The following is a 1,150,854-nucleotide window of genomic DNA, read 5'->3' as shown; positions in this document are numbered from 1 at the left end:
TGGGGAATCAGAGGCAGGGAATCAGATGTGCGGAATTAGAGATGGGGAATCAGAGGCAGGGTATCAGAATCAGAAGCGGGGAATCAGAGGCCGGGAATCAGAGGCCGGGAATCAGATGCTGGGAATAAGAGGCCTGGAATCAGAGGTGGGGAATCAGAGTCCGGGAATCAGAGATGGGGATTCAGAGGCGGGGAATGAGATATGGAGAATCAGAGGCGGGGAATAAGAGGCGGGGAAACAGAGGTGGGGAATCAGATATGGGGAATCAGAGGTGGCGAATCAAAGGCGGTGAATCAGAGATGGGGAATCAGAGGCGGGGAATCAGAGGCAGGGAATCAGATGCGGGGATTCAGAGGCGGGGAATCAGAGCTGGCGAATCAGAGGCGGGGAATCAGAGGTGGGCAATCAGAGCCGGGGAATCAGATATGGGGAATCAGAGGCGGGGAATCAGAGGCGGGGAAACAGAGGCGGGGATTCAGATATGGGGAATCAGAGGTGGGGAATCAGAGGATGTGAATCAGAGATGGGGAATCAAGGCGTGGAATCAGAGGCAGGGAATCAGACGCGGGGAATCAGAGGCGGGGATTCAGAGCTGGGGAATCAGAGGCGGGGAATCAGAGTTGGGGAATCAGAGGCAGGGAATCAGATATGGGGAATCAGAGCCGGGGAATCAGAGGCGGGGAAACAGAGGCGGGGAATCAGAGGTGGGGAATCAGGGGCAGGGAATCAGTGGCAGGGAATCAGAGGCCGGGAATAAAAGGCGGGGAATCAGAGCTGGGGAATCAGAGGCGGGGAATCAGAGTTGGGGAATCAGAGGAAGGGAATCAGATATGGGGAAACAGATGCCGGGATTCAGAGGCAGGGAAACAGAGGCGGGGAATCAGATATGGGGAATCAGAGGTGGGGAAATAGAGGTTGCGAATCAGAGGCGGGGAATCAGAGGCGGGGAATCAGAGGCAGGGAATCGGATGTGCGGAATCAGAGATGGGGAATCAGAGGTGGGGATTCAGAGGTGGTGAATCAGAAAAGGGGAATCAGAGGCTGGGAATCAGAGGCAGGGAATCAGACGCAGGGAGTCAGAGGCGGGGAATCATAGCTGGCGAATTAGAGGAGGGGAATCAGAGTTGGGGAATCAGAGGCGGGGAATCAGATATGGGGAAACAGAGGCGGGGAATCAGAGGCGGGGAAACAGAGGCGGGGAATCAGATATGGGGAATCAGAGGTGGGGAATCAGGGGCAGGGAATCAGTGGCAGGGAATCAGACACGGGGAATCAGAGGCGGGGAATCAGAGGCAGGGAATCAGACACGGGGAATCAGAGGCGGTGTATCAGAGATGGGGAATCAGAGGCGGGGAATCAGAGGCAGGGAATCGGATGCCGGAAATCAGAGGCGGGAAATCAGAGCTGGGGAATCAGAGGCGGGGAATCAGAGTTGGGGAATCAGAGGCGGCGAAGCAGATATGGGGAAATAGAGGCGGGGAATCAGATATGGGGAATCAAAGGCGTGGAATCAGATATGGGGAATCAGAGGCTGGGAATCAGAGGGGGGAAACAGAGGCGGGGAATAAGATATGGGGAATCAGAGGTGGGGAATCAGGGGCGGGTAATCAGTGGCAGGGAATCAGAGGCGGGGAATCAGAGGCGGGGATTCAGAGGCAGGGAATCAGACAGGGGGAATCAGAGGCGGGGAATCGGAGCTGGGGAATCAGAGGTGGGGAATCAGAGTCGGGGAATCAGAGGCAGGGAATCGGATGTGCGGAATCAGAGATGGGGAATCAGAGGCGGTGAATCAGAGGCAGGGAATCAGAGTTGGTGATTCAGAGGCGGGGAATCAGATATGGGGAAACAGAGGCGGGGAATCAGAGGCGGGCAAACAGAGGCGGGGAATTAGATATGGTGAATCAGAGGTGGGGAATCAGAGGTGGTGAATCAGAGATGGGGAATCACAGGCGGGGAATCAGAGGCAGGGAATAGAACGCGGGGAATCAGAGCCAGGGAATCAGAGCTGGGGAATCAGAGGCGGGGAATCAGATATGGGGAAACAGAGGCGGGGAATCAGAGGCGGGGAAACGGAGGCGGGGAATCAGACATGGGGAATCGGATGCGGGGAATCAGAGGTGGGGAATCAGAGCTGGGGAATCAGAGGCGGGGAATCAGAGTTGGGGCATCAGAGGTGGGGAATTAGATATGGGGAAACAGAGGCGGGGAATCAGAGGCAGGGAAAAAGAGGCGGGGAATCAGATATGGGGAATCAGAGGTGGGGAATCAGAGGCAGGGAATCGGATGTGCGGAATCAGAGATGGGGAATCAGAGGCGGTGAATCAGAGGCAGGGAATCAGAGTTGGTGATTCAGAGGCGGGGAATCAGATATGGGGAAACAGAGGCGGGGAATCAGAGGCGGGCAAACAGAGGTGGGGAATTAGATATGGGGAATCAGAGGTGGGGAATCAGAGGTGGTGAATCAGAGATGGGGAATCACAGGCGGGGAATCAGAGGCAGGGAATAGAACGCGGGGAATCAGAGCCAGGGAATCAGAGCAAGGGAATCAGAGGCGGGGAATCAGATATGGGGAAACAGAGGCGGGGAATCAGAGGCGGGGAAACAGAGGCGGGGAATCAGACATGGGGAATCGGATGCGGGGAATCATAGGTGGGGAATCAGAGCTGGGGAATCAGAGGCGGTGAATCAGAGTTGGGGCATCAGAGGTGGGGAATTAGATATGGGGAAACAGAGGCGGGGAATCAGAGGCAGGGAAAAAGAGGCGGGGAATCAGATATGGGGAATCAGAGGTGGGGAATCAGAGGCAGGGAATCAGAATCAGAAGCGGGGAATTAGAGGCCGGGAATCAGAGGCCGGGAATCAGATGCTGGGAATAAGAGGCCGGGAATCAGAGGTGGGGAATCAGAGTCCGGGAATCAGAGATGGGGATTCAGAGGCGGGGAATGAGAAATGGAGAATCAGAGGCAGGGAATCAGAGGCGGGGAAACAGAGGTGGGGAATCAGATATGGGGAATCAGAGGTGGCGAATCACAGGCGGTGAATCAGAGATGGGGAAACAGAGGCGGGGAATCAGAGGCGGGGAAACAGAGGTGGGGAATCACATATGGGGAATCAGAGGCGGGGAAACAGAGGCAGGGAATCAGATATGGGGAATCAGAGGCGGGGAATCAGAGGTGGGGAATCATAGGCAGGGAATCGGATGTGCGGAATCAGAGATGGGGAATCAGAGGCCGGGAATCAGAGGTAGTGAATCAGAGAGGGGAATCAGAGGCGGTGAATCAGAGGCAGGGAATCAGACGCGGGGAATCAGAGGTGGGCAATCAGAGGCGGGGAATCAGATATGGGGAATCAGAGGCGGGGAATCAGAGGTGGGCAATCAGAGCCGGGGAATCAGATATGGGGAATCAGAGGCGGGGAATCAGAGGCGGGGAAACAGAGGCGGGGATTCAGATATGGGGAATCAGAGGTGGGGAATCAGAGGTTGTGTATCAGAGATGGGGAATCAAGGCGGGGAATCAGAGGCAGGGAATCAGACGCGGGGAATCAGAGGCGGGGATTCAGAGCTGGGGAATCAGAGGCGGGGAATCAGAGTTGGGGAATCAGAGGCAGGGAATCAGATATGGGGAATCAGAGGCGGGGAATCAGAGGCGGGGAAACAGAGGCGGGGAATCAGAGGTGGGGAATCAGGGGCAGGGAATCAGTGGCAGGGAATCAGAGGTGGGGAATCAGAGGCGGGGAATCAGAGGCAGGGAAACAGACACGGGGAATCAGAGGCGGGGAATCAGAGATGGGGAATCAGAGGCGGGGAATCAGAGGCAGGGAATCGGACGCCGGGAATCAGAGTCGGGGAATCAGAGCTGGGGAATCAGAGGCGGGGAATCAGAGTTGGGGAATCAGAGGCGGGGAATCAGATATGGGGAAATAGAGGCGGGGAATCAGATATGGGGAATCAGAGGTGTTGAATCAGAGGTTGGGAGTCAGAGGCAGGGAATCAGAGGCGGGGAAACAGAGGCGGGGAATCAGATATGGGGAATCAGAGGTGGCGAATCAAAGGCGGTGAAACAGAGATGGGGAATCAGGGCAGGGAATCAGAGGCAGGGAATCAGAGCTGGGGAAACAGAGGCGGGGAATCAGATATGGGGAATCAGAGGTGGGGAATCATGGGCGGGGAATCAGTGGCTAGGAATCAGAGCTGGGGAATCAGAGGTGGGGAATCAGAGCTGGGGAAACAGAGGCGGGGAATCAGATATGGGGAATCAGAGGTGGGGAATCAAGGTCGGGGAATCAGTGGCAGGGAATCAGAGGCCGGGAATAAAAGGCGGGGAATCAGAGCTGGGGAATCAGAGGCGGCGAATCAGAGTTGGGGAATCAGAGGAAGGGAATCAGATATGGGGAAACAGATGCCGGGATTCAGAGGCAGGGAAACAGAGGCGGGGAATCAGATATGGGGTATCAGAGGTGGGGAAATAGAGGTTGCGAATCAGAGGCGGGGAATCAGAGGCGGGGAATCAGAGGCAGGGAATCGGATGTGCGGAATCAGAGATGGGGAATCAGAGGTGGGGATTCAGAGGTGGTGAATCAGAGAAGGGGAATCAGAGGCTGGGAATCAGAGGCAGGGAATCAGACGCAGGGAATCAGAGGCGGGGAATCATAGCTGGCGAATTAGAGGAGGGGAATCAGAGTTGGGGAATCAGAGGCGGGGAATCAGATATGGGGAAACAGAGGCGGGGAATCAGAGGCGGGGAAACAGAGGCGGGGAATCAGATATGGGGAATCAGAGGTGGGGAATCATGGGCAGGGAATCAGTGGCAGGGAATCAGACGCGGGGAATCAGAGGCGGGGAATCAGAGGCAGGGAATCAGACACGGGGAATCAGAGGCGGGGTATCAGAGATGGGGAATCAGAGGCGGGGAATCAGAGGCAGGGAATCGGATGCCGGAAATCAGAGGCGGGAAATCAGAGCTGGGGAATCAGAGGCGGGGAATCAGAGTTGGGGAATCAGAGGCGACGAAGCAGATATGGGGAAATAGAGGCGGGGAATCAGATATGGGGAATCAGAGGCGTGGAATCAGATATGGGGAATCAGAGGCTGGGAATCAGAGGTGGGAAACAGAGGCGGGGAATAAGATATGGGGAATCAGAGGTGGGGAATCAGGGGCGGGTAATCAGTGGCAGGGAATCAGAGGCGGGGAATCAGAGGCGGGGATTCAGAGGCAGGGAATCAGACAGGGGGAATCAGAGCTGGGGAATCAGAGATGGGGAATCAGAGGCGGGGAATCAGAGGCAGGGAATCAGACGCGGGGAATCAGAGGCGGGGAATCAGAGCTGGGGAATCAGAGGTGGGGAATCAGAGTCGGGGAATCAGAGGTAGGGAATCGGATGTGCGGAATCAGAGATGGGGAATCAGAGGCGGTGAATCAGAGGCAGGGAATCAGAGTTGGTGATTCAGAGGCGGGGAATCAGATATGGGGAAACAGAGGCGGGGAATCAGAGGCGGGCAAACAGAGGCGGGGAATTAGATATGGGGAATCAGAGGTGGGGAATCAGAGGTGGTGAATCAGAGATGGGGAATCACAGGCGGGGAATCAGAGGCAGGGAATAGAACGCGGGGAATCAGAGCCAGGGAATCAGAGCTGGGGAATCAGAGGCGGGGAATCAGATATGGGGAAACAGAGGCGGGGAATCAGAGGCGGGGAAACAGAGGCGGGGAATCAGACATGGGGAATCGGATGCGGGGAATCAGAGGTGGGGAATCAGAGCTGGGGAATCAGAGGCGGGGAATCAGAGTTGGGGCATCAGAGGTGGGGAATTAGATATGGGGAAACAGAGGCGGGGAATCAGAGGCAGGGAAAAAGAGGCGGGGAATCAGATATGGGGAATCAGAGGTGGGGAATCAGAGGCAGGGAATCAGATGTGCGGAATCAGAGATGGGGAATCAGAGGCAGGGAATCAGAGGCGGGAAAACGGAGGCGGGGAATCAGATATGGGGAATCAGAGGTGGGGAATCAGGCGCAGGGAATCAGTGGCAGGGAATCAGACGCGGGGATTCAGAGGCGGGGAATCAGAGGCGGGCAAACAGAGGCGGGGAATTAGATATGGGGAATCAGAGGTGGGGAATCAGAGGTGGTGAATCAGAGATGGGGAATCACAGGCGGGGAATCAGAGGCAGGGAATAGAACGCGGGGAATCAGAGGCAGGGAATCAGAGCTGGGGAATCAGAGGCGGGGAATCAGATATGGGGAAACAGAGGCGGGGAATCAGAGGCGGGGAAACAGAGGCGGGGAATCAGACATGGGGAATCGGATGCCGGGAATCAGAGGTGGGGAATCAGAGCTGGGGAATCAGAGGCGGGGAATCAGAGTTGGGGCATCAGAGGTGGGGAATTAGATATGGGGAATCAGAGATGGGGAATCAGAGGCAGGGTATCAGAATCAGAAGCGGGGAATCAGAGGCCGGGAATCAGAGGCTGGGAATCAGATGCTGGGAATAAGAGGCCCGGAATCAGAGGTGGGGAATCAGAGTCCGGGAATCAGAGATGGGGATTCAGAGGCGGGGAATGAGATATGGAGAATCAGAGGTGGGGAATCAGAGGCGGGGAAACAGAGGTGGGGAATCAGATATGGGGAATCAGAGGTGGCGAATCAAAGGCGGTGAATCAGAGATGGGGAATCAGAGGCGGGGAATCAGAGGCAGGGAATCAGATGCGGGGATTCAGAGGCGGGGAATCAGAGCTGGCGAATCAGAGGCGGGGAATCAGAGGTGGGCAATCAGAGCCGGGGAATCAGATATGGGGAATCAGAGGCGGGGAATCAGAGGCGGGGAAACAGAGGCGGGGATTCAGATATGGGGAATCAGAGGTGGGGAATCAGAGGTTGTGAATCAGAGATGGGGAATCAAGGCGGGTAATCAGAGGCAGGGAATCAGACGCGGCGAATCAGAGGCGGGGATTCAGAGCTGGGGAATCAGAGGCGGGGAATCAGAGTTGGGGAATCAGAGGCAGGGAATCAGATATGGGGAATCAGAGGCGGGGAATCAGAGGCGGGGAAACAGAGGCGGGGAATCAGAGGCAGGGAATCAGACACGGGGAATCAGGGGCAGGGAATCAGTGGCAGGGAATCAGAGGTGGGGAATCAGAGGCGGGGAATCAGAGGCAGGGAATCAGACACGGGGAATCAGAGGATGGGAATCAGAGATGGGGAATCAGAGGCGGGGAATCAGAGGCAGGGAATCGGACGCCGGGAATCAGAGGCGGGGAATCAGAGCTGGGGAATCAGAGGCGGGGAATCAGAGTTGGGGAATCATAGGCGGGGAATCAGATATGGGGAAATAGAGGCGGGGAATCAGATATGGGGAATCAGAGGTATGGAATCAGAGGTTGGGAATCAGAGGCAGGGAATCAGAGGCGGGGAAACAGAGGCGGGGAATCAGATATGGGGAATCAGAGGTGGCGAATCAAAGGCGGTGAAACAGAGATGGGGAATCAGGGCAGGGAATCAGAGGCAGGGAATCAGAGCTGGGGAAACAGAGGCGGGGAATCAGATATGGGGAATCAGAGGTGGGGAATCATGGGCGGGGAATCAGTGGCAGGGAATCAGAGCTGGGGAATCAGAGGTGGGGAATCAGAGCTGGGGAAACAGAGGCGGGGAATCAGATATGGGGAATCAGAGGTGGGGAATCAAGGTCGGGGAATCAGTGGCAGGGAATCAGAGGCCGGGAATAAAAGGCGGGGAATCAGAGCTGGGGAATCAGAGGCGGGGAATCAGAGTTGGGGAATCAGAGGAAGGGAATCAGATATGGGGAAACAGATGCCGGGATTCAGAGGCAGGGAAACAGAGGCGGGGAATCAGATATTGGGAATCAGAGGTGGGGAAATAGAGGTTGCGAATCAGAGGCGGGGAATCAGAGGCTGGGAATCAGAGGCAGGGAATCGGATGTGCGGAATCAGAGATGGGGAATCAGAGGTGGGGATTCAGAGGTGGTGAATCAGAGAAGGGGAATCAGAGGCTGGGAATCAGAGGCAGGGAATCAGACGCAGGGAATCAGAGGCGGGGAATCATAGCTGGCGAATTAGAGGAGGGGAATCAGAGTTGGGGAATCAGAGGCGGGGAATCAGATATGGGGAAACAGAGGCGGGGAATCAGAGGCGGGGAAACAGAGGCGGGGAATCAGATATGGGGAATCAGAGGTGGGGAATAAGGGGCAGGGAATCAGTGGCAGGGAATCAGACGCGGGGAATAAGAGGCGGGGAATCAGAGGCAGGGAATCAGACACGGGGAATCAGAGGCGGTGTATCAGAGATGGGGAATCAGAGGCGGGGAATCAGAGGCAGGGAATCGGATGCCGGAAATCAGAGGCGGGAAATCAGAGCTGGGGAATCAGAGGCGGGGAATCAGAGTTGGGGAATCAGAGGCGGCGAAGCAGATATGGGGAAATAGAGGCGGGGAATCAGATATGGGGAATCACAGGCGTGGAATCAGATATGGGGAATCAGAGGCTGGGAATCAGAGGGGGGAAACAGAGGCGGGGAATAAGATATGGGGAATCAGAGGTGGGGAATCAGGGGCGGGTAATCAGTGGCAGGGAATCAGAGGCGGGGAATCAGAAGCGGGGATTCAGAGGCAGGGAATCAGACAGGGGGAATCAGAGGCGGGGAATCGGAGCTGGGGAATCAGAGGTGGGGAATCAGAGTCGGTGAATCAGAGGCAGGGAATCGGATGTGCGGAATCAGAGATGGGGAATCAGAGGCGGTGAATCAGAGGCAGGGAATCAGAGTTGGTGATTCAGAGGCGGGGAATCAGATATGGGGAAACAGAGGCGGGGAATCAGAGGCGGGCAAACAGAGGCGGGGAATTAGATATGGGGAATCAGAGGTGGGGAATCAGAGGTGGTGAATCAGAGATGGGGAATCACAGGCGGGGAATCAGAGGCAGGGAATAGAACGCGGGGAATCAGAGCCAGGGAATCAGAGCTGGGGAATCAGAGGCGGGGAATCAGATATGGGGAAACAGAGGCGGGGAATCAGAGGCGGGGAAACAGAGGCGGGGAATCAGACATGGGGAATCGGATGCGGGGAATCAGAGGTGGGGAATCAGAGCTGGGGAATCAGAGGCGGGGAATCAGAGTTGGGGCATCAGAGGTGGGGAATTAGATATGGGGAAACAGAGGCGGGGAATCAGAGGCAGGGAAAAAGAGGCGGGGAATCAGATATGGGGAATCAGAGGTGGGGAATCAGAGGCAGGGAATCAGATGTGCGGAATCAGAGATGGGGAATCAGAGGCAGGGAATCAGAATCAGAAGCGGGGAATTAGAGGCCGGGAATCAGAGGCCGGGAATCAGATGCTGGGAATAAGAGGCCGGGAATCAGAGGTGGGGAATCAGAGTCCGGGAATCAGAGATGGGGATTCAGAGGCGGGGAATGAGAAATGGAGAATCAGAGGCGGGGAATCAGAGGCGGGGAAACAGAGGTGGGGAATCAGATATGGGGAATCAGAGGTGGCGAATCACAGGCGGTGAATCAGAGATGGGGAAACAGAGGCGGGGAATCAGAGGCGGGGAAACAGAGGTGGGGAATCACATATGGGGAATCAGAGGCCGGGAAACAGAGGCAGGGAATCAGATATGGGGAATCAGAGGCGGGGAATCAGAGGTGGGGAATCATAGGCAGGGAATCGGATGTGCGGAATCAGAGATGGGGAATCAGAGGCCGGGAATCAGAGGTAGTGAATCAGAGATGGGGAATCAGAGGCGGTGAATCAGAGGCAGGGAATCAGACGCGGGGAATCAGAGGTGGGCAATCAGAGGCGGGGAATCAGATATGGGGAATCAGAGGCGGGGAATCAGAGGTGGGCAATCAGAGCCGGGGAATCAGATATGGGGAATCAGAGGCGGGGAATCAGAGGCGGGGAAACAGAGGCGGGGATTCAGATATGGGGAATCAGAGGTGGGGAATCAGAGGTTGTGAATCAGAGATGGGGAATCAAGGCGGGGAATCAGAGGCAGGGAATCAGACGCGGGGAATCATAGGCGGGGATTCAGAGCTGGGGAATCAGAGGCGGGGAATAAGAGTTGGGGAATCAGAGGCAGGGAATCAGATATGGGGAATCAGAGGCGGGGAATCAGAGGCGGGGAAACAGAGGCGGGGAATCAGAGGTGGGGAATCAGGGGCAGGGAATCAGTGGCAGGGAATCAGAGGTGGGGAATCAGAGGCGGGGAATCAGAGGCAGGGAATCAGACACGGGGAATCAGAGGCGGGGAATCAGAGATGGGGAATCAGAGGCGGGGAATCAGAGGCAGGGAATCGGACGCCGGGAATCAGAGGCGGGGAATCAGAGCTGGGGAATCAGAGTCGGGGAATCAGAGTTGGGGAATCAGAGGCGGGGAATCAGATATGGGGAAATAGAGGCGGGGAATCAGATATGGGGAATCAGAGGTATGGAATCAGAGGTTGGGAATCAGAGGCAGGGAATCAGAGGCGGGGAAACAGAGGCGGGGAATCAGATATGGGGAATCAGAGGTGGCGAATCAAAGGCGGTGAAACAGAGATGGGGAATCAGGGCAGGGAATCAGAGGCAGGGAATCAGACCTGGGGAAACAGAGGCGGGGAATCAGATATGGGGAATCAGAGGTGGGGAATCATGGGCGGGGAATCAGTGGCAGGGAATCAGAGCTGGGGAATCAGAGGTGGGGAATCAGATATGGGGAATCAGAGGTGGGGAATCAAGGTCGGGGAATCAGTGGCAGGGAATCAGAGGCCGGGAATAAAAGGCGGGGAATCAGAGCTGGGGAATCAGAGGCGGGGAATCAGAGTTGGGGAATCAGAGGAAGGGAATCAGATATGGGGAAACAGATGCCGGGATTCAGAGGCAGGGAAACAGAGGCGGGGAATCAGATATGGGGAATCAGAGGTGGGGAAATAGAGGTTGCGAATCAGAGGCGGGGAATCAGAGGCGGGGAATCAGAGGCAGGGAATCGGATGTGCGGAATCAGAGATGGGGAATCAGAGGTGGGGATTCAGAGGTGGTGAATCAGAGAAGGGGAATCAGAGGCTGGGAATCAGAGGCAGGGAATCAGACGCAGGGAATCAGAGGCGGGGAATCATAGCTGGCGAATTAGAGGAGGGGAATCAGAGTTGGGGAATCAGAGGCGGGGAATCAGATATGGGGAAACAGAGGCGGGGAATCAGAGGCGGGGAAACAGAGGCGGGGAATCAGATATGGCGAATCAGAGGTGGGGAATCAGGGGCAGGGAATCAGTGGCAGGGAATCAGACGCGGGGAATCAGAGGCGGGGAATCAGAGGCAGGGAATCAGACACGGGGAATCAGAGGCGGTGTATCAGAGATGGGGAATCAGAGGCGGGGAATCAGAGGCAGGGAATCGGATGCCGGAAATCAGAGGCGGGAAATCAGAGCTGGGGAATCAGAGGCGGGGAATCAGAGTTGGGGAATCAGAGGCGGCGAAGCAGATATGGGGAAATAGAGGCGGGGAATCAGATATGGGGAATCGGAGGCGTGGAATCAGATATGGGGAATCAGAGGCTGGGAATGAGAGGGAGGGAAAAAGAGGCGGGGAATCAGATATGGGGAATCAGAGGTGGGGAATCAGAGGCAGGGAATCAGATGTGCGGAATCAGAGATGGGGAATCAGAGGCAGGGAATCAGAATCAGAAGCGGGGAATTAGAGGCCGGGAATCAGAGGCCGGGAATCAGATGCTGGGAATAAGAGGCCGGGAATCAGAGGTGGGGAATCAGAGTCCGGGAATCAGAGATGGGGATTCAGAGGCGGGGAATGAGAAATGGAGAATCAGAGGCGGGGAATCAGAGGCGGGGAAACAGAGGTGGGGAATCAGATATGGGGAATCAGAGGTGGCGAATCACAGGCGGTGAATCAGAGATGGGGAAACAGAGGCGGGGAATCAGAGGCGGGGAAACAGAGGTGGGGAATCACATATGGGGAATCAGAGGCGGGGAAACAGAGGCAGGGAATCAGATATGGGGAATCAGAGGCGGGGAATCAGAGGTGGGGAATCATAGGCAGGGAATCGGATGTGCGGAATCAGAGATGGGGAATCAGAGGCCGGGAATCAGAGGTAGTGAACCAGAGAGGGGAATCAGAGGCGGTGAATCAGAGGCAGGGAATCAGACGCGGGGAATCAGAGGTGGGCAATCAGAGGCGGGGAATCAGATATGGGGAATCAGAGGCGGGGAATCAGAGGTGGGCAATCAGAGCCGGGGAATCAGATGTGGGGAATCAGAGGCAGGGAATCAGAGGCGGGGAAACAGAGGCGGGGATTCAGATATGGGGAATCAGAGGTGGGGAATCAGAGGTTGTGAATCAGAGATGGGGAATCAAGGCGGGGAATCAGAGGCAGGGAATCAGACGCGGGGAATCAGAGGCGGGGATTCAGAGCTGGGGAATCAGAGGCGGGGAATCAGAGTTGGGGAATCAGAGGCAGGGAATCAGATATGGGGAATCAGAGGCGGGGAATCAGAGGCGGGGAAACAAAGGCGGTGAATCAGAGGTGGGGGATCAGGGGCAGGGAATCAGTGGCAGGGAATCAGAGGTGGGGAATCAGAGGCGGGGAATCAGAGGCAGGGAAACAGACACGGGGAATCAGAGGCGGGGAATCAGAGATGGGGAATCAGAGGCGGGGAATCAGAGGCAGGGAATCGGACGCAGGGAATCAGAGTCGGGGAATCAGAGCTGGTGAATCAGAGGCGGGGAATCAGAGTTGGGGAATCAGAGGCGGGGAATCAGATATGGGGAAATAGAGGCGGGGAATCAGATATGGGGAATCAGAGGTGTGGAATCAGAGGTTGGGAATCAGAGGCAGGGAATCAGAGGCGGGGAAACAGAGGCGGGGAATCAGATATGGGGAATCAGAGGTGGCGAATCAAAGGCGGTGAAACAGAGATGGGGAATCAGGGCAGGGAATCAGAGGCAGGGAATCAGAGCTGGGGAAACAGAGGCGGGGAATCAGATATGGGGAATCAGAGGTGGGGAATCATGGGCGGGGAATCAGTGGCAGGGAATCAGAGCTGGGGAATCAGAGGTGGGGAATCAGAGCTGGGGAAACAGAGGCGGGGAATCAGATATGGGGAATCAGAGGTGGGGAATCAAGGTCGGGGAATCAGTGGCAGGGAATCAGTGGCCGGGAATAAAAGGCGGGGAATCAGAGCTGGGGAATCAGAGGCGGGGAATCAGAGTTGGGGAATCAGAGGAAGGGAATCAGATATGGGGAAACAGATGCCGGGATTCAGAGGCAGGGAAACAGAGGCGGGGAATCAGATATGGGGAATCAGAGGTGGGGAAATAGAGGTTGCGAATCAGAGGCGGGGAGTCAGAGGCGGGGAATCAGAGGCAGGGAATCGGATGTGCGGAATCAGAGATGGGGAATCAGAGGTGGGGATTCAGAGGTGGTGAATCAGAGAATGCGAATCAGAGGCTGGGAATCAGAGGCAGGGAATCAGACGCAGGGAATCAGAGGCGGGGAATCATAGCTGGCGAATTAGAGGAGGGGAATAAGAGTTGGGGAATCAGAGGCGGGGAATCAGATATGGGGAAACAGAGGCGGGGAATCAGAGGCGGGGAAACAGAGGCGGGGAATCAGATATGGGAAATCAGAGGTGGGGAATCAGGGGCAGGGAATCAGTGGCAGGGAATCAGACGCGGGGAATCAGAGGCGGGGAATCAGAGGCAGGGAATCAGACACGGGGAATCAGAGGCGGGGTATCAGAGATGGGGAATCAGAGGCGGGGAATCAGAGGCAGGGAATCGGATGCCGGAAATCAGAGGCGGGAAATCAGAGCTGGGGAATCAGAGGCGGGGAATCAGAGTTGGGGAATCAGAGGCGGCGAAGCAGATATGGGGAAATAGAGGCGGGGAATCAGATATGGGGAATCAGAGGCGTTTGTATCAGATATGGGGAATCAGAGGCTGGGAATCAGAGGGGGGAAACAGAGGCGGGGAATAAGATATGGGGAATCAGAGGTGGGGAATCAGGGGCGGGTAATCAGTGGCAGGGAATCAGAGGCGGGGAATCAGAGGCGGGGATTCAGAGGCAGGGAATCAGACAGGGGGAATCAGAGCTGGGGAATCAGAGATGGGGAATCAGAGGCGGGGAATCAGAGGCAGGGAATCAGACGCGGGGAATCAGAGGCGGGGAATCAGAGCTGGGGAATAAGAGGTGGGGAATCAGAGTCGGGGAATCAGAGGTAGGGAATCGGATGTGCGGAATCAGAGATGGGGAATCAGAGGCGGTGAATCAGAGGCAGGGAATCAGAGTTGGTGATTCAGAGGCGGGGAATCAGATATGGGGAAACAGAGGCGGGGAATCAGAGGCGGGCAAACAGAGGCGGGGAATTAGATATGGGGAATCAGAGGTGGGGAATCAGAGGTGGTGAATCAGAGATGGGGAATCACAGGCGGGGAATCAGAGGCAGGGAATGGAACGCGGGGAATCAGAGCCAGGGAATCAGAGCTGGGGAATCAGAGGCGGGGAATCAGATATGGGGAAACAGAGGCGGGGAATCAGAGGCGGGGAAACAGAGGCGGGGAATCAGACGTGGGGAATCGGATGCGTGGAATCAGAGGTGGGGAATCAGAGCTGGGGAATCAGAGGCGGGGAATCAGAGTTGGGGCATCAGAGGTGGGGAATTAGATATGGGGAAACAGAGGCGGGGAATCAGAGGCAGGGAAAAAGAGGCGGGGAATCAGATATGGGGAATCAGAGGTGGGGAATCAGAGGCAGGGAATCAGATGTGCGGAATCAGAGATGGGGAATCAGAGGCAGGGAATCAGAGGCGGGAAAACGGAGGCGGGGAATCAGATATGGGGAATCAGAGGTTGGGAATGAGGCGCGGGGAATCAGTGGCAGGGAATCAGACGCGGGGATTCAGAGGCGGGGAATCAGAGGCGGGCAAACAGAGGCGGGGAATTAGATATGGGGAATCAGAGGTGGGGAATCAGAGGTGGTGAATCAGAGATGGGGAATCACAGGCGGGGAATCAGAGTTGGGGAATCAGAGGAAGGGAATCAGATATGGGGAAACAGATGCCGGGATTCAGAGGCAGGGAAACAGAGGCGGGGAATCAGATATGGGGAATCAGAGGTGGGGAAATAGAGGTTGCGAATCAGAGGCGGGGAGTCAGAGGCGGGGAATCAGAGGCAGGGAATCGGATGTGCGGAATCAGAGATGGGGAATCAGAGGTGGGGATTCAGAGGTGGTGAATCAGAGAAGGCGAATCAGAGGCTGGGAATCAGAGGCAGGGAATCAGACGCAGGGAATCAGAGGCGGGGAATCATAGCTGGCGAATTAGAGGAGGGGAATAAGAGTTGGGGAATCAGAGGCGGGGAATCAGATATGGGGAAACAGAGGCGGGGAATCAGAGGCGGGGAAACAGAGGCGGGGAATCAGATATGGGAAATCAGAGGTGGGGAATCAGGGGCAGGGAATCAGTGGCAGGGAATCAGACGCGGGGAATCAGAGGCGGGGAATCAGAGGCAGGGAATCAGACACGGGGAATCAGAGGCGGGGTATCAGAGATGGGGAATCAGAGGCGGGGAATCAGAGGCAGGGAATCGGATGCCGGAAATCAGAGGCGGGAAATCAGAGCTGGGGAATCAGAGGCGGGGAATCAGAGTTGGGGAATCAGAGGCGGCGAAGCAGATATGGGGAAATAGAGGCGGGGAATCAGATATGGGGAATCAGAGGCGTTTGTATCAGATATGGGGAATCAGAGGCTGGGAATCAGAGGGGGGAAACAGAGGCGGGGAATAAGATATGGGGAATCAGAGGTGGGGAATCAGGGGCGGGTAATCAGTGGCAGGGAATCAGAGGCGGGGAATCAGAGGCGGGGATTCAGAGGCAGGGAATCAGACAGGGGGAATCAGAGCTGGGGAATCAGAGATGGGGAATCAGAGGCGGGGAATCAGAGGCAGGGAATCAGACGCGGGGAATCAGAGGCGGGGAATCAGAGCTGGGGAATCAGAGGTGGGGAATCAGAGTCGGGGAATCAGAGGTAGGGAATCGGATGTGCGGAATCAGAGATGGGGAATCAGAGGCGGTGAATCAGAGGCAGGGAATCAGAGTTGGTGATTCAGAGGCGGGGAATCAGATATGGGGAAACAGAGGCGGGGAATCAGAGGCGGGCAAACAGAGGCGGGGAATTAGATATGGGGAATCAGAGGTGGGGAATCAGAGGTGGTGAATCAGAGATGGGGAATCACAGGCGGGGAATCAGAGGCAGGGAATGGAACGCGGGGAATCAGAGCCAGGGAATCAGAGCTGGGGAATCAGAGGCGGGGAATCAGATATGGGGAAACAGAGGCGGGGAATCAGAGGCGGGGAAACAGAGGCGGGGAATCAGACATGGGGAATCGGATGCGTGGAATCAGAGGTGGGGAATCAGAGCTGGGGAATCAGAGGCGGGGAATCAGAGTTGGGGCATCAGAGGTGGGGAATTAGATATGGGGAAACAGAGGCGGGGAATCAGAGGCAGGGAAAAAGAGGCGGGGAATCAGATATGGGGAATCAGAGGTGGGGAATCAGAGGCAGGGAATCAGATGTGCGGAATCAGAGATGGGGAATCAGAGGCAGGGAATCAGAGGCGGGAAAACGGAGGCGGGGAATCAGATATGGGGAATCAGAGGTGGGGAATGAGGCGCGGGGAATCAGTGGCAGGGAATCAGACGCGGGGATTCAGAGGCGGGGAATCAGAGGCGGGCAAACAGAGGCGGGGAATTAGATATGGGGAATCAGAGGTGGGGAATCAGAGGTGGTGAATCAGAGATGGGGAATCACAGGCGGGGAATCAGAGGCAGGGAATAGAACGCGGGGAATCAGAGGCAGGGAATCAGAGCTGGGGTATCAGAGGCGGGGAATCAGATATGGGGAAACAGAGGCGGGGAATCAGAGGCGGGGAAACAGAGGCGGGGAATCAGACATGGGGAATCGGATGCCGGGAATCAGAGGTGGGGAATCAGAGCTGGGGAATCAGAGGCGGGGAATCAGAGTTGGGGCATCAGAGGTGGGGAATTAGATATGGGGAATCAGAGATGGGGAATCAGAGGCAGGGTATCAGAATCAGAAGCGGGGAATCAGAGGCCGGGAATCAGAGGCCGGGAATCAGATGCTGGGAATAAGAGGCCCGGAATCAGAGGTGGGGAATCAGAGTCCGGGAATCAGAGATGGGGATTCAGAGGCGGGGAATGAGATATGGAGAATCAGAGGCGGGGAATCAGAGGCGGGGAAACAGAGGTGGGGAATCAGATATGGGGAATCAGAGGTGGCGAATCAAAGGCGAAGAATCAGAGATGGGGAATCAGAGGCGGGGAATCAGAGGCAGGGAATCAGATGCGGGGATTCAGAGGCGGGGAATCAGAGCTGGCGAATCAGAGGCGGGGAATCAGAGGTGGGCAATCAGAGCCGGGGAATCAGATATGGGGAATCAGAGGCGGGGAATCAGAGGCGGGGAAACAGAGGCGGGGATTCAGATATGGGGAATCAGAGGTGGGGAATCAGAGGTTGTGAATCAGAGATGGGGAATCAAGGCGGGTAATCAGAGGCAGGGAATCAGACGCGGGGAATCAGAGGCGGGGATTCAGAGCTGGGGAATCAGAGGCGGGGAATCAGAGTTGGGGAATCAGAGGCAGGGAATCAGATATGGGGAATCAGAGGCGGGGAATCAGAGGCGGGGAAACAGAGGCGGGGAATCAGAGGTGGGGAATCAGGGGCAGGGAATCAGTGGCAGGGAATCAGAGGTGGGGAATCAGAGGCGGGGAATCAGAGGCAGGGAATCAGACACGGGGAATCAGAGGCGGGGAATCAGAGATGGGGAATCAGAGGCGGGGAATCAGAGGCAGGGAATCGGACGCCGGGAATCAGAGGCGGGTAATCAGAGCTGGGGAATCAGAGGCGGGGAATCAGAGTTGGGGAATCAGAGGCGGGGAATCAGATATGGGGAAATAGAGGCGGGGAATCAGATATGGGGAATCAGAGGTATGGAATCAGAGGTTGGGAATCAGAGGCAGGGAATCAGAGGCGGGGAAACAGAGGCGGGGAATCAGATATGGGGAATCAGAGGTGGCGAATCAAAGGCGGTGAAACAGAGGTGGGGAATCAAGGTCGGGGAATCAGTGGCAGGGAATCAGAGGCCGGGAATAAAAGGCGGGGAATCAGAGCTGGGGAATCAGAGGCGGGGAATCAGAGTTGGGGAATCAGAGGAAGGGAATCAGATATGGGGAAACAGATGCCGGGATTCAGAGGCAGGGAAACAGAGGCGGGGAATCAGATATGGGGAATCAGAGGTGGGGAAATAGAGGTTGCGAATCAGAGGCGGGGAATCAGAGGCGGGGAATCAGAGGCAGGGAATCGGATGTGCGGAATCAGAGATGGGGAATCAGAGGTGGGGATTCAGAGGTGGTGAATCAGAGAAGGGGAATCAGAGGCTGGGAATCAGAGGCAGGGAATCAGACGCAGGGAATCAGAGGCGGGGAATCATAGCTGGCGAATTAGAGGAGGGGAATCAGAGTTGGGGAATCAGAGGCGGGGAATCAGATATGGGGAAACAGAGGCGGGGAATCAGAGGCGGGGAAACAGAGGCGGGGAATCAGATATGGGGAATCAGAGGTGGGGAATCAGAGGCAGGGAATCAGACACGGGGAATCAGAGGCGGTGTATCAGAGATGGGGAATCAGAGGCGGGGAATCAGAGGCAGGGAATCGGATGCCGGAAATCAGAGGCGGGGAATCAGAGTTGGGGAATCAGAGGCGGCGAAGCAGATATGGGGAAATAGAGGCGGGGAATCAGATATGGGGAATCAGAGGCGTGGAATCAGATATGGGGAATCAGAGGCTGGGAATCAGAGGGGGGAAACAGAGGCGGGGAATAAGATATGGGGAATCAGAGGTGGGGAATCAGGGGCGGGTAATCAGTGGCAGGGAATCAGAGGCGGGGAATCAGAGGCGGGGATTCAGAGGCAGGGAATCAGACAGGGGGAATCAGAGGCGGGGAATCGGAGCTGGGGAATCAGAGGTGGGGAATCAGAGTCGGTGAATCAGAGGCAGGGAATCGGATGTGCGGAATCAGAGATGGGGAATCAGAGGCGGTGAATCAGAGGCAGGGAATCAGAGTTGGTGATTCAGAGGCTGGGAATCAGATATGGGGAAACAGAGGCGGGGAATCAGAGGCGGGCAAACAGAGGCGGGGAATTAGATATGGGGAATCAGAGGTGGGGAATCAGAGGTGGTGAATCAGAGATGGGGAATCACAGGCGGGGAATCAGAGGCAGGGAATAGAACGCGGGGAATCAGAGCCAGGGAATCAGAGCTGGGGAATCAGAGGCGGGGAATCAGATATGGGGAAACAGAGGCGGGGAATCAAAGGCGGGGATACAGAGGCGGGGAATCAGACATGGGGAATCGGATGCGGGGAATCAGAGGTGGGGAATCAGAGCTGGGGAATCAGAGGCGGGGAATCAGAGTTGGGGCATCAGAGGTGGGGAATTAGATATGGGGAAACAGAGGCGGGGAATCAGAGGCAGGGAAAAAGAGGCGGGGAATCAGATATGGGGAATCAGAGGTGAGGAATCAGAGGCAGGGAATCAGATGTGCGGAATCAGAGATGGGGAATCAGAGGCAGGGAATCAGAATCAGAAGCGGGGAATTAGAGGCCGGGAATCAGAGGCCGGGAATCAGATGCTGGGAATAAGAGGCCGGGAATCAGAGGTGGGGAATCAGAGTCCGGGAATCAGAGATGGGGATTCTGAGGCGGGGAATGAGAAATGGAGAATCAGAGGCGGGGAATCAGAGGCGGGGAAACAGAGGTGGGGAATCAGATATGGGGAATCAGAGGTGGCGAATCACAGGCGGTGAATCAGAGATGGGGAAACAGAGGCGGGGAATCAGAGGCGGGGAAACAGAGGTGGGGAATCACATATGGGGAATCAGAGGCGGGGAAACAGAGGCAGGGAATCAGATATGGGGAATCAGAGGCGGGGAATCAGAGGTGGGGAATCATAGGCAGGCAATCGGATGTGCGGAATCAGAGATGGGGAATCAGAGGCCGGGAATCAGAGGTAGTGAATCAGAGATGGGGAATCAGAGGCGGTGAATCAGAGGCAGGGAATAAGACGCTGGGAATCAGAGGTGGGCAATCAGAGGCGGGGAATCAGATATGGGGAATCAGAGGCGGGGAATCAGAGGTGGGCAATCAGAGCCGGTGAATCAGATATGGGGAATCAGAGGCGGGGAATCAGAGGCGGGGAAACAGAGGCGGGGATTCAGATATGGGGAATCAGAGGTGGGGAATCAGAGGTTGTGAATCAGAGATGGGGAATCAAGGCGGGGAATCAGAGGCAGGGAATCAGACGCGGGGAATCAGAGGCGGGGATTCAGAGCTGGGGAATCAGAGGCGGGGAATCAGAGTTGGGGAATCTGAGGCAGGGAATCAGAGGCGGGGAATCAGAGGCGGGGAAACAGAGGCGGGGAATCAGAGGTGGGGAATCAGGGGCAGGGAATCAGTGGCAGGGAATCAGAGGTGGGGAATCAGAGGTGGGGAATCAGAGGCAGGGAATCAGACACGGGGAATCAGAGGCGGTGTATCAGAGATGGGGAATCAGAGGCGGGGAATCAGAGGCAGGGAATCGGATGCCGGAAATCAGAGGCGGGGAATCAGAGTTGGGGAATCAGAGGCGGCGAAGCAGATATGGGGAAATAGAGGTGGGGAATCAGAGGCAGGGAATCAGACACGGGGAATCAGAGGCGGTGTATCAGAGATGGGGAATCAGAGGCGGGGAATCAGAGGCAGGGAATCGGATGCCGGAAATCAGAGGCGGGGAATCAGAGTTGGGGAATCAGAGGCGGCGAAGCAGATATGGGGAAATAGAGGCGGGGAATCAGATATGGGGAATCAGAGGCGTGGAATCAGATATGGGGAATCAGAGGCTGGGAATCAGAGGGGGGAAACAGAGGCGGGGAATAAGATATGGGGAATCAGAGGTGCGGAATCAGGGGCGGGTAATCAGTGGCAGGGAATCAGAGCGGGGAATCAGAGGCGGGGATTCAGAGGCAGGGAATCAGACAGGGGGAATCAGAGGCGGGGAATCGGAGCTGGGGAATCAGAGGTGGGGAATCAGAGTCGGTGAATCAGAGGCAGGGAATCGGATGTGCGGAATCAGAGATGGGGAATCAGAGGCGGTGAATCAGAGGCAGGGAATCAGAGTTGGTGATTCAGAGGCGGGGAATCAGATATGGGGAAACAGAGGCGGGGAATCAGAGGCGGGCAAACAGAGGCGGGGAATTAGATATGGGGAATCAGAGGTGGGGAATCAGAGGTGGTGAATCAGAGATGGGGAATCACAGGCGGGGAATCAGAGGCAGGGAATAGAACGCGGGGAATCAGAGCCAGGGAATCAGAGCTGGGGAATCAGAGGCGGGGAATCAGATATGGGGAAACAGAGGCGGGGAATCAGAGGCGGGGATACAGAGGCGGGGAATCAGACATGGGGAATCGGATGCGGGGAATCAGAGGTGGGGAATCAGAGCTGGGGAATCAGAGGCGGGGAATCAGAGTTGGGGCATCAGAGGTGGGGAATTAGATATGGGGAAACAGAGGCGGGGAATCAGAGGCAGGGAAAAAGAGGCGGGGAATCAGATATGGGGAATCAGAGGTGAGGAATCAGAGGCAGGGAATCAGATGTGCGGAATCAGAGATGGGGAATCAGAGGCAGGGAATCAGAATCAGAAGCGGGGAATTAGAGGCCGGGAATCAGAGGCCGGGAATCAGATGCTGGGAATAAGAGGCCGGGAATCAGAGGTGGGGAATCAGAGTCCGGGAATCAGAGATGGGGATTCAGAGGCGGGGAATGAGAAATGGAGAATCAGAGGCGGGGAATCAGAGGCGGGGAAACAGAGGTGGGGAATCAGATATGGGGAATCAGAGGTGGCGAATCACAGGCGGTGAATCAGAGATGGGGAAACAGAGGCGGGGAATCAGAGGCGGGGAAACAGAGGTGGGGAATCACATATGGGGAATCAGAGGCGGGGAAACAGAGGCAGGGAATCAGATATGGGGAATCAGAGGCGGGGAATCAGAGGTGGGGAATCATAGGCAGGCAATCGGATGTGCGGAATCAGAGATGGGGAATCAGAGGCCGGGAATCAGAGGTAGTGAATCAGAGATGGGGAATCAGAGGCGGTGAATCAGAGGCAGGGAATAAGACGCGGGGAATCAGAGGTGGGCAATCAGAGGCGGGGAATCAGATATGGGGAATCAGAGGCGGGGAATCAGAGGTGGGCAATCAGAGCCGGTGAATCAGATATGGGGAATCAGAGGCGGGGAATCAGAGGCGGGGAAACAGAGGCGGGGATTCAGATATGGGGAATCAGAGGTGGGGAATCAGAGGTTGTGAATCAGAGATGGGGAATCAAGGCGGGGAATCAGAGGCAGGGAATCAGACGCGGGGAATCAGAGGCGGGGATTCAGAGCTGGGGAATCAGAGGCGGGGAATCAGAGTTGGGGAATCAGAGGCAGGGAATCAGAGGCGGGGAATCAGAGGCGGGGAAACGGAGGCGGGGAATCAGAGGTGGGGAATCAGGGGCAGGGAATCAGTGGCAGGGAATCAGAGGTGGGGAATCAGAGGCGGGGAATCAGAGGCATGGAATCAGACACGGGGAATCAGAGGTGGGGAATCAGAGATGGGGAATCAGAGGCGGGGAATCAGAGGCAGGGAATCGGACGCCGGGAATCAGAGGCGGGGAATCAGAGCTGGTGAATCAGAGGCGGGGAATCAGAGATGGGGAATCAGAGGCGGGGAATCAGATATGGGGAAATAGAGGCGGGGAATCAGATATGGGGAATCAGAGGTATGGAATCAGAGGTTGGGAATCAGAGGCAGGGAATCAGAGGCGGGGAAACAGAGGCGGGGAATCAGATATGGGGAATCAGAGGTGGCGAATCAAAGGCGGTGAAACAGAGATGGGGAATCAGGGCAGGGAATCAGAGGCAGGGAATCAGAGCTGGGGAAACAGAGGCGGGGAATCAGATATGGGGAATCAGAGGTGGGTAATCATGTGCGGGGAATCAGTGGCAGGGAATCAGAGCTGGGGAATCAGAGGTGGGGAATCAGAGCTGGGGAAACAGAGGCGGGGAATCAGATATGGGGAATCAGAGGTGGGGAATCAAGGTCGGGGAATCAGTGGCAGGGAATCAGAGGCCGGGAATAAAAGGCGGGGAATCAGAGCTGGGGATTCAGAGGCGGGGAATCAGAGTTGGGGAATCAGAGGAAGGGAATCAGATATGGGGAAACAGATGCCGGGATTCAGAGGCAGGGAAACAGAGGCGGGGAATCAGATATGGGGAATCAGAGGTGGGGAAATAGAGGTTGCGAATCAGAGGCGGGGAATCAGAGGCGGGGAATCAGAGGCAGGGAATCGGATGTGCGGAATCAGAGATGGGGAATCAGAGGTGGGGATTCAGAGGTGGTGAATCAGAGAAGGGGAATCAGAGGCTGGGAATCAGAGGCAGGGAATCAGACGCAGGGAATCAGAGGCGGGGAATCATAGCTGGCGAATTAGAGGAGGGGAATCAGAGTTGGGGAATCAGAGGCGGGGAATCAGATATGGGGAAACAGAGGCGGGGAATCAGAGGCGGGGAAACAGAGGCGGGGAATCAGATATGGGGAATCAGAGGTGGGGAATCAGGGGCAGGGAATCAGTGGCAGGGAATCAGACGCGGGGAATCAGAGGCGGGGAATCAGAGGCAGGGAATCAGACACGGGGAATCAGAGGCGGTGTATCAGAGATGGGGAATCAGAGGCGGGGAATCAGAGGCAGGGAATCGGATGCCGGAAATCAGAGGCGGGAAATCAGAGCTGGGGAATCAGAGGTGGGGAATCAGAGTCGGTGAATCAGAGGCAGGGAATCAGAGTTGGTGATTCAGAGGCGGGGAATCAGATATGGGGAAACAGAGGCGGGGAATCAGAGGCGGGCAAACAGAGGCGGGGAATTAGATATGGGGAATCAGAGGTGGGGAATCAGAGGTGGTGAATCAGAGATGGGGAATCACAGGCGGGGAATCAGAGGCAGGGAATAGAACGCGGGAAATCAGAGCAAGGGAATCAGAGCTGGGGAATCAGAGGCGGGGAATCAGATATGGGGAAACAGAGGCGGGGAATCAGAGGCGGGGAAACAGAGGCGGGGAATCAGACATGGGGAATCGGATGCGGGGAATCAGAGGTGGGGAATCAGAGCTGGGGAATCAGAGGCGGGGAATCAGAGTTGGGGCATCAGAGGTGGGGAATTAGATATGGGGAAACAGAGGCGGGGAATCAGAGGCAGGGAAAAAGAGGCGGGGAATCAGATATGGGGAATCGGAGGTGGGAAATCAGAGGCAGGGAATCAGATGTGCGGAATCAGAGATGGGGAATCAGAGGCAGGGAATCAGAATCAGAAGCGGGGAATTAGAGGCCGGGAATCAGATGCTGGGAATAAGAGGCCGGGAATCAGAGGTGGGGAATCAGAGTCCGGGAATCAGAGATGGGGATTCAGAGGCGGGGAATGAGAAATGGAGAATCAGAGGCGGGGAATCAGAGGCGGGGAAACAGAGGTGGGGAATCAGATATGGGGAATCAGAGGTGGCGAATCACAGGCGGTGAATCAGAGATGGGGAAACAGAGGCGGGGAATCAGAGGCGGGGAAACAGAGGTGGGGAATCATAGGCAGGGAATCGGATGTGCGGAATCAGAGATGGGGAATCAGAGGCCGGGAATCAGAGGTAGTGAATCAGAGATGGGGAATCAGAGGCGGTGAATCAGAGGCAGGGAATCAGACGCGGGGAATCAGAGGTGGGCAATCAGAGGCGGGGAATCAGATATGGGGAATCAGAGTCGGGGAATCAGAGGTGGGGAATCATAGGCAGGGAATCGGATGTGCGGAATCAGAGATGGGGAATCAGAGGCCGGGAATCAGAGGTAGTGAATCAGAGATGGGGAATCAGAGGCGGTGAATCAGAGGCAGGGAATCAGACGCGGGGAATCAGAGGTGGGCAATCTGAGGCGGGGAATCAGATATGGGGAATCAGAGGCGGGGAATCAGAGGTGGGCAATCAGAGCCGGGGAATCAGATATGGGGAATCAGAGGCGGGGAATCAGAGGCGGGGAAACAGAGGCGGGGATTCAGATATGGGGAATCAGAGGTGGGGAATCAGAGGTTGTGAATCAGAGATGGGGAATCAAGGCGGGGAATCAGAGGCGGTGTATCAGAGATGGGGAATCAGAGGCGGGGAATCAGAGGCAGGGAATCAGAGGTGGGGAATCAGAGGTGGGGAATCAGAGGCAGGGAATCAGACACGGGGAATCAGAGGCGGTGTATCAGAGATGGGGAATCAGAGGCGGGGAATCAGAGGCAGGGAATCGGATGCCGGAAATCAGAGGCGGGGAATCAGAGTTGGGGAATCAGAGGCGGCGAAGCAGATATGGGGAAATAGAGGTGGGGAATCAGAGGCAGGGAATCAGACACGGGGAATCAGAGGCTGTGTATCAGAGATGGGGAATCAGAGGCGGGGAATCAGAGGCAGGGAATCGGATGCCGGAAATCAGAGGCGGGGAATCAGAGTTGGGGAATCAGAGGCGGCGAAGCAGATATGGGGAAATAGAGGCGGGGAATCAGATATGGGGATTCAGAGGCGTGGAATCAGATATGGGGAATCAGAGGCTGGGAATCAGAGGGGGGAAACAGAGGCGGGGAATAAGATATGGGGAATCAGAGGTGGGGAATCAGGGGCGGGTAATCAGTGGCAGGGAATCAGAGGCGGGGAATCAGAGGCGGGGATTCAGAGGCAGGGAATCAGACAGGGGGAATCAGAGGCGGGGAATCGGAGCTGGGGAATCAGAGGTGGGGAATCAGAGTCGGTGAATCAGAGGCAGGGAATCGGATGTGCGGAATCAGAGATGGGGAATCAGAGGCGGTGAATCAGAGGCAGGGAATCAGAGTTGGTGATTCAGAGGCGGGGAATCAGATATGGGGAAACAGAGGCGGGGAATCAGAGGCGGGCAAACAGAGGCGGGGAATTAGATATGGGGAATCAGAGGTGGGGAATCAGAGGTGGTGAATCAGAGATGGGGAATCACAGGCGGGGAATCAGAGGCAGGGAATAGAACGCGGGGAATCAGAGCCAGGGAATCAGAGCTGGGGAATCAGAGGCGGGGAATCAGATATGGGGAAACAGAGGCGGGGAATCAGAGGCGGGGATACAGAGGCGGGGAATCAGACATGGGGAATCGGATGCGGGGAATCAGAGGTGGGGAATCAGAGCTGGGGAATCAGAGGCGGGGAATCAGAGTTGGGGCATCAGAGGTGGGGAATTAGATATGGGGAAACAGAGGCGGGGAATCAGAGGCAGGGAAAAAGAGGCGGGGAATCAGATATGGGGAATCAGAGGTGAGGAATCAGAGGCAGGGAATCAGATGTGCGGAATCAGAGATGGGGAATCAGAGGCAGGGAATCAGAATCAGAAGCGGGGAATTAGAGGCCGGGAATCAGAGGCCGGGAATCAGATGCTGGGAATAAGAGGCCGGGAATCAGAGGTGGGGAATCAGAGTCCGGGAATCAGAGATGGGGATTCAGAGGCGGGGAATGAGAAATGGAGAATCAGAGGCGGGGAATCAGAGGCGGGGAAACAGAGGTGGGGAATCAGATATGGGGAATCAGAGGTGGCGAATCACAGGCGGTGAATCAGAGATGGGGAAACAGAGGCGGGGAATCAGAGGCGGGGAAACAGAGGTGGGGAATCACATATGGGGAATCAGAGGCGGGGAAACAGAGGCAGGGAATCAGATATGGGGAATCAGAGGCGGGGAATCAGAGGTGGGGAATCATAGGCAGGCAATCGGATGTGCGGAATCAGAGATGGGGAATCAGAGGCCGGGAATCAGAGGTAGTGAATCAGAGATGGGGAATCAGAGGCGGTGAATCAGAGGCAGGGAATAAGACGCGGGGAATCAGAGGTGGGCAATCAGAGGCGGGGAATCAGATATGGGGAATCAGAGGCGGGGAATCAGAGGTGGGCAATCAGAGCCGGTGAATCAGATATGGGGAATCAGAGGCGGGGAATCAGAGGCGGGGAAACAGAGGCGGGGATTCAGATATGGGGAATCAGAGGTGGGGAATCAGAGGTTGTGAATCAGAGATGGGGAATCAAGGCGGGGAATCAGAGGCAGGGAATCAGACGCGGGGAATCAGAGGCGGGGATTCAGAGCTGGGGAATCAGAGGCGGGGAATCAGAGTTGGGGAATCAGAGGCAGGGAATCAGAGGCGGGGAATCAGAGGCGGGGAAACAGAGGCGGGGAATCAGAGGTGGGGAATCAGGGGCAGGGAATCAGTGGCAGGGAATCAGAGGTGGGGAATCAGAGGCGGGGAATCAGAGGCAGGGAATCAGACACGGGGAATCAGAGGTGGGGAATCAGAGATGGGGAATCAGAGGCGGGGAATCAGAGGCAGGGAATCGGACGCCGGGAATCAGAGGCGGGGAATCAGAGCTGGTGAATCAGAGGCGGGGAATCAGAGTTGGGGAATCAGAGGCGGGGAATCAGATATGGGGAAATAGAGGCGGGGAATCAGATATGGGGAATCAGAGGTATGGAATCAGAGGTTGGGAATCAGAGGCAGGGAATCAGAGGCGGGGAAACAGAGGCGGGGAATCAGATATGGGGAATCAGAGGTGGCGAATCAAAGGCGGTGAAACAGAGATGGGGAATCAGGGCAGGGAATCAGAGGCAGGGAATCAGAGCTGGGGAAACAGAGGCGGGGAATCAGATATGGGGAATCAGAGGTGGGTAATCATGTGCGGGGAATCAGTGGCAGGGAATCAGAGCTGGGGAATCAGAGGTGGGGAATCAGAGCTGGGGAAACAGAGGCGGGGAATCAGATATGGGGAATCAGAGGTTGGGAATCAAGGTCGGGGAATCAGTGGCAGGGAATCAGAGGCCGGGAATAAAAGCGGGGAATCAGAGCTGGGGATTCAGAGGCGGGGAATCAGAGTTGGGGAATCAGAGGAAGGGAATCAGATATGGGGAATCAGAGGTGGGGAAATAGAGGTTGCGAATCAGAGGCGGGGAATCAGAGGCGGGGAATCAGAGGCAGGGAATCGGATGTGCGGAATCAGAGATGGGGAATCAGAGGTGGGGATTCAGAGGTGGTGAATCAGAGAAGGGGAATCAGAGGCTGGGAATCAGAGGCAGGGAATCAGACGCAGGGAATCAGAGGCGGGGAATCATAGCTGGCGAATTAGAGGAGGGGAATCAGAGTTGGGGAATCAGAGGCGGGGAATCAGATATGGGGAAACAGAGGCGGGGAATCAGAGGCGGGGAAACAGAGGCGGGGAATCAGATATGGGGAATCAGAGGTGGGGAATCAGGGGCAGGGAATCAGTGGCAGGGAATCAGACACGGGGAATCAGAGGCGGGGAATCAGAGGCAGGGAATCAGACACGGGGAATCAGAGGCGGTGTATCAGAGATGGGGAATCAGAGGCGGGGAATCAGAGGCAGGGAATCGGATGCCGGAAATCAGAGGCGGGAAATCAGAGCTGGGGAATCAGAGGCGGGGAATCAGAGTTGGGGAATCAGAGGCGGCGAAGCAGATATGGGGAAATAGAGGCGGGGAATCAGATATGGGGAATCAGAGGCGTGGAATCAGATATGGGGAATCAGAGGCTGGGAATCAGAGGGGGGAAACAGAGGCGGGGAATAAGATATGGGGAATCAGAGGTGGGGAATCAGGGGCGGGTAATCAGTGGCAGGGAATCAGAGGCGGGGAATCAGAGGCGGGGATTCAGAGGCAGGGAATCGGATGCCGGAAATCAGAGGCGGGAAATCAGAGCTGGGGAATCAGAGGCGGGGAATCAGAGTTGGGGAATCAGAGGCGGCGAAGCAGATATGGGGAAATAGAGGCGGGGAATCAGATATGGGGAATCAGAGGTATGGAATCAGAGGTTGGGAATCAGAGGCAGGGAATCAGAGGCGGGGAAACAGAGGCGGGGAATCAGATATGGGGAATCAGAGGTGGCGAATCAAAGGCGGTGAAACAGAGATGGGGAATCAGGGCAGGGAATCAGAGGCAGGGAATCAGAGCTGGGGAAACAGAGGCGGGGAATCAGATATGGGGAATCAGAGGTGGGTAATCATGTGCGGGGAATCAGTGGCAGGGAATCAGAGCTGGGGAATCAGAGGTGGGGAATCAGAGCTGGGGAAACAGAGGCGGGGAATCAGATATGGGGAATCAGAGGTGGGGAATCAAGGTCGGGGAATCAGTGGCAGGGAATCAGAGGCCGGGAATAAAAGGCGGGGAATCAGAGCTGGGGATTCAGAGGCGGGGAATCAGAGTTGGGGAATCAGAGGAAGGGAATCAGATATGGGGAATCAGAGGTGGGGAAATAGAGGTTGCGAATCAGAGGCGGGGAATCAGAGGCGGGGAATCAGAGGCAGGGAATCGGATGTGCGGAATCAGAGATGGGGAATCAGAGGTGGGGATTCAGAGGTGGTGAATCAGAGAAGGGGAATCAGAGGCTGGGAATCAGAGGCAGGGAATCAGACGCAGGGAATCAGAGGCGGGGAATCATAGCTGGCGAATTAGAGGAGGGGAATCAGAGTTGGGGAATCAGAGGCGGGGAATCAGATATGGGGAAACAGAGGCGGGGAATCAGAGGCGGGGAAACAGAGGCGGGGAATCAGATATGGGGAATCAGAGGTGGGGAATCAGGGGCAGGGAATCAGTGGCAGGGAATCAGACACGGGGAATCAGAGGCGGGGAATCAGAGGCAGGGAATCAGACACGGGGAATCAGAGGCGGTGTATCAGAGATGGGGAATCAGAGGCGGGGAATCAGAGGCAGGGAATCGGATGCCGGAAATCAGAGGCGGGAAATCAGAGCTGGGGAATCAGAGGCGGGGAATCAGAGTTGGGGAATCAGAGGCGGCGAAGCAGATATGGGGAAATAGAGGCGGGGAATCAGATATGGGGAATCAGAGGCGTGGAATCAGATATGGGGAATCAGAGGCTGGGAATCAGAGGGGGGAAACAGAGGCGGGGAATAAGATATGGGGAATCAGAGGTGGGGAATCAGGGGCGGGTAATCAGTGGCAGGGAATCAGAGGCGGGGAATCAGAGGCGGGGATTCAGAGGCAGGGAATCAGACAGGGGGAATCAGAGGCCGGGAATCGGAGCTGGGGAATCAGAGGTGGGGAATCAGAGTCGGTGAATCAGAGGCAGGGAATCAGAGTTGGTGATTCAGAGGCGGGGAATCAGATATGGGGAAACAGAGGCGGGGAATCAGAGGCGGGCAAACAGAGGCGGGGAATTAGATATGGGGAATCAGAGGTGGGGAATCAGAGGTGGTGAATCAGAGATGGGGAATCACAGGCGGGGAATCAGAGGCAGGGAATAGAACGCGGGAAATCAGAGCAAGGGAATCAGAGCTGGGGAATCAGAGGCGGGGAATCAGATATGGGGAAACAGAGGCGGGGAATCAGAGGCGGGGAAACAGAGGCGGGGAATCAGACATGGGGAATCGGATGCGGGGAATCAGAGGTGGGGAATCAGAGCTGGGGAATCAGAGGCGGGGAATCAGAGTTGGGGCATCAGAGGTGGGGAATTAGATATGGGGAAACAGAGGCGGGGAATCAGAGGCAGGGAAAAAGAGGCGGGGAATCAGATATGGGGAATCAGAGGTGGGGAATCAGAGGCAGGGAATCAGATGTGCGGAATCAGAGATGGGGAATCAGAGGCAGGGAATCAGAATCAGAAGCGGGGAATTAGAGGCCGGGAATCAGATGCTGGGAATAAGAGGCCGGGAATCAGAGGTGGGGAATCAGAGTCCGGGAATCAGAGATGGGGATTCAGAGGCGGGGAATGAGAAATGGAGAATCAGAGGCGGGGAATCAGAGGCGGGGAAACAGAGGTGGGGAATCAGATATGGGGAATCAGAGGTGGCGAATCACAGGCGGTGAATCAGAGATGGGGAAACAGAGGCGGGGAATCAGAGGCAGGGAATCAGACGCAGGGAATCAGAGGCGGGGATTCAGAGTCCGGGAATCAGAGATGGGGATTCAGAGGCGGGGAATGAGAAATGGAGAATCAGAGGCGGGGAATCAGAGGCGGGGAAACAGAGGTGGGGAATCAGATATGGGGAATCAGAGGTGGCGAATCACAGGCGGTGAATCAGAGATGGGGAAACAGAGGCGGGGAATCAGAGGCGGGGAAACAGAGGTGGGGAATCATAGGCAGGGAATCGGATGTGCGGAATCAGAGATGGGGAATCAGAGGCCGGGAATCAGAGGTAGTGAATCAGAGATGGGGAATCAGAGGCGGTGAATCAGAGGCAGGGAATCAGACGCGGGGAATCAGAGGTGGGCAATCAGAGGCGGGGAATCGGATGTGCGGAATCAGAGATGGGGAATCAGAGGTGGGGATTCAGAGGTGGTGAATCAGAGAAGGGGAATCAGAGGCTGGGAATCAGAGGCAGGGAATCAGACGCAGGGAATCAGAGGCGGGGAATCATAGCTGGCGAATTAGAGGAGGGGAATCAGAGGCGGGGAATCAGAGGCAGGGAATCGGATGTGCGGAATCAGAGATGGGGAATCAGAGATGGGGATTCAGAGTCCGGGAATCAGAGATGGGGATTCAGAGGCGGGGAATGAGAAATGGAGAATCAGAGGCGGGGAATCAGAGGCGGGGAAACAGAGGTGGGGAATCAGATATGGGGAATCAGAGGTGGCGAATCACAGGCGGTGAATCAGAGATGGGGAAACAGAGGCGGGGAATCAGAGGCGGGGAAACAGAGGTGGGGAATCATAGGCAGGGAATCGGATGTGCGGAATCAGAGATGGGGAATCAGAGGCCGGGAATCAGAGGTAGTGAATCAGAGATGGGGAATCAGAGGCGGTGAATCAGAGGCAGGGAATCAGACGCGGGGAATCAGAGGTGGGCAATCAGAGGCGGGGAATCAGATATGGGGAATCAGAGTCGGGGAATCAGAGGTGGGGAATCATAGGCAGGGAATCGGATGTGCGGAATCAGAGATGGGGAATCAGAGGTGGGGATTCAGAGGTGGTGAATCAGAGAAGGGGAATCAGAGGCTGGGAATCAGAGGCAGGGAATCAGACGCAGGGAATCAGAGGCGGGGAATCATAGCTGGCGAATTAGAGGAGGGGAATCAGAGGCGGGGAATCAGAGGCAGGGAATCGGATGTGCGGAATCAGAGATGGGGAATCAGAGGTGGGGATTCAGAGTCCGGGAATCAGAGATGGGGATTCAGAGGCGGGGAATGAGAAATGGAGAATCAGAGGCGGGGAATCAGAGGCGGGGAAACAGAGGTGGGGAATCAGATATGGGGAATCAGAGGTGGCGAATCACAGGCGGTGAATCAGAGATGGGGAAACAGAGGCGGGGAATCAGAGGCGGGGAAACAGAGGTGGGGAATCATAGGCAGGGAATCGGATGTGCGGAATCAGAGATGGGGAATCAGAGGCCGGGAATCAGAGGTAGTGAATCAGAGATGGGGAATCAGAGGCGGTGAATCAGAGGCAGGGAATCAGACGCGGGGAATCAGAGGTGGGCAATCAGAGGCGGGGAATCAGATATGGGGAATCAGAGTCGGGGAATCAGAGGTGGGGAATCATAGGCAGGGAATCGGATGTGCGGAATCAGAGATGGGGAATCAGAGGCCGGGAATCAGAGGTAGTGAATCAGAGATGGGGAATCAGAGGCGGTGAATCAGAGGCAGGGAATCAGACGCGGGGAATCAGAGGTGGGCAATCAGAGGCGGGGAATCAGATATGGGGAATCAGAGGCGGGGAATCAGAGGTGGGCAATCAGAGCCGGGGAATCAGATATGGGGAATCAGAGGCGGGGAATCAGAGGCGGGGAAACAGAGGCGGGGATTCAGATATGGGGAATCAGAGGTGGGGAATCAGAGGTTGTGAATCAGAGATGGGGAATCAAGGCGGGGAATCAGAGGCAGGGAATCAGACGCGGGGAATCAGAGGCGGGGATTCAGAGCTGGGGAATCAGAGGCGGGGAATCAGAGTTGGGGAATCAGAGGCAGGGAATCAGATATGGGGAATCAGAGGCGGGGAATCATAGGCGGGGAAACAGAGGCGGGGAATCAGAGGTAGGGAATTAGGGGCAGGGAATCAGTGGTAGGGAATCAGAGGTGGGGAATCAGAGGCGGGGAATCAGAGGCAGGGAATCAGACACGGGGAATCAGAGGAGGGGAATCAGAGATGGGGAATCAGAGGCAGGGAATCAGAGGCAGGGAATCGGACGCCGGGAATCAGAGGCGGGGAATCAGAGCTGGGGAATCAGAGGCGGGGAATCAGAGTTGGGGAATCAGAGGCGGGGAATCAGATATGGGGAAATAGAGGCGGGGAATCAGATATGGGGAATCAGAGGTGTGGAATCAGAGGTTGGGAATCAGAGGCAGGGAATCAGAGGCGGGGAAACAGAGGCGGGGAATCAGATATGGGGAATCAGAGGTGGCGAATCAAAGGCGGTGAAACACAGATGGGGAATCAGGGCAGGGAATCAGAGGCAGGGAATCAGAGCTGGGGAAACAGAGGCGGGGAATCAGATATGGGGAATCAGAGGTGGGGAATCATGGGCGGGGAATCAGTGGCAGGGAATCAGAGCTGGGGAATCAGAGGTGGGGAATCAGAGCTGGGGAAACAGAGGCGGGGAATCAGATATGGGGAATCAGAGGTGGGGAATCAAGGTCGGGGAATCAGTGGCAGGGAATCAGAGGCCGGGAATAAAAGGCGGGGAATCAGAGCTGGGGATTCAGAGGCGGGGAATCAGAGTTGGGGAATCAGAGGAAGGGAATCAGATATGGGGAAACAGATGCCGGGATTCAGAGGCAGGGAAACAGAGGCGGGGAATCAGATATGGGGAATCAGAGGTGGGGAAATAGAGGTTGCGAATCAGAGGCGGGGAATCAGAGGCGGGGAATCAGAGGCAGGGAATCGGATGTGCGGAAACAGAGATGGGGAATCAGAGGTGGGGATTCAGAGGTGGTGAATCAGAGAAGGGGAATCAGAGGCTGGGAATCAGAGGCAGGGAATCAGACGCAGGGAATCAGAGGCGGGGAATCATAGCTGGCGAATCAGAGGCGGGGAATCAGAGGCGGGGAATCAGAGGCAGGGAATCGGATGTGCGGAATCAGAGATGGGGAATCAGAGGTGGGGATTCAGAGCTGGTGAATCAGAGAAGGGGAATCAGAGGCTGGGAATCAGAGGCAGGGAATCAGACGCAGGGAATCAGAGGCGGGGAATCATAGCTGGCGAATTAGAGGAGGGGAATCAGAGTTGGGGAATCAGAGGCGGGGAATCAGATATGGGGAAACAGAGGCGGGGTATCAGATGCGGGGAAACAGAGGCGGGGAATCAGATATGGGGAATCAGAGGTGGGGAATCAGGGGCAGGGAATCAGTGGCAGGGAATCAGACGCGGGGAATCAGAGGCGGGGAATCAGAGGCAGGGAATCAGACACGGGGAATCAGAGGCGGTGTATCAGAGATGGGGAATCAGAGTTGGGGAATCAGAGGCGGCGAAGCAGATATGGGGAAATAGAGGCGGGGAATCAGATATGGGGAATCAGAGGCGTGGAATCAGATATGGGGAATCAGAGGCTGGGAATCAGAGGGGGGAAACAGAGGCGGGGAATAAGATATGGGGAATCAGAGGTGGGGAATCAGGGGCGGGTAATCAGTGGCAGGGAATCAGAGGCGGGGAATCAGAGGCGGGGATTCAGAGGCAGGGAATCAGACAGGGGGAATCAGAGGCGGGGAATCGGAGCTGGGGAATCAGAGGTGGGGAATCAGAGTCGGTGAATCAGAGGCAGGGAATCGGATGTGCGGAATCAGAGATGGGGAATCAGAGGCGGTGAATCAGAGTTGGGGCATCAGAGGTGGGGAATTAGATATGGGGAAACAGAGGCGGGGAATCAGAGGCAGGGAAAAAGAGGCGGGGAATCAGATATGGGGAATCAGAGGTTGGGAATCAGAGGCAGGGAATCAGAGGCGGGGAAACAGAGGCGGGGAATCAGATATGGGGAATCAGAGGTGGCGAATCAAAGGCGGTGAAACAGAGATGGGGAATCAGGGCAGGGAATCAGAGGCAGGGAATCAGAGCTGGGGAAACAGAGGCGGGGAATCAGATATGGGGAATCAGAGGTGGGTAATCATGTGCGGGGAATCAGTGGCAGGGAATCAGAGCTGGGGAATCAGAGGTGGGGAATCAGAGCTGGGGAAACAGAGGCGGGGAATCAGATATGGGGAATCAGAGGTGGGGAATCAAGGTCGGGGAATCAGTGGCAGGGAATCAGAGGCCGGGAATAAAAGGCGGGGAATCAGAGCTGGGGATTCAGAGGCGGGGAATCAGAGTTGGGGAATCAGAGGAAGGGAATCAGATATGGGGAAACAGATGCCGGGATTCAGAGGCAGGGAAACAGAGGCGGGGAATCAGATATGGGGAATCAGAGGTGGGGAAATAGAGGTTGCGAATCAGAGGCGGGGAATCAGAGGCGGGGAATCAGAGGCAGGGAATCGGATGTGCGGAATCAGAGATGGGGAATCAGAGGTGGGGATTCAGAGGTGGTGAATCAGAGAAGGGGAATCAGAGGCTGGGAATCAGAGGCAGGGAATCAGACGCAGGGAATCAGAGGCGGGGAATCATAGCTGGCGAATTAGAGGAGGGGAATCAGAGTTGGGGAATCAGAGGCGGGGAATCAGATATGGGGAAACAGAGGCGGGGAATCAGAGGCGGGGAAACAGAGGCGGGGAATCAGATATGGGGAATCAGAGGTGGGGAATCAGGGGCAGGGAATCAGTGGCAGGGAATCAGACGCGGGGAATCAGAGGCGGGGAATCAGAGGCAGGGAATCAGACACGGGGAATCAGAGGCGGTGTATCAGAGATGGGGAATCAGAGGCGGGGAATCAGAGGCAGGGAATCGGATGCCGGAAATCAGAGGCGGGAAATCAGAGCTGGGGAATCAGAGGCGGGGAATCAGAGTTGGGGAATCAGAGGCGGCGAAGCAGATATGGGGAAATAGAGGCGGGGAATCAGATATGGGGAATCAGAGGCGTGGAATCAGATATGGGGAATCAGAGGCTGGGAATCAGAGGGGGGAAACAGAGGCGGGGAATAAGATATGGGGAATCAGAGGTGGGGAATCAGGGGCGGGTAATCAGTGGCAGGGAATCAGAGGCGGGGAATCAGAGGCGGGGATTCAGAGGCAGGGAATCAGACAGGGGGAATCAGAGGCCGGGAATCGGAGCTGGGGAATCAGAGGTGGGGAATCAGAGTCGGTGAATCAGAGGCAGGGAATCAGAGTTGGTGATTCAGAGGCGGGGAATCAGATATGGGGAAACAGAGGCGGGGAATCAGAGGCGGGCAAACAGAGGCGGGGAATTAGATATGGGGAATCAGAGGTGGGGAATCAGAGGTGGTGAATCAGAGATGGGGAATCACAGGCGGGGAATCAGAGGCAGGGAATAGAACGCGGGAAATCAGAGCAAGGGAATCAGAGCTGGGGAATCAGAGGCGGGGAATCAGATATGGGGAAACAGAGGCGGGGAATCAGAGGCGGGGAAACAGAGGCGGGGAATCAGACATGGGGAATCGGATGCGGGGAATCAGAGGTGGGGAATCAGAGATGGGGAATCAGAGGCGGGGAATCAGAGTTGGGGCATCAGAGGTGGGGAATTAGATATGGGGAAACAGAGGCGGGGAATCAGAGGCAGGGAAAAAGAGGCGGGGAATCAGATATGGGGAATCAGAGGTGGGGAATCAGAGGCAGGGAATCAGATGTGCGGAATCAGAGATGGGGAATCAGAGGCAGGGAATCAGAATCAGAAGCGGGGAATTAGAGGCCGGGAATCAGATGCTGGGAATAAGAGGCCGGGAATCAGAGGTGGGGAATCAGAGTCCGGGAATCAGAGATGGGGATTCAGAGGCGGGGAATGAGAAATGGAGAATCAGAGGCGGGGAATCAGAGGCGGGGAAACAGAGGTGGGGAATCAGATATGGGGAATCAGAGGTGGCGAATCACAGGCGGTGAATCAGAGATGGGGAAACAGAGGCGGGGAATCAGAGGCGGGGAAACAGAGGTGGGGAATCATAGTCAGGGAATCGGATGTGCGGAATCAGAGATGGGGAATCAGAGGCCGGGAATCAGAGGTCGTGAATCAGAGATGGGGAATCAGAGGCGGTGAATCAGAGGCAGGGAATCAGACGCGGGGAATCAGAGGTGGGCAATCAGAGGCGGGGAATCAGATATGGGGAATCAGAGTCGGGGAATCAGAGGTGGGGAATCATAGGCAGGGAATCGGATGTGCGGAATCAGAGATGGGGAATCAGAGGCCGGGAATCAGAGGTAGTGAATCAGAGATGGGGAATCAGAGGCGGTGAATCAGAGGCAGGGAATCAGACGCGGGGAATCAGAGGTGGGCAATCAGAGGCGGGGAATCAGATATGGGGAATCAGAGGCGGGGAATCAGAGGTGGGCAATCAGAGCCGGGGAATCAGATATGGGGAATCAGAGGCAGGGAATCAGAGGCGGGGAAACAGAGGCGGGGATTCAGATATGGGGAATCAGAGGTGGGGAATCAGAGGTTGTGAATCAGAGATGGGGAATCAAGGCGGGGAATCAGAGGCAGGGAATCAGACGCGGGGAATCAGAGGCGGGGATTCAGAGCTGGGGAATCAGAGGCGGGGAATCAGAGTTGGGGAATCAGAGGCAGGGAATCAGATATGGGGAATCAGAGGCGGGGAATCATAGGCGGGGAAACAGAGGCGGGGAATCAGAGGTAGGGAATCAGGGGCAGGGAATCAGTGGTAGGGAATCAGAGGTGGGGAATCAGAGGCGGGGAATCAGAGGCAGGGAATCAGACACGGGGAATCAGAGGCGGGGAATCAGAGATGGGGAATCAGAGGCAAGGAATCAGAGGCAGGGAATCGGACGCCGGGAATCAGAGGCGGGGAATCAGAGCTGGGGAATCAGAGGCGGGGAATCAGAGTTGGGGAATCAGAGGCGGGGAATCAGATATGGGGAAATAGAGGCGGGGAATCAGATATGGGGAATCAGAGGTGTGGAATCAGAGGTTGGGAATCAGAGGCAGGGAATCAGAGGCGGGGAAACAGAGGCGGGGAATCAGATATGGGGAATCAGAGGTGGCGAATCAAAGGCGGTGAAACACAGATGGGGAATCAGGGCAGGGAATCAGAGGCAGGGAATCAGAGCTGGGGAAACAGAGGCGGGGAATCAGATATGGGGAATCAGAGGTGGGGAATCATGGGCGGGGTATCAGTGGCAGGGAATCAGAGCTGGGGAATCAGAGATGGGGAATCAGAGCTGGGGAAACAGAGGCGGGGAATCAGATATGGGGAATCAGAGGTGGGGAATCAAGGTCGGGGAATCAGTGGCAGGGAATCAGAGGCCGGGAATAAAAGGCGGGGAATCAGAGCTGGGGATTCAGAGGCGGGGAATCAGAGTTGGGGAATCAGAGGAAGGGAATCAGATATGGGGAAACAGATGCCGGGATTCAGAGGCAGGGAAACAGAGGCGGGGAATCAGATATGGGGAATCAGAGGTGGGGAAATAGAGGTTGCGAATCAGAGGCGGGGAATCAGAGGCGGGGAATCAGAGGCAGGGAATCGGATGTGCGGAAACAGAGATGGGGAATCAGAGGTGGGGATTCAGAGGTGGTGAATCAGAGAAGGGGAATCAGAGGCTGGGAATCAGAGGCAGGGAATCAGACGCAGGGAATCAGAGGCGGGGAATCATAGCTGGCGAATCAGAGGCGGGGAATCAGAGGCGGGGAATCAGAGGCAGGGAATCGGATGTGCGGAATCAGAGATGGGGAATCAGAGGTGGGGATTCAGAGCTGGTGAATCAGAGAAGGGGAATCAGAGGCTGGGAATCAGAGGCAGGGAATCAGACGCAGGGAATCACAGGCGGGGAATCATAGCTGGCGAATTAGAGGAGGGGAGTCAGAGTTGGGGAATCAGAGGCGGGGAATCAGATATGGGGAAACAGAGGCGGGGTATCAGAGGCGGGGAAACAGAGGCGGGGAATCAGATATGGGGAATCAGAGGTGGGGAATCAGGGGCAGGGAATCAGTGGCAGGGAATCAGACGCGGGGAATCAGAGGCGGGGAATCAGAGGCAGGGAATCAGACACGGGGAATCAGAGGCGGTGTATCAGAGATGGGGAATCAGAGTTGGGGAATCAGAGGCGGCGAAGCAGATATGGGGAAATAGAGGCGGGGAATCAGATATGGGGAATCAGAGGCGTGGAATCAGATATGGGGAATCAGAGGCTGGGAATCAGAGGGGGGAAACAGAGGCGGGGAATAAGATATGGGGAATCAGAGGTGGGGAATCAGGGGCGGGTAATCAGTGGCAGGGAATCAGAGGCGGGGAATCAGAGGCGGGGATTCAGAGGCAGGGAATCAGACAGGGGGAATCAGAGGCGGGGAATCGGAGCTGGGGAATCAGAGGTGGGGAATCAGAGTCGGTGAATCAGAGGCAGGGAATCGGATGTGCGGAATCAGAGATGGGGAATCAGAGGCGGTGAATCAGAGTTGGGGCATCAGAGGTGGGGAATTAGATATGGGGAAACAGAGGCGGGGAATCAGAGGCAGGGAAAAAGAGGCGGGGAATCAGATATGGGGAATCAGAGGTTGGGAATCAGAGGCAGGGAATCAGAGGCGGGGAAACAGAGGCGGGGAATCAGATATGGGGAATCAGAGGTGGCGAATCAAAGGCGGTGAAACAGAGATGGGGAATCAGGGCAGGGAATCAGAGGCAGGGAATCAGAGCTGGGGAAACAGAGGCGGGGAATCAGATATGGGGAATCAGAGGTGGGTAATCATGTGCGGGGAATCAGTGGCAGGGAATCAGAGCTGGGGAATCAGAGGTGGGGAATCAGAGCTGGGGAAACAGAGGCGGGGAATCAGATATGGGGAATCAGAGGTGGGGAATCAAGGTCGGGGAATCAGTGGCAGGGAATCAGAGGCCGGGAATAAAAGGCGGGGAATCAGAGCTGGGGATTCAGAGGCGGGGAATCAGAGTTGGGGAATCAGAGGAAGGGAATCAGATATGGGGAAACAGATGCCGGGATTCAGAGGCAGGGAAACAGAGGCGGGGAATCAGATATGGGGAATCAGAGGTGGGGAAATAGAGGTTGCGAATCAGAGGCGGGGAATCAGAGGCGGGGAATCAGAGGCAGGGAATCGGATGTGCGGAATCAGAGATGGGGAATCAGAGGTGGGGATTCAGAGGTGGTGAATCAGAGAAGGGGAATCAGAGGCTGGGAATCAGAGGCAGGGAATCAGACGCAGGGAATCAGAGGCGGGGAATCATAGCTGGCGAATTAGAGGAGGGGAATCAGAGTTGGGGAATCAGAGGCGGGGAATCAGATATGGGGAAACAGAGGCGGGGAATCAGAGGCGGGGAAACAGAGGCGGGGAATCAGATATGGGGAATCAGAGGTGGGGAATCAGGGGCAGGGAATCAGTGGCAGGGAATCAGACGCGGGGAATCAGAGGCGGGGAATCAGAGGCAGGGAATCAGACACGGGGAATCAGAGGCGGTGTATCAGAGATGGGGAATCAGAGGCGGGGAATCAGAGGCAGGGAATCGGATGCCGGAAATCAGAGGCGGGAAATCAGAGCTGGGGAATCAGAGGCGGGGAATCAGAGTTGGGGAATCAGAGGCGGCGAAGCAGATATGGGGAAATAGAGGCGGGGAATCAGATATGGGGAATCAGAGGCGTGGAATCAGATATGGGGAATCAGAGGCTGGGAATCAGAGGGGGGAAACAGAGGCGGGGAATAAGATATGGGGAATCAGAGGTGGGGAATCAGGGGCGGGTAATCAGTGGCAGGGAATCAGAGGCGGGGAATCAGAGGCGGGGATTCAGAGGCAGGGAATCAGACAGGGGGAATCAGAGGCCGGGAATCGGAGCTGGGGAATCAGAGGTGGGGAATCAGAGTCGGTGAATCAGAGGCAGGGAATCAGAGTTGGTGATTCAGAGGCGGGGAATCAGATATGGGGAAACAGAGGCGGGGAATCAGAGGCGGGCAAACAGAGGCGGGGAATTAGATATGGGGAATCAGAGGTGGGGAATCAGAGGTGGTGAATCAGAGATGGGGAATCACAGGCGGGGAATCAGAGGCAGGGAATAGAACGCGGGAAATCAGAGCAAGAGAATCAGAGCTGGGGAATCAGAGGCGGGGAATCAGATATGGGGAAACAGAGGCGGGGAATCAGAGGCGGGGAAACAGAGGCGGGGAATCAGACATGGGGAATCGGATGCGGGGAATCAGAGGTGGGGAATCAGAGATGGGGAATCAGAGGCGGGGAATCAGAGTTGGGGCATCAGAGGTGGGGAATTAGATATGGGGAAACAGAGGCGGGGAATCAGAGGCAGGGAATAGAACGCGGGAAATCAGAGCAAGGGAATCAGAGCTGGGGAATCAGAGGCGGGGAATCAGATATGGGGAAACAGAGGCGGGGAATCAGAGGCGGGGAAACAGAGGCGGGGAATCAGACATGGGGAATCGGATGCGGGGAATCAGAGGTGGGGAATCAGAGATGGGGAATCAGAGGCGGGGAATCAGAGTTGGGGCATCAGAGGTGGGGAATTAGATATGGGGAAACAGAGGCGGGGAATCAGAGGCAGGGAAAAAGAGGCGGGGAATCAGATATGGGGAATCAGAGGTGGGGAATCAGAGGCAGGGAATCAGATGTGCGGAATCAGAGATGGGGAATCAGAGGCAGGGAATCAGAATCAGAAGCGGGGAATTAGAGGCCGGGAATCAGATGCTGGGAATAAGAGGCCGGGAATCAGAGGTGGGGAATCAGAGTCCGGGAATCAGAGATGGGGATTCAGAGGCGGGGAATGAGAAATGGAGAATCAGAGGCGGGGAATCAGAGGCGGGGAAACAGAGGTGGGGAATCAGATATGGGGAATCAGAGGTGGCGAATCACAGGCGGTGAATCAGAGATGGGGAAACAGAGGCGGGGAATCAGAGGCGGGGAAACAGAGGTGGGGAATCATAGTCAGGGAATCGGATGTGCGGAATCAGAGATGGGGAATCAGAGGCCGGGAATCAGAGGTCGTGAATCAGAGATGGGGAATCAGAGGCGGTGAATCAGAGGCAGGGAATCAGACGCGGGGAATCAGAGGTGGGCAATCAGAGGCGGGGAATCAGATATGGGGAATCAGAGTCGGGGAATCAGAGGTGGGGAATCATAGGCAGGGAATCGGATGTGCGGAATCAGAGATGGGGAATCAGAGGCCGGGAATCAGAGGTAGTGAATCAGAGATGGGGAATCAGAGGCGGTGAATCAGAGGCAGGGAATCAGACGCGGGGAATCAGAGGTGGGCAATCAGAGGCGGGGAATCAGATATGGGGAATCAGAGGCGGGGAATCAGAGGTGGGCAATCAGAGCCGGGGAATCAGATATGGGGAATCAGAGGCAGGGAATCAGAGGCGGGGAAACAGAGGCGGGGATTCAGATATGGGGAATCAGAGGTGGGGAATCAGAGGTTGTGAATCAGAGATGGGGAATCAAGGCGGGGAATCAGAGGCAGGGAATCAGACGCGGGGAATCAGAGGCGGGGATTCAGAGCTGGGGAATCAGAGGCGGGGAATCAGAGTTGGGGAATCAGAGGCAGGGAATCAGATATGGGGAATCAGAGGCGGGGAATCATAGGCGGGGAAACAGAGGCGGGGAATCAGAGGTAGGGAATCAGGGGCAGGGAATCAGTGGTAGGGAATCAGAGGTGGGGAATCAGAGGCGGGGAATCAGAGGCAGGGAATCAGACACGGGGAATCAGAGGCGGGGAATCAGAGATGGGGAATCAGAGGCAAGGAATCAGAGGCAGGGAATCGGACGCCGGGAATCAGAGGCGGGGAATCAGAGCTGGGGAATCAGAGGCGGGGAATCAGAGTTGGGGAATCAGAGGCGGGGAATCAGATATGGGGAAATAGAGGCGGGGAATCAGATATGGGGAATCAGAGGTGTGGAATCAGAGGTTGGGAATCAGAGGCAGGGAATCAGAGGCGGGGAAACAGAGGCGGGGAATCAGATATGGGGAATCAGAGGTGGCGAATCAAAGGCGGTGAAACACAGATGGGGAATCAGGGCAGGGAATCAGAGGCAGGGAATCAGAGCTGGGGAAACAGAGGCGGGGAATCAGATATGGGGAATCAGAGGTGGGGAATCATGGGCGGGGAATCAGTGGCAGGGAATCAGAGCTGGGGAATCAGAGATGGGGAATCAGAGCTGGGGAAACAGAGGCGGGGAATCAGATATGGGGAATCAGAGGTGGGGAATCAAGGTCGGGGAATCAGTGGCAGGGAATCAGAGGCCGGGAATAAAAGGCGGGGAATCAGAGCTGGGGATTCAGAGGCGGGGAATCAGAGTTGGGGAATCAGAGGAAGGGAATCAGATATTGGGAAACAGATGCCGGGATTCAGAGGCAGGGAAACAGAGGCGGGGAATCAGATATGGGGAATCAGAGGTGGGGAAATAGAGGTTGCGAATCAGAGGCGGGGAATCAGAGGCGGGGAATCAGAGGCAGGGAATCGGATGTGCGGAAACAGAGATGGGGAATCAGAGGTGGGGATTCAGAGGTGGTGAATCAGAGAAGGGGAATCAGAGGCTGGGAATCAGAGGCAGGGAATCAGACGCAGGGAATCAGAGGCGGGGAATCATAGCTGGCGAATCAGAGGCGGGGAATCAGAGGCGGGGAATCAGAGGCAGGGAATCGGATGTGCGGAATCAGAGATGGGGAATCAGAGGTGGGGATTCAGAGCTGGTGAATCAGAGAAGGGGAATCAGAGGCTGGGAATCAGAGGCAGGGAATCAGACGCAGGGAATCACAGGCGGGGAATCATGGCTGGCGAATTAGAGGAGGGGAGTCAGAGTTGGGGAATCAGAGGCGGGGAATCAGATATGGGGAAACAGAGGCGGGGTATCAGAGGCGGGGAAACAGAGGCGGGGAATCAGATATGGGGAATCAGAGGTGGGGAATCAGGGGCAGGGAATCAGTGGCAGGGAATCAGACGCGGGGAATCAGAGGCGGGGAATCAGAGGCAGGGAATCAGACACGGGGAATCAGAGGCGGTGTATCAGAGATGGGGAATCAGAGTTGGGGAATCAGAGGCGGCGAAGCAGATATGGGGAAATAGAGGCGGGGAATCAGATATGGGGAATCAGAGGCGTGGAATCAGATATGGGGAATCAGAGGCTGGGAATCAGAGGGGGGAAACAGAGGCGGGGAATAAGATATGGGGAATCAGAGGTGGGGAATCAGGGGCGGGTAATCAGTGGCAGGGAATCAGAGGCGGGGAATCAGAGGCGGGGATTCAGAGGCAGGGAATCAGACAGGGGGAATCAGAGGCGGGGAATCGGAGCTGGGGAATCAGAGGTGGGGAATCAGAGTCGGTGAATCAGAGGCAGGGAATCGGATGTGCGGAATCAGAGATGGGGAATCAGAGGCGGTGAATCAGAGTTGGGGCATCAGAGGTGGGGAATTAGATATGGGGAAACAGAGGCGGGGAATCAGAGGCAGGGAAAAAGAGGCGGGGAATCAGATATGGGGAATCAGAGGTTGGGAATCAGAGGCAGGGAATCAGAGGCGGGGAAACAGAGGCGGGGAATCAGATATGGGGAATCAGAGGTGGCGAATCAAAGGCGGTGAAACAGAGATGGGGAATCAGGGCAGGGAATCAGAGGCAGGGAATCAGAGCTGGGGAAACAGAGGCGGGGAATCAGATATGGGGAATCAGAGGTGGGTAATCATGTGCGGGGAATCAGTGGCAGGGAATCAGAGCTGGGGAATCAGAGGTGGGGAATCAGAGCTGGGGAAACAGAGGCGGGGAATCAGATATGGGGAATCAGAGGTGGGGAATCAAGGTCGGGGAATCAGTGGCAGGGAATCAGAGGCCGGGAATAAAAGGCGGGGAATCAGAGCTGGGGATTCAGAGGCGGGGAATCAGAGTTGGGGAATCAGAGGAAGGGAATCAGATATGGGGAAACAGATGCCGGGATTCAGAGGCAGGGAAACAGAGGCGGGGAATCAGATATGGGGAATCAGAGGTGGGGAAATAGAGGTTGCGAATCAGAGGCGGGGAATCAGAGGCGGGGAATCAGAGGCAGGGAATCGGATGTGCGGAATCAGAGATGGGGAATCAGAGGTGGGGATTCAGAGGTGGTGAATCAGAGAAGGGGAATCAGAGGCTGGGAATCAGAGGCAGGGAATCAGACGCAGGGAATCAGAGGCGGGGAATCATAGCTGGCGAATTAGAGGAGGGGAATCAGAGTTGGGGAATCAGAGGCGGGGAATCAGATATGGGGAAACAGAGGCGGGGAATCAGAGGCGGGGAAACAGAGGCGGGGAATCAGATATGGGGAATCAGAGGTGGGGAATCAGGGGCAGGGAATCAGTGGCAGGGAATCAGACGCGGGGAATCAGAGGCGGGGAATCAGAGGCAGGGAATCAGACACGGGGAATCAGAGGCGGTGTATCAGAGATGGGGAATCAGAGGCGGGGAATCAGAGGCAGGGAATCGGATGCCGGAAATCAGAGGCGGGAAATCAGAGCTGGGGAATCAGAGGCGGGGAATCAGAGTTGGGGAATCAGAGGCGGCGAAGCAGATATGGGGAAATAGAGGCGGGGAATCAGATATGGGGAATCAGAGGCGTGGAATCAGATATGGGGAATCAGAGGCTGGGAATCAGAGGGGGGAAACAGAGGCGGGGAATAAGATATGGGGAATCAGAGGTGGGGAATCAGGGGCGGGTAATCAGTGGCAGGGAATCAGAGGCGGGGAATCAGAGGCGGGGATTCAGAGGCAGGGAATCAGACAGGGGGAATCAGAGGCCGGGAATCGGAGCTGGGGAATCAGAGGTGGGGAATCAGAGTCGGTGAATCAGAGGCAGGGAATCAGAGTTGGTGATTCAGAGGCGGGGAATCAGATATGGGGAAACAGAGGCGGGGAATCAGAGGCGGGCAAACAGAGGCGGGGAATTAGATATGGGGAATCAGAGGTGGGGAATCAGAGGTGGTGAATCAGAGATGGGGAATCACAGGCGGGGAATCAGAGGCAGGGAATAGAACGCGGGAAATCAGAGCAAGGGAATCAGAGCTGGGGAATCAGAGGCGGGGAATCAGATATGGGGAAACAGAGGCGGGGAATCAGAGGCGGGGAAACAGAGGCGGGGAATCAGACATGGGGAATCGGATGCGGGGAATCAGAGGTGGGGAATCAGAGATGGGGAATCAGAGGCGGGGAATCAGAGTTGGGGCATCAGAGGTGGGGAATTAGATATGGGGAAACAGAGGCGGGGAATCAGAGGCAGGGAAAAAGAGGCGGGGAATCAGATATGGGGAATCAGAGGTGGGGAATCAGAGGCAGGGAATCAGATGTGCGGAATCAGAGATGGGGAATCAGAGGCAGGGAATCAGAATCAGAAGCGGGGAATTAGAGGCCGGGAATCAGATGCTGGGAATAAGAGGCCGGGAATCAGAGGTGGGGAATCAGAGTCCGGGAATCAGAGATGGGGATTCAGAGGCGGGGAATGAGAAATGGAGAATCAGAGGCGGGGAATCAGAGGCGGGGAAACAGAGGTGGGGAATCAGATATGGGGAATCAGAGGTGGCGAATCACAGGCGGTGAATCAGAGATGGGGAAACAGAGGCGGGGAATCAGAGGCGGGGAAACAGAGGTGGGGAATCATAGTCAGGGAATCGGATGTGCGGAATCAGAGATGGGGAATCAGAGGCCGGGAATCAGAGGTAGTGAATCAGAGATGGGGAATCAGAGGCGGTGAATCAGAGGCAGGGAATCAGACGCGGGGAATCAGAGGTGGGCAATCAGAGGCGGGGAATCAGATATGGGGAATCAGAGTCGGGGAATCAGAGGTGGGGAATCATAGGCAGGGAATCGGATGTGCGGAATCAGAGATGGGGAATCAGAGGCCGGGAATCAGAGGTAGTGAATCAGAGACGGGAAATCAGAGCTGGGGAATCAGAGGCGGGGAATCAGAGTTGGGGAATCAGAGGCGGCGAAGCAGATATGGGGAAATAGAGGCGGGGAATCAGATATGGGGAATCAGAGGCGTGGAATCAGATATGGGGAATCAGAGGCTGGGAATCAGAGGGGGGAAACAGAGGCGGGGAATAAGATATGGGGAATCAGAGGTGGGGAATCAGGGGCGGGTAATCAGTGGCAGGGAATCAGAGGCGGGGAATCAGAGGCGGGGATTCAGAGGCAGGGAATCAGACAGGGGGAATCAGAGGCCGGGAATCGGAGCTGGGGAATCAGAGGTGGGGAATCAGAGTCGGTGAATCAGAGGCAGGGAATCAGAGTTGGTGATTCAGAGGCGGGGAATCAGATATGGGGAAACAGAGGCGGGGAATCAGAGGCGGGCAAACAGAGGCGGGGAATTAGATATGGGGAATCAGAGGTGGGGAATCAGAGGTGGTGAATCAGAGATGGGGAATCACAGGCGGGGAATCAGAGGCAGGGAATAGAACGCGGGAAATCAGAGCAAGGGAATCAGAGCTGGGGAATCAGAGGCGGGGAATCAGATATGGGGAAACAGAGGCGGGGAATCAGAGGCGGGGAAACAGAGGCGGGGAATCAGACATGGGGAATCGGATGCGGGGAATCAGAGGTGGGGAATCAGAGATGGGGAATCAGAGGCGGGGAATCAGAGTTGGGGCATCAGAGGTGGGGAATTAGATATGGGGAAACAGAGGCGGGGAATCAGAGGCAGGGAAAAAGAGGCGGGGAATCAGATATGGGGAATCAGAGGTGGGGAATCAGAGGCAGGGAATCAGATGTGCGGAATCAGAGATGGGGAATCAGAGGCAGGGAATCAGAATCAGAAGCGGGGAATTAGAGGCCGGGAATCAGATGCTGGGAATAAGAGGCCGGGAATCAGAGGTGGGGAATCAGAGTCCGGGAATCAGAGATGGGGATTCAGAGGCGGGGAATGAGAAATGGAGAATCAGAGGCGGGGAATCAGAGGCGGGGAAACAGAGGTGGGGAATCAGATATGGGGAATCAGAGGTGGCGAATCACAGGCGGTGAATCAGAGATGGGGAAACAGAGGCGGGGAATCAGAGGCGGGGAAACAGAGGTGGGGAATCATAGTCAGGGAATCGGATGTGCGGAATCAGAGATGGGGAATCAGAGGCCGGGAATCAGAGGTGGGGAATCATAGTCAGGGAATCGGATGTGCGGAATCAGAGATGGGGAATCAGAGGCCGGGAATCAGAGGTAGTGAATCAGAGATGGGGAATCAGAGGCGGTGAATCAGAGGCAGGGAATCAGACGCGGGGAATCAGAGGTGGGCAATCAGAGGCGGGGAATCAGATATGGGGAATCAGAGTCGGGGAATCAGAGGTGGGGAATCATAGGCAGGGAATCGGATGTGCGGAATCAGAGATGGGGAATCAGAGGCCGGGAATCAGAGGTAGTGAATCAGAGATGGGGAATCAGAGGCGGTGAATCAGAGGCAGGGAATCAGACGCGGGGAATCAGAGGTGGGCAATCAGAGGCGGGGAATCAGATATGGGGAATCAGAGGCGGGGAATCAGAGGTGGGCAATCAGAGCCGGGGAATCAGATATGGGGAATCAGAGGCAGGGAATCAGAGGCGGGGAAACAGAGGCGGGGATTCAGATATGGGGAATCAGAGGTGGGGAATCAGAGGTTGTGAATCAGAGATGGGGAATCAAGGCGGGGAATCAGAGGCAGGGAATCAGACGCGGGGAATCAGAGGCGGGGATTCAGAGCTGGGGAATCAGAGGCGGGGAATCAGAGTTGGGGAATCAGAGGCAGGGAATCAGATATGGGGAATCAGAGGCGGGGAATCATAGGCGGGGAAACAGAGGCGGGGAATCAGAGGTAGGGAATCAGGGGCAGGGAATCAGTGGTAGGGAATCAGAGGTGGGGAATCAGAGGCGGGGAATCAGAGGCAGGGAATCAGACACGGGGAATCAGAGGCGGGGAATCAGAGATGGGGAATCAGAGGCAAGGAATCAGAGGCAGGGAATCGGACGCCGGGAATCAGAGGCGGGGAATCAGAGCTGGGGAATCAGAGGCGGGGAATCAGAGTTGGGGAATCAGAGGCGGGGAATCAGATATGGGGAAATAGAGGCGGGGAATCAGATATGGGGAATCAGAGGTGTGGAATCAGAGGTTGGGAATCAGAGGCAGGGAATCAGAGGCGGGGAAACAGAGGCGGGGAATCAGATATGGGGAATCAGAGGTGGCGAATCAAAGGCGGTGAAACACAGATGGGGAATCAGGGCAGGGAATCAGAGGCAGGGAATCAGAGCTGGGGAAACAGAGGCGGGGAATCAGATATGGGGAATCAGAGGTGGGGAATCATGGGCGGGGAATCAGTGGCAGGGAATCAGAGCTGGGGAATCAGAGATGGGGAATCAGAGCTGGGGAAACAGAGGCGGGGAATCAGATATGGGGAATCAGAGGTGGGGAATCAAGGTCGGGGAATCAGTGGCAGGGAATCAGAGGCCGGGAATAAAAGGCGGGGAATCAGAGCTGGGGATTCAGAGGCGGGGAATCAGAGTTGGGGAATCAGAGGAAGGGAATCAGATATGGGGAAACAGATGCCGGGAAAATAGAGGTTGCGAATCAGAGGCGGGGAATCAGAGGCGGGGAATCAGAGGCAGGGAATCGGATGTGCGGAAACAGAGATGGGGAATCAGAGGTGGGGATTCAGAGGTGGTGAATCAGAGAAGGGGAATCAGAGGCTGGGAATCAGAGGCAGGGAATCAGACGCAGGGAATCAGAGGCGGGGAATCATAGCTGGCGAATCAGAGGCGGGGAATCAGAGGCGGGGAATCAGAGGCAGGGAATCAGATGTGCGGAATCAGAGATGGGGAATCAGAGGTGGGGATTCAGAGCTGGTGAATCAGAGAAGGGGAATCAGAGGCTGGGAATCAGAGGCAGGGAATCAGACGCAGGGAATCACAGGCGGGGAATCATAGCTGGCGAATTAGAGGAGGGGAGTCAGAGTTGGGGAATCAGAGGCGGGGAATCAGATATGGGGAAACAGAGGCGGGGTATCAGAGGCGGGGAAACAGAGGCGGGGAATCAGATATGGGGAATCAGAGGTGGGGAATCAGGGGCAGGGAATCAGTGGCAGGGAATCAGACGCGGGGAATCAGAGGCGGGGAATCAGAGGCAGGGAATCAGACACGGGGAATCAGAGGCGGTGTATCAGAGATGGGGAATCAGAGTTGGGGAATCAGAGGCGGCGAAGCAGATATGGGGAAATAGAGGCGGGGAATCAGATATGGGGAATCAGAGGCGTGGAATCAGATATGGGGAATCAGAGACTGGGAATCAGAGGGGGGAAACAGAGGCGGGGAATAAGATATGGGGAATCAGAGGTGGGGAATCAGGGGCGGGTAATCAGTGGCAGGGAATCAGAGGCGGGGAATCAGAGGCGGGGATTCAGAGGCAGGGAATCAGACAGGGGGAATCAGAGGCGGGGAATCGGAGCTGGGGAATCAGAGGTGGGGAATCAGAGTCGGTGAATCAGAGGCAGGGAATCGGATGTGCGGAATCAGAGATGGGGAATCAGAGGCGGTGAATCAGAGGCAGGGAATCAGAGTTGGTGATTCAGAGGCGGGGAATCAGATATGGGGAAACAGAGGCGGGGAATCAGAGGCGGGCAAACAGAGGCGGGGAATTAGATATGGGGAATCAGAGGTGGGGAATCAGAGGTGGTGAATCAGAGATGGGGAATCACAGGCGGGGAATCAGAGGCAGGGAATAGAACGCGGGGAATCAGAGCCAGGGAATCAGAGCTGGGGAATCAGAGGCAGGGAATCAGAATCAGAAGCGGGGAATTAGAGGCCGGGAATCAGAGGCCGGGAATCAGATGCTGGGAATAAGAGGCCGGGAATCAGAGGTGGGGAATCAGAGTCCGGGAATCAGAGATGGGGATTCAGAGGCGGGGAATGAGAAATGGAGAATCAGAGGCGGGGAATCAGAGGCGGGGAAACAGAGGTGGGGAATCAGATATGGGGAATCAGAGGTGGCGAATCACAGGCGGTGAATCAGAGATGGGGAAACAGAGGCGGGGAATCAGAGGCGGGGAAACAGAGGTGGGGAATCACATATGGGGAGTCAGAGGCGGGGAAACAGAGGCAGGGAATCAGATATGGGGAATCAGAGGCGGGGAATCAGAGGTGGGGAATCATAGGCAGGGAATCGGATGTGCGGAATCAGAGATGGGGAATCAGAGGCCGGGAATCAGAGGTAGTGAATCAGAGATGGGGAATCATAGCTGGCGAATTAGAGGAGGGGAATCAGAGTTGGGGAATCAGAGGCGGGGAATCAGATATGGGGAAACAGAGGCGGGGAATCAGAGGCGGGGAAACAGAGGCGGGGAATCAGATATGGGGAATCAGAGGTGGGGAATCAGGGGCAGGGAATCAGTGGCAGGGAATCAGACGCGGGGAATCAGAGGCGGGGAATCAGATATGGGGAAACAGAGGCGGGGAATCAGAGGCGGGGAAACAGAGGCGGGGAATCAGATATGGGGAATCAGAGGTGGGGAATCAGGGGCAGGGAATCAGTGGCAGGGAATCAGACGCGGGGAATCAGAGGCGGGGAATCAGAGGCAGGGAATCAGACACGGGGAATCAGAGGCGGTGTATCAGAGATGGGGAATCAGAGGCGGGGAATCAGAGGCAGGGAATCGGATGCCGGAAATCAGAGGCGGGAAATCAGAGCTGGGGAATCAGAGGCGGGGAATCAGAGTTGGGGAATCAGAGGCGGCGAAGCAGATATGGGGAAATAGAGGCGGGGAATCAGATATGGGGAATCAGAGGCGTGGAATCAGATATGGGGAATCAGAGGCTGGGAATCAGAGGGGGGAAACAGAGGCGGGGAATAAGATATGGGGAATCAGAGGTGGGGAATCAGGGGCGGGTAATCAGTGGCAGGGAATCAGAGGCGGGGAATCAGAGGCGGGGATTCAGAGGCAGGGAATCAGACAGGGGGAATCAGAGGCCGGGAATCGGAGCTGGGGAATCAGAGGTGGGGAATCAGAGTCGGTGAATCAGAGGCAGGGAATCAGAGTTGGTGATTCAGAGGCGGGGAATCAGATATGGGGAAACAGAGGCGGGGAATCAGAGGCGGGCAAACAGAGGCGGGGAATTAGATATGGGGAATCAGAGGTGGGGAATCAGAGGTGGTGAATCAGAGATGGGGAATCACAGGCGGGGAATCAGAGGCAGGGAATAGAACGCGGGAAATCAGAGCAAGGGAATCAGAGCTGGGGAATCAGAGGCGGGGAATCAGATATGGGGAAACAGAGGCGGGGAATCAGAGGCGGGGAAACAGAGGCGGGGAATCAGACATGGGGAATCGGATGCGGGGAATCAGAGGTGGGGAATCAGAGCTGGGGAATCAGAGGCGGGGAATCAGAGTTGGGGCATCAGAGGTGGGGAATTAGATATGGGGAAACAGAGGCGGGGAATCAGAGGCAGGGAAAAAGAGGCGGGGAATCAGATATGGGGAATCAGAGGTGGGGAATCAGAGGCAGGGAATCAGATGTGCGGAATCAGAGATGGGGAATCAGAGGCAGGGAATCAGAATCAGAAGCGGGGAATTAGAGGCCGGGAATCAGATGCTGGGAATAAGAGGCCGGGAATCAGAGGTGGGGAATCAGAGTCCGGGAATCAGAGATGGGGATTCAGAGGCGGGGAATGAGAAATGGAGAATCAGAGGCGGGGAATCAGAGGCGGGGAAACAGAGGTGGGGAATCAGATATGGGGAATCAGAGGTGGCGAATCACAGGCGGTGAATCAGAGATGGGGAAACAGAGGCGGGGAATCAGAGGCGGGGAAACAGAGGTGGGGAATCATAGGCAGGGAATCGGATGTGCGGAATCAGAGATGGGGAATCAGAGGCCGGGAATCAGAGGTAGTGAATCAGAGATGGGGAATCAGAGGCGGTGAATCAGAGGCAGGGAATCAGACGCGGGGAATCAGAGGTGGGCAATCAGAGGCGGGGAATCAGATATGGGGAATCAGAGTCGGGGAATCAGAGGTGGGGAATCATAGGCAGGGAATCGGATGTGCGGAATCAGAGATGGGGAATCAGAGGCCGGGAATCAGAGGTAGTGAATCAGAGATGGGGAATCAGAGGCGGTGAATCAGAGGCAGGGAATCAGACGCGGGGAATCAGAGGTGGGCAATCAGAGGCGGGGAATCAGATATGGGGAATCAGAGGCGGGGAATCAGAGGTGGGCAATCAGAGCCGGGGAATCAGATATGGGGAATCAGAGGCGGGGAATCAGAGGCGGGGAAACAGAGGCGGGGATTCAGATATGGGGAATCAGAGGTGGGGAATCAGAGGTTGTGAATCAGAGATGGGGAATCAAGGCGGGGAATCAGAGGCAGGGAATCAGACGCGGGGAATCAGAGGCGGGGATTCAGAGCTGGGGAATCAGAGGCGGGGAATCAGAGTTGGGGAATCAGAGGCAGGGAATCAGATATGGGGAATCAGAGGCGGGGAATCATAGGCGGGGAAACAGAGGCGGGGAATCAGAGGTAGTGAATTAGGGGCAGGGAATCAGTGGTAGGGAATCAGAGGTGGGGAATCAGAGGCGGGGAATCAGAGGCAGGGAATCAGACACGGGGAATCAGAGGAGGGGAATCAGAGATGGGGAATCAGAGGCAGGGAATCAGAGGCAGGGAATCGGACGCCGGGAATCAGAGGCGGGGAATCAGAGCTGGGGAATCAGAGGCGGGGAATCAGAGTTGGGGAATCAGAGGCGGGGAATCAGATATGGGGAAATAGAGGCGGGGAATCAGATATGGGGAATCAGAGGTGTGGAATCAGAGGTTGGGAATCAGAGGCAGGGAATCAGAGGCGGGGAAACAGAGGCGGGGAATCAGATATGGGGAATCAGAGGTGGCGAATCAAAGGCGGTGAAACACAGATGGGGAATCAGGGCAGGGAATCAGAGGCAGGGAATCAGAGCTGGGGAAACAGAGGCGGGGAATCAGATATGGGGAATCAGAGGTGGGGAATCATGGGCGGGGAATCAGTGGCAGGGAATCAGAGCTGGGGAATCAGAGGTGGGGAATCAGAGCTGGGGAAACAGAGGCGGGGAATCAGATATGGGGAATCAGAGGTGGGGAATCAAGGTCGGGGAATCAGTGGCAGGGAATCAGAGGCCGGGAATAAAAGGCGGGGAATCAGAGCTGGGGATTCAGAGGCGGGGAATCAGAGTTGGGGAATCAGAGGAAGGGAATCAGATATGGGGAAACAGATGCCGGGATTCAGAGGCAGGGAAACAGAGGCGGGGAATCAGATATGGGGAATCAGAGGTGGGGAAATAGAGGTTGCGAATCAGAGGCGGGGAATCAGAGGCGGGGAATCAGAGGCAGGGAATCGGATGTGCGGAAACAGAGATGGGGAATCAGAGGTGGGGATTCAGAGGTGGTGAATCAGAGAAGGGGAATCAGAGGCTGGGAATCAGAGGCAGGGAATCAGACGCAGGGAATCAGAGGCGGGGAATCATAGCTGGCGAATCAGAGGCGGGGAATCAGAGGCGGGGAATCAGAGGCAGGGAATCGGATGTGCGGAATCAGAGATGGGGAATCAGAGGTGGCGAATCACAGGCGGTGAATCAGAGATGGGGAAACAGAGGCGGGGAATCAGAGGCGGGGAAACTGAGGTGGGGAATCACATATGGGGAGTCAGAGGCGGGGAAACAGAGGCAGGGAATCAGATATGGGGAATCAGAGGCGGGGAATCAGAGGTGGGGAATCATAGGCAGGGAATCGGATGTGCGGAATCAGAGATGGGGAATCAGAGGCCGGGAATCAGAGGTAGTGAATCAGAGATGGGGAATCATAGCTGGCGAATTAGAGGAGGGGAATCAGAGTTGGGGAATCAGAGGCGGGGAATCAGATATGGGGAAACAGAGGCGGGGAATCAGAGGCGGGGAAACAGAGGCGGGGAATCAGATATGGGGAATCAGAGGTGGGGAATCAGGGGCAGGGAATCAGTGGCAGGGAATCAGACGCGGGGAATCAGAGGCGGGGAATCAGATATGGGGAAACAGAGGCGGGGAATCAGAGGCGGGGAAACAGAGGCGGGGAATCAGATATGGGGAATCAGAGGTGGGGAATCAGGGGCAGGGAATCAGTGGCAGGGAATCAGACGCGGGGAATCAGAGGCGGGGAATCAGAGGCAGGGAATCAGACACGGGGAATCAGAGGCGGTGTATCAGAGATGGGGAATCAGAGGCGGGGAATCAGAGGCAGGGAATCGGATGCCGGAAATCAGAGGCGGGAAATCAGAGCTGGGGAATCAGAGGCGGGGAATCAGAGTTGGGGAATCAGAGGCGGCGAAGCAGATATGGGGAAATAGAGGCGGGGAATCAGATATGGGGAATCAGAGGCGTGGAATCAGATATGGGGAATCAGAGGCTGGGAATCAGAGGGGGGAAACAGAGGCGGGGAATAAGATATGGGGAATCAGAGGTGGGGAATCAGGGGCGGGTAATCAGTGGCAGGGAATCAGAGGCGGGGAATCAGAGGCGGGGATTCAGAGGCAGGGAATCAGACAGGGGGAATCAGAGGCCGGGAATCGGAGCTGGGGAATCAGAGGTGGGGAATCAGAGTCGGTGAATCAGAGGCAGGGAATCAGAGTTGGTGATTCAGAGGCGGGGAATCAGATATGGGGAAACAGAGGCGGGGAATCAGAGGCGGGCAAACAGAGGCGGGGAATTAGATATGGGGAATCAGAGGTGGGGAATCAGAGGTGGTGAATCAGAGATGGGGAATCACAGGCGGGGAATCAGAGGCAGGGAATAGAACGCGGGAAATCAGAGCAAGGGAATCAGAGCTGGGGAATCAGAGGCGGGGAATCAGATATGGGGAAACAGAGGCGGGGAATCAGAGGCGGGGAAACAGAGGCGGGGAATCAGACATGGGGAATCGGATGCGGGGAATCAGAGGTGGGGAATCAGAGCTGGGGAATCAGAGGCGGGGAATCAGAGTTGGGGCATCAGAGGTGGGGAATTAGATATGGGGAAACAGAGGCGGGGAATCAGAGGCAGGGAAAAAGAGGCGGGGAATCAGATATGGGGAATCAGAGGTGGGGAATCAGAGGCAGGGAATCAGATGTGCGGAATCAGAGATGGGGAATCAGAGGCAGGGAATCAGAATCAGAAGCGGGGAATTAGAGGCCGGGAATCAGATGCTGGGAATAAGAGGCCGGGAATCAGAGGTGGGGAATCAGAGTCCGGGAATCAGAGATGGGGATTCAGAGGCGGGGAATGAGAAATGGAGAATCAGAGGCGGGGAATCAGAGGCGGGGAAACAGAGGTGGGGAATCAGATATGGAGAATCAGAGGTGGCGAATCACAGGCGGTGAATCAGAGATGGGGAAACAGAGGCGGGGAATCAGAGGCGGGGAAACAGAGGTGGGGAATCAGAGGCAGGGAATCGGATGTGCGGAATCAGAGATGGGGAATCAGAGGCCGGGAATCAGAGGTAGTGAATCAGAGATGGGGAATCAGAGGCGGTGAATCAGAGGCAGGGAATCAGACGCGGGGAATCAGAGGTGGGCAATCAGAGGCGGGGAATCAGATATGGGGAATCAGAGTCGGGGAATCAGAGGTGGGGAATCATAGGCAGGGAATCGGATGTGCGGAATCAGAGATGGGGAATCAGAGGCCGGGAATCAGAGGTAGTGAATCAGAGATGGGGAATCAGAGGCGGTGAATCAGAGGCAGGGAATCAGACGCGGGGAATCAGAGGTGGGCAATCAGAGGCGGGGAATCAGATATGGGGAATCAGAGGCGGGGAATCAGAGGTGAGCAATCAGAGCCGGGGAATCAGATATGGGGAATCAGAGGCGGGGAATCAGAGGCGGGGAAACAGAGGCGGGGATTCAGATATGGGGAATCAGAGGTGGGGAATCAGAGGTTGTGAATCAGAGATGGGGAATCAAGGCGGGGAATCAGAGGCAGGGAATCAGACGCGGGGAATCAGAGGCGGGGATTCAGAGCTGGGGAATCAGAGGCGGGGAATCAGAGTTGGGGAATCAGAGGCAGGGAATCAGATATGGGGAATCAGAGGCGGGGAATCATAGGCGGGGAAACAGAGGCGGGGAATCAGAGGTAGTGAATTAGGGGCAGGGAATCAGTGGTAGGGAATCAGAGGTGGGGAATCAGAGGCAGGGAATCAGAGGCAGGGGATCAGACACGGGGAATCAGAGGAGGGGAATCAGAGATGGGGAATCAGAGGCAGGGAATCAGAGGCAGGGAATCGGACGCCGGGAATCAGAGGCGGGGAATCAGAGGCGGGGAATCAGAGTTGGGGAATCAGAGGCGGGGAATCAGATATGGGGAAATAGAGGCGGGGAATCAGATATGGGGAATCAGAGGTGTGGAATCAGAGGTTGGGAATCAGAGGCAGGGAATCAGAGGCGGGGAAACAGAGGCGGGGAATCAGATATGGGGAATCAGAGGTGGCGAATCAAAGGCGGTGAAACACAGATGGGGAATCAGGGCAGGGAATCAGAGGCAGGGAATCAGAGCTGGGGAAACAGAGGCGGGGAATCAGATATGGGGAATCAGAGGTGGGGAATCATGGGCGGGGAATCAGTGGCAGGGAATCAGAGCTGGGGAATCAGAGGTGGGGAATCAGAGCTGGGGAAACAGAGGCGGGGAATCAGATATGGGGAATCAGAGGTGGGGAATCAAGGTCGGGGAATCAGTGGCAGGGAATCAGAGGCCGGGAATAAAAGGCGGGGAATCAGAGCTGGGGATTCAGAGGCGGGGAATCAGAGTTGGGGAATCAGAGGAAGGGAATCAGATATGGGGAAACAGATGCCGGGATTCAGAGGCAGGGAAACAGAGGCGGGGAATCAGATATGGGGAATCAGAGGTGGGGAAATAGAGGTTGCGAATCAGAGGCGGGGAATCAGAGGCGGGGAATCAGAGGCAGGGAATCGGATGTGCGGAAACAGAGATGGGGAATCAGAGGTGGGGATTCAGAGGTGGTGAATCAGAGAAGGGGAATCAGAGGCTGGGAATCAGAGGCAGGGAATCAGACGCAGGGAATCAGAGGCGGGGAATCATAGCTGGCGAATCAGAGGCGGGGAATCAGAGGCGGGGAATCAGAGGCAGGGAATCGGATGTGCGGAATCAGAGATGGGGAATCAGAGGTGGGGATTCAGAGCTGGTGAATCAGAGAAGGGGAATCAGAGGCTGGGAATCAGAGGCAGGGAATCAGACGCAGGGAATCAGAGGCGGGGAATCATAGCTGGCGAATTAGAGGAGGGGAATCAGAGTTGGGGAATCAGAGGCGGGGAATCAGATATGGGGAAACAGAGGCGGGGTATCAGATGCGGGGAAACAGAGGCGGGGAATCAGATATGGGGAATCAGAGGTGGGGAATCAGGGGCAGGGAATCAGTGGCAGGGAATCAGACGCGGGGAATCAGAGGCGGGGAATCAGAGGCAGGGAATCAGACACGGGGAATCAGAGGCGGTGTATCAGAGATGGGGAATCAGAGTTGGGGAATCAGAGGCGGCGAAGCAGATATGGGGAAATAGAGGCGGGGAATCAGATATGGGGAATCAGAGGCGTGGAATCAGATATGGGGAATCAGAGGCTGGGAATCAGAGGGGGGAAACAGAGGCGGGGAATAAGATATGGGGAATCAGAGGTGGGGAATCAGGGGCGGGTAATCAGTGGCAGGGAATCAGAGGCGGGGAATCAGAGGCGGGGATTCAGAGGCAGGGAATCAGACAGGGGGAATCAGAGGCGGGGAATCGGAGCTGGGGAATCAGAGGTGGGGAATCAGAGTCGGTGAATCAGAGGCAGGGAATCGGATGTGCGGAATCAGAGATGGGGAATCAGAGGCGGTGAATCAGAGTTGGGGCATCAGAGGTGGGGAATTAGATATGGGGAAACAGAGGCGGGGAATCAGAGGCAGGGAAAAAGAGGCGGGGAATCAGATATGGGGAATCAGAGGTTGGGAATCAGAGGCAGGGAATCAGAGGCGGGGAAACAGAGGCGGGGAATCAGATATGGGGAATCAGAGGTGGCGAATCAAAGGCGGTGAAACAGAGATGGGGAATCAGGGCAGGGAATCAGAGGCAGGGAATCAGAGCTGGGGAAACAGAGGCGGGGAATCAGATATGGGGAATCAGAGGTGGGTAATCATGTGCGGGGAATCAGTGGCAGGGAATCAGAGCTGGGGAATCAGAGGTGGGGAATCAGAGCTGGGGAAACAGAGGCGGGGAATCAGATATGGGGAATCAGAGGTGGGGAATCAAGGTCGGGGAATCAGTGGCAGGGAATCAGAGGCCGGGAATAAAAGGCGGGGAATCAGAGCTGGGGATTCAGAGGCGGGGAATCAGAGTTGGGGAATCAGAGGAAGGGAATCAGATATGGGGAAACAGATGCCGGGATTCAGAGGCAGGGAAACAGAGGCGGGGAATCAGATATGGGGAATCAGAGGTGGGGAAATAGAGGTTGCGAATCAGAGGCGGGGAATCAGAGGCGGGGAATCAGAGGCAGGGAATCGGATGTGCGGAATCAGAGATGGGGAATCAGAGGTGGGGATTCAGAGGTGGTGAATCAGAGAAGGGGAATCAGAGGCTGGGAATCAGAGGCAGGGAATCAGACGCAGGGAATCAGAGGCGGGGAATCATAGCTGGCGAATTAGAGGAGGGGAATCAGAGTTGGGGAATCAGAGGCGGGGAATCAGATATGGGGAAACAGAGGCGGGGAATCAGAGGCGGGGAAACAGAGGCGGGGAATCAGATATGGGGAATCAGAGGTGGGGAATCAGGGGCAGGGAATCAGTGGCAGGGAATCAGACGCGGGGAATCAGAGGCGGGGAATCAGAGGCAGGGAATCAGACACGGGGAATCAGAGGCGGTGTATCAGAGATGGGGAATCAGAGGCGGGGAATCAGAGGCAGGGAATCGGATGCCGGAAATCAGAGGCGGGAAATCAGAGCTGGGGAATCAGAGGCGGGGAATCAGAGTTGGGGAATCAGAGGCGGCGAAGCAGATATGGGGAAATAGAGGCGGGGAATCAGATATGGGGAATCAGAGGCGTGGAATCAGATATGGGGAATCAGAGGCTGGGAATCAGAGGGGGGAAACAGAGGCGGGGAATAAGATATGGGGAATCAGAGGTGGGGAATCAGGGGCGGGTAATCAGTGGCAGGGAATCAGAGGCGGGGAATCAGAGGCGGGGATTCAGAGGCAGGGAATCAGACAGGGGGAATCAGAGGCCGGGAATCGGAGCTGGGGAATCAGAGGTGGGGAATCAGAGTCGGTGAATCAGAGGCAGGGAATCAGAGTTGGTGATTCAGAGGCGGGGAATCAGATATGGGGAAACAGAGGCGGGGAATCAGAGGCGGGCAAACAGAGGCGGGGAATTAGATATGGGGAATCAGAGGTGGGGAATCAGAGGTGGTGAATCAGAGATGGGGAATCACAGGCGGGGAATCAGAGGCAGGGAATAGAACGCGGGAAATCAGAGCAAGGGAATCAGAGCTGGGGAATCAGAGGCGGGGAATCAGATATGGGGAAACAGAGGCGGGGAAACAGAGGCGGGGAATCAGACATGGGGAATCGGATGTGGGGAATCAGAGGTGGGGAATCAGAGATGGGGAATCAGAGGCGGGGAATCAGAGTTGGGGCATCAGAGGTGGGGAATTAGATATGGGGAAACAGAGGCGGGGAATCAGAGGCAGGGAAAAAGAGGCGGGGAATCAGATATGGGGAATCAGAGGTGGGGAATCAGAGGCAGGGAATCAGATGTGCGGAATCAGAGATGGGGAATAAGAGGCAGGGAATCAGAATCAGAAGCGGGGAATTAGAGGCCGGGAATCAGATGCTGGGAATAAGAGGCCGGGAATCAGAGGTGGGGAATCAGAGTCCGGGAATCAGAGATGGGGATTCAGAGGCGGGGAATGAGAAATGGAGAATCAGAGGCGGGGAATCAGAGGCGGGGAAACAGAGGTGGGGAATCAGATATGGGGAATCAGAGGTGGCGAATCACAGGCGGTGAATCAGAGATGGGGAAACAGAGGCGGGGAATCAGAGGCGGGGAAACAGAGGTGGGGAATCATAGTCAGGGAATCGGATGTGCGGAATCAGAGATGGGGAATCAGAGGCCGGGAATCAGAGGTAGTGAATCAGAGATGGGGAATCAGAGGCGGTGAATCAGAGGCAGGGAATCAGACGCGGGGAATCAGAGGTGGGCAATCACAGGCGGGGAATCAGATATGGGGAATCAGAGTCGGGGAATCAGAGGTGGGGAATCATAGGCAGGGAATCGGATGTGCGGAATCAGAGATGGGGAATCAGAGGCCGGGAATCAGAGGTAGTGAATCAGAGATGGGGAATCAGAGGCGGTGAATCAGAGGCAGGGAATCAGACGCGGGGAATCAGAGGTGGGCAATCAGAGGCGGGGAATCAGATATGGGGAATCAGAGGCGGGGAATCAGAGGTGGGCAATCAGAGCCGGGGAATCAGATATGGGGAATCAGAGGCAGGGAATCAGAGGCGGGGAAACAGAGGCGGGGATTCAGATATGGGGAATCAGAGGTGGGGAATCAGAGGTTGTGAATCAGAGATGGGGAATCAAGGCGGGGAATCAGAGGCAGGGAATCAGACGCGGGGAATCAGAGGCGGGGATTCAGAGCTGGGGAATCAGAGGCGGGGAATCAGAGTTGGGGAATCAGAGGCAGGGAATCAGATATGGGGAATCAGAGGCGGGGAATCATAGGCGGGGAAACAGAGGCGGGGAATCAGAGGTAGGGAATCAGGGGCAGGGAATCAGTGGTAGGGAATCAGAGGTGGGGAATCAGAGGCGGGGAATCAGAGGCAGGGAATCAGACACGGGGAATCAGAGGCGGGGAATCAGAGATGGGGAATCAGAGGCAAGGAATCAGAGGCAGGGAATCGGACGCCGGGAATCAGAGGCGGGGAATCAGAGCTGGGGAATCAGAGGCGGGGAATCAGAGTTGGGGAATCAGAGGCGGGGAATCAGATATGGGGAAATAGAGGCGGGGAATCAGATATGGGGAATCAGAGGTGTGGAATCAGAGGTTGGGAATCAGAGGCAGGGAATCAGAGGCGGGGAAACAGAGGCGGGGAATCAGATATGGGGAATCAGAGGTGGCGAATCAAAGGCGGTGAAACACAGATGGGGAATCAGGGCAGGGAATCAGAGGCAGGGAATCAGAGCTGGGGAAACAGAGGCGGGGAATCAGATATGGGGAATCAGAGGTGGGGAATCATGGGCGGGGAATCAGTGGCAGGGAATCAGAGCTGGGGAATCAGAGATGGGGAATCAGAGCTGGGGAAACAGAGGCGGGGAATCAGATATGGGGAATCAGAGGTGGGGAATCAAGGTCGGGGAATCAGTGGCAGGGAATCAGAGGCCGGGAATAAAAGGCGGGGAATCAGAGCTGGGGATTCAGAGGCGGGGAATCAGAGTTGGGGAATCAGAGGAAGGGAATCAGATATGGGGAAACAGATGCCGGGATTCAGAGGCAGGGAAACAGAGGCGGGGAATCAGATATGGGGAATCAGAGGTGGGGAAATAGAGGTTGCGAATCAGAGGCGGGGAATCAGAGGCGGGGAATCAGAGGCAGGGAATCGGATGTGCGGAAACAGAGATGGGGAATCAGAGGTGGGGATTCAGAGGTGGTGAATCAGAGAAGGGGAATCAGAGGCTGGGAATCAGAGGCAGGGAATCAGACGCAGGGAATCAGAGGCGGGGAATCATAGCTGGCGAATCAGAGGCGGGGAATCAGAGGCGGGGAATCAGAGGCAGGGAATCGGATGTGCGGAATCAGAGATGGGGAATCAGAGGTGGGGATTCAGAGCTGGTGAATCAGAGAAGGGGAATCAGAGGCTGGGAATCAGAGGCAGGGAATCAGACGCAGGGAATCACAGGCGGGGAATCATAGCTGGCGAATTAGAGGAGGGGAGTCAGAGTTGGGGAATCAGAGGCGGGGAATCAGATATGGGGAAACAGAGGCGGGGTATCAGAGGCGGGGAAACAGAGGCGGGGAATCAGATATGGGGAATCAGAGGTGGGGAATCAGGGGCAGGGAATCAGTGGCAGGGAATCAGACGCGGGAAATCAGAGGCGGGGAATCAGAGGCAGGGAATCAGACACGGGGAATCAGAGGCGGTGTATCAGAGATGGGGAATCAGAGTTGGGGAATCAGAGGCGGCGAAGCAGATATGGGGAAATAGAGGCGGGGAATCAGATATGGGGAATCAGAGGCGTGGAATCAGATATGGGGAATCAGAGGCTGGGAATCAGAGGGGGGAAACAGAGGCGGGGAATAAGATATGGGGAATCAGAGGTGGGGAATCAGGGGCGGGTAATCAGTGGCAGGGAATCAGAGGCGGGGAATCAGAGGCGGGGATTCAGAGGCAGGGAATCAGACAGGGGGAATCAGAGGCGGGGAATCGGAGCTGGGGAATCAGAGGTGGGGAATCAGAGTCGGTGAATCAGAGGCAGGGAATCGGATGTGCGGAATCAGAGATGGGGAATCAGAGGCGGTGAATCAGAGGCAGGGAATCAGAGTTGGTGATTCAGAGGCGGGGAATCAGATATGGGGAAACAGAGGCGGGGAATCAGAGGCGGGCAAACAGAGGCGGGGAATTAGATATGGGGAATCAGAGGTGGGGAATCAGAGGTGGTGAATCAGAGATGGGGAATCACAGGCGGGGAATCAGAGGCAGGGAATAGAACGCGAGGAATCAGAGCCAGGGAATCAGAGCTGGGGAATCAGAGGCAGGGAATCAGAATCAGAAGCGGGGAATTAGAGGCCGGGAATCAGAGGCCGGGAATCAGATGCTGGGAATAAGAGGCCGGGAATCAGAGGTGGGGAATCAGAGTCCGGGAATCAGAGATGGGGATTCAGAGGCGGGGAATGAGAAATGGAGAATCAGAGGCGGGGAATCAGAGGCGGGGAAACAGAGGTGGGGAATCAGATATGGGGAATCAGAGGTGGCGAATCACAGGCGGTGAATCAGAGATGGGGAAACAGAGGCGGGGAATCAGAGGCGGGGAAACAGAGGTGGGGAATCACATATGGGGAATCAGAGGCGGGGAAACAGAGGCAGGGAATCAGATATGGGGAATCAGAGGCGGGGAATCAGAGGTGGGGAATCATAGGCAGGGAATCGGATGTGCGGAATCAGAGATGGGGAATCAGAGGCCGGGAATCAGAGGTAGTGAATCAGAGATGGGGAATCAGAGGCGGTGAATCAGAGGCAGGGAATCAGACGCGGGGAATCAGAGGTGGGCAATCAGAGGCGGGGAATCAGATATGGGGAATCAGAGGCGGGGAATCAGAGGTGGGCAATCAGAGCCGGTGAATCAGATATGGGGAATCAGAGGCGGGGAATCAGAGGCGGGGAAACAGAGGCGGGGATTCAGATATGGGGAATCAGAGGTGGGGAATCAGAGGTTGTGAATCAGAGATGGGGAATCAAGGCGGGGAATCAGAGGCAGGGAATCAGACGCGGGGAATCAGAGGCGGGGATTCAGAGCTGGGGAATCAGAGGCGGGGAATCAGAGTTGGGGAATCAGAGGCAGGGAATCAGATATGGGGAATCAGAGGCGGGGAATCAGAGGCGTGGAAATAGAGGCGGGGAATCAGAGGTGGGGAATCAGGGGCAGGGAATCAGTGGCAGGGAATCAGAGGTGGGGAATCAGAGGCGGGGAATCAGAGGCAGGGAATCAGACACGGGGAATCAGAGGCGGGGAATCAGAGATGGGGAATCAGAGGCGGGGAATCAGAGGCAGGGAATCGGACGCCGGGAATCAGAGGCGGGGAATCAGAGCTGGGGAATCAGAGGCGGGAATCAGAGTTGGGGAATCAGAGGCGGGGAATCAGATATGGGGATATAGAGGCGGGGAATCAGATATGGGGAATCAGAGGTATGGAATCAGAGGTTGGGAATCAGAGGCAGGGAATCAGAGGCGGGGAAACAGAGGTGGGGAATCAGATATGGGGAATCAGAGGTGGCGAATCAAAGGCGGTGAAACAGAGATGGGGAATCAGGGCAGGGAATCAGAGGCAGGGAATCAGAGCTGGGGAAACAGAGGCGGGGAATCAGATATGGGGAATCAGAGGTGGGGAATCATGTGCGGGGAATCAGTGGCAGGGAATCAGAGGTGGGGAATCATGTGCGGGGAATCAGTGGCAGGGAATCAGAGCTGGGGAATACGAGGTGGGGAATCAGAGCTGGGGAAACAGAGGCGGGGAATCAGATATGGGGAATCAGAGGTGGGGAATCAAGGTCGGGGAATCAGTGGCAGGGAATCAGAGGCCGGGAATAAAAGGCGGGGAATCAGAGCTGGGGATTCAGAGGCGGGGAATCAGAGTTGGGGAATCAGAGGAAGGGAATCAGATATGGGGAAACAGATGCCGGGATTCAGAGGCAGGGAAACAGAGGCGGGGAATCAGATATGGGGAATCAGAGGTGGGGAAATAGAGGTTGCGAATCAGAGGCGGGGAATCAGAGGCGGGAAATCAGAGGCAGGGAATCGGATGTGCGGAATCAGAGATGGGGAATCAGAGGTGGGGATTCAGAGGTGGTGAATCAGAGAAGGGGAATCAGAGGCTGGGAATCAGAGGCAGGGAATCAGACGCAGGGAATCAGAGGCGGGGAATCATAGCTGGCGAATTAGAGGAGGGGAATCAGAGTTGGGGAATCAGAGGCGGGGAATCAGATATGGGGAAACAGAGGCGGGGAATCAGAGGCGGGGAAACAGAGGCGGGGAATCAGATATGGGGAATCAGAGGTTGGGAATCAGGGGCAGGGAATCAGTGGCAGGGAATCAGACGCGGGGAATCAGAGGCGGGGAATCAGAGGCAGGGAATCAGACACGGGGAATCAGAGGCGGTGTATCAGAGATGGGGAATCAGAGGCGGGGAATCAGAGGCAGGGAATCAGATGCCGGAAATCAGAGGCGGGAAATCAGAGCTGGGGAATCAGAGGCGGGGAATCAGAGTTGGGGAATCAGAGTCGGCGAAGCAGATATGGGGAAATAGAGGCGGGGAATCAGATATGGGGAATCAGAGGCGTGGAATCAGATATGGGGAATCAGAGGCTGGGAATCAGAGGGGGGAAACAGAGGCGGGGAATAAGATATGGGGAATCAGAGGTGGGGAATCAGGGGCGGGTAATCAGTGGCAGGGAATCAGAGGCGGGGAATCAGAGGCGGGGATTCAGAGGCAGGGAATCGGACAGGGGGAATCAGAGGCGGGGAATCGGAGCTGGGGAATCAGAGGTGGGGAATCAGAGTCGGTGAATCAGAGGCAGGGAATCGGATGTGCGGAATCAGAGATGGGGAATCAGAGGCGGTGAATCAGAGGCAGGGAATCAGAGTTGGTGATTCAGAGGCGGGGAATCAGATATGGGGAAACAGAGGCGGGGAATCAGAGGCGGGCAAACAGAGGCGGGGAATTAGATATGGGGAATCAGAGGTGTGGAATCAGAGGTGGTGAATCAGAGATGGGGAATCACAGGCGGGGAATCAGAGGCAGGGAATAGAATGCGGGGAATCAGAGCCAGGGAATCAGAGCTGGGGAATCAGAGGCGGGGAATCAGATGTGGGGAAACAGAGGCGGGGAATCAGAGGCGGGGAAACAGAGGCGGGGAATCAGACATGGGGAATCGGATGCGGGGAATCAGAGGTGGGGAATCAGAGCTGGGGAATCAGAGGCGGGGAATCAGAGTTGGGGCATCAGAGGTGGGGAATTAGATATGGGGAAACAGAGGCGGGGAATCAGAGGCAGGGAAAAAGAGGCGGGGAATCAGATATGGGGAATCAGAGGTGGGGAATCAGAGGCAGGGAATCAGATGTGCGGAATCAGAGATGGGGAATCAGAGGCAGGGAATCAGAATCAGAAGCGGGGAATTAGAGGCCGGGAATCAGATGCTGGGAATAAGAGGCCGGGAATCAGAGGTGGGGAATCAGAGTCCGGGAATCAGAGATGGGGATTCAGAGGCGGGGAATGAGAAATGGAGAATCAGAGGCGGGGAATCAGAGGCGGGGAAACAGAGGTGGGGAATCAGATATGGGGAATCAGAGGTGGCGAATCACAGGCGGTGAATCAGAGATGGGGAAACAGAGGCGGGGAATCAGAGGCGGGGAAACAGAGGTGGGGAATCACATATGGGGAATCAGAGGCGGGGAAACAGAGGCAGGGAATCAGATATGGGGAATCAGAGTCGGGGAATCAGAGGTGGGGAATCATAGGCAGGGAATCGGATGTGCGGAATCAGAGATGGGGAATCAGAGGCCGGGAATCAGAGGTAGTGAATCAGAGATGGGGAATCAGAGGCGGTGAATCAGAGGCAGGGAATCAGACGCGGGGAATCAGAGGTGGGCAATCAGAGGCGGGGAATCAGATATGGGGAATCAGAGGCGGGGAATCAGAGGTGGGCAATCAGAGCCGGGGAATCAGATATGGGGAATCAGAGGCGGGGAATCAGAGGTGGGGAAACAGAGGCGGGGATTCAGATATGTAGAATCAGAGGTGGGGAATCAGAGGTTGTGAATCAGAGATGGGGAATCAAGGCGAGGAATCAGAGGCAGGGAATCAGACGCGGGGAATCAGAGGCGGGGATTCAGAGCTGGGGAATCAGAGGCGGGGAATCAGAGTTGGGGAATCAGAGGCAGGGAATCAGATATGGGGAATCAGAGGCGGGGAATCAGAGGCGGGGAAACAGAGGCGGGGAATCAGAGGTAGGGAATCAGGGGCAGGGAATCAGTGGCAGGGAATCAGAGGTGGGGAATCAGAGGCGGGGAATCAGAGGCAGGGAATCAGACACGGGGAATCAGAGGCGGGGAATCAGAGGCGGGGAAACAGAGGCGGGGAATCAGACATGGGGAATCGGATGCGGGGAATCAGAGGTGGGGAATCAGAGCTGGGGAATCAGAGGCGGGGAATCAGAGTTGGGGCATCAGAGGTGGGGAATTAGATATGGGGAAACAGAGGCGGGGAATCAGAGGCAGGGAAAAAGAGGCGGGGAATCAGATATGGGGAATCAGAGGTGGGGAATCAGAGGCAGGGAGTCAGATGTGCGGAATCAGAGATGGGGAATCAGAGGCAGGGAATCAGAATCAGAAGCGGGGAATTAGAGGCCGGGAATCAGATGCTGGGAATAAGAGGCCGGGAATCAGAGGTGGGGAATCAGAGTCCGGGAATCAGAGATGGGGATTCAGAGGCGGGGAATGAGAAATGGAGAATAAGAGGCGGGGAATCAGAGGCGGGGAAACAGAGGTGGGGAATCAGATATGGGGAATCAGAGGTGGCGAATCACAGGCGGTGAATCAGAGATGGGGAAACAGAGGCGGGGAATCAGACGCGGGGAAACAGAGGTGGGGAATCACATATGGGGAATCAGAGGCGGGGAAACAGAGGCAGGGAATCAGATATGGGGAATCAGAGGCGGGGAATCAGAGGTGGGGAATCATAGGCAGGCAATCGGATGTGCGGAATCAGAGATGGGGAATCAGAGGCCGTGAATCAGAGGTAGTGAATCAGAGATGGGGAATCAGAGGCGGTGAATCAGAGGCAGGGAATCAGACGCGGGGAATCAGAGGTGGGCAATCAGAGGCGGGGAATCAGATATGGGGAATCAGAGGCGGGGAATCAGAGGTGGGCAATCAGAGCCGGTGAATCAGATATGGGGAATCAGAGGCGGGGAATCAGAGGCGGGGAAACAGAGGCGGGGATTCAGATATGGGGAATCAGAGGTGGGGAATCAGAGGTTGTGAATCAGAGATGGGGAATCAAGGCGGGGAATCAGAGGCAGGGAATCAGACGCGGGGAATCAGAGGCGGGGATTCAGAGCTGGGGAATCAGAGGCGGGGAATCAGAGTTGGGGAATCAGAGGCAGGGAATCAGAGGCGGGGAATCAGAGGCGGGGAAACAGAGGCGGGGAATCAGAGGTGGGGAATCAGGGGCAGGGAATCAGTGGCAGGGAATCAGAGGTGGGCAAACATGGCGGGGAATTAGATATGGGGAATCAGAGGTGGGGAATCAGAGGTGGTGAATCAGAGATGGGGAATCACAGGCGGGGAATCAGAGGCAGGGAATGGAACGCGGGGAATCAGAGCCAGGGAATCAGAGCTGGGGAATCAGAGGCGGGGAATCAGATATGGGGAAACAGAGGCGGGGAATCAGAGGCGGGGAAACAGAGGCGGGGAATCAGACATGGGGAATCGGATGCGTGGAATCAGAGGTGGGGAATCAGAGCTGGGGAATCAGAGGCGGGGAATCAGAGTTGGGGCATCAGAGGTGGGGAATTAGATATGGGGAAACATAGGCGGGGAATCAGAGGCAGGGAAAAAGAGGCGGGGAATCAGATATGGGGAATCAGAGGTGGGGAATCAGAGGCAGGGAATCAGATGTGCGGAATCAGAGATGGGGAATCAGAGGCAGGGAATCAGAGGCGGGAAAACGGAGGCGGGGAATCAGATATGGGGAATCAGAGGTGGGGAATGAGGCGCGGGGAATCAGTGGCAGGGAATCAGACGCGGGGATTCAGAGGCGGGGAATCAGAGGCGGGCAAACAGAGGCGGGGAATTAGATATGGGGAATCAGAGGTGGGGAATCAGAGGTGGTGAATCAGAGATGGGGAATCACAGGCGGGGAATCAGAGGCAGGGAATAGAACGCGGGGAATCAGAGGCAGGGAATCAGAGCTGGGGTATCAGAGGCGGGGAATCAGATATGGGGAAACAGAGGCGGGGAATCAGAGGCGGGGAAACAGAGGCGGGGAATCAGACATGGGGAATCGGATGCCGGGAATCAGAGGTGGGGAATCAGAGCTGGGGAATCAGAGGCGGGGAATCAGAGTTGGGGCATCAGAGGTGGGGAATTAGATATGGGGAATCAGAGATGGGGAATCAGAGGCAGGGTATCAGAATCAGAAGCGGGGAATCAGAGGCCGGGAATCAGAGGCCGGGAATCAGATGCTGGGAATAAGAGGCCCGGAATCAGAGGTGGGGAATCAGAGTCCGGGAATCAGAGATGGGGATTCAGAGGCGGGGAATGAGATATGGAGAATCAGAGGCGGGGAATCAGAGGCGGGGAAACAGAGGTGGGGAATCAGATGTGGGGAATCAGAGGTGGCGAATCAAAGGCGATGAATCAGAGATGGGGAATCAGAGGCGGGGAATCAGAGGCAGGGAATCAGATGCGGGGATTCAGAGGCGGGGAATCAGAGCTGGCGAATCAGAGGCGGGGAATCAGAGGTGGGCAATCAGAGCCGGGGAATCAGATATGGGGAATCAGAGGCGGGGAATCAGAGGCGGGGAAACAGAGGCGGGGATTCAGATATGGGGAATCAGAGGTGGGGAATCAGAGGTTGTGAATCAGAGATGGGGAATCAAGGCGGGTAATCAGAGGCAGGGAATCAGACGCGGGGAATCAGAGGCGGGGATTCAGAGCTGGGGAATCAGAGGCGGGGAATCAGAGTTGGGGAATCAGAGGCAGGGAATCAGATATGGGGAATCAGAGGCGGGGAATCAGAGGCGGGGAAACAGAGGCGGGGAATCAGAGGTGGGGAATCGGACGCCGGGAATCAGAGGCGGGGAATCAGAGCTGGGGAATCAGAGGCGGGGAATCAGAGTTGGGGAATCAGAGGCGGGGAATCAGATATGGGGAAATAGAGGCGGGGAATCAGATATGGGGAATCAGAGGTATGGAATCAGAGGTTGGGAATCAGAGGCAGGGAATCAGAGGCGGGGAAACAGACGCGGGGAATCAGATATGGGGAATCAGAGGTGGCGAATCAAAGGCGGTGAAACAGAGGTGGGGAATCAAGGTCGGGGAATCAGTGGCAGGGAATCAGAGGCCGGGAATAAAAGGCGGGAAATCAGAGCTGGGGAATCAGAGGCGGGGAATCAGAGTTGGGGAATCAGAGGAAGGGAATCAGATATGGGGAAACAGATGCCGGGATTCAGAGGCAGGGAAACAGAGGCGGGGAATCAGATATGGGGAATCAGAGGTGGGGAAATAGAGGTTGCGAATCAGAGGCGGGGAATCAGAGGCGGGGAATCAGAGGCAGGGAATCGGATGTGCGGAATCAGAGATGGGGAATCAGAAGTGGGGATTCAGAGGTGGTGAATCAGAGAAGGGGAATCAGAGGCTGGGAATCAGAGGCAGGGAATCAGACGCAGGGAATCAGAGGCGGGGAATCATAGCTGGCGAATTAGAGGAGGGGAATCAGAGTTGGGGAATCAGAGGCGGGGAATCAGATATGGGGAAACAGAGGCGGGGAATCAGAGGCGGGGAAACAGAGGCGGGGAATCAGATATGGGGAATCAGAGGTGGGGAATCAGAGGTAGGGAATCAGACACGGGGAATCAGAGGCGGTGTATCAGAGATGGGGAATCAGAGGCGGGGAATCAGAGGCAGGGAATCGGATGCCGGAAATCAGAGGCGGGAAATCAGAGCTGGGGAATCAGAGGCGGGGAATCAGAGTTGGGGAATCAGAGGCGGCGAAGCAGATATGGGGAAATAGAGGCGGGGAATCAGATATGGGGAATCAGAGGCGTGGAATCAGATATGGGGAATCAGAGGCTGGGAATCAGAGGGGGGAAACAGAGGCGGGGAATAAGATATGGGGAATCAGAGGTGGGGAATCAGGGGCGGGTAATCAGTGGCAGGGAATCAGAGGCGGGGAATCAGAGGCGGGGATTCAGAGGCAGGGAATCAGACAGGGGGAATCAGAGGCGGGGAATCGGAGCTGGGGAATCAGAGGTGGGGAATCAGAGTCGGTGAATCAGAGGCAGGGAATCGGATGTGCGGAATCAGAGATGGGGAATCAGAGGCGGTGAATCAGAGGCAGGGAATCAGAGTTGGTGATTCAGAGGCGGGGAATCAGATATGGGGAAACAGAGGCGGGGAATCAGAGGCGGGCAAACAGAGGCGGGGAATTAGATATGGGGAATCAGAGGTGGGGAATCAGAGGTGGTGAATCAGAGATGGGGAATCACAGGCGGGGAATCAGAGGCAGGGAATAGAACGCGGGGAATCAGAGCCAGGGAATCAGAGCTGGGGAATCAGAGGCGGGGAATCAGATATGGGGAAACAGAGGCGGGGAATCAGAGGCGGGGATACAGAGGCGGGGAATCAGACATGGGGAATCGGATGCAGGGAATCAGAGGTGGGGAATCAGAGCTGGGGAATCAGAGGCGGGGAATCAGAGTTGGGGCATCAGAGGTGGGGAATTAGATATGGGGAAACAGAGGCGGGGAATCAGAGGCAGGGAAAAAGAGGCGGGGAATCAGATATGGGGAATCAGAGGTGGGGAATCAGAGGCAGGGAATCAGATGTGCGGAATCAGAGATGGGGAATCAGAGGCAGGGAATCAGAATCAGAAGCGGGGAATTAGAGGCCGGGAATCAGAGGCCGGGAATCAGATGCTGGGAATAAGAGGCCGGGAATCAGAGGTGGGGAATCAGAGTCCGGGAATCAGAGATGGAGATTCAGAGGCGGGGAATGAGAAATGGAGAATCAGAGGCGGGGAATCAGAGGCGGGGAAACAGAGGTGGGGAATCAGATATGGGGAATCAGAGGTGGCGAATCACAGGCGGTGAATCAGAGATGGGGAAACAGAGGCGGGGAATCAGAGGCGGGGAAACAGAGGTGGGGAATCACATATGGGGAATCAGAGGCGGGGAAACAGAGGCAGGGAATCAGATATGGGGAATCAGAGGCGGGGAATCAGAGGTGGGGAATCATAGGCAGGCAATCGGATGTGCGGAATCAGAGATGGGGAATCAGAGGCCGGGAATCAGAGGTAGTGAATCAGAGATGGGGAATCAGAGGCGGTGAATCAGAGGCAGGGAATAAGACGCGGGGAATCAGAGGTGGGCAATCAGAGGCGGGGAATCAGATATGGGGAATCAGAGGCGGGGAATCAGAGGTGGGCAATCAGAGCCGGTGAATCAGATATGGGGAATCAGAGGCGGGGAATCAGAGGCGGGGAAACAGAGGCGGGGATTCAGATATGGGGAATCAGAGGTGGGGAATCAGAGGTTGTGAATCAGAGATGGGGAATCAAGGCGGGGAATCAGAGGCAGGGAATCAGACGCGGGGAATCAGAGGCGGGGATTCAGAGCTGGGGAATCAGAGGCGGGGAATCAGAGTTGGGGAATCAGAGGCAGGGAATCAGAGGCGGGGAATCAGAGGCGGGGAAACAGAGGCGGGGAATCAGAGGTGGGGAATCAGGGGCAGGGAATCAGTGGCAGGGAATCAGAGGTGGGGAATCAGAGGCGGGGAATCAGAGGCAGGGAATCAGACACGGGGAATCAGAGGTGGGGAATCAGAGATGGGGAATCAGAGGCGGGGAATCAGAGGCAGGGAATCGGACGCCGGGAATCAGAGGCGGGGAATAAGAGCTGGTGAATCAGAGGCGGGGAATCAGAGTTGGGGAATCAGAGGCGGGGAATCAGATATGGGGAAATAGAGGCGGGGAATCAGATATGGGGAATCAGAGGTATGGAATCAGAGGTTGGGAATCAGAGGCAGGGAATCAGAGGCGGGGAAACAGAGGCGGGGAATCAGATATGGGGAATCAGAGGTGGCGAATCAAAGGCGGTGAAACAGAGATGGGGAATCAGGGCAGGGAATCAGAGGCAGGGAATCAGAGCTGGGGAAACAGAGGCGGGGAATCAGATATGGGGAATCAGAGGTGGGTAATCATGTGCGGGGAATCAGTGGCAGGGAATCAGAGCTGGGGAATCAGAGGTGGGGAATCAGAGCTGGGGAAACAGAGGCGGGGAATCAGATATGGGGAATCAGAGGTGGGGAATCAAGGTCGGGGAATCAGTGTCAGGGAATCAGAGGCCGGGAATAAAAGGCGGGGAATCAGAGCTGGGGATTCAGAGGCGGGGAATCAGAGTTGGGGAATCAGAGGAAGGGAATCAGATATGGGGAAACAGATGCCGGGATTCAGAGGCAGGGAAACAGAGGCGGGGAATCAGATATGGGGAATCAGAGGTGGGGAAATAGAGGTTGCGAATCAGAGGCGGGGAATCAGAGGCGGGGAATCAGAGGCAGGGAATCGGATGTGCGGAATCAGAGATGGGGAATCAGAGGTGGGGATTCAGAGGTGGTGAATCAGAGAAGGGGAATCAGAGGCTGGGAATCAGAGGCAGGGAATCAGACGCAGGGAATCAGAGGCGGGGAATCATAGCTGGCGAATTAGAGGAGGGGAATCAGAGTTGGGGAATCAGAGGCGGGGAATCAGATATGGGGAATCAGAGGTGGGGAATCAGGGGCAGGGAATCAGTGGCAGGGAATCAGACGCGGGGAATCAGAGGCGGGGAATCAGAGGCAGGGAATCAGACACGGGGAATCAGAGGCGGTGTATCAGAGATGGGGAATCAGAGGCGGGGAATCAGAGGCAGGGAATCGAATGCCGGAAATCAGAGGCGGGAAATCAGAGCTGGGGAATCAGAGGCGGGGAATCAGAGTTGGGGAATCAGAGGCGGCGAAGCAGATATGGGGAAATAGAGGCGGGGAATCAGATATGGGGAATCAGAGGCGTGGAATCAGATATGGGGAATCAGAGGCTGGGAATCAGAGGGGGGAAACAGAGGCGGGGAATAAGATATGGGGAATCAGAGGTGGGGAATCAGGGGCGGGTAATCAGTGGCAGGGAATCAGAGGCGGGGAATCAGAGGCGGGGATTCAGAGGCAGGGAATCAGACAGGGGGAATCAGAGGCCGGGAATCGGAGCTGGGGAATCAGAGGTGGGGAATCAGAGTCGGTGAATCAGAGGCAGGGAATCAGAGTTGGTGATTCAGAGGCGGGGAATCAGATATGGGGAAACAGAGGCGGGGAATCAGAGGCGGGCAAACAGAGGCGGGGAATTAGGTATGGGGAATCAGAGGTGGGGAATCAGAGGTGGTGAATCAGAGATGGGGAATCACAGGCGGGGAATCAGAGGCAGGGAATAGAACGCGGGGAATCAGAGCCAGGGAATCAGAGCTGGGGAATCAGAGGCGGGGAATCAGATATGGGGAAACAGAGGCGGGGAATCAGAGGCGGGGATACAGAGGCGGGGAATCAGACATGGGGAATCGGATGCGGGGAATCAGAGGTGGGGAATCAGAGCTGGGGAATCAGAGGCGGGGAATCAGAGTTGGGGCATCAGAGGTGGGGAATTAGATATGGGGAAACAGAGGCGGGGAATCAGAGGCAGGGAAAAAGAGGCGGGGAATCAGATATGGCGAATCAGAGGTGGGGAATCAGAGGCAGGGAATCAGATGTGCGGAATCAGAGATGGGGAATCAGAGGCAGGGAATCAGAATCAGAAGCGGGGAATTAGACGCCAGGAATCAGAGGCCGGGAATCAGATGCTGGGAATAAGAGGCCGGGAATCAGAGGTGGGGAATCAGAGTCCGGGAATCAGAGATGGAGATTCAGAGGCGGGGAATGAGAAATGGAGAATCAGAGGCGGGGAATCAGAGGCGGGGAAACAGAGGTGGGGAATCAGATATGGGGAATCAGAGGTGGCGAATCACAGGCGGTGAATCAGAGATGGGGAAACAGAGGCGGGGAATCAGAGGCGGGGAAACAGAGGTGGGGAATCACATATGGGGAATCAGAGGCGGGGAAACAGAGGCAGGGAATCAGATATGGGGAATCAGAGGCGGGGAATCAGAGGTGGGGAATCATAGGCAGGCAATCGGATGTGCGGAATCAGAGATGGGGAATCAGAGGCCGGGAATCAGAGGTAGTGAATCAGAGATGGGGAATCAGAGGCGGTGAATCAGAGGCAGGGAATAAGACGCGGGGAATCAGAGGTGGGCAATCAGAGGCGGGGAATCAGATATGGGGAATCAGAGGCGGGGAATCAGAGGTGGGCAATCAGAGCCGGTGAATCAGATATGGGGAATCAGAGGCGGGGAATCAGAGGCGGGGAAACAGAGGCGGGGATTCAGATATGGGGAATCAGAGGTGGGGAATCAGAGGTTGTGAATCAGAGATGGGGAATCAAGGCGGGGAATCAGAGGCAGGGAATCAGACGCGGGGAATCAGAGGCGGGGATTCAGAGCTGGGGAATCAGAGGCGGGGAATCAGAGTTGGGGAATCAGAGGCAGGGAATCAGAGGCGGGGAATCAGAGGCGGGGAAACAGAGGCGGGGAATCAGAGGTGGGGAATCAGGGGCAGGGAATCAGTGGCAGGGAATCAGAGGTGGGGAATCAGAGGCGGGGAATCAGAGGCAGGGAATCAGACACGGGGAATCAGAGGTGGGGAATCAGAGATGGGGAATCAGAGGCGGGGAATCAGAGGCAGGGAATCGGACGCCGGGAATCAGAGGCGGGGAATCAGAGCTGGTGAATCAGAGGCGGGGAATCAGAGTTGGGGAATCAGAGGCGGGGAATCAGATATGGGGAAATAGAGGCGGGGAATCAGATATGGGGAATCAGAGGTATGGAATCAGAGGTTGGGAATCAGAGGCAGGGAATCAGAGGCGGGGAAACAGAGGCGGGGAATCAGATATGGGGAATCAGAGGTGGCGAATCAAAGGCGGTGAAACAGAGATGGGGAATCAGGGCAGGGAATCAGAGGCAGGGAATCAGAGCTGGGGAAACAGAGGCGGGGAATCAGATATGGGGAATCAGAGGTGGGTAATCATGTGCGGGGAATCAGTGGCAGGGAATCAGAGCTGGGGAATCAGAGGTGGGGAATCAGAGCTGGGGAAACAGAGGCGGGGAATCAGATATGGGGAATCAGAGGTGGGGAATCAAGGTCGGGGAATCAGTGGCAGGGAATCAGAGGCCGGGAATAAAAGGCGGGGAATCAGAGCTGGGGATTCAGAGGCGGGGAATCAGAGTTGGGGAATCAGAGGAAGGGAATCAGATATGGGGAAACAGATGCCGGGATTCAGAGGCAGGGAAACAGAGGCGGGGAATCAGATATGGGGAATCAGAGGTGGGGAAATAGAGGTTGCGAATCAGAGGCGGGGAATCAGAGGCGGGGAATCAGAGGCAGGGAATCGGATGTGCGGAATCAGAGATGGGGAATCAGAGGTGGGGATTCAGAGGTGGTGAATCAGAGAAGGGGAATCAGAGGCTGGGAATCAGAGGCAGGGAATCAGACGCAGGGAATCAGAGGCGGGGAATCATAGCTGGCGAATTAGAGGAGGGGAATCAGAGTTGGGGAATCAGAGGCGGGGAATCAGATATGGGGAATCAGAGGTGGGGAATCAGGGGCAGGGAATCAGTGGCAGGGAATCAGACGCGGGGAATCAGAGGCGGGGAATCAGAGGCAGGGAATCAGACACGGGGAATCAGAGGCGGTGTATCAGAGATGGGGAATCAGAGGCGGGGAATCAGAGGCAGGGAATCGGATGCCGGAAATCAGAGGCGGGAAATCAGAGTTGGGGAATCAGAGGCGGGGAATCAGAGTTGGGGAATCAGAGGCGGCGAAGCAGATATGGGGAAATAGAGGCGGGGAATCAGATATGGGGAATCAGAGGCGTGGAATCAGATATGGGGAATCAGAGGCTGGGAATCAGAGGGGGGAAACAGAGGCGGGGAATAAGATATGGGGAATCAGAGGTGGGGAATCAGGGGCGGGTAATCAGTGGCAGGGAATCAGAGGCGGGGAATCAGAGGCGGGGATTCAGAGGCAGGGAATCAGACAGGGGGAATCAGAGGCCGGGAATCGGAGCTGGGGAATCAGAGGTGGGGAATCAGAGTCGGTGAATCAGAGGCAGGGAATCAGAGTTGGTGATTCAGAGGCGGGGAATCAGATATGGGGAAACAGAGGCGGGGAATCAGAGGCGGGCAAACAGAGGCGGGGAATTAGATATTGGGAATCAGAGGTGGGGAATCAGAGGTGGTGAATCAGAGATGGGGAATCACAGGCGGGGAATCAGAGGCAGGGAATAGAACGCGGGGAATCAGAGCCAGGGAATCAGAGCTGGGAAATCAGAGGCGGGGAATCAGATATGGGGAAACAGAGGCGGGGAATCAGAGGCGGGGATACAGAGGCGGGGAATCAGACATGGGGAATCGGATGCGGGGAATCAGAGGTGGGGAATCAGAGCTGGGGAATCAGAGGCGGGGAATCAGAGTTGGGGCATCAGAGGTGGGGAATTAGATATGGGGAAACAGAGGCGGGGAATCAGAGGCAGGGAAAAAGAGGCGGGGAATCAGATATGGGGAATCAGAGGTGGGGAATCAGAGGCAGGGAATCAGATGTGCGGAATCAGAGATGGGGAATCAGAGGCAGGGAATCAGAATCAGAAGCGGGGAATTAGAGGCCGGGAATCAGAGGCCGGGAATCAGATGCTGGGAATAAGAGGCCGGGAATCAGAGGTGGGGAATCAGAGTCCGGGAAGCAGATATGGGGAAATAGAGGCGGGGAATCAGATATGGGGAATCAGAGGCGTGGAATCAGATATGGGGAATCAGAGGCTGGGAATCAGAGGGGGGAAACAGAGGCGGGGAATAAGATATGGGGAATCAGAGGTGGGGAATCAGGGGCGGGTAATCAGTGGCAGGGAATCAGAGGCGGGGAATCAGAGGCGGGGATTCAGAGGCAGGGAATCAGACAGGGGGAATCAGAGGCCGGGAATCGGAGCTGGGGAATCAGAGGTGGGGAATCAGAGTCGGTGAATCAGAGGCAGGGAATCAGAGTTGGTGATTCAGAGGCGGGGAATCAGATATGGGGAAACAGAGGCGGGGAATCAGAGGCGGGCAAACAGAGGCGGGGAATTAGATATGGGGAATCAGAGGTGGGGAATCAGAGGTGGTGAATCAGAGATGGGGAATCACAGGCGGCGAATCAGAGGCAGGGAATAGAACGCGGGATATCAGAGCAAGGGAATCAGAGCTGGGGAATCAGAGGCGGGGAATCAGATATGTGGAAACAGAGGCGGGGAATCAGAGGCGGGGAAACAGAGGCGGGGAATCAGACATGGGGAATCGGATGCGGGGAATCAGAGGTGGGGAATCAGAGTTGGGGCATCAGAGGTGGGGAATTAGATATGGGGAAACAGAGGCGGGGAATCAGAGGCAGGGAAAAAGAGGCGGGGAATCAGATATGGGGAATCAGAGGTGGGGAATCAGAGGCAGGGAATCAGATGTGCGGAATCAGAGATGGGGAATCAGAGGCAGGGAATCAGAATCAGAAGCGGGGAATTAGAGGCCGGGAATCAGAGGCCGGTAATCAGATGCTGGGAATAAGAGGCCGGGAATCAGAGGTGGGGAATCAGAGTCCGGGAATCAGAGATGGAGATTCAGAGGCGGGGAATGAGAAATGGAGAATCAGAGGCGGGGAATCAGATATGGGGAAATAGAGGCGGGGAATCAGATATGGGGAATCAGAGGCGTGGAATCAGATATGGGGAATCAGAGGTGGGGAATCAGGGGCGGGTAATCAGTGGCAGGGAATCAGAGGCGGGGAATCAGAGGCGGGGATTCAGAGGCAGGGAATCAGACAGGGGGAATCAGAGGCCGGGAATCGGAGCTGGGGAATCAGAGGTGGGGAATCAGAGTCGGTGAATCAGAGGCAGGGAATCAGAGTTGGTGATTCAGAGGCGGGGAATCAGATATGGGGAAACAGAGGCGGGGAATCAGAGGCGGGCAAACAGAGGCGGGGAATTAGATATGGGGAATCAGAGGTGGGGAATCAGAGGTGGTGAATCAGAGATGGGGAATCACAGGCGGCGAATCAGAGGCAGGGAATAGAACGCTGGATATCAGAGCAAGGGAATCAGAGCTGGGGAATCAGAGGCGGGGAATCAGATATGTGGAAACAGAGGCGGGGAATCAGAGGCGGGGAAACAGAGGCGGGGAATCAGATATGGGGAATCGGATGCGGGGAATCAGAGGTGGGGAATCAGAGCTGGGGAATCAGAGGCGGGGAATCAGAGTTGGGGCATCAGAGGTGGGGAATTAGATATGGGGAAACAGAGGCGGGGAATCAGAGGCAGGGAAAAAGAGGCGGGGAATCAGATATGGGGAATCAGAGGTGGGGAATCAGAGGCAGGGAATCAGATGTGCGGAATCAGAGATGGGGAATCAGAGGCAGGGAATCAGAATCAGAAGCGGGGAATTAGAGGCCGGGAATCAGATGCTGGGAATAAGAGGCCGGGAATCAGAGGTGGGGAATCAGAGTCCGGGAATCAGAGATGGGGATTCAGAGGCAGGGAATGAGAAATGGAGAATCAGAGGCGGGGAATCAGAGGCGGGGAAACAGAGGTGGGGAATCAGATATGGGGAATCAGAGGTGGCGAATCACAGGCGGTGAATCAGAGATGGGGAAACAGAGGCGGGGAATCAGAGGCGGGGAAACAGAGGTGGGGAATCATAGGCAGGGAATCGGATGTGCGGAATCAGAGATGGGGAATCAGAGGCCGGGAATCAGAGGTAGTGAATCAGAGATGGGGAATCAGAGGCGGTGAATCAGAGGCAGGGAATCAGACGCGGGGAATCAGAGGTGGGCAATCAGAGGCGGGGAATCAGATATGGGGAATCAGAGTCGGGGAATCAGAGGTGGGGAATCATAGGCAGGGAATCGGATGTGCGGAATCAGAGATGGGGAATCAGAGGCCGGGAATCAGAGGTAGTGAATCAGAGATGGGGAATCAGAGGCGGTGAATCAGAGGCAGGGAATCAGACGCGGGGAATCAGAGGTGGGCAATCAGAGGCGGGGAATCAGATATGGGGAATCAGAGGCGGGGAATCAGAGGTGGGCAATCAGAGCCGGGGAATCAGATATGGGGAATCTGAGGCGGGGAATCAGAGGCGGGGAAACAGAGGCGGGGATTCAGATATGGGGAATCAGAGGTGGGGAATCAGAGGTTGTGAATCAGAGATGGGGAATCAAGGCGGGGAATCAGAGGCAGGGAATCAGACGCGGGGAATCAGAGGCGGGGATTCAGAGCTGGGGAATCAGAGGCGGGGAATCAGAGTTGGGGAATCAGAGGCAGGGAATCAGATATGGGGAATCAGAGGCGGGGAATCATAGGCGGGGAAACAGAGGCGGGGAATCAGAGGTAGGGAATCAGGGGCAGGGAATCAGTGGCAGGGAATCAGAGGTGGGGAATCAGAGGCGGGGAATCAGAGGCAGGGAATCAGACACGGGGAATCAGAGGCGGGGAATCAGAGATGGGGAATCAGAGGCAGGGAATCAGAGGCAGGGAATCGGACGCCGGGAATCAGAGGCGGGGAATCAGAGCTGGGGAATCAGAGGCGGGGAATCAGAGTTGGGGAATCAGAGGCGGGGAATCAGATATGGGGAAATAGAGGCGGGGAATCAGATATGGGGAATCAGAGGTGTGGAATCAGAGGTTGGGAATCAGAGGCAGGGAATCAGAGGCGGGGAAACAGAGGCGGGGAATCAGATATGGGGAATCAGAGGTGGCGAATCAAAGGCGGTGAAACACAGATGGGGAATCAGGGCAGTGAATCAGAGGCAGGGAATCAGAGCTGGGGAAACAGAGGCGGGGAATCAGATATGGGGAATCAGAGGTGGGGAATCATGGGCGGGGAATCAGTGGCAGGGAATCAGAGCTGGGGAATCAGAGGTGGGGAATCAGAGCTGGGGAAACAGAGGCGGGGAATCAGATATGGGGAATCAGAGGTGGGGAATCAAGGTCGGGGAATCAGTGGCAGGGAATCAGAGGCCGGGAATAAAAGGCGGGGAATCAGAGCTGGGGATTCAGAGGCGGGGAATCAGAGTTGGGGAATCAGAGGAAGGGAATCAGATATGGGGAAACAGATGCCGGGATTCAGAGGCAGGGAAACAGAGGCGGGGAATCAGATATGGGGAATCAGAGGTGGGGAAATAGAGGTTGCGAATCAGAGGCGGGGAATCAGAGGCGGGGAATCAGAGGCAGGGAATCGGATGTGCGGAAACAGAGATGGGGAATCAGAGGTGGGGATTCAGAGGTGGTGAATCAGAGAAGGGGAATCAGAGGCTGGGAATCAGAGGCAGGGAATCAGACGCAGGGAATCAGAGGCGGGGAATCATAGCTGGCGAATCAGAGGCGGGGAATCAGAGGCGGGGAATCAGAGGCAGGGAATCGGATGTGCGGAATCAGAGATGGGGAATCAGAGGTGGGGATTCAGAGCTGGTGAATCAGAGAAGGGGAATCAGAGGCTGGGAATCAGAGGCAGGGAATCAGACGCAGGGAATCAGAGGCGGGGAATCATAGCTGGCGAATTAGAGGAGGGGAATCAGAGTTGGGGAATCAGAGGCGGGGAATCAGATATGGGGAAACAGAGGCGGGGTATCAGAGGCGGGGAAACAGAGGCGGGGAATCAGATATGGGGAATCAGAGGTGGGGAATCAGGGGCAGGGAATCAGTGGCAGGGAATCAGACGCGGGGAATCAGAGGCGGGGAATCAGAGGCAGGGAATCAGACACGGGGAATCAGAGGCGGTGTATCAGAGATGGGGAATCAGAGTTGGGGAATCAGAGGCGGCGAAGCAGATATGGGGAAATAGAGGCGGGGAATCAGATATGGGGAATCAGAGGCGTGGAATCAGATATGGGGAATCAGAGGCTGGGAATCAGAGGGGGGAAACAGAGGCGGGGAATAAGATATGGGGAATCAGAGGTGGGGAATCAGGGGCGGGTAATCAGTGGCAGGGAATCAGAGGCGGGGAATCAGAGGCGGGGATTCAGAGGCAGGGAATCAGACAGGGGGAATCAGAGGCGGGGAATCGGAGCTGGGGAATCAGAGGTGGGGAATCAGAGTCGGTGAATCAGAGGCAGGGAATCGGATGTGCGGAATCAGAGATGGGGAATCAGAGGCGGTGAATCAGAGGCAGGGAATCAGAGTTGGTGATTCAGAGGCGGGGAATCAGATATGGGGAAACAGAGGCGGGGAATCAGAGGCGGGCAAACAGAGGCGGGGAATTAGATATGGGGAATCAGAGGTGGGGAATCAGAGGTGGTGAATCAGAGATGGGGAATCACAGGCGGGGAATCAGAGGCAGGGAATAGAACGCGGGGAATCAGAGCCAGGGAATCAGAGCTGGGGAATCAGAGGCAGGGAATCAGAATCAGAAGCGGGGAATTAGAGGCCGGGAATCAGAGGCCGGGAATCAGATGCTGGGAATAAGAGGCCGGGAATCAGAGGTGGGGAATCAGAGTCCGGGAATCAGAGATGGGGATTCAGAGGCGGGGAATGAGAAATGGAGAATCAGAGGCGGGGAATCAGAGGCGGGGAAACAGAGGTGGGGAATCAGATATGGGGAATCAGAGGTGGCGAATCACAGGCGGTGAATCAGAGATGGGGAAACAGAGGCGGGGAATCAGAGGCGGGGAAACAGAGGTGGGGAATCACATATGGGGAATCAGAGGCGGGGAAACAGAGGCAGGGAATCAGATATGGGGAATCAGAGGCGGGGAATCAGAGGTGGGGAATCATAGGCAGGGAATCGGATGTGCGGAATCAGAGATGGGGAATCAGAGGCCGGGAATCAGAGGTAGTGAATCAGAGATGGGGAATCAGAGGCGGTGAATCAGAGGCAGGGAATCAGACGCGGGGAATCAGAGGTGGGCAATCAGAGGCGGGGAATCAGATATGGGGAATCAGAGGCGGGGAATCAGAGGTGGGCAATCAGAGCCGGTGAATCAGATATGGGGAATCAGAGGCGGGGAATCAGAGGCGGGGAAACAGAGGCGGGGATTCAGATATGGGGAATCAGAGGTGGGGAATCAGAGGTTGTGAATCAGAGATGGGGAATCAAGGCGGGGAATCAGAGGCAGGGAATCAGACGCGGGGAATCAGAGGCGGGGATTCAGAGCTGGGGAATCAGAGGCGGGGAATCAGAGTTGGGGAATCAGAGGCAGGGAATCAGATATGGGGAATCAGAGGCGGGGAATCAGAGGCGGGGAAACAGAGGCGGGGAATCAGAGGTGGGGAATCAGGGGCAGGGAATCAGTGGCAGGGAATCAGAGGTGGGGAATCAGAGGCGGGGAATCAGAGGCAGGGAATCAGACACGGGGAATCAGAGGCGGGGAATCAGAGATGGGGAATCAGAGGCGGGGAATCAGAGGCAGGGAATCGGACGCCGGGAATCAGAGGCGGGGAATCAGAGCTGGGGAATCAGAGGCGGGGAATCAGAGTTGGGGAATCAGAGGCGGGGAATCAGATATGGGGATATAGAGGCGGGGAATCAGATATGGGGAATCAGAGGTATGGAATCAGAGGTTGGGAATCAGAGGCAGGGAATCAGAGGCGGGGAAACAGAGGCGGGGAATCAGATATGGGGAATCAGAGGTGGCGAATCAAAGGCGGTGAAACAGAGATGGTGAATCAGGGCAGGGAATCAGAGGCAGGGAATCAGAGCTGGGGAAACAGAGGCGGGGAATCAGATATGGGGAATCAGAGGTGGGGAATCATGTGCGGGGAATCAGTGGCAGGGAATCAGAGGTGGGGAATCATGTGCGGGGAATCAGTGGCAGGGAATCAGAGCTGGGGAATACGAGGTGGGGAATCAGAGCTGGGGAAACAGAGGCGGGGAATCAGATATGGGGAATCAGAGGTGGGGAATCAAGGTCGGGGAATCAGTGGCAGGGAATCAGAGGCCGGGAATAAAAGGCGGGGAATCAGAGCTGGGGATTCAGAGGCGGGGAATCAGAGTTGGGGAATCAGAGGAAGGGAATCAGATATGGGGAAACAGATGCCGGGATTCAGAGGCAGGGAAACAGAGGCGGGGAATCAGATATGGGGAATCAGAGGTGGGGAAATAGAGGTTGCGAATCAGAGGCGGGGAATCAGAGGCGGGGAATCAGAGGCAGGGAATCGGATGTGCGGAATCAGAGATGGGGAATCAGAGGTGGGGATTCAGAGGTGGTGAATCAGAGAAGGGGAATCAGAGGCTGGGAATCAGAGGCAGGGAATCAGACGCAGGGAATCAGAGGCGGGGAATCATAGCTGGCGAATTAGAGGAGGGGAATCAGAGTTGGGGAATCAGAGGCGGGGAATCAGATATGGGGAAACAGAGGCGGGGAATCAGAGGCGGGGAAACAGAGGCGGGGAATCAGATATGGGGAATCAGAGGTTGGGAATCAGGGGCAGGGAATCAGTGGCAGGGAATCAGACGCGGGGAATCAGAGGCGGGGAATCAGAGGCAGGGAATCAGACACGGGGAATCAGAGGCGGTGTATCAGAGATGGGGAATCAGAGGCGGGGAATCAGAGGCAGGGAATCAGATGCCGGAAATCAGAGGCGGGAAATCAGAGCTGGGGAATCAGAGGCGGGGAATCAGAGTTGGGGAATCAGAGGCGGCGAAGCAGATATGGGGAAATAGAGGCGGGGAATCAGATATGGGGAATCAGAGGCGTGGAATCAGATATGGGGAATCAGAGGCTGGGAATCAGAGGGGGGAAACAGAGGCGGGGAATAAGATATGGGGAATCAGAGGTGGGGAATCAGGGGCGGGTAATCAGTGGCAGGGAATCAGAGGCGGGGAATCAGAGGCGGGGATTCAGAGGCAGGGAATCGGACAGGGGGAATCAGAGGCGGGGAATCGGAGCTGGGGAATCAGAGGTGGGGAATCAGAGTCGGTGAATCAGAGGCAGGGAATCGGATGTGCGGAATCAGAGATGGGGAATCAGAGGCGGTGAATCAGAGGCAGGGAATCAGAGTTGGTGATTCAGAGGCGGGGAATCAGATATGGGGAAACAGAGGCGGGGAATCAGAGGCGGGCAAACAGAGGCGGGGAATTAGATATGGGGAATCAGAGGTGGGGAATCAGAGGTGGTGAATCAGAGATGGGGAATCACAGGCGGGGAATCAGAGGCAGGGAATAGAACGCGGGGAATCAGAGCCAGGGAATCAGAGCTGGGGAATCAGAGGCGGGGAATCAGATGTGGGGAAACAGAGGCGGGGAATCAGAGGCGGGGAAACAGAGGCGGGGAATCAGACATGGGGAATCGGATGCGGGGAATCAGAGGTGGGGAATCAGAGCTGGGGAATCAGAGGCGGGGAATCAGAGTTGGGGCATCAGAGGTGGGGAATTAGATATGGGGAAACAGAGGCGGGGAATCAGAGGCAGGGAAAAAGAGGCGGGGAATCAGATATGGGGAATCAGAGGTGGGGAATCAGAGGCAGGGAATCAGATGTGCGGAATCAGAGATGGGGAATCAGAGGCAGGGAATCAGAATCAGAAGCGGGGAATTAGAGGCCGGGAATCAGATGCTGGGAATAAGAGGCCGGGAATCAGAGGTGGGGAATCAGAGTCCGGGAATCAGAGATGGGGATTCAGAGGCGGGGAATGAGAAATGGAGAATCAGAGGCGGGGAATCAGAGGCGGGGAAACAGAGGTGGGGAATCAGATATGGGGATTCAGAGGTGGCGAATCACAGGCGGTGAATCAGAGATGGGGAAACAGAGGCGGGGAATCAGAGGCGGGGAAACAGAGGTGGGGAATCACATATGGGGAATCAGAGGCGGGGAAACAGAGGCAGGGAATCAGATATGGGGAATCAGAGTCGGGGAATCAGAGGTGGGGAATCATAGGCAGGGAATCGGATGTGCGGAATCAGAGATGGGGAATCAGAGGCCGGGAATCAGAGGTAGTGAATCAGAGATGGGGAATCAGAGGCGGTGAATCAGAGGCAGGGAATCAGATGCGGGGAATCAGAGGTGGGCAATCAGAGGCGGGGAATCAGATATGGGGAATCAGAGGCGGGGAATCAGAGGTGGGCAATCAGAGCCGGGGAATCAGATATGGGGAATCAGAGGCGGGGAATCAGAGGTGGGGAAACAGAGGCGGGGATTCAGATATGTAGAATCAGAGGTGGGGAATCAGAGGTTGTGAATCAGAGATGGGGAATCAAGGCGGGGAATCAGAGGCAGGGAATCAGACGCGGGGAATCAGAGGCGGGGATTCAGAGCTGGGGAATCAGAGGCGGGGAATCAGAGTTGGGGAATCAGAGGCAGGGAATCAGATATGGGGAATCAGAGGCGGGGAATCAGAGGCGGGGAAACAGAGGCGGGGAATCAGAGGTAGGGAATCAGGGGCAGGGAATCAGTGGCAGGGAATCAGAGGTGGGGAATCAGAGGCGGGGAATCAGAGGCAGGGAATCAGACACGGGGAATCAGAGGCGGGGAATCAGAGGCGGGGAAACAGAGGCGGGGAATCAGACATGGGGAATCGGATGCGGGGAATCAGAGGTGGGGAATCAGAGCTGGGGAATCAGAGGCGGGGAATCAGAGTTGGGGCATCAGAGGTGTGGAATTAGATATGGGGAAACAGAGGCGGGGAATCAGAGGCAGGGAAAAAGAGGCGGGGAATCAGATATGGGGAATCAGAGGTGGGGAATCAGAGGCAGGGAATCAGATGTGCGGAATCAGAGATGGGGAATCAGAGGCAGGGAATCAGAATCAGAAGCGGGGAATTAGAGGCCGGGAATCAGATGCTGGGAATAAGAGGCCGGGAATCAGAGTTGGGGAATCAGAGTCTGGGAATCAGAGATGGGGATTCAGAGGCGGGGAATGAGAAATGGAGAATAAGAGGCGGGGAATCAGAGGCGGGGAAACAGAGGTGGGGAATCAGATATGGGGAATCAGAGGTGGCGAATCACAGGCGGTGAATCAGAGATGGGGAAACAGAGGCGGGGAATCAGAGGCGGGGAAACAGAGGTGGGGAATCACATATGGGGAATCAGAGGCGGGGAAACAGAGGCAGGGAATCAGATATGGGGAATCAGAGGCGGGGAATCAGAGGTGGGGAATCATAGGCAGGCAATCGGATGTGCGGAATCAGAGATGGGGAATCAGAGGCCGGGAATCAGAGGTAGTGAATCAGAGATGGGGAATCAGAGGCGGTGAATCAGAGGCAGGGAATCAGACGCGGGGAATCAGAGGTGGGCAATCAGAGGCGGGGAATCAGATATGGGGAATCAGAGGCGGGGAATCAGAGGTGGGCAATCAGAGCCGGTGAATCAGATATGAGGAATCAGAGGCGGGGAATCAGAGGCGGGGAAACAGAGGCGGGGATTCAGATATGGGGAATCAGAGGTGGGTAATCATGTGCGGGGAATCAGTGGCAGGGAATCAGAGCTGGGGAATCAGAGGTGGGGAATCAGAGCTGGGGAAACAGAGGCGGGGAATCAGATATGGGGAATCAGAGGTGGGGAATCAAGGTCGGGGAATCAGTGGCAGGGAATCAGAGGCCGGGAATAAAAGGCGGGGAATCAGAGCTGGGGATTCAGAGGCGGGGAATCAGAGTTGGGGAATCAGAGGAAGGGAATCAGATATGGGGAAACAGATGCCGGGATTCAGAGGCAGGGAAAAAGAGGCGGGGAATCAGATATGGGGAATCAGAGGTGGGGAAATAGAGGTTGCGAATCAGAGGCGGGGAATCAGAGGCGGGGAATCAGAGGCAGGGAATCGGATGTGCGGAATCAGAGATGGGGAATCAGAGGTGGGGATTCAGAGGTGGTGAATCAGAGAAGGGGAATCAGAGGCTGGGAATCAGAGGCAGGGAATCAGACGCAGGGAATCAGAGGCGGGGAATCATAGCTGGCGAATTAGAGGAGGGGAATCAGAGTTGGGGAATCAGAGGCGGGGAATCAGATATGGGGAAACAGAGGCGGGGAATCAGAGGCGGGGAAACAGAGGCGGGGAATCAGATATGGGGAATCAGAGGTGGGGAATCAGGGGCAGGGAATCAGTGGCAGGGAATCAGACGCGGGGAATCAGAGGCGGGGAATCAGAGGCAGGGAATCAGACACGGGGAATCAGAGGCGGTGTATCAGAGATGGGGAATCAGAGGCGGGGAATCAGAGGCAGGGAATCGGATGCCGGAAATCAGAGGCGGGAAATCAGAGCTGGGGAATCAGAGGCGGGGAATCAGAGTTGGGGAATCAGAGGCGGCGAAGCAGATATGGGGAAATAGAGGCGGGGAATCAGATATGGGGAATCAGAGGCGTGGAATCAGATATGGGGAATCAGAGGCTGGGAATCAGAGGGGGGAAACAGAGGCGGGGAATAAGATATGGGGAATCAGAGGTGGGGAATCAGGGGCGGGTAATCAGTGGCAGGGAATCAGAGGCGGGGAATCAGAGGCGGGGATTCAGAGGCAGGGAATCAGACAGGGGGAATCAGAGGCCGTGAATCGGAGCTGGGGAATCAGAGGTGGGGAATCAGAGTCGGTGAATCAGAGGCAGGGAATCAGAGTTGGTGATTCAGAGGCGGGGAATCAGATATGGGGAAACAGAGGCGGGGAATCAGAGGCGGGCAAACAGAGGCGGGGAATTAGATATGGGGAATCAGAGGTGGGGAATCAGAGGTGGTGAATCAGAGATGGGGAATCACAGGCGGGGAATCAGAGGCAGGGAATAGAACGCGGGGAATCAGAGCAAGGGAATCAGAGCTGGGGAATCAGAGGCGGGGAATCAGATATGGGGAAACAGAGGCGGGGAATCAGAGGCGGGGAAACAGAGGCGGGGAATCAGACATGGGGAATCGGATGCGGGGAATCAGAGGTGGGGAATCAGAGCTGGGGAATCAGAGGCGGGGAATCAGAGTTGGGGCATCAGAGGTGGGGAATTAGATATGGGGAAACAGAGGCGGGGAATCAGAGGCAGGGAAAAAGAGGCGGGGAATCAGATATGGGGAATCAGAGGTGGGGAATCAGAGGCAGGGAATCAGATGTGCGGAATCAGAGATGGGGAATCAGAGGCAGGGAATCAGAATCAGAAGCGGGGAATTAGAGGCCGGGAATCAGATGCTGGGAATAAGAGGCCGGGAATCAGAGGTGGGGAATCAGAGTCCGGGAATCAGAGATGGGGATTCAGAGGCGGGGAATGAGAAATGGAGAATCAGAGGCGGGGAATCAGAGGCGGGGAAACAGAGGTGGGGAATCAGATATGGGGAATCAGAGGTGGCGAATCACAGGCGGTGAATCAGAGATGGGGAAACAGAGGCGGGGAATCAGGGGCGGGGAAACAGAGGTGGGGAATCATAGGCAGGGAATCGGATGTGCGGAATCAGAGATGGGGAATCAGAGGCCGGGAATCAGAGGTAGTGAATCAGAGATGGGGAATCAGAGGCGGTGAATCAGAGGCAGGGAATCAGACGCGAGGAATCAGAGGTGGGCAATCAGAGGCGGGGAATCAGATATGGGGAATCAGAGTCGGGGAATCAGAGGTGGGGAATCATAGGCAGGGAATCGGATGTGCGGAATCAGAGATGGGGAATCAGAGGCCGGGAATCAGAGGTAGTGAATCAGAGATGGGGAATCAGAGGCGGTGAATCAGAGGCAGGGAATCAGACGCGGGGAATCAGAGGTGGGCAATCAGAGGCGGGGAATCAGATATGGGGAATCAGAGGTGGGCAATCAGAGCCGGGGAATCAGATATGGGGAATCAGAGGCGGGGAATCAGAGGCGGGGAAACAGAGGCGGGGATTCAGATATGGGGAATCAGAGGTGGGGAATCAGAGGTTGTGAATCAGAGATGGGGAATCAAGGCGGGGAATCAGAGGCAGGGAATCAGACGCGGGGAATCAGAGGCGGGGATTCAGAGCTGGGGAATCAGAGGCGGGGAATCAGAGTTGGGGAATCAGAGGCAGGGAATCAGATATGGGGAATCAGAGGTGGGGAATCATAGGCGGGGAAACAGAGGCGGGGAATCAGAGGTAGGGAATCAGGGGCAGGGAATCAGTGGCAGGGAATCAGAGGTGGGGAATCAGAGGCGGGGAATCAGAGGCAGGGAATCAGACACGGGGAATCAGAGGCGGGGAATCAGAGATGGGGAATCAGAGGCAGGGAATCAGAGGCAGGGAATCGGACGCCGGGAATCAGAGGCGGGGAATCAGAGCTGGGGAATCAGAGGCGGGGAATCAGAGTTGGGGAATCAGAGGCGGGGAATCAGATATGGGGAAATAGAGGCGGGGAATCAGATATGGGGAATCAGAGGTGTGGAATCAGAGGTTGTGAATCAGAGGCAGGGAATCAGAGGCGGGGAAACAGAGGCGGGGAATCAGATATGGGGAATCAGAGGTGGCGAATCAAAGGCGGTGAAACACAGATGGGGAATCAGGGCAGGGAATCAGAGGCAGGGAATCAGAGCTGGGGAAACAGAGGCGGGGAATCAGATATGGGGAATCAGAGGTGGGGAATCATGGGCGGGGAATCAGTGGCAGGGAATCAGAGCTGGGGAATCAGAGGTGGGGAATCAGAGCTGGGGAAACAGAGGCGGGGAATCAGATATGGGGAATCAGAGGTGGGGAATCAAGGTCGGGGAATCAGTGGCAGGGAATCAGAGGCCGGGAATAAAAGGCGGGGAATCAGAGCTGGGGATTCAGAGGCGGGGAATCAGAGTTGGGGAATCAGAGGAAGGGAATCAGATATGGGGAAACAGATGCCGGGATTCAGAGGCAGGGAAACAGAGGCGGGGAATCAGATATGGGGAATCAGAGGTGGGGAAATAGAGGTTGCGAATCAGAGGCGGGGAATCAGAGGCGGGGAATCAGAGGCAGGGAATCGGATGTGCGGAAACAGAGATGGGGAATCAGAGGTGGGGATTCAGAGGTGGTGAATCAGAGAAGGGGAATCAGAGGCTGGGAATCAGAGGCAGGGAATCAGACGCAGGGAATCAGAGGCGGGGAATCATAGCTGGCGAATCAGAGGCGGGGAATCAGAGGCGGGGAATCAGAGGCAGGGAATCGGATGTGCGGAATCAGAGATGGGGAATCAGAAGTGGGGATTCAGAGGTGGTGAATCAGAGAAGGGGAATCAGAGGCTGGGAATCAGAGGCAGGGAATCAGACGCAGGGAATCAGAGGCGGGGAATCATAGCTGGCGAATTAGAGGAGGGGAATCAGAGTTGGGGAATCAGAGGCGGGGAATCAGATATGGGGAAACAGAGGCGGGGTATCAGAGGCGGGGAAACAGAGGCAGGGAATCAGATATGGGGAATCAGAGGTGGGGAATCAGGGGCAGGGAATCAGTGGCAGGGAATCAGACGCGGGGAATCAGAGGCGGTGTATCAGAGATGGGGAATCAGAGGCGGGGAATCAGAGGCAGGGAATCAGAGTTGGGGAATCAGAGGCGGCGAAGCAGATATGGGGAAATAGAGGTGGGGAATCAGATATGGGGAATCAGAGGCGTGGAATCAGATATGGGGAATCAGAGGCTGGGAATCAGAGGGGGGAAACAGAGGCGGGGAATAAGATATGGGGAATCAGAGCTGGGGAATCAGGGGCGGGTAATCAGTGGCAGGGAATCAGAGGCGGGGAATAAGAGGCGGGGATTCAGAGGCAGGGAATCAGACAGGGGGAATCAGAGGCGGGGAATCGGAGCTGGGGAATCAGAGGTGGGGAATCAGAGTCGGTGAATCAGAGGCAGGGAATCGGATGTGCGGAATCAGAGATGGGGAATCAGAGGCGGTGAATCAGAGGCAGGGAATCAGAGTTGGTGATTCAGAGGCGGGGAATCAGATATGGGGAAACAGAGGCGGGGAATCAGAGGCGGGCAAACAGAGGCGGGGAATTAGATATGGGGAATCAGAGGTGGGGAATCAGAGGTGGTGAATCAGAGATGGGGAATCACAGGCGGGGAATCAGAGGCAGGGAATAGAACGCGGGGAATCAGAGCCAGGGAATCAGAGCTGGGGAATCAGAGGCAGGGAATCAGAATCAGAAGCGGGCAATTAGAGGCCGGGAATCAGAGGCCGGGAATCAGATGCTGGGAATAAGAGGCCGGGAATCAGAGGTGGGGAATCAGAGTCCGGGAATCAGAGATGGGGATTCAGAGGCGGGGAATGAGAAATGGAGAATCAGAGGCGGGGAATCAGAGGCGGGGAAACAGAGGTGGGGAATCAGATATGGGGAATCAGAGGTGGCGAATCACAGGCGGTGAATCAGAGATGGGGAAACAGAGGCGGGGAATCAGAGGCGGGGAAACAGAGGTGTGGAATCACATATGGGGAATCAGAGGCGGGGAAACAGAGGCAGGGAATCAGATATGGGGAATCAGAGGCGGGGAATCAGAGGTGGGGAATCATAGGCAGGGAATCGGATGTGCGGAATCAGAGATGGGGAATCAGAGGCCGGGAATCAGAGGTAGTGAATCAGAGATGGGGAATCAGAGGCGGTGAATCAGAGGCAGGGAATCAGACGCGGGGAATCAGAGGTGGGCAATCAGAGGCGGGGAATCAGATATGGGGAATCAGAGGCGGGGAATCAGAGGTGGGCAATCAGAGCCGGTGAATCAGATATGGGGAATCAGAGGCGGGGAATCAGAGGCGGGGAAACAGAGGCGGGGATTCAGATATGGGGAATCAGAGGTGGGGAATCAGAGGTTGTGAATCAGAGATGGGGAATCAAGGCGGGGAATCAGAGGCAGGGAATCAGACGCGGGGAATCAGAGGCGGGGATTCAGAGCTGGGGAATCAGAGGCGGGGAATCAGAGTTGGGGAATCAGAGGCAGGGAATCAGATATGGGGAATCAGAGGCGGGGAATCAGAGGCGGGGAAACAGAGGCGGGGAATCAGAGGTGGGGAATCAGGGGCAGGGAATCAGTGGCAGGGAATCAGAGGTGGGGAATCAGAGGTGGGGAATCAGAGGCAGGGAATCAGACACGGGGAATCAGAGGCGGGGAATCAGAGATGGGGAATCAGAGGCGGGGAATCAGAGGCAGGGAATCGGACGCCGGGAATCAGAGGCGGGGAATCAGAGCTGGGGAATCAGAGGCGGGGAATCAGAGTTGGGGAATCAGAGGCGGGGAATCAGATATGGGGATATAGAGGCGGGGAATCAGATATGGGGAATCAGAGGTATGGAATCAGAGGTTGGGAATCAGAGGCAGGGAATCAGAGGCGGGGAAACAGAGGCGGGGAATCAGATATGGGGAATCAGAGGTGGCGAATCAAAGGCGGTGAAACAGAGATGGGGAATCAGGGCAGGGAATCAGAGGCAGGGAATCAGAGCTGGGGAAACAGAGGCGGGGAATCAGATATGGGGAATCAGAGGTGGGGAATCATGTGCGGGGAATCAGTGGCAGGGAATCAGAGGTGGGGAATCATGTGCGGGGAATCAGTGGCAGGGAATCAGAGCTGGGGAATCAGAGGTGGGGAATCAGAGCTGGGGAAACAGAGGCGGGGAATCAGATATGGGGAATCAGAGGTGGGGAATCAAGGTCGGGGAATCAGTGGCAGGGAATCAGAGGCCGGGAATAAAAGGCGGGGAATCAGAGCTGGGGATTCAGAGGCGGGGAATCAGAGTTGGGGATTCAGAGGAAGGGAATCAGATATGGGGAAACAGATGCCGGGATTCAGAGGCAGGGAAACAGAGGCGGGGAATCAGATATGGGGAATCAGAGGTGGGGAAATAGAGGTTGCGAATCAGAGGCGGGGAATCAGAGGCGGGGAATCAGAGGCAGGGAATCGGATGTGCGGAATCAGAGATGGGGAATCAGAGGTGGGGATTCAGAGGTGGTGAATCAGAGAAGGGGAATCAGAGGCTGGGAATCAGAGGCAGGGAATCAGACGCAGGGAATCAGAGGCGGGGAATCATAGCTGGCGAATTAGAGGAGGGGAATCAGAGTTGGGGAATGAGAGGCGGGGAATCAGATATGGGGAAACAGAGGCGGGGAATCAGAGGCGGGGAAACAGAGGCGGGGAATCAGATATGGGGAATCAGAGGTGGGGAATCAGGGGCAGGGAATCAGTGGCAGGGAATCAGACGCGGGGAATCAGAGGCGGGGAATCAGAGGCAGGGAATCAGACACGGGGAATCAGAGGCGGTGTATCAGAGATGGGGAATCAGAGGCGGGGAATCAGAGGCAGGGAATCAGATGCCGGAAATCAGAGGCGGGAAATCAGAGCTGGGGAATCAGAGGCGGGGAATCAGAGTTGGGGAATCTGGGGGCGAAGCAGATATGGGGAAATAGAGGCGGGGAATCAGATATGGGGAATCAGAGGCGTGGAATCAGATATGGGGAATCAGAGGCTGGGAATCAGAGGGGGGAAACAGAGGCGGGGAATAAGATATGGGGAATCAGAGGTGGGGAATCAGGGGCGGGTAATCAGTGGCAGGGAATCAGAGGCGGGGAATCAGAGGCGGGGATTCAGAGGCAGGGAATCGGACAGGGGGAATCAGAGGCGGGGAATCGGAGCTGGGGAATCAGAGGTGGGGAATCAGTGTCGGTGAATCAGAGGCAGGGAATCGGATGTGCGGAATCAGAGATGGGGAATCAGAGGCGGTGAATCAGAGGCAGGGAATCAGAGTTGGTGATTCAGAGGCGGGGAATCAGATATGGGGAAACAGAGGCGGGGAATCAGAGGCGGGCAAACAGAGGCGGGGAATTAGATATGGGGAATCAGAGGTGGGGAATCAGAGGAGGTGAATCAGAGATGGGGAATCACAGGCGGGGAATCAGAGGCAGGGAATAGAACGCGGGGAATCAGAGCCAGGGAATCAGAGCTGGGGAATCAGAGGCGGGGAATCAGATGTGGGGAAACAGAGGCGGGGAATCAGAGGCGGGGAAACAGAGGCGGGGAATCAGACATGGGGAATCGGATGCGGGGAATCAGAGGTGGGGAATCAGAGCTGGGGAATCAGAGGCGGGGAATCAGAGTTGGGGCATCAGAGGTGGGGAATTAGATATGGGGAAACAGAGGCGGGGAATCAGAGGCAGGGAAAAAGAGGCGGGGAATCAGATATGGGGAATCAGAGGTGGGGAATCAGAGGCAGGGAATCAGATGTGCGGAATCAGAGATGGGGAATCAGAGGCAGGGAATCAGAATCAGAAGCGGGGAATTAGAGGCCGGGAATCAGATGCTGGGAATAAGAGGCCGGGAATCAGAGGTGGGGAATCAGAGTCCGGGAATCAGAGATGGGGATTCAGAGGCGGGGAATGAGAAATGGAGAATCAGAGGCGGGGAATCAGAGGCGGGGAAACAGAGGTGGGGAATCAGATATGGGGAATCAGAGGTGGCGAATCACAGGCGGTGAATCAGAGATGGGGAAACAGAGGCGGGGAATCAGAGGCGGGGAAACAGAGGTGGGGAATCACATATGGGGAATCAGAGGCGGGGAAACAGAGGCAGGGAATCAGATATGGGGAATCAGAGTCGGGGAATCAGAGGTTGGGAATCATAGGCAGGGAATCGGATGTGCGGAATCAGAGATGGGGAATCAGAGGCCGGGAATCAGAGGTAGTGAATCAGAGATGGGGAATCAGAGGCGGTGAATCAGAGGCAGGGAATCAGACGCGGGGAATCAGAGGTGGGCAATCAGAGGCGGGGAATCAGATATGGGGAATCAGAGGCGGGGAATCAGAGGTGGGCAATCAGAGCCGGGGAATCAGATATGGGGAATCAGAGGCGGGGAATCAGAGGTGGGGAAACAGAGGCGGGGATTCAGATATGTAGAATCAGAGGTGGGGAATCAGAGGTTGTGAATCAGAGATGGGGAATCAAGGCGGGGAATCAGAGGCAGGGAATCAGACGCGGGGAATCAGAGGCGGGGATTCAGAGCTGGGGAATCAGAGGCGGGGAATCAGAGTTGGGGAATCAGAGGCAGGGAATCAGATATGGGGAATCAGAGGTGGGGAATCAGAGGCGGGGAAACAGAGGCGGGGAATCAGAGGTAGGGAATCAGGGGCAGGGAATCAGTGGCAGGGAATCAGAGGTGGGGAATCAGAGGCGGGGAATCAGAGGCAGGGAATCAGACACGGGGAATCAGAGGCGGGGAATCAGAGATGGGGAATCAGAGGCGGGGAATCAGAGGCAGGGAATCGGACGCCGGGAATCAGAGGCGGGGAATCAGAGCTGGGGAATCAGAGGCGGGGAATCAGAGTTGGGGAATCAGAGGCGGGGAATCAGATATGGGGAAATAGAGGCGGGGAATCAGATATGGGGAATCAGAGGTGTGGAATCAGAGGTTGGGAATCAGAGGCAGGGAATCAGAGGCGGGGAAACAGAGGCGGGGAATCAGATATGGGGAATCAGAGGTGGCGAATCAAAGGCGGTGAAACAGAGATGGGGAATCAGGGCAGGGAATCAGAGGCAGGGAATCAGAGCTGGGGAAACAGAGGCGGGGAATCAGATATGGGGAATCAGAGGTGGGGAATCATGGGCGGGGAATCAGTGGCAGGGAATCAGAGCTGGGGAATCAGAGGTGGGGAATCAGAGCTGGGGAAACAGAGGCGGGGAATCAGATATGGGGAATCAGAGGTGGGGAATCAAGGTCGGGGAATCAGTGGCAGGGAATCAGAGGCCGGGAATAAAAGGCGGGGAATCAGAGCTGGGGATTCAGAGGCGGGGAATCAGAGTTGGGGAATCAGAGGAAGGGAATCAGATATGGGGAAACAGATGCCGGGATTCAGAGCCAGGGAAACAGAGGCGGGGAATCAGATATGGGGAATCAGAGGTGGGGAAATAGAGGTTGCGAATCAGAGGCGGGGAATCAGAGGCGGGGAATCAGAGGCAGGGAATCGGATGTGCGGAATCAGAGATGGGGAATCAGAGGTGGGGATTCAGAGGTGGTGAATCAGAGAAGGGGAATCAGAGGCTGGGAATCAGAGGCAGGGAATCAGACGCAGGGAATCAGAGGCGGGGAATCATAGCTGGCAAATTAGAGGAGGGGAATCAGAGTTGGGGAATCAGAGGCGGGGAATCAGATATGGGGAAACAGAGGCGGGGAATCAGAGGCGGGGAAACAGAGGCGGGGAATCAGATATGGGGAGTCAGAGGTGGGGAATCAGGGGCAGGGAATCAGTGGCAGGGAATCAGACGCGGGGAATCAGAGGCGGGGAATCAGAGGCAGGGAATCAGACACGGGGAATCAGAGGCGTGGAATCAGATATGGGGAATCAGATGCTGGGAATCAGAGGGGGGAAACAGAGGCGGGGAATAAGATATGGGGAATCAGAGGTGGGGAATCAGGGGCGGGTAATCAGTGGCAGGGAATCAGAGGCGGGGAATAAGAGGCGGGGATTCAGAGGCAGGGAATCAGACAGGGGGAATCAGAGGTGTGGAATCAGAGATGGGGAATCAGAGGCGGGGAATCAGAGGCAGGGAATCAGACGCGGGGAATCAGAGGCGGGGAATCAGAGCTGGGGAATCAGAGGTGGGGAATCAGAGTCGGGGAATCAGAGGTAGGGAATCGGATGTGCGGAATCAGAGATGGGGAATCAGAGGCGGTGAATCAGAGGCAAGGAATCAGAGTTGGTGATTCAGAGGCGGGGAATCAGATATGGGGAAACAGAGTCGGGGAATCAGAGGCGGGCAAACAGAGGCGGGGAATTAGATATGGGGAATCAGAGGTGGGGAATCAGAGGTGGTGAATCAGAGATGGGGAATCACAGGCGGGGAATCAGAGGCAGGGAATAGAACGTGGGGAATCAGAGCCAGGGAATCAGAGCTGGGGAATCAGAGGCGGGGAATCAGATATGGGGAAACAGAGGCGGGGAATCAGAGGCGGGGAAACAGAGGCGGGGAATCAGACATGGGGAATCGGATGCGGGGAATCAGAGGTGGGGAATCAGAGCTGGGGAATCAGAGGCGGGGAATCAGAGTAGGGGCATCAGAGGTGGGGAATTAGATATGGGGAAACAGAGGCGGGGAATCAGAGGCAGGGAAAAAGAGGCGGGGAATCAGATATGGGGAATCAGAGGTGGGGAATCATAGGCAGGGAATCAGATGTGCGGAATCAGAGATGGGGAATCAGAGGCAGGGAATCAGAATCAGAAGCATGGAATTAGAGGCCGGGAATCAGAGGCCGGGAATCAGATGCTGGGAATAAGAGGCCGGGAATCAGAGGTGGGGAATCAGAGTCCGGGAATCAGAGATGGGGATTCAGAGGCGGGGAATGAGAAATGGAGAATCAGAGGCGGGGAATCAGAGGCGGGGAAACAGAGGTGGGGAATCAGATATGGGGAATCAGAGGTGGCGAATCACAGGCGGTGAATCAGAGATGGGGAAACAGAGGCGGGGAATCAGAGGCGGGGAAACAGAGGTGGGGATTCACATATGGGGAATCAGAGGCGGGGAAACAGAGGCAGGGAATCAGATATGGGGAATCAGAGGCGGGGAATCAGAGGTGGGGAATCATAGGCAGGGAATCGGATGTGCGGAATCAGAGATGGGGAATCAGAGGCCGGGAATCAGAGGTAGTGAATCAGAGATGGGGAATCAGAGGCGGTGAATCAGAGGCAGGGAATCAGACACGGGGAATCAGAGGTGGGCAATCAGAGGCGGGGAATCAGATATGGGGAATCAGAGGCTGGGAATCAGAGGCGGGGAAACAGAGGCGGGGAATCAGATATGGGGAATCAGAGGTGGGGCATCAGAGGTTGTGAATCACGGATGGGGAATCAGAGGCGGGGAATCAGAGGCAGGGAATCAGACGCGGGGAATCAGAGGCGGGGATTCAGAGCTGGGGAATCAGAGGCGGGGAATCAGAGTTGGGGAATCAGAGGCGGGGAATCAGATATGGGGAATAAGAGGCAGGGAATCAGAGGCGGGATAACAGAGGCGGGGAATCAGATATGGGGAATCAGAGGTGGGGAATCAGGGGCAGGGAATCAGTGGCAGGGAATCAGATGCGGGGAATCAGAGGCGGGGAATCAGAGGCAGGGAATAGAACGCGGGGAATCAGAGCCAGGGAATCAGAGCTGGGGAATCAGAGGCGGGGAATCAGATATGGGGAAACAGAGGCGGGGAATCAGAGGCGGGGAAACAGAGGCGGGGAATCAGACATGGGGAATCGGATGCGCGGAATCAGAGGTGGGGAATCAGAGCTGGGGAATCAGAGGCGGGGAATCAGAGTTGGGGCATCAGAGGTGGGGAATTAGATATGGGGAAACAGAGGCGGGGAATCAGAGGCAGGGAAAAAGAGGCGGGGAATCAGATATGGGGAATCAGAGGTGGGGAATCAGAGGCAGGGAATCAGATGTGCGGAATCAGAGATGGGGAATCAGAGGCAGGGAATCAGAGGCGGGAAAACGGAGGCGGGGAATCAGATATGGGGAATCAGAGGTGGGGAATCAGGCGCAGGGAATCAGTGGCAGGGAATCAGACGCGGGGATTCAGAGGCGGGGAATCAGAGGCGGGCAAACAGAGGCGGGGAATTAGATATGGGGAATCAGAGGTGGGGAATCAGAGGTGGTGAATCAGAGATGGGGAATCACAGGCGGGGAATCAGAGGCAGGGAATAGAACGCGGGGAATCAGAGGCAGGGAATCAGAGCTGGGGAATCAGAGGCGGGGAATCAGATATGGGGAAACAGAGGCGGGGAATCAGAGGCGGGGAAACAGAGGCGGGGAATCAGACATGGGGAATCGGATGCCGGGAATCAGAGGTGGGGAATCAGAGCTGGGGAATCAGAGGCGGGGAATCAGAGTTGGGGCATCAGAGGTGGGGAATTAGATATGGGGAATCAGAGATGGGGAATCAGAGGCAGGGTATCAGAATCAGAAGCGGGGAATCAGAGGCCGGGAATCAGATGCTGGGAATAAGAGGCCCGGAATCAGAGGTGGGGAATCAAGGTCGGGGAATCAGTGGCAGGGAATCAGAGGCCGGGAATAAAAGGCGGGGAATCAGAGCTGGGGATTCAGAGGCGGGGAATCAGAGTTGGGGAATCAGAGGAAGGGAATCAGATATGGGGAAACAGATGCCGGGATTCAGAGGCAGGGAAACAGAGGCGGGGAATCAGATATGGGGAATCAGAGGTGGGGAAATAGAGGTTGCGAATCAGAGGCGGGGAATCAGAGGCGGGGAATCAGAGGCAGGGAATCGGATGTGCGGAATCAGAGATGGGGAATCAGAGGTGGGGATTCAGAGGTGGTGAATCAGAGAAGGGGAATCAGAGGCTGGGAATCAGAGGCAGGGAATCAGACGCAGGGAATCAGAGGCGGGGAATCATAACTGGCGAATTAGAGGAGGGGAATCAGAGTTGGGGAATCAGAGGCGGGGAATCAGATATGGGGAAACAGAGGCGGGGAATCAGAGGTGGGGAAACAGAGGCGGGGAATCAGATATGGGGAATCAGAGGTGGGGAATCAGGGGCAGGGAATCAGTGGCAGGGAATCAGACGCGGGGAATCAGAGGCGGGGAATCAGAGGCAGGGAATCAGACACGGGGAATCAGAGGCGGTGTATCAGAGATGGGGAATCAGAGGCGGGGAATCAGAGGCAGGGAATCGGATGCCGGAAATCAGAGGCGGGAAATCAAAGCTGGGGAATCAGAGGCGGGGAATCAGAGTTGGGGAATCAGAGGCGGCGAAGCAGATATGGGGAAATAGAGGCGGGGAATCAGATATGGGGAATCAGAGGCGTGGAATCAGATATGGGGAATCAGAGGCTGGGAATCAGAGGGGGAAAACAGAGGCGGGGAATAAGATATGGGGAATCAGAGGTGGGGAATCAGGGGCGGGTAATCAGTGGCAGGGAATCAGAGGCGGGGAATCAGAGGCGGGGATTCAGAGGCAGGGAATCAGACAGGGGGAATCAGAGGCGGGGAATCGGAGCTGGGGAATCAGAGGTGGGGAATCAGAGTCGGTGAATCAGAGGCAGGGAATCGGATGTGCGGAATCAGAGATGGGGAATCAGAGGCGGTGAATCAGAGGCAGGGAATCAGAGTTGGTGATTCAGAGGCGGGGAATCAGATATGGGGAAACAGAGGCGGGGAATCAGAGGCGGGCAAACAGAGGCGGGGAATTAGATATGGGGAATCAGAGGTGGGGAATCAGAGGTGGTGAATCAGAGATGGGGAATCACAGGCGGGGAATCAGAGGCAGGGAATAGAACGCGGGGAATCAGAGCCAGGGAATCAGAGCTGGGGAATCAGAGGCGGGGAATCAGATATGGGGAAACAGAGGCGGGGAATCAGAGGCGGGGAAACAGAGGCGGGGAATCAGACATGGGGAATCGGATGCGGGGAATCAGAGGTGGGGAATCAGAGCTGGGGAATCAGAGGCGGGGAATCAGAGTTGGGGCATCAGAGGTGGGGAATTAGATATGGGGAAACAGAGGCGGGGAATCAGAGGCAGGGAAAAAGAGGCGGGGAATCAGATATGGGGAATCAGAGGTGGGGAATCAGAGGCAGGGAATCAGATGTGCAGAATCAGAGATGGGGAATCAGAGGCCGGGAATCAGATGCTGGGAATAAGAGGCCGGGAATCAGAGGTGGGGAATCAGAGTCCGGGAATCAGAGATGGGGATTCAGAGGCGGGGAATGAGAAATGGAGAATCAGAGGCGGGAAATCAGAGGCGGGGAATCAGAGGCGGGGAATCAGAGTTGGGGAATCAGAGGCGGCGAAGCAGATATGGGGAAATAGAGGCGGGGAATCAGATATGGGGAATCAGAGGCGTGGAATCAGATAAGGGGAATCAGAGGCTGGGAATCAGAGGGGGGAAACAGAGGCGGGGAATAAGATATGGGGAATCAGAGGTGGGGAATCTGGGGCGGGTAATCAGTGGCAGGGAATCAGAGGCGGGGAATCAGAGGCGGGGATTCAGAGGCAGGGAATCAGACAGGGGGAATCAGAGGCGGGGAATGGGAGCTGGGGAATCAGAGGTGGGGAATCAGAGTCGGTGAATCAGAGGCAGGGAATCGGATGTGCGGAATCAGAGATGGGGAATCAGAGGCGGTGAATCAGAGGCAGGGAATCAGAGTTGGTGATTCAGAGGCGGGGAATCAGATATGGGGAAACAGAGGCGGGGAATCAGAGGCGGGCAAACAGAGGCGGGGAATTAGATATGGGGAATCAGAGGTGGGGAATCAGAGGTGGTGAATCAGAGATGGGGAATCACAGGCGGGGAATCAGAGGCAGGGAATAGAACGCGGGGAATCAGAGCCAGGGAATCAGAGCTGGGGAATCAGAGGCGGGGAATCAGATATGGGGAAACAGAGGCGGGGAATCAGAGGCGGGGAAACAGAGGCGGGGAATCAGACATGGGGAATCAGATGCGGGGAATCAGAGGTGGGGAATCAGAGCTGGGGAATCAGAGGCGGGGAATCAGAGTTGGGGCATCAGAGGTGGGGAATTAGATATGGGGAAACAGAGGCGGGGAATCAGAGGCAGGGAAAAAGAGGCGGGGAATCAGATATGGGGAATCAGAGGTGGGGAATCAGAGGCAGGGAATCAGATGTGCGGAATCAGAGATGGGGAATCAGAGGCAGGGAATCAGAATCAGAAGCGGGGAATTAGAGGCCGGGAATCAGATGCTGGGAATAAGAGGCCGGGAATCAGAGGTGGGGAATCAGAGTCCGGGAATCAGAGATGGGGATTCAGAGGCGGGGAATGAGAAATGGAGAATCAGAGGCGGGGAATCAGAGGCGGGGAATCAGAGGCGGGGAATCAGAGTTGGGGAATCAGAGGCGGCGAAGCAGATATGGGGAAATAGAGGCGGGGAATCAGATATGGGGAATCAGAGGCGTGGAATCAGATATGGGGAATCAGAGGCTGGGAATCAGAGGGGGGAAACAGAGGCGGGGAATAAGATATGGGGAATCAGAGGTGGGGAATCAGGGGCGGGTACTCAGTGGCAGGGAATCAGAGGCGGGGAATCAGAGGCGGGGATTCAGAGGCAGGGAATCAGACAGGGGGAATCAGAGGCGGGGAATCGGAGCTGGGGAATCAGAGGTGGGGAATCAGAGTCGGTGAATCAGAGGCAGGGAATCGGATGTGCGGAATCAGAGATGGGGAATCAGAGGCGGTGAATCAGAGGCAGGGAATCAGAGTTGGTGATTCAGAGGCGGGGAATCAGATATGGGGAAACAGAGGCGGGGAATCAGAGGCGGGCAAACAGAGGCGGGGAATTAGATATGGGGAATCAGAGGTGGGGAATCAGAGGTGGTGAATCAGAGATGGGGAATCACAGGCGGGGAATCAGAGGCAGGGAATAGAACGCGGGGAATCAGAGCCAGGGAATCAGAATCAGAAGCGGGGAATTAGAGGCCGGGAATCAGAGGCCGGGAATCAGATGCTGGGAATAAGAGGCCGGGAATCAGAGGTGGGGAATCAGAGTCCGGGAATCAGAGATGGGGATTCAGAGGCGGGGAATGAGAAATGGAGAATCAGAGGCGTGGAATCAGAGGTGGGGAAACAGAGGTGGGGAATCAGATATGGGGAATCAGAGGTGGCGAATCACAGGCGGTGAATCAGAGATGGGGAAACAGAGGCGGGGAATCAGAGGCGGGGAAACAGAGGTGGGGAATCACATATGGGGAATCAGAGGCGGGGAAACAGAGGCAGGGAATCAGATATGGGGAATCAGAGGCGGGGAATCAGAGGTGGGGAATCATAGGCAGGGAATCGGATGTGCGGAATCAGAGATGGGGAATCAGAGGCCGGGAATCAGAGGTAGTGAATCAGAGATGGGGAATCAGAGGCGGTGAATCAGAGGCAGGGAATCAGACGCGGGGAATCAGAGGTGGGCAATCAGAGGCGGGGAATCAGATATGGGGAATCAGAGGCGGGGAATCAGAGGTGGGCAATCAGAGCCGGTGAATCAGATATGGGGAATCAGAGGCGGGGAATCAGAGGCGGGGAAACAGAGGCAGGGATTCAGATATGGGGAATCAGAGGTGGGGAATCAGAGGTTGTGAATCAGAGATGGGGAATCAAGGCGGGGAATCAGAGGCAGGGAATCAGACGCGGGGAATCAGAGGCGGGGATTCAGAGCTGGGGAATCAGAGGCGGGGAATCAGAGTTGGGGAATCAGAGGCAGGGAATCAGATATGGGGAATCAGAGGCGGGGAATCAGAGGCGGGGAAACAGAAGCGGGGAATCAGAGGTGGGGAATCAGGGGCAGGGAATCAGTGGCAGGGAATCAGAGGTGGGGAATCAGAGGCGGGGAATCAGAGGCAGGGAATCAGACACGGGGAATCAGAGGCGGGGAATCTGAGATGGGGAATCAGAGGCGGGGAATCAGAGGCAGGGAATCGGACGCCGGGAATCAGAGGCGGGGAATCAGAGCTGGGGAATCAGAGGCGGGGAATCAGAGTTGGGGAATCAGAGGCGGGGAATCAGATATGGGGAAATAAAGGCGGGGAATCAGATATGGGGAATCAGAGGTATGGAATCAGAGGTTGGGAATCAGAGGCAGGGAATCAGAGGCGGGGAAACAGAGGCGGGGAATCAGATATGGGGAATCAGAGGTGGCGAATCAAAGGCGGTGAAACAGAGATGGGGAATCAGGGCAGGGAATCAGAGGCAGGGAATCAGAGCTGGGGAAACAGAGGCGGGGAATCAGATATGGGGAATCAGAGGTGGGGAATCATGTGCGGGGAATCAGTGGCAGGGAATCAGAGGTGGGGAATCATGTGCGGGGAATCAGTGGCAGGGAATCAGAGCTGGGGAATCAGAGGTGGGGAATCAGAGCTGGGGAAACAGTGGCGGGGAATCAGATATGGGGAATCAGAGGTGGGGAATCAAGGTCGGGGAATCAGTGGCAGGGAATCAGAGGCCGGGAATAAAAGGCGGGGAATCAGAGCTGGGGATTCAGAGGCGGGGAATCAGAGTTGGGGAATCAGAGGAAGGGAATCAGATATGGGGAAACAGATGCCGGGATTCAGAGGCAGGGAAACAGAGGCGGGGAATCAGATATGGGGAATCAGAGGTGGGGAAATAGAGGTTGCGAATCAGAGGCGGGGAATCAGAGGCGGGGAATCAGAGGCAGGGAATCGGATGTGCGGAATCAGAGATGGGGAATCAGAGGTGGGGATTCAGAGGTGGTGAATCAGAGAAGGGGAATCAGAGGCTGGGAATCAGAGGCAGGGAATCAGACGCAGGGAATCAGAGGCGGGGAATCATAGCTGGCGAATTAGAGGAGGGGAATCAGAGTTGGGGAATCAGAGGCGGGGAATCAGATATGGGGAAACAGAGGCGGGGAATCAGAGGCGGGGAAACTGAGGCGGGGAATCAGATATGGGGAATCAGAGGTGGGGAATCAGGGGCAGGGAATCAGTGGCAGGGAATCAGACGCGGGGAATCAGAGGCGGGGAATCAGAGGCAGGGAATCAGACACGGGGAATCAGAGGCGGTGTATCAGAGATGGGGAATCAGAGGCGGGGAATCAGAGGCAGGGAATCGGATGCCGGAAATCAGAGGTGGGAAATCAGAGCTGGGGAATCAGAGGCGGGGAATCAGAGTTGGGGAATCAGAGGCGGCGAAGCAGATATGGGGAAATAGAGGCGGGGAATCAGATATGGGGAATCAGAGGCGTGGAATCAGATATGGGGAATCAGAGGCTGGGAATCAGAGGGGGGAAACAGAGGCGGGGAATAAGATATGGGGAATCAGAGGTGGGGAATCAGGGGCGGGTAATCAGTGGCAGGGAATCAGAGGCGGGGAATCAGAGGCGGGGATTCAGAGGCAGGGAATCGGACAGGGGGAATCAGAGGCGGGGAATCGGAGCTGGGGAATCAGAGGTGGGGAATCAGAGTCGGTGAATCAGAGGCAGGGAATCGGATGTGCGGAATCAGAGATGGGGAATCAGAGGCGGTGAATCAGAGGCAGGGAATCAGAGTTGGTGATTCAGAGGCGGGGAATCAGATATGGGGAAACAGAGGCGGGGAATCAGAGGCGGGCAAACAGAGGCGGGGAATTAGATATGGGGAATCAGAGGTGGGGAATCAGAGGTGGTGAATCAGAGATGGGGAATCACAGGCGGGGAATCAGAGGCAGGGAATAGAACGCGGGGAATCAGAGCCAGGGAATCAGAGCTGGGGAATCAGAGGCGGGGAATCAGATATGGGGAAACAGAGGCGGGGAATCAGAGGCGGGGAAACAGAGGCGGGGAATCAGACATGGGGAATCGGATGCGGGGAATCAGAGGTGGGGAATCAGAGCTGGGGAATCAGAGGCGGGGAATCAGAGTTGGGGCATCAGAGGTGGGGAATTAGATATGGGGAAACAGAGGCGGGGAATCAGAGGCAGGGAAAAAGAGGCGGGGAATCAGATATGGGGAATCAGAGGTGGGGAATCAGAGGCAGGGAATCAGATGTGCGGAATCAGAGATGGGGAATCAGAGGCAGGGAATCAGAATCAGAAGCGGGGAATTAGAGGCCGGGAATCAGATGCTGGGAATAAGAGGCCGGGAATCAGAGGTGGGGAATCAGAGTCCGGGAATCAGAGATGGGGATTCAGAGGCGGGGAATGAGAAATGGAGAATCAGAGGCGGGGAATCAGAGGCGGGGAAACAGAGGTGGGGAATCAGATATGGGGAATCAGAGGTGGCGAATCACAGGCGGTGAATCAGAGATGGGGAAACAGAGGCGGTGAATCAGAGGCAGGGAATCAGACGCGGGGAATCAGAGGTGGGCAATCAGAGGCGGGGAATCAGATATGGGGAATCAGAGGCGGGGAATCAGAGGTGGGCAATCAGAGCCGGGGAATCAGATATGGGGAATCAGAGGCGGGGAATCAGAGGCGGGGAAACAGAGGCGGGGATTCAGATATGTAGAATCAGAGGTGGGGAATCAGAGGTTGTGAATCAGAGATGGGGAATCAAGGCTGGGAATCAGAGGCAGGGAATCAGACGCGGGGAATCAGAGGCGGGGATTCAGAGCTGGGGATTCAGAGGCGGGGAATCAGAGTTGGGGAATCAGAGGCAGGGAATCAGATATGGGGAATCAGAGGCGGGGAATCAGAGGCGGGGAAACAGAGGCGGGGAATCAGAGGTAGGGAATCAGGGGCAGGGAATCAGTGGCAGGGAATCAGAGGTGGGGAGTCAGAGGCGGGGAATCAGAGGCAGGGAATCAGACACGGGGAATCAGAGGCGGGGAATCAGAGATGGGGAATCAGAGGCGGGGAATCAGAGGCAGGGAATCGGACGCCGGGAATCAGAGGCGGGGAATCAGAGCTGGGGAATCAGAGGCGGGGAATCAGAGTTGGGGAATCAGAGGCGGGGAATCAGATATGGGGAAATAGAGGCGGGGAATCAGATATGGGGAATCAGAGGTGTGGAATCAGAGGTTGGGAATCAGAGGCAGGGAATCAGAGGCGGGGAAACAGAGGCGGGGAATCAGATATGGGGAATCAGAGGTGGCGAATCAAAGGCGGTGAAACACAGATGGGGAATCAGGGCAGGGAATCAGAGGCAGGGAATCAGAGCTGGGGAAACAGAGGCGGGGAATCAGATATGGGGAATCAGAGGTGGGGAATCATGGGCGGGGAATCAGTGGCAGGGAATCAGAGCTGGGGAATCAGAGGTGGGGAATCAGAGCTGGGGAAACAGAGGCGGGGAATCAGATATGGGGAATCAGAGGTGGGGAATCAAGGTCGGGGAATCAGTGGCAGGGAATCAGAGGCCGGGAATAAAAGGCGGGGAATCAGAGCTGGGGATTCAGAGGCGGGGAATCAGAGTTGGGGAATCAGAGGAAGGGAATCAGATATGGGGAAACAGATGCCGGGATTCAGAGGCAGGGAAACAGAGGCGGGGAATCAGATATGGGGAATCAGAGGTGGGGAAATAGAGGTTGCGAATCAGAGGCGGGGAATCAGAGGCGGGGAATCAGAGGCAGGGAATCGGATGTGCGGAATCAGAGATGGGGAATCAGAGGTGGGGATTCAGAGGTGGTGAATCAGAGAAGGGGAATCAGAGGCTGGGAATCAGAGGCAGGGAATCAGACGCAGGGAATCAGAGGCGGGGAATCATAGCTGGCGAATTAGAGGAGGGGAATCAGAGTTGGGGAATCAGAGGCGGGGAATCAGATATGGGGAAACAGAGGCGGGGAATCAGAGGCGGGGAAACAGAGGCGGGGAATCAGATATGGGGAATCAGAGGTGGGGAATCAGGGGCAGGGAATCAGTGGCAGGGAATCAGACGCGGGGAATCAGAGGCGGGGAATCAGAGGCAGGGAATCAGACACGGGGAATCAGAGGCGGTGTATCAGAGATGGGGAATCAGAGGCGGGGAATCAGAGGCAGGGAATCGGATGCCGGAAATCAGAGGTGGGAAATCAGAGCTGGGGAATCAGAGGCGGGGAATCAGAGTTGGGGAATCAGAGGCGGCGAAGCAGATATGGGGAAATAGAGGCGGGGAATCAGATATGGGGAATCAGAGGCTGGGAATCAGAGGGGGGAAACAGAGGCGGGGAATAAGATATGGGGAATCAGAGGTGGGGAATCAGGGGCGGGTAATCAGTGGCAGGGAATCAGAGGCGGGGAATCAGAGGCGGGGATTCAGAGGCAGGGAATCGGACAGGGGGAATCAGAGGCGGGGAATCGGAGCTGGGGAATCAGAGGTGGGGAATCAGAGTCGGTGAATCAGAGGCAGGGAATCGGATGTGCGGAATCAGAGATGGGGAATCAGAGGCGGTGAATCAGAGGCAGGGAATCAGAGTTGGTGATTCAGAGGCGGGGAATCAGATATGGGGAAACAGAGGCGGGGAATCAGAGGCGGGCAAACAGAGGCGGGGAATTAGATATGGGGAATCAGAGGTGGGGAATCAGAGGTGGTGAATCAGAGATGGGGAATCACAGGCGGGGAATCAGAGGCAGGGAATAGAACGCGGGGAATCAGAGCCAGGGAATCAGAGCTGGGGAATCAGAGGCGGGGAATCAGATATGGGGAAACAGAGGCGGGGAATCAGAGGCGGGGAAACAGAGGCGGGGATTCAGACATGGGGAATCGGATGCGGGGAATCAGAGGTGGGGAATCAGAGCTGGGGAATCAGAGGCGGGGAATCAGAGTTGGGGCATCAGAGGTGGGGAATCAGAGGCAGGGAATCAGATGTGCGGAATCAGAGATGGGGAATCAGAGGCAGGGAATCTGAATCAGAAGCGGGGAATTAGAGGCCGGGAATCAGATGCTGGGAATAAGAGGCCGGGAATCAGAGGTGGGGAATCAGAGTCCGGGAATCAGAGATGGGGATTCAGAGGCGGGGAATGAGAAATGGAGAATCAGAGGCGGGGAATCAGAGGCGGGGAAACAGAGGTGGGGAATCAGATATGGGGAATCAGAGGTGGCGAATCACAGGCGGTGAATCAGAGATGGGGAAACAGAGGCGGTGAATCAGAGGCAGGGAATCAGACGCGGGGAATCAGAGGTGGGCAATCAGAGGCGGGGAATCAGATATGGGGAATCAGAGGCGGGGAATCAGAGGTGGGCAATCAGAGCCGGGGAATCAGATATGGGGAATCAGAGGCGGGGAATCAGAGGCGGGGAAACAGAGGCGGGGATTCAGATATGTAGAATCAGAGGTGGGGAATCAGAGGCGGGGAATCAGAGGCAGGGAATCGGATGTGCGGAATCAGAGATGGGGAATCAGAGGTGGGGATTCAGAGGTGGTGAATCAGAGAAGGGGAATCAGAGGCTGGGAATCAGAGGCAGGGAATCAGACGCAGGGAATCAGAGGCGGGGAATCATAACTGGCGAATTAGAGGAGGGGAATCAGAGTTGGGGAATCAGAGGCGGGGAATCAGATATGGGGAAACAGAGGCGGGGAATCAGAGGTGGGGAAACAGAGGCGGGGAATCAGATATGGGGAATCAGAGGTGGGGAATCAGGGGCAGGGAATCAGTGGCAGGGAATCAGACGCGGGGAATCAGAGGCGGGGAATCAGAGGCAGGGAATCAGACACGGGGAATCAGAGGCGGTGTATCAGAGATGGGGAATCAGAGGCGGGGAATCAGAGGCAGGGAATCGGATGCCGGAAATCAGAGGCGGGAAATCAAAGCTGGGGAATCAGAGGCGGGGAATCAGAGTTGGGGAATCAGAGGCGGCGAAGCAGATATGGGGAAATAGAGGCGGGGAATCAGATATGGGGAATCAGAGGCGTGGAATCAGATATGGGGAATCAGAGGCTGGGAATCAGAGGGGGGAAACAGAGGCGGGGAATAAGATATGGGGAATCAGAGGTGGGGAATCAGGGGCGGGTAATCAGTGGCAGGGAATCAGAGGCGGGGAATCAGAGGCGGGGATTCAGAGGCAGGGAATCAGACAGGGGGAATCAGAGGCGGGGAATCGGAGCTGGGGAATCAGAGGTGGGGAATCAGAGTCGGTGAATCAGAGGCAGGGAATCGGATGTGCGGAATCAGAGATGGGGAATCAGAGGCGGTGAATCAGAGGCAGGGAATCAGAGTTGGTGATTCAGAGGCGGGGAATCAGATATGGGGAAACAGAGGCGGGGAATCAGAGGCGGGCAAACAGAGGCGGGGAATTAGATATGGGGAATCAGAGGTGGGGAATCAGAGGTGGTGAATCAGAGATGGGGAATCACAGGCGGGGAATCAGAGGCAGGGAATAGAACGCGGGGAATCAGAGCCAGGGAATCAGAGCTGGGGAATCAGAGGCGGGGAATCAGATATGGGGAAACAGAGGCGGGGAATCAGAGGCGGGGAAACAGAGGCGGGGAATCAGACATGGGGAATCGGATGCGGGGAATCAGAGGTGGGGAATCAGAGCTGGGGAATCAGAGGCGGGGAATCAGAGTTGGGGCATCAGAGGTGGGGAATTAGATATGGGGAAACAGAGGCGGGGAATCAGAGGCAGGGAAAAAGAGGCGGGGAATCAGATATGGGGAATCAGAGGTGGGGAATCAGAGGCAGGGAATCAGATGTGCGGAATCAGAGATGGGGAATCAGAGGCCGGGAATCAGATGCTGGGAATAAGAGGCCGGGAATCAGAGGTGGGGAATCAGAGTCCGGGAATCAGAGATGGGGATTCAGAGGCGGGGAATGAGAAATGGAGAATCAGAGGCGGGAAATCAGAGGCGGGGAATCAGAGGCGGGGAATCAGAGTTGGGGAATCAGAGGCGGCGAAGCAGATATGGGGAAATAGAGGCGGGGAATCAGATATGGGGAATCAGAGGCGTGGAATCAGATAAGGGGAATCAGAGGCTGGGAATCAGAGGGGGGAAACAGAGGCGGGGAATAAGATATGGGGAATCAGAGGTGGGGAATCTGGGGCGGGTAATCAGTGGCAGGGAATCAGAGGCGGGGAATCAGAGGCGGGGATTCAGAGGCAGGGAATCAGACAGGGGGAATCAGAGGCGGGGAATGGGAGCTGGGGAATCAGAGGTGGGGAATCAGAGTCGGTGAATCAGAGGCAGGGAATCGGATGTGCGGAATCAGAGATGGGGAATCAGAGGCGGTGAATCAGAGGCAGGGAATCAGAGTTGGTGATTCAGAGGCGGGGAATCAGATATGGGGAAACAGAGGCGGGGAATCAGAGGCGGGCAAACAGAGGCGGGGAATTAGATATGGGGAATCAGAGGTGGGGAATCAGAGGTGGTGAATCAGAGATGGGGAATCACAGGCGGGGAATCAGAGGCAGGGAATAGAACGCGGGGAATCAGAGCCAGGGAATCAGAGCTGGGGAATCAGAGGCGGGGAATCAGATATGGGGAAACAGAGGCGGGGAATCAGAGGCGGGGAAACAGAGGCGGGGAATCAGACATGGGGAATCAGATGCGGGGAATCAGAGGTGGGGAATCAGAGCTGGGGAATCAGAGGCGGGGAATCAGAGTTGGGGCATCAGAGGTGGGGAATTAGATATGGGGAAACAGAGGCGGGGAATCAGAGGCAGGAAAAAAGAGGCGGGGAATCAGATATGGGGAATCAGAGGTGGGGAATCAGAGGCAGGGAATCAGATGTGCGGAATCAGAGATGGGGAATCAGAGGCAGGGAATCAGAATCAGAAGCGGGGAATTAGAGGCCGGGAATCAGATGCTGGGAATAAGAGGCCGGGAATCAGAGGTGGGGAATCAGAGTCCGGGAATCAGAGATGGGGATTCAGAGGCGGGGAATGAGAAATGGAGAATCAGAGGCGGGGAATCAGAGGCGGGGAATCAGAGGCGGGGAATCAGAGTTGGGGAATCAGAGGCGGCGAAGCAGATATGGGGAAATAGAGGCGGGGAATCAGATATGGGGAATCAGAGGCGTGGAATCAGATATGGGGAATCAGAGGCTGGGAATCAGAGGGGGGAAACAGAGGCGGGGAATAAGATATGGGGAATCAGAGGTGGGGAATCAGGGGCGGGTACTCAGTGGCAGGGAATCAGAGGCGGGGAATCAGAGGCGGGGATTCAGAGGCAGGGAATCAGACAGGGGGAATCAGAGGCGGGGAATCGGAGCTGGGGAATCAGAGGTGGGGAATCAGAGTCGGTGAATCAGAGGCAGGGAATCGGATGTGCGGAATCAGAGATGGGGAATCAGAGGCGGTGAATCAGAGGCAGGGAATCAGAGTTGGTGATTCAGAGGCGGGGAATCAGATATGGGGAAACAGAGGCGGGGAATCAGAGGCGGGCAAACAGAGGCGGGGAATTAGATATGGGGAATCAGAGGTGGGGAATCAGAGGTGGTGAATCAGAGATGGGGAATCACAGGCGGGGAATCAGAGGCAGGGAATAGAACGCGGGGAATCAGAGCCAGGGAATCAGAATCAGAAGCGGGGAATTAGAGGCCGGGAATCAGAGGCCGGGAATCAGATGCTGGGAATAAGAGGCCGGGAATCAGAGGTGGGGAATCAGAGTCCGGGAATCAGAGATGGGGATTCAGAGGCGGGGAATGAGAAATGGAGAATCAGAGGCGGGGAATCAGAGGCGGGGAAACAGAGGTGGGGAATCAGATATGGGGAATCAGAGGTGGCGAATCACAGGCGGTGAATCAGAGATGGGGAAACAGAGGCGGGGAATCAGAGGCGGGGAAACAGAGGTGGGGAATCACATATGGGGAATCAGAGGCGGGGAAACAGAGGCAGGGAATCAGATATGGGGAATCAGAGGCGGGGAATCAGAGGTGGGGAATCATAGGCAGGGAATCGGATGTGCGGAATCAGAGATGGGGAATCAGAGGCCGGGAATCAGAGGTAGTGAATCAGAGATGGGGAATCAGAGGCGGTGAATCAGAGGCAGGGAATCAGACGCGGGGAATCAGAGGTGGGCAATCAGAGGCGGGGAATCAGATATGGGGAATCAGAGGCGGGGAATCAGAGGTGTGCAATCAGAGCCGGTGAATCAGATATGGGGAATCAGAGGCGGGGAATCAGAGGCGGGGAAACAGAGGCAGGGATTCAGATATGGGGAATCAGAGGTGGGGAATCAGAGGTTGTGAATCAGAGATGGGGAATCAAGGCGGGGAATCAGAGGCAGGGAATCAGACGCGGGGAATCAGAGGCGGGGATTCAGAGCTGGGGAATCAGAGGCGGGGAATCAGAGTTGGGGAATCAGAGGCAGGGAATCAGATATGGGGAATCAGAGGCGGGGAATCAGAGGCGGGGAAACAGAAGCGGGGAATCAGAGGTGGGGAATCAGGGGCAGGGAATCAGTGGCAGGGAATCAGAGGTGGGGAATCAGAGGCGGGGAATCAGAGGCAGGGAATCAGACACGGGGAATCAGAGGCGGGGAATCAGAGATGGGGAATCAGAGGCGGGGAATCAGAGGCAGGGAATCGGACGCCGGGAATCAGAGGCGGGGAATCAGAGCTGGGGAATCAGAGGCGGGGAATCAGAGTTGGGGAATCAGAGGCGGGGAATCAGATATGGGGAAATAAAGGCGGGGAATCAGATATGGGGAATCAGAGGTATGGAATCAGAGGTTGGGAATCAGAGGCAGGGAATCAGAGGCGGGGAAACAGAGGCGGGGAATCAGATATGGGGAATCAGAGGTGGCGAATCAAAGGCGGTGAAACAGAGATGGGGAATCAGGGCAGGGAATCAGAGGCAGGGAATCAGAGCTGGGGAAACAGAGGCGGGGAATCAGATATGGGGAATCAGAGGTGGGGAATCATGTGCGGGGAATCAGTGGCAGGGAATCAGAGGTGGGGAATCATGTGCGGGGAATCAGTGGCAGGGAATCAGAGCTGGGGAATCAGAGGTGGGGAATCAGAGCTGGGGAAACAGAGGCGGGGAATCAGATATGGGGAATCAGAGGTGGGGAATCAAGGTCGGGGAATCAGTGGCAGGGAATCAGAGGCCGGGAATAAAAGGCGGGGAATCAGAGCTGGGGATTCAGAGGCGGGGAATCAGAGTTGGGGAATCAGAGGAAGGGAATCAGATATGGGGAAACAGATGCCGGGATTCAGAGGCAGGGAAACAGAGGCGGGGAATCAGATATGGGGAATCAGAGGTGGGGAAATAGAGGTTGCGAATCAGAGGCGGGGAATCAGAGGCGGGGAATCAGAGGCAGGGAATCGGATGTGCGGAATCAGAGATGGGGAATCAGAGGTGGGGATTCAGAGGTGGTGAATCAGAGAAGGGGAATCAGAGGCTGGGAATCAGAGGCAGGGAATCAGACGCAGGGAATCAGAGGCGGGGAATCATAGCTGGCGAATTAGAGGAGGGGAATCAGAGTTGGGGAATCAGAGGCGGGGAATCAGATATGGGGAAACAGAGGCGGGGAATCAGAGGCGGGGAAACTGAGGCGGGGAATCAGATATGGGGAATCAGAGGTGGGGAATCAGGGGCAGGGAATCAGTGGCAGGGAATCAGACGCGGGGAATCAGAGGCGGGGAATCAGAGGCAGGGAATCAGACACGGGGAATCAGAGGCGGTGTATCAGAGATGGGGAATCAGAGGCGGGGAATCAGAGGCAGGGAATCGGATGCCGGAAATCAGAGGTGGGAAATCAGAGCTGGGGAATCAGAGGCGGGGAATCAGAGTTGGGGAATCAGAGGCGGCGAAGCAGATATGGGGAAATAGAGGCGGGGAATCAGATATGGGGAATCAGAGGCGTGGAATCAGATATGGGGAATCAGAGGCTGGGAATCAGAGGGGGGAAACAGAGGCGGGGAATAAGATATGGGGAATCAGAGGTGGGGAATCAGGGGCGGGTAATCAGTGGCAGGGAATCAGAGGCGGGGAATCAGAGGCGGGGATTCAGAGGCAGGGAATCGGACAGGGGGAATCAGAGGCGGGGAATCGGAGCTGGGGAATCAGAGGTGGGGAATCAGAGTCGGTGAATCAGAGGCAGGGAATCGGATGTGCGGAATCAGAGATGGGGAATCAGAGGCGGTGAATCAGAGGCAGGGAATCAGAGTTGGTGATTCAGAGGCGGGGAATCAGATATGGGGAAACAGAGGCGGGGAATCAGAGGCGGGCAAACAGAGGCGGGGAATTAGATATGGGGAATCAGAGGTGGGGAATCAGAGGTGGTGAATCAGAGATGGGGAATCACAGGCGGGGAATCAGAGGCAGGGAATAGAACGCGGGGAATCAGAGCCAGGGAATCAGAGCTGGGGAATCAGAGGCGGGGAATCAGATATGGGGAAACAGAGGCGGGGAATCAGAGGCGGGGAAACAGAGGCGGGGAATCAGACATGGGGAATCGGATGCGGGGAATCAGAGGTGGGGAATCAGAGCTGGGGAATCAGAGGCGGGGAATCAGAGTTGGGGCATCAGAGGTGGGGAATTAGATATGGGGAAACAGAGGCGGGGAATCAGAGGCAGGGAAAAAGAGGCGGGGAATCAGATATGGGGAATCAGAGGTGGGGAATCAGAGGCAGGGAATCAGATGTGCGGAATCAGAGATGGGGAATCAGAGGCAGGGAATCAGAATCAGAAGCGGGGAATTAGAGGCCGGGAATCAGATGCTGGGAATAAGAGGCCGGGAATCAGAGGTGGGGAATCAGAGTCCGGGAATCAGAGATGGGGATTCAGAGGCGGGGAATGAGAAATGGAGAATCAGAGGCGGGGAATCAGAGGCGGGGAAACAGAGGTGGGGAATCAGATATGGGGAATCAGAGGTGGCGAATCACAGGCGGTGAATCAGAGATGGGGAAACAGAGGCGGTGAATCAGAGGCAGGGAATCAGACGCGGGGAATCAGAGGTGGGCAATCAGAGGCGGGGAATCAGATATGGGGAATCAGAGGCGGGGAATCAGAGGTGGGCAATCAGAGCCGGGGAATCAGATATGGGGAATCAGAGGCGGGGAATCAGAGGCGGGGAAACAGAGGCGGGGATTCAGATATGTAGAATCAGAGGTGGGGAATCAGAGGTTGTGAATCAGAGATGGGGAATCAAGGCTGGGAATCAGAGGCAGGGAATCAGACGCGGGGAATCAGAGGCGGGGATTCAGAGCTGGGGATTCAGAGGCGGGGAATCAGAGTTGGGGAATCAGAGGCAGGGAATCAGATATGGGGAATCAGAGGCGGGGAATCAGAGGCGGGGAAACAGAGGCGGGGAATCAGAGGTAGGGAATCAGGGGCAGGGAATCAGTGGCAGGGAATCAGAGGTGGGGAATCAGAGGCGGGGAATCAGAGGCAGGGAATCAGACACGGGGAATCAGAGGCGGGGAATCAGAGATGGGGAATCAGAGGCGGGGAATCAGAGGCAGGGAATCGGACGCCGGGAATCAGAGGCGGGGAATCAGAGCTGGGGAATCAGAGGCGGGGAATCAGAGTTGGGGAATCAGAGGCGGGGAATCAGATATGGGGAAATAGAGGCGGGGAATCAGATATGGGGAATCAGAGGTGTGGAATCAGAGGTTGGGAATCAGAGGCAGGGAATCAGAGGCGGGGAAACAGAGGCGGGGAATCAGATATGGGGAATCAGAGGTGGCGAATCAAAGGCGGTGAAACACAGATGGGGAATCAGGGCAGGGAATCAGAGGCAGGGAATCAGAGCTGGGGAAACAGAGGCGGGGAATCAGATATGGGGAATCAGAGGTGGGGAATCATGGGCGGGGAATCAGTGGCAGGGAATCAGAGCTGGGGAATCAGAGGTGGGGAATCAGAGCTGGGGAAACAGAGGCGGGGAATCAGATATGGGGAATCAGAGGTGGGGAATCAAGGTCGGGGAATCAGTGGCAGGGAATCAGAGGCCGGGAATAAAAGGCGGGGAATCAGAGCTGGGGATTCAGAGGCGGGGAATCAGAGTTGGGGAATCAGAGGAAGGGAATCAGATATGGGGAAACAGATGCCGGGATTCAGAGGCAGGGAAACAGAGGCGGGGAATCAGATATGGGGAATCAGAGGTGGGGAAATAGAGGTTGCGAATCAGAGGCGGGGAATCAGAGGCGGGGAATCAGAGGCAGGGAATCGGATGTGCGGAATCAGAGATGGGGAATCAGAGGTGGGGATTCAGAGGTGGTGAATCAGAGAAGGGGAATCAGAGGCTGGGAATCAGAGGCAGGGAATCAGACGCAGGGAATCAGAGGCGGGGAATCATAGCTGGCGAATTAGAGGAGGGGAATCAGAGTTGGGGAATCAGAGGCGGGGAATCAGATATGGGGAAACAGAGGCGGGGAATCAGAGGCGGGGAAACAGAGGCGGGGAATCAGATATGGGGAATCAGAGGTGGGGAATCAGGGGCAGGGAATCAGTGGCAGGGAATCAGACGCGGGGAATCAGAGGCGGGGAATCAGAGGCAGGGAATCAGACACGGGGAATCAGAGGCGGTGTATCAGAGATGGGGAATCAGAGGCGGGGAATCAAAGGCAGGGAATCGGATGCCGGAAATCAGAGGTGGGAAATCAGAGCTGGGGAATCAGAGGCGGGGAATCAGAGTTGGGGAATCAGAGGCGGCGAAGCAGATATGGGGAAATAGAGGCGGGGAATCAGATATGGGGAATCAGAGGCTGGGAATCAGAGGGGGGAAACAGAGGCGGGGAATAAGATATGGGGAATCAGAGGTGGGGAATCAGGGGCGGGTAATCAGTGGCAGGGAATCAGAGGCGGGGAATCAGAGGCGGGGATTCAGAGGCAGGGAATCGGACAGGGGGAATCAGAGGCGGGGAATCGGAGCTGGGGAATCAGAGGTGGGGAATCAGAGTCGGTGAATCAGAGGCAGGGAATCGGATGTGCGGAATCAGAGATGGGGAATCAGAGGCGGTGAATCAGAGGCAGGGAATCAGAGTTGGTGATTCAGAGGCGGGGAATCAGATATGGGGAAACAGAGGCGGGGAATCAGAGGCGGGCAAACAGAGGCGGGGAATTAGATATGGGGAATCAGAGGTGGGGAATCAGAGGTGGTGAATCAGAGATGGGGAATCACAGGCGGGGAATCAGAGGCAGGGAATAGAACGCGGGGAATCAGAGCCAGGGAATCAGAGCTGGGGAATCAGAGGCGGGGAATCAGATATGGGGAAACAGAGGCGGGGAATCAGAGGCGGGGAAACAGAGGCGGGGATTCAGACATGGGGAATCGGATGCGGGGAATCAGAGGTGGGGAATCAGAGCTGGGGAATCAGAGGCGGGGAATCAGAGTTGGGGCATCAGAGGTGGGGAATCAGAGGCAGGGAATCAGATGTGCGGAATCAGAGATGGGGAATCAGAGGCAGGGAATCTGAATCAGAAGCGGGGAATTAGAGGCCGGGAATCAGATGCTGGGAATAAGAGGCCGGGAATCAGAGGTGGGGAATCAGAGTCCGGGAATCAGAGATGGGGATTCAGAGGCGGGGAATGAGAAATGGAGAATCAGAGGCGGGGAATCAGAGGCGGGGAAACAGAGGTGGGGAATCAGATATGGGGAATCAGAGGTGGCGAATCACAGGCGGTGAATCAGAGATGGGGAAACAGAGGCGGTGAATCAGAGGCAGGGAATCAGACGCGGGGAATCAGAGGTGGGCAATCAGAGGCGGGGAATCAGATATGGGGAATCAGAGGCGGGGAATCAGAGGTGGGCAATCAGAGCCGGGGAATCAGATATGGGGAATCAGAGGCGGGGAATCAGAGGCGGGGAAACAGAGGCGGGGATTCAGATATGTAGAATCAGAGGTGGGGAATCAGAGGTTGTGAATCAGAGATGGGGAATCAAGGCGGGGAATCAGAGGCAGGGAATCAGACGCGGGGAATCAGAGGCGGGGATTCAGAGCTGGGGAATCAGAGGCGGGGAATCAGAGTTGGGGAATCAGAGGCAGGGAATCAGATATGGGGAATCAGAGGCGGGGAATCAGAGGCGGGGAAACAGAGGCGGGGAATCAGAGGTAGGGAATCAGGGGCAGGGAATCAGTGGCAGGGAATCAGAGGTGGGGAATCAGAGGCGGGGAATCAGAGGCAGGGAATCAGACACGGGGAATCAGAGGCGGGGAATCAGAGATGGGGAATCAGAGGCGGGGAATCAGAGGCAGGGAATCGGACGCCGGGAATCAGAGGCGGGGAATCAGAGCTGGGGAATCAGAGGCGGGGAATCAGAGTTGGGGAATCAGAGGCGGGGAATCAGATATGGGGAAATAGAGGCGGGGAATCAGATATGGGGAATCAGAGGTGTGGAATCAGAGGTTGGGAATCAGAGGCAGGGAATCAGAGGCGGGGAAACAGAGGCGGGGAATCAGATATGGGGAATCAGAGGTGGCGAATCAAAGGCGGTGAAACACAGATGGGGAATCAGGGCAGGGAATCAGAGGCAGGGAATCAGAGCTGGGGAAACAGAGGCGGGGAATCAGATATGGGGAATCAGAGGTGGGGAATCATGGGCGGGGAATCAGTGGCAGGGAATCAGAGCTGGGGAATCAGAGGTGGGGAATCAGAGCTGGGGAAACAGAGGCGGGGAATCAGATATGGGGAATCAGAGGTGGGGAATCAAGGTCGGGGAATCAGTGGCAGGGAATCAGAGGCCAGGAATAAAAGGCGGGGAATCAGAGCTGGGGATTCAGAGGCGGGGAATCAGAGTTGGGGAATCAGAGGAAGAGAATCAGATATGGGGAAACAGATGCCGGGATTCAGAGGCAGGGAAACAGAGGCGGGGAATCAGATATGGGGAATCAGAGGTGGGGAAATAGAGGTTGCGAATCAGAGGCGGGGAATCAGAGTTGGGGAATCAGAGGCGGGGAATCAGATATGGGGAAACAGAGGCGGGGAATCAGAGGTGGGGAAACAGAGGCGGGGAATCAGATATGGGGAATCAGAGGTGGGGAATCAGGGGCAGGGAATCAGTGGCAGGGAATCAGACGCGGGGAATCAGAGGCGGGGAATCAGAGGCAGGGAATCAGACACGGGGAATCAGAGGCGGTGTATCAGAGATGGGGAATCAGAGGCGGGGAATCAGAGGCAGGGAATCGGATGCCGGAAATCAGAGGCGGGAAATCAAAGCTGGGGAATCAGAGGCGGGGAATCAGAGTTGGGGAATCAGAGGCGGCGAAGCAGATATGGGGAAATAGAGGCGGGGAATCAGATATGGGGAATCAGAGGCGTGGAATCAGATATGGGGAATCAGAGGCTGGGAATCAGAGGGGGGAAACAGAGGCGGGGAATAAGATATGGGGAATCAGAGGTGGGGAATCAGGGGCGGGTAATCAGTGGCAGGGAATCAGAGGCGGGGAATCAGAGGCGGGGATTCAGAGGCAGGGAATCAGACAGGGGGAATCAGAGGCGGGGAATCGGAGCTGGGGAATCAGAGGTGGGGAATCAGAGTCGGTGAATCAGAGGCAGGGAATCGGATGTGCGGAATCAGAGATGGGGAATCAGAGGCGGTGAATCAGAGGCAGGGAATCAGAGTTGGTGATTCAGAGGCGGGGAATCAGATATGGGGAAACAGAGGCGGGGAATCAGAGGCGGGCAAACAGAGGCGGGGAATTAGATATGGGGAATCAGAGGTGGGGAATCAGAGGTGGTGAATCAGAGATGGGGAATCACAGGCGGGGAATCAGAGGCAGGGAATAGAACGCGGGGAATCAGAGCCAGGGAATCAGAGCTGGGGAATCAGAGGCGGGGAATCAGATATGGGGAAACAGAGGCGGGGAATCAGAGGCGGGGAAACAGAGGCGGGGAATCAGACATGGGGAATCGGATGCGGGGAATCAGAGGTGGGGAATCAGAGCTGGGGAATCAGAGGCGGGGAATCAGAGTTGGGGCATCAGAGGTGGGGAATTAGATATGGGGAAACAGAGGCGGGGAATCAGAGGCAGGGAAAAACAGGCGGGGAATCAGATATGGGGAATCAGAGGTGGGGAATCAGAGGCAGGGAATCAGATGTGCGGAATCAGAGATGGGGAATCAGAGGCCGGGAATCAGATGCTGGGAATAAGAGGCCGGGAATCAGAGGTGGGGAATCAGAGTCCGGGAATCAGAGATGGGGATTCAGAGGCGGGGAATGAGAAATGGAGAATCAGAGGCGGGAAATCAGAGGCGGGGAATCAGAGGCGGGGAATCAGAGTTGGGGAATCAGAGGCGGCGAAGCAGATATGGGGAAATAGAGGCGGGGAATCAGATATGGGGAATCAGAGGCGTGGAATCAGATAAGGGGAATCAGAGGCTGGGAATCAGAGGGGGGAAACAGAGGCGGGGAATAAGATATGGGGAATCAGAGGTGGGGAATCTGGGGCGGGTAATCAGTGGCAGGGAATCAGAGGCGGGGAATCAGAGGCGGGGATTCAGAGGCAGGGAATCAGACAGGGGGAATCAGAGGCGGGGAATGGGAGCTGGGGAATCAGAGGTGGGGAATCAGAGTCGGTGAATCAGAGGCAGGGAATCGGATGTGCGGAATCAGAGATGGGGAATCAGAGGCGGTGAATCAGAGGCAGGGAATCAGAGTTGGTGATTCAGAGGCGGGGAATCAGATATGGGGAAACAGAGGCGGGGAATCAGAGGCGGGCAAACAGAGGCGGGGAATTAGATATGGGGAATCAGAGGTGGGGAATCAGAGGTGGTGAATCAGAGATGGGGAATCACAGGCGGGGAATCAGAGGCAGGGAATAGAACGCGGGGAATCAGAGCCAGGGAATCAGAGCTGGGGAATCAGAGGCGGGGAATCAGATATGGGGAAACAGAGGCGGGGAATCAGAGGCGGGGAAACAGAGGCGGGGAATCAGACATGGGGAATCAGATGCGGGGAATCAGAGGTGGGGAATCAGAGCTGGGGAATCAGAGGCGGGGAATCAGAGTTGGGGCATCAGAGGTGGGGAATTAGATATGGGGAAACAGAGGCGGGGAATCAGAGGCAGGGAAAAAGAGGCGGGGAATCAGATATGGGGAATCAGAGGTGGGGAATCAGAGGCAGGGAATCAGATGTGCGGAATCAGAGATGGGGAATCAGAGGCAGGGAATCAGAATCAGAAGCGGGGAATTAGAGGCCGGGAATCAGATGCTGGGAATAAGAGGCCGGGAATCAGAGGTGGGGAATCAGAGTCCGGGAATCAGAGATGGGGATTCAGAGGCGGGGAATGAGAAATGGAGAATCAGAGGCGGGGAATCAGAGGCGGGGAATCAGAGGCGGGGAATCAGAGTTGGGGAATCAGAGGCGGCGAAGCAGATATGGGGAAATAGAGGCGGGGAATCAGATATGGGGAATCAGAGGCGTGGAATCAGATATGGGGAATCAGAGGCTGGGAATCAGAGGGGGGAAACAGAGGCGGGGAATAAGATATGGGGAATCAGAGGTGGGGAATCAGGGGCGGGTACTCAGTGGCAGGGAATCAGAGGCGGGGAATCAGAGGCGGGGATTCAGAGGCAGGGAATCAGACAGGGGGAATCAGAGGCGGGGAATCGGAGCTGGGGAATCAGAGGTGGGGAATCAGAGTCGGTGAATCAGAGGCAGGGAATCGGATGTGCGGAATCAGAGATGGGGAATCAGAGGCGGTGAATCAGAGGCAGGGAATCAGAGTTGGTGATTCAGAGGCGGGGAATCAGATATGGGGAAACAGAGGCGGGGAATCAGAGGCGGGCAAACAGAGGCGGGGAATTAGATATGGGGAATCAGAGGTGGGGAATCAGAGGTGGTGAATCAGAGATGGGGAATCACAGGCGGGGAATCAGAGGAAGGGAATAGAACGCGGGGAATCAGAGCCAGGGAATCAGAATCAGAAGCGGGGAATTAGAGGCCGGGAATCAGAGGCCGGGAATCAGATGCTGGGAATAAGAGGCCGGGAATCAGAGGTGGGGAATCAGAGTCCGGGAATCAGAGATGGGGATTCAGAGGCGGGGAATGAGAAATGGAGAATCAGAGGCGTGGAATCAGAGGCGGGGAAACAGAGGTGGGGAATCAGATATGGGGAATCAGAGGTGGCGAATCACAGGCGGTGAATCAGAGATGGGGAAACAGAGGCGGGGAATCAGAGGTGGGGAAACAGAGGTGGGGAATCACATATGGGGAATCAGAGGCGGGGAAACAGAGGCAGGGAATCAGATATGGGGAATCAGAGGCGGGGAATCAGAGGTGGGGAATCATAGGCAGGGAATCGGATGTGCGGAATCAGAGATGGGGAATCAGAGGCCGGGAATCAGAGGTAGTGAATCAGAGATGGGGAATCAGAGGCGGTGAATCAGAGGCAGGGAATCAGACGCGGGGAATCAGAGGTGGGCAATCAGAGGCGGGGAATCAGATATGGGGAATCAGAGGCGGGGAATCAGAGGTGGGCAATCAGAGCCGGTGAATCAGATATGGGGAATCAGAGGCGGGGAATCAGAGGCGGGGAAACAGAGGCAGGGATTCAGATATGGGGAATCAGAGGTGGGGAATCAGAGGTTGTGAATCAGAGATGGGGAATCAAGGCGGGGAATCAGAGGCAGGGAATCAGACGCGGGGAATCAGAGGCGGGGATTCAGAGCTGGGGAATCAGAGGCGGGGAATCAGAGTTGGGGAATCAGAGGCAGGGAATCAGATATGGGGAATCAGAGGCGGGGAATCAGAGGCGGGGAAATAGAAGCGGGGAATCAGAGGTGGGGAATCAGGGGCAGGGAATCAGTGGCAGGGAATCAGAGGTGGGGAATCAGAGGCGGGGAATCAGAGGCAGGGAATCAGACACGGGGAATCAGAGGCGGGGAATCAGAGATGGGGAATCAGAGGCGGGGAATCAGAGGCAGGGAATCGGACGCCGGGAATCAGAGGCGGGGAATCAGAGCTGGGGAATCAGAGGCGGGGAATCAGAGTTGGGGAATCAGAGGCGGGGAATCAGATATGGGGAAATAAAGGCGGGGAATCAGATATGGGGAATCAGAGGTATGGAATCAGAGGTTGGGAATCAGAGGCAGGGAATCAGAGGCGGGGAAACAGAGGCGGGGAATCAGATATGGGGAATCAGAGGTGGCGAATCAAAGGCGGTGAAACAGAGATGGGGAATCAGGGCAGGGAATCAGAGGCAGGGAATCAGAGCTGGGGAAACAGAGGCGGGGAATCAGATATGGGGAATCAGAGGTGGGGAATCATGTGCGGGGAATCAGTGGCAGGGAATCAGAGGTGGGGAATCATGTGCGGGGAATCAGTGGCAGGGAATCAGAGCTGGGGAATCAGAGGTGGGGAATCAGAGCTGGGGAAACAGAGGCGGGGAATCAGATATGGGGAATCAGAGGTGGGGAATCAAGGTCGGGGAATCAGTGGCAGGGAATCAGAGGCCGGGAATAAAAGGCGGGGAATCAGAGCTGGGGATTCAGAGGCGGGGAATCAGAGTTGGGGAATCAGAGGAAGGGAATCAGATATGGGGAAACAGATGCCGGGATTCAGAGGCAGGGAAACAGAGGCGGGGAATCAGATATGGGGAATCAGAGGTGGGGAAATAGAGGTTGCGAATCAGAGGCGGGGAATCAGAGGCGGGGAATCAGAGGCAGGGAATCGGATGTGCGGAATCAGAGATGGGGAATCAGAGGTGGGGATTCAGAGGTGGTGAATCAGAGAAGGGGAATCAGAGGCTGGGAATCAGAGGCAGGGAATCAGACGCAGGGAATCAGAGGCGGGGAATCATAGCTGGCGAATTAGAGGAGGGGAATCAGAGTTGGGGAATCAGAGGCGGGGAATCAGATATGGGGAAACAGAGGCGGGGAATCAGAGGCGGGGAAACTGAGGCGGGGAATCAGATATGGGGAATCAGAGGTGGGGAATCAGGGGCAGGGAATCAGTGGCAGGGAATCAGACGCGGGGAATCAGAGGCGGGGAATCAGAGGCAGGGAATCAGACACGGGGAATCAGAGGCGGTGTATCAGAGATGGGGAATCAGAGGCGGGGAATCAGAGGCAGGGAATCGGATGCCGGAAATCAGAGGTGGGAAATCAGAGCTGGGGAATCAGAGGCGGGGAATCAGAGTTGGGGAATCAGAGGCGGCGAAGCAGATATGGGGAAATAGAGGCGGGGAATCAGATATGGGGAATCAGAGGCGTGGAATCAGATATGGGGAATCAGAGGCTGGGAATCAGAGGGGGGAAACAGAGGCGGGGAATAAGATATGGGGAATCAGAGGTGGGGAATCAGGGGCGGGTAATCAGTGGCAGGGAATCAGAGGCGGGGAATCAGAGGCGGGGATTCAGAGGCAGGGAATCGGACAGGGGGAATCAGAGGCGGGGAATCGGAGCTGGGGAATCAGAGGTGGGGAATCAGAGTCGGTGAATCAGAGGCAGGGAATCGGATGTGCGGAATCAGAGATGGGGAATCAGAGGCGGTGAATCAGAGGCAGGGAATCAGAGTTGGTGATTCAGAGGCGGGGAATCAGATATGGGGAAACAGAGGCGGGGAATCAGAGGCGGGCAAACAGAGGCGGGGAATTAGATATGGGGAATCAGAGGTGGGGAATCAGAGGTGGTGAATCAGAGATGGGGAATCACAGGCGGGGAATCAGAGGCAGGGAATAGAACGCGGGGAATCAGAGCCAGGGAATCAGAGCTGGGGAATCAGAGGCGGGGAATCAGATATGGGGAAACAGAGGCGGGGAATCAGAGGCGGGGAAACAGAGGCGGGGAATCAGACATGGGGAATCGGATGCGGGGAATCAGAGGTGGGGAATCAGAGCTGGGGAATCAGAGGCGGGGAATCAGAGTTGGGGCATCAGAGGTGGGGAATTAGATATGGGGAAACAGAGGCGGGGAATCAGAGGCAGGGAAAAAGAGGCGGGGAATCAGATATGGGGAATCAGAGGTGGGGAATCAGAGGCAGGGAATCAGATGTGCGGAATCAGAGATGGGGAATCAGAGGCAGGGAATCAGAATCAGAAGCGGGGAATTAGAGGCCGGGAATCAGATGCTGGGAATAAGAGGCCGGGAATCAGAGGTGGGGAATCAGAGTCCGGGAATCAGAGATGGGGATTCAGAGGCGGGGAATGAGAAATGGAGAATCAGAGGCGGGGAATCAGAGGCGGGGAAACAGAGGTGGGGAATCAGATATGGGGAATCAGAGGTGGCGAATCACAGGCGGTGAATCAGAGATGGGGAAACAGAGGCGGTGAATCAGAGGCAGGGAATCAGACGCGGGGAATCAGAGGTGGGCAATCAGAGGCGGGGAATCAGATATGGGGAATCAGAGGCGGGGAATCAGAGGTGGGCAATCAGAGCCGGGGAATCAGATATGGGGAATCAGAGGCGGGGAATCAGAGGCGGGGAAACAGAGGCGGGGATTCAGATATGTAGAATCAGAGGTGGGGAATCAGAGGTTGTGAATCAGAGATGGGGAATCAAGGCTGGGAATCAGAGGCAGGGAATCAGACGCGGGGAATCAGAGGCGGGGATTCAGAGCTGGGGATTCAGAGGCGGGGAATCAGAGTTGGGGAATCAGAGGCAGGGAATCAGATATGGGGAATCAGAGGCGGGGAATCAGAGGCGGGGAAACAGAGGCGGGGAATCAGAGGTAGGGAATCAGGGGCAGGGAATCAGTGGCAGGGAATCAGAGGTGGGGAATCAGAGGCGGGGAATCAGAGGCAGGGAATCAGACACGGGGAATCAGAGGCGGGGAATCAGAGATGGGGAATCAGAGGCGGGGAATCAGAGGCAGGGAATCGGACGCCGGGAATCAGAGGCGGGGAATCAGAGCTGGGGAATCAGAGGCGGGGAATCAGAGTTGGGGAATCAGAGGCGGGGAATCAGATATGGGGAAATAGAGGCGGGGAATCAGATATGGGGAATCAGAGGTGTGGAATCAGAGGTTGGGAATCAGAGGCAGGGAATCAGAGGCGGGGAAACAGAGGCGGGGAATCAGATATGGGGAATCAGAGGTGGCGAATCAAAGGCGGTGAAACACAGATGGGGAATCAGGGCAGGGAATCAGAGGCAGGGAATCAGAGCTGGGGAAACAGAGGCGGGGAATCAGATATGGGGAATCAGAGGTGGGGAATCATGGGCGGGGAATCAGTGGCAGGGAATCAGAGCTGGGGAATCAGAGGTGGGGAATCAGAGCTGGGGAAACAGAGGCGGGGAATCAGATATGGGGAATCAGAGGTGGGGAATCAAGGTCGGGGAATCAGTGGCAGGGAATCAGAGGCCGGGAATAAAAGGCGGGGAATCAGAGCTGGGGATTCAGAGGCGGGGAATCAGAGTTGGGGAATCAGAGGAAGGGAATCAGATATGGGGAAACAGATGCCGGGATTCAGAGGCAGGGAAACAGAGGCGGGGAATCAGATATGGGGAATCAGAGGTGGGGAAATAGAGGTTGCGAATCAGAGGCGGGGAATCAGAGGCGGGGAATCAGAGGCAGGGAATCGGATGTGCGGAATCAGAGATGGGGAATCAGAGGTGGGGATTCAGAGGTGGTGAATCAGAGAAGGGGAATCAGAGGCTGGGAATCAGAGGCAGGGAATCAGACGCAGGGAATCAGAGGCGGGGAATCATAGCTGGCGAATTAGAGGAGGGGAATCAGAGTTGGGGAATCAGAGGCGGGGAATCAGATATGGGGAAACAGAGGCGGGGAATCAGAGGCGGGGAAACAGAGGCGGGGAATCAGATATGGGGAATCAGAGGTGGGGAATCAGGGGCAGGGAATCAGTGGCAGGGAATCAGACGCGGGGAATCAGAGGCGGGGAATCAGAGGCAGGGAATCAGACACGGGGAATCAGAGGCGGTGTATCAGAGATGGGGAATCAGAGGCGGGGAATCAGAGGCAGGGAATCGGATGCCGGAAATCAGAGGTGGGAAATCAGAGCTGGGGAATCAGAGGCGGGGAATCAGAGTTGGGGAATCAGAGGCGGCGAAGCAGATATGGGGAAATAGAGGCGGGGAATCAGATATGGGGAATCAGAGGCTGGGAATCAGAGGGGGGAAACAGAGGCGGGGAATAAGATATGGGGAATCAGAGGTGGGGAATCAGGGGCGGGTAATCAGTGGCAGGGAATCAGAGGCGGGGAATCAGAGGCGGGGATTCAGAGGCAGGGAATCGGACAGGGGGAATCAGAGGCGGGGAATCGGAGCTGGGGAATCAGAGGTGGGGAATCAGAGTCGGTGAATCAGAGGCAGGGAATCGGATGTGCGGAATCAGAGATGGGGAATCAGAGGCGGTGAATCAGAGGCAGGGAATCAGAGTTGGTGATTCAGAGGCGGGGAATCAGATATGGGGAAACAGAGGCGGGGAATCAGAGGCGGGCAAACAGAGGCGGGGAATTAGATATGGGGAATCAGAGGTGGGGAATCAGAGGTGGTGAATCAGAGATGGGGAATCACAGGCGGGGAATCAGAGGCAGGGAATAGAACGCGGGGAATCAGAGCCAGGGAATCAGAGCTGGGGAATCAGAGGCGGGGAATCAGATATGGGGAAACAGAGGCGGGGAATCAGAGGCGGGGAAACAGAGGCGGGGATTCAGACATGGGGAATCGGATGCGGGGAATCAGAGGTGGGGAATCAGAGCTGGGGAATCAGAGGCGGGGAATCAGAGTTGGGGCATCAGAGGTGGGGAATCAGAGGCAGGGAATCAGATGTGCGGAATCAGAGATGGGGAATCAGAGGCAGGGAATCTGAATCAGAAGCGGGGAATTAGAGGCCGGGAATCAGATGCTGGGAATAAGAGGCCGGGAATCAGAGGTGGGGAATCAGAGTCCGGGAATCAGAGATGGGGATTCAGAGGCGGGGAATGAGAAATGGAGAATCAGAGTCGGGGAATCAGAGGCGGGGAAACAGAGGTGGGGAATCAGATATGGGGAATCAGAGGTGGCGAATCACAGGCGGTGAATCAGAGATGGGGAAACAGAGGCGGTGAATCAGAGGCAGGGAATCAGACGCGGGGAATCAGAGGTGGGCAATCAGAGGCGGGGAATCAGATATGGGGAATCAGAGGCGGGGAATCAGAGGTGGGCAATCAGAGCCGGGGAATCAGATATGGGGAATCAGAGGCGGGGAATCAGAGGCGGGGAAACAGAGGCGGGGATTCAGATATGTAGAATCAGAGGTGGGGAATCAGAGGCGGGGAATCAGAGGCAGGGAATCGGATGTGCGGAATCAGAGATGGGGAATCAGAGGTGGGGATTCAGAGGTGGTGAATCAGAGAAGGGGAATCAGAGGCTGGGAATCAGAGGCAGGGAATCAGACGCAGGGAATCAGAGGCGGGGAATCATAACTGGCGAATTAGAGGAGGGGAATCAGAGTTGGGGAATCAGAGGCGGGGAATCAGATATGGGGAAACAGAGGCGGGGAATCAGAGGTGGGGAAACAGAGGCGGGGAATCAGATATGGGGAATCAGAGGTGGGGAATCAGGGGCAGGGAATCAGTGGCAGGGAATCAGACGCGGGGAATCAGAGGCGGGGAATCAGAGGCAGGGAATCAGACACGGGGAATCAGAGGCGGTGTATCAGAGATGGGGAATCAGAGGCGGGGAATCAGAGGCAGGGAATCGGATGCCGGAAATCAGAGGCGGGAAATCAAAGCTGGGGAATCAGAGGCGGGGAATCAGAGTTGGGGAATCAGAGGCGGCGAAGCAGATATGGGGAAATAGAGGCGGGGAATCAGATATGGGGAATCAGAGGCGTGGAATCAGATATGGGGAATCAGAGGCTGGGAATCAGAGGGGGGAAACAGAGGCGGGGAATAAGATATGGGGAATCAGAGGTGGGGAATCAGGGGCGGGTAATCAGTGGCAGGGAATCAGAGGCGGGGAATCAGAGGCGGGGATTCAGAGGCAGGGAATCAGACAGGGGGAATCAGAGGCGGGGAATCGGAGCTGGGGAATCAGAGGTGGGGAATCAGAGTCGGTGAATCAGAGGCAGGGAATCGGATGTGCGGAATCAGAGATGGGGAATCAGAGGCGGTGAATCAGAGGCAGGGAATCAGAGTTGGTGATTCAGAGGCGGGGAATCAGATATGGGGAAACAGAGGCGGGGAATCAGAGGCGGGCAAACAGAGGCGGGGAATTAGATATGGGGAATCAGAGGTGGGGAATCAGAGGTGGTGAATCAGAGATGGGGAATCACAGGCGGGGAATCAGAGGCAGGGAATAGAACGCGGGGAATCAGAGCCAGGGAATCAGAGCTGGGGAATCAGAGGCGGGGAATCAGATATGGGGAAACAGAGGCGGGGAATCAGAGGCGGGGAAACAGAGGCGGGGAATCAGACATGGGGAATCGGATGCGGGGAATCAGAGGTGGGGAATCAGAGCTGGGGAATCAGAGGCGGGGAATCAGAGTTGGGGCATCAGAGGTGGGGAATTAGATATGGGGAAACAGAGGCGGGGAATCAGAGGCAGGGAAAAAGAGGCGGGGAATCAGATATGGGGAATCAGAGGTGGGGAATCAGAGGCAGGGAATCAGATGTGCGGAATCAGAGATGGGGAATCAGAGGCCGGGAATCAGATGCTGGGAATAAGAGGCCGGGAATCAGAGGTGGGGAATCAGAGTCCGGGAATCAGAGATGGGGATTCAGAGGCGGGGAATGAGAAATGGAGAATCAGAGGCGGGAAATCAGAGGCGGGGAATCAGAGGCGGGGAATCAGAGTTGGGGAATCAGAGGCGGCGAAGCAGATATGGGGAAATAGAGGCGGGGAATCAGATATGGGGAATCAGAGGCGTGGAATCAGATAAGGGGAATCAGAGGCTGGGAATCAGAGGGGGGAAACAGAGGCGGGGAATAAGATATGGGGAATCAGAGGTGGGGAATCTGGGGCGGGTAATCAGTGGCAGGGAATCAGAGGCGGGGAATCAGAGGCGGGGATTCAGAGGCAGGGAATCAGACAGGGGGAATCAGAGGCGGGGAATGGGAGCTGGGGAATCAGAGGTGGGGAATCAGAGTCGGTGAATCAGAGGCAGGGAATCGGATGTGCGGAATCAGAGATGGGGAATCAGAGGCGGTGAATCAGAGGCAGGGAATCAGAGTTGGTGATTCAGAGGCGGGGAATCAGATATGGGGAAACAGAGGCGGGGAATCAGAGGCGGGCAAACAGAGGCGGGGAATTAGATATGGGGAATCAGAGGTGGGGAATCAGAGGTGGTGAATCAGAGATGGGGAATCACAGGCGGGGAATCAGAGGCAGGGAATAGAACGCGGGGAATCAGAGCCAGGGAATCAGAGCTGGGGAATCAGAGGCGGGGAATCAGATATGGGGAAACAGAGGCGGGGAATCAGAGGCGGGGAAACAGAGGCGGGGAATCAGACATGGGGAATCAGATGCGGGGAATCAGAGGTGGGGAATCAGAGCTGGGGAATCAGAGGCGGGGAATCAGAGTTGGGGCATCAGAGGTGGGGAATTAGATATGGGGAAACAGAGGCGGGGAATCAGAGGCAGGAAAAAAGAGGCGGGGAATCAGATATGGGGAATCAGAGGTGGGGAATCAGAGGCAGGGAATCAGATGTGCGGAATCAGAGATGGGGAATCAGAGGCAGGGAATCAGAATCAGAAGCGGGGAATTAGAGGCCGGGAATCAGATGCTGGGAATAAGAGGCCGGGAATCAGAGGTGGGGAATCAGAGTCCGGGAATCAGAGATGGGGATTCAGAGGCGGGGAATGAGAAATGGAGAATCAGAGGCGGGGAATCAGAGGCGGGGAATCAGAGGCGGGGAATCAGAGTTGGGGAATCAGAGGCGGCGAAGCAGATATGGGGAAATAGAGGCGGGGAATCAGATATGGGGAATCAGAGGCGTGGAATCAGATATGGGGAATCAGAGGCTGGGAATCAGAGGGGGGAAACAGAGGCGGGGAATAAGATATGGGGAATCAGAGGTGGGGAATCAGGGGCGGGTACTCAGTGGCAGGGAATCAGAGGCGGGGTATCAGAGGCGGGGATTCAGAGGCAGGGAATCAGACAGGGGGAATCAGAGGCGGGGAATCGGAGCTGGGGAATCAGAGGTGGGGAATCAGAGTCGGTGAATCAGAGGCAGGGAATCGGATGTGCGGAATCAGAGATGGGGAATCAGAGGCGGTGAATCAGAGGCAGGGAATCAGAGTTGGTGATTCAGAGGCGGGGAATCAGATATGGGGAAACAGAGGCGGGGAATCAGAGGCGGGCAAACAGAGGCGGGGAATTAGATATGGGGAATCAGAGGTGGGGAATCAGAGGTGGTGAATCAGAGATGGGGAATCACAGGCGGGGAATCAGAGGCAGGGAATAGAACGCGGGGAATCAGAGCCAGGGAATCAGAATCAGAAGCGGGGAATTAGAGGCCGGGAATCAGAGGCCGGGAATCAGATGCTGGGAATAAGAGGCCGGGAATCAGAGGTGGGGAATCAGAGTCCGGGAATCAGAGATGGGGATTCAGAGGCGGGGAATGAGAAATGGAGAATCAGAGGCGGGGAATCAGAGGCGGGGAAACAGAGGTGGGGAATCAGATATGGGGAATCAGAGGTGGCGAATCACAGGCGGTGAATCAGAGATGGGGAAACAGAGGCGGGGAATCAGAGGCGGGGAAACAGAGGTGGGGAATCACATATGGGGAATCAGAGGCGGGGAAACAGAGGCAGGGAATCAGATATGGGGAATCAGAGGCGGGGAATCAGAGGTGGGGAATCATAGGCAGGGAATCGGATGTGCGGAATCAGAGATGGGGAATCAGAGGCCGGGAATCAGAGGTAGTGAATCAGAGATGGGGAATCAGAGGCGGTGAATCAGAGGCAGGGAATCAGACGCGGGGAATCAGAGGTGGGCAATCAGAGGCGGGGAATCAGATATGGGGAATCAGAGGCGGGGAATCAGAGGTGGGCAATCAGAGCCGGTGAATCAGATATGGGGAATCAGAGGCGGGGAATCAGAGGCGGGGAAACAGAGGCAGGGATTCAGATATGGGGAATCAGAGGTGGGGAATCAGAGGTTGTGAATCAGAGATGGGGAATCAAGGCGGGGAATCAGAGGCAGGGAATCAGACGCGGGGAATCAGAGGCGGGGATTCAGAGCTGGGGAATCAGAGGCGGGGAATCAGAGTTGGGGAATCAGAGGCAGGGAATCAGATATGGGGAATCAGAGGCGGGGAATCAGAGGCGGGGAAACAGAAGCGGGGAATCAGAGGTGGGGAATCAGGGGCAGGGAATCAGTGGCAGGGAATCAGAGGTGGGGAATCAGAGGCGGGGAATCAGAGGCAGGGAATCAGACACGGGGAATCAGAGGCGGGGAATCAGAGATGGGGAATCAGAGGCGGGGAATCAGAGGCAGGGAATCGGACGCCGGGAATCAGAGGCGGGGAATCAGAGCTGGGGAATCAGAGGCGGGGAATCAGAGTTGGGGAATCAGAGGCGGGGAATCAGATATGGGGAAATAAAGGCGGGGAATCAGATATGGGGAATCAGAGGTATGGAATCAGAGGTTGGGAATCAGAGGCAGGGAATCAGAGGCGGGGAAACAGAGGCGGGGAATCAGATATGGGGAATCAGAGGTGGCGAATCAAAGGCGGTGAAACAGAGATGGGGAATCAGGGCAGGGAATCAGAGGCAGGGAATCAGAGCTGGGGAAACAGAGGCGGGGAATCAGATATGGGGAATCAGAGGTGGGGAATCATGTGCGGGGAATCAGTGGCAGGGAATCAGAGGTGGGGAATCATGTGCGGGGAATCAGTGGCAGGGAATCAGAGCTGGGGAATCAGAGGTGGGGAATCAGAGCTGGGGAAACAGAGGCGGGGAATCAGATATGGGGAATCAGAGGTGGGGAATCAAGGTCGGGGAATCAGTGGCAGGGAATCAGAGGCCGGGAATAAAAGGCGGGGAATCAGAGCTGGGGATTCAGAGGCGGGGAATCAGAGTTGGGGAATCAGAGGAAGGGAATCAGATATGGGGAAACAGATGCCGGGATTCAGAGGCAGGGAAACAGAGGCGGGGAATCAGATATGGGGAATCAGAGGTGGGGAAATAGAGGTTGCGAATCAGAGGCGGGGAATCAGAGGCGGGGAATCAGAGGCAGGGAATCGGATGTGCGGAATCAGAGATGGGGAATCAGAGGTGGGGATTCAGAGGTGGTGAATCAGAGAAGGGGAATCAGAGGCTGGGAATCAGAGGCAGGGAATCAGACGCAGGGAATCAGAGGCGGGGAATCATAGCTGGCGAATTAGAGGAGGGGAATCAGAGTTGGGGAATCAGAGGCGGGGAATCAGATATGGGGAAACAGAGGCGGGGAATCAGAGGCGGGGAAACTGAGGCGGGGAATCAGATATGGGGAATCAGAGGTGGGGAATCAGGGGCAGGGAATCAGTGGCAGGGAATCAGACGCGGGGAATCAGAGGCGGGGAATCAGAGGCAGGGAATCAGACACGGGGAATCAGAGGCGGTGTATCAGAGATGGGGAATCAGAGGCGGGGAATCAGAGGCAGGGAATCGGATGCCGGAAATCAGAGGTGGGAAATCAGAGCTGGGGAATCAGAGGCGGGGAATCAGAGTTGGGGAATCAGAGGCGGCGAAGCAGATATGGGGAAATAGAGGCGGGGAATCAGATATGGGGAATCAGAGGCGTGGAATCAGATATGGGGAATCAGAGGCTGGGAATCAGAGGGGGGAAACAGAGGCGGGGAATAAGATATGGGGAATCAGAGGTGTGGAATCAGGGGCGGGTAATCAGTGGCAGGGAATCAGAGGCGGGGAATCAGAGGCGGGGATTCAGAGGCAGGGAATCGGACAGGGGGAATCAGAGGCGGGGAATCGGAGCTGGGGAATCAGAGGTGGGGAATCAGAGTCGGTGAATCAGAGGCAGGGAATCGGATGTGCGGAATCAGAGATGGGGAATCAGAGGCGGTGAATCAGAGGCAGGGAATCAGAGTTGGTGATTCAGAGGCGGGGAATCAGATATGGGGAAACAGAGGCGGGGAATCAGAGGCGGGCAAACAGAGGCGGGGAATTAGATATGGGGAATCAGAGGTGGGGAATCAGAGGTGGTGAATCAGAGATGGGGAATCACAGGCGGGGAATCAGAGGCAGGGAATAGAACGCGGGGAATCAGAGCCAGGGAATCAGAGCTGGGGAATCAGAGGCGGGGAATCAGATATGGGGAAACAGAGGCGGGGAATCAGAGGCGGGGAAACAGAGGCGGGGAATCAGACATGGGGAATCGGATGCGGGGAATCAGAGGTGGGGAATCAGAGCTGGGGAATCAGAGGCGGGGAATCAGAGTTGGGGCATCAGAGGTGGGGAATTAGATATGGGGAAACAGAGGCGGGGAATCAGAGGCAGGGAAAAAGAGGCGGGGAATCAGATATGGGGAATCAGAGGTGGGGAATCAGAGGCAGGGAATCAGATGTGCGGAATCAGAGATGGGGAATCAGAGGCAGGGAATCAGAATCAGAAGCGGGGAATTAGAGGCCGGGAATCAGATGCTGGGAATAAGAGGCCGGGAATCAGAGGTGGGGAATCAGAGTCCGGGAATCAGAGATGGGGATTCAGAGGCGGGGAATGAGAAATGGAGAATCAGAGGCGGGGAATCAGAGGCGGGGAAACAGAGGTGGGGAATCAGATATGGGGAATCAGAGGTGGCGAATCACAGGCGGTGAATCAGAGATGGGGAAACAGAGGCGGTGAATCAGAGGCAGGGAATCAGACGCGGGGAATCAGAGGTGGGCAATCAGAGGCGGGGAATCAGATATGGGGAATCAGAGGCGGGGAATCAGAGGTGGGCAATCAGAGCCGGGGAATCAGATATGGGGAATCAGAGGCGGGGAATCAGAGGCGGGGAAACAGAGGCGGGGATTCAGATATGTAGAATCAGAGGTGGGGAATCAGAGGTTGTGAATCAGAGATGGGGAATCAAGGCTGGGAATCAGAGGCAGGGAATCAGACGCGGGGAATCAGAGGCGGGGATTCAGAGCTGGGGATTCAGAGGCGGGGAATCAGTGTTGGGGAATCAGAGGCAGGGAATCAGATATGGGGAATCAGAGGCGGGGAATCAGAGGCGGGGAAACAGAGGCGGGGAATCAGAGGTAGGGAATCAGGGGCAGGGAATCAGTGGCAGGGAATCAGAGGTGGGGAATCAGAGGCGGGGAATCAGAGGCAGGGAATCAGACACGGGGAATCAGAGGCGGGGAATCAGAGATGGGGAATCAGAGGCGGGGAATCAGAGGCAGGGAATCGGACGCCGGGAATCAGAGGCGGGGAATCAGAGCTGGGGAATCAGAGGCGGGGAATCAGAGTTGGGGAATCAGAGGCGGGGAATCAGATATGGGGAAATAGAGGCGGGGAATCAGATATGGGGAATCAGAGGTGTGGAATCAGAGGTTGGGAATCAGAGGCAGGGAATCAGAGGCGGGAAACAGAGGCGGGGAATCAGATATGGGGAATCAGAGGTGGCGAATCAAAGGCGGTGAAACACAGATGGGGAATCAGGGCAGGGAATCAGAGGCAGGGAATCAGAGCTGGGGAAACAGAGGCGGGGAATCAGATATGGGGAATCAGAGGTGGGGAATCATGGGCGGGGAATCAGTGGCAGGGAATCAGAGCTGGGGAATCAGAGGTGGGGAATCAGAGCTGGGGAAACAGAGGCGGGGAATCAGATATGGGGAATCAGAGGTGGGGAATCAAGGTCGGGGAATCAGTGGCAGGGAATCAGAGGCCGGGAATAAAAGGCGGGGAATCAGAGCTGGGGATTCAGAGGCGGGGAATCAGAGTTGGGGAATCAGAGGAAGGGAATCAGATATGGGGAAACAGATGCCGGGATTCAGAGGCAGGGAAACAGAGGCGGGGAATCAGATATGGGGAATCAGAGGTGGGGAAATAGAGGTTGCGAATCAGAGGCGGGGAATCAGAGGCGGGGAATCAGAGGCAGGGAATCGGATGTGCGGAATCAGAGATGGGGAATCAGAGGTGGGGATTCAGAGGTGGTGAATCAGAGAAGGGGAATCAGAGGCTGGGAATCAGAGGCAGGGAATCAGACGCAGGGAATCAGAGGCGGGGAATCATAGCTGGCGAATTAGAGGAGGGGAATCAGAGTTGGGGAATCAGAGGCGGGGAATCAGATATGGGGAAACAGAGGCGGGGAATCAGAGGCGGGGAAACAGAGGCGGGGAATCAGATATGGGGAATCAGAGGTGGGGAATCAGGGGCAGGGAATCAGTGGCAGGGAATCAGACGCGGGGAATCAGAGGCGGGGAATCAGAGGCAGGGAATCAGACACGGGGAATCAGAGGCGGTGTATCAGAGATGGGGAATCAGAGGCGGGGAATCAGAGGCAGGGAATCGGATGCCGGAAATCAGAGGTGGGAAATCAGAGCTGGGGAATCAGAGGCGGGGAATCAGAGTTGGGGAATCAGAGGCGGCGAAGCAGATATGGGGAAATAGAGGCGGGGAATCAGATATGGGGAATCAGAGGCTGGGAATCAGAGGGGGGAAACAGAGGCGGGGAATAAGATATGGGGAATCAGAGGTGGGGAATCAGGGGCGGGTAATCAGTGGCAGGGAATCAGAGGCGGGGAATCAGAGGCGGGGATTCAGAGGCAGGGAATCGGACAGGGGGAATCAGAGGCGGGGAATCGGAGCTGGGGAATCAGAGGTGGGGAATCAGAGTCGGTGAATCAGAGGCAGGGAATCGGATGTGCGGAATCAGAGATGGGGAATCAGAGGCGGTGAATCAGAGGCAGGGAATCAGAGTTGGTGATTCAGAGGCGGGGAATCAGATATGGGGAAACAGAGGCGGGGAATCAGAGGCGGGCAAACAGAGGCGGGGAATTAGATATGGGGAATCAGAGGTGGGGAATCAGAGGTGGTGAATCAGAGATGGGGAATCACAGGCGGGGAATCAGAGGCAGGGAATAGAACGCGGGGAATCAGAGCCAGGGAATCAGAGCTGGGGAATCAGAGGCGGGGAATCAGATATGGGGAAACAGAGGCGGGGAATCAGAGGCGGGGAAACAGAGGCGGGGATTCAGACATGGGGAATCGGATGCGGGGAATCAGAGGTGGGGAATCAGAGCTGGGGAATCAGAGGCGGGGAATCAGAGTTGGGGCATCAGAGGTGGGGAATCAGAGGCAGGGAATCAGATGTGCGGAATCAGAGATGGGGAATCAGAGGCAGGGAATCTGAATCAGAAGCGGGGAATTAGAGGCCGGGAATCAGATGCTGGGAATAAGAGGCCGGGAATCAGAGGTGGGGAATCAGAGTCCGGGAATCAGAGATGGGGATTCAGAGGCGGGGAATGAGAAATGGAGAATCAGAGGCGGGGAATCAGAGGCGGGGAAACAGAGGTGGGGAATCAGATATGGGGAATCAGAGGTGGCGAATCACAGGCGGTGAATCAGAGATGGGGAAACAGAGGCGGTGAATCAGAGGCAGGGAATCAGACGCGGGGAATCAGAGGTGGGCAATCAGAGGCGGGGAATCAGATATGGGGAATCAGAGGCGGGGAATCAGAGGTGGGCAATCAGAGCCGGGGAATCAGATATGGGGAATCAGAGGCGGGGAATCAGAGGCGGGGAAACAGAGGCGGGGATTCAGATATGTAGAATCAGAGGTGGGGAATCAGAGGTTGTGAATCAGAGATGGGGAATCAAGGCGGGGAATCAGAGGCAGGGAATCAGACGCGGGGAATCAGAGGCGGGGATTCAGAGCTGGGGAATCAGAGGCGGGGAATCAGAGTTGGGGCATCAGAGGCAGGGAATCAGATATGGGGAATCAGAGGCGGGGAATCAGAGGCGGGGAAACAGAGGCGGGGAATCAGAGGTAGGGAATCAGGGGCAGGGAATCAGTGGCAGGGAATCAGAGGTGGGGAATCAGAGGCGGGGAATCAGAGGCAGGGAATCAGACACGGGGAATCAGAGGCGGGGAATCAGAGATGGGGAATCAGAGGCGGGGAATCAGAGGCAGGGAATCGGACGCCGGGAATCAGAGGCGGGGAATCAGAGCTGGGGAATCAGAGGCGGGGAATCAGAGTTGGGGAATCAGAGGCGGGGAATCAGATATGGGGAAATAGAGGCGGGGAATCAGATATGGGGAATCAGAGGTGTGGAATCAGAGGTTGGGAATCAGAGGCAGGGAATCAGAGGCGGGGAAACAGAGGCGGGGAATCAGATATGGGGAATCAGAGGTGGCGAATCAAAGGCGGTGAAACACAGATGGGGAATCAGGGCAGGGAATCAGAGGCAGGGAATCAGAGCTGGGGAAACAGAGGCGGGGAATCAGATATGGGGAATCAGAGGTGGGGAATCATGGGCGGGGAATCAGTGGCAGGGAATCAGAGCTGGGGAATCAGAGGTGGGGAATCAGAGCTGGGGAAACAGAGGCGGGGAATCAGATATGGGGAATCAGAGGTGGGGAATCAAGGTCGGGGAATCAGTGGCAGGGAATCAGAGGCCAGGAATAAAAGGCGGGGAATCAGAGCTGGGGATTCAGAGGCGGGGAATCAGAGTTGGGGAATCAGAGGAAGAGAATCAGATATGGGGAAACAGATGCCGGGATTCAGAGGCAGGGAAACAGAGGCGGGGAATCAGATATGGGGAATCAGAGGTGGGGAAATAGAGGTTGCGAATCAGAGGCGGGGAATCAGAGGCGGGGAATCAGAGGCAGGGAATCGGATGTGCGGAATCAGAGATGGTTAATCAGAGGTGGGGATTCAGAGGTGGTGAATCAGAGAAGGGGAATCAGAGGCTGGGAATCAGAGGCAGGGAATCAGACGCAGGGAATCAGAGGCGGGGAATCATAGCTGGCAAATTAGAGGAGGGGAATCAGAGTTGGGGAATCAGAGGCGGGGAATCAGATATGGGGAAACAGAGGCGGGGAATCAGAGGCGGGGAAACAGAGGCGGGGAATCAGATATGGGGAATCAGAGGTGGGGAATCAGGGGCAGGGAATCAGTGGCAGGGAATCAGACGCGGGGAATCAGAGGCGGGGAATCAGAGGCAGGGAATCAGACACGGGGAATCAGAGGCGGGGTATCAGAGATGGGGAATCAGAGGCGGGGAATCAGAGGCAGGGAATCGGATGCCGGAAATCAGAGGCGGGAAATCAGAGCTGGGGAATCAGAGGCGGGGAATCAGAGTTGGGGAATCAGAGGCGGCGAAGCAGATATGGGGAAATAGAGGCGGGGAATCAGATATGGGGAATCAGAGGCGTGGAATCAGATATGGGGAATCAGAGGCTGGGAATCAGAGGGGGGAAACAGAGGCGGGGAATAAGATATGGGTAATCAGAGGTGGGGAATCAGGGGCGGGTAATCAGTGGCAGGGAATCAGAGGCGGGGAATAAGAGGCGGGGATTCAGAGGCAGGGAATCAGACAGGGGGAATCAGAGGTGGGGAATCAGAGATGGGGAATCAGAGGCGGGGAATCAGAGGCAGGGAATCAGACGCGGGGAATCAGAGGCGGGGAATCAGAGCTGGGGAATCAGAGGTGGGGAATCAGAGTCGGGGAATCAGAGGTAGGGAATCGGATGTGCGGAATCAGAGATGGGGAATCAGAGGCGGTGAATCAGAGGCAAGGAATCAGAGTTGGTGATTCAGAGGCGGGGAATCAGATATGGGGAAACAGAGGCGGGGAATCAGAGGCGGGCAAACAGAGGCGGGGAATTAGATATGGGGAATCAGAGGTGGGGAATCAGAGGTGGTGAATCAGAGATGGGGAATCACAGGCGGGGAATCAGAGGCAGGGAATACCTCGCGGGGAATCAGAGCCAGGGAAACAGAGCTGGGGAATCAGAGGCGGGGAATCAGATATGGGGAAACAGAGGCGGGGAATCAGAGGCGGGGAAACAGAGGCGGGGAATCAGACATGGGGAATCGGATGCGGGGAATCAGAGGTGGGGAATCAGAGCTGGGGAATCAGAGGCGGGGAATCAGAGTAGGGGCATCAGAGGTGGGGAATTAGATATGGGGAAACAGAGGCGGGGAATCAGAGGCAGGGAAAAAGAGGCGGGGAATCAGATATGGGGAATCAGAGGTGGGGAATCATAGGCAGGGAATCAGATGTGCGGAATCAGAGATGGGGAATCAGAGGCAGGGAATCAGAATCAGAAGCAGGGAATTAGAGGCCGGGAATCAGAGGCCGGGAATCAGATGCAGTGATTAAGAGGCCGGGAATCAGAGGTGGGGAATCAGAGTCCGGGAATCAGAGATGGGGATTCAGAGGCGGGGAATGAGAAATGGAGAATCAGAGGCGGGTAATCAGAGGCGGGGAAACAGAGGTGGGGAATCAGATATGGGGAATCAGAGGTGGCGAATCACAGGCGGTGAATCAGAGATGGGGAAACAGAGGCGGGGAATCAGAGGCGGGGAAACAGAGGTGGGGAATCACATATGGGGAATCAGAGGCGGGGAAACAGAGGCAGGGAATCAGATATGGGGAATCAGAGGCGGGGAATCAGAGGTGGGGAATCATAGGCAGGGAATCGGATGTGCGGAATCAGAGATGGGGAATCAGAGGCCGGGAATCAGAGGTAGTGAATCAGAGATGGGGAATCAGAGGCGGTGAATCAGAGGCAGGGAATCAGACACGGGGAATCAGAGGTGGGCAATCAGAGGCGGGGAATCAGATATGGGGAATCAGAGGCTGGGAATCAGAGGCGGGGAAATAGAGGCGGGGAATCAGATATGGGGAATCAGAGGTGGGGCATCAGAGGTTGTGAATCACGGATGGGGAATCAGAGGCGGGGAATCAGAGGCAGGGAATCAGACGCGGGGAATCAGAGGCGGGGATTCAGAGCTGGGGAATCAGAGGCGGGGAATCAGAGTTGGGGAATCAGAGGCGGGGAATCAGATATGGGGAATAAGAGGCAGGGAATCAGAGGCGGGAAAACAGAGGCGGGGAATCAGATATGGGGAATCAGAGGTGGGGAATCAGGGGCAGGGAATCAGTGGCAGGGAATCAGATGCGGGGAATCAGAGGCGGGGAATCAGAGGCAGGGAATAGAACGCGGGGAATCAGAGCCAGGGAATCAGAGCTGGGGAATCAGAGGCGGGGAATCAGATATGGGGAAACAGAGGCGGGGAATCAGAGGCGGGGAAACAGAGGCGGGGAATCAGACATGGGGAATCGGATGCGGGGAATCAGAGGTGGGGAATCAGAGCTGGGGAATCAGAGGCGGGGAATCAGAGTTGGGGCATCAGAGTCGGGGAATCAGAGGTGGGGAATCATAGGCAGGGAATCGGATGTGCGGAATCAGAGATGGGGAATCAGAGGCCGGGAATCAGAGGTAGTGAATCAGAGATGGGGAATCAGAGGCGGTGAATCAGAGGCAGGGAAAAAGAGGCGGGGAATCAGATATGGGGAATCAGAGGTGGGGAATCAGAGGCAGGGAATCAGATGTGCGGAATCAGAGATGGGGAATCAGAGGCAGGGAATCAGAGGCGGGAAAACGGAGGCGGGGAATCAGATATGGGGAATCAGAGGTGGGGAATCAGGCGCAGGGAATCAGTGGCAGGGAATCAGACGCGGGGATTCAGAGGCGGGGAATCAGAGGCGGGCAAACAGAGGCGGGGAATTAGATATGGGGAATCAGAGGCAGGGAATCAGAGCTGGGGAATCAGAGGCGGGGAATCAGATATGGGGAAACAGAGGCGGGGAATCAGAGGCGGGGAAACAGAGGCGGGGAATCAGACATGGGGAATCGGATGCCGGGAATCAGAGGTGGGGAATCAGAGCTGGGGAATCAGAGGCGGGGAATCAGAGTTGGGGCATCAGAGGTGGGGAATTAGATATGGGGAATCAGAGATGGGGAATCAGAGGCAGGGTATCAGAATCAGAAGCGGGGAATCAGAGGCCGGGAATCAGATGCTGGGAATAAGAGGCCCGGAATCAGAGGTGGGGAATCAAGGTCGGGGAATCAGTGGCAGGGAATCAGAGGACGGGAATAAAAGGCGGGGAATCAGAGCTGGGGATTCAGAGGCGGGGAATCAGAGTTGGGGAATCAGAGGAAGGGAATCAGATATGGGGAAACAGATGCCGGGATTCAGAGGCAGGGAAACAGAGGCGGGGAATCAGATATGGGGAATCAGAGGTGGGGAAATAGAGGTTGCGAATCAGAGGCGGGGAATCAGAGGCGGGGAATCAGAGGCAGGGAATCGGATGTGCGGAATCAGAGATGGGGAATCAGAGGTGGGGATTCAGAGGTGGTGAATCAGAGAAGGGGAATCAGAGGCTGGGAATCAGAGGCAGGGAATCAGACGCAGGGAATCAGAGGCGGGGAATCATAGCTGGCGAATTAGAGGAGGGGAATCAGAGTTGGGGAATCAGAGGCGGGGAATCAGATATGGGGAAACAGAGGCGGGGAATCAGAGGCGGGGAAACAGAGGCGGGGAATCAGATATGGGGAATCAGAGGTGGGGAATCAGGGGCAGGGAATCAGTGGCAGGGAATCAGACGCGGGGAATCAGAGGCGGGGAATCGGATGCCGGAATTCAGAGGCGGGAAATCAGAGCTGGGGAATCAGAGGCGGGGAATCAGAGTTGGGGAATCAGAGGCGGCGAAGCAGATATGGGGAAATAGAGGCGGGGAATCAGATATGGGGAATCAGAGGCGTGGAATCAGATATGGGGAATCAGAGGCTGGGAATCAGAGGGGGGAAACAGAGGCGGGGAATAAGATATGGGGAATCAGAGGTGGGGAATCAGGGGCGGGTAATCAGTGGCAGGGAATCAGAGGCGGGGAATCAGAGGCGGGGATTCAGAGGCAGGGAATCAGACAGGGGGAATCAGAGGCGGGGAATCGGAGCTGGGGAATCAGAGGTGGGGAATCAGAGTCGGTGAATCAGAGGCAGGGAATCGGATGTGCGGAATCAGAGATGGGGAATCAGAGGCGGTGAATCAGAGGCAGGGAATCAGAGTTGGTGATTCAGAGGCGGGGAATCAGATATGGGGAAACAGAGGCGGGGAATCAGAGGCGGGCAAACAGAGGCGGGGAATTAGATATTGGGAATCAGAGGTGGGGAATCAGAGGTGGTGAATCAGAGATGGGGAATCACAGGCGGGGAATCAGAGGCAGGGAATAGAACGCGGTGAATCAGAGCCAGGGAATCAGAGCTGGGGAATCAGAGGCGGGGAATCAGATATGGGGAAACAGAGGCGGGGAATCAGAGGCGGGGAAACAGAGGCGGGGAATCAGACATGGGGAATCGGATGCGGGGAATCAGAGGTGGGGAATCAGAGCTGGGGAATCAGAGGCGGGGAATCAGAGTTGGGGCATCAGAGGTGGGGAATTAGATATGGGGAAACAGAGGCGGGGAATCAGAGGCAGGGAAAAAGAGGCGGGGAATCAGATATGGGGATTCAGAGGTGGGGAATCAGAGGCAGGGAATCAGATGTGCGGAATCAGAGATGGGGAATCAGAGGCAGGGAATCAGAATCAGAAGCGGGGAATTAGAGGCCGGGAATCAGATGCTGGGAATAAGAGGCCGGGAATCAGAGGTGGGGAATCAGAGTCCGGGAATCAGAGATGGGGATTCAGAGGCGGGGAATGAGAAATGGAGAATCAGAGGCGGGGAATCAGAGGCGGGGAAACAGAGGTGGGGAATCAGATATGGGGAATCAGAGGTGGCGAATCACAGGCGGTGAATCAGAGATGGGGAAACAGAGGCGGGGAATCAGAGGCGGGGAAACAGAGGTGGGGAATCACATATGGGGAATCAGAGGCGGGGAAACAGAGGCAGGGAATCAGATATGGGGAATCAGAGTCGGGGAATCAGAGGTGGGGAATCATAGGCAGGGAATCGGATGTGCGGAATCAGAGATGGGGAATCAGAGGCCGGGAATCAGAGGTAGTGAATCAGAGATGGGGAATCAGAGGCGGTGAATCAGAGGCAGGGAATCAGACGCGGGGAATCAGAGGTGGGCAATCAGAGGCGGGGAATCAGATATGGGGAATCAGAGGCGGGGAATCAGAGGTGGGCAATCAGAGCCGGGGAATCAGATATGGGGAATCAGAGGCGGGGAATCAGAGGCGGGGAAACAGAGGCGGCGATTCAGATATGTAGAATCAGAGGTGGGGAATCAGAGGTTGTGAATCAGAGATGGGGTATCAAGGCGGGGAATCAGAGGCAGGGAATCAGACGCGGGGAATCAGAGGCGGGGATTCAGAGCTGGGGAATCAGAGGCGGGGAATCAGAGTTGGGGAATCAGAGGCAGGGAATCAGATATGGGGAATCAGAGGCGGGGAATCAGAGGCGGGGAAACAGAGGCGGGGAATCAGAGGTAGGGAATCAGGGGCAGGGAATCAGTGGCAGGGAATCAGAGGTGGGGAATCAGAGGCGGGGAATCAGAGGCAGGGAATCAGACACGGGGAATCAGAGGCGGGGAATCAGAGATGGGGAATAAGAGGCGGGGAATCAGAGGCGGGGATTCAGAGCTGGGGAATCAGAGGCGGGGAATCAGAGTTGGGGAATCAGAGGCAGGGAATCAGATATGGGGAATCAGAGGCGGGGAATCAGAGGCGGGGAAACAGAGGCGGGGAATCAGAGGTGGGGAATCAGGGGCAGGGAATCAGTGGCAGGGAATCAGAGGTGGGGAATCAGAGGCGGGGAATCAGAGGCAGGGAATCAGACACGGGGAATCAGAGGCGGGGAATCAGAGATGGGGAATCAGAGGCGGGGAATCAGAGGCAGGGAATCGGACGCCGGGAATCAGAGGCGGGGAATCAGAGCTGGGGAATCAGAGGCGGGGAATCAGAGTTGGGGAATCAGAGGCGGGGAATCAGATATGGGGAAATAGAGGCGGGGAATCAGATATGGGGAATCAGAGGTATGGAATCAGAGGTTGGGAATCAGAGGCAGGGAATCAGAGGCGGGGAAACAGAGGCGGGGAATCAGATATGGGGAATCAGAGGTGGCGAATCAAAGGCGGTGAAACAGAGATGGGGAATCAGGGCAGGGAATCAGAGGCAGGGAATCAGAGCTGGGGAAACAGAGGCGGGGAATCAGATATGGGGAATCAGAGGTGGGGAATCATGTGCGGGGAATCAGTGGCAGGGAATCAGAGCTGGGGAATCAGAGGTGGGGAATCAGAGCTGGGGAAACAGAGGCGGGGAATCAGATATGGGGAATCAGAGGTGGGGAATCAAGGTCGGGGAATCAGTGGCAGGGAATCAGAGGCCGGGAATAAAAGGCGGGGAATCAGAGCTGGGGATTCAGAGGCGGGGAATCAGAGTTGGGGAATCAGAGGAAGGGAATCAGATATGGGGAAACAGATGCCGGGATTCAGAGGCAGGGAAACAGAGGCGGGGAATCAGATATGGGGAATCAGAGGTGGGGAAATAGAGGTTGCGAATCAGAGGCGGGGAATCAGAGGCGGGGAATCAGAGGCAGAGAATCGGATGTGCGGAATCAGAGATGGGGAATCAGAGGTGGGGATTCAGAGGTGGTGAATCAGAGAAGGGGAATCAGAGGCTGGGAATCAGAGGCAGGGAATCAGACGCAGGGAATCAGAGGCGGGGAATCATAGCTGGCGAATTAGAGGAGGGGAATCAGAGTTCGGGAATCAGAGGCGGGGAATCAGATATGGGGAAACAGAGGCGGGGAATCAGAGGCGGGGAAACAGAGGCTGGAATCAGATATGGGGAATCAGAGGTGGGGAATCAGGGGCAGGGAATCAGTGGCAGGGAATCAGACGTGGGGAATCAGAGGCGGGGAATCAGAGGCAGGGAATCAGACACGGGGAATCAGAGGCGGTGTATCAGAGATGGGGAATCAGAGGCGGGGAATCAGAGGCAGGGAATCGGATGCCGGAAATCAGAGGCGGGAAATCAAAGCTGGGGAATCAGAGGCGGGGAATCAGAGTTGGGGAATCAGAGGCGGCGAAGCAGATATGGGGAAATAGAGGCGGGGAATCAGATATGGGGAATCAGAGGCGTGGAATCAGATATGGGGAATCAGAGGCTGGGAATCAGAGGGGGGAAACAGAGGCGGGGAATAAGATATGGGGAATCAGAGGTGGGGAATCAGGGGCGGGTAATCAGTGGCAGGGAATCAGAGGCGGGGAATCAGAGGCGGGGATTCAGAGGCAGGGAATCAGACAGGGGGAATCAGAGGCGGGGAATCGGAGCTGGGGAATCAGAGGTGGGGAATCAGAGTCGGTGAATCAGAGGCAGGGAATCGGATGTGCGGAATCAGAGATGGGGAATCAGAGGCGGTGAATCAGAGGCAGGGAATCAGAGTTGGTGATTCAGAGGCGGGGAATCAGATATGGGGAAACAGAGGCGGGCAAACAGAGGCGGGGAATTAGATATGGGGAATCAGAGGTGGGGAATCAGAGGTGGTGAATCAGAGATGGGGAATCACAGGCGGGGAATCAGAGGCAGGGAATAGAACGCGGGGAATCAGAGCCAGGGAATCAGAGCTGGGGAATCAGAGGAGGGGAATCAGATATGGGGAAACAGAGGCGGGGAATCAGAGGCGGGGAAACAGAGGCGGGGAATCAGACATGGAGAATCGGATGCGGGGAATCGGAGCTGGGGAATCAGAGGTGGGGAATCAGAGTCGGTGAATCAGAGGCAGGGAATCGGATGTGCGGAATCAGAGATGGGGAATCAGAGGCGGTGAATCAGAGGCAGGGAATCAGAGTTGGTGATTCAGAGGCGGGGAATCAGATATGGGGAAACAGAGGCGGGCAAACAGAGGCGGGGAATTAGATATGGGGAATCAGAGGTGGGGAATCAGAGGTGGTGAATCAGAGATGGGGAATCACAGGCGGGGAATCAGAGGCAGGGAATAGAACGCGGGGAATCAGAGCCAGGGAATCAGAGCTGGGGAATCAGAGGAGGGGAATCAGATATGGGGAAACAGAGGCGGGGAATCAGAGGCGGGGAAACAGAGGCGGGGAATCAGACATGGGGAATCGGATGCGGGGAATCAGAGGTGGGGAATCAGAGCTGGGGAATCAGAGGCGGGGAATCAGAGTTGGGGCATCAGAGGTGGGGAATTAGATATGGGGAAACAGAGGCGGGGAATCAGAGGCAGGGAAAAAGAGGCGGGGAATCAGATATGGGGAATCAGAGGTGGGGAATCAGAGGCAGGGAATCAGATGTGCGGAATCAGAGATGGGGAATCAGAGGCAGGGAATCAGAATCAGAAGCGGGGAATTAGAGGCCGGGAATCAGATGCTGGGAATAAGAGGCCGGGAATCAGAGGTGGGGAATCAGAGTCCGGGAATCAGAGATGGGGATTCAGAGGTGGGGAATGAGAAATGGAGAATCAGAGGCGGGGAAACAGAGGCGGGGAAACAGAGGTGGGGAATCAGATATGGGGAATCAGAGGTGGCGAATCACAGGCGGTGAATCAGAGATGGGGAAACAGAGGCGGGGAATCAGAGGCGGGGAAACAGAGGTGGGGAATCACATATGGGGAATCAGAGGCGGGGAAACAGAGGCAGGGAATCAGATATGGGGAATCAGAGTCATGGAATCAGAAGTGGGGAATCATAGGCAGGGAATCGGATGTGCGGAATCAGAGATGGGGAATCAGAGGCCGGGAATCAGAGGTAGTGAATCAGAGATGGGGAATCAGAGGCGGTGAATCAGAGGCAGGGAATCAGACGCGGGGAATCAGAGGTGGGCAATCAGAGGCGGGGAATCAGATATGGGGAATCAGAGGCGGGGAATCAGAGGTGGGCAATCAGAGCCGGGGAATCAGATATGGGGAATCAGAGGCGGGGAATCAGAGGCGGGGAAACAGAGGCGGGGATTCAGATATGGGGAATCAGAGGTGGGGAATCAGAGGTTGTGAATCAGAGATGGGGAATCAAGGCGGGGAATCAGAGGCAGGGAATCAGACGCGGGGAATCAGAGGCGGGGATTCAGAGCTGGGGAATCAGAGGCGGGGAATCAGAGTTGGGGAATCAGAGGCAGGGAATCAGATATGGGGAATCAGAGGCGGGGAATCAGAGGCGGGGAAACAGAGGCGGGGAATCAGAGGTAGGGAATCAGGGGCCGGGAATCAGTGGCAGGGAATCAGAGGTGGGGAATCAGAGGCGGGGAATCAGAGGCAGGGAATCAGACACGGGGAATCAGAGGCGGGGAATCAGAGATGGGGAATCAGAGGCGGGGAATCAGAGGCAGGGAATCGGACGCCGGGAATCAGAGGCGGGGAATCAGAGCTGGGGAATCAGAGGCGGGGAATCAGAGTTGGGTAATCAGAGGCGGGGAATCAGATATGGGGAAATAGAGGCGGGGAATCAGATATGGGGAATCAGAGGTGTGGAATCAGAGGTTGGGAATCAGAGGCAGGGAATCAGAGGCGGGGAAACAGAGGCGGGGAATCAGATATGGGGAATCAGAGGTGGCGAATCAAAGGCGGTGAAACACAGATGGGGAATCAGGGCAGGGAATCAGAGGCAGGGAATCAGAGCTGGGGAAACAGAGGCGGGGAATCAGATATGGGGAATCAGAGGTGGGGAATCATGGGCGGGGAATCAGTGGCAGGGAATCAGAGCTGGGGAATCAGAGGTGGGGAATCAGAGCTGGGGAAACAGAGGCGGGGAATCAGATATGGGGAATCAGAGGTGGGGAATAAAGGTCGGGGAATCAGTGGCAGGGAATCAGAGGCCGGGAATAAAAGGCGGGGAATCAGAGCTGGGGATTCAGAGGCGGGGAATCAGAGTTGGGGAATCAGAGGAAGGGAATCAGATATGGGGAAACAGATGCCGGGATTCAGAGGCAGGGAAACAGAGGCGGGGAATCAGATATGGGGAATCAGAGGTGGGGAAATAGAGGTTGCGAATCAGAGGCGGGGAATCAGAGGCGGGGAATCAGAGGCAGGGAATCGGATGTGCGGAATCAGAGATGGGGAATCAGAGGTGGGGATTCAGAGGTGGTGAATCAGAGAAGGGGAATCAGAGGCTGGGAATCAGAGGCAGGGAATCAGACGCAGGGAATCAGAGGCGGGGAATCATAGCTGGCGAATCAGAGGCGGGGAATCAGAGGCGGGGAATCAGAGGCAGGGAATCGGATGTGCGGAATCAGAGATGGGGAATCAGAGGTGGGGATTCAGAGGTGGTGAATCAGAGAAGGGGAATCAGAGGCTGGGAATCAGAGGCAGGGAATCAGACGCAGGGAATCAGAGGCGGGGAATCATAGCTTGCGAATTAGAGGAGGGGAATCAGAGTTGGGGAATCAGAGGCGGGGAATCAGATATGGGGAAACAGAGGCGGGGTATCAGAGGCGGGGAAACAGAGGCGGGGAAGCAGATATGGGGAATCAGAGGTGGGTAATCAGGGGCAGGGAATCAGTGGCAGGGAATCAGACGCGGGGAATCAGAGGCGGGGAATCAGAGGCAGGGAATCAGACACGGGGAATCAGAGGCGGTGTATCAGAGATGGGGAATCAGAGGCGGGGAATCAGAGGCACGGAATCGGATGCCGGAAATCAGAGGCGGGAAATCAGAGCTGGGGAATCAGAGGCGGGGAATCAGAGTTGGGGAATCAGAGGCGGCGAAGCAGATATGGGGAAATAGAGGCGGGGAATCAGATATGGGGAATCAGAGGCGTGGAATCAGATATGGGGAATCAGAGGCTGGGAATCAGAGGGGGGAAACAGAGGCGGGGAATAAGATATGGGGAATCAGAGGTGGGGAATCAGGGGCGGGTAATCAGTGGCAGGGAATCAGAGGCGGGGAATCAGAGGCGGGGAATCAGAGGCTGGGAATCAGACACGGGGAATCAGAGGCGGGGAATCAGAGATGGGGAATCAGATATGGGGAATCAGAGGCGGGGAATCAGAGGCGGGGAAACAGAGGCGGGGAATCAGAGGTGGGGAATCAGGGGCAGGGAATCAGTGGCAGGGAATCAGAGGTGGGGAATCAGAGGCGGGGAATCAGAGGCAGGGAATCAGACACGGGGAATCAGAGGCGGGGAATCAGAGATGGGGAATCAGAGGCGGGGAATCAGAGGCAGGGAATCGGACGCCGGAAATCAGAGGCGGGGAATCAGAGCTGGGGAATCAGAGGCGGGGAATCAGAGTTGGGGAATCAGAGGCGGGGAATCAGATATGGGGAAATAGAGGCGGGGAATCAGATATGGGGAATCAGAGGTATGGAATCAGAGGTTGGGAATCAGAGGCAGGGAATCAGAGGCGTGGAAACAGAGGCGGGGAATCAGATATGGGGAATCAGAGGTGGCGAATCAAAGGCGGTGAAACAGAGATGGGGAATCAGGGCAGGGAATCAGAGGCAGGGAATCAGAGCTGGGGAAACAGAGGCGGGGAATCAGATATGGGGAATCAGAGGTGGGGAATCATGTGCGGGGAATCAGTGGCAGGGAATCAGAGGTGGGGAATCATGTGCGGGGAATCAGTGGCAGGGAATCAGAGCTGGGGAATCAGAGGTGGGGAATCAGAGCTGGGGAAACAGAGGCGGGGAATCAGATATGGGGAATCAGAGGTGGGGAATCAAGGTCGGGGAATCAGTGGCAGGGAATCAGAGGCCGGGAATAAAAGGCGGGGAATCAGAGCTGGGGATTCAGAGGCGGGGAATCAGAGTTGGGGAATCAGAGGAAGGGAATCAGATATGGGGAAACAGATGCCGGGATTCAGAGGCAGGGAAACAGAGGCGGGGAATCAGATATGGGGAATCAGAGGTTGGGAAATAGAGGTTGCGAATCAGAGGCGGGGAATCAGAGGCGGGGAATCAGAGGCAGGGAATCGGATGTGCGGAATCAGAGATGGGGAATCAGAGGTGGGGATTCAGAGGTGGTGAATCAGAGAAGGGGAATCAGAGGCTGGGAATCAGAGGCAGGGAATCAGACGCAGGGAATCAGAGGCGGGGAATCATAGCTGGCGAATTAGAGGAGGGGAATCAGAGTTGGGGAATCAGAGGCGGGGAATCAGATATGGGGAAACAGAGGCGGGGAATCAGAGGCGGGGAAACAGAGGCGGGGAATCAGATATGGGGAATCAGAGGTGGGGAATCAGGGGCAGGGAATCAGTGGCAGGGAATCAGACGCGGGGAATCAGAGGCGGGGAATCAGAGGCAGGGAATCAGACACGGGGAATCAGAGGCGGTGTATCAGAGATGGGGAATCAGAGGTGGGGAATCAGGGGCGGGTAATCAGTGGCAGGGAATCAGAGGCGGGGAATCAGAGGCGGGGATTCAGAGGCAGGGAATCGGACAGGGGGAATCAGAGGCGGGGAATCGGAGCTGGGGAATCAGAGGTGGGGAATCAGAGTCGGTGAATCAGAGGCAGGGAATCGGATGTGCGGAATCAGAGATGGGGAATCAGAGGCGGAGAATCAGAGGCAGGGAATCAGAGTTGGTGATTCAGAGGCGGGGAATCAGATATGGGGAAACAGAGGCGGGGAATCAGAGGCGGGCAAACAGAGGCGGGGAATTAGATATGGGGAATCAGAGGTGGGGAATCAGAGGTGGTGAATCAGAGATGGGGAATCACAGGCGGGGAATCAGAGGCAGGGAATAGAACGCGGGGAATCAGAGCCAGGGAATCAGAGCTGGGGAATCAGAGGCGGGGAATCAGATATGGGGAAACAGAGGCGGGGAATCAGAGGCGGGGAAACAGAGGCGGGGAATCAGACATGGGGAATCGGATGCGGGGAATCAGAGGTGGGGAATCAGAGCTGGGGAATCAGAGGCGGGGAATCAGAGTTGGGGCATCAGAGGTGGGGAATTAGATATGGGGAAACAGAGGCGGGGAATCAGAGGCAGGGAAAAAGAGGCGGGGAATCAGATATGGGGAATCAGAGGTGGGGAATCATAGGCAGGGAATCAGATGTGCGGAATCAGAGATGGGGAATCAGAGGCAGGGAATCAGAATCAGAAGCAGGGAATTAGAGGCCGGGAATCAGAGGACGGGAATCAGATGCTGGGAATAAGAGGCCGGGAATCAGAGGTGGGGAATCAGAGTCCGGGAATCAGAGATGGGGATTCAGAGGCGGGGAATGAGAAATGGAGAATCAGAGGCGGGGAATCAGAGGCGGGGAAACAGAGGTGGGGAATCAGATATGGGGAATCAGAGGTGGCGAATCACAGGCGGTGAATCAGAGATGGGGAAACAGAGGCGGGGAATCAGAGGCGGGGAAACAGAGGTGGGGAATCACATATGGGGAATCAGAGGCGGGGAAACAGAGGCAGGGAATCAGAGGTAGTGAATCAGAGATGGGGAATCAGAGGCGGTGAATCAGAGGCAGGGAATCAGACGCGGGGAATCAGAGGTGGGCAATCAGAGGCGGGGAATCAGATATGGGGAATCAGAGGCGGGGAATCAGAGGTGGGCAATCAGAGCCGGGGAATCAGATATGGGGAATCAGAGGCGGGGAATCAGAGGCGGGGAAACAGAGGCGGGGATTCAGATATGTAGAATCAGAGGTGGGGAATCAGAGGTTGTGAATCAGAGATGGGGAATCAAGGCGGGGAATCAGAGGCAGGGAATAAGACGCGGGGAATCAGAGGCGGGGATTCAGAGCTGGGGAATCAGAGGCGGGGAATCAGAGTTGGGGAATCAGAGGCAGGGAATCAGATATGGGGAATCAGAGGCGGGGAATCAGAGATGGGGAATCAGAGGCGGGGAATCAGAGGCAGGGAATCGGACGCCGGGAATCAGAGGCGGGGAATCAGAGCTGGGGAATCAGAGGCGGGGAATCAGAGTTGGGGAATCAGAGGCGGGGAATCAGAGTTGGGGAATCAGAGGCGGGGAATCAGATATGGGGAAATAGAGGCGGGGAATCAGATATGGGGAATCAGAGGTATGGAATCAGAGGTTGGGAATCAGAGGCAGGGAATCAGAGGCGGGGAAACAGAGGCGGGGAATCAGATATGGGGAATCAGAGGTGGCGAATCAAAGGCGGTGAAACAGAGATGGGGAATCAGGGCAGGGAATCAGAGGCAGGGAATCAGAGCTGGGGAAACAGAGGCGGGGAATCAGATATGGGGAATCAGAGGTGGGGAATCATGTGCGGGGAATCAGTGGCAGGGAATCAGAGGTGTGGAATCATGTGCGGGGAATCAGTGGCAGGGAATCAGAGCTGGGGAATCAGAGGTGGGGAATCAGAGCTGGGGAAACAGAGGCGGGGAATCAAATATGGGGAATCAGAGGTGGGGAATCAAGGTCGGGGAATCAGTGGCAGGGAATCAGAAGCCGGGAATAAAAGGCGGGGAATCAGAGCTGGGGATTCAGAGGCGGGGAATCAGAGTTGGGGAATCAGAGGAAAGGAATCAGATATGGGGAAACAGATGCCGGGATTCAGAGGCAGGGAAACAGAGGCGGGGAATCAGATATGGGGAATCAGAGGTGGGGAAATAGAGGTTGCGAATCAGAGGCGGGGAATCAGAGGCGGGGAATCAGAGGCAGGGAATCGGATGTGCGGAATCAGAGATGGGGAATCAGAGGTGGGGATTCAGAGGTGGTGAATCAGAGAAGGGGAATCAGAGGCTGGGAATCAGAGGCAGGGAATCAGACGCAGGGAATCAGAGGCGGGGAATCATAGCTGGCGAATTAGAGGAGGGGAATCAGAGTTGGGGAATCAGAGGCGGGTAATCAGATATGGGGAAACAGAGGCGGGGAATCAGAGGCGGGGAAACAGAGGCGGGGAATCAGATATGGGGAATCAGAGGTGGGGAATCAGGGGCAGGGAATCAGTGGCAGGGAATCAGACGCGGGGAATCAGAGGCGGGGAATCAGAGGCAGGGAATCAGACACGGGGAATCAGAGGCGGTGTATCAGAGATGGGGTATCAGAGGCGGGGAATCAGAGGCAGGGAATCGGATGCCGGAAATCAGAGGCGGGAAATCAGAGCTGGGGAATCAGAGGCGGGGAATCAGAGTTGGGGAATCAGAGGCGGCGAAGCAGATATGGGGAAATAGAGGCGGGGAATCAGATATGGGGAATCAGAGGCGTGGAATCAGATATGGGGAATCAGAGGCTGGGAATCAGAGGGGGGAAACAGAGGCGGGGAATAAGATATGGGGAATCAGAGGTGGGGAATCAGGGGCGGGTAATCAGTGGCAGGGAATCAGAGGCGGGGAATCAGAGGCGGGGATTCAGAGGCAGGGAATCGGACAGGGGGAATCAGAGGCGGGGAATCGGAGCTGGGGAATCAGAGGTGGGGAATCAGAGTCGGTGAATCAGAGGCAGGGAATCGGATGTGCGGAATCAGAGATGGGGAATCAGAGGCGGTGAATCAGAGGCAGGGAATCAGAGTTGGTGATTCAGAGGCGGGGAATCAGATATGGGGAAACAGAGGCGGGGAATCAGAGGCGGGCAAACAGAGGCGGGGAATTAGATATGGGGAATCAGAGGTGGGGAATCAGAGGTGGTGAATCAGAGATGGGGAATCACAGGCGGGGAATCAGAGGCGGTGTATCAGAGATGGGGAATCAGAGGCGGGGAATCAGAGGCAGGGAATCGGATGCTGGAAATCAGAGGCGGGAAATCAGAGCTGGGGAATCAGAGGCGGGGAATCAGAGTTGGGGAATCAGAGGCGGCGAAGCAGATATGGGGAAATAGAGGCGGGGAATCAGATATGGGGAATCAGAGGCGTGGAATCAGATATGGGGAATCAGAGGCTGGGAATCAGAGGGGGGAAACAGAGGCGGGGAATAAGATATGGGGAATCAGAGGTGGGGAATCAGGGGCGGGTAATCAGTGGCAGGGAATCAGAGGCGGAGAATCAGAGGTGGGGATTCAGAGGCAGGGAATCGGACAGGGGGAATCAGAGGCGGGGAATCGGAGCTGGGGAATCAGAGGTGGGGAATCAGAGTCGGTGAATCAGAGGCAGGGAATCGGATGTGCGGAATCAGAGATGGGGAATCAGAGGCGGTGAATCAGAGGCAGGGAATCAGAGTTGGTGATTCAGAGGCGGGGAATCAGATATGGGGAAACAGAGGCGGGGAATCAGAGGCGGGCAAACAGAGGCGGGGAATTAGATATGGGGAATCAGAGGTGGGGAATCAGAGGTGGTGAATCAGAGATGGGGAATCACAGGCGGGGAATCAGAGGCAGGGAATAGAACGCGGGGAATCAGAGCCAGGGAATCAGAGCTGGGGAATCAGAGGCGGGGAATCAGATATGGGGAAACAGAGGCGGGGAATCAGAGGCGGGGAAACAGAGGCGGGGAATCAGACATGGGGAATCGGATGCGGGGAATCAGAGGTGGGGAATCAGAGCTGGGGAATCAGAGGCGGGGAATCAGAGTTGGGGCATCAGAGGTGGGGAATTAGATATGGGGAAACAGAGGCGGGGAATCAGAGGCAGGGAAAAAGAGGCGGGGAATCAGATATGGGGAATCAGAGGTGAGGAATCAGAGGCAGGGAATCAGATGTGCGGAATCAGAGATGGGGAATCAGAGGCAGGGAATCAGAATCAGAAGCGGGGAATTAGAGGCCGGGAATCAGATGCTGGGAATAAGAGGCCGGGAATCAGAGGTGGGGAATCAGAGTCCGGAAATCAGAGATGGGGATTCAGAGGCGGGGAATGAGAAATGGAGAATCAGAGGCGGGGAATCAGAGGCGGGGAAACAGAGGTGGGGAATCAGATATGGGGAATCAGAGGTGGCGAATCACAGGCGGTGAATCAGAGATGGGGAAACAGAGGCGGGGAATCAGAGGCGGGGAAACAGAGGTGGGGAATCACATATGGGGAATCAGAGGCGGGGAAACAGAGGCAGGGAATCAGATATGGGGAATCAGAGTCGGGGAATCAGAGGTGGGGAATCATAGGCAGGGAATCGGATGTGCGGAATCAGAGATGGGGAATCAGAGGCCGGGAATCAGAGGTAGTGAATCAGAGATGGGGAATCAGAGGCGGGGAATCAGAGGCAGGGAGTCAGAGCTGGGGAATCAGATATGGGGAATCAGAGGCGGGGAATCAGAGGCGGGGAAACAGAGGCGGGGATTCAGATATGTAGAATCAGAGGTGGGGAATCAGAGGTTGTGAATCAGAGATGGGGAATCAAGGCGGGGAATCAGAGGCAGGGAATCAGACGCGGGGAATCAGAGGCGGGGATTCAGAGCTGGGGAATCAGAGGCGGGGAATCAGAGTTGGGGAATCAGAGGCAGGGAATCAGATATGGGGAATCAGAGGCGGGGAATCAGAGGCGGGGAAACAGAGGCGGGGAATCAGAGGTAGGGAATCAGGGGCAGGGAATCAGTGGCAGGGAATCAGAGGTGGGGAATCAGAGGCGGGGAATCAGAGGCAGGGAATCAGACACGGGGAATCAGAGGCGGGGAATCGGAGCTGGGGAATCAGAGGTGGGGAATCAGAGTCGGTGAATCAGAGGCAGGGAATCGGATGTGCGGAATCAGAGATGGGGAATCAGAGGCGGTGAATCAGAGGCAGGGAATCAGAGTTGGTGATTCAGAGGCGAGGAATCAGATATGGGGAAACAGAGGCGGGGAATCAGAGGCGGGCAAACAGAGGCGGGGAATTAGATATGGGGAATCAGAGGTGGGGAATCAGAGGTGGTGAATCAGAGATGGGGAATCACAGGCGGGGAATCAGAGGCAGGGAATAGAACGCGGGGAATCAGAGCCAGGGAATCAGATATGGGGAATCAGAGGTGGGGAATCAGGGGCAGGGAATCAGTGGCAGGGAATCAGATGCGGGGAATCAGAGGCGGGGAATCAGAGGCAGGGAATAGAACGCGGGGAATCAGAGCCAGGGAATCAGAGCTGGGGAATCAGAGGCGGGGAATCAGATATGGGGAAACAGAGGCGGGGAATCAGAGGCGGGGAAACAGAGGCGGGGAATCAGACATGGGGAATCGGATGCGGGGAATCAGAGGTGGGGAATCAGAGCTGGGGAATCAGAGGCGGGGAATCAGAGTTGGGGCATCAGAGGTGGGGAATTAGATATGGGGAAACAGAGGCGGGGAATCAGAGGCAGGGAAAAAGAGGCGGGGAATCAGATATGGGGAATCAGAGGTGGGGAATCAGAGGCAGGGAATCAGATGTGCGGAATCAGAGATGGGGAATCAGAGGCAGGGAATCAGAGGCGGGAAAACGGAGGCGGGGAATCAGATATGGGGAATCAGAGGTGGGGAATCAGGCGCAGGGAATCAGTGGCAGGGAATCAGACGCGGGGATTCAGAGGCGGGGAATCAGAGGCGGGCAAACAGAGGCGGGGAATTAGATATGGGGAATCAGAGGTGGGGAATCAGAGGTGGTGAATCAGAGATGGGGAATCACAGGCGGGGAATCAGAGGCAGGGAATAGAACGCGGGGAATCAGAGGCAGGGAATCAGAGCTGGGGAATCAGAGGCGGGGAATCAGATATGGGGAAACAGAGGCGTGGAATCAGAGGCGGGGAAACAGAGGCGGGGAATCAGACATGGGGAATCGGATGCCGGGAATCAGAGGTGGGGAATCAGAGCTGGGGAATCAGAGGCGGGGAATCAGAGTTGGGGCATCAGAGGTGGGGAATTAGATATGGGGAATCAGAGATGGGGAATCAGAGGCAGGGTATCAGAATCAGAAGCGGGGAATCAGAGGCCGGGAATCAGATGCTGGGAATAAGAGGCCCGGAATCAGAGGTGGGGAATCAAGGTCGGGGAATCAGTGGCAGGGAATCAGAGGCCGGGAATAAAAGGCGGGGAATCAGAGCTGGGGATTCAGAGGCGGGGAATCAGAGTTGGGGAATCAGAGGAAGGGAATCAGATATGGGGAAACAGATGCCGGGATTCAGAGGCAGGGTAACAGAGGCGGGGAATCAGATATGGGGAATCAGAGGTGGGGAAGTAGAGGTTGCGAATCAGAGGCGGGGAATCAGAGGCGGGGAATCAGAGGCAGGGAATCGGATGTGCGGAATCAGAGATGGGGAATCAGAGGTGGGGATTCAGAGGTGGTGAATCAGAGAAGGGGAATCAGAGGCTGGGAATCAGAGGCAGGGAATCAGACGCAGGGAATCAGAGGCGGGGAATCATAGCTGGCGAATTAGAGGAGGGGAATCAGAGTTGGGGAATCAGAGGCGGGGAATCAGATATGGGGAAACAGAGGTGGGGAAATAGAGGTTGCGAATCAGAGGCGGGGAATCGGATGCCGGAAATCAGAGGCGGGAAATCAGAGCTGGGGAATCAGAGGCGGGGAATCAGAGTTGGGGAATAAGAGGCGGCGAAGCAGATATGGGGAAATAGAGGCGGGGAATCAGATATGGGGAATCAGAGGCGTGGAATCAGATATGGGGAATCAGAGGCTGGGAATCAGAGGGGGGAAACAGAGGCGGGGAATAAGATATGGGGAATCAGAGGTGGGGAATCAGGGGCGGGTAATCAGTGGCAGGGAATCAGAGGCGGGGAATCAGAGGCGGGGATTCAGAGGCAGGGAATCAGACAGGGGGAATCAGAGGCGGGGAATCGGAGCTGGGGAATCAGAGGTGGGGAATCAGAGTCGGTGAATCCGAGGCAGGGAATCGGATGTGCGGAATCAGAGATGGGGAATCAGAGGCGGTGAATCAGAGGCAGGGAATCAGAGTTGGTGATTCAGAGGCGGGGAATCAGATATGGGGAAACAGAGGCGGGGAATCAGAGGCGGGCAAACAGAGGCGGGGAATTAGATATTGGGAATCAGAGGTGGGGAATCAGAGGTGGTGAATCAGAGATGGGGAATCACAGGCGGGGAATCAGAGGCAGGGAATAGAACGCGGGGAATCAGAGCCAGGGAATCAGAGCTGGGGAATCAGAGGCGGGGAATCAGATATGGGGAAACAGAGGCGGGGAATCAGAGGCGGGGAAACAGAGGCGGGGAATCAGACATGGGGAATCGGATGCGGGGAATCAGAGGTGGGGAATCAGAGCTGGGGAATCAGAGGCGGGGAATCAGAGTTGGGGCATCAGAGGTGGGGAATTAGATATGGGGAAACAGAGGCGGGGAATCAGAGGCAGGGAAAAAGAGGCGGGGAATCAGATATGGGGAATCAGAGGTGGGGAATCAGAGGCAGGGAATCAGAATCAGAAGCGGGGAATTAGAGGCTGGGAATCAGATGCTGGGAATAAGAGGCCGGGAATCAGAAGTGGGGAATCAGAGTCCGGGAATCAGAGATGGGGATTCAGAGGCGGGGAATGAGAAATGGAGAATCAGAGGCGGGGAATCAGAGGCGGGGAAACAGAGGTGGGGAATCAGATATGGGGAATCAGAGGTGGCGAATCACAGGCGGTGAATCAGAGATGGGGAAACAGAGGCGGGGAATCAGAGGCGGGGAAACAGAGGTGGGGAATCACATATGGGGAATCAGAGGCGGGGAAACAGAGGCAGGGAATCAGATATGGGGAATCAGAGTCGGGGAATCAGAGGTGGGGAATCATAGGCAGGGAATCGGATGTGCGGAATCAGAGATGGGGAATCAGAGGCCGGGAATCAGAGGTAGTGAATCAGAGATGGCGAATCAGAGGCGGTGAATCAGAGGCAGGGAATCAGACGCGGGGAATCAGAGGTGGGCAATCAGAGGCGGGGAATCAGATATGGGGAATCAGAGGCGGGGAATCAGAGGTGGGCAATCAGAGCCGGGGAATCAGATATGGGGAATCAGAGGCGGGGAATCAGAGGCGGGGAAACAGAGGCGGCGATTCAGATATGTAGAATCAGGGGTGGGGAATCAGAGGTTGTGAATCAGAGATGGGGAATCAAGGCGGGGAATCAGAGGCAGGGAATCAGACGCGGGGAATCAGAGGCGGGGATTCAGAGCTGGGGAATCAGAGGCGGGGAATCAGAGTTGGGGAATCAGAGGCAGGGAATCAGATATGGGGAATCAGAGGCGGGGAATCAGAGGCGGGGAAACAGAGGCGGGGAATCAGAGGTAGGGAATCAGGGGCAGGGAATCAGTGGCAGGGAATCAGAGGTGGGGAATCAGAGGCGGGGAATCAGAGGCAGGGAATCAGACACGGGGAATCAGAGGCGGGGAATCAGAGATGGGGAATCAGAGGCGGGTAATCAGAGGCGGGGATTCAGAGCTGGGGAATCAGAGGCGGGGAATCAGAGTTGGGGAATCAGAGGCAGGGAATCAGATATGGGGAATCAGAGGCGGGGAATCAGAGGCGGGGAAACAGAGGCGGGGAATCAGAGGTGGGGAATCAGGGGCAGGGAATCAGTGGCAGGGAATCAGAGGTGGGGAATCAGAGGCGGGGAATCAGAGGCAGGGAATCAGACACGGGGAATCAGAGGCGGGGAATCAGAGATGGGGAATCAGAGGCGGGGAATCAGAGGCAGGGAATCGGACGCCGGGAATCAGAGGCGGGGAATCAGAGCTGGGGAATCAGAGGCGGGGAATCAGAGTTGGGGAATCAGAGGCGGGGAATCAGATATGGGGAAATAGAGGCGGGGAATCAGATATGGGGAATCAGAGGTATGAAATCAGAGGTTGGGAATCAGAGGCAGGGAATCAGAGGCGGGGAAACAGAGGCGGGGAATCAGATATGGGGAATCAGAGGTGGCGAATCAAAGGCGGTGAAACACAGATGGGGAATCAGGGCAGGGAATCAGAGGCAGGGAATCAGAGCTGGGGAAACAGAGGCGGGGAATCAGATATGGGGAATCAGAGGTGGGGAATCATGTGCGGGGAATCAGTGGCAGGGAATCAGAGCTGGGGAATCAGAGGTGGGGAATCAGAGCTGGGGAAACAGAGGCGGGGAATCAGATATGGGGAATCAGAGGTGGGGAATCAAGGTCGGGGAATCAGTGGCAGGGAATCAGAGGCCGGGAATAAAAGGCGGGGAATCAGAGCTGGGGATTCAGAGGCGGGGAATCAGAGTTGGGGAATCAGAGGAAGGGAATCAGATATGGGGAAACAGATGCCGGGATTCAGAGGCAGGGAAACAGAGGCGGGGAATCAGATATGGGGAATCAGAGGTGGGGAAATAGAGGTTGCGAATCAGAGGCGGGGAATCAGAGGCGGGGAATCAGAGGCAGAGAATCGGATGTGCGGAATCAGAGATGGGGAATCAGAGGTGGGGATTCAGAGGTGGTGAATCAGAGAAGGGGAATCAGAGGCTGGGAATCAGAGGCAGGGAATCAGACGCAGGGAATCAGAGGCGGGGAATCATAGCTGGCGAATTAGAGGAGGGGAATCAGAGTTGGGGAATCAGAGGCGGGGAATCAGATATGGGGAAACAGAGGCGGGGAATCAGAGGCGGGGAAACAGAGGCTGGGAATCAGATATGGGGAATCAGAGGTGGGGAATCAGGGGCAGGGAATCAGTGGCAGGGAATCAGACGCGGGGAATCAGAGGCGGGGAATCAGAGGCAGGGAATCAGACACGGGGAATCAGAGGCGGTGTATCAGAGATGGGGAATCAGAGGCGGGGAATCAGAGGCAGGGAATCGGATGCCGGAAATCAGAGGCGGGAAATCAGAGCTGGGGAATCAGAGGCGGGGAATCAGAGTTGGGGAATCAGAGGCGGCGAAGCAGATATGGGGAAATAGAGGCGGGGAATCAGATATGGGGAATCAGAGGCGTGGAATCAGATATGGGGAATCAGAGGCTGGGAATCAGAGGGGGGAAACAGAGGCGGGGAATAAGATATGGGGAATCAGAGGTGGGGAATCAGGGGCGGGTAATCAGTGGCAGGGAATCAGAGGCGGGGAATCAGAGGCGGGGATTCAGAGGCAGGGAATCAGACAGGGGGAATCAGAGGCGGGGAATCGGAGCTGGGGAATCAGAGGTGGGGAATCAGAGTCGGTGAATCAGAGGCAGGGAATCGGATGTGCGGAATCAGAGATGGGGAATCAGAGGCGGTGAATCAGAGGCAGGGAATCAGAGTTGGTGATTCAGAGGCGGGGAATCAGATATGGGGAAACAGAGGCGGGGAATCAGAGGCGGGCAAACAGAGGCGGGGAATTAGATATGGGGAATCAGAGGTGGGGAATCAGAGGTGGTGAATCAGAGATGGGGAATCACAGGCGGGGAATCAGAGGCAGGGAATAGAACGCGGGGAATCAGAGCCAGGGAATCAGAGCTGGGGAATCAGAGGCGGGGAATCAGATATGGGGAAACAGAGGCGGGGAATCAGAGGCGGGGAAACAGAGGCGGGGAATCAGACATGGGGAATCGGATGCGGGGAATCAGAGATGGGGAATCAGAGCTGGGGAATCAGAGGCGGGGAATCAGAGTTGGGGCATCAGAGGTGGGGAATTAGATATGGGGAAACAGAGGCAGAGAATCAGAGGCAGGGAAAAAGAGGCGGGGAATCAGATATGGGGAATCAGAGGTGGGGAATCAGAGGCAGGGAATCAGATGTGCGGAATCAGAGATGGGGAATCGGAGGCAGGGAATCAGAATCAGAAGCGGGGAATTAGAGGCCGGGAATCAGATGCTGGGAATAAGAGGCCGGGAATCAGAGGTGGGGAATCAGAGTCCGGGAATCAGAGATGGGGATTCAGAGGCGGGGAATGAGAAATGGAGAATCAGAGGCGGGGAATCAGAGGCGGGGAAACAGAGGTGGGGAATCAGATATGGGGAATCAGAGGTGGCGAATCACAGGCGGTGAATCAGAGATGGGGAAACAGAGGCGGGGAATCAGAGGCGGGGAAACAGAGGTGGGGAATCACATATGGGGAATCAGAGGCGGGGAAACAGAGGCAGGGAATCAGATATGGGGAATCAGAGTCGGGGAATCAGAAGTGGGGAATCATAGGCAGGGAATCGGATGTGCGGAATCAGAGATGGGGAATCAGAGGCCGGGAATCAGAGGTAGTGAATCAGAGATGGGGAATCAGAGGCGGTGAATCAGAGGCAGGGAATCAGACGCGGGGAATCAGAGGTGGGCAATCAGAGGCGGGGAATCAGATATGGGGAATCAGAGGCGGGGAATCAGAGGTGGGCAATCAGAGCCGGGGAATCAGATATGGGGAATCAGAGGCGGGGAATCAGAGGCGGGGAAACAGAGGCGGGGATTCAGATATGGGGAATCAGAGGTGGGGAATCAGAGGTTGTGAATCGAAGATGGGGAATCAAGGCGGGGAATCAGAGGCAGGGAATCAGACGCGGGGAATCAGAGGCGGGGATTCAGAGCTGGGGAATCAGAGGCGGGGAATCAGAGTTGGGGAATCAGAGGCAGGGAATCAGATATGGGGAATCAGAGGCGGGGAATCAGAGGCGGGGAAACAGAGGCGGGGAATCAGAGGTAGGGAATCAGGAGCCGGGAATCAGTGGCAGGGAATCAGAGGTGGGGAATCAGAGGCGGGGAATCAGAGGCAGGGAATCAGACACGGGGAATCAGAGGCGGGGAATCAGAGATGGGGAATCAGAGGCGGGGAATCAGAGGCAGGGAAACGGACGCCGGGAATCGGACGCCGGGAATCAGAGGCGGGGAATCAGAGCTGGGGAATCAGAGGCGGGGAATCAGAGTTGGGGAATCAGAGGCGGGGAATCAGATATGGGGAAATAGAGGCGGGGAATCAGATATGGGGAATCAGAGGTGTGGAATCAGAGGTTGGGAATCAGAGGCAGGGAATCAGAGGCGGGGAAACAGAGGCGGGGAATAAGATATGGGGAATCAGAGGTGGCGAATCAAAGGCGGTGAAACACAGATGGGGAATCAGGGCAGGGAATCAGAGGCAGGGAATCAGAGCTGGGGAAACAGAGGCGGGGAATCAGATATGGGGAATCAGAGGTGGGGAATCATGGGCGGGGAATCAGTGGCAGGGAATCAGAGCTGGGGAATCAGAGGTGGGGAATCAGAGCTGGGGAAACAGAGGCGGGGAATCAGATATGGGGAATCAGAGGTGGGGAATCAAGGTCGGGGAATCAGTGGCAGGGAATCAGAGGCCGGGAATAAAAGGCGGGGAATCAGAGCTGGGGATTCAGAGGCGGGGAATCAGAGTTGGGGAATCAGAGGAAGGGAATCAGATATGGGGAAACAGATGCCGGGATTCAGAGGCAGGGAAACAGAGGCGGGGAATCAGATATGGGGAATCAGAGGTGGGGAAATAGAGGTTGCGAATCAGAGGCGGGGAATCAGAGGCGGGGAATCAGAGGCAGGGAATCGGATGTGCGGAATCAGAGATGGGGAATCAGAGGTGGGGATTCAGAGGTGGTGAATCAGAGAAGGGGAATCAGAGGCTGGGAATCAGAGGCAGGGAATCAGACGCAGGGAATCAGAGGCGGGGAATCATAGCTGGCGAATTAGAGGAGGGGAATCAGAGGCGGGGAATCAGAGGCAGGGAATCGGATGTGCGGAATCAGAGATGGGGAATCAGAGGTGGGGATTCAGAGGTGGTGAATCAGAGAAGGGGAATCAGAGGCTGGGAATCAGAGGCAGGGAATCAGACGCAGGGAATCAGAGGCGGGGAATCATAGCTGGCGAATTAGAGGAGGGGAATCAGAGTTGGGGAATCAGAGGCGGGGAATCAGATATGGGGAAACAGAGGCGGGGTATCAGAGGCGGGGAAACAGAGGCGGGGAATCAGATATGGGGAATCTGAGGTGGGGAATCAGGGGCAGGGAATCAGTGGCAGGGAATCAGACGTGGGGAATCAGAGGCGGGGAATCAGAGGCAGGGAATCAGACACGGGGAATCAGAGGCGGTGTATCAGAGATGGGGAATCAGAGGCGGGGAATCAGAGGCAGGGAATCGGATGCCGGAAATCAGAGGCGGGAAATCAGAGCTGGGGAATCAGAGGCGGGGAATCAGAGTTGGGGAATCAGAGGCGGCGAAGCAGATATTGGGAAATAGAGGCGGGGAATCAGATATGGGGAATCAGAGGCGTGGAATCAGATATGGGGAATCAGAGGCTGGGAATCAGAGGGGGGAAACAGAGGCGGGGAATAAGATATGGGGAATCAGAGGTGGGGAATCAGGGGCGGGTAATCAGTGGCAGTGAATCAGAGGCGGGGAATCAGAGGCGGGGATTCAGAGGCAGGGAATCAGACAGGGGGAATCAGAGGCGGGGAATCGGAGCTGGGGAATCAGAGGTGGGGAATCAGAGTCGGTGAATCAGAGGCAGGGAATCGGATGTGCGGAATCAGAGATGGGGAATCAGAGGCGGTGAATCAGAGGCAGGGAATCAGAGTTGGTGATTCAGAGGCGGGGAATCAGTTATGGGGAAACAGAGGTGGGGAATCAGAGGCGGGAAAACAGAGGCGGGGAATTAGATATGGGGAATCAGAGGTGGGGAATCAGAGGTGGTGAATCAGAGATGGGGAATCACAGGCGGGGAATCAGAGGCAGGGAATAGAACGCTGGGAATCAGAGCCAGGGAATCAGAGCTGGGGAATCAGAGGCAGGGAATCAGAATCAGAAGCGGGGAATTAGAGGCCGGGAATCAGAGGCCGGGAATCAGATGCTGGGAATAAGAGGCCGGGAATCAGAGGTGGGGAATCAGAGTCCGGGAATCAGAGATGGGGATTCAGAGGCGGGGAATGAGAAATGGAGAATCAGAGGCGGGGAATCAGAGGCGGGGAAACAGTGGTGGGGAATCAGATATGGGGAATCAGAGGTGGCGAATCACAGGCGGTGAATCAGAGATGGGGAAACAGAGGCGGGGAATCAGAGGCGGGGAAACAGAGGTGGGGAATCACATATGGGGAATCAGAGGCGGGGAAACAGAGGCAGGGAATCAGATATGGGGAATCAGAGGCGGGGAATCAGAGGTGGGGAATCATAGGCAGGGAATCGGATGTGCGGAATCAGAGATGGGGAATCAGAGGCCGGGAATCAGAGGTAGTGAATCAGAGATGGGGAATCAGAGGCGGTGAATCAGAGGCAGGGAATCAGACGCGGGGAATCAGAGGTGGGCAACCAGAGGCAGGGAATCAGATATGGGGAATCAGAGGCGGGGAATCAGAGGTGGGCAATCAGAGCCGGTGAATCAGATATGGGGAATCAGAGGCGGGGAATCAGAGGCGGGGAAACAGAGGCGGGGATTCAGATATGGGGAATCAGAGGTGGGGAATCAGAGGTTGTGAATCAGAGATGGGGAATCAAGGCGGGGAATCAGAGGCAGGGAATCAGACGCGGGGAATCAGAGGCGGGGATTCAGAGCTGGGGAATCAGAGGCGGGGAATCAGAGTTGGGGAATGAGAGGCAGGGAATCAGATATGGGGTATCAGAGGCGGGGAATCAGAGGCGGGGAAACAGAGGCGGGGAATCAGAGGTGGGGAATCAGGGGCAGGGAATCAGTGGCAGGGAATCAGAGGTGGGGAATCAGAGGCGGGGAATCAGAGGCAGGGAATCAGACACGGGGAATCAGAGGCGGGGAATCAGAGATGGGGAATCTGAGGCAGGGAATCAGAGTTGGGGATTCAGAGGCGGGGAATCAGATATGGGGAATCACATATGGGGAATCAGAGGCGGGGAAACAGAGGCAGGGAATCAGATATGGGGAATCAGAGTCGGGGAATCAGAAGTGGGGAATCATAGGCAGGGAATCGGATGTGCGGAATCAGAGATGGGGAATCAGAGGCCGGGAATCAGAGGTAGTGAATCAGAGATGGGGAATCAGAGGCGGTGAATCAGAGGCAGGGAATCAGACGCGGGGAATCAGAGGTGGGCAATCAGAGGCGGGGAATCAGATATGGGGAATCAGAGGCGGGGAATCAGAGGTGGGCAATCAGAGCCGGGGAATCAGATATGGGGAATCAGAGGCGGGGAATCAGAGGCGGGGAAACAGAGGCGGGGATTCAGATATGGGGAATCAGAGGTGGGGAATCAGAGGTTGTGAATCGGAGATGGGGAATCAAGGCGGGGAATCAGAGGCAGGGAATCAGACGCGGGGAATCAGAGGCGGGGATTCAGAGCTGGGGAATCAGAGGCGGGGAATCAGAGTTGGGGAATCAGAGGCAGGGAATCAGATATGGGGAATCAGAGGCGGGGAATCAGAGGCGGGGAAACAGAGGCGGGGAATCAGAGGTAGGGAATCAGGGGCCGGGAATCAGTGGCAGGGAATCAGAGGTGGGGAATCAGAGGCGGGGAATCAGAGGCAGGGAATCAGACACGGGGAATCAGAGGCGGGGAATCAGAGATGGGGAATCAGAGGAGGGGAATCAGAGGCAGGGAAACGGACGCCGGGAATCGGACGCCGGGAATCAGAGGCGGGGAATCAGAGCTGGGGAATCAGAGGCGGGGAATCAGAGTTGGGGAATCAGAGGCGGGGAATCAGATATGGGGAAATAGAGGCGGGGAATCAGATATGGGGAATCAGAGGTGTGGAATCAGAGGTTGGGAATCAGAGGCAGGGAATCAGAGGCGGGGAAACAGAGGCGGGGAATAAGATATGGGGAATCAGAGGTGGCGAATCAAAGGCGGTGAAACACAGATGGGGAATCAGGGCAGGGAATCAGAGGCAGGGAATCAGAGCTGGGGAAACAGAGGCGGGGAATCAGATATGGGGAATCAGAGGTGGGGAATCATGGGCGGGGAATCAGTGGCAGGGAATCAGAGCTGGGGAATCAGAGGTGGGGAATCAGAGCTGGGGAAACAGAGGCGGGGAATCAGATATGGGGAATCAGAGGTGGGGAATCAAGGTCGGGGAATCAGTGGCAGGGAATCAGAGGCCGGGAATAAAAGGCGGGGAATCAGAGCTGGGGATTCAGAGGCGGGGAATCAGAGTTGGGGAATCAGAGGAAGGGAATCAGATATGGGGAAACAGATGCCGGGATTCAGAGGCAGGGAAACAGAGGCGGGGAATCAGATATGGGGAATCAGAGGTGGGGAAATAGAGGTTGCGAATCAGAGGCGGGGAATCAGAGGCGGGGAATCAGAGGCAGGGAATCGGATGTGCGGAATCAGAGATGGGGAATCAGAGGTGGGGATTCAGAGGTGGTGAATCAGAGAAGGGGAATCAGAGGCTGGGAATCAGAGGCAGGGAATCAGACGCAGGGAATCAGAGGCGGGGAATCATAGCTGGCGAATTAGAGGAGGGGAATCAGAGGCGGGGAATCAGAGGCAGGGAATCGGATGTGCGGAATCAGAGATGGGGAATCAGAGGTGGGGATTCAGAGGTGGTGAATCAGAGAAGGGGAATCAGAGGCTGGGAATCAGAGGCAGGGAATCAGACGCAGGGAATCAGAGGCGGGGAATCATAGCTGGCGAATTAGAGGAGGGGAATCAGAGTTGGGGAATCAGAGGCGGGGAATCAGATATGGGGAAACAGAGGCGGGGTATCAGAGGCGGGGAAACAGAGGCGGGGAATCAGATATGGGGAATCTGAGGTGGGGAATCAGGGGCAGGGAATCAGTGGCAGGGAATCAGACGCGGGGAATCAGAGGCGGGGAATCAGAGGCAGGGAATCAGACACAAGGAATCAGAGGCGGTGTATCAGAGATGGGGAATCAGAGGCGGGGAATCAGAGGCAGGGAATCGGATGCCGGAAATCAGAGGCGGGAAATCAGAGCTGGGGAATCAGAGGCGGGGAATCAGAGTTGGGGAATCAGAGGCGGCGAAGCAGATATTGGGAAATAGAGGCGGGGAATCAGATATGGGGAATCAGAGGCGTGGAATCAGATATGGGGAATCAGAGGCTGGGAATCAGAGGGGGAAACAGAGGCGGGGAATAAGATATGGGGAATCAGAGGTGGGGAATCAGGGGCGGGTAATCAGTGGCAGTGAATCAGAGGCGGGGAATCAGAGGCGGGGATTCAGAGGCAGGGAATCAGACAGGGGGAATCAGAGGCGGGGAATCGGAGCTGGGGAATCAGAGGTGGGGAATCAGAGTCGGTGAATCAGAGGCAGGGAATCGGATGTGCGGAATCAGAGATGGGGAATCAGAGGCGGTGAATCAGAGGCAGGGAATCAGAGTTGGTGATTCAGAGGCGGGGAATCAGTTATGGGGAAACAGAGGTGGGGAATCAGAGGCGGGAAAACAGAGGCGGGGAATTAGATATGGGGAATCAGAGGTGGGGAATCAGAGGTGGTGAATCAGAGATGGGGAATCACAGGCGGGGAATCAGAGGCAGGGAATAGAACGCGGGGAATCAGAGCCAGGGAATCAGAGCTGGGGAATCAGAGGCAGGGAATCAGAATCAGAAGCGGGGAATTAGAGGCCGGGAATCAGAGGCCGGGAATCAGATGCTGGGAATAAGAGGCCGGGAATCAGAGGTGGGGAATCAGAGTCCGGGAATCAGAGATGGGGATTCAGAGGCGGGGAATGAGAAATGGAGAATCAGAGGCGGGGAATCAGAGGCGGGGAAACAGAGGTGGGGAATCAGATATGGGGAATCAGAGGTGGCGAATCACAGGCGGTGAATCAGAGATGGGGAAACAGAGGCGGGGAATCAGAGGCGGGGAAACAGAGGTGGGGAATCACATATGGGGAATCAGAGGCGGGGAAACAGAGGCAGGGAATCAGATATGGGGAATCAGAGGCGGGGAATCAGAGGTGGGGAATCATAGGCAGGGAATTGGATGTGCGGAATCAGAGATGGGGAATCAGAGGCCGGGAATCAGAGGTAGTGAATCAGAGATGGGGAATCAGAGGCGGTGAATCAGAGGCAGGGAATCAGACGCGGGGAATCAGAGGTGGGCAACCAGAGGCAGGGAATCAGATATGGGGAATCAGAGGCGGGGAATCAGAGGTGGGCAATCAGAGCCGGTGAATCAGATATGGGGAATCAGAGGCGGGGAATCAGAGGCGGGGAAACAGAGGCGGGGATTCAGATATGGGGAATCAGAGGTGGGGAATCAGAGGTTGTGAATCAGAGATGGGGAATCAAGGCGGGGAATCAGAGGCAGGGAATCAGACGCGGGGAATCAGAGGCGGGGATTCAGAGCTGGGGAATCAGAGGCGGGGAATCAGAGTTGGGGAATGAGAGGCAGGGAATCAGATATGGGGAATCAGAGGCGGGGAATCAGAGGCGGGGAAACAGAGGCGGGGAATCAGAGGTGGGGAATCAGGGGCAGGGAATCAGTGGCAGGGAATCAGAGGTGGGGAATCAGAGGCGGGGAATCAGAGGCAGGGAATCAGACACGGGGAATCAGAGGCGGGGAATCAGAGATGGGGAATCAGAGGCGGGGAATCAGAGGCAGGGAATCGGACGCCGGGAATCAGAGGCGGGGAATCAGAGCTGGGGAATCAGAGGCGGGGAATCAGAGTTGGGGAATCAGAGGCGGGGAATCAGATATGGGGAAATAGAGGCGGGGAATCAGATATGGGGAATCAGAGGTATGGAATCAGAGGTTGGGAATCAGAGGCAGGGAATCAGAGGCGGGGAAACAGAGGCGGGGAATCAGATATGGGGAATCAGAGGTGGCGAATCAAAGGCGGTGAAACAGAGATGGGGAATCAGGGCAGGGAATCAGAGGCAGGGAATCAGAGCTGGGGAAACAGAGGCGGGGAATCAGATATGGGGAATCAGAGGTGGGGAATCATGTGCGGGGAATCAGTGGCAGGGAATCAGAGGTGGGGCATCATGTGCGGGGAATCAGTGGCAGGGAATCAGAGCTGGGGAATCAGAGGTGGGGAATCAGAGCTGGGGAAACAGAGGCGGGGAATCAGATATGGGGAATCAGAGGTGGGGAATCAAGGTCGGGGAATCAGTGGCAGGGAATCAGAGGCCGGGAATAAAAGGCGGGGAATCAGAGCTGGGGATTCAGAGGCGGGGAATCAGAGTTGGGGAATCAGAGGAAGGGAATCAGATATGGGGAAACAGATGCCGGGATTCAGAGGCAGGGAAACAGAGGCGGGGAATCAGATATGGGGAATCAGAGGTGGGGAAATAGAGTTTGCGAATCAGAGGCGGGGAATCAGAGGCGGGGAATCAGAGGCAGGGAATCGGATGTGCGGAATCAGAGATGGGGAATCAGAGGTGGGGATTCAGAGGTGGTGAATCAGAGAAGGGGAATCAGAGGCTGGGAATCAGAGGCAGGGAATCAGACGCAGGGAATCAGAGGCGGGGAATCATAGCTGGCGAATTAGAGGAGGGGAATCAGAGTTGGGGAATCAGAGGTGGGGAATCAGATATGGGGAAACAGAGGCGGGGAATCAGAGGCGGGGAAACAGAGGCGGGGAATCAGATATGGGGAATCAGAGGTGGGGAATCAGGGGCAGGGAATCAGAGGCAGGGAATCAGACGCGGGGAATCAGAGGCGGGGATTCAGAGCTGGGGAATCAGAGGCGGGGAATCAGAGTTGGGGAATCAGAGGCAGGGAATCAGATATGGGGAATCAGAGGCGGGGAATCAGAGCTGGGGAATCAGAGGCGGGGAATCAGATATGGGGAAACAGAGGCGGGGAATCAGAGGCGGGGAAACAGAGGCGGGGAATCAGACATGGGGAATCGGATGCGGGGAATCAGAGGTGGGGAATCAGAGCTGGGGAATCAGAGGCGGGGAATCAGAGTTGGGGCATCAGAGGTGGGGAATTAGATATGGGGAAACAGAGGCGGAGAATCAGAGGCAGGGAAAAAGAGGCGGGGAATCAGATATGGGGAATCAGAGGTGGGGAATCAGAGGCAGGGAATCAGATGTGCGGAATCAGAGATGGGGAATCGGAGGCAGGGAATCAGAATCAGAAGCGGGGATTAGAGGCCGGGAATCAGATGCTGGGAATAAGAGGCCGGGAATCAGAGGTGGGGAATCAGAGTCCGGGAATCAGAGATGGGGATTCAGAGGCGGGGAATGAGAAATGGAGAATCAGAGGCGGGGAATCAGAGGCGGGGAAACAGAGGTGGGGAATCAGATATGGGGAATCAGAGGTGGCGAATCACAGGCGGTGAATCAGAGATGGGGAAACAGAGGCGGGGAATCAGAGGCGGGGAAACAGAGGTGGGGAATCACATATGGGGAATCAGAGGCGGGGAAACAGAGGCAGGGAATCAGATATGGGGAATCAGAGTCGGGGAATCAGAGCTGGGGAATCATAGGCAGGGAATCGGATGTGCGGAATCAGAGATGGGGAATCAGAGGCCGGGAATCAGAGGTAGTGAATCAGAGATGGGGAATCAGAGGCGGTGAATCAGAGGCAGGGAATCAGACGCGGGGAATCAGAGGTGGGCAACCAGAGGCAGGGAATCAGATATGGGGAATCAGAGGCGGGGAATCAGAGGTGGGCAATCAGAGCCGGTGAATCAGATATGGGGAATCAGAGGCGGGGAATCAGAGGCGGGGAAACAGAGGCGGGGATTCAGATATGGGGAATCAGAGGTGGGGAATCAGAGGTTGTGAATCAGAGATGGGGAATCAAGGCGGGGAATCAGAGGCAGGGAATCAGACGCGGGGAATCAGAGGCGGGGATTCAGAGCTGGGGAATCAGAGGCGGGGAATCAGAGTTGGGGAATGAGAGGCAGGGAATCAGATATGGGGAATCAGAGGCGGGGAATCAGAGGCGGGGAAACAGAGGCGGGGAATCAGAGGTGGGGAATCAGGGGCAGGGAATCAGTGGCAGGGAATCAGAGGTGGGGAATCAGAGGCGGGGAATCAGAGGCAGGGAATCAGACACGGGGAATCAGAGGCGGGGAATCAGAGATGGGGAATCAGAGGCGGGGAATCAGAGGCAGGGAATCGGACGCCGGGAATCAGAGGCGGGGAATCAGAGCTGGGGAATCAGAGGCGGGGAATCAGAGTTGGGGAATCAGAGGCGGGGAATCAGATATGGGGAAATAGAGGCGGGGAATCAGATATGGGGAATCAGAGGTATGGAATCAGAGGTTGGGAATCAGAGGCAGGGAATCAGAGGCGGGGAAACAGAGGCGGGGAATCAGATATGGGGAATCAGAGGTGGCGAATCAAAGGCGGTGAAACAGAGATGGGGAATCAGGGCAGGGAATCAGAGGCAGGGAATCAGAGCTGGGGAAACAGAGGCGGGGAATCAGATATGGGGAATCAGAGGTGGGGAATCATGTGCGGGGAATCAGTGGCAGGGAATCAGAGGTGGGGCATCATGTGCGGGGAATCAGTGGCAGGGAATCAGAGCTGGGGAATCAGAGGTGGGGAATCAGAGCTGGGGAAACAGAGGCGGGGAATCAGATATGGGGAATCAGAGGTGGGGAATCAAGGTCGGGGAATCAGTGGCAGGGAATCAGAGGCCGGGAATAAAAGGCGGGGAATCAGAGCTGGGGATTCAGAGGCGGGGAATCAGAGTTGGGGAATCAGAGGAAGGGAATCAGATATGGGGAAACAGATGCCGGGATTCAGAGGCAGGGAAACAGAGGCGGGGAATCAGATATGGGGAATCAGAGGTGGGGAAATAGAGTTTGCGAATCAGAGGCGGGGAATCAGAGGCGGGGAATCAGAGGCAGGGAATCGGATGTGCGGAATCAGAGATGGGGAATCAGAGGTGGGGATTCAGAGGTGGTGAATCAGAGAAGGGGAATCAGAGGCTGGGAATCAGAGGCAGGGAATCAGACGCAGGGAATCAGAGGCGGGGAATCATAGCTGGCGAATTAGAGGAGGGGAATCAGAGTTGGGGAATCAGAGGTGGGGAATCAGATATGGGGAAACAGAGGCGGGGAATCAGAGGCGGGGAAACAGAGGCGGGGAATCAGATATGGGGAATCAGAGGTGGGGAATCAGGGGCAGGGAATCAGAGGCAGGGAATCAGACGCGGGGAATCAGAGGCGGGGATTCAGAGCTGGGGAATCAGAGGCGGGGAATCAGAGTTGGGGAATCAGAGGCAGGGAATCAGATATGGGGAATCAGAGGCGGGGAATCAGAGCTGGGGAATCAGAGGCGGGGAATCAGATATGGGGAAACAGAGGCGGGGAATCAGAGGCGGGGAAACAGAGGCGGGGAATCAGACATGGGGAATCGGATGCGGGGAATCAGAGGTGGGGAATCAGAGCTGGGGAATCAGAGGCGGGGAATCAGAGTTGGGGCATCAGAGGTGGGGAATTAGATATGGGGAAACAGAGGCGGAGAATCAGAGGCAGGGAAAAAGAGGCGGGGAATCAGATATGGGGAATCAGAGGTGGGGAATCAGAGGCAGGGAATCAGATGTGCGGAATCAGAGATGGGGAATCGGAGGCAGGGAATCAGAATCAGAAGCGGGGATTAGAGGCCGGGAATCAGATGCTGGGAATAAGAGGCCGGGAATCAGAGGTGGGGAATCAGAGTCCGGGAATCAGAGATGGGGATTCAGAGGCGGGGAATGAGAAATGGAGAATCAGAGGCGGGGAATCAGAGGCGGGGAAACAGAGGTGGGGAATCAGATATGGGGAATCAGAGGTGGCGAATCACAGGCGGTGAATCAGAGATGGGGAAACAGAGGCGGGGAATCAGAGGCGGGGAAACAGAGGTGGGGAATCACATATGGGGAATCAGAGGCGGGGAAACAGAGGCAGGGAATCAGATATGGGGAATCAGAGTCGGGGAATCAGAAGTGGGGAATCATAGGCAGGGAATCGGATGTGCGGAATCAGAGATGGGGAATCAGAGGCCGGGAATCAGAGGTAGTGAATCAGAGATGGGGAATCAGAGGCGGTGAATCAGAGGCAGGGAAACAGACGCGGGGAATCAGAGGTGGGCAATCAGAGGCGGGGAATCAGATATGGGGAATCAGAGGCGGGGAATCAGAGGTGGGCAATCAGAGCCGGGGAATCAGATATGGGGAATCAGAGGCGGGGAATCAGAGGCGGGGAAACAGAGGCGGGGATTCAGATATGGGGAATCAGAGGTGGGGAATCAGAGGTTGTGAATCGGAGATGGGGAATCAAGGCGGGGAATCAGAGGCAGGGAATCAGACGCGGGGAATCAGAGGCGGGGATTCAGAGCTGGGGAATCAGAGGCGGGGAATCAGAGTTGGGGAATCAGAGGCAGGGAATCAGATATGGGGAATCAGAGGCGGGGAATCAGAGGCGGGGAAACAGAGGCGGGGAATCAGAGGTAGGGAATCAGGGGCCGGGAATCAGTGGCAGGGAATCAGAGGTGGGGAATCAGAGGCGGGGAATCAGAGGCAGGGAATCAGACACGGGGAATCAAAGGCGGGGAATCAGAGATGGGGAATCAGAGGCGGGGAATCAGAGGCAGGGAATCGGACGCCGGGAATCAGAGGCGGGGATTCAGAGCTGGGGAATCAGAGGCGGGGAATCAGAGTTGGGGAATCAGAGGCGGGGAATCAGATATGGGGAAATAGAGGCGGGGAATCAGATATGGGGAATCAGAGGTGTGGAATCAGAGGTTGGGAATCAGAGGCAGGGAATCAGAGGCGGGGAAACAGAGGCGGGGAATCAGATATGGGGAATCAGAGGTGGCGAATCAAAGGCGGTGAAACACAGATGGGGAATCAGGGCAGGGAATCAGAGGCAGGGAATCAGAGCTGGGGAAACAGAGGCGGGGAATCAGAGTTGGGGAATCAGAGGCGGCGAAGCAGATATTGGGAAATAGAGGCGGGGAATCAGATATGGGGAATCAGAGGCGTGGAATCAGATATGGGGAATCAGAGGCTGGGAATCAGAGGGGGGAAACAGAGGCGGGGAATAAGATATGGGGAATCAGAGGTGGGGAATCAGGGGCGGGTAATCAGTGGCAGTGAATCAGAGGCGGGGAATCAGAGGCGGGGATTCAGAGGCAGGGAATCAGACAGGGGGAATCAGAGGCGGGGAATCGGAGCTGGGGAATCAGAGGTGGGGAATCAGAGTCGGTGAATCAGAGGCAGGGAATCGGATGTGCGGAATCAGAGATGGGGAATCAGAGGCGGTGAATCAGAGGCAGGGAATCAGAGTTGGTGATTCAGAGGCGGGGAATCAGTTATGGGGAAACAGAGGTGGGGAATCAGAGGCGGGAAAACAGAGGCGGGGAATTAGATATGGGGAATCAGAGGTGGGGAATCAGAGGTGGTGAATCAGAGATGGGGAATCACAGGCGGGGAATCAGAGGCAGGGAATAGAACGCTGGGAATCAGAGCCAGGGAATCAGAGCTGGGGAATCAGAGGCAGGGAATCAGAATCAGAAGCGGGGAATTAGAGGCCGGGAATCAGAGGCCGGGAATCAGATGCTGGGAATAAGAGGCCGGGAATCAGAGGTGGGGAATCAGAGTCCGGGAATCAGAGATGGGGATTCAGAGGCGGGGAATGAGAAATGGAGAATCAGAGGCGGGGAATCAGAGGCGGGGAAACAGTGGTGGGGAATCAGATATGGGGAATCAGAGGTGGCGAATCACAGGCGGTGAATCAGAGATGGGGAAACAGAGGCGGGGAATCAGAGGCGGGGAAACAGAGGTGGGGAATCACATATGGGGAATCAGAGGCGGGGAAACAGAGGCAGGGAATCAGATATGGGGAATCAGAGGCGGGGAATCAGAGGTGGGGAATCATAGGCAGGGAATCGGATGTGCGGAATCAGAGATGGGGAATCAGAGGCCGGGAATCAGAGGTAGTGAATCAGAGATGGGGAATCAGAGGCGGTGAATCAGAGGCAGGGAATCAGACGCGGGGAATCAGAGGTGGGCAACCAGAGGCAGGGAATCAGATATGGGGAATCAGAGGCGGGGAATCAGAGGTGGGCAATCAGAGCCGGTGAATCAGATATGGGGAATCAGAGGCGGGGAATCAGAGGCGGGGAAACAGAGGCGGGGATTCAGATATGGGGAATCAGAGGTGGGGAATCAGAGGTTGTGAATCAGAGATGGGGAATCAAGGCGGGGAATCAGAGGCAGGGAATCAGACGCGGGGAATCAGAGGCGGGGATTCAGAGCTGGGGAATCAGAGGCGGGGAATCAGAGTTGGGGAATGAGAGGCAGGGAATCAGATATGGGGAATCAGAGGCGGGGAATCAGAGGCGGGGAAACAGAGGCGGGGAATCAGAGGTGGGGAATCAGGGGCAGGGAATCAGTGGCAGGGAATCAGAGGTGGGGAATCAGAGGCGGGGAATCAGAGGCAGGGAATCAGACACGGGGAATCAGAGGCGGGGAATCAGAGATGGGGAATCTGAGGCAGGGAATCAGAGTTGGGGATTCAGAGGCGGGGAATCAGATATGGGGAATCACATATGGGGAATCAGAGGCGGGGAAACAGAGGCAGGGAATCAGATATGGGGAATCAGAGTCGGGGAATCAGAAGTGGGGAATCATAGGCAGGGAATCGGATGTGCGGAATCAGAGATGGGGAATCAGAGGCCGGGAATCAGAGGTAGTGAATCAGAGATGGGGAATCAGAGGCGGTGAATCAGAGGCAGGGAATCAGACGCGGGGAATCAGAGGTGGGCAATCAGAGGCGGGGAATCAGATATGGGGAATCAGAGGCGGGGAATCAGAGGTGGGCAATCAGAGCCGGGGAATCAGATATGGGGAATCAGAGGCGGGGAATCAGAGGCGGGGAAACAGAGGCGGGGATTCAGATATGGGGAATCAGAGGTGGGGAATCAGAGGTTGTGAATCGGAGATGGGGAATCAAGGCGGGGAATCAGAGGCAGGGAATCAGACGCGGGGAATCAGAGGCGGGGATTCAGAGCTGGGGAATCAGAGGCGGGGAATCAGAGTTGGGGAATCAGAGGCAGGGAATCAGATATGGGGAATCAGAGGCGGGGAATCAGAGGCGGGGAAACAGAGGCGGGGAATCAGAGGTAGGGAATCAGGGGCCGGGAATCAGTGGCAGGGAATCAGAGGTGGGGAATCAGAGGCGGGGAATCAGAGGCAGGGAATCAGACACGGGGAATCAGAGGCGGGGAATCAGAGATGGGGAATCAGAGGCGGGGAATCAGAGGCAGGGAAACGGACGCCGGGAATCGGACGCCGGGAATCAGAGGCGGGGAATCAGAGCTGGGGAATCAGAGGCGGGGAATCAGAGTTGGGGAATCAGAGGCGGGGAATCAGATATGGGGAAATAGAGGCGGGGAATCAGATATGGGGAATCAGAGGTGTGGAATCAGAGGTTGGGAATCAGAGGCAGGGAATCAGAGGCGGGGAAACAGAGGCGGGGAATAAGATATGGGGAATCAGAGGTGGCGAATCAAAGGCGGTGAAACACAGATGGGGAATCAGGGCAGGGAATCAGAGGCAGGGAATCAGAGCTGGGGAAACAGAGGCGGGGAATCAGATATGGGGAATCAGAGGTGGGGAATCATGGGCGGGGAATCAGTGGCAGGGAATCAGAGCTGGGGAATCAGAGGTGGGGAATCAGAGCTGGGGAAACAGAGGCGGGGAATCAGATATGGGGAATCAGAGGTGGGGAATCAAGGTCGGGGAATCAGTGGCAGGGAATCAGAGGCCGGGAATAAAAGGCGGGGAATCAGAGCTGGGGATTCAGAGGCGGGGAATCAGAGTTGGGGAATCAGAGGAAGGGAATCAGATATGGGGAAACAGATGCCGGGATTCAGAGGCAGGGAAACAGAGGCGGGGAATCAGATATGGGGAATCAGAGGTGGGGAAATAGAGGTTGCGAATCAGAGGCGGGGAATCAGAGGCGGGGAATCAGAGGCAGGGAATCGGATGTGCGGAATCAGAGATGGGGAATCAGAGGTGGGGATTCAGAGGTGGTGAATCAGAGAAGGGGAATCAGAGGCTGGGAATCAGAGGCAGGGAATCAGACGCAGGGAATCAGAGGCGGGGAATCATAGCTGGCGAATTAGAGGAGGGGAATCAGAGGCGGGGAATCAGAGGCAGGGAATCGGATGTGCGGAATCAGAGATGGGGAATCAGAGGTGGGGATTCAGAGGTGGTGAATCAGAGAAGGGGAATCAGAGGCTGGGAATCAGAGGCAGGGAATCAGACGCAGGGAATCAGAGGCGGGGAATCATAGCTGGCGAATTAGAGGAGGGGAATCAGAGTTGGGGAATCAGAGGCGGGGAATCAGATATGGGGAAACAGAGGCGGGGTATCAGAGGCGGGGAAACAGAGGCGGGGAATCAGATATGGGGAATCTGAGGTGGGGAATCAGGGGCAGGGAATCAGTGGCAGGGAATCAGACGCGGGGAATCAGAGGCGGGGAATCAGAGGCAGGGAATCAGACACGGGGAATCAGAGGCGGTGTATCAGAGATGGGGAATCAGAGGCGGGGAATCAGAGGCAGGGAATCGGATGCCGGAAATCAGAGGCGGGAAATCAGAGCTGGGGAATCAGAGGCGGGGAATCAGAGTTGGGGAATCAGAGGCGGCGAAGCAGATATTGGGAAATAGAGGCGGGGAATCAGATATGGGGAATCAGAGGCGTGGAATCAGATATGGGGAATCAGAGGCTGGGAATCAGAGGGGGAAACAGAGGCGGGGAATAAGATATGGGGAATCAGAGGTGGGGAATCAGGGGCGGGTAATCAGTGGCAGTGAATCAGAGGCGGGGAATCAGAGGCGGGGATTCAGAGGCAGGGAATCAGACAGGGGGAATCAGAGGCGGGGAATCGGAGCTGGGGAATCAGAGGTGGGGAATCAGAGTCGGTGAATCAGAGGCAGGGAATCGGATGTGCGGAATCAGAGATGGGGAATCAGAGGCGGTGAATCAGAGGCAGGGAATCAGAGTTGGTGATTCAGAGGCGGGGAATCAGTTATGGGGAAACAGAGGTGGGGAATCAGAGGCGGGAAAACAGAGGCGGGGAATTAGATATGGGGAATCAGAGGTGGGGAATCAGAGGTGGTGAATCAGAGATGGGGAATCACAGGCGGGGAATCAGAGGCAGGGAATAGAACGCGGGGAATCAGAGCCAGGGAATCAGAGCTGGGGAATCAGAGGCAGGGAATCAGAATCAGAAGCGGGGAATTAGAGGCCGGGAATCAGAGGCCGGGAATCAGATGCTGGGAATAAGAGGCCGGGAATCAGAGGTGGGGAATCAGAGTCCGGGAATCAGAGATGGGGATTCAGAGGCGGGGAATGAGAAATGGAGAATCAGAGGCGGGGAATCAGAGGCGGGGAAACAGAGGTGGGGAATCAGATATGGGGAATCAGAGGTGGCGAATCACAGGCGGTGAATCAGAGATGGGGAAACAGAGGCGGGGAATCAGAGGCGGGGAAACAGAGGTGGGGAATCACATATGGGGAATCAGAGGCGGGGAAACAGAGGCAGGGAATCAGATATGGGGAATCAGAGGCGGGGAATCAGAGGTGGGGAATCATAGGCAGGGAATTGGATGTGCGGAATCAGAGATGGGGAATCAGAGGCCGGGAATCAGAGGTAGTGAATCAGAGATGGGGAATCAGAGGCGGTGAATCAGAGGCAGGGAATCAGACGCGGGGAATCAGAGGTGGGCAACCAGAGGCAGGGAATCAGATATGGGGAATCAGAGGCGGGGAATCAGAGGTGGGCAATCAGAGCCGGTGAATCAGATATGGGGAATCAGAGGCGGGGAATCAGAGGCGGGGAAACAGAGGCGGGGATTCAGATATGGGGAATCAGAGGTGGGGAATCAGAGGTTGTGAATCAGAGATGGGGAATCAAGGCGGGGAATCAGAGGCAGGGAATCAGACGCGGGGAATCAGAGGCGGGGATTCAGAGCTGGGGAATCAGAGGCGGGGAATCAGAGTTGGGGAATGAGAGGCAGGGAATCAGATATGGGGAATCAGAGGCGGGGAATCAGAGGCGGGGAAACAGAGGCGGGGAATCAGAGGTGGGGAATCAGGGGCAGGGAATCAGTGGCAGGGAATCAGAGGTGGGGAATCAGAGGCGGGGAATCAGAGGCAGGGAATCAGACACGGGGAATCAGAGGCGGGGAATCAGAGATGGGGAATCAGAGGCGGGGAATCAGAGGCAGGGAATCGGACGCCGGGAATCAGAGGCGGGGAATCAGAGCTGGGGAATCAGAGGCGGGGAATCAGAGTTGGGGAATCAGAGGCGGGGAATCAGATATGGGGAAATAGAGGCGGGGAATCAGATATGGGGAATCAGAGGTATGGAATCAGAGGTTGGGAATCAGAGGCAGGGAATCAGAGGCGGGGAAACAGAGGCGGGGAATCAGATATGGGGAATCAGAGGTGGCGAATCAAAGGCGGTGAAACAGAGATGGGGAATCAGGGCAGGGAATCAGAGGCAGGGAATCAGAGCTGGGGAAACAGAGGCGGGGAATCAGATATGGGGAATCAGAGGTGGGGAATCATGTGCGGGGAATCAGTGGCAGGGAATCAGAGGTGGGGCATCATGTGCGGGGAATCAGTGGCAGGGAATCAGAGCTGGGGAATCAGAGGTGGGGAATCAGAGCTGGGGAAACAGAGGCGGGGAATCAGATATGGGGAATCAGAGGTGGGGAATCAAGGTCGGGGAATCAGTGGCAGGGAATCAGAGGCCGGGAATAAAAGGCGGGGAATCAGAGCTGGGGATTCAGAGGCGGGGAATCAGAGTTGGGGAATCAGAGGAAGGGAATCAGATATGGGGAAACAGATGCCGGGATTCAGAGGCAGGGAAACAGAGGCGGGGAATCAGATATGGGGAATCAGAGGTGGGGAAATAGAGTTTGCGAATCAGAGGCGGGGAATCAGAGGCGGGGAATCAGAGGCAGGGAATCGGATGTGCGGAATCAGAGATGGGGAATCAGAGGTGGGGATTCAGAGGTGGTGAATCAGAGAAGGGGAATCAGAGGCTGGGAATCAGAGGCAGGGAATCAGACGCAGGGAATCAGAGGCGGGGAATCATAGCTGGCGAATTAGAGGAGGGGAATCAGAGTTGGGGAATCAGAGGTGGGGAATCAGATATGGGGAAACAGAGGCGGGGAATCAGAGGCGGGGAAACAGAGGCGGGGAATCAGATATGGGGAATCAGAGGTGGGGAATCAGGGGCAGGGAATCAGAGGCAGGGAATCAGACGCGGGGAATCAGAGGCGGGGATTCAGAGCTGGGGAATCAGAGGCGGGGAATCAGAGTTGGGGAATCAGAGGCAGGGAATCAGATATGGGGAATCAGAGGCGGGGAATCAGAGCTGGGGAATCAGAGGCGGGGAATCAGATATGGGGAAACAGAGGCGGGGAATCAGAGGCGGGGAAACAGAGGCGGGGAATCAGACATGGGGAATCGGATGCGGGGAATCAGAGGTGGGGAATCAGAGCTGGGGAATCAGAGGCGGGGAATCAGAGTTGGGGCATCAGAGGTGGGGAATTAGATATGGGGAAACAGAGGCGGAGAATCAGAGGCAGGGAAAAAGAGGCGGGGAATCAGATATGGGGAATCAGAGGTGGGGAATCAGAGGCAGGGAATCAGATGTGCGGAATCAGAGATGGGGAATCGGAGGCAGGGAATCAGAATCAGAAGCGGGGATTAGAGGCCGGGAATCAGATGCTGGGAATAAGAGGCCGGGAATCAGAGGTGGGGAATCAGAGTCCGGGAATCAGAGATGGGGATTCAGAGGCGGGGAATGAGAAATGGAGAATCAGAGGCGGGGAATCAGAGGCGGGGAAACAGAGGTGGGGAATCAGATATGGGGAATCAGAGGTGGCGAATCACAGGCGGTGAATCAGAGATGGGGAAACAGAGGCGGGGAATCAGAGGCGGGGAAACAGAGGTGGGGAATCACATATGGGGAATCAGAGGCGGGGAAACAGAGGCAGGGAATCAGATATGGGGAATCAGAGTCGGGGAATCAGAGCTGGGGAATCATAGGCAGGGAATCGGATGTGCGGAATCAGAGATGGGGAATCAGAGGCCGGGAATCAGAGGTAGTGAATCAGAGATGGGGAATCAGAGGCGGTGAATCAGAGGCAGGGAATCAGACGCGGGGAATCAGAGGTGGGCAACCAGAGGCAGGGAATCAGATATGGGGAATCAGAGGCGGGGAATCAGAGGTGGGCAATCAGAGCCGGTGAATCAGATATGGGGAATCAGAGGCGGGGAATCAGAGGCGGGGAAACAGAGGCGGGGATTCAGATATGGGGAATCAGAGGTGGGGAATCAGAGGTTGTGAATCAGAGATGGGGAATCAAGGCGGGGAATCAGAGGCAGGGAATCAGACGCGGGGAATCAGAGGCGGGGATTCAGAGCTGGGGAATCAGAGGCGGGGAATCAGAGTTGGGGAATGAGAGGCAGGGAATCAGATATGGGGAATCAGAGGCGGGGAATCAGAGGCGGGGAAACAGAGGCGGGGAATCAGAGGTGGGGAATCAGGGGCAGGGAATCAGTGGCAGGGAATCAGAGGTGGGGAATCAGAGGCGGGGAATCAGAGGCAGGGAATCAGACACGGGGAATCAGAGGCGGGGAATCAGAGATGGGGAATCAGAGGCGGGGAATCAGAGGCAGGGAATCGGACGCCGGGAATCAGAGGCGGGGAATCAGAGCTGGGGAATCAGAGGCGGGGAATCAGAGTTGGGGAATCAGAGGCGGGGAATCAGATATGGGGAAATAGAGGCGGGGAATCAGATATGGGGAATCAGAGGTATGGAATCAGAGGTTGGGAATCATAGGCAGGGAATCAGAGGCGGGGAAACAGAGGCGGGGAATCAGATATGGGGAATCAGAGGTGGCGAATCAAAGGCGGTGAAACAGAGATGGGGAATCAGGGCAGGGAATCAGAGGCAGGGAATCAGAGCTGGGGAAACAGAGGCGGGGAATCAGATATGGGGAATCAGAGGTGGGGAATCATGTGCGGGGAATCAGTGGCAGGGAATCAGAGGTGGGGCATCATGTGCGGGGAATCAGTGGCAGGGAATCAGAGCTGGGGAATCAGAGGTGGGGAATCAGAGCTGGGGAAACAGAGGCGGGGAATCAGATATGGGGAATCAGAGGTGGGGAATCAAGGTCGGGGAATCAGTGGCAGGGAATCAGAGGCCGGGAATAAAAGGCGGGGAATCAGAGCTGGGGATTCAGAGGCGGGGAATCAGAGTTGGGGAATCAGAGGAAGGGAATCAGATATGGGGAAACAGATGCCGGGATTCAGAGGCAGGGAAACAGAGGCGGGGAATCAGATATGGGGAATCAGAGGTGGGGAAATAGAGTTTGCGAATCAGAGGCGGGGAATCAGAGGCGGGGAATCAGAGGCAGGGAATCGGATGTGCGGAATCAGAGATGGGGAATCAGAGGTGGGGATTCAGAGGTGGTGAATCAGAGAAGGGGAATCAGAGGCTGGGAATCAGAGGCAGGGAATCAGATGCAGGGAATCAGAGGCGGGGAATCATAGCTGGCGAATTAGAGGAGGGGAATCAGAGTTGGGGAATCAGAGGTGGGGAATCAGATATGGGGAAACAGAGGCGGGGAATCAGAGGCGGGGAAACAGAGGCGGGGAATCAGATATGGGGAATCAGAGGTGGGGAATCAGGGGCAGGGAATCAGAGGCAGGGAATCAGACGCGGGGAATCAGAGGCGGGGATTCAGAGCTGGGGAATCAGAGGCGGGGAATCAGAGTTGGGGAATCAGAGGCAGGGAATCAGATATGGGGAATCAGAGGCGGGGAATCAGAGCTGGGGAATCAGAGGCGGGGAATCAGATATGGGGAAACAGAGGCGGGGAATCAGAGGCGGGGAAACAGAGGCGGGGAATCAGACATGGGGAATCGGATGCGGGGAATCAGAGGTGGGGAATCAGAGCTGGGGAATCAGAGGCGGGGAATCAGAGTTGGGGCATCAGAGGTGGGGAATTAGATATGGGGAAACAGAGGCGGAGAATCAGAGGCAGGGAAAAAGAGGCGGGGAATCAGATATGGGGAATCAGAGGTGGGGAATCAGAGGCAGGGAATCAGATGTGCGGAATCAGAGATGGGGAATCGGAGGCAGGGAATCAGAATCAGAAGCGGGGATTAGAGGCCGGGAATCAGATGCTGGGAATAAGAGGCCGGGAATCAGAGGTGGGGAATCAGAGTCCGGGAATCAGAGATGGGGATTCAGAGGCGGGGAATGAGAAATGGAGAATCAGAGGCGGGGAATCAGAGGCGGGGAAACAGAGGTGGGGAATCAGATATGGGGAATCAGAGGTGGCGAATCACAGGCGGTGAATCAGAGATGGGGAAACAGAGGCAGGGAATCAGAGGCGGGGAAACAGAGGTGGGGAATCACATATGGGGAATCAGAGGCGGGGAAACAGAGGCAGGGAATCAGATATGGGGAATCAGAGTCGGGGAATCAGAAGTGGGGAATCATAGGCAGGGAATCGGATGTGCGGAATCAGAGATGGGGAATCAGAGGCCGGGAATCAGAGGTAGTGAATCAGAGATGGGGAATCAGAGGCGGTGAATCAGAGGCAGGGAAACAGACGCGGGGAATCAGAGGTGGGCAATCAGAGGCGGGGAATCAGATATGGGGAATCAGAGGCGGGGAATCAGAGGTGGGCAATCAGAGCCGGGGAATCAGATATGGGGAATCAGAGGCGGGGAATCAGAGGCGGGGAAACAGAGGCGGGGATTCAGATATGGGGAATCAGAGGTGGGGAATCAGAGGTTGTGAATCGGAGATGGGGAATCAAGGCGGGGAATCAGAGGCAGGGAATCAGACGCGGGGAATCAGAGGCGGGGATTCAGAGCTGGGGAATCAGAGGCGGGGAATCAGAGTTGGGGAATCAGAGGCAGGGAATCAGATATGGGGAATCAGAGGCGGGGAATCAGAGGCGGGGAAACAGAGGCGGGGAATCAGAGGTAGGGAATCAGGGGCCGGGAATCAGTGGCAGGGAATCAGAGGTGGGGAATCAGAGGCGGGGAATCAGAGGCAGGGAATCAGACACGGGGAATCAGAGGCGGGGAATCAGAGATGGGGAATCAGAGGCGGGGAATCAGAGGCAGGGAATCGGACGCCGGGAATCAGAGGCGGGGATTCAGAGCTGGGGAATCAGAGGCGGGGAATCAGAGTTGGGGAATCAGAGGCGGGGAATCAGATATGGGGAAATAGAGGCGGGGAATCAGATATGGGGAATCAGAGGTGTGGAATCAGAGGTTGGGAATCAGAGGCAGGGAATCAGAGGCGGGGAAACAGAGGCGGGGAATCAGATATGGGGAATCAGAGGTGGCGAATCAAAGGCGGTGAAACACAGATGGGGAATCAGGGCAGGGAATCAGAGGCAGGGAATTAGAGCTGGGGAAACAGAGGCGGGGAATCAGATATGGGGAATCAGAGGTGGGGAATCATGGGCGGGGAATCAGTGGCAGGGAATCAGAGCTGGGGAATCAGAGGTGGGGAATCAGAGCTGGGGAAACAGAGGCGGGGAATCAGATATGGGGAATCAGAGGTGGGGAATCAAGGTCGGGGAATCAGTGGCAGGGAATCAGAGGCCGGGAATAAAAGGCTGGGAATCAGAGCTGGGGATTCAGAAGCGGGGAATCAGAGTTGGGGAATCAGAGGAAGGGAATCAGATATGGGGAAACAGATGCCGGGATTCAGAGGCAGGGAAACAGAGGCGGGCAATCAGATATGGGGAATCAGAGGTGGGGAAATAGAGGTTGCGAATCAGAGGCGGGGAATCAGAGGCGGGGAATCAGAGGCAGGGAATCGGGTGTGCGGAATCAGAGATGGGGAATCAGAGGTGGGGATTCAGAGGTGGTGAATCAGAGAAGGGGAATCAGAGGCTGGGAATCAGAGGCAGGGAATCAGACGCAGGGAATCTGAGGCGGGGAATCATAGCTGGCGAATCAGAGGCGGGGAATCAGAGGCGGGGAATCAGAGGCAGGGAATCGGATGTGCGGAATCAGAGATGGGGAATCAGAGGTGGGGATTCAGAGGTGGTGAATCAGAGAAGGGGAATCAGAGGCTGGGAATCAGAGGCAGGGAATCAGACGCAGGGAATCAGAGGCGGGGAATCATAGCTGGCGAATTAGAGGAGGGGAATCAGAGTTGGGGAATCAGAGGCGGGGAATCAGATATGGGGAAACAGAGGCGGGTTATCAGAGGCGGGGAAACAGAGGCGGGGAATCAGATATGGGGAATCAGAGGTGGGGAATCAGGGGCAGGGAATCAGTGGCAGGGAATCAGACGCGGGGAATCAGAGGCGGGGAATCAGAGGCAGGGAATCAGACACGGGGAATCAGAGGCGGTGTATCAGAGATGGGGAATCAGAGGCGGGGAATCAGAGGCAGGGAATCGGATGCCGGAAATCAGAGGCGGGAAATCAGAGCTGGGGAATCAGAGGCGGGGAATCAGAGTTGGGGCATCAGAGGCGGCGAAGCAGATATGGGGAAATAGAGGCGGGGAATCAGATATGGGGAATCAGAGGCGTGGAATCAGATATGGGGAATCAGAGGCTGGGAATCAGAGGGGGGAAACAGAGGCGGGGAATAAGATATGGGGAATCAGAGGTGGGGAATCAGGGGCGGGTAATCAGTGGCAGGGAATCAGAGGCGGGGAATCAGAGGCGGGGTTTCAGAGGCAGGGAATCAGACAGGGGGAATCAGAGGCGGGGAATCGGAGCTGGGGAATCAGAGGTGGGGAATCAGAGTCGGTGAATCAGAGGCAGGGAATCGGATGTGCGGAATCAGAGATGGGGAATCAGAGGCGGTGAATCAGAGGCAGGGAATCAGAGTTGGTGATTCAGAGGCGGGGAATCAGATATGGGGAAACAGAGGCGGGGAATCAGAGGCGGGCAAACAGAGGCGGGGAATTAGATATGGGGAATCAGAGGTGGGGAATCAGAGGTGGTGAATCAGAGATGGGGAATCACAGGCGGGGAATCAGAGGCAGGGAATAGAACGCGGGGAATCAGAGCCAGGGAATCAGAGCTGGGGAATCAGAGGCAGGGAATCAGAATCAGAAGCGGGGAATTAGAGGCCGGGAATCAGAGGCCGGGAATCAGATGCTGGGAATAAGAGGCCGGGAATCAGAGGTGGGGAATCAGAGTCCGGGAATCAGAGATGGGGATTCAGAGGCGGGGAATGAGAAATGGAGAATCAGAGGCGGGGAATCAGAGGCGGGGAAACAGAGGTGGGGAATCAGATATGGGGAATCAGAGGTGGCGAATCACAGGCGGTGAATCAGAGATGGGGAAACAGAGGCGGGGAATCAGAGGCGGGGAAACAGAGGTGGGGAATCACATATGGGGAATCAGAGGCGGGGAAACAGAGGCAGGGAATCAGATATGGGGAATCAGAGGCGGGGAATCAGAGGTGGGGAATCATAGGCAGGGAATCGGATGTGCGGAATCAGAGATGGGGAATCAGAGGCCGGGAATCAGAGGTAGTGAATCAGAGATGGGGAATCAGAGGCGGTGAATCAGAGGCAGGGAATCAGACGCGGGGAATCAGAGGTGGGCAATCAGAGGCAGGGAATCAGATATGGGGAATCAGAGGCGGGGAATCAGAGGTGGGCAATCAGAGCCGGTGAATCAGATATGGGGAATCAGAGGCGGGGAATCAGAGGCGGGGAAACAGAGGCGGGGATTCAGATATGGGGAATCAGAGGTGGGGAATCAGAGGTTGTGAATCAGAGATGGGGAATCAAGGCGGGGAATCAGAGGCAGGGAATCAGACGCGGGGAATCAGAGGCGGGGATTCAGAGCTGGGGAATCAGAGGCGGGGAATCAGAGTTGGGGAATCAGAGGCAGGGAATCAGATATGGGGAATCAGAGGCGGGGAATCAGAGGCGGGGAAACAGAGGCGGGGAATCAGAGGTGGGGAATCAGGGGCAGGGAATCAGTGGCAGGGAATCAGAGGTGGGGAATCAGAGGCGGGGAATCAGAGGCAGGGAATCAGACACGGGGAATCAGAGGCGGGGAATCAGAGATGGGGAATCAGAGGCGGGGAATCAGAGGCAGGGAATCGGACGCCGGGAATCAGAGGCGGGGAATCAGAGCTGGGGAATCAGAGGCGGGGAATCAGAGTTGGGGAATCAGAGGCGGGGAATCAGATATGGGGAAATAGAGGCGGGGAATCAGATATGGGGAATCAGAGGTATGGAATCAGAGGTTGGGAATCAGAGGCAGGGAATCAGAGGCGGGGAAACAGAGGCGGGGAATCAGATATGGGGAATCAGAGGTGGCGAATCAAAGGCGGTGAAACAGAGATGGGGAATCAGGGCAGGGAATCAGAGGCAGGGAATCAGAGCTGGGGAAACAGAGGCGGGGAATCAGATATGGGGAATCAGAGGTGGGGAATCATGTGCGGGGAATCAGTGGCAGGGAATCAGAGGTGGGGAATCATGTGCGGGGAATCAGTGGCAGGGAATCAGAGCTGGGGAATCAGAGGTGGGGAATCAGAGCTGGGGAAACAGAGGCGGGGAATCAGATATGGGGAATCAGAGGTGGGGAATCAAGGTCGGGGAATCAGTGGCAGGGAATCAGAGGCCGGGAATAAAAGGCGGGGAATCAGAGCTGGGGATTCAGAGGCGGGGAATCAGAGTTGGGGAATCAGAGGAAGGGAATCAGATATGGGGAAACAGATGCCGGGATTCAGAGGCAGGGAAACAGAGGTGGGGAATCAGATATGGGGAATCAGAGGTGGGGAAATAGAGGTTGCGAATCAGAGGCGGGGAATCAGAGGCGGGGAATCAGAGGCAGGGAATCGGATGTGCGGAATCAGAGATGGGGAATCAGAGGTGGGGATTCAGAGGTGGTGAATCAGATAAGGGGAATCAGAGGCTGGGAATCAGAGGCAGGGAATCAGACGCAGGGAATCAGAGGCGGGGAATCATAGCTGGCGAATTAGAGGAGGGGAATCAGAGTTGGGGAATCAGAGGTGGGGAATCAGATATGGGGAAACAGAGGCGGGGAATCAGAGGCGGGGAAACAGAGGCGGGGAATCAGATATGGGGAATCAGAGGTGGGGAATCAGGGGCAGGGAATCAGTGGCAGGGAATCAGACGCGGGGAATCAGAGGCGGGGAATCAGAGGCAGGGAATCAGACACGGGGAATCAGAGGCGGTGTATCAGAGATGGGGAATCAGAGGCGGGGAATCAGAGGCAGGGAATCGGATGCCGGAAATCAGAGGCCTGAAATCAGAGCTGGGGAATCAGAGGCGGGGAATCAGAGTTGGGGAATCAGAGGCGGCGAAGCAGATATGGGGAAATAGAGGCGGGGAATCAGATATGGGGAATCAGAGGCGTGGAATCAGATATGGGGAATCAGAGGCTGGGAATCAGAGGGGGGAAACAGAGGCGGGGAATAAGATATGGGGAATCAGAGGTGGGGAATCAGGGGCGGGTAATCAGTGGCAGGGAATCAGAGGCGGGGAATCAGAGGCGGGGATTCAGAGGCAGGGAATCGGACAGGGGGAATCAGAGGCGGGGAATCGGAGCTGGGGAATCAGAGGTGGGGAATCAGAGTCGGTGAATCAGAGGCAGGGAATCGGATGTGCGGAATCAGAGATGGGGAATCAGAGGCGGTGAATCAGAGGCAGGGAATCAGAGTTGGTGATTCAGAGGCGGGGAATCAGATATGGGGAAACAGAGGCGGGGAATCAGAGGCGGGCAAACAGAGGCGGGGAATTAGATATGGGGAATCAGAGGTGGGGAATCAGAGGTGGTGAATCAGAGATGGGGAATCACAGGCGGGGAATCAGAGGCAGGGAATAGAACGTGGGGAATCAGAGCCAGGGAATCAGAGCTGGGGAATCAGAGGCGGGGAATCAGATATGGGGAAACAGAGGCGGGGGATCAGAGGCGGGGAAACAGAGGCGGGGAATCAGACATGGGGAATCGGATGCGGGGAATCAGAGGTGGGGAATCAGAGCTGGGGAATCAGAGGCGGGGAATCAGAGTTGGGGCATCAGAGGTGGGGAATTAGATATGGGGAAACAGAGGCGGGGAATCAGAGGCAGGGAAAAAGAGGCGGGGAATCAGATATGGGGAATCAGAGGTGGGGAATCATAGGCAGGGAATCAGATGTGCGGAATCAGAGATGGGGAATCAGAGGCAGGGAATCAGAATCAGAACCAGGGAATTAGAGGCCGGGAATCAGAGGCCGGGAATCAGATGCTGGGAATAAGAGGCCGGGAATCAGAGGTGGGGAATCAGAGTCCGGGAATCAGAGATGGGGATTCAGAGGCGGGGAATGAGAAATGGAGAATCAGAGGCGGGGAATCAGACGCGGGGAATCAGAGGTGGGCAATCAGAGGCGGGGAATCAGATATGGGGAATCAGAGGCGGGGAATCAGAGGTGGGCAATCAGAGCCGGGGAATCAGATATGGGGAATCAGAGGCGGGGAATCAGAGGCGGGGAAACAGAGGCGGGGATTCAGATATGGGGAATCAGAGGTGGGGAATCAGAGGTTGTGAATCGGAGATGGGGAATCAAGGCGGGGAATCAGAGGCAGGGAATCAGACGCGGGGAATCAGAGGCGGGGATTCAGAGCTGGGGAATCAGAGGCGGGGAATCAGAGTTGGGGAATCAGAGGCAGGGAATCAGATATGGGGAATCAGAGGCGGGGAATCAGAGGCGGGGAAACAGAGGCGGGGAATCAGAGGTAGGGAATCAGGGGCCGGGAATCAGTGGCAGGGAATCAGAGGTGGGGAATCAGAGGCGGGGAATCAGAGGCAGGGAATCAGACACGGGGAATCAGAGGCGGGGAATCAGAGATGGGGAATCAGAGGCGGGGAATCAGAGGCAGGGAAACGGACGCCGGGAATCGGACGCCGGGAATCAGAGGCGGGGAATCAGAGCTGGGGAATCAGAGGCGGGGAATCAGAGTTGGGGAATCAGAGGCGGGGAATCAGATATGGGGAAATAGAGGCGGGGAATCAGATATGGGGAATCAGAGGTGTGGAATCAGAGGTTGGGAATCAGAGGCAGGGAATCAGAGGCGGGGAAACAGAGGCGGGGAATAAGATATGGGGAATCAGAGGTGGCGAATCAAAGGCGGTGAAACACAGATGGGGAATCAGGGCAGGGAATCAGAGGCAGGGAATCAGAGCTGGGGAAACAGAGGCGGGGAATCAGATATGGGGAATCAGAGGTGGGGAATCATGGGCGGGGAATCAGTGGCAGGGAATCAGAGCTGGGGAATCAGAGGTGGGGAATCAGAGCTGGGGAAACAGAGGCGGGGAATCAGATATGGGGAATCAGAGGTGGGGAATCAAGGTCGGGGAATCAGTGGCAGGGAATCAGAGGCCGGGAATAAAAGGCGGGGAATCAGAGCTGGGGATTCAGAGGCGGGGAATCAGAGTTGGGGAATCAGAGGAAGGGAATCAGATATGGGGAAACAGATGCCGGGATTCAGAGGCAGGGAAACAGAGGCGGGGAATCAGATATGGGGAATCAGAGGTGGGGAAATAGAGGTTGCGAATCAGAGGCGGGGAATCAGAGGCGGGGAATCAGAGGCAGGGAATCGGATGTGCGGAATCAGAGATGGGGAATCAGAGGTGGGGATTCAGAGGTGGTGAATCAGAGAAGGGGAATCAGAGGCTGGGAATCAGAGGCAGGGAATCAGACGCAGGGAATCAGAGGCGGGGAATCATAGCTGGCGAATTAGAGGAGGGGAATCAGAGGCGGGGAATCAGAGGCAGGGAATCGGATGTGCGGAATCAGAGATGGGGAATCAGAGGTGGGGATTCAGAGGTGGTGAATCAGAGAAGGGGAATCAGAGGCTGGGAATCAGAGGCAGGGAATCAGACGCAGGGAATCAGAGGCGGGGAATCATAGCTGGCGAATTAGAGGAGGGGAATCAGAGTTGGGGAATCAGAGGCGGGGAATCAGATATGGGGAAACAGAGGCGGGGTATCAGAGGCGGGGAAACAGAGGCGGGGAATCAGATATGGGGAATCTGAGGTGGGGAATCAGGGGCAGGGAATCAGTGGCAGGGAATCAGACGCGGGGAATCAGAGGCGGGGAATCAGAGGCAGGGAATCAGACACGGGGAATCAGAGGCGGTGTATCAGAGATGGGGAATCAGAGGCGGGGAATCAGAGGCAGGGAATCGGATGCCGGAAATCAGAGGCGGGAAATCAGAGCTGGGGAATCAGAGGCGGGGAATCAGAGTTGGGGAATCAGAGGCGGCGAAGCAGATATTGGGAAATAGAGGCGGGGAATCAGATATGGGGAATCAGAGGCGTGGAATCAGATATGGGGAATCAGAGGCTGGGAATCAGAGGGGGAAACAGAGGCGGGGAATAAGATATGGGGAATCAGAGGTGGGGAATCAGGGGCGGGTAATCAGTGGCAGTGAATCAGAGGCGGGGAATCAGAGGCGGGGATTCAGAGGCAGGGAATCAGACAGGGGGAATCAGAGGCGGGGAATCGGAGCTGGGGAATCAGAGGTGGGGAATCAGAGTCGGTGAATCAGAGGCAGGGAATCGGATGTGCGGAATCAGAGATGGGGAATCAGAGGCGGTGAATCAGAGGCAGGGAATCAGAGTTGGTGATTCAGAGGCGGGGAATCAGTTATGGGGAAACAGAGGTGGGGAATCAGAGGCGGGAAAACAGAGGCGGGGAATTAGATATGGGGAATCAGAGGTGGGGAATCAGAGGTGGTGAATCAGAGATGGGGAATCACAGGCGGGGAATCAGAGGCAGGGAATAGAACGCGGGGAATCAGAGCCAGGGAATCAGAGCTGGGGAATCAGAGGCAGGGAATCAGAATCAGAAGCGGGGAATTAGAGGCCGGGAATCAGAGGCCGGGAATCAGATGCTGGGAATAAGAGGCCGGGAATCAGAGGTGGGGAATCAGAGTCCGGGAATCAGAGATGGGGATTCAGAGGCGGGGAATGAGAAATGGAGAATCAGAGGCGGGGAATCAGAGGCGGGGAAACAGAGGTGGGGAATCAGATATGGGGAATCAGAGGTGGCGAATCACAGGCGGTGAATCAGAGATGGGGAAACAGAGGCGGGGAATCAGAGGCGGGGAAACAGAGGTGGGGAATCACATATGGGGAATCAGAGGCGGGGAAACAGAGGCAGGGAATCAGATATGGGGAATCAGAGGCGGGGAATCAGAGGTGGGGAATCATAGGCAGGGAATCGGATGTGCGGAATCAGAGATGGGGAATCAGAGGCCGGGAATCAGAGGTAGTGAATCAGAGATGGGGAATCAGAGGCGGTGAATCAGAGGCAGGGAATCAGACGCGGGGAATCAGAGGTGGGCAACCAGAGGCAGGGAATCAGATATGGGGAATCAGAGGCGGGGAATCAGAGGTGGGCAATCAGAGCCGGTGAATCAGATATGGGGAATCAGAGGCGGGGAATCAGAGGCGGGGAAACAGAGGCGGGGATTCAGATATGGGGAATCAGAGGTGGGGAATCAGAGGTTGTGAATCAGAGATGGGGAATCAAGGCGGGGAATCAGAGGCAGGGAATCAGACGCGGGGAATCAGAGGCGGGGATTCAGAGCTGGGGAATCAGAGGCGGGGAATCAGAGTTGGGGAATGAGAGGCAGGGAATCAGATATGGGGAATCAGAGGCGGGGAATCAGAGGCGGGGAAACAGAGGCGGGGAATCAGAGGTGGGGAATCAGGGGCAGGGAATCAGTGGCAGGGAATCAGAGGTGGGGAATCAGAGGCGGGGAATCAGAGGCAGGGAATCAGACACGGGGAATCAGAGGCGGGGAATCAGAGATGGGGAATCAGAGGCGGGGAATCAGAGGCAGGGAATCGGACGCCGGGAATCAGAGGCGGGGAATCAGAGCTGGGGAATCAGAGGCGGGGAATCAGAGTTGGGGAATCAGAGGCGGGGAATCAGATATGGGGAAATAGAGGCGGGGAATCAGATATGGGGAATCAGAGGTATGGAATCAGAGGTTGGGAATCAGAGGCAGGGAATCAGAGGCGGGGAAACAGAGGCGGGGAATCAGATATGGGGAATCAGAGGTGGCGAATCAAAGGCGGTGAAACAGAGATGGGGAATCAGGGCAGGGAATCAGAGGCAGGGAATCAGAGCTGGGGAAACAGAGGCGGGGAATCAGATATGGGGAATCAGAGGTGGGGAATCATGTGCGGGGAATCAGTGGCAGGGAATCAGAGGTGGGGCATCATGTGCGGGGAATCAGTGGCAGGGAATCAGAGCTGGGGAATCAGAGGTGGGGAATCAGAGCTGGGGAAACAGAGGCGGGGAATCAGATATGGGGAATCAGAGGTGGGGAATCAAGGTCGGGGAATCAGTGGCAGGGAATCAGAGGCCGGGAATAAAAGGCGGGGAATCAGAGCTGGGGATTCAGAGGCGGGGAATCAGAGTTGGGGAATCAGAGGAAGGGAATCAGATATGGGGAAACAGATGCCGGGATTCAGAGGCAGGGAAACAGAGGCGGGGAATCAGATATGGGGAATCAGAGGTGGGGAAATAGAGTTTGCGAATCAGAGGCGGGGAATCAGAGGCGGGGAATCAGAGGCAGGGAATCGGATGTGCGGAATCAGAGATGGGGAATCAGAGGTGGGGATTCAGAGGTGGTGAATCAGAGAAGGGGAATCAGAGGCTGGGAATCAGAGGCAGGGAATCAGACGCAGGGAATCAGAGGCGGGGAATCATAGCTGGCGAATTAGAGGAGGGGAATCAGAGTTGGGGAATCAGAGGTGGGGAATCAGATATGGGGAAACAGAGGCGGGGAATCAGAGGCGGGGAAACAGAGGCGGGGAATCAGATATGGGGAATCAGAGGTGGGGAATCAGGGGCAGGGAATCAGAGGCAGGGAATCAGACGCGGGGAATCAGAGGCGGGGATTCAGAGCTGGGGAATCAGAGGCGGGGAATCAGAGTTGGGGAATCAGAGGCAGGGAATCAGATATGGGGAATCAGAGGCGGGGAATCAGAGCTGGGGAATCAGAGGCGGGGAATCAGATATGGGGAAACAGAGGCGGGGAATCAGAGGCGGGGAAACAGAGGCGGGGAATCAGACATGGGGAATCGGATGCGGGGAATCAGAGGTGGGGAATCAGAGCTGGGGAATCAGAGGCGGGGAATCAGAGTTGGGGCATCAGAGGTGGGGAATTAGATATGGGGAAACAGAGGCGGAGAATCAGAGGCAGGGAAAAAGAGGCGGGGAATCAGATATGGGGAATCAGAGGTGGGGAATCAGAGGCAGGGAATCAGATGTGCGGAATCAGAGATGGGGAATCGGAGGCAGGGAATCAGAATCAGAAGCGGGGATTAGAGGCCGGGAATCAGATGCTGGGAATAAGAGGCCGGGAATCAGAGGTGGGGAATCAGAGTCCGGGAATCAGAGATGGGGATTCAGAGGCGGGGAATGAGAAATGGAGAATCAGAGGCGGGGAATCAGAGGCGGGGAAACAGAGGTGGGGAATCAGATATGGGGAATCAGAGGTGGCGAATCACAGGCGGTGAATCAGAGATGGGGAAACAGAGGCGGGGAATCAGAGGCGGGGAAACAGAGGTGGGGAATCACATATGGGGAATCAGAGGCGGGGAAACAGAGGCAGGGAATCAGATATGGGGAATCAGAGTCGGGGAATCAGAGCTGGGGAATCATAGGCAGGGAATCGGATGTGCGGAATCAGAGATGGGGAATCAGAGGCCGGGAATCAGAGGTAGTGAATCAGAGATGGGGAATCAGAGGCGGTGAATCAGAGGCAGGGAATCAGACGCGGGGAATCAGAGGTGGGCAACCAGAGGCAGGGAATCAGATATGGGGAATCAGAGGCGGGGAATCAGAGGTGGGCAATCAGAGCCGGTGAATCAGATATGGGGAATCAGAGGCGGGGAATCAGAGGCGGGGAAACAGAGGCGGGGATTCAGATATGGGGAATCAGAGGTGGGGAATCAGAGGTTGTGAATCAGAGATGGGGAATCAAGGCGGGGAATCAGAGGCAGGGAATCAGACGCGGGGAATCAGAGGCGGGGATTCAGAGCTGGGGAATCAGAGGCGGGGAATCAGAGTTGGGGAATGAGAGGCAGGGAATCAGATATGGGGAATCAGAGGCGGGGAATCAGAATCAGAAGCGGGGATTAGAGGCCGGGAATCAGATGCTGGGAATAAGAGGCCGGGAATCAGAGGTGGGGAATCAGAGTCCGGGAATCAGAGATGGGGATTCAGAGGCGGGGAATGAGAAATGGAGAATCAGAGGCGGGGAATCAGAGGCGGGGAAACAGAGGTGGGGAATCAGATATGGGGAATCAGAGGTGGCGAATCACAGGCGGTGAATCAGAGATGGGGAAACAGAGGCGGGGAATCAGAGGCGGGGAAACAGAGGTGGGGAATCACATATGGGGAATCAGAGGCGGGGAAACAGAGGCAGGGAATCAGATATGGGGAATCAGAGTCGGGGAATCAGAGCTGGGGAATCATAGGCAGGGAATCGGATGTGCGGAATCAGAGATGGGGAATCAGAGGCCGGGAATCAGAGGTAGTGAATCAGAGATGGGGAATCAGAGGCGGTGAATCAGAGGCAGGGAATCAGACGCGGGGAATCAGAGGTGGGCAACCAGAGGCAGGGAATCAGATATGGGGAATCAGAGGCGGGGAATCAGAGGTGGGCAATCAGAGCCGGTGAATCAGATATGGGGAATCAGAGGCGGGGAATCAGAGGCGGGGAAACAGAGGCGGGGATTCAGATATGGGGAATCAGAGGTGGGGAATCAGAGGTTGTGAATCAGAGATGGGGAATCAAGGCGGGGAATCAGAGGCAGGGAATCAGACGCGGGGAATCAGAGGCGGGGATTCAGAGCTGGGGAATCAGAGGCGGGGAATCAGAGTTGGGGAATGAGAGGCAGGGAATCAGATATGGGGAATCAGAGGCGGGGAATCAGAGGCGGGGAAACAGAGGCGGGGAATCAGAGGTGGGGAATCAGGGGCAGGGAATCAGTGGCAGGGAATCAGAGGTGGGGAATCAGAGGCGGGGAATCAGAGGCAGGGAATCAGACACGGGGAATCAGAGGCGGGGAATCAGAGATGGGGAATCAGAGGCGGGGAATCAGAGGCAGGGAATCGGACGCCGGGAATCAGAGGCGGGGAATCAGAGCTGGGGAATCAGAGGCGGGGAATCAGAGTTGGGGAATCAGAGGCGGGGAATCAGATATGGGGAAATAGAGGCGGGGAATCAGATATGGGGAATCAGAGGTATGGAATCAGAGGTTGGGAATCAGAGGCAGGGAATCAGAGGCGGGGAAACAGAGGCGGGGAATCAGATATGGGGAATCAGAGGTGGCGAATCAAAGGCGGTGAAACAGAGATGGGGAATCAGGGCAGGGAATCAGAGGCAGGGAATCAGAGCTGGGGAAACAGAGGCGGGGAATCAGATATGGGGAATCAGAGGTGGGGAATCATGTGCGGGGAATCAGTGGCAGGGAATCAGAGGTGGGGCATCATGTGCGGGGAATCAGTGGCAGGGAATCAGAGCTGGGGAATCAGAGGTGGGGAATCAGAGCTGGGGAAACAGAGGCGGGGAATCAGATATGGGGAATCAGAGGTGGGGAATCAAGGTCGGGGAATCAGTGGCAGGGAATCAGAGGCCGGGAATAAAAGGCGGGGAATCAGAGCTGGGGATTCAGAGGCGGGGAATCAGAGTTGGGGAATCAGAGGAAGGGAATCAGATATGGGGAAACAGATGCCGGGATTCAGAGGCAGGGAAACAGAGGCGGGGAATCAGATATGGGGAATCAGAGGTGGGGAAATAGAGTTTGCGAATCAGAGGCGGGGAATCAGAGGCGGGGAATCAGAGGCAGGGAATCGGATGTGCGGAATCAGAGATGGGGAATCAGAGGTGGGGATTCAGAGGTGGTGAATCAGAGAAGGGGAATCAGAGGCTGGGAATCAGAGGCAGGGAATCAGACGCAGGGAATCAGAGGCGGGGAATCATAGCTGGCGAATTAGAGGAGGGGAATCAGAGTTGGGGAATCAGAGGTGGGGAATCAGATATGGGGAAACAGAGGCGGGGAATCAGAGGCGGGGAAACAGAGGCGGGGAATCAGATATGGGGAGTCAGAGGTGGGGAATCAGGGGCAGGGAATCAGAGGCAGGGAATCAGACGCGGGGAATCAGAGGCGGGGATTCAGAGCTGGGGAATCAGAGGCGGGGAATCAGAGTTGGGGAATCAGAGGCAGGGAATCAGATATGGGGAATCAGAGGCGGGGAATCAGAGCTGGGGAATCAGAGGCGGGGAATCAGATATGGGGAAACAGAGGCGGGGAATCAGAGGCGGGGAAACAGAGGCGGGGAATCAGACATGGGGAATCGGATGCGGGGAATCAGAGGTGGGGAATCAGAGCTGGGGAATCAGAGGCGGGGAATCAGAGTTGGGGCATCAGAGGTGGGGAATTAGATATGGGGAAACAGAGGCGGAGAATCAGAGGCAGGGAAAAAGAGGCGGGGAATCAGATATGGGGAATCAGAGGTGGGGAATCAGAGGCAGGGAATCAGATGTGCGGAATCAGAGATGGGGAATCGGAGGCAGGGAATCAGAATCAGAAGCGGGGATTAGAGGCCGGGAATCAGATGCTGGGAATAAGAGGCCGGGAATCAGAGGTGGGGAATCAGAGTCCGGGAATCAGAGATGGGGATTCAGAGGCGGGGAATGAGAAATGGAGAATCAGAGGCGGGGAATCAGAGGCGGGGAAACAGAGGTGGGGAATCAGATATGGGGAATCAGAGGTGGCGAATCACAGGCGGTGAATCAGAGATGGGGAAACAGAGGCGGGGAATCAGAGGCGGGGAAACAGAGGTGGGGAATCACATATGGGGAATCAGAGGCGGGGAAACAGAGGCAGGGAATCAGATATGGGGAATCAGAGTCGGGGAATCAGAAGTGGGGAATCATAGGCAGGGAATCGGATGTGCGGAATCAGAGATGGGGAATCAGAGGCCGGGAATCAGAGGTAGTGAATCAGAGATGGGGAATCAGAGGCGGTGAATCAGAGGCAGGGAAACAGACGCGGGGAATCAGAGGTGGGCAATCAGAGGCGGGGAATCAGATATGGGGAATCAGAGGCGGGGAATCAGAGGTGGGCAATCAGAGCCGGGGAATCAGATATGGGGAATCAGAGGCGGGGAATCAGAGGCGGGGAAACAGAGGCGGGGATTCAGATATGGGGAATCAGAGGTGGGGAATCAGAGGTTGTGAATCGGAGATGGGGAATCAAGGCGGGGAATCAGAGGCAGGGAATCAGACGCGGGGAATCAGAGGCGGGGATTCAGAGCTGGGGAATCAGAGGCGGGGAATCAGAGTTGGGGAATCAGAGGCAGGGAATCAGATATGGGGAATCAGAGGCGGGGAATCAGAGGCGGGGAAACAGAGGCGGGGAATCAGAGGTAGGGAATCAGGGGCCGGGAATCAGTGGCAGGGAATCAGAGGTGGGGAATCAGAGGCGGGGAATCAGAGGCAGGGAATCAGACACGGGGAATCAGAGGCGGGGAATCAGAGATGGGGAATCAGAGGCGGGGAATCAGAGGCAGGGAATCGGACGCCGGGAATCAGAGGCGGGGAATCAGAGCTGGGGAATCAGAGGCGGGGAATCAGAGTTGGGGAATCAGAGGCGGGGAATCAGATATGGGGAAATAGAGGCGGGGAATCAGATATGGGGAATCAGAGGTGTGGAATCAGAGGTTGGGAATCAGAGGCAGGGAATCAGAGGCGGGGAAACAGAGGCGGGGAATCAGATATGGGGAATCAGAGGTGGCGAATCAAAGGCGGTGAAACACAGATGGGGAATCAGGGCAGGGAATCAGAGGCAGGGAATCAGAGCTGGGGAAACAGAGGCGGGGAATCAGATATGGGGAATCAGAGGTGGGGAATCATGGGCGGGGAATCAGTGGCAGGGAATCAGAGCTGGGGAATCAGAGGTGGGGAATCAGAGCTGGGGAAACAGAGGCGGGGAATCAGATATGGGGAATCAGAGGTGGGGAATCAAGGTCGGGGAATCAGTGGCAGGGAATCAGAGGCCGGGAATAAAAGGCTGGGAATCAGAGCTGGGGATTCAGAAGCGGGGAATCAGAGTTGGGGAATCAGAGGAAGGGAATCAGATATGGGGAAACAGATGCCGGGATTCAGAGGCAGGGAAACAGAGGCGGGCAATCAGATATGGGGAATCAGAGGTGGGGAAATAGAGGTTGCGAATCAGAGGCGGGGAATCAGAGGCGGGGAATCAGAGGCAGGGAATCGGATGTGCGGAATCAGAGATGGGGAATCAGAGGTGGGGATTCAGAGGTGGTGAATCAGAGAAGGGGAATCAGAGGCTGGGAATCAGAGGCAGGGAATCAGACGCAGGGAATCAGAGGCGGGGAATCATAGCTGGCGAATCAGAGGCGGGGAATCAGAGGCGGGGAATCAGAGGCAGGGAATCGGATGTGCGGAATCAGAGATGGGGAATCAGAGGTGGGGATTCAGAGGTGGTGAATCAGAGAAGGGGAATCAGAGGCTGGGAATCAGAGGCAGGGAATCAGACGCAGGGAATCAGAGGCGGGGAATCATAGCTGGCGAATTAGAGGAGGGGAATCAGAGTTGGGGAATCAGAGGCGGGGAATCAGATATGGGGAAACAGAGGCGGGTTATCAGAGGCGGGGAAACAGAGGCGGGGAATCAGATATGGGGAATCAGAGGTGGGGAATCAGGGGCAGGGAATCAGTGGCAGGGAATCAGACGCGGGGAATCAGAGGCGGGGAATCAGAGGCAGGGAATCAGACACGGGGAATCAGAGGCGGTGTATCAGAGATGGGGAATCAGAGGCGGGGAATCAGAGGCAGGGAATCGGATGCCGGAAATCAGAGGCGGGAAATCAGAGCTGGGGAATCAGAGGCGGGGAATCAGAGTTGGGGCATCAGAGGCGGCGAAGCAGATATGGGGAAATAGAGGCGGGGAATCAGATATGGGGAATCAGAGGCGTGGAATCAGATATGGGGAATCAGAGGCTGGGAATCAGAGGGGGGAAACAGAGGCGGGGAATAAGATATGGGGAATCAGAGGTGGGGAATCAGGGGCGGGTAATCAGTGGCAGGGAATCAGAGGCGGGGAATCAGAGGCGGGGTTTCAGAGGCAGGGAATCAGACAGGGGGAATCAGAGGCGGGGAATCGGAGCTGGGGAATCAGAGGTGGGGAATCAGAGTCGGTGAATCAGAGGCAGGGAATCGGATGTGCGGAATCAGAGATGGGGAATCAGAGGCGGTGAATCAGAGGCAGGGAATCAGAGTTGGTGATTCAGAGGCGGGGAATCAGATATGGGGAAACAGAGGCGGGGAATCAGAGGCGGGCAAACAGAGGCGGGGAATTAGATATGGGGAATCAGAGGTGGGGAATCAGAGGTGGTGAATCAGAGATGGGGAATCACAGGCGGGGAATCAGAGGCAGGGAATAGAACGCGGGGAATCAGAGCCAGGGAATCAGAGCTGGGGAATCAGAGGCAGGGAATCAGAATCAGAAGCGGGGAATTAGAGGCCGGGAATCAGAGGCCGGGAATCAGATGCTGGGAATAAGAGGCCGGGAATCAGAGGTGGGGAATCAGAGTCCGGGAATCAGAGATGGGGATTCAGAGGCGGGGAATGAGAAATGGAGAATCAGAGGCGGGGAATCAGAGGCGGGGAAACAGAGGTGGGGAATCAGATATGGGGAATCAGAGGTGGCGAATCACAGGCGGTGAATCAGAGATGGGGAAACAGAGGCGGGGAATCAGAGGCGGGGAAACAGAGGTGGGGAATCACATATGGGGAATCAGAGGCGGGGAAACAGAGGCAGGGAATCAGATATGGGGAATCAGAGGCGGGGAATCAGAGGTGGGGAATCATAGGCAGGGAATCAGATGTGCGGAATCAGAGATGGGGAATCAGAGGCCGGGAATCAGAGGTAGTGAATCAGAGATGGGGAATCAGAGGCGGTGAATCAGAGGCAGGGAATCAGACGCGGGGAATCAGAGGTGGGCAATCAGAGGCAGGGAATCAGATATGGGGAATCAGAGGCGGGGAATCAGAGGTGGGCAATCAGAGCCGGTGAATCAGATATGGGGAATCAGAGGCGGGGAATCAGAGGCGGGGAAACAGAGGCGGGGATTCAGATATGGGGAATCAGAGGTGGGGAATCAGAGGTTGTGAATCAGAGATGGGGAATCAAGGCGGGGAATCAGAGGCAGGGAATCAGACGCGGGGAATCAGAGGCGGGGATTCAGAGCTGGGGAATCAGAGGCGGGGAATCAGAGTTGGGGAATCAGAGGCAGGGAATCAGATATGGGGAATCAGAGGCGGGGAATCAGAGGCGGGGAAACAGAGGCGGGGAATCAGAGGTGGGGAATCAGGGGCAGGGAATCAGTGGCAGGGAATCAGAGGTGGGGAATCAGAGGCGGGGAATCAGAGGCAGGGAATCAGACACGGGGAATCAGAGGCGGGGAATCAGAGATGGGGAATCAGAGGCGGGGAATCAGAGGCAGGGAATCGGACGCCGGGAATCAGAGGCGGGGAATCAGAGCTGGGGAATCAGAGGCGGGGAATCAGAGTTGGGGAATCAGAGGCGGGGAATCAGATATGGGGAAATAGAGGCGGGGAATCAGATATGGGGAATCAGAGGTATGGAATCAGAGGTTGGGAATCAGAGGCAGGGAATCAGAGGCGGGGAAACAGAGGCGGGGAATCAGATATGGGGAATCAGAGGTGGCGAATCAAAGGCGGTGAAACAGAGATGGGGAATCAGGGCAGGGAATCAGAGGCAGGGAATCAGAGCTGGGGAAACAGAGGCGGGGAATCAGATATGGGGAATCAGAGGTGGGGAATCATGTGCGGGGAATCAGTGGCAGGGAATCAGAGGTGGGGAATCATGTGCGGGGAATCAGTGGCAGGGAATCAGAGCTGGGGAATCAGAGGTGGGGAATCAGAGCTGGGGAAACAGAGGCGGGGAATCAGATATGGGGAATCAGAGGTGGGGAATCAAGGTCGGGGAATCAGTGGCAGGGAATCAGAGGCCGGGAATAAAAGGCGGGGAATCAGAGCTGGGGATTCAGAGGCGGGGAATCAGAGTTGGGGAATCAGAGGAAGGGAATCAGATATGGGGAAACAGATGCCGGGATTCAGAGGCAGGGAAACAGAGGTGGGGAATCAGATATGGGGAATCAGAGGTGGGGAAATAGAGGTTGCGAATCAGAGGCGGGGAATCAGAGGCGGGGAATCAGAGGCAGGGAATCGGATGTGCGGAATCAGAGATGGGGAATCAGAGGTGGGGATTCAGAGGTGGTGAATCAGATAAGGGGAATCAGAGGCTGGGAATCAGAGGCAGGGAATCAGACGCAGGGAATCAGAGGCGGGGAATCATAGCTGGCGAATTAGAGGAGGGGAATCAGAGTTGGGGAATCAGAGGTGGGGAATCAGATATGGGGAAACAGAGGCGGGGAATCAGAGGCGGGGAAACAGAGGCGGGGAATCAGATATGGGGAATCAGAGGTGGGGAATCAGGGGCAGGGAATCAGTGGCAGGGAATCAGACGCGGGGAATCAGAGGCGGGGAATCAGAGGCAGGGAATCAGACACGGGGAATCAGAGGCGGTGTATCAGAGATGGGGAATCAGAGGCGGGGAATCAGAGGCAGGGAATCGGATGCCGGAAATCAGAGGCCTGAAATCAGAGCTGGGGAATCAGAGGCGGGGAATCAGAGTTGGGGAATCAGAGGCGGCGAAGCAGATATGGGGAAATAGAGGCGGGGAATCAGATATGGGGAATCAGAGGCGTAGAATCAGATATGGGGAATCAGAGGCTGGGAATCAGAGGGGGGAAACAGAGGCGGGGAATAAGATATGGGGAATCAGAGGTGGGGAATCAGGGGCGGGTAATCAGTGGCAGGGAATCAGAGGCGGGGAATCAGAGGCGGGGATTCAGAGGCAGGGAATCGGACAGGGGGAATCAGAGGCGGGGAATCGGAGCTGGGGAATCAGAGGTGGGGAATCAGAGTCGGTGAATCAGAGGCAGGGAATCGGATGTGCGGAATCAGAGATGGGGAATCAGAGGCGGTGAATCAGAGGCAGGGAATCAGAGTTGGTGATTCAGAGGCGGGGAATCAGATATGGGGAAACAGAGGCGGGGAATCAGAGGCGGGCAAACAGAGGCGGGGAATTAGATATGGGGAATCAGAGGTGGGGAATCAGAGGTGGTGAATCAGAGATGGGGAATCACAGGCGGGGAATCAGAGGCAGGGAATAGAACGCGGGGAATCAGAGCCAGGGAATCAGAGCTGGGGAATCAGAGGCGGGGAATCAGATATGGGGAAACAGAGGCGGGGGATCAGAGGCGGGGAAACAGAGGCGGGGAATCAGACATGGGGAATCGGATGCGGGGAATCAGAGGTGGGGAATCAGAGCTGGGGAATCAGAGGCGGGGAATCAGAGTTGGGGCATCAGAGGTGGGGAATTAGATATGGGGAAACAGAGGCGGGGAATCAGAGGCAGGGAAAAAGAGGCGGGGAATCAGATATGGGGAATCAGAGGTGGGGAATCATAGGCAGGGAATCAGATGTGCGGAATCAGAGATGGGGAATCAGAGGCAGGGAATCAGAATCAGAACCAGGGAATTAGAGGCCGGGAATCAGAGGCCGGGAATCAGATGCTGGGAATAAGAGGCCGGGAATCAGAGGTGGGGAATCAGAGTCCGGGAATCAGAGATGGGGATTCAGAGGCGGGGAATGAGAAATGGAGAATCAGAGGCGGGGAATCAGAGGCGGGGAAACAGAGGTGGGGAATCAGATATGGGGAATCAGAGGTGGCGAATCACAGGCGGTGAATCAGAGATGGGGAAACAGAGGCGGGGAATCAGAGGCGGGGAAACAGAGGTGGGGAATCACATATGGGGAATCAGAGGCGGGGAAACAGAGGCAGGGAATCAGATATGGGGAATCAGAGTCGGGGAATCAGAGGTGGGGAATCATAGGCAGGGAATCGGATGTGCGGAATCAGAGATGGGGAATCAGAGGCCGGGAATCAGAGGTAGTGAATCAGAGATGGGGAATCAGAGGCGGTGAATCAGAGGCAGGGAATCAGACGCGGGGAATCAGAGGTGGGCAATCAGAGGCAGGGAATCAGATATGGGGAATCAGAGGCGGGGAATCAGAGGTGGGCAATCAGAGCCGGTGAATCAGATATGGGGAATCAGAGGCGGGGAATCAGAGGCGGGGAAACAGAGGCGGGGATTCAGATATGGGGAATCAGAGGTGGGGAATCAGAGGTTGTGAATCAGAGATGGGGAATCAAGGCGGGGAATCAGAGGCAGGGAATCAGACGCGGGGAATCAGAGGCGGGGATTCAGAGCTGGGGAATCAGAGGCGGGGAATCAGAGTTGGGGAATCAGAGGCAGGGAATCAGATATGGGGAATCAGAGGCGGGGAATCAGAGGCGGGGAAACAGAGGCGGGGAATCAGAGGTGGGGAATCAGGGGCAGGGAATCAGTGGCAGGGAATCAGAGGTGGGGAATCAGAGGCGGGGATTCAGAGGCAGGGAATCAGACACGGGGAATCAGAGGCGGGGAATCAGAGATGGGGAATCAGAGGCGGGGAATCAGAGGCAGGGAATCGGACGCCGGGAATCAGAGGCGGGGAATCAGAGCTGGGGAATCAGAGGCGGGGAATCAGAGTTGGGGAATCAGAGGCGGGGAATCAGATATGGGGAAATAGAGGCGGGGAATCAGATATGGGGAATCAGAGGTATGGAATCAGAGGTTGGGAATCAGAGGCAGGGAATCAGTGGCAGGGAATCAGAGGTGGGGAATCAGAGGCGGGGAATCAGAGGCAGGGAATCAGACACGGGGAATCAGAGGCGGGGAATCGGAGCTGGGGAATCAGAGGTGGGGAATCAGAGTCGGTGAATCAGAGGCAGGGAATCGGATGTGCGGAATCAGAGATGGGGAATCAGAGGCGGTGAATCAGAGGCAGGGAATCAGAGTTGGTGATTCAGAGGCGGGGAATCAGATATGGGGAAACAGAGGCGGGGAATCAGAGGCGGGCAAACAGAGGCGGGGAATTAGATATGGGGAATCAGAGGTGGGGAATCAGAGGTGGTGAATCAGAGATGGGGAATCACAGGCGGGGAATCAGAGGCAGGGAATAGAACGCGGGGAATCAGAGCCAGGGAATCAGAGCTGGGGAATCAGAGGCAGGGAATCAGAATCAGAAGCGGGGAATTAGAGGCCGGGAATCAGAGGCCGGGAATCAGATGCTGGGAATAAGAGGCCGGGAATCAGAGGTGGGGAATCAGAGTCCGGGAATCAGAGATGGGGATTCAGAGGCGGGGAATGAGAAATGGAGAATCAGAGGCGGGGAATCAGAGGCGGGGAAACAGAGGTGGGGAATCAGATATGGGGAATCAGAGGTGGCGAATCACAGGCGGTGAATCAGAGATGGGGAAACAGAGGCGGGGAATCAGAGGCGGGGAAACAGAGGTGGGGAATCACATATGGGGAATCAGAGGCGGGGAAACAGAGGCAGGGAATCAGATATGGGGAATCAGAGGCGGGGAATCAGAGGTGGGGAATCATAGGCAGGGAATCGGATGTGCGGAATCAGAGATGGGGAATCAGAGGCCGGGAATCAGAGGTAGTGAATCAGAGATGGGGAATCAGAGGCGGTGAATCAGAGGCAGGGAGTCAGACGCGGGGAATCAGAGGTGGGCAATCAGAGGCGGGGAATCAGATATGGGGAATCAGAGGCGGGGAATCAGAGGTGGGCAATCAGAGCCGGTGAATCAGATATGGGGAATCAGAGGCGGGGAATCAGAGGCGGGGAAACAGAGGCGGGGATTCAGATATGGGGAATCAGAGGTGGGGAATCAGAGGTTGTGAATCAGAGATGGGGAATCAAGGCGGGGAATCAGAGGCAGGGAATCAGACGCGGGGAATCAGAGGCGGGGATTCAGAGCTGGGGAATCAGAGGCGGGGAATCAGAGTTGGGGAATCAGAGGCAGGGAATCAGATATGGGGAATCAGAGGCGGGGAATCAGAGGCGGGGAAACAGAGGCGGGGAATCAGAGGTGGGGAATCAGGGGCAGGGAATCAGTGGCAGGGAATCAGAGGTGGGGAATCAGAGGCGGGGAATCAGAGGCAGGGAATCAGACACGGGGAATCAGAGGCGGGGAATCAGAGATGGGGAATCAGAGGCGGGGAATCAGAGGCAGGGAATCGGACGCCGGGAATCAGAGGCGGGGAATCAGAGCTGGGGAATCAGAGGCGGGGAATCAGAATTGGGGAATCAGAGGCGGGGAATCAGATATGGGGAAATAGAGGCGGGGAATTAGATATGGGGAATCAGAGGTATGGAATCAGAGGTTGGGAATCAGAGGCAGGGAATCAGAGGCGGGGAAACAGAGGCGGGGAATCAGATATGGGGAATCAGAGGTGGGGAATCAAGTTCGGGGAATCAGTGGCAGGGAATCAGAGGCCGGGAATAAAAGGCGGGGAATCAGAGCTGGGGATTCAGAGGCGGGGAATCAGAGTTGGGGAATCAGAGGAAGGGAATCAGATATGGGGAAACAGATGCCGGGATTCAGAGGCAGGGAAACAGAGGCGGGGAATCAGATATGGGGAATCAGAGGTGGGGAAATAGAGGTTGCGAATCAGAGGCGGGGAATCAGAGGCGGGGAATCAGAGGCAGGGAATCGGATGTGCGGATTCAGAGATGGGGAATCAGAGGTGGGGATTCAGAGGTGGTGAATCAGAGAAGGGGAATCAGAGGCTGGGAATCAGAGGCAGGGAATCAGACGCAGGGAATCAGAGGCGGGGAATCATAGCTGGCGAATTAGAGGAGGGGAATCAGAGTTGGGGAATCAGAGGCGGGGAATCAGATATGGGGAAACAGAGGCGGGGAATCAGAGGCGGGGAAACAGAGGCGGGGAATCAGATATGGGGAATCAGAGGTGGGGAATCAGGGGCAGGGAATCAGTGGCAGGGAATCAGACGCGGGGAATCAGAGGCGGGGAATCAGAGGCAGGGAATCAGACACGGGGAATCAGAGGCGGTGTATCAGAGATGGGGAATCAGAGGCGGGGAATCAGAGGCAGGGAATCGGATGCCGGAAATCAGAGGCCTGAAATCAGAGCTGGGGAATCAGAGGTGGGGAATCAGAGTTGGGGAATCAGAGGCGGCGAAGCAGATATGGGGAAATAGAGGCGGGGAATCAGATATGGGGAATCAGAGGCGTGGAATCAGATATGGGGAATCAGAGGCTGGGAATCAGAGGGGGGAAACAGAGGCGGGGAATAAGATATGGGGAATCAGAGGTGGGGAATCAGGGGCGTGTAATCAGTGGCAGGGAATCAGAGGCGGGGAATCAGAGGCGGGGATTCAGAGGCAGGGAATCGGACAGGGGGAATCAGAGGCGGGGAATCGGAGCTGGGGAATCAGAGGTGGGGAATCAGAGTCGGTGAATCAGAGGCAGGGAATCGGATGTGCGGAATCAGAGATGGGGAATCAGAGGCGGTGAATCAGAGGCAGGGAATCAGAGTTGGTGATTCAGAGGCGGGGAATAAGATATGGGGAAACAGAGGCGGGGAATCAGAGGCGGGCAAACAGAGGCGGGGAATTAGATATGGGGAATCAGAGGTGGGGAATCAGAGGTGGTGAATCAGAGATGGGGAATCACAGGCGGGGAATCAGAGGCAGGGAATAGAACGCGGGGAATCAGAGCCAGGGAATCAGAGCTGGGGAATCAGAGGCGGGGAATCAGATATGGGGAAACAGAGGCGGGGAATCAGAGGCGGGGAAACAGAGGCGGGGAATCAGACATGGGGAATCAGAGGTGGGGAATCATAGGCAGGGAATCAGATGTGCGGAATCAGAGATGGGGAATCAGAGGCAGGGAATCAGAATCAGAAGCAGGGAATTAGAGGCCGGGAATCAGAGGCCGGGAATCAGATGCTGGGAATAATAGGCCGGGAATCAGAGGTGGGGAATCAGAGTCCGGGAATCAGAGATGGGGATTCAGAGGCGGGGAATGAGAAATGGAGAATCAGAGGCGGGGAATCAGAGGCGGGGAAACAGAGGTGGGGAATCAGATATGGGGAATCAGAGGTGGCGAATCACAGGCGGTGAATCAGAGATGGGGAAACAGAGGCGGGGAATCAGAGGCGGGGAAACAGAGGTGGGGATTCACATATGGGGAATCAGAGGCGGGGAAACAGAGGCAGGGAATCAGATATGGGGAATCAGAGTCGGGGAATCAGAGGTGGGGAATCATAGGCAGGGAATCGGATGTGCGGAATCAGAGATGGGGAATCAGAGGCCGGGAATCAGAGGTAGTGAATCAGAGATGGGGAATCAGAGGCGGTGAATCAGAGGCAGGGAATCAGACGCGGGGAATCAGAGGTGGGCAATCAGAGGCGGGGAATCAGATATGGGGAATCAGAGGCGGGGAATCAGAGGTGGGCAATCAGAGCCGGGGAATCAGATATGGGGAATCAGAGGCGGGGAATCAGAGGCGGGGAAACAGAGGCGGGGATTCAGATATGTAGAATCAGAGGTGGGGAATCAGAGGTTGTGAATCAGAGATGGGGAATCAAGGCGGGGAATCAGAGGCAGGGAATCAGACGCGGGGAATCAGAGGCGGGGATTCAGAGCTGGGGAATCAGAGGCGGGGAATCAGAGTTGGGGAATCAGAGGCAGGGAATCAGATATGGGGAATCAGAGGCGGGGAATCAGAGGCGGGGAAACAGAAGCGGGGAATCAGAGGTAGGGAATCAGGGGCAGGGAATCAGTGGCAGGGAATCAGAGGTGGGGAATCAGAGGCGGGGAATCAGAGGCAGGGAATCAGACACGGGGAATCAGAGGCGGGGAATCGGAGCTGGGGAATCAGAGGTGGGGAATCAGAGTCGGTGAATCAGAGGCAGGGAATCGGATGTGCGGAATCAGAGATGGGGAATCAGAGGCGGTGAATCAGAGGCAGGGAATCAGAGTTGGTGATTCAGAGGCGGGGAATCAGATATGGGGAAACAGAGGCGGGGAATCAGAGGCGGGCAAACAGAGGCGGGGAATTAGATATGGGGAATCAGAGGTGGGGAATCAGAGGTGGTGAATCAGAGATGGGGAATCACAGGCGGGGAATCAGAGGCAGGGAATAGAACGCGGGGAATCAGAGCCAGGGAATCAGAGCTGGGGAATCAGAGGCAGGGAATCAGAATCAGAAGCGGGGAATTAGAGGCCGGGAATCAGAGGCCGGGAATCAGATGCTGGGAATAAGAGGCCGGGAATCAGAGGTGGGGAATCAGAGTCCGGGAATCAGAGATGGGGATTCAGAGGCGGGGAATGAGAAATGGAGAATCAGAGGCGGGGAATCAGAGGCGGGGAAACAGAGGTGGGGAATCAGATATGGGGAATCAGAGGTGGCGAATCACAGGCGGTGAATCAGAGATGGGGAAACAGAGGCGGGGAATCAGAGGCGGGGAAACAGAGGTGGGGAATCACATATGGGGAATCAGAGGCGGGGAAACAGAGGCAGGGAATCAGATATGGGGAATCAGAGGCGGGGAATCAGAGGTGGGGAATCATAGGCAGGGAATCGGATGTGCGGAATCAGAGATGGGGAATCAGAGGCCGGGAATCAGAGGTAGTGAATCAGAGATGGGGAATCAGAGGCGGTGAATCAGAGGCAGGGAGTCAGACGCGGGGAATCAGAGGTGGGCAATCAGAGGCGGGGAATCAGATATGGGGAATCAGAGGCGGGGAATCAGAGGTGGGCAATCAGAGCCGGTGAATCAGATATGGGGAATCAGAGGCGGGGAATCAGAGGCGGGGAAACAGAGGCGGGGATTCAGATATGGGGAATCAGAGGTGGGGAATCAGAGGTTGTGAATCAGAGATGGGGAATCAAGGCGGGGAATCAGAGGCAGGGAATCAGACGCGGGGAATCAGAGGCGGGGATTCAGAGCTGGGGAATCAGAGGCGGGGAATCAGAGTTGGGGAATCAGAGGCAGGGAATCAGATATGGGGAATCAGAGGCGGGGAATCAGAGGCGGGGAAACAGAGGCGGGGAATCAGAGGTGGGGAATCAGGGGCAGGGAATCAGTGGCAGGGAATCAGAGGTGGGGAATCAGAGGCGGGGAATCAGAGGCAGGGAATCAGACACGGGGAATCAGAGGCGGGGAATCAGAGATGGGGAATCAGAGGCGGGGAATCAGAGGCAGGGAATCGGACGCCGGGAATCAGAGGCGGGGAATCAGAGCTGGGGAATCAGAGGCGGGGAATCAGAATTGGGGAATCAGAGGCGGGGAATCAGATATGGGGAAATAGAGGCGGGGAATTAGATATGGGGAATCAGAGGTATGGAATCAGAGGTTGTGAATCAGAGGCAGGGAATCAGAGGCGGGGAAACAGAGGCGGGGAATCAGATATGGGGAATCAGAGGTGGCGAATCAAAGGCGGTGAAACAGAGATGGGGAATCAGGGCAGGGAATCAGAGGCAGGGAATCAGAGCTGGGGAAACAGAGGCTGGGAATCAGATATGGGGAATCAGAGGTGGGGAATCATGTGCGGGGAATCAGTGGCAGGGAATCAGAGGTGGGGAATCATGTGCGGGGAATCAGTGGCAGGGAATCAGAGCTGGGGAATCAGAGGTGGGGAATCAGAGCTGGGGAAACAGAGGCGGGGAATCAGATATGGGGAATCAGAGGTGGGGAATCAAGGTCGGGGAATCAGTGGCAGGGAATCAGAGGCCGGGAATAAAAGGCGGGGAATCAGAGCTGGGGATTCAGAGGCGGGGAATCAGAGTTGGGGAATCAGAGGAAGGGAATCAGATATGGGGAAACAGATGCCGGGATTCAGAGGCAGGGAAACAGAGGCGGGGAATCAGATATGGGGAATCAGAGGTGGGGAAATAGAGGTTGCGAATCAGAGGCGGGGAATCAGAGGCGGGGAATCAGAGGCAGGGAATCGGATGTGCGGAATCAGAGATGGGGAATCAGAGGTGGGGATTCAGAGGTGGTGAATCAGAGAAGGGGAATCAGAGACTGGGAATCTGAGGCAGGGAATCAGACGCAGGGAATCAGAGGCGGGGAATCATAGCTGGCGAATTAGAGGAGGGGAATCAGAGTTGGGGAATCAGAGGCGGGGAATCAGATATGGGGAAACAGAGGCGGGGAATCAGAGGCGGGGAAACAGAGGCGGGGAATCAGATATGGGGAATCAGAGGTGGGGAATCAGGGGCAGGGAATCAGTGGCAGGGAATCAGACGCGGGGAATCAGAGGCGGGGAATCAGAGGCAGGGAATCAGACACGGGGAATCAGAGGCGGTGTATCAGAGATGGGGAATCAGAGGCGGGGAATCAGAGGCAGGGAATCGGATGCCGGAAATCAGAGGCGGGAAATCAGAGCTGGGGAATCAGAGGCGGGGAATCAGAGTTGGGGAATCAGAGGCGGCGAAGCAGATATGGGGAAATAGAGGCGGGGAATCAGATATGGGGAATCAGAGGCGTGGAATCAGATATGGGGAATCAGAGGCTGGGAATCAGAGGGGGGAAACAGAGGCGGGGAATAAGATATGGGGAATCAGAGGTGGGGAATCAGGGGCGGGTAATCAGTGGCAGGGAATCAGAGGCGGGGAATCAGAGGCGGGGATTCAGAGGCAGGGAATCGGACAGGGGGAATCAGAGGCGGGGAATCGGAGCTGGGGCATCAGAGGTGGGGAATCAGAGTCGGTGAATCAGAGGCAGGGAATCGGATGTGCGGAATCAGAGATGGGGAATCAGAGGCGGTGAATCAGAGGCAGGGAATCAGAGTTGGTGATTCAGAGGCGGGGAATCAGATATGGGGAAACAGAGGCGGGGAATCAGAGGCGGGCAAACAGAGGCGGGGAATTAGATATGGGGAATCAGAGGTGGGGAATCAGAGGTGGTGAATCAGAGATGGGGAATCACAGGCGGGGAATCAGAGGCGGTGTATCAGAGATGGGGAATCAGAGGCGGGGAATCAGAGGCAGGGAATCGGATGCCGGAAATCAGAGGCGGGAAATCAGAGCTGGGGAATCAGAGGCGGGGAATCAGAGTTGGGGAATCAGAGGCGGCGAAGCAGATATGGGGAAATAGAGGCGGGGAATCAGATATGGGGAATCAGAGGCGTGGAATCAGATATGGGGAATCAGAGGCTGGGAATCAGAGGGGGGAAACAGAGGCGGGGAATAAGATATGGGGAATCAGAGGTGGGGAATCAGGGGCGGGTAATCAGTGGCAGGGAATCAGAGGCGGGGAATCAGAGGCGGTGATTCAGAGGCAGGGAATCGGACAGGGGGAATCAGAGGCGGGGAATCGGAGCTGGGGAATCAGAGGTGGGGAATCAGAGTCGGTGAATCAGAGGCAGGGAATCGGATGTGCGGAATCAGAGATGGGGAATCAGAGGCGGTGAATCAGAGGCAGGGAATCAGAGTTGGTGATTCAGAGGCGCGGAATCAGATATGGGGAAACAGAGGCGGGGAATCAGAGGCGGGCAAACAGAGGCGGGGAATTAGATATGGGGAATCAGAGGTGGGGAATCAGAGGTGGTGAATCAGAGATGGGGAATCACAGGCGGGGAATCAGAGGCAGGGAATAGAACGCGGGGAATCAGAGCCAGGGAATCAGAGCTGGGGAATCAGAGGCGGGGAATCAGATATGGGGAAACAGAGGCGGGGAATCAGAGGCGGGGAAACAGAGGCGGGGAATCAGACATGGGGAATCGGATGCGGGGAATCAGAGGTGGGGAATCAGAGCTGGGGAATCAGAGGCGGGGAATCAGACTTGGGGCATCAGAGGTGGGGAATTAGATATGGGGAAACAGAGGCGGGGAATCAGAGGCAGGGAAAAAGAGGCGGGGAATCAGATATGGGGAATCAGAGGTGAGGAATCAGAGGCAGGGAATCAGATGTGCGGAATCAGAGATGGGGAATCAGAGGCAGGGAATCAGAATCAGAAGCGGGGAATTAGAGGCCGGGAATCAGATGCTGGGAATAAGAGGCCGGGAATCAGAGGTGGGGAATCAGAGGTGGGGAATCAGATATGGGGAATCAGAGGTGGCGAATCACAGGCGGTGAATCAGAGATGGGGAAACAGAGGCGGGGAATCAGAGGCGGGGAAACAGAGGTGGGGAATCACATATGGGGAATCAGAGGCGGGGAAACAGAGGCAGGGAATCAGATATGGGGAATCAGAGTCGGGGAATCAGAGGTGGGGAATCATAGGCAGGGAATCGGATGTGCGGAATCAGAGATGGGGAATCAGAGGCCGGGAATCAGAGGTAGTGAATCAGAGATGGGGAATCAGAGGCGGTGAATCAGAGGCAGGGAATCAGACGCGGGGAATCAGAGGTGGGCAATCAGAGGCGGGGAATCAGATATGGGGAATCAGAGGCGGGGAATCAGAGGTGGGCAATCAGAGCCGGGGAATCAGATATGGGGAATCAGAGGCGGGGAATCAGAGGCGGGGAAACAGAGGCGGGGATTCAGATATGTAGAATCAGAGGTGGGGAATCAGAGGTTGTGAATCAGAGATGGGGAATCAAGGCGGGGAATCAGAGGCAGGGAATCAGACGCGGGGAATCAGAGGCGGGGATTCAGAGCTGGGGAATCAGAGGCGGGGAATCAGAGTTGGGGAATCAGAGGCAGGGAATCAGATATGGGGAATCAGAGGCGGGGAATCAGAGGCGGGGAAACAGAGGCGGGGAATCAGAGGTAGGGAATCAGGGGCAGGGAATCAGTGGCAGGGAATCAGAGGTGGGGAATCAGAGGCGGGGAATCAGAGGCAGGGAATCAGACACGGGGAATCAGAGGCGGGGAATCGGAGCTGGGGAATCAGAGGTGGGGAATCAGAGTCGGTGAATCAGAGGCAGGGAATCGGATGTGCGGAATCAGAGATGGGGAATCAGAGGCGGTGAATCAGAGGCAGGGAATCAGAGTTGGTGATTCAGAGGCGGGGAATCAGATATGGGGAAACAGAGGCGGGGAATCAGAGGCGGGCAAACAGAGGCGGGGAATTAGATATGGGGAATCAGAGGTGGGGAATCAGAGGTAGTGAATCAGAGATGGGGAATCACAGGCGGGGAATCAGAGGCAGGGAATAGAACGCGGGGAATCAGAGCCAGGGAATCAGAGCTGGGGAATCAGAGGCAGGGAATCAGAATCAGAAGCGGGGAATTAGAGGCCGGGAATCAAAGGCCGGGAATCAGATGCTGGGAATAAGAGGCCGGGAATCAGAGGTGGGGAATCAGAGTCCGGGAATCAGAGATGGGGATTCAGAGGCGGGGAATGAGAAATGGAGAATCAGAGGCGGGGAATCAGAGGCGGGGAAACAGAGGTGGGGAATCAGATATGGGGAATCAGAGGTGGCGAATCACAGGCGGTGAATCAGAGATGGGGAAACAGAGGCGGGGAATCAGAGGCGGGGAAACAGAGGTGGGGAATCACATATGGGGAATCAGAGGCGGGGAAACAGAGGCAGGGAATCAGATATGGGGAATCAGAGGCGGGGAATCAGAGGTGGGGAATCATAGGCAGGGAATCGGATGTGCGGAATCAGAGATGGGGAATCAGAGGCCGGGAATCAGAGGTAGTGAATCAGAGATGGGGAATCAGAGGCGGTGAATCAGAGGCAGGGAATCAGACGCGGGGAATCAGAGGTGGGCAATCAGAGGCGGGGAATCAGATATGGGGAATCAGAGGCGGGGAATCAGAGCTGGGGAATCAGAGGCGGGGAATCAGAATTGGGGAATCAGAGGCGGGGAATCAGATATGGGGAAATAGAGGCGGGGAATTAGATATGGGGAATCAGAGGTATGGAATCAGAGGTTGGGAATCAGAGGCAGGGAATCAGAGGCGGGGAAACAGAGGCGGGGAATCAGATATGGGGAATCAGAGGTGGGGAATCAAGGTCGGGGAATCAGTGGCAGGGAATCAGAGGCCGGGAATAAAAGGCGGGGAATCAGAGCTGGGGATTCAGAGGCGGGGAATCAGAGTTGGGGAATCAGAGGAAGGGAATCAGATATGGGGAAACAGATGCCGGGATTCAGAGGCAGGGAATCAGATGCTGGGAATAAGAGGCCGGGAATCAGAGGTGGGGAATCAGAGTCCGGGAATCAGAGATGGGGATTCAGAGGCGGGGAATGAGAAATGGAGAATCAGAGGCGGGGAATCAGAGGCGGGGAAACAGAGGTGGGGAATCAGATATGGGGAATCAGAGGTGGCGAATCACAGGCGGTGAATCAGAGATGGGGAAACAGAGGCGGGGAATCAGAGGCGGGGAAACAGAGGTGGGGAATCACATATGGGGAATCAGAGGCGGGGAAACAGAGGCAGGGAATCAGATATGGGGAATCAGAGGCGGGGAATCAGAGGTGGGGAATCATAGGCAGGGAATCGGATGTGCGGAATCAGAGATGGGGAATCAGAGGCCGGGAATCAGAGGTAGTGAATCAGAGATGGGGAATCAGAGGCGGTGAATCAGAGGCAGGGAGTCAGACGCGGGGAATCAGAGGTGGGCAATCAGAGGCGGGGAATCAGATATGGGGAATCAGAGGCGGGGAATCAGAGGTGGGCAATCAGAGCCGGTGAATCAGATATGGGGAATCAGAGGCGGGGAATCAGAGGCGGGGAAACAGAGGCGGGGATTCAGATATGGGGAATCAGAGGTGGGGAATCAGAGGTTGTGAATCAGAGATGGGGAATCAAGGCGGGGAATCAGAGGCAGGGAATCAGACGCGGGGAATCAGAGGCGGGGATTCAGAGCTGGGGAATCAGAGGCGGGGAATCAGAGTTGGGGAATCAGAGGCAGGGAATCAGATATGGGGAATCAGAGGCGGGGAATCAGAGGCGGGGAAACAGAGGCGGGGAATCAGAGGTGGGGAATCAGGGGCAGGGAATCAGTGGCAGGGAATCAGAGGTGGGGAATCAGAGGCGGGGAATCAGAGGCAGGGAATCAGACACGGGGAATCAGAGGCGGGGAATCAGAGATGGGGAATCAGAGGCGGGGAATCAGAGGCAGGGAATCGGACGCCGGGAATCAGAGGCGGGGAATCAGAGCTGGGGAATCAGAGGCGGGGAATCAGAATTGGGGAATCAGAGGCGGGGAATCAGATATGGGGAAATAGAGGCGGGGAATTAGATATGGGGAATCAGAGGTATGGAATCAGAGGTTGGGAATCAGAGGCAGGGAATCAGAGGCGGGGAAACAGAGGCGGGGAATCAGATATGGGGAATCAGAGGTGGCGAATCAAAGGCGGTGAAACAGAGATGGGGAATCAGGGCAGGGAATCAGAGGCAGGGAATCAGAGCTGGGGAAACAGAGGCTGGGAATCAGATATGGGGAATCAGAGGTGGGGAATCATGTGCGGGGAATCAGTGGCAGGGAATCAGAGGTGGGGAATCATGTGCGGGGAATCAGTGGCAGGGAATCAGAGCTGGGGAATCAGAGGTGGGGAATCAGAGCTGGGGAAACAGAGGCGGGGAATCAGATATGGGGAATCAGAGGTGGGGAATCAAGGTCGGGGAATCAGTGGCAGGGAATCAGAGGCCGGGAATAAAAGGCGGGGAATCAGAGCTGGGGATTCAGAGGCGGGGAATCAGAGTTGGGGAATCAGAGGAAGGGAATCAGATATGGGGAAACAGATGCCGGGATTCAGAGGCAGGGAAACAGAGGCGGGGAATCAGATATGGGGAATCAGAGGTGGGGAAATAGAGGTTGCGAATCAGAGGCGGGGAATCAGAGGCGGGGAATCAGAGGCAGGGAATCGGATGTGCGGAATCAGAGATGGGGAATCAGAGGTGGGGATTCAGAGGTGGTGAATCAGAGAAGGGGAATCAGAGACTGGGAATCTGAGGCAGGGAATCAGACGCAGGGAATCAGAGGCGGGGAATCATAGCTGGCGAATTAGAGGAGGGGAATCAGAGTTGGGGAATCAGAGGCGGGGAATCAGATATGGGGAAACAGAGGCGGGGAATCAGAGGCGGGGAAACAGAGGCGGGGAATCAGATATGGGGAATCAGAGGTGGGGAATCAGGGGCAGGGAATCAGTGGCAGGGAATCAGACGCGGGGAATCAGAGGCGGGGAATCAGAGGCAGGGAATCAGACACGGGGAATCAGAGGCGGTGTATCAGAGATGGGGAATCAGAGGCGGGGAATCAGAGGCAGGGAATCGGATGCCGGAAATCAGAGGCGGGAAATCAGAGCTGGGGAATCAGAGGCGGGGAATCAGAGTTGGGGAATCAGAGGCGGCGAAGCAGATATGGGGAAATAGAGGCGGGGAATCAGATATGGGGAATCAGAGGCGTGGAATCAGATATGGGGAATCAGAGGCTGGGAATCAGAGGGGGGAAACAGAGGCGGGGAATAAGATATGGGGAATCAGAGGTGGGGAATCAGGGGCGGGTAATCAGTGGCAGGGAATCAGAGGCGGGGAATCAGAGGCGGGGATTCAGAGGCAGGGAATCGGACAGGGGGAATCAGAGGCGGGGAATCGGAGCTGGGGCATCAGAGGTGGGGAATCAGAGTCGGTGAATCAGAGGCAGGGAATCGGATGTGCGGAATCAGAGATGGGGAATCAGAGGCGGTGAATCAGAGGCAGGGAATCAGAGTTGGTGATTCAGAGGCGGGGAATCAGAAATGGGGAAACAGAGGCGGGGAATCAGAGGCGGGCAAACAGAGGCGGGGAATTAGATATGGGGAATCAGAGGTGGGGAATCAGAGGTGGTGAATCAGAGATGGGGAATCACAGGCGGGGAATCAGAGGCGGTGTATCAGAGATGGGGAATCAGAGGCGGGGAATCAGAGGCAGGGAATCGGATGCCGGAAATCAGAGGCGGGAAATCAGAGCTGGGGAATCAGAGGCGGGGAATCAGAGTTGGGGAATCAGAGGCGGCGAAGCAGATATGGGGAAATAGAGGCGGGGAATCAGATATGGGGAATCAGAGGCGTGGAATCAGATATGGGGAATCAGAGGCTGGGAATCAGAGGGGGGAAACAGAGGCGGGGAATAAGATATGGGGAATCAGAGGTGGGGAATCAGGGGCGGGTAATCAGTGGCAGGGAATCAGAGGCGGGGAATCAGAGGCGGTGATTCAGAGGCAGGGAATCGGACAGGGGGAATCAGAGGCGGGGAATCGGAGCTGGGGAATCAGAGGTGGGGAATCAGAGTCGGTGAATCAGAGGCAGGGAATCGGATGTGCGGAATCAGAGATGGGGAATCAGAGGCGGTGAATCAGAGGCAGGGAATCAGAGTTGGTGATTCAGAGGCGCGGAATCAGATATGGGGAAACAGAGGCGGGGAATCAGAGGCGGGCAAACAGAGGCGGGGAATTAGATATGGGGAATCAGAGGTGGGGAATCAGAGGTGGTGAATCAGAGATGGGGAATCACAGGCGGGGAATCAGAGGCAGGGAATAGAACGCGGGGAATCAGAGCCAGGGAATCAGAGCTGGGGAATCAGAGGCGGGGAATCAGATATGGGGAAACAGAGGCGGGGAATCAGAGGCGGGGAAACAGAGGCGGGGAATCAGACATGGGGAATCGGATGCGGGGAATCAGAGGTGGGGAATCAGAGCTGGGGAATCAGAGGCGGGGAATCAGACTTGGGGCATCAGAGGTGGGGAATTAGATATGGGGAAACAGAGGCGGGGAATCAGAGGCAGGGAAAAAGAGGCGGGGAATCAGATATGGGGAATCAGAGGTGAGGAATCAGAGGCAGGGAATCAGATGTGCGGAATCAGAGATGGGGAATCAGAGGCAGGGAATCAGAATCAGAAGCGGGGAATTAGAGGCCGGGAATCAGATGCTGGGAATAAGAGGCCGGGAATCAGAGGTGGGGAATCAGAGGTGGGGAATCAGATATGGGGAATCAGAGGTGGCGAATCACAGGCGGTGAATCAGAGATGGGGAAACAGAGGCGGGGAATCAGAGGCGGGGAAACAGAGGTGGGGAATCACATATGGGGAATCAGAGGCGGGGAAACAGAGGCAGGGAATCAGATATGGGGAATCAGAGGCGGGGAATCAGAGGTGGGGAATCATAGGCAGGGAATCGGATGTGCGGAATCAGAGATGGGGAATCAGAGGCCGGGAATCAGAGGTAGTGAATCAGAGATGGGGAATCAGAGGCGGTGAATCAGAGGCAGGGAATCAGACGCGGGGAATCAGAGGTGGGCAATCAGAGGCGGGGAATCAGATATGGGGAATCAGAGGCGGGGAATCAGAGGTGGGCAATCAGAGCCGGGGAATCAGATATGGGGAATCAGAGGCGGGGAATCAGAGGCGGGGAAACAGAGGCGGGGATTCAGATATGTAGAATCAGAGGTGGGGAATCAGAGGTTGTGAATCAGAGATGGGGAATCAAGGCGGGGAATCAGAGGCAGGGAATCAGACGCGGGGAATCAGAGGCGGGGATTCAGAGCTGGGGAATCAGAGGCGGGGAATCAGAGTTGGGGAATCAGAGGCAGGGAATCAGATATGGGGAATCAGAGGCGGGGAATCAGAGGCGGGGAAACAGAGGCGGGGAATCAGAGGTAGGGAATCAGGGGCAGGGAATCAGTGGCAGGGAATCAGAGGTGGGGAATCAGAGGCGGGGAATCAGAGGCAGGGAATCAGACACGGGGAATCAGAGGCGGGGAATCGGAGCTGGGGAATCAGAGGTGGGGAATCAGAGTCGGTGAATCAGAGGCAGGGAATCGGATGTGCGGAATCAGAGATGGGGAATCAGAGGCGGTGAATCAGAGGCAGGGAATCAGAGTTGGTGATTCAGAGGCGGGGAATCAGATATGGGGAAACAGAGGCGGGGAATCAGAGGCGGGCAAACAGAGGCGGGGAATTAGATATGGGGAATCAGAGGTGGGGAATCAGAGGTAGTGAATCAGAGATGGGGAATCACAGGCGGGGAATCAGAGGCAGGGAATAGAACGCGGGGAATCAGAGCCAGGGAATCAGAGCTGGGGAATCAGAGGCAGGGAATCAGAATCAGAAGCGGGGAATTAGAGGCCGGGAATCAAAGGCCGGGAATCAGATGCTGGGAATAAGAGGCCGGGAATCAGAGGTGGGGAATCAGAGTCCGGGAATCAGAGATGGGGATTCAGAGGCGGGGAATGAGAAATGGAGAATCAGAGGCGGGGAATCAGAGGCGGGGAAACAGAGGTGGGGAATCAGATATGGGGAATCAGAGGTGGCGAATCACAGGCGGTGAATCAGAGATGGGGAAACAGAGGCGGGGAATCAGAGGCGGGGAAACAGAGGTGGGGAATCACATATGGGGAATCAGAGGCGGGGAAACAGAGGCAGGGAATCAGATATGGGGAATCAGAGGCGGGGAATCAGAGGTGGGGAATCATAGGCAGGGAATCGGATGTGCGGAATCAGAGATGGGGAATCAGAGGCCGGGAATCAGAGGTAGTGAATCAGAGATGGGGAATCAGAGGCGGTGAATCAGAGGCAGGGAATCAGACGCGGGGAATCAGAGGTGGGCAATCAGAGGCGGGGAATCAGATATGGGGAATCAGAGGCGGGGAATCAGAGCTGGGGAATCAGAGGCGGGGAATCAGAATTGGGGAATCAGAGGCGGGGAATCAGATATGGGGAAATAGAGGCGGGGAATTAGATATGGGGAATCAGAGGTATGGAATCAGAGGTTGGGAATCAGAGGCAGGGAATCAGAGGCGGGGAAACAGAGGCGGGGAATCAGATATGGGGAATCAGAGGTGGGGAATCAAGGTCGGGGAATCAGTGGCAGGGAATCAGAGGCCGGGAATAAAAGGCGGGGAATCAGAGCTGGGGATTCAGAGGCGGGGAATCAGAGTTGGGGAATCAGAGGAAGGGAATCAGATATGGGGAAACAGATGCCGGGATTCAGAGGCAGGGAAACAGAGGCGGGGAATCAGATATGGGGAATCAGAGGTGGGGAAATAGAGGTTGCGAATCAGAGGCGGGGAATCAGAGGCGGGGAATCAGAGGCAGGGAATCGGATGTGCGGATTCAGAGATGGGGAATCAGAGGTGGGGATTCAGAGGTGGTGAATCAGAGAAGGGGAATCAGAGGCTGGGAATCAGAGGCAGGGAATCAGACGCAGGGAATCAGAGGCGGGGAATCATAGCTGGCGAATTAGAGGAGGGGAATCAGAGTTGGGGAATCAGAGGCGGGGAATCAGATATGGGGAAACAGAGGCGGGGAATCAGAGGCGGGGAAACAGAGGCGGGGAATCAGATATGGGGAATCAGAGGTGGGGAATCAGGGGCAGGGAATCAGTGGCAGGGAATCAGACGCGGGGAATCAGAGGCGGGGAATCAGAGGCAGGGAATCAGACACGGGGAATCAGAGGCGGTGTATCAGAGATGGGGAATCAGAGGCGGGGAATCAGAGGCAGGGAATCGGATGCCGGAAATCAGAGGCCTGAAATCAGAGCTGGGGAATCAGAGGCGGGGAATCAGAGTTGGGGAATCAGAGGCGGCGAAGCAGATATGGGGAAATAGAGGCGGGGAATCAGATATGGGGAATCAGAGGCGTGGAATCAGATATGGGGAATCAGAGGCTGGGAATCAGAGGGGGGAAACAGAGGCGGGGAATAAGATATGGGGAATCAGAGGTGGGGAATCAGGGGCGTGTAATCAGTGGCAGGGAATCAGAGGCGGGGAATCAGAGGCGGGGATTCAGAGGCAGGGAATCGGACAGGGGGAATCAGAGGCGGGGAATCGGAGCTGGGGAATCAGAGGTGGGGAATCAGAGTCGGTGAATCAGAGGCAGGGAATCGGATGTGCGGAATCAGAGATGGGGAATCAGAGGCGGTGAATCAGAGGCAGGGAATCAGAGTTGGTGATTCAGAGGCGGGGAATAAGATATGGGGAAACAGAGGCGGGGAATCAGAGGCGGGCAAACAGAGGCGGGGAATTAGATATGGGGAATCAGAGGTGGGGAATCAGAGGTGGTGAATCAGAGATGGGGAATCACAGGCGGGGAATCAGAGGCAGGGAATAGAACGCGGGGAATCAGAGCCAGGGAATCAGAGCTGGGGAATCAGAGGCGGGGAATCAGATATGGGGAAACAGAGGCGGGGAATCAGAGGCGGGGAAACAGAGGCGGGGAATCAGACATGGGGAATCAGAGGTGGGGAATCATAGGCAGGGAATCAGATGTGCGGAATCAGAGATGGGGAATCAGAGGCAGGGAATCAGAATCAGAAGCAGGGAATTAGAGGCCGGGAATCAGAGGCCGGGAATCAGATGCTGGGAATAATAGGCCGGGAATCAGAGGTGGGGAATCAGAGTCCGGGAATCAGAGATGGGGATTCAGAGGCGGGGAATGAGAAATGGAGAATCAGAGGCGGGGAATCAGAGGCGGGGAAACAGAGGTGGGGAATCAGATATGGGGAATCAGAGGTGGCGAATCACAGGCGGTGAATCAGAGATGGGGAAACAGAGGCGGGGAATCAGAGGCGGGGAAACAGAGGTGGGGATTCACATATGGGGAATCAGAGGCGGGGAAACAGAGGCAGGGAATCAGATATGGGGATTCAGAGTCGGGGAATCAGAGGTGGGGAATCATAGGCAGGGAATCGGATGTGCGGAATCAGAGATGGGGAATCAGAGGCCGGGAATCAGAGGTAGTGAATCAGAGATGGGGAATCAGAGGCGGTGAATCAGAGGCAGGGAATCAGACGCGGGGAATCAGAGGTGGGCAATCAGAGGCGGGGAATCAGATATGGGGAATCAGAGGCGGGGAATCAGAGGTGGGCAATCAGAGCCGGGGAATCAGATATGGGGAATCAGAGGCGGGGAATCAGAGGCGGGGAAACAGAGGCGGGGATTCAGATATGTAGAATCAGAGGTGGGGAATCAGAGGTTGTGAATCAGAGATGGGGAATCAAGGCGGGGAATCAGAGGCAGGGAATCAGACGCGGGGAATCAGAGGCGGGGATTCAGAGCTGGGGAATCAGAGGCGGGGAATCAGAGTTGGGGAATCAGAGGCAGGGAATCAGATATGGGGAATCAGAGGCGGGGAATCAGAGGCGGGGAAACAGAAGCGGGGAATCAGAGGTAGGGAATCAGGGGCAGGGAATCAGTGGCAGGGAATCAGAGGTGGGGAATCAGAGGCGGGGAATCAGAGGCAGGGAATCAGACACGGGGAATCAGAGGCGGGGAATCGGAGCTGGGGAATCAGAGGTGGGGAATCAGAGTCGGTGAATCAGAGGCAGGGAATCGGATGTGCGGAATCAGAGATGGGGAATCAGAGGCGGTGAATCAGAGGCAGGGAATCAGAGTTGGTGATTCAGAGGCGGGGAATCAGATATGGGGAAACAGAGGCGGGGAATCAGAGGCGGGCAAACAGAGGCGGGGAATTAGATATGGGGAATCAGAGGTGGGGAATCAGAGGTGGTGAATCAGAGATGGGGAATCACAGGCGGGGAATCAGAGGCAGGGGATAGAACGCGGGGAATCAGAGCCAGGGAATCAGAGCTGGGGAATCAGAGGCAGGGAATCAGAATCAGAAGCGGGGAATTAGAGGCCGGGAATCAGAGGCCGGGAATCAGATGCTGGGAATAAGAGGCCGGGAATCAGAGGTGGGGAATCAGAGTCCGGGAATCAGAGATGGGGATTCAGAGGCGGGGAATGAGAAATGGAGAATCAGAGGCGGGGAATCAGAGGCGGGGAAACAGAGGTGGGGAATCAGATATGGGGAATCAGAGGTGGCGAATCACAGGCGGTGAATCAGAGATGGGGAAACAGAGGCGGGGAATCAGAGGCGGGGAAACAGAGGTGGGGAATCACATATGGGGAATCAGAGGCGGGGAAACAGAGGCAGGGAATCAGATATGGGGAATCAGAGGCGGGGAATCAGAGGTGGGGAATCATAGGCAGGGAATCGGATGTGCGGAATCAGAGATGGGGAATCAGAGGCCGGGAATCAGAGGTAGTGAATCAGAGATGGGGAATCAGAGGCGGTGAATCAGAGGCAGGGAGTCAGACGCGGGGAATCAGAGGTGGGCAATCAGAGGCGGGGAATCAGATATGGGGAATCAGAGGCGGGGAATCAGAGGTGGGCAATCAGAGCCGGTGAATCAGATATGGGGAATCAGAGGCGGGGAATCAGAGGCGGGGAAACAGAGGCGGGGATTCAGATATGGGGAATCAGAGGTGGGGAATCAGAGGTTGTGAATCAGAGATGGGGAATCAAGGCGGGGAATCAGAGGCAGGGAATCAGACGCGGGGAATCAGAGGCGGGGATTCAGAGCTGGGGAATCAGAGGCGGGGAATCAGAGTTGGGGAATCAGAGGCAGGGAATCAGATATGGGGAATCAGAGGCGGGGAATCAGAGGCGGGGAAACAGAGGCGGGGAATCAGAGGTGGGGAATCAGGGGCAGGGAATCAGTGGCAGGGAATCAGAGGTGGGGAATCAGAGGCGGGGAATCAGAGGCAGGGAATCAGACACGGGGAATCAGAGGCGGGGAATCAGAGATGGGGAATCAGAGGCGGGGAATCAGAGGCAGGGAATCGGACGCCGGGAATCAGAGGCGGGGAATCAGAGCTGGGGAATCAGAGGCGGGGAATCAGAATTGGGGAATCAGAGGCGGGGAATCAGATATGGGGAAATAGAGGCGGGGAATTAGATATGGGGAATCAGAGGTATGGAATCAGAGGTTGGGAATCAGAGGCAGGGAATCAGAGGCGGGGAAACAGAGGCGGGGAATCAGATATGGGGAATCAGAGGTGGCGAATCAAAGGCGGTGAAACAGAGATGGGGAATCAGGGCAGGGAATCAGAGGCAGGGAATCAGAGCTGGGGAAACAGAGGCTGGGAATCAGATATGGGGAATCAGAGGTGGGGAATCATGTGCGGGGAATCAGTGGCAGGGAATCAGAGGTGGGGAATCATGTGCGGGGAATCAGTGGCAGGGAATCAGAGCTGGGGAATCAGAGGTGGGGAATCAGAGCTGGGGAAACAGAGGCGGGGAATCAGATATGGGGAATCAGAGGTGGGGAATCAAGGTCGGGGAATCAGTGGCAGGGAATCAGAGGCCGGGAATAAAAGGCGGGGAATCAGAGCTGGGGATTCAGAGGCGGGGAATCAGAGTTGGGGAATCAGAGGAAGGGAATCAGATATGGGGAAACAGATGCCGGGATTCAGAGGCAGGGAAACAGAGGCGGGGAATCAGATATGGGGAATCAGAGGTGGGGAAATAGAGGTTGCGAATCAGAGGCGGGGAATCAGAGGCGGGGAATCAGAGGCAGGGAATCGGATGTGCGGAATCAGAGATGGGGAATCAGAGGTGGGGATTCAGAGGTGGTGAATCAGAGAAGGGGAATCAGAGACTGGGAATCTGAGGCAGGGAATCAGACGCAGGGAATCAGAGGCGGGGAATCATAGCTGGCGAATTAGAGGAGGGGAATCAGAGTTGGGGAATCAGAGGCGGGGAATCAGATATGGGGAAACAGAGGCGGGGAATCAGAGGCGGGGAAACAGAGGCGGGGAATCAGATATGGGGAATCAGAGGTGGGGAATCAGGGGCAGGGAATCAGTGGCAGGGAATCAGACGCGGGGAATCAGAGGCGGGGAATCAGAGGCAGGGAATCAGACACGGGGAATCAGAGGCGGTGTATCAGAGATGGGGAATCAGAGGCGGGGAATCAGAGGCAGGGAATCGGATGCCGGAAATCAGAGGCGGGAAATCAGAGCTGGGGAATCAGAGGCGGGGAATCAGAGTTGGGGAATCAGAGGCGGCGAAGCAGATATGGGGAAATAGAGGCGGGGAATCAGATATGGGGAATCAGAGGCGTGGAATCAGATATGGGGAATCAGAGGCTGGGAATCAGAGGGGGGAAACAGAGGCGGGGAATAAGATATGGGGAATCAGAGGTGGGGAATCAGGGGCGGGTAATCAGTGGCAGGGAATCAGAGGCGGGGAATCAGAGGCGGGGATTCAGAGGCAGGGAATCGGACAGGGGGAATCAGAGGCGGGGAATCGGAGCTGGGGCATCAGAGGTGGGGAATCAGAGTCGGTGAATCAGAGGCAGGGAATCGGATGTGCGGAATCAGAGATGGGGAATCAGAGGCGGTGAATCAGAGGCAGGGAATCAGAGTTGGTGATTCAGAGGCGGGGAATCAGATATGGGGAAACAGAGGCGGGGAATCAGAGGCGGGCAAACAGAGGCGGGGAATTAGATATGGGGAATCAGAGGTGGGGAATCAGAGGTGGTGAATCAGAGATGGGGAATCACAGGCGGGGAATCAGAGGCGGTGTATCAGAGATGGGGAATCAGAGGCGGGGAATCAGAGGCAGGGAATCGGATGCCGGAAATCAGAGGCGGGAAATCAGAGCTGGGGAATCAGAGGCGGGGAATCAGAGTTGGGGAATCAGAGGCGGCGAAGCAGATATGGGGAAATAGAGGCGGGGAATCAGATATGGGGAATCAGAGGCGTGGAATCAGATATGGGGAATCAGAGGCTGGGAATCAGAGGGGGGAAACAGAGGCGGGGAATAAGATATGGGGAATCAGAGGTGGGGAATCAGGGGCGGGTAATCAGTGGCAGGGAATCAGAGGCGGGGAATCAGAGGCGGTGATTCAGAGGCAGGGAATCGGACAGGGGGAATCAGAGGCGGGGAATCGGAGCTGGGGAATCAGAGGTGGGGAATCAGAGTCGGTGAATCAGAGGCAGGGAATCGGATGTGCGGAATCAGAGATGGGGAATCAGAGGCGGTGAATCAGAGGCAGGGAATCAGAGTTGGTGATTCAGAGGCGCGGAATCAGATATGGGGAAACAGAGGCGGGGAATCAGAGGCGGGCAAACAGAGGCGGGGAATTAGATATGGGGAATCAGAGGTGGGGAATCAGAGGTGGTGAATCAGAGATGGGGAATCACAGGCGGGGAATCAGAGGCAGGGAATAGAACGCGGGGAATCAGAGCCAGGGAATCAGAGCTGGGGAATCAGAGGCGGGGAATCAGATATGGGGAAACAGAGGCGGGGAATCAGAGGCGGGGAAACAGAGGCGGGGAATCAGACATGGGGAATCGGATGCGGGGAATCAGAGGTGGGGAATCAGAGCTGGGGAATCAGAGGCGGGGAATCAGACTTGGGGCATCAGAGGTGGGGAATTAGATATGGGGAAACAGAGGCGGGGAATCAGAGGCAGGGAAAAAGAGGCGGGGAATCAGATATGGGGAATCAGAGGTGAGGAATCAGAGGCAGGGAATCAGATGTGCGGAATCAGAGATGGGGAATCAGAGGCAGGGAATCAGAATCAGAAGCGGGGAATTAGAGGCCGGGAATCAGATGCTGGGAATAAGAGGCCGGGAATCAGAGGTGGGGAATCAGAGGTGGGGAATCAGATATGGGGAATCAGAGGTGGCGAATCACAGGCGGTGAATCAGAGATGGGGAAACAGAGGCGGGGAATCAGAGGCGGGGAAACAGAGGTGGGGAATCACATATGGGGAATCAGAGGCGGGGAAACAGAGGCAGGGAATCAGATATGGGGAATCAGAGTCGGGGAATCAGAGGTGGGGAATCATAGGCAGGGAATCGGATGTGCGGAATCAGAGATGGGGAATCAGAGGCCGGGAATCAGAGGTAGTGAATCAGAGATGGGGAATCAGAGGCGGTGAATCAGAGGCAGGGAATCAGACGCGGGGAATCAGAGGTGGGCAATCAGAGGCGGGGAATCAGATATGGGGAATCAGAGGCGGGGAATCAGAGGTGGGCAATCAGAGCCGGGGAATCAGATATGGGGAATCAGAGGCGGGGAATCAGAGGCGGGGAAACAGAGGCGGGGATTCAGATATGTAGAATCAGAGGTGGGGAATCAGAGGTTGTGAATCAGAGATGGGGAATCAAGGCGGGGAATCAGAGGCAGGGAATCAGACGCGGGGAATCAGAGGCGGGGATTCAGAGCTGGGGAATCAGAGGCGGGGAATCAGAGTTGGGGAATCAGAGGCAGGGAATCAGATATGGGGAATCAGAGGCGGGGAATCAGAGGCGGGGAAACAGAGGCGGGGAATCAGAGGTAGGGAATCAGGGGCAGGGAATCAGTGGCAGGGAATCAGAGGTGGGGAATCAGAGGCGGGGAATCAGAGGCAGGGAATCAGACACGGGGAATCAGAGGCGGGGAATCGGAGCTGGGGAATCAGAGGTGGGGAATCAGAGTCGGTGAATCAGAGGCAGGGAATCGGATGTGCGGAATCAGAGATGGGGAATCAGAGGCGGTGAATCAGAGGCAGGGAATCAGAGTTGGTGATTCAGAGGCGGGGAATCAGATATGGGGAAACAGAGGCGGGGAATCAGAGGCGGGCAAACAGAGGCGGGGAATTAGATATGGGGAATCAGAGGTGGGGAATCAGAGGTAGTGAATCAGAGATGGGGAATCACAGGCGGGGAATCAGAGGCAGGGAATAGAACGCGGGGAATCAGAGCCAGGGAATCAGAGCTGGGGAATCAGAGGCAGGGAATCAGAATCAGAAGCGGGGAATTAGAGGCCGGGAATCAAAGGCCGGGAATCAGATGCTGGGAATAAGAGGCCGGGAATCAGAGGTGGGGAATCAGAGTCCGGGAATCAGAGATGGGGATTCAGAGGCGGGGAATGAGAAATGGAGAATCAGAGGCGGGGAATCAGAGGCGGGGAAACAGAGGTGGGGAATCAGATATGGGGAATCAGAGGTGGCGAATCACAGGCGGTGAATCAGAGATGGGGAAACAGAGGCGGGGAATCAGAGGCGGGGAAACAGAGGTGGGGAATCACATATGGGGAATCAGAGGCGGGGAAACAGAGGCAGGGAATCAGATATGGGGAATCAGAGGCGGGGAATCAGAGGTGGGGAATCATAGGCAGGGAATCGGATGTGCGGAATCAGAGATGGGGAATCAGAGGCCGGGAATCAGAGGTAGTGAATCAGAGATGGGGAATCAGAGGCGGTGAATCAGAGGCAGGGAATCAGACGCGGGGAATCAGAGGTGGGCAATCAGAGGCGGGGAATCAGATATGGGGAATCAGAGGCGGGGAATCAGAGGTGGGCAATCAGAGCCGGTGAATCAGATATGGGGAATCAGAGGCGGGGAATCAGAGGCGGGGAAACAGCGGCGGGGATTCAGATATGGGGAATCAGAGGTGGGGAATCAGAGGTTGTGAATCAGAGATGGGGAATCAAGGCAGTGAATCAGAGGCAGGAAATCAGACGCGGGGAATCAGAGGCGGGGATTCAGAGCTGGGGAATCAGAGGCGGGGAATCAGAGTTGGGGAATCAGAGGCAGGGAATCAGATATGGGGAATCAGAGGCGGGGAATCAGAGGCGGGGAAACAGAGGCGGGGAATCAGAGGTGGGGAATCAGGGGCAGGGAATCAGTGGCAGGGAATCAGAGGTGGGGAATCAGAGGCGGGGAATCAGAGGCAGGGAATCAGACACGGGGAATCAGAGGCGGGGAATCAGAGATGGGGAATCAGAGGCGGGGAATCAGAGGCAGGGAATCGGACGCCGGGAATCAGAGGCGGGGAATCAGAGCTGGGGAATCAGAGTCGGGGAATCAGAGTTGGGGAATCAGAGGCGGGGAATCAGATATGGGGAAATAGAGGCGGGGAATCAGATATGGGGAATCAGAGGTATGGAATCAGAGGTTGGGAATCATGTGCGGGGAATCAGTGGCAGGGAATCAGAGCTGGGGAATCAGAGGTGGGGATCAGAGCTGGGGAAACAGAGGCGGGGAATCAGATATGGGGAATCAGAGGTGGGGAATCAAGGTCGGGGAATCAGTGGCAGGGAATCAGAGGCCGGGAATATAAGGCGGGGAATCAGAGCTGGGGATTCAGAGGCGGGGAATCAGAGTTGGGGAATCAGAGGAAGGGAATCAGATATGGGGAAACAGATGCCGGGATTCAGAGGCAGGGAAACAGAGGCGGGGAATCAGATATGGGGAATCAGAGGTGGGGAAATAGAGGTTGCGAATCAGAGGCGGGGAATCAGAGGCGGGGAATCAGAGGCAGGGAATCGGATGTGCGGAATCAGAGATGGGGAATCAGAGGTGGGGATTCAGAGGTGGTGAATCAGAGAAGGGGAATCAGAGGCTGGGAATCAGAGGCAGGGAATCAGACGCAGGGAAACAGAGGCGGGGAATCAGAGGCGGGGAAACAGAGGCGGGGAATCAGATATGGGGATTCAGAGGTGGGGAATCAGGGGCAGGGAATCAGTGGCAGGGAATCAGACGCGGGGAATCAGAGGCGGGGAATCAGAGGCAGGGAATCAGACACGGGGAATCAGAGGCGGTGTATCAGAGATGGGGAATCAGAGGCGGGGAATCAGAGGCAGGGAATCGGATGCCGGAAATCAGAGGCGGGAAATCAGAGCTGGGGAATCAGAGGCGGGGAATCAGAGTTGGGGAATCAGAGGCGGCGAAGCAGATATGGGGAAATAGAGGCGGGGAATCAGATATGGGGAATCAGAGGCGTGGAATCAGATATGGGGAATCAGAGGCTGGGAATCAGAGGGGGGAAACAGAGGCGGGGAATAAGATATGGGGAATCAGAGGTGGGGAATCAGGGGCGGGTAATCAGTGGCAGGGAATCAGAGGCGGGGAATCAGAGGCGGGGATTCAGAGGCAGGGAATCGGACAGGGGGAATCAGAGGCGGGGAATCGGAGCTGGGGAATCAGAGGTGGGGAATCAGAGTCGGTGAATCAGAGGCAGGGAATCGGATGTGCGGAATCAGAGATGGGGAATCAGAGGCGGTGAATCAGAGGCAGGGAATCAGAGTTGGTGATTCAGAGGCGGGGAATCAGATATGGGGAAACAGAGGCGGGGAATCAGAGGCGGGCAAACAGAGGCGGGGAATTAGATATGGGGAATCAGAGGTGGGGAATCAGAGGTGGTGAATCAGAGATGGGGAATCACAGGCGGGGAATCAGAGGCAGGGAATAGAACGCGGGGAATCAGAGCCAGGGAATCAGAGCTGGGGAATCAGAGGCGGGGAATCAGATATGGGGAAACAGAGGCGGGGAATCAGAGGCGTGGAAACAGAGGCGGGGAATCAGACATGGGGAATCGGATGCGGGGAATCAGAGGTGGGGAATCAGAGCTGGGGAATCAGAGGCGGGGAATCAGAGTTGGGGCATCAGAGGTGGGGAATTAGATATGGGGAAACAGAGGCGGGGAATCAGAGGCAGGGAAAAAGAGGCGGGGAATCAGATATGGGGAATCAGAGGTGGGGAATCAGAGGCAGGGAATCAGATGTGCGGAATCAGAGATGGGGAATCAGAGGCAGGGAATCAGAATCAGAAACGGGGAATTAGAGGCCGGGAATCAGAGGTGGGGAATCAGAGTCCGGGAATCAGAGATGGGGATTCAGAGGCGGGGAATGAGAAATGGAGAATCAGAGGCGGGGAAACAGAGGCGGGGAATCAGAGGTGGGGAATCAGGGGCAGGGAATCAGTGGCAGGGAATCAGAGGTGGGGAATCAGAGGCGGGGAATCAGAGGCAGGGAATCAGACACGGGGAATCAGAGGCGGGGAATCAGAGATGGGGAATCAGAGGCGGGGAATCAGAGGCAGGGAATCGGACGCCGGGAATCAGAGGCGGGGAATCAGAGCTGGGGAATCAGAGGCGGGGAATCAGAGTTGGGGAATCAGAGGCGGGGAATCAGATATGGGGAAATAGAGGCGGGGAATCAGATATGGGGAATCAGAGGTATGGAATCAGAGGTTGGGAATCAGAGGCAGGGAATCAGAGGCGGGGAAACAGAGGCGGGGAATCAGATATGGGGAATCAGAGGTGGCGAATCAAAGGCGGTGAAACAGAGATGGGGAATCAGGGCAGTGAATCAGAGGCAGGGAATCAGAGCTGGGGAAACAGAGGCGGGGAATCAGATATGGGGAATCAGAGGTGGGGAATCATGTGCGGGGAATCAGTGGCAGGGAATCAGAGGTGGGGAATCATGTGCGGGGAATCAGTGGCAGGGAATCAGAGCTGGGGAATCAGAGGTGGGGAATCAGAGCTGGGGAAACAGAGGCGGGGAATCAGATATGGGGAATCAGAGGTGGGGAATCAAGGTCGGGGAATCAGTGCAGGGAATCAGAGGCCGGGAATAAAAGGCGGGGAATCAGAGCTGGGGATTCAGAGGCGGGGAATCAGAGTTGGGGAATCAGAGGAAGGGAATCAGATATGGGGAAACAGATGCCGGGATTCAGAGGCAGGGAAACAGAGGCGGGGAATCAGATATGGGGAATCAGAGGTGGGGAAATAGAGGTTGCGAATCAGAGGCGGGGAATCAGAGGCGGGGAATCAGAGGCAGGGAATCGGATGTGCGGAATCAGAGATTGGGAATCAGAGGTGGGGATTCAGAGGTGGTGAATCAGAGAAGGGGAATCAGAGGCTGGGAATCAGAGGCAGGGAATCAGACGCAGGGAATCAGAGGCGGGGAATCATAGCTGGCGAATTAGAGGAGGGGAATCAGAGTTGGGGAATCAGAGGCGGGGAATCAGATATGGGGAAACAGAGGCGGGGAATCAGAGGCGGGGAAACAGAGGCGGGGAATCAGATATGGGGAATCAGACGCGGGGAATCAGAGGCGGGGAATCAGAGGCAGGGAATCAGACACGGGGAATCAGAGGCGGTGTATCAGAGATGGGGAATCAGAGGCGGGGAATCAGAGGCAGGGAATCAGATGCCGGAAATCAGAGGCGGGAAATCAGAGCTGGGGAATCAGAGGCGGGGAATCAGAGTTGGGGAATCAGAGGCGGCGAAGCAGATATGGGGAAATAGAGGCGGGGAATCAGATATGGGGAATCAGAGGCGTGGAATCAGATATGGGGAATCAGAGGCTGGGAATCAGAGGGGGGAAACAGAGGCGGGGAATAAGATATGGGGAATCAGAGGTGGGGAATCAGGGGCGGGTAATCAGTGGCAGGGAATCAGAGGCGGGGAATCAGAGGCGGGGATTCAGAGGCAGGGAATCGGACAGGGGGAATCAGAGGCGGGGAATCGGAGCTGGGGAATCAGAGGTGGGGAATCAGAGTCGGTGAATCAGAGGCAGGGAATCGGATGTGCGGAATCAGAGATGGGGAATCAGAGGCGGTGAATCAGAGGCAGGGAATCAGAGTTGGTGATTCAGAGGCGGGGAATCAGATATGGGGAAACAGAGGCGGGGAATCAGAGGCGGGCAAACAGAGGCGGGGAATTAGATATGGGGAATCAGAGGTGGGGAATCAGAGGTGGTGAATCAGAGATGGGGAATCACAGGCGGGGAATCAGAGGCAGGGAATAGAACGCGGGGAATCAGAGCCAGGGAATCAGAGCTGGGGAATCAGAGGCGGGGAATCAGATATGGGGAAACAGAGGCGGGGAATCAGAGGCGGGGAAACAGAGGCGGGGAATCAGACATGGGGAATCGGATGCGGGGAATCAGAGGTGGGGAATCAGAGCTGGGGAATCAGAGGCGGGGAATCAGAGTTGGGGCATCAGAGGTGGGGAATTAGATATGGGGAAACAGAGGCGGGGAATCAGAGGCTGGGAAAAAGAGGCGGGGAATCAGATATGGGGAATCAGAGGTGGGGAATTCGAGGCAGGGAATCAGATGTGCGGAATCAGAGATGGGGAATCAGAGGCAGGGAATCAGAATCAGAAGCGGGGAATTAGAGGCCGGGAATCAGATGCTGGGAATAAGAGGCCGGGAATCAGAGGTGGGGAATCAGAGTCCGGAAATCAGAGATGGGGATTCAGAGGCGGGGAATGATAAATGGAGAATCAGAGGCGGGGAATCAGAGGCGGGGAAACAGAGGTGGGGAATCAGATATGGGGAATCAGAGGTGGCGAATCACAGGCGGTGAATCAGAGATGGGGAAACAGAGGCGGGGAATCAGAGGCGGGGAAACAGAGGTGGGGAATCACATATGGGGAATCAGAGATGGGGAATCAGAGGCCGGGAATCAGAGGTAGTGAATCAGAGATGGGGAATCAGAGGCGGTGAATCAGAGGCAGGGAATCAGACGCGGGGAATCAGAGGTGGGCAATCAGAGGCGGGGAATCAGATATGGGGAATCAGAGGCGGGGAATCAGAGGTGGGCAATCAGAGCCGGGTAATCAGATATGGGGAATCAGAGGCGGGGAATCAGAGGCGGGGAAACAGAGGCGGTGAATCAAATATAGGGAATCAGAGGTGGGGAATCAGAGGTTGTGAATCAGAGATGGGGAATCAAGGCGGGGAATCAGAGGCAGGGAATCAGATGCGGGGAATCAGAGGCGGGGATTCAGAGCTGGGGAATCAGAGGCGGGGAATCAGAGTTGGGGAATCAGAGGCAGGGAATCAGATATGGGGAATCAGAGGCGGGGAATCAGAGGCGGGGAAACAGAGGCGGGGAATCAGAGGTAGGGAATCAGGGGCAGGGAATCAGTGGCAGGGAATCAGAGGTGGGGAATCAGAGGCGGGGAATCAGAGGCAGGGAATCAGACACGGGGAATCAGAGGCGGGGAATCAGAGATGGGGAATCAGAGCTGGGGAATCAGAGGCGGGGAATCAGAGTTGGGGAATCAGAGGCGGGGAATCAGATATGGGGAAATAGAGGCGGGGAATCAGATATGGGGAATCAGAGGTGTGGAATCAGAGGTTGGGAATCAGAGGCAGGGAATCAGAGGCGGGGAAACAGAGGCGGGGAATCAGATATGGGGAATCAGAGGTGGCGAATCAAAGGCGGTGAAACACAGATGGGGAATCAGGGCAGGGAATCAGAGGCAGGGAATCAGAGCTGGGGAAACAGAGGCGGGGAATCAGATATGGGGAATCAGAGGTGGGGAATCATGGGCGGGGAATCAGTGGCAGGGAATCAGATGTGGGGAATCAGAGGCGGGGAATCAGAGGCAGGGAATCAGACACGGGGAATCGGACGCCGGGAATCAGAGGCGGGGAATCAGAGCTGGGGAATCAGAGGCGGGGAATCAGAGTTGGGGAATCAGAGGCGGGGAATCAGATATGGGGAAATAGAGGCGGGGAATCAGATATGGGGAATCAGAGGTGTGGAATCAGAGGTTGGGAATCAGAGGCAGGGAATCAGAGGCGGGGAAACAGAGGCGGGGAATCAGATATGGGGAATCAGAGGTGGCGAATCAAAGGCGGTGAAACACAGATGGGGAATCAGGGCAGGGAATCAGAGGCAGGGAATCAGAGCTGGGGAAACAGAGGCGGGGAATCAGATATGGGGAATCAGAGGTGGGGAATCATGGGCGGGGAATCAGTGGCAGGGAATCAGAGCTGGGGAATCAGAGGTGGGGAATCAGAGCTGGGGAAACAGAGGCGGGGAATCAGATATGGGGAATCAGAGGTGGGGAATCAAGGTCGGGGAATCAGTGGCAGGGAATCAGAGGCCGGGAATAAAAGGCGGGGAATCAGAGCTGGGGATTCAGAGGCGGGGAATCAGAGTTGGGGAATCAGAGGAAGGGAATCAGATATGGGGAAACAGATGCCGGGATTCAGAGGCAGGGAAACAGAGGCGGGGAATCAGATATGGGGAATCAGAGGTGGGGAAATAGAGGTTGCGAATCAGAGGCGGGGAATCAGAGGCGGGGAATCAGAGGCAGGGAATCGGATGTGCGGAATCAGAGATGGGGAATCAGAGGTGGGGATTCAGAGGTGGTGAATCAGAGAAGGGGAATCAGAGGCTGGGAATCAGAGGCAGGGAATCAGACGCAGGGATTCAGAGGCGGGGAATCATAGCTGGCAAATTAGAGGAGGGGAATCAGAGTTGGGGAATCAGAGGCGGGGATTCAGATATGGGGAAACAGAGGCGGGGAATCAGAGGCGGGGAAACAGAGGCGGGGAATCAGATATGGGGAATCAGAGGTGGGGAATCAGGGGCAGGGATTCAGTGGCAGGGAATCAGACGCGGGGAATCAGAGGCGGGGAATCAGAGGCAGGGAATCAGACACGGGGAATCAGAGGCGGGGTATCAGAGATGGGGAATCAGAGGCGGGGAATCAGAGGCAGGGAATCGGATGCCGGAAATCAGAGGCGGGAAATCAGAGCTGGGGAATCAGAGGCGGGGAATCAGAGTTGGGGAATCAGAGGCGGCGAAGCAGATATGGGGAAATAGAGGCGGGGAATCAGATATGGGGAATCAGAGGCGTGGAATCAGATATGGGGAATCAGAGGCTGGGAATCAGGGGCGGGTAATCAGTGGCAGGGAATCAGAGGCGGGGAATAAGAGGCGGGGATTCAGAGGCAGGGAATCAGACAGGGGGAATCAGAGGTGGGGATTCAGGGGCGGGTAATCAGTGGCAGGGAATCAGAGGCGGGGAATAAGAGGCGGGGATTCAGAGGCAGGGAATCAGACAGGGGGAATCAGAGGTGGGGAATCAGAGATGGGGAATCAGAGGCGGGGAATCAGAGGCAGGGAATCAGACGCGGGGAATCAGAGGCGGGGAATCAGAGCTGGGGAATCAGAGGTGGGGAATCAGAGTCGGGGAATCAGAGGTAGGGAATCGGATGTGCGGAATCAGAGATGGGGAATCAGAGGCGGTGAATCAGAGGCAAGGAATCAGAGTTGGTGATTCAGAGGCGGGGAATCAGATATGGGGAAACAGAGGCGGGGAATCAGAGGCGGGCAAACAGAGGCGGGGAATTAGATATGGGGAATCAGAGGTGGGGAATCAGAGGTGGTGAATCAGAGATGGGGAATCACAGGCGGGGAATCAGAGGCAGGGAATAGAACGCGGGGAATCAGAGCCAGGGAATCAGAGCTGGGGAATCAGAGGCGGGGAATCAGATATGGGGAAACAGAGGCGGGGAATCAGAGGCGGGGAAACAGAGGCGGGGCATCAGACATGGGGAATCGGATGCGGGGAATCAGAGGTGGGGAATCAGAGCTGGGGAATCAGAGGCGGGGAATCAGAGTAGGGGCATCAGAGGTGGGGAATTAGATATGGGGAAACAGAGGCGGGGAATCAGAGGCAGGGAAAAAGAGGCGGGGAATCAGATATGGGGAATCAGAGGTGGGGAATCATAGGCAGGGAATCAGATGTGCGGAATCAGAGATGGGGAATCAGAGGCAGGGAATCAGAATCAGAAGCAGGGAATTAGAGGCTGGGAATCAGAGGCCGGGAATCAGATGCTGGGAATAAGAGGCCGGGAATCAGAGGTGGGGAATCAGAGATGGGGAATCAGAGGCAGGGAATCAGAATCAGAAGCAGGGAATTAGAGGCCGGGAATCAGAGGCCGGGAATCAGATGCTGGGAATAAGAGGCCGGGAATCAGAGGTGGGGAATCAGAGTCCGGGAATCAGAGATGGGGATTCAGAGGCGGGGAATGAGAAATGGAGAATCAGAGGCGGGGAATCAGAGGCGGGGAAACAGAGGTGGGGAATCAGATATGGGGAATCAGAGGTGGCGAATCACAGGCGGTGAATCAGAGATGGGGAAACAGAGGCGGGGAATCAGAGGCGGGGAAACAGAGGTGGGGAATCACATATGGGGAATCAGAGGCGGGGAAACAGAGGCAGGGAATCAGATATGGGGAATCAGAGGCGGGGAATCAGAGGTGGGGAATCATAGGCAGGGAATCGGATGTGCGGAATCAGAGATGGGGAATCAGAGGCCGGGAATCAGAGGTAGTGAATCAGAGATGGGGAATCAGAGGCGGTAAATCAGAGGCAGGGAATCAGACACGGGGAATCAGAGGTGGGCAATCAGAGGCGGGGAATCAGATATGGGGAATCAGAGGCTGGGAATCAGAGGCGGGGAAACAGAGGCGGGGAATCAGATATGGGGAATCAGAGGTGGGGCATCAGAGGTTGTGAATCACGGATGGGGAATCAGAGGCGGGGAATCAGAGGCAGGGAATCAGACGCGGGGAATCAGAGGCGGGGATTCAGAGCTGGGGAATCAGAGGCGGGGAATCAGAGTTGGGGAATCAGAGGCGGGGAATCAGATATGGGGAATAAGAGGCAGGGAATCAGAGGCGGGAAAACAGAGGCGGGGAATCAGATATGGGGAATCAGAGGTGGGGAATCAGGGGCAGGGAATCAGTGGCAGGGAATCAGATGCGGGGAATCAGAGGCGGGGAATCAGAGGCAGGGAATAGAACGCGGGGAATCAGAGCCAGGGAATCAGAGCTGGGGAATCAGAGGCGGGGAATCAGATATGGGGAAACAGAGGCGGGGAATCAGAGGCGGGGAAACAGAGGCGGGGAATCAGACATGGGGAATCGGATGCGGGGAATCAGAGGTGGGGAATCAGAGCTGGGGAATCAGAGGCGGGGAATCAGAGTTGGGGCATCAGAGGTGGGGAATTAGATATGGGGAAACAGAGGCGGGGAATCAGAGGCAGGGAAAAAGAGGCGGGGAATCAGATATGGGGAATCAGAGGTGGGGAATCAGAGGCAGGGAATCAGATGTGCGGAATTAGAGATGGGGAATCAGAGGCAGGGAATCAGAGGCGGGAAAACGGAGGCGGGGAATCAGATATGGGGAATCAGAGGTGGGGAATCAGGCGCAGGGAATCAGTGGCAGGGAATCAGACGCGGGGATTCAGAGGCGGGGAATCAGAGGCGGGCAAACAGAGGCGGGGAATTAGATATGGGGAATCAGAGGTGGGGAATCAGAGGTGGTGAATCAGAGATGGGGAATCACAGGCGGGGAATCAGAGGCATGGAATAGAACGCGGGGAATCAGAGGCAGGGAATCAGAGCTGGGGAATCAGAGGCGGGGAATCAGATATGGGGAAACAGAGGCGGGGAATCAGAGGCGGGGAAACAGAGGCGGGAAATCAGACATGGGGAATCGGATGCCGGGAATCAGAGGTGGGGAATCAGAGCTGGGGAATCAGAGGCGGGGAATCAGAGTTGGGGCATCAGAGGTGGGGAATTAGATATGGGGAATCAGAGATGGGGAATCAGAGGCAGGGTATCAGAATCAGAAGCGGGGAATCAGAGGCCGGGAATCAGATGCTGGGAATAAGAGGCCCGGAATCAGAGGTGGGGAATCAAGGTCGGGGAATCAGTGGCAGGGAATCAGAGGCCAGGAATAAAAGGCGGGGAATCAGAGCTGGGGATTCAGAGGCGGGGAATCAGAGTTGGGGAATCAGAGGAAGGGAATCAGATATGGGGAAACAGATGCCGGGATTCAGAGGCAGGGAAACAGAGGCGGGTAATCAGATATGGGGAATCAGAGGTGGGGAAATAGAGGTTGCGAATCAGAGGCGGGGAATCAGAGGCGGGGAATCAGAGGCAGGGAATCGGATGTGCGGAATCAGAGATGGGGAATCAGAGGTGGGGATTCAGAGGTGGTGAATCAGAGAAGGGGAATCAGAGGCTGGGAATCAGAGGCAGGGAATCAGACGCAGGGAATCAGAGGCGGGGAATCATAGCTGGCGAATTAGAGGAGGGGAATCAGAGTTGGGGAATCAGAGGCGGGGAATCAGATATGGGGAAACAGAGGCGGGGAATCAGAGGCGGGGAAACAGAGGCGGGGAATCAGATATGGGGAATCAGAGGTGGGGAATCAGGGGCAGGGAATCAGTGGCAGGGAATCAGACGCGGGGAATCAGAGGCGGGGAATCAGAGGCAGGGAATCAGACACGGGGAATCAGAGGCTGTGTATCAGAGATGGGGAATCAGAGGCGGGGAATCAGAGGCAGGGAATCAGACACGGGGAATCAGAGGCGGGGAATCAGAGGCGGGGAATCAGAGGCAGGGAATCAGACACGGGGAATCAGAGGTGGGGAATCAGGGGCAGGGAATCAGTGGCAGGGAATCAGAGGTGGGGAATCAGAGGCGGGGAATCAGAGGCAGGGAATCAGACACGGGGAATCAGAGGCGGGGAATCAGAGATGGGGAATCAGAGGCGGGGAATCAGAGGCAGGGAATCGGACGCCGGGAATCAGAGGCGGGGAATCAGAGCTGGGGAATCAGAGGCGGGGAATCAGAGTTGGGGAATCAGAGGCGGGGAATCAGATATGGGGAAATAGAGGCGGGGAATCAGATATGGGGAATCAGAGGTATGAAATCAGAGGTTGGGAATCAGAGGCAGGGAATCAGAGGCGGGGAAACAGAGGCGGGGAATCAGATATGGGGAATCAGAGGTGGCGAATCAAAGGCGGTGAAACACAGATGGGGAATCAGGGCAGGGAATCAGAGGCAGGGAATCAGAGCTGGGGAAACAGAGGCGGGGAATCAGATATGGGGAATCAGAGGTGGGGAATCATGTGCGGGGAATCAGTGGCAGGGAATCAGAGCTGGGGAATCAGAGGTGGGGAATCAGAGCTGGGGAAACAGAGGCGGGGAATCAGATATGGGGAATCAGAGGTGGGGAATCAAGGTCGGGGAATCAGTGGCAGGGAATCAGAGGCTGGGAATAAAAGGCGGGGAATCAGAGCTGGGGATTCAGAGGCGGGGAATCAGAGTTGGGGAATCAGAGGAAGGGAATCAGATATGGGGAAACAGATGCCGGGATTCAGAGGCAGGGAAACAGAGGCGGGGAATCAGATATGGGGAATCAGAGGTGGGGAAATAGAGGTTGCGAATCAGAGGCGGGGAATCAGAGGCGGGGAATCAGAGGCAGAGAATCGGATGTGCGGAATCAGAGATGGGGAATCAGAGGCTGGGAATCAGAGGCAGGGAATCAGACGCAGGGAATCAGAGGCGGGGAATCATAGCTGGCGAATTAGAGGAGGGGAATCAGAGTTGGGGAATCAGAGGCGGGGAATCAGATATGGGGAAACAGAGGCGGGGAATCAGAGGCGGGGAAACAGAGGCTGGGAATCAGATATGGGGAATCAGAGGTGGGGAATCAGGGGCAGGGAATCAGTGGCAGGGAATCAGACGCGGGGAATCAGAGGCGGGGAATCAGAGGCAGGGAATCAGACACGGGGAATCAGAGGCGGTGTATCAGAGATGGGGAATCAGAGGCGGGGAATCAGAGGCAGGGAATCGGATGCCGGAAATCAGAGGCGGGAAATCAGAGCTGGGGAATCAGAGGCGGGGAATCAGAGTTGGGGAATCAGAGGCGGCGAAGCAGATATGGGGAAATAGAGGCGGGGAATCAGATATGGGGAATCAGAGGCGTGGAATCAGATATGGGGAATCAGAGGCTGGGAATCAGAGGGGGGAAACAGAGGCGGGGAATAAGATATGGGGAATCAGAGGTGGGGAATCAGGGGCGGGTAATCAGTGGCAGGGAATCAGAGGCGGGGAATCAGAGGCGGGGATTCAGAGGCAGGGAATCAGACAGGGGGAATCAGAGGCGGGGAATCGGAGCTGGGGAATCAGAGGTGGGGAATCAGAGTCGGTGAATCAGAGGCAGGGAATCGGATGTGCGGAATCAGAGATGGGGAATCAGAGGCGGTGAATCAGAGGCAGGGAATCAGAGTTGGTGATTCAGAGGCGGGGAATCAGATATGGGGAAACAGAGGCGGGGAATCAGATGCGGGCAAACAGAGGCGGGGAATTAGATATGGGGAATCAGAGGTGGGGAATCAGAGGTGGTGAATCAGAGATGGGGAATCACAGGCGGGGAATCAGAGGCAGGGAATAGAACGCGGGGAATCAGAGCCAGGGAATCAGAGCTGGGGAATCAGAGGCGGGGAATCAGATATGGGGAAACAGAGGCGGGGAATCAGAGGCGGGGAAACAGAGGCGGGGAATCAGACATGGGGAATCGGATGCGGGGAATCAGAGGTGGGGAATCAGAGCTGGGGAATCAGAGGCGGGGAATCAGAGTTGGGGCATCAGAGGTGGGGAATTAGATATGGGGAAACAGAGGCGGAGAATCAGAGGCAGGGAAAAAGAGGCGGGGAATCAGATATGGGGAATCAGAGGTGGGGAATCAGAGGCAGGGAATCAGATGTGCGGAATCAGAGATGGGGAATCGGAGGCAGGGAATCAGAATCAGAAGCGGGGAATTAGAGGCCGGGAATCAGATGCTGGGAATAAGAGGCCGGGAATCAGAGGTGGGGAATCAGAGTCCGGGAATCAGAGATGGGGATTCAGAGGCGGGGAATGAGAAATGGAGAATCAGAGGCGGGGAATCAGAGGCGGGGAAACAGAGGTGGGGAATCAGATATGGGGAATCAGAGGTGGCGAATCACAGGCGGTGAATCAGAGATGGGGAAACAGAGGCGGGGAATCAGAGGCGGGGAAACAGAGGTGGGGAATCACATATGGGGAATCAGAGGCGGGGAAACAGAGGCAGGGAATCAGATATGGGGAATCAGAGTCGGGGAATCAGAAGTGGGGAATCATAGGCAGGGAATAGGATGTGCGGAATCAGAGATGGGGAATCAGAGGCCGGGAATCAGAGGTAGTGAATCAGAGATGGGGAATCAGAGGCGGTGAATCAGAGGCAGGGAATCAGACGCGGGGAATCAGAGGTGGGCAATCAGAGGCGGGGAATCAGATATGGGGAATCAGAGGCGGGGAATCAGAGGTGGGCAATCAGAGCCGGGGAATCAGATATGGGGAATCAGAGGCGGGGAATCAGAGGCGGGGAAACAGAGGCGGGGATTCAGATATGGGGAATCAGAGGTGGGGAATCAGAGGTTGTGAATCGGAGATGGGGAATCAAGGCGGGGAATCAGAGGCAGGGAATCAGACGCGGGGAATCAGAGGCGGGGATTCAGAGCTGGGGAATCAGAGGCGGGGAATCAGAGTTGGGGAATCAGAGGCAGGGAATCAGATATGGGGAATCAGAGGCGGGGAATCAGAGGCGGGGAAACAGAGGCGGGGAATCAGAGGTAGGGAATCAGGGGCCGGGAATCAGTGGCAGGGAATCAGAGGTGGGGAATCAGAGGCGGGGAATCAGAGGCAGGGAATCAGACACGGGGAATCAGAGGCGGGGAATCAGAGATGGGGAATCAGAGGCGGGGAATCAGAGGCAGGGAAACGGACGCCGGGAATCGGACGCCGGGAATCAGAGGCGGGGAATCAGAGCTGGGGAATCAGAGGCGGGGAATCAGAGTTGGGGAATCAGAGGCGGGGAATCAGATATGGGGAAATAGAGGCGGGGAATCAGATATGGGGAATCAGAGGTGTGGAATCAGAGGTTGGGAATCAGAGGCAGGGAATCAGAGGCGGGGAAACAGAGGCGGGGAATAAGATATGGGGAATCAGAGGTGGCGAATCAAAGGCGGTGAAACACAGATGGGGAATCAGGGCAGGGAATCAGAGGCAGGGAATCAGAGCTGGGGAAACAGAGGCGGGGAATCAGATATGGGGAATCAGAGGTGGGGAATCATGGGCGGGGAATCAGTGGCAGGGAATCAGAGCTGGGGAATCAGAGGTGGGGAATCAGAGCTGGGGAAACAGAGGCGGGGAATCAGATATGGGGAATCAGAGGTGGGGAATCAAGGTCGGGGAATCAGTGGCAGGGAATCAGAGGCCGGGAATAAAAGGCGGGGAATCAGAGCTGGGGATTCAGAGGCGGGGAATCAGAGTTGGGGAATCAGAGGAAGGGAATCAGATATGGGGAAACAGATGCCGGGATTCAGAGGCAGGGAAACAGAGGCGGGGAATCAGATATGGGGAATCAGAGGTGGGGAAATAGAGGTTGCGAATCAGAGGCGGGGAATCAGAGGCGGGGAATCAGAGGCAGGGAATCGGATGTGCGGAATCAGAGATGGGGAATCAGAGGTGGGGATTCAGAGGTGGTGAATCAGAGAAGGGGAATCAGAGGCTGGGAATCAGAGGCAGGGAATCAGACGCAGGGAATCAGAGGCGGGGAATCATAGCTGGCGAATTAGAGGAGGGGAATCAGAGGCGGGGAATCAGAGGCAGGGAATCGGATGTGCGGAATCAGAGATGGGGAATCAGAGGTGGGGATTCAGAGGTGGTGAATCAGAGAAGGGGAATCAGAGGCTGGGAATCAGAGGCAGGGAATCAGACGCAGGGAATCAGAGGCGGGGAATCATAGCTGGCGAATTAGAGGAGGGGAATCAGAGTTGGGGAATCAGAGGCGGGGAATCAGATATGGGGAAACAGAGGCGGGGTATCAGAGGCGGGGAAACAGAGGCGGGGAATCAGATATGGGGAATCTGAGGTGGGGAATCAGGGGCAGGGAATCAGTGGCAGGGAATCAGACGCGGGGAATCAGAGGCGGGGAATCAGAGGCAGGGAATCAGACACGGGGAATCAGAGGCGGTGTATCAGAGATGGGGAATCAGAGGCGGGGAATCAGAGGCAGGGAATCGGATGCCGGAAATCAGAGGCGGGAAATCAGAGCTGGGGAATCAGAGGCGGGGAATCAGAGTTGGGGAATCAGAGGCGGCGAAGCAGATATTGGGAAATAGAGGCGGGGAATCAGATATGGGGAATCAGAGGCGTGGAATCAGATATGGGGAATCAGAGGCTGGGAATCAGAGGGGGGAAACAGAGGCGGGGAATAAGATATGGGGAATCAGAGGTGGGGAATCAGGGGCGGGTAATCAGTGGCAGGGAATCAGAGGCGGGGAATCAGAGGCGGGGATTCAGAGGCAGGGAATCAGACAGGGGGAATCAGAGGCGGGGAATCGGAGCTGGGGAATCAGAGGTGGGGAATCAGAGTCGGTGAATCAGAGGCAGGGAATCGGATGTGCGGAATCAGAGATGGGGAATCAGAGGCGGTGAATCAGAGGCAGGGAATCAGAGTTGGTGATTCAGAGGCGGGGAATCAGTTATGGGGAAACAGAGGTGGGGAATCAGAGGCGGGAAAACAGAGGCGGGGAATTAGATATGGGGAATCAGAGGTGGGGAATCAGAGGTGGTGAATCAGAGATGGGGAATCACAGGCGGGGAATCAGAGGCAGGGAATAGAACGCGGGGAATCAGAGCCATGGAATCAGAGCTGGGGAATCAGAGGCAGGGAATCAGAATCAGAAGCGGGGAATTAGAGGCCGGGAATCAGAGGCCGGGAATCAGATGCTGGGAATAAGAGGCCGGGAATCAGAGGTGGGGAATCAGAGTCCGGGAATCAGAGATGGGGATTCAGAGGCGGGGAATGAGAAATGGAGAATCAGAGGCGGGGAATCAGAGGCGGGGAAACAGAGGTGGGGAATCAGATATGGGGAATCAGAGGTGGCGAATCACAGGCGGTGAATCAGAGATGGGGAAACAGAGGCGGGGAATCAGAGGCGGGGAAACAGAGGTGGGGAATCACATATGGGGAATCAGAGGCGGGGAAACAGAGGCAGGGAATCAGATATGGGGAATCAGAGGCGGGGAATCAGAGGTGGGGAATCATAGGCAGGGAATCGGATGTGCGGAATCAGAGATGGGGAATCAGAGGCCGGGAATCAGAGGTAGTGAATCAGAGATGGGGAATCAGAGGCGGTGAATCAGAGGCAGGGAATCAGACGCGGGGAATCAGAGGTGGGCAACCAGAGGCAGGGAATCAGATATGGGGAATCAGAGGCGGGGAATCAGAGGTGGGCAATCAGAGCCGGTGAATCAGATATGGGGAATCAGAGGCGGGGAATCAGAGGCGGGGAAACAGAGGCGGGGATTCAGATATGGGGAATCAGAGGTGGGGAATCAGAGGTTGTGAATCAGAGATGGGGAATCAAGGCGGGGAATCAGAGGCAGGGAATCAGACGCGGGGAATCAGAGGCGGGGATTCAGAGCTGGGGAATCAGAGGCGGGGAATCAGAGTTGGGGAATGAGAGGCAGGGAATCAGATATGGGGAATCAGAGGCGGGGAATCAGAGGCGGGGAAACAGAGGCGGGGAATCAGAGGTGGGGAATCAGGGGCAGGGAATCAGTGGCAGGGAATCAGAGGTGGGGAATCAGAGGCGGGGAATCAGAGGCAGGGAATCAGACACGGGGAATCAGAGGCGGGGAATCAGAGATGGGGAATCAGAGGCGGGGAATCAGAGGCAGGGAATCGGACGCCGGGAATCAGAGGCGGGGAATCAGAGCTGGGGAATCAGAGGCGGGGAATCAGAGTTGGGGAATCAGAGGCGGGGAATCAGATATGGGGAAATAGAGGCGGGGAATCAGATATGGGGAATCAGAGGTATGGAATCAGAGGTTGGGAATCAGAGGCAGGGAATCAGAGGCGGGGAAACAGAGGCGGGGAATCAGATATGGGGAATCAGAGGTGGCGAATCAAAGGCGGTGAAACAGAGATGGGGAATCAGGGCAGGGAATCAGAGGCAGGGAATCAGAGCTGGGGAAACAGAGGCGGGGAATCAGATATGGGGAATCAGAGGTGGGGAATCATGTGCGGGGAATCAGTGGCAGGGAATCAGAGGTGGGGCATCATGTGCGGGGAATCAGTGGCAGGGAATCAGAGCTGGGGAATCAGAGGTGGGGAATCAGAGCTGGGGAAACAGAGGCGGGGAATCAGATATGGGGAATCAGAGGTGAGGAATCAAGGTCGGGGAATCAGTGGCAGGGAATCAGAGGCCGGGAATAAAAGGCGGGGAATCAGAGCTGGGGATTCAGAGGCGGGGAATCAGAGTTGGGGAATCAGAGGAAGGGAATCAGATATGGGGAAACAGATGCCGGGATTCAGAGGCAGGGAAACAGAGGCGGGGAATCAGATATGGGGAATCAGAGGTGGGGAAATAGAGTTTGCGAATCAGAGGCGGGGAATCAGAGGCGGGGAATCAGAGGCAGGGAATCGGATGTGCGGAATCAGAGATGGGGAATCAGAGGTGGGGATTCAGAGGTGGTGAATCAGAGAAGGGGAATCAGAGGCTGGGAATCAGAGGCAGGGAATCAGACGCAGGGAATCAGAGGCGGGGAATCATAGCTGGCGAATTAGAGGAGGGGAATCAGAGTTGGGGAATCAGAGGTGGGGAATCAGATATGGGGAAACAGAGGCGGGGAATCAGAGGCGGGGAAACAGAGGCGGGGAATCAGATATGGGGAATCAGAGGTGGGGAATCAGGGGCAGGGAATCAGAGGCAGGGAATCAGACGCGGGGAATCAGAGGCGGGGATTCAGAGCTGGGGAATCAGAGGCGGGGAATCAGAGTTGGGGAATCAGAGGCAGGGAATCAGATATGGGGAATCAGAGGCGGGGAATCAGAGCTGGGGAATCAGAGGCGGGGAATCAGATATGGGGAAACAGAGGCGGGGAATCAGAGGCGGGGAAACAGAGGCGGGGAATCAGACATGGGGAATCGGATGCGGGGAATCAGAGGTGGGGAATCAGAGCTGGGGAATCAGAGGTGGGGAATCAGAGTTGGGGCATCAGAGGTGGGGAATTAGATATGGGGAAACAGAGGCGGAGAATCAGAGGCAGGGAAAAAGAGGCGGGGAATCAGATATGGGGAATCAGAGGTGGGGAATCAGAGGCAGGGAATCAGATGTGCGGAATCAGAGATGGGGAATCGGAGGCAGGGAATCAGAATCAGAAGCGGGGATTAGAGGCCGGGAATCAGATGCTGGGAATAAGAGGCCGGGAATCAGAGGTGGGGAATCAGAGTCCGGGAATCAGAGATGGGGATTCAGAGGCGGGGAATGAGAAATGGAGAATCAGAGGCGGGGAATCAGAGGCGGGGAAACAGAGGTGGGGAATCAGATATGGGGAATCAGAGGTGGCGAATCACAGGCGGTGAATCAGAGATGGGGAAACAGAGGCGGGGAATCAGAGGCGGGGAAACAGAGGTGGGGAATCACATATGGGGAATCAGAGGCGGGGAAACAGAGGCAGGGAATCAGATATGGGGAATCAGAGTCGGGGAATCAGAAGTGGGGAATCATAGGCAGGGAATCGGATGTGCGGAATCAGAGATGGGGAATCAGAGGCCGGGAATCAGAGGTAGTGAATCAGAGATGGGGAATCAGAGGCGGTGAATCAGAGGCAGGGAAACAGACGCGGGGAATCAGAGGTGGGCAATCAGAGGCGGGGAATCAGATATGGGGAATCAGAGGCGGGGAATCAGAGGTGGGCAATCAGAGCCGGGGAATCAGATATGGGGAATCAGAGGCGGGGAATCAGAGGCGGGGAAACAGAGGCGGGGATTCAGATATGGGGAATCAGAGGTGGGGAATCAGAGGTTGTGAATCGGAGATGGGGAATCAAGGCGGGGAATCAGAGGCAGGGAATCAGACGCGGGGAATCAGAGGCGGGGATTCAGAGCTGGGGAATCAGAGGCGGGGAATCAGAGTTGGGGAATCAGAGGCAGGGAATCAGATATGGGGAATCAGAGGCGGGGAATCAGAGGCGGGGAAACAGAGGCGGGGAATCAGAGGTAGGGAATCAGGGGCCGGGAATCAGTGGCAGGGAATCAGAGGTGGGGAATCAGAGGCGGGGAATCAGAGGCAGGGAATCAGACACGGGGAATCAGAGGCGGGGAATCAGAGATGGGGAATCAGAGGCGGGGAATCAGAGGCAGGGAATCGGACGCCGGGAATCAGAGGCGGGGAATCAGAGCTGGGGAATCAGAGGCGGGGAATCAGAGTTGGGGAATCAGAGGCGGGGAATCAGATATGGGGAAATAGAGGCGGGGAATCAGATATGGGGAATCAGAGGTGTGGAATCAGAGGTTGGGAATCAGAGGCAGGGAATCAGAGGCGGGGAAACAGAGGCGGGGAATCAGATATGGGGAATCAGAGGTGGCGAATCAAAGGCGGTGAAACACAGATGGGGAATCAGGGCAGGGAATCAGAGGCAGGGAATCAGAGCTGGGGAAACAGAGGCGGGGAATCAGATATGGGGAATCAGAGGTGGGGAATCATGGGCGGGGAATCAGTGGCAGGGAATCAGAGCTGGGGAATCAGAGGTGGGGAATCAGAGCTGGGGAAACAGAGGCGGGGAATCAGATATGGGGAATCAGAGGTGGGGAATCAAGGTCGGGGAATCAGTGGCAGGGAATCAGAGGCCGGGAATAAAAGGCTGGGAATCAGAGCTGGGGATTCAGAAGCGGGGAATCAGAGTTGGGGAATCAGAGGAAGGGAATCAGATATGGGGAAACAGATGCCGGGATTCAGAGGCAGGGAAACAGAGGCGGGCAATCAGATATGGGGAATCAGAGGTGGGGAAATAGAGGTTGCGAATCAGAGGCGGGGAATCAGAGGCGGGGAATCAGAGGCAGGGAATCGGATGTGCGGAATCAGAGATGGGGAATCAGAGGTGGGGATTCAGAGGTGGTGAATCAGAGAAGGGGAATCAGAGGCTGGGAATCAGAGGCAGGGAATCAGACGCAGGGAATCAGAGGCGGGGAATCATAGCTGGCGAATCAGAGGCGGGGAATCAGAGGCGGGGAATCAGAGGCAGGGAATCGGATGTGCGGAATCAGAGATGGGGAATCAGAGGTGGGGATTCAGAGGTGGTGAATCAGAGAAGGGGAATCAGAGGCTGGGAATCAGAGGCAGGGAATCAGACGCAGGGAATCAGAGGCGGGGAATCATAGCTGGCGAATTAGAGGAGGGGAATCAGAGTTGGGGAATCAGAGGCGGGGAATCAGATATGGGGAAACAGAGGCGGGTTATCAGAGGCGGGGAAACAGAGGCGGGGAATCAGATATGGGGAATCAGAGGTGGGGAATCAGGGGCAGGGAATCAGTGGCAGGGAATCAGACGCGGGGAATCAGAGGCGGGGAATCAGAGGCAGGGAATCAGACACGGGGAATCAGAGGCGGTGTATCAGAGATGGGGAATCAGAGGCGGGGAATCGGAGGCAGGGAATCGGATGCCGGAAATCAGAGGCGGGAAATCAGAGCTGGGGAATCAGAGGCGGGGAATCAGAGTTGGGGCATCAGAGGCGGCGAAGCAGATATGGGGAAATAGAGGCGGGGAATCAGATATGGGGAATCAGAGGCGTGGAATCAGATATGGGGAATCAGAGGCTGGGAATCAGAGGGGGGAAACAGAGGCGGGGAATAAGATATGGGGAATCAGAGGTGGGGAATCAGGGGCGGGTAATCAGTGGCAGGGAATCAGAGGCGGGGAATCAGAGGCGGGGATTCAGAGGCAGGGAATCAGACAGGGGGAATCAGAGGCGGGGAATCGGAGCTGGGGAATCAGAGGTGGGGAATCAGAGTCGGTGAATCAGAGGCAGGGAATCGGATGTGCGGAATCAGAGATGGGGAATCAGAGGCGGTGAATCAGAGGCAGGGAATCAGAGTTGGTGATTCAGAGGCGGGGAATCAGATATGGGGAAACAGAGGCGGGGAATCAGAGGCGGGCAAACAGAGGCGGGGAATTAGATATGGGGAATCAGAGGTGGGGAATCAGAGGTGGTGAATCAGAGATGGGGAATCACAGGCGGGGAATCAGAGGCAGGGAATAGAACGCGGGGAATCAGAGCCAGGGAATCAGAGCTGGGGAATCAGAGGCAGGGAATCAGAATCAGAAGCGGGGAATTAGAGGCCGGGAATCAGAGGCCGGGAATCAGATGCTGGGAATAAGAGGCCGGGAATCAGAGGTGGGGAATCAGAGTCCGGGAATCAGAGATGGGGATTCAGAGGCGGGGAATGAGAAATGGAGAATCAGAGGCGGGGAATCAGAGGCGGGGAAACAGAGGTGGGGAATCAGATATGGTGAATCAGAGGTGGCGAATCACAGGCGGTGAATCAGAGATGGGGAAACAGAGGCGGGGAATCAGAGGCGGGGAAACAGAGGTGGGGAATCACATATGGGGAATCAGAGGCGGGGAAACAGAGGCAGGGAATCAGATATGGGGAATCAGAGGCGGGGAATCAGAGGTGGGGAATCATAGGCAGGGAATCGGATGTGCGGAATCAGAGATGGGGAATCAGAGGCCGGGAATCAGAGGTAGTGAATCAGAGATGGGGAATCAGAGGCGGTGAATCAGAGGCAGGGAATCAGACGCGGGGAATCAGAGGTGGGCAATCAGAGGCAGGGAATCAGATATGGGGAATCAGAGGCGGGGAATCAGAGGTGGGCAATCAGAGCCGGTGAATCAGATATGGGGAATCAGAGGCGGGGAATCAGAGGCGGGGAAACAGAGGCGGGGATTCAGATATGGGGAATCAGAGGTGGGGAATCAGAGGTTGTGAATCAGAGATGGGGAATCAAGGCGGGGAATCAGAGGCAGGGAATCAGACGCGGGGAATCAGAGGCGGGGATTCAGAGCTGGGGAATCAGAGGCGGGGAATCAGAGTTGGGGAATCAGAGGCAGGGAATCAGATATGGGGAATCAGAGGCGGGGAATCAGAGGCAGGGAAACAGAGGCGGGGAATCAGAGGTGGGGAATCAGGGGCAGGGAATCAGTGGCAGGGAATCAGAGGTGGGGAATCAGAGGCGGGGAATCAGAGGCAGGGAATCAGACACGGGGAATCAGAGGCGGGGAATCAGAGATGGGGAATCAGAGGCGGGGAATCAGAGGCAGGGAATCGGACGCCGGGAATCAGAGGCGGGGAATCAGAGCTGGGGAATCAGAGGCGGGGAATCAGAGTTGGGGAATCAGAGGCGGGGAATCAGATATGGGGAAATAGAGGCGGGGAATCAGATATGGGGAATCAGAGGTATGGAATCAGAGGTTGGGAATCAGAGGCAGGGAATCAGAGGCGGGGAAACAGAGGCGGGGAATCAGATATGGGGAATCAGAGGTGGCGAATCAAAGGCGGTGAAACAGAGATGGGGAATCAGGGCAGGGAATCAGAGGCAGGGAATCAGAGCTGGGGAAACAGAGGCGGGGAATCAGATATGGGGAATCAGAGGTGGGGAATCATGTGCGGGGAATCAGTGGCAGGGAATCAGAGGTGGGGAATCATGTGCGGGGAATCAGTGGCAGGGAATCAGAGCTGGGGAATCAGAGGTGGGGAATCAGAGCTGGGGAAACAGAGGCGGGGAATCAGATATGGGGAATCAGAGGTGGGGAATCAAGGTCGGGGAATCAGTGGCAGGGAATCAGAGGCCGGGAATAAAAGGCGGGGAATCAGAGCTGGGGATTCAGAGGCGGGGAATCAGAGTTGGGGAATCAGAGGAAGGGAATCAGATATGGGGAAACAGATGCCGGGATTCAGAGGCAGGGAAACAGAGGTGGGGAATCAGATATGGGGAATCAGAGGTGGGGAAATAGAGGTTGCGAATCAGAGGCGGGGAATCAGAGGCGGGGAATCAGAGGCAGGGAATCGGATGTGCGGAATCAGAGATGGGGAATCAGAGGTGGGGATTCAGAGGTGGTGAATCAGATAAGGGGAATCAGAGGCTGGGAATCAGAGGCAGGGAATCAGACGCAGGGAATCAGAGGCGGGGAATCATAGCTGGCGAATTAGAGGAGGGGAATCAGAGTTGGGGAATCAGAGGTGGGGAATCAGATATGGGGAAACAGAGGCGGGGAATCAGAGGCGGGGAAACAGAGGCGGGGAATCAGATATGGGGAATCAGAGGTGGGGAATCAGGGGCAGGGAATCAGTGGCAGGGAATCAGACGCGGGGAATCAGAGGCGGGGAATCAGAGGCAGGGAATCAGACACGGGGAATCAGAGGCGGTGTATCAGAGATGGGGAATCAGAGGCGGGGAATCAGAGGCAGGGAATCGGATGCCGGAAATCAGAGGCCTGAAATCAGAGCTGGGGAATCAGAGGCGGGGAATCAGAGTTGGGGAATCAGAGGCGGCGAAGCAGATATGGGGAAATAGAGGCGGGGAATCAGATATGGGGAATCAGAGGCGTGGAATCAGATATGGGGAATCAGAGGCTGGGAATCAGAGGGGGGAAACAGAGGCGGGGAATAAGATATGGGGAATCAGAGGTGGGGAATCAGGGGCGGGTAATCAGTGGCAGGGAATCAGAGGCGGGGAATCAGAGGCGGGGATTCAGAGGCAGGGAATCGGACAGGGGGAATCAGAGGCGGGGAATCGGAGCTGGGGAATCAGAGGTGGGGAATCAGAGTCGGTGATTCAGAGGCAGGGAATCGGATGTGCGGAATCAGAGATGGGGAATCAGAGGCGGTGAATCAGAGGCAGGGAATCAGAGTTGGTGATTCAGAGGCGGGGAATCAGATATGGGGAAACAGAGGCGGGGAATCAGAGGCGGGCAAACAGAGGCGGGGAATTAGATATGGGGAATCAGAGGTGGGGAATCAGAGGTGGTGAATCAGAGATGGGGAATCACAGGCGGGGAATCAGAGGCAGGGAATAGAACGCGGGGAATCAGAGCCAGGGAATCAGAGCTGGGGAATCAGAGGCGGGGAATCAGATATGGGGAAACAGAGGCGGGGGATCAGAGGCGGGGAAACAGAGGCGGGGAATCAGACATGGGGAATCGGATGCGGGGAATCAGAGGTGGGGAATCAGAGCTGGGGAATCAGAGGCTGGGAATCAGAGTTGGGGCATCAGAGGTGGGGAATTAGATATGGGGAAACAGAGGCGGGGAATCAGAGGCAGGGAAAAAGAGGCGGGGAATCAGATATGGGGAATCAGAGGTGGGGAATCATAGGCAGGGAATCAGATGTGCGGAATCAGAGATGGGGAATCAGAGGCAGGGAATCAGAATCAGAACCAGGGAATTAGAGGCCGGGAATCAGAGGCCGGGAATCAGATGCTGGGAATAAGTGGCCGGGAATCAGAGGTGGGGAATCAGAGTCCGGGAATCAGAGATGGGGATTCAGAGGCGGGGAATGAGAAATGGAGAATCAGAGGCGGGGAATCAGAGGCGGGGAAACAGAGGTGGGGAATCAGATATGGGGAATCAGAGGTGGCGAATCACAGGCGGTGAATCAGAGATGGGGAAACAGAGGCGGGGAATCAGAGGCGGGGAAACAGAGGTGGGGAATCACATATGGGGAATCAGAGGCGGGGAAACAGAGGCAGGGAATCAGATATGGGGAATCAGAGTCGGGGAATCAGAGGTGGGGAATCATAGGCAGGGAATCGGATGTGCGGAATCAGAGATGGGGAATCAGAGGCCGGGAATCAGAGGTAGTGAATCAGAGATGGGGAATCAGAGGCGGTGAATCAGAGGCAGGGAATCAGACGCGGGGAATCAGAGGTGGGCAATCAGAGGCAGGGAATCAGATATGGGGAATCAGAGGCGGGGAATCAGAGGTGGGCAATCAGAGCCGGTGAATCAGATATGGGGAATCAGAGGCGGGGAATCAGAGGCGGGGAAACAGAGGCGGGGATTCAGATATGGGGAATCAGAGGTGGGGAATCAGAGGTTGTGAATCAGAGATGGGGAATCAAGGCGGGGAATCAGAGGCAGGGAATCAGACGCGGGGAATCAGAGGCGGGGATTCAGAGCTGGGGAATCAGATGCGGGGAATCAGAGTTGGGGAATCAGAGGCAGGGAATCAGATATGGGGAATCAGAGGCGGGGAATCAGAGGCGGGGAAACAGAGGCGGGGAATCAGAGGTGGGGAATCAGGGGCAGGGAATCAGTGGCAGGGAATCAGAGGTGGGGAATCAGAGGCGGGGAATCAGAGGCAGGGAATCAGACACGGGGATTCAGAGGCGGGGAATCAGAGATGGGGAATCAGAGGCGGGGAATCAGAGGCAGGGAATCGGACGCCGGGAATCAGAGGTGGGGAATCAGAGCTGGGGAATCAGAGGCGGGGAATCAGAGTTGGGGAATCAGAGGCGGGGAATCAGATATGGGGAAATAGAGGCGGGGAATCAGATATGGGGAATCAGAGGTATGGAATCAGAGGTTGGGAATCAGAGGCAGGGAATCAGAGGCGGGGAAACAGAGGCGGGGAATCAGATATGGGGAATCAGAGGTGGCGAATCAAAGGCGGTGAAACAGAGATGGGGAATCAGGGCAGGGAATCAGAGGCAGGGAATCAGAGCTGGGGAAACAGAGGCGGGGAATCAGATATGGGGAATCAGAGGTGGGGAATCATGTGCGGGGAATCAGTGGCAGGGAATCAGAGGTGGGGAATCATGTGCGGGGAATCAGTGGCAGGGAATCAGAGCTGGGGAATCAGAGGTGGGGAATCAGAGCTGGGGAAACAGAGGCGGGGAATCAGATATGGGGAATCAGAGGTGGGGAATCAAGGTCGGGGAATCAGTGGCAGGGAATCAGAGGCCGGGAATAAAAGGCGGGGAATCAGAGCTGGGGATTCAGAGGCGGGGAATCAGAGTTGGGGAATCAGAGCAAGGGAATCAGATATGGGGAAACAGATGCCGGGATTCAGAGGCAGGGAAACAGAGGCGGGGAATCAGATATGGGGAATCAGAGGTGGGGAAATAGAGGTTGCGAATCAGAGGCGGGGAATCAGAGGCGGGGAATCAGAGGCAGGGAATCGGATGTGCGGATTCAGAGATGGGGAATCAGAGGTGGGGATTCAGAGGTGGTGAATCAGAGAAGGGGAATCAGAGGCTGGGAATCAGAGGCAGGGAATCAGACGCAGGGAATCAGAGGCGGGGAATCATAGCTGGCGAATTAGAGGAGGGGAATCAGAGTTGGGGAATCAGAGGCGGGGAATCAGATATGGGGAAACAGAGGCGGGGAATCAGAGGCGGGGAAAGAGAGGCGGGGAATCAGATATGGGGAATCAGAGGTGGGGAATCAGGGGCAGGGAATCAGTGGCAGGGAATCAGACGCGGGGAATCAGAGGCGGGGAATCAGAGGCAGGGAATCAGACACGGGGAATCAGAGGCGGTGTATCAGAGATGGGGAATCAGAGGCGGGGAATCAGAGGCAGGGAATCGGATGCCGGAAATCAGAGGCCTGAAATCAGAGCTGGGGAATCAGAGGCGGGGAATCAGAGTTGGGGAATCAGAGGCGGCGAAGCAGATATGGGGAAATAGAGGCGGGGAATCAGATATGGGGAATCAGAGGCGTGGAATCAGATATGGGGAATCAGAGGCTGGGAATCAGAGGGGGGAAACAGAGGCGGGGAATAAGATATGGGGAATCAGAGGTGGGGAATCAGGGGCGTGTAATCAGTGGCAGGGAATCAGAGGCGGGGAATCAGAGGCGGGGATTCAGAGGCAGGGAATCGGACAGGGGGAATCAGAGGCGGGGAATCGGAGCTGGGGAATCAGAGGTGGGGAATCAGAGTCGGTGAATCAGAGGCAGGGAATCGGATGTGCGGAATCAGAGATGGGGAATCAGAGGCGGTGAATCAGAGGCAGGGAATCAGAGTTGGTGATTCAGAGGCGGGGAATCAGATATGGGGAAACAGAGGCGGGGAATCAGAGGCGGGCAAACGGAGGCGGGGAATTAGATATGGGGAATCAGAGGTGGGGAATCAGAGGTGGTGAATCAGAGATGGGGAATCACAGGCGGGGAATCAGAGGCAGGGAATAGAACGCGGGGAATCAGAGCCAGGGAATCAGAGCTGGGGAATCAGAGGCGGGGAATCAGATATGGGGAAACAGAGGCGGGGAATCAGAGGCGGGGAAACAGAGGCGGGGAATCAGACATGGGGAATCAGAGGTGGGGAATCATAGGCAGGGAATCAGATGTGCGGAATCAGAGATGGGGAATCAGAGGCAGGGAATCAGAATCAGAAGCAGGGAATTAGAGGCCGGGAATCAGAGGCCGGGAATCAGATGCTGGGAATAATAGGCCGGGAATCAGAGGTGGGGAATCAGAGTCCGGGAATCAGAGATGGGGATTCAGAGGAGGGGAATGAGAAATGGAGAATCAGAGGCGGGGAATCAGAGGCGGGGAAACAGAGGTGGGGAATCAGATATGGGGAATCAGAGGTGGCGAATCACAGGCGGTGAATCAGAGATGGGGAAACAGAGGCGGGGAATCAGAGGCGGGGAAACAGAGGTGGGGAATCACATATGGGGAATCAGAGGCGGGGAAACAGAGGCAGGGAATCAGATATGGGGAATCAGAGTCGGGGAATCAGAGGTGGGGAATCATAGGCAGGGAATCGGATGTGCGGAATCAGAGATGGGGAATCAGAGGCCGGGAATCAGAGGTAGTGAATCAGAGATGGGGAATCAGAGGCGGTGAATCAGAGGCAGGGAATCAGACGCGGGGAATCAGAGGTGGGCAATCAGAGGCGGGGAATCAGATATGGGGAATCAGAGGCGGGGAATCAGAGGTGGGCAATCAGAGCCGGGGAATCAGATATGGGGAATCAGAGGCGGGGAATCAGAGGCGGGGAAACAGAGGCGGGGATTCAGATATGTAGAATCAGAGGTGGGGAATCAGAGGTTGTGAATCAGAGATGGGGAATCAAGGCGGGGAATCAGAGGCAGGGAATCAGACGCGGGGAATCAGAGGCGGGGATTCAGAGCTGGGGAATCAGAGGCGGGGAATCAGAGTTGGGGAATCAGAGGCAGGGAATCAGATATGGGGAATCAGAGGCGGGGAATCAGAGGCGGGGAAACAGAAGCGGGGAATCAGAGGTAGGGAATCAGGGGCAGGGAATCAGTGGCAGGGAATCAGAGGTGGGGAATCAGAGGCGGGGAATCAGAGGCAGGGAATCAGACACGGGGAATCAGAGGCGGGGAATCGGAGCTGGGGAATCAGAGGTGGGGAATCAGAGTCGGTGAATCAGAGGCAGGGAATCGGATGTGCGGAATCAGAGATGGGGAATCAGAGGCGGTGAATCAGAGGCAGGGAATCAGAGTTGGTGATTCAGAGGCGGGGAATCAGATATGGGGAAACAGAGGCGGGGAATCAGAGGCGGGCAAACAGAGGCGGGGAATTAGATATGGGGAATCAGAGGTGGGGAATCAGAGGTGGTGAATCAGAGATGGGGAATCACAGGCGGGGAATCAGAGGCAGGGAATAGAACGCGGGGAATCAGAGCCAGGGAATCAGAGCTGGGGAATCAGAGGCAGGGAATCAGAATCAGAAGCGGGGAATTAGAGGCCGGGAATCAGAGGCCGGGAATCAGATGCTGGGAATAAGAGGCCGGGAATCAGAGGTGGGGAATCAGAGTCCGGGAATCAGAGATGGGGATTCAGAGGCGGGGAATGAGAAATGGAGAATCAGAGGCGGGGAATCAGAGGCGGGGAAACAGAGGTGGGGAATCAGATATGGGGAATCAGAGGTGGCGAATCACAGGCGGTGAATCAGAGATGGGGAAACAGAGGCGGGGAATCAGAGGCGGGGAAACAGAGGTGGGGAATCACATATGGGGAATCAGAGGCGGGGAAACAGAGGCAGGGAGTCAGATATGGGGAATCAGAGGCGGGGAATCAGAGGTGGGGAATCATAGGCAGGGAATCGGATGTGCGGAATCAGAGATGGGGAATCAGAGGCCGGGAATCAGAGGTAGTGAATCAGAGATGGGGAATCAGAGGCGGTGAATCAGAGGCAGGGAGTCAGACGCGGGGAATCAGAGGTGGGCAATCAGAGGCGGGGAATCAGATATGGGGAATCAGAGGCGGGGAATCAGAGGTGGGCAATCAGAGCCGGTGAATCAGATATGGGGAATCAGAGGCGGGGAATCAGAGGCGGGGAAACAGAGGCGGGGATTCAGATATGGGGAATCAGAGGTGGGGAATCAGAGGTTGTGAATCAGAGATGGGGAATCAAGGCGGGGAATCAGAGGCAGGGAATCAGACGCGGGGAATCAGAGGCGGGGATTCAGAGCTGGGGAATCAGAGGCGGCGAATCAGAGTTGGGGAATCAGAGGCAGGGAATCAGATATGGGGAATCAGAGGCGGGGAATCAGAGGCGGGGAAACAGAGGCGGGGAATCAGAGGTGGGGAATCAGGGGCAGGGAATCAGTGGCAGGGAATCAGAGGTGGGGAATCAGAGGCGGGGAATCAGAGGCAGGGAATCAGACACGGGGAATCAGAGGCGGGGAATCAGAGATGGGGAATCAGAGGCGGGGAATCAGAGGCAGGGAATCGGACGCCGGGAATCAGAGGCGGGGAATCAGAGCTGGGGAATCAGAGGCGGGGAATCAGAATTGGGGAATCAGAGGCGGGGAATCAGATATGGGGAAATAGAGGCGGGGAATTAGATATGGGGAATCAGAGGTATGGAATCAGAGGTTGGGAATCAGAGGCAGGGAATCAGAGGCGGGGAAACAGAGGCGGGGAATCAGATATGGGGAATCAGAGGTGGCGAATCAAAGGCGGTGAAACAGAGATGGGGAATCAGGGCAGGGAATCAGAGGCAGGGAATCAGAGCTGGGGAAACAGAGGCGGGGAATCAGATATGGGGAATCAGAGGTGGGGAATCATGTGCGGGGAATCAGTGGCAGGGAATCAGAGGTGGGGAATCATGTGCGGGGAATCAGTGGCAGGGAATCAGAGCTGGGGAATCAGAGGTGGGGAATCAGAGCTGGGGAAACAGAGGCGGGGAATCAGATATGGGGAATCAGAGGTGGGGAATCAAGGTCGGGGAATCAGTGGCAGGGAATCAGAGGCCGGGAATAAAAGGCGGGGAATCAGAGCTGGGGATTCAGAGGCGGGGAATCAGAGTTGGGGAATCAGAGGAAGGGAATCAGATATGGGGAAACAGATGCCGGGATTCAGAGGCAGGGAAACAGAGGCGGGGAATCAGATATGGGGAATCAGAGGTGGGGAAATAGAGGTTGCGAATCAGAGGCGGGGAATCAGAGGCGGGGAATCAGAGGCAGGGAATCGGATGTGCGGAATCAGAGATGGGGAATCAGAGGTGGGGATTCAGAGGTGGTGAATCAGAGAAGGGGAATCAGAGACTGGGAATCTGAGGCAGGGAATCAGACGCAGGGAATCAGAGGCGGGGAATCATAGCTGGCGAATTAGAGGAGGGGAATCAGAGTTGGGGAATCAGAGGCGGGGAATCAGATATGGGGAAACAGAGGCGGGGAATCAGAGGCGGGGAAACAGAGGCGGGGAATCAGATATGGGGAATCAGAGGTGGGGAATCAGGGGCAGGGAATCAGTGGCAGGGAATCAGACGCGGGGAATCAGAGGCGGGGAATCAGAGGCAGGGAATCAGACACGGGGAATCAGAGGCGGTGTATCAGAGATGGGGAATCAGAGGCGGGGAATCAGAGGCAGGGAATCGGATGCCGGAAATCAGAGGCGGGAAATCAGAGCTGGGGAATCAGAGGCGGGGAATCAGAGTTGGGGAATCAGAGGCGGCGAAGCAGATATGGGGAAATAGAGGCGGGGAATCAGATATGGGGAATCAGAGGCGTGGAATCAGATATGGGGAATCAGAGGCTGGGAATCAGAGGGGGGAAACAGAGGCGGGGAATAAGATATGGGGAATCAGAGGTGGGGAATCAGGGGCGGGTAATCAGTGGCAGGGAATCAGAGGCGGGGAATCAGAGGCGGGGATTCAGAGGCAGGGAATCGGACAGGGGGAATCAGAGGCGGGGAATCGGAGCTGGGGCATCAGAGGTGGGGAATCAGAGTCGGTGAATCAGAGGCAGGGAATCGGATGTGCGGAATCAGAGATGGGGAATCAGAGGCGGTGAATCAGAGGCAGGGAATCAGAGTTGGTGATTCAGAGGCGGGGAATCAGATATGGGGAAACAGAGGCGGGGAATCAGAGGCGGGCAAACAGAGGCGGGGAATTAGATATGGGGAATCAGAGGTGGGGAATCAGAGGTGGTGAATCAGAGATGGGGAATCACAGGCGGGGAATCAGAGGCGGTGTATCAGAGATGGGGAATCAGAGGCGGGGAATCAGAGGCAGGGAATCGGATGCCGGAAATCAGAGGCGGGAAATCAGAGCTGGGGAATCAGAGGCGGGGAATCAGAGTTGGGGAATCAGAGGCGGCGAAGCAGATATGGGGAAATAGAGGCGGGGAATCAGATATGGGGAATCAGAGGCGTGGAATCAGATATGGGGAATCAGAGGCTGGGAATCAGAGGGGGGAAACAGAGGCGGGGAATAAGATATGGGGAATCAGAGGTGGGGAATCAGGGGCGGGTAATCAGTGGCAGGGAATCAGAGGCGGGGAATCAGAGGCGGTGATTCAGAGGCAGGGAATCGGACAGGGGGAATCAGAGGCGGGGAATCGGAGCTGGGGAATCAGAGGTGGGGAATCAGAGTCGGTGAATCAGAGGCAGGGAATCGGATGTGCGGAATCAGAGATGGGGAATCAGAGGCGGTGAATCAGAGGCAGGGAATCAGAGTTGGTGATTCAGAGGCGCGGAATCAGATATGGGGAAACAGAGGCGGGGAATCAGAGGCGGGCAAACAGAGGCGGGGAATTAGATATGGGGAATCAGAGGTGGGGAATCAGAGGTGGTGAATCAGAGATGGGGAATCACAGGCGGGGAATCAGAGGCAGGGAATAGAACGCGGGGAATCAGAGCCAGGGAATCAGAGCTGGGGAATCAGAGGCGGGGAATCAGATATGGGGAAACAGAGGCGGGGAATCAGAGGCGGGGAAACAGAGGCGGGGAATCAGACATGGGGAATCGGATGCGGGGAATCAGAGGTGGGGAATCAGAGCTGGGGAATCAGAGGCGGGGAATCAGACTTGGGGCATCAGAGGTGGGGAATTAGATATGGGGAAACAGAGGCGGGGAATCAGAGGCAGGGAAAAAGAGGCGGGGAATCAGATATGGGGAATCAGAGGTGAGGAATCAGAGGCAGGGAATCAGATGTGCGGAATCAGAGATGGGGAATCAGAGGCAGGGAATCAGAATCAGAAGCGGGGAATTAGAGGCCGGGAATCAGATGCTGGGAATAAGAGGCCGGGAATCAGAGGTGGGGAATCAGAGTCCGGGAATCAGAGATGGGGATTCAGAGGCGGGGAATGAGAAATGGAGAATCAGAGGCGGGGAATCAGAGGCGGGGAAACAGAGGTGGGGAATCAGATATGGGGAATCAGAGGTGGCGAATCACAGGCGGTGAATCAGAGATGGGGAAACAGAGGCGGGGAATCAGAGGCGGGGAAACAGAGGTGGGGAATCACATATGGGGAATCAGAGGCGGGGAAACAGAGGCAGGGAATCAGATATGGGGAATCAGAGGCGGGGAATCAGAGGTGGGGAATCATAGGCAGGGAATCGGATGTGCGGAATCAGAGATGGGGAATCAGAGGCCGGGAATCAGAGGTAGTGAATCAGAGATGGGGAATCAGAGGCGGTGAATCAGAGGCAGGGAGTCAGACGCGGGGAATCAGAGGTGGGCAATCAGAGGCGGGGAATCAGATATGGGGAATCAGAGGCGGGGAATCAGAGGTGGGCAATCAGAGCCGGTGAATCAGATATGGGGAATCAGAGGCGGGGAATCAGAGGCGGGGAAACAGAGGCGGGGATTCAGATATGGGGAATCAGAGGTGGGGAATCAGAGGTTGTGAATCAGAGATGGGGAATCAAGGCGGGGAATCAGAGGCAGGGAATCAGACGCGGGGAATCAGAGGCGGGGATTCAGAGCTGGGGAATCAGAGGCGGGGAATCAGAGTTGGGGAATCAGAGGCAGGGAATCAGATATGGGGAATCAGAGGCGGGGAATCAGAGGCGGGGAAACAGAGGCGGGGAATCAGAGGTGGGGAATCAGGGGCAGGGAATCAGTGGCAGGGAATCAGAGGTGGGGAATCAGAGGCGGGGAATCAGAGGCAGGGAATCAGACACGGGGAATCAGAGGCGGGGAATCAGAGATGGGGAATCAGAGGCGGGGAATCAGAGGCAGGGAATCGGACGCCGGGAATCAGAGGCGGGGAATCAGAGCTGGGGAATCAGAGGCGGGGAATCAGAATTGGGGAATCAGAGGCGGGGAATCAGATATGGGGAAATAGAGGCGGGGAATTAGATATGGGGAATCAGAGGTATGGAATCAGAGGTTGGGAATCAGAGGCAGGGAATCAGAGGCGGGGAAACAGAGGCGGGGAATCAGATATGGGGAATCAGAGGTGGCGAATCAAAGGCGGTGAAACAGAGATGGGGAATCAGGGCAGGGAATCAGAGGCAGGGAATCAGAGCTGGGGAAACAGAGGCGGGGAATCAGATATGGGGAATCAGAGGTGGGGAATCATGTGCGGGGAATCAGTGGCAGGGAATCAGAGGTGGGGAATCATGTGCGGGGAATCAGTGGCAGGGAATCAGAGCTGGGGAATCAGAGGTGGGGAATCAGAGCTGGGGAAACAGAGGCGGGGAATCAGATATGGGGAATCAGAGGTGGGGAATCAAGGTCGGGGAATCAGTGGCAGGGAATCAGAGGCCGGGAATAAAAGGCGGGGAATCAGAGCTGGGGATTCAGAGGCGGGGAATCAGAGTTGGGGAATCAGAGGAAGGGAATCAGATATGGGGAAACAGATGCCGGGATTCAGAGGCAGGGAAACAGAGGCGGGGAATCAGATATGGGGAATCAGAGGTGGGGAAATAGAGGTTGCGAATCAGAGGCGGGGAATCAGAGGCGGGGAATCAGAGGCAGGGAATCGGATGTGCGGAATCAGAGATGGGGAATCAGAGGTGGGGATTCAGAGGTGGTGAATCAGAGAAGGGGAATCAGAGACTGGGAATCTGAGGCAGGGAATCAGACGCAGGGAATCAGAGGCGGGGAATCATAGCTGGCGAATTAGAGGAGGGGAATCAGAGTTGGGGAATCAGAGGCGGGGAATCAGATATGGGGAAACAGAGGCGGGGAATCAGAGGCGGGGAAACAGAGGCGGGGAATCAGATATGGGGAATCAGAGGTGGGGAATCAGGGGCAGGGAATCAGTGGCAGGGAATCAGACGCGGGGAATCAGAGGCGGGGAATCAGAGGCAGGGAATCAGACACGGGGAATCAGAGGCGGTGTATCAGAGATGGGGAATCAGAGGCGGGGAATCAGAGGCAGGGAATCGGATGCCGGAAATCAGAGGCGGGAAATCAGAGCTGGGGAATCAGAGGCGGGGAATCAGAGTTGGGGAATCAGAGGCGGCGAAGCAGATATGGGGAAATAGAGGCGGGGAATCAGATATGGGGAATCAGAGGCGTGGAATCAGATATGGGGAATCAGAGGCTGGGAATCAGAGGGGGGAAACAGAGGCGGGGAATAAGATATGGGGAATCAGAGGTGGGGAATCAGGGGCGGGTAATCAGTGGCAGGGAATCAGAGGCGGGGAATCAGAGGCGGGGATTCAGAGGCAGGGAATCGGACAGGGGGAATCAGAGGCGGGGAATCGGAGCTGGGGCATCAGAGGTGGGGAATCAGAGTCGGTGAATCAGAGGCAGGGAATCGGATGTGCGGAATCAGAGATGGGGAATCAGAGGCGGTGAATCAGAGGCAGGGAATCAGAGTTGGTGATTCAGAGGCGGGGAATCAGATATGGGGAAACAGAGGCGGGGAATCAGAGGCGGGCAAACAGAGGCGGGGAATTAGATATGGGGAATCAGAGGTGGGGAATCAGAGGTGGTGAATCAGAGATGGGGAATCACAGGCGGGGAATCAGAGGCGGTGTATCAGAGATGGGGAATCAGAGGCGGGGAATCAGAGGCAGGGAATCGGATGCCGGAAATCAGAGGCGGGAAATCAGAGCTGGGGAATCAGAGGCGGGGAATCAGAGTTGGGGAATCAGAGGCGGCGAAGCAGATATGGGGAAATAGAGGCGGGGAATCAGATATGGGGAATCAGAGGCGTGGAATCAGATATGGGGAATCAGAGGCTGGGAATCAGAGGGGGGAAACAGAGGCGGGGAATAAGATATGGGGAATCAGAGGTGGGGAATCAGGGGCGGGTAATCAGTGGCAGGGAATCAGAGGCGGGGAATCAGAGGCGGTGATTCAGAGGCAGGGAATCGGACAGGGGGAATCAGAGGCGGGGAATCGGAGCTGGGGAATCAGAGGTGGGGAATCAGAGTCGGTGAATCAGAGGCAGGGAATCGGATGTGCGGAATCAGAGATGGGGAATCAGAGGCGGTGAATCAGAGGCAGGGAATCAGAGTTGGTGATTCAGAGGCGCGGAATCAGATATGGGGAAACAGAGGCGGGGAATCAGAGGCGGGCAAACAGAGGCGGGGAATTAGATATGGGGAATCAGAGGTGGGGAATCAGAGGTGGTGAATCAGAGATGGGGAATCACAGGCGGGGAATCAGAGGCAGGGAATAGAACGCGGGGAATCAGAGCCAGGGAATCAGAGCTGGGGAATCAGAGGCGGGGAATCAGATATGGGGAAACAGAGGCGGGGAATCAGAGGCGGGGAAACAGAGGCGGGGAATCAGACATGGGGAATCGGATGCGGGGAATCAGAGGTGGGGAATCAGAGCTGGGGAATCAGAGGCGGGGAATCAGACTTGGGGCATCAGAGGTGGGGAATTAGATATGGGGAAACAGAGGCGGGGAATCAGAGGCAGGGAAAAAGAGGCGGGGAATCAGATATGGGGAATCAGAGGTGAGGAATCAGAGGCAGGGAATCAGATGTGCGGAATCAGAGATGGGGAATCAGAGGCAGGGAATCAGAATCAGAAGCGGGGAATTAGAGGCCGGGAATCAGATGCTGGGAATAAGAGGCCGGGAATCAGAGGTGGGGAATCAGAGGTGGGGAATCAGATATGGGGAATCAGAGGTGGCGAATCACAGGCGGTGAATCAGAGATGGGGAAACAGAGGCGGGGAATCAGAGGCGGGGAAACAGAGGTGGGGAATCACATATGGGGAATCAGAGGCGGGGAAACAGAGGCAGGGAATCAGATATGGGGAATCAGAGTCGGGGAATCAGAGGTGGGGAATCATAGGCAGGGAATCGGATGTGCGGAATCAGAGATGGGGAATCAGAGGCCGGGAATCAGAGGTAGTGAATCAGAGATGGGGAATCAGAGGCGGTGAATCAGAGGCAGGGAATCAGACGCGGGGAATCAGAGGTGGGCAATCAGAGGCGGGGAATCAGATATGGGGAATCAGAGGCAGAGAATCAGAGGTGGGCAATCAGAGCCGGGGAATCAGATATGGGGAATCAGAGGCGGGGAATCAGAGGCGGGGAAACAGAGGCGGGGATTCAGATATGTAGAATCAGAGGTGGGGAATCAGAGGTTGTGAATCAGAGATGGGGAATCAAGGCGGGGAATCAGAGGCAGGGAATCAGACGCGGGGAATCAGAGGCGGGGATTCAGAGCTGGGGAATCAGAGGCGGGGAATCAGAGTTGGGGAATCAGAGGCAGGGAATCAGATATGGGGAATCAGAGGCGGGGAATCAGAGGCGGGGAAACAGAGGCGGGGAATCAGAGGTAGGGAATCAGGGGCAGGGAATCAGTGGCAGGGAATCAGAGGTGGGGAATCAGAGGCGGGGAATCAGAGGCAGGGAATCAGACACGGGGAATCAGAGGCGGGGAATCGGAGCTGGGGAATCAGAGGTGGGGAATCAGAGTCGGTGAATCAGAGGCAGGGAATCGGATGTGCGGAATCAGAGATGGGGAATCAGAGGCGGTGAATCAGAGGCAGGGAATCAGAGTTGGTGATTCAGAGGCGGGGAATCAGATATGGGGAAACAGAGGCGGGGAATCAGAGGCGGGCAAACAGAGGCGGGGAATTAGATATGGGGAATCAGAGGTGGGGAATCAGAGGTGGCGAATCAGAGATGGGGAATCACAGGCGGGGAATCAGAGGCAGGGAATAGAACGCGGGGAATCAGAGCCAGGGAATCAGAGCTGGGGAATCAGAGGCAGGGAATCAGAATCAGAAGCGGGGAATTAGAGGCCGGGAATCAGAGGCCGGGAATCAGATGCTGGGAATAAGAGGCCGGGAATCAGAGGTGGGGAATCAGAGTCCGGGAATCAGAGATGGGGATTCAGAGGCGGGGAATGAGAAATGGAGAATCAGAGGCGGGGAATCAGAGGCGGGGAAACAGAGGTGGGGAATCAGATATGGGGAATCAGAGGTGGCGAATCACAGGCGGTGAATCAGAGATGGGGAAACAGAGGCGGGGAATCAGAGGCGGGGAAACAGAGGTGGGGAATCACATATGGGGAATCAGAGGCGGGGAAACAGAGGCAGGGAATCAGATATGGGGAATCAGAGGCGGGGAATCAGAGGTGGGGAATCATAGGCAGGGAATCGGATGTGCGGAATCAGAGATGGGGAATCAGAGGCCGGGAATCAGAGGTAGTGAATCAGAGATGGGGAATCAGAGGCGGTGAATCAGAGGCAGGGAATCAGACGCGGGGAATCAGAGGTGGGCAATCAGAGGCGGGGAATCAGATATGGGGAATCAGAGGCGGGGAATCAGAGGTGGGCAATCAGAGCCGGTGAATCAGATATGGGGAATCAGAGGCGGGGAATCAGAGGCGGGGAAACAGCGGCGGGGATTCAGATATGGGGAATCAGAGGTGGGGAATCAGAGGTTGTGAATCAGAGATGGGGAATCAAGGCAGTGAATCAGAGGCAGGAAATCAGACGCGGGGAATCAGAGGCGGGGATTCAGAGCTGGGGAATCAGAGGCGGGGAATCAGAGTTGGGGAATCAGAGGCAGGGAATCAGATATGGGGAATCAGAGGCGGGGAATCAGAGGCGGGGAAACAGAGGCGGGGAATCAGAGGTGGGGAATCAGGGGCAGGGAATCAGTGGCAGGGAATCAGAGGTGGGGAATCAGAGGCGGGGAATCAGAGGCAGGGAATCAGACACGGGGAATCAGAGGCGGGGAATCAGAGATGGGGAATCAGAGGCGGGGAATCAGAGGCAGGGAATCGGACGCCGGGAATCAGAGGCGGGGAATCAGAGCTGGGGAATCAGAGTCGGGGAATCAGAGTTGGGGAATCAGAGGCGGGGAATCAGATATGGGGAAATAGAGGCGGGGAATCAGATATGGGGAATCAGAGGTATGGAATCAGAGGTTGGGAATCAGAGGCAGGGAATCAGAGGCGGGGAAACAGAGGCGGGGAATCAGATATGGGGAATCAGAGGTGGCGAATCAAAGGCGGTGAAACAGAGATGGGGAATCAGGGCAGGGAATCAGAGGCAGGGAATCAGAGCTGGGGAAACAGAGGCGGGGAATCAGATATGGGGAATCAGAGGTGGGGAATCATGTGCGGGGAATCAGTGGCAGGGAATCAGAGGTGGGGAATCATGTGCGGGGAATCAGTGGCAGGGAATCAGAGCTGGGGAATCAGAGGTGGGGATCAGAGCTGGGGAAACAGAGGCGGGGAATCAGATATGGGGAATCAGAGGTGGGGAATCAAGGTCGGGGAATCAGTGGCAGGGAATCAGAGGTCGGGAATATAAGGCGGGGAATCAGAGCTGGGGATTCAGAGGCGGGGAATCAGAGTTGGGGAATCAGAGGAAGGGAATCAGATATGGGGAAACAGATGCCGGGATTCAGAGGCAGGGAAACAGAGGCGGGGAATCAGATATGGGGAATCAGAGGTGGGGAAATAGAGGTTGCGAATCAGAGGCGGGGAATCAGAGGCGGGGAATCAGAGGCAGGGAATCGGATGTGCGGAATCAGAGATGGGGAATCAGAGGTGGGGATTCAGAGGTGGTGAATCAGAGAAGGGGAATCAGAGGCTGGGAATCAGAGGCAGGGAATCAGACGCAGGGAAACAGAGGCGGGGAATCAGAGGCGGGGAAACAGAGGCGGGGAATCAGATATGGGGATTCAGAGGTGGGGAATCAGGGGCAGGGAATCAGTGGCAGGGAATCAGACGCGGGGAATCAGAGGCGGGGAATCAGAGGCAGGGAATCAGACACGGGGAATCAGAGGCGGTGTATCAGAGATGGGGAATCAGAGGCGGGGAATCAGAGGCAGGGAATCGGATGCCGGAAATTAGAGGCGGGAAATCAGAGCTGGGGAATCAGAGGCGGGGAATCAGAGTTGGGGAATCAGAGGCGGCGAAGCAGATATGGGGAAATAGAGGCGGGGAATCAGATATGGGGAATCAGAGGCGTGGAATCAGATATGGGGAATCAGAGGCTGGGAATCAGAGGGGGGAAACAGAGGCGGGGAATAAGATATGGGGAATCAGAGGTGGGGAATCAGGGGCGGGTAATCAGTGGCAGGGAATCAGAGGCGGGGAATCAGAGGCGGGGATTCAGAGGCAGGGAATCGGACAGGGGGAATCAGAGACGGGGAATCGGAGCTGGGGAATCAGAGGTGGGGAATCAGAGTCGGTGAATCAGAGGCAGGGAATCGGATGTGCGGAATCAGAGATGGGGAATCAGAGGCGGTGAATCAGAGGCAGGGAATCAGAGTTGGTGATTCAGAGGCGGGGAATCAGATATGGGGAAACAGAGGCGGGGAATCAGAGGCGGGCAAACAGAGGCGGGGAATTAGATATGGGGAATCAGAGGTGGGGAATCAGAGGTGGTGAATCAGAGATGGGGAATCACAGGCGGGGAATCAGAGGCAGGGAATAGAACGCGGGGAATCAGAGCCAGGGAATCAGAGCTGGGGAATCAGAGGCGGGGAATCAGATATGGGGAAACAGAGGCGGGGAATCAGAGGCGGGGAAACAGAGGCGGGGAATCAGACATGGGGAATCGGATGCGGGGAATCAGAGGTGGGGAATCAGAGCTGGGGAATCAGAGGCGGGGAATCAGAGTTGGGGCATCAGAGGTGGGGAATTAGATATGGGGAAACAGAGGCGGGGAATCAGAGGCAGGGAAAAAGAGGCGGGGAATCAGATATGGGGAATCAGAGGTGGGGAATCAGAGGCAGGGAATCAGATGTGCGGAATCAGAGATGGGGAATCAGAGGCAGGGAATCAGAATCAGAAACGGGGAATTAGAGGCCGGGAATCAGAGGTGGGGAATCAGAGTCCGGGAATCAGAGATGGGGATTCAGAGGCGGGGAATGAGAAATGGAGAATCAGATGCGGGGAAACAGAGGCGGGGAATCAGAGGTGGGGAATCAGGGGCAGGGAATCAGTGGCAGGGAATCAGAGGTGGGGAATCAGAGGCGGGGAATCAGAGGCAGGGAATCAGACACGGGGAATCAGAGGCGGGGAATCAGAGATGGGGAATCAGAGGCGGGGAATCAGAGGCAGGGAATCGGACGCCGGGAATCAGAGGCGGGGAATCAGAGCTGGGGAATCAGAGGCGGGGAATCAGAGTTGGGGAATCAGAGGCGGGGAATCAGATATGGGGAAATAGAGGCGGGGAATCAGATATGGGGAATCAGAGGTATGGAATCAGAGGTTGGGAATCAGAGGCAGGGAATCAGAGGCGGGGAAACAGAGGCGGGGAATCAGATATGGGGAATCAGAGGTGGCGAATCAAAGGCGGTGAAACAGAGATGGGGAATCAGGGCAGTGAATCAGAGGCAGGGAATCAGAGCTGGGGAAACAGAGGCGGGGAATCAGATATGGGGAATCAGAGGTGGGGAATCATGTGCGGGGAATCAGTGGCAGGGAATCAGAGGTGGGGAATCATGTGCGGGGAATCAGTGGCAGGGAATCAGAGCTGGGGAATCAGAGGTGGGGAATCAGAGCTGGGGAAACAGAGGCGGGGAATCAGATATGGGGAATCAGAGGTGGGGAATCAAGGTCGGGGAATCAGTGGCAGGGAATCAGAGGCCGGGAATAAAAGGCGGGGAATCAGAGCTGGGGATTCAGAGGCGGGGAATCAGAGTTGGGGAATCAGAGGAAGGGAATCAGATATGGGGAAACAGATGCCGGGATTCAGAGGCAGGGAAACAGAGGCGGGGAATCAGATATGGGGAATCAGAGGTGGGGAAATAGAGGTTGCGAATCAGAGGCGGGGAATCAGAGGCGGGGAATCAGAGGCAGGGAATCGGATGTGCGGAATCAGAGATGGGGAATCAGAGGTGGGGATTCAGAGGTGGTGAATCAGAGAAGGGGAATCAGAGGCTGGGAATCAGAGGCAGGGAATCAGACGCAGGGAATCAGAGGCGGGGAATCATAGCTGGCGAATTAGAGGAGGGGAATCAGAGTTGGGGAATCAGAGGCGGTGAATCAGATATGGGGAAACAGAGGCGGGGAATCAGAGGCGGGGAAACAGAGGCGGGGAATCAGATATGGGGAATCAGACGCGGGGAATCAGAGGCGGGGAATCAGAGGCAGGGAATCAGACACGGGGAATCAGAGGCGGTGTATCAGAGATGGGGAATCAGAGGCGGGGAATCAGAGGCAGGGAATCAGATGCCGGAAATCAGAGGCGGGAAATCAGAGCTGGGGAATCAGAGGCGGGGAATCAGAGTTGGGGAATCAGAGGCGGCGAAGCAGATATGGGGAAATAGAGGCGGGGAATCAGATATGGGGAATCAGAGGCGTGGAATCAGATATGGGGAATCAGAGGCTGGGAATCAGAGGGGGGAAACAGAGGCGGGGAATAAGATATGGGGAATCAGAGGTGGGGAATCAGGGGCGGGTAATCAGTGGCAGGGAATCAGAGGCGGGGAATCAGAGGCGGGGATTCAGAGGCAGGGAATCGGACAGGGGGAATCAGAGGCGGGGAAGCGGAGCTGGGGAATCAGAGGTGGGGAATCAGAGTCGGTGAATCAGAGGCAGGGAATCGGATGTGCGGAATCAGAGATGGGGAATCAGAGGCGGTGAATCAGAGGCAGGGAATCAGAGTTGGTGATTCAGAGGCGGGGAATCAGATATGGGGAAACAGAGGCGGGGAATCAGAGGCGGGCAAACAGAGGCGGGGAATTAGATATGGGGAATCAGAGGTGGGGAATCAGAGGTGGTGAATCAGAGATGGGGAATCACAGGCGGGGAATCAGAGGCAGGGAATAGAACGCGGGGAATCAGAGCCAGGGAATCAGAGCTGGGGAATCAGAGGCGGGGAATCAGATATGGGGAAACAGAGGCGGGGAATCAGAGGCGGGGAAACAGAGGCGGGGAATCAGACATGGGGAATCGGATGCGGGGAATCAGAGGTGGGGAATCAGAGCTGGGGAATCAGAGGCGGGGAATCAGAGTTGGGGCATCAGAGGTGGGGAATTAGATATGGGGAAACAGAGGCGGGGAATCAGAGGCTGGGAAAAAGAGGCGGGGAATCAGATATGGGGAATCAGAGGTGGGGAATCAGAGGCAGGGAATCAGATGTGCGGAATCAGAGATGGGGAATCAGAGGCAGGGAATCAGAATCAGAAGCGGGGAATTAGAGGCCGGGAATCAGATGCTGGGAATAAGAGGCCGGGAATCAGAGGTGGGGAATCAGAGTCCGGGAATCAGAGATGGGGATTCAGAGGCGGGGAATGATAAATGGAGAATCAGAGGCGGGGAATCAGAGGCGGGGAAACAGAGGTGGGGAATCAGATATGGGGAATCAGAGGTGGCGAATCACAGGCGGTGAATCAGAGATGGGGAAACAGAGGCGGGGAATCAGAGGCGGGGAAACAGAGGTGGGGAATCACATATGGGGAATCAGAGGCGGGGAAACAGAGGCAGGGAATTAGATATGGGGAATCAGAGTCGGGGAATCAGAGGTGGGGAATCATAGGCAGGGAATCGGATGTGCGTAATCAGAGATGGGGAATCAGAGGCCGGGAATCAGAGGTAGTGAATCAGAGATGGGGAATCAGAGGCGGTGAATCAGAGGCAGGGAATCAGACGCGGGGAATCAGAGGTGGGCAATCAGAGGCGGGGAATCAGATATGGGGAATCAGAGGCGGGGAATCAGAGGTGGGCAATCAGAGCCGGGTAATCAGATATGGGGAATCAGAGGCGGGGAATCAGAGGCGGGGAAACAGAGGCGGTGAATCAAATATAGGGAATCAGAGGTGGGGAATCAGAGGTTGTGAATCAGAGATGGGGAATCAAGGCGGGGAATCAGAGGCAGGGAATCAGATGCGGGGAATCAGAGGCGGGGATTCAGAGCTGGGGAATCAGAGGCGGGGAATCAGAGTTGGGGAATCAGAGGCAGGGAATCAGATATGGGGAATCAGAGGCGGGGAATCAGAGGCGGGGAAACAGAGGCGGGGAATCAGAGGTGGGGAATCAGAGGCGGGGAATCAGAGGCAGGGAATCAGACACGGGGAATCAGAGGCGGGGAATCAGAGATGGGGAATCAGAGCTGGGGAATCAGAGGCGGGGAATCAGAGTTGGGGAATCAGAGGCGGGGAATCAGATATGGGGAAATAGAGGCGGGGAATCAGATATGGGGAATCAGAGGTGTGGAATCAGAGGTTGGGAATCAGAGGCAGGGAATCAGAGGCGGGGAAACAGAGGCGGGGAATCAGATATGGGGAATCAGAGGTGGCGAATCAAAGGCGGTGAAACACAGATGGGGAATCAGGGCAGGGAATCAGAGGCAGGGAATCAGAGCTGGGGAAACAGAGGCGGGGAATCAGATATGGGGAATCAGAGGTGGGGAATCATGGGCGGGGAATCAGTGGCAGGGAATCAGAGGTGGGGAATCAGAGGCGGGGAATCAGAGGCAGGGAATCAGACACGGGGAATCGGACGCCGGGAATCAGAGGCGGGGAATCAGAGCTGGGGAATCAGAGGCGGGGAATCAGAGTTGGGGAATCAGAGGCGGGGAATCAGATATGGGGAAATAGAGGCGGGGAATCAGATATGGGGAATCAGAGGTGTGGAATCAGAGGTTGGGAATCAGAGGCAGGGAATCAGAGGCGGGGAAACAGAGGCGGGGAATCAGATATGGGGAATCAGAGGTGGCGAATCAAAGGCGGTGAAACACAGATGGGGAATCAGGGCAGGGAATCAGAGGCAGGGAATCAGAGCTGGGGAAACAGAGGCGGGGAATCAGATATGGGGAATCAGAGGTGGGGAATCATGGGCGGGGAATCAGTGGCAGGGAATCAGAGCTGGGGAATCAGAGGTGGGGAATCAGAGCTGGGGAAACAGAGGCGGGGAATCAGATATGGGGAATCAGAGGTGGGGAATCAAGGTCGGGGAATCAGTGGCAGGCAATCAGAGGCCGGGAATAAAAGGCGGGGAATCAGAGCTGGGGATTCAGAGGCGGGGAATCAGAGTTGGGGAATCAGAGGAAGGGAATCAGATATGGGGAAACAGATGCCGGGATTCAGAGGCAGGGAAACAGAGGCGGGGAATCAGATATGGGGAATCAGAGGTGGGGAAATAGAGGTTGCGAATCAGAGGCGGGGAATCTGAGGCGGGGAATCAGAGGCAGGGAATCGGATGTGCGGAATCAGAGATGGGGAATCAGAGGTGGGGATTCAGAGGTGGTGAATCAGAGAAGGGGAATCAGAGGCTGGGAATCAGAGGCAGGGAATCAGACGCAGGGATTCAGAGGCGGGGAATCATAGCTGGCAAATTAGAGGAGGGGAATCAGAGTTGGGGAATCAGAGGCGGGGAATCAGATATGGGGAAACAGAGGCGGGGAATCAGAGGCGGGGAAACAGAGGCGGGGAATCAGATAAGGGGAATCAGAGGTGGGGAATCAGGGGCAGGGAATCAGTGGCAGGGAATCAGACGCGGGGAATCAGAGGCGGGGAATCAGAGGCGGGGAATCAGAGGCAGGGAATCAGACACGGGGAATCAGAGGCGGGGTATCAGAGATGGGGAATCAGAGGCGGGGAATCAGAGGCAGGGAATCGGATGCCGGAAATCAGAGGCGGGAAATCAGAGCTGGGGAATCAGAGGCGGGGAATCAGAGTTGGGGAATCAGAGGCGGCGAAGCAGATATGGGGAAATAGAGGCGGGGAATCAGATATGGGGAATCAGAGGCGTGGAATCAGATATGGGGAATCAGAGGCTGGGAATCAGGGGCGGGTAATCAGTGGCAGGGAATCAGAGGCGGGGAATAAGAGGCGGGGATTCAGAGGCAGGGAATCAGACAGGGGGAATCAGAGGTGGGGATTCAGGGGCGGGTAATCAGTGGCAGGGAATCAGAGGCGGGGAATAAGAGGCGGGGATTCAGAGGCAGGGAATCAGACAGGGGGAATCAGAGGTGGGGAATCAGAGATGGGGAATCAGAGGCGGGGAATCAGAGGCAGGGAATCAGACGCGGGGAATCAGAGGCGGGGAATCAGAGCTGGGGAATCAGAGGTGGGGAATCAGAGTCGGGGAATCAGAGGTAGGGAATCGGATGTGCGGAATCAGAGATGGGGAATCAGAGGCGGTGAATCAGAGGCAAGGAATCAGAGTTGGTGATTCAGAGGCGGGGAATCAGATATGGGGAAACAGAGGCGGGGAATCAGAGGCGGGCAAACAGAGGCGGGGAATTAGATATGGGGAATCAGAGGTGGGGAATCAGAGGTGGTGAATCAGAGATGGGGAATCACAGGCGGGGAATCAGAGGCAGGGAATAGAACGCGGGGAATCAGAGCCAGGGAATCAGAGCTGGGGAATCAGAGGCGGGGAATCAGATATGGGGAAACAGAGGCGGGGAATCAGAGGCGGGGAAACAGAGGCGGGGCATCAGACATGGGGAATCGGATGCGGGGAATCAGAGGTGGGGAATCAGAGCTGGGGAATCAGAGGTGGGGAATCAGAGTAGGGGCATCAGAGGTGGGGAATTAGATATGGGGAAACAGAGGCGGGGAATCAGAGGCAGGGAAAAAGAGGCGGGGAATCAGATATGGGGAATCAGAGGTGGGGAATCATAGGCAGGGAATCAGATGTGCGGAATCAGAGATGGGGAATCAGAGGCAGGGAATCAGAATCAGAAGCAGGGAATTAGAGGCCGGGAATCAGAGGCCGGGAATCAGATGCTGGGAATAAGAGGCCGGGAATCAGAGGTGGGGAATCAGAGATGGGGAATCAGAGGCAGGGAATCAGAATCAGAAGCAGGGAATTAGAGGCCGGGAATCAGAGGCCGGGAATCAGATGCTGGGAATAAGAGGCCGGGAATCAGAGGTGGGGAATCAGAGTCCGGGAATCAGAGATGGGGATTCAGAGGCGGGGAATGAGAAATGGAGAATCAGAGGCGGGGAATCAGAGGCGGGGAAACAGAGGTGGGGAATCAGATATGGGGAATCAGAGGTGGCGAATCACAGGCGGTGAATCAGAGATGGGGAAACAGAGGCGGGGAATCAGAGGCGGGGAAACAGAGGTGGGGAATCACATATGGGGAATCAGAGGCGGGGAAACAGAGGCAGGGAATCAGATATGGGGAATCAGAGGCGGGGAATCAGAGGTGGGGAATCATAGGCAGGGAATCGGATGTGCGGAATCAGAGATGGGGAATCAGAGGCCGGGAATCAGAGGTAGTGAATCAGAGATGGGGAATCAGAGGCGGTAAATCAGAGGCAGGGAATCAGACACGGGGAATCAGAGGTGGGCAATCAGAGGCGGGGAATCAGATATGGGGAATCAGAGGCTGGGAATCAGAGGCGGGGAAACAGAGGCGGGGAATCAGATATGGGGAATCAGAGGTGGGGCATCAGAGTTTGTGAATCACGGATGGGGAATCAGAGGCGGGGAATCAGAGGCAGGGAATCAGACGCGGGGAATCAGAGGCGGGGATTCAGAGCTGGGGAATCAGAGGCGGGGAATCAGAGTTGGGGAATCAGAGGCGGGGAATCAGATATGGGGAATAAGAGGCAAGGAATCAGAGGCGGGAAAACAGAGGCGGGGAATCAGATATGGGGAATCAGAGGTGGGGAATCAGGGGCAGGGAATCAGTGGCAGGGAATCAGATGCGGGGAATCAGAGGCGGGGAATCAGAGGCAGGGAATAGAACGCGGGGAATCAGAGCCAGGGAATCAGAGCTGGGGAATCAGAGGCGGGGAATCAGATATGGGGAAACAGAGGCGGGGAATCAGAGGCGGGGAAACAGAGGCGGGGAATCAGACATGGGGAATCGGATGCGGGGAATCAGAGGTGGGGAATCAGAGCTGGGGAATCAGAGGCGGGGAATCAGAGTTGGGGCATCAGAGGTGGGGAATTAGATATGGGGAAACAGAGGCGGGGAATCAGAGGCAGGGAAAAAGAGGCGGGGAATCAGATATGGGGAATCAGAGGTGGGGAATCAGAGGCAGGGAATCAGATGTGCGGAATCAGAGATGGGGAATCAGAGGCAGGGAATCAGAGGCGGGAAAACGGAGGCGGGGAATCAGATATGGGGAATCAGAGGTGGGGAATCAGGCGCAGGGAATCAGTGGCAGGGAATCAGACGCGGGGATTCAGAGGCGGGGAATCAGAGGCGGGCAAACAGAGGCGGGGAATTAGATATGGGGAATCAGAGGTGGGGAATCAGAGGTGGTGAATCAGAGATGGGGAATCACAGGCGGGGAATCAGAGGCATGGAATAGAACGCGGGGAATCAGAGGCAGGGAATCAGAGCTGGGGAATCAGAGGCGGGGAATCAGATATGGGGAAACAGAGGCGGGGAATCAGAGGCGGGGAAACAGAGGCGGGGAATCAGACATGGGGAATCGGATGCCGGGAATCAGAGGTGGGGAATCAGAGCTGGGGAATCAGAGGCGGGGAATCAGAGTTGGGGCATCAGAGGTGGGGAATTAGATATGGGGAATCAGAGATGGGGAATCAGAGGCAGGGTATCAGAATCAGAAGCGGGGAATCAGAGGCCGGGAATCAGATGCTGGGAATAAGAGGCCCGGAATCAGAGGTGGGGAATCAAGGTCGGGGAATCAGTGGCAGGGAATCAGAGGCCAGGAATAAAAGGCGGGGAATCAGAGCTGGGGATTCAGAGGCGGGGAATCAGAGTTGGGGAATCAGAGGAAGGGAATCAGATATGGGGAAACAGATGCCGGGATTCAGAGGCAGGGAAACAGAGGCGGGTAATCAGATATGGGGAATCAGAGGTGGGGAAATAGAGGTTGCGAATCAGAGGCGGGGAATCAGAGGCGGGGAATCAGAGGCAGGGAATCGGATGTGCGGAATCAGAGATGGGGAATCAGAGGTGGGGATTCAGAGGTGGTGAATCAGAGAAGGGGAATCAGAGGCTGGGAATCAGAGGCAGGGAATCAGACGCAGGGAATCAGAGGCGGGGAATCATAGCTGGCGAATTAGAGGAGGGGAATCAGAGTTGGGGAATCAGAGGCGGGGAATCAGATATGGGGAAACAGAGGCGGGGAATCAGAGGCGGGGAAACAGAGGCGGGGAATCAGATATGGGGAATCAGAGGTGGGGAATCAGGGGCAGGGAATCAGTGGCAGGGAGTCAGACGCGGGGAATCAGAGGCGGGGAATCAGAGGCAGGGAATCAGACACGGGGAATCAGAGGCGGTGTATCAGAGATGGGGAATCAGAGGCGGGGAATCAGAGGCAGGGAATCGGATGCCGGAAATCAGAGGCGGGAAATCAGAGCTGGGGAATCAGAGGCGGGGAATCAGAGTTGGGGAATCAGAGGCGGCGAAGCAGATATGGGGAAATAGAGGCGGGGAATCAGATATGGGGAATCAGAGGCGTGGAATCAGATATGGGGAATCAGAGGCTGGGAATCAGAGGGGGGAAACAGAGGCGGGGAATAAGATATGGGGAATCAGAGGTGGGGAATCAGGGGCGGGTAATCAGTGGCAGGGAATCAGAGGCGGGGAATCAGAGGCGGGGATTCAGAGGCAGGGAATCAGACAGGGGGAATCAGAGGCGGGGAATCGGAGCTGGGGAATCAGAGGTGGGGAATCAGAGTCGGTGAATCAGAGGCAGGGAATCGGATGTGCGGAATCAGAGATGGGGAATCAGAGGCGGTGAATCAGAGGCAGGGAATCAGAGTTGGTGATTCAGAGGCGGGGAATCAGATATGGGGAAACAGAGGCGGGGAATCAGAGGCGGGCAAACAGAGGCGGGGAATTAGATATGGGGAATCAGAGGTGGGGAATCAGAGGTGGTGAATCAGAGATGGGGAATCACAGGCGGGGAATCAGAGGCAGGGAATAGAACGCGGGGAATCAGAGCCAGGGAATCAGAGCTGGGGAATCAGAGGCGGGGAATCAGATATGGGGAAACAGAGGCGGGGAATCAGAGGCGGGGAAACAGAGGCGGGGAATCAGACATGGGGAATCGGATGCGGGGAATCAGAGGTGGGGAATCAGAGCTGGGGAATCAGAGGCGGGGAATCAGAGTTGGGGCATCAGAGGTGGGGAATTAGGTATGGGGAAACAGAGGCGGGGAATCAGAGGCAGGGAAAAAGAGGCAGGGAATCAGATATGGGGAATCAGAGGTGGGGAATCAGAGGCAGGGAATCAGATGTGCGGAATCAGAGATGGGGAATCAGAGACAGGGAATCAGAATCAGAAGCGGGGAATTAGAGGCCGGGAATCCGATGCTGGGAATAAGAGGCCGGGAATCAGAGGTGGGGAATCAGAGTCCGGGAATCAGAGATGGGGATTCAGAGGCGGGGAATGAGAAATGGAGAATCAGAGGCGGGGAATCAGAGGCGGGGAAACAGAGGTGGGGAATCAGATATGGGGAATCAGAGGTGGCGAATCACAGGCGGTGAATCAGAGATGGGGAAACAGAGGCGGGGAATCAGAGGCGGGGAAACAGAGGTGGGGAATCACATATGGGGAATCAGAGGCGGGGAAACAGAGGAAGGGAATCAGATATGGGGAATCAGAGTCGGGGAATCAGAGGTGGGGAATCATAGGCAGGGAATCGGATGTGCGGAATCAGAGATGGGGAATCAGAGGCCGGGAATCAGAGGTAGTGAATCAGAGATGGGGAATCAGAGGCGGTGAATCAGAGGCAGGGAATCAGACGCGGGGAATCAGAGGTGGGCAATCAGAGGCGGGGAATCAGATATGGGGAATCAGAGGCGGGGAATCAGAGGTGGGCAATCAGAGCCGGGGAATCAGATATGGGGAATCAGAGGCGGGGAATCAGAGGCGGGATAACAGAGGCGGGGATTCAGATATGTAGAATCAGAGGTGGGGAATCAGAGGTTGTGAATCAGAGATGGGGAATCAAGGCGGGGAATCAGAGGCAGGGAATCAGACGCGGGGAATCAGGGGCGGGGATTTTGAGCTGGGGAATCAGAGGCGGGGAATCAGAGTTGGGGAATCAGAGGCGGGGAATCAGATATGGGGAAATAGAGGCGGGGAATCAGATATGGGGAATCAGAGGTGTGGAATCAGAGGTTAGGAATCAGAGGCAGGGAATCAGAGGCGGGGAAACAGAGGCGGGGAATCAGATATGGGGAATCAGAGGTGGGGAATCAGGCGCAGGGAATCAGTGGCAGGGAATCAGACGCGGGGATTCAGAGGCGGGGAATCAGAGGCGGGCAAACAGAGGCGGGGAATTAGATATGGGGAATCAGAGGTGGGGAATCAGAGGTGGTGAATCAGAGATGGGGAATCACAGGCGGGGAATCAGAGGCATGGAATAGAACGCGGGGAATCAGAGGCAGGGAATCAGAGCTGGGGAATCAGAGGCGGGGAATCAGATATGGGGAAACAGAGGCGGGGAATCAGAGGCGGGGAAACAGAGGCGGGGAATCAGACATGGGGAATCGGATGCCGGGAATCAGAGGTGGGGAATCAGAGCTGGGGAATCAGAGGCGGGGAATCAGAGTTGGGGCATCAGAGGTGGGGAATTAGATATGGGGAATCAGAGATGGGGAATCAGAGGCAGGGTATCAGAATCAGAAGCGGGGAATCAGAGGCCGGGAATCAGATGCTGGGAATAAGAGGCCCGGAATCAGAGGTGGGGAATCAAGGTCGGGGAATCAGTGGCAGGGAATCAGAGGCCAGGAATAAAAGGCGGGGAATCAGAGCTGGGGATTCAGAGGCGGGGAATCAGAGTTGGGGAATCAGAGGAAGGGAATCAGATATGGGGAAACAGATGCCGGGATTCAGAGGCAGGGAAACAGAGGCGGGTAATCAGATATGGGGAATCAGAGGTGGGGAAATAGAGGTTGCGAATCAGAGGCGGGGAATCAGAGGCGGGGAATCAGAGGCAGGGAATCGGATGTGCGGAATCAGAGATGGGGAATCAGAGGTGGGGATTCAGAGGTGGTGAATCAGAGAAGGGGAATCAGAGGCTGGGAATCAGAGGCAGGGAATCAGACGCAGGGAATCAGAGGCGGGGAATCATAGCTGGCGAATTAGAGGAGGGGAATCAGAGTTGGGGAATCAGAGGCGGGGAATCAGATATGGGGAAACAGAGGCGGGGAATCAGAGGCGGGGAAACAGAGGCGGGGAATCAGATATGGGGAATCAGAGGTGGGGAATCAGGGGCAGGGAATCAGTGGCAGGGAATCAGACGCGGGGAATCAGAGGCGGGGAATCAGAGGCAGGGAATCAGACACGGGGAATCAGAGGCGGTGTATCAGAGATGGGGAATCAGAGGCGGGGAATCAGAGGCAGGGAATCGGATGCCGGAAATCAGAGGCGGGAAATCAGAGCTGGGGAATCAGAGGCGGGGAATCAGAGTTGGGGAATCAGAGGCGGCGAAGCAGATATGGGGAAATAGAGGCGGGGAATCAGATATGGGGAATCAGAGGCGTGGAATCAGATATGGGGAATCAGAGGCTGGGAATCAGAGGGGGGAAACAGAGGCGGGGAATAAGATATGGGGAATCAGAGGTGGGGAATCAGGGGCGGGTAATCAGTGGCAGGGAATCAGAGGCGGGGAATCAGAGGCGGGGATTCAGAGGCAGGGAATCAGACAGGGGGAATCAGAGGCGGGGAATCGGAGCTGGGGAATCAGAGGTGGGGAATCAGAGTCGGTGAATCAGAGGCAGGGAATCGGATGTGCGGAATCAGAGATGGGGAATCAGAGGCGGTGAATCAGAGGCAGGGAATCAGAGTTGGTGATTCAGAGGCGGGGAATCAGATATGGGGAAACAGAGGCGGGGAATCAGAGGCGGGCAAACAGAGGCGGGGAATTAGATATGGGGAATCAGAGGTGGGGAATCAGAGGTGGTGAATCAGAGATGGGGAATCACAGGCGGGGAATCAGAGGCAGGGAATAGAACGCGGGGAATCAGAGCCAGGGAATCAGAGCTGGGGAATCAGAGGCGGGGAATCAGATATGGGGAAACAGAGGCGGGGAATCAGAGGCGGGGAAACAGAGGCGGGGAATCAGACATGGGGAATCGGATGCGGGGAATCAGAGGTGGGGAATCAGAGCTGGGGAATCAGAGGCGGGGAATCAGAGTTGGGGCATCAGAGGTGGGGAATTAGGTATGGGGAAACAGAGGCGGGGAATCAGAGGCAGGGAAAAAGAGGCGGGGAATCAGATATGGGGAATCAGAGGTGGGGAATCAGAGGCAGGGAATCAGATGTGCGGAATCAGAGATGGGGAATCAGAGACAGGGAATCAGAATCAGAAGCGGGGAATTAGAGGCCGGGAATCAGATGCTGGGAATAAGAGGCCGGGAATCAGAGGTGGGGAATCAGAGTCCGGGAATCAGAGATGGGGATTCAGAGGCGGGGAATGAGAAATGGAGAATCAGAGGCGGGGAATCAGAGGCGGGGAAACAGAGGTGGGGAATCAGATATGGGGAATCAGAGGTGGCGAATCACAGGCGGTGAATCAGAGATGGGGAAACAGAGGCGGGGAATCAGAGGCGGGGAAACAGAGGTGGGGAATCACATATGGGGAATCAGAGGCGGGGAAACAGAGGCAGGGAATCAGATATGGGGAATCAGAGTCGGGGAATCAGAGGTGGGGAATCATAGGCAGGGAATCGGATGTGCGGAATCAGAGATGGGGAATCAGAGGCCGGGAATCAGAGGTAGTGAATCAGAGATGGGGAATCAGAGGCGGTGAATCAGAGGCAGGGAATCAGACGCGGGGAATCAGAGGTGGGCAATCAGAGGCGGGGAATCAGATATGGGGAATCAGAGGCGGGGAATCAGAGGTGGGCAATCAGAGCCGGGGAATCAGATATGGGGAATCAGAGGCGGGGAATCAGAGGCGGGATAACAGAGGCGGGGATTCAGATATGTAGAATCAGAGGTGGGGAATCAGAGGTTGTGAATCAGAGATGGGGAATCAAGGCGGGGAATCAGAGGCAGGGAATCAGACGCGGGGAATCAGAGGCGGGGATTTTGAGCTGGGGAATCAGAGGCGGGGAATCAGAGTTGGGGAATCAGAGGCGGGGAATCAGATATGGGGAAATAGAGGCGGGGAATCAGATATGGGGAATCAGAGGTGTGGAATCAGAGGTTGGGAATCAGAGGCAGGGAATCAGAGGCGGGGAAACAGGCGGGGAATCAGATATGGGGAATCAGAGGTGGCGAATCAAAGGCGGTGAAACACAGATGGGGAATCAGGGCAGGGAATCAGAGGCAGGGAATCAGAGCTGGGGAAACAGAGGCGGGGAATCAGATATGGGGAATCAGAGGTGGGGAATCATGGGCGGGGAATCAGTGGCAGGGAATCAGAGCTGGGGAATCAGAGGTGGGGAATCAGAGCTGGGGAAACAGAGGCGGGGAATCAGATATGGGGAATCAGAGGTGGGGAATCAAGGTCGGGGAATCAGTGGCAGGGAATCAGAGGCCGGGAATAAAAGGCGGGGAATCAGAGCTGGGGATTCAGAGGCGGGGAATCAGAGTTGGGGAATCAGAGGAAGGGAATCAGATATGGGGAAACAGATGCCGGGATTCAGAGGCAGGGAAACAGAGGCGGGGAATCAGATATGGGGAATCAGAGGTGGGGAAATAGAGGTTGCGAATCAGAGGCGGGGAATCAGAGGCGGGGAATCAGAGGCAGGGAATCGGATGTGCGGAATCAGAGATGGGGAATCAGAGGTGGGGATTCAGAGGTGGTGAATCAGAGAAGGGGAATCAGAGGCTGGGAATCAGAGGCAGGGAATCAGACGCAGGGATTCAGAGGCGGGGAATCATAGCTGGCAAATTAGAGGAGGGGAATCAGAGTTGGGGAATCAGAGGCGGGGAATCAGATATGGGGAAACAGAGGCGGGGAATCAGAGGCGGGGAAACAGAGGCGGGGAATCAGATATGGGGAATCAGAGGTGGGGAATCAGGGGCAGGGAATCAGTGGCAGGGAATCAGACGCGGGGAATCAGAGGCGGGGAATCAGAGGCAGGGAATCAGACACGGGGAATCAGAGGCGGGGTATCAGAGATGGGGAATCAGAGGCGGGGAATCAGAGGCAGGGAATCGGACGCCGGAAATCAGAGGCGGGAAATCAGAGCTGGGGAATCAGAGGCGGGGAATCAGAGTTGGGGAATCAGAGGCGGCGAAGCAGATATGGGGAAATAGAGGCTGGGAATCAGATATGGGGAATCAGAGGCGTGGAATCAGATATGGGGAATCAGAGGCTGGGAATCAGGGGCGGGTAATCAGTGGCAGGGAATCAGAGGCGGGGAATAAGAGGCGGGGATTCAGAGGCAGGGAATCAGACAGGGGGAATCAGAGGTGGGGAATCATGGGCGGGTAATCAGTGGCAGGGAATCAGAGGCGGGGAATAAGAGGCGGGGATTCAGAGGCAGGGAATCAGACAGGGGGAATCAGAGGTGGGGAATCAGAGATGGGGAATCAGAGGCGGGGAATCAGAGGCAGGGAATCAGACGCGGGGAATCAGAGGCGGGGAATCAGAGCTGGGGAATCAGAGGTGGGGAATCAGAGTCGGGGAATCAGAGGTAGGGAATCGGATGTGCGGAATCAGAGATGGGGAATCAGAGGCGGTGAATCAGAGGCAAGGAATCAGAGTTGGTGATTCAGAGGCGGGGAATCAGATATGGGGAAACAGAGGCGGGGAATCAGAGGCGGGCAAACAGAGGCGGGGAATTAGATATGGGGAATCAGAGGTGGGGAATCAGAGGTGGTGAATCAGAGATGGGGAATCACAGGCGGGGAATCAGAGGCAGGGAATAGAACGCGGGGAATCAGAGCCAGGGAATCAGAGCTGGGGAATCAGAGGCGGGGAATCAGATATGGGGAAACAGAGGCGGGGAATCAGAGGCGGGGAAACAGAGGCGGGGAATCAGACATGGGGAATCGGATGCGGGGAATCAGAGGTGGGGAATCAGAGCTGGGGAATCAGAGGCGGGGAATCAGAGTAGGGGCATCAGAGGTGGGGAATTAGATATGGGGAAACAGAGGCGGGGAATCAGAGGCAGGGAAAAAGAGGCGGGGAATCAGATATGGGGAATCAGAGGTGGGGAATCATAGGCAGGGAATCAGATGTGCGGAATCAGAGATGGGGAATCAGAGGCAGGGAATCAGAATCAGAAGCAGGGAATTAGAGGCCGGGAATCAGAGGCCGGGAATCAGATGCTGGGAATAAGAGGCCGGGAATCAGAGGTGGGGAATCAGAGATGGGGAATCAGAGGCAGGGAATCAGAATCAGAAGCAGGGAATTAGAGGCCGGGAATCAGAGGCCGGGAATCAGATGCTGGGAATAAGAGGCCGGGAATCAGAGGTGGGGAATCAGAGTCCGGGAATCAGAGATGGGGATTCAGAGGCGGGGAATGAGAAATGGAGAATCAGAGGCGGGGAATCAGAGGCGGGGAAACAGAGGTGGGGAATCAGATATGGGGAATCAGAGGTGGCGAATCACAGGCGGTGAATCAGAGATGGGGAAACAGAGGCGGGGAATCAGAGGCGGGGAAACAGAGGTGGGGAATCACATATGGGGAATCAGAGGCGGGGAAACAGAGGCAGGGAATCAGATATGGGGAATCAGAGGCGGGGAATCAGAGGTGGGGAATCATAGGCAGGGAATCGGATGTGCGGAATCAGAGATGGGGAATCAGAGGCCGGGAATCAGAGGTAGTGAATCAGAGATGGGGAATCAGAGGCGGTGAATCAGAGGCAGGGAATCAGACACGGGGAATCAGAGGTGGGCAATCAGAGGCGGGGAATCAGATATGGGGAATCAGAGGCTGGGAATCAGAGGCGGGGAAACAGAGGCGGGGAATCAGATATGGGGAATCAGAGGTGGGGCATCAGAGGTTGTGAATCACGGATGGGGAATCAGAGGCGGGGAATCAGAGGCAGGGAATCAGACGCGGGGAATCAGAGGCGGGGATTCAGAGCTGGGGAATCAGAGGCGGGGAATCAGAGTTGGGGAATCAGAGGCGGGGAATCAGATATGGGGAATAAGAGGCAGGGAATCAGAGGCGGGAAAACAGAGGCGGGGAATCAGATATGGGGAATCAGAGGTGGGGAATCAGGGGCAGGGAATCAGTGGCAGGGAATCAGATGCGGGGAATCAGAGGCGGGGAATCAGAGGCAGGGAATAGAACGCGGGGAATCAGAGCCAGGGAATCAGAGCTGGGGAATCAGAGGCGGGGAATCAGATATGGGGAAACAGAGGCGGGGAATCAGAGGCGGGGAAACAGAGGCGGGGAATCAGACATGGGGAATCGGATGCGGGGAATCAGAGGTGGGGAATCAGAGCTGGGGAATCAGAGGCGGGGAATCAGAGTTGGGGCATCAGAGGTGGGGAATTAGATATGGGGAAACAGAGGCGGGGAATCAGAGGCAGGGAAAAAGAGGCGGGGAATCAGATATGGGGAATCAGAGGTGGGGAATCAGAGGCAGGGAATCAGATGTGCGGAATCAGAGATGGGGAATCAGAGGCAGGGAATCAGAGGCGGGAAAACGGAGGCGGGGAATCAGATATGGGGAATCAGAGGTGGGGAATCAGGCGCAGGGAATCAGTGGCAGGGAATCAGACGCGGGGATTCAGAGGCGGGGAATCAGAGGCGGGCAAACAGAGGCGGGGAATTAGATATGGGGAATCAGAGGTGGGGAATCAGAGGTGGTGAATCAGAGATGGGGAATCACAGGCGGGGAATCAGAGGCATGGAATAGAACGCGGGGAATCAGAGGCAGGGAATCAGAGCTGGGGAATCAGAGGCGGGGAATCAGATATGGGGAAACAGAGGCGGGGAATCAGAGGCGGGGAAACAGAGGCGGGGAATCAGACATGGGGAATCGGATGCCGGGAATCAGAGGTGGGGAATCAGAGCTGGGGAATCAGAGGCGGGGAATCAGAGTTGGGGCATCAGAGGTGGGGAATTAGATATGGGGAATCAGAGATGGGGAATCAGAGGCAGGGTATCAGAATCAGAAGCGGGGAATCAGAGGCCGGGAATCAGATGCTGGGAATAAGAGGCCCGGAATCAGAGGTGGGGAATCAAGGTCGGGGAATCAGTGGCAGGGAATCAGAGGCCGGGAATAAAAGGCGGGGAATCAGAGCTGGGGATTCAGAGGCGGGGAATCAGAGTTGGGGAATCAGAGGAAGGGAATCAGATATGGGGAAACAGATGCCGGGATTCAGAGGCAGGGAAACAGAGGCGGGGAATCAGATATGGGGAATCAGAGGTGGGGAAATAGAGGTTGCGAATCAGAGGCGGGGAATCAGAGGCGGGGAATCAGAGGCAGGGAATCGGATGTGCGGAATCAGAGATGGGGAATCAGAGGTGGGGATTCAGAGGTGGTGAATCAGAGAAGGGGAATCAGAGGCTGGGAATCAGAGGCAGGGAATCAGACGCAGGGAATCAGAGGCGGGGAATCATAGCTGGCGAATTAGAGGAGGGGAATCAGAGTTGGGGAATCAGAGGCGGGGAATCAGATATGGGGAAACAGAGGCGGGGAATCAGAGGCGGGGAAACAGAGGCGGGGAATCAGATATGGGGAATCAGAGGTGGGGAATCAGGGGCAGGGAATCAGTGGCAGGGAATCAGACGCGGGGAATCAGAGGCGGGGAATCAGAGGCAGGGAATCAGACACGGGGAATCAGAGGCGGTGTATCAGAGATGGGGAATCAGAGGCGGGGAATCAGAGGCAGGGAATCGGATGCCGGAAATCAGAGGCGGGAAATCAGAGCTGGGGAATCAGAGGCGGGGAATCAGAGTTGGGGAATCAGAGGCGGCGAAGCAGATATGGGGAAATAGAGGCGGGGAATCAGATATGGGGGATCAGAGGCGTGGAATCAGATATGGGGAATCAGAGGCTGGGAATCAGAGGGGGGAAACAGAGGCGGGGAATAAGATATGGGGAATCAGAGGTGGGGAATCAGGGGCGGGTAATCAGTGGCAGGGAATCAGAGGCGGGGAATCAGAGGCGGGGATTCAGAGGCAGGGAATCAGACAGGGGGAATCAGAGGCGGGGAATCGGAGCTGGGGAATCAGAGGTGGGGAATCAGAGTCGGTGAATCAGAGGCAGGGAATCGGATGTGCGGAATCAGAGATGGGGAATCAGAGGCGGTGAATCAGAGGCAGGGAATAAGAGTTGGTGATTCAGAGGCGGGGAATCAGATATGGGGAAACAGAGGCGGGGAATCAGAGGCGGGCAAACAGAGGCGGGGAATTAGATATGGGGAATCAGAGGTGGGGAATCAGAGGTGGTGAATCAGAGATGGGGAATCACAGGCGGGGAATCAGAGGCAGGGAATAGAACGCGGGGAATCAGAGCCAGGGAATCAGAGCTGGGGAATCAGAGGCGGGGAATCAGATATGGGGAAACAGAGGCGGGGAATCAGAGGCAGGGAAACAGAGGCGGGGAATCAGACATGGGGAATCGGATGCGGGGAATCAGAGGTGGGGAATCAGAGCTGGGGAATCAGAGGCGGGGAATCAGAGTTGGGGCATCAGAGGTGGGGAATTAGATATGGGGAAACAGAGGCGGGGAATCAGAGGCAGGGAAAAAGAGGCGGGGAATCAGATATGGGGAATCAGAGGTGGGGAATCAGAGGCAGGGAATCAGATGTGCGGAATCAGAGATGGGGAATCAGAGACAGGGAATCAGAATCAGAAGCGGGGAATTAGAGGCCGGGAATCAGATGCTGGGAATAAGAGGCCGGGAATCAGAGGTGGGGAATCAGAGTCCGGGAATCAGAGATGGGGATTCAGAGGCGGGGAATGAGAAATGGAGAATCAGAGGCGGGGAATCAGAGGCGGGGAAACAGAGGTGGGGAATCAGATATGGGGAATCAGAGGTGGCGAATCACAGGCGGTGAATCAGAGATGGGGAAACAGAGGCGGGGAATCAGAGGCGGGGAAACAGAGGTGGGGAATCACATATGGGGAATCAGAGGCGGGGAAACAGAGGCAGGGAATCAGATATGGGGAATCAGAGTCGGGGAATCAGAGGTGGGGAATCATAGGCAGGGAATCGGATGTGCGGAATCAGAGATGGGGAATCAGAGGCCGGGAATCAGAGGTAGTGAATCAGAGATGGGGAATCAGAGGCGGTGAATCAGAGGCAGGGAATCAGACGCGGGGAATCAGAGGTGGGCAATCAGAGGCGGGGAATCAGATATGGGGAATCAGAGGCGGGGAATCAGAGGTGGGCAATCAGAGCCGGGGAATCAGATATGGGGAATCAGAGGCGGGGAATCAGAGGCGGGATAACAGAGGCGGGGATTCAGATATGTAGAATCAGAGGTGGGGAATCAGAGGTTGTGAATCAGAGATGGGGAATCAAGGCGGGGAATCAGAGGCAGGGAATCAGATGCGGGGAATCAGAGGCGGGGATTCAGAGCTGGGGAATCAGAGGCGGGGAATCAGAGTTGGGGAATCAGAGGCAGGGAATCAGATATGGGGAATCAGAGGCGGGGAATCAGAGGCGGGGAAACAGAGGCGGAGAATCAGAGGTAGGGAATCAGGGGCAGGGAATCAGTGGCAGGGAATCAGAGGTGGGGAATCAGAGGCGGGGAATCAGAGGCAGGGAATCAGACACGGGGAATCAGAGGCGGGGAATCAGAGATGGGGAATCAGAGGCGGGGAATCAGAGGCAGGGAATCGGACGCCGGGAATCAGAGGCGGGGAATCAGAGCTGGGGAATCAGAGGTGGGGAATCAGAGTTGGGGAATCAGAGGCGGGGAATCAGATATGGGGAAATAGAGGCGGGGAATCAGATATGGGGAATCAGAGGTGTGGAATCAGAGGTTGGGAATCAGAGGCAGGGAATCAGAGGCGGGGAAACAGAGGCGGGGAATCAGATATGGGGAATCAGAGGTGGCGAATCAAAGGCGGTGAAACACAGATGGGGAATCAGGGCAGGGAATCAGAGGCAGGGAATCAGAGCTGGGGAAACAGAGGCGGGGAATCAGATATGGGGAATCAGAGGTGGGGAATCATGGGCGGGGAATCAGTGGCAGGGAATCAGGGCTGGGGAATCAGAGGTGGGGAATCAGAGCTGGGGAAACAGAGGCGGGGAATCAGATATGGGGAATCAGAGGTGGGGAATCAAGGTCGGGGAATCAGTGGCAGGGAATCAGAGGCCGGGAATAAAAGGCGGGGAATCAGAGCTGGGGATTCAGAGGCGGGGAATCAGAGTTGGGGAATCAGAGGAAGGGAATCAGATATGGGGAAACAGATGCCGGGATTCAGAGGCAGGGAAACAGAGGCGGGGAATCAGATATGGGGAATCAGAGGTGGGGAAATAGAGGTTGCGAATCAGAGGCGGGGAATCAGAGGCGGGGAATCAGAGGCAGGGAATCGGATGTGCGGAATCAGAGATGGGGAATCAGAGGTGGGGATTCAGAGGTGGTGAATCAGAGAAGGGGAATCAGAGGCTGGGAATCAGAGGCAGGGAATCAGACGCAGGGAATCAGAGGCGGGGAATCATAGCTGGCAAATTAGAGAAGGGGAATCAGAGTTGGGGAATCAGAGGCGGGGAATCAGATATGGGGAAACAGAGGCGGGGAATCAGAGGCGGGGAAACAGAGGCGGGGAATCAGATATGGGGAATCAGAGGTGGGGAATCAGGGGCAGGGAATCAGTGGCAGGGAATCAGACGCGGGGAATCAGAGGCGGGGAATCAGAGGCAGGGAATCAGACACGGGGAATCAGAGGCGGGGTATCAGAGATGGGGAATCAGAGGCGGGGAATCAGAGGCAGGGAATCGGATGTTGGAAATCAGAGGCGGGAAATCAGAGCTGGGGAATCAGAGGCGGGGAATCAGAGTTGGGGAATCAGAGGCGGCGAAGCAGATATGGGGAAATAGAGGCGGGGAATCAGATATGGGGAATCAGAGGCGTGGAATCAGATATGGGGAATCAGAGGCTGGGAATCAGAGGGGGGAAACAGAGGCGGGGAATAAGATATGGGGAATCAGAGGTGGGGAATCAGGGGCGGGTAATCAGTGGCAGGGAATCAGAGGCGGGGAATAAGAGGCGGGGATTCAGAGGCAGGGAATCAGACAGGGGGAATCAGAGGTGGGGAATCAGAGATGGGGAATCAGAGGCGGGGAATCAGAGGCAGGGAATCAGACGCGGGGAATCAGAGGCGGGGAATCAGAGCTGGGGAATCAGAGGTGGGGAATCAGAGTCGGGGAATCAGAGGTAGGGAATCGGATGTGCGGAATCAGAGATGGCGAATCAGAGGCGGTGAATCAGAGGCAAGGAATCAGAGTTGGTGATTCAGAGGCGGGGAATCAGATATGGGGAAACAGAGGCGGGGAATCAGAGGCGGGCAAACAGAGGCGGGGAATTAGATATGGGGAATCAGAGGTGGGGAATCAGAGGTGGTGAATCAGAGATGGGGAATCACAGGCGGGGAATCAGAGGCAGAGAATAGAACGCGGGGAATCAGAGCCAGGGAATCAGAGCTGGGGAATCAGAGGCGGGGATTCAGATATGGGGAAACAGAGGCGGGGAATCAGAGGCGGGGAAACAGAGGCGGGGAATCAGACATGGGGAATCGGATGCGGGGAATCAGAGGTGGGGAATCAGAGCTGGGGAATCAGAGGCGGGGAATCAGAGTAGGGGCATCAGAGGTGGGGAATTAGATATGGGGAAACAGAGGCGGGGAATCAGAGGCAGGGAAAAAGAGGCGGGGAGTCAGATATGGGGAATCAGAGGTGGGGAATCATAGGCAGGGAATCAGATGTGCGGAATCAGAGATGGGGAATCAGAGGCAGGGAATCAGAATCAGAAGCAGGGAATTAGAGGCCGGGAATCAGAGGCCGGGAATCAGATGCTGGGAATAAGAGGCCGGGAATCAGAGGTGGGGAATCAGTCCGGGAATCAGAGATGGGGATTCAGAGGCGGGGAATGAGAAATGGAGAATCAGAGGCGGGGAATCAGAGGCGGGGAAACAGAGGTGGGGAATCAGATATGGGGAATCAGAGGTGGCGAATCACAGGCGGTGAATCAGAGATGGGGAAACAGAGGAGGGGAATCAGAGGCGGGGAAACAGAGGTGGGGAATCACATATGGGGAATCAGAGCGGGGAAACAGAGGCAGGGAATCAGATATGGGGAATCAGAGGCGGGGAATCAGAGGTGGGGAATCATAGGCAGGGAATCGGATGTGCGGAATCAGAGATAGGGAATCAGAGGCCGGGAATCAGAGGTAGTGAATCAGAGATGGGGAATCAGAGGCGGTGAATCAGAGGCAGGGAATCAGACACGGGGAATCAGAGGTGGGCAATCAGAGGCGGGGAATTAGATATGGGGAATCAGAGGCTGGGAATCAGAGGCGGGGAAACAGAGGCGGGGAATCAGATATGGGGAATCAGAGGTGGGGCATCAGAGGTTGTGAATCACGGATGGGGAATCAGAGGCGGGGTATCAGAGGCAGGGAATCAGACGCGGGGAATCAGAGGCGGGGATTCAGAGCTGGGGAATCAGAGGCGGGGAATCAGAGTTGGGGAATCAGAGGCGGGGAATCAGATATGGGGAATAAGAGGCAGGGAATCAGAGGCGGGAAAACAGAGGCGGGGAATCAGATATGGGGAATCAGAGGTGGGGAATCAGGGGCAGGGAATCAGTGGCAGGGAATCAGATGCGGGGAATCAGAGGCGGGGAATCAGAGGCAGGGAATAGAACGCGGGGAATCAGAGCCAGGGAATCAGAGCTGGGGAATCAGAGGCGGGGAATCAGATATGGGGAAACAGAGGCGGGGAATCAGAGGCGGGGAAACAGAGGCGGGGAATCAGACATGGGGAATCGGATGCGGGGAATCAGAGGTGGGGAATCAGAGCTGGGGAATCAGAGGCGGTGAATCAGAGTTGGGGCATCAGAGGTGGGGAATTAGATATGGGGAAACAGAGGCGGGGAATCAGAGGCAGGGAAAAAGAGGCGGGGAATCAGATATGGGGAATCAGAGGTGGGGAATCAGAGGCAGGGAATCAGATGTGCGGAATCAGAGATGGGGAATCAGAGGCAGGGAATCAGAGGCGGGAAAACGGAGGCGGGGAATCAGATATGGGGAATCAGAGGTGGGGAATCAGGCGCAGGGAATCAGTGGCAGGGAATCAGACGCGGGGATTCAGAGGCGGGGAATCAGAGGCGGGCAAACAGAGGCGGGGAATTAGATATGGGGAATCAGAGGTGGGGAATCAGAGGTGGTGAATCAGAGATGGGGAATCACAGGCGGGGAATCAGAGGCAGGGAATAGAACGCGGGGAATCAGAGGCAGGGAATCAGAGGCGGGGAATCTGATATGGGGAAACAGAGGCGGGGAATCAGAGGCGGGGAAACAGAGGCGGGGAATCAGACATGGGGAATCGGATGCCGGGAATCAGAGGTGGGGAATCAGAGCTGGGGAATCAGAGGCGTGGAATCAGAGTTGGGGCATCAGAGGTGGGGAATTAGATATGGGGAATCAGAGATGGGGAATCAGAGGCAGGGTATCAGAATCAGAAGCGGGGAATCAGAGGCCGGGAATCAGATGCTGGGAATAAGAGGCCCGGAATCAGAGGTGGGGAATCAGAGTCCGGGAATCAGAGATGGGGATTCAGAGGCGGGGAATGAGATATGGAGAATCAGAGGCGGGGAATCAGAGGCGGGGAAACAGAGGTGGGGAATCAGATATGGGGAATCTGAGGTGGCGAATCAAAGGCGGTGAATCAGAGATGGGGAATCAGAGGCGGGGAATCAGAGGCAGGGAATCAGATGCGGGGATTCAGAGGCGGGGAATCAGAGCTGGCGAATCAGAGGCGGGGAATCAGAGGTGGGCAATCAGAGCCGGGGAATCAGATATGGGGAATCAGAGGCGGGGAATCAGAGGTGGGGAAACAGAGGCGGGGATTCAGATATGGGGAATCAGAGGTGGGGAATCAGAGGTTGTGAATCAGAGATGGGGAATCAAGGCGGGTAATCAGAGGCAGGGAATCAGACGCGGGGAATCAGAGGCGGGGATTCAGAGCTGGGGAATCAGAGGCGGGGAATCAGAGTTGGGGAATCAGAGGCAGGGAATCAGATATGGGGAATCAGAGGCGGGGAATCAGAGGTGGGGAAACAGAGGCGGGGAATCAGAGGTGGGGAATCAGGGGCAGGGAATCAGTGGCAGGGAATCAGAGGTGGGGAATCAGAGGCGGGGAATCAGAGGCAGGGAATCAGACACGGGGAATCAGAGGCGGGGAATCAGAGATGGGGAATCAGAGGAGGGGAATCAGAGGCAGGGAATCGGACGCCGGGAATCAGAGGCGGGGAATCAGAGCTGGGTAATCAGAGGCGGGGAATCAGAGTTGGGGAATCAGAGGCGGGGAATCAGATATGGGGAAATAGAGGCGGGGAATCAGATATGGGGAATCAGAGGTATGGAATCAGAGGTTGGGAATCAGAGGCAGGGAATCAGAGGCGGGGAAACAGAGGCGGGGAATCAGATATGGGGAATCAGAGGTGGCGAATCAAAGGCGGTGAAACAGAGATGGGGAATCAGGGCAGGGAATCAGAGGCAGGGAATCAGAGCTGGGGAAACAGAGGCGGGGAATCAGATATGGGGAATCAGAGGTGGGGAATCATGGGCGGGGAATCAGTGGCAGGGAATCAGAGCTGGGGAATCAGAGGTGGGGAATCAGAGCTGGGGAAACAGAGGCGGGGAATCAGATATGGGGAATCAGAGGTGGGGAATCAAGGTCGGGGAATCAGTGGCAGGGAATCAGAGGCCGGGAATAAAAGGCGGGGAATCAGAGCTGGGGAATCAGAGGCGGGGAATCAGAGTTGGGGAATCAGAGGAAGGGAATCAGATATGGGGAAACAGATGCCGGGATTCAGAGGCAGGGAAACAGAGGCGGGGAATCAGATATGGGGAATCAGAGGTGGGGAAATAGAGGTTGCGAATCAGAGGCGGGGAATCAGAGGCGGGGAATCAGAGGCAGGGAATCGGATGTGCGGAATCAGAGATGGGGAATCAGAGGTGGGGATTCAGAGGTGGTGAATCAGAGAAGGGGAATCAGAGGCTGGGAATCAGAGGCAGGGAATCAGACGCAGGGAATCAGAGGCGGGGAATCATAGCTGGCGAATTAGAGGAGGGGAATCAGAGTTGGGGAATCAGAGGCGGGGAATCAGATATGGGGAAACGGAGGCGGGGAATCAGAGGCGGGGAAACAGAGGCGGGGAATCAGATATGGGGAATCAGAGGTGGGGAATCAGGGGCAGGGAATCAGTGGCAGGGAATCAGACGCGGGGAATCAGAGGCGGGGAATCAGAGGCAGGGAATCAGACACGGGGAATCAGAGGCGGTGTATCAGAGATGGGGAATCAGAGGCGGGGAATCAGAGGCAGGGAATCGGATGCCGGAAATCAGAGGCGGGAAATCAGAGCTGGGGAATCAGAGGCGGGGAATCAGAGTTGGGGAATCAGAGGCGGCGAAGCAGATATGGGGAAATAGAGGCGGGGAATCAGATATGGGGAATCAGAGGCGTGGAATCAGATATGGGGAATCAGAGGTGGGGAATCAGGGGCGGGTAATCAGTGGCAGGGAATCAGAGGCGGGGAATCAGAGGCGGGGATTCAGAGGCAGGGAATCAGACAGGGGGAATCAGAGGCGGGGAATCGGAGCTGGGGAATCAGAGGTGGGGAATCAGAGTCGGTGAATCAGAGGCAGGGAATCGGATGTGCGGAATCAGAGATGGGGAATCAGAGGCGGTGAATCAGAGGCAGGGAATCAGAGTTGGTGATTCAGAGGCGGGGAATCAGATATGGGGAAACAGAGGCGGGGAATCAGAGGCGGGCAAACAGAGGCGGGGAATTAGATATGGGGAATCAGAGGTGGGGAATCAGAGGTGGTGAATCAGAGATGGGGAATCACAGGCGGGGAATCAGAGGCAGGGAATAGAACGCGGGGAATCAGAGCCAGGGAATCAGAGGCGGGGAATCGGAGCTGGGGAATCAGAGGTGGGGAATCAGAGTCGGTGAATCAGAGGCAGGGAATCGGATGTGCGGAATCAGAGATGGGGAATCAGAGGCGGTGAATCAGAGGCAGGGAATCAGAGTTGGTGATTCAGAGGCGGGGAATCAGATATGGGGAAACAGAGGCGGGGAATCAGAGGCGGGCAAACAGAGGCGGGGAATTAGATATGGGGAATCAGAGGTGGGGAATCAGAGGTGGTGAATCAGAGATGGGGAATCACAGGCGGGGAATCAGAGGCAGGGAATAGAACGCGGGGAATCAGAGCCAGGGAATCAGAGCTGGGGAATCAGAGGCGGGGAATCAGATATGGGGAAACAGAGGCGGGGAATCAGAGGCGGGGAAACAGAGGCGGGGAATCAGACATGGGGAATCGGATGCGGGGAATCAGAGGTGGGGAATCAGATCTGGGGAATCAGAGGCGGGGAATCAGAGTTGGGGCATCAGAGGTGGGGAATTAGATATGGGGAAACAGAGGCGGGGAATCAGAGGCAGGGAAAAAGAGGCGGGGAATCAGATATGGGGAATCAGAGGTGGGGAATCAGAGGCAGGGAATCAGATGTGCGGAATCAGAGATGGGGAATCAGAGGCAGGGAATCAGAATCAGAAGCGGGGAATTAGAGGCCGGGAATCAGAGGCCGGGAATCAGATGCTGGGAATAAGAGGCCGGGAATCAGAGGTGGGGAATCAGAGTCCGGGAATCAGAGATGGGGATTCAGAGGCGGGGAATGAGAAATGGAGAATCAGAGGTGGCGAATCACAGGCGGTGAATCAGAGATGGGGAAACAGAGGCGGGGAATCAGAGGCGGGGAAACAGAGGTGGGGAATCACATATGGGGAATCAGAGGCGTGGAAACAGAGGCAGGGAATCAGATATGGGGAATCAGAGGCGGGGAATCAGAGGTGGGGAATCATAGGCAGGGAATCGGATGTGCGGAATCAGAGATGGGGAATCAGAGGCCGGGAATCAGAGGTAGTGAATCAGAGATGGGGAATCAGAGGCGGTGAATCAGAGGCAGGGAATCAGAGGCGGGGAATCAGAGGCAGGGAATCAGATGCGGGGATTCAGAGGCGGGGAATCAGAGCTGGCGAATCAGAGGCGGGGAATCAGAGGTGGGCAATCAGAGCCGGGGAATCAGATATGGGGAATCAGAGGCTGGGAATCAGAGGAGGGGAAACAGAGGCGGGGATTCAGATATGGGGAATCAGAGGTGGGGAATCAGAGGTTGTGAATCAGAGATGGGGAATCAAGGCGGGTAATCAGAGGCAGGGAATCAGACGCGGGGAATCAGAGGCGGGGATTCAGAGCTGGGGAATCAGAGGCGGGGAATCAGAGTTGGGGAATCAGAGGCAGGGAATCAGATATGGGGAATCAGAGGCGGGGAATCAGAGGTGGGGAAACAGAGGCGGGGAATCAGAGGTGGGGAATCAGGGGCAGGGAATCAGTGGCAGGGAATCAGAGGTGGGGAATCAGAGGCGGGGAATCAGAGGCAGGGAATCAGACACGGGGAATCAGAGGCGGGGAATCAGAGATGGGGAATCAGAGGCGGGGAATCAGAGGCAGGGAATCGGACGCCGGGAATCAGAGGCGGGGAATCATAGCTGGGTAATCAGAGGCGGGGAATCAGAGTTGGGGAATCAGAGGCGGGGAATCAGATATGGGGAAATAGAGGCGGGGAATCAGATATGGGGAATCAGAGGTATGGAATCAGAGGTTGGGAATCAGAGGCAGGGAATCAGAGGCGGGGAAACAGAGGCGGGGAATCAGATATGGGGAATCAGAGGTGGCGAATCAAAGGCGGTGAAACAGAGATGGGGAATCAGGGCAGGGAATCAGAGGCAGGGAATCAGAGCTGGGGAAACAGAGGCGGGGAGTCAGATATGGGGAATCAGAGGTGGGGAATCATGGGCGGGGAATCAGTGGCAGGGAATCAGAGCTGGGGAATCAGAGGTGGGGAATCAGAGCTGGGGAAACAGAGGCGGGGAATCAGATATGGGGAATCAGAGGTGGGGAATCAAGGTCGGGGAATCTGTGGCAGGGAATCAGAGGCCGGGAATAAAAGGCGGGGAATCAGAGCTGGGGAATCAGAGGCGGGGAATCAGAGTTGGGGAATCAGAGGAAGGGAATCAGATATGGGGAAACAGATGCCGGGATTCAGAGGCAGGGAAACAGAGGCGGGGAATCAGATATGGGGAATCAGAGGTGGGGAAATAGAGGTTGCGAATCAGAGGCGGGGAATCAGAGGCGGGGAATCAGAGGCAGGGAATCGGATGTGCGGAATCAGAGATGGGGAATCAGAGGTGGGGATTCAGAGGTGGTGAATCAGAGAAGGGGAATCAGAGGCTGGGAATCAGAGGCAGGGAATCAGACGCAGGGAATCAGAGGCGGGGAATCATAGCTGGTGAATTAGAGGAGGGGAATCAGAGTTGGGGAATCAGAGGCGGGGAATCAGATATGGGGAAACAGAGGCGGGGAATCAGAGGCGGGGAAACAGAGGCGGGGAATCAGATATGGGGAATCAGAGGTGGGGAATCAGGGGCAGGGTATCAGTGGCAGGGAATCAGACGCGGGGAATCAGAGGCGGGGAATCAGAGGCAGGGAATCAGACACGGGGAATCAGAGGCGGTGTATCAGAGATGGGGAATCAGAGGCGGGGAATCAGAGGCAGGGAATCAGAGGCGGCGAAGCAGATATGGGGAAATAGAGGCGGGGAATCAGATATGGGGAATCAGAGGCGTGGAATCAGATATGGGGAATCAGAGGCTGGGAATCAGAGGGGGGAAACAGAGGCGGGGAATAAGATATGGGGAATCAGAGGTGGGGAATCAGGGGCGGGTAATCAGTGGCAGGGAATCAGAGGCGGGGAATCAGAGGCGGGGATTCAGAGGCAGGGAATCAGACAGGGGGAATCAGAGGCGGGGAATCGGAGCTGGGGAATCAGAGGTGGGGAATCAGAGTCGGTGAATCAGAGGCAGGGAATCGGATGTGCGGAATCAGAGATGGGGAATCAGAGGCGGTGAATCAGAGGCAGGGAATCAGAGTTGGTGATTCAGAGGCGGGGAATCAGATATGGGGAAACAGAGGCGGGGAATCAGAGGCGGGCAAACAGAGGCGGGGAATTAGATATGGGGAATCAGAGGTGGGGAATCAGAGGTGGTGAATCAGAGATGGGGAATCACAGGCGGGGAATCAGAGGCAGGGAATAGAACGCGGGGAATCAGAGCCAGGGAATCAGAGCTGGGGAATCAGAGGCGGGGAATCAGATATGGGGAAACAGAGGCGGGGAATCAGAGGCGGGGAATCAGAGGCGGGGAATCAGACATGGGGAATCGGATGCGGGGAATCAGAGGTGGGGAATCAGAGCTGGGGAATCAGAGGTAGTGAATCAGAGATGGGGAATCAGAGGCGGTGAATCAGAGGCAGGGAATCAGACGCGGGGTATCAGAGGTGGGCAATCAGAGGCGGGGAATCAGATATGGGGGATCAGAGGCGGGGAATCAGAGGTGGGCAATCAGAGCCGGTGAATCAGATATGGGGAATCAGAGGCGGGGAATCAGAGGCGGGGAAACAGAGGCGGGGATTCAGATATGGGGAATCAGAGGTGGGGAATCAGAGGTTGTGAATCAGAGATGGGGAATCAAGGCGGGGAATCAGAGGCAGGGAATCAGACGCGGGGAATCAGAGGCGGGGATTCAGAGCTGGGGAATCAGAGGCGGTTAATCAGAGTTGGGGAATCAGAGGCAGGGAATCAGATATGGGGAATCAGAGGGGGGAATCAGAGGCGGGGAAACAGAGGCGGGGAATCAGAGGTGGGGAATCAGGGGCAGGGAATCAGTGGCAGGGAATCAGAGGTGGGGAATCAGAGGCGGGGAATCAGAGGCAGGGAATCAGACACGGGGAATCAGAGGCGGGGAATCAGAGATGGGGAATCAGAGGCGGGGAATCAGAGGCAGGGAATCGGACGCCGGGAATCAGAGGCGGGGAATCAGAGCTGGGGAATCAGAGGCGGGGAATCAGAGTTGGGGAATCAGAGGCGGGGAATCAGATATGGGGAAATAGAGGCGGGGAATCAGATATGGGGAATCAGAGGTATGGAATCAGAGGTTGGGAATCAGAGGCAGGGAATCAGAGGCGGGGAAACAGAGGCGGGGAATCAGATATGGGGAATCAGAGGTGGCGAATCAAAGGCGGTGAAACAGAGATGGGGAATCAGGGCAGGGAATCAGAGGCAGGGAATCAGAGCTGGGGAAACAGAGGCGGGGAATCTGATATGGGGAATCAGAGGTGGGGAATCATGGGCGGGGAATGTGGCAGGGAATCAGAGCTGGGGAATCAGAGGTGGGGAATCAGAGCTGGGGAAACAGAGGCGGGGAATCAGATATGGGGAATCAGAGGTGGGGAATCAAGGTCGGGGAATCAGTGGCAGGGAATCAGAGGCCGGGAATAAAAGGCGGGGAATCAGAGCTGGGGATTCAGAGGCGGGGAATCAGAGTTGGGGAATCAGAGGAAGGGAATCAGATATGGGGAAACAGATGCCGGGATTCAGAGGCAGGGAAACAGAGGCGGGGAATCAGATATGGGGAATCAGAGGTGGGAAAATAGAGGTTGCGAATCAGAGGCGGGGAATCAGAGGCGGGGAATCAGAGGCAGGGAATCGGATGTGCGGAATCAGAGATGGGGAATCAGAGGTGGGGATTCAGAGGTGGTGAATCAGAGAAGGGGAATCAGAGGCTGGGAATCAGAGGCAGGGAATCAGAGCTGGGGAATCAGAGGCGGGGAATCAGAGTTGGGGAATCAGAGGCGGCGAAGCAGATATGGGGAAATAGAGGCGGGGAATCAGATATGGGGAATCAGAGGCGTGGAATCAGATATGGGGAATCAGAGGCTGGGAATCAGAGGGGGGAAACAGAGGCGGGGAATAAGATATGGGGAATCAGAGGTGGGGAATCAGGGGCGGGTAATCAGTGGCAGGGAATCAGAGGCGGGGAATCAGAGGCGGGGATTCAGAGGCAGGGAATCAGACAGGGGGAATCAGAGGCGGGGAATCGGAGCTGGGGAATCAGAGGTGGGGAATCAGAGTCGGTGAATCAGAGGCAGGGAATCGAATGTGCGGAATCAGAGATGGGGAATCAGAGGCGGTGAATCAGAGGCAGGGAATCAGAGTTGGTGATTCAGAGGCGGGGAATCAGATATGGGGAAACAGAGGCGGGGAATCAGAGGCGGGCAAACAGAGGCGGGGAATTAGATATGGGGAATCAGAGGTGGGGAATCAGAGGTGGTGAATCAGAGATGGGGAAATCACAGGCGGGGAATCAGAGGCAGGGAATAGAACGCGGGGAATCAGAGCCAGGGAATCAGAGCTGGGGAATCAGAGGCGGGGAATCAGATATGGGGAAACAGAGGCGGGGAATCAGAGGCGGGGAAACAGAGGCGGGGAATCAGACATGGGGAATCGGATGCGGGGAATCAGAGGTGGGGAATCAGAGCTGGGGAATCAGAGGCGGGGAATCAGAGTTGGGGCATCAGAGGTGGGGAATTAGATATGGGGAAACAGAGGCAGGGAATCAGAGGCAGGGAAAAAGAGGTGGGGAATCAGATATGGGGAATCAGAGGTGGGGAATCAGAGGCAGGGAATCAGATGTGCGGAATCAGAGATGGGGAATCAGAGGCAGGGAATCAGAATCAGAAGCGGGGAATTAGAGGCCGGGAATCAGATGCTGGGAATAAGAGGCCGGGAATCAGAGGTGGGGAATCAGAGTCCGGGAATCAGAGATGGGGAATCAGAGGCGGGGAATCAGAGGTGGGCAATCAGAGCCGGGGAATCAGATATGGGGAATCAGAAGCGGGGAATCAGAGGCGGGGAAACAGAGGCGGGGATTCAGATATGGGGAATCAGAGGTGGGGAATCAGAGGTTGTGAATCAGAGATGGGGAATCAAGGCGGGGAATCAGAGGCAGGGAATCAGACGCGGGGAATCAGAGGCGGGGATTCAGAGCTGGGGAATCAGAGGCGGGGAATCAGAGTTGGGGAATCAGAGGCAGGGAATCAGATATGGGGAATCAGAGGCGGGGAATCAGAGGCGGGGAAACAGAGGCGGGGAATCAGAGGTAGGGAATCAGGGGCAGGGAATCAGTGGCAGGGAATCAGAGGTGGGGAATCAGAGGCGGGGAATCAGAGGCAGGGAATCAGACACGGGGAATCAGAGGCGGGGAATCAGAGATGGGGAATCAGAGGCGGGGAATCAGAGGCAGGGAATCGGACGCCGGGAATCAGAGGCGGGGAATCAGAGCTGGGGAATCAGAGGCGGGGAATCAGAGTTGGGGAATCAGAGGCGGGGAATCAGATATGGGGAAATAGAGGCGGGGAATCAGATATGGGGAATCAGAGGTGTGGAATCAGAGGTTGGGAATCAGAGGCAGGGAATCAGAGGCGGGGAAACAGAGGCGGGGAATCAGATATGGGGAATCAGAGGTGGCGAATCAAAGGCGGTGAAACACAGATGGGGAATCAGGGCAGGGAATCAGAGGCAGGGAATCAGAGCTGGGGAAACAGAGGCGGGGAATCAGATATGGGGAATCAGAGGTGGGGAATCATGGGCGGGGAATCAGTGGCAGGGAATCAGAGCTGGGGAATCAGAGGTGGGGAATCACAACTGGGGAAACAGAGGCGGGGAATCAGATATGGGGAATCAGAGGTGGGGAATCAAGGTCGGGGAATAGGTGGCAGGGAATCAGAGGCCGGGAATAAAAGGCGGGGAATCAGAGCTGGGGATTCAGAGACGGGGAATCAGAGTTGGGGAATCAGAGGAAGGGAATCAGATATGGGGAAACAGATGCCGGGATTCAGAGGCAGGGAAACAGAGGTGGGGAATCAGATATGGGGAATCAGAGGTGGGGAAATAGAGGTTGCGAATCAGAGGCGGGGAATCAGAGGCGGGGAATCAGAGGCAGGGAATCGGATGTGCGGAATCAGAGATGGGGAATCAGAGGTGGGGATTCAGAGGTGGTGAATCAGAGAAGGGAATCAGAGGCTGGGAATCAGAGGCAGGGAATCAGACGCAGGGAATCAGAGGTGGGGAATCATAGCTGGCAAATTAGAGGAGGGGAATCAGAGTTGGGGAATCAGAGGCGGGGAATCAGATATGGGGAAACAGAGGCGGGGAATCAGAGGCGGGGAAACAGAGGCGGGGAATCAGATATGGGGAATCAGAGGTGGGGAATCAGGGGCAGGGAATCAGTGGCAGGGAATCAGACGCGGGGAATCAGAGGCGGGGAATCAGAGGCAGGGAATCAGACACGGGGAATCAGAGGCGGGGTATCAGAGATGGGGAATCAGAGGCGGGGAATCAGAGGCAGGGAATCGGATGCCGGAAATCAGAGGCGGGAAATCAGAGCTGGGGAATCAGAGGCGGGGAATCAGAGTTGGGGAATCAGAGGCGGCGAAGCAGATATGGGGAAATAGAGGCGGGGAATCAGATATGGGGAATCAGAGGCGTGGAATCAGATATGGGGAATCAGAGGCTGGGAATCAGAGGGGGGAAACAGAGGCGGGGAATAAGATATGGGGAATCAGAGGTGGGGAATCAGGGGCGGGTAATCAGTGGCAGGGAATCAGAGGTGGGGAATCAGAAGCGGGGATTCAGAGGCAGGGAATCAGACAGGGGGAATCAGAGGTGGGGAATCAGAGATGGGGAATCAGAGGCGGGGAATCAGAGGCAGGGAATCAGACGCGGGGAATCAGAGGTGGGGAATCAGAGCTGGGGAATCAGAGGTGGGGAATCAGAGTCGGGGAATCAGAGGTAGGGAATCGGATGTGCGGAATCAGAGATGGGGAATCAGAGGCGGTGAATCAGAGGCAGGGAATCAGAGTTGGTGATTCAGAGGCGGGGAATCAGATATGGGGAAACAGAGGCGGGGAATCAGAGGCGGGCAAACAGAGGCGGGGAATTAGATATGGGGAATCTGAGGTGGGGAATCAGAGGTGGTGAATCAGAGATGGGGAATCACAGGCGGGGAATCAGAGGCAGGGAATAGAACGCGGGGAATCAGAGCCAGGGAATCAGAGCTGGGGAATCAGAGGCGGGGAATCAGATATGGGGAAACAGAGGCGGGGAATCAGAGGCGGGGAAACAGAGGCGGGGAATCAGACATGGGGAATCGGATGCGGGGAATCAGAGGTGGGGAATCAGAGCTGGGGAATCAGAGGCGGGGAATCAGAGTAGGGGCATCAGAGGTGGGGAATTAGATATGGGGAAACAGAGGCGGGGAATCAGAGGCAGGGAAAAAGAGGCGGGGAATCAGATATGGGGAATCAGAGGTGGGGAATCAGAGGCAGGGAATCAGATGTGCGGAATCAGAGATGGGGAATCAGAGGCAGGGAATCAGAATCAGAAGCGGGGAATTAGAGGCCGGGAATCAGAGGCCGGGAATCAGATGCTGGGAATAAGAGGCCGGGAATCAGAGGTGGGGAATCAGAGTCCGGGAATCAGAGATGGGGATTCAGAGGCGGTGAATGAGAAATGGAGAATCAGAGGCTGGGAATCAGAGGCGGGGAAACAGAGGTGGGGAATCAGATATGGGGAATCAGAGGTGGCGAATCACAGGCGGTGAATCAGAGATGGGGAAACAGAGGCGGGGAATCAGAGGCGGGGAAACAGAGGTGGGGAATCACATATGGGGAATCAGAGGCGGGGAAACAGAGGCAGGGAATCAGATATGGGGAATCAGTGGCGGGGAATCAGAGGTGGGGAATCATAGGCAGGGAATCGGATGTGCGGAATCAGAGATGGGGAATCAGAGGCCGGGAATCAGAGGTAGTGAATCAGAGGCGGTGAATAAGAGGCAGGGAATCAGACACGGGGAATCAGAGGTGGGCAATCAGAGGCGGGGAATCAGATATGGGGAATCAGAGGCTGGGAATCAGAGGCGGGGAAACAGAGGCGGGGAATCAGATATGGGGAATCAGAGGTGGGGCATCAGAGGTTGTGAATCACGGATGGGGAATCAGAGGCGGGGAATCAGAGGCAGGGAATCAGAAGCGGGGAATCAGAGGCGGGGATTCAGAGCTGGGGAATCAGAGGCGGGGAATCAGAGTTGGGGAATCAGAGGCGGGGAATCAGATATGGGGAATAAGAGGCAGGGAATCTGAGGCGGGAAAACAGAGGCGGGGAATCAGATATGGGGAATCAGAGGTGGGGAATCAGGGTCAGGGAATCAGTGGCAGGGAATCAGATGCGGGGAATCAGAGGCGGGGAATCAGAGGCAGGGAATCAGACACGGGGAATCAGAGGCGGGGAATCGGAGATGGGGAATCAGAGGCGGGGAATCAGTGGCAGGGAATCGGATGCCGGGAATCAGAGGCGGGAAATCAGAGCTGGGGAATCAGAGGCGGGGAATCAGAGTTGGGGAATCAGAGGCGGCGAAGCAGATATGGGGAAATAGAGGCGGGGAATCAAATATGGGGAATCAGAGGCAGGGAATCAGATATGGGGAATCAGAGGCTGGGAATCAGGGGAGGGGAATCAGTGGCAGGGAATCAGAGGCGGGGAATCAGAGGCGGGGAATCAGGGGCGGGGTATCAGTGGCAGGGAATCAGAGGCTGGGAATCAGAGGCGGGGAATCAGAGGCAGGGAATCAGACACGGGGAATCAGAGGTGGGGAATCAGAGATGGGGAATCAGAGGCGGGGAATCAGAGGCAGGGAATCAGACGCGGGGAATCAGAGGCGGGGAATCAGAGCTGGGGAATCAGAGGTGGGGAATCAGAGTCGGGGAATCAGAGGCAGGGAATCGGATGTGCGGAATCAGAAATGGGGAATCAGAGGTGGGGAATCAGAAGCGGTGAATCAGAGATGGGGAATCAGAGGCGGGGAATCAGAGGCAGGAAATCAGACACGGGGATTCAGAGGCTGGGAATCAGACGGGGGGAATCAAAGGCGGGGAATCAGAGCTGGTGAATCAGAGGCAGGGAATCAGAGTTGGGGATTCAGAGGCGGGGAATCAGATATGGGGAAAAAGAGGCGGGGAATCAGAGGCGGGCAAACAGAGGCGGGGAATTAGATATTGGGAATCAGAGGTGGGGAATCAGAGGTGGTGAATCAGAGATGGGGAATCAGAGGCAGGGAATAGAATGCGGGGAATCAGAGGCAGGGAATCAGAGCTGGGGAATCAGAGGCGGGGAATCAGATATGGGAAAACAGAGGCGGGGAATCAGAGGCGGGGAAACAGAGGCGGGGAATCAGACATGGGGAATCAGATGCGGGGAATCAGAGGCGGGGAATCAGAGCTGGGGAATCAGAGGCGGGGAATCAGAGTTGGGGCTTCAGAGGTGGGGAATTAGATATGGGGAAACAGAGGCGGGGAATCAGAGGCGGGGAAACAGAGGCGGGGAATCAGATATGGGGAATCAGAGGTGGGGAATCAGAGGCAGGGAATCAGATGTGCGGAATCAGAGATGGGGAATCAGAGGCAGGGAATCAGAATCAGAAGCGGGGAATCAAAGGCCGGGAATCAGAGGCCGGAAATCAAATGCTGGGAATAAGAGGCCGGGAATCAGAGGTGGGGAATCAGAGTCCGGGAATCAGAGATGGGGATTCAGAGGCGGGGAATGAGATATGGAGAATCAGAGGCGGGGAATCAGAGGCGGGGATTCAGAGCTGGGGAATCAGAGGCGGGGAATCAGAGTTGGGGAATCAGAAGCAGGGATTCAGATATGGGGAATCAGAGGCGGGGAATCAGAGGCGGGGAAACAGAGGCGGTGAATCAGATATGGGGAATCAGAAGTGGGGAATCAGGGGCAGGGAATCAGTGACAGGGAATCAGAGGCGGGGAATCAGAGGCGGGGAATCAGAGGCAGGGAATCAGACACGGGGAATCAGAGGCGGGGAATCATAGATGGGGAATCAGAGGCGGGGAATCAGAGGCAGGGAATCGGACGCCGGGAATCAGAGGCGGGGAATCAGAGCTGGGGAATCAGAGGCGGGGAATCAGAGTTGGGGAATCAGAGGCTGGGAATCAGATATGGGGAAATAGAGGCGGGGAATCAGATATGGGGAATCAGAGGTTGGGAATCAGAGGCAGGGAATCAGAGGCGGGGAAACAGAGGCGGGGAATCAGATATGGGGAATCAGAGGTGGCGAATCATAGGCGGTGAAACAGAGATGGGGAATCAGGGCAGGGAATCAGAGGCAGGGAATCAGAGCTGGGGAAACAGAGGCGGGGAATCAGATATGGGGAATCAGAGGTGGGGAATCAGGGGCGGGGAATCAGGGGCAGGGAATCAGTGGCAGGGAATCAGACGCGGGGAATCAGAGGCGGGGAATCAGAGGCAGGGAATCAGACACGGGGAATCAGAGGCGGGGTATCAGAGATGGGGAATCAGAGGCGGGGAATCAGAGGCAGGGAATCGGATGCCGGAAATCAGAGGTGGGAAATCAGAGCTGGGGAATCAGAGGCGGGGAATCAGAGTTGGGGAATCAGAGGCGGCGAAGCAGATATGGGGAAATAGAGGCGGGGAATCAGATATGGGGAATCAGAGGCGTGGAATCAGATATGGGGAATCAGAGGCTGGGAATCAGAGGGGGGAACAGAGGCGGGGAATAAGATATGGGGAATCAGAGGTGGGGAATCTGGGGCGGGTAATCAGTGGCAGGGAATCAGAGGCGGGGAATAAGAGGCGGGGATTCAGAGGCAGGGAATCAGACAGGGGGAATCAGAGGTGGGGAATCAGAGATGGGGAATCAGAGGCGGGGAATCAGAGGCAGGGAATCAGACGCGGGGAATCAGAGGCGGGGAATCAGAGCTGGGGATTCAGAGGCGGGGAATCAGAGTTGGGGAATCAGAGGAAGGGAATCAGATATGGGGAAACAGATGCCGGGATTCAGAGGCAGGGAAACAGAGGCGGGGAATCAGATATGGGGAATCAGAGGTGGGAAAATAGAGGTTGCGAATCAGAGGCGGGGAATCAGAGGCGGGGAATCAGAGGCAGGGAATCGGATGTGCGGAATCAGAGATGGGGAATCAGAGGTGGGGATTCAGAGGTGGTGAATCAGAGAAGGGGAATCAGAGGCTGGGAATCAGAGGCAGGGAATCAGACGCAGGGAATCAGAGGCGGGGAATCATAGCTGGCGAATTAGAGGAGGGGAATCAGAGTTGGGGAATCAGAGGCGGGGAATCAGATATGGGGAAACAGAGGCGGGGAATCAGAGGCGGGGAAACAGAGGCGGGGAATCAGATATGGGGAATCAGAGGTGGGGAATCAGGGGCAGGTAATCAGTGGCAGGGAATCAGACGCGGGGAATCAGAGGCGGGGAATCAGAGGCAGGGAATCAGACACGCGGAATCAGAGGCGGTGTATCAGAGATGGGGAATCAGAGGCGGGGAATCAGAGGCAGGGAATCGGATGCCGGAAATCAGAGGCGGGAAATCAGAGCTGGGGAATCAGAGGCGGGGAATCAGAGTTGGGGAATCAGAGGCGGCGAAGCAGATATGGGGAAATAGAGGCGGGGAATCAGATATGGGGAATCAGAGGCGTGGAATCAGATATGGGGAATCAGAGGCTGGGAATCAGAGGGGGGAAACAGAGGCGGGGAATAAGATATGGGGAATCAGAGGTGGGGAATCAGGGGCGGGTAATCAGTGGCAGGGAATCAGAGGCGGGGAATCAGAGGCGGGGATTCAGAGGCAGGGAATCAGACAGGGGGAATCAGAGGCGGGGAATCGGAGCTGGGGAATCAGAGGTGGGGAATCAGAGTCGGTGAATCAGAGGCAGGGAATCGAATGTGCGGAATCAGAGATGGGGAATCAGAGGCGGTGAATCAGAGGCAGGGAATCAGAGTTGGTGATTCAGAGGCGGGGAATCAGATATGGGGAAACAGAGGCGGGGAATCAGAGGCGGGCAAACAGAGGCGGGGAATTAGATATGGGGAATCAGAGGTGGGGAATCAGAGGTGGTGAATCAGAGATGGGGAAATCACAGGCGGGGAATCAGAGGCAGGGAATAGAACGCGGGGAATCAGAGCCAGGGAATCAGAGCTGGGGAATCAGAGGCGGGGAATCAGATATGGGGAAACAGAGGCGGGGAATCAGAGGCGGGGAAACAGAGGCGGGGAATCAGACATGGGGAATCGGATGCGGGGAATCAGAGGTGGGGAATCAGAGCTGGGGAATCAGAGGCGGGGAATCAGAGTTGGGGCATCAGAGGTGGGGAATTAGATATGGGGAAACAGAGGCAGGGAATCAGAGGCAGGGAAAAAGAGGTGGGGAATCAGATATGGGGAATCAGAGGTGGGGAATCAGAGGCAGGGAATCAGATGTGCGGAATCAGAGATGGGGAATCAGAGGCAGGGAATCAGAATCAGAAGCGGGGAATTAGAGGCCGGGAATCAGATGCTGGGAATAAGAGGCCGGGAATCAGAGGTGGGGAATCAGAGTCCGGGAATCAGAGATGGGGAATCAGAGGCGGGGAATCAGAGGTGGGCAATCAGAGCCGGGGAATCAGATATGGGGAATCAGAAGCGGGGAATCAGAGGCGGGGAAACAGAGGCGGGGATTCAGATATGGGGAATCAGAGGTGGGGAATCAGAGGTTGTGAATCAGAGATGGGGAATCAAGGCGGGGAATCAGAGGCAGGGAATCAGACGCGGGGAATCAGAGGCGGGGATTCAGAGCTGGGGAATCAGAGGCGGGGAATCAGAGTTGGGGAATCAGAGGCAGGGAATCAGATATGGGGAATCAGAGGCGGGGAATCAGAGGCGGGGAAACAGAGGCGGGGAATCAGAGGTAGGGAATCAGGGGCAGGGAATCAGTGGCAGGGAATCAGAGGTGGGGAATCAGAGGCGGGGAATCAGAGGCAGGGAATCAGACACGGGGAATCAGAGGCGGGGATTCAGAGATGGGGAATCAGAGGCGGGGAATCAGAGGCAGGGAATCGGACGCCGGGAATCAGAGGCGGGGAATCAGAGCTGGGGAATCAGAGGCGGGGAATCAGAGTTGGGGAATCAGAGGCGGGGAATCAGATATGGGGAAATAGAGGCGGGGAATCAGATATGGGGAATCAGAGGTGTGGAATCAGAGGTTGGGAATCAGAGGCAGGGAATCAGAGGCGGGGAAACAGAGGCGGGGAATCAGATATGGGGAATCAGAGGTGGCGAATCAAAGGCGGTGAAACACAGATGGGGAATCAGGGCAGGGAATCAGAGGCAGGGAATCAGAGCTGGGGAAACAGAGGCGGGGAATCAGATATGGGGAATCAGAGGTGGGGAATCATGGGCGGGGAATCAGTGGCAGGGAATCAGAGCTGGGGAATCAGAGGTGGGGAATCAGAGCTGGGGAAACAGAGGCGGGGAATCAGATATGGGGAATCAGAGGTGGGGAATCAAGGTCGGGGAATAGGTGGCAGGGAATCAGAGGCCGGGAATAAAAGGCGGGGAATCAGAGCTGGGGATTCAGAGGCGGGGAATCAGAGTTGGGGAATCAGAGGAAGGGAATCAGATATGGGGAAACAGATGCCGGGATTAAGAGGCAGGGAAACAGAGGTGGGGAATCAGATATGGGGAATCAGAGGTGGGGAAATAGAGGTTGCGAATCAGAGGCGGGGAATCAGAGGCGGGGAATCAGAGGCAGGGAATCGGATGTGCGGAATCAGAGATGGGGAATCAGAGGTGGGGATTCAGAGGTGGTGAATCAGAGAAGGGGAATCAGAGGCTGGGAATCAGAGGCAGGGAATCAGACGCAGGGAATCAGAGGCGGGGAATCATAGCTGGCAAATTAGAGGAGGGGAATCAGAGTTGGGGAATCAGAGGCGGGGAATCAGATATGGGGAAACAGAGGCGGGGAATCAGAGGCGGGGAAACAGAGGCGGGGAATCAGATATGGGGAATCAGAGGTGGGGAATCAGGGGCAGGGAATCAGTGGCAGGGAATCAGACGCGGGGAATCAGAGGCGGGGAATCAGAGGCAGGGAATCAGACACGGGGAATCAGAGGCGGGGTATCAGAGATGGGGAATCAGAGGCGGGGAATCAGAGGCAGGGAATCGGATGCCGGAAATCAGAGGCGGGAAATCAGAGCTGGGGAATCAGAGGCGGGGAATCAGAGTTGGGGAATCAGAGGCGGCGAAGCAGATATGGGGAAATAGAGGCGGGGAATCAGATATGGGGAATCAGAGGCGTGGAATCAGATATGGGGAATCAGAGGCTGGGAATCAGAGGGGGGAAACAGAGGCGGGGAATAAGATATGGGGAATCAGAGGTGGGGAATCAGGGGCGGGTAATCAGTGGCAGGGAATCAGAGGTGGGGAATCAGAGGCGGGGATTCAGAGGCAGGGAATCAGACAGGGGGAATCAGAGGTGGGGAATCAGAGATGGGGAATCAGAGGCGGGGAATCAGAGGCAGGGAATCAGACGCGGGGAATCAGAGGTGGGGAATCAGAGCTGGGGAATCAGAGGTGGGGAATCAGAGTCGGGGAATCAGAGGTAGGGAATCGGATGTGCGGAATCAGAGATGGGGAATCAGAGGCGGTGAATCAGAGGCAGGGAATCAGAGTTGGTGATTCAGAGGCGGGGAATCAGATATGGGGAAACAGAGGCGGGGAATCAGAGGCTGGCAAACAGAGGCGGGGAATTAGATATGGGGAATCAGAGGTGGGGAATCAGAGGTGGTGAATCAGAGATGGGGAATCACAGGCGGGGAATCAGAGGCAGGGAATAGAACGCGGGGAATCAGAGCCAGGGAATCAGAGCTGGGGAATCAGAGGCGGGGAATCAGATATGGGGAAACAGAGGCGGGGAATCAGAGGTGGGGAAACAGAGGCGGGGAATCAGACATGGGGAATCGGATGCGGGGAATCAGAGGTGGGGAATCAGAGCTGGGGAATCAGAGGCGGGGAATCAGAGTAGGGGCTTCAGAGGTGGGGAATTAGATATGGGGAAACAGAGGCGGGGAATCAGAGGCAGGGAAAAAGAGGCGGGGAATCAGATATGGGGAATCAGAGGTGGGGAATCAGAGGCAGGGAATCAGATGTGCGGAATCAGAGATGGGGAATCAGAGGCAGGGAATCAGAATCAGAAGCGGGGAATTAGAGGCCGGGAATCAGAGGCCGGGAATCAGATGCTGGGAATAAGAGGCCGGGAATCAGAGGTGGGGAATCAGAGTCCGGGAATCAGAGATGGGGATTCAGAGGCGGGGAATGAGAAATGGAGAATCAGAGGCGGGGAATCAGAGGCGGGGAAACAGAGGTGGGGAATCAGATATGGGGAATCAGAGGTGGCGAATCACAGGCGGTGAATCAGAGATGGGGAAACAGAGGCGGGGAATCAGAGGCGGGGAAACAGAGGTGGGGAATCACATATGGGGAATCAGAGGCGGGGAAACAGAGGCAGGGAATCAGATATGGGGAATCAGAGGCGGGGAATCAGAGGTGGGGAATCATAGGCAGGGAATCGGATGTGCGGAATCAGAGATGGGGAATCAGAGGCCGGGAATCAGAGGTAGTGAATCAGAGGCGGTGAATAAGAGGCAGGGAATCAGACACGGGGAATCAGAGGTGGGCAATCAGAGGCGGGGAATCAGATATGGGGAATCAGAGGCTGGGAATCAGAGGCGGGGAAACAGAGGCGGGGAATCAGATATGGGGAATCAGAGGTGGGGCATCAGAGGTTGTGAATCACGGATGGGGAATCAGAGGCGGGGAATCAGAGGCAGGGAATCAGAAGCGGGGAATCAGAGGCGGGGATTCAGAGCTGGGGAATCAGAGGCGGGGAATCAGAGTTGGGGAATCAGAGGCGGGGAATCAGATATGGGGAATAAGAGGCAGGGAATCAGAGGCGGGAAAACAGAGGCGGGGAATCAGATATGGGGAATCAGAGGTGGGGAATCAGGGTCAGGGAATCAGTGGCAGGGAATCAGATGCGGGGAATCAGAGGCGGGGAATCAGAGGCAGGGAATCAGAGACGGGGAATCAGAGGCGGGGAATCAGAGATGGGGAATCAGAGGCGGGGAATCAGTGGCAGGGAATCGGATGCCGGGAATCAGAGGCGGGAAATCAGAGCTGGGGAATCAGAGGCGGGGAATCAGAGTTGGGGAATCAGAGGCGGCGAAGCAGATATGGGGAAATAGAGGCGGGGAATCAGATATGGGGAATCAGAGGCAGGGAATCAGATATGGGGAATCAGAGGCTGGGAATCAGGGGCGGGGAATCAGTGGCAGGGAATCAGAGGCGGGGAATCAGAGGCGGGGAATCAGGGGCGGGGTATCAGTGGCAGGGAATCAGAGGCTGGGAATCAGAGGCGGGGAATCAGAGGCAGGGAATCAGACACGGGGAATCAGAGGTGGGGAATCAGAGATGGGGAATCAGAGGCGGGGAATCAGAGGCAGGGAATCAGACGCGGGGAATCAGAGGCGGGGAATCAGAGCTGGGGAATCAGAGGTGGGGAATCAGAGTCGGGGAATCAGAGGCAGGGAATCGGATGTGCGGAATCAGAAATGGGGAATCAGAGGTGGGGAATCAGAAGCGGTGAATCAGAGATGGGGAATCAGAGGCGGGGAATCAGAGGCAGGAAATCAGACACGGGGATTCAGAGGCTGGGAATCAGACGGGGGGAATCAAAGGCGGGGAATCAGAGCTGGTGAATCAGAGGCAGGGAATCAGAGTTGGGGATTCAGAGGCGGGGAATCAGATATGGGGAAAAAGAGGCGGGGAATCAGAGGCGGGCAAACAGAGGCGGGGAATTAGATATGGGGAATCAGAGGTGGGGAATCAGAGGTGGTGAATCAGAGATGGGGAATCAGAGGCAGGGAATAGAATGCGGGGAATCAGAGGCAGGGAATCAGAGCTGGGGAATCAGAGGCGGGGAATCAGATATGGGAAAACAGAGGCGGGGAATCAGAGGCGGGGAAACAGAGGCGGGGAATCAGACATGGGGAATCAGATGCGGGGAATCAGAGGCGGGGAATCAGAGCTGGGGAATCAGAGGCGGGGAATCAGAGTTGGGGCTTCAGAGGTGGGGAATTAGATATGGGGAAACAGAGGCGGGGAATCAGAGGCGGGGAAACAGATGCGGGGAATCAGATATGGGGAATCAGAGGTGGGGAATCAGAGGCAGGGAATCAGATGTGCGGAATCAGAGATGGGGAATCAGAGGCAGGGAATCAGAATCAGAAGCGGGGAATCAAAGGCCGGGAATCAGAGGCCGGAAATCAAATGCTGGGAATAAGAGGCCGGGAATCAGAGGTGGGGAATCAGAGTCCGGGAATCAGAGATGGGGATTCAGAGGCGGGGAATGAGATATGGAGAATCACAGGCGGGGAATCAGAGGCGGGGATTCAGAGCTGGGGAATCAGAGGCGGGGAATCAGAGTTGGGGAATCAGAAGCAGGGATTCAGATATGGGGAATCAGAGGCGGGGAATCAGAGGCGGGGAAACAGAGGCGGTGAATCAGATATGGGGAATCAGAAGTGGGGAATCAGGGGCAGGGAATCAGTGACAGGGAATCAGAGGCGGGGAATCAGAGGCGGGGAATCAGAGGCAGGGAATCAGACACGGGGAATCAGAGGCGGGGAATCATAGATGGGGAATCAGAGGCGGGGAATCAGAGGCAGGGAATCGGACGCCGGGAATCAGAGGCGGGGAATCAGAGCTGGGGAATCAGAGGCGGGGAATCAGAGTTGGGGAATCAGAGGCGGGGAATCAGATATGGGGAAATAGAGGCGGGGAATCAGATATGGGGAATCAGAGGTTGGGAATCAGAGGCAGGGAATCAGAGGCGGGGAAACAGAGGCGGGGAATCAGATATGGGGAATCAGAGGTGGCGAATCATAGGCGGTGAAACAGAGATGGGGAATCAGGGCAGGGAATCAGAGGCAGGGAATCAGAGCTGGGGAAACAGAGGTGGGGAATCAGATATGGGGAATCAGAGGTGGGGAATCAGGGGCGGGGAATCAGGGGCAGGGAATCAGTGGCAGGGAATCAGACGCGGGGAATCAGAGGCGGGGAATCAGAGGCAGGGAATCAGACATGGGGAATCAGAGGCGGGGTATCAGAGATGGGGAATCAGAGGCGGGGAATCAGAGGCAGGGAATCGGATGCCGGAAATCAGAGGTGGGAAATCAGAGCTGGGGAATCAGAGGCGGGGAATCAGAGTTGGGGAATCAGAGGCGGCGAAGCAGATATGGGGAAATAGAGGCGGGGAATCAGATATGGGGAATCAGAGGCGTGGAATCAGATATGGGGAATCAGAGGCTGGGAATCAGAGGGGGGAACAGACGCGGGGAATAAGATATGGGGAATCAGAGGTGGGGAATCAGGGGCGGGTAATCAGTGGCAGGGAATCAGAGGCGGGGAATAAGAGGCGGGGATTCAGAGGCAGGGAATCAGACAGGGGGAATCAGAGGTGGGGAATCAGAGATGGGGAATCAGAGGCGGGGAATCAGAGGCAGGGAATCAGACGCGGGGAATCAGAGGCGGGGAATCAGAGCTGGGGAATCAGAGGTGGGGAATCAGAGTCGGGGAATCAGAGGTAGGGAATCGGATGTGCGGAATCAGAGATGGGGAATCAGAGGCGGTGAATCAGAGGCAAGGAATCAGAGTTGGTGATTCAGAGGCGGGGAATCAGATATGGGGAAACAGAGGCGGGGAATCAGAGGCGGGCAAACAGAGGCGGGGAATTAGATATGGGGAATCAGAGGTGGGGAATCAGAGGTGGTGAATCAGAGATGGGGAATCACAGGCGGGGAATCAGAGGCAGGGAATAGAACGCGGGGAATCAGAGCCAGGGAATCAGAGCTGGGGAATCAGAGGCGGGGATTCAGATATGGGGAAACAGAGGCGGGGAATCAGAGGCGGGGAAACAGAGGCGGGGAATCAGACATGGGGAATCGGATGCGGGGAATCAGAGGTGGGGAATCAGAGCTGGGGAATCAGAGGCGGGGAATCAGAGTAGGGGCATCAGAGGTGGGGAATTAGATATGGGGAAACAGAGGCGGGGAATCAGAGGCAGGGAAAAAGAGGCGGGGAATCAGATATGGGGAATCAGAGGTGGGGAATCATAGGCAGGGAATCAGATGTGCGGAATCAGAGATGGGGAATCAGAGGCAGGGAATCAGAATCAGAAGCAGGGAATTAGAGGCCGGGAATCAGAGGCCGGGAATCAGATGCTGGGAATAAGAGGCCGGGAATCAGAGGTGGGGAATCAGAGTCCGGGAATCAGAGATGGGGATTCAGAGGCGGGGAATGAGAAATGGAGAATCAGAGGCGGGGAATCAGAGGCGGGGAAACAGAGGTGGGGAATCAGATATGGGGAATCAGAGGTGGCGAATCACAGGCGGTGAATCAGAGATGGGGAAACAGAGGCGGGGAATCAGAGGCGGGGAAACAGAGGTGGGGAATCACATATGGGGAATCAGAGGCGGGGAAACAGAGGCAGGGAATCAGATATGGGGAATCAGAGGCGGGGAATCAGAGGTGGGGAATCATAGGCAGGGAATCGGATGTGCGGAATCAGAGATGGGGAATCAGAGGCCGGGAATCAGAGGTAGTGAATCAGAGATGGGGAATCAGAGGCGGTGAATCAGAGGCAGGGAATCAGACACGGGGAATCAGAGGTGGGCAATCAGAGGCGGGGAATCAGATATGGGGAATCAGAGGCTGGGAATCAGAGGCGGGGAAACAGAGGCGGGGAATCAGATATGGGGAATCAGAGGTGGGGCATCAGAGGTTGTGAATCACGGATGGGGAATCAGAGGCGGGGAATCAGAGGCAGGGAATCAGACGCGGGGAATCAGAGGCGGGGATTCAGAGCTGGGGAATCAGAGGCGGGGAATCAGAGTTGGGGAATCAGAGGCGGGGAATCAGATATGGGGAATAAGAGGCAGGGAATCAGAGGCGGGAAAACAGAGGCGGGGAATCAGATATGGGGAATCAGAGGTGGGGAATCAGGGGCAGGGAATCAGTGGCAGGGAATCAGATGCGGGGAATCAGAGGCGTGGAATCAGAGGCAGGGAATAGAACGCGGGGTATCAGAGCCAGGGAATCAGAGCTGGGGAATCAGAGGCGGGGAATCAGATATGGGGAAACAGAGGCGGGGAATCAGAGGCGGGGAAACAGAGGCGGGGAATCAGACATGGGGAATCGGATGCGGGGAATCAGAGGTGGGGAATCAGAGCTGGGGAATCAGAGGTGGGGAATCAGAGTTGGGGCATCAGAGGTGGGGAATTAGATATGGGGAAACAGAGGCGGGGAATCAGAGGCAGGGAAAAAGAGGCGGGGAATCAGATATGGGGAATCAGAGGTGGGGAATCAAAGGCAGGGAATCAGATGTGCGGAATCAGAGATGGGGAATCAGAGGCAGGGAATCAGAGGCGGGAAAACGGAGGCGTGGAATCACATATGGGGAATCAGAGGTGGGGAATCAGTCGCAGGGAATCAGTGGCAGGGAATCAGATGCGGGGATTCAGAGGCGGGGAATTAGAGGCGGGCAAACAGAAGCGGTGAATTAGATATGGGGAATCAGAGGTGGGGAATCAGAGGTGGTGAATCAGAGATGGGGAATCACAGGCGGGGATTCAGAGGCAGGGAATAGAACGCGGGGAATTAGAGGCAGGGAATCAGAGGCGGGGAATCTGATATGGGGAAACAGAGGCGGGGAATCAGAGGCGGGGAAACAGAGGCGGGGAATCAGACATGGGGAATCGGATGCCGGGAATCAGAGGTGGGGAATCAGAGCTGGGGAATCAGAGGCGTGGAATCAGAGTTGGGGCATCAGAGGTGGGGAATTAGATATGGGGAATCAGAGATGGGGAATCAGAGGCAGGGTATCAGAATCAGAAGCGGGGAATCAGAGGCCGGGAATCAGATGCTGGGAATAAGAGGCCCGGAATCAGAGGTGGGGAATCAGAGTCCGGGAATCAGAGATGGGGATTCAGAGGCGGGGAATGAGATATGGAGAATCAGAGGCGGGGAATCAGAGGCGGGGAAACAGAGGTGGGGAATCAGATATGGGGAATCTGAGGTGGCGAATCAAAGGCGGTGAATCAGAGATGGGGAATCAGAGGCGGGGAATCAGAGGCAGGGAATCAGATGCGGGGATTCAGAGGCGGGGAATCAGAGCTGGCGAATCAGAGGCAGGGAATCAGAGGTGGGCAATCAGAGCCGGGGAATCAGATATGGGGAATCAGAGGCGGGGAATCAGAGGCGGGGAAACAGAGGCGGGGATTCAGATATGGGAAATCAGAGGTGGGGAATAAGAGGTTGTGAATCAGAGATGGGGAATCAAGGCGGGTAATCAGAGGCAGGGAATCAGACGCGGGGAATCAGAGGCGGGGATTCAGAGCTGGGGAATCAGAGGCGGGGAATCAGAGTTGGGGAATCAGAGGCAGGGAATCAGATATGGGGAATCAGAGGCGGGGAATCAGAGGTGGGGAAACAGAGGCGGGGAATCAGAGGTGGGGAATCAGGGGCAGGGAATCAGTGGCAGGGAATCAGAGGTGGGGAATCAGAGGCGGGGAATCATAGGCAGGGAATCAGACACGGGGAATCAGAGGCGGGGAATCAGAGATGGGGAATCAGAGGCGGGGAATCAGAGGCAGGGAATCGGACGCCGGGAATCAGAGGCGGGGAATCAGAGCTGGGTAATCAGAGGCGGGGAATCAGAGTTGGGGAATCAGAGGCGGGGAATCAGATATGGGGAAATAGAGGCGGGGAATCAGATATGGGGAATCAGAGGTATGGAATCAGAGGTTGGGAATCAGAGGCAGGGAATCAGAGGAGGGGAAACAGAGGCGGGGAATCAGATATGGGGAATCAGAGGTGGCGAATCAAAGGCGGTGAAACAGAGATGGGGAATCAGGGCAGGGAATCAGAGGCAGGGAATCAGAGCTGGGGAAACAGAGGCGGGTAATCAGATATGGGGAATCAGAGGTGGGGAATCATGGGCGGGGAATCAGTGGCAGGGAATCAGAGCTGGGGAATCAGAGCTGGGGAATCAGAGCTGGGGAAACAGAGGCGGGGAATCAGATATGGGGAATCAGAGGTGGGGAATCAAGGTCGGGGAATCAGTGGCAGGGAATCAGAGGCCGGGAATAAAAGGCGGGGAATCAGAGCTGGGGAATCAGAGGCGGGGAATCAGAGTTGGGGAATCAGAGGAAGGGAATCAGATATGGGGAAACAGATGCCGGGATTCAGAGGCAGGGAAACAGAGGCGGGGAATCAGATATGGGGATCAGAGGTGGGGAAATAGAGGTTGCGAATCAGAGGCGGGGAATCAGAGGCGGGGAATCAGAGGCAGGGAATCGGATGTGCGGAATCAGAGATGGGGAATCAGAGGTGGGGATTCAGAGGTGGTGAATCAGAGAAGGGCAATCAGAGGCTGGGAATCAGAGGCAGGGAATCAGAAGCAGGGAATCAGAGGCGGGGAATCATAGCTGGCGAATTAGAGGAGGGGAATCAGAGTTGGGGAATCAGAGGCGGGGAATCAGATATGGGGAAACAGAGGCGGGGAATCAGAGGCGGGGAAACAGAGGCGGGGAATCAGATATGGGGAATCAGAGGTGGGGAATCAGGGGCAGGGAATCAGTGGCAGGGAATCAGACGCGGGGAATCAGAGGCGGGGAATCAGAGGCAGGGAATCAGACACGGGGAATCAGAGGCGGTGTATCAGAGATGGGGAATCAGAGGCGGGGAATCAGAGGCAGGGAATCGGATGCCGGAAATCAGAGGCGGGAAATCAGAGCTGGGGAATCAGAGGCGGGGAATCAGAGTTGGGGAATCAGAGGCGGCGAAGCAGATATGGGGAAATAGAGGCGGGGAATCAGATATGGGGAATCAGAGGCGTGGAATCAGATATGGGGAATCAGAGGCTGGGAATCAGAGGGGGGAAACAGGGGCGGGGAATAAGATATGGGGAATCAGAGGTGGGGAATCAGGGGCGGGTAATCAGTGGCAGGGAATCAGAGGCGGGGAATCAGAGGCGGGGATTCAGAGGCAGGGAATCAGACAGGGGGAATCAGAGGCGGGGAATCGGAGCTGGGGAATCAGAGGTGGGAAATGAGAGTCGGTGAATCAGAGGCAGGGAATCGGATGTGCGGAATCAGAGATGGTGAATCAGAGGCGGTGAATCAGAGGCAGGGAATCAGAGTTGGTGATTCAGAGGCGGGGAATCAGATATGGGGAAACAGAGGCGGGGAATCAGAGGCGGGCAAACAGAGGCGGGGAATTAGATATGGGGAATCAGAGGTGGGGAATCAGAGGTGGTGAATCAGAGATGGGGAATCACAGGCGGGGAATCAGAGGCAGGGAATAGAACGCGGGGAATCAGAGCCAGGGAATCAGAGCTGGGGAATCAGAGGCGGGGAATCAGATATGGGGAAACAGAGGCGGGGAATCAGAGGCGGGGAAACAGAGGCGGGGAATCAGACATGGGGAATAGGATGCGGGGAATCAGAGGTGGGGAATCAGAGCTGGGGAATCAGAGGCGGGGAATCAGAGTTGGGGCATCAGAGGTGGGGAATTAGATATGGGGAAACAGAGGCGGGGAATCAGAGGCAGGGAAAAAGATGCTGGGAATCAGATATGGGGAATCAGAGGTGGGGAATCAGAGGCAGGGAATCAGATGTGCGGAATCAGAGATGGGGAATCAGAGGCAGGGAATCAGAATCAGAAGCGGGGAATTAGAGGCCGGGAATCAGAGGCCGGGAATCAGATGCTGGGAATAAGAGGCCGGGAATCAGAGGTGGGGAATTAGAGTCCGGGAATCAGAGATGGGGATTCAGAGGCGGGGAATGAGAAATGGAGAATCAGAGGCGGGGAATCAGAGGCGGGGAAACAGAGGTGGGGAATCAGATATGGGGAATCAGAGGTGGCGAATCACAGGCGGTGAATCAGAGATGGGGAAACAGAGGCGGGGAATCAGAGGCGGGGAAACAGAGGTGGGGAATCACATATGGGGAATCAGAGGCGGGGAAACAGAGGCAGGGAATCAGATATGGGGAATCAGAGGCGGGGAATCAGAGGTGGGGAATCATAGGCAGGGAATCGGATGTGCGGAATCAGAGATGGGGAATCAGAGGCCGGGAATCAGAGGTAGTGAATCAGAGATGGGGAATCAGAGGCGGTGAATCAGAGGCAGGGAATCAGACGCGGGGTATCAGAGGTGGGCAATCAGATGCGGGGAATCAGATATGGGGGATCAGAGGCGGGGAATCAGAGGTGGGCAATCAGAGCCGGTGAATCAGATATGGGGAATCAGAGGCGGGGAATCAGAGGCGGGGAAACAGAGGCGGGGATTCAGATATGGGGAATCAGAGGTGGGGAATCAGAGGTTGTGAATCAGAGATGGGGAATCAAGGCGGGGAATCAGAGGCAGGGAATCAGACGCGGGGAATCAGAGGCGGGGATTCAGAGCTGGGGAATCAGAGGCGGGGAATCAGAGTTGGGGAATCAGAGGCAGGGAATCAGATATGGGGAATCAGAGGCGGGGAATCAGAGGCGGGGAAACAGAGGCGGGGAATCAGAGGTGGGGAATCAAGGGCAGGGAATCAGTGGCAGGGAATCAGAGGTGGGGAATCAGAGGCGGGGAATCAGAGGCAGGGAATCAGACACGGGGAATCAGAGGCGGGGAATCAGAGATGGGGAATCAGAGGCGGGGAATCAGAGGCAGGGAATCGGACGCCGGGAATCAGAGGCGGGGAATCAGAGCTGGGGAATCAGAGGCGGGGAATCAGAGTTGGGGAATCAGAGGCGGGGAATCAGATATGGGGAAATAGAGGCGGGGAATCAGATATGGGGAATCAGAGGTATGGAATCAGAGGTTGGGAATCAGAGGCAGGGAATCAGAGGCGGGGAAACAGAGGCGGGGAATCAGATATGGGGAATCAGAGGTGGCGAATCAAAGGCGGTGAAACAGAGATGGGGAATCAGGGCAGGGAATCAGAGGCAGGGAATCAGAGCTGGGGAAACAGAGGCGGGGAATCAGATATGGGGAATCAGAGGTGGGGAATCATGGGCGGGGAATCAGTGGCAGGGAATCAGAGCTGGGGAATCAGAGGTGGGGAATCAGAGCTGGGGAAACAGAGGCGGGGAATCAGATATGGGGAATCAGAGGTGGGGAATCAAGGTCGGGGAATCAGTGGCAGGGAATCAGAGGCCGGGAATAAAAGGCGGGGAATCAGAGCTGGGGATTCAGAGGCGGGGAATCAGAGTTGGGGAATCAGAGGAAGGGAATCAGATATGGGGAAACAGATGCCGGGATTCAGAGGCAGGGAAACAGAGGCGGGGAATCAGATATGGGGAATCAGAGGTGGGGAAATAGAGGTTGCGAATCAGAGGCGGGGAATCAGAGGCGGGGAATCAGAGGCAGGGAATCGGATGTGCGGAATCAGAGATGGGGAATCAGAGGTGGGGATTCAGAGGTGGTGAATCAGAGAAGGGGAATCAGAGGCTGGGAATCAGAGGCAGGGAATCAGACGCAGGGAATCAGAGGCGGGGAATCATAGCTGGCGAATTAGAGGAGGGGAATCAGAGTTGGGGAATCAGAGGCGGGGAATCAGATATGGGGAAACAGAGGCGGGGAATCAGAGGCGGGGAAACAGAGGCGGGGAATCAGATATGGGGAATCAGAGGTGGGGAATCAGGGGCAGGGAATCAGTGGCAGGGAATCAGACGCGGGGAATCAGAGGCGGGGAATCAGAGGCAGGGAATCAGACACGGGGAATCAGAGGCGGTGTATCAGAGATGGGGAATCAGAGGCGGGGAATCAGAGGCAGGGAATCGGATGCCGGAAATCAGAGGCGGGAAATCAGAGCTGGGGAATCAGAGGCGGGGAATCAGAGTTGGGGAATCAGAGGCGGCGAAGCAGATATGGGGAAATAGAGGCGGGGAATCAGATATGGGGAATCAGAGGCGTGGAATCAGATATGGGGAATCAGAGGCTGGGGATCAGAGGGGGGAAACAGAGGCGGGGAATAAGATATGGGGAATCAGAGGTGGGGAATCAGGGGCGGGTAATCAGTGGCAGGGAATCAGAGGCGGGGAATCAGAGGCGGGGATTCAGAGGCAGGGAATCAGACAGGGGGAATCAGAGGCGGGGAATCGGAGCTGGGGAATCAGAGGTGGGGAATCAGAGTCGGTGAATCAGAGGCAGGGAATCGGATGTGCTGAATCAGAGATGGGGAATCAGAGGCGGTGAATCAGAGGCAGGGAATCAGAGTTGGTGATTCAGAGGCGGGGAATCAGATATGGGGAAACAGAGGCGGGGAATCAGATTTGCAGAATCAGAGATGGGGAAATCACAGGCGGGGAATCAGAGGCAGGGAATAGAACGCGGGGAATCAGAGCCAGGGAATCAGAGCTGGGGAATCAGAGGCGGGGAATCAGATATGGGGAAACAGAGGCGGGGAATCAGAGGCGGGGAAACAGAGGCGGGGAATCAGACATGGGGAATCGGATGCGGGGAATCAGAGGTGGGGAATCAGAGCTGGGGAATCAGAGGCGGGGAATCAGAGTTGGGGCATCAGAGGTGGGGAATTAGATATGGGGAAACAGAGGCAGGGAATCAGAGGCAGGGAAAAAGAGGCGGGGAATCAGATATGGGGAATCAGAGGTGGGGAATCAGAGGCAGGGAATCAGATGTGCGGAATCAGAGATGGGGAATCAGAGGCAGGGAATCAGAATCAGAAGCGGGGAATTAGAGGCCGGGAATCAGATGCTGGGAATAAGAGGCCGGGAATCAGAGGTGGGGAATCAGAGTCCGGGAATCAGAGATGGGGATTCAGAGGCGGGGAATGAGAAATGGAGAATCAGAGGCGGGGAATCAGAGGCGGGGAAACAGAGGTGGGGAATCAGATATGGGGAATCAGAGGTGGCGAATCACAGGCGGTGAATCAGAGATGGGGAAACAGAGGCGGGGAATCAGAGGCGGGGAAACAGAGGTGGGGAATCACATATGGGGAATCAGAGGCGGGGAAACAGAGGCAGGGAATCAGATATGGGGAATCAGAGGCGGGGAATCAGAGGTGGGGAATCATAGGCAGGGAATCGGATGTGCGGAATCAGAGATGGGGAATCAGAGGCCGGGAATCAGAGGTAGTGAATCAGAGATGGGGAATCAGAGGCGGTGAATCAGAGGCAGGGAATCAGACGCAGGGAATCAGAGGTGGGCAATCAGAGGCGGGGAATCAGATATGGGGAATCAGAGGCGGGGAATCAGAGGTGGGCAATCAGAGCCGGGGAATCAGATATGGGGAATCAGAAGCGGGGAATCAGAGGCGGGGAAACAGAGGCGGGGATTCAGATATGGGGAATCAGAGGTGGGGAATCAGAGGTTGTGAATCAGAGATGGGGAATCAAGGCGGGGAATCAGAGGCAGGGAATCAGACGCGGGGAATCAGAGGCGGGGATTCAGAGATGGGGAATCAGAGGCGGGGAATCAGAGTTGGGGAATCAGAGGCAGGGAATCAGATATGGGGAATCAGAGGCGGGGAATCAGAGGCGGGGAAACAGAGGCGGGGAATCAGAGGTAGGGAATCAGGGGCAGGGAATCAGTGGCAGGGAATCAGAGGTGGGGAATCAGAGGCGGGGAATCAGAGGCAGGGAATCAGACACGGGGAATCAGAGGCGGGGAATCAGAGATGGGGAATCAGAGGCGGGGAATCAGAGGCAGGGAATCGGACGCCGGGAATCAGAGGCGGGGAATCAGAGCTGGGGAATCAGAGGCGGGGAATCAGATATGGGGAAATAGAGGCGGGGAATCAGATATGGGGAATCAGAGGTGTGGAATCAGAGGTTGGGAATCAGAGGCAGGGAATCAGAGGCGGGGAAACAGAGGCGGGGAATCAGATATGGGGAATCAGAGGTGGCGAATCAAAGGCGGTGAAACACAGATGGGGAATCAGGGCAGGGAATCAGAGGCAGGGAATCAGAGCTGGGGAAACAGAGGCGGGGAATCAGATATGGGGAATCAGAGGTGGGGAATCATGGGCGGGGAATCAGTGGCAGGGAATCAGAGCTGGGGAATCAGAGGTGGGGAATCAGAGCTGGGGAAACAGAGGAGGGGAATCAGATATGGGGAATCAGAGGTGGGGAATCAAGGACGGGGAATCAGTGGCAGGGAATCAGAGGCCGGGAATAAAAGGCGGGGAATCAGAGCTGGGGATTCAGAGGCGGGGAATCAGAGTTGGGGAATCAGAGGAAGGGAATCAGATATGGGGAAACAGATGCCGGGATTCAGAGGCAGGGAAACAGAGGCGGGGAATCAGATATGGGGAATCAGAGGTGGGGAAATAGAGGTTGCGAATCAGAGGCGGGGAATCAGAGGCGGGGAATCAGAGGCAGGGAATCGGATGTGCGGAATCAGAGATGGGGAATCAGAGGTGGGGATTCAGAGGTGGTGAATCAGAGAAGGGGAATCAGAGGCTGGGAATCAGAGGCAGGGAATCAGACGCAGGGAATCAGAGGCGGGGAATCATAGCTGGCAAATTAGAGGAGGGGAATCAGAGTTGGGGAATCAGAGGCGGGGAATCAGATATGGGGAAACAGAGGCGGGGAATCAGAGGCGGGGAAACAGAGGCGGGGAATCAGATATGGGGAATCAGAGGTGGGGAATCAGGGGCAGGGAATCAGTGGCAGGGAATCAGACGCGGGGAATCAGAGGCGGGGAATCAGAGGCAGGGAATCAGACACGGGGAATCAGAGGCGGGGTATCAGAGATGGGGAATCAGAGGCGGGGAATCAGAGGCAGGGAATCGGATGCCGGAAATCAGAGGCGGGAAATCAGAGCTGGGGAATCAGAGGCGGGGAATCAGAGTTGGGGAATCAGAGGCGGCGAAGCAGATATGGGGAAATAGAGGCGGGGAATCAGATATGGGGAATCAGAGGCGTGGAATCAGATATGGGGAATCAGAGGCTGGGAATCAGAGGGGGGAAACAGAGGCGGGGAATAAGATATGGGGAATCAGAGGTGGGGAATCAGGGGCGGGTAATCAGTGGCAGGGTATCAGAGGCGGGGAATCAGAGGTGGGGATTCAGAGGCAGGGAATCAGACAGGGGGAATCAGAGGTGGGGAATCAGAGATGGGGAATCAGAGGCGGGGAATCAGAGGCAGGGAATCAGACGTGGGGAATCAGAGGCGGGGAATCAGAGCTGGGGAATCAGAGGTGGGGAATCAGAGTCGGGGAATCAGAGGTAGGGAATCGGATGTGCGGAATCAGAGATGGGGAATCAGAGGCGGTGAATCAGAGGCAGGGAATCAGAGTTGGTGATTCAGAGGCGGGGAATCAGATATGGGGAAACAGAGGCGGGGAATCAGAGGCGGGCAAACAGAGGCGGGGAATTAGATATGGGGAATCAGAGGTGGGGAATCAGAGGCAGGGAATCAGACGTGGGGAATCAGAGGCGGGGAATCAGAGCTGGGGAATCAGAGGTGGGGAATCAGAGTCGGGGAATCAGAGGTAGGGAATCGGATGTGCGGAATCAGAGATGGGGAATCAGAGGCGGTGAATCAGAGGCAGGGAATCAGAGTTGGTGATTCAGAGGCGGGGAATCAGATATGGGGAAACAGAGGCGGGGAATCAGAGGCGGGCAAACAGAGGCGGGGAATTAGATATGGGGAATCAGAGGTGGGGAATCAGAGGTGGTGAATCAGAGATGGGGAATCACAGGCGGGGAATCAGAGGCAGGGAATAGAACGCGGGGAATCAGAGCCAGGGAATCAGAGCTGGGGAATCAGAGGCGGGGAATCAGATATGGGGAAACAGAGGCGGGGAATCAGAGGCGGGGAAACAGAGGCGGGGAATCAGACATGGGGAATCGGATGCGGGGAATCAGAGGTGTGGAATCAGAGCTGGGGAATCAGAGGCGGGGAATCAGAGTAGGGGCATCAGAGGTGGAGAATTAGATATGGGGAAACAGAGGCGGGGAATCAGAGGCAGGGAAAAAGAGGCGGGGAATCAGATATGGGGAATCAGAGGTGGGGAATCAGAGGCAGGGAATCAGATGTGCGGAATCAGAGATGGGGAATCAGAGGCAGGGAATCAGAATCAGAAGCGGGGAATTAGAGGCCGGGAATCAGAGGCCGGGAATCAGATGCTGGGAATAAGAGGCCGGGAATCAGAGGTGGGGAATCAGAGTCCGGGAATCAGAGATGGGGATTCAGAGGCGGGGAATGAGAAATGGAGAATCAGAGGCTGGGAATCAGAGGCGGGGAAACAGAGATGGGGAATCAGATATGGGGAATCAGAGGTGGCGAATCACAGGCGGTGAATCAGAGATGGGGAAACAGAGGCGGGGAATCAGAGGCGGGGAAACAGAGGTGGGGAATCACATATGGGGAATCAGAGGCGGGGAAACAGAGGCAGGGAATCAGATATGGGGAATCAGAGGCAGGGAATCAGAGGTGGGGAATCATAGGCAGGGAATCGGATGTGCGGAATCAGAGATGGGGAATCAGAGGCCGGGAATCAGAGGTAGTGAATCAGAGATGGGGAATCAGAGGCGGTGAATAAGAGGCAGGGAATCAGACACGGGGAATCAGAGGTGGGCAATCAGAGGCGGGGAATCAGATATGGGGAATCAGAGGCTGGGAATCAGAGGCGGGGAAACAGAGGCGGGGAATCAGATATGGGGAATCAGAGGTGGGGCATCAGAGGTTGTGAATCACGGATGGGGAATCAGAGGCGGGGAATCAGAGGCAGGGAATCAGAAGCGGGGAATCAGAGGCGGGGATTCAGAGCTGGGGAATCAGAGGCGGGGAATCAGAGTTGGGGAATCAGAGGCGGGGAATCAGATATGGGGAATTAGAGGCAGGGAATCAGAGGCGGGAAAACAGAGGCGGGGAATCAGATATGGGGAATCAGAGGTGGGGAATCAGGGTCAGGGAATCAGTGGCAGGGAATCAGATGCGGGGAATCAGAGGCGGGGAATCAGAGGCAGGGAATCAGACACGGGGAATCAGAGGCGGGGAATCAGAGATGGGGAATCAGAGGCGGGGAATCAGTGGCAGGGAATCGGATGCCGGGAATCAGAGGCGGGAAATCAGAGCTGGGGAATCAGAGGCGGGGAATCAGAGTTGGGGAATCAGAGGCGGCGAAGCAGATATGGGGAAATAGAGGCGGGGAATCAGATATGGGGAATCAGAGGCAGGGAATCAGATATGGGGAATCAGGGGCGGGGAATCAGTGGCAGGGAATCAGAGGCGGGGAATCAGAGGCGGGGAATCAGGGGCGGTGTATCAGTGGCAGGGAATCAGAGGCTGGGAATCAGAGGCGGGGAATCAGAGGCAGTGAATCAGACACGGGGAATCAGAGGTGGGGAATCAGAGATGGGGAATCAGAGGCGGGGAATCAGAGGCAGGGAATCAGACGCGGGGAATCAGAGGCGGGGAATCAGAGCTGGGGAATCAGAGGTGGGGAATCAGAGTCGGGGAATCAGAGGCAGGGAATCGGATGTGCGGAATCAGAAATGGGGAATCAGAGGTGGGGAATCAGAAGCGGTGAATCAGAGATGGGGAATCAGAGGCGGGGAATCAGAGGCAGGAAATCAGACACGGGGATTCAGAGGCTGGGAATCAGACGGGGGGAATCAAAGGCGGGGAATCAGAGCTGGTGAATCAGAGGCAGGGAATCAGAGTTGGGGATTCAGAGGCGGGGAATCAGATATGGGGAAAAAGAGGCGGGGAATCAGAGGCGGGCAAACAGAGGCGGGGAATTAGATATGGGGAATCAGAGGTGGGGAATCAGAGGTGGTGAATCAGAGATGGGGAATCAGAGGCAGGGAATAGAATGCGGGGAATCAGAGGCAGGGAATCAGAGCTGGGGAATCAGAGGCGGGGAATCAGATATGGGAAAACAGAGGCGGGGAATCAGAGGTGGGGAATCAGAGTCCGGGAATCAGAGATGGGGATTCAGAGGCGGGGAATGAGATATGGAGAATCAGAGGCGGGGAATCAGAGGCGGGGATTCAGAGCTGGGGAATCAGAGGCGGGGAATCAGAGTTGGGGAATCAGAAGCAGGGATTCAGATATGGGGAATCAGAGGCGGGGAATCAGAGGCGGGGAAACAGAGGCGGTGAATCAGATATGGGGAATCAGAAGTGGGGAATCAGGGGCAGGGAATCAGTGGCAGGGAATCAGAGGCGGGGAATCAGAGGCGGGGAATCAGAGGCAGGGAATCAGACACGGGGAATCAGAGGCGGGGAATCATAGATGGGGAATCAGAGGCGGGGAATCAGAGGCAGGGAATCGGACGCCGGGAATCAGAGGCGGGGAATCAGAGCTGGGGAATCAGAGGCGGGGAATCAGAGTTGGGGAATCAGAGGCGGGGAATCAGATATGGGGTAATAGAGGCGGGGAATCAGATATGGGGAATCAGAGGTTGGGAATCAGAGGCAGGGAATCAGAGGCGGGGAAACAGAGGCGGGGAATCAGATATGGGGAATCAGAGGTGGCGAATCATAGGCGGTGAAACAGAGATGGGGAATCAGGGCAGGGAATCAGAGGCAGGGAATCAGAGCTGGGGAAACAGAGGCGGGGAATCAGATATGGGGAATCAGAGGTGGGGAATCAGGGGCGGGGAATCAGTGGCAGGGAATCAGAGCTGGGGAATCAGAGGTGGGGAATCAGAGCTGGGGAAACAGAGGCGGAGAATCAGATATGGGGAATCAGAGGTGGGGAATCAGGGGCGGGGAATCAGTGGCAGGGAATCAGAGGCCGGGAATTAAAGGCGGGGAATCAGAGCTGGGGAATCAGAGGCGGGGAATCAGAGTTGGGGAATCAGAGGAGGGGAATCAGATATGGGGAAACAGAGGCCGGGAATCATAGGCAGGGAAAGAGAGGCGGGGAATCAGATATGGGGAATCAGAGGTGTGGAATTAGAGGTTGCGAATCAGAGGCAGTTAATCAGAGGCGGGGAATCAGAGGCTGGGAATCAGAGGCAGGGAATCGGATGTGCGGAATCAGAGATGGGGAATCAGAGGTGGGGATTCAGAGGTGGTGAATCAGAGAAGGGGAATCAGAGGCAGGGAATCAGAGGCAGGGAATCAGACGCAGGGAATCAGAGGCGGGGAATCATAGCTGGCGAATTAGAGGAGGGGAATCAGAGTTGGGGAATCAGAGGCGGTGAATCAGATATGGGGAAACAGAGGCGGGGAATCAGAGGCGGGGAAACAGAGGCGGGGAATCAGATATGGGGAATCAGAGGTGGGGAATCAGGGGCAGGGAATCAGTGGCAGGGAATCAGACGCGGGGAATCAGAGGCGGGGAATCAGAGGCAGGGAATCAGACACGGGGAATCAGAGGTTGGGAATCAGAGATGGGGAATCAGAGGCGGGGAATCAGAGGCAGGGAATCGGATGCCGGAAATCAGAGGCGGGAAATCAGAGCTGAGGAATCAGAGGAGGGGAATCAGAGTTGGGGAATCAGAGGCGGCGAAGCAGATATGGGGAAAATAAGGCGGGGAATCAGATATGGGGAATCAGAGGCGGGGAATCAGATATGGGGAATCAGAGGCGGGGAATCAGATATGGGGAAATAGAGGCGGGGAATCAGATATGGGGAATCAGAGGTGTGGAATCAGAGGTTGGGAATCAGAGGCAGGGAATCAGAGGCGGGGAAACAGAGGCGGGGAATCAGATATGGGGAATCAGAGGTGGCGAATCAAAGGCGGTGAAACAGAGATGGGGAATCAGGGCAGGGAATCAGAGGCAGGGAATCAGAGCTGGCGAAACAGAGGCGGGGAATCAGATATGGGGAATCAGAGGTGGGGAATCATGGGCGGGGAATCAGTGGAAGGGAATCAAAGCTGGGGAATCAGAGGCAGGGAATCAGAGCTGGCGAAACAGAGGCGGGGAATCAGATATGGGGAATCAGAGGTGGGGAATCAAGGTCGGGGAATCAGTGGCAGGGAATCAGAGGCCGGGAATAAAAGGCGGGGAATCAGAGCTGGGGAAACAGAGGCGGGGTATCAGAGTTGGGGAATCAGAGGAAGGGAATCAGATATGGGGAAACAGAGGCCGGGATTCAGAGGCAGGGAAACAGAGGCGGGGAATCAGATATGGGGAATCAGAGGTGGGGAAATAGAGGTTGCGAATCAGAGGCGGGGAATCAGAGGCGGGGAATCAGAGGCAGGGAATCGTATGTGCGGAATCAGTGATGGGGAATCAGAGGTGGGGATTCAGAGGTGGTGAATCAGAGAAGGGGAATCAGAGGCTGGGAATCAGAGGCAGGGAATCAGATGCAGGGAATCAGAGGCGGGGAATCATAGCTGGCGAATTAGAGGAGGGGAATCAGAGTTGGGGAATCAGAGGCGGGGAATCAGATATGGGGAAACAGAGGCGGGGAATCAGAGGCGGGGAAACAGAGGCGTGGAATCAGATATGGGGAATCAGAGGTGGGGAATCAGGGGCAGGGAATCAGTGTCAGGGAATCAGACGCGGTAAATCATAGGCGGGGAATCAGAGGCAGGGAATCAGACACGGGGAATCAGAGGCGGGGTATCAGAGATGGGGAATCAGAGGCGGGGAATCAGAGGCAGGGAATCGGATGCCGGAAATCAGAGGCGGGAAATCAGAGCTGGGGAATCAGAGGCGGGGAATCAGAGTTGGGGAATCAGAGGCGGCGAAGCAGATATGGGGAAATAGATGCGGGGAATCAGATATGGGGAATCAGAGGCGTGGAATCAGATATGGGGAATCAGAGGCTGGGAATCAGAGGGGGGAAACAGAGGCGGGGAATAAGATATGGGGAATCAGAGGTGGGGAATCAGGAGCGGGTAATCAGTGGCAGGGAATCAGAGGCGGGGAATCAGAGGCGGGGATTCAGAGGCAGGGAATCAGACAGGGGGAATCAGAGGTGGGGAATCAGAGGTGGGGAATCAGAGCTGGGGAAACAGAGGCGGAGAATCAGATATGGGGAATCAGAGGTGGGGAATCAGGGGCGGGGAATCAGTGGCAGGGAATCAGAGGCCGGGAATTAAAGGCGGGGAATCAGAGCTGGGGAATCAGAGGCGGGGAATCAGAGTTGGGGAATCAGAGGAGGGGAATCAGATATGGGGAAACAGAGGCCGGGAATCATAGGCAGGGAAAGAGAGGCGGGGAATCAGATATGGGGAATCAGAGGTGTGGAATTAGAGGTTGCGAATCAGAGGCAGTTAATCAGAGGCGGGGAATCAGAGGCGGGGAATCAGAGGCAGGGAATCGGATGTGCGGAATCAGAGATGGGGAATCAGAGGTGGGGATTCAGAGGTGGTGAATCAGAGAAGGGGAATAAGAGGCAGGGAATCAGAGGCAGGGAATCAGACGCAGGGAATCAGAGGCGGGGAATCATAGCTGGCGAATTAGAGGAGGGGAATCAGAGTTGGGGAATCAGAGGCGGTGAATCAGATATGGGGAAACAGAGGCGGGGAATCAGAGGCGGGGAAACAGAGGCGGGGAATCAGATATGGGGAATCAGAGGTGGGGAATCAGGGGCAGGGAATCAGTGGCAGGGAATCAGACGCGGGGAATCAGAGGCGGGGAATCAGAGGCAGGGAATCAGACACGGGGAATCAGAGGCGGGGAATCAGAGATGGGGAATCAGAGGCGGGGAATCAGAGGCAGGGAATCGGATGCCGGAAATCAGAGGCGGGAAATCAGAGCTGAGGAATCAGAGGAGGGGAATCAGAGTTGGGGAATCAGAGGCGGCGAAGCAGATATGGGGAAAATAAGGCGGGGAATCAGATATGGGGAATCAGAGGCGGGGAATCAGATATGGGGAATCAGAGGCGGGGAATCAGATATGGGGAAATAGAGGCGGGGAATCAGATATGGGGAATCAGAGGTGTGGAATCAGAGGTTGGGAATCAGAGGCAGGGAATCAGAGGCGGGGAAACAGAGGCGGGGAATCAGATATGGGGAATCAGAGGTGGCGAATCAAAGGCGGTGAAACAGAGATGGGGAATCAGGGCAGGGAATCAGAGGCAGGGAATCAGAGCTGGCGAAACAGAGGCGGGGAATCAGATATGGGGAATCAGAGGTGGGGAATCATGGGCGGGGAATCAGTGGAAGGGAATCAAAGCTGGGGAATCAGAGGTGGGGAATCAGAGCTGGGGAAACAGAGGCGGGGAATCAGATATGGGGAATCAGAGGTGGGGAATCAAGGTCGGGGAATCAGTGGCAGGGAATCAGAGGCCGGGAATAAAAGGCGGGGAATCAGAGCTGGGGAATCAGAGGCGGGGTATCAGAGTTGGGGAATCAGAGGAAGGGAATCAGATATGGGGAAACAGAGGCCGGGATTCAGAGGCAGGGAAACAGAGGCGGGGAATCAGATATGGGGAATCAGAGGTGGGGAAATAGAGGTTGCGAATCAGAGGCGGGGAATCAGAGGCGGGGAATCAGAGGCAGGGAATCGTATGTGCGGAATCAGTGATGGGGAATCAGAGGTGGGGATTCAGAGGTGGTGAATCAGAGAAGGGGAATCAGAGGCTGGGAATCAGAGGCAGGGAATCAGATGCAGGGAATCAGAGGCGGGGAATCATAGCTGGCGAATTAGAGGAGGGGAATCAGAGTTGGGGAATCAGAGGCGGGGAATCAGATATGGGGAAACAGAGGCGGGGAATCAGAGGCGGGGAAACAGAGGCGTGGAATCAGATATGGGGAATCAGAGGTGGGGAATCAGCGGCAGGGAATCAGTGTCAGGGAATCAGACGCGGTAAATCATAGGCGGGGAATCAGAGGCAGGGAATCAGACACGGGGAATCAGAGGCGGGGTATCAGAGATGGGGAATCAGAGGCGGGGAATCAGAGGCAGGGAATCGGATGCCGGAAATCAGAGGCGGGAAATCAGAGCTGGGGAATCAGAGGCGGGGAATCAGAGTTGGGGAATCAGAGGCGGCGAAGCAGATATGGGGAAATAGATGCGGGGAATCAGATATGGGGAATCAGAGGCGTGGAATCAGATATGGGGAATCAGAGGCTGGGAATCAGAGGGGGGAAACAGAGGCGGGGAATAAGATATGGGGAATCAGAGGTGGGGAATCAGGAGCGGGTAATCAGTGGCAGGGAATCAGAGGCGGGGAATCAGAGGCGGTGATTCAGAGGCAGGGAATCAGACAGAGGGAATCAGAGGTGGGGAATCAGAGATGGGGAATCAGAGGCGGGGAATCAGAGGCAGGGAATCAGACGCGGGGAATCAGAGGCGGGGAATCAGAGCTGGGGAATCAGAGGTGGGGAATCAGAGTCGGGGAATCAGAGGCAGGGAATCGGATCTGCGGAATCAGAGATGGGGAATCAGAGGTGGGGAATCAGAGGCGGTGAATCAGAGATGGGGAATCAGAGGCGGTGAATCAGAGGCAGGGAATCAGAGTTGGTGATTCAGATGCGGGGAATCAGATATGGGGAAACAGAGGCGGGGAATCCGAGGCGGGCAAACAGAGGCGGGGAATTAGATATGGGGAATCAGAGGTGGGGAATCAGAGGTGGTGAATCAGAGATGGGGAATCACAGGTGGGGAATCAGAGGCAGGGAATAGAACGCGGGGAATCAGAGGCAGGGAATCAGAGCTGGGGAATCAGAGGCGGGGAATCAGATATGGGGAAACAGAGGCGGGGAATCAGAGGCGGGGAAACAGATGCGGGGAATCAGACATGGGGAATCGGATGCGGGGAATCAGAGGTGGGGAATCAGAGCTGGGGAATCAGAGGCGGGGAATCAGAGTTGGGGCATCAGAGGTGGGGAATTAGATATGGGGAAACAGAGGCGGGGAATCAGAGGCAGGGAAACAGAGGCGGGGAATCAGATATGGGGAATCAGAGGTGGGGAATCAGAGGCAGGGAATCAGATGTGCGGAATCAGAGATGGGGAATCAGAGGCAGTGAATCAGAATCAGAAGCGGGGAATTAGAGGCCGGGAATCAGAGGCCGGGAATCAGATGCTGGGAATAAGAGGCCGGGAATCAGAGGTGGGGAATCAGAGTCCGGGAATCAGAGATGGGGATTCAGAGGCGGGGAATGAGATATGGAGAATCAGAGGCGGGGAATCAGAGGCGGGGAAACAGAGGTGGGGAATCAGATATGGGGAATCAGAGGTGGCGAATCACAGGCGGTGAATCAGAGATGGGGAAACAGAGGCGGGGAATCAGAGGCGGGGAAACAGAGGTGGGGAATCACATATGGGGAATCAGAGGCGGGGAAACAGAGGCAGGGAATCAGATATGGGGAATCAGAGGCGGGGAATCAGAGGTGGGGAATCATAGGCAGGGAATCGGATGTGCGGAATCAGAGATGGGGAATCAGAGGCCGGGAATCAGAGGTAGTGAATCAGAGATGGGGAATCAGAGGCGGTGAATCAGAGGCAGGGAATCAGACGCGGGGAATCAGAGGTGGGCAATCAGAGGCAGGGAATCAGATATGGGGCATCAGAGGCTGGGAATCAGAGGCGGGGAAACAGAGGCGGGGAATCAGATATGGGGAATCAGAGGTGGGGCATCAGAGGTTGTGAATCACAGATGGGGAATCAGAGGCGGGGAATCAGAGGCAGGGAATCAGACGCGGGGAATCAGAGGCGGGGATTCAGAGCTGGGGAATCAGAGGCGGTGGAATCAGCGTTGGGGAATCAGAGGCGGGGAATCAGATATGGGGAATAAGAGGCAGGGAATCAGAGGCGGGAAAACAGAGGCGGGGAATCAGATATGGGGAATCAGAGGTGGGGAATGAGGGGCAGGGAATCAGTGGCAGGGAATCAGATGAAGGAATCAGAGGCGGGGAATCAGAGGCAGGGAATCAGACACGGGGAATCAGAGGCGGGGAATCAGAGATGGGGAATCAGAGGCGGGGAATCAGAGGCAGGGAATCGCATGCCGGGAATCAGAGGCGGGAAATCAGAGCTGGGGAATCAGAGGCGGGGAATCAGAGTTGGGGAATCAGAGGCGGCGAAGCAGATATGGGGAAATAGAGGCGGGGAATCAGATATGGGGAATCAGAGGCAGGGAATCAGATATGGGGAATCAGAGGCTGGGAATCAGGGGCGGGGAATCAGTGGCAGGGAATCAGAGGCGGGGAATCAGAGGCGGGGAATCAAGGGCGGGGAATCAGTGGCAGGGAATCAGAGGCTGGGAATCAGAGGCGGGGAATCAGAGGCTGGGAATCAGACACGGGGAATCAGAGGTGGGGAATCAGAGATGGGGAATCAGAGGCGGGGAATCAGAGGCAGGGAATCAGACGCGGGGAATCAGAGGCGGGGAATCAGAGCTGGGGGAATCAGAGGTGGGGAATCAGAGTCGGGGAATCAGAGGCAGGGAATCGGATGTGCGGAATCAGAAATGGGGAATCAGAGGTGGGGAATCAGAGGCGGTGAATCAGAGATGGGGAATCAGAGGCTGGGAATCAGACGGGGGGAATCAAAGGCGGGGAATCAGAGCTGGTGAATCAGAGGCAGGGAATCAGAGTTGGGGATTCAGAGGCAGGGAATCAGATATGGGGAAACAGAGGCGGGGAATCAGAGGCGGGCAAACAGAGGCGGGGAATTAGATATGGGGAATCAGAGGTGGGGAATCAGAGGTGGTGAATCAGAGATGGGGAATCAAAGGCAGGGAATAGAACGCGGGGAATCAGAGGCAGGGAATCAGAGCTGGGGAATCAGAGGCGGGGAATCAGATATGGGGAAACAGAGGCGGGGAATCAGAGGCGGGGAAACAGAGGCGGGGAATCAGACATGGGGAATCAGATGCGGGGAATCAGAGGCGGGGAATCAGAGCTGGGGAATCAGAGGCGGGGAATCAGAGTTGGGGCATCAGAGGTGGGGAATTAGATATGGGGAAACAGAGGCGGGGAATCAGAGGCGGGGAAACAGAGGCGGGGAATCAGATATGGGGAATCAGAGGTGGGGAATCAGAGGCAGGGAATCAGATGTGCGGAATCAGAGATGGGGAATCAGAGGCAGGGAATCAGAATCAGAAGCGGGGAATCAAAGGCCGGGATTCAGAGGCCGGGAATCAAATGCTGGGAATAAGAGGCCGGGAATCAGAGGTGGGGAATCAGAGTCCGGGAATCAGAGATGGGGATTCAGAGGCGGGGAATGAGATATGGAGAATCAGAGGCGGGGAATCAGAGGCGGGGATTCAGAGCTGGGGAATCAGAGGCGGGGAATCAGAGTTGGGGAATCAGAGGCAGGGATTCAGATATGGGGAATCTGAGGCGGGGAATCAGAGGCGGGGAAACAGAGGCGGGGAATCAGATATGGGGAATCAGAAGTGGGGAATCAGGGGCAGGGAATCAGTGGCAGGAAATCAGAGGCGGGGAATCAGAGGCGGGGAATCAGAGGCAGGGAATCAGACACGGGGAATCAGAGGCGGGGAATCATAGATGGGGAATCAGAGGCGGGGAATCAGAGGCAGGGAATCGGACGCCGGGAATCAGAGGCGGGGAATCAGAGCTGGGGAATCAGAGGCGGGGAATCAGAGTTGGGGAATCAGAGGCGGGGAATCAGATATGGGGAAATAGAGGCGGGGAATCAGATATGGGGAATCAGAGGTTGGGAATCAGAGGCAGGGAATCAGAGGCGGGGAAACAGAGGCGGGGAATCAGATATGGGGAATCAGAGGTGGCGAATCATAGGCGGTGAAACAGAGATGGGGAATCAGGGGAGGGAATCAGAGGCAGGGAATCTGAGCTGGGGAAACAGAGGCGGGGAATCAGATATGGGGAATCAGAGGTGGGGAATCAGGGGCGGGGAATCAGTGTCAGGGAATCAGAGCTGGGGAATCAGAGGTGGGGAATCAGAGCTGGGGAAACAGAGGCGGAGAATCAGATATGGGGAATCAGAGGTGGGGAATCAGGGGCGGGGAATCAGTGGCAGGGAATCAGAGGCCGGGAATAAAAGGTGGGGAATCAGAGCTGGGGAATCAGAGGCGGGGAATCAGAGTTGGGGAATCAGAGGAGGGGAATCAGATATGGGGAAACAGAGGCCGGGAATCGGAGGCAGGGAAACAGAGGCGGGGAATCAGATATGGGGAATCAGAGGTGGGGAATTAGAGGTTGCGAATCAGAGGCAGGGAATCAGAGGCGGGGAATCAGAGGCAGGGAATCAGAGGCAGGGAATCGGATGTGCGGAATCAGAGATGGGGAATCAGAGGTGGGGATTCAGAGGTGGTGAATCAGAGAAGTGGAATCAGAGGCGGGGAATCAGAGGCAGGGAATCAGACGCAGGGAATCAGAGGAGGGGAATCATAGCTGGCGAATTAGAGGAGGGGAATCAGAGTTGGGGAATCAGAGGCGGGGAATCAGAGGTGGGGAAACAGAGGCGGGGAATCAGAGGCGGGGAAACAGAGGCGGGGAATCAGATATGGGGAATCAGAGGTGGGGAATCAGGGGCAGGGAATCAGATGTGCGGAATCAGAGATGGGGAATCAGAGGCAGGGAATCAGAATCAGAAGCGGGGAATCAAAGGTCGGGAATCAGAGGCCGGGAATCAAATGCTGGGAATAAGAGGCCGGGAATCAGAGGTGGGGAATCAGAGTCCGGGAATCAGAGATGGGGATTCAGAGGCGGGGAATGAGATATGGAGAATCAGAGGCGGGGAATCAGAGGCGGGGATTCAGAGCTGGGGAATCAGAGGCGGGGAATCAGAGTTGGGGAATCAGAGGCAGGGATTCAGATATGGGGAATCAGAGGCGGGGAATCAGAGGCGGGGAAACAGAGGCGGGGAATCAGATATGGGGAATCAGAAGTGGGGAATCAGGGGCAGGGAATCAGTGGCAGGGAATCAGAGGCGGGGAATCAGAGGCGGGGAATCAGAGGCAGGGAATCAGACACGGGGAATCAGAGGCGGGGAATCATAGATGGGGAATCAGAGGCGGGGAATCAGAGGCAGGGAATCGGATGCCGGGAATCAGAGGCGGGGAATCAGAGCTGGGGAATCAGAGGCGGGGAATCAGAGTTGGGGAATCAGAGGCGGGGAATCAGATATGGGGAAATAGAGGCGGGGAATCAGATATGGGGAATCAGAGGTTGGGAATCAGAGGCAGGGAATCAGAGGCGGGGAAACAGAGGCGGGGAATCAGATATGGGGAATCAGAGGTGGCGAATCATAGGCGGTGAAACAGAGATGGGGAATCAGGGGAGGGAATCAGAGGCAGGGAATCAGAGCTGGGGAAACAGAGGCGGGGAATCAGATATGGGGAATCAGAGGTGGGGAATCAGGGGCGGGGAATCAGTGGCAGGGAATCAGAGCTGGGGAATCAGAGGTGGGGAATCAGAGCTGGGGAAACAGAGGCGGAGAATCAGATATGGGGAATCAGAGGTGGGGAATCAGGGGCGGGGAATCAGTGGCAGGGAATCCGAGGCCGGGAATAAAAGGCGGGGAATCAGAGCTGGGGAATCAGAGGCGGGGAATCAGAGTTGGGGAATCAGAGGAGGGGAATCAGATATGGGGAAACAGAGGCCGGGAATCAGAGGCAGGGAAACAGAGGCGGGGAATCAGATATGGGGAATCAGAGGTGGGGAATTAGAGGTTGCGAATCAGAGGCAGTGAATCAGAGGCGGGGAATCAGAGGTGGTGAATCAGAGAAGTGGAATCAGAGGCGGGGAATCAGAGGCAGGAATCAGACGCAGGGAATCAGAGGAGGGGAATCATAGCTGGCGAATTAGAGGAGGTGAATCAGAGTTGGGGAATCAGAGGCGGGGAATCAGAGGTGGGGAAACAGAGGCGGGGAATCAGAGGCGGGGATACAGAGGCGGGGAATCAGATATGGGGAATCAGAGGTGGGGAATCAGGGGCAGGGAATCAGTGGCAGGGAATCAGACGCGGGGAATCAGAGGCGGGGAATCAGAGGCAGGGAATCAGACACGGGGAATCAGAGGCGGGGAATCAGAGATGGGGAATCAGAGGCGGGGAATCAGAGGCAGGGAATCGGATGCCGGAAATCAGAGGCGGGAAATCAGAGCTGGGGAATCAGAGGAGGGGAATCAGAGTTGGGGAATCAGAGGCGGCGAAGCAGATATGGGGAAAATAAGGCGGGGAATCAGATATGGGGAATCAGAGGCGGGGAATCAGATATGGGGAATCAGAGGCTGGGAATCAGAGGGGGGGAAACAGAGGAGGGGAATAAGATATGTGGAATCAGAGGTGGGGAATCAGGGGCTGGGAATCAGTGGCAGGGAATCAGAGGCGGCGAAACAGAGGTGGGGAATCAGATATGGGGAATCAGAGGTGGCGAATCAAAGGCGGTGAATCAGAGATGGGGAATCAGAGGCGGGGAATCAGAGGCAGGGAATCAGATGCGGGGAATCAGAGGCGGGGAATCAGAGCTGGCGAATCAGAGGCTGGGAATCAGAGGTGGGCAATCAGAGACGGGGAATCAGATATGGGGAAACAGATGCGGGGAATCAGATATGGGGAATCAGAGGTGGGGAATCAAAGGTTGTGAATCAGAGATGGGGAATCAAGGCAGGGAATCAGAGGCAGGGAATCAGACGCGGGGAATCAGAGGCGGGGATTCAGAGCTGGGGAATCAGAGGCGGGGAATCACAGTTGGGGAATCAGAGGCAGGGAATCAGATATGGGAAATCAGAGGCGGGGAATCAGAGGCGGGGAAACAGGCGGGGATTAAGATATGGGGAATCAGAAGTGGGGAATCAGGGGCGGGGAATCAGAGTTGGGAAATCAGAGGAGGGGAATCAGATATGGGGAAACAGAGGCCGGGAATCAGAGGCAGGGAATCAGAGGCGGGGAATCAGATATGGGGAATCAGAGGTGGCGAATCATAGGCGGTGAAACAGAGATGGGGAATCAGGGGAGGGAATCAGAGGCAGGGAATCAGAGCTGGGGAAACAGAGGCGGGGAATCAGATATGGGGAATCAGAGGTGGGGAATCAGGGGCGGGGAATCAGTGGCAGGGAATCAGAGCTGGGGAATCAGAGGTGGGGAATCAGAGCTGGGGAAACAGAGGCGGAGAATCAGATATGGGGAATCAGAGGTGGGGAATCAGGGGCGGGGAATCAGTGGCAGGGAATCCGAGGCCGGGAATAAAAGGCGGGGAATCAGAGCTGGGGAATCAGAGGCGGGGAATCAGAGTTGGGGAATCAGAGGAGGGGAATCAGATATGGGGAAACAGAGGCCGGGAATCAGAGGCAGGGAAACAGAGGCGGGGAATCAGATATGGGGAATCAGAGGTGGGGAATTAGAGGTTGCGAATCAGAGGCAGGGAATCAGAGGCGGGGAATCAGAGGCGGGGAATCAGAGGCAGGGAATCGGATGTGCGGAATCAGAGATGGGGAATCAGAGGTGGGGATTCAGAGGTGGTGAATCAGAGAAGTGGAATCAGAGGCGGGGAATCAGAGGCAGGGAATCAGACGCAGGGAATCAGAGGAGGGGAATCATAGCTGGCGAATTAGAGGAGGGGAATCAGAGTTGGGGAATCAGAGGCGGGGAATCAGAGGTGGGGAAACAGAGGCGGGGAATCAGAGGCGGGGAAACAGAGGCGGGGAATCAGATATGGGGAATCAGAGGTGGGGAATCAGGGGCAGGGAATCAGATGTGCGGAATCAGAGATGGGGAATCAGAGGCAGGGAATCAGAATCAGAAGCGGGGAATCAAAGGCCGGGAATCAGAGGCCGGGAATCAAATGCTGGGAATAAGAGGCCGGGAATCAGAGGTGGGGAATCAGAGTCCGGGAATCAGAGATGGGGATTCAGAGGCGGGGAATGAGATATTGAGAATCAGAGGCGGGGAATCAGAGGCGGGGATTCGGAGCTGGGGAATCAGAGGCGGGGAATCAGAGTTGGGGAATCAGAGGCAGGGATTCAGATATGGGGAATCAGAGGCGGGGAATCAGAGGCGGGGAAACAGAGGCAGGGAATCAGATATGGGGAATCAGAAGTGGGGAATCAGGGGCAGGGAATCAGTGGCAGGGAATCAGAGGCGGGGAATCAGAGGTGGGGAATCAGAGGCAGGGAATCAGACACGGGGAATCAGAGGCGGGGAATCATAGATGGGGAATCAGAGGCGGGGAATCAGAGGCAGGGAATCGGACGCCGGGAATCAGAGGCGGGGAATCAGAGCTGGGGAATCAGAGGCGGGGAATCAGAGTTGGGGAATCAGAGGCGGGGAATCAGATATGGGGAAATAGAGGCGGGGAATCAGATATGGGGAATCAGAGGTTGGGAATCAGAGGCAGGGAATCAGAGGCGGGGAAACAGAGGCGGGGAATCAGATATGGGGAATCAGAGGTGGCGAATCATAGGCGGTGAAACAGAGATGGGGAATCAGGGGAGGGAATCAGAGGCAGGGAATCAGAGCTGGGGAAACAGAGGCGGGGAATCAGATATGGGGAATCAGAGGTGGGGAATCAGGGGCGGGGAATCAGTGGCAGGGAATCAGAGCTGGGGAATCAGAGGTGGGGAATCAGAGCTGGGGAAACAGAGGCGGAGAATCAGATATGGGGAATCAGAGGTGGGGAATCAGGGGCGGGGAATCAGTGGCAGGGAATCTGAGGCCGGGAATAAAAGGCGGGGAATCAGAGCTGGGGAATCAGAGGCGGGGAATCAGAGTTGGGGAATCAGAGGAGGGGAATCAGATATGGGGAAACAGAGGCCGGGAATCAGAGGCAGGGAAACAGAGGCGGGGAATCAGATATGGGGAATCAGAGGTGGGGAATTAGAGGTTGCGAATCAGAGGCAGGGAATCAGAGGCGGGGAATCAGAGGCGGGGAATCAGAGGCAGGGAATCGGATGTGCGGAATCAGAGATGGGGAATCAGATGTGGGGATTCAGAGGTGGTGAATCAGAGAGGTGGAATCAGAGGCGGGGAATCAGAGGCAGGGAATCAGACGCAGGGAATCAGAGGAGGGGAATCATAGCTGGCGAATTAGAGGAGGGGAATCAGAGTTGGGGAATCAGAGGCGGGGAATCAGAGGTGGGGAAACAGAGGCGGGGAATCAGAGGCGGGGAAACAGAGGCGGGGAATCAGATATGGGGAATCAGAGGTGGGGAATCAGGGGCAGGGAATCAGTGGCAGGGAATCAGACGCGGGGAATCAGAGGCGGGGAATCAGAGGCAGGGAATCAGACACGGGGAATCAGAGGCGGGGAATCAGAGATGGGGAATCACAGGCGGGGAATCAGAGGCAGGGAATCGGATGCCGGAAATCAGAGGCGGGAAATCAGAGCTGGGGAATCAGAGGAGGGGAATCAGAGTTGGGGAATCAGAGGCGGCGAAGCAGATATGGGGAATATAAGGCGGGGAATCAGATATGGGGAATCAGAGGCGGGGAATCAGATATGGGGAATCAGAGGCTTGGAATCAGAGGGGGGGAAACAGAGGCGGGGAATAAGATATGTGGAATCAGAGGTGGGGAATCAGGGGCTGGGAATCAGTGGCAGGGAATCAGAGGCGGCGAAACAGAGGTGGGGAATCAGAGATGGGGAATCAGATATGGGGAATCAGAGGCGGGGAATCAGAGGCGGGGAAACAGATGCGGGGAATCAGATATGGGGAATCAGAGGTGGGGAATCAAAGGTTGTGAATCAGAGATGGGGAATCAAGGCGGGGAATCAGAGGCAGGGAATCAGACGCGGGGAATCAGAGGCGGGGATTCAGAGCTGGGGAATCAGAGGCGGGGAATCACAGTTGGGGAATCAGAGGCAGAAAATCAGATATGGGAAATCAGAGGCGGGGAATCAGAGGCGGGGAAACAGGCGGGGAATCAGATATGGGGAATCAGAAGTGGGGAATCAGGGGCAGGGAATCAGTGGCAGGGAATCAGAGGCGGGTAATCAGAGGCGGGGAATCAGAGGCAGGGAATCAGACACGGGGAATCAGAGGCGGGGAATCAGAGATGGGGAATCAGAGGCTGGGAATCAGAGGCAGGGAATCGGACGCCGGGAATCAGAGGCGGGGAATCAGAGCTGGGGAATCAGAGGCGGGGAATCAGAGTTGGGGAATCAGAGGCGGGGATTGAGATATGGGGAAATAGAGGCGGGGAATCAGATATGGGGAATCAGAGGTGTGGAATCAGAGTTTGGGAATCAGAGGCAGGGAATCAGAGGCGGGGAAACAGAGGCGGGGAATCAGATATGGGGAATCAGAGGTGGCGAATCAAAGGCGGTGAAACAGAGATGGGGAATCAGGGCAGGGAATCAGAGGCAGGGAATCAGAGCTGGGGAAACAGAGGCGGGGAATCAGATATGGGGAATCAGAGGTGGGGAATCAGGGGCGGGGAATCAGTGGCAGGGAATCAGAGCTGGGGAATCCGAGGTGGGGAATCAGAGCTGGGGAAACAGAGGCGGGGAATCAGATATGGGGAATCAGAGGTGGGGAATCAGGGGCGGGGAATCAGTGGCAGGGAATCAGAGGCCGGGAATAAAAGACGGGGAATCAGAGCTGGGGAATCAGAGGCGGGGAATCAGAGTTGGGGAATCAGAGGAGGGGAATCAGATATGGGGAAACAGAGGCCGGGAATCAGAGGCAGGGAAACAGAGGCGGGGAATCAGATTTGGGGAATCAGAGGTGGGGAATTAGAGGTTGCGAATCAGAGGCAGGGAATCAGAGGCAGGGAATCAGAGGCGGGGAATCAGAGGCAGGGAATCGGATGTGCGGAATCAGAGATGGGGAATCAGAGGTGGGGATTCAGAGGTGGTGAATCAGAGAAGGGGAATCAGAGGCGGGGAATCAGAGGCAGGGAATCAGATGCAGGGAATCAGAGGCGGGGAATCATAGCTGGCGAATTAGAGGAGGAGATTCAGATGTGGAGTATCAGAGGCGGGGAATCAGATATGGGGAAAGAGAGGCGGGGAATCAGAGGCGGGGAAACAGAGGCGTGGAATCAGATATGGGGAATCAGAGGTGGGGAATCAGGGGCAGGGAATCAGTGGCAGGGAATCAGACGAGGGGAATCAGAGGCGGGGAATCAGAGGCAGGGAATCAGACACGGGGAATCGGAGGCGGGGAATCAGAGATGGGGAATCAGAGGCGGCGAAGCAGATATGGGGAAAATGAGGCGGGCAATCAGATATGGGGAATCAGAGGCGGGGAATCAGATATGGGGAATCAGAGGCTGGGAATCAGAGGGGGGGAAACAGAGGCGGGGAATCAGATATGGGGAAACAGAGGTGGGGAATCAGAGGCGGGGAAACAGAGGCGCGGAATCAGACATTGGGAATCAGATGCGGGGAATCAGAGGCGGGGAATCAGAGCTGGGGAATCAGAGGCGGGGAATCAGAGTTGGGGCATCAGAGGTGGGTAATTAGATATGGGGAAACAGAGGCGGGGAATCAGAGGCGGGGAAACAGAGGCGGGGAATCAGATATGGGGAATCAGAGGTGGGGAATCAGAGGCAGGGAATCAGATGTGCGGAATCAGAGATGGGGAATCAGAGGCCGGGAATCAAATGCTGGGAATAAGAGGCCGGGAATCAGAGGTGGGGAATCAGAGTCCGGGAATCAGAGATGGGGATTCAGAGGCGGGGAATGAGATATGGAGAATCAGAGGCGGGGAATCAGAGGCGGGGATTCAGAGCTGGGGAATCAGAGGCGGGGAATCAGAGTTGGGGAATCAGAGGCAGGGAATCAGATATGGGGAATCAGAGGCGGGGAATCAGACGTGGGGAAACAGAGGCGGGGAATCAGATATGGGGAATCAGAAGTGGGGAATCAGGGGCAGGGAATCAGTGGCAGGGAATCAGAGGCGGGGAATCAGAGGCGGGGAATTAGAGGCAGGGAATCAGACACGGGGAATCAGAGGCGGGGAATCAGAGATGGGGAATCAGAGGCGGGGAATAAGAGGCAGGGAATCGGACGTCGGGAATCAGAGGCGGGGAATCAGAGCTGGGGAATCAGAGGCAGGGAATCAGAGTTGGGGAATCAGAGGCGGGGAATCAGATATGGGGAAATAGAGGCGGGGAATCAGATATGGGGAATCAGAGGTGTGGAATCAGAGGTTGGGAATCAGAGGCAGGGAATCAGAGGCGGGGAAACAGAGGCGGGGAATCAGATATGGGTAATCAGAGGTGGCGAATCAAAGGCGGTGAAACAGAGATGGGGAATCAGGGCAGGGTATCAGAGGCAGGGAATCAGAGCTGGGGAAACAGAAGGGGGGAATCAGATATGGGGAATTAGAGGTGGGGAATCAGGGGTGGGGAATCAGTGGCAGGGAATCAGAGCTGGGGAATCAGAGGTGGGGAATCAGAGCTGGGGAAACAGAGGTGGGGAATCAGATATGGGGAATCAGAGGTGGGGAATCAGGGGCGGGGAATCAGTGGCAGGGAATCAGAGGCCGGGAATAAAAGGCGGGGAATCAGAGCTGGGGAATCAGAGGCGGGGAATCAGAGTTGGGGAATCAGAGGAGGGGAATCAGATATGGGGAAACAGAGGCCGAGAATCAGAGGCAGGGAAACAGAGGCGGGGAATCAGATATGGCGAATCAGAGGTGGGGAAATAGAGGTTGCGAATCAGAGGCAGGGAATCAGAGGCGGGGAATCAGAGGCGGGGAATCAGAGGCAGGGAATCGGATGTGCGGAATCAGAGATGGGGAATCAGAGTTGGGGATTCAGAGGTGGTGAATCAGAAAAGGGGAATCAGAGGCGGGGAATCAGAGGCAGGGAATCAGACGCAGGGAATCAAAGGCGGGGAATCATAGCTGGCGAATTAGAGGAGGGGAATCAGAGTTGGGGAATCAGAGGCGGGGAATCAGATATGGGGAAACAGAGGCGGGGAATCAGAGGCGGGGAAACAGAGGCGGGGAATCAGATATGGGGAATCAGAGGTGGGGAATCCGGGGCAGGGAATCAGTGGCACGGAATCAGACGCGGGGAATCAGAGGCGGGGAATCAGATGCAGGGAATCAGACACGGGGAATCAGAGGCGGGGAATCAGAGATGGGGAATCAGAGGCGGGGAATCAGAGGCAGGGAATCGGATGCCGGAATTCAGGGGCGGGAAATCAGAGCTGGGGAATCAGAGGAGGGGAATCAGAGTTGGGGAATCAGAGGCGGCGAAGCAGATATGGGGAAAATGAGGCGGGGAATCAGATATGGGGAATCAAAGGCGGGGAATCAGATATGGGGAATCAGAGGCTGGGAATCAGAGGGGGGGAAACAGAGGCGGGGAATAAGATATGGGGAATCAGAGGCGGGGAATCAGAGTTGGGGAATCAGAGGCAGGGAATCAGATATGGGGAATCAGAGGCGGGGAATCAGAGGCGGGGAAACAGGCGGGGAATCAGATATGGGGAATCAGAAGTGGGGAATCAGGGGCAGGGAATCAGTGGCAGGGAATCAGAGGGGGGGAATCAGAGGCGGGGAATCAGAGTAAGGGAATCAGACACGGGGAATCAGAGGCGGGGAATCAGAGATGGGGAATCAGAGGCGGGGAATCAGAGGCAGGGAATCGGACGCCGGGAATCAGAGGCGGGGAATCAGAGCTGGGGAATCAGAGGCGGGGAATCAGAGTTGGGGAATCAGAGGCGGGGAATCAGATATGGGGAAATAGAGTCGGGGAATCAGATATGGGGAATCAGAGGTGTGGAATCAGAGGTTGGGAATCAGAGGCAGGGAATCAGAGGCGGGGAAACAGAGGTGGGGAATCAGATATGGTGAATCAGAGGTTGCGAATCAAAGGCGGTGAAACAGAGATGGGGAATCAGGGCAGGGAATCAGAGGCAGGGAATCAGAGCTGGGGAAACAGAGGCGGGGAATCAGATGTGGGGAATCAGAGATGGGGAATCAGGGGCGGGGAATCAGTGGCAGGCAATCAGAGCTGGGGAATCAGAGGTGGGGAATCAGAGCTGGGGAAACAGAGGCGGGGAATCAGATATGGGGAATCAGAGGTGGGGAATCAGGGGCGGGGAATCAGTGGCAGGGAATCAGAGGCCGGGAATAAAAGGCGGGGAATCAGAGCTGGGGAATCAGAGGCGGGGAATCAGAGTTGGGGAATCAGAGGAGGGGATTCAGATATGGGGAAACAGAGGCCGGGAATCAGAGGCAGGGAAACAGAGGTGGGGAATCAGATATGGGGAATCAGAGGTGGGGAATTAGAGGTTGCGAATCAGAGGGAGGGAATCAGAGGCGGGGAATCAGAGGCGGAGAATCAGAGGCAGGGAATCAGATGTGCGGAATCAGAGATGGGGAATCAGAGGTGGGGATTCAGAGGTGGTGAATCAGAGAAGGGGAATCAGAGGCGGGGAATCAGAGGCAGGGAATCAGATGCAGGGAATCAGAGGTGGGGAATCATAGCTGGCGAATTAGAGGAGGGGAATCAGAGTTGGGGAATCAGAGGCGGGGAATCAGATATGGGGAAACAGAGGCGGGGAATCAGAGGCGGGGAAACAGAGGCGGGGAATCAGATATGGGGAATCAGAGGTGGGGAATCAGGGTCAGGGAATCAGTGGCAGGGAATCAGACGCGGGGAATCAGAGGCGGGGAATCAGAGGCAGGGAATCAGACACGGGGAATCAGAGGCGGGGAATCAGAGATGGGGAATCAGAGGCGGGGAATCAGAGGCAGGGAATCGGATGCCGGAAATCAGAGGCGGGAAATCAGAGCTGGGGAATCAGAGGCGGGGAATCAGAGTTGGGAAATCAGAGGCGGCGAAGCAGATATGGGGAAAATGAGGCGGGGAATCAGATATGGGGAATCAGAGGCGGGGAATCAGATATGGGGAATCAGAGGCTGGGAATCAGAGGGGGGGAAACAGAGGCGGGGAATAAGATATGGGGAATCAGAGGTGGGGAATCAGGGGCGGGGAATCAGTGGCAGGGAATCAGAGGCGGGGAATCAGAGGCGGGGATTCAGAGGCAGGGAATCAGACACGGGGAATCAGAGCTGGGGAATCAGAGATGGGGAATCAGAGGCGGGGAATCAGAGGCAGGGAATCAGACGCGGGGAATCAGAGGCGGGGAATCAGAGCTGGGGAATCAGAGGCGGGGAATCAGAGCTTGGGAATCAGAGGCGGGGAATCAGAGGCAGGGAATCAGACGCGGGGAATCAGAGGTGGGGAATCAGAGGCGGTGAATCAGAGATGGGGAATAAGAGGTGGGGAATCAGAGGCAGGAAATCAGACACGGGGATTCAGAGGCTGGGAATCAGACGGGGGGAATCAAAGGCGGGGAATCAGAGCTGGTGAATCAGAGGCAGGGAATCAGAGTTGGGGATTCAGAGGCAGGGAATCAGATATGGGGAAACAGAGGCGGGGAATCAGAGGGGGGCAAACAGAGGCGGGGAATTAGATATGGGGAATCAGAGGTGGGGAATCAGAGGTGGTGAATCAGAGATGGGGAATCACAGGCGGGGAATCAGAGGCAGGGAATAGAACGCGGGGAATCAGAGGCAGGGAATCAGAGCTGGGGAATCAGAGGCGGGGAATCAGATATGGGAAAACAGAAGCGGGGAATCAGAGGCGGGGAAACAGAGGCGGGGAATCAGACATGGGGAATCGGATGCGGAGAATCAGAGGTGGGGAATCAGAGCTGGGGAATCAGAGGCGGGGAATCAGAGTTGGGGCATCAGAGGTGGGGAATTAGATATGGGGAAACAGAGGCGGGGACTCGGAGTCGGGGAAACAGAGGCGGGGAATCAGATATGGGCAATCAGAGGTGGGGAATCAGAGGCAGGGAATCAGATGTGCGGAATCAGAGATGGGGAATCAGAGGCAGGGAATCAGAATCAGAAGCGGGGAATCAGAGGCCGGGAATCAGAGACCGGGAATCAGATGCTGGGAATAAGAGGCCGGGAATCAGAGGTGGGGAATCAGTGTCCGGGAATCAGAGATGGGGATTCAGAGGCGGGGAATGAGATATGGAGAATCAGAGGCAGGGAATCAGAGGCTGGGAAACAGAGGTGGTGAATCAGATATGGGGAATCAGAGGTGGCGAATCAAAGGCGGTGAATCAGAGATGGGGAATCAGAGGCGCGGAATCAGAGGCAGGGAATCAGATGCGGGGAATCAGAGGAGGCGAATCAGAGCTGGCGAATCAGAGGCGGGGAATAGAGGTGGGCAATCAGAGCCGGGGAATCAGATATGGGGAAACAGAGGCGGGGTATCAGTAATGGGGAATAAGAGGTGGGGAATCAGAGGTTGTGAATCAGAGATGGGGAATCAAGGTGGGGAATCAGAGGCAGGGAATCAGATGCGGGGAATCAGAGGCGTGGATTCAGAGCTGGGGAATCAGAGGCGGGGAATCAGAGTTGGGGAATCAGAGGCAGGGAATCAGATATGGGGAATCAGAGGCGGGGAATCAGAGGCGGGGAAACAGAGGCGGGGAATCAGATATGGGGAATCAGAGGTGGGAATCAGGGGCAGGGAATCAGTGGCAGGGAATCAGAGGCGGGGAATCAGAGGCGGGGAATCAGAGGCAGGGAATCAGACACGGGGAATCAGAGGCGGGGAGTCAGAGATGGGGAATCAGAGGCGGGGAATCAGAGCTGGGGAATCAGAGGCGGGGAATCAGAGGCAGGGAATCAGACGCGGGGAATCAGAGGTGGGGAATCAGAGGCGGTGAATCAGAGATGGGGAATAAGAGGCGGGGAATCAGAGGCAGGAAATCAGACACGGGGATTCAGACGCTGGGAATCAGACGCTGGGAATCAGAGGCGGGGAATGAGATATGGAGAATCAGAGGCGGGGAATCAGAGGCGGGGAAACAGAGGTGGTGAATCAGATATGGGGAATCAGAGGTGGCGAATCAAAGGCGGTGAATCAGAGATGGGGAATCAGAGGCGCGGAATCAGAGGCAGGGAATCAGATGCGGGGAATCAGAGGAGGCGAATCAGAGCTGGCGAATCAGAGGCGGGGAATAGAGGTGGGCAATCAGAGCCGGGGAATCAGATATGGGGAAACAGAGGCGGGGAATCAGATATGGGGAATAAGAGGTGGGGAATCAGAGGTTGTGAATCAGAGATGGGGAATCAAGGCAGGGAATCAGAGGCAGGGAATCAGATGCGGGGAATCAGAGGCGTGGATTCAGAGCTGGGGAATCAGAGGCGGGGAATCAGAGTTTGGGAATCAGAGGCAGGGAATCAGATATGGGGAATCAGAGGCGGGGAATCAGAGGCGGGGAAACAGAGGCGAGGAATCAGATATGGGGAATCAGAGGTGGGGAATCAGGGGCAGGGAATCAGTGGCAGGGAATCAGAGGCGGGGAATCAGAGGCGGGGAATCAGAGGCAGGGAATCAGACACGGGGAATCAGAGGCGGGGAATCAGAGATGGGGAATCAGAGGCGGGGAATCAGAGCTGGGGAATCAGAGGCGGGGAATCAGAGTTGGGGAATCAGAGGCGGGGAATCAGATATGGGGAAATAGAGGTGGGGAATCAGATATGGGGAATCAGAGGTGTGGAATCAGAGGTTGGGAATCAGAGGCAGGGAATCAGAGGCGGGGAAACAGAGGCGGGGAATCAGATATGGTGAATCAGAGGTGGCGAATCAAAGGCGGTGAAACAGAGATGGGGAATCAGGGCAGGGAATCAGAGGCAGGGAATCAGAGCTGGGGAAACAGAGGCGGGGAATCAGATATGGGGAATCAGAGGTGGGGAATCAGGGGCGGGGAATCAGTGGCAGGGAATCAGAGCTGGGGAATCAGAGGTGGGGAATCAGAGGTGGGGAAACAGAGGCGGGGAATCAGATATGGGGAATCAGAGGTGGGGAATCAGGGGCAGGGAATCAGTGGCAGGGAATCAGAGGCCGGGAATAAAAGGCGGGGAATCAGAGTTGGGGAATCAGAGGTGGGGAATTAGAGGTTGCGAATCAGAGGCAGGGAATCTGAGGCGGGGAATCAGAGGCGGGGAATCAGAGGCAGGGAATCGGATGTGCGGAATCAGAGATGGGGAATCAGAGGTGGGGATTCAGAGGTGGTGAATCAGAGAAGGGGAATCAGAGGCGGGGAATCAGAGGCAGGGAATCAGACGCAGGGAATCAAAGGTGGGGAATCATATCTCGCGAATTAGAGGAGGGGAATCAGAGTTGGGGAATCAGAGGCGGGGAATCAGATATGGTGAAACAGAGGTGGGGAATCAGAGGCGGGGAAACAGAGGCGGGAAATCAGATATGGGGAATCAGAGGTGGGGAATCAGGGGCAGGGAATCAATGGCAGGGAATCAGACGCGGGGAATCAGAAGCGGGGAATCAGATGCAGGGAATCAGACACGGGGAATCAGAGGCGGGGAATCAGAGATGGGGAATCAGAGGCGGGGAATCAGAGGCAGGGAATCGGATGCCGGAAATCAGAGGCGGGAAATCAGAGCTGGGGAATCAGAGGAGGGGAATCAGAGTTGGGGAATCAGAGGCGGCGAAGCAGATATGGGGAAAATGAGGCGGGGAATCAGATATGGGGAATCAAAGGCGGGGAATCAGATATGGGGAATCAGAGGCTGGGAATCAGAGGGGGGGAAACAGAGGCGGGGAATAAGATATGGGGAATCAGAGGCGGGGAATCAGAGTTGGGGAATCAGAGGCAGGGTATCAGATATGGGGAATCAGAGGCGGGGAATCAGAGGCGGGGAAACAGGCGGGGAATCAGATATGGGGAATCAGAAGTGGGGAATCAGGGGCAGGGAATCAGTGGCAGGGAATCAGAGGGGGGGAATCAGAGGCGGGGAATCAGAGTAAGGGAATCAGACACGGGGAATCAGAGGCGGGGAATCAGAGATGGGGAATCAGAGGTGGGGAATCAGAGGCAGGGAATCGGACGCCGGGAATCAGAGGCGGGGAATCAGAGCTGGGGAATCAGAGGCGGTGAATCAGAGTTGGGGAATCAGAGGCGGGGAATCAGATATGGGGAAATAGAGTCGGGGAATCAGATATGGGGAATCAGAGGTGTGGAATCAGAGGTTGGGAATCAGAGGCAGGGAATCAGAGGCGGGGAAACAGAGGCGGGGAATCAGATATGGGGAATCAGAGGTGGCGAAACAAAGGCGGTGAAACAGAGATGGGGAATCAGGGCAGGGAATCAGAGGCAGGGAATCAGAGCTGGGGAAACAGAGGCGGAGAATCAGATATGGGGAATCAGAGGTGGGGAATCAGGGGCGGGGAATCAGTGGCAGGGAAAGAGCTGGGGAATCAGAGGTGGGGAATCAGAGCTGGGGAAACAGAGGCGGGGAATCAGATATGGGGAATCAGAGGTGGGGAATCAGGGGCGGGGAATCAGTGGCAGGGAATCAGAGGCCGGGAATAAAAGGCGGGGAATCAGAGCTGGGGAATCAGAGGCGGGGAATCAGAGTTGGGGAAACAGAGGAGGGGAATCAGATATAGGGAAACAGAGGCCGGGAATCAGAGGCAGGGAAACAGAGGCGGGGAATCAGAGGCGGGGAATCAGAGGCAGGGAATCGGATGTGCGGAATCAGAGATGGGGAATCAGAGGTGGGGATTCAGAGGTGGTGAATCAGAGAAGGGGAATCAGAGGCGGGGAATCAGAGGCAGGGAATCAGATGCAGGGAATCAGAGGCGGGGAATCATAGCTGGCGAATTAGAGGAGGGGAATCAGAGTTGGGGAATCAGAGGCGGGGAATCAGATATGGGGAAACAGAGGCGGGGAATCAGAGGCGGGGAAACAGAGGCGGGGAATCAGATATGGGGAATCAGAGGTGGGGAATCAGGGGCAGGGAATCAGTGGCAGGGAATCAGACGCGGGGAATCAGAGGCGGGGAATCAGAGGCACGGAATCAGACACGGGGAATCAGAGGCGGGGAGTCAGAGATGGGGAATCAGAGGCGGGGAATCAGAGGCAGGGAATCGGATGCCGGAAATCAGAGGCGGGAAATCAGAGCTGGGGAATCAGAGGCGGGGAATCAGAGTTGGGGAATCAGATGCGGGGAATCAGAGGCGGGGATTCAGAGCTGGGGAATCAGAGGCGGTGGAATCAGAGTTGGGGAATCAGAGGCGGGGAATCAGATATGGGAAATAAGAGGCAGGGAATCAGTGGAAGGGAATCAGATGAAGGAATCAGAGGCGGGGAATCAGAGGCAGGGAATCAGACACGGGGAATCAGAGGCGGGGAATCAGAGATGGGGAATCAGAGGCGGGGAATCAGAGGCAGGGAATCGGATGCCGGGAATCAGAGGCGGGAAATCAGAGCTGGGGAATCAGAGGCGGGGAATCAGATTTGGGGAATCAGAGGCGGCGAAGCAGATATGGGGAAATAGAGGCGGGAAATCAGATATGGGGAATCAGAGGCAGGGAATCAGATATGGGGAATCAGAGGCTGGGAATCAGGGGCGGGGAATCAGTGGCAGGGAATCAGTGGCGGGGAATCAGAGGCGGGGAATCAGGGGCGGGGAATCAGTGGCAGGGAATCAGAGGCTGGGAATCAGAGGCGGGGAATCAGAGGCTGGGAATCAGACACGGGGAATCAGAGGTGGGGAATCAGAGATGGGGAATCAGAGGCGGGGAATCAGAGGCAGAGAATCAGATGCGGGGAATCAGAGGCGGGGAATCAGAGCTGGGGGAATCAGAGGTGGGGAATCAGAGTCGGGGAATCAGAGGCAGGGAATCGGATGTGCGGAATCAGAAATGGGGAATCAGAGGTGGGGAATCAGAGGCGGTGAATCAGAGATGGGGAATCAGAGGCTGGGAATCAGACGGGGGGAATCAAAGGCGGGGAATCAGAGCTGGTGAATCAGAGGCAGGGCATCAGAGTTGGGGATTCAGAGGCGGGGAATCAGATATGGGGAAACAGAGGCGGGGAATCAGAGGCGGGCAAACAGAGGCGGGGAATTAGATATGGGGAATCAGAGGTGGGGAATCAGAGGTGGTGAATCAGAGATGGGGAATCAAAGGCAGGGAATAGAACGCGGGGAATCAGAGGCAGGGAATCAGAGCTGGGGAATCAGAGGCGGGGAATCAGATATGGGGAAACAGAGGCGGGGAATCAGAGGCGGGGAAACAGAGGCGGGGAATCAGACATGGGGAATCAGATGCGGGGAATCAGAGGCGGGGAATCAGAGCTGGGGAATCAGAGGCGGGGAATCAGAGTTGGGGCATCAGAGGTGGGGAATTAGATATGGGGAAACAGAGGCGGGGAATCAGAGGCGGGGAAACAGAGGCGGGGAATCAGATATGGGGAATCAGAGGTGGGGAATCAGAGGCAGGGAATCAGATGTGCGGAATCAGAGATGGGGAATCAGAGGCAGGGAATCAGAATCAGAAGTGGGGAATCAAAGGCCGGGAATCAGAGGCCGGGAATCAAATGCTGGGAATAAGGGGCCTGGAATCAGAGGTGGGGAATCAGAGGCGGGGATTCAGAGCTGGGGAATCAGAGGCGGGGAATCAGAGTTGGGGAATCAGAGGCAGGGATTCAGATATGGGGAATCAGAGGCGGGGAATCAGAGGCGGGGAAACAGAGGCGGGGAATCAGATATGGGGAATCAGAAGTGGGGAATCAGGGGCAGGGAATCAGTGGCAGGGAATCAGAGGCGGGGAATCAGAGGCGGGGAATCAGAGGCAGGGAATCAGACACGGGGAATCAGAGGCGGGGAATCATAGATGGGGAATCAGAGGCGGGGAATCAGAGGCAGGGAATCGGACACCGGGAATCAGAGGCGGGGAATCAGAGCTGGGGAATCAGAGGCGGGGAATCAGAGTTGGGGAATCAGAGGTGGGGAATCAGATATGGGGAAATAGAGGCGGGGAATCAGATATGGGGAATCAGAGGTTGGGAATCAGAGGCAGGGAATCAGAGGCGGGGAAACAGAGGCGGGGAATCAGATATGGGGAATCAGAGGTGGCGAATGATAGGCGGTGAAACAGAGATGGGGAATCAGGGGAGGGAATCAGAGGCAGGGAATCAGAGCTGGGTAAACAGAGGCGGGGAATCAGATATGGGGAATCAGAGGTGGGGAAGCAGAGCTGGGGAAACAGAGGCGGAGAATCAGATATAGGGAATCAGAGGTGGGGAATCAGGGGTGGGGAATCAGTGGCAGGGAATCAGAGGCCGGGAATAAAAGGCGGGGAATCAGAGCTGGGGAATCAGAGGCGGGGAATCAGAGTTGGGGAATCAGAGGAGGGGAATCAGATATGGGGAAACAGAGGCCGGGAATCAGAGGCAGGGAAACAGAGGCGGGGAATCAGATTTGGGGAATCAGAGGTGGGGAATTAGAGGTTGCGAATCAGAGGCAGGGAATCAGAGGCGGGGAATCAGAGGCGGGGAATCAGAGGCAGGGAATCGGATGTGCGGAATCAGAGATAGGGAATCAGAGGTCGGGATTCAGAGGTGGTGAATCAGAGAAGGGGAATCAGAGGCGGGGAATCAGAGGCAGGGAATCAGATGCAGGGAATCAGAGGCGGGGAATCATAGCTGGCGAATTAGAGGAGGAGATTCAGAGTTGGGGAATCAGAGTCGGGGAATCAGATATGGGGAAACAGAGGCCGGGAATCAGAGGCAGGGAAACAGAGGCGGGGAATCAGATATGGGGAATCAGAGGTGGGGAATTAGAGGTTGCGAATCAGAGGCAGGGAATCAGAGGCGGGGAATCAGAGGCGGGGAATCAGAGGCAGGGAATCGGATGTGCGGAATCAGAGATGGGGAATCAGAGGTGGGGATTCAGAGGTGGTGAATCAGAGAAGGGGAATCAGAGGCGGGGAATCAGAGGCAGGGAATCAGACGCAGGGAATCAGAGGAGGGGAATCATAGCTGGCGAATTAGAGGAGGGGAATCAGAGTTGGGGAATCAGAGGCGGGGAATCAGAGGTGGGGAAACAGAGGCGGGGAATCAGAGGCGGGGAATCAGAGGTGGGGAATCAGATATGGGGAATCAGAGGTGGGGAATCAGGGGCAGGGAATCAGTGGCAGGGAATCAGACACGGGGAATCAGAGGCGGGGAATCAGAGGCAGGGAATCAGACACGGGGAGTCAGAGGCGGGGAATCAGAGATGGGGAATCAGAGGCGGGGAATCAGAGGCAGGGAATCGGATGCCGGAAATCAGAGGCGGGAAATCAGAGCTGGGGAATCAGAGGCGGCGAAGCAGATATGGGGAAAATAAGGCGGGAAATCAGATATGGGGAATCAGAGGCGGGGAATCAGATATGGGGAATCAGAGGCTGGGAATCAGAGGGGGGGAAACAGAGGCGGGGAATAAGATATGTGGAATCAGAGGTGGGGAATCAGGGGCTGGGAATCAGTGGCAGGGAATCAGAGGCGGCGAAACAGAGGTGGGGAATCAGATATGGGGAATCAGAGGTGGCGAATCAAAGGCGGTGAATCAGAGATGGGGAATCAGAGGCGGGGAATCAGAGGCAGGGAATCAGATGCGGGGAATCAGAGGCGGGGAATCAGAGTGGCGAATCAGAGGCGGGGAATCAGAGGTGGGCAATCAGAGCCGGGGAATCAGATACGGGGAATCAGAGGCGGGGAATCAGAGGCGGGGAAACAGATGCGGGGAATCAGATATGGGGAATCAGAGGTGGGGAATCAAAGGTTGTGAATCAGAGATGGGGAATCAAGGCGGTGAATCAAAGGCAGGGAATCAGACGCGGGGAATCAGAGGCGGGGATTCAGAGCTGGGGAATCAGAGGCGGGGAATCACAGTTGGGGAATCAGAGGCAGGGAATCAGATATGGGAAATCAGAGGCGGGGAATCAGAGGCGGGGAAACAGGCGGGGAATCAGATATGGGGAATCAGAAGTGGGGAATCAGGGGCAGTGAATCAGTGGCAGGGAATCAGAGGCGGGGAATCAGAGGCGGGGAATCAGAGGCAGGGAATCAGACACGGGGAATCAGAGGCGGGGAATCAGAGATGGGGAATCAGAGGCGGGGAATCAGAGGCAGGGAATCGGACGCCGGGAATCAGAGGCGGGGAATCAGAGCTGGGGAATCAGAGGCGGGGAATCAGAGTTGGGGAATCAGAGGCGAGGAATGAGATATGGGGAAATAGAGGCGGGGAATCAGATATGGGGAATCAGAGGTGTGGAATCAGAGTTTGGGAATCAGAGGCAGGGAATCAAAGGCGGGGAAACAGAGGCGGGGAATCAGATATGGGGAATCAGAGGTGGCGAATCAAAGGCGGTGAAACAGAGATGGGGAATCAGTGCAGGGAATCAGAGGCAGGGAATCAGAGCTGGGGAAACAGAGGCGGGGAATCAGATATGGGGAATCAGAGGTGGGGAATCAGGGTCGGGGAATCAGTGGCAGGGAATCAGAGCTGGGGAATCCGAGGTGGGGAATCAGAGCTGGGGAAACAGAGGCGGGGAATCAGATATGGGGAATCAGAGGTGGGGAATCAGGGGCGGGGAATCAGTGGCAGGGAATCAGAGGCCGGGAATAAAAGGCGGGGAATCAGAGCTGGGGAATCAGAGGCGGGGAATCAGAGTTGGGGAATCAGAGGAGGGGAATCAGATATGGGGAAACAGAGGCCGGGAATCAGAGGCAGGGAAACAGAGGCGGGGAATCAGATTTGGGGAATAAGAGGTGGGGAATTAGAGGTTGCGAATCAGAGGCAGGGAATCAGAGGCGGGGAATCAGAGGCGGGGAATCAGAGGCAGGGAATCGGATGTGCGGAATCAGAGATGGGGATTCAGAGGTCGGGATTCAGAGGTGGTGAATCAGAGAAGGGGAATCAGAGGCGGGGAATCAGAGGCAGGGAATCTGATGCAGGGAATCAGAGGCGGGGAATCATAGCTGGCGAATTAGAGGAGGAGATTCAGAGTTGGGGAATCAGAGTCGGGGAATCAGATATGGGGAAACAGAGGCGGGGAATCAGAGGCGGGGAAACAGAGGCGGGGAATCAGATATGGGGAATCAGAGGTGGGGAATCAGGGGCAGGGAATCAGTGGCAGGGAATCAGACGAGGGGAATCAGAGGCGGGGAATCAGAGGCAGGGAATCAGACACGGGGAATCAGAGGCGGGGAATCAGAGATGGGGAATCAGAGGCGGGGAATCAGAGGCAGGGAATCGGATGCCGGAAATCAGAGGCGGGAAATCAGAGCTGGGGAATCAGAGGCGGGGAATCAGAGTTGGGGAATCAGAGGCAGGGAATCAGATATGGGGAATCAGAGGCGGGGAATCAGAGGTGGGGAAACAGAGGCGGGGAATCAGATATGGGGAATCAGAAGTGGGGAATCAGGGGCAGGGAATCAGTGGCAGGGAATCAGAGGCGGGGAATCAGAGGCGGGGAACAAGAGGCAGGGAATCAGACACGGGGAATCAGAGGCGGGGAATCAGAGATGGGGAATCAGAGGCGGGGAATCAGAGGCAGGGAATCGGACGTCGGGAATCAGAGGCGGGGAATCAGAGCTGGGGAATCAGAGGCAGGGAATCAGAGTTGGGGAATCAGAGGCGGGGAATCAGATATGGGGAAATAGAGGCGGGGAATCAGATATGGGGAATCAGAGGTGTGGAATCAGAGGTTGGGAATCAGAGGCAGGGAATCAGAGGCGGGGAAACAGAGGCGGGGAATCAGATATGGGGAATCAGAGGTGGCGAATCAAAGGCGGTGAAACAGAGATGGGGAATCAGGGCAGGGAATCAGAGGGAGGGAATCAGAGCTGGGGAAACAGAAGGGGGGAATCAGATATGGGGAATCAGAGGTGGGGAATCAGGGGCGGGGAATCAGTGGCAGGGAATCAGAGCTGGGGAATCAGAGGTGGGGAATCAGAGCTGGGGAAACAGAGGCGGGGAATCAGATATGGGGAATCAGAGGTGGGGAATCAGGGGCGGGGAATCAGTGGCAGGGAATCAGAGGCCGGGAATAAAAGGCGGGGAATCAGAGCTGGGGAATCAGAGGCGGGGAATCAGAGTTGGGGAATCAGAGGAGGGGAATCAGATATGGGGAAACAGAGGCCGGGAATCAGAGGCAGGGAAACAGAGGCGGGGAATCAGATATGGGGAATCAGAGGTGGGGAATTAGAGGTTGCGAATCAGAGGCAGGGAATCAGAGGCGGGGAATCAGAGGCGGGGAATCAGAGGCAGGGAATCGGATGTGCGGAATCAGAGATGGGGAATCAGAGGTGGGGATTCAGAGGTGGTGAATCAGAAAAGGGGAATCAGAGGCGGGGAATCAGAGGCAGGGAATCAGACGCAGGGAATCAAAGGCGGGGAATCATAGCTGGCGAATTAGAGGAGGGGAATCAGAGTTGGGGAATCAGAGGCGGGGAATCAGATATGGGGAAACAGAGGCGGGGAATCAGAGGCGGGGAAACAGAGGCGGGGAATCAGATATGGGGAATCAGAGGTGGGGAATCCGGGGCAGGGAATCAGTGGCAGGGAATCAGATGCGGGGAATCAGAGGCGGGGAATCAGATGCAGGGAATCAGACACGGGGAATCAGAGGCGGGGAATAAGAGATGGGGAATCAGAGGCGGGGAATCAGAGGCAGGGAATCGGATGCCGGAATTCAGAGGCGGGAAATCAGAGCTGGGGAATCAGAGGAGGGGAATCAGAGTTGGGGAATCAGAGGCGGCGAAGCAGATATGGGGAAAATGAGGCGGGGAATCAGATATGGGGAATCAAAGGCGGGGAATCAGATATGGGGAATCAGAGGCTGGGAATCAGAGGGGGGGAAACAGAGGCGGGGAATAAGATATGGGGAATCAGAGGCGGGGAATCAGAGTTGGGGAATCAGAGGCAGGGAATCAGATATGGGGAATCAGAGGCGGGGAATCAGAGGCGGGGAAACAGGCGGGGAATCAGATATGGGGAATCAGAAGTGGGGAATCAGGGGCAGGGAATCAGTGGCAGGGAATCAGAGGGGGGGAATCAGAGGCGGGGAATCAGAGTAAGGGAATCAGACACGGGGAATCAGAGGCGGGGAATCAGAGATGGGGAATCAGAGGCGGGGAATCAGAGGCAGGGAATCGGACGCCGGGAATCAGAGGCGGGGAATCAGAGCTGGGGAATCAGAGGCGGGGAATCAGAGTTGGGGAATCAGAGGCGGGGAATCAGATATGGGGAAATAGAGTCGGGGAATCAGATATGGGGAATCAGAGGTGTGGAATCAGAGGTTGGGAATCAGAGGCAGGGAATCAGAGGCGGGGAAACAGAGGCGGGGAATCAGATATGGTGAATCAGAGGTTGCGAATCAAAGGCGGTGAAACAGAGATGGGGAATCAGGGCAGGGAATCAGAGGCAGGGAATCAGAGCTGGGGAAACAGAGGCGGAGAATCAGATATGGGGAATCAGAGGTGGGGAATCAGGGGCGGGGAATCAGTGGCAGGGAATCAGAGCTGGGGAATCAGAGGTGGGGAATCAGAGCTGGGGAAACAGAGGCGGGGAATCAGATATGGGGAATCAGAGGTGGGGAATCAGGGGCGGGGAATCAGTGGCAGGGAATCAGAGGCCGGGAATAAAAGGCGGGGAATCAGAGCTGGGGAATCAGAGGCGGGGAATCAGAGTTGGGGAATCAGAGGAGGGGAATCAGATATGGGGAAACAGAGGCCGGGAATCAGAGGCAGGGAAACAGAGGCGGGGAATCAGATATGGGGAATCAGAGGTGGGGAATTAGAGGTTGCGAATCAGAGGCAGGGAATCAGAGGCGGGGAATCAGAGGCGGGGAATCAGAGGCAGGGAATCGGATGTGCGGAATCAGAGATGGGGAATAAGAGGTGGGGATTCAGAGGTGGTGAATCAGAGAAGGGGAATCAGAGGCGGGGAATCAGAGGCAGGGAATCAGATGCAGGGAATCAGAGGCGGGGAATCATAGCTGGCGAATTAGAGGAGGGGAATCAGAGTTGGGGAATCAGAGGCGGGGAATCAGATATGGGGAAACAGAGGCGGGAAATCAGAGGCGGGGAAACAGAGGCGGGGAATCAGATATGGGGAATCAGAGGTGGGGAATCAGGGGCAGGGAATCAGTGGCAGGGAATCAGACGCGGGGAATCAGAGGCGGGGAATCAGAGGCAGGGAATCAGACACGGGGAATCAGAGGCGGGGAATCAGAGATGGGGAATCAGAGGCGGGGAATCAGAGGCAGGGAATCGGATGCCGGAAATCAGAGGCGGGAAATCAGAGTTGGGGAATCAGAGGCGGGGAATCAGAGTTGGGGAATCAGAGGCGGCGAAGCAGATATGGGGAAAATGAGGCGGGGAATCAGATATGGGGAATCAGAGGCGGGGAATCAGATATGGGGAATCAGAGGCTGGGAATCAGAGGGGGGGAAACAGAGGCGGGGAATAAGATATGGGGAATCAGAGGTGGGGAATCAGGGGCGGGGAATCAGTGGCAGGGAATCAGAGGCGGGGAATCAGAGGCGGGGATTCAGAGGCAGGCAATCAGACACGGGGAATCAGAGCTGAGGAATCAGAGATGGGGAATCAGAGGCGGGGAATCAGAGGCAGGGAATCAGACGCGGGGAATCAGAGGCGCGGAATCAGAGCTGGGGAATCAGAGGCGGGGAATCAGAGCTGGGGAATCAGAGGCGGGGAATCAGAGGCAGGGAATCAGACGCGGGGAATCAGAGGTGGGGAATCAGAGGCGGTGAATCAGAGATGGGAATAAGAGGCGGGGAATCAGAGGCAGGAAATCAGACACGGGGATTCAGAGGCTGGGAATCAGACGGGGGGAATCAAAGGCAGGGAATCAGAGCTGGTGAATCAGAGGAAGGGAATCAGAGTTGGGGAATCAGAGGCAGGGAATCAGATATGGGGAAACAGAGGCGGGGAATCAGAGGCGGGCAAACAGAGGCGGGGAATTAGATATGGGGAATCAGAGGTTGGGAATCAGAGGTGGTGAATCAGAGATGGGGAATCACAGGCGGGGAATCAGAGGCAGGGAATAGAACGCGGGGAATCAGAGGCAGGGAATCAGAGCTGGGGAATCAGAGGCGGGGAATCAGATATGGGAAAACAGAAGCGGGGAATCAGAGGCGGGGAAACAGAGGCGGGGAATCAGACATGGGGAATCGGATGCGGAGAATCAGAGGTGGGGAATCAGAGCTGGGGAATCAGAGGCGGGGAATCAGAGTTGGGGCATCAGAGGTGGGGAATTAGATATGGGGAAACAGAGGCGGGGAATCGGAGGCGGGGAAACAGAGGCGGGGAATCAGATATGGGGAATCAGAGGTGGGGAATCAGAGGCAGGGAATCAGATGTGCGGAATCAGAGATGGGGAATCAGAGGCAGGGAATCAGAATCAGAAGCGGGGAATCAGAGGCCGGGAATCAGAGACCGGGAATCAGATGCTGGGAATAAGAGGCCGGGAATCAGAGGTGGGGAATCAGTGTCAGGGAATCAGAGATGGGGATTCAGAGGCGGGGAATGAGATATGGAGAATCAGAGGCGGGGAATCAGAGGCGGGGAAACAGAGGTGGTGAATCAGATATGGGGAATCAGAGGTGGCGAATCAAAGGCGGTGAATCAGAGATGGGGAATCAGAGGCGCGGAATCAGAGGCAGGGAATCAGATGCGGGGAATCAGAGGAGGCGAATCAGAGCTGGCGAATCAGAGGCGGGGAATAGAGGTGGGCAATCAGAGCCGGGGAATCAGATATGGGGAAACAGAGGCGGGGAATCAGATATGGGGAATAAGAGGTGGGGAATCAGAGGTTGTGAATCAGAGATGGGGAATCAAGGCAGGGAATCAGAGGCAGGGAATCAGATGCGGGGAATCAGAGGCGTGGATTCAGAGCTGGGGAATCAGAGGCGGGGAATCAGAGTTTGGGAATCAGAGGCAGGGAATCAGATATGGGGAATCAGAGGCGGGGAATCAGAGGCGGGGAAACAGAGGCGAGGAATCAGATATGGGGAATCAGAGGTGGGGAATCAGGGGCAGGGAATCAGTGGCAGGGAATCAGAGGCGGGGAATCAGAGGCGGGGAATCAGAGGCAGGGAATCAGACACGGGGAATCAGAGGCGGGGAATCAGAGATGGGGAATCAGAGGCGGGGAATCAGAGCTGGGGAATCAGAGGCGGGGAATCAGAGTTGGGGAATCAGAGGCGGGGAATCAGATATGGGGAAATAGAGGTGGGGAATCAGATATGGGGAATCAGAGGTGTGGAATCAGAGGTTGGGAATCAGAGGCAGGGAATCAGAGGCGGGGAAACAGAGGCGGGGAATCAGATATGGTGAATCAGAGGTGGCGAATCAAAGGCGGTGAAACAGAGATGGGGAATCAGGGCAGGGAATCAGAGGCAGGGAATCAGAGCTGGGGAAACAGAGGCGGGGAATCAGATATGGGGAATCAGAGGTGGGGAATCAGGGGCGGGGAATCAGTGGCAGGGAATCAGAGCTGGGGAATCAGAGGTGGGGAATCAGAGGTGGGGAAACAGAGGCGGGGAATCAGATATGGGGAATCAGAGGTGGGGAATCAGGGGCAGGGAATCAGTGGCAGGGAATCAGAGGCCGGGAATAAAAGGCGGGGAATCAGAGTTGGGGAATCAGAGGTGGGGAATTAGAGGTTGCGAATCAGAGGCAGGGAATCTGAGGCGGGGAATCAGAGGCGGGGAATCAGAGGCAGGGAATCGGATGTGCGGAATCAGAGATGGGGAATCAGAGGTGGGGATTCAGAGGTGGTGAATCAGAGAAGGGGAATCAGAGGCGGGGAATCAGAGGCAGGGAATCAGACGCAGGGAATCAAAGGTGGGGAATCATATCTCGCGAATTAGAGGAGGGGAATCAGAGTTGGGGAATCAGAGGCGGGGAATCAGATATGGTGAAACAGAGGTGGGGAATCAGAGGCGGGGAAACAGAGGCGGGAAATCAGATATGGGGAATCAGAGGTGGGGAATCAGGGGCAGGGAATCAATGGCAGGGAATCAGACGCGGGGAATCAGAAGCGGGGAATCAGATGCAGGGAATCAGACACGGGGAATCAGAGGCGGGGAATCAGAGATGGGGAATCAGAGGCGGGGAATCAGAGGCAGGGAATCGGATGCCGGAAATCAGAGGCGGGAAATCAGAGCTGGGGAATCAGAGGAGGGGAATCAGAGTTGGGGAATCAGAGGCGGCGAAGCAGATATGGGGAAAATGAGGCGGGGAATCAGATATGGGGAATCAAAGGCGGGGAATCAGATATGGGGAATCAGAGGCTGGGAATCAGAGGGGGGGAAACAGAGGCGGGGAATAAGATATGGGGAATCAGAGGCGGGGAATCAGAGTTGGGGAATCAGAGGCAGGGTATCAGATATGGGGAATCAGAGGCGGGGAATCAGAGGCGGGGAAACAGGCGGGGAATCAGATATGGGGAATCAGAAGTGGGGAATCAGGGGCAGGGAATCAGTGGCAGGGAATCAGAGGGGGGGAATCAGAGGCGGGGAATCAGAGTAAGGGAATCAGACACGGGGAATCAGAGGCGGGGAATCAGAGATGGGGAATCAGAGGTGGGGAATCAGAGGCAGGGAATCGGACGCCGGGAATCAGAGGCGGGGAATCAGAGCTGGGGAATCAGAGGCGGTGAATCAGAGTTGGGGAATCAGAGGCGGGGAATCAGATATGGGGAAATAGAGTCGGGGAATCAGATATGGGGAATCAGAGGTGTGGAATCAGAGGTTGGGAATCAGAGGCAGGGAATCAGAGGCGGGGAAACAGAGGCGGGGAATCAGATATGGGGAATCAGAGGTGGCGAAACAAAGGCGGTGAAACAGAGATGGGGAATCAGGGCAGGGAATCAGAGGCAGGGAATCAGAGCTGGGGAAACAGAGGCGGAGAATCAGATATGGGGAATCAGAGGTGGGGAATCAGGGGCGGGGAATCAGTGGCAGGGAAAGAGCTGGGGAATCAGAGGTGGGGAATCAGAGCTGGGGAAACAGAGGCGGGGAATCAGATATGGGGAATCAGAGGTGGGGAATCAGGGGCGGGGAATCAGTGGCAGGGAATCAGAGGCCGGGAATAAAAGGCGGGGAATCAGAGCTGGGGAATCAGAGGCGGGGAATCAGAGTTGGGGAAACAGAGGAGGGGAATCAGATATAGGGAAACAGAGGCCGGGAATCAGAGGCAGGGAAACAGAGGCGGGGAATCAGAGGCGGGGAATCAGAGGCAGGGAATCGGATGTGCGGAATCAGAGATGGGGAATCAGAGGTGGGGATTCAGAGGTGGTGAATCAGAGAAGGGGAATCAGAGGCGGGGAATCAGAGGCAGGGAATCAGATGCAGGGAATCAGAGGCGGGGAATCATAGCTGGCGAATTAGAGGAGGGGAATCAGAGTTGGGGAATCAGAGGCGGGGAATCAGATATGGGGAAACAGAGGCGGGGAATCAGAGGCGGGGAAACAGAGGCGGGGAATCAGATATGGGGAATCAGAGGTGGGGAATCAGGGGCAGGGAATCAGTGGCAGGGAATCAGACGCGGGGAATCAGAGGCGGGGAATCAGAGGCACGGAATCAGACACGGGGAATCAGAGGCGGGGAGTCAGAGATGGGGAATCAGAGGCGGGGAATCAGAGGCAGGGAATCGGATGCCGGAAATCAGAGGCGGGAAATCAGAGCTGGGGAATCAGAGGCGGGGAATCAGAGTTGGGGAATCAGATGCGGGGAATCAGAGGCGGGGATTCAGAGCTGGGGAATCAGAGGCGGTGGAATCAGAGTTGGGGAATCAGAGGCGGGGAATCAGATATGGGAAATAAGAGGCAGGGAATCAGTGGAAGGGAATCAGATGAAGGAATCAGAGGCGGGGAATCAGAGGCAGGGAATCAGACACGGGGAATCAGAGGCGGGGAATCAGAGATGGGGAATCAGAGGCGGGGAATCAGAGGCAGGGAATCGGATGCCGGGAATCAGAGGCGGGAAATCAGAGCTGGGGAATCAGAGGCGGGGAATCAGATTTGGGGAATCAGAGGCGGCGAAGCAGATATGGGGAAATAGAGGCGGGAAATCAGATATGGGGAATCAGAGGCAGGGAATCAGATATGGGGAATCAGAGGCTGGGAATCAGGGGCGGGGAATCAGTGGCAGGGAATCAGTGGCGGGGAATCAGAGGCGGGGAATCAGGGGCGGGGAATCAGTGGCAGGGAATCAGAGGCTGGGAATCAGAGGCGGGGAATCAGAGGCTGGGAATCAGACACGGGGAATCAGAGGTGGGGAATCAGAGATGGGGAATCAGAGGCGGGGAATCAGAGGCAGAGAATCAGATGCGGGGAATCAGAGGCGGGGAATCAGAGCTGGGGGAATCAGAGGTGGGGAATCAGAGTCGGGGAATCAGAGGCAGGGAATCGGATGTGCGGAATCAGAAATGGGGAATCAGAGGTGGGGAATCAGAGGCGGTGAATCAGAGATGGGGAATCAGAGGCTGGGAATCAGACGGGGGGAATCAAAGGCGGGGAATCAGAGCTGGTGAATCAGAGGCAGGGCATCAGAGTTGGGGATTCAGAGGCGGGGAATCAGATATGGGGAAACAGAGGCGGGGAATCAGAGGCGGGCAAACAGAGGCGGGGAATTAGATATGGGGAATCAGAGGTGGGGAATCAGAGGTGGTGAATCAGAGATGGGGAATCAAAGGCAGGGAATAGAACGCGGGGAATCAGAGGCAGGGAATCAGAGCTGGGGAATCAGAGGCGGGGAATCAGATATGGGGAAACAGAGGCGGGGAATCAGAGGCGGGGAAACAGAGGCGGGGAATCAGACATGGGGAATCAGATGCGGGGAATCAGAGGCGGGGAATCAGAGCTGGGGAATCAGAGGCGGGGAATCAGAGTTGGGGCATCAGAGGTGGGGAATTAGATATGGGGAAACAGAGGCGGGGAATCAGAGGCGGGGAAACAGAGGCGGGGAATCAGATATGGGGAATCAGAGGTGGGGAATCAGAGGCAGGGAATCAGATGTGCGGAATCAGAGATGGGGAATCAGAGGCAGGGAATCAGAATCAGAAGTGGGGAATCAAAGGCCGGGAATCAGAGGCCGGGAATCAAATGCTGGGAATAAGGGGCCTGGAATCAGAGGTGGGGAATCAGAGGCGGGGATTCAGAGCTGGGGAATCAGAGGCGGGGAATCAGAGTTGGGGAATCAGAGGCAGGGATTCAGATATGGGGAATCAGAGGCGGGGAATCAGAGGCGGGGAAACAGAGGCGGGGAATCAGATATGGGGAATCAGAAGTGGGGAATCAGGGGCAGGGAATCAGTGGCAGGGAATCAGAGGCGGGGAATCAGAGGCGGGGAATCAGAGGCAGGGAATCAGACACGGGGAATCAGAGGCGGGGAATCATAGATGGGGAATCAGAGGCGGGGAATCAGAGGCAGGGAATCGGACACCGGGAATCAGAGGCGGGGAATCAGAGCTGGGGAATCAGAGGCGGGGAATCAGAGTTGGGGAATCAGAGGTGGGGAATCAGATATGGGGAAATAGAGGCGGGGAATCAGATATGGGGAATCAGAGGTTGGGAATCAGAGGCAGGGAATCAGAGGCGGGGAAACAGAGGCGGGGAATCAGATATGGGGAATCAGAGGTGGCGAATGATAGGCGGTGAAACAGAGATGGGGAATCAGGGGAGGGAATCAGAGGCAGGGAATCAGAGCTGGGTAAACAGAGGCGGGGAATCAGATATGGGGAATCAGAGGTGGGGAAGCAGAGCTGGGGAAACAGAGGCGGAGAATCAGATATAGGGAATCAGAGGTGGGGAATCAGGGGTGGGGAATCAGTGGCAGGGAATCAGAGGCCGGGAATAAAAGGCGGGGAATCAGAGCTGGGGAATCAGAGGCGGGGAATCAGAGTTGGGGAATCAGAGGAGGGGAATCAGATATGGGGAAACAGAGGCCGGGAATCAGAGGCAGGGAAACAGAGGCGGGGAATCAGATTTGGGGAATCAGAGGTGGGGAATTAGAGGTTGCGAATCAGAGGCAGGGAATCAGAGGCGGGGAATCAGAGGCGGGGAATCAGAGGCAGGGAATCGGATGTGCGGAATCAGAGATAGGGAATCAGAGGTCGGGATTCAGAGGTGGTGAATCAGAGAAGGGGAATCAGAGGCGGGGAATCAGAGGCAGGGAATCAGATGCAGGGAATCAGAGGCGGGGAATCATAGCTGGCGAATTAGAGGAGGAGATTCAGAGTTGGGGAATCAGAGTCGGGGAATCAGATATGGGGAAACAGAGGCCGGGAATCAGAGGCAGGGAAACAGAGGCGGGGAATCAGATATGGGGAATCAGAGGTGGGGAATTAGAGGTTGCGAATCAGAGGCAGGGAATCAGAGGCGGGGAATCAGAGGCGGGGAATCAGAGGCAGGGAATCGGATGTGCGGAATCAGAGATGGGGAATCAGAGGTGGGGATTCAGAGGTGGTGAATCAGAGAAGGGGAATCAGAGGCGGGGAATCAGAGGCAGGGAATCAGACGCAGGGAATCAGAGGAGGGGAATCATAGCTGGCGAATTAGAGGAGGGGAATCAGAGTTGGGGAATCAGAGGCGGGGAATCAGAGGTGGGGAAACAGAGGCGGGGAATCAGAGGCGGGGAATCAGAGGTGGGGAATCAGATATGGGGAATCAGAGGTGGGGAATCAGGGGCAGGGAATCAGTGGCAGGGAATCAGACACGGGGAATCAGAGGCGGGGAATCAGAGGCAGGGAATCAGACACGGGGAGTCAGAGGCGGGGAATCAGAGATGGGGAATCAGAGGCGGGGAATCAGAGGCAGGGAATCGGATGCCGGAAATCAGAGGCGGGAAATCAGAGCTGGGGAATCAGAGGCGGCGAAGCAGATATGGGGAAAATAAGGCGGGAAATCAGATATGGGGAATCAGAGGCGGGGAATCAGATATGGGGAATCAGAGGCTGGGAATCAGAGGGGGGGAAACAGAGGCGGGGAATAAGATATGTGGAATCAGAGGTGGGGAATCAGGGGCTGGGAATCAGTGGCAGGGAATCAGAGGCGGCGAAACAGAGGTGGGGAATCAGATATGGGGAATCAGAGGTGGCGAATCAAAGGCGGTGAATCAGAGATGGGGAATCAGAGGCGGGGAATCAGAGGCAGGGAATCAGATGCGGGGAATCAGAGGCGGGGAATCAGAGTGGCGAATCAGAGGCGGGGAATCAGAGGTGGGCAATCAGAGCCGGGGAATCAGATACGGGGAATCAGAGGCGGGGAATCAGAGGCGGGGAAACAGATGCGGGGAATCAGATATGGGGAATCAGAGGTGGGGAATCAAAGGTTGTGAATCAGAGATGGGGAATCAAGGCGGTGAATCAAAGGCAGGGAATCAGACGCGGGGAATCAGAGGCGGGGATTCAGAGCTGGGGAATCAGAGGCGGGGAATCACAGTTGGGGAATCAGAGGCAGGGAATCAGATATGGGAAATCAGAGGCGGGGAATCAGAGGCGGGGAAACAGGCGGGGAATCAGATATGGGGAATCAGAAGTGGGGAATCAGGGGCAGTGAATCAGTGGCAGGGAATCAGAGGCGGGGAATCAGAGGCGGGGAATCAGAGGCAGGGAATCAGACACGGGGAATCAGAGGCGGGGAATCAGAGATGGGGAATCAGAGGCGGGGAATCAGAGGCAGGGAATCGGACGCCGGGAATCAGAGGCGGGGAATCAGAGCTGGGGAATCAGAGGCGGGGAATCAGAGTTGGGGAATCAGAGGCGAGGAATGAGATATGGGGAAATAGAGGCGGGGAATCAGATATGGGGAATCAGAGGTGTGGAATCAGAGTTTGGGAATCAGAGGCAGGGAATCAAAGGCGGGGAAACAGAGGCGGGGAATCAGATATGGGGAATCAGAGGTGGCGAATCAAAGGCGGTGAAACAGAGATGGGGAATCAGTGCAGGGAATCAGAGGCAGGGAATCAGAGCTGGGGAAACAGAGGCGGGGAATCAGATATGGGGAATCAGAGGTGGGGAATCAGGGTCGGGGAATCAGTGGCAGGGAATCAGAGCTGGGGAATCCGAGGTGGGGAATCAGAGCTGGGGAAACAGAGGCGGGGAATCAGATATGGGGAATCAGAGGTGGGGAATCAGGGGCGGGGAATCAGTGGCAGGGAATCAGAGGCCGGGAATAAAAGGCGGGGAATCAGAGCTGGGGAATCAGAGGCGGGGAATCAGAGTTGGGGAATCAGAGGAGGGGAATCAGATATGGGGAAACAGAGGCCGGGAATCAGAGGCAGGGAAACAGAGGCGGGGAATCAGATTTGGGGAATCAGAGGTGGGGAATTAGAGGTTGCGAATCAGAGGCAGGGAATCAGAGGCGGGGAATCAGAGGCGGGGAATCAGAGGCAGGGAATCGGATGTGCGGAATCAGAGATGGGGATTCAGAGGTCGGGATTCAGAGGTGGTGAATCAGAGAAGGGGAATCAGAGGCGGGGAATCAGAGGCAGGGAATCTGATGCAGGGAATCAGAGGCGGGGAATCATAGCTGGCGAATTAGAGGAGGAGATTCAGAGTTGGGGAATCAGAGTCGGGGAATCAGATATGGGGAAACAGAGGCGGGGAATCAGAGGCGGGGAAACAGAGGCGGGGAATCAGATATGGGGAATCAGAGGTGGGGAATCAGGGGCAGGGAATCAGTGGCAGGGAATCAGACGAGGGGAATCAGAGGCGGGGAATCAGAGGCAGGGAATCAGACACGGGGAATCAGAGGCGGGGAATCAGAGATGGGGAATCAGAGGCGGGGAATCAGAGGCAGGGAATCGGATGCCGGAAATCAGAGGCGGGAAATCAGAGCTGGGGAATCAGAGGCGGGGAATCAGAGTTGGGGAATCAGAGGCAGGGAATCAGATATGGGGAATCAGAGGCGGGGAATCAGAGGTGGGGAAACAGAGGCGGGGAATCAGATATGGGGAATCAGAAGTGGGGAATCAGGGGCAGGGAATCAGTGGCAGGGAATCAGAGGCGGGGAATCAGAGGCGGGGAACAAGAGGCAGGGAATCAGACACGGGGAATCAGAGGCGGGGAATCAGAGATGGGGAATCAGAGGCGGGGAATCAGAGGCAGGGAATCGGACGTCGGGAATCAGAGGCGGGGAATCAGAGCTGGGGAATCAGAGGCAGGGAATCAGAGTTGGGGAATCAGAGGCGGGGAATCAGATATGGGGAAATAGAGGCGGGGAATCAGATATGGGGAATCAGAGGTGTGGAATCAGAGGTTGGGAATCAGAGGCAGGGAATCAGAGGCGGGGAAACAGAGGCGGGGAATCAGATATGGGGAATCAGAGGTGGCGAATCAAAGGCGGTGAAACAGAGATGGGGAATCAGGGCAGGGAATCAGAGGGAGGGAATCAGAGCTGGGGAAACAGAAGGGGGGAATCAGATATGGGGAATCAGAGGTGGGGAATCAGGGGCGGGGAATCAGTGGCAGGGAATCAGAGCTGGGGAATCAGAGGTGGGGAATCAGAGCTGGGGAAACAGAGGCGGGGAATCAGATATGGGGAATCAGAGGTGGGGAATCAGGGGCGGGGAATCAGTGGCAGGGAATCAGAGGCCGGGAATAAAAGGCGGGGAATCAGAGCTGGGGAATCAGAGGCGGGGAATCAGAGTTGGGGAATCAGAGGAGGGGAATCAGATATGGGGAAACAGAGGCCGGGAATCAGAGGCAGGGAAACAGAGGCGGGGAATCAGATATGGGGAATCAGAGGTGGGGAATTAGAGGTTGCGAATCAGAGGCAGGGAATCAGAGGCGGGGAATCAGAGGCGGGGAATCAGAGGCAGGGAATCGGATGTGCGGAATCAGAGATGGGGAATCAGAGGTGGGGATTCAGAGGTGGTGAATCAGAAAAGGGGAATCAGAGGCGGGGAATCAGAGGCAGGGAATCAGACGCAGGGAATCAAAGGCGGGGAATCATAGCTGGCGAATTAGAGGAGGGGAATCAGAGTTGGGGAATCAGAGGCGGGGAATCAGATATGGGGAAACAGAGGCGGGGAATCAGAGGCGGGGAAACAGAGGCGGGGAATCAGATATGGGGAATCAGAGGTGGGGAATCCGGGGCAGGGAATCAGTGGCAGGGAATCAGATGCGGGGAATCAGAGGCGGGGAATCAGATGCAGGGAATCAGACACGGGGAATCAGAGGCGGGGAATAAGAGATGGGGAATCAGAGGCGGGGAATCAGAGGCAGGGAATCGGATGCCGGAATTCAGAGGCGGGAAATCAGAGCTGGGGAATCAGAGGAGGGGAATCAGAGTTGGGGAATCAGAGGCGGCGAAGCAGATATGGGGAAAATGAGGCGGGGAATCAGATATGGGGAATCAAAGGCGGGGAATCAGATATGGGGAATCAGAGGCTGGGAATCAGAGGGGGGGAAACAGAGGCGGGGAATAAGATATGGGGAATCAGAGGCGGGGAATCAGAGTTGGGGAATCAGAGGCAGGGAATCAGATATGGGGAATCAGAGGCGGGGAATCAGAGGCGGGGAAACAGGCGGGGAATCAGATATGGGGAATCAGAAGTGGGGAATCAGGGGCAGGGAATCAGTGGCAGGGAATCAGAGGGGGGGAATCAGAGGCGGGGAATCAGAGTAAGGGAATCAGACACGGGGAATCAGAGGCGGGGAATCAGAGATGGGGAATCAGAGGCGGGGAATCAGAGGCAGGGAATCGGACGCCGGGAATCAGAGGCGGGGAATCAGAGCTGGGGAATCAGAGGCGGGGAATCAGAGTTGGGGAATCAGAGGCGGGGAATCAGATATGGGGAAATAGAGTCGGGGAATCAGATATGGGGAATCAGAGGTGTGGAATCAGAGGTTGGGAATCAGAGGCAGGGAATCAGAGGCGGGGAAACAGAGGCGGGGAATCAGATATGGTGAATCAGAGGTTGCGAATCAAAGGCGGTGAAACAGAGATGGGGAATCAGGGCAGGGAATCAGAGGCAGGGAATCAGAGCTGGGGAAACAGAGGCGGAGAATCAGATATGGGGAATCAGAGGTGGGGAATCAGGGGCGGGGAATCAGTGGCAGGGAATCAGAGCTGGGGAATCAGAGGTGGGGAATCAGAGCTGGGGAAACAGAGGCGGGGAATCAGATATGGGGAATCAGAGGTGGGGAATCAGGGGCGGGGAATCAGTGGCAGGGAATCAGAGGCCGGGAATAAAAGGCGGGGAATCAGAGCTGGGGAATCAGAGGCGGGGAATCAGAGTTGGGGAATCAGAGGAGGGGAATCAGATATGGGGAAACAGAGGCCGGGAATCAGAGGCAGGGAAACAGAGGCGGGGAATCAGATATGGGGAATCAGAGGTGGGGAATTAGAGGTTGCGAATCAGAGGCAGGGAATCAGAGGCGGGGAATCAGAGGCGGGGAATCAGAGGCAGGGAATCGGATGTGCGGAATCAGAGATGGGGAATAAGAGGTGGGGATTCAGAGGTGGTGAATCAGAGAAGGGGAATCAGAGGCGGGGAATCAGAGGCAGGGAATCAGATGCAGGGAATCAGAGGCGGGGAATCATAGCTGGCGAATTAGAGGAGGGGAATCAGAGTTGGGGAATCAGAGGCGGGGAATCAGATATGGGGAAACAGAGGCGGGAAATCAGAGGCGGGGAAACAGAGGCGGGGAATCAGATATGGGGAATCAGAGGTGGGGAATCAGGGGCAGGGAATCAGTGGCAGGGAATCAGACGCGGGGAATCAGAGGCGGGGAATCAGAGGCAGGGAATCAGACACGGGGAATCAGAGGCGGGGAATCAGAGATGGGGAATCAGAGGCGGGGAATCAGAGGCAGGGAATCGGATGCCGGAAATCAGAGGCGGGAAATCAGAGTTGGGGAATCAGAGGCGGGGAATCAGAGTTGGGGAATCAGAGGCGGCGAAGCAGATATGGGGAAAATGAGGCGGGGAATCAGATATGGGGAATCAGAGGCGGGGAATCAGATATGGGGAATCAGAGGCTGGGAATCAGAGGGGGGGAAACAGAGGCGGGGAATAAGATATGGGGAATCAGAGGTGGGGAATCAGGGGCGGGGAATCAGTGGCAGGGAATCAGAGGCGGGGAATCAGAGGCGGGGATTCAGAGGCAGGCAATCAGACACGGGGAATCAGAGCTGAGGAATCAGAGATGGGGAATCAGAGGCGGGGAATCAGAGGCAGGGAATCAGACGCGGGGAATCAGAGGCGCGGAATCAGAGCTGGGGAATCAGAGGCGGGGAATCAGAGCTGGGGAATCAGAGGCGGGGAATCAGAGGCAGGGAATCAGACGCGGGGAATCAGAGGTGGGGAATCAGAGGCGGTGAATCAGAGATGGGAATAAGAGGCGGGGAATCAGAGGCAGGAAATCAGACACGGGGATTCAGAGGCTGGGAATCAGACGGGGGGAATCAAAGGCAGGGAATCAGAGCTGGTGAATCAGAGGAAGGGAATCAGAGTTGGGGAATCAGAGGCAGGGAATCAGATATGGGGAAACAGAGGCGGGGAATCAGAGGCGGGCAAACAGAGGCGGGGAATTAGATATGGGGAATCAGAGGTTGGGAATCAGAGGTGGTGAATCAGAGATGGGGAATCACAGGCGGGGAATCAGAGGCAGGGAATAGAACGCGGGGAATCAGAGGCAGGGAATCAGAGCTGGGGAATCAGAGGCGGGGAATCAGATATGGGAAAACAGAAGCGGGGAATCAGAGGCGGGGAAACAGAGGCGGGGAATCAGACATGGGGAATCGGATGCGGAGAATCAGAGGTGGGGAATCAGAGCTGGGGAATCAGAGGCGGGGAATCAGAGTTGGGGCATCAGAGGTGGGGAATTAGATATGGGGAAACAGAGGCGGGGAATCGGAGGCGGGGAAACAGAGGCGGGGAATCAGATATGGGGAATCAGAGGTGGGGAATCAGAGGCAGGGAATCAGATGTGCGGAATCAGAGATGGGGAATCAGAGGCAGGGAATCAGAATCAGAAGCGGGGAATCAGAGGCCGGGAATCAGAGACCGGGAATCAGATGCTGGGAATAAGAGGCCGGGAATCAGAGGTGGGGAATCAGTGTCAGGGAATCAGAGATGGGGATTCAGAGGCGGGGAATGAGATATGGAGAATCAGAGGCGGGGAATCAGAGGCGGGGAAACAGAGGTGGTGAATTAGATATGGGGAATCAGAGGTGGCGAATCAAAGGCGGTGAATCAGAGATGGGGAATCAGAGGCGCGGAATCAGAGGCAGGGAATCAGATGCGGGGAATCAGAGGAGGCGAATCAGAGCTGGCGAATCAGAGGCGGGGAATAGAGGTGGGCAATCAGAGCCGGGGAATCAGATATGGGGAAACAGAGGCGGGGAATCAGATATGGGGAATAAGAGGTGGGGAATCAGAGGTTGTGAATCAGAGATGGGGAATCAAGGCGGGGAATCAGAGGCAGGGAATCAGATGCGGGGAATCAGAGGCGTGGATTCAGAGCTGGGGAATCAGAGGCGGGGAATCAGAGTTGGGGAATCAGAGGCAGGGAATCAGATATGGGGAATCAGAGGCGGGGAATCAGAGGCGGGGAAACAGAGGCGGGGAATCAGATATGGGGAATCAGAGGTGGGGAATCAGGGGCAGGGAATCAGTGGCAGGGAATCAGAGGCGGGGAATCAGAGGCGGGGAATAAGAGGCAGGGAATCAGACACGGGGAATCAGAGGCGGGGAATCAGAGATGGGGAATCAGAGGCGGGGAATCAGAGCTGGGGAATCAGAGGCGGGGAATCAGAGGCAGGGAATCAGACGCGGGGAATCAGAGGTGGGGAATCAGAGGCGGTGAATCAGAGATGGGGAATAAGAGGCGGGGAATCAGAGGCAGGAAATCAGACACGGGGATTCAAAGGCTGGGAATCAGATGCGGGGAATCAGAGGCGGGGAATGAGATATGGAGAATCAGAGGCGGGGAATCAGAGGCGGGGAAACAGAGGTGGTGAATCAGATATGGGGAATCAGAGGTGGCGAATCAAAGGCAGTGAATCAGAGATGGGCAATCAGAGGCGCGGAATCAGAGGCAGGGAATCAGATGCGGGGAATCAGAGGAGGCGAATCAGAGCTGGCGAATCAGAGGCGGGGAATAGAGGTGGGCAATCAGAGCCGGGGAATCAGATATGGGGAAACAGAGGCGGGGAATCAGATATGGGGAATAAGAGGTGGGGAATCAGAGGTTGTGAATTAGAGATGGGGAATCAAGGCAGGGAATCAGAGGCAGGGAATCAGATGCGGGGAATCAGAGGCGTGGATTCAGAGCTGGGGAATCAGAGGCGGGGAATCAGAGTTTGGGAATCAGAGGCAGGGAATCAGATATGGGGAATCAGAGGCGGGGAATCAGAGGCGGGGAAACAGAGGCGGATAATCAGATATGGGGAATCAGAGGTGGGGAATCAGGGGCAGGGAATCAGTGGCAGGGAATCAGAGGCGGGGAATCAGAGGCGGGGAATCAGAGGCAGGGAATCAGACATGGGGAATCAGAGGCGGGGAATCAGAGATGGGGAATCAGAGGCGGGGAATCAGAGGCAGGGAATCGGACGCCGGGTATCAGAGGCGGGGAATCAGAGCTGGGGAATCAGAGGCGGGGAATCAGAGTTGGGGAATCAGAGGCGGGGAATCAGATATGGGGAAATAGAGGTGGGGAATCAGATATGGGGAATCAGAGGTGTGGAATCAGAGGTTGGGAATCAGAGGCAGGGAATCAGAGGCGGGGAAACAGAGGCGGGGAATCAGATATGGTGAATCAGAGGTGGCGAATCAAAGGCGGTGAAACAGAGATGGGGAATCAGGGCAGGGAATCAGAGGCAGGGAATCAGAGCTGGGGAAACAGAGGCGGGGAATGAGATATGGGGAATCAGAGGTGGGGAATCAGGGGCGGGGAATTAGTGGCAGGGAATCAGAGCTGGGGAATCAGAGATGGGGAATCAGAGCTGGGGAATCAGGGGCGGGGAATCAGTGGCAGGGAATCAGAGGCCGGGAATAAAAGGCGGGGAATCAGAGATGGAGAATCAGAGGCGGGGAATCAGAGTTGGGGAATCAGAGGTGGGGAATTAGAGTTTGCGAATCAGAGGCAGGGAATCAGAGGCGGGCAATCAGAGGCGGGGAATCAGAGGCAGGGAATCGGATGTGCGGAATCAGAGATGGGGAATCAGAGGTGGGAATTCAGAGGTGGTGAATCAGAGAAGGGGAATCAGAGGCGGGGAATCAGAGGCAGGGGATCAGACGCAGGGAATCAAAGGCGGGGAATCATAGCTGGCGAATTAGAGGAGGGGAATCAGAGTTGGGGAATCAGAGGCGGGGAATCAGATATGGGGAAACAGAGGCGGGGAATCAGAGGCGGGGAAACAGAGGCGGGAAATCAGATATGGGGAATCAGAGGTGGGGAATCAGGGGCAGGGAATCAGTGGCAGCGAATCAGACGCGGGGAATCAGAGGTGGGGAATCAGATGCAGGGAATCAGACACGGGGAATCAGAGGCGGGGAATCAGAGATGGGGAATCAGAGGCGGGGAATCAGTGGCAGGGAATCGGATGCCGGAAATCAGAGGCGGGAAATCAGAGCTGGGGAATCAGAGGAGGGGAATCAGAGTTGGGGAATCAGAGGCGGCGAAGCAGATATGGGGAAAATGAGGCGGGGAATCAGATATGGGGAATCAAAGGCGGGGAATCAGATATGGGGAATCAGAGGCTGGGAATCAGAGGGGGGGAAACAGAGGCGGGGAATAAGATATGGGGAATCAGAGGCGGGGAATCAGAGTTGTGGAATCAGAGGCAGGGAATCAGATATGGGGAATCAGAGGCGGGGAATCAGAGGCGGGGAAACAGGCGGGGAATCAGATATGGGGAATCAGAAGTGGGGAATCAGGGGCAGGGAATCAGTGGCAGGGAATCAGAGGGGGGGAATCAGAGGCGGGGAATCAGAGTAAGGGAATCAGACACGGGGAATCAGAGGCGGGGAATCAGAGATGGGGAATCAGAGGCGGGGAATCAGAGGCAGGGAATCGGACGCCGGGAATCAGAGGCGGGGAATCAGAGCTGGGGAATCAGAGGCGGGGAATCAGAGTTGGGGAATCAGAGGCGGGGAATCTGATATGGGGAAATAGAGTCGGGGAATCAGATATGGGGAATCAGAGGTGTGGAATCAGAGGTTGGGAATCAGAGGCAGGGAATCAGAGGCGGGGAAACAGAGGCGGGGAATCAGATATGGGGAATCAGAGGTGGCGAAACAAAGGCGGTGAAACAGAGATGGGGAATCAGGGCAGGGAATCAGAGGCAGGGAATCAGAGCTGGGGAAACAGAGGCGGGGAATCAGATATGGGGAATCAGAGGTGGGGAATCAGGGGCGGGGAATCAGTGGCAGGGAATCAGAGGCCGGGAATAAAAGGCGGGGAATCAGAGCTGGGGAATCAGAGGCGGGGAATCAGAGTTGGGGAATCAGAGGAGGGGAATCAGATATGGGGAAACAGAGGCCGGGAATCAGAGGCAGGGAAACAGAGGCGGGGAATCAGATATGGGGAATCAGAGGTGGGGAATTAGAGGTTGCGAATCAGAGGCAGGGAATCAGAGGCGGGGAATCAGAGGCGGGGAATCAGAGGCAGGGAATCGGATGTGCGGAATCAGAGATGGGGAATCAGAGGTGGGGATTCAGAGGTGGTGAATCAGAGAAAGGGAATCAGAGGCGGGGAATCAGAGGCAGGGAATCAGATGCAGGGAATCAGAGGCGAGGAATCATAGCTGGCGAATTAGAGGAGGGGAATCAGAGTTGGGGAATCAGAGGCGGGGAATCAGATATGGGGAAACAGAGGCGGGGAATCAGAGGCGGGGAAACAGAGGCGGGGAATCAGATATGGGGAATCAGAGGTGGGGAATCAGGGGCAGGGAATCAGTGGCAGGGAATCAGACGCGGGGAATCAGAGGCGGGGAATCAGAGGCAGGGAATCAGACACGGGGTATCAGAAGCGGGGAATCAGAGCTGGGGAATCAGAGGCGGGGAATCAGAGTTGGGGAATCAGAGGCGGCGAAGCAGATATGGGGAAAATGAGGCGGGGAATCAGATATGGGGAATCAGAGGCGTGGAATCAAATATGGGGAATCAGAGGCTGGGAATCAGAGGGGGGGAAACAGAGGCGGGGAATAAGATATGGGGAATCAGAGGTGGGGAATCAGGGGCGGGGAATCAGTGGCAGGGAATCAGAGCTGGGGAATCAGAGGTGGGGAATCAGAGCTGGGGAAACAGAGGCGGAGAATCAGATATGGGGAATCAGAGGTGGGGAATCAGGGGTGGGGAATCAGTGGCAGGGAATCAGAGGCCGGGAATAAAAGGCGGCGAATCAGAGCTGGGGAATCAGAGGCGGGGAATCAGAGTTGGGGAATCAGAGGAGGGGAATCAGATATGGGGAAACAGAGGCCGGGAATCAGAGGCAGGGAAACAGAGGCGGGGAATCAGATATGGGGAATCAGAGGTGGGGAATTAGAGGTTGCGAATCAGAGGCAGGGAATCAGAGGCGGGGAATCAGAGGCGGGGAATCAGAGGCAGGGAATCGGATGTGCGGAATCAGAGATGGGGAATCAGAGGTGGGGATTCAGAGGTGGTGAATCAGAGAAGGGGAATCAGAGGCGGGGAATCAGAGGCAGGGAATCAGACGCAGGGAATCAGAGGAGGGGAATCATAGCTGGCGAATTAGAGGAGGGGAATCAGAGTTGAGGAATCAGAGGCGGGGAATCAGAGGTGGGGAAACAGAGGCGGGGAATCAGAGGCGGGGAAACAGAGGCGGGGAATCAGATATGGGGAATCAGAGGTGGGGAATCAGGGGCAGGGAATCAGTGGCAGGGAATCAGACGCGGGGAATCAGAGGCGGGGAATCAGAGGCAGGGAATCAGACACGGGGAGTCAGAGGCGGGGAATCAGAGATGGGGAATCAGAGGCGGGGAATCAGAGGCAGGGAATCGGATGCCGGAAATCAGAGGCGGGAAATCAGAGCTGGGGAATCAGAGGAGGGGAATCAGAGTTGGGGAATCAGAGGCGGCAAAGCAGATATGGGGAAAATAAGGCGGGGAATCAGATATGGGGAATCAGAGGCGGGGAATCAGATATGGGGAATCAGAGGCTGGGAATCAGAGGGGGGGAAACAGAGGCGGGGAATAAGATATGTGGAATCAGAGGTGGGGAATCAGGGGCTGGGAATCAGTGGCAGGGAATCAGAGGCGGCGAAACAGAGGTGGGGAATCAGATATGGGGAATCAGAGGTGGCGAATCAAAGGCGGTGAATCAGAGATGGGGAATCAGAGGCGGGGAATCAGAGGCAGGGAATCAGATGCGGGGAATCAGAGGCTGGGAATCAGAGTGGCGAATCAGAGGCGGGGAATCAGAGGTGGGCAATCAGAGCCGGGGAATCAGATATGGGGAATCAGAGGCGGGGAATCAGAGGCGGGGAAACAGATGCGGGGAATCAGATATGGGGAATCAGAGGTGGGGAATCAAAGGTTGTGAATCAGAGATGGGGAATCAAGGCGGGGAATCAAAGGCAGGGAATCAGACGCGGGGAATCAGAGGCGGGGATTCAGAGCTGGGGAATCAGAGGCGGGGAATCACAGTTGGGGAATCAGAGGCAGGGAATCAGATATGGGAAATCAGAGGCGGGGAATCAGAGGCGGGGAAACAGGCGGGGAATCAGATATGGGGAATCAGAAGTGGGGAATCAGGGGCAGTGAATCAGTGGCAGGGAATCAGAGGCGGGGAATCAGAGGCGGGGAATCAGAGGCAGGGAATCAGACACGGGGAATCAGAGGCGGGGAATCAGAGATGGGGAATCAGAGGCGGGGAATCAGAGGCAGGGAATCGGACGCCGGGAATCAGAGGCGGGGAATCAGAGCTGGGGAATCAGAGGCGGGGAATCAGAGTTGGGGAATCAGAGGCGGGGAATGAGATATGGGGAAATAGAGGCGGGGAATCAGATATGGGGAATCAGAGGTGTGGAATCAGAGTTTGGGAATCAGAGGCAGGGAATCAGAGGCGGGCAAACAGAGGCGGGGAATCAGATATGGGGAATCAGAGGTGGCGAATCAAAGGCGGTGAAACAGAGATGGGGAATCAGGGCAGGGAATCAGAGGCAGGGAATCAGAGCTGGGGATACAGAGGCGGGGAATCAGATATGGGGAATCAGAGGTGGGGAATGAGGGGCGGGGAATCAGTGGCAGGGAATCAGAGCTGGGGAATCCGAGGTGGGGAATCAGAGCTGGGGAAACAGAGGCGGGGAATCAGATATGGGGAATCAGAGGTGGGGAATCAGGGGCGGGGAATCAGTGGCAGGGAATCAGAGGCCGGGAATAAAAGGCGGGGAATCAGAGCTGGGGAATCAGAGGCAGGGAATCAGAGTTGGGGAATCAGAGGAGGGGAATCAGATATGGGGAAACAGAGGCCGGGAATCAGAGGCAGGGAAACAGAGGCGGGGAATCAGATTTGGGGAATCAGAGGTGGGGAATTAGAGGTTGCGAATCAGAGGCAGGGAATCAGAGGCGGGGAATCAGAGGCGGGGAATCAGAGGCAGGGAATCGGATGTGCGTAATCAGAGATGGGGAATCAGAGGTCGGGATTCAGAGGTGGTGAATCAGAGAAGGGGAATCAGAGGCGGGGAATCAGAGGCAGGGAATCAGATGCAGGGAATCAGAGGCGGGGAATCATAGCTGGCGAATTATAGGAGGAGATTCAGAGTTGGGGAATCAGAGTCGGGGAATCAGATATGGGGAAAGAGAGGCGGGGAATCAGAGGCGGGGAAACAGAGGCGGGGAATCAGATATGGGGAATCAGAGGTATGGGATCAGAGGTTGGGAATCAGAGGCAGGGAATCAGAGGCGGGGAAACAGAGGCGGGGAATCAGAGGCAGGGAATCAGAGGTGGCGAATCAAAGGCGGTGAAACAGAGATGGGGAATCAGGGCAGGGAATCAGAGGCAGGGAATCAGAGCTGAGGAAACAGAAGGGGGGAATCAGATATGGGGAATCAGAGGTGGGGAATCAGGGGCGGGGAATCAGTGGCAGGGAATCAGAGCTCGGGAATCAGAGGTGGGGAATCAGAGCTGGGGAAACAGAGGCGGGGAATCAGATATGGGGAATCAGAGGTGGGGAATCAGGGGCGGGGAATCAGTGGCAGGGAATCAGAGGCCGGGAATAAAAGGCGGGGAATCAGAGCTGGGGAATCAGAGGCGGGGAATCAGAGTTGGGGAATCAGAGGAGGGGAATCAGATATGGGGAAACAGAGGCCGGGAATCAGAGGCAGGGAAACAGAGGCGGGGAATCAGATATGGGGAATCAGAGGTGGGGAATTAGAGGTTGCGAATCAGAGGCAGGGAATCAGAGGCGGGGAATCAGAGGCGGGGAATCAGAGGCAGGGAATCGGATGTGCGGAATCAGAGATGGGGAATCAGAGGTGGGGATTCAGAGGTGGTGAATCAGAAAAGGGGAATCAGAGGCGGGGAATCAGAGGCAGGGAATCAGACGCAGGGAATCAAAGGCGGGGAATCATAGCTGGCGAATTAGAGGAGGGGAATCAGAGTTGGGGAATCAGAGGCGGGGAATCAGATATGGGGAAACAGAGGCGGGGAATCAGAGGCGGGGAAACAGAGGCGGGGAATCAGATATGGGGAATCAGAGGTGGGGAATCCGGGGCAGGGAATCAGTGGCAGGGAATCAGACGCGGGGAATCAGAGGCGGGGAATCAGATGCAGGGAATCAGACACGGGGAATCAGAGGCGGGGAATCAGAGATGGGGAATCAGAGGCGGGGAATCAGAGGCAGGGAATCGGATGCCGGAATTCAGAGGCGGGAAATCAGAGCTGGGGAATCAGAGGAGGGGAATCAGAGTTGGGGAATCAGAGGCGGCGAAGCACATATGGGGAAAATGAGGCGGGGAATCAGATATGGGGAATCAAAGGCGGGGAATCAGATATGGGGAATCAGAGGCTGGGAATCAGAGGGGGGGAAACAGAGGCGGGGAATAAGATATGGGGAATCAGAGGCGGGGAATCAGAGTTGGGGAATCAGAGGCAGGGAATCAGATATGGGGAATCAGAGGCGGGGAATCAGAGGCGGGGTAACAGGCGGGGAATCAGATATGGGGAATCAGAAGTGGGGAATCAGGGGCAGGGAATCAGTGGCAGGGAATCAGAGGGGGGGAATCAGAGGCGGGGAATCAGAGTAAGGGAATCAGACACGGGGAATCAGAGGCGGGGAATCAGAGATGGGGAATCAGAGGCGGGGAATCAGAGGCAGGGAATCGGACGCCGGGAATCAGAGGCGGGGAATCAGAGCTGGGGAATCAGAGGCGGGGAATCAGAGTTGGGGAATCAGAGGCGGGGAATCAGATATGGGGAAATAGAGTCGGGGAATCAGATATGGGGAATCAGAGGTGTGGAATCAGAGGTTGGGAATCAGAGGCAGGGAATCAGAGGCGGGGAAACAGAGGCGGGGAATCAGATATGGTGAATCAGAGGTTGCGAATCAAAGGCGGTGAAACAGAGATGGGGAATCAGGGCAGGGAATCAGAGGCAGGGAATCAGAGCTGGGGAAACAGAGGCGGAGAATCAGATATGGGGAATCAGAGGTGGGGAATCAGGGGCGGGGAATCAGTGGCAGGGAATCAGAGCTGGGGAATCAGAGGTGGGGAATCAGAGCTGGGGAAACAGAGGCGGGGAATCAGATATGGGGAATCAGAGGTGGGGAATCAGGGGCGGGGAATCAGTGGCAGGGAATCAGAGGCCGGGAATAAAAGGCGGGGAATCAGAGCTGGGGAATCAGAGGAGGGGAATCAGATATGGGGAAACAGAGGCCGGGAATCAGAGGCAGGGAAACAGAGGCGGGGAATCAGATATGGGGAATCAGAGGTGGGGAATTAGAGGTTGCGAATCAGAGGCAGGGAATCAGAGGCGGGGAATCAGAGGCGGGGAATCAGAGGCAGGGAATCGGATGTGCGGAATCAGAGATGGGGAATAAGAGGTGGGGATTCAGAGGTGGTGAATCAGAGAAGGGGAATCAGAGGCGGGGAATCAGAGGCAGGGAATTAGATGCAGGGAATCAGAGGCGGGGAATCATAGCTGGCGAATTAGAGGAGGGGAATCAGAGTTGGGGAATCAGAGGCGGGGAATCAGATATGGGGAAACAGAGGCGGGGAATCAGAGGCGGGGAAACAGAGGCGGGGAATCAGATATGGGGAATCAGAGGTGGGGAATCAGGGGCAGGGAATCAGTGGCAGGGAATCAGACGCGGGGAATCAGAGGCGGGGAATCAGAGGCAGGGAATCAGACACGGGGAATCAGAGGCGGGGAATCAGAGATGGGGAATCAGAGGCGGGGAATCAGAGGCAGGGAATCGGATGCCGGAAATCAGAGGCGGGAAATCAGAGCTGGGGAATCAGAGGCGGGGAATCAGAGTTGGGGAATCAGAGGCGGCGAAGCAGATATGGGGAAAATGAGGCGGGGAATCAGATATGGGGAATCAGAGGCGGGGAATCAGATATGGGGAATCAGAGGCTGGGAATCAGAGGGGGGGAAACAGAGGCGGGGAATAAGATATGGGGAATCAGAGGTGGGGAATCAGGGGCGGGGAATCAGTGGCAGGGAATCAGAGGCGCGGAATCAGAGGCAGGGAATCAGATGCGGGGAATCAGAGGAGGCGAAACAGAGCTGGCGAATCAGAGGCGGGGAATAGAGGTGGGCAATCAGAGCCGGGGAATCAGATATGGGGAAACAGAGGCGGGGAATCAGATATGGGGAATAAGAGGTGGGGAATCAGAGGTTGTGAATCAGAGATGGGGAATCAAGGCGGGGAATCAGAGGCAGGGAATCAGATGCGGGGAATCAGAGGCGTGGATTCAGAGCTGGGGAATCAGAGGCGGGGAATCAGAGTTGGGGAATCAGAGGCAGGGAATCAGATATGGGGAATCAGAGGCGGGGAATCAGAGGCGGGGAAACAGAGGCGGGGAATCAGATATGGGGAATCAGAGGTGGGGAATCAGGGGCAGGGAATCAGTGGCAGGGAATCAGAGGCGGGGAATCAGAGGCGGGGAATAAGAGGCAGGGAATCAGACACGGGGAATCAGAGGCGGGGAATCAGAGATGGGGAATCAGAGGCGGGGAATCAGAGCTGGGGAATCAGAGGCGGGGAATCAGAGGCAGGGAATCAGACGCGGGGAATCAGAGGTGGGGAATCAGAGGCGGTGAATCAGAGATGGGGAATAAGAGGCGGGGAATCAGAGGCAGGAAATCAGACACGGGGATTCAAAGGCTGGGAATCAGATGCGGGGAATCAGAGGCGGGGAATGAGATATGGAGAATCAGAGGCGGGGAATCAGAGGCGGGGAAACAGAGGTGGTGAATCAGATATGGGGAATCAGAGGTGGCGAATCAAAGGCAGTGAATCAGAGATGGGCAATCAGAGGCGCGGAATCAGAGGCAGGGAATCAGATGCGGGGAATCAGAGGAGGCGAATCAGAGCTGGCGAATCAGAGGCGGGGAATAGAGGTGGGCAATCAGAGCCGGGGAATCAGATATGGGGAAACAGAGGCGGGGAATCAGATATGGGGAATAAGAGGTGGGGAATCAGAGGTTGTGAATTAGAGATGGGGAATCAAGGCAGGGAATCAGAGGCAGGGAATCAGATGCGGGGAATCAGAGGCGTGGATTCAGAGCTGGGGAATCAGAGGCGGGGAATCAGAGTTTGGGAATCAGAGGCAGGGAATCAGATATGGGGAATCAGAGGCGGGGAATCAGAGGCGGGGAAACAGAGGCGGATAATCAGATATGGGGAATCAGAGGTGGGGAATCAGGGGCAGGAAATCAGTGGCAGGGAATCAGAGGCGGGGAATCAGAGGCGGGGAATCAGAGGCAGGGAATCAGACATGGGGAATCAGAGGCGGGGAATCAGAGATGGGGAATCAGAGGCGGGGAATCAGAGGCAGGGAATCGGACGCCGGGTATCAGAGGCGGGGAATCAGAGCTGGGGAATCAGAGGCGGGGAATCAGAGTTGGGGAATCAGAGGCGGGGAATCAGATATGGGGAAATAGAGGTGGGGAATCAGATATGGGGAATCAGAGGTGTGGAATCAGAGGTTGGGAATCAGAGGCAGGGAATCAGAGGCGGGGAAACAGAGGCGGGGAATCAGATATGGTGAATCAGAGGTGGCGAATCAAAGGCGGTGAAACAGAGATGGGGAATCAGGGCAGGGAATCAGAGGCAGGGAATCAGAGCTGGGGAAACAGAGGCGGGGAATGAGATATGGGGAATCAGAGGTGGGGAATCAGGGGCGGGGAATTCGTGGCAGGGAATCAGAGCTGGGGAATCAGAGATGGGGAATCAGAGCTGGGGAATCAGGGGCGGGGAATCAGTGGCAGGGAATCAGAGGCCGGGAATAAAAGGCGGGGAATCAGAGATGGAGAATCAGAGGCGGGGAATCAGAGTTGGGGAATCAGAGGTGGGGAATTAGAGTTTGCGAATCAGAGGCAGGGAATCAGAGGCGGGCAATCAGAGGCGGGGAATCAGAGGCAGGGAATCGGATGTGCGGAATCAGAGATGGGGAATCAGAGGTGGGAATTCAGAGGTGGTGAATCAGAGAAGGGGAATCAGAGGCGGGGAATCAGAGGCAGGGGATCAGACGCAGGGAATCAAAGGCGGGGAATCATAGCTGGCGAATTAGAGGAGGGGAATCAGAGTTGGGGAATCAGAGGCGGGGAATCAGATATGGGGAAACAGAGGCGGGGAATCAGAGGCGGGGAAACAGAGGCGGGAAATCAGATATGGGGAATCAGAGGTGGGGAATCAGGGGCAGGGAATCAGTGGCAGCGAATCAGACGCGGGGAATCAGAGGTGGGGAATCAGATGCAGGGAATCAGACACGGGGAATCAGAGGCGGGGAATCAGAGATGGGGAATCAGAGGCGGGGAATCAGAGGCAGGGAATCGGATGCCGGAAATCAGAGGCGGGAAATCAGAGCTGGGGAATCAGAGGAGGGGAATCAGAGTTGGGGAATCAGAGGCGGCGAAGCAGATATGGGGAAAATGAGGCGGGGAATCAGATATGGGGAATCAAAGGCGGGGAATCAGATATGGGGAATCAGAGGCTGGGAATCAGAGGGGGGGAAACAGAGGCGGGGAATAAGATATGGGGAATCAGAGGCGGGGAATCAGAGTTGTGGAATCAGAGGCAGGGAATCAGATATGGGGAATCAGAGGCGGGGAATCAGAGGCGGGGAAACAGGCGGGGAATCAGATATGGGGAATCAGAAGTGGGGAATCAGGGGCAGGGAATCAGTGGCAGGGAATCAGAGGGGGGGAATCAGAGGCGGGGAATCAGAGTAAGGGAATCAGACACGGGGAATCAGAGGCGGGGAATCAGAGATGGGGAATCAGAGGCGGGGAATCAGAGGCAGGGAATCGGACGCCGGGAATCAGAGGCGGGGAATCAGAGCTGGGGAATCAGAGGCGGGGAATCAGAGTTGGGGAATCAGAGGCGGGGAATCTGATATGGGGAAATAGAGTCGGGGAATCAGATATGGGGAATCAGAGGTGTGGAATCAGAGGTTGGGAATCAGAGGCAGGGAATCAGAGGCGGGGAAACAGAGGCGGGGAATCAGATATGGGGAATCAGAGGTGGCGAAACAAAGGCGGTGAAACAGAGATGGGGAATCAGGGCAGGGAATCAGAGGCAGGGAATCAGAGCTGGGGAAACAGAGGCGGGGAATCAGATATGGGGAATCAGAGGTGGGGAATCAGGGGCGGGGAATCAGTGGCAGGGAATCAGAGGCCGGGAATAAAAGGCGGGGAATCAGAGCTGGGGAATCAGAGGCGGGGAATCAGAGTTGGGGAATCAGAGGAGGGGAATCAGATATGGGGAAACAGAGGCCGGGAATCAGAGGCAGGGAAACAGAGGCGGGGAATCAGATATGGGGAATCAGAGGTGGGGAATTAGAGGTTGCGAATCAGAGGCAGGGAATCAGAGGCGGGGAATCAGAGGCGGGGAATCAGAGGCAGGGAATCGGATGTGCGGAATCAGAGATGGGGAATCAGAGGTGGGGATTCAGAGGTGGTGAATCAGAGAAAGGGAATCAGAGGCGGGGAATCAGAGGCAGGGAATCAGATGCAGGGAATCAGAGGCGGGGAATCATAGCTGGCGAATTAGAGGAGGGGAATCAGAGTTGGGAAATCAGAGGCGGGGAATCAGATATGGGGAAACAGAGGCGGGGAATCAGAGGCGGGGAAACAGAGGCGGGGAATCAGATATGGGGAATCAGAGGTGGGGAATCAGGGGCAGGGAATCAGTGGCAGGGAATCAGACGCGGGGAATCAGAGGCGGGGAATCAGAGGCAGGGAATCAGACACGGGGTATCAGAAGCGGGGAATCAGAGCTGGGGAATCAGAGGCGGGGAATCAGAGTTGGGGAATCAGAGGCGGCGAAGCAGATATGGGGAAAATGAGGCGGGGAATCAGATATGGGGAATCAGAGGCGTGGAATCAAATATGGGGAATCAGAGGCTGGGAATCAGAGGGGGGGAAACAGAGGCGGGGAATAAGATATGGGGAATCAGAGGTGGGGAATCAGGGGCGGGGAATCAGTGGCAGGGAATCAGAGCTGGGGAATCAGAGGTGGGGAATCAGAGCTGGGGAAACAGAGGCGGAGAATCAGATATGGGGAATCAGAGGTGGGGAATCAGGGGTGGGGAATCAGTGGCAGGGAATCAGAGGCCGGGAATAAAAGGCGGGGAATCAGAGCTGGGGAATCAGAGGCGGGGAATCAGAGTTGGGGAATCAGAGGAGGGGAATCAGATATGGGGAAACAGAGGCCGGGAATCAGAGGCAGGGAAACAGAGGCGGGGAATCAGATATGGGGAATCAGAGGTGGGGAATTAGAGGTTGCGAATCAGAGGCAGGGAATCAGAGGCGGGGAATCAGAGGCGGGGAATCAGAGGCAGGGAATCGGATGTGCGGAATCAGAGATGGGGAATCAGAGGTGGGGATTCAGAGGTGGTGAATCAGAGAAGGGGAATCAGAGGCGGGGAATCAGAGGCAGGGAATCAGACGCAGGGAATCAGAGGAGGGGAATCATAGCTGGCGAATTAGAGGAGGGGAATCAGAGTTGAGGAATCAGAGGCGGGGAATCAGAGGTGGGGAAACAGAGGCGGGGAATCAGAGGCGGGGAAACAGAGGCGGGGAATCAGATATGGGGAATCAGAGGTGGGGAATCAGGGGCAGGGAATCAGTGGCAGGGAATCAGACGCGGGGAATCAGAGGCGGGGAATCAGAGGCAGGGAATCAGACACGGGGAGTCAGAGGCGGGGAATCAGAGATGGGGAATCAGAGGCGGGGAATCAGAGGCAGGGAATCGGATGCCGGAAATCAGAGGCGGGAAATCAGAGCTGGGGAATCAGAGGAGGGGAATCAGAGTTGGGGAATCAGAGGCGGCAAAGCAGATATGGGGAAAATAAGGCGGGGAATCAGATATGGGGAATCAGAGGCGGGGAATCAGATATGGGGAATCAGAGGCTGGGAATCAGAGGGGGGGAAACAGAGGCGGGGAATAAGATATGTGGAATCAGAGGTGGGGAATCAGGGGCTGGGAATCAGTGGCAGGGAATCAGAGGCGGCGAAACAGAGGTGGGGAATCAGATATGGGGAATCAGAGGTGGCGAATCAAAGGCGGTGAATCAGAGATGGGGAATCAGAGGCGGGGAATCAGAGGCAGGGAATCAGATGCGGGGAATCAGAGGCGGGGAATCAGAGTGGCGAATCAGAGGCGGGGAATCAGAGGTGGGCAATCAGAGCCGGGGAATCAGATATGGGGAATCAGAGGCGGGGAATCAGAGGCGGGGAAACAGATGCGGGGAATCAGATATGGGGAATCAGAGGTGGGGAATCAAAGGTTGTGAATCAGAGATGGGGAATCAAGGCGGGGAATCAAAGGCAGGGAATCAGACGCGGGGAATCAGAGGCGGGGATTCAGAGCTGGGGAATCAGAGGCGGGGAATCACAGTTGGGGAATCAGAGGCAGGGAATCAGATATGGGAAATCAGAGGCGGGGAATCAGAGGCGGGGAAACAGGCGGGGAATCAGATATGGGGAATCAGAAGTGGGGAATCAGGGGCAGTGAATCAGTGGCAGGGAATCAGAGGCGGGGAATCAGAGGCGGGGAATCAGAGGCAGGGAATCAGACACGGGGAATCAGAGGCGGGGAATCAGAGATGGGGAATCAGAGGCGGGGAATCAGAGGCAGGGAATCGGACGCCGGGAATCAGAGGCGGGGAATCAGAGCTGGGGAATCAGAGGCGGGGAATCAGAGTTGGGGAATCAGAGGCGGGGAATGAGATATGGGGAAATAGAGGCGGGGAATCAGATATGGGGAATCAGAGGTGTGGAATCAGAGTTTGGGAATCAGAGGCAGGGAATCAGAGGCGGGCAAACAGAGGCGGGGAATCAGATATGGGGAATCAGAGGTGGCGAATCAAAGGCGGTGAAACAGAGATGGGGAATCAGGGCAGGGAATCAGAGGCAGGGAATCAGAGCTGGGGATACAGAGGCGGGGAATCAGATATGGGGAATCAGAGGTGGGGAATGAGGGGCGGGGAATCAGTGGCAGGGAATCAGAGCTGGGGAATCCGAGGTGGGGAATCAGAGCTGGGGAAACAGAGGCGGGGAATCAGATATGGGGAATCAGAGGTGGGGAATCAGGGGCGGGGAATCAGTGGCAGGGAATCAGAGGCCGGGAATAAAAGGCGGGGAATCAGAGCTGGGGAATCAGAGGCGGGGAATCAGAGTTGGGGAATCAGAGGAGGGGAATCAGATATGGGGAAACAGAGGCCGGGAATCAGAGGCAGGGAAACAGAGGCGGGGAATCAGATTTGGGGAATCAGAGGTGGGGAATTAGAGGTTGCGAATCAGAGGCAGGGAATCAGAGGCGGGGAATCAGAGGCGGGGAATCAGAGGCAGGGAATCGGATGTGCGTAATCAGAGATGGGGAATCAGAGGTCGGGATTCAGAGGTGGTGAATCAGAGAAGGGGAATCAGAGGCGGGGAATCAGAGGCAGGGAATCAGATGCAGGGAATCAGAGGCGGGGAATCATAGCTGGCGAATTATAGGAGGAGATTCAGAGTTGGGGAATCAGAGTCGGGGAATCAGATATGGGGAAAGAGAGGCGGGGAATCAGAGGCGGGGAAACAGAGGCGGGGAATCAGATATGGGGAATCAGAGGTATGGAATCAGAGGTTGGGAATCAGAGGCAGGGAATCAGAGGCGGGGAAACAGAGGCGGGGAATCAGAGGCAGGGAATCAGAGGTGGCGAATCAAAGGCGGTGAAACAGAGATGGGGAATCAGGGCAGGGAATCAGAGGCAGGGAATCAGAGCTGAGGAAACAGAAGGGGGGAATCAGATATGGGGAATCAGAGGTGGGGAATCAGGTGCGGGGAATCAGTGGCAGGGAATCAGAGCTCGGGAATCAGAGGTGGGGAATCAGAGCTGGGGAAACAGAGGCGGGGAATCAGATATGGGGAATCAGAGGTGGGGAATCAGGGGCGGGGAATCAGTGGCAGGGAATCAGAGGCCGGGAATAAAAGGCGGGGAATCAGAGCTGGGGAATCAGAGGCGGGGAATCAGAGTTGGGGAATCAGAGGAGGGGAATCAGATATGGGGAAACAGAGGCCGGGAATCAGAGGCAGGGAAACAGAGGCGGGGAATCAGATATGGGGAATCAGAGGTGGGGAATTAGAGGTTGCGAATCAGAGGCAGGGAATCAGAGGCGGGGAATCAGAGGCGGGGAATCAGAGGCAGGGAATCGGATGTGCGGAATCAGAGATGGGGAATCAGAGGTGGGGATTCAGAGGTGGTGAATCAGAAAAGGGGAATCAGAGGCGGGGAATCAGAGGCAGGGAATCAGACGCAGGGAATCAAAGGCGGGGAATCATAGCTGGCGAATTAGAGGAGGGGAATCAGAGTTGGGGAATCAGAGGCGGGGAATCAGATATGGGGAAACAGAGGCGGGGAATCAGAGGCGGGGAAACAGAGGCGGGGAATCAGATATGGGGAATCAGAGGTGGGGAATCCGGGGCAGGGAATCAGTGGCAGGGAATCAGACGCGGGGAATCAGAGGCGGGGAATCAGATGCAGGGAATCAGACACGGGGAATCAGAGGCGGGGAATCAGAGATGGGGAATCAGAGGCGGGGAATCAGAGGCAGGGAATCGGATGCCGGAATTCAGAGGCGGGAAATCAGAGCTGGGGAATCAGAGGAGGGGAATCAGAGTTGGGGAATCAGAGGCGGCGAAGCACATATGGGGAAAATGAGGCGGGGAATCAGATATGGGGAATCAAAGGCGGGGAATCAGATATGGGGAATCAGAGGCTGGGAATCAGAGGGGGGGAAACAGAGGCGGGGAATAAGATATGGGGAATCAGAGGCGGGGAATCAGAGTTGGGGAATCAGAGGCAGGGAATCAGATATGGGGAATCAGAGGCGGGGAATCAGAGGCGGGGAAACAGGCGGGGAATCAGATATGGGGAATCAGAAGTGGGGAATCAGGGGCAGGGAATCAGTGGCAGGGAATCAGAGGGGGGGAATCAGAGGCGGGGAATCAGAGTAAGGGAATCAGACACGGGGAATCAGAGGCGGGGAATCAGAGATGGGGAATCAGAGGCGGGGAATCAGAGGCAGGGAATCGGACGCCGGGAATCAGAGGCGGGGAATCAGAGCTGGGGAATCAGAGGCGGGGAATCAGAGTTGGGGAATCAGAGGCGGGGAATCAGATATGGGGAAATAGAGTCGGGGAATCAGATATGGGGAATCAGAGGTGTGGAATCAGAGGTTGGGAATCAGAGGCAGGGAATCAGAGGCGGGGAAACAGAGGCGGGGAATCAGATATGGTGAATCAGAGGTTGCGAATCAAAGGCGGTGAAACAGAGATGGGGAATCAGGGCAGGGAATCAGAGGCAGGGAATCAGAGCTGGGGAAACAGAGGCGGAGAATCAGATATGGGGAATCAGAGGTGGGGAATCAGGGGCGGGGAATCAGTGGCAGGGAATCAGAGCTGGGGAATCAGAGGTGGGGAATCAGAGCTGGGGAAACAGAGGCGGGGAATCAGATATGGGGAATCAGAGGTGGGGAATCAGGGGCGGGGAATCAGTGGCAGGGAATCAGAGGCCGGGAATAAAAGGCGGGGAATCAGAGCTGGGGAATCAGAGGCGGGGAATCAGAGTTGGGGAATCAGAGGAGGGGAATCAGATATGGGGAAACAGAGGCCGGGAATCAGAGGCAGGGAAACAGAGGCGGGGAATCAGATATGGGGAATCAGAGGTGGGGAATTAGAGGTTGCGAATCAGAGGCAGGGAATCAGAGGCGGGGAATCAGAGGCGGGGAATCAGAGGCAGGGAATCGGATGTGCGGAATCAGAGATGGGGAATCAGAGGTGGGGATTCAGAGGTGGTGAATCAGAGAAGGGGAATCAGAGGCGGGGAATCAGAGGCAGGGAATTAGATGCAGGGAATCAGAGGCGGGGAATCATAGCTGGCGAATTAGAGGAGGGGAATCAGAGTTGGGGAATCAGAGGCGGGGAATCAGATATGGGGAAACAGAGGCGGGGAATCAGAGGCGGGGAAACAGAGGCGGGGAATCAGATATGGGGAATCAGAGGTGGGGAATCAGGGGCAGGGAATCAGTGGCAGGGAATCAGACGCGGGGAATCAGAGGCGGGGAATCAGAGGCAGGGAATCAGACACGGGGAATCAGAGGCGGGGAATCAGAGATGGGGAATCAGAGGCGGGGAATCAGAGGCAGGGAATCGGATGCCGGAAATCAGAGGCGGGAAATCAGAGCTGGGGAATCAGAGGCGGGGAATCAGAGTTGGGGAATCAGAGGCGGCGAAGCAGATATGGGGAAAATGAGGCGGGGAATCAGATATGGGGAATCAGAGGCGGGGAATCAGATATGGGGAATCAGAGGCTGGGAATCAGAGGGGGGGAAACAGAGGCGGGGAATAAGATATGGGGAATCAGAGGTGGGGAATCAGGGGCGGGGAATCAGTGGCAGGGAATCAGAGGCGGGGAATCAGAGGCGGGGATTCAGAGGCAGGCAATCAGACACGGGGAATCAGAGCTGAGGAATCAGAGATGGGGAATCAGAGGCGGGGAATCAGAGGCAGGGAATCAGACGCGGGGAATCAGAGGCGCGGAATCAGAGCTGGGGAATCAGAGGCGGGGAATCAGAGCTGGGGAATCAGAGGCGGGGAATCAGAGGCAGGGAATCAGACGCGGGGAATCAGAGGTGGGGAATCAGAGGCGGTGAATCAGAGATGGGGAATAAGAGGCGGGGAATCAGAGGCAGGAAATCAGACACGGGGATTCAGAGGCTGGGAATCAGACGGGGGGAATCAAAGGCAGGGAATCAGAGCTGGTGAATCAGAGGCAGGGAATCAGAGTTGGGGAATCAGAGGCAGGGAATCAGATATGGGGAAACAGAGGCGGGGAATCAGAGGCGGGCAAACAGAGGCGGGGAATTAGATATGGGGAATCAGAGGTTGGGAATCAGAGGTGGTGAATCAGAGAAGGGGAATCACAGGCGGGGAATCAGAGGCAGGGAATAGAACGCGGGGAATCAGAGGCAGGGAATCAGAGCTGGGGAATCAGAGGCGGGGAATCAGATATGGGAAAACAGAAGCGGGGAATCAGAGGCGGGGAAACAGTGGCGGGGAATCAGACATGGGGAATCGGATGCGGAGAATCAGAGGTGGGGAATCAGAGCTGGGGAATCAGAGGCGGGGAATCAGAGTTGGGGCATCAGAGGTGGGGAATTAGATATGGGGAAACAGAGGCGGGGAATCGGAGGCGGGGAAACAGAGGCGGGGAATCAGATATGGGGAATCAGAGGTGGGGAATCAGAGGCAGGGAATCAGATGTGCGGAATCAGAGATGGGGAATCAGGGGCAGGGAATCAGAATCAGAAGCGGGGAATCAGAGGCCGGGAATCAGAGACCGGGAATCAGATGCTGGGAATAAGAGGCCGGGAATCAGAGGTGGGGAATCAGTGTCCGGGAATCAGAGATGGGGATTCAGAGGCGGGGAATGAGATATGGAGAATCAGAGGCGGGGAATCAGAGGCGGGGAAACAGAGGTGGTGAATTAGATATGGGGAATCAGAGGTGGCGAATCAAAGGCGGTGAATCAGAGATGGGGAATCAGAGGCGCGGAATCAGAGGCAGGGAATCAGATGCGGGGAATCAGAGGAGGCGAATCAGAGCTGGCGAATCAGAGGCGGGGAATAGAGGTGGGCAATAAGAGCCGGGGAATCAGATATGGGGAAACAGAGGCGGGGAATCAGATATGGGGAATAAGAGGTGGGGAATCCGAGGTTGTGAATCAGAGATGGGGAATCAAGGCGGGGAATCAGAGGCAGGGAATCAGATGCGGGGAATCAGAGGCGTGGATTCAGAGCTGGGGAATCAGAGGCGGGGAATCAGAGTTGGGGAATCAGAGGCAGGGAATCAGATATGGGGAATCAGAGGCGGGGAATCAGATATGGGGAATCAGAGGTGGGGAATCAGGGGCAGGGAATCAGTGGCAGGGAATCAGAGGCGGGGAATCAGAGGCGGGGAATCAGAGGCAGGGAATCAGACACGGGGAATCAGAGGCGGGGAATCAGAGATGGGGAATCAGAGGCGGGGAATCAGAGCTGGGGAATCAGAGGCAGGGAATCAGAGGCAGGGAATCAGACGCGGGGAATCAGAGGTGGGGAATCAGAGGCGGTGAATCAGAGATGGGGAATAAGAGGCGGGGAATCAGAGGCAGGAAATCAGACACGGGGATTCAAAGGCTGGGAATCAGATGCGGGGAATCAGAGGCGGGGAATGAGATATGGAGAATCAGAGGCGGGGAATCAGAGGCGGGGAAACAGAGGTGGTGAATCAGATATGGGGAATCAGAGGTGGCGAATCAAAGGCAGTGAATCAGAGATGGGCAATCAGAGGCGCGGAATCAGAGGCAGGGAATCAGATGCGGGGAATCAGAGGAGGCGAATCAGAGCTGGCGAATCAGAGGCGGGGAATAGAGGTGGGCAATCAGAGCCGGGAATCAGATATGGGGAAACAGAGGCGGGGAATCAAATATGGGGAATAAGAGGTGGGGAATCAGAGGTTGTGAATTAGAGATGGGGAATCAAGGCAGGGAATCAGAGGCAGGGAATCAGATGCGGGGAATCAGAGGCGTGGATTCAGAGCTGGGGAATCAGAGGCGGGGAATCAGAGTTTGGGAATCAGAGGCAGGGAATCAGATATGGGGAATCAGAGGCGGGGAATCAGAGGCGGGGAAACAGAGGCGGATAATCAGATATGGGGAATCAGAGGTGGGGAATCAGGGGCAGGGAATCAGTGGCAGGGAATCAGAGGCGGGGAATCAGAGGCGGGGAATCAGAGGCAGGGAATCAGACACGGGGAATCAGAGGCGGGGAATCAGAGATGGGGAATCAGAGGCGGGGAATCAGAGGCAGGGAATCGGACGCCGGGTATCAGAGGCGGGGAATCAGAGCTGGGGAATCAGAGGCGGGGAATCAGAGTTGGGGAATCAGAGGCGGGGAATCAGATATGGGGAAATAGAGGTGGGGAATCAGATATGGGGAATCAGAGGTGTGGAATCAGAGGTTGGGAATCAGAGGCAGGGAATCAGAGGCGGGGAAACAGAGGCGGGGAATTAGATATGGTGAATCAGAGGTGGCGAATCAAAGGCGGTGAAACAGAGATGGGGAATCAGGGCAGGGAATCAGAGGCAGGGAATCAGAGCTGGGGAAACAGAGGCGGGGAATGAGATATGGGGAATCAGAGGTGGGGAATCAGGGGCGGGGAATCAGTGGCAGGGAATCAGAGCTGTGGAATCAGAGATGGGGAATCAGAGCTGGGGAAACAGAGGCGGGGAATCAGATATGGGGAATCAGAGGTGGGGAATCAGGGGCGGGGAATCAGTGGCAGGGAATCAGAGGCCGGGAATAAAAGGCGGGGAATCAGAGATGGAGAATCAGAGTCGGGGAATCAGAGTTGGGGAATCAGAGGTGGGGAATTAGAGGTTGCGAATCAGAGGCAGGGAATCAGAGGCGGGGAATCAGAGGCGGGGAATCAGAGGCAGGGAATCGGATGTGCGGAATCAGAGATGGGGAATCAGAGGTGGGGATTCAGAGGTGGTGAATCAGAGAAGGGGAATCAGAGGCGGGGAATCAGAGGCAGGGAATCAGACGCAGGGAATCAAAGGCGGGGAATCATAGCTGGCGAATTAGAGGAGGGGAATCAGAGTTGGGGAATCAGAGGCGGGGAATCAGATATGGGGAAACAGAGGCGGGGAATCAGAGGCGGGGAAACAGAGGCGGGAAATCAGATATGGGGAATCAGAGGTGGGGAATCAGATGCAGGGAATCAGACACGGGGAATCAGAGGCGGGGAATCAGAGATGGGGAATCAGAGGCGGGGAATCAGAGGCAGGGAATCGGATGCCGGAAATCAGAGGCGGGAAATCAGAGCTGGGGAATCAGAGGAGGGGAATCAGAGTTGGGGAATCAGAGGCGGCGAAGCAGATATGGGGAAAATGAGGCGGGGAATCAGATATGGGGAATCAAAGGCGGGGAATCAGATATGGGGAATCAGAGGCTGGGAATCAGAGGGGGGGAAACAGAGGCGGGGAATAAGATATGGGGAATCAGAGGCGGGGAATCAGAGTTGTGGAATCAGAGGCAGGGAATCAGATATGGGGAATCAGAGGCGGGGAATCAGAAGCGGGGAAACAGGCGGGGAATCAGATATGGGGAATCAGAAGTGGGGAATCAGGGGCAGGGAATCAGTGGCAGGGAATCAGAGGGGGGGAATCAGAGTCGGGGAATCAGAGTTGGGGAATCAGAGGTGGGGAATTAGAGGTTGCGAATCAGAGGCAGGGAATCAGAGGCGGGGAATCAGAGGCGGGGAATCAGAGGCAGGGAATCGGATGTGCGGAATCAGAGATGGGGAATCAGAGGTGGGGATTCAGAGGTGGTGAATCAGAGAAGGGGAATCAGAGGCGGGGAATCAGAGGCAGGGAATCAGACGCAGGGAATCAAAGGCGGGGAATCATAGCTGGCGAATTAGAGGAGGGGAATCAGAGTTGGGGAATCAGAGGCGGGGAATCAGATATGGGGAAACAGAGGCGGGGAATCAGAGGCGGGGAAACAGAGGCGGGAAATCAGATATGGGGAATCAGAGGTGGGGAATCAGGGGCAGGGAATCAGTGGCAGGGAATCAGACGCGGGGAATCAGAGGTGGGGAATCAGATGCAGGGAATCAGACACGGGGAATCAGAGGCGGGGAATCAGAGATGGGGAATCAGAGGCGGGGAATCAGAGGCAGGGAATCGGATGCCGGAAATCAGAGGCGGGAAATCAGAGCTGGGGAATCAGAGGAGGGGAATCAGAGTTGGGGAATCAGAGGCGGCGAAGCAGATATGGGGAAAATGAGGCGGGGAATCAGATATGGGGAATCAAAGGCGGGGAATCAGATATGGGGAATCAGAGGCTGGGAATCAGAGGGGGGGAAACAGAGGCGGGGAATAAGATATGGGGAATCAGAGGCGGGGAATCAGAGTTGTGGAATCAGAGGCAGGGAATCAGATATGGGGAATCAGAGGCGGGGAATCAGAGGCGGGGAAACAGGCGCGGAATCAGATATGGGGAATCAGAAGTGGGGAATCAGGGGCAGGGAATCAGTGGCAGGGAATCAGAGGGGGGGAATCAGAGGCGGGGAATCAGAGTAAGGGAATCAGACACGGGGAATCAGAGGCGGGGAATCAGAGATGGGGAATCAGAGGCGGGGAATCAGAGGCAGGGAATCGTACGCCGGGAATCAGAGGCGGGGAATCAGAGCTGGGGAATCAGAGGCGGGGAATCAGAGTTGGGGAATCAGAGGCGGGGAATCTGATATGGGGAAATAGAGTCGGGGAATCAGATATGTGGAATCAGAGGTGTGGAATCAGAGGTTGGGAATCAGAGGCAGGGAATCAGAGGCGGGGAAACAGAGGCGGGGAATCAGATATGGGGAATCAGAGGTGGCGAAACAAAGGCGGTGAAACAGAGATGGGGAATCAGGGCAGGGAATCAGAGGCAGGGAATCAGAGCTGGGGAAACAGAGGCGGGGAATCAGATATGGGGAATCAGAGGTGGGGAATCAGGGGCGGGGAATCAGTGGCAGGGAATCAGAGGCCGGGAATAAAAGGCGGGGAATCAGAGCTGGGGAATCAGAGGCGGGGAATCAGAGTTGGGGAATCAGAGGAGGGGAATCAGATATGGGGAAAGAGAGGCCGGGAATCAGAGGCAGGGAAACAGAGGCGGGGAATCAGATATGGGGAATCAGAGTTGGGGAATTAGAGGTTGCGAATCAGAGGCAGGGAATCAGAGGCGGGGAATCAGAGGCGGGGAATCAGAGGCAGGGAATCGGATGTGCGGAATCAGAGATGGGGAATCAGAGGTGGGGATTCAGAGGTGGTGAATCAGAGAAGGGGAATCAGAGGCGGGGAATCAGAGGCAGGGAATCAGATGCAGGGAATCAGAGGCGGGGAATCATAGCTGGCAAATTAGAGGAGGGGAATCAGAGTTGGGGAATCAGAGGCGGGGAATCAGATATGGGGAAACAGAGGCGGGGAATCAGAGGCGGGGAAAGAGAGGCGGGGAATCAGATATGGGGAATCAGAGGTGGGGAATCAGGGGCAGGGAATCAGTGGCAGGGAATCAGACGCGGGGAATCAGAGGCGGGGAATCAGAGGCAGGGAATCAGACACGGGGAATCAGAGGCGGGGAATCAGAGCTGGGGAATCAGAGGCGGGGAATCAGAGTTGGGGAATCAGAGGCGGCGAAGCAGATATGGGGAAAATGAGGCGGGGAAACAGATATGTGGAATCAGAGGCGTGGAATCAAATATGGGGAATCAGAGGCTGGGAATCAGAGGGGGGGAAACAGAGGCGGGGAATAAGATATGGGGAATCAGAGGTGGGGAATCAGGGGCGGGGAATCAGTGGCAGGGAATCAGAGGCGGGGAATCAGAGGCGGGGAAACAGAGGCGGCGAATCAGATATGGGGAATCAGAGGTGGGGAATCAGGGGCAGGGAATCAGTGGCAGGGAATCAGAGGCGGGGAATCAGAGGCGGGGAATCAGAGGCAGGGAATCAGACACGGGGAATCAGAGGCGGGGAATCAGAGATGGGGAATCAGAGGCGGGGAATCAGAGGCAGGGAATCGGACGCCGGGTATCAGAGGCGGGGAATCAGAGCTGGGGAATCAGAGGCGGGGAATCAGAGTTGGGGAATCAGAGGCGGGGAATCAGATATGGGGAAATAGAGGTGGGGAATCAGATATGGGGAATCAGAGGTGTGGAATCAGAGGTTGGGAATCAGAGGCAGGGAATCAGAGGCGGGGAAACAGAGGCGGGGAATCAGATATGGTGAATCAGAGGTGGCGAATCAAAGGCGGTGAAACAGAGATGGGGAATCAGGGCAGGGAATCAGAGGCAGGGAATCAGAGATGGAGAATCAGAGGCGGGGAATCAGAGTTGGGGAATCAGAGGTGGGGAATTAGAGGTTGCGAATCAGAGGCAGGGAATCAGAGGCGGGGAATCAGAGGCGGGGAATCAGAGGCAGGGAATCGGATGTGCGGAATCAGAGATGGGGAATCAGAGGTGGGGATTCAGAGGTGGTGAATCAGAGAAGGGGAATCAGAGGCGGGGAATCAGAGGCAGGGAATCAGACGCAGGGAATCAAAGGCGGGGAATCATAGCTGGCGAATTAGAGGAGGGGAATCAGAGTTGGGGAATCAGAGGCGGGGAATCAGATATGGGGAAACAGAGGCGGGGAATCAGAGGCGGGGAAACAGAGGCGGGCAATCAGATATGGTGAATCAGAGGTGGCGAATCAAAGGCGGTGAAACAGAGATGGGGAATCAGGGCAGGGAATCAGAGGCAGGGAATCAGAGCTGGGGAAACAGAGGCGGGGAATTAGATATGGGGAATCAGAGGTGGGGAATCAGGGGCGGGGAATCAGTGGCAGGGAATCAGAGCTGGGGAATCAGAGATGGGGAATCAGAGCTGGGGTAACAGAGGCGGGGAATCAGATATGGGGAATCAGAGGTGGGGAATCAGGGGCGAGGAATCAGTGGCAGGGAATCAGAGGCCGGGAATAAAAGGCGGGGAATCAGAGATGGAGAATCAGAGGCGGGGAATCAGAGTTGGGGAATCAGAGGTGGGGAATTAGAGGTTGCGAATCAGAGGCAGGGAATCAGAGGCGGGGAATCAGAGGCGGGGAATCAGAGGCAGGGAATCGGATGTGCGGAATCAGAGATGGGGAATCAGAGGTGGGGATTCAGAGGTGGTGAATCAGAGAAGGGGAATCAGAGGAGGGGAATCAGAGGCAGGGAATCAGACGCAGGGAATCAAAGGCGGGGAATCATAGCTGGCGAATTAGAGGAGGGGAATCAGAATTGGGGAATCAGAGGCGGGGAATCAGATATGGGGAAACAGAGGCGGGGAATCAGAGGCGGGGAAACAGAGGCGGGAAATCAGATATGGGGAATCAGAGGTGGGGAATCAGGGGCAGGGAATCAGTGGCAGGGAATCAGACGCGGGGAATCAGAGGTGGGGAATCAGATGCAGGGAATCAGACACGGGGAATCAGAGGCGGGGAATCAGAGATGGGGAATCAGAGGCGGGGAATCAGAGGCAGGGAATCGGATGCCGGAAATCAGAGGCGGGAAATCAGAGTTGGGGAATCAGAGGAGGGGAATCAGAGTTGGGGAATCAGAGGCGGCGAAGCAGATATGGGGAAAATGAGGCGGGGAATCAGATATGGGGAATCAAAGGCGGGGAATCAGATATGGGGAATCAGAGGCTGGGAATCAGAGGGGGGGAAACAGAGGCGGGGAATAAGATATGGGGAATCAGAGGCGGGGAATCAGAGTTGTGGAATCAGAGGCAGGGAATCAGATATGGGGAATCAGAGGCGGGGAATCAGAGTTGGGGAATCAGAGGCGGGGAATCAGATATGGGGAAATAGAGGTGGGGAATCAGATATGGGGAATCAGAGGTGTCGAATCAGAGGTTGGGAATCAGAGGCAGGGAATCAGAGGCGGGGAAACAGAGGCGGGGAATCAGATATGGTGAATCAGAGGTGGCGAATCAAAGGCGGTGAAACAGAGATGGGGAATCAGGGCAGGGAATCAGAGGCAGGGAATCAGAGATGGAGAATCAGAGGCGGGGAATCAGAGTTGGGGAATCAGAGGTGGGGAATTAGAGGTTGCGAATCAGAGGCAGGGAATCAGAGGCGGGGAATCAGAGGCGGGGAATCAGAGGCAGGGAATCGGATGTGCGGAATCAGAGATGGGGAATCAGAGGTGGGGATTCAGAGGTGGTGAATCAGAGAAGGGGAATCAGAGGCGGGGAATCAGAGGCAGGGAATCAGACGCAGGGAATCAAAGGCGGGGAATCATAGCTGGCGAATTAGAGGAGGGGAATCAGAGTTGGGGAATCAGAGGCGGGGAATCAGATATGGGGAAACAGAGGCGGGGAATCAGAGGCGGGGAAACAGAGGCGGGGAATCAGATATGGGGAATCAGAGGTGGGGAATCAGGCGCAGGGAATCAGTGGCAGGGAATCAGACGCGGGGAATCAGAGGCGGGGAATCAGAGGCAGGGAATCAGACACGGGGAATCAGAGGCGGGGAATCAGAGGCAGGGAATCGGATGTGCGGAATCAGAGATGGGGAATCAGAGGTGGGGATTCAGAGGTGGTGAATCAGAGAAGGGGAATCAGAGGCGGGGAATCAGAGGCAGGGAATCAGATGCAGGGAATCAGAGGCGGGGAATCATAGCTGGCGAATTAGAGGAGGGGAATCAGAGTTGGGGAATCAGAGGCGGGGAATCAGATATGGGGAAACAGAGGCGGGGAATCAGAGGCGGGGAAACAGAGGCGGGGAATCAGATATGGGGAATCAGAGGTGGGGAATCAGGGGCAGGGAATCAGTGGCAGGGAATCAGACGCGGGGAATCAGAGGCGGGGAATCAGAGGCAGGGAATCAGACACGGGGAATCAGAGGCGGGGAATCAGAGCTGGGGAATCAGAGGCGGGGAATCAGAGTTGGGGAATCAGAGGCGGCGAAGCAGATATGGGGAAAATGAGGCGGGGAATCAGATATGGGGAATCAGAGGCGTGGAATCAAATATGGGGAATCAGAGGCTGGGAATCAGAGGGGGGGAAACAGAGGCGGGGAATAAGATATGGGGAATCAGAGGTGGGGAATCAGGGGCGGGGAATCAGTGGCAGGGAATCAGAGGCGGGGAATCAGAGGCGGGGAAACAGAGGCGGGGAATCAGATATGGGGAATCAGAGGTGGGGAATCAGGGGCAGGGAATCAGTGGCAGGGAATCAGAGGCGGGGAATCAGAGGCGGGGAATCAGAGGCAGGGAATCAGACACGGGGAATCAGAGGCGGGGAATCAGAGATGGGGAATCAGAGGCGGGGAATCAGAGGCAGGGAATCGGACGCCGGGTATCAGAGGCGGTGAATCAGAGCTGGGGAATCAGAGGCGTCGAATCAGAGTTGGGGAATCAGAGGCGGGGAATCAGATATGGGGAAATAGAGGTGGGGAATCAGATATGGGGAATCAGAGGTGTCGAATCAGAGGTTGGGAATCAGAGGCAGGGAATCAGAGGCGGGGAAACAGAGGCGGGGAATCAGATATGGTGAATCAGAGGTGGCGAATCAAAGGCGGTGAAACAGAGATGGGGAATCAGGGCAGGGAATCAGAGGCAGGGAATCAGAGATGGAGAATCAGAGGCGGGGAATCAGAGTTGGGGAATCAGAGGTGGGGAATTAGAGGTTGCGAATCAGAGGCAGGGAATCAGAGGCGGGGAATCAGAGGCGGGGAATCAGAGGCAGGGAATCGGATGTGCGGAATCAGAGATGGGGAATCAGAGGTGGGGATTCAGAGGTGGTGAATCAGAGAAGGGGAATCAGAGGCGGGGAATCAGAGGCAGGGAATCAGACGCAGGGAATCAAAGGCGGGGAATCATAGCTGGCGAATTAGAGGAGGGGAATCAGAGTTGGGGAATCAGAGGCGGGGAATCAGATATGGGGAAACAGAGGCGGGGAATCAGAGGCGGGGAAACAGAGGCGGGAAATCAGATATGGGGAATCAGAGGTGGGGAATCAGGGGCAGGGAATCAGTGGCAGGGAATCAGACGCGGGGAATCAGAGGTGGGGAATCAGATGCAGGGAATCAGAGGCGGGGAATCAGAGGCGGGGAATCAGAGATGGGGAATCAGAGGCGGGGAATCAGAGGCAGGGAATCGGATGCCGGAAATCAGAGGCGGGAAATCAGAGTTGGGGAATCAGAGGAGGGGAATCAGAGTTGGGGAATCAGAGGCGGCGAAGCAGATATGGGGAAAATGAGGCGGGGAATCAGATATGGGGAATCAAAGGCGGGGAATCAGATATGGGGAATCAGAGGCTGGGAATCAGAGGGGGGGAAACAGAGGCGGGGAATAAGATATGGGGAATCAGAGGCGGGGAATCAGAGTTGTGGAATCAGAGGCAGGGAATCAGATATGGGGAATCAGAGGCGGGGAATCAGAGGCGGGGAAACAGGCGGGGAATCAGATATGGGGAATCAGAAGTGGGGAATCAGGGGCAGGGAATCAGTGGCAGGGAATCAGAGGGGGGAATCAGAGGCGGGGAATCAGAGTAAGGGAATCAGACACGGGGAATCAGAGGCGGGGAATCAGAGATGGGGAATCAGAGGCGGGGAATCAGAGGCAGGGAATCGGACGCCGGGAATCAGAGGCGGGGAATCAGAGCTGGGGAATCAGAGGCGGGGAATCAGAGTTGGGGAATCAGAGGCGGGGAATCTGATATGGGGAAATAGAGTCGGGGAATCAGATATGGGGAATCAGAGGTGTGGAATCAGAGGTTGGGAATCAGAGGCAGGGAATCAGAGGCGGGGAAACAGAGGCGGGGAATCAGATATGGGGAATCAGAGGTGGCGAAACAAAGGCGGTGAAACAGAGATGGGGAATCAGGGCAGGGAATCAGAGGCAGGGAATCAGAGCTGGGGAAACAGAGGCGGGGAATCAGATATGGGGAATCAGAGGTGGGGAATCAGGGGCGGGGAATCAGTGGCAGGGAAAGAGCTGGGGAATCAGAGGTGGGGAATCAGAGCTGGGGAAACAGAGGCGGGGAATCAGATATGGGGAATCAGAGGTGGGGAATCAGGGTTGGGGAATCAGTGGCAGGGAATCAGAGGCCGGGAATAAAAGGCGGGGAATCAGAGCTGGGGAATCAGAGGCGGGGAATCAGAGTTGGGGAATCAGAGGAGGGGAATCAGATATGGGGAAACAGAGGCCGGGAATCAGAGGCAGGGAAACAGAGGCGGGGAATCAGATATGGGGAATCAGAGGTGGGGAATTAGAGGTCGCGAATCAGAGGCAGGGAATCAGAGGCGGGGAATCAGAGGCGGGGAATCAGAGGCAGGGAATGGGATGTGCGGAATCAGAGATGGGGAATCAGAGGTGGGGATTCAGAGGTGGTGAATCAGAGAAGGGGAATCAGAGGCGGGGAATCAGAGGCAGGGAATCAGATGCAGGGAATCAGAGGCGGGGAATCATAGCTGGCGAATTAGAGGAGGGTAATCAGAGTTGGGGAATCAGAGGCGGGGAATCAGATATGGGGAAACAGAGGCGGGGAATCAGAGGCGGGGAAACAGAGGCGGGGAATCAGATATGGGGAATCAGAGGTGGGGAATCAGGGGCAGGGAATCAGTGGCAGGGAATCAGACGCGGGGAATCAGAGGCGGGGAATCAGAGGCAGGGAATCAGACACGGGGAATCAGAGGCAAGGAATCAGAGCTGGGGAATCAGAGGCGGGGAATCAGAGTTGGGGAATCAGAGGCGGCGAAGCAGATATGGGGAAAATGAGGCGGGGAATCAGATATGGGGAATCAGAGGCGTGGAATCAAATATGGGGAATCAGAGGCTGGGAATCAGAGGGGGGGAAACAGAGGCGGGGAATAAGATATGGGGAATCAGAGGTGGGGAATCAGGGGCGGGGAATCAGTGGCAGGGAATCAGAGGCGGGGAATCAGAGGCGGGGAAACAGAGGCGGGGAATCAGATATGGGGAATCAGAGGTGGGGAATCAGGGGCAGGGAATCAGTGGCAGGGAATCAGAGGTGGGGAATCAGAGGCGGGGAATCAGAGGCAGGGAATAAGACACGGGGAATCAGAGGCGGGGAATCAGAGATGGGGAATCAGAGGCGGGGAATCAGAGGCAGGGAATCGGACGCCGGGTATCAGAGGCGGGGAATCAGAGCTGGGGAATCAGAGGCGGGGAATCAGAGTTGGGGAATCAGAGGCGGTGAATCAGATATGGGGAAATAGAGGTGGGGAATCAGATATGGGGAATCAGAGGTGTGGAATCAGAGGTTGGGAATCAGAGGCAGGGAATCAGAGGCGGGGAAACAGAGGCGGGGAATCAGATATCTTGAATCAGAGGTGGCGAATCAAAGGCGGTGAAACAGAGATGGGGAATCAGGGCAGGGAATCAGAGGCAGGGAATCAGAGATGGAGAATCAGAGGCGGGGAATCAGAGTTGGGGAATCAGAGGTGGGGAATTAGAGGTTGCGAATCAGAGGCAGGGAATCAGAGGCGGGGAATCAGAGGCGGGGAATCAGAGGCAGGGAATCGGATGTGCGGAATCAGAGATGGGGAATCAGAGGTGGGGATTCAGAGGTGGTGAATCAGAGAAGGGGAATCAGAGGCGGGGAATCAGAGGCAGGGAATCAGACGCAGGGAATCAAAGGCGGGGAATCATAGCTGGCGAATTAGAGGAGGGGAATCAGAGTTGGGGAATCAGAGGCGGGGAATCAGATATGGGGAAACAGAGGCGGGGAATCAGAGGCGGGGAAACAGAGGCGGGAAATCAGATATGGGGAATCAGAGGTGGGGAATCAGGGGCAGGGAATCAGTGGCAGGGAATCAGACGCGGGGAATCAGAGGCGGGGAATCAGAGGCAGGGAATCAGACACGGGGAATCAGAGGCGGGGAATCAGAGATGGAGAATCAGAGGCGGGGAATCAGAGGCAGGGAATCGGATGCCGGAAATCAGAGGCGGGAAATCAGAGCTGGGGAATCAGAGGCGGGGAATCAGAGTTGGGGAATCAGAGGCGGCGAAGCAGATATGGGGAAAATGAGGCGGGGAATCAGATATGGGGAATCAGAGGCGTGGAATCAGATATGGGGAATCAGAGGCTGGGAATCAGAGGGGGGGGAAACAGAGGCGGGGAATAAGATATGGGGAATCAGAGGTGGGGAATCAGGGGCGGGGAATCAGTGGCAGGGAATCAGAGGCGGGGAATCAGAGGCGGGGATTCAGAGGCAGGGAATCAGACACGGGGAATCAGAGGTGGGGAATCAGAGATGGGGAATCAGAGGCGGGGAATCAGAGGCAGGGAATCAGACGCGGGGAATCAGAGGCGGGGAATCAGAGCTGGGGAATCAGAGGCGGGGAATCAGAGCTGGTGAATCAGAGGCGGGGAATCAGAGGCAGGGAATCAGATGCGGGGAATCAGAGGTGGGGAATCAGAGGCGGTGAATCAGAGATGGGGAATAAGATGCGGGGAATCAGAGGCAGGAAATCAGACACGGGGATTCAGAGGCTGGGAATCTGACGGGGGGAATCAAAGGCGGGGAATCAGAGCTGGTGAATCAGAGGCAGGGAATCAGAGTTGGGGATTCAGAGGCAGGGAATCAGATATGGGGAAACAGAGGCGGGGAATCAGAGGCGGGCAAACAGAGGCGGGGAATTAGATATGGGGAATCAGAGGTGGGGAATCAGAGGTGGTGAATCAGAGATGGGGAATCACAGGCGGGGAATCAGAGGCAGGGAATAGAACGCGGGGAATCAGAGGCAGGGAATCAGAGCTGGGGAATCAGAGGCGGGGAATCAGATATGGGAAAACAGAGGCGGGGAATCAGAGGCGGGGAAACAGAGGCGGGGAATCAGACATGGGGAATCGGATGCAGAGAATCAGAGGTGGGGAATCAGAGCTGGGGAATCAGAGGCGGGGAATCAGAGTTGGGGCATCAGAGGTGGGGAATTAGATATGGGGAAACAGAGGCGGGGAATCAGAGGCGGGGAAGCAGAGGCGGGGAATCAGATATGGGGAATCAGAGGTGGGGAATCAGAGGCAGGGAATCAGATGTGCGGAATCAGAGATGGGGAATCAGAGGCAGGGAATCAGAATCAGAAGTGGGGAATCAGAGGCCGGGAATCAGAGACCGGGAATCAGATGCTGGGAATAAGAGGCCGGGAATCAGAGGTGGGGAATCAGTGTCCGGGAATCAGAGATGGGGATTCAGAGGCGGGGAATGAGATATGGAGAATCAGAGGCGGGGAATCAGAGGCGGGGAAACAGAGGTGGTGAATCAGATATGGGGAATCAGAGGTGGCGAATCAAAGGCGGTGAATCAGAGATGGGGAATCAGAGGCGCGGAATCAGAGGCAGGGAATCAGATGCGGGGAATCAGAGGAGGCGAATCAGAGCTGGCGAATCAGAGGCGGGGAATAGAGGTGGGCAATCAGAGCCGGGGAATCAGATATGGGGAAACAGAGGCGGGGAATCAGATATGGGGAATAAGAGGTGGGGAATCAGAGGTTGTGAATCAGAGATGGGGAATCAAGGCGGGGAATCAGAGGCAGGGAATCAGATGCGGGGAATCAGAGGCGTGGATTCAGAGCTGGGGAATCAGAGGCGGGGAATCAGAGTTGGGGAATCAGAGGCAGGGAATCAGATGTGGGGAATCAGAGGCGGGGAATCAGAGGCGGGGAAACAGAGGCGGGGAATCAGATATGGGGAATCAGAGGTGGGGAATCAGGGGCAGGGAATCAGTGGCAGGGAATCAGAGGCGGGGAATCAGAGGCGGGGAATCAGAGGCAGGGAATCAGACACGGGGAATCAGAGGCGGGGTATCAGAGATGGGGAATCAGAGGCGGGGAATCAGAGCTGGGGAATCAGAGGCGGGGAATCAGAGGCAGGGAATCAGACGCGGGGAATCAGAGGTGGGGAATCAGAGGCGGTGAATCAGAGATTGGGAATAAGAGGCGGGGAATCAGAGGCAGGAAATCAGACACGGGGATTCAGAGGCTGGGAATCAGATGCGGGGAATCAGAGGCGGGGAATGAGATATGGAGAATCAGAGGCGGGGAATCAGAGGCGGGGAAACAGAGGTGGTGAATCAGATATGGGGAATCAGAGGTGGCGAATCAAAGGCGGTGAATCAGAGATGGGGAATCAGAGGCGCGGAATCAGAGGCAGGGAATCAGATGCGGGGAATCAGAGGAGGCGAATCAGAGCTGGCGAATCAGAGGCGGGGAATAGAGGTGGGCAATCAGAGCCGGGGAATCAGATATGGGGAAACAGAGGCGGGGAATCAGATATGGGGAATAAGAGGTGGGGAATCAGAGGTTGTGAATCAGAGATGGGGAATCAAGGCGGGGAATCAGAGGCAGGGGATCAGATGCGGGGAATCAGAGGCGTGGATTCAGAGCTGGGGAATCAGAGGCGGGGAATCAGAGTTGGGGAATCAGAGGCAGGGAATCAGATATGGGGAATCAGAGGCGGGGAATCAGAGGCGGGGAAACAGAGGCGGGGAATCAGATATGGGGAATCAGAGGTGGGGAATCAGGGGCAGGGAATCAGTGGCAGGGAATCAGAGGCGGGGAATCAGAGGCGGGGAATCAGAGGCAGGGAATCAGACACGGGGAATCAGAGGCGGGGAATCAGAGATGGGGAATCAGAGGCGGGGAATCAGAGGCAGGGAATCGGACACCGGGTATCAGAGGCGGGGAATCAGTGCTGGGGAATCAGAGGAGGGGAATCAGAGTTGGGGAATCAGAGGCGGGGAATCAGATATGGGGAAATAGAGGTGGGGAATCAGATATGGGGAATCAGAGGTGTGGAATCAGAGGTTGGGAATCAGAGGCAGGGAATCAGAGGCGGGGAAACAGAGGCGGGGAATCAGATATGGTGAATCAGAGGTGGCGAATCAAAGGCGGTGAAACAGAGATGGGGAATCAGGGCAGGGAATCAGAGGCAGGGAATCAGAGCTGGGGAAACAGAGGCGGGGAATCAGATATGGGGAATCAGAGGTCGGGAATCAGGGGCGGGGAATCAGTGGCAGGGAATCAGAGCTGGGGAATCAGAGGTGGGGAATCAGAGCTGGGGAAACAGAGGCGGGGAATCAGATATGGGGAATCAGAGGTGGGGAATCAGGGGCGGGGAATCAGTGGCAGGGAATCAGAGGCCGGGAATAAAAGGCGGGGAATCAGAGCTGGAGAATCAGAGGCGGGGAATCAGAGTTGGGGAATCAGAGGAGGGGAATCAGATATGGGGAAACAGAGGCCGGAAACAGAGGCAAGGAAACAGAGGCGGGGAATCAGATATGGGGAATCAGAGGTGGGGAATTAGAGGTTGCAAATCAGAGGCAGGGAATCAGAGGCGGGGAATCAGAGGCAGGGAATCGGATGTGCGGAATCAGAGATGGGGAATCAGAGGTGGGGATTCAGAGGTGGTGAATCAGAGAAGGGGAATCAGAGGTGGGGAATCAGAGGCAGGGAATCAGACGCAGGGAATCAGAGGCGGGGAATCATAGCTGGCGAATTAGAGGAGGGGAATCAGAGTTGGGGAATCAGAGGCGGGGAATCAGATATGGGGAAACAGAGGCGGGGAATCAGAGGCGGGGAAACAGAGGCGGTGAATCAGATATGGGGATTCAGAGGTGGGGAATCAGAGGTTGGGAATCAGAGGCAGGGAATCAGAGGCGGGGAATCAGAGGCAGGGAATCAGATGCGGGGAATCAGAGGCGGGGAAACAGAGCTGGGGAATCAGAGGCGGGGAATCAGAGTTGGGGAAGCAGAGGCTAGGAATCAGAGGCGGGGAATCAGAGATGGGGATTCAGAGGCGGGGAATGAGATATGGAGAATCTGAGGCGGGGAATCAGAGGCGGGGAAATAGAGGTGGGGAATCAGATATGGGGAATCAGAGGTGGCGAATCAAAGGCGGTGAATCAGAGATGGGGAATCAGAGGCGGGGAATCAGAGGCAGGGAATCAGATGCGGGGAATCAGAGGCGGGGAAACAGAGGTGGGGAATCAGATATGGGGAAAATGAGGCGGGGAATCAGATATGGGGAATCAGAGGCGGGGAATCAGATATGGGGAATCAGAGGCTGGGAATCAGAGGGGGGGAAACAGAGACGGGGAATAAGATATGGGGAATCAGAGGTGGGGAATCAGGGGCGGGGAATCAGTGGCAGGGAATCAGAGGCGGGGAATCAGAGGCGGGGATTCAGAGGCAGGGAATCAGACACGGGGAATCAGAGCTGGGGAATCAGAGATGGGGAATCAGAGGCGGGGAATCAGAGGCAGGGAATCAGACGCGGGGAATCAGAGGCGGGGAATCAGAGCTGGGGAATCAGAGGCGGGGAATCAGAGCTGGGGAATCAGAGGCGGGGAATCAGAAGCAGGGAATCAGATGCGGGGAATCAGAGGTGGGGAATCAGAGGCGGTGAATCAGAGATGGGGAATAAGAGGCGGGGAATCAGAGGCAGGAAATCAGACACGGGGATTCAGAGGCTGGGAATCAGACGGGGGGAATCAAAGGCGGGGAATCAGAGCTGGTGAATCAGAGGCAGGGAATCAGAGTTGGGGATTCAGAGGCAGGGAATCAGATATGGGGAAACAGAGGTGGGGAATCAGAGGCGGGCAAACAGAGGCGGGGAATTAGATATGGGGAATCGGAGGTGGGGAATCAGAGATGGGGAATCAGAGGCGGGGAATCAGAGGCAGGGAATCGGATGCCGGAAATCAGAGGCGGGAAATCAGAGTTGGGGAATCAGAGGAGGGGAATCAGAGTTGGGGAATCAGAGGCGGCGAAGCAGATATGGGGAAAATGAGGCGGGGAATCAGATATGGGGAATCAAAGGCGGGGAATCAGATATGGGGAATCAGAGGCTGGGAATCAGAGGGGGGGAAACAGAGGCGGGGAATAAGATATGGGGAATCAGAGGCGGGGAATCAGAGTTGTGGAATCAGAGGCATGGAATCAGATATGGGGAATCAGAGGCGGGGAATCAGAGGCAGGGAAACAGGCGGGGAATCAGATATGGGGAATCAGAAGTGGGGAATCAGGGCCAGGGAATCAGTGGCAGGGAATCAGAGGGGGGGAATCAGTGGCGGGGAATCAGAGTAAGGGAATCAGACACGGGGAATCAGAGGCGGGGAATCAGAGATGGGGAATCAGAGGCGGGGAATCAGAGGCAGGGAATCGGACGCCGGGAATCAGAGGCGGGGAATCAGAGCTGGGGAATCAGAGGCGGGGAATCAGAGTTGGGGAATCAGAGGCGGGGAATCTGATATGGGGAAATAGAGTCGGGGAATCAGATATGGGGAATCAGAGGTGTGGAATCAGAGGTTGGGAATCAGAGGCAGGGAATCAGAGGCGGGGAAACAGAGGCGGGGAATCAGATATGGGGAATCAGAGGTGGCGAAACAAAGGCGGTGAAACAGAGATGGGGAATCAGGGCAGGGAATCAGAGGCAGGGAATCAGAGCTGGGGAAACAGAGGCGGGGAATCAGATATGGGGAATCAGAGGTGGGGAATCAGGGGCGGGGAATCAGTGGCAGGGAAAGAGCTGGGGAATCAGAGGTGGGGAATCAGAGCTGGGGAAACAGAGGCGGGGAATCAGATATGGGGAATCAGAGGTGGGGAATCAGGGGCGGGGAATCAGTGGCAGGGAATCAGAGGCCGGGAATAAAAGGCGGGGAATCAGAGCTGGGGAATCAGAGGCGGGGAATCAGAGTTGGGGAATCAGAGGAGGGGAATCAGATATGGGGAAACAGAGGCCGGGAATCAGAGGCAGGGAAACAGAGGCGGGGAATCAGATATGGGGAATCAGAGGTGGGGAATTAGAGGTCGCGAATCAGAGGCAGGGAATCAGAGGCGGGGAATCAGAGGCGGGGAATCAGAGGCAGGGAATCGGATGTGCGGAATCAGAGATGGGGAATCAGAGGTGGGGATTCAGAGGTGGTGAATCAGAGAAGGGGAATCAGAGGCGGGGAATCAGAGGCAGGGAATCAGATGCAGGGAATCAGAGGCGGGGAATCATAGCTGGCGAATTAGAGGAGGGGAATCAGAGTTGGGGAATCAGAGGCGGGGAATCAGATATGGGGAAACAGAGGCGGGGAATCAGAGGCGGGGAAACAGAGGCGGGGAATCAGATATGGGGAATCAGAGGTGGGGAATCAGGGGCACGGAATCAGTGGCAGGGAATCAGACGCGGGGAATCAGAGGCGGGGAATCAGAGGCAGGGAATCAGACACGGGGAATCAGAGGCAAGGAATCAGAGCTGGGGAATCAGAGGCGGAGAATCAGAGTTGGGGAATCAGAGGCGGCGAAGCAGATATGGGGAAAATGAGGCGGGGAATCAGATATGGGGAATCAGAGGCGTGGAATCAAATATGGGGAATCAGAGGCTGGGAATCAGAGGGGGGGAAACAGAGGCGGGGAATAAGATATGGGGAATCAGAGGTGGGGAATCAGGGGCGGGGAATCAGTGGCAGGGAATCAGAGGCGGGGAATCAGAGGCGGGGAAACAGAGGCGGGGAATCAGATATGGGGAATCAGAGGTGGGGAATCAGGGGCAGGGAATCAGTGGCAGGGAATCAGAGGCGGGGAATCAGAGGCGGGGAATCAGAGGCAGGGAATCAGACACGGGGAATCAGAGGCGGGGAATCAGAGATGGGGAATCAGAGGCGGGGAATCAGAGGCAGGGAATCGGACGCCGGGTATCAGAGGCGGGGAATCAGAGCTGGGGAATCAGAGGCGGGGAATCAGAGTTGGGGAATCAGAGGCGGGGAATCAGATATGGGGAAATAGAGGTGGGGAATCAGATATGGGGAATCAGAGGTGTGGAATCAGAGGTTGGGAATCAGAGGCAGGGAATCAGAGGCGGGGAAACAGAGGCGGGGAATCAGATATGGTGAATCAGAGGTGGCGAATCAAAGGCGGTGAAACAGAGATGGGGAATCAGGGCAGGGAATCAGAGGCAGGGAATCAGAGATGGAGAATCAGAGGCGGGGAATCAGAGTTGGGGAATCAGAGGTGGGGAATTAGAGGTTGCGAATCAGAGGCAGGGAATCAGAGGCGGGGAATCAGAGGCGGGGAATCAGAGGCAGGGAATCGGATGTGCGGAATCAGAGATGGGGAATCAGAGGTGGGGATTCAGAGGTGGTGAATCAGAGAAGGGGAATCAGAGGCGGGGAATCAGAGGCAGGGAATCAGACGCAGGGAATCAAAGGCGGGGAATCATAGCTGGCGAATTAGAGGAGGGGAATCAGAGTTGGGGAATCAGAGGCGGGGAATCAGATATAGGGAAACAGAGGCGGGGAATCAGAGGCGGGGAAACAGAGGCGGGAAATCAGATATGGGGAATCAGAGGTGGGGAATCAGGGGCAGGGAATCAGTGGCAGGGAATCAGACGCGGGGAATCAGAGGCGGGGAATCAGATGCAGGGAATCAGACACGGGGAATCAGAGGCGGGGAATCAGAGATGGGGAATCAGAGGCGGGGAATCAGAGGCAGGGAATCAGATGCCGGAAATCAGAGGCGGGAAATCAGAGCTGGGGAATCAGAGGAGGGGAATCAGAGTTGGGGAATCAGAGGCGGCGAAGCAGATATGGGGAAAATGAGGCGGGGAATCAGATATGGGGAATCAAAGGCGGGGAATCAGATATGGGGAATCAGAGGCTGGGAATCAGAGGGGGGGAAACAGAGGCGGGGAATAAGATATGGGGAATCAGAGGCGGGGAATCAGAGTTGGGGAATCAGAGGCAGGGAATCAGATATGGGGAATCAGAGGCGGGGAATCAGAGGCGGGGAAACAGGCGGGGAATCAGATATGGGGAATCAGAAGTGGGGAATCAGGGGCAGGGAATCAGTGGCAGGGAATCAGAGGGGGGGAATCAGAGGCGGGGAATCAGAGTAAGGGAATCAGACACGGGGAATCAGAGGCGGGGAATCAGAGATGGGGAATCAGAGGCGGGGAATCAGAGGCAGGGAATCGGACGCCGGGAATCAGAGGCGGGGAATCAGAGCTGGGGAATCAGAGGCGGGGAATCAGAGTTGGGGAATCAGAGGCGGGGAATCAGATATGGGGAAATAGAGTCGGGGAATCAGATATGGGGAATCAGAGGTGTGGAATCAGAGGTTGGGAATCAGAGGCAGGGAATCAGAGGCGGGGAAACAGAGGCGGGGAATCAGATATGGGGAATCAGAGGTTGCGAAACAAAGGCGGTGAAACAGAGATGGGGAATCAGGGCAGGGAATCAGAGGCAGGGAATCAGAGCTGGGGAAACAGAGGCGGGGAATCAGATATGGGGAATCAGAGGTGGGGAATCAGGGGCGGGGAATCAGTGGCAGGGAAAGAGCTGGGGAATCAGAGGTGGGGAATCATAGCTGGGGAAACATAGGCGGGGAATCAGATATGGGGAATCAGAGGTGGGGAATCAGGGGCGGGGAATCAGTGGCAGGGAATCAGAGGCCGGGAATAAAAGGCGGGGAATCAGAGCTGGGGAATCAGAGGCGGGGAATCAGAGTTGGGGAATCAGAGGAGGGGAATCAGATATGGGGAAACAGAGGCCGGGAATCAGAGGCAGGGAAACAGAGGCGGGGAATCAGATATGGGGAATCAGAGGCGGGGAATCAGAGGCGGGCAAACAGAGGCGGGGAATTAGATATGGGGAATCAGAGGTGGGGAATCAGAGGAGGGGAATCAGAGTTGGGGAATCAGAGGCGGGGAATCAGATATGGGGAAATAGAGGTGGGGAATCAGATATGGGGAATCAGAGGTGTGGAATCAGAGGTTGGGAATCAGAGGCAGGGAATCAGAGGCGGGGAAACAGAGGCGGGGAATCAGATATGGTGAATCAGAGGTGGCGAATCAAAGGCGGTGAAACAGAGATGGGGAATCAGGGCAGGGAATCAGAGGCAGGGAATCAGAGCTGGGGAAACAGAGGCGGGGAATCAGATATGGGGAATCAGAGGTGGGGAATCAGGGGCGGGGAATCAGTGGCAGGGAATCAGAGCTGGGGAATCAGAGGTGGGGAATCAGAGCTGGGGAAACAGAGGCGGGGAATCAGATATGGGGAATCAGAGGTGGGGAATCAGGGGCGGGGAATCAGTGGCAGGGAATCAGAGGCCGGGAATAAAAGGCGGGGAATCAGAGCTGGAGAATCCGAGGCGGGGAATCAGAGTTGGGGAATCAGAGGAGGGGAATCAGATATGGGGAAACAGAGGCCGGAAACAGAGGCAAGGAAACAGAGGCGGGGAATCAGATATGGGGAATCAGAGGTGGGGAATTAGAGGTTGCGAATCAGAGGCAGGGAATCAGAGGCGGGGAATCAGAGGCGGGGAATCAGAGGCAGGGAATCGGATGTGCGGAATCAGAGATGGGGAATCAGAGGTGGGGATTCAGAGGTGGTGAATCAGAGAAGGGGAATCAGAGTTGGGGATTCAGAGGCAGGGAATCAGATATGGGGAAACAGAGGCGGGGAATCAGAGGCGGGCAAACAGAGGCGGGGAATTAGATATGGGGAATCAGAGGTGGGGAATCAGAGGTGGTGAATCAGAGATGGGGAATCACAGGCGGGGAATCAGAGGCAGGGAATAGAACGCGGGGAATCAGAGGCAGGGAATCAGAGCTGGGGAATCAGAGGCGGGGAATCAGATATGGGAAAACAGAGGCGGGGAATCAGAGGCGGGGAAACAGAGGCGGGGAATCAGACATGGGGAATCGGATGCAGAGAATCAGAGGTGGGGAATCAGAGCTGGGGAATCAGAGGCGGGGAATCAGAGTTGGGGCATCAGAGTTGGGGAATTAGATATGGGGAAACAGAGGCGGGGAATCAGAGGCGGGGAAACAGAGGCGGGGAATCAGATATGGGGAATCAGAGGTGGGGAATCAGAGGCAGGGAATCAGATGTGCGGAAATAGAGATGGGGAATCAGAGGCAGGGAATCAGAATCAGAAGTGGGGAATCAGAGGCCGGGAATCAGAGACCGGGAATCAGATGCTGGGAATAAGAGGCCGGGAATCAGAGGTGGGGAATCAGTGTCCGGGAATCAGAGATGGGGATTCAGAGGCGGGGAATGAGATATGGAGAATCAGAGGCGGGGAATCAGAGGCGGGGAAACAGAGGTGGTGAATCAGATATGGGGAATCAGAGGTGGCGAATCAAAGGCGGTGAATCAGAGATGGGGAATCAGAGGCGTGGAATCAGAGGCAGGGAATCAGATGCGGGGAATCAGAGGAGGCGAATCAGAGCTGGCGAATCAGAGGCGGGGAATAGAGGTGGGCAATCAGAGCCGGGGAATCAGATATGGGGAAACAGAGGCGGGGAATCAGATATGGGGAATAAGAGGTGGGGAATCAGAGGTTGTGAATCAGAGATGGGGAATCAAGGCGGGGAATCAGAGGCAGGGAATCAGATGCGGGGAATCAGAGGCGTGGATTCAGAGCTGGGGAATCAGAGGCGGGGAATCAGAGTTGGGGAATCAGAGGCAGGGAATCAGATGTGGGGAATCAGAGGCGGGGAATCAGAGGCGGGGAAACAGAGGCGGGGAATCAGATATGGGGAATCAGAGGTGGGGAATCAGGGGCAGGGAATCAGTGGCAGGGAATCAGAGGCGGGGAATCAGAGGCGGGGAATCAGAGGCAGGGAATCAGACACGGGGAATCAGAGGCGGGGTATCAGAGATGGGGAATCAGAGGCGGGGAATCAGAGCTGGGGAATCAGAGGCGGGGAATCAGAGGCAGGGAATCAGATGCGGGGAATCAGAGGTGGGGAATCAGAGGCGGTGAATCAGAGATTGGGAATAAGAGGCGGGGAATCAGAGGCAGGAAATCAGACACGGGGATTCAGAGGCTGGGAATCAGACGCGGGGAATCAGAGGCGGGGAATGAGATATGGAGAATCAGAGGCGGGGAATCAGAGGCGGGGAAACAGAGGTGGTGAATCAGATATGGGGAATCAGAGGTGGCGAATCAAAGGCGGTGAATCAGAGATGGGGAATCAGAGGCGGGGAATCAGAGGCAGGGAATCAGATGCGGGGAATCAGAGGAGGCGAATCAGAGCTGGCGAATCAGAGGCGGGGAATAGAGGTGGGCAATCAGAGCCGGGGAATCAGATATGGGGAAACAGAGGCGGGGAATCAGATATGGGGAATAAGAGGTGGGGAATCAGAGGTTGTGAATCAGAGATGGGGAATCAAGGCGGGGAATCAGAGGCAGGGGATCAGATGCGGGGAATCAGAGGCGTGGATTCAGAGCTGGGGAATCAGAGGCGGGGAATCAGAGTTGGGGAATCAGAGGCAGGGAATCAGATATGGGGAATCAGAGGCGGGGAATCAGAGGCGGGGAAACAGAGGCGGGGAATCAGATATGGGGAATCAGAGGTGGGGAATCAGGGGCAGGGAATCAGTGGCAGGGAATCAGAGGCGGGGAATCAGAGGCGGGGAATCAGAGGCAGGGAATCAGACACGGGGAATCAGATGCGGGGAATCAGAGATGGGGAATCAGAGGCGTGGAATCAGAGGCAGGGAATCGGACGCCGGGTATCAGAGGCGGGGAATCAGAGCTGGGGAATCAGAGGAGGGGAATCAGAGTTGGGGAATCAGAGGCGGGGAATCAGATATGGGGAAATAGAGGTGGGGAATCAGATATGGGGAATCAGAGGTGTGGAATCAGAGGTTGGGAATCAGAGGCAGGGAATCAGAGGCGGGGAAACAGAGGCGGGGAATCAGATATGGTGAATCAGAGGTGGCGAATCAAAGGCGGTGAAACAGAGATGGGGAATCAGGGCAGGGAATCAGAGGCTGGGAATCAGAGCTGGGGAAACAGAGGCGGGGAATCAGATATGGGGAATCAGAGGTGGGGAATCAGGGGCGGGGAATCAGTGGCAGGGAATCAGAGCTGGGGAATCAGAGGTGGGGAATCAGAGCTGGGGAAACAGAGGCGGGGAATCAGATATGGGGAATCAGAGGTGGGGAATCAGGGGCGGGGAATCAGTGGCAGGGAATCAGAGGCCGGGAATAAAAGGCGGGGAATCAGAGCTGGAGAATCAGAGGCGGGGAATCAGAGTTGGGGAATCAGAGGAGGGGAATCAGATATGGGGAAACAGAGGCCGGAAACAGAGGCAAGGAAACAGAGGCGGGGAATCAGATATGGGGAATCAGAGGTGGGGAATTAGAGGTTGCGAATCAGAGGCAGGGAATCAGAGGCGGGGAATCAGAGGCGGGGAATCAGAGGCAGGGAATCGGATGTGCGGAATCAGAGATGGGGAATCAGAGGTGGGGATTCAGAGGTGGTGAATCAGAGAAGGGGAATCAGAGGTGGGGAATCAGAGGCAGGGAATCAGACGCAGGGAATCAGAGGCGGGGAATCATAGCTGGCGAATTAGAGGAGGGGAATCAGAGTTGGGGAATCAGAGGCGGGGAATCAGATATGGGGAAACAGAGGCGGGGAATCATAGGCGGGGAAACAGAGGCGGTGAATAAGATATGGGGATTCAGAGGTGGGGAATCAGAGGCAGGGAATCAGATGTGCGGAATCAGAGATGGGGAATCAGAGGCAGCGAATCAGAATCAGAAGCGGGGAATCAGAGGCCGGGAATCAGAGACCGGGAATCAGATGCTGGGAATAAGAGGCCGGGAATCAGAGGTGGGGAATCAGTGTCCGGGAATCAGAGATGGGGATTCAGAGGCGGGGAATGAGATATGGAGAATCAGAGGCGGGGAATCAGAGGCGGGGAAACAGAGGTGGTGAATCAGATATGGGGAATCAGAGGTGGCGAATCAAAGGCTGTGAATCAGAGATGGGGAATCAGAGGCGCGGAATCAGAGGCAGGGAATCAGATGCGGGGAATCAGAGGAGGCGAATCAGAGCTGGCGAATCAGAGGCGGGGAATAGAGGTGGGCAATCAGAGCCGGGGAATCAGATATGGGGAAACAGAGGCGGGGAATCAGATATGGGGAATAAGATGTGGGGAATCAGAGGTTGTGAATCAGAGATGGGTAATCAAGGCGGGGAATCAGAGGCAGGGAATCAGATGCAGGGAATCAGAGGCGTGGATTCAGAGCTGGGGAATCAGAGGCGGGGAATCAGAGTTGGGGAATCAGAGGTGGGGAATCAGGGGCAGGGAATCAGTGGCAGGGAATCAGAGGCGGGGAATCAGAGGCGGGGAATCAGAGGTGGGGAAACAGAGGCGGGGAATCAAATATAGGGAATCAGAGGTGGGGAATCAGAGGTTGTGAATCAGAGATGGGGAATCAAGGCGGGGAATCAGGGGCAGGGAATCAGTGGCAGGGAATCAGAGGCGGGGAATCAGAGGCGGGGAATCAGAGGTGGGGAAACAGAGGCGGGGAATCAGAGGCAGGGAATCAGATATGGGGAATCAGAGGCGGGGAATCAGAGGCGGGAAAACAGAGGCGGGGAATCAGATATGGGGAATCAGAGGTGGGGAATCAGGGGCAGGGAATCAGTGGCAGGGAATCAGAGGCGGGGAATCAGAGGCGGGGAATCAGAGGTGGGGAAACAGAGGCGGGGAATCAAATAGAGGGAATCAGAGGCGGGGAATCAGAGGCGGGGAAACAGAGGCGGGGAATCAGATATGGGGAATCAGAGGTGGGGAATCAGGGGCAGGGAATCAGTGGCAGGGAATCAGAGGCGGGGAATCAGAGGCGGGGAATCAGAGGTGGGGAAACAGAGGCGGGGAATCAAATATAGGGAATCAGAGGTGGGGAATCAGAGGTTGTGAATCAGAGATGGGGAATCAAGGCGGGGAATCAGAGGCAGGGAATCAGACACGGGGAATCAGAGGCGGGGATTCAGAGCTGGGGAATCAGAGGCGGGGAATCAGAGTTGGGGAATCAGAGGCAGGGAATCAGATATGGGGAATCAGAGGCGGGGAATCAGAGGCGGGAAAACAGAGGCGGGGAATCAGATATGGGGAATCAGAGGTGGGGAATCAGGGGCAGGGAATCAGTGGCAGGGAATCAGAGGCGGGGAATCAGAGGCGGGGAATCAGAGGTGGGGAAACAGAGGCGGGGAATCAAATAGAGGGAATCAGAGGCGGGGAATCAGAGGCGGGGAAACAGAGGCGGGGAATCAGATATGGGGAATCAGAGGTGGGGAATCAGGGGCAGGGAATCAGTGGCAGGGAATCAGAGGCGGGGAATCAGAGGCGGGGAATCAGAGGTGGGGAAACAGAGGCGGGGAATCAAATATAGGGAATCAGAGGTGGGGAATCAGAGGTTGTGAATCAGAGATGGGGAATCAAGGCGGGGAATCAGAGGCAGGGAATCAGACACGGGGAATCAGAGGCGGGGATTCAGAGCTGGGGAATCAGAGGCGGGGAATCAGAGTTGGGGAATCAGAGGCAGGGAATCAGATATGGGGAATCAGAGGCGGGGAATCAGAGGCGGGAAAACAGAGGCGGGGAATCAGATATGGGGAATCAGAGGTGGGGAATCAGGGGCAGGGAATCAGTGGCAGGGAATCAGAGGCGGGGAATCAGAGGCGGGGAATCAGAGGCAGGGAATCAGACACGGGGAATCAGAGGCGGGGAATCAGAGATGGGGAATCAGAGGCGGGGAATCAGAGGCAGGGAATCGGACGCAGGGAATCAGAGTCGGGGAATCAGAGCTGGGGAATCAGAGGCGGGGAATCAGAGTTGGGGAATCAGAGGCGGGGAATCAGATATGGGGAAATAGAGGCGGGGAATCAGATATGGGGAATCAGAGGTGTGGAATCAGAGGTTGGGAATCAGAGGAAGGGAATCAGAGTCGGGGAAACAGAGGCGGGGAATCAGATATGTGGAATCAGAGGTGGCGAATCAAAGGCGGTGAAACAGAGATGGGGAATCAGGGCAGGGAATCAGAGGCAGGGAATCAAACACGGGGAATCAGAGCTGGGGAATCAGAGGCGGGGAATCAGAGTTGGGAATCAGAGGCGGGGAATCAGAGGCGGGGAAACAGAGGCGGGGAATCAGATATGGGGAATCAGAGGTGGGGAATCAGAGGTTGGGAATCAGAGGCAGGGAATCAGAGGCAGGGAATCAGAGGCGGGGAATCAGAGGAAGGGAATCAGATGTGCGGAATCGGAGATGGGGAATCAGAGGCAGGGAATCAGAGTCGGGGAATCAGAGGTGGAGAATCAGAGGCCGGGAATCAGATATGGGGAAACTGAGGCGGGGAATCCGAGGCGGGGAAACAGAGGCGGGGAATCAGATATGGGGAATCAGAGGTGGGGAATCAGAGGTTGGGAATCAGAGGCAGGGAATCAGAGGCTTGGAATCAGATGCAGGGAATCAGATGCGGGGAATCAGAGGCGGGGAGTCAGAGCTGGGGAATCAGAGGCCGGGAAACAGAGGTGGGGAATCAGATATGGGGAATCAGAGGTGGCGAATCAAAGGCGGTGAATCAGAGATGGGGAATCAGAGGCGGGGAATCAGAGGCAGGGAATCAGATGCGGGGAATCAGAGGTGGGGAATCAGAGCTGGCGAATCAGAGGCGGGGAATCAGAGGTGGGCAATCAGAGGCGGGGAATCAGATATGGGGATTTCAGAGGCGGGGAATCAGAGGCGGGGAAACAGAGGCGGGGAATCAAATATAGGGAATCAGAGGTGGGGAATCAGAGGTTGTGAATCAGAGATGGGGAATCAAGGCGGGGAATACGAGGCAGGGAATCAGACACGGGGAATCAGAGGCGGGGTTTCAGAGCTGGGGAATCAGAGGCGGGGAATCAGAGTTGGGGAATCAGAGGCAGGGAATCAGATATGGGGAATCAGAGGCGGGGAAACAGAGGCGGGGAATCAGATATGGGGAATCAGAGGTGGGGAATCAGGGGCAGGGAATCAGTGGCAGGGAATCAGAGGCGGGGAATCAGAGGCGGGGAATCAGAGGCAGGGAATCAGACACGGGGAATCAGAGGTGGGGAATCAGAGATGGGGAATCAGAGGTGGGGAATCAGAGGCAGGGAATCGGACGCCGGGAATCAGAGTCAGGGAATCAGAGCTGGGGAATCAGAGGCGGGGAATCAGAGTTGGGGAATCAGAGGCGGGGAATCAGATATGGGGAAATAGAGGCGGGGAATCAGATATGGGGAATCAGAGGTGTGGAATCAGAGGTTGGGAATCAGAGGAAGGGAATCAGAGTCGGGGAAACAGAGGCGGGGAATCAGATATGTGGAATCAGAGGTGGCGAATCAAAGGCGGTGAAACAGAGATGGGGAATCAGGGCAGGGAATCAGAGGCAGGGAATCAAACACGGGGAAACAGAGCTGGGGAATCAGAGGCGGGGAATCAGAGTTGGGAATCAGAGGCGGGGAATCAGAGGTGGGGAAACAGAGGCGGGGAATCAGATATGGGGAATCAGAGGTGGGGAATCAGAGGTTGGGAATCAGAGGCAGGGAATCAGAGGCGGGGAATCAGAGGCGGGGAATCAGAGGAAGGGAATCAGATGTGCGGAATCGGAGATGGGGAATCAGAGGCAGGGAATCAGAGGCGGAGAATCAGAGGCGGGGAATCAGAGGCCGGGAATCAGATATGGGGAAACTGAGGCGGGGAATCCGAGGCGGGGAAACAGAGGCGGGGAATCAGATATGGGGAATCAGAGGTGGGGAATCAAAGGTTGGGAATCAGAGGCAGGGAATCAGAGGCTTGGAATCAGATGCAGGGAATCAGATGCGGGGAATCAGAGGCGGGGAATCAGAGCTGGGGAATCAGAGGTGGGGAATCAGAGGCAGGGAATCAGATGTGGGGAATCAGAGATGGGGAATCAGAGGCAGGGAAACAGAATCAGAAGCAGGGAATCAGTGGCCGGGAATCAGAGGCCGGAATCAGATGCTGGGAATCAGAGGCCTGGAATCAGAGGCGGGGAATCAGAGGCAGGGAATCAGATGCGGGGAATCAGAGGCGGGGAATCAGAGCTGGGGAATCAGAGGCGGGGTATTAGAGTTGGGGAATTAGAGGCGGGGAATCAGATATGGGGAAACAGAGGTAGGGAATCAGAGGCGGGGAAACAGAGGCAGGGAATCAGATATGGGGAATCAGAGGCGGGGAATCAGAGGTGGGGAATCATAGGCAGGGAATCAGATGTGCGGAATCAGAGATTGGGAATCAGAGGCCGGGAATCAGAGGTGGTGAATCAGAGATGGGGAATCAGAGGCGGGGAATCAGAGGCAGGGTATCAGACGCGGGGAATCAGAGGTGGGCAATCAGAGGCTGGGAATCAGATATGGGGAATCAGAGGCGGGGAATCAGAGGCGGGGAAACAGAGGCGGGGAATCAGATATGGGGAATCAGAGGTGGGGCATCAGAGGTTGTGAATCACAGATGGGGAATCAGAGGCGAGGAATCAGAGGCAGGGAATCAGACGCGGGGAATCAGAGGCGGGGAATCAGATATGGGGAATCAGAGGCAGGGAATCAGAGGCGGGGAATCAGAGGCAGGGAATCAGACGCGGAGAATCTGAGGCGGGTAATCAGAGCTGGTGAATCAGAGGTGGGGAATCAGAGTTGGGGAATCAGAGGCAGGGAATTGGATGTGCGGAATCAGAGATGGGGAATCAGAGGTGGGGAATCAGAGGCGGTGAATCAGAGATGGGGAATCAGAGGCGGGGAATCAGAGGCAGGAAATCAGACACGGGGATTCAGAGGCTGGGAATCAGACGGGGGGAATCAAAGGCGGGGAATCAGAGCTGGGGAATCTGAGGCAGGGAATCAGAGTTGGGGATTCAGAGGCGGGGAATCAGATATGGGGAAACAGAGGCGGGGAATCAGAGGCGGGCAAACATAGGCGGAGAATTAGATATGGGGAATCAGAGGTAGGGAATCAGAGGTGGTGAATCAGTGATGGGGAATCACAGGCGGGGAATCAGAGGCAGGGAATAGAACGCGGGGAATCAGAGGTAGGGAATCAGAGCTGGGGAATCAGAGGCGGGGAATCATAGTTGGGAATCAGAGGCGGGAATCAGATATGGGGAAACAGAGGTGGGGAATCAGAGGCGGGGAATCAGAGGCGGGGAATCAGAGGTGGGGAATCAGAGGAAGGGAATCAGATGTGCGGAATCGGAGATGGGGAATCAGAGGCAGGGAATCAGAGGCGGGGAATCAGAGGCGGGGAATCAGAGGCCGGGAATCAGATATGGGGAAACTGAGGCGGGGAATCCGAGGCGGGGAAACAGAGGCGGGGAATCAGATATGGGGAATCAGAGGTGGGGAATCAGAGGTTGGGAATCAGAGGCAGGGAATCAGAGGCTTGGAATCAGATGCAGGGAATCAGATGCGGGGAATCAGAGGCGGGGAATCAGAGCTGGGGAATCAGAGGCCGGGAAACAGAGGTGGGGAATCAGATATGGGGAATCAGAGGTGGCGAATCAAAGGCGGTGAATCAGAGATGGGGAATCAGAGGCGGGGAATCAGAGGCAGGGAATCAGATGCGGGGAATCAGAGGCGGGGAATCAGAGCTGGCGAATCAGAGGCGGGGAATCAGAGGTGGGCAATCAGAGGCGGGGAATCAGATATGGGGATTTCAGAGGTGGGGAATCAGAGGCGGGGAAACAGAGGCGGGGAATCAAATATAGGGAATCAGAGGTGGGGAATCAGAGGTTGTGAATCAGAGATGGGGAATCAAGGCGGGGAATCAGAGGCAGGGAATCAGACACGGGGAATCAGAGGCGGGGATTCAGAGCTGGGGAATCAGAGGCGGGGAATCAGATATGGGGAAAATGAGGCGGGGAATCAGATATGGGGAATCAGAGGCGGGGAATCAGATATGGGGAATCAGAGGCTGGGAATCAGAGGGGGGGAAACAGAGACGGGGAATAAGATATGGGGAATCAGAGGTGGGGAATCAGGGGCGGGGAATCAGTGGCAGGGAATCAGAGGCGGGGAATCAGAGGCGGGCATTCAGAGGCAGGGAATCAGACACGGGGAATCAGAGCTGGGGAATCAGAGATGGGGAATCAGAGGCGGGGAATCAGAGGCAGGGAATCAGACGCGGGGAATCAGAGGCGGGGAATCAGAGCTGGGGAATCAGAGGCGGGGAATCATAGCTGGGGAATCAGAGGCGGGGAACCAGAGGCAGGGAATCAGATGCGGGGAATCAGAGGTGGGGAATCAGAGGCGGTGAATCAGAGATGGGGAATAAGAGGCGGGGAATCAGAGGCAGGAAATCAGACACGGGGATTCAGAGGCTGGGAATCAGACGGGGGGAATCAAAGGCGGGGAATCAGAGCTGGTGAATCAGAGGCAGGGAATCAGAGTTGGGGATTCAGAGGCAGGGAATCAGATATGGGGAAACAGAGGCGGGGAATCAGAGGCGGGCAAACAGAGGCGGGGAATTAGATATGGGGAATCGGAGGTGGGGAATCAGAGATGGGGAATCAGAGGCGGGGAATCAGAGGCAGGGAATCGGATGCCGGAAATCAGAGGCGGGAAATCAGAGTTGGGGAATCAGAGGAGGGGAATCAGAGTTGGGGAATCAGAGGCGGCGAAGCAGATATGGGGAAAATGAGGCGGGGAATCAGATATGGGGAATCAAAGGCAGGGAATCAGATATGGGGAATCAGAGGCTGGGAATCAGAGGGGGGGAAACAGAGGCGGGGAATAAGATATGGGGAATCAGAGGCGGGGAATCAGAGTTGTGGAATCAGAGGCAGGGAATCAGATATGGGGAATCAGAGGCGGGGAATCAGAGGCGGGGAAACAGGCGGGGAATCAGATATGGGGAATCAGAAGTGGGGAATCAGGGGCAGGGAATCAGTGGCAGGGAATCAGAGGGGGGGAATCAGAGGCGGGGAATCAGAGTAAGGGAATCAGACACGGGGAATCAGAGGCGGGGAATCAGAGATGGGGAATCAGAGGCGGGGAATCAGAGGCAGGGAATCGGACGCCGGGAATCAGAGGCGGGGAATCAGAGCTGGGGAATCAGAGGCGGGGAATCAGAGTTGGGGAATCAGAGGCGGGGAATCTGATATGGGGAAATAGAGTCGGGGAATCAGATATGGGGAATCAGAGGTGTGGAATCAGAGGTTGGGAATCAGAGGCAGGGAATCAGAGGCGGGGAAACAGAGGCGGCGAATCAGATATGGGGAATCAGAGGTGGCGAAACAAAGGCGGTGAAACAGAGATGGGGAATCAGGGCAGGGAATCAGAGGCAGGGAATCAGAGCTGGGGAAAGAGAGGCGGGGAATCAGATATGGGGAATCAGAGGTGGGGAATCAGGGGCGGGGAATCAGTGGCAGGGAAAGAGCTGGGGAATCAGAGGTGGGGAATCAGAGCTGGGGAAACAGAGGCGGGGAATCAGATATGGGGAATCAGAGGTGGGGAATCAGGGGCGGGGAATCAGTGGCAGGGAATCAGAGGCCGGGAATAAAAGGCGGGGAATCAGAGCTGGGGAATCAGAGGAGGGGAATCAGAGTTGGGGAATCAGAGGAGGGGATTCAGATATGGGGAAACAGAGGCCGGGAATCAGAGGCAGGGAAACAGAGGCGGGGAATCAGATATGGGGAATCAGAGGTGGGGAATTAGAGGTCGCGAATCAGAGGCAGGGAATCAGAGGCGGGGAATCAGAGGCGGGGAATCAGAGGCAGGGAATCGGATGTGCGGAATCAGAGATGGGGAATCAGAGGTGGGGATTCAGAGGTGGTGAATCAGAGAAGGGGAATCAGAGGCGGGGAATCAGAGGCAGGGAATCAGATGCAGGGAATCAGAGGCGGGGAATCATAGCTGGCGAATTAGAGGAGGGGAATCAGAGTTGGGGAATCAGAGGCGGGGAATCAGATATGGGGAAACAGAGGCGGGGAATCAGAGGCGGGGAAACAGAGGCGGGGAATCAGATATGGGGAATCAGAGGTGGGGAATCAGGGGCAGGGAATCAGTGGCAGGGAATCAGACGCGGGGAATCAGAGGCGGGGAATCAGAGGCAGGGAATCAGACACGGGGAATCAGAGGCAAGGAATCAGAGCTGGGGAATCAGAGGCGGGGAATCAGAGTTGGGGAATCAGAGGCGGCGAAGCAGATATGGGGAAAATGAGGCGGGGAATCAGATATGGGGAATCAGAGGCGTGGAATCAAATATGGGGAATCAGAGGCTGGGAATCAGAGGGGGGGAAACAGAGGCGGGGAATAAGATATGGGGAATCAGAGGTGGGGAATCAGGGGCGGGGAATCAGTGGCAGGGAATCAGAGGCGGGGAATCAGAGGCGGGGAAACAGAGGCGGGGAATCAGATATGGGGAATCAGAGGTGGGGAATCAGGGGCAGGGAATAAGTGGCAGGGAATCAGAGGGGGGGAATCAGAGGCGGGGAATCAGAGGCAGGGAATCAGACACGGGGAATCAGAGGCGGGGAATCAGAGATGGGGAATCAGAGGCGGGGAATCAGAGGCAGGGAATCGGACGCCGGGTATCAGAGGCGGGGAATCAGAGCTGGGGAATCAGAGGCGGGGAATCAGAGTTGGGGAATCAGAGGCGGGGAATCAGATATGGGGAAATAGAGGTGGGGAATCAGATATGGGGAATCAGAGGTGTGGAATCAGAGGTTGGGAATCAGAGGCAGGGAATCAGAGGCGGGGAAACAGAGGCGGGGAATCAGATATGGTGAATCAGAGGTGGCGAATCAAAGGCGGTGAAACAGAGATGGGGAATCAGGGCAGGGAATCAGAGGCAGGGAATCAGAGATGGAGAATCAGAGGCGGGGAATCAGAGTTGGGGAATCAGAGGTGGGGAATTAGAGGTTGCGAATCAGAGGCAGGGAATCAGAGGCGGGGAATCAGAGGCGGGGAATCAGAGGCAGGGAATCGGATGTGCGGAATCAGAGATGGGGAATCAGAGGTGGGGATTCAGAGGTGGTGAATCAGAGAAGGGGAATCAGAGGCGGGGAATCAGAGGCAGGGAATCAGAGGCAGGGAATCAAAGGCGGGGAATCATAGCTGGCGAATTAGAGGAGGGGAATCAGAGTTGGGGAGTCAGAGGCGGGGAATCAGATATAGGGAAACAGAGGCGGGGAATCAGATGCGGGGAAACAGAGGCGGGAAATCAGATATGGGGAATCAGAGGTGGGGAATCAGGGGCAGGGAATCAGTGGCAGGGAATCAGACGCGGGGAATCAGAGGCGGGGAATCAGATGCAGGGAATCAGACACGGGGAATCAGAGGCGGGGAATCAGAGATGGGGAATCAGAGGCGGGGAATCAGAGGCAGGGAATCGGATGCCGGAAATCAGAGGCGGGAAATCAGAGCTGGGGAATCAGAGGAGGGGAATCAGAGTTGGGGAATCAGAGGCGGCGAAGCAGATATGGGGAAAATGAGGCGGGGAATCAGATATGGGGAATCAAAGGCGGGGAATCAGATATGGGGAATCAGAGGCTGGGAATCAGAGGGGGGAAACAGAGGCGGGGAATAAGATATGGGTAATCAGAGGCGGGGAATCAGAGTTGGGGAATCAGAGGCAGGGAATCAGATATGGGGAATCAGAGGCGGGGAATCAGAGGCGGGGAAACAGGCGGGGAATCAGATATGGGGAATCAGAAGTGGGGAATCAGGGGCAGGGAATCAGTGGCAGGGAATCAGAGGGGGGGAATCAGAGGCGGGGAATCAGAGTAAGGGAATCAGACACGGGGAATCAGAGGCGGGGAATCAGAGATGGGGAATCAGAGGCGGGGAATCAGAGGCAGGGAATCGGACGCCGGGAATCAGAGGCGGGGAATCAGAGCTGGGGAATCAGAGGCGGGGAATCAGAGTTGGGGAATCAGAGGCGGGGAATCAGATATGGGGAAATAGAGTCGGGGAATCAGATATGGGGAATCAGAGGTGTGGAATCAGAGGTTGGGAATCAGAGGCAGGAATCAGAGGCGGGGAAACAGAGGCGGGGAATCAGATATGGGGAATCAGAGGTTGCGAAACAAAGGCGGTGAAACAGAGATGGGGAATCAGGGCAGGGAATCAGAGGCAGGGAATCAGAGCTGGGGAAACAGAGGCGGGGAATCAGATATGGGGAATCAGAGGTGGGGAATCAGGGGCGGGGAATCAGTGGCAGGGAAAGAGCTGGGGAATCAGAGGTGGGGAATCATAGCTGGGGAAACAGAGGCGGGGAATCAGATATGGGGAATCAGAGGTGGGGAATCAGGGGCGGGGAATCAGTGGCAGGGAATCAGAGGCCGGGAATAAAAGGCGGGGAATCAGAGCTGGGGAATCAGAGGCGGGGAATCAGAGTTGGGGAATCAGAGGAGGGGAATCAGATATGGGGAAACAGAGGCCGGGAATCAGAGGCAGGGAAACAGAGGCGGGGAATCAGATATGGGGAATCAGAGGTGGGGAATTAGAGGTTGCGAATCAGAGGCAGGGAATCAGAGGCGGGGAATCAGAGGCGGGGAATCAGAGGCAGGGAATCGGATGTGCGGAATCAGAGATGGGGAATCAGAGGTGGGGATTCAGAGGTGGTGAATCAGAGAAGGGGAATCAGAGGCGGGGAATCAGAGGCAGGGAATCAGATGCAGGGAATCAGAGGCGGGGAATCATAGCTGGCGAATTAGAGGAGGGGAATCAGAGTTGGGGAATCAGAGGCGGGGAATCAGATATGGGGAAACAGAGGCGGGGAATCAGAGGCGGGGAAACAGAGGCGGGGAATCAGATATGGGGAATCAGAGGTGGGGAATCAAGGGCAGGGAATCAGTGGCAGGGAATCAGACGCGGGGAATCAGAGGCGGGGAATCAGAGGCAGGGAATCAGACACGGGGAATCAGAGGCGGGGAATCAGAGATGGAGAATCAGAGGCGGGGAATCAGAGGCAGGGAATCGGATGCCGGAAATCAGAGGCGGGAAATCAGAGCTGGGGAATCAGAGGCGGGGAATCAGAGTTGGGGAATCAGAGGCGGCGAAGCAGATATGGGGAAAATTAGGCGGGGAATCAAATATGGGGAATCAGAGGCGTGGAATCAGATATGGGGAATCAGAGGCTGGGAATCAGAGGGGGGGAAACAGAGGCGGGGAATAAGATATGGGGAATCAGAGGTGGGGAATCAGGGGCGGGGAATCAGTGGCAGGGAATCAGAGGCGGGGAATCAGAGGCGGGGATTCAGAGGCAGGGAATCAGACACGGGGAATCAGAGGTGGGGAATCAGAGATGGGGAATCAGAGGCGGGGAATCAGAGGCAGGGAATCAGACGCGGGGAATCAGAGGCGGGGAATCAGAGCTGGGGAATCAGAGGCGGGGAATCAGAGCTGGGGAATCAGAGGCGGGGAATCAGAGGCAGGGAATCAGATGCGGGGAATCAGAGGTGGGGAATCAGAGGCGGTGAATCAGAGATGGGGAATAAGATGCGGGGAATCAGAGGCAGGAAATCAGACACGGGGATTCAGAGGCTGGGAATCAGACGGGGGGAATCAAAGGCGGGGAATCAGAGCTGGTGAATCAGAGGCAGGGAATCAGAGTTGGGGATTCAGAGGCAGGGAATCAGATATGGGGAAACAGAGGCGGGGAATCAGAGGCGGGCAAACAGAGGCGGGGAATTAGATATGGGGAATCAGAGGTGGGGAATCAGAGGTGGTGAATCAGAGATGGCAATCACAGGCGGGGAATCAGAGGCAGGGAATAGAACGCGGGGAATCAGAGGCAGGGAATCAGAGCTGGGGAATCAGAGGCGGGGAATCAGATATGGGAAAACAGAGGCGGGGAATCAGAGGCGGGGAAACAGAGGCGGGGAATCAGACATGGGGAATCGGATGCAGAGAATCAGAGGTGGGGAATCAGAGCTGGGGAATCAGAGGCGGGGAATCAGAGTTGGGGCATCAGAGGTTGGGAATTAGATATGGGGAAACAGAGGCGGGGAATCAGAGGCGGGGAAACAGAGGCGGGGAATCAGATATGGGGAATCAGAGGTGGGGAATCAGAGGCAGGGAATCAGATGTGCGGAATCAGAGATGGGGAATCAGAGGCAGGGAATCAGAATCAGAAGTGGGGAATCAGAGGCCGGGAATCAGAGACCGGGAATCAGATGCTGGGAATAAGAGGCCGGGAATCAGAGGTGGGGAATCAGTGTCCGGGAATCAGAGATGGGGATTCAGAGGCGGGGAATGAGATATGGAGAATCAGAGGCGGGGAATCAGAGGCGGGGAAACAGAGGTGGTGAATCAGATATGGGGAATCAGAGGTGGCGAATCAAAGGCGGTGAATCAGAGATGGGGAATCAGAGGCGCGGAATCAGAGGCAGGGAATCAGATGCGGGGAATCAGAGGAGGCGAATCAGAGCTGGCGAATCAGAGGCGGGGAATAGAGGTGGGCAATCAGAGCCGGGGAATCAGATATGGGGAAACAGAGGCGGGGAATCAGATATGGGGAATAAGAGGTGGGGAATCAGAGGTTGTGAATCAGAGATGGGGAATCAAGGCGGGGAATCAGAGGCAGGGAATCAGATGCGGGGAATCAGAGGCGTGGATTCAGAGCTGGGGAATCAGAGGCGGGGAATCAGAGTTGGGGAATCAGAGGCAGGGAATCAGATGTGGGGAATCAGAGGCGGGGAATCAGAGGCGGGGAAACAGAGGCGGGGAATCAGATATGGGGAATCAGAGGTGGGGAATCAGGGGCAGGGAATCAGTGGCAGGGAATCAGAGGCGGGGAATCAGAGGCGGGGAATCAGAGGCAGGGAATCAGACACGGGGAATCAGAGGCGGGGTATCAGAGATGGGGAATCAGAGGCGGGGAATCAGAGCTGGGGAATCAGAGGCGGGGAATCAGAGGCAGGGAATCAGATGCGGGGAATCAGAGGTGGGGAATCAGAGGCGGTGAATCAGAGATTGGGAATAAGAGGCGGGGAATCAGAGGCAGGAAATCAGACACGGGGATTCAGAGGCTGGGAATCAGACGCGGGGAATCAGAGGCGGGGAATGAGATATGGAGAATCAGAGGCGGGGAATCAGAGGCGGGGAAACAGAGGTGGTGAATCAGATATGGGGAATCAGAGGTGGCGAATCAAAGGCGGTGAATCAGAGATGGGGAATCAGAGGCGCGGAATCAGAGGCAGGGAATCAGATGCGGGGAATCAGAGGAGGCGAATCAGAGCTGGCGAATCAGAGGCGGGGAATAGAGGTGGGCAATCAGAGCCGGGGAATCAGATATGGGGAAACAGAGGCGGGGAATCAGATATGGGGAATAAGAGGTGGGGAATCAGAGGTTGTGAATCAGAGATGGGGAATCAAGGCGGGGAATCAGAGGCAGGGGATCAGATGCGGGGAATCAGAGGCGTGGATTCAGAGCTGGGGAATCAGAGGCGGGGAATCAGAGTTGGGGAATCAGAGGCAGGGAATCAGATATGGGGAATCAGAGGCGGGGAATCAGAGGCGGGGAAACAGAGGCGGGGAATCAGATATGGGGAATCAGAGGTGGGGAATCAGGGGCAGGGAATCAGTGGCAGGGAATCAGAGGCGGGGAATCAGAGGCGGGGAATCAGAGGCAGGGAATCAGACACGGGGAATCAGAGGCGGGGAATCAGAGATGGGGAATCAGAGGCGGGGAATCAGAGGCAGGGATTCGGACGCCGGGTATCAGAGGCGGGGAATCAGAGCTGGGGAATCAGAGGAGGGGAATCAGAGTTGGGGAATCAGAGGCGGGGAATCAGATATGGGGAAATAGAGGTGGGGAATCAGATATGGGGAATCAGAGGTGTGGAATCAGAGGTTGGGAATCAGAGGCAGGGAATCAGAGGCGGGGAAACAGAGGCGGGGAATCAGATATGGTGAATCAGAGGTGGCGAATCAAAGGCGGTGAAACAGAGATGGGGAATCAGGGCAGGGAATCAGAGGCAGGGAATCAGAGCTGGGGAAACAGAGGCGGGGAATCAGATATGGGGAATCAGAGGTGGGGAATCAGGGGCGGGGAATCAGTGGCAGGGAATCAGAGGTGGGGAATCAGAGGTGGGGAATCAGAGCTGGGGAAACAGAGGCGGGGAATCAGATATGGGGAATCAGAGGTGGGGAATCAGGGGCGGGGAATCAGTGGCAGGGAATCAGAGGCCGGGAATAAAAGGCGGGGAATCAGAGCTGGAGAATCAGAGGCGGGGAATCAGAGTTGGGGAATCAGAGGAGGGGAATCAGATATGGGGAAACAGAGGCCGGAAACAGAGGCAAGGAAACAGAGGCGGGGAATCAGATATGGGGAATCAGAGGTGGGGAATTAGAGGTTGCGAATCAGAGGCAGGGAATCAGAGGCGGGGAATCAGAGGCGGGGAATCAGAGGCAGGGAATCGGATGTGCGGAATCAGAGATGGGGAATCAGAGGTGGGGATTCAGAGGTGGTGAATCAGAGAAGGGGAATCAGAGGTGGGGAATCAGAGGCAGGGAATCAGACGCAGGGAATCAGAGGCGGGGAATCATAGCTGGCGAATTAGAGGAGGGAAATCAGAGTTTGGGAATCAGAGGCGGGGAATCAGATATGGGGAAACAGAGGCGGGGAATCAGAGGCGGGGAAACAGAGGCGGTGAATCAGATATGGGGATTCAGAGGTGGGGAATCAGAGGTTGGGAATCAGAGGCAGGGAATCAGAGGCGGGGAATCAGAGGCAGGGAATCAGATGCGGGGAATCAGAGGCGGGGAAACAGAGCTGGGGAATCAGAGGCGGGGAATCAGAGTTGGGGAAGCAGAGGCTAGGAATCAGAGGCGGGGAATCAGAGATGGGGATTCAGAGGCGGGGAATGAGATATGGAGAATCTGAGGCGGGGAATCAGAGGCGGGGAAATAGAGGTGGGGAATCAGATATGGGGAATCAGAGGTGGCGAATCAAAGGCGGTGAATCAGAGATGGGGAATCAGAGGCGGGGAATCAGAGGCAGGGAATCAGATGCGGGGAATCAGAGGCGGGGAAACAGAGGTGGGGAATCAGATATGGGGAAAATGAGGCGGGGAATCAGATATGGGGAATCAGAGGCGGGGAATCAGATATGGGGAATCAGAGGCTGGGAATCAGAGGGGGGGAAACAGAGACGGGGAATAAGATATGGGGAATCAGAGGTGGGGAATCAGGGGCGGGGAATCAGTGGCAGGGAATCAGAGGCGGGGAATCAGAGGCGGGGATTCAGAGGCAGGGAATCAGACACGGGGAATCAGAGCTGGGGAATCAGAGATGGGGAATCAGAGGCGGGGAATCAGAGGCAGGGAATCAGACGCGGGGAATCAGAGGCGGGGAATCAGAGCTGGGGAATCAGAGGCGGGGAATCAGAGCTGGGGAATCAGAGGCGGGGAATCAGAGGCAGGGAATCAGATGCGGGGAATCAGAGGTGGGGAATCAGAGGCGGTGAATCAGAGATGGGGAATAAGAGGCGGGGAATCAGAGGCAGGAAATCAGACACGGGGATTCAGAGGCTGGGAATCAGACGGGGGGAATCAAAGGCGGGGAATCAGAGCTGGTGAATCAGAGGCAGGGAATCAGAGTTGGGGATTCAGAGGCAGGGAATCAGATATGGGGAAACAGAGGCGGGGAATCAGAGGCGGGCAAACAGAGGCGGGGAATTAGATATGGGGAATCGGAGGTGGGGAATCAGAGGTGGTGAATCAGAGATGGGGAATCACAGGCAGGGAATCAGAGGCAGGGAATAGAACGCGGGGAATCAGAGGCAGGGAATCAGAGCTGGGGAATCAGAGGCGGGGAATCAGATATGCGAAAACAGAAGCGGGGAATCAGAGGCGGGGAAACAGAGGCGGGGAATCAGACATGGGGAATCGGATGCGGAGAATCAGAGGTGGGGAATCAGAGCTGGGGAATCAGAGGCGGGGAATCAGAGTTGGGGCATCAGTGGTGGGGAATTAGATATGGGGAAACAGAGGCGGGGAATCGGAGGCGGGGAAACAGAGGCGGGGAATCAGATATGGGGAATCAGAGGTGGGGAATCAGAGGCAGGGAATCAGATGTGCGGAATCAGAGATGGGGAATCAGAGGCAGCGAATCAGAATCAGAAGCGGGGTATCAGAGGCCGGGAATCAGAGACCGGGAATCAGATGCTGGGAATAAGAGGCCGGGAATCAGAGGTGGGGAATCAGTGTCCGGGAATCAGAGATGGGGATTCAGAGGCGGGGAATGAGATATGGAGAATCAGAGGCGGGGAATCAGAGGCGGGGAAACAGAGGTGGTGAATCAGATATGGGGAATCAGAGGTGGCGAATCAAAGGCGGTGAATCAGAGATGGGGAATCAGAGGCGCGGAATCAGAGGCAGGGAATCAGATGCGGGGAATCAGAGGAGGCGAATCAGAGCTGGCGAATCAGAGGCGGGGAATAGAGGTGGGCAATCAGAGGCGGGGAATCAGATATGGGGAAACAGAGGCGGGGAATCAGATATGGGGAAACAGAGGCGGGGAATCAGATATGGGGAATAAGATGTGGGGAATCAGAGGTTGTGAATCAGAGATGGGTAATCAAGGCGGGGAATCAGAGGCAGGGAATCAGATGCAGGGAATCAGAGGCGTGGATTCAGAGCTGGGGAATCAGAGGCGGGGAATCAGAGTTGGGGAATCAGAGGCAGGGAATCAGATATGGGGAATCAGAGGCGGGGAATCAGAGGCGGGGAAACAGAGGCGGGGAATCAGATATGGGGAATCAGAGGTGGGGAATCAGGGGAAGGGAATCAGTGGCAGGGAATCAGAGGCGGGGAATCAGAGGTGGGGAATCAGAGGTGGGGAAACAGAGGCGGGGAATCAAATATAGGGAATCAGAGGTGGGGAATCAGAGGTTGTGAATCAGAGATGGGGAATCAAGGCGGGGAATCAGAGGCAGGGAATCAGACACGGGGAATCAGAGGCGGGGATTCAGAGCTGGGGAATCAGAGGCGGGGAATCAGAGTTGGGGAATCAGAGGCAGGGAATCAGATATGGGGAATCAGAGGCGGGGAATCAGAGGCGGGAAAACAGAGGCGGGGAATCAGATATGCGGAATCAGAGGTGGGGAATCAGGGGCAGGGAATCAGTGGCAGGGAATCAGAGGCGGGGAATCAGAGGCGGGGAATCAGAGGCAGGGAATCAGACACGGGGAATCAGAGGCGGGGAATCAGAGATGGGGAATCAGAGGCGGGGAATCAGAGGCAGGGAATCGGACGCCGGGAATCAGAGTCGGGGAATCAGAGCTGGGGAATCAGAGGCGGGGAATCAGAGTTGGGGAATCAGAGGCGGGGAATCAGATATGGGGAAATAGAGGCGGGGAATCAGATATGGGGAATCAGAGGTGTGGAATCAGAGGTTGGGAATCAGAGGAAGGGAATCAGAGTCGGGGAAACAGAGGCGGGGAATCAGATATGTGGAATCAGAGGTGGCGAATCAAAGGCGGTGAAACAGAGATGGGGAATCAGGGCAGGGAATCAGAGGCAGGGAATCAAACACGGGGAATCAGAGCTGGGGAATCCGAGGCGGGGAATCAGAGTTGGGAATCAGAGGCGGGGAATCAGAGGCGGGGAAACAGAGGCGGGGAATCAGATATGGGGAATCAGAGGTGGGGAATCAGAGGTTGGGAATCAGAGGCAGGGAATCAGAGGCAGGGAATCAGAGGCGGGGAATCAGAGGAAGGGAATCAGATGTGCGGAATCGGAGATGGGGAATCAGAGGCAGGGAATCAGAGTCGGGGAATCAGAGGTGGAGAATCAGAGGCCGGGAATCAGATATGGGGAAACTGAGGCGGGGAATCCGAGGCGGGGAAACAGAGGCGGGGAATCAGATATGGGGAATCAGAGGTGGGGAATCAGAGGTTGGGAATCAGAGGCAGGGAATCAGAGGCTTGGAATCAGATGCAGGGAATCAGATGCGGGGAATCAGAGGCGGGGAATCAGAGCTGGGGAATCAGAGGCCGGGAAACAGAGGTGGGGAATCAGATATGGGGAATCAGAAGTGGCGAATCAAAGGCGGTGAATCAGAGATGGGGAATCAGAGGCGGGGATTCAGAGGCAGGGAATCAGATGCGGGGAATCAGAGGTGGGGAATCAGAGCTGGCGAATCAGAGGCGGGGAATCAGAGGTGGGCAATCAGAGGCGGGGAATCAGATATGGGGATTTCAGAGGCGGGGAATCAGAGGCGGGGAAACAGAGGCGGGGAATCAAATATAGGGAATCAGAGGTGGGGAATCAGAGGTTGTGAATCAGAGATGGGGAATCAAGGCGGGGAATACGAGGCAGGGAATCAGACACGGGGAATCAGAGGCGGGGTTTCAGAGCTGGGGAATCAGAGGCGGGGAATCAGAGTTGGGGAATCAGAGGCAGGGAATCAGATATGGGGAATCAGAGGCGGGGAATCAGAGGCGGGGAAACAGAGGCGGGGAATCAGATATGGGGAATCAGAGGTGGGGAATCAGGGGCAGGGAATCAGTGGCAGGGAATCAGAGGCGGGGAATCAGAGGCGGGGAATCAGAGGCAGGGAATCAGACACGGGGAATCAGAGGCGGGGAATCAGAGATGGGGAATCAGAGGTGGGGAATCAGAGGCAGGGAATCGGACGCCGGGAATCAGAGTCAGGGAATCAGAGCTGGGGAATCAGAGGCGGGGAATCAGAGTTGGGGAATCAGAGGCGGGGAATCAGATATGGAAAAATAGAGGCGGGGAATCAGATATGGGGAATCAGAGGTGTGGAATCAGAGGTTGGGAATCAGAGGAAGGGAATCAGAGTCGGGGAAACAGAGGCGGGGAATCAGATATGTGGAATCAGAGGTGGCGAATCAAAGGCGGTGAAACAGAGATGGGGAATCAGGGCAGGGAATCAGAGGCAGGGAATCAAACACGGGGAAACAGAGCTGGGGAATCAGAGGCGGGGAATCAGAGTTGGGAATCAGAGGCGGGGAATCAGAGGCGGGGAAACAGAGGCGGGGAATCAGATATGGGGAATCAGAGGTGGGGAATCAGAGGTTGGGAATCAGAGGCAGGGAATCAGAGGCGGGGAATCAGAGGCGGGGAATCAGAGGAAGGGAATCAGATGTGCGGAATCGGAGATGGGGAATCAGAGGCAGGGAATCAGAGGCGGGGAATCAGAGGCGGGGAATCAGAGGCCGGGAATCAGATATGGGGAAACTGAGGCGGGGAATCCGAGGCGGGGAAACAGAGGCGGGGAATCAGATATTGGGAATCAGAGGTGGGGAATCAAAGGTTGGGAATCAGAGGCAAGGAATCAGAGGCTTGGAATCAGATGCAGGGAATCAGATGCGGGGAATCAGAGGCGGGGAATCAGAGCTGGGGAATCAGAGGTGGGGAATCAGAGGCAGGGAATCAGATGTGGGGAATCAGAGATGGGGAATCAGAGGCAGGGAAACAGAATCAGAAGCAGGGAATCAGTGGCCGGGAATCAGAGGCCGGAATCAGATGCTGGGAATCAGAGGCCTGGAATCAGAGGCGGGGAATCAGAGGCAGGGAATCAGATGCGGGGAATCAGAGGCGGGGAATCAGAGCTGGGGAATCAGAGGCAGGGTATTAGAGTTGGGGAATTAGAGGCGGGGAATCAGATATGGGGAAACAGAGGTAGGGAATCAGAGGCGGGGAAACAGAGGCAGGGAATCAGATATGGGGAATCAGAGGCGGGGAATCAGAGGTGGGGAATCATAGGCAGGGAATCGGATGTGCGGAATCAGAGATTGGGAATCAGAGGCCGGGAATCAGAGGTGGTGAATCAGAGATGGGGAATCAGAGGCGGGGAATCAGAGGCAGGGTATCAGACGCGGGGAATCAGAGGTGGGCAATCAGAGGCTGGGAATCAGATATGGGGAATCAGAGGCGGGGAATCAGAGGCGGGGAAACAGAGGCGGGGAATCAGATATGGGGAATCAGAGGTGGGGCATCAGAGGTTGTGAATCACAGATGGGGAATCAGAGGCGGGGAATCAGAGGCAGGGAATCAGACGCGGGGAATCAGAGGCGGGGATTCAGAGCTGGGGAATCAGAAGCGGGGAATCAGAGTTGGGGAATCAGAGGCGGGGAATCAGATATGGGGAATCAGAGGCAGGGAATCATAGGCGGGGAATCAGAGGCAGGGAATCAGACGCGGGGAATCTGAGGCGGGGAATCAGAGCTGGTGAATCAGAGGTGGGGAATCAGAGTTGGGGAATCAGAGGCAGGGAATTGGATGTGCGGAATCAGAGATGGGGAATCAGAGGTGGGGAATCAGAGGCGGTGAATCAGAGATGGGGAATCAGAGGCGGGGAATCAGAGGCAGGAAATCAGACACGGGGATTCAGAGGCTGGGAATCAGACGGGGGGAATCAAAGGCGGGGAATCAGAGCTGGGGAATCTGAGGCAGGGAATCAGAGTTGGGGATTCAGAGGCGGGGAATCAGATATGGGGAAACAGAGGCGGGGAATCAGAGGCGGGCAAACATAGGCGGAGAATTAGATATGGGGAATCAGAGGTAGGGAATCAGAGGTGGTGAATCAGTGATGGGGAATCACAGGCGGGGAATCAGAGGCAGGGAATAGAACGCGGGGAATCAGAGGTAGGGAATCAGAGCTGGGGAATCAGAGGTGGGGAATCATAGTTGGGAATCAGAGGCGGGAATCAGATATGGGGAAACAGAGGTGGGGAATCAGAGGCGGGGAATCAGAGGCGGGGAATCAGAGGCGGGGAATCAGAGGAAGGGAATCAGATGTGCGGAATCGGAGATGGGGAATCAGAGGCAGGGAATCAGAGGCGGGGAATCAGAGGCGGGGAATCAGAGGCCGGGAATCAGATATGGGGAAACTGAGGCGGGGAATCCGAGGCGGGGAAACAGAGGCGGGGAATCAGATATGGGGAATGAGAGGTGGGGAATCAGAGGTTGGGAATCAGAGGCAGGGAATCAGAGGCTTGGAATCAGATGCAGGGAATCAGATGCGGGGAATCAGAGGCGGGGAATCAGAGCTGGGGAATCAGAGGCCGGGAAACAGAGGTGGGGAATCAGATATGGGGAATCAGAGGTGGCGAATCAAAGGCGGTGAATCAGAGATGGGGAATCAGACGCGGGGAATCAGAGGCAGGGAATCAGATGCGGGGAATCAGAGGCGGGGAATCAGAGCTGCCGAATCAGAGGCGGGGAATCAGAGGTGGGCAATCAGAGGCGGGGAATCAGATATGGGGATTTCAGAGGCGGGGAATCAGAGGCGGGGAAACAGAGGCGGGGAATCAAATATAGGGAATCAGAGGTGGGGAATCAGAGGTTGTGAATCAGAGATGGGGAATCAAGGCGGGGAATCAGAGGCAGGGAATCAGACACGGGGAATCAGAGGCGGGGATTCAGAGCTGGGGAATCAGAGGCGGGGAATCAGAGTTGGGGAATCAGAGGCAGGGAATCAGATATGGGGAATCAGAGGCGGGGAATCAGAGGCGGGGAAACAGAGGCGGGGAATCAGATATGGGGAATCAGAGGTGGGGAATCAGGGGCAGGGAATCAGTGGCAGGGAATCAGAGGCGGGGAATCAGAGGCGGGGAATCAAAGGCAGGGAATCAGACTCGGGGAATCAGAGGCGGGGAATCAGAGATGGGGAATCAGAGGTGGGGAATCAGAGGCAGGGAATCGGACGCCGGGAATCAGAGTCGGGGAATCAGAGCTGGGGAATCAGAGGCGGGGAATCAGAGTTGGGGAATCAGAGGCGGGGAATCAGATATGGGGAAATAGAGGCGGGGAATCAGATATGGGGAATCAGAGGTGTGGAATCAGAGGTTGGGAATCAGAGGAAGGGAATCAGAGTCGGGGAAACAGAGGCGGGGAATCAGATATGTGGAATCAGAGGTGGCAAATCAAAGGCGGTGAAACAGAGATGGGGAATCAGGGCAGGGAATCAGAGGCAGGGAATCAAACACGGGGAATCAGAGCTGGGGAATCAGAGGCGTGGAATCAGAGTTGGGAATCAGAGGCGGGGAATCAGAGGCGGGGAAACAGAGGCGGGGAATCAGATATGGGGAATCAGAGGTGGGGAATCAGAGGTTGGGAATCAGAGGCAGGGAATCAGAGGCGGGGAATCAGAGGCGGGGAATCAGAGGAAGGGAATCAGATGTGCGGAATCGGAGATGGGGAATCAGAGGCAGGGAATCAGAGGCGGGGAATCAGAGGCGGGGAATCAGAGGCCGGGAATCAGATATGGGGAAACTGAGGCGGGGAATCCGAGGCGGGGAAACAGAGGCGGGGAATCAGATATGGGGAATAAGAGGTGGGGAATCAAAGGTTGGGAATCAGAGGCAGGGAATCAGAGGCTTGGAATCAGATGCAGGGAATCAGATGCGGGGAATCAGAGGCGGGGAATCAGAGCTGGGGAATCAGAGGTGGGGAATCAGAGGCAGGGAATCAAATGTGGGGAATCAGAGATGGGGAATCAGAGGCAGGGAAACAGAATCAGAAGCAGGGAATCAGTGGCCGGGAATCAGAGGCCGGAATCCAGATGCTGGGAATCAGAGGCCTGGAATCAGAGGCGGGGAATCAGAGGCAGGGAATCAGATGCGGGGAATCAGAGGCGGGGAATAAGAGCTGGGGAATCAGAGGCGGGGTATTAGAGTTGGGGAATTAGAGGCGGGGAATCAGATATGGGGAAACAGAGGTAGGGAATCAGAGGCGGGGAAACAGAGGCAGGTTATCAGATATGGGGAATCAGAGGCGGGGAATCAGAGGTGGGGAATCATAGGCAGGGAATCGGATGTGCGGAATCAGAGATTGGGAATCAGAGGCCGGGAATCAGAGGTGGTGAATCAGAGATGGGGAATCAGAGGCGGGGAATCAGAGGCAGGGTATCAGACGCGGGGAATCAGAGGTGGGCAATCAGAGGCGGGGAATCAGATATGGGGAATCAGAGGCAGGGAATCAGAGGCGGGGAAACAGAGGCGGGGAATCAGATATGGGGAATCAGAGGTGGGGCATCAGAGGTTGTGAATCACAGATGGGGAATCAGAGGCGGGGAATCAGAGGCAGGGAATCAGACGCGGGGAATCAGAGGCGGGGATTCAGAGCTGGGGAATCAGAAGCGGGGAATCAGAGTTGGGGAATCAGAGGCGGGGAATCAGATATGGGGAAATAGAGGCGGGGAATCAGAGGCGGGGAATCAGAGGTGTGGATTCAGAGGTTGGGAATCAGAGGAAGGGAATCAGAGTCGGGGAAACAGAGGCGGGGAATCAAAGGCAGGGAATCAGACTCGTGGAATCAGAGGCGGGGAATCAGAGATGGGGAATCAGAGGTGGGGAATCAGAGGCAGGGAATCGGACGCCGGGAATCAGAGTCGGGGAATCAGAGCTGGGGAATCAGAGGCGGGGAATCAGAGTTGGGGAATCAGAGGCGGGGAATCAGATATGGGGAAATAGAGGCGGGGAATCAGATATGGGGAATCAGAGGTGTGGAATCAGAGGTTGGGAATCAGAGGAAGGGAATCAGAGTCGGGGAAACAGAGGCGGGGAATCAGATATGTGGAATCAGAGGTGGCAAATCAAAGGCGGTGAAACAGAGATGGGGAATCAGGGCAGGGAATCAGAGGCAGGGAATCAAACACGGGGAATCAGAGCTGGGGAATCAGAGGCGTGGAATCAGAGTTGGGAATCAGAGGCGGGGAATCAGAGGCGGGGAAACAGAGGCGGGGAATCAGATATGGGGAATCAGAGGTGGGGAATCAGAGGTTGGGAATCAGAGGCAGGGAATCAGAGGCGGGGAATCAGAGGCGGGGAATCAGAGGAAGGGAATCAGATGTGCGGAATCGGAGATGGGGAATCAGAGGCAGGGAATCAGAGGCGGGGAATCAGAGGCGGGGAATCAGAGGCCGGGAATCAGATATGGGGAAACTGAGGCGGGGAATCCGAGGCGGGGAAACAGAGGCGGGGAATCAGATATGGGGAATCAGAGGTGGGGAATCAAAGGTTGGGAATCAGAGGCAGGGAATCAGAGGCTTGGAATCAGATGCAGGGAATCAGATGCGGGGAATCAGAGGCGGGGAATCAGAGCTGGGGAATCAGAGGTGGGGAATCAGAGGCAGGGAATCAAATGTGGGGAATCAGAGATGGGGAATCAGAGGCAGGGAAACAGAATCAGAAGCAGGGAATCAGTGGCCGGGAATCAGAGGCCGGAATCCAGATGCTGGGAATCAGAGGCCTGGAATCAGAGGCGGGGAATCAGAGGCAGGGAATCAGATGCGGGGAATCAGAGGCGGGGAATAAGAGCTGGGGAATCAGAGGCGGGGTATTAGAGTTGGGGAATTAGAGGCGGGGAATCAGATATGGGGAAACAGAGGTAGGGAATCAGAGGCGGGGAAACAGAGGCAGGGAATCAGATATGGGGAATCAGAGGCGGGGAATCAGAGGTGGGGAATCATAGGCAGGGAATCGGATGTGCGGAATCAGAGATTGGGAATCAGAGGCCGGGAATCAGAGGTGGTGAATCAGAGATGGGGAATCAGAGGCGGGGAATCAGAGGCAGGGTATCAGACGCGGGGAATCAGAGGTGGGCAATCAGAGGCGGGGAATCAGATATGGGGAATCAGAGGCGGGGAATCAGAGGCGGGGAAACAGAGGCGTGGAATCAGATATGGGGAATCAGAGGTGGGGCATCAGAGGTTGTGAATCACAGATGGGGAATCAGAGGCGGGGAATCAGAGGCAGGGAATCAGACGCGGGGAATCAGAGGCGGGGAATCAGATATGGGGAAATAGAGGCGGGGAATCAGAGGCGGGGAATCAGAGGTGTGGATTCAGAGGTTGGGAATCAGAGGAAGGGAATCAGAGTCGGGGAAACAGAGGCGGGGAATCAGATATGTGGAATCAGAGGTGGCGAATCAAAGGCGGTGAAACAGAGATGGGGAATCAGGGCAGGGAATCAGAGGCAGGGAATCAAACACGGGGAAACAGAGCTGGGGAATCAGAGGCGGGGAATCAGAGTTGGGAATCAGAGGCGGGGAATCAGAGGCGGGGAAACAGAGGCGGGGAATCAGATATGGGGAATCAGAGGTGGGGAATCAGAGGTTGGGAATCAGAGGCAGGGAATCAGAGGCGGGGAATCAGAGGCGGGGAATCAGAGGAAGGGAATCAGATGTGCGGAATCGGAGATGGGGAATCAGAGTTGGGGAATCAGAGGCGGGGAATCAGATATGGGGAAATAGAGGCGGGGAATCAGAGGCGGGGAATCAGAGGTGTGGATTCAGAGGTTGGGAATCAGAGGAAGGGAATCAGAGTCGGGGAAACAGAGGCGGGGAATCAAAGGCAGGGAATCAGACTCGGGGAATCAGAGGCGGGGAATCAGAGATGGGGAATCAGAGGTGGGGAATCAGAGGCAGGGAATCGGACGCCGGGAATCAGAGTCGGGGAATCAGAGCTGGGGAATCAGAGGCGGGGAATCAGAGTTGGGGAATCAGAGGCGGGGAATCAGATATGGGGAAATAGAGGCGGGGAATCAGATATGGGGAATCAGAGGTGTGGAATCAGAGGTTGGGAATCAGAGGAAGGGAATCAGAGTCGGGGAAACAGAGGCGGGGAATCAGATATGTGGAATCAGAGGTGGCAAATCAAAGGCGGTGAAACAGAGATGGGGAATCAGGGCAGGGAATGAGAGGCAGGGAATCAAACACGGGGAATCAGAGCTGGGGAATCAGAGGCGTGGAATCAGAGTTGGGAATCAGAGGCGGGGAATCAGAGGCGGGGAAACAGAGGCGGGGAATCAGATATGGGGAATCAGAGGTGGGGAATCAGAGGTTGGGAATCAGAGGCAGGGAATCAGAGGCGGGGAATCAGAGGCGGGGAATCAGAGGAAGGGAATCAGATGTGCGGAATCGGAGATGGGGAATCAGAGGCAGGGAATCAGAGGCGGGGAATCAGAGGCGGGGAATCAGAGGCCGGGAATCAGATATGGGGAAACTGAGGCGGGGAATCCGAGGCGGGGAAACAGAGGCGGGGAATCAGATATGGGGAATCAGAGGTGGGGAATCAAAGGTTGGGAATCAGAGGCAGGGAATCAGAGGCTTGGAATCAGATGCAGGGAATCAGATGCGGGGAATCAGAGGCGGGGAATCAGAGCTGGGGAATCAGAGGTGGGGAATCAGAGGCAGGGAATCAAATGTGGGGAATCAGAGATGGGGAATCAGAGGCAGGGAAACAGAATCAGAAGCAGGGAATCAGTGGCCGGGAATCAGAGGCCGGAATCCAGATGCTGGGAATCAGAGGCCTGGAATCAGAGGCGGGGAATCAGAGGCAGGGAATCAGATGCGGGGAATCAGAGGCGGGGAATAAGAGCTGGGGAATCAGAGGCGGGGTATTAGAGTTGGGGAATTAGAGGCGGGGAATCAGATATGGGGAAACAGAGGTAGGGAATCAGAGGCGGGGAAACAGAGGCAGGGAATCAGATATGGGGAATCAGAGGCGGGGAATCAGAGGTGGGGAATCATAGGCAGGGAATCGGATGTGCGGAATCAGAGATTGGGAATCAGAGGCCGGGAATCAGAGGTGGTGAATCAGAGATGGGGAATCAGAGGCGGGGAATCAGAGGCAGGGTATCAGACGCGGGGAATCAGAGGTGGGCAATCAGAGGCGGGGAATCAGATATGGGGAATCAGAGGCGGGGAATCAGAGGCGGGGAAACAGAGGCGTGGAATCAGATATGGGGAATCAGAGGTGGGGCATCAGAGGTTGTGAATCACAGATGGGGAATCAGAGGCGGGGAATCAGAGGCAGGGAATCAGACGCGGGGAATCAGAGGCGGGGATTCAGAGCTGGGGAATCAGAAGCGGGGAATCAGAGTTGGGGAATCAGAGGCGGGGAATCAGATATGGGGAAATAGAGGCGGGGAATCAGAGGCGGGGAATCAGAGGTGTGGATTCAGAGGTTGGGAATCAGAGGAAGGGAATCAGAGTCGGGGAAACAGAGGCGGGGAATCAGATATGTGGAATCAGAGGTGGCGAATCAAAGGCGGTGAAACAGAGATGGGGAATCAGGGCAGGGAATCAGAGGCAGGGAATCAAACACGGGGAAACAGAGCTGGGGAATCAGAGGCGGGGAATCAGAGTTGGGAATCAGAGGCGGGGAATCAGAGGCGGGGAAACAGAGGCGGGGAATCAGATATGGGGAATCAGAGGTGGGGAATCAGAGGTTGGGAATCAGAGGCAGGGAATCAGAGGCGGGGAATCAGAGGCGGGGAATCAGAGGAAGGGAATCAGATGTGCGGAATCGGAGATGGGGAATCAGAGGCAGGGAATCAGAGGCGGGGAATCAGAGGCGGGGAATCAGAGGCCGGGAATCAGATATGGGGAAACTGAGGCGGGGAATCCGAGGCGGGGAAACAGAGGCGGGGAATCAGATATGGGGAATCAGAGGTGGGGAATCAAAGGTTGGGAATCAGAGGCAGGGAATCAGAGGCTTGGAATCAGATGCAGGGAATCAGATGCTGGGAATCAGAGGCGGGGAATCAGAGCTGGGGAATCAGATATGTGGAATCAGAGGTGGCAAATCAAAGGCGGTGAAACAGAGATGGGGAATCAGGGCAGGGAATCAGAGGCAGGGAATCAAACACGGGGAATCAGAGCTGGGGAATCAGAGGCGTGGAATCAGAGTTGGGAATCAGAGGCGGGGAATCAGAGGCGGGGAAACAGAGGCGGGGAATCAGATATGGGGAATCAGAGGTGGGGAATCAGAGGTTGGGAATCAGAGGCAGGGAATCAGAGGCGGGGAATCAGAGGCGGGGAATCAGAGGAAGGGAATCAGATGTGCGGAATCGGAGATGGGGAATCAGAGGCAGGGAATCAGAGGCGGGGAATCAGAGGCGGGGAATCAGAGGCCGGGAATCAGATATGGGGAAACTGAGGCGGGGAATCCGAGGCGGGGAAACAGAGGCGGGGAATCAGATATGGGGAATCAGAGGTGGGGAATCAAAGGTTGGGAATCAGAGGCAGGGAATCAGAGGCTTGGAATCAGATGCAGGGAATCAGATGCGGGGAATCAGAGGCGGGGAATCAGAGCTGGGGAATCAGAGGTGGGGAATCAGAGGCAGGGAATCAAATGTGGGGAATCAGAGATGGGGAATCAGAGGCAGGGAAACAGAATCAGAAGCAGGGAATCAGTGGCCGGGAATCAGAGGCCGGAATCCAGATGCTGGGAATCAGAGGCCTGGAATCAGAGGCGGGGAATCAGAGGCAGGGAATCAGATGCGGGGAATCAGAGGCGGGGAATAAGAGCTGGGGAATCAGAGGCGGGGTATTAGAGTTGGGGAATTAGAGGCGGGGAATCAGATATGGGGAAACAGAGGTAGGGAATCAGAGGCGGGGAAACAGAGGCAGGGAATCAGATATGGGGAATCAGAGGCGGGGAATCAGAGGTGGGGAATCATAGGCAGGGAATCGGATGTGCGGAATCAGAAATTGGGAATCAGAGGCCGGGAATCAGAGGTGGTGAATCAGAGATGGGGAATCAGAGGCGGGGAATCAGAGGCAGGGTATCAGACGCGGGGAATCAGAGGTGGGCAATCAGAGGCGGGGAATCAGATATGGGGAATCAGAGGCGGGGAATCAGAGGCGGGGAAACAGAGGCGGGGAATCAGATATGGGGAATCAGAGGTGGGGCATCAGAGGTTGTGAATCACAGATGGGGAATCAGAGGCGGGGAATCAGAGGCAGGGAATCAGACGCGGGGAATCAGAGGCGGGGATTCAGAGCTGGGGAATCAGAAGCGGGGAATCAGAGTTGGGGAATCAGAGGCGGGGAATCAGATATGGGGAAATAGAGGCGGGGAATCAGAGGCGGGGAATCAGAGGTGTGGATTCAGAGGTTGGGAATCAGAGGAAGGGAATCAGAGTCGGGGAAACAGAGGCGGGGAATCAGATATGTGGAATCAGAGGTGGCGAATCAAAGGCGGTGAAACAGAGATGGGGAATCAGGGCAGGGAATCAGAGGCAGGGAATCAAACACGGGGAAACAGAGCTGGGGAATCAGAGGCGGGGAATCAGAGTTGGGAATCAGAGGCGGGGAATCAGAGGCGGGGAAACAGAGGCGGGGAATCAGATATGGGGAATCAGAGGTGGGGAATCAGAGGTTGGGAATCAGAGGCAGGGAATCAGAGGCGGGGAATCAGAGGCGGGGAATCAGAGGAAGGGAATCAGATGTGCGGAATCGGAGATGGGGAATCAGAGGCAGGGAATCAGAGGCGGGGAATCAGAGGCGGGGAATCAGAGGCCGGGAATCAGATATGGGGAAACTGAGGCGGGGAATCCGAGGCGGGGAAACAGAGGCGGGGAATCAGATATGGGGAATCAGAGGTGGGGAATCAAAGGTTGGGAATCAGAGGCAGGGAATCAGAGGCTTGGAATCAGATGCAGGGAATCAGATGCGGGGAATCAGAGGCGGGGAATCAGAGCTGGGGAATCAGAGGCGGGGAAACAGAGGCAGGGAATCAGATATGGGGAATCAGAGGCGGGGAATCAGAGGTGGGGAATCATAGGCAGGGAATCGGATGTGCGGAATCAGAGATTGGGAATCAGAGGCCGGGAATCAGAGGTGGTGAATCAGAGATGGGGAATCAGAGGCGGGGAATCAGAGGCAGGGTATCAGACGCGGGGAATCAGAGGTGGGCAATCAGAGGCTGGGAATCAGATATGGGGAATCAGAGGCGGGGAATCAGAGGCGGGGAAACAGAGGCGGGGAATCATATATGGGGAATCAGAGGTGGGGCATCAGAGGTTGTGAATCACAGATGGGGAATCAGAGGCGGGGAATCAGAGGCAGGGAATCAGACGCGGGGAATCAGAGGCGGGGATTCAGAGCTGGGGAATCAGAAGCGGGGAATCAGAGTTGGGGAATCAGAGGCGGGGAATCAGATATGGGGAATCAGAGGCAGGGAATCAGAGGCGGGGAATCAGAGGCAGGGAATCAGACGCGGGGAATCTGAGGCGGGGAATCAGAGCTGGTGAATCAGAGGTGGGGAATCAGAGTTGGGGAATCAGAGGCAGGGAATTGGATGTGCGGAATCAGAGATGGGGAATCAGAGGTGGGGAATCAGAGGCGGTGAATCAGAGATGGGGAATCAGAGGCGGGGAATCAGAGGCAGGAAATCAGACACGGGGATTCAGAGGCTGGGAATCAGACGGGGGGAATCAAAGGCGGGGAATCAGAGCTGGGGAATCTGAGGCAGGGAATCAGAGTTGGGGATTCAGAGGCGGGGAATCAGATATGGGGAAACAGAGGCGGGGAATCAGAGGCGGGCAAACATAGGCGGAGAATTAGATATGGGGAATCAGAGGTAGGGAATCAGAGGTGGTGAATCATTGATGGGGAATCACAGGCGGGGAATCAGAGGCAGGGAATAGAACGCGGGGAATCAGAGGTAGGGAATCAGAGCTGGGGAATCAGAGGCGGGGAATCATAGTTGGGAATCAGAGGCGGGAATCAGATATGGGGAAACAGAGGTGGGGAATCAGAGGCGGGGAATCAGAGGCGGGGAATCAGAGGCGGGGAATCAGAGGAAGGGAATCAGATGTGCGGAATCGGAGATGGGGAATCAGAGGCAGGGAATCAGAGGCGGGGAATCAGAGGCGGGGAATCAGAGGCCGGGAATCAGATATGGGGAAACTGAGGCGGGGAATCCGAGGCGGGGAAACAGAGGTGGGGAATCAGATATGGGGAATCAGAGGTGGGGAATCAGAGGTTGGGAATCAGAGGCAGGGAATCAGAGGCTTGGAATCAGATGCAGGGAATCAGATGCGGGGAATCAGAGGCGGGGAATCAGAGCTGGGGAATCAGAGGCCGGGAAACAGAGGTGGGAAATCAGATATGGGGAATCAGAGGTGGCGAATCAAAGGCGGTGAATCAGAGATGGGGAATCAGAGGCGTGGAATCAGAGGCAGGGAATCAGATGCGGGGAATCAGAGGCGGGGAATCAGAACTGCCGAATCAGAGGCGGGGAATCAGAGGTGGGCAATCAGAGGCGGGGAATCAGATATGGGGATTTCAGAGGCGGGGAATCAGAGGCGGGGAAACAGAGGCGGGGAATCAAATATAGGGAATCAGAGGTGGGGAATCAGAGGTTGTGAATCAGAGATGGGGAATCAAGGCGGGGAATCAGAGGCAGGGAATCAGACACGGGGAATCAGAGGCGGGGATTCAGAGCTGGGGAATCAGAGGCGGGGAATCAGAGTTGGGGAATCAGAGGCAGGGAATCAGATATGGGGAATCAGAGGCGGGGAATCAGAGGCGGGGAAACAGAGGCGGGGAATCAGATATGGGGAATCAGAGGTGGGGAATCAGGGGCAGGGAATCAGTGGCAGGGAATCAGAGGCGGGGAATCAGAGGCGGGGAATCAAAGGCAGGGAATCAGACACGGGGAATCAGAGGCGGGGAATCAGAGATGGGGAATCAGAGGTGGGGAATCAGAGGCAGGGAATCGGACGCCGGGAATCAGAGTCGGGGAATCAGAGCTGGGGAATCAGAGGCGGGGAATCAGAGTTGGGGAATCAGAGGCGGGGAATCAGATATGGGGAAATAGAGGCGGGGGATCAGATATGGGGAATCAGAGGTGTGGAATCAGAGGTTGGGAATCAGAGGAAGGGAATCAGAGTCGGGGAAACAGAGGCGGGGAATCAGATATGTGGAATCAGAGGTGGCAAATCAAAGGCGGTGAAACAGAGATGGGGAATCAGGGCAGGGAATCAGAGGCAGGGAATCAAACACGGGGAATCAGAGCTGGGGAATCAGAGGCGTGGAATCAGAGTTGGGAATCAGAGGCGGGGAATCAGAGGCGGGGAAACAGAGGCGGGGAATCAGATATGGGGAATCAGAGGTGGGGAATCAGAGGTTGGGAATCAGAGGCAGGGAATCAGAGGCGGGGAATCAGAGGCGGGGAATCAGAGGAAGGGAATCAGATGTGCGGAATCGGAGATGGGGAATCAGAGGCAGGGAATCAGAGGCGGGGAATCAGAGGCGGGGAATCAGAGGCCGGGAATCAGATATGGGGAAACTGAGGCGGGGAATCCGAGGCGGGGAAACAGAGGCGGGGAATCAGATATGGGGAATCAGAGGTGGGGAATCAAAGGTTGGGAATCAGAGGCAGGGAATCAGAGGCTTGGAATCAGATGCAGGGAATCAGATGCGGGGAATCAGAGGCGGGGAATCAGAGCTGGGGAATCAGAGGTGGGGAATCAGAGGCAGGGAATCAAATGTGGGGAATCAGAGATGGGGAATCAGAGGCAGGGAAACAGAATCAGAAGCAGGGAATCAGTGGCCGGGAATCAGAGGCCGGAATCCAGATGCTGGGAATCAGAGGCCTGGAATCAGAGGCGGGGAATCAGAGGCAGGGAATCAGATGCGGGGAATCAGAGGCGGGGAATAAGAGCTGGGGAATCAGAGGCGGGGTATTAGAGTTTGGGGAATTAGAGGCGGGGAATCAGATATGGGGAAACAGAGGTAGGGAATCAGAGGCGGGGAAACAGAGGCAGGGAATCAGATATGGGGAATCAGAGGCGGGGAATCAGAGGTGGGGAATCATAGGCAGGGAATCGGATGTGCGGAATCAGAGATTGGGAATCAGAGGCCGGGAATCAGAGGTGGTGAATCAGAGATGGGGAATCAGAGGCGGGGAATCAGAGGCAGGGTATCAGACGCGGGGAATCAGAGGTGGGCAATCAGAGGCGGGGAATCAGATATGGGGAATCAGAGGCGGGGAATCAGAGGCGGGGAAACAGAGGCGGGGAATCAGATATGGGGAATCAGAGGTGGGGCATCAGAGGTTGTGAATCACAGATGGGGAATCAGAGGCGGGGAATCAGAGGCAGGGAATCATTCGCGGGGAATCAGAGGCGGGGATTCAGAGCTGGGGAATCAGAAGCGGGGAATCAGAGTTGGGGAATCAGAGGCGGGGAATCAGATATGGGGAAATAGAGGCGGGGAATCAGATATGGGGAATCAGAGGTGTGGATTCAGAGGTTGGGAATCAGAGGAAGGGAATCAGAGTCGGGGAAACAGAGGCGGGGAATCAGATATGTGGAATCAGAGGTGGCGAATCAAAGGCGGTGAAACAGAGATGGGGAATCAGGGCAGGGAATCAGAGGCAGGGAATCAAACACGGGGAAACAGAGCTGGGGAATCAGAGGCGGGGAATCAGAGTTGGGAATCAGAGGCGGGGAATCAGAGGCGGGGAAACAGAGGCGGGGAATCAGATATGGGGAATCAGAGGTGGGGAATCAGAGGTTGGGAATCAGAGGCAGGGAATCAGAGGCGGGGAATCAGAGGCGGGGAATCAGAGGAAGGGAATCAGATGTGCGGAATCGGAGATGGGGAATCAGAGGCAGGGAATCAGAGGCGGGGAATCAGAGGCGGGGAATCAGAGGCCGGGAATCAGATATGGGGAAACTGAGGCGGGGAATCCGAGGCGGGGAAACAGAGGCGGGGAATCAGATATGGGGAATCAGAGGTGGGGAATCAAAGGTTGGGAATCAGAGGCAGGGAATCAGAGGCTTGGAATCAGATGCAGGGAATCAGATGCGGGGAATCAGAGCTGGGGAATCAGAGGTGGGGAATCAGAGGCAGGGAATCAGATGTGGGGAATCAGAGATGGGGAATCAGAGGCAGGGAAACAGAATCAGAAGCAGGGAATCAGTGGCCGGGAATCAGAGGCCGGAATCAGATGCTGGGAATCAGAGGCCTGGAATCAGAGGCGGGGAATCAGAGGCAGGGAATCAGATGCGGGGAATCAGAGGCGGGGAATCAGAGCTGGGGAATCAGAGGCGGGGTATTAGAGTTGGGGAATTAGAGGCGGGGAATCAGATATGGGGAAACAGAGGTAGGGAATCAGAGGCGGGGAAACAGAGGCAGGGAATCAGATATGGGGAATCAGAGGCGGGGAATCAGAGGTGGGGAATCATAGGCAGGGAATCGGATGTGCGGAATCAGAGATTGGGAATCAGAGGCCGGGAATCAGAGGTGGTGAATCAGAGATGGGGAATCAGAGGCGGGGAATCAGAGGCAGGGTATCAGACGCGGGGAATCAGAGGTGGGCAATCAGAGGCTGGGAATCAGATATGGGGAATCAGAGGCGGGGAATCAGAGGCGGGGAAACAGAGGCGGGGAATCAGATATGGGGAATCAGAGGTGGGGCATCAGAGGTTGTGAATCACAGATGGGGAATCAGAGGCGAGGAATCAGAGGCAGGGAATCAGACGCGGGGAATCAGAGGCGGGGATTCAGAGCTGGGGAATCAGAAGCGGGGAATCAGAGTTGGGGAATCAGAGGCGGGGAATCAGATATGGGGAATCAGAGGCAGGGAATCAGAGGCGGGGAATCAGAGGCAGGGAATCAGACGCGGGGAATCTGAGGCGGGGAATCAGAGCTGGTGAATCAGAGGTGGGGAATCAGAGTTGGGGAATCAGAGGCAGGGAATTGGATGTGCGGAATCAGAGATGGGGAATCAGAGGTGGGGAATCAGAGGCGGTGAATCAGAGATGGGGAATCAGAGGCGGGGAATCAGAGGCAGGAAATCAGACACGGGGATTCAGAGGCTGGGAATCAGACGGGGGGAATCAAAGGCGGGGAATCAGAGCTGGGGAATCTGAGGCAGGGAATCAGAGTTGGGGATTCAGAGGCGGGGAATCAGATATGGGGAAACAGAGGCGGGGAATCAGAGGCGGGCAAACATAGGCGGAGAATTAGATATGGGGAATCAGAGGTAGGGAATCAGAGGTGGTGAATCAGTGATGGGGAATCACAGGCGGGGAATCAGAGGCAGGGAATAGAACGCGGGGAATCAGAGGTAGGGAATCAGAGCTGGGGAATCAGAGGCGGGGAATCATAGTTGGGAATCAGAGGCGGGAATCAGATATGGGGAAACAGAGGTGGGGAATCAGAGGCGGGGAATCAGAGGCGGGGAATCAGAGGCGGGGAATCAGAGGAAGGGAATCAGATGTGCGGAATCGGAGATGGGGAATCAGAGGCAGGGAATCAGAGGCGGGGAATCAGAGGCAGGGAATCAGAGGCCGGGAATCAGATATGGGGAAACTGAGGCGGGGAATCCGAGGCGGGGAAACAGAGGTGGGGAATCAGATATGGGGAATCAGAGGTGGGGAATCAGAGGTTGGGAATCAGAGGCAGGGAATCAGAGGCTTGGAATCAGATGCAGGGAATCAGATGCGGGGAATCAGAGGCGGGGAATCAGAGCTGGGGAATCAGAGGCCGGGAAACAGAGGTGGGGAATCAGATATGGGGAATCAGAGGTGGCGAATCAAAGGCGGTGAATCAGAGATGGGGAATCAGAGGCGGGGAATCAGAGGCAGGGAATCAGATGCGGGGAATCAGAGGCGGGGAATCAGAGCTGGCGAATCAGAGGCGGGGAATCAGAGGTGGGCAATCAGAGGCGGGGAATCAGATATGGGGATTTCAGAGGCGGGGAATCAGAGGCGGGGAAACAGAGGCGGGGAATCAAATATAGGGAATCAGAGGTGGGGAATCAGAGGTTGTGAATCAGAGATGGGGAATCAAGGCGGGGAATCAGAGGCAGGGAATCAGACACGGGGAATCAGAGGCGGGGATTCAGAGCTGGGGAATCAGAGGCGGGGAATCAGATATGGGGAAAATGAGGCGGGGAATCAGATATGGGGAATCAGAGGCGGGGAATCAGATATGGGGAATCAGAGGCTGGGAATCAGAGGGGGGGAAACAGAGACGGGGAATAAGATATGGGGAATCAGAGGTGGGGAATCAGGGGCGGGGAATCAGTGGCAGGGAATCAGAGGCGGGGAATCAGAGGCGGGGATTCAGAGGCAGGGAATCAGATACGGGGAATCAGAGCTGGGGAATCAGAGATGGGGAATCAGAGGCGGGGAATCAGAGGCAGGGAATCAGACGCGGGGAATCAGAGGCGGGGAATCAGAGCTGGGGAATCAGAGGCGGGGAATCAGAGCTGGGGAATCAGAGGCGGGGAATCAGAGGCAGGGAATCAGATGCGGGGAATCAGAGGTGGGGAATCAGAGGCGGTGAATCAGAGATGGGGAATAAGAGGCGGGGAATCATAGGCAGGAAATCAGACACGGGGATTCAGAGGCTGGGAATCAGACGGGGGGAATCAAAGGCGGGGAATCAGAGCTGGTGAATCAGAGGCAGGGAATCAGAGTTGGGGATTCAGAGGCAGGGAATCAGATATGGGGAAACAGAGGCGGGGAATCAGAGTCGGGCAAACAGAGGCGGGGAATTAGATATGGGGAATCGGAGGTGGGGAATCAGAGATGGGGAATCAGAGGCGGGGAATCAGAGGCAGGGAATCGGATGCCGGAAATCAGAGGCGGGAAATCAGAGTTGGGGAATCAGAGGAGGGGAATCAGAGTTGGGGAATCAGAGGCGGCGAAGCAGATATGGGGAAAATGAGGCGGGGAATCAGATATGGGGAATCAAAGGCGGGGAATCAGATATGGGGAATCAGAGGCTGGGAATCAGAGGGGGGGAAACAGAGGCGGGGAATAAGATATGGGGAATCAGAGGCGGGGAATCAGAGTTGTGGAATCAGAGGCAGGGAATCAGATATGGGGAATCAGAGGCGGGGAATCAGAGGCGGGGAAACAGGCGGGGAATCAGATATGGGGAATCAGAAGTGGGGAATCAGGGGCAGGGAATCAGTGGCAGGGAATCAGAGGGGGGGAATCAGAGGCGGGGAATCAGAGTAAGGGAATCAGACACGGGGAATCAGAGGCGGGGAATCAGAGATGGGGAATCAGAGGCGGGGAATCAGAGGCAGGGAATCGGACGCCGGGAATCAGAGGCGGGGAATCAGAGCTGGGGAATCAGAGGCGGGGAATCAGAGTTGGGGAATCAGAGGCGGGGAATCTGATATGGGGAAATAGAGTCGGGGAATCAGATATGGGGAATCAGAGGTGTGGAATCAGAGGTTGGGAATCAGAGGCAGGGAATCAGAGGCGGGGAAACAGAGGCGGGGAATCAGATATGGGGAATCAGAGGTGGCGAAACAAAGGCGGTGAAACAGAGATGGGGAATCAGGGCAGGGAATCAGAGGCAGGGAATCAGAGCTGGGGAAAGAGAGGCGGGGAATCAGATATGGGGAATCAGAGGTGGGGAATCAGGGGCGGGGAATCAGTGGCAGGGAAAGAGCTGGGGAATCAGAGGTGGGGAATCAGAGCTGGGGAAACAGAGGCGGGGAATCAGATATGGGGAATCAGAGGTGGGGAATCAGGGGCGGGGAATCAGTGGCAGGGAATCAGAGGCCGGGAATAAAAGGCGGGGAATCAGAGCTGGGGAATCAGAGGCGGGGAATCAGAGTTGGGGAATCAGAGGAGGGGAATCAGATATGGGGAAACAGAGGCCGGGAATCAGAGGCAGGGAAACAGAGGCGGGGAATCAGATATGGGGAATCAGAGGTGGGGAATTAGAGGTCGCGAATCAGAGGCAGGGAATCAGAGGCGGGGAATCAGAGGCGGGGAATCAGAGGCAGGGAATCGGATGTGCGGAATCAGAGATGGGGAATCAGAGGTGGGGATTCAGAGGTGGTGAATCAGAGAAGGGGAATCAGAGGCGGGGAATCAGAGGCAGGGAATCAGATGCAGGGAATCAGAGGCGGGGAATCATAGCTGGCGAATTAGAGGAGGGGAATCAGAGTTGGGGAATCAGAGGCGGGGAATCAGATATGGGGAAACAGAGGCGGGGAATCAGAGGCGGGGAAACAGAGGCGGGGAATCAGATATGGGGAATCAGAGGTGGGGAATCAGGGGCAGGGAATCAGTGGCAGGGAATCAGACGCGGGGAATCAGAGGCGGGGAATCAGAGGCAGGGAATCAGACACGGGGAATCAGAGGCAAGGAATCAGAGCTGGGGAATCAGAGGCGGGGAATCAGAGTTGGGGAATCAGAGGCGGCGAAGCAGATATGGGGAAAATGAGGCGGGGAATCAGATATGGGGAATCAGAGGCGTGGAATCAAATATGGGGAATCAGAGGCTGGGAATCAGAGGGGGGGAAACAGAGGCGGGGAATAAGATATGGGGAATCAGAGGTGGGGAATCAGGGGCGGGGAATCAGTGGCAGGGAATCAGAGGCGGGGAATCAGAGGCGGGGAAACAGAGGCGGGGAATCAGATATGGGGAATCAGAGGTGGGGAATCAGGGGCAGGGAATAAGTGGCAGGGAATCAGAGGCGGGGAATCAGAGGCGGGGAATCAGAGGCAGGGAATCAGACACGGGGAATCAGAGGCGGGGAATCAGAGATGGGGAATCAGAGGCGGGGAATCAGAGGCAGGGAATCGGACGCCGGGTATCAGAGGCGGGGAATCAGAGCTGGGGAATCAGAGGCGGGGAATCAGAGTTGGGGAATCAGAGGCGGGGAATCAGATATGGGGAAATAGAGGTGGGGAATCAGATATGGGGAATCAGAGGTGTGGAATCAGAGGTTGGGAATGAGAGGCAGGGAATCAGAGGCGGGGAAACAGAGGCGGGGAATCAGATATGGTGAATCAGAGGTGGCGAATCAAAGGCGGTGAAACAGAGATGGGGAATCAGGGCAGGGAATCAGAGGCAGGGAATCAGAGATGGAGAATCAGAGGCGGGGAATCAGAGTTGGGGAATCAGAGGTGGGGAATTAGAGGTTGCGTATCAGAGGCAGGGAATCAGAGGCGGGGAATCAGAGGCGGGGAATCAGAGGCAGGGAATCGGATGTGCGGAATCAGAGATGGGGAATCAGAGGTGGGGATTCAGAGGTGGTGAATCAGAGAAGGGGAATCAGAGGCGGGGAATCAGAGGCAGGGAATCAGACGCAGGGAATCAAAGGCGGGGAATCATAGCTGGCAAATTAGAGGAGGGGAATCAGAGTTTGGGAATCAGAGGCGGGGAATCAGATATAGGGAAACAGAGGCGGGGAATCAGATGCGGGGAAACAGAGGCGGGAAATCAGATATGGGGAATCAGAGGTGGGGAATCAGGGGCAGGGAATCAGTGGCAGGGAATCAGACGCGGGGAATCAGAGGCGGGGAATCAGATGCAGGGAATCAGACACGGGGAATCAGAGGCGGGGAATCAGAGATGGGGAATCAGAGGCGGGGAATCAGAGGCAGGGAATCGGATGCCGGAAATCAGAGGCGGGAAATCAGAGCTGGGGAATCAGAGGAGGGGAATCAGAGTTGGGGAATCAGAGGCGGCGAAGCAGATATGGGGAAAATGAGGCGGGGAATCAGATATGGGGAATCAAAGGCGGGGAATCAGATATGGGGAATCAGAGGCTGGGAATCAGAGGGGGGGAAACAGAGGCGGGGAATAAGATATGGGGAATCAGAGGCGGGGAATCAGAGTTGGGGAATCAGAGGCAGGGAATCAGATATGGGGAATCAGAGGCGGGGAATCAGAGGCGGGGAAACAGGCGGGGAATCAGATATGGGGAATCAGAAGTGGGGAATCAGGGGCAGGGAATCAGTGGCAGGGAATCAGAGGGGGGGAATCAGAGGCGGGGAATCAGAGTAAGGGAATCAGACACGGGGAATCAGAGGCGGGGAATCAGAGATGGGGAATCAGAGGCGGGGAATCAGAGGCAGGGAATCGGACGCCGGGAATCAGAGGCGGGGAATCAGAGCTGGGGAATCAGAGGCGGGGAATCAGAGTTGGGGAATCAGAGGCGGGGAATCAGATATGGGGAAATAGAGTCGGGGAATCAGATATGGGGAATCAGAGGTGTGGAATCAGAGGCAGGAATCAGAGGCGGGGAAACAGAGGCGGGGAATCAGATATGGGGAATCAGAGGTTGCGAATCAAAGGCGGTGAAACAGAGATGGGGAATCAGGGCAGGGAATCAGAGGCAGGGAATCAGAGCTGGGGAAACAGAGGCGGGGAATCAGATATGGGGAATCAGAGGTGGGGAATCAGGGGCGGGGAATCAGTGGCAGGGAAAGAGCTGGGGAATCAGAGGTGGGGAATCATAGCTGGGGAAACAGAGGCGGGGAATCAGATATGGGGAATCAGAGGTGGGGAATCAGGGGCGGGGAATCAGTGGCAGGGAATCAGAGGCCGGGAATAAAAGGCGGGGAATGAGAGCTGGGGAATCAGAGGCGGGGAATCAGAGTTGGGGAATCAGAGGAGGGGAATCAGATATGGGGAAACAGAGGCCGGGAATCAGAGGCAGGGAAACAGAGGCGGGGAATCAGATATGGGGAATCAGAGGTGGGGAATTAGAGGTTGAGAATCAGAGGCAGGGAATCAGAGGCGGGGAATCAGAGGCGGGGAATCAGAGGCGGGGAATCAGAGCTGGCGAATCAGAGGCGGGGAATCAGAGGTGGGCAATCAGAGGCGGGGAATCAGATATGGGGATTTCAGAGGCGGGGAATCAGAGGCGGGGAAACAGAGGCGGGGAATCAAATATAGGGAATCAGAGGTGGGGAATCAGAGGTTGTGAATCAGAGATGGGGAATCAAGGCGGGGAATCAGAGGCAGGGAATCAGACACGGGGAATCAGAGGCGGGGATTCAGAGCTGGGGAATCAGAGGCGGGGAATCAGATATGGGGAAAATGAGGCGGGGAATCAGATATGGGGAATCAGAGGCGGGGAATCAGATATGGGGAATCAGAGGCTGGGAATCAGAGGGGGGGAAACAGAGACGGGGAATAAAATATGGGGAATCAGAGGTGGGGAATCAGGGGCGGGGAATCAGTGGCAGGGAATCAGAGGCGGGGAATCAGAGGCGGGGATTCAGAGGCAGGGAATCAGACACGGGGAATCAGAGCTGGGGAATCAGAGATGGGGAATCAGAGGCGGGGAATCAGAGGCAGGGAATCAGACGCGGGGAATCAGAGGCGGGGAATCAGAGCTGGGGAATCAGAGGCGGGGAATCAGAGCTGGGGAATCAGAGGCGGGGAATCAGAGGCAGGGAATCAGATGCGGGGAATCAGAGGTGGGGAATCAGAGGCGGTGAATCAGAGATGGGGAATAAGAGGCGGGGAATCAGAGGCAGGAAATCAGACACGGGGATTCAGAGGCTGGGAATCAGACGGGGGGAATCAAAGGCGGGGAATCAGAGCTGGTGAATCAGAGGCAGGGAATCAGAGTTGGGGATTCAGAGGCAGGGAATCAGATATGGGGAAACAGAGGCGGGGAATCAGAGGCGGGCAAACAGAGGCGGGGAATTAGATGTGGGGAATCGGAGGTGGGGAATCAGAGATGGGGAATCAGAGGCGGGGAATCAGAGGCAGGGAATCGGATGCCGGAAATCAGAGGCGGGAAATCAGAGTTGGGGAATCAGAGGAGGGGAATCAGAGTTGGGGAATCAGAGGCGGCGAAGCAGATATGGGGAAAATGAGGCGGGGAATCAGATATGGGGAATCAAAGGCGGGGAATCAGATATGGGGAATCAGAGGCTGGGAATCAGAGGGGGGGAAACAGAGGCGGGGAATAAGATATGGGGAATCAGAGGCGGGGAATCAGAGTTGTGGAATCAGAGGCAGGGAATCAGATATGGGGAATCAGAGGCGGGGAATCAGAGGCGGGGAAACAGGCGGGGAATCAGATATGGGGAATCAGAAGTGGGGAATCAGGGGCAGGGAATCAGTGGCAGGGAATCAGAGGGGGGGAATCAGAGGCGGGGAATCAGAGTAAGGGAATCAGACACGGGGAATCAGAGGCGGGGAATCAGAGATGGGGAATCAGAGGCGGGGAATCAGAGGCAGGGAATCGGACGCCGGGAATCAGAGGCGGGGAATCAGAGCTGGGGAATCAGAGGCGGGGAATCAGAGTTGGGGAATCAGAGGCGGGGAATCTGATATGGGGAAATAGAGTCGGGGAATCAGATATGGGGAATCAGAGGTGTGGAATCAGAGGTTGGGAATCAGAGGCAGGGAATCAGAGGCGGGGAAACAGAGGCGGGGAATCAGATATGGGGAATCAGAGGTGGCGAAACAAAGGCGGTGAAACAGAGATGGGGAATCAGGGCAGGGAATCAGAGGCAGGGAATCAGAGCTGGGGAAAGAGAGGCGGGGAATCAGATATGGGGAATCAGAGGTGGGGAATCAGGGGCGGGGAATCAGTGGCAGGGAAAGAGCTGGGGAATCAGAGGTGGGGAATCAGAGCTGGGGAAACAGAGGCGGGGAATCAGATATGGGGAATCAGAGGTAGGGAATCAGGGGCGGGGAATCAGTGGCAGGGAATCAGAGGCCGGGAATAAAAGGCGGGGAATCAGAGCTGGGGAATCAGAGGCGGGGAATCAGAGTTGGGGAATCAGAGGAGGGGAATCAGATATGGGGAAACAGAGGCCGGGAATCAGAGGCAGGGAAACAGAGGCGGGGAATCAGATATGTGGAATCAGAGGTGGGGAATTAGAGGTCGCGAATCAGAGGCAGGGAATCAGAGGCGGGGAATCAGAGGCGGGGAATCAGAGGCAGGGAATCGGATGTGCGGAATCAGAGATGGGGAATCAGAGGTGGGGATTCAGAGGTGGTGAATCAGAGAAGGGGAATCAGAGGCGGGGAATCAGAGGCAGGGAATCAGATGCAGGGAATCAGAGGCGGGGAATCATAGCTGGCGAATTAGAGGAGGGGAATCAGAGTTGGGGAATCAGAGGCGGGGAATCAGATATGGGGAAACAGAGGCGGGGAATCAGAGGCGGGGAAACAGAGGCGGGGAATCAGATATGGGGAATCAGAGGTGGGGAATCAGGGGCAGGGAATCAGTGGCAGGGAATCAGACGCGGGGAATCAGAGGCGGGGAATCAGAGGCAGGGAATCAGACACGGGGAATCAGAGGCAAGGAATCAGAGCTGGGGAATCAGAGGCGGGGAATCAGAGTTGGGGAATCAGAGGCGGCGAAGCAGATATGGGGAAAATGAGGCGGGGAATCAGATATGGGGAATCAGAGGCGTGGAATCAAATATGGGGAATCAGAGGCTGGGAATCAGAGGGGGGGAAACAGAGGCGGGGAATAAGATATGGGGAATCAGAGGTGGGGAATCAGGGGCGGGGAATCAGTGGCAGGGAATCAGAGGCGGGGAATCAGAGGCGGGGAAACAGAGGCGGGGAATCAGATATGGGGAATCAGAGGTGGGGAATCAGGGGCAGGGAATAAGTGGCAGGGAATCAGAGGCGGGGAATCAGAGGCGGGGAATCAGAGGCAGGGAATCAGACACGGGGAATCAGAGGCGGGGAATCAGAGATGGGGAATCAGAGGTGGGGAATCAGAGGCAGGGAATCGGACGCCGGGTATCAGAGGCGGGGAATCAGAGCTGGGGAATCAGAGGCGGGGAATCAGAGTTGGGGAATCAGAGGCGGGGAATCAGATATGGGGAAATAGAGGTGGGGAATCAGATATGGGGAATCAGAGGTGTGGAATCAGAGGTTGGGAATCAGAGGCAGGGAATCAGAGGCGGGGAAACAGAGGCGGGGAATCAGATATGGTGAATCAGAGGTGGCGAATCAAAGGCGGTGAAACAGAGATGGGGAATCAGGGCAGGGAATCAGAGGCAGGGAATCAGAGATGGAGAATCAGAGGCGGGGAATCAGAGTTGGGGAATCAGAGGTGGGGAATTAGAGGTTGCGTATCAGAGGCAGGGAATCAGAGGCGGGGAATCAGAGGCGGGGAATCAGAGGCAGGGAATCGGATGTGCGGAATCAGAGATGGGGAATCAGAGGTGGGGATTCAGAGGTGGTGAATCAGAGAAGGGGAATCAGAGGCGGGGAATCAGAGGCAGGGAATCAGACGCAGGGAATCAAAGGCGGGGAATCATAGCTGGCGAATTAGAGGAGGGGAATCAGAGTTGGGGAATCAGAGGCGGGGAATCAGATATAGGGAAACAGAGGCGGGGAATCAGATGCGGGGAAACAGAGGTGGGGAATCAGGGGCAGGGAATCAGTGGCAGGGAATCAGACGCGGGGAATCAGAGGCGGGGAATCAGATGCAGGGAATCAGACACGGGGAATCAGAGGCGGGGAATCAGAGATGGGGAATCAGAGGCGGGGAATCAGAGGCAGGGAATCGGATGCCGGAAATCAGAGGCGGGAAATCAGAGCTGGGGAATCAGAGGAGGGGAATCAGAGTTGGGGAATCAGAGGCGGCGAAGCAGATATGGGGAAAATGAGGCGGGGAATCAGATATGAGGAATCAAAGGCGGGGAATCAGATATGGGGAATCAGAGGCTGGGAATCAGAGGGGGGGAAACAGAGGCGGGGAATAAGATATGGGGAATCAGAGGCGGGGAATCAGAGTTGGGGAATCAGAGGCAGGGAATCAGATATGGGGAATCAGAGGCGGGGAATCAGAGGCGGGGAAACAGGCGGGGAATCAGATATGGGGAATCAGAAGTGGGGAATCAGGGGCAGGGAATCAGTGGCAGGGAATCAGAGGGGGGGAATCAGAGGCGGGGAATCAGAGTAAGGGAATCAGACACGGGGAATCAGAGGCGGGGAATCAGAGATGGGGAATCAGAGGCGGGGAATCAGAGGCAGGGAATCGGACGCCGGGAATCAGAGGCGGGGAATCAGAGCTGGGGAATCAGAGGCGGGGAATCAGAGTTGGGGAATCAGAGGCGGGGAATCAGATATGGGGAAATAGAGTCGGGGAATCAGATATGGGGAATCAGAGGTGTGGAATCAGAGGCAGGAATCAGAGGCGGGGAAACAGAGGCGGGGAATCAGATATGGGGAATCAGAGGTTGCGAAACAAAGGCGGTGAAACAGAGATGGGGAATCAGGGCAGGGAATCAGAGGCAGGGAATCAGAGCTGGGGAAACAGAGGCGGGGAATCAGATATGGGGAATCAGAGGTGGGGAATCAGGGGCGGGGAATCAGTGGCAGGGAAAGAGCTGGGGAATCAGAGGTGGGGAATCATAGCTGGGGAAACAGAGGCGGGGAATCAGATATGGGGAATCAGAGGTGGGGAATCAGGGGCGGGGAATCAGTGGCAGGGAATCAGAGGCCGGGAATAAAAGGCGGGGAATCAGAGCTGGGGAATCAGAGGCGGGGAATCAGAGTTGGGGAATCAGAGGAGGGGAATCAGATATGGGGAAACAGAGGCCGGGAATCAGAGGCAGGGAAACAGAGGCGGGGAATCAGATATGGGGAATCAGAGGTGGGGAATTAGAGGTTGCGAATCAGAGGCAGGGAATCAGAGGCGGGGAATCAGAGGCGGGGAATCAGAGGCAGGGAATCGGATGTGCGGAATCAGAGATGGGGAATCAGAGGTGGGGATTCAGAGGTGGTGAATCAGAGAAGGGGAATCAGAGGCGGGGAATCAGAGGCAGGGAATCAGATGCAGGGAATCAGAGGCGGGGAATCATAGCTGGCGAATTAGAGGAGGGGAATCAGAGTTGGGGAATCAGAGGCGGGGAATCAGATATGGGGAAACAGAGGCGGGGAATCAGAGGCGGGGAAACAGAGGCGGGGAATCAGATATGGGGAATCAGAGGTGGGGAATCAGGGGCAGGGAATCAGTGGCAGGGAATCAGACGCGGGGAATCAGAGGCGGGGAATCAGAGGCAGGGAATCAGACACGGGGAATCAGAGGCGGGGAATCAGAGATGGAGAATCAGAGGCGGGGAATCAGAGGCAGGGAATCGGATGCCGGAAATCAGAGGCGGGAAATCAGAGCTGGGGAATCAGAGGCGGGGAATCAGAGTTGGGGAATCAGAGGCGGCGAAGCAGATATGGGGAAAATGAGGCGGGGAATCAGATATGGGTAATCAGAGGCGTGGAATCAGATATGGGGAATCAGAGGCTGGGAATCAGAGGGGGGGAAACAGAGGCGGGGAATAAGATATGGGGAATCAGAGGTGGGGATTCAGGGGCGGGGAAACATAGCTGGCGAATTAGAGGAGGGGAATCAGAGATGGGGAATCAGAGGTGGGGATTCAGAGGTGGTGAATCAGAGAAGGGGAATCAGAGGCGGGGAATCAGAGGCAGGGAATCAGATGCAGGGAATCAGAGGCGGGGAATCATAGCTGGCGAATTAGAGGAGGGGAATCAGAGTTGGGGAATCAGAGGCGGGGAATCAGATATGGGGAAACAGAGGCGGGGAATCAGAGGCGGGGAAACAGAGGCGGGGAATCAGATATGGGGAATCAGAGGTGGGGAATCAGGGGCAGGGAATCAGTGGCAGGGAATCAGACGCGGGGAATCAGAGGCGGGGAATCAGAGGCAGGGAATCAGACACGGGGAATCAGAGGCGGGGAATCAGAGATGGAGAATCAGAGGCGGGGAATCAGAGGCAGGGAATCGGATGCCGGAAATCAGAGGCGGGAAATCAGAGCTGGGGAATCAGAGGCGGGGAATCAGAGTTGGGGAATCAGAGGCGGCGAAGCAGATATGGGGAAAATGAGGCGGGGAATCAGATATGGGTAATCAGAGGCGTGGAATCAGATATGGGGAATCAGAGGCTGGGAATCAGAGGGGGGGAAACAGAGGCGGGGAATAAGATATGGGGAATCAGAGGTGGGGATTCAGGGGCGGGGAAACATAGCTGGCGAATTAGAGGAGGGGAATCAGAGTTGGGGAATCAGAGGCGGGGAATCAGATATGGGGAAACAGAGGCGGGGAATCAGAGGCGGGGAAACAGAGGCGGTGAATCAGATATGGGGATTCAGAGGTGGGGAATCAGAGGTTGTGAATCAGAGGCAGGGAATCAGAGGCGGGGAATCAGAGGCAGGGAATCAGATGCGGGGAATCAGAGGCGGGGAAACAGAGCTGGGGAATCAGAGGCGGGGAATCAGAGTTGGGGAAGCAGAGGCTAGGAATCAGAGGCGGGGAATCAGAGATGGGGATTCAGAGGCGGGGAATGAGATATGGAGAATCTGAGGCGGGGAATCAGAGGCGGGGAAATAGAGGTGGGGAATCAGATATGGGGAATCAGAGGTGGCGAATCAAAGGCGGTGAATCAGAGATGGGGAATCAGAGGCGGGGAATCAGAGGCAGGGAATCAGATGCGGGGAATCAGAGGCGGGGAAACAGAGGTGGGGAATCAGATATGGGGAAAATGAGGCGGGGAATCAGATATGGGGAATCAGAGGCGGGGAATCAGATATGGGGAATCAGAGGCTGGGAATCAGAGGGGGGGAAACAGAGACGGGGAATAAGATATGGGGAATCAGAGGTGGGGAATCAGGGGCGGGGAATCAGTGGCAGGGAATCAGAGGCGGGGAATCAGAGGCGGGGATTCAGAGGCAGGGAATCAGACACGGGGAATCAGAGCTGGGGAATCAGAGATGGGGAATCAGAGGCGGGGAATCAGAGGCAGGGAATCAGACGCGGGGAATCAGAGGCGGGGAATCAGAGCTGGGGAATCAGAGGCGGGGAATCAGAGCTGGGGAATCAGAGGCGGGGAATCAGAGGCAGGGAATCAGATGCGGGGAATCAGAGGTGGGGAATCAGAGGCGGTGAATCAGAGATGGGGAATAAGAGGCGGGGAATCAGAGGCAGGAAATCAGACACGGGGATTCAGAGGCTGGGAATCAGACGGGGGGAATCAAAGGCGGGGAATCAGAGCTGGTGAATCAGAGGCAGGGAATCAGAGTTGGGGATTCAGAGGCAGGGAATCAGATATGGGGAAACAGAGGCGGGGAATCAGAGGCGGGCAAACAGAGGCGGGGAATTAGATATGGGGAATCGGAGGTGGGGAATCAGAGGTGGTGAATCAGAGATGGGGAATCACAGGCAGGGAATCAGAGGCAGGGAATAGAACGCGGGGAATCAGAGGCAGGGAATCAGAGCTGGGGAATCAGAGGCGGGGAATCAGATATGCGAAAACAGAAGCGGGGAATCAGAGGCGGGGAAACAGAGGCGGGGAATCAGACATGGGGAATCGGATGCGGAGAATCAGAGGTGGGGAATCAGAGCTGGGGAATCAGAGGCGGGGAATCAGAGTTGGGGCATCAGTGGTGGGGAATTAGATATGGGGAAACAGAGGCGGGGAATCAGAGGCGGGGAAACAGAGGCGGGGAATCAGATATGGGGAATCAGAGGTGGGGAATCAGAGGCAGGGAATCAGATGTGCGGAATCAGAGATGGGGAATCAGAGGCAGCGAATCAGAATCAGAAGCGGGGAATCAGAGGCCGGGAATCAGAGACCGGGAATCAGATGCTGGGAATAAGAGGCCGGGAATCAGAGGTGGGGAATCAGTGTCCGGGAATCAGAGATGGGGATTCAGAGGCGGGGAATGAGATATGGAGAATCAGAGGCGGGGAATCAGAGGCGGGGAAAGAGAGGTGGTGAATCAGATATGGGGAATCAGAGGTGGCGAATCAAAGGCGGTGAATCAGAGATGGGGAATCAGAGGCGCGGAATCAGAGGCAGGGAATCAGATGCGGGGAATCAGAGGAGGCGAATCAGAGCTGGCGAATCAGAGGCGGGGAATAGAGGTGGGCAATCAGAGCCGGGGAATCAGATATGGGGAAACAGAGGCGGGGAATCAGATATGGGGAATAAGATGTGGGGAATCAGAGGTTGTGAATCAGAGATGGGTAATCAAGGCGGGGAATCAGAGGCAGGGAATCAGATGCAGGGAATCAGAGGCGTGGATTCAGAGCTGGGGAATCAGAGGCGGGGAATCAGAGTTGGGGAATCAGAGGCAGGGAATCAGATATGGGGAATCAGAGGCGGGGAATCAGAGGCGGGGAAACAGAGGCGGGGAATCAGATATGGGGAATCAGAGGTGGGGAATCAGGGGCAGGGAATCAGTGGCAGGGAATCAGAGGCGGGGAATCAGAGGCGGGGAATCAGAGGTGGGGAAACAGAGGCGGGGAATCAAATATAGGGAATCAGAGGTGGGGAATCAGAGGTTGTGAATCAGAGATGGGGAATCAAGGCGGGGAATCAGAGGCAGGGAATCAGACACGGGGAATCAGAGGCGGGGATTCAGAGCTGGGGAATCAGAGGCGGGGAATCAGAGTTGGGGAATCAGAGGCAGGGAATCAGATATGGGGAATCAGAGGCGGGGAATCAGAGGCGGGAAAACAGAGGCGGGGAATCAGATATGGGGAATCAGAGGTGGGGAATCAGGGGCAGGGAATCAGTGGCAGGGAATCAGAGGCGGGGAATCAGAGGCGGGGAATCAGAGGCAGGGAATCAGACACGGGGAATCAGAGGCGGGGAATCTGAGATGGGGAATCAGAGGCGGGGAATCAGAGGCAGGGAATCGGACGCCGGGAATCAGAGTCGGGGAATCAGAGCTGGGGAATCAGAGGCGGGGAATCAGAGTTGGGGAATCAGAGGCGGGGAATCAGATATGGGGAAATAGAGGCGGGGAATCAGATATGGGGAATCAGAGGTGTGGAATCAGAGGTTGGGAATCAGAGGAAGGGAATCAGAATCGGGGAAACAGAGGCGGGGAATCAGATATGTGGAATCAGAGGTGGCGAATCAAAGGCGGTGAAACAGAGATGGGGAATCAGGGCAGGGAATCAGAGGCAGGGAATCAAACACGGGGAATCAGAGCTGGGGAATCAGAGGCGGGGAATCAGAGTTGGGAATCAGAGGCGGGGAATCAGAGGCGGGGAAACAGAGGCGGGGAATCAGATATGGGGAATCAGAGGTGGGGAATCAGAGGTTGGGAATCAGAGGCAGGGAATCAGAGGCAGGGAATCAGAGGCGGGGAATCAGAGGAAGGGAATCAGATGTGCGGAATCGGAGATGGGGATTCAGAGGCAGGGAATCAGAGTCGGGGAATCAGAGGTGGAGAATCAGAGGCCGGGAATCAGATATGGGGAAACTGAGGCGAGGAATCCGAGGCGGGGAAACAGAGGCGGGGAATCAGATATGGGGAATCAGAGGTGGGGAATCAGAGGTTGGGAATCAGAGGCAGGGAATCAGAGGCTTGGAATCAGATGCAGGGAATCAGATGCGGGGAATCAGAGGCGGGGAATCAGAGCTGGGGAATCAGAGGCCGGGAAACAGAGGTGGGGAATCAGATATGGGGAATCAGAAGTGGCGAATCAAAGGCGGTGAATCAGAGATGGGGAATCAGAGGCGGGGAATCAGAGGCAGGGAATCAGATGCGGGGAATCAGAGGTGGGGAATCAGAGCTGGCGAATCAGAGGCGGGGAATCAGAGGTGGGCAATCAGAGGCGGGGAATCAGATATGGGGATTTCAGAGGCGGGGAATCAGAGGCGGGGAAACAGAGGCGGGGAATCAAATATAGGGAATCAGAGGTGGGGAATCAGAGGTTGTGAATCAGAGATGGGGAATCAAGGCGGGGAATACGAGGCAGGGAATCAGACACGGGGAATCAGAGGCGGGGTTTCAGAGCTGGGGAATCAGAGGCGGGGAATCAGAGTTGGGGAATCAGAGGCAGGGAATCAGATATGGGGAATCAGAGGCGGGGAATCAGAGGCGGGGAAACAGAGGCGGGGAATCAGATATGGGGAATCAGAGGTGGGGAATCAGGGGCAGGGAATCAGTGGCAGGGAATCAGAGGCGGGGAATCAGAGGCGGGGAATCAGAGGCAGGGAATCAGACACGGGGAATCAGAGGCGGGGAATCAGAGATGGGGAATCAGAGGTGGGGAATCAGAGGCAGGGAATCGGACGCCGGGAATCAGAGTCAGGGAATCAGAGCTGGGGAATCAGAGGCGGGGAATCAGAGTTGGGGAATCAGAGGCGGGGAATCAGATATGGGGAAATAGAGGCGGGGAATCAGATATGGGGAATCAGAGGTGTGGAATCAGAGGTTGGGAATCAGAGGAAGGGAATCAGATTCGGGGAAACAGAGGCGGGGAATCAGATATGTGGAATCAGAGGTGGCGAATCAAAGGCGGTGAAACAGAGATGGGGAATCAGGGCAGGGAATCAGAGGCAGGGAATCAAACACGGGGAAACAGAGCTGGGGAATCAGAGGCGGGGAATCAGAGTTGGGAATCAGAGGCGGGGAATCAGAGGCGGGGAAACAGAGGCGGGGAATCAGATATGGGGAATCAGAGGTGGGGAATCAGAGGTTGGGAATCAGAGGCAGGGAATCAGAGGCGGGGAATCAGAGGCGGGGAATCAGAGGAAGGGAATCAGATGTGCGGAATCGGAGATGGGGAATCAGAGGCAGGGAATCAGAGGCGGGGAATCAGAGGCGGGGAATCAGAGGCCGGGAATCAGATATGGGGAAACTGAGGCGGGGAATCCGAGGCGGGGAAACAGAGGCGGGGAATCAGATATGGGGAATCAGAGGTGGGGAATCAAAGGTTGGGAATCAGAGGCAGGGAATCAGAGGCTTGGAATCAGATGCAGGGAATCAGATGCGGGGAATCAGAGGCGGGGAATCAGAGCTGGGGATTCAGAGGTGGGGAATCAGAGGCAGGGAATCAGATGTGGGGAATCAGAGATGGGGAATCAGAGGCAGGGAAACAGAATCAGAAGCAGGGAATCAGTGGCCGGGAATCAGAGGCCGGAATCAGATGCTGGGAATCAGAGGCCTGGAATCAGAGGCGGGGAATCAGAGGCAGGGAATCAGATGCGGGGAATCAGAGGCGGGGAATCAGAGCTGGGGAATCAGAGGCGGGGTATTAGAGTTGGGGAATTAGAGGCGGGGAATCAGATATGGGGAAACAGAGGTAGGGAATCAGAGGCGGGGAAACAGAGGCAGGGAATCAGATATGGGGAATCAGAGGCGGGGAATCAGAGGTGGGGAATCATAGGCAGGGAATCGGATGTGCGGAATCAGAGATTGGGAATCAGAGGCCGGGAATCAGAGGTGGTGAATCAGAGATGGGGAATCAGAGGCGGGGAATCAGAGGCAGGGTATCAGACGCGGGGAATCAGAGGTGGGCAATCAGAGGCTGGGAATCAGATATGGGGAATCAGAGGCGGGGAATCAGAGGCGGGGAAACAGAGGCGGGGAATCAGATATGGGGAATCAGAGGTGGGGCATCAGAGGTTGTGAATCACAGATGGGGAATCAGAGGCGGGGAATCAGAGGCAGGGAATCAGACGCGGGGAATCAGAGGCGGGGATTCAGAGCTGGGGAATCAGAAGCGGGGAATCAGAGTTGGGGAATCAGAGGCGGGGAATCAGATATGGGGAATCAGAGGCAGGGAATCAGAGGCGGGGAATCAGAGGCAGGGAATCAGACGCGGGGAATCTGAGGCGGGGAATCAGAGCTGGTGAATCAGAGGTGGGGAATCAGAGTTGGGGAATCAGAGGCAGGGAATTGGATGTGCGGAATCAGAGATGGGGAATCAGAGGTGGGGAATCAGAGGCGGTGAATCAGAGATGGGGAATCAGAGGCGGGGAATCAGAGGCAGGAAATCAGACACGGGGATTCAGAGGCTGGGAATCAGACGGGGGGAATCAAAGGCGGGGAATCAGAGCTGGGGAATCTGAGGCAGGGAATCAGAGTTGGGGATTCAGAGGCGGGGAATCAGATATGGGGAAACAGAGGCGGGGAATCAGAGGCGGGCAAACATAGGCGGAGGATTAGATATGGGGAATCAGAGGTAGGGAATCAGAGGTGGTGAATCAGTGATGGGGAATCACAGGCGGGGTATCAGAGGCAGGGAATCGAACGCGGGGAATCAGAGGTAGGGAATCAGAGCTGGGGAATCAGAGGCGGGGAATCAGAGGCGGGGAAACAGAGGCGGGGAATCAAATATAGGGAATCAGAGGTGGGGAATCAGAGGTTGTGAATCAGAGATGGGGAATCAAGGCGGGGAATCAGAGGCAGGGAATCAGACACGGGGAATCAGAGGCGGGGATTCAGAGCTGGGGAATCAGAGGCGGGGAATCAGAGTTGGGGAATCAGAGGCAGGGAATCAGATATGGGGAATCAGAGGCGGGGAATCAGAGGCGGGGAAACAGAGGCGGGGAATCAGATATGGGGAATCAGAGGTGGGGAATCAGGGGCAGGGAATCAGTGGCAGGGAATCAGAGGCGGGGAATCAGAGGCGGGGAATCAAAGGCAGGGAATCAGACACGGGGAATCAGAGGCGGGGAATCAGAGATGGGGAATCAGAGGTGGGGAATCAGAGGCAGGGAATCGGACGCCGGGAATCAGAGTCGGGGAATCAGAGCTGGGGAATCAGAGGCGGGGAATCAGAGTTGGGGAATCAGAGGCGGGGAATCAGATATGGGGAAATAGAGGCGGGGAATCAGATATGGGGAATCAGAGGTGTGGAATCAGAGGTTGGGAATCAGAGGAAGGGAATCAGAGTCGGGGAAACAGAGGCGGGGAATCAGATATGTGGAATCAGAGGTGGCAAATCAAAGGCGGTGAAACAGAGATGGGGAATCAGGGCAGGGAATCAGAGGCAGGGAATCAAACACGGGGAATCAGAGCTGGGGAATCAGAGGCGTGGAATCAGAGTTGGGAATCAGAGGCGGGGAATCAGAGGCGGGGAAACAGAGGCGGGGAATCAGATATGGGGAATCAGAGGTGGGGAATCAGAGGTTGGGAATCAGAGGCAGGGAATCAGAGGCGGGGAATCAGAGGCGGGGAATCAGAGGAAGGGAATCAGATGTGCGGAATCGGAGATGGGGAATCAGAGGTGGGGAATCAAAGGTTGGGAATCAGAGGCAGGGAATCAGAGGCTTGGAATCAGATGCAGGGAATCAGATGCGGGGAATCAGAGGCGGGGAATCAGAGCTGGGGAATCAGAGGTGGGGAATCAGAGGCAGGGAATCAAATGTGGGGAATCAGAGATGGTGAATCAGAGGCAGGGAAACAGAATCAGAAGCAGGGAATCAGTGGCCGGGAATCAGAGGCCGGAATCCAGATGCTGGGAATCAGAGGCCTGTAATCAGAGGCGGGGAATCAGAGGCAGGGAATCAGATGCGGGGAATCAGAGGCGGGGAATAAGAGCTGGGGAATCAGAGGCGGGGTATTAGAGTTGGGGAATTAGAGGCGGGGAATCAGATATGGGGAAACAGAGGTAGGGAATCAGAGGCGGGGAAACAGAGGCAGGGAATCAGATATGGGGAATCAGAGGCGGGGAATCAGAGGCGGGGAAACAGAGGCGGGGAATCAGATATGGGGAATCAGAGGTGGGGAATCAGGGGCAGGGAATCAGTGGCAGGGAATCAGAGGCGGGGAATCAGAGGCGGGGAATCAAAGGCAGGGAATCAGACACGGGGAATCAGAGGCGGGGAATCAGAGATGGGGAATCAGAGGTGGGGAATCAGAGGCAGGGAATCGGACGCCGGGAATCAGAGTCGGGGAATCAGAGCTGGGGAATCAGAGGCGGGGAATCAGAGTTGGGGAATCAGAGGCGGGGAATCAGATATGGGGAAATAGAGGCGGGGAATCAGATATGGGGAATCAGAGGTGTGGAATCAGAGGTTGGGAATCAGAGGAAGGGAATCAGAGTCGGGGAAACAGAGGCGGGGAATCAGATATGTGGAATCAGAGGTGGCAAATCAAAGGTGGTGAAACAGAGATGGGGAATCAGGGCAGGGAATCAGAGGCAGGGAATCAAACACGGGGAATCAGAGCTGGGGAATCAGAGGCGTGGAATCAGAGTTGGGAATCAGAGGCGGGGAATCAGAGGCGGGGAAACAGAGGCGGGGAATCAGATATGGGGAATCAGAGGTGGGGAATCAGAGGTTGGGAATCAGAGGCAGGGAATCAGAGGCGGGGAATCAGAGGCGGGGAATCAGAGGAAGGGAATCAGATGTGCGGAATCGGAGATGGGGAATCAGAGGCAGGGAATCAGAGGCGGGGAATCAGAGGCGGGGAATCAGAGGCCGGGAATCAGATATGGGGAAACTGAGGCGGGGAATCCGAGGCGGGGAAACAGAGGCGGGGAATCAGATATGGGGAATCAGAGGTGGGGAATCAAAGGTTGGGAATCAGAGGCAGGGAATCAGAGGCTTGGAATCAGATGCAGGGAATCAGATGCGGGGAATCAGAGGCGGGGAATCAGAGCTGGGGAATCAGAGGTGGGGAATCAGAGGCAGGGAATCAAATGTGGGGAATCAGAGATGGGGAATCAGAGGCAGGGAAACAGAATCAGAAGCAGGGAATCAGTGGCCGGGAATCAGAGGCCGGAATCCAGATGCTGGGAATCAGAGGCCTGGAATCAGAGGCGGGGAATCAGAGGCAGGGAATCAGATGCGGGGAATCAGAGGCGGGGAATAAGAGCTGGGGAATCAGAGGCGGGGTATTAGAGTTGGGGAATTAGAGGCGGGGAATCAGATATGGGGAAACAGAGGTAGGGAATCAGAGGCGGGGAAACATAGGCAGGGAATCAGATATGGGGAATCAGAGGCGGGGAATCAGAGGTGGGGAATCATAGGCAGGGAATCGGATGTGCGGAATCAGAGATTGGGAATCAGAGGCCGGGAATCAGAGGTGGTGAATAAGAGATGGGGAATCAGAGGCGGGGAATCAGAGGCAGGGTATCAGACGCGGGGAATCAGAGGTGGGCAATCAGAGGCGGGGAATCAGATATGGGGAATCAGAGGCGGGGAATCAGAGGCGGGGAAACAGAGGCGGGGAATCAGATATGGGGAATCAGAGGTGGGGCATCAGAGGTTGTGAATCACAGATGGGGAATCAGAGGCGGGGAATCAGAGGCAGGGAATCAGACGCGGGGAATCAGAGGCGGGGATTCAGAGCTGGGGAATCAGAAGCGGGGAATCAGAGTTGGGGAATCAGAGGCGGGGAATCAGATATGGGGAATCAGAGGCAGGGAATCAGAGGCGGGGAATCAGAGGCAGGGAATCAGACGCGGGGAATCTGAGGCGGGGAATCAGAGCTGTTGAATCAGAGGTGGGGAATCAGAGTTGGGGAATCAGAGGCAGGGAATTGGATGTGCGGAATCAGAGATGGGGAATCAGAGGTGGGGAATCAGAGGCGGTGAATCAGAGATGGGGAATCAGAGGCGGGAATCAGAGGCAGGAAATCAGACACGGGGATTCAGAGGCTGGGAATCAGACGGGGGGAATCAAAGGCGGGGAATCAGAGCTGGGGAATCTGAGGCAGGGAATCAGAGTTGGGGATTCAGAGGCGGGGAATCAGATATGTGGAAACAGAGGCGGGGAATCAGAGGCGGGCAAACATAGGCGGGGAATTAGATATGGGGAATCAGAGGTAGGGAATCAGAGGTGGTGAATCAGTGATGGGGAATCACAGGCGGGGAATCAGAGGCAGGGAATAGAACGCGGGGAATCAGAGGCAGGGAATCAGAGCTGGGGAATCAGAGGCGGGGAATCATAGTTGGGAATCAGAGGCGGGAATCAGATATGGGGAAACAGAGGTGGGGAATCAGAGGCGGGGAAACAGAGGCGGGGAATCAGATATGGGGAATCGGATGCAGGGAATCAGAGGCGGGGAATCAGAGCTGGGGAATCAGAGGCGGGGAATCAGAGTTGGGGCATCAGAGGTGGGGAATTAGATATAGGGAAACAGAGGCGGGGAATCAGAGGCGGGGAAACAGAGGCGGGGAATCAGATATGGGGAATCAGAGGTGGGGAATCAGAGGCAGGGAAACAGATGTGCGGAATCAGAGATGGGGAATCAGAGGCAGGGAATCAGAATCAGAAGCGGGGAATCAGAGGCCGGGAATCAGAGGCCAGGAATCAGATGCTGGGAATAAGAGGCCGGGAATCAGAGGAGGGGAATCAGAGTCCGGGAATCAGAGATGGGGATTCAGAGGCGGGGAATCAGATATGGAGAATCAGAGATGGGGAATCAGAGGCGGGGAATCAGAGGCAGGGAATCGGACGCCGGGAATCAGAGGCGGGGAATCAGAGCTGGGGAATCAGAGGCAGGGAATCAGAGTTGGGGAATCAGAGGCGGGGAATCAGATATGGGGAAATAGAGGCGGGGAATCAGATATGGGGAATCAGAGTTGTGGAATCAGAGGTTGGGAATCAGAGGCAGGGAATCAGAGGCGGGGAAACAGAGGCGGGGAATCAGATATGGGGAATCAGAGGTGGCGAATCAAAGGCGGTGAAACATAGATGGGGAATCAGGGCAGGGAATCAGAGGCAGGGAATCAGAGCTGGGGAAACAGAGGCGGGGAATCAGATATGGGAAATCAGAGGTGGGGAATCAGGGGCGGGGAATCAGTGGCAGGGAATCAGAGCTGGGGAATCAGAGGTGGGGAATCAGAGCTGGGGAAACAGAGGCGGGGAATCAGATATGGGGAATCAGAGGTGGGGAATCAGGGGCGGGGAATTAGTGGCAGGGAATCAGAGGCCGGGAATAAAAGGCGGGGAATCTGAGCTGGGGAATCAAAGGCGGGGAATCAGAGTTGGGGAATCAGAGGAGGGGAATCAGATATGGGGAAACAGAGGCCGGGAATCAGAGGCAGGGTAACAGAGGCGGGGAATCAGATATGGGGAATCAGAGGTGGGGAATTAGAGGTTGCGAATCAGAGGCGGGGAAACAGAGGCGGGGAATCAAATATAGGGAATCAGAGGTGGGGAATCAGAGGTTGTGAATCAGAGATGGGGAATCAAGGCGGGGAATCAGAGGCAGGGAATCAGACGCGGGGAATCAGAGGCGGGGATTCAGAGCTGGGGAATCAGAGGCGGTGAATCAGATTTGGGGAATCAGAGGCAGGGAATCAGATATGGGGAATCAGAGGCGGGGAATCAGAGGCGGGGAAACAGAGGCGGGGAATCAGATATGGGGAATCAGAATTGGGGAATCAGGGGCAGGGAATCAGTGGCAGGGAATCAGAGGCGGGGAATCAGAGGCGGGGAATCAGAGGCAGGGAATCAGACACGGGGAATCGGAGGCGGGGAATCAGAGATGGGGAATCAGAGGCGGGGAATCAGAGGCAGGGAATCGGACTCCGGGAATCAGAGTCGGGGAATCAGAGCTGGGGAATCAGAGGCGTGGAATCAGAGTTGGGGAATCAGAGGCGGGGAATCAGATATGGGGAAATAGAGGCGGGGAATCAGATATGGGGAATCAGAGGTGTGGAATCAGAGGTTGGGAATCAGAGGCAGGGAATCAGAGTCGGGGTATCAGATATGGGGAATCAGAGGTGGCGAATCAAAGGCGGTGAAACAGAGATGGGGAATCAGGGCAGGGAATCAGAGGCAGGGAATCAAACACGGGGAATCAGAGCTGGGGAATCAGAGGCGGGGAATCAGAGTTGGGAATCAGAGGCGGGGAATCAGAGGCGAGGAATCAGATATGGGGAAATAGAGGCGGGGAATCAGATATGGGGAATCAGAGGTGTGGAATCAGAGGTTGGGAATCAGAGGAAGGGAATCAGAATCGGGGAAACAGAGGCGGGGAATCAGATATGTGGAATCAGAGGTGGCGAATCAAAGGCGGTGAAACAGAGATGGGGAATCAGGGCAGGGAATCAGAGGCAGGGAATCAAACACGGGGAATCAGAGCTGGGGAATCAGAGGCGGGGAATCAGAGTTGGGAATCAGAGGCGGGGAATCAGAGGCGGGGAAACAGAGGCGGGGAATCAGATATGGGGAATCAGAGGTGGGGAATCAGAGGTTGGGAATCAGAGGCAGGGAATCAGAGGCAGGGAATCAGAGGCGGGGAATCAGAGGAAGGGAATCAGACGTGCGGAATCGGAGATGGGGAATCAGAGGCAGGGAATCAGAGTCGGGGAATCAGAGGTGGAGAATCAGAGGCCGGGAATCAGATATGGGGAAACTGAGGCGGGGAATCCGAGGCGGGGAAACAGAGGCGGGGAATCAGATATGGGGAATCAGAGGTGGGGAATCAGAGGTTGGGAATCAGAGGCAGGGAATCAGAGGCTTGGAATCAGATGCAGGGAATCAGATGCGGGGAATCAGAGGCGGGGAATCAGAGCTGGGGAATCAGAGGCCGGGAAACAGAGGTGGGGAATCAGATATGGGGAATCAGAAGTGGCGAATCAAAGGCGGTGAATCAGAGATGGGGAATCAGAGGCGGGGAATCAGAGGCAGGGAATCAGATGCGGGGAATCAGAGGTGGGGAATCAGAGCTGGCGAATCAGAGGCGGGGAATCAGAGGTGGGCAATCAGAGGCGGGGAATCAGATATGGGGATTTCAGAGGCGGGGAATCAGAGGCGGGGAAACAGAGGCGGGGAATCAAATATAGGGAATCAGAGGTGGGGAATCAGAGGTTGTGAATCAGAGATGGGGAATCAAGGCGGGGAATACGAGGCAGGGAATCAGACACGGGGAATCAGAGGCGGGGTTTCAGAGCTGGGGAATCAGAGGCGGGGAATCAGAGTTGGGGAATCAGAGGCAGGGAATCAGATATGGGGAATCAGAGGCGGGGAATCAGAGGCGGGGAAACAGAGGCGGGGAATCAGATATGGGGAATCAGAGGTGGGGAATCAGGGGCAGGGAATCAGTGGCAGGGAATCAGAGGCGGGGAATCAGAGGCGGGGAATCAGAGGCAGGGAATCAGACACGGGGAATCAGAGGCGGGGAATCAGAGATGGGGAATCAGAGGTGGGGAATCAGAGGCAGGGAATCGGACGCCGGGAATCAGAGTCAGGGAATCAGAGCTGGGGAATCAGAGGCGGGGAATCAGAGTTGGGGAATCAGAGGCGGGGAATCAGATATGGGGAAATAGAGGCGGGGAATCAGATATGGGGAATCAGAGGTGTGGAATCAGAGGTTGGGAATCAGAGGAAGGGAATCAGAGTCGGGGAAACAGAGGCGGGGAATCAGATATGTGGAATCAGAGGTGGCGAATCAAAGGTGGTGAAACAGAGATGGGGAATCAGGGCAGGGAATCAGAGGCAGGGAATCAAACACGGGGAAACAGAGCTGGGGAATCAGAGGCGGGGAATCAGAGTTGGGAATCAGAGGCGGGGAATCAGAGGCGGGGAAACAGAGGCGGGGAATCAGATATGGGGAATCAGAGGTGGGGAATCAGAGGTTGGGAATCAGAGGCAGGGAATCAGAGGCGGGGAATCAGAGGCGGGGAATCAGAGGAAGGGAATCAGATGTGCGGAATCGGAGATGGGGAATCAGAGGCAGGGAATCAGAGGCGGGGAATCAGAGGCGGGGAATCAGAGGCCGGGAATCAGATATGGGGAAACTGAGGCGGGGAATCCGAGGCGGGGAAACAGAGGCGGGGAATCAGATATGGGGAATCAGAGGTGGGGAATCAAAGGTTGGGAATCAGAGGCAGGGAATCAGAGGCTTGGAATCAGATGCAGGGAATCAGATGCGGGGAATCAGAGGCGGGGAATCAGAGCTGGGGATTCAGAGGTGGGGAATCAGAGGCAGGGAATCAGATGTGGGGAATCAGAGATGGGGAATCAGAGGCAGGGAAACAGAATCAGAAGCAGGGAATCAGTGGCCGGGAATCAGAGGCCGGAATCAGATGCTGGGAATCAGAGGCCTGGAATCAGAGGCGGGGAATCAGAGGCAGGGAATCAGATGCGGGGAATCAGAGGCGGGGAATCAGAGCTGGGGAATCAGAGGCGGGGTATTAGAGTTGGGGAATTAGAGGCGGGGAATCAGATATGGGGAAACAGAGGTAGGGAATCAGAGGCGGGGAAACAGAGGCAGGGAATCAGATATGGGGAATCAGAGGCCGGGAATCAGAGGTGGTGAATCAGAGATGGGGAATCAGAGGCGGGGAATCAGAGGCAGGGTATCAGACGCGGGGAATCAGAGGTGGGCAATCAGAGGCTGGGAATCAGATATGGGGAATCAGAGGCGGGGAATCAGAGGCGGGGAAACAGAGGCGGGGAATCAGATATGGGGAATCAGAGGTGGGGCATCAGAGGTTGTGAATCACAGATGGGGAATCAGAGGCGGGGAATCAGAGGCAGGGAATCAGACGCGGGGAATCAGAGGCGGGGATTCAGAGCTGGGGAATCAGAAGCGGGGAATCAGAGTTGGGGAATCAGAGGCGGGGAATCAGATATGGGGAATCAGAGGCAGGGAATCAGATGCGGGGAATCAGAGGCGGGGAATCAGAGCTGGGGATTCAGAGGTGGGGAATCAGAGGCAGGGAATCAGATGTGGGGAATCAGAGATGGGGAATCAGAGGCAGGGAAACAGAATCAGAAGCAGGGAATCAGTGGCCGGGAATCAGAGGCCGGAATCAGATGCTGGGAATCAGAGGCCTGGAATCAGAGGCGGGGAATCAGAGGCAGGGAATCAGATGCGGGGAATCAGAGGCGGGGAATCAGAGCTGGGGAATCAGAGGCGGGGTATTAGAGTTGGGGAATTAGAGGCGGGGAATCAGATATGGGGAAACAGAGGTAGGGAATCAGAGGCGGGGAAACAGAGGCAGGGAATCAGATATGGGGAATCAGAGGCGGGGAATCAGAGGTGGGGAATCATAGGCAGGGAATCGGATGTGCGGAATCAGAGATTGGGAATCAGAGGCCGGGAATCAGAGGTGGTGAATCAGAGATGGGGAATCAGAGGCGGGGAATCAGAGGCAGGGTATCAGACGCGGGGAATCAGAGGTGGGCAATCAGAGGCTGGGAATCAGATATGGGGAATCAGAGGCGGGGAATCAGAGGCGGGGAAACAGAGGCGGGGAATCAGATATGGGGAATCAGAGGTGGGGCATCAGAGGTTGTGAATCACAGATGGGGAATCAGAGGCGGGGAATCAGAGGCAGGGAATCAGACGCGGGGAATCAGAGGCGGGGATTCAGAGCTGGGGAATCAGAAGCGGGGAATCAGAGTTGGGGAATCAGAGGCGGGGAATCAGATATGGGGAATCAGAGGCAGGGAATCAGAGGCGGGGAATCAGAGGCAGGGAATCAGACGCGGGGAATCTGAGGCGGGGAATCAGAGCTGGTGAATCAGAGGTGGGGAATCAGAGTTGGGGAATCAGAGGCAGGGAATTGGATGTGCGGAATCAGAGATGGGGAATCAGAGGTGGGGAATCAGAGGCGGTGAATCAGAGATGGGGAATCAGAGGCGGGGAATCAGAGGCAGGAAATCAGACACGGGGATTCAGAGGCTGGGAATCAGACGGGGGGAATCAAAGGCGGGGAATCAGAGCTGGGGAATCTGAGGCAGGGAATCAGAGTTGGGGATTCAGAGGCGGGGAATCAGATATGGGGAAACAGAGGCGGGGAATCAGAGGCGGGCAAACATAGGCGGAGAATTAGATATGGGGAATCAGAGGTAGGGAATCAGAGGTGGTGAATCAGTGATGGGGAATCACAGGCGGGGAATCAGAGGCAGGGAATCGAACGCGGGGAATCAGAGGTAGGGAATCAGAGCTGGGGAATCAGAGGCGGGGAATCAGAGGCGGGGAAACAGAGGCGGGGAATCAAATATAGGGAATCAGAGGTGGGGAATCAGAGGTTGTGAATCAGAGATGGGGAATCAAGGCGGGGAATCAGAGGCAGGGAATCAGACACGGGGAATCAGAGGCGGGGATTCAGAGCTGGGGAATCAGAGGCGGGGAATCAGAGTTGGGGAATCAGAGGCAGGGAATCAGATATGGGGAATCAGAGACGGGGAATCAGAGGCGGGGAAACAGAGGCGGGGAATCAGATATGGGGAATCAGAGGTGGGGAATCAGGGGCAGGGAATCAGTGGCAGGGAATCAGAGGCGGGGAATCAGAGGCGGGGAATCAAAGGCAGGGAATCAGACACGGGGAATCAGAGGCGGGGAATCAGAGATGGGGAATCAGAGGTGGGGAATCAGAGGCAGGGAATCGGACGCCGGGAATCAGAGTCGGGGAATCAGAGCTGGGGAATCAGAGGCGGGGAATCAGAGTTGGGGAATCAGAGGCGGGGAATCAGATATGGGGAAATAGAGGCGGGGAATCAGATATGGGGAATCAGAGGTGTGGAATCAGAGGTTGGGAATCAGAGGAAGGGAATCAGAGTCGGGGAAACAGAGGCGGGGAATCAGATATGTGGAATCAGAGGTGGCAAATCAAAGGCGGTGAAACAGAGATGGGGAATCAGGGCAGGGAATCAGAGGCAGGGAATCAAACACGGGGAATCAGAGCTGGGGAATCAGAGGCGTGGAATCAGAGTTGGGAATCAGAGGCGGGGAATCAGAGGCGGGGAAACAGAGGCGGGGAATCAGATATGGGGAATCAGAGGTGGGGAATCAGAGGTTGGGAATCAGAGGCAGGGAATCAGAGGCGGGGAATCAGAGGCGGGGAATCAGAGGAAGGGAATCAGATGTGCGGAATCGGAGATGGGGAATCAGAGGTGGGGAATCAAAGGTTGGGAATCAGAGGCAGGGAATCAGAGGCTTGGAATCAGATGCAGGGAATCAGATGCGGGGAATCAGAGGCGGGGAATCAGAGCTGGGGAATCAGAGGTGGGGAATCAGAGGCAGGGAATCAAATGTGGGGAATCAGAGATGGTGAATCAGAGGCAGGGAAACAGAATCAGAAGCAGGGAATCAGTGGCCGGGAATCAGAGGCCGGAATCCAGATGCTGGGAATCAGAGGCCTGTAATCAGAGGCGGGGAATCAGAGGCAGGGAATCAGATGCGGGGAATCAGAGGCGGGGAATAAGAGCTGGGGAATCAGAGGCGGGGTATTAGAGTTGGGGAATTAGAGGCGGGGAATCAGATATGGGGAAACAGAGGTAGGGAATCAGAGGCGGGGAAACAGAGGCAGGGAATCAGATATGGGGAATCAGAGGCGGGGAATCAGAGGCGGGGAAACAGAGGCGGGGAATCAGATATGGGGAATCAGAGGTGGGGAATCAGGGGCAGGGAATCAGTGGCAGGGAATCAGAGGCGGGGAATCAGAGGCGGGGAATCAAAGGCAGGGAATCAGACACGGGGAATCAGAGGCGGGGAATCAGAGATGGGGAATCAGAGGTGGGGAATCAGAGGCAGGGAATCGGACGCCGGGAATCAGAGTCGGGGAATCAGAGCTGGGGAATCAGAGGCGGGGAATCAGAGTTGGGGAATCAGAGGCGGGGAATCAGATATGGGGAAATAGAGGCGGGGAATCAGATATGGGGAATCAGAGGTGTGGAATCAGAGGTTGGGAATCAGAGGAAGGGAATCAGAGTCGGGGAAACAGAGGCGGGGAATCAGATATGTGGAATCAGAGGTGGCAAATCAAAGGTGGTGAAACAGAGATGGGGAATCAGGGCAGGGAATCAGAGGCAGGGAATCAAACACGGGGAATCAGAGCTGGGGAATCAGAGGCGTGGAATCAGAGTTGGGAATCAGAGGCGGGGAATCAGAGGCGGGGAAACAGAGGCGGGGAATCAGATATGGGGAATCAGAGGTGGGGAATCAGAGGTTGGGAATCAGAGGCAGGGAATCAGAGGCGGGGAATCAGAGGCGGGGAATCAGAGGAAGGGAATCAGATGTGCGGAATCGGAGATGGGGAATCAGAGGCAGGGAATCAGAGGCGGGGAATCAGAGGCGGGGAATCAGAGGCCGGGAATCAGATATGGGGAAACTGAGGCGGGGAATCCGAGGCGGGGAAACAGAGGCGGGGAATCAGATATGGGGAATCAGAGGTGGGGAATCAAAGGTTGGGAATCAGAGGCAGGGAATCAGAGGCTTGGAATCAGATGCAGGGAATCAGATGCGGGGAATCAGAGGCGGGGAATCAGAGCTGGGGAATCAGAGGTGGGGAATCAGAGGCAGGGAATCAAATGTGGGGAATCAGAGATGGGGAATCAGAGGCAGGGAAACAGAATCAGAAGCAGGGAATCAGTGGCCGGGAATCAGAGGCCGGAATCCAGATGCTGGGAATCAGAGGCCTGGAATCAGAGGCGGGGAATCAGAGGCAGGGAATCAGATGCGGGGAATCAGAGGCGGGGAATAAGAGCTGGGGAATCAGAGGCGGGGTATTAGAGTTGGGGAATTAGAGGCGGGGAATCAGATATGGGGAAACAGAGGTAGGGAATCAGAGGCGGGGAAACATAGGCAGGGAATCAGATATGGGGAATCAGAGGCGGGGAATCAGAGGTGGGGAATCATAGGCAGGGAATAGGATGTGCGGAATCAGAGATTGGGAATCAGAGGCCGGGAATCAGAGGTGGTGAATAAGAGATGGGGAATCAGAGGCGGGGAATCAGAGGCAGGGTATCAGACGCGGGGAATCAGAGGTGGGCAATCAGAGGCGGGGAATCAGATATGGGGAATCAGAGGCGGGGAATCAGAGGCGGGGAAACAGAGGCGGGGAATCAGATATGGGGAATCAGAGGTGGGGCATCAGAGGTTGTGAATCACAGATGGGGAATCAGAGGCGGGGAATCAGAGGCAGGGAATCAGACGCGGGGAATCAGAGGCGGGGATTCAGAGCTGGGGAATCAGAAGCGGGGAATCAGAGTTGGGGAATCAGAGGCGGGGAATCAGATATGGGGAATCAGAGGCAGGGAATCAGAGGCGGGGAATCAGAGGCAGGGAATCAGACGCGGGGAATCTGAGGCGGGGAATCAGAGCTGTTGAATCAGAGGTGGGGAATCAGAGTTGGGGAATCAGAGGCAGGGAATTGGATGTGCGGAATCAGAGATGGGGAATCAGAGGTGGGGAATCAGAGGCGGTGAATCAGAGATGGGGAATCAGAGGCGGGGAATCAGAGGCAGGAAATCAGACACGGGGATTCAGAGGCTGGGAATCAGACGGGGGGAATCAAAGGCGGGGAATCAGAGCTGGGGAATCTGAGGCAGGGAATCAGAGTTGGGGATTCAGAGGCGGGGAATCAGATATGTGGAAACAGAGGCGGGGAATCAGAGGCGGGCAAACATAGGCGGGGAATTAGATATGGGGAATCAGAGGTAGGGAATCAGAGGTGGTGAATCAGTGATGGGGAATCACAGGCGGGGAATCAGAGGCAGGGAATAGAACGCGGGGAATCAGAGGCAGGGAATCAGAGCTGGGGAATCAGAGGCGGGGAATCATAGTTGGGAATCAGAGGCGGGAATCAGATATGGGGAAACAGAGGTGGGGAATCAGAGGCGGGGAAACCTAGGCGGGGAATCAGATATGGGGAATCGGATGCAGGGAATCAGAGGCGGGGAATCAGAGCTGGGGAATCAGAGGCGGGGAATCAGAGTTGGGGCATCAGAGGTGGGGAATTAGATATAGGGAAACAGAGGCGGGGAATCAGAGGCGGGGAAACAGAGGCGGGGAATCAGATATGGGGAATCAGAGGTGGGGAATCAGAGGCAGGGAAACAGATGTGCGGAATCAGAGATGGGGAATCAGAGGCAGGGAATCAGAATCAGAAGCGGGGAATCAGAGGCCGGGAATCAGAGGCCAGGAATCAGATGCTGGGAATAAGAGGCCGGGAATCAGAGGAGGGGAATCAGAGTCCGGGAATCAGAGATGGGGATTCAGAGGCGGGGAATCAGATATGGAGAATCAGAGATGGGGAATCAGAGGCGGGGAATCAGAGGCAGGGAATCGGACGCCGGGAATCAGAGGCGGGGAATCAGAGCTGGGGTATCAGAGGCAGGGAATCAGAGTTGGGGAATCAGAGGCGGGGAATCAGATATGGGGAAATAGAGGCGGAGAATCAGATATGGGGAATCAGAGTTGTGGAATCAGAGGTTGGGAATCAGAGGCAGGGAATCAGAGGCGGGGAAACAGAGGCGGGGAATCAGATATGGGGAATCAGAGGTGGCGAATCAAAGGCGGTGAAACATAGATGGGGAATCAGGGCAGGGAATCAGAGGCAGGGAATCAGAGCTGGGGAAACAGAGGCGGGGAATCAGATATGGGAAATCAGAGGTGGGGAATCAGGGGCGGGGAATCAGTGGCAGGGAATCAGAGCTGGGGAATCAGAGGTGGGGAATCAGAGCTGGGGAAACAGAGGCGGGGAATCAGATATGGGGAATCAGAGGTGGGGAATCAGGGGCGGGGAATTAGTGGCAGGGAATCAGAGGCCGGGAATAAAAGGCGGGGAATCTGAGCTGGGGAATCAAAGGCGGGGAATCAGAGTTGGGGAATCAGAGGAGGGGAATCAGATATGGGGAAACAGAGGCCGGGAATCAGAGGCAGGGTAACAGAGGCGGGGAATCAGATATGGGGAATCAGAGGTGGGGAATTAGAGGTTGCGAATCAGAGGCGGGGAAACAGAGGCGGGGAATCAAATATAGGGAATCAGAGGTGGGGAATCAGAGGTTGTGAATCAGAGATGGGGAATCAAGGCGGGGAATCAGAGGCAGGGAATCAGACGCGGGGAATCAGAGGCGGGGATTCAGAGCTGGGGAATCAGAGGCGGTGAATCAGATTTGGGGAATCAGAGGCAGGGAATCAGATATGGGGAATCAGAGGCGGGGAATCAGAGGCGGGGAAACAGAGGCGGGGAATCAGATATGGGGAATCAGAATTGGGGAATCAGGGGCAGGGAATCAGTGGCAGGGAATCAGAGGCGGGGAATCAGAGGCGGGGAATCAGAGGCAGGGAATCAGACACGGGGAATCGGAGGCGGGGAATCAGAGATGGGGAATCAGAGGCGGGGAATCAGAGGCAGGGAATCGGACTCCGGGAATCAGAGTCGGGGAATCAGAGCTGGGGAATCAGAGGCGTGGAATCAGAGTTGGGGAATCAGAGGCGGGGAATCAGATATGGGGAAATAGAGGCGGGGAATCAGATATGGGGAATCAGAGGTGTGGAATCAGAGGTTGGGAATCAGAGGCAGGGAATCAGAGTCGGGGTATCAGATATGGGGAATCAGAGGTGGCGAATCAAAGGCGGTGAAACAGAGATGGGGAATCAGGGCAGGGAATCAGAGGCAGGGAATCAAACACGGGGAATCAGAGCTGGGGAATCAGAGGCGGGGAATCAGAGTTGGGAATCAGAGGCGGGGAATCAGAGGCGAGGAATCAGATATGGGGAAATAGAGGCGGGGAATCAGATATGGGGAATCAGAGGTGTGGAATCAGAGGTTGGGAATCAGAGGAAGGGAATCAGAATCGGGGAAACAGAGGCGGGGAATCAGATATGTGGAATCAGAGGTGGCGAATCAAAGGCGGTGAAACAGAGATGGGGAATCAGGGCAGGGAATCAGAGGCAGGGAATCAAACACGGGGAATCAGAGCTGGGGAATCAGAGGCGGGGAATCAGAGTTGGGAATCAGAGGCGGGGAATCAGAGGCGGGGAAACAGAGGCGGGGAATCAGATATGGGGAATCAGAGGTGGGGAATCAGAGGTTGGGAATCAGAGGCAGGGAATCAGAGGCAGGGAATCAGAGGCGGGGAATCAGAGGAAGGGAATCAGACGTGCGGAATCGGAGATGGGGAATCAGAGGCAGGGAATCAGAGTCGGGGAATCAGAGGTGGAGAATCAGAGGCCGGGAATCAGATATGGGGAAACTGAGGCGGGGAATCCGAGGCGGGGAAACAGAGGCGGGGAATCAGATATGGGGAATCAGAGGTGGGGAATCAGAGGTTGGGAATCAGAGGCAGGGAATCAGAGGCTTGGAATCAGATGCAGGGAATCAGATGCGGGGAATCAGAGGCGGGGAATCAGAGCTGGGGAATCAGAGGCCGGGAAACAGAGGTGGGGAATCAGATATGGGGAATCAGAAGTGGCGAATCAAAGGCGGTGAATCAGAGATGGGGAATCAGAGGCGGGGAATCAGAGGCAGGGAATCAGATGCGGGGAATCAGAGGTGGGGAATCAGAGCTGGCGAATCAGAGGCGGGGAATCAGAGGTGGGCAATCAGAGGCGGGGAATCAGATATGGGGATTTCAGAGGCGGGGAATCAGAGGCGGGGAAACAGAGGCGGGGAATCAAATATAGGGAATCAGAGGTGGGGAATCAGAGGTTGTGAATCAGAGATGGGGAATCAAGGCGGGGAATACGAGGCAGGGAATCAGACACGGGGAATCAGAGGCGGGGTTTCAGAGCTGGGGAATCAGAGGCGGGGAATCAGAGTTGGGGAATCAGAGGCAGGGAATCAGATATGGGGAATCAGAGGCGGGGAATCAGAGGCGGGGAAACAGAGGCGGGGAATCAGATATGGGGAATCAGAGGTGGGGAATCAGGGGCAGGGAATCAGTGGCAGGGAATCAGAGGCGGGGAATCAGAGGCGGGGAATCAGAGGCAGGGAATCAGACACGGGGAATCAGAGGCGGGGAATCAGAGATGGGGAATCAGAGGTGGGGAATCAGAGGCAGGGAATCGGACGCCGGGAATCAGAGTCAGGGAATCAGAGCTGGGGAATCAGAGGCGGGGAATCAGAGTTGGGGAATCAGAGGCGGGGAATCAGATATGGGGAAATAGAGGCGGGGAATCAGATATGGGGAATCAGAGGTGTGGAATCAGAGGTTGGGAATCAGAGGAAGGGAATCAGAGTCGGGGAAACAGAGGCGGGGAATCAGATATGTGGAATCAGAGGTGGCGAATCAAAGGTGGTGAAACAGAGATGGGGAATCAGGGCAGGGAATCAGAGGCAGGGAATCAAACACGGGGAAACAGAGCTGGGGAATCAGAGGCGGGGAATCAGAGTTGGGAATCAGAGGCGGGGAATCAGAGGCGGGGAAACAGAGGCGGGGAATCAGATATGGGGAATCAGAGGTGGGGAATCAGAGGTTGGGAATCAGAGGCAGGGAATCAGATGCGGGGAATCAGAGGCGGGGAATCAGAGGAAGGGAATCAGATGTGCGGAATCGGAGATGGGGAATCAGAGGCAGGGAATCAGAGGCGGGGAATCAGAGGCGGGGAATCAGAGGCCGGGAATCAGATATGGGGAAACTGAGGCGGGGAATCCGAGGCGGGGAAACAGAGGCGGGGAATCAGATATGGGGAATCAGAGGTGGGGAATCAAAGGTTGGGAATCAGAGGCAGGGAATCAGAGGCTTGGAATCAGATGCAGGGAATCAGATGCGGGGAATCAGAGGCGGGGAATCAGAGCTGGGGATTCAGAGGTGGGGAATCAGAGGCAGGGAATCAGATGTGGGGAATCAGAGATGGGGAATCAGAGGCAGGGAAACAGAATCAGAAGCAGGGAATCAGTGGCCGGGAATCAGAGGCCGGAATCAGATGCTGGGAATCAGAGGCCTGGAATCAGAGGCGGGGAATCAGAGGCAGGGAATCAGATGCGGGGAATCAGAGGCGGGGAATCAGAGCTGGGGAATCAGAGGCGGGGTATTAGAGTTGGGGAATTAGAGGCGGGGAATCAGATATGGGGAAACAGAGGTAGGGAATCAGAGGCGGGGAAACAGAGGCAGGGAATCAGATATGGGGAATCAGAGGCCGGGAATCAGAGGTGGTGAATCAGAGATGGGGAATCAGAGGCGGGGAATCAGAGGCAGGGTATCAGACGCGGGGAATCAGAGGTGGGCAATCAGAGGCTGGGAATCAGATATGGGGAATCAGAGGCGGGGAATCAGAGGCGGGGAAACAGAGGCGGGGAATCAGATATGGGGAATCAGAGGTGGGGCATCAGAGGTTGTGAATCACAGATGGGGAATCAGAGGCGGGGAATCAGAGGCAGGGAATCAGACGCGGGGAATCAGAGGCGGGGATTCAGAGCTGGGGAATCAGAAGCGGGGAATCAGAGTTGGGGAATCAGAGGCGGGGAATCAGATATGGGGAATCAGAGGCAGGGAATCAGAGGCGGGGAATCAGAGGCAGGGAATCAGACGCGGGGAATCTGAGGCGGGGAATCAGAGCTGGTGAATCAGAGGTGGGGAATCAGAGTTGGGGAATCAGAGGCAGGGAATTGGATGTGCGGAATCAGAGATGGGGAATCAGAGGTGGGGAATCAGAGGCGGTGAATCAGAGATGGGGAATCAGAGGCGGGGAATCAGAGGCAGGAAATCAGACACGGGGATTCAGAGGCTGGGAATCAGACGGGGGGAATCAAAGGCGGGGAATCAGAGCTGGGGAATCTGAGGCAGGGAATCAGAGTTGGGGATTCAGAGGCGGGGAATCAGATATGGGGAAACAGAGGCGGGGAATCAGAGGCGGGCAAACATAGGCGGAGAATTAGATATGGGGAATCAGAGGTAGGGAATCAGAGGTGGTGAATCAGTGATGGGGAATCACAGGTGGGGAATCAGAGGCAGGGAATAGAACGCGGGGAATCAGAGGTAGGGAATCAGAGCTGGGGAATCAGAGGCGGGGAATCATAGTTGGGAATCAGAGGCGGGAATCAGATATGGGGAAACAGAGGTGGGGAATCAGAGGCGGGGAATCAGAGGCGGGGAATCAGAGGCGGGGAATCAGAGGAAGGGAATCAGATGTGCGGAATCGGAGATGGGGAATCAGAGGCAGGGAATCAGAGGCGGGGAATCAGAGGCGGGGAATCAGAGGCCGGGAATCAGATATGGGGAAACTGAGGCGGGGAATCCGAGGCGGGGAAACAGAGGCAGGGAATCAGATATGGGGAATCAGAGGTGGGGAATCAGAGGTTGGGAATCAGAGGCAGGGAATCAGAGGCTTGGAATCAGATGCAGGGAATCAGATGCGGGGAATCAGAGGCGGGGAATCAGAGCTGGGGAATCAGAGGCCGGGAAACAGAGGTGGGGAATCAGATATGGGGAATCAGAGGTGGCGAATCAAAGGCGGTGAATCAGAGATGGGGAATCAGAGGCGGGGAATCAGAGGCAGGGAATCAGATGCGGGGAATCAGAGGCGGGGAATCAGAGCTGGCGAATCAGAGGCGGGGAATCAGAGGTGGGCAATCAGAGGCGGGGAATCAGATATGGGGATTTCAGAGGCGGGGAATCAGAGGCGGGGAAACAGAGGCGGGGAATCAAATATAGGGAATCAGAGGTGGGGAATCAGAGGTTGTGAATCAGAGATGGGGAATCAAGGCGGGGAATCAGAGGCAGGGAATCAGACACGGGGAATCAGAGGCGGGGATTCAGAGCTGGGGAATCAGAGGCGGGGAATCAGAGTTGGGGAATCAGAGGCAGGGAATCAGATATGGGGAATCAGAGGCGGGGAATCAGAGGCGGGGAAACAGAGGCGGGGAATCAGATATGGGGAATCAGAGGTGGGGAATCAGGGGCAGGGAATCAGTGGCAGGGAATCAGAGGCGGGGAATCAGAGGCGGGGAATCAAAGGCAGGGAATCAGACACGGGGAATCAGAGGCGGGGAATCAGAGATGGGGAATCAGAGGTGGGGAATCAGAGGCAGGGAATCGGACGCCGGGAATCAGAGTCGGGGAATCAGAGCTGGGGAATCAGAGGCGGGGAATCAGAGTTGGGGAATCAGAGGCGGGGAATCAGATATGGGGAAATAGAGGCGGGGAATCAGATATGGGGAATCAGAGGTGTGGAATCAGAGGTTGGGAATCAGAGGAAGGGAATCAGAGTCGGGGAAACAGAGGCGGGGAATCAGATATGTGGAATCAGAGGTGGCAAATCAAAGGCGGTGAAACAGAGATGGGGAATCAGGGCAGGGAATCAGAGGCAGGGAATCAAACACGGGGAATCAGAGCTGGGGAATCAGAGGCGTGGAATCAGAGTTGGGAATCAGAGGCGGGGAATCAGAGGCGGGGAATCAGAGGCGGGGAATCAGATATGGGGAATCAGAGGTGGGGAATCAGAGGTTGGGAATCAGAGGCAGGGAATCAGAGGCGGGGAATCAGAGGCGGGGAATCAGAGGAAGGGAATCAGATGTGCGGAATCGGAGATGGGGAATCAGAGGTGGGGAATCAAAGGTTGGGAATCAGAGGCAGGGAATCAGAGGCTTGGAATCAGATGCAGGGAATCAGATGCGGGGAATCAGAGGCGGGGAATCAGAGCTGGGGAATCAGAGGTGGGGAATCAGAGGCAGGGAATCAAATGTGGGGAATCAGAGATGGGGAATCAGAGGCAGGGAAACAGAATCAGAAGCAGGGAATCAGTGGCCGGGAATCAGAGGCCGGAATCCAGATGCTGGGAATCAGAGGCCTGTAATCAGAGGCGGGGAATCAGAGGCAGGGAAACAGAATCAGAGGTGGGGAATCAGAGGCAGGGAATCGGACGCCGGGAATCAGAGTCAGGGAATCAGAGCTGGGGAATCAGAGGCGGGGAATCAGAGTTGGGAATCAGAGGCGGGGAATCAGAGGCGGGGAAACAGAGGCGGGGAATCAGATATGGGGAATCAGAGGTGGGGAATCAGAGGTTGGGAATCAGAGGCAGGGAATCAGAGGCAGGGAATCAGAGGCGGGGAATCAGAGGAAGGGAATCAGATGTGCGGAATCGGAGATGGGGAATCAGAGGCAGGGAATCAGAGTCGGGGAATCAGAGGTGGAGAATCAGAGGCCGGGAATCAGATATGGGGAAACTGAGGCGGGGAATCCGAGGCGGGGAAACAGAGGCGGGGAATCAGATATGGGGAATCAGAGGTGGGGAATCAGAGGTTGGGAATCAGAGGCAGGGAATCAGAGGCTTGGAATCAGATGCAGGGAATCAGATGCGGGGAATCAGAGGCGGGGAATCAGAGCTGGGGAATCAGAGGCCGGGAAACAGAGGTGGGGATTCAGATATGGGGAATCAGAAGTGGCGAATCAAAGGCGGTGAATCAGAGATGGGGAATCAGAGGCGGGGAATCAGAGGCAGGGAATCAGATGCGGGGAATCAGAGGTGGGGAATCAGAGCTGGCGAATCAGAGGCGGGGAATCAGAGGTGGGCAATCAGAGGCGGGGAATCAGATATGGGGATTTCAGAGGCGGGGAATCAGAGGCGGGGAAACAGAGGCGGGGAATCAAATATAGGGAATCAGAGGTGGGGAATCAGAGGTTGTGAATCAGAGATGGGGAATCAAGGCGGGGAATACGAGGCAGGGAATCAGACACGGGGAATCAGAGGCGGGGTTTCAGAGCTGGGGAATCAGAGGCGGGGAATCAGAGTTGGGGAATCAGAGGCAGGGAATCAGATATGGGGAATCAGAGGCGGGGAATCAGAGGCGGGGAAACAGAGGCGGGGAATCAGATATGGGGAATCAGAGGTGGGGAATCAGGGGCAGGGAATCAGTGGCAGGGAATCAGAGGCGGGGAATCAGAGGCGGGGAATCAGAGGCAGGGAATCAGACACGGGGAATCAGAGGCGGGGAATCAGAGATGGGGAATCAGAGGTGGGGAATCAGAGGCAGGGAATCGGACGCCGGGAATCAGAGTCAGGGAATCAGAGCTGGGGAATCAGAGGCGGGGAATCAGAGTTGGGGAATCAGAGGCGGGGAATCAGATATGGGGAAATAGAGGCGGGGAATCAGATATGGGGAATCAGAGGTGTGGAATCAGAGGTTGGGAATCAGAGGAAGGGAATCAGAGTCGGGGAAACAGAGGCGGGGAATCAGATATGTGGAATCAGAGGTGGCGAATCAAAGGTGGTGAAACAGAGATGGGGAATCAGGGCAGGGAATCAGAGGCAGGGAATCAAACACGGGGAAACAGAGCTGGGGAATCAGAGGCGGGGAATCAGAGTTGGGAATCAGAGGCGGGGAATCAGAGGCGGGGAAACAGAGGCGGGGAATCAGATATGGGGAATCAGAGGTGGGGAATCAGAGGTTGGGAATCAGAGGCAGGGAATCAGAGGCGGGGAATCAGAGGCGGTGAATCAGAGGAAGGGAATCAGATGTGCGGAATCGGAGATGGGGAATCAGAGGCAGGGAATCAGAGGCGGGGAATCAGAGGCGGGGAATCAGAGGCCGGGAATCAGATATGGGGAAACTGAGGAGGGGAATCCGAGGCGGGGAAACAGAGGCGGGGAATCAGATATGGGGAATCAGAGGTGGGGAATCAAAGGTTGGGAATCAGAGGCAGGGAATCAGAGGCTTGGAATCAGATGCAGGGAATCAGATGCGGGGAATCAGAGGCGGGGAATCAGAGCTGGGGATTCAGAGGTGGGGAATCAGAGGCAGGGAATCAGATGTGGGGAATCAGAGATGGGGAATCAGAGGCAGGGAAACAGAATCAGAAGCAGGGAATCAGTGGCCGGGAATCAGAGGCCGGAATCAGATGCTGGGAATCAGAGGCCTGGAATCAGAGGCGGGGAATCAGAGGCAGGGAATCAGATGCGGGGAATCAGAGGCGGGGAATCAGAGCTGGGGAATCAGAGGCGGGGTATTAGAGTTGGGGAATTAGAGGCGGGGAATCAGATATGGGGAAACAGAGGTAGGGAATCAGAGGCGGGGAAACAGAGGCAGGGAATCAGATATGGGGAATCAGAGGCGGGGAATCAGAGGTGGGGAATCATAGGCAGGGAATCGGATGTGCGGAATCAGAGATTGGGAATCAGAGGCCGGGAATCAGAGGTGGTGAATCAGAGATGGGGAATCAGAGGCGGGGAATCAGAGGCAGGGTATCAGACGCGGGGAATCAGAGGTGGGCAATCAGAGGCTGGGAATCAGATATGGGGAATCAGAGGCGGGGAATCAGAGGCGGGGAAACAGAGGCGGGGAATCAGATATGGGGAATCAGAGGTGGGGCATCAGAGGTTGTGAATCACAGATGGGGAATCAGAGGCGGGGAATCAGAGGCAGGGAATCAGACGCGGGGAATCAGAGGCGGGGATTCAGAGCTGGGGAATCAGAAGCGGGGAATCAGAGTTGGGGAATCAGAGGCGGGGAATCAGATATGGGGAATCAGAGGCAGGGAATCAGAGGCGGGGAATCAGAGGCAGGGAATCAGACGCGGGGAATCTGAGGCGGGGAATCAGAGCTGGTGAATCAGAGGTGGGGAATCAGAGTTGGGGAATCAGAGGCAGGGAATTGGATGTGCGGAATCAGAGATGGGGAATCAGAGGTGGGGAATCAGAGGCGGTGAATCAGAGATGGGGAATCAGAGGCGGGGAATCAGAGGCAGGAAATCAGACACGGGGATTCAGAGGCTGGGAATCAGACGGGGGGAATCAAAGGCGGGGAATCAGAGCTGGGGAATCTGAGGCAGGGAATCAGAGTTGGGGATTCAGAGGCGGGGAATCAGATATGGGGAAACAGAGGCGGGGAATCAGAGGCGGGCAAACATAGGCGGAGAATTAGATATGGGGAATCAGAGGTAGGGAATCAGAGGTGGTGAATCAGTGATGGGGAATCACAGGCGGGGAATCAGAGGCAGGGAATAGAACGCGGGGAATCAGAGGTAGGGAATCAGAGCTGGGGAATCAGAGGCGGGGAATCATAGTTGGGAATCAGAGGCGGGAATCAGATATGGGGAAACAGAGGTGGGGAATCAGAGGCGGGGAATCAGAGGCGGGGAATCAGAGGCGGGGAATCAGAGGAAGGGAATCAGATGTGCGGAATCGGAGATGGGGAATCAGAGGCAGGGAATCAGAGGCGGGGAATCAGAGGCGGGGAATCAGAGGCCGGGAATCAGATATGGGGAAACTGAGGCGGGGAATCCGAGGCGGGGAAACAGAGGCAGGGAATCAGATATGGGGAATCAGAGGTGGGGAATCAGAGGTTGGGAATCAGAGGCAGGGAATCAGAGGCTTGGAATCAGATGCAGGGAATCAGATGCGGGGAATCAGAGGCGGGGAATCAGAGCTGGGGAATCAGAGGCCGGGAAACAGAGGTGGGGAATCAGATATGGGGAATCAGAGGTGGCGAATCAAAGGCGGTGAATCAGAGATGGGGAATCAGAGGTGGGGAATCAGAGGCAGGGAATCAGATGCGGGGAATCAGAGGCGGGGAACCAGAGCTGGCGAATCAGAGGCGGGGAATCAGAGGTGGGCAATCAGAGGCGGGGAATCAGATATGGGGATTTCAGAGGCGGGGAATCAGAGGCGGGGAAACAGAGGCGGGGAATCAAATATAGGGAATCAGAGGTGGGGAATCAGAGGTTGTGAATCAGAGATGGGGAATCAAGGCGGGGAATCAGAGGCAGGGAATCAGACACGGGGAATCAGAGGCGGGGATTCAGAGCTGGGGAATCAGAGGCGGGGAATCAGAGTTGGGGAATCAGAGGCAGGGAATCAGATATGGGGAATCAGAGGCGGGGAATCAGAGGCGGGGAAACAGAGGCGGGGAATCAGATATGGGGAATCAGAGGTGGGGAATCAGGGGCAGGGAATCAGTGGCAGGGAATCAGAGGCGGGGAATCAGAGGCGGGGAATCAAAGGCAGGGAATCAGACACGGGGAATCAGAGGCGGGGAATCAGAGATGGGGAATCAGAGGTGGGGAATCAGAGGCAGGGAATCGGACGCCGGGAATCAGAGTCGGGGAATCAGAGCTGGGGAATCAGAGGCGGGGAATCAGAGTTGGGGAATCAGAGGCGGGGAATCAGATATGGGGAAATAGAGGCGGGGAATCAGATATGGGGAATCAGAGGTGTGGAATCAGAGGTTGGGAATCAGAGGAAGGGAATCAGAGTCGGGGAAACAGAGGCGGGGAATCAGATATGTGGAATCAGAGGTGGCAAATCAAAGGCGGTGAAACAGAGATGGGGAATCAGGGCAGGGAATCAGAGGCAGGGAATCAAACACGGGGAATCAGAGCTGGGGAATCAGAGGCGTGGAATCAGAGTTGGGAATCAGAGGCGGGGAATCAGAGGCGGGGAATCAGAGGCGGGGAATCAGATATGGGGAATCAGAGGTGGGGAATCAGAGGTTGGGAATCAGAGGCAGGGAATCAGAGGCGGGGAATCAGAGGCGGGGAATCAGAGGAAGGGAATCAGATGTGCGGAATCGGAGATGGGGAATCAGAGGTGGGGAATCAAAGGTTGGGAATCAGAGGCAGGGAATCAGAGGCTTGGAATCAGATGCAGGGAATCAGATGCGGGGAATCAGAGGCGGGGAATCAGAGCTGGGGAATCAGAGGTGGGGAATCAGAGGCAGGGAATCAAATGTGGGGAATCAGAGATGGGGAATCAGAGGCAGGGAAACAGAATCAGAAGCAGGGAATCAGTGGCCGGGAATCAGAGGCCGGAATCCAGATGCTGGGAATCAGAGGCCTGTAATCAGAGGCGGGGAATCAGAGGCAGGGAATCAGATGCGGGGAATCAGAGGCGGGGAATAAGAGCTGGGGAATCAGAGGCGGGGTATTAGAGTTGGGGAATTAGATGCGGGGAATCAGATATGGGGAAACAGAGGTAGGGAATCAGAGGCGGGGAAACAGAGGCAGGGAATCAGATATGGGGAATCAGAGGCGGGGAAACAGAGGCGGGGAATCAGATATGGGGAATCAGAGGTGGGGAATCAGGGGCAGGGAATCAGTGGCAGGGAATCAGAGGCGGGGAATCAGAGGCGGGGAATCAAAGGCAGGGAATCAGACACGGGGAATCAGAGGCGGGGAATCAGAGATGGGGAATCAGAGGTGGGGAATCAGAGGCAGGGAATCGGACGCCGGGAATCAGAGTCGGGGAATCAGAGCTGGGGAATCAGAGGCGGGGAATCAGAGTTGGGGAATCAGAGGCGGGGAATCAGATATGGGGAAATAGAGGCGGGGAATCAGATATGGGGAATCAGAGGTGTGGAATCAGAGGTTGGGAATCAGAGGAAGGGAATCAGAGTCGGGGAAACAGAGGCGGGGAATCAGATATGTGGAATCAGAGGTGGCAAATCAAAGGCGGTGAAACAGAGATGGGGAATCAGGGCAGGGAATCAGAGGCAGGGAATCAAACACGGGGAATCAGAGCTGGGGAATCAGAGGCGTGGAATCAGAGTTGGGAATCAGAGGCGGGGAATCAGAGGCGGGGAAACAGAGGCGGGGAATCAGATATGGGGAATCAGAGGTGGGGAATCAGAGGTTGGGAATCAGAGGCAGGGAATCAGAGGCGGGGAATCAGAGGCGGGGAATCAGAGGAAGGGAATCAGATGTGCGGAATCGGAGATGGGGAATCAGAGGCAGGGAATCAGAGGCGGGGAATCAGAGGCGGGGAATCAGAGGCCGGGAATCAGATATGGGGAAACTGAGGCGGGGAATCCGAGGCGGGGAAACAGAGGCGGGGAATCAGATATGGGGAATCAGAGGTGGGGAATCAAAGGTTGGGAATCAGAGGCAGGGAATCAGAGGCTTGGAATCAGATGCAGGGAATCAGATGCGGGGAATCAGAGGCGGGGAATCAGAGCTGGGGAATCAGAGGTGGGGAATCAGAGGCAGGGAATCAAATGTGGGGAATCAGAGATGGGGAATCAGAGGCAGGGAAACAGAATCAGAAGCAGGGAATCAGTGGCCGGGAATCAGAGGCCGGAATCCAGATGCTGGGAATCAGAGGCCTGGAATCAGAGGCGGGGAATCAGAGGCAGGGAATCAGATGCGGGGAATCAGAGGCGGGGAATAAGAGCTGGGGAATCAGAGGCGGGGTATTAGAGTTGGGGAATTAGAGGCGGGGAATCAGATATGGGGAAACAGAGGTAGGGAATCAGAGGCGGGGAAACAGAGGCAGGGAATCAGATATGGGGAATCAGAGGCGGGGAATCAGAGGTGGGGAATCATAGGCAGGGAATCGGATGTGCGGAATCAGAGATTGGGAATCAGAGGCCGGGAATCAGAGGTGGTGAATCAGAGATGGGGAATCAGAGGCGGGGAATCAGAGGCAGGGTATCAGACGCGGGGAATCAGAGGTGGGCAATCAGAGGCGGGGAATCAGATATGGGGAATCAGAGGCGGGGAATCAGAGGCGGGGAAACAGAGGCGGGGAATCAGATATGGGGAATCAGAGGTGGGGCATCAGTGGTTGTGAATCACAGATGGGGAATCAGAGGCGGGGAATCAGAGGCAGGGAATCAGACGCGGGGAATCAGAGGCGGGGATTCAGAGCTGGGGAATCAGAAGCGGGGAATCAGAGTTGGGGAATCAGAGGCGGGGAATCAGATATGGGGAATCAGAGGCAGGGAATCAGAGGCGGGGAATCAGAGGCAGGGAATCAGACGCGGGGAATCTGAGGCGGGGAATCAGAGCTGGTGAATCAGAGGTGGGGAATCAGAGTTGGGGAATCAGAGGCAGGGAATTGGATGTGCGGAATCAGAGATGGGGAATCAGAGGTGGGGAATCAGAGGCGGTGAATCAGAGATGGGGAATCAGAGGCGGGGAATCAGAGGCAGGAAATCAGACACGGGGATTCAGAGGCTGGGAATCAGACGGGGGGAATCAAAGGCGGGGAATCAGAGCTGGGGAATCTGAGGCAGGGAATCAGAGTTGGGGATTCAGAGGCGGGGAATCAGATATGGGGAAACAGAGGCGGGGAATCAGAGGCGGGCAAACATAGGCGGGGAATTAGATATGGGGAATCAGAGGTAGGGAATCAGAGGTGGTGAATCAGTGATGGGGAATCACAGGCGGGGAATCAGAGGCAGGGAATAGAACGCGGGGAATCAGAGGCAGGGAATCAGAGCTGGGGAATCAGAGGCGGGGAATCATAGTTGGGAATCAGAGGCGGGAATCAGATATGGGGAAACAGAGGTGGGGAATCAGAGGCGGGGAAACAGAGGCGGGGAATCAGATATGGGGAATCGGATGCAGGGAATCAGAGGCGGGGAATCAGAGCTGGGGAATCAGAGGCGGGGAATCAGAGTTGGGGCATCAGAGGTGGGGAATTAGATATAGGGAAACAGAGGCGGGGAATCAGAGGCGGGGAAACAGAGGCGGGGAATCAGATATGGGGAATCAGAGGTGGGGATTCAGAGGCAGGGAATCAGATGTGCGGAATCAGAGATGGGGAATCAGAGGCAGGGAATCAGAATCAGAAGCGGGGAATCAGAGGCCGGGAATCAGAGGCCAGGAATCAGATGCTGGGAATAAGAGGCCGGGAATCAGAGGAGGGGAATCAGAGTCCGGGAATCAGAGATGGGGATTCAGAGGCGGGGAATCAGATATGGAGAATCAGAGATGGGGAATCAGAGGCGGGGAATCAGAGGCAGGGAATCGGACGCCGGGAATCAGAGGCGGGGAATCAGAGCTGGAGAATCAGAGGCAGGGAATCAGAGTTGGGGAATCAGAGGCGGGGAATCAGATATGGGGAAATAGAGGCGGGGAATCAGATATGGGGAATCAGAGTTGTGGAATCAGAGGTTGGGAATCAGAGGCAGGGAATCAGAGGCGGGGAAACAGAGGCGGGGAATCAGATATGGGGAATCAGAGGTGGCGAATCAAAGGCGGTGAAACATAGATGGGGAATCAGGGCAGGGAATCAGAGGCAGGGAATCAGAGCTGGGGAAACAGAGGCGGGGAATCAGATATGGGAAATCAGAGGTGGGGAATCAGGGGCGGGGAATCAGTGGCAGGGAATCAGAGCTGGGGAATCAGAGGTGGGGAATCAGAGCTGGGGAAACAGAGGCGGGGAATCAGATATGGGGAATCAGAGGTGGGGAATCAGGGGCGGGGAATTAGTGGCAGGGAATCAGAGGCCGGGAATAAAAGGCGGGGAATCTGAGCTGGGGAATCAAAGGCGGGGAATCAGAGTTGGGGAATCAGAGGAGGGGAATCAGATATGGGGAAACAGAGGCCGGGAATCAGAGGCAGGGTAACAGAGGCGGGGAATCAGATATGGGGAATCAGAGGTGGGGAATTAGAGGTTGCGAATCAGAGGCGGGGAAACAGAGGCGGGGAATCAAATATAGGGAATCAGAGGTGGGGAATCAGAGGTTGTGAATCAGAGATGGGGAATCAAGGCGGGGAATCAGAGGCAGGGAATCAGACGCGGGGAATCAGAGGCGGGGATTCAGAGCTGGGGAATCAGAGGCGGTGAATCAGAGTTGGGGAATCAGAGGCAGGGAATCAGATATGGGGAATCAGAGGCGGGGAATCAGAGGCGGGGAAACAGAGGCGGGGAATCAGATATGGGGAATCAGAATTGGGGAATCAGGGGCAGGGAATCAGTGGCAGGGAATCAGAGGCGGGGAATCAGAGGCGGGGAATCAGAGGCAGGGAATCAGACACGGGGAATCGGAGGCGGGGAATCAGAGATGGGGAATCAGAGGCGGGGAATCAGAGGCAGGGAATCGGACTCCGGGAATCAGAGTCGGGGAATCAGAGCTGGGGAATCAGAGGCGTGGAATCAGAGTTGGGGAATCAGAGGCGGGGAATCAGATATGGGGAAATAGAGGCGGGGAATCAGATATGGGGAATCAGAGGTGTGGAATCAGAGGTTGGGAATCAGAGGCAGGGAATCAGAGTCGGGGTATCAGATATGGGGAATCAGAGGTGGCGAATCAAAGGCGGTGAAACAGAGATGGGGAATCAGGGCAGGGAATCAGAGGCAGGGAATCAAACACGGGGAATCAGAGCTGGGGAATCAGAGGCGGGGAATCAGAGTTGGGAATCAGAGGCGGGGAATCAGAGGCGAGGAAACAGAGGCGGGGAATCAGATATGGGGAATCAGAGGTGGGGAATCCGAGGTTGGGAATCAGATGTGCGGAATCAGAGATGGGGAATCAGAGGCAGGGAATCAGAATCAGAAGCAGGGAATCAGAGGCCAGGAATCAGAGGCCAGAATCAGATGCTGGGAATCAGAGGCCTGGAATCAGAGGCGGGGAATCAGAGGCAGGGAATCAGATGCGGGGAATCAGAGGCGGGGAATCAGAGCTGGGGAATCAGAGGCGGGGTATTAGAGTTGGGGAATCAGAGGCGGGGAATCAGATATGGGGAAACAGAGGTGGGGAATCAGAGGCGGGGAAACAGAGGCAGGGAATCAGATATGGGGAATCAGAGGTGGGGAATCAGAGGCGGGGAATCAGATATGGGGAATCAGAGGCAGGGAATCAGAGGCGGGGAATCAGAGGCAGGGAATCAGACGCGGGGAATCTGAGGCGGGGAATCAGAGCTGGTGAATCAGAGGTGGGGAATCAGAGTTGGGGAATCAGAGGCAGGGAATTGGATGTGCGGAATCAGAGATGGGGAATCAGAGGTGGGGAATCAGAGGCGGTGAATCAGAGATGGGGAATCAGAGGCGGGGAATCAGAGGCAGGAAATCAGACACGGGGATTCAGAGGCTGGGAATCAGACGGGGGGAATCAAAGGCGGGGAATCAGAGCTGGGGAATCTGAGGCAGGGAATCAGAGTTGGGGATTCAGAGGCGGGGAATCAGATATGGGGAAACAGAGGCGGGGAATCAGAGGCGGGCAAACATAGGCGGGGAATTAGATATGGGGAATCAGAGGTAGGGAATCAGAGGTGGTGAATCAGTGATGGGGAATCACAGGCGGGGAATCAGAGGCAGGGAATAGAACGCGGGGAATCAGAGGCAGGGAATCAGAGCTGGGGAATCAGAGGCGGGGAATCATAGTTGGGAATCAGAGGCGGGAATCAGATATGGGGAAACAGAGGTGGGGAATCAGAGGCGGGGAAACAGAGGCGGGGAATCAGATATGGGGAATCGGATGCAGGGAATCAGAGGCGGGGAATCAGAGCTGGGGAATCAGAGGCGGGGAATCAGAGTTGGGGCATCAGAGGTGGGGAATTAGATATAGGGAAACAGAGGCGGGGAATCAGAGGCGGGGAAACAGAGGCGGGGAATCAGATATGGGGAATCAGAGGTGGGGAATCAGAGGCAGGGAATCAGATGTGCGGAATCAGAGATGGGGAATCAGAGGCAGGGAATCAGAATCAGAAGCGGGGAATCAGAGGCCGGGAATCAGAGGCCAGGAATCAGATGCTGGGAATAAGAGGCCGGGAATCAGAGGAGGGGAATCAGAGTCCGGGAATCAGAGATGGGGATTCAGAGGCGGGGAATCAGATATGGAGAATCAGAGATGGGGAATCAGAGGCGGGGAATCAGAGGCAGGGAATCGGACGCCGGGAATCAGAGGCGGGGAATCAGAGCTGGGGAATCAGAGGCAGGGAATCAGAGTTGGGGAATCAGAGGCGGGGAATCAGATATGGGGAAATAGAGGCGGGGAATCAGATATGGGGAATCAGAGGTGTGGAATCAGAGGTTGGGAATCAGAGGCAGGGAATCAGAGGCGGGGAAACAGAGGCGGGGAATCAGATATGGGGAATCAGAGGTGGCGAATCAAAGGCGGTGAAACATAGATGGGGAATCAGGGCAGGGAATCAGAGGCAGGGAATCAGAGCTGGGGAAACAGAGGCGGGGAATCAGATATGGGAAATCAGAGGTGGGGAATCAGGGGCGGGGAATCAGTGGCAGGGAATCAGAGCTGGGGAATCAGAGGTGGGGAATCAGAGCTGGGGAAACAGAGGCGGGGAATCAGATATGGGGAATCAGAGGTGGGGAATCAGGGGCGGGGAATCAGTGGCAGGGAATCAGAGGCCGGGAATAAAAGGCGGGGAATCTGAGCTGGGGAATCAGAGGCGGGGAATCAGAGTTGGGGAATCAGAGGAGGGGAATCAGATATGGGGAAACAGAGGCCGGGAATCAGAGGCAGGGTAACAGAGGCGGGGAATCAGATATGGGGAATCAGAGGTGGGGAATTAGAGGTTTCGAATCAGAGGCGGGGAAACAGAGGCGGGGAATCAAATATAGGGAATCAGAGGTGGGGAATCAGAGGTTGTGAATCAGAGATGGGGAATCAAGGCGGGGAATCAGAGGCAGGGAATCAGACGCGGGGAATCAGAGGCGGGGATTCAGAGCTGGGGAATCAGAGGCGGTGAATCAGAGTTTGGGAATCAGAGGCAGGGAATCAGATATGGGGAATCAGAGGCGGGGAATCAGAGGCGGGGAAACAGAGGCGGGGAATCAGATATGGGGAATCAGAATTGGGGAATCAGGGGCAGGGAATCAGTGGCAGGGAATCAGAGGCGGGGAATCAGAGGCGGGGAATCAGAGGCAGGGAATCAGACACGGGGAATCGGAGGCGGGGAATCAGAGATGGGGAATCAGAGGCGGGGAATCAGAGGCAGGGAATCGGACTCCGGGAATCAGAGTCGGGGAATCAGAGCTGGGGAATCAGAGGCGGGGAATCAGAGTTGGGGAATCAGAGGCGGGGAATCAGATATGGGGAAATAGAGGCGGGGAATCAGATATGGGGAATCAGAGGTGTGGAATCAGAGGTTGGGAATCAGAGGCAGGGAATCAGAGTCGGGGTATCAGATATGGGGAATCAGAGGTGGCGAATCAAAGGTGGTGAAACAGAGATGGGGAATCAGGGCAGGGAATCAGAGGCAGGGAATCAAACACGGGGAATCAGAGCTGGGGAATCAGAGGCGGGGAATCAGAGTTGGGAATCAGAGGCGGGGAATCAGAGGCGAGGAAACAGAGGCGGGGAATCAGATATGGGGAATCAGAGGTGGGGAATCCGAGGTTGGGAATCAGATGTGCGGAATCAGAGATGGGGAATCAGAGGCAGGGAATCAGAATCAGAAGCAGGGAATCAGAGGCCAGGAATCAGAGGCCGGAATCAGATGCTGGGAATCAGAGGCCTGGAATCAGAGGCGGGGAATCAGAGGCAGGGAATCAGATGCGGGGAATCAGAGGCGGGGAATCAGAGCTGGGGAATCAGAGGCGGGGTATTAGAGTTGGGGAATCAGAGGCGGGGAATCAGATATGGGGAAACAGAGGTGGGGAATCAGAGGCGGGGAAACAGAGGCAGGGAATCAGATATGGGGAATCAGAGGTGGGGAATCAGAGATGGGGAATCAGAGGCGGTGAATCAGAGATGGGGAATCAGAGGCGGGGAATCAGAGGCAGGGAATCAGACGCGGGGAATCTGAGGCGGGGAATCAGAGCTGGGGAATCAGAGGTGGGGAATCAGAGTTGGGGAATCAGAGGCAGGGAATCGGATGTGCGGAATCAGAGATGGGGAATCAGATGTGGGGAATCAGAGGAATCAGAGATGGGGAATCAGAGGCGGGGAATCAGAGGCAGGAAATCGGACACGGGGATTCAGAGGCTGGGAATCAGACGGGGGGAATCAAAGGCGGGGAATCAGAGCTGGGGAATCAGAGGCAGGGAATCAGAGTTGGGGATTCATAGACAGGGAATCAGATATGGGGAAACAGAGGCGGGGAATCAGAGGCGGGCAAACAGAGGCGGGGAATTAGATATGGGGAATCAGAGGTGGGGAATCAGAGGTGGTGAATCAGTGATGGGGAATCACAGGTGGGGAATCAGAGGCAGGGAATAGAACGCAGGGAATCAGACGCAGGGAATCAGAGCAGGGGAATCAGAGGCGGGGAATCATAGTTGGGAATCAGAGGCGGGGAATCAGATATGGGGAAACAGAGGCGGGGAATCAGAGGCGGGGAAACAGAGGCGGGGAATCAGATATGGGGAATCGGATGCGGGGAATCAGAGGCGGGGAATCAGAGCTGGGGAATCAGAGGCGGGGAATCAGAGTTGGGGCATCAGAGGTGGGGAATTAGATATAGGGAAACAGAGGCGGGGAATCAGAGGCGGGGAAACAGAGGCGGGGAATCAGATATGAGGAATCAGAGGTGGGGAATCAGAGGCAGGGATTCAGATGTGCTGAATCAGAGATGGGGAATCAGAGGCAGGGAATCAGAATCAGAAGCGGGGAATCAGAGGCCGGGAATCAGAGGCTGGGAATCAGATATGGGGAATCAGAGGCGGGGAATCAGAGGCGGGGAAACAGAGGCGGGGAATCAGATATGGGGAATCAGAGGTGTGGCATCAGAGGTTGTGAATCACAGATGGGGAATCAGAGGCGGGGAATCAGAGGCAGGGAATCAGACGCGGGGAATCAGAGGCGGGGATTCAGAGCTGGGGAATCAGAAGCGGGGAATCAGAGTTGGGGAATCAGAGGCGGGGAATCAGATATGGGGAATCAGAGGCAGGGAATCAGAGGCGGGGAATCAGAGGCAGGGAATCAGACGCGGGGAATCTGAGGCGGGGAATCAGAGCTGGTGAATCAGAGGTGGGGAATCAGAGTTGGGGAATCAGAGGCAGGGAATTGGATGTGCGGAATCAGAGATGGGGAATCAGAGGTGGGGAATCAGAGGCGGTGAATCAGAGATGGGGAATCAGAGGCGGGGAATCAGAGGCAGGAAATCAGACACGGGGATTCAGAGGCTGGGAATCAGACGGGGGGAATCAAAGGCGGGGAATCAGAGCTGGGGAATCTGAGGCAGGGAATCAGAGTTGGGGATTCAGAGGCGGGGAATCAGATATGGGGAAACAGAGGCGGGGAATCAGAGGCGGGCAAACATAGGCGGGGAATTAGATATGGGGAATCAGAGGTAGGGAATCAGAGGTGGTGAATCAGTGATGGGGAATCACAGGCGGGGAATCAGAGGCAGGGAATAGAACGCGGGGAATCAGAGGCAGGGAATCAGAGCTGGGGAATCAGAGGCGGGGAATCATAGTTGGGAATCAGAGGCGGGAATCAGATATGGGGAAACAGAGGTGGGGAATCAGAGGCGGGGAAACAGAGGCGGGGAATCAGATATGGGGAATCGGATGCAGGGAATCAGAGGCGGGGAATCAGAGCTGGGGAATCAGAGGCGGGGAATCAGAGTTGGGGCATCAGAGGTGGGGAATTAGATATAGGGAAACAGAGGCGGGGAATCAGAGGCGGGGAAACAGAGGCGGGGAATCAGATATGGGGAATCAGAGGTGGGGAATCAGAGGCAGGGAATCAGATGTGCGGAATCAGAGATGGGGAATCAGAGGCAGGGAATCAGAATCAGAAGCGGGGAATCAGAGGCCGGGAATCAGAGGCCAGGAATCAGATGCTGGGAATAAGAGGCCGGGAATCAGAGGAGGGGAATCAGAGTCCGGGAATCAGAGATGGGGATTCAGAGGCGGGGAATCAGATATGGAGAATCAGAGATGGGGAATCAGAGGCGGGGAATCAGAGGCAGGGAATCGGACGCCGGGAATCAGAGGCGGGGAATCAGAGCTGGGGAATCAGAGGCAGGGAATCAGAGTTGGGGAATCAGAGGCGGGGAATCAGATATGGGGAAATAGAGGCGGGGAATCAGATATGGGGAATCAGAGGTGTGGAATCAGAGGTTGGGAATCAGAGGCAGGGAATCAGAGGCGGGGAAACAGAGGCGGGGAATCAGATATGGGGAATCAGAGGTGGCGAATCAAAGGCGGTGAAACATAGATGGGGAATCAGGGCAGGGAATCAGAGGCAGGGAATCAGAGCTGGGGAAACAGAGGCGGGGAATCAGATATGGGAAATCAGAGGTGGGGAATCAGGGGCGGGGAATCAGTGGCAGGGAATCAGAGCTGGGGAATCAGAGGTGGGGAATCAGAGCTGGGGAAACAGAGGCGGGGAATCAGATATGGGGAATCAGAGGTGGGGAATCAGGGGCGGGGAATCAGTGGCAGGGAATCAGAGGCCGGGAATAAAAGGCGGGGAATCTTAGCTGGGGAATCAGAGGCGGGGAATCAGAGTTGGGGAATCAGAGGAGGGGAATCAGATATGGGGAAACAGAGGCCGGGAATCAGAGGCAGGGTAACAGAGGCGGGGAATCAGATATGGGGAATCAGAGGTGGGGAATTAGAGGTTTCGAATCAGAGGCGGGGAAACAGAGGCGGGGAATCAAATATAGGGAATCAGAGGTGGGGAATCAGAGGTTGTGAATCAGAGATGGGGAATCAAGGCGGGGAATCAGAGGCAGGGAATCAGACGCGGGGAATCAGAGGCGGGGATTCAGAGCTGGGGAATCAGAGGCGGGGAATCAGAGTTGGGGAATCAGAGGCGGGGAATCAGATATGGGGAAATAGAGGCGGGGAATCAGATATGGGGAATCAGAGGTGTGGAATCAGAGGTTGGGAATCAGAGGCAGGGAATCAGAGTCGGGGTATCAGATATGGGGAATCAGAGGTGGCGAATCAAAGGTGGTGAAACAGAGATGGGGAATCAGGGCAGGGAATCAGAGGCAGGGAATCAAACACGGGGAATCAGAGCTGGGGAATCAGAGGCGGGGAATCAGAGTTGGGAATCAGAGGCGGGGAATCAGAGGCGAGGAAACAGAGGCGGGGAATCAGATATGGGGAATCAGAGGTGGGGAATCCGAGGTTGGGAATCAGATGTGCGGAATCAGAGATGGGGAATCAGAGGCAGGGAATCAGAATCAGAAGCAGGGAATCAGAGGCCAGGAATCAGAGGCCGGAATCAGATGCTGGGAATCAGAGGCCTGGAATCAGAGGCGGGGAATCAGAGGCAGGGAATCAGATGCGGGGAATCAGAGGCGGGGAATCAGAGCTGGGGAATCAGAGGCGGGGTATTAGAGTTGGGGAATCAGAGGCGGGGAATCAGATATGGGGAAACAGAGGTGGGGAATCAGAGGCGGGGAAACAGAGGCAGGGAATCAGATATGGGGAATCAGAGGTGGGGAATCAGAGATGGGGAATCAGAGGCGGTGAATCAGAGATGGGGAATCAGAGGCGGGGAATCAGAGGCAGGGAATCAGACGCGGGGAATCTGAGGCGGGGAATCAGAGCTGGGGAATCAGAGGTGGGGAATCAGAGTTGGGGAATCAGAGGCAGGGAATCGGATGTGCGGAATCAGAGATGGGGAATCAGATGTGGGGAATCAGAGGAATCAGAGATGGGGAATCAGAGGCGGGGAATCAGAGGCAGGAAATCGGACACGGGGATTCAGAGGCTGGGAATCAGACGGGGGGAATCAAAGGCGGGGAATCAGAGCTGGGGAATCAGAGGCAGGGAATCAGAGTTGGGGATTCAGAGACAGGGAATCAGATATGGGGAAACAGAGGCGGGGAATCAGAGGCGGGCAAACAGAGGCGGGGAATTAGATATGGGGAATCAGAGGTGGGGAATCAGAGGTGGTGAATCAGTGATGGGGAATCACAGGTGGGGAATCAGAGGCAGGGAATAGAACGCAGGGAATCAGACGCAGGGAATCAGAGCAGGGGAATCAGAGGCGGGGAATCATAGTTGGGAATCAGAGGCGGGGAATCAGATATGGGGAAACAGAGGCGGGGAATCAGAGGCGGGGAAACAGAGGCGGGGAATCAGATATGGGGAATCGGATGCGGGGAATCAGAGGCGGGGAATCAGAGCTGGGGAATCAGAGGCGGGGAATCAGAGTTGGGGCATCAGAGGTGGGGAATTAGATATAGGGAAACAGAGGCGGGGAATCAGAGGCGGGGAAACAGAGGCGGGGAATCAGATATGAGGAATCAGAGGTGGGGAATCAGAGGCAGGGATTCAGATGTGCTGAATCAGAGATGGGGAATCAGAGGCAGGGAATCAGAATCAGAAGCGGGGAATCAGAGGCCGGGAATCAGAGGCTGGGAATCAGATATGGGGAATCAGAGGCGGGGAATCAGAGGCGGGGAAACAGAGGCGGGGAATCAGATATGGGGAATCAGAGGTGGGGCATCAGAGGTTGTGAATCACAGATGGGGAATCAGAGGCGGGGAATCAGAGGCAGGGAATCAGACGCGGGGAATCAGAGGCGGGGATTCAGAGCTGGGGAATCAGAAGCGGGGAATCAGAGTTGGGGAATCAGAGGCGGGGAATCAGATATGGGGAATCAGAGGCAGGGAATCAGAGGCGGGGAATCAGAGGCAGGGAATCAGACGCGGGGAATCTGAGGCGGGGAATCAGAGCTGGTGAATCAGAGGTGGGGAATCAGAGTTGGGGAATCAGAGGCAGGGAATTGGATGTGCGGAATCAGAGATGGGGAATCAGAGGTGGGGAATCAGAGGCGGTGAATCAGAGATGGGGAATCAGAGGCGGGGAATCAGAGGCAGGAAATCAGACACGGGGATTCAGAGGCTGGGAATCAGACGGGGGGAATCAAAGGCGGGGAATCAGAGCTGGGGAATCTGAGGCAGGGAATCAGAGTTGGGGATTCAGAGGCGGGGAATCAGATATGGGGAAACAGAGGCGGGGAATCAGAGGCGGGCAAACATAGGCGGGGAATTAGATATGGGGAATCAGAGGTAGGGAATCAGAGGTGGTGAATCAGTGATGGGGAATCACAGGCGGGGAATCAGAGGCAGGGAATAGAACGCGGGGACTCAGAGGCAGGGAATCAGAGCTGGGGAATCAGAGGCGGGGAATCATAGTTGGGAATCAGAGGCGGGAATCAGATATGGGGAAACAGAGGTGGGGAATCAGAGGCGGGGAAACAGAGGCGGGGAATCAGATATGGGGAATCGGATGCAGGGAATCAGAGGCGGGGAATCAGAGCTGGGGAATCAGAGGCGGGGAATCAGAGTTGGGGCATCAGAGGTGGGGAATTAGATATAGGGAAACAGAGGCAGGGAATCAGAGGCGGGGAAACAGAGGCGGGGAATCAGATATGGGGAATCAGAGGTGGGGAATCAGAGGCAGGGAATCAGATGTGCGGAATCAGAGATGGGGAATCAGAGGCAGGGAATCAGAATCAGAAGCGGGGAATCAGAGGCCGGGAATCAGAGGCCAGGAATCAGATGCTGGGAATAAGAGGCCGGGAATCAGAGGAGGGGAATCAGAGTCCGGGAATCAGAGATGGGGATTCAGAGGCGGGGAATCAGATATGGAGAATCAGAGATGGGGAATCAGAGGCGGGGAATCAGAGGCAGGGAATCGGACGCCGGGAATCAGAGGCGGGGAATCAGAGCTGGGGAATCAGAGGCAGGGAATCAGAGTTGGGGAATCAGAGGCGGGGAATCAGATATGGGGAAATAGAGGCGGGGAATCAGATATGGGGAATCAGAGGTGTGGAATCAGAGGTTGGGAATCAGAGGCAGGGAATCAGAGGCGGGGAAACAGAGGCGGGGAATCAGATATGGGGAATCAGAGGTGGCGAATCAAAGGCGGTGAAACATAGATGGGGAATCAGGGCAGGGAATCAGAGGCAGGGAATCAGAGCTGGGGAAACAGGGGCGGGGAATCAGATATGGGAAATCAGAGGTGGGGAATCAGGGGCGGGGAATCAGTGGCAGGGAATCAGACGCGGGGAATCTGAGGCGGGGAATCAGAGCTGGTGAATCAGAGGTGGGGAATCAGAGTTGGGGAATCAGAGGCAGGGAATTGGATGTGCTGAATCAGAGATGGGGAATCAGAGGCAGGGAATCAGAATCAGAAGCGGGGAATCAGAGGCCGGGAATCAGAGGCTGGGAATCAGATATGGGGAATCAGAGGCGGGGAATCAGAGGCGGGGAAACAGAGGCGGGGAATCAGATATGGGGAATCAGAGGTGGGGCATCAGAGGTTGTGAATCACAGATGGGGAATCAGAGGCGGGGAATCAGAGGCAGGGAATCAGACGCGGGGAATCAGAGGCGGGGATTCAGAGCTGGGGAATCAGAAGCGGGGAATCAGAGTTGGGGAATCAGAGGCGGGGAATCAGATATGGGGAATCAGAGGCAGGGAATCAGAGGCGGGGAATCAGAGGCAGGGAATCAGACGCGGGGAATCTGAGGCGGGGAATCAGAGCTGGTGAATCAGAGGTGGGGAATCAGAGTTGGGGAATCAGAGGCAGGGAATTGGATGTGCGGAATCAGAGATGGGGAATCAGAGGTGGGGAATCAGAGGCGGTGAATCAGAGATGGGGAATCAGAGGCGGGGAATCAGAGGCAGGAAATCAGACACGGGGATTCAGAGGCTGGGAATCAGACGGGGGGAATCAAAGGCGGGGAATCAGAGCTGGGGAATCTGAGGCAGGGAATCAGAGTTGGGGATTCAGAGGCGGGGAATCAGATATGGGGAAACAGAGGCGGGGAATCAGAGGCGGGCAAACATAGGCGGGGAATTAGATATGGGGAATCAGAGGTAGGGAATCAGAGGTGGTGAATCAGTGATGGGGAATCACAGGCGGGGAATCAGAGGCAGGGAATAGAACGCGGGGAATCAGAGGCAGGGAATCAGAGCTGGGGAATCAGAGGCGGGGAATCATAGTTGGGAATCAGAGGCGGGAATCAGATATGGGGAAACAGAGGTGGGGAATCAGAGGCGGGGAAACAGAGGCGGGGAATCAGATATGGGGAATCGGATGCAGGGAATCAGAGGCGGCGAATCAGAGCTGGGGAATCAGAGGCGGGGAATCAGAGTTGGGGCATCAGAGGTGGGGAATTAGATATAGGGAAACAGAGGCGGGGAATCAGAGGCGGGGAAACAGAGGCGGGGAATCAGATATGGGGAATCAGAGGTGGGGAATCAGAGGCAGGGAATCAGATGTGCGGAATCAGAGATGGGGAATCAGAGGCAGGGAATCAGAATCAGAAGCGGGGAATCAGAGGCCGGGAATCAGAGGCCAGGAATCAGATGCTGGGAATAAGAGGCCGGGAATCAGAGGAGGGGAATCAGAGTCCGGGAATCAGAGATGGGGATTCAGAGGCGGGGAATCAGATATGGAGAATCAGAGATGGGGAATCAGAGGCGGGGAATCAGAGGCAGGGAATCGGACGCCGGGAATCAGAGGCGGGGAATCAGAGCTGGGGAATCAGAGGCAGGGAATCAGAGTTGGGGAATCAGAGGCGGGGAATCAGATATGGGGAAATAGAGGCGGGGAATCAGATATGGGGAATCAGAGGTGTGGAATCAGAGGTTGGGAATCAGAGGCAGGGAATCAGAGGCGGGGAAACAGAGGCGGGGAATCAGATATGGGGAATCAGAGGTGGCGAATCAAAGGCGGTGAAACATAGATGGGGAATCAGGGCAGGGAATCAGAGGCAGGGAATCAGAGCTGGGGAAACAGAGGCGGGGAATCAGATATGGGAAATCAGAGGTGGGGAATCAGGGGCGGGGAATCAGTGGCAGGGAATCAGAGCTGGGGAATCAGAGGTGGGGAATCAGAGCTGGGGAAACAGAGGCGGGGAATCAGATATGGGGAATCAGAGGTGGGGAATCAGGGGCGGGGAATCAGTGGCAGGGAATCAGAGGCCGGGAATAAAAGGCGGGGAATCTGAGCTGGGGAATCAGAGGCGGGGAATCAGAGTTGGGGAATCAGAGGAGGGGAATCAGATATGGGGAAACAGAGGCCGGGAATCAGAGGCAGGGTAACAGAGGCGGGGAATCAGATATGGGGAATCAGAGGTGGGGAATTAGAGGTTTCGAATCAGAGGCGGGGAAACAGAGGCGGGGAATCAAATATAGGGAATCAGAGGTGGGGAATCAGAGGTTGTGAATCAGAGATGGGGAATCAAGGCGGGGAATCAGAGGCAGGGAATCAGACGCGGGGAATCAGAGGCGGGGATTCAGAGCTGGGGAATCAGAGGCGGTGAATCAGAGTTGGGGAATCAGAGGCAGGGAATCAGATATGGGGAATCAGAGGCGGGGAATCAGAGGCGGGGAAACAGAGGCGGGGAATCAGAGATGGGGAATCAGAGGCGGGGAATCAGAGGCAGGAAATCAGACACGGGGATTCAGAGGCTGGGAATCATAGTTGGGAATCAGAGGCGGGAATCAGATATGGGGAAACAGAGGCGGGGAATCAGAGGCGGGCAAACATAGGCGGGGAATTAGATATGGGGAATCAGAGGTAGGGAATCAGAGGTGGTGAATCAGTGATGGGGAATCACAGGCGGGGAATCAGAGGCAGGGAATAGAACGCGGGGAATCAGAGGCAGGGAATCAGAGCTGGGGAATCAGAGGCGGGGAATCATAGTTGGGAATCAGAGGCGGGAATCAGATATGGGGAAACAGAGGTGGGGAATCAGAGGCGGGGAAACAGAGGCGGGGAATCAGATATGGGGAATCGGATGCAGGGAATCAGAGGCGGGGAATCAGAGCTGGGGAATCAGAGGCGGGGAATCAGAGTTGGGGCATCAGAGGTGGGGAATTAGATATAGGGAAACAGAGGCGGGGAATCAGAGGCGGGGAAACAGAGGCGGGGAATCAGATATGGGGAATCAGAGGTGGGGAATCAGAGGTGGGGAATCAGAGGCGGTGAATCAGAGATGGGGAATCAGAGGCGGGGAATCAGAGGCAGGAAATCAGACACGGGGATTCAGAGGCTGGGAATCAGACGGGGGGGAATCAAAGGCGGGGAATCAGAGCTGGGGAATCTGAGGCAGGGAATCAGAGTTGGGGATTCAGAGGCGGGGAATCAGATATGGGGAAACAGAGGCGGGGAATCAGAGGCGGGCAAACATAGGCGGGGAATTAGATATGGGGAATCAGAGGTAGGGAATCAGAGGTGGTGAATCAGTGATGGGGAATCACAGGCGGGGAATCAGAGGCAGGGAATAGAACGCGGGGAATCAGAGGCAGGGAATCAGAGCTGGGGAATCAGAGGCGGGGAATCATAGTTGGGAATCAGAGGCGGGGAATCAGAGGCAGGAAATCAGACACGGGGATTCAGAGGCTGGGAATCAGACGGGGGGAATCAAAGGCGGGGAATCAGAGCTGGGGAATCTGAGGCAGGGAATCAGAGTTGGGGATTCAGAGGCGGGGAATCAGATATGGGGAAACAGAGGCGGGGAATCAGAGGCGGGCAAACATAGGCGGGGAATTAGATATGGGGAATCAGAGGTAGGGAATCAGAGGTGGTGAATCAGTGATGGGGAATCACAGGCGGGGAATCAGAGGCAGGGAATAGAACGCGGGGAATCAGAGGCAGGGAATCAGAGCTGGGGAATCAGAGGCGGGGAATCATAGTTGGGAATCAGAGGCGGGAATCAGATATGGGGAAACAGAGGTGGGGAATCAGAGGCGGGGAATCAGAGGCGGGGAATCAGATGCGGGGAATCAGAGGAAGGGAATCAGATGTGCGGAATCGGAGATGGGGAATCAGAGGCAGGGAATCAGAGGCGGGGAATCAGAGGCGGGGAATCAGAGGCCGGGAATCAGATATGGGGAAACTGAGGCGGGGAATCCGAGGCGGGGAAACAGAGGCGGGGAATCAGATATGGGGAATCAGAGGTGGGGAATCAGAGGTTGGGAATCAGAGGCAGGGAATCAGAGGCTTGGAATCAGATGCAGGGAATCAGATGCGGGGAATCAGAGGCGGGGAATCAGAGCTGGGGAATCAGAGGCCGGGAAACAGAGGTGGGGAATCAGATATGGGGAATCAGAGGTGGCGAATCAAAGGCGGTGAATCAGAGATGGGGAATCAGAGGCGGGGAATCAGAGGCAGGGAATCAGATGCGGGGAATCAGAGGCGGGGAATCAGAGCTGGCGAATCAGAGGCGGGGAATCAGAGGTGGGCAATCAGAGGCGGGGAATCAGATATGGGGATTTCAGAGGCGGGGAATCAGAGGCGGGGAATCAGAGGCAGGAAATCAGACACGGGGATTCAGAGGCTGGGAATCAGACGGGGGGAATCAAAGGCGGGGAATCAGAGCTGGGGAATCTGAGGCAGGGAATCAGAGTTGGGGATTCAGAGGCGGGGAATCAGATATGGGGAAACAGAGGCGGGGAATCAGAGGCGGGCAAACATAGGCGGGGAATTAGATATGGGGAATCAGAGGTAGGGAATCAGAGGTGGTGAATCAGTGATGGGGAATCACAGGCGGGGAATCAGAGGCAGGGAATAGAACGCGGGGAATCAGAGGCAGGGAATCAGAGCTGGGGAATCAGAGGCGGGGAATCATAGTTGGGAATCAGAGGCGGGAATCAGATATGGGGAAACAGAGGTGGGGAATCAGAGGCGGGGAAACAGAGGCGGGGAATCAGATATGGGGAATCGGATGCAGGGAATCAGAGGCGGGGAATCAGAGCTGGGGAATCAGAGGCGGGGAATCAGAGTTGGGGCATCAGAGGTGGGGAATTAGATATAGGGAAACAGAGGCGGGGAATCAGAGGCGGGGAAACAGAGGCGGGGAATCAGATATGGGGAATCAGAGGTGGGGAATCAGAGGCAGGGAATCAGATGTGCGGAATCAGAGATGGGGAATCAGAGGCAGGGAATCAGAATCAGAAGCGGGGAATCAGAGGCCGGGAATCAGAGGCCAGGAATCAGATGCTGGGAATAAGATGCCGGGAATCAGAGGAGGGGAATCAGAGTCCGGGAATCAGAGATGGGGATTCAGAGGCGGGGAATCAGATATGGAGAATCAGAGATGGGGAATCAGAGGCGGGGAATCAGAGGCAGGGAATCGGACGCCGGGAATCAGAGGCGGGGAATCAGAGCTGGGGAATCAGAGGCAGGGAATCAGAGTTGGGGAATCAGAGGCGGGGAATCAGATATGGGGAAATAGAGGCGGGGAATCAGATATGGGGAATCAGAGGTGTGGAATCAGAGGTTGGGAATCAGAGGCAGGGAATCAGAGGCGGGGAAACAGAGGCGGGGAATCAGATATGGGGAATCAGAGGTGGCGAATCAAAGGCGGTGAAACATAGATGGGGAATCAGGGCAGGGAATCAGAGGCAGGGAATCAGAGCTGGGGAAACAGAGGCGGGGAATCAGATATGGGAAATCAGAGGTGGGGAATCAGGGGCGGGGAATCAGTGGCAGGGAATCAGAGCTGGGGAATCAGAGGTGGGGAATCAGAGCTGGGGAAACAGAGGCGGGGAATCAGATATGGGGAATCAGAGGTGGGGAATCAGGGGCGGGGAATCAGTGGCAGGGAATCAGAGGCCGGGAATAAAAGGCGGGGAATCTGAGCTGGGGAATCAGAGGCGGGGAATCAGAGTTGGGGAATCAGAGGAGGGGAATCAGATATGGGGAAACAGAGGCCGGGAATCAGAGGCAGGGTAACAGAGGCGGGGAATCAGATATGGGGAATCAGAGGTGGGGAATTAGAGGTTTCGAATCAGAGGCGGGGAAACAGAGGCGGGGAATCAAATATAGGGAATCAGAGGTGGGGAATCAGAGGTTGTGAATCAGAGATGGGGAATCAAGGCGGGGAATCAGAGGCAGGGAATCAGACGCGGGGAATCAGAGGCGGGGATTCAGAGCTGGGGAATCAGAGGCGGTGAATCAGAGTTGGGGAATCAGAGGCAGGGAATCAGATATGGGGAATCAGAGGCGGGGAATCAGAGGCGGGGAAACAGAGGCGGGGAATCAGATATGGGGAATCAGAATTGGGGAATCAGGGGCAGGGAATCAGTGGCAGGGAATCAGAGGCGGGGAATCAGAGGCGGGGAATCAGAGGCAGGGAATCAGACACGGGGAATCGGAGGCGGGGAATCAGAGATGGGGAATCAGAGGCGGGGAATCAGAGGCAGGGAATCGGACTCCGGGAATCAGAGTCGGGGAATCAGAGCTGGGGAATCAGAGGCGGGGAATCAGAGTTGGGGAATCAGAGGCGGGGAATCAGATATGGGGAAATAGAGGCGGGGAATCAGATATGGGGAATCAGAGGTGTGGAATCAGAGGTTGGGAATCAGAGGCAGGGAATCAGAGTCGGGGTATCAGATATGGGGAATCAGAGGTGGCGAATCAAAGGTGGTGAAACAGAGATGGGGAATCAGGGCAGGGAATCAGAGGCAGGGAATCAAACACGGGGAATCAGAGCTGGGGAATCAGAGGCGGGGAATCAGAGTTGGGAATCAGAGGCGGGGAATCAGAGGCGAGGAAACAGAGGCGGGGAATCAGATATGGGGAATCAGAGGTGGGGAATCCGAGGTTGGGAATCAGATGTGCGGAATCAGAGATGGGGAATCAGAGGCAGGGAATCAGAATCAGAAGCAGGGAATCAGAGGCCAGGAATCAGAGGCCGGAATCAGATGCTGGGAATCAGAGGCCTGGAATCAGAGGCGGGGAATCAGAGGCAGGGAATCAGATGCGGGGAATCAGAGGCGGGGAATCAGAGCTGGGGAATCAGAGGCGGGGTATTAGAGTTGGGGAATCAGAGGCGGGGAATCAGATATGGGGAAACAGAGGTGGGGAATCAGAGGCGGGGAAACAGAGGCAGGGAATCAGATATGGGGAATCAGAGGTGGGGAATCAGAGATGGGGAATCAGAGGCGGTGAATCAGAGATGGGGAATCAGAGGCGGGGAATCAGAGGCAGGGAATCAGACGCGGGGAATCTGAGGCGGGGAATCAGAGCTGGGGAATCAGAGGTGTGGAATCAGAGTTGGGGAATCAGAGGCAGGGAATCGGATGTGCGGAATCAGAGATGGGGAATCAGATGTGGGGAATCAGAGGAATCAGAGATGGGGAATCAGAGGCGGGGAATCAGAGGCAGGAAATCGGACACGGGGATTCAGAGGCTGGGAATCAGACGGGGGGAATCAAAGGCGGGGAATCAGAGCTGGGGAATCAGAGGCAGGGAATCAGAGTTGGGGATTCAGAGACAGGGAATCAGATATGGGGAAACAGAGGCGGGGAATCAGAGGCGGGCAAACAGAGGCGGGGAATTAGATATGGGGAATCAGAGGTGGGGAATCAGAGGTGGTGAATCAGTGATGGGGAATCACAGGTGGGGAATCAGAGGCAGGGAATAGAACGCAGGGAATCAGACGCAGGGAATCAGAGCAGGGGAATCAGAGGCGGGGAATCATAGTTGGGAATCAGAGGCGGGGAATCAGATATGGGGAAACAGAGGCGGGGAATCAGAGGCGGGGAAACAGAGGCGGGGAATCAGATATGGGGAATCGGATGCGGGGAATCAGAGGCGGGGAATCAGAGCTGGGGAATCAGAGGCGGGGAATCAGAGTTGGGGCATCAGAGGTGGGGAATTAGATATAGGGAAACAGAGGCGGGGAATCAGAGGCGGGGAAACAGAGGCGGGGAATCAGATATGAGGAATCAGAGGTGGGGAATCAGAGGCAGGGATTCAGATGTGCTGAATCAGAGATGGGGAATCAGAGGCAGGGAATCAGAATCAGAAGCGGGGAATCAGAGGCCGGGAATCAGAGGCTGGGAATCAGATATGGGGAATCAGAGGCGGGGAATCAGAGGCGGGGAAACAGAGGCGGGGAATCAGATATGGGGAATCAGAGGTGGGGCATCAGAGGTTGTGAATCACAGATGGGGAATCAGAGGCGGGGAATCAGAGGCAGGGAATCAGACGCGGGGAATCAGAGGCGGGGATTCAGAGCTGGGGAATCAGAAGCGGGGAATCAGAGTTGGGGAATCAGAGGCGGGGAATCAGATATGGGGAATCAGAGGCAGGGAATCAGAGGCGGGGAATCAGAGGCAGGGAATCAGACGCGGGGAATCTGAGGCGGGGAATCAGAGCTGGTGAATCAGAGGTGGGGAATCAGAGTTGGGGAATCAGAGGCAGGGAATTGGATGTGCGGAATCAGAGATGGGGAATCAGAGGTGGGGAATCAGAGGCGGTGAATCAGAGATGGGGAATCAGAGGCGGGGAATCAGAGGCAGGAAATCAGACACGGGGATTCAGAGGCTGGGAATCAGACGGGGGGAATCAAAGGCGGGGAATCAGAGCTGGGGAATCTGAGGCAGGGAATCAGAGTTGGGGATTCAGAGGCGGGGAATCAGATATGGGGAAACAGAGGCTGGGAATCAGAGGCGGGCAAACATAGGCGGAGAATTAGATATGGGGAATCAGAGGTAGGGAATCAGAGGTGGTGAATCAGTGATGGGGAATCACAGGCGGGGAATCAGAGGCAGGGAATAGAACGCGGGGAATCAGAGGTAGGGAATCAGAGCTGGGGAATCAGAGGCGGGGAATCATAGTTGGGAATCAGAGGCGGGAATCAGATATGGGGAAACAGAGGTGGGGAATCAGAGGCGGGGAATCAGAGGCGGGGAATCAGATGCGGGGAATCAGAGGAAGGGAATCAGATGTGCGGAATCGGAGATGGGGAATCAGAGGCAGGGAATCAGAGGCGGGGAATCAGAGGCGGGGAATCAGAGGCCGGGAATCAGATATGGGGAAACTGAGGCGGGGAATCCGAGGCGGGGAAACAGAGGCGGGGAATCAGATATGGGGAATCAGATATGGGGAATCAGAGGTTGGGAATCAGAGGCAGGGAATCAGAGGCTTGGAATCAGATGCAGGGAATCAGATGCGGGGAATCAGAGGCGGGGAATCAGAGCTGGGGAATCAGAGGCCGGGAAACAGAGGTGGGGAATCAGATATGGGGAATCAGAGGTGGCGAATCAAAGGCGGTGAATCAGAGATGGGGAATCAGAGGCGGGGAATCAGAGGCAGGGAATCAGATGCGGGGAATCAGAGGCGGGGAATCAGAGCTGGCGAATTAGAGGCGGGGAATCAGAGGTGGGCAATCAGAGGCGGGGAATCAGATATGGGGATTTCAGAGGCGGGGAATCAGAGGCGGGGAAACAGAGGCGGGGAATCAAATATAGGGAATCAGAGGTGGGGAATCAGAGGTTGTGAATCAGAGATGGGGAATCAAGGCGGGGAATCAGAGGCAGGGAATCAGACACGGGGAATCAGAGGCGGGGATTCAGAGCTGGGGAATCAGAGGCGGGGAATCAGAGTTGGGGAATCAGAGGCGGGGAATCAGAGGCGGGGAAACAGAGGCGGGGAATCAGATATGGGGAATCAGAGGTGGGGAATCAGGGGCAGGGAATCAGTGGCAGGGAATCAGAGGCGGGGAATCAGAGGCGGGGAATCAAAGGCAGGGAATCAGACACGGGGAATCAGAGGCGGGGAATCAGAGATGGGGAATCAGAGGTGGGGAATCAGAGGCAGGGAATCGGACGCCGGGAATCAGAGTCGGGGAATCAGAGCTGGGGAATCAGAGGCGGGGAATCAGAGTTGGGGAATCAGAGGCGGGGAATCAGATATGGGGAAATAGAGGCGGGGAATCAGATATGGGGAATCAGAGGTGTGGAATCAGAGGTTGGGAATCAGAGGAAGGGAATCAGAGTCGGGGAAACAGAGGCGGGGAATCAGATATGTGGAATCAGAGGTGGCAAATCAAAGGCGGTGAAACAGAGATGGGGAATCAGGGCAGGGAATCAGAGGCAGGGAATCAAACACGGGGAATCAGAGCTGGGGAATCAGAGGCGTGGAATCAGAGTTGGGAATCAGAGGCGGGGAATCAGAGGCGGGGAAACAGAGGCGGGGAATCAGATATGGGGAATCAGAGGTGGGGAATCAGAGGTTGGGAATCAGAGGCAGGGAATCAGAGGCGGGGAATCAGAGGCGGGGAATCAGAGGAAGGGAATCAGATGTGCGGAATCGGAGATGGGGAATCAGAGGCAGGGAATCAGAGGCGGGGAATCAGAGGCGGGGAATCAGAGGCCGGGAATCAGATATGGGGAAACTGAGGCGGGGAATCCGAGGCGGGGAAACAGAGGCGGGGAATCAGATATGGGGAATCAGAGGTGGGGAATCAAAGGTTGGGAATCAGAGGCAGGGAATCAGAGGCTTGGAATCAGATGCAGGGAATCAGATGCGGGGTATCAGAGGCGGGGAATCAGAGCTGGGGAATCAGAGGTGGGGAATCAGAGGCAGGGAATCAAATGTGGGGAATCAGAGATGGGGAATCAGAGGCAGGGAAACAGAATCAGAAGCAGGGAATCAGTGGCCGGGAATCAGAGGCCGGAATCCAGATGCTGGGAATCAGAGGCCTGGAATCAGAGGCGGGGAATCAGAGGCAGGGAATCAGATGCGGGGAATCAGAGGCGGGGAATAAGAGCTGGGGAATCAGAGGCGGGGTATTAGAGTTGGGGAATTAGAGGCGGGGAATCAGATATGGGGAAACAGAGGTAGGGAATCAGAGGCGGGGAAACAGAGGCAGGGAATCAGATATGGGGAATCAGAGGCGGGGAATCAGAGGTGGGGAATCATAGGCAGGGAATCGGATGTGCGGAATCAGAGATTGGGAATCAGAGGCCGGGAATCAGAGGTGGTGAATCAGAGATGGGGAATCAGAGGCGGGGAATCAGAGGCAGGGTATCAGACGCGGGGAATCAGAGGTGGGCAATCAGAAGCGGGGAATCAGATATGGGGAATCAGAGGCGGGGAATCAGAGGCGGGGAAACAGAGGCGGGGAATCAGATATGGGGAATCAGAGGTGGGGCATCAGAGGTTGTGAATCACAGATGGGGAATCAGAGGCGGGGAATCAGAGGCAGGGAATCAGACGCGGGGAATCAGAGGCGGGGATTCAGAGCTGGGGAATCAGAAGCGGGTATCAGAGGCAGGGAATCAGAGGCGGGGAATCAGAGGCAGGGAATCAGACGCGGGGAATCTGAGGCGGGGAATCAGAGCTGGTGAATCAGAGGTGGGGAATCAGAGTTGGGGAATCAGAGGCAGGGAATTGGATGTGCGGAATCAGAGATGGGGAATCAGAGGTGGGGAATCAGAGGCGGTGAATCAGAGATGGGGAATCAGAGGCGGGGAATCAGAGGCAGGAAATCAGACACGGGGATTCAGAGGCTGGGAATCAGACGGGGGGAATCAAAGGCGGGGAATCAGAGCTGGGGAATCTGAGGCAGGGAATCAGAGTTGGGGATTCAGAGGCGGGGAATCAGATATGGGGAAACAGAGGCGGGGAATCAGAGGCGGGCAAACATAGGCGGGGAATTAGATATGGGGAATCAGAGGTAGGGAATCAGAGGTGGTGAATCAGTGATGGGGAATCACAGGCGGGGAATCAGAGGCAGGGAATAGAACGCGGGGAATCAGAGGCAGGGAATCAGAGCTGGGGAATCAGAGGCGGGGAATCATAGTTGGGAATCAGAGGCGGGAATCAGATATGGGGAAACAGAGGTGGGGAATCAGAGGCGGGGAAACAGAGGCGGGGAATCAGATATGGGGAATCGGATGCAGGGAATCAGAGGCGGGGAATCAGAGCTGGGGAATCAGAGGCGGGGAATCAGAGTTGGGGCATCAGAGGTGGGGAATTAGATATAGGGAAACAGAGGCGGGGAATCAGAGGCGGGGAAACAGAGGCGGGTAATCAGATATGGGGAATCAAAGGTGGGGAATCAGAGGCAGGGAATCAAATGTGGGGAATCAGAGATGGGGAATCAGAGGCAGGGAAACAGAATCAGAAGCAGGGAATCAGTGGCCGGGAATCAGAGGCCGGAATCCAGATGCTGGGAATCAGAGGCCTGGAATCAGAGGCGGGGAATCAGAGGCAGGGAATCAGATGCGGGGAATCAGAGGCGGGGAATAAGAGCTGGGGAATCAGAGGCGGGGTATTAGAGTTGGGGAATTAGAGGCGGGGAATCAGATATGGGGAAACAGAGGTAGGGAATCAGAGGCGGGGAAACAGAGGCAGGGAATCAGATATGGGGAATCAGAGGCGGGGAATCAGAGGTGGGGAATCATAGGCAGGGAATCGGATGTGCGGAATCAGAGATTGGGAATCAGAGGCCGGGAATCAGAGGTGGTGAATCAGAGATGGGGAATCAGAGGCGGGGAATCAGAGGCAGGGTATCAGACGCGGGGAATCAGAGGTGGGCAATCAGAAGCGGGGAATCAGATATGGGGAATCAGAGGCGGGGAATCAGAGGCGGGGAAACAGAGGCGGGGAATCAGATATGGGGAATCAGAGGTGGGGCATCAGAGGTTGTGAATCACAGATGGGGAATCAGAGGCGGGGAATCAGAGGCAGGGAATCAGACGCGGGGAATCAGAGGCGGGGATTCAGAGCTGGGGAATCAGAAGCGGGGAATCAGAGGCAGGGAATCAGAGGCGGGGAATCAGAGGCAGGGAATCAGACGCGGGGAATCTGAGGCGGGGAATCAGAGCTGGTGAATCAGAGGTGGGGAATCAGAGTTGGGGAATCAGAGGCAGGGAATTGGATGTGCGGAATCAGAGATGGGGAATCAGAGGTGGGGAATCAGAGGCGGTGAATCAGAGATGGGGAATCAGAGGCGGGGAATCAGAGGCAGGAAATCAGACACGGGGATTCAGAGGCTGGGAATCAGACGGGGGGAATCAAAGGCGGGGAATCAGAGCTGGGGAATCTGAGGCAGGGAATCAGAGTTGGGGATTCAGAGGCGGGGAATCAGATATGGGGAAACAGAGGCGGGGAATCAGAGGCGGGCAAACATAGGCGGGGAATTAGATATGGGGAATCAGAGGTAGGGAATCAGAGGTGGTGAATCAGTGATGGGGAATCACAGGCGGGGAATCAGAGGCAGGGAATAGAACGCGGGGAATCAGAGGCAGGGAATCAGAGCTGGGGAATCAGAGGCGGGGAATCATAGTTGGGAATCAGAGGCGGGAATCAGATATGGGGAAACAGAGGTGGGGAATCAGAGGTGGGGAAACAGAGGCGGGGAATCAGATATGGGGAATCGGATGCAGGGAATCAGAGGCGGGGAATCAGAGCTGGGGAATCAGAGGCGGGGAATCAGAGTTGGGGCATCAGAGGTGGGGAATTAGATATAGGGAAACAGAGGCGGGGAATCAGAGGCGGGGAAACAGAGGCGGGTAATCAGATATGGGGAATCAGAGGTGGGGAATCAGAGGCAGGGAATCAGATGTGCGGAATCAAAGATGGGGAATCAGAGGCAGGGAATCAGAATCAGAAGCGGGGAATCAGAGGCCGGGAATCAGAGGCCAGGAATCAGATGCTGGGAATAAGAGGCCGGGAATCAGAGGAGGGGAATCAGAGTCCGGGAATCAGAGATGGGGAATAAGAGGCGGGGAATCAGAGGCAGGGAATCGGACGCCGGGAATCAGAGGCGGGGAATCAGAGCTGGGGAATCAGAGGCAGGGAATCAGAGTTGGGGAATCAGAGGCGGGGAATCAGATATGGGGAAATAGAGGCGGGGAATCAGATATGGGGAATCAGAGGTGTGGAATCAGAGGTTGGGAATCAGAGGCAGGGAATCAGAGGCGGGGAAACAGAGGCGGGGAATCAGATATGGGGAATCAGAGGTGGCGAATCAAAGGCGGTGAAACATAGATGGGGAATCAGGGCAGGGAATCAGAGGCAGGGAATCAGAGCTGGGGAAACAGAGGCGGGGAATCAGATATGGGAAATCAGAGGTGGGGAATCAGGGGTGGGGAATCAGTGGCAGGGAATCAGAGCTGGGGAATCAGAGGTGGGGAATCAGAGCTGGGGAAACAGAGGCGGGGAATCAGATATGGGGAATCAGAGGTGGGGAATCAGGGGCGGGGAATTAGTGGCAGGGAATCAGAGGCCGCGAATAAAAGGTGGGGAATCTGAGCTGGGGAATCAAAGGCGGGGAATCAGAGTTGGGGAATCAGAGGAGGGGAATCAGATATGGGGAAACAGAGGCCGGGAATCAGAGGCAGGGTAACAGAGGCGGGGAATCAGATATGGGGAATCAGAGGTGGGGAATTAGAGGTTGCGAATCAGAGGCGGGGAAACAGAGGCGGGGAATCAAATATAGGGAATCAGAGGTGGGGAATCAGAGGTTGTGAATCAGAGATGGGGAATCAAGGCGGGGAATCAGAGGCAGGGAATCAGACGCGGGGAATCAGAGGCGGGGATTCAGAGCTGGGGAATCAGAGGCGGTGAATCAGAGTTGGGGAATCAGAGGCAGGGAATCAGATATGGGGAATCAGAGGCGGGGAATCAGAGGCGGGGAAACAGAGGCGGGGAATCAGATATGGGGAATCAGAATTGGGGAATCAGGGGCAGGGAATCAGTGGCAGGGAATCAGAGGCGGGGAATCAGAGGCGGGGAATCAGAGGCAGGGAATGAGACACGGGGAATCGGAGGCGGGGAATCAGAGATGGGGAATCAGAGGCGGGGAATCAGAGGCAGGGAATCGGACTCCGGGAATCAGAGTCGGGGAATCAGAGCTGGGGAATCAGAGGCGTGGAATCAGAGTTGGGGAATCAGAGGCGGGGAATCAGATATGGGGAAATAGAGGCGGGGAATCAGATATGGGGAATCAGAGGTGTGGAATCAGAGGTTGGGAATCAGAGGTAGGGAATCAGAGTCGGGGTATCAGATATGGGGAATCAGAGGTGGCGAATCAAAGGCGGTGAAACAGAGATGGGGAATCAGGGCAGGGAATCAGAGGCAGGGAATCAAACACGGGGAATCAGAGCTGGGGAATCAGAGGCGGGGAATCAGAGTTGGGAATCAGAGGCGGGGAATCAGAGGCGAGGAAACAGAGGCGGGGAATCAGATATGGGGAATCAGAGGTGGGGAATCCGAGGTTGGGAATCAGATGTGCGGAATCAGAGATGGGGAATCAGAGGCAGGGAATCAGAATCAGAAGCAGGGAATCAGAGGCCAGGAATCAGAGGCCGGAATCAGATGCTGGGAATCAGAGGCCTGGAATCAGAGGCGGGGAATCAGAGGCAGGGAATCAGATGCGGGGAATCAGAGGCGGGGAATCAGAGCTGGGGAATCAGAGGCGGGGTATTAGAGTTGGGGAATCAGAGGCGGGGAATCAGATATGGGGAATCAGAGGTGGGGAATCAGAGGCGGGGAATCAGATATGGGGAATCAGAGGCAGGGAATCAGAGGCGGGGAATCAGAGGCAGGGAATCAGACGCGGGGAATCTGAGGCGGGGAATCAGAGCTGGTGAATCAGAGGTGGGGAATCAGAGTTGGGGAATCAGAGGCAGGGAATTGGATGTGCGGAATCAGAGATGGGGAATCAGAGGTGGGGAATCAGAGGCGGTGAATCAGAGATGGGGAATCAGAGGCGGGGAATCAGAGGCAGGAAATCAGACACGGGGATTCAGAGGCTGGGAATCAGACGGGGGGAATCAAAGGCGGGGAATCAGAGCTGGGGAATCTGAGGCAGGGAATCAGAGTTGGGGATTCAGAGGCGGGGAATCAGATATGGGGAAACAGAGGCGGGGAATCAGAGGCGGGCAAACATAGGCGGGGAATTAGATATGGGGAATCAGAGGTAGGGAATCAGAGGTGGTGAATCAGTGATGGGGAATCACAGGCGGGGAATCAGAGGCAGGGAATAGAACGCGGGGAATCAGAGGCAGGGAATCAGAGCTGGGGAATCAGAGGCGGGGAATCATAGTTGGGAATCAGAGGCGGGAATCAGATATGGGGAAACAGAGGTGGGGAATCAGAGGCGGGGAAACAGAGGCGGGGAATCAGATATGGGGAATCGGATGCAGGGAATCAGAGGCGGGGAATCAGAGCTGGGGAATCAGAGGCGGGGAATCAGAGTTGGGGCATCAGAGGTGGGGAATTAGATATAGGGAAACAGAGGCGGGGAATCAGAGGCGGGGAAACAGAGGCGGGGAATCAGATATGGGGAATCAGAGGTGGGGAATCAGAGGCAGGGAATCAGATGTGCGGAATCAGAGATGGGGAATCAGAGGCAGGGAATCAGAATCAGAAGCGGGGAATCAGAGGCCGGGAATCAGAGGAGGGGAATCAGAGTCCGGGAATCAGAGATGGGGATTCAGAGGCGGGGAATCAGATATGGAGAATCAGAGATGGGGAATCAGAGGCGGGGAATCAGAGGCAGGGAATCGGACGCCGGGAATCAGAGGCGGGGAATCAGAGCTGGGGAATCAGAGGCAGGGAATCAGAGTTGGGGAATCAGAGGCGGGGAATCAGATATGGGGAAATAGAGGCGGGGAATCAGATATGGGGAATCAGAGGTGTGGAATCAGAGGTTGGGAATCAGAGGCAGGGAATCAGAGGCGGGGAAACAGAGGCGGGGAATCAGATATGGGGAATCAGAGGTGGCGAATCAAAGGCGGTGAAACATAGATGGGGAATCAGGGCAGGGAATCAGAGGCAGGGAATCAGAGCTGGGGAAACAGAGGCGGGGAATCAGATATGGGAAATCAGAGGTGGGGAATCAGGGGCGGGGAATCAGTGGCAGGGAATCAGAGCTGGGGAATCAGAGGTGGGGAATCAGAGCTGGGGAAACAGAGGCGGGGAATCAGATATGGGGAATCAGAGGTGGGGAATCAGGGGCGGGGAATCAGTGGCAGGGAATCAGAGGCCGGGAATAAAAGGCGGGGAATCTGAGCTGGGGAATCAGAGGCGGGGAATCAGAGTTGGGGAATCAGAGGAGGGGAATCAGATATGTGGAAACAGAGGCCGGGAATCAGAGGCAGGGTAACAGAGGCGGGGAATCAGATATGGGGAATCAGAGGTGGGGAATTAGAGGTTGCGAATCAGAGGCGGGGAAACAGAGGCGGGGAATCAAATATAGGGAATCAGAGGTGGGGAATCAGAGGTTGTGAATCAGAGATGGGGAATCAAGGCGGGGAATCAGAGGCAGGGAATCAGACGCGGGGAATCAGAGGCGGGGATTCAGAGCTGGGGAATCAGAGGCGGTGAATCAGAGTTGGGGAATCAGAGGCAGGGAATCAGATATGGGGAATCAGAGGCGGGGAATCAGAGGCGGGGAAACAGAGGCGGGGAATCAGATATGGGGAATCAGAATTGGGGAATCAGGGGCAGGGAATCAGTGGCAGGGAATCAGAGGCGGGGAATCAGAGGCGTGGAATCAGAGGCAGGGAATCAGACACGGGGAATCGGAGGCGGGGAATCAGAGATGGGTAATCAGAGGCGGGGAATCAGAGGCAGGGAATCGGACTCCAGGAATCAGAGTCGGGGAATCAGAGCTGGGGAATCAGAGGCGGGGAATCAGAGTTGGGGAATCAGAGGCGGGGAATCAGATATGGGGAAATAGAGGCGGGGAATCAGATATGGGGAATCAGAGGTGTGGAATCAGAGGTTGGGAATCAGAGGCAGGGAATCAGAGTCGGGGTATCAGATATGGGGAATCAGAGGTGGCGAATCAAAGGCGGTGAAACAGAGATGGGGAATCAGGGCAGGGAATCAGAGGCAGGGAATCAAACACGGGGAATCAGAGCTGGGGAATCAGAGGCGGGGAATCAGAGTTGGGAATCAGAGGCGGGGAATCAGAGGCGAGGAAACAGAGGCGGGGAATCAGATATGGGGAATCAGAGGTGGGGAATCCGAGGTTGGGAATCAGATGTGCGGAATCAGAGATGGGGAATCAGAGGCAGGGAATCAGAATCAGAAGCAGGGAATCAGAGGCCAGGAATCAGAGGCCGGAATCAGATGCTGGGAATCAGAGGCCTGGAATCAGAGGCGGGGAATCAGAGGCAGGGAATCAGATGCGGGGAATCAGAGGCGGGGAATCAGAGCTGGGGAATCAGAGGCGGGGTATTAGAGTTGGGGAATCAGAGGCGGGGAATCAGATATGGGGAAACAGAGGTGGGGAATCAGAGGCGGGGAAACAGAGGCAGGGAATCAGATATGGGGAATCAGAGGTGGGGAATCAGAGATGGGGAATCAGAGGCGGTGAATCAGAGATGGGGAATCAGAGGCGGGGAATCAGAGGCAGGGAATCAGACGCGGGGAATCTGAGGCGGGGAATCAGAGCTGGGGAATCAGAGGTGGGGAATCAGAGTTGGGGAATCAGAGGCAGGGAATCGGATGTGCGGAATCAGAGATGGGGAATCAGATGTGGGGAATCAGAGGAATCAGAGATGGGGAATCAGAGGCGGGGAATCAGAGGCAGGAAATCGGACACGGGGATTCAGAGGCTGGGAATCAGACGGGGGGAATCAAAGGCGGGGAATCAGAGCTGGGGAATCAGAGGCAGGGAATCAGAGTTGGGGATTCAGAGACGGGGAATCAGATATGGGGAAACAGAGGCGGGGAATCAGAGGCGGGCAAACAGAGGCGGGGAATTAGATATGGGGAATCAGAGGTGGGGAATCAGAGGTGGTGAATCAGTGATGGGGAATCACAGGTGGGGAATCAGAGGCAGGGAATAGAACGCAGGGAATCAGACGCAGGGAATCAGAGCAGGGGAATCAGAGGCGGGGATCATAGTTGGGAATCAGAGGCGGGGAATCAGATATGGGGAAACAGAGGCGGGGAATCAGAGGCGGGGAAACAGAGGCGGGGAATCAGATATGGGGAAACGGATGCGGGGAATCAGAGGCGGGGAATCAGAGCTGGGGAATCAGAGGCGGGGATTCAGAGTTGGGGCATCAGAGGTGGGGAATTAGATATAGGGAAACAGAGGCGGGGAATCAGAGGCGGGGAAACAGAGGCGGGGAATCAGATATGAGGAATCAGAGGTGGGGAATCAGAGGCAGGGATTCAGATGTGCTGAATCAGAGATGGGGAATCAGAGGCAGGGAATCAGAATCAGAAGCGGGGAATCAGAGGCCGGGAATCAGAGGCCGGGAATCAGATGCTGGGAATAAGAGGCCGGGAATCAGAGGTGGGGAATCAGAGTCCGGGAATCAGAGATGGGGATTCAGAGGCGGGGAATGAGATATGGAGAATCAGAGGCGGGGAATCAGAGGCCGGGAAACAGAGGTGGGGAATCAGATATGGGGAATCAGAGGTGGCGAATCAAAGGCGGTGAATCAGAGATGGGGAATCAGAGGCGGGGAATCAGAGGCAGGGAATCAGATGCGGGGAATCAGAGGCAGGGAATCAGAGCTGGCGAATCAGAGGCGGGGAATCAGAGGTGGGCAATCAGAGGCGGGGAATCAGATATGGGGAATCAGAGGTGGGGAATCAGAGGCGGGGAAACAGAGGCGGGGAATCAAATATAGGGAATCAGAGGTGGGGAATCAGAGGTTGTGAATCAGAGATGGGGAATCAAGGCGGGGAATCAGAGGCAGGGAATCAGACACGGGGAATCAGAGGCGGGGATTCAGAGCTGGGGAATCAGAGGCGGGGAATCAGAGTTGGGGAATCAGAGGCAGGGAATCAGATATGGGGAATCAGAGGCGTGGAATCAGAGGCGGGGAAACAGAGGCGGGGAATCAGATATGGGGAATCAGAGGTGGGGAATCAGGGGCAGGGATTCAGTGTCAGGGAATCAGAGGCGGGGAATCAGAGGCGGGGAATCAGAGGCAGGGAATCAGACACGGGGAATCAGAGGCGGGGAATCAGAGATGGGGAATCAGAGGCGGGGAATCAGAGGCAGGGAATCGGACGCCGGGAATCAGAGTCGGGCAATCAGAGCTGGGGAATCAGAGGCGGGGAATCAGAGTTGGGGAATCAGAGGCGGGGATTCAGATATGGGGAAACAGATGCGGGGAATCAGATATGGGGAATCAGAAGTGTGGAATCAGAGGTTGGGAATCAGAGGAAGGGAATCAGAGTTGGGGAATCAGAGGCAGGGAATCGGATGTGCGGAATCAGAGATGGGGAATCAGATGTGGGGAATCAGAGGAATCAGAGATGGGGATTCAGAGGCGGGGAATCAGAGGCAGGAAATCGGACACGGGGATTCAGAGGCTGGGAATCAGACGGGGGGTATCAAAGGCGGGGAATCAGAGCTGGGGAATCAGAGGCAGGGAATCAGAGTTGGGGATTCAGAGACGGGGAATCAGATATGGGGAAACAGAGGCGGGGAATCAGAGGCGGGCAAACAGAGGCGGGGAATTAGATATGGGGAATCAGAGGTGGGGAATCAGAGGTGGTGAATCAGTGATGGGGAATCACAGGTGGGGAATCAGAGGCAGGGAATAGAACGCAGGGAATCAGACGCAGGGAATCAGAGCAGGGGAATCAGAGGCGGGGAATCATAGTTGGGAATCAGAGGCGGGGAATCAGATATGGGGAAACAGAGGCGGGGAATCAGAGGCGGGGAAACAGAGGCGGGGAATCAGATATGGGGAAACGGATGCGGGGAATCAGAGGCGGGGAATCAGAGCTGGGGAATCAGAGGCGGGGAATCAGAGTTGGGGCATCAGAGGTGGGGAATTAGATATAGGGAAACAGAGGCGGGGAATCAGAGGCGGGGAAACAGAGGCGGGGAATCAGATATGAGGAATCAGAGGTGGGGAATCAGAGGCAGGGATTCAGATGTGCTGAATCAGAGATGGGGAATCAGAGGCAGGGAATCAGAATCAGAAGCGGGGAATCAGAGGCCGGGAATCAGAGGCCGGGAATCAGATGCTGGGAATAAGAGGCCGGGAATCAGAGGTGGGGAATCAGAGTCCGGGAATCAGAGATGGGGATTCAGAGGCGGGGAATGATATATGGAGAATCAGAGGCGGGGAATCAGAGGCCGGGAAACAGAGGTGGGGAATCAGATATGGGGAATCAGAGGTGGCGAATCAAAGGCGGTGAATCAGAGATGGGGAATCAGAGGCGGGGAATCAGAGGCAGGGAATCAGATGCGGGGAATCAGAGGCAGGGAATCAGAGCTGGCGAATCAGAGGCGGGGAATCAGATGTGGGCAATCAGAGGCGGGGAATCAGATATGGGGAATCAGAGGTGGGGAATCAGAGGCGGGGAAACAGAGGCGGGGAATCAAATATAGGGAATCAGAGGTGGGGAATCAGAGGTTGTGAATCAGAGATGGGGAATCAAGGCGGGGAATCAGAGGCAGGGAATCAGACACGGGGAATCAGAGGCGGGGATTCAGAGCTGGGGAATCAGAGGCGGGGAATCAGAGTTGGGGAATCAGAGGCAGGGAATCAGATATGGGGAATCAGAGGCGTGGAATCAGAGGCGGGGAAACAGAGGCGGGGAATCAGATATGGGGAATCAGAGGTGGGGAATCAGGGGCAGGGATTCAGTGTCAGGGAATCAGAGGCGGGGAATCAGAGGCGGGGAATCAGAGGCAGGGAATCAGACACGGGGAATCAGAGGCGGGGAATCAGAGATGGGGAATCAGAGGCGGGAGAATCAGAGGCAGGGAATCGGACGCCGGGAATCAGAGTCGGGCAATCAGAGCTGGGGAATCAGAGGCGGGGAATCAGAGTTGGGGAATCAGAGGCGGGGATTCAGATATGGGGAAACAGATGCGGGGAATCAGATATGGGGAATCAGAGGTGTGGAATCAGAGGTTGGGAATCAGAGGAAGGGAATCAGAGTCGGGGAAACAGAGGCGGGGAATCAGATATGTGGAATCAGAGGTGGCGAATCAATGGCGGTGAAACAGAGATGGGGAATCAGGGCAGGGAATCAGAGGCAGGGAATCAAACACGGGGAATCAGAGCTGGGGAATCAGAGGCGGGGAATCAGAGTTGGGAATCAGAGGCGGGGAATCAGAGGCGGGGAAACAGAGGCGGGGAATCAGATATGGGGAATCAGAGGTGGGGAATCAGAGGTTGGGAATCAGAGGCAGGGAATCGGAGATGGGGAATCAGAGGCAGGGAATCAGAGGTGGGGAATCAGAGGCGGGGAATCAGAGGCCGGGAATCAGATATGGGGAAACTGAGGCCGGGAATCCGAGGCGGGGAAACAGAGGCGGGGAATCAGATATGGGGAATCAGAGGTGGGGAATCAGAGGTTGGGAATCAGAGGCAGGGAATCAGAGGCTTGGAATCAGATGCAGGGAATCAGATGCGGGGAATCAGAGGCGGGGAATCAGAGCTGGGGAATCAGAGGTGGGGAATCAGATTTGGGGAATCAGAGGTGGGGACTTAGATATTGGGAAACAGAGGCGGGGAATCAGAGGCGGGGAAACAGAGGCGGGGAATCAGATATGGGGAATCAGAGGTGGGGAATCAGAGGCAGGGAATCAGATGTGCGGAATCAGAGATGGGGAATCAGAGGCAGGGAATCAGAATCAGAAGCAGGGAATCAGAGGCCGGGAATCAGAGGCCGGAATCAGATGATGGGAATCAGAGGCCTAGAATCAGAGGCGGGGAATCAGAGCTGGGGAATCAGAGGCGGGGTATTAGAGTTGGGGAATCAGAGGCGGGGAATCAGATATGGGGAAACAGAGGTAGGGAATCAGAGGCGGGGAAACAGAGGCAGGGAATCAGATATGGGGAATCAGAGGCGGGGAATCAGAGGTGGGGAATCATAGGCAGGGAATCGGATGTGCGGAATCAGAGATGGGGAATCAGAGGCCGGGAATCAGAGGTGGTGAATCAGAGATGGAGAATCAGAGGCGGGGAATCAGAGGCAGGGTATCAGACGCGGGGAATCAGAGGTGGGCAATCAGAGGCGGGGAATCAGATATGGGGAATCAGAGGCGGGGAATCAGAGGCGGGGAAACAGAGGCGGGGAATCAGATATGGGGAATCAGAGGTGGGGTATCAGAGGTTGTGAATCACAGATGGGGAATCAGAGGCGGGGAATCAGAGGCAGGGAATCAGACGCGGGGAATCAGAGGCGGGGATTCAGAGCTGGGGAATCAGAAGCGGGGAATCAGAGTTGGGGAATCAGAGGCGGGGAATCAGATATGGGGAATCAGAGGCAGGGAATCAGAGGCGGGGAATCAGAGGCAGGGAATCAGACGCGGGGAATCTGAGGCGGGGAATCAGAGCTGGGGAATCAGAGGTGGGGAATCAGAGTTGGGGAATCAGAGGCAGGGAATTGGATGTGCGGAATCAGAGATGGGGAATCAGAGGTGGGGAATCAGAGGCGGTGAATCAGAGATGGGGAATCAGAGGCGGGGAATCAGAGGCAGGAAATCAGACACGGGGATTCAGAGGCTGGGAATCAGACGGGGGGAATCAAAGGCGGGGAATCAGAGCTGGGGAATCTGAGGCAGGGAATCAGAGTTGGGGATTCAGAGGCGGGGAATCAGATATGGAGAAACAGAGGCGGGGAATCAGAGGCGGGCAAACAGAGGCGGAGAATTAGATATGGGGAATCAGAGGTAGGGAATCAGAGGTGGTGAATCAGTGATGGGGAATCACAGGCGGGGAATCAGAGGCAGGGAATAGAACGCGGGGAATCAGAGGCAGGGAATCAGAGCTGGGGAATCAGAGGCGGGGAATCATAGTTGGGAATCAGAGGCGGGAATCAGATATGGGGAAACAGAGGCGGGGAATCAGAGGCGGGGAAACAGAGGCGGGGAATCAGATATGGGGAATCGGATGCAGGGAATCAGAGCCGGGGAATCAGAGCTGGGGAATCAGAGGCGGGGAATCAGAGTTGGGGCATCAGAGGTGGGGAATTAGATATAGGGAAACAGAGGCGGGGAATCAGAGGCGGGGAAACAGAGGCGGGGAATCAGAGGCAGGGAATCAGATGTGCGGAATCAGAGATGGGTAATAAGAGGCAGGGAATAAGAAACAGAAGCGGGGAATCAGAGGCCGGGAATCAGAGGCCGGGAATCAGATGCTGGGAATAAGAGGCGGGGAATCAGAGGCGGGGAAACAGAGGCGGGGAATCTGATATGGGGAATCAGAGGTGGGGAATCAGAGGCAGGGAATCAGATGTGCGGTATCAGAGATGGGGAATAAGAGGCAGGGAATCAGAATCAGAAGCGGGGAATCAGAGGCCGGGAATCAGAGGCCGGGAATCAGATGCTGGGAATAAGAGGCCGGGAATCAGAGGTGGGGAAACAGATATGGGGAATCAGAGGTGGCGAATCAAATGCGGTGAATCAGAGATGGGGAATCTGAGGCGGGGAATCAGAGGCAGGGAATCAGATGCGGGGAATCAGAGGCGGGGAATCAGAGCTGGCGAATCAGAGGCTGGGAATCAGAGGTGGGCAATCAGAGGCGGGGAATCAGATATGGGGAATCAGAGGCGGGGAATCAGAGGCGGGGAAACAGAGGCGGGGAATCAAATATAGGGAATCAGAGGTGAGGAATCAGAGGTTGTGAATCAGAGATGGGGAATCAAGGCGGGGAATCAGAGGCAGGGAATCAGACGCGGGGAATCAGAGGCGGGGATTCAGAGCTGGGGAATCAGAGGCGGGGAATCAGAGTTGGGGAATCAGAGGCAGGGAATCAGATATGGGGAATCAGAGGCGGGGAATCAGAGGCGGGGAAACAGAGGCGGGGAATCAGATGTGGGGAATCAGAGGTGGGGAATCAGGGGCAGGGAATCAGTGGCAGGGAATCAGAGGCGGGGAATCAGAGGCGGGGAACCAAAGGCAGGGAATCAGACACGGGGAATCAGAGGCGGGGAATCAGAGATGGGGAATCAGAGGCGGGGAATCAGAGGCAGGGAATCGGATGCCGGGAATCAGAGTCGGGGAATCAGAGCTGGGGAATCAGAGGCGGGGAATCAGATATGGGGAATCGGATGCAGGGAATCAGAGGCGGGGAATCAGAGCTGGGGAATCAGAGGCGGGGAATCAGAGTTGGGGCATCAGAGGTGGGGAATTAGATATAGGGAAACAGAGGCGGGGAATCAGAGGCGGGGAAACAGAGGCGGGGAATCAGATATGGGGAATCAGAGGTGGGGAATCAGAGGCAGGGAATCAGATGTGCGGAATCAGAGATGGGGAATCAGAGGCAGGGAATCAGAATCAGAAGCGGGGAATCAGAGGCCGGGAATCAGAGGCCGGGAATCAGATGCTGGGAATAAGAGGCCGGGAATCAGAGGAGGGGAATCAGAGTCCGGGAATCAGAGATGGGGATTCAGAGGCGGGGAATCAGATATGGAGAATCAGAGATGGGGAATCAGAGGCGGGGAATCAGAGGCAGGGAATCGGACGCCGGGAATCAGAGGCGGGGAATCAGAGCTGGGGAATCAGAGGCGGGGAATCAGAGTTGGGGAATCAGAGGCGGGGAATCAGATATGGGGAAATAGAGGCGGGGAATCAGATATGGGGAATCAGAGGTGTGGAATCAGAGGTTGGGAATCAGAGGCAGGGAATCAGAGGCGGGGAAACAGAGGCGGGTAATCAGATATGGGGAATCAGAGGTGGCGAATCAAAGGCGGTGAAACAGAGATGGGGAATCAGGGCAGGGAATCAGAGGCAGGGAATCAGAGCTGGGGAAACAGAGGCGGGGAATCAGATATGGGAAATCAGAGGTGGGGAATCAGGGGCGGGGAATCAGTGGCAGGGAATCAGAGCTGGGGAATCAGAGGTGGGGAAACAGAGGCGGGGAATCAGATATGGGGAATCAGAGGTGGGGAATCAGGGGCGGGGAATCAGTGGCAGGGAATCAGAGGCCGGGAATAAAAGGCGGGGAATCAGAGCTGGGGAATCAGAGGCGGGGAATCAGAGTTGGGGAATCAGAGGAGGGGAATCAGATATGGGGAAACAGAGGCACGGAATCAGAGGCAGGGTAACAGAGGCGGGGAATCAGATATGGGGAATCAGAGGTGGGGAATTAGAGGTTGCGAATCAGAGGCGGGGAAACAGAGTCGGGGAATCAAACATAGGGAATCAGAGGTGGGGAATCAGAGGTTGTGAATCAGAGATGGGGAATCAAGGCGGGGAATCAGAGGCAGGGAATCAGACGCGGGGAATCAGAGGCGGGGATTCAGAGCTGGGGAATCAGAGGCGGTGAATCAGAGTTGGGGAATCAGAGGCAGGGAATCAGATATGGGGAATCAGAGGCGGGGAATCAGAGGCGGGGAAACAGAGGCGGGGAATCAGATATGGGGAATCAGAATTGGGGAATCAGGGGCAGGGAATCAGTGGCAGGGAATCAGAGGCGGGGAATCAGAGGCGGGGAATCAGAGGCAGGGAATCAGACACGGGGAATCGGAGGCGGGGAATCAGAGATGGGGAATCAGAGGCGGGGAATCAGAGGCAGGGAATCGGACTCCGGGAATCAGAGTCGGGGAATCAGAGCTGGGGAATCAGAGGCGGGGAATCAGAGTTGGGGACTCAGAGGCGGGGAATCAGATATGGGGAAATAGAGGCGGGGAATCAGATATGGGGAATCAGAGGTGTGGAATCAGAGGTTTGGAATCAGAGGCAGGGAATCAGAGTCGGGGAATCAGATATGGGGAATCAGAGGTGGCGAATCAAAGGCGGTGAAACAGAGATGGGGAATCAGGGCAGGGAATCAGAGGCAGGGAATCAAACACGGGGAATCAGAGCTGGGGAATCAGAGGCGGGGAATCAGAGTTGGGAATCAGAGGCGGGGAATCAGAGGCGGGGAAACAGAGGCGGGGAATCAGATATGGGGAATCAGAGGTGGGGAATCCGAGGTTGGGAATCAGATGTGCGGAATCAGAGATGGGGATTCAGAGGCAGGGAATCAGAATCAGAAGCAGGGAATCAGAGGCCGGGAATCAGAGGCCGGAATCAGATGCAGGGAATCAGAGGCCTGGAATCAGAGGCAGGGAATCAGAGGCAGGGAATCAGATGCGGGGAATCAGAGGCGGGGAATCAGAGCTGGGGAATCAGAGGCGGGGTATTAGAGTTGGGGAATCAGAGGCGGGGAATCAGATATGGGGAAACAGAGGTGGGGAATCAGAGGCGGGGAAACAGAGGCAGGGAATCAGATATGGGGAATCAGAGGTGGGGAATCAGAGATGGGGAATCAGAGGCGGTGAATCAGAGATGGGGAATCAGAGGCGGGGAATCAGAGGCAGGAAATCAGACACGGGGATTCAGAGGCTGGGAATCAGACGGGGGGAATCAAAGGCGGGGAATAAGAGCTGGGGAATCAGAGGCAGGGAATCAGAGGCGGGGAATCAGATATGGGGAATCAGAGGCTGGGATTCAGAGGCGGGGAATCAGAGGCAGGGAATCAGACACGGGGAATCAGAGGTGGGGAATCAGAGATGGGGAATCAGAGGCGGTGAATCAGAGATGGGGAATCAGAGGCGGCGAATCAGAGGCAGGAAATCAGACACGGGGATTCAGACGCTGGGAATCAGACGGGGGGAATCAAAGGCGGGGAATCAGAGCTGGGGAATCAGAGGCAGGGAATCAGAGTTGGGGATTCAGAGACGGGGAATCAGATATGGGGAAACAGAGGCGGGGAATCAGAGGCGGGCAAACAGAGGCGGGGAATTAGATATGGGGAATCAGAGGTGGGGAATCAGAGGTGGTGAATCAGTGATGGGGAATCACAGGTGGGGAATCAGAGGCAGGGAATAGAACGCAGGGAATCAGACGCAGGGAATCAGAGCTGGGGAATCAGAGGCGGGGAATCATAGTTGGGAATCAGAGGCGGGGAATCAGATATGGGGAAACAGAGGCGGGGAATCAGAGGCGGGGAAACAGAGGCGGGGAATCAGATATGGGGAATCGGATGCGGGGAATCAGAGGCGGGGAATCAGAGCTGGGGAATCAGAGGCGGGGAATCAGAGTTGGGGCATCAGAGGTGGGGAATTAGATATAGGGAAACAGAGGCGGGGAATCAGAGGCGGGGAAACAGATACGGGGAATCAGATATGAGGAATCAGAGGTGGGGAATCAGAGGCAGGGATTCAGATGTGCTGAATCAGAGATGGGGAATCAGAGGCAGGGAATCAGAATCAGAAGCGGGGAATCAGAGGCCGGGAATCAGAGGCCGGGAATCAGATGCTGGGAATCAGAGTCCGGGAATCAGAGATGGGGATTCAGAGGCGGGGAATGAGATATGGAGAATCAGAGGCGGGGAATCAGAGGCCGGGAAACAGAGGTGGGGAATCAGATATGGGGAATCAGAGGTGGCGAATCAAAGGCGGTGAATCAGAGATGGGGAATCAGAGGCGGGGAATCAGAGGCAGGGAATCAGATGCGGGGAATCAGAGGCGGGGAATCAGAGCTGTCGAATCAGAGGCGGGGAATCAGAGGTGGGCAATCAGAGGCGGGGAATCAGATATGGGGAATCTGAGGCGGGGAATCAGAGGCGGGGAAACAGAGGCGGGGAATCAAATATAGGGAATCAGAGGTGGGGAATCAGAGGTTGTGAATCAGAGATGGGGAATCAAGGCGGGGAATCAGAGGCAGGGAATCAGACACGGGGAATCAGAGGCGGGGATTCAGAGCTGGGGAATCAGAGGCGGGGAATCAGAGTTGGGGAATCAGAGGCAGGGAATCAGATATGGGGAATCAGAGGCGGGGAATCAGAGGCGGGGAAACAGAGGCGGGCAATCAGATATGGGGAATCAGAGGTGGGGAATCAGGGGCAGGGATTCAGTGTCAGGGAATCAGAGGCGGGGAATCAGAGGCGGGGAATCAGAGGCAGGGAATCAGACACGGGGAATCAGAGGCGGGGAATCAGAGATGGGGAATCAGAGGCGGGGAATCAGAGGTTGGGAATCAGAGGAAGGGAATCAGAGTCGGGGAAACAGAGGCGGGGAATCAGATATGTGGAATCAGAGGTGGCGAATCAAAGGCGGTGAAACAGAGATGGGGAATCAGGGCAGGGAATCAGAGGCAGGGAATCAAACACGGGGAATCAGAGCTGGGGAATCAGAGGCGGGGAATCAGAGTTGGGAATCAGAGGCGGGGAATCAGAGGCGGGGAAACAGAGGCGGGGAATCAGATATGGGGAATCAGAGGTGGGGAATCAGAGGTTGGGAATCAGAGGCAGGGAATCGGAGATGGGGAATCAGAGGCAGGGAATCAGAGGCGGGGAATCAGAGGCGGGGAATCAGAGGCCGGGAATCAGATATGGGGAAACTGAGGCGGGGAATCAGATATGGGGATTCAGAGGTGGGGAATCAGAGATGGGGAATCAGAGGCGGTGAATCAGAGATGGGGAATCAGAGGCGGGGAATCAGAGGCAGGAAATCAGACACGGGGATTCAGAGGCTGGGAATCAGACGGGGGGAATCAAAGGCGGGGAATCAGAGCTGGGGAATCAGAGGCAGGGAATCAGAGGCGGGGAATCAGATATGGGGAATCAGAGGCTGGGATTCAGAGGCGGGGAATCAGAGGCAGGGAATCAGACACGGGGAATTAGAGGTGGGGAATCAGAGATGGGGAATCAGAGGCGGTGAATCAGAGATGGGGAATCAGAGGCGGGGAATCAGAGGCAGGAAATCAGACACGGGGATTCAGAGGCTGGGAATCAGACGGGGGGAATCAAAGGCGGGGAATCAGAGCTGGGGAATCAGAGGCAGGGAATCAGAGGCGGGGAATCAGATATGGGGAATCAGAGGCTGGGATTCAGAGGCGGGGAATCAGAGGCAGGGAATCAGACACGGGGAATCAGAGGTGGGGAATCAGAGATGGGGAATCAGAGGCGGGGAATCAGAGGCAGGGAATCAGACGCGGGGAATCTGAGGCGGGGACTCAGAGCTGGGGAATCAGAGGTGGGGAATCAGAGTTGGGGAATCAGAGGCAGGGAATCGGATGTGCGGAATCAGAGATTGGGAATCAGATGTGGGGAATCAGAGGAATCAGAGATGGGGAATCAGAGGCGGGGAATCAGAGGCATGAAATCAGACACGGGGATTCAGAGGCTGGGAATCAGACGGGGGGAATCAAAGGCGGGGAATCAGAGCTGGGGAATCAGAGGCAGGGAATCAGAGTTGGGGATTCAGAGACGGGGAATCAGATATGGGGAAACAGAGGCGGGGAATCAGAGGCGGGCAAACAGAGGCGGGGAATTAGATATGGGGAATCAGAGGTGGGGAATCAGAGGTGGTGAATCAGTGATGGGGAATCACAGGTGGGGAATCAGAGGCAGGGAATAGAACGCAGGGAATCAGACGCAGGGAATCAGAGCTGGGGAATCAGAGGCGGGGAATCATAGTTGGGAATCAGAGGCGGGGAATCAGATATGGGGAAACAGAGGCGGGGAATCAGAGGCGGGGAAACAGAGGCGGGGAATCAGATATGGGGAATCGGATGCGGGGAATCAGAGGCGGGGAATCAGAGCTGGGGAATCAGAGGCGGGGAATCAGAGTTGGGGCATCAGAGGTGGGGAATTAGATATAGGGAAACAGAGGCGGGGAATCAGAGGCGGGGAAACAGAGGCGGGGAATCAGATATGAGGAATCAGAGGTGGGGAATCAGAGGCAGGGATTCAGATGTGCTGAATCAGAGATGGGGAATCAGAGGCCGGGAATCAGATGCTGGGAATAAGAGGCCGGGAATCAGAGGTGGGGAATCAGAGTCCGGGAATCAGAGATGGGGATTCAGAGGCGGGGAATGAGATATGGAGAATCAGAGGCGGGGAATCAGAGGCCGGGAAACAGAGGTGGGGAATCAGATATGGGGAATCAGAGGTGGCGAATCAAAGGCGGTGAATCAGAGATGGGGAATCAGAGGCGGGGAATCAGAGGCAGGGAATCAGATGCGGGGAATCAGAGGCGGGGAATCAGAGCTGGCGAATCAGAGGCGGGGAATCAGAGGTGGGCAATCAGAGGCGGGGAATCAGATATGGGGAATCAGAGGTGGGGAATCAGAGGCGGGGAAACAGAGGCGGGGAATCAAATATAGGGAATCAGAGGTGGGGAATCAGAGGTTGTGAATCAGAGATGGGGAATCAAGGCGGGGAATCAGAGGCAGGGAATCAGACACGGGGAATCAGAGGCGGGGATTCAGAGCTGGGGAATCAGAGGCGGGGAATCAGAGTTGGGGAATCAGAGGCAGGGAATCAGATATGGGGAATCAGAGGCGGGGAATCAGAGGCGGGGAAACAGAGGCGGGGAATCAGATATGGGGAATCAGAGGTGGGGAATCAGGGGCAGGGATTCAGTGTCAGGGAATCAGAGGCGGGGAATCAGAGGCGGGGAATCAGAGGCAGGGAATCAGACACGGAGAATCAGAGGCGGGGAATCAGAGATGGGGAATCAGAGGCGGGGAATCAGAGGCAGGGAATCGGACGCCGGGAATCAGAGTCGGGCAATCAGAGCTCGGGAATCAGAGGCGGGGAATCAGAGTTGGGGAATCAGAGGCGGGGATTCAGATATGGGGAAATAGAGGCGGGGAATCAGATATGGGGAATCAGAGGTGTGGAATCAGAGGTTGGGAATCAGAGGAAGGGAATCAGAGTCGGGGAAACAGAGGCGGGGAATCAGATATGTGGAATCAGAGGTGGCGAATCAAAGGCGGTGAAACAGAGATGGGGAATCAGGGCAGGGAATCAGAGGCAGGGAATCAAACACGGGGAATCAGAGCTGGGGAATCAGAGGCGGGGAATCAGAGTTGGGAATCAGAGGCGGGGAATCAGAGGCGGGGAAACAGAGGCGGGGAATCAGATATGGGGAATCAGAGGTGGGGAATCGGAGGTTGGGAATCAGAGGCAGGGAATCGGAAATGGGGAATCAGAGGCAGGGAATCAGAGGCGGGGAATCAGAGGCGGGGAATCAGAGGCCGGGAATCAGATATGGGGAAACTGAGGCGGGGAATCCGAGGCGGGGAAACAGAGGCGGGGAATCAGATATGGGGAATCAGAGGTGGGGAATCAGAGGTTGGGAATCAGAGGCAGGGAATCAGAGGCTTGGAATCAGATGCAGGGAATCAGATGCGGGGAATCAGAGGCGGGGAATCAGAGCTGGGGAATCAGAGGTGGGGAATCAGATTTGGGGAATCAGAGGTGGGGACTTAGATATTGGGAAACAGAGGCGGGGAATCAGAGGCGGGGAAACAGAGGCGGGGAATCAGATATGGGGAATCAGAGGTGGGGAATCAGAGGCAGGGAATCAGATGTGCGGAATCAGAGATGGGGAATCAGAGGCAGGGAATCAGAATCAGAAGCAGGGAATCAGAGGCCGGAATCAGATGATGGGAATCAGAGGCCTGGAATCAGAGGCGGGGAATCAGAGGCAGGGAATCAGATGTGGGGAATCAGAGGCGGGGAATCAGAGCTGGGGAATCAGAGGCGGGGTATTAGAGTTGGGGAATCAGAGGCGGGGAATCAGATATGGGGAAACAGAGGTAGGGAATCAGAGGCGGGGAAACAGAGGCAGGGAATCAGATATGGGGAATCAGAGGCGGGGAATCAGAGGTGGGGAATCATAGGCAGGGAATCGGATGTGCGGAATCAGAGATGGGGAATCAGAGGCCGGGAATCAGAGGTGGTGAATCAGAGATGGGGAATCAGAGGCGGGGAATCAGAGGCAGGGTATCAGACGCGGGGAATCAGAGGTGGGCAATCAGAGGCGGGGAATCAGATATGGGGAATCAGAGGCGGGGAATCAGAGGCGGGGAAACAGAGGCGGGGAATCAGATATGGGGAATCAGAGGTGGGGCATCAGAGGTTGTGAATCACAGATGGGGAATCAGAGGCGGGGAATCAGAGGCAGGGAATCAGACGCGGGGAATCAGAGGCGGGGATTCAGAGCTGGGGAATCAGAAGCGGGGAATCAGAGTTGGGGAATCAGAGGCGGGGAATCAGATATGGGGAATCAGAGGCAGGGAATCAGAGGCGGGGAATCAGAGGCAGGGAATCAGACGCGGGGAATCTGAGGCGGGGAATCAGAGCTGGGGAATCAGAGGTGGGGAATCAGAGTTGGGGAATCAGAGGCAGGGAATTGGATGTGCGGAATCAGAGATGGGGAATCAGAGGTGGGGAATCAGAGGCGGTGAATCAGAGATGAGGAATCAGAGGCGGGGAATCAGAGGCAGGAAATCAGACACGGGGATTCAGAGGCTGGGAATCAGACGGGGGGAATCAAAGGCGGGGAATCAGAGCTGGGGAATCTGAGGCAGGGAATCAGAGTTGGGGATTCAGAGGCGGGGAATCAGATATGGGGAAACAGAGGCGGGGAATCAGAGGCGGGCAAACAGAGGCGGAGAATTAGATATGGGGAATCAGAGGTAGGGAATCAGAGGTGGTGAATCAGTGATGGGGAATCACAGGCGGGGAATCAGAGGCAGGGAATAGAACGCGGGGAATCAGAGGCAGGGAATCAGAGCTGGGGAATCAGAGGCGGGGAATCATAGTTGGGAATCAGAGGCGGGAATCAGATATGGGGAAACAGAGGCGGGGAATCAGAGGCGGGGAAACAGAGGCGGGGAATCAGATATGGGGAATCGGATGCAGGGAATCAGAGGCGGGGAATCAGAGCTGGGGAATCAGAGGCGGGGAATCAGAGTTGGGGCATCAGAGGTGGGGAATTAGATATAGGGAAACAGAGGCGGGGAATCAGAGGCGGGGAAACAGAGGCGGGGAATCAGAGGCAGGGAATCAGATGTGCGGAATCAGAGATGGGGAATAAGAGGCAGGGAATCAGAAACAGAAGAGGGGAATCAGAGGCCGGGAATCAGAGGCCGGGAATCAGATGCTGGGAATAAGAGGCGGGGAATCAGAGGCGGGGAAACAGAGGCGGGGAATCTGATATGGGGAATCAGAGGTGGGGAATCAGAGGCAGGGAATCAGATGTGCGGAATCAGAGATGGGGAATAAGAGGCAGGGAATCAGAATCAGAAGCGGGGAATCAGAGGCCGGGAATCAGAGGCCGGGAATCAGATGCTGGGAATAAGAGGCCGGGAATCAGAGGTGGGGAATCAGATATGGGGAATCAGAGGTGGCGAATCAAAGGCGGTGAATCAGAGATGGGGAATCAGAGGCGGGGAATCAGAGGCAGGGAATCAGATGCGGGGAATCAGAGGCGGGGAATCAGAGCTGGCGAATCAGAGGCTGGGAATCAGAGGTGGGCAATCAGAGGCGGGGAATCAGATATGGGGAATCAGAGGCGGGGAATCAGAGGCGGGGAAACAGAGGCGGGGAATCAAATATAGGGAATCAGAGGTGGGGAATCAGAGGTTGTGAATCAGAGATGGGGAATCAAGGCGGGGAATCAGAGGCGGGGAATCAAAGGCAGGGAATCAGACACGGGGAATCAGAGGCGGGGAATCAGAGATGGGGAATCAGAGGCGGGGAATCAGAGGCAGGGAATCGGATGCCGGGAATCAGAGTCGGGGAATCAGAGCTGGGGAATCAGAGGCGGGGAATCAGATATGGGGAATCGGATGCAGGGAATCAGAGGCGGGGAATCAGAGCTGGGGAATCAGAGGCGGGGAATCAGAGTTGGGGCATCAGAGGTGGGGAATTAGATATAGGGAAACAGAGGCGGGGAATCAGAGGCGGGGAAACAGAGGCGGGGAATCAGATATGGGGAATCAGAGGTGGGGAATCAGAGGCAGGGAATCAGATGTGCGGAATCAGAGATGGGGAATCAGAGGCAGGGAATCAGAATCAGAAGCGGGGAATCAGAGGCCGGGAATCAGAGGCCGGGAATCAGATGCTGGGAATAAGAGGCCGGGAATCAGAGGAGGGGTATCAGAGTCCGGGAATCAGAGATGGGGATTCAGAGGCGGGGAATCAGATATGGAGAATCAGAGATGGGGAATCAGAGGCGGGGAATCAGAGGCAGGGAATCGGACGTCGGGAATCAGAGGCGGGGAATCAGAGCTGGGGAATCAGAGGCGGGGAATCAGAGTTGGGGAATCAGAGGCGGGGAATCAGATATGGGGAAATAGAGGCGGGGAATCAGATATGGGGAATCAGAGGTGTGGAATCAGAGGTTGGGAATCAGAGGCAGGGAATCAGAGGCGGGGAAACAGAGGCGGGGAATCAGATATGGGGAATCAGAGGTGGCGAATCAAAGGCGGTGAAACAGAGATGGGGAATCAGGGCAGGGAATCAGAGGCAGGGAATAAGAGCTGGGGAAACAGAGGCGGGGAATCAGATATGGGAAATCAGAGGTGGGGAATCAGGGGCGGGGAATCAGTGGCAGGGAATCAGAGCTGGGGAATCAGAGGTGGGGAATCAGAGCTGGGGAAACAGAGGCGGGGAATCAGATATGGGGAATCAGAGGTGGGGAATCAGGGGCGGGGAATCAGTGGCAGGGAATCAGAGGCCGGGAATAAAAGGCGGGGAATAAGAGCTGGGGAATCAGAGGCGGGGAATCAGAGTTGGGGAATCAGAGGAGGGGAATCAGATATGGGGAAACAGAGGCCGGGAATCAGAGGCAGGGTAACAGAGGCGGGCAATCAGATATGGGGAATCAGAGGTGGGGAATTAGAGGTTGCGAATCAGAGGCGGGGAAACAGAGTCGGGGAATCAAACATAGGGAATCAGAGGTGGGGAATCAGAGGTTGTGAATCAGAGATGGGGAATCAAGGCGGGGAATCAGAGGCAGGGAATCAGACGCGGGGAATCAGAGGCGGGGATTCAGAGCTGGGGAATCAGAGGCGGTGAATCAGAGTTGGGGAATCAGAGGCAGGGAATCAGATATGGGGAATCAGAGGCGGGGAATCAGAGGCGGGGAAACAGAGGCGGGGAATCAGATATGGGGAATCAGAATTGGGGAATCAGGGGCAGGGAATCAGTGGCAGGGAATCAGAGGCGGGGAATCAGAGGCGGGGAATCAGAGGCAGGGAATCAGACACGGGGAATCGGAGGCGGGGAATCAGAGATGGGAAATCAGAGGCGGGGAATCAGAGGCAGGGAATCGGACTCCGGGAATCAGAGTCGGGGAATCAGAGCTGGGGAATCAGAGGCGGGGAATCAGAGTTGGGGAATCAGAGGCGGGGAATCAGATATGGGGAAATAGAGGCGGGGAATCAGATATGGGGAATCAGAGGTGTGGAATCAGAGGTTGGGAATCAGAGGCAGGGAATCAGAGTCGGGGAATCAGATATGGGGAATCAGAGGTGGCGAATCAAAGGCGGTGAAACAGAGATGGGGAATCAGGGCAGGGAATCAGAGGCAGGGAATCAAACACGGGGAATCAGAGCTGGGGAATCAGAGGCGGGGAATCAGAGTTGGGAATCAGAGGCGGGGAATCAGAGGCGGGGAAACAGAGGCGGGGAATCAGATATGGGGAATCAGAGGTGGGGAATCCGAGGTTGGGAATCAGATGTGCGGAATCAGAGATGGGGAATCAGAGGCAGGGAATCAGAATCAGAAGCAGGGAATCAGAGGCCGGGAATCAGAGGCCGGAATCAGATGCTGGGAATCAGAGGCCTGGAATCAGAGGCGGGGAATCAGAGGCAGGGAATCAGATGCGGGGAATCAGAGGCGGGGAATCAGAGCTGGGGAATCAGAGGCGGGGAATCAGAGTTGGGGAATCAGAGGAGGGGAATCAGATATGGGGAAACAGAGGCCGGGAATCAGAGGCAGGGTAACAGAGGCGGGCAATCAGATATGGGGAATCAGAGGTCGGGAATTAGAGGTTGCGAATCAGAGGCGGGGAAACAGAGTCGGGGAATCAAACATAGGGAATCAGAGGTGGGGAATCAGAGGTTGTGAATCAGAGATGGGGAATCAAGGCGGGGAATCAGAGGCAGGGAATCAGACGCGGGGAATCAGAGGCGGGGATTCAGAGCTGGGGAATCAGAGGCGGTGAATCAGAGTTGGGGAATCAGAGGCAGGGAATCAGATATGGGGAATCAGAGGCGGGGAATCAGAGGCGGGGAAACAGAGGCGGGGAATCAGATATGGGGAATCAGAATTGGGGAATCAGGGGCAGGGAATCAGTGGCAGGGAATCAGAGGCGGGGAATCAGAGGCGGGGAATCAGAGGCAGGGAATCAGACACGGGGAATCGGAGGCGGGGAATCAGAGATGGGAAATTAGAGGCGGGGAATCAGAGGCAGGGAATCGGACTCCGGGAATCAGAGTCGGGGAATCAGAGCTGGGGAATCAGAGGCGGGGAATCAGAGTTGGGGAATCAGAGGCGGGGAATCAGATATGGGTAAATAGAGGCGGGGAATCAGATATGGGGAATCAGAGGTGTGGAATCAGAGGTTGGGAATCAGAGGCAGGGAATCAGAGTCGGGGAATCAGATATGGGGAATCAGAGGTGGCGAATCAAAGGCGGTGAAACAGAGATGGGGAATCAGGGCAGGGAATCAGAGGCAGGGAATCAAACACGGGGAATCAGAGCTGGGGAATCAGAGGCGGGGAATCAGAGTTGGGAATCAGAGGCGGGGAATCAGAGGCGGGGAAACAGAGGCGGGGAATCAGATATGGGGAATCAGAGGTGGGGAATCCGAGGTTGGGAATCAGATGTGCGGAATCAGAGATGGGGAATCAGAGGCAGGGAATCAGAATCAGAAGCAGGGAATCAGAGGCCGGGAATCAGAGGCCGGAATCAGATGCTGGGAATCAGAGGCCTGGAATCAGAGGCGGGGAATCAGAGGCAGGGAATCAGATGCGGGGAATCAGAGGCGGGGAATCAGAGCTGGGGAATCAGAGGCGGGGTATTAGAGTTGGGGAATCAGAGGCGGGGAATCAGATATGGGGAAACAGAGGTGGGGAATCAGAGGCGGGGAAACAGAGGCAGGGAATCAGATATGGGGAATCAGAGGTGGGGAATCAGAGATGGGGAATCAGAGGCGGTGAATCAGAGATGGGGAATCAGAGGCGGGGAATCAGAGGCAGGAAATCAGACACGGGGATTCAGAGGCTGGGAATCAGACGGGGGGAATCAAAGGCGGGGAATAAGAGCTGGGGAATCAGAGGCAGGGAATCAGAGGCGGGGAATCAGATATGGGGAATCAGAGGCTGGGATTCAGAGGCGGGGAATCAGAGGCAGGGAATCAGACACGGGGAATCAGAGGTGGGGAATCAGAGATGGGGAATCAGAGGCGGTGAATCAGAGATGGGGAATCAGAGGCGGGGAATCAGAGGCAGGAAATCAGACACGGGGATTCAGAGGCTGGGAATCAGATGGGGTGAATCAAAGGCGGGGAATCAGAGGTGGGGAATCAGAGGCAGGGAATCAGAGGCGGGGAATCAGATATGGGAAATCAGAGGCTGGGATTCAGAGGCGGGGTATCAGAGGCAGGGAATCATACACGGGGAATCAGAGGTGGGGAATCAGAGATGGGGAATCAGAGGCGGGGAATCAGAGGCAGGGAATCAGACGCGGGGAATCTGAGGCGGGGAATCAGAGCTGGGGAATCAGAGGTGGGGAATCAGAGTTGGGGAATCAGAGGCAGGGAATCGGATGTGCGGAATCAGAGATGGGGAATCAGATGTGGGGAATCAGAGGAATCAGAGATGGGGAATCAGAGGCGGGGAATCAGAGGCAGGAAATCAGACACGGGGATTCAGAGGCTGGGAATCAGACGGGGGGAATCAAAGGCGCGGAATCAGAGCTGGGGAATCAGAGGCAGGGAATCAGAGTTGGGGATTCAGAGACGGGGAATCAGATGTGGGGAAACAGAGGCGGGGAATCAGAGGCGGGCAAACAGAGGCGGGGAATTAGATATGGGGAATCAGAGGTGGGGAATCAGAGGTGGTGAATCAGTGATGGGGAATCACAGGTGGGGAATCAGAGGCAGGGAATAGAACGCAGGGAATCAGACGCATGGAATCAGAGCTGGGGAATCAGAGGCGGGGAATCATAGTTGGGAATCAGAGGCGGGGAATCAGATATGGGGAAACAGAGGCGGGGAATCAGAGGCGGGGAAACAGAGGCGGGGAATCAGATATGGGGAATCAGAATTGGGGAATCAGGGGCAGGGAATCAGTGGCAGGGAATCAGAGGCGGGGAATCAGAGGCGGGGAATCAGAGGCAGGGAATCAGACACGGGGAATCGGAGGCGGGGAATCAGAGATGGGAAATCAGAGGTGGGGAATCAGAGGCAGGGAATCGGACTCCGGGAATCAGAGTCGGGGAATCAGAGCTGGGGAATCAGAGGCGGGGAATCAGAGTTGGGGAATCAGAGGCGGGGAATCAGATATGGGGAAATAGAGGCGGGGAATCAGATATGGGGAATCAGAGGTGTGGAATCAGAGGTTGGGAATCAGAGGCAGGGAATCAGAGTCGGGGAATCAGATATGGGGAATCAGAGGTGGCGAATCAAAGGCGGTGAAACAGAGATGGGGAATCAGGGCAGGGAATCAGAGGCAGGGAATCAAACACGGGGAATCAGAGCTGGGGAATCAGAGGCGGGGAATCAGAGTTGGGAATCAGAGGCGGGGAATCAGAGGCGGGGAAACAGAGGCGGGGAATCAGATATGGGGAATCAGAGGTGGGGAATCCGAGGTTGGGAATCAGATGTGCGGAATCAGAGATGGGGAATCAGAGGCAGGGAATCAGAATCAGAAGCAGGGAATCAGAGGCCGGGAATCAGAGGCCGGAATCAGATGCTGGGAATCAGAGGCCTGGAATCAGAGGCGGGGAATCAGAGGCAGGGAATCAGATGCGGGGAATCAGAGGCGGGGAATCAGAGCTGGGGAATCAGAGGCGGGGAATCAGAGTTGGGGAATCAGAGGAGGGGAATCAGATATGGGGAAACAGAGGCCGGGAATCAGAGGCAGGGTAACAGAGGCGGGCAATCAGATATGGGGAATCAGAGGTGGGGAATTAGAGGTTGCGAATCAGAGGCGGGGAAACAGATTCGGGGAATCAAACATAGGGAATCAGAGGTGGGGAATCAGAGGTTGTGAATCAGAGATGGGGAATCAAGGCGGGGAATCAGAGGCAGGGAATCAGACGCGGGGAATCAGAGGTGGGGATTCAGAGCTGGGGAATCAGAGGCGGTGAATCAGAGTTGGGGAATCAGAGGCAGGGAATCAGATATGGGGAATCAGAGGCGGGGAATCAGAGGCGGGGAAACAGAGGCGGGGAATCAGATATGGGGAATCAGAATTGGGGAATCAGGGGCAGGGAATCAGTGGCAGGGAATCAGAGGCGGGGAATCAGAGGCGGGGAATCAGAGGCAGGGAATCAGACACGGGGAATCGGAGGCGGGGAATCAGAGATGGGAAATCAGAGGCGGGGAATCAGAGGCAGGGAATCGGACTCCGGGAATCAGAGTCGGGGAATCAGAGCTGGGGAATCAGAGGCGAGGAATCAGAGTTGGGGAATCAGAGGCGGGGAATCAGATATGGGGAAATAGAGGCGGGGAATCAGATATGGGGAATCAGAGGTGTGGAATCAGAGGTTGGGAATCAGAGGCAGGGAATCAGAGTCGGGGAATCAGATATGGGGAATCAGAGGTGGCGAATCAAAGGCGGTGAAACAGAGATGGGGAATCAGGGCAGGGAATCAGAGGCAGGGAATCAAACACGGGGAATCAGAGCTGGGGAATCAGAGGCGGGGAATCAGAGTTGGGAATCAGAGGCGGGGAATCAGAGGCGGGGAAACAGAGGCGGGGAATCAGATATGGGGAATCAGAGGTGGGGAATCCGAGGTTGGGAATCAGATGTGCGGAATCAGAGATGGGGAATCAGAGGCAGGGAATCAGAATCAGAAGCAGGGAATCAGAGGCCGGGAATCAGAGGCCGGAATCAGATGCTGGGAATCAGAGGCCTGGAATCAGAGGCGGGGAATCAGAGGCAGGGAATCAGATGCGGGGAATCAGAGGCGGGGAATCAGAGCTGGGGAATCAGAGGCGGGGTATTAGAGTTGGGGAATCAGAGGCGGGGAATCAGATATGGGGAAACAGAGGTGGGGAATCAGAGGCGGGGAAACAGAGGCAGGGAATCAGATATGGGGAATCAGAGGTGGGGAATCAGAGATGGGGAATCAGAGGCGGTGAATCAGAGATGGGGAATCAGAGGCGGGAAATCAGAGGCAGGAAATCAGAGGCGGGGTATCAGAGGCAGGGAATCAGACACGGGGAATCAGAGGTGGGGAATCAGAGATGGGGAATCAGAGGCGGGGAATCAGAGGCAGGGAATCAGACGCGGGGAATCTGAGGCGGGGAATCAGAGCTGGGGAATCAGAGGTGGGGAATCAGAGTTGGGGAATCAGAGGCAGGGAATCGGATGTGCGGAATCAGAGATGGGGAATCAGATGTGGGGAATCAGAGGAATCAGAGATGGGGAATCAGAGGCGGGGAATCAGAGGCAGGAAATCAGACACGGGGATTCAGAGGCTGGGAATCAGACGGGGGGAATCAAAGGCGCGGAATCAGAGCTGGGGAATCAGAGGCAGGGAATCAGAGTTGGGGATTCAGAGACGGGGAATCAGATATGGGGAAACAGAGGCGGGGAATCAGAGGCGGGCAAACAGAGGCGGGGAATTAGATATGGGGAATCAGAGGTGGGGAATCAGAGGTGCTGAATCAGTGATGGGGAATCACAGGTGGGGAATCAGAGGCAGGGAATAGAACGCAGGGAATCAGACGCAGGGAATCAGAGCTGGGGAATCAGAGGCGGGGAATCATAGTTGGGAATCAGAGGCGGGGAATCAGATATGGGGAAACAGAGGCGGGGAATCAGAGGCGGGGAAACAGAGGCGGGGAATCAGATATGGGGAATCGGATGCGGGGAATCAGAGGCGGGGAATCAGAGCTGGGGAATCAGAGGCGGGGAATCAGAGTTGGGGCATCAGAGGTGGGGAATTAGATATAGGGAAACAGAGGCGGGGAATCAGAGGCGGGGAAACAGAGGCGGGGAATCAGATATGAGGAATCAGAGGTGGGGAATCAGAGGCAGGGATTCAGATGTGCTGAATCAGAGATGGGGAATCAGAGGCAGGGAATCAGAATCAGAAGCGGGGAATCAGAGGCCGGGAATCAGAGGCCGGGAATCAGATGCTGGGAATAAGAGGCCGGGAATCAGAGGTGGGGAATCAGAGTCCGGGAATCAGAGATGGGGATTCAGAGGCGGGGAATGAGATATGGAGAATCAGAGGCGGGGAATCAGAGGCCGGGAAACAGAGGTGGCGAATCAAAGGCGGTGAATCATAGATGGGGAATCATAGGCGGGGAATCAGAGGCAGGGAATCAGATGCGGGGAATCAGAGGCGGGGAATCAGAGCTGGCGAATCAGAAGCGGGGAATCAGAGGTGGGCAATCAGAGGCGGGGAATCAGATATGGGGAATCAGAGGCGGGGAATCAGAGGCGGGGAAACAGAGGCGGGGAATCAAATATAGGGAATCAGAGGTGGGGAATCAGAGGTTGTGAATCAGAGATGGGGAATCAAGGCGGGGAATCAGAGGCAGGGAATCAGACACGGGGAATCAGAGGTGGGGATTCAGAGCTGGGGAATCAGAGGCGGGGAATCAGAGTTGGGGAATCAGAGGCAGGGAATCAGATATGGGGAATCAGAGGCGGGGAATCAGAGGCGGGGAAACAGAGGCGGGGAATCAGATATGGGGAATTAGAGGTGGGGAATCAGGGGCAGGGATTCAGTGTCAGGGAATCAGAGGCGGGGAATCAGAGGCGGGGAATCAGAGGCAGGGAATCAGACACTGGGAATCAGAGGCGGGGAATCAGAGATGGGGAATCAGAGGCGGGGAATCAGAGGTTGGGAATCAGAGGAAGGGAATCAGAGTCGGGGAAACAGAGGCGGGGAATCAGATATGTGGAATCAGAGGTGGCGAATCAAAGGCGGTGAAACAGAGATGGGGAATCAGGGCAGGGAATCAGAGGCAGGGAATCAAACACGGGGAATCAGAGCTGGGGAATCAGAGGCGGGGAATCAGAGTTGGGAATCAGAGGCGGGGAATCAGAGGCGGGGAAACAGAGGCGGGGAATCAGATATGGGGAATCAGAGGTGGGGAATCAGAGGTTGGGAATCAGAGGCAGGGAATCGGAGATGGGGAATCAGAGGCAGGGAATCAGAGGTGGGGAATCAGAGGCGGGGAATCAAAGGCCGGGAATCAGATATGGGGAAACTGAGGCGGGGAATCCGAGGTGGCGAAACAGAGGCGGGGAATCAGATATGGGGAATCAGCGGTGGGGAATCAGAGGTTGGGAATCAGAGGCAGGGAATCAGAGGCTTGGAATCAGATGCAGGGAATCAGATGCGGGGAATCAGAGGCGGGGAATCAGAGCTGGGGAATCAGAGGTGGGGAATCTGATTTGGGGAATCAGAGGTGGGGACTTAGATATTGGGAAACAGAGGCGGGGAATCAGAGGCGGGGAAACAGAGGCGGGGAATCAGATATGGGGAATCAGAGGTGGGGTATCAGAGGCAGGGAATCAGATGTGCAGAATTAGAGATGGGGAATCAGAGGCAGGGAATCAGAATCAGAAGCAGGGAATCAGAGGCCGGGAATCAGATGCCGGAATCAGATGATGGGAATCAGAGGCCTGGAATCAGAGGCGGGGAATCAGAGGCAGGGAATCAGATATGTGGAATCAGAGGTGGCAAATCAAAGGCTGTGAAACAGAGATGGGGAATCAGGGCAGGGAATCAGATGCAGGGAATCAAACACGGGGAATCAGAGCTGGGGAATCAGAGGCGGGGAATCAGAGTTGGGAATCAGAGGCGGGGAATCAGAGGCGGGGAAACAGAGGCGGGGAATCAGATATGGGGAATCAGAGGTGGGGAATCAGAGGTTGGGAATCAGAGGCAGGGAATCGGAGATGGGGAATCAGAGGCAGGGAATCAGAGGCGGGGAATCAGAGGCGGGGAATCAGAGGCCGGGAATCAGATATGGGGAAACTGAGGCGGGGAATCCGAGGCGGGGAAACAGAGGCGGGGAATCAGATATGGGGAATCAGAGGTGGGGAATTAGAGGTTGGGAATCAGAAACAGGGAATCAGAGGCTTGGAATCAGATGCAGGGAATCAGATGCGGGGAATCAGAGGCGGGGAATCAGAGCTGGGGAATCAGAGGTGGGGAATCAGATTTGGGGAATCAGAGGTGGGGACTTAGATATTGGGAAACAGAGGCGGGGAATCAGAGGCGGGGAAACAGAGGCTGGGAATCAGATATGGGGAATCAGAGGTGGGGAATCAGAGGCAGGGAATCAGATGTGCGGAATCAGAGATGGGGAATCAGAGGCAGGGAATCAGAATCAGAAGCAGGGAATCAGAGGCCGGGAATCAGAGGCCGGAATCAGATGATGGGAATCAGAGGCCTGGAATCAGAGGCGGGGAATCAGAGGCAGGGATTCAGATGCGGGGAATCAGAGGCGGGGAATCAGAGCTGGGGAATCAGAGGCGGGGTATTAGAGTTGGGGAATCAGAGGCGGGGAATCAGATATGGGGAAACAGAGGTAGGAAATCAGAGGCGGGGAAACAGAGGCAGGGAATCAGATATGGGGAATCAGAGGCGGGGAATCAGAGGTGGGGAATCAGATATGGGGAATCAGAGGTGGGGAATCAGAGGCAGGGTAATCAGAGGCAGGGTATCAGACGCGGGGAATCAGAGGTGGGCAATCAGAGGCGGGGAATCAGATATGGGGAATCAGAGGCGGGGAATCAGAGGCGGGGAAACAGAGGCAGGGAATCAGATATGGGGAATCAGAGGTGGGGCATCAGAGGTTGTGAATCACAGATGGGGAATCAGAGGCGGGGAATCAGAGGCAGGGAATCAGACGCGGGGAATCAGAGGCGGGGATTCAGAGCTGGGGAATCAGAAGCGGGGAATCAGAGTTGGGGAATCAGAGGCGGGGAATCAGATATGGGGAATCAGAGGCAGGGAATCAGAGGCGGGGAATCAGAGGCAGGGAATCAGACGCGGGGAATCTGAGGCGGGGAATCAGAGCTGGGGAATCAGAGGTGGGGAATCAGAGTTGGGGAATCAGAGGCAGGGAATTGGATGTGCGGAATCAGAGAATGGGAATCAGAGGTGGGGAATCAGAGGCGGTGAATCAGAGATGGGGAATCAGAGGCGGGGAATCAGAGGCAGGAAATCAGACACGGGGATTCAGAGGCTGGGAATCAGACGGGGGGAATCAAAGGCGGGGAATCAGAGCTGGGGAATCTGAGGCAGGGAATCAGAGTTGGGGATTCAGAGGCGGGGAATCAGATATGGGGAAACAGAGGCGGGGAATCAGAGGCGGGCAAACAGAGGCGGGGAATTAGATATGGGGAATCAGAGGTAGGGAATCAGAGGTGGTGAATCAGTGATGGGGAATCACAGGCGGGGAATCAGAGGCAGGGAATAGAACGCGGGGAATCAGAGGCAGGGAATCAGAGCTGGGGAATCAGAGGCGGGGAATCATAGTTGGGAATCAGAGGCGGGAATCAGATATGGGGAAACAGAGGCGGGGAAGCAGAGGCGGGGAAACAGAGGCGGGGAATCAGATATGGGGAATCAGATGCAGGGAATCAGAGGCGGGGAATCAGAGCTGGGGAATCAGAGGCGGGGAATCAGAGTTGGGGCATCAGAGGTGGGGAATTAGATATAGGGAAACAGAGGCGGGGAATCAGAGGCGGGGAAACAGAGGCGGGGAATCAGATATGGGGAATCAGAGGTGGGGAATCAGAGGCAGGGAATCAGATGTGCGGAATCAGAGATGGGGAATCAGAGGCAGGGAATCAGAAGCGGGGAATCAGAGGCCGGGAATCAGAGGCCGGGAATCAGATGCTGGGAATAAGAGGCCGGGAATCAGAGGAGGGGAATCAGAGTCCGGGAATCAGAGATGGGGATTCAGAGGCGGGGAATGAGATATGGAGAATCAGAGGCGGGGAATCAGAGGCGGGGAAACAGAGGCAGGGAATCAGATGTGCGGAATCAGAGATGGGGAATCAGAGGCAGGGAATCAGAAGCGGGGAATCAGAGGCCGGGAATCAGAGGCCGGGAATCAGATGCTGGGAATAAGAGGCCGGGAATCAGAGGAGGGGAATCAGAGTTGGGGCATCAGAGGTGGGGAATTAGATATAGGGAAACAGAGGCGGGGAATCAGAGGCGGGGAAACAGAGGCGGGGAATCAGATATGGGGAATCAGAGGTGGGGAATCAGAGGCAGGGAATCAGATGTGCGGAATCAGAGATGGGGAATCAGAGGCAGGGAATCAGAAGCGGGGAATCAGAGGCCGGGAATCAGAGGCCGGGAATCAGCTGCTGGGAATAAGAGGCCGGGTATCAGAGGAGGGGAATCAGAGTCCGGGAATCAGAGATGGGGATTCAGAGGCGGGGAATGAGATATGGAGAATCAGAGGCGGGGAATCAGAGGCGGGGAAACAGAGGCGGGGAATCAGATATGGGGAATCAGAGGTGGCGAATCAAAGGTGGTGAATCAGAGATGGGGAATCAGAGGCGGGGAATCAGAGGCAGGGAATCAGATGCGGGGAATCAGAGGCGGGGAATCAGAGCTGGCGAATCAGAGGCTGGGAATCAGAGGTGGGCAATCAGAGGCGGGGAATCAGATATGGGGAATCAGAGGCGGGGAATCAGAGGCGGGGAAACAGAGGCGGGGAATCAAATATAGGGAATCAGAGGTGGGGAATCAGAGGCTGTGAATAAGAGATGGGGAATCAAGGCGGGGAATCAGAGGCAGGGAATCAGACGCGGGGAATCAGAGGCGGGGATTCAGAGCTGGGGAATCAGAGGCGGGGAATCAGAGTTGGGGAATCAGAGGCAGGGAATCAGATATGGGGAATCAGAGGCGGGGAATCAGAGGCCGGGAATCAGATGTGGGGAAACAGAGGCGGGGAATCCGAGGCGGGGAAACAGAGGCGGGGAATCAGATATGGGGAATCAGAGGTGGGGAATCAGAGGTTGGGAATCAGAGGCAGGGAATCAGAGGATTGGAATCAGATGCAGGGTATCAGATGCGGGGAATCAGAGGCGGGGAATCAGAGCTGGGGAATCAGAGGTGGGGAATCAGATTTGGGGAATCAGAGGTGGGGACTTAGATATTGGGAAACAGAGGCGGGGAATCAGAGGTCGGGAAACAGAGGCGGGGAATCAGATATCGGGAATCAGAGGTGGGGAATCAGAGGCAGGGAATCAGATGTGCGGAATCAGAGATGGGGAATCAGAGGCAGGGAATCAGAATCAGAAGCAGGGAATCAGAGGCCGGGAATCAGAGGCCGGAATCAGATGCTGGGAATCAGATGCGGGGAATCAGAGGCGGGGAATCAGAGCTGGGGAATCAGAGGCGGGGTATTAGAGTTGGGGAATCAGAGGTGGGGAATCAGATATGGGGAAACAGAGGTGGGGAATCAGAGGCGGGGAAACAGAGGCAGGGAATCAGATATGGGGAATCAGAGGTGGGGCATCAGAGGTTGTGAATCACAGATGGGGAATCAGAGGCGGGGAATCAGAGGCAGGGAATCAGACGCGGGGAATCAGAGGCGGGGATTCAGAGCTGGGGAATCAGAAGCGGGGAATCAGAGTTGGGGAATCAGAGGCGGGGAATCAGATATGGGGAATCAGAGGCAGGGAATCAGAGGCGGGGAATCAGAGGCAGGGAATCAGACGCGGGGAATCTGAGGCGGGGAATCAGAGCTGGGGAACCAGAGGTGGGGAATCAGAGATGGGGAATCAGAGGCGGTGAATCAGAGATGGGGAATCAGAGGCGGGAAATCAGAGGCAGGAAATCAGACACGGGGATTCAGAGGCTGGGAATCAGATGGGGGGAATCAAAGGCGGGGAATAAGAGCTGGGGAATCAGAGGCAGGGAATCAGAGGCGGGGAATCAGATATGGGGAATCAGAGGCTGGGATTCAGAGGCGGGGAATCAGAGGCAGGGAATCAGACACGGGGAATCAGAGGTGGGGAATCAGAGATGGGGAATCAGAGGCGGTGAATCAGAGATGGGGAATCAGAGGCGGGGAATCAGAGGCAGGAAATCAGACACGGGGATTCAGAGGCTGGGAATCAGATGGGGGGAATCAAAGGCGGGGAATCAGAGGTGGGGAATCAGAGGCAGGGAATCAGAGGCGGGGAATCAGATATGGGAAATCAGAGGCTGGGATTCAGAGGCGGGGTATCAGAGGCAGGGAATCAGACACGGGGAATCAGAGGTGGGGAATCAGAGATGGGGAATCAGAGGCGGGGAATCAGAGGCAGGGAATCAGACGCGGGGAATCTGAGGCGGGGAATCAGAGCTGGGGAATCAGAGGTGGGGAATCAGAGTTGGGGAATCAGAGGCAGGGAATCGGATGTGCGGAATCAGAGATGGGGAATCAGATGTGGGGAATCAGAGGAATCAGAGATGGGGAATCAGAGGCGGGGAATCAGAGGCAGGAAATCAGACACGGGGATTCAGAGGCTGGGAATCAGACGGGGGGAATCAAAGGCGCGGAATCAGAGCTGGGGAATCAGAGGCAGGGAATCAGAGTTGGGGATTCAGAGACGGGGAATCAGATATGGGGAAACAGAGGCGGGGAATCAGAGGCGGGCAAACAGAGGCGGGGAATTAGATATGGGGAATCAGAGGTGGGGAATCAGAGGTGCTGAATCAGTGATGGGGAATCACAGGTGGGGAATCAGAGGCAGGGAATAGAACGCAGGGAATCAGACGCAGGGAATCAGAGCTGGGGAATCAGAGGCGGGGAATCATAGTTGGGAATCAGAGGCGGGGAATCAGATATGGGGAAACAGAGGCGGGGAATCAGAGGCGGGGAAACAGAGGCGGGGAATCAGATATGGGGAATCGGATGCGGGGAATCAGAGGCGGGGAATCAGAGCTGGGGAATCAGAGGCGGGGAATCAGAGTTGGGGCATCAGAGGTGGGGAATTAGATATAGGGAAACAGAGGCGGGGAATCAGAGGCGGGGAAACAGAGGCGGGGAATCAGATATGAGGAATCAGAGGTGGGGAATCAGAGGCAGGGATTCAGATGTGCTGAATCAGAGATGGGGAATCAGAGGCAGGGAATCAGAATCAGAAGCGGGGAATCAGAGGCCGGGAATCAGAGGCCGGGAATCAGATGCTGGGAATAAGAGGCCGGGAATCAGAGGTGGGGAATCAGAGTCCGGGAATCAGAGATGGGGATTCAGAGGCGGGGAATGAGATATGGAGAATCAGAGGCGGGGAATCAGAGGCCGGGAAACAGAGGTGGCGAATCAAAGGCGGTGAATCATAGATGGGGAATCATAGGCGGGGAATCAGAGGCAGGGAATCAGATGCGGGGAATCAGAGGCGGGGAATCAGAGCTGGCGAATCAGAAGCGGGGAATCAGAGGTGGGCAATCAGAGGCGGGGAATCAGATATGGGGAATCAGAGGCGGGGAATCAGAGGCGGGGAAACAGAGGCGGGGAATCAAATATAGGGAATCAGAGGTGGGGAATCAGAGGTTGTGAATCAGAGATGGGGAATCAAGGCGGGGAATCAGAGGCAGGGAATCAGACACGGGGAATCAGAGGTGGGGATTCAGAGCTGGGGAATCAGAGGCGGGGAATCAGAGTTGGGGAATCAGAGGCAGGGAATCAGATATGGGGAATCAGAGGCGGGGAATCAGAGGCGGGGAAACAGAGGCGGGGAATCAGATATGGGGAATTAGAGGTGGGGAATCAGGGGCAGGGATTCAGTGTCAGGGAATCAGAGGCGGGGAATCAGAGGCGGGGAATCAGAGGCAGGGAATCAGACACTGGGAATCAGAGGCGGGGAATCAGAGATGGGGAATCAGAGGCGGGGAATCAGAGGTTGGGAATCAGAGGAAGGGAATCAGAGTCGGGGAAACAGAGGCGGGGAATCAGATATGTGGAATCAGAGGTGGCGAATCAAAGGCGGTGAAACAGAGATGGGGAATCAGGGCAGGGAATCAGAGGCAGGGAATCAAACACGGGGAATCAGAGCTGGGGAATCAGAGGCGGGGAATCAGAGTTGGGAATCAGAGGCGGGGAATCAGAGGCGGGGAAACAGAGGCGGGGAATCAGATATGGGGAATCAGAGGTGGGGAATCAGAGGTTGGGAATCAGAGGCAGGGAATCGGAGATGGGGAATCAGAGGCAGGGAATCAGAGGTGGGGAATCAGAGGCGGGGAATCAAAGGCCGGGAATCAGATATGGGGAAACTGAGGCGGGGAATCCGAGGTGGCGAAACAGAGGCGGGGAATCAGATATGGGGAATCAGCGGTGGGGAATCAGAGGTTGGGAATCAGAGGCAGGGAATCAGAGGCTTGGAATCAGATGCAGGGAATCAGATGCGGGGAATCAGAGGCGGGGAATCAGAGCTGGGGAATCAGAGGTGGGGAATCTGATTTGGGGAATCAGAGGTGGGGACTTAGATATTGGGAAACAGAGGCGGGGAATCAGAGGCGGGGAAACAGAGGCGGGGAATCAGATATGGGGAATCAGAGGTGGGGTATCAGAGGCAGGGAATCAGATGTGCAGAATTAGAGATGGGGAATCAGAGGCAGGGAATCAGAATCAGAAGCAGGGAATCAGAGGCCGGGAATCAGATGCCGGAATCAGATGATGGGAATCAGAGGCCTGGAATCAGAGGCGGGGAATCAGAGGCAGGGAATCAGATATGTGGAATCAGAGGTGGCAAATCAAAGGCTGTGAAACAGAGATGGGGAATCAGGGCAGGGAATCAGATGCAGGGAATCAAACACGGGGAATCAGAGCTGGGGAATCAGAGGCGGGGAATCAGAGTTGGGAATCAGAGGCGGGGAATCAGAGGCGGGGAAACAGAGGCGGGGAATCAGATATGGGGAATCAGAGGTGGGGAATCAGAGGTTGGGAATCAGAGGCAGGGAATCGGAGATGGGGAATCAGAGGCAGGGAATCAGAGGCGGGGAATCAGAGGCGGGGAATCAGAGGCCGGGAATCAGATATGGGGAAACTGAGGCGGGGAATCCGAGGCGGGGAAACAGAGGCGGGGAATCAGATATGGGGAATCAGAGGTGGGGAATTAGAGGTTGGGAATCAGAAACAGGGAATCAGAGGCTTGGAATCAGATGCAGGGAATCAGATGCGGGGAATCAGAGGCGGGGAATCAGAGCTGGGGAATCAGAGGTGGGGAATCAGATTTGGGGAATCAGAGGTGGGGACTTAGATATTGGGAAACAGAGGCGGGGAATCAGAGGCGGGGAAACAGAGGCTGGGAATCAGATATGGGGAATCAGAGGTGGGGAATCAGAGGCAGGGAATCAGATGTGCGGAATCAGAGATGGGGAATCAGAGGCAGGGAATCAGAATCAGAAGCAGGGAATCAGAGGCCGGGAATCAGAGGCCGGAATCAGATGATGGGAATCAGAGGCCTGGAATCAGAGGCGGGGAATCAGAGGCAGGGATTCAGATGCGGGGAATCAGAGGCGGGGAATCAGAGCTGGGGAATCAGAGGCGGGGTATTAGAGTTGGGGAATCAGAGGCGGGGAATCAGATATGGGGAAACAGAGGTAGGAAATCAGAGGCGGGGAAACAGAGGCAGGGAATCAGATATGGGGAATCAGAGGCGGGGAATCAGAGGTGGGGAATCAGATATGGGGAATCAGAGGTGGGGAATCAGAGGCAGGGTAATCAGAGGCAGGGTATCAGACGCGGGGAATCAGAGGTGGGCAATCAGAGGCGGGGAATCAGATATGGGGAATCAGAGGCGGGGAATCAGAGGCGGGGAAACAGAGGCGGGGAATCAGATATGGGGAATCAGAGGTGGGGCATCAGAGGTTGTGAATCACAGATGGGGAATCAGAGGCGGGGAATCAGAGGCAGGGAATCAGACGCGGGGAATCAGAGGCGGGGATTCAGAGCTGGGGAATCAGAAGCGGGGAATCAGAGTTGGGGAATCAGAGGCGGGGAATCAGATATGGGGAATCAGAGGCAGGGAATCAGAGGCGGGGAATCAGAGGCAGGGAATCAGACGCGGGGAATCTGAGGCGGGGAATCAGAGCTGGGGAATCAGAGGTGGGGAATCAGAGTTGGGGAATCAGAGGCAGGGAATTGGATGTGCGGAATCAGAGAATGGGAATCAGAGGTGGGGAATCAGAGGCGGTGAATCAGAGATGGGGAATCAGAGGCGGGGAATCAGAGGCAGGAAATCAGACACGGGGATTCAGAGGCTGGGAATCAGACGGGGGGAATCAAAGGCGGGGAATCAGAGCTGGGGAATCTGAGGCAGGGAATCAGAGTTGGGGATTCAGAGGCGGGGAATCAGATATGGGGAAACAGAGGCGGGGAATCAGAGGCGGGCAAACAGAGGCGGGGAATTAGATATGGGGAATCAGAGGTAGGGAATCAGAGGTGGTGAATCAGTGATGGGGAATCACAGGCGGGGAATCAGAGGCAGGGAATAGAACGCGGGGAATCAGAGGCAGGGAATCAGAGCTGGGGAATCAGAGGCGGGGAATCATAGTTGGGAATCAGAGGCGGGAATCAGATATGGGGAAACAGAGGCGGGGAAGCAGAGGCGGGGAAACAGAGGCGGGGAATCAGATATGGGGAATCAGATGCAGGGAATCAGAGGCGGGGAATCAGAGCTGGGGAATCAGAGGCGGGGAATCAGAGTTGGGGCATCAGAGGTGGGGAATTAGATATAGGGAAACAGAGGCGGGGAATCAGAGGCGGGGAAACAGAGGCGGGGAATCAGATATGGGGAATCAGAGGTGGGGAATCAGAGGCAGGGAATCAGATGTGCGGAATCAGAGATGGGGAATCAGAGGCAGGGAATCAGAAGCGGGGAATCAGAGGCCGGGAATCAGAGGCCGGGAATCAGATGCTGGGAATAAGAGGCCGGGAATCAGAGGAGGGGAATCAGAGTCCGGGAATCAGAGATGGGGATTCAGAGGCGGGGAATGAGATATGGAGAATCAGAGGCGGGGAATCAGAGGCGGGGAAACAGAGGCAGGGAATCAGATGTGCGGAATCAGAGATGGGGAATCAGAGGCAGGGAATCAGAAGCGGGGAATCAGAGGCCGGGAATCAGAGGCCGGGAATCAGATGCTGGGAATAAGAGGCCGGGAATCAGAGGAGGGGAATCAGAGTTGGGGCATCAGAGGTGGGGAATTAGATATAGGGAAACAGAGGCGGGGAATCAGAGGCGGGGAAACAGAGGCGGGGAATCAGATATGGGGAATCAGAGGTGGGGAATCAGAGGCAGGGAATCAGATGTGCGGAATCAGAGATGGGGAATCAGAGGCAGGGAATCAGAAGCGGGGAATCAGAGGCCGGGAATCAGAGGCCGGGAATCAGCTGCTGGGAATAAGAGGCCGGGTATCAGAGGAGGGGAATCAGAGTCCGGGAATCAGAGATGGGGATTCAGAGGCGGGGAATGAGATATGGAGAATCAGAGGCGGGGAATCAGAGGCGGGGAAACAGAGGCGGGGAATCAGATATGGGGAATCAGAGGTGGCGAATCAAAGGTGGTGAATCAGAGATGGGGAATCAGAGGCGGGGAATCAGAGGCAGGGAATCAGATGCGGGGAATCAGAGGCGGGGAATCAGAGCTGGCGAATCAGAGGCTGGGAATCAGAGGTGGGCAATCAGAGGCGGGGAATCAGATATGGGGAATCAGAGGCGGGGAATCAGAGGCGGGGAAACAGAGGCGGGGAATCAAATATAGGGAATCAGAGGTGGGGAATCAGAGGCTGTGAATAAGAGATGGGGAATCAAGGCGGGGAATCAGAGGCAGGGAATCAGACGCGGGGAATCAGAGGCGGGGATTCAGAGCTGGGGAATCAGAGGCGGGGAATCAGAGTTGGGGAATCAGAGGCAGGGAATCAGATATGGGGAATCAGAGGCGGGGAATCAGAGGCCGGGAATCAGATGTGGGGAAACAGAGGCGGGGAATCCGAGGCGGGGAAACAGAGGCGGGGAATCAGATATGGGGAATCAGAGGTGGGGAATCAGAGGTTGGGAATCAGAGGCAGGGAATCAGAGGATTGGAATCAGATGCAGGGTATCAGATGCGGGGAATCAGAGGCGGGGAATCAGAGCTGGGGAATCAGAGGTGGGGAATCAGATTTGGGGAATCAGAGGTGGGGACTTAGATATTGGGAAACAGAGGCGGGGAATCAGAGGTCGGGAAACAGAGGCGGGGAATCAGATATCGGGAATCAGAGGTGGGGAATCAGAGGCAGGGAATCAGATGTGCGGAATCAGAGATGGGGAATCAGAGGCAGGGAATCAGAATCAGAAGCAGGGAATCAGAGGCCGGGAATCAGAGGCCGGAATCAGATGCTGGGAATCAGATGCGGGGAATCAGAGGCGGGGAATCAGAGCTGGGGAATCAGAGGCGGGGTATTAGAGTTGGGGAATCAGAGGTGGGGAATCAGATATGGGGAAACAGAGGTGGGGAATCAGAGGCGGGGAAACAGAGGCAGGGAATCAGATATGGGGAATCAGAGGTGGGGCATCAGAGGTTGTGAATCACAGATGGGGAATCAGAGGCGGGGAATCAGAGGCAGGGAATCAGACGCGGGGAATCAGAGGCGGGGATTCAGAGCTGGGGAATCAGAAGCGGGGAATCAGAGTTGGGGAATCAGAGGCGGGGAATCAGATATGGGGAATCAGAGGCAGGGAATCAGAGGCGGGGAATCAGAGGCAGGGAATCAGACGCGGGGAATCTGAGGCGGGGAATCAGAGCTGGGGAACCAGAGGTGGGGAATCAGAGTTGGGGAATCAGAGGCAGGGAATTGGATGTGCGGAATCAGAGAGGGGGAATCAGAGGTGGGGAATCAGAGGAGGTGAATCAGAGATGGGGAATCAGAGGCGGGGAATCAGAGGCAGGAAATCAGACACGGGGATTCAGAGGCTGGGAATCAGACGGGGGGAATCAAAGGCGGGGAATCAGAGCTGGGGAATCTGAGGCAGGGAATCAGAGTTGGGGATTCAGAGGCGGGGAATCAGATATGGGGAAACAGAGGCGGGGAATCAGAGGCGGGCAAACAGAGGCGGGGAATTAGATATGGGGAATCAGAGGTAGGGAATCAGAGGTGGTGAATCAGTGATGGGGAATCACAGGCGGGGAATCAGAGGCAGGGAATAGAACGCGGGGAATCAGAGGCAGGGAATCAGAGCTGGGGAATCAGAGATGGGGATTCATAGTTGGGAATCAGAGGCGGGAATCAGATATGGGGAAACAGAGGCGGGGAATCAGAGGCGGGGAAACAGAGGCGGGGAATCAGATATGGGGAATCGGATGCAGGGAATCAGAGGCGGGGAATCAGAGCTGGGGAATCAGAGGCGGGGAATCAGAGTTGGGGCATCAGAGGTGGGGAATTAGATATAGGGAAACAGAGGCGGGGAATCAGAGGCGGGGAAACAGAGGCGGGGAATCAGATATGGGGAATCAGAGGTGGGGAATCAGAGGCAGGGAATCAGATGTGCGGAATCAGAGATGGGGAATAAGAGGCAGGGAATCAGAATCAGAAGCGGGGAATCAGAGGCCGGGAATCAGAGGCCGGGAATCAGATGCTGGGAATAAGAGGCCGGGAATCAGAAGCGGGGAATCAGAGGCCGGGAATCAGAGGCCGGGAATCAGATGCTGGGAATAAGAGGCCGGGAATCAGAGGCGGGGAAACAGAGGCGGGGAATCAGATATGGGGAATCAGAGGTGGGGAATCAGAGGCAGGGAATCAGATGTGCGGAATCAGAGATGGGGAATAAGAGGCAGGGAATCAGAATCAGAAGCGGGGAATCAGAGGCCGGGAATCAGAGGTCGGGAATCAGATATTGGGAATAAGAGGCCGGGAATCAGAGGTGGGGAATCAGATATGGGGAATCAGAGGTGGCGAATCAAAGGCGGTGAATCAGAGATGGGGAATCAGAGGCGGGGAATCAGAGGCAGGGAATCAGATGCGGGGAATCAGAGGCGGGGAATCAGAGCTGGCGAATCAGAGGCTGGGAATCAGAGGTGGGCAATCAGAGGCGGGGAATCAGATATGGGGAATCAGAGGCGGGGAATCAGAGGCGGGGAAACAGAGGCGGGGAATCAAATATAGGGAATCAGAGGTGGGGAATCAGAGGTTGTGAATCAGAGATGGGGAATCAAGGCGGGGAATCAGAGGCAGGGAATCAGACGCGGGGTATCAGAGGCGGGGATTCAGAGCTGGGGAATCAGAGGCGGGGAATCAGAGTTGGGGAATCAGAGGCAGGGAATCAGATATGGGGAATCAGAGGCGGGGAATCAGAGGCGGGGAAACAGAGGCGGGGAATCAGATGTGGGGAATCAGAGGTGGGGAATCAGGGGCAGGGAATCAGTGGCAGGGAATCAGAGGCGGGGAATCAGAGGCGGGGAATCAAAGGCAGGGAATCAGACACGGGGAATCAGAGGCGGTGAATCAGAGATGGGGAATCAGAGGCGGGGAATCAGAGGCAGGGAATCGGATGCCGGGAATCAGAGTCGGGGAATCAGAGCTGGGGAATCAGAGGCGGGGAATCAGAGTTGGGGAATCAGAGGCGGGGAATCAGATATGGGGAAATAGAGGCGGGGAATCAGATATGGGGAATCAGAGGTGTGGAATCAGAGGTTGGGAATCAGAGGCAGGGAATCAGAGTCGGGGAAACAGAGGCGGGGAATCAGATATGGGGAATCAGAGGTGGCGAATCAAAGGCGGTGAAACAGAGATGGGGAATCAGGGCAGGGAATCAGAGGCAGGGAATCAAACACGGGGAATCAGAGCTGGGGAATCAGAGGCGGGGAATCAGAGTTGGGAATCAGAGGCGGGGAATCAGAGGCGGGGAAACAGAGGCGGGGAATCAGATATGGGGAATCAGAGGCGGGGAATCCGAGGTTGGGAATCAGAGGCAGGGAATCAGAGGCGGAAAATCAGAGGCGGGGAATCAGAGGAAGGGAATCAGATGTGCGGAATCGGAGATGGGGAATCAGAGGCAGGGAATCAGAGGCAGGGAATCAGAGGCGGGGAATCAGAGGCCGGGAATCAGATATGGGGAAACAGAGGCGGGGAATCCGAGGCGGGGAAACAGAGGCGGGGAATCAGATATGGGGAATCAGAGGTGGGGAATCAGAGGTTGGGAATCAGAGGCAGGGAATCAGAGGCTTGGAATCAGATACAGGGAATCAGATGCGGGGAATCAGAGGCGGGGAATCAGAGCTGGGGAATCAGAGGTGGGGAATCAGATTTGGGGAATCAGAGGCGGGGACTTAGATATTGGGAAACAGAGGCGGGGAATCAGAGGCGGGGAAACCCAGGCGGGGAATCAGATATGGGGAATCAGAGGTGGGGAATCAGAGGCAAGGAATCAGATGTGCGGAATCAGAGATGGGGAATCAGAGGCAGGGAATCAGAATCAGAAGCAGGGAATCAGAGGCCGGGAATCAGAGGCCGGAATCAGATGCTGGGAATCAGAGGCCTGGAATCAGAGGCGGGGAATCAGAGGCAGGGAATCAGATGCGGGGAATCAGAGGCGGGGAATCAGAGCTGGGGAATCAGAGGCGGGGATTCAGAGTTGGGGAATCAGAGGCGGGGAATCAGAGGCGGGGAAACAGAGGCGGGGAATCAGATATGGGGAATCAGAGGTGGGGAATCAGAGGTTGGGAATCAGAAGCAGGGAATCAGAGGCGGGGAATCAGAGGCGGGGAATCAGAGGCAGGGAATCCGATGTGCGGAATCGGAGATGGGGAATCAGAGGCAGGGAATCAGAGGCGGGGAATCAGAGGCGGAGAATCAGAGGCCGGGAATCAGATATGGGGAAACAGAGGCGGGGAATCAGAGGCGGGGAAACAGAGGCGGGGAATCAGATATGGGGAATCAGAGGTGGGGAATCAGAGGTTGGGAATCAGAGGCAGGGAATCAGAGGCTGGGAATCAGATGCAGGGAATCAGATGCGGGGAATCAGAGGCGGGGAATCAGAGCTGGGGAATCAGAGGTGGGGAATCAGAGTTGGGGAATCAGAGTCGGGGACTTAGATATGGGGAAACAGAGGCGGGGAATCAGAGGCGGGGAAACAGACGCGGGGAATCAGAGGCGGGGATTCAGAGCTGGGGAATCAGAGGCGGGGAATCAGAGTTGGGGGATCAGAGGCGGGGAATCAGATATGGGGAATCAGAGGCGGGGAATCAGAGGCGGGGAAACAGAGGCAGGGAATCAGATATGGGGAATCAGAGGTGGGGAATCAGGGGCAGGGAATCAGTGGCAGGGAATCAGAGGCGGGGAAACAGAGGCGGGGAATCAGAGGTGGGGAATCAGATTTGGGGAATCAGAGGTGGGGACTTAGATATTGGGAAACAGAGGCGGGGAATCAGAGGTGGGGAAACAGAGGCGGGGAATCAGATATGGGGAATCAGAGGTGGGGAATCAGAGGCAGGGAATCAGATGTGCGGAATCAGAGATGGGGAATCAGAGGCAGGGAATCAGAATCAGAAGCAGGGAATCAGAGGCCGGGAATCAGAGGCCGGAATCAGATGCTGGGAATCAGATGCGGGGAATCAGAGGCGGGGAATCAGAGCTGGGGAATCAGAGGCGGGGTATTAGAGTTGGGGAATCAGAGGTGGGGAATCAGATATGGGGAAACAGAGGTGGGGAATCAGAGGCGGGGAAACAGAGGCAGGGAATCAGATATGGGGAATCAGAGGTGGGGCATCAGAGGTTGTGAATCACAGATGGGGAATCAGAGGCGGGGAATCAGAGGCAGGGAATCAGACGCGGGGAATCAGAGGCGGGGATTCAGAGCTGGGGAATCAGAAGCGGGGAATCAGAGTTGGGGAATCAGAGTCGGGGAATCAGATATGGGGAATCAGAGGCAGGGAATCAGAGGCGGGGAATCAGAGGCAGGGAATCAGATGCGGGGAATCTGAGGCGGGGAATCAGAGCTGGGGAACCAGAGGTGGGGAATCAGAGTTGGGGAATCAGAGGCAGGGAATTGGATGTGCGGAATCAGAGAGGGGGAATCAGAGGTGGGGAATCAGAGGAGGTGAATCAGAGATGGGGAATCAGAGGCGGGGAATCAGAGGCAGGAAATCAGACACGGGGATTCAGAGGCTGGGAATCAGACGGGGGGAATCAAAGGCGGGGAATCAGAGCTGGGGAATCTGAGGCAGGGAATCAGAGGTGGTGAATCAGTGATGGGGAATCACAGGCGGGGAATCAGAGGCAGGGAATAGAACGCGGGGAATCAGAGGCAGGGAATCAGAGCTGGGGAATCAGAGGAGGGGATTCATAGTTGGGAATCAGAGGCGGGAATCAGATATGGGGAAACAGAGGCGGGGAATCAGAGGCGGTGAAACAGAGGCGGGGAATCAGATATGGGGAATCGGATGCAGGGAATCAGAGGCGGGGAATCAGAGCTGGGGAATCAGAGGCGGGGAATCAGAGTTGGGGCATCAGAGGTGGGGAATTAGATATAGGGAAACAGAGGCGGGGAATCAGAGGCGGGGAAACAGAGGCGGGGAATCAGATATGGGGAATCAGAGGTGGGGAATCAGAGGCAGGGAATCAGATGTGCAGAATCAGAGATGGGGAATAAGAGGCAGGGAATCAGAATCAGAAGCGGGGAATCAGAGGCCGGGAATCAGAGGCCGGGAATCAGATGCTGGGAATAAGAGGCCGGGAATCAGAGGCAGGGAAACAGAGGCGGGGAATCAGAGGTGGGGAATTAGATATAGGGAAACAGAGGCGGGGAATCAGAGGCGGGGAAACAGAGGCGGGGAATCAGATATGAGGAATCAGAGGTGGGGAATCAGAGGCAGGGATTCAGATGTGCTGAATCAGAGATGGGGAATCAGAGGCAGGGAATCAGAATCAGAAGCGGGGAATCAGAGGCCGGGAATCAGAGGCAGGGAATCAGATGCTGGGAATAAGAGGCCGGGAATCAGAGGTGGGGAATCAGAGTCCGGGAAACAGAGGCGGGGAATCAGAGGTGGGGAATTAGATATAGGGAAACAGAGGCGGGGAATCAGAGGCGGGGAAACAGAGGCGGGGAATCAGATATGAGGAATCAGAGGTGGGGAATCAGAGGCAGGGATTCAGATGTGCTGAATCAGAGATGGGGAATCAGAGGCAGGGAATCAGAATCAGAAGCGGGGAATCAGAGGCCGGGAATCAGAGGCAGGGAATCAGATGCTGGGAATAAGAGGCCGGGAATCAGAGGTGGGGAATCAGATATGGGGAATCAGAGGTGGCGAATCAAAGGCGGTGAATCAGAGATGGGGAATCAGAGGCGGGGAATCAGAGGCAGGGAATCAGATGCGGGGAATCAGAGGCGGGGAATCAGAGCTGGCGAATCAGAGGCTGGGAATCAGAGGTGGGCAATCAGAGGCGGGGAATCAGATATGGGGAATCAGAGGCGGGGAATCAGAGGCGGGGAAACAGAGGCGGGGAATCAAATATAGGGAATCAGAGGTGGGGAATCAGAGGTTGTGAATCAGAGATGGGGAATCAAGGCGGGGAATCAGAGGCAGGGAATCAGACGCGGGGAATCAGAGGCGGGGATTCAGAGCTGGGGAATCAGAGGCGGGGAATCAGAGTTGGGGAATCAGAGGCAGGGAATCAGATATGGGGAATCAGAGGCGGGGAATCAGAGGCGGGGAAACAGAGGCGGGGAATCAGATGTGGGGAATCAGAGGTGGGGAATCAGGGGCAGGGAATCAGTGGCAGGGAATCAGAGGCGGGGAATCAGAGGCGGGGAATCAAAGGCAGGGAATCAGACACGGGGAATCAGAGGCGGGGAATCAGAGATGGGGAATCAGAGGCGGGGAATCAGAGGCAGGGAATCGGATGCCGGGAATCAGAGTCGGGGAATCAGAGCTGGGGAATCAGAGGCGGGGAATCAGAGTTGGGGAATCAGAGGCGGGGAATCAGATATGGGGAAATAGAGGCGGGGAATCAGATATGGGGAATCAGAGGTGTGGAATCAGAGGTTGGGAATCAGAGGCAGGGAATCAGAGTCGGGGAAACAGAGGCGGGGAATCAGATATGGGGAATCAGAGGTGGCGAATCAAAGGCGGTGAAACAGAGATGGGGAATCAGGGCAGGGAATCAGAGGCAGGGAATCAAACACGGGGAATCAGAGCTGGGGAATCAGAGGCGGGGAATCAGAGTTGGGAATCAGAGGCGGGGAATCAGAGGCGGGGAAACAGAGGCGGGGAATCAGATATGGGGAATCAGAGGCGGGGAATCCGAGGTTGGGAATCAGAGGCAGGGAATCAGAGGCGGAAAATCAGAGGCGGGGAATCAGAGGAAGGGAATCAGATGTGCGGAATCGGAGATGGGGAATCAGAGGCAGGGAATCAGAGGCAGGGAATCAGAGGCGGGGAATCAGAGGCCGGGAATCAGATATGGGGAAACAGAGGCGGGGAATCCGAGGCGGGGAAACAGAGGCGGGGAATCAGATATGGGGAATCAGAGGTGGGGAATCAGAGGTTGGGAATCAGAGGCAGGGAATCAGAGGCTTGGAATCAGATACAGGGAATCAGATGCGGGGAATCAGAGGCGGGGAATCAGAGCTGGGGAATCAGAGGTGGGGAATCAGATTTGGGGAATCAGAGGCGGGGACTTAGATATTGGGAAACAGAGGCGGGGAATCAGAGGCGGGGAAACCCAGGCGGGGAATCAGATATGGGGAATCAGAGGTGGGGAATCAGAGGCAAGGAATCAGATGTGCGGAATCAGAGATGGGGAATCAGAGGCAGGGAATCAGAATCAGAAGCAGGGAATCAGAGGCCGGGAATCAGAGGCCGGAATCAGATGCTGGGAATCAGAGGCCTGGAATCAGAGGCGGGGAATCAGAGGCAGGGAATCAGATGCGGGGAATCAGAGGCGGGGAATCAGAGCTGGGGAATCAGAGGCGGGGATTCAGAGTTGGGGAATCAGAGGCGGGGAATCAGAGGCGGGGAAACAGAGGCGGGGAATCAGATATGGGGAATCAGAGGTGGGGAATCAGATGTTGGGAATCAGAAGCAGGGAATCAGAGGCGGGGAATCAGAGGCGGGGAATCAGAGGCAGGGAATCCGATGTGCGGAATCGGAGATGGGGAATCAGAGGCAGGGAATCAGAGGCGGGGAATCAGAGGCGGAGAATCAGAGGCCGGGAATCAGATATGGGGAAACAGAGGCGGGGAATCAGAGGCGGGGAAACAGAGGCGGGGAATCAGATATGGGGAATCAGAGGTGGGGAATCAGAGGTTGGGAATCAGAGGCAGGGAATCAGAGGCTGGGAATCAGATGCAGGGAATCAGATGCGGGGAATCAGAGGCGGGGAATCAGAGCTGGGGAATCAGAGGTGGGGAATCAGAGTTGGGGAATCAGAGTCGGGGACTTAGATATGGGGAAACAGAGGCGGGGAATCAGAGGCGGGGAAACAGACGCGGGGAATCAGAGGCGGGGATTCAGAGCTGGGGAATCAGAGGCGGGGAATCAGAGTTGGGGGATCAGAGGCGGGGAATCAGATATGGGGAATCAGAGGCGGGGAATCAGAGGCGGGGAAACAGAGGCAGGGAATCAGATATGGGGAATCAGAGGTGGGGAATCAGGGGCAGGGAATCAGTGGCAGGGAATCAGAGGCGGGGAAACAGAGGCGGGGAATCAGAGGTGGGGAATCAGATTTGGGGAATCAGAGGTGGGGACTTAGATATTGGGAAACAGAGGCGGGGAATCAGAGGTGGGGAAACAGAGGCGGGGAATCAGATATGGGGAATCAGAGGTGGGGAATCAGAGGCAGGGAATCAGATGTGCGGAATCAGAGATGGGGAATCAGAGGCAGGGAATCAGAATCAGAAGCAGGGAATCAGAGGCCGGGAATCAGAGGCCGGAATCAGATGCTGGGAATCAGATGCGGGGAATCAGAGGCGGGGAATCAGAGCTGGGGAATCAGAGGCGGGGTATTAGAGTTGGGGAATCAGAGGTGGGGAATCAGATATGGGGAAACAGAGGTGGGGAATAAGAGGCGGGGAAACAGAGGCAGGGAATCAGATATGGGGAATCAGAGGTGGGGCATCAGAGGTTGTGAATCAAAGATGGGGAATCAGAGGCGGGGAATCAGAGGCAGGGAATCAGACGCGGGGAATCAGAGGCGGGGATTCAGAGCTGGGGAATCAGAAGCGGGGAATCAGAGTTGGGGAATCAGAGGCGGGGAATCAGATATGGGGAATCAGAGGCAGGGAATCAGAGGCGGGGAATCAGAGGCAGGGAATCAGATGCGGGGAATCTGAGGCGGGGAATCAGAGCTGGGGAACCAGAGGTGGGGAATCAGAGTTGGGGAATCAGAGGCAGGGAATTGGATGTGCGGAATCAGAGAGGGGGAATCAGAGGTGGGGAATCAGAGGAGGTGAATCAGAGATGGGGAATCAGAGGCGGGGAATCAGAGGCAGGAAATCAGACACGGGGATTCAGAGGCTGGGAATCAGACGGGGGGAATCAAAGGCGGGGAATCAGAGCTGGGGAATCTGAGGCAGGGAATCAGAGGTGGTGAATCAGTGATGGGGAATCACAGGCGGGGAATCAGAGGCAGGGAATAGAACGCGGGGAATCAGAGGCAGGGAATCAGAGCTGGGGAATCAGAGGAGGGGATTCATAGTTGGGAATCAGAGGCGGGAATCAGATATGGGGAAACAGAGGCGGGGAATCAGAGGCGGTGAAACAGAGGCGGGGAATCAGATATGGGGAATCGGATGCAGGGAATCAGAGGCGACTAATCAGAGCTGGGGAATCAGAGGCGGGGAATCAGAGTTGGGGCATCAGAGGTGGGGAATTAGATATAGGGAAACAGAGGCGGGGAATCAGAGGCGGGGAAACAGAGGCGGGGAATCAGATATGGGGAATCAGAGGTGGGGAATCAGAGGCAGGGAATCAGATGTGCAGAATCAGAGATGGGGAATAAGAGGCAGGGAATCAGAATCAGAAGCGGGGAATCAGAGGCCGGGAATCAGAGGCCGGGAATCAGATGCTGGGAATAAGAGGCCGGGAATCAGAGGCAGGGAAACAGAGGCGGGGAATCAGAGGTGGGGAATTAGATATAGGGAAACAGAGGCGGGGAATCAGAGGCGGGGAAACAGAGGCGGGGAATCAGATATGAGGAATCAGAGGTGGGGAATCAGAGGCAGGGATTCAGATGTGCTGAATCAGAGATGGGGAATCAGAGGCAGGGAATCAGAATCAGAAGCGGGGAATCAGAGGCCGGGAATCAGAGGCAGGGAATCAGATGCTGGGAATAAGAGGCCGGGAATCAGAGGTGGGGAATCAGAGTCCGGGAAACAGAGGCGGGGAATCAGAGGTGGGGAATTAGATATAGGGAAACAGAGGCGGGGAATCAGAGGCGGGGAAACAGAGGCGGGGAATCAGATATGAGGAATCAGAGGTGGGGAATCAGAGGCAGGGATTCAGATGTGCTGAATCAGAGATGGGGAATCAGAGGCAGGGAATCAGAATCAGAAGCGGGGAATCAGAGGCCGGGAATCAGAGGCAGGGAATCAGATGCTGGGAATAAGAGGCCGGGAATCAGAGGTGGGGAATCAGATATGGGGAATCAGAGGTGGCGAATCAAAGGCGGTGAATCAGAGATGGGGAATCAGAGGCGGGGAATCAGAGGCAGGGAATCAGATGCGGGGAATCAGAGGCGGGGAATCAGAGCTGGCGAATCAGAGGCTGGGAATCAGAGGTGGGCAATCAGAGGCGGGGAATCAGATATGGGGAATCAGAGGCGGGGAATCAGAGGCGGGGAAACAGAGGCGGGGAATCAAATATAGGGAATCAGAGGTGGGGAATCAGAGGTTGTGAATCAGAGATGGGGAATCAAGGAGGGGAATCAGAGGCAGGGAATCAGACGCGGGGAATCAGAGGCGGGGATTCAGAGCTGGGGAATCAGAGGCGGGGAATCAGAGTTGGGGCATCAGAGGTGGGGAATTAGATATAGGGAAACAGAGGCGGGGAATCAGAGGCGGGGAAACAGAGGCGGGGAATCAGATATGAGGAATCAGAGGTGGGGAATCAGAGGCAGGGATTCAGATGTGCTGAATCAGAGATGGGGAATCAGAGGCAGGGAATCAGAATCAGAAGCGGGGAATCAGAGGCCGGGAATCAGAGGCAGGGAATCAGATGCTGGGAATAAGAGGCCGGGAATCAGAGGTGGGGAATCAGAGTCCGGGAATCAGAGATGGGGATTCAGAGGCGGGGAATGAGATATGGAGAATCAGAGGCGGGGAATCAGAGGCCGGGAAACAGAGGTGGGGAATCAGATATTGGGAATCAGAGGTGGCGAATCAAAGGCGGTGAATCAGAGATGGGGAATCAGAGGCGGGGAATCAGAGGCAGGGAATCAGATGCGGGGAATCAGAGGCGGGGAATCAGAGCTGGCGAATCAGAGGCGGGGAATCAGAGGTGGGCAATCAGAGGCGGGGAATCAGATATGGGGAATCAGAGGCGGGGAATCAGAGGCGGGGAAACAGAGGCGGGGAATCAAATATAGGGAATCAGAGGTGGGGAATCAGAGGTTGTGAATCAGAGATGGGGAATCAAGGCGGGGAATCAGAGGCAGGGAATCAGACACAGGGAATCAGAGGCGGGGATTCAGAGCTGGGGAATCAGAGGCGGGGAATCAGAGTTGGGGAATCAGAGGCAGGGAATCAGATATGGGGAATCAGAGGCGGGGAATCAGAGGCGGGGAAACAGAGGCGGGGAATCAGATATGGGGAATCAGAGGTGGGGAATCAGGGGCAGGGATTCAGTGTTAGGGAATCAGAGGCGGGGAATCAGAGGCGGGGAATCAGAGGCAGGGAATCAGACACGGGGAATCAGAGGCGGGGAATCAGAGATGGGGAATCAGAGGCGGGGAATCAGAGGTTGGGAATCAGAGGAAGGGAATCAGAGTCGGGGAAACAGAGGCGGGGAATCAGATATGTGGAATCAGAGGTGGCGAATCAAAGGCGGTGAAACAGAGATGGGGAATCAGGGCAGGGAATCAGAGGCAGGGAATCAAACACGGGGAATCAGAGCTGGGGAATCAGAGGCGGGGAATCAGAGTTGGGAATCAGAGGCGGGGAATCAGAGGCGGGGAAACAGAGGCGGGGAATCAGATATGGGGAATCAGAGGTGGGGAATCAGAGGTTGGGAATCAGAGGCAGGGAATCGGAGATGGGGAATCAGAGGCAGGGAATCAGAGGCGGGGAATCAGAGGCGGGGAATCAGAGGCCGGGAATCAGATATGGGGAAACTGAGGCGGGGAATCCGAGGCGGCGAAACAGAGGCGGGGAATCAGATATGGGGAATCAGCGGTGGGGAATCAGAGGTTGGGAATCAGAGGCAGGGAATCAGAGGCTTGGAATCAGATGCAGGGAATCAGATGCGGGGAATCAGAGGCGGGGAATCAGAGCTGGGGAATCAGAGGTGGGGAATCAGATTTGGGGAATCAGAGGTGGGGACTTAGATATTGGGAAACAGAGGCGGGGAATCAGAGGCGGGGAAACAGAGGCGGGGAATCAGATATGGGGAATCAGAGGTGGGGAATCAGAGGCAGGGAATCAGATGTGCGGAATTAGAGATGGGGAATCAGAGGCAGGGAATCAGAATCAGAAGCAGGGAATCAGAGGCCGGGAATCAGATGCCGGAATCAGATGATGGGAATCAGAGGCCTGGAATCAGAGGCGGGGAATCAGAGGCAGGGAATCAGATATGTGGAATCAGAGGTGGCAAATCAAAGGCGGTGAAACAGAGATGGGGAATCAGGGCAGGGAATCAGATGCAGGGAATCAAACACGGGGAATCAGAGCTGGGGAATCAGAGGCGGGGAATCAGAGTTGGGAATCAGAGGCGGGGAATCAGAGGCGGGGAAACAGAGGCGGGGAATCAGATATGGGGAATCAGAGGTGGGGAATCAGAGGTTGGGAATCAGAGGCAGGGAATCGGAGATGGGGAATCAGAGGCAGGGAATCAGAGGCGGGGAATCAGAGGCGGGGAATCAGAGGCCGGGAATCAGATATGGGGAAACTGAGGCGGGGAATCCGAGGCGGGGAAACAGAGGCGGGGAATCAGATATGGGGAATCAGAGGTGGGGAATCAGAGGTTGGGAATCAGAGGCAGGGAATCAGAGGCTTGGAATCAGATGCAGGGAATCAGATGCGGGGAATCAGAGGCGGGGAATCAGAGCTGGGGAATCAGAGGTGGGGAATCAGATTTGGGGAATCAGAGGTGGGGACTTAGATATTGGGAAACAGAGGCGGGGAATCAGAGGCGGGGAAACAGAGGCGGGGAATCAGATATGGGGAATCAGAGGTGGGGAATCAGAGGCAGGGAATCAGATGTGCGGAATCAGAGATGGGGAATCAGAGGCAGGGAATCAGAATCAGAAGCAGGGAATCAGAGGCCGGGAATCAGAGGCCGGAATCAGATGATGGGAATCAGAGGCCTGGAATCAGAGGCGGGGAATCAGAGGCAGGGATTCAGATGCGGGGAATCAGAGGCGGGGAATCAGAGCTGGGGAATCAGAGGCGGGGTATTAGAGTTGGGGAATCAGAGGCGGGGAATCAGATATGGGGAAACAGAGGTAGGAAATCAGAGGCGGGGAAACAGAGGCAGGGAATCAGATATGGGGAATCAGAGGCGGGGAATCAGAGGTGGGGAATCAGATATGGGGAATCAGAGGTGGGGAATCAGAGGCAGGGTAATCAGAGGCAGGGTATCAGACGCGGGGAATCAGAGGTGGGCAATCAGAGGCGGGGAATCAGATATGGGGAATCAGAGGCGGGGAATCAGAGGCGGGGAAACAGAGGCGGGGAATCAGATATGGGGAATCAGAGGTGGGGCATCAGAGGTTGTGAATCACAGATGGGGAATCAGAGGCGGGGAATCAGAGGCAGGGAATCAGACGCGGGGAATCAGAGGCGGGGATTCAGAGCTGGGGAATCAGAAGCGGGGAATCAGAGTTGGGGAATCAGAGGCGGGGAATCAGATATGGGGAATCAGAGGCAGGGAATCAAAGGCGGGGAATCAGAGGCAGGGAATCAGACGCGGGGAATCTGAGGCGGGGAATCAGAGCTGGGGAATCAGAGGTGGGGAATCAGAGTTGGGGAATCAGAGGCAGGGAATTGGATGTGCGGAATCAGAGAATGGGAATCAGAGGTGGGGAATCAGAGGCGGTGAATCAGAGATGGGGAATCAGAGGCGGGGAATCAGAGGCAGGAAATCAGACACGGGGATTCAGAGGCTGGGAATCAGACGGGGGGAATCAAAGGCGGGGAATCAGAGCTGGGGAATCTGAGGCAGGGAATCAGAGTTGGGGATTCAGAGGCGGGGAATCAGATATGGGGAAACAGAGGCGGGGAATCAGAGGCGGGCAAACAGAGGCGGGGAATTAGATATGGGGAATCAGAGGTAGGGAATCAGAGGTGGTGAATCAGTGATGGGGAATCACAGGCGGGGAATCAGAGGCAGGGAATAGAACGCGGGGAATCAGAGGCAGGGAATCAGAGCTGGGGAATCAGAGGCGGGGAATCATAGTTGGGAATCAGAGGCGGGAATCAGATATGGGGAAACAGAGGCGGGGAATCAGAGGCGGGGAAACAGAGGCGGGGAATCAGATATGGGGAATCGGATGCAGGGAATCAGAGGCGGGGAATCAGAGCTGGGGAATCAGAGGTGGGGAATCAGAGTTGGGGCATCAGAAGTGGGGAATTAGATATAGGGAAACAGAGGCGGGGAATCAGAGGCGGGGAAACAGAGGCGGGGAATCAGATATGGGGAATCAGAGGTGGGGAATCAGAGGCAGGGAATCAGATGTGCGGAATCAGAGATGGGGAATCAGAGGCAGGGAATCAGAAGCGGGGAATCAGAGGCCGGGAATCAGAGGCCGGGAATCAGATGCTGGGAATAAGAGGCCGGGAATCAGATGAGGGGAATCAGAGTCCGGGAATCAGAGATGGGGATTCAGAGGCGGGGAATGAGATATGGAGAATCAGAGGCGGGGAATCAGAGGCGGGGAAACAGAGGCAGGGAATCAGATGTGCGGAATCAGAGATGGGGAATCAGAGGCAGGGAATCAGAAGCGGGGAATCAGAGGCCGGGAATCAGAGGCCGGGAATCAGATGCTGGGAATAAGAGGCCGGGAATCAGAGGAGGGGAATCAGAGTTGGGGCATCAGAGGTGGGGAATTAGATATAGGGAAACAGAGGCGGGGAATCAGAGGCGGGGAAACAGAGGTGGGGAATCAGATATGGGGAATCAGAGGTGGGGAATCAGAGGCAAGGAATCAGATGTGCGGAATCAGAGATGGGGAATCAGAGGCAGGGAATCAGAAGCGGGGAATCAGAGGCCGGGAATCAGAGGCCGGGAATCAGCTGCTGGGAATAAGAGGCCGGGAATCAGAGGAGGGGAATCAGAGTCCGGGAATCAGAGATGGGGATTCAGAGGCGGGGAATGAGATATGGAGAATCAGAGGCGGGGAATCAGAGGCGGGGAAACAGAGGCGGGGAATCAGATATGGGGAATCAGAGGTGGCGAATCAAAGGTGGTGAATCAGAGATGGGGAATCAGAGGCGGGGAATCAGAGGCAGGGAATCAGATGCGGGGAATCAGAGGCGGGGAATCAGAGCTGGCGAATCAGAGGCTGGGAATCAGAGGTGGGCAATCAGAGGCGGGGAATCAGATATGGGGAATCAGAGGCGGGGAATCAGAGGCGGGGAAACAGAGGCGGGGTATCAAATATAGGGAATCAGAGGTGGGGAATCAGAGGTTGTGAATAAGAGATGGGGAATCAAGGCAGGGAATCAGAGGCAGGGAATCAGACGCGGGGAATCAGAGGCGGGGATTCAGAGCTGGGGAATCAGAGGCGGGGAATCAGAGTTGGGGAATCAGAGGCAGGGAATCAGATATGGGGAATCAGAGGCGGGGAATCAGAGGCCGGGAATCAGATGTGGGGAAAAAGAGGCGGGGAATCCGAGGCGGGGAAACAGAGGCGGGGAATCAGATATGGGGAATCAGAGGTGGGGAATCAGAGGTTGGGAATCAGAGGCAGGGAATCAGAGGATTGGAATCAGATGCAGGGTATCAGATGCGGGGAATCAGAGGCGGGGAATCAGAGCTGGGGAATCAGAGGTGGGGAATCAGATTTGGGGAATCACAGGTGGGGACTTAGATATTGGGAAACAGAGGCGGGGAATCAGAGGTCGGGAAACAGAGGCGGGGAATCAGATATGGGGAATCAGAGGTGGGGAATCAGAGGCAGGGAATCAGATGTGCGGAATCAGAGATGGGGAATCAGAGGCAGGGAATCAGAATCAGAAGCAGGGAATCAGAGGCCGGGAATCAGAGGCCGGAATCAGATGCTGGGAATCAGATGCGGGGAATCATAGGCGGGGAATCAGAGCTGGGGAATCAGAGGCGGGGTATTAGAGTTGGGGAATCAGAGGTGGGGAATCAGATATGGGGAAACAGAGGTGGGGAATCAGAGGCGGGGAAACAGAGGCAGGGAATCAGATATGGGGAATCAGAGGTGGGGCATCAGAGGTTGTGAATCACAGATGGGGAATCAGAGGCGGGGAATCAGAGGCAGGGAATCAGACGCGGGGAATCAGAGGCGGGGATTCAGAGCTGGGGAATCAGAAGCGGGGAATCAGAGTTGGGGAATCAGAGGCGGGGAATCAGACGCGGGTAATCTGAGGCGGGGAATCAGAGCTGGGGAACCAGAGGTGGGGAATCAGAGTTGGGGAATCAGAGGCAGGGAATTGGATGTGCGGAATCAGAGAGGGGGAATCAGAGGTGGGGAATCAGAGGAGGTGAATCAGAGATGGGGAATCAGAGGCGGGGAATCAGAGGCAGGAAATCAGACACGGGGATTCAGAGGCTGGGAATCAGGCGGGGGGAATCAAAGGCGGGGAATCAGAGCTGGGGAATCTGAGGCAGGGAATCAGAGTTGGGGATTCAGAGGCGGGGAATCAGATATGGGGAAACAGAGGCGGGGAATCAGAGGCGGGCAAACAGAGGCGGGGAATTAGATATGGGGAATCAGAGGTAGGGAATCAGAGGTGGTGAATCAGTGATGGGGAATCACAGGCGGGGAATCAGAGGCAGGGAATAGAACGCGGGGAATCAGAGGCAGGGAATCAGAGCTGGGGAATCAGAGGAGGGGATTCATAGTTGGGAATCAGAGGCGGGAATCAGATATGGGGAAACAGAGGCGGGGAATCAGAGGCGGGGAAACAGAGGCGGGGAATCAGATATGGGGAATCGGATGCAGGGAATCAGAGGCGGGGAATCAGAGCTGGGGAATCAGAGGCGGGGAATCAGAGTTGGGGCATCAGAGGTGGGGAATTAGATATAGGGAAACAGAGGCGGGGAATCAGAGGCGGGGAAACAGAGGCGGGGAGTCAGATATGGGGAATCAGAGGTGGGGAATCAGAGGCAGGGAATCAGATGTGCGGAATCAGAGATGGGGAATAAGAGGCAGGGAATCAGAATCAGAAGCGGGGAATCAGAGGCCGGGAATCAGAGGCCGGGAATCAGATGCTGGGAATAAGAGGCCGGGAATCAGAAGCGGGGAATCAGAGCTGGGGAATCAGAGGCGGGGTATTAGAGTTGGGGAATCAGAGGTGGGGAATCAGATATGGGGAAACAGAGGTGGGGAATCAGAGGCGGGGAAACAGAGGCAGGGAATCAGATATGGGGAATCAGAGGTGGGGCATCAGAGGTTGTGAATCACAGATGGGGAATCAGAGGCGGGGAATCAGAGGCAGGGTATCAGGCGCGGGGAATTAGAGGCGGGGATTCAGAGCTGGGGAATCAGAAGCGGGGAATCAGAGTTGGGGAATCAGAGGCGGGGAATCAGATATGGGGAATCAGAGGCAGGGAATCAGAGGCGGGGAATCAGAGGCAGGGAATCAGACGCGGGGAATCTGAGGCGGGGAATCAGAGCTGGGGAACCAGAGGTGGGGAATCAGAGTTGGGGAATCAGAGGCAGGGAATTGGATGTGCGGAATCAGAGAGGGGGAATCAGAGATGGGGAATCAGAGGAGGTGAATCAGAGATGGGGAATCAGAGGCGGGGAATCAGAGGCAGGAAATCAGACACGGGGATTCAGAGGCTGGGAATCAGACGGGGGGAATCAAAGGTGGGGAATCAGAGCTGGGGAATCTGAGGCAGGGAATCAGAGTTGGGGATTCAGAGGCGGGGAATCAGATATGGGGAAACAGAGGCGGGGAATCAGAGGCGGGCAAACAGAGGCGGGGAATTAGATATGGGGAATCAGAGGTAGGGAATCAGAGGTGGTGAATCAGTGATGGGGAATCACAGGCGGGGAATCAGAGGCAGGGAATAGAACGCGGGGAATCAGAGGCAGGGAATCAGAGATGGGGAATCAGAGGAGGGGATTCATAGTTGGGAATCAGAGGCGGGAATCAGATATGGGGAAACAGAGGCGGGGAATCAGAGGCGGGGAAACAGAGGCGGGGAATCAGATATGGGGAATCGGATGCAGGGAATCAGAGGCGGGGAATCAGAGCTGGGGAATAAGAGGCGGGGAATCAGAGTTGGGGCATCAGAGGTGGGGAATTAGATATAGGGAAACAGAGGCGGGGAATCAGAGGCGGGGAAACAGAGGCGGGGAATCAGATATGGGGAATCAGAGGTGGGGAATCAGAGGCAGGGAATCAGATGTGCGGAATCAGAGATGGGGAATAAGAGGCAGGGAATCAGAATCAGAAGCGGGGAATCAGAGGCCGGGAATCAGAGGCCGGGAATCAGATGCTGGGAATTAGAGGCCGGGAATCAGAAGCGGGGAATCAGAGGCCGGGAATCAGAGGCCGGGAATCAGATGCTGGGAATAAGAGGCCGGGAATCAGAGGCGGGGAAACAGAGGCGGGGAATCAGAGGCCGGGAATCAGATATTGGGAATAAGAGGCCGGGAATCAGAGGTGGGGAATCAGATATGGGGAATCAGAGGTGGCGAATCAAAGGCGGTGAATCAGAGATGGGGAATCAGAGGCGGGGAATCAGAGGCAGGGAATCAGATGCGGGGAATCAGAGGCGGGGAATCAGAGCTGGCGAATCAGAGGCTGGGAATCAGAGGTGGGCAATCAGAGGCGGGGAATCAGATATGGGGAATCAGAGGCGGGGAATCAGAGGCGGGGAAACAGAGGCGGGGAATCAAATATAGGGAATCAGAGGTGGGGAATCAGAGGTTGTGAATCAGAGATGGGGAATCAAGGCGGGGAATCAGAGGCTGGGAATCAGACGCGGGGAATCAGAGGCGGGGATTCAGAGCTGGGGAATCAGAGGCGGGGAATCAGAGTTGGTGAATCAGAGGCAGGGAATCAGAAATGGGGAATCAGAGGCGGGGAATCAGAGGCGGGGAAACAGAGGCGGGGAATCAGATGTGGGGAATCAGAGGTGGGGAATCAGGGGCAGGGAATCAGTGGCAGGGAATCAGAGGCGGGGAATCAGAGGCGGGGAATCAAAGGCAGGGAATCAGACACGGGGAATCAGAGGCGGGGAATCAGAGATGGGGAATCAGAGGCGGGGAATCAGAGGCAGGGAATCGGATGCCGGGAATCAGAGTCGGGGAATCAGAGCTGGGGAATCAGAGGCGGGGAATCAGAGTTGGGGAATCAGAGGCGGGGAATCAGATATGGGGAAATAGAGGCGGGGAATCAGATATGGGAATCAGAGGTGTGGAATCAGAGGTTGGGAATCAGAGGCAGGGAATCAGAGTCGGGGAAACAGAGGCGGGGAATCAGATATGGGGAATCAGAGGTGGCGAATCAAAGGCGGTGAAACAGAGATGGGGAATCAGGGCAGGGAATCAGAGGCAGGGAATCAAACACGGGGAATCAGAGCTGGGGAATCAGAGGCGGGGAATCAGAGTTGGGAATCAGAGGCGGGGAATCAGAGGCGGGGAAACAGAGGCGGGGAATCAGATATGGGGAATCAGAGGCGGGGAATCCGAGGTTGGGAATCAGAGGCAGGGAATCAGAGGCGGAAAATCAGAGGCGGGGAATCAGAGGAAGGGAATCAGATGTGCGGAATCGGAGATGGGGAATCAGAGGCAGGGAATCAGAGGCAGGGAATCAGAGGCGGGGAATCAGAGGCCGGGAATCAGATATGGGGAAACAGAGGCGGGGAATCCGAGGCGGGGAAACAGAGGCGGGGAATCAGATATGGGGAATCAGAGGTGGGGAATCAGAGGTTGGGAATCAGAGGCAGGGAATCAGAGGCTTGGAATCAGATACAGGGAATCAGATGCGGGGAATCAGAGGCGGGGAATCAGAGCTGGGGAATCAGAGGTGGGGAATCAGATTTGGGGAATCAGAGGCGGGGACTTAGATATTGGGAAACAGAGGCGGGGAATCAGAGGCGGGGAAACCCAGGCGGGGAATCAGATATGGGGAATCAGAGGTGGGGAATCAGAGGCAAGGAATCAGATGTGCGGAATCAGAGATGGGGAATCAGAGGCAGGGAATCAGAATCAGAAGCAGGGAATCAGAGGCCGGGAATCAGAGGCCGGAATCAGATGCTGGGAATCAGAGGCCTGGAATCAGAGGCGGGGAATCAGAGGCAGGGAATCAGATGCGGGGAATCAGAGGCGGGGAATCAGAGCTGGGGAATCAGAGGCGGGGATTCAGAGTTGGGGAATCAGAGGCGGGGAATCAGAGGCGGGGAAACAGAGGCGGGGAATCAGATATGGGGAATCAGAGGTGGGGAATCAGAGGTTGGGAATCAGAAGCAGGGAATCAGAGGCGGGGAATCAGAGGCGGGGAATCAGAGGCAGGGAATCCGATGTGCGGAATCGGAGATGGGGAATCAGAGGCAGGGAATCAGAGGCGGGGAATCAGAGGCGGAGAATCAGAGGCCGGGAATCAGATATGGGGAAACAGAGGCGGGGAATCAGAGGCGGGGAAACAGAGGCGGGGAATCAGATATGGGGAATCAGAGGTGGGGAATCAGAGGTTGGGAATCAGAGGCAGGGAATCAGAGGCTGGGAATCAGATGCAGGGAATCAGAGTCGGGGAATCAGAGGCGGGGAATCAGAGGCGGGGAATCAGAGGTGGGGAATCAGAGGCGGGGATTCAGAGCTGGGGAATCAGAGGCGGGGAATCAGAGTTGGGGGATCAGAGGCGGGGAATCAGATATGGGGAATCAGAGGCGGGGAATCAGAGGCGGGGAAACAGAGGCAGGGAATCAGATATGGGGAATCAGAGGTGGGGTATCAGGGGCAGGGAATCAGTGGCAGGGAATCAGAGGCGGGGAAACAGAGGCGGGGAATCAGAGGTGGGGAATCAGATTTGGGGAATCAGAGGTGGGGACTTAGATATTGGGAAACACAGGCGGGGAATCAGAGGTGGGGAAACAGAGGCGGGGAATCAGATATGGGGAATCAGAGGTGGGGAATCAGAGGCAGGGAATCAGATGTGCGGAATCAGAGATGGGGAATCAGAGGCAGGGAATCAGAATCAGAAGCAGGGAATCAGAGGCCGGGAATCAGAGGCCGGAATCAGATGCTGGGAATCAGATGCGGGGAATCAGAGGCGGGGAATCAGAGCTGGGGAATCAGAGGCGGGGTATTAGAGTTGGGGAATCAGAGGTGGGGAATCAGATATGGGGAAACAGAGGTGGGGAATCAGAGGCGGGGAAACAGAGGCAGGGAATCAGATATGGGGAATCAGAGGTGGGGCATCAGAGGTTGTGAATCACAGATGGGGAATCAGAGGCGGGGAATCAGAGGCAGGGAATCAGACGCGGGGAATCAGAGGCGGGGATTCAGAGCTGGGGAATCAGAAGCGGGGAATCAGAGTTGGGGAATCAGAGGCGGGGAATCAGATATGGGGAATCAGAGGCAGGGAATCAGAGGCGGGGAATCAGAGGCAGGGAATCAGATGCGGGGAATCTGAGGCGGGGAATCAGAGCTGGGGAACCAGAGGTGGGGAATCAGAGTTGGGGAATCAGAGGCAGGGAATTGGATGTGCGGAATCAGAGAGGGGGAATCAGAGGTGGGGAATCAGAGGAGGTGAATCAGAGATGGGGAATCAGAGGCGGGGAATCAGAGGCAGAGAATCAGACACGGGGATTCAGAGGCTGGGAATCAGACGGGGGGAATCAAAGGCGGGGAATCAGAGCTGGGGAATCTGAGGCAGGGAATCAGAGGTGGTGAATCAGTGATGGGGAATCACAGGCGGGGAATCAGAGGCAGGGAATAGAACGCGGGGAATCAGAGGCAGGGAATCAGAGCTGGGGAATCAGAGGAGGGGATTCATAGTTGGGAATCAGAGGCGGGAATCAGATATGGGGAAACAGAGGCGGGGAATCAGAGGCGGTGAAACAGAGGCGGGGAATCAGATATGGGGAATCGGATGCAGGGAATCAGAGGCGGGGAATCAGAGCTGGGGAATCAGAGGCGGGGAATCAGAGTTGGGGCATCAGAGGTGGGGAATTAGATATAGGGAAACAGAGGCGGGGAATCAGAGGCGGGGAAACAGAGGCGGGGAATCAGATATGGGGAATCAGAGGTGGGGAATCAGAGGCAGGGTATCAGATGTGCAGAATCAGAGATGGGGAATAAGAGGCAGGGAATCAGAATCAGAAGCGGGGAATCAGAGGCCGGGAATCAGAGGCCGGGAATCAGATGCTGGGAATAAGAGGCCGGGAATCAGAGGCAGGGAAACAGAGGCGGGGAATCAGATATGGGGAATCAGAGGTGGGGAATCAGAGGCAGGGAATCAGATGTGCGGAATCAGAGATGGGGAATAAGAGGCAGGGAATCAGAATCAGAATCGGGGAATCAGAGGCCGGGAATCAGAGGCCGGGAATCAGATGCTGGGAATAAGAGGCCGGGAATCAGAGGTGGGGAATCAGATATGGGGAATCAGAGGTGGCGAATCAAAGGCGGTGAATCAGAGATGGGCAATCAGAGGCGGGGAATCAGATATGGGGAATCAGAGGCGGGGAATCAGAGGCGGGGAAACAGAGGCGGGGAATCAAATATAGGGAATCAGAGGTGGGGAATCAGAGGTTGTGAATCAGAGATGGGGAATCAAGGCGGGGAATCAGAGGCAGGGAATCAGACGCGGGGAATCAGAGGCGGGGATTCAGAGCTGGGGAATCAGAGGCGGGGAATCAGAGTTGGGGCATCAGAGGTGGGGAATTAGATATAGGGAAACAGAGGCGGGGAATCAGAGGCAGGGAAACAGAGGCGGGGAATCAGATATGAGGAATCAGAGGTGGGGAATCAGAGGCAGGGATTCAGATGTGCTGAATCAGTGATGGGGAATCAGAGGCAGGGAATCAGAATCAGAAGCGGGGAATCAGAGGCCGGGAATCAGAGGCCGGGAATCAGATGCTGGGAATAAGAGGCCGGGAATCAGAGGTGGGGAATCAGAGTCCGGGAATCAGAGATGGGGATTCAGAGGCGGGGAATGAGATATGGAGAATCAGAGGCGGGGAATCAGAGGCCGGGAAACAGAGGTGGGGAATCAGATATGGGGAATCAGAGGTGGCGAATCAAAGGCGGTGAATCAGAGATGGGGAATCAGAGGCGGGGAATCAGAGGCAGGGAATCAGATGCGGGGAATCAGAGGCGGGGAATCAGAGCTGGCGAATCAGAGGCGGGGAATCAGAGGTGGGCAATCAGAGGCGGGGAATCAGATATGGGGAATCAGAGGCGGGGAAACAGAGGCGGGGAATCAAATATAGGGAATCAGAGGTGGGGAATCAGAGGTTGTGAATCAGAGATGGGGAATCAAGGCGGGGAATCAGAGGCAGGGAATCAGACACGGGGAATCAGAGGCGGGGATTCAGAGCTGGGGAATCAGAGGCGGGGAATCAGAGTTGGGGAATCAGAGGCAGGGAATCAGATGTGGGGAATCAGAGGCGGGGAATCAGAGGCGGGGAAACAGAGGCGGGGAATCAGATATGGGGAATCAGAGGTGGGGAATCAGGGGCAGGGATTCAGTGTCAGGGAATCAGAGGCGGGGAATCAGAGGCGGGGAATCAGAGGCAGGGAATCAGATGCGGGGAATCAGAGGCGGGGAATCAGAGCTGGCGAATCAGAGGCGGGGAATCAGAGGTGGGCAATCAGAGGCGGGGAATCAGATATGGGGAATCAGAGGCGGGGAAACAGAGGCGGGGAATCAAATATAGGGAATCAGAGGTGGGGAATCAGAGGTTGTGAATCAGAGATGGGGAATCAAGGCGGGGAATCAGAGGCAGGGAATCAGACACGGGGAATCAGAGGCGGGGATTCAGAGCTGGGGAATCAGAGGCGGGGAATCAGAGTTGGGGAATCAGAGGCAGGGAATCAGATGTGGGGAATCAGAGGCGGGGAATCAGAGGCGGGGAAACAGAGGCGGGGAATCAGATATGGGGAATCAGAGGTGGGGAATCAGGGGCAGGGATTCAGTGTCAGGGAATCAGAGGCGGGGAATCAGAGGCGGGGAATCAGAGATGGGGAATCAGAGGCGGGGAATCAGAGGTTGGGAATCAGAGGAAGGGAATCAGAGTCGGGGAAACAGAGGCGGGGAATCAGATATGTGGAATCAGAGGTGGCGAATCAAAGGCGGTGAAACAGAGATGGGGAATCAGGGCAGGGAATCAGAGGCAGGGAATCAAACACGGGGAATCAGAGCTGGGGAATCAGAGGCGGGGAATCAGAGTTGGGAATCAGAGGCGGGGAATCAGAGGATTGGAATCAGATGCAGGGTATCAGATGCGGGGAATCAGAGGCGGGGAATCAGAGCTGGGGAATCAGAGGTGGGGAATCAGATTTGGGGAATCACAGGTGGGGACTTAGATATTGGGAAACAGAGGCGGGGAATCAGAGGTCGGGAAACAGAGGCGGGGAATCAGATATGGGGAATCAGAGGTGGGGAATCAGAGGCAGGGAATCAGATGTGCGGAATCAGAGATGGGGAATCAGAGGCAGGGAATCAGAATCAGAAGCAGGGAATCAGAGGCCGGGAATCAGAGGCCGGAATCAGATGCTGGGAATCAGATGCGGGGAATCATAGGCGGGGAATCAGAGCTGGGGAATCAGAGGCGGGGTATTAGAGTTGGGGAATCAGAGGTGGGGAATCAGATATGGGGAAACAGAGGTGGGGAATCAGAGGCGGGGAAACAGAGGCAGGGAATCAGATATGGGGAATCAGAGGTGGGGCATCAGAGGTTGTGAATCACAGATGGGGAATCAGAGGCGGGGAATCAGAGGCAGGGAATCAGACGCGGGGAATCAGAGGCGGGGATTCAGAGCTGGGGAATCAGAAGCGGGGAATCAGAGTTGGGGAATCAGAGGCGGGGAATCAGACGCGGGTAATCTGAGGCGGGGAATCAGAGCTGGGGAACCAGAGGTGGGGAATCAGAGTTGGGGAATCAGAGGCAGGGAATTGGATGTGCGGAATCAGAGAGGGGGAATCAGAGGTGGGGAATCAGAGGAGGTGAATCAGAGATGGGGAATCAGAGGCGGGGAATCAGAGGCAGGAAATCAGACACGGGGATTCAGAGGCTGGGAATCAGGCGGGGGGAATCAAAGGCGGGGAATCAGAGCTGGGGAATCTGAGGCAGGGAATCAGAGTTGGGGATTCAGAGGCGGGGAATCAGATATGGGGAAACAGAGGCGGGGAATCAGAGGCGGGCAAACAGAGGCGGGGAATTAGATATGGGGAATCAGAGATAGGGAATCAGAGGTGGTGAATCAGTGATGGGGAATCACAGGCGGGGAATCAGAGGCAGGGAATAGAACGCGGGGAATCAGAGGCAGGGAATCAGAGCTGGGGAATCAGAGGAGGGGATTCATAGTTGGGAATCAGAGGCGGGAATCAGATATGGGGAAACAGAGGCGGGGAATCAGAGGCGGGGAAACAGAGGCGGGGAATCAGATATGGGGAATCGGATGCAGGGAATCAGAGGCGGGGAATCAGAGCTGGGGAATCAGAGGCGGGGAATCAGAGTTGGGGCATCAGAGGTGGGGAATTAGATATAGGGAAACAGAGGCGGGGAATCAGAGGCGGGGAAACAGAGGCGGGGAGTCAGATATGGGGAATCAGAGGTGGGGAATCAGAGGCAGGGAATCAGATGTGCGGAATCAGAGATGGGGAATAAGAGGCAGGGAATCAGAATCAGAAGCGGGGAATCAGAGGCCGGGAATCAGAGGCCGGGAATCAGATGCTGGGAATAAGAGGCCGGGAATCAGAAGCGGGGAATCAGAGCTGGGGAATCAGAGGCGGGGTATTAGAGTTGGGGAATCAGAGGTGGGGAATCAGATATGGGGAAACAGAGGTGGGGAATCAGAGGCGGGGAAACAGAGGCAGGGAATCAGATATGGGGAATCAGAGGTGGGGCATCAGAGGTTGTGAATCACAGATGGGGTATCAGAGGCGGGGAATCAGAGGCAGGGTATCAGGCGCGGGGAATTAGAGGCGGGGATTCAGAGCTGGGGAATCAGAAGCGGGGAATCAGAGTTGGGGAATAAGAGGCGGGGAATCAGATATGGGGAATCAGAGGCAGGGAATCAGAGGCGGGGAATCAGAGGCAGGGAATCAGACGCGGGGAATCTGAGGCGGGGAATCAGAGCTGGGGAACCAGAGGTGGGGAATCAGAGTTGGGGAATCAGAGGCAGGGAATTGGATGTGCGGAATCAGAGAGGGGGAATCAGAGGTGGGGAATCAGAGGAGGTGAATCAGAGATGGGGAATCAGAGGCGGGGAATCAGAGGCAGGAAATCAGACACGGGGATTCAGAGGCTGGGAATCAGACGGGGGGAATCAAAGGCGGGGAATCAGAGCTGGGGAATCTGAGGCAGGGAATCAGAGTTGGGGATTCAGAGGCGGGGAATCAGATATGGGGAAACAGAGGCGGGGAATCAGAGGCGGGCAAACAGAGGCGGGGAATTAGATATGGGGAATCAGAGGTAGGGAATCAGAGGTGGTGAATCAGTGATGGGGAATCACAGGCGGGGAATCAGAGGCAGGGAATAGAACGCGGGGAATCAGAGGCAGGGAATCAGAGATGGGGAATCAGAGGAGGGGATTCATAGTTGGGAATCAGAGGCGGGAATCAGATATGGGGAAACAGAGGCGGGGAATCAGAGGCGGGGAAACAGAGGCGGGGAATCAGATATGGGGAATCGGATGCAGGGAATCAGAGGCGGGGAATCAGAGCTGGGGAATAAGAGGCGGGTAATCAGAGTTGGGGCATCAGAGGTGGGGAATTAGATATAGGGAAACAGAGGTGGGGAATCAGAGGCGGGGAAACAGAGGCGGGGAATCAGATATGGGGAATCAGAGGTGGGGAATCAGAGGCAGGGAATCAGATGTGCGGAATCAGAGATGGGGAATAAGAGGCAGGGAATCAGAATCAGAAGCGGGGAATCAGAGGCCGGGAATCAGAGGCCGGGAATCAGATGCTGGGAATTAGAGGCCGGGAATCAGAAGCGGGGAATCAGAGGCCGGGAATCAGAGGCCGGGAATCAGATGCTGGGAATAAGAGGCCGGGAATCAGAGGCGGGGAAACAGAGGCGGGGAATCAGAGGCCGGGAATCAGATATTGGGAATAAGAGGCCGGGAATCAGAGGTGGGGAATCAGATATGGGGAATCAGAGGTGGCGAATCAAAGGCGGTGAATCAGAGATGGGGAATCAGAGGCGGGGAATCAGAGGCAGGGAATCAGATGCGGGGAATCAGAGGCGGGGAATCAGAGCTGGCGAATCAGAGGCTGGGAATCAGAGGTGGGCAATCAGAGGCGGGGAATCAGATATGGGGAATCAGAGGCGGGGAATCAGAGGCGGGGAAACAGAGGCGGGGAATCAAATATAGGGAATCAGAGGTGGGGAATCAGAGGTTGTGAATCAGAGATGGGGAATCAAGGCGGGGAATCAGAGGCAGGGAATCAGACGCGGGGAATCAGAGGCGGGGATTCAGAGCTGGGGAATCAGAGGCGGGGAATCAGAGTTGGTGAATCAGAGGCAGGGAATCAGAAATGGGGAATCAGAGGCGGGGAATCAGAGGCGGGGAAACAGAGGCGGGGAATCAGATGTGGGGAATCAGAGGTGGGGAATCAGGGGCAGGGAATCAGTGGCAGGGAATCAGAGGCGGGGAATCAGAGGCGGGGAATCAAAGGCAGGGAATCAGACACGGGGAATCAGAGGCGGGGAATCAGAGATGGGGAATCAGAGGCGGGGAATCAGAGGCAGGGAATCGGATGCCGGGAATCAGAGTCGGGGAATCAGAGCTGGGGAATCAGAGGCGGGGAATCAGAGTTGGGGAATCAGAGGCGGGGAATCAGATATGGGGAAATAGAGGCGGGGAATCAGATATGGGAATCAGAGGTGTGGAATCAGAGGTTGGGAATCAGAGGCAGGGAATCAGAGTCGGGGAAACAGAGGCGGGGAATCAGATATGGGGAATCAGAGGTGGCGAATCAAAGGCGGTGAAACAGAGATGGGGAATCAGGGCAGGGAATCAGAGGCAGGGAATCAAACACGGGGAATCAGAGCTGGGGAATCAGAGGCGGGGAATCAGAGTTGGGAATCAGAGGCGGGGAATCAGAGGCGGGGAAACAGAGGCGGGGAATCAGATATGGGGAATCAGAGGCGGGGAATCCGAGGTTGGGAATCAGAGGCAGGGAATCAGAGGCGGAAAATCAGAGGCGGGGAATCAGAGGAAGGGAATCAGATGTGCGGAATCGGAGATGGGGAATCAGAGGCAGGGAATCAGAGGCAGGGAATCAGAGGCGGGGAATCAGAGGCCGGGAATCAGATATGGGGAAACAGAGGCGGGGAATCCGAGGCGGGGAAACAGAGGCGGGGAATCAGATATGGGGAATCAGAGGTGGGGAATCAGAGGTTGGGAATCAGAGGCAGGGAATCAGAGGCTTGGAATCAGATACAGGGAATCAGATGCGGGGAATCAGAGGCGGGGAATCAGAGCTGGGGAATCAGAGGTGGGGAATCAGATTTGGGGAATCAGAGGCGGGGACTTAGATATTGGGAAACAGAGGCGGGGAATCAGAGGCGGGGAAACCCAGGCGGGGAATCAGATATGGGGAATCAGAGGTGGGGAATCAGAGGCAAGGAATCAGATGTGCGGAATCAGAGATGGGGAATCAGAGGCAGGGAATCAGAATCAGAAGCAGGGAATCAGAGGCCGGGAATCAGAGGCCGGAATCAGATGCTGGGAATCAGAGGCCTGGAATCAGAGGCGGGGAATCAGAGGCAGGGAATCAGATGCGGGGAATCAGAGGCGGGGAATCAGAGCTGGGGAATCAGAGGCGGGGATTCAGAGTTGGGGAATCAGAGGCGGGGAATCAGAGGCGGGGAAACAGAGGCGGGGAATCAGATATGGGGAATCAGAGGTGGGGAATCAGAGGTTGGGAATCAGAAGCAGGGAATCAGAGGCGGGGAATCAGAGGCGGGGAATCAGAGGCAGGGAATCCGATGTGCGGAATCGGAGATGGGGAATCAGAGGCAGGGAATCAGAGGCGGGGAATCAGAGGCGGAGAATCAGAGGCCGGGAATCAGATATGGGGAAACAGAGGCGGGGAATCAGAGGCGGGGAAACAGAGGCGGGGAATCAGATATGGGGAATCAGAGGTGGGGAATCAGAGGTTGGGAATCAGAGGCAGGGAATCAGAGGCTGGGAATCAGATGCAGGGAATCAGAGTCGGGGAATCAGAGGCGGGGAATCAGAGGCGGGGAATCAGAGGTGGGGAATCAGAGGCGGGGATTCAGAGCTGGGGAATCAGAGGCGGGGAATCAGAGTTGGGGGATCAGAGGCGGGGAATCAGATATGGGGAATCAGAGGCGGGGAATCAGAGGCGGGGAAACAGAGGCAGGGAATCAGATATGGGGAATCAGAGGTGGGGTATCAGGGGCAGGGAATCAGTGGCAGGGAATCAGAGGCGGGGAATCAGAGGCGGGGAATCAGAGGTGGGGAATCAGATTTGGGGAATCAGAGGTGGGGACTTAGATATTGGGAAACAGAGGCGGGGAATCAGAGGTGGGGAAACAGAGGCGGGGAATCAGATATGGGGAATCAGAGGTGGGGAATCAGAGGCAGGGAATCAGATGTGCGGAATCAGAGATGGGGAATCAGAGGCAGGGAATCAGAATCAGAAGCAGGGAATCAGAGGCCGGGAATCAGAGGCCGGAATCAGATGCTGGGAATCAGATGCGGGGAATCAGAGGCGGGGAATCAGAGCTGGGGAATCAGAGGCGGGGTATTAGAGTTGGGGAATCAGAGGTGGGGAATCAGATATGGGGAAACAGAGGTGGGGAATCAGAGGCGGGGAAACAGAGGCAGGGAATCAGATATGGGGAATCAGAGGTGGGGCATCAGAGGTTGTGAATCACAGATGGGGAATCAGAGGCGGGGAATCAGAGGCAGGGAATCAGACGCGGGGAATCAGAGGCGGGGATTCAGAGCTGGGGAATCAGAAGCGGGGAATCAGAGTTGGGGAATCAGAGGCGGGGAATCAGATATGGGGAATCAGAGGCAGGGAATCAGAGGCGGGGAATCAGAGGCAGGGAATCAGATGCGGGGAATCTGAGGCGGGGAATCAGAGCTGGGGAACCAGAGGTGGGGAATCAGAGTTGGGGAATCAGAGGCAGGGAATTGGATGTGCGGAATCAGAGAGGGGGAATCAGAGGTGGGGAATCAGAGGAGGTGAATCAGAGATGGGGAATCAGAGGCGGGGAATCAGAGGCAGGAAATCAGACACGGGGATTCAGAGGCTGGGAATCAGACGGGGGGAATCAAAGGCGGGGAATCAGAGCTGGGGAATCTGAGGCAGGGAATCAGAGGTGGTGAATCAGTGATGGGGAATCACAGGCGGGGAATCAGAGGCAGGGAATAGAACGCGGGGAATCAGAGGCAGGGAATCAGAGCTGGGGAATCAGAGGAGGGGATTCATAGTTGGGAATCAGAGGCGGGAATCAGATATGGGGAAACAGAGGCGGGGAATCAGAGGCGGTGAAACAGAGGCGGGGAATCAGATATGGGGAATCGGATGCAGGGAATCAGAGGCGGGGAATCAGAGCTGGGGAATCAGAGGCGGGGAATCAGAGTTGGGGCATCAGAGGTGGGGAATTAGATATAGGGAAACAGAGGCGGGGAATCAGAGGCGGGGAAACAGAGGCGGGGAATCAGATATGGGGAATCAGAGGTGGGGAATCAGAGGCAGGGTATCAGATGTGCAGAATCAGAGATGGGGAATAAGAGGCAGGGAATCAGAATCAGAAGCGGGGAATCAGAGGCCGGGAATCAGAGGCCGGGAATCAGATGCTGGGAATAAGAGGCCGGGAATCAGAGGCAGGGAAACAGAGGCGGGGAATCAGATATGGGGAATCAGAGGTGGGGAATCAGAGGCAGGGAATCAGATGTGCGGAATCAGAGATGGGGAATAAGAGGCAGGGAATCAGAATCAGAATCGGGGAATCAGAGGCCGGGAATCAGAGGCCGGGAATCAGATGCTGGGAATAAGAGGCCGGGAATCAGAGGTGGGGAATCAGATATGGGGAATCAGAGGTGGCGAATCAAAGGCGGTGAATCAGAGATGGGCAATCAGAGGCGGGGAATCAGATATGGGGAATCAGAGGCGGGGAATCAGAGGCGGGGAAACAGAGGCGGGGAATCAAATATAGGGAATCAGAGGTGGGGAATCAGAGATTGTGAATCAGAGATGGGGAATCAAGGCGGGGAATCAGAGGCAGGGAATCAGACGCGGGGAATCAGAGGCGGGGATTCAGAGCTGGGGAATCAGAGGCGGGGAATCAGAGTTGGGGCATCAGAGGTGGGGAATTAGATATAGGGAAACAGAGGCGGGGAATCAGAGGCAGGGAAACAGAGGCGGGGAATCAGATATGAGGAATCAGAGGTGGGGAATCAGAGGCAGGGATTCAGATGTGCTGAATCAGTGATGGGGAATCAGAGGCAGGGAATCAGAATCAGAAGCGGGGAATCAGAGGCCGGGAATCAGAGGCCGGGAATCAGATGCTGGGAATAAGAGGCCGGGAATCAGAGGTGGGGAATCAGAGTCCGGGAATCAGAGATGGGGATTCAGAGGCGGGGAATGAGATATGGAGAATCAGAGGCGGGGAATCAGAGGCCGGGAAACAGAGGTGGGGAATCAGATATGGGGAATCAGAGGTGGCGAATCAAAGGCGGTGAATCAGAGATGGGGAATCAGAGGCGGGGAATCAGAGGCAGGGAATCAGATGCGGGGAATCAGAGGCGGGGAATCAGAGCTGGCGAATCAGAGGCGGGGAATCAGAGGTGGGCAATCAGAGGCGGGGAATCAGATATGGGGAATCAGAGGCGGGGAAACAGAGGCGGGGAATCAAATATAGGGAATCAGAGGTGGGGAATCAGAGGTTGTGAATCAGAGATGGGGAATCAAGGCGGGGAATCAGAGGCAGGGAATCAGACACGGGGAATCAGAGGCGGGGATTCAGAGCTGGGGAATCAGAGGCGGGGAATCAGAGTTGGGGAATCAGAGGCAGGGAATCAGATGTGGGGAATCAGAGGCGGGGAATCAGAGGCGGGGAAACAGAGGCGGGGAATCAGATATGGGGAATCAGAGGTGGGGAATCAGGGGCAGGGATTCAGTGTCAGGGAATCAGAGGCGGGGAATCAGAGGCGGGGAATCAGAGGCAGGGAATCAGACACGGGGAATCAGAGGCGGGGAATCAGAGATGGGGAATCAGAGGCGGGGAATCAGAGGTTGGGAATCAGAGGAAGGGAATCAGAGTCGGGGAAACAGAGGCGGGGAATCAGATATGTGGAATCAGAGGTGGCGAATCAAAGGCGGTGAAACAGAGATGGGGAATCAGGGCAGGGAATCAGAGGCAGGGAATCAAACACGGGGAATCAGAGCTGGGGAATCAGAGGCGGGGAATCAGAGTTGGGAATCAGAGGCGGGGAATCAGAGGCGGGGAAACAGAGGCGGGGAATCAGATATGGGGAATCAGAGGTGGGCAATCAGAGGTTGGGAATCAGAGGCAGGGAATCGGAGATGGGGAATCAGAGGCAGGGAATCAGAGGCGGGGAATCAGAGGCGGGGAATCAGAGGCCGGGAATCAGATATGGGGAAACTGAGGCGGGGAATCCGAGGCGGCGAAACAGAGGCGGGGAATCAGATATGGGGAATCAGCGGTGGGGAATCAGAGGTTGGGAATCAGAGGCAGGGAATCAGAGGCTTGGAATCAGATGCAGGGAATCAGATGCGGGGAATCAGAGGCGGGGAATCAGAGCTGGGGAATCAGAGGTGGGGAATCAGATTTGGGGAATCAGAGGTGGGGACTTAGATATTGGGAAACAGAGGCGGGGAATCAGAGGCGGGGAAACAGAGGCGGGGAATCAGATATGGGGAATCAGAGGTGGGGAATCAGAGGCAGGGAATCAGATGTGCGGAATTAGAGATGGGGAATCAGAGGCAGGGAATCAGAATCAGAAGCAGGGAATCAGAGGCCGGGAATCAGATGCCGGAATCAGATGATGGGAATCAGAGGCCTGGAATCAGAGGATGGGAATCAGAGGCAGGGAATCAGATATGTGGAATCAGAGGTGGCAAATCAAAGGCGGTGAAACACAGATGGGGAATCAGGGCAGGGAATCAGATGCAGGGAATCAAACACGGGGAATCAGAGCTGGGGAATCAGAAGCGGGGAATCAGAGTTGGGAATCAGAGGCGGGGAATCAGAGGCGGGGAAACAGAGGCGGGGAATCAGATATGGGGAATCAGAGGTGGGGAATCAGAGGTTGGGAATCAGAGGCAGGGAATCGGAGATGGGGAATCAGAGGCAGGGAATCAGAGGCGGGGAATCAGAGGCGGGGAATCAGAGGCCGGGAATCAGATATGGGGAAACTGAGGCGGGGAATCCGAGGCGGGGAAACAGAGGCGGGGAATCAGATATGGGGAATCAGAGGTGGGGAATCAGAGGTTGGGAATCAGAGGCAGGGAATCAGAGGCTTTGAATCAGATGCAGGGAATCATATGCGGGGAATCAGAGGCGGGGAATCAGAGCTGGGGAATCAGAGGTGGGGAATCAGATTTGGGGAATCAGAGGTGGGGACTTAGATATTGGGAAACAGAGGCGGGGAATCAGAGGCGGGGAAACAGAGGCGGGGAATCAGATATGGGGAATCAGAGGTGGGGAATCAGAGGCAGGGAATCAGATGTGCGGAATCAGAGATGGGGAATCAGAGGCAGGGAATCAGAATCAGAAGCAGGGAATCAGAGGCCGGGAATCAGAGGCCGGAATCAGAGATGGGGAATCAGAGGCAGGGAATCAGAATCAGAAGCAGGGAATCAGAGGCCGGGAATCAGAGGCCGGAATCAGATGATGGGAATCAGAGGCCTGGAATCAGAGGCGGGGAATCAGAGGCAGGGATTCAGATGCGGGGAATCAGAGGCGGGGAATCAGAGCTGGGGAATCAGAGGCGGGGTATTAGAGTTGGGGAATCAGAGGCGGGGAATCAGATATGGGGAAACAGAGGTAGGAAATCAGAGGCGGGGAAACAGAGGCAGGGAATCAGATATGGGGAATCAGAGGCGGGGAATCAGAGGTGGGGAATCAGATATGGGGAATCAGAGGTGGGGAATCAGAGGCAGGGTAATCAGAGGCAGGGTATCAGACGCGGGGAATCAGATGTGGGCAATCAGAGGCGGGGAATCAGATATGGGGAATCAGAGGCGGGGAATCAGAGGCGGGGAAACAGAGGCGGGGAATCAGATATGGGGAATCAGAGGTGGGGCATCAGAGGTTGTGAATCACAGATGGGGAATCAGAGGCGGGGACTCAGAGGCAGGGAATCAGACGCGGGGAATCAGAGGCGGGGATTCAGAGCTGGGGAATCAGAAGCGGGGAATCAGAGTTGGGGAATCAGAGGCGGGGAATCAGATATGGGGAATCAGAGGCAGGGAATCAGAGGCGGGGAATCAGAGGCAGGGAATCAGACGCGGGGAATCTGAGGCGGGGAATCAGATATGGGGAATCAGAGGCGGGGAAACAGAGGCGGGGAATCAAATATAGGGAATCAGAGGTGGGGAATCAGAGGTTGTGAATCAGAGATGGGGAATCAAGGCGGGGAATCAGAGGCAGGGAATCAGACACGGGGAATCAGAGGCGGGGATTCAGAGCTGGGGAATCAGAGGCGGGGAATCAGAGTTGGGGAATCAGAGGCAGGGAATCAGATGTGGGGAATCAGAGGCGGGGAATCAGAGGCGGGGAAACAGAGGCGGGGAATCAGATATGGGGAATCAGAGGTGGGGAATCAGGGGCAGGGATTCAGTGTCAGGGAATCAGAGGCGGGGAATCAGAGGCGGGGAATCAGAGGCAGGGAATCAGACACGGGGAATCAGAGGCGGGGAATCAGAGATGGGGAATCAGAGGCGGGGAATCAGAGGTTGGGAATCAGAGGAAGGGAATCAGAGTCGGGGAAACAGAGGCGGGGAATCAGATATGTGGAATCAGAGGTGGCGAATCAAAGGCGGTGAAACAGAGATGGGGAATCAGGGCAGGGAATCAGAGGCAGGGAATCAAACACGGGGAATCAGAGCTGGGGAATCAGAGGCGGGGAATCAGAGTTGGGAATCAGAGGCGGGGAATCAGAGGCGGGGAAACAGAGGCGGGGAATCAGATATGGGGAATCAGAGGTGGGCAATCAGAGGTTGGGAATCAGAGGCAGGGAATCGGAGATGGGGAATCAGAGGCAGGGAATCAGAGGCGGGGAATCAGAGGCGGGGAATCAGAGGCCGGGAATCAGATATGGGGAAACTGAGGCGGGGAATCCGAGGCGGCGAAACAGAGGCGGGGAATCAGATATGGGGAATCAGCGGTGGGGAATCAGAGGTTGGGAATCAGAGGCAGGGAATCAGAGGCTTGGAATCAGATGCAGGGAATCAGATGCGGGGAATCAGAGGCGGGGAATCAGAGCTGGGGAATCAGAGGTGGGGAATCAGATTTGGGGAATCAGAGGTGGGGACTTAGATATTGGGAAACAGAGGCGGGGAATCAGAGGCGGGGAAACAGAGGCGGGGAATCAGATATGGGGAATCAGAGGTGGGGAATCAGAGGCAGGGAATCAGATGTGCGGAATTAGAGATGGGGAATCAGAGGCAGGGAATCAGAATCAGAAGCAGGGAATCAGAGGCCGGGAATCAGATGCCGGAATCAGATGATGGGAATCAGAGGCCTGGAATCAGAGGATGGGAATCAGAGGCAGGGAATCAGATATGTGGAATCAGAGGTGGCAAATCAAAGGCGGTGAAACACAGATGGGGAATCAGGGCAGGGAATCAGATGCAGGGAATCAAACACGGGGAATCAGAGCTGGGGAATCAGAGGCGGGGAATCAGAGTTGGGAATCAGAGGCGGGGAATCAGAGGCGGGGAAACAGAGGCGGGGAATCAGATATGGGGAATCAGAGGTGGGGAATCAGAGGTTGGGAATCAGAGGCAGGGAATCGGAGATGGGGAATCAGAGGCAGGGAATCAGAGGCGGGGAATCAGAGGCGGGGAATCAGAGGCCGGGAATCAGATATGGGGAAACTGAGGCGGGGAATCCGAGGCGGGGAAACAGAGGCGGGGAATCAGATATGGGGAATCAGAGGTGGGGAATCAGAGGTTGGGAATCAGAGGCAGGGAATCAGAGGCTTTGAATCAGATGCAGGGAATCATATGCGGGGAATCAGAGGCGGGGAATCAGAGCTGGGGAATCAGAGGTGGGGAATCAGATTTGGGGAATCAGAGGTGGGGACTTAGATATTGGGAAACAGAGGCGGGGAATCAGAGGCGGGGAAACAGAGGCGGGGAATCAGATATGGGGAATCAGAGGTGGGGAATCAGAGGCAGGGAATCAGATGTGCGGAATCAGAGATGGGGAATCAGAGGCAGGGAATCAGAATCAGAAGCAGGGAATCAGAGGCCGGGAATCAGAGGCCGGAATCAGAGATGGGGAATCAGAGGCAGGGAATCAGAATCAGAAGCAGGGAATCAGAGGCCGGGAATCAGAGGCCGGAATCAGATGATGGGAATCAGAGGCCTGGAATCAGAGGCGGGGAATCAGAGGCAGGGATTCAGATGCGGGGAATCAGAGGCGGGGAATCAGAGCTGGGGAATCAGAGGCGGGGTATTAGAGTTGGGGAATCAGAGGCGGGGAATCAGATATGGGGAAACAGAGGTAGGAAATCAGAGGCGGGGAAACAGAGGCAGGGAATCAGATATGGGGAATCAGAGGCGGGGAATCAGAGGTGGGGAATCAGATATGGGGAATCAGAGGTGGGGAATCAGAGGCAGGGTAATCAGAGGCAGGGTATCAGACGCGGGGAATCAGATGTGGGCAATCAGAGGCGGGGAATCAGATATGGGGAATCAGAGGCGGGGAATCAGAGGCGGGGAAACAGAGGCGGGGAATCAGATATGGGGAATCAGAGGTGGGGCATCAGAGGTTGTGAATCACAGATGGGGAATCAGAGGCGGGGACTCAGAGGCAGGGAATCAGACGCGGGGAATCAGAGGCGGGGATTCAGAGCTGGGGAATCAGAAGCGGGGAATCAGAGTTGGGGAATCAGAGGCGGGGAATCAGATATGGGGAATCAGAGGCAGGGAATCAGAGGCGGGGAATCAGAGGCAGGGAATCAGACGCGGGGAATCTGAGGCGGGGAATCAGAGCTGGGGAATCAGAGGTGGGGAATCAGAGTTGGGGAATCAGAGGCAGGGAATTGGATGTGCGGAATCAGAGAATGGGAATCAGAGGTGGGGAATCAGAGGCGGTGAATCAGAGATGGGGAATCAGAGGCGGGGAATCAGAGGCAGGAAATCAGACACGGGGATTCAGAGGCTGGGAATCAGACGGGGGCAATCAAAGGCGGGGAATCAGAGCTGGGGAATCTGAGGCAGGGAATCAGAGTTGGGGATTCAGAGGCGGGGAATCAGATATGGGGAAACAGAGGCGGGGAATCAGAGGCGGGCAAACAGAGGCGGGGATTTAGATATGGGGAATCAGAGGTAGGGAATCAGAGGTGGTGAATCAGTGATGGGGAATCACAGGCGGGGAATCAGAGGCAGGGAATAGAACGCGGGGAATCAGAGGCAGGGAATCAGAGCTGGGGAATCAGAGGCGGGGAATCATAGTTGGGAATCAGAGGCGGGAATCAGATATGGGGAAACAGAGGCGGGGAATCAGAGGCGGGGAAACAGAGGCGGGGAATCAGATATGGGGAATCGGATGCAGGGAATCAGAGGCGGGGAATCAGAGCTGGGGAATCAGAGGTGGGGAATCAGAGTTGGGGCATCAGAAGTGGGGAATTAGATATAGGGAAACAGAGGCGGGGAATCAGAGGCGGGGAAACAGAGGCGGGGAATCAGATATGGGGAATCAGAGGTGGGGAATCAGAGGCAGGGAATCAGATGTGCGGAATCAGAGATGGGGAATCAGAGGCAGGGAATCAGAAGCGGGGAATCAGAGGCCGGGAATCAGAGGCCGGGAATCAGATGCTGGGAATAAGAGGCCGGGAATCAGAGGAGGGGAATCAGAGTCCGGGAATCAGAGATGGGGAATGAGATATGGAGAATCAGAGGCGGGGAATCAGAGGCGGGGAAACAGAGGCAGGGAATCAGATGTGCGGAATCAGAGATGGGGAATCGGAGGCAGGGAATCAGAAGCGGGGAATCAGAGGCCGGGAATCAGAGGCCGGGAATCAGATGCTGGGAATAAGAGGCCGGGAATCAGAGGAGGGGAATCAGAGTTGGGGCATCAGAGGTGGGGAATTAGATATAGGGAAACAGAGGCGGGGAATCAGAGGCGGGGAAACAGAGGCGGGGAATCAGATATGGGGAATCAGAGGTGGGGAATCAGAGGCAGGGAATCAGATGTGCGGAATCAGAGATGGGGAATCAGAGGCAGGGAATCAGAAGCGGGGAATCAGAGGCCGGGAATCAGAGGCCGGGAATCAGCTGCTGGGAATAAGAGGCCGGGAATCAGAGGAGGGGAATCAGAGTCCGGGAATCAGAGATGGGGATTCAGAGGCGGGGAATGAGATATGGAGAATCAGAGGCGGGGAATCAGAGGCGGGGAAACAGAGGCGGGGAATCAGATATGGGGAATCAGAGGTGGCGAATCAAAGGTGGTGAATCAGAGATGGGGAATCAGAGGCGGGGAATCAGAGGCAGGGAATCAGATGCGGGGAATCAGAGGCGGGGAATCAGAGCTGGCGAATCAGAGGCTGGGAATCAGAGGTGGGCAATCAGAGGCGGGGAATCAGATATGGGGAATCAGAGGCGGGGAATCAGAGGCGGGGAAACAGAGGCGGGGAATCAAATATAGGGAATCAGAGGTGGGGAATCAGAGGTTGTGAATAAGAGATGGGGAATCAAGGCGGGGAATCAGAGGCAGGGAATCAGACGCGGGGAATCAGAGGCGGGGATTCAGAGCTGGGGAATCAGAGGCGTGGAATCAGAGTTGGGGAATCAGAGGCAGGGAATCAGATATGGGGAATCAGAGGCGGGGAATCAGAGGCCGGGAATCAGATGTGGGGAAACAGAGGCGGGGAATCCGAGGCGGGGAAACAGAGGCGGGGAATCAGATATGGGGAATCAGAGGTGGGGAATCAGAGGTTGGGAATCAGAGGCAGGGAATCAGAGGATTGGAATCAGATGCAGGGTATCAGATGCGGGGAATCAGAGGCGGGGAATCAGAGCTGGGGAATCAGAGGTGGGGAATCAGATTTGGGGAATCACAGGTGGGGACTTAGATATTGGGAAACAGAGGCGGGGAATCAGAGGTCGGGAAACAGAGGCGGGGAATCAGATATGGGGAATCAGAGGTGGGGAATCAGAGGCAGGGAATCAGATGTGCGGAATCAGAGATGGGGAATCAGAGGCAGGGAATCAGAATCAGAAGCAGGGAATCAGAGGCCGGGAATCAGAGGCCGGAATCAGATGCTGGGAATCAGATGCGGGGAATCAGAGGCGGGGAATCAGAGCTGGGGAATCAGAGGCGGGGTATTAGAGTTGGGGAATCAGAGGTGGGGAATCAGATATGGGGAAACAGAGGTGGGGAATCAGAGGCGGGGAAACAGAGGCAGGGAATCAGATATGGGGAATCAGAGGTGGGGCATCAGAGGTTGTGAATCACAGATGGGGAATCAGAGGCGGGGAATCAGAGGCAGGGAATCAGACGCGGGGAATCAGAGGCAGGGAATCAGATGTGCGGAATCAGAGATGGGGAATCAGAGGCAGGGAATCAGAAGCGGGGAATCAGAGGCCGGGAATCAGAGGCCGGGAATCAGATGCTGGGAATAAGAGGCCGGGAATCAGAGGAGGGGAATCAGAGTCCGGGAATCAGAGATGGGGATTCAGAGGCGGGGAATGAGATATGGGGAATCAGAGGCGGGGAATCAGAGGCGGGGAAACAGAGGCAGGGAATCAGATGTGCGGAATCAGAGATGGGGAATCGGAGGCAGGGAATCAGAAGCGGGGAATCAGAGGCCGGGAATCAGAGGCCGGGAATCAGATGCTGGGAATAAGAGGCCGGGAATCAGAGGAGGGGAATCAGAGTTGGGGCATCAGAGGTGGGGAATTAGATATAGGGAAACAGAGGCGGGGAATCAGAGGCGGGGAAACAGAGGCGGGGAATCAGATATGGGGAATCAGAGGTGGGGAATCAGAGGCAGGGAATCAGATGTGCGGAATCAGAGATGGGGAATCAGAGGCAGGGAATCAGAAGCGGGGAATCAGAGGCCGGGAATCAGAGGCCGGGAATCAGCTGCTGGGAATAAGAGGCCGGGAATCAGAGGAGGGGAATCAGAGTCCGGGAATCAGAGATGGGGATTCAGAGGCGGGGAATGAGATATGGAGAATCAGAGGCGGGGAATCAGAGGCGGGGAAACAGAGGCGGGGAATCAGATATGGGGAATCAGAGGTGGCGAATCAAAGGTGGTGAATCAGAGATGGGGAATCAGAGGCGGGGAATCAGAGGCAGGGAATCAGATGCGGGGAATCAGAGGCGGGGAATCAGAGCTGGCGAATCAGAGGCTGGGAATCAGAGGTGGGCAATCAGAGGCGGGGAATCAGATATGGGGAATCAGAGGCGGGGAATCAGAGGCGGGGAAACAGAGGCTGGGAATCAAATATAGGGAATCAGAGGTTGTGAATAAGAGATGGGGAATCAAGGCGGGGAATCAGAGGCAGGGAATCAGACGCGGGGAATCAGAGGCGGGGATTCAGAGCTGGGGAATCAGAGGCGGGGAATCAGAGTTGGGGAATCAGAGGCAGGGAATCAGATATGGGGAATCAGAGGCGGGGAATCAGAGGCCGGGAATCAGATGTGGGGAAACAGAGGCGGGGAATCCGAGGCGGGGAAACAGAGGCGGGGAATCAGATATGGGGAATCAGAGGTGGGGAATCAGAGGTTGGGAATCAGAGGCAGGGAATCAGAGGATTGGAATCAGATGCAGGGTATCAGATGCGGGGAATCAGAGGAGGGGAATCAGAGCTGGGGAATCAGAGGTGGGGAATCAGATTTGGGGAATCACAGGTGGGGACTTAGATATTGGGAAACAGAGGCGGGGAATCAGAGGTCGGGAAACAGAGGCGGGGAATCAGATATGGGGAATCAGAGGTGGGGAATCAGAGGCAGGGAATCAGATGTGCGGAATCAGAGATGGGGAATCAGAGGCAGGGAATCAGAATCAGAAGCAGGGAATCAGAGGCCGGGAATCAGAGGCCGGAATCAGATGCTGGGAATCAGATGCGGGGAATCAGAGGCGGGGAATCAGAGCTGGGGAATCAGAGGCGGGGTATTAGAGTTGGGGAATCAGAGGTGGGGAATCAGATATGGGGAAACAGAGGTGGGGAATCAGAGGCGGGGAAACAGAGGCAGGGAATCAGATATGGGGAATCAGAGGTGGGGCATCAGAGGTTGTGAATCACAGATGGGGAATCAGAGGCGGGGAATCAGAGGCAGGGAATCAGACGCGGGGAATCAGAGGCGGGGATTCAGAGCTGGGGAATCAGAAGCGGGGAATCAGAGTTGGGGAATCAGAGGCGGGGAATCAGATATGGGGAATCAGAGGCAGGGAATCAGAGGCGGGGAATCAGAGGCAGGGAATCAGACGCGGGGAATCTGAGGCGGGGAATCAGAGCTGGGGAACCAGAGGTGGGGAATCAGAGTTGGGGAATCAGAGGCAGGGAATTGGATGTGCGGAATCAGAGAGGGGGAATCAGAGGTGGGGAATCAGAGGAGGTGAATCAGAGATGGGGAATCAGAGGCGGGGAATCAGAGGCAGGAAATCAGACACGGGGATTCAGAGGCTGGGAATCAGACGGGGGGAATCAAAGGCGGGGAATCAGAGCTGGGGAATCTGAGGCAGGGAATCAGAGTTGGGGATTCAGAGGCGGGGAATCAGATATGGGGAAACAGAGGCGGGGAATCAGAGGCGGGCAAACAGAGGCGGGGAATTAGATATGGGGAATCAGAGGTAGGGAATCAGAGGTGGTGAATCAGTGATGGGGAATCACAGGCGGGGAATCAGAGGCAGGGAATAGAACGCGGGGAATCAGAGGCAGGGAATCAGAGCTGGGGAATCAGAGGAGGGGATTCATAGTTGGGAATCAGAGGCGGGAATCAGATATGGGGAAACAGAGGCGGGGAATCAGAGGCGGGGAAACAGAGGCGGGGAATCAGATATGGGGAATCGGATGCAGGGAATCAGAGGCGGGGAATCAGAGCTGGGGAATCAGAGGCGGGGAATCAGAGTTGGGGCATCAGAGGTGGGGAATTAGATATAGGGAAACAGAGGCGGGGAATCAGAGGCGGGGAAACAGAGGCGGGGAATCAGATATGGGGAATCAGAGGTGGGGAATCAGAGGCAGGGAATCAGATGTGCGGAATCAGAGATGGGGAATAAGAGGCAGGGAATCAGAATCAGAAGCGGGGAATCAGAGGCCGGGAATCAGAGGCCGGGAATCAGATGCTGGGAATAAGAGGCCGGGAATCAGAAGCGGGGAATCAGAGGCCGGGAATCAGAGGCCGGGAATCAGGTGCTGGGAATAAGAGGCCGGGAATCAGAGGCGGGGAAACAGAGGCGGGGAATCAGATATGGGGAATCAGAGGTGGGGAATCAGAGGCAGGGAATCAGATGTGCGGAATCAGAGATGGGGAATAAGAGGCAGGGAATCAGAATCAGAAGCGGGGAATCAGAGGCCGGGAATCAGAGGCCGGGAATCAGATATTGGGAATAAGAGGCCGGGAATCAGAGGTGGGGAATCAGATATGGGGAATCAGAGGTGGCGAATCAAAGGCGGTGAATCAGAGATGGGGAATCAGAGGCGGGGAATCAGAGGCAGGGAATCAGATGCGGGGAATCAGAGGCGGGGAATCAGAGCTGGCGAATCAGAGGCTGGGAATCAGAGGTGGGCAATCAGAGGCGGGGAATCAGATATGGGGAATCAGAGGCGGGGAATCAGAGGCGGGGAAACAGAGGCGGGGAATCAAATATAGGGAATCAGAGGTGGGGAATCAGAGGTTGTGAATTAGAGATGGGGAATCAAGGCGGGGAATCAGAGGCAGGGAATCAGACGCGGGGAATCAGAGGCGGGGATTCAGAGCTGGGGAATCAGAGGCGGGGAATCAGAGTTGGGGAATCAGAGGCAGGGAATCAGATATGGGGAATCAGAGGCGGGGAATCAGAGGCGGGGAAACAGAGGCGGGGAATCAGATGTGGGGAATCAGAGGTGGGGAATCAGGGGCAGGGAATCAGTGGCAGGGAATCAGAGGCGGGGAATCAGAGGCGGGGAATCAAAGGCAGGGAATCAGACACGGGGAATCAGAGGCGGGGAATCAGAGATGGGGAATCAGAGGCGGGGAATCAGAGGCAGGGAATCGGATGCCGGGAATCAGAGTCGGGGAATCAGAGCTGGGGAATCAGAGGCGGGGAATCAGAGTTGGGGAATCAGAGGCGGGGAATCAGATATGGGGAAATAGAGGCGGGGAATCAGATATGGGGAATCAGAGGTGTGGAATCAGAGGTTGGGAATCAGAGGCAGGGAATCAGAGTCGGGGAAACAGAGGCGGGGAATCAGATATGGGGAATCAGAGGTGGCGAATCAAAGGCGGTGAAACAGAGATGGGGAATCAGGGCAGGGAATCAGAGGCAGGGAATCAAACACGGGGAATCAGAGCTGGGGAATCAGAGGCGGGGAATCAGAGTTGGGAATCAGAGGCGGGGAATCAGAGGCGGGGAAACAGAGGCGGGGAATCAGATATGGGGAATCAGAGGCGGGGAATCCGAGTTTGGGAATCAGAGGCAGGGAATCAGAGGCGGAAAATCAGAGGCGGGGAATCAGAGGAAGGGAATCAGATGTGCGGAATCGGAGATGGGGAATCAGAGGCAGGGAATCAGAGGCAGGGAATCAGAGGCGGGGAATCAGAGGCCGGGAATCAGATATGGGGAAACAGAGGCGGGGAATCCGAGGCGGGGAAACAGAGGCGGGGAATCAGATATGGGGAATCAGAGGTGGGGAATCAGAGGTTGGGAATCAGAGGCAGGGAATCAGAGGCTTGGAATCAGATACAGGGAATCAGAGGCGGGGAATCAGAGGCGGGGAATCAGAGCTGGGGAATCAGAGGTGGGGAATCAGATTTGGGGAATCAGAGGCGGGGACTTAGATATTGGGAAACAGAGGCGGGGAATCAGAGGCGGGGAAACCCAGGCGGGGAATCAGATATGGGGAATCAGAGGTGGGGAATCAGAGGCAAGGAATCAGATGTGCGGAATCAGAGATGGGGAATCAGAGGCAGGGAATCAGAATCAGAAGCAGGGAATCAGAGGCCGGGAATCAGAGGCCGGCATCAGATGCTGGGAATCAGAGGCCTGGAATCAGAGGCGGGGAATCAGAGGCAGGGAATCAGATGCGGGGAATCAGAGGCGGGGAATCAGAGCTGGGGAATCAGAGGCGGGGATTCAGAGTTGGGGAATCAGAGGCGGGGAATCAGAGGCGGGGAAACAGAGGCGGGGAATCAGATATGGGGAATCAGAGGTGGGGAATCAGAGGTTGGGAATCAGAAGCAGGGAATCAGAGGCGGGGAATCAGAGGCGGGGAATCAGAGGCAGGGAATCCGATGTGCGGAATCGGAGATGGGGAATCAGAGGCAGGGAATCAGAGGCGGGGAATCAGAGGCGGTGAATCAGAGGCCGGGAATCAGATATGGGGAAACAGAGGCGGGGAATCAGAGGCGGGGAAACAGAGGCGGGGAATCAGATATGGGGAATCAGAGGTGGGGAATCAGAGGTTGGGAATCAGAGGCAGGGAATCAGAGGCTGGGAATCAGATGCAGGGAATCAGATGCGGGGAATCAGAGGCGGGGAATCAGAGCTGGGGAATCAGAGGTGGGGAATCAGAGTTGGGGAATCAGAGTCGGGGACTTAGATATGGGGAAACAGAGGCGGGGAATCAGAGGCGGGGAAACAGACGCGGGGAATCAGAGGCGGGGATTCAGAGCTGGGGAATCAGAGGCGGGGAATCAGAGTTGGGGGATCAGAGGCGGGGAATCAGATATGGGGAATCAGAGGCGGGGAATCAGAGTCGGGGAAACAGAGGCAGGGAATCAGATATGGGGAATCAGAGGTGGGGTATCAGGGGCAGGGAATCAGTGGCAGGGAATCAGAGGCGGGGAAACAGAGGCGGGGAATCAGAGGTGGGGAATCAGATTTGGGGAATCAGAGGTGGGGACTTAGATATTGGGAAACAGAGGCGGGGAATCAGAGGTGGGGAAACAGAGGCGGGGAATCAGATATGGGGAATCAGAGGTGGGGAATCAGAGGCAGGGAATCAGATGTGCGGAATCAGAGATGGGGAATCAGAGGCAGGGAATCAGAATCAGAAGCAGGGAATCAGAGGCCGGGAATCAGAGGCCGGAATCAGATGCTGGGAATCAGATGCGGGGAATCAGAGGCGGGGAATCAGAGCTGGGGAATCAGAGGCGGGGTATTAGAGTTGGGGAATCAGAGGTGGGGAATCAGATATGGGGAAACAGAGGTGGGGATTCAGAGCTGGGGAATCAGAAGCGGGGAATCTGAGTTGGGGAATCAGAGGCGGGGAATCAGATATGGGGAATCAGAGGCAGGGAATCAGAGGCGGGGAATCAGAGGCAGGGAATCAGATGCGGGGAATCTGAGGCGGGGAATCAGAGCTGGGGAACCAGAGGTGGGGAATCAGAGTTGGGGAATCAGAGGCAGGGAATTGGATGTGCGGAATCAGAGAGGGGGAATCAGAGGCGGGGAATCAGAGGCAGGAAATCAGACACGGGGATTCAGAGGCTGGGAATCAGACGGGGGGAATCAAAGGCGGGGAATCAGAGCTGGGGAATCTGAGGCAGGGAATCAGAGGTGGTGAATCAGTGATGGGGAATCACAGGCGGGGAATCAGAGGCAGGGAATAGAACGCGGGGAATCAGAGGCAGGGAATCAGAGCTGGGGAATCAGAGGAGGGGATTCATAGTTGGGAATCAGAGGCGGGAATCAGATATGGGGAAACAGAGGCGGGGAATCAGAGGCGGTGAAACAGAGGCGGGGAATCAGATATGGGGAATCGGATGCAGGGAATCAGAGGCGGGGAATCAGAGCTGGGGAATCAGAGGCGGGGAATCAGAGTTGGGGCATCAGAGGTGGGGAATTAGATATAGGGAAACAGAGGCGGGGAATCAGAGGCGGGGAAACAGAGGCGGGGAATCAGATATGGGGAATCAGAGGTGGGGAATCAGAGGCAGGGAATCAGATGTGCAGAATCAGAGATGGGGAATAAGAGGCAGGGAATCAGAATCAGAAGCGGGGAATCAGAGGCCGGGAATCAGAGGCCGGGAATCAGATGCTGGGAATAAGAGGCCGGGAATCAGAGGCAGGGAAACAGAGGCGGGGAATCAGATATGGGGAATCAGAGGTGGGGAATCAGAGGCAGGGAATCAGATGTGCGGAATCAGAGATGGGGAATAAGAGGCAGGGAATCAGAATCAGAATCGGGGAATCAGAGGCCGGGAATCAGAGGCCGGGAATCAGATGCTGGGAATAAGAGGCCGGGAATCAGAGGTGGGGAATCAGATATGGGGAATCAGAGGTGGCGAATCAAAGGCGGTGAATCGGAGATGGGGAATCAGAGGCGGGGAATCAGAGGCAGGGAATCAGATGCGGGGAATCAGTGGCGGGGAATCAGAGCTGGCGAATCAGAGGCTGGGAATCAGAGGTGGGCAATCAGAGGCGGGGAATCAGATATGGGGAATCAGAGGCGGGGAATCAGAGGCGGGGAAACAGAGGCGGGGAATCAAATATAGGGAATCAGAGGTGGGGAATCAGAGGTTGTGAATCAGAGATGGGGAATCAAGGCGGGGAATCAGAGGCAGGGAATCAGACGCGGGGAATCAGAGGCGGGGATTCAGAGCTGGGGAATCAGAGGCGGGGAATCAGAGTTGGGGCATCAGAGGTGGGGAATTAGATATAGGGAAACAGAGGCGGGGAATCAGAGGCGGGGAAACAGAGGCGGGGAATCAGATATGAGGAATCAGAGGTGGGGAATCAGAGGCAGGGATTCAGATGTGCTGAATCAGAGATGGGGAATCAGAGGCAGGGAATCAGAATCAGAAGCGGGGAATCAGAGGCCGGGAATCAGAGGCCGGGAATCAGATGCTGGGAATAAGAGGCCGGGAATCAGAGGTGGGGAATCAGAGTCCGGGAATCAGAGATGGGGATTCAGAGGCGGGGAATGAGATATGGAGAATCAGAGGCGGGGAATCAGAGGCCGGGAAACAGAGGTGGGGAATCAGATATGGGGAATCAGAGGTGGCGAATCAAAGGCGGTGAATCAGAGATGGGGAATCAGAGGCGGGGAATCAGAGGCAGGGAATCAGATGCGGGGAATCAGAGGCGGGGAATCAGAGCTGGCGAATCAGAGGCGGGGAATCAGAGGTGGGCAATCAGAGGCGGGGAATCAGATATGGGGAATCAGAGGCGGGGAATCAGAGGCGGGGAAACAGAGGCGGGGAATCAAATATAGGGAATCAGAGGTGGGGAATCAGAGGTTGTGAATCAGAGATGGGGAATCAAGGCGGGGAATCAGAGGCAGGGAATCAGACACGGGGAATCAGAGGCGGGGATTCAGAGCTGGGGAATCAGAGGCGGGGAATCAGAGTTGGGGAATCAGAGGCAGGGAATCAGATATGGGGAATCAGAGGCGGGGAATCAGAGGCGGGGAAACAGAGGCGGGGAATCAGATATGGGGAATCAGAGGTGGGGAATCAGAGGTTGGGAATCAGAAGCAGGGAATCAGAGGCGGGGAATCAGAGGCGGGGAATCAGAGGCAGGGAATCCGATGTGCGGAATCGGAGATGGGGAATCAGAGGCAGGGAATCAGAGGCGGGTAATCAGAGGCGGTGAATCAGAGGCCGGGAATCAGATATGGGGAAACAGAGGCGGGGAATCAGAGGCGGGGAAACAGAGGCGGGGAATCAGATATGGGGAATCAGAGGTGGGGAATCAGAGGTTGGGAATCAGAGGCAGGGAATCAGAGGCTGGGAATCAGATGCAGGGAATCAGATGCGGGGAATCAGAGGCGGGGAATCAGAGCTGGGGAATCAGAGGTGGGGAATCAGAGTTGGGGAATCAGAGTCGGGGACTTAGATATGGGGAAACAGAGGCGGGGAATCAGAGGCGGGGAAACAGACGCGGGGAATCAGAGGCGGGGATTCAGAGCTGGGGAATCAGAGGCGGGGAATCAGAGTTGGGGGATCAGAGGCGGGGAATCAGATATGGGGAATCAGAGGCGGGGAATCAGAGTCGGGGAAACAGAGGCAGGGAATCAGATATGGGGAATCAGAGGTGGGGTATCAGGGGCAGGGAATCAGTGGCAGGGAATCAGAGGCGGGGAAACAGAGGCGGGGAATCAGAGGTGGGGAATCAGATTTGGGGAATCAGAGGTGGGGACTTAGATATTGGGAAACAGAGGCGGGGAATCAGAGGTGGGGAAACAGAGGCGGGGAATCAGATATGGGGAATCAGAGGTGGGGAATCAGAGGCAGGGAATCAGATGTGCGGAATCAGAGATGGGGAATCAGAGGCAGGGAATCAGAATCAGAAGCAGGGAATCAGAGGCCGGGAATCAGAGGCCGGAATCAGATGCTGGGAATCAGATGCGGGGAATCAGAGGCGGGGAATCAGAGCTGGGGAATCAGAGGCGGGGTATTAGAGTTGGGGAATCAGAGGTGGGGAATCAGATATGGGGAAACAGAGGTGGGGATTCAGAGCTGGGGAATCAGAAGCGGGGAATCAGAGTTGGGGAATCAGAGGCGGGGAATCAGATATGGGGAATCAGAGGCAGGGAATCAGAGGCGGGGAATCAGAGGCAGGGAATCAGATGCGGGGAATCTGAGGCGGGGAATCAGAGCTGGGAAACCAGAGGTGGGGAATCAGAGTTGGGGAATCAGAGGCAGGGAATTGGATGTGCGGAATCAGAGAGGGGGAATCAGAGGCGGGGAATCAGACGGGGGGAATCAAAGGCGGGGAATCAGAGCTGGGGAATCTGAGGCAGGGAATCAGAGGTGGTGAATCAGTGATGGGGAATCACAGGCGGGGAATCAGAGGCAGGGAATAGAACGCGGGGAATCAGAGGCAGGGAATCAGAGCTGGGGAATCAGAGGAGGGGATTCATAGTTGGGAATCAGAGGCGGGAATCAGATATGGGGAAACAGAGGCGGGGAATCAGAGGCGGTGAAACAGAGGCGGGGAATCAGATATGGGGAATCGGATGCAGGGAATCAGAGGCGGGGAATCAGAGCTGGGGAATCAGAGGCGGGGAATCAGAGTTGGGGCATCAGAGGTGGGGAATTAGATATAGGGAAACAGAGGCGGGGAATCAGAGGCGGGGAAACAGAGGCGGGGAATCAGATATGGGGAATCAGAGGTGGGGAATCAGAGGCAGGGAATCAGATGTGCAGAATCAGAGATGGGGAATAAGAGGCAGGGAATCAGAATCAGAAGCGGGGAATCAGAGGCCGGGAATCAGAGGCCGGGAATCAGATGCTAGGAATAAGAGGCCGGGAATCAGAGGCAGGGAAACAGAGGCGGGGAATCAGATATGGGGAATCAGAGGTGGGGAATCAGAGGCAGGGAATCAGATGTGCGGAATCAGAGATGGGGAATAAGAGGCAGGGAATCAGAATCAGAATCGGGGAATCAGAGGCCGGGAATCAGAGGCCGGGAATCAGATGCTGGGAATAAGAGGCCGGGAATCAGAGGTGGGGAATCAGATATGGGGAATCAGAGGTGGGGAATCAGAGGCAGGGATTCAGATGTGCTGAATCAGAGATGGGGAATCAGAGGCAGGGAATCAGAATCAGAAGCGGGGAATCAGAGGCCGGGAATCAGAGGCCGGGAATCAGATGCTGGGAATAAGAGGCCGGGAATCAGAGGTGGGGAATCAGAGTCCGGGAATCAGAGATGGGGATTCAGAGGCGGGGAATGAGATATGGAGAATCAGAGGCGGGGAATCAGAGGCCGGGAAACAGAGGTGGGGAATCAGATATGGGGAATCAGAGGTGGCGAATCAAAGGCGGTGAATCAGAGATGGGGAATCAGAGGCGGGGAATCAGAGGCAGGGAATCAGATGCGGGGAATCAGAGGCGGGGAATCAGAGCTGGCGAATCAGAGGCGGGGAATCAGAGGTGGGCAATCAGAGGCGGGGAATCAGATATGGGGAATCAGAGGCGGGGAATCAGAGGCGGGGAAACAGAGGCGGGGAATCAAATATAGGGAATCAGAGGTGGGGAATCAGAGGTTGTGAATCAGAGATGGGGAATCAAGGCGGGGAATCAGAGGCAGGGAATCAGACACGGGGAATCAGAGGCGGGGATTCAGAGCTGGGGAATCAGAGGCGGGGAATCAGAGTTGGGGAATCAGAGGCAGGGAATCAGATATGGGGAATCAGAGGCGGGGAATCAGAGGCGGGGAAACAGAGGCGGGGAATCAGATATGGGGAATCAGAGGTGGGGAATCAGAGGTTGGGAATCAGAAGCAGGGAATCAGAGGCGGGGAATCAGAGGCGGGGAATCAGAGGCAGGGAATCCGATGTGCGGAATCGGAGATGGGGAATCAGAGGCAGGGAATCAGAGGCGGGTAATCAGAGGCGGTGAATCAGAGGCCGGGAATCAGATATGGGGAAACAGAGGCGGGGAATCAGAGGCGGGGAAACAGAGGCGGGGAATCAGATATGGGGAATCAGAGGTGGGGAATCAGAGGTTGGGAATCAGAGGCAGGGAATCAGAGGCTGGGAATCAGATGCAGGGAATCAGATGCGGGGAATCAGAGGCGGGGAATCAGAGCTGGGGAATCAGAGGTGGGGAATCAGAGTTGGGGAATCAGAGTCGGGGACTTAGATATGGGGAAACAGAGGCGGGGAATCAGAGGCGGGGAAACAGACGCGGGGAATCAGAGGCGGGGATTCAGAGCTGGGGAATCAGAGGCGGGGAATCAGAGTTGGGGGATCAGAGGCGGGGAATCAGATATGGGGAATCAGAGGCGGGGAATCAGAGTCGGGGAAACAGAGGCAGGGAATCAGATATGGGGAATCAGAGGTGGGGTATCAGGGGCAGGGAATCAGTGGCAGGGAATCAGAGGCGGGGAAACAGAGGCGGGGAATCAGAGGTGGGGAATCAGATTTGGGGAATCAGAGGTGGGGACTTAGATATTGGGAAACAGAGGCGGGGAATCAGAGGTGGGGAAACAGAGGCGGGGAATCAGATATGGGGAATCAGAGGTGGGGAATCAGAGGCAGGGAATCAGATGTGCGGAATCAGAGATGGGGAATCAGAGGCAGGGAATCAGAATCAGAAGCAGGGAATCAGAGGCCGGGAATCAGAGGCCGGAATCAGATGCTGGGAATCAGATGCGGGGAATCAGAGGCGGGGAATCAGAGCTGGGGAATCAGAGGCGGGGTATTAGAGTTGGGGAATCAGAGGTGGGGAATCAGATATGGGGAAACAGAGGTGGGGATTCAGAGCTGGGGAATCAGAAGCGGGGAATCAGAGTTGGGGAATCAGAGGCGGGGAATCAGATATGGGGAATCAGAGGCAGGGAATCAGAGGCGGGGAATCAGAGGCAGGGAATCAGATGCGGGGAATCTGAGGCGGGGAATCAGAGCTGGGAAACCAGAGGTGGGGAATCAGAGTTGGGGAATCAGAGGCAGGGAATTGGATGTGCGGAATCAGAGAGGGGGAATCAGAGGCGGGGAATCAGACGGGGGGAATCAAAGGCGGGGAATCAGAGCTGGGGAATCTGAGGCAGGGAATCAGAGGTGGTGAATCAGTGATGGGGAATCACAGGCGGGGAATCAGAGGCAGGGAATAGAACGCGGGGAATCAGAGGCAGGGAATCAGAGCTGGGGAATCAGAGGAGGGGATTCATAGTTGGGAATCAGAGGCGGGAATCAGATATGGGGAAACAGAGGCGGGGAATCAGAGGCGGTGAAACAGAGGCGGGGAATCAGATATGGGGAATCGGATGCAGGGAATCAGAGGCGGGGAATCAGAGCTGGGGAATCAGAGGCGGGGAATCAGAGTTGGGGCATCAGAGGTGGGGAATTAGATATAGGGAAACAGAGGCGGGGAATCAGAGGCGGGGAAACAGAGGCGGGGAATCAGATATGGGGAATCAGAGGTGGGGAATCAGAGGCAGGGAATCAGATGTGCAGAATCAGAGATGGGGAATAAGAGGCAGGGAATCAGAATCAGAAGCGGGGAATCAGAGGCCGGGAATCAGAGGCCGGGAATCAGATGCTAGGAATAAGAGGCCGGGAATCAGAGGCAGGGAAACAGAGGCGGGGAATCAGATATGGGGAATCAGAGGTGGGGAATCAGAGGCAGGGAATCAGATGTGCGGAATCAGAGATGGGGAATAAGAGGCAGGGAATCAGAATCAGAATCGGGGAATCAGAGGCCGGGAATCAGAGGCCGGGAATCAGATGCTGGGAATAAGAGGCCGGGAATCAGAGGTGGGGAATCAGATATGGGGAATCAGAGGTGGCGAATCAAAGGCGGTGAATCGGAGATGGGGAATCAGAGGCGGGGAATCAGAGGCAGGGAATCAGATGCGGGGAATCAGTGGCGGGGAATCAGAGCTGGCGAATCAGAGGCTGGGAATCAGAGGTGGGCAATCAGAGGCGGGGAATCAGATATGGGGAATCAGAGGCGGGGAATCAGAGGCGGGGAAACAGAGGCGGGGAATCAAATATAGGGAATCAGAGGTGGGGAATCAGAGGTTGTGAATCAGAGATGGGGAATCAAGGCGGGGAATCAGAGGCAGGGAATCAGACGCGGGGAATCAGAGGCGGGGATTCAGAGCTGGGGAATCAGAGGCGGGGAATCAGAGTTGGGGCATCAGAGGTGGGGAATTAGATATAGGGAAACAGAGGCGGGGAATCAGAGGCGGGGAAACAGAGGCGGGGAATCAGATATGAGGAATCAGAGGTGGGGAATCAGAGGCAGGGATTCAGATGTGCTGAATCAGAGATGGGGAATCAGAGGCAGGGAATCAGAATCAGAAGCGGGGAATCAGAGGCCGGGAATCAGAGGCCGGGAATCAGATGCTGGGAATAAGAGGCCGGGAATCAGAGGTGGGGAATCAGAGTCCGGGAATCAGAGATGGGGATTCAGAGGTGGGGAATGAGATATGGAGAATCAGAGGCGGGGAATCAGAGGCCGGGAAACAGAGGTGGGGAATCAGATATGGGGAATCAGAGGTGGCGAATCAAAGGCGGTGAATCAGAGATGGGGAATCAGAGGCGGGGAATCAGAGGCAGGGAATCAGATGCGGGGAATCAGAGGTGGGGAATCAGAGCTGGCGAATCAGAGGCGGGGAATCAGAGGTGGGCAATCAGAGGCGGGGAATCAGATATGGGGAATCAGAGGCGGGGAATCAGAGGCGGGGAAACAGAGGCGGGGAATCAAATATAGGGAATCAGAGGTGGGGAATCAGAGGTTGTGAATCAGAGATGGGGAATCAAGGCGGGGAATCAGAGGCAGGGAATCAGACACGGGGAATCAGAGGCGGGGATTCAGAGCTGGGGAATCAGAGGCGGGGAATCAGAGTTGGGGAATCAGAGGCAGGGAATCAGATATGGGGAATCAGAGGCGGGGAATCAGAGGCGGGGAAACAGAGGCGGGGAATCAGATATGGGGAATCAGAGGTGGGGAATCAGGGGCAGGGATTCAGTGTCAGGGAATCAGAGGCGGGGAATCAGAGGCGGGGAATCAGAGGCAGGGAATCAGACACGGGGAATCAGAGGCGGGGAATCAGAGATGGGGAATCAGAGGCGGGGAATCAGAGGTTGGGAATCAGAGGAAGGGAATCAGAGTCGGGGAAACAGAGGCGGGGAATCAGATATGTGGAATCAGAGGTGGCGAATCAAAGGTGGTGAAACAGAGATGGGGAATCAGGGCAGGGAATCAGAGGCAGGGAATCAAACACGGGGAATCAGAGCTGGAAAATCAGAGGCGGGGAATCAGAGTTGGGAATCAGAGGCGGGGAATCAGAGGCGGGGAAACAGAGGCGGGGAATCAGATATGGGGAATCAGAGGTGGGGAATCAGAGGTTGGGAATCAGAGGAAGGGAATCGGAGATGGGGAATCAGAGGCAGGGAATCAGAGGCGGGGAATCAGAGGCGGGGAATCAGAGGCCGGGAATCAGATATGGGGAAACTGAGGCGGGGAATCCGAGGCGGCGAAACAGAGGCGGGGAATCAGATATGGGGAATCAGCGGTGGGGAATCAGAGGTTGGGAATCAGAGGCAGGGAATCAGAGGCTTGGAATCAGATGCAGGGAATCAGATGCGGGGAATCAGAGGCGGGGAATCAGAGCTGGGGAATCAGAGGTGGGGAATCAGATTTGGGGAATCAGAGGTGGGGACTTAGATATTGGGAAACAGAGGCGGGGAATCAGAGGCGGGGAAACAGAGGCGGGGAATCAGATATGGGGAATCAGAGGTGGGGAATCAGAGGCAGGGAATCAGATGTGCGGAATTAGAGATGGGGAATCAGAGGCAGGGAATCAGAATCAGAAGCAGGGAATCAGAGGCCGGGAATCAGATGCCGGAATCAGATGATGGGAATCAGAGGCCTGGAATCAGAGGCGGGGAATCAGAGGCAGGGAATCAGATATGTGGAATCAGAGGTGGCAAATCAAAGGCGGTGAAACAGAGATGGGGAATCAGGGCAGGGAATCAGATGCAGGGAATCAAACACGGGGAATCAGAGCTGGGGAATCAGAGGCGGGGAATCAGAGTTGGGAATCAGAGGCGGGGAATCAGAGGCGGGGAAACAGAGGCGGGGAATCAGATATGGGGAATCAGAGGTGGGGAATCAGAGGTTGGGAATCAGAGGCAGGGAATCGGAGATGGGGAATCAGAGGCAGGGAATCAGAGGCGGGGAATCAGAGGCGGGGAATCAGAGGCCGGGAATCAGATATGGGGAAACTGAGGCGGGGAATCCGAGGCGGGGAAACAGAGGCGGGGAATCAGATATGGGGAATCAGAGGTGGGGAATCAGAGGTTGGGAATCAGAGGCAGGGAATCAGAGGCTTGGAATCAGATGCAGGGAATCAGATGCGGGGAATCAGAGGCGGGGAATCAGAGCTGGGGAATCAGAGGTGGGGAATCAGATTTGGGGAATCAGAGGTGGGGACTTAGATATTGGGAAACAGAGGCGGGGAATCAGAGGCGGGGAAACAGAGGCGGGGAATCAGATATGGGGAATCAGAGGTGGGGAATCAGAGGCAGGGAATCAGATGTGCGGAATCAGAGATGGGGAATCAGAGGCAGGGAATCAGAACCAGAAGCAGGGAATCAGAGGCCGGGAATCAGAGGCCGGAATCAGATGATGGGAATCAGAGGCCTGGAATCAGAGGCGGGGAATCAGAGGCAGGGATTCAGATGCGGGGAATCAGAGGCGGGGAATCAGAGCTGGGGAATCAGAGGCGGGGTATTAGAGTTGGGGAATCAGAGGCGGGGAATCAGATATGGGGAAACAGAGGTAGGAAATCAGAGGCGGGGAAACAGAGGCAGGGAATCAGATATGGGGAATCAGAGGCGGGGAATCAGAGGTGGGGAATCAGATATGGGGAATCAGAGGTGGGGAATCAGAGGCAGTGTAATCAGAGGCAGGGTATCAGACGCGGGGAATCAGAGGTGGGCAATCAGAGGCGGGGAATCAGATATGGGGAATCAGAGGCGGGGAATCAGAGGCGGGGAAACAGAGGCGGGGAATCAGATATGGGGAATCAGAGGTGGGGCATCAGAGGTTGTGAATCACAGATGGGGAATCAGAGGCGGGGAATCAGAGGCAGGGAATCAGACGCGGGGAATCAGAGGCGGGGATTCAGAGCTGGGGAATCAGAAGCGGGGAATCAGAGTTGGGGAATCAGAGGCGGGGATTCAGATATGGGGAATCAGAGGCAGGGAATCAGAGGCGGGGAATCAGAGGCAGGGAATCAGACGCGGGGAATCTGAGGCGGGGAATCAGAGCTGGGGAATCAGAGGTGGGGAATCAGAGTTGGGGAATCAGAGGCAGGGAATTGGATGTGCGGAATCAGAGAATGGGAATCAGAGGTGGGGAATCAGAGGCGGTGAATCAGAGATGGGGAATCAGAGGCGGGGAATCAGAGGCAGGAAATCAGACACCGGGATTCAGAGGCTGGGAATCAGACGGGGGGAATCAAAGGCGGGGAATCAGAGCTGGGGAATCTGAGGCAGGGAATCAGAGTTGGGGATTCAGAGGCGGGGAATCAGATATGGGGAAACAGAGGCGGGGAATCAGAGGCGGGCAAACAGAGGCGGGGAATTAGATATGGGGAATCAGAGGTAGGGAATCAGAGGTGGTGAATCAGTGATGGGGAATCGCAGGCGGGGAATCAGAGGCAGGGAATAGAACGCGGGGAATCAGAGGCAGGGAATCAGAGCTGGGGAATCAGAGGCGGGGAATCATAGTTGGGAATCAGAGGCGGGAATCAGATATGGGGAAACAGAGGCGGGGAATCAGAGGCGGGGAAACAGAGGCGGGGAATCAGATATGGGGAATCGGATGCAGGGAATCAGAGGCGGGGAATCAGAGCTGGGGAATCAGAGGTGGGGTATCAGAGTTGGGGCATCAGAGGTGGGGAATTAGATATAGGGAAACAGAGGCGGGGAATCAGAGGCGGGGAAACAGAGGCGGGGAATCAGATATGGGGAATCAGAGGTGGGGAATCAGAGGCAGGGAATCAGATGTGCGGAATCAGAGATGGGGAATCAGAGGCAGGGAATCAGAAGCGGGGAATCAGAGGCCGGGAATCAGAGGCCGGGAATCAGATGCTGGGAATAAGAGGCCGGGAATCAGAGGAGGGGAATCAGAGTCCGGGAATCAGAGATGGGGATTCAGAGGCGGGGAATGAGATATGGAGAATCAGAGGCGGGGAATCAGAGGCGGGGAAACAGAGGCAGGGAATCAGATGTGCGGAATCAGAGATGGGGAATCAGAGGCAGGGAATCAGAAGCGGGGAATCAGAGGCCGGGAATCAGAGGCCGGGAATCAGATGCTGGGAATAAGAGGCCGGGAATCAGAGGAGGGGAATCAGAGTTGGGGCATCAGAGGTGGGGAATTAGATATAGGGAAACAGAGGCGGGGAATCAGAGGCGGGGAAACAGAGGCGGGGAATCAGATATGGGGAATCAGAGGTGGGGAATCAGAGGCAGGGAATCAGATGTGCGGAATCAGAGATGGGGAATCAGAGGCAGGGAATCAGAAGCGGGGAATCAGAGGCCGGGAATCAGCTGCTGGGAATAAGAGGCCGGGAATCAGAGGAGGGGAATCAGAGTCCGGGAATCAGAGATGGGGATTCAGAGGCGGGGAATGAGATATGGAGAATCAGAGGCGGGGAATCAGAGGCGGGGAAACAGAGGCGGGGAATCAGATATGGGGAATCAGAGGTGGCGAATCAAAGGTGGTGAATCAGAGATGGGGAATCAGAGGCGGGGAATCAGAGGCAGGGAATCAGATGCGGGGAATCAGAGGCGGGGAATCAGAGCTGGCGAATCAGAGGCTGGGAATCAGAGGTGGGCAATCAGAGGCGGGGAATCAGATATGGGGAATCAGAGGCGGGGAATCAGAGGCGGGGAAACAGAGGTGGGGAATCAAATATAGGGAATCAGAGGTGGGGAATCAGAAGTTGTGAATAAGAGATGGGGAATCAAGGCGGGGAATCAGAGGCAGGGAATCAGACGCGGGGAATCAGAGGCGGGGATTCAGAGCTGGGGAATCAGAGGCGGGGAATCAGAGTTGGGGAATCAGAGGCAGGGAATCAGATATGGGGAATCAGAGGCGGGGAATCAGAGGCCGGGAATCAGATGTGGGGAAACAGAGGCGGGGAATCCGAGGCGGGGAAACAGAGGCGGGGAATCAGATATGGGGAATCAGAGGTGGGGAATCAGAGGTTGGGAATCAGAGGCAGGGAATCAGAGGATTGGAATCAGATGCAGGGTATCAGATGCGGGGAATCAGAGGCGGGGAATCAGAGCTGGGGAATCAGAGGTGGGGAATCAGATTTGGGGAATCACAGGTGGGGACTTAGATATTGGGAAACAGAGGCGGGGAATCAGAGGTCGGGAAACAGAGGCGGGGAATCAGATATGGGGAATCAGAGGTGGGGAATCAGAGGCAGGGAATCAGATGTGCGGAATCAGAGATGGGGAATCAGAGGCAGGGAATCAGAATCAGAAGCAGGGAATCAGAGGCCGGGAATCAGAGGCCGGAATCAGATGCTGGGAATCAGATGCGGGGAATCAGATGCGGGGAATCAGAGGCGGGGAATCAGAGCTGGGGAATCAGAGGTGGGGAATCAGATTTGGGGAATCAGAGGTGGGGACTTAGATATTGGGAAACAGAGGCGGGGAATCAGAGGCGGGGAAACAGAGGCGGGGAATCAGATATGGGGAATCAGAGGTGGGGAATCAGAGGCAGGGAATCAGATGTGCGGAATTAGAGATGGGGAATCAGAGGCAGGGAATCAGAATCAGAAGCAGGGAATCAGAGGCCGGGAATCAGATGCCGGAATCAGATGATGGGAATCAGAGGCCTGGAATCAGAGGCGGGGAATCAGAGGCAGGGAATCAGATATGTGGAATCAGAGGTGGCAAATCAAAGGCGGTGAAACAGAGATGGGGAATCAGGGCAGGGAATCAGATGCAGGGAATCAAACACGGGGAATCAGAGCTGGGGAATCAGAGGCGGGGAATCAGAGTTGGGAATCAGAGGCGGGGAATCAGAGGCGGGGAAACAGAGGCGGGGAATCAGATATGGGGAATCATAGGTGGGGAATCAGAGGTTGGGAATCAGAGGCAGGGAATCGGAGATGGGGAATCAGAGGCAGGGAATCAGAGGCGGGGAATCAGAGGCGGGGAATCAGAGGCCGGGAATTAGATATGGGGAAACTGAGGCGGGGAATCCGAGGCGGGGAAACAGAGGCGGGGAATCAGATATGGGGAATCAGAGGTGGGGAATCAGAGGTTGGGAATCAGAGGCAGGGAATCAGAGGCTTGGAATCAGATGCAGGGAATCAGATGCGGGGAATCAGAGGCGGGGAATCAGAGCTGGGGAATCAGAGGTGGGGAATCAGATTTGGGGAATCAGAGGTGGGGACTTAGATATTGGGAAACAGAGGCGGGGAATCAGAGGCGGGGAAACAGAGGCGGGGAATCAGATATGGGGAATCAGAGGTGGGGAATCAGAGGCAGGGAATCAGAATCAGAAGCAGGGAATCAGAGGCCGGGAATCAGAGGCCGGAATCAGATGATGGGAATCAGAGGCCTGGAATCAGAGGCGGGGAATCAGAGGCAGGGATTCAGATGCGGGGAATCAGAGGCAGGGAATCAGAGCTGGGGAATCAGAGGCGGGGTATTAGAGTTGGGGAATCAGAGGCGGGGAATCAGATATGGGGAAACAGAGGTAGGAAATCAGAGGCGGGGAAACAGAGGCAGGGAATCAGATATGGGGAATCAGAGGCGGGGAATCAGAGGTGGGGAATCAGATATGGGGAATCAGAGGTGGGGAATCAGAGGCAGGGTAATCAGAGGCAGGGTATCAGACGCGGGGAATCAGAGGTGGGCAATCAGAGGCGGGGAATCAGATATGGGGAATCAGAGGCGGGGAATCAGAGGCGGGGAAACAGAGGCGGGGAATCAGATATGGGGAATCAGAGGTGGGGCATCAGAGGTTGTGAATCACAGATGGGGAATCAGAGGCGGGGAATCAGAGGCAGGGAATCAGACGCGGGGAATCAGAGGCGGGGATTCAGAGCTGGGGAATCAGAAGCGGGGAATCAGAGTTGGGGAATCAGAGGCGGGGAATCAGATATGGGGAATCAGAGGCAGGGAATCAGAAGCGGGGAATCAGAGGCAGGGAATCAGACGCGGGGAATCTGAGGCGGGGAATCAGAGCTGGGGAATCAGAGGTGGGGAATCAGAGTTGGGGAATCAGAGGCAGGGAATTGGATGTGCGGAATCAGAGAATGGGAATCAGAGGTGGGGAATCAGAGGCGGTGAATCAGAGATGGGGAATCAGAGGCGGGGAATCAGAGGCAGGAAATCAGACACGGGGATTCAGAGGCTGGGAATCAGACGGGGGGAATCAAAGGCGGGGAATCAGAGCTGGGGAATCTGAGGCAGGGAATCAGAGTTGGGGATTCAGAGGCGGGGAATCAGATATGGGGAAACAGAGGCGGGGAATCAGAGGCGGGCAAACAGAGGCGGGGAATTAGATATGGGGAATCAGAGGTAGGGAATCAGAGGTGGTGAATCAGTGATGGGGAATCACAGGCGGGGAATCAGAGGCAGGGAATAGAACGCGGGGAATCAGAGGCAGGGAATCAGAGCTGGGGAATCAGAGGCGGGGAATCATAGTTGGGAATCAGAGGCGGGAATCAGATATGGGGAAACAGAGGCGGGGAATCAGAGGCGGGGAAACAGAGGCGGGGAATCAGATATGGGGAATCGGATGCAGGGAATCAGAGGCGGGGAATCAGAGCTGGGGAATCAGAGGTGGGGAATCAGAGTTGGGGCATCAGAGGTGGGGAATTAGATATAGGGAAACAGAGGCGGGGAATCAGAGGCGGGGAAACAGAGGCGGGGAATCAGATATGGGGAATCAGAGGTGGGGAATCAGAGGCAGGGAATCAGATGTGCGGAATCAGAGATGGGGAATCAGAGGCAGGGAATCAGAAGCGGGGAATCAGAGGCCGGGAATCAGAGGCCGGGAATCAGATGCTGGGAATAAGAGGCCGGGAATCAGAGGAGGGGAATCAGAGTCCGGGAATCAGAGATGGGGATTCAGAGGCGGGGAATGAGATATGGAGAATCAGAGGCGGGGAATCAGAGGCGGGGAAACAGAGGCAGGGAATCAGATGTGCGGAATCAGAGATGGGGAATCAGAGGCAGGGAATCAGAAGCGGGGAATCAGAGGCCGGGAATCAGAGGCCGGGAATCAGATGCTGGGAATAAGAGGCCGGGAATCAGAGGAGGGGAATCAGAGTTGGGGCATCAGAGGTGGAGAATTAGATATAGGGAAACAGAGGCGGGGAATCAGAGGCGGGGAAACAGAGGCGGGGAATCAGATATGGGGAATCAGAGGTGGGGAATCAGAGGCAGGGAATCAGATGTGCGGAATCAGAGATGGGGAATCAGAGGCAGGGAATCAGAAGCGGGGAATCAGAGGCCGGGAATCAGAGGCCGGGAATCAGCTGCTGGGAATAAGAGGCCGGGAATCAGAGGAGGGGAATCAGAGTCCGGGAATCAGAGATGGGGATTCAGAGGCGGGGAATGAGATATGGAGAATCAGAGGCGGGGAATCAGAGGCGGGGAAACAGAGGCGGGGAATCAGATATGGGGAATCAGAGGTGGCGAATCAAAGGTGGTGAATCAGAGATGGGGAATCAGAGGCGGGGAATCAGAGGCAGGGAATCAGATGCGGGGAATCAGAGGCGGGGAATCAGAGCTGGCGAATCAGAGGCTGGGAATCAGAGGTGGGCAATCAGAGGCGGGGAATCAGATATGGGGAATCAGAGGCGGGGAATCAGAGGCGGGGAAACAGAGGCGGGGAATCAAATATAGGGAATCAGAGGTGGGGAATCAGAGGTTGTGAATAAGAGATGGGGAATCAAGGCGGGGAATCAGAGGCAGTGAATCAGACGCGGGGAATCAGAGGCGGGGATTCAGAGCTGGGGAATCAGAGGCGGGGAATCAGAGTTGGGGAATCAGAGGCAGGGAATCAGATATGGGGAATCAGAGGCGGGGAATCAGAGGCCGGGAATCAGATGTGGGGAAACAGAGGCGGGGAATCCGAGGCGGGGAAACAGAGGCGGGGAATCAGATATGGGGAATCAGAGGTGGGGAATCAGAGGTTGGGAATCAGAGGCAGGGAATCAGAGGATTGGAATCAGATGCAGGGTATCAGATGCGGGGAATCAGAGGCGGGGAATCAGAGCTGCGGAATCAGAGGTGGGGAATCAGATTTGGGGAATCACAGGTGGGGACTTAGATATTGGGAAACAGAGGCGGGGAATCAGAGGTCGGGAAACAGAGGCGGGGAATCAGATATGGGGAATCAGAGGTGGGGAATCAGAGGCAGGGAATCAGATGTGCGGAATCAGAGATGGGGAATCAGAGGCAGGGAATCAGAATCAGAAGCAGGGAATCAGAGGCCGGGAATCAGAGGCCGGAATCAGATGCTGGGAATCAGATGCGGAGAATCAGAGGCGGGGAATCAGAGCTGGGGAATCAGAGGCGGGGTATTAGAGTTGGGGAATCAGAGGTGGGGAATCAGATATGGGGAAACAGAGGTGGGGAATCAGAGGCGGGGAAACAGAGGCAGGGAATCAGATATGGGGAATCAGAGGTGGGGCATCAGAGGTTGTGAATCACAGATGGGGAATCAGAGGCGGGGAATCAGAGGCAGGGAATCAGACGCGGGGAATCAGAGGCGGGGATTCAGAGCTGGGGAATCAGAAGCGGGGAATCAGAGTTGGGGAATCAGAAGCGGGGAATCAGATATGGGGAATCAGAGGCAGGGAATCAGAGGCGGGGAATCAGAGGCAGGGAATCAGACGCGGGGAATCTGAGGCGGGGAATCAGAGCTGGGGAACCAGAGGTGGGGAATCAGAGTTGGGGAATCAGAGGCAGGGAAGTGGATGTGCGGAATCAGAGAGGGGGAATCAGAGGTGGGGAATCAGAGGAGGTGAATCAGAGATGGGGAATCAGAGGCGGGGAATCAGAGGCAGGAAATCAGACACGGGGATTCAGAGGCTGGGAATCAGACGGGGGGAATCAAAGGCGGGGAATCAGAGCTGGGGAATCTGAGGCAGGGAATCAGAGTTGGGGATTCAGAGGCGGGGAATCAGATATGGGGAAACAGAGGCGGGGAATCAGAGGCGGGCAAACAGAGGCGGGGAATTAGATATGGGGAATCAGAGGTAGGGAATCAGAGGTGGTGAATCAGTGATGGGGAATCACAGGCGGGGAATCAGAGGCAGGGAATAGAACGCGGGGAATCAGAGGCAGGGAATCAGAGCTGGGGAATCAGAGGAGGGGATTCATAGTTGGGAATCAGAGGCGGGAATCAGATATGGGGAAACAGAGGCGGGGAATCAGAGGCGGGGAAACAGAGGCGAGGAATCAGATATGGGGAATCGGATGCAGGGAATCAGAGGTGGGGAATCAGAGCTGGGGAATCAGAGGCGGGGAATCAGAGTTGGGGCATCAGAGGTGGGGAATTAGATATAGGGAAACAGAGGCGGGGAATCAGAGGCGGGGAAACAGAGGCGGGGAATCAGATATGGGGAATCAGAGGTGGGGAATCAGAGGCAGGGAATCAGATGTGCGGAATCAGAGATGGGGAATAAGAGGCAGGGAATCAGAATCAGAAGCGGGGAATCAGAGGCCGGGAATCAGAGGCCGGGAATCAGATGCTGGGAATAAGAGGCCGGGAGTCAGAAGCGGGGAATCAGAGGCCGGGAATCAGAGGCCGGGAATCAGATGCTGGGAATAAGAGGCCGGGAATCAGAGGCGGGGAAACAGAGGCGGGGAGTCAGATATGGGGAATCAGAGGTGGGGAATCAGAGGCAGGGAATCAGATGTGCGGAATCAGAGATGGGGAATAAGAGGCAGGGAATCAGAATCAGAAGCGGGGAATCAGAGGCCGGGAATCAGAGGCCGGGAATCAGATATTGGGAATAAGAGGCCGGGAATCAGAGGTGGGGAATCAGATATGGGGAATCAGAGGTGGCGAATCAAAGGCGGTGAATCAGAGATGGGGAATCAGAGGCGGGGAATCAGAGGCAGGGAATCAGATGCGGGGAATCAGAGGCGGGGAATCAGAGCTGGCGAATCAGAGGCTGGGAATCAGAGGTGGGCAATCAGAGGCGGGGAATCAGATATGGGGAATCAGAGGCGGGGAATCAGAGGCGGGGAAACAGAGGCGGGGAATCAAATATAGGGAATCAGAGGTGGGGAATCAGAGGTTGTGAATCAGAGATGGGGAATCAAGGCGGGGAATCAGAGGCAGGGAATCAGACGCGGGGAAACAGAGGCGGGGATTCAGAGCTGGGGAATCAGAGGCGGGGAATCAGAGTTGGGGAATCAGAGGCAGGGAATCAGATATGGGGAATCAGAGGCGGGGAATCAGAGGCGGGGAAACAGAGGCGGGGAATCAGAGTTGGGGAATCAGAGGCGGGGAATCAGATATGGGGAAATAGAGGCGGGGAATCAGATATGGGGAATCAGAGGTGTGGAATCAGAGGTTGGGAATCAGAGGCAGGGAATCAGAGTCGGGGAAACAGAGGCGGGGAATCAGATATGGGGAATCAGAGGTGGCGAATCAAAGGCGGTGAAACAGAGATGGGGAATCAGGGCAGGGAATCAGAGGCAGGGAATCAAACACGGGGAATCAGAGCTGGGGAATCAGAGGCGGGGAATCAGAGTTGGGAATCAGAGGCGGGGAATCAGAGGCGGGGAAACAGAGGCGGGGAATCAGATATGGGGAATCAGAGGCGGGGAATCCGAGGTTGGGAATCAGAGGCAGGGAATCAGAGGCGGAAAATCAGAGGCGGGGAATCAGAGGAAGGGAATCAGATGTGCGGAATCGGAGATGGGGAATCAGAGGCAGGGAATCAGAGGCAGGGAATCAGAGGCGGGGAATCAGAGGCCGGGAATCAGATATGGGGAAACAGAGGCGGGGAATCCGAGGCGGGGAAACAGAGGCGGGGAATCAGATATGGGGAATCAGAGGTGGGGAATCAGAGGTTGGGAATCAGAGGCAGGGAATCAGAGGCTTGGAATCAGATACAGGGAATCAGATGCGGGGAATCAGAGGCGGGGAATCAGAGCTGGGGAATCAGAGGTGGGGAATCAGATTTGGGGAATCAGAGGCGGGGACTTAGATATTGGGAAACAGAGGCGGGGAATCAGAGGCGGGGAAACCCAGGCGGGGAATCAGATATGGGGAATCAGAGGTGGGGAATCAGAGGCAAGGAATCAGATGTGCGGAATCAGAGATGGGGAATCAGAGGCAGGGAATCAGAATCAGAAGCAGGGAATCAGAGGCCGGGAATCAGAGGCCGGAATCAGATGCTGGGAATCATAGGCCTGGAATCAGAGGCGGGGAATCAGAGGCAGGGAATCAGATGCGGGGAATCAGAGGCGGGGAATCAGAGCTGGGGAATCAGAGGCGGGGATTCAGAGTTGGGGAATCAGAGGCGGGGAATCAGAGGCGGGGAAACAGAGGCGGGGAATCAGATATGGGGAATCAGAGGTGGGGAATCAGAGGTTGGGAATCAGAAGCAGGGAATCAGAGGCGGGGAATCAGAGGCGGGGAATCAGAGGCAGGGAATCCGATGTGCGGAATCGGAGATGGGGAATCAGAGGCAGGGAATCAGAGGCGGGGAATCAGAGGCGGAGAATCAGAGGCCGGGAATCAGATATGGGGAAACAGAGGCGGGGAAACAGAGGCGGGGAATCAGAGGTGGGGAATCAGATTTGGGGAATCAGAGGTGGGGACTTAGATATTGGGAAACAGAGGCGGGGAATCAGAGGTGGGGAAACAGAGGCGGGGAATCAGATATGGGGAATCAGAGGTGGGGAATCAGAGGCAGGGAATCAGATGTGCGGAATCAGAGATGGGGAATCAGAGGCAGGGAATCAGAATCAGAAGCAGGGAATCAGAGGCCGGGAATCAGAGGCCGGAATCAGATGCTGGGAATCAGATGCGGGGAATCAGAGGCGGGGAATCAGAGCTGGGGAATCAGAGGCGGGGTATTAGAGTTGGGGAATCAGAGGTGGGGAATCAGATATGGGGAAACAGAGGTGGGGAATCAGAGGCGGGGAAACAGAGGCAGGGAATCAGATATGTGGAATCAGAGGTGGGGCATCAGAGGTTGTGAATCACAGATGGGGAATCAGAGGCGGGGAATCAGAGGCAGGGAATCAGACGCGGGGAATCAGAGGCGGGGATTCAGAGCTGGGGAATCAGAAGCGGGGAATCAGAGTTGGGGAATCAGAGGCGGGGAATCAGATATGGGGAATCAGAGGCAGGGAATCAGAGGCGGGGAATCAGAGGCAGGGAATCAGATGCGGGGAATCTGAGGCGGGGAATCAGAGCTGGGGAACCAGAGGTGGGGAATCAGAGTTGGGGAATCAGAGGCAGGGAATTGGATGTGCGGAATCAGAGAGGGGGAATCAGAGGTGGGGAATCAGAGGAGGTGAATCAGAGATGGGGAATCAGAGGCGGGGAATCAGAGGCTGGGAATCAGACGGGGGGAATCAAAGGCGGGGAATCAGAGCTGGGGAATCTGAGGCAGGGAATCAGAGGTGGTGAATCAGTGATGGGGAATCACAGGCGGGGAATCAGAGGCAGGGAATAGAACGCGGGGAATCAGAGGCAGGGAATCAGAGCTGGGGAATCAGAGGAGGGGATTCATAGTTGGGAATCAGAGGCGGAATCAGATATGGGGAAACAGAGGCGGGGTATTAGAGTTGGGGAATCAGAGGTGGGGAATCAGATATGGGGAAACAGAGGTGGGGAATCAGAGGCGGGGAAACAGAGGCAGGGAATCAGATATGGGGAATCAGAGGTGGGGCATCAGAGGTTGTGAATCACAGATGGGGAATCAGAGGCGGGGAATCAGAGGCAGGGAATCAGACGCGGGGAATCAGAGGCGGGGATTCAGAGCTGGGGAATCAGAAGCGGGGAATCAGAGTTGGGGAATCAGAGGCGGGGAATCAGATATGGGGAATCAGAGGCAGGGAATCAGAGGCGGGGAATCAGAGGCAGGGAATCAGATGCGGGGAATCTGAGGCGGGGAATCAGAGCTGGGGAACCAGAGGTGGGGAATCAGAGTTGGGGAATCAGAGGCAGGGAATTGGATGTGCGGAATCAGAGAGGGGGAATCAGAGGTGGGGAATCAGAGGAGGTGAATCAGAGATGGGGAATCAGAGGCGGGGAATCAGAGGCTGGGAATCAGACGGGGGGAATCAAAGGCGGGGAATCAGAGCTGGGGAATCTGAGGCAGGGAATCAGAGGTGGTGAATCAGTGATGGGGAATCACAGGCGGGGAATCAGAGGCAGGGAATAGAACGCGGGGAATCAGAGGCAGGGAATCAGAGCTGGGGAATCAGAGGAGGGGATTCATAGTTGGGAATCAGAGGCGGGAATCAGATATGGGGAAACAGAGGCGGGGAATCAGAGGCGGTGAAACAGAGGCGGGGAATCAGATATGGGGAATCGGATGCAGGGAATCAGAGGCGGGGAATCAGAGCTGGGGAATCAGAGGCGGGGAATCAGAGTTGGGGCATCAGAGGTGGGGAATTAGATATAGGGAAACAGAGGCGGGGAATCAGAGGCGGGGAAACAGAGGCGGGGAATCAGATATGGGGAATCAGAGGTGGGGAATCAGAGGCAGGGAATCAGATGTGCAGAATCAGAGATGGGGAATAAGAGGCAGGGAATCAGAATCAGAAGCGGGGAATCAGAGGCCGGGAATCAGAGGCCGGGAATCAGATGCTGGGAATAAGAGGCCGGGAATCAGAGGCAGGGAAACAGAGGCGGGGAATCAGATATGGGGAATCAGAGGTGGGGAATCAGAGGCAGGGAATCAGATGTGCGGAATCAGAGATGGGGAATAAGAGGCAGGGAATCAGAATCAGAATCGGGGAATCAGAGGCCGGGAATCAGAGGCCGGGAATCAGATGCTGGGAATAAGAGGCCGGGAATCAGAGGTGGGGAATCAGATATGGGGAATCAGAGGTGGCGAATCAAAGGCGGTGAATCGGAGATGGGGAATCAGAGGCGGGGAATCAGAGGCAGGGAATCAGATGCGGGGAATCAGAGGCGGGGAATCAGAGCTGGCGAATCAGAGGCTGGGAATCAGAGGTGGGCAATCAGAGGCGGGGAATCAGATATGGGGAATCAGAGGCGGGGAATCAGAGGCGGGGAAACAGAGGCGGGGAATCAAATATAGGGAATCAGAGGTGGGGAATCAGAGGTTGTGAATCAGAGATGGGGAATCAAGGCGGGGAATCAGAGGCAGGGAATCAGACGCGGGGAATCAGAGGCGGGGATTCAGAGCTGGGGAATCAGAGGCGGGGAATCAGAGTTGGGGCATCAGAGGTGGGGAATTAGATATAGGGAAACAGAGGCGGGGAATCAGAGGCGGGGAAACAGAGGCGGGGAATCAGATATGAGGAATCAGAGGTGGGGAATCAGAGGCAGGGATTCAGATGTGCTGAATCAGAGATGGGGAATCAGAGGCAGGGAATCAGAATCAGAAGCGGGGAATCAGAGGCCGGGAATCAGAGGCCGGGAATCAGATGCTGGGAATAAGAGGCCGGGAATCAGAGGTGGGGAATCAGAGTCCGGGAATCAGAGATGGGGATTCAGAGGCGGGGAATGAGATATGGAGAATCAGAGGCGGGGAATCAGAGGCCGGGAAACAGAGGTGGGGAATCAGATATGGGGAATCAGAGGTGGCGAATCAAAGGCGGTGAATCAGAGATGGGGAATCAGAGGCGGGGAATCAGAGGCAGGGAATCAGATGCGGGGAATCAGAGGCGGGGAATCAGAGCTGGCGAATCAGAGGCGGGGAATCAGAGGTGGGCAATCAGAGGCGGGGAATCAGATATGGGGAATCAGAGGCGGGGAATCAGAGGTGGGGAAACAGAGGCGGGGAATCAAATATAGGGAATCAGAGGTGGGGAATCAGAGGTTGTGAATCAGAGATGGGGAATCAAGGCGGGGAATCAGAGGCAGGGAATCAGACACGGGGAATCAGAGGCGGGGATTCAGAGCTGGGGAATCAGAGGCGGGGAATCAGAGTTGGGGAATCAGAGGCAGGGAATCAGATATGGGGAATCAGAGGCGGGGAATCAGAGGCGGGGAAACAGAGGCGGGGAATCAGATATGGGGAATCAGAGGTGGGGAATCAGGGGCAGGGATTCAGTGTCAGGGAATCAGAGGCGGGGAATCAGAGGCGGGGAATCAGAGATGGGGAATCAGAGGCGGGGAATCAGAGGTTGGGAATCAGAGGAAGGGAATCAGAGTCGGGGAAACAGAGGCGGGGAATCAGATATGTGGAATCAGAGGTGGCGAATCAAAGGCGGTGAAACAGAGATGGGGAATCAGGGCAGGGAATCAGAGGCAGGGAATCAAACACGGGGAATCAGAGCTGGGGAATCAGAGGCGGGGAATCAGAGTTGGGAATCAGAGGCGGGGAATCAGAGGCGGGGAAACAGAGGCGGGGAATCAGATATGGGGAATCAGAGGTTGGGAATCAGAGGTTGGGAATCAGAGGCAGGGAATCGGAGATGGGGAATCAGAGGCAGGGAATCAGAGGCGGGGAATCAGAGGCGGGGAATCAGAGGCCGGGAATCAGATATGGGGAAACTGAGGCGGGGAATCCGAGGCGGCGAAACAGAGGCGGGGAATCAGATATGGGGAATCAGCGGTGGGGAATCAGATGTTGGGAATCAGAGGCAGGGAATCAGAGGCTTGGAATCAGATGCAGGGAATCAGATGCGGGGAATCAGAGGCGGGGAATCAGAGCTGGGGAATCAGAGGTGGGGAATCAGATTTGGGGAATCAGAGGTGGGGACTTAGATATTGGGAAACAGAGGCGGGGAATCAGAGGCGGGGAAACAGAGGCGGGGAATCAGATATGGGGAATCAGAGGTGGGGAATCAGAGGCAGGGAATCAGATGTGCGGAATTAGAGATGGGGAATCAGAGGCAGGGAATCAGAATCAGAAGCAGGGAATCAGAGGCCGGGAATCAGATGCCGGAATCAGATGATGGGAATCGGAGGCCTGGAATCAGAGGCGGGGAATCAGAGGCAGGGAATCAGATATGTGGAATCAGAGGTGGCAAATCAAAGGCGGTGAAACAGAGATGGGGAATCAGGGCAGGGAATCAGATGCAGGGAATCAAACACGGGGAATCAGAGCTGGGGAATCAGAGGCGGGGAATCAGAGTTGGGAATCAGAGGCGGGGAATCAGAGGCGGGGAAACAGAGGCGGGGAATCAGATATGGGGAATCAGAGGTGGGGAATCAGAGGTTGGGAATCAGAGGCAGGGAATCGGAGATGGGGAATCAGAGGCAGGGAATCAGAGGCGGGGAATCAGAGGCGGGGAATCAGAGGCCGGGAATCAGATATGGGGAAACTGAGGCGGGGAATCCGAGGCGGGGAAACAGAGGCGGGGAATCAGATATGGGGAATCAGAGGTGGGGAATCAGAGGTTGGGAATCAGAGGCAGGGAATCAGAGGCTTGGAATCAGAGGCGGGGATTCAGAGCTGGGGAATCAGAGGCGGGGAATCAGAGTTGGGGCATCAGAGGTGGGGAATTAGATATAGGGAAACAGAGGCGGGGAATCAGAGGCGGGGAAACAGAGGCGGGGAATCAGATATGAGGAATCAGAGGTGGGGAATCAGAGGCAGGGATTCAGATGTGCTGAATCAGAGATGGGGAATCAGAGGCAGGGAATCAGAATCAGAAGCGGGGAATCAGAGGCCGGGAATCAGAGGCCGGGAATCAGATGCTGGGAATAAGAGGCCGGGAATCAGAGGTGGGGAATCAGAGTCCGGGAATCAGAGATGGGGATTCAGAGGCGGGGAATGAGATATGGAGAATCAGAGGCGGGGAATCAGAGGCCGGGAAACAGAGGTGGGGAATCAGATATGGGGAATCAGAGGTGGCGAATCAAAGGCGGTGAATCAGAGATGGGGAATCAGAGGCGGGGAATCAGAGGCAGGGAATCAGATGCGGGGAATCAGAGGCGGGGAATCAGAGCTGGCGAATCAGAGGCGGGGAATCAGAGGTGGGCAATCAGAGGCGGGGAATCAGATATGGGGAATCAGAGGCGGGGAATCAGAGGTGGGGAAACAGAGGCGGGGAATCAAATATAGGGAATCAGAGGTGGGGAATCAGAGGTTGTGAATCAGAGATGGGGAATCAAGGCGGGGAATCAGAGGCAGGGAATCAGACACGGGGAATCAGAGGCGGGGATTCAGAGCTGGGGAATCAGAGGCGGGGAATCAGAGTTGGGGAATCAGAGGCAGGGAATCAGATATGGGGAATCAGAGGCGGGGAATCAGAGGCGGGGAAACAGAGGCGGGGAATCAGATATGGGGAATCAGAGGTGGGGAATCAGGGGCAGGGATTCAGTGTCAGGGAATCAGAGGCGGGGAATCAGAGGCGGGGAATCAGAGATGGGGAATCAGAGGCGGGGAATCAGAGGTTGGGAATCAGAGGAAGGGAATCAGAGTCGGGGAAACAGAGGCGGGGAATCAGATATGTGGAATCAGAGGTGGCGAATCAAAGGCGGTGAAACAGAGATGGGGAATCAGGGCAGGGAATCAGAGGCAGGGAATCAAACACGGGGAATCAGAGCTGGGGAATCAGAGGCGGGGAATCAGAGTTGGGAATCAGAGGCGGGGAATCAGAGGCGGGGAAACAGAGGCGGGGAATCAGATATGGGGAATCAGAGGTTGGGAATCAGAGGTTGGGAATCAGAGGCAGGGAATCGGAGATGGGGAATCAGAGGCAGGGAATCAGAGGCGGGGAATCAGAGGCGGGGAATCAGAGGCCGGGAATCAGATATGGGGAAACTGAGGCGGGGAATCCGAGGCGGCGAAACAGAGGCGGGGAATCAGATATGGGGAATCAGCGGTGGGGAATCAGATGTTGGGAATCAGAGGCAGGGAATCAGAGGCTTGGAATCAGATGCAGGGAATCAGATGCGGGGAATCAGAGGCGGGGAATCAGAGCTGGGGAATCAGAGGTGGGGAATCAGATTTGGGGAATCAGAGGTGGGGACTTAGATATTGGGAAACAGAGGCGGGGAATCAGAGGCGGGGAAACAGAGGCGGGGAATCAGATATGGGGAATCAGAGGTGGGGAATCAGAGGCAGGGAATCAGATGTGCGGAATTAGAGATGGGGAATCAGAGGCAGGGAATCAGAATCAGAAGCAGGGAATCAGAGGCCGGGAATCAGATGCCGGAATCAGATGATGGGAATCGGAGGCCTGGAATCAGAGGCGGGGAATCAGAGGCAGGGAATCAGATATGTGGAATCAGAGGTGGCAAATCAAAGGCGGTGAAACAGAGATGGGGAATCAGGGCAGGGAATCAGATGCAGGGAATCAAACACGGGGAATCAGAGCTGGGGAATCAGAGGCGGGGAATCAGAGTTGGGAATCAGAGGCGGGGAATCAGAGGCGGGGAAACAGAGGCGGGGAATCAGATATGGGGAATCAGAGGTGGGGAATCAGAGGTTGGGAATCAGAGGCAGGGAATCGGAGATGGGGAATCAGAGGCAGGGAATCAGAGGCGGGGAATCAGAGGCGGGGAATCAGAGGCCGGGAATCAGATATGGGGAAACTGAGGCGGGGAATCCGAGGCGGGGAAACAGAGGCGGGGAATCAGATATGGGGAATCAGAGGTGGGGAATCAGAGGTTGGGAATCAGAGGCAGGGAATCAGAGGCTTGGAATCAGATGCAGGGAATCAGATGCGGGGAATCAGAGGCGGGGAATCAGAGCTGGGGAATCAGAGGTGGGGAATCAGATTTGGGGAATCAGAGGTGGGGACTTAGATATTGGGAAACAGAGGCGGGGAATCAGAGGCGGGGAAACAGAGGCGGGGAATCAGATATGGGGAATCAGAGGTGGGGAATCAGAGGCAGGGAATCAGATGTGCGGAATCAGAGATGGGGAATCAGAGGCAGGGAATCAGAGGCCGGAATCAGATGATGGGAATCAGAGGCCTGGAATCAGAGGCGGGGAATCAGAGGCAGGGATTCAGATGCGGGGAATCAGAGGCGGGGAATCAGAGCTGGGGAATCAGAGGCGGGGTATTAGAGTTGGGGAATCAGAGGCGGGGAATCAGATATGGGGAAACAGAGGTAGGAAATCAGAGGCGGGGAAACAGAGGCAGGGAATCAGATATGGGGAATCAGAGGCGGGGAATCAGAGGTGGGGAATCAGATATGGGGAATCAGAGGTGGGGAATCAGAGGCAGGGTAATCAGAGGCAGGGTATCAGACGCGGGGAATCAGAGGTGGGCAATCAGAGGCGGGGAATCAGATATGGGGAATCAGAGGCGGGGAATCAGAGGCGGGGAAACAGAGGCGGGGAATCAGATATGGGGAATCAGAGGTGGGGCATCAGAGGTTGTGAATCACAGATGGGGAATCAGAGGCGGGGAATCAGAGGCAGGGAATCAGACGCGGGGAATCAGAGGCGGGGATTCAGAGCTGGGGAATCAGAAGCGGGGAATCAGAGTTGGGGAATCAGAGGCGGGGAATCAGATATGGGGAATCAGAGGCAGGGAATCAGAGGCGGGGAATCAGAGGCAGGGAATCAGACGCGGGGAATCTGAGGCGGGGAATCAGAGCTGGGGAATCAGAGGTGGGGAATCAGAGTTGGGGAATCAGAGGCAGGGAATTGGATGTGCGGAATCAGAGAATGGGAATCAGAGGTGGGGAATCAGAGGCGGTGAATCAGAGATGGGGAATCAGAGGCGGGGAATCAGAGGCAGGAAATCAGACACGGGGATTCAGAGGCTGGGAATCAGTCGGGGGGAATCAAAGGCGGGGAATCAGAGCTGGGGAATCTGAGGCAGGGAATCAGAGTTGGGGATTCAGAGGCGGGGAATCAGATATGGGGAAACAGAGGCGGGGAATCAGAGGCGGGCAAACAGAGGCGGGGAATTAGATATGGGGAATCAGAGGTAGGGAATCAGAGGTGGTGAATCAGTGATGGGGAATCACAGGCGGGGAATCAGAGGCAGGGAATAGAACGCGGGGAATCAGAGGCAGGGAATCAGAGCTGGGGAATCAGAGGCGGGGAATCATAGTTGGGAATCAGAGGCGGGAATCAGATATGGGGAAACAGAGGCGGGGAATCAGAGGCGGGGAAACAGAGGCGGGGAATCAGATATGGGGAATCGGATGCAGGGAATCAGAGGCGGGGAATCAGAGCTGGGGAATCAGAGGTGGGGAATCAGAGTTGGGGCATCAGAGGTGGGGAATTAGATATAGGGAAACAGAGGCGGGGAATCAGAGGCGGGGAAACAGAGGCGGGGAATCAGATATGGGGAATCAGAGGTGGGGAATCAGAGGCAGGGAATCAGATGTGCGGAATCAGAGATGGGGAATCAGAGGCAGGGAATCAGAAGCGGGGAATCAGAGGCCGGGAATCAGAGGCCGGGAATCAGATGCTGGGAATAAGAGGCCGGGAATCAGAGGAGGGGAATCAGAGTCCGGGAATCAGAGATGGGGATTCAGAGGCGGGGAATGAGATATGGAGAATCAGAGGCGGGGAATCAGAGGCGGGGAAACAGAGGCAGGGAATCAGATGTGCGGAATCAGAGATGGGGAATCAGAGGCAGGGAATCAGAAGCGGGGAATCAGAGGCCGGGAATCAGAGGCCGGGAATCAGATGCTGGGAATAAGAGGCCGGGAATCAGAGGAGGGGAATCAGAGTTGGGGCATCAGAGGTGGGGAATTAGATATAGGGAAACAGAGGCGGGGAATCAGAGGCGGGGAAACAGAGGCGGGGAATCAGATATGGGGAATCAGAGGTGGGGAATCAGAGGCAGGGAATCAGATGTGCGGAATCAGAGATGGGGAATCAGAGGCAGGGAATCAGAAGCGGGGAATCAGAGGCCGGGAATCAGAGGCCGGGAATCAGCTGCTGGGAATAAGAGGCCGGGAATCAGAGGAGGGGAATCAGAGTCCGGGAATCAGAGATGGGGATTCAGAGGCGGGGAATGAGATATGGAGAATCAGAGGCGGGGAATCAGAGGCGGGGAAACAGAGGCGGGGAATCAGATATGGGGAATCAGAGGTGGCGAATCAAAGGTGGTGAATCAGAGATGGGGAATCAGAGGCGGGGAATCAGAGGCAGGGAATCAGATGCGGGGAATCAGAGGCGGGGAATCAGAGCTGGCGAATCAGAGGCTGGGAATCAGAGGTGGGCAATCAGAGGCGGGGAATCAGATATGGGGAATCAGAGGCGGGGAATCAGAGGCGGGGAAACAGAGGCGGGGAATCAAATATAGGGAATCAGAGGTGGGGAATCAGAGGTTGTGAATAAGAGATGGGGAATCAAGGCGGGGAATAAGAGGCAGGGAATCAGAATCAGAAGCAGGGAATCAGAGGCCGGGAATCAGAGGCCGGAATCAGATGATGGGAATCAGAGGCCTGGAATCAGAGGCGGGGAATCAGAGGCAGGGATTCAGATGCGGGGAATCAGAGGCGGGGAATCAGAGCTGGGGAATCAGAGGCGGGGTATTAGAGTTGGGGAATCAGAGGCGGGGAATCAGATATGGGGAAACAGAGGTAGGAAATCAGAGGCGGGGAAACAGAGGCAGGGAATCAGATATGGGGAATCAGAGGCGGGGAATCAGAGGTGGGGAATCAGATATGGGGAATCAGAGGTGGGGAATCAGAGGCAGGGTAATCAGAGGCAGGGTATCAGACGCGGGGAATCAGAGGTGGGCAATCAGAGGCGGGGAATCAGATATGGGGAATCAGAGGCGGGGAATCAGAGGCGGGGAAACAGAGGCGGGGAATCAGATATGGGGAATCAGAGGTGGGGCATCAGAGGTTGTGAATCACAGATGGGGAATCAGAGGCGGGGAATCAGAGGCAGGGAATCAGACGCGGGGAATCAGAGGCGGGGATTCAGAGCTGGGGAATCAGAAGCGGGGAATCAGAGTTGGGGAATCAGAGGCGGGGAATCAGATATGGGGAATCAGAGGCAGGGAATCAGAGGCGGGGAATCAGAGGCAGGGAATCAGACGCGGGGAATCTGAGGCGGGGAATCAGAGCTGGGGAATCAGAGGTGGGGAATCAGAGTTGGGGAATCAGAGGCAGGGAATTGGATGTGCGGAATCAGAGAATGGGAATCAGAGGTGGGGAATCAGAGGCGGTGAATCAGAGATGGGGAATCAGAGGCGGGGAATCAGAGGCAGGAAATCAGACACGGGGATTCAGAGGCTGGGAATCAGATGGGGGGAATCAAAGGCGGGGAATCAGAGCTGGGGAATCTGAGGCAGGGAATCAGAGTTGGGGATTCAGAGGCGGGGAATCAGATATGGGGAAACAGAGGCGGGGAATCAGAGGCGGGCAAACAGAGGCGGGGAATTAGATATGGGGAATCAGAGGTAGGGAATCAGAGGTGGTGAATCAGTGATGGGGAATCACAGGCGGGGAATCAGAGGCAGGGAATAGAACGTGGGGAATCAGAGGCAGGGAATCAGAGCTGGGGAATCAGAGGCGGGGAATCATAGTTGGGAATCAGAGGCGGGAATCAGATATGGGGAAACAGAGGCGGGGAATCAGAGGCGGGGAAACAGAGGCGGGGAATCAGATATGGGGAATCGGATGCAGGGAATCAGAGGCGGGGAATCAGAGCTGGGGAATCAGAGGTGGGGAATCAGAGTTGGGGCATCAGAGGTGGGGAATTAGATATAGGGAAACAGAGGCGGGGAATCAGAGGCGGGGAAACAGAGGCGGGGAATCAGATATGGGGAATCAGAGGTGGGGAATCAGAGGCAGGGAATCAGATGTGCGGAATCAGAGATGGGGAATCAGAGGCAGGGAATCAGAAGCGGGGAATCAGAGGCCGGGAATCAGAGGCCGGGAATCAGATGCTGGGAATAAGAGGCCGGGAATCAGAGGAGGGGAATCAGAGTCCGGGAATCAGATATGGGGATTCAGAGGCGGGGAATGAGATATGGAGAATCAGAGGCGGGGAATCAGAGGCGGGGAAACAGAGGCAGGGAATCAGATGTGCGGAATCAGAGATGGGGAATCAGAGGCAGGGAATCAGAAGCGGGGAATCAGAGGCCGGGAATCAGAGGCCGGGAATCAGATGCTGGGAATAAGAGGCCGGGAATCAGAGGAGGGGAATCAGAGTTGGGGCATCAGAGGTGGGGAATTAGATATAGGGAAACAGAGGCGGGGAATCAGAGGCGGGGAAACAGAGGCGGGGAATCAGATATGGGGAATCAGAGGTGAGGAATCAGAGGCAGGGAATCAGATGTGCGGAATCAGAGATGGGGAATCAGAGGCAGGGAATCAGAAGCGGGGAATCAGAGGCCGGGAATCAGAGGCCGGGAATCAGCTGCTGGGAATAAGAGGCCGGGAATCAGAGGAGGGGAATCAGAGTCCGGGAATCAGAGATGGGGATTCAGAGGCGGGGAATGAGATATGGAGAATCAGAGGCGGGGAATCAGAGGCGGGGAAACAGAGGCGGGGAATCAGATATGGGGAATCAGAGGTGGCGAATCAAAGGTGGTGAATCAGAGATGGGGAATCAGAGGCGGGGAATCAGAGGCAGGGAATCAGATGCGAGGAATCAGAGGCGGGGAATCAGAGCTGGCGAATCAGAGGCTGGGAATCAGAGGTGGGCAATCAGAGGCGGGGAATCAGATATGGGGAATCAGAGGCGGGGAATCAGAGGCGGGGAAACAGAGGCGGGGAATCAAATATAGGGAATCAGAGGTGGGGAATCAGAGGTTGTGAATAAGAGATGGGGAATCAAGGCGGGGAATCAGAGGCAGGGAATCAGACGCGGGGAATCAGAGGCGGGGATTCAGAGCTGGGGAATCAGAGGCGGGGAATCAGAGTTGGGGAATCAGAGGCAGGGAATCAGATATGGGGAATCAGAGGCGGGGAATCAGAGGCCGGGAATCAGATGTGGGGAAACAGAGGCGGGGAATCCGAGGCGGGGAAACAGAGGCGGGGAATCAGATATGGGGAATCAGAGGTGGGGAATCAGAGGTTGGGAATCAGAGGCAGGGAATCAGAGGATTGGAATCAGATGCAGGGTATCAGATGCGGGGAATCAGAGGCGGGGAATCAGAGCTGGGGAATCAGAGGTGGGGAATCAGATTTGGGGAATCACAGGTGGGGACTTAGATATTGGGAAACAGAGGCGGGGAATCAGAGGTCGGGAAACAGAGGCGGGGAATCAGATATGGGGAATCAGAGGTGGGGAATCAGAGGCAGGGAATCAGATGTGCGGAATCAGAGATGGGGAATCAGAGGCAGGGAATCAGAATCAGAAGCAGGGAATCAGAGGCCGGGAATCAGAGGCCGGAATCAGATGCTGGGAATCAGATGCGGGGAATCAGAGGCGGGGAATCAGAGCTGGGGAATCAGAGGCGGGGTATTAGAGTTGGGGAATCAGAGGTGGGGAATCAGATATGGGGAAACAGAGGTGGGGAATCAGAGGCGGGGAAACAGAGGCAGGGAATCAGATATGGGGAATCAGAGGTGGGGCATCAGAGGTTGTGAATCACAGATGGGGAATCAGAGGCGGGGAATCAGAGGCAGGGAATCAGACGCGGGGAATCAGAGGCGGGGATTCAGAGCTGGGGAATCAGAAGCGGGGAATCAGAGTTGGGGAATCAGAGGCGGGGAATCAGATATGGGGAATCAGAGGCAGGGAATCAGAGGTGGGGAATCAGAGGCAGGGAATCAGACGCGGGGAATCTGAGGCGGGGAATCAGAGCTGGGGAACCAGAGGTGGGGAATCAGAGTTGGGGAATCAGAGTCAGGGAATTGGATGTGCGGAATCAGAGAGGGGGAATCAGAGGTGGGGAATCAGAGGAGGTGAATCAGAGATGGGGAATCAGAGGCGGGGAATCAGAGGCAGGAAATCAGACACGGGGATTCAGAGGCTGGGAATCAGACGGGGGGAATCAAAGGCGGGGAATCAGAGCTGGGGAATCTGAGGCAGGGAATCAGAGTTGGGGATTCAGAGGCGTGGAATCAGATATGGGGAAACAGAGGCGGGGAATCAGAGGCGGGCAAACAGAGGCGGGGAATTAGATATGGGGAATCAGAGGTAGGGAATCAGAGGTGGTGAATCAGTGATGGGGAATCACAGGCGGGGAATCAGAGGCAGGGAATAGAACGCGGGGAATCAGAGGCAGGGAATCAGAGCTGGGGAATCAGAGGAGGGGATTCATAGTTGGGAATCAGAGGCGGGAATCAGATATGGGGAAACAGAGGCGGGGAATCAGAGGCGGGGAAACAGAGGCGGGGAATCAGATATGGGGAATCGGATGCAGGGAATCAGAGGCGGGGAATCAGAGCTGGGGAATCAGAGGCGGGGAATCAGAGTTGGGGCATCAGAGGTGGGGAATTAGATATAGGGAAACAGAGGCGGGGAATCAGAGGCGGGGAAACAGAGGCGGGGAATCAGATATGGGGAATCAGAGGTGGGGAATCAGAGGCAGGGAATCAGATGTGCGGAATCAGAGATGGGGAATAAGAGGCAGGGAATCAGAATCAGAAGCGGGGAATCAGAGGCCGGGAATCAGAGGCCGGGAATCAGATGCTGGGAATAAGAGGCCGGGAATCAGAAGCGGGGAATCAGAGGCCGGGAATCAGAGGCCGGGAATCAGATGCTGGGAATAAGAGGCCGGGAATCAGAGGCGGGGAAACAGAGGCGGGGAATTAGATATGGGGAATCAGAGGTGGGGAATCAGAGGCAGGGAATCAGATGTGCGGAATCAGAGATGGGGAATAAGAGGCAGGGAATCAGAATCAGAAGCGGGGAATCAGAGGCCGGGAATCAGAGGCCGGGAATCAGATATTGGGAATAAGAGGCCGGGAATCAGAGGTGGGGAATCAGATATGGGGAATCAGAGGTGGCGAATCAAAGGCGGTGAATCAGAGATGGGGAATCAGAGGCGGGGAATCAGAGGCAGGGAATCAGATGCGGGGAATCAGAGGCGGGGAATCAGAGCTGGCGAATCAGAGGCTGGGAATCAGAGGTGGGCAATCAGAGGCGGGGAATCAGATATGGGGAATCAGAGGCGGGGAATCAGAGGCGGGGAAACAGAGGCGGGGAATCAAATATAGGGAATCAGAGGTGGGGAATCAGAGGTTGTGAATCAGAGATGGGGAATCAAGGCGGGGAATCAGAGGCAGGGAATCAGACGCGGGGAATCAGAGGCGGGGATTCAGAGCTGGGGAATCAGAGGCGGGGAATCAGAGTTGGGGAATCAGAGGCAGGGAATCAGATATGGGGAATCAGAGGCGGGGAATCAGAGGCGGGGAAACAGAGGCGGGGAATCAGATGTGGGGAATCAGAGGTGGGGAATCAGGGGCAGGGAATCAGTGGCAGGGAATCAGAGGCGGGGAATCAGAGGCGGGGAATCAAAGGCAGGGAATCAGACACGGGGAATCAGAGGCGGGGAATCAGAGATGGGGAATCAGAGGCGGGGAATCAGAGGCAGGGAATCGGATGCCGGGAATCAGAGTCGGGGAATCAGAGCTGGGGAATCAGAGGCGGGGAATCAGAGTTGGGGAATCAGAGGCGGGGAATCAGATATGGGGAAATAGAGGCGGGGAATCAGATATGGGGAATCAGAGGTGTGGAATCAGAGGTTGGGAATCAGAGGCAGGGAATCAGAGTCGGGGAAACAGAGGCGGGGAATCAGATATGGGGAATCAGAGGTGGTGAATCAAAGGCGGTGAAACAGAGATGGGGAATCAGGGCAGGGAATCAGAGGCAGGGAATCAAACACGGGGAATCAGAGCTGGGGAATCAGAGGCGGGGAATCAGAGTTGGGAATCAGAGGCGGGGAATCAGAGGCGGGGAAACAGAGGCGGGGAATCAGATATGGGGAATCAGAGGCGGGGAATCCGAGGTTGGGAATCAGAGGCAGGGAATCAGAGGCGGAAAATCAGAGGCGGGGAATCAGAGGAAGGGAATCAGATGTGCGGAATCGGAGATGGGGAATCAGAGGCAGGGAATCAGAGGCAGGGAATCAGAGGCGGGGAATCAGAGGCCGGGAATCAGATATGGGGAAACAGAGGCGGGGAATCCGAGGCGGGGAAACAGAGGCGGGGAATCAGATATGGGGAATCAGAGGTGGGGAGTCAGTTGGGAATCAGAGGCAGGGAATCAGAGGCTTGGAATCAGATACAGGGAATCAGATGCGGGGAATCAGAGGCGGGGAATCAGAGCTGGGGAATCAGAGGTGGGAAATCAGATTTGGGGAATCAGAGGCGGGGACTTAGATATTGGGAAACAGAGGCGGGGAATCAGAGGCGGGGAAACCCAGGCGGGGAATCAGATATGGGGAATCAGAGGTGGGGAATCAGAGGCTAGGAATCAGATGTGCGGAATCAGAGATGGGGAATCAGAGGCAGGGAATCAGAATCAGAAGCAGGGAATCAGAGGCCGGGAATCAGAGGCCGGAATCAGATGCTGGGAATCAGAGGCCTGGAATCAGAGGCGGGGAATCAGAGGCAGGGAATCAGATGCGGGGAATCAGAGGCGGGGAATCAGAGCTGGGGAATCAGAGGCGGGGATTCAGAGTTGGGGAATCAGAGGCGGGGAATCAGAGGCGGGGAAACAGAGGCGGGGAATCAGATATGGGGAATCAGAGGTGGGGAATCAGAGGTTGGGAATCAGAAGCAGGGAATCAGAGGCGGGGAATCAGAGGCGGGGAATCAGAGGCAGGGAATCCGATGTGCGGAATCGGAGATGGGGAATCAGAGGCAGGGAATCAGAGGCGGGGAATCAGAGGCGGAGAATCAGAGGCCGGGAATCAGATATGGGGAAACAGAGGCGGGGAATCAGAGGCGGGGAAACAGAGGCGGGGAATCAGATATGGGGAATCAGAGGTGGGGAATCAGAGGTTGGGAATCAGAGGCAGGGAATCAGAGGCTGGGAATCAGATGCAGGGAATCAGATGCGGGGAATCAGAGGCGGGGAATCAGAGCTGGGGAATCAGAGGTGGGGAATCAGAGTTGGGGAATCAGAGTCGGGGACTTAGAGGCGGGGAATCAGAGGCGGGGAAACAGACGCGGGGAATCAGAGGCGGGGATTCAGAGCTGGGGAATCAGAGGCGGGGAATCAGAGTTGGGGGATCAGAGGCGGGGAATCAGATATGGGGAATCAGAGGCGGGGAATCAGAGGCGGGGAAACAGAGGCAGGGAATCAGATATGGGGAATCAGAGGTGGGGTATCAGGGGCAGGGAATCAGTGGCAGGGAATCAGAGGCGGGGAAACAGAGGCGGGGAATCAGAGGTGGGGAATCAGATTTGGGGAATCAGAGGTGGGGACTTAGATATTGGGAAACAGAGGCGGGGAATCAGAGGTGGGGAAACAGAGGCGGGGAATCAGATATGGGGAATCAGAGGTGGGGAATCAGAGGCAGGGAATCAGATGTGCGGAATCAGAGATGGGGAATCAGAGGCAGGGAATCAGAATCAGAAGCAGGGAATCAGAGGCCGGGAATCAGAGGCCGGAATCAGATGCTGGGAATCAGATGCGGGGAATCAGAGGCGGGGAATCAGAGCTGGGGAATCAGAGGCGGGGTATTAGAGTTGGGGAATCAGAGGTGGGGAATCAGATATGGGGAAACAGAGGTGGGGAATCAGAGGCGGGGAAACAGAGGCAGGGAATCAGATATGGGGAATCAGAGGTGGGGCATCAGAGGTTGTGAATCACAGATGGTGAATCAGAGGCGGGGAATCAGAGGCAGGGAATCAGACGCGGGGAATCAGAGGCGGGGATTCAGAGCTGGGGAATCAGAAGCGGGGAATCAGAGTTGGGGAATCAGAGGCGGGGAATCAGATATGGGGAATCAGAGGCAGGGAATCAGAGGCGGGGAATCAGAGGCAGGGAATCAGATGCGGGGAATCTGAGGCGGGGAATCAGAGCTGGGGAACCAGAGGTGGGGAATCAGAGTTGGGGAATCAGAGGCAGGGAATTGGATGTGCGGAATCAGAGAGGGGGAATCAGAGGTGGGGAATCAGAGGAGGTGAATCAGAGATGGGGAATCAGAGGCGGGGAATCAGAGGCAGGAAATCAGACACGGGGATTCAGAGGCTGGGAATCAGACGGGGGGAATCAAAGGCGGGGAATCAGAGCTGGGGAATCTGAGGCAGGGAATCAGAGGTGGTGAATCAGTGATGGGGAATCACAGGCGGGGAATCAGAGGCAGGGAATAGAACGCGGGGAATCAGAGGCAGGGAATCAGAGCTGGGGAATCAGAGGAGGGGATTCATAGTTGGGAATCAGAGGCGGGAATCAGATATGGGGAAACAGAGGCGGGGAATCAGAGGCGGTGAAACAGAGGCGGGGAATCAGATATGGGGAATCGGATGCAGGGAATCAGAGGCGGGGAATCAGAGTTGGGGCATCAGAGGTGGGGAATTAGATATAGGGAAACAGAGGCGGGGAATCAGAGGCGGGGAAACAGAGGCGGGGAATCAGATATGGGGAATCAGAGGTGGGGAATCAGAGGCAGGGAATCAGATGTGCAGAATCAGAGATGGGGAATAAGAGGCAGGGAATCAGAATCAGAAGCGGGGAATCAGAGGCCGGGAATCAGAGGCCGGGAATCAGATGCTGGGAATAAGAGGCCGGGAATCAGAGGCAGGGAAACAGAGGCGGGGAATCAGATATGGGGAATCAGAGGTGGGGAATCAGAGGCAGGGAATCAGATGTGCGGAATCAGAGATGGGGAATAAGAGGCAGGGAATCAGAATCAGAATCGGGGAATCAGAGGCCGGGAATCAGAGGCCGGGAATCAGATGCTGGGAATAAGAGGCCGGGAATCAGAGGTGGGGAATCAGATATGGGGAATCAGAGGTGGCGAATCAAAGGCGGTGAATCAGAGATGGGGAATCAGAGGCGGGGAATCAGAGGCAGGGAATCAGATGCGGGGAATCAGAGGCGGGGAATCAGAGCTGGCGAATCAGAGGCTGGGAATCAGAGGTGGGCAATCAGAGGCGGGGAATCAGATATGGGGAATCAGAGGCGGGGAATCAGAGGCGGGGAAACAGAGGCGGGGAATCAAATATAGGGAATCAGAGGTGGGGAATCAGAGGTTGTGAATCAGAGATGGGGAATCAAGGCGGGGAATCAGAGGCAGGGAATCAGACGCGGGGAATCAGAGGCGGGGATTCAGAGCTGGGGAATCAGAGGCGGGGAATCAGAGTTGGGGAATCAGAGGCAGGGAATCAGATATGGGGAATCAGAGGCGGGGAATCAGAGGCGGGGAAACAGAGGCGGGGAATCAGATGTGGGGAATCAGAGGTGGGGAATCAGGGGCAGGGAATCAGTGGCAGGGAATCAGAGGCGGGGAATCAGAGGCGGGGAATCAAAGGCAGGGAATCAGACACGGGGAATCAGAGGCGGGGAATCAGAGATGGGGAATCAGAGGCGGGGAATCAGAGGCAGGGAATCGGATGCCGGGAATCAGAGTCGGGGAATCAGAGCTGGGGAATCAGAGGCGGGGAATCAGAGTTGGGGAATCAGAGGCGGGGAATCAGATATGGGGAAATAGAGGCGGGGAATCAGATATGGGGAATCAGAGGTGTGGAATCAGAGGTTGGGAATCAGAGGCAGGGAATCAGAGTCGGGGAAACAGAGGCGGGGAATCAGATATGGGGAATCAGAGGTGGCGAATCAAAGGCGGTGAAACAGAGATGGGGAATCAGGGCAGGGAATCAGAGGCAGGGAATCAAACACGGGGAATCAGAGCTGGGGAATCAGAGGCGGGGAATCAGAGTTGGGAATCAGAGGCGGGGAATCAGAGGCGGGGAAACAGAGGCGGGGAATCAGATATGGGGAATCAGAGGCGGGGAATCCGAGGTTGGGAATCAGAGGCAGGGAATCAGAGGCGGAAAATCAGAGGCGGGGAATCAGAGGAAGGGAATCAGATGTGCGGAATCGGAGATGGGGAATCAGAGGAAGGGAATCAGAGGCAAGGAATCAGAGGCGGGGAATCAGAGGCCGGGAATCAGATATGGGGAAACAGAGGCGGGGAATCCGAGGCGGGGAAACAGAGGCGGGGAATCAGATATGGGGAATCAGATGTGGGGAATCAGAGGTTGGGAATCAGAGGCAGGGAATCAGAGGCTTGGAATCAGATGCAGGGAATCAGATGCGGGGAATCAGAGGCGGGGATCAGAGCTGGGGAATCAGAGGTGGGGAATCAGATTTGGTGAATCAGAGGCGGGGACTTAGATATTGGGAAACAGAGGCGGGGAATCAGAGGCGGGGAAACCCAGGCGGGGAATCAGATATGGGGAATCAGAGGTGGGGAATCAGAGGCAAGGAATCAGATGTGCGGAATCAGAGATGGGGAATCAGAGGCAGGGAATCAGAATCAGAAGCAGGGAATCAGAGGCCGGGAATCAGAGGCCGGAATCAGATGCTGGGTATCAGAGGCCTGGAATCAGAGGCGGGGAATCAGAGGCAGGGAATCAGATGCGGGGAATCAGAGGCGGGGAATCAGAGCTGGGGAATCAGAGGCGGGGATTCAGAGTTGGGGAATCAGAGGCGGGGAATCAGAGGCGGGGAAACAGAGGCGGGGAATCAGATATGGGGAATCAGAGGTGGGGAATCAGGGGTTGGGAATCAGAAGCAGGGAATCAGAGGCGGGGAATCAGAGGCGGGGAATCAGAGGCAGGGAATCCGATGTGCGGAATCGGAGATGGGGAATCAGAGGCAGGGAATCAGAGGCGGGGAATCAGAGGCGGAGAATCAGAGGCCGGGAATCAGATATGGGGAAACAGAGGCGGGGAATCAGAGGCGGGGAAACAGAGGCGGGGAATCAGATATGGGGAATCAGAGGTGGGGAATCAGAGGTTGGGAATCAGAGGCAGGGAATCAGAGGCTGGGAATCAGATGCAGGGAATCAGATGCGGGGAATCAGAGGCGGGGAATCAGAGCTGGGGAATCAGAGGTGGGGAATCAGAGTTGGGGAATCAGAGTCGGGGACTTAGAGGCGGGGAATCAGAGGCGGGGAAACAGACGCGGGGAATCAGAGGTGGGGATTCAGAGCTGGGGAATCAGAGGCGGGGAATCAGAGTTGGGGGATCAGAGGCGGGGAATCAGATATGGGGAATCAGAGGCGGGGAATCAGAGGCGGGGAAACAGAGGCAGGGAATCAGATATGGGGAATCAGAGGTGGGGTATCAGGGGCAGGGAATCAGTGGCAGGGAATCAGAGGCGGGGAAACAGAGGCGGGGAATCAGAGGTGGGGAATCAGATTTGGGGAATCAGAGGTGGGGACTTAGATATTGGGAAACAGAGGCGGGGAATCAGAGGTGGGGAAACAGAGGCGGGGAATCAGATATGGGGAATCAGAGGTGGGGAATCAGAGGCAGGGAATCAGATGTGCGGAATCAGAGATGGGGAATCAGAGGCAGGGAATCAGAATCAGAAGCAGGGAATCAGAGGCCGGGAATCAGAGGCCGGAATCAGATGCTGGGAATCAGATGCGGGGAATCAGAGGCGGGGAATCAGAGCTGGGGAATCAGAGGCGGGGTATTAGAGTTGGGGAATCAGAGGTGGGGAATCAGATATGGGGAAACAGAGGTGGGGAATCAGAGGCGGGGAAACAGAGGCAGGGAATCAGATATGGGGAATCAGAGGTGGGGCATCAGAGGTTGTGAATCACAGATGGTGAATCAGAGGCGGGGAATCAGAGGCAGGGAATCAGACGCGGGGAATCAGAGGCGGGGATTCAGAGCTGGGGAATCAGAAGCGGGGAATCAGAGTTGGGGAATCAGAGGCGGGGAATCAGATATGGGGAATCAGAGGCAGGGAATCAGAGGCGGGGAATCAGAGGCAGGGAATCAGATGCGGGGAATCTGAGGCGGGGAATCAGAGCTGGGGAACCAGAGGTGGGGAATCAGAGTTGGGGAATCAGAGGCAGGGAATTGGATGTGCGGAATCAGAGAGGGGGAATCAGAGGTGGGGAATCAGAGGAGGTGAATCAGAGATGGGGAATCAGAGGCGGGGAATCAGAGGCAGGAAATCAGACACGGGGATTCAGAGGCTGGGAATCAGACGGGGGGAATCAAAGGCGGGGAATCAGAGCTGGGGAATCTGAGGCAGGGAATCAGAGGTGGTGAATCAGTGATGGGGAATCACAGGCGGGGAATCAGAGGCAGGGAATAGAACGCGGGGAATCAGAGGCAGGGAATCAGAGCTGGGGAATCAGAGGAGGGGATTCATAGTTGGGAATCAGAGGCGGGAATCAGATATGGGGAAACAGAGGCGGGGAATCAGAGGCGGTGAAACAGAGGCGGGGAATCAGATATGGGGAATCGGATGCAGGGAATCAGAGGCGGGGAATCAGAGTTGGGGCATCAGAGGTGGGGAATTAGATATAGGGAAACAGAGGCGGGGAATCAGAGGCGGGGAAACAGAGGCGGGGAATCAGATATGGGGAATCAGAGGTGGGGAATCAGAGGCAGGGAATCAGATGTGCAGAATCAGAGATGGGGAATAAGAGGCAGGGAATCAGAATCAGAAGCGGGGAATCAGAGGCCGGGAATCAGAGGCCGGGAATCAGATGCTGGGAATAAGAGGCCGGGAATCAGAGGCAGGGAAACAGAGGCGGGGAATCAGATATGGGGAATCAGAGGTGGGGAATCAGAGGCAGGGAATCAGATGTGCGGAATCAGAGATGGGGAATAAGAGGCAGGGAATCAGAATCAGAATCGGGGAATCAGAGGCCGGGAATCAGAGGCCGGGAATCAGATGCTGGGAATAAGAGGCCGGGAATCAGAGGTGGGGAATCAGATATGGGGAATCAGAGGTGGCGAATCAAAGGCGGTGAATCAGAGATGGGGAATCAGAGGCGGGGAATCAGAGGCAGGGAATCAGATGCGGGGAATCAGAGGCGGGGAATCAGAGCTGGCGAATCAGAGGCTGGGTATCAGAGGTGGGCAATCAGAGGCGGGGAATCAGATATGGGGAATCAGAGGCGGGGAATCAGAGGCGGGGAAACAGAGGCGGGGAATCAAATATAGGGAATCAGAGGTGGGGAATCAGAGGTTGTGAATCAGAGATGGGGAATCAAGGCGGGGAATCAGAGGCAGGGAATCAGACGCGGGGAATCAGAGGCGGGGATTCAGAGCTGGGGAATCAGAGGCGGGGAATCAGAGTTGGGGAATCAGAGGCAGGGAATCAGATATGGGGAATCAGAGGCGGGGAATCAGAGGCGGGGAAACAGAGGCAGGGAATCAGATGTGGGGAATCAGAGGTGGGGAATCAGGGGCAGGGAATCAGTGGCAGGGAATCAGAGGCGGGGAATCAGAGGCGGGGAATCAAAGGCAGGGAATCAGACACGGGGAATCAGAGGCGGGGAATCAGAGATGGGGAATCAGAGGCGGGGAATCAGAGGCAGGGAATCGGATGCCGGGAATCAGAGTCGGGGAATCAGAGCTGGGGAATCAGAGGCGGGGAATCAGAGTTGGGGAATCAGAGGCGGGGAATCAGATATGGGGAAATAGAGGCGGGGAATCAGATATGGGGAATCAGAGGTGTGGAATCAGAGGTTGGGAATCAGAGGCAGGGAATCAGAGTCGGGGAAACAGAGGCGGGGAATCAGATATGGGGAATCAGAGGTGGCGAATCAAAGGCGGTGAAACAGAGATGGGGAATCAGGGCAGGGAATCAGAGGCAGGGAATCAAACACGGGGAATCAGAGCTGGGGAATCAGAGGCGGGGAATCAGAGTTGGGAATCAGAGGCGGGGAATCAGAGGCGGGGAAACAGAGGCGGGGAATCAGATATGGGGAATCAGAGGCGGGGAATCCGAGGTTGGGAATCAGAGGCAGGGAATCAGAGGCGGAAAATCAGAGGCGGGGAATCAGAGGAAGGGAATCAGATGTGCGGAATCGGAGATGGGGAATCAGAGGAAGGGAATCAGAGGCAGGGAATCAGAGGCGGGGAATCAGAGGCCGGGAATCAGATATGGGGAAACAGAGGCGGGGAATCCGAGGCGGGGAAACAGAGGCGGGGAATCAGATATGGGGAATCAGATGTGGGGAATCAGAGGTTGGGAATCAGAGGCAGGGAATCAGAGGCTTGGAATCAGATGCAGGGAATCAGATGCGGGGAATCAGAGGCGGGGATCAGAGCTGGGGAATCAGAGGTGGGGAATCAGATTTGGGGAATCAGAGGCGGGGACTTAGATATTGGGAAACAGAGGCGGGGAATCAGAGGCGGGGAAACCCAGGCGGGGAATCAGATATGGGGAATCAGAGGTGGGGAATCAGAGGCAAGGAATCAGATGTGCGGAATCAGAGATGGGGAATCAGAGGCAGGGAATCAGAATCAGAAGCAGGGAATCAGAGGCCGGGAATCAGAGGCCGGAATCAGATGCTGGGTATCAGAGGCCTGGAATCAGAGGCGGGGAATCAGAGGCAGGGAATCAGATGCGGGGAATCAGAGGCGGGGAATCAGAGCTGGGGAATCAGAGGCGGGGATTCAGAGTTGGGGAATCAGAGGCGGGGAATCAGAGGCGGGGAAACAGAGGCGGGGAATCAGATATGGGGAATCAGAGGAGGGGAATCAGAGGTTGGGAATCAGAAGCAGGGAATCAGAGGCGGGGAATCAGAGGCGGGGAATCAGAGGCAGGGAATCCGATGTGCGGAATCGGAGATGGGGAATCAGAGGCAGGGAATCAGAGGCGGGGAATCAGAGTCGGAGAATCAGAGGCCGGGAATCAGATATGGGGAAACAGAGGCGGGGAATCAGAGGCGGGGAAACAGAGGCGGGGAATCAGATATGGGGAATCAGAGGTGGGGAATCAGAGGTTGGGAATCAGAGGCAGGGAATCAGAGGCTGGGAATCAGATGCAGGGAATCAGATGCGGGGAATCAGAGGCGGGGAATCAGAGCTGGGGAATCAGAGGTGGGGAATCAGAGTTGGGGAATCAGAGTCGGGGACTTAGATATGGGGAAACAGAGGCGGGGAATCAGAGGCGGGGAAACAGATGCGGGGAATCAGAGGCGGGGATTCAGAGCTGGGGAATCAGAGGCGGGGAATCAGAGTTGGGGGATCAGAGGCGGGGAATCAGATATGGGGAATCAGAGGCGGGGAATCAGAGGCGGGGAAACAGAGGCAGGGAATCAGATATGGGGAATCAGAGGTGGGGTATCAGGGGCAGGGAATCAGTGGCAGGGAATCAGAGGCGGGGAAACAGAGGCGGGGAATCAGAGGCAGGGAATCAGACACGGGGAATCAGATATGGGGAAACAGAGGCGGGGAATCAGAGGCGGGCAAACAGAGGCGGGGAATTAGATATGGGGAATCAGAGGTGGGGAATCAGAGGTGGTGAATCAGAGATGGGGAATCACAGGCGGGGAATCAGAGGCAGGGAATAGAACGCGGGGAATCAGAGGCGGGGAATCAGAGCTGGGGAATCAGAGGCGGGGAATCATAGTTGGGAATCAGAGGCGGGGAATCAGATATGGGGAAACAGAGGCGGGGAATCAAAGGCGGGGAAACAGAGGCGGGGAATCAGATATGGGGAATCGGATGCGGGGAATCAGAGGCGGGGAATAGGAGCTGGGGAATCAGAGGCGGGGTATCAGAGGCAGGGAATCGGACTCCGGGAATCATAGTCGGGGAATCAGAGATAGTGAATCAGAGGCGGGGAATCAGAGGCAGGGAATCGGATGCCGGGAATCAGAGGCGGGGAATCAGAGCTGGGGAATCAGAGGCGGGGAATCAGAGTTGGGGAATCAGAGGCGGGGAATCAGATATGGGGAAATAGAGGCGGGGAATCAGATATGGGGAATCAGAGGTGTGGAATCAGAGGTTGGGAATCAGAGGCAGGGAATAAGAGTCGGGGAATCAGATATGGGGAATCAGAGGTGGCGAATCAAAGGCGGTGAAACAGAGATGGGGAATCAGGGCAGGGAATCAGAGGCAGGGAATCAAACACGGGGAATCAGAGCTGGGGAATCAGAGGCGGGGTATCAGAGTTGGGAATCAGAGGCGGGGAATCAGAGGCGGGGAAACAGAGGCGGGGAATCAGTTATGGGGAATCAGAGGTGGGGAATCCGAGGTTGGGAATCAGATGTGCGGAATCAGAGATGGGGAATCAGAGGCAGGGAATCAGAATCAGAAGCAGGGAATCAGAGGCCGGGAATCAGAGGCCGGAATCAGATGCTGGGAATCAGAGGCCGGGAATCAGAGGTGGGGAATCAGATATGGGGAATCAGAGGTGGCGAATCAAAGGCGGTGAATCAGAGATGGGGAATCAAGGCGGGGAATCAGAGGCAGGGAATCAGACGCGGGGAATCAGAGGCGGGGATTCAGAGCTGGGGAATCAGAGGCGGGGAATCAGAGTTGGGGAATCAGAGGCAGGGAATCAGATATGGGGAATCAGAGGCGGGGAATCAGAGGCGGGGAAACAGAGGCGGGGAATCAGATGTGGGGAATCAGAGGTGGGGAATCAGGGGCAGGGAATCAGTGGCAGGGAATCAGAGTCGGGGAATCAGAGGCGGGGAATCAAAGGCAGGGAATCAGACACGGGGAATCAGAGGAGGGGAATCAGAGATGGGGAATCAGAGGCGGGGAAATAGAGGCAGGGAATCGGATGCCGGGAATCAGAGTCGGGGAATCAGAGCTGGGGAATCAGAGGCGGGGAATCAGAGTTGGGGAATCAGAGGCGGGGAATCAGATATGGGGAAATAGAGGCGGGGAATCAGATATGGGGAATCAGAGTTGTGGAATCAGAGGTTGGGAATCAGAGGCAGGGAATCAGAGTCGGGGAAACAGAGGCGGGGAATCAGATATGGGGAATCAGAGGTGGCGAATCAAAGGCGGTGAAACAGAGATGGGGAATCAGGGCAGGGAATCAGAGGCAGGGAATCAAACACGGGGAATCAGAGCTGGGGAATCAGAGGCGGGGAATCAGAGTTGGGAATCAGAGGCGGGGAATCAGAGGCGGGGAAACAGATGCGGGGAATCAGAGGCGGGGATTCAGAGCTGGGGAATCAGAGGCGGGGAATCAGAGTTGGGGGATCAGAGGCGGGGAATCAGATATGGGGATTCAGAGGCGGGGAATCAGAGGCGGGGAAACAGAGGCAGGGAATCAGATATGGGGAATCAGAGGTGGGGTATCAGGGGCAGGGAATCAGTGGCAGGGAATCAGAGGTGGGGAAACAGAGGCGGGGAATCAGAGGCAGGGAATCAGACACGGGGAATCAGATATGGGGAAACAGAGGCGGGGAATCAGAGGCGGGCAAACAGAGGCGGGGAATTAGATATGGGGAATCAGAGGTGGGGAATCAGAGGTGGTGAATCAGAGATGGGGAATCACAGGCGGGGAATCAGAGGCAGGGAATAGAACGCGGGGAATCAGAGGCGGGGAATCAGAGCTGGGGAATCAGAGGCGGGGAATCATAGTTGGGAATCAGAGGCGGGGAATCAGATATGGGGAAACAGAGGCGGGGAATCAAAGGCGGGGAAACAGAGGCGGGGAATCAGATATGGGGAATCGGATGCGGGGAAACAGAGGCGGGGAATAGGAGCTGGGGAATCAGAGGCGGGGTATCAGAGGCAGGGAATCGGACTCCCGGAATCATAGTCGGGGAATCAGAGATAGTGAATCAGAGGCGGGGAATCAGAGGCAGGGAATCGGATGCCGGGAATCAGAGGCGGGGAATCAGAGCTGGGGAATCAGAGGCGGGGAATCAGAGTTGGGGAATCAGAGGCGGGGAGTCAGATATGGGGAAATAGAGGCGGGGAATCAGATATGGGGAATCAGAGGTGTGGAATCAGAGGTTGGGAATCAGAGGCAGGGAATCAGAGTCGGGGAATCAGATATGGGGAATCAGAGGTGGCGAATCAAAGGCGGTGAAACAGAGATGGGGAATCAGGGCAGGGAGTCAGAGGCAGGGAATCAAACACGGGGAATCAGAGCTGGGGAATCAGAGGCGGGGAATCAGAGTTGGGAATCAGAGGCGGGGAATCAGAGGCGGGGAAACAGAGGCGGGGAATCAGATATGGGGAATCAGAGGTGGGGAATCCGAGGTTGGGAATCAGATGTGCGGAATCAGAGATGGGGAATCAGAGGCAGGGAATCAGAATCAGAAGCAGGGAATCAGAGGCCGGGAATCAGAGGCCGGAATCAGATGCTGGGAATCAGAGGCCGGGAATCAGAGGTGGGGAATCAGATATGGGGAATCAGAGGTGGCGAATCAAAGGCGGTGAATCAGACATGGGGAATCAGAGGCGGGGAATCAGAGGCAGGGAATCAGATGCGGGGAATCAGAGGCGGGGAATCAGAGCTGGCGAATCAGAGGCTGGGAATCAGAGGTGGGCAATCAGAGGCGGGGAATCAGATATGGGGAATCAGAGGCGGGGAATCAGAGGCGGGGTAACAGAGGCTGGGAATCAAATATAGGGAATCAGAGGTGGGGAATCAGAGGTTGTGAATCAGAGATGGGGAATCAAGGCGGGGAATCAGAGGCAGGGAATCAGACGCGGGGAATCAGAGGGGGGGATTCAGAGCTGGGGAATCAGAGGCGGGGAATCAGAGTTGGGGAATCAGAGGCAGGGAATCAGATATGGGGAATCAGAGGCGGGGAATCAGAGGCGGGGAAACAGAGGCGGGGAATCAGATGTGGGGAATCAGAGGTGGGGAATCAGGGGCAGGGAATCAGTGGCAGGGAATCAGAGTCGGGGAATCAGAGGCGGGGAATCAAAGGCAGGGAATCAGACACGGGGAATCAGAGGAGGGGAATCAGAGATGGGGAATCAGAGGCGGGGAATCAGAGGCAGGGAATCGGATGCCGGGAATCAGAGTCGGGGAATCAGAGCTGGGGAATCAGAGGCGGGGAATCAGAGTTGGGGAATCAGAGGCGGGGAATCAGATATGGGGAAACAGAGGCGGGGAATCAGATATGGGGAATCAGAGTTGTGGAATCAGAGGTTGGGAATCAGAGGCAGGGAATCAGAGTCGGGGAAACAGAGGCGGGGAATCAGATATGGGGAATCAGAGGTGGCGAATCAAAGGCGGTGAAACAGAGATGGGGAATCAGGGCAGGGAATCAGAGGCAGGGAATCAAACACGGGGAATCAGAGCTGGGGAATCAGAGGCGGGGAATCAGAGTTGGGAATCAGAGGCGGGGAATCAGAGGCGGGGATACAGAGGCGGGGAATCAGATATGGGGAATCAGAGGCGGGGAATCCGAGGTTGGGAATCAGAGGCAGGGAATCAGAGGCGGAAAATCAGAGGCGGGGAATCAGAGGAAGGGAATCAGATGTGCGGAATAGGAGATGGGGAATCAGAGGCAGGGAATCAGAGGCAGGGAATCAGAGGCGGGGTATCAGAGGCCGGGAATCAGATATGGGGAAACAGAGGCGGGGAATCCGAGGCGGGGAAACAGAGGCGGGGAATCAGATATGGGGAATCAGAGGTGGGGAATCAGAGGTTGGGAATCAGAGGCTGGGAATCAGAGGCTTGGAATCAGATACAGGGAATCAGATGCGGGGAATCAGAGGCGGGGAATCAGAGCTGGGGAATCAGAGGTGGGGAATCAGATTTGGGGAATCAGAGGCGGGGACTTAGATATTGGGAAACAGAGGCGGGGAATCAGAGGCGGGGAAACCCAGGCGGGGAATCAGATATGGGGAATCAGAGGTGGGGAATCAGAGGCAAGGAATCAGATGTGCGGAATCAGAGATGGGGAATCAGAGGCAGGGAATCAGAATCAGAAGCAGGGAATCAGAGGCCGGGAATCAGAGGCCGGAATCAGATGCTGGGAATCAGAGGCCTGGAATCAGAGGCGGGGAATCAGAGGCAGGGAATCAGATGCGGGGAATCAGAGGCGGGGAATCAGAGCTGGGGAATCAGAGGCGGGGATTCAGAGTTGGGGAATCAGAGGCGGGGAATCAGAGGCGGGGAAACAGAGGCGGGGAATCAGATATGGGGAATCAGAGGTGGGGAATCAGAGGTTGGGAATCAGAAGCAGGGAATCAGAGGCGGGGAATCAGAGGCGGGGAATCAGAGGCAGGGAATCCGATGTGTGGAATCGGAGATGGGGAATCAGAGGCAGGGAATCAGAGGCGGGGAATCAGAGGCGGAGAATCAGAGGACGGGAATCAGATATGGGGAAACAGAGGCGGGGAATCAGAGGCGGGGAAACAGAGGCGGGGAATCAGATATGGGGAATCAGAGGTGGGGAATCAGAGGTTGGGAATCAGAGGCAGGGAATCAGAGGCTGGGAATCAGATGCAGGGAATCAGATGCGGGGAATCAGAGGCGGGGAATCAGAGCTGGGGAATCAGAGGTGGGGAATCAGAGTTGGGGAATCAGAGTCGGGGACTTAGATATGGGGAAACAGAGGCGGGGAATCAGAGGCGGGGAAACAGACGCGGGGAATCAGAGGCGGGGATTCAGAGCTGGGGAATCAGAGGCGGGGAATCAGAGTTGGGGGATCAGAGGCGGGGAATCAGATATGGGGAATCAGAGGCGGGGAATCAGAGGCGGGTAAACAGAGGGAGGGAATCAGATATGGGGAATCAGAGGTGGGGTATCAGGGGCAGGGAATCAGTGGCAGGGAATCAGAGGCGGGGAGACAGAGGCGGGGAATCAGAGGTGGGGAATCAGATATGGGGAATCAGAGGTGGGGAATCCGAGGTTGGGAATCAGATGTGCGGAATCAGAGATGGGGAATCAGAGGCAGGGAATCAGAATCAGAAGCAGGGAATCAGAGGCCGGGAATCAGAGGCCGGAATCAGATGCTGGGAATCAGAGGCCGGGAATCAGAGGTGGGGAATCAGATATGGGGAATAAGAGGTGGCGAATCAAAGGCGGTGAATCAGACATGGGGAATCAGAGGCGGGGAATCAGAGGCAGGGAATCAGATGCGGGGAATCAGAGGCGGGGAATCAGAGCTGGCGAATCAGAGGCTGGGAATCAGAGGTGGGCAATCAGAGGCGGGGAATCAGATACGGGGAATCAGAGGCGGGGAATCAGAGGCGGGGAAACAGAGGCAGGGAATCAAATATAGGGAATCAGAGGTGGGGAATCAGAGGTTGTGAATCAGAGATGGGGAATCAAGGCGGGGAATCAGAGGCAGGGAATCAGACGCGGGGAATCAGAGGCGGGGATTCAGAGCTGGGGAATCAGAGGCGGGGAATCAGAGTTGGGGAATCAGAGGCAGGGAATCAGATATGGGGAATCAGAGGCGGGGAATCAGAGGCGGGGAAACAGAGGCGGGGAATCAGATGTGGGGAATCAGAGGTGGGGAATCAGGGGCAGGGAATCAGTGGCAGGGAATCAGAGTCGGGGAATCAGAGGCGGGGAATCAAAGGCAGGGAATCAGACACGGGGAATCAGAGGCGGGGAATCAGAGATGGGGAATCAGAGGCGGGGAATCAGAGGCAGGGAATCGGATGCCGGGAATCAGAGTCGGGGAATCAGAGCTGGGGAATCAGAGGCGGGGAATCAGAGTTGGGGAATCAGAGGCGGGGAATCAGATATGGGGAAATAGAGGCGGGGAATCAGATATGGGGAATCAGAGTTGTGGAATCAGAGGTTGGGAATCAGAGGCAGGGAATCAGAGTCGGGGAAACAGAGGCGGGGAATCAGATATGGGGAATCAGAGGTGGCGAATCAAAGGCGGTGAAACAGAGATGGGGAATCAGGGCAGGGAATCAGAGGCAGGGAATCAAACACGGGGAATCAGAGCTGGGGAATCAGAGGCGGGGAATGAGAGTTGGGAATCAGAGGCGGGGAATCAGAGGCGAGGAAACAGAGGCGGGGAATCAGATATGGGGAATCAGAGGCGGGGAATCCGAGGTTGGGAATCAGAGGCAGTGAATCAGAGGCGGAAAATCAGAGGCGGGGAATCAGAGGAAGGGAATCAGATGTGCGGAATCGGAGATGGGGAATCAGAGGCAGGGAATCAGAGGCAGGGAATCAGAGGCGGGGAATCAGAGGCCGGGAATCAGATATGGGGAAACAGAGGCGGGGAATCCGAGGCGGGGAAACAGAGGCGGGGAATCAGATATGGGGAATCAGAGGTGGGGAATCAGAGGTTGGGAATCAGAGGCAGGGAATCAGAGGCTTGGAATCAGATGCAGGGAATCAGATGCGGGGAATCAGAGGCGGGGAATCAGAGGTGGGGAATCAGGTTTGTGGAATCAGAGGCGGGGACTTAGATATTGGGAAACAGAGGCGGGGAATCAGAGGCGGGGAAACCCAGGCGGGGAATCAGATATGGGGAATCAGATGTGGGGAATCAGAGGCAAGGAATCAGATGTGCGGAATCAGAGATGGGGAATCAGAGGCAGGGAATCAGAATCAGAAGCAGGGAATCAGAGGCCGGGAATCAGAGGCCGGAATCAGATGCTGGGAATCAGAGGCCTGGAATCAGAGGCGGGGAATCAGAGGCAGGGAATCAGATGCGGGGAATCAGAGGCGGGGAATCAGAGCTGGGGAATCAGAGGCGGGGATTCAGAGTTGGGGAATCAGAGGCGGGGAATCAGAGGCGGGGAAACAGAGGCGGGGAATCAGATATGGGGAATCAGAGGTGGGGAATCAGAGGTTGGGAATCAGAAGCAGGGAATCAGAGGCGGGGAATCAGAGGCGGGGAATCAGAGGCAGGGAATCCGATGTGCGGAATCGGAGATGGGGAATCAGAGGCAGGGAATCAGAGGCGGGGAATCAGAGGCGGAGAATCAGAGGCCGGGAATCAGATATGGGGAAACAGAGGCGGGGAATCAGAGGCGGGGAAACAGAGGCGGGGAATCAGATATGGGGAATCAGAGGTGGGGAATCAGAGGTTGGGAATCAGAGGCAGGGAATCAGAGGCTGGGAATCAGATGCAGGGAATCAGATGCGGGGAATCAGAGGCGGGGAATCAGAGCTGGGGAATCAGAGGTGGGGAATCAGAGTTGGGGAATCAGAGTCGGGGACTTAGATATGGGGAAACAGAGGCGGGGAATCAGAGGCGGGGAAACAGACGCGGGGAATCAGAGGCGGGGATTCAGAGCTGGGGAATCAGAGGCGGGGAATCAGAGTTGGGGGATCAGAGGCGGGGAATCAGATATGGGGAATCAGAGGCGGGGAATCAGAGGCGGGTAAACAGAGGCAGGGAATCAGATATGGGGAATCAGAGGTGGGGTATCAGGGGCAGGGAATCAGTGGCAGGGAATCAGAGGCGGGGAGACAGAGGCGGGGAATCAGAGGTGGGGAATCAGATTTGGGGAATCAGAGGTGGGGACTTAGATATTGGGAAACAGAGGCGGGGAATCAGAGGTGGGGAAACAGAGGCGGGGAATCAGATATGGGGAATCAGAGGTGGGGAATCAGAGGCAGGGAATCAGATGTGCGGAATCAGAGATGGGGAATCAGAGGCAGGGAATCAGAATCAGAAGCAGGGAATCAGAGGCCGGGAATCAGAGGCCGGAATCAGATGCTGGGAATCAGATGCGGGGAATCAGAGGCGGGGAATCAGAGCTGGGGAATCAGAGGCGGGGTATTAGGGTTGGGGAATCAGAGGTGGGGAATCAGATATGGGGAAACAGAGGTGGGGAATCAGAGGCGGGGAAACAGAGGCAGGGAATCAGATATGGGGAATCAGAGGTGGGGCATCAGAGGTTGTGAATCACAGATGGGGAATCAGAGGCGGGGAATCAGAGGCAGGGAATCAGACGCGGGGAATCAGAGGCGGGGATTCAGAGCTGGGGAATCAGAAGCGGGGAATCAGAGGTGGGGAATCAGAGGCGGGGAATCAGATATGGGGAATCAGAGGCAGGGAATCAGAGGCGGGGAATCAGAGGCAGGGAATCAGATGCGGGGAATCAGAGGCGGGGAATCAGAGCTGGCGAATCAGAGGCTGGGAATCAGAGGTGGGCAATCAGAGGCGGGGAATCAGATACGGGGAATCAGAGGCGGGGAATCAGAGGCGGGGAAACAGAGGCAGGGAATCAAATATAGGGAATCAGAGGTGGGGAATCAGAGGTTGTGAATCAGAGATGGGGAATCAAGGCGGGGAATCAGAGGCAGGGAATCAGACGCGGGGAATCAGAGGCGGGGATTCAGAGCTGGGGAATCAGAGGCGGGGAATCAGAGTTGGGGAATCAGAGGCAGGGAATCAGATATGGGGAATCAGAGGCGGGGAATCAGAGGCGGGGAAACAGAGGCGGGGAATCAGATGTGGGGAATCAGAGGTGGGGAATCAGGGGCAGGGAATCAGTGGCAGGGAATCAGAGTCGGGGAATCAGAGGCGGGGAATCAAAGGCAGGGAATCAGACACGGGGAATCAGAGGCGGGGAATCAGAGATGGGGAATCAGAGGCGGGGAATCAGAGGCAGGGAATCGGATGCCGGGAATCAGAGTCGGGGAATCAGAGCTGGGGAATCAGAGGCGGGGAATCAGAGTTGGGGAATCAGAGGCGGGGAATCAGATATGGGGAAATAGAGGCGGGGAATCAGATATGGGGAATCAGAGTTGTGGAATCAGAGGTTGGGAATCAGAGGCAGGGAATCAGAGTCGGGGAAACAGAGGCGGGGAATCAGATATGGGGAATCAGAGGTGGCGAATCAAAGGCGGTGAAACAGAGATGGGGAATCAGGGCAGGGAATCAGAGGCAGGGAATCAAACACGGGGAATCAGAGCTGGGGAATCAGAGGCGGGGAATCAGAGTTGGGAATCAGAGGCGGGGAATCAGAGGCGAGGAAACAGAGGCGGGGAATCAGATATGGGGAATCAGAGGCGGGGAATCCGAGGTTGGGAATCAGAGGCAGTGAATCAGAGGCGGAAAATCAGAGGCGGGGAATCAGAGGAAGGGAATCAGATGTGCGGAATCGGAGATGGGGAATCAGAGGCAGGGAATCAGAGGCAGGGAATCAGAGGCGGGGAATCAGAGGCCGGGAATCAGATATGGGGAAACAGAGGCGGGGAATCCGAGGCGGGGAAACAGAGGCGGGGAATCAGATATGGGGAATCAGAGGTGGGGAATCAGAGGTTGGGAATCAGAGGCAGGGAATCAGAGGCTTGGAATCAGATGCAGGGAATCAGATGCGGGGAATCAGAGGCGGGGAATCAGAGGTGGGGAATCAGGTTTGTGGAATCAGAGGCGGGGACTTAGATATTGGGAAACAGAGGCGGGGAATCAGAGGCGGGGAAACCCAGGCGGGGAATCAGATATGGGGAATCAGATGTGGGGAATCAGAGGCAAGGAATCAGATGTGCGGAATCAGAGATGGGGAATCAGAGGCAGGGAATCAGAATCAGAAGCAGGGAATCAGAGGCCGGGAATCAGAGGCCGGAATCAGATGCTGGGAATCAGAGGCCTGGAATCAGAGGCGGGGAATCAGAGGCAGGGAATCAGATGCGGGGAATCAGAGGCGGGGAATCAGAGCTGGGGAATCAGAGGCGGGGATTCAGAGTTGGGGAATCAGAGGCGGGGAATCAGAGGCGGGGAAACAGAGGCGGGGAATCAGATATGGGGAATCAGAGGTGGGGAATCAGAGGTTGGGAATCAGAAGCAGGGAATCAGAGGCGGGGAATCAGAGGCGGGGAATCAGAGGCAGGGAATCCGATGTGCGGAATCGGAGATGGGGAATCAGAGGCAGGGAATCAGAGGCGGGGAATCAGAGGCGGAGAATCAGAGGCCGGGAATCAGATATGGGGAAACAGAGGCGGGGAATCAGAGGCGGGGAAACAGAGGCGGGGAATCAGATATGGGGAATCAGAGGTGGGGAATCAGAGGTTGGGAATCAGAGGCAGGGAATCAGAGGCTGGGAATCAGATGCAGGGAATCAGATGCGGGGAATCAGAGGCGGGGAATCAGAGCTGGGGAATCAGAGGTGGGGAATCAGAGTTGGGGAATCAGAGTCGGGGACTTAGATATGGGGAAACAGAGGCGGGGAATCAGAGGCGGGGAAACAGACGCGGGGAATCAGAGGCGGGGATTCAGAGCTGGGGAATCAGAGGCGGGGAATCAGAGTTGGGGGATCAGAGGCGGGGAATCAGATATGGGGAATCAGAGGCGGGGAATCAGAGGCGGGTAAACAGAGGCAGGGAATCAGATATGGGGAATCAGAGGTGGGGTATCAGGGGCAGGGAATCAGTGGCAGGGAATCAGAGGCGGGGAGACAGAGGCGGGGAATCAGAGGTGGGGAATCAGATTTGGGGAATCAGAGGTGGGGACTTAGATATTGGGAAACAGAGGCGGGGAATCAGAGGTGGGGAAACAGAGGCGGGGAATCAGATATGGGGAATCAGAGGTGGGGAATCAGAGGCAGGGAATCAGATGTGCGGAATCAGAGATGGGGAATCAGAGGCAGGGAATCAGAATCAGAAGCAGGGAATCAGAGGCCGGGAATCAGAGGCCGGAATCAGATGCTGGGAATCAGATGCGGGGAATCAGAGGCGGGGAATCAGAGCTGGGGAATCAGAGGCGGGGTATTAGGGTTGGGGAATCAGAGGTGGGGAATCAGATATGGGGAAACAGAGGTGGGGAATCAGAGGCGGGGAAACAGAGGCAGGGAATCAGATATGGGGAATCAGAGGTGGGGCATCAGAGGTTGTGAATCACAGATGGGGAATCAGAGGCGGGGAATCAGAGGCAGGGAATCAGACGCGGGGAATCAGAGGCGGGGATTCAGAGCTGGGGAATCAGAAGCGGGGAATCAGAGGTGGGGAATCAGAGGCGGGGAATCAGATATGGGGAATCAGAGGCAGGGAATCAGAGGCGGGGAATCAGAGGCAGGGAATCAGATGCGGGGAATCTGAGGCGGGGAATCAGAGCTGGGGAACCAGAGGTGGGGAATCAGAGTTGGGGAATCAGAGGCAGGGAATTGGATGTGCGGAATCAGAGAGGGGGAATCAGAGGTGGGGAATCAGAGGAGGTGAATCAGAGATGGGGAATCAGAGGCGTGGAATCAGAGGCAGGAAATCAGACACGGGGATTCAGAGGCTGGGAATCAGACGGGGGGAATCAAAGGCGGGGAATCAGAGCTGGGGAATCTGAGGCAGGGAATCAGAGTTGGGGATTCAGAGGCGGGGAATCAGATATGGGGAAACAGAGGCGGGGAATCAGAGGCGGGCAAACAGAGGCGGGGAATTAGATATGGGGAATCAGAGGTAGGGAATCAGAGGTGGTGAATCAGTGATGGGGAATCACAGGCGGGGAATCAGAGGCAGGGAATAGAACGCGGGGAATCAGAGGCAGGGAATCAGAGCTGGGGAATCAGAGGAGGGGATTCATAGTTGGGAATCAGAGGCGGGAATCAGATATGGGGAAACAGAGGCGGGGAATCAGAGGCGGTGAAACAGAGGCGGGGAATCAGATATGGGGAATCGGATGCAGGGAATCAGAGGCGGGGAATCAGAGCTGGGGAATCAGAGGCGGGGAATCAGAGTTGGGGCATCAGAGGTGGGGAATTAGATATAGGGAAACAGAGGCGGGGAATCAGAGGCGGGGAAACAGAGGCGGGGAATCAGATATGGGGAATCAGAGGTGGGGAATCAGAGGCAGGGAATCAGATGTGCGGAATCAGAGATGGGGAATAAGAGGCAGGGAATCAGAATCAGAAGCGGGGAATCAGAGGCCGGGAATCAGAGGCCGGGAATCAGATGCTGGGAATAAGAGGCCGGGAATCCGAGGCGGGGAAACAGAGGCGGGGAATCAGATATGGGGAATCAGAGGTGGGGAATCAGAGGCAGGGAATCAGATGTGCAGAATCAGAGATGGGGAATAAGAGGCAGGGAATCAGAATCAGAAGCGGGGAATCAGAGGCCGGGAATCAGAGGCCGGGAATCAGATGCTGGGAATAAGAGGCCGGGAATCAGAGGTGGGGAATCAGATATGGGGAATCAGAGGTGGCGAATCAAAGGCGGTGAATCAGAGATGGGGAATCAGAGGCGGGGAATCAGAGGCAGGGAATCAGATGCGGGGAATCAGAGGCGAGGAATCAGAGCTGGCGAATCAGAGGCTGGGTATCAGAGGTGGGCAATCAGAGGCGGGGAATCAGATATGGGGAATCAGAGGCGGGGAATCAGAGGCGGGGAAACAGAGGCGGGGAATCAAATATAGGGAATCAGAGGTGGGGAATCAGAGGTTGTGAATCAGAGATGGGGAATCAAGGCGGGGAATCAGAGGCAGGGAATCAGACGCGGGGAATCAGAGGCGGGGATTCAGAGCTGGGGAATCAGAGGCGGGGAATCAGAGTTGGGGAATCAGAGGCAGGGAATCAGATATGGGGAATCAGAGGCGGGGAATCAGAGGCGGGGAAACAGAGGCGGGGAATCAGATGTGGGGAATCAGAGGTGGGGAATCAGGGGCAGGGAATCAGTGGCAGGGAATCAGAGGCGGGGAATCAGAGGCGGGGAATCAAAGGCAGGGAATCAGACACGGGGAATCAGAGGCGGGGAATCAGAGATGGGGAATCAGAGGCGGGGAATCAGAGGCAGGGAATCGGATGCCGGGAATCAGAGTCGGGGAATCAGAGCTGGGGAATCAGAGGCGGGGAATCAGAGTTGGGGAATCAGAGGCGGGGAATCAGATATGGGGAAATAGAGGCGGGGAATCAGATATGGGGAATCAGAGGTGTGGAATCAGAGGTTGGGAATCAGAGGCAGGGAATCAGAGTCGGGGAAACAGAGGCGGGGAATCAGATATGGGGAATCAGAGGTGGCGAATCAAAGGCGGTGAAACAGAGATGGGGAATCAGGGCAGGGAATCAGAGGCAGGGAATCAAACACGGGGAATCAGAGCTGGGGAATCAGAGGCGGGGAATCAGAGTTGGGAATCAGAGGCGGGGAATCAGAGGCGGGGAAATAGAGGCGGGGAATCAGATATGGGGAATCAGAGGCGGGGAATCCGAGGTTGGGAATCAGAGGCAGGGAATCAGAGGCGGAAAATCAGAGGCGGGGAATCAGAGGAAGGGAATCAGATGTGCGGAATCGGAGATGGGGAATCAGAGGAAGGGAATCAGAGGCAGGGAATCAGAGGCGGGGAATCAGAGGCCGGGAATCAGATATGGGGAAACAGAGGCGGGGAATCCGAGGCGGGGAAACAGAGGCGGGGAATCAGATATGGGGAATCAGAGGTGGGGAATCAGAGGTTGGTAATCAGAGGCAGGGAATCAGAGGCTTGGAATCAGATACAGGGAATCAGATGCGGGGAATCAGAGGCGGGGAATCAGAGCTGGGGAATCAGAGGTGGGGAATCAGATTTGGGGAATCAGAGGCGGGGACTTAGATATTGGGAAACAGAGGCGGGGAATCAGAGGCGGGGAAACCCAGGCGGGGAATCAGATATGGGGAATCAGAGGTGGGGAATCAGAGGCAAGGAATCAGATGTGCGGAATCAGAGATGGGGAATCAGAGGCAGGGAATCAGAATCAGAAGCAGGGAATCAGAGGCCGGGAATCAGAGGCCGGAATCAGATGCTGGGAATCAGAGGCCTGGAATCAGAGGCGGGGAATCAGAGGCAGGGAATCAGATGCGGGGAATCAGAGGCGGGGAATCAGAGCTGGGGAATCAGAGGCGGGGATTCAGAGTTGGGGAATCAGAGGCGGGGAATCAGAGGCGGGGAAACAGAGGCGGGGAATCAGATATGGGGAATCAGAGGTGGGGAATCAGAGGTTGGGAATCAGAAGCAGGGAATCAGAGGCGGGGAATCAGAGGCGGGGAATCAGAGGCAGGGAATCCGATGTGCGGAATCGGAGATGGGGAATCAGAGGCAGGGAATCAGAGGCGGGGAATCAGAGGCGGAGAATCAGAGGCCGGGAATCAGATATGGGGAAACAGAGGCGGGGAATCAGAGGCGGGGAAACAGAGGCGGGGAATCAGATATGGGGAATCAAAGGTGGGGAATCAGAGGTTGGGAATCAGAGGCAGGGAATCAGAGGCTGGGAATCAGATGCAGGGAATCAGATGCGGGGAATCAGAGGCGGGGAATCAGAGCTGGGGAATCAGAGGTGGGGAATCAGAGTTGGGGAATCAGAGTCGGTGACTTAGATATGGGGAAACAGAGGCGGGGAATCAGAGGCGGGGAAACTGACGCGGGGAATCAGAGGCGGGGATTCAGAGCTGGGGAATCAGAGGCGGGGAATCAGAGTTGGGGGATCAGAGGCGGGGAATCAGATATGGGGAATCAGAGCCGGGGAATCAGAGGCGGGGAAACAGAGGCAGGGAATCAGATATGGGGAATCAGAGGTGGGGTATCAGGGGCAGGGAATCAGTGGCAGGGAATCAGAGGCGGGGAAACAGAGGCGGGGAATCAGAGGCAGGGAATCAGACACGGGGAATCAGATATGGGGAAACAGAGGCGGGGAATCAGAGGCGGGCAAACAGAGGCGGGGAATTAGATATGGGGAATCAGAGGTGGGGAATCAGAGGTGGTGAATCAGAGATGGGGAATCACAGGCGGGCAATCAGAGGCAGGGAATAGAACGCGGGGAATCAGAGGCGCGGAATCAGAGCTGGGGAATCAGAGGCGGGGAATCATAGTTGGGAATCAGAGGCGGGGAATCAGATATGGGGAAACAGAGGCGGGGAATCAAAGGCGGGGAAACAGAGGCGGGGAATCAGATATGGGGAATCGGATGCGGGGAATCCGAGGCGGGGAATAGGAGCTGGGGAATCAGAGGCGGGGTATCAGAGGCAGGGAATCGGACTCCGGGAATCAGAGTCGGGGAATCAGAGATAGTGAATCAGAGGCGGGGAATCAGAGCCAGGGAATCGGATGCCGGGAATCAGAGGCGGGGAATCAGAGCTGGGGAATCAGAGGCGGGGAATCAGAGTTGGGGAATCAGAGGCGGGGAATCAGATATGGGGAAATAGAGGCGGGGAATCAAATATGGGGAATCAGAGGTGTGGAATCAGAGGTTGGGAATCAGAGGCAGGGAATCAGAGTCGGGGAATCAGATATGGGGAATCAGAGGTGGCGAATCAAAGGCGGTGAAACAGAGATGGGGAATCAGGGCAGGGAATCAGAGGCAGGGAATCAAACACGGGGAATCAGAGCTGGGGAATCAGAGGCGGGGAATCAGAGTTGGGAATCAGAGGCGGGGAATCAGAGGCGGGGAAACAGAGGCGGGGAATCAGATATGGGGAATCAGAGGTGGGGAATCCGAGGTTGGGAATCAGATGTGCGGAATCAGAGATGGGGAATCAGAGGCAGGGATTCAGAATCAGAAGCAGGGAATCAGAGGCCGGGAATCAGAGACCGGAATCAGATGCTGGGAATCAGAGGCCTGGAATCAGAGGCGGGGAATCAGAGGCAGGGAATCAGATGCGGGGAATCAGAGGCGGGGAATCAGTGCTGGGGAATCAGAGGCGGGGTATTAGAGTTGGGGAATCAGAGGCGGGGAATCAGATATGGGGAAACAGAGGTGGGGAATCAGAGGCGGGGAAACAGAGGCAGGGAATCAGATATGGGGAATCAGAGGTGGGGAATCAGAGATGGGGAATCAGAGGCGGTGAATCAGAGATGGGGAATCAGAGGCGGGGAATCAGAGGCAGGAAATCAGACACGGGGATTCAGAGGTTGGGAATCAGACGGGGGGAATAAAAGGCGGGGAATCAGAGCTTGGGAATCAGAGGCAGGGAATCAGAGGCGGGGAATCAGATATGGGGAATCAGAGGTGGGGAATCAGAGATGGGGAATCAGAGGCGGTGAATCAGAGATGGGGAATCAGAGGCGGGGAATCAGAGGCAGGAAATCAGACACGGGGATTCAGAGTCTGGGAATCAGATGGGGGGAATCAAAGGCGGGGAATCAGAGCTGGGGAATCAGAGGCAGGGAATCAGAGGCGGGGAATCAGATATGGGGAATCAGAGGCTGGGATTCAGAGGCGGGGAATGAGATATGGAGAATCAGAGGCGGGGAATCAGAGGCGGGGAAACAGAGGTGGGGAATCAGATATGGGGAAATAGAGGCGGGGAATCAGATATGGGGAATCAGAGGTGTGGAATCAGAGGTTGGGAATCAGAGTTGGGAATCAGAGGCGGGGAATCAGAGGCGGGGAAACAGAGGCGGGGAATCAGATATGGGGAATCAGAGGTGGGGAATCCGAGGTTGGGAATCAGAGGCAGGGAATCAGAGGCGGGGAATCAGAGGCGGGGAATCAGAGGAAGGGAATCAGATGTGCGGAATCGGAGATGGGGAATCAGAGGCAGGGAATCAGAGGCGGGGAATCAGAGGCGGGGAATCAGAGGCCGGGATTCAGATATGGGGAAACAGAGGCGGGGAATCCGAGGCGGGGAAACAGAGGCGGGGAATCAGATATGGGGAATCAGAGGTGGGGAATCAGAGGTTGGGAATCAGAGGCAGGGAATCAGAGGCTTGGAATCAGATGCAGGGAATCAGATGCGGGGAATCAGAGTCGGGGAATCAGAGCTGGGGAATCAGAGGTGGGGAATCAGATTTGGGGAATCAGAGGCGGGGACTTAGATATTGGGAAACAGAGGCGGGGAATCAGAGGCGGGGAAACCCAGGCGGGGAATCAGATATGGGAAATCAGAGGTGGGGAATCAGAGGCAAGGAATCAGATGTGCGGAATCAGAGATGGGGAATCAGAGGCAGGGAATCAGAATCAGAAACAGGGAATCAGAGGCCGGGAATTAGAGGCCGGAATCAGATGCTGGGAATCAGAGGCGGGGATTCAGAGTTGGGGAATCAGAGGCGGGGAATCAGAGGCGGGGAAACAGAGGCGGGGAGTCAGATATGGGGAATCAGAGGTGGGGAATCAGAGGTTGGGAATCAGAAGCAGGGAATCAGAGGCGGGGAATCAGAGGCGGGGAATCAGAGGCAGGGAATCCGATGTGCGGAATCGGAGATGGGGAATCAGAGGCAGGGAATCAAAGGCGGGGAATCAGAGGCGGAGAATCAGAGGCCGGGAATCAGATATGGGGAAACAGAGGCGGGGAATCAGAGGCGGGGAAACAGAGGCGGGGAATCAGATATGGGGAATCAGAGGTGGGGAATCAGAGGTTGGGAATCAGAGGCAGGGAATCAGAGGCTGGGAATCAGACGCAGGGAATCAGATGCGGGGAATCAGAGGCGGGGAATCAGAGCTGGGGAATCAGAGGTGGGGAATCAGAGTTGGGGAATCAGAGTCGGGGACTTAGATATGGGGAAACAGAGGCGGGGAATCAGAGGCGGGGAAACAGACGCGGGGAATCAGAGGCGGGGATTCAGAGCTGGGGAATCAGAGGCGGGGAATCAGAGTTGGGGGATCAGAGGCGGGGAATCAGATATGGGGAATCAGAGGCGGGGAATCAGAGGCGGGTAAACAGAGGCAGGGAATCAGATATGGGGAATCAGAGGTGGGGTATCAGGGGCAGGGAATCAGTGGCAGGGAATCAGAGGCGGGGAGACAGAGGCGGGGAATCAGAGGTGGGGAATCAGATATGGGGAATCAGAGGTGGGGAATCCGAGGTTGGGAATCAGATGTGCGGAATCAGAGATGGGGAATCAGAGGCAGGGAATCAGAATCAGAAGCAGGGAATCAGAGGCCGGGAATCAGAGGCCGGAATCAGATGCTGGGAATCAGAGGCCGGGAATCACAGGTGGGGAATCAGATATGGGGAATCAGAGGTGGCGAATCAAAGGCGGTGAATCAGACATGGGGAATCAGAGGCGGGGAATCAGAGGCAGGGAATCAGATGCGGGGAATCAGAGGCGGGGAATCAGAGCTGGCGAATCAGAGGCTGGGAATCAGAGGTGGGCAATCAGAGGCGGGGAATCAGATATGGGGAATCAGAGGCGGGGAATCAGAGGCGGGGAAACAGAGGCAGGGAATCAAATATAGGGAATCAGAGGTGGGGAATCAGAGGTTGTGAATCAGAGATGGGGAATCAAGGCGGGGAATCAGAGGCAGGGAATCAGACGCGGGGAATCAGAGGCGGGGATTCAGAGCTGCGGAATCAGAGGCGGGGAATCAGAGTTGGGGAATCAGAGGAAGGGAATCAGATATGGGGAATCAGAGGCGGGGAATCAGAGGCGGGGAAACAGAGGCGGGGAATCAGATGTGGGGAATCAGAGGTGGGGAATCAGGGGCAGGGAATCAGTGGCAGGGAATCAGAGTCGGGGAATCAGAGGCGGGGAATCAGAGATGGGGAATCAGAGGCGGTGAATCAGAGGCAGGGAATCGGATGCCGGGAATCAGAGTCGGGGAATCAGAGCTGGGGAATCAGAGGCGGGGAATCAGAGTTGGGGAATCAGAGGCGGGGAATCAGATATGGGGAAATAGAGGCGGGGAATCAGATATGGGGAATCAGAGTTGTGGAATCAGAGGTTGGGAATCAGAGGCAGGGAATCAGAGTCGGGGAAACAGAGGCGGGGAATCAGATATGGGGAATCAGAGGTGGCGAATCAAAGGCGGTGAAACAGAGATGGGGAATCAGGGCAGGGAATCAGAGGCAGGGAATCAGAGGCGGGGAAACAGAGGCGGGGGATCAGATATGGGGAATCAGAGGCGGGGAATCCGAGGTTGGGAATCAGAGGCAGGGAATCAGAGGCGGAAAATCAGAGGCGGGGAATCAGAGGAAGGGAATCAGATGTGCGGAATCGGAGATGGGGAATCAGAGGCAGGGAATCAGAGGCAGGGAATCAGAGGCGGGGAATCAGAGGCCGGGAATCAGATATGGGGAAACAGAGGCGGGGAATCCGAGGCGGGGAAACAGAGACGGGGAATCAGATATGGGGAATCAGAGGTGGGGAATCAGAGGTTGGGAATCAGAGGCAGGGAATCAGAGGCTTGGAATCAGATACAGGGAATCAGATGCGGGGAATCAGAGGCGGGGAATCAGAGCTGGGGAATCAGAGGTGGGGAATCAGATTTGGGGAATCAGAGGCGGGGACTTAGATATTGGGAAACAGAGGCGGGGAATCAGAGGCGGGGAAACCCAGGCGGGGAATCAGATATGGGGAATCAGAGATGGGGAATCAGAGGCAGGGAATCAGAATCAGAAGCAGGGAATCAGAGGCCGGGAATCAGAGGCCGGAATCAGATGCTGGGAATCAGAGGCCTGGAATCAGAGGCGGGGAATCAGAGGCAGGGAATCAGATGCGGGGAATCAGAGGCGGGGAATCAGAGCTGGGGAATCAGAGGCGGGGATTCAGAGTTGGGGAATCAGAGGCGGGGAATCAGAGGCGGGGAAACAGAGGCGGGGAATCAGATATGGGGAATCAGAGGTGGGGAATCAGAGGTTGGGAATCAGAAGCAGGGAATCAGAGGCGGGGAATCAGAGGCGGGGAATCAGAGGCAGGGAATCCGATGTGCGGAATCGGAGATGGGGAATCAGAGGCAGGGAATCAGAGGCGGGGAATCAGAGGCGGAGAATCAGAGGCCGGGAATCAGATATGGGGAAACAGAGGCGGGGAATCAGAGGCGGGGAAACAGAGGCGGGGAATCAGATATGGGGAATCAGAGGTGGGGAATCAGAGGTTGGGAATCAGAGGCAGGGAATCAGAGGCTGGGAATCAGATGCAGGGAATCAGATGCGGGGAATCAGAGGCGGGGAATCAGAGCTGGGGAATCAGAGGTGGGGAATCAGAGTTGGGGAATCAGAGTCGGGGACTTAGATATGGGGAAACAGAGGCGGGGAATCAGAGGCGGGGAAACAGACGCGGGGAATCAGAGGCGGGGATTCAGAGCTGGGGAATCAGAGGCGGGGAATCAGAGTTGGGGGATCAGAGGCGGGGAATCAGATATGGGGAATCAGAGGCGGGGAATCAGAGGCGGGTAAACAGAGGCAGGGAATCAGATATGGGGAATCAGAGGTGGGGTATCAGGGGCAGGGAATCAGTGGCAGGGAATCAGAGGCGGGGAGACAGAGGCGGGGAATCAGAGGTGGGGAATCAGATTTGGGGAATCAGAGGTGGGGACTTAGATATTGGGAAACAGAGGCGGGGAATAAGAGGTGGGGAAACAGAGGCGGGGAATCAGATATGGGGAATCAGAGGTGGGGAATCAGAGGCAGGGAATCAGATGTGCGGAATCAGAGATGGGGAATCAGAGGCAGGGAATCAGAATCAGAAGCAGGGAATCAGAGGCCGGGAATCAGAGGCCGGAATCAGATGCTGGGAATCAGATGCGGGGAATCAGAGGTGGGGAATCAGAGCTGGGGAATCAGAGGCGGGGTATTAGAGTTGGGGAATCAGAGGTGTGGAATCAGATATGGGGAAACAGAGGTGGGGAATCAGAGGCGGGGAAACAGAGGCAGGGAATCAGATATGGGGAATCAGAGGTGGGGCATCAGAGGTTGTGAATCACAGATGGGGAATCAGAGGCGGGGAATCAGAGGCAGGGAATCAGACGCGGGGAATCAGAGGCGGGGATTCAGAGCTGGGGAATCAGAAGCGGGGAATCAGAGGTGGGGAATCAGAGGCGGGGAATCAGATATGGGGAATCAGAGGCAGGGAATCAGAGGCGGGGAATCAGAGGCAGGGAATCAGATGCGGGGAATCTGAGGCGGGGAATCAGAGCTGTGGAACCAGAGGTGGGGAATCAGAGTTGGGGAATCAGAGGCAGGGAATTGGATGTGCGGAATCAGAGAGGGGGAATCAGAGGTGGGGAATCAGAGGAGGTGAATCAGAGATTGGGAATCAGAGGCGTGGAATCAGAGGCAGGAAATCAGACACGGGGATTCAGAGGCTGGGAATCAGACGGGGGGAATCAAAGGCGGGGAATCAGAGCTGGGGAATCTGAGGCAGGGAATCAGAGTTGGGGATTCAGAGGCGGGGAATCAGATATGGGGAAACAGAGGCGGGGAATCAGAGGCGGGCAAACAGAGGCGGGGAATTAGATATGGGGAATCAGAGGTAGTGAATCGGAGGTGGTGAATCAGTGATGGGGAATCACAGGCGGGGAATCAGAGGCAGGGAATAGAACGCGGGGAATCAGAGGCAGGGAATCAGAGCTGGGGAATCAGAGGAGGGGATTCATAGTTGGGAATCAGAGGCGGGAATCAGATATGGGGAAACAGAGGCGGGGAATCAGAGGCGGTGAAACAGAGGCGGGGAATCAGATATGGGGAATCGGATGCAGGGAATCAGAGGCGGGGAATCAGAGCTGGGGAATCAGAGGCGGGGAATCAGAGTTGGGGCATCAGAGGTGGGGAATTAGATATAGGGAAACAGAGGCGGGGAATCAGAGGCGGGGAAACAGAGGCGGGGAATCAGATATGGGGAATCAGAGGTGGGGAATCAGAGGCAGGGAATCAGATGTGCGGAATCAGAGATGGGGAATAAGAGGCAGGGAATCAGAATCAGAAGCGGGGAATAAGAGGCCGGGAATCAGAGGCGGGGAAACAGAGGCGGGGAATCAGATATGGGGAATCAGAGGTGGGGAATCAGAGGCAGGGAATCAGATGAGCGGAATCAGAGATGGGGAATAAGAGGCAGGGAATCAGAATCAGAAGCGGGGAATCAGAGGCCGGGAATCAGAGGCCGGGAATCAGATGCTGGGAATAAGAGGCCGGGAATCAGAGGTGGGGAATCAGATATGGGGAATCAGAGGTGGCGAATCAAAGGCGGTGAATCAGAGATGGGGAATCAGAGGCGGGGAATCAGAGGCAGGGAATCAGATGCGGGGAATCAGAGGCGGGGAATCAGAGCTGGCGAATCAGAGGCTGGGAATCAGAGGTGGGCAATCAGAGGCGGGGAATCAGATATGGGGAATCAGAGGCGGGGAATCAGAGGCGGGGAAACAGAGGCGGGGAATCAAATATAGGGAATCAGAGGTGGGGAATCAGAGGTTGTGAATCAGAGATGGGGAATCAAGGCGGGGAATCAGAGGCAGGGAATCAGACGCGGGGAATCAGAGGCGGGGATTCAGAGCTGGGGAATCAGAGGCGGGGAATCAGAGTTGGGGAATCAGAGGCAGGGAGTCAGATATGGGGAATCAGAGGCGGGGAATCAGAGGCGGGGAAACAGAGGCGGGGAATCAGATGTGGGGAATCAGAGGCGGGGAATCAGAGGCAGGGAATCAGACACGGGGAATCAGATATGGGGAAACAGAGGCGGGGAATCAGAGGCGGGCAAACAGAGGCGGGGAATTAGATATGGGGAATCAGAGGTGGGGAATCAGAGGTGGTGAATCAGAGATGGGGAATCACAGGCGGGGAATCAGAGGCAGGGAATAGAACGCGGGGAATCAGAGGCGGGGAATCAGAGCTGGGGAATCAGAGGCGGGGAATCATAGTTGGGAATCAGAGGCGGGGAATCAGATATGGGGAAACAGAGGCGGGGAATCAAAGGCGGGGAAACAGAGGCGGGGAATCAGATATGGGGAATCGGATGCGGGGAATCAGAGGCGGGGAATAGGAGCTGGAGAATCAGAGGCGGGGTATCAGAGGCAGGGAATCGGACTCCGGGAATCAGAGTCGGGGAATCAGAGATAGTGAATCAGAGGCGGGGAATCAGAGGCAGGGAATCGGATGCCGGGAATCAGAGGCGGGGAATCAGAGCTGGGGAATCAGAGGCGGGGAATCAGAGTTGGGGAATCAGAGGCGGGGAATCAGATATGGGGAAATAGAGGCGGGGAATCAAATATGGGGAATCAGAGGTGTGGAATCAGAGGTTGGGAATCAGAGGCAGGGAATCAGAGTCGGGGAATCAGATATGGGGAATCAGAGGTGTCGAATCAAAGGCGGTGAAACAGAGATGGGGAATCAGGGCAGGGAATCAGAGGCAGGGAATCAAACACGGGGAATCAGAGCTGGGGAATCAGAGGCGGGGAATCAGAGTTGGGAATCAGAGGCGGGGAATCAGAGGCGGGGAAACAGAGGCGGGGAATCAGATATGGGGAATCAGAGGTGGGGAATCCGAGGTTGGGAATCAGATGTGCGGAATCAGAGATGGGGAATCAGAGGCAGGGAATCAGAATCAGAAGCAGGGAATCAGAGGCCGGGAATCAGAGGCCGGAATCAGATGCTGGGAATCAGAGGCCTGGAATCAGAGGCGGGGAATCAGAGGCAGGGAATCAGATGCGGGGAATCAGAGGCGGGGAATCAGAGCTGGGGAATCAGAGGCGGGGTATTACAGTTGGGGAATCAGAGGCGGGGAATCAGATATGGGGAAACAGAGGTGGGGAATCAGAGGCGGGGAAACAGAGGCAGGGAATCAGATATGGGGAATCAGAGGTGGGGAATCAGAGATGGGGAATCAGAGGCGGTGAATCAGAGATGGGGAATCAGAGGCGGGGAATCAGAGGCAGGAAATCAGACACGGGGATTCAGAGGTTGGGAATCAGACGGGGGGAATAAAAGGCGGGGAATCAGAGCTGGGGAATCAGAGGCAGGGAATCAGAGGCGGGGAATCAGATATGGGGAATCAGAGGTGGGGAATCAGAGATGGGGAATCAGAGGCGGTGAATCAGAGATGGGGAATCAGAGGCGGGGAATCAGAGGCAGGAAATCAGACACGGGGATTCAGAGTCTGGGAATCAGATGGGGGGAATCAAAGGCGGGGAATCAGAGCTGGGGAATCAGAGGCAGGGAATCAGAGGCGGGGAATCAGATATGGGGAATCAGAGGCTGGGATTCAGAGGCGGGGAATGAGATATGGAGAATCAGAGGCGGGGAATGAGAGGCGGGGAAACAGAGGTGGGGAATCAGATATGGGGAAATAGAGGCGGGGAATCAGATATGGGGAATCAGAGGTGTGGAATCAGAGGTTGGGAATCAGAGTTGGGAATCAGAGGCGGGGAATCAGAGGCGGGGAAACAGAGGCGGGGAATCAGATATGGGGAATCAGAGGTGGGGAATCCGAGGTTGGGAATCAGAGGCAGGGAATCAGAGGCGGGGAATCAGAGGCGGGGAATCAGAGGAAGGGAATCAGATGTGCGGAATCGGAGATGGGGAATCAGAGGCAGGGAATCAGAGGCGGGGAATCAGAGGCGGGGAATCAGAGGCCGGGATTCAGATATGGAGAAACAGAGGCGGGGAATCCGAGGCGGGGAAACAGAGGCGGGGAATCAGATATGGGGAATCAGAGGTGGGGAATCAGAGGTTGGGAATCAGAGGCAGGGAATCAGAGGCTTGGAATCAGATGCAGGGAATCAGATGCGGGGAATCAGAGTCGGGGAATCAGAGCTGGGGAATCAGAGGTGGGGAATCAGATTTGGGGAATCAGAGGCGGGGACTTAGATATTGGGAAACAGAGGCGGGGAATCAGAGGCGGGGAAACCCAGGCGGGGAATCAGATATGGGAAATCAGAGGTGGGGAATCAGAGGCAAGGAATCAGATGTGCGGAATCAGAGATGGGGAATCAGAGGCAGGGAATCAGAATCAGAAGCAGGGAATCAGAGGCCGGGAATTAGAGGCAGGAAATCAGACACGGGGATTCAGAGTCTGGGAATCAGATGGGGGGAATCAAAGGCGGGGAATCAGAGCTGGGGAATCAGAGGCAGGGAATCAGAGGCGGGGAATCAGATATGGGGAATCAGAGGCTGGGATTCAGAGGCGGGGAATGAGATATGGAGAATCAGAGGCGGGGAATCAGAGGCGGGGAAACAGAGGTGGGGAATCAGATATGGGGAAATAGAGGCGGGGAATCAGATATGGGGAATCAGAGGTGTGGAATCAGAGGTTGGGAATCAGAGTTGGGAATCAGAGGCGGGGAATCAGAGGCGGGGAAACAGAGGCGGGGAATCAGATATGGGGAATCAGAGGTGGGGAATCCGAGGTTGGGAATCAGAGGCAGGGAATCAGAGGCGGGGAATCAGAGGCGGGGAATCAGAGGAAGGGAATCAGATGTGCGGAATCGGAGATGGGGAATCAGAGGCAGGGAATCAGAGGCGGGGAATCAGAGGCGGGGAATCAGAGGCCGGGATTCAGATATGGAGAAACAGAGGCGGGGAATCCGAGGCGGGGAAACAGAGGCGGGGAATCAGATATGGGGAATCAGAGGTGGGGAATCAGAGGTTGGGAATCAGAGGCAGGGAATCAGAGGCTTGGAATCAGATGCAGGGAATCAGATGCGGGGAATCAGAGTCGGGGAATCAGAGCTGGGGAATCAGAGGTGGGGAATCAGATTTGGGGAATCAGAGGCGGGGACTTAGATATTGGGAAACAGAGGCGGGGAATCAGAGGCAAGGAATCAGATATGGGAAATCAGAGGTGGGGAATCAGAGGCAAGGAATCAGATGTGCGGAATCAGAGATGGGGAATCAGAGGCAGGGAATCAGAATCAGAAGCAGGGAATCAGAGGCCGGGAATTAGAGGCCGGAATCAGATGCTGGGAATCAGAGGCCTGGAATCAGAGGCGGGGAATCAGAGGCAGGGAATCAGATGCGGGGAATCAGAGGCGGGGAATCAGAGCTGGGGAATCAGAGGCGGGGTATTAGAGTTGGGGAATCAGAGGCGGGGAATCAGATATGGGGAAACAGAGGTGGGGAATCAGAGGCGGGGAAACAGAGGCAGGGAATCAGATATGGGGAATCAGAGGCGGGGAATCAGAGGTGGGGAATCATAGGCAGGGAATCGGATGTGCGGAATCAGAGATGGGGAATCAGAGGCTGGGAATCAGAGGTGGTGAATCAGAGATGGGGAATCAGAGGCGGGGAATCAGAGGCGGGGAATCAGACGCGGGGAATCAGAGGTGGGCAATCAGAGGCGGGGAATCAGATATGGGGAATCAGAGGCGGGGAATCAGAGGCGGGGAAACAGAGGCGGGGAATCAGATATGGGGAATCAGAGGTGGGGCATCAGAGGTTGTGAATCACAGATGGGGAATCAGAGGCGGGGAATCAGAGGCAGGGAATCAGACGTGGGGAATCAGAGGCGGGGATTCAGAGCTGGGGAATCAGAGGCGGGGAATCAGAGTTGGGGAATCAGAGGCGGGGAATCAGATATGGGGAATCAGAGGCAGGGAATCAGAGGCGGGAAAACAGAGGCGGGGAATCAGATATGGGGAATCAGAGGCGGGGAATCAGAGGCGGGAAAACAGAGGCGGGGAATCAGATATGGGGAATCAGAGGCGGGGAATCAGATATGGGGAATCAGAGGCAGGGAATCAGAGGCGGGAAAACAGAGGTGGGGAATCAGATATGGGGAATCAGAGGCGGGGAATCAGAGGCGGGGAATCAGACACGGGGAATCAGAGGCGGGGAATCAGAGATGGGGAATCAGAGGCAGGGAATCGGATGCCGGGAATCAGAGGCGGGAAATCAGAGCTGGCGAATCAGAGGCGGGGAATCAGAGTTGGGGAATCAGAGGCGGCGAAGCAGATATGGGGAAATAGAGGCGGGGAATCAGATATGGGGAATCAGAGGCGGGGAATCAGATATGGGGAATCAGAGGCTGGGAATCAGAGGGGGGGAAACAGAGGCGGGGAATATGATATGGGGAATCAGAGGTGGGGAATCAGGGGCGGGGAATCAGTGGCAGGGAATCAGAGGCGGGGAATCAGAGGCGGGGAATCAAAGGAAGGGAATCAGACACGGGGAATCAGAGGTGGGGAATCAGAGATGGGGAATCAGAGGCGGGGAATCACAGGCAGGGAATCAGACGCGGGGAATCAGAGGCGGGGAATCAGAGCTGGGGAATCAGAGGTGGGGAATCAGAGTCAGGGAATCAGAGGCAGGGAATCGGTTGTGCGGAATCAGAGATGGGGAATCAGATGTGGGGAATCAGAGGCAGTGAATCAGAGATGGGGAATCAGAGGCGGGGAATCAGAGGCAGGAAATCAGACAGGGATTCAGAGGCTGGGAATCAGACGGGGGGAATCAAAGGCGGGGAATCAGAGCTGGTGAATCAGAGGCAGGGAATCAGAGTTGGGGATTCAGAGGCGGGGAATCAGATATGGGGAAACAGAGGCGGGGAATGAGAGGCGGGCAAGCAGAGGCGGGGAATTAGATATGGGGAATCAGAGGTGGGAAATCAGAGGTGGTGAATCAGAGATGGGGAATCACAGGCGGGGAATCAGAGGCAGCGAATAGAACGCTGGGAATCAGAGGCAGGGAATCAGAGCTGGGGAATCAGAGGCGGGGAATCAGATATGGGGAAACAGAGGCCGGGAATCAGAGGCGGGGAAACAGAGGCGGGGAATCAGACATGGGGAATCGGATGCGGGGAATCAGAGGCGGGGAATCAGAGCTGGGGAATCAGAGGTGGGGAATCAGAGTTGGGGCATCAGAGGTGGGGAATTAGATATGGGGAAACAGAGGCGGGGAATCAGAGGCGGGGAAACAGAGGCGGGGAATCAGATATGGGGAATCAGAGGTGGGGAATCAGAGGCAGGGAATCAGATGTGCGGAATCAGAGATGGGGAATCAGAGGCAGGGAATCAGAATCAGAAGCGGGGAATCAGAGGCCGGGAATCAGAGGCCGGGAATCAGATGCTGGGAATAAGAGGCCGGGAATCAGAGGTGGGGAATCAGAGTCTGGGAATCAGAGATGGGGATTCAGAGGCGGGGAATGAGATATGGAGAATCAGAGGCGGGGAATCAGAGGCGGGGAAACAGAGGTGGGGAATCAGATATGGGGAATCAGAGGTGGCGAATCAAAGGCGGCGAATCAGAGATGAGGAATCAGAGGCGGGGAATCAGAGGCAGGGAATCAGATGCAGGGATTCAGAGGCGGGGAATCAGAGCTGGCGAATCAGAGGCGGGGAATCAGAGGTGGGCAATCAGAGCCGGGGAATCAGATATGGGGAATCAGAGGCGGGGAAACAGAGGCGGGGAATCAGATATGGGGAATCAGAGGTGGGGAATCAGAGGTTGTGAATCAGAGATGGGGAATCAAGGCGGGGAATCAGAGGGAGGGTATCAGACGCGGGGAATCAGAGGCGGGGATTCAGAGCTGGGGAATCAGAGGCGGGGAATCAGAGTTGGGGAATCAGAGGCAGGGAATCAGATATGGGGAATCAGAGGCGGGGAATCAGAGGCGGGGAAACAGAGGCGGGGAATCAGATATGGGGAATCAGAGGTGGGGAATCAGGGGCAGGGAATCAGTGGCAGGGAATCAGAGGCGGGGAATCTGAGCCGGGGAATCAGAGGCAGGGAATCAGACACGGGGAATCAGAGGCGGGGAATCAGAGAGGTGAATCAGAGGCGGGGAATCAGAGGCAGGGAATCGGACGCCGGGAATCAGAGGCGGGGAATCAGAGCTGGGGAATCAGAGGCGGGGAATCAGAGTTGGGGAATCAGAGGCGGGGAATCAGATATGGGGAAATAGAGGCGGGGAATCAGATATGGGGAATCAGAGGTGTGGAATCAGAGGTTGGGAATCAGAGGCAGGGAATCAGAGGCGGGGAAACAGAGGCGGGGAATCAGATATGGGGAATCAGAGGTGGCGAATCAAAGGCGGTGAAACAGAGATGGGGAATCAGGGCAGGGAATCAGAGGCAGGGAATCAGAGCTGGGGAAACAGAGGCGGGGAATCAGATATGGGGAATCAGAGGTGGGGAATCAGGGGCGGGGAATCAGTGGCAGGGAATCAGAGCTGGGGAATCAGAGGTGGGGAATCAGAGCTGGGGAAACAGAGGCGGGGAATCAGATATGGGGAATCAGAGGTGGGGAATCAGGGGCGGGGAATCAGTGGCAGGGAATCAGAGGCCGGGAATAAAAGGCGGGGAATCAGAGCTGGGGAATTAGAGGCGGGGAATCAGAGTTGGGGAATCAGAGGAGGGGAATCAGATATGGGGAAACAGAGGCCGGGAATCAGAGGGAGGGAAACAGAGGCGGGGAATCAGATATGGGGAATCAGAGGTGGGGAATTTGAGGTTGCGAATCAGAGGCGGGGAATCAGAGGCGGGGAATCAGAGGCAGACAATCGGATGTGCGGAATCAGAGATGGGGAATCAGAGGTGGGGATTCAGAGGTGGTGAATCAGAAAAGGGGAATCAGAGGCTGGGAATCAGAGGCAGGGAATCAGAGTTGGGGAATCAGAGGCGGGGAATCAGATGTTGGGAAACAGAGGCGGGGAATCAGAGGCGGGGAAACAGAGTCGGGGAATCAGATATGGGGAATCAGAGGTGGGGAATCAGAGGCAGGGAATCAGATGTGCGGAATCAGAGATGGGGAATCAGAGGCAGGGAATCAGAATCAGAAGCAGGGAATCAGAGGCCGGGAATCAGAGGCCGGAATCAGATGCTGGGAATCAGAGGCCTGGAATCAGAGGCGGGGAATCAGAGGCAGGGAATCTGATGCGGGGAATCAGAGGCGGGGAATCAGAGCTGGGGAATCAGAGGCAGGGTATTAGAGTTGGGGAATCAGAGGCGGGGAATCAGATATGGGGAAACAGAGGTGGGGAATCAGAGGCGGGGAAACAGAGGCAGGGAATCAGATATGGGGAAACAGAGGTGGGGAATCAGAGGCGGGGAAACAGAGGCAGGGAATCAGATATGGGGAATCAGAGGTGGGGCATCAGAGGTTGTGAATCACAGATGGGGAATTAGAGGCGGGGATCAGAGGCAGGGAATCAGACTCGGGGAATCAGAGTCGGGGATTCACAGCTGGGGAATCAGAAGCGGGGAATCAGAGTTGGGGAATCAGAGGCGGGGTATCAGATATGGGGAATCAGAGGCAGGGAATCAGAGGCGGGGAATCAGAGGCAGGGAATCAGACGCGGGGAATCTGAGGCGGGGAATCAGAGCTGGGGAATCAGAGGTGGGGAATCAGAGTTGGGGAATCAGAGGCAGGGAATTGGATGTGCGGAATCAGAGATGGGGAATCAGAGGTGGGGAATCAGAGGCGGTGAATCAGAGATGGGGAATCAGAGGCGGGGAATCAGAGGCAGGAAATCAGACACGGGGATTCAGAGGCTGGGAATCAGACGGGGGGAATCAAAGGCGGGGAATCAGAGCTGGGGAATCTGAGGCAGGGAATCAGAGTTGGGGATTCAGAGGCGGGGAATCAGATATGGGGAAACAGAGGCGGGGAATCAGAGGCGGGAAAATAGAGGCGGGGAATTAGATATGGGGAATCAGAGGTGGGGAATCAGAGGTGGTGAATCAGAGATGGTGAATCAGAGGCGGGGAATCAGAGGCAGGGAATCGGACGCCAGGAATCAGAGGCGGGGAATCAGAGCTGGGGAATCAGAGGCGGGGAATCAGAGTTGGGGAATCAGAGGCGGGGAATCAGATATGGGGAAATAGAAGCGGGGAATCAGATATGGGGAATCAGAGGTGTGGAATCAGAGGTTGTGAATCAGAGGCAGGGAATAAGAGGCGGGGAAACAGAGGCGGGGAATCAGATATGGGGAATCAGAGGTGGCGAATCAAATGCGGTGAAACAGAGATGGGGAATCAGGGCAGGGAATCAGAGGCAGGGAATCAGAGCTGGGGAAACAGAGGCGGGGAATCAGATATGGGGAATCAGAGGTGGGGAATCAGAAAAGGGGAATCAGAGGCTGGGAATCAGAGGCAGGGAATCAGAGTTGGGGAATCAGAGGCGGGGAATCAGATATGGGGAAACTGAGGCGGGGAATCAGAGGCGGGGAAACAGAGTCGGGGAATCAGATATGGGGAATCAGAGGTGGGGAATCAGAGGCAGGGAATCAGATGTGCGGAATCAGAGATGGGGAATCAGAGGCAGGGAATCAGAATCAGAAGCAGGGAATCAGAGGCCGGGAATCAGAGGCCGGAATCAGATGCTGGGAATCAGAGGCCTGGAATCAGAGGCGGGGAATCAGAGGCAGGGAATCTGATGCGGGGAATCAGAGGCGGGGAATCAGAGCTGGGGAATCAGAGGCAGGGTATTAGAGTTGGGGAATCAGAGGCGGGGAATCAGATATGGGGAAACAGAGGTGGGGAATCAGAGGCGGGGAAACAGAGGCAGGGAATCAGATATGGGGAAACAGAGGTGGGGAATCAGAGGCGGGGAAACAGAGGCAGGGAATCAGATATGGGGAATCAGAGGTGGGGCATCAGAGGTTGTGAATCACAGATGGGGAATTAGAGGCGGGGATCAGAGGCAGGGAATCAGACTCGGGGAATCAGAGTCGGGGATTCAGAGCTGGGGAATCAGAAGCGGGGATTCAGAGTTGGGGAATCAGAGGCGGGGTATCAGATATGGGGAATCAGAGGCAGGGAATCAGAGGCGGGGAATCAGAGGCAGGGAATCAGACGCGGGGAATCTGAGGCGGGGAATCAGAGCTGGGGAATCAGAGGTGGGGAATCAGAGTTGGGGAATCAGAGGCAGGGAATTGGATGTGCGGAATCAGAGATGGGGAATCAGAGGTGGGGAATCAGAGGCGGTGAATCAGAGATGGGGAATCAGAGGCGGGGAATCAGAGGCAGGAAATCAGACACGGGGATTCAGAGGCTGGGAATCAGACGGGGGGAATCAAAGGCGGGGAATCAGAGCTGGGGAATCTGAGGCAGGGAATCAGAGTTGGGGATTCAGAGGCGGGGAATCAGATATGGGGAAACAGAGGCGGGGAATCAGAGTCGGGAAAATAGAGGCGGGGAATTAGATATGGGGAATCAGAGGTGGGGAATCAGAGGTGGTGAATCAGAGATGGTGAATCAGAGGCGGGGAATCAGAGGCAGGGAATCGGACGCCGGGAATCAGAGGCGGGGAATCAGAGCTGGGGAATCAGAGGCGGGGAATCAGAGTTGGGGAATCAGAGGCGGGGAATCAGATATGGGGAAATAGAAGCGGGGAATCAGATATGGGGAATCAGAGGTGTGGAATCAGAGGTTGTGAATCAGAGGCAGGGAATAAGAGGCGGGGAAACAGAGGCGGGGAATCAGATATGGGGAATCAGAGGTGGCGAATCAAATGCGGTGAAACAGAGATGGGGAATCAGGGCAGGGAATCAGAGGCAGGGAATCAGAGCTGGGGAAACAGAGGCGGGGAATCAGATATGGGGAATCAGAGGTGGGGAATCAGGGGCGGGGAATCAGTGGCAGGGAATCAGAGCTGGGGAATCAGAGGTGGGGAATCAGAGCTGGGGAAACAGAGGCGGGGAATCAGATATGGGGAATCAGAGGTGGGGAATCCGGGGCGGGGAATCAGTGGCAGTGAATCAGAGGCCGGGAATAAAAGGCGGGGAATCAGAGCTTGGGAATCAGAGGCGGGGAATCAGAGTTGGGGAATCAGAGGAGGGGAATCAGATATGGGGAAACAGAGGCCGGAATCAGAGGCAGGGAAACAGAGGCGGGGAATCAGATATGGGGAATCAGATGCTGGGAATAAGAGGCCGGGAATCAGAGGTGGGGAATCAGAGTCTGGGAATCAGAGATGGGGATTCAGAGGCGGGGAATGAGATATGGAGAATCAGAGGCGGGGATTCAGGGGCGGGGAATCAGAGGTGGGGAATCAGGTATGGGGAATCAGAGGTGGGGAATCAGAGGTTGTGAATCAGAGATGGGGAATCAAGGCGGGGAATCAGAGTTGGGGAATCAGAGGCAGGGAATCAGATATGGGGAATCAGAGGCGGGGAATCAGAGGCGGGGAAACAGAGGCGGGGAATCAGATATGGGGAATCAGAGGTGGGGAATCAGGGGCAGGGAATCAGTGGCTGGGAATCAGAGGCGGGGAATCTGAGGCGGGGTATCAGAGGCTGGGAATCAGACACGGGGAATCAGAGGCGGGGAATCAGAGATGGGGAATCAGAGGCGGGGAATCAGAGGCAGGGAATCGGATGCCGGGAATCAGAGGCGGGGAATCAGAGCTGGGGAATCAGAGGCGGGGAATCAGAGTTGGGGAATAGAGGCGGGGAATCAGATATGGGGAAATAGAAGCGGGGTATCAGATATGGGGAATCAGAGGTGTGGAATCAGAGGTTGGGAATCTGAGGCAGGTAATCAGAGGCGGGGAAACAGAGGCGGGGAATCAGATATGGGGAATCAGAGGTGGCGAATCAAAGGCGGTGAAACAGAGATGGGGAATCAGAGGCGGGGAATCAGAGGCAGGGAATCAGAGCTGGGGAAACAGAGGCGGGGAATCAGATATGGGGAATCAGAGGTGGGGAATCAGGGGCGGGGAATCAGTGGCAGGGAATCAGAGGCCGGGAATAAAAGGCGGGGAATCAGAGCTGGGGAATCAGAGGTGGGGAATCTGAGTTGGGGAATCAGAGGAGGGGAATCAGATATGGGGAAACAGAGGCCAGGAATCAGAGGCAGGGAAACAGAGGCGGGGAATCAGATATGGGGAATCAGAGGTGGGGAATTAGAGGTTGCGAATCAGAGGCGGGGAATCAGAGGCGGGGAATCAGAGGCAGGGAATCGGATGTGCGGAATCAGAGATGGGGAATCAGAGGTGGGGATTCAGAGGTGGTGAATCAGAGAAGGGGAATCAGAGGCTGGGAATCAGAGGCAGGGAATCAGACGCAGGGAATCAGAGGCGGGGAATCATAGCTGGCGAATTAGAGGAGGGGAATCAGAGTTGGGGAATCAGAGTCGGGGAATCAGATATGGGGAAACAGAGGCGGGGAATCAGAGGCGGGGAAACAGAGGCGGGTAATCAGATATGGGGAATCAGAGGTGGCGAATCAGAGGCAGGGAATCAGATGTGCGGAATCAGAGATGGGGAATCAGAGGCAGGGAATCAGAATCAGAAGCAGGGAATCAGAGGCCGGAATCAGATGCTGGGAATCAGAGGCCTGGAATCAGAGGCGGGGAATCAGAGGCAGGGAAACAGATGCGGGGAATCAGAGGCGGGGAATCAGAGCTGGGGAATCAGAGGCAGGGTATTAGAGTTGGGGAATCAGAGGCGGGGAATCAGATATGGGGAAACAGAGGTGGGGAATCAGAGGCGGGGAAACAGAGGCAGGGAATCAGATATGGGGAATCAGAGGCGGGGAATCAGAGGTGGGGAATCATAGGCAGGGAATCGGATGTGCGGAATCAGAGATGGGGAATCAGAGGCCGGGAATGAGAGGTGGTGAATCAGATATGGGGAATCAGAGGCGGGGAATCAGAGGCAGGGAATCAGACGCGGGGAATCAGAGGTGGGCAATCAGAGGCAGGGAATCAGATATGGGGAATCAGAGGCGGGGAATCAGAGGCGGGGAAACAGAGGCGGGGAATCAGATATGGGGAATCAGAGGTGGGGCATCAGAAGTTGTGAATCACAGATGGGGAATTAGAGGCGGGGAATCAGAGGCAGGGAATCATACGCGGGGAATCAGAGGCGGGGATTCAGAGCTGGGGAATCAGAAGCGGGGAATCAGAGTTGGGGAATCAGAGGCGGGGAATCAGATATGGGGAATCAGAGGCAGGAAATCAGAGGCGGGGAATCAGAGGCAGGGAATCAGACGCGGGGAATCTGAGGCGGGGAATCAGAGCTGGGGAATCAGAGGTGGGGAATCAGAGTTGGGGAATCAGAGGCAGGGAATCAGATATGGGGAATCAGAGGCAGGGAATCAGAGGCGGGGAATCAGATATGGGGAAACAGAGGCGGGGAATCAGAGGCGGGAAAACAGAGGCAGGGAATTAGATATGGGGAATCAGAGGTGGGGAATCAGAGGTGGTGAATCAGAGATGGGGAATCAGAGGCGGGGAATCAGAGGCAGGGAATCGGACGCCGGGAATTAGAGGCGGGGAATCAGAGCTGGGGAATCAGAGGCGGGGAATCAGAGTTGGGGAATCAGAGGCGGGGAATCAGATATGGGGAAATAGAGGCGGGGAATCAGATATGGGGAATCAGAGGTGTGGAATCAGATGTTGGGAATCAGAGGCAGGGAATCAGAGGCGGGGAAACAGAGGCGGGGAATCAGATATGGGGAATCAGAGGTGGCGAATCAAAGGCGGTGAAACACAGATGGGGAATCAGGGCAGGGAATCAGAGGCAGGGAATCAGAGCTGGGGAAACAGAGGCGGGGAATCAGATATGGGGAATCAGAGGTGGGGAATCAGGGGCGGGGAATCAGTGGCAGGGAATCAGAGCTGGGGAATCAGAGGTTGGGAATCAGAGCTGGGGAAACAGAGGCGGGGAATCAGATATGGGGAATCAGAGGTGGGGAATCAGGGGCGGGGAATCAGAGCTGGGGAATCAGAGGTGGGGAATCAGAGGCGGGGAAACAGAGGCGGGGAATCAGATATGGGGAATCAGAGGTGGGGAATCAGAGGCAGGGAATCAGATGTGCGGAATCAGAGATGGGGAATCAGAGGCAGGGAATCAGAATCAGAAGCGGGGAATCAGAGGCCGGGAATCAGAGGCCGGGAATCAGATGCTGGGAATAAGAGGCCAGGAATCAGAGGTGGGGATTCAGAGTCTGGGAATCAGAGATGGGGATTCAGAGGCGGGGAATGAGATATGGAGAATCAGAGGCGGGGAATCAGAGGCAGGGAATCAGACGCGGGGAATCAGAGGTGGGCAATCAGAGGCGGGGAATCAGATATGGGGAATCAGAGGCGGGGAATCAGAGGCGGGGAAACAGAGGCGGGGAATCAGATATGGGGAATCAGAGGTGGGGCATCAGAAGTTGTGAATCACAGATGGGGAATTAGAGGCGGGGAATCAGAGGCAGGGAATCATACGCGGGGAATCAGAGGCGGGGATTCAGAGCTGGGGAATCAGAAGCGGGGAATCAGAGTTGGGGAATCAGAGGCGGGGAATCAGATATGGGGAATCAGAGGCAGGGAATCAGAGGCGGGGAATCAGAGGCAGGGAATCAGACGCGGGGAATCTGAGGCGGGGAATCAGAGCTGGGGAATCAGAGGTGGGGAATCAGAGTTGGGGAATCAGAGGCAGGGAATTGGATGTGCGGAATCAGAGATGGGGAATCAGAGGTGGGGAATCAGAGGCGGTGAATCAGAGATGGGGAATCAGAGGCGGGGAATCAGAGGCAGGAAATCAGACACGGGGATTCAGAGGCTGGGAATCAGACGGGGGGAATCAAAGGCGGGGAATCAGAGCTGGGGAATCTGAGGCAGGGAATCAGAGTTGGGGAATCAGAGGCGGGGAATCAGATATGGGGAATCAGAGGCAGGGAATCAGAGGCGGGGAATCAGATATGGGGAAACAGAGGCGGGGAATCAGAGGCGGGAAAACAGAGGCAGGGAATTAGATATGGGGAATCAGAGGTGGGGAATCAGAGGTGGTGAATCAGAGATGGGGAATCAGAGGCGGGGAATCAGAGGCAGGGAATCGGACGCCGGGAATTAGAGGCGGGGAATCAGAGCTGGGGAATCAGAGGCGGGGAAGCAGAGTTGGGGAATCAGAGGCGGGGAATCAGATATGGGGAAATAGAGGCGGGGAATCAGATATGGGGAATCAGAGGTGTGGAATCAGATGTTGGGAATCAGAGGCAGGGAATCAGAGGCGGGGAAACAGAGGCGGGGAATCAGATATGCGGAATCAGAGGTGGCGAATCAAAGGCGGTGAAACACAGATGGGGAATCAGGGCAGGGAATCAGAGGCAGGGAATCAGAGCTGGGGAAACAGAGGCGGGGAATCAGATATGGGGAATCAGAGGTGGGGAATCAGGGGCGGGGAATCAGTGGCAGGGAATCAGAGCTGGGGAATCAGAGGTTGGGAATCAGAGCTGGGGAAACAGAGGCGGGGAATCAGATATGGGGAATCAGAGGTGGGGAATCAGGGGCGGGGAATCAGAGCTGGGGAATCAGAGGTGGGGAATCAGAGGCGGGGAAACAGAGGCGGGGAATCAGATATGGGGAATCAGAGGTGGGGAATCAGAGGCAGGGAATCAGATGTGCGGAATCAGAGATGGGGAATCAGAGGCAGGGAATCAGAATCAGAAGCGGGGAATCAGAGGCCGGGAATCAGAGGCCGGGAATCAGATGCTGGGAATAAGAGGCCAGGAATCAGAGGTGGGGATTCAGAGTCTGGGAATCAGAGATGGGGATTCAGAGGCGGGGAATGAGATATGGAGAATCAGAGGCGGGGAATCAGAGGCAGGGAATCAGACGCGGGGAATCAGAGGTGGGCAATCAGAGGCGGGGAATCAGATATGGGGAATCAGAGGCGGGGAATCAGAGGCGGGGAAACAGAGGCGGGGAATCAGATATGGGGAATCAGAGGTGGGGCATCAGAAGTTGTGAATCACAGATGGGGAATTAGAGGCGGGGAATCAGAGGCAGGGAATCATACGCGGGGAATCAGAGGCGGGGATTCAGAGCTGGGGAATCAGAAGCGGGGAATCAGAGTTGGGGAATCAGAGGCGGGGAATCAGATATGGGGAATCAGAGGCAGGGAATCAGAGGCGGGGAATCAGAGGCAGGGAATCAGACGCGGGGAATCTGAGGCGGGGAATCAGAGCTGGGGAATCAGAGGTGGGGAATCAGAGTTGGGGAATCAGAGGCAGGGAATTGGATGTGCGGAATCAGAGATGGGGAATCAGAGGTGGGGAATCAGAGGCGGTGAATCAGAGATGGGGAATCAGAGGCGGGGAATCAGAGGCAGGAAATCAGACACGGGGATTCAGAGGCTGGGAATCAGACGGGGGGAATCAAAGGCGGGGAATCAGAGCTGGGGAATCTGAGGCAGGGAATCAGAGTTGGGGAATCAGAGGCGGGGAATCATATATGGGGAATCAGAGGCAGGGAATCAGAGGAGGGGAATCAGATATGGGGATACAGAGGCGGGGAATCAGAGGCGGGAAAACAGAGGCAGGGAATTAGATATGGGGAATCAGAGGTGGGGAATCAGAGGTGGTGAATCAGAGATGAGGAATCAGAGGCGGGGAATCAGAGGCAGGGAATCGGACGCCGGGAATTAGAGGCGGGGAATCAGAGCTGGGGAATCAGAGGCGGGGAATCAGAGTTGGTGAATCAGAGGCGGGGAATCAGATATGGGGAAATAGAGGCGGGGAATCAGATATGGGGAATCAGAGGTGTGGAATCAGAGGTTGGGAATCAGAGGCAGGGAATCAGAGGCGGGGAAACAGAGGCGGGGAATCAGATATGGGGAATCAGAGGTGGCGAATCAAAGGCGGTGAAACACAGATGGGGAATCAGGGCAGGGAATCAGAGGCAGGGAATCAGAGCTGGGGAAACAGAGGCGGGGAATCAGATATGGGGAATCAGAGGTGGGGAATCAGGGGCGGGGAATCAGTGGCAGGGAATCAGAGCTGGGGAATCAGAGGTGGGGAATCAGAGCTGGGGAAACAGAGGCGGGGAATCAGATATGGGGAATCAGAGGTGGGGAATCAGGGGCGGGGAATCAGAGCTGGGGAATCAGAGGTGGGGAATCAGAGTTGGGGCATCAGAGGTGGGGAATTAGATATGGGGAAACAGAGGCGGGGAATCAGAGGCGGGGAAACAGAGGCGGGGAATCAGATATGGGGAATCAGAGGTGGGGAATCAGAGGCAGGGAATCAGATGTGCGGAATCAGAGATGGGGAATCAGAGGCAGGGAATCAGAATCAGAAGCGGGGATTCAGAGGCCGGGAATCAGAGGCCGGGAATCAGATGCTGGGAATAAGAGGCCAGGAATCAGAGGTGGGGATTCAGAGTCTGGGAATCAGAGATGGGGATTCAGAGGCGGGGAATGAGATATGGAGAATCAGAGGCGGGGAATCAGAGGCGGGGAAACAGAGGTGGGGAATCAGATATGGGGAATCAGAGGTGGCGAATCAAAGGCGGTGAATCAGAGATGGGGAATCAGAGGCGGGGAATCAGAGGCAGGGAATCAGATGCGGGGATTCAGAGGCGGGGAATCAGAGCTGGCAAATCAGAGGCGGGGAATCAGAGGTGGGCAATCAGAGCCGAGGAATCAGATATGGGGAATCAGAGGCGGGGAAACAGAGGCGGGGAATCAGATATGGGGAATCAGAGGTGGGGAATCAGAGGTTGTGAATCAGAGATGGGGAATCAAGGCGGGGAATCAGAGGGAGGGAATCAGACGCGGGGAATCAGAGGCGGGGATTCAGAGCTGGGGAATCAGAGGCGGGGAATCAGAGTTGGGGATTCAGAGGCAGGGAATCAGATATGGGGAATCAGAGGCGGGGAATCAGAGGCGGGGAAACAGAGGCGGGGAATCAGATATGGGGAATCAGAGGTGGGGAGTCAGGGGCAGGGAATCAGTGGCAGGGAATCAGAGGCGGGGAATCTGAGCCGGGGAATCAGAGGCAGGGAATCAGACACGGGGAATCAGAGGCGGGGAATCAGAGATGGTGAATCAGAGGCGGGGAATCAGAGGCAGGGAATCGGACGCCGGGAATCAGAGGCGGGGAATCAGAGCTGGGGAATCAGAGGCGTGGAATCAGAGTTGGGGAATCAGAGGCGGGGAATCAGATATGGGGAATCAGAGGCAGGGAATCAGAGGCGGGGAATCAGAGGCAGGGAATCAGACGCGGGGAATCTGAGGCGGGGAATCAGAGCTGGGGAATCAGAGGTGGGGAATCAGAGTTGGGGAATCAGAGGCAGGGAATTGGATGTGCGGAATCAGAGATGGGGAATCAGAGGTGGGGAATCAGAGGCGGTGAATCAGAGATGGGGAATCAGAGGCGGGGAATCAGAGGCAGGAAATCAGACACGGGGATTCAGAGGCTGGGAATCAGACGGGGGGAATCAAAGGCGGGGAATCAGAGCTGGGGAATCTGAGGCAGGGAATCAGAGTTGGGGATTCAGAGGCGGGGAATCAGATATGGGGAAACAGAGGTGGGGAATCAGAGGCGGTGAATCAGAGTTGTGGAATCAGAGTTGGGGAATCAGAGGCGGGGAATCAGATATGGGGAAATAGAAGCGGGGAATCAGATATGGGGAATCAGAGGTGTGGAATCAGAGGTTGGGAATCAGAGGCAGGGAATAAGAGGCGGGGAAACAGAGGCGGGGAATCAGATATGGGGAATCAGAGGTGGCGAATCAAATGCGGTGAAACAGAGATGGGGAATCAGGGCAGGGAATCAGAGGCAGGGAATCAGAGCTGGGGAAACAGAGGCAGGGAATCAGATATGGGGAATCAGAGGTGGGGAATCAGGGGCGGGGAATCAGTGGCAGGGAATCAGAGCTGGGGAATCAGAGGTGGGGAATCAGAGCTGGGGAAACAGAGGCGGGGAATCAGATATGGGGAATCAGAGGTGGGGAATCCGGGGCGGGGAATCAGTGGCAGGGAATCAGAAGCCGGGAATAAAAGGCGGGGAATCAGAGCTGGGGAATCAGAGGCGGGGAATCAGAGTTGGGGAATCAGAGGAGGGGAATCAGATATGGGGAAACAGAGGCCGGAATCAGAGGCAGGGAAACAGAGGAGGGGAATCAGATATGGGGAATCAGATGCTGGGAATAAGAGGCCGGGAATCAGAGGTGGGGAATCAGAGTCTGGGAATCAGAGATGGGGATTCAGTGGCGGGGAATGAGATATGGAGAATCAGAGGCGGGGAATCAGGGGCGGGGAAACAGAGGTGGGGAATCAGATATGGGGAATCAGAGGTGGCGAATCAAAGGCGGTGAATCAGAGATGGGGAATCAGAGGCGGGGAATCAGAGGCAGGGAATCAGATGCGGGGATTTAGAGGCGGGGAATCAGAGCTGGCGAATCAGAGGCGGGGAATCAGAGGTGGGCAATCAGAGCCGGGGTATCAGATATGGGGAACCAGAGGCGGGGAATCAGAGGCGGGGAAACAGAGGCGGGGAATCAGGTATGGGGAATCAGAGGTGGGGAATCAGAGATGGGGAATCAAGGCGGGGAATCAGAGGGAGGGAATCAGACGCGGGGAATCAGAGGCGGGGATTCAGAGCTGGGGAATCAGAGGCGGGGAATCAGAGTTGGGGAATCAGAGGCAGGGAATCAGATATGGGGAATCAGAGGCGGGGAATCAGAGGCGGGGAAACAGAGGCGGGGAATCAGATATGGGGAATCAGAGGTGGGGAATCAGGGGCAGGGAATCAGTGGCAGGGAATCAGAGGCGGGGAATCTGAGGCGGGGAATCAGAGGCTGGGAATCAGACACGGGGAATCAGAGGCGGGGAATCAGAGGCGGGGAATCAGAGCTGGGGAATCAGAGGCGGGGAATCAGAGTTGGGGAATCAGAGGCGGGGAATCAGATATGGGGAAATAGAGGCGGGGTATCAGATATGGGGAATCAGAGGTGTGGAATCAGAGGTTGGGAATCAGAGGCAGGGAATCAGAGGCGGGGAAACAGAGGCGGGGAATCATATATGGGGAATCAGAGGTGGCGAATCAAAGGCGGTGAAACAGAGATGGGGAATCAGAGGCGGGGAATCAGAGGCAGGGAATCAGAGCTGGGGAAACAGAGGCGGGGAATCAGATATGGGGAATCAGAGGTGGGGAATCAGGGGCGGGGAATCAGTGGCAGGGAATCAGAGGCCGGGAATAAAAGGCGGGGAATCAGAGCTGGGGAATCAGAGGCGGGGAATCAGAGTTGGGGAATCAGAGGAGGGGAATCAGATATGGGGAAACAGAGGCCGGGAATCAGAGGCAGGGAAACAGAGGCGGGGAATCAGATATGGGGAATCAGAGGTGGGGAATTAGAGGTTGCGAATCAGAGGCGGGGAATCAGAGGCGGGGAATCAGAGGCAGGGAATCGGATGTGCGGAATCAGAGATGGGGAATCAGAGGTGGGGATTCAGAGGTGGTGAATCAGAGAAGGGGAATCAGAGGCTGGGAATCAGAGGCAGGGAATCAGACGCAGGGAATCAGAGGCGGGGAATCATAGCTGGCGAATTAGAGGAGGGGAATCAGAGTTGCGGAATCAGAGTCGGGGAATCAGATATGGGGAAACAGAGGCGGGGAATCAGAGGCGGGGAAACAGAGGCGGGTAATCAGATATGGGGAATCAGAGGTGGGGAATCAGAGGCAGGGAATCAGATGTGCGGAATCAGAGATGGGGAATCAGAGGCAGGGAATCAGAATCAGAAGCAGGGAATCAGAGGCCGGAATCAGATGCTGGGAATCAGAGGCCTGGAATCAGAGGCGGGGAATCAGAGGCGGGGAATCAGAGACGGGGAATCAGAGCTGGGGAATCAGAGGCAGGGTATTAGAGTTGGGGAATCAGAGGCGGGGAATCAGATATGGGGAAACAGAGGTGGGGAATCAGAGGCGGGGAAACAGAGGCAGGGAATCAGATATGGGGAATCAGAGGCGGGGAATCAGAGGTGGGGAATCATAGGCAGGGAATCGGATGTGCGGAATCAGAGATGGGGAATCAGAGGCCGGGAATGAGAGGTGGTGAATCAGATATGGGGAATCAGAGGCGGGGAATCAGAGGCAGGGAATCAGACGCGGGGAATCAGAGGTGGGCAATCAGAGGCGGGGAATCAGATATGGGGAATCAGAGGCGGGGAATCAGAGGCGGGGAAACAGAGGCGGGGAATCAGATATGGGGAATCAGAGGTGGGGCATCAGAAGTTGTGAATCACAGATGGGGAATTAGAGGCGGGGAATCAGAGGCAGGGAATCATACGCGGGGAATCAGAGGCGGGGATTCAGAGCTGGGGAATCAGAAGCGGGGAATCAGAGTTGGGGAATCAGAGGCGGGGAATCAGATATGGGGAATCAGTGGCAGGGAATCAGAGGCGGGGAATCAGAGGCAGGGAATCAGACGCGGGGAATCTGAGGCGGGGAATCAGAGCTGGGGAATCAGAGGTGGGGAATCAGAGTTGGGGAATCAGAGGCAGGGAATTGGATGTGCGGAATCAGAGATGGGGAATCAGAGGTGGGGAATCAGAGGCGGTGAATCAGAGATGGGGAATCAGAGGCGGGGAATCAGAGGCAGGAAATCAGACACGGGGATTCAGAGGCTGGGAATCAGACGGGGGGAATCAAAGGCGGGGAATCAGAGCTGGGGAATCTGAGGCAGGGAATCTGAGTTGGGGAATCAGAGGGAGGGAATCAGATATGGGGAATCAGAGGCAGGGAATCAGAGGCGGGGAATCAGATATGGGGAAACAGAGGTGGGGAATAAGAGGCGGGAAAACAGAGGCGGGGAATTAGATATGGGGAATCAGAGGTGGGGAATCAGAGGTGGTGAATCAGAGATGGGGAATCCAAGGCGGGGAATCAGAGGCAGGGAATCGGACGCCGGGAATCAGAGGCGGGGAATCAGAGCTGGGGAATCAGAGGCGGGGAATCAGAGTTGGGGAATCAGAGGCGGGGAATCAGATATGGGGAAATAGAGGCGGGGAATCAGATATGGGGAATCAGAGGTGTGGAATCAGAGGTTGGGAATCAGAGGCAGGGAATCAGAGGCGGGGAAACAGAGGCGGGGAATCAGATATGGGGAATCAGAGGTGGCGAATCAAAGGCGGTGAAACAGAGATGGGGAATCAGGGCAGGGAATCAGAGGCAGGGAATCAGAGCTGGGGAAACAGAGGCGGGGAATCAGATATGGGGAATCAGAGGTGGGGAATCAGGGGCGGGGTATCAGTGGCAGGGAATCAGAGCTGGGGAATCAGAGGTGGGGAATCAGAGCTGGGGAAACAGAGGCGGGGAATCAGATATGGGGAATCAGAGGTGGGGAATCAGGGGCGGGGAATCAGTGGCAGGGAATCAGAGGCCGGGAATAAAAGGTGGGGAATCAGAGCTGGGGAATCAGAGGCGGGGAATCAGAGTTGGGGAATCAGAGGAGGGGAATCAGATATGGGGAAACAGAGGCCGGGAATCAGAGGCAGGGAAACAGAGGCGGGGAATCAGATATGGGGAATCAGAGGTGGGGAATTAGAGGTTGCGAATCAGAGGCGGGGTATCAGAGGCGGGGAATCAGAGGCAGGGAATCGGATGTGCGGAATCAGAGATGGGGAATCAGAGGTGGGGATTCAGAGGTGGTGAATCAGAGAAGGGGAATCAGAGGCTGGGAATCAGAGGCAGGGAATCAGACGCAGGAAATCAGAGGCGGGGAATCATAGCTGGCGAATTAGAAGAGGGGAATCAGAGTTGGGGAATCAGAGGCGGGGAATCGATATGGGGAAACAGAGGCGGGGAATCAGAGGCGGGGAAACAGAGTCGGGGAATCAGATATGGGGAATCAGAGGTGGGGAATCAGAGGCAGGGAATCAGATGTGCGGAATCAGAGATGGGGAATCAGAGGCAGGGAATCAGAATCAGAAGCAGGGAATCAGAGGCTGGGATCAGAGGCCTGGAATCAGAGGCGGGGATCAGAGGCCTGGAATCAGAGGCGGGGAATCAGAGGCAGGGAATCAGATGCGGGAAATCAGAGGCCAGGAATCAGAGGCGGGGAATCAGAGGCAGGGAATCAGATGCGGGGAATCAGAGGCGGGGAATCAGAGCTAAGGAATCAGAGGCAGGGTATTAGAGTTGGGGAATCAGAGGCGGGGAATCAGATATGGGGAAACAGAGGTGGGGAATCAGAGGCGGGGAAACAGAGGCAGGGAATCAGAGGCAGGGAATCAGAGGCGGGGAATCAGAGGTGGGGAATCATAGGCAGGGAATCGGATGTGCGGAATCAGAGATGGGGAATGAGAGGCCGGGAATCAGAGGTGCGGAATCAGAGATGGGGAATCAGAGGTGGGGAATCAGAGGTGGTGAATCAGAGATGGGGAATCAGAGGCGGGGAATCAGAGGCAGGAAATCAGACACGGGGATTCAGAGGCTGGGAATCAGACGGGGGGAATCAAAGGCGGGGAATCAGAGCTGGGGAATCTGAGGCAGGGAATCAGAGTTGGGGATTCAGAGGCGGGGAATCAGATATGGGGAAACAGAGGCGGGGAATCAGAGGCGGGAAAACAGAGGCGGGGAATTAGATATGGGGAATCAGAGGTGGGGAATCAGAGGTGGTGAATCAGTGATGGGGAATCACAGGCGGGGAATCAGAGGCAGGGAATAGAACGCGGGGAATCAGAGGCAGGGAATCAGAGCTGGGGAATCAGAGGCGGGGAATCATAGTTGGGAATCAGAGGCGGGGAATCAGATATGGGGAAACAGAGGCGGGGAATCAGTGGCGGGGAAACAGAGGCTGGGAATCATATATGGGGAATCGGATGCAGGGAATCAGAGGCGGGGAATCAGAGCTGGGGAATCAGAGGCGGGGAATCAGAGTTGGGGCATCAGAGGTGGGGAATTAGATATAGGGAAACAGAGGCGGGGAATCAGAGGCGGGGAAACAGAGGCGGGGAAACAGAGGCGGGGAATCAGATATGGGGAATCAGAGGTGGGGAATCCGAGGTTGGGAATCAGAGGCAGGGAATCAGAGGCGGGGAATCAGAGGCGGGGAAACAGAGGCGGGGAATCAGATATGGGGAATCAGAAGTTGTGAATCACAGATGGGGAATTAGAGGCGGGGAATCAGAGGCAGGGAATCAGACGCGGGTAATCAGAGGCGGGGATTCAGAGCTGGGGAATCAGAAGCGGGGAATCAGAGTTGGGGAATCAGAGGCGGGGAATCAGATATGGGGAATCAGAGGCAGGGAATCAGAGGCGGGGAATCAGAGGCAGGGAATCAGACGCGGGGAATCTGAGGCGGGGAATCAGAGCTGGGGAATCAGAGGTGGGGAATCAGAGTTGGGGAATCAGAGGCAGGGAATTGGATGTGCGGAATCAGAGATGGGGAATCAGAGGTGGGGAATCAGAGGCGGTGAATCAGAGATGGGGAATCAGAGGCGGGGAATCAGAGGCAGGAAATCAGACACGGGGATTCAGAGGCTGGGAATCAGACGGGGGGAATCAAAGGCGGGGAATCAGAGCTGGGGAATCTGAGGCAGGGAATCAGAGTTGGGGATTCAGAGGCGGGGAATCAGATATGGGGAAACAGAGGCGGGGAATCAGAGGCGGGAAAACAGAGGCGGGGAATTAGATATGGGGAATCAGAGGTGGGGAATCAGAGGTGGTGAATCAGAGATTGGTAATCAGAGGCGGGGAATCAGAGGCAGGGAATCGGACGCCGGGATCAGAGGCGGGGAATCAGAGCTGGGGAATCAGAGGCTGGGAATCAGAGTTGGGGAATCAGAGGCGGGGAATCAGATATGGGGAAATAGAGGCGGGGAATCAGATATGGGGAATCAGAGGTGTGGAATCAGAGGTTGGGAATCAGAGGCAGGGAATCAGAGGCGGGGAAACAGAGGCGGGGAATCAGATATGGGGAATCAGAGGTGGCGAATCAAAGGCGGTGAAACAGAGATGGGGAATCAGGGAAGGTAAACATAGGCGGGGAATCAGAGGCGGGGAATCAGAGGCGGGGAATCAGAGGCGGGGAATCAGAGTCGGGGAATCAGAGGCGGGGAATCTGAGGCGGGGAATCAGATGCAGGGAATCAGAGGCGGGGAATCAGAGGCGGGGTATCAGAGGCGGGGAATCAGAGTCGCGGAATCAGAGGCGGGGAATCAGAGGCGTGGAATCAGAGACGGGGAATCAGAGGCGGGGAATCAGAAGTGGGGAATCAGAGGTGGGAAATCAGAGGCTGGGAATCAGAGGCGGGGAATCAGAGGCGGGGAATCAGAGGCAGGGTATCAGAGACCGGCAATCAGATGCAGGGAATCAGAGGCAGGGAATCAGAGGCAGGGAATCAGAGGCAGGGAACCTGAGATGGCGAATATGAGGTGGTGAATCAGAGGCGGGGAAACAGTCGGGTAAACAGAGGCGGGGAATCAGAGGCAGGGAATCAGCCGCGGGGAATCAGAGGCAGGGAATCAGATGAAGGGAATCTGATGCAGGGAATCTGAGGCAGGGTATCTGAGGCAGGGAATCTGTGGCAGGGAATCTGATGCGGGTTATCAGAAGGGGGAAATGAGATGTGGGAAACGAGATGCAGAGAAAGAGGCACGGAAATAGAGGCAGGGAAAGAGAGGCAGGGTATCAGAGGCGGGTAATCAGAGGCGTGGAATCAGAGGCGGGGAATCAGAGACACAGAAAGAGAGGCGTGGAATCAGAGGTGCGGAATCAGAGCCGGTGAATCTGAGCCGGGAAATCAGAAGCAGAGCAACAGAGGTGGTGAAACATGGGTGCGGAATCGGACACGGGGAATCAGAAGTGGGGACTCAGAGGCCGGGAATCAGAGGCAGGGAATCAGAGGCAGGTTATCAGAGGCAGGGAATCAGAGGTGGGAAATCAGAGGCGGGGAATCAGAGGCGGCGAATCAGAGGCGGGCAATCAGAGGCGGGGAATCAGAGGCGGAGAATCAGAGGCGGGCAATCAGATGCAGGAAATCAGAGGCAGGGAATCAGAGGCAGGGAATCAGAGGCAGGGAATCTGAGGCAGGGAATCAGAGGTGGGGAATCAGAGGCGGGGAATCAGAGGCAGGGAATCAGATGAAGGGAATCTGATGCAGGGAATCTGAGGCAGGGAATCTGAGGCAGGGAATCTGTGGCAGGGAATCTGATGCGGGTTATCAGAAGGGGGAAATGAGATGTGGGAAACGAGATGCAGAGAAAGAGGCACGGAAATAGAGGCAGGGAAAGATAGGCAGGGAATCAGAGGCGGGGAATCAGAGGTGGGGAATCAGAGGCTGGGAATCAGAGGCGGGGAATCAGAGGGGGGAATCAGAGGTGGGGAATCAGAGGTGGGGAATCAGAGGCTGGGAATCAGAGGCGGGGAATCAGAGGTGGGGACTCAGAGGCCGGGAATCAGAGGCAGGGAATCAGAGGCAGGTTATCAGAGGCAGGGAATCAGAGGTGGGAAATCAGAGGTGGGGAATCAGAGGCGGCGAATCAGAGGCGGGCAATCAGAGGCGGGGAATCAGAGGCGGAGAATCAGAGGCGGGCAATCAGATGCAGGAAATCAGAGGCAGGGAATCAGAGGCAGGGAATCAGAGGCAGGGAATCTGAGGCAGGGAATCAGAGGTGGGGAATCAGAGGCGGGGAATCAGAGGCAGGGAATCAGATGAAGGGAATCTGATGCAGGGAATCTGAGGCAGGGAATCTGAGGCAGGGAATCTGTGGCAGGGAATCTGATGCGGGTTATCAGAAGGGGGAAATGAGATGTGGGAAACGAGATGCAGAGAAAGAGGCACGGAAATAGAGGCAGGGAAAGATAGGCAGGGAATCAGAGGCGGGGAATCAGAGGTGGGGAATCAGAGGCTGCGAATCAGAGGCGGGGAATCAGAGGGGGGAATCAGAGGTGGGGAATCAGAGGCAGGGAATCAGAGGCAGGGAATCAGAGGCGGGAAATCAGAGGCGGCGAATCTGAGGCGTGGAATCAGAGGTGGGGAAAGAGATGTGGGGAAACGTAGGCCAGGAAAGTTGCGCGGAAAGGGAGGCGGTGAATCAGAGGCGGGGAATCAGAGGCGGGGAATCAGAGGTGGGGAAAGAGATGTGGGGAATCAGGCGGGTAAACAGAAGCGGGTAAACATAGCTGCATAAATAGAGGCAGCGAAAGAGATGGGCGAAACATAGTGGTTGGAACTTGTGTGTTGAAAATTAGGTACACAGAACAGATCAAACAGAGTTGTTGAAATTGAGGGAGGGAAAGAGAGGCACAGAAAGAGTGGAGGGGAAAGAGTGCAGGCAAAATAGAGGCGTAGAGACAGAGGTGGGGAATCAGAGGCGGGGAATCAGATGAAGGGAATCTGATGCAGGGAATCTGAGGCAGGGAATCTGAGGCAGGGAATCGGAGGCAGGGAATCTGCGGCAGGGAATCAGTAAAAAGTTATCAGAGGCAGGGTATCAGAGGCGGAGAATCAGAGGTGGGGATTCAGAAGTGGGGAATCAGAGGCGTGGAATCAGAGGCGGGGAATCAGAGGTGGGGAATCAGAAGTGGGGAATCAGAGGTGGGGAATCAGAGGCGGGGAATCAGAGGAGTGGAATCAGAGGCGGGCAATCAGAAGTGGGGAATGAGAGGTGGGGAATCAGAGGCGGGGAATCAGAGGCGGTGAATCAGAGGCGGGGAATCAGAGGCGGGGAATCAGAGGAGGGGAATCAGAAGTGGGGAATCAGAGGTGGGGAATCAGAGTCGGGGAATCAGAGGCGGGGAATCAGAGGCGGGCAATCAGATGCAGGGAATCAGAGGCAGGGAATCAGACGCAGGGAATCAAATGAAGGGAATCTGATGCAGGGAATCTGAGGCAGGGAATCTGAGGCAGGGAACCTGAGATGGCGAATATGAGGTGGTGAATCAGAGGCGGGGAAACAGTCGGGTAAACAGAGGCGGGGAATCAGAGGCAGGGAATCAGATGAAGGGAATCTGATGCAGTGAATCTGAGGCAGGGAATCTGAGGCGGGGAAACAGGCGGGTAAACAGAGGCGGGTAAACATAGGCGGGGAATCAGAGGCGGGGAATCAGAGGCGGGGAATCAGAGGCGGGGAATCAGAGGCGGGGAATCAGAGGCGGGGAATCAGATGCGGGGAATCAGATGCGGGGAATCAGAGGTGGGGAATCAGAAGCGGGGTATCAGAGGAGGGGAATCAGAGGCGGGGAATCAGAGGTGGGGAATCAGAGGCGGGGAATCAGAGGCGTGGAATCAGAGGCGGGAATTCAGAGGCGGGGAAAGATATGTGGGGAAACGTAGGCCAGGAAAGTTGAGCGGAAATGGAGGCAGTGAATCAGAGGTGGGGAATCAGAGGCGGGGAATCAGAGGCGGGGAATCAGAGGCGGGGAATCAGAGGCGGGGAATCAGATGCGGGGAATCAGAGGCGGGGAATCAGAAGTGGGGAATCAGAGGTGGGGAATCAGAGGCGGGGAATCAGAGGCGGGGAATCAGAGGCGGGGAATCAGAGGCAGGGAATCAGAGGCGGGCAATCAGATGCAGGGAATCAGAGGCAGGGAATCAGAGGCAGGGAATCAGAGGCGGGCAATCAGATGCAGGGAATCTGAGGTAGGGAATCTGAGGCAGGGAATCTGTGGCAGAAAATCTGATGAGGGTTATCAGAAGGGGGAAATGAGATGTGGGAAACGAGATGCAGAGAAAGAGGCACGGAAATAGAGGCAGGGAAAGAGAGGCAGGGTATCAGAGGCGGGTAATCAGAGGCATGGAATCAGAGGCGGGGAATCAGAGACACAGAAAGAGAGGCGTGGAATAAGAGGTGCGGAATCAGAGCCGGTGAATCTGAGCCGGGAAATCAGAAGCATAGCAACAGAGGCGGTGAAACATGGGTGCGGAATCGGACGCGGGGAATCAGAGGTGGGGACTCAGAGGCAGGGAATCAGAGGCAGGGAATCAGAGGCAGGTTATCAGAGGCAGGGAATCAGATGCGGGGAATCAGAGGCGGGGAATCAGAGGCGGGGAATCAGAGGCGGGGAATCAGAGGCGGGGAATCAGAGGTGGAGAATCATAGGCGGGCAATCAGATGCAGGAAATCAGAGGCAGGGAATCAGAGGCAGGGAATCAGAGGCAGGGAATCTGAGGCAGGGAGTCAGAGGTCGGGAATCAGAGGCGGGGAATCAGAGGCAGGGAATCAGATGAAGGGAATCTGATGCAGGGAATCTGAGGCAGGGAATCTGAGGCAGGGAATCTGTGGCAGGGAATCTGATGAGGGTTATCAGAAGGGGGAAATGAGATTTGGGAAACGAGATGCAGAGAAAGAGGCACGGAAATAGAGGCAGGGAAATAGAGGCAGGGAATCAGAGGCGGGGAATCAGAGGTGGGGAATCAGAGGCGGGGAATCAGAGGGGGGAATCAGAGGCAGGGAATCAGAGGCGGGGAATCAGAGGCAGGGAATCAGAGGCGGGAAATCAGAGACGGCGAATGTGAGGCGTGGAATCAGAGGTGGGGAAAGAGATGTGGGGAAACGTAGGCCAGGAAAGTTGCGCGGAAAGGGAGGCGGTGAATCAGAGGCGGCGAATCAGAGGCGGGGAATCAGAGGCAGGGAATCAGAGGGGGGCAATCAGAGGCGGCGAATCAGCGGCGTGGAATCAGAGGTGTGGAAAGAGATGTGGGGAAACAGGCGGGTAAACAGAAGCGGGTAAACATAGGTGCACAAATAGAGGCAGCGAAAGAGATGGGCGAAACATAGTGGTTGGAACTTGTATGTTGAAAATGAGTTACACAGAACAGATCAAACAGAGTTGTTGAAATTGAGGGAGGGAAAGAGAGGCACGGAAAGAGTGAAGGGGAAAGAGTGCAGGCAAAATAGAGGCGTAGAGACAGAGGTGGCGAATCAGTGGCGGGGAATCAGAGGCGGGGAATCAGAGGCAGGGAATCAGATGAAGGGAATCTGATGCAGGGAATCTGAGGCAGGGAATCTGAGGAAGGGAATCGGAGGCAGGGAATCTGATGTGGGGAATCAGAGGCGGGGAATCAGAGGCGGGGAATCAGAGGGGGGATTCAGAGGCGGGGAATCAGAGGTGGGGAATCAGAGGCGGGGAATCAGAGGCGGGGAATCAGATGCGGGGAATCAGATGCGGGGAATCAGAGGTGGGGAATCAGAAGCGGGGTATCAGAGGCGGGGAATCAGAGGCGTGGAATCAGAGGCGGGAATTCAGAGGCGGGGAAAGATATGTGGGGAAACGTAGGCCAGGAAAGTTGAGCGGAAATGGAGGCAGTGAATCAGAGGTGGGGAATCAGAGGCGGGGAATCAGAGGCTGGGAATCAGAGGCGGGGAATCAGAGGCGGGGAATCAGAAGTGGGGAATCAGAGGTGGGGAATCAGAGGCGGGGAATCAGAGGCGGGGAATCAGAGGCGGGGAATCAGAGGCAGGGAATCAGAGGCGGGCAATCAGATGCAGGGAATCAGAGGCAGGGAATCAGAGGCAGGGAATCAGAGGCAGGGAATCTGAGGGGGCGAATATGAGGTAGTGAATCAGAGGCGGGGAAACATGCGGGTAAACAGAGGCTGGGAATCAGAGGCAGGGAATCAGCCGCGGGGAATCAGAGGCAGGGAATCAGATGAAGGGAATCTGATGCAGGGAATCTTAGGCAGGGAATCTGAGGCAGGGAATCTGTGGCAGAAAATCTGATGCGGGTTATCAGAAGGGGGAAATGAGATGTGGGAAACGAGATGCAGAGAAAGAGGCACGGAAATAGAGGCAGGGAAAGAGTGGCAGGGTATCAGAGGCGGGTAATCAGAGGCGTGGAATCAGAGGCGGGGAATCAGAGACACAGAAAGAGAGGCGTGGAATCAGAGGTGCGGAATCAGAGCCGGTGAATCTGAACCGGGAAATCAGAAGCATAGCAACAGAGGCGGTGAAACATGGGTGCGGAATCGGACGCGGGGAATCAGAGGTGGGGACTCAGAGGCAGGGAATCAGAGGCAGGGAATCAGAGGCAGGTTATCAGAGGAAGGGAATCAGATGCGGGGAATCAGAGGCGTGGAATCAGAGGCGGAAAATGAGAGGTGGGGAATCAGAGGCGGGGAATCAGAGGCGGAGAATCATAGGCGGGCAATCAGATGCAGGAAATCAGAGGCAGGGAATCAGAGGCAGGGAATCAGAGGCAGGGAATCTGAGGCAGGGAGTCAGAGGTGGGGAATCAGAGGCGGGGAATCAGAGGCAGGGAATCAGATGAAGGGACTCTGATGCAGGGAATCTGAGGCAGGGAATCTGAGGCAGGGAATCTGTGGCAGGGAATCTGATGAGGGTTATCAGAAGGGGGAAATGAGATTTGGGAAACGAGATGCAGAGAAAGAGGCACGGAAATAGAGGCAGGGAAAGAGAGGCAGGGAATCAGAGGCGGGGAATCAGAGGTGGGGAATCAGAGGCGGGGAATCAGAGGCGGGGAATCAGAGGGGGGAATCAGAGGCGGGGAATCAGAGGCGGGGAATCAGAGGCAGGGAATCAGAGGCGGGAAATCAGAGACGGCGAATCTGAGGCGTGGAATCAGAGGTGGGGAAAGAGATGTGGGGAAACGTAGGCCAGGAAAGATGCACGGAAAGGGAGGCGGTGAATCAGAGGCGGGGAATCAGAGGCGGGGAATCAGAGGCAGGGAATCAGAGGGGGGCAATCAGAGGCGGCGAATCAGAGGCGTGGAATCAGAGGTGGGGAAAGAGATGTGGGGAAACAGGCGGGTAAACAGAAGCGGGTAAACATAGGTGCATAAATAGAGGCGGCGAAAGAGATGGGCGAAACATAGTGGTTGGAACTTGTATGTTGAAAATGAGTTACACAGAACAGATCAAACAGAGTTGTTGAAATTGAGGGAGGGAAAGAGAGGCACGGAAAGAGTGGAGGGGAAAGAGTGCAGGCAAAAGAGAGGCGTAGAGACAGTGGTTGGGAATCAGAGGCGGGGAATCAGAGGCGGGGAATCAGAGGCAGGGAATCAGAGGCGGGGAAAGATATGTGGGGAAACGTAGGCCAGGAAAGTTGAGCGGAAAGGGAGGCAGTGAATCAGAGGTGGGGAATCAGAGGCGGGGAATCAGAGGCGGGGAATCAGAGGCGGGGAATCAGAGGCGGGGAATCAGAAGCGGGGAATTAGAGGTGGGGAATCAGAGGCGGGGTATCAGAGGTTGAGAATCAGAGATGGGCATTCAGATGCAGGGAATCAGAGGCAGGGAATCAGAGGCAGGGAATCAGAGTCACGGAATCTGAGGTAGGGAATCTGAGGTGGGGAATCAGAGGCGGGGAAACAGGCGGGTAAACAGAGGCGGGTAAACATAGGCGGGGAATCAGAGGCAGGGAATCAGAGGCGGGGAATCAGAGGCGGTGAATCAGAGGCGGGGAATCAGAGGCGGGGAATCAGATGCGGGGAATCAGAGGCGGGGAATCAGAGGTGGGGTATTAGATGAGGGGAATCAGAGGCGGGGAATCAGAGGCGGGGAATCAGAGGCGGGGAATCAGAGGCGTGGAATCAGAGGTGGGGAATCAGAGGCGGGGAATCAGAAGTGGGGAATCAGATGTGGGGAATCAGAGGCGGGGAATCAGAGGCAGGGAATCAGAGGCGGGCAATCAGAAGTGGGGAATCAGAAGCGGGGAATCAGAGGCGGGGAAACAGAGGCGGTGAATCAGAGGCGGGGAATCAGAAGTGGGGAATCAGAGGTGGGGAATCAGAGGCGGGGAATCCGAGGCGGGGAATCAGAGGCCGGCAATCAGATGCAGGGAATCAGAGGCAGGGAATCAGAGGACGGGAATCAGAGGCAGGGAATCTGAGGCAGGGAATCTGTGTTGGGGAACCAGAGGCGGGAAAACAGGCGAGTAAACAGAGGCGGGTAAACATAGGTGGGGAATCAGAGGCGGGGAATCAGAGCCGGGAAATCAGAGGCGGGGAATCTGAGGCGGGGATTCAGATGCAGGGAATCAGATGCGGGACATCAGAGGTGCGGTATCAGAGGTGGGGAATTAGAGGCGGGGAATCAGAGGCGGGGAATCAGAGGCGTGGAATCAGAGGCGGGGAATCAGAGGCGGGTAAACATAGGCGGGGAATCAGAGGTGGGGAATCAGAGGCGGGGAATCAGAGGCGGGGAATCAGAGGCGGGGAATCAGAGGCGTGGAATCAGATGCGGTGAATCAGTGGCGGAGAATCAGAGGCGGGGTATTAGACGAGGGGAATCGGAGATGGGGAATCAGAGGCAGTGAATCAGAGGCGGGGAATCAGAGGCGGGGAATCAGAGGCCGGGAATCAGATATGGGGAAACAGAGGCGGGGAATCCGAGGCGGGGAAACAGAGGCGGGGAATCAGATATGGGGAATCAGAGGTGGGGAATCAGAGGTTGGGAATCAGAGGCAGGGAATCAGAGGCTTGGAATCAGATGCAGGGAATCAGATGCGGGGAATCAGAGGCGGGGAATCAGAGCTGGGGAATCAGAGGTGGGGAATCAGATTTGGGGAATCAGAGGCGGGGACTTAGATATTGGGAAACAGAGGCGGGGAATCAGAGGCGGGGAAACCCAGGCGGGGAATCAGATATGGGGAATCAGAGGTGGGGAATCAGAGGCAAGGAATCAGATGTGCGGAATCAGAGATGGGGAATCAGAGGCAGGGAATCAGAATCAGAAGCAGGGAATCAGAGGCCGGGAATCAGAGGCCGGAATCAGATGCTGGGAATCAGAGGCCTGGAATCAGAGGCGGTGAATCAGATGCGGGGAATCAGATGCGGGGAATCAGAGGCGGGGAATCAGAGCTGGGGAATCAGAGGTGGGGTATTAGAGTTGGGGAATCAGAGGCGGGGAATCAGATATGGGGAAACAGAGGTGGGGAATCAGAGGCGGGGAAACAGAGGCAGGGAATCAGATATGGGGAATCAGAGGTGGGGAATCAGAGATGGGGAATCAGAGGCGGTGAATCAGAGATGGGGAATCAGAGGCGGGGAATCAGAGGCAGGAAACCAGACACGGGGATTCAGAGGCTGGGAATCAGACGGGGGGAATCAAAGGCGGGGAATCAGAGCTGGGGAATCAGAGGCAGGGAATCAGAGGCGGGGAATCAGATATGGGGAATCAGAGGCTGGGATTCAGAGGCGGGGAATCAAAGGCAGGGAATCAGACACGGGGAATCAGAGGCGGGGAATCAGAGATGGGGAATCAGAGGCGGGGAATCAGAGGCAGGGAATCAGACGCGGGGAATATGAGGCGGAGAATCAGAGCTGGGGAATCAGAGGTGGGGAATCAGAGTTGGGGAATCAGAGGCAGGGAATCGGATGTGCGGAATCAGAGATGGGGAATCAGATGTGGGGAATCAGAGGAATCAGAGATGGGGAATCAGAGGCGGGGAATCAGAGGCAGGAAATCAGACACGGGGATTCAGAGGCTGGGAATCAGACGGGGGGAATCAAAGGCGGGGAATCAGAGCTGGGGAATCAGAGGCAGGGAATCAGAGTTGGGGATTCAGAGACGGGGAATCAGATATGGGGAAACAGAGGTGGGGAATCAGAGGCGGGCAAACAGAGGCGGGGAATTAGATATGGGGAATCAGAGGTGGGGAATCAGAGGTGGTGAATCAGTGATGGGGAATCACAGGCGGGGAATCAGAGGCAGGGAATAGAACGCAGGGAATCAGACGCAGGGAATAAGAGCTGGGGAATCAGAGGCGGGGAATCATAGTTGGGAATCAGAGGCAGGAAATCAGACACGGGGATTCAGAGGCTGGGAATCAGACGGGGGGAATCAAAGGCGGGGAATCAGAGCTGGGGAATCTGAGGCAGGGAATCAGAGTTGGGGATTCAGAGGCGGGGAATCAGATATGGGGAAACAGAGGCGGGGAATCAGAGGCGGGAAAACAGAGGCGGGGAATTAGATATGGGGAATCAGAGGTGGGGAATCAGAGGTGGTGAATCAGTGATGGGGAATCACAGGCGGGGAATCAGAGGCAGGGAATAGAACGCGGGGAATCAGAGGCAGGGAATCAGAGCTGGGGAATCAGAGGCGGGGAATCATAGTTGGGAATCAGAGGCGGGGAATCAGATATGGGGAAACAGAGGCGGGGAATCAGTGGCGGGGAAACAGAGGCGGGGAATCAGATATGGGGAATCGGATGCAGGGAATCAGAGGTGGGGAATCAGAGCTGGGGAATCAGAGGCGGGGAATCAGAGTTGGGGCATCAGAGGTGGGGAATTAGACATAGGGAAACAGAGGCGGGGAATCAGAGGCGGGGAAACAGAGGCGGGGAAACAGAGGCGGGGAATCAGATATGGGGAATCAGAGGTGGGGAATCCGAGGTTGGGAATCAGAGGCAGGGAATCAGAGGCGGGGAATCAGAGGCGGGGAAACAGAGGCGGGGAATCAGATATGGGGAATCAGAGGTGGGGCATCAGAAGTTGTGAATCACAGATGGGGAATTAGAGGCGGGGAATCTGAGGCAGGGAATCAGACGCGGGTAATCAGAGGCGGGGATTCAGAGCTGGGCAATCAGAAGCGGGGAATCAGAGTTGGGGAATCAGAGGCGGGGAATCAGATATGGGGAATCAGAAGCAGGGAATCAGAGGCGGGGAATCAGAGGCAGGGAATCAGACGCGGGGAATCTGAGGCGGGGAATCAGAGCTGGGGAATCAGAGGTGGGGAATCAGAGTTGGGGAATCAGAGGCAGGGAATTGGATGTGCGGAATCAGAGATGGGGAATCAGAGGTGGGGAATCAGAGGCGGTGAATCAGAGATGGGGAATCAGAAGCGGGTAAACATAGGTGCATAAATAGAGGCGGCGAAAGAGATGGGCGAAACATAGTGGTTGGAACTTGTATGTTGAAAATGAGTTACACAGAACAGATCAAACAGAGTTGTTGAAATTGAGGGAGGGAAAGAGAGGCACGGAAAGAGTGGAGGGGAAAGAGTGCAGGCAAAAGAGAGGCGTAGAGACAGTGGTTGGGAATCAGAGGCGGGGAATCAGAGGCGGGGAATCAGAGGCAGGGAATCAGAGGCGGGGAAAGATATGTGGGGAAACGTAGGCCAGGAAAGTTGAGCGGAAAGGGAGGCAGTGAATCAGAGGTGGGGAATCAGAGGCGGGGAATCAGAGGCGGGGAATCAGAGGCGGGGAATCAGAGGCGGGGAATCAGAAGCGGGGAATCAGAGGTGGGGAATCAGAGGCGGGGTATCAGAGGTTGAGAATCAGAGATGGGCATTCAGATGCAGGGAATCAGAGGCAGGGAATCAGAGGCAGGGAATCAGAGTCACGGAATCTGAGGTAGGGAATCTGAGGTGGGGAATCAGAGGCGGGGAAACAGGCGGGTAAACAGAGGCGGGTAAACATAGGCGGGGAATCAGAGGCAGGGAATCAGAGGCGGGGAATCAGAGGCGGTGAATCAGAGGCGGGGAATCAGAGGCGGGGAATCAGATGCGGGGAATCAGAGGCGGGGAATCAGAGGTGGGGTATTAGATGAGGGGAATCAGAGGCGGGGAATCAGAGGCGGGGAATCAGAGGCGGGGAATCAGAGGCGTGGAATCAGAGGTGGGGAATCAGAGGCGGGGAATCAGAAGTGGGGAATCAGATGTGGGGAATCAGAGGCGGGGAATCAGAGGCAGGGAATCAGAGGCGGGCAATCAGAAGTGGGGAATCAGAAGCGGGGAATCAGAGGCGGGGAAACAGAGGCGGTGAATCAGAGGCGGGGAATCAGAAGTGGGGAATCAGAGGTGGGGAATCAGAGGCGGGGAATCCGAGGCGGGGAATCAGAGGCCGGCAATCAGATGCAGGGAATCAGAGGCAGGGAATCAGAGGACGGGAATCAGAGGCAGGGAATCTGAGGCAGGGAATCTGTGTTGGGGAACCAGAGGCGGGAAAACAGGCGAGTAAACAGAGGCGGGTAAACATAGGTGGGGAATCAGAGGCGGGGAATCAGAGCCGGGAAATCAGAGGCGGGGAATCTGAGGCGGGGATTCAGATGCAGGGAATCAGATGCGGGACATCAGAGGTGCGGTATCAGAGGTGGGGAATTAGAGGCGGGGAATCAGAGGCGGGGAATCAGAGGCGTGGAATCAGAGGCGGGGAATCAGAGGCGGGTAAACATAGGCGGGGAATCAGAGGTGGGGAATCAGAGGCGGGGAATCAGAGGCGGGGAATCAGAGGCGGGGAATCAGAGGCGTGGAATCAGATGCGGTGAATCAGTGGCGGAGAATCAGAGGCGGGGTATTAGACGAGGGGAATCGGAGATGGGGAATCAGAGGCAGTGAATCAGAGGCGGGGAATCAGAGGCGGGGAATCAGAGGCCGGGAATCAGATATGGGGAAACAGAGGCGGGGAATCCGAGGCGGGGAAACAGAGGCGGGGAATCAGATATGGGGAATCAGAGGTGGGGAATCAGAGGTTGGGAATCAGAGGCAGGGAATCAGAGGCTTGGAATCAGATGCAGGGAATCAGATGCGGGGAATCAGAGGCGGGGAATCAGAGCTGGGGAATCAGAGGTGGGGAATCAGATTTGGGGAATCAGAGGCGGGGACTTAGATATTGGGAAACAGAGGCGGGGAATCAGAGGCGGGGAAACCCAGGCGGGGAATCAGATATGGGGAATCAGAGGTGGGGAATCAGAGGCAAGGAATCAGATGTGCGGAATCAGAGATGGGGAATCAGAGGCAGGGAATCAGAATCAGAAGCAGGGAATCAGAGGCCGGGAATCAGAGGCCGGAATCAGATGCTGGGAATCAGAGGCCTGGAATCAGAGGCGGTGAATCAGATGCGGGGAATCAGATGCGGGGAATCAGAGGCGGGGAATCAGAGCTGGGGAATCAGAGGTGGGGTATTAGAGTTGGGGAATCAGAGGCGGGGAATCAGATATGGGGAAACAGAGGTGGGGAATCAGAGGCGGGGAAACAGAGGCAGGGAATCAGATATGGGGAATCAGAGGTGGGGAATCAGAGATGGGGAATCAGAGGCGGTGAATCAGAGATGGGGAATCAGAGGCGGGGAATCAGAGGCAGGAAACCAGACACGGGGATTCAGAGGCTGGGAATCAGACGGGGGGAATCAAAGGCGGGGAATCAGAGCTGGGGAATCAGAGGCAGGGAATCAGAGGCGGGGAATCAGATATGGGGAATCAGAGGCTGGGATTCAGAGGCGGGGAATCAAAGGCAGGGAATCAGACACGGGGAATCAGAGGCGGGGAATCAGAGATGGGGAATCAGAGGCGGGGAATCAGAGGCAGGGAATCAGACGCGGGGAATATGAGGCGGAGAATCAGAGCTGGGGAATCAGAGGTGGGGAATCAGAGTTGGGGAATCAGAGGCAGGGAATCGGATGTGCGGAATCAGAGATGGGGAATCAGATGTGGGGAATCAGAGGAATCAGAGATGGGGAATCAGAGGCGGGGAATCAGAGGCAGGAAATCAGACACGGGGATTCAGAGGCTGGGAATCAGACGGGGGGAATCAAAGGCGGGGAATCAGAGCTGGGGAATCAGAGGCAGGGAATCAGAGTTGGGGATTCAGAGACGGGGAATCAGATATGGGGAAACAGAGGTGGGGAATCAGAGGCGGGCAAACAGAGGCGGGGAATTAGATATGGGGAATCAGAGGTGGGGAATCAGAGGTGGTGAATCAGTGATGGGGAATCACAGGCGGGGAATCAGAGGCAGGGAATAGAACGCAGGGAATCAGACGCAGGGAATAAGAGCTGGGGAATCAGAGGCGGGGAATCATAGTTGGGAATCAGAGGCAGGAAATCAGACACGGGGATTCAGAGGCTGGGAATCAGACGGGGGGAATCAAAGGCGGGGAATCAGAGCTGGGGAATCTGAGGCAGGGAATCAGAGTTGGGGATTCAGAGGCGGGGAATCAGATATGGGGAAACAGAGGCGGGGAATCAGAGGCGGGAAAACAGAGGCGGGGAATTAGATATGGGGAATCAGAGGTGGGGAATCAGAGGTGGTGAATCAGTGATGGGGAATCACAGGCGGGGAATCAGAGGCAGGGAATAGAACGCGGGGAATCAGAGGCAGGGAATCAGAGCTGGGGAATCAGAGGCGGGGAATCATAGTTGGGAATCAGAGGCGGGGAATCAGATATGGGGAAACAGAGGCGGGGAATCAGTGGCGGGGAAACAGAGGCGGGGAATCAGATATGGGGAATCGGATGCAGGGAATCAGAGGTGGGGAATCAGAGCTGGGGAATCAGAGGCGGGGAATCAGAGTTGGGGCATCAGAGGTGGGGAATTAGACATAGGGAAACAGAGGCGGGGAATCAGAGGCGGGGAAACAGAGGCGGGGAAACAGAGGCGGGGAATCAGATATGGGGAATCAGAGGTGGGGAATCCGAGGTTGGGAATCAGAGGCAGGGAATCAGAGGCGGGGAATCAGAGGCGGGGAAACAGAGGCGGGGAATCAGATATGGGGAATCAGAGGTGGGGCATCAGAAGTTGTGAATCACAGATGGGGAATTAGAGGCGGGGAATCTGAGGCAGGGAATCAGACGCGGGTAATCAGAGGCGGGGATTCAGAGCTGGGCAATCAGAAGCGGGGAATCAGAGTTGGGGAATCAGAGGCGGGGAATCAGATATGGGGAATCAGAAGCAGGGAATCAGAGGCGGGGAATCAGAGGCAGGGAATCAGACGCGGGGAAACTGAGGCGGGGAATCAGAGCTGGGGAATCAGAGGTGGGGAATCAGAGTTGGGGAATCAGAGGCAGGGAATTGGATGTGCGGAATCAGAGATGGGGAATCAGAGGTGGGGAATCAGAGGCGGTGAATCAGAGATGGGGAATCAGAGGCGGGGAATCAGAGGCAGGAAATCAGACACGGGGATTCAGAGGCTGGGAATCAGATGGGGGGAATCAAAGGCGGGGAATCAGAGCTGGGGAATCTGAGGCAGGGAATCAGAGTTGGGGATTCAGAGGCGGGGAATCAGATATGGGGAAACAGAGGCGGGGAATCAGAGGCGGGAAAACAGAGGCGGGGAATTAGATATGGGGAATCAGAGGTGGGGAATCAGAGGTGGTGAATCAGAGATGGGTAATCAGAGGCGGGGAATCAGAGGCAGGGAATCGGACGCCGGGATCAGAGGCGGGGAATCAGAGCTGGGGAATCAGAGGCGGGGAATCAGAGTTGGGGAATCAGAGGCGGGGAATCAGATATGGGGAAATAGAGGCGGGGAATCAGATATGGGGAATCAGAGGTGTGGAATCAGAGGTTGGGAATCAGAGGCAGGGAATCAGAGGCGGGGAAACAGAGGCGGGGAATCAGATATGGGGAATCAGAGGTGGCGAATCAAAGGCGGTGAAACAGAGATGGGGAATCAGGGAAGGTAAACATAGGCGGGGAATCAGAGGCGGGGAATCAGAGGCGGGGAATCAGAGGCGGGGAATCAGAGTCGGGGAATCAGAGGCGGGGAATCTGAGGCGGGGAATCAGATGCAGGGAATCAGAGGCGGGGAATCAGAGGCGGGGTATCAGAGGCGGGGAATCAGAGGCGCGGAATCAGAGGCGGGGAATCAGAGGCGTGGAATCAGAGACGGGGAATCAGAGGCGGGGAATCAGAAGTGGGGAATCAGAGGTGGGAAATCAGAGGCTGGGAATCAGAGGCGGGGAATCAGAGGCGGGGAATCAGAGGCAGGGTATCAGAGGCGGGCAATCAGATGCAGGGAATCAGAGGCAGGGAATCAGAGGCAGGGAATCAGAGGCAGGGAACCTGAGATGGCGAATATGAGGTGGTGAATCAGAGGCGGGGAAACAGTCGGGTAAACAGAGGCGGGGAATCAGAGGCAGGGAATCAGCCGCGGGGAATCAGAGGCAGGGAATCAGATGAAGGGAATCTGATGCAGGGAATCTGAGGCAGGGTATCTGAGGCAGGGAATCTGTGGCAGGGAATCTGATGCGGGTTATCAGAAGGGGGAAATGAGATGTGGGAAACGAGATGCAGAGAAAGAGGCACGGAAATAGAGGCAGGGAAAGAGAGGCAGTGTATCAGAGGCGGGTAATCAGAGGCGTGGAATCAGAGGCGGGGAATCAGAGACACAGAAAGAGAGGCGTGGAATCAGAGGTGCGGAATCAGAGCCGGTGAATCTGAGCCGGGAAATCAGAAGCAGAGCAACAGAGGTGGTGAAACATGGGTGCGGAATCGGACACGGGGAATCAGAGGTGGGGACTCAGAGGCCGGGAATCAGAGGCAGGGAATCAGAGGCAGGTTATCAGAGGCAGGGAATCAGAGGTGGGAAATCAGAGGCGGGGAATCAGAGGCGGCGAATCAGAGGCGGGCAATCAGAGGCGGGGAATCAGAGGCGGAGAATCAGAGGCGGGCAATCAGATGCAGGAAATCAGAGGCAGGGAATCAGAGGCAGGGATTCAGAGGCAGGGAATCTGAGGCAGGGAATCAGAGGTGGGGAATCAGAGGCGGGGAATCAGAGGCAGGGAATCAGATGAAGGGAATCTGATGCAGGGAATCTGAGGCAGGGAATCTGAGGCAGGGAATCTGTGGCAGGGAATCTGATGCGGGTTATCAGAAGGGGGAAATGAGATGTGGGAAACGAGATGCAGAGAAAGAGGCACGGAAATAGAGGCAGGGAAAGATAGGCAGGGAATCAGAGGCGGGGAATCAGAGGTGGGGAATCAGAGGCTGGGAATCAGAGGCGGGGAATCAGAGGGGGGAATCAGAGGTGGGGAATCAGAGGCAGGGAATCAGAGGCAGGGAATCAGAGGCGGGAAATCAGAGGCGGCGAATCTGAGGCGTGGTATCAGAGGTGGGGAAAGAGATGTGGGGAAACGTAGGCCAGGAAAGTTGCGCGGAAAGGGAGGCGGTGAATCAGAGGCGGGGAATCAGAGGCGGGGAATCAGAGGCGGGGAATCAGAGGTGGGGAAAGAGATGTGGGGAATCAGGCGGGTAAACAGAAGCGGGTAAACATAGCTGCATAAATAGAGGCAGCGAAAGAGATGGGCGAAACATAGTGGTTGGAACTTGTGTGTTGAAAATTAGGTACACAGAACAGATCAAACAGAGTTGTTGAAATTGAGGGAGGGAAAGAGAGGCACAGAAAGAGTGGAGGGGAAAGAGTGCAGGCAAAATAGAGGCGTAGAGACAGAGGTGGGGAATCAGAGGCGGGGAATCAGATGAAGGGAATCTGATGCAGGGAATCTGAGGCAGGGAATCTGAGGCAGGGAATCGGAGGCAGGGAATCTGCGGCAGGGAATCAGTAAAAAGTTATCAGAGGCAGGGTATCAGAGGCGGAGAATCAGAGGTGGGGATTCCGAAGTGGGGAATCAGAGGCGTGGAATCAGAGGCGGGGAATCAGAGGTGGGGAATCAGAAGTGGGGAATCAGAGGTGGGGAATCAGAGGCAGGGAATCAGAGGCGTGGAATCAGAGGCGCGCAATCAGAAGTGGGGAATCAGAGGTGGGGAATCAGAGGCGGGGAATCAGAGGCGGTGAATCAGAGGCGGGGAATCAGAGGCGGGGAATCAGAGGAGGGGAATCAGAAGTGGGGAATCAGAGGTGGGGAATCAGAGTCGGGGAATCAGAGGCGGGGAATCAGAGGCGGGCAATCAGATGCAGGGAATCAGAGGCAGGGAATCAGACGCAGGGAATCAAATGAAGGGAATCTGATGCAGGGAATCTGAGGCAGGGAATCTGAGGCAGGGAACCTGAGATGGCGAATATGAGGTGGTGAATCAGAGGTGGGGAAACAGTCGGGTAAACAGAGGCGGGGAATCAGAGGCAGGGAATCAGATGAAGGGAATCTGATGCAGTGAATCTGAGGCAGGGAATCTGAGGCGGGGAAACAGGCGGGTAAACAGAGGCGGGTAAACATAGGCGGGGAATCAGAGGCGGGGAATCAGAGGCGGGGAATCAGAGGCGGGGAATCAGAGGCGGGGAATCAGAGGCGGGGAATCAGATGCGGGGAATCAGATGCGGGGAATCAGAGGTGGGGAAGCAGAAGCGGGGTATCAGAGGAGGGGAATCAGAGGCGGGGAATCAGAGGTGGGGAATCAGAGGCGGGGAATCAGAGGCGTGGAATCAGAGGCGGGAATTCAGAGGCGGGGAAAGATATGTGGGGAAACGTAGGCCAGGAAAGTTGAGCGGAAATGGAGGCAGTGAATCAGAGGTGGGGAATCAGAGGCGGGGAATCAGAGGCGTGGAATCAGAGGTGGGGAATCAGAGGCGGGGAATCAGAAGTGGGGAATCAGATGTGGGGAATCAGAGGCGGGGAATCAGAGGCAGGGAATCAGAGGCGGGCAATCAGAAGTGGGGAATCAGAAGCGGGGAATCAGAGGCGGGGAAACAGAGGCGGTGAATCAGAGGCGGGGAATCAGAAGTGGGGTATCAGAGGTGGGGAATCAGAGGCGGGGAATCCGAGGCGGGGAATCAGAGGCGGGCAATCAGATGCAGGGAATCAGAGGCAGGGAATCAGAGGACGGGAATCAGAGGCAGGGAATCTGAGGCAGGGAATCTGTGTTGGGGAACCAGAGGCGGGAAAACAGGCGAGTAAACAGAGGCGGGTAAACATAGGTGGGGAATCAGAGGCGGGGAATCAGAGCCGGGAAATCAGAGGCGGGGAATCTGAGGCGGGGAATCAGATGCAGGGAATCAGATGCGGGACATCAGAGGTGCGGTATCAGAGGTGGGGAATTAGAGGCGGGGAATCAGAGGCGGGGAATCAGAGGCGTGGAATCAGAGGCGGGGAATCAGAGGTGGGTAAACATAGGCGGGGAATCAGAGGTGGGGAATCAGAGGCGGGGAATCAGAGGCGGGGAATCAGAGGCGGGGAATCAGAGGCGTGGAATCAGATGCGGTGAATCAGTGGCGGAGAATCAGAGGCGGGGTATTAGACGAGGGGAATCGGAGATGGGGAATCAAAGGCAGTGAATCAGAGGCGGGGAATCAGAGGCGGGGAATCAGAGGCCGGGAATCAGATATGGGGAAACAGAGGCGGGGAATCCGAGGCGGGGAAACAGAGGCGGGGAATCAGATATGGGGAATCAGAGGTGGGGAATCAGAGGTTGGGAATCAGAGGCAGGGAATCAGAGGCTTGGAATCAGATGCAGGGAATCAGATGCGGGGAATCAGAGGCGGGGAATCAGAGCTGGGGAATCAGAGGTGGGGAATCAGATTTGGGGAATCAGAGGCGGGGACTTAGATATTGGGAAACAGAGGCGGGGAATCAGAGGCGGGGAAACCCAGGCGGGGAATCAGATATGGGGAATCAGTGGTGGGGAATCAGAGGCAAGGAATCAGATGTGCGGAATCAGAGATGGGGAATCAGAGGCAGGGAATCAGAATCAGAAGCAGGGAATCAGAGGCCGGGAATCAGAGGCCGGAATCAGATGCTGGGAATCAGAGGCCTGGAATCAGAGGCGGGGAATCAGATGCGGGGAATCAGATGAGGGGAATCAGAGGCGGGGAATCAGAGCTGGGGAATCAGAGGTGGGGTATTAGAGTTGGGGAATCAGAGGCGGGGAATCAGATATGGGGAAACAGAGGTGGGGAATCAGAGGCGGGGAAACAGAGGCAGGGAATCAGATATGGGGAATCAGAGGTGGGGAATCAGAGATGGGGAATCAGAGGCGGTGAATCAGAGATGGGGAATCAGAGGCGGGGAATCAGAGGCGGGGAATCAGAGGCGGGGAATCAGAGGCGGGGAATCAGAGGCGGGGAATCAGATGCGGGGAATCAGATGCGGGGAATCAGAGGTGGGGAATCAGAAGCGGGGTATCAGAGGAGGGGAATCAGAGGCGGGGAATCAGAGGTGGGGAATCAGAGGCGGGGAATCAGAGGCGTGGAATCAGAGGCGGGAATTCAGAGGCGGGGAAAGATATGTGGGGAAACGTAGGCCAGGAAAGTTGAGCGGAAATGGAGGCAGTGAATCAGAGGTGGGGAATCAGAGGCGGGGAATCAGAGGCGTGGAATCAGAGGTGGGGAATCAGAGGCGGGGAATCAGAAGTGGGGAATCAGATGTGGGGAATCAGAGGCGGGGAATCAGAGGCAGGGAATCAGAGGCGGGCAATCAGAAGTGGGGAATCAGAAGCGGGGAATCAGAGGCGGGGAAACAGAGGCGGTGAATCAGAGGCGGGGAATCAGAAGTGGGGTATCAGAGGTGGGGAATCAGAGGCGGGGAATCCGAGGCGGGGAATCAGAGGCGGGCAATCAGATGCAGGGAATCAGAGGCAGGGAATCAGAGGACGGGAATCAGAGGCAGGGAATCTGAGGCAGGGAATCTGTGTTGGGGAACCAGAGGCGGGAAAACAGGCGAGTAAACAGAGGCGGGTAAACATAGGTGGGGAATCAGAGGCGGGGAATCAGAGCCGGGAAATCAGAGGCGGGGAATCTGAGGCGGGGAATCAGATGCAGGGAATCAGATGCGGGACATCAGAGGTGCGGTATCAGAGGTGGGGAATTAGAGGCGGGGAATCAGAGGCGGGGAATCAGAGGCGTGGAATCAGAGGCGGGGAATCAGAGGCGGGTAAACATAGGCGGGGAATCAGAGGTGGGGAATCAGAGGCGGGGAATCAGAGGCGGGGAATCAGAGGCGGGGAATCAGAGGCGTGGAATCAGATGCGGTGAATCAGTGGCGGAGAATCAGAGGCGGGGTATTAGACGAGGGGAATCGGAGATGGGGAATCAAAGGCAGTGAATCAGAGGCGGGGAATCAGAGGCGGGGAATCAGAGGCCGGGAATCAGATATGGGGAAACAGAGGCGGGGAATCCGAGGCGGGGAAACAGAGGCGGGGAATCAGATATGGGGAATCAGAGGTGGGGAATCAGAGGTTGGGAATCAGAGGCAGGGAATCAGAGGCTTGGAATCAGATGCAGGGAATCAGATGCGGGGAATCAGAGGCGGGGAATCAGAGCTGGGGAATCAGAGGTGGGGAATCAGATTTGGGGAATCAGAGGCGGGGACTTAGATATTGGGAAACAGAGGCGGGGAATCAGAGGCGGGGAAACCCAGGCGGGGAATCAGATATGGGGAATCAGTGGTGGGGAATCAGAGGCAAGGAATCAGATGTGCGGAATCAGAGATGGGGAATCAGAGGCAGGGAATCAGAATCAGAAGCAGGGAATCAGAGGCCGGGAATCAGAGGCCGGAATCAGATGCTGGGAATCAGAGGCCTGGAATCAGAGGCGGGGAATCAGATGCGGGGAATCAGATGAGGGGAATCAGAGGCGGGGAATCAGAGCTGGGGAATCAGAGGTGGGGTATTAGAGTTGGGGAATCAGAGGCGGGGAATCAGATATGGGGAAACAGAGGTGGGGAATCAGAGGCGGGGAAACAGAGGCAGGGAATCAGATATGGGGAATCAGAGGTGGGGAATCAGAGATGGGGAATCAGAGGCGGTGAATCAGAGATGGGGAATCAGAGGCGGGGAATCAGAGGCAGGAAATCAGACACGGGGATTCAGAGGCTGGGAATCAGACGGGGGGAATCAAAGGCGGGGAATCAGAGCTGGGGAATCAGAGGCAGGGAATCAGAGGCGGGGAATCAGATATGGGGAATCAGAGGCTGGGATTCAGAGGCGGGGAATCAGAGGCAGGGAATCAGACACGGGGAATCAGAGGCGGGGAATCAGAGATGGGGAATCAGAGGCGGGGAATCAGAGGCAGGGAATCAGACGCGGGGAATCTGAGGCGGAGAATCAGAGCTGGGGAATCAGAGGTGGGGAATCAGAGTTGGGGAATCAGAGGCAGGGAATCGGATGTGCGGAATCAGAGATGGGGAATCAGATGTGGGGAATCAGAGGAATCAGAGATGGGGAATCAGAGGCGGGGAATCAGAGGCAGGAAATCAGACACGGGGATTCAGAGGCTGGGAATCAGACGGGGGGAATCAAAGGCGGGGAATCAGAGCTGGGGAATCAGAGGCAGGGAATCAGAGTTGGGGATTCAGAGACGGGGAATCAGATATGGGGAAACAGAGGCGGGGAATCAGAGGCGGGCAAACAGAGGCGGGGAATTAGATATGGGGAATCAGAGGTGGGGAATCAGAGGTGGTGAATCAGTGATGGGGAATCACAGGCGGGGAATCAGAGGCAGGGAATAGAACGCAGGGAATCAGACGCAGGGAATAAGAGCTGGGGAATCAGAGGCGGGGAATCATAGTTGGGAATCAGAGGCAGGAAATCAGACACGGGGATTCAGAGGCTGGGAATCAGATGGGGGGAATCAAAGGCGGGGAATCAGAGCTGGGGAATCTGAGGCAGGGAATCAGAGTTGGGGATTCAGAGGCGGGGAATCAGATATGGGGAAACAGAGGCGGGGAATCAGAGGCGGGAAAACAGAGGCGGGGAATTAGATATGGGGAATCAGAGGTGGGGAATCAGAGGTGGTGAATCAGTGATGGGGAATCACAGGCGGGGAATCAGAGGCCTGGAATAGAACGCGGGGAATCAGAGGCAGGGAATCAGAGCTGGGGAATCAGAGGCGGGGAATCATAGTTGGGAATCAGAGGCGGGGAATCAGATATGGGGAAACAGAGGCGGGGAATCAGTGGTGGGGAAACAGAGGCGGGGAATCAGATATGGGGAATCGGATGCAGGGAATCAGAGGTGGGGAATCAGAGCTGGGGAATCAGAGGCGGGGAATCAGAGTTGGGGCATCAGAGGTGGGGAATTAGATATAGGGAAACAGAGGCGGGGAATCAGAGGCGGGGAAACAGAGGCGGGGAAACAGAGGCGGGGAATCAGATATGGGGAATCAGAGGTGGGGAATCCGAGGTTGGGAATCAGAGGCAGGGAATCAGAGGCGGGGAATCAGAGGCGGGGAAACAGAGTCGGGGAATCAGATATGGGGAATCAGAGGTGGGGCATCAGAAGTTGTGAATCACAGATGGGGAATTAGAGGCGGGGAATCTGAGGCAGGGAATCAGACGCGGGTAATCAGAGGCGGGGATTCAGAGCTGGGCAATCAGAAGCGGGGAATCAGAGTTGGGGAATCAGAGGCGGGGAATCAGATATGGGGAATCAGAGGCAGGGAATCAGAGGCGGGGAATCAGAGGCAGGGAATCAGACGCGGGGAATCTGAGGCGGGGAATCAGAGCTGGTGAATCAGAGGTGGGGAATCAGAGTTGGGGAATCAGAGGCAGGGAATTGGATGTGCGGAATCAGAGATGGGGAATCAGAGGTGGGGAATCAGAGGCGGTGAATCAGAGATGGGGAATCAGAGGCGGGGAATCAGAGGCAGGAAATCAGACACGGGGATTCAGAGGCTGGGAATCAGACGGGGGGAATCAAAGGCGGGGAATCAGAGCTGGGGAATCTGAGGCAGGGAATCAGAGTTGGGGATTCAGAGGCGGGGAATGAGATATGGGGAAACAGAGGCGGGGAATCAGAGGCGGGAAAACAGAGGCGGGGAATTAGATATGGGGAATCAGAGGTGGGGAATCAGAGGTGGTGAATCAGAGATGGGTAATCAGAGGCGGGGAATCAGAGGCAGGGAATCGGACGCCGGGATCAGAGGCGGGGAATCAGAGCTGGGGAATCAGAGGCGGGGAATCAGAGTTGGGGAATCAGAGGCGGGGAATCAGATATGGGGAAATAGAGGCGGGGAATCAGATATGGGGAATCAGAGGTGTGGAATCAGAGGTTGGGAATCAGAGGCAGGGAATCAGAGGCGGGGAAACAGAGGCGGGGAATCAAATATGGGGAATCAGAGGTGGCGAATCAAAGGCGGTGAAACAGAGATGGGGAATCAGGGAAGGTAAACATAGGCGGGGAATCAGAGGCGGGGAATCAGAGGCGGGGAATCAGAGGCGGGGAATCAGAGTCGGGGAATCAGAGGCGGGGAATCTGAGGCGGGGAATCAGATGCAGGGAATCAGAGGCGGGGAATCAGAGGCGGGGTATCAGAGGCGGGGAATCAGAGGCGCGGAATCAGAGGCGGGGAATCAGAGGCGTGGAATCAGAGACGGGGAATCAGAGGCGGGGAATCAGAAGTGGGGAATCAGAGGTGGGAAATCAGAGGCTGGGAATCAGAGGCGGGGAATCAGAGGCGGGGAGTCAGAGGCAGGGTATCAAAGGCGGGCAATCAGATGCAGGGAATCAGAGGCAGGGAATCAGAGGCAGGGAATCAGAGGCAGGGAACCTGAGATGGCGAATATGAGGTGGTGAATCAGAGGCGGGGAAACAGTCGGGTAAACAGAGGCGGGGAATCAGAGGCAGGGAATCAGCCGCGGGGAATCAGAGGCAGGGAATCAGATGAAGGGAATCTGATGCAGGGAATCTGAGGCAGGGTATCTGAGGCAGGGAATCTGTGGCAGGGAATCTGATGCGGGTTATCAGAAGGGGGAAATGAGATGTGGGAAACGAGATGCAGAGAAAGAGGCACGGAAATAGAGGCAGGGAAAGAGAGGCAGTGTATCAGAGGCGGGTAATCAGAGGCGTGGAATCAGAGGCGGGGAATCAGAGACACAGAAAGAGAGGCGTGGAATCAGAGGTGCGGAATCAGAGCCGGTGAATCTGAGCCGGGAAATCAGAAGCAGAGCAACAGAGGTGGTGAAACATGGGTGCGGAATCGGACACGGGGAATCAGAGGTGGGGACTCAGAGGCCGGGAATCAGAGGCAGGGAATCAGAGGCAGGTTATCAGAGGCAGGGAATCAGAGGTGGGAAATCAGAGGCGGGGAATCAGAGGCGGCGAATCAGAGGCGGGCAATCAGAGGCGGGGAATCAGAGGCGGAGAATCAGAGGCGGGCAATCAGATGCAGGAAATCAGAGGCAGGGAATCAGAGGCAGGGAATCTGAGGCAGGGAATCAGAGGTGGGGAATCAGAGGCGGGGAATCAGAGGCAGGGAATCAGATGAAGGGAATCTGATGCAGGGAATCTGAGGCAGGGAATCTGAGGCAGGGAATCTGTGGCAGGGAATCTGATGCGGGTTATCAGAAGGGGGAAATGAGATGTGGGAAACGAGATGCAGAGAAAGAGGCACGGAAATAGAGGCAGGGAAAGATAGGCAGGGAATCAGAGGCGGGGAATCAGAGGTGGGGAATCAGAGGCTGGGAATCAGAGGCGGGGAATCAGAGGGGGGAATCAGAGGTGGGGAATCAGAGGCAGGGAATCAGAGGCAGGGAATCAGAGGCGGGAAATCAGAGGCGGCGAATCTGAGGCGTGGTATCAGAGGTGGGGAAAGAGATGTGGGGAAACGTAGGCCAGGAAAGTTGCGCGGAAAGGGAGGCGGTGAATCAGAGGCGGGGAATCAGAGGCGGGGAATCAGAGGCGGGGAATCAGAGGTGGGGAAAGAGATGTGGGGAATCAGGCGGGTAAACAGAAGCGGGTAAACATAGCTGCATAAATAGAGGCAGCGAAAGAGATGGGCGAAACATAGTGGTTGGAACTTGTGTGTTGAAAATTAGGTACACAGAACAGATCAAACAGAGTTGTTGAAATTGAGGGAGGGAAAGAGAGGCACAGAAAGAGTGGAGGGGAAAGAGTGCAGGCAAAATAGAGGCGTAGAGACAGAGGTGGGGAATCAGAGGCGGGGAATCAGATGAAAGGAATCTGATGCAGGGAATCTGAGGCAGGGAATCTGAGGCAGGGAATCGGAGGCAGGGAATCTGCGGCAGGGAATCAGTAAAAAGTTATCAGAGGCAGGGTATCAGAGGCGGAGAATCAGAGGTGGGGATTCCGAAGTGGGGAATCAGAGGCGTGGAATCAGAGGCGGGGAATCAGAGGTGGGGAATCAGAAGTGGGGAATCAGAGGTGGGGAATCAGAGGCGGGGAATCAGAGGCGTGGAATCAGAGGCGGGCAATCAGAAGTGGGGAATCAGAGGTGGGGAATCAGAGGCGGGGAATCAGAGGCGGTGAATCAGAGGCGGGGAATCAGAGGCGGGGAATCAGAGGAGGGGAATCAGAAGTGGGGAATCAGAGGTGGGGAATCAGAGTCGGGGAATCAGAGGCGGGGAATCAGAGGCGGGCAATCAGATGCAGGGAATCAGAGGCAGGGAATCAGACGCAGGGAATCAAATGAAGGGAATCTGATGCAGGGAATCTGAGGCAGGGAATCTGAGGCAGGGAACCTGAGATGGCGAATATGAGGTGGTGAATCAGAGGCGGGGAAACAGTCGGGTAAACAGAGGCGGGGAATCAGAGGCAGGGAATCAGATGAAGGGAATCTGATGCAGTGAATCTGAGGCAGGGAATCTGAGGCGGGGAAACAGGCGGGTAAACAGAGGCGGGTAAACATAGGCGGGGAATCAGAGGCGGGGAATCAGAGGCGGGGAATCAGAGGCGGGGAATCAGAGGCGGGGAATCAGAGGCGGGGAATCAGATGCGGGGAATCAGATGTGGGGAATCAGAGGTGGGGAATCAGAAGCGGGGTATCAGAGGAGGGGAATCAGAGGCGGGGAATCAGAGGTGGGGAATCAGAGGCGGGGAATCAGAGGCGTGGAATCAGAGGCGGGAATTCAGAGGCGGGGAAAGATATGTGGGGAAACGTAGGCCAGGAATGTTGAGCGGAAATGGAGGCAGTGAATCAGAGGTGGGGAATCAGAGGCGGGGAATCAGAGGTGGGGAATCATAGGCGGGGAATCAGAGGCGGGGAATCAGATGCGGGGAATCAGAGGCGGGGAATCAGAAGTGGGGAATCAGAGGTGGGGAATCAGAGGCGGGGAATCAGAGGCGGGGAATCAGAGGCGGGGAATCAGAGGCAGGGAATCAGAGGCGGGCAATCAGATGCAGGGAATCAGAGGCAGGGAATCAGAGGCAGGGAATCAGAGGCGGGCAATCGGATGCAGGGAATCTGAGGTAGGGAATCTGAGGCAGGGAATCTGTGGCAGAAAATCTGATGCGGGTTATCAGAAGGGGGAAATGAGATGTGGGAAACGAGATGCAGAGAAAGAGGCACGGAAATAGAGGCAGGGAAAGAGAGGCAGGGTATCAGAGGCGGGTAATCAGAGGCATGGAATCAGAGGCGGGGAATCAGAGGCGGAGAATCATAGGCGGGCAATCAGATGCAGGAAATCAGAGGCAGGGAATCAGAGGCAGGGAATCAGAGGCAGGGAATCTGAGGCAGGGAGTCAGAGGTGGGGAATCAGAGGCGGGGAATCTGAGGCAGGGAATCAGATGAAGGGAATCTGATGCAGGGAATCTGAGGCAGGGAATCTGAGGCAGGGAATCTGTGGCAGGGAATCTGATGAGGGTTATCAGAAGGGGGAAATGAGATTTGGGAAACGAGATGCAGAGAAAGAGGCACGGAAATAGAGGCAGGGAAAGAGAGGCAGGGAATCAGAGGCGGGGAATCAGAGGTGGGGAATCAGAGGCGGGGAATCAGAGGGGGGAATCAGAGGCAGGGAATCAGAGGCGGGGAATCAGAGGCAGGGAATCAGAGGCGGGAAATCAGAGACGGCGAATGTGAGGCGTGGAATCAGAGGTGGGGAAAGAGATGTGGGGAAACGTAGGCCAGGAAAGTTGCGCGGAAAGGGAGGCGGTGAATCAGAGGCGGCGAATCAGAGGCGGGGAATCAGAGGCAGGGAATCAGAGTGGGGCAATCAGAGGCGGCGAATCAGAGGCGTGGAATCAGAGGGGGGAATCAGAGGTGGGGAATCAGAGGCGGGGAATCAGAGGGGGGAATCAGAGGCAGGGAATCAGAGGCGGGGAATCAGAGGCGGGGAAACAGAGGCGGGGAATCAGATATGGGGAATCAGAAGTTGTGAATCACAGATGGGGAATTAGAGGCGGGGAATCAGAGGCAGGGAATCAGACGCGGGTAATCAGAGGCGGGGATTCAGAGCTGGGGAATCAGAAGCGGGGAATCAGAGTTGGGGAATCAGAGGCGGGGAATCAGATATGGGGAATCAGAGGCAGGGAATCAGAGGCGGGGAATCAGAGGCAGGGAATCAGACGCGGGGAATCTGAGGCGGGGAATCAGAGCTGGGGAATCAGAGGTGGGGAATCAGAGTTGGGGAATCAGAGGCAGGGAATTGGATGTGCGGAATCAGAGATGGGTAATCAGAGGTGGGGAATCAGAGGCTGTGAATCAGAGATGGGGAATCAGAGGCGGGGAATCAGAGGCAGGAAATCAGACACGGGGATTCAGAGGCTGGGAATCAGACGGGGGGAATCAAAGGCGGGGAATCAGAGCTGGGGAATCTGAGGCAGGGAATCAGAGTTGGGGATTCAGAGGCGGGGAATCAGATATGGGGAAACAGAGGCGGGGAATCAGAGGCGGGAAAACAGAGGCGGGGAATTAGATATGGGGAATCAGAGGTGGGGAATCAGAGGTGGTGAATCAGAGATGGGTAATCAGAGGCGGGGAATCAGAGGCAGGGAATCGGACGCCGGGATCAGAGGCGGGGAATCAGAGCTGGGGAATCAGAGGCTGGGAATCAGAGTTGGGGAATCAGAGGCGGGGAATCAGATATGGGGAAATAGAGGCGGGGAATCAGATATGGGGAATCAGAGGTGTGGAATCAGAGGTTGGGAATCAGAGGCAGGGAATCAGAGGCGGGGAAACAGAGGCGGGGAATCAGATATGGGGAATCAGAGGTGGCGAATCAAAGGCGGTGAAACAGAGATGGGGAATCAGGGAAGGTAAACATAGGCGGGGAATCAGAGGCGGGGAATCAGAGGCGGGGAATCAGAGGCGGGGAATCAGAGTCGGGGAATCAGAGGCGGGGAATCTGAGGCGGGGAATCAGATGCAGGGAATCAGAGGCGGGGAATCAGAGGCGGGGTATCAGAGGCGGGGAATCAGAGGCGCGGAATCAGAGGCGGGGAATCAGAGGCGTGGAATCAGAGACGGGGAATCAGAGGCGGGGAATCAGAAGTGGGGAATCAGAGGTGGGAAATCAGAGGCTGGGAATCAGAGGCGGGGAATCAGAGGCGGGGAATCAGAGGCAGGGTATCAGAGGCCGGCAATCAGATGCAGGGAATCAGAGGCAGGGAATCAGAGGCAGGGAATCAGAGGCAGGGAACCTGAGATGGCGAATATGAGGTGGTGAATCAGAGGCGGGGAAACAGTCGGGTAAACAGAGGCGGGGAATCAGAGGCAGGGAATCAGCCGCGGGGAATCAGAGGCAGGGAATCAGATGAAGGGAATCTGATGCAGGGAATCTGAGGCAGGGTATCTGAGGCAGGGAATCTGTGGCAGGGAATCTGATGCGGGTTATCAGAAGGGGGAAATGAGATGTGGGAAACGAGATGCAGAGAAAGAGGCACGGAAATAGAGGCAGGGAAAGAGAGGCAGTGTATCAGAGGCGGGTAATCAGAGGCGTGGAATCAGAGGCGGGGAATCAGAGACACAGAAAGAGAGGCGTGGAATCAGAGGTGCGGAATCAGAGCCGGTGAATCTGAGCCGGGAAATCAGAAGCAGAGCAACAGAGGTGGTGAAACATGGGTGCGGAATCGGACACGGGGAATCAGAGGTGGGGACTCAGAGGCCGGGAATCAGAGGCAGGGAATCAGAGGCAGGTTATCAGAGGCAGGGAATCAGAGGTGGGAAATCAGAGGCGGGGAATCAGAGGCGGCGAATCAGAGGCGTGCAATCAGAGGCGGGGAATCAGAGGCGGAGAATCAGAGGCGGGCAATCAGATGCAGGAAATCAGAGGCAGGGAATCAGAGGCAGGGAATCAGAGGCAGGGAATCTGAGGCAGGGAATCAGAGGTGGGGAATCAGAGGCGGGGAATCAGAGGCAGGGAATCAGATGAAGGGAATCTGATGCAGGGAATCTGAGGCAGGGAATCTGAGGCAGGGAATCTGTGGCAGGGAATCTGATGCGGGTTATCAGAAGGGGGAAATGAGATGTGGGAAACGAGATGCAGAGAAAGAGGCACGGAAATAGAGGCAGGGAAAGATAGGCAGGGAATCAGAGGCGGGGAATCAGAGGTGGGGAATCAGAGGCTGGGAATCAGAGGCGGGGAATCAGAGGGGGGAATCAGAGGTGGGGAATCAGAGGTGGGGAATCAGAGGCTGGGAATCAGAGGCGGGGAATCAGAGGTGGGGACTCAGAGGCCGGGAATCAGAGGCAGGGAATCAGAGGCAGGTTATCAGAGGCAGGGAATCAGAGGTGGGAAATCAGAGGTGGGGAATCAGAGGCGGCGAATCAGAGGCGGGCAATCAGAGGCGGGGAATCAGAGGCGGAGAATCAGAGGCGGGCAATCAGATGCAGGAAATCAGAGGCAGGGAATCAGAGGCAGGGAATCAGAGGCAGGGAATCTGAGGCAGGGAATCAGAGGTGGGGAATCAGAGGCGGGGAATCAGAGGCAGGGTATCAGATGAAGGGAATCTGATGCAGGGAATCTGAGGCAGGGAATCTGAGGCAGGGAATCTGTGGCAGGGAATCTGATGCGGGTTATCAGAAGGGGGAAATGAGATGTGGGAAACGAGATGCAGAGAAAGAGGCACGGAAATAGAGGCAGGGAAAGATAGGCAGGGAATCAGAGGCGGGGAATCAGAGGTGGGGAATCAGAGGCTGCGAATCAGAGGCGGGGAATCAGAGGGGGGAATCAGATGAAGGGAATCTGATGCAGGGAATCTGAGGCAGGGAATCTGAGGCAGGGAATCTGTGGCAGGGAATCTGATGCGGGTTATCAGAAGGGGGAAATGAGATGTGGGAAACGAGATGCAGAGAAAGAGGCACGGAAATAGAGGCAGGGAAAGATAGGCAGGGAATCAGAGGCGGGGAATCAGAGGTGGGGAATCAGAGGCTGCGAATCAGAGGCGGGGAATCAGAGGGGGGAATCAGAGGTGGGGAATCAGAGGCAGGGAATCAGAGGCAGGGAATCAGAGGCGGGAAATCAGAGGCGGCGAATCTGAGGCGTGGAATCAGAGGTGGGGAAAGAGATGTGCGGAAACGTAGGCCAGGAAAGTTGCGCGGAAAGGGAGGCGGTGAATCAGAGGCGGGGAATCAGAGGCGGGGAATCAGAGGCGGGGAATCAGAGGTGGGGAAAGAGATGTGGGGAATCAGGCGGGTAAACAGAAGCGGGTAAACATAGCTGCATAAATAGAGGCAGCGAAAGAGATGGGCGAAACATAGTGGTTGGAACTTGTGTGTTGAAAATTAGGTACACAGAACAGATCAAACAGACTTGTTGAAATTGAGGGAGGGAAAGAGAGGCACAGAAAGAGTGGAGGGGAAAGAGTGCAGGCAAAATAGAGGCGTAGAGACAGAGGTGGGGAATCAGAGGCGGGGAATCAGATGAAGGGAATCTGATGCAGGGAATCTGAGGCAGGGAATCTGAGGCAGGGAATCGGAGGCAGGGAATCTGCGGCAGGGAATCAGTAAAAAGTTATCAGAGGCAGGGTATCAGAGGCGGAGAATCAGAGGTGGGGATTCAGAAGTGGGGAATCAGAGGCGTGGAATCAGAGGCGGGGAATCAGAGGTGGGGAATCAGAAGTGGGGAATCAGAGGTGGGGAATCAGAGGCGGGGAATCAGAGGCGTGGAATCAGAGGCGGGCAATCAGAAGTGGGGAATCAGAGGTGGGGAATCAGAGGCGGGGAATCAGAGGCGGTGAATCAGAGGCGGGGAATCAGAGGCGGGGAATCAGAGGAGGGGAATCAGAAGTGGGGAATCAGAGGTGGGGAATCAGAGTCGGGGAATCAGAGGCGGGGAATCAGAGGCGGGCAATCAGATGCAGGGAATCAGAGGCAGGGAATCAGACGCAGGGAATCAAATGAAGGGAATCTGATGCAGGGAATCTGAGGCAGGGAATCTGAGGCAGGGAACCTGAGATGGCGAATATGAGGTGGTGAATCAGAGGCGGGGAAACAGTCGGGTAAACAGAGGCGGGGAATCAGAGGCAGGGAATCAGATGAAGGGAATCTGATGCAGTGAATCTGAGGCAGGGAATCTGAGGCGGGGAAACAGGCGGGTAAACAGAGGCGGGTAAACATAGGCGGGGAATCAGAGGCGGGGAATCAGAGGCGGGGAATCAGAGGCGGGGAATCAGAGGCGGGGAATCAGAGGCGGGGAATCAGATGCGGGGAATCAGATGCGGGGAATCAGAGGTGGGGAATCAGAAGCGGGGTATCAGAGGAGGGGAATCAGAGGCGGGGAATCAGAGGTGGGGAATCAGAGGCGGGGAATCAGAGGCGTGGAATCAGAGGCGGGAATTCAGAGGCGGGGAAAGATATGTGGGGAAACGTAGGCCAGGAAAGTTGAGCGGAAATGGAGGCAGTGAATCAGAGGTGGGGAATCAGAGGCGGGGAATCAGAGGCGGGGAATCAGAGGCGGGGAATCAGAGGCGGGGAATCAGATGCGGGGAATCAGAGGCGGGGAATCAGAAGTGGGGAATCAGAGGTGGGGAATCAGAGGCGGGGAATCAGAGGCGGGGAATCAGAGTCGTGGAATCAGATGCAGGGAATCAGAGGCGGGCAATCAGATGCAGGGAATCAGAGGCAGGGAATCAGAGGCAGGGAATCAGAGGCGGGCAATCAGATGCAGGGAATCTGAGGTAGGGAATCTGAGGCAGGGAATCTGTGGCAGAAAATCTGATGAGGGTTATCAGAAGGGGGAAATGAGATGTGGGAAACGAGATGCAGAGAAAGAGGCACGGAAATAGAGGCAGGGAAAGAGAGGCAGGGTATCAGAGGCGGGTAATCAGAGGCATGGAATCAGAGGTGCGGAATCAGAGCCGGTGAATCTGAGCCGGGAAATCAGAAGCATAGCAACAGAGGCGGTGAAACATGGGTGCGGAATCGGACGCGGGGAATCAGAGGTGGGGACTCAGAGGCAGGGAATCAGAGGCAAGGAATCAGAGGCAGGTTATCAGAGGCAGGGAATCAGATGCGGGGAATCAGAGGCGGGGAATCAGAGGCGGGGAATCAGAGGCGGGGAATCAGAGGCGGGGAATCAGAGGCGGAGAATCATAGGCGGGCAATCAGATGCAGGAAATCAGAGGCAGGGAATCAGAGGCAGGGAATCAGAGGCAGGGAATCTGAGGCAGGGAGTCAGAGGTGGGGAATCAGAGGCGGGGAATCAGAGGCAGGGAATCAGATGAAGGGAATCTGATGCAGGGAATCTGAGGCAGGGAATCTGAGGCAGGGAATCTGTGGCAGGGAATCTGATGAGGGTTATCAGAAGGGGGAAATGAGATTTGGGAAACGAGATGCAGAGAAAGAGGCACGGAAATAGAGGCAGGGAAATAGAGGCAGGGAATCAGAGGCGGGGAATCAGAGGTGGGGAATCAGAGGCGGGGAATCAGAGGGGGGAATCAGAGGCAGGGAATCAGAGGCGGGGAATCAGAGGCAGGGAATCAGAGGCGGGAAATCAGAGACGGCGAATGTGAGGCGTGGAATCAGAGGTGGGGAATCAGAGGTGGGAAATCAGAGGCTGGGAATCAGAGGCAGGGAATCAGAGGCAGGGAATCAGAGGCAGGGAATCAGAGGCAGGGAATCTGAGGCAGGGAGTCAGAGGTGGGGAATCAGAAGTGGGGAATCAGAGGTGGGAAATCAGAGGCTGGGAATCAGAGGCGTGGAATCAGAGACGGGGAATCAGAGGCGGGGAATCAGAAGTGGGGAATCAGAGGTGGGAAATCAGAGGCTGGGAATCAGAGGCGGGGAATCAGAGGCGGGGAATCAGAGGCAGGGTATCAGAGGCCGGCAATCAGATGCAGGGAATCAGAGGCAGGGAATCAGAGGCAGGGAATCAGAGGCAGGGAACCTGAGATGGCGAATATGAGGTGGTGAATCAGAGGCGGGGAAACAGTCGGGTAAACAGAGGCGGGGAATCAGAGGCAGGGAATCAGCCGCGGGGAATCAGAGGCAGGGAATCAGATGAAGGGAATCTGATGCAGGGAATCTGAGGCAGGGTATCTGAGGCAGGGAATCTGTGGCAGGGAATCTGATGCGGGTTATCAGAAGGGGGAAATGAGATGTGGGAAACGAGATGCAGAGAAAGAGGCACGGAAATAGAGGCAGGGAAAGAGAGGCAGTGTATCAGAGGCGGGTAATCAGAGGCGTGGAATCAGAGGCGGGGAATCAGAGACACAGAAAGAGAGGCGTGGAATCAGAGGTGCGGAATCAGAGCCGGTGAATCTGAGCCGGGAAATCAGAAGCAGAGCAACAGAGGTGGTGAAACATGGGTGCGGAATCGGACACGGGGAATCAGAGGTGGGGACTCAGAGGCCGGGAATCAGAGGCAGGGAATCAGAGGCAGGTTATCAGAGGCAGGGAATCAGAGGTGGGAAATCAGAGGCGGGGAATCAGAGGCGGCGAATCAGAGGCGTGCAATCAGAGGCGGGGAATCAGAGGCGGAGAATCAGAGGCGGGCAATCAGATGCAGGAAATCAGAGGCAGGGAATCAGAGGCAGGGAATCAGAGGCAGGGAATCTGAGGCAGGGAATCAGAGGTGGGGAATCAGAGGCGGGGAATCAGAGGCAGGGAATCAGATGAAGGGAATCTGATGCAGGGAATCTGAGGCAGGGAATCTGAGGCAGGGAATCTGTGGCAGGGAATCTGATGCGGGTTATCAGAAGGGGGAAATGAGATGTGGGAAACGAGATGCAGAGAAAGAGGCACGGAAATAGAGGCAGGGAAAGATAGGCAGGGAATCAGAGGCGGGGAATCAGAGGTGGGGAATCAGAGGCTGGGAATCAGAGGCGGGGAATCAGAGGGGGGAATCAGAGGTGGGGAATCAGAGGTGGGGAATCAGAGGCTGGGAATCAGAGGCGGGGAATCAGAGGTGGGGACTCAGAGGCCGGGAATCAGAGGCAGGGAATCAGAGGCAGGTTATCAGAGGCAGGGAATCAGAGGTGGGAAATCAGAGGTGGGGAATCAGAGGCGGCGAATCAGAGGCGGGCAATCAGAGGCGGGGAATCAGAGGCGGAGAATCAGAGGCGGGCAATCAGATGCAGGAAATCAGAGGCAGGGAATCAGAGGCAGGGAATCAGAGGCAGGGAATCTGAGGCAGGGAATCAGAGGTGGGGAATCAGAGGCGGGGAATCAGAGGCAGGGTATCAGATGAAGGGAATCTGATGCAGGGAATCTGAGGCAGGGAATCTGAGGCAGGGAATCTGTGGCAGGGAATCTGATGCGGGTTATCAGAAGGGGGAAATGAGATGTGGGAAACGAGATGCAGAGAAAGAGGCACGGAAATAGAGGCAGGGAAAGATAGGCAGGGAATCAGAGGCGGGGAATCAGAGGTGGGGAATCAGAGGCTGCGAATCAGAGGCGGGGAATCAGAGGGGGGAATCAGATGAAGGGAATCTGATGCAGGGAATCTGAGGCAGGGAATCTGAGGCAGGGAATCTGTGGCAGGGAATCTGATGCGGGTTATCAGAAGGGGGAAATGAGATGTGGGAAACGAGATGCAGAGAAAGAGGCACGGAAATAGAGGCAGGGAAAGATAGGCAGGGAATCAGAGGCGGGGAATCAGAGGTGGGGAATCAGAGGCTGCGAATCAGAGGCGGGGAATCAGAGGGGGGAATCAGAGGTGGGGAATCAGAGGCAGGGAATCAGAGGCAGGGAATCAGAGGCGGGAAATCAGAGGCGGCGAATCTGAGGCGTGGAATCAGAGGTGGGGAAAGAGATGTGCGGAAACGTAGGCCAGGAAAGTTGCGCGGAAAGGGAGGCGGTGAATCAGAGGCGGGGAATCAGAGGCGGGGAATCAGAGGCGGGGAATCAGAGGTGGGGAAAGAGATGTGGGGAATCAGGCGGGTAAACAGAAGCGGGTAAACATAGCTGCATAAATAGAGGCAGCGAAAGAGATGGGCGAAACATAGTGGTTGGAACTTGTGTGTTGAAAATTAGGTACACAGAACAGATCAAACAGACTTGTTGAAATTGAGGGAGGGAAAGAGAGGCACAGAAAGAGTGGAGGGGAAAGAGTGCAGGCAAAATAGAGGCGTAGAGACAGAGGTGGGGAATCAGAGGCGGGGAATCAGATGAAGGGAATCTGATGCAGGGAATCTGAGGCAGGGAATCTGAGGCAGGGAATCGGAGGCAGGGAATCTGCGGCAGGGAATCAGTAAAAAGTTATCAGAGGCAGGGTATCAGAGGCGGAGAATCAGAGGTGGGGATTCAGAAGTGGGGAATCAGAGGCGTGGAATCAGAGGCGGGGAATCAGAGGTGGGGAATCAGAAGTGGGGAATCAGAGGTGGGGAATCAGAGGCGGGGAATCAGAGGCGTGGAATCAGAGGCGGGCAATCAGAAGTGGGGAATCAGAGGTGGGGAATCAGAGGCGGGGAATCAGAGGCGGTGAATCAGAGGCGGGGAATCAGAGGCGGGGAATCAGAGGAGGGGAATCAGAAGTGGGGAATCAGAGGTGGGGAATCAGAGTCGGGGAATCAGAGGCGGGGAATCAGAGGCGGGCAATCAGATGCAGGGAATCAGAGGCAGGGAATCAGACGCAGGGAATCAAATGAAGGGAATCTGATGCAGGGAATCTGAGGCAGGGAATCTGAGGCAGGGAACCTGAGATGGCGAATATGAGGTGGTGAATCAGAGGCGGGGAAACAGTCGGGTAAACAGAGGCGGGGAATCAGAGGCAGGGAATCAGATGAAGGGAATCTGATGCAGTGAATCTGAGGCAGGGAATCTGAGGCGGGGAAACAGGCGGGTAAACAGAGGCGGGTAAACATAGGCGGGGAATCAGAGGCGGGGAATCAGAGGCGGGGAATCAGAGGCGGGGAATCAGAGGCGGGGAATCAGAGGCGGGGAATCAGATGCGGGGAATCAGATGCGGGGAATCAGAGGTGGGGAATCAGAAGCGGGGTATCAGAGGAGGGGAATCAGAGGCGGGGAATCAGAGGTGGGGAATCAGAGGCGGGGAATCAGAGGCGTGGAATCAGAGGCGGGAATTCAGAGGCGGGGAAAGATATGTGGGGAAACGTAGGCCAGGAAAGTTGAGCGGAAATGGAGGCAGTGAATCAGAGGTGGGGAATCAGAGGCGGGGAATCAGAGGCGGGGAATCAGAGGCGGGGAATCAGAGGCGGGGAATCAGATGCGGGGAATCAGAGGCGGGGAATCAGAAGTGGGGAATCAGAGGTGGGGAATCAGAGGCGGGGAATCAGAGGCGGGGAATCAGAGGCGTGGAATCAGATGCAGGGAATCAGAGGCGGGCAATCAGATGCAGGGAATCAGAGGCAGGGAATCAGAGGCAGGGAATCAGAGGCGGGCAATCAGATGCAGGGAATCTGAGGTAGGGAATCTGAGGCAGGGAATCTGTGGCAGAAAATCTGATGAGGGTTATCAGAAGGGGGAAATGAGATGTGGGAAACGAGATGCAGAGAAAGAGGCACGGAAATAGAGGCAGGGAAAGAGAGGCAGGGTATCAGAGGCGGGTAATCAGAGGCATGGAATCAGAGGCGGGGAATCAGAGACACAGAAAGAGAGGCGTGGAATCAGAGGTGCGGAATCAGAGCCGGTGAATCTGAGCCGGGAAATCAGAAGCATAGCAACAGAGGCGGTGAAACATGGGTGCGGAATCGGACGCGGGGAATCAGAGGTGGGGACTCAGAGGCAGGGAATCAGAGGCAAGGAATCAGAGGCAGGTTATCAGAGGCAGGGAATCAGATGCGGGGAATCAGAGGCGGGGAATCAGAGGCGGGGAATCAGAGGCGGGGAATCAGAGGCGGGGAATCAGAGGCGGAGAATCATAGGCGGGCAATCAGATGCAGGAAATCAGAGGCAGGGAATCAGAGGCAGGGAATCAGAGGCAGGGAATCTGAGGCAGGGAGTCAGAGGTGGGGAATCAGAGGCGGGGAATCAGAGGCAGGGAATCAGATGAAGGGAATCTGATGCAGGGAATCTGAGGCAGGGAATCTGAGGCAGGGAATCTGTGGCAGGGAATCTGATGAGGGTTATCAGAAGGGGGAAATGAGATTTGGGAAACGAGATGCAGAGAAAGAGGCACGGAAATAGAGGCAGGGAAATAGAGGCAGGGAATCAGAGGCGGGGAATCAGAGGTGGGGAATCAGAGGCGGGGAATCAGAGGGGGGAATCAGAGGCAGGGAATCAGAGGCGGGGAATCAGAGGCAGGGAATCAGAGGCGGGAAATCAGAGACGGCGAATGTGAGGCGTGGAATCAGAGGTGGGGAAAGAGATGTGGGGAAACGTAGGCCAGGAAAGTTGCGCGGAAAGGGAGGCGGTGAATCAGAGGCGGCGAATCAGAGGCGGGGAATCAGAGGCAGGGAATCAGAGGGGGGCAATCTGAGGCGGCGAATCAGCGGCGTGGAATCAGAGGTGTGGAAAGAGATGTGGGGAAACAGGCGGGTAAACAGAAGCGGGTAAACATAGGTGCACAAATAGAGGCAGCGAAAGAGATGGGCGAAACATAGTGGTTGGAACTTGTATGTTGAAAATGAGTTACACAGAACAGATCAAACAGAGTTGTTGAAATTGAGGGAGGGAAAGAGAGGCACGGAAAGAGTGAAGGGGAAAGAGTGCAGGCAAAATAGAGGCGTAGAGACAGAGGTGGCGAATCAGTGGCGGGGAATCAGAGGCGGGGAATCAGAGGCAGGGAATCAGATGAAGGGAATCTGATGCAGGGAATCTGAGGCAGGGAATCTGAGGAAGGGAATCGGAGGCAGGGAATCTGATGTGGGGAATCAGAGGCGGGGAATCAGAGGCGGGGAATCAGAGGCGGGGAATCAGAGGGGGGATTCAGAGGCGGGGAATCAGAGGTGGGGAATCAGAGATGGGGAATCAGAGGCGGGGAATCAGATGCGGGGAATCAGATGCGGGGAATCAGAGGTGGGGAATCAGAAGCGGGGTATCAGAGGAGGGGAATCAGAGGCGGGGAATCAGAGGCGGGGAATCAGAGGCGGGGAATCAGAGGCGTGGAATCAGAGGCGGGAATTCAGAGGCGGGGAAAGATATGTGGGGAAACGTAGGCCAGGAAAGTTGAGCGGAAATGGAGGCAGTGAATCAGAGGTGGGGAATCAGAGGCGGGGAATCAGAGGCTGGGAATCAGAGGCGGGGAATCAGAGGCGGGGAATCAGAAGTGGGGAATCAGAGGTGGGGAATCAGAGGCAGGGAATCAGAGGCGGCGAATCAGAGGCGGGGAATCAGAGGCAGGGAATCAGAGGCGGGCAATCAGATGCAGGGAATCAGAGGCAGGGAATCAGAGGCAGGGAATCAGAGGCAGGGAATCTGAGGGGGCGAATATGAGGTAGTGAATCAGAGGCGGGGAAACAGGCGGGTAAACAGAGGCTGGGAATCAGAGGCAGGGAATCAGCCGCGGGGAATCAGAGGCAGGGAATCAGATGAAGGGAATCTGATGCAGGGAATCTTAGGCAGGGAATCTGAGGCAGGGAATCTGTGGCAGAAAATCTGATGCGGGTTATCAGAAGGGGGAAATGAGATGTGGGAAACGAGATGCAGAGAAAGAGGCACGGAAATAGAGGCATGGAAAGAGTGGCAGGGTATCAGAGGCGGGTAATCAGAGGCGTGGAATCAGAGGCGGGGAATCAGAGACACAGAAAGAGAGGCGTGGAATCAGAGGTGCGGAATCAGAGCCGGTGAATCTGAGCCGGGAAATCAGAAGCATAGCAACAGAGGCGGTGAAACATGGGTGCGGAATCGGACGCGGGGAATCAGAGGTGGGGACTCAGAGGCAGGGAATCAGAGGCAGGGAATCAGAGGCAGGTTATCAGAGGAAGGGAATCAGATGCGGGGAATCAGAGGCGTGGAATCAGAGGCGGAAAATGAGAGGTGGGGAATCAGAGGCGGGGAATCAGAGGCGGAGAATCATAGGCGGGCAATCAGATGCAGGAAATCAGAGGCAGGGAATCAGAGGCAGGGAATCAGAGGCAGGGAATCTGAGGCAGGGAGTCAGAGGTGGGGAATCAGAGGCGGGGAATCAGAGGCAGGGAATCAGATGAAGGGACTCTGATGCAGGGAATCTGAGGCAGGGAATCTGAGGCAGGGAATCTGTGGCAGGGAATCTGATGAGGGTTATCAGAAGGGGGAAATGAGATTTGGGAAACGAGATGCAGAGAAAGAGGCACGGAAATAGAGGCAGGGAAAGAGAGGCAGGGAATCAGAGGCGGGGAATCAGAGGTGGGGAATCAGAGGCGGGGAATCAGAGGCGGGGAATCAGAGGGGGGAATCAGAGGTGGGGAATCAGAGGCGGGGAATCAGAGGCAGGGAATCAGAGGCGGGAAATCAGAGACGGCGAATCTGAGGCGTGGAATCAGAGGTGGGGAAAGAGATGTGGGGAAACGTAGGCCAGGAAAGATGCACGGAAAGGGAGGCGGTGAATCAGAGGCGGGGAATCAGAGGCGGGGAATCAGAGGCAGGGAATCAGAGGGGGACAATCAGAGGCGGCGAATCAGAGGCGTGGAATCAGAGGTGGGGAAAGAGATGTGGGGAAACAGGCGGGTAAACAGAAGCGGGTAAACATAGGTGCATAAATAGAGGCGGCGAAAGAGATGGGCGAAACATAGTGGTTGGAACTTGTATGTTGAAAATGAGTTACACAGAACAGATCAAACAGAGTTGTTGAAATTGAGGGAGGGAAAGAGAGGCACGGAAAGAGTGGAGGGGAAAGAGTGCAGGCAAAAGAGAGGCGTAGAGACAGTGGTGGGGAATCAGAGGCGGGGAATCAGAGGCGGGGAATCAGAGGCAGGGAATCAGAGGCGGGGAAAGATATGTGGGGAAACGTAGGCCAGGAAAGTTGAGCGGAAAGGGAGGCAGTGAATCAGAGGTGGGGAATCAGAGGCGGGGAATCAGAGGCGGGGAATCAGAGGCGGGGAATCAGAGGCGGGGAATCAGAAGCGGGGAATCAGAGGTGGGGAATCAGAGGCGGGGTATCAGAGGTTGAGAATCAGAGATGGGCATTCAGATGCAGGGAATCAGAGGCAGGGAATCAGAGGCAGGGAATCAGAGTCACGGAATCTGAGGTAGGGAATCTGAGGTGGGGAATCAGAGGCGGGGAAACAGGCGGGTAAACAGAGGCGGGTAAACATAGGCGGGAAATCAGAGGCAGGGAATCAGAGGCGGGGAATCAGAGGCGGTGAATCAGAGGCGGGGAATCAGAGGCGGGGAATCAGATGCGGGGAATCAGAGGCGGGGAATCAGAGGTGGGGTATTAGATGAGGGGAATCAGAGGCGGGGAATCAGAGGCGGGGAATCAGAGGCGGGGAATCAGAGGCGTGGAATCAGAGGTGGGGAATCAGAGGCGGGGAATCAGAAGTGGGGAATCAGATGTGGGGAATCAGAGGCGGGGAATCAGAGGCAGGGAATCAGAGGCGGGCAATCAGAAGTGGGGAATCAGAAGCGGGGAATCAGAGGCGGGGAAACAGAGGCGGTGAATCAGAGGCGGGGAATCAGAAGTGGGGAATCAGAGGTGGGGAATCAGAGGCGGGGAATCCGAGGCGGGGAATCAGAGGCCGGCAATCAGATGCAGGGAATCAGAGGCAGGGAATCAGAGGACGGGAATCAGAGGCAGGGAATCTGAGGCAGGGAATCTGTGTTGGGGAACCAGAGGCGGGAAAACAGGCGAGTAAACAGAGGCGGGTAAACATAGGTGGGGAATCAGAGGCGGGGAATCAGAGCCGGGAAATCAGAGGCGGGGAATCTGAGGCGGGGATTCAGATGCAGGGAATCAGATGCGGGACATCAGAGGTGCGGTATCAGAGGTGGGGAATTAGAGGCGGGGAATCAGAGGCGGGGAATCAGAGGCGTGGAATCAGAGGCGGGGAATCAGAGGCGGGTAAACATAGGCGGGGAATCAGAGGTGGGGAATCAGAGGCGGGGAATCAGAGGCGGGGAATCAGAGGCGGGGAATCAGAGGCGTGGAATCAGATGCGGTGAATCAGTGGCGGAGAATCAGAGGCGGGGTATTAGACGAGGGGAATCGGAGATGGGGAATCAGAGGCAGTGAATCAGAGGCGGGGAATCAGAGGCGGGGAATCAGAGGCCGGGAATCAGATATGGGGAAACAGAGGCGGGGAATCCGAGGCGGGGAAACAGAGGCGGGGAATCAGATATGGGGAATCAGAGGTGGGGAATCAGAGGTTGGGAATCAGAGGCAGGGAATCAGAGGCTTGGAATCAGATGCAGGGAATCAGATGCGGGGAATCAGAGGCGGGGAATCAGAGCTGGGGAATCAGAGGTGGGGAATCAGATTTGGGGAATCAGAGGCGGGGACTTAGATATTGGGAAACAGAGGCGGGGAATCAGAGGCGGGGAAACCCAGGCGGGGAATCAGATATGGGGAATCAGAGGTGGGGAATCAGAGGCAAGGAATCAGATGTGCGGAATCAGAGATGGGGAATCAGAGGCAGGGAATCAGAATCAGAAGCAGGGAATCAGAGGCCGGGAATCAGAGGCCGGAATCAGATGCTGGGAATCAGAGGCCTGGAATCAGAGGCGGGGAATCAGATGCGGGGAATCAGATGCGGGGAATCAGAGGCGGGGAATCAGAGCTGGGGAATCAGAGGTGGGGTATTAGAGTTGGGGAATCAGAGGCGGGGAATCAGATATGGGGAAACAGAGGTGGGGAATCAGAGGCGGGGAAACAGAGGCAGGGAATCAGATATGGGGAATCAGAGGTGGGGAATCAGAGATGGGGAATCAGAGGCGGTGAATCAGAGATGGGGAATCAGAGGCGGGGAATCAGAGGCAGGAAACCAGACACGGGGATTCAGAGGCTGGGAATCAGACGGGGGGAATCAAAGGCGGGGAATCAGAGCTGGGGAATCAGAGGCAGGGAATCAGAGGCGGGGAATCAGATATGGGGAATCAGAGGCTGGGATTCAGAGGCGGGGAATCAAAGGCAGGGAATCAGACACGGGGAATCAGAGGCGGGGAATCAGAGATGGGGAATCAGAGGCGGGGAATCAGAGGCAGGGAATCAGACGCGGGGAATCTGAGGCGGAGAATCAGAGCTGGGGAATCAGAGGTGGGGAATCAGAGTTGGGGAATCAGAGGCAGGGAATCGGATGTGCGGAATCAGAGATGGGGAATCAGATGTGGGGAATCAGAGGAATCAGAGATGGGGAATCAGAGGCGGGGAATCAGAGGCAGGAAATCAGACACGGGGATTCAGAGGCTGGGAATCAGACGGGGGGAATCAAAGGCGGGGAATCAGAGCTGGGGAATCAGAGGCAGGGAATCAGAGTTGGGGATTCAGAGACGGGGAATCAGATATGGGGAAACAGAGGTGGGGAATCAGAGGCGGGCAAACAGATGCGGGGAATTAGATATGGGGAATCAGAGGTGGGGAATCAGAGGTGGTGAATCAGTGATGGGGAATCACAGGCGGGGAATCAGAGGCAGGGAATAGAACGCAGGGAATCAGACGCAGGGAATAAGAGCTGGGGAATCAGAGGCGGGGAATCATAGTTGGGAATCAGAGGCAGGAAATCAGACACGGGGATTCAGAGGCTGGGAATCAGACGGGGGGAATCAAAGGCGGGGAATCAGAGCTGGGGAATCTGAGGCAGGGAATCAGAGTTGGGGATTCAGAGGCGGGGAATCAGATATGGGGAAACAGAGGCGGGGAATCAGAGGCGGGAAAACAGAGGCGGGGAATTAGATATGGGGAATCAGAGGTGGGGAATCAGAGGTGGTGAATCAGTGATGGGGAATCACAGGCGGGGAATCAGAGGCAGGGAATAGAACGCGGGGAATCAGAGGCAGGGAATCAGAGCTGGGGAATCAGAGGCGGGGAATCATAGTTGGGAATCAGAGGCGGGGAATCAGATATGGGGAAACAGAGGCGGGGAATCAGTGGCGGGGAAACAGAGGCGGGGAATCAGATATGGGGAATCGGATGCAGGGAATCAGAGGTGGGGAATCAGAGCTGGGGAATCAGAGGCGGGGAATCAGAGTTGGGGCATCAGAGGTGGGGAATTAGATATAGGGAAACAGAGGCGGGGAATCAGAGGCGGGGAAACAGAGGCGGGGAAACAGAGGCGGGGAATCAGATATGGGGAATCAGAGGTGGGGAATCCGAGGTTGGGAATCAGAGGCAGGGAATCAGAGGCGGGGAATCAGAGGCGGGGAAACAGAGGCGGGGAATCAGATATGGGGAATCAGAGGTGGGGCATCAGAAGTTGTGAATCACAGATGGGGAATTAGAGGCGGGGAATCTGAGGCAGGGAATCAGACGCGGGTAATCAGAGGCGGGGATTCAGAGCTGGGCAATCAGAAGCGGGGAATCAGAGTTGGGGAATCAGAGGCGGGGAATCAGAAGCAGGGAATCAGAGGCGGGGAATCAGAGGCAGGGAATCAGACGCGGGGAATCTGAGGCGGGGAATCAGAGCTGGGGAATCAGAGGTGGGGAATCAGAGTTGGGGAATCAGAGGCAGGGAATTGGATGTGCGGAATCAGAGATGGGGAATCAGAGGTGGGGAATCAGAGGCGGTGAATCAGAGATGGGGAATCAGAGGCGGGGAATCAGAGGCAGGAAATCAGACACGGGGATTCAGAGGCTGGGAATCAGATGGGGGGAATCAAAGGCGGGGAATCAGAGCTGGGGTATCTGAGGCAGGGAATCAGAGTTGGGGATTTAGAGGCGGGGAATCAGATATGGGGAAACAGAGGCGGGGAATCAGAGGCGGGAAAACAGAGGCGGGGAATTAGATATGGGGAATCAGAGGTGGGGAATCAGAGGTGGTGAATCAGAGATGGGTAATCAGAGGCGGGGAATCAGAGGCAGGTAATCGGACGCCGGGATCAGAGGCGGGGAATCAGAGCTGGGGAATCAGAGGCGGGGAATCAGAGTTGGGGAATCAGAGGCGGGGAATCAGATATGGGGAAATAGAGGCGGGGAATCAGATATGGGGAATCAGAGGTGTGGAATCAGAGGTTGGGAATCAGAGGCAGGGAATCAGAGGCGGGGAAACAGAGGCGGGGAATCAGATATGGGGAATCAGAGGTGGCGAATCAAAGGCGGTGAAACAGAGATGGGGAATCAGGGAAGGTAAACATAGGCGGGGAATCAGAGGCGGGGAATCAGAGGCGGGGAATCAGAGGCGGGGAATCAGAGTCGGGGAATCAGAGGCGGGGAATCTGAGGCGGGGAATCAGATGCAGGGAATCAGAGGCGGGGAATCAGAGGCGGGGTATCAGAGGCGGGGAATCAGAGGCGCGGAATCAGAGGCGGGGAATCAGAGACGTGGAATCAGAGACGGGGAATCAGAGGCGGGGAATCAGAAGTGGGGAATCAGAGGTGGGAAATCAGAGGCTGGGAATCAGAGGCGGGGAATCAGAGGCGGGGAATCAGAGGCAGGGTATCAGAGGCGGGCAATCAGATGCAGGGAATCAGAGGCAGGGAATCAGAGGCAGGGAATCAGAGGCAGGGAACCTGAGATGGCGAATATGAGGTGGTGAATCAGAGGCGGGGAAACAGTCGGGTAAACAGAGGCGGGGAATCAGAGGCAGGGAATCAGCCGCGGGGAATCAGAGGCAGGGAATCAGATGAAGGGAATCTGATGCAGGGAATCTGAGGCAGGGTATCTGAGGCAGGGAATCTGTGGCAGGGAATCTGATGCGGGTTATCAGAAGGGGGAAATGAGATGTGGGAAACGAGATGCAGAGAAAGAGGCACGGAAATAGAGGCAGGGAAAGAGAGGCAGTGTATCAGAGGCGGGTAATCAGAGGCGTGGAATCAGAGGCGGGGAATCAGAGACACAGAAAGAGAGGCGTGGAATCAGAGGTGCGGAATCAGAGCCGGTGAATCTGAGCCGGGAAATCAGAAGCAGAGCAACAGAGGTGGTGAAACATGGGTGCGGAATCGGACACGGGGAATCAGAGGTGGGGACTCAGAGGCCGGGAATCAGAGGCAGGGAATCAGAGGCAGGTTATCAGAGGCAGGGAATCAGAGGTGGGAAATCAGAGGCGGGGAATCAGAGGCGGCGAATCAGAGGCGGGCAATCAGAGGCGGGGAATCAGAGGCGGAGAATCAGAGGCGGGCAATCAGATGCAGTAAATCAGAGGCAGGGAATCAGAGGCAGGGAATCAGAGGCAGGGAATCTGAGGCAGGGAATCAGAGGTGGGGAATCAGAGGCGGGGAATCAGAGGCAGGGAATCAGATGAAGGGAATCTGATGCAGGGAATCTGAGGCAGGGAATCTGAGGCAGGGAATCTGTGGCAGGGAATCTGATGCGGGTTATCAGAAGGGGGAAATGAGATGTGGGAAACGAGATGCAGAGAAAGAGGCACGGAAATAGAGGCAGGGAAAGATAGGCAGGGAATCAGAGGCGGGGAATCAGAGGTGGGGAATCAGAGGCTGGGAATCAGAGGCGGGGAATCAGAGGGGGGAATCAGAGGTGGGGAATCAGAGGCAGGGAATCAGAGGCAGGGAATCAGAGGCGGGAAATCAGAGGCGGCGAATCTGAGGCGTGGTATCAGAGGTGGGGAAAGAGATGTGGGGAAACGTAGGCCAGGAAAGTTGCGCGGAAAGGGAGGCGGTGAATCAGAGGCGGGGAATCAGAGGCGGGGAATCAGAGGCGGGGAATCAGAGGTGGGGAAAGAGATGTGGGGAATCAGGCGGGTAAACAGAAGCGGGTAAACATAGCTGCATAAATAGAGGCAGCGAAAGAGATGGGCGAAACATAGTGGTTGGAACTTGTGTGTTGAAAATTAGGTACACAGAACAGATCAAACAGAGTTGTTGAAATTGAGGGAGGGAAAGAGAGGCACAGAAAGAGTGGAGGGGAAAGAGTGCAGGCAAAATAGAGGCGTAGAGACCGAGGTGGGGAATCAGAGGCGGGGAATCAGATGAAGGGAATCTGATGCAGGGAATCTGAGGCAGGGAATCTGAGGCAGGGAATCGGAGGCAGGGAATCTGCGGCAGGGAATCAGTAAAAAGTTATCAGAGGCAGGGTATCAGAGGCGGAGAATCAGAGGTGGGGATTCCGAAGTGGGGAATCAGAGGCGTGGAATCAGAGGCGGGGAATCAGAGGTGGGGAATCAGAAGTGGGGAATCAGAGGTGGGGAATCAGAGGCGGGGAATCAGAGGCATGGAATCAGAGGCGCGCAATCAGAAGTGGGGAATCAGAGGTGGGGAATCAGAGGCGGGGAATCAGAGGCGGTGAATCAGAGGCGGGGAATCAGAGGTGGGGAATCAGATTTGGGGAATCAGAGGCGGGGACTTAGATATTGGGAAACAGAGGCGGGGAATCAGAGGCGGGGAAACCCAGGCGGGGAATCAGATATGGGGAATCAGTGGTGGGGAATCAGAGGCAAGGAATCAGATGTGCGGAATCAGAGATGGGGAATCAGAGGCAGGGAATCAGAATCAGAAGCAGGGAATCAGAGGCCGGGAATCAGAGGCCGGAATCAGATGCTGGGAATCAGAGGCCTGGAATCAGAGGCGGGGAATCAGATGTGGGGAATCAGATGAGGGGAATCAGAGGCGGGGAATCAGAGCTGGGGAATCAGAGGTGGGGTATTAGAGTTGGGGAATCAGAGGCGGGGAATCAGATATGGGGAAACAGAGGTGGGGAATCAGAGGCGGGGAAACAGAGGCAGGGAATCAGATATGGGGAATCAGAGGTGGGGAATCAGAGATGGGGAATCAGAGGCGGTGAATCAGAGATGGGGAATCAGAGGCGGGGAATCAGAGGCAGGAAATCAGACACGGGGATTCAGAGGCTGGGAATCAGACGGGGGGAATCAAAGGCGGGGAATCAGAGCTGGGGAATCAGAGGCAGGGAATCAGAGGCGGGGAATCAGATATGGGGAATCAGAGGCTGGGATTCAGAGGCGGGGAATCAGAGGCAGGGAATCAGACACGGGGAATCAGAGGCGGGGAATCAGAGATGGGGAATCAGAGGCGGGGAATCAGAGGCAGGGAATCAGACGCGGGGAATCTGAGGCGGAGAATCAGAGCTGGGGAATCAGAGGTGGGGAATCAGAGTTGGGGAATCAGAGGCAGGGAATCGGATGTGCGGAATCAGAGATGGGGAATCAGATGTGGGGAATCAGAGGAATCAGAGATGGGGAATCAGAGGCGGGGAATCAGAGGCAGGAAATCAGACACGGGGATTCAGAGGCTGGGAATCAGACGGGGGGAATCAAAGGCGGGGAATCAGAGCTGGGGAATCAGAGGCAGGGAATCAGAGTTGGGGATTCAGAGACGGGGAATCAGATATGGGGAAACAGAGGCGGGGAATCAGAGGCGGGCAAACAGAGGCGGGGAATTAGATATGGGGAATCAGAGGTGGGGAATCAGAGGTGGTGAATCAGTGATGCGGAATCACAGGCGGGGAATCAGAGGCAGGGAATAGAACGCAGGGAATCAGACGCAGGGAATAAGAGCTGGGGAATCAGAGGCGGGGAATCATAGTTGGGAATCAGAGGCAGGAAATCAGACACGGGGATTCAGAGGTTGGGAATCAGATGGGGGGAATCAAAGGCGGGGAATCAGAGCTGGGGAATCTGAGGCAGGGAATCAGAGTTGGGGATTCAGAGGCGGGGAATCAGATATGGGGAAACAGAGGCGGGGAATCAGAGGCGGGAAAACAGAGGCGGGGAATTAGATATGGGGAATCAGAGGTGGGGAATCAGAGGTGGTGAATCAGTGATGGGGAATCACAGGCGGGGAATCAGAGGCCTGGAATAGAACGCGGGGAATCAGAGGCAGGGAATCAGAGCTGGGGAATCAGAGGCGGGGAATCATAGTTGGGAATCAGAGGCGGGGAATCAGATATGGGGAAACAGAGGTGGGGAATCAGTGGCGGGGAAACAGAGGCGGGGAATCAGATATGGGGAATCGGATGCAGGGAATCAGAGGTGGGGAATCAGAGCTGGGGAATCAGAGGCGGGGAATCAGAGTTGGGGCATCAGAGGTGGGGAATTAGATATAGGGAAACAGAGGCGGGGAATCAGTGGCGGGGAAACAGAGGCGGGGAAACAGAGGCGGGGAATCAGATATGGGGAATCAGAGGTGGGGAATCCGAGGTTGGGAATCAGAGGCAGGGAATCAGAGGCGGGGAATCAGAGGCGGGGAAACAGAGGCGGGGAATCAGATATGGGGAATCAGAGGTGGGGCATCAGAAGTTGTGAATCACAGATGGGGAATTAGAGGCGGGGAATCTGAGGCAGGGAATCAGACGCGGGTAATCAGAGGCGGGGATTCAGAGCTGGGCAATCAGAAGCGGGGAATCAGAGTTGGGGAATCAGAGGCGGGGAATCAGATATGGGGAATCAGAGGCAGGGAATCAGAGGCGGGGAATCAGAGGCAGGGAATCAGACGCGGGGAATCTGAGGCGGGGAATCAGAGCTGGGGAATCAGAGGTGGGGAATCAGAGTTGGGGAATCAGAGGCAGGGAATTGGATGTGCGGAATCAGAGATGGGGAATCAGAGGTGGGGAATCAGAGGCGGTGAATCAGAGATGGGGAATCAGAGGCGGGGAATCAGAGGCAGGAAATCAGACACGGGGATTCAGAGGCTGGGAATCAGACGGGGGGAATCAAAGGCGGGGAATCAGAGCTGGGGAATCTGAGGCAGGGAATCAGAGTTGGGGATTCAGAGGCGGGGAATGAGATATGGGGAAACAGAGGCGGGGAATCAGAGGCGGGAAAACAGAGGCGGGGAATTAGATATGGGGAATCAGAGGTGTGGAATCAGAGGTTGGGAATCAGAGGCAGGGAATCAGAGGCGGGGAAACAGAGGCGGGGAATCAAATATGGGGAATCAGAGGTGGCGAATCAAAGGCGGTGAAACAGAGATGGGGAATCAGGGAAGGTAAACATAGGCGGGGAATCAGAGGCGGGGAATCAGAGGCGGGGAATCAGAGGCGGGGAATCAGAGTCGGGGAATCAGAGGCGGGGAATCTGAGGCGGGGAATCAGATGCAGGGAATCAGAGGCGGGGAATCAGAGGCGGGGTATCAGAGGCGGGGAATCAGAGGCGCGGAATCAGAGGCGGGGAATCAGAGGCGTGGAATCAGAGACGGGGAATCAGAGGCGGGGAATCAGAAGTGGGGAATCAGAGGTGGGAAATCAGAGGCTGGGAATCAGAGGCGGGGAATCAGAGGCAGGGAATCAGAGGCAGGAAATCAGACACGGGGATTCAGAGGCTGGGAATCAGATGGGGGGAATCAAAGGCGGGGAATCAGAGCTGGGGTATCTGAGGCAGGGAATCAGAGTTGGGGATTTAGAGGCGGGGAATCAGATATGGGGAAACAGAGGCGGGGAATCAGAGGCGGGAAAACAGAGGCGGGGAATTAGATATGGGGAATCAGAGGTGGGGAATCAGAGGTGGTGAATCAGAGATGGGTAATCAGAGGCGGGGAATCAGAGGCAGGTAATCGGACGCCGGGATCAGAGGCGGGGAATCAGAGCTGGGGAATCAGAGGCGGGGAATCAGAGTTGGGGAATCAGAGGCGGGGAATCAGATATGGGGAAATAGAGGCGGGGAATCAGATATGGGGAATCAGAGGTGTGGAATCAGAGGTTGGGAATCAGAGGCAGGGAATCAGAGGCGGGGAAACAGAGGCGGGGAATCAGATATGGGGAATCAGAGGTGGCGAATCAAAGGCGGTGAAACAGAGATGGGGAATCAGGGAAGGTAAACATAGGCGGGGAATCAGAGGCGGGGAATCAGAGGCGGGGAATCAGAGGCGGGGAATCAGAGTCGGGGAATCAGAGGCGGGGAATCTGAGGCGGGGAATCAGATGCAGGGAATCAGAGGCGGGGAATCAGAGGCGGGGTATCAGAGGCGGGGAATCAGAGGCGCGGAATCAGAGGCGGGGAATCAGAGACGTGGAATCAGAGACGGGGAATCAGAGGCGGGGAATCAGAAGTGGGGAATCAGAGGTGGGAAATCAGAGGCTGGGAATCAGAGGCGGGGAATCAGAGGCGGGGAATCAGAGGCAGGGTATCAGAGGCGGGCAATCAGATGCAGGGAATCAGAGGCAGGGAATCAGAGGCAGGGAATCAGAGGCAGGGAACCTGAGATGGCGAATATGAGGTGGTGAATCAGAGGCGGGGAAACAGTCGGGTAAACAGAGGCGGGGAATCAGAGGCAGGGAATCAGCCGCGGGGAATCAGAGGCAGGGAATCAGATGAAGGGAATCTGATGCAGGGAATCTGAGGCAGGGTATCTGAGGCAGGGAATCTGTGGCAGGGAATCTGATGCGGGTTATCAGAAGGGGGAAATGAGATGTGGGAAACGAGATGCAGAGAAAGAGGCACGGAAATAGAGGCAGGGAAAGAGAGGCAGTGTATCAGAGGCGGGTAATCAGAGGCGTGGAATCAGAGGCGGGGAATCAGAGACACAGAAAGAGAGGCGTGGAATCAGAGGTGCGGAATCAGAGCCGGTGAATCTGAGCCGGGAAATCAGAAGCAGAGCAACAGAGGTGGTGAAACATGGGTGCGGAATCGGACACGGGGAATCAGAGGTGGGGACTCAGAGGCCGGGAATCAGAGGCAGGGAATCAGAGGCAGGTTATCAGAGGCAGGGAATCAGAGGTGGGAAATCAGAGGCGGGGAATCAGAGGCGGCGAATCAGAGGCGGGCAATCAGAGGCGGGGAATCAGAGGCGGAGAATCAGAGGCGGGCAATCAGATGCAGTAAATCAGAGGCAGGGAATCAGAGGCAGGGAATCAGAGGCAGGGAATCTGAGGCAGGGAATCAGAGGTGGGGAATCAGAGGCGGGGAATCAGAGGCAGGGAATCAGATGAAGGGAATCTGATGCAGGGAATCTGAGGCAGGGAATCTGAGGCAGGGAATCTGTGGCAGGGAATCTGATGCGGGTTATCAGAAGGGGGAAATGAGATGTGGGAAACGAGATGCAGAGAAAGAGGCACGGAAATAGAGGCAGGGAAAGATAGGCAGGGAATCAGAGGCGGGGAATCAGAGGTGGGGAATCAGAGGCTGGGAATCAGAGGCGGGGAATCAGAGGGGGGAATCAGAGGTGGGGAATCAGAGGCAGGGAATCAGAGGCAGGGAATCAGAGGCGGGAAATCAGAGGCGGCGAATCTGAGGCGTGGTATCAGAGGTGGGGAAAGAGATGTGGGGAAACGTAGGCCAGGAAAGTTGCGCGGAAAGGGAGGCGGTGAATCAGAGGCGGGGAATCAGAGGCGGGGAATCAGAGGCGGGGAATCAGAGGTGGGGAAAGAGATGTGGGGAATCAGGCGGGTAAACAGAAGCGGGTAAACATAGCTGCATAAATAGAGGCAGCGAAAGAGATGGGCGAAACATAGTGGTTGGAACTTGTGTGTTGAAAATTAGGTACACAGAACAGATCAAACAGAGTTGTTGAAATTGAGGGAGGGAAAGAGAGGCACAGAAAGAGTGGAGGGGAAAGAGTGCAGGCAAAATAGAGGCGTAGAGACCGAGGTGGGGAATCAGAGGCGGGGAATCAGATGAAGGGAATCTGATGCAGGGAATCTGAGGCAGGGAATCTGAGGCAGGGAATCGGAGGCAGGGAATCTGCGGCAGGGAATCAGTAAAAAGTTATCAGAGGCAGGGTATCAGAGGCGGAGAATCAGAGGTGGGGATTCCGAAGTGGGGAATCAGAGGCGTGGAATCAGAGGCGGGGAATCAGAGGTGGGGAATCAGAAGTGGGGAATCAGAGGTGGGGAATCAGAGGCGGGGAATCAGAGGCATGGAATCAGAGGCGCGCAATCAGAAGTGGGGAATCAGAGGTGGGGAATCAGAGGCGGGGAATCAGAGGCGGTGAATCAGAGGCGGGGAATCAGAGGTGGGGAATCAGATTTGGGGAATCAGAGGCGGGGACTTAGATATTGGGAAACAGAGGCGGGGAATCAGAGGCGGGGAAACCCAGGCGGGGAATCAGATATGGGGAATCAGTGGTGGGGAATCAGAGGCAAGGAATCAGATGTGCGGAATCAGAGATGGGGAATCAGAGGCAGGGAATCAGAATCAGAAGCAGGGAATCAGAGGCCGGGAATCAGAGGCCGGAATCAGATGCTGGGAATCAGAGGCCTGGAATCAGAGGCGGGGAATCAGATGTGGGGAATCAGATGAGGGGAATCAGAGGCGGGGAATCAGAGCTGGGGAATCAGAGGTGGGGTATTAGAGTTGGGGAATCAGAGGCGGGGAATCAGATATGGGGAAACAGAGGTGGGGAATCAGAGGCGGGGAAACAGAGGCAGGGAATCAGATATGGGGAATCAGAGGTGGGGAATCAGAGATGGGGAATCAGAGGCGGTGAATCAGAGATGGGGAATCAGAGGCGGGGAATCAGAGGCAGGAAATCAGACACGGGGATTCAGAGGCTGGGAATCAGACGGGGGGAATCAAAGGCGGGGAATCAGAGCTGGGGAATCAGAGGCAGGGAATCAGAGGCGGGGAATCAGATATGGGGAATCAGAGGCTGGGATTCAGAGGCGGGGAATCAGAGGCAGGGAATCAGACACGGGGAATCAGAGGCGGGGAATCAGAGATGGGGAATCAGAGGCGGGGAATCAGAGGCAGGGAATCAGACGCGGGGAATCTGAGGCGGAGAATCAGAGCTGGGGAATCAGAGGTGGGGAATCAGAGTTGGGGAATCAGAGGCAGGGAATCGGATGTGCGGAATCAGAGATGGGGAATCAGATGTGGGGAATCAGAGGAATCAGAGATGGGGAATCAGAGGCGGGGAATCAGAGGCAGGAAATCAGACACGGGGATTCAGAGGCTGGGAATCAGACGGGGGGAATCAAAGGCGGGGAATCAGAGCTGGGGAATCAGAGGCAGGGAATCAGAGTTGGGGATTCAGAGACGGGGAATCAGATATGGGGAAACAGAGGCGGGGAATCAGAGGCGGGCAAACAGAGGCGGGGAATTAGATATGGGGAATCAGAGGTGGGGAATCAGAGGTGGTGAATCAGTGATGCGGAATCACAGGCGGGGAATCAGAGGCAGGGAATAGAACGCAGGGAATCAGACGCAGGGAATAAGAGCTGGGGAATCAGAGGCGGGGAATCATAGTTGGGAATCAGAGGCAGGAAATCAGACACGGGGATTCAGAGGTTGGGAATCAGATGGGGGGAATCAAAGGCGGGGAATCAGAGCTGGGGAATCTGAGGCAGGGAATCAGAGTTGGGGATTCAGAGGCGGGGAATCAGATATGGGGAAACAGAGGCGGGGAATCAGAGGCGGGAAAACAGAGGCGGGGAATTAGATATGGGGAATCAGAGGTGGGGAATCAGAGGTGGTGAATCAGTGATGGGGAATCACAGGCGGGGAATCAGAGGCCTGGAATAGAACGCGGGGAATCAGAGGCGGGGAATCAGAGCTGGGGAATCAGAGGCGGGGAATCATAGTTGGGAATCAGAGGCGGGGAATCAGATATGGGGAAACAGAGGTGGGGAATCAGTGGCGGGGAAACAGAGGCGGGGAATCAGATATGGGGAATCGGATGCAGGGAATCAGAGGTGGGGAATCAGAGCTGGGGAATCAGAGGCGGGGAATCAGAGTTGGGGCATCAGAGGTGGGGAATTAGATATAGGGAAACAGAGGCGGGGAATCAGTGGCGGGGAAACAGAGGCGGGGAAACAGAGGCGGGGAATCAGATATGGGGAATCAGAGGTGGGGAATCCGAGGTTGGGAATCAGAGGCAGGGAATCAGAGGCGGGGAATCAGAGGCGGGGAAACAGAGGCGGGGAATCAGATATGGGGAATCAGAGGTGGGGCATCAGAAGTTGTGAATCACAGATGGGGAATTAGAGGCGGGGAATCTGAGGCAGGGAATCAGACGCGGGTAATCAGAGGCGGGGATTCAGAGCTGGGCAATCAGAAGCGGGGAATCAGAGTTGGGGAATCAGAGGCGGGGAATCAGATATGGGGAATCAGAGGCAGGGAATCAGAGGCGGGGAATCAGAGGCAGGGAATCAGACGCGGGGAATCTGAGGCGGGGAATCAGAGCTGGGGAATCAGAGGTGGGGAATCAGAGTTGGGGAATCAGAGGCAGGGAATTGGATGTGCGGAATCAGAGATGGGGAATCAGAGGTGGGGAATCAGAGGCGGTGAATCAGAGATGGGGAATCAGAGGCGGGGAATCAGAGGCAGGAAATCAGACACGGGGATTCAGAGGCTGGGAATCAGACGGGGGGAATCAAAGGCGGGGAATCAGAGCTGGGGAATCTGAGGCAGGGAATCAGAGTTGGGGATTCAGAGGCGGGGAATGAGATATGGGGAAACAGAGGCGGGGAATCAGAGGCGGGAAAACAGAGGCGGGGAATTAGATATGGGGAATCAGAGGTGTGGAATCAGAGGTTGGGAATCAGAGGCAGGGAATCAGAGGCGGGGAAACAGAGGCGGGGAATCAAATATGGGGAATCAGAGGTGGCGAATCAAAGGCGGTGAAACAGAGATGGGGAATCAGGGAAGGTAAACATAGGCGGGGAATCAGAGGCGGGGAATCAGAGGCGGGGAATCAGAGGCGGGGAATCAGAGTCGGGGAATCAGAGGCGGGGAATCTGAGGCGGGGAATCAGATGCAGGGAATCAGAGGCGGGGAATCAGAGGCGGGGTATCAGAGGCGGGGAATCAGAGGCGCGGAATCAGAGGCGGGGAATCAGAGGCGTGGAATCAGAGACGGGGAATCAGAGGCGGGGAATCAGAAGTGGGGAATCAGAGGTGGGAAATCAGAGGCTGGGAATCAGAGGCGGGGAATCAGAGGCGGGGAATCAGAGGCAGGGTATCAAAGGCGGGCAATCAGATGCAGGGAATCAGAGGCAGGGAATCAGAGGCAGGGAATCAGAGGCAGGGAACCTGAGATGGCGAATATGAGGTGGTGAATCAGAGGCGGGGAAACAGTCGGGTAAACAGAGGCGGGGAATCAGAGGCAGGGAATCAGCCGCGGGGAATCAGAGGCAGGGAATCAGATGAAGGGAATCTGATGCAGGGAATCTGAGGCAGGGTATCTGAGGCAGGGAATCTGTGGCAGGGAATCTGATGCGGGTTATCAGAAGGGGGAAATGAGATGTGGGAAACGAGATGCAGAGAAAGAGGCACGGAAATAGAGGCAGGGAAAGAGAGGCAGTGTATCAGAGGCGGGTAATCAGAGGCGTGGAATCAGAGGCGGGGAATCAGAGACACAGAAAGAGAGGCGTGGAATCAGAGGTGCGGAATCAGAGCCGGTGAATCTGAGCCGGGAAATCAGAAGCAGAGCAACAGAGGTGGTGAAACATGGGTGCGGAATCGGACACGGGGAATCAGAGGTGGGGACTCAGAGGCCGGGAATCAGAGGCAGGGAATCAGAGGCAGGTTATCAGAGGCAGGGAATCAGAGGTGGGAAATCAGAGGCGGGGTATCAGAGGCGGGGAATCAGAGGCGGCGAATCAGAGGCGGGCAATCAGAGGCGGGGAATCAGAGGCGGAGAATCAGAGGCGGGCAATCAGATGCAGGAAATCAGAGGCAGGGAATCAGAGGCAGGGAATCAGAGGCAGGGAATCTGAGGCAGGGAATCAGAGGTGGGGAATCAGAGGCGGGGAATCAGAGGCAGGGAATCAGATGAAGGGAATCTGATGCAGGGAATCTGAGGCAGGGAATCTGAGGCAGGGAATCTGTGGCAGGGAATCTGATGCGGGTTATCAGAAGGGGGAAATGAGATGTGGGAAACGAGATGCAGAGAAAGAGGCACGGAAATAGAGGCAGGGAAAGATAGGCAGGGAATCAGAGGCGGGGAATCAGAGGTGGGGAATCAGAGGCTGGGAATCAGAGGCGGGGAATCAGAGGGGGGAATCAGAGGTGGGGAATCAGAGGCAGGGAATCAGAGGCAGGGAATCAGAGGCGGGAAATCAGAGGCGGCGAATCTGAGGCGTGGTATCAGAGGTGGGGAAAGAGATGTGGGGAAACGTAGGCCAGGAAAGTTGCGCGGAAAGGGAGGCGGTGAATCAGAGGCGGGGAATCAGAGGCGGGGAATCAGAGGCGGGGAATCAGAGGTGGGGAAAGAGATGTGGGGAATCAGGCGGGTAAACAGAAGCGGGTAAACATAGCTGCATAAATAGAGGCAGCGAAAGAGATGGGCGAAACATAGTGGTTGGAACTTGTGTGTTGAAAATTAGGTACACAGAACAGATCAAACAGAGTTGTTGAAATTGAGGGAGGGAAAGAGAGGCACAGAAAGAGTGGAGGGGAAAGAGTGCAGGCAAAATAGAGGCGTAGAGACAGAGGTGGGGAATCAGAGGCGGGGAATCAGATGAAGGGAATCTGATGCAGGGAATCTGAGGCAGGGAATCTGAGGCAGGGAATCGGAGGCAGGGAATCTGTGGCAGGGAATCAGTAAAAAGTTATCAGAGGCAGGGTATCAGAGGCGGAGAATCAGAGGTGGGGATTCCGAAGTGGGGAATCAGAGGCGTGGAATCAGAGGCGGGGAATCAGAGGTGGGGAATCAGAAGTGGGGAATCAGAGGTGGGGCATCAGAAGTTGTGAATCACAGATGGGGAATTAGAGGCGGGGAATCTGAGGCAGGGAATCAGGCGCGGGTAATCAGAGGCGGGGATTCAGAGCTGGGCAATCAGAAGCGGGGAATCAGAGTTGGGGAATCAGAGGCGGGGAATCAGATATGGGGAATCAGAGGCAGGGAATCAGAGGCGGGGAATCAGAGGCAGGGAATCAGACGCGGGGAATCTGAGGCGGGGAATCAGAGCTGGGGAATCAGAGGTGGGGAATCAGAGTTGGGGAATCAGAGGCAGGGAATTGGATGTGCGGAATCAGAGATGGGGAATCAGAGGTGGGGAATCAGAGGCGGTGAATCAGAGATGGGGAATCAGAGGCGGGGAATCAGAGGCAGGAAATCAGACACGGGGATTCAGAGGCTGGGAATCAGACGGGGGGAATCAAAGGCGGGGAATCAGAGCTGGGGAATCTGAGGCAGGGAATCAGAGTTGGGGATTCAGAGGCGGGGAATGAGATATGGGGAAACAGAGGCGGGGAATCAGAGGCGGGAAAACAGAGGCGGGGAATTAGATATGGGGAATCAGAGGTGGGGAATCAGAGGTGGTGAATCAGAGATGGGTAATCAGAGGCGGGGAATCAGAGGCAGGGAATCGGACGCCGGGATCAGAGGTGGGGAATCAGAGCTGGGGAATCAGAGGCGGGGAATCAGAGTTGGGGAATCAGAGGCGGGGAATCAGATATGGGGAAATAGAGGCGGGGAATCAGATATGGGGAATCAGAGGTGTGGAATCAGAGGTTGGGAATCAGAGGCAGGGAATCAGAGGCGGGGAAACAGAGGCGGGGAATCAAATATGGGGAATCAGAGGTGGCGAATCAAAGGCGGTGAAACAGAGATGGGGAATCAGGGAAGGTAAACATAGGCGGGGAATCAGAGGCGGGGAATCAGAGGCGGGGAATCAGAGGCGGGGAATCAGAGTCGGGGAATCAGAGGCGGGGAATCTGAGGCGGGGAATCAGATGCAGGGAATCAGAGGCGGGGAATCAGAGGCGGGGTATCAGAGGCGGGGAATCAGAGGCGCCGAATCAGAGGCGGGGAATCAGAGGCGTGGAATCAGAGACGGGGAATCAGAGGCGGGGAATCAGAAGTGGGGAATCAGAGGTGGGAAATCAGAGGCTGGGAATCAGAGGCGGGGAATCAGAGGCGGGGAATCAGAGGCAGGGTATCAAAGGCGAGCAATCAGATGCAGGGAATCAGAGGCAGGGAATCAGAGGCAGGGAATCAGAGGCAGGGAACCTGAGAATGCGAATATGAGGTGGTGAATCAGAGGCGGGGAAACAGTCGGGTAAACAGAGGCGGGGAATCAGAGGCAGGGAATCAGCCGCGGGGAATCAGAGGCAGGGAATCAGATGAAGGGAATCTGATGCAGGGAATCTGAGGCAGGGTATCTGAGGCAGGGAATCTGTGGCAGGGAATCTGATGCGGGTTATCAGAAGGGGGAAATGAGATGTGGGAAACGAGATGCAGAGAAAGAGGCACGGAAATAGAGGCAGGGAAAGAGAGGCAGTGTATCAGAGGCGGGTAATCAGAGGCGTGGAATCAGAGGCGGGGAATCAGAGACACAGAAAGAGAGGCGTGGAATCAGAGGTGCGGAATCAGAGCCGGTGAATCTGAGCCGGGAAATCAGAAGCAGAGCAACAGAGGTGGTGAAACATGGGTGCGGAATCGGACACGGGGAATCAGAGGTGGGGACTCAGAGGCCGGGAATCAGAGGCAGGGAATCAGAGGCAGGTTATCAGAGGCAGGGAATCAGAGGTGGGAAATCAGAGGCGGGGAATCAGAGGCGGCGAATCAGAGGCGGGCAATCAGAGGCGGGGAATCAGAGGCGGAGAATCAGAGGCGGGCAATCAGATGCAGGAAATCAGAGGCAGGGAATCAGAGGCAGGGAATCAGAGGCAGGGAATCTGAGGCAGGGAATCAGAGGTGGGGAATCAGAGGCGGGGAATCAGAGGCAGGGAATCAGATGAAGGGAATCTGATGCAGGGAATCTGAGGCAGGGAATCTGAGGCAGGGAATCTGTGGCAGGGAATCTGATGCGGGTTATCAGAAGGGGGAAATGAGATGTGGGAAACGAGATGCAGAGAAAGAGGCACGGAAATAGAGGCAGGGAAAGATAGGCAGGGAATCAGAGGCGGGGAATCAGAGGTGGGGAATCAGAGGCTGGGAATCAGAGGCGGGGAATCAGAGGGGGGAATCAGAGGTGGGGAATCAGAGGCAGGGAATCAGAGGCAGGGAATCAGAGGTGGGAAATCAGAGGCGGCTAATCTGAGGCGTGGTATCAGAGGTGGGGAAAGAGATGTGGGGAAACGTAGGCCAGGAAAGTTGCGCGGAAAGGGAGGCGGTGAATCAGAGGCGGGGAATCAGAGGCGGGGAATCAGAGGCGGGGAATCAGAGGTGGGGAAAGAGATGTGGGGAATCAGGCGGGTAAACAGAAGCGGGTAAACATAGCTGCATAAATAGAGGCAGCGAAAGAGATGGGCGAAACATAGTGGTTGGAACTTGTGTGTTGAAAATTAGGTACACAGAACAGATCAAACAGAGTTGTTGAAATTGAGGGAGGGAAAGAGAGGCACAGAAAGAGTGGAGGGGAAAGAGTGCAGGCAAAATAGAGGCGTAGAGACAGAGGTGGGGAATCAGAGGCGGGGAATCAGATGAAGGGAATCTGATGCAGGGAATCTGAGGCAGGGAATCTGAGGCAGGGAATCGGAGGCAGGGAATCTGTGGCAGGGAATCAGTAAAAAGTTATCAGAGGCAGGGTATCAGAGGCGGAGAATCAGAGGTGGGGATTCCGAAGTGGGGAATCAGAGGCGTGGAATCAGAGGCGGGGAATCAGAGGTGGGGAATCAGAAGTGGGGAATCAGAGGTGGGGAATCAGAGGCGGGGAATCAGAGGCGTGGAATCAGAGGCGGGCAATCAGAAGTGGGGAATCAGAGGTGGGGAATCAGAGGCGGGGAATCAGAGGCGGGTAAACAGAGGCATGGAATCAGAGGCGGGGAATCAGAGGCGGAGAATCATAGGCGGGCAATCAGATGCAGGAAATCAGAGGCAGGGAATCAGAGGCAGGGAATCAGAGGCAGGGAATCTGAGGCAGGGAGTCAGAGGTGGGGAATCATAGGCGGGGAATCTGAGGCAGGGAATCAGATGAAGGGAATCTGATGCAGGGAATCTGAGGCAGGGAATCTGAGGCAGGGAATCTGTGGCAGGGAATCTGATGAGGGTTATCAGAAGGGGGAAATGATATTTGGGAAACGAGATGCAGAGAAAGAGGCACGGAAATAGAGGCAGGGAAAGAGAGGCAGGGAATCAGAGGCGGGGAATCAGAGGTGGGGAATCAGAGGCGGGGAATCAGAGGGGGGAATCAGAGGCAGGGAATCAGAGGCGGGGAATCAGAGGCAGGGAATCAGAGGCGGGAAATCAGAGACGGCGAATGTGAGGCGTGGAATCAGAGGTGGGGAAAGAGATGTGGGGAAACGTAGGCCAGGAAAGTTGCGCGGAAAGGGAGGCGGTGAATCAGAGGCGGCGAATCAGAGGCGGGGAATCAGTGGCAGGGAATCAGAGGGGGGCAATCAGAGGCGGCGAATCAGAGGCGTGGAATCAGAGGTGTGGAAAGAGATGTGGGGAAACAGGCGGGTAAACAGAAGCGGGTAAACATAGGTGCACAAATAGAGGCAGCGAAAGAGATGGGCGAAACATAGTGGTTGGAACTTGTATGTTGAAAATGAGTTACACAGAACAGATCAAACAGAGTTGTTGAAATTGAGGGGGAGAAAGAGAGGCACGGAAAGAGTGAAGGGGAAAGAGTGCAGGCAAAATAGAGGCGTAGAGACAGAGGTGGCGAATCAGTGGCGGGGAATCAGAGGCGGGGAATCAGAGGCAGGGAATCAGATGAAGGGAATCTGATGCAGGGAATCTGAGGCAGGGAATCTGAGGCAGGGAATCGGAGGCAGGGAATCTGATGTGGGGAATCAGAGGCGGGGAATCAGAGGGGGGATTCAGAGGCGGGGAATCAGAGGTGGGGAATCAGAGGCGGGGAATCAGAGGCGGGGAATCAGATGCGGGGAATCAGATGCGGGGAATCAGAGGTGGGGAATCAGAAGCGGGGTATCAGAGGAGGGGAATCAGAGGCGGGGAATCAGAGGCGGGGAATCAGAGGTGGGGAATCAGAGGCGTGGAATCAGAGGCGGGAATTCAGAGGCGGGGAAAGATATGTGGGGAAACGTAGGCCAGGAAAGTTGAGCGGAAATGGAGGCAGTGAATCAGAGGTGGGGAATCAGAGGCGGGGAATCAGAGGCTGGGAATCAGAGGCGGGGAATCAGAGGCGGGGAATCAGAAGTGGGGAATCAGAGGTGGGGAATCAGAGGCGGGGAATCAGAGGCGGGGAATCAGAGGCGGGGAATCAGAGGCAGGGAATCAGAGGCGGGCAATCAGATGCAGGGAATCAGAGGCAGGGAATCAGAGGCAGGGAATCAGAGGCAGGGAATCTGAGGGGGCGAATATGAGGTAGTGAATCAGAGGCGGGGAAACAGGCGGGTAAACAGAGGCTGGGAATCAGAGGCAGGGAATCAGCCGCGGGGAATCAGAGGCAGGGAATCAGATGAAGGGAATCTGATGCAGGGAATCTTAGGCAGGGAATCTGAGGCAGGGAATCTGTGGCAGAAAATCTGATGCGGGTTATCAGAAGGGGGAAATGAGATGTGGGAAACGAGATGCAGAGAAAGAGGCACGGAAATAGAGGCAGGGAAAGAGTGGCAGGGTATCAGAGGCGGGTAATCAGAGGCGTGGAATCAGAGGCGGGGAATCAGAGACACAGAAAGAGAGGCGTGGAATCAGAGGTGCGGAATCAGAGCCGGTGAATCTGAGCCGGGAAATCAGAAGCATAGCAACAGAGGCGGTGAAACATGGGTGCGGAATCGGACGCGGGGAATCAGAGGTGGGGACTCAGAGGCAGGGAATCAGAGGCAGGGAATCAGAGGCAGGTTATCAGAGGCAGGGAATCAGATGCGGGGAATCATAGGCGGGCAATCAGATGCAGGAAATCAGAGGCAGGGAATCAGAGGCAGGGAATCAGAGGCAGGGAATCTGAGGCAGGGAGTCAGAGGTGGGGAATCAGAGGCGGGGAATCAGAGGCAGGGAATCAGATGAAGGGACTCTGATGCAGGGAATCTGAGGCAGGGAATCTGAGGCAGGGAATCTGTGGCAGGGAATCTGATGAGGGTTATCAGAAGGGGGAAATGAGATTTGGGAAACGAGATGCAGAGAAAGAGGCACGGAAATAGAGGCAGGGAAAGAGAGGCAGGGAATCAGAGGCGGGGAATCAGAGGTGGGGAATCAGAGGCGGGGAATCAGAGGCGGGGAATCAGAGGGGGGAATCAGAGGCGGGGAATCAGAGGCGGGGAATCAGAGGCAGGGAATCAGAGGCGGGAAATCAGAGACGGCGAATCTGAGGCGTGGAATCAGAGGTGGGGAAAGAGATGTGGGGAAACGTAGGCCAGGAAAGATGCACGGAAAGGGAGGCGGTGAATCAGAGGCGGGGAATCAGAGGCGGGGAATCAGAGGCAGGGAATCAGAGGGGGGCAATCAGAGGCGGCGAATCAGAGGCGTGGAATCAGAGGTGGGGAAAGAGATGTGGGGAAACAGGCGGGTAAACAGAACCGGGTAAACATAGGTGCATAAATAGAGGCGGCGAAAGAGATGGGCGAAACATGGTGGTTGGAACTTGTATGTTGAAAATGAGTTACACAGAACAGATCAAACAGAGTTGTTGAAATTGAGGGAGGGAAAGAGAGGCACGGAAAGAGTGGAGGGGAAAGAGTGCAGGCAAAAGAGAGGCGTAGAGACAGTGGTGGGGAATCAGAGGCGGGGAATCAGAGGCGGGGAATCAGAGGCAGGGAATCAGAGGCGGGGAAAGATATGTGGGGAAACGTAGGCCAGGAAAGTTGAGCGGAAAGGGAGGCAGTGAATCAGAGGTGGGGAATCAGAGGCGGGGAATCAGAGGCGGGGAATCAGAGGCGGGGAATCAGAGGCGGGGAATCAGAAGCGGGGAATCAGAGGTGGGGAATCAGAGGCGGGGTATCAGAGGTTGAGAATCAGAGATGGGCATTCAGATGCAGGGAATCAGAGGCAGGGAATCAGAGGCAGGGAATCAGAGTCACGGAATCTGAGGTAGGGAATCTGAGGTGGGGAATCAGAGGCGGGGAAACAGGCGGGTAAACAGAGGCGGGTAAACATAGGCGGGGAATCAGAGGCAGGGAATCAGAGGCGGGGAATCAGAGGCGGTGAATCAGAGGCGGGGAATCAGAGGCGGGGAATCAGATGCGGGGAATCAGAGGCGGGTAATCAGAGGTGGGGTATTAGATGAGGGGAATCAGAGGCGGGGAATCAGAGGCGGGGAATCAGAGGCGGGGAATCAGAGGCGTGGAATCAGAGGCGGGGAATCAGAGGCGGGGAATCAGAAGTGGGGAATCAGATGTGGGGAATCAGAGGCGGGGAATCAGAGGCAGGGAATCAGAGGCGGGCAATCAGAAGTGGGGAATCAGAAGCGGGGAATCAGAGGCGGGGAAACAGAGGCGGTGAATCAGAGGCGGGGAATCAGAAGTGGGGAATCAGAGGTGGGGAATCAGAGGCGGGGAATCCGAGGCGGGGAATCAGAGGCGGGCAATCAGATGCAGGGAATCAGAGGCAGGGAATCAGAGGACGGGAATCAGAGGCAGGGAATCTGAGGCAGGGAATCTGTGTTGGGGAACCAGAGGCGGGAAAACAGGAGAGTAAACAGAGGCGGGTAAACATAGGTGGGGAATCAGAGGCGGGGAATCAGAGCCGGGAAATCAGAGGCGGGGAATCTGAGGCGGGGAATCAGATGCAGGGAATCAGATGCGGGACATCAGAGGTGCGGTATCAGAGGTGGGGAATTAGAGGCGGGGAATCAGAGGTGGGGAATCAGAGGCGTGGAATCAGAGGCGGGGAATCAGAGGCGGGTAAACATAGGCGGGGAATCAGAGGTGGGGAATCAGAGGCGGGGAATCAGAGGCGGGGAATCAGAGGCGGGGAATCAGAGGCGTGGAATCAGATGCGGTGAATCAGTGGCGGAGAATCAGAGGCGTGGTATTAGACGAGGGGAATCGGAGATGGGGAATCAGAGGCAGTGAATCAGAGGCGGGGAATCAGAGGCGGGGAATCAGAGGCCGGGAATCAGATATGGGGAAACAGAGGCGGGGAATCCGAGGCGGGGAAACAGAGGCGGGGAATCAGATATGGGGAATCAGAGGTGGGGAATCAGAGGTTGGGAATCAGAGGCAGGGAATCAGAGGCTTGGAATCAGATGCAGGGAATCAGATGCGGGGAATCAGAGGCGGGGAATCAGAGCTGGGGAATCAGAGGTGGGGAATCAGATTTGGGGAATCAGAGGCGGGGATTCAGATATGGGGAAATAGAGGCGGGGAATCAGATATGGGGAATCAGAGGTGTGGAATCAGAGGTTGGGAATCAGAGGAAGGGAATCAGAGTCGGGGAAACAGAGGCGGTGAATCAGATATGTGGAATCAGAGGTGGCGAATCAAAGGCGGTGAAACAGAGATGGGGAATCAGGGCAGGGAATCAGAGGCAGGGAATCAAACACGGGGAATCAGAGCTGGGGAATCAGAGGCGGGGAATCAGAGTTGGGAATCAGAGGCGGGGAATCAGAGGCGGGGAAACAGAGGCGGGGAATCAGATATGGGGAATCAGAGGTGGGGAATCAGAGGTTGTGAATCAGAGGCAGGGAATCGGAGATGGGGAATCAGAGGCAGGGAATCAGAGGCGGGGAATCAGAGGCCGGGAATCAGAGGCGGGGAATCAGAGGCCGGGAATCAGGAATGGGGAAACTGAGGCGGGGAATCCGAGGCGGGGAAACAGAGGCGGGGAATCAGATATGGGGAATCAGAGGTGGGGAATCAGAGGTTGGGAATCAGAGGCAGGGAATCAGAGGCTTGGAATCAGATGCAGGGAATCAGATGCGGGGAATCAGAGGCGGGGAATCAGAGCTGGGGAATCAGAGGTGGGGAATCAGATTTGGGGAATCAGAGGTGGGGACTTAGATATTGGGAAACAGAGGCGGGGAATCAGAGGCGGGGAAACAGAGGCGGGGAATCAGATATGGGGAATCAGAGGTGGGGAATCAGAGGCAGGGAATCAGATGTGCAGAATCAGAGATGGGGAATCAGAGGCAGGGAATCAGAATCAGAAGCAGGGAATCAGAGGCCGGGAATCAGAGGCCGGAATCAGAGGCGGGGAATCAGAGGCAGGGAAGCAGATGCGGGGAATCAGAGGCGGGGAATAAGAGCTGGGGAATCAGAGGCGGGGTATTAGAGTTGGGGAATCAGAGGCGGGGAATCAGATATAGGGAAACAGAGGTAGGGAATCAGAGGCGGGGAAACAGAGGCAGGGAATCAGATATGGGGAATCAGAGGCGGGGAATCAGAGGTGGGGAATCATAGGCAGGGAATCGGATGTGCGGAATCAGAGATGGGGAATCAGAGGCCGGGAATCAGAGGTGGTGAATCAGAGATGGGAAATCAGAGGCGGGGAATCAGAGGCAGGGTATCAGACGCGGGGAATCAGAGGTGGGCAATCAGAGGCGGGGAATCAGATATGGGGAATCAGAGGCGGGGAATCAGAGGCGGGGAAACAGAGGCGGGGAATCAGATATGGGGAATCAGAGGTGGGGCATCAGAGGTTGTGAATCACAGATGGGGAATCAGAGGCGGGGAATCAGAGGCAGGGAATCAGACGCTGGGAATCAGAGGCGGGGATTCAGAGCTGGGGAATCAGAAGCGGGGAATCAGAGTTGGGGAATCAGAGGCGGGGAATCAGAGGCGGGGAATCAGAGGCAGGGAATCAGAGGCGGGGAATCAGAGGCAGGGAATCAGACGCGGGGAATCTGAGGCGGGGAATCAGAGCTGGGGAAACAGAGGCGGGGTATCAGATATGGGGAATCAGAGGTGGGGATCAGAGGCAGGGAATCAGATGTGCGGAATCAGAGATGAGGAATCAGAGGCAGGGAATCAGAATCAGAAGCGGGGAATCAGAGGCCGGGAATCAGAGGCCGGGAATCAGATGCTGGGAATAAGAGGCCGGGAATCAGAGGTAGGGAATCAGAGTCCGGGAATCAGAGATGGGGATTCAGAGGCGGGGAATGAGATATGGAGAATCAGAGGCGGGGAATCAGAGGCCGGGAAACAGAGGTGGGGAATCAGATATGGGGAATCAGAGGTGGCGAATCAAAGGCGGTGAATCAGAGATGGGGAATCAGAGTCGGGGAATCAGAGGCAGGGAATCAGATGCGGGGAATCAGAGGCGGGGAATCAGAGCTGGCGAATCAGAGGCGGGGAATCAGAGGTGGGCAATCAGAGGCGGGGAATCAGATATGGGGAATCAGAGGCGGGGAATCAGAGGCGGGGAAACAGAGGCGGGGAATCAAATATAGGGAATCAGAGGTGGGGAATCAGAGGTTGTGAATCAGAGATGGGGAATCAAGGCGGGGAATCAGAGGCAGGGAATCAGACACGGGGAATCAGAGGCGGGGATTCAGAGCTGGGGAATCAGAGGCGGGGAATCAGAGTTGGGGAATCAGAGGCAGGGAATCAGATATGGGGAATCAGAGGCGGGGAATCAGAGGCGGGGAAACAGAGGCGGGGAATCAGATATGGGGAATCAGAGGTGGGGAATCAGGGGCAGGGATTCAGTGTCAGGGAATCAGAGGCGGGGAATCAGAGGCGGGGAATCAGAGGCAGGGAATCAGACACGGGGAATCAGAGGCGGGGAATCAGAGATGGGGAATAAGAGGCGGGGAATCAGAGGCAGGGAATCGGACGCCGGGAATCAGAGTCGGGGAATCAGAGCTGGGGAATCAGAGGCGGGGAATCAGAGTTGGGGAATCAGAGGCGGGGATTCAGATATGGGGAAATAGAGGCGGGGAATCAGATATGGGGAATCAGAGGTGTGGAATCAGAGGTTGGGAATCAGAGGAAGGGAATCAGAGTCGGGGAAACAGAGGCGGTGAATCAGATATGTGGAATCAGAGATGGCGAATCAAAGGCGGTGAAACAGAGATGGGGAATCAGGGCAGGGAATCAGAGGCAGGGAATCAAACACGGGGAATCAGAGCTGGGGAATCAGAGGCGGGGAATCAGAGTTGGGAATCAGAGGCGGGGAATCAGAGGCGGGGAAACAGAGGCGGGGAATCAGATATGGGGAATCAGAGGTGGGGAATCAGAGGTTGTGAATCAGAGGCAGGGAATCGGAGATGGGGAATCAGAGGCAGGGAATCAGAGGCGGGGAATCAGAGGCCGGGAATCAGAGGCGGGGAATCAGAGGCCGGGAATCAGGTATGGGGAAACTGAGGCGGGGAATCCGAGGCGGGGAAACAGAGGCGGGGAATCAGATATGGGGAATCAGAGGTGGGGAATCAGAGGTTGGGAATCAGAGGCAGGGAATCAGAGGCTTGGAATCAGATGCAGGGAATCAGATGCGGGGAATCAGAGGCGGGGAATCAGAGCTGGGGAATCAGAGGTGGGGAATCAGATTTGGGGAATCAGAGGTGGGGACTTAGATATTGGGAAACAGAGGCGGGGAATCAGAGGCGGGGAAACAGAGGCGGGGAATCAGATATGGGGAATCAGAGGTGGGGAATCAGAGGCAGGGAATCAGATGTGCAGAATCAGAGATGGGGAATCAGAGGCAGGGAATCAGAATCAGAAGCAGGGAATCAGAGGCCGGGAATCAGAGGCCGGAATCAGAGGCGGGGAATCAGAGGCAGGGAATCAGATGCGGGGAATCAGAGGCGGGGAATAAGAGCTGGGGAATCAGAGGCGGGGTATTAGAGTTGGGGAATCAGAGGCGGGGAATCAGATATGGGGAAACAGAGGTAGGGAATCAGAGGCGGGGAAACAGAGGCAGGGAATCAGATATGGGGAATCAGAGGCGGGGAATCAGAGGTGGGGAATCATAGGCAGGGAATCGGATGTGCGGAATCAGAGATGGGGAATCAGAGGCCGGGAATCAGAGGTGGTGAATCAGAGATGGGAAATCAGAGGCGGGGAATCAGAGGCAGGGTATCAGACGCGGGGAATCAGAGGTGGGCAATCAGAGGCGGGGAATCAGATATGGGGAATCAGAGGCGGGGAATCAGAGGCGGGGAAACAGAGGCGGGGAATCAGATATGGGGAATCAGAGGTGGGGCATCAGAGGTTGTGAATCACAGATGGGGAATCAGAGGCGGGGAATCAGAGGCAGGGAATCAGACGCTGGGAATCAGAGGCGGGGATTCAGAGCTGGGGAATCAGAAGCGGGGAATCAGAGTTGGGGAATCAGAGGCGGGGAATCAGAGGCGGGGAATCAGAGGCAGGGAATCAGAGGCGGGGAATCAGAGGCAGGGAATCAGACGCGGGGAATCTGAGGCGGGGAATCAGAGCTGGGGAATCAGAGGTGGGGAATCAGAGTTGGGGAATCAGAGGCAGGGAATTGGATGTGCGGAATCAGAGATGGGGAATCAGAGGTGGGGAATCAGAGGCGGTGAATCAGAGATGGGGAATCAGAGGCGGGGAATCAGAGGCAGGAAATCAGACACGGGGATTCAGAGGCTGGGAATCAGACGGGGGGAATCAAAGGCGGGGAATCAGAGCTGGGGAATCTGAGGCAGGGAATCAGAGTTGGGGATTCAGAGGCGAGGAATCAGATATGGGGAAACAGAGGCGGGGAATCAGAGGCGGGCAAACAGAGGCGGGGAATTAGATATGGGGAATCAGAGGTAGGGAATCAGAGGTGGTGAATCAGTGATGGGGAATCACAGGCGGGGAATCAGAGGCAGGGAATAGAACGCGGGGAATCAGAGGCAGGGAATCAGAGCTGGGGAATCAGAGGCGGGGAATCATAGTTGGGAATCTGAGACGGGAATCAGATATGGGGAAACAAAGGCGGGGAATCAGATATGGGGAATCAGAGGCAGGGAATCAGAGGCGGGGAATCAGAGGCAGGGAATCAGACGCGGGGAATCTGAGGCGGGGAATCAGAGCTGGGGAATCAGAGGTGGGGAATCAGAGTTGGGGAATCAGAGGCAGGGAATTGGATGTGCGGAATCAGAGATGGTAAATCAGAGGTGGGGAATCAGAGGCGGTGAATCAGAGATGGGGAGTCAGAGGCGGGGAATCAGAGGCAGGAAATCAGACACGGGGATTCAGAGGCTGGGAATCAGACGGGGGGAATCAAAGGCGGGGAATCAGAGCTGGGGAATCTGAGGCAGGGAATCAGAGTTTGGGATTCAGAGGCGGGGAATCAGATATGGGGAAACAGAGGCGGGGAATCAGAGGCGGGCAAACAGAGGCGGGGAATTAGATATGGGGAATCAGAGGTAGGGAATCAGAGGTGGTGAATCAGTGATGGGGAATCACAGGCGGGGAATCAGAGGCAGGGAATAGAACGCGGGGAATCAGAGGCAGGGAATCAGAGCTGGGGAATCAGAGGCGGGGAATCATAGTTGGGAATCAGAGACGGGAATCAGATATGGGGAAACAGAGGCGGGGAATCAGAGGCGGGGAAACAGAGGCGGGGAATCAGATATGGGGAATCGGATGCGGGGAATCAGAGGCGGGGAATCAGAGCTGGGGAATCAGAGGCGGGGAATCAGAGTTGGGGCATCAGAGGTGGGGAATTAGATATAGGGAAACAGAGGCGGGGAATCAGAGGCGGGGAAACAGAGGCGGGGTATCAGATATGGGGAATCAGAGGTGGGGATCAGAGGCAGGGAATCAGATGTGCGGAATCAGAGATGAGGAATCAGAGGCAGGGAATCAGAATCAGAAGCGGGGAATCAGAGGCCGGGAATCAGAGGCCGGGAATCAGATGCTGGGAATAAGAGTCCGGGAATCAGAGATGGGGATTCAGAGGCGGGGAATCAGAGCTGGGGAATCAGAGGTGGGGAATCAGATTTGGGGAATCAGAGGTGGGGACTTAGATATTGGGAAACAGAGGCGGGGAATCAGAGGCGGGGAAACAGAGGCGGGGAATCAGATATGGGGAATCAGAGGTGGGGAATCAGAGGCAGGGAATCAGATGTGCAGAATCAGAGATGGGGAATCAGAGGCAGGGAATCAGAATCAGAAGCAGGGAATCAGAGGCCGGGAATCAGAGGCCGGAATCAGAGGCGGGGAATCAGAGGCAGGGAAGCAGATGCGGGGAATCAGAGGCGGGGAATAAGAGCTGGGGAATCAGAGGCGGGGTATTAGAGTTGGGGAATCAGAGGCGGGGAATCAGATATAGGGAAACAGAGGTAGGGAATCAGAGGCGGGGAAACAGAGGCAGGGAATCAGATATGGGGAATCAGAGGCGGGGAATCAGAGGTGGGGAATCATAGGCAGGGAATCGGATGTGCGGAATCAGAGATGGGGAATCAGAGGCCGGGAATCAGAGGTGGTGAATCAGAGATGGGAAATCAGAGGCGGGGAATCAGAGGCAGGGTATCAGACGCGGGGAATCAGAGGTGGGCAATCAGAGGCGGGGAATCAGATATGGGGAATCAGAGGCGGGGAATCAGAGGCGGGGAAACAGAGGCGGGGAATCAGATATGGGGAATCAGAGGTGGGGCATCAGAGGTTGTGAATCACAGATGGGGAATCAGAGGCGGGGAATCAGAGGCAGGGAATCAGACGCTGGGAATCAGAGGCGGGGATTCAGAGCTGGGGAATCAGAAGCGGGGAATCAGAGTTGGGGAATCAGAGGCGGGGAATCAGAGGCGGGGAATCAGAGGCAGGGAATCAGAGGCGGGGAATCAGAGGCAGGGAATCAGACGCGGGGAATCTGAGGCGGGGAATCAGAGCTGGGGAAACAGAGGCGGGGTATCAGATATGGGGAATCAGAGGTGGGGATCAGAGGCAGGGAATCAGATGTGCGGAATCAGAGATGAGGAATCAGAGGCAGGGAATCAGAATCAGAAGCGGGGAATCAGAGGCCGGGAATCAGAGGCCGGGAATCAGATGCTGGGAATAAGAGGCCGGGAATCAGAGGTAGGGAATCAGAGTCCGGGAATCAGAGATGGGGATTCAGAGGCGGGGAATGAGATATGGAGAATCAGAGGCGGGGAATCAGAGGCCGGGAAACAGAGGTGGGGAATCAGATATGGGGAATCAGAGGTGGCGAATCAAAGGCGGTGAATCAGAGATGGGGAATCAGAGTCGGGGAATCAGAGGCAGGGAATCAGATGCGGGGAATCAGAGGCGGGGAATCAGAGCTGGCGAATCAGAGGCGGGGAATCAGAGGTGGGCAATCAGAGGCGGGGAATCAGATATGGGGAATCAGAGGCGGGGAATCAGAGGCGGGGAAACAGAGGCGGGGAATCAAATATAGGGAATCAGAGGTGGGGAATCAGAGGTTGTGAATCAGAGATGGGGAATCAAGGCGGGGAATCAGAGGCAGGGAATCAGACACGGGGAATCAGAGGCGGGGATTCAGAGCTGGGGAATCAGAGGCGGGGAATCAGAGTTGGGGAATCAGAGGCAGGGAATCAGATATGGGGAATCAGAGGCGGGGAATCAGAGGCGGGGAAACAGAGGCGGGGAATCAGATATGGGGAATCAGAGGTGGGGAATCAGGGGCAGGGATTCAGTGTCAGGGAATCAGAGGCGGGGAATCAGAGGCGGGGAATCAGAGGCAGGGAATCAGACACGGGGAATCAGAGGCGGGGAATCAGAGATGGGGAATAAGAGGCGGGGAATCAGAGGCAGGGAATCGGACGCCGGGAATCAGAGTCGGGGAATCAGAGCTGGGGAATCAGAGGCGGGGAATCAGAGTTGGGGAATCAGAGGCGGGGATTCAGATATGGGGAAATAGAGGCGGGGAATCAGATATGGGGAATCAGAGGTGTGGAATCAGAGGTTGGGAATCAGAGGAAGGGAATCAGAGTCGGGGAAACAGAGGCGGTGAATCAGATATGTGGAATCAGAGATGGCGAATCAAAGGCGGTGAAACAGAGATGGGGAATCAGGGCAGGGAATCAGAGGCAGGGAATCAAACACGGGGAATCAGAGCTGGGGAATCAGAGGCGGGGAATCAGAGTTGGGAATCAGAGGCGGGGAATCAGAGGCGGGGAAACAGAGGCGGGGAATCAGATATGGGGAATCAGAGGTGGGGAATCAGAGGTTGTGAATCAGAGGCAGGGAATCGGAGATGGGGAATCAGAGGCAGGGAATCAGAGGCGGGGAATCAGAGGCCGGGAATCAGAGGCGGGGAATCAGAGGCCGGGAATCAGGTATGGGGAAACTGAGGCGGGGAATCCGAGGCGGGGAAACAGAGGCGGGGAATCAGATATGGGGAATCAGAGGTGGGGAATCAGAGGTTGGGAATCAGAGGCAGGGAATCAGAGGCTTGGAATCAGATGCAGGGAATCAGATGCGGGGAATCAGAGGCGGGGAATCAGAGCTGGGGAATCAGAGGTGGGGAATCAGATTTGGGGAATCAGAGGTGGGGACTTAGATATTGGGAAACAGAGGCGGGGAATCAGAGGCGGGGAAACAGAGGCGGGGAATCAGATATGGGGAATCAGAGGTGGGGAATCAGAGGCAGGGAATCAGATGTGCAGAATCAGAGATGGGGAATCAGAGGCAGGGAATCAGAATCAGAAGCAGGGAATCAGAGGCCGGGAATCAGAGGCCGGAATCAGAGGCGGGGAATCAGAGGCAGGGAATCAGATGCGGGGAATCAGAGGCGGGGAATAAGAGCTGGGGAATCAGAGGCGGGGTATTAGAGTTGGGGAATCAGAGGCGGGGAATCAGATATGGGGAAACAGAGGTAGGGAATCAGAGGCGGGGAAACAGAGGCAGGGAATCAGATATGGGGAATCAGAGGCGGGGAATCAGAGGTGGGGAATCATAGGCAGGGAATCGGATGTGCGGAATCAGAGATGGGGAATCAGAGGCCGGGAATCAGAGGTGGTGAATCAGAGATGGGAAATCAGAGGCGGGGAATCAGAGGCAGGGTATCAGACGCGGGGAATCAGAGGTGGGCAATCAGAGGCGGGGAATCAGATATGGGGAATCAGAGGCGGGGAATCAGAGGCGGGGAAACAGAGGCGGGGAATCAGATATGGGGAATCAGAGGTGGGGCATCAGAGGTTGTGAATCACAGATGGGGAATCAGAGGCGGGGAATCAGAGGCAGGGAATCAGACGCTGGGAATCAGAGGCGGGGATTCAGAGCTGGGGAATCAGAAGCGGGGAATCAGAGTTGGGGAATCAGAGGCGGGGAATCAGAGGCGGGGAATCAGAGGCAGGGAATCAGAGGCGGGGAATCAGAGGCAGGGAATCAGACGCGGGGAATCTGAGGCGGGGAATCAGAGCTGGGGAATCAGAGGTGGGGAATCAGAGTTGGGGAATCAGAGGCAGGGAATTGGATGTGCGGAATCAGAGATGGGGAATCAGAGGTGGGGAATCAGAGGCGGTGAATCAGAGATGGGGAATCAGAGGCGGGGAATCAGAGGCAGGAAATCAGACACGGGGATTCAGAGGCTGGGAATCAGACGGGGGGAATCAAAGGCGGGGAATCAGAGCTGGGGAATCTGAGGCAGGGAATCAGAGTTGGGGATTCAGAGGCGAGGAATCAGATATGGGGAAACAGAGGCGGGGAATCAGAGGCGGGCAAACAGAGGCGGGGAATTAGATATGGGGAATCAGAGGTAGGGAATCAGAGGTGGTGAATCAGTGATGGGGAATCACAGGCGGGGAATCAGAGGCAGGGAATAGAACGCGGGGAATCAGAGGCAGGGAATCAGAGCTGGGGAATCAGAGGCGGGGAATCATAGTTGGGAATCTGAGACGGGAATCAGATATGGGGAAACAAAGGCGGGGAATCAGATATGGGGAATCAGAGGCAGGGAATCAGAGGCGGGGAATCAGAGGCAGGGAATCAGACGCGGGGAATCTGAGGCGGGGAATCAGAGCTGGGGAATCAGAGGTGGGGAATCAGAGTTGGGGAATCAGAGGCAGGGAATTGGATGTGCGGAATCAGAGATGGTAAATCAGAGGTGGGGAATCAGAGGCGGTGAATCAGAGATGGGGAATCAGAGGCGGGGAATCAGAGGCAGGAAATCAGACACGGGGATTCAGAGGCTGGGAATCAGACGGGGGGAATCAAAGGCGGGGAATCAGAGCTGGGGAATCTGAGGCAGGGAATCAGAGTTGGGGATTCAGAGGCGGGGAATCAGATATGGGGAAACAGAGGCGGGGAATCAGAGGCGGGCAAACAGAGGCGGGGAATTAGATATGGGGAATCAGAGGTAGGGAATCAGAGGTGGTGAATCAGTGATGGGGAATCACAGGCGGGGAATCAGAGGCAGGGAATAGAACGCGGGGAATCAGAGGCAGGGAATCAGAGCTGGGGAATCAGAGGCGGGGAATCATAGTTGGGAATCAGAGACGGGAATCAGATATGGGGAAACAGAGGCGGGGAATCAGAGGCGGGGAAACAGAGGCGGGGAATCAGATATGGGGAATCGGATGCGGGGAATCAGAGGCGGGGAATCAGAGCTGGGGAATCAGAGGCGGGGAATCAGAGTTGGGGCATCAGAGGTGGGGAATTAGATATAGGGAAACAGAGGCGGGGAATCAGAGGCGGGGAAACAGAGGCGGGGTATCAGATATGGGGAATCAGAGGTGGGGATCAGAGGCAGGGAATCAGATGTGCGGAATCAGAGATGAGGAATCAGAGGCAGGGAATCAGAATCAGAAGCGGGGAATCAGAGGCCGGGAATCAGAGGCCGGGAATCAGATGCTGGGAATAAGAGGCCGGGAATCAGAGGTAGGGAATCAGAGTCCGGGAATCAGAGATGGGGATTCAGAGGCGGGGAATGAGATATGGAGAATCAGAGGCGGGGAATCAGAGGCCGGGAAACAGAGGTGGGGAATCAGATATGGGGAATCAGAGGTGGCGAATCAAAGGCGGTGAATCAGAGATGGGGAATCAGAGTCGGGGAATCAGAGGCAGGGAATCAGATGCGGGGAATCAGAGGCGGGGAATCAGAGCTGGCGAATCAGAGGCGGGGAATCAGAGGTGGGCAATCAGAGGCGGGGAATCAGATATGGGGAATCAGAGGCGGGGAATCAGAGGCGGGGAAACAGAGGCGGGGAATCAAATATAGGGAATCAGAGGTGGGGAATCAGAGGTTGTGAATCAGAGATGGGGAATCAAGGCGGGGAATCAGAGGCAGGGAATCAGACACGGGGAATCAGAGGCGGGGATTCAGAGCTGGGGAATCAGAGGCGGGGAATCAGAGTTGGGGAATCAGAGGCAGGGAATCAGATATGGGGAATCAGAGGCGGGGAATCAGAGGCGGGGAAACAGAGGCGGGGAATCAGATATGGGGAATCAGAGGTGGGGAATCAGGGGCAGGGATTCAGTGTCAGGGAATCAGAGGCGGGGAATCAGAGGCGGGGAATCAGAGGCAGGGAATCAGACACGGGGAATCAGAGGCGGGGAATCAGAGATGGGGAATAAGAGGCGGGGAATCAGAGGCAGGGAATCGGACGCCGGGAATCAGAGTCAAGGAATCAGAGCTGGGGAATCAGAGGCGGGGAATCAGAGTTGGGGAATCAGAGGCGGGGATTCAGATATGGGGAAATAGAGGCGGGGAATCAGATATGGGGAATCAGAGGTGTGGAATCAGAGGTTGGGAATCAGAGGAAGGGAATCAGAGTCGGGGAAACAGAGGCGGTGAATCAGATATGTGGAATCAGAGGTGGCGAATCAAAGGCGGTGAAACAGAGATGGGGAATCAGGGCAGGGAATCAGAGGCAGGGAATCAAACACGGGGAATCAGAGCTGGGGAATCAGAGGCGGGGAATCAGAGTTGGGAATCAGAGGCGGGGAATCAGAGGCGGGGAAACAGAGGCGGGGAATCAGATATGGGGAATCAGAGGTGGGGAATCAGAGGTTGTGAATCAGAGGCAGGGAATCGGAGATGGGGAATCAGAGGCAGGGAATCAGAGGCGGGGAATCAGAGGCCGGGAATCAGAGGCGGGGAATCAGAGGCCGGGAATCAGGTATGGGGAAACTGAGGCGGGGAATCCGAGGCGGGGAAACAGAGGCGGGGAATCAGATATGGGGAATCAGAGGTGGGGAATCAGAGGTTGGGAATCAGAGGCAGGGAATCAGAGGCTTGGAATCAGATGCAGGGAATCAGATGCGGGGAATCAGAGGCGGGGAATCAGAGCTGGGGAATCAGAGGTGGGGAATCAGATTTGGGGAATCAGAGGTGGGGACTTAGATATTGGCAAACAGAGGCGGGGAATCAGAGGCGGGGAAACAGAGGCGGGGAATCAGATATGGGGAATCAGAGGTGGGGAATCAGAGGCAGGGAATCAGATGTGCAGAATCAGAGATGGGGAATCAGAGGCAGGGAATCAGAATCAGAAGCAGGGAATCAGAGGCCGGGAATCAGAGGCCGGAATCAGAGGCGGGGAATCAGAGGCAGGGAATCAGATGCGGGGAATCAGAGGCGGGGAATAAGAGCTGGGGAATCAGAGGCGGGGTATTAGAGTTGGGGAATCAGAGGCGGGGAATCAGATATGGGAAAACAGAGGTAGGGAATCAGAGGCGGGGAAACAGAGGCAGGGAATCAGATATGGGGAATCAGAGGCGGGGAATCAGAGGTGGGGAATCATAGGCAGGGAAACGGATGTGCGGAATCAGAGATGGGGAATCAGAGGCCGGGAATCAGAGGTGGTGAATCAGAGATGGGAAATCAGAGGCGGGGAATCAGAGGCAGGGTATCAGACGCGGGGAATCAGAGGTGGGCAATCAGAGGCGGGGAATCAGATATGGGGAATCAGAGGCGGGGAATCAGAGGCGGGGAAACAGAGGCGGGGAATCAGATATGGGGAATCAGAGGTGGGGCATCAGAGGTTGTGAATCACAGATGGGGAATCAGAGGCGGGGAATCAGAGGCAGGGAATCAGACGCTGGGAATCAGAGGCGGGGATTCAGAGCTGGGGAATCAGAAGCGGGGAATCAGAGTTGGGGAATCAGAGGCGGGGAATCAGAGGCGGGGAATCAGAGGCAGGGAATCAGAGGCGGGGAATCAGAGGCAGGGAATCAGACGCGGGGAATCTGAGGCGGGGAATCAGAGCTGGGGAATCAGAGGTGGGGAATCAGAGTTGGGGAATCAGAGGCAGGGAATTGGATGTGCGGAATCAGAGATGGGGAATCAGAGGTGGGGAATCAGAGGCGGTGAATCAGAGATGGGGAATCAGAGGCGGGGAATCAGAGGCAGGAAATCAGACACGGGGATTCAGAGGCTGGGAATCAGACGGGGGGAATCAAAGGCGGGGAATCAGAGCTGGGGAATCTGAGGCAGGGAATCAGAGTTGGGGATTCAGAGGCGAGGAATCAGATATGGGGAAACAGAGGCGGGGAATCAGAGGCGGGCAAACAGAGGCGGGGAATTAGATATGGGGAATCAGAGGTAGGGAATCAGAGGTGGTGAATCAGTGATGGGGAATCACAGGCGGGGAATCAGAGGCAGGGAATAGAACGCGGGGAATCAGAGGCAGGGAATCAGAGCTGGGGAATCAGAGGCGGGGAATCATAGTTGGGAATCTGAGACGGGAATCAGATATGGGGAAACAAAGGCGGGGAATCAGATATGGGGAATCAGAGGCAGGGAATCAGAGGCGGGGAATCAGAGGCAGGGAATCAGACGCGGGGAATCTGAGGCGGGGAATCAGAGCTGGGGAATCAGAGGTGGGGAATCAGAGTTGGGGAATCAGAGGCAGGGAATTGGATGTGCGGAATCAGAGATGGTAAATCAGAGGTGGGGAATCAGAGGCGGTGAATCAGAGATGGGGAATCAGAGGCGGGGAATCAGAGGCAGGAAATCAGACACGGGGATTCAGAGGCTGGGAATCAGACGGGGGGAATCAAAGGCGGGGAATCAGAGCTGGGGAATCTGAGGCAGGGAATCAGAGTTGGGGATTCAGAGGCGGGGAATCAGATATGGGGAAACAGAGGCGGGGAATCAGAGGCGGGCAAACAGAGGCGGGGAATTAGATATGGGGAATCAGAGGTAGGGAATCAGAGGTGGTGAATCAGTGATGGGGAATCACAGGCGGGGAATCAGAGGCAGGGAATAGAACGCGGGGAATCAGAGGCAGGGAATCAGAGCTGGGGAATCAGAGGCGGGGAATCATAGTTGGGAATCAGAGACGGGAATCAGATATGGGGAAACAGAGGCGGGGAATCAGAGGCGGGGAAACAGAGGCGGGGAATCAGATATGGGGAATCGGATGCAGGGAATCAGAGGCGGGGAATCAGAGCTGGGGAATCAGAGGCGGGGAATCAGAGTTGGGGCATCAGAGGTGGGGAATTAGATATAGGGAAACAGAGGCGGGGAATCAGAGGCGGGGAAACAGAGGCGGGGAATCAGATATGGGGAATCAGAGGTGGGGAATCAGAGGCAGGGAATCAGATGTGCGGAATCAGAGATGGGGAATCAGAGGCAGGGAATCAGAAGCGGGGAATCAGAGGCCGGGAATCAGAGGCCGGGAATCAGATGCTGGGAATAAGAGGCCGGGAATCAGAGGAGGGGAATCAGAGTCCGGGAATCAGAGATGGGGATTCAGAGGCGGGGAGTGAGATATGGAGAATCAGAGGCGGGGAATCAGAGTCGGGGAAACAGAGGTGGGGAATCAGATATGGGGAATCAGAGGTGGCGAATCAAAGGCGGTGAATCATAGATGGGGAATCAGAGGCGGGGAATCAGAGGCAGGGAATCAGATGCGGGGAATCAGAGGCGGGGAATCAGAGCTGGCGAATCAGAGGCTGGGAATCAGAGGTGGGCAATCAGAGGCGGGGAATCAGATATGGGGAATCAGATGCGGGGAATCAGAGGCGGGGAAACAGAGGCGGGGAATCAAATATAGGGAATCAGAGGTGGGGAATCAGAGGTTGTGAATCAGAGATGGGGAATCAAGGCGGGGAATCAGAGGCAGGGAATCAGATGCGGGGAATCAGAGGCGGGGATTCAGAGCTGGGGAATCAGAGGCGGGGAATCAGAGTTGGGGAATCAGAGGCAGGGAATCAGATATGGGGAATCAGAGGCGGGGAATCCGAGGCCGGGAATCAGATATGGGGAAACAGAGGCGGGGAATCCGAGGCGGGGAAACAGAGGCGGGGAATCAGATATTTGGAATCAGAGGTGGGGAATCAGAGGTTGGGAATCAGAGGCAGGGAATCAGAGGCTTGGAATCAGATGCAGGGTATCAGATGCGGGGAATCAGAGGCGGGGAATCAGAGCTGGGGAATCAGAGGTGGGGAATCAGATTTGGGGAATCAGAGGTGGGGACTTAGATATTGGGAAACAGAGGCGGGGAATCAGAGGCAGGGAAACAGAGGCGGGGAATCAGATATGGGGAATCAGAGGTGGGGAATCAGAGGCAGGGAATCAGATGTGCGGAATCAGAGATGGGGAATCAGAGGCAGGAAATCAGAATCAGAAGCAGGGAATCAGAGGCCGGGAATCAGAGGCCGGAATCAGATGCTGGGAATCAGAGGCCTGGAATCAGAGGCGGGGAATCAGAAGCAGGGAATCAGATGCGGGGAATCAGAGGCGGGGAATCAGAGCTGGGGAATCAGAGGCGGGATATTAGAGTTGGGGAATCAGAGGCGGGGAATCAGATATGGGGAAACAGAGGTGGGGAATCAGAGGCGGGGAAAGAGAGGCAGGGAATCAGATATGGGGAATCAGAGGTGGGGCATCAGAGGTTGTGAATCACAGATGGGGAATCAGAGGCGGGGAATCAGAGGCAGGGAATCAGACGCGGGGAATCAGAGGCGGGGATTCAGAGCTTGGGAATCAGAAGCGGGGAATCAGAGTTGGGGAATCAGAGGCGGGGAATCAGATATGGGGAATCAGATATGGGGAATCAGAGGCGGGGAATCAGAGGTGGGGAATCATAGGCAGGGAATCGGATGTGCGGAATCAGAGATGGGGAATCAGAGGCCGGGAATCAGAGGTGGTGAATCAGAGATGGGAAATCAGAGGCGGGGAATCAGAGGCAGGGTATCAGACGCGGGGAATCAGAGGTGGGCAATCAGAGGCGGGGAATCAGATATGGGGAATCAGAGGCGGGGAATCAGAGGCGGGGAAACAGAGGCGGGGAATCAGATATGGGGAATCAGAGGTGGGGCATCAGAGGTTGTGAATCACAGATGGGGAATCAGAGGCGGGGATTCAGAGGCAGGGAATCAGACGCTGGGAATCAGAGGCGGGGATTCAGAGCTGGGGAATCAGAAGCGGGGAATCAGAGTTGGGGAATCAGAGGCGGGGAATCAGAGGCGGGGAGTCAGAGGCAGGGAATTAGAGGCGGGGAATCAGAGGCAGGGAATCAGACACGGGGAATCAGAGGCGGGGATTCAGAGCTGGGGAATCAGAGGCGGGGAATCAGAGTTGGGGAATCAGAGGCAGGGAATCAGATATGGGGAATCAGAGGCGGGGAATCAGAGGCGGGGAAACAGAGGCGGGGAATCAGATATGGGGAATCAGAGGTGGGGAATCAGGGGCAGGGATTCAGTGTCAGGGAATCAGAGGCGGGGAATCAGAGGCGGGGAATCAGAGGCAGGGAATCAGACACGGGGAATCAGAGGCGGGGAATCAGAGATGGGGAATAAGAGGCGGGGAATCAGAGGCAGGGAATCGGACGCCGGGAATCAGAGTCGGGGAATCAGAGCTGGGGAATCAGAGGCGGGGAATCAGAGTTGGGGAATCAGAGGCGGGGATTCAGATATGGGGAAATAGAGGCGGGGAATCAGATATGGGGAATCAGAGGTTTGGAATCAGAGGTTGGGAATCAGAGGAAGGGAATCAGAGTCGGGGAAACAGAGGCGGGGAATCAGATATGTGGAATCAGAGGTGGCGAATCAAAGGCGGTGAAACAGAGATGGGGAATCAGGGCAGGGAATCAGAGGCAGGGAATCAAACACGGGGAATCAGAGCTGGGGAATCAGAGGCGGGGAATCAGAGTTGGGAATCAGAGGCGGGGAATCAGAGGCGGGGAAACAGAGGCGGGGAATCAGATATGGGGAATCAGAGGTGGGGAATCAGAGGTTGTGAATCAGAGGCAGGGAATCGGAGATGGGGAATCAGAGGCAGGGAATCAGAGGCGGGGAATCAGAGGCCGGGAATCAGAGGCGGGGAATCAGAGGCCGGGAATCAGGTATGGGGAAACTGAGGCGGGGAATCCGAGGCGGGGAAACAGAGGCGGGGAATCAGATATGGGGAATCAGAGGTGGGGAATCAGAGGTTGGGAATCAGAGGCAGGGAATCAGAGGCTTGGAATCAGATGCAGGGAATCAGATGCGGGGAATCAGAGGCGGGGAATCAGAGCTGGGGAATCAGAGGTGGGGAATCAGATTTGGGGAATCAGAGGTGGGGACTTAGATATTGGGAAACAGAGGCGGGGAATCAGAGGCGGGGAAACAGAGGCGGGGAATCAGATATGGGGAATCAGAGGTGGGGAATCAGAGGCAGGGAATCAGATGTGCAGAATCAGAGATGGGGAATCAGAGGCAGGGAATCAGAATCAGAAGCAGGGAATCAGAGGCCGGGAATCAGAGGCCGGAATCAGAGGCGGGGAATCAGAGGCAGGGAATCAGATGCGGGGAATCAGAGGCGGGGAATAAGAGCTGGGGAATCAGAGGCGGGGTATTAGAGTTGGGGAATCAGAGGCGGGGAATCAGATATGGGGAAACAGAGGTAGGGAATCAGAGGCGGGGAAACAGAGGCAGGGAATCAGATATGGGGAATCAGAGGCGGGGAATCAGAGGTGGGGAATCATAGGCAGGGAATCGGATGTGCGGAATCAGAGATGGGGAATCAGAGGCCGGGAATCAGAGGTGGTGAATCAGAGATGGGAAATCAGAGGCGGGGAATCAGAGGCAGGGTATCAGACGCGGGGAATCAGAGGTGGGCAATCAGAGGCGGGGAATCAGATATGGGGAATCAGAGGCGGGGAATCAGAGGCGGGGAAACAGTGGCGGGGAATCAGATATGGGGAATCAGAGGTGGGGCATCAGAGGTTGTGAATCACAGATGGGGAATCAGAGGCGGGGAATCAGAGGCAGGGAATCAGAGGCGGGGAATCAGAGGCAGGGAATCAGAGGCGGGGAATCTGAGGCGGGGAATCAGAGCTGGGGAATCAGAGGTGGGGAATCAGAGTTGGGGAATCAGAGGCAGGGAATTGGATGTGCGGAATCAGAGATGGGGAATCAGAGGTGGGGAATCAGAGGCGGTGAATCAGAGATGGGGAATCAGAGGCGGGGAATCAGAGGCAGGAAATCAGACACGGGGATTCAGAGGCTGGGAATCAGACGGGGGGAATCAAAGGCGGGGAATCAGAGCTGGGGAATCTGAGGCAGGGAATCAGAGTTGGGGATTCAGAGGCGAGGAATCAGATATGGGGAAACAGAGGCGGGGAATCAGAGGCGGGCAAACAGAGGCGGGGAATTAGATATGGGGAATCAGAGGTAGGGAATCAGAGGTGGTGAATCAGTGATGGGGAATCACAGGCGGGGAATCAGAGGCAGGGAATAGAACGCGGGGAATCAGAGGCAGGGAATCAGAGCTGGGGAATCAGAGGCGGGGAATCATAGTTGGGAATCTGAGACGTGAATCAGATATGGGGAAACAGAGGCGGGGAATCAGATATGGGGAATCAGAGGCAGGGAATCAGAGGCGGGGAATCAGAGGCAGGGAATCAGACGCGGGGAATCTGAGGCGGGGAATCAGAGCTGGGGAATCAGAGGTGGGGAATCAGAGTTGGGGAATCAGAGGCAGGGAATTGGATGTGCGGAATCAGAGATGGTAAATCAGAGGTGGGGAATCAGAGGCGGTGAATCAGAGATGTGGAATCAGAGGCGGGGAATCAGAGGCAGGAAATCAGACACGGGGATTCAGAGGCTGGGAATCAGACGGGGGGAATCAAAGGCGGGGAATCAGAGCTGGGGAATCTGAGGCAGGGAATCAGAGTTGGGGATTCAGAGGCGGGGAATCAGATATGGGGAAACAGAGGCGGGGAATCAGAGGCGGGCAAACAGAGGCGGGGAATTAGATATGGGGAATCAGAGGTAGGGAATCAGAGGTGGTGAATCAGTGATGGGGAATCACAGGCGGGGAATCAGAGGCAGGGAATAGAACGCGGGGAATCAGAGGCAGGGAATCAGAGCTGGGGAATCAGAGGCGGGGAATCATAGTTGGGAATCAGAGACGGGAATCAGATATGGGGAAACAGAGGCGGGGAATCAGAGGCGGGGAAACAGAGGCGGGGAATCAGATATGGGGAATCGGATGCAGGGAATCAGAGGCGGGGAATCAGAGCTGGGGAATCAGAGGCGGGGAATCAGAGTTTGGGCATCAGAGGTGGGGAATTAGATATAGGGAAACAGAGGCGGGTAATCAGAGGCGGGGATACAGAGGCGGGGAATCAGATATGGGGAATCAGAGGTGGGGAATCAGAAGCAGGGAATCAGATGTGCGGAATCAGAGATGGGGAATCAGAGGCAGGGAATCAGAAGCGGGGAATCAGAGGCCGGGAATCAGAGGCCGGGAATCAGATGCTGGGAATAAGAGGCCGGGAATCAGAGGAGGGGAATCAGAGTCCGGGAATCAGAGATGGGGATTCAGAGGCGGGGAGTGAGATATGGAGAATAAGAGGCGGGGAATCAGAGTCGGGGAAACAGAGGTGGGGAATCAGATATGGGGAATCAGAGGTGGCGAATCAAAGGCGGTGAATCATAGATGGGGAATCAGAGGCGGGGAATCAGAGGCAGGGAATCAGATGCGGGGAATCAGAGGCGGGGAATCAGAGCTGGCGAATCAGAGGCTGGGAATCAGAGGTGGGCAATCAGAGGCGGGGAATCAGATATGGGGAATCAGAGGCGGGGAATCAGAGGCGGGGAAACAGAGGCGGGGAATCAAATATAGGGAATCAGAGGTGGGGAATCAGAGGTTGTGAATCAGAGATGGGGAATCAAGGCGGGGAATCAGAGGCAGGGAATCAGATGCGGGGAATCAGAGGCGGGGATTCAGAGCTGGGGAATCAGAGGCGGGGAATCAGAGTTGGGGAATCAGAGGCAGGGAATCAGATATGGGGAATCAGAGGCGGGGAATCCGAGGCCGGGAATCAGATATGGGGAAACAGAGGCGGGGAATCCGAGGCGGGGAAACAGAGGCGGGGAATCAGATATTTGGAATCAGAGGTGGGGAATCAGAGGTTGGGAATCAGAGGCAGGGAATCAGAGGCTTGGAATCAGATGCAGGGTATCAGATGCGGGGAATCAGAGGCGGGGAATCAGAGCTGGGGAATCAGAGGTGGGGAATCAGATTTGGGGAATCAGAGGTGGGTACTTAGATATTGGGAAACAGAGGCGGGGAATCAGAGGCAGGGAAACAGAGGCGGGGAATCAGATATGGGGAATCAGAGGTGGGGAATCAGAGGCAGGGAATCAGATGTGCGGAATCAGAGATGGGGAATCAGAGGCAGGAAATCAGAATCAGAAGCAGGGAATCAGAGGCCGGGAATCAGAGGCCGGAATCAGATGCTGGGAATCAGAGGCCTGGAATCAGAGGCGGGGAATCAGAAGCAGGGAATCAGATGCGGGGAATCAGAGGCGGGGAATCAGAGCTGGGGAATCAGAGGCGGGATATTAGAGTTGGGGAATCAGAGGCGGGGAATCAGATATGGGGAAACAGAGGTGGGGAATCAGAGGCGGGGAAAGAGAGGCAGGGAATCAGATATGGGGAATCAGAGGTGGGGCATCAGAGGTTGTGAATCACAGATGGGGAATCAGAGGCGGGGAATCAGAGGCAGGGAATCAGACGCGGGGAATCAGAGGCGGGGATTCAGAGCTTGGGAATCAGAAGCGGGGAATCAGAGTTGGGGAATCAGAGGCGGGGAATCAGATATGGGGAATCAGATATGGGGAATCAGAGGCGGGGAATCAGAGGTGGGGAATCATAGGCAGGGAATCGGATGTGCGGAATCAGAGATGGGGAATCAGAGGCCGGGAATCAGAGGTGGTGAATCAGAGATGGGAAATCAGAGGCGGGGAATCAGAGGCAGGGTATCAGACGCGGGGAATCAGAGGTGGGCAATCAGAGGCGGGGAATCAGATATGGGGAATCAGAGGCGGGGAATCAGAGGCGGGGAAACAGAGGCGGGGAATCAGATATGGGGAATCAGAGGTGGGGCATCAGAGGTTGTGAATCACAGATGGGGAATCAGAGGCGGGGATTCAGAGGCAGGGAATCAGACGCTGGGAATCAGAGGCGGGGATTCAGAGCTGGGGAATCAGAAGCGGGGAATCAGAGTTGGGGAATCAGAGGCGGGGAATCAGAGGCGGGGAGTCAGAGGCAGGGAATCAGAGGCGGGGAATCAGAGGCAGGGAATCAGACGCGGGGAATCTGAGGCGGGGAATCAGAGCTGGGGAATCAGAGGTGGGGAATCAGAGTTGGGGAATCAGAGGCAGGGAATTGGATGTGCGGAATCAGAGATGGGGAATCAGAGGTGGGGAATCAGAGGCGGTGAATCAGAGATGGGGAATCAGAGGCGGGGAATCAGAGGCAGGAAATCAGACACGGGGATTCAGAGGCTGGGAATCAGACGGGGGGAATCAAAGGCGGGGAATCAGAGCTGGGGAATCTGAGGCAGGGAATCAGAGTTGGGGATTCAGAGGCGGGGAATCAGATATGGGGAAACAGAGGCGGGGAATCAGAGGCGGGCAAACAGAGGCGGGGAATTAGATATGGGGAATCAGAGGTAGGGAATCAGAGGTGGTGAATCAGTGATGGGGAATCACAGGCGGGGAATCAGAGGCAGGGAATAGAACGCGGGGAATCAGAGGCAGGGAATCAGAGCTGGGGAATCAGAGGCGGGGAATCATAGTTGGGAATCAGAGACGGGAATCAGATATGGGGAAACAGAGGCGGGGAATGAGATATGGGGAATCAGAGGCAGGGAATCAGAGGCGGGGAATCAGAGGCAGGGAATCAGACGCGGGGAATCTGAGGCGGGGAATCAGAGCTGGGGAATCAGAGGTGGGGAATCAGAGTTGGGGAATCAGAGGCAGGGAATTGGATGTGCGGAATCAGAGATGGGGAATCAGAGGTGGGGAATCAGAGGCGGTGAATCAGAGATGGGGAATCAGAGGCGGGGAATCAGAGGCCGGGAATCAGAGGCCGGAATCAGATGCTGGGAATCAGAGGCCTGGAATCAGAGGTGGGGAATCAGAAGCAGGAAATCAGAGGCCAGGAATCAGAGGCCGGAATCAGATGCTGGGAATCAGAGGCCTGGAATCAGAGGTGGGGAATCAGAAGCAGGGAATCAGATGCGGGGAATCAGAGGCGGGGAATCAGAGCTGGGGAATCAGAGGCGGGATATTAGAGTTGGGGAATCAGAGGCGGGGAATCAGATATGGGGAAACAGAGGTGGGGAATCAGAGGCGGGGAAAGAGAGGCAGGGAATCAGATATGGGGAATCAGAGGTGGGGCATCAGAGGTTGTGAATCACAGATGGGGAATAAGAGGCGGGGAATCAGAGGCAGGGAATCAGACGCGGGGAATCAGAGGCGGGGATTCAGAGCTTGGGAATCAGAAGCGGGGAATCAGAGTTGGGGAATCAGAGGCGGGGAATCAGATATGGGGAATCAGAGGCAGGGAATCAGAGGCGGGGAATCAGAGGTGGGGAATCAGAGGTGGGGAATCAGAGGCGGGGAATCAGAGGCAGGGAATCAGATGAAGGGAATCTGATGCAGCGAATCTGAGGCAGGGAATCTGAGGCAGGGAATCTGTGGCAGGGAATCTGATGCGGGTTATCAGAAGGGGGAAATGAGATGTGGGAAACGAGATGCAGAGAAAGAGGCACGGATATAGAGGCAGGGAAAGAGAGGCAGGGTATCAGAGGCGGGTAATCAGAGGTGTGGAATCAGAGGCGGGGAATCAGAGACACAGAAAGAGAGGCGTGGAATCTGAGGTGCGGAATCAGAGCCGGTGAATCTGAGCCGGGAAATCAGAAGCAGAGCAACAGAGGTGGTGAAACATGGGTGCGGAATCGGACACGGGGAATCAGAGGTGGGGACTCAGAGGCCGGGAATCAGAGGCAGAGAATCAGAGGCAGGGAATCAGAGGCAGGTTATCAGAGGTAGGGAATCAGAGGTGGGAAATCAGAGGCGGGGAATCAGAGGCGGCGAATCAGAGGCGGGGAATCAGAGGCGGGGAATCAGAGGCGGAGAATCAGAGGCGGGGAATCTGATGCAGGAAATCAGAGGCAGGGAATCAGAGGCAGGGAATCAGAGGCAGGGAATCTGAGGCAGGGAATCAGAGGTGGGGAATCAGAGGCGGGGAATCAGAGGCAGGGAATCAGATGAAGGGAATCTGATGCAGGGAATCTGAGGCAGGGAATCTGAGGCAGGGATCTGTGTCAGGGAATCTGATGCGGGTTATCAGAAGGGGGAAATGAGATGTGGGAAACGAGATGCAGAGAAAGAGACACGGAAATAGAGGCAGGGAAAGACAGGCAGGGAATCAGAGGCGGGGAATCAGAGGTGGGGAATCAGAGGCTGGGAATCAGAGGCGGGGAATCAGAGGGGGGAATCAGAGGTGGGGAATCAGAGGCAGGGAATCAGAGGCAGGGAATCAGAGGCGGGAAATCAGAGGCGGCGAATCTGAGGCGTGGAATCAGAGGTGGGGAAAGAGATGTGGGGAAACGTAGGCCAGGAAAGTTGCGCGGAAAGGGAGGCGGTGTATCAGAGGCGGGCAATCAGAGGCGGGGAATCAGAGGCGGGGAATCAGAGGCGTGGAATCAGAGGTGGGGAAAGAGATGTGGGGAAACAGGCGGGTAAACAGAAGCGGGTAAACATAGCTGCATAAATAGAGGCAGCGAAAGAGATGGGCGAAACATAGTGGTTGGAACTTGTGTGTTGAAAATTAGGTACACAGAACAGATCAAACAGAGTTGTTGAAATTGAGGGAGGGAAAGAGAGGCACAGAAAGAGTGGAGGGGAAAGAGTGCAGTCAAAATAGAGGCGTAGAGACAGAGGTGGGGAATCAGAGGCGGGGATTCAGAGGCGGGGAATCAGAGGCAGGGAATCAGATGAAGGGAATCTGATGCAGGGAATCTGAGGCAGGAAATCTGAGGCAGGGAATCGGAGGCAGGGAATCTGAGGCAGGGAATCAGTAAAAAGTTATCAGAGGCAGGGTATCAGAGGCGGAGAATCAGAGGTGGGGATTCAGAAGTGGGGAATCAGAGGTGGGGAATCAGAGGCGTGGAATCAGAGGCGGGGAATCAGAGGTGGGGAATCAGAAGTGGGGAATCAGAGGTGGGGAATCAGAGGCGGGGAATCAGAGGCGTGGAATCAGAGGCGGGCAATCAGAAGTGGGGAATCAGAGGCGGGGAATCAGAGGCGGGGAATCAGAGGCGATGAATCAGAGGTGGGGAATCAGAGGCGGGGAATCAGAGTCGGGGAATCAGAAGTGGGGAATCAGACGTGGGGAATCAGAGGCGGGGAATCAGAGGCGGGGAATCAGAGGCGGGCAATCAGATGCAGGGAATCAGAGGCAGGGAATCAGACGCAGGGAATCAAATGAAGGGAATCTGATGCAGGGAATCTGAGGCAGGGAATCTGAGGCAGGGAATCTGTGGTGGGGAATCAGAGGAGGGAAAACAGGCGGGTAAAAAGAGGCGGGTAAACATAGGCGGGGAATCAGAGTTGGGGAATCAGAGGCAGGGAATCAGATATGGGGAATCAGAGGCGGGGGATCAGAGGCGGGGAAACAGAGGCGGGGAATCAGATATGGGGAATCAGAGGTGGGGAATCAGGGGCAGGGAATCAGTGGCAGGGAATCAGAGGCGGGGAATCTGAGGCGGGGAATCAGAGGCTGGGAATCAGACACGGGGAATCAGAGGCGGGGAATCAGAGATGGGGAATCAGAGGCGGGTAATCAGAGGCAGGGAATCGGATGCCGGGAATCAGAGGCGGGGAATCAGAGCTGGGGAATCAGAGGCGGGGAATCAGAGTTGGGGAATCAGAGGCGGGGAATCAGATATGGGGAAATAGAGGCGGGGAATCAGATATGGGGAATCAGAGGTGTGGAATCAGAGGTTGGGAATCAGAGGCAGGGAATCAGAGGCGGGGAAACAGAGGCGGGGAATCAGATATGGGGAATCAGAGGTGGCGAATCAAAGGCGGTGAAACAGAGATGGGGAATCAGAGGCGGGGAATCAGAGGCAGGGAATCAGAGCTGGGGAAACAGAGGCGGGGAATCAGATATGGGGAATCAGAGGTGGGGAATCAGGGGCGGGGAATCAGTGGCAGGGAATCAGAGGCCGGGAATAAAAGGCGGGGAATCAGAGCTGGGGAATCAGAGGCGGGGAATCAGAGTTGGGGAATCAGAGGAGGGGAATCAGATATGGGGAAACAGAGGCCGGGAATCAGAGGCAGGGAAACAGAGGCGGGGAATCAGATATGGGGAATCAGAGGTGGGGAATTAGAGGTTGCGAATCAGAGGCGGGGAATCAGAGGCGGGGAATCAGAGGCAGGGAATCGGATGTGCAGAATCAGAGATGGTGAATCAGAGGTGGGGATTCAGAGGTGGTAATTCAGAGAAGGGGAATCAGAGGCTGGGAATCAGAGACGGGGAATCATAGCTGGCGAATTAGAGGAGGGGAATCAGAGTTGGGGAATCAGAGTCGGGGAATCAGATATGGGGAAACAGAGGCGGGGAATCAGAGGCGGGGAAACAGAGGCGGGTAATCAGATATGGGGAATCAGAGGTGGGGAATCAGAGGCAGGGAATCAGATGTGCGGAATCAGAGATGGGGAATCAGAGGCAGGGAATCAGAATCAGAAGCAGGGAATCAGAGGCCGGAATCAGATGCTGGGAATCAGAGGCCTGGAATCAGAGGCGGGGAATCAGAGGCAGGGAATCAGATGCGGGGAATCAGAGGCGGGGAATCAGAGCTGGGGAATCAGAGGCAGGGTATTAGAGTTGGGGAATCAGAGGCGGGGAATCAGATATGTGGAAACAGAGGTGGGGAATCAGAGGCGGGGAAACAGAGGCAGGGAATCAGATATGGGGAATCAGAGGCGGGGAATCAGAGGTGGGGAATCATAGGCAGGGAATCGGATGTGCGGAATCAGAGATGGGGAATCAGAGGCCGGGAATGAGAGGTGGTGAATCAGATATGGGGAATCAGAGGCGGGGAATCAGAGGCAGAGAATCAGACGCGGGGAATCAGAGGTGGGCAATCAAAGGCGGGGAATCAGATATGGGGAATCAGAGGCGGGGAATCAGAGGCGGGGAAACAGAGGCGGGGAATCAGATATGGGGAATCAGAGGTGGGGCATCAGAAGTTGTGAATCACAGATGGAGAATTTGAGGCGGGGAATCAGAGGCAGGGAATCATACGCGGGGAATCAGAGGCGGGGATTCAGAGCTGGGGAATGAGAAGCGGGGAATCAGAGTTGGGGAATCAGAGGCGGGGAATCAGATATGGGGAATAAGAGGCAGGGAATCAGAGGCGGGGAATCAGAGGCAGGGAATCAGACGCGGGGAATCTGAGGCGGGGAATCAGAGCTGGGGAATCAGAGGTGGGGAATCAGAGTTGGGGAATCAGAGGCATGGAATTGGATGTGCGGAATCAGAGATGGGGAATCAGAGGTGGGGAATCAGAGGCAGTGAATCAGAGATGGGGAATCAGAGGCGGGGAATCAGAGGCAGGAAATCAGACACGGGGATTCAGAGGCTGGGAATCAGACGGGGGGAATCAAAGGCGGGGAATCAGAGCTGGGGAATCTGAGGCAGGGAATCAGAGTTGGGGAATCAGAGGCGGGGAATCAGATATGGGGAATCAGAGGCAGGGAATCAGAGGCGGGGAATCAGATATGGGGAAACAGAGGCGGGGAATCAGAGGCGGGAAAACAGAGGCGGGGAATTAGATATGGGGAATCAGAGGTGGGGAATCAGAGGTGGTGAATCAGAGATGGGGAATCAGAGGCGGGGAATCAGAGGCAGGGAATCGGACGCCAGGAATCAGAGGCGGGGAATCAGAGCTGGGGAATCAGAGGCGGGGAATCAGAGTTGGGGAATCAGAGGCGGGGAATCAGATATGGGGAAATAGAGGCGGGGAATCAGATATGGGGAATCAGAGGTGTGGAATCAGAGGTTGGGAATCAGAGGCAGGGAATCAGAGGCGGGGAAACAGAGGCGGGGAATCAGATATGGGGAATCAGAGGTGGCGAATCAAAGGCGGTGAAACAGAGATGGGGAATCAGGGCAGGGAATCAGAGGCAGGGAATCTAAGCTGGGGAAACAGAGGCGGGGAATCAGATATGGGGAATCAGAGGTGGGGAATCAGGGGCGGGGAATCAGTGGCAGGGAATCAGAGCTGGGGAATCAGAGGTGGGGAATCAGAGCTGGGGAAAAAGAGGCGGGGAATCAGATATGGGGAATCAGAGGTGGGGAATCAGGGGCGGGGAATCAGTGGCAGGGAATCAGAGGCCGGGAATAAAAGGCGGGGAATCAGAGCTGGGGAATCAGAGGCGGGGAATCAGAGATGGGGAATCAGAGGAGGAGGGGAATCAGATATGGGGAAACAGAGGCCGGGAATCAGAGGCAGGGAAACAGAGGCGGGGAATCAGATATGGGGAATCAGAGGTGGGGAATTTGAGGTTGCGAATCAGAGGCGGGGAATCAGAGGCGGGGAATCAGAGGCAGGGAATCGGATGTGCGGAATCAGAGATGGGGAATCAGAGGTGGGGATTCAGAGGTGGTGAATCAGAGAAGGGGAATCAGAGGCTGGGAATCAGAGGCAGGGAATCAGACGCAGGAAATCAGAGGCGGGGAATCATAGCTGGCGAATTAGAGGAGGGGAATCAGAGTTGGGGAATCAGAGGCGGGGAATCAGATATGGGGAAACAGAGGCGGGGAATCAGAGGCGGGGAAACAGAGGCGGGTAATCAGATATGGGGAATCAGAGGTGGGGAATCAGAGGCAGGGAATCAGATGTGCGGAATCAGAGATGGGGAATCAGAGGCAGGGAATCAGAATCAGAAGCAGGGAATCAGAGGCTGGGAATCAGAGGCCGGAATCAGATGCTGGGATCAGAGGCCTGGAATCAGAGGCGGGGAATCAGAGGCAGGGAATCAGATGCGGGTAATCAGAGGCCTGGAATCAGAGGCGGGGAATCAGAGGCAGGGAATCAGATGCGGGGAATCAGAGGCGGGGAATCAGAGCTGGGGAATCAGAGGCAGGGTATTAGAGTTGGGGAATCAGAGGCGGGGAATCAGATATGGGGAAACAGAGGTGGGGAATCAGAGGCGGGGTAACAGAGGCAGGGAATCAGATATGGGGAATCAGAGGCGGGGAATAAGAGGTGGGCAATCAGAGGCGGGGAATCAGATATGGGGAAACAGAGGCGGGGAATCAGAGGCGGGAAAACAGAGGCGGGGAATTAGATATGGGGAATCAGAGGTGGGGAATCAGAGGTGGTGAATCAGTGATGGGGAATCACAGGCGGGGAATCAGAGGCAGGGAATAGAACGCGGGGAATCAGAGGCAGGGAATCAGAGCTGGGGAATTAGAGGCGGGGAATCATAGTTGGGAATCAGAGGCGGGGAATCAGATATGGGGAAACAGAGGCGGGGAATCAGATATGGGGAATCGGATGCAGGGAATCAGAGGCGGGGAATCAGATCTGGGGAATCAGAGGCGGGGAATCAGAGTTGGGGCATCAGAGGTGGGGAATTAGATATAGGGAAACAGAGGCGGGGAATCAGAGGCGGGGAAACAGAGGCGGGGAAACAGAGGCGGGGAATCAGATATGGGGAATCAGAGGTGGGGAATCCGAGGTTGGGAATCAGAGGCAGGGAATCAGAGGCGGGGAATCAGAGGCGGGGAAACAGAGGCGGGGAATCAGATATGGGGAATCAGAGGTGGGGCATCAGAAGTTGTGAATCACAGATGGGGAATTAGAGGCGGGGAATCAGAGGCAGTGAATCAGACGCGGTGAATCAGAGGCGGGGATTCAGAGCTGGGGTATCAGAAGCGGGGAATCAGAGTTGGGGAATCAGAGGCGGGGAATCAGATATGGGGAATCAGAGGCAGGGAATCAGAGGCGGGGAATCTGAGGCGGGGAATCAGAGCTGGGGAATCAGAGGTGGGGAATCAGAGTTGGGGAATCAGAGGCAGGGAATTGGATGTGCGGAATCAGAGATGGGGAATCAGAGGTGGGGAATCAGAGGCGGTGAATCAGAGATGGGGAATCAGAGGCGGTGAATCAGAGGCAGGAAATCAGACACGGGGATTCAGAGGCTGGGAATCAGACGGGGGGAATCAAAGGCGGGGAATCAGAGCTGTGGAATCTGAGGCAGGGAATCGGAGTTGGGGATTCAGAGGCAGGGAATCAGATATGGGGAAACAGAGGAGGGGAATCAGAGGCGGGAAAACAGAGGCGGGGAATTAGATATGGGGAATCAGAGGTGGGGAATCAGAGGTGGGGAATCAGAGGTGGGGAAACAGAGGCGGGGAGTCAGAGGCAGGGAATCTGACGCCGGGAATCAGAGGCGGGGAATCAGAGCTGGGGAATCAGAGGCGGGGAATCAGAGTTGGGGAATCAGAGGCGGGGAATCAGATATGGGGAAATAGAGGCGGGGAATCAGATATGGGGAATCAGAGGTGTGGAATCAGAGGTTGGGAATCAGAGGCAGGGAATCAGAGGCGGGGAAACAGAGGCGGGGAATCAGATATGGGGAATCAGAGGTGGCGAATCAAAGGCGGTGAAACAGAGATGGGGAATCAGGGCAGGTAAACATAGGTGGGGAATCAGAGGCGGGGAATCAGAGGCGGGGAATCAGAGGCGGTGAATCAGAGTCGGGGAATCAGAGGCGGGGAATCTGAGGCGGGGAATCAGATGCAGGGAATCAGAGGCGGGGAATCAGAGGCGGGGTATCAGAGGCGGGGAATCAGAGGCGCGGAATCAGAGGCGGGGAATGAGAGGCGTGGAATCAGAGACGGGGAATCAGAGGCGGGGAATCAGAAGTGGGGAATCAGAGGTGGGAAATCAGAGGCTGGGAATCAGAGGCGGGGATTCAGAGGCGGGGAATCAGAGGCAGGGTATCAGAGGCGGGCAATCAGATGCAGGGAATCAGAGGCAGGGAATCAGAGGCAGGGAATCAGAGGCAGGGAACCTGAGATGGCGAATATGAGGTGGTGAATCAGAGGCGGGGAAACAGTCAGGTAAACAGAGGCGGGGAATCAGAGGCAGGGAATCAGCCGCGGGGAATCAGAGGCAGGGAATCAGATGAAGGGAATCCGATGCAGGGAATCTGAGGCAGGGTATCTGAGGCAGGGAATCTGTGGCAGGGAATCTGATGCGGGTTATCAGAAGGGGGAAATGAGATGTGGGAAACGAGATGCAGAGAAAGAGGCACGGAAATAGAGGCAGGGAAAGAGAGGCAGTGTATCAGAGGCGGGTAATCAGAGGCGTGGAATCAGAGGCGGGGAATCAGAGACACAGAGAGAGAGGCGTGGAATCAGAGGTGCGGAATCAGAGCCGGTGAATCTGAGCCGGGAAATCAGAAGCAGAGCAACAGAGGTGGTGAAACATGGGTGCGGAATCGGACACGGGGAATCAGAGGTGGGGACTCAGAGGCCGGGAATCAGAGGCAGGGAATCAGAGGCAGGTTATCAGAGGCAGGGAATCAGAGGTGGGAAATCAGAGGCGGGGAATCAGAGGCGGCGAATCAGAGGCGGGCAATCAGAGGCGGGGAATCAGAGTTGGGGAATCAGAGGCGGGGAATCAGATATGGGGAAATAGAGGCGGGGAATCAGATATGGGGAATCAGAGGTGTGGAATCAGAGGTTGGGAATCAGAGGCAGGGAATCAGAGGCGGGGAAACAGAGGCGGGGAATCAGATATGGGGAATCAGAGGTGGCGAATCAAAGGCGGTGAAACAGAGATGGGGAATCAGGGCAGGTAAACATAGGTGGGGAATCAGAGGCGGGGAATCAGAGGCGGGGAATCAGAGGCGGTGAATCAGAGTCGGGGAATCAGAGGCGGGGAATCTGAGGCGGGGAATCAGATGCAGGGAATCAGAGGCGGGGAATCAGAGGCGGGGTATCAGAGGCGGGGAATCAGAGGCGCGGAATCAGAGGCGGGGAATGAGAGGCGTGGAATCAGAGACGGGGAATCAGAGGCGGGGAATCAGAAGTGGGGAATCAGAGGTGGGAAATCAGAGGCTGGGAATCAGAGGCGGGGATTCAGAGGCGGGGAATCAGAGGCAGGGTATCAGAGGCGGGCAATCAGATGCAGGGAATCAGAGGCAGGGAATCAGAGGCAGGGAATCAGAGGCAGGGAACCTGAGATGGCGAATATGAGGTGGTGAATCAGAGGCGGGGAAACAGTCAGGTAAACAGAGGCGGGGAATCAGAGGCAGGGAATCAGCCGCGGGGAATCAGAGGCAGGGAATCAGATGAAGGGAATCCGATGCAGGGAATCTGAGGCAGGGTATCTGAGGCAGGGAATCTGTGGCAGGGAATCTGATGCGGGTTATCAGAAGGGGGAAATGAGATGTGGGAAACGAGATGCAGAGAAAGAGGCACGGAAATAGAGGCAGGGAAAGAGAGGCAGTGTATCAGAGGCGGGTAATCAGAGGCGTGGAATCAGAGGCGGGGAATCAGAGACACAGAGAGAGAGGCGTGGAATCAGAGGTGCGGAATCAGAGCCGGTGAATCTGAGCCGGGAAATCAGAAGCAGAGCAACAGAGGTGGTGAAACATGGGTGCGGAATCGGACACGGGGAATCAGAGGTGGGGACTCAGAGGCCGGGAATCAGAGGCAGGGAATCAGAGGCAGGTTATCAGAGGCAGGGAATCAGAGGTGGGAAATCAGAGGCGGGGAATCAGAGGCGGCGAATCAGAGGCGGGCAATCAGAGGCGGGGAATCAGAGGCAGGGAATCAGAGGCGGCGAATCAGAGGCGGGGAATCAGAGGCGGGGAATCAGAGGCGGAGAATCAGAGGCGGGCAATCAGATGCAGGAAATCAGAGGCAGGGAATCAGAGGCAGGGAATCAGAGGCAGGGAATCTGAGGCAGGGAATCAGAGGTGGGGAATCAGAGGCGGGGAATCAGAGGCAGGGAATCAGATGAAGGGAATCTGATGCAGGGAATCTGAGGCAGGGAATCTGAGGCAGGGAATCTGTGGCAGGGAATCTGATGCGGGTTATCAGAAGGGGGAATTGAGATGTGGGAAACGAGATGCAGAGAAAGAGGCACGGAAATAGAGGCAGGGAAAGACAGGCAGGGAATCAGAGGCGGGGAATCAGAGGTGGGGAATCAGAGGCTGGGAATCAGAGGCAGGGAATCAGAGGGGGGAATCAGAGGTGGGGAATCAGAGGCAGGGAATCAGAGGCAGGGAATCAGAGGCGGGAAATCAGAGGCGGCGAATCTGAGGCGTGGAATCAGAGGTGGGGAAAGAGATGTGGGGAAACGTAGGCCAGGAAAGTTGCGCGGAAAGGGAGGCGGTGAATCAGAGGCGGGGAATCAGAGGCGCGGAATCAGAGGCGGGGAATCAGAGGCGGGGATTCAGAGCTGGGGAATCAGAGGCGGGGAATCAGAGTTGGGGAATCAGAGGCAGGGAATCAGATATGGGGAATCAGAGGCGGGGAATCAGAGGCGGGGAAACAGAGGCCGGGAATCAGATGTGGGGAATCAGAGGTGGGGAATCAGGGGCAGGGAATCAGTGGCAGGGAATCAGAGGCGGGGAATCAGAGGCGGGGAATCAAAGGCAGGGAATCAGACACGGGGAATCAGAGGCGGGGAATCAGAGATGGGGAATCAGAGGCGGGGAATCAGAGGCAGGGAATCGGATGCCGGGAATCAGAGTCGGGGAATCAGAGCTGGGGAATCAGAGGCGGGGAATCAGAGTTGGGGAATCAGAGGCGGGGAATCAGATATGGGGAAATAGAGGCGGGGAATCAGATATGGGGAATCAGAGGTGTGGAATCAGAGGTTGGGAATCAGAGGCTGGGAATCAGAGGTGGCAATCAGAGGCGGGGAATCAGATATGGGGAATCAGAGGCGGGGAATCAGAGGCGGGGAAACAGAGGCGGGGAATCAAATATAGGGAATCAGAGGTGGGGAATCAGAGGTTGTGAATCAGAGATGGTGAATCAAGGCGGGGAATCAGAGGCAGGGAATCAGACGCGGGGAATCAGAGGCGGGGATTCAGAGCTGGGGAATCAGAGGCGGGGAATCAGAGTTGGGGAATCAGAGGCAGGGAATCAGATATGGGGAATCAGAGGCGGGGAATCAGAGGCGGGGAAACAGAGGCCGGGAATCAGATGTGGGGAATCAGAGGTGGGGAATCAGGGGCAGGGAATCAGTGGCAGGGAATCAGAGGCGGGGAATCAGAGGCGGGGAATCAAAGGCAGGGAATCAGACACGGGGAATCAGAGGCGGGGAATCAGAGATGGGGAATCAGAGGCGGGGAATCAGAGGCAGGGAATCGGAAGCCGGGAATCAGAGTCGGGGAATCAGAGCTGGGGAATCAGAGGCGGGGAATCAGAGTTGGGGAATCAGAGGCGGGGAATCAGATATGGGGAAATAGAGGCGGGGAATCAGATATGGGGAACCAGAGGTGTGGAATCAGAGGTTGGGAATCAGAGGCAGGGAATCAGAGTCGGGGAAACAGAGGCGGGGAATCAGATATGGGGAATCAGAGGTGGCGAATCAAAGGCGGTGAAACAGAGATGGGGAATAAGGGCAGGGAATCAGAGGCAGGGAATCAAACACGGTGAATCAGAGCTGGGGAATCAGAGGCGGGGAATCAGAGTTGGGAATCAGAGGCGGGGAATCAGAGGCGGGGAAACAGAGGCGGGGAATCAGATATGGGGAATCAGAGGTGGGGAATCCGAGGTTGGGAATCAGAGGCAGGGAATCAGAGGTGGAAAATCAGAGGCGGGGAATCAGAGGAAGGGAATCAGATGTGCGGAATCGGAGATGGGGAATCAGAGGCAGGGAATCAGAGGCGGGGAATCAGAGGCGGGGAATCAGAGGCCGGGAATCAGATATGGGGAAACAGAGGCGGGGAATCCGAGTCGGGGAAACAGAGGCGGGGAATCAGATATGGGGAATCAGAGGTGGGGAATCAGAGGTTGGGAATCAGAGGCAGGGAATCAGAGGCTTGGAATCAGGTGCAGGGAATCAGATGCGGGGAATCAGAGGCGGGGAATCAGAGCTGGGGAATCAGAGGTGGGGAATCAGATTTGGGGAATCAGAGGCGGGGAATTAGATATTGGGAAACAGATGCGGGGAATCAGAGGCGGGGAAACCCAGGTGGGGAATCAGATATGGGGAATCAGAGGTGGGGAATCAGAGGCAAGGAATCAGATGTGCGGAATCAGAGATGGGGAATCAGAGGCAGGGAATCAGAATCAGAAGCAGGGAATCAGAGGCCGGGAATCAAAAGCCGGAATCAGATGCTGGGAATCAGAGGCCTGGAATCAGAGGCGGGGAATCAGAGGCAGGGAATCAGATGCGGGGAATCAGAGGCGGGGAATCAGAGCTGGGGAATCAGAGGCGGGGATTCAGAGTTGGGGAATCAGAGGCGGGGAATCAGAGGCGGGGAAACAGAGGCGGGGAATCAGATATGGGGAATCAGAGGTGGGGAATCAGAGGTTGGGAATCAGAAGCAGGGAATCAGAGGCGGGGAATCAGAGGCGGGGAATCAGAGGCAGGGAATCCGATGTGCGGAATCGGAGATGGGGAATCAGAGGCAGGGAATCAGAGGCGGGGAATAAGAGGCGGAGAATCAGAGGCCGGGAATCAGATATGGGGAAACAGAGGCGGGGAATCAGAGGCGGGGAAACAGAGGCGGGGAATCAGATATGGGGAATCAGAGGTGGGGAATCAGAGGTTGGGAATCAGAGGCAGGGAATCAGAGGCTGGGAATCAGATGCAGGGAATCAGATGCGGGAAATCAGAGGCGGGGAATCAGAGCTGGGGAATCTGAGGTGGGGAATCAGAGTTGGGGAATCAGAGTCGGGGACTTAGATATGGGAAAACAGAGGCGGGGAATCAGAGGCGGGGAAACAGACGCGGGGAATCAGAGGCGGGGATTCAGAGCTGGGGAATCAGAGGCGGGGAATCAGAGTTGGGGAATCAGAGGCGGGGAATCAGATATGGGTAATCAGAGGCGGGGAATCAGAGGCGGGGAAACAGAGGCAGGGAATCAGATATGGGGAATCAGAGGTGGGGTATCAGGGGCAGGGAATCAGTGGCAGGGAATCAGAGGCGGGGAATCAGAGGCGGGGAATCAGAGGCATGGAATAAGACACGGGGAATCAGATATGGGGAAACAGAGGCGGCGAATCAGAGGCGGGCAAACAGAGGCGGGGAATTAGATATGGGGAATCAGAGGTGGGGAATCAGAGGTGGTGAATCAGAGATGGGGAATCACAGGCGGGGAATCAGAGGCAGGGAATAGAACGCGGGGAATCAGAGGCGGGGAATCAGAGCTGGGGAATCAGAGGCGGGGAATCATAGTTGGGAATCAGAGGCGGGGAATCAGATAGGGGGAAACAGAGGCGGGGAATCAAAGGCGGGGAAACAGAGGCGGGGAATCAGATATGGGGAATCGGATGCGGGGAATCAGAGGCGGGGAATCCGAGCTGGGGAATCAGAGGCGGGGTATCAGAGTTGGGGCATCTGAGGTGGGGAATTAGATATGGGGAAACAGGGGCGGGGAATCAGAGGTGGGGAAACAGAGGCGAGGAATCAGATATGGGGAATCAGACGTGGGGAATCAGAGGCAGGGAATCAGATGTGCGGAATCTGAGATGGGGAATCAGAGGAAGGGAATCAGAATCAGAAGCGGGGAATCAGAGGCCGGGAATCAAAGGCCGGGATTCAGATGCCGGGAATAAGAGGCCGGGAATCAGAGGTGGGGAATCAGAGTCCGGGAATCAGAGATGGGGATTCAGAGGCGGGGAATGATATATGGGGAATCAGAGGCGGGGAATCAGAGGTGGGGTAACAGAGGTGGGGAATCAGATATGGGGAATAAGAGGTGGCGAATCAAAGGCGGTGAATCAGAGATGGGGAATCAGAGGCGGGGAATCAGAGGCAGGGAATCAAACACGGGGAATCAGAGGCGGGGAATCAGAGCTGGGGAATCGGAGGCGGGGAATCAGAGTTGGGGAATCAGAGGCGGGGAATCAGATATGGGGAAACAGGGGCGGGGAATCAGAGGCAGGGAAACAGAGGCGGGGAAACAGAGGCGGGGAATCAGATATGGGGAATCAGGGGTGGGGAATCAGAGGTTGGGAATCAGAGGCAGGGAATCAGAGGCGTGGAAACAGAGGCGGGGATTCAGATATGGGGAATCAGAGGTGGGGAATCAGGGGCGTGGAATCAGAGGCAGGGAATTAGATGTGGTGAATCAGAGATGGGGAATCAGAGGCAGGGAATCAGAATCAGAAGCGGGGTATCAGTGGCCGGGAATCAGAGGAAGGTAATCAGAGGCAGGGGATCAAACACGGGGAATCAGAGGCTGGGAATCAGAGCTGGGGAATCAGAGGCGGGGAATCAGAGCTGGGGAATCACAGGCGGGGAATCAGAGATGGGGAATCAAGGGGGGAATCAGAGGCAGGGAATCAGATGCGGGGAATCAGAGGCGGGGAATCATAGATGGCGAATCAGAGGCGGGGAATCAGAGGTGGGCAATCAGAGGATGGGAATCAGATATGGGGAATCAGAGGCGGGGAATCAGAGCTGGGGAATCACAGGCGGGGAATCAGAGTTGGGGAATCAGAGGCGGGGAATCAGATATGGGGAAACAGAGGCGGGGAATCAGAGGCGGTGAAACAGAGGCGGGGAATCAGATATTGGGAATCAGAGGTGGGGAATCAGAGTTGGGGAATCAGAGTCGGGGACTTAGATATGGGGAAACAGAGGCGGGGAATCAGAGGCGGGGAAACAGACGCGGGGAATCAGAGGCGGGGAATCATAGTTGGGAATCAGATATTGGGAATCAGAGGTGGGGAATCAGAGTTGGGGAATCAGAGTCGGGGACTTAGATATGGGGAAACAGAGGCGGGGAATCAAAGGCGGGGAAACAGAGGCGGGGAATCAGATATGGGGAATCGGATGCGGGGAATCAGAGGCGGGGAATCAGAGCTGGGGAATCAGAGGCGGGGTATCAGAGTTGGGGCATCTGAGGTGGGGAATTAGATATGGAGAAACAGAGGCGGGGAATCAGAGGCGGGGAAACAGAGGCGAGGAATCAGATATGGGGAATCAGAGGTGGGGAATCAGAGGCAGGGAATCAGATGTGCGGAATCAGAGATGGGGAATCAGAGGCAGGGAATCAGAATCAGAAGCGGGGAATCAGAGGCCGGGAATCAGAGGCCGGGATTCAGATGCCGGGAATAAGAGGCCGGGAATCAGAGGTGGGGAATCAGAGTCCGGGAATCAGAGATGGGGATTCAGAGGCGGGGAATGATATATGGGGAATCAGAGGCGGGGAATCAGAGGTGGGGTAACAGAGGTGGGGAATCAGATATGGGGAATCAGAGGTGGCGAATCAAAGGCGGTGAATCAGAGATGGGGAATCAGAGGCGGGGAATCAGAGGCAGGGAATCAAACACGGGGAATCAGAGGCGGGGAATCAGAGCTGGGGAATCGGAGGCGGGGAATCAGAGTTGGGGAATCAGAGGCGGGGAATCAGATATGGGGAAACAGGGTCGGGGAATCAGAGGCAGGGAAACAGAGGCGGGGAATCAGATATGGGGAATCAGGGGTGGGGAATCAGAGGTTGGGAATCAGAGGCAGGGAATCAGAGGCGTGGAAACAGAGGCGGGGATTCAGATATGGGGAATCAGAGGTGGGGAATCAGGGGCGTGGAATCAGAGGCAGGGAATTAGATGTGGTGAATCAGAGATGGGGAATCAGAGGCAGGGAATCAGAATCAGAAGCGGGGTATCAGTGGCCGGGAATCAGAGGAAGGTAATCAGAGGCAGGGGATCAAACACGGGGAATCAGAGGCTGGGAATCAGAGCTGGGGAATCAGAGGCGGGGAATCAGAGCTGGGGAATCACAGGCGGGGAATCAGAGATGGGGAATCAAGGGGGGAATCAGAGGCAGGGAATCAGATGCGGGGAATCAGAGGCGGGGAATCATAGATGGCGAATCAGAGGCGGGGAATCAGAGGTGGGCAATCAGAGGATGGGAATCAGATATGGGGAATCAGAGGCGGGGAATCAGAGCTGGGGAATCACAGGCGGGGAATCAGAGTTGGGGAATCAGAGGCGGGGAATCAGATATGGGGAAACAGAGGCGGGGAATCAGAGGCGGTGAAACAGAGGCGGGGAATCAGATATTGGGAATCAGAGGTGGGGAATCAGAGGTTGGGAATAAGAGGCCTGGAATCAGAGGCGGGGAATCAGAGGCAGGGAATCAGATGCGGGGAATCAGAGGAGGGGAATCAGAGCTGGGGAATCAGAGGCGGGGTATTAGAGTTGGGGAATCAGAGGCGGGGAATCAGACGCGGGGAATCAGAGGGGGGGAATCATAGCTGGCGAATCAGAGGCGGGGAATCAGAGGTGGGCAATCAGAGGCCGGGAATCAGAGGTGGTGAATCAGAGATGGGGAATCAGAGGCGGGGAATCAGTGGCAGGGAATCAGATATGGGGAATCAGAGGCGTGGAATCAGAGGCAGGGAATCAGACACGGGGAATCAGACACGGGGAATCAGAGGTGGGGAATCAGAGATGGGGAATCAGAGGCGGTGAATCAGAGATGGGGAATCAGAGGCGGGGAATCAGAGGCAGGAAATCAGACACGGGGATTCAGAGGCTGGGAATCAGACGGGGGGAATCAAAGGCGGGGAATCAGAGCTGGGGAATCAGAGGCAGGGAATCAGAGGCGGGGAATCAGATATGGGGAATTAGAGGCTGGTATTCAGAGGCGGGGAATCAGAGGCAGGGAATCAGACACGGGGAATCAGAGGTGGGGAATCAGAGATGGGGAATCAGAGGCGGGGAATCAGAGTTGGGGAATCAGAGGCAGGGAATCGGATGTGCGGAATCAGAGATGGGGAATCAGAGGTGGGGAATCAGAGGCGGTGAATCAGAGATGGGGAATCAGAGGCGGGGAATCAGAGGCAGGAAATCAGACACGGGGATTCAGAGGCTGGGAATCAGACAGGGGGAATCAAAGGCGGGGAATCAGAGCTGGGGAATCAGAGGCAGGGAATCAGAGTTGGGGATTCAGAGACGGGGAATCAGATATGGGGAAACAGAGGCGGGGAATCAGAGGCGGGCAAACAGAGGCGGGGAATTAGATATGGGGAATCAGATGTGGGGAATCAGAGGTGGTGAATCAGTGATGGGGAATCACAGGCGGGGAATCAGAGGCAGGGAATAGAACGCAGGGAATCAGAGGCAGGGAATCAGAGCTGGGGAATCAGAGGCGGGGAATCATAGTTGGGAATCAGAGGCGGGGAATCAGATATGGGGAAACAGAGGCGGGGAATCAGAGGCGGGGAAACAGAGGCGGGGAATCAGATATGGGGAATCGGATGCGGGGAATCAGAGGCGGGGAATCAGAGCTGGGGAATCAGAGGCGGGGAATCAGAGTTGGGGCATCAGAGGTGGGTAATTAGATATAGGGAAACAGAGGCGGGGAATCAGAGGCGGGGAAACAGAGGCGGGGAATCAGATATGGGGAATCAGATGTGGGGAATCAGAGGCAGGGAATCAGATGTGCGGAATCAGAGATGGGGAATCAGAGGCAGGGAATCAGAATCAGAAGCGGGGTATCAGAGGCCGGGAATAAGAGGCCGGGAATCAGATGCTGGGAATAAGAGGCCGGGAATCAGAGGTGGGGAATCAGAGTCCGGGAATCAGAGATGGGGATTCAGAGGCGGGGAATGAGATATGGAGAATCAGAGGCGGGGAATCAGAGGCCGGGAAACAGAGGTGGGGAATCAGATATGGGGAATCAGAGGTGGCGAATCAAAGGCGGTGAATCAGAGATGGGGAATCAGAGGCGGGGAATCAGAGGCAGGGAATCAGATGCGGGGAATCAGAGGCGGGGAATCAGAGCTGGCGAATCAGAGGCGGGGAATCAGAGGTGGGAAATCAGAGCCGGGGAATCAGATATGGGGAATCAGAGGCGGGGAATCAGAGGCGGGGATACAGAGGTGGGGAATCAGATATGGGGAAACAGAGGTGGCGAATCAAAGGCGGTGAATCAGAGATGGGGAATCAGAGGCGGGGAATCAGAGGCAGGGAATCAAAAACGGGGAATCAGAGGCGGGGAATCAGAGCTGGGGAATCAGAGGCGGGGAAGCAGAGTAGGAGAATCAGAGGTGGGGAATCAGATATGGGGAAACAGGGGCGGGGAATCAGAGGCTGGGAAACAGAGGCGGGGAATCAGATATGGGGAATCAGAGGTGTGGAATCAGAGGTTGGGAATCAGAGGCGGGGAAACAGAGGAGGGGAATCAGATATGGGGAATCAGAGGTGGCGAATTAAAGGCGGTGAATCAGAGATGGGGAATCAGGGCAGGAAATCAGAGGCAGGGAATCAAACACGGGAAATCAGAGGCGTGGAATCAGAGCTGGGGAATCAGAGGCGGGGATTCAGAGTTGGGGAATCAGAGGCGGGGAATCAGAGGCGGGGAAACAGAGGCGGGGAATCAGATATGGGGAATCAGAGGTGGGGAATCAGAGGTTGGGAATCAGAAGCAAGGAATCAGAGGCGGGGAATCAGAGGCGGGGAATCAGAGGCAGGAAATCCGATGTGCGGAATCGGAGATGGGGAATCAGAGGCAGGGTATCAGAGGCGGGGAATCAGAGGCGGGGAATCAGAGGCCGGGAATCAGATATGGGGAAACAGAGGCGGGGAATCAGAGGCGGGGAAACAGAGGCGGGGAATCAGATATGGGGAATCAGAGGTGGGGAATCAGAGGTTGGGAATCAGAGGCAGGGAATCAGAGGCTGGGAATCAGATGCAGGGAATCAGATGCGGGGAATCAGAGGCGGGGAATCAGAGCTGGGGAATCAGAGGTGGGGAATCAGAGTTGGGGAATCAGAGTCGGGGACTTAGATATGGGGAAACAGAGGCAGGGAATCAGAGGCGGGGAAACAGACGCGGGGAATCAGAGGCGGGTATCAGAGCTGGGGAATCAGAGGCGGGGAATCAGAGTTGGGGAATCAGAGGCGGGGAATCAGAGGCGGGGAATCAGAGGCGGGGAATCAGAGGCGGGGAAACAGAGGCAGGGAATCAGATATGGGGAATCAGAGGTGGGGTATCAGGGGCAGGGAATCAGTGGCAGGGAATCAGAGGTGGGGAATCAGAGGCGGGGAATCAGAGGCAGGGAATCAGACACGGGGAATCAGATATGGGGAAACAGAGGCGGGGAATCAGAGGCGGGCAAACAGAGGCGGGGAATTAGATAAGGGGAATCAGAGGTGGGGAATCAGAGGTGGTGAATCAGAGATGGGGAATCACAGGCGGGGAATCAGAGGCAGGGAATAGAACACGGGGAATCAGAGGCGGGGAATCTGAGGCAGGGAATCTGTGGTGGGGAATCAGAGGAGGGAAAACAGGCGGGTAAACAGAGGCGGGCAAACATAGGCGGGGAATCAGAGTTGGGGAATCAGAGGCAGGGAATCAGATATGGGGAATCAGAGGCGGGGGATCAGAGGCGGGGAAACAGAGGCGGGGAATCAGATATGGGGAATCAGAGGTGGGGAATCAGGGGCAGGGAATCAGTGGCAGGGAATCAGAGGCGGGGAATCTGAGGCGGGGAATCAGAGGCTGGGAATCAGACACGGGGAATCAGAGGCGGGGAATCAGAGATGGGGAATCAGAGGCGGGGAATCAGAGGCAGGGAATCGGATGCCGGGAATCAGAGGCGGGGAATCAGAGCTGGGGAATCAGAGGCGGGGAATCAGAGTTGGGGAATCAGAGTTGGGGAATCAGAGGCGGGGAATCAGATATGGGGAAATAGAGGCGGGGAATCAGATATGGGGAATCAGAGTTGTGGAATCAGAGGTTGGGAATCAGAGGCAGGGAATCAGAGGCGGGGAAACAGAGGCAGGGAATCAGATATGGGGAATCAGAGATGGCGAATCAAAGGCGGTGAAACAGAGATGGGGAATCAGAGGCGGGGAATCAGAGGCAGGGAATCAGAGCTGAGGAAACAGAGGCGGGGAATCAGATATGGGGAAACAGAGGCGGGGAATCAGAGGCGGGGAAACAGAGGCGGGTAATCAGATATGGGGAATCAGAGGTGGGGTATCAGGGGCAGGGAATCAGTGGCAGGGAATCAGAGGTGGGGAATCAGAGGCGGGGAATCAGAGGCAGGGAATCAGACACGGGGAATCAGATATGGGGAAACAGAGGCGGGGAATCAGAGGCGGGCAAACAGAGGCGGGGAATTAGATAAGGGGAATCAGAGGTGGGGAATCAGAGGTGGTGAATCAGAGATGGGGAATCACAGGCGGGGAATCAGAGGCAGGGAATAGAACACGGGGAATCAGAGGCGGGGAATCTGAGGCAGGGAATCTGTGGTGGGGAATCAGAGGAGGGAAAACAGGCGGGTAAACAGAGGCGGGCAAACATAGGCGGGGAATCAGAGTTGGGGAATCAGAGGCAGGGAATCAGATATGGGGAATCAGAGGCGGGGGATCAGAGGCGGGGAAACAGAGGCGGGGAATCAGATATGGGGAATCAGAGGTGGGGAATCAAGGGCAGGGAATCAGTGGCAGGGAATCAGAGGCGGGGAATCTGAGGCGGGGAATCAGAGGCTGGGAATCAGACACGGGGAATCAGAGGCGGGGAATCAGAGATGGGGAATCAGAGGCGGGGAATCAGAGGCAGGGAATCGGATGCCGGGAATCAGAGGCGGGGAATCAGAGCTGGGGAATCAGAGGCGGGGAATCAGAGTTGGGGAATCAGAGTTGGGGAATCAGAGGCGGGGAATCAGATATGGGGAAATAGAGGCGGGGAATCAGATATGGGGAATCAGAGGTGTGGAATCAGAGGTTGGGAATCAGAGGCAGGGAATCAGAGGCGGGGAAACAGAGGCAGGGAATCAGATATGGGGAATCAGAGGTGGCGAATCAAAGGCGGTGAAACAGAGATGGGGAATCAGAGGCGGGGAATCAGAGGCAGGGAATCAGAGCTGGGGAAACAGAGGCGGGGAATCAGATATGGGGAATCAGAGGTGGGGAATCAGGGGCGGGGAATCAGTGGCAGGGAATCAGAGGCCGGGAATAAAAGGCGGGGAATCAGAGCTGGGGAATCAGAGGCGGGGAATCAGAGTTGGGGAATCAGAGGAGGGGAATCAGATATGGGGAAACAGAGGCCGGGAATCAGAGGCAGGGAAACAGAGGCGGGGAATCAGATATGGGGAATCAGAGGTGGGGAATTAGAGGTTGCGAATCAGAGGCGGGGAATCAGAGGCGGGGAATCAGAGGCAGGGAATCCGATGTGCGGAATCAGAGATGGGGAATCAGAGGTGGGGATTCAGAGGTGGTAATTCAGAGAAGGGGAATCAGAGGCTGGGAATCAGAGGCAGGGAATCAGACGCAGGGAATCAGAGGCGGGGAATCATAGCTGGCGAATTAGAGGAGGGGAATCAGAGTTGGGGAATCAGAGTCAGGGAATCAGATATGGGGAAACAGAGGCGGGGAATCAGAGGCGGGGAAACAGAGGCGGGTAATCAGATATGGGGAATCAGAGGTGGGGAATCAGAGGCAGGGAATCAGATGTGCGGAATCAGAGATGGGGAATCAGAGGCAGGGAATCAGAATCAGAAGCAGGGAATCAGAGGCCGGAATCAGATGCTGGGAATCAGAGGCCTGGAATCAGAGGCGGGGAATCAGAGGCAGGGAATCAGATGCGGGGAATCAGAGGCGGGGAATCAGAGCTGGGGAATCAGAGGCAGGGTATTAGAGTTGGGGAATCAGAGGCGGGGAATCAGATATGGGGAAACAGAGGTGGGGAATCAGAGGCGGGGAAACAGAGGCAGGGAATCAGATATGGGGAATCAGAGGCGGGGAATCAGAGGTGGGGAATCATAGGCAGGGAATCGGATGTGCGGAATCAGAGATGGGGAATCAGAGGCCGGGAATGAGAGGTGGTGAATCAGATATGGGGAATCAGAGGCGGGGAATCAGAGGCAGAGAATCAGACGCGGGGAATCAGAGGTGGGCAATCAGAGGCGGGGAATCAGATATGGGGAATCAGAGGCGGGGAATCAGAGGCGGGGAAACAGAGGCGGGGAATCAGATATGGGGAATCAGAGGTGGGGCATCAGAAGTTGTGAATCACAGATGGGGAATTAGAGGCGGGGAATCAGAGGCAGGGAATCATACGCGGGGAATCAGAGGCGGGGATTCAGAGCTGGGGAATGAGAAGCGGGGAATCAGAGTTGGGGAATCAGAGGCGGGGAATCAGATATGGGGAATAAGAGGCAGGGAATCAGAGGCGGGGAATCAGAGGCAGGGAATCAGACGCGGGGAATCTGAGGCGGGGAATCAGAGCTGGGGAATCAGAGGTGGGGAATCAGAGTTGGGGAATCAGAGGCATGGAATTGGATGTGCGGAATCAGAGATGGGGAATCAGAGGTGGGGAATCAGAGGCGGTGAATCAGAGATGGGGAATCAGAGGCGGGGAATCAGAGGCAGGAAATCAGACACGGGGATTCAGAGGCTGGGAATCAGACGGGGGGAATCAAAGGCGGGGAATCAGAGCTGGGGAATCTGAGGCAGGGAATCAGAGTTGGGGAATCAGAGGCGGGGAATCAGATATGGGGAATCAGAGGCAGGGAATCAGAGGCGGGGAATCAGATATGGGGAAACAGAGGCGGGGAATCAGAGGCAGGAAAACAGAGGCGGGGAATTAGATATGGGGATTCAGAGGTGGGGAATCAGAGGTGGTGAATCAGAGATGGGGAATCAGAGGCGGGGAATCAGAGGCAGGGAATCGGACGCCGGGAATCAGAGGCGGGGATTCAGAGCTGGGGAATCAGAGGCGGGGAATCAGAGTTGGGGAATCAGAGGCGGGGAATCATATATGGGGAAATAGAGGCGGGGAATCAGATATGGGGAATCAGAGGTGTGGAATCAGAGGTTGGGAATCAGAGGCAGGGAATCAGAGGCGGGGAAACAGAGGCGGGGAATCAGATATGGGGAATCAGAGGTGGCGAATCAAAGGCGGTGAAACAGAGATGGGGAATCAGGGCAGGGAATCAGAGGCAGGGAATCAGAGCTGGGGAAACAGAGGCGGGGAATCAGATATGGGGAATCAGAGGTGGGGAATCAGGGGCGGGGAATCAGTGGCAGGGAATCAGAGCTGGGGAATCAGAGGTGGGGAATCAGAGCTGGGGAAACAGAGGCGGGGAATCAGATATGGGGAATCAGAGGTGGGGAATCAGGGGCGGGGAATCAGTGGCAGGGAATCAGAGGCCGGGAATAAAAGGCGGGGAATCAGAGCTGGGGAATCAGAGGCGGGGAATCAGAGATGGGGAATCAGAGGAGGGGAATCAGATATGGGGAAACAGAGGCCGGGAATCAGAGGCAGGGAAACAGAGGCGGGGAATCAGATATGGGGAATCAGAGGTGGGGAATTAGAGGTTGCGAATCAGAGGCGGGGAATCAGAGGCGGGGAATCAGAGGCAGGGAATCGGATGTGCGGAATCAGAGATGGGGAATCAGAGGTGGGGATTCAGAGGTGGTGAATCAGAGAAGGGGAATCAGAGGCTGGGAATCAGAGGCAGGGAATCAGACGCAGGAAATCAGAGGCGGGGAATCATAGCTGGTGAATTAGAGGAGGGGAATCAGAGTTGGGGAATCAGAGGCGGGGAATCAGATATGGGGAAACAGAGGCGGGGAATCAGAGGCGGGGAAACAGAGGCGGGTAATCAGATATGGGGAATCAGAGGTGGGGAATCAGAGGCAGGGAATCAGATGTGCGGAATCAGAGATGGGGAATCAGAGGCAGGGAATCAGAATCAGAAGCAGGGAATCAGAGGCTGGGAATCAGAGGCCGGAATCAGATGCTGGGATCAGAGGCCTGGAATCAGAGGCGGGGAATCAGAGGCAGGGAATCAGATGCGGGAAATCAGAGGCCTGGAATCAGAGGCGGGGAATCAGAGGCAGGGAATCAGATGCGGGGAATCAGAGGCGGGGAATCAGAGCTGGGGAATCAGAGGCAGGGTATTAGAGTTGGGGAATCAGAGGCGGGGAATCAGATATGGGGAAACAGAGGTGGGGAATCAGAGGCGGGGTAACAGAGGCAGGGAATCAGATATGGGGAATCAGAGGCGGGGAATAAGAGGTGGGCAATCAGAGGCGGGGAATCAGATATGGGGAAACAGAGACGGGGAATCAGAGGCGGGAAAACAGAGGCGGGGAATTAGATATGGGGAATCAGAGGTGGGGAATCAGAGGTGGTGAATCAGTGATGGGGAATCACAGGCGGGGAATCAGAGGCAGGGAATAGAACGCGGGGAATCAGAGGCAGGGAATCAGAGCTGGGGAATCAGAGGCGGGGAATCATAGTTGGGAATCAGAGGCGGGGAATCAGATATGGGGAAACAGAGGCGGGGAATCAGATATGGGGAATCGGATGCAGGGAATCAGAGGCGGGGAATCAGAGCTGGGGAATCAGAGGCGGGGAATCAGAGTTGGGGCATCAGAGGTGGGGAATTAGATATAGGGAAACAGAGGCGGGGAATCAGAGGCGGGGAAACAGAGGCGGGGAAACAGAGGCGGGGAATCAGATATGGGGAATCAGAGGTGGGGAATCCGAGGTTGGGAATCAGAGGCAGGGAATCAGAGGCGGGGAATCAGAGATGGGGAAACAGAGGCGGGGAATCAGATATGGGGAATCAGAGGTGGGGCATCAGAAGTTGTGAATCACAGATGGGGAATTAGAGGCGGGGAATCAGAGGCAGGGAATCAGACGCGGGGAATCAGAGGCGGGGATTCAGAGCTGGGGTATCAGAAGCGGGGAATCAGAGTTGGGGAATCAGAGGCGGGGAATCAGATATGGGGAATCAGAGGCAGGGAATCAGAGGCGGGGAATCAGAGGCAGGGAATCAGACGCGGGGAATCTGAGGCGGGGAATCAGAGCTGGGGAATCAGAGGTGCGGAATCAGAGATGGGGAATCAGAGGTGGGGAATCAGAGGCGGTGAATCAGAGATGGGGAATCAGAGGCGGGGAATCAGAGGCAGGAAATCAGACACGGGGATTCAGAGGCTGGGAATAAGACGGGGGGAATCAAAGGCGGGGAATCAGAGCTGGGGAATCTGAGGCAGGGAATCAGAGTTGGGGATTCAGAGGCAGGGAATCAGATATGGGGAAACAGAGGCGGGGAATCAGAGGCGGGAAAACAGAGGCGGGGAATTAGATATGGGGAATCAGAGGTGGGGAATCAGAGGTGGGGAATCAGAGGTGGGGAATCAGAGGCGGGGAGTCAGAGGCAGGGAATCTGACGCCGGGAATCAGAGGCGGGGAATCAGAGCTGGGGAATCAGAGGCGGGGAATCAGAGTTGGGGAATCAGAGGCGGGGAATCAGATATGGGGAAATAGAGGCGGGGAATCAGATATGGGGAATCAGAGGTGTGGAATCAGAGGTTGGGAATCAGAGGCAGGGAATCAGAGGCGGGGAAACAGAGGCGGGGAATCAGATATGGGGAATCAGAGGTGGCGAATCAAAGGCGGTGAAACAGAGATGGGGAATCAGGGCAGGTAAACATAGGCGGGGAATCAGAGGCGGGGAATCAGAGGCGGGGAATCATAGGCGGGGAATCAGAGTCGGGGAATCAGAGGCGGGGATTCTGAGGCGGGGAATCAGATGCAGGGAATCAGAGGCGGGGAATCAGAGGCGGGGTATCAGAGGCGGGGAATCAGAGGCGCGGAATCAGAGGCGGGGAATCAGAGGCGTGGAATCAGAGACGGGGAATCAGAGGCGGGGAATCAGAAGTGGGGAATCAGAGGTGGGAAATCAGAGGCTGGGAATCAGAGGCGGGGATTCAGAGGCGGGGAATCAGAGGCAGGGTATCAGAGGCGGGCAATCAGATGCAGGGAATCAGAGGCAGGGCATCAGAGGCAGGTAATCAGAGGCAGGGAACCTGAGATGGCGAATATGAGGTGGTGAATCAGAGGCGGGGAAACAGTCGGGTAAACAGAGGCGGGGAATCAGAGGAAGGGAATCAGCCGCGGGGAATCAGAGGCAGGGAATCAGATGAAGGGAATCTGATGCAGGGAATCTGAGGCAGGGTATCTGAGGCAGGGAATCTGTGGCAGGGAATCTGATGCGGGTTATCAGAAGGGGGAAATGAGATGTGGGAAACGAGATGCAGAGAAAGAGGCACGGAAATAGAGGCAGGGAAAGAGAGGCAGTGTATCAGAGGCGGGTAATCAGAGGCGTGGAATCAGAGGCGGGGAATCAGAGACACAGAAAGAGAGGCGTGGAATCAGAGGTGCGGAATCAGAGCCGGTGAATCTGAGCCGGGAAATCAAAAGCAGAGCAACAGAGGTGGTGAAACATGGGTGCGGAATCGGACACGGGGAATCAGAGGTGGGGACTCAGAGGCCGGGAATCAGAGGCAGGGAATCAGAGGCAGGTTATCAGAGGCAGGGAATCAGAGGTGGGAAATCAGAGGCGGGGAATCAGAGGCGGCGAATCAGAGGCGGGGAATCAGAGGCGGGGAATCAGAGGCGGAGAATCAGAGGCGGGCAATCAGATGCAGGAAATCAGAGGCAGGGAATCAGAGGCAGGGAATCAGAGGCAGGGAATCTGAGGCAGGGAATCAGAGGTGGGGAATCAGAGGCGGGGAATCAGAGGCAGGGAATCAGATGAAGGGAATCTGATGCAGGGAATCTGAGGCAGGGAATCTGAGGCAGGGAATCTGTGGCAGGGAATCTGATGCGGGTTATCAGAAGGGGGAAATGAGATGTGGGAAACGAGATGCAGAGAAAGAGGCACGGAAATAGAGGCAGGGAAAGACAGGCAGGGAATCAGAGGCGGGGAATCAGAGGTGGGGAATCAGAGGCTGGGAATCAGAGGCGGGCAATCAGAGGGGGGAATCAGAGGTGGGGAATCTGAGGCAGGGAATCAGAGGCAGGGAATCAGAGGCGGGAAATCAGAGGCGGCGAATCTGAGGCGTGGAATCAGAGGTGGGGAAAGAGATGTGGGGAAACGTAGGCCAGGAAAGTTGCGCGGAAAGGGAGGCGGTGAATCAGAGGCGGGGAATCAGAGGCGCGGAATCAGAGGCGGGGAATCAGAGGCGGGGATTCAGAGCTGGGGAATCAGAGGCGGGGAATCAGAGTTGGGGAATCAGAGACAGGGAATCAGATATGGGGAATCAGAGGCAGGGAATCAGAGGCGGGGAAACAGAGGCCGGGAATCAGATGTGGGGAATCAGAGGTGGGGAATCAGGGGCAGGGAATCAGTGGCAGGGAATCAGAGGCGGGGAATCAGAGGCGGGGAATCAAAGGCAGGGAATCAGACACGGGGAATCAGAGGCGGGGAATCAGAGATGGGGAATCAGAGGCGGGGAATCAGAGGCAGGGAATCGGATGCCGGGAATCAGAGTCGGGGAATCAGAGCTGGGGAATCAGAGGCGGGGAATCAGAGTTGGGGAATCAGAGGCGGGGAATCAGATATGGGGAAATAGAGGCGGGGAATCAGATATGGGGAATCAGAGGTGTGGAATCAGAGGTTGGGAATCAGAGGCTGGGAATCAGAGGTGGCAATCAGAGGCGGGGAATCAGATATGGGGAATCAGAGGCGGGGAATCAGAGGCGGGGAAACAGAGGCGGGGAATCAAATATAGGGAATCAGAGGTGGGGATTCAGAGGTTGTGAATCAGAGATGGTGAATCAAGGCGGGGAATCAGAGGCAGGGAATCAGACGCGGGGAATCAGAGGCGGGGATTCAGAGCTGGGGAATCAGAGGCGGGGAATCAGAGTTGGGGAATCAGAGGCAGGGAATCAGATATGGGGAATCAGAGGCGGGGAATCAGAGGCGGGGAAACAGAGGCCGGGAATCAGATGTGGGGAATCAGAGGTGGGGAATCAGGGGCAGGGAATCAGTGGCAGGGAATCAGAGGCGGGGAATCAGAGGCGGGGAATCAAAGGCAGGGAATCAGACACGGGGAATCAGAGGCGGGGAATCAGAGATGGGGAATCAGAGGCGGGGAATCAGAGGCAGGGAATCGGATGCCGGGATTCAGAGTCGGGGAATCAGAGCTGGGGAATCAGAGGCGGGGAATCAGAGTTGGGGAATCAGAGGCGGGGAATCAGATATGGGGAAATAGAGGCGGGGAATCAGATATGGGGAATCAGAGGTGTGGAATCAGAGGTTGGGAATCAGAGGCAGGGAATCAGAGTCGGGGAAACAGATGCGGGGAATCAGATATGGGGAATCAGAGGTGGCGAATCAAAGGCGGTGAAACAGAGATGGGGAATCAGGGCAGGGAATCAGAGGCAGGGAATCAAACACGGGGAATCAGAGCTGGGGAATCAGAGGCGGGGAATCAGAGTTGGGAATCAGAGGCGGGGAATCAGAGGCGGGGAAACAGAGGCGGGGAATCAGATATGGGGAATCAGAGGTGGGGAATCCGAGGTTGGGAATCAGAGGCAGGGAATCAGAGGCGGAAAATCAGAGGCGGGGAATCAGAGGAAGGGAATCAGATGTGCGGAATCGGAGATGGGGAATCAGAGGCAGGGAATCAGAGGCGGGGAATCAGAGGCGGGGAATCAGAGGCCGGGAATCAGATATGGGGAAACAGAGGTGGGGAATCCGAGTCGGGGAAACAGAGGCGGGGAATCAGATATGGGGAATCAGAGGTGGGGAATCAGAGGTTGGGAATCAGAGGCAGGGAATCAGAGGCTTGGAATCAGGTGCAGGGAATCGGATGCGGGGAATCAAAGGCGGGGAATCAGAGCTGGGGAATCAGAGGTGGGGAATCAGAATTGGGGAATCAGAGGCGGGGACTTAGATATTGGGAAACAGAGGCGGGGAATCAGAGGCGGGGAAACCCAGGTGGGGAATCAGATATGGGGAATCAGAGGTGGGGAATCAGAGGCAAGGAATCAGATGTGCGGAATCAGAGATGGGGAATCAGAGGCAGGGAATCAGAATCAGAAGCAGGGAATCAGAGGCCGGGAATCAAAGGCCGGAATCAGATGCTGGGAATCAGAGGCCTGGAATCAGAGGCGGGGAATCAGAGGCAGGGAATCAGATGCGGGGAATCAGAGGCGGGGAATCAGAGCTGGGGAATCAGAGGCGGGGATTCAGAGTTGGGGAATCAGAGGCGGGGAATCAGAGGCGGGGAAACAGAGGCGGGGAATCAGATATGGGGAATCAGAGGTGGGGAATCAGAGGTTGGGAATCAGAAGCAGGGAATCAGAGGCGGGGAATCAGAGGCGGGGAATCAGAGGCAGGGAATCCGATGTGCGGAATCGGAGATGGGGAAACAGAGGCGGGGAATCAGATATGGGGAATCAGAGGTGGGGAATCAGAGGTTGGGAATCAGAGGCAGGGAATCAGAGGCTGGGAATCAGATGCAGGGAATCAGATGCGGGAAATCAGAGGCGGGGAATCAGAGCTGGGGAATCAGAGGTGGGGAATCAGAGTTGGGGAATCAGAGTCGGGGACTTAGATATGGGGAAACAGAGGCAGGGAATCAGAGGCGGGGAAACAGACGCGGGGAATCAGAGGCGGGGATTCAGAGCTGGGGAATCAGAGGCGGGGAATCAGAGTTGGGGAATCAGAGGCGGGGAATCAGATATGGGTAATCAGAGGTGGGGAATCAGAGGCGGGGAAACAGAGGCAGGGAATCAGATATGGGGAATCAGAGGTGAGGTATCAGGGGCAGGGAATCAGTGGCAGGGAATCAGAGGCGGGGAATCAAGGCGGGGAATCAGAGGCAGGGAATCAGACACGGGGAATCAGATATGGGGAAACAGAGGCGGGGAATCAGAGGCGGGCAAACAGAGGCGGGGAATTAGATATGGGGAATCAGAGGTGGGGAATCAGAGGTGTGGAATCAGAGGTTGGGAATCAGAGGCAGGGAATCAGAGGCGGGGAAACAGAGGCGGGGAATCAGATATGGGGAATCAGAGGTGGCGAATCAAAGGCGGTGAAACAGAGATGGGGAATCAGGGCAGGTAAACATAGGCGGGGAATCAGAGGCGGGGAATCAGAGGCGGGGAATCAGAGGCGGGGAATCAGAGTCGGGGAATCAGAGGCGGGGATTCTGAGGCGGGGAGTCAGATGCAGGGAATCAGAGGCGGGGAATCAGAGGCGGGGTATCAGAGGCGGGGAATCAGAGGCGCGGAATCAGAGGCGGGGAATCAGAGGCGTGGAATCAGAGACGGGGAATCAGAGGCGGGGAATCAGAAGTGGGGAATCAGAGGTGGGAAATCAGAGGCTGGGAATCAGAGGCGGGGATTCAGAGGCGGGGAATCAGAGGCAGGGTATCAGAGGCGGGCAATCAGATGCAGGGAATCAGAGGCAGGGCATCAGAGGCAGGTAATCAGAGGCAGGGAACCTGAGATGGCGAATATGAGGTGGTGAATCAGAGGCGGGGAAACAGTCGGGTAAACAGAGGCGGGGAATCAGAGGAAGGGAATCAGCCGCGGGGAATCAGAGGCAGGGAATCAGATGAAGGGAATCTGATGCAGGGAATCTGATGCAGGGTATCTGAGGCAGGGAATCTGTGGCAGGGAATCTGATGCGGGTTATCAGAAGGGGGAAATGAGATGTGGGAAACGAGATGCAGAGAAAGAGGCACGGAAATAGAGGCAGGGAAAGAGAGGCAGTGTATCAGAGGCGGGTAATCAGAGGCGTGGAATCAGAGGCGGGGAATCAGAGACACAGAAAGAGAGGCGTGGAATCAGAGGTGCGGAATCAGAGCCGGTGAATCTGAGCCGGGAAATCAAAAGCAGAGCAACAGAGGTGGTGAAACATGGGTGCGGAATCGGACACGGGGAATCAGAGGTGGGGACTCAGAGGCCGGGAATCAGAGGCAGGGAATCAGAGGCAGGTTATCAGAGGCAGGGAATCAGAGGTGGGAAATCAGAGGCGGGGAATCAGAGGCGGCGAATCAGAGGCGGGGAATCAGAGGCGGGGAATCAGAGGCGGAGAATCAGAGGCGGGCAATCAGATGCAGGAAATCAGAGGCAGGGAATCAGAGGCAGGGAATCAGAGGCAGGGAATCTGAGGCAGGGAATCAGAGGTGGGGAATCAGAGGCGGGGAATCAGAGGCAGGGAATCAGATGAAGGGAATCTGATGCAGGGAATCTGAGGCAGGGAATCTGAGGCAGGGAATCTGTGGCAGGGAATCTGATGCGGGTTATCAGAAGGGGGAAATGAGATGTGGGAAACGAGATGCAGAGAAAGAGGCACGGAAATAGAGGCAGGGAAAGACAGGCAGGGAATCAGAGGCGGGGAATCAGAGGTGGGGAATCAGAGGCTGGGAATCAGAGGCGGGCAATCAGAGGGGGGAATCAGAGGTGGGGAATCTGAGGCAGGGAATCAGAGGCAGGGAATCAGAGGCGGGAAATCAGAGGCGGCGAATCTGAGGCGTGGAATCAGAGGTGGGGAAAGAGATGTGGGGAAACGTAGGCCAGGAAAGTTGCGCAGAAAGGGAGGCGGTGAATCAGAGGCGGGGAATCAGAGGCGCGGAATCAGAGGCGGGGAATCAGAGGCGGGGATTCGGAGCTGGGGAATCAGAGGCGGGGAATCAGAGTTGGGGAATCAGAGACAGGGAATCAGATATGGGGAATCAGAGGCAGGGAATCAGAGGCGGGGAAACAGAGGCCGGGAATCAGATGTGGGGAATCAGAGGTGGGGAATCAGGGGCAGGGAATCAGTGGCAGGGAATCAGAGGCGGGGAATCAGAGGCGGGGAATCAAAGGCAGGGAATCAGACACGGGGAATCAGAGGCGGGGAATCAGAGATGGGGAATCAGAGGCGGGGAATCAGAGGCAGGGAATCGGATGCCGGGAATCAGAGTCGGGGAATCAGAGCTGGGGAATCAGAGGCGGGGAATCAGAGTTGGGGAATCAGAGGCGGGGAATCAGATATGGGGAAATAGAGGCGGGGAATCAGATATGGGGAATCAGAGGTGTGGAATCAGAGGTTGGGAATCAGAGGCTGGGAATCAGAGGTGGCAATCAGAGGCGGGGAATCAGATATGGGGAATCAGAGGCGGGGAATCAGAGGCGGGGAAACAGAGGCGGGGAATCAAATATAGGGAATCAGAGGTGGGGATTCAGAGGTTGTGAATCAGAGATGGTGAATCAAGGCGGGGAATCAGAGGCAGGGAATCAGACGCGGGGAATCAGAGGCGGGGATTCAGAGCTGGGGAATCAGAGGCGGGGAATCAGAGTTGGGGAATCAGAGGCAGGGAATCAGATATGGGGAATCAGAGGCGGGGAATCAGAGGCGGGGAAACAGAGGCCGGGAATCAGATGTGGGGAATCAGAGGTGGGGAATCAGGGGCAGGGAATCAGTGGCAGGGAATCAGAGGCGGGGAATCAGAGGCGGGGAATCAAAGGCAGGGAATCAGACACGGGGAATCAGAGGCGGGGAATCAGAGATGGGGAATCAGAGGCGGGGAATCAGAGGCAGGGAATCGGATGCCGGGATTCAGAGTCGGGGAATCAGAGCTGGGGAATCAGAGGCGGGGAATCAGAGTTGGGGAATCAGAGGCGGGGAATCAGATATGGGGAAATAGAGGCGGGGAATCAGATATGGGGAATCAGAGGTGTGGAATCAGAGGTTGGGAATCAGAGGCAGGGAATCAGAGTCGGGGAAACAGAGGCGGGGAATCAGATATGGGGAATCAGAGGTGGCGAATCAAAGGCGGTGAAACAGAGATGGGGAATCAGGGCAGGGAATCAGAGGCAGGGAATCAAACACGGGGAATCAGAGCTGGGGAATCAGAGGCGGGGAATCAGAGTTGGGAATCAGAGGCGGGGAATCAGAGGCGGGGAAACAGAGGCGGGGAATCAGATATGGGGAATCAGAGGTGGGGAATCCGAGGTTGGGAATCAGAGGCAGGGAATCAGAGGCGGAAAATCAGAGGCGGGGAATCAGAGGAAGGGAATCAGATGTGCGGAATCGGAGATGGGGAATCAGAGGCAGGGAATCAGAGGCGGGAAATCAGAGGCGGGGAATCAGAGGCCGGGAATCAGATATGGGGAAACAGAGGCGGGGAATCCGAGTCGGGGAAACAGAGGCGGGGAATCAGATATGGGGAATCAGAGGTGGGGAATCAGAGGTTGGGAATCAGAGGCAGGGAATCAGAGGCTTGGAATCAGGTGCAGGGAATCGGATGCGGGGAATCAAAGGCGGGGAATCAGAGCTGGGGAATCAGAGGTGGGGAATCAGAATTGGGGAATCAGAGGCGGGGACTTAGATATTGGGAAACAGAGGCGGGGAATCAGAGGCGGGGAAACCCAGGTGGGGAATCAGATATGGGGAATCAGAGGTGGGGAATCAGAGGCAAGGAATCAGATGTGCGGAATCAGAGATGGGGAATCAGAGGCAGGGAATCAGAATCAGAAGCAGGGAATCAGAGGCCGGGAATCAAAGGCCGGAATCAGATGCTGGGAATCAGAGGCCTGGAATCAGAGGCGGGGAATCAGAGGCAGGGAATCAGATGCGGGGAATCAGAGGCGGGGAATCAGAGCTGGGGAATCAGAGGCGGGGATTCAGAGTTGGGGAATCAGAGGCGGGGAATCAGAGGCGGGGAAACAGAGGCGGGGAATCAGATATGGGGAATCAGAGGTGGGGAATCAGAGGTTGGGAATCAGAAGCAGGGAATCAGAGGCGGGGAATCAGAGGCGGGGAATCAGAGGCAGGGAATCCGATGTGCGGAATCGGAGATGGGGAAACAGAGGCGGGGAATCAGATATGGGGAATCAGAGGTGGGGAATCAGAGGTTGGGAATCAGAGGCAGGGAATCAGAGGCTGGGAATCAGATGCAGGGAATCAGATGCGGGAAATCAGAGGCGGGGAATCAGAGCTGGGGAATCAGAGGTGGGGAATCAGAGTTGGGGAATCAGAGTCGGGGACTTAGATATGGGGAAACAGAGGCGGGGAATCAGAGGCGGGGAAACAGACGCGGGGAATCAGAGGCGGGGATTCAGAGCTGGGGAATCAGAGGCGGGGAATCAGAGTTGGGGAATCAGAGGCGGGGAATCAGATATGGGTAATCAGAGGCGGGGGATCAGAGGCGGGGAAACAGAGGCAGGGAATCAGATATGGGGAATCAGAGGTGGGGTATCAGGGGCAGGGAATCAGTGGCAGGGAATCAGAGGCGGGGAATCAAGGCGGGGAATCAGAGGCAGGGAATCAGACACGGGGAATCAGATATGGGGAAACAGAGGCGGGGAATCAGAGGCGGGCAAACAGAGGCGGGGAATTAGATATGGGGAATCAGAGGTGGGGAATCAGAGGTGGTGAATCAGAGATGGGGAATCACAGGCGGGGAATCAGAGGAAGGGAATCAGATGTGCGGAATCGGAGATGGGGAATCAGAGGCAGGGAATCAGAGGCGGGGAATCAGAGGCGGGGAATCAGAGGCCGGGAATCAGATATGGGGAAACAGAGGCGGGGAATCCGAGTCGGGGAAACAGAGGCGGGGAATCAGATATGGGGAATCAGAGGTGGGGAATCAGAGGTTGGGAATCAGAGGCAGGGAATCAGAGGCTTGGAATCAGGTGCAGGGAATCGGATGCGGGGAATCAAAGGCGGGGAATCAGAGCTGGGGAATCAGAGGTGGGGAATCAGAATTGGGGAATCAGAGGCGGGGACTTAGATATTGGGAAACAGAGGCGGGGAATCAGAGGCGGGGAAACCCAGGTGGGGAATCAGATATGGGGAATCAGAGGTGGGGAATCAGAGGCAAGGAATCAGATGTGCGGAATCAGAGATGGGGAATCAGAGGCAGGGAATCAGAATCAGAAGCAGGGAATCAGAGGCCGGGAATCAAAGGCCGGAATCAGATGCTGGGAATTAGAGGCCTGGAATCAGAGGCGGGGAATCAGAGGCAGGGAATCAGATGCGGGGAATCAGAGGCGGGGAATCAGAGCTGGGGAATCAGAGGCGGTGATTCAGAGTTGGGGAATCAGAGGCGGGGAATCAGAGGCGGGGAAACAGAGGCGGGGAATCAGATATGGGGAATCAGAGGTGGGGAATCAGAGGTTGGGAATCAGAAGCAGGGAATCAGAGGCGGGGAATCAGAGGCGGGGAATCAGAGGCAGGGAATCCGATGTGCGGAATCGGAGATGGGGAAACAGAGGCGGGGAATCAGATATGGGGAATCAGAGGTGGGGAATCAGAGGTTGGGAATCAGAGGCAGGGAATCAGAGGCTGGGAATCAGATGCAGGGAATCAGATGCGGGAAATCAGAGGCGGGGAATCAGAGCTGGGGAATCAGAGGTGGGGAATCAGAGTTGGGGAATCAGAGTCGGGGACTTAGATATGGGGAAACAGAGGCGGGGAATCAGAGGCGGGGAAACAGACGCGGGGAATCAGAGGCGGGGATTCAGAGCTGGGGAATCAGAGGCGGGGAATCAGAGTTGGGGAATCAGAGGCGGGGAATCAGATATGGGTAATCAGAGGCGGGGAATCAGAGGCGGGGAAACAGAGGCAGGGAATCAGATATGGGGAATCAGAGGTGGGGTATCAGGGGCAGGGAATCAGTGGCAGGGAATCAGAGGCGGTGAATCAAGGCGGGGAATCAGAGGCAGGGAATCAGACACGGGGAATCAGATATGGGGAAACAGAGGCGGGGAATCAGAGGCGGGCAAACAGAGGCGGGGAATTAGATATGGGGAATCAGAGGTGGGGAATCAGAGGTGTGGAATCAGAGGTTGGGAATCAGAGGCAGGGAATCAGAGGCGGGGAAACAGAGGCGGGGAATCAGATATGGGGAATCAGAGGTGGCGAATCAAAGGCGGTGAAACAGAGATGGGGAATCAGGGCAGGTAAACATAGGCGGGGAATCAGAGGCGGGGAATCAGAGGCGGGGAATCAGAGGCGGGGAATCAGAGTCGGGGAATCAGAGGCGGGGATTCTGAGGCGGGGAATCAGATGCAGGGAATCAGAGGCGGGGAATCAGAGGCGGGGTATCAGAGGCGGGGAATCAGAGGCGCGGAATCAGAGGCGGGGAATCAGAGGCGTGGAATCAGAGACGGGGAATCAGAGGCGGGGAATCAGAAGTGGGGAATCAGAGGTGGGAAATCAGAGGCTGGGAATCAGAGGCGGGGATTCAGAGGCGGGGAATCAGAGGCAGGGTATCAGAGGCGGGCAATCAGATGCAGGGAATCAGAGGCAGGGCATCAGAGGCAGGGAATCAGAGGCAGGGAACCTGAGATGGCGAATATGAGGTGGTGAATCAGAGGCGGGGAAACAGTCGGGTAAACAGAGGCGGGGAATCAGAGGAAGGGAATCAGCCGCGGGGAATCAGAGGCAGGGAATCAGATGAAGGGAATCTGATGCAGGGAATCTGAGGCAGGGTATCTGAGGCAGGGAATCTGTGGCAGGGAATCTGATGCGGGTTATCAGAAGGGGGAAATGAGATGTGGGAAACGAGATGCAGAGAAAGAGGCACGGAAATAGAGGCAGGGAAAGAGAGGCAGTGTATCAGAGGCGGGTAATCAGAGGCGTGGAATCAGAGGCGGGGAATCAGAGACGGAGAAAGAGAGGCGTGGAATCAGAGGTGCGGAATCAGAGCCGGTGAATCTGAGCCGGGAAATCAAAAGCAGAGCAACAGAGGTGGTGAAACATGGGTGCGGAATCGGACACGGGGAATCAGAGGTGGGGACTCAGAGGCCGGGAATCAGAGGCAGGGAATCAGAGGCAGGTTATCAGAGGCAGGGAATCAGAGGTGGGAAATCAGAGGCGGGGAATCAGAGGCGGCGAATCAGAGGCGGGGAATCAGAGGCGGGGAATCAGAGGCGGAGAATCAGAGGCGGGCAATCAGATGCAGGAAATCAGAGGCAGGGAATCAGAGGCAGGGAATCAGAGGCAGGGAATTTGAGGCAGGGAATCAGAGGTGGGGAATCAGAGGCGGGGAATCAGAGGCAGGGAATCAGATGAAGGGAATCTGATGCAGGGAATCTGAGGCAGGGAATCTGAGGCAGGGAATCTGTGGCAGGGAATCTGATGCGGGTTATCAGAAGGGGGAAATGAGATGTGGGAAACGAGATGCAGAGAAAGAGGCACGGAAATAGAGGCAGGGAAAGACAGGCAGGGAATCAGAGGCGGGGAATCAGAGGTGGGGAATCAGAGGCTGGGAATCAGAGGCGGGCAATCAGAGGGGGGAATCAGAGGTGGGGAATCTGAGGCAGGGAATCAGAGGCAGGGAATCAGAGGCGGGAAATCAGAGGCGGCGAATCTGAGGCGTGGAATCAGAGGTGGGGAAAGAGATGTGGGGAAACGTAGGCCAGGAAAGTTGCGCGGAAAGGGAGGCGGTGAATCAGAGGCGGGGAATCAGAGGCGCGGAATCAGAGGCGGGGAATCAGAGGCGGGGATTCAGAGCTGGGGAATCAGAGGCGGGGAATCAGAGTTGGGGAATCAGAGACAGGGAATCAGATATGGGGAATCAGAGGCAGGGAATCAGAGGCGGGGAAACAGAGGCCGGGAATCAGATGTGGGGAATCAGAGGTGGGGAATCAGGGGCAGGGAATCAGTGGCAGGGAATCAGAGGCGGGGAATCAGAGGCGGGGAATCAAAGGCAGGGAATCAGACACGGGGAATCAGAGGCGGGGAATCAGAGATGGGGAATCAGAGGCGGGGAATCAGAGGCAGGGAATCGGATGCCGGGAATCAGAGTCGGGGAATCAGAGCTGGGGAATCAGAGGCGGGGAATCAGAGTTGGGGAATCAGAGGCGGGGAATCAGATATGGGGAAATAGAGGCGGGGAATCAGATATGGGGAATCAGAGGTGTGGAATCAGAGGTTGGGAATCAGAGGCTGGGAATCAGAGGTGGCAATCAGAGGCGGGGAATCAGATATGGGGAATCAGAGGCGGGGAATCAGAGGCGGGGAAACAGAGGCGGGGAATCAAATATAGGGAATCAGAGGTGGGGAATCAGAGGTTGTGAATCAGAGATGGTGAATCAAGGCGGGGAATCAGAGGCAGGGAATCAGACGCGGGGAATCAGAGGCGGGGATTCAGAGCTGGGGAATCAGAGGCGGGGAATCAGAGTTGGGGAATCAGAGGCAGGGAATCAGATATGGGGAATCAGAGGCGGGGAATCAGAGGCGGGGAAACAGAGGCCGGGAATCAGATGTGGGGAATCAGAGGTGGGGAATCAGGGGCAGGGAATCAGTGGCAGGGAATCAGAGGCGGGGAATCAGAGGCGGGGAATCAAAGGCAGGGAATCAGACACGGGGAATCAGAGGCGGGGAATCAGAGATGGGGAATCAGAGGCGGGGAATCAGAGGCAGGGAATCGGATGCCGGGATTCAGAGTCGGGGAATCAGAGCTGGGGAATCAGAGGCGGGGAATCAGAGTTGGGGAATCAGAGGCGGGGAATCAGATATGGGGAAATAGAGGCGGGGAATCAGATATGGGGAATCAGAGGTGTGGAATCAGAGGTTGGGAATCAGAGGCAGGGAATCAGAGTCGGGGAAACAGAGGCGGGGAATCAGATATGGGGAATCAGAGGTGGCGAATCAAAGGCGGTGAAACAGAGATGGGGAATCAGGGCAGGGAATCAGAGGCAGGGAATCAAACACGGGGAATCAGAGCTGGGGAATCAGAGGCGGGGAATCAGAGTTGGGAATCAGAGGCGGGGAATCAGAGGCGGGGAAACAGAGGCGGGGAATCAGATATGGGGAATCAGAGGTGGGGAATCCGAGGTTGGGAATCAGAGGCAGGGAATCAGAGGCGGAAAATCAGAGGCGGGGAATCAGAGGAACTGAATCAGATGTGCGGAATCGGAGATGGGGAATCAGAGGCAGGGAATCAGAGGCGGGGAATCAGAGGCGGGGAATCAGAGGCCGGGAATCAGATATGGGGAAACAGAGGCGGGGAATCCGAGTCGGGGAAACAGAGGCGGGGAATCAGATATGGGGAATCAGAGGTGGGGAATCAGAGGTTGGGAATCAGAGGCAGGGAATCAGAGGCTTGGAATCAGGTGCAGGGAATCGGATGCGGGGAATCAAAGGCGGGGAATCAGAGCTGGGGAATCAGAGGTGGGGAATCAGAATTGGGGAATCAGAGGCGGGGACTTAGATATTGGGAAACAGAGGCGGGGAATCAGAGGCGGGGAAACCCAGGTGGGGAATCAGATATGGGGAATCAGAGGTGGGGAATCAGAGGCAAGGAATCAGATGTGCGGAATCAGAGATGGGGAATCAGAGGCAGGGAATCAGAATCAGAAGCAGGGAATCAGAGGCCGGGAATCAAAGGCCGGAATCAGATGCTGGGAATCAGAGGCCTGGAATCAGAGGCGGGGAATCAGAGGCAGGGAATCAGATGCGGGGAATCAGAGGCGGGGAATCAGAGCTGGGGAATCAGAGGCGGGGATTCAGAGTTGGGGAATCAGAGGCGGGGAATCAGAGGCGGGGAAACAGAGGCGGGGAATCAGATATGGGGAATCAGAGGTGGGGAATCAGAGGTTGGGAATCAGAAGCAGGGAATCAGAGGCGGGGAATCAGAGGCGGGGAATCAGAGGCAGGGAATCCGATGTGCGGAATCGGAGATGGGGAAACAGAGGCGGGGAATCAGATATGGGGAATCAGAGGTGGGGAATCAGAGGTTGGGAATCAGAGGCAGGGAATCAGAGGCTGGGAATCAGATGCAGGGAATCAGATGCGGGAAATCAGAGGCGGGGAATCAGAGCTGGGGAATCAGAGGTGGGGAATCAGAGTTGGGGAATCAGAGTCGGGGACTTAGATATGGGGAAACAGAGGCGGGGAATCAGAGGCGGGGAAACAGACGCGGGGAATCAGAGGCGGGGATTCAGAGCTGGGGAATCAGAGGCGGGGAATCAGAGTTGGGGAATCAGAGGCGGGGAATCAGATATGGGTAATCAGAGGCGGGGAATCAGAGGCGTGGAAACAGAGGCAGGGAATCAGATATGGGGAATCAGAGGTGGGGTATCAGGGGCAGGGAATCAGTGGCAGGGAATCAGAGGCGGGGAATCAAGGCGGGGAATCAGAGGCAGGGAATCAGACACGGGGAATCAGATATGGGGAAACAGAGGCGGGGAATCAGAGGCGGGCAAACAGAGGCGGGGAATTAGATATGGGGAATCAGAGGTGGGGAATCAGAGGTGGTGAATCAGAGATGGGGAATCACAGGCGGGGAATCAGAGGCAGGGAATAGAACGCGGGGAATCAGAGGCGGGGAATCAGAGCTGGGGAATCAGAGGCGGGGAATCATAGTTGGGAATCAGAGGCGGGGAATCAGATAGGGGGAAACAGAGGCGGGGAATCAAAGGCGGGGAAACAGAGGCGGGGAATCAGATATGGGGAATCGGATGCGGGGAATCAGAGGCGGGGAATCAGAGCTGGGGAATCAGAGGCGGGGTATCAGAGTTGGGGCATCTGAGGTGGGGAATTAGATATGGGGAAACAGAGGCGGGGAATCAGAGGCGGGGAAACAGAGGCGAGGAATCAGATATGGGGAATCAGAGGTGGGGAATCAGAGGCAGGGAATCAGATGTGCGGAATCAGAGATGGGGAATCAGAGGCAGGGAATCAGAATCAGAAGCGGGGAATCAGAGGCCGGGAATCAGAGGCCGGGATTCAGATGCCGGGAATAAGAGGCCGGGAATCAGAGGTGGGGAATCAGAGTCCGGGAATCAGAGATGGGGATTCAGAGGCGGGGAATGATATATGGGGAATCAGAGGCGGGGAATCAGAGGTGGGGTAACAGAGGTGGGGAATCAGATATGGGGAATCAGAGGTGGCGAATCAAAGGCGGTGAATCAGAGATGGGGAATCAGAGGCGGGGAATCAGAGGCAGGGAATCAAACACGGGGAATCAGAGGCGGGGAATCAGAGCTGGGGAATCGGAGGCGGGGAATCAGAGTTGGGGAATCAGAGGCGGGGAATCAGATATGGGGAAACAGGGGCGGGGAATCAGAGGCAGGGAAACAGAGGCGGGGAATCAGATATGGGGAATCAGGGGTGGGGAATCAGAGGTTGGGAATCAGAGGCAGGGAATCAGAGGCGTGGAAACAGAGGCGGGGATTCAGATATGGGGAATCAGAGGTGGGGAATCAGGGGCGTGGAATCAGAGGCAGGGAATTAGATGTGGTGAATCAGAGATGGGGAATCAGAGGCAGGGAATCAGAATCAGAAGCGGGGTATCAGTGGCCGGGAATCAGAGGAAGGTAATCAGAGGCAGGGGATCAAACACGGGGAATCAGAGGCTGGGAATCAGAGCTGGGGAATCAGAGGCGGGGAATCAGAGCTGGGGAATCACAGGCGGGGAATCAGAGATGGGGAATCAAGGGGGGAATCAGAGGCAGGGAATCAGATGCGGGGAATCAGAGGCGGGGAATCATAGATGGTGAATCAGAGGCGGGGAATCAGAGGTGGGCAATCAGAGGATGGGAATCAGATATGGGGAATCAGAGGCGGGGAATCAGAGCTGGGGAATCACAGGCGGGGAATCAGAGGAAGGGAATCAGCCGCGGGGAATCAGAGGCAGGGAATCAGATGAAGGGAATCTGATGCAGGGAATCTGAGGCAGGGTATCTGAGGCAGGGAATCTGTGGCAGGGAATCTGATGCGGGTTATCAGAAGGGGGAAATGAGATGTGGGAAACGAGATGCAGAGAAAGAGGCACGGAAATAGAGGCAGGGAAAGAGAGGCAGTGTATCAGAGGCGGGTAATCAGAGGCGTGGAATCAGAGGCGGGGAATCAGAGACACAGAAAGAGAGGCGTGGAATCAGAGGTGCGGAATCAGAGCCGGTGAATCTGAGCCGGGAAATCAAAAGCAGAGCAACAGAGGTGGTGAAACATGGGTGCGGAATCGGACACGGGGAATCAGAGGTGGGGACTCAGAGGCCGGGAATCAGAGGCAGGGAATCAGAGGCAGGTTATCAGAGGCAGGGAATCAGAGGTGGGAAATCAGAGGCGGGGAATCAGAGGCGGGCAATCAGATGCAGGGAATCAGAGGCGGGGAATCAGAGGCGGAGAATCAGAGGCGGGCAATCAGATGCAGGAAATCAGAGGCAGGGAATCAGAGGCAGGGAATCAGAGGCAGGGAATCTGAGGCAGGGAATCAGAGGTGGGGAATCAGAGGCGGGGAATCAGAGGCAGGGAATCAGATGAAGGGAATCTGATGCAGGGAATCTGAGGCAGGGAATCTGAGGCAGGGAATCTGTGGCAGGGAATCTGATGCGGGTTATCAGAAGGGGGAAATGAGATGTGGGAAACGAGATGCAGAGAAAGAGGCACGGAAATAGAGGCAGGGAAAGACAGGCAGGGAATCAGAGGCGGGGAATCAGAGGTGGGGAATCAGAGGCTGGGAATCAGAGGCGGGCAATCAGAGGGGGGAATCAGAGGTGGGGAATCTGAGGCAGGGAATCAGAGGCAGGGAATCAGAGGCGGGAAATCAGAGGCGGCGAATCTGAGGCGTGGAATCAGATGTGGGGAAAGAGATGTGGGGAAACGTAGGCCAGGAAAGTTGCGCGGAAAGGGAGGCGGTGAATCAGAGGCGGGGAATCAGAGGCGCGGAATCAGAGGCGGGGAATCAGAGGCGGGGATTCAGAGCTGGGGAATCAGAGGCGGGGAATCAGAGTTGGGGAATCAGAGACAGGGAATCAGATATGGGGAATCAGAGGCAGGGAATCAGAGGCGGGGAAACAGAGGCCGGGAATCAGATGTGGGGAATCAGAGGTGGGGAATCAGGGGCAGGGAATCAGTGGCAGGGAATCAGAGGCGGGGAATCAGAGGCGGGGAATCAAAGGCAGGGAATCAGACACGGGGAATCAGAGGCGGGGAATCAGAGATGGGGAATCAGAGGCGGGGAATCAGAGGCAGGGAATCGGATGCCGGGAATCAGAGTCGGGGAATCAGAGCTGGGGAATCAGAGGCGGGGAATCAGAGTTGGGGAATCAGAGGCGGGGAATCAGATATGGGGAAATAGAGGCGGGGAATCAGATATGGGGAATCAGAGGTGTGGAATCAGAGGTTGGGAATCAGAGGCTGGGAATCAGAGGTGGCAATCAGAGGCGGGGAATCAGATATGGGGAATCAGAGGCGGGGAATCAGAGGCGGGGAAACAGAGGCGGGGAATCAAATATAGGGAATCAGAGGTGGGGAATCAGAGGTTGTGAATCAGAGATGGTGAATCAAGGCGGGGAATCAGAGGCAGGGAATCAGACGCGGGGAATCAGAGGCGGGGATTCAGAGCTGGGGAATCAGAGGCGGGGAATCAGAGTTGGGGAATCAGAGGCAGGGAATCAGATATGGGGAATCAGAGGCGGGGAATCAGAGGCGGGGAAACAGAGGCCGGGAATCAGATGTGGGGAATCAGAGGTGGGGAATCAGGGGCAGGGAATCAGTGGCAGGGAATCAGAGGCGGGGAATCAGAGGCGGGGAATCAAAGGCAGGGAATCAGACACGGGGAATCAGAGGCGGGGAATCAGAGATGGGGAATCAGAGGCGGGGAATCAGAGGCAGGGAATCGGATGCCGGGAATCAGAGTCGGGGAATCAGAGCTGGGGAATCAGAGGCGGGGAATCAGAGTTGGGGAATCAGAGGCGGGGAATCAGATATGGGGAAATAGAGGCGGGGAATCAGATATGGGGAATCAGAGGTGTGGAATCAGAGGTTGGGAATCAGAGGCAGGGAATCAGAGTCGGGGAAACAGAGGCGGGGAATCAGATATGGGGAATCAGAGGTGGCGAATCAAAGGCGGTGAAACAGAGATGGGGAATCAGGGCAGGGAATCAGAGGCAGGGAATCAAACACGGGGAATCAGAGCTGGGGAATCAGAGGCGGGGAATCAGAGTTGGGAATCAGAGGCGGGGAATCAGAGGCGGGGAAACAGAGGCGGGGAATCAGATATGGGGAATCAGAGGTGGGGAATCCGAGGTTGGGAATCAGAGGCAGGGAATCAGAGGCGGAAAATCAGAGGCGGGGAATCAGAGGAAGGGAATCAGATGTGCGGAATCGGAGATGGGGAATCAGAGGCAGGGAATCAGAGGCGGGGAATCAGAGGCGGGGAATCAGAGGCCGGGAATCAGATATGGGGAAACAGAGGCGGGGAATCCGAGTCGGGGAAACAGAGGCGGGGAATCAGGTATGGGGAATCAGAGGTGGGGAATCAGAGGTTGGGAATCAGAAGCAGGGAATCAGAGGCGGGGAATCAGAGGCGGGGAATCAGAGGCAGGGAATCCGATGTGCGGAATCGGAGATGGGGAAACAGAGGCGGGGAATCAGATATGGGGAATCAGAGGTGGGGAATCAGAGGTTGGGAATCAGAGGCAGGGAATCAGAGGCTGGGAATCAGATGCAGGGAATCAGATGCGGGAAATCAGAGGCGGGGAATCAGAGCTGGGGAATCAGAGGTGGGGAATCAGAGTTGGGGAATCAGAGTCGGGGACTTAGATATGGGGAAACAGAGGCGGGGAATCAGAGGCGGGGAAACAGACGCGGGGAATCAGAGGCGGGGATTCAGAGCTGGGGAATCAGAGGCGGGGAATCAGAGTTGGGGAATCAGAGGCGGGGAATCAGATATGGGTAATCAGAGGCGGGGAATCAGAGGCGGGGAAACAGAGGCAGGGAATCAGATATGGGGAATCAGAGGTGGGGTATCAGGGGCAGGGAATCAGTGGCAGGGAATCAGAGGCGGGGAATCAAGGCGGGGAATCAGAGGCAGGGAATCAGACACGGGGAATCAGATATGGGGAAACAGAGGCGGGGAATCAGAGGCGGGCAAACAGAGGCGGGGAATTAGATATGGGGAATCAGAGGTGGGGAATCAGAGGTGGTGAATCAGAGATGGGGAATCACAGGCGGGGAATCAGAGGCAGGGAATAGAACGCGGGGAATCAGAGGCGGGGAATCAGAGCTGGGGAATCGGAGGCGGGGAATCATAGTTGGGAATCAGAGGCGGGGAATCAGATAGGGGGAAACAGAGGCGGGGAATCAAAGGCGGGGAAACAGAGGCGGGGAATCAGATATGGGGAATCGGATGCGGGGAATCAGAGGTGGGGAATCAGAGCTGGGGAATCAGAGGCGGGGTATCAGAGTTGGGGCATCTGAGGTGGGGAATTAGATATGGGGAAACAGAGGCGGGGAATCAGAGGCGGGGAAACAGAGGCGAGGAATCAGATATGGGGAATCAGAGGTGGGGAATCAGAGGCAGGGAATCAGATGTGCGGAATCAGAGATGGGGAATCAGAGGCAGGGAATCAGAATCAGAAGCGGGGAATCAGAGGCCGGGAATCAGAGGCCGGGATTCAGATGCCGGGAATAAGAGGCCGGGAATCAGAGGTGGGGAATCAGAGTCCGGGAATCAGAGATGGGGATTCAGAGGCGGGGAATGATATATGGGGAATCAGAGGCGGGGAATCAGAGGTGGGGTAACAGAGGTGGGGAATCAGATATGGGGAATCAGAGGTGGCGAATCAAAGGCGGTGAATCAGAGATGGGGAATCAGAGGCGGGGAATCAGAGGCAGGGAATCAAACACGGGGAATCAGAGGCGGGGAATCAGAGCTGGGGAATCGGAGGCGGGGAATCAGAGTTGGGGAATCAGAGGCGGGGAATCAGATATGGGGAAACAGGGGCGGGGAATCAGAGGCAGGGAAACAGAGGCGGGGAATCAGATATGGGGAATCAGGGGTGGGGAATCAGAGGTTGGGAATCAGAGGCAGGGAATCAGAGGCGTGGAAACAGAGGCGGGGATTCAGATATGGGGAATTAGAGGTGGGGAATCAGGGGCGTGGAATCAGAGGCAGGGAATTAGATGTGGTGAATCAGAGATGGGGAATCAGAGGCAGGGAATCAGAATCAGAAGCGGGGTATCAGTGGCCGGGAATCAGAGGAAGGTAATCAGAGGCAGGGGATCAAACACGGGGAATCAGAGGCTGGGAATCAGAGCTGGGGAATCAGAGGCGGGGAATCAGAGCTGGGGAATCACAGGCGGGGAATCAGAGATGGGGAATCAAGGGGGGAATCAGAGGCAGGGAATCAGATGCGGGGAATCAGAGGCGGGGAATCATAGATGGCGAATCAGAGGCGGGGAATCAGAGGTGGGCAATCAGAGGATGGGAATCAGATATGGGGAAACAGAGGCGGGGAATCAGAGGCGGTGAAACAGAGGCGGGGAATCAGATATTGGGAATCAGAGGTGGGGAATCAGAGTTGGGGAATCAGAGTCGGGGACTTAGATATGGGGAAACAGAGGCGGGGAATCAGAGGCGGGGAAACAGACGCGGGGAATCAGAGGCGGGGAATCATAGTTGGGAATCAGAGGCGGGGAATCAAAGGCGGGGAAACAGAGGCGGGGAATCAGATATGGGGAATCGGATGCGGGGAATCAGAGGCGGGGAATCAGAGCTGGGGAATCAGAGGCGGGGTATCAGAGTTGGGGCATCTGAGGTGGGGAATTAGATATGGGGAAACAGAGGCGGGGAATCAGAGGCGGGGAAACAGAGGCGAGGAATCAGATATGGGGAATCAGAGGTGGGGAATCAGAGGCAGGGAATCAGATGTGCGGAATCAGAGATGGGGAATCAGAGGCAGGGAATCAGAATCAGAAGCGGGGAATCAGAGGCCGGGAATCAGAGGCCGGGATTCAGATGCCGGGAATAAGAGGCCGGGAATCAGAGGTGGGGAATCAGAGTCCGGGAATCAGAGATGGGGATTCAGAGGCGGGGAATGATATATGGGGAATCAGAGGCGGGGAATCAGAGGTGGGGTAACAGAGGTGGGGAATCAGATATGGGGAATCAGAGGTGGCGAATCAAAGGCGGTGAATCAGAGATTGGGAATCAGAGGCGGGGAATCAGAGACAGGGAATCAAACACGGGGAATCAGAGGCGGGGAATCAGAGCTGGGGAATCGGAGGCGGGGAATCAGAGTTGGGGAATCAGAGGCGGGGAATCAGATATGGGGAAACAGGGGCGGGGAATCAGAGGCAGGGAAACAGAGGCGGGGAATCAGATATGGGGAATCAGGGGTGGGGAATCAGAGGTTGGGAATCAGAGGCAGGGAATCAGAGGCGTGGAAACAGAGGCGGGGATTCAGATATGGGGAATCAGAGGTGGGGAAACAGGGGCGTGGAATCAGAGGCAGGGAATTAGATGTGGTGAATCAGAGATGGGGAATCAGAGGCAGGGAATCAGATATGGGGAATCAGAGGCGGGGGATCAGAGGCGGGGAAACAGAGGCGGGGAATCAGATATGGGGAATCAGAGGTGGGGAATCAGGGGCAGGGAATCAGTGGCAGGGAATCAGAGGCGGGGAATCTGAGGCGGGGAATCAGAGGCTGGGAATCAGACACGGGGAATCAGAGGCGGGGAATCAGAGATGGGGAATCAGAGGCGGGGAATCAGAGGCAGGGAATCGGATGCCGGGAATCAGAGGCGGGGAATCAGAGCTGGGGAATCAGAGGCGGGGAATCAGAGTTGGGGAATCAGAGTTGGGGAATCAGAGGCGGGGAATCAGATATGGGGAAATAGAGGCGGGGAATCAGATATGGGGAATCAGAGGTGTGGAATCAGAGGTTGGGAATCAGAGGCAGGGAATCAGAGGCGGGGAAACAGAGGCAGGGAATCAGATATGGGGAATCAGAGGTGGCGAATCAAAGGCGGTGAAACAGAGATGGGGAATCAGAGGCGGGGAATCAGAGGCAGGGAATCAGAGCTGGGGAAACAGAGGCGGGGAATCAGATATGGGGAATCAGAGGTGGGGAATCAGGGGCGGGGAATCAGTGGCAGGGAATCAGAGGCCGGGAATAAAAGGCGGGGAATCAGAGCTGGGGAATCAGAGGTGGGGAATCAGAGTTGGGGAATCAGAGGAGGGGAATCAGATATGGGGAAACAGAGGCCGGGAATCAGAGGCAGGGAAACAGAGGCGGGGAATCAGATATGGGGAATCAGAGGTGGGGAATTAGAGGTGCGAATCAGAGGCGGTGAATCAGAGGCGGGGAATCAGAGGCAGGGAATCCGATGTGCGGAATCAGAGATGGGGAATCAGAGGTGGGGATTCAGAGGTGGTAATTCAGAGAAGGGGAATCAGAGGCTGGGAATCAGAGGCAGGGAATCAGACGCAGGGAATCAGAGGCGGGGAATCATAGCTGGCGAATTAGAGGAGGGGAATCAGAGTTGGGGAATCAGAGTCGGGGAATCAGATATGGGGAAACAGAGGCGGGGAATCAGAGGCGGGGAAACAGAGGCGGGTAATCAGATATGGGGAATCAGAGGTGGGGTATCAGGGGCAGGGAATCAGTGGCAGGGAATCAGAGGTGGGGAATCAGAGGCGGGGAATCAGAGGCAGGGAATCAGACACGGGGAATCAGATATGGGGAAACAGAGGCGGGGAATCAGAGGCGGGCAAACAGAGGCGGGGAATTAGATAAGGGGAATCAGAGGTGGGGAATCAGAGGTGGTGAATCAGAGATGGGGAATCACAGGCGGGGAATCAGAGGCAGGGAATAGAACACGGGGAATCAGAGGCGGGGAATCTGAGGCAGGGAATCTGTGGTGGGGAATCAGAGGAGGGAAAACAGGCGGGTAAACAGAGGCGGGCAAACATAGGCGGGGAATCAGAGTTGGGGAATCAGAGGCAGGGAATCAGATATGGGGAATCAGAGGCGGGGGATCAGAGGCGGGGAAACAGAGGCGGGGAATCAGATATGGGGAATCAGAGGTGGGGAATCAGGGGCAGGGAATCAGTGGCAGGGAATCAGAGGCGGGGAATCTGAGGCGGGGAATCAGAGGCTGGGAATCAGACACGGGGAATCAGAGGCGGGGAATCAGAGATGGGGAATCAGAGGCGGGGAATCAGAGGCAGGGAATCGGATGCCGGGAATCAGAGGCGGGGAATCAGAGCTGGGGAATCAGAGGCGGGGAATCAGAGTTGGGGAATCAGAGTTGGGGAATCAGAGGCGGGGAATCAGATATGGGGAAATAGAGGCGGGGAATCAGATATGGGGAATCAGAGGTGTGGAATCAGAGGTTGGGAATCAGAGGCAGGGAATCAGAGGCGGGGAAACAGAGGCAGGGAATCAGATATGGGGAATCAGAGGTGGCGAATCAAAGGCGGTGAAACAGAGATGGGGAATCAGAGGCGGGGAATCAGAGGCAGGGAATCAGAGCTGGGGAAACAGAGGCGGGGAATCAGATATGGGGAATCAGAGGTGGGGAATCAGGGGCGGGGAATCAGTGGCAGGGAATCAGAGGCCGGGAATAAAAGGCGGGGAATCAGAGCTGGGGAATCAGAGGCGGGGAATCAGAGTTGGGGAATCAGAGGAGGGGAATCAGATATGGGGAAACAGAGGCCGGGAATCAGAGGCAGGGAAACAGAGGCGGGGAATCAGATATGGGGAATCAGAGGTGGGGAATTAGAGGTTGCGAATCAGAGGCGGGGAATCAGAGGCGGGGAATCAGAGGCAGGGAATCCGATGTGCGGAATCAGAGATGGGGAATCAGAGGTGGGGATTCAGAGGTGGTAATTCAGAGAAGGGGAATCAGAGGCTGGGAATCAGAGGCAGGGAATCAGACGCAGGGAATCAGAGGCGGGGAATCATAGCTGGCGAATTAGAGGAGGGGAATCAGAGTTGGGGAATCAGAGTCGGGGAATCAGATATGGGGAAACAGAGGCGGGGAATCAGAGGCGGGGAAACAGAGGCGGGTAATCAGATATGGGGAATCAGAGGTGGGGAATCAGAGGCAGGGAATCAGATGTGCGGAATCAGAGATGGGGAATCAGAGGCAGGGAATCAGAATCAGAAGCAGGGAATCAGAGGCCGGAATCAGATGCTGGGAATCAGAGGCCTGGAATCAGAGGCGGGGAATCAGAGGCAGGGAATCAGATGCGGGGAATCAGAGGCGGGGAATCAGAGCTGGGGAATCAGAGGCAGGGTATTAGAGTTGGGGAATCAGAGGCGGGGAATCAGATATGGGGAAACAGAGGTGGGGAATCAGAGGCGGGGAAACAGAGGCAGGGAATCAGATATGGGGAATCAGAGGCGGGGAATCAGAGGTGGGGAATCATAGGCAGGGAATCGGATGTGCGGAATCAGAGATGGGGAATCAGAGGCCGGGAATGAGAGGTGGTGAATCAGATATGGGGAATCAGAGGCGGGGAATCAGAGGCAGAGAATCAGACGCGGGGAATCAGAGGTGGGCAATCAGAGGCGGGGAATCAGATATGGGGAATCAGAGGCGGGGAATCAGAGGCGGGGAAACAGAGGCGGGGAATCAGATATGGGGAATCAGAGGTGGGGCATCAGAAGTTGTGAATCACAGATGGGGAATTAGAGGCGGGGAATCAGAGGCAGGGAATCATACGCGGGGAATCAGAGGCGGGGATTCAGAGCTGGGGAATGAGAAGCGGGGAATCAGAGTTGGGGAATCAGAGGCGGGGAATCAGATATGGGGAATAAGAGGCAGGGAATCAGAGGCGGGGAATCAGAGGCAGGGAATCAGACGCGGGGAATCTGAGGCGGGGAATCAGAGCTGGGGAATCAGAGGTGGGGAAACAGAGGCAGGGAATCAGATATGGGGAATCAGAGGCGGGGAATCAGAGGTGGGGAATCATAGGCAGGGAATCGGATGTGCGGAATCAGAGATGGGGAATCAGAGGCCGGGAATGAGAGGTGGTGAATCAGATATGGGGAATCAGAGGCGGGGAATCAGAGGCAGAGAATCAGACGCGGGGAATCAGAGGTGGGCAATCAGAGGCGGGGAATCAGATATGGGGAATCAGAGGCGGGGAATCAGAGGCGGGGAAACAGAGGCGGGGAATCAGATATGGGGAATCAGAGGTGGGGCATCAGAAGTTGTGAATCACAGATGGGGAATTAGAGGCGGGGAATCAGAGGCAGGGAATCATACGCGGGGAATCAGAGGCGGGGATTCAGAGCTGGGGAATGAGAAGCGGGGAATCAGAGTTGGGGAATCAGAGGCGGGGAATCAGATCTGGGGAATAAGAGGCAGGGAATCAGAGGCGGGGAATCAGAGGCAGGGAATCAGACGCGGGGAATCTGAGGCGGGGAATCAGAGCTGGGGAATCAGAGGTGGGGAATCAGAGTTGGGGAATCAGAGGCATGGAATTGGATGTGCGGAATCAGAGATGGGGAATCAGAGGTGGGGAATCAGAGGCGGTGAATCAGAGATGGGGAATCAGAGGCGGGGAATCAGAGGCAGGAAATCAGACACGGGGATTCAGAGGCTGGGAATCAGACGGGGGGAATCAAAGGCGGGGAATCAGAGCTGGGGAATCTGAGGCAGGGAATCAGAGTTGGGGAATCAGAGGCGGGGAATCAGATATGGGGAATCAGAGGCAGGGAATCAGAGGCGGGGAATCAGATATGGGGAAACAGAGGCGGGGAATCAGAGGCGGGAAAACAGAGGCGGGGAATTAGATATGGGGAATCAGAGGTGGGGAATCAGAGGTGGTGAATCAGAGATGGGGAATCAGAGGCGGGGAATCAGAGGCAGGGAATCGGACGCCGGGAATCAGAGGCGGGGAATCAGAGCTGGGGAATCAGAGGCGGGGAATCAGAGTTGGGGAATCAGAGGCGGGGAATCAGATATGGGGAAATAGAGGCGGGGAATCAGATATGGGGAATCAGAGGTGTGGAATCAGAGGTTGGGAATCAGAGGAAGGGAATCAGAGTCGGGGAAACAGAGGCGGGGAATCAGATATGTGGAATCAGAGGTGGCAAATCAAAGGCGGTGAAACAGAGATGGGGAATCAGGGCAGGGAATCAGATATGGGGAAATAGAGGCGGGGAATCAGATATGGGGAATCAGAGGCGGAGAATCAGAGGCGGGCAATCAGATGCAGGAAATCAGAGGCAGGGAATCAGAGGCAGGGAATCAGAGGCAGAGAATTTGAGGCAGGGAATCAGAGGTGGGGAATCAGAGGCGGGGAATCAGAGGCAGGGAATCAGATGAAGGGAATCTGATGCAGGGAATCTGAGGCAGGGAATCTGAGGCAGGGAATCTGTGGCAGGGAATCTGATGCGGGTTATCAGAAGGGGGAAATGAGATGTGGGAAACGAGATGCAGAGAAAGAGGCACGGAAATAGAGGCAGGGAAAGACAGGCAGGGAATCAGAGGCGGGGAATCAGAGGTGGGGAATCAGAGGCTGGGAATCAGAGGCGGGCAATCAGAGGGGGGAATCAGAGGTGGGGAATCTGAGGCAGGGAATCAGAGGCAGGGAATCAGAGGCGGGAAATCAGAGGCGGCGAATCTGAGGCGTGGAATCACAGGTGGGGAAAGAGATGTGGGGAAACGTAGGCCAGGAAAGTTGCGCGGAAAGGGAGGCGGTGAATCAGAGGCGGGGAATCAGAGGCGCGGAATCAGAGGCGGGGAATCAGAGGCGGGGATTCAGAGCTGGGGAATCAGAGGCGGGGAATCAGAGTTGGGGAATCAGAGACAGGGAATCAGATATGGGGAATCAGAGGCAGGGAATCAGAGGCGGGGAAACAGAGGCCGGGAATCAGATGTGGGGAATCAGAGGTGGGGAATCAGGGGCAGGGAATCAGTGGCAGGGAATCAGAGGCGGGGAATCAGAGGCGGGGAATCAAAGGCAGGGAATCAGACACGGGGAATCAGAGGCGGGGAATCAGAGATGGGGAATCAGAGGCGGGGAATCAGAGGAGGGGAATCGGATGCCGGGAATCAGAGTCGGGGAATCAGAGCTGGGGAATCAGAGGCGGGGAATCAGAGTTGGGGAATCAGAGGCGGGGAATCAGATATGGGGAAATAGAGGCGGGGAATCAGATATGGGGAATCAGAGGTGTGGAATCAGAGGTTGGGAATCAGAGGCTGGGAATCAGAGGTGGCAATCAGAGGCGGGGAATCAGATATGGGGAATCAGAGGCGGGGAATCAGAGGCGGGGAAACAGAGGCGGGGAATCAAATATAGGGAATCAGAGGTGGGGAATCAGAGGTTGTGAATCAGAGATGGTGAATCAAGGCGGGGAATCAGAGGCAGGGAATCAGACGCGGGGAATCAGAGGCGGGGATTCAGAGCTGGGGAATCAGAGGCGGGGAATCAGAGTTGGGGAATCAGAGGCAGGGAATCAGATATGGGGAATCAGAGGCGGGGAATCAGAGGCGGGGAAACAGAGGCCGGGAATCAGATGTGGGGAATCAGAGGTGGGGAATCAGGGGCAGGGAATCAGTGGCAGGGAATCAGAGGCGGGGAATCAGAGGCGGGGAATCAAAGGCAGGGAATCAGACACGGGGAATCAGAGGCGGGGAATCAGAGATGGGGAATCAGAGGCGGGGAATCAGAGGCAGGGAATCGGATGCCGGGATTCAGAGTCGGGGAATCAGAGCTGGGGAATCAGAGGCGGGGAATCAGAGTTGGGGAATCAGAGGCGGGGAATCAGATATGGGGAAATAGAGGCGGGGAATCAGATATGGGGAATCAGAGGTGTGGAATCAGAGGTTGGGAATCAGAGGCAAGGAATCAGAGTCGGGGAAACAGAGGCGGGGAATCAGATATGGGGAATCAGAGGTGGCGAATCAAAGGCGGTGAAACAGAGATGGGGAATCAGGGCAGGGAATCAGAGGCAGGGAATCAAACACGGGGAATCAGAGCTGGGGAATCAGAGGCGGGGAATCAGAGTTGGGAATCAGAGGCGGGGAATCAGAGGCGGGGAAACAGAGGCGGGGAATCAGATATGGGGAATCAGAGGTGGGGAATCCGAGGTTGGGAATCAGAGGCAGGGAATCAGAGGCGGAAAATCAGAGGCGGGGAATCAGAGGAAGGGAATCAGATGTGCGGAATCGGAGATGGGGAATCAGAGGCAGGGAATCAGAGGCGGGGAATCAGAGGCGGGGAATCAGAGGCCGGGAATCAGATATGGGGAAACCGAGGCGGGGAATCCGAGTCGGGGAAACAGAGGCGGGGAATCAGATATGGGGAATCAGAGGTGGGGAATCAGAGGTTGGGAATCAGAGGCAGGGAATCAGAGGCTTGGAATCAGGTGCAGGGAATCGGATGCGGGGAATCAAAGGCGGGGAATCAGAGCTGGGGAATCAGAGGTGGGGAATCAGAATTGGGGAATCAGAGGCGGGGACTTAGATATTGGGAAACAGAGGCGGGGAATCAGAGGCGGGGAAACCCAGGTGGGGAATCAGATATGGGGAATCAGAGGTGGGGAATCAGAGGCAAGGAATCAGATGTGCGGAATCAGAGATGGGGAATCAGAGGCAGGGAATCAGAATCAGAAGCAGGGAATCAGAGGCCGGGAATCAAAGGCCGGAATCAGATGCTGGGAATCAGAGGCCTGGAATCAGAGGCGGGGAATCAGAGGCAGGGAATCAGATGCGGGGAATCAGAGGCGGGGAATCAGAGCTGGGGAATCAGAGGCGGGGATTCAGAGTTGGGGAATCAGAGGCGGGGAATCAGAGGCGGGGAAACAGAGGCGGGGAATCAGATATGGGGAATCAGAGGTGGGGAATCAGAGGTTGGGAATCAGAAGCAGGGAAACAGAGGCGGGGAATCAGATATGGGGAATCAGAGGTGGGGAATCAGAGGTTGGGAATCAGAGGCAGGGAATCAGAGGCTGGGAATCAGATGCAGGGAATCAGATGCGGGAAATCAGAGGCGGGGAATCAGAGCTGGGGAATCAGAGGTGGGGAATCAGAGTTGGGGAATCAGAGTCGGGGACTTAGATATGGGGAAACAGAGGCGGGGAATCAGAGGCGGGGAAACAGACGCGGGGAATCAGAGGCGGGGATTCAGAGCTGGGGAATCAGAGGCGGGGAATCAGAGTTGGGGAATCAGAGGCGGGGAATCAGATATGGGTAATCAGAGGCGGGGAATCAGAGGCGGGGAAACAGAGGCAGGGAATCAGATATGGGGAATCAGAGGTGGGGTATCAGGGGCAGGGAATCAGTGGCAGGGAATCAGAGGCGCGGAATCAAGGCGGGGAATCAGAGGCAGGGAATCAGACACGGGGAATCAGATATGGGGAAACAGAGGCGGGGAATCAGAGGCGGGCAAACAGAGGCGGGGAATTAGATATGGGGAATCAGAGGTGGGGAATCAGAGGTGGTGAATCAGAGATGGGGAATCACAGGCGGGGAATCAGAGGCAGGGAATAGAACGCGGGGAATCAGAGGCGGGGAATCAGAGCTGGGGAATCAGAGGCGGGGAATCATAGTTGGGAATCAGAGGCGGGGAATCAGATAGGGGGAAACAGAGGCGGGGAATCAAAGGCGGGGAAACAGAGGCGGGGAATCAGATATGGGGAATCGGATGCGGGGAATCAGAGGTGGGGAATCAGAGCTGGGGAATCAGAGGCGGGGTATCAGAGTTGGGGCATCTGAGGTGGGGAATTAGATATGGGGAAACAGAGGCGGGGAATCAGAGGCGGGGAAACAGAGGCGAGGAATCAGATATGGGGAATCAGAGGTGGGGAATCAGAGGCAGGGAATCAGATGTGCGGAATCAGAGATGGGGAATCAGAGGCAGGGAATCAGAATCAGAAGCGGGGAATCAGAGGCCGGGAATCAGAGGCCGGGATTCAGATGCCGGGAATAAGAGGACGGGAATCAGAGGTGGGGAATCAGAGTCCGGGAATCAGAGATGGGGATTCAGAGGCGGGGAATGATATATGGGGAATCAGAGGCGGGGAATCAGAGGTGGGGTAACAGAGGTGGGGAATCAGATATGGGGAATCAGAGGTGGCGAATCAAAGGCGGTGAATCAGAGATGGGGAATCAGAGGCGGGGAATCAGAGGCAGGGAATCAAACACGGGGAATCAGAGGCGGGGAATCAGAGCTGGGGAATCGGAGGCGGGGAATCAGAGTTGGGGAATCAGAGGCGGGGAATCAGATATGGGGAAACAGGGGCGGGGAATCAGAGGCAGGGAAACAGAGGCGGGGAATCAGATATGGGGAATCAGGGGTGGGGAATCAGAGGTTGGGAATCAGAGGCAGGGAATCAGAGGCGTGGAAACAGAGGCGGGGATTCAGATATGGGGAATCAGAGGTGGGGAATCAGGGGCGTGGAATCAGAGGCAGGGAATTAGATGTGGTGAATCAGAGATGGGGAATCAGAGGCAGGGAATCAGAATCAGAAGCGGGGTATCAGTGGCCGGGAATCAGAGGAAGGTAATCAGAGGCAGGGGATCAAACACGGGGAATCAGAGGCTGGGAATCAGAGCTGGGGAATCAGAGGCGGGGAATCAGAGCTGGGGAATCACAGGCGGGGAATCAGAGATGGGGAATCAAGGGGGGAATCAGAGGCAGGGAATCAGATGCGGGGAATCAGAGGCGGGGAATCATAGATGGCGAATCAGAGGCGGGGAATCAGAGGTGGGCAATCAGAGGATGGGAATCAGATATGGGGAATCAGAGGCGGGGAATCAGAGCTGGGGAATCACAGGCGGGGAATCAGAGTTGCGGAATCAGAGGCGGGGAATCAGATATGGGGAAACAGAGGCGGGGAATCAGAGGCGGTGAAACAGAGGCGGGGAATCAGATATTGGGAATCAGAGGTGGGGAATCAGAGTTGGGGAATCAGAGTCGGGGACTTAGATATGGGGAAACAGAGGCGGGGAATCAGAGGCGGGGAAACAGACGCGGGGAATCAGAGGCGGGGAATCATAGTTGGGAATCAGAGGCGGGGAATCAAAGGCGGGGAAACAGAGGCGGGGAATCAGATATGGGGAATCGGATGCGGGGAATCAGAGGCGGGGAATCAGAGCTGGGGAATCAGAGGCGGGGTATCAGAGTTGGGGCATCTGAGGTGGGGAATTAGATATGGGGAAACAGAGGCGGGGAATCAGAGGCGGGGAAACAGAGGCGAGGAATCAGATATGGGGAATCAGAGGTGGGGAATCAGAGGCAGGGAATCAGATGTGCGGAATCAGAGATGGGGAATCAGAGGCAGGGAATCAGAATCAGAAGCGGGGAATCAGAGGCCGGGAATCAGAGGCCGGGATTCAGATGCCGGGAATAAGAGGCCGGGAATCAGAGGTGGGGAATCAGAGTCCGGGAATCAGAGATGGGGATTCAGAGGCGGGGAATGATATATGGGGAATCAGAGGCGGGGAATCAGAGGTGGGGTAACAGAGGTGGGGAATCAGATATGGGGAATCAGAGGTGGCGAATCAAAGGCGGTGAATCAGAGATTGGGAATCAGAGGCGGGGAATCAGAGACAGGGAATCAAACACGGGGAATCAGAGGCGGGGAATCAGAGCTGGGGAATCGGAGGCGGGGAATCAGAGTTGGGGAATCAGAGGCGGGGAATCAGATATGGGGAAACAGGGGCGGGGAATCAGAGGCAGGGAAACAGAGGCGGGGAATCAGATATGGGGAATCAGGGGTGGGGAATCAGAGGTTAGGAATCAGAGGCAGGGAATCAGAGGCGTGGAAACAGAGGCGGGGATTCAGATATGGGGAATCAGAGGTGGGGAAACAGGGGCGTGGAATCAGAGGCAGGGAATTAGATGTGGTGAATCAGAGATGGGGAATCAGAGGCAGGGAATCAGATATGGGGAATCAGAGGCGGGGGATCAGAGGCGGGGAAACAGAGGCGGGGAATCAGATATGGGGAATCAGAGGTGGGGAATCAGGGGCAGGGAATCAGTGGCAGGGAATCAGAGGCGGGGAATCTGAGGCGGGGAATCAGAGGCTGGGAATCAGACACGGGGAATCAGAGGCGGGGAATCAGAGATGGGGAATCAGAGGCGGGGAATCAGAGGCAGGGAATCGGATGCCGGGAATCAGAGGCGGGGAATCAGAGCTGGGGAATCAGAGGCGGGGAATCAGAGTTGGGGAATCAGAGTTGGGGAATCAGAGGCGGGGAATCAGATATGGGGAAATAGAGGCGGGGAATCAGATATGGGGAATCAGAGGTGTGGAATCAGAGGTTGGGAATCAGAGGCAGGGAATCAGAGGCGGGGAAACAGAGGCAGGGAATCAGATATGGGGAATCAGAGGTGGCGAATCAAAGGCGGTGAAACAGAGATGGGGAATCAGAGGCGGGGAATCAGAGGCAGGGAATCAGAGCTGGGGAAACAGAGGCGGGGAATCAGATATGGGGAATCAGAGGTGGGGAATCAGGGGCGGGGAATCAGTGGCAGGGAATCAGAGGCCGGGAATAAAAGGCGGGGAATCAGAGCTGGGGAATCAGAGGTGGGGAATCAGAGTTGGGGAATCAGAGGAGGGGAATCAGATATGGGGAAACAGAGGCCGGGAATCAGAGGCAGGGAAACAGAGGCGGGGAATCAGATATGGGGAATCAGAGGTGGGGAATTAGAGGTGCGAATCAGAGGCGGTGAATCAGAGGCGGGGAATCAGAGGCAGGGAATCCGATGTGCGGAATCAGAGATGGGGAATCAGAGGTGGGGATTCAGAGGTGGTAATTCAGAGAAGGGGAATCAGAGGCTGGGAATCAGAGGCAGGGAATCAGACGCAGGGAATCAGAGGCGGGGAATCATAGCTGGCGAATTAGAGGAGGGGAATCAGAGTTGGGGAATCAGAGTCGGGGAATCAGATATGGGGAAACAGAGGCGGGGAATCAGAGGCGGGGAAACAGAGGCGGGTAATCAGATATGGGGAATCAGAGGTGGGGTATCAGGGGCAGGGAATCAGTGGCAGGGAATCAGAGGTGGGGAATCAGAGGCGGGGAATCAGAGGCAGGGAATCAGACACGGGGAATCAGATATGGGGAAACAGAGGCGGGGAATCAGAGGCGGGCAAACAGAGGCGGGGAATTAGATAAGGGGAATCAGAGGTGGGGAATCAGAGGTGGTGAATCAGAGATGGGGAATCACAGGCGGGGAATCAGAGGCAGGGAATAGAACACGGGGAATCAGAGGCGGGGAATCTGAGGCAGGGAATCTGTGGTGGGGAATCAGAGGAGGGAAAACAGGCGGGTAAACAGAGGCGGGCAAACATAGGCGGGGAATCAGAGTTGGGGAATCAGAGGCAGGGAATCAGATATGGGGAATCAGAGGCGGGGGATCAGAGGCGGGGAAACAGAGGCGGGGAATCAGATATGGGGAATCAGAGGTGGGGAATCAGGGGCAGGGAATCAGTGGCAGGGAATCAGAGGCGGGGAATCTGAGGCGGGGAATCAGAGGCTGGGAATCAGACACGGGGAATCAGAGGCGGGGAATCAGAGATGGGGAATCAGAGGCGGGGAATCAGAGGCAGGGAATCGGATGCCGGGAATCAGAGGCGGGGAATCAGAGCTGGGGAATCAGAGGCGGGGAATCAGAGTTGGGGAATCAGAGTTGGGGAATCAGAGGCGGGGAATCAGATATGGGGAAATAGAGGCGGGGAATCAGATATGGGGAATCAGAGGTGTGGAATCAGAGGTTGGGAATCAGAGGCAGGGAATCAGAGGCGGGGAAACAGAGGCAGGGAATCAGATATGGGGAATCAGAGGTGGCGAATCAAAGGCGGTGAAACAGAGATGGGGAATCAGAGGCGGGGAATCAGAGGCAGGGAATCAGAGCTGGGGAAACAGAGGCGGGGAATCAGATATGGGGAATCAGAGGTGGGGAATCAGGGGCGGGGAATCAGTGGCAGGGAATCAGAGGCCGGGAATAAAAGGCGGGGAATCAGAGCTGGGGAATCAGAGGCGGGGAATCAGAGTTGGGGAATCAGAGGAGGGGAATCAGATATGGGGAAACAGAGGCCGGGAATCAGAGGCAGGGAAACAGAGGCGGGGAATCAGATATGGGGAATCAGAGGTGGGGAATTAGAGGTTGCGAATCAGAGGCGGGGAATCAGAGGCGGGGAATCAGAGGCAGGGAATCCGATGTGCGGAATCAGAGATGGGGAATCAGAGGTGGGGATTCAGAGGTGGTAATTCAGAGAAGGGGAATCAGAGGCTGGGAATCAGAGGCAGGGAATCAGACGCAGGGAATCAGAGGCGGGGAATCATAGCTGGCGAATTAGAGGAGGGGAATCAGAGTTGGGGAATCAGAGTCGAGGAATCAGATATGGGGAAACAGAGGCGGGGAATCAGAGGCGGGGAAACAGAGGCGGGTAATCAGATATGGGGAATCAGAGGTGGGGAATCAGAGGCAGGGAATCAGATGTGCGGAATCAGAGATGGGGAATCAGAGGCAGGGAATCAGAATCAGAAGCAGGGAATCAGAGGCCGGAATCAGATGCTGGGAATCAGAGGCCTGGAATCAGATGCGGGGAATCAGAGGCGGGGAATCAGAGCTGGGGAATCAGAGGCAGGGTATTAGAGTTGGGGAATCAGAGGCGGGGAATCAGATATGGGGAAACAGAGGTGGGGAATCAGAGGCGGGGAAACAGAGGCAGGGAATCAGATATGGGGAATCAGAGGCGGGGAATCAGAGGTGGGGAATCATAGGCAGGGAATCGGATGTGCGGAATCAGAGATGGGGAATCAGAGGCCGGGAATGAGAGGTGGTGAATCAGATATGGGGAATCAGAGGCGGGGAATCAGAGGCAGAGAATCAGACGCGGGGAATCAGAGGTGGGCAATCAGAGGCGGGGAATCAGATATGGGGAATCAGAGGCGGGGAATCAGAGGCGGGGAAACAGAGGCGGGGAATCAGATATGGGGAATCAGAGGTGGGGCATCAGAAGTTGTGAATCACAGATGGGGAATTAGAGGCGGGGAATCAGAGGCGGGGAATCATACGCGGGGAATCAGAGGCGGGGATTCAGAGCTGGGGAATGAGAAGCGGGGAATCAGAGTTGGGGAATCAGAGGCGGGGAATCAGATATGGGGAATAAGAGGCAGGGAATCAGAGGCGGGGAATCAGAGGCAGGGAATCAGACGCGGGGAATCTGAGGCGGGGAATCAGAGCTGGGGAATCAGAGGTGGGGAATCAGAGTTGGGGAATCAGAGGCATGGAATTGGATGTGCGGAATCAGAGATGGGGAATCAGAGGTGGGGAATCAGAGGCGGTGAATCAGAGATGGGGAATCAGAGGCGGGGAATCAGAGGCAGGAAATCAGACACGGGGATTCAGAGGCTGGGAATCAGACGGGGGGAATCAAAGGCGGGAAATCAGAGCTGGGGAATCTGAGGCAGGGAATCAGAGTTGGGGAATCAGAGGCGGGGAATCAGATATGCGGAATCAGAGGCAGGGAATCAGAGGCGGGGAATCAGATATGGGGAAACAGAGGCGGGGAATCAGAGGCGGGAAAACAGAGGCGGGGAATTAGATATGGGGAATCAGAGGTGGGGAATCAGAGGTGGTGAATCAGAGATGGGGAATCAGAGGCGGGGAATCAGAGGCAGGGAATCGGACGCCGGGAATCAGAGGCGGGGAATCAGAGCTGGGGAATCAGAGGCGGGGAATCAGAGTTGGGGAATCAGAGGCGGGGAATCAGATATGGGGAAATAGAGGCGGGGAATCAGATATGGGGAATCAGAGGTGTGGAATCAGAGGTTGGGAATCAGAGGAAGGGAATCAGAGTCGGGGAAACAGAGGCGGGGAATCAGATATGTGGAATCAGAGGTGGCAAATCAAAGGCGGTGAAACAGAGATGGGGAATCAGGGCAGGGAATCAGATATGGGGAAATAGAGGCGGGGAATCAGATATGGGGAATCAGAGGCGGAGAATCAGAGGCGGGCAATCAGATGCAGGAAATCAGAGGCAGGGAATCAGAGGCAGGGAATCAGAGGCAGGGAATTTGAGGCAGGGAATCAGAGGTGGGGAATCAGAGGCGGGGAATCAGAGGCAGGGAATCAGATGAAGGGAATCTGATGCAGGGAATCTGAGGCAGGGAATCTGAGGCAGGGAATCTGTGGCAGGGAATCTGATGCGGGTTATCAGAAGGGGGAAATGAGATGTGGGAAACGAGATGCAGAGAAAGAGGCACGGAAATAGAGGCAGGGAAAGACAGGCAGGGAATCAGAGGCGGGGAATCAGAGGTGGGGAATCAGAGGCTGGGAATCAGAGGCGGGCAATCAGAGGGGGGAATCAGAGGTGGGGAATCTGAGGCAGGGAATCAGAGGCAGGGAATCAGAGGCGGGAAATCAGAGGCGGCGAATCTGAGGCGTGGAATCAGAGGTGGGGAAAGAGATGTGGGGAAACGTAGGCCAGGAAAGTTGCGCGGAAAGGGAGGCGGTGAATCAGAGGCGGGGAATCAGAGGCGCGGAATCAGAGGCGGGGAATCAGAGGCGGGGATTCAGAGCTGGGGAATCAGAGGCGGGGAATCAGAGTTGGGGAATCAGAGACAGGGAATCAGATATGGGGAATCAGAGGCAGGGAATCAGAGGCGGGGAAACAGAGGCCGGGAATCAGATGTGGGGAATCAGAGGTGGGGAATCAGGGGCAGGGAATCAGTGGCAGGGAATCAGAGGCGGGGAATCAGAGGCGGGGAATCAAAGGCAGGGAATCAGACACGGGGAATCAGAGGCGGGGAATCAGAGATGGGGAATCAGAGGCGGGGAATCAGAGGCAGGGAATCGGATGCCGGGAATCAGAGTCGGGGAATCAGAGCTGGGGAATCAGAGGCGGGGAATCAGAGTTGGGGAATCAGAGGCGGGGAATCAGATATGGGGAAATAGAGGCGGGGAATCAGATATGGGGAATCAGAGGTGTGGAATCAGAGGTTGGGAATCAGAGGCTGGGAATCAGAGGTGGCAATCAGAGGCGGGGAATCAGATATGGGGAATCAGAGGCGGGGAATCAGAGGCGGGGAAACAGAGGCGGGGAATCAAATATAGGGAATCAGAGGTGGGGAATCAGAGGTTGTGAATCAGAGATGGTGAATCAAGGCGGGGAATCAGAGGCAGGGAATCAGACGCGGGGAATCAGAGGCGGGGATTCAGAGCTGGGGAATCAGAGGCGGGGAATCAGAGTTGGGGAATCAGAGGCAGGGAATCAGATATGGGGAATCAGAGGCGGGGAATCAGAGGCGGGGAAACAGAGGCCGGGAATCAGATGTGGGGAATCAGAGGTGGGGAATCAGGGGCAGGGAATCAGTGGCAGGGAATCAGAGGCGGGGAATCAGAGGCGGGGAATCAAAGGCAGGGAATCAGACACGGGGAATCAGAGGCGGGGAATCAGAGATGGGGAATCAGAGGCGGGGAATCAGAGGCAGGGAATCGGATGCCGGGATTCAGAGTCGGGGAATCAGAGCTGGGGAATCAGAGGCGGGGAATCAGAGTTGGGGAATCAGAGGCGGGGAATCAGATATGGGGAAATAGAGGCGGGGAATCAGATATGGGGAATCAGAGGTGTGGAATCAGAGGTTGGGAATCAGAGGCAAGGAATCAGAGTCGGGGAAACAGAGGCGGGGAATCAGATATGGGGAATCAGAGGTGGCGAATCAAAGGCGGTGAAACAGAGATGGGGAATCAGGGCAGGGAATCAGAGGCAGGGAATCAAACACGGGGAATCAGAGCTGGGGAATCAGAGGCGGGGAATCAGAGTTGGGAATCAGAGGCGGGGAATCAGAGGCGGGGAAACAGAGGCGGGGAATCAGATATGGGGAATCAGAGGTGGGGAATCCGAGGTTGGGAATCAGAGGCAGGGAATCAGAGGCGGAAAATCAGAGGCGGGGAATCAGAGGAAGGGAATCAGATGTGCGGAATCGGAGATGGGGAATCAGAGGCAGGGAATCAGAGGCGGGGAATCAGAGGCGGGGAATCAGAGGCCGGGAATCAGATATGGGGAAACAGAGGCGGGGAATCCGAGTCGGGGAAACAGAGGCGGGGAATCAGATATGGGGAATCAGAGGTGGGGAATCAGAGGTTGGGAATCAGAGGCAGGGAATCAGAGGCTTGGAATCAGGTGCAGGGAATCGGATGCGGGGAATCAAAGGCGGGGAATCAGAGCTGGGGAATCAGAGGTGGGGAATCAGAATTGGGGAATCAGAGGCGGGGACTTAGATATTGGGAAACAGAGGCGGGGAATCAGAGGCGGGGAAACCCAGGTGGGGAATCAGATATGGGGAATCAGAGGTGGGGAATCAGAGGCAAGGAATCAGATGTGCGGAATCAGAGATGGGGAATCAGAGGCAGGGAATCAGAATCAGAAGCAGGGAATCAGAGGCCGGGAATCAAAGGCCGGAATCAGATGCTGGGAATCAGAGGCCTGGAATCAGAGGCGGGGAATCAGAGGCAGGGAATCAGATGCGGGGAATCAGAGGCGGGGAATCAGAGCTGGGGAATCAGAGGCGGGGATTCAGAGTTGGGGAATCAGAGGCGGGGAATCAGAGGCGGGGAAACAGAGGCGGGGAATCAGATATGGGGAATCAGAGGTGGGGAATCAGAGGTTGGGAATCAGAAGCAGGGAATCAGAGGCGGGGAATCAGAGGCGGGGAATCAGAGGCAGGGAATCCGATGTGCGGAATCGGAGATGGGGAAACAGAGGCGGGGAATCAGATATGGGGAATCAGAGGTGGGGAATCAGAGGTTGGGAATCAGAGGCAGGGAATCAGAGGCTGGGAATCAGATGCAGGGAATCAGATGCGGGAAATCAGAGGCGGGGAATCAGAGCTGGGGAATCAGAGGTGGGGAATCAGAGTTGGGGAATCAGAGTCGGGGACTTAGATATGGGGAAACAGAGGCGGGGAATCAGAGGCGGGGAAACAGACGCGGGGAAACAGAGGCGGGGATTCAGAGCTGGGGAATCAGAGGCGGGGAATCAGAGTTGGGGAATCAGAGGCGGGGAATCAGATATGGGTAATCAGAGGCGGGGAATCAGAGGCGGGGAAACAGAGGCAGGGAATCAGATATGGGGAATCAGAGGTGGGGTATCAGGGGCAGGGAATCAGTGGCAGGGAATCAGAGGCGGGGAATCAAGGCGGGGAATCAGAGGCAGGGAATCAGACACGGGGAATCAGATATGGGGAAACAGAGGCGGGGAATCAGAGGCGGGCAAACAGAGGCGGGGAATTAGATATGGGGAATCAGAGGTGGGGAATCAGAGGTGGTGAATCAGAGATGGGGAATCACAGGCGGGGAATCAGAGGCAGGGAATAGAACGCGGGGAATCAGAGGCGGGGAATCAGAGCTGGGGAATCAGAGGCGGGGAATCATAGTTGGGAATCAGAGGCGGGGAATCAGATAGGGGGAAACAGAGGCGGGGAATCAAAGGCGGGGAAACAGAGGCGGGGAATCAGATATGGGGAATCGGATGCGGGGAATCAGAGGCGGGGAATCAGAGCTGGGGAATCAGAGGCGGGGTATCAGAGTTGGGGCATCTGAGGTGGGGAATTAGATATGGGGAAACAGAGGCGGGGAATCAGAGGCGGGGAAACAGAGGCGAGGAATCAGATATGGGGAATCAGAGGTGGGGAATCAGAGGCAGGGAATCAGATGTGCGGAATCAGAGATGGGGAATCAGAGGCAGGGAATCAGAATCAGAAGCGGGGAATCAGAGGCCGGGAATCAGAGGCCGGGATTCAGATGCCGGGAATAAGAGGCCGGGAATCAGAGGTGGGGAATCAGAGTCCGGGAATCAGAGATGGGGATTCAGAGGCGGGGAATGATATATGGGGAATCAGAGGCGGGGAATCAGAGGTGGGGTAACAGAGGTGGGGAATCAGATATGGGGAATCAGAGGTGGCGAATCAAAGGCGGTGAATCAGAGATGGGGAATCAGAGGCGGGGAATCAGAGGCAGGGAATCAAACACGGGGAATCAGAGGCGGGGAATCAGAGCTGGGGAATCGGAGGCGGGGAATCAGAGTTGGGGAATCAGAGGCGGGGAATCAGATATGGGGAAACAGGGGCGGGGAATCAGAGGCAGGGAAACAGAGGCGGGGAATCAGATATGGGGAATCAGGGGTGGGGAATCAGAGGTTGGGAATCAGAGGCAGGGAATCAGAGGCGTGGAAACAGAGGCGGGGATTCAGATATGGGGAATCAGAGGTGGGGAATCAGGGGCGTGGAATCAGAGGCAGGGAATTAGATGTGGTGAATCAGAGATGGGGAATCAGAGGCAGGGAATCAGAATCAGAAGCGGGGTATCAGTGGCCGGGAATCAGAGGAAGGTAATCAGAGGCAGGGGATCAAACACGGGGAATCAGAGGCTGGGAATCAGAGCTGGGGAATCAGAGGCGGGGAATCAGAGCTGGGGAATCACAGGCGGGGAATCAGAGATGGGGAATCAAGGGGGGAATCAGAGGCAGGGAATCAGATGCGGGGAATCAGAGGCGGGGAATCATAGATGGTGAATCAGAGGCGGGGAATCAGAGGTGGGCAATCAGAGGATGGGAATCAGATATGGGGAATCAGAGGCGGGGAATCAGAGCTGGGGAATCACAGGCGGGGAATCAGAGGAAGGGAATCAGCCGCGGGGAATCAGAGGCAGGGAATCAGATGAAGGGAATCTGATGCAGGGAATCTGAGGCAGGGTATCTGAGGCAGGGAATCTGTGGCAGGGAATCTGATGCGGGTTATCAGAAGGGGGAAATGAGATGTGGGAAACGAGATGCAGAGAAAGAGGCACGGAAATAGAGGCAGGGAAAGAGAGGCAGTGTATCAGAGGCGGGTAATCAGAGGCGTGGAATCAGAGGCGGGGAATCAGAGACACAGAAAGAGAGGCGTGGAATCAGAGGTGCGGAATCAGAGCCGGTGAATCTGAGCCGGGAAATCAAAAGCAGAGCAACAGAGGTGGTGAAACATGGGTGCGGAATCGGACACGGGGAATCAGAGGTGGGGACTCAGAGGCCGGGAATCAGAGGCAGGGAATCAGAGGCAGGTTATCAGAGGCAGGGAATCAGAGGTGGGAAATCAGAGGCGGGGAATCAGAGGCGGCGAATCAGAGGCGGGGAATCAGAGGCGGGGAATCAGAGGCGGAGAATCAGAGGCGGGCAATCAGATGCAGGAAATCAGAGGCAGGGAATCAGAGGCAGGGAATCAGAGGCAGGGAATCTGAGGCAGGGAATCAGAGGTGGGGAATCAGAGGCGGGGAATCAGAGGCAGGGAATCAGATGAAGGGAATCTGATGCAGGGAATCTGAGGCAGGGAATCTGAGGCAGGGAATCTGTGGCAGGGAATCTGATGCGGGTTATCAGAAGGGGGAAATGAGATGTGGGAAACGAGATGCAGAGAAAGAGGCACGGAAATAGAGGCAGGGAAAGACAGGCAGGGAATCAGAGGCGGGGAATCAGAGGTGGGGAATCAGAGGCTGGGAATCAGAGGCGGGCAATCAGAGGGGGGAATCAGAGGTGGGGAATCTGAGGCAGGGAATCAGAGGCAGGGAATCAGAGGCGGGAAATCAGAGGCGGCGAATCTGAGGCGTGGAATCAGATGTGGGGAAAGAGATGTGGGGAAACGTAGGCCAGGAAAGTTGCGCGGAAAGGGAGGCGGTGAATCAGAGGCGGGGAATCAGAGGCGCGGAATCAGAGGCGGGGAATCAGAGGCGGGGATTCAGAGCTGGGGAATCAGAGGCGGGGAATCAGAGTTGGGGAATCAGAGACAGGGAATCAGATATGGGGAATCAGAGGCAGGGAATCAGAGGCGGGGAAACAGAGGCCGGGAATCAGATGTGGGGAATCAGAGGTGGGGAATCAGGGGCAGGGAATCAGTGGCAGGGAATCAGTGGCGGGGAATCAGAGGCGGGGAATCAAAGGCAGGGAATCAGACACGGGGAATCAGAGGCGGGGAATCAGAGATGGGGAATCAGAGGCGGGGAATCAGAGGCAGGGAATCGGATGCCGGGAATCAGAGTCGGGGAATCAGAGCTGGGGAATCAGAGGCGGGGAATCAGAGTTGGGGAATCAGAGGCGGGGAATCAGATATGGGGAAATAGAGGCGGGGAATCAGATATGGGGAATCAGAGGTGTGGAATCAGAGGTTGGGAATCAGAGGCTGGGAATCAGAGGTGGCAATCAGAGGCGGGGAATCAGATATGGGGAATCAGAGGCGGGGAATCAGAGGCGGGGAAACAGAGGCGGGGAATCAAATATAGGGAATCAGAGGTGGGGAATCAGAGGTTGTGAATCAGAGATGGTGAATCAAGGCGGGGAATCAGAGGCAGGGAATCAGACGCGGGGAATCAGAGGCGGGGATTCAGAGCTGGGGAATCAGAGGCGGGGAATCAGATTTGGGGAATCAGAGGCAGGGAATCAGATATGGGGAATCAGAGGCGGGGAATCAGAGGCGGGGAAACAGAGGCCGGGAATCAGATGTGGGGAATCAGAGGTGGGGAATCAGGGGCAGGGAATCAGTGGCAGGGAATCAGAGGCGGGGAATCAGAGGCGGGGAATCAAAGGCAGGGAATCAGACACGGGGAATCAGAGGCGGGGAATCAGAGATGGGGAATCAGAGGCGGGGAATCAGAGGCAGGGAATCGGATGCCGGGAATCAGAGTCGGGGAATCAGAGCTGGGGAATCAGAGGCGGGGAATCAGAGTTGGGGAATCAGAGGCGGGGAATCAGATATGGGGAAATAGAGGCGGGGAATCAGATATGGGGAATCAGAGGTGTGGAATCAGAGGTTGGGAATCAGAGGCAGGGAATCAGAGTCGGGGAAACAGAGGCGGGGAATCAGATATGGGGAATCAGAGGTGGCGAATCAAAGGCGGTGAAACAGAGATGGGGAATCAGGGCAGGGAATCAGAGGCAGGGAATCAAACACGGGGAATCAGAGCTGGGGAATCAGAGGCGGGGAATCAGAGTTGGGAATCAGAGGCGGGGAATCAGAGGCGGGGAAACAGAGGCGGGGAATCAGATATGGGGAATCAGAGGTGGGGAATCCGAGGTTGGGAATCAGAGGCAGGGAATCAGAGGCGGAAAATCAGAGGCGGGGAATCAGAGGAAGGGAATCAGATGTGCGGAATCGGAGATGGGGAATCAGAGGCAGGGAATCAGAGGCGGGGAATCAGAGGCGGGGAATCAGAGGCCGGGAATCAGATATGGGGAAACAGAGGCGGGGAATCCGAGTCGGGGAAACAGAGGCGGGGAATCAGGTATGGGGAATCAGAGGTGGGGAATCAGAGGTTGGGAATCAGAAGCAGGGAATCAGAGGCGGGGAATCAGAGGCGGGGAATCAGAGGCAGGGAATCCGATGTGCGGAATCGGAGATGGGGAAACAGAGGCGGGGAATCAGATATGGGGAATCAGAGGTGGGGAATCAGAGGTTGGGAATCAGAGGCAGGGAATCAGAGGCTGGGAATCAGATGCAGGGAATCAGATGCGGGAAATCAGAGGCGGGGAATCAGAGCTGGGGAATCAGAGGTGGGGAATCAGAGTTGGGGAATCAGAGTCGGGGACTTAGATATGGGGAAACAGAGGCGGGGAATCAGAGGCGGGGAAACAGACGCGGGGAATCAGAGGCGGAGATTCAGAGCTGGGGAATCAGAGGCGGGGAATCAGAGTTGGGGAATCAGAGGCGGGGAATCAGATATGGGTAATCAGAGGCGGGGAATCAGAGGCGGGGAAACAGAGGCAGGGAATCAGATATGGGGAATCAGAGGTGGGGTATCAGGGGCAGGGAATCAGTGGCAGGGAATCAGAGGCGGGGAATCAAGGCGGGGAATCAGAGGCAGGGAATCAGACACGGGGAATCAGATATGGGGAAACAGAGGCGGGGAATCAGAGGCGGGCAAACAGAGGCGGGGAATTAGATATGGGGAATCAGAGGTGGGGAATCAGAGGTGGTGAATCAGAGATGGGGAATCACAGGCGGGGAATCAGAGGCAGGGAATAGAACGCGGGGAATCAGAGGCGGGGAATCAGAGCTGGGGAATCAGAGGCGGGGAATCATAGTTGGGAATCAGAGGCGGGGAATCAGATAGGGGGAAACAGAGGCGGGGAATCAAAGGCGGGGAAACAGAGGCGGGGAATCAGATATGGGGAATCGGATGCGGGGAATCAGAGGTGGGGAATCAGAGCTGGGGAATCAGAGGCGGGGTATCAGAGTTGGGGCATCTGAGGTGGGGAATTAGATATGGGGAAACAGAGGCGGGGAATCAGAGGCGGGGAAACAGAGGCGAGGAATCAGATATGGGGAATCAGAGGTGGGGAATCAGAGGCAGGGAATCAGATGTGCGGAATCAGAGATGGGGAATCAGAGGCAGGGAATCAGAATCAGAAGCGGGGAATCAGAGGCCGGGAATCAGAGGCCGGGATTCAGATGCCGGGAATAAGAGGCCGGGAATCAGAGGTGGGGAATCAGAGTCCGGGAATCAGAGATGGGGATTCAGAGGCGGGGAATGATATATGGGGAATCAGAGGCGGGGAATCAGAGGTGGGGTAACAGAGGTGGGGAATCAGATATGGGGAATCAGAGGTGGCGAATCAAAGGCGGTGAATCAGAGATGGGGAATCAGAGGCGGGGAATCAGAGGCAGGGAATCAAACACGGGGAATCAGAGGCGGGGAATCAGAGCTGGGGAATCGGAGGCGGGGAATCAGAGTTGGGGAATCAGAGGCGGGGAATCAGATATGGGGAAACAGGGGCGGGGAATCAGAGGAAGGGAAACAGAGGCGGGGAATCAGATATGGGGAATCAGGGGTGGGGAATCAGAGGTTGGGAATCAGAGGCAGGGAATCAGAGGCGTGGAAACAGAGGCGGGGATTCAGATATGGGGAATCAGAGGTGGGGAATCAGGGGCGTGGAATCAGAGGCAGGGAATTAGATGTGGTGAATCAGAGATGGGGAATCAGAGGCAGGGAATCAGAATCAGAAGCGGGGTATCAGTGGCCGGGAATCAGAGGAAGGTAATCAGAGGCAGGGGATCAAACACGGGGAATCAGAGGCTGGGAATCAGAGCTGGGGAATCAGAGGCGGGGAATCAGAGCTGGGGAATCACAGGCGGGGAATCAGAGATGGGGAATCAAGGGGGGAATCAGAGGCAGGGAATCAGATGCGGGGAATCAGAGGCGGGGAATCATAGATGGCGAATCAGAGGCGGGGAATCAGAGGTGGGCAATCAGAGGATGGGAATCAGATATGGGGAATCAGAGGCGGGGAATCAGAGCTGGGGAATCACAGGCGGGGAATCAGAGTTGCGGAATCAGAGGCGGGGAATCAGATATGGGGAAACAGAGGCGGGGAATCAGAGGCGGTGAAACAGAGGCGGGGAATCAGAGGCGGGGAAACAGACGCGGGGAATCAGAGGCGGGGAATCATAGTTGGGAATCAGAGGCGGGGAATCAAAGGCGGGGAAACAGAGGCGGGGAATCAGATATGGGGAATCGGATGCGGGGAATCAGAGGCGGGGAATCAGAGCTGGGGAATCAGAGGCGGGGTATCAGAGTTGGGGCATCTGAGGTGGGGAATTAGATATGGGGAAACAGAGGCGGGGAATCAGAGGCGGGGAAACAGAGGCGAGGAATCAGATATGGGGAATCAGAGGTGGGGAATCAGAGGCAGGGAATCAGATGTGCGGAATCAGAGATGGGGAATCAGAGGCAGGGAATCAGAATCAGAAGCGGGGAATCAGAGGCCGGGAATCAGAGGCCGGGATTCAGATGCCGGGAATAAGAGGCCGGGAATCAGAGGTGGGGAATCAGAGTCCGGGAATCAGAGATGGGGATTCAGAGGCGGGGAATGATATATGGGGAATCAGAGGCGGGGAATCAGAGGTGGGGTAACAGAGGTGGGGAATCAGATATGGGGAATCAGAGGTGGCGAATCAAAGGCGGTGAATCAGAGATTGGGAATCAGAGGCGGGGAATCAGAGACAGGGAATCAAACACGGGGAATCAGAGGCGGGGAATCAGAGCTGGGGAATCGGAGGCGGGGAATCAGAGTTGGGGAATCAGAGGCGGGGAATCAGATATGGGGAAACAGGGGCGGGGAATCAGAGGCAGGGAAACAGAGGCGGGGAATCAGATATGGGGAATCAGGGGTGGGGAATCAGAGGTTGGGAATCAGAGGCAGGGAATCAGAGGCGTGGAAACAGAGGCGGGGATTCAGATATGGGGAATCAGAGGTGGGGAAACAGGGGCGTGGAATCAGAGGCAGGGAATTAGATGTGGTGAATCAGAGATGGGGAATCAGAGGCAGGGAATCAGATATGGGGAATCAGAGGCGGGGGATCAGAGGCGGGGAAACAGAGGCGGGGAATCAGATATGGGGAATCAGAGGTGGGGAATCAGGGGCAGGGAATCAGTGGCAGGGAATCAGAGGCGGGGAATCTGAGGCGGGGAATCAGAGGCTGGGAATCAGACACGGGGAATCAGAGGCGGGGAATCAGAGATGGGGAATCAGAGGCGGGGAATCAGAGGCAGGGAATCGGATGCCGGGAATCAGAGGCGGGGAATCAGAGCTGGGGAATCAGAGGCGGGGAATCAGAGTTGGGGAATCAGAGTTGGGGAATCAGAGGCGGGGAATCAGATATGGGGAAATAGAGGCGGGGAATCAGATATGGGGAATCAGAGGTGTGGAATCAGAGGTTGGGAATCAGAGGCAGGGAATCAGAGGCGGGGAAACAGAGGCAGGGAATCAGATATGGGGAATCAGAGGTGGCGAATCAAAGGCGGTGAAACAGAGATGGGGAATCAGAGGCGGGGAATCAGAGGCAGGGAATCAGAGCTGGGGAAACAGAGGCGGGGAATCAGATATGGGGAATCAGAGGTGGGGAATCAGGGGCGGGGAATCAGTGGCAGGGAATCAGAGGCCGGGAATAAAAGGCGGGGAATCAGAGCTGGGGAATCAGAGGTGGGGAATCAGAGTTGGGGAATCAGAGGAGGGGAATCAGATATGGGGAAACAGAGGCCGGGAATCAGAGGCAGGGAAACAGAGGCGGGGAATCAGATATGGGGAATCAGAGGTGGGGAATTAGAGGTTGCGAATCAGAGGCGGGGAATCAGAGGCGGGGAATCAGAGGCAGGGAATCCGATGTGCGGAATCAGAGATGGGGAATCAGAGGTGGGGATTCAGAGGTGGTAATTCAGAGAAGGGGAATCAGAGGCTGGGAATCAGAGGCAGGGAATCAGACGCAGGGAATCAGAGGCGGGGAATCATAGCTGGCGAATTAGAGGAGGGGAATCAGAGTTGGGGAATCAGAGTCGGGGAATCAGATATGGGGAAACAGAGGCGGGGAATCAGAGGCGGGGAAACAGAGGCGGGTAATCAGATATGGGGAATCAGAGGTGGGGTATCAGGGGCAGGGAATCAGTGGCAGGGAATCAGAGGTGGGGAATCAGAGGCGGGGAATCAGAGGCAGGGAATCAGACACGGGGAATCAGATATGGGGAAACAGAGGCGGGGAATCAGAGGCGGGCAAACAGAGGCGGGGAATTAGATAAGGGGAATCAGAGGTGGGGAATCAGAGGTGGTGAATCAGAGATGGGGAATCACAGGCGGGGAATCAGAGGCAGGGAATAGAACACGGGGAATCAGAGGCGGGGAATCTGAGGCAGGGAATCTGTGGTGGGGAATCAGAGGAGGGAAAACAGGCGGGTAAACAGAGGCGGGCAAACATAGGCGGGGAATCAGAGTTGGGGAATCAGAGGCAGGGAATCAGATATGGGGAATCAGAGGCGGGGGATCAGAGGCGGGGAAACAGAGGCGGGGAATCAGATATGGGGAATCAGAGGTGGGGAATCAGGGGCAGGGAATCAGTGGCAGGGAATCAGAGGCGGGGAATCTGAGGCGGGGAATCAGAGGCTGGGAATCAGACACGGGGAATCAGAGGCGGGGAATCAGAGATGGGGAATCAGAGGCGGGGAATCAGAGGCAGGGAATCGGATGCCGGGAATCAGAGGCGGGGAATCAGAGCTGGGGAATCAGAGGCGGGGAATCAGAGTTGGGGAATCAGAGTTGGGGAATCAGAGGCGGGGAATCAGATATGGGGAAATAGAGGCGGGGAATCAGATATGGGGAATCAGAGGTGTGGAATCAGAGGTTGGGAATCAGAGGCAGGGAATCAGAGGCGGGGAAACAGAGGCAGGGAATCAGATATGGGGAATCAGAGGTGGCGAATCAAAGGCGGTGAAACAGAGATGGGGAATCAGAGGCGGGGAATCAGAGGCAGGGAATCAGAGCTGGGGAAACAGAGGCGGGGAATCAGATATGGGGAATCAGAGGTGGGGAATCAGGGGCGGGGAATCAGTGGCAGGGAATCAGAGGCCGGGAATAAAAGGCGTTGAATCAGAGCTGGGGAATCAGAGGCGGGGAATCAGAGTTGGGGAATCAGAGGAGGGGAATCAGATATGGGGAAACAGAGGCCGGGAATCAGAGGCAGGGAAACAGAGGCGGGGAATCAGATATGGGGAATCAGAGGTGGGGAATTAGAGGTTGCGAATCAGAGGCGGGGAATCAGAGGCGGGGAATCAGAGGCAGGGAATCCGATGTGCGGAATCAGAGATGGGGAATCAGAGGTGGGGATTCAGAGGTGGTAATTCAGAGAAGGGGAATCAGAGGCTGGGAATCAGAGGCAGGGAATCAGACGCAGGGAATCAGAGGCGGGGAATCATAGCTGGCGAATTAGAGGAGGGGAATCAGAGTTGGGGAATCAGAGTCGGGGAATCAGATATGGGGAAACAGAGGCGGGGAATCAGAGGCGGGGAAACAGAGGCGGGTAATCAGATATGGGGAATCAGAGGTGGGGAATCAGAGGCAGGGAATCAGATGTGCGGAATCAGAGATGGGGAATCAGAGGCAGGGAATCAGAATCAGAAGCAGGGAATCAGAGGCCGGAATCAGATGCTGGGAATCAGAGGCCTGGAATCAGAGGCGGGGAATCAGAGGCAGGGAATCAGATGCGGGGAATCAGAGGCGGGGAATCAGAGCTGGGGAATCAGAGGCAGGGTATTAGAGTTGGGGAATCAGAGGCGGGGAATCAGATATGGGGAAACAGAGGTGGGGAATCAGAGGCGGGGAAACAGAGGCAGGGAATCAGATATGGGGAATCAGAGGCGGGGAATCAGAGGTGGGGAATCATAGGCAGGGAATCGGATGTGCGGAATCAGAGATGGGGAATCAGAGGCCGGGAATGAGAGGTGGTGAATCAGATATGGGGAATCAGAGGCGGGGAATCAGAGGCAGAGAATCAGACGCGGGGAATCAGAGGTGGGCAATCAGAGGCGGGGAATCAGATATGGGGAATCAGAGGCGGGGAATCAGAGGCGGGGAAACAGAGGCGGGGAATCAGATATGGGGAATCAGAGGTGGGGCATCAGAAGTTGTGAATCACAGATGGGGAATTAGAGGCGGGGAATCAGAGGCAGGGAATCATACGCGGGGAATCAGAGGCGGGGATTCAGAGCTGGGGAATGAGAAGCGGGGAATCAGAGTTGGGGAATCAGAGGCGGGGAATCAGATATGGGGAATAAGAGGCAGGGAATCAGAGGCGGGGAATCAGAGGCAGGGAATCAGACGCGGGGAATCTGAGGCGGGGAATCAGAGCTGGGGAATCAGAGGTGGGGAATCAGAGTTGGGGAATCAGAGGCATGGAATTGGATGTGCGGAATCAGAGATGGGGAATCAGAGGTGGGGAATCAGAGGCGGTGAATCAGAGATGGGGAATCAGAGGCGGGGAATCAGAGGCAGGAAATCAGACACGGGGATTCAGAGGCTGGGAATCAGACGGGGGGAATCAAAGGCGGGGAATCAGAGCTGGGGAATCTGAGGCAGGGAATCAGAGTTGGGGAATCAGAGGCGGGGAATCAGATATGGGGAATCAGAGGCAGGGAATCAGAGGCGGGGAATCAGATATGGGGAAACAGAGGCGGGGAATCAGAGGCGGGAAAACAGAGGCGGGGAATTAGATATGGGGAATCAGAGGTGGGGAATCAGAGGTGGTGAATCAGAGATGGGGAATCAGAGGCGGGGAATCAGAGGCAGGGAATCGGACGCCGGGAATCAGAGGCGGGGAATCAGAGCTGGGGAATCAGAGGCGGGGAATCAGAGTTGGGGAATCAGAGGCGGGGAATCAGATATGGGGAAATAGAGGCGGGGAATCAGATATGGGGAATCAGAGGTGTGGAATCAGAGGTTGGGAATCAGAGGCAGGGAATCAGAGGCGGGGAAACAGAGGCGGGGAATCAGATATGGGGAATCAGAGGTGGCGAATCAAAGGCGGTGAAACAGAGATGGGGAATCAGGGCAGGGAATCAGAGGCAGGGAATCAGAGCTGGGGAAACAGAGGCGGGGAATCAGATATGGGGAATCAGAGGTGGGGAATCAGGGGCGGGGAATCAGTGGCAGGGAATCAGAGCTGGGGAATCAGAGGTGGGGAATCAGAGCTGGGGAAACAGAGGCGGGGAATCAGATATGGGGAATCAGAGGTGGGGAATCAGAGGCGGGGAATCAGTGGCAGGGAATCAGAGGCCGGGAATAAAAGGCGGGGAATCAGAGCTGGGGAATCAGAGGCGGGGAATCAGAGATGGGGAATCAGAGGAGGGGAATCAGATATGGGGAAACAGAGGCCGGGAATCAGAGGCAGGGAAACAGAGGCGGGGAATCAGATATGGGGAATCAGAGGTGGGGAATTAGAGGTTGCGAATCAGAGGCGGGGAATCAGAGGCGGGGAATCAGAGGCAGGGAATCGGATGTTCGGAATCAGAGATGGGGAATCAGAGGTGGGGATTCAGATGTGGTGAATCAGAGAAGGGGAATCAGAGGCTGGGAATCAGAGGCAGGGAATCAGACGCAGGAAATCAGAGGCGGGGAATCATAGCTGGTGAATTAGAGGAGGGGAATCAGAGTTGGGGAATCAGAGGCGGGGAATCAGATATGGGGAAACAGAGGCGGGGAATCAGAGGCGGGGAAACAGAGGCGGGTAATCAGATATGGGGAATCAGAGGTGGGGAATCAGAGGCAGGGAATCAGATGTGCGGAATCAGAGATGGGGAATCAGAGGCAGGGAATCAGAATCAGAAGCAGGGAATCAGAGGCTGGGAATCAGAGGCCGGAATCAGATGCTGGGATCAGAGGCCTGGAATCAGAGGCGGGGAATCAGAGGCAGGGAATCAGATGCGGGAAATCAGAGGCCTGGAATCAGAGGCGGGGAATCAGAGGCAGGGAATCAGATGCGGGGAATCAGAGGCGGGGAATCAGAGCTGGGGAATCAGAGGCAGGGTATTAGAGTTGGGGAATCAGAGGCGGGGAATCAGATATGGGGAAACAGAGGTGGGGAATCAGAGGCGGGGTAACAGAGGCAGGGAATCAGATATGGGGAATCAGAGGCGGGGAATAAGAGGTGGGCAATCAGAGGCGGGGAATCAGATATGGGGAAACAGAGACGGGGAATCAGAGGCGGGAAAACAGAGGCGGGGAATTAGATATGGGGAATCAGAGGTGGGGAATCAGAGGTGGTGAATCAGTGATGGGGAATCACAGGCGGGGAATCAGAGGCAGGGAATAGAACGCGGGGAATCAGAGGCAGGGAATCAGAGCTGGGGAATCAGAGGCGGGGAATCATAGTTGGGAATCAGAGGCGGGGAATCAGATATGGGGAAACAGAGGCGGGGAATCAGATATGGGGAATCGGATGCAGGGAATCAGAGGCGGGGAATCAGAGCTGGGGAATCAGAGGCGGGGAATCAGAGTTGGGGCATCAGAGGTGGGGAATTAGATATAGGGAAACAGAGGCGGGGAATCAGAGGCGGGGAAACAGAGGCGGGGAAACAGAGGCGGGGAATCAGATATGGGGATTCAGAGGTGGGGAATCCGAGGTTGGGAATCAGAGGCAGGGAATCAGAGGCGGGGAATCAGAGATGGGGAAACAGAGGCGGGGAATCAGATATGGGGAATCAGAGGTGGGGCATCAGAAGTTGTGAATCACAGATGGGGAATTAGAGGCGGGGAATCAGAGGCAGGGAATCAGATGCGGGGAATCAGAGGCGGGGATTCAGAGCTGGGGTATCAGAAGCGGGGAATCAGAGTTGGGGAATCAGAGGCGGGGAATCAGATATGGGGAATCAGAGGCAGGGAATCAGAGACGGGGAATCAGAGGCAGGGAATCAGACGCGGGGAATCTGAGGCGGGGAATCAGAGCTGGGGAATCAGAGGTGGGGAATCAGAGTTGGGGAATCAGAGGCAGGGAATTGGATGTGCGGAATCAGAGATGGGGAATCAGAGGTGGGGAATCAGAGGCGGTGAATCAGAGATGGGGAATCAGAGGCGGGGAATCAGAGGCAGGAAATCAGACACGGGGATTCAGAGGCTGGGAATAAGACGGGGGGAATAAAAGGCGGGGAATCAGAGCTGGGGAATCTGAGGCAGGGAATCAGAGTTGGGGATTCAGAGGCAGGGAATCAGATATGGGGAAACAGAGGCGGGGAATCAGAGGCGGGAAAACAGAGGCGGGGAATTAGATATGGGGAATCAGAGGTGGGGAATCAGAGGTGGGGAATCAGAGGTGGGGAATCAGAGGCGGGGAGTCAGAGGCAGGGAATCTGACGCCGGGAATCAGAGGCGGGGAATCAGAGCTGGGGAATCAGAGGCGGGGAATCAGAGTTGGGGAATCAGAGGCGGGGAATCAGATATGGGGAAATAGAGGCGGGGAATCAGATATGGGGAATCAGAGGTGTGGAATCAGAGGTTGGGAATCAGAGGCAGGGAATCAGAGGCGGGGAAACAGAGGCGGGGAATCAGATATGGGGAATCAGAGGTGGCGAATCAAAGGCGGTGAAACAGAGATGGGGAATCAGGGCAGGTAAACATAGGCGGGGAATCAGAGGCGGGGAATCAGAGGCGGGGAATCAGAGGCGGGGAATCAGAGTCGGGGAATCAGAGGCGGGGATTCTGAGGCGGGGAATCAGATGCAGGGAATCAGAGGCGGGGAATCAGAGGCGGGGTATCAGAGGCGGGGAATCAGAGGCGCGGAATCAGAGGCGGGGAATCAGAGGCGTGGAATCAGAGACGGGGAATCAGAGGCGGGGAATCAGAAGTGGGGAATCAGAGGTGGGAAATCAGAGGCTGGGAATCAGAGGCGGGGATTCAGAGGCGGGGAATCAGAGGCAGGGTATCAGAGGCGGGCAATCAGATGCAGGGAATCAGAGGCAGGGCATCAGAGGCAGGGAATCAGAGGCAGGGAACCTGAGATGGCGAATATGAGGTGGTGAATCAGAGGCGGGGAAACAGTCGGGTAAACAGAGGCGGGGAATCAGAGGCAGGGAATCAGCCGCGGGGAATCAGAGGCAGGGAATCAGATGAAGGGAATCTGATGCAGGGAATCTGAGGCAGGGTATCTGAGGCAGGGAATCTGTGGCAGGGAATCTGATGCGGGTTATCAGAAGGGGGAAATGAGATGTGGGAAACGAGATGCAGAGAAAGAGGCACGGAAATAGAGGCAGGGAAAGAGAGGCAGTGTATCAGAGGCGGGTAATCAGAGGCGTGGAATCAGAGGCGGGGAATCAGAGACACAGAAAGAGAGGCGTGGAATCAGAGGTGCGGAATCAGAGCCGGTGAATCTGAGCCGGGAAATCAAAAGCAGAGCAACAGAGGTGGTGAAACATGGGTGCGGAATCGGACACGGGGAATCAGAGGTGGGGACTCAGAGGCCGGGAATCAGAGGCAGGGAATCAGAGGCAGGTTATCAGAGGCAGGGAATCAGAGGTGGGAAATCAGAGGCGGGGAATCAGAGGCGGCGAATCAGAGGCGGGGAATCAGAGGCGGGGAATCAGAGGCGGAGAATCAGAGGCGGGCAATCAGATGCAGGAAATCAGAGGCAGGGAATCAGAGGCAGGGAATCAGAGGCAGGGAATCTGAGGCAGGGAATCAGAGGTGGGGAATCAGAGGCGGGGAATCAGAGGCAGGGAATCAGATGAAGGGAATCTGATGCAGGGAATCTGAGGCAGGGAATCTGAGGCAGGGAATCTGTGGCAGGGAATCTGATGCGTGTTATCAGAAGGGGGAAATGAGATGTGGGAAACGAGATGCAGAGAAAGAGGCACGGAAATAGAGGCAGGGAAAGACAGGCAGGGAATCAGAGGCGGGGAATCAGAGGTGGGGAATCAGAGGCTGGGAATCAGAGGCGGGCAATCAGAGGGGGGAATCAGAGGTGGGGAATCTGAGGCAGGGAATCAGAGGCAGGGAATCAGAGGCGGGAAATCAGAGGCGGCGAATCTGAGGCGTGGAATCAGAGGTGGGGAAAGAGATGTGGGGAAACGTAGGCCAGGAAAGTTGCGCGGAAAGGGAGGCGGTGAATCAGAGGCGGGGAATCAGAGGCGCGGAATCAGAGGCGGGGAATCAGAGGCGGGGATTCAGAGCTGGGGAATCAGAGGCGGGGAATCAGAGTTGGGGAATCAGAGACAGGGAATCAGATATGGGGAATCAGAGGCAGGGAATCAGAGGCGGGGAAACAGAGGCCGGGAATCAGATGTGCGGAATCAGAGGTGGGGAATCAGGGGCAGGGAATCAGTGGCAGGGAATCAGAGGCGGGGAATCAGAGGCGGTATTTCAAAGGCAGGGAATCAGACACGGGGAATCAGAGGCGGGGAATCAGAGATGGGGAATCAGAGGCGGGGAATCAGAGGCAGGGAATCGGATGCCGGGAATCAGAGTCGGGGAATCAGAGCTGGGGAATCAGAGGCGGGGAATCAGAGTTGGGGAATCAGAGGCGGGGAATCAGATATGGGGAAATAGAGGCGGGGAATCAGATATGGGGAATCAGAGGTGTGGAATCAGAGGTTGGGAATCAGAGGCTGGGAATCAGAGGTGGCAATCAGAGGCGGGGAATCAGATATGGGGAATCAGAGGCGGGGAATCAGAGGCGGGGAAACAGAGGCGGGGAATCAAATATAGGGAATCAGAGGTGGGGAATCAGAGGTTGTGAATCAGAGATGGTGAATCAAGGCGGGGAATCAGAGGCAGGGAATCAGACGCGGGGAATCAGAGGCGGGGATTCAGAGCTGGGGAATCAGAGGCGGGGAATCAGAGTTGGGGAATCAGAGGCAGGGAATCAGATATGGGGAATCAGAGGCGGGGAAACAGAGGCGGGGAAACAGAGGCCGGGAATCAGATGTGGGGAATCAGAGGTGGGGAATCAGGGGCAGGGAATCAGTGGCAGGGAATCAGAGGCGGGGAATCAGAGGCGGGGAATCAAAGGCAGGGAATCAGACACGGGGAATCAGAGGCGGGGAATCAGAGATGGGGAATCAGAGGCGGGGAATCAGAGGCAGGGAATCGGATGCCGGGAATCAGAGTCGGGGAATCAGAGCTGGGGAATCAGAGGCGGGGAATCAGAGTTGGGGAATCAGAGGCGGGGAATCAGATATGGGGAAATAGAGGCGGGGAATCAGATATGGGGAATCAGAGGTGTGGAATCAGAGGTTGGGAATCAGAGGCAGGGAATCAGAGTCGGGGAAACAGAGGCGGGGAATCAGATATGGGGAATCAGAGGTGGCGAATCAAAGGCGGTGAAACAGAGATGGGGAATCAGGGCAGGGAATCAGAGGCAGGGAATCAAACACGGGGAATCAGAGCTGGGGAATCAGAGGCGGGGAATCAGAGTTGGGAATCAGAGGCGGGGAATCAGAGGCGGGGAAACAGAGGCGGGGAATCAGATATGGGGAATCAGAGGTGGGGAATCCGAGGTTGGGAATCAGAGGCAGGGAATCAGAGGCGGAAAATCAGAGGCGGGGAATCAGAGGAAGGGAATCAGATGTGCGGAATCGGAGATGGCGAATCAGAGGCAGGGAATCAGAGGCGGGGAATCAGAGGCGGGGAATCAGAGGCCGGGAATCAGATATGGGGAAACAGAGGCGGGGAATCCGAGTCGGGGAAACAGAGGCGGGGAATCAGATATGGGGAATCAGAGGTGGGGAATCAGAGGTTGGGAATCAGAGGCAGGGAATCAGAGGCTTGGAATCAGGTGCAGGAAATCGGATGCGGGGAATCAAAGGCGGGGAATCAGAGCTGGGGAATCAGAGGTGGGGAATCAGAATTGGGGAATCAGAGGCGGGGACTTAGATATTGGGAAACAGAGGCGGGGAATCAGAGGCGGGGAAACCCAGGTGGGGAATCAGATATGGGGAATCAGAGGTGGGGAATCAGAGGCAAGGAATCAGATGTGCGGAATCAGAGATGGGGAATCAGAGGCAGGGAATCAGAAACAGAAGCAGGGAATCAGAGGCCGGGAATCAAAGGCCGGAATCAGATGCTGGGAATCAGAGGCCTGGAATCAGAGGCGGGGAATCAGAGGCAGGGAATCAGATGCGGGGAATCAGAGGCGGGGAATCAGAGCTGGGGAATCAGAGGCGGGGATTCAGAGTTGGGGAATCAGAGGCGGGTATCAGAGGCGGGGAAACAGAGGCGGGGAATCAGATATGGGGAATCAGAGGTGGGGAATCAGAGATTGGGAATCAGAGGCGGGGAATCAGAGGCAGGGAATCAAACACGGGGAATCAGAGGCGGGGAATCAGAGCTGGGGAATCGGAGGCGGGGAATCAGAGTTGGGGAATCAGAGGCGGGGAATCAGATATGGGGAAACAGGGGCGGGGAATCAGACGCAGGGAAACAGAGGCGGGGAATCAGATATGGGGAATCAGGGGTGGGGAATCAGAGGTTGGGAATCAGAGGCAGGGAATCAGAGGCGTGGAAACAGAGGCGGGGATTCAGATATGGGGAATCAGAGGTGGGGAATCAGGGGCGTGGAATCAGAGGCAGGGAATTAGATGTGGTGAATCAGAGATGGGGAATCAGAGGCAGGGAATCAGAATCAGAAGCGGGGTATCAGTGGCCGGGAATCAGAGGAAGGTAATCAGAGGCAGGGGATCAAACACGGGGAATCAGAGGCTGGGAATCAGAGCTGGGGAATCAGAGGCGGGGAATCAGAGCTGGGGAATCACAGGCGGGGAATCAGAGATGGGGAATCAAGGGGGGAATCAGAGGCAGGGATTCAGATGCGGGGAATCAGAGGCGGGGAATCATAGATGGCGAATCAGAGGCGGGGAATCAGAGGTGGGCAATCAGAGGATGGGAATCAGATATGGGGAATCAGAGGCGGGGAATCAGAGCTGGGGAATCACAGGCGGGGAATCAGAGTTGGGGAATCAGAGGCGGGGAATCAGATATTGGGAAACAGAGGCGGGGAATCAGAGGCGGTGAAACAGAGGCGGGGAATCAGATATTGGGAATCAGAGGTGGGGAATCAGAGGTTGGGAATCAGAGGCCTGGAATCAGAGGCGGGGAATCAGAGGCAGGGAATCAGATGCGGGGAATCAGAGGAGGGGAATCAGAGCTGGGGAATCAGAGGCGGGGTATTAGAGTTGGGGAATCAGAGGCGGGGAATCAGACGCGGGGAATCAGAGGGGGGGAATCATAGCTGGCGAATCAGAGGCGGGGAATCAGAGGTGGGCAATCAGAGGCCGGGAATCAGAGGTGGTGAATCAGAGATGGGGAATCAGAGGCGGGGAAACAGAGGCAGGGAATCAGATGCGGGGAATCAGAGGCGGGGAATCAGAGCTGGGGAATCAGAGGCGGGGATTCAGAGTTGGGGAATCAGAGGCGGGGAATCAGAGGCGGGGAAACAGAGGCGGGGAATCAGATATGGGGAATCAGAGGTGGGGAATCAGAGGTTGGGAATCAGAAGCAGGGAATCAGAGGCGGGGAATCAGAGGCGGGGAATCAGAGGCAGGGAATCCGATGTGCGGAATCGGAGATGGGGAAACAGAGGCGGGGAATCAGATATGGGGAATCAGAGGTGGGGAATCAGAGGTTGGGAATCAGAGGCAGGGAATCAGAGGCTGGGAATCAGATGCAGGGAATCAGATGCGGGAAATCAGAGGCGGGGAATCAGAGCTGGGGAATCAGAGGTGGGGAATCAGAGTTGGGGAATCAGAGTCGGGGACTTAGATATGGAGAAACAGAGGCGGGGAATCAGAGGCGGGGAAACAGACGCGGGGAATAAGAGGCGGGGATTCAGAGCTGGGGAATCAGAGGCGGGGAATCAGAGTTGGGGAATCAGAGGCGGGGAATCAGATATGGGTAATCAGAGGCGGGGAATCAGAGGCGGGGAAACAGAGGCAGGGAATCAGATATGGGGAATCAGAGGTGGGGTATCAGGGGCAGGGAATCAGTGGCAGGGAATCAGAGGCGGGGAATCAAGGCGGGGAATCAGAGGCAGGGAATCAGACACGGGGAATCAGATATGGGGAAACAGAGGCGGGGAATCAGAGGCGGGCAAACAGAGGCGGGGAATTAGATATGGGGAATCAGAGGTGGGGAATCAGAGGTGGTGAATCAGAGATGGGGAATCACAGGCGGGGAATCAGAGGCAGGGAATAGAACGCGGGGAATCAGAGGCGGGGAATCAGAGCTGGGGAATCAGAGGCGGGGAATCATAGTTGGGAATCAGAGGCGGGGAATCAGATAGGGGGAAACAGAGGCGGGGAATCAAAGGCGGGGAAACAGAGGCGGGGAATCAGATATGGGGAATCGGATGCGGGGAATCAGAGGCGGGGAATCAGAGCTGGGGAATCAGAGGCGGGGTATCAGAGTTGGGGCATCTGAGGTGGGGAATTAGATATGGGGAAACAGAGGCGGGGAATCAGAGGCGGGGAAACAGAGGCGAGGAATCAGATATGGGGAATCAGAGGTGGGGAATCAGAGGCAGGGAATCAGATGTGCGGAATCAGAGATGGGGAATCAGAGGCAGGGAATCAGAATCAGAAGCGGGGAATCAGAGGCCGGGAATCAGAGGCCGGGATTCAGATGCCGGGAATAAGAGGCCGGGAATCAGAGGTGGGGAATCAGAGTCCGGGAATCAGAGATGGGGAATCAGAGGTTGTGAATCGGAGATGGTGAATCAAGGCGGGGATTCAGAGGCGGGGAATCAGAGGCGGGGAATCAAAGGCAGGGAATCAGACACGGGGAATCAGAGGCGGGGAATCAGAGATGGGGAATCAGAGGCGGGGAATCAGAGGCAGGGAATCGGATGCCGGGAATCAGAGTCGGGGAATCAGAGCTGGGGAATCAGAGGCGGGGAATCAGAGTTGGGGAATCAGAGGCGGGGAATCAGATATGGGGAAATAGAGGCGGGGAATCAGATATGGGGAATCAGAGGTGTGGAATCAGAGGTTGGGAATCAGAGGCTGGGAATCAGAGGTGGCAATCAGAGGCGGGGAATCAGATATGGGGAATCAGAGGCGGGGAATCAGAGGCGGGGAAACAGAGGCGGGGAATCAAATATAGGGAATCAGAGGTGGGGAATCAGAGGTTGTGAATCAGAGATGGTGAATCAAGGCGGGGAATCAGAGGCAGGGAATCAGACGCGGGGAATCAGAGGCGGGGATTCAGAGCTGGGGAATCAGAGGCGGGGAATCAGAGTTGGGGAATCAGAGGCAGGGAATCAGATATGGGGAATCAGAGGCGGGGAATCAGAGGCGGGGAAACAGAGGCCGGGAATCAGATGTGGGGAATCAGAGGTGGGGAATCAGGGGCAGGGAATCAGTGGCAGGGAATCAGAGGCGGGGAATCAGAGGCGGGGAATCAAAGGCAGGGAATCAGACACGGGGAATCAGAGGCGGGGAATCAGAGATGGGGAATCAGAGGCGGGGAATCAGAGGCAGGGAATCGGAAGCCGGGAATCAGAGTCGGGGAATCAGAGCTGGGGAATCAGAGGCGGGGAATCAGAGTTGGGGAATCAGAGGCGGGGAATCAGATATGGGGAAATAGAGGCGGGGAATCAGATATGGGGAACCAGAGGTGTGGAATCAGAGGTTGGGAATCAGAGGCAGGGAATCAGAGTCGGGGAAACAGAGGCGGGGAATCAGATATGGGGAATCAGAGGTGGCGAATCAAAGGCGGTGAAACAGAGATGGGGAATAAGGGCAGGGAATCAGAGGCAGGGAATCAAACACGGGGAATCAGAGCTGGGGAATCAGAGGCGGGGAATCAGAGTTGGGAATCAGAGGCGGGGAATCAGAGGCGGGGAAACAGAGGCGGGGAATCAGATATGGGGAATCAGAGGTGGGGAATCCGAGGTTGGGAATCAGAGGCAGGGAATCAGAGGTGGAAAATCAGAGGCGGGGAATCAGAGGAAGGGAATCAGATGTGCGGAATCGGAGATGGGGAATCAGAGGCAGGGAATCAGAGGCGGGGAATCAGAGGCGGGGAATCAGAGGCCGGGAATCAGATATGGGGAAACAGAGGCGGGGAATCCGAGTCGGGGAAACAGAGGCGGGGAATCAGATATGGGGAATCAGAGGTGGGGAATCAGAGGTTGGGAATCAGAGGCAGGGAATCAGAGGCTTGGAATCAGGTGCAGGGAATCAGATGCGGGGAATCAGAGGCGGGGAATCAGAGCTGGGGAATCAGAGGTGGGGAATCAGATTTGGGGAATCAGAGGCGGGGACTTAGATATTGGGAAACAGATGCGGGGAATCAGAGGCGGGGAAACCCAGGTGGGGAATCAGATATGGGGAATCAGAGGTGGGGAATCAGAGGCAAGGAATCAGATGTGCGGAATCAGAGATGGGGAATCAGAGGCAGGGAATCAGAATCAGAAGCAGGGAATCAGAGGCCGGGAATCAAAGGCCGGAATCAGATGCTGGGAATCAGAGGCCTGGAATCAGAGGCGGGGAATCAGAGGCAGGGAATCAGATGCGGGGAATCAGAGGCGGGGAATCAGAGCTGGGGTATCAGAGGCGGGGATTCAGAGTTGGGGAATCAGAGGCGGGGAATCAGAGGCGGGGAAACAGAGGCGGGGAATCAGATATGGGGAATCAGAGGTGGGGAATCAGAGGTTGGGAATCAGAAGCAGGGAATCAGAGGCGGGGAATCAGAGGCGGGGAATCAGAGGCAGGGAATCCGATGTGCGGAATCGGAGATGGGGAATCAGAGGCAGGGAATCAGAGGCGGGGAATAAGAGGCGGAGAATCAGAGGCCGGGAATCAGATATGGGGAAACAGAGGCGGGGAATCAGAGGCGGGGAAACAGAGGCGGGGAATCAGATATGGGGAATCAGAGGTGGGGAATCAGAGGTTGGGAATCAGAGGCAGGGAATCAGAGGCTGGGAATCAGATGCAGGGAATCAGATGCGGGAAATCAGAGGCGGGGAATCAGAGCTGGGGAATCATAGGTGGGGAATCAGAGTTGGGGAATCAGAGTCGGGGACTTAGATATGGGGAAACAGAGGCGGGGAATCAGAGGCGGGGAAACAGACGCGGGGAATCAGAGGCGTGGATTCAGAGCTGGGGAATCAGAGGCGGGGAATCAGAGTTGGGGAATCAGAGGCGGGGAATCAGATATGGGTAATCAGAGGCGGGGAATCAGAGGCGGGGAAACAGAGGCAGGGAATCAGATATGGGGAATCAGAGGTGGGGTATCAGGGGCAGGGAATCAGTGGCAGGGAATCAGAGGCGGGGAATCAGAGGCGGGGAATCAGAGGCAGGGAATCAGACACGGGGAATCAGATATGGGGAAACAGAGGCGGGGAATCAGAGGCGGGCAAACAGAGGCGGGGAATTAGATATGGGGAATCAGAGGTGGGGAATCAGAGGTGGTGAATCAGAGATGGGGAATCACAGGCGGGGAATCAGAGGCAGGGAATAGAACGCGGGGAATAAGAGGCGGGGAATCAGAGCTGGGGAATCAGAGGCGGGGAATCATAGTTGGGAATCAGAGGCGGGGAATCAGATAGGGGGAAGCAGAGGCGGTGAATCAAAGGCGGGGAAACAGAGGCGGGGAATCAGATATGGGGAATCGGATGCGGGGAATCAGAGGCGGGGAATCAGAGCTGGGGAATCAGAGGCGGGGTATCAGAGTTGGGGCATCTGAGGTGGGGAATTAGATATGGGGAAACAGGGGCGGGGAATCAGAGGTGGGGAAACAGAGGCGAGGAATCAGATATGGGGAATCAGACGTGGGGAATCAGAGGCAGGGAATCAGATGTGCGGAATCTGAGATGGGGAATCAGAGGAAGGGAATCAGAATCAGAAGCGGGGAATCAGAGGCCGGGAATCAGAGGCCGGGATTCAGATGCCGGGAATAAGAGGCCGGGAATCAGAGGTGGGGAATCAGAGTCCGGGAATCAGAGATGGGGATTCAGAGGCGGGGAATGATATATGGGGAATCAGAGGCGGGAAATCAGAGGTGGGGTAACAGAGGTGGGGAATCAGATATGGGGAATCAGAGGTGGCGAATCAAAGGCGGTGAATCAGAGATGGGGAATCAGAGGCGGGGAATCAGAGGCAGGGAATCAAACACGGGGAATCAGAGGCGGGGAATCAGAGCTGGGGAATCGGAGGCGGGGAATCAGAGTTGGGGAATCAGAGGCGGGGAATCAGATATGGGGAAACAGGGGCGGGGAATCAGAGGCAGGGAAACAGAGGCGGGGAAACAGAGGCGGGGAATCAGATATGGGGAATCAGGGGTGGGGAATCAGAGGTTGGGAATCAGAGGCAGGGAATCAGAGGCGTGGAAACAGAGGCGGGGATTCAGATATGGGGAATCAGAGGTGGGGAATCAGGGGCGTGGAATCAGAGGCAGGGAATTAGATGTGGTGAATCAGAGATGGGGAATCAGAGGCAGGGAATCAGAATCAGAAGCGGGGTATCAGTGGCCGGGAATCAGAGGAAGGTAATCAGAGGCAGGGGATCAAACACGGGGAATCAGAGGCTGGGAATCAGAGCTGGGGAATCAGAGGCGGGGAATCAGAGCTGGGGAATCACAGGCGGGGAATCAGAGATGGGGAATCAAGGGGGGAATCAGAGGCAGGGAATCAGATGCGGGGAATCAGAGGCGGGGAATCATAGATGGCGAATCAGAGGCGGGGAATCAGAGGTGGGCAATCAGAGGATGGGAATCAGATATGGGGAATCAGAGGCGGGGAATCAGAGCTGGGGAATCACAGGCGGGGAATCAGAGTTGGGGAATCAGAGGCGGGGAATCAGATATGGGGAAACAGAGGCGGGGAATCAGAGGCGGTGAAACAGAGGCGGGGAATCAGATATTGGGAATCAGAGGTGGGGAATCAGAGTTGGGGAATCAGAGTCGGGGACTTAGATATGGGGAAACAGAGGCGGGGAATCAGAGGCGGGGAAACAGACGCGGGGAATCAGAGGCGGGGAATCATAGTTGGGAATCAGATATTGGGAATCAGAGGTGGGGAATCAGAGTTGGGGAATCAGAGTCGGGGACTTAGATACGGGGAAACAGAGGCGGGGAATCAAAGGCGGGGAAAGAGAGGCGGGGAATCAGATATGGGGAATCGGATGCGGGGAATCAGAGGCGGGGAATCAGAGCTGGGGAATCAGAGGCGGGGTATCAGAGTTGGGGCATCTGAGGTGGGGAATTAGATATGGAGAAACAGAGGCGGGGAATCAGAGGCGGGGAAACAGAGGCGAGGAATCAGATATGGGGAATCAGAGGTGGGGAATCAGAGGCAGGGAATCAGATGTGCGGAATCAGAGATGGGGAATCAGAGGCAGGGAATCAGAATCAGAAGCGGGGAATCAGAGGCCGGGAATCAGAGGCCGGGATTCAGATGCCGGGAATAAGAGGCCGGGAATCAGAGGTGGGGAATCAGAGTCCGGGAATCAGAGATGGGGATTCAGAGGCGGGGAATGATATATGGGGAATCAGAGGCGGGGAATCAGAGGTGGGGTAACAGAGGTGGGGAATCAGATATGGGGAATCAGAGGTGGCGAATCAAAGGCGGTGAATCAGAGATGGGGAATCAGAGGCGGGGAATCAGAGGCAGGGAATCAAACACGGGGAATCAGAGGCGGGGAATCAGAGCTGGGGAATCGGAGGCGGGGAATCAGAGCTGGGGAATCAGAGGCGGGGAATCAGATATGGGGAAACAGGGGCGGGGAATCAGAGGCAGGGAAACAGAGGCGGGGAATCAGATATGGGGAATCAGGGGTGGGGAATCAGAGGTTGGGAATCAGAGGCAGGGAATCAGAGGCGTGGAAACAGAGGCGGGGATTCAGATATGGGGAATCAGAGGTGGGGAATCAGGGGCGTGGAATCAGAGGCAGGGAATTAGATGTGGTGAATCAGAGATGGGGAATCAGAGGCAGGGAATCAGAATCAGAAGCGGGGTATCAGTGGCCGGGAATCAGAGGAAGGTAATCAGAGGCAGGGGATCAAACACGGGGAATCAGAGGCTGGGAATCAGAGCTGGGGAATCAGAGGCGGGGAATCAGAGCTGGGGAATCACAGGCGGGGAATCAGAGATGGGGAATCAAGGGGGGAATCAGAGGCAGGGAATCAGATGCGGGGAATCAGAGGCGGGGAATCATAGATGGCGAATCAGAGGCGGGGAATCAGAGGTGGGCAATCAGAGGATGGGAATCAGATATGGGGAATCAGAGGCGGGGAATCAGAGCTGGGGAATCACAGGCGGGGAATCAGAGTTGGGCAATCAGAGGATGGGAATCAGATATGGGGAATCAGAGGCGGGGAATCAGATATGGGGAAACGGAGGCGGGGAATCAGAGGCGGTGAAACAGAGGCGGGGAATCAGATATTGGGAATCAGAGGTGGGGAATCAGAGGTTGGGAATCAGAGGCCTGGAATCAGAGGCGGGGAATCAGAGGCAGGGAATCAGATGCGGGGAATCAGAGGAGGGGAATCAGAGCTGGGGAATCAGAGGCGGGGTATTAGAGTTGGGGAATCAGAGGCGGGGAATCAGACGCGGGGAATCAGAGGGGGGGAATCATAGCTGGCGAATCAGAGGCGGGGATTCAGAGGTGGGCAATCAGAGGCCGGGAATCAGAGGTGGTGAATCAGAGATGGGGAATCAGAGGCGGGGAATCAGTGGCAGGGAATCAGATATGGGGAATCAGAGGCGTGGAATCAGAGGCAGGGAATCAGACACGGGGAATCAGACAATTGGAATCAGAGGTGGGGAATCAGAGATGGGGAATCAGAGGCGGTGAATCAGAGATGGGGAATCAGAGGCGGGGAATCAGAGGCAGGAAATCAGACACGGGGATTCAGAGGCTGGGAATCAGAAGGGGGGAATCAAAGGCGGGGAATCAGAGCTGGGGAATCAGAGGCAGGGAATCAGAGGCGGGGAATCAGATATGGGGAATCAGAGGCTGGTATTAAGAGGCGGGGAATCAGAGGCAGGGAATCAGACACGGGGAATCAGAGGTGGGGAATCAGAGATGGGGAATCAGAGGCGGGGAATCAGAGTTGGGGAATCAGAGGCAGGGAATCGGATGTGCGGAATCAGAGATGGGGAATCAGAGGTGGGGAATCAGAGGCGGTGAATCAGAGATGGGGAATCAGAGGCGGGGAATCAGAGGCAGGAAATCAGACACGGGGATTCAGAGGCTGGGAATCAGACAGGGGGAATCAAAGGCGGGGAATCAGAGCTGGGGAATCAGAGGCAGGGAATCAGAGTTGGGGATTCAGAGACGGGGAATCAGATATGGGGAAACAGAGGCGGGGAATCAGAGGCGGGCAAACAGAGGCGGGGAATTAGATATGGGGAATCAGATGTGGGGAATCAGAGGTGGTGAATCAGTGATGGGGAATCACAGGCGGGGAATCAGAGGCAGGGAATAGAACGCAGGGAATCAGAGGCAGGGAATCAGAGCTGGGGAATCAGAGGCGGGGAATCATAGTTGGGAATCAGAGGCGGGGAATCAGATATGGGGAAACAGAGGCGGGGAATCAGAGGCGGGGAAACAGAGGCGGGGAATCAGATATGGGGAATCGGATGCGGGGAATCAGAGGCGGGGAATCAGAGCTGGGGAATCAGAGGCGGGGAATCAGAGTTGGGGCATCAGAGGTGGGGAATTAGATATAGGGAAACAGAGGCGGGGAATCAGAGGCGGGGAAACAGAGGCGGGGAATCAGATATGGGGAATCAGATGTGGGGAATCAGAGGCAGGGAATCAGATGTGCGGAATCAGAGATGGGGAATCAGAGACAGGGAATCAGAATCAGAAGCGGGGTATCAGAGGCCGGGAATCAGAGGCCGGGAATCAGATGCTGGGAATAAGAGGCCGGGAATCAGAGGTGGGGAATCAGAGTCCGGGAATCAGAGATGGGGATTCAGAGGCGGGGAATGAGATATGGAGAATCAGAGGCGGGGAATCAGAGGCCGGGAAACAGAGGTGGGGAATCAGATATGGGGAATCAGAGGTGGCGAATCAAAGGCGGTGAATCAGAGATGGGGAATCAGACGCGGGGAATCAGAGGCAGGGAATCAGATGCGGGGAATCAGAGGCGGGGAATCAGAGCTGGCGAATCAGAGGCGGGGAATCAGAGGTGGGCAATCAGAGCCGGGGAATCAGATATGGGGAATCAGAGGCGGGGAATCAGAGGCGGGGAAACAGAGGTGGGGAATCAGATATGGGGAAACAGAGGTGGCGAATCAAAGGCGGTGAATCAGAGATGGGGAATCAGAGGCGGGGAATCAGAGGCAGGGAATCAAAAACGGGGAATCAGAGGCGGGGAATCAGAGCTGGGGAATCAGAGGCGGGGAAGCAGAGTAGGAGAATCAGAGGTGGGGAATCAGATATGGGGAAACAGGGGCGGGGAATCAGAGGCTGGGAAACAGAGGCGGGGAATCAGATATGGGGAATCAGAGGTGTGGAATCAGAGGTTGGGAATCAGAGGCGGGGAAACAGAGGAGGGGAATCAGATATGGGGAATCAGAGGTGGCGAATTAAAGGCGGTGAATCAGAGATGGGGAATCAGGGCAGGGAATCAGAGGCAGGGAATCAAACACGGGGAATCAGAGGCGTGGAATCAGAGCTGGGGAATCAGAGGCGGGGATTCAGAGTTGGGGAATCAGAGGCGGGGAATCAGAGGCGGGGAAACAGAGGCGGGGAATCAGATATGGGGAATCAGAGGTGGGGAATCAGAGGTTGGGAATCAGAAGCAGGGAATCAGAGGCGGGGAATCAGAGGCGGGGAATCAGAGGCAGGAAATCCGATGTGCGGAATCGGAGATGGGGAATCAGAGGCAGGGAATCAGAGGCGGGGAATCAGAGGCGGGGAATCAGAGGCCGGGAATCAGATATGGGGAAACAGAGGCGGGGAATCAGAGGCGGGGAAACAGAGGCGGGGAATCAGATATGGGGAATCAGAGGTGGGGAATCAGAGGTTGGGAATCAGAGGCAGGGAATCAGAGGCTGGGAATCAGATGCAGGGAATCAGATGCGGGGAATCAGAGGCGGGGAATCAGAGCTGGGGAATCAGAGGTGGGGAATCAGAGTTGGGGAATCAGAGTCGGGGACTTAGATATGGGGAAACAGAGGCAGGGAATCAGAGGCGGGGAAAGAGACGCGGGGAATCAGAGGCGGGTATCAGAGCTGGGGAATCAGAGGCGGGGAATCAGAGTTGGGGAATCAGAGGCGGGGAATCAGAGGCGGGGAATCAGAGGCGGGGAATCAGAGGCGGGGAAACAGAGGCAGGGAATCAGATATGGGGAATCAGAGGTGGGGTATCAGGGGCAGGGAATCAGTGGCAGGGAATCAGAGGTGGGGAATCAGAGGCGGGGAATCAGAGGCAGGGAATCAGACACGGGGAATCAGATATGGGGAAACAGAGGCGGGGAATCAGAGGCGGGCAAACAGAGGCGGGGAATTAGATAAGGGGAATCAGAGGTGGGGAATCAGAGGTGGTGAATCAGAGATGGGGAATCACAGGCGGGGAATCAGAGGCAGGGAATAGAACACGGGGAATCAGAGGCGGGGAATCTGAGGCAGGGAATCTGTGGTGGGGAATCAGAGGAGGGAAAACAGGCGGGTAAACAGAGGCGGGCAAACATAGGCGGGGAATCAGAGTTGGGGAATCAGAGGCAGGGAATCAGATATGGGGAATCAGAGGCGGGGAATCAGGGGCAGGGAATCAGTGGCAGGGAATCAGAGGCGGGGAATCTGAGGCGGGGAATCAGAGGCTGGGAATCAGACACGGGGAATCAGAGGCGGGGAATCAGAGATGGGGAATCAGAGGCGGGGAATGAGAGGCAGGGAATCGGATGCCGGGAATCAGAGGCGGGGAATCAGAGCTGGGGAATCAGAGGCGGGGAATCAGAGTTGGGGAATCAGAGTTGGGGAATCAGAGGCGGGGAATCAGAGGTGGTGAATCAGAGATGGGGAATCACAGGCGGGGAATCAGAGGCAGGGAATAGAACACGGGGAATCAGAGGCGGGGAATCAGAGCTGGGGAATCAGAGGCGGGGAATCATAGTTGGGAATCAGAGGCGGGGAATCAGATAGGGGGAAACAGAGGCGGGGAATCAAAGGCGGGGAAACAGAGGCGGGGAATCAGATATGGGGAATCGGATGCGGGGAATCAGAGGCGGGGAATCAGAGCTGGGGAATCAGAGGCGGGGTATCAGAGTTGGGGCATCTGAGGTGGGGAATTAGATATGGGGAAACAGGGGCGGGGAATCAGAGGTGGGGAAACAGAGGCGAGGAATCAGATATGGGGAATCAGACGTGGGGAATCAGAGGCAGGGAATCAGATGTGCGGAATCTGAGATGGGGAATCAGAGGAAGGGAATCAGAATCAGAAGCTGGGAATCAGAGGCCGGGAATCAGAGGCCGGGATTCAGATGCCGGGAATAAGAGGCCGGGAATCAGAGGTGGGGAATCAGAGTCCGGGAATCAGAGATGGGGATTCAGAGGCGGGGAATGATATATGGGGAATCAGAGGCGGGGAATCAGAGGTGGGGTAACAGAGGTGGGGAATCAGATATGGGGAATCAGAGGTGGCGAATCAAAGGCGGTGAATCAGAGATGGGGAATCAGAGGCGGGGAATCAGAGGCAGGGAATCAAACACGGGGAATCAGAGGCGGGGAATCAGAGCTGGGGAATCGGAGGCGGGGAATCAGAGTTGGGGAATCAGAGGCGGGGAATCAGATATGGGGAAACAGGGGCGGGGAATCAGAGGCAGGGAAACAGAGGCGGGGAAACAGAGGCGGGGAATCAGATATGTGGAATCAGGGGTGGGGAATCAGAGGTTGGGAATCAGAGGCAGGGAATCAGAGGCGTGGAAACAGAGGCGGGGATTCAGATATGGGGAATCAGAGGTGGGGAATCAGGGGCGTGGAATCAGAGGCAGGGAATTAGATGTGGTGAATCAGAGATGGGGAATCAGAGGCAGGGAATCAGAATCAGAAGCGGGGTATCAGTGGCCGGGAATCAGAGGAAGTTAATCAGAGGCAGGGGATCAAACACGGGGAATCAGAGGCTGGGAATCAGAGCTGGGGAATCAGAGGCGGGGAATCAGAGCTGGGGAATCACAGGCGGGGAATCAGAGATGGGGAATCAAGGGGGGAATCAGAGGCAGGGAATCAGATGCGGGGAATCAGAGGCGGGGAATCATAGATGGCGAATCAGAGGCGGGGAATCAGAGGTGGGCAATCAGAGGATGGGAATCAGATATGGGGAATCAGAGGCGGGGAATCAGAGCTGGGGAATCACAGGCGGGGAATCAGAGTTGGGGAATCAGAGGCGGGGAATCAGATATGGGGAAACAGAGGCGGGGAATCAGAGGCGGTGAAACAGAGGCGGGGAATCAGATATTGGGAATCAGAGGTGGGGAATCAGAGTTGGGGAATCAGAGGCGGGGAAACAGACGCGGGGAATCAGAGGCGGGGAAACATAGTTGGGAATCAGATATTGGGAATCAGAGGTGGGGAATCAGAGTTGGGGAATCAGAGTCGGGGACTTAGATATGGGGAAACAGAGGCGGGGAATCAAAGGCGGGGAAACAGAGGCGGGGAATCAGATATGGGGAATCGGATGCGGGGAATCAGAGGCGGGGAATCAGAGCTGGGGAATCAGAGGCGGGGTATCAGAGTTGGGGCATCTGAGGTGGGGAATTAGATATGGAGAAACAGAGGCGGGGAATCAGAGGCGGGGAAACAGAGGCGAGGAATCAGATATGGGGAATCAGAGGTGGGGAATCAGAGGCAGGGAATCAGATGTGCGGAATCAGAGATGGGGAATCAGAGGCAGGGAATCAGAGGCTGGGAAACAGAGGCGGGGAATCAGATATGGGGAATCAGAGGTGTGGAATCAGAGGTTGGGAATCAGAGGCGGGGAAACAGAGGAGGGGAATCAGATATGGGGAATCAGAGGTGGCGAATTAAAGGCGGTGAATCAGATATGGGGAATCAGGGCAGGGAATCAGAGGCAGGGAATCAAACACGGGGAATCAGAGGCGTGGAATCAGAGCTGGGGAATCAGAGGCGGGGATTCAGAGTTGGGGAATCAGAGGCGGGGAATCAGAGGCGGGGAAACAGAGGCGGGGAATCAGATATGGGGAATCAGAGGTGGGGAATCAGAGGTTGGGAATCAGAAGTAGGGAATCAGAGGCGGGGAATCAGAGGCGGGGAATCAGAGGCAGGAAATCCGATGTGCGGAATCGGAGATGGGGAATCAGAGGCAGGGAATCAGAGGCGGGGAATCAGAGGCGGGGAATCAGAGGCCGGGAATCAGATATGGGGAAACAGAGGCGGGGAATCAGAGGCGGGGAAACAGAGGCGGGGAATCAGATATGGGGAATCAGAGGTGGGGAATCAGAGGTTGGGAATCAGAGGCAGGGAATCAGAGGCTGGGAATCAGATGCAGGGAATCAGATGCGGGGAATCAGAGGCGGGGAATCAGAGCTGGGGAATCAGAGGTGGGGAATCAGAGTTGGGGAATCAGAGTCGGGGACTTAGATATGGGGAAACAGAGGCAGGGAATCAGAGGCGGGGAAACAGACGCGGGGAATCAGAGGCGGGTATCAGAGCTGGGGAATCAGAGGCGGGGAATCAGAGTTGGGGAATCAGAGGCGGGGAATCAGAGGCGGGGAATCAGAGGCGGGGAATCAGAGGCGGGGAAACAGAGGCAGGGAATCAGATATGGGGAATCAGAGGTGGGGTATCAGGGGCAGGGAATCAGTGGCAGGGAATCAGAGGTGGGGAATCAGAGGCGGGGAATCAGAGGCAGGGAATCAGACACGGGGAATCAGATATGGGGAAACAGAGGCGGGGAATCAGAGGCGGGCAAACAGAGGCGGGGAATTAGATAAGGGGAATCAGAGGTGGGGAATCAGAGGTGGTGAATCAGAGATGGGGAATCACAGGCGGGGAATCAGAGGCAGGGAATAGAACACGGGGAATCAGAGGCGGGGAATCTGAGGCAGGGAATCTGTGGTGGGGAATCAGAGGAGGGAAAACAGGCTGGTAAACAGAGGCGGGCAAACATAGGCGGGGAATCAGAGTTGGGGAATCAGAGGCAGGGAATCAGATATGGGGAATCAGAGGCGGGGAATCAGGGGCAGGGAATCAGTGGCAGGGAATCAGAGGCGGGGAATCTGAGGCGGGGAATCAGAGGCTGGGAATCAGACACGGGGAATCAGAGGCGGGGAATCAGAGATGGGGAATCAGAGGCGGGGAATGAGAGGCAGGGAATCGGATGCCGGGAATCAGAGGCGGGGAATCAGAGCTGGGGAATCAGAGGCGGGGAATCAGAGTTGGGGAATCAGAGTTGGGGAATCAGAGGCGGGGAATCAGAGGTGGTGAATCAGAGATGGGGAATCACAGGCGGGGAATAAGAGGCAGGGAATAGAACGCGGGGAATCAGAGGCGGGGAATCAGAGCTGGGGAATCAGAGGCGGGGAATCATAGTTGGGAATCAGAGGCGGGGAATCAGATAGGGGGAAACAGAGGCGGGGAATCAAAGGCGGGGAAACAGAGGCGGGGAATCAGATATGGGGAATCGGATGCGGGGAATCAGAGGCGGGGAATCAGAGCTGGGGAATCAGAGGCGGGGTATCAGAGTTGGGGCATCTGAGGTGGGGAATTAGATATGGGGAAACAGGGGCGGGGAATCAGAGGTGGGGAAACAGAGGCGAGGAATCAGATATGGGGAATCAGACGTGGGGAATCAGAGGCAGGGAATCAGATGTGCGGAATCTGAGATGGGGAATCAGAGGAAGGGAATCAGAATCAGAAGCGGGGAATCAGAGGCAGGGAAACAGAGGCGGGGAAACAGAGGCGGGGAATCAGATATGTGGAATCAGGGGTGGGGAATCAGAGGTTGGGAATCAGAGGCAGGGAATCAGAGGCGTGGAAACAGAGGCGGGGATTCAGATATGGGGAATCAGAGGTGGGGAATCAGGGGCGTGGAATCAGAGGCAGGGAATTAGATGTGGTGAATCAGAGATGGGGAATCAGAGGCAGGGAATCAGAATCAGAAGCGGGGTATCAGTGGCCGGGAATCAGAGGAAGTTAATCAGAGGCAGGGGATCAAACACGGGGAATCAGAGGCTGGGAATCAGAGCTGGGGAATCAGAGGCGGGGAATCAGAGCTGGGGAATCACAGGCGGGGAATCAGAGATGGGGAATCAAGGGGGGAATCAGAGGCAGGGAATCAGATGCGGGGAATCAGAGGCGGGGAATCATAGATGGCGAATCAGAGGCGGGGAATCAGAGGTGGGCAATCAGAGGATGGGAATCAGATATGGGGAATCAGAGGCGGGGAATCAGAGCTGGGGAATCACAGGCGGGGAATCAGAGTTGGGGAATCAGAGGCGGGGAATCAGATATGGGGAAACAGAGGCGGGGAATCAGAGGCGGTGAAACAGAGGCGGGGAATCAGATATTGGGAATCAGAGGTGGGGAATCAGAGTTGGGGAATCAGAGGCGGGGAAACAGACGCGGGGAATCAGAGGCGGGGAAACATAGTTGGGAATCAGATATTGGGAATCAGAGGTGGGGAATCAGAGTTGGGGAATCAGAGTCGGGGACTTAGATATGGGGAAACAGAGGCGGGGAATCAAAGGCGGGGAAACAGAGGCGGGGAATCAGATATGGGGAATCGGATGCGGGGAATCAGAGGCGGGGAATCAGAGCTGGGGAATCAGAGGCGGGGTATCAGAGTTGGGGCATCTGAGGTGGGGAATTAGATATGGAGAAACAGAGGCGGGGAATCAGAGGCGGGGAAACAGAGGCGAGGAATCAGATATGGGGAATCAGAGGTGGGGAATCAGAGGCAGGGAATCAGATGTGCGGAATCAGAGATGGGGAATCAGAGGCAGGGAATCAGAGGCTGGGAAACAGAGGCGGGGAATCAGATATGGGGAATCAGAGGTGTGGAATCAGAGGTTGGGAATCAGAGGCGGGGAAACAGAGGAGGGGAATCAGATATGGGGAATCAGAGGTGGCGAATTAAAGGCGGTGAATCAGATATGGGGAATCAGGGCAGGGAATCAGAGGCAGGGAATCAAACACGGGGAATCAGAGGCGTGGAATCAGAGCTGGGGAATCAGAGGCGGGGATTCAGAGTTGGGGAATCAGAGGCGGGGAATCAGAGGCGGGGAAACAGAGGCGGGGAATCAGATATGGGGAATCAGAGGTGGGGAATCAGAGGTTGGGAATCAGAAGTAGGGAATCAGAGGCGGGGAATCAGAGGCGGGGAATCAGAGGCAGGAAATCCGATGTGCGGAATCGGAGATGGGGAATCAGAGGCAGGGAATCAGAGGCGGGGAATCAGAGGCGGGGAATCAGAGGCCGGGAATCAGATATGGGGAAACAGAGGCGGGGAATCAGAGGCGGGGAAACAGAGGCGGGGAATCAGATATGGGGAATCAGAGGTGGGGAATCAGAGGTTGGGAATCAGAGGCAGGGAATCAGAGGCTGGGAATCAGATGCAGGGAATCAGATGCGGGGAATCAGAGGCGGGGAATCAGAGCTGGGGAATCAGAGGTGGGGAATCAGAGTTGGGGAATCAGAGTCGGGGACTTAGATATGGGGAAACAGAGGCAGGGAATCAGAGGCGGGGAAACAGACGCGGGGAATCAGAGGCGGGTATCAGAGCTGGGGAATCAGAGGCGGGGAATCAGAGTTGGGGAATCAGAGGCGGGGAATCAGAGGCGGGGAATCAGAGGCGGGGAATCAGAGGCGGGGAAACAGAGGCAGGGAATCAGATATGGGGAATCAGAGGTGGGGTATCAGGGGCAGGGAATCAGTGGCAGGGAATCAGAGGTGGGGAATCAGAGGCGGGGAATCAGAGGCAGGGAATCAGACACGGGGAATCAGATATGGGGAAACAGAGGCGGGGAATCAGAGGCGGGCAAACAGAGGCGGGGAATTAGATAAGGGGAATCAGAGGTGGGGAATCAGAGGTGGTGAATCAGAGATGGGGAATCACAGGCGGGGAATCAGAGGCAGGGAATAGAACACGGGGAATCAGAGGCGGGGAATCTGAGGCAGGGAATCTGTGGTGGGGAATCAGAGGAGGGAAAACAGGCTGGTAAACAGAGGCGGGCAAACATAGGCGGGGAATCAGAGTTGGGGAATCAGAGGCAGGGAATCAGATATGGGGAATCAGAGGCGGGGAATCAGGGGCAGGGAATCAGTGGCAGGGAATCAGAGGCGGGGAATCTGAGGCGGGGAATCAGAGGCTGGGAATCAGACACGGGGAATCAGAGGCGGGGAATCAGAGATGGGGAATCAGAGGCGGGGAATGAGAGGCAGGGAATCGGATGCCGGGAATCAGAGGCGGGGAATCAGAGCTGGGGAATCAGAGGCGGGGAATCAGAGTTGGGGAATCAGAGTTGGGGAATCAGAGGCGGGGAATCAGAGGTGGTGAATCAGAGATGGGGAATCACAGGCGGGGAATAAGAGGCAGGGAATAGAACGCGGGGAATCAGAGGCGGGGAATCAGAGCTGGGGAATCAGAGGCGGGGAATCATAGTTGGGAATCAGAGGCGGGGAATCAGATAGGGGGAAACAGAGGCGGGGAATCAAAGGCGGGGAAACAGAGGCGGGGAATCAGATATGGGGAATCGGATGCGGGGAATCAGAGGCGGGGAATCAGAGCTGGGGAATCAGAGGCGGGGTATCAGAGTTGGGGCATCTGAGGTGGGGAATTAGATATGGGGAAACAGGGGCGGGGAATCAGAGGTGGGGAAACAGAGGCGAGGAATCAGATATGGGGAATCAGACGTGGGGAATCAGAGGCAGGGAATCAGATGTGCGGAATCTGAGATGGGGAATCAGAGGAAGGGAATCAGAATCAGAAGCGGGGAATCAGAGGCCGGGAATCAGAGGCCGGGATTCAGATGCCGGGAATAAGAGGCCGGGAATCAGAGGTGGGGAATCAGAGTCCGGGAATCAGAGATGGGGATTCAGAGGCGGGGAATGATATATGGGGAATCAGAGGCGGGGAATCAGAGGTGGGGTAACAGAGGTGGGGAATCAGATATGGGGAATCAGAGGTGGCGAATCAAAGGCGGTGAATCAGAGATGGGGAATCAGAGGCGGGGAATCAGAGGCAGGGAATCAAACACGGGGAATCAGAGGCGGGGAATCAGAGCTGGGGAATCGGAGGCGGGGAATCAGAGTTGGGGAATCAGAGGCGGGGAATCAGATATGGGGAAACAGGGGCGGGGAATCAGAGGCAGGGAAACAGAGGCGGGGAAACAGAGGCGGGGAATCAGATATGGGGAATCAGGGGTGGGGAATCAGAGGTTGGGAATCAGAGGCAGGGAATCAGAGGCGTGGAAACAGAGGCGGGGATTCAGATATGGGGAATCAGAGGTGGGGAATCAGGGGCGTGGAATCAGAGGCAGGGAATTAGATGTGGTGAATCAGAGATGGGGAATCAGAGGCAGGGAATCAGAATCAGAAGCGGGGTATCAGTGGCCGGGAATCAGAGGAAGGTAATCAGAGGCAGGGGATCAAACACGGGGAATCAGAGGCTGGGAATCAGAGCTGGGGAATCAGAGGCGGGGAATCAGAGCTGGGGAATCACAGGCGGGGAATCAGAGATGGGGAATCAAGGGGGGAATCAGAGGCAGGGAATCAGATGCGGGGAATCAGAGGCGGGGAATCATAGATGGCGAATCAGAGGCGGGGAATCAGAGGTGGGCAATCAGAGGATGGGAATCAGATATGGGGAATCAGAGGCGGGGAATCAGAGCTGGGGAATCACAGGCGGGGAATCAGAGTTGGGGAATCAGAGGCGGGGAATCAGATATGGGGAAACAGAGGCGGGGAATCAGAGGCGGTGAAACAGAGGCGGGGAATCAGATATTGGGAATCAGAGGTGGGGAATCAGAGTTGGGGAATCAGAGTCGGGGACTTAGATATGGGGAAACAGAGGCGGGGAATCAGAGGCGGGGAAACAGACGCGGGGAATCAGAGGCGGGGAATCATAGTTGGGAATCAGATATTGGGAATCAGAGGTGGGGAATCAGAGTTGGGGAATCAGAGTCGGGGACTTAGATATGGGGAAACAGAGGCGGGGAATCAAAGGCGGGGAAACAGAGGCGGGGAATCAGATATGGGGAATCGGATGCGGGGAATCAGAGGCGGGGAATCAGAGCTGGGGAATCAGAGGCGGGGTATCAGAGTTGGGGCATCTGAGGTGGGGAATTAGATATGGAGAAACAGAGGCGGGGAATCAGAGGCGGGGAAACAGAGGCGAGGAATCAGATATGGGGAATCAGAGGTGGGGAATCAGAGGCAGGGAATCAGATGTGCGGAATCAGAGATGGGGAATCAGAGGCAGGGAATCAGAATCAGAAGCGGGGAATCAGAGGCCGGGAATCAGAGGCCGGGATTCAGATGCCGGGAATAAGAGGCCGGGAATCAGAGGTGGGGAATCAGAGTCCGGGAATCAGAGATGGGGATTCAGAGGCGGGGAATGATATATGGGGAATCAGAGGCGGGGAATCAGAGGTGGGGTAACAGAGGTGGGGAATCAGATATGGGGAATCAGAGGTGGCGAATCAAAGGCGGTGAATCAGAGATGGGGAATCAGAGGCGGGGAATCAGAGGCAGGGAATCAAACACGGGGAATCAGAGGCGGGGAATCAGAGCTGGGGAATCGGAGGCGGGGAATCAGAGTTGGGGAATCAGAGGCGGGGAATCAGATATGGGGAAACAGGGGCGGGGAATCAGAGGCAGGGAAACAGAGGCGGGGAATCAGATATGGGGAATCAGGGGTGGGGAATCAGAGGTTGGGAATCAGAGGCAGGGAATCAGAGGCGTGGAAACAGAGGCGGGGATTCAGATATGGGGAATCAGAGGTGGGGAATCAGGGGCGTGGAATCAGAGGCAGGGAATTAGATGTGGTGAATCAGAGATGGGGAATCAGAGGCAGGGAATCAGAATCAGAAGCGGGGTATCAGTGGCCGGGAATCAGAGGAAGGTAATCAGAGGCAGGGGATCAAACACGGGGAATCAGAGGCTGGGAATCAGAGCTGGGTAATCAGAGGCGGGGAATCAGAGCTGGGGAATCACAGGCGGGGAATCAGAGATGGGGAATCAAGGGGGGAATCAGAGGCAGGGAATCAGATGCGGGGAATCAGAGGCGGGGAATCATAGATGGCGAATCAGAGGCGGGGAATCAGAGGTGGGCAATCAGAGGATGGGAATCAGATATGGGGAATCAGAGGCGGGGAATCAGAGCTGGGGAATCACAGGCGGGGAATCAGAGTTGGGGAATCAGAGGCGGGGAATCAGATATGGGGAAACAGAGGCGGGGAATCAGAGGCGGTGAAACAGAGGCGGGGAATCAGATATTGGGAATCAGAGGTGGGGAATCAGAGGTTGGGAATCAGAGGCCTGGAATCAGAGGCGGGGAATCAGAGGCAGGGAATCAGATGCGGGGAATCAGAGGAGGGGAATAAGAGCTGGGGAATCAGAGGCGGGGTATTAGAGTTGGGGATTCAGAGGCGGGGAATCAGACGCGGGGAATCAGAGGGGGGGAATCATAGCTGGCGAATCAGAGGCGGGGAATCAGAGGTGGGCAATCAGAGGCCGGGAATCAGAGGTGGTGAATCAGAGATGGGGAATCAGAGGCGTGGAATCAGTGGCAGGGAATCAGATATGGGGAATCAGAGGCGTGGAATCAGAGGCAGGGAATCAGACACGGGGAATCAGACACGGGGAATCAGAGGTGGGGAATCAGAGATGGGGAATCAGAGGCGGTGAATCAGAGATGGGGAATCAGAGGCGGGGAATCAGAGGCAGGAAATCAGACACGGGGATTCAGAGGCTGGGAATCAGACGGGGGGAATCAAAGGCGGGGAATCAGAGCTGGGGAATCAGAGGCAGGGAATCAGAGGCGGGGAATCAGATATGGGGAATCAGAGGCTGGTATTCAGAGGCGGGGAATCAGAGGCAGGGAATCAGACACGGGGAATCAGAGGTGGGGAATCAGAGATGGGGAATCAGAGGCGGGGAATCAGAGTTGGGGAATCAGAGGCGGGGAATCAGAGGCGGTGAATCAGAGATGTGGAATCAGAGGCGGGGAATCAGAGGCAGGAAATCAGACACGGGGATTCAGAGGCTGGGAATCAGACAGGGGGAATCAAAGGCGGGGAATCAGAGCTGGGGAATCAGAGGCAGGGAATCAGAGTTGGGGATTCAGAGACGGGGAATCAGATATGGGGAAACAGAGGCGGGGAATCAGAGGCGGGCAAACAGAGGCGGGGAATTAGATATGGGGAATCAGATGTGGGGAATCAGAGGTGGTGAATCAGTGATGGGGAATCACAGGCGGGGAATCAGAGGCAGGGAATAGAACGCAGGGAATCAGAGGCAGGGAATCAGAGCTGGGGAATCAGAGGCGGGGAATCATAGTTGGGAATCAGAGGCGGGGAATCAGATATGGGGAAACAGAGGCGGGGAATCAGAGGCGGGGAAACAGAGGCGGGGAATCAGATATGGGGAATCGGATGCGGGGAATCAGAGGCGGGGAATCAGAGCTGGGGAATCAGAGGCGGGGAATCAGAGTTGGGGCATCAGAGGTGGGGAATTAGATATAGGGAAACAGAGGCGGGGAATCAGAGGCGGGGAAACAGAGGCGGGGAATCAGATATGGGGAATCAGATGTGGGGAATCAGAGGCAGGGAATCAGATGTGCGGAATCAGAGATGGGGAATCAGAGGCAGGGAATCAGAATCAGAAGCGGGGTATCAGAGGCCGGGAATCAGAGGCCGGGAATCAGATGCTGGGAATAAGAGGCCGGGAATCAGAGGTGGGGAATCAGAGTCCGGGAATCAGAGATGGGGATTCAGAGGCGGGGAATGAGATATGGAGAATCAGAGGCGGGGAATCAGAGGCCGGGAAACAGAGGTGGGGAATCAGATATGGGGAATCAGAGGTGGCGAATCAAAGGCGGTGAATCAGAGATGGGGAATCAGAGGCAGGGAATCAGAGGCAGGGAATCAGATGCGGGGAATCAGAGGCTGGGAATCAGAGCTGGCGAATCAGAGGCGGGGAATCAGAGGTGGGCAATCAGAGCCGGGGAATCAGATATGGGGAATCAGAGGCGGGGAATCAGAGGCGGGGAATCAGAGGTGGGGAATCAGATATGGGGAAACAGAGGTGGCGAATCAAAGGCGGTGAATCAGAGATGGGGAATCAGAGGCGGGGAATCAGAGGCAGGGAATCAAAAACGGGGAATCAGAGGCGGGGAATCAGAGCTGGGGAATCAGAGGCGGGGAAGCAGAGTAGGAGAATCAGAGGTGGGGAATCAGATATGGGGAAACAGGGGCGGGGAATCAGAGGCTGGGAAACAGAGGCGGGGAATCAGATATGGGGAATCAGAGGTGTGGAATCAGAGGTTGGGAATCAGAGGCGGGGAAACAGAGGAGGGGAATCAGATATTGGGAATCAGAGGTGGCGAATTAAAGGCGGTGAATCAGAGATGGGGAATCAGGGCATGGAATCAGAGGCAGGGAATCAAACACGGGGAATCAGAGGCGTGGAATCAGAGCTGGGGAATCAGAGGCGGGGATTCAGAGTTGGGGAATCAGAGGCGGGGAATCAGAGGCGGGGAAACAGAGGCGGGGAATCAGATATGGGGAATCAGAGGTGGGGAATCAGAGGTTGGGAATCAGAAGCAGGGAATCAGAGGCCGGGAATCAGAGGCGGGGAATCAGAGGCAGGAAATCCGATGTGCGGAATCGGAGATGGGGAATCAGAGGCAGGGAATCAGAGGCGGGGAATCAGAGGCGGGGAATCAGAGGCCGGGAATCAGATATGGGGAAACAGAGGCGGGGAATCAGAGGCGGGGAAACAGAGGCGGGGAATCAGATATGGGGAATCAGAGGTGGGGAATCAGAGGTTGGGAATCAGAGGCAGGGAATCAGAGGCTGGGAATCAGATGCAGGGAATCAGATGCGGGGAATCAGAGGCGGGGAATCAGAGCTGGGGAATCAGAGGTGGGGAATCAGAGTTGGGGAATCAGAGTCGGGGACTTAGATATGGGGAAACAGAGGCAGGGAATCAGAGGCGGGGAAACAGACGCGGGGAATCAGAGGCGGGTATCAGAGCTGGGGAATCAGAGGCGGGGAATCAGAGTTGGGGAATCAGAGGCGGGGAATCAGAGGCGGGGAATCAGAGGCGGGGAATCAGAGGCGGGGAAACAGAGGCAGGGAATCAGATATGGGGAATCAGAGGTGGGGTATCAGGGGCAGGGAATCAGTGGCAGGGAATCAGAGGTGGGGAATCAGAGGCGGGGAATCAGAGGCAGGGAATCAGACACGGGGAATCAGATATGGGGAAACAGAGGCGGGGAATCAGAGGCGGGCAAACAGAGGCGGGGAATTAGATAAGGGGAATCAGAGGTGGGGAATCAGAGGTGGTGAATCAGAGATGGGGAATCACAGGCGGGGAATCAGAGGCAGGGAATAGAACACGGGGAATCAGAGGCGGGGAATCTGAGGCAGGGAATCTGTGGTGGGGAATCAGAGGAGGGAAAACAGGCGGGTAAACAGAGGCGGGCAAACATAGGCGGGGAATCAGAGTTGGGGAATCAGAGGCAGGGAATCAGATATGGGGAATCAGAGGCGGGGGATCAGAGGCGGGGAAACAGAGGCGGGGAATCAGATATGGGGAATCAGAGGTGGGGAATCAGGGGCAGGGAATCAGTGGCAGGGAATCAGAGGCGGGGAATCTGAGGCGGGGAATCAGAGGCTGGGAATCAGACACGGGGAATCAGAGGCGGGGAATCAGAGATGGGGAATCAGAGGCGGGGAATCAGAGGCAGGGAATCGGATGCCGGGAATCAGAGGCGGGGAATCAGAGCTGGGGAATCAGAGGCGGGGAATCAGAGTTGGGGAATCAGAGTTGGGGAATCAGAGGCGGGGAATCAGATATGGGGAAATAGAGGCGGGGAATCAGATATGGGGAATCAGAGGTGTGGAATCAGAGGTTGGGAATCAGAGGCAGGGAATCAGAGGCGGGGAAACAGAGGCAGGGAATCAGATATGGGGAATCAGAGGTGGCGAATCAAAGGCGGTGAAACAGAGATGGGGAATCAGAGGCGGGGATTCAGAGGCAGGGAATCAGAGCTGGGGAAACAGAGGCGGGGAATCAGATATGGGGAATCAGAGGTGGGGAATCAGGGGCGGGGAATCAGTGGCAGGGAATCAGAGGCCGGGAATAAAAGGCGGGGAATCAGAGCTGGGGAATCAGAGGCGGGGAATCAGAGTTGGGGAATCAGAGGAGGGGAATCAGATATGGGGAAACAGAGGCCGGGAATCAGAGGCAGGGAAACAGAGGCGGGGAATCAGATATGGGGAATCAGAGGTGGGGAATTAGAGGTTGCGAATCAGAGGCGGGGAATCAGAGGCGGGGAATCAGAGGCAGGGAATCGGATGTGCGGAATCAAAGATGGGGAATCAGAGGTGGGGATTCAGAGGTGGTAATTCAGAGAAGGGGAATCAGAGGCTGGGAATCAGAGGCAGGGAATCAGACGCAGGGAATCAGAGGCGGGGAATCATAGCTGGCGAATTAGAGGAGGGGAATCAGAGTTGGGGAATCAGAGTCGGGGAATCAGATATGGGGAAACAGAGGCGGGGAATCAGAGGCGGGGAAACAGAGGCGGGTAATCAGATATGGGGAATCAGAGGTGGGGAATCAGAGGCAGGGAATCAGATGTGCGGAATCAGAGATGGGGAATCAGAGGCAGGGAATCAGAATCAGAAGCAGGGAATCAGAGGCCGGAATCAGATGCTGGGAATCAGAGGCGGGGAAACAGAGGCGGGGAATCAGATATGGGGAATCAGAGGTGGGGAATCAGAGGTTGGGAATCAGAAGCAGGGAATCAGAGGCGGGGAATCAGAGGCGGGGAATCAGAGGCAGGAAATCCGATGTGCGGAATCGGAGATGGGGAATCAGAGGCAGGGAATCAGAGGCGAGGAATCAGAGGCGGGGAATCAGAGGCCGGGAATCAGATATGGGGAAACAGAGGCGGGGAATCAGAGGCGGGGAAACAGAGGCGGGGAATCAGATATGGGGAATCAGAGGTGGGGAATCAGAGGTTGGGAATCAGAGGCAGGGAATCAGAGGCTGGGAATCAGATGCAGGGAATCAGATGCGGGGAATCAGAGGCGGGGAATCAGAGCTGGGGAATCAGAGGTGGGGAATCAGAGTTGGGGAATCAGAGTCGGGGACTTAGATATGGGGAAACAGAGGCAGGGAATCAGAGGCGGGGAAACAGACGCGGGGAATCAGAGGCGGGTATCAGAGCTGGGGAATCAGAGGCGGGGAATCAGAGTTGGGGAATCAGAGGCGGGGAATCAGAGGCGGGGAATCAGAGGCGGGGAATCAGAGGCGGGGAAACAGAGGCAGGGAATCAGATATGGGGAATCAGAGGTGGGGTATCAGGGGCAGGGAATCAGTGGCAGGGAATCAGAGGTGGGGAATCAGAGGCGGGGAATCAGAGGCAGGGAATCAGACACGGGGAATCAGATATGGGGAAACAGAGGCGGGGAATCAGAGGCGGGCAAACAGAGGCGGGGAATTAGATAAGGGGAATCAGAGGTGGGGAATCAGAGGTGGTGAATCAGAGATGGGGAATCACAGGCGGGGAATCAGAGGCAGGGAATAGAACACGGGGAATCAGAGGCGGGGAATCTGAGGCAGGGAATCTGTGGTGGGGAATCAGAGGAGGGAAAGCAGGCGGGTAAACAGAGGCGGGCAAACATAGGCGGGGAATCAGAGTTGGGGAATCAGAGGCAGGGAATCAGATATGGGGAATCAGAGGCGGGGGATCAGAGGCGGGGAAACAGAGGCGGGGAATCAGATATGGGGAATCAGAGGTGGGGAATCAGGGGCAGGGAATCAGTGGCAGGGAATCAGAGGCGGGGAATCTGAGGCGGGGAATCAGAGGCTGGGAATCAGACACGGGGAATCAGAGGCGGGGAATCAGAGATGGGGAATCAGAGGCGGGGAATCAGAGGCAGGGAATCGGATGCCGGGAATCAGAGGCGGGGAATCAGAGCTGGGGAATCAGAGGCGGGGAATCAGAGTTGGGGAATCAGAGTTGGGGAATCAGAGGCGGGGAATCAGATATGGGGAAATAGAGGCGGGGAATCAGATATGGGGAATCAGAGGTGTGGAATCAGAGGTTGGGAATCAGAGGCAGGGAATCAGAGGCGGGGAAACAGAGGCAGGGAATCAGATATGGGGAATCAGAGGTGGCGAATCAAAGGCGGTGAAACAGAGATGGGGAATCAGAGGCGGGGAATCAGAGGCAGGGAATCAGAGCTGGGGAAACAGAGGCGGGGAATCAGATATGGGGAATCAGAGGTGGGGAATCAGGGGCGGGGAATCAGTGGCAGGGAATCAGAGGCCGGGAATAAAAGGCGGGGAATCAGAGCTGGGGAATCAGAGGCGGGGAATCAGAGTTGGGGAATCAGAGGAGGGGAATCAGATATGGGGAAACAGAGGCCGGGAATCAGAGGCAGGGAAACAGAGGCGGGGAATCAGATATATGGAATCAGAGGTGGGGAATTAGAGGTTGCGAATCAGAGGCGGGGAATCAGAGGCGGGGAATCAGAGGCAGGGAATCCGATGTGCGGAATCAGAGATGGGGAATCAGAGGTGGGGATTCAGAGGTGGTAATTCAGAGAAGGGGAATCAGAGGCTGGGAATCAGAGGCAGGGAATCAGACGCAGGGAATCAGAGGCGGGGAATCATAGCTGGCGAATTAGAGGAGGGGAATCAGAGTTGGGGAATCAGAGTCGGGGAATCAGATATGGGGAAACAGAGGCGGGGAATCAGAGGCGGGGAAACAGAGGCGGGTAATCAGATATGGGGAATCAGAGGTGGGGAATCAGAGGCAGGGAATCAGATGTGCGGAATCAGAGATGGGGAATCAGAGGCAGGGAATCAGAATCAGAAGCAGGGAATCAGAGGCCGGAATCAGATGCTGGGAATCAGAGGCCTGGAATCAGAGGCGGGGAATCAGAGGCAGGGAATCAGATGCGGGGAATCAGAGGCGGGGAATCAGAGCTGGGGAATCAGAGGCAGGGTATTAGAGTTGGGGAATCAGAGGCGGGGAATCAGATATGGGGAAACAGAGGTGGGGAATCAGAGGCGGGGAAACAGAGGCAGGGAATCAGATATGGGGAATCAGAGGCGGGGAATCAGAGGTGGGGAATCATAGGCAGGGAATCGGATGTGCGGAATCAGAGATGGGGAATCAGAGGCCGGGAATGAGAGGTGGTGAATCAGATATGGGGAATCAGAGGCGGGGAATCAGAGGCAGAGAATCAGACGCGGGGAATCAGAGGTGGGCAATCAGAGGCGGGGAATCAGATATGGGGAATCAGAGGCGGGGAATCAGAGGCGGGGAAACAGAGGCGGGGAATCAGATATGGGGAATCAGAGGTGGGGCATCAGAAGTTGTGAATCACAGATGGGGAATTAGAGGCGGGGAATCAGAGGCAGGGAATCATACGCGGGGAATCAGAGGCGGGGATTCAGAGCTGGGGAATGAGATGCGGGGAATCAGAGTTGGGGAATCAGAGGCGGGGAATCAGATATGGGGAATAAGAGGCAGGGAATCAGAGGCGGGGAATCAGAGGCAGGGAATCAGACGCGGGGAATCTGAGGCGGGGAATCAGAGCTGGGGAATCAGAGGTGGGGAATCAGAGTTGGGGAATCAGAGGCATGGAATTGGATGTGCGGAATCAGAGATGGGGAATCAGAGGTGGGGAATCAGAGGCGGTGAATCAGAGATGGGGAATCAGAGGCGGGGAATCAGAGGCAGGAAATCAGACACGGGGATTCAGAGGCTGGGAATCAGACGGGGGGAATCAAAGGCGGGGAATCAGAGCTGGGGAATCTGAGGCAGGGAATCAGAGTTGGGGAATCAGAGGCGGGGAATCAGATATGGGGAATCAGAGGCAGGGAATCAGAGGCGGGGAATCAGATATGGGGAAACAGATGCGGGGAATTAGAGGCGGGAAAACAGAGGCGGGGAATTAGATATGGGGAATCAGAGGTGGGGAATCAGAGGTGGTGAATCAGAGATGGGGAATCAGAGGCGGGGAATCAGAGGCAGGGAATCGGACGCCGGGAATCAGAGGCGGGGAATCAGAGCTGGGGAATCAGAGGCGGGGAATCAGAGTTGGGGAATCAGAGGCGGGGAATCAGATATGGGGAAATAGAGGCGGGGAATCAGATATGGGGAATCAGAGGTGTGGAATCAGAGGTTGGGAATCAGAGGCAGGGAATCAGAGGCGGGGAAACAGAGGCGGGGAATCAGATATGGGGAATCAGAGGTGGCGAATCAAAGGCGGTGAAACAGAGATGGGGAATCAGGGCAGGGAATCAGAGGCAGGGAATCAGAGCTGGGGAAACAGAGGCGGTGAATCAGATATGGGGAATCAGAGGTGGGGAATCAGGGGCGGGGAATCAGTGGCAGGGAATCAGAGCTGGGGAATCAGAGGTGGGGAATCAGAGCTGGGGAAACAGAGGCGGGGAATCAGATATGGGGAATCAGAGGTGGGGAATCAGGTGCGGGGAATCAGTGGCAGGGAATCAGAGGCCGGGAATAAAAGGCGGGGAATCAGAGCTGGGGAATCAGAGGCGGGGAATCAGAGATGGGGAATCAGAGGAGGGGAATCAGATATGGGGAAACAGAGGCCGGGAATCAGAGGCAGGGAAACAGAGGCGGGGAATCAGATATGGGGAATCAGAGGTGGGGAATTAGAGGTTGCGAATCAGAGGCGGGGAATCAGAGGCGGGGAATCAGAGGCAGGGAATCGGATGTGCGGAATCAGAGATGGGGAATCAGAGGTGGGGATTCAGAGGTGGTGAATCAGAGAAGGGGAATCAGAGGCTGGGAATCAGAGGCAGGGAATCAGACGCAGGAAATCAGAGGCGGGGAATCATAGCTGGTGAATTAGAGGAGGGGAATCAGAGTTGGGGAATCAGAGGCGGGGAATCAGATATGGGGAAACAGAGGCGGGGAATCAGAGGCGGGGAAACAGAGGCGGGTAATCAGATATGGGGAATCAGAGGTGGGGAATCAGAGGCAGGGAATCAGATGTGCGGAATCAGAGATGGGGAATCAGAGGCAGGGAATCAGAATCAGAAGCAGGGAATCAGAGGCTGGGAATCAGAGGCCGGAATCAGATGCTGGGATCAGAGGCCTGGAATCAGAGGCGGGGAATCAGAGGCAGGGAATCAGATGCGGGAAATCAGAGGCCTGGAATCAGAGGCGGGGAATCAGAGGCAGGGAATCAGATGCGGGGAATCAAAGGCGGTGAATCAGAGATGGGGAATCAGAGGCGGGGAGTCAGAGGCGGGGAATCAGAGGCAGGGAATCAAACACGGGGAATCAGAGGCGGGGAATCAGAGCTGGGGAATCGGAGGCGGGGAATCAGAGTTGGGGAATCAGAGGCGGGGAATCAGATATGGGGAAACAGGGGCGGGGAATCAGAGGCAGGGAAACAGAGGCGGGGAATCAGATATGGGGAATCAGGGGTGGGGAATCAGAGGTTGGGAATCAGAGGCAGGGAATCAGAGGCGTGGAAACAGAGGCGGGGATTCAGATATGGGGAATCAGAGGTGGGGAATTAGGGGCGTGGAATCAGAGGCAGGGAATTAGATGTGGTGAATCAGAGATGGGGAATCAGAGGCAGGGAATCAGAATCAGAAGCGGGGTATCAGTGGCCGGGAATCAGAGGAAGGTAATCAGAGGCAGGGGATCAAACACGGGGAATCAGAGGCTGGGAATCAGAGCTGGGGAATCAGAGGCGGGGAATCAGAGCTGGGGAATCACAGGCGGGGAATCAGAGATGGGGAATCAAGGGGGGAATCAGAGGCAGGGAATCAGATGCGGGGAATCAGAGGTGGGGAATCATAGATGGCGAATCAGAGGCGGGGAATCAGAGGTGGGCAATCAGAGGATGGGAATCAGATATGGGGAATCAGAGGCGGGGAATCAGAGCTGGGGAATCACAGGCGGGGAATCAGAGTTGGGGAATCAGAGGCGGGGAATCAGATATGGGGAAACAGAGGCGGGGAATCAGAGGCGGTGAAACAGAGGCGGGGAATCAGATATTGGGAATCAGAGGTGGGGAATCAGAGGTTGGGAATCAGAGGCCTGGAATCAGAGGCGGGGAATCAGAGGCAGGGAATCAGATGCGGGGAATCAGAGGAGGGGAATCAGAGCTGGGGAATCAGAGGCGGGGTATTAGAGTTGGGGAATCAGAGGCGGGGAATCAGACGCGGGGAATCAGAGGGGGGGAATCATAGCTGGCGAATCAGAGGCGGGGAATCAGAGGTGGGCAATCACAGGCCGGGAATCAGAGGTGGTGAATCAGAGATGGGGAATCAGAGGCGGGGAATCAGTGGCAGGGAATCAGATATGGGGAATCAGAGGCGTGGAATCAGAGGCAGGGAATCAGACACGGGGAATCAGACACGGGGAATCAGAGGTGGGGAATCAGAGATGGGGAATCAGAGGCGGTGAATCAGAGATGGGGAATCAGAGGCGGGGAATCAGAGGCAGGAAATCAGACACGGGGATTCAGAGGCTGGGAATCAGACGGGGGGAATCAAAGGCGGGGAATCAGAGCTGGGGAATCAGAGGCAGGGAATCAGAGGCGGGGAATCAGATATGGGGAATCAGAGGCTGGTATTCAGAGGCGGGGAATCAGAGGCAGGGAATCAGACACGGGGAATCAGAGGTGGGGAATCAGAGATGGGGAATCAGAGGCGGGGAATCAGAGTTGGGGAATCAGAGGCAGGGAATCGGATGTGCGGAATCAGAGATGGGGAATCAGAGGTGGGGAATCAGAGGCGGTGAATCAGAGATGTGGAATCAGAGGCGGGGAATCAGAGGCAGGAAATCAGACACGGGGATTCAGAGGCTGGGAATCAGACAGGGGGAATCAAAGGCGGGGAATCACAGCTGGGGAATCAGAGGCAGAGAATCAGAGTTGGGGATTCAGAGACGGGGAATCAGATATGGGGAAACAGAGACGGGGAATCAGAGGCGGGCAAACAGAGGCGGGGAATTAGATATGGGGAATCAGATGTGGGGAATCAGAGGTGGTGAATCAGTGATGGGGAATCACAGGCGGGGAATCAGAGGCAGGGAATAGAACGCAGGGAATCAGAGGCAGGGAATCAGAGCTGGGGAATCAGAGGCGGGGAATCATAGTTGGGAATCAGAGGCGGGGAATCAGATATGGGGAAACAGAGGCGGGGAATCAGAGGCGGGGAAACAGAGGCGGGGAATCAGATATGGGGAATCGGATGCGGGGAATCAGAGGCGGGGAATCAGAGCTGGGGAATCAGAGGCGGGGAATCAGAGTTGGGGCATCAGAGGTGGGGAATTAGATATAGGGAAACAGAGGCGGGGAATCAGAGGCGGGGAAACAGAGGCGGGGAATCAGATATGGGGAATCAGATGTGGGGAATCAGAGGCAGGGAATCAGATGTGCGGAATCAGAGATGGGGAATCAGAGGCAGGGAATCAGAATCAGAAGCGGGGTATCAGAGGCCGGGAATCAGAGGCCGGGAATCAGATGCTGGGAATAAGAGGCCGGGAATCAGAGGTGGGGAATCAGAGTCCGGGAATCAGAGATGGGGATTCAGAGGCGGGGAATGAGATATGGAGAATCAGAGGCGGGGAATCAGAGGCCGGGAAACAGAGGTGGGGAATCAGATATGGGGAATCAGAGGTGGCGAATCAAAGGCGGTGAATCAGAGATGGGGAATCAGAGGCAGGGAATCAGAGGCAGGGAATCAGATGCGGGGAATCAGAGGCGGGGAATCAGAGCTGGCGAATCAGAGGCGGGGAATCAGAGGTGGGCAATCAGAGCCGGGGAATCAGATATGGGGAATCAGAGGCGGGGAATCAGAGGCGGGGAAACAGAGGTGGGGAATCAGATATGGGGAAACAGAGGTGGCGAATCAAAGGCGGTGAATCAGAGATGGGGAATCAGAGGCGGGGAATCAGAGGCAGGGAATCAAAAACGGGGAATCAGAGGCGGGGAATCAGAGCTGGGGAATCAGAGGCGGGGAAGCAGAGTAGGAGAATCAGAGGTGGGGAATCAGATATGGGGAAACAGGGGCGGGGAATCAGAGGCTGGGAAACAGAGGCGGGGAATCAGATATGGGGAATCAGAGGTGTGGAATCAGAGGTTGGGAATCAGAGGCGGGGAAACAGAGGAGGGGAATCAGATATTGGGAATCAGAGGTGGCGAATTAAAGGCGGTGAATCAGAGATGGGGAATCAGGGCAGGGAATCAGAGGCAGGGAATCAAACACGGGGAATCAGAGGCGTGGAATCAGAGCTGGGGAATCAGAGGCGGGGATTCAGAGTTGGGGAATCAGAGGCGGGGAATCAGAGGCGGGGAAACAGAGGCGGGGAATCAGATATGGGGAATCAGAGGTGGGGAATCAGAGGTTGGGAATCAGAAGCAGGGAATCAGAGGCGGGGAATCAGAGGCGGGGAATCAGAGGCAGGAAATCCGATGTGCGGAATCGGAGATGGGGAATCAGAGGCAGGGAATCAGAGGCGGGGAATCAGAGGCGGGGAATCAGAGGCCGGGAATCAGATATGGGGAAACAGAGGCGGGGAATCAGAGGCGGGGATACAGAGGCGGGGAATCAGATATGGGGAATCAGAGGTGGGGAATCAGAGGTTGGGAATCAGAGGCAGGGAATCAGAGGCTGGGAATCAGATGCAGGGAATCAGATGCGGGGAATCAGAGGCGGGGAATCAGAGCTGGGGAATCAGAGGTGGGGAATCAGAGTTGGGGAATCAGAGTCGGGGACTTAGATATGGGGAAACAGAGGCAGGGAATCAGAGGCGGGGAAACAGACGCGGGGAATCAGAGGCGGGTATCAGAGCTGGGGAATCAGAGGCGGGGAATCAGAGTTGGGGAATCAGAGGCGGGGAATCAGAGGCGGGGAATCAGAGGCGGGGAATCAGAGGCGGGGAAACAGAGGCAGGGAATCAGATATGGGGAATCAGAGGTGGGGTATCAGGGGCAGGGAATCAGTGGCAGGGAATCAGAGGTGGGGAATCAGAGGCGGGGAATCAGAGGCAGGGAATCAGACACGGGGAATCAGATATGGGGAAACAGAGGCGGGGAATCAGAGGCGGGCAAACAGAGGCGGGGAATTAGATAAGGGGAATCAGATGTGGGGAATCAGAGGTGGTGAATCAGAGATGGGGAATCACAGGCGGGGAATCAGAGGCAGGGAATAGAACACGGGGAATCAGAGGCGGGGAATCTGAGGCAGGGAATCTGTGGTGGGGAATCAGAGGAGGGAAAACAGGCGGGTAAACAGAGGCGGGCAAACATAGGCGGGGAATCAGAGTTGGGGAATCAGAGGCAGGGAATCAGATATCGGGAATCAGAGGCGGGGGATCAGAGGCGGGGAAACAGAGGCGGGGAATCAGATATGGGGAATCAGAGGTGGCGAATCAAAGGCGGTGAAACAGAGATGGGGAATCAGGGCAGGGAATCAGAGGCAGGGAATCAGAGCTGGGGAAACAGAGGCGGTGAATCAGATATGGGGAATCAGAGGTGGGGAATCAGGGGCGGGGAATCAGTGGCAGGGAATCAGAGCTGGGGAATCAGAGGTGGGGAATCAGAGCTGGGGAAACAGAGGCGGGGAATCAGATATGGGGAATCAGAGGTGGGGAATCAGGTGCGGGGAATCAGTGGCAGGGAATCAGAGGCCGGGAATAAAAGGCGGGGAATCAGAGCTGGGGAATCAGAGGCGGGGAATCAGAGATGGGGAATCAGAGGAGGGGAATCAGATATGGGGAAACAGAGGCCGGGAATCAGAGGCAGGGAAACAGAGGCGGGGAATCAGATATGGGGAATCAGAGGTGGGGAATTAGAGGTTGCGAATCAGAGGCGGGGAATCAGAGGCGGGGAATCAGAGGCAGGGAATCGGATGTGCGGAATCAGAGATGGGGAATCAGAGGTGGGGATTCAGAGGTGGTGAATCAGAGAAGGGGAATCAGAGGCTGGGAATCAGAGGCAGGGAATCAGACGCAGGAAATCAGAGGCGGGGAATCATAGCTGGTGAATTAGAGGAGGGGAATCAGAGTTGGGGAATCAGAGGCGGGGAATCAGATATGGGGAAACAGAGGCGGGGAATCAGAGGCGGGGAAACAGAGGCGGGTAATCAGATATGGGGAATCAGAGGTGGGGAATCAGAGGCAGGGAATCAGATGTGCGGAATCAGAGATGGGGAATCAGAGGCAGGGAATCAGAATCAGAAGCAGGGAATCAGAGGCTGGGAATCAGAGGCCGGAATCAGATGCTGGGATCAGAGGCCTGGAATCAGAGGCGGGGAATCAGAGGCAGGGAATCAGATGCGGGAAATCAGAGGCCTGGAATCAGAGGCGGGGAATCAGAGGCAGGGAATCAGATGCGGGGAATCAAAGGCGGTGAATCAGAGATGGGGAATCAGAGGCGGGGAATCAGAGGCGGGGAATCAGAGGCAGGGAATCAAACACGGGGAATCAGAGGCGGGGAATCAGAGCTGGGGAATCGGAGGCGGGGAATCAGAGTTGGGGAATCAGAGGCGGGGAATCAGATATGGGGAAACAGGGGCGGGGAATCAGAGGCAGGGAAACAGAGGCGGGGAATCAGATATGGGGAATCAGGGGTGGGGAATCAGAGGTTGGGAATCAGAGGCAGGGAATCAGAGGCGTGGAAACAGAGGCGGGGATTCAGATATGGGGAATCAGAGGTGGGGAATCAGGGGCGTGGAATCAGAGGCAGGGAATTAGATGTGGTGAATCAGAGATGGGGAATCAGAGGCAGGGAATCAGAATCAGAAGCGGGGTATCAGTGGCCGGGAATCAGAGGAAGGTAATCAGAGGCAGGGGATCAAACACGGGGAATCAGAGGCTGGGAATCAGAGCTGGGGAATCAGAGGCGGGGAATCAGAGCTGGGGAATCACAGGCGGGGAATCAGAGATGGGGAATCAAGGGGGGAATCAGAGGCAGGGAATCAGATGCGGGGAATCAGAGGTGGGGAATCATAGATGGCGAATCAGAGGCGGGGAATCAGAGGTGGGCAATCAGAGGATGGGAATCAGATATGGGGAATCAGAGGCGGGGAATCAGAGCTGGGGAATCACAGGCGGGGAATCAGAGTTGGGGAATCAGAGGCGGGGAATCAGATATGGGGAAACAGAGGCGGGGAATCAGAGGCGGTGAAACAGAGGCGGGGAATCAGATATTGGGAATCAGAGGTGGGGAATCAGAGGTTGGGAATCAGAGGCCTGGAATCAGAGGCGGGGAATCAGAGGCAGGGAATCAGATGCGGGGAATCAGAGGATGGGAATCAGAGCTGGGGAATCAGAGGCGGGGTATTAGAGTTGGGGAATCAGAGGCGGGGAATCAGACGCGGGGAATCAGAGGGGGGGAATCATAGCTGGCGAATCAGAGGCGGGGAATCAGAGGTGGGCAATCACAGGCCGGGAATCAGAGGTGGTGAATCAGAGATGGGGAATCAGAGGCGGGGAATCAGTGGCAGGGAATCAGATATGGGGAATCAGAGGCGTGGAATCAGAGGCAGGGAATCAGACACGGGGAATCAGACACGGGGAATCAGAGGTGGGGAATCAGAGATGGGGAATCAGAGGCGGTGAATCAGAGATGGGGAATCAGAGGCGGGGAATCAGAGGCAGGAAATCAGACACGGGGATTCAGAGGCTGGGAATCAGACGGGGGGAATCAAAGGCGGGGAATCAGAGCTGGGGAATCAGAGGCAGGGAATCAGAGGCGGGGAATCAGATATGGGGAATCAGAGGCTGGTATTCAGAGGCGGGGAATCAGAGGCAGGGAATCAGACACGGGGAATCAGAGGTGGGGAATCAGAGATGGGGAATCAGAGGCGGGGAATCAGAGTTGGGGAATCAGAGGCAGGGAATCGGATGTGCGGAATCAGAGATGGGGAATCAGAGGTGGGGAATCAGAGGCGGTGAATCAGAGATGTGGAATCAGAGGCGGGGAATCAGAGGCAGGAAATCAGACACGGGGATTCAGAGGCTGGGAATCAGACAGGGGGAATCAAAGGCGGGGAATCAGAGCTGGGGAATCAGAGGCAGAGAATCAGAGTTGGGGATTCAGAGACGGGGAATCAGATATGGGGAAACAGAGACGGGGAATCAGAGGCGGGCAAACAGAGGCGGGGAATTAGATATGGGGAATCAGATGTGGGGAATCAGAGGTGGTGAATCAGTGATGGGGAATCACAGGCGGGGAATCAGAGGCAGGGAATAGAACGCAGGGAATCAGAGGCAGGGAATCAGAGCTGGGGAATCAGAGGCGGGGAATCATAGTTGGGAATCAGAGGCGGGGAATCAGATATGGGGAAACAGAGGCGGGGAATCAGAGGCGGGGAAACAGAGGCGGGGAATCAGATATGGGGAATCGGATGCGGGGAATCAGAGGCGGGGAATCAGAGCTGGGGAATCAGAGGCGGGGAATCAGAGTTGGGGCATCAGAGGTGGGGAATTAGATATAGGGAAACAGAGGCGGGGAATCAGAGGCGGGGAAACAGAGGCGGGGAATCAGATATGGGGAATCAGATGTGGGGAATCAGAGGCAGGGAATCAGATGTGCGGAATCAGAGATGGGGAATCAGAGGCAGGGAATCAGAATCAGAAGCGGGGTATCAGAGGCCGGGAATCAGAGGCCGGGAATCAGATGCTGGGAATAAGAGGCCGGGAATCAGAGGTGGGGAATCAGAGTCCGGGAATCAGAGATGGGGATTCAGAGGCGGGGAATGAGATATGGAGAATCAGAGGCGGGGAATCAGAGGCCGGGAAACAGAGGTGGGGAATCAGATATGGGGAATCAGAGGTGGCGAATCAAAGGCGGTGAATCAGAGATGGGGAATCAGAGGCAGGGAATCAGAGGCAGGGAATCAGATGCGGGGAATCAGAGGCGGGGAATCAGAGCTGGCGAATCAGAGGCGGGGAATCAGAGGTGGGCAATCAGAGCCGGGGAATCAGATATGGGGAATCAGAGGCGGGGAATCAGAGGCGGGGAAACAGAGGTGGGGAATCAGATATGGGGAAACAGAGGTGGCGAATCAAAGGCGGTGAATCAGAGATGGGGAATCAGAGGCGGGGAATCAGAGGCAGGGAATCAAAAACGGGGAATCAGAGGCGGGGAATCAGAGCTGGGGAATCAGAGGCGGGGAAGCAGAGTAGGAGAATCAGAGGTGGGGAATCAGATATGGGGAAACAGGGGCGGGGAATCAGAGGCTGGGAAACAGAGGCGGGGAATCAGATATGGGGAATCAGAGGTGTGGAATCAGAGGTTGGGAATCAGAGGCGGGGAAACAGAGGAGGGGAATCAGATATTGGGAATCAGAGGTGGCGAATTAAAGGCGGTGAATCAGAGATGGGGAATCAGGGCAGGGAATCAGAGGCAGGGAATCAAACACGGGGAATCAGAGGCGTGGAATCAGAGCTGGGGAATCAGAGGCGGGGATTCAGAGTTGGGGAATCAGAGGCGGGGAATCAGAGGCGGGGAAACAGAGGCGGGGAATCAGATATGGGGAATCAGAGGTGGGGAATCAGAGGTTGGGAATCAGAAGCAGGGAATCAGAGGCGGGGAATCAGAGGCGGGGAATCAGAGGCAGGAAATCCGATGTGCGGAATCGGAGATGGGGAATCAGAGGCAGGGAATCAGAGGCGGGGAATCAGAGGCGGGGAATCAGAGGCCGGGAATCAGATATGGGGAAACAGAGGCGGGGAATCAGAGGCGGGGATACAGAGGCGGGGAATCAGATATGGGGAATCAGAGGTGGGGAATCAGAGGTTGGGAATCAGAGGCAGGGAATCAGAGGCTGGGAATCAGATGCAGGGAATCAGATGCGGGGAATCAGAGGCGGGGAATCAGAGCTGGGGAATCAGAGGTGGGGAATCAGAGTTGGGGAATCAGAGTCGGGGACTTAGATATGGGGAAACAGAGGCAGGGAATCAGAGGCGGGGAAACAGACGCGGGGAATCAGAGGCGGGTATCAGAGCTGGGGAATCAGAGGCGGGGAATCAGAGTTGGGGAATCAGAGGCGGGGAATCAGAGGCGGGGAATCAGAGGCGGGGAATCAGAGGCGGGGAAACAGAGGCAGGGAATCAGATATGGGGAATCAGAGGTGGGGTATCAGGGGCAGGGAATCAGTGGCAGGGAATCAGAGGTGGGGAATCAGAGGCGGGGAATCAGAGGCAGGGAATCAGACACGGGGAATCAGATATGGGGAAACAGAGGCGGGGAATCAGAGGCGGGCAAACAGAGGCGGGGAATTAGATAAGGGGAATCAGAGGTGGGGAATCAGAGGTGGTGAATCAGAGATGGGGAATCACAGGCGGGGAATCAGAGGCAGGGAATAGAACACGGGGAATCAGAGGCGGGGAATCTGAGGCAGGGAATCTGTGGTGGGGAATCAGAGGAGGGAAAACAGGCGGGTAAACAGAGGCGGGCAAACATAGGCGGGGAATCAGAGTTGGGGAATCAGAGGCAGGGAATCAGATATCGGGAATCAGAGGCGGGGGATCAGAGGCGGGGAAACAGAGGCGGGGAATCAGATATGGGGAATCAGAGGTGGGGAATCAGGGGCAGGGAATCAGTGGCAGGGAATCAGAGGCGGGGAATCTGAGGCGGGGAATCAGAGGCTGGGAATCAGACACGGGGAATCAGAGGCGGGGAATCAGAGATGGGGAATCAGAGGCGGGGAATCAAAGGCAGGGAATCGGATGCCGGGAATCAGAGGCGGGGAATCAGAGCTGGGGAATCAGAGGCGGGGAATCAGAGTTGGGGAATCAGAGTTGGGGAATCAGAGGCGGGGAATCAGATATGGGGAAATAGAGGCGGGGAATCAGATATGGGGAATCAGAGGTGTGGAATCAGAGGTTGGGAATCAGAGGCAGGGAATCAGAGGCGGGGAAACAGAGGCAGGGAATCAGATATGGGGAATCAGAGGTGGCGAATCAAAGGCGGTGAAACAGAGATGGGGAATCAGAGGCGGGGATTCAGAGGCAGGGAATCAGAGCTGGGGAAACAGAGGCGGGGAATCAGATATGGGGAATCAGAGGTGGGGAATCAGGGGCGGGGAATCAGTGGCAGGGAATCAGAGGCCGGGAATAAAAGGCGGGGAATCAGAGCTGGGGAATCAGAGGCGGGGAATCAGAGTTGGGGAATCAGAGGAGGGGAATCAGATATGGGGAAACAGAGGCCGGGAATCAGAGGCAGGGAAACAGAGGCGGGGAATCAGATATGGGGAATCAGAGGTGGGGAATTAGAGGTTGCGAATCAGAGGCGGGGAATCAGAGGCGGGGAATCAGAGGCAGGGAATCGGATGTGCGGAATCAGAGATGGGGAATCAGAGGTGGGGATTCAGAGGTGGTAATTCAGAGAAGGGGAATCAGAGGCTGGGAATCAGAGGCAGGGAATCAGACGCAGGGAATCAGAGGCGGGGAATCATAGCTGGCGAATTAGAGGAGGGGAATCAGAGTTGGGGAATCAGAGTCGGGGAATCAGATATGGGGAAACAGAGGCGGGGAATCAGAGGCGGGGAAACAGAGGCGGGTAATCAGATATGGGGAATCAGAGGTGGGGAATCAGAGGCAGGGAATCAGATGTGCGGAATCAGAGATGGGGAATCAGAGGCAGGGAATCAGAATCAGAAGCAGGGAATCAGAGGCCGGAATCAGATGCTGGGAATCAGAGGCGGGGAAACAGAGGCGGGGAATCAGATATGGGGAATCAGAGGTGGGGAATCAGAGGTTGGGAATCAGAAGCAGGGAATCAGAGGCGGGGAATCAGAGGCGGGGAATCAGAGGCAGGAAATCCGATGTGCGGAATCGGAGATGGGGAATCAGAGGCAGGGAATCAGAGGCGAGGAATCAGAGGCGGGGAATCAGAGGCCGGGAATCAGATATGGGGAAACAGAGGCGGGGAATCAGAGGCGGGGAAACAGAGGCGGGGAATCAGATATGGGGAATCAGAGGTGGGGAATCAGAGGTTGGGAATCAGAGGCAGGGAATCAGAGGCTGGGAATCAGATGCAGGGAATCAGATGCGGGGAATCAGAGGCGGGGAATCAGAGCTGGGGAATCAGAGGTGGGGAATCAGAGTTGGGGAATCAGAGTCGGGGAATTAGATAAGGGGAATCAGAGGTGGGGAATCAGAGGTGGTGAATCAGAGATGGGGAATCACAGGCGGGGAATCAGAGGCAGGGAATAGAACACGGGGAATCAGAGGCGGGGAATCTGAGGCAGGGAATCTGTGGTGGGGAATCAGAGGAGGGAAAGCAGGCGGGTAAACAGAGGCGGGCAAACATAGGCGGGGAATCAGAGTTGGGGAATCAGAGGCAGGGAATCAGATATGGGGAATCAGAGGCGGGGGATCAGAGGCGGGGAAACAGAGGCGGGGAATCAGATATGGGGAATCAGAGGTGGGGAATCAGGGGCAGGGAATCAGTGGCAGGGAATCAGAGGCGGGGAATCTGAGGCGGGGAATCAGAGGCTGGGAATCAGACACGGGGAATCAGAGGCGGGGAATCAGAGATGGGGAATCAGAGGCGGGGAATCAGAGGCAGGGAATCGGATGCCGGGAATCAGAGGCGGGGAATCAGAGCTGGGGAATCAGAGGCGGAGAATCAGAGTTGGGGAATCAGAGTTGGGGAATCAGAGGCGGGGAATCAGATATGGGGAAATAGAGGCGGGGAATCAGATATGGGGAATCAGAGGTGTGGAATCAGAGGTTGGGAATCAGAGGCAGGGAATCAGAGGCGGGGAAACAGAGGCAGGGAATCAGATATGGGGAATCAGAGGTGGCGAATCAAAGGCGGTGAAACAGAGATGGGGAATCAGAGGCGGGGAATCAGAGGCAGGGAATCAGAGCTGGGGAAACAGAGGCGGGGAATCAGATATGGGGAATCAGAGGTGGGGAATCAGGGGCGGGGAATCAGTGGCAGGGAATCAGAGGCCGGGAATAAAAGGCGGGGAATCAGAGCTGGGGAATCAGAGGCGGGGAATCAGAGTTGGGGAATCAGAGGAGGGGAATCAGATATGGGGAAACAGAGGCCGGGAATCAGAGGCAGGGAAACAGAGGCGGGGAATCAGATATATGGAATCAGAGGTGGGGAATTAGAGGTTGCGAATCAGAGGCGGGGAATCAGAGGCGGGGAATCAGAGGCAGGGAATCCGATGTGCGGAATCAGAGATGGGGAATCAGAGGTGGGAATTCAGAGGTGGTAATTCAGAGAAGGGGAATCAGAGGCTGGGAATCAGAGGCAGGGAATCAGACGCAGGGAATCAGAGGCGGGGAATCATAGCTGGCGAATTAGAGGAGGGGAATCAGAGTTGGGGAATCAGAGTCGGGGAATCAGATATGGGGAAACAGAGGCGGGGAATCAGAGGCGGGGAAACAGAGGCGGGTAATCAGATATGGGGAATCAGAGGTGGGGAATCAGAGGCAGGGAATCAGATGTGCGGAATCAGAGATGGGGAATCAGAGGCAGGGAATCAGAATCAGAAGCAGGGAATCAGAGGCCGGAATCAGATGCTGGGAATCAGAGGCCTGGAATCAGAGGCGGGGAATCAGAGGCAGGGAATCAGATGCGGGGAATCAGAGGCGGGGAATCAGAGCTGGGGAATCAGAGGCAGGGTATTAGAGTTGGGGAATCAGAGGCGGGGAATCAGATATGGGGAAACAGAGGTGGGGAATCAGAGGCGGGGAAACAGAGGCAGGGAATCAGATATGGGGAATCAGAGGCGGGGAATCAGAGGTGGGGAATCATAGGCAGGGAATCGGATGTGCGGAATCAGAGATGGGGAATCAGAGGCCGGGAATGAGAGGTGGTGAATCAGATATGGGGAATCAGAGGCGGGGAATCAGAGGCAGAGAATCAGACACGGGGAATCAGAGGTGGGCAATCAGAGGTGGGGAATCAGATATGGGGAATCAGAGGCGGGGAATCAGAGGCGGGGAAACAGAGGCGGGGAATCAGATATGGGGAAGCAGAGGTGGGGCATCAGAAGTTGTGAATCACAGATGGGGAATTAGAGGCGGGGAATCAGAGGCAGGGAATCATACGCGGGGAATCAGAGGCGGGGATTCAGAGCTGGGGAATGAGATGCGGGGAATCAGAGTTGGGGAATCAGAGGCGGAGAATCAGATATGGGGAATAAGAGGCAGGGAATCAGAGGCGGGGAATCAGAGGCAGGGAATCAGACGCGGGGAATCTGAGGCGGGGAATCAGAGCTGGGGAATCAGAGGTGGGGAATCAGAGTTGGGGAATCAGAGGCATGGAATTGGATGTGCGGAATCAGAGATGGGGAATCAGAGGTGGGGAATCAGAGGCGGTGAATCAGAGATGGGGAATCAGAGGCGGGGAATCAGAGGCAGGAAATCAGACACGGGGATTCAGAGGCTGGGAATCAGACGGGGGGAATCAAAGGCGGGGAATCAGAGCTGGGGAATCTGAGGCAGGGAATCAGAGTTGGGGAATCAGAGGCGGGGAATCAGATATGGGGAATCAGAGGCAGGGAATCAGAGGCGGGGAATCAGATATGGGGAAACAGAGGCGGGGAATCAGAGGCGGGAAAACAGAGGCGGGGAATTAGATATGGGGAATCAGAGGTGGGGAATCAGAGGTGGTGAATCAGAGATGGGGAATCAGAGGCGGGGAATCAGAGGCAGGGAATCGGACGCCGGGAATCAGAGGCGGGGAATCAGAGCTGGGGAATCAGAGGCGGGGAATCAGAGTTGGGGAATCAGAGGCGGGGAATCAGATATGGGGAAATAGAGGCGGGGAATCAGATATGGGGAATCAGAGGTGTGGAATCAGAGGTTGGGAATCAGAGGCAGGGAATCAGAGGCGGGGAAACAGAGGCGGGGAATCAGATATGGGGAATCAGAGGTGGCGAATCAAAGGCGGTGAAACAGAGATGGGGAATCAGGGCAGGGAATCAGAGGCAGGGAATCAGAGCTGGGGAAACAGAGGCGGGGAATCAGATATGGGGAATCAGAGGTGGGGAATCAGGGGCGGGGAATCAGTGGCAGGGAATCAGAGCTGGGGAATCAGAGGTGGGGAATCAGAGCTGGGGAAACAGAGGCGGGGAATCAGATATGGGGAATCAGAGGTGGGGAATCAGGGGCGGGGAATCAGTGGCAGGGAATCAGAGGCCGGGAATAAAAGGCGGGGAATCAGAGCTGGGGAATCAGAGGCGGGGAATCAGAGATGGGGAATCAGAGGAGGGGAATCAGATATGGGGAAACAGAGGCCGGGAATCAGAGGCAGGGAAACAGAGGCGGGGAATCAGATATGGGGAATCAGAGGTGGGGAATTAGAGGTTGCGAATCAGAGGCGGGGAATCAGAGGCGGGGAATCAGAGGCAGGGAATCGGATGTGCGGAATCAGAGATGGGGAATCAGAGGTGGGGATTCAGAGGTGGTGAATCAGAGAAGGGGAATCAGAGGCTGGGAATCAGAGGCAGGGAATCAGACGCAGGAAATCAGAGGCGGGGAATCATAGCTGGTGAATTAGAGGAGGGGAATCAGAGTTGGGGAATCAGAGGCGGGGAATCAGATATGGGGAAACAGAGGCGGGGAATCAGAGGCGGGGAAACAGATGCGGGTAATCAGATATGGGGAATCAGAGGTGGGGAATCAGAGGCAGGGAATCAGATGTGCGGAATCTGAGATGGGGAATCAGAGGCAGGGAATCAGAATCAGAAGCAGGGAATCAGAGGCTGGGAATCAGAGGCCGGAATCAGATGCTGGGATCAGAGGCCTGGAATCAGAGGCGGGGAATCAGAGGCAGGGAATCAGATGCGGGAAATCAGAGGCCTGGAATCAGAGGCGGGGAATCAGAGGCAGGGAATCAGATGCGGGGAATCAGAGGCGGGGAATCAGAGCTGGGGAATCAGAGGCAGGGTATTACAGTTGGGGAATCAGAGGCGGGGAATCAGATATGGGGAAACAGAGGTGGGGAATCAGAGGCGGGGTAACAGAGGCAGGGAATCAGATATGGGGAATCAGAGGCGGGGAATAAGAGGTGGGCAATCAGAGGCGGGGAATCAGATATGGGGAAACAGAGGCGGGGAATCAGAGGCGGGAAAACAGAGGCGGGGAATTAGATATGGGGAATCAGAGGTGGGGAATCAGAGGTGGTGAATCAGTGATGGGGAATCACAGGCGGGGAATCAGAGGCAGGGAATAGAACGCGGGGAATCAGAGGCAGGGAATCAGAGCTGGGGAATCAGAGGCGGGGAATCATAGTTGGGAATCAGAGGCGGGGAATCAGATATGGGGAAACAGAGGCGGGGAATCAGATATGGGGAATCGGATGCAGGGAATCAGAGGCGGGGAATCAGAGCTGGGGAATCAGAGGTGGGGAATCAGAGTTGGGGCATCAGAGGTGGGGAATTAGATATAGGGAAACAGAGGCGGGGAATCAGAGGCGGGGAAACAGAGGCGGGGAAACAGAGGCGGGGAATCAGATATGGGGAATCAGAGGTGGGGAATCCGAGGTTGGGAATCAGAGGCAGGGAATCAGAGGCGGGGAATCAGAGATGGGGAAACAGAGGCGGGGAATCAGATATGGGGAATCAGAGGTGGGGCATCAGAAGTTGTGAATCACAGATGGGGAATTAGAGGCGGGGAATCAGAGGCAGGGAATCAGACGCGGGGAATCAGAGGCGGGGATTCAGAGCTGGGGTATCAGAAGCGGTGAATCAGAGTTGGGGAATCAGAGGCGGGGAATCAGATATGGGGAATCAGAGGCAGGGAATCAGAGGCGGGGAATCAGAGGCAGGGAATCAGACGCGGGGAATCTGAGGCGGGGAATCAGAGCTGGGGAATCAGAGGTGGGGAATCAGAGTTGGGGAATCAGAGGCAGGGAATTGGATGTGCGGAATCAGAGATGGGGAATCAGAGGTGGGGAATCAGAGGCGGTGAATCAGAGATGGGGAATCAGAGGCGGGGAATCAGAGGCAGGAAATCAGACACGGGGATTCAGAGGCTGGGAATAAGATGGTGGGAATCAAAGGCGGGGAATCAGAGCTGGGGAATCTGAGGCAGGGAATCAGAGTTGGGGATTCAGAGGCAGGGAATCAGATATGGGGAAACAGAGGCGGGGAATCGGAGGCGGGAAAACAGAGGCGGGGAATTAGATATGGGGAATCAGAGGTGGGGAATCAGAGGTGGGGAATCAGAGGTGGGGAATCAGAGGCGGGGAGTCAGAGGCAGGGAATCTGACGCCGGGAATCAGAGGCGGGGAATCAGAGCTGGGGAATCAGAGGCGGGGAATCAGAGTTGGGGAATCAGAGGCGGGGAATCAGATATGGGGAAATAGAGGCGGGGAATCAGATATGGGGAATCAGAAGTGTGGAATCAGAGGTTGGGAATCAGAGGCAGGGAATCAGAGGCGGGGAAACAGAGGCGGGGAATCAGATATGGGGAATCAGAGGTGGCGAATCAAAGGCGGTGAAACAGAGATGGGGAATCAGGGCAGGTAAACATAGGCGGGGAATCAGAGGCGGGGAATCAGAGGCGGGGAATCAGAGGCGGGGAATCAGAGTCGGGGAATCAGAGGCGGGGATTCTGAGGCGGGGAATCAGATGCAGGGAATCAGAGGCGGGGAATAAGAGGCGGGGTATCAGAGGCGGGGAATCAGAGGCGCGGAATCAGAGGCGGGGAATCAGAGGCGTGGAATCAGAGACGGGGAATCAGAGGCGGGGAATCAGAAGTGGGGAATCAGAGGTGGGAAATCAGAGGCTGGGAATCAGAGGCGGGGATTCAGAGGCGGGGAATCAGAGGCAGGGTATCAGAGGCGGGCAATCAGATGCAGGGAATCAGAGGCAGGGAATCAGAGGCAGGGAATCAGAGGCAGGGAACCTGAGATGGCGAATATGAGGTGGTGAATCAGAGGCGGGGAAACAGTCGGGTAAACAGAGGCGGGGAATCAGAGGCAGGGAATCAGCCGCGGGGAATCAGAGGCAGGGAATCAGATGAAGGGAATCTGATGCAGGGAATCTGAGGCAGGGTATCTGAGGCAGGGAATCTGTGGCAGGGAATCTGATGCGGGTTATCAGAAGGGGGAAATGAGATGTGGGAAACGAGATGCAGAGAAAGAGGCACGGAAATAGAGGCAGGGAAAGAGAGGCAGTGTATCAGAGGCGGGTAATCAGAGGCGTGGAATCAGAGGCGGGGAATCAGAGACACAGAAAGAGAGGCGTGGAATCAGAGGTGCGGAATCAGAGCCGGTGAATCTGAGCCGGGAAATCAAAAGCAGAGCAACAGAGGTGGTGAAACATGGGTGCGGAATCGGACACGGGGAATCAGAGGTGGGGACTCAGAGGCCGGGAATCAGAGGCAGGGAATCAGAGGCAGGTTATCAGAGGCAGGGAATCAGAGGTGGGAAATCAGAGGCGGGGAATCAGAGGCGGCGAATCAGAGGCGGGGAATCAGAGGCGGGGAATCAGAGGCGGAGAATCAGAGGCGGGCAATCAGATGCAGGAAATCAGAGGCAGGGAATCAGAGGCAGGGAATCAGAGGCAGGGAATCTGAGGCAGGGAATCAGAGGTGGGGAATCAGAGGCGGGGAATCAGAGGCAGGGAATCAGATGAAGGGAATCTGATGCAGGGAATCTGAGGCAGGGAATCTGAGGCAGGGAATCTGTGGCAGGGAATCTGATGCGGGTTATCAGAAGGGGGAAATGAGATGTGGGAAACGAGATGCAGAGAAAGAGGCACGGAAATAGAGGCAGGGAAAGACAGGCAGGGAATCAGAGGCGGGGAATCAGAGGTGGGGAATCAGAGGCTGGGAATCAGAGGCGGGCAATCAGAGGGGGGAATCAGAGGTGGGGAATCTGAGGCAGGGAATCAGAGGCAGGGAATCAGAGGCGGGAAATCAGAGGCGGCGAATCTGAGGCGTGGAATCAGAGGTGGGGAAAGAGATGTGGGGAAACGTAGGCCAGGAAAGTTGCGCGGAAAGGGAGGCGGTGAATCAGAGGCGGGGAATCAGAGGCGCGGAATCAGAGGCGGGGAATCAGAGGCGGGGATTCAGAGCTGGGGAATCAGAGGCGGGGAATCAGAGTTGGGGAATCAGAGACAGGGAATCAGATATGGGGAATCAGAGGCAGGGAATCAGAGGCGGGGAAACAGAGGCCGGGAATCAGATGTGGGGAATCAGAGGTGGGGAATCAGGGGCAGGGAATCAGTGGCAGGGAATCAGAGGCGGGGAATCAGAGGCGGGGAATCAAAGGCAGGGAATCAGACACGGGGAATCAGAGGCGGGGAATCAGAGATGGGGAATCAGAGGCGGGGAATCAGAGGCAGGGAATCGGATGCCGGGAATCAGAGTCGGGGAATCAGAGCTGGGGAATCAGAGGCGGGGAATCAGAGTTGGGGAATCAGAGGCGGGGAATCAGATATGGGGAAATAGAGGCGGGGAATCAGATATGGGGAATCAGAGGTGTGGAATCAGAGGTTGGGAATCAGAGGCTGGGAATCAGAGGTGGCAATCAGAGGCGGGGAATCAGATATGGGGAATCAGAGGCGGGGAATCAGAGGCGGGGAAAAAGAGGCGGGGAATCAAATATAGGGAATCAGAGGTGGGGAATCAGAGGTTGTGAATCAGAGATGGTGAATCAAGGCGGGGAATCAGAGGCAGGGAATCAGACGCGGGGAATCAGAGGCGGGGATTCAGAGCTGGGGAATCAGAGGCGGGGAATCAGAGTTGGGGAATCAGAGGCAGGGAATCAGATATGGGGAATCAGAGGCGGGGAATCAGAGGCGGGGAAACAGAGGCCGGGAATCAGATGTGGGGAATCAGAGGTGGGGAATCAGGGTCAGGGAATCAGTGGCAGGGAATCAGAGGCGGGGAATCAAAGGCAGGGAATCAGACACGGGGAATCAGAGGCGGGGAATCAGAGATGGGGAATCAGAGGCGGGGAATCAGAGGCAGGGAATCGGATGCCGGGAATCAGAGTCGGGGAATCAGAGCTGGGGAATCAGAGGCGGGGAATCAGAGTTGGGGAATCAGAGGCGGGGAATCAGATATGGGGAAATAGAGGCGGGGAATCAGATATGGGGAATCAGAGGTGTGGAATCAGAGGTTGGGAATCAGAGGCAGGGAATCAGAGTCGGGGAAACAGAGGCGGGGAATCAGATATGGGGAATCAGAGGTGGCGAATCAAAGGCAGTGAAACAGAGATGGGGAATCAGGGCAGGGAATCAGAGGCAGGGAATCAAACACGGGGAATCAGAGCTGGGGAATCAGAGGCGGGGAATCAGAGTTGGGAATCAGAGGTGGGGAATCAGAGGCGGGGAAACAGAGGCGGGGAATCAGATATGGGGAATCAGAGGTGGGGAATCTGAGGTTGGGAATCAGAGGCAGGGAATCAGAGGCGGAAAATCAGAGGCGGGGAATCAGAGGAAGGGAATCAGATGTGCGGAATCGGAGATGGGGAATCAGAGGCAGGGAATCAGAGGCGGGGAATCAGAGGCGGGGAATCAGAGGCCGGGAATCAGATATGGGGAAACAGAGGCGGGGAATCCGAGTCGGGGAAACAGAGGCGGGGAATCAGATATGGGGAATCAGAGGTGGGGAATCAGAGGTTGGGAATCAGAGGCAGGGAATCAGAGGCTTGGAATCAGGTGCAGGGAATCAGATGCGGGGAATCAGAGGCGGGGAATCAGAGCTGGGGAATCAGAGGTGGGGAATCAGAATTGGGGAATCAGAGGCGGGGACTTAGATATTGGGAAACAGAGGCGGGGAATCAGAGGCGGGGAAACCCAGGTGGGGAATCAGATATGGGGAATCAGAGGTGGGGAATCAGAGGCAAGGAATCAGATGTGCGGAATCAGAGGTGGGGAATCAGAGGCAGGGAATCAGAATCAGAAGCAGGGAATCAGAGGCCGGGAATCAAAGGCCGGAATCAGATGCTGGGAATCAGAGGCCTGGAATCAGAGGCGGGGAATTAGAGGCAGGGAATCAGATGCGGGGAATCAGAGGCGGGGAATCAGAGCTGGGGAATCAGAGGCGGGGATTCAGAGTTGGGGAATCAGAGGCGGGGAATCAGAGGCGGGGAAACAGAGGCGGGGAATCAGATATGGGGAATCAGAGGTGGGGAATCAGAGGTTGGGAATCAGAAGCAGGGAATCAGAGGCGGGGAATCAGAGGCGGGGAATCAGAGGCAGGGAATCCGATGTGCGGAATCGGAGATGGGGAAACAGAGGCGGGGAATCAGATATGGGGAATCAGAGGTGGGGAATCAGAGGTTGGGAATCAGAGGCAGGGAATCAGAGGCTGGGAATCAGATGCAGGGAATCAGATGCGGGAAATCAGAGGCGGGGAATCAGAGCTGGGGAATCAGAGGTGGGGAATCAGAGTTTGGGAATCAGAGTCGGGGACTTAGATATGGGGAAACAGAGGCTGGGAATCAGAGGCGGGGAAACAGACGCGGGGAATCAGAGGCGGGGATTCAGAGCTGGGGAATTAGAGGCGGGGAATCAGAGTTGGGGAATCAGAGGCGGGGAATCAGATATGGGTAATCAGAGGCGGGGAATCAGAGGCGGGGAAACAGAGGCAGGGAATCAGATATGGGGAATCAGAGGTGGGGTATCAGGGGCAGGGAATCAGTGGCAGGGAATCAGAGGCGGGGAATCAAGGCGGGGAATCAGAGGCAGGGAATCAGACACGGGGAATCAGATATGGGGAAACAGAGGCGGGGAATCAGAGGCGGGCAAACAGAGGCGGGGAATTAGATATGGGGAATCAGAGGTGGGGAATCAGAGGTGGTGAATCAGAGATGGGGAATCACAGGCGGGGAATCAGAGGCAGGGAATAGAACGCGGGGAATCAGAGGCGGGGAATCAGAGCTGGGGAATCAGAGGCGGGGAAACAGAGGCAGGGAATCAGATATGGGGAATCAGAGGCGGGGAATCAGAGGTGGGGAATCATAGGCAGGGAATCGGATGTGCGGAATCAGAGATGGGGAATCAGAGGCCGGGAATGAGAGGTGGTGAATCAGATATGGGGAATCAGAGGCGGGGAATCAGAGGCAGAGAATCAGACACGGGGAATCAGAGGTGGGCAATCAGAGGTGGGGAATCAGATATGGGGAATCAGAGGCGGGGAATCAGAGGCGGGGAAACAGAGGCGGGGAATCAGATATGGGGAAGCAGAGGTGGGGCATCAGAAGTTGTGAATCACAGATGGGGAATTAGAGGCGGGGAATCAGAGGCAGGGAATCATACGCGGGGAATCAGAGGCGGGGATTCAGAGCTGGGGAATGAGATGCGGGGAATCAGAGTTGGGGAATCAGAGGCGGAGAATCAGATATGGGGAATAAGAGGCAGGGAATCAGAGGCGGGGAATCAGAGGCAGGGAATCAGACGCGGGGAATCTGAGGCGGGGAATCAGAGCTGGGGAATCAGAGGTGGGGAATCAGAGTTGGGGAATCAGAGGCATGGAATTGGATGTGCGGAATCAGAGATGGGGAATCAGAGGTGGGGAATCAGAGGCGGTGAATCAGAGATGGGGAATCAGAGGCGGGGAATCAGAGGCAGGAAATCAGACACGGGGATTCAGAGGCTGGGAATCAGACGGGGGGAATCAAAGGCGGGGAATCAGAGCTGGGGAATCTGAGGCAGGGAATCAGAGTTGGGGAATCAGAGGCGGGGAATCAGATATGGGGAATCAGAGGCAGGGAATCAGAGGCGGGGAATCAGATATGGGGAAACAGAGGCGGGGAATCAGAGGCGGGAAAACAGAGGCGGGGAATTAGATATGGGGAATCAGAGGTGGGGAATCAGAGGTGGTGAATCAGAGATGGGGAATCAGAGGCGGGGAATCAGAGGCAGGGAATCGGACGCCGGGAATCAGAGGCGGGGAATCAGAGCTGGGGAATCAGAGGCGGGGAATCAGAGTTGGGGAATCAGAGGCGGGGAATCAGATATGGGGAAATAGAGGCGGGGAATCAGATATGGGGAATCAGAGGTGTGGAATCAGAGGTTGGGAATCAGAGGCAGGGAATCAGAGGCGGGGAAACAGAGGCGGGGAATCAGATATGGGGAATCAGAGGTGGCGAATCAAAGGCGGTGAAACAGAGATGGGGAATCAGGGCAGGGAATCAGAGGCAGGGAATCAGAGCTGGGGAAACAGAGGCGGGGAATCAGATATGGGGAATCAGAGGTGGGGAATCAGGGGCGGGGAATCAGTGGCAGGGAATCAGAGCTGGGGAATCAGAGGTGGGGAATCAGAGCTGGGGAAACAGAGGCGGGGAATCAGATATGGGGAATCAGAGGTGGGGAATCAGGGGCGGGGAATCAGTGGCAGGGAATCAGAGGCCGGGAATAAAAGGCGGGGAATCAGAGCTGGGGAATCAGAGGCGGGGAATCAGAGATGGGGAATCAGAGGAGGGGAATCAGATATGGGGAAACAGAGGCCGGGAATCAGAGGCAGGGAAACAGAGGCGGGGAATCAGATATGGGGAATCAGAGGTGGGGAATTAGAGGTTGCGAATCAGAGGCGGGGAATCAGAGGCGGGGAATCAGAGGCAGGGAATCGGATGTGCGGAATCAGAGATGGGGAATCAGAGGTGGGGATTCAGAGGTGGTGAATCAGAGAAGGGGAATCAGAGGCTGGGAATCAGAGGCAGGGAATCAGACGCAGGAAATCAGAGGCGGGGAATCATAGCTGGTGAATTAGAGGAGGGGAATCAGAGTTGGGGAATCAGAGGCGGGGAATCAGATATGGGGAAACAGAGGCGGGGAATCAGAGGCGGGGAAACAGATGCGGGTAATCAGATATGGGGAATCAGAGGTGGGGAATCAGAGGCAGGGAATCAGATGTGCGGAATCTGAGATGGGGAATCAGAGGCAGGGAATCAGAATCAGAAGCAGGGAATCAGAGGCTGGGAATCAGAGGCCGGAATCAGATGCTGGGATCAGAGGCCTGGAATCAGAGGCGGGGAATCAGAGGCAGGGAATCAGATGCGGGAAATCAGAGGCCTGGAATCAGAGGCGGGGAATCAGAGGCAGGGAATCAGATGCGGGGAATCAGAGGCGGGGAATCAGAGCTGGGGAATCAGAGGCAGGGTATTACAGTTGGGGAATCAGAGGCGGGGAATCAGATATGGGGAAACAGAGGTGGGGAATCAGAGGCGGGGTAACAGAGGCAGGGAATCAGATATGGGGAATCAGAGGCGGGGAATAAGAGGTGGGCAATCAGAGGCGGGGAATCAGATATGGGGAAACAGAGGCGGGGAATCAGAGGCGGGAAAACAGAGGCGGGGAATTAGATATGGGGAATCAGAGGTGGGGAATCAGAGGTGGTGAATCAGTGATGGGGAATCACAGGCGGGGAATCAGAGGCAGGGAATAGAACGCGGGGAATCAGAGGCAGGGAATCAGAGCTGGGGAATCAGAGGCGGGGAATCATAGTTGGGAATCAGAGGCGGGGAATCAGATATGGGGAAACAGAGGCGGGGAATCAGATATGGGGAATCGGATGCAGGGAATCAGAGGCGGGGAATCAGAGCTGGGGAATCAGAGGTGGGGAATCAGAGTTGGGGCATCAGAGGTGGGGAATTAGATATAGGGAAACAGAGGCGGGGAATCAGAGGCGGGGAAACAGAGGCGGGGAAACAGAGGCGGGGAATCAGATATGGGGAATCAGAGGTGGGGAATCCGAGGTTGGGAATCAGAGGCAGGGAATCAGAGGCGGGGAATCAGAGATGGGGAAACAGAGGCGGGGAATCAGATATGGGGAATCAGAGGTGGGGCATCAGAAGTTGTGAATCACAGATGGGGAATTAGAGGCGGGGAATCAGAGGCAGGGAATCAGACGCGGGGAATCAGAGGCGGGGATTCAGAGCTGGGGTATCAGAAGCGGTGAATCAGAGTTGGGGAATCAGAGGCGGGGAATCAGATATGGGGAATCAGAGGCAGGGAATCAGAGGCGGGGAATCAGAGGCAGGGAATCAGACGCGGGGAATCTGAGGCGGGGAATCAGAGCTGGGGAATCAGAGGTGGGGAATCAGAGTTGGGGAATCAGAGGCAGGGAATTGGATGTGCGGAATCAGAGATGGGGAATCAGAGGTGGGGAATCAGAGGCGGTGAATCAGAGATGGGGAATCAGAGGCGGGGAATCAGAGGCAGGAAATCAGACACGGGGATTCAGAGGCTGGGAATAAGATGGTGGGAATCAAAGGCGGGGAATCAGAGCTGGGGAATCTGAGGCAGGGAATCAGAGTTGGGGATTCAGAGGCAGGGAATCAGATATGGGGAAACAGAGGCGGGGAATCGGAGGCGGGAAAACAGAGGCGGGGAATTAGATATGGGGAATCAGAGGTGGGGAATCAGAGGTGGGGAATCAGAGGTGGGGAATCAGAGGCGGGGAGTCAGAGGCAGGGAATCTGACGCCGGGAATCAGAGGCGGGGAATCAGAGCTGGGGAATCAGAGGCGGGGAATCAGAGTTGGGGAATCAGAGGCGGGGAATCAGATATGGGGAAATAGAGGCGGGGAATCAGATATGGGGAATCAGAAGTGTGGAATCAGAGGTTGGGAATCAGAGGCAGGGAATCAGAGGCGGGGAAACAGAGGCGGGGAATCAGATATGGGGAATCAGAGGTGGCGAATCAAAGGCGGTGAAACAGAGATGGGGAATCAGGGCAGGTAAACATAGGCGGGGAATCAGAGGCGGGGAATCAGAGGCGGGGAATCAGAGGCGGGGAATCAGAGTCGGGGAATCAGAGGCGGGGATTCTGAGGCGGGGAATCAGATGCAGGGAATCAGAGGCGGGGAATAAGAGGCGGGGTATCAGAGGCGGGGAATCAGAGGCGCGGAATCAGAGGCGGGGAATCAGAGGCGTGGAATCAGAGACGGGGAATCAGAGGCGGGGAATCAGAAGTGGGGAATCAGAGGTGGGAAATCAGAGGCTGGGAATCAGAGGCGGGGATTCAGAGGCGGGGAATCAGAGGCAGGGTATCAGAGGCGGGCAATCAGATGCAGGGAATCAGAGGCAGGGAATCAGAGGCAGGGAATCAGAGGCAGGGAACCTGAGATGGCGAATATGAGGTGGTGAATCAGAGGCGGGGAAACAGTCGGGTAAACAGAGGCGGGGAATCAGAGGCAGGGAATCAGCCGCGGGGAATCAGAGGCAGGGAATCAGATGAAGGGAATCTGATGCAGGGAATCTGAGGCAGGGTATCTGAGGCAGGGAATCTGTGGCAGGGAATCTGATGCGGGTTATCAGAAGGGGGAAATGAGATGTGGGAAACGAGATGCAGAGAAAGAGGCACGGAAATAGAGGCAGGGAAAGAGAGGCAGTGTATCAGAGGCGGGTAATCAGAGGCGTGGAATCAGAGGCGGGGAATCAGAGACACAGAAAGAGAGGCGTGGAATCAGAGGTGCGGAATCAGAGCCGGTGAATCTGAGCCGGGAAATCAAAAGCAGAGCAACAGAGGTGGTGAAACATGGGTGCGGAATCGGACACGGGGAATCAGAGGTGGGGACTCAGAGGCCGGGAATCAGAGGCAGGGAATCAGAGGCAGGTTATCAGAGGCAGGGAATCAGAGGTGGGAAATCAGAGGCGGGGAATCAGAGGCGGCGAATCAGAGGCGGGGAATCAGAGGCGGGGAATCAGAGGCGGAGAATCAGAGGCGGGCAATCAGATGCAGGAAATCAGAGGCAGGGAATCAGAGGCAGGGAATCAGAGGCAGGGAATCTGAGGCAGGGAATCAGAGGTGGGGAATCAGAGGCGGGGAATCAGAGGCAGGGAATCAGATGAAGGGAATCTGATGCAGGGAATCTGAGGCAGGGAATCTGAGGCAGGGAATCTGTGGCAGGGAATCTGATGCGGGTTATCAGAAGGGGGAAATGAGATGTGGGAAACGAGATGCAGAGAAAGAGGCACGGAAATAGAGGCAGGGAAAGACAGGCAGGGAATCAGAGGCGGGGAATCAGAGGTGGGGAATCAGAGGCTGGGAATCAGAGGCGGGCAATCAGAGGGGGGAATCAGAGGTGGGGAATCTGAGGCAGGGAATCAGAGGCAGGGAATCAGAGGCGGGAAATCAGAGGCGGCGAATCTGAGGCGTGGAATCAGAGGTGGGGAAAGAGATGTGGGGAAACGTAGGCCAGGAAAGTTGCGCGGAAAGGGAGGCGGTGAATCAGAGGCGGGGAATCAGAGGCGCGGAATCAGAGGCGGGGAATCAGAGGCGGGGATTCAGAGCTGGGGAATCAGAGGCGGGGAATCAGAGTTGGGGAATCAGAGACAGGGAATCAGATATGGGGAATCAGAGGCAGGGAATCAGAGGCGGGGAAACAGAGGCCGGGAATCAGATGTGGGGAATCAGAGGTGGGGAATCAGGGGCAGGGAATCAGTGGCAGGGAATCAGAGGCGGGGAATCAGAGGCGGGGAATCAAAGGCAGGGAATCAGACACGGGGAATCAGAGGCGGGGAATCAGAGATGGGGAATCAGAGGCGGGGAATCAGAGGCAGGGAATCGGATGCCGGGAATCAGAGTCGGGGAATCAGAGCTGGGGAATCAGAGGCGGGGAATCAGAGTTGGGGAATCAGAGGCGGGGAATCAGATATGGGGAAATAGAGGCGGGGAATCAGATATGGGGAATCAGAGGTGTGGAATCAGAGGTTGGGAATCAGAGGCTGGGAATCAGAGGTGGCAATCAGAGGCGGGGAATCAGATATGGGGAATCAGAGGCGGGGAATCAGAGGCGGGGAAAAAGAGGCGGGGAATCAAATATAGGGAATCAGAGGTGGGGAATCAGAGGTTGTGAATCAGAGATGGTGAATCAAGGCGGGGAATCAGAGGCAGGGAATCAGACGCGGGGAATCAGAGGCGGGGATTCAGAGCTGGGGAATCAGAGGCGGGGAATCAGAGTTGGGGAATCAGAGGCAGGGAATCAGATATGGGGAATCAGAGGCGGGGAATCAGAGGCGGGGAAACAGAGGCCGGGAATCAGATGTGGGGAATCAGAGGTGGGGAATCAGGGTCAGGGAATCAGTGGCAGGGAATCAGAGGCGGGGAATCAAAGGCAGGGAATCAGACACGGGGAATCAGAGGCGGGGAATCAGAGATGGGGAATCAGAGGCGGGGAATCAGAGGCAGGGAATCGGATGCCGGGAATCAGAGTCGGGGAATCAGAGCTGGGGAATCAGAGGCGGGGAATCAGAGTTGGGGAATCAGAGGCGGGGAATCAGATATGGGGAAATAGAGGCGGGGAATCAGATATGGGGAATCAGAGGTGTGGAATCAGAGGTTGGGAATCAGAGGCAGGGAATCAGAGTCGGGGAAACAGAGGCGGGGAATCAGATATGGGGAATCAGAGGTGGCGAATCAAAGGCAGTGAAACAGAGATGGGGAATCAGGGCAGGGAATCAGAGGCAGGGAATCAAACACGGGGAATCAGAGCTGGGGAATCAGAGGCGGGGAATCAGAGTTGGGAATCAGAGGTGGGGAATCAGAGGCGGGGAAACAGAGGCGGGGAATCAGATATGGGGAATCAGAGGTGGGGAATCTGAGGTTGGGAATCAGAGGCAGGGAATCAGAGGCGGAAAATCAGAGGCGGGGAATCAGAGGAAGGGAATCAGATGTGCGGAATCGGAGATGGGGAATCAGAGGCAGGGAATCAGAGGCGGGGAATCAGAGGCGGGGAATCAGAGGCCGGGAATCAGATATGGGGAAACAGAGGCGGGGAATCCGAGTCGGGGAAACAGAGGCGGGGAATCAGATATGGGGAATCAGAGGTGGGGAATCAGAGGTTGGGAATCAGAGGCAGGGAATCAGAGGCTTGGAATCAGGTGCAGGGAATCAGATGCGGGGAATCAGAGGCGGGGAATCAGAGCTGGGGAATCAGAGGTGGGGAATCAGAATTGGGGAATCAGAGGCGGGGACTTAGATATTGGGAAACAGAGGCGGGGAATCAGAGGCGGGGAAACCCAGGTGGGGAATCAGATATGGGGAATCAGAGGTGGGGAATCAGAGGCAAGGAATCAGATGTGCGGAATCAGAGGTGGGGAATCAGAGGCAGGGAATCAGAATCAGAAGCAGGGAATCAGAGGCCGGGAATCAAAGGCCGGAATCAGATGCTGGGAATCAGAGGCCTGGAATCAGAGGCGGGGAATTAGAGGCAGGGAATCAGATGCGGGGAATCAGAGGCGGGGAATCAGAGCTGGGGAATCAGAGGCGGGGATTCAGAGTTGGGGAATCAGAGGCGGGGAATCAGAGGCGGGGAAACAGAGGCGGGGAATCAGATATGGGGAATCAGAGGTGGGGAATCAGAGGTTGGGAATCAGAAGCAGGGAATCAGAGGCGGGGAATCAGAGGCGGGGAATCAGAGGCAGGGAATCCGATGTGCGGAATCGGAGATGGGGAAACAGAGGCGGGGAATCAGATATGGGGAATCAGAGGTGGGGAATCAGAGGTTGGGAATCAGAGGCAGGGAATCAGAGGCTGGGAATCAGATGCAGGGAATCAGATGCGGGAAATCAGAGGCGGGGAATCAGAGCTGGGGAATCAGAGGTGGGGAATCAGAGTTTGGGAATCAGAGTCGGGGACTTAGATATGGGGAAACAGAGGCTGGGAATCAGAGGCGGGGAAACAGACGCGGGGAATCAGAGGCGGGGATTCAGAGCTGGGGAATTAGAGGCGGGGAATCAGAGTTGGGGAATCAGAGGCGGGGAATCAGATATGGGTAATCAGAGGCGGGGAATCAGAGGCGGGGAAACAGAGGCAGGGAATCAGATATGGGGAATCAGAGGTGGGGTATCAGGGGCAGGGAATCAGTGGCAGGGAATCAGAGGCGGGGAATCAAGGCGGGGAATCAGAGGCAGGGAATCAGACACGGGGAATCAGATATGGGGAAACAGAGGCGGGGAATCAGAGGCGGGCAAACAGAGGCGGGGAATTAGATATGGGGAATCAGAGGTGGGGAATCAGAGGTGGTGAATCAGAGATGGGGAATCACAGGCGGGGAATCAGAGGCAGGGAATAGAACGCGGGGAATCAGAGGCGGGGAATCAGAGCTGGGGAATCAGAGGCGGGGAATCATAGTTGGGAATCAGAGGCGGGGAATCAGATAGGGGGAAACAGAGGCGGGGAATCAAAGGCGGGGAAACAGAGGCGGGGAATCAGATATGGGGAATCGGATGCGGGGAATCAGAGGTGGGGAATCAGAGCTGGGGAATCAGAGGCGGGGTATCAGAGTTGGGGCATTTGAGGTGGGGAATTAGATATGGGGAAACAGAGGCGGGGAATCAGAGGCGGGGAAACAGAGGCGAGGAATCAGATATGGGGAATCAGAGGTGGGGAATCAGAGGCAGGGAATCAGATGTGCGGAATCAGAGATGGGGAATCAGAGGCAGGGAATCAGAATCAGAAGCGGGGAATCAGAGGCCGGGAATCAGAGGCCGGGATTCAGATGCCGGGAATAAGAGGCCGGGAATCAGAGGTGGGGAATCAGAGTCCGGGAATCAGAGATGGGGATTCAGAGGCGGGGAATGATATATGGGGAATCAGAGGCGGGGAATCAGAGGTGGGGTAACAGAGGTGGGGAATCAGATATGGGGAATCAGAGGTGGCGAATCAAAGGCGGTGAATCAGAGATGGGGAATCAGAGGCGGGGAATCAGAGGCAGGGAATCAAACACGGGGAATCAGAGGCGGGGAATCAGAGCTGGGGAATCGGAGGCGGGGAATCAGAGTTGGGGAATCAGAGGCGGGGAATCAGATATGGGGAAACAGGGGCGGGGAATCAGAGGCAGGGAAACAGAGGCGGGGAATCAGATATGGGGAATCAGGGGTGGGGAATCAGAGGTTGGGAATCAGAGGCAGGGAATCAGAGGCGTGGAAACAGAGGCGGGGATTCAGATATGGGGAATCAGAGGTGGGGAATCAGGGGCGTGGAATCAGAGGCAGGGAATTAGATGTGGTGAATCAGAGATGGGGAATCAGAGGCAGGGAATCAGAATCAGAAGCGGGGTATCAGTGGCCGGGAATCAGAGGAAGGTAATCAGAGGCAGGGGATCAAACACGGGGAATCAGAGGCTGGGAATCAGAGCTGGGGAATCAGAGGCGGGGAATCAGAGCTGGGGAATCACAGGCGGGGAATCAGAGATGGGGAATCAAGGGGGGAATCAGAGGCAGGGAATCAGATGCGGGGAATCAGAGGCGGGGAATCATAGATGGCGAATCAGAGGCGGGGAATCAGAGGTGGGCAATCAGAGGATGGGAATCAGATATGGGGAATCAGAGGCGGGGAATCAGAGCTGGGGAATCACAGGCGGGGAATCAGAGTTGGGGAATCAGAGGCGGGGAATCAGATATGGGGAAACAGAGGCGGGGAATCAGAGGCGGTGAAACAGAGGCGGGGAATCAGATATTGGGAATCAGAGGTGGGGAATCAGAGTTGGGGAATCAGAGTCGGGGACTTAGATATGGGGAAACAGAGGCGGGGAATCAGAGGCGGGGAAACAGACGCGGGGAATCAGAGGCGGGGAATCATAGTTGGGAATCAGAGGCGGGGAATCAAAGGCGGGGAAACAGAGGCGGGGAATCAGATATGGGGAATCGGATGCGGGGAATCAGAGGCGGGGAATCAGAGCTGGGGAATCAGAGGCGGGGTATCAGAGTTGGGGCATCTGAGGTGGGGAATTAGATATGGGGAAACAGAGGCGGGGAATCAGAGGCGGGGAAACAGAGGCGAGGAATCAGATATGGGGAATCAGAGGTGGGGAATCAGAGGCAGGGAATCAGATGTGCGGAATCAGAGATGGGGAATCAGAGGCAGGGAATCAGAATCAGAAGCGGGGAATCAGAGGCCGGGAATCAGAGGCCGGGATTCAGATGCCGGGAATAAGAGGCCGGGAATCAGAGGTGGGGAATCAGAGTCCGGGAATCAGAGATGGGGATTCAGAGGCGGGGAATGATATATGGGGAATCAGAGGCGGGGAATCAGAGGTGGGGTAACAGAGGTGGGGAATCAGATATGGGGAATCAGAGGTGGCGAATCAAAGGCGGTGAATCAGAGATGGGGAATCAGAGGCGGGGAATCAGAGGCAGGGAATCAAACACGGGGAATCAGAGGCGGGGAATCAGAGCTGGGGAATCGGAGGCGGGGAATCAGAGTTGGGGAATCAGAGGCGGGGAATCAGATATGGGGAAACAGGGGCGGGGAATCAGAGGCAGGGAAACAGAGGCGGGGAATCAGATATGGGGAATCAGGGGTGGGGAATCAGAGGTTGGGAATCAGAGGCAGGGAATCAGAGGCGTGGAAACAGAGGCGGGGATTCAGATATGGGGAATCAGAGGTGGGGAATCAGGGGCGTGGAATCAGAGGCAGGGAATTAGATGTGGTGAATCAGAGATGGGGAATCAGAGGCAGGGAATCAGAATCAGAAGCGGGGTATCAGTGGCCGGGAATCAGAGGAAGGTAATCAGAGGCAGGGGATCAAACACGGGGAATCAGAGGCTGGGAATCAGAGCTGGGGAATCAGAGGCGGGGAATCAGAGCTGGGGAATCACAGGCGGGGAATCAGAGATGGGGAATCAAGGGGGGAATCAGAGGCAGGGAATCAGATGCGGGGAATCAGAGGCGGGGAATCATAGATGGCGAATCAGAGGCGGGGAATCAGAGGTGGGCAATTAGAGGATGGGAATCAGATATGGGGAATCCGAGGCGGGGAATCAGAGCTGGGGAATCACAGGCGGGGAATCAGAGTTGGGGAATCAGAGGCGGGGAATCAGATATGGGGAAACAGAGGCGGGGAATCAGAGGCGGTGAAACAGAGGCGGGGAATCAGATATTGGGAATCAGAGGTGGGGAATCAGAGGTTGGGAATCAGAGGCCTGGAATCAGAGGCGGGGAATCAGAGGCAGGGAATCAGATGCGGGGAATCAGAGGAGGGGAATCAGAGGCGGGGAATCAGACGCGGGGAATCAGAGGGGGGGAATCATAGCTGGCGAATCAGAGGCGGGGAATCAGAGGTGGGCAATCAGAGGCCGGGAATCAGAGGTGGTGAATCAGAGATGGGGAATCAGAGGCGGGGAAACAGAGGCAGGGAATCAGATGCGGGGAATCAGAGGCGGGGAATCAGAGCTGGGGAATCAGAGGCGGGGATTCAGAGTTGGGGAATCAGAGGCGGGGCATCAGAGGCGGGGAAACAGAGGCGGGGAATCAGATATGGGGAATCAGAGGTGGGGAATCAGAGGTTGGGAATCAGAAGCAGGGAATCAGAGGCGGGGAATCAGAGGCGGGGAATCAGAGGCAGGGAATCCGATGTGCGGAATCGGAGATGGGGAAACAGAGGCGGGGAATCAGATATGGGGAATCAGAGGTGGGGAATCAGAGGTTGGGAATCAGAGGCAGGGAATCAGAGGCTGGGAATCAGATGCAGGGAATCAGATGCGGGAAATCAGAGGCGGGGAATCAGAGCTGGGGAATCAGAGGTGGGGAATCAGAGTTGGGGAATCAGAGTCGGGGACTTAGATATGGGGAAACAGAGGCGGGGAATCAGAGGCGGGGAAACAGACGCGGGGAATCAGAGGCGGGGATTCAGAGCTGGGGAATCAGAGGCGGGGAATCAGAGTTGGGGAATCAGAGGCGGGGAATCAGATATGGGTAATCAGAGGCGGGGAATCAGAGGCGGGGAAACAGAGGCAGGGAATCAGATATGGGGAATCAGAGGTGGGGTATCAGGGGCAGGGAATCAGTGGCAGGGAATCAGAGGCGGGGAATCAAGGCGGGGAATCAGAGGCAGGGAATCAGACACGGGGAATCAGATATGGGGAAACAGAGGCGGGGAATCAGAGGCGGGCAAACAGAGGCGGGGAATTAGATATGGGGAATCAGAGGTGGGGAATCAGAGGTGGTGAATCAGAGATGGGGAATCACAGGCGGGGAATCAGAGGCAGGGAATAGAACGCGGGGAATCAGAGGCGGGGAATCAGAGCTGGGGAATCAGAGGCGGGGAATCATAGTTGGGAATCAGAGGCGGGGAATCAGATAGGGGGAAACAGAGGCGGGGAATCAAAGGCGGGGAAACAGAGGCGGGGAATCAGATATGGGGAATCGGATGCGGGGAATCAGAGGCGGGGAATCAGAGCTGGGGAATCAGAGGCGGGGTATCAGAGTTGGGGCATCTGAGGTGGGGAATTAGATATGGGGAAACAGAGGCGGGGAATCAGAGGCGGGGAAACAGAGGCGAGGAATCAGATATGGGGAATCAGAGGTGGGGAATCAGAGGCAGGGAATCAGATGTGCGGAATCAGAGATGGGGAATCAGAGGCAGGGAATCAGAATCAGAAGCGGGGAATCAGAGGCCGGGAATCAGAGGCCGGGATTCAGATGCCGGGAATAAGAGGCCGGGAATCAGAGGTGGGGAATCAGAGTCCGGGAATCAGAGATGGGGATTCAGAGGCGGGGAATGATATATGGGGAATCAGAGGCGGGGAATCAGAGGTGGGGTAACAGAGGTGGGGAATCAGATATGGGGAATCAGAGGTGGCGAATCAAAGGCGGTGAATCAGAGATGGGGAATCAGAGGCGGGGAATCAGAGGCAGGGAATCAAACACGGGGAATCAGAGGCGGGGAATCAGAGCTGGGGAATCGGAGGCGGGGAATCAGAGTTGGGGAATCAGAGGCGGGGAATCAGATATGGGGAAACAGGGGCGGGGAATCAGAGGCAGGGAAACAGAGGCGGGGAATCAGATATGGGGAATCAGGGGTGGGGAATCAGAGGTTGGGAATCAGAGGCAGGGAATCAGAGGCGTGGAAACAGAGGCGGGGATTCAGATATGGGGAATCAGAGGTGGGGAATCAGGGGCGTGGAATCAGAGGCAGGGAATTAGATGTGGTGAATCAGAGATGGGGAATCAGAGGCAGGGAATCAGAATCAGAAGCGGGGTATCAGTGGCCGGGAATCAGAGGAAGGTAATCAGAGGCAGGGGATCAAACACGGGGAATCAGAGGCTGGGTATCAGAGCTGGGGAATCAGAGGCGGGGAATCAGAGCTGGGGAATCACAGGCGGGGAATCAGAGATGGGGAATCAAGGGGGGAATCAGAGGCAGGGAATCAGATGCGGGGAATCAGAGGCGGGGAATCATAGATGGCGAATCAGAGGCGGGGAATCAGAGGTGGGCAATCAGAGGATGGGAATCAGATATGGGGAATCAGAGGCGGGGAATCAGAGCTGGGGAATCACAGGCGGGGAATCAGAGTTGGGGAATCAGAGGCGGGGAATCAGATATGGGGAAACAGAGGCGGGGAATCAGAGGCGGTGAAACAGAGGCGGGGAATCAGATATTGGGAATCAGAGGTGGGGAATCAGAGTTGGGGAATCAGAGTCGGGGACTTAGATATGGGGAAACAGAGGCGGGGAATCAGAGGCGGGGAAACAGACGCGGGGAATCAGAGGCGGGGAATCATAGTTGGGAATCAGAGGCGGGGAATCAAAGGCGGGGAAACAGAGGCGGGGAATCAGATATGGGGAATCGGATGCGGGGAATCAGAGGCGGGGAATCAGAGCTGGGGAATCAGAGGCGGGGTATCAGAGTTGGGGCATCTGAGGTGGGGAATTAGATATGGGGAAACAGAGGCGGGGAATCAGAGGCGGGGAAACAGAGGCGAGGAATCAGATATGGGGAATCAGAGGTGGGGAATCAGAGGCAGGGAATCAGATGTGCGGAATCAGAGATGGGAAATCAGAGGCAGGGAATCAGAATCAGAAGCGGGGAATCAGAGGCCGGGAATCAGAGGCCGGGATTCAGATGCCGGGAATAAGAGGCCGGGAATCAGAGGTGGGGAATCAGAGTCCGGGAATCAGAGATGGGGATTCAGAGGCGGGGAATGATATATGGGGAATCAGAGGCGGGGAATCAGAGGTGGGGTAACAGAGGTGGGGAATCAGATATGGGGAATCAGAGGTGGCGAATCAAAGGCGGTGAATCAGAGATGGGGAATCAGAGGCGGGGAATCAGAGGCAGGGAATCAAACACGGGGAATCAGAGGCGGGGAATCAGAGCTGGGGAATCGGAGGCGGGGAATCAGAGTTGGGGAATCAGAGGCGGGGAATCAGATATGGGGAATCAGGGGCGGGGAATCAGAGGCAGGGAAACAGAGGCGGGGAATCAGATATGGGGAATCAGGGGTGGGGAATCAGAGGTTGGGAATCAGAGGCAGGGAATCAGAGGCGTGGAAACAGAGGCGGGGATTCAGATATGGGGAATCAGAGGTGAGGAATCAGGGGCGTGGAATCAGAGGCAGGGAATTAGATGTGGTGAATCAGAGATGGGGAATCAGAGGCAGGGAATCAGAATCAGAAGCGGGGTATCAGTGGCCGGGAATCAGAGGAAGGTAATCAGAGGCAGGGGATCAAACACGGGGAATCAGAGGCTGGGAATCAGAGCTGGGGAATCAGAGGCGGGGAATCAGAGCTGGGGAATCACAGGCGGGGAATCAGAGATGGGGAATCAAGGGGGTATCAGAGGCAGGGAATCAGATGCGGGGAATCAGAGGCGGGGAATCATAGATGGCGAATCAGAGGCGGGGAATCAGAGGTGGGCAATCAGAGGATGGGAATCAGATATGGGGCATCAGAGGCGGGGAATCAGAGCTGGGGAATCACAGGCGGGGAATCAGAGTTGGGGAATCAGAGGCGGGGAATCAGATATGGGGAAACAGAGGCGGGGAATCAGAGGCGGTGAAACAGAGGCGGGGAATCAGATATTGGGAATCAGAGGTGGGGAATCAGAGGTTGGGAATCAGAGGCCTGGAATCAGAGGCGGGGAATCAGAGGCAGGGAATCAGATGCGGGGAATCAGAGGAGGGGAATCAGAGCTGGGGAATCAGAGGCGGGGTATTAGAGTTGGGGAATCAGAGGCGGGGAATCAGACGCGGGGAATCAGAGGTTGGGAATCAGAAGCTGGCGAATCAGAGGCGGGGAATCAGAGGCGGGGAATCAGAGGCAGGAAATCCGATGTGCGGAATCGGAGATGGGGAATCAGAGGCAGGGAATCAGAGGCGGGGAATCAGAGGCGGGGAATCAGAGGCCGGGAATCAGATATGGGGAAACAGAGGCGGGGAATCAGAGGCGGGGAATCAGATATGGGGAATCAGAGGTGGGGAATCAGAGGTTGGGAATCAGAGGCAGGGAATCAGAGGCTGGGAATCAGATGCAGGGAATCAGATGCGGGGAATCAGAGGCGGGGAATCAGAGCTGGGGAATCAGAGGTGGGGAATCAGAGTTGGGGAATCAGAGTCGGGGACTTAGATATGGGGAAACAGAGGCAGGGAATCAGAGGCGGGGAAACAGACGCGGGGAATCAGAGGCGGGTATCAGAGCTGGGGAATCAGAGGTGGGGAATCAGAGTTGGGGAATCAGAGGCGGGGAATCAGAGGCGGGGAATCAGAGGCGGGGAATCAGAGGCGGGGAAACAGAGGCAGGGAATCAGATATGGGGAATCAGAGGTGGGGTATCAGGGGCAGGGAATCAGTGGCAGGGAATCAGAGGCGGGGAATCAGAGGCGGGGAATCAGAGGCAGGGAATCAGACACGGGGAATCAGATATGGGGAAACAGAGGCGGGGAATCAGAGGCGGGCAAACAGAGGCGGGGAATTAGATAAGGGGAATCAGAGGTGGGGAATCAGAGGTGGTGAATCAGAGATGGGGAATCACAGGCGGGGAATCAGAGGCAGGGAATAGAACGCGGGGAATCAGAGGCGGGGAATCAGAGCTGGGGAATCAGAGGCGGGAAATCATAGTTGGGAATCAGAGGCGGGGAATCAGATATGGGGAAACAGAGGCGGGGAATCAAAGGCGGGGAAACAGAGGCGGGGAATCAGATATGGGGAATCGGATGCGGGGAATCAGAGGCGGGGAATCAGAGCTGGGGAATCAGAGGCGGGGTATCAGAGTTGGGGCATCAGAGGTGGGGAATTAGATATGGGGAAACAGAGGCGGGGAATCAGAGGCGGGGAAACAGAGGTGGGGAATCAGATATGGGGAATCAGAGGTGGGGAATCAGAGGCAGGGAATCAGATGTGAGGAATCAGAGATGGGGAATCAGAGGCAGGGAATCAGAATCAGAAGCGGGGAATCAGAGGCCGGGAATCAGAGGCCGGGATTCAGATGCCGGGAATAAGAGGCCGGGAATCAGAGGTGGGGAATCAGAGTCCGGGAATCAGAGATGGGGATTCAGAGGCGGGGAATGATATATGGGGAATCAGAGGCGGGGAATCAGATATGGGGAATCAGAGGCGGGGTATTAGAGTTGGGGAATCCGAGGCGGGGAATCAGACGCGGGGAATCAGAGGGGGGGTATCATAGCTGGCGAATCAGAGGCGGGGAATCAGATATGGGGAATCAGAGGTGTCGAATCAAAGGCGGTGAATCAGAGATGGGGAATCAGAGGCGGGGAATCAGAGGCAGGGAATCAAACACGGGGAATCAGAGGCGGGGAATCAGAGCTGGGGAATCAGAGGTGGGGAATCAGAGTTGGGGAATCAGAGGCGGGGAATCAGATATGGGGAAACAGGGGCGGAGAATCAGAGGCAGGGAAACAGAGGCGGGGAATCAGATATGGGGAATCAGAGGTGGGGAATCAGGGGCGTGGAATCAGAGGCAGGGAATTAGATGTGGTGAATCAGAGATGGGGAATCAGAGGCAGGGAATCAGAATCAGAAGCGGGGTATCAGAGGCCGGGAATCAGAGGAAGGTAATCAGAGGCAGGGGATCAAACACGGTGAATCAGAGGCTGGGAATCAGAGCTGGGGAATCACAGGCGGGGAATCAGAGATGGGGAATCAGAGGCGGGGAATCAGAGGCAGGTAATCAGATGCGGGGAATCAGAGGCGGGGAATCAGAGCTGGCGAATCAGAGGCGGGGAATCAGAGGTGGGCAATCAGAGGATGGGAATCAGATATGGGGAATCAGAGGTGGGGAATTAGAGCTGGGGAATCACAGGTGGGGAATCAGAGTTGGGGAATCAGAGGCGGGGAATCAGATATGGGGAAACAGAGTCGGGGAATCAGAGGCGGTGAAACAGAGGCGGGGAATCAGATAAGGGGAATCAGAGGTGGGGAATCAGAGGTTGGGAATCAGAGGCCTGGAATCAGAGGCGGGGAATCAGAGGCAGGGAATCAGATGCGGGGAATCAGAGGAGGGGAATCAGAGCTGGGGAATCAGAGGCGGGGTATTAGAGTTGGGGAATCAGAGGCGGGGAATCAGACGCGGGGAATCAGAGGGGGGGTATCATAGCTGGCGAATCAGAGGCGGGGAATCAGAGGTGGGCAATCAGAGGCCGGGAATCAGAGGTGGTGAATCAGAGATGGGGAATCAGAGGCGGGGAATCAGTGGCAGGGAATCAGATATGGGGAATCAGAGGCGTAGAAACAGAGGCAGGGAATCAGACACGGGGAATCAGACACGGGGAATCAGAGGTGGGGAATCAGAGATGGGGAATCAGAGGCGGTGAATCAGAGATGGGGAATCAGAGGCGGGGAATCAGAGGCAGGAAATCAGACACGGGGATTCAGAGGCTGGGAATTAGACGGGGGGAATCAAAGGTGGGGAATCAGAGCTGGGGAATCAGAGGCAGGGGATCAGAGGCGGGGAATCAGATATGGGGAATCAGACGCTGGGATTCAGAAGCGGGGAATCAGAGGCAGGGAATCAGACACGGGGAATCAGAGGTGGGGATTCAGAGATGGGGAATCAGAGGCGGGGAATCAGAGGCAGGGAATCAGACGCGGGGAATCTGAGGCGGGGAATCAGAGCTGGGGAATCAGAGGTGGGGAATCAGAGTTGGGGAATCAGAGGCAGGGAATCGGATGTGCGGAATCAGAGATGGGGAATCAGATGTGGGGAATCAGAGGAATCAGAGATGGGGAATCAGAGGCGGGGAATCAGAGGCAGGAAATCAGAGTTTGGGATTCAGAGACGGGGAATCAGATATAGGGAAAGAGAGGCGGGGAATCAGAGGCGGGAAAACAGAGGCGGGGAATTAGATATGGGGAATCAGAGGTGGGGAATCAGAGGTGGTGAATCAGTGATGGGGAATCACAGGCGGGGAATCAGAGGCAGGGAATAGAACGCAGGGAATCAGACGCAGGGTATCAGAGCTGGGGAATCAGAGGCGGGGAATCATAGTTGGGAATCAGAGGCGGGGAATCAGATATGGGGAAACAGAGGCGGGGAATCAGAGGCGGGGAAACAGAGGCGGGGAATCAGATATGGGGAATCGGATGCGGGGAATCAGAGGCGGGGAATCAGAGCTTAGGAATCAGAGGCGGGGAATCAGAGTTGGGGCATCAGAGGTGGGGAATTAGATATCGGGAAACAGAGGTGGGGAATCAGAGGCGGGGAAACAGAGGCGGGGAATCAGATATGGGGAATCAGAGGTGGGGAATCAGAGGCAGGGAATCAGATGTGCGGAATCAGAGATGGGGAATCAGAGGCAGGGTATCAGAATCAGAAGCGGGGAATCAGAGGCCGGGAATCAGAGGCCGGGAATCAGATGCTGGGAATAAGAGGCCGGGAATCAGAGGTGGGGAATCAGAGTCCGGGAATCAGAGATGGGGATTCAGAGGCGGGGAATGAGATATGGAGAATCAGAGGCGGGGAATCAGAGGCCGGGAAACAGAGGTGGGGAATCAGATATGGGGAATCAGAGGTGGCGAATCAAAGGCGGTGAATCAGAGATGGGGAATCAGAGGCGGGGAATCAGAGGCAGGGAATCAGATGCGGGGAATCAGAGGCGGGGAATCAGAGCTGGCGAATCAGAGGCGGGGAATCAGAGGTGGGCAATCAGAGGCGGGGAATCAGATATGGGGAATCAGAGGCGGGGAATCAGAGGCGGGGAAACAGAGGCGGGGAATCAAATATAGGGAATCAGAGGTGGGGAATCAGAGGTTGTGAATCAGAGATGGGGAATCAAGGCGGGGAATCAGAGGCAGGGAATCAGACACGGGGAATCAGAGGCGGGGATTCAGAGCTGGGGAATCAGAGGCGGGGAATCAGAGTTGGGGAATCAGAGGCAGGGAATCAGATATGGGGAATCAGAGGGGGGGAATGAGAGGCGGAGAAACAGAGGCGGGGAATCAGATATGGGGAATCAGAGGTGGGGAATCAGGGGCAGGGAATCAGTGGCAGGGAATCAGAGGCGGGGAATCAGAGGCGGGGAATCAGAGGCAGGGAAACAGACACGGGGAATCAGAGGCGGGGAATCAGAGATGGGGAATCAGAGGCGGGGAATCAGAGGCAGGGAATCGGACGCCGGGAATCAGAGTCGGGGAATCAGAGCTGGGGAATCAGAGGCGGGGAATCAGAGTTGGGGAATCAGAGGCGGGGAATCAGATATGGGGAAATAGAGGCGGGGAATCAGATATGGGGAATCAGAGGTGTGGAATCAGAGGTTGTGAATCAGAGGAAGGGAATCAGAGTCGGGGAAACAGACGTGGGGAATCAGATATGTGGAATCAGAGGTGGCGAATCAAAGGCGGTGAAACAGAGATGGGGAATCAGGGCAGGGAATCAGAGGCAGGGAATCAAACACGGGGAATCAGAGCTGGGGAATCAGAGACGGGGAATCAGAGTTGGGAATCAGAGGCGGGGAATCAGAGGCGGGGAAACAGAGGCGGGGAATCAGATATGGGGAATCAGAGGTGGGGAATCAGAGGTTGGGAATCAGAGGCAGGGAATCAGAGGCGGGGAATCAGAGGCGGGGAATCAGAGGAAGGGAATCAGATGTGCGGAATGGGAGATGGGGAATCAGAGGCAGGGAATCAGAGGCGGGGAATCAGAGGCGGGGAATCAGAGGCCGGGAATCAGATATGGGGAAACTGAGGCGGGGAATCCGAGGCGGGGAAACAGAGGCGGGGAATCAGATATGGGGAATCAGAGGTGGGGAATCAGAGGTTGGGAATCAGAGGCAGGGAATCAGAGGCTTGGAATCAGATGCAGGGAATCAGATGCGGGGAATCAGAGGCGGGGAATCAGAGCTGGCGAATCAGAGGCGGGGAATCAGAGGTGGGCAATCAGAGGCGGGGAATCAGATATGGGGAATCAGAGGCGGGGAATCAGAGGCGGGGAAACAGAGGCGGGGAATCAAATATAGGGAATCAGAGGTGGGGAATCAGAGGTTGTGAATCAGAGATGGGGAATCAAGGCGGGGAATCAGAGGCAGGGAATCAGACACGGGGAATCAGAGGCGGGGATTCAGAGCTGGGGAATCAGAGGCGGGGAATCAGAGTTGGGGAATCAGAGGCAGGGAATCAGATATGGGGAATCAGAGGGGGGGAATCTGAGGCGGAGAAACAGAGGCGGTGAATCAGATATGGGGAATCAGAGGTGGGGAATCAGGGGCAGGGAATCAGTGGCAGGGAATCAGAGGCGGGGAATCAGAGGCGGGGAATCAGAGGCAGGGAATCAGACACGGGGAATCAGAGGCGGGGAATCAGAGATGGGGAATCAGAGGCGGGGAATCAGAGGCAGGGAATCGGACGCCGGGAATCAGAGTCGGGGAATCAGAGCTGGGGAATCAGAGGCGGGGAATAAGAGTTGGGGAATCAGAGGCGGGGAATCAGATATGGGGAAATAGAGGCGGGGAATCAGATATGGGGAATCAGAGGTGTGGAATCAGAGGTTGTGAATCAGAGGAAGGGAATCAGAGTCGGGGAAACAGAAGCGGGGAATCAGATATGTGGAATCAGAGGTGGCGAATCAAAGGCGGTGAAACAGAGATGGGGAATCAGGGCAGGGAATCAGAGGCAGGGAATCAAACACGGGGAATCAGAGCTGGGAAATCAGAGACGGGGAATCAGAGTTGGGAATCAGAGGCGGGGAATCAGAGGCGGGGAAACAGAGGCGGGGAATCAGATATGGGGAATCAGAGGTGGGGAATCAGAGGTTGGGAATCAGAGGCAGGGAATCAGAGGCGGGGAATCAGAGGCGGGGAATCAGAGGAAGGGAATCAGATGTGCGGAATCGGAGATGGGGAATCAGAGGCAGGGAATCAGAGGCGGGGAATCAGAGGCGGGGAATCAGAGGCCGGGAATCAGATATGGGGAAACTGAGGCGGGGAATCCGAGGCGGGGAAACAGAGGCGGGGAATCAGATATGGGGAATCAGAGGTGGGGAATCAGAGGTTCGGAATCGGAGGCAGGGAATCAGAGGCTTGGAATCAGATGCATGGAATCAGATGCGGGGAATCAGAGGCGGGGAATCAGAGCTGGGGAATCAGAGGTGGGGAATCAGATTTGGGGAATCAGAGGTGGGGACTTAGATATTGGGAAACAGAGGCGGGGAATCAGAGGCGGGGAAACAGAGGCGGGGAATCAGATATGGGGAATCAGAGGTGGGGAATCAGTGGCAGGGAATCAGAAGTGCGGAATCAGAGATGGGGAATCAGAGGCAGGGAAACAGAATCAGAAGCAGGGAATCAGAGGCCGGGAATCAGAGGCCGGAATCAGATGCTGGGAATCAGAGGCCTGGAATCAGAGGCGGGGAATCAGAGGCAGGGAATCAGATGCGGGGAATCAGAGGCGGGGAATCAGAGCTGGGGAATCAGAGGCGGGGTATTAGAGTTGGGGAATCAGAGGCGGGGAATCAGAGTTGGGGAATCAGAGGCAGGGAATTGGATGTGCGGAATCAGAGATGGGGAATCAGAGGTGGGAATCAGAGGCGGTGAATCAGAGATGGGGAATCAGAGGCAGGGAATCAGAGGCGGGGAATCAGAGGCAGGGTATCAGACGCGGGGAATCTGAGGCGGGGAATCAGAGCTGGGGAATCAGAGGTGGGGAATCAGAGTTGGGGAATCAGAGGCAGGGAATTGGATGTGCGGAATCAGAGATGGGGAATCAGAGGTGGGGAATCAGAGGCGGTGAATCAGAGATGGGGAATCAGAGGCGGGGAATCAGAGGCAGGAAATCAGACACGGGGATTCAGAGGCTGGGAATCAGACGGGGGGAATCAAAGGCGGGGAATCAGAGCTGGGTAATCTGAGGCAGGGAATCAGAGTTGGGGATTCAGAGGCGGGGAATCAGATATGGGGAAACAGAGGCGGGGAATCAGAGGCGGGCAAACAGAGGCGGGGAATTAGATATGGGGAATCAGAGGTAGGGAATCAGAGGTGGTGAATCAGTGATGGGGAATCACAGGCGGGGAATCAGAGGCAGGGAATAGAACGCGGGGAATCAGAGGCAGGGAATCAGAGCTGGGGAATCAGAGGTGGGGAATCATAGTTGGGAATCAGAGGCGGGAATCAGATATGGGGAAACAGAGGCGGGGAATCAGAGGCGGGGAAACAGAGGCGGGGAATCAGATATGGGGAATCGGATGCAGGGAATCAGAGGCGGGGAATCAGAGCTGGGGAATCAGAGGCGGGGAATCAGAGTTGGGGCATCAGAGGTGGGGAATTAGATATAGGGAAACAGAGGCGGGGAATCAGAGGCGGGGAAACAGAGGCGGGGAATCAGATATGGAGAATCAGAGGTGGGGAATCAGAGGCGGGAAATCAGAGGCAGGGAATCGGACGCCGGGAATCAGAGGCGGGGAATCAGAGCTGGGGAATCAGAGGCGGGGTATTAGAGTTGGGGAATCAGAGGCGGGAAATCAGAGCTGGGGAATCAGAGGCGGGGAATCAGAGTTGGGGCATCAGAGGTGGGGAATTAGATATCGGGAAACAGAGGTGGGGAATCAGAGGCGGGGAAACAGAGGCGGGGAATCAGATATGGGGAATCAGAGGTGGGGAATCAGAGGCAGGGAATCAGATGTGCGGAATCAGAGATGGGGAATCAGAGGCAGGGAATCAGAATCAGAAGCGGGGAATCAGAGGCCGGGAATCAGAGGCCAGGAATCAGATGCTGGGAATAAGAGGCCGGGAATCAGAGGTGGGGAATTAGAGTCCGGGAATCAGAGATGGGGATTCAGAGGCGGGGAATGAGATATGGAGAATCAGAGGCGGGGAATCAGAGGCCGGGAAACAGAGCTGGGGAATCAGATATGGGGAATCAGAGGTGGCGAATCAAAGGCGGTGAATCAGAGATGGGGAATCAGAGGCGGGGAATCAGAGGCAGGGAATCAGATGCGGGGAATCAGAGGCGGGGAATCAGAGCTGGCGAATCAGAGGCGGGGAATCAGAGGTGGGCAATCAGAGGCGGGGAATCAGATATGGGGAATCAGAGGCGGGGAATCAGAGGCGGGGAAACAGAGGCGGGGAATCAAATATAGGGAATCAGAGGTGGGGAATCAGAGGTTGTGAATCAGAGATGGGGAATCAAGGCGGGGAATCAGAGGCAGGGAATCAGACACGGGGAATCAGAGGCGGGGATTCAGAGCTGGGGAATCAGAGGCGGGGTATCAGAGATGGGGAATCAGAGGCAGGGAATCAGATATGGGGAATCAGAGGGGGGGAATCAGAGGCGGAGAAACAGAGGCGGGGAATCTGATATGGGGAATCAGAGGTGGGGAATCAGGGGCAGGGAATCAGTGGCAGGGAATCAGAGGCGGGGAATCAGAGGCGGGGAATCAGAGGCAGGGAATCAGACACGGGGAATCAGAGGCGGGGAATAAGAGATGGGGAATCAGAGGCGGGGAATCGGAGGCAGGGAATCGGACGCCGGGAATCAGAGTCGGGGAATCAGAGCTGGGGAATCAGAGGCGGGGAATCAGAGTTGGGGAATCAGAGGCGGGGAATCAGATATGGGGAAATAGAGGCGGGGAATCAGATATGGGGAATCAGAGGTGTGGAATCAGAGGTTGTGAATCAGAGGAAGGGAATCAGAGTCGGGGAAACAGAAGCGGGGAATCAGATATGTGGAATCAGAGGTGGCGAATCAAAGGCGGTGAAACAGAGATGGGGAATCAGGGCAGGGAATCAGAGGCAGGGAATCAAACACGGGGAATCAGAGCTGGGGAATCAGAGACGGGGAATCAGAGTTGGGAATCAGAGGCGGGGAATCAGAGGCGGGGAAACAGAGGCGGGGAATCAGATATGGGGAATCAGAGGTGGGGAATCAGAGGTTGGGAATCAGAGGCAGGGAATCAGAGGCGGGGAATCAGAGGCGGGGAATCAGAGGAAGGGAATCAGATGTGCGGAATCGGAGATGGGGAATCAGAGGCAGGGAATCAGAGGCGGGGAATCAGAGGCGGGGAATCAGAGGCCGGGAATCAGATATGGGGAAACTGAGGCGGGGAATCCGAGGCGGGGAAACAGAGGCGGGGAATCAGATATGGGGAATCAGAGGTGGGGAATCAGAGGTTGGGAATCAGAGGCAGGGAATCAGAGGCTTGGAATCAGATGCAGGGAATCAGATGCGGGGAATCAGAGGCGGGGAATCAGAGCTGGGGAATCAGAGGTGGGGAATCAGATTTGGGGAATCAGAGGTGGGGACTTAGATATTGGGAAACAGAGGCGGGAAATCAGAGGCGGGGAAACAGAGGCGGGGAATCAGATATGGGGAATCAGAGGTGGGGAATCAGAGGCAGGGAATCAGATGTGCGGAATCAGAGATGGGGAATCAGAGGCAGGGAAACAGAATCAGAAGCAGGGAATCAGAGGCCGGGAATCAGAGGCCGGAATCAGATGCTGGGAATCAGAGGCCTGGAATCAGAGGCGGGGAATCAGAGGCAGGGAATCAGATGCGGGGAATCAGAGGCGGGGAATCAGAGCTGGGGAATCAGAGGCGGGGTATTAGAGTTGGGGAATCAGAGGCGGGGAATCAGAGTTGGGGAATCAGAGGCAGGGAATTGGATGTGCGGAATCAGAGATGGGGAATCAGAGGTGGGGAATCAGAGGCGGTGAATCAGAGATGGGGAATCAGAGGCAGGGAATCAGAGGCGGGGAATCAGAGGCAGGGAATCAGACGCGGGGAATCTGAGGCGGGGAATCAGAGCTGGGGAATCAGAGGTGGGGAATCAGAGTTGGGGAATCAGAGGCAGGGAATTGGATGTGCGGAATCAGAGATGGGGAATCAGAGGTGGGGAATCAGAGGCGGTGAATCAGAGATGGGGAATCAGAGGCGGGGAATCAGAGGCAGGAAATCAGACACGGGGATTCAGAGGCTGGGAATCAGACGGGGGGAATCAAAGGCGGGGAATCAGAGCTGGGTAATCTGAGGCAGGGAATCAGAGTTGGGGATTCAGAGGCGGGGAATCAGATATGGGGAAACAGAGGCGGGGAATCAGAGGCGGGCAAACAGAGGCGGGGAATTAGATATGGGGAATCAGAGGTAGGGAATCAGAGGTGGTGAATCAGTGATGGGGAATCACAGGCGGGGAATCAGAGGCAGGGAATAGAACGCGGGGAATCAGAGGCAGGGAATCAGAGCTGGGGAATCAGAGGCGGGGAATCATAGTTGGGAATCAGAGGCGGGAATCAGATATGGGGAAACAGAGGCGGGGAATCAGAGGCGGGGAAACAGAGGCGGGGAATCAGATATGGGGAATCGGATGCAGGGAATCAGAGGCGGGGAATCAGAGCTGGGGAATCAGAGGCGGGGAATCAGAGTTGGGGCATCAGAGGTGGGGAATTAGATATAGGGAAACAGAGGCGGGGAATCAGAGGCGGGGAAACAGAGGCGGGGAATCAGATATGGAGAATCAGAGGTGGGGAATCAGAGGCGGGGAATCAGAGGCAGGGAATCGGACGCCGGGAATCAGAGGCGGGGAATCAGAGCTGGGGAATCAGAGGCGGGGAATCAGAGTTGGGGAATCAGAGGCGGGGAATCAGATATGGGGAAATAGAGGCGGGGAATCAGATATGGGGAATCAGAGGTGTGGAATCAGAGGTTGGGAATCAGAGGCAGGGAATCAGATGCGGGGAAACAGAGGCGGGGAATCAGATATGGGGAATCAGAGGTGGCGAATCAAAGGCGGTGAAACAGAGATGGGGAATCAGGGCAGGGAATCAGAGGCAGGGAATCAGAGCTGGGGAAACAGAGGCGGGGAATCAGATATGGGAAATCAGAGGTGGGGAATCAGGGGCGGGGAATCAGTGGCAGGGAATCAGAGCTTGGGAATCAGAGGTGGGGAATCAGAGCTGGGGAAACAGAGGCGGGGAATCAGATATGGGGAATCAGAGGTGGGGAATCAGGGGCGGGGAATCAGTGGCAGGGAATCAGAGGCCGGGAATAAAAGGCGGGGAATCAGAGCTGGGGAATCAGAGGCGGGGAATCAGAGTTGGGGAATCAGAGGAGGGGAATCAGATATGGGGAAACAGAGGCCGGGAATCAGAGGCAGGCTAACAGAGGCGGGGAATCAGATATGGGGAATCAGAGGTGGGGAATTAGAGGTTGCGAATCAGAGGCGGGGAAACAGAGGCGGGGAATCAAATATAGGGAATCAGAGGTGGGGAATCAGAGGTTGTGAATCAGAGATGGGGAATCAAGGCGGGGAATCAGAGGCAGGGAATCAGACGCGGGGAATCAGAGGCGGGGATTCAGAGCTGGGGAATCAGAGGCGGTGAATCAGAGTTGGGGAATCAGAGGCAGGGAATCAGATATGGGGAATCAGAGGCGGGGAATCAGAGGCGGGGAAACAGAGGCGGGGAATCAGATATGGGGAATCAGAATTGGGGAATCAGGGGCAGGGAATCAGTGGCAGGGAATCAGAGGCGGGGAATCAGAGGCGGGGAATCAGAGGCAGGGAATCAGACACGGGGAATCGGAGGCGGGGAATCAGAGATGGGGAATCAGAGGCGGGGAATCAGAGGCAGGGAATCGGACTCCGGGAATCAGAGTCGGGGAATCAGAGCTGGGGAATCAGAGGTGGGGAATCAGAGTTGGGGAATCAGAGGCGGGGAATCAGATATGGGGAAATAGAGGCGGGGAATCAGATATGGGGAATCAGAGGTGTGGAATCAGAGGTTTGGAATCAGAGGCAGGGAATCAGAGTCGGGGAAACAGAGGCGGGGAATCAGATATGGGGAATCAGAGGTGGCGAATCAAAGGCGGTGAAACAGAGATGGGGAATCAGGGCAGGGAATCAAACACGGGGAATCAGAGCTGGGCAATCAGAGGCGGGGAATCAGAGTTGGGAATCAGAGGCGGGGAATCAGAGGCGGGGAAACAGAGGCGGGGAATCAGATATGGGGAATCAGAGGTGGGGAATCCGAGGTTGGGAATCAGAGGCAGGGAATCAGAGGCGGGGAATCAGAGGCGGGGAATCAGGGGCAGGGAATCAGTGGCAGGGAATCAGAGGCGGGGAATCAGAGGCGGGGAATCAGAGGCAGGGAATCAGACACGGGGAATCAGAGGCGGGGAATCAGAGATGGGGAATCAGAGGCGGGGAATCAGAGGCAGGGAATCGGACGCCGGGAATCAGAGTCGGGGAATCAGATATGTGGAATCAGAGGTGGCGAATCAAAGGCGGTGAAACAGAGATGGGGAATCAGAGGCGGGGAATCAGATATGTGGAATCAGAGGTGGCGAATCAAAGGCGGTGAAACAGAGATGGGGAATCAGGGCAGGGAATCAGAGGCAGGGAATCAAACACGGGGAATCAGAGCTGGGGAATCAGAGACGGGGAATCAGAGTTGGGAATCAGAGGCGGGGAATCAGAGGCGGGGAAACAGAGGCGGGGAATCAGATATGGGGAATCAGAGGTGGGGAATCAGAGGTTGGGAATCAGAGGCAGGGAATCAGAGGCGGGGAATCAGAGGCGGGGAATCAGAGGAAGGGAATCAGATGTGCGGAATCGGAGATGGGGAATCAGAGGCAGGGAATCAGAGGCGGGGAATCAGAGGCGGGGAATCAGAGGCCGGGAATCAGATATGGGGAAACTGAGGCGGGGAATCCGAGGCGGGGAAACAGAGGCGGGGAATCAGATATGGGGAATCAGAGGTGGGGAATCAGAGGTTGGGAATCAGAGGCAGGGAATCAGAGGCTTGGAATCAGATGCAGGGAATCAGATGCGGGGAATGAGAGGCGGGGAATCAGAGCTGGCGAATCAGAGGCGGGGAATCAGAGGTGGGCAATCAGAGGCGGGGAATCAGATATGGGGAATCAGAGGCGGGGAATCAGAGGCGGGGAAACAGAGGCGGGGAATCAAATATAGGGAATCAGAGGTGGGGAATCAGAGGTTGTGAATCAGAGATGGGGAATCAAGGCGGGGAATCAGAGGCAGGGAATCAGACATGGGGAATCAGAGGCGGGGATTCAGAGCTGGGGAATCAGAGGCGGGGAATCAGAGTTGGGGAATCAGAGGCAGGGAATCAGATATGGGGAATCAGAGGGGGGGAATCAGAGGCGGAGAAACAGAGGCGGGGAATCAGATATGGGGAATCAGAGGTGGGGAATCAGGGGCAGGGAATCAGTGGCAGGGAATCAGAGGCGGGGAATCAGAGGCGGGGAATCAGAGGCAGGGAATCAGACACGGGGAATCAGAGGCGGGGAATCAGAGATGGGGAATCAGAGGCGGGGAATCAGAGGCAGGGAATCGGACACCGGGAATCAGAGTCGGGGAATCAGAGCTGGGGAATCAGAGGCGGGGAATCAGAGTTGGGGAATCAGAGGCGGTGAATCAGAGATGGGGAATCAGAGGCAGGGAATCAGAGGCGGGGAATCAGAGGCAGGGAATCAGACGCGGGGAATCTGAGGCGGGGAATCAGAGCTGGGGAATCAGAGGTGGGGAATCAGAGTTGGGGAATCAGAGGCAGGGAATTGGATGTGCGGAATCAGAGATGGGGAATCAGAGGTGGGGAATCAGAGGCGGTGAATCAGAGATGGGGAATCAGAGGCGGGGAATCAGAGGCAGGAAATCAGACACGGGGATTCAGAGGCTGGGAATCAGACGGGGGGAATCAAAGGCGGGGAATCAGAGCTGGGTAATCTGAGGCAGGGAATCAGAGTTGGGGATTCAGAGGCGGGGAATCAGATATGGGGAAACAGAGGCGGGGAATCAGAGGCGGGCAAACAGAGGCGGGGAATTAGATATGGGGAATCAGAGGTAGGGAATCAGAGGTGGTGAATCAGTGATGGGGAATCACAGGCGGGGAATCAGAGGCAGGGAATAGAACGCGGGGAATCAGAGGCAGGGAATCAGAGCTGGGGAATCAGAGGCGGGGAATCATAGTTGGGAATCAGAGGCGGGAATCAGATATGGGGAAACAGAGGCGGGGAATCAGAGGCGGGGAAACAGAGGCGGGGAATCAGATATGGGGAATCGGATGCAGGGAATCAGAGGCGGGGAATCAGAGCTGGGGAATCAGAGGCGGGGAATCAGAGTTGGGGCATCAGAGGTGGGGAATTAGATATAGGGAAACAGAGGCGGGGAATCAGAGGCGGGGAAACAGAGGCGGGGAATCAGATATGGAGAATCAGAGGTGGGGAATCAGAGGCGGGGAATCAGAGGCAGGGAATCGGACGCCGGGAATCAGAGGCGGGGAATCAGAGCTGGGGAATCAGAGGCGGGGAATCAGAGTTGGGGAATCAGAGGCGGGGAATCAGATATGGGGAAATAGAGGCGGGGAATCAGATATGGGGAATCAGAGGTGTGGAATCAGAGGTTGGGAATCAGAGGCAGGGAATCAGAGGCGGGGAAACAGAGGCAGGGAATCAGATATGGGGAATCAGAGGTGGCGAATCAAAGGCGGTGAAACAGAGATGGGGAATCAGGGCAGGGAATCAGAGCTGGGGAAACAGAGGCGGGGAATCAGATATGGGAAATCAGAGGTGGGGAATCAGGGGCGGGGAATCAGTGGCAGGGAATCAGAGCTTGGGAATCAGAGGTGGGGAATCAGAGCTGGGGATACAGAGGCGGGGAATCAGATATGGGGAATCAGAGGTGGGGAATCAGGGGCGGGGAATCAGTGGCAGGGAATCAGAGGCCGGGAATAAAAGGCGGGGAATCAGAGCTGGGGAATCAGAGGCGGGGAATCAGAGTTGGGGAATCAGAGGAGGGGAATCAGATATGGGGAAACAGAGGCCGGGAATCAGAGGCAGGCTAACAGAGGCGGGGAATCAGATATGGGGAATCAGAGGTGGGGAATTAGAGGTTGCGAATCAGAGGCGGGGAAACAGAGGCGGGGAATCAAATATAGGGAATCAGAGGTGGGGAATCAGAGGTTGTGAATCAGAGATGGGGAATCAAGGCGGGGAATCAGAGGCAGGGAATCAGACGCGGGGAATCAGAGGCGGGGATTCAGAGCTGGGGAATCAGAGGCGGTGAATCAGAGTTGGGGAATCAGAGGCAGGGAATCAGATATGGGGAATCAGAGGCGGGGAATCAGAGGCGGGGAAACAGAGGCGGGGAATCAGATATGGGGAATCAGAATTGGGGAATCAGGGGCAGGGAATCAGTGGCAGGGAATCAGAGGCGGGGAATCAGAGGCGGGGAATCAGAGGCAGGGAATCAGACACGGGGAATCGGAGGCGGGGAATCAGAGATGGGGAATCAGAGGCGGGGAATCAGAGGCAGGGAATCGGACTCCGGGAATCAGAGTCGGGGAATCAGAGCTGGGGAATCAGAGGCGGGGAATCAGAGTTGGGGAATCAGAGGCGGGGAATCAGATATGGGGAAATAGAGGCGGGGAATCAGATATGGGGAATCAGAGGTGTGGAATCAGAGGTTTGGAATCAGAGGCAGGGAATCAGAGTCGGGGAAACAGAGGCGGGGAATCAGATATGGGGAATCAGAGGTGGCGAATCAAAGGCGGTGAAACAGAGATGGGGAATCAGGGCAGGGAATCAAACACGGGGAATCAGAGCTGGGCAATCAGAGGCGGGGAATCAGAGTTGGGAATCAGAGGCGGGGAATCAGAGGCGGGGAAACAGAGGCGGGGAATCAGATATGGGGAATCAGAGGTGGGGAATCCGAGGTTGGGAATCAGAGGCAGGGAATCAGAGGCGGGGAATCAGAGGCGGGGAATCAGGGGCAGGGAATCAGTGGCAGGGAATCAGAGGCGGGGAATCAGAGGCGGGGAATCAGAGGCAGGGAATCAGACACGGGGAATCAGAGGCGGGGAATCAGAGATGGGGAATCAGAGGCGGGGAATCAGAGGCAGGGAATCGGACGCCGGGAATCAGAGTCGGGGAATCAGATATGTGGAATCAGAGGTGGCGAATCAAAGGCGGTGAAACAGAGATGGGGAATCAGAGGCGGGGAATCAGATATGTGGAATCAGAGGTGGCGAATCAAAGGCGGTGAAACAGAGATGGGGAATCAGGGCAGGGAATCAGAGGCAGGGAATCAAACACGGGGAATCAGAGCTGGGGAATCAGAGACGGGGAATCAGAGTTGGGAATCAGAGGCGGGGAATCAGAGGTGGGGAAACAGAGGCGGGGAATCAGATATGGGGAATCAGAGGTGGGGAATCAGAGGTTGGGAATCAGAGGCAGGGAATCAGAGGCGGGGAATCAGAGGCGGGGAATCAGAGGAAGGGAATCAGATGTGCGGAATCGGAGATGGGGAATCAGAGGCAGGGAATCAGAGGCGGGGAATCAGAGGCGGGGAATCAGAGGCCGGGAATCAGATATGGGGAAACTGAGGCGGGGAATCCGAGGCGGGGAAACAGAGGCGGGGAATCAGATATGGGGAATCAGAGGTGGGGAATCAGAGGTTGGGAATCAGAGGCAGGGAATCAGAGGCTTGGAATCAGATGCAGGGAATCAGATGCGGGGAATCAGAGGCGGGGAATCAGAGCTGGCGAATCAGAGGCGGGGAATCAGAGGTGGGCAATCAGAGGCGGGGAATCAGATATGGGGAATCAGAGGCGGGGAATCAGAGGCGGGGAAACAGAGGCGGGGAATCAAATATAGGGAATCAGAGGTGGGGAATCAGAGGTTGTGAATCAGAGATGGGGAATCAAGGCGGGGAATCAGAGGCAGGGAATCAGACATGGGGAATCAGAGGCGGGGATTCAGAGCTGGGGAATCAGAGGCGGGGAATCAGAGTTGGGGAATCAGAGGCAGGGAATCAGATATGGGGAATCAGAGGGGGGGAATCAGAGGCGGAGAAACAGAGGCGGGGAATCAGATATGGGGAATCAGAGGTGGGGAATCAGGGGCAGGGAATCAGTGGCAGGGAATCAGAGGCGGGGAATCAGAGGCGGGGAATCAGAGGCAGGGAATCAGACACGGGGAATCAGAGGCGGGGAATCAGAGATGGGGAATCAGAGGCGGGGAATCAGAGGCAGGGAATCGGACACCGGGAATCAGAGTCGGGGAATCAGAGCTGGGGAATCAGAGGCGGGGAATCAGAGTTGGGGAATCAGAGGCGGGGAATCAGATATGGGGAAATAGAGGCGGGGAATCAGATATGGGGAATCAGAGGTGTGGAATCAGAGGTTGTGAATCAGAGGAAGGGAATCAGAGTCGGGGAAACAGAAGCGGGGAATCAGATATGTGGAATCAGAGGTGGCGAATCAAAGGCGGTGAAACAGAGATGGGGAATCAGGGCAGGGAATCAGAGGCAGGGAATCAAACACGGGGAATCAGAGCTGGGAAATCAGAGACGGGGAATCAGAGTTGGGAATCAGAGGCGGGGAATCAGAGGCGGGGAAACAGAGGCGGGGAATCTGATATGGGGAATCAGAGGTGGGGAATCAGAGGTTGGGAATCAGAGGCAGGGAATCAGAGGCGGGGAATCAGAGGCGGGGAATCAGAGGAAGGGAATCAGATGTGCGGAATCGGAGATGGGGAATCAGAGGCAGGGAATCAGAGGCGGGGAATCAGAGGCGGGGAATCAGAGGCCGGGAATCAGATATGGGGAAACTGAGGCGGGGAATCCGAGGCGGGGAAACAGAGGCGGGGAATCAGATATGGGGAATCAGAGGTGGGGAATCAGAGGTTCGGAATCGGAGGCAGGGAATCAGAGGCTTGGAATCAGATGCAGGGAATCAGATGCGGGGAATCAGAGGCGGGGAATCAGAGCTGGGGAATCAGAGGTGGGGAATCAGATTTGGGGAATCAGAGGTGGGGACTTAGATATTGGGAAACAGAGGCGGGGAATCAGAGGCGGGGAAACAGAGGCGGGGAATCAGATATGGGGAATCAGAGGTGGGGAATCAGAGGCAGGGAATCAGATGTGCGGAATCAGAGATGGGGAATCAGAGGCAGGGAAACAGAATCAGAAGCAGGGAATCAGAGGCCGGGAATCAGAGGCCGGAATCAGATGCTGGGAATCAGAGGCCTGGAATCAGAGGCGGGGAATCAGAGGCAGGGAATCAGATGCGGGGAATCAGAGGCGGGGAATCAGAGCTGGGGAATCAGAGGCGGGGTATTAGAGTTGGGGAATCAGAGGCGGGGAATCAGAGTTGGGGAATCAGAGGCAGGGAATTGGATGTGCGGAATCAGAGATGGGGAATCAGAGGTGGGAATCAGAGGCGGTGAATCAGAGATGGGGAATCAGAGGCAGGGAATCAGAGGCGGGGAATCAGAGGCAGGGAATCAGACGCGGGGAATCTGAGGCGGGGAATCAGAGCTGGGGAATCAGAGGTGGGGAATCAGAGTTGGGGAATCAGAGGCAGGGAATTGGATGTGCGGAATCAGAGATGGGGAATCAGAGGTGGGGAATCAGAGGCGGTGAATCAGAGATGGGGAATCAGAGGCGGGGAATCAGAGGCAGGAAATCAGACACGGGGATTCAGAGGCTGGGAATCATACGGGGGGAATCAAAGGCGGGGAATCAGAGCTGGGTAATCTGAGGCAGGGAATCAGAGTTGGGGATTCAGAGGCGGGGAATCAGATATGGGGAAACAGAGGCGGGGAATCAGAGGCGGGCAAACAGAGGCGGGGAATTAGATATGGGGAATCAGAGGTAGGGAATCAGAGGTGGTGAATCAGTGATGGGGAATCACAGGCGGGGAATCAGAGGCAGGGAATAGAACGCGGGGAATCAGAGGCAGGGAATCAGAGCTGGGGAATCAGAGGCGGGGAATCATAGTTGGGAATCAGAGGCGGGAATCAGATATGGGGAAACAGAGGCGGGGAACAGAGGCGGGGAAACAGAGGCGGGTAATCAGATATGGGGAATCGGATGCAGGGAATCAGAGGCGGGGAATCAGAGCTGGGGAATCAGAGGCGGGGAATCAGAGTTGGGGCATCAGAGGTGGGGAATTAGATATAGGGAAACAGAGGAGGGGAATCAGAGGCGGGGAAACAGAGGCGGGGAATCAGATATGGAGAATCAGAGGTGGGGAATCAGAGGCGGGGAATCAGAGGCAGGGAATCGGACGCCGGGAATCAGAGGCGGGGAATCAGAGCTGGGGAATCAGAGGCGGGGTATTAGAGTTGGGGAATCAGAGGCGGGGAATCAGAGCTGGGGAATCAGAGGCGGGGAATCAGAGTTGGGGCATCAGAGGTGGGGAATTAGATATCGGGAAACAGAGGTGGGGAATCAGAGGCGGGGAAACAGAGGCGGGGAATCAGATATGGGGAATCAGAGGTGGGGAATCAGAGGCAGGGAATCAGATGTGCGGAATCAGAGATGGGGAATCAGAGGCAGGGAATCAGAATCAGAAGCGGGGAATCAGAGGCCGGGAATCAGAGGCCGGGAATCAGATGCTGGGAATAAGAGGCCGGGAATCAGAGGTGGGGAATCAGAGTCCGGGAATCAGAGATGGGGATTCAGAGGCGGGGAATGAGATATGGAGAATCAGAGGCGGGGAATCAGAGGCCGGGAAACAGAGGTGGGGAATCAGATATGGGGAATCAGAGGTGGCGAATCAAAGGCGGTGAATCAGAGATGGGGAATCAGAGGCGGGGAATCAGAGGCAGGGAATCAGACGCGGGGAATCTTAGGCGGGGAATCAGAGCTGGGGAATCAGAGGTGGGGAATCAGAGTTGGGGAATCAGAGGCAGGGAATTGGATGTGCGGAATCAGAGATGGGGAATCAGAGGTGGGGAATCAGAGGCGGTGAATCAGAGATGGGGAATCAGAGGCGGGGAATCAGAGGCAGGAAATCAGACACGGGGATTCAGAGGCTGGGAATCAGACTGGGGGAATCAAAGGCGGGGAATCAGAGCTGGGTAATCTGAGGCAGGGAATCAGAGTTGGGGATTCAGAGGCGGGGAATCAGATATGGGGAAACAGAGGCGGGGAATCAGAGGCGGGCAAACAGAGGCGGGGAATTAGATATGGGGAATCAGAGGTAGGGAATCAGAGGTGGTAAATCAGTGATGGGGAATCACAGGCGGGGAATCAGAGGCAGGGAATAGAACGCGGGGAATCAGAGGCAGGGAATCAGAGCTGGGGAATCAGAGGCGGGGAATCATAGTTGGGAATCAGAGGCGGGAATCAGATATGGGGAAACAGAGGCGGGGAATCAGAGGCGGGGAAACAGAGGCGGGGAATCAGATATGGGGAATCGGATGCAGGGAATCAGAGGCGGGGAATCAGAGCTGGGGAATCAGAGGCGGGGAATCAGAGTTGGGGCATCAGAGGTGGGGAATTAGATATAGGGAAACAGAGGCGGGGAATCAGAGGCGGGGAAACAGAGGCGGGGAATCAGATATGGAGAATCAGAGGTGGGGAATCAGAGGCGGGGAATCAGAGGCAGGGAATCGGACGCCGGGAATCAGAGGCGGGGAATCAGAGCTGGGGAATCAGAGGCGGGGAATCAGAGTTGGGGAATCAGAGGCGGGGAATCAGATATGGGGAAATAGAGGCGGGGAATCAGATATGGGGAATCAGAGGTGTGGAATCAGAGGTTGGGAATCAGAGGCAGGGAATCAGAGGCGGGGAAACAGAGGCGGGGAATCAGATATGGGGAATCAGAGGTGGCGAATCAAAGGCGGTGAAACAGAGATGGGGAATCAGGGCAGGGAATCAGAGGCAGGGAATCAGAGCTGGGGAAACAGAGGCGGGGAATCAGATATGGGAAATCAGAGGTGGGGAATCAGGGGCGGGGAATCAGTGGCAGGGAATCAGAGCTTGGGAATCAGAGGTGGGGAATCAGAGCTGGGGAAACAGAGGCGGGGAATCAGATATGGGGAATCAGAGGTGGGGAATCAGGGGCGGGGAATCAGTGGCAGGGAATCAGAGGCCGGGAATAAAAGGCGGGGAATCAGAGCTGGGGAATCAGAGGCGGGGAATCAGAGTTGGGGAATCAGAGGAGGGGAATCAGATATGGGGAAACAGAGGCCGGGAATCAGAGGCAGGCTAACAGAGGCGGGGAATCAGATATGGGGAATCAGAGGTGGGGAATTAGAGGTTGCGAATCAGAGGCGGGGAAACAGAGGCGGGGAATCAAATATAGGGAATCAGAGGTGGGGAATCAGAGGTTGTGAATCAGAGATGGGGAATCAAGGCGGGGAATCAGAGGCAGGGAATCAGACGCGGGGAATCAGAGGCGGGGATTCAGAGCTGGGGAATCAGAGGCGGTGAATCAGAGTTGGGGAATCAGAGGCAGGGAATCAGATATGGGGAATCAGAGGCCGGGAATCAGAGGCGGGGAAACAGAGGCGGGGAATCAGATATGGGGAATCAGAATTGGGGAATCAGGGGCAGGGAATCAGTGGCAGGGAATCAGAGGCGGGGAATCAGAGGCGGGGAATCAGAGGCAGGGAATCAGACATGGGGAATCGGAGGCGGGGAATCAGAGATGGGGAATCAGAGGCGGGGAATCAGAGGCAGGGAATCGGACTCCGGGAATCAGAGTCGGGGAATCAGAGCTGGGGAATCAGAGGCGGGGAATCAGAGTTGGGGAATCAGAGGCTGGGAATCAGATATGGGGAAATAGAGGCGGGGAATCAGATATGGGGAATCAGAGGTGTGGAATCAGAGGTTTGGAATCAGAGGCAGGGAATCAGAGTCGGGGAAACAGAGGCGGGGAATCAGATATGGGGAATCAGAGGTGGCGAATCAAAGGCGGTGAAACAGAAATGGGGAATCAGGGCAGGGAATCAAACACGGGGAATCAGAGCTGGGCAATCAGAGGCGGGGAATCAGAGTTGGGAATCAGAGGCGGGGAATCAGAGGCGGGGAAACAGAGGCGGGGAATCAGATATGGGGAATCAGAGGTGGGGAATCCGAGGTTGGGAATCAGAGGCAGGGAATCAGAGGCGGGGAATCAGAGGCGGGGAATCAGGGGCAGGGAATCAGTGGCAGGGAATCAGATGCGGGGAATCAGAGGCGGGGAATCAGAGGCAGGGAATCAGACACGGGGAATCAGAGGCGGGGAATCAGAGATGGGGAATCAGAGGCGGGGAATCAGAGGCAGGGAATCGGACGCCGGGAATCAGAGTCGGGGAATCAGAGCTGGGGAATCAGAGGCGGGGAATCAGAGTTGGGGAATCAGAGGCGGGGAATCAGATATGGGGAAATAGAGGCGGGGAATCAGATATGGGGAATCAGAGGTGTGGAATCAGAGGTTGTGAATCAGAGGAAGGGAATCAGAGTCGGGGAAACAGAAGCGGGGAATCGGATATGTGGAATCAGAGGTGGCGAATCAAAGGCGGTGAAACAGAGATGGGGAATCAGGGCAGGGAATCAGAGGCAGGGAATCAAACACGGGGAATCAGAGCTGGGGAATCAGAGACGGGGAATCAGAGTTGGGAAACAGAGGCGGGGAATCAGAGGCAGGGAAACAGAGGTGGGGAATCAGATATGGGGAATCAGAGGTGGGGAATCAGAGGTTGGGAATCAGAGGCAGGGAATCAGAGGCGGGGAATCAGAGGCGGGGAATCAGAGGAAGGGAATCAGATGTGCGGAATCGGAGATGGGGAATCAGAGGCAGGGAATCAGAGGCGGGGAATCAGAGGCGGGGAATCAGAGGCCGGGAATCAGATATGGGGAAACTGAGGCGGGGAATCCGAGGCGGGGAAACAGAGGCGGGGAATCAGATATGGGGAATCAGAGGTGGGGAATCAGAGGTTCGGAATCAGAGGCAGGGAATCAGAGGCTTGGAATCAGATGCAGGGAATCAGATGCGGGGAATCAGAGGCGGGGAATCAGAACTGGGGAATCAGAGGTGGGGAATCAGATTTGGGGAATCAGAGGTGGGGACTTAGATATTGGGAAACAGAGGCGGGGAATCAGAGGCGGGGAAACAGAGGCGGGGAATCAGATATGGGGAATCAGAGGTGGGGAATCAGAGGCAGGGAATCAGATGTGCGGAATCAGAGATGGGGAATCAGAGGCAGGGAAACAGAATCAGAAGCAGGGAATCAGAGGCCGGGAATCAGAGGCCGGAATCAGATGCTGGGAATCAGAGGCCTGGAATCAGAGGCGGGGAATCAGAGGCAGGGAATCAGGTGCGGGGAATCAGAGGCGGGGAATCAGAGCTGGGGAATCAGAGGCGGGGTATTAGAGTTGGGGAATCAGAGGCGGGGAATCAGAGTTGGGGAATCAGAGGCAGGGAATTGGATGTGCGGAATCAGAGATGGGGAATCAGAGGTGGGGAATCAGAGGCGGTGAATCAGAGATGGGGAATCAGAGGCAGGGAATCAGAGGCGGGGAATCAGAGGCAGGGAATCAGACGCGGGGAATCTGAGGCGGGGAATCAGAGCTGGGGAATCAGAGGTGGGGAATCAGAGTTGGGGAATCAGAGGCAGGGAATTGGATGTGGGGAAATGAGATGTGGGAAACGAGATGCAGAGAAAGAGGCACGGAAATAGAGGCAGGGAAAGACAGGCAGGGAATCAGAGGCGGGGAATCAGAGGTGGGGAATCAGAGGCTGGGAATCAGAGGCGGGGAATCAGAGGGGGGAATCAGAGGTGGGGAATCAGAGGCAGGGAATCAGAGGCAGGGAATCAGAGGCGGGAAATCAGAGGCGGCGAATCTGAGGCGTGGAATCAGAGGTGGGGAAAGAGATGTGGGGAAACGTAGGCCAGGAAAGTTGCGCGGAAAGGGAGGCGGTGAATCAGAGGCGGGGAATCAGAGGCGCGGAATCAGAGGCGGGGAATCAGAGGCGGGGATTCAGAGCTGGGGAATCAGAGGCGGGGAATCAGAGTTGGGGAATCAGAGGCAGGGAATCAGATATGGGGAATCAGAGGCGGGGAATCAGAGGCGGGGAAACAGAGGCCGGGAATCAGATGTGGGGAATCAGAGGTGGGGAATCAGGGGCAGGGAATCAGTGGCAGGGAATCAGAGGCGGGGAATCAGAGGCGGGGAATCAAAGGCAGGGAATCAGACACGGGGAATCAGAGGCGGGGAATCAGAGTATGGGAATCAGAGGCGGGGAATCAGAGGCAGGGAATCGGATGCCGGGAATCAGAGTCGGGGAATCAGAGCTGGGGAATCAGAGGCGGGGAATCAGAGTTGGGGAATCAGAGGCGGGGAATCAGATATGGGGAAATAGAGGCGGGGAATCAGATATGGGGAATCAGAGGTGTGGAATCAGAGGTTGGGAATCAGAGGCTGGGAATCAGAGGTGGCAATCAGAGGCGGGGAAACAGAGGCGGGGAATCAAATATAGGGAATCAGAGGTGGGGAATCAGAGGTTGAGAATCAGAGATGGTGAATCAAGGTGGGGAATCAGAGGCAGGGAATCAGACGCGGGGAATCAGAGGCGGGGATTCAGAGCTGGGGAATCAGAGGCGGGGAATCAGAGGTTGAGAATCAGAGATGGTGAATCAAGGTGGGGAATCAGAGGCAGGGAATCAGACGCGGGGAATCAGAGGCGGGGATTCAGAGCTGGGGAATCAGAGGCGGGGAATCAGAGTTGGGGAATCAGAGGCAGGGAATCAGATATGGGGAATCAGAGGCGGGGAATCAGAGGCGGGGAAACCCAGGTGGGGAATCAGATATGGGGAATCAGAGGTGGGGAATCAGAGGCAAGGAATCAGATGTGCGGAATCAGAGATGGGGAATCAGAGGCAGGGAATCAGAATCAGAAGCAGGGAATCAGAGGCCGGGAATCAAAGGCCGGAATCAGATGCTGGGAATCAGAGGCCTGGAATCAGAGGCGGGGAATCAGAGGCAGGGAATCAGATGCGGGGAATCAGAGGCGGGGAATCAGAGCTGGGGAATCAGAGGCGGGGATTCAGAGTTGGGGAATCAGAGGCGGGGAATCAGATGCGGGGAAACAGAGGCGGGGAATCAGATATGGGGAAACAGAGGCGGGGAATCAGATATGGGGAATCAGAGGTGGGGAATCAGAGGTTGGGAATCAGAGGCAGGGAATCAGAGGCTGGGAATCAGATGCAGGGAATCAGATGCGGGAAATCAGAGGCGGGGAATCAGAGCTGGGGAATCAGAGGTGGGGGATCAGAGTTGGGGAATCAGAGTCGGGGACTTAGATATGGGGAAACAGAGGCGGGGAATCAGAGGCGGGGAAACAGACGCGGGGAATCAGAGGCGGGGATTCAGAGCTGGGGAATCAGAGGCGGGGAATCAGAGGCGGGGAAACAGAGGCAGGGAATCAGATATGGGGAATCAGAGGTGGGGTATCAGGGGCAGGGAATCAGTGGCAGGGAATCAGAGGTGGGGAATCAGAGGCGGGGAATCAGAGGCAGGGAATCAGACACGGGGAATTAGATATGGGGAATCAGAGGTGGGGTATCAGAGGTGGTGAATCAGAGATGGGGAATCACAGGCGGGGAATCAGAGGCAGGGAATAGAACGCGGGGAATCAGAGGCGGGTAATCAGAGCTGGGGAATCAGAGGCGGGGAATCATAGTTGGGAATCAGAGGCGGGGAATCAGATAGGGGGAAACAGAGGCGGGGAATCAAAGGCGGGGAAACAGAGGCGGGGAATCAGATATGGGGAATCGGATGCGGGGAATCAGAGGCGGGGAATCAGAGCTGGGGAATCAGAGGCGGGGTATCAGATTTGGGGCATCTGAGGTGGGGAATTAGATATGGGGAAACAGAGGCGGGGAATCAGAGGCGGGGAAACAGAGGCGAGGAATCAGATATGGGGAATCAGAGGTGGGGAATCAGAGGCAGGGAATCAGATGTGCGGAATCTGAGATGGGGAATCAGAGGCAGGGAATCAGAATCAGAAGCGGGGAATCAGAGGCCGGGAATCAGAGGCCGGGATTCAGATGCCGGGAATAAGAGGCCGGGAATCAGAGGTGGGGAATCAGAGTCCGGGAATCAGAGATGGGGATTCAGAGGCGGGGAATGATATATGGGGAATCAGAGGCGGGGAATCAGAGGTGGGGTAACAGAGGTGGGGAATCAGATATGGGGAATCAGAGGTGGCGAATCAAAGGCGGTGAATCAGATATGGGGAAACAGAGGCGGGGAATCAGAGGCGGGGAAACAGAGGCGGGGAATCAGATATGGGGAATCGGATGCAGGGAATCAGAGGCGGGGAATCAGAGCTGGGGAATCAGAGGCGGGGAATCAGAGTTGGGGCATCAGAGGTGGGGAATTAGATATAGGGAAACAGAGGCGGGGAATCAGAGGCGGGGAAACAGAGGCGGGGAATCAGATATGGAGAATCAGAGGTGGGGAATCAGAGGCGGGGAATCAGAGGCAGGGAATCGGACGCCGGGAATCAGAGGCGGGGAATCAGAGCTGGGGAATCAGAGGCGGGGAATCAGAGTTGGGGAATCAGAGGCGGGGAATCAGATATGGGGAAATAGAGGCGGGGAATCAGATATGGGGAATCAGAGGTGTGGAATCAGAGGTTGGGAATCAGAGGCAGGGAATCAGAGGCGGGGAAACAGAGGCGGGGAATCAGATATGGGGAATCAGAGGTGGCGAATCAAAGGCGGTGAAACAGAGATGGGGAATCAGGGCAGGGAATCAGAGGCAGGGAATCAGAGCTGGGGAAACAGAGGCGGGGAATCAGATATGGGAAATCAGAGGTGGGGAATCAGGGGCGGGGAATCAGTGGCAGGGAATCAGAGCTTGGGAATCAGAGGTGGGGAATCAGAGCTGGGGAAACAGAGGCGGGGAATCAGATATGGGGAATCAGAGGTGGGGAATCAGGGGCGGGGAATCAGTGGCAGGGAATCAGAGGCCGGGAATAAAAGGCGGGGAATCAGAGCTGGGGAATCAGAGGCGGGGAATCAGAGTTGGGGAATCAGAGGAGGGGAATCAGATATGGGGAAACAGAGGCCGGGAATCAGAGGCAGGCTAACAGAGGCGGGGAATCAGATATGGGGAATCAGAGGTGGGGAATTAGAGGTTGCGAATCAGAGGCGGGGAAACAGAGGCGGGGAATCAAATATAGGGAATCAGAGGTGGGGAATCAGAGGTTGTGAATCAGAGATGGGGAATCAAGGCGGGGAATCAGAGGCAGGGAATCAGACGCGGGGAATCAGAGGCGGGGATTCAGAGCTGGGGAATCAGAGGCGGTGAATCAGAGTTGGGGAATCAGAGGCAGGGAATCAGATATGGGGAATCAGAGGCCGGGAATCAGAGGCGGGGAAACAGAGGCGGGGAATCAGATATGGGGAATCAGAATTGGGGAATCAGGGGCAGGGAATCAGTGGCAGGGAATCAGAGGCGGGGAATCAGAGGCGGGGAATCAGAGGCAGGGAATCAGACACGGGGAATCGGAGGCGGGGAATCAGAGATGGGGAATCAGAGGCGGGGAATCAGAGGCAGGGAATCGGACTCCGGGAATCAGAGTCGGGGAATCAGAGCTGGGGAATCAGAGGCGGGGAATCAGAGTTGGGGAATCAGAGGCTGGGAATCAGATATGGGGAAATAGAGGCGGGGAATCAGATATGGGGAATCAGAGGTGTGGAATCAGAGGTTTGGAATCAGAGGCAGGGAATCAGAGTCGGGGAAACAGAGGCGGGGAATCAGATATGGGGAATCAGAGGTGGCGAATCAAAGGCGGTGAAACAGAGATGGGGAATCAGGGCAGGGAATCAAACACGGGGAATCAGAGCTGGGCAATCAGAGGCGGGGAATCAGAGTTGGGAATCAGAGGCGGGGAATCAGAGGCGGGGAAACAGAGGCGGGGAATCAGATATGGGGAATCAGAGGTGGGGAATCCGAGGTTGGGAATCAGAGGCAGGGAATCAGAGGCGGGGAATCAGAGGCGGGGAATCAGGGGCAGGGAATCAGTGGCAGGGAATCAGATGCGGGGAATCAGAGGCGGGGAATCAGAGGCAGGGAATCAGACACGGGGAATCAGAGGCGGGGAATCAGAGATGGGGAATCAGAGGCGGGGAATCAGAGGCAGGGAATCGGACGCCGGGAATCAGAGTCGGGGAATCAGAGCTGGGGAATCAGAGGCGGGGAATCAGAGTTGGGGAATCAGAGGCGGGGAATCAGATATGGGGAAATAGAGGCGGGGAATCAGATATGGGGAATCAGAGGTGTGGAATCAGAGGTTGTGAATCAGAGGAAGGGAATCAGAGTCGGGGAAACAGAAGCGGGGAATCAGATATGTGGAATCAGAGGTGGCGAATCAAAGGCGGTGAAACAGAGATGGGGAATCAGGGCAGGGAATCAGAGGCAGGGAATCAAACACGGGGAATCAGAGCTGGGGAATCAGAGACGGGGAATCAGAGTTGGGAAACAGAGGCGGGGAATCAGAGGCAGGGAAACAGAGGCGGGGAATCAGATATGGGGAATCAGAGGTGGGGAATCAGAGGTTGGGAATCAGAGGCAGGGAATCAGAGGCGGGGAATCAGAGGCGGGGAATCAGAGGAAGGGAATCAGATGTGCGGAATCGGAGATGGGGAATCAGAGGCAGGGAATCAGAGGCGGGGAATCAGAGGCGGGGAATCAGAGGCCGGGAATCAGATATGGGGAAACTGAGGCGGGGAATCCGAGGCGGGGAAACAGAGGCGGGGAATCAGATATGGGGAATCAGAGGTGGGGAATCAGAGGTTCGGAATCAGAGGCAGGGAATCAGAGGCTTGGAATCAGATGCAGGGAATCAGATGCGGGGAATCAGAGGCGGGGAATCAGAACTGGGGAATCAGAGGTGGGGAATCAGATTTGGGGAATCAGAGGTGGGGACTTAGATATTGGGAAACAGAGGCGGGGAATCAGAGGCGGGGAAACAGAGGCGGGGAATCAGATATGGGGAATCAGAGGTGGGGAATCAGAGGCAGGGAATCAGATGTGCGGAATCAGAGATGGGGAATCAGAGGCAGGGAAACAGAATCAGAAGCAGGGAATCAGAGGCCGGGAATCAGAGGCCGGAATCAGATGCTGGGAATCAGAGGCCTGGAATCAGAGGCGGGGAATCAGAGGCAGGGAATCAGGTGCGGGGAATCAGAGGCGGGGAATCAGAGCTGGGGAATCAGAGGCGGGGTATTAGAGTTGGGGAATCAGAGGCGGGGAATCAGAGTTGGGGAATCAGAGGCAGGGAATTGGATGTGCGGAATCAGAGATGGGGAATCAGAGGTGGGGAATCAGAGGCGGTGAATCAGAGATGGGGAATCAGAGGCAGGGAATCAGAGGCGGGGAATCAGAGGCAGGGAATCAGACGCGGGGAATCTGAGGCGGGGAATCAGAGCTGGGGAATCAGAGGTGGGGAATCAGAGTTGGGGAATCAGAGGCAGGGAATTGGATGTGGGGAAATGAGATGTGGGAAACGAGATGCAGAGAAAGAGGCACGGAAATAGAGGCAGGGAAAGACAGGCAGGGAATCAGAGGCGGGGAATCAGAGGTGGGGAATCAGAGGCTGGGAATCAGAGGCGGGGAATCAGAGGGGGGAATCAGAGGTGGGGAATCAGAGGCAGGGAATCAGAGGCAGGGAATCAGAGGCGGGAAATCAGAGGCGGCGAATCTGAGGCGTGGAATCAGAGGTGGGGAAAGAGATGTGGGGAAACGTAGGCCAGGAAAGTTGCGCGGAAAGGGAGGCGGTGAATCAGAGGCGGGGAATCAGAGGCGCGGAATCAGAGGCGGGGAATCAGAGGCGGGGATTCAGAGCTGGGGAATCAGAGGCGGGGAATCAGAGTTGGGGAATCAGAGGCAGGGAATCAGATATGGGGAATCAGAGGCGGGGAATCAGAGGCGGGGAAACAGAGGCCGGGAATCAGATGTGGGGAATCAGAGGTGGGGAATCAGGGGCAGGGAATCAGTGGCAGGGAATCAGAGGCGGGGAATCAGAGGCGGGGAATCAAAGGCAGGGAATCAGACACGGGGAATCAGAGGCGGGGAATCAGAGTATGGGAATCAGAGGCGGGGAATCAGAGGCAGGGAATCGGATGCCGGGAATCAGAGTCGGGGAATCAGAGCTGGGGAATCAGAGGCGGGGAATCAGAGTTGGGGAATCAGAGGCGGGGAATCAGATATGGGGAAATAGAGGCGGGGAATCAGATATGGGGAATCAGAGGTGTGGAATCAGAGGTTGGGAATCAGAGGCTGGGAATCAGAGGTGGCAATCAGAGGCGGGGAAACAGAGGCGGGGAATCAAATATAGGGAATCAGAGGTGGGGAATCAGAGGTTGAGAATCAGAGATGGTGAATCAAGGTGGGGAATCAGAGGCAGGGAATCAGACGCGGGGAATCAGAGGCGGGGATTCAGAGCTGGGGAATCAGAGGCGGGGAATCAGAGGTTGAGAATCAGAGATGGTGAATCAAGGTGGGGAATCAGAGGCAGGGAATCAGACGCGGGGAATCAGAGGCGGGGATTCAGAGCTGGGGAATCAGAGGCGGGGAATCAGAGTTGGGGAATCAGAGGCAGGGAATCAGATATGGGGAATCAGAGGCGGGGAATCAGAGGCGGGGAAACCCAGGTGGGGAATCAGATATGGGGAATCAGAGGTGGGGAATCAGAGGCAAGGAATCAGATGTGCGGAATCAGAGATGGGGAATCAGAGGCAGGGAATCAGAATCAGAAGCAGGGAATCAGAGGCCGGGAATCAAAGGCCGGAATCAGATGCTGGGAATCAGAGGCCTGGAATCAGAGGCGGGGAATCAGAGGCAGGGAATCAGATGCGGGGAATCAGAGGCGGGGAATCAGAGCTGGGGAATCAGAGGCGGGGATTCAGAGTTGGGGAATCAGAGGCGGGGAATCAGATGCTGGGAAACAGAGGCGGGGAATCAGATATGGGGAAACAGAGGCGGGGAATCAGATATGGGGAATCAGAGGTGGGGAATCAGAGGTTGGGAATCAGAGGCAGGGAATCAGAGGCTGGGAATCAGATGCAGGGAATCAGATGCGGGAAATCAGAGGCGGGGAATCAGAGCTGGGGAATCAGAGGTGGGGGATCAGAGTTGGGGAATCAGAGTCGGGGACTTAGATATGGGGAAACAGAGGCGGGGAATCAGAGGCGGGGAAACAGACGCGGGGAATCAGAGGCGGGGATTCAGAGCTGGGGAATCAGAGGCGGGGAATCAGAGGCGGGGAAACAGAGGCAGGGAATCAGATATGGGGAATCAGAGGTGGGGTATCAGGGGCAGGGAATCAGTGGCAGGGAATCAGAGGTGGGGAATCAGAGGCGGGGAATCAGAGGCAGGGAATCAGACACGGGGAATCAGATATGGGGAAACAGAGGCGGGGAATCAGAGGCGGGCAAACAGAGGCGGGGAATTAGATATGGGGAATCAGAGGTGGGGTATCAGAGGTGGTGAATCAGAGATGGGGAATCACAGGCGGGGAATCAGAGGCAGGGAATAGAACGCGGGGAATCAGAGGCGGGTAATCAGAGCTGGGGAATCAGAGGCGGGGAATCATAGTTGGGAATCAGAGGCGGGGAATCAGATAGGGGGAAACAGAGGCGGGGAATCAAAGGCGGGGAAACAGAGGCGGGGAATCAGATATGGGGAATCGGATGCGGGGAATCAGAGGCGGGGAATCAGAGCTGGGGAATCAGAGGCGGGGTATCAGATTTGGGGCATCTGAGGTGGGGAATTAGATATGGGGAAACAGAGGCGGGGAATCAGAGGCGGGGAAACAGAGGCGAGGAATCAGATATGGGGAATCAGAGGTGGGGAATCAGAGGCAGGGAATCAGATGTGCGGAATCTGAGATGGGGAATCAGAGGCAGGGAATCAGAATCAGAAGCGGGGAATCAGAGGCCGGGAATCAGAGGCCGGGATTCAGATGCCGGGAATAAGAGGCCGGGAATCAGAGGTGGGGAATCAGAGTCCGGGAATCAGAGATGGGGATTCAGAGGCGGGGAATGATATATGGGGAATCAGAGGCGGGGAATCAGAGGTGGGGTAACAGAGGTGGGGAATCAGATATGGGGAATCAGAGGTGGCGAATCAAAGGCGGTGAATCAGAGATGGGGAATCAGAGGCGGGGAATCAGAGGCAGGGAATCAAACACGGGGAATCAGAGGCGGGGAATCAGAGCTGGGGAATCGGAGGCGGGGAATCAGAGTTGGGGAATCAGAGGCGGGGAATCAGATATGGGGAAATAGAGGCGGGGAATCAGATATGGGGAATCAGAGGTGTGGAATCAGAGGTTGGGAATTAGAGGCAGAGAATCAGAGTCGGGGAAACAGAGGCGGGGAATCAGATATGGGGAATCAGAGGTGGCGAATCAAAGGCGGTGAAACAGAGATGGGGAATCAGGGCAGGGAATCAGAGGCAGGGAATCAAACACGGGGAATCAGAGCTGGGGAATCAGAGGCGGGGAATCAGAGTTGGGAATCAGAGGCGGGGAATCAGAGGCGGGGAAACAGAGGCGGGGAATCAGATATGGGGAATCAGAGGTGGGGAATCCGAGGTTGGGAATCAGAGGCAGGGAATCAGAGGCGGAAAATCAGAGGCGGGGAATCAGAGGAAGGGAATCAGATGTGCGGAATCGGAGATGGGGAATCAGAGGCAGGGAATCAGAGGTGGGGAATCAGAGGCGGGGAATCAGAGGCCGGGAATCAGATATGGGGAAACAGAGGCGGGGAATCCGAGTCGGGGAAACAGAGGCGGGGAATCAGATATGGGGAATCAGAGGTGGGGAATCAGAGGTTGGGAATCAGAGGCAGGGAATCAGAGGCTTGGAATCAGGTGCAGGGAATCAGATGCGGGGAATCAGAGGCGGGGAATCAGAGCTGGGGAATCAGAGGTGGGGAATCAGATTTGGGGAATCAGAGGCGGGGACTTAGATATTGGGAAACAGAGGCGGGGAATCAGAGGCGGGGAAACCCAGGTGGGGAATCAGATATGGGGAATCAGAGGTGGGGAATTAGAGGCAAGGAATCAGATGTGCGGAATCAGAGATGGGGAATCAGAGGCAGGGAATCAGAATCAGAAGCAGGGAATCAGAGGCCGGGAATCAAAGGCCGGAATCAGATGCTGGGAATCAGAGGCCTGGAATCAGAGGCGGGGAATCAGAGGCAGGGAATCAGATGCGGGGAATCAGAGGCGGGGAATCAGAGCTGGGGAATCAGAGGCGGGGATTCAGAGTTGGGGAATCAGAGGCGGGGAATCAGATGCGGGGAAACAGAGGCGGGGAATCAGATATGGGGAAACAGAGGCGGGGAATCAGATATGGGAATTCAGAGGTGGGGAATCAGAGGTTGGGAATCAGAGGCAGGGAATCAGAGGCTGGGAATCAGATGCAGGGAATCAGATGCGGGAAATCAGAGGCGGGGAATCAGAGCTGGGGAATCAGAGGTGGGGGATCAGAGTTGGGGAATCAGAGTCGGGGACTTAGATATGGGGAAACAGAGGCGGGGAATCAGAGGCGGGGAAACAGACGCGGGGAATCAGAGGCGGGGATTCAGAGCTGGGGAATCAGAGGCGGGGAATCAGAGTTGGGGAATCAGAGGCGGGGAATCAGATATGGGTAATCAGAGGCGGGGAATCAGAGGCGGGGAAACAGAGGCAGGGAATCAGATATGGGGAATCAGAGGTGGGGTATCAGGGGCAGGGAATCAGTGGCAAGGAATCAGAGGCGGGGAATCAGAGGCGGGGAATCAGAGGCAGGGAATCAGACACGGGGAATCAGATATGGGGAAACAGAGGCGGGGAATCAGAGGCGGGCAAACAGAGGCGGGGAATTAGATATGGGGAATCAGAGGTGGGGTATCAGAGGTGGTGAATCAGAGATGGGGAATCACAGGCGGGGAATCAGAGGCAGGGAATAGAACGCGGGGAATCAGAGGCGGGTAATCAGAGCTGGGGAATCAGAGGCGGGGAATCATAGTTGGGAATCAGAGGCGGGGAATCAGATAGGGGGAAACAGAGGCGGGGAATCAAAGGCGGGGAAACAGAGGCGGGGAATCAGATATGGGGAATCGGATGCGGGGAATCAGAGGCGGGGAATCAGAGCTGGGGAATCAGAGGCGGGGTATCAGATTTGGGGCATCTGAGGTGGGGAATTAGATATGGGGAAACAGAGGCGGGGAATCAGAGGCGGGGAAACAGAGGCGAGGAATCAGATATGGGGAATCAGAGGTGGGGAATCAGAGGCAGGGAATCAGATGTGCGGAATCTGAGATGGGGAATCAGAGGCAGGGAATCAGAATCAGAAGCGGGGAATCAGAGGCCGGGAATCAGAGGCCGGGATTCAGATGCCGGGAATAAGAGGCCGGGAATCAGAGGTGGGGAATCAGAGTCCGGGAATCAGAGATGGGGATTCAGAGGCGGGGAATGATATATGGGGAATCAGAGGCGGGGAATCAGAGGTGGGGTAACAGAGGTGGGGAATCAGATATGGGGAATCAGAGGTGGCGAATCAAAGGCGGTGAATCAGAGATGGGGAATCAGAGGCGGGGAATCAGAGGCAGGGAATCAAACACGGGGAATCAGAGGCGGGGAATCAGAGCTGGGGAATCGGAGGCGGGGAATCAGAGTTGGGGAATCAGAGGCGGGGAATCAGATATGGGGAAACAGGGGCGGGGAATCAGAGGCAGGGAAACAGAGGCGGGGAATCAGATATGGGGAATCAGGGGTGGGGAATCAGAGGTTGGGAATCAGAGGCAGGGAATCAGAGGCGTGGAAACAGAGGCGGGGATTCAGATATGGGGAATCAGAGGTGGGGAATCAGGGGCGTGGAATCAGAGGCAGGGAATTCGATGTGGTGAATCAGAGATGGGGAATCAGAGGCAGGGAATCAGAATCAGAAGCGGGGTATCAGTGGCCGGGAATCAGAGGAAGGTAATCAGAGGCAGGGGATCAAACACGGGGAATCAGAGGCTGGGAATCAGAGCTGGGGAATCAGAGGCGGGGAATCAGAGCTGGGGAATCACAGGCGGGGAATCAGAGATGGGGAATCAAGGGGGGAATCAGAGGCAGGGAATCAGATGCGGGGAATCAGAGGCGTGGAATCATAGATGGCGAATCAGAGGCGGGGAATCAGAGGTGGGCAATCAGAGGATGGGAATCAGATATGGGGAATCAGAGGCGGGGAATCAGAGCTGGGGAATCACAGGCGGGGAATCAGAGTTGGGGAATCAGAGGCGGGGAATCAGATATGGGGAAACAGAGGCGGGGAATCAGAGGCGGTGAAACAGAGGCGGGGAATCAGATATTGGGAATCAGAGGTGGGGAATCAGAGTTGGGGAATCAGAGTCGGGGACTTAGATATGGGGAAACAGAGGCGGGGAATCAGAGGCGGGGAAACAGACGCGGGGAATCAGAGGCGGGGAATCATAGTTGGGAATCAGAGGCGGGGAATCAAAGGCGGGGAAACAGAGGCGGGGAATCAGATATGGGGAATCGGATGCGGGGAATCAGAGGCGGGGAATCAGAGCTGGGGAATCAGAGGCGGGGTATCAGAGTTGGGGCATCTGAGGTGGGGAATTAGATATGGGGAAACAGAGGCGGGGAATCAGAGGCGGGGAAACAGAGGCGAGGAATCAGATATGGGGAATCAGAGGTGGGGAATCAGAGGCAGGGAATCAGATGTGCGGAATCTGAGATGGGGAATCAGAGGCAGGGAATCAGAATCAGAAGCGGGGAATCAGAGGCCGGGAATCAGAGGCCGGGATTCAGATGCCGGGAATAAGAGGCCGGGAATCAGAGGTGGGGAATCAGAGTCCGGGAATCAGAGATGGGGATTCAGAGGCGGGGAATGATATATGGGGAATCAGAGGCGGGGAATCAGAGGTGGGGTAACAGAGGTGGGGAATCAGATATGGGGAATCAGAGGTGGCGAATCAAAGGCGGTGAATCAGAGATGGGGAATCAGAGGCGGGGAATCAGAGGCAGGGAATCAAACACGGGGAATCAGAGGCGGGGAATCAGAGCTGGGGAATCGGAGGCGGGGAATCAGAGTTGGGGAATCAGAGTCGGGGAATCAGATATGGGGAAACAGGGGCGGGGAATCAGAGGCAGGGAAACAGAGGCGGGGAATCAGATATGGGGAATCAGGGGTGAGGAATCAGAGGTTGGGAATCAGAGGCAGGGAATCAGAGGCGTGGAAACAGAGGCGGGGATTCAGATATGGGGAATCAGAGGTGGGGAATCAGGGGCGTGGAATCAGAGGCAGGGAATTAGATGTGGTGAATCAGAGATGGGGAATCAGAGGCAGGGAATCAGAATCAGAAGCGGGGTATCAGTGGCCGGGAATCAGAGGAAGGTAATCAGAGGCAGGGGATCAAACACGGGGAATCAGAGGCTGGGAATCAGAGCTGGGGAATCAGAGGCGGGGAATCAGAGCTGGGGAATCACAGGCGGGGAATCAGAGATGGGGAATCAAGGGGGGAATCAGAGGCAGGGAATCAGATGCGGGGAATCAGAGGCGGGGAATCATAGATGGCGAATCAGAGGCGGGGAATCAGAGGTGGGCAATCAGAGGATGGGAATCAGATATGGGGAATCAGAGGCGGGGAATCAGAGCTGGGGAATCACAGGCGGGGAATCAGAGTTGGGGAATCAGAGGCGGGGAATCAGATATGGGGAAACAGAGGCGGGGAATCAGAGGCGGTGAAACAGAGGCGGGGAATCAGATATTGGGAATCAGAGGTGGGGAATCAGAGGTTGGGAATCAGAGGCCTGGAATCAGAGGCGGGGAATCAGAGGCAGGGAATCAGATGCGGGGAATCAGAGGAGGGGAATCAGAGCTGGGGAATCAGAGGCTGAGTATTAGAGTTGGGGAATCAGAGGCGGGGAATAAGACGCGGGGAATCAGAGGGGGGGAATCATAGCTGGCGAATCAGAGGCGGGGAATCAGAGGTGGGCAATCAGAGGCCGGGAATCAGAGGTGGTGAATCAGAGATGGGGAATCAGAGGCGGGGAATCAGTGGCAGGGAATCAGATATGGGGAATCAGAGGCGTGGAATCAGAGGCAGGGAATCAGACACGGGGAATCAGACACGGGGAATCAGAGGTGGGGAATCAGAGATGGGGAATCAGAGGCGGTGAATCAGAGATGGGGAATCAGAGGCGGGGAATCAGAGGCAGGAAATCAGACACGGGGATTCAGAGGCTGGGAATCAGACGGGGGGAATCAAAGGCGGGGAATCAGAGCTGGGGAATCAGAGGCAGGGAATCAGAGGCGGGGAATCAGATATGGGGAATCAGAGGCTGGTATTCAGAGGCGGGGAATCAGAGGCAGGGAATCAGACACGGGGAATCAGAGGTGGGGAATCAGAGATGGGGAATCAGAGGCGGGGAATCAGAGTTGGGGAATCAGAGGCAGGGAATCGGATGTGCGGAATCAGAGATGGGGAATCAGAGGTGGGGAATCAGAGGCGGTGAATCAGAGCTGGGGAATCAGAGGCGGGGAATCATAGTTGGGAATCAGAGGCGGGGAATCAGATAGGGGAAACAGAGGCGGGGAATCAAAGGCGGGGAAACAGAGGCGGGGAATCAGATATGGGGAATCGGATGCGGGGAATCAGAGGCGGGGAATCAGAGCTGGGGAATCAGAGGCGGAGTATCAGATTTGGGGCATCTGAGGTGGGGAATTAGATATGGGGAAACAGAGGCGGGGAATCAGAGGCGGGGAAACAGAGGCGAGGAATCAGATATGGGGAATCAGATGTGGGGAATCAGAGGCAGGGAATCAGATGTGCGGAATCTGAGATGGGGAATCAGAGGCAGGGAATCAGAATCAGAAGCGGGGAATCAGAGGCCGGGAATCAGAGGCCGGGATTCAGATGCCGGGAATAAGAGGCCGGGAATCAGAGGTGGGGAATCAGAGTCCGGGAATCAGAGATGGGGATTCAGAGGCGGGGAATGATATATGGGGAATCAGAGGCGGGGAATCAGAGGTGGGGTAACAGAGGTGGGGAATCAGATATGGGGAATCAGAGGTGGCGAATCAAAGGCGGTGAATCAGAGATGGGGAATCGGATGCGGGGAATCAGAGGCGGGGAATCAGAGCTGGGGAATCAGAGGCGGGGTATCAGAGTTGGGGCATCAGAGGTGGGGAATTAGATATGGGGAAACAGAGGCGGGGAATCAGAGGCGGGGAAACAGAGGTGGGGAATCAGATATGGGGAATCAGAGGTGGGGAATCAGAGGCAGGGAATCAGATGTGCGGAATCAGAGATGGGGAATCAGAGGCAGGGAATCAGAATCAGAAGCGGGGAATCAGAGGCCGGGAATCAGAGGCCGGGATTCAGATGCCTGGAATAAGAGGCCGGGAATCAGAGGTGGGGAATCAGAGTCCGGGAATCAGAGATGGGGATTCAGAGGCGGGGAATGATATATGGGGAATCAGAGGCGGGGAATCAGATATGGGGAATCAGAGGCGGGGTATTAGAGTTGGGGAATCCGAGGCGGGGAATCAGACGCGGGGAATCAGAGGGGGGGTATCATAGCTGGCGAATCAGAGGCGGGGAATCAGATATGGGTAATCAGAGGTGTCGAATCAAAGGCGGTGAATCAGAGATGGGGAATCAGAGGCGGGGAATCAGAGGCAGGGAATCAAACACGGGGAATCAGAGGCGGGGAATCAGAGCTGGGGTATCAGAGGTGGGGAATCAGAGTTGGGGAATCAGAGGCGGGGAATCAGATATGGGGAAACAGGGGCGGAGAATCAGAGGCAGGGAAACAGAGGCGGGGAATCAGATATGGGGAATCAGAGGTGGGGAATCAGGGGCGTGGAATCAGAGGCAGGGAATTAGATGTGGTGAATCAGAGATGGGGAATCAGAGGCAGGGAATCAGAATCAGAAGCGGGGTATCAGAGGCCGGGAATCAGAGGAAGGTAATCAGAGGCAGGGGATCAAACACGGGGAATCAGAGGCTGGGAATCAGAGCTGGGGAATCACAGGCGGGGAATCAGAGATGGGGAATCAGAGGCGGGGAATCAGAGGCAGGGAATCAGATGCGGGGAATCAGAGGCGGGGAATCAGAGCTGGCGAATCAGAGGCGGGGAATCAGAGGTGGGCAATCAGAGGATGGGAATCAGATATGGGGAATCAGAGGTGGGGAATTAGAGCTGGGGAATCACAGGTGGGGAATCAGAGTTGGGGAATCAGAGGCGGGGAATCAGATATGGGGAAACAGAGTCGGGGAATCAGAGGCGGTGAAACAGAGGCGGGGAATCAGATAAGGGGAATCAGAGGTGGGGAATCAGAGGTTGGGAATCAGAGGCCTGGAATCAGAGGCGGGGAATCAGAGGCAGGGAATCAGATGCGGGGAATCAGAGGAGGGGAATCAGAGCTGGGGAATCAGAGGCGGGGTATTAGAGTTGGGGAATCAGAGGCGGGGAATCAGACGCGGGGAATCAGAGGGGGGGTATCATAGCTGGCGAATCAGAGGCGGGGAATCAGAGGCGGGCAATCAGAGGCCGGGAATCAGAGGTGGTGAATCAGAGATGGGGAATCAGAGGCGGGGAATCAGTGGCAGGGAATCAGATATGGGGAATCAGAGGCGTAGAAACAGAGGCAGGGAATCAGACACGGGGAATCAGACACGGGGAATCAGAGGTGGGGAATCAGAGATGGGGAATCAGAGGCGGTGAATCAGAGATGGGGAATCAGAGGCGGGGAATCAGAGGCAGGAAATCAGACACGGGGATTCAGAGGCTGGGAATTAGACGGGGGGAATCAAAGGTGGGGAATCAGAGCTGGGGAATCAGAGGCAGGGGATCAGAGGCGGGGAATCAGATATGGGGAATCAGACGCTGTGATTCAGAAGCGGGGAATCAGAGGCAGGAAATCAGACACGGGGAATCAGAGGTGGGGATTCAGAGATGGGGAATCTGAGGCGGGGAATCAGAGCTGGGGAATCAGAGGTGGGGAATCAGAGTTGGGGAATCAGAGGCAGGGAATCGGATGTGCGGAATCAGAGATGGGGAATCAGATGTGGGGAATCAGAGGAATCAGAGATGGGGAATCAGAGGCGGGGAATCAGAGGCAGGAAATCAGACACGGGGATTCAGAGGCTGGGAATCAGACGGGGGGAATCAAAGGCGGGGAATAAGAGCTGGGGAATCAGAGGCAGGGAATCAGAGTTTGGGATTCAGAGACGGGGAATCAGATATAGGGAAAGAGAGGCGGGGAATCAGAGGCGGGAAAACAGAGGCGGGGAATTAGATATGGGGAATCAGAGGTGGGGAATCAGAGGTGGTGAATCAGTGATGGGGAATCACAGGCGGGGAATCAGAGGCAGGGAATAGAACGCAGGGAATCAGACGCAGGGTATCAGAGCTGGGGAATCAGAGGCGGGGAATCATAGTTGGGAATCAGAGGCGGGGAATCAGATATGGGGAAACAGAGGCGGGGAATCAGAGGCGGGGAAACAGAGGCGGGGAATCAGATATGGGGAATCGGATGCGGGGAATCAGAGGCGGGGAATCAGAGCTTAGGAATCAGAGGCGGGGAATCAGAGTTGGGGCATCAGAGGTGGGGAATTAGATATCGGGAAACAGAGGTGGGGAATCAGAGGCGGGGAAACAGAGGCGGGGAATCAGATATGGGGAATCAGAGGTGGGGAATCAGAGGCAGGGAATCAGATGTGCGGAATCAGAGATGGGGAATCAGAGGCAGGGTATCAGAATCAGAAGCGGGGAATCAGAGGCCGGGAATCAGAGGCCGGGAATCAGATGCTGGGAATAAGAGGACGGGAATCAGAGGTGGGGAATCAGAGTCCGGGAATCAGAGATGGGGATTCAGAGGCGGGGAATGAGATATGGAGAATCAGAGGCGGGGAATCAGAGGCCGGGAAACAGAGGTGGGGAATCAGATATGGGGAATCAGAGGTGGCGAATCAAAGGCGGTGAATCAGAGATGGGGAATCAGAGGCGGGGAATCAGAGGCAGGGAATCAGATGCGGGGAATCAGAGGCGGGGAATCAGAGCTGGCGAATCAGAGGCGGGGAATCAGAGGTGGGCAATCAGAGGCGGGGAATCAGATATGGGGAATCAGAGGCGGGGAATCAGAGGCGGGGAAACAGAGGCGGGGAATCAAATATAGGGAATCAGAGGTGGGGAATCAGAGGTTGTGAATCAGAGATGGGGAATCAAGGCGGGGAATCAGAGGCAGGGAATCAGACACGGGGAATCAGAGGCGGGGATTCAGAGCTGGGGAATCAGAGGCGGGGAATCAGAGTTGGGGAATCAGAGGCAGGGAATCAGATATGGGGAATCAGAGGGGGGGAATGAGAGGCGGAGAAACAGAGGCGGGGAATCAGATATGGGGAATCAGAGGTGGGGAATCAGGGGCAGGGAATCAGTGGCAGGGAATCAGAGGCGGGGAATCAGAGGCGGGGAATCAGAGGCAGGGAAACAGACACGGGGAATCAGAGGCGGGGAATCAGAGATGGGGAATCAGAGGCGGGGAATCAGAGGCAGGGAATCGGACGCCGGGAATCAGAGTCGGGGAATCAGAGCTGGGGAATCAGAGGCGGGGAATCAGAGTTGGGGAATCAGAGGCGGGGAATCAGATATGGGGAAATAGAGGCGGGGAATCAGATATGGGGAATCAGAGGTGTGGAATCAGAGGTTGTGAATCAGAGGAAGGGAATCAGAGTCGGGGAAACAGACGTGGGGAATCAGATATGTGGAATCAGAGGTGGCGAATCAAAGGCGGTGAAACAGAGATGGGGAATCAGGGCAGGGAATCAGAGGCAGGGAATCAAACACGGGGAATCAGAGCTGGGGAATCAGAGACGGGGAATCAGAGTTGGGAATCAGAGGCGGGGAATCAGAGGCGGGGAAACAGAGGCGGGGAATCAGATATGGGGAATCAGAGGTGGGGAATCAGAGGTTGGGAATCAGAGGCAGGGAATCAGAGGCGGGGAATCAGAGGCGGGGAATCAGAGGAAGGGAATCAGATGTGCGGAATCGGAGATGGGGAATCAGAGGCAGGGAATCAGAGGCGGGGAATCAGAGGCGGGGAATCAGAGGCCGGGAATCAGATATGGGGAAACTGAGGCGGGGAATCCGAGGCGGGGAAACAGAGGCGGGGAATCAGATATGGGGAATCAGAGGTGGGGAATCAGAGGTTGGGAATCAGAGGCAGGGAATCAGAGGCTTGGAATCAGATGCAGGGAATCAGATGCGGGGAATCAGAGGCGGGGAATCAGAGCTGGCGAATCAGAGGCGGGGAATCAGAGGTGGGCAATCAGAGGCGGGGAATCAGATATGGGGAATCAGAGGCGGGGAATCAGAGGCGGGGAAACAGAGGCGGGGAATCAAATATAGGGAATCAGAGGTGGGGAATCAGAGGTTGTGAATCAGAGATGGGGAATCAAGGCGGGGAATCAGAGGCAGGGAATCAGACACGGGGAATCAGAGGCGGGGATTCAGAGCTGGGGAATCAGAGGCGGGGAATCAGAGTTGGGGAATCAGAGGCAGGGAATCAGATATGGGGAATCAGAGGGGGGGAATCTGAGGCGGAGAAACAGAGGCGGTGAATCAGATATGGGGAATCAGAGGTGGGGAATCAGGGGCAGGGAATCAGTGGCAGGGAATCAGAGGCGGGGAATCAGAGGCGGGGAATCAGAGGCAGGGAATCAGACACGGGGAATCAGAGGCGGGGAATCAGAGATGGGGAATCAGAGGCGGGGAATCAGAGGCAGGGAATCGGACGCCGGGAATCAGAGTCGGGGAATCAGAGCTGGGGAATCAGAGGCGGGGAATAAGAGTTGGGGAATCAGAGGCGGGGAATCAGATATGGGGAAATAGAGGCGGGGAATCAGATATGGGGAATCAGAGGTGTGGAATCAGAGGTTGTGAATCAGAGGAAGGGAATCAGAGTCGGGGAAACAGAAGCGGGGAATCAGATATGTGGAATCAGAGGTGGCGAATCAAAGGCGGTGAAACAGAGATGGGGAATCAGGGCAGGGAATCAGAGGCAGGGAATCAAACACGGGGAATCAGAGCTGGGAAATCAGAGACGGGGAATCAGAGTTGGGAATCAGAGGCGGGGAATCAGAGGCGGGGAAACAGAGGCGGGGAATCAGATATGGGGAATCAGAGGTGGGGAATCAGAGGTTGGGAATCAGAGGCAGGGAATCAGAGGCGGGGAATCAGAGGCGGGGAATCAGAGGAAGGGAATCAGATGTGCGGAATCGGAGATGGGGAATCAGAGGCAGGGAATCAGAGGCGGGGAATCAGAGGCGGGGAATCAGAGGCCGGGAATCAGATATGGGGAAACTGAGGCGGGGAATCCGAGGCGGGGAAACAGAGGCGGGGAATCAGATATGGGGAATCAGAGGTGGGGAATCAGAGGTTCGGAATCAGAGGCAGGGAATCAGAGGCTTGGAATCAGATGCATGGAATCAGATGCGGGGAATCAGAGGCGGGGAATCAGAGCTGGGGAATCAGAGGTGGGGAATCAGATTTGGGGAATCAGAGGTGGGGACTTAGATATTGGGAAACAGAGGCGGGGAATCAGAGGCGGGGAAACAGAGGCGGGGAATCAGATATGGGGAATCAGAGGTGGGGAATCAGTGGCAGGGAATCAGAAGTGCGGAATCAGAGATGGGGAATCAGAGGCAGGGAAACAGAATCAGAAGCAGGGAATCAGAGGCCGGGAATCAGAGGCCGGAATCAGATGCTGGGAATCAGAGGCCTGGAATCAGAGGCTGGGAATCAGAGCTGGGGAATCAGAGGCGGGGTATTAGAGTTGGGGAATCAGAGGCGGGGAATCAGAGTTGGGGAATCAGAGGCAGGGAATTGGATGTGCGGAATCAGAGATGGGGAATCAGAGGTGGGAATCAGAGGCGGTGAATCAGAGATGGGGAATCAGAGGCAGGGAATCAGAGGCGGGGAATCAGAGGCAGGGTATCAGACGCGGGGAATCTGAGGCGGGGAATCAGAGCTGGGGAATCAGAGGTGGGGAATCAGAGTTGGGGAATCAGAGGCAGGGAATTGGATGTGCGGAATCAGAGATGGGGAATCAGAGGTGGGGAATCAGAGGCGGTGAATCAGAGATGGGGAATCAGAGGCGGGGAATCAGAGGCAGGAAATCAGACACGGGGATTCAGAGGCTGGGAATCAGACGGGGGGAATCAAAGGCGGGGAATCAGAGCTGGGTAATCTGAGGCAGGGAATCAGAGTTGGGGATTCAGAGGCGGGGAATCAGATATGGGGAAACAGAGGCGGGGAATCAGAGGCGGGCAAACAGAGGCGGGGAATTAGATATGGGGAATCAGAGGTAGGGAATCAGAGGTGGTGAATCAGTGATGGGGAATCACAGGCGGGGAATCAGAGGCAGGGAATAGAACGCGGGGAATCAGAGGCAGGGAATCAGAGCTGGGGAATCAGAGGCGGGGAATCATAGTTGGGAATCAGAGGCGGGAATCAGATATGGGGAAACAGAGGCGGGGAATCAGAGGCGGGGAAACAGAGGCGGGGAATCAGATATGGGGAATCGGATGCAGGGAATCAGAGGCGGGGAATCAGAGCTGGGGAATCAGAGGCGGGGAATCAGAGTTGGGGCATCAGAGGTGGGGAATTAGATATAGGGAAACAGAGGCGGGGAATCAGAGGCGGGGAAACAGAGGCGGGGAATCAGATATGGAGAATCAGAGGTGGGGAATCAGAGGCGGGAAATCAGAGGTAGGGAATCGGACGCCGGGAATCAGAGGCGGGGAATCAGAGCTGGGGAATCAGAGGCGGGGTATTAGAGTTGGGGAATCAGAGGCGGGAAATCAGAGCTGGGGAATCAGAGGCGGGGAATCAGAGTTGGGGCATCAGAGGTGGGGAATTAGATATCGGGAAACAGAGGTGGGGAATCAGAGGCGGGGAAACAGAGGCGGGGAATCAGATATGGGGAATCAGAGGTGGGGAATCAGAGGCAGGGAATCAGATGTGCGGAATCAGAGATGGGGAATCAGAGGCAGGGAATCAGAATCAGAAGCGGGGAATCAGAGGCCGGGAATCAGAGGCCAGGAATCAGATGCTGGGAATAAGAGGCCGGGAATCAGAGGTGGGGAATCAGAGTCCGGGAATCAGAGATGGGGATTCAGAGGCGGGGAATGAGATATGGAGAATCAGAGGCGGGGAATCAGAGGCCGGGAAACAGAGCTGGGGAATCAGATATGGGGAATCAGAGGTGGCGAATCAAAGGCGGTGAATCAGAGATGGGGAATCAGAGGCGGGGAATCAGAGGCAGGGAATCAGATGCGGGGAATCAGAGGCGGGGAATCAGAGCTGGCGAATCAGAGGCGGGGAATCAGAGGTGGGCAATCAGAGGCGGGGAATCAGATATGGGGAATCAGAGGCGGGGAATCAGAGGCGGGGAAACAGAGGCGGGGAATCAAATATAGGGAATCAGAGGTGGGGAATCAGAGGTTGTGAATCAGAGATGGGGAATCAAGGCGGGGAATCAGAGGCAGGGAATCAGACACGGGGAATCAGAGGCGGGGATTCAGAGCTGGGGAATCAGAGGCGGGGAATCAGAGATGGGGAATCAGAGGCAGGGAATCAGATATGGGGAATCAGAGGGGGGGAATCAGAGGCGGAGAAACAGAGGAGGGGAATCTGATATGGGGAATCAGAGGTGGGGAATCAGGGGCAGGGAATCAGTGGCAGGGAATCAGAGGCGGGGAATCAGAGGCGGGGAATCAGAGGCAGGGAATCAGACACGGGGAATCAGAGGCGGGGAATAAGAGATGGGGAATCAGAGGCGGGGAATCGGAGGCAGGGAATCGGACGCCGGGAATCAGAGTCGGGGAATCAGAGCTGGGGAATCAGAGGCGGGGAATCAGAGTTGGGGAATCAGAGGCGGGGAATCAGATATGGGGAAATAGAGGCGGGGAATCAGATATGGGGAATCAGAGGTGTGGAATCAGAGGTTGTGAATCAGAGGAAGGGAATCAGAGTCGGGGAAACAGAAGCGGGGAATCAGATATGTGGAATCAGAGGTGGCGAATCAAAGGCGGTGAAACAGAGATGGGGAATCAGGGCAGGGAATCAGAGGCAGGGAATCAAACACGGGGAATCAGAGCTGGGGAATCAGAGACGGGGAATCAGAGTTGGGAATCAGAGGCGGGGAATCAGAGGCGGGGAAACAGAGGCGGGGAATCAGATATGGGGAATCAGAGGTGGGGAATCAGAGGTTGGGAATCAGAGGCAGGGAATCAGAGGCGGGGAATCAGAGGCGGGGAATCAGAGGAAGGGAATCAGATGTGCGGAATCGGAGATGGGGAATCAGAGGCAGGGAATCAGAGGCGGGGAATCAGAGGCGGGGAATCAGAGGCCGGGAATCAGATATGGGGAAACTGAGGCGGGGAATCCGAGGCGGGGAAACAGAGGCGGGGAATCAGATATGGGGAATCAGAGGTGGGGAATCAGAGGTTGGGAATCAGAGGCAGGGAATCAGAGGCTTGGAATCAGATGCAGGGAATCAGATGCGGGGAATCAGAGGCGGGGAATCAGAGCTGGGGAATCAGAGGTGGGGAATCAGATTTGGGGAATCAGAGGTGGGGACTTAGATATTGGGAAACAGAGGCGGGGAATCAGAGGCGGGGAAACAGAGGCGGGGAATCAGATATGGGGAATCAGAGGTGGGGAATCAGAGGCAGGGAATCAGATGTGCGGAATCAGAGATGGGGAATCAGAGGCAGGGAAACAGAATCAGAAGCAGGGAATCAGAGGCCGGGAATCAGAGGCCGGAATCAGATGCTGGGAATCAGAGGCCTGGAATCAGAGGCGGGGAATCAGAGGCAGGGAATCAGATGCGGGGAATCAGAGGCGGGGAATCAGAGCTGGGGAATCAGAGGCGGGGTATTAGAGTTGGGGAATCAGAGGCGGGGAATCAGAGTTGGGGAATCAGAGGCAGGGAATTGGATGTGCGGAATCAGAGATGGGGAATCAGAGGTGGGGAATCAGAGGCGGTGAATCAGAGATGGGGAATCAGAGGCAGGGAATCAGAGGCGGGGAATCAGAGGCAGGGAATCAGACGCGGGGAATCTGAGGCGGGGAATCAGAGCTGGGGAATCAGAGGTGGGGAATCAGAGTTGGGGAATCAGAGGCAGGGAATTGGATGTGCGGAATCAGAGATGGGGAATCAGAGGTGGGGAATCAGAGGCGGTGAATCAGAGATGGGGAATCAGAGGCGGGGAATCAGAGGCAGGAAATCAGACACGGGGATTCAGAGGCTGGGAATCAGACGGGGGGAATCAAAGGCGGGGAATCAGAGCTGGGTAATCTGAGGCAGGGAATCAGAATTGGGGATTCAGAGGCGGGGAATCAGATATGGGGAAACAGAGGCGGGGAATCAGAGGCGGGCAAACAGAGGCGGGGAATTAGATATGGGGAATCAGAGGTAGGGAATCAGAGGTGGTGAATCAGTGATGGGGAATCACAGGCGGGGAATCAGAGGCAGGGAATAGAACGCGGGGAATCAGAGGCAGGGAATCAGAGCTGGGGAATCAGAGGCGGGGAATCATAGTTGGGAATCAGAGGCGGGAATCAGATATGGGGAAACAGAGGCGGGGAATCAGAGGCAGGGAAACAGAGGCGGGGAATCAGATATGGGGAATCGGATGCAGGGAATCAGAGGCGGGGAATCAGAGCTGGGGAATCAGAGGCGGGGAATCAGAGTTGGGGCATCAGAGGTGGGGAATTAGATATAGGGAAACAGAGGCGGGGAATCAGAGGCGGGGAAACAGAGGCGGGGAATCAGATATGGAGAATCAGAGGTGGGGAATCAGAGGCGGGGAATCAGAGGCAGGGAATCGGACGCCGGGAATCAGAGGCGGGGAATCAGAGCTGGGGAATCAGAGGCGGGGAATCAGAGTTGGGGAATCAGAGGCGGGGAATCAGATATGGGGAAATAGAGGCGGGGAATCAGATATGGGGAATCAGAGGTGTGGAATCAGAGGTTGGGAATCAGAGGCAGGGAATCAGAGGCGGGGAAACAGAGGCGGGGAATCAGATATGGGGAATCAGAGGTGGCGAATCAAAGGCGGTGAAACAGAGATGGGGAATCAGGGCAGGGAATCAGAGGCAGGGAATCAGAGCTGGGGAAACAGAGGCGGGGAATCAGATATGGGAAATCAGAGGTGGGGAATCAGGGGCGGGGAATCAGTGGCAGGGAATCAGAGCTTGGGAATCAGAGGTGGGGAATCAGAGCTGGGGAAACAGAGGCGGGGAATCAGATATGGGGAATCAGAGGTGGGGAATCAGGGGCGGGGAATCAGTGGCAGGGAATCAGAGGCCGGGAATAAAAGGCGGGGAATCAGAGCTGGGGAATCAGAGGCGGGGAATCAGAGTTGGGGAATCAGAGGAGGGGAATCAGATATGGGGAAACAGAGGCCGGGAATCAGAGGCAGGCTAACAGAGGCGGGGAATCAGATATGGGGAATCAGAGGTGGGGAATTAGAGGTTGCGAATCAGAGGCGGGGAAACAGAGGCGGGGAATCAAATATAGGGAATCAGAGGTGGGGAATCAGAGGTTGTGAATCAGAGATGGGGAATCAAGGCGGGGAATCAGAGGCAGGGAATCAGACGCGGGGAATCAGAGGCGGGGATTCAGAGCTGGGGAATCAGAGGCGGTGAATCAGAGTTGGGGAATCAGAGGCAGGGAATCAGATATGGGGAATCAGAGGCGGGGAATCAGAGGCGGGGAAACAGAGGCGGGGAATCAGATATGGGGAATCAGAATTGGGGAATCAGGGGCAGGGAATCAGTGGCAGGGAATCAGAGGCGGGGAATCAGAGGCGGGGAATCAGAGGCAGGGAATCAGACACGGGGAATCGGAGGCGGGGAATCAGAGATAGGGAATCAGAGGCGGGGAATCAGAGGCAGGGAATCGGACTCCGGGAATCAGAGTCGGGGAATCAGAGCTGGGGAATCAGAGGCGGGGAATCAGAGTTGGGGAATCAGAGGCGGGGAATCAGATATGGGGAAATAGAGGCGGGGAATCAGATATGGGGAATCAGAGGTGTGGAATCAGAGGTTTGGAATCAGAGGCAGGGAATCAGAGTCGGGGAAACAGAGGCGGGGAATCAGATATGGGGAATCAGAGGTGGCGAATCAAAGGCGGTGAAACAGAGATGGGGAATCAGGGCAGGGAATCAAACACGGGGAATCAGAGCTGGGCAATCAGAGGCGGGGAATCAGAGTTGGGAATCAGAGGCGGGGAATCAGAGGCGGGGAAACAGAGGCGGGGAATCAGATATGGGGAATCAGAGGTGGGGAATCCGAGGTTGGGAATCAGAGGCAGGGAATCAGAGGCGGGGAATCAGAGGCGGGGAATCAGGGGCAGGGAATCAGTGGCAGGGAATCAGAGGCGGGGAATCAGAGGCGGGGAATCAGAGGCAGGGAATCAGACACGGGGAATCAGAGGCGGGGAATCAGAGATGGGGAATCAGAGGCGGGGAATCAGAGGCAGGGAATCGGACGCCGGGAATCAGAGTCGGGGAATCAGATATGTGGAATCAGAGGTGGCGAATCAAAGGCGGTGAAACAGAGATGGGGAATCAGAGGCGGGGAATCAGATATGTGGAATCAGAGGTGGCGAATCAAAGGCGGTGAAACAGAGATGGGGAATCAGGGCAGGGAATCAGAGGCAGGGAATCAAACACGGGGAATCAGAGCTGGGGAATCAGAGACGGGGAATCAGAGTTGGGAATCAGAGGCGGGGAATCAGAGGCGGGGAAACAGAGGCGGGGAATCAGATATGGGGAATCAGAGGTGGGGAATCAGAGGTTGGGAATCAGAGGCAGGGAATCAGAGGCGGGGAATCAGAGGCGGGGAATCAGAGGAAGGGAATCAGATGTGCGGAATCGGAGATGGGGAATCAGAGGCAGGGAATCAGAGGCGGGGAATCAGAGGCGGGGGATCAGAGGCCGGGAATCAGATATGGGGAAACTGAGGCGGGGAATCCGAGGCGGGGAAACAGAGGCGGGGAATCAGATATGGGGAATCAGAGGTGGGGAATCAGAGGTTGGGAATCAGAGGCAGGGAATCAGAGGCTTGGAATCAGATGCAGGGAATCAGATGCGGGGAATCAGAGGCGGGGAATCAGAGCTGGCGAATCAGAGGCGGGGAATCAGAGGTGGGCAATCAGAGGCGGGGAATCAGATATGGGGAATCAGAGGCGGGGAATCAGAGGCGGGGAAACAGAGGCGGGGAATCAAATATAGGGAATCAGAGGTGGGGAATCAGAGGTTGTGAATCAGAGATGGGGAATCAAGGCGGGGAATCAGAGGCAGGGAATCAGACATGGGGAATCAGAGGCGGGGATTCAGAGCTGGGGAATCAGAGGCGGGGAATCAGAGTTGGGGAATCAGAGGCAGGGAATCAGATATGGGGAATCAGAGGGGGGGAATCAGAGGCGGAGAAACAGAGGCGGGGAATCAGATATGGGGAATCAGAGGTGGGGAATCAGGGGCAGGGAATCAGTGGCAGGGAATCAGAGGCGGGGAATCAGAGGCGGGGAATCAGAGGCAGGGAATCAGACACGGGGAATCAGAGGCGGGGAATCAGAGATGGGGAATCAGAGGCGGGGAATCAGAGGCAGGGAATCGGACACCGGGAATCAGAGTCGGGGAATCAGAGCTGGGGAATCAGAGGCGGGGAATCAGAGTTGGGGAATCAGAGGCGGGGAATCAGATATGGGGAAATAGAGGCGGGGAATCAGATATGGGGAATCAGAGGTGTGGAATCAGAGGTTGTGAATCAGAGGAAGGGAATCAGAGTCGGGGAAACAGAAGCGGGGAATCAGATATGTGGAATCAGAGGTGGCGAATCAAAGGCGGTGAAACAGAGATGGGGAATCAGGGCAGGGAATCAGAGGCAGGGAATCAAACACGGGGAATCAGAGCTGGGAAATCAGAGACGGGGAATCAGAGTTGGGAATCAGAGGCGGGGAATCAGAGGCGGGGAAACAGAGGCGGGGAATCTGATATGGGGAATCAGAGGTGGGGAATCAGAGGTTGGGAATCAGAGGCAGGGAATCAGAGGCGGGGAATCAGAGGCGGGGAATCAGAGGAAGGGAATCAGATGTGCGGAATCGGAGATGGGGAATCAGAGGCAGGGAATCAGAGGCGGGGAATCAGAGGCGGGGAATCAGAGGCCGGGAATCAGATATGGGGAAACTGAGGCGGGGAATCCGAGGCGGGGAAACAGAGGCGGGGAATCAGATATGGGGAATCAGAGGTGGGGAATCAGAGGTTCGGAATCGGAGGCAGGGAATCAGAGGCTTGGAATCAGATGCAGGGAATCAGATGCGGGGAATCAGAGGCGGGGAATCAGAGCTGGGGAATCAGAGGTGGGGAATCAGATTTGGGGAATCAGAGGTGGGGACTTAGATATTGGGAAACAGAGGCGGGGAATCAGAGGCGGGGAAACAGAGGCGGGGAATCAGATATGGGGAATCAGAGGTGGGGAATCAGAGGCAGGGAATCAGATGTGCGGAATCAGAGATGGGGAATCAGAGGCAGGGAAACAGAATCAGAAGCAGGGAATCAGAGGCCGGGAATCAGAGGCCGGAATCAGATGCTGGGAATCAGAGGCCTGGAATCAGAGGCGGGGAATCAGAGGCAGGGAATCAGATGCGGGGAATCAGAGGCGGGGAATCAGAGCTGGGGAATCAGAGGCGGGGTATTAGAGTTGGGGAATCAGAGGCGGGGAATCAGAGTTGGGGAATCAGAGGCAGGGAATTGGATGTGCGGAATCAGAGATGGGGAATCAGAGGTGGGAATCAGAGGCGGTGAATCAGAGATGGGGAATCAGAGGCAGGGAATCAGAGGCGGGGAATCAGAGGCAGGGAATCAGACGCGGGGAATCTGAGGCGGGGAATCAGAGCTGGGGAATCAGAGGTGGGGAATCAGAGTTGGGGAATCAGAGGCAGGGAATTGGATGTGCGGAATCAGAGATGGGGAATCAGAGGTGGGGAATCAGAGGCGGTGAATCAGAGATGGGGAATCAGAGGCGGGGAATCAGAGGCAGGAAATCAGACACGGGGATTCAGAGGCTGGGAATCAGACGGGGGGAATCAAAGGCGGGGAATCAGAGCTGGGTAATCTGAGGCAGGGAATCAGAGTTGGGGATTCAGAGGCGGGGAATCAGATATGGGGAAACAGAGGCGGGGAATCAGAGGCGGGCAAACAGAGGCGGGGAATTAGATATGGGGAATCAGAGGTAGGGAATCAGAGGTGGTGAATCAGTGATGGGGAATCACAGGCGGGGAATCAGAGGCAGGGAATAGAACGCGGGGAATCAGAGGCAGGGAATCAGAGCTGGGGAATCAGAGGCGGGGAATCATAGTTGGGAATCAGAGGCGGGAATCAGATATGGGGAAACAGAAGCGGGGAATCAGAGGCGGGGAAACAGAGGCGGGTAATCAGATATGGGGAATCGGATGCAGGGAATCAGAGGCGGGGAATCAGAGCTGGGGAATCAGAGGCGGGGAATCAGAGTTGGGGCATCAGAGGTGGGGAATTAGATATAGGGAAACAGAGGAGGGGAATCAGAGGCGGGGAAACAGAGGCGGGGAATCAGATATGGAGAATCAGAGGTGGGGAATCAGAGGCGGGGAATCAGAGGCAGGGAATCGGACGCCGGGAATCAGAGGCGGGGAATCAGAGCTGGGGAATCAGAGGCGGGGTATTAGAGTTGGGGAATCAGAGGCGGGGAATCAGAGCTGGGGAATCAGAGGCGGGGAATCAGAGTTGGGGCATCAGAGGTGGGGAATTAGATATCGGGAAACAGAGGTGGGGAATCAGAGGCGGGGAAACAGAGGCGGGGAATCAGATATGGGGAATCAGAGGTGGGGAATCAGAGGCAGGGAATCAGATGTGCGGAATCAGAGATGGGGAATCAGAGGCAGGGAATCAGAATCAGAAGCGGGGAATCAGAGGCCGGGAATCAGAGGCCGGGAATCAGATGCTGGGAATAAGAGGCCGGGAATCAGAGGTGGGGAATCAGAGTCCGGGAATCAGAGATGGGGATTCAGAGGCGGGGAATGAGATATGGAGAATCAGAGGCGGGGAATCAGAGGCCGGGAAACAGAGGTGGGGAATCAGATATGGGGAATCAGAGGTGGCGAATCAAAGGCGGTGAATCAGAGATGGGGAATCAGAGGCGGGGAATCAGAGGCAGGGAATCAGACGCGGGGAATCTTAGGCGGGGAATCAGAGCTGGGGAATCAGAGGTGGGGAATCAGAGTTGGGGAATCAGAGGCAGGGAATTGGATGTGCGGAATCAGAGATGGGGAATCAGAGGTGGGGAATCAGAGGCGGTGAATCAGAGATGGGGAATCAGAGGCGGGGAATCAGAGGCAGGAAATCAGACACGGGGATTCAGAGGCTGGGAATCAGACTGGGGGAATCAAAGGCGGGGAATCAGAGCTGGGTAATCTGAGGCAGGGAATCAGAGTTGGGGATTCAGAGGCGGGGAATCAGATATGGGGAAACAGAGGCGGGGAATCAGAGGCGGGCAAACAGAGGCGGGGAATTAGATATGGGGAATCAGAGGTAGGGAATCAGAGGTGGTGAATCAGTGATGGGGAATCACAGGCGGGGAATCAGAGGCAGGGAATAGAACGCGGGGAATCAGAGGCAGGGAATCAGAGCTGGGGAATCAGAGGCGGGGAATCATAGTTGGGAATCAGAGGCGGGAATCAGATATGGGGAAACAGAGGCGGGGAATCAGAGGCGGGGAAACAGAGGCGGGGAATCAGATATGGGGAATCGGATGCAGGGAATCAGAGGCGGGGAATCAGAGCTGGGGAATCAGAGGCGGGGAATCAGAGTTGGGGCATCAGAGGTGGGGAATTAGATATAGGGAAACAGAGGCGGGGAATCAGAGGCGGGGAAACAGAGGCGGGGAATCAGATATGGAGAATCAGAGGTGGGGAATCAGAGGCGGGGAATCAGAGGCAGGGAATCGGACGCCGGGAATCAGAGGCGGGAAATCAGAGCTGGGGAATCAGAGGCGGGGAATCAGAGTTGGGGAATCAGAGGCGGGGAATCAGATATGGGGAAATAGAGGCGGGGAATCAGATATGGGGAATCAGAGGTGTGGAATCAGAGGTTGGGAATCAGAGGCAGGGAATCAGAGGCGGGGAAACAGAGGCGGGGAATCAGATATGGGGAATCAGAGGTGGCGAATCAAAGGCGGTGAAACAGAGATGGGGAATCAGGGCAGGGAATCAGAGGCAGGGAATCAGAGCTGGGGAAACAGAGGCGGGGAATCAGATATGGGAAATCAGAGGTGGGGAATCAGGGGCGGGGAATCAGTGGCAGGGAATCAGAGCTTGGGAATCAGAGGTGGGGAATCAGAGCTGGGGAAACAGAGGCGGGGAATCAGATATGGGGAATCAGAGGTGGGGAATCAGGGGCGGGGAATCAGTGGCAGGGAATCAGAGGCCGGGAATAAAAGGCGGGGAATCAGAGCTGGGGAATCAGAGGCGGGGAATCAGAGTTGGGGAATCAGAGGAGGGGAATCAGATATGGGGAAACAGAGGCCGGGAATCAGAGGCAGGCTAACAGAGGCGGGGAATCAGATATGGGGAATCAGAGGTGGGGAATTAGAGGTTGCGAATCAGAGGCGGGGAAACAGAGGCGGGGAATCAAATATAGGGAATCAGAGGTGGGGAATCAGAGGTTGTGAATCAGAGATGGGGAATCAAGGCGGGGAATCAGAGGCAGGGAATCAGACGCGGGGAATCAGAGGCGGGGATTCAGAGCTGGGGAATCAGAGGCGGTGAATCAGAGTTGGGGAATCAGAGGCAGGGAATCAGATATGGGGAATCAGAGGCCGGGAATCAGAGGCGGGGAAACAGAGGCGGGGAATCAGATATGGGGAATCAGAATTGGGGAATCAGGGGCAGGGAATCAGTGGCAGGGAATCAGAGGCGGGGAATCAGAGGCGGGGAATCAGAGGCAGGGAATCAGACACGGGGAATCGGAGGCGGGGAATCAGAGATGGGGAATCAGAGGCGGGGAATCAGAGGCAGGGAATCGGACTCCGGGAATCAGAGTCGGGGAATCAGAGCTGGGGAATCAGAGGCGGGGAATCAGAGTTGGGGAATCAGAGGCTGGGAATCAGATATGGGGAAATAGAGGCGGGGAATCAGATATGGGGAATCAGAGGTGTGGAATCAGAGGTTTGGAATCAGAGGCAGGGAATCAGAGTCGGGGAAACAGAGGCGGGGAATCAGATATGGGGAATCAGAGGTGGCGAATCAAAGGCGGTGAAACAGAGATGGGGAATCAGGGCAGGGAATCAAACACGGGGAATCAGAGCTGGGCAATCAGAGGCGGGGAATCAGAGTTGGGAATCAGAGGCGGGGAATCAGAGGCGGGGAAACAGAGGCGGGGAATCAGATATGGGGAATCAGAGGTGGGGAATCCGAGGTTGGGAATCAGAGGCAGGGAATCAGAGGCGGGGAATCAGAAGCGGGGAATCAGGGGCAGGGAATCAGTGGCAGGGAATCAGATGCGGGGAATCAGAGGCGGGGAATCAGAGGCAGGGAATCAGACACGGGGAATCAGAGGCGGGGAATCAGAGATGGGGAATCAGAGGCGGGGAATCAGAGGCAGGGAATCGGACGCCGGGAATCAGAGTCCGGGAATCAGAGCTGGGGAATCAGAGGCGGGGAATCAGAGTTGGGGAATCAGAGGCGGGGAATCAGATATGGGGAAATAGAGGCGGGGAATCAGATATGGGGAATCAGAGGTGTGGAATCAGAGGTTGTGAATCAGAGGAAGGGAATCAGAGTCGGGGAAACAGAAGCGGGGAATCAGATATGTGGAATCAGAGGTGGCGAATCAAAGGCGGTGAAACAGAGATGGGGAATCAGGGCAGGGAATCAGAGGCAGGGAATCAAACACGGGGAATCAGAGCTGGGGAATCAGAGACGGGGAATCAGAGTTGGGAAACAGAGGCGGGGAATCAGAGGCAGGGAAACAGAGGCGGGGAATCAGATATGGGGAATCAGAGGTGGGGAATCAGAGGTTGGGAATCAGAGGCAGGGAATCAGAGGCGGGGAATCAGAGGCGGGGAATCAGAGGAAGGGAATCAGATGTGCGGAATCGGAGATGGGGAATCAGAGGCAGGGAATCAGAGGCGGGGAATCAGAGGCGGGGAATCAGAGGCCGGGAATCAGATATGGGGAAACTGAGGCGGGGAATCCGAGGCGGGGAAACAGAGGCGGGGAATCAGATATGGGGAATCAGAGGTGGGGAATCAGAGGTTCGGAATCAGAGGCAGGGAATCAGAGGCTTGGAATCAGATGCAGGGAATCAGATGCGGGGAATCAGAGGCGGGGAATCAGAACTGGGGAATCAGAGGTGGGGAATCAGATTTGGGGAATCAGAGGTGGGGACTTAGATATTGGGAAACAGAGGCGGGGAATCAGAGGCGGGGAAACAGAGGCGGGGAATCAGATATGGGGAATCAGAGGTGGGGAATCAGAGGCAGGGAATCAGATGTGCGGAATCAGAGATGGGGAATCAGAGGCAGGGAAACAGAATCAGAAGCAGGGAATCAGAGGCCGGGAATCAGAGGCCGGAATCAGATGCTGGGAATCAGAGGCCTGGAATCAGAGGCGGGGAATCAGAGGCAGGGAATCAGGTGCGGGGAATCAGAGGCGGGGAATCAGAGCTGGGGAATCAGAGGCGGGGTATTAGAGTTGGGGAATCAGAGGCGGGGAATCAGAGTTGGGGAATCAGAGGCAGGGAATTGGATGTGCGGAATCAGAGATGGGGAATCAGAGGTGGGGAATCAGGCGGTGAATCAGAGATGGGGAATCAGAGGCAGGGAATCAGAGGCGGGGAATCAGAGGCAGGGAATCAGACGCGGGGAATCTGAGGCGGGGAATCAGAGCTGGGGAATCAGAGGTGGGGAATCAGAGTTGGGGAATCAGAGGCAGGGAATTGGATGTGGGGAAATGAGATGTGGGAAACGAGATGCAGAGAAAGAGGCACGGAAATAGAGGCAGGGAAAGACAGGCAGGGAATCAGAGGCGGGGAATCAGAGGTGGGGAATCAGAGGCTGGGAATCAGAGGCGGGGAATCAGAGGTGGGAATCAGAGGTGGGGAATCAGAGGCAGGGAATCAGAGGCAGGGAATCAGAGGCGGGAAATCAGAGGCGGCGAATCTGAGGCGTGGAATCAGAGGTGGGGAAAGAGATGTGGGGAAACGTAGGCCAGGAAAGTTGCGCGGAAAGGGAGGCGGTGAATCAGAGGCGGGGAATCAGAGGCGCGGAATCAGAGGCGGGGAATCAGAGGCGGGGATTCAGAGCTGGGGAATCAGAGGCGGGGAATCAGAGTTGGGGAATCAGAGGCAGGGAATCAGATATGGGGAATCAGAGGCGGGGAATCAGAGGCGGGGAAACAGAGGCCGGGAATCAGATGTGGGGAATCAGAGGTGGGGAATCAGGGGCAGGGAATCAGTGGCAGGGAATCAGAGGCGGGGAATCAGAGGCGGGGAATCAAAGGCAGGGAATCAGACACGGGGAATCAGAGGCGGGGAATCAGAGATGGGGAATCAGAGGCGGGGAATCAGAGGCAGGGAATCGGATGCCGGGAATCAGAGTCGGGGAATCAGAGCTGGGGAATCAGAGGCGGGGAATCAGAGTTGGGGAATCAGAGGCGGGGAATCAGATATGGGGAAATAGAGGCGGGGAATCAGATATGGGGAATCAGAGGTGTGGAATCAGAGGTTGGGAATCAGAGGCTGGGAATCAGAGGTGGCAATCAGAGGCGGGGAAACAGAGGCGGGGAATCAAATATAGGGAATCAGAGGTGGGGAATCAGAGGTTGAGAATCAGAGATGGTGAATCAAGGTGGGGAATCAGAGGCAGGGAATCAGACGCGGGGAATCAGAGGCGGGGATTCAGAGCTGGGGAATCAGAGGCGGGGAATCAGAGTTGGGGAATCAGAGGCAGGGAATCAGATATGGGGAATCAGAGGCGGGGAATCAGAGGCGGGGAAACAGAGGCCGGGAATCAGATGTGGGGAATCAGAGGTGGGGAATCAGGGGCAGGGAATCAGTGGCAGGGAATCAGAGGCGGGGAATCAGAGGCGGGGAATCAAAGGCAGGGAATCAGACACGGGGAATCAGAGGCGGGGAATCAGAGATGGGGAATCAGAGGCGGGGAATCAGAGGCAGGGAATCGGAAGCCGGGAATCAGAGTCGGGGAATCAGAGCTGGGGAATCAGAGGCGGGGAATCAGAGTTGGGGAATCAGAGGCGGGGAATCAGATATGGGGAAATAGAGGCGGGGAATCAGATATGGGGAATCAGAGGTGTGGAATCAGAGGTTGGGAATCAGAGGCAGGGAATCAGAGTCGGGGAAACAGAGGCGGGGAATCAGATATGGGGAATCAGAGGTGGCGAATCAAAGGCGGTGAAACAGAGATGGGGAATCAGGGCAGGGAATCAGAGGCAGGGAATCAAACACGGGGAATCAGAGCTGGGGAATCAGAGGCGGGGAATCAGAGTTGGGAATCAGAGGCGGGGAATCAGAGGCGGGGAAACAGAGGCGGGGAATCAGATATGGGGAATCAGAGGTGGGGAATCCGAGGTTGGGAATCAGAGGCAGGGAATCAGAGGCGGAAAATCAGAGGCGGGGAATCAGAGGAAGGGAATCAGATGTGCGGAATCGGAGATGGGGAATCAGAGGCAGGGAATCAGAGGCGGGGAATCAGAGGCGGGGAATCAGAGGCCGGGAATCAGATATGGGGAAACAGAGGCGGGGAATCCGAGTCGGGGAAACAGAGGCGGGGAATCAGATATGGGGAATCAGAGGTGGGGAATCAGAGGTTGGGAATCAGAGGCAGGGAATCAGAGGCTTGGAATCAGGTGCAGGGAATCAGATGCGGGGAATCAGAGGCGGGGAATCAGAGCTGGGGAATCAGAGGTGGGGAATCAGATTTGGGGAATCAGAGGCGGGGACTTAGATATTGGGAAACAGAGGCGGGGAATCAGAGGCGGGGAAACCCAGGTGGGGAATCAGATATGGGGAATCAGAGGTGGGGAATCAGAGGCAAGGAATCAGATGTGCGGAATCAGAGATGGGGAATCAGAGGCAGGGAATCAGAATCAGAAGCAGGGAATCAGAGGCCGGGAATCAAAGGCCGGAATCAGATGCTGGGAATCAGAGGCCTGGAATCAGAGGCGGGGAATCAGAGGCAGGGAATCAGATGCGGGGAATCAGAGGCGGGGAATCAGAGCTGGGGAATCAGAGGCGGGGATTCAGAGTTGGGGAATCAGAGGCGGGGAATCAGATGCGGGGAAACAGAGGCGGGGAATCAGATATGGGGAAACAGAGGCGGGGAATCAGATATGGGGAATCAGAGGTGGGGAATCAGAGGTTGGGAATCAGAGGCAGGGAATCAGAGGCTGGGAATCAGATGCAGGGAATCAGATGCGGGAAATCAGAGGCGGGGAATCAGAGCTGGGGAATCAGAGGTGGGGGATCAGAGTTGGGGAATCAGAGTCGGGGACTTAGATATGGGGAAACAGAGGCGGGGAATCAGAGGCGGGGAAACAGACGCGGGGAATCAGAGGCGGGGATTCAGAGCTGGGGAATCAGAGGCGGGGAATCAGAGTTGGGGAATCAGAGGCGGGGAATCAGATATGGGTAATCAGAGGCGGGGAATCAGAGGCGGGGAAACAGAGGCAGGGAATCAGATATGGGGAATCAGAGGTGGGGTATCAGGGGCAGGGAATCAGTGGCAGGGAATCAGAGGTGGGGAATCAGAGGCGGGGAATCAGAGGCAGGGAATCAGACACGGGGAATCAGATATGGGGAAACAGAGGCGGGGAATCAGAGGCGGGCAAACAGAGGCGGGGAATTAGATATGGGGAATCAGAGGTGGGGTATCAGAGGTGGTGAATCAGAGATGGGGAATCACAGGCGGGGAATCAGAGGCAGGGAATAGAACGCGGGGAATCAGAGGCGGGTAATCAGAGCTGGGGAATCAGAGGCGGGGAATCATAGTTGGGAATCAGAGGCGGGGAATCAGATAGGGGGAAACAGAGGCGGGGAATCAAAGGCGGGGAAACAGAGGCGGGGAATCAGATATGGGGAATCGGATGCGGGGAATCAGAGGCGGGGAATCAGAGCTGGGGAATCAGAGGCGGGGTATCAGATTTGGGGCATCTGAGGTGGGGAATTAGATATGGGGAAACAGAGGCGGGGAATCAGAGGCGGGGAAACAGAGGCGAGGAATCAGATATGGGGAATCAGAGGTGGGGAATCAGAGGCAGGGAATCAGATGTGCGGAATCTGAGATGGGGAATCAGAGGCAGGGAATCAGAATCAGAAGCGGGGAATCAGAGGCCGGGAATCAGAGGCCGGGATTCAGATGCCGGGAATAAGAGGCCGGGAATCAGAGGTGGGGAATCAGAGTCCGGGAATCAGAGATGGGGATTCAGAGGCGGGGAATGATATATGGGGAATCAGAGGCGGGGAATCAGAGGTGGGGTAACAGAGGTGGGGAATCAGATATGGGGAATCAGAGGTGGCGAATCAAAGGCGGTGAATCAGAGATGGGGAATCAGAGGCGGGGAATCAGAGGCAGGGAATCAAACACGGGGAATCAGAGGCGGGGAATCAGAGCTGGGGAATCGGAGGCGGGGAATCAGAGTTGGGGAATCAGAGGCGGGGAATCAGATATGGGGAAATAGAGGCGGGGAATCAGATATGGGGAATCAGAGGTGTGGAATCAGAGGTTGGGAATCAGAGGCAGGGAATCAGAGTCGGGGAAACAGAGGCGGGGAATCAGATATGGGGAATCAGAGGTGGCGAATCAAAGGCGGTGAAACAGAGATGGGGAATCAGGGCAGGGAATCAGAGGCAGGGAATCAAACACGGGGAATCAGAGCTGGGGAATCAGAGGCGGGGAATCAGAGTTGGGAATCAGAGGCGGGGAATCAGAGGCGGGGAAACAGAGGCGGGGAATCAGATATGGGGAATCAGAGGTGGGGAATCCGAGGTTGGGAATCAGAGGCAGGGAATCAGAGGCGGAAAATCAGAGGCGGGGAATCAGAGGAAGGGAATCAGATGTGCGGAATCGGAGATGGGGAATCAGAGGCAGGGAATCAGAGGCGGGGAATCAGAGGCGGGGAATCAGAGGCCGGGAATCAGATATGGGGAAACAGAGGCGGGGAATCCGAGTCGGGGAAACAGAGGCGGGGAATCAGATATGGGGAATCAGAGGTGGGGAATCAGAGGTTGGGAATCAGAGGCAGGGAATCAGAGGCTTGGAATCAGGTGCAGGGAATCAGATGCGGGGAATCAGAGGCGGGGAATCAGAGCTGGGGAATCAGAGGTGGGGAATCAGATTTGGGGAATCAGAGGCGGGGACTTAGATATTGGGAAACAGAGGCGGGGAATCAGAGGCGGGGAAACCCAGGTGGGGAATCAGATATGGGGAATCAGAGGTGGGGAATCAGAGGCAAGGAATCAGATGTGCGGAATCAGAGATGGGGAATCAGAGGCAGGGAATCAGAATCAGAAGCAGGGAATCAGAGGCCGGGAATCAAAGGCCGGAATCAGATGCTGGGAATCAGAGGCCTGGAATCAGAGGCGGGGAATCAGAGGCAGGGAATCAGATGCGGGGAATCAGAGGCGGGGAATCAGAGCTGGGGAATCAGAGGCGGGGATTCAGAGTTGGGGAATCAGAGGCGGGGAATCAGATGCGGGGAAACAGAGGCGGGGAATCAGATATGGGGAAACAGAGGCGGGGAATCAGATATGGGGAATCAGAGGTGGGGAATCAGAGGTTGGGAATCAGAGGCAGGGAATCAGAGGCTGGGAATCAGATGCAGGGAATCAGATGCGGGAAATCAGAGGCGGGGAATCAGAGCTGGGGAATCAGAGGTGGGGGATCAGAGTTGGGGAATCAGAGTCGGGGACTTAGATATGGGGAAACAGAGGCGGGGAATCAGAGGCGGGGAAACAGACGCGGGGAATCAGAGGCGGGGATTCAGAGCTGGGGAATCAGAGGCGGGGAATCAGAGTTGGGGAATCAGAGGCGGGGAATCAGATATGGGTAATCAGAGGCGGGGAATCAGAGGCGGGGAAACAGAGGCAGGGAATCAGATATGGGGAATCAGAGGTGGGGTATCAGGGGCAGGGAATCAGTGGCAAGGAATCAGAGGCGGGGAATCAGAGGCGGGGAATCAGAGGCAGGGAATCAGACACGGGGAATCAGATATGGGGAAACAGAGGCGGGGAATCAGAGGCGGGCAAACAGAGGCGGGGAATTAGATATGGGGAATCAGAGGTGGGGTATCAGAGGTGGTGAATCAGAGATGGGGAATCACAGGCGGGGAATCAGAGGCAGGGAATAGAACGCGGGGAATCAGAGGCGGGTAATCAGAGCTGGGGAATCAGAGGCGGGGAATCATAGTTGGGAATCAGAGGCGGGGAATCAGATAGGGGGAAACAGAGGCGGGGAATCAAAGGCGGGGAAACAGAGGCGGGGAATCAGATATGGGGAATCGGATGCGGGGAATCAGAGGCGGGGAATCAGAGCTGGGGAATCAGAGGCGGGGTATCAGATTTGGGGCATCTGAGGTGGGGAATTAGATATGGGGAAACAGAGGCGGGGAATCAGAGGCGGGGAAACAGAGGCGAGGAATCAGATATGGGGAATCAGAGGTGGGGAATCAGAGGCAGGGAATCAGATGTGCGGAATCTGAGATGGGGAATCAGAGGCAGGGAATCAGAATCAGAAGCGGGGAATCAGAGGCCGGGAATCAGAGGCCGGGATTCAGATGCCGGGAATAAGAGGCCGGGAATCAGAGGTGGGGAATCAGAGTCCGGGAATCAGAGATGGGGATTCAGAGGCGGGGAATGATATATGGGGAATCAGAGGCGGGGAATCAGAGGTGGGGTAACAGAGGTGGGGAATCAGATATGGGGAATCAGAGGTGGCGAATCAAAGGCGGTGAATCAGAGATGGGGAATCAGAGGCGGGGAATCAGAGGCAGGGAATCAAACACGGGGAATCAGAGGCGGGGAATCAGAGCTGGGGAATCGGAGGCGGGGAATCAGAGTTGGGGAATCAGAGGCGGGGAATCAGATATGGGGAAACAGGGGCGGGGAATCAGAGGCAGGGAAACAGAGGCGGGGAATCAGATATGGGGAATCAGGGGTGGGGAATCAGAGGTTGGGAATCAGAGGCAGGGAATCAGAGGCGTGGAAACAGAGGCGGGGATTCAGATATGGGGAATCAGAGGTGGGGAATCAGGGGCGTGGAATCAGAGGCAGGGAATTCGATGTGGTGAATCAGAGATGGGGAATCAGAGGCAGGGAATCAGAATCAGAAGCGGGGTATCAGTGGCCGGGAATCAGAGGAAGGTAATCAGAGGCAGGGGATCAAACACGGGGAATCAGAGGCTGGGAATCAGAGCTGGGGAATCAGAGGCGGGGAATCAGAGCTGGGGAATCACAGGCGGGGAATCAGAGATGGGGAATCAAGGGGGGAATCAGAGGCAGGGAATCAGATGCGGGGAATCAGAGGCGGGGAATCATAGATGGCGAATCAGAGGCGGGGAATCAGAGGTGGGCAATCAGAGGATGGGAATCAGATATGGGGAATCAGAGGCGGGGAATCAGAGCTGGGGAATCACAGGCGGGGAATCAGAGTTGGGGAATCAGAGGCGGGGAATCAGATATGGGGAAACAGAGGCGGGGAATCAGAGGCGGTGAAACAGAGGCGGGGAATCAGATATTGGGAATCAGAGGTGGGGAATCAGAGTTGGGGAATCAGAGTCGGGGACTTAGATATGGGGAAACAGAGGCGGGGAATCAGAGGCGGGGAAACAGACGCGGGGAATCAGAGGCGGGGAATCATAGTTGGGAATCAGAGGCGGGGAATCAAAGGCGGGGAAACAGAGGCGGGGAATCAGATATGGGGAATCGGATGCGGGGAATCAGAGGCGGGGAATCAGAGCTGGGGAATCAGAGGCGGGGTATCAGAGTTGGGGCATCTGAGGTGGGGAATTAGATATGGGGAAACAGAGGCGGGGAATCAGAGGCGGGGAAACAGAGGCGAGGAATCAGATATGGGGAATCAGAGGTGGGGAATCAGAGGCAGGGAATCAGATGTGCGGAATCTGAGATGGGGAATCAGAGGCAGGGAATCAGAATCAGAAGCGGGGAATCAGAGGCCGGGAATCAGAGGCCGGGATTCAGATGCCGGGAATAAGAGGCCGGGAATCAGAGGTGGGGAATCAGAGTCCGGGAATCAGAGATGGGGAATCAGAGGTGGGGAATCAGAGGCGGTGAATCAGAGATGGGGAATCAGAGGCGGGGAATCAGAGGCAGGAAATCAGACACGGGGATTCAGAGGCTGGGAATCAGACAGGGGGAATCAAAGGCGGGGAATCAGAGCTGGGGAATCAGAGGCAGGGAATCAGAGTTGGGGATTCAGAGACGGGGAATCAGATATGGGGAAAGAGAGGCGGGGAATCAGAGGCGGGCAAACAGAGGCGGGGAATTAGATATGGGGAATCAGATGTGGGGAATCAGAGGTGGTGAATCAGTGATGGGGAATCACAGGCGGGGAATCAGAGGCAGGGAATAGAACGCAGGGAATCAGAGGCAGGGAATCAGAGCTGGGGAATCAGAGGCGGGGAATCATAGTTGGGAATCAGAGGCGGGGAATCAGATATGGGGAAACAGAGGCGGGGAATCAGAGGCGGGGAAACAGAGGCGGGGAATCAGATATGGGGAATCGGATGCGGGGAATCAGAGGCGGGGAATCAGAGCTGGGGAATCAGAGGCGGGGAATCAGAGTTGGGGCATCAGAGGTGGGGAATTAGATATAGGGAAACAGAGGCGGGGAATCAGATGCGGGGAAACAGAGGCGGGGAATCAGATATGGGGAATCAGAGGTGGGGAATCAGAGGCAGGGAATCAGATGTGCGGAATCAGAGATGGGGAATCAGAGGCAGGGAATCAGAATCAGAAGCGGGGAATCAGAGGCCGGGAATCAGAGGCCGGGAATCAGATGCTGGGAATAAGAGGCCGGGAATCAGAGGTGGGGAATCAGAGTCCGGGAATCAGAGATGGGGATTCAGAGGCGGGGAATGAGATATGGAGAATCAGAGGCGGGGAATCAGAGGCCGGGAAACAGAGGTGGGGAATCAGATATGGGGAATCAGAGGTGGCGAATCAAAGGCGGTGAATCAGAGATGGGGAATCAGAGGCGGGGAATCAGAGGCAGGGAATCAGATGCGGGGAATCAGAGGCGGGGAATCAGAGCTGCCGAATCAGAGGCGGGGAATCAGAGGTGGGCAATCAGAGCCGGGGAATCAGATATGGGGAATCAGAGGCGGGGAATCAGAGGCGGGGAAACAGAGGTGGGGAATCAGATATGGGGAAACAGAGGTGGCGAATCAAAGGCGGTGAATCAGAGATGGGGAATCAGAGGCGGGGAATCAGAGGCAGGGAATCAAAAACGGGGAATCAGAGGCGGGGAATCAGAGCTGGGGAATCAGAGGCGGGGAAGCAGAGTAGGAGAATCAGAGGTGGGGAATCAGATATGGGGAAACAGGGGCGGGGAATCAGAGGAGGGGAATCAGATATGGGGAATCAGAGGTGGCGAATTAAAGGCGGTGAATCAGAGATGGGGAATCAGGGCAGGGAATCAGAGGCAGGGAATCAAACACGGGGAATCAGAGGGGTGGAATCAGAGCTGGGGAATCAGAGGCGGGGATTCAGAGTTGGGGAATCAGAGGCGGGGAATCAGAGGCGGGGAAACAGAGGCGGGGAATCAGATATGGGGAATCAGAGGTGGGGAATCAGAGGTTGGGAATCAGAAGCAGGGAATCAGAGGCGGGGAATCAGAGGCGGGGAATCAGAGGCAGGAAATCCGATGTGCGGAATCAGAGATGGGGAATCAGGGCAGGGAATCAGAGGCAGGGAATCAAACACGGGGAATCAGAGGCGTGGAATCAGAGCTGGGGAATCAGAGGCGGGGATTCAGAGTTGGGGAATCAGAGGCGGGGAATCAGAGGCGGGGAAACAGAGGCGGGGAATCAGAGGCAGGGAATCAGACACGGGGAATCAGATATGGGGAAACAGAGGCGGGGAATCAGAGGCGGGCAAACAGAGGCGGGGAATTAGATATGGGAATCAGAGGTGGGGAATCAGAGGTGGTGAATCAGAGATGGGGAATCACAGGCGGGGAATCAGAGGCAGGGAATAGAACGCGGGGAATCAGAGGCGGGGAATCAGAGCTGGGGAATCAGAGGCGGGGAATCATAGTTGGGAATCAGAGGCGGGGAATCAGATAGGGGGAAACAGAGGCGGGGAATCAAAGGCTGGGAAACAGAGGCGGGGAATCAGATATGGGGAATCGGATGCGGGGAATCAGAGGCGGGGAATCAGAGCTGGGGAATCAGAGGCGGGGTATCAGAGTTGGGGCATCTGAGGTGGGGAATTAGATATGGGGAAACAGAGGCGGGGAATCAGAGGCGGGGAAACAGAGGCGAGGAATCAGATATGGGGAATCAGAGGTGGGGAATCAGAGGCAGGGAATCAGATGTGCGGAATCTGAGATGGGGAATCAGAGGCAGGGAATCAGAATCAGAAGCGGGGAATCAGAGGCCGGGAATCAGAGGCCGGGATTCAGATGCCGGGAATAAGAGGCCGGGAATCAGAGGTGGGGAATCAGAGTCCGGGAATCAGAGATGGGGATTCAGAGGCGGGGAATGATATATGGGGAATCAGAGGCGGGGAATCAGAGGTGGGGTAACAGAGGTGGGGAATCAGATATGGGGAATCAGAGGTGGCGAATCAAAGGCGGTGAATCAGAGATGGGGAATCAGAGGCCGGGAATCAGAGGCAGGGAATCAAACACGGGGAATCGGAGGCGGGGAATCAGAGCTGGGGAATCGGAGGCGGGGAATCAGAGTTGGGGAATCAGAGGCGGGGAATCAGATATGGGGAAACAGGGGCGGGGAATCAGAGGCAGGGAGACAGAGGCGGGGAATCAGATATGGGGAATCAGGGGTGGGGAATCAGAGGTTGGGAATCAGAGGCAGGGAATCAGAGGCGTGGAAACAGAGGCGGGGATTCAGATATGGGGAATCAGAGGTGGGGAATCAGGGGCGTGGAATCAGAGGCAGGGAATTAGATGTGGTGAATCAGAGATGGGGAATCAGAGGCAGGGAATCAGAATCAGAAGCGGGGTATCAGTGGCCGGGAATCAGAGGAAGGTAATCAGAGGCAGGGGATCAAACACGGGGAATCAGAGGCTGGGAATCAGAGCTGGGGAATCAGAGGCGGGGAATCAGAGCTGGGGAATCACAGGCGGGGAATCAGAGATGGGGAATCAAGGGGGGAATCAGAGGCAGGGAATCAGATGCGGGGAATCAGAGGCGGGGAATCATAGATGGCGAATCAGAGGCGGGGAATCAGAGGTGGGCAATCAGAGGATGGGAATCAGATATGGGGAATCAGAGGCGGGGAATCAGAGCTGGGGAATCACAGGCGGGGAATCAGAGTTGGGGAATCAGAGGCGGGGAATCAGATATGGGGAAACAGAGGCGGGGAATCAGAGGCGGTGAAACAGAGGCGGGGAATCAGATATTGGGAATCAGAGGTGGGGAATCAGAGTTGGGGAATCAGAGTCGGGGACTTAGATATGGGGAAACAGAGGCGGGGAATCAGAGGCGGGGAAACAGACGCGGGGAATCAGAGGCGGGGAATCATAGTTGGGAATCAGAGGCGGGGAATCAAAGGCGGGGAAACAGAGGCGGGGAATCAGATATGGGGAATCGGATGCGGGGAATCAGAGGCGGGGAATCAGAGCTGGGGAATCAGAGGCGGGGTATCAGAGTTGGGGCATCTGAGGTGGGGAATTAGATATGGGGAAACAGAGGCGGGGAATCAGAGGCGGGGAAACAGAGGCGAGGAATCAGATATGGGGAATCAGAGGTGGGGAATCAAAGGCAGGGAATCAGATGTGCGGAATCAGAGATGGGGAATCAGAGGCAGGGAATCAGAATCAGAAGCGGGGAATCAGAGGCCGGGAATCAGAGGCCGGGATTCAGATGCCGGGAATAAGAGGCCGGGAATCAGAGGTGGGGAATCAGAGTCCGGGAATCAGAGATGGGGATTCAGAGGCGGGGAATGATATATGGGGAATCAGAGGCGGGGAATCAGAGGTGGGGTAACAGAGGTGGGGAATCAGATATGGGGAATCAGAGGTGGCGAATCAAAGGCGGTGAATCAGAGATGGGGAATCAGAGGCGGGGAATCAGAGGCAGGGAATCAAACACGGGGAATCAGAGGCGGGGAATCAGAGCTGGGGAATCGGAGGCGGGGAATCAGAGTTGGGGAATCAGAGGCGGGGAATCAGATATGGGGAAACAGGGGCGGGGAAACAGAGGCGGGGAATCAGATATGGGGAATCAGGGGTGGGGAATCAGAGGTTGGGAATCAGAGGCAGGGAATCAGAGGCGTGGAAACAGAGGCGGGGATTCAGATATGGGGAATCAGAGGTGGGGAATCATGGGCATGGAATCAGAGGCAGGGAATTAGATGTGGTGAATCAGAGATGGGGAATCAGAGGCAGGGAATCAGAATCAGAAGCGGGGTATCAGTGGCCGGGAATCAGAGGAAGGTAATCAGAGGCAGGGGATCAAACACGGGGAATCAGAGGCTGGGAATCAGAGCTGGGGAATCAGAGGCGGGGAATCAGAGCTGGGGAATCACAGGCGGGGAATCAGTGATGGGGAATCAAGGGGGGAATCAGAGGCAGGGAATCAGATGCGGGGAATCAGAGGCGGGGAATCATAGATGGCGAATCAGAGGCGGGGAATCAGAGGTGGGCAATCAGAGGATGGGAATCAGATATGGGGAATCAGAGGCGGGGAATCAGAGCTGGGGAATCACAGGCGGGGAATCAGAGTTGGGGAATCAGAGGCGGGGAATCAGATATGGGGAAACAGAGGCGGGGAATCAGAGGCGGTGAAACAGAGGCGGGGAATCAGATATAGGGAATCAGAGGTGGGGAATCAGAGGTTGGGAATCAGAGGCCTGGAATCAGAGGCGGGGAATCAGAGGCAGGGAATCAGATGCGGGGAATCAGAGGAGGGGAATCAGAGCTGGGGAATCAGAGGCGGAGTATTAGAGTTGGGGAATCAGAGGCGGGGAATCAGACGCGGGGAATCAGAGGGGGGGAATCATAGCTGGCGAATCAGAGGCGGGGAATCAGAGGAGGCCAATCAGAGGCCGGGAATCAGAGGTGGTGAATCAGAGATGGGGAATCAGAGGCGGGGAATCAGTGGCAGGGAATCAGATATGGGGAATCAGAGGCGTGGAATCAGAGGCAGGGAATCAGACACGGGGAATCAGACACGGGGAATCAGAGGTGGGGAATCAGAGATGGGGAATCAGAGGCGGTGAATCAGAGATGGGGAATCAGAGGCGGGGAATCAGAGGCAGGAAATCAGACACGGGGATTCAGAGGCTGGGAATCAGACGGGGGGCATCAAAGGCGGGGAATCAGAGCTGGGGAATCAGAGGCAGGGAATCAGAGGCGGGGAATCAGATATGGGGAATCAGAGGCTGGTATTCAGAGGCGGGGAATCAGAGGCAGGGAATCAAACACGGGGAATCAGAGGCGGGGAATCAGAGCTGGGGAATCGGAGGCGGGGAATCAGAGTTGGGGAATCAGAGGCGGGGAATCAGATATGGGGAAACAGGGGCGGGGAATCAGAGGCAGGGAAACAGAGGCGGGGAATCAGATATGGGGAATCAGGGGTGGGGAATCAGAGGTTGGGAATCAGAGGCAGGGAATCAGAGGCGTGGAAACAGAGGCGGGGATTCAGATATGGGGAATCAGAGGTGGGGAATCAGGGGCGTGGAATCAGAGGCAGGGAATTCGATGTGGTGAATCAGAGATGGGGAATCAGAGGCAGGGAATCAGAATCAGAAGCGGGGTATCAGTGGCCGGGAATCAGAGGAAGGTAATCAGAGGCAGGGGATCAAACACGGGGAATCAGAGGCTGGGAATCAGAGCTGGGGAATCAGAGGCGGGGAATCAGAGCTGGGGAATCACAGGCGGGGAATCAGAGATGGGGAATCAAGGGGGGAATCAGAGGCAGGGAATCAGATGCGGGGAATCAGAGGCGGGGAATCATAGATGGCGAATCAGAGGCGGGGAATCAGAGGTGGGCAATCAGAGGATGGGAATCAGATATGGGGAATCAGAGGCGGGGAATCAGAGCTGGGGAATCACAGGCGGGGAATCAGAGTTGGGGAATCAGAGGCGGGGAATCGGATATGGGGAAACAGAGGCGGGGAATCAGAGGCGGTGAAACAGAGGCGGGGAATCAGTTATTGGGAATCAGAGGTGGGGAATCAGAGTTGGGGAATCAGAGTCGGGGACTTAGATATGGGGAAACAGAGGCGGGGAATCAGAGGCGGGGAAACAGACGCGGGGAATCAGAGGCGGGGAATCATAGTTGGGAATCAGAGGCGGGGAATCAAAGGAGGGGAAACAGAGGCGGGGAATCAGATATGGGGAATCGGATGCGGGGAATCAGAGGCGGGGAATCAGAGCTGGGGAATCAGAGGCGGGGTATCAGAGTTGGGGCATCTGAGGTGGGGAATTAGATATGGGGAAACAGAGGCGGGGAATCAGAGGCGGGGAAACAGAGGCGAGGAATCAGATATGGGGAATCAGAGGTGGGGAATCAGAGGCAGGGAATCAGATGTGCGGAATCTGAGATGGGGAATCAGAGGCAGGGAATCAGAATCAGAAGCGGGGAATCAGAGGCCGGGAATCAGAGGCCGGGATTCAGATGCCGGGAATAAGAGGCCGGGAATCAGAGGTGGGGAATCAGAGTCCGGGAATCAGAGATGGGGATTCAGAGGCGGGGAATGATATATGGGGAATCAGAGGCGGGGAATCAGAGGTGGGGTAACAGAGGTGGGGAATCAGATATGGGGAATCAGAGGTGGCGAATCAAAGGCGGTGAATCAGAGATGGGGAATCAGAGGCGGGGAATCAGAGGCAGGGAATCAAACACGGGGAATCAGAGGCGGGGAATCAGAGCTGGGGAATCGGAGGCGGGGAATCAGAGTTGGGGAATCAGAGTCGGGGAATCAGATATGGGGAAACAGGGGCGGGGAATCAGAGGCAGGGAAACAGAGGCGGGGAATCAGATATGGGGAATCAGAGGGTGAGGAATCAGAGGTTGGGAATCAGAGGCAGGGAATCAGAGGCGTGGAAACAGAGGCGGGGATTCAGATATGGGGAATCAGAGGTGGGGAATCAGGGGCGTGGAATCAGAGGCAGGGAATTAGATGTGGTGAATCAGAGATGGGGAATCAGAGGCAGGGAATCAGAATCAGAAGCGGGGTATCAGTGGCCGGGAATCAGAGGAAGGTAATCAGAGGCAGGGGATCAAACACGGGGAATCAGAGGCTGGGAATCAGAGCTGGGGAATCAGAGGCGGGGAATCAGAGCTGGGGAATCACAGGCGGGGAATCAGAGATGGGGAATCAAGGGGGGAATCAGAGGCAGGGAATCAGATGCGGGGAATCAGAGGCGGGGAATCATAGATGGCGAATCAGAGGCGGGGAATCAGAGGTGGGCAATCAGAGGATGGGAATCAGATATGGGGAATCAGAGGCGGGGAATCAGAGCTGGGGAATCACAGGCGGGGAATCAGAGTTGGGGAATCAGAGGCGGGGAATCAGATATGGGGAAACAGAGGCGGGGAATCAGAGGCGGTGAAACAGAGGCGGGGAATCAGATATTGGGAATCAGAGGTGGGGAATCAGAGGTTGGGAATCAGAGGCCTGGAATCAGAGGCGGGGAATCAGAGGCAGGGAATCAGATGCGGGGAATCAGAGGAGGGGAATCAGAGCTGGGGAATCAGAGGCGGAGTATTAGAGTTGGGGAATCAGAGGCGGGGAATAAGACGCGGGGAATCAGAGGGGGGGAATCATAGCTGGCGAATCAGAGGCGGGGAATCAGAGGTGGGCAATCAGAGGCCGGGAATCAGAGGTGGTGAATCAGAGATGGGGAATCAGAGGCGGGGAATCAGTGGCAGGGAATCAGATATGGGGAATCAGAGGCGTGGAATCAGAGGCAGGGAATCAGACACGGGGAATCAGACACGGGGAATCAGAGGTGGGGAATCAGAGATGGGGAATCAGAGGCGGTGAATCAGAGATGGGGAATCAGAGGCGGGGAATCAGAGGCAGGAAATCAGACACGGGGATTCAGAGGCTGGGAATCAGACGGGGGGAATCAAAGGCGGGGAATCAGAGCTGGGGAATCAGAGGCAGGGAATCAGAGGCGGGGAATCAGATATGGGGAATCAGAGGCTGGTATTCAGAGGCGGGGAATCAGAGGCAGGGAATCAGACACGGGGAATCAGAGGTGGGGAATCAGAGATGGGGAATCAGAGGCGGGGAATCAGAGTTGGGGAATCAGAGGCAGGGAATCGGATGTGCGGAATCAGAGATGGGGAATCAGAGGTGGGGAATCAGAGGCGGTGAATCAGAGCTGGGGAATCAGAGGCGGGGAATCATAGTTGGGAATCAGAGGCGGGGAATCAGATAGGGGAAACAGAGGCGGGGAATCAAAGGCGGGGAAACAGAGGCGGGGAATCAGATATGGGGAATCGGATGCGGGGAATCAGAGGCGGGGAATCAGAGCTGGGGAATCAGAGGCGGGGTATCAGATTTGGGGCATCTGAGGTGGGGAATTAGATATGGGGAAACAGAGGCGGGGAATCAGAGGCGGGGAAACAGAGGCGAGGAATCAGATATGGGGAATCAGAGGTGGGGAATCAGAGGCAGGGAATCAGATGTGCGGAATCTGAGATGGGGAATCAGAGGCAGGGAATCAGAATCAGAAGCGGGGAATCAGAGGCCGGGAATCAGAGGCCGGGATTCAGATGCCGGGAATAAGAGGCCGGGAATCAGAGGTGGGGAATCAGAGTCCGGGAATCAGAGATGGGGATTCAGAGGCGGGGAATGATATATGGGGAATCAGAGGCGGGGAATCAGAGGTGGGGTAACAGAGGTGGGGAATCAGATATGGGGAATCAGAGGTGGCGAATCAAAGGCGGTGAATCAGAGATGGGGAATCAGAGGCGGGGAATCAGAGGCAGGGAATCAAACACGGGGAATCAGAGGCGGGGAATCAGAGCTGGGGAATCGGAGGCGGGGAATCAGAGTTGGGGAATCAGAGGCGGGGAATCAGATATGGGGAAACAGGGGCGGGGAATCAGAGGCAGGGAAACAGCGGCGGGGAATCAGATATGGGGAATCAGGGGTGGGGAATCAGAGGTTGGGAATCAGAGGCAGCGAATCAGAGGCGTGGAAACAGAGGCGGGGATTCAGATATGGGGAATCAGAGGTGGGGAATCAGGGGCGTGGAATCAGAGGCAGGGAATTCGATGTGGTGAATCAGAGATGGGGAATCAGAGGCAGGGAATCAGAATCAGAAGCGGGGTATCAGTGGCCGGGAATCAGAGGAAGGTAATCAGAGGCAGGGGATCAAACACGGGGAATCAGAGGCTGGGAATCAGAGCTGGGGAATCAGAGGCGGGGAATCAGAGCTGGGGAATCACAGGCGGGGAATCAGAGATGGGGAATCAAGGGGGGAATCAGAGGCAGGGAATCAGATGCGGGGAATCAGAGGCGGGGAATCATAGATGGCGAATCAGAGGCGGGGAATCAGAGGTGGGCAATCAGAGGATGGGAATCAGATATGGGGAATCAGAGGCGGGGAATCAGAGCTGGGGAATCACAGGCGGGGAATCAGAGTTGGGGAATCAGAGGCGGGGAATCAGATATGGGGAAACAGAGGCGGGGAATCAGAGGCGGTGAAACAGAGGCGGGGAATCAGATATTGGGAATCAGAGGTGGGGAATCAGATTTGGGGAATCAGAGTCGGGGACTTAGATATGGGGAAACAGAGGCGGGGAATCAGAGGCGGGGAAACAGACGCGGGGAATCAGAGGCGGGGAATCATAGTTGGGAATCAGAGGCGGGGAATCAAAGGCGGGGAAACAGAGGCGGGGAATCAGATATGGGGAATCGGATGCGGGGAATCAGAGGCGGGGAATCAGAGCTGGGGAATCAGAGGCGGGGTATCAGAGTTGGGGCATCTGAGGTGGGGAATTAGATATGGGGAAACAGAGGCGGGGAATCAGAGGCGGGGAAACAGAGGCGAGGAATCAGATATGGGGAATCAGAGGTGGGGAATCAGAGGCAGGGAATCAGATGTGCGGAATCTGAGATGGGGAATCAGAGGCAGGGAATCAGAATCAGAAGCGGGGAATCAGAGGCCGGGAATCAGAGGCCGGGATTCAGATGCCGGGAATAAGAGGCCGGGAATCAGAGGTGGGGAATCAGAGTCCGGGAATCAGAGATGGGGATTCAGAGGCGGGGAATGATATATGGGGAATCAGAGGCGGGGAATCAGAGGTGGGGTAACAGAGGTGGGGAATCAGATATGGGGAATCAGAGGTGGCGAATCAAAGGCGGTGAATCAGAGATGGGGAATCAGAGGCGGGGAATCAGAGGCAGGGAATCAAACACGGGGAATCAGAGGCGGGGAATCAGAGCTGGGGAATCGGAGGCGGGGAATCAGAGTTGGGGAATCAGAGTCGGGGAATCAGATATGGGGAAACAGGGGCGGGGAATCAGAGGCAGGGAAACAGAGGCGGGGAATCAGATATGGGGAATCAGGGGTGAGGAATCAGAGGTTGGGAATCAGAGGCAGGGAATCAGAGGCGTGGAAACAGAGGCGGGGATTCAGATATGGGGAATCAGAGGTGGGGAATCAGGGGCGTGGAATCAGAGGCAGGGAATTAGATGTGGTGAATCAGAGATGGGGAATCAGAGGCAGGGAATCAGAATCAGAAGCGGGGTATCAGTGGCCGGGAATCAGAGGAAGGTAATCAGAGGCAGGGGATCAAACACGGGGAATCAGAGGCTGGGAATCAGAGCTGGGGAATCAGAGGCGGGGAATCAGAGCTGGGGAATCACAGGCGGGGAATCAGAGATGGGGAATCAAGGGGGGAATCAGAGGCAGGGAATCAGATGCGGGGAATCAGAGGCGGGGAATCATAGATGGCGAATCAGAGGCGGGGAATCAGAGGTGGGCAATCAGAGGATGGGAATCAGATATGGGGAATCAGAGGCGGGGAATCAGAGCTGGGGAATCACAGGCGGGGAATCAGAGTTGGGGAATCAGAGGCGGGGAATCAGATATGGGGAAACAGAGGCGGGGAATCAGAGGCGTTGAAACAGAGGCGGGGAATCAGATATTGGGAATCAGAGGTGGGGAATCAGAGGTTGGGAATCAGAGGCCTGGAATCAGAGGCGGGGAATCTGAGGCAGGGAATCAGATGCGGGGAATCAGAGGAGGGGAATCAGAGCTGGGGAATCAGAGGCGGAGTATTAGAGTTGGGGAATCAGAGGCGGGGAATAAGACGCGGGGAATCAGAGGGGGGGAATCATAGCTGGCGAATCAGAGGCGGGGAATCAGAGGTGGGCAATCAGAGGCCGGGAATCAGAGGTGGTGAATCAGAGATGGGGAATCAGAGGCGGGGAATCAGTGGCAGGGAATCAGATATGTGGAATCAGAGGCGTGGAATCAGAGGCAGGGAATCAGACACGGGGAATCAGACACGGGGAATCAGAGGTGGGGAATCAGAGATGGGGAATCAGAGGCGGTGAATCAGAGATGGGGAATCAGAGGCGGGGAATCAGAGGCAGGAAATCAGACACGGGGATTCAGAGGCTGGGAATCAGACGGGGGGAATCAAAGGCGGGGAATCAGAGCTGGGGAATCAGAGGCAGGGAATCAGAGGCGGGGAATCAGATATGGGGAATCAGAGGCTGGTATTCAGAGGCGGGGAATCAGAGGCAGGGAATCAGATACGGGGAATCAGAGGTGGGGAATCAGAGATGGGGAATCAGAGGCGGGGAATCAGAGTTGGGGAATCAGAGGCAGGGAATCGGATGTGCGGAATCAGAGATGGGGAATCAGAGGTGGGGAATCAGAGGCGGTGAATCAGAGATGGGGAATCAGAGGCGGGGAATCAGAGGCAGGAAATCAGACACGGGGATTCAGAGGCTGGGAATCAGACAGGGGGAATCAAAGGCGGGGAATCAGAGCTGGGGAATCAGAGGCAGGGAATCAGAGTTGGGGATTCAGAGACGGGGAATCAGATATGGGGAAAGAGAGGCGGGGAATCAGAGGCGGGCAAACAGAGGCGGGGAATTAGATATGGGGAATCAGATGTGGGGAATCAGAGGTGGTGAATCAGTGATGGGGAATCACAGGCGGGGAATCAGAGGCAGGGAATAGAACGCAGGGAATCAGAGGCAGGGAATCAGAGCTGGGGAATCAGAGGCGGGGAATCATAGTTGGGAATCAGAGGCGGGGAATCAGATATGGGGAAACAGAGGCGGGGAATCAGAGGCGGGGAAACAGAGGCGGGGAATCAGATATGGGGAATCGGATGCGGGGAATCAGAGGCGGGGAATCAGAGCTGGGGAATCAGAGGCGGGGAATCAGAGTTGGGGCATCAGAGGTGGGGAATTAGATATAGGGAAACAGAGGCGGGGAATCAGATGCGGGGAAACAGAGGCTGGGAATCAGATATGGGGAATCAGAGGTGGGGAATCAGAGGCAGGGAATCAGATGTGCGGAATCAGAGATGGGGAATCAGAGGCAGGGAATCAGAATCAGAAGCGGGGAATCAGAGGCCGGGAATCAGAGGCCGGGAATCAGATGCTGGGAATAAGAGGCCGGGAATCAGAGGTGGGGAATCAGAGTCCGGGAATCAGAGATGGGGATTCAGAGGCGGGGAATGAGATATGGAGAATCAGAGGCGGGGAATCAGAGGCCGGGAAACAGAGGTGGGGAATCAGATATGGGGAATCAGAGGTGGCGAATCAAAGGCGGTGAATCAGAGATGGGGAATCAGAGGCGGGGAATCAGAGGCAGGGAATCAGATGCGGGGAATCAGAGGCGGGGAATCAGAGCTGCCGAATCAGAGGCGGGGAATCAGAGGTGGGCAATCAGAGCCGGGGAATCAGATATGGGGAATCAGAGGCGGGGAATCAGAGGCGGGGAAACAGAGGTGGGGAATCAGATATGGGGAAACAGAGGTGGCGAATCAAAGGCGGTGAATCAGAGATGGGGAATCAGAGGCGGGGAATCAGAGGCAGGGAATCAAAAACGGGGAATCAGAGGCGGGGAATCAGAGCTGGGGAATCAGAGGCGGGGAAGCAGAGTAGGAGAATCAGAGGTGGGGAATCAGATATGGGGAAACAGGGGCGGGGAATCAGAGGAGGGGAATCAGATATGGGGAATCAGAGGTGGCGAATTAAAGGCGGTGAATCAGAGATGGGGAATCAGGGCAGGGAATCAGAGGCAGGGAATCAAACACGGGGAATCAGAGGCGTGGAATCAGAGCTGGGGAATCAGAGGCGGGGATTCAGAGTTGGGGAATCAGAGGCGGGGAATCAGAGGCGGGGAAACAGAGGCGGGGAATCAGATATGGGGAATCAGAGGTGGGGAATCAGAGGTTGGGAATCAGAAGCAGGGAATCAGAGGCGGGGAATCAGAGGCGGGGAATCAGAGGCAGGAAATCCGATGTGCGGAATCAGAGATGGGGAATCAGGGCAGGGAATCAGAGGCAGGGAATCAAACACGGGGAATCAGAGGCGTGGAATCAGAGCTGGGGAATCAGAGGCGGGGATTCAGAGTTGGGGAATCAGAGGCGGGGAATCAGAGGCGGGGAAACAGAGGCGGGGAATCAGAGGCAGGGAATCAGACACGGGGAATCAGATATGGGGAAACAGAGGCGGGGAATCAGAGGCGGGCAAACAGAGGCGGGGAATTAGATATGGGAATCAGAGGTGGGGAATCAGAGGTGGTGAATCAGAGATGGGGAATCACAGGCGGGGAATCAGAGGCAGGGAATAGAACGCGGGGAATCAGAGGCGGGGAATCAGAGCTGGGGAATCAGAGGCGGGGAATCATAGTTGGGAATCAGAGGCGGGGAATCAGATAGGGGGAAACAGAGGCGGGGAATCAAAGGCGGGGAAACAGAGGCGGGGAATCAGATATGGGGAATCGGATGCGGGGAATCAGAGGCGGGGAATCAGAGCTGGGGAATCAGAGGCGGGGTATCAGAGTTGGGGCATCTGAGGTGGGGAATTAGATATGGGGAAACAGAGGCGGGGAATCAGAGGCGGGGAAACAGAGGCGAGGAATCAGATATGGGGAATCAGAGGTGGGGAATCAGAGGCAGGGAATCAGATGTGCGGAATCTGAGATGGGGAATCAGAGGCAGGGAATCAGAATCAGAAGCGGGGAATCAGAGGCCGGGAATCAGAGGCCGGGATTCAGATGCCGGGAATAAGAGGCCGGGAATCAGAGGTGGGGAATCAGAGTCCGGGAATCAGAGATGGGGATTCAGAGGCGGGGAATGATATATGGGGAATCAGAGGCGGGGAATCAGAGGTGGGGTAACAGAGGTGGGGAATCAGATATGGGGAATCAGAGGTGGCGAATCAAAGGCGGTGAATCAGAGATGGGGAATCAGAGGCCGGGAATCAGAGGCAGGGAATCAAACACGGGGAATCGGAGGCGGGGAATCAGAGCTGGGGAATCGGAGGCGGGGAATCAGAGTTGGGGAATCAGAGGCGGGGAATCAGATATGGGGAAACAGGGGCGGGGAATCAGAGGCAGGGAGACAGAGGCGGGGAATCAGATATGGGGAATCAGGGGTGGGGAATCAGAGGTTGGGAATCAGAGGCAGGGAATCAGAGGCGTGGAAACAGAGGCGGGGATTCAGATATGGGGAATCAGAGGTGGGGAATCAGGGGCGTGGAATCAGAGGCAGGGAATTAGATGTGGTGAATCAGAGATGGGGAATCAGAGGCAGGGAATCAGAATCAGAAGCGGGGTATCAGTGGCCGGGAATCAGAGGAAGGTAATCAGAGGCAGGGGATCAAACACGGGGAATCAGAGGCTGGGAATCAGAGCTGGGGAATCAGAGGCGGGGAATCAGAGCTGGGGAATCACAGGCGGGGAATCAGAGATGGGGAATCAAGGGGGGAATCAGAGGCAGGGAATCAGATGCGGGGAATCAGAGGCGGGGAATCATAGATGGCGAATCAGAGGCGGGGAATCAGAGGTGGGCAATCAGAGGATGGGAATCAGATATGGGGAATCAGAGGCGGGGAATCAGAGCTGGGGAATCACAGGCGGGGAATCAGAGTTGGGGAATCAGAGGCGGGGAATCAGATATGGGGAAACAGAGGCGGGGAATCAGAGGCGGTGAAACAGAGGCGGGGAATCAGATATTGGGAATCAGAGGTGGGGAATCAGAGTTGGGGAATCAGAGTCGGGGACTTAGATATGGGGAAACAGAGGCGGGGAATCAGAGGCGGGGAAACAGACGCGGGGAATCAGAGGCGGGGAATCATAGTTGGGAATCAGAGGCGGGGAATCAAAGGCGGGGAAACAGAGGCGGGGAATCAGATATGGGGAATCGGATGCGGGGAATCAGAGGCGGGGAATCAGAGCTGGGGAATCAGAGGCGGGGTATCAGAGTTGGGGCATCTGAGGTGGGGAATTAGATATGGGGAAACAGAGGCGGGGAATCAGAGGCGGGGAAACAGAGGCGAGGAATCAGATATGGGGAATCAGAGGTGGGGAATCAGAGGCAGGGAATCAGATGTGCGGAATCAGAGATGGGGAATCAGAGGCAGGGAATCAGAATCAGAAGCGGGGAATCAGAGGCCGGGAATCAGAGGCCGGGATTCAGATGCCGGGAATAAGAGGCCGGGAATCAGAGGTGGGGAATCAGAGTCCGGGAATCAGAGATGGGGATTCAGAGGCGGGGAATGATATATGGGGAATCAGAGGCGGGGAATCAGAGGTGGGGTAACAGAGGTGGGGAATCAGATATGGGGAATCAGAGGTGGCGAATCAAAGGCGGTGAATCAGAGATGGGGAATCAGAGGCGGGGAATCAGAGGCAGGGAATCAAACACGGGGAATCAGAGGCGGGGAATCAGAGCTGGGGAATCGGAGGCGGGGAATCAGAGTTGGGGAATCAGAGGCGGGGAATCAGATATGGAGAAACAGGGGCGGGGAAACAGAGGCGGGGAATCAGATATGGGGAATCAGGGGTGGGGAATCAGAGGTTGGGAATCAGAGGCAGGGAATCAGAGGCGTGGAAACAGAGGCGGGGATTCAGATATGGGGAATCAGAGGTGGGGAATCATGGGCATGGAATCAGAGGCAGGGAATTAGATGTGGTGAATCAGAGATGGGGAATCAGAGGCAGGGAATCAGAATCAGAAGCGGGGTATCAGTGGCCGGGAATCAGAGGAAGGTAATCAGAGGCAGGGGATCAAACACGGGGAATCAGAGGCTGGGAATCAGAGCTGGGGAATCAGAGGCGGGGAATCAGAGCTGGGGAATCACAGGCGGGGAATCAGTGATGGGGAATCAAGGGGGGAATCAGAGGCAGGGAATCAGATGCGGGGAATCAGAGGCGGGGAATCATAGATGGCGAATCAGAGGCGGGGAATCAGAGGTGGGCAATCAGAGGATGGGAATCAGATATGGGGAATCAGAGGCGGGGAATCAGAGCTGGGGAATCACAGGCGGGGAATCAGAGTTGGGGAATCAGAGGCGGGGAATCAGATATGGGGAAACAGAGGCGGGGAATCAGAGGCGGTGAAACAGAGGCGGGGAATCAGATATAGGGAATCAGAGGTGGGGAATCAGAGGTTGGGAATCAGAGGCCTGGAATCAGAGGCGGGGAATCAGAGGCAGGGAATCAGATGCGGGGAATCAGAGGAGGGGAATCAGAGCTGGGGAATCAGAGGCGGAGTATTAGAGTTGGGGAATCAGAGGCGGGGAATCAGACGCGGGGAATCAGAGGGGGGGAATCATAGCTGGCGAATCAGAGGCAGGGAATCAGAAGAGGCCAATCAGAGGCCGGGAATCAGAGGTGGTGAATCAGAGATGGGGAATCAGAGGCGGGGAATCAGTGGCAGGGAATCAGATATGGGGAATCAGAGGCGTGGAATCAGAGGCAGGGAATCAGACACGGGGAATCAGACACGGGGAATCAGAGGTGGGGAATCAGAGATGGGGAATCAGAGGCGGTGAATCAGAGATGGGGAATCAGAGGCGGGGAATCAGAGGCAGGAAATCAGACACGGGGATTCAGAGGCTGGGAATCAGACGGGGGGCATCAAAGGCGGGGAATCAGAGCTGGGGAATCAGAGGCAGGGAATCAGAGGCGGGGAATCAGATATGGGGAATCAGAGGCTGGTATTCAGAGGCGGGGAATCAGAGGCAGGGAATCAGACACGGGGAATCAGAGGTGGGGAATCAGAGATGGGGAATCAGAGGCGGGGAATCAGAGTTGGGGAATCAGAGGCAGGGAATCGGATGTGCGGAATCAGAGATGGGGAATCAGAGGTGGGGAATCAGAGGCGGTGAATCAGAGATGGGGAATCAGAGGCGGGGAATCAGAGGCAGGAAATCAGACACGGGGATTCAGAGGCTGGGAATCAGACAGGGGGAATCAAAGGCGGGGAATCAGAGCTGGGGAATCAGAGGCAGGGAATCAGAGTTGGGGATTCAGAGACGGGGAATCAGATATGGGGAAAGAGAGGCGGGGAATCAGAGGCGGGCAAACAGAGGCGGGGAATTAGATATGGGGAATCAGATGTGGGGAATCAGAGGTGGTGAATCAGTGATGGGGAATCACAGGCGGGGAATCAGAGGCAGGGAATAGAACGCAGGGAATCAGAGGCAGGGAATCAGAGCTAGGGAATCAGAGGCGGGGAATCATAGTTGGGAATCAGAGGCGGGGAATCAGATATGGGGAAACAGAGGCGGGGAATCAGAGGCGGGGAAACAGAGGCGGGGAATCAGATATGGGGAATCGGATGCGGGGAATCAGAGGCGGGGAATCAGAGCTGGGGAATCAGAGGCGGGGAATCAGAGTTGGGGCATCAGAGGTGGGGAATTAGGTATAGGGAAACAGAGGCGGGGAATCAGAGGCGGGGAAACAGAGGCGGGGAATCAGATATGGGGAATCAGAGGTGGGGAATCAGAGGCAGGGAATCAGATGTGCGGAATCAGAGATGGGGAATCAGAGGCAGGGAATCAGAATCAGAAGCGGGGAATCAGAGGCCGGGAATCAGAGGCCGGGAATCAGATGCTGGGAATAAGAGGCCGGGAATCAGAGGTGGGGAATCAGAGTCCGGGAATCAGAGATGGGGATTCAGAGGCGGGGAATGAGATATGGAGAATCAGAGGCGGGGAATCAGAGGTCGGGAAACAGAGGTGGGGAATCAGATATGGGGAATCAGAGGTGGCGAATCAAAGGCGGTGAATCAGAGATGGGGAATCAGAGGCGGGGAATCAGAGGCAGGGAATCAGATGCGGGGAATCAGAGGCGGGGAATCAGAGCTGGCGAATCAGAGGCGGGGAATCAGAGGTGGGCAATCAGAGCCGGGGAATCAGATATGGGGAATCAGAGGCGGGGAATCAGAGGCGGGGAAACAGAGGTGGGGAATCAGATATGGGGAAACAGAGGTGGCGAATCAAAGGCGGTGAATCAGAGATGGGGAATCAGAGGCGGGGAATCAGAGGCAGGGAATCAAAAACGGGGAATCAGAGGCGGGGAATCAGAGCTGGGGAATCAGAGGCGGGGAAGCAGAGTAGGAGAATCAGAGGTGGGGAATCAGATATGGGGAAACAGGGGCGGGGAATCAGAGGCTGGGAAACAGAGGCGGGGAATCAGATATGGGGAATCAGAGGTGTGGAATCAGAGGTTGGGAATCAGAGGCGGGGAAACAGAGGAGGGGAATCAGATATGGGGAATCAGAGGTGGCGAATTAAAGGCGGTGAATCAGAGATGGGGAATCAGGGCAGGGAATCAGAGGCAGGGAATCAAACACGGGGAATCAGAGGCGTGGAATCAGAGCTGGGGAATCAGAGGCGGGGATTCAGAGTTGGGGAATCAGAGGCGGGGAATCAGAGGCGGGGAAACAGAGGCGGGGAATCAGATATGGGGAATCAGAGGTGGGGAATCAGAGGTTGGGAATCAGAAGCAGGGAATCAGAGGCGGGGAATCAGAGGCGGGGAATCAGAGGCAGGAAATCCGATGTGCGGAATCGGAGATGGGGAATCAGAGGCAGGGAATCAGAGGCGGGGAATCAGAGGCGGGGAATCAGAGGCCGGGAATCAGATATGGGGAAACAGAGGCGGGGAATCAGAGGCGGGGAAACAGAGGCGGGGAATCAGATATGGGGAATCAGAGGTGGGGAATCAGAGGTTGGGAATCAGAGGCAGGGAATCAGAGGCTGGGAATCAGATGCAGGGAATCAGATGCGGGGAATCAGAGGCGGGGAATCAGAGCTGGGGAATCAGAGGTGGGGAATCAGAGTTGGGGAATCAGAGTCGGGGACTTAGATATGGGGAAACAGAGGCAGGGAATCAGAGGCGGGGAAACAGACGCGGGGAATCAGAGGCGGGTATCAGAGCTGGGGAATCAGAGGCGGGGAATCAGAGTTGGGGAATCAGAGGCGGGGAATCAGAGGCGGTGAATCAGAGGCGGGGAATCAGAGGCGGGGAAACAGAGGCAGGGAATCAGATATGGGGAATCAGAGGTGGGGTATCAGGGGCAGGGAATCAGTGGCAGGGAATCAGAGGCGGGGAATCAGAGGCGGGGAATCAGAGGCAGGGAATCAGACACGGGGAATCAGATATGGGGAAACAGAGGCGGGGAATCAGACGCGGGCAAACAGAGGCGGGGAATTAGATAAGGGGAATCAGAGGTGGGGAATCAGAGGTGGTGAATCAGAGATGGAGAATCACAGGCGGGGAATCAGAGGCGGGGAATAAGAGGCAGGGAATCGGATGTGCGGAATCAGAGATGGGGAATCAGAGGTGGGGATTCAGAGGTGGTAATTCAGAGAAGGGGAATCAGAGGCTGGGAATCAGAGGCAGGGAATCAGACGCAGGGAATCAGAGGCGGGGAATCATAGCTGGCGAATTAGAGGAGGGGAATCAGAGTTGGGGAATCGGAGTCGGGGAATCAGATATGGGGAAACAGAGGCGGGGAATCAGAGGTGGGGAAACAGAGGCGGGTAATCAGATATGGGGAATCAGAGGTGGGGAATCAGAGGCAGGGAATCAGATGTGCGGAATCAGAGATGGGGAATCAGAGGCAGGGAATCAGAATCAGAAGCAGGGAATCAGAGGCCGGAATCAGATGCTGGGAATCAGAGGCCTGGAATCAGAGTCGGGGAATCAGAGGCAGGGAATCAGATGCGGGGAATCAGAGGCGGGGAATCAGAGCTGGGGAATCAGAGGCAGGGTATTAGAGTTGGGGAATCAGAGGCGGGGAATCAGATATGGGGAAACAGAGGTGGGGAATCAGAGGCGGGGAAACAGAGGCAGGGAATCAGATATGGGGAATCAGAGGCGGGGAATCAGAGGTGGGGAATCATAGGCAGGGAATCGGATGTGCGGAATCAGAGATGGGGAATCAGAGGCAGGGAATGAGAGGTGGTGAATCAGATATGGGGAATCAGAGGCGGAGAATCAGAGGCAGAGAATCAGACGCGGGGAATCAGAGGTGGGCAATCAGAGGCGGGGAATCAGATATGGGGAATCAGAGGCGGGGAATCAGAGGCGGGGAAACAGAGGCGGGGAATCAGATATGGGGAATCAGAGGTGGGGCATCAGAAGTTGTGAATCACAGATGGGGAATTAGAGGCGGGGAATCAGAGGTTGGGAATCAGAGGCCTGGAATCAGAGGCGGGGAATCAGAGGCAGGGAATCAGATGCGGGGAATCAGAGGAGGGGAATCAGAGCTGGGGAATCAGAGGCGGAGTATTAGAGTTGGGTAATCAGAGGCGGGGAATCAGACGCGGGGAATCAGAGGGGGGGAATCATAGCTGGCGAATCAGAGGCGGGGAATCAGAGGTGGGCAATCAGAGGCCGGGAATCAGAGGTGGTGAATCAGAGATGGGGAATCAGAGGCGGGGAATCAGTGGCAGGGAATCAGATATGGGGAATCAGAGGCGTGGAATCAGAGGCAGGGAATCAGACACGGGGAATCAGACACGGGGAATCAGAGGTGGGGAATCAGAGATGGGGAATCAGAGGCGGTGAATCGGAGATGGGGAATCAGAGCGGGGAATCAGAGGCAGGAAATCAGACACGGGGATTCAGAGGCTGGGAATCAGACGGGGGGAATCAAAGGCGGGGAATCAGAGCTGGGGAATCAGAGGCAGGGAATCAGAAGCGGGGAATCAGATATGGGGAATCAGAGGCTGGTATTCAGAGGCGGGGAATCAGAGGCAGGGAATCAGACACGGGGAATCAGAGGTGGGGAATCAGAGATGGGGAATCAGAGGCGGGGAATCAGAGTTGGGGAATCAGAGGCAGGGAATCGGATGTGCGGAATCAGAGATGGGGAATCAGAGGTGGGGAATCAGAGGCGGTGAATCAGAGATGGGGAATCAGAGGCGGGGAATCAGAGGCAGGAAATCAGACACGGGGATTCAGAGGCTGGGAATCAGACAGGGGGAATCAAAGGCGGGGAATCAGAGCTGGGGAATCAGAGGCAGGGAATCAGAGTTGGGGATTCAGAGACGGGGAATCAGATATGGGGAAACAGAGGCGGGGAATCAGAGGCGGGCAAACAGAGGCGGGGAATTAGATATGGGGAATCAGATGTGGGGAATCAGAGGTGGTGAATCAGTGATGGGGAATCACAGGCGGGGAATCAGAGGCAGGGAATAGAACGCAGGGAATCAGAGGCAGGGAATCAGAGCTGGGGAATCAGAGGCGGGGAATCATAGTTGGGAATCAGAGGCGGGGAATCAGATATGGGGAAACAGAGGCGGGGAATCAGAGGCGGGGAAACAGAGGCGGGGAATCAGATATGGGGAATCGGATGCGGGGAATCAGAGGCGGGGAATCAGAGCTGGGGAATCAGAGGCGGGGAATCAGAGTTGGGGCATCAGAGGTGGGGAATTAGATATAGGGAAACAGAGGCGGGGAATCAGATGCGGGGAAACAGAGGCGGGGAATCAGATATGGGGAATCAGAGGTGGGGAATCAGAGGCAGGGAATCAGATGTGCGGAATCAGAGATGGGGAATCAGAGGCAGGGAATCAGAATCAGAAGCGGGGAATCAGAGGCCGGGAATCAGAGGCCGGGAATCAGATGCTGGGAATAAGAGGCCGGGAATCAGAGGTGGGGAATCAGAGTCCGGGAATCAGAGATGGGGATTCAGAGGCGGGGAATGAGATATGGAGAATCAGAGGCGGGGAATCAGAGGCCGGGAAACAGAGGTGGGGAATCAGATATGGGGAATAAGAGGTGGCGAATCAAAGGCGGTGAATCAGAGATGGGGAATCAGAGGCGGGGAATCAGAGGCAGGGAATCAGATGCGGGGAATCAGAGGCGGGGAAACAGAGGTGGGGAATCAGATATGGGGAAACAGAGGTGGCGAATCAAAGGCGGTGAATCAGAGATGGGGAATCAGAGGCGGGGAATCAGAGGCAGGGAATCAAAAACGGGGAATCAGAGGCGGGGAATCAGATATGGGGAATCAGGGGTGGGGAATCAGAGGTTGGGAATCAGAGGCAGGGAATCAGAGGCGTGGAAACAGAGGCGGGGATTCAGATATGGGGAATCAGAGGTGGGGAATCAGGGGCATGGAATCAGAGGCAGGGAATTAGATGTGGTGAATCAGAGATGGGGAATCAGAGGCAGGGAATCAGAATCAGAAGCGGGGTATCAGTGGCCGGGAATCAGAGGAAGGTAATCAGAGGCAGGGGATCAAACACGGGGAATCAGAGGCTGGGAATCAGAGCTGGGGAATCAGAGGCGGGGAATCAGAGCTGGGGAATCACAGGCGGGGAATCAGAGATGGGGAATCAAGGGGGGAATCTGAGGCAGGGAATCAGATGCGGGGAATCAGAGGCGGGGAATCATAGATGGCGAATCAGAGGCGGGGAATCAGAGGTGGGCAATCAGAGGATGGGAATCAGATATGGGGAATCAGAGGCGGGGAATCAGAGCTGGGGAATCACAGGCGGGGAATCAGAGTTGGGGAATCAGAGGCGGGGAATCAGATATGGGGAAACAGAGGCGGGGAATCAGAGGCGGTGAAACAGAGGCGGGGAATCAGATATTGGGAATCAGTGGTGGGGAATCAGAGGTTGGGAATCAGAGGCCTGGAATCAGAGGCGGGGAATCAGAGGCAGGGAATCAGATGCGGGGAATCAGAGGAGGGGAATCAGAGCTGGGGAATCAGAGGCGGAGTATTAGAGTTGGGGAATCAGAGGCGGGGAATCAGACGCGGGGAATCAGAGGGGGGGAATCATAGCTGGCGAATCAGAGGCGGGGAATCAGAGGAGGGCAATCAGAGGCCGGGAATCAGAGGTGGTGAATCAGAGATGGGGAACCAGAGGCGGGGAATCAGTGGCAGGGAATCAGATATGGGGAATCAGAGGCGTGGAATCAGAGGCAGGGAATCAGACACGGGGAATCAGACACGGGGAATCAGAGGTGGGGAATCAGAGATGGGGAATCAGAGGCGGTGAATCAGAGATGGGGAATCAGAGGCGGGGAATCAGAGGCAGGAAATCAGACACGGGGATTCAGAGGCTGGGAATCAGACGGGGGGAATCAAAGGCGGGGAATCAGAGCTGGGGAATCAGAGGCAGGGAATCAGAGGCGGGGAATCAGATATGGGGAATCAGAGGCTGGTATTCAGAGGCGGGGAATCAGAGGCAGGGAATCAGACACGGGGAATCAGAGGTGGGGAATCAGAGATGGGGAATCAGAGGCGGGGAATCAGAGTTGGGGAATCAGAGGCAGGGAATCGGATGTGCGGAATCAGAGATGGGGAATCAGAGGCGGGGAATCAGAGCTGGGGAATCACAGGCGGGGAATCAGAGTTGGGGAATCAGAGGCGGGGAATCAGATATGGGGAAACAGAGGCGGGGAATCAGAGGCGGGGAATAAGAGGCAGGGAATCGGATGTGCGGAATCAGAGATGGGGAATCAGAGGTGGGGATACAGAGGTGGTAATTCAGAGAAGGGGAATCAGAGGCTGGGAATCAGAGGCAGGGAATCAGACGCAGGGAATCAGAGGCGGGGAATCATAGCTGGCGAATTAGAGGAGGGGAATCAGAGTTGGGGAATCGGAGTCGGGGAATCAGATGTGGGGAAACAGAGGCGGGGAATCAGAGGTGGGGAAACAGAGGTGGGTAATCAGATATGGGGAATCAGAGGTGGGGAATCAGAGGCAGGGAATCAGATGTGCGGAATCAGAGATGGGGAATCAGAGGCAGGGAATCAGAATCAGAAGCAGGGAATCAGAGGCCGGAATCAGATGCTGGGAATCAGAGGCCTGGAATCAGAGGCGGGGAATCAGAGGCAGGGAATCAGATGCGGGGAATCAGAGGCGGGGAATCAGAGCTGGGGAATCAGAGGCAGGGTATTAGAGTTGGGGAATCAGAGGCGGGGAATCAGATATGGGGAAACAGAGGTGGGGAATCAGAGGCGGGGAAACAGAGGCAGGGAATCAGATATGGGGAATCAGAGGTGGGGAATCAGAGGTGGGGAATCATAGGCAGGGAATCGGATGTGCGGAATCAGAGATGGGGAATCAGAGGCCGGGGATGAGATGTGGTGAATCAGATATGTGGAATCAGAGGCGGGGAATCAGAGGCAGAGAATCAGACGCGGGGAATCAGAGGTGGGCAATCAGAGGCGGGGAATCAGATATGGGGAATCAGAGGCGGGGAATCAGAGGCGGGGAAACAGAGGCGGGGAATCAGATATGGGGAATCAGAGGTGGGGCATCAGAAGTTGTGAATCACAGATGGGGAATTAGAGGCGGGGAATCAGAGGTTGGGAATCAGAGGCCTGGAATCAGAGGCGGGGAATCAGAGGCAGGGAATCAGATGCGGGGAATCAGAGGAGGGGAATCAGAGCTGGGGAATCAGAGGCGGAGTATTAGAGTTGGGGAATCAGAGGCGGGTAATCAGACGCGGGGAATCAGAGGGGGGGAATCATAGCTGGCGAATCAGAGGCGGGGAATCAGAGGTGGGCAATCAGAGGCCGGGAATCAGAGGTGGTGAATCAGAGATGGGGAATCAGAGGCGGGGAATCAGTGGCAGGGAATCAGATATGGGGAATCAGAGGCGTGGAATCAGAGGCAGGGAATCAGACACGGGGAATCAGACACGGGGAATCAGAGGTGGGGAATCAGAGATGGGGAATCAGAGGCGGTGAATCAGAGATGGGGAATCAGAGGCGGGGAATCAGAGGCAGGAAATCAGACACGGGGATTCAGAGGCTGGGAATCAGACGGGGGGAATCAAAGGCGGGGAATCAGAGCTGGGGAATCAGAGGCAGGGAATCAGAGGCGGGGAATCAGATATGGGGAATCAGAGGCTGGTATTCAGAGGCGGGGAATCAGAGGCAGGGAATCAGACACGGGGAATCAGAGGTGGGGAATCAGAGATGGGGAATCAGAGGCGGGGAATCAGAGTTGGGGAATCAGAGGCAGGGAATCGGATGTGCGGAATCAGAGATGGGGAATCAGAGGTGGGGAATCAGAGGCGGTGAATCAGAGATGGGGAATCAGAGGCGGGGAATCAGAGGCAGGGAATCAGATGCGGGGAATCAGAGGCGGGGAAACAGAGGTGGGGAATCAGATATGGGGAAACAGAGGTGGCGAATCAAAGGCGGTGAATCAGAGATGGGGAATCAGAGGCGGGGAATCAGAGGCAGGGAATCAAAAACGGGGAATCAGAGGCGGGGAATCAGATATGGGGAATCAGGGGTGGGGAATCAGAGGTTGGGAATCAGAGGCAGGGAATCAGAGGCGTGGAAACAGAGGCGGGGATTCAGATATGGGGAATCAGAGGTGGGGAATCAGGGGCATGGAATCAGAGGCAGGGAATTAGATGTGGTGAATCAGAGATGGGGAATCAGAGGCAGGGAATCAGAATCAGAAGCGGGGTATCAGTGGCCGGGAATCAGAGGAAGGTAATCAGAGGCAGGGGATCAAACACGGGGAATCAGAGGCTGGGAATCAGAGCTGGGGAATCAGAGGCGGGGAATCAGAGCTGGGGAATCACAGGCGGGGAATCAGAGATGGGGAATCAAGGGGGGAATCTGAGGCAGGGAATCAGATGCGGGGAATCAGAGGCGGGGAATCATAGATGGCGAATCAGAGGCGGGGAATCAGAGGTGGGCAATCAGAGGATGGGAATCAGATATGGGGAATCAGAGGCGGGGAATCAGAGCTGGGGAATCACAGGCGGGGAATCAGAGTTGGGGAATCAGAGGCGGGGAATCAGATATGGGGAAACAGAGGCGGGGAATCAGAGGCGGTGAAACAGAGGCGGGGAATCAGATATTGGGAATCAGTGGTGGGGAATCAGAGGTTGGGAATCAGAGGCCTGGAATCAGAGGCGGGGAATCAGAGGCAGGGAATCAGATGCGGGGAATCAGAGGAGGGGAATCAGAGCTGGGGAATCAGAGGCGGAGTATTAGAGTTGGGGAATCAGAGGCGGGGAATCAGACGCGGGGAATCAGAGGGGGGGAATCATAGCTGGCGAATCAGAGGCGGGGAATCAGAGGAGGGCAATCAGAGGCCGGGAATCAGAGGTGGTGAATCAGAGATGGGGAACCAGAGGCGGGGAATCAGTGGCAGGGAATCAGATATGGGGAATCAGAGGCGTGGAATCAGAGGCAGGGAATCAGACACGGGGAATCAGACACGGGGAATCAGAGGTGGGGAATCAGAGATGGGGAATCAGAGGCGGTGAATCAGAGATGGGGAATCAGAGGCGGGGAATCAGAGGCAGGAAATCAGACACGGGGATTCAGAGGCTGGGAATCAGACGGGGGGAATCAAAGGCGGGGAATCAGAGCTGGGGAATCAGAGGCAGGGAATCAGAGGCGGGGAATCAGATATGGGGAATCAGAGGCTGGTATTCAGAGGCGGGGAATCAGAGGCAGGGAATCAGACACGGGGAATCAGAGGTGGGGAATCAGAGATGGGGAATCAGAGGCGGGGAATCAGAGTTGGGGAATCAGAGGCAGGGAATCGGATGTGCGGAATCAGAGATGGGGAATCAGAGGTGGGGAATCAGAGGCGGTGAATCAGAGATGGGGAATCAGAGGCGGGGAATCAGAGGCAGGAAATCAGACACGGGGATTCAGAGGCTGGGAATCAGACAGGGGGAATCAAAGGCGGGGAATCAGAGCTGGGGAATCAGAGGCAGGGAATCAGAGGCAGGGAATAGAACGCAGGGAATCAGAGGCAGGGAATCAGAGCTGGGGAATCAGAGGCGGGGAATCATAGTTGGGAATCAGAGGCGGGGAATCAGATATGGGGAAACAGAGGCGGGGAATCAGAGGCGGGGAAACAGAGGCGGGGAATCAGATATGGGGAATCGGATGCGGGGAATCAGAGGCGGGGAATCAGAGCTGGGGAATCAGAGGCGGGGAATCAGAGTTGGGGCATCAGAGGTGGGGAATTAGATATAGGGAAACAGAGGCGGGGAATCAGAGGCGGGGAAACAGAGGCGGGGAATCAGATATGGGGAATCAGAGGTGGGGAATCAGAGGCAGGGAATCAGATGTGCGGAATCAGAGATGGGGAATCAGAGGCAGGGAATCAGAATCAGAAGCGGGGAATCAGAGGCCGGGAATCAGAGGCCGGGAATCAGATGCTGGGAATAAGAGGCCGGGAATCAGAGGTGGGGAATCAGAGTCCGGGAATCAGAGATGGGGATTCAGAGGCGGGGAATGAGATATGGAGAATCAGAGGCGGGGAATCAGAGGCCGGGAAACAGAGGTGGGGAATCAGATATGGGGAATCAGAGGTGGCGAATCAAAGGCGGTGAATCAGAGATGGGGAATCAGAGGCGGGGAATCAGAGGCAGGGAATCAGATGCGGGGAATCAGAGGCGGGGAATCAGAGCTGGCGAATCAGAGGCGGGGAATCAGAGGTGGGCAATCAGAGCCGGGGAATCAGATATGGGGAATCAGAGGCGGGGAATCAGAGGCGGGGAAACAGAGGTGGGGAATCAGATATGGGGAAACAGAGGTGGCGAATCAAAGGCGGTGAATCAGAGATGGGGAATCAGAGGTGGGGAATCAGAGGCAGGGAATCAAAAACGGGGAATCAGAGGCGGGGAATCAGAGCTGGGGAATCAGAGGCGGGGAAGCAGAGTAGGAGAATCAGAGGTGGGGAATCAGATATGGGGAAACAGGGGCGGGGAATCAGAGGCTGGGAAACAGAGGCGGGGAATCAGATATGGGGAATCAGAGGTGTGGAATCAGAGGTTGGAAATCAGAGGCGGGGAAACAGAGGAGGGGAATCAGATATGGGGAATCAGAGGTGGCGAATTAAAGGCGGTGAATCAGAGATGGGGAATCAGGGCAGGGAATCAGAGGCAGGGAATCAAACACGGGGAATCAGAGGCGTGGAATCAGAGCTGGGGAATCAGAGGCGGGGATTCAGAGTTGGGGAATCAGAGGCGGGGAATCAGAGGCGGGGAAACAGAGGCTGGGAATCAGATATGGGGAATCAGAGGTGGGGAATCAGAGGTTGGGAATCAGAAGCAGGGAATCAGAGGCGGGGAATCAGAGGCGGGGAATCAGAGGCAGGAAATCCGATGTGCGGAATCGGAGATGGGGAATCAGAGGCAGGGAATCAGAGGCGGGGAATCAGAGGCGGGGAATCAGAGGCCGGGAATCAGATATGGGGAAACAGAGGCGGGGAATCAGAGGCGGGGAAACAGAGGCGGGGAATCAGATATGGGGAATCAGAGGTGGGGAATCAGAGGTTGGGAATCAGAGGCAGGGAATCAGAGGCTGGGAATCAGATGCAGGGAATCAGATGCGGGGAATCAGAGGCGGGGAATCAGAGCTGGGGAATCAGAGGTGGGGAATCAGAGTTGGGGAATCAGAGTCGGGGACTTAGATATGGGGAAACAGAGGCAGGGAATCAGAGGCGGGGAAACAGACGCGGGGAATCAGAGGCGGGTATCAGAGCTGGGGAATCAGAGGCGGGGAATCAGAGTTGGGGAATCAGAGGCGGGGAATCAGAGGCGGGGAATCAGAGGCGGGGAATCAGAGGCGGGGAAACAGAGGCAGGGAATCAGATATGGGGAATCAGAGGTGGGGTATCAGGGGCAGGGAATCAGTGGCAGGGAATCAGAGGCGGGGAATCAGAGGCGGGGAATCAGAGGCAGGGAATCAGACACGGGGAATCAGATATGGGGAAACAGAGGCGGGGAATCAGACGCGGGCAAACAGAGGCGGGGAATTAGATAAGGGGAATCAGAGGTGGGGAATCAGAGGTGGTGAATCAGAGATGGAGAATCACAGGCGGGGAATCAGAGGCAGGGAATAGAACACGGGGAATCAGAGGCGGGGAATCTGAGGCAGGGAATCTGTGGTGGGGAATCAGAGGAGGGAAAACAGGCGGGTAAACAGAGGCGGGCAAACATAGGCGGGGAATCAGAGTTGGGGAATCAGAGGCAGGGAATCAGATATGGGGAATCAGAGGAGGGGGATCAGAGGCGGGGAAACAGAGGCGGGGAATCAGATATGGGGAATCAGAGGTGGGGAATCAGGGGCAGGGAATCAGTGGCAGGGAATCAGAGGCGGGGAATCTGAGGCGGGGAATCAGAGGCTGGGAATCAGACACGGGGAATCAGAGGCGGGGAATCAGAGATGGGGAATCAGAGGCGGGGAATCAGAGGCAGGGAATCGGATGCCGGGAATCAGAGGCGGGGAATCAGAGCTGGGGAATCAGAGGCGGGGAATCAGAGTTGGGGAATCAGAGTTGGGTAATCAGAGGCGGGGAATCAGATATGGGGAAATAGAGGCGGGGAATCAGATATGGGGAATCAGAGGTGTGGAATCAGAGGTTGGGAATCAGAGGCAGGGAATCAGAGGCGGGGAAACAGAGGCAGGGAATCAGATATGGGGAATCAGAGGTGGCGAATCAAAGGCGGTGAAACAGAGATGGGGAATCAGAGGCGGGGAATCAGAGGCAGGGAATCAGAGCTGGGGAAACAGAGGCGGGGAATCAGATATGGGGAATCAGAGGTGGGGAATCAGGGGCGGGGAATCAGTGGCAGGGAATCAGAGGCCGGGAATAAAAGGCGGGGAATCAGAGCTGGGGAATCAGAGGCGGGGAATCAGAGTTGGGGAATCAGAGGAGGGGAATCAGATATGGGGAAACAGAGGCCGGGAATCAGAGGCAGGGAAACAGAGGCGGGGAATCAGATATGGGGAATCAGAGGTGGGGAATTAGAGGTTGCGAATCAGAGGCGGGGAATCAGAGGCGGGGAATAAGAGGCAGGGAATCGGATGTGCGGAATCAGAGATGGGGAATCAGAGGTGGGGATACAGAGGTGGTAATTCAGAGAAGGGGAATCAGAGGCTGGGAATCAGAGGCAGGGAATCAGACGCAGGGAATCAGAGGCGGGGAATCATAGCTGGCGAATTAGAGGAGGGGAATCAGAGTTGGGGAATCGGAGTCGGGGAATCAGATGTGGGGAAACAGAGGCGGGGAATCAGAGGTGGGGAAACAGAGGTGGGTAATCAGATATGGGGAATCAGAGGTGGGGAATCAGAGGCAGGGAATCAGATGTGCGGAATCAGAGATGGGGAATCAGAGGCAGGGAATCAGAATCAGAAGCAGGGAATCAGAGGCCGGAATCAGATGCTGGGAATCAGAGGCCTGGAATCAGAGGCGGGGAATCAGAGGCAGGGAATCAGATGCGGGGAATCAGAGGCGGGGAATCAGAGCTGGGGAATCAGAGGCAGGGTATTAGAGTAGGGGAATCAGAGGCGGGGAATCAGATATGGGGAAACAGAGGTGGGGAATCAGAGGCGGGGAAACAGAGGCAGGGAATCAGATATGGGGAATCAGAGGTGGGGAATCAGAGGTGGGGAATCATAGGCAGGGAATCGGATGTGCGGAATCAGAGATGGGGAATCAGAGGCCGGGGATGAGATGTGGTGAATCAGATATGTGGAATCAGAGGCGGGGAATCAGAGGCAGAGAATCAGACGCGGGGAATCAGAGGTGGGCAATCAGAGGCGGGGAATCAGATATGGGGAATCAGAGGCGGGGAATCAGAGGCGGGGAAACAGAGGCGGGGAATCAGATATGGGGAATCAGAGGTGGGGCATCAGAAGTTGTGAATCACAGATGGGGAATTAGAGGCGGGGAATCAGAGGTTGGGAATCAGAGGCCTGGAATCAGAGGCGGGGAATCAGAGGCAGGGAATCAGATGCGGGGAATCAGAGGAGGGGAATCAGAGCTGGGGAATCAGAGGCGGAGTATTAGAGTTGGGGAATCAGAGGCGGGTAATCAGACGCGGGGAATCAGAGGGGGGGAATCATAGCTGGCGAATCAGAGGCGGGGAATCAGAGGTGGGCAATCAGAGGCCGGGAATCAGAGGTGGTGAATCAGAGATGGGGAATCAGAGGCGGGGAATCAGTGGCAGGGAATCAGATATGGGGAATCAGAGGCGTGGAATCAGAGGCAGGGAATCAGACACGGGGAATCAGACACGGGGAATCAGAGGTGGGGAATCAGAGATGGGGAATCAGAGGCGGTGAATCAGAGATGGGGAATCAGAGGCGGGGAATCAGAGGCAGGAAATCAGACACGGGGATTCAGAGGCTGGGAATCAGACGGGGGGAATCAAAGGCGGGGAATCAGAGCTGGGGAATCAGAGGCAGGGAATCAGAGGCGGGGAATCAGATATGGGGAATCAGAGGCTGGTATTCAGAGGCGGGGAATCAGAGGCAGGGAATCAGACACGGGGAATCAGAGGTGGGGAATCAGAGATGGGGAATCAGAGGCGGGGAATCAGAGTTGGGGAATCAGAGGCAGGGAATCGGATGTGCGGAATCAGAGATGGGGAATCAGAGGTGGGGAATCAGAGGCGGTGAATCAGAGATGGGGAATCAGAGGCGGGGAATCAGAGGCAGGAAATCAGACACGGGGATTCAGAGGCTGGGAATCAGACAGGGGGAATCAAAGGCGGGGAATCAGAGCTGGGGAATCAGAGGCAGGGAATCAGAGTTGGGGATTCAGAGACGGGGAATCAGATATGGGGAAACAGAGGCGGGGAATCAGAGGCGGGCAAACAGAGGCGGGGAATTAGATATGGGGAATCAGATGTGGGGAATCAGAGGTGGTGAATCAGTGATGGGGAATCACAGGCGGGGAATCAGAGGCAGGGAATAGAACGCAGGGAATCAGAGGCAGGGAATCAGAGCTGGGGAATCAGAGGCGGGGAATCATAGTTGGGAATCAGAGGCGGGGAATCAGATATGGGGAAACAGAGGCGGGGAATCAGAGGCGGGGAAACAGAGGCGGGGAATCAGATATGGGGAATCGGATGCGGGGAATCAGAGGTGGGGAATCAGAGCTGGGGAATCAGAGGCGGGGAATCAGAGTTGGGGCATCAGAGGTGGGGAATTAGATATAGGGAAACAGAGGCGGGGAATCAGATGCGGGGAAACAGAGGCGGGGAATCAGATATGGGGAATCAGAGGTGGGGAATCAGAGGCAGGGAATCAGATGTGCGGAATCAGAGATGGGGAATCAGAGGCAGGGAATCAGAATCAGAAGCGGGGAATCAGAGGCCGGGAATCAGAGGCCGGGAATCAGATGCTGGGAATAAGAGGCCGGGAATCAGAGGTGGGGAATCAGAGTCCGGGAATCAGAGATGGGGATTCAGAGGCGGGGAATGAGATATGGAGAAGCAGAGGCGGGGAATCAGAGGCCGGGAAACAGAGGTGGGGAATCAGATATGGGGAATCAGAGGTGGCGAATCAAAGGCGGTGAATCAGAGATGGGGAATCAGAGGCGGGGAATCAGAGGCAGGGAATCAGATGCGGGGAATCAGAGGCGGGGAATCAGAGCTGGCGAATCAGAGGCGGGGAATCAGAGGTGGGCAATCAGAGCCGGGGAATCAGATATGGGGAATCAGAGGCGGGGAATCAGAGGCGGGGAAACAGAGGTGGGGAATCAGATATGGGGAAACAGAGGTGGCGAATCAAAGGCGGTGAATCAGAGATGGGGAATCAGAGGCGGGGAATCAGAGGCAGGGAATCAAAAACGGGGAATCAGAGGCGGGGAATCAGAGCTGGGGAATCAGAGGCGGGGAAGCAGAGTAGGAGAATCAGAGGTGGGGAATCAGATATGGGGAAACAGGGGCGGGGAATCAGAGGAGGAAAATCAGATATGGGGAATCAGAGGTGGCGAATTAAAGGCGGTGAATCAGAGATGGGGAATCAGGGCAGGGAATCAGAGGCAGGGAATCAAACACGGGGAATCAGAGGCGTGGAATCAGAGCTGGGGAATCAGAGGCGGGGATTCAGAGTTGGGGAATCAGAGGCGGGGAATCAGAGGCGGGGAAACAGAGGCGGGGAATCAGATATGGGGAATCAGAGGTGGGGAATCAGAGGTTGGGAATCAGAAGCAGGGAATCAGAGGCGGGGAATCAGAGGCGGGGAATCAGAGGCAGGAAATCCGATGTGCGGAATCAGAGATGGGGAATCAGGGCAGGGAATCAGAGGCAGGGAATCAAACACGGGGAATCAGAGGCGTGGAATCAGAGCTGGGGAATCAGAGGCGGGGATTCAGAGTTGGGGAATCAGAGGCGGGGAATCAGAGGCGGGGAAACAGAGGCGGGGAATCAGATATGGGGAATCAGAGGTGGGGAATCAGAGGTTGGGAATCAGAAGCAGGGAATCAGAGGCGGGGAATAAGAGGCGGGGAATCAGAGGCAGGAAATCCGATGTGCGGAATCGGAGATGGGGAATCAGAGGCAGGGAATCAGAGGCGGGGAATCAGAGGCGGGGAATCAGAGGCAGGGAATCAGACACGGGGAATCAGATATGGGGAAACAGAGGCGGGGAATCAGAGGCGGGCAAACAGAGGCGGGGAATTAGATATGGGAATCAGAGGTGGGGAATCAGAGGTGGTGAATCAGAGATGGGGAATCACAGGCGGGGAATCAGAGGCAGGGAATAGAACGCGGGGAATCAGAGGCGGGGAATCAGAGCTGGGGAATCAGAGGCGGGGAATCATAGTTGGGAATCAGAGGCGGGGAATCAGATAGGGGGAAACAGAGGCGGGGAATCAAAGGCGGGGAAACAGAGGCGGGGAATCAGATATGGGGAATCGGATGCGGGGAATCAGAGGCGGGGAATCAGAGCTGGGGAATCAGAGGCGGGGTATCAGAGTTGGGGCATCTGAGGTGGGGAATTAGATATGGGGAAACAGAGGCGGGGAATCAGAGGCGGGGAAACAGAGGCGAGGAATCAGATATGGGGAATCAGAGGTGGGGAATCAGAGGCAGGGAATCAGATGTGCGGAATCTGAGATGGGGAATCAGAGGCAGGGAATCAGAATCAGAAGCGGGGAATCAGAGGCCGGGAATCAGAGGCCGGGATTCAGATGCCGGGAATAAGAGGCCGGGAATCAGAGGTGGGGAATCAGAGTCCGGGAATCAGAGATGGGGATTCAGAGGCGGGGAATGATATATGGGGAATCAGAGGCGGGGAATCAGAGGCAGGGAAACAGAGGCGGGGAATCAGATATGGGGAATCAGGGGTGGGGAATCAGAGGCAGGGAATCAAACACGGGGAATCAGAGGCGGGGAATCAGAGCTGGGGAATCGGAGGCGGGGAATCAGAGTTGGGGAATCAGAGGCGGGGAATCAGATATGGGGAAACAGGGGCGGGGAATCAGAGGCAGGGAAACAGAGGCGGGGAATCAGATATGGGGAATCAGGGGTGGGGAATCAGAGGTTGGGAATCAGAGGCAGGGAATCAGAGGCGTGGAAACAGAGGCGGGGATTCAGATATGGGGAATCAGAGGTGGGGAATCAGGGGCGTGGAATCAGAGGCAGGGAATTACATGTGGTGAATCAGAGATGGGGAATCAGAGGCAGGGAATCAGAATCAGAAGCGGGGTATCAGTGGCCGGGAATCAGAGGAAGGTAATCAGAGGCAGGGGATCAAACACGGGGAATCAGAGGCTGGGAATCAGAGCTGGGGAATCAGAGGCGGGGAATCAGAGCTGGGGAATCACAGGCGGGGAATCAGAGATGGGGAATCAAGGGGGGAATCAGAGGCAGGGAATCAGATGCGGGGAATCAGAGGCGGGGAATCATAGATGGCGAATCAGAGGCGGGGAATCAGAGGTGGGCAATCAGAGGATGGGAATCAGATATGGGGAATCATAGGCGGGGAATCAGAGCTGGGGAATCACAGGCGGGGAATCAGAGTTGGGGAATCAGAGGCGGGGAATCAGATATGGGGAAACAGAGGCGGGGAATCAGAGGCGGTGAAACAGAGGCGGGGAATCAGATATTGGGAATCAGAGGTGGGGAATCAGAGTTGGGGAATCAGAGTCGGGGACTTAGATATGGGGAAACAGAGGCGGGGAATCAGAGGCGGGGAAACAGACGCGGGGAATCAGAGGCGGGGAATCATAGTTGGGAATCAGAGGCGGGGAATCAAAGGCGGGGAAACAGAGGCGGGGAATCAGATATGGGGAATCGAATGCGGGGAATCAGAGGCGGGGAATCAGAGCTGGGGAATCAGAGGCGGGGTATCAGAGTTGGGGCATCTGAGGTGGGGAATTAGATATGGGGAAACAGAGGCGGGGAATCAGAGGCGGGGAAACAGAGGCGAGGAATCAGATATGGGGAATCAGAGGTGGGGAATCAGAGGCAGGGAATCAGATGTGCGGAATCAGAGATGGGGAATCAGAGGCAGGGAATCAGAATCAGAAGCGGGGAATCAGAGGCCGGGAATCAGAGGCCGGGATTCAGATGCCGGGAATAAGAGGCCGGGAATCAGAGGTGGGGAATCAGAGTCCGGGAATCAGAGATGGGGATTCAGAGGCGGGGAATGATATGTGGGGAATCAGAGGCGGGGAATTAGAGGTGGGGTAACAGAGGTGGGGAATCAGATATGGGGAATCAGAGGTGGCGAATCAAAGGCGGTGAATCAGAGATGGGGAATCAGAGGCGGGGAATCAGAGGCAGGGAATCAAACACGGGGAATCAGAGGCGGGGAATCAGAGCTGGGGAATCGGAGGCGGGGAATCAGAGTTGGGGAATCAGAGGCGGGGAATCAGATATGGGGAAACAGGGGCGGGGAATCAGAGGCAGGGAAACAGAGGCGGGGAATCAGATATGGGGAATCAGGGGTGGGGAATCAGAGGTTTGGAATCAGAGGCAGGGAATCAGAGGCGTGGAAACAGAGGCGGGGATTCAGATATGGGGAATCAGATGTGGGGAATCAGGGGCATGGAATCAGAGGCAGGGAATTAGATGTGGTGAATCAGAGATGGGGAATCAGAGGCAGGGAATCAGAATCGGAAGCGGGGTATCAGTGGCCGGGAATCAGAGGAAGGTAATCAGAGGCAGGGGATCAAACACGGGGAATCAGAGGCTGGGAATCAGAGCTGGGGAATCAGAGGCGGGGAATCAGAGCTGGGGAATCACAGGCGGGGAATCAGAGATGGGGAATCAAGGGGGGAATCAGAGGCAGGGAATCAGATGCGGGGAATCAGAGGCGGGGAATCATAGATGGCGAATCAGAGGCGGGGAATCAGAGGTGGGCAATCAGAGGATGGGAATCAGATATGGGGAATCAGAGGCGGGGAATCAGAGCTGGGGAATCACAGGCGGGGAATCAGAGTTGGGGAATCAGAGGCGGGGAATCAGATATGGGGAAACAGAGGCGGGGAATCAGAGGCGGTGAAACAGAGGCGGGGAATCAGATATTGGGAATCAGAGGTGGGGAATCAGAGGTTGGGAATCAGAGGCCTGGAATCAGAGGCGGGGAATCAGAGGCAGGGAATCAGATGCGGGGAATCAGAGGAGGGGAATCAGAGCTGGGGAATCAGAGGCGGAGTATTAGAGTTGGGGAATCAGAGGCGGGGAATCAGACGCGGGGAATCAGAGGGGGGGAATCATAGCTGGCGAATCAGAGGCGGGGAATCAGAGGTGGGCAATCAGAGGCCGGGAATCAGAGGTGGTGAATCAGAGATGGGGAATCAGAGGCGGGGAATCAGTGGCAGGGAATCAGATATGGGGAATCAGAGGCGTGGAATCAGAGGCAGGGAATCAGACACGGGGAATCAGACACGGGGAATCAGAGGTGGGGAATCAGAGATGGGGAATCAGAGGCGGTGAATCAGAGATGGGGAATCAGAGGCGGGGAATCAGAGGCAGGAAATCAGACACGGGGATTCAGAGGCTGGGAATCAGACGGGGGGAATCAAAGGCGGGGAATCAGAGCTGGGGAATCAGAGGCAGGGAATCAGAGGCGGGGAATCAGATATGGGGAATCAGAGGCTGGTATTCAGAGGCGGGGAATCAGAGGCAGGGAATCAGACACGGGGAATCAGAGCTGGGGAATCAGAGGCAGGGAATCAGAGTTGGGGATTCAGAGACGGGGAATCAGATATGGGGAAACAGAGGCGGGGAATCAGAGGCGGGCAAACAGAGGCGGGGAATTAGATATGGGGAATCAGATGTGGGGAATCAGAGGTGGTGAATCAGTGATGGGGAATCACAGGCGGGGAATCAGAGGCAGGGAATAGAACGCAGGGAATCAGAGGCAGGGAATCAGACACGGGGAATCAGAGCTGGGGAATCAGAGGCAGGGAATCAGAGTTGGGGATTCAGAGACGGGGAATCAGATATGGGGAAACAGAGGCGGGGAATCAGAGGCGGGCAAACAGAGGCGGGGAATTAGATATGGGGAATCAGATGTGGGGAATCAGAGGTGGTGAATCAGTGATGGGGAATCACAGGCGGGGAATCAGAGGCAGGGAATAGAACGCAGGGAATCAGAGGCAGGGAATCAGAGCTGGGGAATCAGAGGCGGGGAATCAGATATGGGGAAACAGAGGCGGGGAATCAGAGGCGGGGAAACAGAGGTGGGGAATCAGATATGGGGAATCGGATGCGGGGAATCAGAGGCGGGGAATCAGAGCTGGGGAATCAGAGGCGGGGAGTCAGAGTTGGGGCATCAGAGGTGGGGAATTAGATATAGGGAAACAGAGGCGGGGAATCAGAGGCGGGGAAACAGAGGCGGTGAATCAGATATGGGGAATCAGAGGTGGGGAATCAGAGGCAGGGAATCAGATGTGCGGAATCAGAGATGGGGAATCAGAGGCAGGGAATCAGAATCAGAAGCGGGGAATCAGAGGCCGGGAATCAGAGGCCGGGAATCAGATGCTGGGAATAAGAGGCCGGGAATCAGAGGTGGGGAATCAGAGTCCGGGAATCAGAGATGGGGATTCAGAGGCGGGGAATGAGATATGGAGAATCAGAGGCGGGGAATCAGAGCTGGGGAAACAGAGGCGGGGAATCAGATATGGGGAATCAGAGGTGGCGAATCAAAGGCGGTGAATCAGAGATGGGGAATCAGAGGCGGGGAATCAGAGGCAGGGAATCAGATGCGGGGAATCAGAGGCGGGGAATCAGAGCTGGCGAATCAGAGGCGGGGAATCAGAGGTGGGCAATCAGAGCCAGGGAATCAGATATGGGGAATCAGAGGCGGGGAATCAGAGGCGGGGAAACAGAGGTGGGGAATCAGATATGGGGAAACAGAGGTGGCGAATCAAAGGCGGTGAATCAGAGATGGGGAATCAGAGGCGGGGAATCAGAGGCAGGGAATCAAAAACGGGGAATCAGAGGCGGGGAATCAGAGCTGGGGAATCAGAGGCGGGGAAGCAGAGTAGGAGAATCAGAGGTGGGGAATCAGATATGGGGAAACAGGGGCGGGGAATCAGAGGCTGGGAAACAGAGGCGGGGAATCAGATATGGGGAATCAGAGGTGTGGAATCAGAGGTTGGGAATCAGAGGCGGGGAAACAGATGAGGGGAATCAGATATGGGGAATCAGAGGTGGCGAATTAAAGGCGGTGAATCAGAGATGGGGAATCAGGGCAGGGAATCAGAGGCAGGGAATCAAACACGGGGAATCAGAGGCGTGGAATCAGAGCTGGGGAATCAGAGGCGTGGATTCAGAGTTGGGGAATCAGAGGCGGGGAATCAGAGGCGGGGAAACAGAGGCGGGGAATCAGATATGGGGAATCAGAGGTGGGGAATCAGAGGTTGGGAATCAGAAGCAGGGAATCAGAGGCGGGGAATCAGAGGCGGGGAATCAGAGGCAGGAAATCCGATGTGCGGAATCGGAGATGGGGAATCAGAGGCAGGGAATCAGAGGCGGGGAATCAGAGGCGGGGAATCAGAGGCCGGGAATCAGATATGGGGAAACAGAGGCGGGGAATCAGAGGCGGGGAAACAGAGGCGGGGAATCAGATATGGGGAATCAGAGGTGGGGAATCAGAGGTTGGGAATCAGAGGCAGGGAATCAGAGGCTGGGAATCAGATGCAGGGAATCAGATGCGGGGAATCAGAGGCGGGGAATCAGAGCTGGGGAATCAGAGGTGGGGAATCAGAGTTGGGGAATCAGAGTCGGGGACTTAGATATGGGGAAACAGAGGCAGGGAATCAGAGGCGGGGAAACAGACGCGGGGAATCAGAGGCGGGTATCAGAGCTGGGGAATCAGAGGCGGGGAATCAGAGTTGGGGAATCAGAGGCGGGGAATCAGAGGCGGGGAATCAGAGGCGGGGAATCAGAGGCGGGGAAACAGAGGCAGGGAATCAGATATGGGGAATCAGAGGTGGGGTATCAGGGGCAGGGAATCAGTGGCAGGGAATCAGAGGCGGGGAATCAGAGGCGGGGAATCAGAGGCAGGGAATCAGACACGGGGAATCAGATATGGGGAAACAGAGGCGGGGAATCAGACGCGGGCAAACAGAGGCGGGGAATTAGATAAGGGGAATCAGAGGTGGGGAATCAGAGGTGGTGAATCAGAGATGGAGAATCACAGGCGGGGAATCAGAGGCAGGGAATAGAACACGGGGAATCAGAGGCGGGGAATCTGAGGCAGGGAATCTGTGGTGGGGAATCAGAGGAGGGAAAGCAGGCGGGTAAACAGAGGCGGGCAAACATAGGCGGGGAATCAGAGTTTGGGAATCAGAGGCAGGGAATCAGATATGGGGAATCAGAGGCGGGGGATCAGAGGCGGGGAAACAGAGGCGGGGAATCAGATATGGGGAATCAGAGGTGGGGAATCAGGGGCAGGGAATCAGTGGCAGGGAATCAGAGGCCGGGAATCTGAGGCGGGGAATCAGAGGCTGGGAATCAGACACGGGGAATCAGAGGCGGGGAATCAGAGATGGGGAATCAGAGGCGGGGAATCAGAGGCAAGGAATCGGATGCCGGGAATCAGAGGCGGGGAATCAGAGCTGGGGAATCAGAGGCGGGGAATCAGAGTTGGGGAATCAGAGTTGGGGAATCAGAGGCGGGGAATCAGATATGGGGAAATAGAGGCGGGGAATCAGATATGGGGAATCAGAGGTGTGGAATCAGAGGTTGGGAATCAGAGGCAGGGAATCAGAGGCGGGGAAACAGAGGCAGGGAATCAGATATGGGGAATCGGAGGTGGCGAATCAAAGGCGGTGAAACAGAGATGGGGAATCAGAGGCGGGGAATCAGAGGCAGGGAATCAGAGCTGGGGAAACAGAGGCGGGGAATCAGATATGGGGAATCAGAGGTGGGGAATCAGGGGCGGGGAATCAGTGGCAGGGAATCAGAGGCCGGGAATAAAAGGCGGGGAATCAGAGCTGGGGAATCAGAGGCGGGGAATCAGAGTTGGGGAATCAGAGGAGGGGAATCAGATATGGGGAAACAGAGGCTGGGAATCAGAGGCAGGGAAACAGAGGCGGGGAATCAGATATGGGGAATCAGAGGTGGGGAATTAGAGGTTGCGAATCAGAGGCGGGGAATCAGAGGCGGGGAATAAGAGGCAGGGAATCGGATGTGCGGAATCAGAGATGGGGAATCAGAGGTGGGGATTCAGAGGTGGTAATTCAGAGAAGGGGAATCAGAGGCTGGGAATCAGAGGCGGGGAATCATAGCTGGCGAATTAGAGGAGGGGAATCAGAGTTGGGGAATCAGAGTCGGGGAATCAGATATGGGGAAACAGAGGCGGGGAATCAGAGGTGGGGAAACAGAGGCGGGTAATCAGATATGGGGAATCAGAGGTGGGGAATCAGAGGCAGGGAATCAGATGTGCGGAATCAGAGATGGGGAATCAGAGGCAGAGAATCAGAATCAGAAGCAGGGAATCAGAGGCCGGAATCAGATGCTGGGAATCAGAGGCCTGGAATCAGAGGCGGGGAATCAGAGGCAGGGAATCAGATGCGGGGAATCAGAGGCGGGGAATCAGAGCTGGGGAATCAGAGGCAGGGTATTAGAGTTGGGGAATCAGAGGCGGGGAATCAGATATGGGGAAACAGAGGTGGGGAATCAGAGGCGGGGAAACAGAGGCAGGGAATCAGACACGGGGAATCAGACACGGGGAATCAGAGGTGGGGAATCAGAGATGGGGAATCAGAGGCGGTGAATCAGAGATGGGGAATCAGAGGCGGGGAATCAGAGGTAGGAAATCAGACACGGGGATTCAGAGGCTGGGAATCAGACGGGGGGAATCAAAGGCGGGGAATCAGAGCTGGGGAATCAGAGGCAGGGAATCAGAAGCGGGGAATCAGATATGGGGAATCAGAGGCTGGTATTCAGAGGCGGGGAATCAGAGGCAGGGAATCAGACACGGGGAATCAGAGGTGGGGAATCAGAGATGGGGAATCAGAGGCGGGGAATCAGAGTTGGGGAATCAGAGGCAGGGAATCGGATGTGCGGAATCAGAGATGGGGAATCAGAGGTGGGGAATCAGAGGCGGTGAATCAGAGATGGGGAATCAGAGGCGGGGAATCAGAGGTGGGGAATCAGAGTCCGGGAATCAGAGATGGGGATTCAGAGGCGGGGAATGATATATGGGGAATCAGAGGCGGGGAATCAGAGGCAGGGAAACAGAGGCGGGGAATCAGATATGGGGAATCAGGGGTGGGGAATCAGAGGCAGGGAATCAAACACGGGGAATCAGAGGCGGGGAATCAGAGCTGGGGAATCGGAGGCGGGGAATCAGAGTTGGGGAATCAGAGGCGGGGAATCAGATATGGGGAAACAGGGGCGGGGAATCAGAGGCAGGGAAACAGAGGCGGGGAATCAGATATGGGGAATCAGGGGTGGGGAATCAGAGGTTGGGAATCAGAGGCAGGGAATCAGAGGCGTGGAAACAGAGGCGGGGATTCAGATATGGGGAATCAGAGGTGGGGAATCAGGGGCGTGGAATCAGAGGCAGGGAATTACATGTGGTGAATCAGAGATGGGGAATCAGAGGCAGGGAATCAGAATCAGAAGCGGGGTATCAGTGGCCGGGAATCAGAGGAAGGTAATCAGAGGCAGGGGATCAAACACGGGGAATCAGAGGCTGGGAATCAGAGCTGGGGAATCAGAGGCGGGGAATCAGAGCTGGGGAATCACAGGCGGGGAATCAGAGATGGGGAATCAAGGGGGGAATCAGAGGCAGGGAATCAGATGCGGGGAATCAGAGGCGGGGAATCATAGATGGCGAATCAGAGGCGGGGAATCAGAGGTGGGCAATCAGAGGATGGGAATCAGATATGGGGAATCATAGGCGGGGAATCAGAGCTGGGGAATCACAGGCGGGGAATCAGAGTTGGGGAATCAGAGGCGGGGAATCAGATATGGGGAAACAGAGGCGGGGAATCAGAGGCGGTGAAACAGAGGCGGGGAATCAGATATTGGGAATCAGAGGTGGGGAATCAGAGTTGGGGAATCAGAGTCGGGGACTTAGATATGGGGAAACAGAGGCGGGGAATCAGAGGCGGGGAAACAGACGCGGGGAATCAGAGGCGGGGAATCATAGTTGGGAATCAGAGGCGGGGAATCAAAGGCGGGGAAACAGAGGCGGGGAATCAGATATGGGGAATCGAATGCGGGGAATCAGAGGCGGGGAATCAGAGCTGGGGAATCAGAGGCGGGGTATCAGAGTTGGGGCATCTGAGGTGGGGAATTAGATATGGGGAAACAGAGGCGGGGAATCAGAGGCGGGGAAACAGAGGCGAGGAATCAGATATGGGGAATCAGAGGTGGGGAATCAGAGGCAGGGAATCAGATGTGCGGAATCAGAGATGGGGAATCAGAGGCAGGGAATCAGAATCAGAAGCGGGGAATCAGAGGCCGGGAATCAGAGGCCGGGATTCAGATGCCGGGAATAAGAGGCCGGGAATCAGAGGTGGGGAATCAGAGTCCGGGAATCAGAGATGGGGATTCAGAGGCGGGGAATGATATGTGGGGAATCAGAGGCGGGGAATTAGAGGTGGGGTAACAGAGGTGGGGAATCAGATATGGGGAATCAGAGGTGGCGAATCAAAGGCGGTGAATCAGAGATGGGGAATCAGAGGCGGGGAATCAGAGGCAGGGAATCAAACACGGGGAATCAGAGGCGGGGAATCAGAGCTGGGGAATCGGAGGCGGGGAATCAGAGTTGGGGAATCAGAGGCGGGGAATCAGATATGGGGAAACAGGGGCGGGGAATCAGAGGCAGGGAAACAGAGGCGGGGAATCAGATATGGGGAATCAGGGGTGGGGAATCAGAGGTTTGGAATCAGAGGCAGGGAATCAGAGGCGTGGAAACAGAGGCGGGGATTCAGATATGGGGAATCAGATGTGGGGAATCAGGGGCATGGAATCAGAGGCAGGGAATTAGATGTGGTGAATCAGAGATGGGGAATCAGAGGCAGGGAATCAGAATCGGAAGCGGGGTATCAGTGGCCGGGAATCAGAGGAAGGTAATCAGAGGCAGGGGTTCAAACACGGGGAATCAGAGGCTGGGAATCAGAGCTGGGGAATCAGAGGCGGGGAATCAGAGCTGGGGAATCACAGGCGGGGAATCAGAGATGGGGAATCAAGGGGGGAATCAGAGGCAGGGAATCAGATGCGGGGAATCAGAGGCGGGGAATCATAGATGGCGAATCAGAGGCGGGGAATCAGAGGTGGGCAATCAGAGGATGGGAATCAGATATGGGGAATCAGAGGCGGGGAATCAGAGCTGGGGAATCACAGGCGGGGAATCAGAGTTGGGGAATCAGAGGCGGGGAATCAGATATGGGGAAACAGAGGCGGGGAATCAGAGGCGGTGAAACAGAGGCGGGGAATCAGATATTGGGAATCAGAGGTGGGGAATCAGAGGTTGGGAATCAGAGGCCTGGAATCAGAGGCGGGGAATCAGAGGCAGGGAATCAGATGCGGGGAATCAGAGGAGGGGAATCAGAGCTGGGGAATCAGAGGCGGAGTATTAGAGTTGGGGAATCAGAGGCGGGGAATCAGACGCGGGGAATCAGAGGGGGGGAATCATAGCTGGCGAATCAGAGGCGGGGAATCAGAGGTGGGCAATCAGAGGCCGGGAATCAGAGGTGGTGAATCAGAGATGGGGAATCAGAGGCGGGGAATCAGTGGCAGGGAATCAGATATGGGGAATCAGAGGCGTGGAATCAGAGGCAGGGAATCAGACACGGGGAATCAGACACGGGGAATCAGAGGTGGGGAATCAGAGATGGGGAATCAGAGGCGGTGAATCAGAGATGGGGAATCAGAGGCGGGGAATCAGAGGCAGGAAATCAGACACGGGGATTCAGAGGCTGGGAATCAGACGGGGGGAATCAAAGGCGGGGAATCAGAGCTGGGGAATCAGAGGCAGGGAATCAGAGGCGGGGAATCAGATATGGGGAATCAGAGGCTGGTATTCAGAGGCGGGGAATCAGAGGCAGGGAATCAGACACGGGGAATCAGAGCTGGGGAATCAGAGGCAGGGAATCAGAGTTGGGGATTCAGAGACGGGGAATCAGATATGGGGAAACAGAGGCGGGGAATCAGAGGCGGGCAAACAGAGGCGGGGAATTAGATATGGGGAATCAGATGTGGGGAATCAGAGGTGGTGAATCAGTGATGGGGAATCACAGGCGGGGAATCAGAGGCAGGGAATAGAACGCAGGGAATCAGAGGCAGGGAATCAGAGCTGGGGAATCAGAGGCGGGGAATCATAGTTGGGAATCAGAGGCGGGGAATCAGATATGGGGAAACAGAGGCGGGGAATCAGAGGCGGGGAAACAGAGGTGGGGAATCAGATATGGGGAATCGGATGCGGGGAATCAGAGGCGGGGAATCAGAGCTGGGGAATCAGAGGCGGGGAGTCAGAGTTGGGGCATCAGAGGTGGGGAATTAGATATAGGGAAACAGAGGCGGGGAATCAGAGGCGGGGAAACAGAGGCGGTGAATCAGATATGGGGAATCAGAGGTGGGGAATCAGAGGCAGGGAATCAGATGTGCGGAATCAGAGATGGGGAATCAGAGGCAGGGAATCAGAATCAGAAGCGGGGAATCAGAGGCCGGGAATCAGAGGCCGGGAATCAGATGCTGGGAATAAGAGGCCGGGAATCAGAGGTGGGGAATCAGAGTCCGGGAATCAGAGATGGGGATTCAGAGGCGGGGAATGAGATATGGAGAATCAGAGGCGGGGAATCAGAGCTGGGGAAACAGAGGCGGGGAATCAGATATGGGGAATCAGAGGTGGCGAATCAAAGGCGGTGAATCAGAGATGGGGAATCAGAGGCGGGGAATCAGAGGCAGGGAATCAGATGCGGGGAATCAGAGGCGGGGAATCAGAGCTGGCGAATCAGAGGCGGGGAATCAGAGGTGGGCAATCAGAGCCAGGGAATCAGATATGGGGAATCAGAGGCGGGGAATCAGAGGCGGGGAAACAGAGGTGGGGAATCAGATATGGGGAAACAGAGGTGGCGAATCAAAGGCGGTGAATCAGAGATGGGGAATCAGAGGCGGGGAATCAGAGGCAGGGAATCAAAAACGGGGAATCAGAGGCGGGGAATCAGAGCTGGGGAATCAGAGGCGGGGAAGCAGAGTAGGAGAATCAGAGGTGGGGAATCAGATATGGGGAAACAGGGGCGGGGAATCAGAGGCTGGGAAACAGAGGCGGGGAATCAGATATGGGGAATCAGAGGTGTGGAATCAGAGGTTGGGAATCAGAGGCGGGGAAACAGATGAGGGGAATCAGATATGGGGAATCAGAGGTGGCGAATTAAAGGCGGTGAATCAGAGATGGGGAATCAGGGCAGGGAATCAGAGGCAGGGAATCAAACACGGGGAATCAGAGGCGTGGAATCAGAGCTGGGGAATCAGAGGCGTGGATTCAGAGTTGGGGAATCAGAGGCGGGGAATCAGAGGCGGGGAAACAGAGGCGGGGAATCAGATATGGGGAATCAGAGGTGGGGAATCAGAGGTTGGGAATCAGAAGCAGGGAATCAGAGGCGGGGAATCAGAGGCGGGGAATCAGAGGCAGGAAATCCGATGTGCGGAATCGGAGATGGGGAATCAGAGGCAGGGAATCAGAGGCGGGGAATCAGAGGCGGGGAATCAGAGGCCGGGAATCAGATATGGGGAAACAGAGGCGGGGAATCAGAGGCGGGGAAACAGAGGCGGGGAATCAGATATGGGGAATCAGAGGTGGGGAATCAGAGGTTGGGAATCAGAGGCAGGGAATCAGAGGCTGGGAATCAGATGCAGGGAATCAGATGCGGGGAATCAGAGGCGGGGAATCAGAGCTGGGGAATCAGAGGTGGGGAATCAGAGTTGGGGAATCAGAGTCGGGGACTTAGATATGGGGAAACAGAGGCAGGGAATCAGAGGCGGGGAAACAGACGCGGGGAATCAGAGGCGGGTATCAGAGCTGGGGAATCAGAGGCGGGGAATCAGAGTTGGGGAATCAGAGGCGGGGAATCAGAGGCGGGGAATCAGAGGCGGGGAATCAGAGGCGGGGAAACAGAGGCAGGGAATCAGATATGGGGAATCAGAGGTGGGGTATCAGGGGCAGGGAATCAGTGGCAGGGAATCAGAGGCGGGGAATCAGAGGCGGGGAATCAGAGGCAGGGAATCAGACACGGGGAATCAGATATGGGGAAACAGAGGCGGGGAATCAGACGCGGGCAAACAGAGGCGGGGAATTAGATAAGGGGAATCAGAGGTGGGGAATCAGAGGTGGTGAATCAGAGATGGAGAATCACAGGCGGGGAATCAGAGGCAGGGAATAGAACACGGGGAATCAGAGGCGGGGAATCTGAGGCAGGGAATCTGTGGTGGGGAATCAGAGGAGGGAAAGCAGGCGGGTAAACAGAGGCGGGCAAACATAGGCGGGGAATCAGAGTTTGGGAATCAGAGGCAGGGAATCAGATATGGGGAATCAGAGGCGGGGGATCAGAGGCGGGGAAACAGAGGCGGGGAATCAGATATGGGGAATCAGAGGTGGGGAATCAGGGGCAGGGAATCAGTGGCAGGGAATCAGAGGCCGGGAATCTGAGGCGGGGAATCAGAGGCTGGGAATCAGACACGGGGAATCAGAGGCGGGGAATCAGAGATGGGGAATCAGAGGCGGGGAATCAGAGGCAAGGAATCGGATGCCGGGAATCAGAGGCGGGGAATCAGAGCTGGGGAATCAGAGGCGGGGAATCAGAGTTGGGGAATCAGAGTTGGGGAATCAGAGGCGGGGAATCAGATATGGGGAAATAGAGGCGGGGAATCAGATATGGGGAATCAGAGGTGTGGAATCAGAGGTTGGGAATCAGAGGCAGGGAATCAGAGGCGGGGAAACAGAGGCAGGGAATCAGATATGGGGAATCGGAGGTGGCGAATCAAAGGCGGTGAAACAGAGATGGGGAATCAGAGGCGGGGAATCAGAGGCAGGGAATCAGAGCTGGGGAAACAGAGGCGGGGAATCAGATATGGGGAATCAGAGGTGGGGAATCAGGGGCGGGGAATCAGTGGCAGGGAATCAGAGGCCGGGAATAAAAGGCGGGGAATCAGAGCTGGGGAATCAGAGGCGGGGAATCAGAGTTGGGGAATCAGAGGAGGGGAATCAGATATGGGGAAACAGAGGCTGGGAATCAGAGGCAGGGAAACAGAGGCGGGGAATCAGATATGGGGAATCAGAGGTGGGGAATTAGAGGTTGCGAATCAGAGGCGGGGAATCAGAGGCGGGGAATAAGAGGCAGGGAATCGGATGTGCGGAATCAGAGATGGGGAATCAGAGGTGGGGATTCAGAGGTGGTAATTCAGAGAAGGGGAATCAGAGGCTGGGAATCAGAGGCGGGGAATCATAGCTGGCGAATTAGAGGAGGGGAATCAGAGTTGGGGAATCAGAGTCGGGGAATCAGATATGGGGAAACAGAGGCGGGGAATCAGAGGTGGGGAAACAGAGGCGGGTAATCAGATATGGGGAATCAGAGGTGGGGAATCAGAGGCAGGGAATCAGATGTGCGGAATCAGAGATGGGGAATCAGAGGCAGAGAATCAGAATCAGAAGCAGGGAATCAGAGGCCGGAATCAGATGCTGGGAATCAGAGGCCTGGAATCAGAGGCGGGGAATCAGAGGCAGGGAATCAGATGCGGGGAATCAGAGGCGGGGAATCAGAGCTGGGGAATCAGAGGCAGGGTATTAGAGTTGGGGAATCAGAGGCGGGGAATCAGATATGGGGAAACAGAGGTGGGGAATCAGAGGCGGGGAAACAGAGGCAGGGAATCAGACACGGGGAATCAGACACGGGGAATCAGAGGTGGGGAATCAGAGATGGGGAATCAGAGGCGGTGAATCAGAGATGGGGAATCAGAGGCGGGGAATCAGAGGTAGGAAATCAGACACGGGGATTCAGAGGCTGGGAATCAGACGGGGGGAATCAAAGGCGGGGAATCAGAGCTGGGGAATCAGAGGCAGGGAATCAGAAGCGGGGAATCAGATATGGGGAATCAGAGGCTGGTATTCAGAGGCGGGGAATCAGAGGCAGGGAATCAGACACGGGGAATCAGAGGTGGGGAATCAGAGATGGGGAATCAGAGGCGGGGAATCAGAGTTGGGGAATCAGAGGCAGGGAATCGGATGTGCGGAATCAGAGATGGGGAATCAGAGGTGGGGAATCAGAGGCGGTGAATCAGAGATGGGGAATCAGAGGCGGGGAATCAGAGGCAGGAAATCAGACACGGGGATTCAGAGGCTGGGAATCAGACAGGGGGAATCAAAGGCGGGGAATCAGAGCTGGGGAATCAGAGGCAGGGAATCAGAGTTGGGGATTCAGAGACGGGGAATCAGATATGGGGAAACAGAGGCGGGGAATCAGAGGCGGGCAAACAGAGGCGGGGAATTAGATATGGGGAATCAGATGTGGGGAATCAGAGGTGGTGAATCAGTGATGGGGAATCACAGGCGGGGAATCAGAGGCAGGGAATAGAACGCAGGGAATCAGAGGCTGGGAATCAGAGCTGGGGAATCAGAGGCGGGGAATCATAGTTGGGAATCAGAGGCGGGGAATCAGATATGGGGAAACAGAGGCGGGGAATCAGAGGCGGGGAAACAGAGGCGGGGAATCAGATATGGGGAATCGGATGCGGGGAATCAGAGGCGGGGAATCAGAGCTGGGGAATCAGAGGCGGGGAATCAGAGTTGGGGCATCAGAGGTGGGGAATTAGATATAGGGAAACAGAGGCGGGGAATCAGATGCGGGGAAACAGAGGCGGGGAATCAGATATGGGGAATCAGAGGTGGGGAATCAGAGGCAGGGAATCAGATGTGCGGAATCAGAGATGGGGAATCAGAGGCAGGGAATCAGAATCAGAAGCGGGGAATCAGAGGCCGGGAATCAGAGGCCGGGAATCAGATGCTGGGAATAAGAGGCCGGGAATCAGAGGTGGGGAATCAGAGTCCGGGAATCAGAGATGGGGATTCAGAGGCGGGGAATGAGATATGGAGAATCAGAGACGGGGAATCAGAGGCCGGGAAACAGAGGTGGGGAATCAGATATGGGGAATCAGAGGTGGCGAATCAAAGGCGGTGAATCAGAGATGGGGAATCAGAGGCGGGGAATCAGAGGCAGGGAATCAGATGTGGGGAATCAGAGGCGGGGAAACAGAGGTGGGGAATCAGATATGGGGAAACAGAGGTGGCGAATCAAAGGCGGTGAATCAGAGATGGGGAATCAGAGGCGGGGAATCAGAGGCAGGGAATTAAAAACGGGGAATCAGAGGCGGGGAATCAGATATGGGGAATCAGGGGTGGGGAATCAGAGGTTGGGAATCAGAGGCAGGGAATCAGAGGCGTGGAAACAGAGGCGGGGATTCAGATATGGGGAATCAGAGGTGGGGAATCAGGGGCATGGAATCAGAGGCAGGGAATTAGATGTGGTGAATCAGAGATGGGGAATCAGAGGCAGGGAATCAGAATCAGAAGCGGGGTATCAGTGGCCGGGAATCAGAGGAAGGTAATCAGAGGCAGGGGATCAAACACGGGGAATCAGAGGCTGGGAATCAGAGCTGGGGAATCAGAGGCGGGGAATCAGAGCTGGGGAATCACAGGCGGGGAATCAGAGATGGGGAATCAAGGGGGGAATCTGAGGCAGAGAATCAGATGCGGGGAATCAGAGGCGGGGAATCATAGATGGCGAATCAGAGGCGGGGAATCAGAGGTGGGCAATCAGAGGATGGGAATCAGATATGGGGAATCAGAGGCGGGGAATCAGAGCTGGGGAATCACAGGCGGGGAATCAGAGTTGGGGAATCAGAGGCGGGGAATCAGATATGGGGAAACAGAGGCGGGGAATCAGAGGCGGTGAAACAGAGGCGGGGAATCAGATATTGGGAATCAGTGGTGGGGAATCAGAGGTTGGGAATCAGAGGCCTGGAATCAGAGGCGGGGAATCAGAGGCAGGGAATCAGATGCGGGGAATCAGAGGAGGGGAATCAGAGCTGGGGAATCAGAGGCGGAGTATTAGAGTTGGGGAATCAGAGGCGGGGAATCAGACGCGGGGAATCAGAGGGGGGGAATCATAGCTGGCGAATCAGAGGCGGGGAATCAGAGGAGGGCAATCAGAGGCCGGGAATCAGAGGTGGTGAATCAGAGATGGGGAATCAGAGGCGGGGAATCAGTGGCAGGGAATCAGATATGGGGAATCAGAGGCGTGGAATCAGAGGCAGGGAATCAGACACGGGGAATCAGACACGGGGAATCAGAGGTGGGGAATCAGAGATGGGGAATCAGAGGCGGTGAATCAGAGATGGGGAATCAGAGGCGGGGAATCAGAGGCAGGAAATCAGACACGGGGATTCAGAGGCTGGGAATCAGACGGGGGGAATCAAAGGCGGGGAATCAGAGCTGGGGAATCAGAGGCAGGGAATCAGAGGCGGGGAATCAGATATGGGGAATCAGAGGCTGGTATTCAGAGGCGGGGAATCAGAGGCAGGGAATCAGAAACGGGGAATCAGAGGTGGGGAATCAGAGATGGGGAATCAGAGGCGGGGAATCAGAGTTGGGGAATCAGAGGCAGGGAATCGGATGTGCGGAATCAGAGATGGGGAATCAGAGGTGGGGAATCAGAGGCGGTGAATCAGAGATGGGGAATCAGAGGCGGGGAATCAGAGGCAGGAAATCAGACACGGGGATTCAGAGGCTGGGAATCAGACAGGGGGAATCAAAGGCGGGGAATCAGAGCTGGGGAATCAGAGGCAGGGAATCAGAGTTGGGGATTCAGAGACGGGGAATCAGATATGGGGAAAGAGAGGCGGGGAATCAGAGGCGGGCAAACAGAGGCGGGGAATTAGATATGGGGAATCAGATGTGGGGAATCAGAGGTGGTGAATCAGTGATGGGGAATCACAGGCGGGGAATCAGAGGCAGGGAATAGAACGCAGGGAATCAGAGGCAGGGAATCAGAGCTGGGGAATCAGAGGCGGGGAATCATAGTTGGGAATCAGAGGCGGGGAATCAGATATGGGGAAACAGAGGCGGGGAATCAGAGGCGGGGAAACAGAGGCGGGGAATCAGATATGGGGAATCGGATGCGGGGAATCAGAGGCGGGGAATCAGAGCTGGGGAATCAGAGGCGGGGAATCAGAGTTGGGGCATCAGAGGTGGGGAATTAGATATAGGGAAACAGAGGCGGGGAATCAGAGGCGGGGAAACAGAGGCGGGGAATCAGATATGGGGAATCAGAGGTGGGGAATCAGAGGCAGGGAATCAGATGTGCGGAATCAGAGATGGGGAATCAGAGGCAGGGAATCAGAATCAGAAGCGGGGAATCAGAGGCCGGGAATCAGAGGCCGGGAATCAGATGCTGGGAATAAGAGGCCGGGAATCAGAGGTGGGGAATCAGAGTCCGGGAATCAGAGATGGGGATTCAGAGGCGGGGAATGAGATATGGAGAATCAGAGGCGGGGAATCAGAGGCCGGGAAACAGAGGTGGGGAATCAGATATGGGGAATCAGAGGTGGCGAATCAAAGGCGGTGAATCAGAGATGGGGTATCAGAGGCGGGGAATCAGAGGCAGGGAATCAGATGCGGGGAATCAGAGGCGGGGAATCAGAGCTGGCGAATCAGAGGCGGGGAATCAGAGGTGGGCAATCAGAGCCGGGGAATCAGATATGGGGAATCAGAGGCGGGGAATCAGAGGCGGGGAAACAGAGGTGGGGAATCAGATATGGGGAAACAGAGGTGGCGAATCAAAGGCGGTGAATCAGAGATGGGGAATCAGAGGTGGGGAATCAGAGGCAGGGAATCAAAAACGGGGAATCAGAGGCGGGGAATCAGAGCTGGGGAATCAGAGGCGGGGAAGCAGAGTAGGAGAATCAGAGGTGGGGAATCAGATATGGGGAAACAGGGGCGGGGAATCAGAGGCTGGGAAACAGAGGCGGGGAATCAGATATGGGGAATCAGAGGTGTGGAATCAGAGGTTGGAAATCAGAGGCGGGGAAACAGAGGAGGGGAATCAGATATGGGGAATCAGAGGTGGCGAATTAAAGGCGGTGAATCAGAGATGGGGAATCAGGGCAGGGAATCAGAGGCAGGGAATCAAACACGGGGAATCAGAGGCGTGGAATCAGAGCTGGGGAATCAGAGGCGGGGATTCAGAGTTGGGGAATCAGAGGCGGGGAATCAGAGGCGGGGAAACAGAGGCTGGGAATCAGATATGGGGAATCAGAGGTGGGGAATCAGAGGTTGGGAATCAGAAGCAGGGAATCAGAGGCGGGGAATCAGAGGCGGGGAATCAGAGGCAGGAAATCCGATGTGCGGAATCGGAGATGGGGAATCAGAGGCAGGGAATCAGAGGCGGGGAATCAGAGGTGGGGAATCAGAGGCCGGGAATCAGATATGGGGAAACAGAGGCGGGGAATCAGAGGCGGGGAAACAGAGGCGGGGAATCAGATATGGGGAATCAGAGGTGGGGAATCAGAGGTTGGGAATCAGAGGCAGGGAATCAGAGGCTGGGAATCAGATGCAGGGAATCAGATGCGGGGAATCAGAGGCGGGGAATCAGAGCTGGGGAATCAGAGGTGGGGAATCAGAGTTGGGGAATCAGAGTCGAGGACTTAGATATGGGGAAACAGAGGCAGGGAATCAGAGGCGGGGAAACAGACGCGGGGAATCAGAGGCGGGTATCAGAGCTGGGGAATCAGAGGCGGGGAATCAGAGTTGGGGAATCAGAGGCGGGGAATCAGAGGCGGGGAATCAGAGGCGGGGAATCAGAGGCGGGGAAACAGAGGCAGGGAATCAGATATGGGGAATCAGAGGTGGGGTATCAGGGGCAGGGAATCAGTGGCAGGGAATCAGAGGCGGGTAATCAGAGGCGGGGAATCAGAGGCAGGGAATCAGACACGGGGAATCAGATATGGGGAAACAGAGGCGGGGAATCAGACGCGGGCAAACAGAGGCGGGGAATTAGATAAGGGGAATCAGAGGTGGGGAATCAGAGGTGGTGAATCAGAGATGGAGAATCACAGGCGGGGAATCAGAGGCAGGGAATAGAACACGGGGAATCAGAGGCGGGGAATCTGAGGCTGGGAATCTGTGGTGGGGAATCAGAGGAGGGAAAACAGGCGGGTAAACAGAGGCGGGCAAACATAGGCGGGGAATCAGAGTTGGGGAATCAGAGGCAGGGAATCAGATATGGGGAATCAGAGGCGGGGGATCAGAGGCGGGGAAACAGAGGCGGGGAATCAGATATGGGGAATCAGAGGTGGGGAATCAGGGGCAGGGAATCAGTGGCAGGGAATCAGAGGCGGGGAATCTGAGGCGGGGAATCAGAGGCTGGGAATCAGACACGGGGAATCAGAGGCGGGGAATCAGAGATGGGGAATCAGAGGCGGGGAATCAGAGGCAGGGAATCGGATGCCGGGAATCAGAGGCGGGGAATCAGAGCTGGGGAATCAGAGGCGGGGAATCAGAGTTGGGGAATCAGAGTTGGGGAATCAGAGGCGGGGAATCAGATATGGGGAAATAGAGGCGGGGAATCAGATATGGGGAATCAGAGGTGTGGAATCAGAGGTTGGGAATCAGAGGCAGGGAATCAGAGGTGGGGAAACAGAGGCAGGGAATCAGATATGGGGAATCGGAGGTGGCGAATCAAAGGCGGTGAAACAGAGATGGGGAATCAGAGGCGGGGAATCAGAGGCAGGGAATCAGAGCTGGGGAAACAGAGGCGGGGAATCAGATATGGGGAATCAGAGGTGGGGAATCAGGGGCGGGGAATCAGTGGCAGGGAATCAGAGGCCGGGAATAAAAGGCGGGGAATCAGAGCTGGGGAATCAGAGACGGGGAATCAGAGTTGGGGAATCAGAGGAGGGGAATCAGATATGGGGAAACAGAGGCCGGGAATCAGAGGCAGGGAAACAGAGGCGGGGAATCAGATATGGGGAATCAGAGGTGGGGAATTAGAGGTTGCGAATCAGAGGCGGGGAATCAGAGGCGGGGAATAAGAGGCAGGGAATCGGATGTGCGGAATCAGAGATGGGGAATCAGAGGTGGGGATTCAGAGGTGGTAATTCAGAGAAGGGGAATCAGAGGCTGGGAATCAGAGGCAGGGAATCAGACGCAGGGAATCAGAGGCGGGGAATCATAGCTGGCGAATTAGAGGAGGGCAATCAGAGTTGGGGAATCGGAGTCGGGGAATCAGATATGGGGAAACAGAGGCGGGGAATCAGAGGTGGGGAAACAGAGGTGGGTAATCAGATATGGGGAATCAGAGGTGGGGAATCAGAGGCAGGGTATCAGATGTGCGGAATCAGAGATGGGGAATCAGAGGCAGGGAATCAGAATCAGAAGCAGGGAATCAGAGGCCGGAATCAGATGCTGGGAATCAGAGGCCTGGAATCAGAGGCGGGGAATCAGAGGCAGGGAATCAGATGCGGGGAATCAGAGGCGGGGAATCAGAGCAGGGGAATCAGAGGCAGGGTATTAGAGTTGGGGAATCAGAGGCGGGGAATCAGATATGGGGAAACAGAGGTGGGGAATCAGAGGCGGGGAAACAGAGGCAGGGAATCAGATATGGGGAATCAGAGGTGGGGAATCAGAGGTGGGGAATCATAGGCAGGGAATCGGATGTGCGGAATCAGAGATGGGGAATCAGAGGCCGGGGATGAGAGGTGGTGAATCAGATATGGGGAATCAGAGGCGGGGAATCAGAGGCAGAGAATCAGACGCGGGGAATCAGAGGTGGGCAATCAGAGGCGGGGAATCAGATATGGGGAATCAGAGGCGGGGAATCAGAGGCGGGGAAACAGAGGCGGGGAATCAGATATGGGGAATCAGAGGTGGGGCATCAGAAGTTGTGAATCACAGATGGGGAATTAGAGGCGGGGAATCAGAGGTTGGGAATCAGAGGCCTGGAATCAGAGGCGGGGAATCAGAGGCAGGGAATCAGATGCGGGGAATCAGAGGAGGGGAATCAGAGCTGGGGAATCAGAGGCGGAGTATTAGAGTTGGGGAATCAGAGGCGGGTAATCAGACGCGGGGAATCAGAGGGGGGGAATCATAGCTGGCGAATCAGAGGCGGGGAATCAGAGGTGGGCAATCAGAGGCCGGGAATCAGAGGTGGTGAATCAGAGATGGGGAATCAGAGGCGGGGAATCAGTGGCAGGGAATCAGATATGGGGAATCAGAGGCGTGGAATCAGAGGCAGGGAATCAGACACGGGGAATCAGACACGGGGAATCAGAGGTGGGGAATCAGAGATGGGGAATCAGAGGCGGTGAATCAGAGATGGGGAATCAGAGGCGGGGAATCAGAGGCAGGAAATCAGACACGGGGATTCAGAGGCTGGGAATCAGACGGGGGGAATCAAAGGCGGGGAATCAGATCTGGGGAATCAGAGGCAGGGAATCAGAGGCGGGGAATCAGATATGGGGAATCAGAGGCTGGTATTCAGAGGCGGGGAATCAGAGGCAGGGAATCAGACACGGGGAATCAGAGGTGGGGAATCAGAGATGGGGAATCAGAGGCGGGGAATCAGAGTTGGGGAATCAGAGGCAGGGAATCGGATGTGCGGAATCAGAGATGGGGAATCAGAGGTGGGGAATCAGAGGCGGTGAATCAGAGATGGGGAATCAGAGGCGGGGAATCAGAGGCAGGAAATCAGACACGGGGATTCAGAGGCTGGGAATCAGACAGGGGGAATCAAAGGCGGGGAATCAGAGCTGGGGAATCAGAGGCAGGGAATCAGAGTTGGGGATTCAGAGACGGGGAATCAGATATGGGGAAACAGAGGCGGGGAATCAGAGGCGGGCAAACAGAGGCGGGGAATTAGATATGGGGAATCAGATGTGGGGAATCAGAGGTGGTGAATCAGTGATGGGGAATCACAGGCGGGGAATCAGAGGCAGGGAATAGAACGCAGGGAATCAGAGGCAGGGAATCAGAGCTGGGGAATCAGAGGCGGGGAATCATAGTTGGGAATCAGAGGCGGGGAATCAGATATGGGGAAACAGAGGCGGGGAATCAGAGGCGGGGAAACAGAGGCGGGGAATCAGATATGGGGAATCGGATGCGGGGAATCAGAGGTGGGGAATCAGAGCTGGGGAATCAGAGGCGGGGAATCAGAGTTGGGGCATCAGAGGTGGGGAATTAGATATAGGGAAACAGAGGCGGGGAATCAGATGCGGGGAAACAGAGGCGGGGAATCAGATATGGGGAATCAGAGGTGGGGAATCAGAGGCAGGGAATCAGATGTGCGGAATCAAAGATGGGGAATCAGAGGCAGGGAATCAGAATCAGAAGCGGGGAATCAGAGGCCGGGAATCAGAGGCCGGGAATCAGATGCTGGGAATAAGAGGCCGGGAATCAGAGGTGGGGAATCAGAGTCCGGGAATCAGAGATGGGGATTCAGAGGCGGGGAATGAGATATGGAGAATCAGAGGCGGGGAATCAGAGGCCGGGAAACAGAGGTGGGGAATCAGATATGGGGAATCAGAGGTGGCGAATCAAAGGCGGTGAATCAGAGATGGGGAATCAGAGGCGGGGAATCAGAGGCAGGGAATCAGATGCGGGGAATCAGAGGCGGGGAATCAGAGCTGGCGAATCAGAGGCGGGGAATCAGAGGTGGGCAATCAGAGCCGGGGAATCAGATATGGGGAATCAGAGGCGGGGAATCAGAGGCGGGGAAACAGAGGTGGGGAATCAGATATGGGGAAACAGAGGTGGCGAATCAAAGGCGGTGAATCAGAGATGGGGAATCAGAGGCGGGGAATCAGAGGCAGGGAATCAAAAACGGGGAATCAGAGGCGGGGAATCAGAGCTGGGGAATCAGAGGCGGGGAAGCAGAGTAGGAGAATCAGAGGTGGGGAATCAGATATGGGGAAACAGGGGCGGGGAATCAGAGGAGGGGAATCAGATATGGGGAATCAGAGGTGGCGAATTAAAGGCGGTGAATCAGAGATGGGGAATCAGGGCAGGGAATCAGAGGCAGGGAATCAAACACGGGGAATCAGAGGCGTGGAATCAGAGCTGGGGAATCAGAGGCGGGGATTCAGAGTTGGGGAATCAGAGGCGGGGAATCAGAGGCGGGGAAACAGAGGCGGGGAATCAGATATGGGGAATCAGAGGTGGGGAATCAGAGGTTGGGAATCAGAAGCAGGGAATCAGAGGCGGGGAATCAGAGGCGGGGAATCAGAGGCAGGAAATCCGATGTGCGGAATCAGAGATGGGGAATCAGGGCAGGGAATCAGAGGCAGGGAATCAAACACGGGGAATCAGAGGCGTGGAATCAGAGCTGGGGAATCAGAGGCGGGGATTCAGAGTTGGGGAATCAGAGGCGGGGAATCAGAGGCGGGGAAACAGAGGCGGGGAATCAGATATGGGGAATCAGAGGTGGGGAATCAGAGGTTGGGAATCAGAAGCAGGGAATCAGAGGCGGGGAATCAGAGGCGGGGAATCAGAGGCAGGAAATCCGATGTGCGGAATCGGAGATGGGGAATCAGAGGCAGGGAATCAGAGGCGGGGAATCAGAGGCGGGGAATCAGAGGCAGGGAATCAGACACGGGGAATCAGATATGGGGAAACAGAGGCGGGGAATCAGAGGCGGGCAAACAGAGGCGGGGAATTAGATATGGGAATCAGAGGTGGGGAATCAGAGGTGGTGAATCAGAGATGGGGAATCACAGGCGGGGAATCAGAGGCAGGGAATAGAACGCGGGGAATCAGAGGCGGGGAATCAGAGCTGGGGAATCAGAGGCGGGGAATCATAGTTGGGAATCAGAGGCGGGGAATCAGATAGGGGGAAACAGAGGCGGGGAATCAAAGGCGGGGAAACAGAGGCGGGGAATCAGATATGGGGAATCGGATGCGGGGAATCAGAGGCGGGGAATCAGAGCTGGGGAATCAGAGGCGGGGTATCAGAGTTGGGGCATCTGAGGTGGGGAATTAGATATGGGGAAACAGAGGCGGGGAATCAGAGGCGGGGAAACAGAGGCGAGGAATCAGATATGGGGAATCAGAGGTGGGGAATCAGAGGCAGGGAATCAGATGTGCGGAATCTGAGATGGGGAATCAGAGGCAGGGAATCAGAATCAGAAGCGGGGAATCAGAGGCCGGGAATCAGAGGCCGGGATTCAGATGCCGGGAATAAGAGTCCGGGAATCAGAGGTGGGGAATCAGAGTCCGGGAATCAGAGATGGGGATTCAGAGGCGGGGAATGATATATGGGGAATCAGAGGCGGGGAATCAGAGGTGGGGTAACAGAGGTGGGGAATCAGATATGGGGAATCAGAGGTGGCGAATCAAAGGCGGTGAATCAGAGATGGGGAATCAGAGGCGGGGAATCAGAGGCAGGGAATCAAACACGGGGAATCAGAGGCGGGGAATCAGAGCTGGGGAATCGGAGGCGGGGAATCAGAGTTGGGGAATCAGAGGCGGGGAATCAGATATGGGGAAACAGGGGCGGGGAATCAGAGGCAGGGAAACAGAGGCGGGGAATCAGATATGGGGAATCAGGGGTGGGGAATCAGAGGCAGGGAATCAAACACGGGGAATCAGAGGCGGGGAATCAGAGCTGGGGAATCGGAGGCGGGGAATCAGAGTTGGGGAATCAGAGGCAGGGAATCAGATATGGGGAAACAGGGGCGGGGAATCAGAGGCAGGGAAACAGAGGCGGGGAATCAGATATGGGGAATCAGGGGTGGGGAATCAGAGGTTGGGAATCAGAGGCAGGGAATCAGAGGCGTGGAAACAGAGGCGGGGATTCAGATATGGGGAATCAGAGGTGGGGAATCAGGGGCGTGGAATCAGAGGCAGGGAATTAGATGTGGTGAATCAGAGATGGGGAATCAGAGGCAGGGAATCAGAATCAGAAGCGGGGTATCAGTGGCCGGGAATCAGAGGAAGGTAATCAGAGGCAGGGGATCAAACACGGGGAATCAGAGGCTGGGAATCAGAGCTGGGGAATCAGAGGCGGGGAATCAGAGCTGGGGAATCACAGGCGGGGAATCAGAGATGGGGAATCAAGGGGGGAATCAGAGGCAGGGAATCAGATGCGGGGAATCAGAGGCGGGGAATCATAGATGGCGAATCAGAGGCGGGGAATCAGAGGTGGGCAATCAGAGGATGGGAATCAGATATGGGGAATCATAGGCGGGGAATCAGAGCTGGGGAATCACAGGCGGGGAATCAGAGTTGGGGAATCAGAGGCGGGGAATCAGATATGGGGAAACAGAGGCGGGGAATCAGAGGCGGTGAAACAGAGGCGGGGAATCAGATATTGGGAATCAGAGGTGGGGAATCAGAGTTGGGGAATCAGAGTCGGGGACTTAGATATGGGGAAACAGAGGCGGGGAATCAGAGGCGGGGAAACAGACGCGGGGAATCAGAGGCGGGGAATCATAGTTGGGAATCAGAGGCGGGGAATCAAAGGCGGGGAAACAGAGGCGGGGAATCAGATATGGGGAATCGGATGCGGGGAATCAGAGGCGGGGAATCAGAGCTGGGGAATCAGAGGCGGGGTATCAGAGTTGGGGCATCTGAGGTGGGGAATTAGATATGGGGAAACAGAGGCGGGGAATCAGAGGCGGGGAAACAGAGGCGAGGAATCAGATATGGGGAATCAGAGGTGGGGAATCAGAGGCAGGGAATCAGATGTGCGGAATCAGAGATGGGGAATCAGAGGCAGGGAATCAGAATCAGAAGCGGGGAATCAGAGGCCGGGAATCAGAGGCCGGGATTCAGATGCCGGGAATAAGAGGCCGGGAATCAGAGGTGGGGAATCAGAGTCCGGGAATCAGAGATGGGGATTCAGAGGCGGGGAATGATATATGGGGAATCAGAGGCGGGGAATCAGAGGTGGGGTAACAGAGGTGGGGATTCAGATATGGGGAATCAGAGGTGGCGAATCAAAGGCGGTGAATCAGAGATGGGGAATCAGAGGCGGGGAATCAGAGGCAGGGAATCAAACACGGGGAATCAGAGGCGGGGAATCAGAGCTGGGGAATCGGAGGCGGGGAATCAGAGTTGGGGAATCAGAGGCGGGGAATCAGATATGGGGAAACAGGGGCGGGGAATCAGAGGCAGGGAAACAGAGGCGGGGAATCAGATATGGGGAATCAGGGGTGGGGAATCAGAGGTTGGGAATCAGAGGCAGGGAATCAGAGGCGTGGAAACAGAGGCGGGGATTCAGATATGGGGAATCAGATGTGGGGAATCAGGGGCATGGAATCAGAGGCAGGGAATTAGATGTGGTGAATCAGAGATGGGGAATCAGAGGCAGGGAATCAGAATCAGAAGCGGGGTATCAGTGGCCGGGAATCAGAGGAAGGTAATCAGAGGCAGGGGATCAAACACGGGGAATCAGAGGCTGGAAATCAGAGCTGGGGAATCAGAGGCGGGGAATCATAGTTGGGAATCAGAGGCGGGGAATCAGATATGGGGAAACAGAGGCGGGGAATCAGAGGCGGGGAAACAGAGGCGGGGAATCAGATATGGGGAATCGGATGCGGGGAATCAGAGGCGGGGAATCAGAGCTGGGGAATCAGAGGCGGGGAATCAGAGTTGGGGCATCAGAGGTGGGGAATTAGATATAGGGAAACAGAGGCGGGGAATCAGAGGCGGGGAAACAGAGGCGGGGAATCAGATATGGGGAATCAGAGGTGGGGAATCAGAGGCAGGGAATCAGATGTGCGGAATCAGAGATGGGGAATCAGAGGCAGGGAATCAGAATCAGAAGCGGGGAATCAGAGGCCGGGAATCAGAGGCCGGGAATCAGATGCTGGGAATAAGAGGCCGGGAATCAGAGGTGGGGAATCAGAGTCCGGGAATCAGAGATGGGGATTCAGAGGCGGGGAATGAGATATGGAGAATCAGAGGCGGGGAATCAGAGGCCGGGAAACAGAGGTGGGGAATCAGATATGGGGAATCAGAGGTGGCGAATCAAAGGCGGTGAATCAGAGATGGGGTATCAGAGGCGGGGAATCAGAGGCAGGGAATCAGATGCGGGGAATCAGAGGCGGGGAATCAGAGCTGGCGAATCAGAGGCGGGGAATCAGAGGTGGGCAATCAGAGCCGGGGAATCAGATATGGGGAATCAGAGGCGGGGAATCAGAGGCGGGGACACAGAGGTGGGGAATCAGATATGGGGAAACAGAGGTGGCGAATCAAAGGCGGTGAATCAGAGATGGGGAATCAGAGGTGGGGAATCAGAGGCAGGGAATCAAAAACGGGGAATCAGAGGCGGGGAATCAGAGCTGGGGAATCAGAGGCGGGGAAGCAGAGTAGGAGAATCAGAGGTGGGGAATCAGATATGGGGAAACAGGGGCGGGGAATCAGAGGCTGGGAAACAGAGGCGGGGAATCAGATATGGGGAATCAGAGGTGTGGAATCAGAGGTTGGAAATCAGAGGCGTGGAAACAGAGGAGGGGAATCAGATATGGGGAATCAGAGGTGGCGAATTAAAGGCGGTGAATCAGAGATGGGGAATCAGGGCAGGGAATCAGAGGCAGGGAATCAAACACGGGGAATCAGAGGCGTGGAATCAGAGCTGGGGAATCAGAGGCGGGGATTCAGAGTTGGGGAATCAGAGGCGGGGAATCAGAGGCGGGGAAACAGAGGCTGGGAATCAGATATGGGGAATCAGAGGTGGGGAATCAGAGGTTGGGAATCAGAAGCAGGGAATCAGAGGCGGGGAATCAGAGGCGGGGAATCAGAGGCAGGAAATCCGATGTGCGGAATCGGAGATGGGGAATCAGAGGCAGGGAATCAGAGGCGGGGAATCAGAGGTGGGGAATCAGAGGCCGGGAATCAGATATGGGGAAACAGAGGCGGGGAATCAGAGGCGGGGAAACAGAGGCGGGGAATCAGATATGGGGAATCAGAGGTGGGGAATCAGAGGTTGGGAATCAGAGGCAGGGAATCAGAGGCTGGGAATCAGATGCAGGGAATCAGATGCGGGGAATCAGAGGCGGGGAATCAGAGCTGGGGAATCAGAGGTGGGGAATCAGAGTTGGGGAATCAGAGTCGGGGACTTAGATATGGGGAAACAGAGGCAGGGAATCAGAGGCGGGGAAACAGACGCGGGGAATCAGAGGCGGGTATCAGAGCTGGGGAATCAGAGGCGGGGAATCAGAGTTGGGGAATCAGAGGCGGGGAATCAGAGGCGGGGAATCAGAGGCGGGGAATCAGAGGCGGGGAAACAGAGGCAGGGAATCAGATATGGGGAATCAGAGGTGGGGTATCAGGGGCAGGGAATCAGTGGCAGGGAATCAGAGGCGGGTAATCAGAGGCGGGGAATCAGAGGCAGGGAATCAGACACGGGGAATCAGATATGGGGAAACAGAGGCGGGGAATCAGACGCGGGCAAACAGAGGCGGGGAATTAGATAAGGGGAATCAGAGGTGGGGAATCAGAGGTGGTGAATCAGAGATGGAGAATCACAGGCGGGGAATCAGAGGCAGGGAATAGAACACGGGGAATCAGAGGCGGGGAATCTGAGGCAGGGAATCTGTGGTGGGGAATCAGAGGAGGGAAAACAGGCGGGTAAACAGAGGCGGGAAAACATAGGCGGGGAATCAGAGTTGGGGAATCAGAGGCAGGGAATCAGATATGGGGAATCAGAGGCGGGGGATCAGAGGCGGGGAAACAGAGGCGGGGAATCAGATATGGGGAATCAGAGGTGGGGAATCAGGGGCAGGGAATCAGTGGCAGGGAATCAGAGGCGGGGAATCTGAGGCGGGGAATCAGAGGCTGGGAATCAGACACGGGGAATCAGAGGCGGGGAATCAGAGATGGGGAATCAGAGGCGGGGAATCAGAGGCAGGGAATCGGATGCCGGGAATCAGAGGCGGGGAATCAGAGCTGGGGAATCAGAGGCGGGGAATCAGAGTTGGGGAATCAGAGTTGGGGAATCAGAGGCGGGGAATCAGATATGGGGAAATAGAGGCGGGGAATCAGATATGGGGAATCAGAGGTGTGGAATCAGAGGTTGGGAATCAGAGGCAGGGAATCAGAGGCGGGGAAACAGAGGCAGGGAATCAGATATGGGGAATCGGAGGTGGCGAATCAAAGGCGGTGAAACAGAGATGGGGAATCAGAGGCGGGGAATCAGAGGCAGGGAATCAGAGCTGGGGAAACAGAGGCGGGGAATCAGATATGGGGAATCAGAGGTGGGGAATCAGGGGCGGGGAATCAGTGGCAGGGAATCAGAGGCCGGGAATAAAAGGCGGGGAATCAGAGCTGGGGAATCAGAGGCGGAGAATCAGAGTTGGGGAATCAGAGGAGGGGAATCAGATATGGGGAAACAGAGGCCGGGAATCAGAGGCAGGGAAACAGAGGCGGGGAATCAGATATGGGGAATCAGAGGTGGGGAATTAGAGGTTGCGAATCAGAGGCGGGGAATCAGAGGCGGGGAATAAGAGGCAGGGAATCGGATGTGCGGAATCAGAGATGGGGAATCAGAGGTGGGGATTCAGAGGTGGTAATTCAGAGAAGGGGAATCAGAGGCTGGGAATCAGAGGCAGGGAATCAGACGCAGGGAATCAGAGGCGGGGAATCATAGCTGGCGAATTAGAGGAGGGGAATCAGAGTTGGGGAATCGGAGTCGGGGAATCAGATATGGGGAAACAGAGGCGGGGAATCAGAGGTGGGGAAACAGAGGTGGGTAATCAGATATGGGGAATCAGAGGTGGGGAATCAGAGGCAGGGAATCAGATGTGCGGAATCAGAGATGGGGAATCAGAGGCAGGGAATCAGAATCAGAAGCAGGGAATCAGAGGCCGGAATCAGATGCTGGGAATCAGAGGCCTGGAATCAGAGGCGGGGAATCAGAGGCAGGGAATCAGATGCGGGGAATCAGAGGCGGGGAATCAGAGCAGGGGAATCAGAGGCAGGGTATTAGAGTTGGGGAATCAGAGGCGGGGAATCAGATATGGGGAAACAGAGGTGGGGAATCAGAGGCGGGGAAACAGAGGCAGGGAATCAGATATGGGGAATCAGAGGTGGGGAATCAGAGGTGGGGAATCATAGGCAGGGAATCGGATGTGCGGAATCAGAGATGGGGAATCAGAGGCCGGGGATGAGAGGTGGTGAATCAGATATGGGGAATCAGAGGCGGGGAATCAGAGGCAGAGAATCAGACGCGGGGAATCAGAGGTGGGCAATCAGAGGCGGGGAATCAGATATGGGGAATCAGAGGCGGGGAATCAGAGGCGGGGAAACAGAGGCGGGGAATCAGATATGGGGAATCAGAGGTGGGGCATCAGAAGTTGTGAATCACAGATGGGGAATTAGAGGCGGGGAATCAGAGGTTGGGAATCAGAGGCCTGGAATCAGAGGCGGGGAATCAGAGGCAGGGAATCAGATGCGGGGAATCAGAGGAGGGGAATCAGAGCTGGGGAATCAGAGGCGGAGTATTAGAGTTGGGGAATCAGAGGCGGGTAATCAGACGCGGGGAATCAGAGGGGGGGAATCATAGCTGGCGAATCAGAGGCGGGGAATCAGAGGTGGGCAATCAGAGGCCGGGAATCAGAGGTGGTGAATCAGAGATGGGGAATCAGAGGCGGGGAATCAGTGGCAGGGAATCAGATATGGGGAATCAGAGGCGTGGAATCAGAGGCAGGGAATCAGACACGGGGAATCAGACACGGGGAATCAGAGGTGGGGAATCAGAGATGGGGAATCAGAGGCGGTGAATCAGAGATGGGGAATCAGAGGCGGGGAATCAGAGGCAGGAAATCAGACACGGGGATTCAGAGGCTGGGAATCAGACGGGGGGAATCAAAGGCGGGGAATCAGATCTGGGGAATCAGAGGCAGGGAATCAGAGGCGGGGAATCAGATATGGGGAATCAGAGGCTGGTATTCAGAGGCGGGGAATCAGAGGCAGGGAATCAGACACGGGGAATCAGAGGTGGGGAATCAGAGATGGGGAATCAGAGGCGGGGAATCAGAGTTGGGGAATCAGAGGCAGGGAATCGGATGTGCGGAATCAGAGATGGGGAATCAGAGGTGGGGAATCAGAGGCGGTGAATCAGAGATGGGGAATCAGAGGCGGGGAATCAGAGGCAGGAAATCAGACACGGGGATTCAGAGGCTGGGAATCAGACAGGGGGAATCAAAGGCGGGGAATCAGAGCTGGGGAATCAGAGGCAGGGAATCAGAGTTGGGGATTCAGAGACGGGGAATCAGATATGGGGAAACAGAGGCGGGGAATCAGAGGCGGGCAAACAGAGGCGGGGAATTAGATATGGGGAATCAGATGTGGGGAATCAGAGGTGGTGAATCAGTGATGGGGAATCACAGGCGGGGAATCAGAGGCAGGGAATAGAACGCAGGGAATCAGAGGCAGGGAATCAGAGCTGGGGAATCAGAGGCGGGGAATCATAGTTGGGAATCAGAGGCGGGGAATCAGATATGGGGAAACAGAGGCGGGGAATCAGAGGCGGGGAAACAGAGGCGGGGAATCAGATATGGGGAATCGGATGCGGGGAATCAGAGGTGGGGAATCAGAGCTGGGGAATCAGAGGCGGGGAATCAGAGTTGGGGCATCAGAGGTGGGGAATTAGATATAGGGAAACAGAGGCGGGGAATCAGATGCGGGGAAACAGAGGCGGGGAATCAGATATGGGGAATCAGAGGTGGGGAATCAGAGGCAGGGAATCAGATGTGCGGAATCAAAGATGGGGAATCAGAGGCAGGGAATCAGAATCAGAAGCGGGGAATCAGAGGCCGGGAATCAGAGGCCGGGAATCAGATGCTGGGAATAAGAGGCCGGGAATCAGAGGTGGGGAATCAGAGTCCGGGAATCAGAGATGGGGATTCAGAGGCGGGGAATGAGATATGGAGAATCAGAGGCGGGGAATCAGAGGCCGGGAAACAGAGGTGGGGAATCAGATATGGGGAATCAGAGGTGGCGAATCAAAGGCGGTGAATCAGAGATGGGGAATCAGAGGCGGGGAATCAGAGGCAGGGAATCAGATGCGGGGAATCAGAGGCGGGGAATCAGAGCTGGCGAATCAGAGGCGGGGAATCAGAGGTGGGCAATCAGAGCCGGGGAATCAGATATGGGGAATCAGAGGCGGGGAATCAGAGGCGGGGAAACAGAGGTGGGGAATCAGATATGGGGAAACAGAGGTGGCGAATCAAAGGCGGTGAATCAGAGATGGGGAATCAGAGGCGGGGAATCAGAGGCAGGGAATCAAAAACGGGGAATCAGAGGCGGGGAATCAGAGCTGGGGAATCAGAGGCGGGGAAGCAGAGTAGGAGAATCAGAGGTGGGGAATCAGATATGGGGAAACAGGGGCGGGGAATCAGAGGAGGGGAATCAGATATGGGGAATCAGAGGTGGCGAATTAAAGGCGGTGAATCAGAGATGGGGAATCAGGGCAGGGAATCAGAGGCAGGGAATCAAACACGGGGAATCAGAGGCGTGGAATCAGAGCTGGGGAATCAGAGGCGGGGATTCAGAGTTGGGGAATCAGAGGCGGGGAATCAGAGGCGGGGAAACAGAGGCGGGGAATCAGATATGGGGAATCAGAGGTGGGGAATCAGAGGTTGGGAATCAGAAGCAGGGAATCAGAGGCGGGGAATCAGAGGCGGGGAATCAGAGGCAGGAAATCCGATGTGCGGAATCAGATATGGGGAATCAGGGCAGGGAATCAGAGGCAGGGAATCAAACACGGGGAATCAGAGGCGTGGAATCAGAGCTGGGGAATCAGAGGCGGGGATTCAGAGTTGGGGAATCAGAGGCGGGGAATCAGAGGCGGGGAAACAGAGGCGGGGAATCAGATATGGGGAATCAGAGGTGGGGAATCAGAGGTTGGGAATCAGAAGCAGGGAATCAGAGGCGGGGAATCAGAGGCGGGGAATCAGAGGCAGGAAATCCGATGTGCGGAATCGGAGATGGGGAATCAGAGGCAGGGAATCAGAGGCGGGGAATCAGAGGCGGGGAATCAGAGGCAGGGAATCAGACACGGGGAATCAGATATGGGGAAACAGAGGCGGGGAATCAGAGGCGGGCAAACAGAGGCGGGGAATTAGATATGGGAATCAGAGGTGGGGAATCAGAGGTGGTGAATCAGAGATGGGGAATCACAGGCGGGGAATCAGAGGCAGGGAATAGAACGCGGGGAATCAGAGGCGGGGAATCAGAGCTGGGGAATCAGAGGCGGGGAATCATAGTTGGGAATCAGAGGCGGGGAATCAGATAGGGGGAAACTGAGGCGGGGAATCAAAGGCGGGGAAACAGAGGCGGGGAATCAGATATGGGGAATCGGATGCGGGGAATCAGAGGCGGGGAATCAGAGCTGGGGAATCAGAGGCGGGGTATCAGAGTTGGGGCATCTGAGGTGGGGAATTAGATATGGGGAAACAGAGGCGGGGAATCAGAGGCGGGGAAACAGAGGCGAGGAATCAGATATGGGGAATCAGAGGTGGGGAATCAGAGGCAGGGAATCAGATGTGCGGAATCTGAGATGGGGAATCAGAGGCAGGGAATCAGAATCAGAAGCGGGGAATCAGAGGCCGGGAATCAGAGGCCGGGATTCAGATGCCGGGAATAAGAGTCCGGGAATCAGAGGTGGGGAATCAGAGTCCGGGAATCAGAGATGGGGATTCAGAGGCGGGGAATGATATATGGGGAATCAGAGGCGGGGAATCAGAGGTGGGGTAACAGAGGTGGGGAATCAGATATGGGGAATCAGAGGTGGCGAATCAAAGGCGGTGAATCAGAGATGGGGAATCAGAGGCGGGGAATCAGAGGCAGGGAATCAAACACGGGGAATCAGAGGCGGGGAATCAGAGCTGGGGAATCGGAGGCGGGGAATCAGAGTTGGGGAATCAGAGGCGGGGAATCAGATATGGGGAAACAGGGGCGGGGAATCAGAGGCAGGGAAACAGAGGCGGGGAATCAGATATGGGGAATCAGGGGTGGGGAATCAGAGGCAGGGAATCAAACACGGGGAATCAGAGGCGGGGAATCAGAGCTGGGGAATCGGAGGCGGGGAATCAGAGTTGGGGAATCAGAGGCAGGGAATCAGATATGGGGAAACAGGGGCGGGGAATCAGAGGCAGGGAAACAGAGGCGGGGAATCAGATATGGGGAATCAGGGGTGGGGAATCAGAGGTTGGGAATCAGAGGCAGGGAATCAGAGGCGTGGAAACAGAGGCGGGGATTCAGATATGGGGAATCAGAGGTGGGGATTCAGGGGCGTGGAATCAGAGGCAGGGAATTAGATGTGGTGAATCAGAGATGGGGAATCAGAGGCAGGGAATCAGAATCAGAAGCGGGGTATCAGTGGCCGGGAATCAGAGGAAGGTAATCAGAGGCAGGGGATCAAACACGGGGAATCAGAGGCTGGGAATCAGAGCTGGGGAATCAGAGGCGGGGAATCAGAGCTGGGGAATCACAGGCGGGGAATCAGAGATGGGGAATCAAGGGGGGAATCAGAGGCAGGGAATCAGATGCGGGGAATCAGAGGCGGGGAATCATAGATGGCGAATCAGAGGCGGGGAATCAGAGGTGGGCAATCAGAGGATGGGAATCAGATATGGGGAATCATAGGCGGGGAATCAGAGCTGGGGAATCACAGGCGGGGAATCAGAGTTGGGGAATCAGAGGCGGGGAATCAGATATGGGGAAACAGAGGCGGGGAATCAGAGGCGGTGAAACAGAGGCGGGGAATCAGATATTGGGAATCAGAGGTGGGGAATCAGAGTTGGGGAATCAGAGTCGGGGACTTAGATATGGGGAAACAGAGGCGGGGAATCAGAGGCGGGGAAACAGACGCGGGGAATCAGAGGCGGGGAATCATAGTTGGGAATCAGAGGCGGGGAATCAAAGGCGGGGAAACAGAGGCGGGGAATCAGATATGGGGAATCGGATGCGGGGAATCAGAGGCGGGGAATCAGAGCTGGGGAATCAGAGGCGGGGTATCAGAGTTGGGGCATCTGAGGTGGGGAATTAGATATGGGGAAACAGAGGCGGGGAATCAGAGGCGGGGAAACAGAGGCGAGGAATCAGATATGGGGAATCAGAGGTGGGGAATCAGAGGCAGGGAATCAGATGTGCGGGATCAGAGATGGGGAATCAGAGGCAGGGAATCAGAATCAGAAGCGGGGAATCAGAGGCCGGGAATCAGAGGCCGGGATTCAGATGCCGGGAATAAGAGGCCGGGAATCAGAGGTGGGGAATCAGAGTCCGGGAATCAGAGATGGGGATTCAGAGGCGGGGAATGATATATGGGGAATCAGAGGCGGGGAATCAGAGGTGGGGTAACAGAGGTGGGGATTCAGATATGGGGAATCAGAGGTGGCGAATCAAAGGCGGTGAATCAGAGATGGGGAATCAGAGGCGGGGAATCAGAGGCAGGGAATCAAACACGGGGAATCAGAGGCGGGGAATCAGAGCTGGGGAATCGGAGGCGGGGAATCAGAGTTGGGGAATCAGAGGCGGGGAATCAGATATGGGGAAACAGGGGCGGGGAATCAGAGGCAGGGAAACAGAGGCGGGGAATCAGATATGGGGAATCAGGGGTGGGGAATCAGAGGTTGGGAATCAGAGGCAGGGAATCAGAGGCGTGGAAACAGAGGCGGGGATTCAGATATGGGGAATCAGATGTGGGGAATCAGGGGCATGGAATCAGAGGCAGGGAATTAGATGTGGTGAATCAGAGATGGGGAATCAGAGGCAGGGAATCAGAATCAGAAGCGGGGTATCAGTGGCCGGGAATCAGAGGAAGGTAATCAGAGGCAGGGGATCAAACACGGGGAATCAGAGGCTGGAAATCAGAGCTGGGGAATCAGAGGCGGGGAATCAGAGCTGGGGAATCACAGGCGGGGAATCAGAGATGGGGAATCAAGGGGGGAATCAGAGGCAGGGAATCAGATGCGGGGAATCAGAGGCGGGGAATCATAGATGGCGAATCAGAGGCTGGGAATCAGAGGTGGGCAATCAGAGGATGGGAATCAGAGGCGGGGAATCAGAGCTGGGGAATCACAGGCGGGGAATCAGAGTTGGGGAATCAGAGGCGGGGAATCAGATATGGGGAAACAGAGGCGGGGAATCAGAGGCGGTGAAACAGAGGCGGGGAATCAGATATTGGGAATCAGAGGTGGGGAATCAGAGGTTGGGAATCAGAGGCCTGGAATCAGAGGCGGGGAATCAGAGGCAGGGAATCAGATGCGGGGAATCAGAGGAGGGGAATCAGAGCTGGGGAATCAGAGGCGGAGTATTAGAGTTGGGGAATCAGAGGCGGGGAATCAGACGCGGGGAATCAGAGGGGGGGAATCATAGCTGGCGAATCAGGGGCGGGGAATCAGAGGTGGGCAATCAGAGGCCGGGAATCAGAGGTGGTGAATCAGAGATGTGGAATCAGAGGCGGGGAATCAGTGGCAGGGAATCAGATATGGGGAATCAGAGGCGTGGAATCAGAGGCAGGGAATCAGACACGGGGAATCAGACACGGGGAATCAGAGGTGGGGAATCAGAGATGGGGAATCAGAGGCGGTGAATCAGAGATGGGGAATCAGAGGCGGGGAATCAGAGGCAGGAAATCAGACACGGGGATTCAGAGGCTGGGAATCAGACGGGGGGAATCAAAGGCGGGGAATCAGAGCTGGGGAATCAGAGGCAGGGAATCAGAGGCGGGGAATCAGATATGGGGAATCAGAGGCTGGTATTCAGAGGCGGGGAATCAGAGGCAGGGAATCAGACACGGGGAATCAGAGCTGGGGAATCAGAGGCAGGGAATCAGAGTTGGGGATTCAGAGACGGGGAATCAGATATGGGGAAACAGAGGCGGGGAATCAGAGGCGGGCAAACAGAGGCGGGGAATTAGATATGGGGAATCAGATGTGGGGAATCAGAGGTGGTGAATCAGTGATGGGGAATCACAGGCGGGGAATCAGAGGCAGGGAATAGAACGCAGGGAATCAGAGGCAGGGAATCAGAGCTGGGGAATCAGAGGCGGGGAATCATAGTTGGGAATCAGAGGCGGGGAATCAGATATGGGGAAACAGATGCGGGGAATCAGAGGCGGGGAAACAGAGGCGGGGAATCAGATATGGGGAATCGGATGCGGGGAATCAGAGGCGGGGAATCAGAGCTGGGGAATCAGAGGCGGGGAGTCAGAGTTGGGGCATCAGAGGTGGGGAATTAGATATAGGGAAACAGAGGCGGGGAATCAGAGGCGGGGAAACAGAGGCGGGGAATCAGATATGGGGAATCAGAGGTGGGGAATCAGAGGCAGGGAATCAGATGTGCGGAATCAGAGATGGGGAATCAGAGGCAGGGAATCAGAATCAGAAGCGGGGAATCAGAGGCCGGGAATCAGAGGCCGGGAATCAGATGCTGGGAATAAGAGGCCGGGAATCAGAGGTGGGGAATCAGAGTCCGGGAATCAGAGATGGGGATTCAGAGGCGGGGAATGAGATATGGAGAATCAGAGGCGGGGAATCAGAGCTGGGGAAACAGAGGCGGGGAATCAGATATGGGGAATCAGAGGTGGCGAATCAAAGGCGGTGAATCAGAGATGGGGAATCAGAGGCGGGGAATCAGAGGCAGGGAATCAGATGCGGGGAATCAGAGGCGGGGAATCAGAGCTGGCGAATCAGAGGCGGGGAATCAGAGGTGGGCAATCAGAGCCGGGGAATCAGATATGGGGAATCAGAGGCGGGGAATCAGAGGCGGGGAAACAGAGGTGGGGAATCAGATATGGGGAAACAGAGGTGGCGAATCAAAGGCGGTGAATCAGAGATGGGGAATCAGAGGCGGGGAATCAGAGGCAGGGAATCAAAAACGGGGAATCAGAGGCGGGGAATCAGAGCTGGGGAATCAGAGGCGGGGAAGCAGAGTAGGAGAATCAGAGGTGGGGAATCAGATATGGGGAAACAGGGGCGGGGAATCAGAGGCTGGGAAACAGAGGCGGGGAATCAGATATGGGGAATCAGAGGTGTGGAATCAGAGGTTGGGAATCAGAGGCGGGGAAACAGATGAGGGGAATCAGATATGGGGAATCAGAGGTGGCGAATTAAAGGCGGTGAATCAGAGATGGGGAATCAGGGCAGGGAATCAGAGGCAGGGAATCAAACACGGGGAATCAGAGGCGTGGAATCAGAGCTGGGGAATCAGAGGCGGGGATTCAGAGTTGGGGAATCAGAGGCGGGGAATCAGAGGCGGGGAAACAGAGGCGGGGAATCAGATATGGGGAATCAGAGGTGGGGATTCAGAGGTTGGGAATCAGAAGCAGGGAATCAGAGGCGGGGAATCAGAGGCGGGGAATCAGAGGCAGGAAATCCGATGTGCGGAATCGGAGATGGGGAATCAGAGGCAGGGAATCAGAGGCGGGGAATCAGAGGCGGGGAATCAGAGGCCGGGAATCAGATATGGGGAAACAGAGGCGGGGAATCAGAGGCGGGGAAACAGAGGCGGGGAATCAGATATGGGGAATCAGAGGTGGGGAATCAGAGGTTGGGAATCAGAGGCAGGGAATCAGAGGCTGGGAATCAGAGGCGGGGAATCAGAGGCCGGGAATCAGATATGGGGAAACAGAGGCAGGGAATCAGAGGCGGGGAAACAGAGGCGGGGAATCAGATATGGGGAATCAGAGGTGGGGAATCAGAGGTGGGGAATCAGAGTTGGGGAATCAGAGTCGGGGACTTAGATATGGGGAAACAGAGGCAGGGAATCAGAGGCGGGGAAACAGACGCGGGGAATCAGAGGCGGGTATCAGAGCTGGGGAATCAGAGGCGGGGAATCAGAGTTGGGGAATCAGAGGCGGGGAATCAGAGGCGGGGAATCAGAGGCGGGGAATCAGAGGCGGGGAAACAGAGGCAGGGAATCAGATATGGGGAATCAGAGGTGGGGTATCAGGGGCAGGGAATCAGTGGCAGGGAATCAGAGGCGGGGAATCAGAGGCGGGGAATCAGAGGCAGGGAATCAGACACGGGGAATCAGATATGGGGAAACAGAGGCGGGGAATCAGACGCGGGCAAACAGAGGCGGGGAATTAGATAAGGGGAATCAGAGGTGGGGAATCAGAGGTGGTGAATCAGAGATGGAGAATCACAGGCGGGGAATCAGAGGCAGGGAATAGAACACGGGGAATCAGAGGCGGGGAATCTGAGGCAGGGAATCTGTGGTGGGGAATCAGAGGAGGGAAAACAGGCGGGTAAACAGAGGCGGGCAAACATAGGCGGGGAATCAGAGTTGGGGAATCAGAGGCAGGGAATCAGATATGGGGAATCAGAGGCGGGGGATCAGAGGTGGGGAAACAGAGGCGGGGAATCAGATATGGGGAATCAGAGGTGGGGAATCAGGGGCAGGGAATCAGTGGCAGGGAATCAGAGGCGGGGAATCTGAGGCGGGGAATCAGAGGCTGGGAATCAGACACGGGGAATCAGAGGCGGGGAATCAGAGATGGGGAATCAGAGGCGGGGAATCAGAGGCAAGGAATCGGATGCCGGGAATCAGAGGCGGGGAATCAGAGCTGGGGAATCAGAGGCGGGGAATCAGAGTTGGGGAATCAGAGTTGGGGAATCAGAGGCGGGGAATCAGATATGGGGAAATAGAGGCGGTGAATCAGATATGGGGAATCAGAGGTGTGGAATCAGAGGTTGGGAATCAGAGGCAGGGAATCAGAGGCGGGGAAACAGAGGCAGGGAATCAGATATGGGGAATCAGAGGTGGCGAATCAAAGGCGGTGAAACAGAGATGGGGAATCAGAGGCGGGGAATCAGAGGCAGGGAATCAGAGCTGGGGAAACAGAGGCGGGGAATCAGATATGGGGAATCAGAGGTGGGGAATCAGGGGCGGGGAATCAGTGGCAGGGAATCAGAGGCCGGGAATAAAAGGCGGGGAATCAGAGCTGGGGAATCAGAGGCGGGGAATCAGAGTTGGGGAATCAGAGGAGGGGAATCAGATATGGGGAAACAGAGGCTGGGAATCAGAGGCAGGGAAACAGAGGCGGGGAATCAGATATGGGGAATCAGAGGTGGGGAATTAGAGGTTGCGAATCAGAGGCGGGGAATCAGAGGCGGGGAATAAGAGGCAGGGAATCGGATGTGCGGAATCAGAGATGGGGAATCAGAGGTGGGGATTCAGAGGTGGTAATTCAGAGAAGGGGAATCAGAGGCTGGGAATCAGAGGCAGGGAATCAGACGCAGGGAATCAGAGGCGGGGAATCATAGCTGGCGAATTAGAGGAGGGGAATCAGAGTTGGGGAATCAGAGTCGGGGAATCAGATATGGGGAAACAGAGGCGGGGAATCAGAGGTGGGGAAACAGAGGCGGGTAATCAGATATGGGGAATCAGAGGTGGGGAATCAGAGGCAGGGAATCAGATGTGCGGAATCAGAGATGGGGAATCAGAGGCAGGGAATCAGAATCAGAAGCAGGGAATCAGAGGCCGGAATCAGATGCTGGGAATCAGAGGCCTGGAATCAGAGGCGGGGAATCAGAGGCAGGGAATCAGATGCGGGGAATCAGAGGCGGGGAATCAGAGCTGGGGAATCAGAGGCAGGGTATTAGAGTTGGGGAATCAGAGGCGGGGAATCAGATATGGGGAAACAGAGGTGGGGAATCAGAGGCGGGGAAACAGAGGCAGGGAATCAGATATGGGGAATCAGAGGCGGGGAATCAGAGGTGGGGAATCATAGGCAGGGAATCAGATGCGGGGAATCAGAGGAGGGGAATCAGAGCTGGGGAATCAGAGGCGGAGTATTAGAGTTGGGGAATCAGAGGCGGGTAATCAGACGCGGGGAATCAGAGGGGGGGAATCATAGCTGGCGAATCAGAGGCGGGGAATCAGAGGTGGGCAATCAGAGGCCGGGAATCAGAGGTGGTGAATCAGAGATGGGGAATCAGAGGCGGGGAATCAGTGGCAGGGAATCAGATATGGGGAATCAGAGGCGTGGAATCAGAGGCAGGGAATCAGACACGGGGAATCAGACACGGGGAATCAGAGGTGGGGAATCAGAGATGGGGAATCAGAGGCGGTGAATCAGAGATGGGGAATCAGAGGCGGGGAATCAGAGGCAGGAATTCAGACACGGGGATTCAGAGGCTGGGAATCAGACGGGGGGAATCAAAGGCGGGGAATCAGAGCTGGGGAATCAGAGGCAGGGAATCAGAGGCGGGGAATCAGAGGCAGGGAATCAGACACGGGGAATCAGAGGTGGGGAATCAGAGATGGGGAATCAGAGGCGGGGAATCAGAGTTGGGGAATCAGAGGCAGGGAATCGGATGTGCGGAATCAGAGATGGGGAATCAGAGGTGGGGAATCAGAGGCGGTGAATCAGAGATGGGGAATCAGAGGCGGGGAATCAGAGGCAGGAAATCAGACACGGGGATTCAGAGGCTGGGAATCAGACAGGGGGAATCAAAGGCGGGGAATCAGAGCTGGGGAATCAGAGGCAGGGAATCAGAGTTGGGGATTCAGAGACGGGGAATCAGATATGGGGAAACAGAGGCGGGGAATCAGAGGCGGGCAAACAGAGGCGGGGAATTAGATATGGGGAATCAGATGTGGGGAATCAGAGGTGGTGAATCAGTGATGGGGAATCACAGGCGGGGAATCAGAGGCAGGGAATAGAACGCAGGGAATCAGAGGCAGGGAATCAGAGCTGGGGAATCAGAGGCGGGGAATCATAGTTGGGAATCAGAGGCGGGGAATCAGATATGGGGAAACAGAGGCGGGGAATCAGAGGCGGGGAAACAGAGGCGGGGAATCAGATATGGGGAATCGGATGCGGGGAATCAGAGGTGGGGAATCAGAGCTGGGGAATCAGAGGCGGGGAATCAGAGTTGGGGCATCAGAGGTGGGGAATTAGATATAGGGAAACAGAGGCGGGGAATCAGATGCGGGGAAACAGAGGCGGGGAATCAGATATGGGGAATCAGAGGTGGGGAATCAGAGGCAGGGAATCAGATGTGCGGAATCAGAGATGGGGAATCAGAGGCAGGGAATCAGAATCAGAAGCGGGGAATCAGAGGCCGGGAATCAGAGGCCGGGAATCAGATGCTGGGAATAAGAGGCCGGGAATCAGAGGTGGGGAATCAGAGTCCGGGAATCAGAGATGGGGATTCAGAGGCGGGGAATGAGATATGGAGAATCAGAGGCGGGGAATCAGAGGCCGGGAAACAGAGGTGGGGAATCAGATATGGGGAATCAGAGGTGGCGAATCAAAGGCGGTGAATCAGAGATGGGGAATCAGAGGCGGGGAATCAGAGGCAGGGAATCAGATGCGGGGAATCAGAGGCGGGGAATCAGAGCTGGCGAATCAGAGGCGGGGAATCAGAGGTGGGCAATCAGAGCCGGGGAATCAGATATGGGGAATCAGAGGCGGGGAATCAGAGGCGGGGAAACAGAGGTGGGGAATCAGATATGGGGAAACAGAGGTGGCGAATCAAAGGCGGTGAATCAGAGATGGGGAATCAGAGGCGGGGAATCAGAGGCAGGGAATCAAAAACGGGGAATCAGAGGCGGGGAATCAGAGCTGGGGAATCAGAGGCGGGGAAGCAGAGTAGGAGAATCAGAGGTGGGGAATCAGATATGGGGAAACAGGGGCGGGGAATCAGAGGAGGGGAATCAGATATGGGGAATCAGAGGTGGCGAATAAAAGGCGGTGAATCAGAGATGGGGAATCAGGGCAGGGAATCAGAGGCAGGGAATCAAACACGGGGAATCAGAGGCGTGGAATCAGAGCTGGGGAATCAGAGGCGGGGATTCAGAGTTGGGGAATCAGACGCGGGGAATCAGAGGGGGGGAATCATAGCTGGCGAATCAGGGGCGGGGAATCAGAGGTGTGCAATCAGAGGCCGGGAATCAGAGGTGGTGAATCAGAGATGGGGAATCAGAGGCGGGGAATCAGTGGCAGGGAATCAGATATGGGGAATCAGAGGCGTGGAATCAGAGGCAGGGAATCAGACACGGGGAATCAGACACGGGGAATCAGAGGTGGGGAATCAGAGATGGGGAATCAGAGGCGGTGAATCAGAGATGGGGAATCAGAGGCGGGGAATCAGAGGCAGGAAATCAGACACGGGGATTCAGAGGCTGGGAATCAGACGCGGGGAATCAAAGGCGGGGAATCAGAGCTGGGGAATCAGAGGCAGGGAATCAGAGGCGGGGAATCAGATATGGGGAATCAGAGGCTGGTATTCAGAGGCGGGGAATCAGAGACAGGGAATCAGACACGGGGAATCAGAGCTGGGGAATCAGAGGCAGGGAATCAGAGTTGGGGATTCAGAGACGGGGAATCAGATATGGGGAAACAGAGGCGGGGAATCAGAGGCGGGCAAACAGAGGCGGGGAATTAGATATGGGGAATCAGATGTGGGGAATCAGAGGTGGTGAATCAGTGATGGGGAATCACAGGCGGGGAATCAGAGGCAGGGAATAGAACGCAGGGAATCAGAGGCAGGGAATCAGAGCTGGGGAATCAGAGGCGGGGAATCATAGTTGGGAATCAGAGGCGGGGAATCAGATATGGGGAAACAGAGGCGGGGAATCAGAGGCGGGGAAACAGAGGCGGGGAATCAGATATGGGGAATCGGATGCGGGGAATCAGAGGCGGGGAATCAGAGCTGGGGAATCAGAGGCGGGGAGTCAGAGTTGGGGCATCAGAGGTGGGGAATTAGATATAGGGAAACAGAGGCGGGGAATCAGAGGCGGGGAAACAGAGGCGGGGAATCAGATATGGGGAATCAGAGGTGGGGAATCAGAGGCAGGGAATCAGATGTGCGGAATCAGAGATGGGGAATCAGAGGCAGGGAATCAGAATCAGAAGCGGGGAATCAGAGGCCGGGAATCAGAGGCCGGGAATCAGATGCTGGGAATAAGAGGCCGGGAATCAGAGGTGGGGAATCAGAGTCCGGGAATCAGAGATGGGGATTCAGAGGCGGGGAATGAGATATGGAGAATCAGAGGCGGGGAATCAGAGCTGGGGAAACAGAGGCGGGGAATCAGATATGGGGAATCAGAGGTGGCGAATCAAAGGCGGTGAATCAGAGATGGGGAATCAGAGGCGGGGAATCAGAGGCAGGGAATCAGATGCGGGGAATCAGAGGCGGGGAATCAGAGCTGGCGAATCAGAGGCGGGGAATCAGAGGTGGGCAATCAGAGCCGGGGAATCAGATATGGGGAATCAGAGGCGGGGAATCAGAGGAGGGGAAACAGAGGTGGGGAATCAGATATGGGGAAACAGAGTTGGCGAATCAAAGGCGGTGAATCAGAGATGGGGAATCAGATGCGGGGAATCAGAGGCAGGGAATCAAAAACGGGGAATCAGAGGCGGGGAATCAGAGCTGGGGAATCAGAGGCGGGGAAGCAGAGTAGGAGAATCAGAGGTGGGGAATCAGATATGGGGAAACAGGGGCGGGGAATCAGAGGCTGGGAAACAGAGGCGGGGAATCAGATATGGGGAATCAGAGGTGTGGAATCAGAGGTTGGGAATCAGAGGCGGGGAAACAGATGAGGGGAATCAGATATGGGGAATCAGAGGTGGCGAATTAAAGGCGGTGAATCAGAGATGGGGAATCAGGGCAGGGAATCAGAGGCAGGGAATCAAACACGGGGAATCAGAGGCGTGGAATCAGAGCTGGGGAATCAGAGGCGGGGATTCAGAGTTGGGGAATCAGAGGCGGGGAATCAGAGGCGGGGAAACAGAGGCGGGGAATCAGATATGGGGAATCAGAGGTGGGGAATCAGAGGTTGGGAATCAGAAGCAGGGAATCAGAGGCGGGGAATCAGAGGCGGGGAATCAGAGGCAGGAAATCCGATGTGCGGAATCGGAGATGGGGAATCAGAGGCAGGGAATCAGAGGCGGGGAATCAGAGGCGGGGAATCAGAGGCCGGGAATCAGATATGGGGAAACAGAGGCGGGGAATCAGAGGCGGGGAAACAGAGGCGGGGAATCAGATATGGGGAATCAGAGGTGGGGAATCAGAGGTTGGGAATCAGAGGCAGGGAATCAGAGGCTGGGAATCAGATGCAGGGAATCAGATGCGGGGAATCAGAGGCGGGGAATCAGAGCTGGGGAATCAGAGGTGGGGAATCAGAGTTGGGGAATCAGAGTCGGGGACTTAGATATGGGGAAACAGAGGCAGGGAATCAGAGGCGGGGAAACAGACGCGGGGAATCAGAGGCGGGTATCAGAGCTGGGGAATCAGAGGCGGGGAATCAGAGTTGGGGCATCAGAGGTGGGGAATTAGATATCGGGAAACAGAGGTGGGGAATCAGAGGCGGGGAAACAGAGGCGGGGAATCAGATATGGGGAATCAGAGGTGGGGAATCAGAGATGGGGTATCAGAGCTGGGGAATCAGAGGCGGGGAATCAGAGTTGGGGCATCAGAGGTGGGGAATTAGATATCGGGAAACAGAGGTGGGGAATCAGAGGCGGGGAAACAGAGGCGGGGAATCAGATATGGGGAATCAGAGGTGGCGAATCAAAGGCGGTGAAACAGAGATGGGGAATCAGGGCAGGGAATCAGAGGCAGGGAATCAGAGCTGGGGAAACAGAGGCGGGGAATCAGATATGGGAAATCAGAGGTGGGGAATCAGGGGCGGGGAATCAGTGGCAGGGAATCAGAGCTTGGGAATCAGAGGTGGGGAATCAGAGCTGGGGAAACAGAGGCGGGGAATCAGATATGGGGAATCAGAGGTGGGGAATCAGGGGCGGGGAATCAGTGGCAGGGAATCAGAGGCCGGGAATAAAAGGCTGGGAATCAGAGCTGGGGAATCAGAGGCGGGGAATCAGAGTTGGGGAATCAGAGGAGGGGAATCAGATATGGGGAAACAGAGGCCGGGAATCAGAGGCAGGCTAACAGAGGCGGGGAATCAGATATGGGGAATCAGAGGTGGGGAATTAGAGGTTGCGAATCAGAGGCGGGGAAACAGAGGCGGGGAATCAAATATAGGGAATCAGAGGTGGGGAATCAGAGGTTGTGAATCAGAGATGGGGAATCAAGGCGGGGAATCAGAGGCAGGGAATCAGACGCGGGGAATCAGAGGCGGGGATTCAGAGCTGGGGAATCAGAGGCGGTGAATCAGAGTTGGGGAATCAGAGGCAGGGAATCAGATATGGGGAATCAGAGGCCGGGAATCAGAGGCGGGGAAACAGAGGCGGGGAATCAGATATGGGGAATCAGAATTGGGGAATCAGGGGCAGGGAATCAGTGGCAGGGAATCAGAGGCGGGGAATCAGAGGCGGGGAATCAGAGGCAGGGAATCAGACACGGGGAATCGGAGGCGGGGAATCAGAGATGGGGAATCAGAGGCGGGGAATCAGAGGCAGGGAATCGGACTCCGGGAATCAGAGTCGGGGAATCAGAGCTGGGGAATCAGAGGCGGGGAATCAGAGTTGGGGAATCAGAGGCTGGGAATCAGATATGGGGAAATAGAGGCGGGGAATCAGATATGGGGAATCAGAGGTGTGGAATCAGAGGTTTGGAATCAGAGGCAGGGAATCAGAGTCGGGGAAACAGAGGCGGGGAATCAGATATGGGGAATCAGAGGTGGCGAATCAAAGGCAGTGAAACAGAGATGGGGAATCAGGGCAGGGAATCAAACACGGGGAATCAGAGCTGGGCAATCAGAGGCGGGGAATCAGAGTTGGGAATCAGAGGCGGGGAATCAGAGGCGGGGAAACAGAGGCGGGGAATCAGATATGGGGAATCAGAGGTGGGGAATCCGAGGTTGGGAATCAGAGGCAGGGAATCAGAGGCGGGGAATCAGAGGCGGTGAATCAGGGGCAGGGAATCAGTGGCAGGGAATCAGATGCGGGGAATCAGAGGCGGGGAATCAGAGGCAGGGAATCAGACACGGGGAATCAGAGGCGGGGAATCAGAGATGGGGAATCAGAGGCGGGGAATCAGAGGCAGGGAATCGGACGCCGGGAATCAGAGTCGGGGAATCAGAGCTGGGGAATCAGAGGCGGGGAATCAGAGTTGGGGAATCAGAGGCGGGGAATCAGATATGGGGAAATAGAGGCGGGGAATCAGATATGGGGAATCAGAGGTGTGGAATCAGAGGTTGTGAATCAGAGGAAGGGAATCAGAGTCGGGGAAACAGAAGCGGGGAATCAGATATGTGGAATCAGAGGTGGCGAATCAAAGGCGGTGAAACAGAGATGGGGAATCAGGGCAGGGAATCAGAGGCAGGGAATCAAACACGGGGAATCAGAGCTGGGGAATCAGAGACGGGGAATCAGAGTTGGGAAACAGAGGCGGGGAATCAGAGGCAGGGAAACAGAGGCGGGGAATCAGATATGGGGAATCAGAGGTGGGGAATCAGAGGTTGGGAATCAGAGGCAGGGAATCAGAGGCGGGGAATCAGAGGCGGGGAATCAGAGGAAGGGAATCAGATGTGCGGAATCGGAGATGGGGAATCAGAGGCAGGGAATCAGAGGCGGGGAATCAGAGGCGGGGAATCAGAGGCCGGGAATCAGATATGGGGAAACTGAGGCGGGGAATCCGAGGCGGGGAAACAGAGGCGGGGAATCAGATATGGGGAATCAGAGGTGGGGAATCAGAGGTTCGGAATCAGAGGCAGGGAATCAGAGGCTTGGAATCAGATGCAGGGAATCAGATGCGGGGAATCAGAGGCGGGGAATCAGAACTGGGGAATCAGAGGTGGGGAATCAGATTTGGGGAATCAGAGGTGGGGACTTAGATATTGGGAAACAGAGGCGGGGAATCAGAGGCGGGGAAACAGAGGCGGGGAATCAGATATGGGGAATCAGAGGTGGGGAATCAGAGGCAGGGAATCAGATGTGCGGAATCAGAGATGGGGAATCAGAGGCAGGGAAACAGAATCAGAAGCAGGGAATCAGAGGCCGGGAATCAGAGGCCGGAATCAGATGCTGGGAATCAGAGGCCTGGAATCAGAGGCGGGGAATCAGAGGCAGGGAATCAGGTGCGGGGAATCAGAGGCGGGGAATCAGAGCTGGGGAATCAGAGGCGGGGTATTAGAGTTGGGGAATCAGAGGCGGGGAATCAGAGTTGGGGAATCAGAGGCAGGGAATTGGATGTGCGGAATCAGAGATGGGGAATCAGAGGTGGGGAATCAGAGGCAGTGAATCAGAGATGGGGAATCAGAGGCAGGGAATCAGAGGCGGGGAATCAGAGGCAGGGAATCAGACGCGGGGAATCTGAGGCGGGGAATCAGAGCTGGGGAATCAGAGGTGGGGAATCAGAGTTGGGGAATCAGAGGCAGGGAATTGGATGTGGGGAAATGAGATGTGGGAAACGAGATGCAGAGAAAGAGGCACGGAAATAGAGGCAGGGAAAGACAGGCAGGGAATCAGAGGCGGGGAATCAGAGGTGGGGTATCAGAGGCTGGGAATCAGAGGCGGGGAATCAGAGGGGGGAATCAGAGGTGGGGAATCAGAGGCAGGGAATCAGAGGCAGGGAATCAGAGGCGGGAAATCAGAGGCGGCGAATCTGAGGCGTGGAATCAGAGGTGGGGAAAGAGATGTGGGGAAACGTAGGCCAGGAAAGTTGCGCGGAAAGGGAGGCGGTGAATCAGAGGCGGGGAATCAGAGGCGCGGAATCAGAGGCGGGGAATCAGAGGCGGGGATTCAGAGCTGGGGAATCAGAGGCGGGGAATCAGAGTTGGGGAATCAGAGGCAGGGAATCAGATATGGGGAATCAGAGGCGGGGAATCAGAGGCGGGGAAACAGAGGCCGGGAATCAGATGTGGGGAATCAGAGGTGGGGAATCAGGGGCAGGGAATCAGTGGCAGGGAATCAGAGGTGGGGAATCAGAGGCGGGGAATCAAAGGCAGGGAATCAGACACGGGGAATCAGAGGCGGGGAATCAGAGATGGGGAATCAGAGGCGGGGAATCAGAGGCAGGGAATCGGATGCCGGGAATCAGAGTCGGGGAATCAGAGCTGGGGAATCAGAGGCGGGGAATCAGAGTTGGGGATTCAGAGGCGGGGAATCAGATATGGGGAAACAGAGGCGGGGAATCAGAGGCGGGCAAACAGAGGCGGGGAATTAGATATGGGGAATCAGAGGTAGGGAATCAGAGGTGGTGAATCAGTGATGGGGAATCACAGGCGGGGAATCAGAGGCAGGGAATAGAACGCGGGGAATCAGAGGCAGGGAATCAGAGCTGGGGAATCAGAGGCGGGGAATCATAGTTGGGAATCAGAGGCGGGAATCAGATATGGGGAAACAGAGGCGGGGAATCAGAGGCGGGGAAACAGAGGCGGGGAATCAGATATGGGGAATCGGATGCAGGGAATCAGAGGCGGGGAATCAGAGCTGGGGAATCAGAGGCGGGGAATCAGAGTTGGGGCATCAGAGGTGGGGAATTAGATATAGGGAAACAGAGGCGGGGAATCAGAGGCGGGGAAACAGAGGCGGGGAATCAGATATGGAGAATCAGAGGTGGGGAATCAGAGGCGGGGAATCAGAGGCAGGGAATCGGACGCCGGGAATCAGAGGCGGGGAATCAGAGCTGGGGAATCAGAGGCGGGGAATCAGAGTTGGGGAATCAGAGGCGGGGAATCAGATATGGGGAAATAGAGGCGGGGAATCAGATATGGGGAATCAGAGGTGTGGAATCAGAGGTTGGGAATCAGAGGCAGGGAATCAGAGGCGGGGAAACAGAGGCGGGGAATCAGATATGGGGAATCAGAGGTGGCGAATCAAAGGCGGTGAAACAGAGATGGGGAATCAGGGCAGGGAATCAGAGGCAGGGAATCAGAGCTGGGGAAACAGAGGCGGGGAATCAGATATGGGAAATCAGAGGTGGGGAATCAGGGGCGGGGAATCAGTGGCAGGGAATCAGAGCTTGGGAATCAGAGGTGGGGAATCAGAGCTGGGGAAACAGAGGCGGGGAATCAGATATGGGGAATCAGAGGTGGGGAATCAGGGGCGGGGAATCAGTGGCAGGGAATCAGAGGCCGGGAATAAAAGGCGGGGAATCAGAGCTGGGGAATCAGAGGCGGGGAATCAGAGTTGGGGAATCAGAGGAGGGGAATCAGATATGGGGAAACAGAGGCCGGGAATCAGAGGCAGGCTAACAGAGGCGGGGAATCAGATATGGGGAATCAGAGGTGGGGAATTAGAGGTTGCGAATCAGAGGCGGGGAAACAGAGGCGGGGAATCAAATATAGGGAATCAGAGGTGGGGAATCAGAGGTTGTGAATCAGAGATGGGGAATCAAGGCGGGGAATCAGAGGCAGGGAATCAGACGCGGGGAATCAGAGGCGGGGATTCAGAGCTGGGGAATCAGAGGCGGTGAATCAGAGTTGGGGAATCAGAGGCAGGGAATCAGATATGGGGAATCAGAGGCCGGGAATCAGAGGCGGGGAAACAGAGGCGGGGAATCAGATATGGGGAATCAGAATTGGGGAATCAGGGGCAGGGAATCAGTGGCAGGGAATCAGAGGCGGGGAATCAGAGGCGGGGAATCAGAGGCAGGGAATCAGACACGGGGAATCGGAGGCGGGGAATCAGAGATGGGGAATCAGAGGCGGGGAATCAGAGGCAGGGAATCGGACTCCGGGAATCAGAGTCGGGGAATCAGAGCTGGGGAATCAGAGGCGGGGAATCAGAGTTGGGGAATCAGAGGCTGGGAATCAGATATGGGGAAATAGAGGCGGGGAATCAGATATGGGGAATCAGAGGTGTGGAATCAGAGGTTTGGAATCAGAGGCAGGGAATCAGAGTCGGGGAAACAGAGGCGGGGAATCAGATATGGGGAATCAGAGGTGGCGAATCAAAGGCGGTGAAACAGAGATGGGGAATCAGGGCAGGGAATCAAACACGGGGAATCAGAGCTGGGCAATCAGAGGCGGGGAATCAGAGTTGGGAATCAGAGGCGGGGAATCAGAGGCGGGGAAACAGAGGCGGGGAATCAGATATGGGGAATCAGAGGTGGGGAATCCGAGGTTGGGAATCAGAGGCAGGGAATCAGAGGCGGGGAATCAGAGGCGGGGAATCAGGGGCAGGGAATCAGTGGCAGGGAATCAGATGCGGGGAATCAGAGGCGGGGAATCAGAGGCAGGGAATCAGACACGGGGAATCAGAGGCGGGGAATCAGAGATGGGGAATCAGAGGCGGGGAATCAGAGGCAGGGAATCGGACGCCGGGAATCAGAGTCGGGGAATCAGAGCTGGGGAATCAGAGGCGGGGAATCAGAGTTGGGGAATCAGAGGCGGGGAATCAGATATGGGGAAATAGAGGCGGGGAATCAGATATGGGGAATCAGAGGTGTGGAATCAGAGGTTGTGAATCAGAGGAAGGGAATCAGAGTCGGGGAAACAGAAGCGGGGAATCAGATATGTGGAATCAGAGGTGGCGAATCAAAGGCGGTGAAACAGAGATGGGGAATCAGGGCAGGGAATCAGAGGCAGGGAATCAAACACGGGGAATCAGAGCTGGGGAATCAGAGACGGGGAATCAGAGTTGGGAAACAGAGGCGGGGAATCAGAGGCAGGGAAACAGAGGCGGGGAATCAGATATGGGGAATCAGAGGTGGGGAATCAGAGGTTGGGAATCAGAGGCAGGGAATCAGAGGCGGGGAATCAGAGGCGGGGAATCAGAGGAAGGGAATCAGATGTGCGGAATCGGAGATGGGGAATCAGAGGCAGGGAATCAGAGGCGGGGAATCAGAGGCGGGGAATCAGAGGCCGGGAATCAGATATGGGGAAACTGAGGCGGGGAATCCGAGGCGGGGAAACAGAGGCGGGGAATCAGATATGGGGAATCAGAGGTGGGGAATCAGAGGTTCGGAATCAGAGGCAGGGAATCAGAGGCTTGGAATCAGATGCAGGGAATCAGATGCGGGGAATCAGAGGCGGGGAATCAGAACTGGGGAATCAGAGGTGGGGAATCAGATTTGGGGAATCAGAGGTGGGGACTTAGATATTGGGAAACAGAGGCGGGGAATCAGAGGCGGGGAAACAGAGGCGGGGAATCAGATATGGGGAATCAGAGGTGGGGAATCAGAGGCAGGGAATCAGATGTGCGGAATCAGAGATGGGGAATCAGAGGCAGGGAAACAGAATCAGAAGCAGGGAATCAGAGGCCGGGAATCAGAGGCCGGAATCAGATGCTGGGAATCAGAGGCCTGGAATCAGAGGCGGGGAATCAGAGGCAGGGAATCAGGTGCAGGGAATCAGAGGCGGGGAATCAGAGCTGGGGAATCAGAGGCGGGGTATTAGAGTTGGGGAATCAGAGGCGGGGAATCAGAGTTGGGGAATCAGAGGCAGGGAATTGGATGTGCGGAATCAGAGATGGGGAATCAGAGGTGGGGAATCAGAGGCGGTGAATCAGAGATGGGGAATCAGAGGCAGGGAATCAGAGGCGGGGAATCAGAGGCAGGGAATCAGACGCGGGGAATCTGAGGCGGGGAATCAGAGCTGGGGAATCAGAGGTGGGGAATCAGAGTTGGGGAATCAGAGGCAGGGAATTGGATGTGGGGAAATGAGATGTGGGAAACGAGATGCAGAGAAAGAGGCACGGAAATAGAGGCAGGGAAAGACAGGCAGGGAATCAGAGGCGGGGAATCAGAGGTGGGGAATCAGAGGCTGGGAATCAGAGGCGGGGAATCAGAGGGGGGAATCAGAGGTGGGGAATCAGAGGCAGGGAATCAGAGGCAGGGAATCAGAGGCGGGAAATCAGAGGCGGCGAATCTGAGGCGTGGAATCAGAGGTGGGGAAAGAGATGTGGGGAAACGTAGGCCAGGAAAGTTGCGCGGAAAGGGAGGCGGTGAATCAGAGGCGGGGAATCAGAGGCGCGGAATCAGAGGCGGGGAATCAGAGGCGGGGATTCAGAGCTGGGGAATCAGAGGCGGGGAATCAGAGTTGGGGAATCAGAGGCAGGGAATCAGATATGGGGAATCAGAGGCGGGGAATCAGAGGCGGGGAAACAGAGGCCGGGAATCAGATGTGGGGAATCAGAGGTGGGGAATCAGGGGCAGGGAATCAGTGGCAGGGAATCAGAGGCGGGGAATCAGAGGCGGGGAATCAAAGGCAGGGAATCAGACACGGGGAATCAGAGGCGGGGAATCAGAGATGGGGAATCAGAGGCGGGGAATCAGAGGCAGGGAATCGGATGCCGGGAATCAGAGTCGGGGAATCAGAGCTGGGGAATCAGAGGCGGGGAATCAGAGTTGGGGAATCAGAGGCGGGGAATCAGATATGGGGAAATAGAGGCGGGGAATCAGATATGGGGAATCAGAGGTGTGGAATCAGAGGTTGGGAATCAGAGGCTGGGAATCAGAGGTGGCAATCAGAGGCGGGGAAACAGAGGCGGGGAATCAAATATAGGGAATCAGAGGTGGGGAATCAGAGGTTGAGAATCAGAGATGGTGAATCAAGGTGGGGAATCAGAGGCAGGGAATCAGACGCGGGGAATCAGAGGCGGGGATTCAGAGCTGGGGAATCAGAGGCGGGGAATCAGAGTTGGGGAATCAGAGGCAGGGAATCAGATATGGGGAATCAGAGGCGGGGAATCAGAGGCGGGGAAACAGAGGCCGGGAATCAGATGTGGGGAATCAGAGGTGGGGAATCAGGGGCAGGGAATCAGTGGCAGGGAATCAGAGGCGGGGAATCAGAGGCGGGGAATCAAAGGCAGGGAATCAGACACGGGGAATCAGAGGCGGGGAATCAGAGATGGGGAATCAGAGGCGGGGAATCAGAGGCAGGGAATCGGAAGCCGGGAATCAGAGTCGGGGAATCAGAGCTGGGGAATCAGAGGCGGGGAATCAGAGTTGGGGAATCAGAGGCGGGGAATCAGATATGGGGAAATAGAGGCGGGGAATCAGATATGGGGAATCAGAGGTGTGGAATCAGAGGTTGGGAATCAGAGGCAGGGAATCAGAGTCGGGGAAACAGAGGCGGGGAATCAGATATGGGGAATCAGAGGTGGCGAATCAAAGGCGGTGTAACAGAGATGGGGAATCAGGGCAGGGAATCAGAGGCAGGGAATCAAACACGGGGAATCAGAGCTGGGGAATCAGAGGCGGGGAATCAGAGTTGGGAATCAGAGGCGGGGAATCAGAGGCGGGGAAACAGAGGCGGGGAATCAGATATGGGGAATCAGAGGTGGGGAATCCGAGGTTGGGAATCAGAGGCAGGGAATCAGAGGCGGAAAATCAGAGGCGGGGAATCAGAGGAAGGGAATCAGATGTGCGGAATCGGAGATGGGGAATCAGAGGCAGGGAATCAGAGGCGGGGAATCAGAGGCGGGGAATCAGAGGCCGGGAATCAGATATGGGGAAACAGAGGCGGGGAATCCGAGTCGGGGAAACAGAGGCGGGGAATCAGATATGGGGAATCAGAGGTGGGGAATCAGAGGTTGGGAATCAGAGGCAGGGAATCAGAGGCTTGGAATCAGGTGCAGGGAATCAGATGCGGGGAATCAGAGGCGGGGAATCAGAGCTGGGGAATCAGAGGTGGGGAATCAGATTTGGGGAATCAGAGGCGGGGACTTAGATATTGGGAAACAGAGGCGGGGAATCAGAGGCGGGGAAACCCAGGTGGGGAATCAGATATGGGGAATCAGAGGTGGGGAATCAGAGGCAAGGAATCAGATGTGCGGAATCAGAGATGGGGAATCAGAGGCAGGGAATCAGAATCAGAAGCAGGGAATCAGAGGCCGGGAATCAAAGGCCGGAATCAGATGCTGGGAATCAGAGGCCTGGAATCAGAGGCGGGGAATCAGAGGCAGGGAATCAGATGCGGGGAATCAGAGGCGGGGAATCAGAGCTGGGGAATCAGAGGCGGGGATTCAGAGTTGGGGAATCAGAGGCGGGGAATCAGATGCGGGGAAACAGAGGCGGGGAATCAGATATGGGGAAACAGAGGCGGGGAATCAGATATGGGGAATCAGAGGTGGGGAATCAGAGGTTGGGAATCAGAGGCAGGGAATCAGAGGCTGGGAATCAGATGCAGGGAATCAGATGCGGGAAATCAGAGGCGGGGAATCAGAGCTGGGGAATCAGAGGTGGGGGATCAGAGTTGGGGAATCAGAGTCGGGGACTTAGATATGGGGAAACAGAGGCGGGGAATCAGAGGCGGGGAAACAGACGCGGGGAATCAGAGGCGGGGATTCAGAGCTGGGGAATCAGAGGCGGGGAATCAGAGTTGGGGAATCAGAGGCGGGGAATCAGATATGGGTAATCAGAGGCGGGGAATCAGAGGCGGGGAAACAGAGGCAGGGAATCAGATATGGGGAATCAGAGGTGGGGTATCAGGGGCAGGGAATCAGTGGCAGGGAATCAGAGGTGGGGAATCAGAGGCGGGGAATCAGAGGCAGGGAATCAGACACGGGGAATCAGATATGGGGAAACAGAGGCGGGGAATCAGAGGCGGGCAAACAGAGGCGGGGAATTAGATATGGGGAATCAGAGGTGGGGTATCAGAGGTGGTGAATCAGAGATGGGGAATCACAGGCGGGGAATCAGAGGCAGGGAATAGAACGCGGGGAATCAGAGGCGGGTAATCAGAGCTGGGGAATCAGAGGCGGGGAATCATAGTTGGGAATCAGAGGCGGGGAATCAGATAGGGGGAAACAGAGGCGGGGAATCAAAGGCGGGGAAACAGAGGCGGGGAATCAGATATGGGGAATCGGATGCGGGGAATCAGAGGCGGGGAATCAGAGCTGGGGAATCAGAGGCGGGGTATCAGATTTGGGGCATCTGAGGTGGGGAATTAGATATGGGGAAACAGAGGCGGGGAATCAGAGGCGGGGAAACAGAGGCGAGGAATCAGATATGGGGAATCAGAGGTGGGGAATCAGAGGCAGGGAATCAGATGTGCGGAATCTGAGATGGGGAATCAGAGGCAGGGAATCAGAATCAGAAGCGGGGAATCAGAGGCCGGGAATCAGAGGCCGGGATTCAGATGCCGGGAATAAGAGGCCGGGAATCAGAGGTGGGGAATCAGAGTCCGGGAATCAGAGATGGGGATTCAGAGGCGGGGAATGATATATGGGGAATCAGAGGCGGGGAATCAGAGGTGGGGTAACAGAGGTGGGGAATCAGATATGGGGAATCAGAGGTGGCGAATCAAAGGCGGTGAATCAGAGATGGGGAATCAGAGGCGGGGAATCAGAGGCAGGGAATCAAACACGGGGAATCAGAGGCGGGGAATCAGAGCTGGGGAATCGGAGGCGGGGAATCAGAGTTGGGGAATCAGAGGCGGGGAATCAGATATGGGGAAATAGAGGCGGGGAATCAGATATGGGGAATCAGAGGTGTGGAATCAGAGGTTGGGAATCAGAGGCAGGGAATCAGAGTCGGGGAAACAGAGGCGGGGAATCAGATATGGGGAATCAGAGGTGGCGAATCAAAGGCGGTGAAACAGAGATGGGGAATCAGGGCAGGGAATCAGAGGCAGGGAATCAAACACGGGGAATCAGAGCTGGGGAATCAGAGGCGGGGAATCAGAGTTGGGAATCAGAGGCGGGGAATCAGAGGCGGGGAAACAGAGGCGGGGAATCAGATATGGGGAATCAGAGGTGGGGAATCCGAGGTTGGGAATCAGAGGCAGGGAATCAGAGGCGGAAAATCAGAGGCGGGGAATCAGAGGAAGGGAATCAGATGTGCGGAATCGGAGATGGGGAATCAGAGGCAGGGAATCAGAGGCGGGGAATCAGAGGCGGGGAATCAGAGGCCGGGAATCAGATATGGGGAAACAGAGGCGGGGAATCCGAGTCGGGGAAACAGAGGCGGGGAATCAGATATGGGGAATCAGAGGTGGGGAATCAGAGGTTGGGAATCAGAGGCAGGGAATCAGAGGCTTGGAATCAGGTGCAGGGAATCAGATGCGGGGAATCAGAGGCGGGGAATCAGAGCTGGGGAATCAGAGGTGGGGAATCAGATTTGGGGAATCAGAGGCGGGGACTTAGATATTGGGAAACAGAGGCGGGGAATCAGAGGCGGGGAAACCCAGGTGGGGAATCAGATATGGGGAATCAGAGGTGGGGAATCAGAGGCAAGGAATCAGATGTGCGGAATCAGAGATGGGGAATCAGAGGCAGGGAATCAGAATCAGAAGCAGGGAATCAGAGGCCGGGAATCAAAGGCCGGAATCAGATGCTGGGAATCAGAGGCCTGGAATCAGAGGCGGGGAATCAGAGGCAGGGAATCAGATGCGGGGAATCAGAGGCGGGGAATCAGAGCTGGGGAATCAGAGGCGGGGATTCAGAGTTGGGGAATCAGAGGCGGGGAATCAGATGCGGGGAAACAGAGGCGGGGAATCAGATATGGGGAAACAGAGGCGGGGAATCAGATATGGGGAATCAGAGGTGGGGAATCAGAGGTTGGGAATCAGAGGCAGGGAATCAGAGGCTGGGAATCAGATGCGGGGAATCAGATGCGGGAAATCAGAGGCGGGGAATCAGAGCTGGGGAATCAGAGGTGGGGGATCAGAGTTGGGGAATCAGAGTCGGGGACTTAGATATGGGGAAACAGAGGCGGGGAATCAGAGGCGGGGAAACAGACGCGGGGAATCAGAGGCGGGGATTCAGAGCTGGGGAATCAGAGGCGGGGAATCAGAGTTGGGGAATCAGAGGCGGGGAATCAGATATGGGTAATCAGAGGCGGGGAATCAGAGGCGGGGAAACAGAGGCAGGGAATCAGATATGGGGAATCAGAGGTGGGGTATCAGGGGCAGGGAATCAGTGGCAAGGAATCAGAGGCGGGGAATCAGAGGCGGGGAATCAGAGGCAGGGAATCAGACACGGGGAATCAGATATGGGGAAACAGAGGCGGGGAATCAGAGGCGGGCAAACAGAGGCGGGGAATTAGATATGGGGAATCAGAGGTGGGGTATCAGAGGTGGTGAATCAGAGATGGGGAATCACAGGCGGGGAATCAGAGGCAGGGAATAGAACGCGGGGAATCAGAGGCGGGTAATCAGAGCTGGGGAATCAGAGGCGGGGAATCATAGTTGGGAATCAGAGGCGGGGAATCAGATAGGGGGAAACAGAGGCGGGGAATCAAAGGCGGGGAAACAGAGGCGGGGAATCAGATATGGGGAATCGGATGCGGGGAATCAGAGGCGGGGAATCAGAGCTGGGGAATCAGAGGCGGGGTATCAGATTTGGGGCATCTGAGGTGGGGAATTAGATATGGGGAAACAGAGGCGGGGAATCAGAGGCGGGGAAACAGAGGCGAGGAATCAGATATGGGGAATCAGAGGTGGGGAATCAGAGGCAGGGAATCAGATGTGCGGAATCTGAGATGGGGAATCAGAGGCAGGGAATCAGAATCAGAAGCGGGGAATCAGAGGCCGGGAATCAGAGGCCGGGATTCAGATGCCGGGAATAAGAGGCCGGGAATCAGAGGTGGGGAATCAGAGTCCGGGAATCAGAGATGGGGATTCAGAGGCGGGGAATGATATATGGGGAATCAGAGGCGGGGAATCAGAGGTGGGGTAACAGAGGTGGGGAATCAGATATGGGGAATCAGAGGTGGCGAATCAAAGGCGGTGAATCAGAGATGGGGAATCAGAGGCGGGGAATCAGAGGCAGGGAATCAAACACGGGGAATCAGAGGCGGGGAATCAGAGCTGGGGAATCGGAGGCGGGGAATCAGAGTTGGGGAATCAGAGGCGGGGAATCAGATATGGGGAAACAGGGGCGGGGAATCAGAGGCAGGGAAACAGAGGCGGGGAATCAGATATGGGGAATCAGGGGTGGGGAATCAGAGGTTGGGAATCAGAGGCAGGGAATCAGAGGCGTGGAAACAGAGGCGGGGATTCAGATATGGGGAATCAGAGGTGGGGAATCAGGGGCGTGGAATCAGAGGCAGGGAATTCGATGTGGTGAATCAGAGATGGGGAATCAGAGGCAGGGAATCAGAATCAGAAGCGGGGTATCAGTGGCCGGGAATCAGAGGAAGGTAATCAGAGGCAGGGGATCAAACACGGGGAATCAGAGGCTGGGAATCAGAGCTGGGGAATCAGAGGCGGGGAATCAGAGCTGGGGAATCACAGGCGGGGAATCAGAGATGGGGAATCAAGGGGGGAATCAGAGGCAGGGAATCAGATGCGGGGAATCAGAGGCGGGGAATCATAGATGGCGAATCAGAGGCGGGGAATCAGAGGTGGGCAATCAGAGGATGGGAATCAGATATGGGGAATCAGAGGCGGGGAATCAGAGCTGGGGAATCACAGGCGGGGAATCAGAGTTGGGGAATCAGAGGCGGGGAATCAGATATGGGGAAACAGAGGTGGGGAATCAGAGGCGGTGAAACAGAGGCGGGGAATCAGATATTGGGAATCAGAGGTGGGGAATCAGAGTTGGGGAATCAGAGTCGGGGACTTAGATATGGGGAAACAGAGGCGGGGAATCAGAGGCGGGGAAACAGACGCGGGGAATCAGAGGCGGGGAATCATAGTTGGGAATCAGAGGCGGGGAATCAAAGGCGGGGAAACAGAGGCGGGGAATCAGATATGGGGAATCGGATGCGGGGAATCAGAGGCGGGGAATCAGAGCTGGGGAATCAGAGGCGGGGTATCAGAGTTGGGGCATCTGAGGTGGGGAATTAGATATGGGGAAACAGAGGCGGGGAATCAGAGGCGGGGAAACAGAGGCGAGGAATCAGATATGGGGAATCAGAGGTGGGGAATCAGAGGCAGGGAATCAGATGTGCGGAATCTGAGATGGGGAATCAGAGGCAGGGAATCAGAATCAGAAGCGGGGAATCAGAGGCCGGGAATCAGAGGCCGGGATTCAGATGCCGGGAATAAGAGGCCGGGAATCAGAGGTGGGGAATCAGAGTCCGGGAATCAGAGATGGGGATTCAGAGGCGGGGAATGATATATGGGGAATCAGAGGCGGGGAATCAGAGGTGGGGTAACAGAGGTGGGGAATCAGATATGGGGAATCAGAGGTGGCGAATCAAAGGCGGTGAATCAGAGATGGGGAATCAGAGGCGGGGAATCAGAGGCAGGGAATCAAACACGGGGAATCAGAGGCGGGGAATCAGAGCTGGGGAATCGGAGGCGGGGAATCAGAGTTGGGGAATCAGAGTCGGGGAATCAGATATGGGGAAACAGGGGCGGGGAATCAGAGGCAGGGAAACAGAGGCGGGGAATCAGATATGGGGAATCAGGGGTGAGGAATCAGAGGTTGGGAATCAGAGGCAGGGAATCAGAGGCGTGGAAACAGAGGCGGGGATTCAGATATGGGGAATCAGAGGTGGGGAATCAGGGGCGTGGAATCAGAGGCAGGGAATTAGATGTGGTGAATCAGAGATGGGGAATCAGAGGCAGGGAATCAGAATCAGAAGCGGGGTATCAGTGGCCGGGAATCAGAGGAAGGTAATCAGAGGCAGGGGATCAAACACGGGGAATCAGAGGCTGGGAATCAGAGCTGGGGAATCAGAGGCGGGGAATCAGAGCTGGGGAATCACAGGCGGGGAATCAGAGATGGGGAATCAAGGGGGGAATCAGAGGCAGGGAATCAGATGCGGGGAATCAGAGGCGGGGAATCATAGATGGCGAATCAGAGGCGGGGAATCAGAGGTGGGCAATCAGAGGATGGGAATCAGATATGGGGAATCAGAGGCGGGGAATCAGAGCTGGGGAATCACAGGCGGGGAATCAGAGTTGGGGAATCAGAGGCGGGGAATCAGATATGGGGAAACAGAGGCGGGGAATCAGAGGCGGTGAAACAGAGGCGGGGAATCAGATATTGGGAATCAGAGGTGGGGAATCAGAGGTTGGGAATCAGAGGCCTGGAATCAGAGGCGGGGAATCAGAGGCAGGGAATCAGATGCGGGGAATCAGAGGAGGGGAATCAGAGCTGGGGAATCAGAGGCGGAGTATTAGAGTTGGGGAATCAGAGGCGGGGAATAAGACGCGGGGAATCAGAGGGGGGGAATCATAGCTGGCGAATCAGAGGCGGGGAATCAGAGGTGGGCAATCAGAGGCCGGGAATCAGAGGTGGTGAATCAGAGATGGGGAATCAGAGGCGGGGAATCAGTGGCAGGGAATCAGATATGGGGAATCAGAGGCGTGGAATCAGAGGCAGGGAATCAGACACGGGGAATCAGACACGGGGAATCAGAGGTGGGGAATCAGAGATGGGGAATCAGAGGCGGTGAATCAGAGATGGGGAATCAGAGGCGGGGAATCAGAGGCAGGAAATCAGACACGGGGATTCAGAGGCTGGGAATCAGACGGGGGGAATCAAAGGCGGGGAATCAGAGCTGGGGAATCAGAGGCAGGGAATCAGAGGCGGGGAATCAGATATGGGGAATCAGAGGCTGGTATTCAGAGGCGGGGAATCAGAGGCAGGGAATCAGACACGGGGAATCAGAGGTGGGGAATCAGAGATGGGGAATCAGAGGCGGGGAATCAGAGTTGGGGAATCAGAGGCAGGGAATCGGATGTGCGGAATCAGAGATGGGGAATCAGAGGTGGGGAATCAGAGGCGGTGAATCAGAGCTGGGGAATCAGAGGCGGGGAATCATAGTTGGGAATCAGAGGCGGGGAATCAGATAGGGGAAACAGAGGCGGGGAATCAAAGGCGGGGAAACAGAGGCGGGGAATCAGATATGGGGAATCGGATGCGGGGAATCAGAGGCGGGGAATCAGAGCTGGGGAATCAGAGGCGGGGTATCAGATTTGGGGCATCTGAGGTGGGGAATTAGATATGGGGAAACAGAGGCGGGGAATCAGAGGCGGGGAAACAGAGGCGAGGAATCAGATATGGGGAATCAGAGGTGGGGAATCAGAGGCAGGGAATCAGATGTGCGGAATCTGAGATGGGGAATCAGAGGCAGGGAATCAGAATCAGAAGCGGGGAATCAGAGGCCGGGAATCAGAGGCCGGGATTCAGATGCCGGGAATAAGAGGCCGGGAATCAGAGGTGGGGAATCAGAGTCCGGGAATCAGAGATGGGGATTCAGAGGCGGGGAATGATATATGGGGAATCAGAGGCGGGGAATCAGAGGTGGGGTAACAGAGGTGGGGAATCAGATATGGGGAATCAGAGGTGGCGAATCAAAGGCGGTGAATCAGAGATGGGGAATCAGAGGCGGGGAATCAGAGGCAGGGAATCAAACACGGGGAATCAGAGGCGGGGAATCAGAGCTGGGGAATCGGAGGCGGGGAATCAGAGTTGGGGAATCAGAGGCGGGGAATCAGATATGGGGAAACAGGGGCGGGGAATCAGAGGCAGGGAAACAGAGGCGGGGAATCAGATATGGGGAATCAGGGGTGGGGAATCAGAGGTTGGGAATCAGAGGCAGGGAATCAGAGGCGTGGAAACAGAGGCGGGGATTCAGATATGGGGAATCAGAGGTGGGGAATCAGGGGCGTGGAATCAGAGGCAGGGAATTCGATGTGGTGAATCAGAGATGGGGAATCAGAGGCAGGGAATCAGAATCAGAAGCGGGGTATCAGTGGCCGGGAATCAGAGGAAGGTAATCAGAGGCAGGGGATCAAACACGGGGAATCAGAGGCTGGGAATCAGAGCTGGGGAATCAGAGGCGGGGAATCAGAGCTGGGGAATCACAGGCGGGGAATCAGAGATGGGGAATCAAGGGGGGAATCAGAGGCAGGGAATCAGATGCGGGGAATCAGAGGCGGGGAATCATAGATGGCGAATCAGAGGCGGGGAATCAGAGGTGGGCAATCAGAGGATGGGAATCAGATATGGGGAATCAGAGGCGGGGAATCAGAGCTGGGGAATCACAGGCGGGGAATCAGAGTTGGGGAATCAGAGGCGGGGAATCAGATATGGGGAAACAGAGGCGGGGAATCCGAGGCGGTGAAACAGAGGCGGGGAATCAGATATTGGGAATCAGAGGTGGGGAATCAGATTTGGGGAATCAGAGTCGGGGACTTAGATATGGGGAAACAGAGGCGGGGAATCAGAGGCGGGGAAACAGACGCGGGGAATCAGAGGCGGGGAATCATAGTTGGGAATCAGAGGCGGGGAATCAAAGGCGGGGAAGCAGAGGCGGGGAATCAGATATGGGGAATCGGATGCGGGGAATCAGAGGCGGGGAATCAGAGCTGGGGAATCAGAGGCGGGGTATCAGAGTTGGGGCATCTGAGGTGGGGAATTAGATATGGGGAAACAGAGGCGGGGAATCAGAGGCGGGGAAACAGAGGCGAGGAATCAGATATGGGGAATCAGAGGTGGGGAATCAGAGGCAGGGAATCAGATGTGCGGAATCTGAGATGGGGAATCAGAGGCAGGGAATCAGAATCAGAAGCGGGGAATCAGAGGCCGGGAATCAGAGGCCGGGATTCAGATGCCGGGAATAAGAGGCCGGGAATCAGAGGTGGGGAATCAGAGTCCGGGAATCAGAGATGGGGATTCAGAGGCGGGGAATGATATATGGGGAATCAGAGGCGGGGAATCAGAGGTGGGGTAACAGAGGTGGGGAATCAGATATGGGGAATCAGAGGTGGCGAATCAAAGGCGGTGAATCAGAGATGGGGAATCAGAGGCGGGGAATCAGAGGCAGGGAATCAAACACGGGGAATCAGAGGCGGGGAATCAGAGCTGGGGAATCGGAGGCGGGGAATCAGAGTTGGGGAATCAGAGTCGGGGAATCAGATATGGGGAAACAGGGGCGGGGAATCAGAGGCAGGGAAACAGAGGCGGGGAATCAGATATGGGGAATCAGGGGTGAGGAATCAGAGGTTGGGAATCAGAGGCAGGGAATCAGAGGCGTGGAAACAGAGGCGGGGATTCAGATATGGGGAATCAGAGGTGGGGAATCAGGGGCGTGGAATCAGAGGCAGGGAATTAGATGTGGTGAATCAGAGATGGGGAATCAGAGGCAGGGAATCAGAATCAGAAGCGGGGTATCAGTGGCCGGGAATCAGAGGAAGGTAATCAGAGGCAGGGGATCAAACACGGGGAATCAGAGGCTGGGAATCAGAGCTGGGGAATCAGAGGCGGGGAATCAGAGCTGGGGAATCACAGGCGGGGAATCAGAGATGGGGAATCAAGGGGGGAATCAGAGGCAGGGAATCAGATGCGGGGAATCAGAGGCGGGGAATCATAGATGGCGAATCAGAGGCGGGGAATCAGAGGTGGGCAATCAGAGGATGGGAATCAGATATGGGGAATCAGAGGCGGGGAATCAGAGCTGGGGAATCACAGGCGGGGAATCAGAGTTGGGGAATCAGAGGCGGGGAATCAGATATGGGGAAACAGAGGCGGGGAATCAGAGGCGGTGAAACAGAGGCGGGGAATCAGATATTGGGAATCAGAGGTGGGGAATCAGAGGTTGGGAATCAGAGGCCTGGAATCAGAGGCGGGGAATCTGAGGCAGGGAATCAGATGCGGGGAATCAGAGGAGGGGAATCAGAGCTGGGGAATCAGAGGCGGAGTATTAGAGTTGGGGAATCAGAGGCGGGGAATAAGACGCGGGGAATCAGAGGGGGGGAATCATAGCTGGCGAATCAGAGGCGGGGAATCAGAGGTGGGCAATCAGAGGCCGGGAATCAGAGGTGGTGAATCAGAGATGGGGAATCAGAGGCGGGGAATCAGTGGCAGGGAATCAGATATGTGGAATCAGAGGCGTGGAATCAGAGGCAGGGAATCAGACACGGGGAATCAGACACGGGGAATCAGAGGTGGGGAATCAGAGATGGGGAATCAGAGGCGGTGAATCAGAGATGGGGAATCAGAGGCGGGGAATCAGAGGCAGGAAATCAGACACGGGGATTCAGAGGCTGGGAATCAGACGGGGGGAATCAAAGGCGGGGAATCAGAGCTGGGGAATCAGAGGCAGGGAATCAGAGGCGGGGAATCAGATATGGGGAATCAGAGGCTGGTATTCAGAGGCGGGGAATCAGAGGCAGGGAATCAGACACGGGGAATCAGAGGTGGGGAATCAGAGATGGGGAATCAGAGGCGGGGAATCAGAGTTGGGGAATCAGAGGCAGGGAATCGGATGTGCGGAATCAGAGATGGGGAATCAGAGGTGGGGAATCAGAGGCGGTGAATCAGAGATGGGGAATCAGAGGCGGGGAATCAGAGGCAGGAAATCAGACACGGGGATTCAGAGGCTGGGAATCAGACAGGGGGAATCAAAGGCGGGGAATCAGAGCTGGGGAATCAGAGGCAGGGAATCAGAGTTGGGGATTCAGAGACGGGGAATCAGATATGGGGAAAGAGAGGCGGGGAATCAGAGGCGGGCAAACAGAGGCGGGGAATTAGATATGGGGAATCAGATGTGGGGAATCAGAGGTGGTGAATCAGTGATGGGGAATCACAGGCGGGGAATCAGAGGCAGGGAATAGAACGCAGGGAATCAGAGGCAGGGAATCAGAGCTGGGGAATCAGAGGCGGGGAATCATAGTTGGGAATCAGAGGCGGGGAATCAGATATGGGGAAACAGAGGCGGGGAATCAGAGGCGGGGAAACAGAGGCGGGGAATCAGATATGGGGAATCGGATGCGGGGAATCAGAGGCGGGGAATCAGAGCTGGGGAATCAGAGGCGGGGAATCAGAGTTGGGGCATCAGAGGTGGGGAACTAGATATAGGGAAACAGAGGCGGGGAATCAGATGCGGGGAAACAGAGGCGGGGAATCAGATATGGGGAATCAGAGGTGGGGAATCAGAGGCAGGGAATCAGATGTGCGGAATCAGAGATGGGGAATCAGAGGCAGGGAATCAGAATCAGAAGCGGGGAATCAGAGGCCGGGAATCAGAGGCCGGGAATCAGATGCTGGGAATAAGAGGCCGGGAATCAGAGGTGGGGAATCAGAGTCCGGGAATCAGAGATGGGGATTCAGAGGCGGGGAATGAGATATGGAGAATCAGAGGCGGGGAATCAGAGGCCGGGAAACAGAGGTGGGGAATCAGATATGGGGAATCAGAGGTGGCGAATCAAAGGCGGGGAAACAGAGGCGGGGAATCAGATATGGGGAATCGGATGCGGGGAATCAGAGGCGGGGAATCAGAGCTGGGGAATCAGAGGCGGGGTATCAGAGTTGGGGCATCTGAGGTGGGGAATTAGATATGGGGAAACAGAGGCGGGGAATCAGAGGCGGGGAAACAGAGGCGAGGAATCAGATATGGGGAATCAGAGGTGGGGAATCAGAGGCAGGGAATCAGATGTGCGGAATCTGAGATGGGGAATCAGAGGCAGGGAATCAGAATCAGAAGCGGGGAATCAGAGGCCGGGAATCAGAGGCCGGGATTCAGATGCCGGGAATAAGAGGCCGGGAATCAGAGGTGGGGAATCAGAGTCCGGGAATCAGAGATGGGGATTCAGAGGCGGGGAATGATATATGGGGAATCAGAGGCGGAGAATCAGAGGTGGGGTAACAGAGGTGGGGAATCAGATATGGGGAATCAGAGGTGGCGAATCAAAGGCGGTGAATCAGAGATGGGGAATCAGAGGCCGGGAATCAGAGGCAGGGAATCAAACACGGGGAATCGGAGGCGGGGAATCAGAGCTGGGGAATCGGAGGCGGGGAATCAGAGTTGGGGAATCAGAGGCGGGGAATCAGATATGGGGAAACAGGGGCGGGGAATCAGAGGCAGGGAGACAGAGGCGGGGAATCAGATATGGGGAATCAGGGGTGGGGAATCAGAGGTTGGGAATCAGAGGCAGGGAATCAGAGGCGTGGAAACAGAGGCGGGGATTCAGATATGGGGAATCAGAGGTGGGGAATCAGGGGCGTGGAATCAGAGGCAGGGAATTAGATGTGGTGAATCAGAGATGGGGAATCAGAGGCAGGGAATCAGAATCAGAAGCGGGGTATCAGTGGCCGGGAATCAGAGGAAGGTAATCAGAGGCAGGGGATCAAACACGGGGAATCAGAGGCTGGGAATCAGAGCTGGGGAATCAGAGGCGGGGAATCAGAGCTGGGGAATCACAGGCGGGGAATCAGAGATGGGGAATCAAGGGGGGAATCAGAGGCAGGGAATCAGATGCGGGGAATCAGAGGTGGGGAATCATAGATGGCGAATCAGAGGCGGGGAATCAGAGGTGGGCAATCAGAGGATGGGAATCAGATATGGGGAATCAGAGGCGGGGAATCAGAGCTGGGGAATCACAGGCGGGGAATCAGAGTTGGGGAATCAGAGGCGGGGAATAAGATATGGGGAAACAGAGGCGGGGAATCAGAGGCGGTGAAACAGAGGCGGGGAATCAGATATTGGGAATCAGAGGTGGGGAATCAGAGTTGGGGAATCAGAGTCGGGGACTTAGATATGGGGAAACAGAGGCGGGGAATCAGAGGCGGGGAAACAGACGCGGGGAATCAGAGGCGGGGAATCATAGTTGGGAATCAGAGGCGGGGAATCAAAGGCGGGGAAACAGAGGCGGGGAATCAGAGGGGGGGAATCATAGCTGGCGAATCAGAGGCGGGGAATCAGAGGTGGGCAATCAGAGGCCGGGAATCAGAGTTGGGGCATCTGAGGTGGGGAATTAGATATGGGGAAACAGAGGCGGGGAATCAGAGGCGGGGAAACAGAGGCGAGGAATCAGATATGGGGAATCAGAGGTGGGGAATCAGAGGCAGGGAATCAGATGTGCGGAATCAGAGATGGGGAATCAGAGGCAGGGAATCAGAATCAGAAGCGGGGAATCAGAGGCCGGGAATCAGAGGCCGGGATTCAGATGCCGGGAATAAGAGGCCGGGAATCAGAGGTGGGGAATCAGAGTCCGGGAATCAGAGATGGGGATTCAGAGGCGGGGAATGATATATGGGGAATCAGAGGCGGGGAATCAGAGGTGGGGTAACAGAGGTGGGGAATCAGATATGGGGAATCAGAGGTGGCGAATCAAAGGCGGTGAATCAGAGATGGGGAATCAGAGGCGGGGAATCAGAGGCAGGGAATCAAACACGGGGAATCAGAGGCGGGGAATCAGAGCTGGGGAATCGGAGGCGGGGAATCAGAGTTGGGGAATCAGAGGCGGGGAATCAGATATGGGGAAACAGGGGCGGGGAAACAGAGGCGGGGAATCAGATATGGGGAATCAGGGGTGGGGAATCAGAGGTTGGGAATCAGAGGCAGGGAATCAGAGGCGTGGAAACAGAGGCGGGGATTCAGATATGGGGAATCAGAGGTGGGGAATCATGGGCATGGAATCAGAGGCAGGGAATTAGATGTGGTGAATCAGAGATGGGGAATCAGAGGCAGGGAATCAGAATCAGAAGCGGGGTATCAGTGGCCGGGAATCAGAGGAAGGTAATCAGAGGCAGGGGATCAAACACGGGGAATCAGAGGCTGGGAATCAGAGCTGGGGAATCAGAGGCGGGGAATCAGAGCTGGGGAATCACAGGCGGGGATTCAGTGATGGGGAATCAAGGGGGGAATCAGAGGCAGGGAATCAGATGCGGGGAATCAGAGGCGGGGAATCATAGATGGCGAATCAGAGGCGGGGAATCAGAGGTGGGCAATCAGAGGATGGGAATCAGATATGGGGAATCAGAGGCGGGGAATCAGAGCTGGGGAATCACAGGCGGGGAATCAGAGTTGGGGAATCAGAGGCGGGGAATCAGATATGGGGAAACAGAGGCGGGGAATCAGAGGCGGTGAAACAGAGGCGGGGAATCAGATATAGGGAATCAGAGGTGGGGAATCAGAGGTTGGGAATCAGAGGCCTGGAATCAGAGGCGGGGAATCAGAGGCAGGGAATCAGATGCGGGGAATCAGAGGAGGGGAATCAGAGCTGGGGAATCAGAGGCGGAGTATTAGAGTTGGGGAATCAGAGGCGGGGAATCAGACGCGGGGAATCAGAGGGGGGGAATCATAGCTGGCGAATCAGAGGCGGGGAATCAGAGGAGGCCAATCAGAGGCCGGGAATCAGAGGTGGTGAATCAGAGATGGGGAATCAGAGGCGGGGAATCAGTGGCAGGGAATCAGATATGGGGAATCAGAGGCGTGGAATCAGAGGCAGGGAATCAGACACGGGGAATCAGACACGGGGAATCAGAGGTGGGGAATCAGAGATGGGGAATCAGAGGCGGTGAATCAGAGATGGGGAATCAGAGGCGGGGAATCAGAGGCAGGAAATCAGACACGGGGATTCAGAGGCTGGGAATCAGACGGGGGGCATCAAAGGCGGGGAATCAGAGCTGGGGAATCAGAGGCAGGGAATCAGAGGCGGGGAATCAGATATGGGGAATCAGAGGCTGGTATTCAGAGGCGGGGAATCAGAGGCAGGGAATCAAACACGGGGAATCAGAGGCGGGGAATCAGAGCTGGGGAATCGGAGGCGGGGAATCAGAGTTGGGGAATCAGAGGCGGGGAATCAGATATGGGGAAACAGGGGTGGCGAATCAAAGGCGGTGAATCAGAGATGGGGAATCAGAGGCGGGGAATCAGAGGCAGGGAATCAAACACGGGGAATCAGAGGCGGGGAATCAGAGCTGGGGAATCCGAGGCGGGGAATCAGAGTTGGGGAATCAGAGTCGGGGAATCAGATATGGGGAAACAGGGGCGGGGAATCAGAGGCAGGGAAACAGAGGCGGGGAATCAGATATGGGGAATCAGGGGTGAGGAATCAGAGGTTGGGAATCAGAGGCAGGGAATCAGAGGCGTGGAAACAGAGGCGGGGATTCAGATATGGGGAATCAGAGGTGGGGAATCAGGGGCGTGGAATCAGAGGCAGGGAATTAGATGTGGTGAATCAGAGATGGGGAATCAGAGGCAGGGAATCAGAATCAGAAGCGGGGTATCAGTGGCCGGGAATCAGAGGAAGGTAATCAGAGGCAGGGGATCAAACACGGGGAATCAGAGGCTGGGAATCAGAGCTGGGGAATCAGAGGCGGGGAATCAGAGCTGGGGAATCACAGGCGGGGAATCAGAGATGGGGAATCAAGGGGGGAATCAGAGGCAGGGAATCAGATGCGGGGAATCAGAGGCGGGGAATCATAGATGGCGAATCAGAGGCGGGGAATCAGAGGTGGGCAATCAGAGGATGGGAATCAGATATGGGGAATCAGAGGCGGGGAATCAGAGCTGGGGAATCACAGGCGGGGAATCAGAGTTGGGGAATCAGAGGCGGGGAATCAGATATGGGGAAACAGAGGCGGGGAATCAGAGGCGGTGAAACAGAGGCGGGGAATCAGATATTGGGAATCAGAGGTGGGGAATCAGAGGTTGGGAATCAGAGGCCTGGAATCAGAGGCGGGGAATCAGAGGCAGGGAATCAGATGCGGGGAATCAGAGGAGGGGAATCAGAGCTGGGGAATCAGAGGCGGAGTATTAGAGTTGGGGAATCAGAGGCGGGGAATAAGACGCGGGGAATCAGAGGGGGGGAATCATAGCTGGCGAATCAGAGGCGGGGAATCAGAGGTGGGCAATCAGAGGCCGGGAATCAGAGGTGGTGAATCAGAGATGGGGAATCAGAGGCGGGGAATCAGTGGCAGGGAATCAGATATGGGGAATCAGAGGCGTGGAATCAGAGGCAGGGAATCAGACACGGGGAATCAGACACGGGTAATCAGAGGTGGGGAATCAGAGATGGGGAATCAGAGGCGGTGAATCAGAGATGGGGAATCAGAGGCGGGGAATCAGAGGCAGGAAATCAGACACGGGGATTCAGAGGCTGGGAATCAGACGGGGGGAATCAAAGGCAGGGAATCAGAGCTGGGGAATCAGAGGCAGGGAATCAGAGGCGGGGAATCAGATATGGGGAATCAGAGGCTGGTATTCAGAGGCGGGGAATCAGAGGCAGGGAATCAGACACGGGGAATCAGAGGTGGGGAATCAGAGATGGGGAATCAGAGGCGGGGAATCAGAGTTGGGGAATCAGAGGCAGGGAATCGGATGTGCGGAATCAGAGATGGGGAATCAGAGGTGGGGAATCAGAGGCGGTGAATCAGAGCTGGGGAATCAGAGGCGGGGAATCATAGTTGGGAATCAGAGGCGGGGAATCAGATAGGGGAAACAGAGGCGGGGAATCAAAGGCGGGGAAACAGAGGCGGGGAATCAGATATGGGGAATCGGATGCGGGGAATCAGAGGCGGGGAATCAGAGCTGGGGAATCAGAGGCGGGGTATCAGATTTGGGGCATCTGAGGTGGGGAATTAGATATGGGGAAACAGAGGCGGGGAATCAGAGGCGGGGAATCAGAATCAGAAGCGGGGTATCAGTGGCCGGGAATCAGAGGAAGGTAATCAGAGGCAGGGGATCAAACACGGGGAATCAGAGGCTGGGAATCAGAGCTGGGGAATCAGAGGCGGGGAATCAGAGCTGGGGAATCACAGGCGGGGAATCAGAGATGGGGAATCAAGGGGGGAATCAGAGGCAGGGAATCAGATGCGGGGAATCAGAGGCGGGGAATCATAGATGGCGAATCAGAGGCGGGGAATCAGAGGTGGGCAATCAGAGGATGGGAATCAGATATGGGGAATCAGAGGCGGGGAATCAGAGCTGGGGAATCACAGGCGGGGAATCAGAGTTGGGGAATCAGAGGCGGGGAATCAGATATGGGGAAACAGAGGCGGGGAATCAGAGGCGGTGAAACAGAGGCGGGGAATCAGATATTGGGAATCAGAGGTGGGGAATCAGAGTTGGGGAATCAGAGTCGGGGACTTAGATATGGGGAAACAGAGGCGGGGAATCAGAGGCGGGGAAACAGACGCGGGGAATCAGAGGCGGGGAATCATAGTTGGGAATCAGAGGCGGGGAATCAAAGGCGGGGAAACAGAGGCGGGGAATCAGATATGGGGAATCGGATGCGGGGAATCAGAGGCGGGGAATCAGAGCTGGGGAATCAGAGGCGGGGTATCAGAGTTGGGGCATCTGAGGTGGGGAATTAGATATGGGGAAACAGAGGCGGGGAATCAGAGGCGGGGAAACAGAGGCGAGGAATCAGATATGGGGAATCAGAGGTGGGGAATCAGAGGCAGGGAATCAGATGTGCGGAATCTGAGATGGGGAATCAGAGGCAGGGAATCAGAATCAGAAGCGGGGAATCAGAGGCCGGGAATCAGAGGCCGGGATTCAGATGCCGGGAATAAGAGGCCGGGAATCAGAGGTGGGGAATCAGAGTCCGGGAATCAGAGATGGGGATTCAGAGGCGGGGAATGATATATGGGGAATCAGAGGCGGGGAATCAGAGGTGGGGTAACAGAGGTGGGGAATCAGATATGGGGAATCAGAGGTGGCGAATCAAAGGCGGTGAATCAGAGATGGGGAATCAGAGGCGGGGAATCAGAGGCAGGGAATCAAACACGGGGAATCAGAGGCGGGGAATCAGAGCTGGGGAATCGGAGGCGCGGAATCAGAGTTGGGGAATCAGAGTCGGGGAATCAGATATGGGGAAACAGGGGCGGGGAATCAGAGGCAGGGAAACAGAGGCGGGGAATCAGATATGGGGAATCAGGGGTGAGGAATCAGAGGTTGGGAATCAGAGGCAGGGAATCAGAGGCGTGGAAACAGAGGCGGGGATTCAGATATGGGGAATCAGAGGTGGGGAATCAGGGGCGTGGAATCAGAGGCAGGGAATTAGATGTGGTGAATCAGACATGGGGAATCAGAGGCAGGGAATCAGAATCAGAAGCGGGGTATCAGTGGCCGGGAATCAGAGGAAGGTAATCAGAGGCAGGGGATCAAACACGGGGAATCAGAGGCTGGGAATCAGAGCTGGGGAATCAGAGGCGGGGAATCAGAGCTGGGGAATCACAGGCGGGGAATCAGAGATGGGGAATCAAGGGGGGAATCAGAGGCAGGGAATCAGATGCGGGGAATCAGAGGCGGGGAATCATAGATGGCGAATCAGAGGCGGGGAATCAGAGGTGGGCAATCAGAGGATGGGAATCAGATATGGGGAATCAGAGGCGGGGAATCAGAGCTGGGGAATCACAGGCGGGGAATCAGAGTTGGGGAATCAGAGGCGGGGAATCAGATATGGGGAAACAGAGGCGGGGAATCAGAGGCGGTGAAACAGAGGCGGGGAATCAGATATTGGGAATCAGAGGTGGGGAATCAGAGGTTGGGAATCAGAGGCCTGGAATCAGAGGCGGGGAATCAGAGGCAGGGAATCAGATGCGGGGAATCAGAGGAGGGGAATCAGAGCTGGGGAATCAGAGGCGGAGTATTAGAGTTGGGGAATCAGAGGCGGGGAATAAGACGCGGGGAATCAGAGGGGGGGAATCATAGCTGGCGAATCAGAGGCGGGGAATCAGAGGTGGGCAATCAGAGGCCGGGAATCAGAGGTGGTGAATCAGAGATGGGGAATCAGAGGCGGGGAATCAGTGGCAGGGAATCAGATATGGGGAATCAGAGGCGTGGAATCAGAGGCAGGGAATCAGACACGGGGAATCAGACACGGGGAATCAGAGGTGGGGAATCAGAGATGGGGAATCAGAGGCGGTGAATCAGAGATGGGGAATCAGAGGCGGGGAATCAGAGGCAGGAAATCAGACACGGGGATTCAGAGGCTGGGAATCAGACGGGGGGAATCAAAGGCGGGGAATCAGAGCTGGGGAATCAGAGGCAGGGAATCAGAGGCGGGGAATCAGATATGGGGAATCAGAGGCTGGTATTCAGAGGCGGGGAATCAGAGGCAGGGAATCAGACACGGGGAATCAGAGGTGGGGAATCAGAGATGGGGAATCAGAGGCGGGGAATCAGAGTTGGGGAATCAGAGGCAGGGAATCGGATGTGCGGAATCAGAGATGGGGAATCAGAGGTGGGGAATCAGAGGCGGTGAATCAGAGCTGGGGAATCAGAGGCGGGGAATCATAGTTGGGAATCAGAGGCGGGGAATCAGATAGGGGAAACAGAGGCGGGGAATCAAAGGCGGGGAAACAGAGGCGGGGAATCAGATATGGGGAATCGGATGCGGGGAATCAGAGGCGGGGAATCAGAGCTGGGGTATCAGAGGCGGGGTATCAGATTTGGGGCATCTGAGGTGGGGAATTAGATATGGGGAAACAGAGGCGGGGAATCAGAGGCGGGGAAACAGAGGCGAGGAATCAGATATGGGGAATCAGAGGTGGGGAATCAGAGGCAGGGAATCAGATGTGCGGAATCTGAGATGGGGAATCAGAGGCAGGGAATCAGAATCAGAAGCGGGGAATCAGAGGCCGGGAATCAGAGGCCGGGATTCAGATGCCGGGAATAAGAGGCCGGGAATCAGAGGTGGGGAATCAGAGTCCGGGAATCAGAGATGGGGATTCAGAGGCGGGGAATGATATATGGGGAATCAGAGGCGGGGAATCAGAGGTGGGGTAACAGAGGTGGGGAATCAGATATGGGGAATCAGAGGTGGCGAATCAAAGGCGGTGAATCAGAGATGGGGAATCAGAGGCGGGGAATCAGAGGCAGGGAATCAAACACGGGGAATCAGAGGCGGGGAATCAGAGCTGGGGAATCGGAGGCGGGGAATCAGAGTTGGGGAATCAGAGGCGGGGAATCAGATATGGGGAAACAGGGGCGGGGAATCAGAGGCAGGGAAACAGAGGCGGGGAATCAGATATGGGGAATCAGGGGTGGGGAATCAGAGGTTGGGAATCAGAGGCAGGGAATCAGAGGCGTGGAAACAGAGGCGGGGATTCAGATATGGGGAATCAGAGGTGGGGAATCAGGGGCGTGGAATCAGAGGCAGGGAATTCGATGTGGTGAATCAGAGATGGGGAATCAGAGGCAGGGAATCAGAATCAGAAGCGGGGTATCAGTGGCCGGGAATCAGAGGAAGGTAATCAGAGGCAGGGGATCAAACACGGGGAATCAGAGGCTGGGAATCAGAGCTGGGGAATCAGAGGCGGGGAATCAGAGCTGGGGAATCACAGGCGGGGAATCAGAGATGGGGAATCAAGGGGGGAATCAGAGGCAGGGAATCAGATGCGGGGAATCAGAGGCGGGGTATCATAGATGGCGAATCAGAGGCGGGGAATCAGAGGTGGGCAATCAGAGGATGGGAATCAGATATGGGGAATCAGAGGCGGGGAATCAGAGCTGGGGAATCACAGGCGGGGAATCAGAGTTGGGGAATCAGAGGCGGGGAATCAGATATGGGGAAACAGAGGCGGGGAATCAGAGGCGGTGAAACAGAGGCGGGGAATCAGATATTGGGAATCAGAGGTGGGGAATCAGATTTGGGGAATCAGAGTCGGGGACTTAGATATGGGGAAACAGAGGCGGGGAATCAGAGGCGGGGAAACAGACGCGGGGAATCAGAGGCGGGGAATCATAGTTGGGAATCAGAGGCGGGGAATCAAAGGCGGGGAAGCAGAGGCGGGGAATCAGATATGGGGAATCGGATGCGGGGAATCAGAGGCGGGGAATCAGAGCTGGGGAATCAGAGGCGGGGTATCAGAGTTGGGGCATCTGAGGTGGGGAATTAGATATGGGGAACAGAGGCGGGGAATCAGAGGCGGGGAAACAGAGGCGAGGAATCAGATATGGGGAATCAGAGGTGGGGAATCAGAGGCAGGGAATCAGATGTGCGGAATCTGAGATGGGGAATCAGAGGCAGGGAATCAGAATCAGAAGCGGGGAATCAGAGGCCGGGAATCAGAGGCCGGGATTCAGATGCCGGGAATAAGAGGCCGGGAATCAGAGGTGGGGAATCAGAGTCCGGGAATCAGAGATGGGGATTCAGAGGCGGGTAATGATATATGGGGAATCAGAGGCGGGGAATCAGAGGTGGGGTAACAGAGGTGGGGAATCAGATATGGGGAATCAGAGGTGGCGAATCAAAGGCGGTGAATCAGAGATGGGGAATCAGAGGCGGGGAATCAGAGGCAGGGAATCAAACACGGGGAATCAGAGGCGGGGAATCAGAGCTGGGGAATCGGAGGCGGGGAATCAGAGTTGGGGAATCAGAGTCGGGGAATCAGATATGGGGAAACAGGGGCGGGGAATCAGAGGCAGGGAAACAGAGGCGGGGAATCAGATATGGGGAATCAGGGGTGAGGAATCAGAGGTTGGGAATCAGAGGCAGGGAATCAGAGGCGTGGAAACAGAGGCGGGGATTCAGATATGGGGAATCAGAGGTGGGGAATCAGGGGCGTGGAATCAGAGGCAGGGAATTAGATGTGGTGAATCAGAGATGGGGAATCAGAGGCAGGGAATCAGAATCAGAAGCGGGGTATCAGTGGCCGGGAATCAGAGGAAGGTAATCAGAGGCAGGGGATCAAACACGGGGAATCAGAGGCTGGGAATCAGAGCTGGGGAATCAGAGGCGGGGAATCAGAGCTGGGGAATCACAGGCGGGGAATCAGAGATGGGGAATCAAGGGGGGAATCAGAGGCAGGGAATCAGATGCGGGGAATCAGAGGCGGGGAATCATAGATGGCGAATCAGAGGCGGGGAATCAGAGGTGGGCAATCAGAGGATGGGAATCAGATATGGGGAATCAGAGGCGGGGAATCAGAGCTGGGGAATCACAGGCGGGGAATCAGAGTTGGGGAATCAGAGGCGGGGAATCAGATATGGGGAAACAGAGGCGGGGAATCAGAGGCGGTGAAACAGAGGCGGGGAATCAGATATTGGGAATCAGAGGTGGGGAATCAGAGGTTGGGAATCAGAGGCCTGGAATCAGAGGCGGGGAATCTGAGGCAGGGAATCAGATGCGGGGAATCAGAGGAGGGGAATCAGAGCTGGGGAATCAGAGGCGGAGTATTAGAGTTGGGGAATCAGAGGCGGGGAATAAGACGCGGGGAATCAGAGGGGGGGAATCATAGCTGGCGAATCAGAGGCGGGGAATCAGAGGTGGGCAATCAGAGGCCGGGAATCAGAGGTGGTGAATCAGAGATGGGGAATCAGAGGCGGGGAATCAGTGGCAGGGAATCAGATATGTGGAATCAGAGGCGTGGAATCAGAGGCAGGGAATCAGACACGGGGAATCAGACACGGGGAATCAGAGGTGGGGAATCAGAGATGGGGAATCAGAGGCGGTGAATCAGAGATGGGGAATCAGAGGCGGGGAATCAGAGGCAGGAAATCAGACACGGGGATTCAGAGGCTGGGAATCAGACGGGGGGAATCAAAGGCGGGGAATCAGAGCTGGGGAATCAGAGGCAGGGAATCAGAGGCGGGGAATCAGATATGGGGAATCAGAGGCTGGTATTCAGAGGCGGGGAATCAGAGGCAGGGAATCAGACACGGGGAATCAGAGGTGGGGAATCAGAGATGGGGAATCAGAGGCGGGGAATCAGAGTTGGGGAATCAGAGGCAGGGAATCGGATGTGCGGAATCAGAGATGGGGAATCAGAGGTGGGGAATCAGAGGCGGTGAATCAGAGATGGGGAATCAGAGGCGGGGAATCAGAGGCAGGAAATCAGACACGGGGATTCAGAGGCTGGGAATCAGACAGGGGGAATCAAAGGCGGGGAATCAGAGCTGGGGAATCAGAGGCAGGGAATCAGAGGCGGGGAATCAGATATGGGGAATCAGAGGCTGGTATTCAGAGGCGGGGAATCAGAGGCAGGGAATCAAACACGGGGAATCAGAGGCGGGGAATCAGAGCTGGGGAATCGGAGGCGGGGAATCAGAGTTGGGGAATCAGAGGCGGGGAATCAGATATGGGGAAACAGGGGTGGCGAATCAAAGGCGGTGAATCAGAGATGGGGAATCAGAGGCGGGGAATCAGAGGCAGGGAATCAAACACGGGGAATCAGAGGCGGGGAATCAGAGCTGGGGAATCCGAGGCGGGGAATCAGAGTTGGGGAATCAGAGTCGGGGAATCAGATATGGGGAAACAGGGGCGGGGAATCAGAGGCAGGGAAACAGAGGCGGGGAATCAGATATGGGGAATCAGGGGTGAGGAATCAGAGGTTGGGAATCAGAGGCAGGGAATCAGAGGCGTGGAAACAGAGGCGGGGATTCAGATATGGGGAATCAGAGGTGGGGAATCAGGGGCGTGGAATCAGAGGCAGGGAATTAGATGTGGTGAATCAGAGATGGGGAATCAGAGGCAGGGAATCAGAATCAGAAGCGGGGTATCAGTGGCCGGGAATCAGAGGAAGGTAATCAGAGGCAGGGGATCAAACACGGGGAATCAGAGGCTGGGAATCAGAGCTGGGGAATCAGAGGCGGGGAATCAGAGCTGGGGAATCACAGGCGGGGAATCAGAGATGGGGAATCAAGGGGGGAATCAGAGGCAGGGAATCAGATGCGGGGAATCAGAGGCGGGGAATCATAGATGGCGAATCAGAGGCGGGGAATCAGAGGTGGGCAATCAGAGGATGGGAATCAGATATGGGGAATCAGAGGCGGGGAATCAGAGCTGGGGAATCACAGGCGGGGAATCAGAGTTGGGGAATCAGAGGCGGGGAATCAGATATGGGGAAACAGAGGCGGGGAATCAGAGGCGGTGAAACAGAGGCGGGGAATCAGATATTGGGAATCAGAGGTGGGGAATCAGAGGTTGGGAATCAGAGGCCTGGAATCAGAGGCGGGGAATCAGAGGCAGGGAATCAGATGCGGGGAATCAGAGGAGGGGAATCAGAGCTGGGGAATCAGAGGCGGAGTATTAGAGTTGGGGAATCAGAGGCGGGGAATAAGACGCGGGGAATCAGAGGGGGGGAATCATAGCTGGCGAATCAGAGGCGGGGAATCAGAGGTGGGCAATCAGAGGCCGGGAATCAGAGGTGGTGAATCAGAGATGGGGAATCAGAGGCGGGGAATCAGTGGCAGGGAATCAGATATGGGGAATCAGAGGCGTGGAATCAGAGGCAGGGAATCAGACACGGGGAATCAGACACGGGGAATCAGAGGTGGGGAATCAGAGATGGGGAATCAGAGGCGGTGAATCAGAGATGGGGAATCAGAGGCGGGGAATCAGAGGCAGGAAATCAGACACGGGGATTCAGAGGCTGGGAATCAGACGGGGGGAATCAAAGGCAGGGAATCAGAGCTGGGGAATCAGAGGCAGGGAATCAGAGGCGGGGAATCAGATATGGGGAATCAGAGGCTGGTATTCAGAGGCGGGGAATCAGAGGCAGGGAATCAGACACGGGGAATCAGAGGTGGGGAATCAGAGATGGGGAATCAGAGGCGGGGAATCAGAGTTGGGGAATCAGAGGCAGGGAATCGGATGTGCGGAATCAGAGATGGGGAATCAGAGGTGGGGAATCAGAGGCGGTGAATCAGAGCTGGGGAATCAGAGGCGGGGAATCATAGTTGGGAATCAGAGGCGGGGAATCAGATAGGGGAAACAGAGGCGGGGAATCAAAGGCGGGGAAACAGAGGCGGGGAATCAGATATGGGGAATCGGATGCGGGGAATCAGAGGCGGGGAATCAGAGCTGGGGAATCAGAGGCGGGGTATCAGATTTGGGGCATCTGAGGTGGGGAATTAGATATGGGGAAACAGAGGCGGGGAATCAGAGGCGGGGAATCAGAATCAGAAGCGGGGTATCAGTGGCCGGGAATCAGAGGAAGGTAATCAGAGGCAGGGGATCAAACACGGGGAATCAGAGGCTGGGAATCAGAGCTGGGGAATCAGAGGCGGGGAATCAGAGCTGGGGAATCACAGGCGGGGAATCAGAGATGGGGAATCAAGGGGGGAATCAGAGGCAGGGAATCAGATGCGGGGAATCAGAGGCGGGGAATCATAGATGGCGAATCAGAGGCGGGGAATCAGAGGTGGGCAATCAGAGGATGGGAATCAGATATGGGGAATCAGAGGCGGGGAATCAGAGCTGGGGAATCACAGGCGGGGAATCAGAGTTGGGGAATCAGAGGCGGGGAATCAGATATGGGGAAACAGAGGCGGGGAATCAGAGGCGGTGAAACAGAGGCGGGGAATCAGATATTGGGAATCAGAGGTGGGGAATCAGAGTTGGGGAATCAGAGTCGGGGACTTAGATATGGGGAAACAGAGGCGGGGAATCAGAGGCGGGGAAACAGACGCGGGGAATCAGAGGCGGGGAATCATAGTTGGGAATCAGAGGCGGGGAATCAAAGGCGGGGAAACAGAGGCGGGGAATCAGATATGGGGAATCGGATGCGGGGAATCAGAGGCGGGGAATCAGAGCTGGGGAATCAGAGGCGGGGTATCAGAGTTGGGGCATCTGAGGTGGGGAATTAGATATGGGGAAACAGAGGCGGGGAATCAGAGGCGGGGAAACAGAGGCGAGGAATCAGATATGGGGAATCAGAGGTGGGGAATCAGAGGCAGGGAATCAGATGTGCGGAATCTGAGATGGGGAATCAGAGGCAGGGAATCAGAATCAGAAGCGGGGAATCAGAGGCCGGGAATCAGAGGCCGGGATTCAGATGCCGGGAATAAGAGGCCGGGAATCAGAGGTGGGGAATCAGAGTCCGGGAATCAGAGATGGGGATTCAGAGGCGGGGAATGATATATGGGGAATCAGAGGCGGGGAATCAGAGGTGGGGTAACAGAGGTGGGGAATCAGATATGGGGAATCAGAGGTGGCGAATCAAAGGCGGTGAATCAGAGATGGGGAATCAGAGGCGGGGAATCAGAGGCAGGGAATCAAACACGGGGAATCAGAGGCGGGGAATCAGAGCTGGGGAATCGGAGGCGGGGAATCAGAGTTGGGGAATCAGAGTCGGGGAATCAGATATGGGGAAACAGGGGCGGGGAATCAGAGGCAGGGAAACAGAGGCGGGGAATCAGATATGGGGAATCAGGGGTGAGGAATCAGAGGTTGGGAATCAGAGGCAGGGAATCAGAGGCGTGGAAACAGAGGCGGGGATTCAGATATGGGGAATCAGAGGTGGGGAATCAGGGGCGTGGAATCAGAGGCAGGGAATTAGATGTGGTGAATCAGACATGGGGAATCAGAGGCAGGGAATCAGAATCAGAAGCGGGGTATCAGTGGCCGGGAATCAGAGGAAGGTAATCAGAGGCAGGGGATCAAACACGGGGAATCAGAGGCTGGGAATCAGAGCTGGGGAATCAGAGGCGGGGAATCAGAGCTGGGGAATCACAGGCGGGGAATCAGAGATGGGGAATCAAGGGGGGAATCAGAGGCAGGGAATCAGATGCGGGGAATCAGAGGCGGGGAATCATAGATGGCGAATCAGAGGCGGGGAATCAGAGGTGGGCAATCAGAGGATGGGAATCAGATATGGGGAATCAGAGGCGGGGAATCAGAGCTGGGGAATCACAGGCGGGGAATCAGAGTTGGGGAATCAGAGGCGGGGAATCAGATATGGGGAAACAGAGGCGGGGAATCAGAGGCGGTGAAACAGAGGCGGGGAATCAGATATTGGGAATCAGAGGTGGGGAATCAGAGGTTGGGAATCAGAGGCCTGGAATCAGAGGCGGGGAATCAGAGGCAGGGAATCAGATGCGGGGAATCAGAGGAGGGGAATCAGAGCTGGGGAATCAGAGGCGGAGTATTAGAGTTGGGGAATCAGAGGCGGGGAATAAGACGCGGGGAATCAGAGGGGGGGAATCATAGCTGGCGAATCAGAGGCGGGGAATCAGAGGTGGGCAATCAGAGGCCGGGAATCAGAGGTGGTGAATCAGAGATGGGGAATCAGAGGCGGGGAATCAGTGGCAGGGAATCAGATATGGGGAATCAGAGGCGTGGAATCAGAGGCAGGGAATCAGACACGGGGAATCAGACACGGGGAATCAGAGGTGGGGAATCAGAGATGGGGAATCAGAGGCGGTGAATCAGAGATGGGGAATCAGAGGCGGGGAATCAGAGGCAGGAAATCAGACACGGGGATTCAGAGGCTGGGAATCAGACGGGGGGAATCAAAGGCGGGGAATCAGAGCTGGGGAATCAGAGGCAGGGAATCAGAGGCGGGGAATCAGATATGGGGAATCAGAGGCTGGTATTCAGAGGCGGGGAATCAGAGGCAGGGAATCAGACACGGGGAATCAGAGGTGGGGAATCAGAGATGGGGAATCAGAGGCGGGGAATCAGAGTTGGGGAATCAGAGGCAGGGAATCGGATGTGCGGAATCAGAGATGGGGAATCAGAGGTGGGGAATCAGAGGCGGTGAATCAGAGCTGGGGAATCAGAGGCGGGGAATCATAGTTGGGAATCAGAGGCGGGGAATCAGATAGGGGAAACAGAGGCGGGGAATCAAAGGCGGGGAAACAGAGGCGGGGAATCAGATATGGGGAATCGGATGCGGGGAATCAGAGGCGGGGAATCAGAGCTGGGGAATCAGAGGCGGGGTATCAGATTTGGGGCATCTGAGGTGGGGAATTAGATATGGGGAAACAGAGGCGGGGAATCAGAGGCGGGGAAACAGAGGCGAGGAATCAGATATGGGGAATCAGAGGTGGGGAATCAGAGGCAGGGAATCAGATGTGCGGAATCTGAGATGGGGAATCAGAGGCAGGGAATCAGAATCAGAAGCGGGGAATCAGAGGCCGGGAATCAGAGGCCGGGATTCAGATGCCGGGAATAAGAGGCCGGGAATCAGAGGTGGGGAATCAGAGTCCGGGAATCAGAGATGGGGATTCAGAGGCGGGGAATGATATATGGGGAATCAGAGGCGGGGAATCAGAGGTGGGGTAACAGAGGTGGGGAATCAGATATGGGGAATCAGAGGTGGCGAATCAAAGGCGGTGAATCAGAGATGGGGAATCAGAGGCGGGGAATCAGAGGCAGGGAATCAAACACGGGGAATCAGAGGCGGGGAATCAGAGCTGGGGAATCGGAGGCGGGGAATCAGAGTTGGGGAATCAGAGGCGGGGAATCAGATATGGGGAAACAGGGGCGGGGAATCAGAGGCAGGGAAACAGAGGCGGGGAATCAGATATGGGGAATCAGGGGTGGGGAATCAGAGGTTGGGAATCAGAGGCAGGGAATCAGAGGCGTGGAAACAGAGGCGGGGATTCAGATATGGGGAATCAGAGGTGGGGAATCAGGGGCGTGGAATCAGAGGCAGGGAATTCGATGTGGTGAATCAGAGATGGGGAATCAGAGGCAGGGAATCAGAATCAGAAGCGGGGTATCAGTGGCCGGGAATCAGAGGAAGGTAATCAGAGGCAGGGGATCAAACACGGGGAATCAGAGGCTGGGAATCAGAGCTGGGGAATCAGAGGCGGGGAATCAGAGCTGGGGAATCACAGGCGGGGAATCAGAGATGGGGAATCAAGGGGGGAATCAGAGGCAGGGAATCAGATGCGGGGAATCAGAGGCGGGGAATCATAGATGGCGAATCAGAGGCGGGGAATCAGAGGTGGGCAATCAGAGGATGGGAATCAGATATGGGGAATCAGAGGCGGGGAATCAGAGCTGGGGAATCACAGGCGGGGAATCAGAGTTGGGGAATCAGAGGCGGGGAATCAGATATGGGGAAACAGAGGCGGGGAATCAGAGGCGGTGAAACAGAGGCGGGGAATCAGATATTGGGAATCAGAGGTGGGGAATCAGATTTGGGGAATCAGAGTCGGGGACTTAGATATGGGGAAACAGAGGCGGGGAATCAGAGGCGGGGAAACAGACGCGGGGAATCAGAGGCGGGGAATCATAGTTGGGAATCAGAGGCGGGGAATCAAAGGCGGGGAAGCAGAGGCGGGGAATCAGATATGGGGAATCGGATGCGGGGAATCAGAGGCGGGGAATCAGAGCTGGGGAATCAGAGGCGGGGTATCAGAGTTGGGGCATCTGAGGTGGGGAATTAGATATGGGGAACAGAGGCGGGGAATCAGAGGCGGGGAAACAGAGGCGAGGAATCAGATATGGGGAATCAGAGGTGGGGAATCAGAGGCAGGGAATCAGATGTGCGGAATCTGAGATGGGGAATCAGAGGCAGGGAATCAGAATCAGAAGCGGGGAATCAGAGGCCGGGAATCAGAGGCCGGGATTCAGATGCCGGGAATAAGAGGCCGGGAATCAGAGGTGGGGAATCAGAGTCCGGGAATCAGAGATGGGGATTCAGAGGCGGGGAATGATATATGGGGAATCAGAGGCGGGGAATCAGAGGTGGGGTAACAGAGGTGGGGAATCAGATATGGGGAATCAGAGGTGGCGAATCAAAGGCGGTGAATCAGAGATGGGGAATCAGAGGCGGGGAATCAGAGGCAGGGAATCAAACACGGGGAATCAGAGGCGGGGAATCAGAGCTGGGGAATCGGAGGCGGGGAATCAGAGTTGGGGAATCAGAGTCGGGGAATCAGATATGGGGAAACAGGGGCGGGGAATCAGAGGCAGGGAAACAGAGGCGGGGAATCAGATATGGGGAATCAGGGGTGAGGAATCAGAGGTTGGGAATCAGAGGCAGGGAATCAGAGGCGTGGAAACAGAGGCGGGGATTCAGATATGGGGAATCAGAGGTGGGGAATCAGGGGCGTGGAATCAGAGGCAGGGAATTAGATGTGGTGAATCAGAGATGGGGAATCAGAGGCAGGGAATCAGAATCAGAAGCGGGGTATCAGTGGCCGGGAATCAGAGGAAGGTAATCAGAGGCAGGGGATCAAACACGGGGAATCAGAGGCTGGGAATCAGAGCTGGGGAATCAGAGGCGGGGAATCAGAGCTGGGGAATCACAGGCGGGGAATCAGAGATGGGGAATCAAGGGGGGAATCAGAGGCAGGGAATCAGATGCGGGGAATCAGAGGCGGGGAATCATAGATGGCGAATCAGAGGCGGGGAATCAGAGGTGGGCAATCAGAGGATGGGAATCAGATATGGGGAATCAGAGGCGGGGAATCAGAGCTGGGGAATCACAGGCGGGGAATCAGAGTTGGGGAATCAGAGGCGGGGAATCAGATATGGGGAAACAGAGGCGGGGAATCAGAGGCGGTGAAACAGAGGCGGGGAATCAGATATTGGGAATCAGAGGTGGGGAATCAGAGGTTGGGAATCAGAGGCCTGGAATCAGAGGCGGGGAATCTGAGGCAGGGAATCAGATGCGGGGAATCAGAGGAGGGGAATCAGAGCTGGGGAATCAGAGGCGGAGTATTAGAGTTGGGGAATCAGAGGCGGGGAATAAGACGCGGGGAATCAGAGGGGGGGAATCATAGCTGGCGAATCAGAGGCGGGGAATCAGAGGTGGGCAATCAGAGGCCGGGAATCAGAGGTGGTGAATCAGAGATGGGGAATCAGAGGCGGGGAATCAGTGGCAGGGAATCAGATATGTGGAATCAGAGGCGTGGAATCAGAGGCAGGGAATCAGACACGGGGAATCAGACACGGGGAATCAGAGGTGGGGAATCAGAGATGGGGAATCAGAGGCGGTGAATCAGAGATGGGGAATCAGAGGCGGGGAATCAGAGGCAGGAAATCAGACACGGGGATTCAGAGGCTGGGAATCAGACGGGGGGAATCAAAGGCGGGGAATCAGAGCTGGGGAATCAGAGGCAGGGAATCAGAGGCGGGGAATCAGATATGGGGAATCAGAGGCTGGTATTCAGAGGCGGGGAATCAGAGGCAGGGAATCAGACACGGGGAATCAGAGGTGGGGAATCAGAGATGGGGAATCAGAGGCGGGGAATCAGAGTTGGGGAATCAGAGGCAGGGAATCGGATGTGCGGAATCAGAGATGGGGAATCAGAGGTGGGGAATCAGAGGCGGTGAATCAGAGATGGGGAATCAGAGGCGGGGAATCAGAGGCAGGAAATCAGACACGGGGATTCAGAGGCTGGGAATCAGACAGGGGGAATCAAAGGCGGGGAATCAGAGCTGGGGAATCAGAGGCAGGGAATCAGAGTTGGGGATTCAGAGACGGGGAATCAGATATGGGGAAAGAGAGGCGGGGAATCAGAGGCGGGCAAACAGAGGCGGGGAATTAGATATGGGGAATCAGATGTGGGGAATCAGAGGTGGTGAATCAGTGATGGGGAATCACAGGCGGGGAATCAGAGGCAGGGAATAGAACGCAGTGAATCAGAGGCAGGGAATCAGAGCTGGGGAATCAGAGGCGGGGAATCATAGTTGGGAATCAGAGGCGGGGAATCAGATATGGGGAAACAGAGGCGGGGAATCAGAGGCGGGGAAACAGAGGCGGGGAATCAGATATGGGGAATCGGATGCGGGGAATCAGAGGCGGGGAATCAGAGCTGGGGAATCAGAGGCGGGGAATCAGAGTTGGGGCATCAGAGGTGGGGAATTAGATATAGGGAAACAGAGGCGGGGAATCAGATGCGGGGAAACAGAGGCGGGGAATCAGATATGGGGAATCAGAGGTGGGGAATCAGAGGCAGGGAATCAGATGTGCGGAATCAGAGATGGGGAATCAGAGGCAGGGAATCAGAATCAGAAGCGGGGAATCAGAGGCCGGGAATCAGAGGCCGGGAATCAGATGCTGGGAATAAGAGGCCGGGAATCAGAGGTGGGGAATCAGAGTCCGGGAATCAGAGATGGGGATTCAGAGGCGGGGAATGAGATATGGAGAATCAGAGGCGGGGAATCAGAGGCCGGGAAACAGAGGTGGGGAATCAGATATGGGGAATCAGAGGTGGCGAATCAAAGGCGGGGAAACAGAGGCGGGGAATCAGATATGGGGAATCGGATGCGGGGAATCAGAGGCGGGGAATCAGAGCTGGGGAATCAGAGGCGGGGTATCAGAGTTGGGGCATCTGAGGTGGGGAATTAGATATGGGGAAACAGAGGCGGGGAATCAGAGGCGGGGAAACAGAGGCGAGGAATCAGATATGGGGAATCAGAGGTGGGGAATCAGAGGCAGGGAATCAGATGTGCGGAATCTGAGATGGGGAATCAGAGGCAGGGAATCAGAATCAGAAGCGGGGAATCAGAGGCCGGGAATCAGAGGCCGGGATTCAGATGCCGGGAATAAGAGGCCGGGAATCAGAGGTGGGGAATCAGAGTCCGGGAATCAGAGATGGGGATTCAGAGGCGGGGAATGATATATGGGGAATCAGAGGCGGGGAATCAGAGGTGGGGTAACAGAGGTGGGGAATCAGATATGGGGAATCAGAGGTGGCGAATCAAAGGCGGTGAATCAGAGATGGGGAATCAGAGGCCGGGAATCAGAGGCAGGGAATCAAACACGGGGAATCGGAGGCGGGGAATCAGAGCTGGGGAATCGGAGGCGGGGAATCAGAGTTGGGGAATCAGAGGCGGGGAATCAGATATGGGGAAACAGGGGCGGGGAATCAGAGGCAGGGAGACAGAGGCGGGGAATCAGATATGGGGAATCAGGGGTGGGGAATCAGAGGTTGGGAATCAGAGGCAGGGAATCAGAGGCGTGGAAACAGAGGCGGGGATTCAGATATGGGGAATCAGAGGTGGGGAATCAGGGGCGTGGAATCAGAGGCAGGGAATTAGATGTGGTGAATCAGAGATGGGGAATCAGAGGCAGGGAATCAGAATCAGAAGCGGGGTATCAGTGGCCGGGAATCAGAGGAAGGTAATCAGAGGCAGGGGATCAAACACGGGGAATCAGAGGCTGGGAATCAGAGCTGGGGAATCAGAGGCGGGGAATCAGAGCTGGGGAATCACAGGCGGGGAATCAGAGATGGGGAATCAAGGGGGGAATCAGAGGCAGGGAATCAGATGCGGGGAATCAGAGGCGGGGAATCATAGATGGCGAATCAGAGGCGGGGAATCAGAGGTGGGCAATCAGAGGATGGGAATCAGATATGGGGAATCAGAGGCGGGGAATCAGAGCTGGGGAATCACAGGCGGGGAATCAGAGTTGGGGAATCAGAGGCGGGGAATCAGATATGGGGAAACAGAGGCGGGGAATCAGAGGCGGTGAAACAGAGGCGGGGAATCAGATATTGGGAATCAGAGGTGGGGAATCAGAGTTGGGGAATCAGAGTCGGGGACTTAGATATGGGGAAACAGAGGCGGGGAATCAGAGGCGGGGAAACAGACGCGGGGAATCAGAGGCGGGGAATCATAGTTGGGAATCAGAGGCGGGGAATCAAAGGCGGGGAAACAGAGGCGGGGAATCAGAGGGGGGGAATCATAGCTGGCGAATCAGAGGCGGGGAATCAGAGGTGGGCAATCAGAGGCCGGGAATCAGAGTTGGGGCATCTGAGGTGGGGAATTAGATATGGGGAAACAGAGGCGGGGAATCAGAGGCGGGGAAACAGAGGCGAGGAATCAGATATGGGGAATCAGAGGTGGGGAATCAGAGGCAGGGAATCAGATGTGCGGAATCAGAGATGGGGAATCAGAGGCAGGGAATCAGAATCAGAAGCGGGGAATCAGAGGCCGGGAATCAGAGGCCGGGATTCAGATGCCGGGAATAAGAGGCCGGGAATCAGAGGTGGGGAATCAGAGTCCGGGAATCAGAGATGGGGATTCAGAGGCGGGGAATGATATATGGGGAATCAGAGGCGGGGAATCAGAGGTGGGGTAACAGAGGTGGGGAATCAGATATGGGGAATCAGAGGTGGCGAATCAAAGGCGGTAAATCAGAGATGGGGAATCAGAGGCGGGGAATCAGAGGCAGGGAATCAAACACGGGGAATCAGAGGCGGGGAATCAGAGCTGGGGAATCGGAGGCGGGGAATCAGAGTTGGGGAATCAGAGGCGGGGAATCAGATATGGGGAAACAGGGGCGGGGAAACAGAGGCGGGGAATCAGATATGGGGAATCAGGGGTGGGGAATCAGAGGTTGGGAATCAGAGGCAGGGAATCAGAGGCGTGGAAACAGAGGCGGGGATTCAGATATGGGGAATCAGAGGTGGGGAATCATGGGCATGGAATCAGAGGCAGGGAATTAGATGTGGTGAATCAGAGATGGGGAATCAGAGGCAGGGAATCAGAATCAGAAGCGGGGTATCAGTGGCCGGGAATCAGAGGAAGGTAATCAGAGGCAGGGGATCAAACACGGGGAATCAGAGGCTGGGAATCAGAGCTGGGGAATCAGAGGCGGGGAATCAGAGCTGGGGAATCACAGGCGGGGATTCAGTGATGGGGAATCAAGGGGGGAATCAGAGGCAGGGAATCAGATGCGGGGAATCAGAGGCGGGGAATCATAGATGGCGAATCAGAGGCGGGGAATCAGAGGTGGGCAATCAGAGGATGGGAATCAGATATGGGGAATCAGAGGCGGGGAATCAGAGCTGGGGATTCACAGGCGGGGAATCAGAGTTGGGGAATCAGAGGCGGGGAATCAGATATGGGGAAACAGAGGCGGGGAATCAGAGGCGGTGAAACAGAGGCGGGGAATCAGATATAGGGAATCAGAGGTGGGGAATCAGAGGTTGGGAATCAGAGGCCTGGAATCAGAGGCGGGGAATCAGAGGCAGGGAATCAGATGCGGGGAATCAGAGGAGGGGAATCAGAGCTGGGGAATCAGAGGCGGAGTATTAGAGTTGGGGAATCAGAGGCGGGGAATCAGACGCGGGGAATCAGAGGGGGGGAATCATAGCTGGCGAATCAGAGGCGGGGAATCAGAGGAGGCCAATCAGAGGCCGGGAATCAGAGGTGGTGAATCAGAGATGGGGAATCAGAGGCGGGGAATCAGTGGCAGGGAATCAGATATGGGGAATCAGAGGCGTGGAATCAGAGGCAGGGAATCAGACACGGGGAATCAGACACGGGGAATCAGAGGTGGGGAATCAGAGATGGGGAATCAGAGGCGGTGAATCAGAGATGGGGAATCAGAGGCGGGGAATCAGAGGCAGGAAATCAGACACGGGGATTCAGAGGCTGGGAATCAGACGGGGGGCATCAAAGGCGGGGAATCAGAGCTGGGGAATCAGAGGCAGGGAATCAGAGGCGGGGAATCAGATATGGGGAATCAGAGGCTGGTATTCAGAGGCGGGGAATCAGAGGCAGGGAATCAAACACGGGGAATCAGAGGCGGGGAATCAGAGCTGGGGAATCGGAGGCGGGGAATCAGAGTTGGGGAATCAGAGGCGGGGAATCAGATATGGGGAAACAGGGGTGGCGAATCAAAGGCGGTGAATCAGAGATGGGGAATCAGAGGCGGGGAATCAGAGGCAGGGAATCAAACACGGGGAATCAGAGGCGGGGAATCAGAGCTGGGGAATCCGAGGCGGGGAATCAGAGTTGGGGAATCAGAGTCGGGGAATCAGATATGGGGAAACAGGGGCGGGGAATCAGAGGCAGGGAAACAGAGGCGGGGAATCAGATATGGGGAATCAGGGGTGAGGAATCAGAGGTTGGGAATCAGAGGCAGGGAATCAGAGGCGTGGAAACAGAGGCGGGGATTCAGATATGGGGAATCAGAGGTGGGGAATCAGGGGCGTGGAATCAGAGGCAGGGAATTAGATGTGGTGAATCAGAGATGGGGAATCAGAGGCAGGGAATCAGAATCAGAAGCGGGGTATCAGTGGCCGGGAATCAGAGGAAGGTAATCAGAGGCAGGGGATCAAACACGGGGAATCAGAGGCTGGGAATCAGAGCTGGGGAATCAGAGGCGGGGAATCAGAGCTGGGGAATCACAGGCGGGGAATCAGAGATGGGGAATCAAGGGGGGAATCAGAGGCAGGGAATCAGATGCGGGGAATCAGAGGCGGGGAATCATAGATGGCGAATCAGAGGCGGGGAATCAGAGGTGGGCAATCAGAGGATGGGAATCAGATATGGGGAATCAGAGGCGGGGAATCAGAGCTGGGGAATCACAGGCGGGGAATCAGAGTTGGGGAATCAGAGGCGGGGAATCAGATATGGGGAAACAGAGGCGGGGAATCAGAGGCGGTGAAACAGAGGCGGGGAATCAGATATTGGGAATCAGAGGTGGGGAATCAGAGGTTGGGAATCAGAGGCCTGGAATCAGAGGCGGGGAATCAGAGGCAGGGAATCAGATGCGGGGAATCAGAGGAGGGGAATCAGAGCTGGGGAATCAGAGGCGGAGTATTAGAGTTGGGGAATCAGAGGCGGGGAATAAGACGCGGGGAATCAGAGGGGGGGAATCATAGCTGGCGAATCAGAGGCGGGGAATCAGAGGTGGGCAATCAGAGGCCGGGAATCAGAGGTGGTGAATCAGAGATGGGGAATCAGAGGCGGGGAATCAGTGGCAGGGAATCAGATATGGGGAATCAGAGGCGTGGAATCAGAGGCAGGGAATCAGACACGGGGAATCAGACACGGGGAATCAGAGGTGGGGAATCAGAGATGGGGAATCAGAGGCGGTGAATCAGAGATGGGGAATCAGAGGCGGGGAATCAGAGGCAGGAAATCAGACACGGGGATTCAGAGGCTGGGAATCAGACGGGGGGAATCAAAGGCGGGGAATCAGAGCTGGGGAATCAGAGGCAGGGAATCAGAGGCGGGGAATCAGATATGGGGAATCAGAGGCTGGTATTCAGAGGCGGGGAATCAGAGGCAGGGAATCAGACACGGGGAATCAGAGGTGGGGAATCAGAGATGGGGAATCAGAGGCGGGGAATCAGAGTTGGGGAATCAGAGGCAGGGAATCGGATGTGCGGAATCAGAGATGGGGAATCAGAGGTGGGGAATCAGAGGCGGTGAATCAGAGCTGGGGAATCAGAGGCGGGGAATCATAGTTGGGAATCAGAGGCGGGGAATCAGATAGGGGAAACAGAGGCGGGGAATCAAAGGCGGGGAAACAGAGGCGGGGAATCAGATATGGGGAATCGGATGCGGGGAATCAGAGGCGGGGAATCAGAGCTGGGGAATCAGAGGCGGGGTATCAGATTTGGGGCATCTGAGGTGGGGAATTAGATATGGGGAAACAGAGGCGGGGAATCAGAGGCGGGGAAACAGAGGCGAGGAATCAGATATGGGGAATCAGAGGTGGGGAATCAGAGGCAGGGAATCAGATGTGCGGAATCTGAGATGGGGAATCAGAGGCAGGGAATCAGAATCAGAAGCGGGGAATCAGAGGCCGGGAATCAGAGGCCGGGATTCAGATGCCGGGAATAAGAGGCCGGGAATCAGAGGTGGGGAATCAGAGTCCGGGATTCAGAGATGGGGATTCAGAGGCGGGGAATGATATATGGGGAATCAGAGGCGGGGAATCAGAGGTGGGGTAACAGAGGTGGGGAATCAGATATGGGGAATCAGAGGTGGCGAATCAAAGGCGGTGAATCAGAGATGGGGAATCAGAGGCGGGGAATCAGAGGCAGGGAATCAAACACGGGGAATCAGAGGCGGGGAATCAGAGCTGGGGAATCGGAGGCGGGGAATCAGAGTTGGGGAATCAGAGGCGGGGAATCAGATATGGGGAAACAGGGGCGGGGAATCAGAGGCAGGGAAACAGAGGCGGGGAATCAGATATGGGGAATCAGGGGTGGGGAATCAGAGGTTGGGAATCAGAGGCAGGGAATCAGAGGCGTGGAAACAGAGGCGGGGATTCAGATATGGGGAATCAGAGGTGGGGAATCAGGGGCGTGGAATCAGAGGCAGGGAATTCGATGTGGTGAATCAGAGATGGGGAATCAGAGGCAGGGAATCAGAATCAGAAGCGGGGTATCAGTGGCCGGGAATCAGAGGAAGGTAATCAGAGGCAGGGGATCAAACACGGGGAATCAGAGGCTGGGAATCAGAGCTGGGGAATCAGAGGCGGGGAATCAGAGCTGGGGAATCACAGGCGGGGAATCAGAGATGGGGAATCAAGGGGGGAATCAGAGGCAGGGAATCAGATGCGGGGAATCAGAGGCGGGGAATCATAGATGGCGAATCAGAGGCGGGGAATCAGAGGTGGGCAATCAGAGGATGGGAATCAGATATGGGGAATCAGAGGCGGGGAATCAGAGCTGGGGAATCACAGGCGGGGAATCAGAGTTGGGGAATCAGAGGCGGGGAATCAGATATGGGGAAACAGAGGCGGGGAATCAGAGGCAGTGAAACAGAGGCGGGGAATCAGATATTGGGAATCAGAGGTGGGGAATCAGATTTGGGGAATCAGAGTCGGGGACTTAGATATGGGGAAACAGAGGCGGGGAATCAGAGGCGGGGAAACAGACGCGGGGAATCAGAGGCGGGGAATCATAGTTGGGAATCAGAGGCGGGGAATCAAAGGCGGGGAAACAGAGGCGGGGAATCAGATATGGGGAATCGGATGCGGGGAATCAGAGGCGGGGAATCAGAGCTGGGGAATCAGAGGCGGGGTATCAGAGTTGGGGCATCTGAGGTGGGGAATTAGATATGGGGAAACAGAGGCGGGGAATCAGAGGCGGGGAAACAGAGGCGAGGAATCAGATATGGGGAATCAGAGGTGGGGAATCAGAGGCAGGGAATCAGATGTGCGGAATCTGAGATGGGGAATCAGAGGCAGGGAATCAGAATCAGAAGCGGGGAATCAGAGGCCGGGAATCAGAGGCCGGGATTCAGATGCCGGGAATAAGAGGCCGGGAATCAGAGGTGGGGAATCAGAGTCCGGGAATCAGAGATGGGGATTCAGAGGCGGGGAATGATATATGGGGAATCAGAGGCGGGGAATCAGAGGTGGGGTAACAGAGGTGGGGAATCAGATATGGGGAATCAGAGGTGGCGAATCAAAGGCGGTGAATCAGAGATGGGGAATCAGAGGCGGGGAATCAGAGGCAGGGAATCAAACACGGGGAATCAGAGGCGGGGAATCAGAGCTGGGGAATCGGAGGCGGGGAATCAGAGTTGGGGAATCAGAGTCGGGGAATCAGATATGGGGAAACAGGGGCGGGGAATCAGAGGCAGGGAAACAGAGGCGGGGAATCAGATATGGGGAATCAGGGGTGAGGAATCAGAGGTTGGGAATCAGAGGCAGGGAATCAGAGGCGTGGAAACAGAGGCGGGGATTCAGATATGGGGAATCAGAGGTGGGGAATCAGGGGCGTGGAATCAGAGGCAGGGAATTAGATGTGGTGAATCAGAGATGGGGAATCAGAGGCAGGGAATCAGAATCAGAAGCGGGGTATCAGTGGCCGGGAATCAGAGGAAGGTAATCAGAGGCAGGGGATCAAACACGGGGAATCAGAGGCTGGGAATCAGAGCTGGGGAATCAGAGGCGGGGAATCAGAGCTGGGGAATCACAGGCGGGGAATCAGAGATGGGGAATCAAGGGGGGAATCAGAGGCAGGGAATCAGATGCGGGGAATCAGAGGCGGGGAATCATAGATGGCGAATCAGAGGCGGGGAATCAGAGGTGGGCAATCAGAGGATGGGAATCAGATATGGGGAATCAGAGGCGGGGAATCAGAGCTGGGGAATCACAGGCGGGGAATCAGAGTTGGGGAATCAGAGGCGGGGAATCAGATAGGGGAAACAGAGGCGGGGAATCAAAGGCGGGGAAACAGAGGCGGGGAATCAGATATGGGGAATCGGATGCGGGGAATCAGAGGCGGGGAATCAGAGCTGGGGAATCAGAGGCGGGGTATCAGATTTGGGGCATCTGAGGTGGGGAATTAGATATGGGGAAACAGAGGCGGGGAATCAGAGGCGGGGAAACAGAGGCGAGGAATCAGATATGGGGAATCAGAGGTGGGGAATCAGAGGCAGGGAATCAGATGTGCGGAATCTGAGATGGGGAATCAGAGGCAGGGAATCAGAATCAGAAGCGGGGAATCAGAGGCCGGGAATCAGAGGCCGGGATTCAGATGCCGGGAATAAGAGGCCGGGAATCAGAGGTGGGGAATCAGAGTCCGGGAATCAGAGATGGGGATTCAGAGGCGGGGAATGATATATGGGGAATCAGAGGCGGGGAATCAGAGGTGGGGTAACAGAGGTGGGGAATCAGATATGGGGAATCAGAGGTGGCGAATCAAAGGCGGTGAATCAGAGATGGGGAATCAGAGGCGGGGAATCAGAGGCAGGGAATCAAACACGGGGAATCAGAGGCGGGGAATCAGAGCTGGGGAATCGGAGGCGGGGAATCAGAGTTGGGGAATCAGAGGCGGGGAATCAGATATGGGGAAACAGGGGCGGGGAATCAGAGGCAGGGAAACAGAGGCGGGGAATCAGATATGGGGAATCAGGGGTGGGGAATCAGAGGTTGGGAATCAGAGGCAGGGAATCAGAGGCGTGGAAACAGAGGCGGGGATTCAGATATGGGGAATCAGAGGTGGGGAATCAGGGGCGTGGAATCAGAGGCAGGGAATTCGATGTGGTGAATCAGAGATGGGGAATCAGAGGCAGGGAATCAGAATCAGAAGCGGGGTATCAGTGGCCGGGAATCAGAGGAAGGTAATCAGAGGCAGGGGATCAAACACGGGGAATCAGAGGCTGGGAATCAGAGCTGGGGAATCAGAGGCGGGGAATCAGAGCTGGGGAATCACAGGCGGGGAATCAGAGATGGGGAATCAAGGGGGGAATCAGAGGCAGGGAATCAGATGCGGGGAATCAGAGGCGGGGAATCATAGATGGCGAATCAGAGGCGGGGAATCAGAGGTGGGCAATCAGAGGATGGGAATCAGATATGGGGAATCAGAGGCGGGGAATCAGAGCTGGGGAATCACAGGCGGGGAATCAGAGTTGGGGAATCAGAGGCGGGGAATCAGATATGGGGAAACAGAGGCGGGGAATCAGAGGCAGTGAAACAGAGGCGGGGAATCAGATATTGGGAATCAGAGGTGGGGAATCAGATTTGGGGAATCAGAGTCGGGGACTTAGATATGGGGAAACAGAGGCGGGGAATCAGAGGCGGGGAAACAGACGCGGGGAATCAGAGGCGGGGAATCATAGTTGGGAATCAGAGGCGGGGAATCAAAGGCGGGGAAACAGAGGCGGGGAATCAGATATGGGGAATCGGATGCGGGGAATCAGAGGCGGGGAATCAGAGCTGGGGAATCAGAGGCGGGGTATCAGAGTTGGGGCATCTGAGGTGGGGAATTAGATATGGGGAAACAGAGGCGGGGAATCAGAGGCGGGGAAACAGAGGCGAGGAATCAGATATGGGGAATCAGAGGTGGGGAATCAGAGGCAGGGAATCAGATGTGCGGAATCTGAGATGGGGAATCAGAGGCAGGGAATCAGAATCAGAAGCGGGGAATCAGAGGCCGGGAATCAGAGGCCGGGATTCAGATGCCGGGAATAAGAGGCCGGGAATCAGAGGTGGGGAATCAGAGTCCGGGAATCAGAGATGGGGATTCAGAGGCGGGGAATGATATATGGGGAATCAGAGGCGGGGAATCAGAGGTGGGGTAACAGAGGTGGGGAATCAGATATGGGGAATCAGAGGTGGCGAATCAAAGGCGGTGAATCAGAGATGGGGAATCAGAGGCGGGGAATCAGAGGCAGGGAATCAAACACGGGGAATCAGAGGCGGGGAATCAGAGCTGGGGAATCGGAGGCGGGGAATCAGAGTTGGGGAATCAGAGTCGGGGAATCAGATATGGGGAAACAGGGGCGGGGAATCAGAGGCAGGGAAACAGAGGCGGGGAATCAGATATGGGGAATCAGGGGTGAGGAATCAGAGGTTGGGAATCAGAGGCAGGGAATCAGAGGCGTGGAAACAGAGGCGGGGATTCAGATATGGGGAATCAGAGGTGGGGAATCAGGGGCGTGGAATCAGAGGCAGGGAATTAGATGTGGTGAATCAGAGATGGGGAATCAGAGGCAGGGAATCAGAATCAGAAGCGGGGTATCAGTGGCCGGGAATCAGAGGAAGGTAATCAGAGGCAGGGGATCAAACACGGGGAATCAGAGGCTGGGAATCAGAGCTGGGGAATCAGAGGCGGGGAATCAGAGCTGGGGAATCACAGGCGGGGAATCAGAGATGGGGAATCAAGGGGGGAATCAGAGGCAGGGAATCAGATGCGGGGAATCAGAGGCGGGGAATCATAGATGGCGAATCAGAGGCGGGGAATCAGAGGTGGGCAATCAGAGGATGGGAATCAGATATGGGGAATCAGAGGCGGGGAATCAGAGCTGGGGAATCACAGGCGGGGAATCAGAGTTGGGGAATCAGAGGCGGGGAATCAGATATGGGGAAACAGAGGCGGGGAATCAGAGGCGGTGAAACAGAGGCGGGGAATCAGATATTGGGAATCAGAGGTGGGGAATCAGAGGTTGGGAATCAGAGGCCTGGAATCAGAGGCGGGGAATCTGAGGCAGGGAATCAGATGCGGGGAATCAGAGGAGGGGAATCAGAGCTGGGGAATCAGAGGCGGAGTATTAGAGTTGGGGAATCAGAGGCGGGGAATAAGACGCGGGGAATCAGAGGGGGGGAATCATAGCTGGCGAATCAGAGGCGGGGAATCAGAGGTGGGCAATCAGAGGCCGGGAATCAGAGGTGGTGAATCAGAGATGGGGAATCAGAGGCGGGGAATCAGTGGCAGGGAATCAGATATGTGGAATCAGAGGCGTGGAATCAGAGGCAGGGAATCAGACACGGGGAATCAGACACGGGGAATCAGAGGTGGGGAATCAGAGATGGGGAATCAGAGGCGGTGAATCAGAGATGGGGAATCAGAGGCGGGGAATCAGAGGCAGGAAATCAGACACGGGGATTCAGAGGCTGGGAATCAGACGGGGGGAATCAAAGGCGGGGAATCAGAGCTGGGGAATCAGAGGCAGGGAATCAGAGGCGGGGAATCAGATATGGGGAATCAGAGGCTGGTATTCAGAGGCGGGGAATCAGAGGCAGGGAATCAGACACGGGGAATCAGAGGTGGGGAATCAGAGATGGGGAATCAGAGGCGGGGAATCAGAGTTGGGGAATCAGAGGCAGGGAATCGGATGTGCGGAATCAGAGATGGGGAATCAGAGGTGGGGAATCAGAGGCGGTGAATCAGAGATGGGGAATCAGAGGCGGGGAATCAGAGGCAGGAAATCAGACACGGGGATTCAGAGGCTGGGAATCAGACAGGGGGAATCAAAGGCGGGGAATCAGAGCTGGGGAATCAGAGGCAGGGAATCAGAGTTGGGGATTCAGAGACGGGGAATCAGATATGGGGAAAGAGAGGCGGGGAATCAGAGGCGGGCAAACAGAGGCGGGGAATTAGATATGGGGAATCAGATGTGGGGAATCAGAGGTGGTGAATCAGTGATGGGGAATCACAGGCGGGGAATCAGAGGCAGGGAATAGAACGCAGGGAATCAGAGGCAGGGAATCAGAGCTGGGGAATCAGAGGCGGGGAATCATAGTTGGGAATCAGAGGCGGGGAATCAGATATGGGGAAACAGAGGCGGGGAATCAGAGGCGGGGAAACAGAGGCGGGGAATCAGATATGGGGAATCGGATGCGGGGAATCAGAGGCGGGGAATCAGAGCTGGGGAATCAGAGGCGGGGAATCAGAGTTGGGGCATCAGAGGTGGGGAATTAGATATAGGGAAACAGAGGCGGGGAATCAGATGCGGGGAAACAGAGGCGGGGAATCAGATATGGGGAATCAGAGGTGGGGAATCAGAGGCAGGGAATCAGATGTGCGGAATCAGAGATGGGGAATCAGAGGCAGGGAATCAGAATCAGAAGCGGGGAATCAGAGGCCGGGAATCAGAGGCCGGGAATCAGATGCTGGGAATAAGAGGCCGGGAATCAGAGGTGGGGAATCAGAGTCCGGGAATCAGAGATGGGGATTCAGAGGCGGGGAATGAGATATGGAGAATCAGAGGCGGGGAATCAGAGGCCGGGAAACAGAGGTGGGGAATCAGATATGGGGAATCAGAGGTGGCGAATCAAAGGCGGTGAATCAGAGATGGGGAATCTGAGGCGGGGAATCAGAGGCAGGGAATCAGATGCGGGGAATCAGAGGCGGGGAATCAGAGCTGCCGAATCAGAGGCGGGGAATCAGAGGTGGGCAATCAGAGCCGGGGAATCAGATATGGGGAATCAGAGGCGGGGAATCAGAGGCGGGGAAACAGAGGTGGGGAATCAGATATGGGGAAACAGAGGTGGCGAATCAAAGGCGGTGAATCAGAGATGGGGAATCAGAGGCGGGGAATCAGAGGCAGGGAATCAAAAACGGGGAATCAGAGGCGGGGAATCAGAGCTGGGGAATCAGAGGCGGGGAAGCAGAGTAGGAGAATCAGAGGTGGGGAATCAGATATGGGGAAACAGGGGCGGGGAATCAGAGGAGGGGAATCAGATATGGGGAATCAGAGGTGGCGAATTAAAGGCGGTGAATCAGAGATGGGGAATCAGGGCACGAATCAGAGGCAGGGAATCAAACACGGGGAATCAGAGGCGTGGAATCAGAGCTGGGGAATCAGAGGCGGGGATTCAGAGTTGGGGAATCAGAGGCGGGGAATCAGAGGCGGGGAAACAGAGGCGGGGAATCAGATATGGGGAATCAGAGGTGGGGAATCAGAGGTTGGGAATCAGAAGCAGGGAATCAGAGGCGGGGAATCAGAGGCGGGGAATCAGAGGCAGGAAATCCGATGTGCGGAATCAGAGATGGGGAATCAGGGCAGGGAATCAGAGGCAGGGAATCAAACACGGGGAATCAGAGGCGTGGAATCAGAGCTGGGGAATCAGAGGCGGGGATTCAGAGTTGGGGAATCAGAGGCGGGGAATCAGAGGCGGGGAAACAGAGGCGGGGAATCAGAGGCAGGGAATCAGACACGGGGAATCAGATATGGGGAAACAGAGGCGGGGAATCAGAGGCGGGCAAACAGAGGCGGGGAATTAGATATGGGAATCAGAGGTGGGGAATCAGAGGTGGTGAATCAGAGATGGGGAATCACAGGCGGGGAATCAGAGGCAGGGAATAGAACGCGGGGAATCAGAGGCGGGGAATCAGAGCTGGGGAATCAGAGGCGGGGAATCATAGTTGGGAATCAGAGGCGGGGAATCAGATAGGGGGAAACAGAGGCGGGGAATCAAAGGCGGGGAAACAGAGGCGGGGAATCAGATATGGGGAATCGGATGCGGGGAATCAGAGGCGGGGAATCAGAGCTGGGGAATCAGAGGCGGGGTATCAGAGTTGGGGCATCTGAGGTGGGGAATTAGATATGGGGAAACAGAGGCGGGGAATCAGAGGCGGGGAAACAGAGGCGAGGAATCAGATATGGGGAATCAGAGGTGGGGAATCAGAGGCAGGGAATCAGATGTGCGGAATCTGAGATGGGGAATCAGAGGCAGGGAATCAGAATCAGAAGCGGGGAATCAGAGGCCGGGAATCAGAGGCCGGGATTCAGATGCCGGGAATAAGAGGCCGGGAATCAGAGGTGGGGAATCAGAGTCCGGGAATCAGAGATGGGGATTCAGAGGCGGGGAATGATATATGGGGAATCAGAGGCGGGGAATCAGAGGTGGGGTAACAGAGGTGGGGAATCAGATATGGGGAATCAGAGGTGGCGAATCAAAGGCGGTGAATCAGAGATGGGGAATCAGAGGCCGGGAATCAGAGGCAGGGAATCAAACACGGGGAATCGGAGGCGGGGAATCAGAGCTGGGGAATCGGAGGCGGGGAATCAGAGTTGGGGAATCAGAGGCGGGGAATCAGATATGGGGAAACAGGGGCGGGGAATCAGAGGCAGGGAGACAGAGGCGGGGAATCAGATATGGGGAATCAGGGGTGGGGAATCAGAGGTTGGGAATCAGAGGCAGGGAATCAGAGGCGTGGAAACAGAGGCGGGGATTCAGATATGGGGAATCAGAGGTGGGGAATCAGGGGCGTGGAATCAGAGGCAGGGAATTAGATGTGGTGAATCAGAGATGGGGAATCAGAGGCAGGGAATCAGAATCAGAAGCGGGGTATCAGTGGCCGGGAATCAGAGGAAGGTAATCAGAGGCAGGGGATCAAACACGGGGAATCAGAGGCTGGGAATCAGAGCTGGGGAATCAGAGGCGGGGAATCAGAGCTGGGGAATCACAGGCGGGGAATCAGAGATGGGGAATCAAGGGGGGAATCAGAGGCAGGGAATCAGATGCGGGGAATCAGAGGCGGGGAATCATAGATGGCGAATCAGAGGCGGGGAATCAGAGGTGGGCAATCAGAGGATGGGAATCAGATATGGGGAATCAGAGGCGGGGAATCAGAGCTGGGGAATCACAGGCGGGGAATCAGAGTTGGGGAATCAGAGGCGGGGAATCAGATATGGGGAAACAGAGGCGGGGAATCAGAGGCGGTGAAACAGAGGCGGGGAATCAGATATTGGGAATCAGAGGTGGGGAATCAGAGTTGGGGAATCAGAGTCGGGGACTTAGATATGGGGAAACAGAGGCGGGGAATCAGAGGCGGGGAAACAGACGCGGGGAATCAGAGGCGGGGAATCATAGTTGGGAATCAGAGGCGGGGAATCAAAGGCGGGGAAACAGAGGCGGGGAATCAGATATGGGGAATCGGATGCGGGGAATCAGAGGCGGGGAATCAGAGCTGGGGAATCAGAGGCGGGGTATCAGAGTTGGGGCATCTGAGGTGGGGAATTAGATATGGGGAAACAGAGGCGGGGAATCAGAGGCGGGGAAACAGAGGCGAGGAATCAGATATGGGGAATCAGAGGTGGGGAATCAGAGGCAGGGAATCAGATGTGCGGAATCAGAGATGGGGAATCAGAGGCAGGGAATCAGAATCAGAAGCGGGGAATCAGAGGCCGGGAATCAGAGGCCGGGATTCAGATGCCGGGAATAAGAGGCCGGGAATCAGAGGTGGGGAATCAGAGTCCGGGAATCAGAGATGGGGATTCAGAGGCGGGGAATGATATATGGGGAATCAGAGGCGGGGAATCAGAGGTGGGGTAACAGAGGTGGGGAATCAGATATGGGGAATCAGAGGTGGCGAATCAAAGGCGGTGAATCAGAGATGGGGAATCAGAGGCGGGGAATCAGAGGCAGGGAATCAAACACGGGGAATCAGAGGCGGGGAATCAGAGCTGGGGAATCGGAGGCGGGGAATCAGAGTTGGGGAATCAGAGGCGGGGAATCAGATATGGGGAAACAGGGGCGGGGAAACAGAGGCGGGGAATCAGATATGGGGAATCAGGGGTGGGGAATCAGAGGTTGGGAATCAGAGGCAGGGAATCAGAGGCGTGGAAACAGAGGCGGGGATTCAGATATGGGGAATCAGAGGTGGGGAATCATGGGCATGGAATCAGAGGCAGGGAATTAGATGTGGTGAATCAGAGATGGGGAATCAGAGGCAGGGAATCAGAATCAGAAGCGGGGTATCAGTGGCCGGGAATCAGAGGAAGGTAATCAGAGGCAGGGGATCAAACACGGGGAATCAGAGGCTGGGAATCAGAGCTGGGGAATCAGAGGCGGGGAATCAGAGCTGGGGAATCACAGGCGGGGAATCAGTGATGGGGAATCAAGGGGGGAATCAGAGGCAGGGAATCAGATGCGGGGAATCAGAGGCGGGGAATCATAGATGGCGAATCAGAGGCGGGGAATCAGAGGTGGGCAATCAGAGGATGGGAATCAGATATGGGGAATCAGAGGCGGGGAATCAGAGCTGGGGAATCACAGGCGGGGAATCAGAGTTGGGGAATCAGAGGCGGGGAATCAGATATGGGGAAACAGAGGCGGGGAATCAGAGGCGGTGAAACAGAGGCGGGGAATCAGATATAGGGAATCAGAGGTGGGGAATCAGAGGTTGGGAATCAGAGGCCTGGAATCAGAGGCGGGGAATCAGAGGCAGGGAATCAGATGCGGGGAATCAGAGGAGGGGAATCAGAGCTGGGGAATCAGAGGCGGAGTATTAGAGTTGGGGAATCAGAGGCGGGGAATCAGACGCGGGGAATCAGAGGGGGGGAATCATAGCTGGCGAATCAGAGGCGGGGAATCAGAGGAGGCCAATCAGAGGCCGGGAATCAGAGGTGGTGAATCAGAGATGGGGAATCAGAGGCGGGGAATCAGTGGCAGGGAATCAGATATGGGGAATCAGAGGCGTGGAATCAGAGGCAGGGAATCAGACACGGGGAATCAGACACGGGGAATCAGAGGTGGGGAATCAGAGATGGGGAATCAGAGGCGGTGAATCAGAGATGGGGAATCAGAGGCGGGGAATCAGAGGCAGGAAATCAGACACGGGGATTCAGAGGCTGGGAATCAGACGGGGGGCATCAAAGGCGGGGAATCAGAGCTGGGGAATCAGAGGCAGGGAATCAGAGGCGGGGAATCAGATATGGGGAATCAGAGGCTGGTATTCAGAGGCGGGGAATCAGAGGCAGGGAATCAGACACGGGGAATCAGAGGTGGGGAATCAGAGATGGGGAATCAGAGGCGGGGAATCAGAGTTGGGGAATCAGAGGCAGGGAATCGGATGTGCGGAATCAGAGATGGGGAATCAGAGGTGGGGAATCAGAGGCGGTGAATCAGAGATGGGGAATCAGAGGCGGGGAATCAGAGGCAGGAAATCAGACACGGGGATTCAGAGGCTGGGAATCAGACAGGGGGAATCAAAGGCGGGGAATCAGAGCTGGGGAATCAGAGGCAGGGAATCAGAGTTGGGGATTCAGAGACGGGGAATCAGATATGGGGAAAGAGAGGCGGGGAATCAGAGGCGGGCAAACAGAGGCGGGGAATTAGATATGGGGAATCAGATGTGGGGAATCAGAGGTGGTGAATCAGTGATGGGGAATCACAGGCGGGGAATCAGAGGCAGGGAATAGAACGCAGGGAATCAGAGGCAGGGAATCAGAGCTAGGGAATCAGAGGCGGGGAATCATAGTTGGGAATCAGAGGCGGGGAATCAGATATGGGGAAACAGAGGCGGGGAATCAGAGGCGGGGAAACAGAGGCGGGGAATCAGATATGGGGAATCGGATGCGGGGAATCAGAGGCGGGGAATCAGAGCTGGGGAATCAGAGGCGGGGAATCAGAGTTGGGGCATCAGAGGTGGGGAATTAGATATAGGGAAACAGAGGCGGGGAATCAGAGGCGGGGAAACAGAGGCGGGGAATCAGATATGGGGAATCAGAGGTGGGGAATCAGAGGCAGGGAATCAGATGTGCGGAATCAGAGATGGGGAATCAGAGGCAGGGAATCAGAATCAGAAGCGGGGAATCAGAGGCCGGGAATCAGAGGCCGGGAATCAGATGCTGGGAATAAGAGGCCGGGAATCAGAGGTGGGGAATCAGAGTCCGGGAATCAGAGATGGGGATTCAGAGGCGGGGAATGAGATATGGAGAATCAGAGGCGGGGAATCAGAGGCCGGGAAACAGAGGTGGGGAATCAGATATGGGGAATCAGAGGTGGCGAATCAAAGGCGGTGAATCAGAGATGGGGAATCAGAGGCGGGGAATCAGAGGCAGGGAATCAGATGCGGGGAATCAGAGGCGGGGAATCAGAGCTGGCGAATCAGAGGCGGGGAATCAGAGGTGGGCAATCAGAGCCGGGGAATCAGATATGGGGAATCAGAGGCGGGGAATCAGAGGCGGGGAAACAGAGGTGGGGAATCAGATATGGGGAAACAGAGGTGGCGAATCAAAGGCGGTGAATCAGAGATGGGGAATCAGAGGCGGGGAATCAGAGGCAGGGAATCAAAAACGGGGAATCAGAGGCGGGGAATCAGAGCTGGGGAATCAGAGGCGGGGAAGCAGAGTAGGAGAATCAGAGGTGGGGAATCAGATATGGGGAAACAGGGGCGGGGAATCAGAGGCTGGGAAACAGAGGCGGGGAATCAGATATGGGGAATCAGAGGTGTGGAATCAGAGGTTGGGAATCAGAGGCGGGGAAACAGAGGAGGGGAATCAGATATGGGGAATCAGAGGTGGCGAATTAAAGGCGGTGAATCAGAGATGGGGAATCAGGGCAGGGAATCAGAGGCAGGGAATCAAACACGGGGAATCAGAGGCGTGGAATCAGAGCTGGGGAATCAGAGGCGGGGATTCAGAGTTGGGGAATCAGAGGCGGGGAATCAGAGGCGGGGAAACAGAGGCGGGGAATCAGATATGGGGAATCAGAGGTGGGGAATCAGAGGTTGGGAATCAGAAGCAGGGAATCAGAGGCGGGGAATCAGAGGCGGGGAATCAGAGGCAGGAAATCCGATGTGCGGAATCGGAGATGGGGAATCAGAGGCAGGGAATCAGAGGCGGGGAATCAGAGGCGGGGAATCAGAGGCCGGGAATCAGATATGGGGAAACAGAGGCGGGGAATCAGAGGCGGGGAAACAGAGGCGGGGAATCAGATATGGGGAATCAGAGGTGGGGAATCAGAGGTTGGGAATCAGAGGCAGGGAATCAGAGGCTGGGAATCAGATGCAGGGAATCAGATGCGGGGAATCAGAGGCGGGGAATCAGAGCTGGGGAATCAGAGGTGGGGAATCAGAGTTGGGGAATCAGAGTCGGGGACTTAGATATGGGGAAACAGAGGCAGGGAATCAGAGGCGGGGAAACAGACGCGGGGAATCAGAGGCGGGTATCAGAGCTGGGGAATCAGAGGCGGGGAATCAGAGTTGGGGAATCAGAGGCGGGGAATCAGAGGCGGGGAATCAGAGGCGGGGAATCAGAGGCGGGGAAACAGAGGCAGGGAATCAGATATGGGGAATCAGAGGTGGGGTATCAGGGGCAGGGAATCAGTGGCAGGGAATCAGAGGCGGGGAATCAGAGGCGGGGAATCAGAGGCAGGGAATCAGACACGGGGAATCAGATATGGGGAAACAGAGGCGGGGAATCAGACGCGGGCAAACAGAGGCGGGGAATTAGATAAGGGGAATCAGAGGTGGGGAATCAGAGGTGGTGAATCAGAGATGGAGAATCACAGGCGGGGAATCAGAGGCGGGGAATAAGAGGCAGGGAATCGGATGTGCGGAATCAGAGATGGGGAATCAGAGGTGGGGATTCAGAGGTGGTAATTCAGAGAAGGGGAATCAGAGGCTGGGAATCAGAGGCAGGGAATCAGACGCAGGGAATCAGAGGCGGGGAATCATAGCTGGCGAATTAGAGGAGGGGAATCAGAGTTGGGGAATCGGAGTCGGGGAATCAGATATGGGGAAACAGAGGCGGGGAATCAGAGGTGGGGAAACAGAGGCGGGTAATCAGATATGGGGAATCAGAGGTGGGGAATCAGAGGCAGGGAATCAGATGTGCGGAATCAGAGATGGGGAATCAGAGGCAGGGAATCAGAATCAGAAGCAGGGAATCAGAGGCCGGAATCAGATGCTGGGAATCAGAGGCCTGGAATCAGAGTCGGGGAATCAGAGGCAGGGAATCAGATGCGGGGAATCAGAGGCGGGGAATCAGAGCTGGGGAATCAGAGGCAGGGTATTAGAGTTGGGGAATCAGAGGCGGGGAATCAGATATGGGGAAACAGAGGTGGGGAATCAGAGGCGGGGAAACAGAGGCAGGGAATCAGATATGGGGAATCAGAGGCGGGGAATCAGAGGTGGGGAATCATAGGCAGGGAATCGGATGTGCGGAATCAGAGATGGGGAATCAGAGGCAGGGAATGAGAGGTGGTGAATCAGATATGGGGAATCAGAGGCGGAGAATCAGAGGCAGAGAATCAGACGCGGGGAATCAGAGGTGGGCAATCAGAGGCGGGGAATCAGATATGGGGAATCAGAGGCGGGGAATCAGAGGCGGGGAAACAGAGGCGGGGAATCAGATATGGGGAATCAGAGGTGGGGCATCAGAAGTTGTGAATCACAGATGGGGAATTAGAGGCGGGGAATCAGAGGTTGGGAATCAGAGGCCTGGAATCAGAGGCGGGGAATCAGAGGCAGGGAATCAGATGCGCGGAATCAGAGGAGGGGAATCAGAGCTGGGGAATCAGAGGCGGAGTATTAGAGTTGGGTAATCAGAGGCGGGGAATCAGACGCGGGGAATCAGAGGGGGGGAATCATAGCTGGCGAATCAGAGGCGGGGAATCAGAGGTGGGCAATCAGAGGCCGGGAATCAGAGGTGGTGAATCAGAGATGGGGAATCAGAGGCGGGGAATCAGTGGCAGGGAATCAGATATGGGGAATCAGAGGCGTGGAATCAGAGGCAGGGAATCAGACACGGGGAATCAGACACGGGGAATCAGAGGTGGGGAATCAGAGATGGGGAATCAGAGGCGGTGAATCGGAGATGGGGAATCAGAGCGGGGAATCAGAGGCAGGAAATCAGACACGGGGATTCAGAGGCTGGGAATCAGACGGGGGGAATCAAAGGCGGGGAATCAGAGCTGGGGAATCAGAGGCAGGGAATCAGAAGCGGGGAATCAGATATGGGGAATCAGAGGCTGGTATTCAGAGGCGGGGAATCAGAGGCAGGGAATCAGACACGGGGAATCAGAGGTGGGGAATCAGAGATGGGGAATCAGAGGCGGGGAATCAGAGTTGGGGAATCAGAGGCAGGGAATCGGATGTGCGGAATCAGAGATGGGGAATCAGAGGTGGGGAATCAGAGGCGGTGAATCAGAGATGGGGAATCAGAGGCGGGGAATCAGCGGCAGGAAATCAGACACGGGGATTCAGAGGCTGGGAATCAGACAGGGGGAATCAAAGGCGGGGAATCAGAGCTGGGGAATCAGAGGCAGGGAATCAGAGTTGGGGATTCAGAGACGGGGAATCAGATATGGGGAAACAGAGGCGGGGAATCAGAGGCGGGCAAACAGAGGCGGGGAATTAGATATGGGGAATCAGATGTGGGGAATCAGAGGTGGTGAATCAGTGATGGGGAATCACAGGCGGGGAATCAGAGGCAGGGAATAGAACGCAGGGAATCAGAGGCAGGGAATCAGAGCTGGGGAATCAGAGGCGGGGAATCATAGTTGGGAATCAGAGGCGGGGAATCAGATATGGGGAAACAGAGGCGGGGAATCAGAATCAGAAGCGGGGAATCAGATGCCGGGAATCAGAGGCCGGGATTCAGATGCCGGGAATAAGAGGCCGGGAATCAGAGGTGGGGAATCAGAGTCCGGGAATCAGAGATGGGGATTCAGAGGCGGGGAATGATATATGGGGAATCAGAGGCGGGGAATCAGAGGTGGGGTAACAGAGGTGGGGAATCAGATATGGGGAATCAGAGGTGGCGAATCAAAGGCGGTGAATCAGAGATGGGGAATCAGAGGCGGGGAATCAGAGGCAGGGAATCAAACACGGGGAATCAGAGGCGGGGAATCAGAGCTGGGGAATCGGAGGCGGGGAATCAGAGTTGGGGAATCAGAGTCGGGGAATCAGATATGGGGAAACAGGGGCGGGGAATCAGAGGCAGGGAAACAGAGGCGGGGAATCAGATATGGGGAATCAGGGGTGAGGAATCAGAGGTTGGGAATCAGAGGCAGGGAATCAGAGGCGTGGAAACAGAGGCGGGGATTCAGATATGGGGAATCAGAGGTGGGGAATCAGGGGCGTGGAATCAGAGGCAGGGAATTAGATGTGGTGAATCAGAGATGGGGAATCAGAGGCAGGGAATCAGAATCAGAAGCGGGGTATCAGTGGCCGGGAATCAGAGGAAGGTAATCAGAGGCAGGGGATCAAACACGGGGAATCAGAGGCTGGGAATCAGAGCTGGGGAATCAGAGGCGGGGAATCAGAGCTGGGGAATCACAGGCGGGGAATCAGAGATGGGGAATCAAGGGGGGAATCAGAGGCAGGGAATCAGATGCGGGGAATCAGAGGCGGGGAATCATAGATGGCGAATCAGAGGCGGGGAATCAGAGGTGGGCAATCAGAGGATGGGAATCAGATATGGGGAATCAGAGGCGGGGAATCAGAGCTGGGGAATCACAGGCGGGGAATCAGAGTTGGGGAATCAGAGGCGGGGAATCAGATATGGGGAAACATAGGCGGGGAATCAGAGGCGGTGAAACAGAGGCGGGGAATCAGATATTGGGAATCAGAGGTGGGGAATCAGAGGTTGGGAATCAGAGGCCTGGAATCAGAGGCGGGGAATCTGAGGCAGGGAATCAGATGCGGGGAATCAGAGGAGGGGAATCAGAGCTGGGGAATCAGAGGCGGAGTATTAGAGTTGGGGAATCAGAGGCGGGGAATAAGACGCGGGGAATCAGAGGGGGGGAATCATAGCTGGCGAATCAGAGGCGGGGAATCAGAGGTGGGCAATCAGAGGCCGGGAATCAGAGGTGGTGAATCAGAGATGGGGAATCAGAGGCGGGGAATCAGTGGCAGGGAATCAGATATGTGGAATCAGAGGCGTGGAATCAGAGGCAGGGAATCAGACACGGGGAATCAGACACGGGGAATCAGAGGTGGGGAATCAGAGATGGGGAATCAGAGGCGGTGAATCAGAGATGGGGAATCAGAGGCGGGGAATCAGAGGCAGGAAATCAGACACGGGGATTCAGAGGCTGGGAATCAGACGGGGGGAATCAAAGGCGGGGAATCAGAGCTGGGGAATCAGAGGCAGGGAATCAGAGGCGGGGAATCAGATATGGGGAATCAGAGGCTGGTATTCAGAGGCGGGGAATCAGAGGCAGGGAATCAGACACGGGGAATCAGAGGTGGGGAATCAGAGATGGGGAATCAGAGGCGGGGAATCAGAGTTGGGGAATCAGAGGCAGGGAATCGGATGTGCGGAATCAGAGATGGGGAATCAGAGGTGGGGAATCAGAGGCGGTGAATCAGAGATGGGGAATCAGAGGCGGGGAATCAGAGGCAGGAAATCAGACACGGGGATTCAGAGGCTGGGAATCAGACAGGGGGAATCAAAGGCGGGGAATCAGAGCTGGGGAATCAGAGGCAGGGAATCAGAGTTGGGGATTCAGAGACGGGGAATCAGATATGGGGAAAGAGAGGCGGGGAATCAGAGGCGGGCAAACAGAGGCGGGGAATTAGATATGGGGAATCAGATGTGGGGAATCAGAGGTGGTGAATCAGTGATGGGGAATCACAGGCGGGGAATCAGAGGCAGGGAATAGAACGCAGGGAATCAGAGGCAGGGAATCAGAGCTGGGGAATCAGAGGCGGGGAATCATAGTTGGGAATCAGAGGCGGGGAATCAGATATGGGGAAACAGAGGCGGGGAATCAGAGGCGGGGAAACAGAGGCGGGGAATCAGATATGGGGAATCGGATGCGGGGAATCAGAGGCGGGGAATCAGAGCTGGGGAATCAGAGGCGGGGAATCAGAGTTGGGGCATCAGAGGTGGGGAATTAGATATAGGGAAACAGAGGCGGGGAATCAGATGCGGGGAAACAGAGGCGGGGAAACAGAGGCGGGGAATCAGATATGGGGAATCAGAGGTGGGGAATCAGAGGCAGGGAATCAGATGTGCGGAATCAGAGATGGGGAATCAGAGGCAGGGAATCAGAATCAGAAGCGGGGAATCAGAGGCCGGGAATCAGAGGCCGGGAATCAGATGCTGGGAATAAGAGGCCGGGAATCAGAGGTGGGGAATCAGAGTCCGGGAATCAGAGATGGGGATTCAGAGGCGGGGAATGAGATATGGAGAATCAGAGGCGGGGAATCAGAGGCCGGGAAACAGAGGTGGGGAATCAGATATGGGGAATCAGAGGTGGCGAATCAAAGGCGGTGAATCAGAGATGGGGAATCAGAGGCGGGGAATCAGAGGCAGGGAATCAGATGCGGGGAATCAGAGGCGGGGAATCAGAGCTGGCGAATCAGAGGCGGGGAATCAGAGGTGGGCAATCAGAGCCGGGGAATCAGATATGGGGAATCAGAGGCGGGGAATCAGAGGCGGGGAAACAGAGGTGGGGAATCAGATATGGGGAAACAGAGGTGGCGAATCAAAGGCGGTGAATCAGAGATGGGGAATCAGAGGCGGGGAATCAGAGGCAGGGAATCAAAAACGGGGAATCAGAGGCGGGGAATCAGAGCTGGGGAATCAGAGGCGGGGAAGCAGAGTAGGAGAATCAGAGGTGGGGAATCAGATATGGGGAAACAGGGGCGGGGAATCAGAGGCTGGGAAACAGAGGCGGGGAATCAGATATGGGGAATCAGAGGTGTGGAATCAGAGGTTGGGAATCAGAGGCGGGGAAACAGAGGAGGGGAATCAGATATGGGGAATCAGAGGTGGCGAATTAAAGGCGGTGAATCAGAGATGGGGAATCAGGGCAGGGAATCAGAGGCAGGGAATCAAACACGGGGAATCAGAGGCGTGGAATCAGAGCTGGGGAATCAGAGGCGGGGATTCAGAGTTGGGGAATCAGAGGCGGGGAATCAGAGGCGGGGAAACAGAGGCGGGGAATCAGATATGGGGAATCAGAGGTGGGGAATCAGAGGTTGGGAATCAGAAGCAGGGAATCAGAGGCGGGGAATCAGAGGCGGGGAATCAGAGGCAGGAAATCCGATGTGCGGAATCGGAGATGGGGAATCAGAGGCAGGGAATCAGAGGCGGGGAATCAGAGGCGGGGAATCAGAGGCCGGGAATCAGATATGGGGAAACAGAGGCGGGGAATCAGAGGCGGGGAAACAGAGGCGGGGAATCAGATATGGGGAATCAGAGGTGGGGAATCAGAGGTTGGGAATCAGAGGCAGGGAATCAGAGGCTGGGAATCAGATGCAGGGAATCAGATGCGGGGAATCAGAGGCGGGGAATCAGAGCTGGGGAATCAGAGGTGGGGAATCAGAGTTGGGGAATCAGAGTCGGGGACTTAGATATGGGGAAACAGAGGCAGGGAATCAGAGGCGGGGAAACAGACGCGGGGAATCAGAGGCGGGTATCAGAGCTGGGGAATCAGAGGCGGGGAATCAGAGTTGGGGAATCAGAGGCGGGGAATCAGAGGCGGGGAATCAGAGGCGGGGAATCAGAGGCGGGGAAACAGAGGCAGGGAATCAGATATGGGGAATCAGAGGTGGGGTATCAGGGGCAGGGAATCAGTGGCAGGGAATCAGAGGCGGGGAATCAGAGGCGGGGAATCAGAGGCAGGGAATCAGACACGGGGAATCAGATGTGGGGAAACAGAGGCGGGGAATCAGACGCGGGCAAACAGAGGCGGGGAATTAGATAAGGGGAATCAGAGGTGGGGAATCAGAGGTGGTGAATCAGAGATGGAGAATCACAGGCGGGGAATCAGAGGCGGGGAATAAGAGGCAGGGAATCGGATGTGCGGAATCAGAGATGGGGAATCAGAGGTGGGGATTCAGAGGTGGTAATTCAG

Source organism: Narcine bancroftii, chromosome 6, assembly GCF_036971445.1.
Source record: "Narcine bancroftii isolate sNarBan1 chromosome 6, sNarBan1.hap1, whole genome shotgun sequence".
NCBI classification, from domain to species: Eukaryota; Metazoa; Chordata; class Chondrichthyes; order Torpediniformes; family Narcinidae; genus Narcine; species Narcine bancroftii.
This window is presented reverse-complemented; position numbering follows the sequence as displayed.